The sequence below is a fragment of the Rhinolophus sinicus genome, chromosome 1, assembly GCF_057876585.1.
Source record: "Rhinolophus sinicus isolate RSI-liver-muscle chromosome 1, RSI-T2T, whole genome shotgun sequence".
NCBI classification, from domain to species: Eukaryota; Metazoa; Chordata; class Mammalia; order Chiroptera; family Rhinolophidae; genus Rhinolophus; species Rhinolophus sinicus.
The window spans coordinates 110,244,621-111,199,862 of NC_142501.1; the positions used below are offsets into that span (position 1 = coordinate 110,244,621).

Genomic DNA, 955,242 nt, shown 5'->3' on the forward strand with positions numbered 1-955,242 from the left:
TCTGTTTTGTTTGTACACTCATTTTGTCCTCTAGATTCCACATATAAGCAAAGTCACATCGTATCTGTCTTTCTCTGTCTTGACACTTCACTCAGCACAACATCCTCCAAGTCTATTCATGCTACCTCAGATGACAAGAACCCATTGTCTTCCATGCCCAAGCAATATTCCATTGTATATATGTATCACCTCCTCTTTATCCATTCATCCATCAATGGACATCCAGGCTGCCTCAATATCTTGGCCATTGTAAATAATGTTGCAATGAACATATGGTTGCACAAGTCCCCTCAAAGTAGCATTTTGGGTTTCTTTAGATAAATACCCAGAAGTGGGATAACTGGGTCCTTCTTTGTCTCTTGTTATAGCTTTGTTATAAAGTCTATTTTGTCTGGTATAAGTACTGCTACCCCAGCTTTTTTTTTTTTCATTTCTGTTTTCATGAAATAATTTTTGCCATTCCTTTACTTTCCATTTGTGTGTGTCTTTCAATCTAAATGAGTCTCTCATAGGCAGCATACATAAGGGCCTTGTTTTCCTATCTATTCAGCCTTCCTATGTCTTTTAATTGGAGCATTTAATTGATTTACACTGTAAGTCATTGCTGATAGATATGTAGCTATTGCCATTTTATTATTCATAATTTTGATCTCCCCCCCCCCCATCTTAAATAAGTCCCTCTAACATTTATTACTGTTTTGGTGGTGATTAACTCCTTTAGCATTTTTTTCAGCTTGGGAGCTCTTTATCTGTCCTTCAATTTTAAATGATAGCTTTGCTGGATAAAGTACCCTTGGTTGTAAAAGGGTACTTGGTTGATAAATTGTCCTTTCTTTTTATCACATTTAATATTTTGTGCCAATCCCTCTGGCCTGCAAAGTTTCTGTTGAGAAATCAACTGACAATCTTATGGGGTCTCCTTTATAAGTTACTAGTTGCCTTTCTCTAGCTGCTTTTAGGATTCTCTGACTTTAACCTTTGACATTTTAATTATAATGTATCTTGGTGTGGGCCTGTTTGGGTTCATCTTGTCTGGGACTCTCTGCACTTTCTGGACTTGTATGTCTATTTCCTTGGCCAGGTTAGGAAAGTTTTCAGTTATTATTTCTTCAAATAGGTTCTCAATGCCTGCTTTCTCTCTCCTCCTTCTGGTATCCCTATGATGCGAATGTTGTTATATTTGTTGTTGTCCCAGAGGTCTCTTAAACTATCCTCATTTATTTGGATTATTTTTACTTTTTATTGTTCTGATTGAATGTTTTTTGCTACCTTGTCCTTCAAATCACAGATCGATCTTTGCTTTATCTAGTCTGCTGGTGATTCGTTCTAGTGTAGTCTTCATTTCAGTTATTATATTCTTCACTTCTGACTGTTTTTTTATGGTTTCTATGTTTTTGTTTTTAATGCTTGCTGTTTCTCTGTTGAAGTTCTCACTAAATTCTTTGAGCATCCACATAACTATTGTTTTGATCTCTGTCTCTAGTAGGTTGCTTGCCTATCTTTCCTTAAGTTTTTTTTCTGGAGTTTTCTCCTGTTCTTTCATTTGGGACATATTTCTTTGTTTCCTCATTTTGGCTGCCTCTCTGTGTTTGTTTCTATGTATTAGGTAGATTTGCTATATCTTCCAGTCTTGGCTAGGTTGACTTATGTAGTAGGTGCCTTGTGGGGCCCTGGCACATTCTCCCTGGCCACCTGCTCCAGGTGCTCCAGGAGTGTCCCTTGTGTGGATTGTGTGTGCCCTGCAGTTATAGTAGAGTCTTGATTGCTACGGGTCCGTCATTGGGTGGATTGGCCCTCAGGCTGATTGGGCGTGGGGTTTGACCACATCCACATCTTACAGGCTGCTGTGTGGGGAGCTTACCCCATTAAGTGTGATTCACCCCAGTGGGCTCCGGTGCCTGTTGAGACCACCCTTTGTTTGTGCCACTTGTGAGGCTAATTGGGCAGTGCTCTGCTATGGTCTGAAGCCTGCCTCCTAGTAGGTTGGTTCTGGGGTCTCTTGGGTGTGTGTGGGGGATTTGGTGCAGGCCCAGCTCAACCACTGCCTGTGACCTGCTGGGGAATAACTGGTAGGATCTGCAAAGCAGTCTGCAGGTGTTCTTTGCCTGTGCTGAACTTAGAGGTACATGGGAGAGGCCACACTGTGAACTGAGGACGGCTGCCACCAGTACAGGGCCTGTGATAGCCTCACAGAAAGCCAGGACACTTGGGGTCTGTTGCCACTGCCAGGTTCCTTAAGGTTCAGACTCTGATAATGCCTCATGTGGTATGGAAGTGGGGTAATGCAAGCTCCCAGGGAGTCATTATAATGGGAAGAGCTGTGGTTACCAGGTTAATGTAGATTCTGGTTTGGTGCCAGTGCTGAGCATACAGCAACTCAGCAAAAGTCTCAGAGCACACAAAGATCAGTCCCCAACTACCTGAGGCCCACGTACTCTGGCAGATTTTTTAAAGAAAGAGTGCAATGTGGGCAGGGCTGGCTGCTTGCTGAGAAAGTGCCTCTGGTATTGGGAAGGTGGGGGTTGGGGCAGGGACACAGTAGAGTCAGCAGGGTGGAGTGAATGGAGCTCATCAGGCCAATCAGATTCAGATTTGGCCATGTGGGCCCAGGCTCAACACAGCAAAGGTGGCATCCACCTGCAGGGTACACAGGAAGACCCCACACAGGGAAAATTGCAACTGTTCTCCAGCCTTGCCCCAAAACCACATACCTCCATCTGTCCCCCGTATGCCTCCGGTGCTCCCTGAGTCATTGGTCCTCCACCAGAGGCCAGGGTGAGTGCCTGTGATCAACTGAGTCTGTGCGTGGGCCCCTTAAGAAGGCATGTGAGTTTCCCATAGCCTTCTGTCCCACCCAGATGGTCCAAATCCCTAATATTTTTCAAAGCCAGATGTTGTGGGGGCTCCTCTTCCTGACACCAATACTCTGGGCTTGGCAGCCTGGGGCTAGGCTTTCTCACTCCTTCAGGGGGAACCTCCAAGGCTGAGCTGTCCCTCCCAATTCTCAACCACCACACGGAGGTTTGGGACCTGTTCCACGTCTCCACCCCTCCTACCAGTCTTCACGTGTCATCTTTATGTCCTTAGTTATAAAACTTCTGTTTTTACTTCTGGCCTGACTTCAGATGGTTCTCCAGGTTGGTTGTTCTATAATTTAGTTGTAATTTTAATTCATGGAAGGAAGTAGGCACGGTGTTTATCTTCTCTGCCATCTTGGATCTCTGCTCTTTTACTTCTGTATTTAACATAATTTATTCAATTATCTTTATGCAATTTAGTTTTTAATAATGGCTATATTTTGCAAGTATCTCCAAAAATTCCTGAAAATTTAACAATTGAGTCCCGTTGGCCAATACAAGCTGGCTCTAGCACCCTTGGGAATAGGTTATGTGTTCCTAATCATCTGTCTCTGAGCTCTTATTTCTCCTCATTAGTTCACCATCGCATGACTGCTGTCATCCCTTTGTAACCTCACTCAAAGTCCATTCTGAACACTACTTCAATTCTTTATTCTCTAAAATATGATTCATATAATTCTACATGAGTAATAGAGGGTTACAAATATTTGGGGATGATTGGGATTTTTATATTAGAATGTCTTATACAACTAAAAAATTAATGTTTGACTGTCTTTATTTGTGATAGTTTTGTGCCCACCCTGAGCCATGGAATTTCTCTCTGACCACCTATCTCTACAGACTTCTACTTTCTTCACCTTGAACCATAGACCACTTCCCTCTTTTTTTCTCTTGTTTATCACTAACTAAAAATTTATATTAATTTATTGTACAAGGTATATTTGTTAGCACTCTTCTCCGGTCACCTTCCAAGAAATGGCCCACAAGCCTCAAAATTTTACATCTGAAGAAGTTTATCAAAGTTGTTTCATTTTGTTTTGTTTCACATAAATGATTTTCTGTACGAGGGATCCCGGTGCTATTTGATAAATTAGTATTGCTGATCCTTGCCACGTCAACAAGCAAGGGTAAGGACCACTTCATTATCAGAAGCCATGACAGTGTGGTTCGTTAGAGACCTTAGTGGACACAACAGCAGGTAAGATATTCAGAATTAACAGGTGCCAGGGAAGATCAGCAGAAGGAAGGCAGAGCAGAAGGCAGTTGAGTTCACATAAGCCTGAGCATCCGTAAGTTCATTTCCTCAAAATGGAGACAAGATTCTCACTCAGGAAAACACTTCTAATATGCTTCCTGTCCCATCACAAAGTAAGGGCAACCCAGCCTACAACGAAGCAAAAATAAGAGACTAGAAAAATGTGTAGTCTTTGAAAAGAGAAAATAGTCATCTTCCCCTACATGTTCATTACATGATTCTAGATGCCAAACAATTCATTCTCTTCATGGCACCCATACTACTCAGTGCAGATTATTTAATAACTCTGGACCTTCGTTTGAGGATAAAGTAGTGAAATCAAACATTCAGAACTGCTGTGGAAACCACAGAGGTGCTGTGTTGCCCAATTTCAGCCGCTGCCATTCATAGAGTCGGTAATATGAATGGCAACTTTAGGCATGCTGCCATTTGTCATATTAAAGTTATAAAGCCCCAAATAAATAGCACACATAACTTCTGTTGCCTTAACTATAATATACAACTAAGTCGCTGTGACATAAATAATAATATTTCTGATGTCAGAGTATAAGAAACCTAGAGTAATCCTATACTACATTAAAGTAGCTCATCACTTATAATTTAACCCAAATTCTTGTTTTCCATATTATAATTTTAACCATGCTTATCTTATGTCATTGAGATAGTACCAATTTTTGTATAAAAATAAATCAGTAGCCCTTAAGACATGTGTGTACGTTTCTGTAATCATGGAGTATTGCAGAATATAAGCACATTACCAGACTTCTGTGAAAATAATCCTCTCTTCCTGCATTTCATGTAAGAGAGGATCACACTATATTGGACAGGGCATGATAGGCATATTAGTTTGAAATCCATTCCAGGTAAAATTTCTGTTTTACTAAGCTTGGTTAAATATCAAAATTGCTACAGTGTAGTCAAACATTATCAAAATAAAAGTGGATTTCTAAGACACACTCAGGGGAGACTCTATTGTTTATTGGGTCTTATTTATTTACATAAAGCAGATGTTTACTGCACATTCCTTTTATAAACAATAACACCTCTCTACCTCTCTTTGGTTCTTATGCCAAAGGACCATATTGTGGATTTATAAACTATATTTCCTAAGAGTAAAAATACATTTGTACCTATATGGATCTAATTTTCCTCTACTTGTATTTGAATGCAGTATGAAAGATTCTAATGAAATTTAATGGTATCTAAAATGCACTCTTGGTGCTAAGTGTTATTTTTAAATGTGCCCATTATTTAAACTTGTGCCTATAAAGCACGCTTTCCATATTTGGCTCTAGATTGTGAGCTTTTCAGGGTAGGAATACATCCTATTGATCTTTGTATATAAGCAGATCTAGACATTTAACAGCTGTTCATAAATATCTGTTGAATGAACAGGATTGCAATAAGTCTGAACAGGATCCCAAATGCCAGAGCTATTTAGAAGAAAACTGAAAAATCTGGTAGGGCTACGAGGTCAAAATCAACACTGGCATGTGAGAGCGTTGGTAGAAGGGCAAAGAATAAGAGAATGTAGACGGGGGCTTTTGGGAGAAAACCTTGAAGCTGAAGGGTTGCCAAGGGGAGCAATATTAAAAGATACAACTCTCAGTTTTAGGGAATTGTCCTGTAGACCAGGCAGAAACCACAGGAGGCTGCACGACTTCTCCCCCAGGCTGGCCCATCCATGATTTCATTTCTTTTCACACCTGCCAGTAACATTATTATGTGCCCTGAAAATTTGGCCTCAAATCCTGTGGATACTTGCATCTCAGTCTCCCTTATTTATTCCCTCATACTCACATTTTTATGTTCTGTGTCCCCCTATCACGCCACAACTCTCACACGAATCATTAGTCAAGTGAAAATGAAAATATCAATGCAGTCACCAGCCTGTGAAACAACAGATTCTCTTCCCACAGGTAGTACTTTTAGTAAAAAAAAAAAAAAAAAAAAAAAAAAAAAAAAAAGGAAGGGAGGGAGGAATGAAGAGATGGGGGGAGGAAGGAAGGAAGAGTGGGGAGAGAGGGAGAAAGGAAAAGAAAATAAATGTGTTTATTTTCTGTCTGTTTAAAGACAGAGTTTGGGGAAAAATCTAAATGTAAATAATTTTTTACATCTTATCATGAGAACACATGTTAATATAAGTTTATACATAGACGTAATGTAAGAAAAGAGAATCTTACATTTGTTTTCTGCTTAATGACCAGAGATTTGTGAACACATTAAGAAATAGAACTTTTATTGCATCTTACAGCGTATTCCTGTAAGATCTCTTTAGAAATTGGATGCTGTTGATTTTCTTCTCAGACATCATGCCCACAGTTTAGGTCACTAAAAAAAAATTGAATAGCACTGATGGAATCAAGTCTAACTGAATTATCATGCACTGTTAAAAACAGATATAATCATAGAATTTTAAAATTCCTAAACATATTTCCCATCTTAAATGTAAGCAAATATGTTTTACATCTTTAATTATAGAGTGCTGATTTTTTTAATTGACATTGTTATTGATTATGGGGTAGATTTAGTAATTTTTAATTTTTAACTATGAAACTAAAGTTATAGAGTATTGATTCTCTTGAGACTTCATCTTCAATTAAATATCACTTTCATCCATATTATTTAATTCATTCAGTAAACATATATTGAAGTTTAACTCAGCATGAGAGTTATAGAGGTAAACAATATGGTTCCTGACTTGGATGAACCTACAGTCTAATGAGGAAAACAAAAGAACAGAAGACAAAGAGTACAGTCCGGAGAAGTCAGGGAACATGTCTTGGGAAGATATCATGTGGGAATGACCTCTTGTGTGTGTGTGTTGGGTGTCAGGGGTAGCAGTAGTGGTTAAAGCCAAGTGAGTACTCATGAAGGACCTTGCATGTTATGTTGTAAAGTCGCAATCATTTGACATGGTTTAAGAAGGGATTACGTTTTTGTATACTTGTATGCTCCATAGAAAGATGGCTGTGGTACCTTGTGGAGTATGAATTTGAGGTGAGCAAGAACAGTCAAGAGGACCAGTTAGGGTACCATTGAAATCTGAGTCAAATCAGTAACATCAGGAAAGAAAGAAGAGAGGGTATGTGGCAGCCATCAAGTTGCGATTGGGGTTAGTCTTCAAGAAACAACTTGATATTCAGCTGTAAGAAGTACAGCTGGCCAACTGGAATGTCTTTGAAATCTGCTACAGTGTTTGAATGGAGCTCACACTCATCCTGAGTAGCCCCAGGCAGTGGTCAGCATGACTACAGCCCTGGGCTTTGGCCATTTCTGCCCAACATGGGACTCTTCTAATGGTCCGTCCCTAGTCTCAGTTCCCTACTGGGTTGACTTAGAATTTATAAGATCTACCTAGTTGTCTGAAACTCCCTGCCCAATCCTGTTTCCTCCTCCCCTTCCTTTCACGGGAGTCAGATCTGCAACACAGTCCAGTGGCTCTTCTTGTACAATTCTGCTTCATTCCCTCTTTATCTTTCACAAGTGATATACCTGAATGTGCTGCTTGCACTCATGTCTCCAGCTCAGCACTTACTTCCAGAAAAAATGAAAATAGCCACAAGGTATTTGAGAAATAATTAGAAGGTAGAATTGACAGGAGCTTTTCTTATGGCGGAGTAGTATTCCATTGTATATATATACCACTTCTTCTTTATCCATTCATATCTATCGAAGGACACTTTGGTTGTTTCCATGTCTTACCCACCATAAATAAAGCTGCAATGAACATCGAAGCACATATATCTTTATGGATAATTGTTTTCAGATTTTTTGGGTAGATACCCAGGAGAGGGATTTCTGGGTCATATGGTAACTGTATTCTTAATTTTTCGAGGAACCGCCACACTGCCTTCCATAGCGGTTGCACCAGTCTGCATTCCTACCAATAAGAAAAGATGAAATAGTGCTATTTATGGCAACATGGATGGATCTTGAAATTATTAAGCTAAGAGAAGTAAGACAGAAAAAGTCGAGAACCATATGATTTCACTGATATGTGGTATATAAAACTGAAAACAACAAAGGAACAAACAAATGAAGAAACAAAAACTCATAGACACAGACAATAGTTTGGTGGTTACCAGAGGGTATGAGGGAGGGAGTGGTAGATGAGGGGGTCAAATACGTGGTGATGGAAGAACTCACTCTGGGTGGTGAACACACAATGTGATATATAGATGATGTATTACAGAATTGTACACTTGAAACCTATGTAACTTTACTGACAGTTGTCACCCCAATAAACTTTAATTTAAAAAAAAATTGACAGGAACTTTATGTGCTGCACATAAAATAAGTCATAAGGATGATGCAAAGACAACTCAGGATCTTTACTTGGATGGTACTTCAGTTCACTGAAATATGTTTATAGGAACAAGAGCAGGTCTGGATATGGTGGGTTTTAGAGATGGTGAAATTGAGATTCCTGTGGGACATGCAATATTTTGGCCCAATAAGTAATTGTATCCATAGGTTTAGAGCTCAGCAAACACTTTCAAGTCTGTCTGTATGCAATAAGGAGGCATGTCTTTTGCTCTGCAACCCTGATTGATTAATGAAGGTACAACTCTGGAATGCAGTAGTTGTACAATCCTATCATTAATTGGAGTAGTTGTGATGAATATATGTGATTATATTGTGACACACGCACATGTATTGTACAACAGAGACAGAATCCCGTAGTGCTTAGCACACAGCCTTTTCTACTCATTGTATACAAACTGGAGTAAACATTTTTGTGCCTCCATTTTGTTCTGTTTTCAATTGTAAAATGTGATCAAAATAATACTAACCTCATAGGGTTCCTATGAGAATTGAATGAGAAAACAGATGATAAGCCGTTGGAGTAGTGCCTGACATAAAGCTATTTTTCTACAAGCTATTACATGACTTTGTATCTCTTATAGTGCCTAGCAGAGTTATTTTTATATAGTCCACATGTAATACATACTTGTCAAGACAATTAATGGGATATAAGTGAAAAGAAAATAAGAATTTTGGAATTCCATGGATGAGATACCCTATGTAACAATAATTGACTTGTAAACATCAAAGTTTAATTCTAAGCCACTCTCTGCCATATCCTTTTCTGATTTCCTAGAATTCATAGCGAGAAAGAAGGTACGATGCTAAATCCTCCTTACCTCTGCATAAGAATAATGCTATTTTCAGAATCAATGTGCTCCCTCCCAAACCCCTTAGAAATTTTTGTCACACACTTCAGCCCCTCCATCAGAAATCTTAGGCTTCAAAGGAAGTAAGAAGTTGTACTTTTTTTAGTAGATTAGTAGGTGACATTCTTATAGAAATAATGAGTGAGTCCCTCACTATCAGCTCAACTAAACACCATTGTACCTGTAAGTTTTCATTTCTGTCACAATTTATTAACTTTATCTGAGTATGTTTGCAATTCAGCACCAACTATAAGGGCTTGATTTTCATTCTAGGTCCTATATTAGGGATCCTAACTTGAATGTCAAGAAGGTTTACACATTTGACTTTGTCCCACTCTTGAAAATCCAATCACCAATTATATCAAAATCATTTTTTAATTTATATATAATTGACATACAACATTATATTAGATTCAGGTGTACAACATAATGATTTGACATATGTATATACTGTTAATCACCACAAGTAGTTATATATTTTTTCCTTGTTATGATAACTTTTAAGACCTATTCTCTTAGCAACTTCCACATATACAATACAGTATTATTACCTATAGTCACCACGTTGTACCTTACATCCCTAGGACTTATGTATCATATAACTGGTACGTTTTAAACATCTTTACCCATTTTTTCCCCACCAACTGTAGTAACTGGCAATCTTTTCTTATCTATGAATTTGGTTTCGTTTTGTCTGTTTTTTGTTTATTTGTTTTTGTTTTTAGATTTAAAATATAAGTGAGTTCACACAGTATCTATCTTTCTCTGTCTGACTTATTTCACTTAACATGATTCCTGCAAAGTTTATACATGTTGTTGCAAATGTCAGGATTTCCTTCTATTTTGTAGCTGAATAATATTTCATTATTCATTCATCCATCCATGGACACTTAGATTGCTTCCATGTCTTGACTATTGTAAATAATGCTATCATGAACGTGGGGGTGCAGATATTTTGGGGGTTAGTGTTTTTCTTTCCTTTGGATAAATACCCAGAAGTGGAATTAGTGGATTGTATGGTAGTTCTATTTTTACTTTTTTGAGGAACCCTTATACTGTTTTCTATAGTTACTGTACCAATTTGCATCCCTACCAACATTAAACAACTGTATCTTTTTCTCCTAATACTTGACAACACTTGTTATTTTGTCACAGTAAGCTGGTATCTCACTGTGGCTTTGATTGCCATATCCCTGAAGATTAGTGATGTCGAGCACCTTTTCACGTACCATGAGCCATCTGTATGTCTTCTTTGGGAAAATGTCTATTTAGATTGTCTACCCATATTTTTAATTGGATTTTTTTTCTTTTTTTTGCTATTGAGTTGTATGAGTGCTCAAATATATCTTGGACATGAGCTCCAAATCAAAAGAGATACAATTTGTCTTTTGTCCTATTCAGTAGGTTGTCTTTTCATTTTGTTGATGGTTTCCTTTGCTTGGCAGAAGCTTTTTAGTTTGATGTAGTCCATTTGTTTATTTTTGCTTTTGTTGCCTTTGCTTTTGGTGTCAAATTAAAAAAGATCACTGAGACCAATGTCAAGGATTTTGCTGCAAAGATTTTCTACTAGGAGTTTTCTGGTTTTTGGTCTTTCATTCCACTCTTTAATTTATTTTGAGTTAAATTTTGTGTATGGTAGAAGATAGTAGTCCCATTTCAGTATTTTGCATGAGACTGTCCAGTTTTTCTGACCATCATTGAAGAAACTATCCTTTCCCCATTGTATATTTTTGCTAGTTTGTCATAAATTAATTGACCATGTATGTTTGGGCTTATTTCTGGTCTCTCTTCCTGTTCCATTGATCTCTGTCTGTTTTTATATTAATACCATACCGTTTTAATTACTGTGGCTTTGTAATATAGTTTTAAATCAAGGGACATGATGACTCCAGTTCTGTTATTCCTCAAGATCACTTTGGCTATTTAGGGTCTTTTCTGGTTCCATAATATTTTTAGAATTATTTGTTCGATTTCTAGAAAATACCATTGGAATTTTGTTAGGGGTTGCATTGAATCTGTACATCACTTTGGGTAATACTACATTTTAACAATATTAATTCTTCCAACCTATGAGCACAACATATATTTCTATTTCCATCTTTCTCAATACCTTTCATCAATGTCTTACAGTTTCAGTACACAGGCGTTCACTTCTTGATTAAATTTATACCTAGATATTTATTCTTTTGATGCAATTGTAAGAGGGATTACTTTGTTAATTTCACTTTCTAATAATTCACTATTAGTGTATAGAAATGCAACTAACTTTTGTATATGGATTTTTTATCCTACAGCTTTACTGAATTTGTTTATTAGGTCTAATAGTTTTTGGTATGTCTTTAGAATTTTCTATATGTAATATCATATCATCTGCCAACAGAGACAATTTTAATTCTTCCTTTCCAATTTGGATGCATTTTATTTCTTTTTCTTTCCTATGTGCGCTGGATAGGGCTTCCAATACTATGTTGAATAAAAGTGGCAAGAATGGGCATCCTTGACTTGTAATTGATCTGAAAGGAAAAGCTTTCAGGTTTCACCATTGAGTATAAAGTTAGTTAGCTGTGGGCTTGTCATATATGGTCTTTATTATGTTGAGGTACATTCCCTCTATACCCTCCATACCCTCTTTGTTGAATGTTTTTATCATAAAATGGAAGCTGTAAGATCATAATTTCTAAGTTGTCTAAACACATGATCTGACAATGATATTTTATTCCATTTAATGGTGCCTTTAAATGGTCTAAAAAAAAAGCAGTGAGGATCAAAATGGTGGCGTAAGGTGAGCCTCTATAAATCTCCCCTGGAATTTACAACTAATCGAACAACTATAACTCCACAAAGGACTCCCTGCACAGCAGACAGGCAAGACGAAGAGGCCCAATACTGAATTCACCTAAAGGTGGGCAAATCACGTGAGCGGGGGAGGAGGGAAGGGAGAAGTGCGGAGACGGAGCCGCACAGGCGCAGGACACAGACCTAGCTCAGTGCTCCGAGCTCGCTACTTCCCAGAACTACCGCAGCTGCGGGAGAGGGAAGCACTCGGACTGCTAGGGCTCCACTTATGGCCTACAGGGCTGAGGGGGCAGCATATAACACGGCTGAACCCAACGCTCACGGCAGAGACCTCGGAGAAAAGACTGAGGGAAGAAGGCTGAAAACAGCGGTTTAAGCCCTCACTGCCAAGCAGAGAACCGAAGCCTTAGGCACTGAGACTAGACGCCCCCTCCCCACCCTCCCAGAGCTCGCCGCGCCCCCACCTGCCCGGTGCTAGAAGAGGAACAGTAGCAGTGTCAGATCAAAAGAACAGAATATTTGCTGTTCTGAGAACTGTGGACCACAGACACAGATTGGCAGCCCAACTAGTTCCGGCAAAGGGTAGGGAGCTGTGGAAGCAGGACCAGCTGTGGTGGTGGTCGCCACCATTGCTCTGGGCCACCTCTCACAATTCACCCAGCCCCTGACACCAGCTATCTGGGCGGATTCCTGCAGGAGTAAATAGAACTGTTGAAACATACAGACTCTGAATCTGGTGCAGGAAGAGCTTTAGAACTTCAAAAGCTCTCCGCATACCCACACGGACACTGCACCCTGTGACCCAGGAGAACTATTAACAGAGGAGAAGCCCATCTCCCAGGGAATCCCCCCATTGTGTGAGAATCTGGAATAGTACAGAAAAAACATAGCACTACCATGTGAGAGAGAAAAAAAGGCTGCAGTCGGAGAGAAAATAAAACATTCTACCAACAAGTACTGGAAAACAAAAGAAAGATCTCTTCCTATCAACCTGTTGCAGAAGCCACTCCTGTAGCTGTCTAGGAAGAGAAATAAGAAATCAGTAACTGCCATGAATAACCAAGGCAACAAGACAGCTCAGAAAGAAAGTGAAAAGTCTCCAGAAAAGGAACTTCAGGATATGGAAATATGTGACTAAAATGACAGAGAATTCAAGATTGCAGTTCTGAAAAAACTCAACGAGATGCAAGAAAACACAGAAAGGCAGTTTAATGAATTCAGAAACACAATCAAAGAACAACATGAGCATTTTATGAAAGAGATTGAAATTTTTAAAAAGAGCCAAATAGAATTTCTGGAGATTAAGAACTCAATAGAGGAAATTAAGAATGAAATAGCCAGCTTAGGTAGTAGAGTTGACCAGATGGAGGAAAGAATCAGTGACATCGAAGATAGAAACCTGGAAATGACACAGATGGAAGAAGAAAGAGACTTGAGACTTAAAAGAAATGAAAGAACTCTACAAGAACTTTTTCACTCCATCAGAAAGACCAATATAAGAATAATGGGCATACCAGAAGGAGAAGAAAGAGAGAAGGGAACAGAGAATATATTCAAACAAATTGTCGATGAGAACTTCCCAAACTTGTGGACAGAACTGGATCCTTGAATCCAAGAAGCAAATAGAACACTTAATTACCTCAATCCCAACAGGCCTTCTCCAAGGCACATTGTATTGAAGCTGTCTAAAATCAACAACAAATAAAGAATCCTTAAGGCAGCCAGGGAAAAGAAGATGGTAACCTACAAAGGAAAGCCCATTAGATTATCATCAGATTTTTCAGCAGAAACTACAAGTCAGGAGGGAGTGGAGACAAATATTCAAACCACTGAAAGAGAGAAATTATGAGCCAAGTATAATATATCCAGCAAAAAATATCCTTTAGATATGAAGGAGGAATAAAGACCTTTCCAGACATACAGAAACTGAGGGAATTTTCTAATACATGACCTGCACTACAAGAAATACTAAAGGAGGCTATTTGACCGCCATCAACAGAGACAATTTGTGGCAACCAAAACATAAAAAGGGGGAGAGTAAAGGCCTGAACCGAAACATGGGAATGGAGAAAGTAAGCGTGCTGAAGAAAATGGAATACTCTAAATATCAAACTTTCTTTTACATAAACTTCAGGGTAACCACTAAAAAAAAAAATCCAGAACTGAAATATATACTGTAATAAAAGAAGAAACAGAGGGAAACATCATAGAATACCACCACACAGAAATAACAGACAACAACAAAAAGGCAAAGAAACAATAGAAACACAGCCTTACCAGAAAATTAAAGATGGAATGACAGGAAATCCTCACATATCAATAATCACCCTAAATGTAAATGGACTGAACTCACCAATAAAAAGGCACAGAGTAGCAGATTGGATCAAAAAACTAAACCCAACCATATGCTGTCTCCAAGAGATGCATCTCAGCTACAAAGCCAAGACTCAAAGTGAAAAGGTGGAAATTGACACTCCAAGCAAATGGTACCCAGAGAAAATCAGGTGTAGCCATAATGATATCAGATGAAACAGACTTCAGGGTGAGAAATGTAACAAGAGACAAAGATGGACATTTCATAATGGTAAAGGGGACTATACAACAAGAAGACATAACAGTCATCAATATTTATGCCCCCAATCAGGGAGCATCGAAATATACCAAGCAACTACTAACAGAACTAAAGGGAGAAATTGACCAAAACACAACTATACTAGGGGACTTAAATACATCATTGACAGCTATGGATAGATCATCCAAACAGAAAATAAATAATGAAATAGCAGCCCTAAATGACACATTAGATGAAATGGACATAATTGACATATATAGAGCACTCCAGTCTAAAACATCAGACTATACAGTTTTTTCTAGTGTACATGGAACATTCTCAATGACAGACCATATATTGGGATATAAATTCAGCCTCAACAAATTTAAGAATATTGAAATCATATCAAGCATATTCTCTGATCACAAGGCTTTGAAATTGGATATCAACTGTAAAAAGAAAGCAGGAGAAAACACAAATATATGAAGATTAAACAACATACTTTTAAAGAACAACCAGGTCAAAGAAGAAATTAGAGGAGAGATCAAAAGATACATAGAAACAAATGACAATGAAAATACATCTAACCAAAATTTTGGGGATGCAGCGAAAGCAGTTTTAAGAGGGAAATTTATATCATTACAGGCCTATCTCAAGAAACAACAAAAATCCCAAATAAATAACCTCGTGTTACACCTTAAAGAACTAGAAAAAGAAGAACAAATGAAACCCAAGGTCAGCAGAAGAAAGGAAATAACAAAAATCAGAGCAGAACTAAATGAAATAGAGAACAAAAAGACAATAGAAAAAATTAAAGTAACAAAGAGCTGGTTCTTTGAAAAGATGAATAAAATTGACAAACCCTTGGCTAGATTCACTAAGATAAAAAGAGAGAAGACACTGATTAACAGAATCAGAAATGAAAAAGGGGAAGTTATCACGGACACCACAGAAATACAAAGGATCATCCAAAAATACTATGAAGGACTATATGCCACCAAATTCAATAACCTAGAAGAAATGGACAAGTTCTTAGAAACATATAGCCTTCCTAGGCCGAACCATGAAGAACTGGAAAATCTAAACAGACTGATCACCAGTAACGAAATTGAATCAGTCATCCAAAACCTTCCCAAAAGCAAAAGTCCGGGACCAGATGGCTCCACTAGTGAATTCTACCAGACCTTCAAAGAGGATCTAATACCAATCCTGCTCAAACTCTTCCAAAAAATTGAAGAAGAGATAGTACTCCCTAACTCATTTCATGAGGCCAACATTACCCTGATACCAAAACCTGGTAAGGACAACACAAAAAAAGAAAACTACAGACCAATATCTCTGATGAATACGGACGCAAAAATCCTAAACAAAATTCTAGCAAATCAAATACAACAATGCATTAAAAAGATTATTCATCACGACCAAGTGGGGTTCATCCCTGGGGCACAAGGATGGTTCAACATCCGCAAATCCATCAATGTGATACATCACATAAACAAAATAAAGGACAAAAATCATATGATTATATCAATTGATGCAGAAAAAGCATTTGACAAGATACAACATCCATTTAGATTAAAACACTTAATAAAATAGGTATAGAAGGAAAATACCTTAACATAATAAAGGTCATATATGACAAACCCTCAGCTAGTCTCATAATTAATGGTGCAAAATTGAAGCCCTTTGCTCTACGTTCAGGAACATGACAGGGCTGTCCCCTATCACCTTTGCTTTTTAACATAGTGTTGGCAGTCCTTGCTAGAGCAATTAGGCAAAAGAAAGAAATAAAAGGTATCCAAATTGACAATGAAGAAGTTAAACTGTCACTCTTTGCAGATGACATGATGCTATATATAGAAAACCCTAAAGACTCCACCAAAAAGCTAGTAGAAACAATCAACAAATACAGTAAAGTTGCCAGCTACAAAATCAACATACAAAAGTCCATTGCATTCCTGTATACTAATAATGAAATCTCAGAAAAAGAAATAGAAAAAACAATTTCTTTTGCAATTGCAGCAAAAATAATAAAATACCCAGGAATAAACTTAAACAAGGATGTGAAAGAACTATGTGCTGAAAACTATAAGACATTTTTAAAAGACATTGAAAAAGACACAAAGAAATGGAAAGACATTCCATGCTCATGGATTGGAAGAATCAACATACTTAAAATGGCCTTATTACCCAAAGCAATACACAGATTTAATGCAATCCCCTTCAAAATCCCAATGGCATTTTTTTAAAGAATGGAACAAAAAATCATCAGATTTGTTTGGAACCACAAAAGACCCCGAATAGCCAAAGCAATTTTAAGAAAAAAGAACAATAATGGAGGTTTCACACTCCCTGACTTTAGCTTGTACTACAGGGCTACAATAATCAAAACAGCATGGTATTGGCAGAAAAACAGACACATAGACCAATGGAATAGAACCGAGAACCCAGAAATAAAACCACATAAATATGGACAGATAATTTTTGACAAAGAAGCAAAAAACATACAATGGAGAAAAGACAGCCTCTTCAATAAATGGTGCCGGGAGAATTGGATAGCCACATGCAAAAGAATGAAACTGGACTGCTATCTGTCACCATGTACCAAAATTAATTCAAAATGGATCAAAGACTTGAGCATAAGACCTGACACAATAAACTGCATAGAAGAAAACATAGGTACTAAATTTATGGACCTTGGGTTCAAAGAGCATTTTATGAATTTGACTCCAAAGGCAAGGGAAGTAAAAGCTAAAATAAATGAATGGGACTATATGAAACTTAAAAGCTTCTGCACAGCAAAACAAACCATCGACAAAATAAAGAGACAACCAACTGAATGGGAGAAGTTTTTTGCAAACAGAGCCTCCAATAAGGGGCTAATATCCAAAATATACAAGAACTCATGCAATTCAACTACAAAAAAACAAACAACCCAATTGAAAAAGGGGCAGACAACCTGAAGAGACATTTCTCCAGAGGACACACAAATGGCAAATAGACATATGAAAAAATGCTCAACATCACTAATCATCAGAGAAATGCAAATCAAAACCACAATGAGATATCACCTCACCCCAGTCAAAATGGCTATCATCAACAAGACAAATAGTAACAAGTGTTGGAGAGGCTGTGGAGAAAAAGGAACCCTCCTACACTGTTGGTTAGAATGCAGACTGGTGCAGCCATTATGGAAGGCAGTGTGGAGCCTCCTGAAAAAATTACAAATATAATTACCACATGACCCAGCAATCCCTCTCCTGGGTATCTACCCCAAAAATCTGAAAACATTTATACATAAAGAGACATGTGTGCTCCAATGTTCATTGCAGCTTTGTTTACGGTGGCCAAGACATGGAAACAACCAAAATGTCCTTCAATAGTTGAATGGATAAAGTTGTGGAATATATACACAGTGGAATACTATTCGGCGGTAAGAAAAGATGATATAGGAACATTTGTGACAACATGGATGGATCTTGAGAGCATAATGCTAAGCGAAATAAGTCAGACAGAAAAAGCAGAGAACCATATGGTTTCACTGATATGTGGTATGTAAACCGAAAACAACAAAAGGACAAGACAAACAAATGAGAAGCAAAACCCATAGACACAGACAATGGTTTAGTGGTTACCAGAGGGTAAGGGGGGTGGGCGGTGGGAGATGAGGGTAAAGGGGATCAAATATATGGTGATGGAAGGAGAACTGACTCTGGGTGGTGAACACACAATGGGATTAATAGACGTTGTAATAAACAATTGTACACCTGAAATCTATGTAATTTTACTAACAATTGTCACCCCAATAAATTTTTTAAAAAGCAGTGAGTATGCCAACATGTTGGAGTTTTGTGATATTTCAATTTTTAATAGAATAATCAAATAGGATATTAGAGTTGAAGCCTATTCTAGAAATTCTAAAGTAAGTGGTTGTCCTAAGTATGGGATCTATTCACTAACAATTATCCTACAGTATTAAATCATTTTATGTGAATAAACTTAGAGCCTAAGTAAACACTTAGAGGTAAAATCTCACATTAGAACCCAGTGAATAATAATAGAAACAATAGTAGCAGAAAATAAAGGCTTTAATGTTGTTCATATAGCATATTCCCTTCAAGTAGCCCCACATTCATTCACATACCAACGTTTTGCTGATTTTCTTTTAGTGGAGATATAATTTAAACTACAGCTTCTGCATTGCTTTATTTCAGACAACAGGAACATTACAAGTTCAAATACAAAATGATTATATATTCTGAATGAAATATTGAGTCTGTTTAAAAATTCAATTTACACGATACTAACTGTAGCTATATTCTGTATTAGAGATTGTTTCCCTCTGGCATCCAGAAGCATCAAGTTCATTCTTATATGCTATTTCAGGTCAATAGAGGCTACTTAATTAGCAACTAGTTGAACTAGTAGCATTGCAAAGCAATTCTACTCTGATAGTTTTAACAACTATGATAATATCTCATACACAGTTGCTTCATAGAAATAACTAATAGTATCTGGCTCAACTTTCCACCCAGTGCTAAAATTCATTGGCAGTGGCCATGAGGCTTCCACTTAACCTCAGTGACCGGGCCCTAACTACCTGATGAGGTTCTACAGTTTATGGTTTGACAGCTTCAGATTTTAGACAGCCCTTCAGCATTTATAGATTCACACAGTTCAGCATATCTCTTGGCAATTAACCTATGACAGAAATGAAATAATTCATAACATTAAAATGACAAGCTTTAAGTTAATCATATTAACTTAATTCCCTTTACATGTAGTATGAATTTTGTGAGAACATAAGCCTTCTCTCCCCTACTTCAAGGGTCTACGCTTACTTCTCAAAATTTTCAACAGTCAGCCCCCTGTGTTCTTGCCCCTAAACACTCAATTGCTGTTTGCCACTATTATACATAATAACCAAATTGCCTCACTCCAAATCCTTGTCCCTAGTTTGGTGGCAACAAAAGTGAAGGGTAAATTAGCTGATCAGCCACCCACATGAGCCATGGCCAAAGATGAGTGATGCTAGGGAGACCAATCTCACCCTTCATTTAAACTTGCCACTTTTCTCCTTATGCGAGCCAATTTTGGATGGGAATTATGTAAAGGAAAAAAGTGGTATATATGGAAGATGATGTGTGCTTCATGCCAATTAGTCACCCTTAATATTTCTTAGCTGGGACTTAAGTCTCAGAAATGAAGATCAAGCACACAGCGTATTCCAACAAGTCCCACTGAGGCATGGGTGGCCCTGGAGCAGGTGGGTGTCTCAGGAGATCATTATCTGGCTGGAAGTACTTTAAGAAGAATGTCTATGGCAGAGATCTGAGGAGTTCACAAAATTCAAAGCAAAGTGTTTGGATCTCTATTCGAAAATGTTTGACACATGCTTCAAGGTGCAGAGGCAAGAATTACAAAGGTCCCATTTCTCAGCTTCCCCGCTTCCCTGTGGAGCTTCCACGTTGATTTCAAAGCCTTGCGAGGCTCGCATCAGCTCTGTGTGGCATGGACCCCGGCGAGAAGTGGACCAAAGCCAGGAGGAAAGAAAGGCTGAGCAGGAGAAAAGGAAAGTTCTGTGGATACATTTTAGAACAAAATAGTGATCCTTTTCTCTGACCCACATGAGTGCCAATGCAACAGATATAAGCATCCATCATATATTTATAAAACATGTTTATAATAGAAATTATATCATATGTATCATGTAGATATACCTGACTATGTACAGAATGAATACAATACACATACTCTTTTTTTTCTCAAAATTTAATCTGAGGGAATTTTGGATAAGAGCAGTAAGGATATTAGAGTGCCACCGTAAATACTAGTGTTTTGGTTTTGTTTTTCTTAACAGTTAACCATTGATTACAATTTTTCATCAGCAAGACCACAGTGAAAGATACCATGTTATTCAAATTGATTTAGAACCTGAGTAATGGAAGCTCGGAGAGTGAGAGATTTGCTGGGGGGAAGAATATATTCATATGCAGACTGGAGAATAGGTATATCTCTATTTCTTCTGTAAACCTTACATTTTAATTTTTACATCAGGTCTTTAATCCATGTGGCATTTATTCTTGTGTGTGCTGTGGAATGGGAATCTATTTTTCAATTTTATTTTATTTAGGTAATGATGTATCTCAAATAATTTATTAAATGACTTTCTTTACCCAGTAACGCAGAAGAGTACCTCTCATTTTAAGTTCCCATATATGCTTGGGTCCGTTTCTGGGCTCTTTACCGAGTGACATCTACTGTCTACTCCTATGTTACTACCAAACTATCTTAATTGCTAGAATTTAAAAACAATTGTTGATATATGGTTGTAACCCACACCCAAGCACCTTTCTCTTCTTCAAAGTTGGCTGGTATTTGTTTTGTCAGGGAAATTTAGGATCAGAGGGTCAAATTCCACAAAAATTCTTTGGGGATTTTACCTTAAATTACATTTAAATTATAGAATAATTTGGAGTGAGTTTACATCTATATACTAGCTCGTTTTTATATCTATTAATATATAATCAGACGAGAATTTCCATGGATTCTAACCAGTACATCTACTGGACCACTGATGTCTGCATCACTACATTCTCTCTGTTGCAGCAGCTGAACTATCCTCGTTCCTATCTGAAGTCAGTCCTGGCCATTCCACACTCTTTTGCCTCATCAAGCACATATTTCCACCAATCCTGTCCTTTTCTCTTACATCTCTACCAGATTAATTTCCATCAGTGTACAAAGATGATGCTATTTCTGCCATCTTCAGAAAACTGCCTTCTCTTGACCTCATTTCTCCCTCCAGCTATCAGTCCAGTTCCCTATTTTCCTACGCCACAAAATTATTCAAAAGCATTGTTTCAACTTCAGTTCCTCCTCTAATCTTCCTTAAACTCCATTGAATAGGGATTTCTCATCACTCCATTAATATCACTCTTGTCAATATGACCAATGGCTGCCACACTGCTACATCCAGGTGAAGTTCTATTTTTCTAGAAAATGGTGCAATTTACCAAATTACAAATGTGGGGGGTAAAAAAATTCATACTTTGCCTCCCACCTTCTAAGTTCTTCTAGTTAGGCTAATAATCAAATTAACAGAGATCAACAGGAGAGAATCAAATTTTAATATATGTGTACGGGGAATTCATATAACCATGAAAAATTCCAAAGACACAGAGGCAAAATTGGGTATGTATGACATTTTGGACAAAGGAGGGGAGGGGCAGGCTATTAGACTTCAGAATTGAGAATTGGTGATTTACGGGTAGTTGAGGAAGAGCTGAATATGGCAGTAAAAGTATCACCAGCCAACTCAGAAACAGTGGGACACTCGGTATCCAGCTCACAGGCCTGGAGTCTTCCTGACTAATGCCAGGGTGAAGATGCTGAAGGTGATTAAGCCAAGGCTCCTTAAAGAAGCAGGTTCCTCTGTCTGAATCTCTTGGGTAGGAAAGGGCAGAAGCCCAAAGGTCCTTTCTGAGTCTTAGTTTTTAATAAACAGCTTAAAATCAATATCCCAAAAAGCAGTTTCAGGGTGGCAAAATTTTGGTTCCCTTCACAAATGTACTAGCATATCATTATTTAGTGTGTAAACTCCTCAATGTTTCCAACATCTGTAGAGAGTGATTTTGCCTTAATTTCTACCTTGTTCTGTGTGTGTGTGTGTGTGTGTGTGTGTGTGTGTGTGTGTGTGTGGTTTTTTTTCTTTCCTATCAGAGAATATTTTTTGTTGTTGATCTTCTTTTATCAGCTTCTACTCTTGCCTTCATTTTTTTTAGTTATACTTTCTTTGTACTCATTTTGTTATTCTTTTTCTATCTTCTCGAGATTGAGATGGAGATCCATCATTTTTCATCTTTCTTTTTTATAATGAAAATATTTGTTTCTAAAAGTTTTATATGTGGCATTTTATTACTATTATTTTCAAAATACTTTTCTAATTTTCAGTATAATTTTTTTCTATGACTCATGAGTTACTCAGACATGTACAAGGTCTGACAATTACATTTGCTAACTTGCCACCATGCGTTTATATTAGCAGCACTGTACAAACAGATCAATAAGGTTTCATAACCTTGGTATATCAGTGTCTCACAGCTGTGTCCCTGTCGATGTGTGGCTGTGTCTTGCTGAGTGGCGCTCATTATTGTTGTGTGTTTTTGTGTGCTGTCATGAGAATGTCTGAGCTTGAATTAGAGCAACGAACAAACATTAAATTTCTTGTTAAACTTGGCAAGAGTGGAATGAAATCAGGGACATGTTAGTCCAAGTTTATGTGGATAATACCATGAAGAAAATTGCAGGGTACAAATGGATTAAATGTTTTTTTTCTGAGGGGAGAGAATGCGTCACTGATGAAGAGAGGTCAGAGTGGCCAGTAACGAGCAGAGCAGAACTGACCAGAACATTGCAAAAATTCATCAAATTGTGTGTCAAAATCATCTGCTGACTGTGAGAAGCATAGAAGACCAAGTAAACATCGATAGAGAAACAGTTAGGAAAATCTGAACTGAAAATCTTGGCATGAGAAAGGTGTGTGCAAAAATGGTCCTGAAAGAGCTCTTGCATCACGACAATGCACCAGCTCACACGGCACTGTCTGTGAGGGAGTTTTTAGCCAGTAAACAAATAACTGTATTGGAACACCCCCCTATTCACCTGATCTGGCCCCCAATGACTTGTTTCTTTACCTGAAGATAAAGGAAATATTGGGAGGAAAACATTTTGATGACATTCAGGACATCAAGAGTAATATGATGCCATCTCTGATGGCCATTCCAGAAAAAGAGTTCCAAAATTGTTTTGAAGGGTCTCCTAGGCACTGGTGTTGGTGCATAGCTTCCCAAGGGGAGTACTTTGAAGGTGACCATAGTGATATTCAGCAATGAGGCATGTAGCACTTTTTCTAGGATGGTTTCGCTAATTTAATGGTCAGACCTTCGTATCTCTCACTTTCCAAATGTAAGGTTTCTCTGTTATCCTTTAAATCTTTATTTTATTGACTGGAGGTCAGAGAATATGCTCTATCTTACATAATTTCTTTGAAATTTGTTAAGACTTGCTTTATAACCTACCATATTATCAAATCCCATACAACTTTTATGTGAATTTGAATATATATTTTGAAGTATTGGGGTGCAGGAGTCTATATAAGTCACTAAAGTTTCATAATTATGACGTTCAAATTTTCTGCATTCTTATTTATTTGCTGTCTGCTTGTTCTGTCAATTACTATGAGAGTTGTATTAAAATCTCCAATTGTGAATGTGAACTTATCTTTAACCTCGTAGTTCTAGTTTTGTTTCATATTTTAGAGTCCATACCTACAAATATAGTTATAGTTTTCTGGTAAATTGGACTTTTTTTCACTACGAACTAATCCTTTTATGCCTAATAATACATTTGCTTAAAAGTTTCTTTTGGAAAGAATCTGGTACGTCTTTCTTCATCCTTTTGATTCAACCTTTCTGTATATTCTAGATATGTCTCTGCTAAGAAACTTGTCATCAGATTTTATTCATTATTGTTTTGTTTTCCAGCCTGAAGAATCTTTGGTTTTCTTTAGAGTATTCAGTCTATTTGCATTTAATATAATTAATAGTATATTTGGGTTTGTGCTTTGTTTTTTCCTCCACATGTTCAATATTTCCTTTATGCCTCTTTTTCTTTTTAATCTCTTGAGTATTTCTCTTTCTTTTTCTCTGTCTTTAGCATCATTAGATTGGAATTTTACACTTTCTTATTAAAGAACCAATTTTTTTCAGTTTATTTAATGTTGTAAGCAGAGTTCTAAGATGACCCCAATGACTCATGCGTTTGTAAGAACCCCCACATATACACTTGAATGTGGACAGGATTTGTGAATATGATGAGATGTCACTCCCTTGATTTTGTTACCTCATATGGTAAAAGGGATCTTTCAGGTGTAATGAAGGTCCAGAATTGTTTGACTTCCAGTTGCTCAAAAGGGAGATTACACTGGAGGGGAGAAAAGAGGTGCTGACATAATGAGGTAAGCCCTCAAAAGGAAAAAGTAACAACAAAGAAAAAAAAACACGCATTAATAGGAAAAGGATTTAAAAGGCAGATAACTAGCTGACTTTCCAGCAACAACAATGAAAATCAGGAGTTATTGGATCCATATCTTCAATGTGCTGAAAAAAATCCAACTAGAATTCTATACGAGACAAAGACAGCTTTCAAAAATGAGAGAACAATAAAGAAACGAGATTTTTTTTAAGGGAACAAAAAGTGAGTTTTTCACTAGAAAGTCACTTAAAGAAAATTCTGAAGTATGTGTACAAGTCAGAAGCGACCCATTCCAGGGGAATAGTATGAGATGTAAGAAAGAATAAAGAGTGAATAAAATGTAAGTGTGCTAGCAAATCTATGCATAAATGAGCTTTGACGGTATAAACCATGAAAACCACAATGTATCGTGACAGTAAAAATACAACAAAATAGACTTAAACTTTGTTAAAAGTTTACATTATATAAAAGTTTCATTATCTGGACATTCATTTTAAAATATGAGAAAATGAATATGCATTAAACTTTCTAATGCAATCACTAAATGTATTGGTTTTCTATCCCTGCATAATCAATGAGCACAAACATAGACGCTTGAAACAACACAAATTATTTCACAGTTTCCATGGGTCAGGAGTCCTGCAGGTGCTAACTCAATCCTCTGCTTAGGCTGAAATCAGGTTTGGCCAGGGCTGCAAGATCTGAAGCTCAGGGTCCGCTTTCAAACCCACTGTTTCTGGAAGAATTTAGTTCCTTGTTTTTGTAGGACTGAGGGCTTAGCTTCTGGAGGCCACCTGCCATTCCCTGACACATGGCCCTCTCTACAGAATGACAGCCAGGCAGTACTATTCCACTGCTACTTACCTACTAAAATAATTGTAAAATAATGTACAATGAACAAACAAATAGCAGGGAAAGTAAAATGAAGTTTAAAGTATTTTATTAACCCCAATAAATAGAAAAGTACAATTAAATGTTCCAATTTCTAGAAAAAGCAGCTCACAAAATTAGCAGAAAATCTGGGTAGATGTGTATATGTATTAAACATTATTAAATCTATAATTTAAATCCTTCCCAAGTTCAGATATATTCATCAATAAATTATTTCAAACACCGAAGGGAGAAATAACACCACAGTTTTCCAGAGACAATAAAAAGAGGTAACGTCTCCATTTCGTCTTGTGAGGCTAACAGAACTGTAGTGGTTGCTGTGTCACATTGATTTTTTGACTGAGTCACTGATTTTCTCCTTGATTTGAGTGTTGGCAGTTAATAGCTCTCTTGAGTCACCCTAGAGGAATTTCTAGTGGCCAAAGAGACTACATTCTCTAAGGTCACATCACTCGAGACAACCTCATCAGAAGACTGGACTATTAAATGGTATAAAAGCTAAGCTCCCCATCCCCCCTTAGAAAATAATAATGCTGAAGGGTCATCCTGGCTCTCAACTCCTCTGGATTGCCTGGGGCCACTGTTGTGACTGTATCACAGTAAAACTTTTCCTTTCCCCACCCCCCTTACTTCCTTCAGTCCCATACAGGAGACTTTCATCTTCATGCAAATCTGTCTCAATCTTTTTCCAGGGGAATCCCATTTAAAACAATAATGTTGAAATTAAAATTTGAAAAGGACATTATAAAAAAAGACTATCACAAGCCATTACCTCTCTGTGAGTATAGACGCAAAAATCCTAAATAAAATATTAGAAGATAGATTTCAGCAGTATACAATGGGAATACCACCTCTTGACCAAGTTGAGTCCATTTCAGGAATTCACAGTTAGTTGTTTAACATTTGAAAACAATTGATATAATTCATCAAATTGACAGGAAGAAAAAGAAAAGTCATGATCATTTCAACAGATGAAGTAAAAGCCTTTGATAAAATTCAACATTCATTTAGGCCAAAAACCTCTTAACCAACCACTAACAGAAGCAGAGTTTCTTAATCTGATGGAGAGAATCTAGAAAAATCCTATAGCAAACACATATGAGGTGTAATAAAACAATATGGTGAATGTTTAAATTAAAAAAAAAAAACACACACACTACAGTGAAAGACACATTACCATTAACCCCCCCTCAAAATAAACCCCCTCACTTCGAGCACACTTATCCCATCATTCTTGCCACTTTCTGAAGCAGTTCTGGAAGTCCTCTTTTGTGAGTGTCTTTAGTTGTGCTGTTGTGGCTGCCTCATGTGCTGAATCCATTAAAAACGTTTTCCTTTCATGGTCATTTTGACTTTGGGGAACAGCCAGAGCTGCATAGGTCCACATCCAGTGAATAAGGTGGATGAGGACACACTGTAATGTTTTTATTGGATAGAAGTTGCTGTGTATGTGGTATGACAATTTGTGTCATATAAAAACATTACAGTGTGTCCTCATCTACCTTATTCACTGGATCTGGCACCGTGCGACTTCCGGCTCTTCCCCAAAGTCAAAATGATTCAGGATATCAAGGCAACCACAGCAGCGCAACTAAAGACACTTATGACAGAGGACTTCCAGAACTGCTTCAGAAAGTGGCAAGAATGATGGGGTAAGTGTGTTTGAAGTGAGGGGGAGTATTTTGAGGAGGATTAATGGCAATGTGTCTTTTACTGTAATATATATATATATATTTAATTTAAACATTCACCATATATTTTGATCACACCTTGTAATTAATAGTGAAATATTGTAGAGATTTTCCTGTGGTTGGGAATGAGACAAAGAGACAAAGATAGCCTTTATTATTAGTTTTATTTAGCATTATATTCTAGGTCTTAGCAAGTACTCTATGGCAAGAAATAAAAACAAAAATGTAAGGTAGGGGACAAAAAGGGAATATAATATTTTTGCACAGTACAAAATTGTATTTGTAAAAACAAAATATATACAAATGAAATGTTAGGATTAATAAGTGAAATCAGCAAGGTCATTGGATACAAGGCTTATATACAAGCAAAACAAAAAAATAAATTTTTAGAGTTTCAACTTATAATATCTCTAAAAAACATCAAATAAACTCAAAACATGTACAAGAATTATCCACTAAAATTTCAAAATGTTACTGAATGCGATTAAAGAAAATCTAAATAAGTACCACTAGTATGATATTTATGGATTGGCAGACTCAATATTTCAAATTCTTCCCAAATTAATCTATAGATTCAATGTACTCCCAATCAGTCCCACAAAATTTTTCATATATCTTTTTTCTTCCTTTTTTTTTTTTGTTACGTGGAAATCGATAAGCATATTCTAAAACGTATGTAGAAGTGCAGAGAACCAAGCATTGCTAAGAAAATCTTAAAGAAGAAAGACAAACAGGAAAGTTTTATACTAACAGCTGTCAATACTTACTCTTAAATACTGTAATTAAAATAAAGCGTACCACTGGGGCAAGAACAGATACCTAGACAAATGGAACAGACCAGAGAATTCACAAGCAGATGCACATATATAGACCATTGATTTATGGCAAAGTTGACAGCTCAGTGTGGTGGGGAAAGAATAATCTCACAATAAGTGTATGGGCCAATTGGATATCTGTATGGGAAAAATGTTATGAGCCCTAACTCCTACCACATACAAAAAAATCAGTTCCAGATGGATTGTGCATGTAAATGAGAGGTAAAATATTAAAATTCTAGAAGAAAACATGGGAGAATCTCTTCATGATCTTGAGCTAAGCTACGATTTCATAAACATGATACATTAAACATTAATCATGAAAGAAAGAAAATTTTGATAAATTGGACTATATTAAAATTAAGAGCTTCTGTTCGAAAGACAACAGTAAGAGACAGTAACAGTAAATAGCAAACTATAGAGTGAGTAGTCAATCCTCATTATTCATGGATTTCACATTTGAGAATTTGCTTAATGAGAAAATTTATTTGTAACCCCAAATCAATACTCCCAGTGCTTTCGTGGTCATTCATAGACATGTGCAGAATGGCAAAAAGCTTGAGTCATGCAATGTACATATTCCCAACTGAGGTCAAACAAAGTGACACTTTACCTTCTTATACCTTGTTTCCCTGAAAATAAAACTTAGCCAGACAGTCATCTCTAATGCATCTTCTGGAGAAAAACTTAATGTAAGACCCAGTCTTATTTTAATGTAATATAATATAATACCCAGTCTTATTTTACTATAAGTAAAATAAGACTGGGTATTATATTATATTACATTATTTTATATTATATTATATTATATTATATTATATTATATTATATTATATTATATTATATTATATTATATTATATTTATTATGTTATACCCGGTCTTATATTAATTTTTGTTCCAAAAGTCGCATTAGAGCTGATGGTCCAGCTAGGTCTTATTTTCGGGGAAACAGGGTAGCATCTATCCTAAGGTAAACAAGTGTGTGTTGTTTTTTTTCCAGTATATTTGTACCACTTTTTTTTTTTTGCATTTTTCAGTGTTTTTGTTGTTGTTGTTGTTGTTATTTTATTCTGTCACATTTCCCCGAAACATAGTGCTGAAGTGCTGTTTGGTGTTCCTATGCACAAGAAGGCTGTTCCATGTCTCCCATAGAAATTACATGTGTTAGAGAACTTCATAGGCATGGGTTATAGTGCTGTTGGCCATGAATTTAATGTCAAGGAATAGAATATATATATATACACACACACACACACACACATGTATGTATGTATATGTATATATATAATATATATGTATATAATGTATGTTTATATATATAATATACATCAAATGAAGTGTCTTTAAACAGAAAACACATAAAATAAGGTGATACATTGATCAGTTGACAAAATGTTGTGACCAGAGGTTTACAGGAATCTAACCCTGTATTTCCCAGAATAGTCCATTATTCACTAATTCGGTGTTCACAGTGACTTTAGAAACATAATTATTGCAAATAACAATAATTGACTATACTTGTAATGCATAGGCTATATATAAGCAGTCATGTACAGACTACACAAAGAAGTCTTGTGAAACAATAAGAAAATAACAGGCAACCCAGTATAAACGTAGGCAAAAAACTGGACAGGTACTTCATGAAAAGGAATATCCAAATGGTGAATATACTTACAGAATGGTAGACTCGGATGTATATGCCTTATCTCTGCTCTGTCCCTCAGTTTCACTCATAAAAATGATAACCTACAATTTTGATAATATGAAGTTATTTTTAAATAGTGATTTTTAACTTGGTGGGCTCCTAATGCAAAGACATTGTGCTGTCTTTAGAGTAGTTTCGTCTACAAACAATGGAGGAACCATGCTTAATAAAGTCTCAACGGATACGACGAAAGACTAAGCATATGACTATAATTATCCAGAGTCAATTAAATACCACTTGAGGCTATATTTTATTTATGGAGCTTAAAAAATGTTTGAAGAAATGTTTGCTGGGATTTGTATAATAACTAAATGTGTAGGGTTTTAATTGAGGGTCTTAGTATTTTCTGAGAAAATAATGGGAATGATAAAATTAAATTCTTGTGCAAAAACATAAACAAACAAACAAACAAACTGAAAGATTTTAGGATTATCAAATTCTACCCTGACAGTTTTGCCAAGATCTCTGTGAATCTGCTGTGTGCTTTGCCACTGCTGGCTCTTTTCTCATGTGTTTCCCTGTATACCTCTGCCTCCTGCAAATTAACCCAAATCTGCTGCCCAGCTAAAAATGTCACCACTCCTTGAATTCTTTTGTGGTTTCTCCTCTAGGAGTAATTCCTTCAACTTTCGAGCTTCCATTGAATTTTTCAGACATTTAACCCTTTCCGTTCAGCTTGGCAATGTAGTTATTTACGTATTTATTCTATCCTCCACACTAGATTACAAGTCCCATCCAAGGTAGAGACAATGTGTAGTACCTACATGAATCCCCAAAGTACTGATCCCACACACTGACTTAAAACTTGAGAAGCATTCAATAAATATGTAACAACTTAAAGAAAATTTACATACTCTAAAATAAGTTTTAATCATTTTCTAGGGAATGAAAAATAACCAAAGGAATGTACGGAATATGTAGGACAAAAACAAACAAAAATCCCAACATAAAAAAAGAAAATAAATACAGCAAAGTTGACCACAGCAGTTAAAGACAATGTGTGATCAGGTGAAAGAAGTTCCTATTCATTGCACCTTTCCTTCTGTATCCAGCTCTTCCTAGCTCTCCTATGCTTCTGGTTTTCCTTGTTTGACATTCACCTTTCACTCTGTCTTGGGCCACTGAGTCCAGCTTTCCCTCCCCTCACAGCCAACCGGGTTTAGGTTAAAGCCAGTTAGAGCTAAGCTTGGTTGTGGCCATGGCTGGTCCTTCAGATATGTATGCTTTCATCGTTTCCCTCACCCCCACCCCTCACCCTCACCCCCAGCCATACATTTAGTGCTACATTGGCTTCGTGAGTACCCACCCAGTGTACCATAAGACAAAATGCATTTCCTGTTTTCCTGGCTACCTTCAATGAAGCACTCTTTTTTGTTTTTGTTTTTTAATTTGGATAGGTGATTGACTGAAAAACAAGTCTAGATACCACCCACCACCTGACGAAACTATCTACTTTGAGGAAGTCAGTTGATTATTTTAAGCCTTTAGCGCAGTTGGAATCCATTTCCTCATATTTATCCCAATGGATTAACACTTTTATTTTCTGCACACAAAAATAGACATATTATTGGAAGTTTTAAGTTTTGACCTGAATGGGTCACTGGTCCGCTGGAATAGAGATAAATAACACAGCACCTGGTAGAGTGCCCGAGGCAAAGGATGATTAATGTTAGTGGGTGATGATGTTTTAAGCAATATTTTCTTTCTCCTCACTTTTGAAAGAATACACCACCTTCATGCTCTGGAGACAGCTGTTTTCCTCATGGCAACAGCTGGAGCAATGGTACCCTGTGAGCAGCCTCAGATCACTTCGTGGACCATATGTTTCCCAGGAGAAACCAGTTAGAGTCCCACTGCAAACAAAGGACACATCAAAGGAAACGACACAACAGAAAGGGCAGATAATTTAATGGAACCATCCCAATTGTTTTAAACCCAACCTCTGAAGACAATCAGCTTTCCCTAAACTCTGTCATATGCTGATAAAGTACACATCTGATTACAGATTCATTATCGTTAGCACCGTAATTACTGAAACCATCAAAGACCTGGAAGGAATGGCTGCAGCGTCAGGGCCAGCTGGTCGGTAGGCTCAGGGGACACGCAGAGGGTAAGACACACACACACCCTGCTTCCCGGATCACCAGATCTGGACTCTGATGGCTGACTAGGCAGTTGTCTCAGATGTGCCCATTAGTAGAAATGAGGAACCATTTAACTTAAAATGTTCAGAACAAACTTCTTATTTTCCTTTCCTCCTGTTTCCTTCCTTCTTTCTCTTATTGGTGGCACCAGCATTCACCAAGGTACATTCTGGGACATATTTAGATGCCTCCCCAACACCACCCCTCTCATTCACCGAGTTATTGAGGTTGCATCACCTAAATAGTTCTTCTTTATTCCCAGTTGCTGCCTCCTGAGTCATTGCTTATTGAATTTGCTGCAAATATACACTGTCTTAACTCACTCAGGCTGCTATAACACAAATACCACAGTCTGAGTGGCTTACATAACAAACATTTATTTTTCACAGTTCTGGAGACTGGCCAGTCCAACATCAATATGGGGCAGAGTCTGCATCTGATGAGGACCCACTTCCTGGTTCATTGATATCTCGCTGTGTTCTCACATGGCAGAAAGGGTGAGAGAGCTCTCTGGGGCCTCTTATAAAGTCATTAATTCCACTCATGAGGACTCCACCCTCATGATCTAACCACCTCCTAAGGGCCCACCTCCTAAAACCACAGCATTGGGGGTTAGGACTCCAACGTATAAATTTGGGGGGACACAGACATTCATTCCAGAACACGCACGTTCATCCTCTACTTTCTTCAGTCCATTCTCCACACTTTGCCAAAAACTACTAATAATAATTCCTTTTGCTACCCTGTACAAACCATTGCACAACTTCTTTTGGCCTTAGGATAAAATCCAAGCTCTTAAGCATAATATCCAAACCCTTAATCATCTGAGTCCAACTGTCTTCCCCTGCTGAGTTCCACGATTTTAAATATTAGGCACTGCTGGCGCTAAACTACTCTCATTTCTCCAAATGGGAGACATTCCATGTTCCATACTTTTGCACATGTTTCCCTTCTGCCTGAAATACAATTTCCCTTCCCCCACCCTTGCCTAAGGAACCTCAATTTATCTCTGAGCTTATCACAGATGTCACATCTCTCAGGACCATTTCCTCATACCTCTGCCTTTACCTCTGTACATTCCTGCCCTGCTACCTGTTAACTGTGACCTGACTTTAGTGGTTGCTCTTATCCCACTATACTGGATCATGTGCCAGCCTCCTTATCTATATAGTAAACTGCTTACTAGGAGCCAGAGACCATGTCTTGGATATTTATCACCAGCACCTCACACAGTCCATGACACATGATAGGTACAGATTAAATAGTTTGAGTGGGACTGAACTAAGCTGAATTGCAATCTGTTTGCTGAGGAAGTGCATGCAAATAAAAAGATCCAAATGCCAAGTGCAGATGAGTGTTTGCTCAAGAGAGAGCCATTGTTCTAGGCTAGGGAGAGTTGGAGGAGGCAGAACATTTGATAGCGTCAGTGTTGTATTTCATGGGCTCTTGCTTTCATTCATTCCAGTCTCCACAGAGATACAGTAAATATGGAAGTGGCTGATTCACAAATACAGAGATGGTTTCAGCAGATTCCTCTTCTGGTGTATAACATGCTCCGTAAAGTACTTGGAAAGTCACCCAATAGAGGTGTGTGTGCATGCTTCTGGGGGTGGAAGGAGGGGTCGTTTTATTCCCACAGCGGAGAAAACTACAAATTCTTCTCACATCAGTTTTTCTTCTGTTGTGATAACCACTGTTCCATCCCCACTGTGGAACATATGTTTGCATGAATGAACAAAATAATTACTATCCTGGCCTAGTACTTTCCTTTAGGTTACTTGGCCAATACCCAAAGTTAATCTAAGGAAAATACGTTGGTCCTTGTCTTGCATTGTCTGACCATGGAGGTGTACCAGAGTAACTTCTGTCAGATCCAAGGGTCAGCTTGGAAAACGGGTGGCCACTTCTGTCCCTAAAGCATAAAGACACACCTTTATGGCAGTTTGGGAAAAAACATTTTATCCCTTTTACCAGCCTTCGAGTTTTCGATGATGCTGAGTTCCAATTTCAGAGAATCGTGTTGCAAAATGAGGAATTGTAACTGGCAAAAGAAAGAAAAGAATATTTACATTTCTGAATTATTTATTTTTAACCAAAGAGCTGAATACTGGTTGGCCTTATGCAAATGTTGACGCCCGTCAACCTATAATGATGGTTCATTCAGGCACTCTCTGGTACAAAGACCTTCAGCAGAGTGAAAATGTCACAGATGTCAGCCAGGCCAGAAGGCTGCTCCCAGCTATCCCAGAAAACTGGGGGAGCTGAACACCTTGTCCAGCTCCGTTGCCCTTCCTGCCCCTGGTAGCTTCTGATTTTATACATGTCCCACGGGAGCTCAGCAGTTCCCGGAACATGAGGCGAGGCGGGGAACAGGTCTGTTTTTCTTAGTCACAATGATTCAGTAGTTGATTGGGTCCGTAATGTCCAACCCCCTCCATCCTCTGGAATAAAGAAATGTGTGGCTGCCTGAGTGAAGGTCCCCAGCTGGTTTCTGCCCCCATGGCAAGGCTGTGCTCCACTGTGGTCTGAAGAGGAGGTGGGAGGATTTGAACATTTTCAGAGGAGAGGAAGTTGCTTCTGACCAGAAGCAAACACCACAGCACACAACTTGTGATTAACTAAGCTCCAGGCCCTCGTCCTTATGGGTTTGGGTTAGGGGCCCTCACCTTTTAGGAGAGGAGAACACAGACTTAACCTCTCATTTGTTCCCCTGCACCCCACAAGGCCAAGACCCAGCCTGAAAAGAAAAAACAAAAAATAACAAAATCATTGCCATCTTCACTGGAGCTCAGACTTTCCTCCCAGAAAGAAAGTCTCATACAGAGCTCTGCTAGAAAGCCTAAAATGTCCATTCTTTCATGAGCCCTCATGACTAAATTCTGCAGAAGAAAGGTGGCATAAGAGTGCCTGTACTGTTGTATGAAGTGGGGAGTTGTATGAAAGTTGAATGTGTAATAGTTGCAGGCCCTGTGCAGACAGTTTTGAGAAGAGAATTTCATCCAATCTGAAAAATTATGTTGTATCATCCCCAAAAAGCTACCAGGCATGGGAAGCCCTTTCCTTTTCTTCTCTGGAATTTGGTCTTACAGTCCTGCCCTTGGAGGCAAGGTCCTCTCTTTACTGCAGGTAGAACCTGCTTAGTAATTACTTATTCACTAGGAGGGGAGGCTGTGGATTTTCATGTCTGTCAAGGCTGTGCAAGACGGTAGAGACAGGACAGAGTCACCATCCTATCCCCAAATATGTCCTGCTGTTCTGGTCTTGCTCAGACTACACACAAGACGTACTCAATGGAAGGACAGTTTTCTAGTCAATGGTCAAGTAGATCTCTAAAGATAATACAGGGTGAGGCACATGTAATTTCCATGATATTAACACATATATGTATTATTTTATATACTTGTATAGTCATCTTCATTCTGGCTGCTGTCACAAAGCGGCTTATACAAAACAGATAGAGGTTTCTCACAGTTCTAGAGGCTGGAAGTCAGATGATGGTGCCAGCATGGTCCAGTCTGCTGAGGACCTTCTCCTGGGTTGCAGATAGTTGTCTTCTCATTGTGTGCTCACACAGTAGAAAGGGTAAAGGAGCCCTCTGGGGTCTCTTCTATCAGGGCTCTAATCCTATGCATGAGGGACCCACCCGCAGGACCTCATCAACCTCCCAAAGGCCCCACCTCCTAAATTTGTCACCTTGGGGACTAGGGTTTCAACATATGAATTGGGGGTGACACAATCAATCCTTAACAATAGTTATTCACATTTTTTTTCAGCTAAATAAGTTGTATTTTGCTTATTTAGTCCCTTGCATCAAGCATCGGAAGGGGGTCATACAGAGTTAGGCTTTCCAAGAAAGGTGTTCCTTTCTTATATCCAAAGGAGGGTGTTCACCAATGACCCTCCTCTCCACCAAGACCCTTCCTCCCACCACCCCTGAGACGTCTGTTTTATAAATCGCAGAGTCCTCCTTGTGCTTTCCAAAGCCTGCTCAGTTGTCCTTGCAGCAGGCGGGTGCCAATTATCTTACTTGATGACGGAGCTAGTGTACCTCAGTGCAGCCAGCAATGGATTTCCCCCACGGACACAGGCTGCTCTCATTTGACACTGGTCAGTTCCTCCTGTTAGCATCACTCGAGCTTCTGCAAATCAGAACCCACAACACTGTTGTCCTAAGGGTTGATTCTTCCCTGGGCCTGTCTTAATGTTGAAAGGACCACCACAGAGCTGCCAATGGCTCTTTCCTTCATATCCGGATTGGAAGTATGAGCTCTGATTAGATTATTTGTACTCCAAATATGACTCACATCCCCACCACATTCCCAATGAAAGGAGGATGTCTAGATTATTCTACCACATTAATTTAATACAAAAATAGATTTTTAAAAATCTGTTAGTATGTTTAAAGAATATATGCAGGGAGTGAATATATTTGAGTTTGTATACATGAGTCATATAATGAATACCATTTTTATCTTGTTAAAAGCCATGTAGGCTTGGGGATTTTAGCTAAGAACTCCTACTTTGTGGAATGCTGGATTGATATATCAAGGACATATGGACAAGCTAATTTAGAAGACAGGAATAGAGAGTCTCTGTAAGGTGGGGGATATCTAGTTCCGAAATGGAGTGGGGGTGATTAGAAAACCAGGGACATTATTGCCATTTAGTCAGAACTTAACTCTGAGGTGACTAGAGTGGGAATAGAAGTATAATCTAATGGGAGGGAATGTGTTAGCACTATTTCCCTTGGAAGAATAAATGCATAGTCAGCAAGATTTTCTCCAAGTTTAAAAAGAAATGGGCCCTTCAAGGTTGAACATTTTTAATTGCAAATATAACACCAAACTCATGGTTGTGAAAGGTGACCTTAGCAAAACAGGGACTAATGTTATTCTATCACTGAATCTGGACAAAATCTTGCCTCTCTCAGAAATATCCCATGAAATTCTATAGCTGTTCTAATGCCAGATGGTCCAACTTCACCTTTTATTTCCCATTATTTATCGTTATGACATTTTTCAAGTCACTTTCATTAAAGCACAAATAAATACAAAAGTAATTGAAAACTTGGATTAGGGCTTTTTAAACTGCTGCCCTAACTCTTCATTTATTCATTGATTTACATTATGTTCAATGAATATCTTTAGTGTTCAACGTCTATATTAGGGCTATGGGAATGGGGTGAAGGGTGCAGGAGGAAGCAAAAGGGGGTAGATACTAGACCTGCTTGTAAGGTCCTTGCAACATACTGGAGGGAATTAGAGTAGAATACCAGGAATTACAATATGAGGCAGAATATCGTATGTACTACGAGAAATGCATGCAAAATACTATGGGGGTTTAGAGGATGGGTCAGTCAAGTCCAATAGTTAAAGAAGACAATACAGGATGTCTTATTTGAATTAGATCTCAAAAAGGTACCTGTTAAAAAATGCAGATCGTAGAATGGTGTGAAATAAAGCTATTAAAGCAGGAAGTGCAGGGTTATTCTATAGACCGTCATGAAGTCTACATACCCAACATAGGGAATTCTGTGTGTGATTTCTCTGTGGGGACAATCCCCAACTTTCATCAGAATCCCATACAGGGTTTATAATACATGTTTGGTTTTATGTGAATATGAAGATTATTTAATATCATCAAAATAAAATTCATGTTTTGTTCTTTGGTGAAAGAACAGCAACAACAAATCACATAAGCAGTCCATGCTTAGGAACCCCTTGTGTAGCTAATGCTGTGAGGGTAGCGAGACATTGGAGTTGTTTAATATGCAGTACACGTGTTACACTATGAACAATCAAGGCATAAAATCAACGGATAGTAGGCCAAAATGGAAACAGTTTCAACTGTTCATTTTTAAATTGAGGGGCTGGGACTCTGAGAGGTGATGGGTCTTATCATAATCACAAGGCTTGTTACTGGAGATAAGGCTAATTTTCAGAAAACCTTTCTTAAAAATATGTGGAGAATGAGCTTTATTTACTCAACAATAGGGAATCATTAAACAGTCTTTGGACAAGGAGCATATATAGAAGCTGTGTCTGGCAGAACTGCTGGTTGTATTGGAGTGGGCAGTATCTAGACTCAAGAATGCCAAGGAAAAATGTATTGCAATCGCTCAAATCCGAACTAAAGATGGTCTGAATCAGAGTGGGGGCCAAGGAAATAAAAAGGAGGTAATAGATCCAATAAACTTAATGAAGGTGAAATTCGTATTATTCATAATAGAATAGATATAAGTGGCAAGGGAGAGGTACACTCCAAGATGACTCATAGATTTCACTTTTGTAAATGGGAGATACTCCCGAAATGTGTAACTCCTGAAATATGGAGTTTCAGGAGGAAGGTGATACTCTGTTTTGGATATGATTGGTTCAATTAAAAAATTAATTATGCCAACTTCCTAACACAATTTATGGCTCTACAGTTAGTTTTCAAGAGAGATCTGACATTAGCCCAATGACAATTTTGTGGTCAGAGCTGACATCCATTTATTGGTCTGGTAACTTCCTATTGGGGTAACTACATCATGTGAAATAGCAAAAATAGAGTTAACTGGGTCTGTCTTGTGGCTATCATATAGAATAGTAGATACAGGAAAAGTCAGGATAAATAATCTTTTTATATTGCTCATAGGTTTATGAATATTTATTATAAGTATATAATAATAAATACTTAGAAATATATAAGTATTTATTATTATAAGTATAAGTAATATTTATTATTATAAGTATTATTATAAGTTTTAGACAAAGGTTCCAGCCTTTGTCTGAAACCCTAGAGCTCTGGACCAGCAGCTGGCCTGTGTCACAATTACTTTAGAGTTGCACTATTCTGAGAGCATCGAGAAATAATGAGATTTGCCTGAAAAATTATTATTATAAGTATTATAAGTACATTAATCCATATAGCTTATAAAAATCATGCTACCTATTCATTAAGTATTTAATGAGCTTCAATTATATACTAGTGACTGTAATAAGTATTTTTTAAGGGAGGGTGCAAAAAAATAGACATAGTCCCAAACCTTAAGTGACTGGTAGTTTAGTTAAGGTTGTCAGAAATAAATGCAATCGCTTCTTTCCCATTGTTACCATATTTAAACCTAAAACGTTAGACACCTTGTAAAATATCCATTTCTCTTTATTATTCCCTTTTAAATCATTTGTTAGAATTTGAAGGCTGGTAAGGATCAGCTGAAAAGCCAAAACCAAATGTTGTCACTCCGGAATACAAAGACACATGCAATCTTGCTCCTTCAGCTTTGCAGTTGCTCTCCATGAAGTTGATGGTAGCCATTGGCCGCCAGAGTTAAAAATCCAGTTTCAGCCTATAAGTGTGTGTTCTGAACCCAACCACAATGCAACATGAATTCTCCTAGCATCTGATTCTTCTCAAGTTTATGTCTGGGCAAACACATAAGGTTTGACAAGTTCACTCCACCTTAAGCTCTCTAATTTCTGTTCTCTATAAAAGGTATGTTTCTTCATTATTCCTGAATTTCTACTTTAGGTCTCTCTTTCTCTGTTCACTCAGACTTTTTCACCTTCCTATCCTGTTGGCTATAAAAGTTTTACTTTTCTTTCAGTTAGATTTTTTTTTTTTTTTTTAGGTCAGAGTGAAACTCAATGATTCGAAGTGAAACGATAAAAGCAGGATGAGTGCCAGTTACCGAGCACTCTCCTCCCACCACGCCTTTTGTCCTTCAAACTGCTGCTTTCTCTGAAGAGGTTCCAGCCTTTGTCTGAAACCCTAGAGCTCTGGACCAGCAGCTGGCATGTGTCACAATTACTTTACAGTTGCCCTATTCTGAGAGCATGGAGAAATAATGAGCTTTGCCTGAGAAATTATTATTAGCACATCTTAAAGACTTAGAGCAAGGTTTGCCTATTCTTATGCTCAAGTGTTAAATATGTTAATGGCATGGCCTGCAATGAGAATACTCTTCCTGGAAGTGTGAATGGCACAGGAATAGATGGCTGGAAGTAAGAACATCTGAGCTGTGAATATATGAGGGGCCATTGTTAGAGTTGGTTGGGGAGCGGGAATGACCACTCCTTGATGGTAGGACTGAGAATAGAGGGGCATGCCTCAGGGGATGACATAAGCTTCAGAAGTAAATCATACCTGAAACTCTGTGGAACAACCCCATTATTTCAACACCCCATCTTACTGAGTTTTTCCAGCAGAGCTCCAGATGGTTAAGGCTTTCCTTCATAGGAGCAGAATGGCCTAGTGGGAAGCAGCTTTGCGAGTCTGAAACAGTGGGATATAATTACTAAAAAGTTAGTCATCTGGAGTGAGATGGCTTTAAGTTGAATCAAACTTCATTTGCTGTCACTTACTTGTTGTGTCACCTTAAGCATTACTTAACCTCTTTAAGCCAAGTTGCCCTCATCTGAGAAATGAGGGTAATAATCAGCTTTGCTTTATAAGGTTTTTGACAATTAAATGAGATAATACATTTTTAATTGCTTAGCAGAGTGCCTGGCTCTTAGCGAGTACTCAGTAATATTGTTGTTGCTATTATTATTACACATCCTGCATTTCTTATAGGATGTTCAGCTATCTCTTCATGAAACATCTCCCCTAGTGATTCAGCTCAATACACCCAACACATTGATGAATCTTTCTTCTCTGAGAATCTGCTTCTGTGTGTCATTAACACAGTGCTTTGGCACTCCAGCCATACCAACCTAAATCCTGCTGCCATGACTGTAGCATGTAACGTGATTAACTGATTGGCTCACCTGCTTTTTCTATTTCTTAGATTTGGTTATGTCTATCTCAGAGCTATATCTTCTCCAACATCACCTTCTCAAAAAGAATCAATATGTATACATTCTCCTGCCCACAGAAATCATCCTATTCTATGTCACCTTCCTCCTTTATTAATTTGACACTAACGAAGGAAAAGCAATTAGACTTTAGGAAGTATAATTAGAAAAGCAAAGCTTCTGCAAAGTCAGTATATTAGAACATATTTAATATTTTAAATTTAAGAGCATAATTTACTATTTAGACTTATAGGAGAAAAAAAATCCCATTTTAATGATTCCTACTTTTAAAAAAAAGGGGGGGGGAGTGTTTGTTCAAATCAATATCTAAGTCACTAATGATGGATCACGATCCAGAAAGTTGGATCATGAAAATAGCTGTTTGTTAATTCATTTGCAAACATGGATTCCACCCTAAGAGGTGTATAGAGTCTAGAAAGAGAAATCATGAGTATGTAAGTATGATATAAGATAGAAAATCAATTTTAGAAGATGTTTAGATAGAGTGCTGTGGGACCTCTGAGGAGAAAAAAATACACGCCCACTATAGAATTTGAGTCAGCTTCTTAGAAAGAGGATGAGTGGAGTCTTAAAGAATTGTGTTATGTGATTGAGGCTTGAATACTTGTTGAATATATTGCAGAGTGTAATATACACACTCAGGGAGTTTATCTATAGTTAACTGTTAAGCTCCCTTTCATTCTGGCATGCAGTATCTATTTTATTTTCATCTCTCTACCCCAAATATTCCAAAATCAACCAATGATGACCTGAGTTTTGGTTGCCTTCTTTGGTCCCTAACAAAGTCAGCAAGTTTTTTCGGTAAAAAACCAGATAGTAAATACTTTATTCTTTGTAGTCCATACGGCTGCCACGACTCAACTCTGCTGTTGTAGCATGAAAGTAGCTACAGAAAACATTTAAGTGATCTGCATGGCTTTGTTCAAATAAAACTAAGTTTTCAAGCCATATTTGGCCTACTGGGTGAGCAAGTTTGCCAATCTCTGGTCTACAGCATAGGCTGACTGATGGATCCATCCAAAGAAAATATTTCTCTTATCTAATATTCATAGAAATGGTACTATGACAAGTAGGAATCAGCATTCCTGCTAGGCCAAATACCCAGCTGTCGAGAGCAGGAAAGGGCCTGGGATTTTACTCTACTTGCAAGGGAACTAGTTCACCTAACAGTTTCAAGGATGTTGGCATAAGACACAAGATCCCTGGGTCAGAGACAAAGGAACATTTATTATTCACAGTAATAGCAGTCAGAGTATCAGCATTTCTCGTGCCAGTTCCCCAAGCCTGAATTCCCACAGGACAACACAAAAAGATTGAGGTAATAACTGTGCACACAGTGCATTGCATTATAGGGGGAAAAAAACTGAGTCTAGAAAACACGAATCTTTTATAATAGGCAATAAACCTGCCTGACATTTGCCCCAGTGAGAGACATAAACTTTATTATACTAGACAGTAAGTATGCCAGCCCTTCGCTCTGGAGAGAGATACCATTCCTGTTTTCCAAGGCTGTTCACCATACAAATATACTTGAATAGATAATACAGGACAAAAGCAGAGAGAGCCTCTGTAAGACATGCAGAAAAGCCAGAGACTCACAGAGAATTATCTACAAAGCCCAGACTCCCAAACTATACCCATGTTTTTGCAGGTCTTGAATGCTTTGACAGAAATGCAGGGTTAAACCAAACACACTTAAATGTCCACGGAATTTATCAAAACAAGTATGAAAAACAAATCTAGAAAATGCATGGAAGCACTCTGTACCTTTTTAATTTAAGGTTCCTGCTAATCAACAACAATGATGGACATTAGCTTTCTTTCAATTCTATCTCTGGATCCATATTTCTTTAAACAGGATTACATTAAAATTAAACTATTTCAATGTCACTTATTCATACCATGACTTTTTAAAGCTTTATGCATGTGCATACAGGTTTGTATATGTGTGCACATGCATGGAAAAGTGTCCTGTGTGTAGTTAAGAGGTTACAGGAGAAAAAAGGGAAATGATATTAAACTAAAAATAAATTTTAAATAAACTGACTGGAATTTCAGACTTTTAAAATGAGAATCACCCTTTCAGAATTTTTTTATTTATTTTATTTTATTAAATTTATTGGGGTGACAATTGTTAGTAAGATTACATAGATTTCAGGTGTACAATTCTGTATTACATCATCTATAAATCCCATTGTGTGTTCATCACCCAGAGTCAGTTCTCCTTCCATCACCATATATTCGATCTCCCTTACCCTCATCTCCCACCCCCCACCCCCCTTACCCTCTGGCAGTGTCCAAGAATAAAGTAATCTATACCGTGTTTCCCCAAAAATAAGACCTAGCTGGACAATCAGCTCTAATGTGTCTTTTGGAGCAAAAATTAATGTATTTTTTTTATTTTACTATAAGACTTATTTTACTATAAGACCAGGTCTTATAATACAATACAATACAATACAATACAATACAATACAATACAATACAATACAATACAATACAATACAATACAATACAATACAATACAAGACTGGGTCTTATATTAATGTTTGCTCCAAAAGATGCGTTAGAGCTGATTGTCCGGCTAGGTCTTATTTTTGGGGAAACAGGGTAATCACATTTACTTGGTTAAGAGATGACCAATGTTATTCCCAAGCTGCAGTGCTGGAAACTAGAGATAGATGCATGTAAAACTAGTTGACCAAGGGCCATAGGCAGAATTGGAACAAAGTCCTAATTTTAAATATTTGTCTGTTTGTTTGTTTTTAAACAAAAGATTTTATATATTTATCACTAAACAAAGACACATAAAAACAAATAAAACAGCCATCATTTTCCCCATAAAACATGCCCAACAATTCAGATAGTGCTGGCTGTTTCCGTTTGATATGTTAAAATGGTAATGAACTTAATACAGCATAAATACATGAGCCATTCCTTATTGTCCCACTGTGGTTCTTCTCTGATGTCTCCTTTGGAGCTGTACTTGATCATACAGTTTTCATACAAATCCATGGGGAAATGGGACAATTCTGCTTTTCTTTCATAGCCAGGAATTGCTTGATCCTGAAAGTCTTGTGAAAACACATGGCAAGAGAGGAGGCCAACCGCACACATGCCATGATGGCAGAGAAAGGGAGCGACGTCCAATCATTTTCTGACAGGTGACTATAAATTTGGAAACACAATGTCCAGGATATTTGATTGAAATGAAACATGGATGAATTTTGGTCTCATAGTGACTTTTTAGGCCTTTGTATATTGCTCTGACAGTATATTAGGTTCTGTGAAGGAAACAGGATGTGGGGTTATAGTCAGTCCTTGCCAAGAAGCTGTGTAACATCAGGACCCATGCACCATACACACGTATAAGCACAATACATAAACATGTGTTGGTCCACAGCAGCGTGGTCCACGACAAGCAGAATGCTAATGGCCGAGAGCTGAGAGGAAGGTGCCCTGTGCTACTCGGCTCCCTTCCAAAAACACATCTGTGCCTACTTAGAGAAATTCACTGAACACGAGGAGAAATGTGTGTGTGGGCAAAGGGCAGGCGGATGTAGGTGTGTGTATATTGTTGCTTGTAAAGACCTTTTCCTCCCTTTTTCCCCCATTCACCCTTTGGGAATCATATCCCTATAACGGTGTGACTTCAGTCATTTTTAACTTGGACATTTGGAACTGAAGACGACTGATTCATTTGACAGACACTGAATTATATCCTTTCCTGTGTGTAGGCATTTTTCAAGTGTGTCCCTGTTTATAGGTGTGGACATTAAGATTCCTGGAAAATGGTGCTGATGTGTCACTGTCACACATCATGAAAGTGCTAGAGATGATTTGGCAGTGTGAAAAGAAAATGGTGACAGGCACCAGGTTTTAAGTTTTATTTTCACCCTGCTTGTACTTTGTTCCGCTTTTAGTAGCAGCATGGTGTCAGTCACATTTAAATCAGATGAAAACCTGAGTTTTTCATATTAATTAAAGTTCAATGAATTCTTTATAAAGAATACATGAAAAGATCAGCAGTGATGGGGGTGGGGGGAAGTCACATGGGGTGGATTTTCTGCAGATTAACTGTGGCTGAGTTTAATTTCCTCCTGGGTTTTTTGGACTCATTCCAAATTTAGAAAGAGATTGACAAACAGTGTTACTTTACCCTGCATGATTTTTTATTCCTCTTGTGAAAATGAGCATAAACAAAGAGGAAGAAGAAATGCTTTCAATGAGTCATGTGGACAAATGTGTGTGTGTGTGTGTGTGTGTGTGTGTGTGTGTACTGCACAAATTTGTGCAAAAAAAAATCACTGCTCCGTAGGCATGTAACTCTAGCAGCACAAAACGAGCTATATTAAGGTCTGTGCCCCAAATCTCCCTATTTCAGTTATAACAGGTGCCCACGACTGTAGCCTAAAGATTCAATTAAATCAGTATCTGCCCAAATTACTGTAACATCACCATGTAACCAGTTAAACCCATCTGAGTTTAATTGTTTATACTCTAACTCATAAATGGAGATTTTTAAAAACTATTACATAGTAAAGACATAGATAAGAAAAATAAACACTACAGAGGTGTGTATAGTCATATTAAAAAACTAACTTTGAACTCAAAAGAAATCCATTGCTATGACTCTGAAGGAACTGCCTGTTGCACACTCTGAAGGTTCATATGTCACCCTGATTGGGAGAGAGAGTCTTTGTTCTTGTTCTGATCTCCTTAGTTTCCACCTGTCCCCTTCCTTTTATCTGTCTTCTTCCCATTGGGTTTCCAGAAAAATCCTGACTACAGAGTATGCTGAGAGTCTCTGTGCCTTATAAGCATCAGATTCCTAATGCCTAGGACTTCCCACTTCAACAGTTACTGCTGTTCCAGTTGTTACCGTAGGCAGGAAGAATAGCGCTGGGACAGAGTGGGGAGAAAAGGAAAGAGGAGGAAAAGGTCAGCAGTTAAGGGCAAAAGCCCACTACAGTCTGTCCAGAACTGGATTTTGGCAGCCAAGAGGGTATCCAGGATGCCATCTTGCCACTTTAGGAGAACTTTAGCTGATTATAATACATTATAATGCTATTAGCATGGAAGCCAGGAAAATCTCCACCCCCTGTGTTGCCATGATAGTTCCAAGAGACCCATAAAAAGGACAAAAAATGCCCCCTCTCGAGGAGAAGGAGTGGTCAGCAAGGACCCCCTAGGAATATCTTCAACACCATTAAATCCTGAATATTCCACCCTTTCATTTTTAGTGTAATAAATTCCCGAACCCCACTTCTCTTCCGGGCAGCAGCTCTTCTCCAGGTCTGCCCACTCTCACTATCTTGACAATGGCCTAACCTTTTCTAATAAATCCACTACTTGCTTGGCTTATGTGGTTCATCCTTGAATTCTTTCCTGCGGCAAACACCAAGGACCTGTTTTTCAACAATATAGTCAGTGCTGTGTTATTACTATTAGTAGGCCTACTTTATCTATCTGTCTAGTTATATTTGGACTGCTGATTAGAAGACATTTGTTTCTACTTAGGAAAACCTAAATTATGCTTTTAATACTTTATACTTTGCTTTTGGTACACTGTATCAATCTGTGATGGCCCTATTTTCCTACATTGAATTAATTCTTCTTGTGCTCTCATTTCAATCTTTCTCAAGGCTTTGCTTTGTGTTTGATCAGTGGGACTAATCAAAGTGGAGTTTAAGATATTCGGTCCTTAAGACCCAGTATATCTCTTGACAGTGGTTCTCCAATTATGGTGCAGGAACTGGTAATAGCACATAAAAGTAAACTAGTTATGACAGAACTTGCAAAGTCATTATTGAGGCATTACCAAAAAAATCACAGAAATATGCAATTATATTAATCTTAAAAAAAAGAAAAACAAAAACAGGTTTCTATCAAGGTGAGATTGAAAGTCTTTGATATAGTGATTGGTTGATATAAGACCTGTAAAAATTAAGAATTATAGCTCTGGTCACTGAGCACAATGTTTTCACTAGACCCACCTGCCTTCCTTACATGACCATCACATTGTCATGTTTTATTTGTACGTCTATTGCTATGTACCAGGAGGAACAATTTACCCTGTCCTTGTGCTTTTGATAAAACTGAATAACTTCCAAGGACAGTGCCTCTGTGAAGTGCCTCTCCACTAGAAACCACATCAATTTATCTCTGCTGCTTTTTGCTTTTTTTTTAATGTCCCAGACCTCCAAACAGCAGAGCAAAGGGTAAAATGCCATGTGAATATGCGTTTGAAGAGCTCTCCTAATAACAAAAAATTGTCTTCTAAATATTTTACTTTTTGATGCCTCTGCATTATTATAATAACACACCATTGAATTACCAGTGACAAATAAGTCAACTATTGGTAAGATTTAATGGAGCATGTTGATATCCACAAGATCTTTAAATTGTTGGAAGAGAGAGGGGCTTTTTAAAAACTGAATTAAATATGGTCTAATAAGTTATTTAAAAGAAAAGAAGAAGAAAAAAGAAACAAAGACAGGAAAGAGCAATAAAGTAGGAAAGGACCTTGGTAGAGCAAATGAGGAAGAAATGAGTGGTTTCTGTATCCTACAATTGTGCAACTTCTTGAAATTATTTCTTTTAAAGTCCAGTAAATAATTCATGTGATATAAAATTTGAAACATTAAATGATTAGACAAAATGAAGTTTTATGGTGTTTATCACTGGTGTATATTACTTGAGCTATACTATGCAAACCTGTTCATGCTCTCCTTCTCTTGGTTGCATCTACCTTCTGTACATCGCCATCTTGGTTAGCACTTAGTGAAACCAACAAGTAAATAATCATAACTGAATCAATTGATAAATTCTGTAGAAATAAGATGTTGTTTTTTTTCAAATATCGAGGGTCAAAATATACATTTCTAGTATAAAAATAAATTGAACTCAAGAAACAATTTTGCATGCTTACTATGTGCCTGTCACTGTTCTAGACTGGCATACCCAAAGTCAGCAAAATAAGGGTTAATCTCCAAGGAATTGTAAAATTAAAATATGTGCAGAATGGATATTTATAGTGAAAGGTTGAGCCTTTAAAAATTATGATGGTTTGTACTGATTTATATAATAAGAAATAGAATATTTCTTTTCAAAATTGTTTTTGAATGCTCAATGATAAATTTGAATAAAGCCAGCCATCATGAATGTGCTAAACTCACAATGAATCATAGCAAACAGGACACTGATGCCTTCCTTGACTTTAATAGTGAAAGACATGACTCAAATGTTTTATTTGATAATAATTGAAAACCTTGGTATTGAGCAAATTTATTTTCTGCCATGAGATATTTTTATGGAACAAATGCAATACATTTTCTGATTCATCATTCAAAGGCTATTTTCATTAATCAATTGGGAATGTACTTTTCTTTTTAACATCGCTTTGTTTTGTAAGAAAAAGGACAGAATAGAAAAATCTTCTTTATAATTGCATACGCATTTTTCTGTCTAATTGTTTGACCAAAATGGAAGTATGTTTTTATATCCTTCATGCTTTTGGTGGAGTGGAAAGCTAACTACTTCTATCTAATTTCCATCTTACTATAGACTGAATGTGTCCTCTCAAAATTTCTATATTGCAATCCTAACCCCTAAGGTGATGGTATTAGAAGGTGGGGTCTTTGGGAGGCCATTAAGCCATGAGGGCAAAGCCCTCCTAAATGGGATTAGTGCCTTTATATAAGACACCCCAGAGAGCTTCCCTGGCCCCTTCAACCATGTAAGGGCACAGTGAAAAGGTTCTGTGAATCAGGACGCAGGCTCTCATCAGTCACAGAATCTACCAGAGAGTTGATCTCGAACTTCCAGCTTCTAGAAATTTGAGAAATAAATTTCTGTTGCTTGTAAGCCACCCAGTCTATGGTATTCTGTTATAGCAGTCCAAATGAACTACCATGTTTCCCTTAAAATAAGACCTAGCCAGACAATCAGCTCTAATGCATCTTTTGGAGCAAAACTTTATACAAGACCCAGTCTTACTTTACTATAAGACCATGTCTATTATGTTATATTATATTATATTATATTATATTATATTATATTATATTATATTATATTATATTCCCAGTCTTATAGTAAAATAAGTAATAGAAAGTCAAAATAGATAATAATTTAAGAATCCATCCCTCCTGACAGAATACTTTATTAAAAGAAAACCAAGTATTGGGGTGACTTTCAGCTAATCTCTATAGGGGACCAGTATGTGGGTTAAGTATTTGAGAAAGGTGTATGCAAAAATGGTCCCACAGGAGCTCACCGATGTACAAAAGTAAAGGAGAGTCAAAGTTTGCCAAGAGCTTTTGGAGAGGCAAGATGATGTTTTGGGCCGTGTTTTCACTGGTGATGAAACATTAGTGTACCAATAAGACCTGGAAACAAAGCGTCAAAGTACACAATATAAGTCAGCCAATTCTCCATGACCAAAAAATTTCCATCAGTCCAAATCAAGAGTCAAAACGATGTTGCTAACCTTTTTTTATAAGAGAGGGATTATTCATTATGAATTTGTACCAACTGGACAGAGTTAACCAAGTTTACTATTTGGAAGTGCTGAAAAGGCTGCATGAAAAAGTTAGAGGAAAATGACCTGAACTTTTCACCAACAATTCATGGCTCTTGCATCACGACAATGCACCAGCTCACTCGGCACTGTCTGTAAGGGAGTTTTTAGCCAGTAAACAAATAATTGTAGTGGAACACCCTCCCTACTCACCTGATCTGGCCCCCAATGATTTCTTTCTTTACCTGAAGATAAAGGAAATATTGAAGACATTTTGATGACATTCAGGACATCAAAAGTAATAGGACGACAGCTCTGATGGCCATTCCAGAAAGAGTTCCAAAGTTGCTTTGAAGAGTGGACTAGGCACTGGTGTCGGTTCATAGCTTCCCAGGGGGAGTACTTCGAAGGTGACCATAGTGATATTCAGCAATGAGGTAGGTAGCACTTTTTCTAGGATGACTTCACAAACATAATTGTCAGAGCTCATAAGACTTGTAAAATTCCTTTAAGAATGTTTAATATTAAAACAAAAAAAATCTCAATCTTTTATTCAATGAAATGTTGAAAGTCCTGTGTAGAGATGTAAATATTTTGTATTGAGAATATCCACCAACATCTAGATATATGGAAAATACGTGCTGTTTAGAAAACAGGTAAACTATGAAAACTGCCATGATTTAAAAGATCCTAAATAAAGAGCAAGCTTCCAGATGATTCAAATTTTATTTTTTAATTGGTACTTTTTTTGGCAATAATCAATATATGTCAAGCTTTGCATTGACTGGAAAGATACTTTTTTCCATATGTATTATATGGAATGTCATATATATGTAGTTTGCAAGTGACATGATTTGCTTATTTGAAAAGGGGAATATGGGAGTTTATTTTTTAAATAGTCTGGTATCTTGTAGAATTTAAGAAGAGAGATATGGTCGGGCTCATGAAAAATCAGAAGCACAATTGATATCAGAACTCTGCCTTCATCTCAACTTTTTTGCTCCTAATTTTCCTTCTCTCCCTCCCCTCTCCTCTTTCTTTGAAGACATACTACCATTTTTTTTTTTTTTTTTGGTTCATATGACAAGATTCATGATGACCTATAACACCCAAGCTGTTTTTCTTATAGACACCAACCATCTGGATTCTAAATTTATTTGCCTCCTGGAAGGGCTAAGCTTGAGCTAGCAGGAGTCAGACACTCTCTTTTGAACCAATCAGCTGCATCTTGGTATACTCAGGGTTATGTGTACAAAGGGATTACACCAGTACTTACGTGGATAGAGGTTGTAAATCCCCAAATTGAGGCGTAGACCTCTAGGAATAAAGCCTCGTAGATGTCACTATTCTATAAATTTAAATTACTTCTACATTGCCAATCAGGGACAGTTAACTTATCCGTCTGCTCTTCCAGACCTTAAGACGTATAGGCCAATCCTACTTAACTCACCACAAATCAACAATCAGTTTAAGATGTTTTCATAGTTTGGACTTATGAAGCATTCCAACTGTACTTGGCACAAATTACTGAGTACACTTAAGGGAGCTGCCAAAATGTGCAGAGTGTCTTTGGCAGAAGAAGAAAACAGATGGTCCCATCAAATGGATCACATTCATGGGCATTAAGTTAGATTCGAAGAGAAAAGAGTGATCTCTACCTGGGGAATATACTTTAAAGGACTGAGTAGCTAAGTTATCATAAGTTTGGACATGAAGCTTCAAGAAACTGATTATGAATTTGGGCATATAGGCCAGATTCCAGATATTGACATAGTGGCACGCAGGTGTTTTGTGGTCAGAAATGCTACAGCAGAGCTTCTGAGGACTTTGGAGTGGTTGGCAGGTCACACTGACAATGAGTGAGACAAACAGAGCCAATGGGAATAAAAACCATCAATGAGAATGACCACAAGACAAGGGAGCAGAACTTCTAAGCTCTAAGGTATGCAAGCAATATTACAGGTTTTGTCTCAAACACTAGAGAGATTTTAGAGCCTAAAGAGGACTTGGAGATCATTCTGTCTGAGCTCTGCATTTTGCAGTGAGGAAACTGAGCTCAAGCATCCAATGTCAGGTATCTAATGACAAGGATTGTGTTCTTCTTTCCATTATTAAAGACCAATTTGGGAGCTAATAATCAAAAAAGGGAAATCATCTGCTTGGAAAGACTCTTCACATGGATCCACCCAGTAATGAATGTAATGAGAGAGTCACTTGATTCATCAATGGAGGGTACTGTTGACAATCTTGGGACAGGTCTGAGCCCAATATTCCATTGATGGTTTAATGTAGTTGGTAACAATGCATGTGTGGGTACTCAGTAAAGAAGCACAGCGGCCGGAACATTAAAGGACAGACCTAACACAAGCCTCCCACTACACACTGATATGTCGTATGGAGCAGAAATGGCTGTCGACATCCATGCTTCTCTGCCATGATAGAGTCACTCTGGAAAGGAACTGCCCAGCCGGGGCCTGCATTTCCCAACTGCTTTTGCGTTATGACCGGAGTGAGAACAGAAGTGGTGTGCATCATGCTGCCTCCAGCCCAAGGGGCTAAGAAACTGCACTTCCTCCATACTCTTCCCCCGGCGTATTGGCTGGAAGTACAGAACTCTAGGAACCTGAAGGATGATGGAGCTACAAATTGGAAGGAGCATCGGTACCTACATCACAGCAGGGAGAACTCTTTTCCATAATCCAGGAACGTCCACATTCCTCTGTTACTTGAGTAAGAAATAAACCTCGGCAGGGTTGCACTGCTGAAATACAAGGATTATTTGTAAAAACAGCTAAAATTACCCCAATTAATACAATAGATTGTTTCCCTACATGGATGCCACGTGGGCTAGATCTGAAAAATGCATGATAATAGGCCATGTTCCTAAAGGGACGTATTTGAATGAAGTAGGGTCATGAGAAGTGCGTGACGTCCAGGATTACAGGCCGGAGCATCTTCTTAATTCCACAGAGTTTCTTTAGAGCTTCAGAGATGACCCGTCTTTTTGTAAAACAGAAGATAAAGTTTTATATTAAAATAACGACTTATAATTTGAATCATGTCTTAATTCAAAGAATATTATTCTAATGAGATTTCCAATGAACTATTGGGAATTACATAGTTTTAGAAATTTCTAACTTCTCCAAATCATCTCTTTTAGGATCAAAACAGCCTGATTTGTTTGTGCCAACAACAAACATATATATATATATATATATATATATATATATATATATATATATATATATATACACACACACATATATATGTATATATATACATATATATACGTATCTATATACATATATTATGACACTTAAGTATCCCAACAAGTGGAGCACAGTCTCAGGTGGTATGAATACAGTACAAGACACATAGGATATCATCTTAGGACAGTATCCTAACAATCATCTTGCTCAATTCCTTTATTTTATCGAGGAGAAAACTGGCTTTATTTTGTAATGTCAAAGAGCTAACAAATGATTTAAAAATTCTGAAACCTCTGACTTTTACTAGAAAACTAGAGAGTTTCCCACTGAGAAACACTATATCAAATTTGAATTTAGTCTCAAATCCATATTTTCTTTCAGTTATCTCTTCTCTCCTTTGTATCTCAAACTGGTTTCTTTTAGTTCCTTCTAGTGCATTCTTCATTTCAGTTATTGTGTTCTTCCCTTCTGATGGTTCCTTTTTATAGTTTCTATATTTTTGCTTTTTTGTTTGTTTGTTTTTATGCTTACTATCTCTCTGTTGACATTCTCACTAAATTCCTTGAACATCCTTATAATAATTGTGTTGAACTTTGTCTCTGGTAGGTTGCTTGCCTCCAGTTTGGTTAGTTCTTTTTCTGGAGCTTTCTCCTGTTCTTTCATTTGGGATATATTTATTTCCTCATTTTGGCTGCCTCTCTGTGTTTGTTTCTATGTATCAGGTAGATTTTCTATGTCCTCCAGTCTTGGCTGAGTGGCCGTATGTGATAGATGCCCTGTGGAGTTCTGGCACATTCTCCCTGGTCACCTGCTCTGGGTGCTCCAGGAGTTTCCCTTGTGTGGCTTTTGTGTGTCATCCTGTTATAGTAGAGCCTTTATTTCTGTTGGCATGTCAGTGGGTGGATTGGCCCTTAGGCTGACTGGCTGTGGGTTTTGGCCATGTCCACAGCTTACAGGCTGCTGTGTGCTTACCCCCACTGATGGGATTTGTCCCAGCAGACTCTGGTGCCTGTTGAGACCTCCCTTGGTGTGTGCCACTTATGGGGCTAATTGTGCAGTGCTCTGCTGTGGTCTGAAGCCCACCTCCAAGTTTGTTGGTCTGGTGACTCTTGGGAGGGGCTCTGGTGCAGGCCCAGGTCACCCACTGCCTATGACTGGCCGGGGACTACCTGGGAAGAGCTACAAATTGATCCATGTTGTTTGCTGCCTGTGCTAAACTTGAAGGAACATGAGAGAGGCCACACTGCACAGTGAAGACAGCTGCTACCAGTAAGGGACCTGAGGTAGCTCTGCAAAAAGCCAGGACACCCTGAGGCCTGCTGCCACCTGCTGGCTTCCTTCAGGTTCAGCTGCTGATAATGCCTCATGAGTACAGGAGTTGGGTGAGGCAGGATCTCACGGAGTCCCTAGAGTAGGAAGAGTTGTATTCACCAGGTTAATGTAGGTTCTGATTTGGTGCCAGTGCTGAGCCTGGAGCTACTCAGTGAAAGTCTCAGAACTCACTGAGGCCAGTGCTGCTCACCTGGGCCCACAGACTTTGATAGTTGTTCAAGAAAGAGTGTGGTGTGGGAAGGGCTGGCTGCTTGTGGAGATAGTGCCTCTGGCATTGGGGGAGTTTGGTGGAGCAGGGTCCCAGTGGAGTCAGCAGGGTAGAGAAAGCAGAGCTCACCAGACCAAACAGGTTCAGATTTGGCCATGCGTTGGAAGGCTCAACACAGGAATAATGGCACCGGCCTGTTGGCTGCATAGCAATAGGATCACACAACAGGGAAAACAGCAACTGTCCTCCATCCCTCACAGAAAAGCCACACACCTCAGTCTGACCCTGTATATCTTTGACACCCCCAGAGTCACTGGTCCTCCACTGGAGCACAGGATGAGTGCCTGGGAGTGACAGAGTTTGTATGCAGGACATTTATGAGGACATCTGGGTCTCCACAGGCTTTTGTCCCACCAGGATATTTGGAGTCCCCACTGTTTTTCACAAGCAGATGTTGTGGGGGCTCCTCTTCCCAGCACCAGTACTCCAGGCTGGGAAGCCTGGGGTGGGGCTGGTGTCCCTCGCTCTGCTGGGGGGAAACTCCAGGGCCGAGATATCCCTCATGATTCTCAACCACCACACAGAGGTTTGAGGCCAGCCTGCCTCATATGTCTGTGCCTCCTACCTCTCAACATTGGCTTTTTTATATCCTTAGTAATAAAACTTGTTGAGCCAGACTTCAGATTGTTCTCCAGGTTGATTGTTCTATAACTTAGTTTTAATTTTAATGTGTTCATAGAAGGAAGTACACACTGTGTTTATCTACTCCACCATCTTGGATCTCTAGGATTCTTGATTTTATGTCTTGTACTTAGTTTCTTAAGTTAAGAAGAATGCTAGCTACTTGTGTTCTAACCATGTCATTCAGAAAGGTATTTTTAGTGTTAAAAGAGCATGTTTGAGAATTGATAATATCACCTTCTGCATTGACAGCTCATAATTAGTTGTAGGGGAAAGAAATACTTAGTTTTCTTTTGCTTCTGAAGTGAAAGATACCATGTTAACAACATGATCCCAAGGGGAATTAAGGGAAGTAAGAGTTGTGCTTAATTCATCCTGATTATATTTTCAATCATTTTTTTTTTAAAAAGATGACCACAGAGTTAATGCAGTAAAATCTGAAGAATTTTTATTTTTCAAGGAAAAAATTCTACAGTGAATTTTATGCCAGATGCTCATATTTGATTGTATAGACATTGCATAGTACCCCTTAAGGCGTGACCACATGCATGGCAGAAATAAATCACTCTGTTGACAAAATACTGGAAAAGAATTAAGATTTATAATCTCAATTATTGATCACTAAAATGACAGGAATATCATTCTCTGCCAAGAAAAATTGTGAAAAGAGGAGAGAAGCTGACAGAAGAGAAAAGAAACCATTAGAAAGGGAATTACAAAAGATACTATCAGGTCTTCTTTTTTCCTCTATATGTATAAAGAAGTGAAGATCATTTTTAGGCAAAAGAAGTAATTAATTTGCAATATCTGCTGTGGAAGCCAAATTACCCTAGAGTAAAATAAGCACCTTAGATGTGTAGTTCAGGATATATAAAACTACATTACACCAAAAATTTGCACAGTCCTTTGTGTACATGACTATATGTAGTGATTCTTAAACAGAGTAAAAACTGGATATATAATAACCGCTCATGCTGCCATCATAAAAATCGCTCTTGAGGCTTACACATACTGAATTAATGCTCTCAGCTTTAAATAGCAAGATGAGAGACCAATGAAAAAGAATTTTAAAACATTAAATAATGATACAAATCAAAATGGTTACAAATCACCCAAAGGACTCTGATTATTTTATAAACAATGGTCCTAAAACTTTCTAAATTTTTATTCAAAGTTTAAAAGTTTATTTAAAATACTAAGTATTATTTTTACCTCTATAATGACACAAAGACATAGTAAGATAAATCTGCCAGCACCAGTAATTAAGTCATTCAGTCTTCATGGGTATCTATCTGTCATTCATTGCTGTACACAGCCATATTCTTTTTAGAAATGTATGTTAAATAGACCTGTATGTTCAAGAATCCCCCAAAGATTTACAAACAAGGATGTTAATCACATTGTTATTTAAGTAATAATAAAAATTGGAAACTACTAAACATAAAATACAAAGGAATAGATAATAGCATAACATACTCATATATACATTATAATTCTAGTGTTGACATTTTTTAACTTTTGAAAAAGTTACATACACATGGTAAAAATATTAAAACACTAAAAGAAATGGGGGAATGTTCCACAGTGAAGTTAGTTTTATTTTCACTCTCACCTCCTAATTATTGTCTCTAGAGGCAACTGCTTTTATCATTCCCGAGATATTGTATATATATACCAGAATATATGTATACATATCCAACTTTTGATTTTTAAACAAATGATGGCAAACCATTCATATTGACTATTCTACAGATCGTTTTGTTTTCTTAACAATGTATCCTGAAAATCATTCAATGTAAACTCATGTAAACGTTACTCCATTCCTCATTTTAACTTTTTAAAAGTATAACATGCATAAGGAAAACTTAAAAACTCATAAGGAAACAATGTGAACTTTCAAAAAATGAACACCCCTTGGAACTCCCATGTAAGTCAAGGACCAGAAAACAACATGAATCAAAACAGCTTCTTGGACTTCCGGAAAAATGGCAGACTGAGGTGAGCCTCTGTAAAGCTCCCCTGGAATTTACAAAGAATCGAACAACAAAAACTCCACAAAGGACTCCCTGCACAGCAGACAGGCAAGACGAAGAGGCCCACTACCGACTGAAATCACCTACAGGTGGGAGATTCGCGCAAATGGAGGAAGGAGGAGAGGGAGAAGTGCGCGGAGACGGAGCCGCGGGGGCGCAGGACGCAGACCTAGCTCAGTGCGCCGAGCTCGCTGCTTCCCGGAACTACCACAGCTACGGGAGAGGGAAGAACTCGGACTGCTAGGTCCCTGTTTATGGCCCACAGGGCTGAGGGGGCAAAATATAACACGGCTGAACCCAACGCTCACGGCAGAGACCTCGGAGAAAAGACTGAGGGAAGAAGGCTGAAAACGGCGGTTTAAGCCCGCACTGCCGAGTAGAGAACGGAGCCTTAGGCACTGAGACTAGCCGCCCCCTCCCTCCCCTCCCAGAGCTCGCCCCGCCCCCACCTGCCCGGTGCTAGAAGCGAAACAGTAGCAGTGTCAGATCAAAACAACAGAAAATTTGCTGTTTTGAGAACTGTGGACCGCAAACACAAATTCACAGCCCAACTAGTTCCAGCAAAGGGGAGAGAGCTGTGGAAGCAGGACCGGCTGTGGTGGTGGTCACCGCCATTGCTCTGGGCCACCTCTAACAACTCACCCCGCCCCTGACCCCACCTATCTGGGCGGATCCCTGCAGGAGTAAACAGAACTGCTGAAACATACGGGCTCTGAATCAGGAGCTGGAAGAGCTTTGGAACATCAAAAGCTCTCCGCATACCCACTGGGACACTGCGCCCTGTGACCTAGACGAACTATTAACAGAGGAGAAGCCCGTCTCCCAGGGAATCCCCCCATTGTGTGAGAAGTTGGAATAGTGCAGAGAAAACATAGCACTACCGTGTGGGAGAAGAAGAATAAGTTGCAGTTGGAGAAATAATAAAACATTCTACCAACAAGTACTGGCAAACAAAAGAAAGACCGCTTTCTATCAACCTGTTGCAGAAGTCACTCCTGTAGATGTCTAGGAAGAGAAATAGTAAACCAGTAATCGCCATGAATAACCAAGGCAACAAGATAGCTCAGAAAGAAAGTGAAAAATCTCCAGAGAAGGCACTTAAAGATACAGAAATATGTGACTTAAATGACAGAGAATTCAAGATCGCAGTTCTGAAAAAACTCAACGAAATACAAGAAAACACAGATAGGCAGTTAAATGAACTCAGAAACTCAATCAAAGAACAGCATGAGCATTTTACAAAAGAGATTGAAATCTTAAAAAAGAACCAAATAGAATTTCTGGAGATTAAGAACTCAATAGAAGAAATTAAGAATGAAATAACCAGCTTAGGTAGTAGAGTTGACCAGATGGAGGAAAGAATCAGTGACATCGAAGATAGAAACCTGGAAATGACACAAATAGAAGAAGAAAGAGACTTGAGACTTAAAAGAAATGAAAGAACTCTACAAGAACTTTCTGACTCCATCAGAAAGAGCAATATAAGAATAATGGGCATACCAGAAGGAGAAGAAAGAGAGAAGGGAACAGAGAATATATTCAAACAAATTGTCAATGAGAACTTCCCAAATTTGTGGATAGAACTGGACCCTCGAATCCAAGAAGCAAATAGAACACCTAGTTACCTCAATCCCAACAGGCCTTCTCCAAGGAACATTGTATTGAAGCTGTCTAAAATCAACGACAAAGAAAGAATCCTCAAGGCAGCCAGGGAAAAGAAGACAGTAACCTACAAGGGAAAGCCCATTAGATTATCATCAGATTTTTCAGCAGAAACTCTACAAGCCAGGAGGGAGTGGAACCAAATATTCAAACTATTGAAAGAGAGAAATCATGAGCCAAGAATAATATATCCAGCAAAGATATCCTTTAGATATGAAGGAGGAATAAAGACCTTTCCAGACATACAGAAGCTGAGGGAATTTTCTAATACACGACCTGCACTACAAGAAATACTAAAGAAGGCTATTCGACCACCATCAACAGGGACAATTTGTGGCAACCAAAACTCAAAAAGGGGGAGAGTAAAGGCCTGAACCGGAATATGGGAATGGAGAAAGTAAGCGTGTTGAAGAAAATGGAATACTCTAATTATCAAACTTTCTTTTACATAAACTTAAGGGTAACCACTCAAAAAAAATCCAGAACTGAAATATATACTGAAATAAAAGAAGAAACAGAGGTAAACATCATAGAATACCACCACACAGAAATAATAGACAACAACAAAAAGGCAAAGAAACAATGGAAACACAGCCTTACCAGAAAACTAAAGATAGAATGACAGGAAATCCTCACATATCAATAATCTCCCTAAATGTAAATGGACTGAACTCACCAATAAAAAGGCACAGAGTAGCAGATTGGATCAAAAAACTAAACCCAACCATATGCTGTCTCCAAGAGACACATCTCAGCTACAAGGACAAGCATAGACTCAAAGTGAAAGGGTGGAAATTGACACTCCAAGCAAATGGTACCGAGAGAAAATCAGGTGTAGCCATAATGATATCAGATGAAACAGACTTCAAGGTGAAAAAGATAACAAGAGACAAAGATGGACATTTCATAATGGTGAAGGGGACTATACAACAAGAAGACATAACAGTCATCAATATTTATGCCCCCAATCAGGGAGCACCGAAATACACCAAGCAACTATTAACAAAACTAAAGGGAGAAATTCACCAAAACACAATTATACTAGGGGACTTAAATACATCATTGACAGCTATGGACAGATCATCCAAACAGAAAATAAATAACGAAATAGTAGCCCTAAATGACACATTAGACGAAATGGACATAATTGACATTTAGAGAGCACTTCATCCTAAAACATCAGACTACACATTCTTTTCTAGTGTACATGGAACATTCTCAAGGATAGACCATATATTGGGACATAAAATCAGTCTCAACAAATTTAAGAAGATTGAAATCATACCATGCATATTCTCTGATCACAAGGCTTTGAAATTGGATATCAACTATAAAAAGAAAGCGGGAAAAAACTCAAATACATGGAGATTAAACAACATACTTTTAAAGAAGGACTGGGTCAAAGAAGAAGTTAGAGGAAAGATCAAAAGATACATAGAAACAAATGACAATGAAAATACATCCTACCAAAATTTTTGGGATACAGCGAAAGCAGTTTTAAGAGGGAAATTTATCTCATTACAGGCCTATCTCAAGAAACAAGAAAACTCCCAAATAAATAACCTCATGTTACACCTTAAAGAACTGGAAAAAGAAGAACGAGTAAAACCCAAGGTCAGCAGAAGAAAGGAAATAACAAAAATAAGAGCAGAACTAAATGAAATAGAGAACAAAAGGACAATAGAAAAAATTAATGTGACAAAGAGCTGGTTCTTTGAAAAGATTAACAAAATTGACAAACCCTTGGCTAGACTTACTAAGATAAAAAGAGAGAAGACACTGATTAACAAAATCAGAAACGTAAAAGGGGAAGTTATCACAGACACCACAGAAATACAAAGGATCATCCAAGAATACTATGAAGGACTATATGCCACCAAATTCAACAACCTAGAAGAAATGGACAAGTTCTTAGAAACATATAGCCTTCCTAGGCTGAACCATGAAGAACTGGAAAATCTAAACAGACCGATCACCAGTAACGAAATTGAATCAGTCATCCAAAACCTTCCCAAAAGCAAAAGTCCGGGACCAGATGGCTTCACTAGTGAATTCTACCAAACCTTCAAAGACGATCTAATACCAATCTTGCACAAACTCTTCCAAAAAATTGAAGAAGAGACAGTACTCCCTAATTCATTTTATGAGGCCAACATTACCCTGATACCAAAACCTGGTAAGGACAGCACAAAAAAAGAAAACTACAGACCAATATCTCTGATGAATACCGATGCAAAAATCCTAAATAAAATTCTAGCAAATCGAATACAACAATGCATTAAAAAGATTATTCATCACGACCAAGTGGGATTCATCCCCAGGGCACAAGGATGGTTCAACATCCGCAAATCCATCAATGTGATACATCACATAAACAAAATACAGGACAAAAATCATATGATTATATCAATTGATGCAGAAAAAGCATTTGACAAGATACAACATCCATTTATGATTAAAACACTTAATAAAATGGGTATAGAAGGAAAATACCTTAACATAATAAAGGCCATATATGACAAGCCCTTGGCTAATCTCATAATTAATGGAGAAAAACTGAAACCCTTTGCTCTACGTTCAGGAACACGACAGGGATGTCCCCTATCACCTCTGCTTTTCAATATAGTGTTGGAAGTCCTTGCCAGAGCAATCAGGCAAGAGAAAGAAATAAAAGGCATCCAAATTGGGAATGAAGAAGTTAAATTATCACTCTTTGCAGATGACATGATGCTATATATATAGAAAACCCTAAAGACTCCACCAAAAAGCTATTAGAAACAATCAACGAATACAGTAAAGTTGCCGGCTACAAAATCAACGCACAAAAGTCCATTGCCTTCCTATATACTAACAATGAAATCTCAGAAAAAGAAATACAAAAAAAAATTCCTTTTGCAATTGCAGCAAAAAGAATAAAATACCTAGGAATAAACTTAACCAAGGATGTGAAAGACCTATATGCTGAAAACTACAAGACATTTTTGAAAGAAATTGAAGAAGACACAAAGAAATGGAAAGACATTCCGTGCTCATGGATTGGAAGAATCAACATAGTTAAAATGGCCATATTACCCAAAGCAATATACAGATTCAATGCAATCCTCATCAAAATCCCAATGGCATATTTTAAAGAAATAGAACAAAAAATCATCAGATTTGTTTGGAACCACAAAAGACCCCGAATAGCCAAAGCAATCTTAAGGAAAAAGAACAATAATGGAGGTATCACACTTCCTGACTTTGGCTTGTACTACAGGGCTACAATAATCAAAACAGCATGGTATTGGCAGAAAAACAGACACATAGACCAATGGAATAGAACCGAGAACCCAGAAATAAAACCACATAAATATGGACAGATAATTTTTGACAAAGAAGCTAAAAACACACAATGGAGCAAAGACAGCCTCTTCAATAAATGGTGCTGGGAGAATTGGATAGCCACGTGCAAAAGAATGAAACTGGACTGCTATTTGTCACCATGTACCAAAGTTAATTCAAAATGGATCAAAGACTTAAGCATAAGACCTGACACAATAAACTGCATAGAAGAAAACATTGGTACTAAACTTATGGACCTTGGGTTCAAAGAGCATTTTATGAACTTGACTCCAAAGGCAATGGAAGTAAAAGCTAAAATAAACGAATGGGACTATATGAAACTTAAAAGCTTCTGCACAGCAAAAGAAACCATTGACAAAATAAAGAGGCCACCAACTGAATGGGAGAAGATTTTTGCAAACAGTGCCTCCGATAAGGGGCTAGTATCCAGAATATACAAGGAACTCATGCAACTCAACAACAAAAAAACAAACAACCCAATTGAAAAATGGGCAGAGGACTTGAAGAGACATTTCTCCAAAGAGGACATACAAATGGCAAATAGACATATGAAAAAATGCTCAACATCACTAATCATCAGAGAAATGCAAATCAAAACCACGATGAGATATCACCTCACCCCAGTCAGAATGGCTATCATCAACAAGACAAATAGTAACAAATGTTGGAGAGGCTGTGGAGAAAAAGGAACCCTCCTACACTGTTGGTGGGAATGCAGACTGGTGCAGCCGTTATGGAAGGCAGTGTGGAGGTTCCTCAAAAAATTACGAATAGAATTGCCATATGACCCAGCAATCCCTCTCCTGGGTATCTACCCAAAAAATCTGAAAACATTTATACATAAAGACACGTGTGCTCCAATGTTCATTGCAGCTTTGTTTACGGTGGCCAAGACATGGAAACAACCAAAATGTCCTTTGATAGATGAATGGATGAAGAAGTTGTGGTATATATACACAATGGAATATTATTCGGCAGTAAGAAAAGATGATATAGGTACATTTGTGACAACATGGATGGATCTTGAGAGAGTAATGCTCAGCGAAACAAGTCAGACAGAAAAAGCAGAGAACCATGTGATTTCACTGATATGTGGTATATAAAACTGAAAACAACAAAAGAACAAGACAAACAAATGAGAAACAGAAACTCATAGACACAGACAATAGTTTAGTGGTTGCCAGAGGGTAAGGGGGGTGTGGGGTGGGGGGGTGGGAGATGAGGGTAAGGGGGATCGAATATATGGTGATGGAAGGAGAATTGACTCTGGGTGATGAACACACAATAGGATTTATAGATGATGTAATACAGAATTGTATACCTGAAATCTATGTAATTTTACTAACAATTGTCACCCCAATAAACTTAACTTAAAAAAAAATATTTAAGGGATCTCAGCAATGACAGAAAAAAAAAAAAAAAAAGAACCATGAGGGAAATAAAACAACAACAAACACTTGTAGAGTTACAAGCAGAAGACTTGGCCATCATTTTGGTGTGGAGAGAGAGGAACATGAAGCGAGAAGATGCATGAATTCCTGAGCTATTGCAATAACTTGGCTGTCGGTAAGGGCCTGGAAGCAACCAAACTGAAACACTGGGAAAAAAAGAAGAGGAAAATAAACATGTGATAGATCCATGAGTGTGGGAATGATCTAAACGTACCAAAAAGAGAGACACTCAACAATTAGATAGGTTGAGTCTGGGGATAAATATAAGGCAGGCCCTAGCCTGGACCATCTTCTAGCCTTGCATAATTGGCCCAGAAATGGAGAAGTTATGGCCGAGGTGGAGACTATGCATGCATGAGCCCAGTGACTCTTTTTCACCAAAGCTCTTTCTCACTAAGGCTCAACTATCTTTTGCTTTTCCTGAATATCCAACTCGGTCAGCAGCAGAGACCAAACCTGAGCTCTCAATATGGTACCATCATGCAAGGAGGAGGTCAGCCAGCCCCTTGGGATAAAATCTATTACATCAGGCTCCTCCTATCCCAGAACTGACTCTTAATCAGGATATGGATTTTCCAATACTCTGTACTTTCGCAAGCACCACCCTCAGAGGGTTTATAGAATGCTCGGTTACTGACATACAATCCCACAGAACGAAAACTTGAAGTAAATGACCTATTTTACTGCAAAGTTGGTGTGAAAATGGACACCGATTTCCATGGATAGATAAACCTATTCCTAAGCTCTCTGTGTCGTTCCATTGGTCAATTTCTCTATCCCTCGGCCAATACCACAGTGTCTTCTGCTTTATAAAACGTTTTGATACCTTGTAAAGTAACCCTACACACATATACACATCTTATTCTTCATTAGAATTTTTTGGCAGATTTTGGCCTTTGAGTGTTCTAAATAAATTTGAGAATCAAATTATAAAGTTCCACATAATGTTATTTTAGAATCTGGATCAACTATAATTGAATCTATAAATCAATTTGAGCAAAAATTAAATATAATATTGAGCCTTCCAATTCACAAACGTATATTCATTTATTTAGAATTTTTTAGCAGCTCTCAATAAAATTCTCATATTTCTTCATTCTAGTTTTGCACAAAATTTGTTTAACTTATTTCTTTTGCCAGCTTCATTTCCCAACAGCTTTATTGTTGATAATAATTGATAAATAGATTAATTTTCATTTTCCTTATAGACAATCTTATGTAAAAGAATTTATTTATTTCTTGTTCTTATACCTCTGCATCTATTTGATTTTCAACTTTGAAGGTCTAGGGCATCCAATACAAAGCTGGAAAGATATAGTGATATTAGAATATTCCTTAAGGATTTTTTTTAAAGTTTTCACCATTAAGAATTATATTTAGTAGGCTATCTTTTATTAGATAGAAGTGCCATAGTTTTTCCTAAGAATTTTAAACATGAACCAGTGTTCAAATTATTTTTACATTTATTAAGATGATCATATAGATGTCTTTTTAAGTCTATTAATATGATGATTACTATATATACATTATGTGTGTATGTGTTGTGTATATATATGTATATATAGTGTATGTGTGAGTGTGTATATATATATATATATATATATATATATATATATATATATATGTATATATAAGCTTAGTTAAAACTTAGTTTTATACAATATGGGATTAGGCTCTTTTACGGACTTTTAGATATATGATTACAATTGAGATTGATTTCAAGATGGTGGTGGTCTCATGGAATGGATTGGAGAGTGTTTTTACTTTTTACCTTTTTCTGGAAGAGATACAATGAAAGCAGAATGATCTTTTTTTTTTTTTCTTCTTCAAAATTTATAGAATTCATGGGCAAAATCATTGGAGCTGGGTGATGTTTTTTGAGATTAAATTTAATACTAAATTTTTCTGTGATTATAAGACTATGCTTGGTATTTCTTCTTGAGCATTCTGCAATAATTTATATTTTTCTAAGAACTTATTTGGCCCAAGTTTTCTAATTTAATGAATCAGTTTGTCCATGGTTTTCTCTATATTTTAAATCTTTCTTCTATCTCTAATTATGTCCCCTTTTGTTACCAATATTGTTCATTTACAAGTGATTTGTTGGTTTCATTATTCTTTTGAAGAAACAACTATTGAGTTTTTGAACATCTGTGGTATCTTTATGTTTTATTCTATTGGTTTATAATATTTGGTTTATTTATTGCCCTTTTTATACTTTCTTTTGGTTTATTTATCTCCTAATATAAACATTCATGACTCTCAACTTCTCTCAATTTACTATTATCACTGCATTCAGCATGTTTTGATTTATGATTTCATTTTATACCAGTATACTTTCATTTTACTCAATTCTAATTATTTATAATTTTATTGTGATTTTTTTGCTGAAGTATGAGTTAGTGAGATGTGTATTTAATTTGCCAGCATAGAAATATAACAAAATCATTACATAACCTTACAATGGTAAAAGATTTTTTCAAGATGACTAAGAAAAAACATAAAGGAAAGAAACTGATAGATTTGAGTACATCCAACTTGTAAATTTCTTAATAATAAAGAGAAACTTATTTATAAGAACATTTAAGTTATTTGACAACTTGATATACTATTTACAAAATATGAGTTTCAATATCTTTAATATGTGAAAACTCTCACAAGTCAAACAGAACATAAACACCCTAAAGAAAGTGGGCAAACCACAAAAACAAATTCCCAATGAGGTAGATAGATAAATAGATAGAGCACTAATATGAAAGAAAAAGTGTTTTTTTAAATAATCTACAAATCAAATTAAAATTAGAATAATATGCAATCATTATAATTTATCAAATTAATAAACCCTTCTAAAAGTTAAAGTATCTAAAGAATTCTCATACATCAATATTTGAATGTACATTAGTTTAATTGTCCTGGAAGTAAATTTAGTAATACATGTAATATATGTCAAAATCTTGAGAATTATGTACAACTTCTAAATCAGTAATCCCTCCTTATAAATCTAACTTAAGACAAAAATAGTAATAAGGAAAATCTTATTGGCAAGCACTTCCATTATGGTATTAAAAAAACAATATGATAATTTATACATACAATTAATATTAAGACATGTTATAATATTGGACATCATATAGTCTCCCAAGCGAGGGCTCAAGTTCCTGTCTAAATGACCTCATCAATCTTGATTTTGGTTTCAGTTTATGTAGCTTTTTCCATCTTTTTACTTTCAGCTTTTTCGTTTTGTGCATATACCACTCATAATGGGGTAGAGCTGTAACTTTTGAGATACCATTCAAAATTTACCTTTTTTACGTGTAGCTTTAGTTCTTTCACACTTAGTATAATTATCATTATTTTGGAATTCCTTCCATTGCATCTCTTTTTAATTTATCTTTACTCCACTTTTGGGGGAAGAATAAGATATTGGTTCCAATAATAGATTTTGTCACCAAACTGCCTCATCCTGCATCTGCCACTTGAAATTATGTGTCACATAATAAGGGGTAGTGATAAAGCCATACTGTTGTGGTGAGGATTCAGTTAGCTAATATGTGTGAAGTGATTAAACTGTGCCTGGATTGTAGGAAGCACTATATGAATATTAGTTACAATTGTAATTCTCTTTTTGTTAAAACCTTTTCATTTTGCTTGTTTGCCTGTTTGATTTTTCATATTTTCCCTCTATTGATTTGAAATTTAAGCTCCCTGTTTCCTTTTTCTAATGACTACTGTTAAAGTTATCCATGAATATTTAACTTCATAACGGTAAAACCCCAATAAAGCCTTTCTGGAAAACAAGTTTCTATTAAGACTTTAATCACCTTTCTCCTGACATACCTACTACTTTTGTCTAACATTTAAATATTCACTTTTGATGAAAATCTTAGTAATTGGGCATTAATAATATTTTATACATACAGAATTTAATTTTATATATTTAGAATATTCTTGAATAAATAGGCTGCAGATTTCCTATTTCTTCAGTGTCAGGTAAAAGGAATTTTTCAAGAAATTAATGTTTTTATCTGATTTGTTACTGACATTGAGTTTTAGGCAGTATTCCCTTATTCTTACAAGGTCCAAAGAATAGATAGTGATACCTCCTCTTTTGTTCCTGACGTTGGTAATTTTTTATCTATTTTTCTCATCTTTTGAAATATATTAACCCATGTTTTATGGCCCAGGATATGGTATATCTGTGACTGTTCAATGTGCATTTGGAAAAAAAGTGATTCTTCAGTTACTGGGTGTAATATTCTGAGGTCAGATCTTCTGTATCCGTATTGATTTCTTGTCTACTTGTTCACCCCATTTCTGAGAGAAGAGTCAAAATCCCTGACTCTAACTTTGAATTTGTCTATTTCTTTCTGTAGTTCTGTCAGTTTTGCTTCATATTTTTTGACATTCTATTATTAGGTACATAGACATATAGGATTATATGTTTTCCTGTTGAGTTGACTTTTTTTTTCAGTATAAAATTTCCCCCTTTTATATCCCCTAATACTTCTTATCTGGAAATCTACTTAGTTTAATAGAAATTTAGCCTTTTATATGCTTTCCTATGTTTCATGATTTTCATATGCTTGATCTTTACATGGTATACCTTTGCCATCTTTTACTTTAAACCTAGTTCTGTCTTCTTTTAAAGTATATCTCATAGATTGCATTTTGTCGGTTCTTACTTTTTTATGCAGTCTCATAATCTCTACTTTTTAATCAGAGTATTTGATTCCTTTACATTTAATATAGCTATTGATATATCTGGGGTTAATTCCACCATATTTCTACTTGTTCACTATCTATCCCATCAGTTGTTGTCCTGTTGTTTCTCTTTTAATGCCTTCTTTTGGGAGACACACACACACACACACACACACATATATGTATATGTGTGTATATATATATATATATATATATATATATATATATATATATACATATATATACAGAGAGAGAGAAGTATACACATTTAAGAAAGGAAATAACTGTATTAAAATTGTAATATATGCTAATACCAAAGATGAATACAAGTCATGTATTTTTTTGGCACCCTGGTATTTTCTTGCCTATTATAATGTCTAGAGAATATGCAAGAATGCTGGTTAGTGTGGAAGATCAGTTGTTAAAAGTCTGGATTATGTCTTTTTTAAAGAATGTTGAGTTTTGTTACAACAGGAAATTAATTTAATGGCATCTTTACTTGATTTTGTAGCAGCTTACTTTTTGGTTTCGTTAAGGAATGTTATAGTAACTTTGGGGGTTGGTCACCTATAAGGTATACCCAGGCTGGTGTCTCAGCTGAATGTCCTCCCATCATGACTGGGTCAGAACACCAGCATTTCCTAGATCTGTGTAGTCTTGGATCCACTCTCAGCCATGCAGCAGCCACTCTTTCTGCTAGGCAGTGCAGAATTTCACCCGCACCTTAATCAAGGAACTCATGAGTGTCTCTCCCCATTGCCTTCTCCTTTCTGGAAACCTGTCCTGCAAACTTCAGCTGCTTCAGTAGCCTTGAACTGTGTTGTCAGCCTCCTCATGTCAGTGTGACCATAATGCTCTGTTTTAACTTTACGTTTCTCTGCTGCATTTGGGAGACTCTCCCCAGGTGGAGAGCTGGAGTGAATGCAGTGCTCGCCTCATGCGTTTCCCTTTTCTCAGGGATGACAATGCTGAGCTGTCAATGGGTTAATATCTGTACACAGCTGTTTGATGCATTTTACCCAGTTTTATCATTGTTCATGGCAGCAAGGCATGTCCAACAGTTAGTTCTTACATCATGGCTGGAAGATGAAGCCTCCTTTAACAATGTTTTTTCTTTTTGTCTTCATTTTGTATAATTATAGGTTTCCTTTTATTCCTTTTCTTCTTCCTGAAGCTGTGGTTTCATATTTTTCAACATAAAATAGCTGAGGAATTTTCATAGAGTAGCCCTCCAAATATTGCCCCTCATTTATCCTGTCTATTGTTACCTGCTGGGATTCTTATGATATAGATGGTAAAATCCCCTGTCCTCACCCACTATTTCAGCTGATCTAGGGAACTTGTTAGGTGGGCAATACTTTCATCCCTGAGGGATCTGGGATTTGGTTGCTTTGCCTTTGTCTTGCTGTGGATTCTGCAAGTGTCTGTTTACTCTATTGTGGACATGGAAGTAGATACTTATAAGACTTTATTCTGTAAACCAACAATACAATTATTGGTATGTACTGTGTAAAAGCTAAAAGAAATATGTAACAGAGTGTGTGTACTTAATATAACAGCAAAATAACTAGAAATGTGCAAAGATGATATGTGATAGATGTACTTTTTATAATAACCAAAAACAAACAAGAATCTGGAAACAACCTAAATATCCACAGAAGTGTAGAAAAATAATGTTATATGAACAATAAAATATTCTACATGAGTGACTATTCATTATCTACAACTGTAACATCTACATGCTATTAAAATCTAATACTAAGTGAAACAACATATTTTAGAAGACCAAATACAGCATGATACCATTTAAATAAAACTCAAAAATAAGCAGAAATAACATATTTGGGGAAGGATAGGGTGGAGGTATTCACAGCATGCCAACCCTCCTATTGAGAAGAATGTGAAAAGCCAGACACATTGTAAAAATAAAATATTTACACACACCATAGAACTGTAGAAGCAATAGGACTAAAAGGAGTCAAATTCTCAAAGGAGACAAACTTTCAGGAATGGAATGAGGGCTTGGAATAGCCACAGAGGCAGTTTGCATCAGTCTTGAGCATACAATAAAGACTAAGATCTGGCCATGACCCAGACGGAACACTGCTCCTGGGACAGGGCAATATGCAGAGATTTTGGTTATTGTCAGAGATGTCCTCATGTTCTATGATACTACCCTACAGCATCAAATATATTTATTTAAATGTTTACTGTATTTCTTACAGTACTCTGTTTTAAATAAGTTTTCACAGTTTTTTAACTGTCATTCTTGATAATTTTACTTCATCTATTGACATGCTCATTTTATTTTCCCCTTAATTCATTTAAATGTGATACAATTATTTAAATATTCCAAAGTTAAAACCTCTATTTTAGTGTACAGTTTAAGCAATGGATTGGGGATTTTTCCTGGGATCTAACATATCAGCTTTTGATTGAAATTGTTTTGCATTTATAGATTAATTTGAGGGAAATTGTCTCTCCATAACATTGTATAACTTAGATATTCATATGCCATTTTACATATTTCAATAATATTTTATAATTTAGTCCAAGAAGAGATTGTACATGTTTTGTTAAATCTATTTTTCAAGACCTCACAGTTTTGACCCAGGTAGATAAAGGGTTGTGCTTTCCACTGTTTATTGCTGTAGTATGGGAATATTCTTAATTTCTGTATATTTATTTTTGTATGAGTAACCTTGATAATATACTCTTAGTTATAACCATTTGTATGTATACTCTCTTGAGTTTCTATGTAGATAAGTATAGCATCTGAAAAAAAGAAAAAACACATTATTGAGTTTGTGTCTTCCTTCTCAAAATATTCATTGCTTATTTTTCCTCTTGTGTTAATTGTATTATCTAGAATCTCCAAGAAAATGTTGAATAACAAGTATAGTAGAAGACACTCTTGTCTTGTTTCTGACTCTAATAGGAATTCTTCCGAATAGCAATATTAAATACAATGCTCATTTAGTGATTATCAGAGGGTAAGGGGGGAGGGGGTGGTAGATGAGGGTAAAGGGGATCAAATATATGGTGATGGAAGAAGAACTGACTCTGGGTAGTGAACACACAGTGGAATTTATAGAAGATGTAATGCAGAATTGTATACCTGAAATGTATGTAACTTTACTAACAATTGTCACCCCAATAAACTTAAATTAAAAAATTTAAGACCAAAAAAAATACAATGCTCGTCATAAATTTTAGGTAAATGACATTGGCTGTACTAAGCAAGTATTATTTATTCAAAATTTGTTAGGAGATTATTTTTACTTATGAATTGGTTTAGAATTTGTTTAGATTGTTCTATTATAGGCACTAAAGATACAGCTACTAACTAATTTGAGGAAAGTTGTCCACTTCTTTGTTCCCTTTGAGTGTGATAATTTTATCCCATTCCCCTAGTCCCTTCTTCATGTGGTCAGTTTTGTCTTTCTCTTCAGGATGCTACATAGACATCTTTCTTCTTGGAAGCCATCTCATTTCTCAAATCTGAGTTAAAATTATTCTTTCTTTGTCTTCCCATGTCATGCTATGCTTTCCCCATTCTTACACTCATCACTCACTATTGAAGTTGTCCGGTAACTTGTCTTCACCACCCCTAGTCTCTGAGCAAATGTTGAGTCTTGTTCCCAGTTGTATTTCTAGTGACTAAGACAGTGCCTCGCATAAATTAGGTGCTTCATGTATGTATAATTGATTAGTTAATTTCTTACTATGTTTCCTATATTTGTTTTAGGGCTATGATGGAGCATTTGATTATTTATCTTTCAGCCTACAATTCCAATCGATTTGTGCTTTAATAAAGATGTTTGCCCCATTTATAACCAAAATCAGGGCCATTGTATATAAAATAAAAATGTTTGTGTTGAGAAAGTTGTATAATACACCATTCTGGGACCTCTCTGTGAGAACCTATGAGAGAACTGCCCCTCTAACTTCTCATGTCAAAGATCTGTGTTTCTCCTAAATAACCAGTTTGTTTTTTATCTTTCAGACAGTATGACACCTGAAGCTGATTGTGTTTTCTATTTCACATTATTTGGAAAGCTTAGAACCAAATTGTAGCCTAATTTCACCAAGGCTATACAACATTACAGTATCATTTTGTTCATTAATTTAATTCTTGATTTCCTTGTGTATCTGTACCCTTTTTTGCCCCTCTCCTTGATATCATTAGATTGTATTTTATGAAATTATATGTTTCCCTATAAACTACCTTAAGTCCTTTTTCAACCAATCATACTAAAATATTATCAATATGTTTATTATTGTAGGAATTCTCACCACTTCAACTTATTTAAATGCTGCTAGCAGATTTGTCTTCCAGTAACACACATATAATCATGCCTTGACCCTGCTTAAAATACTTTAGTGACTTTCCATTGCTTGTAAGATGAGATACAAACTTCTTAGAAAGTTGCACGTGGATCTTCATTGCACCTTTTCTCAGAACAAGGTTGATATATGATAATTTAAGCACATTATGTCCGCATTTGAATGAACCATTTGGAAAATAAAATTTACAAATAAGTTTCTATGACAATATGCTGGCTTACCTTCCCATCAAACTACAAAGTAAAGCATTTTCACAATAGTGTGATTGGGGGTAGACAATTCTACTTTTGTTTGTTTATTTTATTTATTCTTTGTTTTTTTTTCCACAATGATATATGTTGGACTGTATTTGGCATGATACATATTGGACTGTATTTGGCAAGGATTGGAAATTCTAGAAAGCTTGTGTCATGGTGCAGAATACGGAGAGGGAGCAAGAGAGAGCATGAAGGTATACCCATCGATTGTTCAAATGTTGTCTAAATAAATAAATAATAAAATCTTAACATGCTATGTATGCCCTATGTAGCAAAGTGTTATATATGTGGGTAAGTTAATTCAGAGTCCCGGAAAACTTTACCTGCAACCCCCAAGTTTGATTTGAAGTGGCTTTAAATTAAGTGAAAGTGATAAATTATTTCAGAAAAAGAAACAAGCAAAACTAAAGAATATCTTCAGGATTCAAATCTAATCTTCCTCATTATATATCCCCTTTGTTTTTCTTCCTACAATAAAACAGAGGAAACAAGGACTTTCTCACCTGTGGTTTAAGAAGAAATTAAGAGCTTTGTAATGAAATGCTGCATTCCTTTGCTAAAATGAGAAAGTCTTTTAAATCTACCTTACTAATAGTATCAGGAAAGATAATTATGTCAAAGAGTATAATCCCAGTTCAGACCAGTATGAAAATTACATAGTGCACTGTTAGAAGCGACATTATACATTTATAAGTGTGTGATTTCTGGAATGTTTATTTAAATACAAGGTGCATTATAGTGCACTTTGTGTTTATATACTTAGTTATCCAATGAACATTTTCTTAGACTATTAGGTGTGCCATAAATCCATCTCCTTTAAAATAAGTTATGTACTTCCCCAAAAATAAGACCTAGCCAGACCATCAGCTCTAATGCATCCTTTGGAGCAAAAATTACTATAAGACCCTGTATTATATTATATTATATTATATTATATTATATTATATTATATTATATTACATTACATTATATTATATTTTATTATGAGACCTGGTCTTGTATTAAAATAATTAATATAAGACCCGGGCCTTATATTAATTTTTGCTCCAAAAGACGCATTAGAGCTGATGGTCTGACTAGTTCTTATTTAAGAGGAAACATAGTACTTATACAGTCCCTGTCAGATTGAACACCATATATCAGTAAGAGATAGTTATAGCATATATTATATGCATTTACATTTGCTGTCTTCTCCATCATATCACAGTTTTCTCTACACAAGATGGAAAGATTTCTAACATAAAGCTTAAAATGCAATTGCATATATTCCAAATAGATTGAAAGTAGGAATCTTGAAGTCTAGTTTTTGTTGTTGTTTTGTTTTTTTAATATCTTTCATTAGTTACCTAACACCTAAACTCAAATACATTTCCAATAGGACAGCAGCAAGCCGGTTAAAGAGTTCTTATTCAATATAATTGTGTGCGGTTAACTCCATGAAATGCTGCCTCGAGCAATTCTCTTTTATCACCAATGCTATCTGGCAGCTGACCCCACCACTACAATGAAATCACTTTGCCAATAGCCTTCAACTGCTGTATCTTATTAATATTTTCTGGTGTAACCCAGTCCAGATTATAAATATTTGAAATCTTTGCAGAATTGGGCACCCTGGAGTAGTCCAAATCATCTCTCTTGTTATCCCATCTTGTTCCACATTCCTTCTCACCTCTCATGCTACTTCTCAGTCTGTCACTTGAGCTCCTCCTCCTTTGCCACCCCAGGAAATTTTCTCATTTTTCATGGCATTCTCTTGAAGAGCTTATCATTATGTGGTTTCTATTATGGGCTCATAACTTATTATTATCATCTCTCCACTGATCACTCTCCTGAGACCTAGACCCAGATACTGTACTAGCCATCTCCTCTGCTTTCTCTAACTGGATTCTCAGATGAACGTATTCCAAACTGTCCTCACCATCACTCACAACGCAAAACTTGACCTCCGCAAGATGAATTGTGCTACTGTCCAACTTGTTATCCAAGCGAGAAGTCACCCTCCTTTCAACACTGAGTGGTTCTACTGATCCTATTCTCTAAGCTCTGTCATCTGTTGTCTCTTTGTCAGTAGAGGGGCTGCGATTTCCTTGGCCTTTCATCTTCACCTAAACTTTCTCAACACTGTATTTTATCAACTGATTTGCAAGGAAGTTTTGCTTCTTTCCAATATGCTCTGCAAAATTCTAGTAGCCAGTTTAGCCAGGTAATGTGCATTTTTGTGAAACGCTCTAGTTCTTTCTGCATGTCTGTACATTGGGTGTTGTCTGTTTCTGTTCCCGGTGGCTTATAGTGTTTCCTATTTATATCTCATATGTCACTATACCTATTAGAGGAGAAATGTATACTTTTGGTTTAGAAATAGGAATGGATATTTTGCCCATTATAAAATGCCATGAGATTTTGTGTATCACATGTTCCCGGCACCCCAGTAAAGGGACGTGTTGTTTAGCCATTTGAGCCTGTCACCTATGGGCTACCTTACACTTCAGAACTCTGAAAGCATAGTTCATTGCATTCAGTCACATTGACAACGATGAAAATATTCTTTCTTCTTCATTTCAACAGAGATGTTCAGAATATAAACCAACATGTGCTGCTCTGTGCATTTTTGTATATTATCTAACGTGCTCAAAGTGTGTTATATTATTCACAATGATATTGAAGTGTTTAATATTGGCATATTAGTCATAAAAATTTGTAACTGTAAAGTCAGATACCAATTTGAAAAGTCATTGCCATGTTTTTCAGCTCTACATACTTTTTCCTTCTACATATTTTTTCTTCTACGTATTTTTTCTTTTATGTATTTTCAGCTCTACCTATCTTTCTAGAAGTCTTCTTTAAAAGGAAATAATTGAGGAAAAGCCATATGAAATTACAGAACTCTTCAGGGAAATAAAATCTCTCTTCAATTAAATTGTTTGAAAAATCTATGCATAACACTTTCCAAGCTAAGGCATGGGTTGGTTTTATTGCATTTTATGCTGTGACAAAGTACCATAATTAGCACATTGGTGTAATTTACCACTGTTTCATTAAAGCTGATTGCCTAACTACCTGGGAAGTTAACATGGCTTCTTGGGTACTTGACCTGCCTTGTTTTTCAACACTACAGCTGTTTGTCAGAGTAGAGCAAAAGCATTTGCTGCCAACAGAAAAATAATCCTCATAAAATTTATAATATAAGGAAAATATGTCATTTTGCTCTTTGGCCCCTTGGCCCTTTCCATTTTTTTTTCTTTTTTATTTAAAGTTTATGGAAAGAGAACTGACTCTGGGCCCTTTCCATTTTTAATTGGTTTGGTTTTATGATGAGATCTCAAATGATAGCATGGCATTCCACTAATTATTTACCAATTTAGAAAGCTTAATTATGTTTATTTAATTTATATTGTGAATTATTTCTCTTTTGAAAATCTGACTTTAAAGAGTAAAGTCAATTAAAGTCCACTAGGTCAAGTCCATTCCTGGCTTTCAGGATTCTACAAGTTATGCAGAAATAATGAAATTTATTTAAATGGCTTGAGGTAGGGATAAGGGAAAAAATGTTTTTAAAAATACAAAAACTAAGAAGCAAAGGTAGATTTATTGCTGTCATGTCAATAGGAGTAGTTTTCAGCCACTGGCAAAGAACCATGTATATTTTATCCTGCCTTCCTTAACCAACCCACCCCCAACGACGTGACAGGACCCATCCATCAGCATGGTACTCTTATGTTAGAACAGTACGGTGAGCTAAGAAAAATTCCTTTTTTAATAGGAGAACCGATGCTATATACCATTCTAGAAGCAATGCTTCAGATCAAGAGGGAAACCTGTAGATATTGTGTACTATCTGCAGCCTTGGAGCGGCTTCAATACCAATAGCAGTCTACAGCAGCCTCCTCTGAAACATAGCATTTAGAAAACAACAATAAGGTGGTCAGCTGGCTCAGTTGGTTAGAGTGCAGTGCTCACAACACCCAGGTTGCTGGTTCGATTCCCACTTGGGCCAGTGAGCTGCGCCCTCCACTACTAGATTGAAAACAGCGACTTGATTTGGAGCTGATGGGTCCTGGAAAAACACACTGTTCCCCAATATTCCCCAATAAAAATTAAAAAAAAAAAAAGAAAAAGAAAAACAACAGCAATGTGTATTGTAAATTCTGGGTAAGCTATTCACATTCCGACAGAAGAAGGAGGGGCTTTATTATCTTTTGTAATTCCACTGCTACCAACTGACAGTATGCCGCCCATTAAGTAACCGTTTTATTTTTGTTGCTAAAATCAAAGTGGTTTTCTATAGGAGACACCTTAGGTGACATTTCAATGTAGACGGAATTTACCTCTATGATTTTTTTCAGCTATTTGCCCAATTCATAAATATGAAAATAAACATTTTGTATTTGGTTGTGAAGTCTTTTTGCATTAATGTTTCATCCTTTTTAGAAGTTTCTAGTGTTATGGAGCCTTTTTCCTAGGCCTTCTGTCCTTTGAATAATTCTCAATACTATATGCTTAAAACAAAACAAACGAACAAAAAAGGTATCAAAGGAGAAATGGAAACCTTGCTAATCTTGATAGTTCTATCATTCCTGGAAATTTCAATGTTTATGAGTTAAAGCATAAGATGGGAAAGAATGTGTCTCAGAGAAGAGGAATGCAAAAGATGGCACCAAACAGATAATAATAGTAAAAACACAAAGAGTAACAATACCTATTATTGTTATACATCTTTAGCAAAAGAAAAGAGAAAAAAAAACTCAAAGCGTAATCAAACGCCATCATTGTAAACTATGGTGAATCAATTAAAATGGAAGGGAATCACAGGCAAATGCTTCCAGTAGAAAATGTAGAATACCTTTCCACTGATGATTTTTAGTTGTCAGGACAAGTGAGACCCAAACAGCAGACAGAATGGTCCCAGCATGCTTGTTGCCTTTTTTTGTTTGCACAGTAGCTGTCAATTCCAGGCTTGCAGGTAGTGGAACCCAGCGGGAAGAAGGGGCGGGACCCGACAAGGCAGCCTGAACTGAGAGCAAATTTAAATTACTGAGCCTTTTTTCCCCTTTTTTATTTTTCTACTCTGCGACAAACTGAAGATTCCAGCACGCTAATTTAACCACCCTGCTTTTTCTTCTTTGCTTTTTTTTCCCCCTGCTTCCAGGATAATTAAAAGAGAAACCTGTAAAGGCAGCATTCCTGTGAGCGAGTTGGTGCTGCAACGTGCTGGTAAGAAAACGAATTTAATTTTTTTAGATCTTTTCTTTTTTTGCTTTTCCTTTTTTAAAAGAGCTGAAGGCTTTGTCTGTCTAATGCAGTCATAAGCGTGGCTTCCCTGCCGTGAGGGGTTAGCATGTAATGAAAAGGTGTAATTGCCTGATATATGACCTCCGCGTCATACTTAGAATGGGTAATAGCAGCATTCCTGGGTACCCTGATGATGCTTCTCTCTGCGAATTGACTAGTCACCCAGTTGCAACAGGGCTAAGATTGTCGCACTACGGCAATGAGTTGTTCGTTTCAGGTTGGTGTTTCAGTGTCCTGTCAGGGAGAATTCTTAAGTTGTCCAAGTTACTCGTTTGCACGGGTGTTATAGGCTTTAATAGGTTCATGACAGACCATAACTGCTCTGTTGTTTACTCACCAAACAGGAAACACAATGATGAAACTTTTTTTTTTAAAGTAACACTGTAATTATCATAGACTTCCTGAGTCCATATAATGAAACGGACTAAAGTGAGGGCTGAGTAAAGTTATTTTAATCCCTTTCATCTGAAACCAGTCAGGAGTTCATTAGACAGTTGTGGAAAGCCAAGATCATTCCGGGACCTTGAACTTGAGATGCTAACTTTATTCTTTAAAGGGACAAATTTTAATTCAACAAGTTACTTCTGTATCGCTGCCCGGGACTTGTGCTAACGATGTTCTTGCCCAGTATTCTGTTATGGAGACAAACTGAAGCTAGGTGGTGTACATTTTCAGCAACCACCTATTCTCGCTGCCATTAGAACTGATCAGCTCATTTAAGACACATTTCAAAATGCATGACTGTTGACAATGACATAAAGTTCTCCAGATTAAATCTATAATCAATGTACTTCTATTCCTTCTGTGCATGTGAATTTTGTTGATGTCAATTTGCAACTAGGGTCGGTACATTTTAGACTGCATTTTGATATTATAAAGGGAAGAAAACATAGAAATTATGTCCTTCTTGCAAACCAAATGTGACATTTGAGACTATATCTGTGTGGCAAACTTTTTTTGAGCTTACCCAGATCCTAGCCTCTGAAGCTAGAAACATGGAAAGGCTTATTATGCTTGTCAATGAGTCTGCTTAGATTTGGGTCAACAACCTTAGGAACAAAAATTTTCTCTTTTTTTCTTTTTTTTTTTTATTCTTTGACCTGAAAAACACATATTAAATATCAAGGGATATTTTCTGCTGTTCTTCACTGTTATTTATAAACTGTGGTAGTTTTTGTTTTTGTTTGTTCTGGGGTTTTATTGGATAAGTAAAAATGTAATGGGAGACAGTCAAAAAGAGAAGGTCCAGTTGTCCATTAGGACCTTTTTCTAAAGAAAAACTCTCCTACGAAAGTTTGTATTGGATGCCATTTGCATCTGATAGAGAAGGTGGCATTTCATACACTGGGAACATTTGGTTTCTAGTCTCTGTAGCTATTCTTTCTAATTGTGTCATTTTCACATTTAACAGCTCTGAACTGTGACCCCACCCCCTTGGGTCCTCACCGATGCCCCCCAGATCACTTGAAATGTCTAAAAGGACCTTGGAGCATTAGAAAATGTCAATTGTTAGAATAATTTCTACCTCATACAACAAGAGATAATACTATGGATTTAATGGTTCATTTTTTTTAAACCTGTTTTTATCTACCAGTAACTGTCTATTAGGGACATTTCAGTTATAATTGGAATAAATTGTTGCCCAGTAACAAGCAAGTAACTCTGAAGCTACTTTCCATCGAATCAGTGACTAGAAATAGCTACAAAGAGCTAAATGCAAGTCAAACCGCAGCACTTGCTTTTATTTTTCTAAAGATTCATTTCTTTATAATTTTACCGTTGTACTTAAATTCTTAAAAGTTTTACTCCAGGTGCCTCTTCTGAGACTTTCTAATTGACCAGAATCCCATTTGTGAAGAATAAAAACCGAAAGACCTTTAAAAAAAAACACAAAAAACTCTTTCTGATTCAAAATAAGAATGAGAGGATAAGCAGAACCTCTCAGACTAGGAGTGTTAACAAGAGTCTGGGCTAGCAATACCATTATGTGTGAAGAACTGCTATCATCTCTTGCAGAATGTAATGTGAAATTATGGGTTTCACTATAGGACTCTGTCATTTGAACTAGTAATCAGTTCATAATTCTATAGATTGCTGCAGTTAAAATGATGCTCGCCCCCATTAATAAAATACTGAATAACACTGAAATTACTTTGGTGAGATTTTACCCTATTTTTTTTTCAATACAAAAAGAACCAGGAATAACCCCAAATTCTGATATCTAAGCATGAAGAATACCAGAATGTCTTTTCTTCCACCTCACTGAAGTGCTATGACATTACAATTTCAAAAGCAAAATTCTTTCACAATAGTTCTGCATATGCCATTTAGCTCTTACGACGTTTGGGATTAGTTTTCACCTTGTAATTGTACAAGTGTTGAAATAGAAAATACCTTATGGAGAGAGTAAACACTGTCATTTTACACACAGACATACAAACAGACAAAATAATATATCAGACAGTAATGCTTTCTGATAATATAACATTGGACATTTGTTGAACTCATTATAAATGTCTACTGGGTATCAATCATGTTAGGATCTATGGGAAACTGAAAAATGAAAAAGTCATATATTGGTCATCAGGGGAATTACCAAGTAGTAGAAGTTCAACTAGTAAACTAGAAAGTGTAATTTGATTAATTAGCCGATGATGAACTTAGCATTGTGTTAGGCTCTCGGGATCAAGAAAAATTATAACATATTGTTTCTGACCTCTTGGAACCGGCGTATTCTTTATTATATTAATATTTTCCACATTTGCTTCAGTTCCTTTTCTGTAGTCATGTATGTGTTTTCTCTTTCTTGCATTTTTTCAAAAATTATTATTATCGATACAAATAGTCTTAATATCTGTGTTTTTATTCATTGTGAAAGAAAAGAAAAGAAGCAAGAAGCACTTATTTCAATATCAGGAAATATCAATGCTAATCTGTAAATACCCACTGACTTTGTTCCTCAATCTTAGGCCTCTGTCTCCCCATCTTTACAAAAAGGAAATGGCTGCATCCAATAGTAGAATTTTTGGATTCCTCCTAGTTGACGATGGGTAACTTTCAAGGAAGAGAGGAAGGAATGTTACTTATGGCAGGTGTGGTCTAGTGGTTTAAACAAAATACAAGAGAATTATCCATGAAGAAAGTACAAGTTCTAGCCTCTGGAATTGTGCTGAGTTGGTCTGTTGTTATACAAATACCTTGATTTCATATACTCTTCTCTCTTTGTTGCCATGGTAGTGCTTACAAGACTAGAGAGAAACTGCAACAGAACAGTAAGTGTATATGTATAAAGAATGCTGTTCTGACATCTATTGAGATGCTTCCACATGTGACCCAAGAAAAAAAAGGGAGTGTCTCTCTCCTTAAAACTAAAATGTATAGCAGTGCTTTTCTTTTCTTTAATTGATGTAACGTTGGTTAATAACATTATATATTATAAATTTCAGTTATGCAAAATTATAATTTGATATCTGTATACTCTATTTTGTTCCAACACCAAAAGTCTAGTTCCCATCCATTACTATATATTTGACCCCCTTTACCCATTTCAACCTCTCCTCACCTCCCTTCCCCTCTGGTAACCACCATTCTGTTGTATCTGAATTTGTTTTTGTTTTGCTTGTTTATTTCTTTCCTTTTATGTTTGTTTGTTTTATATCCCACATATGAGTGAAATCCTATTGTTTTTTGTCTTTTTCTGCCTGACTTATTTCACTCCACATAATTCCCTCAAGATCCTTCCATGTTGTTGAAAATGGCAATATTTTATCTTTTTGATGGCAGAGTAGTATTCTAAGCAATGCTTTTCTTAAACACATAAAAACATTTTTATGTGTATGTATGTTAGTATCTACCCCTGACACATTAGAGTAATGAAATATTTTTTAAAAAGTCACAGTTTACAACCTATACATTAATAATATAAATTATATTATAAATGTAAATTTAGAATGTTTCTAATACCTAGTTCTAAAATTTTCTAATGTATCCATCTCTATTACCTGAGTGCATATATAAATACTTAGTTTTACTAAATCTCAGAATCCTTTTGTTTTCTTCCTGCCTCCCTGATTTCCTATTGTTTTTATAAAAAAGAAGATGGAGAGATACATGGGATACATATACATGAGAAACTACATTTTTTTCTTTATTCCCATCAAAATATTAATTAATTGTTTAGAAACCCTTGTTGGTGGGAGGAGGCAGAGAGATTTGCTGTTCCTAGGTTACTTCTGTTGGAAGAGGAGCAAGACGGAAGGACCTGTGATTTCTTCATTCATTCATTTATTCATTCAAAATTTCTTCTTATATGTCAGTTCTATAAAAGGCATTGATAGACACTAATTAAAGAAACATATATGGTTCTGTCCTGAAGAACCTTAAACTGTAAGACATTTTTAAACAAATGGTCACAAAATAAATAGTTACAAGTGGTGTTAAGTACTATAAAGGAAAAAGTCAAGTGTGGGATAGAAACTGGAGAGGAGACTAGTTAAAGTTGGTGGGCTCAGGGAAAGCTGTTTTAACCCAAAGACATAGCTGTTAATTCTTTCTAAAATTAGAAAAATATGTATACATATTTCTATTTTCTCATGTTTTTGGGTAGTGCAGTTAAGGAAGTTCTTTACTTACCTGGATTATTATAATAACTTCCTAACTGGCCCCATGCTTCCACGACAGTCTCTTCTTAATACAGCAGCCTGAATGATCCATTAGAAAGAGAAATCAGATTATGTCACTCTTCTAGTCAAACCACTGAAAAAAAGATGCCTTAGCAACTAGTAACAATGGTTGCCTCCAGAAAAGGAAACAGGATTCCTGGGACGCAGGGGTGAGAGAAAGGCTTGCATTTACTCCATACCCTTTTGCACCTTTGAAATTTGAAAATATTTCTGTATTACCAAATGATTAAATAAATGATTTTAAATTAATTGACATTTATAAAATCTCTTCAATGCTTTTTATTTCATTCAGAGAAAAAGTCAACTTCTTATAAGGGCATTCAATGGCTATACAAGTGTGAGTATGTAATTTTTCAGTTAAACCTGGATACTTTTGAGAGTGCAGGGCGATAATAATTATGATGAGACAGACAATATAAAATAAGGTAGTCCATGGCCAACAAGAATATACCTAACCCTGTACATCTCCCTGACCCCCTTACCGTACTCCTAATAACACCTGTATTCCAGCCACGCTCGTGGACTTATGCACAGAGCACACTAGGTATGCGCTCACCTCAGAACCTTTGCACTTACTCTCCTCTAGACCTGGATCATTCTTCTCGATAGCCATATGAATTCCTTGCTTACTTCTTTCATGCTTTGCACAAATATCACGGTCTCTGCCCACCCTATTTATAAGTACAATTCGCCCTAACCTTCCCTGGTTTATTTATCCCCATAGAACACATCACCTTCTAATATAGTATGTCATTCACTTTGTAATTTGTTCATTATTGGACTCTCTCAATTAAAATAGATGTTTTATGAAGGCAGACAGTTTGTTCTGTTTACTGATGAATTCCTAGCATGTAGGTAGACCCATCACATAACAGGTACTCAGTAAATATTTGTTTAATGAATGTTGGATGCTATCAAAAATGTTGATATCATCCTAATCAATAGACTTAGGGGTATGTTCCATGCTGGATTCCGGAAGCTGGGTCTGAGTGCAGAAGTGCAAGAAATTGTCCCAGAGTTGTGGGGAATGTCAGAAACAGAAAAGGCCTAAAACAAATAGAAGACCCCAATAAGTATCAATTCTAATGATACAGATGAAGATACAGAGATACAGAGGCATAAGACATAATCCGAGGTGATAAAATGCAATGATGGGTTTCTGGCAAATGAGGACAGTAATGGAGAGACTTCTGATGTTCTATCTCTGTACGGAATATATTGGAATGTGGGCTCTATCATCTGGAATAAGTTAGATCTTTCTTACACTTAACTGTGGCTTCGCTCAGATCTCTGGAAGACTTTCTTAAGGAACTGTAGTTGACTTGAATAGTCATGAGCTGATCTAATAAGTGATGGCCATCTAAAACAAAGTGATGTTCTAAGAAATTGGGAAGCATTTTACTGAAGATACTTTTAAAACCACATTGTACAGTATGACATTTTCTGTGTACTTTTTAAAGTAGCATTTGATTACCTATTTGTACTTTCTAATCCCTTCACCTTCTCCCCTATCCTCAAGCCCCCGTCCCGTCTAGCAACCATCAGTTTTAAATCTGTATCTCTGAGACTATTGCTGTTTTGCTTGCTCATTTATTCTGCTCTTTAGAGTCCACATATAAGTGAGATCATATGGTTCTCGTCTTTCTCAGTCTGATTTATTTCACTTAGTATAATATTCTGTAGGTCCATCCATGTTGTTGCAAATGGTAAGATTTCGTTCTTTTTTATAGCGCAGTAATACTCCATTGTATAAATGTACCACCATTTCTTTATTCAGTCATCTATTGATGAGCATTTCTGTTGTTTCCACATCTTGGCTATTGTGCATAGTGCTGCAATAAACATAGGGGTGCTAGATGGGCACTGGGCTTATCAGGGGGATCACTTTATAGATTGTGTAGATGCCTGACCACTGCGCTGTACAGCTGAAGCTGAAGAGTAGAATAATATTGAATGTCACCTATAATTAAATATATACGTATATATTCAATATATAAATATTTATATTTATATGCTGATATATGGTCATGGGATATAAAGTACAGCATAGGGAATACAGTCAATGGTACTGTAACAGCTATGTACGGTGTGGGGTGGGTAGTAGACTTGGGGGGTTATCACTTTGTGAGGGGGGTAAATGTCTAATCATTATGTTGTTCTGTACACCTGAAACTAATATAATAAAAACAGAGAAAAAAACTCACAGAACTGTATATTTAAGATGAATTTTACTATATGTACATTAAACCTCAATAAGATCTAACTAAAAAGAAAAACAAATATATAAATCAACAAACAGCAAAAACAATAATAAAAATAAAGTAACACTTGAGCGGTACGTTCAGCATTCCTGAGGATCTACTTCATGGGATGATGTAAACCGGCCATGGAGAAATGGACAAAACAAGTTCTTTTTTCATCTTTGATTCTACTGTATTTGTATATTAAAACACCCCTTTGTTTTGCAGATGATATTAAAGGGAGGTAATGCTCTCTGAATATTCATCTCTTTAAAAGGTGATTATGAGAAAACAAAGGTGATGGCTTGCTTTTACTGGCCAGGAGATACTTTGCAGAGGTACAATTTTCTAACTATTTTTATTACGCTAGGCCTATTATCTATCTAACCCATTTAATTGAGGGTTGGAGATGAATCCCAAAAAATCTTTTTGAAAGGTATTTGGTAAGGATTTTAATCAACTAAATTGATTTGTAATTTGCATACAACACACTACACCCATGGTAGGTGCACAATTTGATGAGTTTTCACCAGTGTGTACACCTGTAAAACCACCACAGCAACCAAGATACATTTCCACCCATACAAAAGTTTCCTTCTGTCACTTTGTGTCAGCCCTATCCTCCACACCTAGCCTTTAGGCAAACACCAATTTGTTTTTTGTCACAATAGATTAATTTACATTTCATAAACTTCTGTGTAAATGGAGTCATACCTACATTTACTCTTTTGTGTCCGACTTCTTTCACTCAGCGTAATGCTTTGAAATTCGTGCATTTAGTACATCAGAAGACTTTTTATTGCTGAGTGGCATTCTATTGCATGAATATGCCACTACTTGTTTATCCATTCACCTGTCGATGGACCTTTGAGTGCTTTTTTTAATTAGGGAGCTGTTATGAGCAAAGCTGTTGGAACATTCATATTCAAGGCTGTATGTGGACATAGGTGGTGTTTTCTCTCAGGTAAATACCTAGAAGTGAAAATGCTGGCTCTTATATGATAGATGTATGTTTAATTTCATAAGGAAAAATCAAGCAGTTTTCCAAAATGTGAAATTTTGTGCTTCCACAGGAATATAAGATAGTTCCAGTTGTTGAACATCTTCACCAGTTGTTGGTATTGCCAATCTTTTCCATTTTAATCATCCTGATGGGTATGTGGTGATAGTTCACTGTGGTTTTAATCACTGTTCCCCTGAGAAGTAATGATGTTGAAAAACTGTTCATGTATTTATTGCCTTATCATGAAGTATCTGTTCAAATTTTTAGTCCATTTTTTATTGTGCTATGTGTTCTCTTAATATTAAGTTGTAGGAGTTATTTTCATACGTTTTTCTTTTATGGTTCATAAATTTTACTTTCTCTGTAATAAAACTTTGCCTATCTGAAATTTTTTCACCTATGTTTTCCCTTATAAGTTTTATCATTTTAGTTTTCATTTTAATTTCTATGTTTGGTACAAGGTAAAAAAATAAGATTCCTTTTCTTTTAATATATGATTATCCATTACTGAAAAACTTACTCTTTCTCCTTTTAATTACATTGGACTATTTGCCAAAAAACAATTGACCATAGATGTGTCTATTGTTTTCTGGAATCTCTATTCTGTACCATTTAGTTGTATATCTATGCTTTACCTAATTCCACAGTGTGTTGACTACCCTAGCTAATAAGTCTTGAAAACAGACAGTGTAAGTTCTCCAACTTTGCTTTTCTTTTTCAAAAAAGTTTGGCTAATCTAAGTTGTTCTCATTTCCATACACATTTTAGAACTGGCTTGTAAACATTTTCTCCAAATAAAAGGCTGCTGAAATTTTTATTAGAGTCTCATTGAATATACAATTCCATTTGTAGAAGAACTGGCATTTTAACTACATTGAGTCTTCCATCCATAAACATTTATTTAGTTGCTCTCCATTAATTTCTTTATTCCTTAGTTTCAGCGACGGATTGTAGTTTTGAATATTCAAGTATTTCACCATTTTTGTTAACTTTGTCCCTAAATATATAATGTATTTGGATGTTATTGAAGTGGAATTGTATTTTTTATTTCATTTTCAGACTTTTGTCACTGTTATATATAAATACTATTGGTTTATGTACACTGACCTCCTACACTGCTATCTTGACAAATTCCTTTATTCATTGTAGTGGGTATTTTTTACATATATGTTTCTTAGGATTTTAAAATACACTATCAACTTTGATCAAAATACTTCATCCTTTCCAATCTGTATTTTTTTTTTTTTACCCCTTTTCTTAACTGATTGAATTAGCTAGGATTTTCAATAAAATGTTGAATAGAAGTAGTAAGCATAAATATCCTTGATTGGTTCCCAATCTTGGGGGAGAACATTCAGTCTTTCACCCCAGAGTATGATTTTAATTGTAGGTTTTTCATGCATACCCTTAAACTAGGACAAGAAAGCTCCTTTCTAGTCCTAGTTTGCTGAGAGTTTTTTACAATAAAAGGGTTTTGTCCTTTTATATACTGAGGATTTATTTGCTCATATCTTACCTAAGGATTTTTGTGTCTCTGTTTCTGAGAGATACTGATTGGCACCTTTCATTTCTTGTAAGAACTTTGTCTAGTGTGCTCTCAGTGTAATACTGATCTCATAAAACTGATTAGGAAGTATTCCTTACTGTTTTACTTTCTGACAGATTTTGTGTAGGATTAATTTTGGGTTTTTTGTTTTGTCTTTCCTTCCTTAAATGTTTGATAGAATATTATCAGTAAGTTTTCTTGGCCTGGAGTTGTCTTTATGGGAAGACTGTTAGTTAATAAATTCAATTTCATTCATAGATACAGTTATTTAAATTTTCTGTTTCCTCTTACATTAGCTTTGGTCATTTGTGTTATTCAAGGGATTTGTATATTTCATCTGAGTCATCACAATCATTGCATTAAATGTACATCATATTCCCTTATCCTCTCAACATTATAGGGTCTTAGTAGTATCTCCTCTTTCTTTCTTAATATTAGTATTTTGTGTTTTCATCTCTTTTATAAAAAAAAATCAATGTATTAGTTTTCTACTTCTGCTACAGCAAATTGCTACAAATTCAGTGGCTTAAACAATACAAGTTTATCACTTTGTAATTCTGTACGTCATATATCTGACCCCACTCTCACAAAGCTAAAGTCAGAGTGTTAGCAGAGTCACGTTTACTTCAGGAGGCTCTGGAGGAGGCTCCATTTCTTCACTCATTTGGATCGTTGGCAACATTCAATTCCTTGTGGTTGTAGGACTGAGATTCCTATTTCTTTTCTGGTTATTTTGGACAGTAATTCCCACCTTCTAAAAGTGACTCACATTCCTTGGCTTTTGGACATTTTCCACAATCTTCAAGCCAGAAATCGTGGGTCAAGTCACTCTTACACTTAAAATCCCCTTCCTTCTTCTTCCATCTCATCTTTTTAACCCAACTGCCAAAGGTTCTCCACTTTTAGGTCCCCATGTGATAAAACTGGGCCCACCTACATATTCTAGAATAATTTCTTCATGTCAAGGTCCATACCATGAATCCATTCATCACATGTGCAAAGTTTATCTTGCCATCTAATGTCACATTTTTATAGGCTCCAGGGATTAAAGATAGAATCTTTGGGGGGGTCCATTTTTCTGCCTTCTGTTCAAGAGGCTTACATAATTGATTTGAGCCTTTTCCTCTTTTCCTAATATATACCTCTAAAACAATAAATGTGGTGGTTTCCCCCTAACCACCACATTAGCTGTATCCAAAAATTTTTAATTAATTTTATTTTTCTTATTACTTCGTTGAAAATAATTTTAACTTCTTTGTGTGTGACTGCTTCTTTTTCCCCTTTTCTTTTTTTAATTTTGAAAAGTGTGTTATTTAATTTCCAGATACTTGGAACTTTTTTATATGTATTGTTGTTGCTGATATCTAATTTAATTTCATTCTGGTCAGAGAATTAATTCAATAATATAATTTTTAAGTTTATGTCCAAACATATAGCTTTCCTTGGTGAAAATTCCATATATTCATAAAAAGAATGTGTGTTCTGCAGTTACTGGGTGCAGTGTTCTCTAATTGTCATTTGGGTTAGTAGTATTGTTCTCTTCTTGTATTTTCTTACTAATTGTTTATTTATTTGTTTTACCAGTTACTGAGGGTAGGGTAAATCTCCATCCATGATTGTAGATTTATCTATTTCTCCCCATTAGAGTCTCTTAGATTTTTGATCCATATATTTTAAATTTTTATTAGGTGTATATACACATATAATTGTTATATATTACTGTTGTGTTGACATTTTTCATCACGAAGCATCCCTCTTTTCTCACGTATTCTCTTTTGATTATTTTTTTCTTTCTTCCTTTCTTTTGTTTTAATCAGCTGTTTTTTCATTTTTATTTACTGGCTTTCTAGTTATATATCTCTGAATTATTACCCCATGGCAGCTTAGTAATTACAATATGCCTTTGAAATGTAATATTGTTAATATTGCAACATTACATTTCTATTCACCTTGTAAGCCATTATTGTCATATATATTACACTTGGATACATTATAAACTGATCAGTAAGTTGTATTTTATTTTGCTTTAAACAATCATTTTTCTTTTATAGAAATTAAGAGAAGGAAATATACTTATATAACTTGAATGCTTTTCTTTACATTATTTGTAATATTATATAATTCTGCTGGTATTTTCTCACTTTCTATTTATCTGAATGTTTTAATTTTATCTTTATTTTTTAAGTATACCTTCACAAAACATAGAATTTATTATTGACAGTGTCATTTCTCTTTCAGTACTTTTATTTTGTCATTCCAATATTACCTGGTCTCCATAATTTCTTAGAAAAAGCCATTAAATGATGGCATTTTTCACCTGTTATTCATGTGCATCTTTTCTCTGGCTGAGTTCAAAATTTTGTTATTTTTGGGTTTCAGCAATTTAACTACAATGTGTTTAGGAATGCTTTACTTTGTTTTAATCCTGTTTGAAGTTTATTAAGTTTCTTGTATCTGAATTAAATGTTTTCCACCAAATTTGGGGAAGATTCCATAGATATGTATAATGAATTTCTGCTCATTTCTCTCCCTCTCTTTTCTTGTTGGAAACTCCAATTACATGTATGATAGCCTGATTGATATTCTCCCACAGGTCTCTCAAGCTCTGTTCATCTTCCTTCAATCTTTTTTCTCTCTAACCTTCAACTTGGATAATTTGTGTTAATTCATCTTGAACATTACTGATACTTTATTCTGCTGTCACCGATCTGCTGTTGAGCCCATCTAATTAATTTTCAAAGTTTATTGAATTTTCAGTTGTCAAATTTCTATTTTTTTTCCTGTAAATGTCTTTCTCTTTTGAGATTGTCTTATCTTTTTACTCATTGACTTCATACTTTCTTTAATTCTTTGAACATTTTTATAATCACTGCTTTAAAGTTTTTATCTGCTAAATACAACACTGGACCACTGAGAGTGACTTTCTATTGACTATCTTTGTTATTGTTTATGATGGGTTGCACCTTCCTATGTCTGTGTATCTGATGATTTTTGGTTGTAAACTGGACATTAAAGATAATACATTGTTGTGACAGTATGTTCTGTTGTGTTCTGAGAATTGTGCTGTTTTATTGCAATATTCAATTAATCTGCCCAGACATGGACTGCAATATGTGTGTTCTCTGTAGTAGGCAGCTATGGATTTCTGGTATGTTCTTACGGCTTCCAAATGCTAGTTTTGTTAGTCTGACCCCTTAAAAGTTTCCCCTGTGCCTGTGTAATTTGGCAACTAGGGATCTGAACAAAGATTTTACGTATATTTCAGGGCTCGCTCTTCCTATGCTTTCTTTACTTCCAGGAATTTCTTCTAAATATAATTCTATGTCACATCCTTAGGATCTCACTTCTGACACTTCAAATCCCTGAGGATTCAGCTTTTTGCTGCTATGTTTTATGTATCTGGACAATGTACTAAGCTTAAAAAAGCAGCAATACTATATATCTTCACCCATGCATCTTTTATCTTTCGAAAGTTGATTCCTCCCTGGCCTCTTTCTGCTTCATTACCAGGCCTTATAGAATTTCCCCCCACCATGCATAGTTTATTTGTCAGCCAGTCACTGGGTTTTTGGTTTCATTCCTTCACAATTATCTTGTTCTCAAGACTTCTTTTTTTACATTCCCTGGTGCTTTGCCAGCCCTGAACTCTGATTTCTGTAAATGTTTATTGACAGCGCTGTGTTTTTCCACCACCGTTTTCCTCTGCCATAGCCATGGGGATTGGGAAATAAACTATTCTTACCCTTTATAATTATTTTTCCCCAAGAATAAGTGTCCCCCAGCCTTCATCTGTTTTTTGGATACATCCCAATGTCTCTAGAACTATAAGAGTCTTTTGAATGTTTTATCCATTTCTTATCATTGTTACCTGTAGGAGGGTTTGCACAACTGCTTAACTCCACTAACTTGACTGTAAGTTCCTTTTGTTGGTGAATGGATGTAGTTTCTCTTTCTGATATGTCACAGGGACTCTTTAAAAAGAAGGAAACAAACTATCCAGGGAGGTAGGACATTCTTTGACTTCTTCATGTATGTAAATTATAAACCTGCCCTTTGGTCATTACAGTCTCTTATAAAATGTTTACTATATTCACACATCACTCATTTGAAGAATTGGAAGCATTGAATTTTATGAAACAGTCTGTTAATGAAGAGTATTTTGTGAGATCATTGCCGTTGCACTTTTGGGTACTGTTGTGGTTTGTACTTTGTCCCCTGTGACGGGCCAGCCGCCACGAGTCGATCAGTACCTGAATGGGGGAGTGGGAATGAAATAAAAGACACACACAAATGCTAATGCGGCCGGTCTTCAGTCATGCTGAAGCCCTGAGTTTATTATCTCTAACCAATATATACAGTTTGAGTACGTGCAGTTAAACGAAGAAGATATGCATTATCTCAGCGAAAGTAAATCTTTCCAGCCTCAACTTTACTTTGACATAGAAGATACAAGGTCACTGAAACTCACAAAAGTAAATATCTCAAGGAGACAGAACCTACCAATTGTCCAGAAAGCCCTTAGTCTTCTGTGTCCGGGAACTGGCCATTTCCACCACATTCCTCAGCAGACGTTAGGCGCCTCTCAGATAAGGCAGAGGCAATGTTATGGGGGCAGAAACCGAGCCAGTCTGCAAGGTTCAGGGTTGCAAGAAACCATGGCTCCCCACAGTCCCCCCCACCCCACCCCACCCCAAAAATATATTGAGGTCTTAATCCCATTACCTTACTATATGACCTTATTGGAAACAGTCATTGCAGATGGAATTGGTAAAGTTAAAATGAGACCATCTTAGTTAAGGTAGGTCCCTTATTAAGTATGACCGGTATCCTTAAGAAGATAGTGATGTGAAGACAGAGACACACAGGGAGAACATCTTGTGACGATAAAGGCAGAGATTAGAGTTATGCAGCTGCAAGCCAACGAACATCAAAGATTATTGGCAAACCACCACAAGCTAGAAGGAGGCAAGAAAGGATTTCCTTACAGGTTACAGAAGGAACATAGCCCTGCTGACACCATGAGTTTGAACTTCTAGCCTCCAGAACTGTGAGAATAAATTACTGTTATTTTCAGCCACCCAGTTTGTTTTACTTTTTTTATAACAGACCTAGGAAACTAGTAAAAGTGTCATTGCTAGATATGCACTTTGCAGGTTTTAGTAAAGATACTCATTTAGTAAAGGTAGGCACTCTTCTAGGGAAAAGTCTTAATCATGAAATCTTGTTGAAGATTGTATATGCCACAATATGTTACAGAAATGTTTGGTTGTTCTTGCTGTTCATGAGACTTCTTTTTTAATGTAATTGTTATATAAGCCTATGTTTATCGATCATATTTATTATGCATCTCAAGGGGAATAATCATTCAGTCATTGAAGGGAAAACTGAGGCTCTTTATGGTAAATTATCTGTCCAGAGTTACGTACTAAGCTCTTGGAAGAACTGAAAAAAAAAGAGAGAGAGAGAGAAGCATGCCATTTTTCACTTGCAGTGTGTCCTCTAAAATACATGAGCCATTGAACATTAAATATGTGATATTTAATACTGATTAACAATTTTAAAATTCAACATATAAAAGGGAAAGAGTTTGAACTTAGGCTGAGGATTTTATCTTAAGAACAAATTTCTTTTGTATTATTTTAAATTTTGTAACAATGCTATGTTCTACAAGATTATCAAGGAAGAGCTCTCTGGGAAAGGTAACAGATTCTAGCATGATGGAAAGAGAAGTCATAGGATATTCTGGAAAATAGTATCCAATGGCCAAAGGCATATAAAATATAAAATAGCACTATGGAAAGAACAAGTGGAAAAGAGTGAGCTATCAGCATGACTGGAGCAGAATAGCAAGGAGAAGAATGGTAGAAAAGGAGAGAGGTCATGCCCCGTGAAAAGAAGTTGACAAACCTTTTCTGTAAATAACTGGGTAGTAAACATCTTAGGTTTTATTGGCGATAATATCTATGTAGCAACAACCCAGTTCTGCACTGTAGATGAATGAAGGCAGCCGTCGACAGTATGTAAATGAATAAACATGGCTGTGTTCCAGTAAAAGTTTATGGACACTGAAATTTGAATGATGTATAATGTTCAAGTGACAACCATTTTGAAATGTAAAACCATCCTAAGCCCACGGGCTGTAGAAAAACAGTATTTGCCACCCCTGCTGTGGGACATTGCAGGACATGTTGAAGATAGGCTAAAATTCTTTGCATGAGAGCAAGTCATCAGGAGGGTTTTGACCTGAGGCGTACAAAGATCCAATTTTTATTTTAAAAGATCATAGTGGCTGCTCTGTAGAGAATAACCTATTGGGGGAACACACATGGCAGCAAGGAGAATAGTTAGATTAGTCCTATAAGAGATGATGAGACAGGACAAGGATGTCAGTTCTGGATGTCTAACAGGGCACCCTGAGGACATAATTCAAAAGCAGATCTGAAAGTTTTCATCTGGGAATTGGGAATGGTGTCGCCATGGTAGAGGCCAAGAGGAGAGATGAAGAAGAAGAGGACTAAGATTTAAGGGCTGGAATGTCCAAAGGAATATTCCAGAAAAACAGTTCAGGAGGTTTCGTATTGGAAAGGACACTTATGAGCTATATTTTTTAACTCCTCCTTACAGTTACATTTCCAGAGCACTTTTCTATGAACACACAGTAATGACCACCTGATTTTGGTCGGGCACTTACTGCTATGCCCACTCTCAAAAGGAAGCAGCTGTACGTAAAAGATTTACAGAGCATGCTCAGAAGCATGCAGTGGGGCCTGTAGTCCTGTGCTCCCATGTTCTCTGAGACCTTGGGGACCATTTCTACCACACCTGTCTGTCTCTGCCTCACTCACATGTAGACATGTGACAAAGGCAACAGTATTGAGTTATCAATGTCACAAGTCAATTATTGGCAGAATTAAGCAAGCTCTTGTGTTTGGCCATTCAGAGAAAAAAACAACAGGAAAGTAATTTTCTCTTTTTGCTTCCAGATCACCTTTCAGGGTGGCATCATTATCTGAGAAGAAACAAAAATGAAGTTATATAATTTGAGGGTGTCTTTCTGGGAACAAGTGTAATTCAATCCATATCTGTGGGAAAAGGACAGAGAACCCATTGTTCTATAATATAATTAAAATATTCTTCCCCTACCTCAGAAGCTCGATATATGCTGTTCTTATAGATCATTTAAGGCCAGCTAAAAATGCTTCTGGTTACTTGTTAACACTTTGTTCAGGCCCTGTCGGTATTTTTTAATGCATAAGAGGCTTACCTTTTAAATAATGAATGCTTGCACTCCCAATTTTGTGCGGTTAAGATAAAGGATTGCATTTTTCTTTGAGTGGACATCGTCTTCCTTTTCTTCTTTTGTATGGTATTCCACTTTTAAGCTGTTTATCTTCTTCTTTTGTAGGGGTTTTGATAATTCTCTTTTATTTGTATACTGTTGCTTCTGAGTTACTTTGGCACCTGGTTCTACTACAGTTTGCTGCTTTCCAAACCAAGGCCTGCTGGGTTTTTGTGCTCTCTTGGATACCTGTTCTGAGGAAGAGAGTTGGTTAGCAAAGATCAGTAAGAAGCAATTGAAAAATACCTTAAGAAATTTCCTCAAACTCAAGAATGTCCTTGGCAAAATCCCATGATTTCAACTTGTTTCAATGCCAAACCATTCATGTTTATAAAGGAACATATTTTTTTTTTTTTTTTTTAACCCTACAGCTCTACTTTCTGATCTAAGTTTAATGCAACCCTGGTGCTCCTGATTATTTACCCAAAAGAGTTGAAAATGTATGTCTACACAAGAACCTGCACACAGATGTTACAGCATCTTTGTTCATAATTGTCAAATCTTTGAAGCAACCAAGATGCCCCTCAGGAAGTGAATGGATAAATAATACACTGTGGCCCATCCAAACAATGGAATACTATTCAGCTCTAAAAATATATGAGCTATCAAGCCATGAAAAGACATGGAGGGACTTTAAATGCAAATTACTAAGTGAAAGAAGCCGATCTGAAAATGCTACTCAGTGAGTGAGTCCAACTATATGACATTCCAGAAAAGGCAAAACTAGAGAGATAGTAAAAATATCAGTTGCTGCCAGAGGTGGGAGAGGAAGGGATGGGTAGGCAGAGCACAGAAGATTTCTAGAACAGTGAAACTACTCCCTAGGATGCTATAAATGGCTGTAGTGGTAGATACATGTCATATGAATTTAACCAAACCCATAGAATACACAGCACCAAGAGTAACCCCTAATGTAAACTGTGGACTCTAGGTGATGATTTTGTGTCAATGTAGGTTCACTGATTGTAACAAACGTACCACTCTGGTGGAGGATGATGACAGTGGGAGAAGGAGGCTGTGGGTGTGGGGAGGACAGGGGCTGTGTGGAAAATCAACATTCCTTCCTCTTACTTTTGCTGTGAACCTAAAACTGCTCTAAACAATTCAATCTTTAAAAATATAAAATTGTTAGAGGTAATGGATAACTAAAATTACAACTCTGCCCTGACTAAGTTAGTGCTTCCTCTGATTTACAGGGCTTTTGTGTGACTGCTAAAATATAATGGGTGAGTCCAGAAATATCTCATTTTTGTGGTTGCCCAAGTCATATTCACAGCTAAGTAGGTAGAGAAAATGGAAATACGTGGTGGGCATTCAGACATCCAAAATTTTGGAGGTAATCCTTTCTTAATTAAACCTCTCATCAATCACATTTGCATCCCCACCATATCATATTTTCTTGACTCAACAATTTTCTAGGGAGATGATTATCCTTACGTAATATCTCTCAGAAGTAAATATGATTAACGACCCGTATCTTGTTCTGGTGTGGGCCTTGAGCTAAAAGCGTTTTTACGTTTTTAAGGGTTGTAATTATATATATATGAATGATATGCAAGATGGAAGAAGAGAAGAAAGGAAGGCAGTGAGAAAGGAAGGAGGGAGGAAGGTAGAGGAAGTAGGAGGACAGGGAAGAGGAGAGAGAAATATGAGACAGAAACTGGATGTCCCACCACTTCTCGTTATTATCTGGCTCTTGATAAAACGTCTGCCAACCCCTGAACCATATGAGTTAAACTATTTTAGACACTATAGTATAGAATCTTTCCATGCCTCATATTATTTTAGTAAGAATATTAATAAATGTTCCCCAAGAAAAATAGATTCTGCATATAATGTGGCGGGTTATTTATGTCCTGAGAGTATCTGTAACATAACTTAATACCATGGACATAAGATTCTTTCAGAAGTTGTTTTGACTCACTGTTCTTATGGTTGAGTCATTCCCAAATATCAGGTAGAAATACAGTGGTACCTCGGTTTTTTAATGTAATCCACGAGCTCTGAAACATTTGAAAACAGCCGACAGCTGGGCCTCAGGATCTTGCACTCAGCAGAAACTGTGTGATATGTTGGACTTCTGAGTCATGTTCGAAAGCGAAGCATTTACTTCCGGGTTTACAGTGTTCATGAACCAAAATGTTCGTCAACGGAGACGTTCGAAAACCGAGGTACCCAGGTACCAGTTTTCACCCTTCAAGGAGAAAGATGGCCATCGGGTTTTCTATCCTTTGTCTGATCAATAGAAGAGTATGTTCCGCGGCATGTAAATTGCTTTTGTCAGCAAGTAAGCCAAGACTTGGATGGAAAAACTGTAGACACCAATGCTATTTAGTTCTCAATTACATTATGGGTTTCTATCCACCAAAATGTGGAATGTGGCTAATGGTAGGCTGTGTTTATTTATTAAAGCTTACAATTGCAGTTACACGTTGTCAGTATAAAATAGTATATTACCCATTTTGTACCTTTGATTTGCATCTACTGAGATTCAAATGTTTACCGAAAGATTCACTGAGGAGGAAGGACCTAATATATGCATTTCTCTTTATAGCATCTAATGCAGTTGGGGCATCGTTACTATATCTATTTTTAGATGGAAAAAAAATCACTTATAGAAGATAAAGCCCTCTCTAAATTTGGCAAATCTAAAAATAGAGTTGTATAGTGATTAGAGGAAAATAATTTTTCAGTTTTATTTGGACTCACCATGAATGTAGTGCATGAGAGAGAATTCTAAATAAATTATTAAATCAGAATGACAGAAGTGACTGCCATGCAGGGACAGTGGTTATAAGAAGTCAGCAGCTCATGAACACAAGTGACCATGCTTTGCTTCAGTCTCGGATTTTGATGGAAACAGACCTCTATCATTTATGACTGGGACAGTTTCAGCTTTAAAAACATTCACAATGAAGTGTTAATTACTGGCAGCAGCTGAATATTTTATCTAGTTTGGGAGCAATAAGAGGGTAGGAGCACAGGAATAGGTTATAGTAATTAGTTCTGTTTGGTATGGTTTGGCAAAACTGGAAGGATTTCTTAAACCGTTTATACCCTGCTCCTTGCCCAAGACCCCTGCCCCTTCAGCATCTCATTGGCAAGCCACTGGGGCAGCAGCAATTTTTTACATAGTTTCCGTTCTCTTCCAACAAGGACTGCCTCTCACATTCTGAAATGGATGTAGAAGTCAAGAGGTGTCCTCTTTCTACACTTCCCTCAGTCTCTATTAGAGACGATTCACCCAGATTGATTCATAAACCGCATGAAAGTGCAGGCAGGAATGACATTAGAATCGCAGTTACTTCATCAATGTGTCTGTAATTCTCACCACTAAGAACGTGCAGAGCCCTACATGTTCTAACGTGGGATCTGGATGGAAGCTGGGATTAAGAACATGATATGCAACCAAACAGATCTAGGTTTAGGTTCTAGTCCTACCAGTGGAACTTGGACAAGTTATTCAATGTCTCCAAGTTTCAGTTCATTCACTTGGCAAATAGGAATATTAATACCTCCCTCAATAGTTCATTGTGTTAAATAAATGGCAGAAAGTGTTCAATCCGGTAACTTATTGGTTCCTTAATAAATGAAATACTAAATGGAAATGATAATAATAATTATTATTGATTATTATTATTTACAATTTAACCCTGTTCACCTTTTTCTGTGCAAAGAAAGCCTAGCTGTGCATTAAATATATTAACCAAGCATTATAAGTTTCACCTATAGATCTGTTCTGGTTCCCAGGATCTCCCTTATAATTTTTGATGCCTAAAATCTTATCTGGTCCATGGAAATATAGTTCCCAGCCTTTTCTCCACTACATAATTCAATTGTGTTTAATCTTTTTAGAAAACCTTTTCCCAAGTAAAATCATATATGTATCCCCAATATATAAAATAGTCAAAAGAAGAATTACTCTAGCTTACACAGAAGTGGAGCCCAAAGCTTCACCCTACAGGCCTCTGACTAATGTTCAAAGGGCCCAGACTTCCTTCAGTCCCTTTAGAAACCCCCTGATCTAGTGGGTCCCCCTGACCTTAGCTCGTATCCTGGTTCACTGGAGAACCAGCTCTCCCATTGTCTAACTCAACTTCTTTCCTGATGCCTACAGCCCAGGCTCTGCTGCCCAGCCTTTTGTCCCTTCAGTTTGAGGGTAGGTCAGGGCAACACTGGGATACAGCCCTTATTATAGAATCCCTGAGGGTACAGATGAGGTATTTGTATTTTAACAAGCTTCCAAGTGAGTGAGATGCTACCGCATTTGAGAATCACTGCTATAAATGATTAAGAAGGTCACAGATTTCCTAACTCCTTTATAGAAGGGAACAAAGTCACTAGGAGCTTAAGCATTTGAAGATGATTGTTTAACAAATGCTTTTGAAAATGAGAATTAGAATAACTAAAATCCATATATTTTAAAGCAAACTCAAAGTGGAAAAAGAGTCATCTACATTCCAATATATCTTTCTTTTGAGAACCATTTTCTAAACATTCTGTTAGCTTATTTTTCATCCCCAAATTACATTAATCATGTTTTATTGTTTACACATCAATATTATTCAGATAATGAGGAATCTTGCCCAGTGCATTCTGAAAGGAGAAATATTTGATTGGAGTGCTTTATCCGGACCCCTTTTTGTCATTCAGTTTAAATTATCGTCTCCTTAGTGTACTTCTTGACCACTGAATCCACTGTAGCCAAAAAGTTATTTACCTTCACATCAAAATGTTAACTTTCTCTATATCACATTTTGCTCTATATGTTTATTTGTGAGATGAATTGTTTCTGTGCTTATCGGTTGTTCCCACTTCTCGAATCTGTTTCCATGAGCACAGGGACATTGTCTCATCAAGTGCCTGGCCATTTGGGCTCGTAGTAAGTATTTACTGAATGAAGAATAAATGAATAAGCTAGTTAAGAGAGCCCTGGCTTTTAACTACCATAAAGAGAATTCTTTGGGTGAGAAAAGCACAACAAAGGAAAAATTGTCTCCAAAGCTGTGGTAATCGACTTTCCTACTCTGTTTCCCCTTTTTGAGTTGAGTCATTTTAGACTCAGAGATATCCTTGTCACAGATATTCAGGAAGGACTAAAAGTTTTGCCAGTCCTTTTGCTATTTGTGTTACATATGATACTATTGGAAAATGTATAATTGGGTCACCAAGACTTGGGAAGATGAGGAAGAAGAAAAACAATGTTTTCAGAGCTCAAGATTTTGTGTGATGATTTTTTTCCCTTTTAATTGTGAATTGTCGACTCAGTTCCATAGTATGGGGGCAATCATGCAAACGTTATGCTTCATTTTCCTTCTAATAACTCAAAATAATTATTCACTGGCAGAAACACAAGCTTAGCGGCACGTGAAATAATACAGCATCAGGTCTTGTTGCATATGTAGAAGGCCCAATTTGGGCAAAAGTTATTTCTAGCAATGCATGATCCTGAATCCTCAATGCCATGTTTTGGATCTTCTTAAACTTATTAATGTGAAGAATCATTTTCCTATCTTTTTAAACAGATATAGGAGTTAGCCTCACAGGGATTGTTATCAATGGGGGAACAGTATTGATTTGCACATATACTCTGAAAAAGAATGGTGAATGGTTTGTACAGCAGACGGATATCTTTGAGGAGATGATTCCATTTTGGACATTTTCAGTCGTCTTCATACCTTTTGTTGAATGGAAGAAAATTCTGTTTGGAAGGATCATTGTTCCAGAATATCCAGATGCGTATGTTTAATTTTTGAAACATTATGTCATCATCATCACAAAGTGTGTGAAATGTGTGTTATGATTAATGTTCAGTAACAGATTTATGAAAACCACTGAATTAAAAATATGAAAAAAAAGTTTGTTAAAAACTATGGTTTTGTAACATTGATGTTCTTCTAAATGTTAATACATGTAGTCTGCAAAGGTCAAATCAATTTAAGGAACTCTGGGTTAAACAGTGTTAAAATGGTTACTTTACTGTAGGACTTCATGAAAACTTAACTATACTAATAGGCATAGCAAATGTTCAAGCCAAGTATAAAGTTTGCCTGGTTTACCAAGTCATACCAAAGACATTTTTTTTTTCAAATAACAGCGCTTTTTAAAATTTCTGTATTTTGTGACCTTTGACATCTTGGAGGTCCTTACTAATTCTTGACAGACTGCCCCTCCCAGGGCTAGCTATTAGGTTGGTGCAAAAGTAACCATGTTTTAAAAGGGTAAAAATAATTGCGAAAAACGCAATTACTTTTGCACCAACCTAATCATTTCTAAAGACAGTAAACTTTCTAGCCGTCTTTGCCCATTTGGGCTGTTATAACAAAACACCACAGACCATTTGACTTATACTCAACAGAAATGTATTGCTCACTTTTAGTTTTAGAGGCTAGAAGTCACAGACCAGGGAGCCATGGTGAGGACCTTCTTCCTGGGTCACAGCTAGTGATGTCTCCTCTGTGTCTCCTGTGTGGAAAGGGCTGAGGATCTCTCTGGGGTCTCTTTTCTAAGAACATGAACCCATTAATGAGCCTTCCAGTCTCATAACGTAAGAAGCCCCCAAAGACCTCGCCTCTTAATAACATCACTGTGTAGGTTAGGATTTCAATTAATGGTCAGGGTGACACTGATATTCAGACCATAACAGCTGCAAACATGCCTTTCATATGCAATAAGTCAGGTCTTCCTAACATCAGTTTCGATTTTTTATACATTCTACCACTAGCCCAGACCCTAGACTTGTGTTTTTCTGATGAGAGAATGAAAGGAGGACTCCAGAAAGCCTCAAATGAAATAATTCAAAATATTATATAAAAAGAATATTTCCTCCTTAATTCTACAAGTTATAAAAGTTTAGTTCTCTCAAAATAGCTTTCAGCTAACATAATTGTGACCTTTTGGTAGGTTAGGAATACAAGCCATTTTGCTATCTATATGCAACTAGCCATGTTTGCACATTTTAATGATCAAAAAGTAACTTGACTTCTAACATGTGAAGACTCTAAAAATTAAACATACCAAATAAAACACCAATGCAAATCATATGATGTCAGGAGTATAATGTCATTCTTAGTTAGTATGCCTAATTGTTAGACAGGCAGTATAGCTGCTTTTCTGAATATGGGTTTTATTTTAAAATTCTGCATTCCAAATTAATCATGAGAAAGAGGGTGTGTTCCAATGGAGACATGATCCCTTTGGTTAAATTTTTCTTTTTAGATAGCCTCTTGATGATGCTTTGTGGTAAGCCTGTACTTTATATCCCTTTATGTACTGTTTCTGATGCTACCAGGTGTTGCCCTCTGGGGACACCATGACATTTCACTGGAGCATTTGATAATAATTTTTATGTGGTCTGTTAAGGGGATTGGCCTCATATAAGAGTCAATTCTTTAAGTCCTTATTCAGTCATTGACAATAGATTTAATTATATCAACTGCCATTTCTGAGCTTTATTGCTAAGCTGAAATTCATGTTGTTACAGCGTAATCATTATGAAAATGTTAAAAGCAATGATGAGTGATGCCGAGATGCCAAGGGCCTGCATTTATAAGGTGTGGAGATCCAGAGGTTACATGTATTCATTTCCTTGTTCTACATGTGTTCTTCTCTAAAACAGTTCTACACATTCTGATGTCAGCATACCATGTTAATCTCTTCCAATCAGGTATGCAGTGGGGAGTTACCTGTGTTTGTAGAAACTTTGAAACTTGGGCTATTGCTTTTCTTTTGAACAAGTTGTTAGGTCACACTTGTGAGGGATCTGACAAATACACATAGGCTGGCATGCACATAGCAATCCTTTGGATAATTCCCCTTAAGAACTGTGAGGGAAAGGTTGTTGTTCCTCACACAGGGCGAGAACGTCATCTGTGTTCTATTTGTGGCGCCGCAGCTTTGTGTTCACAATGTTCACAGCACACCCACCTCATGAGCTGTGATGAGGACAGATCCGGCCATCTTTGCAGACTGCTTTGAGTTTACATAGCACCTCTTCCCAGAATACTCCCTGGGGTGGTGCAGCAATTGTCGCTGAAATTAACTGGATCTGTCCTGTCCACCTCCGGGAGAGGCATGAAAGTGCAAAGCCAGAAACACAGTATAATCAAGATGAAGAGAAAGCCTATCTGTGTAAAAATAAAACAAATTCTGAAGATTTCAATGTAGAGAAATACAGGAAAGCAAGTGAAAACACCCACATAATCATCAGTGTTTATGATCAGAAACTTCTAGATTCTATACTTGGCAGCCGTGTGAAGAAAGATACCATTTTAAAATGAATTAAATGCATCTAGTAGAGCATGGATGAGAATCATGGAAATGTAAAATAACAACATCTGGAAATTGAACAAACATTATAGCTTCTGCAGGCTTATTCTCTTTACTCTCCTGGAAAGGTTAGACTCCAAGGGTGTGGATAAGAGCTGGTAGTGAGGAATTGAGGGCCTAATCCTCTGTTGCTAACTTTGGACTAGATGAAGCAATAAGGAAAACAATAAGCAGATACTATGAACCCAGAAGCAAAGAACCCAGGTTTTTTCCTTTTCTGACTAATTAAGCATACATGGACATACATGTATTCACGCATACACACGCACACACATGCGTGCATGCACGCGCACACACACACACACACACGCACAAGCACAAACTTAGAAACTGGCCTGTATGATGACCTTTTAATACCACAATTTAGTTATTTGTGATGTAGAAATAGCAACTGGCAAACATCAGAGTTCAAATGAGTCTTTCATAATAAATTGTAATTTTGTCTTGTGTACAAAAGTAATGTATGCATTTCACACCACTGAATACTATTTTTATTTAATGTTTACTATCTTTATACTAGTGTTCTAAAAAAATTAAAGTAAATGCCCGCCTGAGTTAGCTGTCCCAGGGTTTGTACATGAATTTGGAAAGCTGTTGCCAGGAGGTTAAAAGCAAAAGGATCCAACAGTGATAAGGAAGAATTAGCTAGCTGAAGGTGAGTAAATGGAAAAAGGGAGCAGAGAGGACTTACAAAGAATTCAAAGCAACAAATTGATAAACAGATCAACTATGTTTTCCGCCTCTTCCTCTCCTCATGCTCTCCAATTTGAAATGAAAGTTCCCTCTCCATAGCATGTATCTGGGGATGGTTTTCATTTTGACTAGAGAATGTATAAGCATTTTCCAGTTAGAGTCGTCAGGGTGAGACTGTTTCAGGAGTGGAAAGGATTTCTCCTGTGATTTCTGGACTAGCTCTCAGCAACATGTGGGTGCTGCCCTGTCTTATTTTATCCTTTCCAGACACCCCTTCTTGGCCTACATTTTCAATTTCTATTATTATTATTATTATTATTATTATTATTATTATTATTATTATTGTTCATGAGTTGCCAGTGTCTCACTCACAACACAGATATAAAGTGTCAAGTGACCATGTGAGAAATCACAGTCACATAAAGGCTGGGTGGTTATTTATTGTCAGAAGCGTCCCTCTCAAAAGTCTCAGCTATTTAAAAAGCCAAACTCTTTTATTTATTTCTTTTTTTTTTTCTGATTGGTTTGCCTCTCATGGATTGGAGTGTTTCTGACGATTTGTACATTAAACCTGCAGAAATTTCAATACAAACACCACAGTACATTTGTGTTATTAACTGTGGGTAGTTTTCAACTGGCTTTTTCATTATTTCTATAACCCCACCCTTCTAGTGGATATTATGCTACTATATCTACTCTCTGAAGAAAGGAAAATGCTTTAGTTCTTTCCTTAGCTTTGGCTGTTTCATAAAGAAACAAAACATTATACTTTGATGCATATTTGAGAAGGCATTGAAATAACAATAGACTATTTAACTGATAAATTATAATGGAATCATTTAGAAATTATACATTATACCCACTTTTTTATCAAATTAATACATCATGATTAAAGGTCATCTAGTGAATACCAAATGAATTAGTAATGATGTTCTTTATGCATAACACTTTAAATTATACAAAAATATATTTGCAGCAAATAGCTCCACATAAGAATGAGAAATTGAAGTTAAGTGAGTTGCATTTGTATTACAGCAATTGCAGACTTTTATTTATGATCTTTTTAGGGCTCTATTTTCCTTTAACAATTTTTCATCGCATGGTTTCTTTCGTATAACAATGAAAACCAGTGTATTATTTATTACATAAGCAAATTTCAATAAATAGTTTGAGGGGAGAAAAATATCCCCAAAACAGTTATATTCTACTGTTTTTGAAACATTCATTTTGGTAAGTCAACTTGATGTAGCATTTATTTTTAAAAGCATTTGATGGACGTATTTTGTTATCATATTGCCTATAATACAATAAAGTGGATTTGGTAACCCTACTCCTCATTCTGAAGGAATCATATAGCCACCAAAACAAAGGACTAAACTAGTTAAATAGTTGAAAAACATGGGCCTACAGTTCGACAAACCATGCTTCGGATTTTAGGAGAGTCATTTATTCCATGTGTGACCTGGTCAGATTATCTAACGTCCTGGTGCCTCAGTTTCCACATCTGTAAGAAAGGAGCTAAACATACTTGCTTCATAGACCTGTGTTCAGCACAAATGAGATGCGGAGAATATTTATCCTTGTATCTAGATTTATTGAACACTTATTGGGTACATGGCCATATGTCATATACTACATATGCATTTTACATGTATTTTCTCATTTAATAATTGCATAATTACTAATATACCCATTTAATATATAAGAAACTGAAGAGATTAATTGTGCAATAAATGGCAGTTATTATTATTATTATTGTCTTTCTACATTGTTATTATTTTATCCATTGTCTCTCAACATAGAGATTTATTTCTATGGGAATACCATATAAAGAAACTGATCACAAAACCAAGAGGCTCTAATAGAAGAGCCCCAAATATAGGTCCAATTTCATGTGTGGGAAATTAATTAGAGTGAGGTTTCTTGTTTGCTATACCTTTTAAAAAGCAATTCCAAACACTGAGGTCTAAAAAGTTCATTATTTCAAAGATCTTCAATAAATAAATAAATAACATAACATAGACTCTGGGTGGTGAACACACAATGGGATTTATAGATGATGTAATACAGAATTGTACACCTGAAATCTATGTAATTTTACTAACAATTGTCACCCCAATAAATTTAAAAAATAAATTTAAAAAAAAGCAACTGAACAGATATATTCTTAGAAATAAGTAGTACTAACTTGAACTGGCAAATTCATGTAGATAATTAAAGTAGAATTATGTTTAATGCCAAATCTTTCAATTCTTCTTCTTTGACGCTTGGAAAAACCCACATAGTAGAGAGAATAGAGGCTTGGGGTCAAAATCCCCAACGAAGACACAGAAATGATACATCTGAACACCCTCCCTTACCAAAAGTGGCAAAATTGAGAGTAGGGAATGGTGATCATAACTAAATCAACTTCCAAGGAAAGCTGTGGGGAAGTCTTCTGTCAAATCTTCATTCAGTTATCGATAAACACAGTTCTGTATGCACCCCAAACAGCCAGCCCTGTAAAACATAACATTTCATTGATGAGTTATTTTCAAACTAACTTATTCACCAAAAATCTCCTTTATGTAACCCACACTCGGCAGAACGTGACTGTTGAAGGATAATAATTCAACCTAATAAGAATGACACCTCAACTCTGAAAAGCACCTTTCTTACAAAGAATCCAGACATGGAAGTCCTGTCATATTCTTTATCCAGAGTGACAACCAGCTCTAGGATTTCAGAATTTTAATTAGTAAAGTCTTTATATACTTATAGTGTACTGAGAAAACTTACCACTAATCATTTAAAAACTCGACACATTTTCAATGTCGGCTCACTCTAGCATTTATTGACAGTGTCCAATCACATTGTATTTTTCATGTTTCTTCACTCATTTGTTAATTCACATCATTTAATCATTTCAGATAGGGCTTCCCAAATCATGACATAATTTAATGAGGATACAGCATGTGTTAGAAATTCCCTGAATTTCATGTAAACCGGTGAAGTAAAACTAACAACTGTAGTTAAAGATTATCACCTAGACATAAGAGACCATAACTTTCTAATTTGGGGGCCATGCTTGGGATAGTCAATATTCTGAAGAAATTCTATCCTAAAGTAGACCATGAATTATTTGAGAGTCATTTGTACTAATATGTTTTCCATGGCTTGTCCTTAAAAATAGAATATGGGAAAAGTCAACAAATGGCAAGATTTCAAGAGCAAAGTTGACAAGTTCAATTCAGTAACCTCACAGAGTCTATAATTTCAGCAATGTGACTCTTTACTCCATTTATTTTCTTTAATTTTGTTTTTAATCTATATGACTATGTCCTAGATTTGGGGGGAAGGTGGGGTAGGTGTGTGTGTGTGTGTGTGTGTGTGTGTATGTGTGTTACAGTTGTCATCATTTAGAAGGAACACCCATTTTTGTAACTATTGGTACAGAGGCTCAGATGCTGGGGAGGCATACAGAGTATCTTATCACAGGATGCACGTCTTATACACCTTTGTTAATTATCTGAAAAATCACATTTGATGATTCTCCCAATAAAATGCTCTGGCATGTCATGGGGGAAAATCACTCCTGCCATATTATCAGAAAACAGAAACCATTAAAACACTTGAATATAAATCAATCGTTTATCATTTTGGGGGCTGGTATCCATTTGATATTAAGACATGGGTAACAAGAGCCTTTGCCTAATTACCAGTTAGTAGAGTGGGTCAATTTTTCCTGAATTGAACATAAGCCTATCATTAAAAGATATGGGGGAGAAAAAACACGTTAGTTAGAAATTTTGGTTTTAAGACACAGAATTGCCATGAGCAGAAATCATTTTTGTCCTTTATCACATGAAATCTGCCAGTTTCTCTAATAGGACTATTCTTCAGAAAATGTTCTTGTCTGCACCAGAAAGTTGTATTACTGTTACTTTTTTTGGACTCCATTCAGACAGACATACTAATCAGTATTCACCATGAAGTCAAGCCCGTCTTGGATGCTTTTGGAGAAGAAAAAGTGTCTTTAGAGAAATGAAAGTCCTTTCTTGTCATCCCCGAAATTATAATCCATAATCCATCTATCCAGGGAGAGATCACATATACCATAACCTGGGAATTATTCACACACACACAGGAGCACACAACTGTACATACACGTTACTGTAAAATATGCATATTATGTGGAATAAGGAGGAGGCAAAAGGGAAGGACGCAGAAACGTGTGTGTGTAGGGGGTGGCGGGGGTTACAGATCATTGCAAGGATCTGGGCTGAGACGGTGCACGTCCTCCCCGTGTCTGATCCTGTCACTGGGCTTGTCCTCATGCAGACACCAAGCAGCTGAAATTGACATGACTCGCCGAAGGGAATTTGTAAGGAAAGGCTACTTGGGAGTGAAAATAAACTTTGACTCAGATGGAAGCGTCTTAGAACTCGAGATATTTCACCTCCAAAAGATGACCTTCCAAACTGGAAATGAGAAGGCCACAAAAAAGTGCAGCATTATTACGGCAGATGGTATGAAGTTTTCATAAAATTAGTCATTATCTGCTCCCTGGTGACTATTGTAAAAAAAAAAAAAAAGAAAGAAAGAAAAAAATCAATGCTGTTTAAATGTCTGTAGGGGACAAGCTAAAGAAAACTTAAATCTGATCACAGCTGTACAACTACTTGATTCCTCCTGCTCTGAGGCAGTTTATCTTTCAAGGTTAAGGTTAGAGGAACTTGCTTGGCCAGAAGCTTCCCCAGCAGAGTAAACAAATGAGTCTAGGTCTCAATCCAGCCCCTTTCACTAACATTAGCATCTAGGCAATGTATTTTATTCAGTGAGATCCAAAAACTCCATCCAGACACATTCAATAAAGGCAGAATTGTCTTGCACAGAAATTATACTTGTTTGCACTGCTTATCCATTCTAAAATATGAGTAAATGAGGTTTCCAACCGAGTCTGTACTAGAAATGGTTTTGATTCGCTTGGTACTTTTCTGCTCTTTCTCCTTAGTATCCTTTGGAAGATAATCTTCATTGTAATCACTCTTCAAAAAATAAGTGCTGAAGGCCCTGTGTTTCCCTGAATGTGGATAACAACTGGACTATGTATCTACTCTTAGGATCTTCTCAGCTGAACTGCAAGAAGCCCGTTGCCCCAGATGTTTAGGGTGATTTTCTTGCCTTCATGATGGAGTATTTGTGAATCCTTTTGGAATGTAAATTCCTATCTCTAATCTCTGAAACAAAAGTGTGTTTTGCATTCACACACACACAAAAACCAGTGTGCTCTTTTTGCTCAGTTAAATAGGCAAGTCAGTAAAGCCACATGCTAAAAGTGATTGAGCTACCTGGGCCTTCCTAGAACTATCTCATTGTCGTTTGAGAAACATTTATGTCTCCCTTGTCTCTTGCTTCATCTACCACTTCTCAAATACATCTTAATAAATTTCTAAAAAAAAAATTGTGGTGCGTATAAGCGCATATGATCATCTTTTCATAAACATATACATAGGATCCATTTCTTCAGGTCTTCTGGTTTTTTTCCCCATTTTTTCTTAGCTTGCCCTGTCCCACTCTCTCCTCCTTTTCTTATCCCCTTGTCTCTCCTGTCCTGTCACTTCTTGTGCTACTGCATTCTCCACCCCTTCCAACGTAACTCTTGTCATAACTGAGGATTTATTCTTTCCTTAATTTTTCCCATGGCAAGGACTCATTATGGGTGATACCATTCCTTCGTGAAGCACTTCTCAAAGCCGCTCTGCAACTCATCATCTGTCCTTATCCACAGAGGACCAGCGTTAGTTCACATCTTCCTCATCTCCAAGCTGGTTACATGACACCCTAACTCCAGCCTTGCTATCTCTCATCCGTTCTCCACACAGCGGCAAGACAGTGAGCTCTCTAAACCACACGGATCTGCCTCTCACCAGCTTAAAATCCTATAAATATCGAACCTCATTTGGGCATGTAAAATTGTGCAGCTGCTGTGGAAAACATTATGGCAGTGCCTCAAAAAATTAAACATAGAATTACCGTATCATCCAGCAATTCCACTTCTAAGTACATATCCAAAGGAAACACAATCACTATCTTAAAGAAACGTCTGCTCCCATGTTCCTTGTAGCATTATTCACAGTGGCCAAAAGGTGGAAATAACCCAAGTCCATCAACCAATGAATGGATACAAGTAAACAAAATATGGTCTATACATACAATGAAAATTAGTCACTCTTAAAAAGAATTCTGACACAGGCTACAACATGGATGAATCTTGAAGACATTGTACTAAGTGAAATAAGACAGTTACAAAAGGAAAAATATTGTATTATTCCATTTATATGAGGAACCTAGAGTAGTCAAATTCATAGAGAAAAGAAAGTAGAATGTTGGTTGCCAGCGGCTGGGGTAAAGGAGAAATGGAGAGTTATTTAATATGTACAGAGTTTCACTTTTGCAAGATGAAAATAGTTCTGGAGATGGATGGTGGTGATAGTTTTACAACAATGTGAATATACTTAATGCACCAAATGTACACTTAAAAATGATTAAAACAGTAAATTGTGTTATGTATATTTTACCATGATAAATTCCATCTCATGGCCTTTAGCATAAAGGCCACATTTCTTAATAAGCCATTGGCTACTCTGTGCCCCCATCCCTCCAAACCCGGCTGATGATTTTGCTTCTGCCTGGAAAGTGCCACTGTGTCAACCTACTCTGACGGGCTCCTGACAACCCAAAGCAGAATCTATTGCTGTCTCCCTGGGGACCCAATGGCTCCCTGTTCTCAGGGGCCCTACAGCTTTACTACAGTAAAATCTCTGAGAGGTGTATGCTTGCATCTTCCACAAAAGAGAGTGAATTCCTGAAAACAGAGCAGTCTCTTGCCCAGCACAGAGCCATTGCTTCATAAACATTGAATCAGTGAATGAATTTTAATCTCATACTGTGTAGACCATTTAATAGGTAGATGCCACAAAATTAATGGCAGAGGATTATGAACTATTGGAATTAAGAATGTTTTCCTTTGAAGGTGAATTGGGTTGGAGTGAGCACTTCCATTCCTAACAACGTATGGACATTTTCTTTTGGTTGATTCCGTTACTGATTCTTTAAATATGAAGAGTGATTCTACGTCTGCGGCCATTCCCAGTCAAAGAAATGACATTGAGATCCCACAGTACCTTCCCACTTCTCTTAATCCTGGAGCCATTCACTTTCCAGTAGCTCATCCTATAAATCAGAAGATCGATACATAGAAAATCTGATAGATTTGTTTAGTTAATGTAAAAAGAAAGCAATATGTATGTGATTGGAGAATTTGACATTTTTTTCTTCAGCTCACCTTGATATACATACGTCAAACTTCCTCACCATTGTATCCTATAGGAAAGTTGTTATCATAAACTCTAAGCCAATCAACGAGGGTTTGTTTGGCACCTGTTATGTGTTCAGCCCTGCACTGGATATTGGGGAGAGGAGGAAGACGATGTAAAAGGCATAGTCCACGTTCCCAAAGAGTTTATCATCAAAATGTCACAATCACATGATTCAACTCTGGGCTTCTGGTATCCCAGACAAACATTCATATGAATTTATACATGCACTAAAATATATAAATTGCTGAATAACAATAGAGAAAAATCACACTAGGATGTATTAGGATACCATCTGCTTGAATTATTTTAAGTTAATACTGGTCTACAAGCAATCAAGGATCCAAAGCCTGCCTAGCCCCATTAAAAGAATTATCCCTTTGTAAATTAAAAGAAAAGAAAAAGTTCACATTATGTGTGGAACATTAGATAGCTATGGACCATGTTAGTAAACAGCTATGTGGCCCTAATATGTTGTATATTGAAAGGAAAATTACCCTTTCCACTCGAAAGAGTGGAAATATCTCGAAAGAGTCCCTTAACTAAGAACTAGCACAGAACTTAAGGTTACAAAAGCAATATCATCTTTTGAGGACCTCAAAGGTGTCCTGAAAATCACCTGTATTTTATTGCATGTTCCCTGTGCTTGAGTAGGCAGACTGGTCCACAACCAGAATTCCAGAATTGTTCCACTGAGCACCTCCTGATTTCTCTCCTTGTTAGGTGTGTGTGTGTGTGTGTGTGTGTGTGTGTGTGTGTGTGTGTGTGTGTGTATCAGAGGATATAGTTATCTGCTGCTGTCTGACAGTACTACAATTAAAATGACTCTAAGTGACTTTTTGGTTCAATACTTAAAGCAACATGGACTGGATCGAGAGAGAGAGAGAGAGAGAGAGAAAGAGAGAGAGAGAGAGAGAGAGAGAGAGAGAGAGAGAGAGAGAGAATCAGACAACAGACAGAAAGATAGACACACATGGGGACTTCTGTTTGCTGTATTCTGCAATGACTCCTTCTGTCCCAGCAAAGCAAACTCACTAATTATACATAATCCACTTTCCAAAGACTGTAGGCATTTTCCTTGTATCCACATATACCAGAAAATAGTGAATATAATCTAACTGAAATAAATTTTTTTGTTTATTTCTATTTGGTAGAGTGATATTTCAATCTGTTGGAAGTATCAACTTGTCACTCTTTAAATACTTACATTTAACATTATTATAGTAAATAGTAGTAATATATTAATCACTTAGTAACGATAACAGTGGTTAGTAACAATAATAATATATCGATCACTTTGTGTCAGACCTTGTGCTAATTATTTTACATGTGTTGCCTCATTTAATCCTTAAAAGAAAAAAAAGGCATGAGGTGGGCTTTGCCCATATCTCCATTTTACAGCTAAGGAAACTGAGGCTTGGAGAGGTTAAGTATTTTGCCCAAAGCCATACAGCTATTAAACAGAAGAATTTAGAGGGCTTCAAACTCAGATCTGTATAACTCCAAATCCTGAATTTTTTTTATAAGCCACTCCTTTCTTCTACGGTAAAACAGGTTGCTTCATTCATTCAGTAAATCCTGTTGAAAGACAATTCTATGTAAGCCTTTTATTGGCTATCTCTCACATCTGTCTACTTATTTCCATCGATACCACCCCTCTTTCAGAAGCGACCTTAATTTCTTGCCTGAACTGCAATAGTGGTCTCCTGATCAGTCTCTTCTTAGCTGTGTCTCTGATCTTCATAACTTGAAACCTTCAAGGTCTTTTGGTTGTTCTTACTGCCATCTCTGTTTCTATGTACTCTTCAGGTCCCCAGAGCCCTAGCACAGGACCTGACACATAATGGTTAGTCACTGAATATCTATTGGTGAATATGTGAATGGATGGATGGATGGATGGATGGATGGATGGATGGATGGATGGATGCACGAATGGATGGATGGATGGGTACAAATAGGAACAGTGTATGATTCTGCCCCTAAACAAGTTACCACACAAAAGGAAAGAGAACACATGTACTTGTTCCTATACCACAAGATAGAAACTAAAAGTCTTTATTATAAACAGTACTGAAACCATCTCTCTGTGAATGCCACCTTCTTCTTTGCTCTTCTTCTCCTGCAGGATCTGGAGTGTGTATCACCCCTAATTATTGTCAGAGGCCTAGACTTTGTACCTCTGTGTAAGAGGGACGGAGGGATGACCGTGCATTGAAGGCAGGGGTCAATGGTGATGGGGGGTGAGATGGTAGGAGAAAGGAACCGGGAAAAGGAATGTCATAAAAGTTGAGAACACCACGGAGAAACTCTTGGGACATGCCTCCATTTATGAAACAAAGGGAAGGGAGCGGGGGGCAAGAGCGGAGAGGACGCAACAAAGGGACAGAGACAGAAATGGAGAGACAGTGACAGAATATAATCATTTATTCTGTTCTTACAAAAAAACTACCACAAGTCTACTATGTGCCAGGCACTAGTTAGGTGCTAAAAACACAATGAAAAACAGACAAAAATACCTGCTCGTTGACCTCAGAGCCTAATAGAAGAAAAGGACACTAAATAAGAATAAGGCAAATATACAATACGTGAAATAGTGAAAAGGGCAGCAAGGTGAAATAAATAAAGCAGGTCTGGGAGAGATGAAGTGTCCAGGATGAGGGTTTTTCAACTTCTACATAGGTCAGGGAAGACCTGGGATTACCGCTGAGTTCAAGCCTGGCAGAATAAGGAAGTCCGCCGACGCATGCCCTGTGCAGGGGCATTTCAGCCAGCAGGATGCCAGGGCATGCACGAGGTCCTGAAGGGGGGTCTGCTTGGTAAGAACTGGAAAAGTGGGGGGGTCATGTGTGGGGATGAGAGTGGAGAGTGATGGAAGACAGATGGGAGGAGCCAGCGGTGGAAGCCACCCTACAGACTGTGACTCTGGGTGAGGCCGGAAGCCCTTGGAGGGTTCTGAGCAGAGACTTGACCTGCCTTAAAGTGTAACAGAATCACTCTGGCTTTTCTGTTGAGAATAAATAGATGAGGGGCAATGGCAGAATCAAAGAGACCAAAGAGGAGACTATTACAGTAATCCAGGCAGGAGGGGAGGTGGCCCTCATGGGGATGGTGATGATGGAGGTGTAAGAAGTGCTAACATTCTAGATACATTTTGAGGAAAAGGAAACAAGGTTTGTTTATGGACTGGATGTAAGGAGAGGGAGGAAGAGGAATCAAGGATTACACCCAAGTGGCCCGAGCAAGTGGAAGATGAGAGCCGCCATTAACTGAAATGGGGAGGGCTGCAGAAGGAGCGGGTGTGTGGTCGTGTCAGCGGCTCAGGTATGGACGCGTTATGTTTGAAATGTCAATGACCTATCCAAAGGCTGACTGGGACTAGACAGTTTGCAGCCTCTTGTTAAAGAGAGCCAGGGAGAGCAGCATCCATGAGGAGGCAGAGAGAGAGTCTCAAAAGTAAGGAACTGTGGAATGGCTAACTGGTGAAATCAGGCCAAGTCTCTTGGGTTAGATTAAGGGAGAACACTCTGAGCTCAATTACTAGAGGCAGAATTCTGACTGCCAGTGGTTGAGAAAAGAGTAAGAGGCGAGAAAGAAAGCGTAGCATAAGAAGAATGCAGTTAGATGAAAGGGACTCAATAAATGCAGTGCATGATGGCTTCTAAGTTCACGAGACAATGCTTTCTTGGCAAGTGTTACTTTGCAGAGGGCAGTCAGGCTTTACTTTCCTCTTCTCTTTTTCCCATCACGGAGCTAATAGCTAATACAGAGGTACACTGTTGGAAAACACCACGTAACACAAGCCATGCAAGTGAGAGCAGTAACTCTGTAAAAAATTAGGAGGTAAGGACTTGCAGCTAAAATTTGAGTAATTCATTAAAAAGGACATTTACACATAAAATGGTGTAACACAATTAATCATCTCCTTAAAATATTTATTCACAAGATAGAGAAGATCCACAGGGAGGCGGACAAGGGTTGGAGGCAGAAGAAAGAGCTGGACAAGCATTTACTTTGACATTTTTCTAGCCCTGCCTCATTCTCCTCCACTCAAATCCAGGTGGGAAAAGTCAAACAGAGACTGCATTTTCCCTTCCCTAGCCCTTTACCACCACTGGACACCTATCAACAACTGGATCTTCCCCAGGCATTCTACCAATAAGAGAGTATTTTAAATTATTTTGGCATCTTTTAAAATAAAGATGTTCAGAAGGAAGGTTAAACTTACTGGTAATTCTCACGGGTTTATATTCTGCTCTGATAAGCTCAGGTAGTACCTAGGACAGGCAGGTCAGGTTGGAGCAATAGTGGGAAAGGAAGGAAAGAATGGTAATGTGTGTGAGTGTGAAAGGGAAACAGGATGAGATGACACTGTGAGGAAATGGAGATCCCTGCACCATTTATGGTCATATCAGGCACCAGAAGCCATGAGTAGGGCAGGAGGGAGAATGTATGGAAGTACGGCAAAATGAGTTTTCTTTTCACTTTTGCTAAGTGTAGTTTCCATGAAACATGAGGGTAAAATACAGCCTCACCATGTAAGCAAAAACAGGGGACAGCATTTCAGTAATATTATGTGAGTCATGGGAACCAAAGACTGTACATTGAAGCTTGTGACTATCTCAAGTCTCATTTGGGTATTACATAGTAGCATTTTGGGATGCTACTGTATTCACTTAGTTTCTGTTATTGCATGGCTTAGTTTCTATTACTGTACTCACTTAGTTTCTTTAATCGTTTAATTGAGCTTGTAATCGAGATTGTTGTAGATTGGCATACAGTTGTAAGAAATATTATAATACAAAGAGATCCCATGCATCCTTTACTCAGTTTTCCCCAAGAGTAACATTTTGTGAAACTGTAGTACAGCGTCACAAACAGGATACTGACATTTCCATCACCCCCAGATGGCTCATGGTGCCCTTTTAAATCCACACCCCCTTCCCTGTGTCTCCTCCTAAACCCCAGACAACCATTAATGTGTTCTCTATTCCTATAAGTTTGTCATTTCAAGTAATCTTACATAAACAGAATGATAGCGTATATAACCTTTTGGGATTGGATTTTGTCACTAGCATGATTCTCTGAAGATTCTTCCAGGTTTTGGCATATAGTAATAGTTCATCCCTTTTTATTGCTGAGTAGTATTCCTTGCTCTGTGCCAAACTGTACCACAGATTCTTTAAACATTCACTCCTGAAGAACATGAGTTGTTTCCAGTTTGGGGCTATTATTAAACTTGCTATAAACATTTTTTGTGTGTGACCTTAGTCTTCACTTCTCTGTGATAAATGTACAGGAGTGCAATTGCAAGGTTGTATGATATTTATGCGTATGTACATATATTTTTAAAGAAACAGGTTAATTTTTCCAGATTGGCTGTACCATTTTACATTTCCACTAGCAATGTGTGAGTGATCCAGTTTCTTTTCATCTTTGCCAGCATTTGATTTTCTGTCTTCCTTCCTTCCTTCCTTCCTTCCTTCCTTCCTTCCTTCCTTCCTTCCTTCCTTCCTTCCTTTCTTTCGTTTGAATCATTCTGATAGGTATGTAGTGATACCCTTTGTAGTTTTAATTTGCATTTTCCTACTGGCTAATGATGTTGAACGTCTTTTCACATGCTTATTTTCACCTCCATGAAATGTCTTTTCATGGTATTTTTTGCCCACCTTAAAATTTTTTGAATTTGGGGTTGCTCTTTTTCTACTGTTGAGTTTTGAGCTTTCTTTGTATATTCTGGATAACAGTCCTTGCTCAGATATGTGCTTTGCAAAGATTTTCTCCCACTCCATAGCTTGTCTTTTCATCCTCTTAACAAGGTCTTTTACAAAACAAACGTCATTAATTTTGATAAAGTCCAGTGTGTCAGTTTTTCCTTTTATGGATCATGATTTTGGTGCTAAGTGTTAAGAATTGTTTGCCTAGCCATAGAAAATGTTCTTCTATGTTTTTCTTTAGAAGTTATATAGTTTTATGTATTACATTTAAGCTTGTGATCTATTTTGAGTCAATTTTTGTACAAGGTATGAAGCATAGGCTCAGTTTTTTGCCCATGGATGTCCAATGGTTCTAACACAATTTGTTGAAAAAATGTTTTTCCTCGATTGAATGCTGTGTCTATGTCAAAAACTGATTGGGCATATTTGTGGGGGTCTACTTCTGGATTCCCTACTATTTTGTTTCATGGATCTATGTATTGTCCATTTCTCCACCAGTATCATATAGTCTTGAATATCATAGCTATGTTATAAATCTTGTACTCAGTTAGACTTTACCTTTACACACAAAGTTTGGAATAATATTGTCTATATATAACAAAAAAACAAACAAAAAAACAACCCCTGTGGTATTGATAGGAATTGCATTTAACCTATATATCAACTTGGGGAGAATTGACATCTCTACTATGTGGAGTCATCAATCATTGATGATAGTATGTTTCTCCTTTTATTTAGATTTTTTTTAATTCTTTCATCGGCGTTGTAGTTTTTAGCATCTTAGGTCTATACATGTTTTGTTAAATCTTTCTGTAAGTATTTGAAGTTTGTTTGTTTGTTATCAATTGCAAATGGTATTGTAATTCTAATTTTGGCACCATGTTTCATTGTTCGTATTTATAAACACAAATGATTTTTAAATTTTTATCTTATATCCTATAACTTTGCTGAACTTACTAGTTCTAGGAGTTTTTTGTAGGTCCGTTTGGGTTTTCTATGTAGACCATCATGTCATTCGAAAATAGGACACTTTGTGTGTTCCATTCTGATCTGGATGTCTTTTATTTCCTCTTCTTGACTTAATGCACTGGCTACAGTTCCCGGCACTGCACAGAATAAGAATGGAGAACAGACATCTTTGCCTTGCTACTTTTCCAGGGTGGGGTGGGTGCTAAGCATTCAGTCTTTAATGATTTAGTATAAAGTTGGCTGTAGGTTGTTTGTACTGTTCTTTATGAAGTCAGGAAGTTTCCCTGTACTACTGTTTCCCAAGAATTTTATCATAAACAACTAACAAATGCCTTTCCTGCATCAGTTTGTACCATCATTTGTTTGCCTGCTAATATGGTGGATTACGTTAAGTGTTTTTCAGATAGTCAACCAGGTTTGCGTCCCTGGAATTAACTCCACTTGGTCTTGGCATAGATTTCTGTTTTACATTTTGCTGAATTTTGATTCTTGTCTGATTTCATTGTGATTGGAGAACACACTCTACATAAGTTCCCCCCACACACACACACACAGGATATGGACTATCTTGACATATGTTCCATGGGCACTTGAAAAGAATTTGTACCCTGCTTTTAATGACCAGAATATTCTATAAATGTCATTAGATCCCATTGATTGGTGATGTGGTTGAAGTCTTCTGTATCTTTGCTGATTTTTCTATCTAGTTGTCCTATCAGAGTCTTTTTTATATTTGTTTTATATATAATATCCAAAGAGTCCAGCAGAAGGAATAAGGAAAATTACATCTGCTCCAGCTATCCAAAAGCAGAAGTCCATATTCACTTATTTTTAAAAAATATTTTACTTATGAATCAATTGTTATACCTCTTGCTACGGTAAAATCAAGAAGAAAGACTTCCTCAGGGTGTCCATTTCAGCAGGAAATCATCAGTTCTTTGCCCCTGAATCTTGTGCTTTTCTGCTTTTTACCCAGTTCTCATCAAATCTTCAGGATGCTCATGTTGGGTGAGTGTGTGTGTGTGTGTGTGTGTGTGTGTGTTGTGGTGTGTGTCTGATGATAAATAATTCTGAATTTCTTCTACCAACTGATTTTGCTATGTATGAGGGTCCTCAAAAGCTTCTTCAAATAATACCAAACGTTCTTCAAATATTTATTGCTCTACAAGTAATACCAAAGTGGCATACCAGAAATCACTTGGTGGAGCTTGAATTCCAGAGACAGTCATCATACTGACTCACCCATTCCCTACCCTGCCCTAGTTTCCATTAAACAAGAGGGAAACTCTACAAGTTGGCACAGTTTAACCTTGGGAAGCATGGGTTGTAATCCTGGGCTCTGGAAGAATGCGTGGGCAGCACATCTGTCCTTCACCATACCACTCCATGTCCTATGCAGATTAAAACCATCTTCCATAATGGAGATCCAGACAAGGGATGTGCTTTGTAGACCAGACGATGGAGATTTGGGGGATGTTTGGTTTTCAGTTTATAGGATTGGCCAGAAGCAATTCACTTCTCACTTCAACTGCTTCTGCCTCAAGTTTCAAGGACTTCAACGTTATGTTATAATGAGCCCTTTTCTTTTCTTTCTTCTTTTTTCAATAGCCTGGCTGTAGTTATTTCCTGATTCTGTAGCACTCTAAGTCAAAAACATGAAAGGGAGCCTCTAAGCCTATCTCTACTAACATCTAGACATACTTCAGGGAAATCATAATTTTGAAAAGCAAAATATCCACTATGTTCTCACTGTTCCTACCACCAATTCCAAGCTGCACTGTGTTAAGTAAAGGAGTCACTTTCCCTGACCCCCTACTCACAGCCTCCCCTGTTGGGAGGGAGAGCATGCAAACCATTTGGCAAAATGCACAGGTCACACCTATATATTGTAGGACCCAGTTAACAGTCACCAATATACAAGTGAATAAGCAGCCACTTCATCTCCTAAATCAATCCCTGTCATTGCGAGGATGCTATTTTCATATGTGTTACAGTGTTTTCCTGAAAATAAGACCTAGCCAGACCGTCAGCTCTAATGTGTCTTTTGGAGCAAAAATTAATGTAAGACCCGGTCTTACATTATATAAGACCCGGTCTTATAGTAAAATAAGACCGGGTCTTATATTAATTTTTGCTTCAAAAGATGTATTTGAGCTGATGGTCTGGCTAGGTACTATTTTCAGGGAAACATGGTATAAGAAACACAGAGCATTCCTGGTTATTGTCGTTTGCCAAAATTTAAACTCTAAGTATAAATCAGATAACATAAAACAATTCTGGCCCAGGCCCCCTCTATCCCTAATTGGAAAAGATTGTTCTCAAAGTCTCAGGAGGTTTTTGCAAATGCAAAAACAAGTACATAAAAAATTAGGATTTAGGCCTGGGAGTTGGACGTTCTCGTAACTGCATAATCCAGAAGATACAGTATGCTTTAGCAAAATCCCATGTAATTACCTAGTGGGTAGGGTGGAGGAGGAGATACAAAATCTTCAAATAAGTGCATCCCCAAAACTGTGTTGAAAATGTGTGGCAAACTAAGGGACTAGGGTGGGAAACAGAGGGATTGTGGGAAGAGAAGGATGTGTAATATCAATGTGGAATTCATTTGAATGTCTTTGAATTCAATTGTCCTCCATCCAAGTGAAGGCTGACAATATAAAATAACATTTGGGGAGAAAGGTAGAAGGAAGAATAGTGCTAAAAATTAGAGCTTAGATAATATTGAGAGCCCTCACATTTAGCAGAAGTTTGAAGGAGTCAAGCCTTGTTCCTGGGGTACCATTTAATTTAGGCTATAGCGTTCTGAAGCAATACCAGATAGGTGATGTGATAAAATGGAAATAACTAGCTTTCCATAGCATTTACCATTGGTTCTATGCATTACATAAGGCATCAGGGGAAAGAACACTTGCAAAAAATAATTAAAAATTAAAATTAAAAAGAACAACTGGGGAATACTGCGTAAGTCTTGAACTAGTCCAAACTGGAACTCCAAGGAGTTGTCTGTGCTGTCTCTCACAGAGAAATCAAAAATTCATGTGTTTTGCAATTGGCAGCCAAATTGTGCATCCTGCCTCCAGCAGATAAGCCTTGACGGCTTTGCTATGCTGTCTAGCAGGTAAAAGGAAAACCACTGACCCCACTGAGCACCTCGCAATACTACTCGAACCTGAAAATACCAGATGGATTGAAAGTGACAGACCTAATAAGCAACTTCCCAAATCTGCATGAACCTAATTGCAGAAAATCCTTAGTGCAGCTGCTTCTATTTGCTTTCTCAAATCCTTAAGCCAAACAACCTAGATCAGAGAGCCTCAGCAGGCTCGAGAACTGCCCAAGCCATCTTTAATGTACTGTCGGATTTCTCTGAACCATGGCTCCAATTAGGAATTATTCAGGGAGATTTTCCAATATCCCACAGGGAGGAATGTCAGTTAGGGATATTGGTTGTGTCTAGGTCTAATTGCTTATAGTTTCAATATTTTCTTCACCTGAATTTCTTAAAAGGAAGAGAAGCATACTTTCAATTGGTGAAATAATGATCAAATGTCTTGAATCCTAAGGTAGCGATATGGTTGGGTAAGCTGAGAATATTGTTTCACTGAGAAACATGTGGTTTGTTTTGCGCTTTTTTGTTTGTTTTTGTGTGTGTGTGTGTTGTTTTTGTTTGCTGTTGTGTTTTGTTTTGTTTTTGTTTTTTCAGAATTAGACACACTCAAGGATTAGAAGCTCTGTTGATCTCCTACTGTTTTACTTGCATGTTTAATTCCCCTTTTCTAAATAACTTCAGGTACTGGAAGAATAAGGACGTGGTTGCCATGAGATGGGAAAGAATGGATTCATTCACTCAATCTTCTTTGAGTAAACTGTCCTACTTCCATCATGTCTGCTTGTGACATTCTACTATAGAAAAATGCCCAGCCTGTCCCAGGAGAAAAGCCTTCATTCTTGAGGCAATGTCTGAGACTCCCCTGCCATTCTTTGGCAGAGTTTCTTTGACATTAACTACACATCCTGCCAAGCCACTCTTTTAGCTTCGGTGCAATCTTGGAAACGTGGGACAGTACCCGCTGCAGTCCCACTGCAGAAAATCTCTATGATATCTTAAGAACACGTTCCTAGAGCATTCAAGGAATTAGGTGTTGTTTTCAGTTTCCCTATAAACTAAAAATGTATACATGTTTAAGAAAGGAAAAAGCTGTATTAAAATTATACTGATGGTAACCACTTTGAGCGCCACTTGTAACTGCAGAAGTCAAATGTGGCTTGTATTCATCGTTTGTTATCAGTATATATTGAATATTACAATTTCAATACAGTTTTCTTCCTTTCTTTAAAATATGTATACATTTTTTTGGCACCCTCTGTAGTGACTTAGAAGGTGGAAGGGACACACCAGCGACCCTGCAGTCAACTTGCCAATGAACTTGATTTGGGCTATTTCTACATCAAACTTGCCAGCGAACTTGATTTGTGCTATTTCGAGCATCTGCATAGGCATTTCTACATGACCAAGGGTGAGTCTGGCTTCTGAACCTATCTGTCCTCACCCAGGCATTACACTACTAGGTGGCTTTCCCCTTTTTCTGGAAAAGAAATTATGCTTATCTGAGCCATTATTGCCTTTAATGCTAATTTATTAGATCTTTCTCGGTTGAGGCTTCATTTTAGTAACAATCCTTCTGGATGCACATTTCATCATAGTATTCGCTTCCTATTCACAAACCTTGGAGAGCTATTATCCTGAGTGAAAATTAGACATTTCCACTGATTAAAAGTCATCCTTTAATACTTGATTCAGAAGGCAATGGATTCTAGCCCCTTCTGCGACTATCTATCTAGAAAAAGTAATTCTTAGCAGAGCTTCTTTTAGGTTGTGCTGTTTGGAGATTGGTACAGAAAATATGAGACTGAGGAGAGATGTGTGTAAAATATCAAAATCTTTTAAAACTTATTTTCACCTTGACAAAAAGTTTATCTTCCCTGGGGTGATATTTTATCAATTTGTTCAGTCATTCACCAAATACTTTTCGGTACTGATAACGTGTAGGGCTGTCTTCTTGTCACTGAGTTTGAGGAGCAGTGAACGAAATAGATGTAATTCCACTCTTCTAGATGCTCATATTCTAATAGCAATGACAGAAAATAAACAGATACCTAAATAATAAATTGTCAGAGGGTGATAAGTGTCCTAAAGAAAATACAACCATAAGAGAACATGGAGGGCCAGGCGACGGAAGGAGCATTGCAGATTGTGTGCGAGGAGGTGATTTCTGAGCAGAGATCTGAATAAAGGCGTGAGCCATGCAGAGATGGGGCACAAGCCTTCTGGATGAAGGGCATAGCTAATGCAGAAGGCTTGGAGAGAGAACGAGCATGGGCATTCCCGAGCAGGAAGGCCAGCAGCACGAAGCTGCCTTGGCTAAGGGAGAGGAGTGCAGAGGAAGGGGCAGCAGCACAACGCGAAGGCCCCACAGGTCTGCGAAGGAGCGTGAGGTAGGTTCTGCAACACAAGGGTTTTCAGCCAGCGTGCCATATGATCTGTTTATAAAAGCATATTACTCTGCTGTTTGGAGAACAGTCTGCTAAGGGAAAAAGTAGAAATAAGAATAGACCCAGATAATAAGTAATAAAACTCAGAGCTTTTGGTCTGGGGGCAGTGTGTGTGTGTAGTAATCAATACAGACCTGGAACTGCTCTCCGGAGCTGGGAGACTGGTTCTCCTATGAGACCTTGGATAACGTGCCTCAGTTTCCTCGTCTATAAAACATGAATAATAATATCATCTACTTCAAGCTTTGTTGTAAGAATCAAATGAGTAAATATAAACTACTTAAACACTCTGCAGCCCACAATAAGAATCATATGAAGGCTTACTATTATTATTTTCTTTATTGAGGTCAATGCTTTGCACTTATAGTTTCTCTTTTCAAACTGATTAAAAAATTTTACAGTGCAAGAATTATGTCATTTTCTCCTGACTAGTTTTTACGGGGCCAATAAGCGATTGCAATTGTTAGGCTTTCAATGGATAGGTATTTACTAAATTGAATTATTATAACCCCAAAACACATGGCTATTCAGACAAGTATATTCTTAAAGGACCATGAGAATCTGGCAGTTACACTCAATTTTCTGTTTGGTTATTCAACTTTTTATAAACTAACGAGCTCCTTGTTTTAGGGAATAAATAAAAGAAGCACTTTAAGAAGTTTTGGTGACCAAGCAGCATGGCTCCTCTTCAGTCTCTATTCCTGTAGTAGGAACTCAGTAAATATCTCTATTTCTGATGGCCGCAACTATAGTGACAGGCTTTGGAATGCATGATACCAAATGTCAATTGTCCGTGTGGTAACATCAGGAGAAAAATGGTTTCTTTACTACCAGTGCACATTTAACACAAGACCTTCCTTCTTCTGAAAGGTCCAATGTAGATAGTGCTGGCAACTCTTAACAGGATCATTTAAAGACATTTTTGTTTCTGCTGCTTGGAAATCCCTACCCCCCTGTTCACCCACAATCATCTCTTTAGCTCCTCTTTGGAATTTTCTTTGTCATCAGAAGATGGAAAGAGCAGCTATTAGCCTTAATGAGTGGTCAAATCAGCACTCTGGCCTCCGTCTCAGTCTTAAAAGAAAACTCTTCTGATGATTTTAGCCTATTGCTTTATGAGAAGCTGCCTGTTGCTTAAAGGTGAGGTCCAACAGCTCAGTGATTCAGCTGACACAGTGGGTGTGAAAGTGGTTGTTTTCTGGAGATACTTAAGGTCACCCGGGACACCCACTCTTGCATTTATTGAGTATGGCACAGTGATAATAATCGGTGTCCATTGAAAAATTCAAGGTGAGCCTGAATAATGGACCAAATGGTGTGTGCTTTCACACCTTGACTGCCCAGGGGGCATGGGAGATTTTTGTCCCTTTATTTTTTTCTCATGGATTTGCTGTGACATATTTAAGAAATGATGTCACTCCATCAACTGTAGCAATCAGAGGGTGATGATGTCACAACCAGATCATCTTCACAGCTAGTCCTTATCATCCTGATTTGTTGAAGGAGCAGCATTTCCTTTATCCTCATATGATCAACTTCTTAAGGTCAGAAGAGTTCCCTCTTCTTTTTATTTCAAAGCTTCTTTAGTAGGAAGATGAAGTCTTCCAAACCCATAAGAGCAAATGCTTTTGTCTAATTACATGAAATCCTCCTTCTTCATTCAGGATAAAGTGGGAGAGAAAAAAACAAACAAACAAATAAAACCAAAAAAAAAAAAAAAAAAAAGATAGAAACAAAAACAAAACAAAAAACATGGAATGCCGAAAATCAGGGTAATACAGAAATCTCAGTCTATCCTATAATTGCAAGATTGTTTGAGCAGAGCTACCCACACATAACAGAAAGTTCAAATTACAGTAAAATAGCCGAGATGATAAAGTCATTTCATCTAGAGCATGTATTATAAACCCAAATCATAAAGCATGTACTTTCTTTAAAGACTTTTAATTTTTAAAAATACAGAATTCAGATTCCACTTTGCTACAGACCGTTCCACCTTCTAACTGAGTTCCAGAGAAAGGGCAAAACTGAGGTATGTAAGCAAAGCCTCAGTTCCCTCTCTAAACAAAAACCTAGATTCTTTCTCTTGCCAGCAGACCTCCCACCTTCCATCACCTACTCAAACACCCTAAAGCCACCCACTGCCGACATTGCCTTCCTGACAGGCCCATTCACATTCTTTGCTACGGGCACAGAACCCTGAGGGCTTAAGAAGACGTTACCCCCAGGTCCTCAGGGGATATTCACAAACATGAAGTTCTCAATCCCACATACTGTGGAATGCGAGCTGGTAAAACTCAGTTTGAAATAGTGGGAAGGGAGAGATTGACAGAGCTAAATGGCCCTACTCTTGCTGTAGACTGATCCATTCATGAACGTGATTTTCCCGATTGGTCAAGTACATAAATGACCTACAGATGAGTGACAATCTAGTGGATCAAATATCGCTTTTGTTATGAATTAATAGTTATTGAGGAGCATCTTCGTGTTCAGCAAACTCTAGGTGAGGGGTGAGGTAAAGGATAAAGGAAATCACAAGACATCGTTCCTGCTCCTCAGGAACCCACTTCAAGAACATGAGCACATGAAACGACGAGCATAAGGCAGAGGAGACGATCTATGCTGGAAACTTCGTGGTCCAGAAAGCTTCCCAAGGGCCGTGCCTTGAGTCCCGGCTGAGAGCAGAAGCCTAAGATGAGCCCCGGGAGAGAGTGGGATAAGCCTGTGGATTCACCACATGGTGAGGAGAGCAGCGGGGATGGTTGGAAATAGTTGGGGACCTGGGATAATCACATTGGCCAGAGAAATGACTTTGGGAACCTGTTCCAAAGAAAACAAGTAGCCAGAGATCGTTTGATCCACGGCTTAAACATAGAACTAACATAGAATCAAGAATGTGAGTGCTAATTCCTGACACTGCCAGTGTGTCACTATTTGGGGTCCTTCAAATTATTGCTCCCAGACAAATCTTACCCTCCATTTCATCAGCAAAATTGAGATGACCTCTGGATGCCTTGCAAAGCACAGCTAATTATCATTTATGACAAACAAGGAGTTACAGAAGAGATTAGGTACATATGTAATAGTGGCAAAGACCAAAATGTTTTGCCTGTGGCATTTTGACTTGAAAGGAGATCCAAAAATACAAAACAGTAAAACCCAAAACCCACCAACTATGTAGCATATTTAGTGGGCAGCACTTTTCTTGCTTAGTGTTGAATGAATTAAAGGTGCATCTTAAAATCCATGCATCTTAGATTTGATAAGAGACAGCTCTGGTGAGAATATATGAGAAGGCTACAAACACAGTGAGTCTGAGCCTGAGGATTATTAGACTGGGGAAGTCAGGCCAACCAAGGAAATGAACTCAGAGTACCAAACACATGAAACACCCTCTGAGCTATCTGTAGGGACATTGAAATCTACAACAGTAACTGATCACATTTTTTTTAGACATCATGACATGTTCTCATAATCGATTCCATATATGTAACAAAACACATACACAAGCTATGTGAACTCATGAAATCACACCGTTATGACACGTACTAAACCCAGCCATACTCATACAATGAGATCATCCCAAATCCTCAATCGGAGTCCTATCATGTGTTATCTTAATTGCTTTGACCAAAAGTCATGCCTTTGAGCTGAAATTTCTCCTACTACCACACAATTTTCAAACCTTTATAGTAGTTGAACATTTATGTTTAATAATTAGGAAAAATGAACATCATTCAATCTGGTAAAAGAAAAATCAAGTGACCTTGAAAGGAGCAAACAGGATCATTTGACTGCAAAAAATCCTTTTTAGCCCAGTATCCCACTGTGCTTCACTAAGTACTCTACTATTATCGCTGTTAACTTCACTTCAAACAGTGTAGGAAAAAAATGCAGCACAGAGAAAATTCGTGACTATTCAAGGTCACAAAGCTAGACAAGCCAAGTTGGAAAGGTCTCTGGCGTCAGAATCAGGAGACTCTGGTCTCCTGTTTTGGCCACTCAGTAGCTATGTGAGCTTTGATCAGTCACACACTGGTATTCTCCTCTGGAAAGTGGCGATGCCATATTTCATGGATTCTAAGATTTCTTTTCTTTTTTCTCATTGAACATCTCTGAAATGGGGAAACATTTTAACAAGCATTGGTGTAGCATTCTTAGTGGGCAGTACTTTTCTTCCTTAGTGTTAAATGAAATAAAGGTGCGTCTTAAAATCCATGCGTCTTAGATTTGACAAGAGACAGCTCTGGTGAGCATATATGAGAAGGCTACAAACACAGTGAGTCTGAGCAGGAGGATTATTAGACTAGGAAGTCAGGCCAACCAAGGAAATGAACTCAGTGACTGGAATTTGCTTGGTGGATGAAGTTAACGTCTAAAAACTCCTCAAATCTTGGTCTAGCACTGACTTTTAGAATGCATGACTATAAACTCTGTCACCTTCAAAATAGCTGGCCATGGGTAAGAAATTGTCATCGTTCAGTCAATGCAAGCAAAGCCATTCAGAAATTTTATGTAATATATCTGAAAAGTCTATTATTAAAATCTGAATTCCATATTGTCTTCTCATTCTGATATTTTTGACAAGTGCACGTGAGGATTTTGACACTAAGGAAGTTTCTATATACTTTTACTATATATATATATCACACACACACACACACACACACACACACAGAGGGTGCCAAAAAATGTATACACATTTTATGAAAGAAAAAACTGTATTAAAATTATAATAATATATACCAATAACAAAAGATGAATACAAGTCACATTTGACTTCTGCAATTACAAGAGGTGCTCAAAGTGGTTATCATCAGCGTAATTTTAATACAGTTTTTTCTTTTCTTAAAATATGTATACATTTTTTGACACCCTGTGTGTGTGCGTGTATGTGTGTGTGTGAGTGTGTATATATATATATATATATATATATATATATATATATATATATATATAAATGTGTTTCTAAATTGCTACTGTTTATTTTAAGAAATAAAACATTCATCATCTTAAAATTCTGTACTTCTGTACACTGATTGCTATGTGGTAAGGGTGAGGGTGGCAGCAAATTATAGTCAATCCGGCAGCCCAGATAAACTGCAGCTGTTTTCAGTTCTGTTTCTGCGACATCCATAGTGGAATTCAAAATTTACTGAGAGCTGGCTTTTCTCATTTTTCTGGCAAAGGAATTGCTGGCTTAATTACCCTCGGGGGTCCTGTGTAAATTATGTACATAGATGTGGAAAGAGAAGATGGCAGAAAATAAATATTCAGCAGCACACAAAAAAAAAAAAAGGAAAGGAAAATTCACCTGTGCTGAGTTTGCATTTTTTTTCCCTTGACTCCTCTGAAGCTGGGAATGGGACAAGCTCCCTCCGGTCCTGGATAAATCATTAGTTCTACTACACGCCCCTCATCTCAGAAGCATCTCTCTCAGCCTAGTGCCTTCATTCGCTATGATCAAACAAGCCTGGCCTCGCTCGGATGGCTGCATTTTACTCCATTCTGCTAACCCAGTGCTGACATCCCCACCCTTTGACAGAGACCCCCATGACCTTGTACATGACCTCATTCATTGTCTAAAGCTAAAATTACTGGAGTGGTGCATGGAAACATTCGCGACTTAATTAAGGTTTAAAATAATTGATTCTTTCCCATGAAACAAGGACCAGTGACATAACAATATCTAACATTTATTGAAAGTTTGCTCTCTGCCATTTATCTCATCCAAGACTCACAGTCACTGTGGTCGTCGGCAGGCATTACTGGGCGTTTTCTTATTTGGTGACTGTATTTTGGTTCAGTTTGGATACGGGCATCCCAGGCTGAGTGTAACTGGCCTGAGGAGAAGAGGTGGAGCCAGTTTCCATCCAAACCCAGGCTGTCTGAATCTTGAGCCCACACTTTTAGCCAATTTCTGCATTTTTGCCTTCCTTTATGAAAATTCTGGGCATGAAGAAGGAATGGAGAGCATTGTAAGAAAAATGGGAAAGCTGTCAACCTTTCACAATCCTGATCTTGGTCAGCTCAGCTCGCATAATAAAAAATATAATGTTTTGACATGTGACTCTCTCCTGGCGCTCAGGCTGACACTCAGAGCCCATATTTTACACTTGAAGGCCGGATCCCATAGTCAAATTCATTGAAGACATTGGCAAGGGCTAATGACAGACTGCCTCATGAAATGAGCCCAATTTTAGGACGTGATTTTGATTGGCAGCATTAAAAGGATAGGTGAAGGGTGTAGGATGAGGGCGTAGTCTCATTCTGTGCTGAAATGCTGCCATAACTCTCAACAAGAGCTTTGAAGCTCTTCCAAAAGCAATCCCACTCTGGCAATTATGTGGGAGAGGTCTGCACTTTGCACAGAGCTCGCAATCCTGCTGAGGAGTTATGCAGTTAATGTGCTTGAAAATCCTTTATAAAATGGCATTTCCTTTACTGGCTCTCCAGGCACCCACACCTGTGGTGTGCCAGTTTCTTGTACAAATACAATGGCCTCACCGGCACTATTGTATTTCATTTCCATTGAAAAGGTGACAAGCTGTGTCATAACCACCCACTATCTCCTTGAAACCCACCCAGCTATCCAGACACCCCAGGCACAGTTAGCAGCACCTGTATGTCATTCACAGAGCAGGGTGGCTTCTCAGCAACAGCACCCAGCCCATCTTCTACCATCAGCCCAGAATGATGTTTCCCCTTGTTATAGCTTCTTCGTCTTTCTCTCTGATCTAATCCAAACTGTTGTTAGTGGTTGTGAGAAAATTATTCTTTCCGGGCTAACGGTATACCTAGAAATGGCCCTCAGACAAACATTGGGCTTTCTCCAGCCCAGACTTCACATCGACATGTGTAAATTAATTGTGACTGACGGGAACAACTGTGATAAAGGAAAAATACAATAGAAAGCAGGGGAATCTATCCACTTTTTGGTCTGCCACTGTGACCTCAGAGAAGTTACTTAGCCTCTCTGAGCTCTAGTCTCCTCATGGTTACTGGGAGAGGGTTGTACTGGAGAATGTTTATGTACTCTTTTAGTGTAATGATCCTATAATTCCAAACACTACAAGAGTAGGGGTTCTCTCTTATCATCTTGAGTTGCAAAGTATTAACCAAACCTCAGTGAAATTCTTCATTAAATACTAAACACATGCATAGACTCTGAAAGAAGCTAAATGTTTGAACCCAGTGTTGGCCCATATTTCTATCTGGTGGATGTCCCAGTAGATACAGGACATCACCAAATTGTAAAGGACAAACTGCACCGTACTCAAATGGGAAGAAGCCTTGTTTAGGGACCATCCAACTGGTGACCCAGGCCCCAAAGGTGCAGAAGAGGACAGGTTGGCTGAGAGGCTATGATCAAAGAAGTTCCATTGCTCCAGGTGGATAAGGAAGCACCTCGCCGGGAGCCCAGACACCTAAGGTGAGACAAAGGGAGCTCTTCAAGTGGACAAAAATTTGTTAGGAGTTCAATCCCAAAGGAGTTAGGAAGGGGATGAATGAGAGCCATCTTTTAGGGAAAATAAGCAGAGTTCCAGGAAGTCAATCAAACAAATAAAATAGCAAAGTAGGGTACTCTGAGGCTCTACGTGAATACCAATCTGAGGGCAGCCTGGCATGGCTATTTGAGGACATAGGCCAAGTAGTCAACTAGAAACAGAATTTAGCAAAACAGAATTTACTGCAGTGTCAGGACAGGAGTTGGCTATGTTGTTGGATTGTTTGGGGGCACGTTCTGTGTGTTCATGAAGCAGAGCCTCCGGTGATCTTGGGGACAATTGTCGTTTAAACGGACAGGCACAGGAAGTCCTATTAAAATAGGGATTTGTGAATACCCTGGATGAATCTCCTAAGCAAATCAATACAGCCTGATGCTAGGTAAATCAGAGAAATAATTCAGACCATCAGTGAATGAGTTGGAATTTTAATAAATGACATGACCCACAACATTACTTTTGACAGCTTTTGTTATAGTGTGTAAGATGTGTCTGCATTATTACCGTTTAGGATAACCTTATAGAAGCTTTGAAACTTCACAAGTCAACAGCTAATTTGACTTCCTAGTGGGAGAAAAAGAAAAGAGAAATAATCCTGACAGATGTATCCCATGAAAGCAAAGTGCTGAAAATTAACGAATGCCTGCGATGTACCTGTCAGGTCCCATTCTCCTCAAGAAAGCCTCTGGTAGGCGAACAATTTCAGGTGGCTCCATTTGTAAAACCTACCTCCCAGGCACTGAGCGGGGCCAGACTCCAAGGCCAGTGCTGGCCTCAAAGACGAGTGAGAACGCTGAGTAGGACCTGGTTAGATTGCTTTCACTGTGTTGACTATTAAACCAGCTCAAACTCCGTTCTAGAGATACTCATGCGACATGATGGGTGAGGATGTCTGCTACCCTGGTTACTCCAGAGTGCCAGAATGGGTCTTTGTAGCCTGAAGGCAGTAAGGAGGCTTCAGTCTAGAGGAGCCCAGAACCTCTGGCTGGTTACTGCACAGAGCAGGTTAAGCAGGACAGCGGCCATGGCCCCCCCTTATTACCAGCTGAGGACATCTGCACCAGTTCCTGACTTCATTGTTCTATTATTCACTTCATGATTGGGTCTCCTAAATCTTTCAGTGCACCAGGCCAGGCAATGGACAAAATACGTGAGCCCACTTCACATTTTAAAAACAAAATGACACTATTACACGGTCCCCAGATAACTTTATAAGCATTTATGGAAAGACCTATGGAGAAACCCAAAGTTTCCACCAATTTTGGTGGCAGTAAGAAAGGGCCAAAAGAGCTGGTAGGAAAGCCCTTTCATACCTGATGCCATGTCCACCTTTCGCTGAAGTCGACAAAGGCCTGAGAAATCCCAGACCATGACCAAACACCATGGCAAGCTGTCCAGCCTGCTGGGTCAGGGTAGGCCGACTTTCCAGAACATGGTGGAATCTTTTAGATTTTGTGCTAAGCACTAGGTACCGTAAGAGCCAAATGTTCCCATTCTCCAGCGCTTGAGAGATTGTCCTCAAGCTTTCACCGGGCTAGTGATTCTGTGGAAAGCAAAATCCATGCTGAGTTTTAAGCTGCCGAGAGAAATGGACGTGCAAAGGGGAAATGAGGCCACAGTGCCGAAGGCAAGGCTAAGAGAATAGGGTGGGTGTGATATGGGGACCGCAGCCGGAAAGCCAGAGCATGATATGAGATGCAACCAGCAAAAGAAACAAAGGGCAGCCAGACAATATTTCACAAATACATTAGGAACAAGACAAAGGAGAATGCAGACCCGCTAATTAGGAGGGAGGGCAAAACAAATAGCAGATGCATCAGAAGGCTTGAGCTTTTAATACCTCTTGTGCTCTAGGCTTCACAAAAACGGTTAGCTATCATCAGAAGCTGAATATAAACCACAGTAATGAGCACATGCGGTGGGGGGGAGGGAAGTTTAAATGGAAACCAAACAGATTAGTAACTACTTAGTCAAGCTCGATGGTTTCACATCGGCCCTGACAAGCGCCACAGTGCTATGGGAATGAAACCGGCTTCTGAAATGCAAGTTCCTGTTAAAAATTCTGTTGAAGGAGTGGGAAGATTTCCGATGGCTGAGTCAGAGGCAAGCGTAGGGTCGGCACTGAGCAAGAGGAAATGAGAAGGAGCTGGAGACAAAAGCGTTGACTCCCTGAGTGACACTCAAAATGAGTGAAAGAGACAGAGTCCTCCGCCCCAAAGGAAGCATAGAAGTGAGGGAAACTCAACCGGCCAGGTGCCACTGGAGACAAGAGCTTGGGGTGAGGTCCTGGAAGTTCCACCTTCCGAAAGAGAATCGCCATTTCTTCATGAGCATGTCAGGCAATTGACCAAAGAAGGCAACAGTGGGAGCCTAGGACAGGCCTGGGAAGCCTCAGGTTGGGACTGCCATTGGGGAGGAAAGGCCCGGGAGGCTGGGTTAAGGTTCTGTGCCTTTTGGTCTCGGATTAATAATAGCTAAAAGAGTTTGCGTTCCAACTCTGTGCCATGCACTGTGCTCAGTACTTCATATACATTTTTGATTCAATATTCTCAATAACCGGACAAGATAGGTACTATTTTGGTCTGTATATTATAAATGCTAAATGTCCCTGGGCCTCACGACCTTCATGTAAATGATCTAAAGAGGTAGGGCTAGAATGGAGTGAGAAAGGCGAGTGGCTGCTCTTACCTGCTTATTTGCTCACCCGAAGATGCATTATCTACACTACCTCTTTGGTTCATTAGCTAAAGTGAAGTATGCAAAGTTAATTTGTTATATGATTTGGTCATCTACATACAACTCCCAGAGTCCTACCATGTTTCCCCAAAAATAAGACCAGGTCTTATGTTAATTTTTGCTCCAAAAGACACATTAGGGCTTATGTTCAGGGGATGTCATCCTGAAAAATCATGCTAGGGCTTCTTTTCCAGTTAGGTCTTATTTTAGGGGCAACACGATACCAAGGTCTCCACTCCGTTTTAAAGCCATAAGCAGATGTGTTACTTTAACAAATAAAAAATACAAGGCTCTGGGTCGGGGGTGGGGGGTGGGAGATGAGGGTAAGGGGGATCAAATATATGGTGATGGAAGGAGAACTGACTCTGGGTGATGAACACACAATGGGATTTATAGATGATGTAATACAGAATTGTACACCTGAAATCTATGTAATTTTACTAACAATTGTCACCCCAATAAATTTAATAAAATTAAAAAAAAATACAAGGCTCTGCAGACATATCCTTTTCTAACTACCAGATAACAAAGAAGAAATGAACAGGGCTAACTGGGGCACTGATGGTGTACACTTGGCTACAGTTAGTGAAATAAAATGGCCACAGTCCAGCCAGGGTCTCCCAAGAGGCAGCATCTTGGTGAGGTCACTTTTATATGGGGCTAAGGATGACAAAACAACTGTGCAAGTCCCTTGCCAAATAGTGCGAAATACTCCCAGCAATCTTTCTGTGGGGGCCCATGCTCCACACATAGTATCAGAGTCTTGGCCGACATACTTAAAAGTACTCTAATCAAGTCTTCCTGGTATCACATTGTCCATGGGCGTCAAATGAACTGTCAGTAGGATCCTTGATGAACATGGACCCAGGAAGTAGAATTCCTGGCTTGTTTTGTTTTGTTTTGTTTTTAATTTATTCATTGAACAAACATTGGGAAATGCTGGGCTCAAACAAGCAAAATAGATTTCTTTACTATATCACTTCTCAATCATTGACATGCTAATTTGAATGGTAAGTCTATAAAAAAAAAAAAATTAAAATTGGATATAGCATACAGCATTTCCCAAACTCAGGGACCATTGGAATCATGTTCCCACAGAGCCTGTAACATCCTAGAGGGCACTCCACAGTCCATATTTTTGAAAAGTCAATAGCATATTCATATTGGGGAACCAAAGGTCATTAACTATACCAGTGTGTTTCTTCCTCGCATGACCTTAGCACAATGGTCAGACCTGGATTAAGGTTAGGATAGAACCGGGCAAACAGAAAAGATGCTCAATGTAAGGTCTAGACTAGAGGGCTGGAACTCTTTCAGTCTCCCCCGATGAGAATGAGGGTGGATTCTGGGGTCTCCTGCAGAACACTGTCTCCTCATGGAAGGTCAAAGAGTCCTCGTCTGGGAGATGAGCCAGGGAGGAGATAACAGCCAACAGTGACCTGACAGATAAACCCTGACAGAGTCCTACTGTCCGATTTCCATTTTTGCCTGCACCGTGCAGTTACTTCAGATCATTGAGTTGTAACGCAATTTATTGCATTACAGCATTCTTTAGCAACACTCCAGGCTTGACTGTACATATATCTTTCAGTGGATATCTGGAAACATTTTAGATACTTAACTACATGGATTTAAACCATTTCTAATGGTGGATTAATCTGCAGATAGCCCCTTACATCCATTGTACTCCAACTTCTGTTGATTAACAGTCAGAAGTTGACTTGTCCCCAGAATTTTGAGGCATCTTACTGGAGTGCTATATACATTTAACTATAAGTTGCTGGGAAGCCAGTGAAAACTTGTTAACTTAGTATAAAACCAGCATAGGAGACCCCCTCATCCTCTGCCACCAAAGCTTCCATTTCCAGTGTCAAAATAAGAAGTTGGTCCTTGAAGTTGGGTCAGGGGCATCATGGAGTTATCTGACCTCCATTCAGTATTCATCAACTCAACAAATATTTATGGAACACAATTCTTCATTAGTACTAGGAATGCAACATGCAAAACAGACATAGTCTCTGCTCTCACACAGCTGATGGTCCAGGTACAAGCCCTGTAGTGGAGCTGTGCAGGCGTGAGGTCGGAGCCTCCCATGCTATAGCCGGGGAGTTACCCAGTTTCCATCCATTACGCGAATGATTTCGTACTTCAATCTGGTTGCTCACACCAAACAATGAGAGCATCATAGACCTATGAGTGGCACCGTCCACCTTGCAATGCAAGTCCTGCAGCCAGCAAAGTTGCTACAACCCTGCATTTCTATAGGTAAACTGTAAGTGTTAACGATGCAGACAGATTTAGATTCAATTTTGCACAAACAGAAGTAATTTCAGTTTACCTGTCTATTAGCAGGAAAGCTTTCAGTGCATGAAGTCTTCTATAGACAGTTGGTAGTTAAAATGATAAGAAATATGGAGAGATCAAAATAAAATAAAATGGGAGGAGTAAGAAAGAACTAGAGTGGCAAAGTATATGGGGACCCGCAAGAGACATTTTCTCTTGAGCTAAATGCGTTTCTCAGCGGGCAAAGCCATTGAGAAGTTTGAAAGACTATGTTTCTCTCTCTCTCTCTCTCTCTCTCTCTCTCTCTCTCTCTCTCTCTCTCTCTCTCTCTCTGTCTCTCTGTCTCTCTCTCTCTCTCTCTCTCTCTCTCTCTCTCTCTCCCTCTCCCTCACTTCCTCCCTATCTCCCTCCATTCCTCCCTCCCTCCCTCCTTCCCTCCCTGTATGTGTTTGTGTGTTGTGTGTGTCTATATGTGTATACGTAAATCTAAAGGAAAAATAATCTTCTAGGGGATTCAGAGAGCTTGAGGCTGCCGTCAGTCACCGCTTAGTGTGAACACAAGACAGACACACTGGAACAGGTGCTCAATCGTTATTAACACAGTCACAGACTTGGTGACTGTGGCCATTTGTATACACATGAAACTGCCAAGTGCATTGAAGGCAATTCACGACCTTAATTTTAAGTTGCATCAAAGGAGAATTTGCTTTCAGAAATACCCATTTAGGAGACAGTCTTGAGGAGTGATAGAATTCTCTCACTGATACCTTCCAGAATGGGTAAATGGCTTTTTTAGGAGATTGCAAACACTGTCTTGTATTTTCTATCATATCACAACAGTATTTAGATAATGCTTCATACTCTGTTTGAGGATGTGAGTATATACGTTCCAGCCAATAAATTACCAAGGTTGTCTTAAAACTTTGGATGAAACGTAAGAGTTTTTGTTTAGAAATATAGGCTGTATATTTTTGGAGAAGTGGGGCAATATCTAGCACTTATTTAGATAAGTGCCCAGAGACCTAGAAAAATTTCATATACATAGTAAAGGTAAGTCCTTGTGTGTGTGAATATGTCTATATCCTTGATAGCATTGTCCTAGCCCTAACAAGTTTCTGAAAGGGTACTGTATTTCTAAGTTGCTCAGCTCTTTTTTAATAAAAATCTTTTAAAGATTTGCTTAATGGGTATGTTAGGTTTTTAATCTGGTTATTAACCAAGTATATACCTCTTTCTTTTCCAACTATCACCACAAAGATACTGTAGAATAAAAAATAATAGACTGTCACATGCAAAACAATATTCTAATTTTTAAAAAAAATCACTGTGATGAACTACATGAAATTCCCCCCTGAAGATCTCTTTTCTGGATTAAAACTTCAGATAAAGTTCTTAGAGAAACATCACAAGTTATGTTACGACAGAGCAAATGGAACTGGTCTTCGTACCTTTCCGATGACTTCTTGGTCAGCTCCTTCTGTACACTCAATTCAATTGTTACTGTCTGAATGGCTGTCGCCCCTCTGTCACCATTATTTGCCACCCCCCATAATCTCTCAGGGAGACTTCATACACTGATGGCTGCTAACCCACCGTTAGATCAGACGTGTATGTCCAGCTGCCTGCTGGGCGTCTCCATTGGATGACCAGCTGACATCTCCAACTCCACCTGTCCATTTTGAACGCATCTCCCTCCACTTCTTGTTCTTCGTTTACTGTATAAATGTTTGTTGAATAGATGAATGCATGATTTTCAATAGTTGCGAAATGAATGTCATATAGAAGACAAGTACTTACTTCTATGTATGATGACACTTAAGTCCGATGAATTCTTTCTAAATAGAGTTGATTCTTCTATAATTTTTGGAAATCACAGGGTAGACAAACACTCGGGAACTGGACTTCTGGTATCTGAGCAAAGAAGCAAATCCCAGTCTAGGACCAAAGGAGGCTATATGAAACTCATGGCCCAGTTTTTAGATCACTGGTCTTTTGAACCATCCAAGTAGAATATTATGGTTTCATTACAAGCAGAAAGAGATACGTTTCTTTGCACACACAGTGATATAAAAGGAAAGCAAGTCAGTTCCTACCCTGTTTCCCTGAAAATAAAACGTAGCCGGACCATCAGCTCTAATGCATCTTTTGGAGCAAAAATTAATAGAATACAAGACCGGGTCTTATATTAATTTTTACTCCAAAAGACGCATTAGAGCTGATGGTTCGGCTAGGTCTTATTTTCGGGGAAACAGGATATTTGGCTGACCATTTTCCATCGCTGCTATACTCAGTGGTTACACTGCAGTGATGTCTGAAACTGTGAACCGGACTCCTCTGAATTAAGCTGCAAGAAAGAGTAATGTGTCAATGCTTGATGCTCCCTGTAAGATAATGTACACTGTAGAGGATGTGGAATTTCACTCTTCCAGGCAACTCCAGTACTTGAGTTCTTCTAAAAGATCTCCTTATTTCTTTTATGAGTCTTTAACTTCTTAGATGGCGGGAACCCCAGAGGGCATTCTGGCTAACATCTGAGGCATCTCAAACAGTGACTGGGGAACCAATCATTGCTTCCAATGCATGGCAATGGTTCTTTACAGGAAGGAAAGTACTGTTGCTCACATAGCTGTTCTCTGGGGTTTTACACCCTCGTGAGTAAATGCATGGAAAGGGCCAAGCTATCAAGAAGTCACCACGGAGAGTCCTAAGTGGTTGACATGTCTTTGACTGGTCTCTTGAATGAACCTCATTCAAGAAAAGCTTTTATTTTAGGGAAGGCAGCAAATTGACTCTGAGACATGCATCTAGAGCTTTTTCATTTAGTTTTGTTAAGAGTTTTTCATACATAATCTCTTTCTGTCCCCAGAAAACTAAAACGACTTACCCAAGGTCACCCAGTTAGTGGATGCTCTGAAATTAGAACCCAGGCCTTCCTATGTCTTGCTCATTGTGCAACATCTCTAGACAAACCACCCACTGGATTTAACTTTAATTCACAGATGCTTGTGTTTTCACAGTTTGCGGTCTACCTCTTTTCTTTATTGTCACAAAGCAAATGTACCAGGGAGGGGTAAGTGAATTCACCAAACTCTCTGGGAGCAGATGATGATAAAATGGAAGACAGAGAATAAAAGGCACAGATTGCCGAAGGACAAAAGGAAAGCAGGTGTGAAGGCTTAGAAATGTGATCCTAGGACTACAGACACCTGTGGCCTTCCTCACTGTCATGCTCATAGCTAGTTGGCATTGACATTGATTATTGTAGAAGGTTTCCTGTGAAACAAACAATATCTGCATAACATAAGGCAGGGGTGTCCAAACTGCGGCCTGCGAGCCAATTGCAGCCTGCAATCCATTTTCAATTGGGCCACAGCAAATTCCAAAAATATATTTAGTTTACTTAAATGAACCAGGTGAGGCAATGCGTACTTCACCTCGAGTGAGTGGCCCGGCTGTTTGTGTATTTTACTGCATATGGCCCTTGGTAAAAAACGTTGAAAAAAGTTTGGACACCCCTGACATAAGGAGAGAAGCGTCAAGCTTAGAGAACTGACTCTTGAACCTAAGACGTGAACACACTAAACTGCCTTCCTAAATTAGCAGGGGACGCTGGGGGTGAGGGATCCTCTAGCACAGACCCCACTCAGGAGTCTGTCTGCAGTGCAGGCCGGTGTCAGTGCTGAATTGATGTTCAGCCCACCTTCGCTGTGATCTATGTCACTTTACTTACTGAGTGATGGTAGTTAACATGATGCTCACACTCCTAAAAAGACTTGTGCTGTTGCATGTGGCATGTGTGTAAGATCTTTTATCACCAAACAAGTGAAACAAGAATGCAAACAGTTCTCCCCTGATTCATTGGTATGGGAGGGACTTCAAGGAGTATATTTTGATCTTAAAAGGATTTTGTCCTCAAAAACTTTATCATTATTATTACTAGTTTTATTTTGACGCTAGTATTTACCCAAGAGTAGCTATCATAGCACAGCCAAGAATGGTAATTGAATGAGGAATTGATTTTTCTTTCATCTAATAAAAAGCAACTCTCTATTATTATTACAAATTGCCCATAATTATAATTGTCTGGAGACTGTCTTATCATCCTGAGTGGGATAGAAATAGCTTATGTACAATAGCACGTCCTTGTCTATGAGTTAAATGTGTATGCTCATTAATGGCAATGTAAATTAGCATTATAGCAAATTTTGTCCATTTTACTCTCCTGGACAGAATCTAATACTGATGAAAAATGATATTTAGTAGACATGTCATTTAGTCCTGTTCTGTAACATTCAGAGGTGCAAAAGGTGAGCCTGGTGTGTTCATTCTAGTGAGCCGAGATTCTGTCACTCTTCCCCATCAGGGCTTGATTCATAAAAGATTAATTAAGCAGCTGTCATGCTCTTTGTGTACGTCAGTCTTAAAGGTTAGTAAACTATTCACTAGCTATATTTTGGAGACCACTTATTTTATGAATGTGTCATCCAGTCGCCTTCACATCTGGTTCCTTGGTGGACATTTATTTTAAATGAGAGCTACCCCGTCTCTGTCAGAGCACTAAAGGACCCCAAGTGAAAGAAAGTGCAACAAACGTGCTCTGTCTCAGAGGCTCCATCATCATCCCTGAACCTGACTCTGAGGCAGTGCCAACATCTCTAAGCTGTGGTTCAGAGAGTGTCTAAGGCCTATTCTCTGTCCTCAAGATAATGTCCAAGACTTGTAGAAGCTGAACAATGTCTAGAGCTGTCCTGCTGCCTCCATGGGAGATGGGATGGATGTTTCCTTTCCCTACTCACCTCAGTCTCTCTCTCTCTCTCTCTCTCTCTCTCTCTCTCTCTCTCTCTCTCTCCCTCCCTCCACCCCACCAAGGGAACTCTCTGCAGGCTGAGGATGCAGGGAGGGTCAGGGCAGGTGGGGAGGGGACCATCCTTAGTTGCTATACAACTATCTCCTATTAATATCTGGTTATTTATAAAGTTGTTTGACAACAGTAAATGCTGAGATGTGCTGGGTGTATGGAATGAGGAATCGTTTCTGGCAGTGAATACAGCATGCTATTAACTAATTCTTATGAAAAACTCTTCTCAGTGTGGAATCTGTACTGTTCTTTTATCCCAGATGCAGAATAGAATGGTCTCTTTAATGTCTGTCTTCAAATTACATAGGAGTGAACCAGAGGGTGGACCTACACCTGCAGGTGGTGATTGTGCGGAGTATTTATAATGCAAAATAGCTAATTAAGATGATGGTCAAGTAGTAGTTTTCTGCTGATATTAGCACAGAATATCATGGTTGTGTCTCTATTTGCTTTTATTCTGTACAGTATCAGCAAGCTAAAAACTAATGGTCAATTTCAACACCAGAAATTTCCAAAAGGAGCTAGCCACATCTTTTAAAGAAATACATTTGAATTAACATTCACCTATAATTATATATCCTCTCAATCTAAACTTGTATTTGCTCAAAGTAGGACGTGATGACCAAATATAATATAATCCACTGGTGACATATTTTAACACAGAGATTCCTTGACCTCACTCTGGACCTACTGGATTAGGTTCCTGGAATCTGCATGTCACCAAGTGTTTCTGATGGACACCACCTTTAAGAATCACTCTCCAAAACAAAATGGAATAATTGACCAAAGTCTTGTAGTAGCTTCATGATGATAAAATAACCAGCACAAACAGTCCTACGAAGGGAGAATGCTGTTGACCAGGCGCTGACACCTGACCACATGTTCCAGATCCTGAGCTCAGATTCTACCCTTAGTCACTCTTTCTGGCATCTCTCTGGGCATCTCTGGACTCTGACATCAGTCACTCCTGAACCTCTCACACTGACCTAGCTCTGCCCAGTCCATGGGGCACTAGGCAAGGCACGCTCTTCGCATAGGTTTGAGACATCCTTATCCATGAATTGTGCAGTAAGAGGCTGGTGTTTAACTTTCCTATGTCCAGTTTTTCTTCTTACTCCTTTTTAAATAAATTTTGAATCAGCAGTAATCACCTGTACTGAAATATTTTTTGACATTGTTTATTTGGAACTTCATCACATTTGGAAAGAATATAATGTGCCAATCATGATGGTAGTCACCACCCTTCAGTCCTGTGGAGGCCCCCAGCATGTCACAGCACTCCAACCCCTCCCATGACATTGCAGTTGTATTAATGGCTACATCTACCCTACCTGATGGGGAAAGCAGGCGAGCCGACAGTTGACTGTTTAGAGATCCCTAGATGAATATGGCTAAGAGACAGGAAAGTACACAATATTTCAAGTCTTACATTCTGAACTTGCCTAATAACAAATGCAGTAAAATGTCCTCAAAAGACAGGCAACGTCTTTTCAACCCTCATTGTCACCACTGTGGTTGAGAAGTACAAGAGTGGACAGGTCTTCTTGATAAAGTCCAGTTGATGCTACTGTAAAACTACTTAGCCACACATTTGGAACGTCTTTAGTAATCATTTGTTCCAATCATTTAATTAAAATTTAAGCCACACATCTGTATGAAAATATATCGGCAGAGGTAGAGGGGCTTGAGATGGTGATTGACAGGGAGAAACAGATTGACTTGGCGTATATGTAGAATTCATTAATCTTCTTCAAGTACATTCCGGGGAAACATGGAGTTCTCACAACAAGCTGTTACCAAAACAGCACTTTTGTTTGCACAGTTGGAATTTTAACAGTTTAAATGGAAGTCACAAGTTAAGGGAGAGAGGCGTACTCTCCTGTGATCAAGTTTTCCATGATTATACAACCTAATATTGTAAGCAGCACAAAACAAGTTAAAAAATATCACAGCATTATTCCAGTTGCTGCAGTTTTAAAATCTAAATAGGATACAGCCAACATTAAGGTCAGTCTTGGATATAACTTGTTAAATGTTGATCCTTGCCTGTTAGTGCATTTTATAAATCCTTAAGGCATCACATATTTGTATTTCAAAAAAAAAATCATTTACTCACTAGAGATCTGGGAGCTTTCTGAGCTATCTTGGTATATCATTGGGAGATTAGGTGCTATAATGATACAAGAGGGAAAAATTAAAACGGAGCTATCATTTTCTTGAAGAAAGAAATCAGTCAAACTGAAACATACATGTAGACCAGCCCCCCTCAAATAGACACCCTACAAATATTGGCGGGAGATTTGGGTAGATGGAATTTTTATGAACTTAGCTTTCTGGCTTTCTCTGAATGCTGCCTCTGCAGATTTAAATCCATCTTATTTCAGAATGCTGGGTTTGTAACTGAGAAGAAATAGTGCAGATGGCTAAATTACCCTGACTTGTTCGAAACCATGACAACTTACCATAATATAGCTTTAAACACCTGAAATTAATTAGAGTATATTTGAATGTGGAGAATACGATTTACAGTCTGGGCTTTAATACAGAGATGTGTTTTGATCTCAGGTTGTCATCTATTACTTTAGTTATAAATGTTGATCAAACAGATTTTGTTTTGTCTTTTAATGAAGACTATTTTAAAGGGCAGTGGGAAGGGGGTATACTGTACAATATTTAGAGCATGTAAAATTTTTGAAGATCCAGAACAAAGTTTTTTTGGGGTTTTTGTTGTTGTTGTTTTTTTTTTATAATCATGACACAAACCTTTACTGATCATTATGGGGAGGTAAGAAGGTATACTCACAATTTTTAGGTACATATTAAGGGTCATTAAATTTTTACAATAGTACTCTCTGAACTTTATTACAGGTCCTTCAAGAGCTGAAACTAGGTCTTATTAACCTCTTCACCTCAGAGTAATTTATAAAGGAAAAAGCACAGTGTGGTGGAGTCAGACCAACTTTGGTTTGAATCTTGACTCCACAGCTGACTAGTTGTGTGACCTTAGGCAAATTGCTTAACCATTCTCACAAAGACTATAATGAGATAAAGAGACAACGGGACAAAGAGATCTACAGGGAGATCTCTTTGAGGAAATAATTGGATAGTGTCTATGTGTGTTGAATCTAAGATGCTAATGCGCCACCCAGGAAAAGATATATGACAGGTAGTGAGGACATGGCGGTCCAGAAGAGAGCTGGAGTATACATGTGTCTACTTGGAAGTCACTGACAGCTAATAGATTTTGTGAACGTGAATGAGATCACCAACGGAAAAAATAGAAAGAAAAAAAAATATAAGGATAGCCTCGTACAATTGAAAGATCGCTGGCAATGAAAGAAACCAAGGAAGGACAATCTGAAAGTAGGAAGAAAATCCAGATGCTGCTTACCATTTCACAGGGTGTTTGAGAGAAAGTAGACCACAGCGTCAAATGCTTTCAAGTGGTCACAAAAGATCAGGACTGGGAAAAGAAAAGGCAAGAGGTTAGCAGTATAGTAAGAAATAGCCGGCACCAAGTATAGACACACTTTTAAGAAGTTTAGGGTAAAAGGAGAGGTGGAAAACAGCACAATGATTTGACGCAATCCAGAAAACTGCTTTAAACTTTGGAGACTAAACTATGTTTGTTGATGGGGCAAAGAGCTCAGAGAGAAAGAGAAATGGATCGAGAGTTTCTAATGAACCAAGGAGGAAATAAGGTGAGGGACTGAGAGTTAGGGTGACCTTGGAAAAGAGAGGATGTTCCTTTGAGCCAGAGGGAGAAAGGATGAAAGGAGATATAGGGAGATGCTATGATGGTTCGCTAAACTGAAATTCTCTTTCCTCACTTCTCTGTTGTTCTGTGCCTGTCTCTCCCCCAACCCCTGCTCCCTGCCCCACCCCCCCAACACACACACACACACACACACACACACACACACACACACACATACACACACACACACTAACCAGATAGCAAGTAAAATCTGATGTTTGAGAAGAACAGAATGTGTTCAGTTGTAAGAAATGGTTAACTTCAGGCCACTGAGGCATTTCTAAAAAAGAATCCACACATCAGCCTGATACATCATTGCGGCCTCAAAGAGCTGATGCACTTTGAAAGGGGCAACTTAATTCTCCGCCCAGTAGTTTTAGCCCTGGCTGTTTTCTACAGGGCTGGCCAGTACAGAAGGTGGGCCCTCTGCTTGACTAACTAGAGGGAATTCTCTGGCTTTCAAAGAGCCGAGACCCTTTCCTGTGCTCCTTTAGGAATTCACTCACCCGTTAAAATTTCACTCATCACAATTGCAGCAAAACAAGTCGGGACAGGTATCTCACTTCCCCTATCCAGATGGAAAAGCAAGACATAGAAGGGAGTGTTCCCTGAACCGGGGCCACATGGAGCTTAGCTGCTGGAGCTGAACAGAAAATGCTGGAACTCCAACCCTTATGGGATTATTTTTATTTCTACACTGTGCCACTGCTTTTACTCAGCTCACACTGAGAACGCCTCCCAGTTAGAAATTGTACCAGCGGGCATTGGAACTATGTGCGAAGTCCATCTGTGAAAAAGGCTGAAGCATAATAGAACACATTTGAAATAGCTCAGCAAATACTCATGTTCAGTTACAGAACCTTTCAAAGTAAATGACTTGGCTACTTGAAGCAGAAAGTAAGAAAATAAGCCGGGCTAAATAAAGGAATCTTTTCTAGATTTTTATTTCTTTCCCCTCCAGTACTCAGGGAAGACTGCCAGGTGTAGTTCTAGCTAATTTCAGGAAACAGATTATTGCAAAAGAGGTAAAGGGAGAACTGAACTTTTCTGGCTCCCTTGTTTGTTTTTTGTTTTTTTGTTTTTAAATGTATATACTCCAACTCTTTCCAAAAAAAAAAAAATTGACGGAGCCATAATTCCTTTTCCTCCAGTGTCTCAATTTTGAACAGCAGAGTTGCTATTAAGAGCTCTGTAACGTCTCAGTTTCTCTTTGCTGGAGGCAACAGCCCTCCTCACTTAGGTAAAGAAAGACTTCAAGGTGACGTGTTAATTCTGTGTCACAGTCCAGGGTGTTTCATTGCATAGTCTGGATGTATGCATGTGAGCACACACAGCATAATACATCTAGCACCCAACCCGTAACCCAGGGGCCAGGTGCAGTTTAATGTGACACAAAGGACTGACCGCAGGCCCCTGGCTTTGAACACCCACTTCCTCCTTATCTCCTGCACACAGTTCTGGGCTCAAGGCTCTGACGCTGAGATGCTCTCGGGAACTTTTTGCTTTGGGGGATGTTCACAATAGCCATCAAGAGAACTCTCACGGCTTGCCTATTTTCTAGCTAAACATCTAAGTGGGCTTTGCCTTGAGACAGAGCAAAGGGTCTTTTCTATATTCCTAAACTCTAGATGACCTACCCAGCCCCACAGCAATTCATGACAGAACAGTAGGGGAAGGGAGGTTGGTCTCGTGTGTCCAAACCGGCGAATGTTACAAACAGTTGGTTCTTCACATAACTTTCTGATGAACAGAAATAAAAAAATCTGCAGAGGGAGGACTGGATTCCTTCCAGGGAAGGGGTCCGTCTACTTCCACCAATAAGGAAAACATGAGGCGACCAGGACTGCATTCATGTGAAAATCCTGGCCTCATTAAGTGGATAGGTTTCTTGGTGTTGGTATCCACAGTCACACATCCTCTCCAATGACCCCGTACACATCCCAAATAATCCAGTGTCCTCTTACTGTTCTGCCCCTTTGCTGTTCATCCACCAACGTTCCCTGTTGCCGACCGGAGTTCCTACCCGCCTCACAACCCGAAAGACCCACACAGGTAAAGCCTTCTTAAGTCTTGCTAATATCAAAGTTCAGGATTCTTCCTAGGTTAATACATGTTACATACTAATTCAGGTAAATTTGTGAATCAAAGTCAGCAGTTTCAAGTGCCACCTCTCCCAGATAGTACTTACATCTTATTAGATTTGTATCTGATAACTCAGGTCAAAGGAAGGGGTGAGAGGACAACGGACTTCATTGTAACAGGGCTGATAAAAATAGCTACCACCGCGCTTAGAATAGACAGTGTCCTAGGTGTTTCAGTGGGTATCATGTCATCTAACAAGCATCTACCTTATGAGGCAAATCTAGTTATCATCTTCATTTTACAGATGAGGGAACTGACACAGAGAGGGTTAAGTAACCATCAAAGGCCACACAGCTAACAAGTGTAGATACCTGTGTATAAACACAGGTAAGTGTGGTCCTAGAGCCCCACACTTAACTACTATACAACACAATGGGAAAAGACACTTTGGGGAATATAGAAAATCAAGCCAACGAGAACAGACAAAGGCTGTTTATTGAGAATTTACTATAGCAAATGAGTCAGTCACCACCTCTTGTGTCTTGGCGGAGACTCAAAGGCTGGGAGAGGAGTAGGAAAGCTTTGTAGGGGGAAAAAGTGTGTGTGTGTGGTGGGGGGATGAGGGGGGGCAGCTTCAGGAATGCCCTGACTAGAGGCTATTGGCATGGGAAGCTGTTGGTGGGCTGACTACAAGTGGGACATTCTGAGTGATTTGGTTTTCTCTGGTTGGTCCTACAAGGTGTGACAATTAAGTTTGCAAACTTGTTGCAAGGATGTTGCTAACCTTTATTGATATCAGAGGGATTATTCATTATGAATTTGTACTGACTGGACAAACAGTTAACCAACTTTACTATTTGGAAGTGCTGAAAAGGCTGAGTGAAAAAGTTAGATGACCTGAACTTTTCGCCAACAATTCATGGCTCTTGCATCACGACAATGCACCAGCTCACACGGCACTGTCTGTGAGGGAGTTTTTAGTCAGTAAACAAATAACTGTACTGGAACACCCTCCCTACTCACCTGATCTGGCCCCCAATGACTTCTTTCTTTACCTGACGATAAAGTAAATATTGAAAGGAAGACATTTTGATGACATTCAGGACATCAAGGGTAATACAACAGCAGCTCTGATGGCCATTCCAGAAAAGAGTTCCAAAATTGCTTTGAAGGGTGGGACTAGGTGCTGGCATCGGTGCATAGCTTCCCAAAGGGAGTACTTCGAAGGTGACCGTAGTGATATTCAGCTATGAAGTATGGAGCACTTTTTCTAGGATGAGTTTGTGAACTTAATTGTCCTACCTCGTAAGTTGGAAATGGAGACAAAAATTAGGAAAGCTGTCACTTACTGATCATGTCCTGGTCATTACATGTCAATTACTACAAGGGTTATGTTTGACTTCCCAGACTGTGTTCTACAAATAGTAGTTTGACTTCCTACAAGTATAACTCATGGAAGCTAGCTTCTTGAACTGGTTACTGAGGATAATGGGTTGGTTTTCTGGACTGGTTGCTGCAGATAGTGAGTCAGAGTTCTATTTTTATATATAGTCTGGTCCTGTTGGTTTGTATATTCAGTCTGTCAGGCAGAAGAACCTTCTGGGATCATTCATTTGCCTCCAGCATAGAAGGAGGCCTCCTTCTGGAAAGGAGTCTTCCAGCTAACAACAGATTCTTTCACTGAAACGGGTTTGTGAATTATGTTAAACTCTTGATTTCTGGCAAGCAGATGACTGTTTGTTCCCTGGCACTGATCTCTCCTACACTACTTAATTATTTGCCGGGTGGTGAGGAGCCAAGGGGCAAACACACTGTTAGTCTTATCCCTAATCATCCCCCACAGTAAACATCAAAGGTTGGTAAAGAGGGAGGGTAGAATGTTCTCTTCCCATTTCTTCTAAGTTAAAATGCAGATCTCAAAATTACTGCATAAGAGAACTGGAGGTGAACCAACCTGGTCAAGCTGCTTGCTCCCAGAGACTGTGGCCCTTTTCGGCAGCTGGTCACCTGCATAGCAGCCTATGACCTTTCATTATGTGAGCAGATGGTTCTGTTTGCAAGAGGACCAGGCATACCCCAGAGAAACTCAAACATAAACAACACAGGTGGGCAGTACATGTTTCCTGAGCCCTCACTGTGTGTTCATTGTGGTAGAGGAAGTAGAATGTACGGCTCTTGCCTTTATAGATTCTACAGCATTGATGTGGATACCATTTTTCATCAACTAGTGCAAATGATAAACAAATTCAACACTAAGCATCCAGTGAGTTTTGCCTTGAGAAATACATGAGCCCCTAATGAGATATGGCTCTAGCTGTGATTTTATTGCCTCTTTCTAACACGAAGTTAATATGACAGTGTTTGCATTTGGGGACCTGAATCAATTACATACCCACAACAACTATAGATGTATGTTCTAAGGACTAAAGGGATGCCAGCATGCTGTCTATAATGAACGTTCTGATATAACAAACACCAGTGACCAGTTTTAAAAATGGAATCTAATACAGAATACAACAATGTCTCCTTCCAGCCCTTAGGTGAGCACAAACCCAGAAGCTCATTCCCCTCTAGCAATGTAGATGAAATGCTGATGAAGGCAGAGCATTTGGCCAAGGCCATGATCTTACTCCTCTGGGCAGGGAGTAATTTGGGACCAGAGAAAGGGTCACGTGAGAGAGGATATGAAGACTGCATTGTTATGTAATATGCAGTTTGGTGAACCTGGGTTTTAACCTGACTCAGTTACTACTTAGAGGAGTGACTTTGGGCAAACTGCTTCCTTTTTGGGTCATCAGTGGACATTATACCTGACAGAGTTACATCGGTAAGATATGTGTGATATTTTTGTATAGATCTGTGCATAGACATATAAAGTGTTTTAAAATAAAATAAAAATATTGCCTATAGAAAACTACTAGTATTATATAATGTTGTTAGTATTATGCACTAAAATGATGGCTGCAGAGAAAAAAGGAGTGGACGATTAAAAGAAGAAAAGAACAAGAACAAGCCTAGAATTTTTTTTTTTTAATTGGGAAATATTGGGGAACAGTGTGTTTTTCCAGGTCCCATCAGTTCCAAGTCAAGTCATTGTTTTCAATCTAGTTGTGGAGGCCGCAGCTCACTGGCCCATGTGGGAATCGAACTGGTGACCGTGGTGTTATGAGCACTGCGCTCTAACCAGCTGAGCCAAACGGCCGCCCCAAGCCTACAATTTTTTTAAACCATCTCACCATTAACTATGGAGACAGAGATAAAAAGGAAGAACATTTTCCTTTAGGAAGCCACAGATGTCATAAAAAAAGGAAGTGTAAGGGATTGCTCACATGCCAGCATTGAAACCAATCTGGTCATCCCTCCCAATGGCATATGTAAAATAATTCTCTAATTTGACATACTGTTGACAAAAAGTGGCAGAATAAACTCAGTGGTCTTTCTGGAACCTTTGAATGAATGTCTGGGTTTCTACATCTAAAAGAAAATATTTTTGTCCAAAGTCATCTTTAAGATTCTTAAGCCTGAAGTGCCTGAATACCAAATTACTGTAATGCACACATCTCAGTGGGTCTTCTGTTTCTCTTTGATGCACACATTGAGCTAAGCAATCTGCCCACACAACTCCTTGGCCCTTCTTGAACACTTGATGAATAAAGTAAGAGACCGCAATAAAACCTGTAAGATTATGCTTTCTATTTTTAACATAAGGATCCCCATTTCTACCTTAGAGTAGTCTTCCGTGATTTATTTTGAAAGCCAGACATGGTCTATGGAGATGCATGTAAGCAGTTTGTATGAGTGAGTGAGTGAGTGAGTGAGAGGGAGAGGGAGAGCGAAAGTTATAAAGAAATGCAATTACACATCCCCACGCAGGTTACAGCAGTTATTTTTACATATAAACATTCCACTTAAGCTAGTATGGCTAGTAATCTTATAACTGGTTAACTAAATTTCTGCATACAATCAAAAGAAACCCAAACAAGGCCCACTTCCAAAGAAATGGCACCAAGTATATTTCTCTAAGAAAAAGGATGTTTTAAGTAAATGAAATAAATATCATTTGATCACCCACTGCATTATTCTCAACAATGAGCCTAAACAAAATAAATAAATGAAACACAAGCCACAAATAAAGTTATGCTTTCATTACATTTCTTGACTTGTAATCATAATTTCTTATTGAGTTGATATTATCCTCAAAATGAAAAAAAAAAATGTATAAAAATATATGGTATGTATGCATATACACATATGTGTGTGCGTAGTTTTTCATGTTAAGAACGAGTAAATCTTCAAATAAAGACAATGTTTAAAAAAGAGAGAAGTTCAATACTTTTAGGATGAGCGAGTTAGCAAAGCCCCTCGAGGAGGCGTTTGGCAGCACACTGGGAAATAATAGCATCAGATGCATGAGTTCTGCCAGAAGCAGCCTTTAAATGAAGAGCGTATCAAAATAAGGCCATGTCTGTGGTTAAAAGCATCAAGACAAGTGGTAATATGCCTGCGGAGGAGGTGTGTAATTTGGACTATGTTCCTGGAGAAAGGTACCAATCCAGTGAGATGTTCAGAGAACAGGCCCTGCGCTGAGGACCCTCGGGATACAGGACGACACTGAGAACAATCAGGGAGAGGAATTTGATAAGCACTTTTAAAAAATTATTCATATCTAAGGTTACCTGGTACCAATAATCCACTTGAAATAGCTTGACAAGTACTGGGGCTATATATCCGATGACAGTGATCTGCAAGCTTGCCACTCAGCACTGACACTATTCTTACAGATTGTCCTGCAGTGAGTGTTACGCAAATTCACACGGTGCAGGTAACACAGTACTCATCACCGAGTAATCTCTGTATTACTAATTATACCCCCCCCCCAGAATTTTGATGAAGACTCTGTAAATGGCATAACATGCTTTTGTTTGCAGAGTTCAGGTAGATATCCTTCTCAAGAGTTCATTTTGATTTTGGTGAGTTTGGATGGGTGGACGCAGGCTGTGTGTGAGGAGAAAGTTTTCACGGTCAATGGTGAATTTAAGTCTAGGACACTGAGGTAGATGAACCCTGTATTTTTAATGGTAAACTGAGCACATTATAAATAACCTGGTTACAAGTGTTTGATTGAGTCAAAGCGTGTCCCACTTGTACTGTGTGTGGCCATGTGTGTGGGGTAATGAGCCAGCTCATCCAGACAATCACGTGCCGAAATCACTTTCTGGCCAAGAACACAATACATTAAAATGGATTTATATGCTGTGGGTAAATCACTTTCCTGACTTTGGTTACGAAAAAGCACTTGACACAATCCTCTCCCACAAAAAAAAAAAAAAAAAAAAAAAAATTGGAGAAAGGAAGGCAAGTACCTAATAGACTTTCTTTTTTTCCATAATGATTCCTAGAAACTTGATGTTCAAGGAAGCATCTATGAATGAAAATAATGTGTGTATGTTGGGAAGTGGGGATCATAGAGAGACAATTATTTTGAGTCCTGACCTTACCCAAATATTTGCCTATCAAGAAATTACCATCTTGTCATTGTTTTACCAATGCAGCAACCCACCTGAGGCTCTCTGACCAGCCAAGCTGTATACTGGGTGTGCACCTTAACTGGTTCTGCAACTGTCAGAAATAAGTTTTGCATAGAGGGGATTTTATTTCCACTGACTTTTCTAGCAAAAGAGTTAACATGCAAATGTTGGCTTGCCTCACCAATGGATACCACATGACATACAAGAGCAAAGCCCAGAAACAGAGGTCTTGTGTCTTATAGCTCAGTGTCTTTTCAATATACCATTTTTCTTTAAGTGTACAGAGTAGTTCTCTCTTTTTTCACAGAAAGTCACTTACCCAGTTGAGAACCACGTGACCCCTTCTCCCAGGAAACATCACTGTCTTTGTTCTTAGGACACCAAAAAGTGCAAGTAGCCTATTTATAGTGTGATGATTTTTTTTCACCTCAGTGGTAAGTTCTTTTAATGTCCATTTTTGTGAACAGCTAAAAGTATCAAACAGGTGAAATTACCGGGTCTGTTTTCCTTTAAACTTTACTGTGCAGCAGGTTTTCCTCTGTTCTGAATAAAATACCTATCGTTTCCACCGTCGAACAGCTTATATTATATTACGAGACATAGAATGCAAGCATATGCATAGATGAATCCCATTTGCAACATGCAGAGGTGAATAGCATTCATAAAAATTGTGGCTCTATCTTATAGCTTATTTTAGGAGTGTAACTTCTATAGAAAGAAAAGGCAGCACGTTGTCTGTGCTATTGCTCAGAGGATTTTTTTAATTATAAATAAACTTTGCATGGCAAAATAAATAAAAGAAAAGAAGAAGAAGAGGAGGAGGAGGAGGAGGAGGAGGAGGGAGGGAGGGAGGGAGGGAGGGAGGGAGGGAGGGAGGGAGGGAGGGAGGGAGGGAGGGAGGAAAGGAAAGGCAGCAAGCTATCAGGAGAGAACCCCGGATGATCAACCTGGGACTGGGGACTATTGGTTCCAGTCCTGGCTCCAGCACTAATGAGCTTACAACTGTGACACATCATTTAATCTTTTGGGCCCTAGTTCCCTCATCTATTAAATGGACTAGAGAGTCTCCGAGGTCCCTCCCAGCCTAACATGCAATCCGAAATCATTCATTGTCACCCTCCCTATTTATAATTACTCCTGCAAGCACGCATTTGCTGGTCCTCGTTGTCTCTTCCTGAAGGGGATTTGTCATAGCCTCGGCTTCAGATTTCAACCTCCCGCTCCCTAAGCACCAAGAGAACCATTCAGCCTTTCCAAGCACAGAGAGTAATGAGAGTTGGAGAGGCGAACGCTTAAGCCATTCTAATAAGGTTTTATTTTTAATTATGTACATCCTAATAAATATCCTGAGAGTAGAAATAATTTGGTATGTTTGACATATTTGAACTTCGAGGACTTGAAGTGAAGTCATTATTATCTTATAGTTAGGGGAGTCACAGTATTTTGCAAAATTAAATATAAATAGTTTTTATCTTCCAGGGTAGATCAATAATATTCCCTGGGCTAAGATTAGGTCATGATTTCCCATTTCTTAGAAAATTCATCAAGGTTTTTGCCTAGTCTCTTTTTTGAGATTGGTTTTAAGTTACTGTAGTTTTCATAAGCAAATGTGTGGTGTATACCTTGTAATTCTTTTTCACTGCCATATATTGCCTTGAATTGTATAGGTATACTTGGCATGGAGAAACATGCTATTTTTAATGAGTAGTAAAGTCAATAAACAGCAATTTGGGCTTGCTTCTCTTGCTCAAACCAAATTAGAAGTAGCCTTCTTTCTGGACAGGGGTTAAACAAGATTGAGTGTGAACTCATGTCTTAGGACCTGTCCTGAGGTTAACAGTTGCTACAAAGGGGTCAGCATGTGGCAGCAGGAAGTTTAGATTTCATCTCCTGTAGCAGAAATACATGGACTTTGGATCAGGACTTTTTCTGCTTTCTTGCTCTGTCACCTTAGGCCAACTATTTAACCTGTTAACCCTCAGGTTCTCATTTGTAAAATGGAGCGATAAAGACAGAGAAGATGTATTGGCTGGTGTATTAGTTTGCTAGGACTGCCATGACAAAATTTTATTTTCTCATGGTTCTGGAGGCTGGAAGTCCAAGATCAAGGTGTGGGCCAGGTTGGTTCCTTCTGAGGCGTCTCTCCTTGGCTTGCAGAGATGGCCGTCTTCCCTGTGTGTCATCATGGTCATTGCGCTGTGTACACATATGAAGATTGAGAAGTAAGTTTGCGAACTCATCCTAGAAAAAGTGCTCCATACCTCACTGCTGAATATCACTACGGTCACCTCTGAAGTACCCCCCTTGGGAAGCTATGCACCGACACCAGTGCCCAGTCCACCCATCAAAGCAGTTTTGGAACTCTTTTTCTGGAATGGCCAACAGAGCTGTCATCGTATTATCCTTGATGTCCTGAATGTTATCAAAATGTCTTCCTTTCAATATTTTCTTTATCTTTGGGTAAAGAAGGAAGTCATTGGGGGCCAGATCAGGTGAGTAGGGAGGGTGTTCCAATACAGTTATTTGTTTACGGGCTCAAAACTCCCTCACAGACAGTGCCGTGTGAGCTGGTGCGTTGTCATGATGCAAGAGCCATGAATTGTTGGCAAAACATTCAGGTTATCTGACTTTTCCATGCAGCCTTTTCAGCACTTCCAAATAGTAAACTTGGTTAACTGTTTGTCCAGTTAGTACAAATTCATAATGAGTAATCCCTCTGAAATAAAAAAAGGTTAGCAACATCCTTGCAACAAGTTCAGACCTCATATGTCTACTATCTCTCTCTGATTCCAGTTTTCCCCTTCTTATAAGGACACCAGTCCTGTTGGATTAGGGCCCACCTTAACGACTTCACTTTAACTTAATTACCTCTTTAAAGACCTTTTCTCCAAATACAGTTGCATTCGAGGGGGAGGGAAAGGAATAAGGACTTCAACATATGAATTTTGTGGGAACACTGTTCATAAAATGTGGGTTCCTTGGGTAACAGATTCTGAGATGCAGTCTGCATGCAGCAGATTTACTTGGGTAAGGAACGGTTTCAGGAACAAAACCCCTAAAGAAGGGAGGAAAGCAGAAGTGGGCAGTGGGAGAATTGGAAACAATAGAGTCGTAACGAAGGCCTCTGATCCCACGGAGAGCTCTGGAGCTAGGATGGCCCTTTGGAATTGCTCCAAACGGAGGCAAGGGGGCTGGGTCTTTGTATCCCAGTATTGACGAGATGCCCCCAGGAAAGGACCTCCCCCACCAAGCAAGGGAGGAGGAGTATCCTCGGGCCAGGAAGTCCCTGCAGTTGAAGGTCATTTATGTGAGACTCCATTTGGCAGGTGGGGGTGCTTGGTCCTGAAAGCGGAAGGCTGGCGGGTCCCCCAGCTTCCGCTGAAGAGATAAATGTGATTTCACCATGTGTAGGATTTTGATGAGGGCTGACTGAGACAAGCAAATGCGCTAATATTTAGTCCCTGGTCTGTAGTAGGAGCTCTACTGATTTCATCCCCTCCCGTGGCCCCATCTGCGCATGTCCACAGGCTCTTCCTTAACAGCTCGATCCTCAAGCCATGGGAGAGCCCGGCATCCCACACACCTGTACTGAATGTTTTTCCTGCTCAAGAGAAACAGGGTCTGAGAAAGCTGGCTTGCAGGTACTTTCCAGTGTTGATATTTAACTTCCCTCTGACCTTCCTTCTCTCATTCAGGTAGCAGGAATCAACAATGTACAAACCATCTGAACTCTGGATAAATGGAGCTCTTTAGGGAGCCTCATGCCCTCACTGTACAAAGCTTGATAATTTTCTAGGTTTTTTTTTAATATATATGTATTTAACAATACCCTGCATTTAAAGTTTCCCATCTGCAGAGCCACGGAGAAGCGCGTGTGGAACATAATGCTTAGTGAACACAGTGGGGAAACAAAAGAGGAGTGGGTGGTTTCAGACAAAGAGGTTGCCTTGTATCTCTGACCCGACACTTCTGTGGTGGTTGTTGAGCAGTGCAAATGAAAGTCCATTTGGGAGAGCCACGTGCCTCTCCAAACTGTAAAATAATACTTCATGGTGGTGTGTCCTTGGGAGCCGTTAGGCTTAGAGACAGAAGCTGAACGGCAGCCCATTGTTACAGAAAATGTAACCTAGCCATGAATGGATGGGGAGAAATAAAGAATTTTAAGCAAAGAAAAGCAATGTGCAGAAATGAAAGAAATATGCAGCATCCCTTTTGTCTGCAGACCTCCCTAATGGAGACTAGCAGAAAATAAATGGGGATTTGCCCAGTGTATTTGTTCTCCCAAGGCCAAGACCTCATGCAGCCTTTTCTTCCACACCACGTGGGCATGGACCCTATTTGCAGGTGTAAACTCACACCCACGTAAGGAAGGATAAGGAAGCCAAATGTTTCGGGCCATTGAAAGGAAACTGTTCTGTCCTCACATGAGCCTTCTGAGTGTTTGGTAGGGTGGCATAAAACCGTCACGCCCTGCATAATGGACAGAGGGTAGAAAAGGCATTAAGTGAATCAGGGATCAGAGACAGATCCCAAGGGAGCATTCGGCTTATCAGACTGCCATTTCCCTTCTGACATTGCTCATTAATTCTTCATTTAATTAGTCAGCTCAGGCTGCCATAACAAAATCCCACAGACTGGGGTCTTAAAAATCAGACATTTATTTTCTCCCAGTTACAAAGGCTGGGATGGGAATACAAGATAAAGGTGCCAGCAGATTCGAGTCCCCATTGAGGGCCCTCTTCTCAGCTTTCACATGGCTTCTTTCTCACTGTGTACTTACAAAAGTTAGAGGAGGGAGAGAGGCAGTAAGCTCTCTGGTGCCTTTTCTTATAAGGGCACTAATTCCATCATGAAGGTCCCACGTCATGACCTCATCTAACCTTAATTGTCTCCAGAAGGTCCTACCTCCTAATATCATCACGTGGGTGGGGGCGTGTAGGGCGTCAACATGTGACTATGGTGAGGGGCATGATTCATTGTGAAGAGCAGACTGAAAAGTGGCCTGAATCAGAATGGATGCTGGGAGATAGTTGGAAGTAATTGCAGTAGTCCAGCAGGAGACGGAAATGGCTTGGAATTGAGTGGTAACCGTCGGAAAGATGTGTGAACTGCTTCACGAGTTATTGAAAAGGTAAAGGCAACAGGATTTGACAATGGACTTGGTACTGAGGGCAGAGGAGAGGGAATTAGTGGATCTCGTTATCCTTGACACCTGATAGAGGAGTCTAGCCCAGAGGTGTGTGCTCAGCACATTTCAGACATCATACCCCTTAGAGCTCCAGGGTATGCCTCCCATAATTAGATGGCACATATTTTCCATGGTCTTGACTGCCTCCTTATCGTTCTCTGGTTCTGCTCTAGATACAGAGGTTGGCCTTGCAGTCTTTCTTTTCCAGACTCACTTCTGGCTGCGTTTGGCCATTGGGAGGCACTGTAGAGTAGAAGAAGAGACAAGCCTAGGTGTCTCTGTGTCTCAGGCAGTATCCTCTGGGGTTCCAGCTCTGCAGAACAAGTCTGCCTTGTTTCCAGCTGCCCTCTGATGGCACGGCCCTCTGCCTCAAGGACTCTGCTTTTCCTTATTGTGCCCTAAAAGTTGTGGCAGTTTACTACAGTTAACCAATCTCTGGGTGATCTCTCTATCTCTTATTTGGCTTCTCAGCCCTCCTGTTGTCTGTATAACTACTTCCCTCGGTTTGCTTGGTTTGACCTTGTTTCACGCAGTTCTCAAAATCAGTAAGCCCAAAAATGCGTCCCTTTCACCCACTTGCCAATGCCTGAAACTCATTTGTTTCCTTCCACTATCAAATAGAAGGCTTAAGAGGCAAATAATCCTACGAGACTTTACAAATTGAATTATACACAGCACACGGTTTTTGCTTCGTTTTTCCCAGAGATCAGTATGTATTTGGTATAAGAAAACAACAGGATGCAGTGGGTGGGGTAGAGGAAAGCTAACAAGAATCACAGAGAGAAGGTTAAGGAATGAAGAGATTAGAGGGGAAAAGAAAAAGTGAAATGCTGAAGATTGACTTGCTTAAAAATTTGCCACAGGGTGACACTATTGCTGGACATATAGAGGAAAGAATGCCACCCAAAGGTTAGGTGAGTAATAGCAAAGGGTCGTTAACAGACAAGTGAAAATAGGATCTCAAGAGGAATAATTATAAATCTCCATCAGCAAAGAGAAGAATGTGAGACCAAAAGTCTATTCTGGTTTTTACTTTATCTATGGTAAAGTTAAAATAATTTCAGCCTAAAGTCTATGCCAAGCTATGGTATAGTTTTTCAGTCTCCATTCTATATTGAATGCTATTGCACACACAAAAAAAAAAATTTAAAAAAAAAAATGGCTGTGTAGTCTACATATAGTTGGTAAAATGCATGCCTAATGAACTGGGGCAGGAAGCAAAAGCGTGAATTGAAGGTACGTTTGTTCAGAGCTGGGACCTTTTTATACTCATGAAGATGATTCTAGTGTAATACAAAATTGGATTTGCTCAGTTGCAAATATAACCTATGTATTAGCAATTTATGCTGTGAATGACCCAGATTGTGGCTTTTATAAATAGCTCTCATTGTTTGGTATGTAGTGTACCCTGCACCATTTAGTACATCAAACAAGTCAAATTCTGCAACCTTTCCACCTCCCTTGTGAGTACACACACACACACACACACACACACACACACACACATACACATCTTACATCCATCTTGTACACACTTCATGTAAGATTTTAGAGTTACGTTCACTACAACAACAAATATTCTGTACACAAGAATGAAAGTCTTACCTGACTCTCTACATTTTCCCAGACCCTAGCTCTTCTATTTCCAGACTTTCCAGGATTTGTGTGATTGTATACAATCTTTTCCCTCTTGATGGAGCAGTGTGAGAGAGAGAGAAGATAGGTAGATATAGAAAATATATTATGTATATATGTATTTTATTATGTGTAGTAGTTTACTGAACTCTAATGGTAGTCTGTATTTAAATGTACCAAATAAAAAACTTTGATAAATAATTTCCAAACCATACATTTATTTCATGAACTACGTCATTTATCAATGTGTTTTCATATCTTTATGTCTATGTGAGATTTTATTTTCATTTACTGATTCACTTATTCGCTCATAAAGTATGCATCTGCCAAGTACGGATTGGGAACCAACTGTGTCACGTGCTGGTCCTCACCATTGTGGCACCTCCAGCCTGGATCTGCTCTGTCACAGACGGCAGTCACTGGCCGGCTGCATGTGGCCACTGAGCCCTTGAAATGTGGCTCGTCTGAATTCAAATGTGCTATAGTGTAAAATGCACACTCTATCTCTCCGAGACGTACACCAAAATAATATCAACTATCTCATGAAAACTTTTGTGTTTATTACATATTGAAGTAATAATAATTTTGAGGTATTAAATTAAATGCTTGAAGCATACTTCAAAATTTATTTTAACTGTTTCTTTTTACTTTTTAAAAATGGGGCTACTAGAAAATTTAAAAATGCTATGTTGCTGAGGCCAGTTTAAATAAATAATCACCCACCAAACAACAAATTGTAATAAGTACCACAAAATTCAAATCTCTTTCTACTACTCCCTTTAAGCATGTCTGACCGGACCGCATCATTGGTGATTTGGGGAATGCAGTGTTTCCTCTGGGAGATACGAGGTGTAGAGAAATAAAATGAGATTGGTATGCAGAGCAATGTGGCTTTGAATCCAGTACTCACTAGCTGTATAGCCCTAGACAAGTCATTTAACCATCTGAGTCTTAATTTCCTCATCAGTTAAACACAATGCTGGATGGTAGAAACATTAAGGATAATGAATGTAAAATACCTCGCCCAGGGTTTGACCTATGCTAGCTGCTCGAAAATAATACTAATTATTTTGTTTGTTTTTCTTTAATCAAGTATGCATGGGGACAGGTGGGGAACACACACTGTTTTGCATTAGTGTCACCATGTCAACTCATACAGCGTCAGTGGTCATAATACACAGCGGAAATACACTGACGTAGATAAAAGGAAGAGCCACATAGCAAGGCATTATTCGGTAAGGGCTCTCTTAACCCTTTGTTGATTACAAACCATATACATCTCCAACCCATTTAAATGTCCTACCTGGGAATTGCAGCGTAGCAGTTACGTCAGTGGCATAAGAGGCATGAGCAACACATGAGTTCCTCTGCTCAGATGTGGACTGCTCTCTACTTACTACCTGCCAGGTTCTCCCCACATGACTAAGATCTCCCCACTTTAGCCATGATCTTTGGTGAGCAACTCTAAACTCTAGGAGGATAAAAATGTGCACTGAAATCATTATTGAATGCAAAATACCATTTGATAAAACTTCAGAAGTCTCTGTTTTCTGTACTTCTAAAAAATATACTACAAAGCCAACCGCACACTGCTGTAGGTTGGCTTACCAACCAATTAACTAAGTAAAAGAGAAAATTTTGAATGCAGCTCAATGTCATAAAATCCTCAATCTGATTTATGTCTATTATGACTTGGGGCAGGATTCCCAAAACCCAGGTCAACTTTCCAAGAATAGCTGTCACTGAATAGTAATCTGCAGCCTATAGAAAAGGAAATTGATTCTGAATCCATTCTTTCTAAGGTGTGTAGCTCTCCTCTTCCTTTTTCTTTCCCCAGAAGAACAATAGATATGTATAAATAAAATATAACGCATTCTAAAACCGACAGGCACATTGTTGTTTGAAATGTAGAATTTATGTTTCCACGTTGCTACAATACTTTGTATGCTTCTGGAACACACTGAGTATTACTAACAGAGAGTCTAACCACCTAGTATTTCCATGAGAAAATGAATCTAGAACCTAACTTAAGTCCAGCATATACTCCTTTGTGTACTGATGAGATTGGGGATAATGTTCTCTCACCCATCACACCCTTCTTTGAGGCTATCTCTTGTTTCCTCCACTTGTAAAGAAATTTTCAGCCTCTTCTTTCTCCAACACACCAAGATCTAATTGCTCTCTATCCTTCCCAGATACACTACCACCCGATTCCTGTAGAAGACTTGCTGATATTTTCAGTTAGCATTCAAGACTTTTGTCAGGCTGGGGTTTATCAGTTGCATGGCTACTATGCATTGAGAGGTACACGGACCTGCTCCATATTCTTTGTTTCCCTTCATTCACTCAACAAATATGTGTTGCGTGCCTTCTCTATCCCAGGCACTGTTTTAGTGGCTGAGATAATAAAGCAATGAACAAAACAGACCAAAGTCCCTTTCTTCATGGAATTTACATTTTAATCCTGAGAATGATGCTCAGTCAACAAGATGAATAATTTAAAAATTGAATATCTCAGATGGCGATAAGTGCTGAGGAGAAAAATAAAACAGAAATGGGAGAGTTGTAGGAGCAGCATTTTAAGTCAAGACAGACGAGGACAATATCACTGAGAGGTGTCATGTGACCTAGGATCTCACTATAGATGCACCCATCTTGCTCCCACCTTCTTTTTGATTTCATTCTTTCATTCAACTGGCTGGAGAGTGGTGCTATCTCAAGATTAAATTCTGTGGAGAAAATCTAGACTGTGTGCTCCAATTCCAGCATTTTACCAGAGGACATCAAATCTACCATCATGACCAATCAACCTGCTGTTCATTGCCTAGAATGCACTTTGGAATTTCCCCCAATGTAGAGGTTATTAGCAGGGCAGGATTTTAAAATTGCTAGAGTTCCTTCTGTAATAGCTCTAAAATAGCACTAAAACAATACTCTCTCACTCTGACACCATTCTTCTCTCCATCCCCCACCCCAAGCCTCTTTTGGGGTAGGGGAGCAGAACCCCAGTGTACAACTGAGTCCCATGCAGCTGAGCCTCAGTTTCTAGTTCAGAGAAGAATAAAAAGGGAGATGAAGAATCACTTAATTTTATCATTTAATCCCTTAACTGACATTTTATTGAAAGTCCTAAATTTCAGCACTTTTCTAAAAATTTACATGTATCATTTTATTTAATCTTCATACTAATTCTGTTGTGTGTGTATGTAATTATCCACCTCTCACATTTGAGGGAGCTGAAGCATAAAGAAGTTACATAACTTGCTGCTAGTAATGGCAGATCTAAGACCCCACCTGGGCCATCGGGCTCCAGAACATTCCTTTAGAGGCCATGCAGTATTTTCTCTGGAATACCAGAATATGGTGACTTGAAAGGAAAGGTTGTCATTGATGAATTTCTCATTGTTCCTTTCCCTCCTTTCTCTTCTCTTCCCTTTCCTTCCCTTCCCATTTATTTTATTTCCTTTAATTTCTGGCCAGACATTGGCTTCATATCTTGGCCCTCCACTGCCATAATGTTCCTTCCAGACTCTCCTTCTCAGACTCTCCATAGGCCAATAGCTACTTTTCTTGGCAGCATAGAACCTTTGGGAAGTCTTTCTAATGCTTTTTCTAAACGCTGGTAACAAAGACAAACAGAAAGAAATGTAGAGATTTCTTTCTAGAACCCTTGCTCCTCACCATCTTCTCTATTCTCTCTTAAATCCTGTTGAGAATGATGAAGTCACTATTGTAGGGGAGGAAAGAATATTTATTTTTCCTTCCTAGGTTCTCTGGCCAGTCCCTGTAAAGTGGACTGACAAAGCACAGATGAAAAGAGAAAAACAAACAAGTTTATTAGCATGTCCTTGGTGCATTCACATGGGAGGACCCAGTGATGAGTAACTCAAAGGGAGGGCAGAGGGGTGTTTAGATACTTAACTTAGTGGAGAATGAAGGGGAAGAAAGGCCCTCATGGAAAAGCAAATGGCTTTTTGGAAAGATATGTGGCCCCTTAGGAGAGTAGGAGGGAGACCTGATAGTTTGTGCCAATGTCTGGATGTGATGCCAGAAGAGATTAGAGTTGCCCAAAGGGGATTTATGACAGTTGAGTTCTTTCAGGGAGCCTCTGCTTTTATGCCAGTAAAGGATTTCAGGAACTCAAATGCCTTCAGCTCAAAATTGTTCTTATGCCAAAGTGGCATAAACTTTGGGGTGCCGTGCCCCAATCCCTTTCACTAGGTACATAAATGTTAAGGAAGTCCGTAGCTTCTATCCAGAAACCTGGGTCTGTGTGCCAGAGTCTCTGGATGAGCGGGAGAGCTGGAGAGGGAGTTTCTTGGCTGTTGGGAGAGAGAAAGGCTTAGCCTTCTGGTTTTTGATCCCTAGTTCTTTGTCTCTTCCAAGGCTGTTATCACCAGTCCTACCTAGAGGGCACCCAATCTGAAAAGGTCTTGGGTGAAAGATAAGGTGCCAAGATCACAGACTGCATAAAAAACGAAAGGAAGAAGAGAGATCCTAAGAAATTGCTGATGGCTGGGTGGGATCCTGCAGGGCTTAGACCACCATTCAAATGTAAGACCCATGCTGAGACTGTATATTCTATGAAGGCACATACTATAGAATGTGTATTCTGTCAGCTTGGGGTCATACAAAGGTGACAGAGCTCACCTCTCCCCTTCAAGGATCTCACAATCCAGATAAACCTAATAATTGCCTTAAAATATTTAACATTCTCACTTGTTGAGGTTTGCAAGAGGTGAATGGAAAGTGTTGATTTCAGTAGAAATGTATCAAAATTACACTCTGACCAACAGACAAGTGTGTTGTTCAAGGCTAGGGGCTTGGTGCTAGGCGTCTTTGGTGTTTTTTCATTAAACAGTACAAGTAGAAGTGTAACAAGATATTAGGCTAGTTTATTTGCATTTTAAAAAATCTTTCTCTCTCTCTCATCCTTCCCCCACCCCCACCTTTTGCCTCCAATATCTCTGTGAATATGAACCACTTCCAAGCAAGTTAAACTTGAAGACCTACTTAGTTTCTCAGGCTCATTACCAAGGATTTAAAACCTCTCTATTCATTCAACAACAATGGTTTCCATGGCAATTACTGCAACACATGACATCCCCTGCAGCTCTGCTTAAAAAACGCACCAGCAGAAATGGCTACACATCAACATATTCACCGGGAAAAGCTGGGATAGACTGGTCTTCTCACTGGCACTGGACATAGAAATTATTTTTTTATAAAAACACTAATCAATCATCTTGATTTTTGTGTGCAATATTGATTTTCTCCCCTTTTTATTTCAACCTATCACACCCTGTGAAGATATCATTCATTGTAGCAAATCATTTGAATTACGGTTATGTGAAAATGGCCCAGGGTAAAGACCAGTGCTTGCCGTCATGTCCGTCACCCTTTACCCCTTTCATCTGGTTCTGACTCTCGTCCTTACTCCTTGCTCTTTCCCCTTCCAAGAGAGACATAGATTCTGAGAGAATAAGTCCAGTCCCAAAGCACAAACACAAAGGGGATCACACTCTACCCAATCTGTCTGCCCTTCCTACGTCCACCAACACAAACAGAAGGTGCACTTAAAGTATATCCACAAGAAATAACTAGTCAAATGAATACACAAATCAGGAGCATCCCTTTGACTGAGTCCCTGCGATGGGCAGGTACCAGGTCGATGGCTGTATGCATCATTCCATCCTGAACCTGTGAGGCCTGTGTTTTCACCATCATACAAACTAAGAAATGCATGCTCAGAGACATAAAGAAATTTGTTCAAGATCAGGCAGACAAATGAGTCAGAATTGTGTTTTTTTTGTTTACTTCGTTTTTTTTTTAAACACAATTGGACTGACTCCAGAGCCCATGCTCTTGAAATAATTGATAAAGAGACTTATTTTCTCACTCAGGTTTGAGAGAAGATAGAGTGAGGAGATAAGTGCAGTCAAGAGGTCCAGGCTATTAGCTGAGCTCTCAGAGTCCCCAGACACTGGCTGGGGCGTTCTAAACAAGTCTCTGCCTGCTTCTTCCTTCATTTTTTCCAGGAAATGTTAAAAACAATGTTAACCTGCTTCCCTGGGTTATGTAACAAGAGACTGTGAAATAAACAATAGGTGAAAGTTTTGAAACGCTAAGCACTAAGGCCGGTGATCATAAACCTACAGGGACAGACATATGCAAAGGGAAGACATAGAGGAACCTACATAACAAGAATGCTTGAAAATGAATAGGGAGAGGGGCTTGCCCAAAGAGAATGCATGGTGTAATCCAATTACCCTCATTCTGTCAAGCCATAAGCAGACATATTGGAGAGAAAGGCAGCTCCTGATTCTAACTTCTGCAAGACCTGGCTCTAGAGGTGTAAATGGCCCCCATGAGAAGACTATCTGGGTCATTCCTGCTGTTTCTGGTCCAAGAATATATAAGACCCTGGAAGACTTTATGCATGTGCATTAATTTCTCCACAAGGAAGAATTTTGGACACCAAGGTTTCCTTTTAACAAGTATGGTAGTGTTACAAATATCATGTATCTTCAGCTTGGGAGCCAGGGTGTGTGATCATTAAATAAGGAGCCATATTAGCCTCATATTAGGTAATAGCTATGCTTATCTAATTTTGCATTTACTTTACTTAGGCTCAGTCCTTAATGATGCATGATACCTTTAATTAAGGGTTAGCAATTAATAAGGCAGTGAAGGTTACCATACTTGACTTTATGTTTATTTAGCAGAAAATAAACACGGTGCACCTTTGCATCATTTTCTCCTTTTCCTGCACTTTAGAAGCTATCTAAAAGACAGCTTTTGAAACGGCACAGAACTGTGTCCTGACACACAGTCACCCATATATTTATGTAACTATTTATTCAGTACCTGAAGATACAAAACAGAGCCCAGCATGGTCCCCACCCTCAAGGAACTCAGAGTCTAGGTATAACCACATAAGACATCATTTAAAAAGTAGGCCCCAGGGAAAATATGAACTATAATCTGTATAGATGTGATCAAGCCGGAGCCCAAGGACCTGAGGGTTTTGCAGGGTTTCCCATGCACTTATACAGAAAAAAATGTAGGAAAAATGTGTCTCTACTGCCCACGATTGTGCCTCTATTGCGCATGATTGTGCCAAGCCCTTCTAAGGAACTTCCATGACAGTGTAAATTAACTTTCAGAAAAAGAAGATTAAGCAATACCATTTTGCAAACTTTCAGGTTGGTCATTTTTGCCCATCATTTTTCATAAATAGATTATAGCTGAATTCTATGTTGAGTTCAAAAGGCTTTAGATATCCCAAGGCTATTATTTTGGGATGTTTTAAAAAACATTCCAGGAAATTGATTTAGCTTGGAAATAACTCTTTTAGATTGCGTCTCTTCTACATATGTTTCCTTAAATTTTTAGGTTTCTTCAAATTATACAAGCTATAGTCAAAGACCATGAATGGCATTTTGGCTTTCAGAGACATGCAGATTTAAATATACATATGCACAAATATGTATATTTAAATATCGGCCACATCTGCTACGAACAGCGAGGACATTCTCACAAAGAGGAGAGTGGTCATTTAAGAAAGATTATCTTGATAATAGATGAAAGAGTAAAATTTCTAGATATGTTTATTCTAAACTAAATAATAGATGCAAATAGATTTGATGAGTAAAATAAACATTTCCTTTATCTCTCAAGCCAGTTCTAATGTTAAAAAGAGCTGAAGAAAGAAAATAAGGGAAAGTTTATTTTATAACTAAAGAATTATGTAAAACTTCCAACAAGCAGACACAGGGAAGGGCATTGACTTTATAATTCAGTAGAAATTGAGTTGAATCCCAAGTTGCCATTTATAGTTGTCCCCTCTTATTCTCAGGGATATATTCCAAGACCCCCGTGGGTGCCTAAAACTGTTGTTAATATCAAAGCCTGTAGATAGTATGCTTTTCTTATGCATGCATACCAATGATAAAGCTTAATTTATAAATTAGGCACAGTAAGAGATTAACAACAATAATTAATAATTAAATAGAACAGTTTTAGGAATAAAATTAGGGTGATTTAGATGCGATCACCACGCTACCCCAATATCCACTTGATAACGCAGACAGCTACTGAGTGACAAATGGGCGGGAGTGTCCATAGTGTGGAGACGCTGGACAAACAGGTGGCCCACGCCCGGGCCAAATGGAGCGGGATGCCACGGGATTTCATCACACTACTCAGATCAGTACACAATTTAAAATCTAAGAATTGTTTATTTCTGGAATTTTCCATTTAATATTTCCAGACTGTGGTGGAGCATGGGTAGTTGAAACCATGGAAAGCGACATCGAAGATAATGGGGGGACTACTGTATAGATCAGTGAAACTTTGGCAAGTGTCACCCATTGAGCTCCCTGAAGAAGCTAATTCTAAAACAGAGATTAGCCTATAGGAGATTTATCTGGTCTGTACGTGGGATAGATACCCCGGGAAAGGAAGGGCAGAAAAGAGATAGAAGCAAGATTGGGCAGAGAGAGAAGTGGAGCTTTTCGGCAATTTCACCAGAGACTTCTGCTGGCTCTACAGGGAGCTCTGGCTGGGATGACCGTTCAGAATGGTCCTGAGTTCAGGTGACTAACATCCACATTGATTATTCATTGGATGCAGCCTCCCCCAGAAGGGCCATGGCGTTGAGCAGCATGGCTCCCTTCAGGAAAGGCACCAGCGAAGGTATCCATGCTGGCAGCACACTCAGCATCTGGGGAAATCACTTCTAGAAAAGAGGATATGAGCAGCACATTGCAGTGTCTGAAACCACACACCGTATCCTTTCATGCATTTATGCAACAGGTATTTATGGAACCCCTACTATCTGCAATTAGGGTAACCAGTGATCACGTGATAAACAAAGCAGACCAGGTTCTAGCTCTCGTGGAACTTTCACTTCGTGGAATGAGGAAAGGGTATACAAAAAGAAAACATACAAATGAAGCATTTACCGCGTGTTAGTATTATAAAGAAAATAGAGTGATAAGGTAGAGTAATAAAAGGAAAGGTCACTATAAGTAGAGCCCTTTCACATAGAATGGATTGATGAATGAATAGAAGATGAGACAGTGGAGAGAATGAGAGCAAACAATTCATCTGAAAACATTGACTGTGAGGTAAAGGAGAGAAATGAGACCACAGATGCAGGAAGACAAGGTGTTAAAAAAAAAAGTCTAATATTTTCTTACATGTGCTTGCAAGGCAATGGGTCCAGAGGAAGGGAGGGATAAGTCGGGACGGAAAGGATAACTGAAGAAGCAAGTTCCCGGATCAGGGATCAGCAAACTAGGGCCCACAGTTCAACCCAACATCTGTTTTTGTAAATAAAGTTTTACTCAGCCACACCGATGTGGTTACTTGCTGTGTATGGCTGCTTTCGTGCTGCGACAAGCCTTGAGTGGTTGTGATAGGGAACGTATGGTCCACACAGCCTGAAATGTTTACTCTCTGGGCCCTAACAATGAAAGTTTGCTGACCCCTGGTTTAGAGGAAGCCAGATGGAGTGGGATCCAGTGCAGATCTGACGAGGTGCTGTTTGGGGGCTTTACTAAGAAAAAAGGGAAAAAAGATTCACATACAGGCAGGTAAGTTTGTGGATTTGGTAATGGGGAACAGAAAGCAATTTCGTTTCAATGGCTTTTAGTTTCTCACTGACAAAGAAGAGTGTGAAAGAAGGAGTTGGGAATACTTGAAAAGAGAAGAGAGGTTTTAAAGTTCTCTGTTTGGAGACTATTTACCACGGAAGTGCCATAGAATCAAAAGAGGCAGTGGTGAGTGCCCATTGGAGTCTGTGGCCATACATTTAAATCAAACTCAATTTAAAGAAGGGATTACTAATAAAGACGTTGTGCTTTGAGCATTGTTCCTTCTCTTCTGACCTATACAAGTGAGAAATAAAATATAAAAAGAATAAAGGTACAGACTTCCAGTTATGAAATAAATAAGTCCTGGAGATGGAATGTACAGCACGGTGACTATAGTCAATAGTACTCTTTTGTATATTTGAGATTGTTAAAAGAGTAGATCTTAAAAGTTCTCATCACGAGAAAAAAAGTTTTGCCAATATGTATGGTGATGGTTTAGAAAAAAAGGAATAAAGAAAAAAACACACACTTGGCTGAGCTGAGAAAGAGGAGAAGGCAATAAATGCAGTTGAAACAATAGTGCTGCTGGCAATCGGTCTAGAATCAGGCATTGATGGTGGGGAATTTGGGTTCGTTGGGGTAAGGTATAAAATATGTTTCATTAGAGACTCACTTTTCAAGCCGGGGTTTGGGTTGCATGTATCAGCCAGGTTCAGCAGAAGAAACAAAAAGCACTCTCTACACTTGAAGCATAGAGGAATTTAATGCAGATAATCAGGCATTTACAAAGCATGGGGAGGTTGAAGAAGCCAGTTCTAGGCTGGGTGGCTGTCTTGGAATGACTTCCAGAACACGATGGGATCAGCACTGCAATCTCAGAGGCTTCAGGAGCTATCCTAAGCCAGCAGGACACCCTGGACACCAAAAGAATGTTCACCAGAAAGTGTTTCAGGAAAGCAGCGCCCTGCTACCCAGCAGAGACAGACAGGGGTCAGGAAGATCACCTCTACCTCACTTGCACTTTCCAGATCTAACATGGATGTACTTTAGTTGGCAGAATCTAAATCATGTCTAAGCTATAAAGCATTTCATAGCTTTACAACCTCTCCAGACAAAAGGGAAAAAAGAACTGAGAAACCAATCTGGTATCCACCATAATGAGTTATCATAACACGAAAGGGCTCTTGATCCCAGGTTTGGGGTCTTGCATGATATAGAGCAGTGGGTCTGTGGGGGTGGTCAGGGGGAAGAGAAAGTGCGAGGGCCAGAAGCTGAGTCAGATAACCTCCTGGATCAGCGATGGTTTGGTGAGCACTGAAACACCATCATAAGACTTGGTTCTAAATTTTGCTTCCAAGAAGCAGGGTGGAGCCAACTGCTAAGTTGGAACTAGTGAAGAGAAAGTGAGACACAGAGAAAACAGAAAACTTTAACTAAAAATGAATCTAACAACCTAAATTTAATCTAAGAAAGTTAGCAACAAAATCAGCAATTAGAACACAAATTCACTCCTTGTGAAATTAATTTTATGCAAGTGTTTAGGGTGTTCAAAGAGATAAAGGAAAGACTATCAATTTAAAAAATGTAATAATGTGTAAAAGAAAAATGACTAAAAAATGGTAGATGTGAAAGAGATCCACTTAAAAATCCGTGAATTAAAAATATGATTGCTAGCATTAAAAACAAAAGATGCCTTAAGTACAAAATTATCACCGTTATGGAGAGAATTAGTAAAGTGGAAGGGAGTAGTGAGCATTCACTCAAAACATTGATAAAAATTTTAAAAACATGAACAAGAAGTTAGGAGACATGGAAGATAGCTCGAGAGGCTTTGACATACATCTAAAGGGAGTTTCAGAAGAAGAAGAGACTGCAGGATGTGATGGAAAAACATTTAGACACTTCTGAGCTTTTGCAAAAAGAAAAAAGATAAGTAGTTTTTCACAAGTTGAAAATAAACTGAATACTAACTAGCTCAAATAAAAATAAACCCACATCAAAATGAGTTGTAATTAAATGAAAGTACATCTAAGGACAATGTTAAAATCTTCAGAGCTTCTAGATAGAAACGAAAGATGACTTAAAAGAGACAGACAGGTACACTGCCATCAGAATCCTCATCAGCAGAATTATGTTTTCAGAAGTAAATGTCATGCTAGTTTCAGAAGACTGGAAAAACATAAATGGCAATAAGAATTCTGTGCCTAGATTGACTAGAATTTTTTATTATTATTATTATTATTATTATTATTATTATTATTATTTTTAGTGACAGCAAAAGAAAATGTTCAAATTCTCAAAGACAGAGTATTTACCACCGACAGACCTTTACTGAATCTATTATTAAAGAATACACTATAGCAAGAATAAAAAGTAAACATATTCAGTTGGCATGGGATAAAAGAAAAAGCTGCATGTAAGACATTGATGAAAATGTTGGTAAATATTATTCACTGTTAACAGTAAAAATAAATAATAATAATAATGTAAATCCAATTATCCAAATAATGCATTTTTCCTCCAAAATCTAGGCATTCTAAACAGCTCAAGTATTGGCATAAAGCATGTAAATAGTTTGGCTTTTACCACATGGAATCAAGAGCAAGGCAAAGAGGTAAAGTTAGTATGTACCAGGGAGTGAAAATAATGGTGGACCACAGGTTATAAATGGAGTTATGAAGAAAGTGAAGGCATTTGAGCAATGACAAACAGTGCAGAAGTGGTGGGATCTTTAGTTCTCAGTGAGGTCAAGGTTATGTTGCAGTCAGGATGCAGGTAGGAGGGAATGAGATGGGATGGGACAGGACGGGACGGGATGGGACGGGACGGGACGGGACGGGACGGGATGGGATGGGATGGGATGGGATGGGATGGGATAGGAAAGGATAAGGCTGGATCAGAGAGCAGATCCTTGCGAGGAAGTTCAGTATTGTTCTGCTGGGGTGACCATGGGTATGAGTCAAGAGGTGAGGCAGAGAGAAAAAAAATTAGAAATGAGATCCAGAAAATGACAGAATTCTATCATTCCTCAGAAGGAAATGGGAGTGGGAATGGAGGAGAAGGCAGAGGGTCAGGTCTTCAGTGAGTGAAGAGAGTGACAATGAGACCTGTAAATGACAGCAGTCAGGAGGAGAAGGATGTGGGGAGCATGATGGAGTGGGATGTTGGAAGATCTTGGGTGTGGCTGCCATAAGGAGCAACTCTTGAAAGGGAGATGTTTCCAATTTCTCTGTAGAATGGATCTTTTAAGAATTCCTATTTGCAAGGCTTAAATTAGATAAAAAGGGAATCTGGAAATTCATTTTTTGTCATTAAGGGCAGTTTAATGTCTATTGAGGTCCCTTGTTCTTTCTGGATGTCACTAGATTAAGTGTTATGACTTAATTTTAAGGTTCTTGGCAGTGATCTTATGCCTTGTTTGCATTACCTTATAATTCCATGAGTGATCAGGGGTTGTATAGACTTACATATTCTTTTTGGGGAAATAATCTGTACCAAAGAGATTCAGAATTCTCTTTATCAAAGAATCGAAAGTCCAATGAAATAAGAGCAGAAAATAGATCATGATACACACACTTGCATTTTTTATTGATTTTATTGATTATATATTGATTGTAAATAAAATATACAAGTATCCTATGGTATGTAGATAACATCTATAATATAAATTTAAATCTGTAAATAAAGCTCAGATTAAACAAGGTATAGAATATTCTCATTAACCAAGTATTTTAGATTTCACATGATTAAAAATAGTCAAGCAAAGTATTTATTGGGCTCTTTGCATAGTTAGGGTGATGTTTTTAATGTCACAGGTGATACAAAGAAATATAAGACAATGTCCCTGCTTCCCAGAATTTTAGTTTATATATTTTTAAAACATATGTAATATTTTATAAAAGCCAATACATATTATATGCCCAATAGAAGTATTACTCAGATTATTTGAAAAATTGCTCTGCATGTTCAGAATAGAAAACATTCAATATGGTCAAAGAGAACCTCAGAGAGAGTTTGTATTTAAAAGAGAAATTGCAAGGTTAAAAAAATAGGTTGAGTACAAATTTGGAAACAGATATTCAGAAGACATAATTTATAGAACCAACTTTCTCAAACGGTGTTTGTACAGAAATAATGGGAAAGAAAGATTACACGGTGAAGGGCTTTGAATTCCCAGGACATACTTATAATCCACAGACATTAGGCGCCTCTGGAAGGCACTGGGACAGATAACGCTGTGGAGTCGGCAGTGTAGGACTGACTGACGACAAGGTACAAGAAGGGGTGTGTGAGACAGACATGAAGCCCTGTTAGTGGTGTGGTCAGGGCTAGGCAGGACGAGACACAGGCCTGCTCCAGACGTAAGGAGAGAAGTGGAGAATAAATAGTTGAACAAAGACGCTGTGATCAACCAACAGACTTTGTTACTGATTATTAGCAGTGAGGTGACAACAAAGACTAAATCAGGGACTCAAAAGTATCCACCAAGAGTTCAGTTTCATCAGGAAAATTATGACATCTCTCATGAAAATCGTGGGAAATAGGAAAGAAAGCTGTTTTAGCTCAAACAAGTTTTCTTGTGTGTGTGAAGAATAACATCTACACACAACCTAAAAATGAGGAGCTGGCAGTGTGCATGTTCATGCTTTATCTGAAGTGAATAGCTTTTGATTTTGTTGTTCTTATTAGAAATGCTAAGTGCATTTAATAACTTAAAAAAAATTGCTTTAACAGTGGAAGAATAAGTAGACGCACAATTGATCGCCATGCCAGGCAGAGTGTTTCACTGAGCCAGTTGCTCCCAATGATGACAACAAAAACATGAATAAATAAACACAAGATACACATAACACATTAAGTGATTCTTGATGGACACTAGACACTAAGTAAACAAGAATATATAAAAAGCCTGGTGTATTATAGAAAAGTCCAAATCATGGAAGAAATCCTAACAAATCTATGCTATATATTTAGATTATACTTTTCTTCGTGTGTTGCTTTATTAATAAAAGTTGTTGGTCCTGGTTAATTGGTGTTTCATATAGATTAAAGTACTGACAAAATTCTCTTTATGTTGGAAATTCATCCTTGTGGGAATGTAAAGAAATTTTCATTCACAAAACATCTGGTCCAGACAGGTTTTTCTTTTGTTAAATGTGTTTTATACACCATGTCGGGATTTTTTTCCCCCAATGCAGGATCCATTCTACCACCATGCAGAAGGAATGCTCTCTCACTCTATGATATCTGTGTCTGACCAAACATCAAATAGCTACAGTCTCTTCCAAGAATTGAAAGCCTACTTTTCCTCTGGCTACTAAGGTCATGTGGTTAATTTTTTAGACAACGCATCCAATTAAAACAGGTTTAGTACAGAATAGACTATAAAAGGTGGAAACCTTTCAAAGGAGAAGACATTCATTTTTTTTCAGTTATATAAATAAGGGGGGGAAATGAAAATGGATGAATGGATTGTGGTGGGAGTGCTGAGCACTCTACGTCAAAATTAGTGACTCAGAAAACATTTTTCAAGATAGCATCAAACAAGTGCTGTGGCCCCTGGCGAGGTCAAGAGTCATGAACAGCCATTATCTCCAGATCTGGAGGAGTAAATCATATCAAAGTGATTTTAAATCAAATCAAAGTGGACATTTTATCAGTCTCATGGACTCGTAGAAAAGGTTCTGCATTTTGAATCCTTTACAAAAATGCAAAGTACAGAATTTACAGGCATCCGGCATTCAACTGCCTCTTTATCTGGCTGGGCCTTTACCTCAGAGTTTTCCTGTTTCTCACATGCCCAGAACTCCAAGAGTTTTGTGTCATCCCTACAGAGGGACAGAGACCAATTCAGGGGCTGCATGCTCTGAGAGAAGTTAAAGGGCATGGAAGGACCGGATAACTGGGGGTGGCTAACTGAAAGTTTCCTACCCACTGCCCTTCTCTGGAGTTTGTAGTTAACAGGGCACAAGCCACTGACCAGATTATTATTTTTTTTAAGTTTAGTTTCCTTTTAGGTTCTTTTCTCTAGCAAGAAGCATGATTGAGCACGAGGATTTGCTTTTCCAGGCCCATGTTTTGATATTTTATATACTCACGAAAGAAAAACTCAACGTCCCGGTCCTCTGAACTGGCCAGTCAGTGTACTATTGGCTATGACTTCCACTGTGGCTAGGTACAGGAGAAGATGTGTCTTTAAAACAAGCATGTGGTCTCACTTGAGTCAAAGTACCTGGGGCTGTGTCTTGTGTCTGCTATTTATAAATGCGTGACCTCAAGAACAAAATGTTGAAACACCGTGGACCTTGGTTCCTCATCGGTATGGTGTAAATAAAAATAGTGTCTGCCAAAGAGTTGTGAAAGTTAAATGAACTCATACATATAACACATTTAGCCCAGTGGTTTTTCTCCCAGGAAGTGCTTGCTAAATGCCAGCAGTCATTATGTGGTTATGCTATGGGCTGACATTAACTCACAAGGAAAACTTGATAGTGCCACAGTAGTACTCTACTTGTGTGCAATTGTCTTAATTTTCCTGGGTTCACTTGCATATTCCCATCATTGTGCCTTTGCACATGCTAGTTCCCTTATCTGGAGCATCCACTGACCACCTCTCCACCAAACTATCAAACTTGCCATAAAATTCATCTCCTTCAGGATGCTTTCTCTGTCTCACCCAATTCTATCCACTCTGATTCTTTCTCTCCTTCCCCATCCACTTAACAGTTATTTATGCAATGGATGCTTCATTACCCCACATAACCTACATAAAACAAACTCACACTGGAGTTCCTCTTGCCATGGGGATGCTTAATTGTGTTGTACAGGAAATATAGTGTTGCATATGTGAGTAAGAGATCCATTTTCATTTTAGAAACCAAAAAGGAAAAAGCTATTCTCTCCCCAAGGAGGTTTACAAATCCATTCCCATTACCACAGCAAGAAGGAATCACACAAGGACAAAGCAGCCATCAAAGGAGAGGTCTGAGATCACAGAGAAACTCAGGCAGAATAGTGGACTTTGAGCAAATGAATAAACGAAAGCTAAAATAGGGGCCTGGAGCAAGAAGCAAACCACCTTCGGCCGTAAGTGAATGATGGGACTGTCACAGGACACACAGAAGACTATCTAGACTGGGCTAGATCTAGTCGCCGACCTCCACATCGTGTGTGATTCTTTCCTTAGTGGAGAACAGCTGGAGGTATTGTCAGTGGGAGTAAACCTCTGTGTTGTTCTTGCTGTGAAATTTGCCTTCAATTATTATCAACAAATCAATTTATCATTTTTCTTGAGATCTTCAATTTTCATACATAAGAGAAATAATCTAATATAAAGAAATATCTAGGGTTTGCCCTGCAAAACTATTTCAAGTGGATTATTGATTTACATCGTAGGCAAGACACCATATGCACACACTCAAACCACAAAATAGAATTGTCTTAACCAGATATGATTCTCTGGATATTCTTTCATTGCAATTGCACTTTTCACTAGGTGGTTTTAAATTGCTCCTGTTTCATATATTTATTTGGTCCTCCTATGGGTCCAGATCCTCTTTAGGCATTCAAATCTTTATATTAATTCTTCCCATAAAAGCTAAAACTAATTTTTTTTACATTGATCACTCTAATACTCGGGATTTTTATATATTGTTAAAGGTTAATAACTTTTACAACCATTAGCTATTTATCTTATATGTGTCTTGGCTTGTCAATGACATTGTAATCTCCATGTCTAGGACATAGGAAGTCTATTTTCTACTTCTCTATTTTCTACTTTTGAAAACTTCAAAATGCCTGGGGTTCTCTACACATAGTAGAACATACGTTTTTGTTTAATAAATGATCGAAGAAACAAATGTGTGAAAGAAAAGATAAGTGCCGTAATAGGGTAACACAGTTCTTCTAAGTACTGATATCTTGGAATTTCAAACTGGATATCTGTCCCATCAAAATGCTTCAGGGAGTGTTATGGACATGGGATCTGGGGTTCAAGAAGACTGAAAATGTGTGATGTAAACTTATGAAGAAACATATATGTAAGAGCTGTTTTACTCATGTTCTTTGTATCATTCTCCATGGGATGGAGGCTCTAAGGTAAAGAGGAAATGGAAGGCACACTGTGGCTTAGTCTGAGTAGATCCTCAAGGCTCAGTATAGGTTGTCAGGTGGTTACCTAGGATGGGTTTTTCATTGTGTTGCATTTGTTATTGGCCTTAGGACCTCTGTTCTTAAATTTGGACCTTAAACTTAGACTATTGCATAGCTTTGGGATTAGAACAAAAAGAAAACATATAATCTAGAATAAACTCTTCACCCCCACCTTGCAAAGGTGACATCTTTAAGAGAGGGTAAACATAGGCAGGCTCTAAATGAGGCCATACTGCCCCAGAATAACAGTGTTCATCTTTTGGTGCCATGTTGTTCCCTTCAGAATACACTGAGGATTTTTTAATCGCTTCTGGGAAACATTAACTTCTGCTACTGCAGAATACATAAAGGTTCCAAATATCTGAAAAATTAAAATTGTTTTTGAGTGGGAGCTGCAGAGTAAAAAAAAAAAAGATTATGTGCAAAACACATTGAGGTGTTGATGGAATAGCTTATAAGTAGAATACAGACGGGGAGAAAAGAGATTTGAATTACGGAAACATACGATGTCAGGCAATTAAGTTCTAGAACTTGTTGCTGTGATGTTGCTAAACTTTTCTGATATCAGAGGGATTATTCATTATGAATTTGTACCAACTGTATAAACAGTTAACCAACTTTACTATGTGGAAGTGCTGAAAGGGCTGCATGAACAAGTTAGATGGCCTGAACTTTTTGACAACAATTCATGGCTCTTGGATCATGACAATGCACCAGCTCACACACACTGTCTGTGAGGGAGTTTTTAGCCAGTAGACAAATAACTATTGGAACACCTTCCCTACTCATCTGATCTGGCCCCCAATGGTGTCTTTCTTCACCCAAAGATAAAGGAAACATTGAAAAGAAGACATTTTGATGACATTCAGGACATCAAGGGTAATATGACGACAGCTCTGATGGCCATTCCAGAAAAAGAGTTCCAAAATTGCTTTGAAGGGTGGACTAGGTGCTGGCAACAGTGCATAGCTTCCCAAGGGGAGTACTTTGAAGGTGACTATAGTGATATTCAGCAGTGAGGTATGTAGCACTTTTTCTAGGATGAGTTCGCAAACTTAATTGTCTGACCTTGTAGGACAAAAATGTGAGATATGGATTGACAGCTCGGAATTTAAGAACACATCAAACAGGACTTCCAAACTTTATGTTCTGCTACACAGTGATAATAGGTGCCACACAAGGAGAATATACTTAAATATTTTCCTTTAAAATACTGCATCACAAAATGTATTTTCATATAAACTTTAAAATGAGAGTAAGAGTTGACAAAGTCAAGCCATTTGAGAAGCTTACAATCACTCTTGGATCCATCAATATGGGGACCACTTTATACAGAGGAAAGGAGAGAGGGAGAAGTAGTCTCTTCATCTTCCAGATTTATTTGTGCACTTTGCAAGGATTAGTTTATTTAATGTCTTTGTTAATCTCAACCATGCTGGTTCTAGAACTCTGATTTTAATGAATTAATATATGACACAGATCATAGCACCTGCAAGAAAATAGAATCTAGATTATTGTATTTCCCAGTTACAAGCTTTTTCCTCTTAGCAATTCTGTCTCCTGAGAGTCAGAGACAAGGCAATGGGAATGGCTTAACAAAGGGCATTCCAGCAGATTGGTAAATATTTACTGTATGATTGAATCAATGGTGAATTGATCTCATTGTGACTGCATGAACCCTATCGAAGACAATAGAACTCTGAAAATATAGCACGAGTGGTAGGGACTAATTTCCATTTATAAATTTCTCTTTCTTGTTCTAATGTCCACGGGAAGGTTCTAATTTCAGAGAAATGGATTTTTCGGGTCACCATTGCACTGCCACAGTGACAGATCTGTGTTGGTCCTCACAGCTTAGTGTGGTCATTACTGCCTATATGTCAGAGATAATGTGATTTTAGTTTTTAAATGTTGGTGAATTGCACATATTTTAAATTTCCTGACTAGGATAAAATGTCAGTCCGTGCACATAACGATTGTTACGTGGTATTCACAGGCTAACACATGGGTCGCGTGCACACACTGAACAAAGGCTGTGGCTCTATTCATTCAATTTGCTAGTAGTTGCTCCCCAGACATCAGTTTAGGTATAATCTTTAATTGTAATTTGTGTATTTAAAACATTTCTAGAAGTAGCCAATCATCTGAGTAAAGGAGCAATCTTTGAAAGCTAAGTTGGAAATAATGCCAATTTTGATTCATTTCCTGTCAAGAAGTTACCTTGATGGAGAAGCCCGGAGTGCTGGAATTTGGATTGACCATTGCAAATAGGAGATGACAGTCAAGATGAGAGATGATGAGAAGACTTTGGCAGGGGTGGAAATTGTGTCAATAGTACTCAGAAAAGCTGACACAATAACACAAGTCACAGAAAAAGACCACTCTGTCTCCCCCCGCATTCAGGCAAATGGATATTTTAGTCACATGAGGCTTCCTTCAACAAGAAAGATTGAGATGGAGACAGAATGTTGGCAACACCTGCCATGAGCATTTCAGAGACTAATTCTCTAAAACCATCTTCAAGTCCTTTTGAAAATCAAGAAAATATCTTGTCTAAGATTTGATAATTATTAAGATGCCCTCCCATATTTCTGTTAAGGATAAAGGAGCCACAGTTTCTAACCAGCAAGAGCAAGATGAACTCATTTTTTGTGAACATTTCCCTGATTCTCTCTGTAACCCCATGAATCAAACCCCTTTCCAATCAAATTTTATTTCTACTTGACCCAATTTCTTGCATGCTACCCTGTGCTTGTGAATCCCATTTTGGGAGGTAAAGATAGTTTAACTAGCTGATGTAACTGTTTCTGCAGCAAATCTCCTACGAGACTTTAAAGGTTGCATCAAAATTTAAATATATTGATGAAACTGGTTGTTAGATACCTTGTGGTTATGTGTCTTTGATGATGCTTTTAATCATTTCTAGGTAATCAGGATATTAGAAAGGCTGGTGGCATTTTTGCTAATGTCTGGCATAGCTTCTTGGGAGTCAATTTTTTTTTCACAGAAATATGTAAATTGAAAATAGAAAGGAAACTTCATGATTATGGAGTCTTGGCTACTTACTTTATAGACCAATAAACTCTTCATTACCTAGAATTTTTAAAAATTTTATTTATTTATTTTTATTTTATTATTATTTTTATTTATTTTTTACTTTTTTACAGCCAGCCCTCCTAATCCTTTCCAATTCCAGTGACCAACGACATCATTATATTTATTTTGTAGTTTCCTCAGTCGCATGCCTTCTCTCTTAGACTTTTAAACAATCAATAAGCATTTTGTTGAGTACTCATCATATTCCCTGAGCTGTGCTAGCTGTTCCAAGGGATGCAGTAGAACTATTTATATCATGGAATTTTTCCTAAAATCATTAGAATCTGAGAAAACAAGGTAGAACCACTGGGCCACAAGCTTCTCCTGTATTCGGCCCATCTCTCTGCCTTCAACAGAAAGTGGTGGTGACATCTCAGATTTGTGTTAACAGAAATATAGGATTAAGAAAGAAAGAAGTGACTGTTTCATTCTATTCAAGGGTGATCAAACCACACCAGGACTGGACCCTTCAATTTAAGAGTTAGACAAGCCAGGATGTGTTCAGAGGATAATGAGAAATTCCAAGACCATGTAGTATAAAGAAAGACTGAGGAACAATATAGATTTTAACCAAAAGAAGAAAGGCTATAGGAGATAATGAAAACTGTCTTCAAATACTTGGAGGTTTTGCAGTGCAATAGTGTGAGAGGATTATGCTCCTATAGGTAGTGTAAACTGTGTCTCTAAAAGCACCAACCCAAGGGTATAAATAAGGTCCCATCAACACCTGGCTTGTATTTATCTGCCCCACCCTACTTGTACAACTGCAAGGTTTTACCCACCCTTCAGATTTGTCCCTGTTTATGTCTCTGTGCCCTGAGGGCATTTTTAAGTACTCACCATTTGTCTCCTCGTGTTTTATTTTCCCGCTCTCCCTTCTACTGCCCATGAACCCCGTGATGGAAGTACTTCACATCTACCATTGCTGTTGGTGGAAACACTTTATCTGCCAAGGATGTGGTCTCTTGGTGCCCCAAAACTTCAAAAACGTTCAAATGCAAAAAATGTCTGAGTAACCAAGATTGATACTGTGTTGCTCTAAATGAGGAAATAATCTTCTCTCCCAATAAAGCTCGAGACCTCGTAGCTGGGGCAAAACTGGACCAGATTCTCTCCCATCACACCCAAGGCTGCTCACCAAAAATACCTCTTTCCCAAAAGCCTTCCATAAAATATATTCATAGATCATGACACCTAGATAAGAGGCACTGGGGCCAGCATCAACTTCACATACCCAAAGTCAGCACTGAACTCTGACCAGAGAAAGCTAGGACTGATGAGAGGAAGCTACTGAGAGATGCTTCAATATTAGGGAAGACTGGTCAATAATCAGGGCTTTGATCAGATCAAATGTGCTACCTTGAAAGTATTTTCCCATCATCGCCCACTCCATGAGCACTGTTGGAAAGTTGTCTACAGAGGATTCAAGCAGCAAGTGAGTGTTTGAACTAGATAAACTTGAAGATTCCTTCCATCTCCAAAATGGCAGGAATCTAAAGCTTTCTACACACTTTGGATAATGAGTTAGGATGTTGGTGACAGAGACTGGTCAGTGGGGCGGTAATAACACAGCCATCACCACAGACCTAAAAACAAGTAGAATACGAGGGGTCAAGATGTCTTTTATGCCATTTTCTAAGCACTAACCTTAGTGTTTTTTCTCCAAGTGTGATGTGTAGACACTGCCTCAGAATCACCTGGGGAGCTTATTAAAATTTGAGATTCTTGGGATGAAAGCTTAGAAACCACTGTCTTAAAAGCAGCACTACCCAATAGAACTTGAATCCAGTAACCATAAGCCATGTGAGCCTGTTGAGCATTTCAGATGTGGCTGGTGTGACTAAGGAATTGAATTTTTGAGTGTAATTTTTTTTAATTGGGGAATATTGGGGAACAGTGTGTTTCTCCAGGTCCATCAGCGCCAGGTCAAGTTGTTGTCCTTCAATCTAGTTGTGGAGGGCACAGCTCAGCTCCAAGTCCAGTCACCATTTTCAATTTTTAGTTGCAGGGGTGCACAGCCCACCATCCCATGCGGGAATTGAACTGGCAACCTTGTTGTTGAGAGCTCACACTCTAACCAACTGAGCCATCCTGCCACCCCAAGCATAGTTAATTTTAATCAATTTAAATAGTTACATGTAGCTGGAGGCTGCCATGTTGAACAGGGCAGTTCTAAAGTCTTAAAAGAAGGAAGCTTAGAGAGAAGTAAGTTTGTGATGTACAGAAATAAGGGTGGGCAGTTGAAACAAAATCATGACATTGGATCAAAATGCAGCAGAAATTAAACAAATAACAGGAAGGGACCTTAGAGATCACCTCATAACCTTTCTGGAACCCTTTGAGAATTATTAAAAGCAATGGATAATCACAGTCAGTAATGTGCTTGGACTAATATGATAAATTTATATGAGATTTGGGGGACAGGAGAGTTAGACAATCCCTAAAGCTCATCCATCATCTGCTTTCCAAACCACAAATCTCTGCTTGGGAATTCCTGACATAATAAAACACCCCTACATCCATAGACAAGAAAACTAAAACACAGAGTTTCAGGATTGACCCAAAGTCGTCCATTTATCATCAAACTTGGCTTCGATTTTCTCCCCGTCCTGTCCTCTGTGCATCTTTCTTTACCTTCGGTCATGTAAACTTCATGTTTTACATGGAGTGTAGAACTAGCTAAGATTTATATGCAAAAAGTTGGGAGTTCAGCTGGCTGTGTTGGAATGATCACCCTTGGATTTATTTGGATGAGCAGTGTTTTTTGCAACACTTAACCTTGCTCACCTGTTTTTGGAAATGAAGTTGCCATGAACTCAATATTCCAAATGCAGGAAGAGCAACGTAGTGCTTTTGATTATCTTTCCTTTCTCTTATAAGAATGAAATGTGGTTAAAATGAAGAGAAGTCTTGCTCCTTGGTGTTTGATTAGGGGAGCCTTTATGCAATTGATTTTCCAAGCTCTTAGTGATATTGCAGAGGTCCCCATACATTTCAGGAGTATTAACTGTTAAAAATTGTTTTCAGTTGCTGGGCAAATACCAATTTGCAGCAATGGGGAAGAAAAATTTAGCATGACTGTTTACATATATTGTAGAGGGAATCTTAACAGCACTTTGAGCTATCTGTTGTTTGCTTGCGTATATGAAGAGACCAAAACCAATGCTTAATACAACACGTGGAACACACATTTGCCATTGTATGTTCATAAATATTAATCTAGAGAGATAATTAGCTCTATAAATTTTGCAATTAGCCTTTCTGAAAAGAAGTGGATGCTAATAAACGTAAGACATGCTTTTAAGCTTCTCCACTGCAAATGTTTTCACTCTAGCAACTTAGAGGCAGGGACTGTCTTTGTTTAATTTTTTTCCTGAAATAGGCAAGCTTTACACTTATTTCATCTCTCCCTTGAGACCATAACCTTGCAACAGGGAAAATAGGTTTTCTATTCTTAAAATCTAGTTACCATCTATTTTTAAAATCTTTTTTTTTTCTCTGAAATACCCTGGGATAACAAAAAGGCCATGGTTCACCCCATAGGAGATTGCTCTGATTCAGGCCGTTTGAAGTATACAAAAGTGTGCTGCCCAGGTGAAAACAATCTGTTTGTGTCTGTGTGCTCTTCTGTATGCAGCGATTTAAAGTAATACTCTAGACCTGAAATCTGAGTGTTAAGTCTTACAATTTAATGTCAGTCACAAACTAGGAAGAGGTTGGTCTCAAAGATTCTGTCAGCACCCCGTTTTACAAACTAAGCAGTGTAGTGGGAAAACTATTCAACTGGAAGTCAGCAGTGATGAATTCTAGTCTAATTGATATTAGCTAGCTTTGTAAACTTGGACAAATTATATGTATTTTTTTTCTTTGAAATTAAGAGTATCACTTGATCAGTGGATTCCTAATCTGCCTATACATTTGAATGTACTAAAATACAGATTCCTGGGCCCCTCTCCAGCACTTCTGAGTCAGAATCTCCAAGGAATAGGGCCTGTAAATCATTATAGTTTTTTTGTTGGTGGTTTTTTTTAACAAGTCCCCCGAATTGTTCTCAGACACCAAAAGGAACCAAATGGCAGCTAGTGAACTCAATGGTCTTCACGGTTCCTTCCTGTTGTAAACGCCTGTGATTGAACTGTGCCCGTGGCTTGATGCAGGGGACAGGACTCTGGAAGAAAAGCGTTGCTAGTCTGGATCATGCAAATCAAATACAAAATGTGAGCAGAACCAGAGGTGGGCCTTTCCTGTGCACTCAAGGGTATTTCTTAACTATACAATGAAAATGGTCGTAAGACTGCTCAAGCTTTTCCTTTTAGGCAACCTAGAACATTCCCAGGTTGAGGAATAGTTTCCCTCTCTCATGTCAACCTTAACCAGTCGGTGGTGAGGCCTGGAACCCCTTTTAAGAAAAACAGCAGAGCAAAGTCTAGGGCCTGCTGGGAAAGAGCCGCAGGCTGCAAGGTTAATGCAGCAGTGGTCACATGGTGTCATCTGCACTCCTTTTACACCTGGAAGAGGCTCAAACCTGAGCCCTACGATTCACGGCCATGTCACCTGTGGACGTCCGCTCCCTTGTCTCCACATTCATTACAAAGTAAGGATAATAAAATCTGTAAAATAGTTTGAAGACTTCACCAATAATGTTTGTAAAGCTCATAACATACCTAGCACTTAAAAGGTGAAAAATAATCGTGCTTCATTCCCCACTTCCCTCAAGCAAAGGATTCATATCTGACCCATTAACATAGCTCCCAATTAAGCCAGTACAATAACCGGAACATGAGAGGTGTGTAAATAATGCAAACAGGTAGTGAATGGGTAGTACAAGAAAACACATATATAATGCTTTCTGCGTACCTGACACTAGTCTAAGCACTTGACAGACTCATTTATCTTTGACATCTGCCCTTTTACAGGTGAATAAAACTGAGGCACAGAGAGGTGAATTAACTAGCCCAGAGTTACCCAGTTAATAATTGGTGTTCTACCGTCCGTGCTCTTACTCACTTGTCATGCCGCTGTTTAGAGGAAGGGAAGGCAAAGGGGGAAAAGGGATTTCACGTCACTGAGTAGAACGAGAAGGCAGAAGGCCCCACTTGACAAAAAGCACATTTTGTGTGGCCTGGATGGGATTTATTAAAAATTCAATGCGACATCTGTAGGTAGGACGTGCATATGCCAATTGCTGTCGTCTCACTACTCTATTGTCTTATAGTCCAACTGCTTCACTGATTTCACTTATATATGTCCTTCCTGGGCCCAGAAGCATTTAAGTTTGCGATCATTCTTAGTGCAACTCTGTAGAGGCCCATGGAACCCTTGCCAAATAAGTAAGTGCCAGTGGACGGTAGAGTCCTTGTTACTCAACTAAAGGTTTTGAAAACCTCCCAAACATTTCAATTCATGTGATATATATATATATATATATATATATATATATATATATATATTATGTGTGTGTGTGTATATATACACACACACACACACACATAATATATATGCATATAATATGTATATATATATACATGTATATAACGTATTATATATGTAACATATATATAATTTTAAAATAAAATAAAAAGAAACAAAGTAATTAATTCCAGGGGTTTATTTCCTTGTCTCTTTTCAAATTAAGTTCCTAGGGACTTGAAATAGCACAGCTCTCTAGTCCCAGTGTTACAATCTGAGATTTCCAGCTCAACTCTTTCCTTGTTCTTTTGCTGTTGGCGGTGTTTTTTCCCCTGGTTTTCCTACCGAAAAGTCTGACTTAGGGAGATTCAAGAGGAGAAATAAGGGCTTGGCTGATAGGTCATGTTCGCTTATGGCTTTTAGGGCTTCCTGGGGATGTTCCTAGGCCGTGTCATGAATAGTTATCTGCAGTGCTGACAAAGGTTACGAGAAGTCCCAGCCTCAGCACATGTTAAGTGGACCCCACTTATCCAGAGGAGGAAGAGCCAGGAGGAAAAACAGATTCGATTATTTGTTTTTACCTAATATAAAAATGTAACTGTGGAAGACAAAGATGTAAACCCTTCTAACACATGACATGTTACAGACGCATTAAAATGTTTCCAGCAACTGAGCCAGTAGGCCTGAAATGTGCATGTTTTGCAAGCGGCAGTCTCTTCATGGGCCGGTGGTCCCTAGACCCATTCATCGCTCCCAATCCTGGAAGCTTGAGGCCCCCTGGGATCTATCGATGACTGCTGTTGGAACACCGAACCACAGGAGGGAAATTGCTTTTACTTTGAAAGCTTTTAAGTGAAAGGAAAGGGAATATCAGAAGGACAAATGAGCCTGGCTCCAACCTTGTCCCTTGCTGAGCTGGCAGGCATGGTGACCCTCCACCTGTCATGTACTTCTTCAAACCTCAGATGAACCTCGCAGCTCTGGGATTTTATGACTGCGAGGTGGGTCCAGACATACCATTGCACTGTCCTGGGCTACCTGGAAGCACCAGGGAAACTGGCTGTCACCTTAGGATTTACCCCAGAGCGGCAGCACTCGATGCCGTGGTGGGGTGGGCGGGACTAGCAAGGGACAGCTCTTTGGGGGTGGTAGATGATGTAAGTTTGGTCTCGATAAATAATGTTGACATTTCAAACAGCATTAAAGAAGTACATGAGACATATTTTTATCAAAAGTGGTCATGAGTGAAAAAGGCAGAGCACTGTTACCTCAAAGTCGTTAAGGGATCCATGAATCCTTTGGCGGTTCTCAGGGTATTCCAGGCTTTGGTCACCTGATTCTGTAACAGACCCCTCCATCCAATATTAGCAGAGCACCACCCTTTACGTTGAAATGCCAATTTAAACTCTCTCGGGTGCTTTCACATTTATTAACTCACACTGCCCCTCGTGCTTCCGTGCACGTTTACTTCCTGGGTCCCTCCATCTCTCAGTCCTTAGTGCTAGGTGACTGCGCCTGATGCTGTAAACCCCCATTTGATAGGATATGGAACCGAGGCTGGTGGATGCTCAGTGGGCCCCACAGGACCTGAGCTAGCGCCGGGCCCCGCTGGCGATGAGAACGTGTCGTTCCCACCACACTGGAGTCACTGTCTCCATTGTTCACAGGAAAAACCAAAAAACCCAGAGAAATCAGCCAACTTCTCAAATGCCTTTAAGCCTGGTGGTGGCAGAAAGTAGGACTATACCCCAGGTTTCCCACTCTTTTCTCTACATCATGCTGCTTCTAAAACACTGGCTAAGATCCTAGACCTCCCCCAGACTCTAGGAGATATGTCCTTAAACCCTAAAAATAATAGGCTTGAATTGCCTTACCTCTGGCCAGGAAGTTTTCCCATCGTGGCAGGAAGTCAGAGGCACTTGGTTGCAAGTTTATTCGTGGATAGCCTGGAACCTGTCCACACCTCCATAGAGGAGAATGAGTGTGAGGCCGCTGGACTGGATGTATGTTCACCTCCAGGGTTAAAAAACACTCTTTGACCCGAAGCGTGATACATCAGGGACACACACACACACACACACACATACACACACACACACCCCCTTCTATAGCCTCTCTCTACTAGGGGTGGAGGAATGTGAAGGAAAAGCTTCCCCAATTGGAGAGTAAATTATATAATAAAAGGCAGAATTATCAGCCCCAGATCAAGAATAAGCAGCATAATGGAAGGCAGACTTGTACTGGGCTGATTTCATCTCTCCTTCTCTTTTGGTAACTTTCTTGCACTGTTATTACCACTCACTCTGAAGGAGCCTGGACCTTCCTGTGCCATATTCATCCTCTCTTGACATCCCACCGTGTCTGCCAAACAGGCCTGCTCTTCCCAGCCAAGTTCTGCCCCGCCCCTGGCTCCACATTATATCTACGTACAAAATTTTAAAAATACCAAAACCTGCCCCCTCCAAAAATCAGTTAAGTCAAAATCTTCATAAATTCCTCAATTGATACTTTTGTGTAGCTGTATTTACGCTCTGGACATTTCTTTTTTTTCTTACCTTTTTTCATCAGAACGTATTTCTCTGTGTCTCTATTCCATTCTAGGGCAAAATGCATAATGAAGGGCTGTGGGAGCCAGCCATAAGTTAAACTGCTGTGTTAGACAAATAAAATTGTTTATTCCTACTAAGAGCAAAAGAAATGCAAATGGTGAGATAGACCTTTTCACATATCACATTGACAATTTCTTGTAATATTTCATTCCTAGTGTGTACAAGAATATGGTAAAGCATTCATTTCCATATACCTTTAAGTGAGTATAAACTGATACAATGTTTCTAAAATATCAATGTCAGCATCTGTACTGAGACCTAAAGGAGCACAAATCCCCTGGCCCATAAAACATATTTCTTTGAACTTATCCAAAGGAAATTGTGAAAGCTATTCAGATTAATTATGGGCATGTTCAATATGGTGTTATTTATAATACCAGAAATGATAAAGCAATGAAACGAGGCACTGATAATAACAGCACAGTTAGAGATAACACAGTCCACCCACACTATAGAATGATATCAAATCATTCAAAGGTACATTTAGAAAGGTAGCTAAGGACACTTTGGTTGTTCCCATATCTTGGCCACCGTACATAAAGCTGCAATGAACATTGGAGCACATATATCTTTACGGATAAATTTTTTCCGTAAAAATTTACGGAGAATTTTTGGATAGATACCCAGGAGAGGAATTGCTAGGTCATATGGTAATTCCATTATTAATTTTGTGAGGAACCTCCACTCTGCCTTCCATAGTGGCTGCACCAGTCTGCATCCCCACCAACAATGTATGAGGGTTCCTTTTTCTCCACAGCCTCTCCAACACTTGTTAGTATTTGTCTTGTTGGTGATAGCCATTCTGACTGGGGTGAGGTGATATCTCATTGTGGTTTTTGTTTGCATTTCTCTGATGATTAGTGATGTTGAGCATTTTTTCATATGTCTATTGGCCATTTGTATGTCCTCTTTGGAGAAATGTCTATTCAGGGACTCTGCCCATTTTTTAATTGGATTGTTTGCTTTTTGTTGTTGAGTTCCATGAGTTCCTTATATATTTTGGATATTAGCCCCTTATTGGAGGCGTTGTTTGCAAAAATCTTCTCCCATTCAGTTGGTTGCCTCTTTATTTTGTTGATGGTTTCTTTTTCTGTGCAGAAGCTTTTAAGTTTCATATAGTCCCATTCATTTATTTTAGCTTTCACCTCCCTTGCCTTTGGAATCAAGTTCATAAAATGTTCTTTGAGCCCAAGGTCCATAAGTTTAGTACCTATGCTTTCTTCTATGCAGAAGAAAACTTCCCGTCTTATGTTTATTGCTTCCCGTCTTATGTTTAAGTCTTTGATGCATTTTGAGTTAATTTTGGTACACGGTGACAGATAGCAGTCTAGTTTCATTCTTTTGCACATGGCTATCCAATTCTCCCAGCACCATTTATTGAAGAGGCTGTCTTTTCTCCATTTTATGTTTTTGGCTTCTTTGTCAAAAATTATCTGTCCATATTTATGTGGTTTTATTTCTGTGCTCCCAATTCTATTCCATTGGTCTGTGTGTCTGTTTTTCTGCCAATACCATGCTGTTTTGATAGTGTTGTCCTGTAGTACAAGCTAAAGACAGGGAGTGTGATACCTCCATTATTGTTCTTTTTTCTTAAGATTGCTTTGGCTATTCGGGGTCTTTTGTGGTTCCATACAAATCTGCTGATTTTTTTGTTGTTGTTCTATTTCTTTAAGAAATGGCATAGATACAGACAATAGTTTAGTGGTTACCAGAGGGTAAGGGGGGTGGGGGTGGGAGATGAGGGTAAGGGGGATCAAATATATGGTGATGGAAGGAGAACTGACTCTGGGTGGTGAACACACAATGGGATTTATAGATGATGTAATACAGAATTGTACACCTGAAATCTATGTAGCTTTACTAACAATTGTCACCCCAATAAATTTAAAAAAGAAATAAAAAAAAAAGAAATGGTATTACGATTTTGATTGGGATTGAATTAAATCTATATATTGTTTGGGGTAATATGGCCTTTTCAACTATGTTGATTCTTCCAATGCATGAACACAGAATGTCTTTCCTTCGATAGATGATTAGATAAAGAAGATGTGGTATATATACACAATGAAATACTATTCTGGCATAAAAAAGAGGAAATAGTGCCATTTGTAACAACATAGGTAGATCTTGAGATTACTATGCTAAGCGAAATAAGTCAGACAGAAAATGTCGAGAGCCATATGATTTCACTGATATGTGGTATATAAAACTGAAAACAACAAAAGAACAAGACAAAAAATGAAGAAACAAAAACTCATGGACACAGACAATAGTTAGTGGTTACCAGAGGGTAAGGGGGGAAGGGGATGGTAGATGAGGGTAAAGGGGATCAAATATATGGTGATGGAATGAGAACTGACTCTGGGTGGTGAACACACAATGTGATATATAGATGATGTATTACAGAATTGTACACCTGAAATCTATGTAGCTTTACTAATAATTGTCACCCCAATAAATTTTAATTAAAAAGAAAAGGTAGTTAACATAGGGATATACTTTCAATATATTAATATCAATGGGGGAAAAAAACAAGAGACAAAGTTGTGCATATAAGCATATGTATTTATATATAAATACATGTATATATAAATTTAAAGAAGATATATGAATTTTTAGTAGTTATTTCCAGGTAGTGGGATTGTAGATAATTTAATGATTTTTCTCCCTTGAACTTTTTCATTTTCTAAATGTTCTAACAAAAGAAAGCATTACTATTATAATCAGAAACACATAAAAAATGCATTTTTATTAAAATTGCTGTACAATTGGCAGTTTGATCTGGTCGTCTTCCCAGATGACATATTTGCACTTTTTCAGGAACCTGACTTTCATTAGGACAAAGGGTTTCCATGAGTAGAAATATAGATAGAGCAGATAAGTTCAGATAGAGCAGATAAGTCTGTAGGGGCTTTTCCCACCTCTCCACCCCCACTTTCAGGAGCAGCTTTCTTTGCCAGCCTTTCAGATACACAGCCTCTCTTGCACTCAATATAAGACCCAGGATTCCGGCTTCATGTGCTTTGCTACTGTTTTTCCCCAAAAATAAGGCCTAGCCAGACAATCAGCTCTAATGCATCTTTTGGAGCAAATTTTATAGACCCGGTCTTATATTAATTTTTGCTCCAAAAAACGCATTAGAGCTGATTGTCCAGCTAGGTCTTATTTTCGGGGAAACACGGTACTTGTCGGACTATGTGTGCTCTCACACACACCCACTTGTAATTGGACATGTATTTGTTTCAGTAAATTCACTCAGTCAGCAATTTCTGCTCTAAACAGTCCCTGCGGCCTAAAGGGAAGAAAAAAAAAATCGGTAATCAACATACTACTTTCAAGTACAGAGTACCAACCTATTTATAAAAGGAAATTAAGTAAAACCGGTAATTTTAACTAGCGGACAACCTTTCAACATAGTCAATGAGAAATTCAATTTGCTTATAATAATGAGATGCTCTGGCAGAAACACTGTGTTCGTGTACTGTTCCCAAGAGCCTCAGGATGCAAACGAAGCCCTGCCTGACATTTGATTCTGTCAGTTTATCAGCTCTGTCTCCCGGTGAGTTTTGCCAAGGTGCTGGGAGTTTGGGGACGAAGAGAGGAAAGGAAAAAAAAAATCTATTTTTTCTTTTCTAGCCAGTTACAGGAAACCTGTGAGAAAATGGATTCAGATTTCTATTTCGAACACTTGAACAAGTTAAATGATCTCCCTCTGACCTATTTTGGGTGGCTTTAATTTAACTACCACTCTTCTGCAAACCATCCAAACCAAAGGGTTGAATTTTCTGAGATATGTGCTCTGCCGGCTTCTCTCAACGCTCTTTGCCTCCAGTTCATCTGGGTTTTTCTTGCTGAGTTCATATCTTACTGAGTAAGACAAAGATATACGGAAGTTGAATTGAAGAGTGTCAACACCAACCGATATGTACTGATTTGAGGGCCTCCCCCTAGCTAACGACCGAGTACCTCCTGATTTCCATCATTCCTTCCTTCATTCAGTCACTCAACAAGTTTTATTGGCTACTGCTAAGTATCAGCCACCCTGCTAGATGTTGGCAGAAAAAAAAAAAGAGTGAACAAAGCATAGACTGTGTCTTCCAAATCCCATTTGTCTAGCAGGGGAGTAAACCAATAAACGGACCATTATAAAACTATTTGGAAGCGTGACCGGAGCTATGTTAAGGAGAGGTACCTACCTAGCCCAGCCCCACAGGGAAGGGTTAGGAGAGAAGTGTCAAAGAAGGGATAAAAAGATGAAATCTAAGCTACAGGTGTACAACATAATGATTTGATATCTGTATATTATTGCAAAACAATCACCACAATAAGTCTAGTTAACACCTCTCACCATACAGAGTTAGAAAATGTTTTTCTGGTGATGAGAAATTTGTTTCGACTCTCTCAGAAACTTTCAAATATACAACACATTATTATTAACTATAGTGCCCATGCTATAAATTCTAGTCCCAAGAATTATTTATTTTCTAACTGGAAGATTATGCTTTTTGACCCCCTCCACCCATTTTGCCTCCCTCCAATCCCCACCTCTGGTAACCACCAGTGTGTTCTCTGATGTATGAGCTTGGTTTATTATTTATTTTTATTTCTTAGACTCCCCGTATAAATGAGATCATACGGTATTTATCTTTCTCTGTCAGATTTATTTCACTTAGCAAAATGTCCTCAGGGTCCATCCATGTTGGCAAAATGTCCTTCTTTTATATATAGCATGTTTCCTTTATGTATTCATCTATCGATGGACACTTAGGGTGTTTCCCTATCTTGGCTACTGTAAATAATGCTGCAGTGAGCATGGGTGTGCAGATACCTTTTCAAGTTAGTGTTTTCAACTTCACTGAATAAAAACACAGAAGTGAAAATGCTTGATCATATGGTAGTTCTAGTTTTAATTTTTTGAAGAACCTCCATACTGGCTACACTAATTTGTATTCCCACCAACTACGCACAAGGGTTTGGTTCCCTTTTCTCTACATCTTTAGCAATAGTTGTTACTTCTTGTCTTTTTGATAATAGCCATTCTTACAGGTGTGAGGTTATTGATATCTCACTGTGGTTTTGTTTTGCATTTCCTTGATTATTAGTGATGTTGAGCATCTTTCCATGTACCTGTTGACTATTTGTATGTCTTCTTTGGAAAAATGTTTATTTAGGTCCTCTGCCCATTTTTTAATTGAATTGTTTGTTTTTCTGCTATTGAATTGAATGAATTCTTTATATATTTTGGGGTATTAATCTCTTATCAGACATATAATTTGCAAATATTTTCTCTTATTCAGTAAGTTGCCTTTTTATTTTGTTGATGGTTTCCTTTACTGTGAAGAAGCATTTTAGTTTGATGTAGTCCACTTGTGTGTTTTTGCCTTTGTTGCTTTGCTTCTGGTGTCAAACCTGAAAATCATCACCACAACTAATGTCAGGGAGCTTATTGCCTATGTTTTCTTCTAGGAGATTTATGTCTTATTTTCAAGTCTCTAATTCATTTTGACTTGATCTTTGAGTATGGTGCAATATAGTGCTCCAGTTTCATTCTTTTGCATGTTACTGTCTAGTTTTTCCAGCACCATTTATTGAAGAGACTGTTCTTACCCCATCATATGTTCTTGGCTCCTTTGTCATAATTAAATTGGTCATATAAGTGTGTGCTTATTTCTGGGCTCTCATTCTGTTCCATTTATCTATGTACCTGTTTTTATGTCAACACCATACTTTTTTGATTACTAATTACTTTGTAATACAGTTTGAAATCATCAAGTGTGATGCCTCCAACTCTGTTCTTAATCAAGATTGCTTTGGCTATTTGGGGTTTTGTGACTTCATACAAATTTTAGGATTATTTTTTCTATATCAGTGAAAAAATACCACTGGGATTTTGATAGAGATCATATTGAATCTGTAGATTGCTTTGGATGGTATAGACATATTAACACCACTGATTCTTCCTGTCAATGAGCATGAAATATCTTTCTATTTATTTGTGTCTTCTTCAGTTTCTTCAATCAATATGCAGGTCTTTCACCTCCTTGGTTAAATTTTTTCTAGGTATTCTATTCTTTTTGATGCAATTATAAATGGGGTTGTTTTCTTAAATTCTCTTTCTGATAGTTCATTATTAGTGTGTAGAAATGCAACACTTTTTTGCATCTTGATTTTGTATCCTGAAGTTTTAGTGAATTTGTTTATTAGTTCTAACAGTATTTTAGTGGGGTCTTTATAATTTTCTACCTATAATATTATGCCATCTACAAATAGTGAGAGCTTTACTTCTTCCTTTCTAATTCGGATGACTTTTATTTCATTTTCTTGCCTAATTGTGCTGGCCAGGACTTCCAATACTATGTTGATTAAAAGTGGAGAGAGTGGAGAGGCATCCTTGTCTTGTTTCTGATCTTAGAAGAAAAGCTTATAGCTTTTCACCACTGAGTATGATGCTACCTGTGAGCTTATCATATTTACATTTTATATTTTATTTATATTTTAAATGGATCAACCAGGAATTATAATTTCAGAGAAATCATAAACTCTCTGATAGAAGCTCATTCTCTGAAGACATACAGACCTGAATTTGCATTTGTCTCCACCACATTCTAAATATGTGACTTTGAGCAAGTTCCTTGACCTCTGCAAGTCTCAGTTTTCCCATATGTCAAATGGAGGTAATAACAACAAATGCCTGCCCAACATGGTTACGGTGATAACTACATGAGATAAAGCATGTAAAGCACTCCAGCATTGTCTACCGGATTTCAGTGTCACCTGTCAGCACCCATTAAACATTAGCCATTAGTACTTCATTATTATCATTATTACGGATTTGAAGGGGCAGTTAGGACTCAGATACAGAAGTTCAGGTAAGAGATGATAAAAGCCTGAAATTGGTATAGTTGTTGAGGCAGAGAAGAGAGGATTGGTTTGAAAAACATTGGGGGTTAATAGCGGAATAAAAAGGAAATTGATTGTATGTGGAGCTCTAAGGAGAAAGAAGACTCGAGAAATCTCCAGATTTTCTAGTTTATGTTACTGAGTAGACTGTTTTTTAACTAATATAGGAGGAAATGCTTATTTTGAAGGAAAAATGATGAGCATATGTGAGGTGAGTTTGAGACACCTATGGGAGTCTAGGCTAATGGGCACTCATTGGACAGACACTGTGAGTTCAAGTGTACCTATGTCCCACCATGAGATTACGTAATGTGGGGGGGTAAAAGAACTTTACCTTTAAACTCTAATTGTGCTTGCAGACAAAGGTTCATCTTTTTAGGGGTGAACTGAGCCTTAGTCCTCCATAAAATCCAAACCCTAACAAGCACATGTAGGTGGCTGGAATTCCTTGTTTTGTTCAGTACTATTTAATTGACTGCAGCTTCCCTAAAAGGCAAGACAGTGCTTACCTTGTCATCCCAGCAGAAGTCTCCATTGGAAGGGGCTTAGGTAGGGGAAATGCTCAGAAGCAGGGAAGTCCAAAACAAGGAAAATGGAGCAGGAACCTGGGGAAAGAGGGAGAAGATTTTGCCTCTTCTGGGAGGGAACAGCAATAATGACTGATCCAAACAAGGGCACTGTACATTCCCAATCAAATGATGAGAATCAAGTGTCACTAGGCAGGAAGAAAAAAAGAGCTACAGCTTTGCTTAAGAACCTTGGAACTTTTACTAGAAGTGTATTGAGTACCCTGTCAGTTCTCTAAGGAAACTTCTCAACCCTTAATTCTCAGAACTCTGGGACAACTAGAAGAAATCCATCTCTTTATCTCTTTCTCCAGAAGAAGTCACAAAGTCTTCTAGGCAGAAGAGATTTCAGAGGGTGGGCTGGTTGTCCTCCTTTGATATCTGGAGGATTGTCCTCTGACACCATAATGGAAGTGGTTGGTCCCTCTATCCTTGGGCTAGTGTACAGGGCAAAAGATCTGTAAGTACTGACACATTAAGTCATTAGTTCTTAAACTGATGAAAACCATGGACTATCGGGGCCGGCCCGGTGGCTCAGGCGGTTAGAGCTCCATGCTCCTAACTCCGAAGGCTGCCGGCTCTCAACCACAAGGTTGCCAGTTCAATTCCTTGAGTCCCACAAGGGATGGTGGGCTCCGACCCCTGCAACTAAGATTGAACACAGCACCTTGAGCTGAGCTGCCGCTGAGCTGCCGCTGAGCTGCCGCTGAGCTTCCGGATGGCTCAGTTGGTTGGAGTGCATCCTCTCAACCACAAGGTTGCCGGTTTGACTCCCACAAGGGATGGTGGGCAGCACCCCCTGCAACTAACATTGAACGTAGCACCTTGAGCTGAGCTGCCGCTGAGCTCCCAGATGGCTCAGTTGGTTGGAATGCATCCTCTCAACCACAAGGCTGCCGGTTTGACTCCGCAAGGGATGGTGGGCTGTGCCCCCTGCAACTAGAAAACGGCAACTGGACTTGGAGCTGAGCTGTGCCCTCCACAACTAAGACTGAAAGAACAACAACTTGAAGCTGAACGGCACCCTCCACAACTAAGATTGAAAGGACAACAACTTGACTTGGAAAAAAAAAAAAAAGGCCTGGAAGTACACACTGTTCCCCAATAAAGGCCTGTTCCCCTTCCCCAATAAAATCTTTAAAAAAACAAACAAACAAACGAACAAAAACCATGGACTATCTTGCAATGAAAAATTTACATTCACACACAATTACCCATATAACTTCAGACTTGCATAAGCCTCTTAAAGGAATCCATGGAAAATTGGAAGATCTGAGGACTGAAAGCTAATAACCTGACATAGAAAGGGGGTGGTAGGAGTACAGGGGTGCTCATTCAAAAAGTTGTGCAGGGACCAAGTCAGGGCAAGGATATGAAAGAAATGCACAATTTCACCATGATGTTAGCTGGAATGACTGAGAGATTTGATAATGACCTGCCGGAAGTTATTCATAGAACCATCATTACTACTCAATTTTGGTATCATAGGTACTGAAGCTAATAGGATTAAGCTGGGTGAAAAAGCTAGGAATTTTGGAGTTTGAGAAAGGATTACAACTGCTACTGGGAAAAAAAAACAAACTAGTAATACCAAATTTAAGTCTTCATTGTAATGTTTGATTGAGAGAGACATTTAAGAAACTTAATTTTCACATTTTGGGGACACTCAGATTATCGTTCCAGGGCAGTCCACCCACTCTTTGCATTTGTCTCCGATTTGCACACGTGGCTCGGTGTCCTTCCAGGGAACATTGTGTGAGTGAGGCTTGGGTCTGCTGTGTTGTGGTGGGTGGGCAGCAATCTGTGCAGGCAGAAACCCAGTTGCTACTGCAAAGAGCGTAGGTGTCCCAATAGCAGCTGACAGTTCTGTGTTACAAAGCAAATAGGAACATAGAGGATGGAGCTTAAGCCCTCTTGGGCCACTTCACAACTTCCTGTTTTAAAGAGTTTGAAGTTCTCTGGTGTGGGCTCCTGCTCAGCACCTCTGTGTGTGGGCACTTTTTGACTTACTCTTTACCCAGTTCTCAGAGGGGAGAGAAGCCAGGGTCTCAGTTGTCCTTTCTCCTCCTCTTGAGAACTTCCCATCTTCTCCTCTCTTCATGAAGCATAGTATTGAAAGGTGTAGAGGTGGCATGGGATTTGGGGATGAGGGTTTCAGCCTCATGGGAGTGTAGCTGTCCTCTTCCTGTGCTACCTAACTTCCAGTTCTCCCACTGGTCCCTCTTCCTCCTCAGCCCACTGAAATGCAGTGGTTCCTCGAAGTTCATGCAAGAGACCAACTCCTCTCAAACATCCACTACTACCAACACACCAAAGCTGCGACCAGAGCCTACCCATGTCGCAGACACCTGTTTGGTTGCCCAAGAACGTCCTCTATTCAGATGAGAAGAATGTAAAATTTGATCCCCTCCAGTCCTCAAACCAAATCAAAGTGTTTTAAGTGTGTTAGTCAAGGATAGAACGAGACATGCCTCCAGTAAGTTAAATCTTGGAAGAAGATGGATGATTTAATCTGAGAGAATGAGGGACCCAACTTGTGGTTGTCCACACTGAACTGTCAATTATAGTACATTTGGAAATACCTTTCTGAACAAGAAGAATATTTTAATATAAGTCTTGAGGGTATAAATATTGTTTGCTTTACACCCAAATCTCCCAGAAAGTAAATGCAGGCAGCACACTTGAGCCTGCTGTGGAAAGAGTGCTCAGAGCTTTGGGCTTATTGAGTAATGATGACAGACCATGCTTCCAAAGCCTTCCCAGGCAGGCACAAATGTGATATGGACAACTCAACTCTAATGAACAAGAGAACACTTTGTATAATAACATTTTGATACTACATGGTAATTATAATTAACTTTAAAGGACTAGGGTGTGAGACACACTCCTCTCAACAATCCTTGTAGTTCATTCCAAGTTAATGGTAAGATTCAGCAAATGAATGCAATGAAGTGGAGCAATATTAACAGAAATCACATTTCAAGTGTCCTGATCCCTAGGCCTCTTCTACCAAGTGCTCCATGTTTTCTAGTCTTTCTCAAGTGCTTGTGCTAATGTCCCTCACAGTTGACTACAGAAAAAGCCACGCATTTGTCCAGTTAAATATTTTCTCTTAAACATTCCCCAGTGCATTCAAAAAGAAAATGGTGTCCAGGATTAACATATACATACTGCTTCTTCATGAATCCTTTATTTTAATGACTCACATCTAAGGAGACTACCTTTCTGTGCAAAGGGGGTATTGTTTATCAGCACAGTGCTTTCCAGTTAAAAGGAACCCCTCAGTGCCTAGACTAGAAAGCATTTCAAATAAAACTTTCTCTTAAACGGATAGAGATGTTGTGTCCCAAGAGAATAGGAGTGCTAATGAGTGGAACACTTCTACAGCATTATTTCAAATCTATATTCCACCTAACTATTTAGTGTGAGATACTGCTATGGCCAAAGATGGTGTTCTGGAACCTCAGATAGGCATGAATTACATATGAACGTATTTATTACTTGTGGTCTCAGTCCCTCCTTAGGGAAGACCCTTTATAGATTTATGTCACTCATCGTCCTTTCGGGAGAGCTTTTTGAACTTTTACCAGTTCTTCAGGGACCTGGCAATGGGTTGTATGCAATGGCTGTGACTCATGTTGGACAGCTGTAATAATCAATATGGAAACATGAAACAGAGACTCTGCAGCGAACGCCTCGCCTCATGAAGTTGGGACATGGGGAAGCAGCCAGGGTCTCTGACCTGACAGCACGTTGGTCAGAGGCCATCTGCTTCCAGTTACAGGGTCGTAACACATACACATATGGTGGGAGGGTGTTCACATCTGTGTAAGTTGTTGCGAATGTAGATGGGTATTCAGAGCACACTATTTACATTAAGTCAACTGAAACTAAAGAACTTAGGCACGCTGAACAATCTGTGGGATTTGTCAACTTTTGAAAATCAAGGGCTGATTTTCTAAATTGTCCATAAGCCAACATTTTGCTTGTCTTCCTTCCCTGCGTGCACTTTTGGGACTGACTTTTAAGCTGGGTGGTGTATTGATGAAAATCATTAATTAATATAAATTGGGTGAACAGTTGCTATGGTCTCAATACCTGTGTTCTCCCAAAATTCATATGTTGAAATTTTAACCCCCAGTGTAATGGTATTAGAAGGTGAGGCCTCTGGGGCAAGGGGGTGTAGGAATTAGGTCATGAGGTGGAGCCTCAGGGTGGGATCAGTGCCCTTATAAAAGGAACCCCAGAGAGCCCCCTCACCCCTTCCACCATGTGAGGCTAGAGCGAGAAGTTGGCAGTCTCCAGTCTGGAAGAGGGGTCTTACCTGAAGTCAACCAAGCTGGTCCCCTAATTTTAGACTTCCAACCTCCAGGGCTGTGAGCAATAAATCTCTTCCATTTATAAGATACCCAGTCAGTCGTATTTTGTCACAGCAGTCCCAATGGACGAAGACAACAGCATAGAGAAGAAGTCATTAAGAACAATGGCTTTGGATGAGATCCAAATTGAAATGTTGGCTCCACCCCTTTGTAAAGTATGACCTGAGCCTGTCATAGCCTCTTAACTTCTCTGCGATTCAAGTTCCTTTCCTGTAAAATGCAGGTAAAAGTACCATATCCCTCTAGGGTTACTGAGAAGATTTAATGAGATGATGCATTGAAAGCACTTAGCACAATGCCTGGCTCAGAATATGTACTCAATACACATTAGCAGGCATGACGTGTACTAGCAGTAGACGAAGTTGCATTATACAGGATTTATTCTGTTTCTGAATTCCAGTTGACATCAGTAAGTGTGCCCATCAAGACTGTAAAACTAGGGAAGTTGACAGTAGGAGAAACAGTAGCTTTGAAGCCGGTCGGCATGCAAAGGAGAAAATAGAAAACATGCCTTAAAAGGGTGAAAAGATTATCACTATGCTCGTTGCTGCTCAGCCACCTGTGACATGTTTGTATTTTTCCTGTTGTCTCTATAGTTTAGTCTCTGCCCCTTTCCCTTGTCTGGCCTCCTGCACAAATGCACTATTAAAGTAACAGTTCTCAGCGGCTGATGTGGTGGGACTTAATGAACACTGGCAACTGCGTCATCAGGAAAATGCAGAGTAATTCACTCATGCACGCCAGGATGGAGACGCGAGGAAACAGGACGCTGGTTCATGATTTGAAGATATAGGATTCTGCGTAGTAAACTTTCATTTAAATGTTATTTTCTCCATTGGCATTCATAGGGGGCCAGTTACCAAAACCTGTTTTTAAAACTTCTTTATAGGAACCTGGCCTGTCTCTGAGGTCGTTCTGAAGACCATGGCACTGTCTGTAACAAGTCGAGTGGCCATTCTCCTTAGTATTTCTTTTAATTGAAAGGATAAAAAAGGATTTTGGCTTATCGTATTTTAAAAAGAAATATTTGGATAAAAACAGAGACATGGAAGTTGCCTGCGTGGTGATGATATTTGTAGCCATGGAAACAAATAAAATTCCAAAGTAGATAAGGAAGCATGAAATCTGGGTGCAGACCTTTGGGAAAAGGCTTTGTTTAGATGATGGATAGAGGAAGAGGAGACAAACCTAATACTCTGAGAGGGAGAAGAACCAGTATATTTACTTGACACATAAAGCAGGGGAGGGGCAAAACTTGAGCAGAGATTTCTAAACGTTTTTTCAACACAGATTCTTCTCAAAGGATTTTCCATGGAGTTCCATACATAAGCTAACAAGAGCAAAATGGTAGGACTTACTATGTGGCTGTCTGAAGTCCTCTGTATGAAGTCACTTATTTAATTTTTGTGCATACCTATAAAATAGGTCCTGTTATTACTTCCATACATTTACCTATTTTACAGATAAGCAAATTGCAGCACAGAGAGGTGAAGTAACCTGCCCAAAGTCACACAGCCTGTAAGGGGTATATCCAGCATCTAGATCTAGAAAGACTGACGCCAGGATGAGAAAGGTCTGGGAAGATATCATGGTGGAGTAGGAATGGACCTTAAAGGGGCCAGAGCAGCAACCAGACTAGGAGAAATGGGCATCAATAGAGAACAGTAATCTCTAAGCTCCAGAAAGTTTGGCCAATATCCCATCCTATTTGGCCAATAGCTATTAGAACTCCCTTTCCTCTTCATTGTTCACAACCAAATAGGGTCTTCATTTCCCTGCTGAAACCTGTGAAAGCTAGCCCCAGCCTCTCCATAGTACTTCAACCCAAATCTCAAAAAAATGTCCCAAGGGGGAACAGAAGGAAATGGAGAGAATGTCACTAAAAAACATTGCTGCATTGGGCAGAGAGAGTAGGGATGGGGAGAAGCAGCAAAGCAGATGAGAGGAAGATTTTAACTATGCTGTAAAATTGTAGCGCATCTCCAGTCAGGGTGATAGGATTTACTCGGAAAGCATAAGGACTTTTTGATAGCCCAAACCTGCACTGCACAGAGAGAGATGATGATGATAGATAGATAGATAGATAGATAGATAGATAGATAGATAGATAGATAGATATAGATACAGATACAGATACAGATACAGATACAGATATAGATATATAGATATTTAAGTGGAAAACAGGCCACTCTCCTTAAACTTTGAGCCAAGAAAGCCCATAATAAATGAGGCACATTTAAACCGCAGTTGGTTTCTCTTCAAAGCATTCTGTCTCTAACCTTTTAAATGTCTAATTTACTGCATTGTAAATCTAAGGAATGGCCCATCTGTGCTCTCTTCCCTCTTACAAACAGGAAAGAAGTGTTGCTCCTATATTTGCGTTCTTAATAGTAGTTTGGCTTAAGCCTTGGGTTTTGTAATTCTGGGGAGTGGTGGCTGCACCCACTGTGATGGGCTGTGTACATGAGATGTCTCAGGATTTCTCAAAGCTTCGTTGACCTTGTACAGTGTTCCAGAGTCACTGAACCCTGGGTCCATGTCTGGTCTCCTTAAATACAGGCACTCACTCTTACTCATGTCTACGCACCGCCTCCCCCCCAAAAAAGATGCCATCACAGGTTTATGCCCAAAGTTGACACTTAAAAAATAGAATAAAACTGAATTGCTTGGAATAGTAATTTTTTGACCTGGACAAACCAAAAGCAATAGATACTGTGACTTGAAAAATCCTTCATATTTAGGTAAATTCATTTCCATTTCACAAATACATATTGACTATCTACTCTGTACCAAATTTTAGATTTGGTGATGAGATTTCAAAATTCAATAAAAATATTATAACTCAGATAATGATTTTTCTCCCCCCACCCCCTCCGCACACAAAGCTAGAGGGAGATAAGTAAATTTTATTCCCTAATATGATTTGCAGCTATTTTTTACTGATTGACTTCTGATCAGCACACATCCATTCATAAAACATAGGCAGGCATCACAAAAGTATCCGTGATGGTAGCAGGGAGCGGGTGTTTTGTTTTCAACAACTTGTCACAAATGAGCCACAAAATGTATAAACCATAGGCAGATAATTTACAGATAATGTGTCCTGTCTTTTCCTAACTGATATTGTTTGGAGATTTAGAATTGTCTCTAAAATGTGAGACTGTGCATGTCAAATAGGTATACAAACAGGAAACACAATTTACATTTTAAAATATTTTGAATCTCAATTGTATCTTTGCCAAGTAGTCATAAAGCTGCTCTTACACCAGCATTTTCATCAAATCACACCATAACCATAAATCTTCGATTTCATTTTCTATTATTTCTAACTTAGAGTCAGATAAATGTGTGCATATTGAAACACCTAGTAGATCTCTAATAGTGTCCTGCTCTGTTGAATGGAGAATTGGAAATTCAGTCTTGTAGGGAGACTTAAATCTATTTTAAAGCAATGTTAAGTGTACTGGGAAGGCCCAAAATAGCTCCATGTAGCTTCAAAATGAGAAAAATAGCCAAGAGGACAGTGAACTGAAGGTAGAATTATTTTCCATATATTTTGCAAATATAGGCAATGCATTCTCCATTCAAGCCCCAAAATGAGTGAACAGCTAAAGGGAGCAAGCCAGAGATGAAACCTCAAATTGCTTTTACCTTGGAGCTACTGCCTTCTGCTTCTTGGGATGCGTTTCAATCTGAACTCTTTTATTTTTTATCTTTTTTATTTTTCATTTTGGTAGAGTGAGGAGGAAAGGGAGCTAATTGTCACAAAAATGGATTCCATCGCTAATCTTATCACCAGAACTGAACCACGAGCTTAACCGAAAACTTGGAATGTTTCACTGTAAAATAAATCCCTTTTCAAAGTACAATAAGGATAAATGTCTTTTCTCAAGTAGTCTGGTAATAAACTTGGAAGTCCTTAGTGTTACTACAGGAAGTGGTCAGATCTCTTACTGCCTAATAAGGCAAAATAGGGAAGCAATGTCTGGAATATTTTCACCAAAAATAAAAAATTCCTTACAGAGAAAACCTTTAACTTCTAAAATTAATGTTTCGTGATATAAATTGTAAAGGGTGAAATGCTTCAGAGTGGGATAAAATGAAAACTTTGTTTAGAAGATTTACAAATAATAGCTAACTCTCACAAGGTAAAACAAATTAGCTTAAGGCGCTATATAGTTAGTATTTTTGCTATGATTCACTAGGAATTGATGAATCCAGTGTCGTGGTCAAAAAAAAGTTTGATGGCTACAAAGCCTTGACCAAAAGGATCAAAAATGTTGAAATTATTAGACTCCATGAGTTTACCTCCTACAGACAAAGTAAAATGACCTCTAAGATTTTTCATACTAACAGTAATAATAATAGTAATAATTTACTGAATCATTATGTAAGTGATGGTGAGTAAGCCGAGGAACAAATGTAAGTGCTTAGGAAAGGAAGATGTATTGAATTTACTCAGTTGTTGTTTCAGTGAAGAGCTATTCCGATAAAATGACCTACCTGCTGTAGCCAGCATCCAGACAGTGAGTAGCACAGAAGTTTTGAGCAGATAATGGAAAAATAGTCAAATAAGCACATCCAACTTCTTTATTGTTAATACATATGTTTTGTTCAAATTAATAATTACTAATGAGACCTTTCCCTTGTATAAAAAAATGGAAATATTTTTTATGTTTATCCTTTGATTATGTATATTTTATATCACTATTTCATTACTATCTTTCTAAGAGTATTGTGACAAGTAAAAATACAGAATTCTAATGATATACTGAAGTTTTGGATTTTCCATATGCTCAAGAAGGCCTCTGCCTTTACAGCTGAATCACCCCTAATAGGATTACTCTTTCGGCTGGCTTACTGGTCAAATCAGAGGGCATGGTTGGTTCTGTGGTTTACCTCAGAATCAAACATGGAATCCACTCAGAGCACTGCCTGGACCACACCCTGGCCAAAGTGAGCACATTGTATAGGCATCTTACTCTGAGAAGAGTGCAGGAAATAGAGACCGTGTGGGTTTGCACAAATGTTCTGTAAAACTCTGTGCGAGAACATAGGGTCACATCAGCCATGTGAGTAATAGCAAAGTCATATAACAAGCAGAAGGCTCGCTTTTGGAAGGTTTTCTTTCATCAGTCCAAGGGGCTTAGCACAGAAAGAGAATACAATGAATTATTTGGAACGGTACTAGAGCCTCGGAAATTACTGGCCTGTAAACGTGAGCCAAAAGGCATTTGCATCATGTGCCTGAAATGCATGATCTCTGCTGAGTGTTCTGCCAACATTTCCACGCTATAAGTCATTTTACAACCCTCCATGTGACTCAGACAGTTGGAAAGCGCTGGTGCTCTGTTGTGCCCAGAGCCTCTTCCTGTCCCCCTCTTTCTGTCCCAACCCTTCTCTCCCCTTTAATCTAAGTAGACGTGGCCTTGTTTTTCAGAGGTTGACAAAGGGCTAATAGGATTCACTGGATGTGGTGTGTTCTGCAACATAAGACACGTTCAATGGAATACCTGCTACACTGAAATATCTGTGTTTCAGTCAAAAAAAAATTTTTTTTTTTTTGACTGAGGAGACTTGGCCAATTTCAGTCGTCCAGGAGTGCTCCAGACTGTGATGGAAAATCCACTGGACATAGAATAAAAGACCTGAAATGTAGTCCCAGTCCTGAAACTAAAGGCAATTACATAATTTTTTGAGCACGATGTCCTTTGAAAATCCACATAGCGCTATTGACTCATGGTTAGTGGAGAATGAGCTTTAAATTGCATTTGCTTTACTAATGATAAATTGAGTGGAAGCAGGCACCATGGCCACCCTTTGGCTGATGGCACATATTCTTACAAGTTACAGGTGTCTGTTATGGTCATGAAACATAAAATTAGCATTGTATGAAGTTCAAATCAACAAACTGGGTTCCTTGTAACATGTTCTAACCAACTTATTTTGTGAAATAAGTTCTATTGGTCACTTTTTGAGTTGTACCTTAAATTCCTCTGGAGTCGGGTAAGGGGGATCAAATATATGGTGATGGAAGGAGAACTGACTCTGAGTGGCGAACACACAATGGGATTTATAGATGATGTGATACAGAATTGTACACCTGAAATCTATATAATGTTACTAACAATTATCACCCCAATAAATTAAAAAAAAAATTTCTCTGGAGTCACTAGAATAAAATTAGATACTGATATAATAATGTATTTGATAAAATCGGGATAGGCTAACTGCTAGAGACTGGAAAAGTCTGATTCCTCATTTATCTAGAGCTGCATGGCTTTGTGGAAGTATATCAAAACTGAAAGATAACACGTGAGGGTTTTAGACGGAGTCTGTTAAGAATCAACTGTGTAAACTGGGGAAAGATTATCCCCCACCTTCCTAGACCTTCCTAGGAAGTTCTTCCTAGACCTGAAATTCCATGAACATTTTAATCAAAGGAGACATCGGGAAAAATATTACTGAGATGGTCTTTAAACACCACTGTGGGATTACATGCTCCCCATGGATATTCAAAAGCTATCTAATGCTGGAAGATAACCCTTGACCTAGAGCAATTTTATTTCCTTACTCAGTTTATAACCTTAGTAATACTCCTAACACTGAAAAATGCAGTGAAGATCTCACGTCAACCAACTGCTTGAAATGAATAATGTAACTGCTCTTTGGTGCACCTCATCATTTGTTTTTGTTCAGGTGTTTCATTTTTCACAGTGTTACATTTTATTTATGTAAAGAGAATGTTAAAAATAGGAAACGGCAGCGAAATGAGCTACCTGACAGCCTAACAAAATGCCTGCCACAGGAATTGTGACTTCCATTTGTAACTTGTGGGCTTAAAATACAAGTATTGAAATTACAGGTTTATTCTTTGATAGATCTCAAAGCCAACCGTGGGTAGAATCAGGTTCTGAAAAACAGCAGGTGTTCACCCCTCATCCAAATCGGGAGCCCCCAAAACACAAAGGTATCAAAAGAAAAGCATTGTAAAGAAAGGCAGGGGGAAGCCTTAATACTGTTTCTCTTTTCATTTTAAAACAAGACTGTGAGGTATATTTTCTTCCTCAGATGCAAGACATCAGGGGAGAAGTAAAACTTTAAAATGAGTAAGTGACTCGGTTTTAATTAGGTTCAACTCCCTCCCCAAGATCACAGAAAATCAGAGTCCAGTTATTTTAAAGTGACACAAAACTCTGTTATTCTTGGATAACAACAAAGGAAAGGTCTAAATAGCAGTTGAATAAGAAAAAGCGTTTCTTAGAACCTTGGTTACATCCTGGAAATCCATGGAATTACACAAAGACATTTGGTTTGGGGATTTCCAGCTTAAAGTAGCTATTTGATTTAGATGAGAGAGAGAATTTTTGAACACCAGATGTGTTTGCTTTCTGACAACCGACTAATACTGGCCTGGGGACCCCAAATCATTCCTCCTCAGTGAGTGTCCATTACTTTAGGCAAAATAACATCCCGGACTTAGTGCCTCCCACAGGAGAAGTAATTAGTTCCAAAGACAAAATTAGACCCTGACGATGCCTCTGTTATTTCATCTTAGAGCTGGAGGGGTTGGATGGATCTGGGAGCCAAACTATTTCATCATCTTTAATGGGTGTTCTTTAAGAAAAGATTAAACTCTATCCAGGTTGAATTGGAGGCAAGGGAAAAAGATCTGGATGAAATAAGAGCAAATGAGGCTTGACCTCATAGACAGCATTCAACTTGTGTCCTACAAGCACCACTTGCCCCACTCTTCAACTGTCCCCAGCCCAACCACTTGCCTAATGGTACGTCTAGACTCAAAATGAGACCCAATAGATGGTATGAGTGAAGGGGTCTCAGGAAAGCTTTGACTCTCTGACAAATACTTTCCCCTGTTTTCTGGAATTTGTCAGAATTCCAGAATAATAATTCTGAACTAGTACTACCTATTTGGAAGTAGCTATCAGAAACACTTCAGGACCTTTTAAAGTACAAGTAAGACAATTAAGTTAGTGAACTCATCCTAGAAAAAGTGCTACAGGCCTCACTGCTGAATATCACTACCGTCACTTTCGAAGTGCTTCCCTTGGAAAGCTATGCACCGATACCAGCACCTAGTATTTTGGAACTCTTTTCTGGAATAGCCATCAGAGCTGTCGTCATATTACCCATAGTGGCCTGAATGTCATCAAAATATCTTCCTTTCAATAGAAAGAAGTCATTGGGGGCCAGATCAGGTGAGTAGGGAGTGTGTTCCAATATAGTTATTTGTTTACTGGCTAAAAACCCTCACAGACTGTGCCCAGTGAACTGTTGCATTGTCGTGATGCAAGAGTCATGAATTACTGGCGAAAAATTCAGGTCATTTTCATGCAACTTTTTCATGCAGCTTTTTCAGCACTTCTAAATAGTAAACTCAGTTGACTGTTTGTCCAGTTGGTACAAATTCATAATGAATAATCCCTCTGATATCAACAAAAGGTTAGCAACATCATTACAACAAGTTTGTGAACTTAATTGTCTGACCTCGTATACACGTGTAGTCACTGAATACCTTGAGTTAGCAGGTTTGCATTAGAAATTTCAGATGCTCTGGGGATGAGTGCATCTATGATGTGTGGCCAGAGTTGAGAACACTATCCTAAATGGACCAGAACTGAAAAGCAGCCTTCTTACAAATGCGATCTCCACTGAGAGAGCCATTGATCTTTCCCATCTTAATTGAACTTTGAATCATGTTCTCCTAAAATTTTAGAGTCAGCACAGTCTGAGTGTTTATCTAGTCTAGTGTGTCCTGCCTTTATTCCAGGTGAGAATTGATTCCAGAGAAAGAGGGGGGGAAAAAAAAGAAAGAAAAAAAAAAAAATATATATATATATGTATATGTATGTATTAACTAAGGTCACACAAGTTTAGTGTCAATAAATAGCCAAAGCCAGAACCCCGTTATTTTATTTCTAATTCAGTAAAAATTCTACTTTGTCACCACCAGCACCACCATCATTAATTTGTTCATGCAGCATCTATCATGTATATTATAAAATATGGTCCCACTCCAATTAGTTGAGGTGAAGCTGGAATGACAAAGAGGTGTGACATACCCAGAGCTGCATTTAGAAGAGAGGAAGTGGTTACTAAGCATTTCCTTTATCAAGGCTCTCCTTTTACCAGCCGACTATGTGGATCCCTCTCTCAGAGCATCACAGGACAGGGCTTTGAATAGCTGATAGGAATATTGTGGTTGGGAGTGAAGGAGAAGAAAAAGAGGGGTGGGTGCATGGAAGGATAAGAAGTGGGGAAGTCAAGGCAAACTTTGCTGGAGCCAACTCTATCCTTACTAATAGAATCAACAGATTCTTCTGACAAAAGAACAGATACTTGGCTCTCAGAGTCTTTAAAGAACAGATGGGAGGTAGGAGTTGAGAACTCTATTCTGGGATTGCTGTAATCACTATAGATGCTATGGTTTTTGCCAAATCACCCAACTGGCTTCTGACTCAGTTCTCTCCATCTGCTAATGTGCTAAAATAATGGGCTGCCCCATCTTCTGCACCTACTTGCCTCACAGATATGCTTTGAGGAACAACATTTAAAAGCCTCTCAGGAACTTTGGATTAATTTAAAACTACTCAAGGTATAAGGAACCCAACTATTGTGAATGGGAAATTAGTTTTAACCTTTGGAATCAATGAGTTTCTGAGGTCTTTTCTAAATGTAAATATTATCTTCAAAAAGACAATTGATCTGGGACCTATTCATGTGGATCAATATATTTTGCTGTGCATCATATCAATTAAAATAACTAGTTCAGGCTGAAATACCCATTGATATTTTTATGAAAACTAAAAGCAACATAGCAACAATATGAGCCTCGCTTGTTTTCAGTTAAATAAGATCTATCAAAACAAGTATGCTACGAGCTTGACTGAACGTGCCATAAAACCCAGCATTACCAATTAGAGCTGCGTCTTTAAGATATCCATGGTTTAAAAAAATGAAAATATTCTTCCTAGCTTTACATTTCCTCTCTCTCAATGCTTCCTTAAAATGGTGCCAAAAATTTTTTGCATACTAAATTTTACAACATGTGTGAATGTGATTTTATTCTGTGAGTCGCTGAAAATATACTTTTTAGAGTTGATATTATTTGACAGTTCATTTAAAATGATTACTGCTCCAAGTTGTTTTTGTTAATGTAAGGTAACTTTAAAATCCTGCATTTCTCTTTAGGCAGACTTACATATGTTTTGAGATGAAATTACATGTTTCAAGAAAAAAAAATTACTTCTTTGATTGAACTCCGCTTAATTTAAAGGAAACTGTTCCTTTGTGCTAGTAAAGGTTCATGTCTGTATGATGCTTTAAAAAAGTGCAGAGTGGATTCAGAAAGGTCAATAAGTAGTTAAACTTGTACTGTGTTTGGTATAAAGAAAACCCGCTAACTGGTCAGTGTCTCACTTTTAGACCAGTTACAGTGGTTGAGGGGAGAAAGTGGTGGGATTCTGGGTTACAAAAAGAAAGAGATGAAGTTGATGACAGAGCCAATAGGCATTTTTGCAAGTCAATATTGGTCCAGATTACTAAAGCTGGAAGCAGCACGACCACACGGGCCTCAGGACTGCATTACTTTCTGTGTCTCAGGAGTGGGAGAGTGGAGGTAAAGGTGATGAGTTTGGAGGAGGGATTTCCGAATGCTCCACTGTGTTCTACCATGATCCAGCTATAATGTGTGTTGGAAAGGAGAGCATGGAAGTGCCCTGTCGGAGGCCAAGTCAGGTGCATTACTCGGTTCTGTGGATTACTGTGTGCAGGAAAAGGGCACTGCTACTAGCCTCCTAGGGACAGGCCAAAGCCAAGAAGACAGCTGGAGACCTGTGTACTCCGCTTTGCTGCCTGGACTTCCTACAGTAGGAAATCTCTGCAGTCACTGAGTCCTTCTAGAGGCTGAGTATATAGTCAAACTAGAGACCCACTGAGAGACAGCACACTGAGCACATTTATGTGTCCTGACTTCCTTTACTGCATTACTTTAAGGAAACTTTGCATGTGTCTGCGTCATCTCATTTGACTTTCCCTCTTCAAGCTGCAAGAATGCCAGCCATCTCCAGAAAATTGACCAGGGAAAAATACTTATATTTTAGAAGTGGCACCATAATTACATTAGCAATGCCTTCTAGAACCCAAAAGTCACAAATACTTGAAATGAAGACAGAGTTGTAATAAGCCTATCTGTAACAACCTGTAACTCTGATCACTGCCAATTACTGCCCCTAAAAACCTAGTGTGATTGTCGAGCTCTTTCCCTGAAAGAATCCTGAGAATCAGTGTCATCTCTGTCCATGCCTAACGTGATTTCCTGGTTTGGTTAGAGATTAATGACAATGAGACCAGAGACATAAGAGGCCCTTTAATTATATACAAGCACTCAAGTGCTCATGCGCGGGCACACACACGTGTGCACACATACCTATGTATGCATATATGCATGTGTACTATTATGTACCCATATGTAATCTCTTTTTATGTTTCTATCTTATTACCTCACAACTATCTTGTAAAGGCAACTTATTTGTCAGAAGGCAAACTAGACATGGATTTCGTGCAGCCCATTCTAACTGGGGGGAGGGAGGAAACAGGGATTCTGTATTCATCTACAGCATTAGCTAAACATTAAACATGACGTGAAGGAGAACTGTTATTTAAGTCTAATGTGTAGATAATTTGAGCAAAAACGATGCACCCTCTCTACTTGTTGTGGTGTTGTGTAGCATAAACAATCAGTGGGAGAAATGAAAATTTTCCCTCCACGTGGAGTTACTGCAATATGAAGCAGACCCACCCATAAAATGTGGCAGTGCTTCTACCAAAGCACGGTCAATGGTGTTTCCATAACAGAAATAACTTTTTAAAGGTCCCATTCTACATACTGTATGATTCTAACTCTGTGTTCATTCCGGAAAAGGCAAAACTATGGAGACAGTAAAAAAATAATAGTGATTGACAGGGTATAGAGGGGTGGGAGGGATGAGCAGCTGGAGCACAGAGGATTTTTAGGGCAGTGAAACTACTATGTGTGCTACTGTCAGGGTGAAAATATGTCATTATACATTTGTTAAAACCTACAGAATGTACAGCACCAAGGGTGACCCCTAATGTCAACTGTGGCCTCTGGGTGATGATGACAGGTCACTGTAGGTCCATCAGTTGTAACCCATGCACCACTCTGGTGAGAACGTTGATAGCAGAGGAGGCTGTGTGTGGCGTAGGGGTGGGGGGTGGGGGCAGTATGGGAAAACTCTGTACCTTCCTTCTGCTCAATTTCACTGTGACCCTAAAAGTGCGCTGAAAAATAAAGCCTACCAAAAAAAAAAGTCCCATTGGACAAAAAAGAAAGTCAATTTGTTTTATGATAAATCAGATCCAGTTATACATTACATTGTTCACTTCTTCATTACTTCCCCAGGAAATGATAAAATAGTAAATGGTAAGTTTTTATATAGATTGTGTGAAGAAGACGAAGCACAAAGTATTAGGCGAAAGACACACACACATAAATAAAGATGAGGTCCAATCTCAGATCTGTTGCTAATTGGCTATGTGACCTTGAGCATCCTATCACCAAACAATTACTAAGAATTCTATGTGCCAAGAACTCTGCTAGATGCAGGGACATACAAGCCAGAGAGAGAAAAGGGCAAATAAATCATTCTGATTAACAGACAAATCTCTGATGGAAGCAAGTAACTTAATTTTCCTGGATAGAGGGAACGAACACCTTGTGCAAAGATATAAACGTTCTGCAATGGAAAATTTTAAGGACATGACAGAAGGAGGGTGAGCCATACCGAGCAGGACTCTCCATTCCTCCAGACCTCAGTCACAATACTTTTAAAGTAACTGATTTGTATTGGACCCCCTTCTTTCTGCTAACCCTGTGATACCCTTTCTTACTCCCAACTGGGGGCACTAGATCTGACCAATTTACATATGCTTTCAGAGCCAGATTTTTGTCTTGGGTCCCCTGGAGTTAATGAAGGTGACTGAGCACTTTATCCTGATAAAAAGCTTAGTTTTCTACAAATAGGAAGGTCTTGTTGATGTTTGAGTTGCAAGGACAGTCCTAGCTGGACACTTCAATCGACAGTCAGATGAGTGCTATTGTTTTAATTATCAGATTGACATGAAATGACAGATTTATGGAAAAACACAATTAACATGAGAAGTAAAGCAGTGTAAGGAAGCTTAGATCAGTGTCGAAAATCAAACTTACTTAGCTATAAACAAACTCTGAGCTCAGTAACTTTTAAAAGCAGATTTATTATTTTTTTTGATATTTTCTTTTCCACAAATCATGAAACAAATGTCAAGTGGAATTATAAAGGGTGTTTTCTCTCTAGGAAAGGGAAGCAAGGGTGGGCAATGTGGGGGAAAGGAATATTACTGTTGCTTGACAACATTATGCTCGGAAAATATCAGAAAGCAAAGAGAGTTTAAAATGGGTATTTACATATAATATCCATGCATATTTACATTTAATATCATATTGGATTTAATTTTATTACTTTCTGGAAGGCAATTGGGAGCAAAATAAACACAGTGGAATGTTATCTCATTGGCATGCAGAATCAATATGACAATCACATGGCTGATATAAACTCATAAGAAAACGCTTCTGACATTTCATCGGAGCTTCTTAATTTAGTATTTACATTGTATGTGTGAAATGCTGTAGTAGTTTTATTGTTTAATTATGGAGATGGCATAATGTAGCAGATTCCTGACTTTTCCCCTTTACTATTAGCCTGCTCTCAAACCATTGAATGCTAAAGGATATAAGTTGGTCTCCTATTAGGGTTGCTATTGCTTGGCATTGAAATAATTTGTAATTCGCCTTGAAAATGCTCTTTAAAAAAACAGTTCTCCTCTCCAGTATGTGGACTTTTATTACGAGCAATAATGTAACACAGGGGCATGATTATGGTGAGATAATCACAGTGCAAACTAAAAACGATGCTTTGGAGTACCATAACCTGCCCGAAATGATTCTTCATCTGACTGATGTCCCTTAGATTTATTGACCCTTCCTGTTAGGTGATCAGATCATTTTGGAAACGGGCTGAATTTTTTTTTTTTTTATTCTCCGTGTGTATAATTTTTAAATGCCATTATTTGCACCAGCAAATATATAATAGAGGGTAAGTTAAATGAGGAGTAAAACAAATGCCTTGGTTCTCTCACCAACTAATATAGAATTCATGAGCCTGGGCTATAACCCAGAGTAATATCTGTGGAAAGGAGACTGAGCTTGGTTTCTAGAGTAATTTGGATTTGACGAACTGGGTTAACTGATCTCTAGGGTTGATTAGGTTGACCAGATGTCTCCTTTCTCCTCCATTGCTTTTTTGGTAATTTTAATAATTTTTATTATGCCCTTGGATTTAGCACCAGTTAGACATCTGTTAGCATTTCTACTCTACTAGAGTAGTAGAAATATGACTGTCCCTGCCCTCCCTATCAACACACTTCCCTCCAAATAAAGGATTTCTCCCCATCCCTGGGAAACAGGGTCTCACTCTGAAGCCAATGTGAAATATAACTTCCATAAAGCAATCTCCACAGAAGTTGTGTTTTGTTTTGGTTTTGTTTGTTTGTTTGTTTGTTTGTTTGTTTTTAAAGGCAGACTTATGGCAAATGACTCCATTTAAACAGACCAAAACCAAAGTTATAAAATTCCACTGTCTCCAGAACTGCTTGTGAGTGACTAACATTCCCCACAACTTCACCGAGGCTGCCACAAGGAACTCAGCAAGGGAGAATTGATTGAGTCACTTATTCAAGAATAAAAATGAACAGGGTGCCAGGCCTATTGACAGGGAGAGATATGAGTCCAGCCTTATCTTCATGTTATTACCCTTGCCAGTTGCTATCGCACTATTAAGATAAAGCAGGTTACCTGGGTTTATAAGCCACTGATTGGAAGTTGGATAGTGAATTCAGGATTTTCTTTTTCTCTGTAATTATTGGCCAGAGCCCAGACAAAGGTGAGTTGGTACATGAAAAATCCACTCTCTGAGAAACAGACATAAGGAGCAAACCAAAGCACTTATATAGCCAGATAGAGCTTTCACCATGAAATGGTGGGTAGTGATCAAGTGATGGGAACTGATGGAGAGGGAGCTCTGAAGAGTTTGACGGTATCTATAGGTTCAATTAAATAAGGGTTCAGTTTAGTCAGCCTGGCTTCCATCACCCAGCTGCTAGGAGCCATCTCCCCATCAATAAATGAGGTCTACTAAGTTCCTGTTATATGGCTGTGTGGACTATTCTCTGTTGCAATTTATGAAACCATGAAGTAGAGATAAAAAAAAAATACTCAGTGCAAGCATTGCGGCGATAAATTATGCATCAAAGTATAATATAGTCGATATTCATTCTGTTGATTCCATATTGTCAGTTGGCCTACTCGCTAAAATTTATTGGTAACCTCCGAAATCAATACTCGCAGCGCCTTCGCAGTCATTCATTGACATGTGTAGAGAAGGAAAACTCGAGTTCCCAGGTGTGCGTGTTCCCAGCTGAAGTGGACCAAGGCAGCACTGTACCTTCCTGTCTTTGCTCCCATACTGTGAGCAGGGCACGCCTCCCAGTCTGCCGTGGGCCGCGTTTTCTGCGTGTTTGCGCTTTCCGCTGCTGATTTTGCTGTTTCAAAGGGCCCCGCAAGCATCGTGGAAGTGCTGTCTCAGGTTCGTATGTGCAAAAGGCTGTGATGGGCCTTACAGAGAAGACGTGTGTTACAGTAGATCAGCTTCATTCAGGTATGCGTTGCAGTGCTGTTGGCCGTGAGTTCAATGTTAACGAATCAACACTATATAATACGTGAACTGTCTTTAAACAGAAACTCGGGTTTCTTTAAATGTCAAACACATAAAACAAGGTTGCGCATTGGTTGGTTAATGAAAATGCGATCAGTCTTGTAGGAACTCTGACCAGCTTGACTCTGCGCAGGTCTCTCAGGCCTTCATTTAGCCCCCACTATCTCATGCTTAAACCAGTGCCACAGCCTACTCTGGCTCCTAGACTTGCATCTTTCCAACCCATTATCTAAAATCTAGCTTGAAGGATCTTTTCAGAGTATACATTTGATACTTAAACTATTCAATGGCGCCCTAATGTTCCTAGGAATAAACCCACTTCAAAATGCATGATGAGCTGGACCTTTCTCCCTAGTCTCTTCCCCTGCAGCTCTCCCACTTTGGCTCAGGGTTCTGCTTTTCCTTCAAAGGGGGCATGCTCCTTTTGACCTCAGGGACTTTGCACTCGCGGGATCCTGGGCCTTCTGGCTTAAGATAAAACTTACCTCATGAAATCCCACCTGTCTTTTGCATATCAGGTGAGCTATCACATCATCCAGGAAGCTTCCCCCACATTTGATTGGGTTCAATGCTTCTATCATGCGAGTGCAAAGCACCCCAAACAACCCCTATTGCAGTGCGTCTTCACCCCCCACATTATACTGCAAGTTTCCTGAGGACAGGACCTCCCCCTTGCCTGCCACAGTACCCCCAAGGCTGTCTACAGGGCTTGGCATGTAGTAGGCAGGATGACAGTAAGTATTTGTTAAAGTGCTCTGCCACTTACGACCTATGAAAAAAGAGAAAGCACTTGGACTTTGAGTATCACTTTCAAGTGTGTAGAATTCATACCCACAGATCTTATACAACATCTTGCACACTGGTAGTCACTGGTCTCGTGTTAGTCCACAGGTTTGTTCTGTCCGTGCACACAGCAGTGTTTCTAAAGTGAACTCCCCAGGCATAGTATGGCTCTCCAGATAACCTCTAGTTTCTCTCCTCCCTGTATGCTCACCTGCCTGCTCTTCAAGGCATTAGAGTTTTTGACCACTGATTTATAGGGTTGTTGTGAGTTGATAGGAAGTTAATGAGGCAGAGAACATTCTATTATCTGAACAGTGCCAGAATCCCTTTTGCTTGGAAAAACATTTTCATAAGACTTTGGAGTAGAAGTTGAGACCCCAGAGATTTAGATATCATCTGATGCCAACGCACTGGAGAAAAAGACAGATTGCTCTATACAGGAAGAGAAGGGAACTTAGGGTTGTTGGTGGTAACTGGGGTGGGGGCTAGGATGACAAACAGACAAACAGAGAGGGAGAAAGAACCCAGGAAATATCAGAGAGAATAGCTAGTACAAGGTTGGCAATGTTTACCCACAGGCCAAAGCCGTTTTTGTTTTTGTAAATAAAGTACTGAATGCAGCCACACTCTGTTTACACATCATCTGCGGCTGCTTTCTCACTGTAAGGGCAGAGTTGAGTAGTTGTGACAGAGACCATATGCCCACAAAGTCTAAAATAGTTACTCCCTGGCCCTGCATGGAAGTTTGCTGAGCCCTGATCTAGAGAAAGAGCCAATGGGCGAACCCTTCACCTACTCAGGTGGCTAAACAGAACTTTTCCAACCAAAAAAGTCCTAATGTGCTGTTGAATATGCAGTGTAAACATCCTCGGCCTCCTTAATTCTTTGGGAAGAGCTACTTTGTTCATGAAGCTTTTATTGAGAGGACTTTGTGTGGCAAATTGGAGGAAAAGTTGAGGTTCACATCCAGGACAAAGCAGCATATTCTTATAATTTGAAATAGTTTATGTGGTTGTGAGAGCTACAATTCCTTTTCAAGATGCACAGAGATCCCTAAGAGGGACTTCCTGGTCAGGAATTGAGTAAGCTATAGGGGAAGGGGTGAGAAATCCAAATTTACACCCTTCCTGAGGGAGGAAAGGACGATTGACATGAGTTACATAAATAAATCCCCAGCACTGTACCTGGAGCATAGGGCATTCAAGAAAAGGCAGGAATTATTATTATTATCATTATTATTGTTATTATAATTATTATCGTTGTTGTTATTTAGCCCTTTGTCTCCTTTCATTTTATAGCTAAGGAAATGGAAGGGGAGAGAAAAAAAAACAGCAATTCCCCCAAGAATCTGAAGAAACTCACAATGAAATATACAGTGTGCCCTTGAACAATGCCGGGGTTCGGAGTGCCACCCCCCCCCCACAGTCAAAAACCCACATATAAATTTTGACTCCCCCAAAACTTAACTGCTAATATCCTACTGTTGATCAGAAACATAAGCAGTCAATCAACATATTTTGTTTGTTATATGTATTATATACTGCACCCCTAAAATAAAGTAAGCTACCGAAAAGAAAACATTATTGAGAAAATCATATGAGGAAATACATTTACAGTGTTTATTGAAAAAAAATCCATGTATAAGTGGACCCGGGCAGTTCACCCGTGTTGCTCAAGGGTCAACTATGTGACAAAAATATTTTTGAGCGACATTAAAGTTAAATCCAAAATGAAGGAAACGAATATACCTGCCATAAAGCGATTGATCCTTAAATTTAGTGTAAGTTTCCTTACACCAGGTATAATGAGAAATACGTTATGTGAGTCTCTCTATTTAGCAGAAGAAATAAAGCTGAGTCATCATTAGAAAAAAAGTTTCCTCAGCCCTAAATTCTAAAAGGAGAGTCCCATATTGGACTTCAGAGTATTTGGAGTGCAAAGTGGGAAGCAGAGTGGTTCCCAGGTGGACCACACACTGCCAACCCTGTGGAAGTTTCCGGAAGTGCCCATCCCTAGGCCTTGCGCCCACCTATTGACCATCTCTAGTGCTGAGGCCCAGGAGTCCAGTAAAATCACCAGGGGTGATTCTCAGGTGCAGCCCGGATCACAAGGAAAGTGCATTCACTGATTTAGAAAATCATAGAAGCAGATTTCAAGTGAATATATTTTTGGTTTTGAGACTTATCAGTATGAAACATCTTTTTACATTTTTTATTTCTTTTTTCAAGTTTAAGTTTCAATTACAGTTGACATACAATATTATATTGGTTTCAGGTGTACAGCATAGTATTTAGACATTTACATAACTTATGAAGTGATCACCCCAATAAGTCTAGTACCCATCTGTCACCATATATAGTTATTACAATATCATTGACTATATTCCCTAGGCTATACTTTACATCCCCATAACTGTTTTGGTAACTGACATTTTGTATTTCTTAATCCCTTTCACCCTTTTCACCCAGCCCCACTTCCAACTGGTGAGTATTAATTTGTTCTCTGTATCTATGAGTTTGTTTATTTTGTTTTTTTAGATGCCATATATAAGTGAAATCATATGGTATTTGTCTTCTCTGTCTGACTTATTGCACTTAGTATAATACCAGTATCCTCTAGGTCTATCCATGTTGTTGCAAAGATTTCATTCTTTCTATGGTCAAGTAATATTCCATTGTATGTGTGTACCACCTCTTCTTTATCCAGTCATCTATTAATGGGCACTTAGGTTGCTTTCATATTGTAAATAATGCTTCAGTGAACATAAGGATGCATGTATTTTTTTGAATTAGTGTTTTGGATTTCTTTAGAAAAATACCTAGAAGTGGAGCTGCTGGATCATATGGCAGCTCTGTGTTTAATTTTTTGAGGAAACTCCATAGTGTTTTCCATAGTGACGGCACCAGTTTACAATCCCACCAGCAACGTACGAGGGTTCCCTTTTCTCCACATCCTCACCAACACTTGTTTGTTGATTTCTTGATGATGGCAATTCTGACAGGAGTGAGATGGTATCTCAGTATGGTTTTTATTTGCATTTCCCTAAAGATCAGTGATGTTGAGCATCTTTTCATATGTCTATTGGCCATCTGCATGTCCTCTTTGGAGAAATGTCTATTCAGGTCCTCTGTCCATTTTTTAATAAGAATGTTTGGTTTTTTAGTGTTAATTTATATGAGTTCCTTATGTATTTTGGATATCAACTCCTTATTGGATATATTATTGGTAAATATGGTGAATGGGAATTCAGTATGTTGTCTTTTTGTTTTGTTACTGATTTCCTTCACTGTGCAAAAACTTTTTAGTTTGAAGTAGTCCCATTTGTTTATTTTTTTCTTTTGTTTCCCTTGCCCTGAAGAGATATATAAAAAAAAAAAAAAAAAAAAAAAAAATTGCTGAGAGCAGTGTCAAAGAGTTTACTGTCTACATTTTCTTCTAGGAGTTTTATGGTTTCAGATTAAGCATCTGAAAGGTGGAATTATTCTTTTTTAAAAATGCCGAGGTTCTTGCCATGTATTGGGAAAAGAATTGAGTGTTTCAAAGTTGAGATAAAGATTAGTAATGGGGCTAAGGAGCAGACTTGAGGCAGGATGTGTGTTTGTGTACCTGGTTTCAAATTAGTGGTTGGCGCTCTCTCTGCGGCCATAAGCAACCTTACTTTAAACAATTTGATGAAATGCTTTCACCCACATGGGAGATGCAGCCTATGGAATCCGCTCCTATAAATAATAGCATGGCTGTTTCTTTTTCACCAGAATTTGAAACTTGTCTGCACAGAGGATCTAGAGCAGGCTCTTCTTATCTCCATAGGGCTGCAAATGTGGGTAATCTGTGTCATAAACACGTCAGAAAAGAGCTCCATATTTTACTAAATGTAAAGGGGCAGTTTGCAAGTTGATTGTACAGTAATCATTTAATTTCCTCTGACTTATCTCTACTGATATTGTATTCTGATCCGCAAAGATGCTAATCTTAGCAGTGGGAAATTATATCATGCTGGCAGTATTTTAATGGCATCAAGCCTCTTTCCCTTGGGCAGAGTTGGCCATCACTCCGTTTCCCTGGCCAGAATGTAACCCAAAGCCACTGCAACAGGAAGCTGCCTGGAAACAACATGCCAGCCCCAATAGCTTCTCCATCTCGGAGAAAGTATACCTAAGCCTAAGTATTAAGGAGCAGGAGGCGCCAAGACAAACCAGAGACGATGACAGGGGAAGACATACTAAAATAATGAGGATGATGAGGATAAAAGAAAGCTTATATGTACTGAGGATTTATAATATGCTGTAATAGTTATATAATTATATGACATTTATATAATACTGTACTAAGTGCTCTACATAATTTTATTTCACTGAATGCTTAACACAACTCTGTGAGCTACGGTCTAGTGTAACCAAATTAGTGACCAGGAAGGTGAGATGCAGAGAGGTTCCGTGAACTGCCCAGTGTGGGCCCGTGAGTGAAATTGACCAGCTTGGCCCAGAACCGGCCTTGGGCTGCTGAGTGTTGTGTCCACACCCAAGAAGGTGGAGTGGCCATCTGATGAGGCTGATAAACTTGGACGCAGCACGTCTTTCTGGATTGTGCTCTTGTCTCTGCATCTCCACTCACTGTTTATCCAGTGCTTTTTCTTTACTTATCTCTGTGACTTGGAAGGAAAAAGAACAGATGTACTAGGCAGCACCAGCATTTTGCACTGGTGTCCCCCGTGTTCATCCTGGGCAGCAAACAGATCCCTTTCTCCATGGCCTTTGCTTCATTTACCATCTCCTCTATTTTAGCGATTGTTGATATGGCTCATGGCTGAGCTTGTGTACAGATTTCTATAATCCATACCAGAAATCTCCGTATCAATTTCTAGACCATAAAGTCCTTTTAGCACCTTTAACCTTTCACCTTCATTCCAGTACAGGTTTGCTGCCCTGGAACAAAATCACTGCACAGACCTAGTATCTCCATAGTGCCTTGTGTTATTCTAGTCACTTAAAAAGACTTGGTCTGCATTTACACAATCAAAACGAATGTTGTTTCAGTACAATCAATTAGTACATCTAGCTACCTTAATCAATTCACATCACATTCAGCTAATGTGGTCAGTCGATGCATAACGGTTTGTAAAAATCACCCAGATTAATGCTGTACCATGTTTTCAGCATATAAACCTAGTCCTGATACAATTATATATGTTGATTTCAGAAAACCCTGGAGGATAGTCTCAAATCCCAATAGATCTAGAAATCTGTGAGTAATATTCTATGTTCAGATGTTGTCTTAGAATTTAACAAAGTAAGACAATCATCATGGCATGTAGATTTTTGAGAAAAACTACACTACTGAAAAAACTAGTGGATAGGCATCTGCCTCCAGGAACTGAGGGGAGAAACAGCAAATTCAGGAACCTGAAGGGACAGATGGCAGAAGGAAAGGTCCTGGTTCTGCCACTTTTGTTGTTGATAACAAAATAAGATGTCACAGAGACACATATCCACTGTGTTAATACACTTTGCCAGTAGTAGTACCATTGGCTATTCTAAGTGGGTGAGAATATTTCTTCACATTTACCCCCCCAAAAAAATATACAATAAAATAAAGTAACTGAAAAGTCAGTCTTTGGATTGCTTTTTTGTGACTTCTTTTCCCTTAAAGTTTTCAATGATTCATTTTCAGTTGAATTTGATAGCAAATGATAGGGGAGATTTTCCCTAATCCTATGAGTATAACATTAATAGAAGAGACACATTAAAAATTCCACCCATTTGGCCTTTAATCTACATGCTGTGTTATCATTTGCCGGCCTTCTAAGTGTCATGATTGAGGGCAAATCTTGCTATGGAAATATGGCCCTAATAACCAGAAGAACATCAGCTAAAGCGCATTGGCCTTGTCATATGGGAGGCCGCCATTATGCATTAATTCATTTGTGTTCGTGGCAAGCTTTTATAAGGTGCTTTGGTGGATACTAATATCAATCCCATTTTACAAATGCGCCAATGTCACGTAAGTTAAAAATGATATTAATGTCTTATATTTTCGTAGAACAAAGAGCATCATGCTTTGCTGGCTCAGCTGGAAATGGAATAAAGTTTCAAAACTTCAAATCATGAAGCTCTGAACAGCAGTTTCCCCATAGTGAAATAACCTCAGGGCCAAAGTGAAAACCCCCGACTTGATCATTTATAACTCAGGCTGGGTTTAGGAAGCGTCCTTGTAGGACCAGCAGCCTTGAGCTGCCTTTCTTCACTGCAGCCTTCCCTTCAGTCCTTAACCTGAGCTCACTCCATTGGGGTTTTTTATCCATTCTCTACTGAAAAAGTGCAAAAGTACAAGGCACAGTGGCAGCACGCTGAGCTCTGAAGGGGCCAGGTGCAGCCACGGGTCCGGGTGTCTCTGAGCCGGCGCCATTCTCTTCCTTCTCTTCAGTTCATTTGTTTTTGAAAGCTCTAGCCACTGCATCTATTTCATGTGTTTTTTCTTTCTTTCTGGAAAAATACCAAGTTGTCCACTAACCAGAGTCAAGCCCAGGATAGTGGAGTTACATCCAGTTTCACCTGCCACTTAGTTCCTGCTTTCACCTAGAAAAAGAAGAACATTTTGATATTTGCTCTCAACTTGAACCAAAATAAAAAGTTGATGTGGACTTTTTCTCACCTTGAATTTACTTTCATGGTATTCTTGTGTGTCCATACCCAATTGTGAAGCATGTTGGTTGCTTTATTGATTTGCAGTTATATATTCCTGGTTTGGAGCTTCACACCTTCTTCAAACACCTCAAGAATTACATCAGGGTTGTCATTCATCTGAAAGGAACGGGTTTTTGTCAAGTCAAGACTCACGTATTCACGTTAGAATGAATTTGTATTAGTAATGGGTATGAAATAAAAATGACAGATCTAGGGTAGTAAATAGGCCTGACTTAAGTTAGTTTCATATGCAGTTAACAGCATGTAGATTTCCTAAATGTGATTAACAGCTTCATGCATGTGAGACTTGTCAGCTACTGGCAGAGCTTTCATAAGGGAATGAAGAAGAAAAAGAAAATAATCACAAACAAACAGGTTTTGTTGAATTCTCCCTCTACGGTGGTGTCTTTTTGCTACAAATTTTTATTCTACTTTTTTTTTTTTTTTTTTTTTAGAACTTAATCTTTAATGCTTTTAAGGGTTCCTATACTATGGAGTAGAGGCAGAATAATTTTTCAGCTGGCTAGCACACAGCAGGCAGCAGTATATTTTCTATTTGGGGTACTTCATTGACACCTTATTAAAATGTGCTGTCTCGTGTATATTAATTTCAGAGTCCCCCAATCCTGAAAAATCAATTCTTAATCTGTTTACACCAGAATTTTAAGTTCTAAGTATTTTTGTCTGCCATCACCACTGGTGTGCTGATGTCATACCAAGTGTTATAGGGCTCAGGGCTTTTTGGTTTTTTGATGTTTGTTTGATTTTTTTTGTGTGTGTGTGGGGGGTTCTTTTAACATTCCTTAAACCCTAGCATGGAAGTCTGTGACATTAGCACATGTTCTTGGAAAGTCCCTTTAATTCCAAACTCTAAGTCTCTGGCCTTTGAAAAGCTACTGCTAAGTGACTCTTGTAATTTGGCAGAAGAATTCTAGCCCCAGGGTCACCCGATGAAAATTTAAGTGGGACTTTCACAGCCCCAAAGAAAAGCCTCATTTTTGAGGCAAACAAACTTGTTTTCATAGCAAGAATTGCTAGAGTTAAAACTTCACATGTCAGGACCTCACACTTCCCAATAAAACCTCTGAATAAATGCATCTTCCTTCAGAGGGAAGGGGTAGGGTGCAGTTTTGGGGTTGTTTGTTTGTTTGTTTGTTTGTTTTTGAAGGGGGATGCTCTTTAGGGACAATTAGAATTAAGGTTAGTTATGTTTCAATGTCACTGCTTGTCGGCTAATATTAAATTGGTGAGTGGTCGCAGGACTAGCTCCAGGGGTCCTCACTATGTCCAGGGGCTTGCATCTGAGACCACAGAAGGGAAAGTTACTGCAGAAAGTCAGAGTGCCCTAGGGTGTGGGAATGCAGAGAGCTGAGGCGGAGGCCTTAAGTCACTTAAGTGCCCTGTTTCTGTCTAGCACCTAATCTATTCCAAAACTCTTTCACATATGTTTTCTCATTTGTGCTTCACCACCTGCCCCCAGGCAATCGATGATCTCAGTGGACGTGACACTGGAGTAGCAGGCTCCAGGGAGCTGTGCGGGATGAGGGAGGGAGGAACGTGTGTGATGCCATTCAAATGCCACCCTGAACCCAACAGACCCAGCAAGCTCCCTGGCCTCCTTGGTCTTTGAAAGTCTCAAAACACTGTAGCTTCTTCCCTTTGAAGGAAACTTCCTACAAAGGAACCTCTTAAAAATGGGATTCTTTTCCCCTTTCTATTTAACTATAAGCTCCAGAACAGTAGAACCATGTGTATATAATTTATTCATCTCTATATTCCCAGCGTTTAACATACACGGGATGTTGTAGGTGCCCAGTTCTTACCTAGCCCTCTTCAAAACAGTAATGCCAACGTGGCACAGTCAAAAACTTGTATCAGGATCCTGTGTCTGTAGAACCAAATATGTTATTATCATGTAGACTAAGCTGTTCCCATTCCAGAAAAGGAAACGGAGGCAGGGAGGGAAAGAATCTCATTTGTGGAGCACCTACCATATGCCAGCCACTCTGCGAGGTCCTTTCTGTATGTGTGTTTCAGCAATCCTTCCCAAAAATGTATGACGTGAAAAGCATAATCTCCATTTTGGAGATGAGTAAATCAAGTCTCAGAAACATTTAGTAGTTTACCCAAGTCACTGGGCTAAAAACAGAAGGCACCCATCCTTTCAAGTGTGACCTTGAAACTTTCCTCTTTACCCGGTGGCCTTCCCATAAATTTGTGTCTGTAGAGATGGGGATCCCTAGAAAAGGATCATGACTACAATTGACAGAATTGCCTTCTAATTTCAAGACCCCACGGCTTCTAAAGAGTAGAGAGAACCCACATTTTTAATCCAATAATGCCAATAAACTGTGATGTGAAGACAGCGTATTCCATTCTTCCCAGAGAGTCGGTTAGTGCCAAACCTCCTAGTTCCTGGACACTGGTGGGAAATTGCCCCAAAGTTCTCAGCACCCAGCCCCCAGCATTCCTTGGTGCTGATCATCCTTCTCCTCTTACCCTGGTTCATTCTCCCCTCCTCGGAAAGGAGCCTCAAGTCTATCGTTTCCTCCCTATTGTTTTAGAACACAAATGTGCTCACAAAAGGCATTCCTGTTCCTGGAATCTAACTTAGTTTATTGAACTAAGTGGGGCATTTTCTGTTTAATGTTAGGGTCCTTTTATTCCCCAAAAAACCTGAAAACTAGTTTAACCTCCTTTTTTAAAATTTGAATTCCTTAAGTTTAATTAAGGCTCTCTCTACATCATGTTAGGTGAATGTCTGACTATCATGCTTTCTGCAACATACATCTCAAAATCATTATTCCTTGAGCTACATTCTTTCTGGATTACACGAACCAGGATACTTTGGGAATAGCAAACTCTCCAACAAAAGAACCAGTGTGCTTAAAGATAGCAGAACTCTTCCAGTGAGATGTTTTCTAACGAGAACATTGGAGTGCCCAGTGTGCTCTATTTCAAAATACTAATTGGAGGCATTTGTTTTAAGAATCTGGACACATTGCACATGATGTCATGTTATGGCTCTTTGCATAACTGAACCATTACAAAGCACAAATGAAGACAAAAAAAGCTATTAAACAATAGCCTATTAGTTGTCTTGGCCCTGAAGGACTTTACCTGATGTTTTATTACTGACAAATCTGTGTCTACTATTATTCTACATTCTCCCATTTCAGAAGTTAGATAATAAAGGAATAATGGAATAATATCTTGCCAAACAAGACACTCCATCTGCTTTTGTTTGTTATTTTTTCCCAACCCATCGCCTACTTTCCCCAAATGCTTCCTCTAATGCAGTAATTTTCCTTTAACACAGACCTATGATTTTAATCAGCCCATCTGTGTGGCTTCGTCTGGGAGAAGGGATTGAGGAATTAACATTCGTTCATTTCACATTTTGAATGTAAGGGCACTCAGAAGCATGCACTGGCCTTCTAAAACTCAGAGTTAGCAATTGTAAAGACCATCCCACAGTCCACAGGTCTTATCTACCTTTTCTTTTGCTCAGTGAGAGTTGTGCTAAATAGTAAGCAAGGAATTGTGTATCATCTGGGAAGAAAGATAATTTCTACACCCTCTGTCTGGGTCAGAGACCCCTCAGATCTCAATTAAAGAGACTGGTTCCCAAGCTGTGGAAAGACAGAAGCCAAAAACATGAGTAAATGTGACAGGACTCTAGTGACTAGTTGAAACCAGATCCACTCAGTAGAGATTGTCACTAGATGCTATAAAACATTGTGTAGCCATTAAACCAACAGCTCATAAAATGAGTGAGATTTGAACAAGTGTAAACATAGAACCTGTTAATAGCTCCAGAAGATCTTATAGATTGGAAGAGAAATTAATGAGAGTGGGGAAAATGGAACAGGAAAAGGTATTGATTGATATCTCTATAGCACTTAAAGCATATGCAATATGTTAGAATTACTGAATTGTAAGAACTGCGGAAAATATAGCTGCAAATAAAAAAACTGCATGGATTAAAACATTATAGCTAAGATTTCAAAGAGATGGCTCCCACTCTCCCCTTAAGTCTTATTCCCCCTACACATGCATTTGCTGTGGAGTGCCCGAAGTGCATGTTTCATGCCTCATTAGATAAAATGTGATGTCACAGAGTGACAGTTGCCAAGGGAGCTCTAATTTGGAACTGCGGATGTTATTACACCTTAAGATTCTTCACTATAGCACAGCATTAAAACTCTTCTCACTGAATTTCTTTAATAAAAAACACAGCTGTGAGCTTTCATTCAAATATGTACTTACCGTGTTTTATTCCTATGAGTAATTGCTTCCAGATTCAGCCTGACATTTGGAACTTTGTTTTTAAATGGAAGATTTTAGAATTAACAAAGGCACCTTCCCTCATTAGAAACAAAGCCAAACTCATAGTGAGTTTGAACAAACTACACAAGAACTAACAAAAAAGCTAATTCAAAGGCATGTACATGTATCTGGAAATTGTAATTTGGACCTGATACTCTTCTGTGTGTGCATGGAAGTGACCTGAAGGGCTCAGGACTAACCTACCATCTCCAACCCAGAAATATACTTCATATCTATCTCTAGAGGTCATGGCAATCTGAAGAATGTTAGCTTTAGAAAATTCTATAAGCTCTCAAAAAGCAAGAATAAAGCACAGTCATCCCATCATCAACCGTTCTGTTGTGAAATGATTTAAAATGTGAAAATAAAATTACCTCATGTGCTTAAAAATAACGAATCTACCTTTATTTGAGAAAAAGATGAGGGAAGCTATAAATTCCTGGGATGTGAATGAGTTGAGATTTGAGTGCACCACCACACTTTTTCTTTTTTTGTAAGAACATCCACATTCAACTCTCAGCTCCTTTTCTGAGTTCTTAGCATCATAATTGTCCTGAGTATAGGTGAAATTCTACTCATGAAGGAGGAATTAAGTTCTACAAAATGTGAGGTAAGAAAATGGGAAAGTATTGAATAAAAATATCAAATAATGGTCAAAGTGCTTGTGCATTGAAAATTGCAGGAAATGGGTTGGGAATTTGCTTTGCCTCTTACGTGATGCAAGGCTGCACTTCATATATAAAATGGTATTAATGATCCATCCCCCTTAGTGTTCTTGTGAGGAATAATTGAAATATCTATGTAAAATACTCAGCACAGTGCCCACCACACAGCAGGTATTCCTAACTCTTAGTTCTTTTTTCTCCCACATTCAACCCATTCTCATTCGAGCTCTCCCCTTCTGCTGTATTTTCAAATGCCAAAATGGTTTAGGCTATGATCTCACATCTAAAAACAAAGTGGAGAAGTTATTATTTCGGAATTGATTTCAAGACATAAATCTGCTCCATACCGTCCACCTACTACAGTAAGGCAGATGGTGCATTCTTCTTTCTTAGCAATAGAGACACAAAGGGTGGGGGTGCAATGAGGGATGAAATGGGTTTTATATTCAGTGTTTTACCTTGTAAGTAATCACCTGGCTCATCCAGTGATTTCTTTGATGTTCACAACTAATTCTCAAAGCCTTGTATTGCATATTCTACAAGCACAATTTTATTTCCAATTTTCCCCTAAAAATAACAAATGGATAGGTATCATGAAAATATTGCATCTGTACCTCACTGCTTACACAAATAGATATAATAGAGGAGTCCAAAAAAAGTATCAGATTCTACTACATGAAAGAGTAGATCATTTAGACCTACTAGGAAAGGTGAGAGTAAAGTGGAGGTAGTCGGTCATCTGGCAATTAGATCACTGTAATAAAGCTTTAAGTGCAATGTATTTTTTACGGTTCTATTAGAATTGCTAAAAGTTAATGACACTGCCATCTACAAAATCTTTAAACCTCCTTTTTGTTTATTTGTTTGTTAATCTTTCCTTGAAACAGTATTTAAATTATTTTAGTAGATGATAGAAACATGGAGAATGAAATTCACAAGGTAGAAAGGGTGTCTTCTTGTTACCTCTGAACCTAGTATTCCATTCCTGTCACCCAGCCAACCATATTGCCAATGTCTACAATATTTTTCCAGAATACTACTATGCACACACAAAAGTACAAACATATACCCCAATATCAGCATAAGATACACACTGTCCTTCACCTGATCCTTGCATTTCTCACTTAACCATCTAACTTTAGCTTACTCCAAATAAGTCATATAGAGATGCTTTGTTCTTTATCAAGGCTGCATAGTATTCCATTGTATGGACATACCATCCTTTTCTTTAAACTAGTTCTCTCTTTATGAGCTTTGAAGTCATTCTTCAATCTTTATGATTATTATTCTTATTGTTATTGTTCATTAATACAGAAATGATTTGAGGGGCTATATTTGGGCCTAACTAATCTCACACTTCTGTGAGTATATTTGTAAAAGAGATTTATAGAAGTTGAACTAATGGTTCAAAGACAATGGGAATTTTTTTTTTTTTTGAAAAGTAGATACTTGCCAAATTACTCCCGTAGAGGTTTTGCCAGTGAGTTCCTATTTCCCCGTATTCTCATTGACACTTTTTGTAGGCTGTTTTGATTGTTGCTAATCTGAGAAAATAATCACTCAGTGTAGTTTTTGCTTGAATTTCTCTGGCTTGGTATCTTTTTGTATGTTTTTACCCCTTTGTATGTGCTTTACTTTATATCCATTGCCGGTGTTTCTATTGGGCTGTTGGTGTTTATATTGATTTACATCTTTTTATATTAAGAATAATAACTTTGTCATATGAGTTGCAATATTTTTTGTAGTTTGTGATTTACTTTTTACACTTGATATTTTTGGTCACATAGAATCTGTTTTTATTTGTATGTAGCTAAGTTTTCCATTTTCATCTTTTGTATCTTCTAGGCTGTGTGTCACATTAGAAAGACCTTTCCTACTCTGAGATTATTGTTTTTTCTGGTATTTTAATGATTTCAGTTTTTTTATCTTCAAAAATTTGATTCTTCTACTATGTATATTTGTGTAAGAAATGAGTTAGAGATGTAATATTTTCATGGTACCTATCTATTTGTTATTCAATGAATATTATATCTTTTATCACTGATTTAACATAGCATTTTTTATCATATATTAAATTCTTCTATGTATTCGGCTTATTTCTAAATTTCTACTCTGTTCCAATTATCTATCTGCCTATTCAACTACCAGAATCACCAGTTTTTAATTATTTTAGCTTTATAATACATTTTAGTAAGTACTAAGGGTAGATTATTCCCCATTTCTCTGAAGAATTTTCCTGAAATTTTTGCCTTTTTTTAAACCATATGTACTCTGGAATAAGTTTATCTTGAAATTTTAATTAGGTCACATGAAATGTACAAATTGACGTAAGAAAATTCTTAAATCTTTATAATGCCATGTCTTTGTATACAAGAACATGATATACTTGTATATTCATTCAAGTTTTCTTTTCAGATCTTTAGTAATGTTTTAAAATTGTCTTTATGTATATTATATACATAGCTCATTAATTTTATTCCCAAGTATGTTCTCATTTTGATAGTGTGACTATAAATAAAGATTTTTTTTCTACCATACTTTTATATTCAGTGTTGGTTGCATATATAAAGGCTATTAATTTTGTATATTAATTTTTCACCACTTTACTGAATTGTCATGCCGTTTATAGTAGTTTGTCAGCTGATTCCCTGTAGTAAGTAAATAACATACCAGCTGCAAACATTTCTTCTTAATTTGGTTATTAGCTTCTATTAATCAGGATATGCTAGGTTATGATACAATACAAAACATCCCCAAATCCTTAGAGGTTCAACACAACAAAAGTCTTCTTCTTGCCCAACCAAAGTCTGCTGTGGGTCCGTGATGCTCCAGGACAGCAATCCTGCATGCGTTGCCTCAGCACTCCATGTGGCATGACCCTTAGAGCACCTTCATATTAGCACACGCTTCCATGGAGGCCATGCAGCAGAAGAGATGGACAAAGAGCAGGGTATCAGCATCACTTCTGCTTGCATTTCATTGCTCAAAGCAAGTGACAGGGCTCCACTCAAATGCAAGGAGTAGAAAAGGATAATCCTACTGCATCCCTGGAAGTGGAGACAATTAGGATACGATGCAACATGCTGTCATGCAGGGAGGCCTGCGGGGTCTCTGCTCCCGCTCCCCACACAAGAACGCAGGATATGGTGAGGCCAAAAAGGAACACCCACGGAGCCATAGGTAGGGGAGTCATACCACTATATTCTCTCTGGCGGCACTATACTCTCACTGGAGGCTGGATTCACACTGTCCGCAAACCGCCATCCACACTTGCCAGCCCAGCCGCCATCTTCTTGCTAGCCCCCATTCTTTCTCTTCTCTCCCTCTCTTTGCATAGCCACAGCAGTTATATTAGTGGCCAATGGCTCACTGGTTACAGCTGACGGCCAACTAGCCACAGCTGATGGCCATGCAATCACAGTTGGCCATTTACTACCTGAGCCAGCACCTGTCTATGTGAGGCCAAGAGCCTGGAAACTGCTTTCTGAGGCTCTGCCCCCACACATGCCTTCTCCCTTAACTTCGTTGACCCGGTTTACGAATCGTCCACTTGTCCCCAGCAGAATTAGGTTCTTAATTTATTTGTCATCCTGCAAGTAAAAAAATTTACATGTGAATGTTTTAAAAATTCACTTCAAATCTTGCTAAAAGGAATTCTTATTAAAGTCTAAACGTATTGGAGGAATAATCCCAAACCCATTTCCCTTTCTCTGTAGAAGGTCCCAGGTACAAGTTCATCCATGTTTTTATCCAGGAGGCCACTGTGCATTCTAATCTAATTCCGCTGTAGGGTTTATCTCCTTGATTTTTTCTTCCATATTTATCCCTTTAATTCTAAATTAATTCTCTACCTTGGGGGTGGGGCGGGGCGGGAGGGAGAAGGACTTTCTTTCTGGAAGCGCCGTGTGTTATATAAAATCTTTGTGTTTAGAAGATACGTGTGGAAGGGGAATGAATGTACGTGTATGTGTACACATACACAGCCTTCCCCTTTTCCATCTACTCTCCTCAAAAGCCACAACATCAAAAATAAACATCCTCAAGTTGTCTTTAAATAATTAGCAAAATAAACAATGTTGGCATAGGAGAGGAATGATATCACATGCCTATGAAAATATTTTTAAGCATAATGTTTTTCAAATTCTAGCTAAAAACAAGGCATTCCCTTGATTGGTAAACAGGTACTATCAGTATGACCTTCAGGTCCTTTCTTCTCAGTGGTTGGCGTGGTGACTTTGATAATATAATTTCTGACAACTCGTGCTATTTTAAAAAATGTCTATTATCTATTTAGGAAAATCTCTCCTTTTTTCCCTAGACCCATTTAGTCCTATCTAAACAGAAGTGTATGTGACAAATACCCTGAGGAAAAGATTATTGGAAAGAAGTCTTTTCACATAAGAAATATATCAAAGAACCTAAAGGAATGCATTTTTAATACTTCCAGAATACCATCTTAATGACCAATTAGTCAAAGTTTCTATTTGAATTATTCCCTTCTGATCTATAATATACGCACAAGAAAATATCTATTTTAAAGAATTTCCTGCATGATCAAAACAGTGTATAATTGCTGCTTCACTTGACTTTCTTTGGAACAGAGTTAATATTTGTCTTTTCAACCTGTAATAAATACCTTTCGCTCTATTGTCTTCTGATTGTGCCATAATTAACACCAGGGAAGGACGAGTTTAACTATATATGACAGATATTTATTTAAAATACCTTCTGCTGCATATATTAACATTTTTCTTTCTAGTTTTTAAAGTAGCCTTGAGTTCAGCAATAAAATAAGATTCACATTTCTGTTATGTTAATAACACCATGCTAGGGCAGAATATATCATTTCAGAGGAAGTCAGTGCGTTGCATCCCAATAATTGTGTGTTTACTGCATTAGGCAATTTAAGTGGAAAAGATGCTATGGAAATATGGAATCTTCAGTTTTCTCTGCCATTGCCAAATACAAATGTAGAAGTCATATCCAAGCTGACTAACAATAATCCATTGGATGGGTGTCCAACATTCAGTTTCTTTCTAATTTCTGAGAAAATGGAAATGCCCATGGCTTCAGAGTCTTTACCCTAACATTCTGGGCGTCAATAATTTAAGGCTGTTGTCAAAAAGACCTCCCTTGTGAGGATAACCTATTAACAGAGGTTATGAAGGGGAGTGGCTCACAAATTCTGAAAACCTAAACTTATGAGATATTTGCATGTGTGGCAATGAAATTATTAGGATAAATTGAAACAAGTGCTATTCCTGTATTAGGATATAAATTTTAAAATGTATCTCTAAGGAAAATAGATAGGTGGAACATATCAAGAAATATACCAGTCAAAAGATGTTCAAGGTAGTATGATAATTGCATAAATGAGGGACCAGATTAAGAGAACTCTGATCATCACACACAGCTTGTAGGCACTTGCACGGTCCTGGCCCATCTAAATCCACTACCGCAGGAGTGATCCGCCTCTGGTCAATTATGAAGAGAAAACAATATATGTTGGAGTCAAACCTGCACCCTGTAGGGATTTAGATTTACTGTGTCCCCTCAAAACATACTATAGTGTCCCAGAATCCTAGGCACAGAGACATGAAGATAAAGTATTTATCCAGCAGTAGGATTGGGAGTAGAAACCCAGACTTCCCAGATCCCAGGCCAATACAGTTTCCACCACAGAGGGAATACAACCGTTAGCCATCACGCCTGAGCTTAATGGCTTTCTCAGAGCAGGGGAAACCTTCCAGAGCAGCACTGGCTCTGGGAACAGGCGGTCGGAAAAGAACCTGGTAGCCATCACACAAAATTAGAGAACACAGTGCTTTCATAAGTCTGACACATCAGCACTTCAATACTTCAAAGTGGGAAATGTCCAGTGAATAGAACTGTGGGACAACTGTGCTTTCCCTCCGGGGCATGTGATCACAATGGTTTTCTGAAACTATCGGATTTCGCCTCTCAATTTAGCACTGAAACTCGTGACTCGAACTTGTCCTGGGGTCTCTTCTCTGCTCAGATTAATCAGAATAGAGCATCATTGGCCCATTTCTGTCCTTTGCATCAAAAGTGTCCTTGTTGCAGCTACACTAAACTCCACATCCTGAATAGGGGTTAAGTAGATTTTCTGAGGTCCTGAAAATAAGCACCGTATTTACAAGGTTCAATAATAATTAAACAGTGTACTTATTTAAAGGAAGGAAGGAAGGAAGGAAGGAAGGAAGGAAGGAAGGAAGGAAGGAAGGAAGGAAGGAAGGAAAGAAAGAAAGAAAGAAAGAAAGAAAGAAAGAAAGAAAGAAAGAAAGAAAGAAAGAAAGAAAGAAAGAAAGAAAGAAAGAAAGAGAGAAAGAGAGAAAAAAAGAAAGGAAAAGACAAATCATGTTATTATGTATGGTATCCCCTTTAGCTCAGTTGATAGATACTTCATCAAAAGCAAATCTTGAGAAATATTCCATTTAAATTAAGGACACCTGCACAGATAGAATGGAGTATCTTTAAGTATTGTAAGCAATGTTGCCAGCGTCTTCCTGGCACACAGAATATAACAACACCCAACAGCCATGTTGTTTCCTTTAGTTTATAGAAGCTAATGCAACTCCATGAATATTGTTGATACTCTTGATTGCTGAAGGGCCTAGGCTTATAGAAATCTCTGATCCTCTTGGCTTCCATATCTGAAGTTCTGCTTTAAATAGCCTCTGCTCCAAGCCTATAGTTAATTTTACCATCAAAAGCTTCATTCATTCACAGATTCCTACATACCCCATTCATTCACCTACCCATCCATCCATCTGGTTACAAATGAGGGGAAATGGTCATATTGTGATGTACGAAGAGCTTAGAACTGTGAAATTAATCTATATAGTCTCGACTGGAAGATCATGAATATCATAAATAAGATTAGTTGCAGATTCTGCATGAGACATTAATGGAAAATAAACATGTTTGAGAAACAGCTATCTGGAGACTAATCATCATTGCAATTTCATCTAAGGAGTTTTGGAGCACATCCACTGCTGTTATGACACATATTGTTCTGGAAGTAGGTGTTCATAAGGAAGGTGATATTAAAAGTGTGTGAGGAAGAGCACAGGTGCCTACATTATAGCATCTGCTTCAGAGTGGCGACCAAATCCTCTCCTCTTTCAGGACCAAATGAACTCTCCAAATGCAGAACTCTCTTCAAGACCATGCATAGTTGGTTCGCATGTGGATTGAAGCTAAATGTCACTTAACTGTCAGATTTTTCAACCTCACCCTGACTAACAAAGTAGAAATGCCACTAGGAAAGTCACCAAAAACAGAGGTTCAGTGGACCCACTGTCAGAGGCCCTGCCCTCTCCAGAGTTTCTATTTCCTCACTTCCGAAGTTTGGATTGTCACATACTTTTAATTAACACTTCTTCCTCTAAGATTTCATTTTGTTCTTGGTTTGCTAAAATCCAAAGGAGAGCTTTGAATATCAGACTCTGGCTACCACTTCATGCCCATAAGAAAATAAATTAAGATATAGCCTAGAAAAATACGCAGTTGTTCAAGATTGTGTGATTAACAGACACTGTGAAATTCTTCCCAAGTAATTGAATACCCTGAGTATTTTGAGTATTTTTTTAAATTTTATTTTATTAAATTTATTGGGGTGACAATTGTTAGTAAAATTACATAGATTTCAGGTGTACAATTCTGTATTACATCATCTATAAATCCCATTGTGTGTTCACCACCCAGAGTTAGTTCTCCTTCCATCACCATATATTCGATCCCCCTTACCCTCATCTCCCACCCCCACTCCCCACCCCCCTTACCCTCTGGCAACCACCAAACCATTGTCTGTGTCTATGAGTTTCTGTTTCTCATTTGTTTGTCTTGTCTTTTGTTGCTTTTGGTTTATATACCACATATCAGTGAAATCACATGGTTCTCTGCTTTTTCTGTCTGACTTATTTCGCTCAGCATTACACTCTCAAGATCCATCCATGTTGTCACAAAGCTAATATATTATTGTCAGCTTGTGGCATATGGTGCTCTTAATTATGACAAAAGAAATAGTTTCCAACTTGGACTGTATCACAAACAGCACTATATCTTAATATTTCCTTCATTGGATCCTGAAAGAATTATTGCACTGTACAAGACTTGTACCTTTTTGAAAATATCCCTGTCTTTTAAAACATCAAATATAAAATGACAAACATGTAAGAGGGTTTATAAATGTTGGCAGAAATACCTATTTTCACAAATTATCGATGCAAATAAGTTCACTCTTATTTTTACTACTTCCACTTAGACTATATTTTACAAAAGAACAAATGGATTTTAATTGTCCTGACATATATCTTTAAAATTCTTCAAAAGCATTATTGAAATAATGAAAGTACTCCAGGCAGTCCCCAGTCGACATTTGGTAACAATTTTTGTTTAGTATAGTTTCTTATTGGGGCAGATACTTACCAAATTTTGAAATAAATCTATTTTATTTTGGCAACGAATTTTCCAGGAGTTAACTTCCAAAGGTAAAGACTTTCCTGTTGTTTATACCAAGCAAACAAGATTCACTAGGGGCACTCAATGAAAGTAAGACTGTATTGCATTACATACAGTAATACGGATGATATCAACACGCCAGACTCGTTTCTTATTATGACTCCAGTGTATGTCATGCTCCAACCCACAGGAATGGCTTCTATTCCTGGAATAGGTCACACCTTCCTGTCTTGGTGCAAGCTCTGCTTTCTACCTGAAACACCATCTTCCAATACTTTCTATTGACAAAAGCTTGCTCATCATGTAAATCCTATTTCAAATGCCTTCTCCTCCAAAAGTCCTTCCTGATCCCTTAATTAATTATCCCTTCTTCTGGAAGCTCAGCATGCTATTTTCACCCTGATTTAACACCATTTTCATTACATCTTTATTTATTTTATTTATGCCATTATTTATATATGTCTCTCCAATGAAATTTTAAATATGCTAAGAATGAAAACTTTACCATATATTTATATCTTTGTGCACCTAACAATGTTTTGACCATATTTGGTGTTCAGTGAATGCTTGGCTTCAATGATTTCTGCAATTATGTGGAGGTATCATTCTCTTTCTCACTTCTGTGCCTTTGTCCATGCTGTTTTTCCCTCTGCCGGGCATACTGTCTCCCAAGCCCTACTTCCTTTTTACCCAAATCTCTTATTCATGCATCAGGACCTACCCAATCGCCATGCCCTTGTAGTAAGGCTTTTCAGATGATCACCTTCCCCTGAACCAACAACAGGAAAGTTCTCTCCTCTGCATTTCCATAAAAATCTCCTTCTTCCTCAATCATGGAAGAGATTGCATGATTCTATAAGGGCTTGTTTACACTGCGGTCTTACTCAGTAATTTTGTGAGTTCCTTGAGAACGGGGATCCTTTCTAGTATGTCTGAATTTCTGAGACCACCATAGTAGGCACTCAATAAAGATTTTCAAGATGGATGGATGGATGGATGGATGGATGGATGGATGGATGGATGTTAAAGTAAAATTGGGTAGAGAAATCAAAGCAACTTGCTATCATTCTTATATTATTTTCTAAAAAAGAAAGAAAGAAAAGAAGGTATTTAACTGACTTAGCATATTACAAAACCCTTAACTTCATGTTCCTTCTACTTCTGCTACTCATTATGTAACTATATGATGCAGTTACAGCAGTGGGTGGCCCACCTATCAGAAATCTTCGTTTTCCTCCGTACTTTGCCTGCCATCCAATCCAGTCTACTTGGCTTTGAGGAGCGAAGAGATCCTCACTGGTTAGAAGTCAATTATATGAGTGTGATATACCTTCTTTAAGGAAAAAGAAAAGTATAAAAATCTCTGAATAGAATATAAACTATGCTATTGAGAACTTATGGTGCATCAATCTTAATCATACCTTACCAGATATTCCAGATAAATGCAAAATTTTACCAACTTCCCATAGTCTCATCTCATCAACAACAATAATAATACTTTTATTTCAAACGCAGCATGTATTTATACAAAAACTGACAGAATTTGTATACAAGCCGACTACGTTTTAAATTATATAACTCCACTTCTGGCAGGACCTTAGGCAAATTACTTAACCTCAGTTTCTTCACCTGTAAAATGAATGTAGAACTTTCTCATGTTGTTCTTCAGAACTAAACATATGTGTCTATGCTTGGCTCAATGTCTAGAACATACTAAATATTATTTTCCTTCTCATTACTGGTATAATTAAAGAGTTTTTGAAACAGATTGCTCATTATTTCCCTCTCACTTCCGTCACCCCAACCCCCTATTATCATTTTTAGATAAAAGTGGGTTGAAATAAGTATCAAGATTCAATTCAGTAACCCTCAGGCTGTATGCGGCCTCCCTCCTTGTTCTTCGAAGGCGTCCTGTGTTTTCTGCTGTCATATCATTTTTCTAGCTGTTTATTTTAATAAGCTTTCAAACTAGATCGTAAACCCCTTGAGAGGAAGGACACTACTTTTATTTCTGATTCTGAATGTCCAGTAAAGACCTGACAGTAGGTGGTCAGGAAATGATTGATTCACTCATTTATTTATTCAATAGCCAGTCAAGAAAAAACTGAAATACAAGAAAGAAAACAGGAAGCCTACTACATATAGAAGGCAGAACAGCAATGGGGGATTCCCTTGGCCTTGGTCCTGATTTTTATGAGAGTCGCAGGATTGCTGGATTTCCTGTTTATTATCTGAGGCAAGTTTTCCTGCCTCTCATTAATGCCCCATATCTTGTCACTATAATAGTGGAGCGAAAGGAACTTCGGACAGGTCACACCAACCGTCCTGCTCTGAATCACTTCTCCAGCAAGGTCCCAAAGTCAAATTCAGATTGCTTTCAAATCTGCATTACTCCACAGACCATTAAATAATGATGTCACAATCAGACCGAAATGCCATTCCAGGGAGGAGCAATGGGCAAAAGGAAACAACTAGGGAGAGAAAGTGCGCATTGGAATGCAAATGAAGTCTTTGTGCGTGTGCTTCAGCTCTTCTGAAAACACAAAATCAGTGAGAAGATAGCAGCATTTGTGTTGTCCTCCCTTCCTTGCTTATCTCTACAATGTTACAGGGCCCTCATAATGAGAATACGTAAGAATTTTAGAGAGGAAATCATTATTTTAAAAATGCATACTTCCTCTGAAGATAGCAAAATAAAGTGTAAAAGTTCCCAGAAGAGTAAATTAATGTTGGTTCAAAAATGATTATTTTTTCCAATGGGTCCGTGGGTAGTGGGGTGCAGGCATAGCCCTGCCCCCTCCTTGGTTAGACGGGAAGCTGGTGGCAGGAGTGCGGGCCTGGTGGACCATCTGACCTTGGTGTTATCACTGCACATATCTCAGCCAGCCTGGTGGCTGCTCCCCCTTCTCAAAAAGCAAGGACATAGCTCATCTGCAACCTGGTAAACAGCAGTTGTGAGAATAGGAGCTGGGACAGCCCTTTGAGTTCGGCTGAAAAGAAAGATCTCTTGAAATGTAAAATATTTATAAGAGTTTTAGCCATTACAAGGCAACGTTCACTGTAACCCTGAATAGGGCTAGTAGAGAAGATGTATGTTTCAACGTGTCACTTGAGTGACACCTTTGCCGGGTCAGGTTTCTGACAATGATATAATTATTGTAAATGTAAATTTGGAAAAAGTTGGGGCACAAAGTTTTAAATATTTTCTTGGTTTCTACCTGACACTGTTTTCGAATGCTCTCTTATTCATCATGGATCCTCTGAAACAACATGTAAATATTGGTCCCTATGGAGTTTCTTCTAGAGAAGAGAACTGCAGGGCTTTTCTATAAACCCACCCAACCTTCTAGATCTGAAATTGAGTATCAGTCTTTTACTTCCTGCCTTTATGTAGCGTCTGACAATTCTCAATTGTGTCAGTCTTAGGTGGTAATTTTTTGGTCTCCATTTGCATTTTGAACATCTGACACAGTTACGATTTAATGGGTTATGATTAACAGTAAACTCACACAGTCTCTAGTCAGAAACAAGCTCCTTCTCCCCTGTCTTCTGAAAGAGCATTTCTTGGATATTGTCTTAGCCCTGAGGTAAAAATGTGAGATTATGGACACCCTTCCCTCCCTGCACCCAAACCCAAACTTTGCTTTGTTTTCAACCGGGTGATGAAAGAGGTTTACAAACTTATGAGTGGAAATCCGAGGCTGCCACTTGTGTTTCCTTCACAAAATCGGGTCTCTTCTCTACTACCCCATGATAAATAGGATCTGTACTGCCTGCCACTGGTGAACAATGGGTGAAATGGATATTAGAAAAATCTCATTTATCTTCTGCTTTCTTTCTTGATAGGGGTCCTTGTCACTGGGGCTATTGTGTGACCAGCTCCGGAAAGGGCAACTCATTAGTTTTTCTTATCAAGATAGCAAGGTCCTTTTAAACAGCAAACCACTTAGTTTTAGATTCAATTAGGAAACTCTGCTGTGTGTATGTGTGCGTGTGTGTGTACTTCAGAGATTCTGCTTTGAGACAGACTAGTGTCAGCTTTGTTCTTACGGATTTAGCGTTACCACGGTTGAAGTCAGTGGTCTGTCACAGTGAGCCACATACTGGCAACTCAGCATCCATCCCCCACGAAGGAGGGCTGCTCAGCTAACCTTCACGGGGTCCCCTGGTTTTGTAAGAGGCAGAGTCAATCTGAGTCAGGTAGGAGAAGCAGGAATCCATCTGCATATTGAGGGATGTTTGTAGCTTTCTTTTCTGAGGTGGTTTGTTTCAAAAATCACACAAAAGCCCTTTTCCCAAAGGTTACCCTTGGTTTGCTCGCGCCCCCTCCCCCCTCGCAGTGGGGTCTTTTGACAAGTGCACTTTGGAACATCTCACAGTTGCCACCCAGACAACTGGGAGAATGTCAACAAATCAGCAGTGATTCTGAGTATGTCAGATGGAATTCAGCTTTTCCACATCATTTCGAAAATCCTAATGACAGGCAGATGAAGTGGGACAACTGTACATCAGGGCACTGTGTAGTGAAGGTAGCGACACACTAAGAGACAGCTCCTCTCACAAGCAGCTGTGAGAACAAACTGAAAATGGAAATACCCTGCCAGGGTTGCGAACAATCTCCTGCGGATATTGGCCCCTTGGAAGCACAGTGATTTCTTTCAGGACAATAGGATGTCATGTGGCTCACTTGTTGAGTGGACACCGGATGTAATTGGCTTGTAAGATAGATTCCCCCCTTGTTGAATCCCCTCTTGTTAAATGGATGTTTCCGGAAGAAGGTCCATTCTTGGAATAGAGAGTCACCACTCATGACTCACACTCACCATAATTGTGATGAAGAAATGGTGTGCTTGATAGTGGAGAAGCTTCCAGAGTGCTGGATGAGTGTCTTGTTCATCGTCTCTCTCCCATGGCTAGCAGATGCCTGATGGAGAGCAGGCACTCAGGACATTGCTTTGTAAATGGATGACTGGCTGAATGCAAAAATGTTTCTGTCTAAACTTCCTTCCCCTCATTGAAGCAACTCCAGTCCCTTATTCCGAGAGCATGCCATCCAGGGTGACTGAGTCCTGGTTCTGGTTTGGGGCAACCTGGCTGGGACTGACGTCCGGACTCTAGCTTATGGGGCCTCAGTTTGCTCTCATATGATGAGGGGAATGAACTCAGACCTTTCCAGATGTTCTAGACCCTTGGATTTAGATCCTGGGAAGTTTGGCCTCTGACTCCCCTTCGAATGTGCAATTTCTCAAATAAAAGCTAATGCATGAGGCAATTTATTAGGTTATGTTGACCCTGTTTTTCCTTATCAGACAGGGCATCTGAGGCCATCTAAGTGTTCTGAGCATCTACAGAGAAAAGACCACTAAGAGAAGGGCTCTTGAGTGAAAACAGAGGGAAGCAGAAAAACCACCAAAACAAAAATTCACCTACTTCACAAGTTTCCCAATGGTCAGTTAACACCCGTGAATAAGGGCAGCGTGTGTTCCTGAGAGCAATGAAAATCAACAAACCTATGCAAATGAAAACCACATCTAATTGATGCTGATTCCACAGTTTTCCCCTAAAACATGTGGCTGTCATTTGTCACCTCCATAAAGAGTGCTTCGTTTCCTGCACATTGTCACTCGGCCCCTTACCTTGCTCCCACACTATTTAACCAGGTCTCTTCCATCGCTACAATACTTGACGGTGTTAAATATTGTAGCAGTCACATCCATCTTCATGCATAATTAAGAAGTGGATTAGATGCTTTGAAAATGAAAATCACTTCTACGATTTCCAAGGCTAGAAAACTTATCCAAATCCACTATTGCGTCCTGAGTTTTGTTTCATGGAATATTTATGACAAGCTGTGATAAAATATTGAACCAGGATGTTCTGACTCAAAACAGGTGCCATTGAGGTGCCACATTATTATGTGGAACTTGGACGACTCTTGTTTGCAAGAGCCCCTCTCTGATACGTCAGCTTGGCTTTGCACTAGCTTTGTCAGCTCTGCTTTTTCAGTGCTAAGACTGAAGAAATGGTGCCCAGAAAGGTGAATGTTTTGCCCCATGTTAATGATTTCTCCCTGCCCTTCAATGAGTTATACATGCTCTGCCCATTCAATTTCCTTTCAAGTCACGTCATTGGTGTGAGCGATGATGAACTGAAGAGTACATCACGTTCCCTGCCATCTGATAGCTCCAAGACCTTATAAATGGGGTCATAGAAATGAAACTGACTCTCCCCTCCATCTTGATTTCTGAGTTTTATGAACTGGCCCCTTCTTCCATATCTCACAGCCTGGCCCCTTGTTCCCCTCCCTTCATGCCCAACCCCTCTTACCCCATTTCGCCTTCAAGCTAAACCCTAAGCCTCCAGGGCTTGTCTGAAGTGTCCCCTACTGTAAGATTTTCTTGCTAACCCTGGTCCCTGAGGTTTCCTGTTCTTTGCACCCCTTTCTCACCCCACCCCATGTGTGGGTATGCACACTATCACTGCCTGTACCTACACTGCTTTTTAATTTGCTCTTAACTCTTCTGTGTTTTTGTTTGTTTGTTTGTTTGTTTGTCTGTTTGTTTTAAAGAGGGCACAGCTCACAGTGGCCCATACAAGCAAGGATCAAACCGGCAACCCTGGTGTTAGTAGCAGCACGCTCTAACCAACTGAGATAACCGGCCCTCTTCTGTGTGTTTTAACCAATTAAGAACAATTTCTAAATGTGGGTGGGATTTAGCCATCAAATTCCAAAGCCATGTTTCTATAGCTGAAGTGAGATTGCTTGGTGAGGTTTTGAAGACCTATCAGTAAATGATGATCACAAGTCAGGACTCCCATTCAGACAGCGCCCTACATTTTACCTAGTGCCTCAGTGCGCTGAACGTCTCAAACTTCCCTTCCCTGACACAGTGGGAGGAATGTACAGCCCGAGGGTCTGGGATTCAGCCCCCAAAAAGGCAGACAAGCATAAAATGTTTTACTCTCTTGCTTTACTTTAAAACTTCATGTGAACTTTTTATCTTCCATGATCAACCTTCTCTTTTCCGATTTTACAAAGTTTTCAATGAGTCACCATTAAGTAATAATGTTAGTCCAAAAAGATCGCATGGGTCTACAGTGCCAATTAGAATATCATTGAACTTGATTTTTTATACTGCTCTATGACACAGGTGAGACAGTTGTTATGAATTCTTTGTTACAGGAGAGAAAATCAATCCTCAGTTTGATTCACTTCCCTGGGTCACAGATTAGTGACAGGCCAGGATTCAAACCCAAATGTGTTAACTCCAAACTTCCTGCAAAAAGGTCTTTGGCCTTCAAGAAGCTTCCAGTGTTACTGGCATAATCACATATGAAAGTGTGTCTTTAATATAATATAATATAATATAATATAATATAATATAATATCTGTGTGTCATATATATTATTTATTATAGGCTATATATTATGTATAATATTATATATATAATAACATATATATATATATATATATACAAATATTTTACTAGACTGTAAAGTCCTCAGACATAGAGATCATCTCTTCTGCACCTTATTGTTCTCCCTCGCTCAGCTCTGTGTCTGGCCTTTCTTAAGTACTCTTCTATACATGTTTATCAAATACATGAACTAGCTTCCTAGTTTGCTGACATTGGACAGAAAGGGTTAGGGTGGTTAAAAAAGAAAAAAGAAAAAGAAAATGTATCATTTCCCCAAAAGCCAAAGCTAAGGAATAACTGCAACAATGCGTACAGAACACTACTTTGCACCATGCCGGGTCACAGTTTTTCCTCTGTCCTATATGTCATGATACATCGTGTTCTGGAAGTTATGGTCTGCAGCTTAAAGGGGTCAGGTGTGTACTGTTCTGATTCCTTCTTACTGCCCGTTGAAAAATGTTTTACGGTTTTGTAATTTTGTTTCTTAATATCCAAGATGATTGACCATACTACCCAGCAGCCGGAAGGAAGACATCCTCAAACGTCATAATTGTATAGCCCCAAAATATCAGAACACTCGTATTTGAAATGTGAGCTTCTCAGAAATATTACTCTAACTGCATTCCATTTGATTCACTGGCTGAAGGAGGAAGGCGGGACAGGCTGCATCCAGGCAGTGCTCTTTGCTATTACTACACTTCCCTCCCCTGAGAGCCATGGAATTGAAGTGCTACATGTTCCTCATCTTTTCTTATGATATATTATAACTTCTCAAGGCTTGAGATTTCAATCCTGGATTTTCAGGCAATAGGCGAAAAACTAATTTCCCATCTATTCCTCTTTGAAAGAGGCGCTATGTCTACAGAAACCATTATCCTCTGATATTTTCACCATGGATCCTCATAGATAATCCTACACACACTTACACCCTCTTCATAGCCAAGAATGGTGAGGCTTCCATTTTTCTAAATGACCTAATAAATCAAAGGTTACTACGTTTTCTCAATATACTCGCCTTCACAATTTTAGAATAAAAATCAGGTCCATTTTTCTATGGAGAAGGTTGGAAATTTTTATAAGTAGATGGTGGATGCATCTTTTATATTTATTCAGGTCAATATTACCAGCAATTTTTTTCTGAAAAGAAAATAAGCTGGACCATCCCCAAGACTGTTTCCATATGCTTCACATTCTATAGGATGTAAACACATCCTATAGAGAGGCACGAAACACCAGAAGCCACACAGCTTGTCTTATTACTCACACATTACCTCTGTGGAATAACAGATTTGCAGAAAAGACTCTAAATCAGACGAGGAGGTGTAAGGATTCACAATTCTAGAAGAAGCAAGCAGATTCCCAGAACCCCCTATATCTCCAGAGTTCCCAAACTCTGGGTCCTGACTGTACACTTGCCAGTAAGTGAAAGACTCAGCATGCAGTGTAGACAAACCAGAAATCTCTGATTGTGCCCACAGGCTTTGGGGGAAACGCTGATGCCTGAGAGTCTGCATTCAGAATCCCACTGATTGTGGCAGTCCTTCTCACTTCACCACCTCCACGTTGACCTCTGTGGGGGATGATTTAAGTGGCCATTTAGAACCACCCCTGAGACAGCCCAACAGAAATCCCCACCCTGCCATAATCTGCTCATTGCTCTATGGAGAGATGTGGGCTTAGCTCCAAGAACTCCATTGCACTGCAAGCTGCTGAAATCTTTAAGAATGTTTAATTCTCTGCAAATGCTGTTGCCCAATCCAAGGAATAATAAAGAACAAGGTAAAGTACAGCCTTGTCCCTTAGTACTATTTTATTAAAGCCTCAATTTCAGGCACTAAAAGGAAATTGAAAACAAAAATCAATCAAACAAACAAAGCAAAGGAAAAAGCAAAGGAAAAAGGCCCTGTGGAAAGCATGGGCTTTCAGTCAGAGCCTTCACTTGTGTAGAAAGAGTGTGCAAAGAGCAAGCCACCTCAGTAAAGGAATCAAAATGACTTGCATTGAGCACATTCAAGCTTCAGCTATCCATCTTTATTCCAGAGCATTAAATATACTCATTTCACTCAAAGTCTTAGTTAAAAAATAATTACCATAATATTTTATAAAGTTAAAGATATGCATATCGTAAATATATTATTCCTAAGGGTGCACAAAGAGGTCCATGTAAACATACAACATTATTTTAAGGGCAAAAGAAGGAATAACATAAGGCTCTATGAATAGAAGAATGGATTTTTTTTTTTAACAAATTGGAATACTATACAGCATTTGAAAATGCAATAGCACAAGATACTGCTTCACATTCTCTAGGATGGCTACAATCAAAGAGACAGAAAATAATAAGTGTTGGCAAGGATGTGGAGAAATTGGAAACCTCATACATTGTTGATAGGAACAGAAGATGGTGCAGCCAGTGTGGAAAACAGTTTGGGAGTTCCTCAAAATGTTTAACATTCGACCTAGTGATTCCACTCCTAGGTCGGAGGTGTGATCAAAACATAGTGAATGTTTAAATTAAAAAAAAAAAAAAATGTTATTATGGTAAAAGACACGTTGCCATTTATCCCCCTCAAAATACTCCACCTCACTTTGAATACACTTTTTCCATTGTTCTTGCCACTTTCTGAAGCAGTTCTGGACGTCCTCTTTTGTGAGTGTCTTTAGTTACACTGTCATGGCTGCCTCGATGTCCTGAATTGATTCAAAATGTTTACCTTTCATGATCATTTTGACTTTGGGGAAGAGCCAGAGGTCACACGATGCCAGATCCGGTGAATAAGTGGAGGAGGACATACCGTAACGTTTTTATTTGACAGAAATTGCTGTACCAGAAGCGATGTGTGACACAGAGCGTTGTCATTATAGTGGATGAAACCCTCCATTTACCCATTGGCCCATTTCTCAGGCCATTTTCTACGCACATCATTTCTTAAAAGCTTATAAATACACTCACGAAAGAGGACTTCCAGAACTGCTTCAGAAAGTGGCAAAAATGATGGAGTAAGTATGTTCTAAGTGAGGGGGGGGTGTTTTGAGGGGGATTAATGGCAATGTGTCTTTTACTGTAATAAAATTTTTATTTAAACATTCACCATATGTTTTTATCATACTTTGTATGTACCCAAGAGAAATGAAAATGTAGGTCCACACAAAGACTTACACATGAATGTTCATAGCAGCATTATTCACAATAGCCAAAAAAGTAGAAATAATCCCAGTTTCCATCAACTGATGAATTGATACATAAAATGTGGTCTATCCATACAATGGAATATTATTCAGACATAAAAAGGATTAAAGTACTGATACATGCTACAAGATGGGTGAAACTTGAAAACATTATGTTAAGTGAAAAAAGCTATATACAAAAGGCCAAATAAGGTATAAGTCCATTTATTTGAAATTTCCAGAATAGGCAAATCTATAGACAAAAAGGAAGTTAGTTGTTTCGTGTAACTTTGTGGAGAGGAAGAATGATTACTAATGGGTACAGAATTTATTTGTGGAGGGATGAAAATGTTCTAAAATTAGATTATGGTGATGGTTGCACATCTCTGTGAATATACGTAAAAAAAATACTGAATTGTGTAATTTAAATGGGAGAGTTATATGAGCTATTTTTTTTAGTTACAAAGGAAAACATGAAGTAGAAGCAAAGTTATTAACATTATTGATTCCTACAACATTGAGTAAGAAAAACAAAAGGATGCATGTAACACAGTTCTGACATAAAATATAAATATATACCAAGCAATACACTTATGTTAAGTATATAAGCACATCATTAATAAAGGAGGGGCAAGAAGAGGGAAAGGAGAGGCTGCTCTGGGAGAGTTACTCAAGATTTTCAATTCCATTTATAATATCTTATTTCTTAAGTTTGGTTGAGGATACAAGATATTCATTATAATATCCCTTATGCCATTTTAATTTTTGAGCAATTTTATAACAAAAATAATAATTACCAATAAGCACATTCATCCAGGAGGGGCAGCTGAATTTTATAAGGACCCACTTTGCCATCTTATTAACTTTCTGCTCCCATTAGGTTTACATTGAGTTGTAAAATCAAAGAAAAGTTAAATCTCCTATGATTTTTGGTTGCAACTTTAATATCCCACTATAAAACTTGGAGGAAATTAGCAAACACATCCCCACACTTGCCTCATAAAATGTCAGAATTTTAAGTTATCATCACTATTTCTCTGTTGAGAATCGTTACTGAAGAGTTTCTATCTAATGATCTGTTCTAAAATCCAAACCTTGAGTCTTTAAGAAAACCGTTATAATACACGGTTAGGTTGTGGACCACTAAGTCATTGTGGCCTCTTTTTGCTCATTTCCTCATCCCAGTCTTCTGCTGTTTGGCCTTAAGAGTGGTCAAATATATGATTGATCATAGATTGTCAAACAGTTGCTTAATCATTTTTCTTTAGATCAAATCTCCACTCTTTGAGACAGTCTTACATTTCAAGTCTGGATACAAAATAATATTGATATTTTTTATAGATATTATCATCCATTATGCTGTTTCATACATATCTTTTACTTTTATTAGGAAAATCAATGTAAGACGACATATGCTGGTTCTAAGGCCAGATCTCCCATAGATTATCTAAGGAACTTTGTGCATCCATCTAATAGGAAAGCCAGATCTTAACCTGTTTTCCAATGTCTATAAATGCATTTATCATCAAAGTATTTAAAGCCTATTTTTATGCCTTTTTTTTTCAAATTTTCTGCAGTAGAGAAAGACATTCAGAAAGTTAAACACAAAATGTATTAATTATTGTTACAGTTTCTGAATATATGCTGTATATTGGTACTCTTGTGTTGGTACTCTTGATGTTATCCCAGAGGTGCCTTATACATCTTCATTTAAAAAAAAAATTATTATATATTTTGGCTGTTCTGATTGGGTGATTTCTACTACCTTATCTTCCATTCTTCTGTATAATGTAATCTGCTATCGGTTCCCTCTAGTGTATTTTAGTTTGTTATTGTATTTTTATATAGATTCTATATAGATTCGATTCTATATTCTATATAGATTCGTTTTGTTTCTTTTCCAAGTCAAGTAGTTAATATTTTAAACAGCCTGATAGAATCTGGTCTTCACAGAACCTGGATTGTTATTATCCAAAACATGCCATTATGTCCTAGGACTTGGTGTATTTTGCCTGGATAATACAGAGAAAATGTCAGGGTCTTTTGGAGAGTTGTAGTCATCAAGACAGATGAGGGAGCATTTTCTGTGGTTGAGGAGCATCTGTAACATCTTATCTAGAGGTGATCTTGAACTCATAAATTAATCTGCATAACTGAGGTTCTTAAAGCAACGAATGTTCACCAGAAGAATGCTTAAAAATTATGCTTGACTTCTGATTACCAGAAAGAGCAAGCATGAGGTACCTAGTCTCTTGTTGTAAAAATGCTGTTCGAATTATTTTATTGAATATAAAATGACCTCAAGGGCTTGATAATAAGGGGTTTTGTTCTTTAAGATCTTCTTGACCTATCTAATCCCTCAATTCGTAAAGAAAACAGGAGTACATTAAAGAGATCATGCCCTGTATACAAATAATTTGTCATTCTTTTTATAATGAGGAAATCTTCTTTTGATCAGGTTAGTCAGTGAATTGTTTGTTCTTTAATAAAATATTTATGTTTCAAGTCTAAAATGCCCTCAGTTTTGCAATATTTAAAAGAAGTTCAAAGCATGTACAGTCAGACTCCCCATAATGATGTTTCCGTCGATGACAGACCACATTTACAATGGTGATTCCATAACGTTAAAATGGAGCTGAAAAATTCCTGTCGTAGCACAACACATTCCTCCTGTGTTCGTGGTGATGCTGGTGGAAGTATATCTACTGCGCTACCCATTATATAAAATATAGCACAGGCAATTATGTATAGTACTTAATATTTGATAATGATAATAAACTTCTATGGTACTGGTTTATGTATTTACTATACTACTCGTATACTTTTTAATCATTATTTTAGAGTGTACTCTTTCTACTTAGTAAAAAAAGTGTTTGCTGTGAAGCACTGTGCTGTATTATGCAGGCAGCATAAGCAGGACAGTTCAATGCCAGGCTTCAAGGCTTTTAGGGACAGGATAAGTCTTTCTTGAGGGTGATGTTGCAGGTTACACGTGGAAACCCTCTGTGCTCTGGCTCCTGAGAGCTCAGGGCCTTCACGCATGTCAGTGAGCACACACTGCCAGGGCACAATGGGAGCAGAAGTAATGGATGGCCCAGCTCCTCTCCCAAGATGCCCTCCTGAATTGCTATGCCAGCCAGGAGAAATGTTGTTTGGAGAATAACATAACTTTCAAGATTTTGCTTATTGTTGTGAATGCCTCTGACATCCTCCTTTTATTGGTGATTTTTCTGCCAATGTATCAGTACTGTTTCTCCCTCCAAACACTACCTCTTGGATCCATTGAGGTATAGCAGCCTTTAAAGCCTGCTCCCTAGGGGGACGTTTGCCAAGGCTATGTCTGCAACTGAGGAGACACTGATGCCATTCTGGAAGGATGACATCATCCATGACTGAATCAGTAGTCTGGCTTGGGCTTGGGGTGATGTCACCAAGGAGTGTATGAACGGCATCTTGAGTAAGAGGTTCACCCATGACTTCAAAGGATTTGCCAAAATGAGGAGGCTGCAGTTGAGATGGCAAACCACTGTGACCTGGGTGAGGATGAGGGGGACACTGGGGAAATGACTGGTGAGGACTTGTAGCAACTGGACAGGAATGCATAGCTGATGCGCCTCCAAGAAAATTCACAGTGAAGGGTTGAGCAGAAGCTTTTGCACAACTCAAAACCATCTAAGAAGTTTAAAAACATGGACCCCCAACATTGAAAGGTTTTCATCAATAAAGAGGAATGTTCGTCGTACATTATCTACTTATAAGCTAACCTATGATGACAGAAAAGAAACCAAGCAATAACTATACACATATTTCTGAAAAGAGTGACACCTCCTCAAGAGGAGCCTCAGGTCCTTCAGGACATACCAGAAAGCGCCATTGTTGTCATAGGACGCCATGCATGTCATTCACTTGGAGACCTTCCAGTGGGACAAGGTGTGGACGTGGAAGCCAGTGATATTGGTGATGCTGACTCGGCAGGCCAAGGCTAATGTGTGTGTTTGTGTCGTAGTTTTTAACAACAACAACAACAACAAAAACCCAAAATTAAAAGCAGAAAGTAAATATAATTTTTAAATAGAAAAAACGCTTATAGAATAATTGTATAGAGAAAGGAAATATTTTTGTACAACTGTGCAATGTGTTTGTGTTTCAAGCTAAAGTTTATTATGAAAGAGTCAAAAAGTTAAAATATATATAGTAAAAAAAAGATTTATAAAGTAAAAAAAAAATGCAGTAAGCTAAGGTTAGTTTATCATTGAGGAAAGAAAAAAATTTTTTATAAATTTAGTGTAGCCTGAGTGTACAGTATCTGTAATGTCTCCAGCAGTGTACAGTCATGTCCTAGGCCTTCACTCGCTCACCCACCCACTCACTCACTCACCCAGAGCAACATCCAGTCCACAAGCTCCATCCATGGTAAGTGCCCTATGAGGGACCATTTTTTATCTTTTAAACCGTATTTTTACTGTACCTTTGCTATGTTTAGATACATAAATACTTACCATTGTGTTACAGTTACTGACAGCATTCAGTACAGTGGCATTCTGTACAGGTTTGCAGTGTAGGAGCAGTAGGCTGTATCTGTGGGTGTGTGAGGGTGCTCTATGCTGTCCCACGACAAGTCGCTTATGAATGCATTTCTCCGGACGCATCCTGTCCCTCAGTGGCTCATGACTAATTACAAATAAATTGTAATAATTACAAATAATTACAAAAAATTACATAATTACTACCCTGTTTCCCTGAAAATAAGACCTAGCCTGACAATCAGCTCTAATGCGTCTTTTGGAGCAAAAATAATAAGACCTGGTATTATATATTACATTATATTATATTATATTATATTATATTATATTATATTATATTATATTATACTATATTATATTATATATTATTATATTATACCTGGTGTTATAGTGAAATAAGACCGGGTCTTATTAATTTTTGCTCCAAAAGACGCATTATAGCTAATTGTCCGGCTAGGTCTTATTTTTGGGGAAACACTGTAATAAATCGCATGAAAGTTATTTTCCTTTAGCGATTACCTATTCTGTCAAAACTGCAAATAAGAAACCCATGCTGTTCCCTCCCCTTCTCCTTTCCTCCTCCATCTTCTTTTGTGAAATCTTCTCCCTTGTTATGGTGATCAAGGATAGAATCCCCCTTGGGCAAGATTAAGAAAGTGGTGAACCTAATTCATACCTCACCTGGCCCATTGCAATGACTTCCAGGTTCCAGCCTCACCTCCAGTTCCCAGAATCTTCCTAGTCACACTCCACCCTGACCAGAACCAGCTCCCTAAATCACAGATCTCAGCTTGTCCTTGTGAGGCTTCTTTTCTACCTTCAGCTCCAGCTCCCTCTCAGGGGATGCAAGATTTTTCCTGCCCCAACCATCCTTTTGTCCACTCAGTCCCAAACAGCTTGCCTTTCTACTGCTCAGATTCTGCAAAGTGGCCTCACTATAACTCACGTATATTCCATGGAAGGCTGAATAATCCGCCCCCCAAAGGTATTCACATCCAATCCCAAGATCCCAGAATATGTTACTTAACATGTTAACGGGAACTTTGCAAAGGTGATTAAGTTAAGGATCTTGAGATGGCGAGATTTTCCTGCATTATCTGAGTGTCCTCAAGGGTCCTATCACGAGGGTCCTTACAAGAGGGAGGCAGAAGGGTCAGAGGGAGAGTAGGCACCCCCTTACCCCAAGGTAAACCTAAAGTACCTTGAACCCAAATGGAGCATTCAGACTCTATAGAATGAATGTATAGGGAAGCTAAAATATTGCTACTAATCACTCGGTGTGTCTCTGAGCTAACTTTGTCATTGTCCCTGTTCAACAGAACTTCATGATCAAAATAAGATTCAGAAAAAGAAGTTTCTCACATCAGCTTTTTCAAACAATTGAAGTATAATTCATATATAGTGAAATACTCAGCTCTGCATTGTGTTCTTCCATCAGTTGTGATGAATGCAAAGGAAAGCAGAATATTTCTATCGCCCCAGAAATTCCTTCCTGCTCCCTTTCAGTCACTTTCATGTCCTCCTCCAAAGAAATCACTGCTCTCATTTCTATCACTCTGGATTCGTTTTGTCTACTGTGGACTTTCATTTAAGTGGAATCATATAGGGTGTACTTTCTTGTGTCTGGCTTCTTCCACTCAGCATAGTAGTTTTGAGATTCACCAACGTTGTTGCATGTATCAGTAGTTCATTCTCTTTATTGCTGAGTTTAATTCCACTTTAGGAACACACCACAGTTTATGTTTCCATTCTCCACTTTATGGACATCTGGGTTGTTTCTAGGTTTTGGCTTGTACGAATACGCGTAAATCTGCCATGAATGTTCTTGTGCCAGGCTTTTTGTGGACACGTGTTTTCATTTCTCTTGGATAAATACCTAGCAATGGAATCACCGGTTCCAGTTGTAAACATATATTTGCATTTTACCAGATGGATAATATACATCTAAATTTTAGAATATGCAAGGAACATACAAATGATCATAATCGTCCCATGAATGTTAGTGCTTTGCAATTGTAGACTTGGTTACCATATCCTGGTTCACCCTCCCTTGCGGTAGAGGCCGAGAGGGATTCCTATGAAGGTAATGTACTAACAGTGTGCTGTAGAGGAAATTGTGAGGGACTGAGGGAAACAGGGTAGGACAGGGAAGAAGCTAAGCAATGAGGTGGTCTTAGCTGAAGCCCAGCTTCATCCTTATCCCACAGAAAGCTCTGGAGCACCTCATCTTAAGGTAGAAGAGCTGGGCATTTGTACCCACACTTCAGCCTGTCGTTTGGTGAACACTGCACCCTTCCGGGGTGGTGGAGCTTGCATGTAAGAAGTAACATCCCACGCATCTCTTGGAGGCAGTGACTTCTATAGGGGCCAAGGGAAATTCAGCAAAGAAGAGAGCAGCTGTGAGCCCTAACAGCCAACACTCACAACAACTGGGTGAGGGGAACACTGGCCAGGTAAACAGGATCTGGGCAGGGCATCCATAGCTCCGTTCTACCAGGTCAGTCACTAGAATATGTAACTTCTCTCCATCTCTCTAGCCCTCGCCATTCATCATCTGCTCTGCCCAGTACAGTAGTTACTTCTACCACAGTCCAACCAGTATTCTAGCTCCATATTAGTTCCCCTCAATTCTTTCAACACATTCTTTGAGGCTGAGAAATTGTCTTTATGTTTCTTGGCATCTAATTCAGTACTTGCAATGCCGTTAAGTAAACTACAAATGTTTGATAGAAGAAAATTAATGAATGATGAAACATTTTATATATATTTATATAAATTGTGGAATTTACCTGCACTTGTTCAGAATAGAACCATCATACAAACAAATTCACTCAGGCATTACACTGAGGCTCCCCTCCATGGCCCAGATCAGATAACTCTAGATGACAGGTATCTGCCTAGGCTTACTATACACCTGAAAACTTGCACTATTTCTCAAGGAGTAAAATACCAACAGTGGCTGCCGCCCTTTGAACTTCTGCCTGGTGACCTTACACTTCAGGATGGTGTGATTGTTCTCAGGTCTTTCAGTGCTGATCCATCTCCCAGTGGAAAATGCTCACCCCTCTATCCTACTGCTTCACTGAATATCTAGATTTGTAGCCTAGCAGGCTTGGCAGGAGTATGAGGAAGGGTACGACATGGTCTGAGGGAAATGTGTGTGCCTAAAAAGTGTCATTTTGTACTAAACACTGACCCCTCCTCCATAGACCTGTCTTTGGAGCAAGTGTTATCTTTCTCTGAGGGCTGTTTGAATCCTAAATTGACAGAAATAGATATAAAAGTAAAAAAGAAAAGGCCACAAAATGGCCAAAACTTAATTTATCTCCTTTGCAGCCAAACAAGGAATGGTGGAATGATTGATGGGCAAAGTGGACTGAGGAGCCATTAGATAATCTTTGACATAGTAGCTTTGCTGTCTGATGTGTTAATTGGAGTGCACGTCAACCACACACCCAAAGAGAGGAACCACGTAATGCATCCATGGCAACTCAATGTCAAGATGTCTTTCCATGACCCTTGTGGCACTTTGCATGAAGAAAGCCTCATTCCAGCTTCTCCATCTCACGGCTGTTCTGGAGGGTCTTATTCTCAGCAATATAAGGAGCTATTGTTCCACTTCTTAGAAATGAGATGGCGGTGGGAACAAGAGCTGTTATTGCAAACTCATCATAGTTTATTGTTTCCATCAAAGACAGGATAAAGTCCTCAGGCAGGCTTAGCTGAAATCGTACAGCGGCTAAAGGTGAACTTGAAAAATCTTTCGTTTTTAAGCTTCCCGCTGCTGTGTACCCTCAAAGTACAGTGAAGAAGAACTTGCCCAAGAACAGCAACTGTGAAACTGAGCGATGTTTATTAATTTCTGGTTATGTCTGCGTGGTTGTTCAAAAGCAAGCAATCACGAGTTAATATTTAGGGCCCAAAGAGAGGGACTATTCAAATAGAATAGTCTCATAAGTTGCAACGCCTCTCCAGTTTCCCAAAAAGAATAAAAGCACAAGAAAAATCTAGGCACACACTGATTAAGAGGAAGTGATTTTCAGGGACCCACTCATACTCTTTAAATTTTGGTCATTCTCAAAGTACTATGGTGTTGATTTTTTTTGGCTACTAAAGCTGTCCAACAACTGTGGCCCAAAGAACGTCTAAGTGAGCAGCTGAGCCAAGGGGAAAACAGGAAGGAAGGCATGCCCAAAGTTCATTATTTCTCACCTAATACCTCATTGGCAGAAAAGAGAGTAAGACAGTCTGTGGCTACAGGAAATCACATGGTAAGATGATAAGAAAAGCCTCAGATGGCGAGCCCATGGAAAAGTTTCCTAAGGCTGACTTAAAGTTTGAAATGACTGCTTCCTAATATCAGAGACTCCTGTCCCTGGCCCTGCATATCCATCCTTTCCCTGAGAGGTGAATCACGTCATGTAGCAGAAATATTATGATGTGTCTCACTCAACAGTAGTGACATGTTGTAGACTTAGAGCACAGATGGATTCCTCAGTGTGTGATCTTCAGCTTACTACCAGTAGTTAACCTACTGCAACAAAAGAAGTCCATTTTGTTGTAAATGACATTTTGAAAGAGATATTGACTTTGAAACCGTATGTTTATTTAGCCTTCCGGAGCTTATCTCAAATAACTTTGAACTCTCAAAACAAATTAGTTTAAGGATAAAAACCATTGAAGATATGTGCATATTAAAACATCCTTGGAGTTGAAAAGACTTATGAATCCATTCAAAATCTGGGTAAAAGATAGGTAGGCAAAAGCACAAAAATACAATTTTAGTGAACCTAGCAGATCACAAGCTGAAGATAAATTTTCAGCAACTAAAAATAGTCAACATGTTGATATAATGATGGTAACAGCAATAGTTGTCTTCAGAATGCGATGAGGCAAGACCTGAAACCAGGACTCAATTTCAATGTTCATTGTAATGCTCTTATTGCAACCAGCTTGGGACGTGAGTTTTAAAAAATAGATATAGAAATATAAACAAAGTGCTATAACACAAGCTCTGTGATGAAAGATTAATGCTAATGGGGGTGTTTAACTTTGCAAAGTGAAGCTGAAAAACTACCCTCAGAGCAACCCTTGGGTAGTTGAAGCCATAGTACAACAGGATACAAAGTGGATGTTCTCTATTTTTGCAAAAGAACAAGCATACGAAACAGTGCTGAAGTACAGTTTGGCTGGAAATCGCTGCACATACTTTTTTAACACTGGGATGGGCTATCAAGGGAAAATCTGGGATCCTAGAGATCTTTAAAAATAGCTAGGTGGAAAACAAACGGAGATAGAAAAACATCTGAACCATTTGCCTTTGGTTCTGCAAAATATACAGTCAGCTGAAGAGAATTTTTGTGTTCGCCTTCACAGTAGGAGCCCAGGTGTGTGGTTTAGGTGAATCTATCTTCATATACATATCTTGCACTTGCATTCTTTTCCTCACAAAGTTGGATGGGAGTCGCGTAAAAAAATTATTGAAGTGGTTAAGGCAGTTTTTGCAACTGCAGGGAGAGATTCACATTAACTGCACAAACGAAAATCATCATCATTCCAACAAATCAAATATACCCGAGGAAAATAACAATACCAACAAATGAAGTCAGTGTGAAGCCAGTCGGCACTGTAGTACTGGATTAATCACGTTGCTCTTTGAGAATTTAAAGCTTTTAATCATGCAGTGCCGCAATCTTTGGTTGAAATTCATGGGCACTTCATGGGTTTATTTTGGCCCCCAGGGCCCCTGTATTGTTCGCTAAGTACAGTGAAAACCTGTTAAGAATAAAGAATAAAAATTAATGTCAAACTGCTGAAAGGAGCTGAAAAGGTCAAACCTTGTTCCTAAGGCCAAGGAATATGCCTGCCCATGGCAAAGACTTTGGTAATCAAAATTACATAGAGAGCTTATGCCCATCAATTTGTGGAAATAGCAAAATTATCTACAGATCGGCTTTCCAATGGCTCAGCATTACATACACCATACATAGTACGCATAGAATATGTCATGGATATATGTCAACATATGTAGAAACAAGAAAGAAATGTCATTTTTTTTTTTTTTTTTTTTTTGGAATCCAAATGCCTTGAAATATCTCTTTAATTATCTGTCCTCAGGAAGATGGAGAGAAGACCCCCTTGGAAGACCCATGTCTTTCCAAATGGATAAACCTACCAACAGGCATTAAAAATTTGGTTCCTAATGATCATTAGAGCTAATAATCTAATCGATACCAATTTTGTAGTTGAAAATACATAATGCTGATATAAGAAAGAAATTGCAATTCTATTTATTTAACCCTAGTGTCAATCCATCAGGAATTAGTTTTAATAGAAGGGAGGTACTATAATTTCACAAGTCATTTATTAATAAATGCTAGGATTTGGGATTGCTTAGAGAGGTGGGGTTGGATACATCAACATTTTGCAAATTGTTCGTAAATTTTAAGATCCACAAATAGCTCATTTGGTAAAAAAAAATTCTAAGGAAAAAGAAAAAACAAAATGTTCTGCAAAAACTATTTGTGCAAGTTTATCCCACACAATCACCAGCAATTAAAGATCCACCAATGAAGCCAAGTCCATGAAACCTGTGCTAGGGTTTTGTCCTGTGCCAGGCCCAGGTGATTCTAATGGTTGGGGACTTTCTCAGCAGACTTCCTCCTTCTCCCTGCTTGAAAAGTGATCTTTCCACTGTTTCTGTCACCACCCTACATAGGCTTTCAGGCATCTTAGATTTCCTTTCTTCCATAGTCATTTCTGGGTGCCCAAATCTACTCTTCAACCTGACAGTGCAAATCCATTCTTTCCATTCCCTCAGAGCTTTGACCTTCCTCTATCCCCGGTGAAAAGGCCCAGCCAAGCACCATGGACTAAGTGTGTGCCATGTGTTGTTTCCACTTGTCAAATGAGTTCCAGGTGGAAGAGTGTCCACTGACAGTGTGCCTCCCCAGGGTAGATGAGTCTGGGGAGGGCAGTTCACTAATCAGTGCTCAGCTCAGCCCCAGGGAACTGAACGCGGGTGGCAGCTCCACCTGCAACCTGTACGTGGCTTCCAGCAGTCTGTACCCTGTCTGCTCCTGGCACGTAGTAGGAGAAACCAATATGGGTCTCACGTGGCAATGGGAGTAGCAGATGAGGAGAAAGGAAAGCCAAGAAAAGACTTGTCTCTGAAACAGCCAAGATTCCCATCTGAGGAGGAAGGCTGTGTGTCAGCGAGAGAGAAGCTGGTTTACCTTGTAGCCTATCTTCAATTCGTTTGTTTGTTTAACACACACACACACACACACACACACACACACACACACACACCACAGCATACATTTATAAGCCAGGGACTCTCAAAAATAAATCAGACAGGAACATGATGAAGAGGTGAATAACAGAAGGGAAAATGGATATGCTTTATGGGCAGTCCAAATGAATCCCTGTTTTATTTGGAGATGTTTTAAGATGTCAGGTTGAAAGGTGCCCTGCTATTTGAATAAATGAATTATTGATCCACTGGCATTATGGCTATGGCAGTTATGGTAACTATTAGTCAAACACTGACTTTTTAAAAAGTATGCAATAGAATCTGGAAAAATGTCTGGGGTCAGCTTCCTATTTTAGTGACTGCCTATCTCAATGGATGTTGTGAAAATCAACCAAGCATTTGTTTTGAGAAAAGTAATATATTCAAAGTGCATTCCTGCATCTAGCTCCTTCCAAGTGAAAGAAAGAAGAGGGTCAGTGACTGTGGGCTAATGTTCTCAGGTGTCCACATATTGAAATGGAGGTGTTTTGAAACCCAAAAGGCCACAGGAATAGTTGCCAATCTAGACACAACTATAAATTGGAGTTGAAGTGTTTCCCATAACTTAAAGAGCATGTAAGCTGGATTTATTGACTATGTTCCCCAGATTTCAAGGAGACTTTTTATTTTTATCTGCAGCAGTAACATCACGCTTACTGACGGATCTTTTAAGCACTCTGCAATGCGTGGGCTTATGCAAATTCGATTTTTCCAAGGCGCCTCTGTGAATGCACCTGCATTAGCCCCCAATCTGCTGGAACACCTGAGATAAGTGCACAGGTGGAATCAGATGAAGGTCAGATTGAAAGAAAATTGAGCCTTTCCACTCGATTGGGGCATAGCTTATACCATTTTCCAGTCAGGAGTGTTCTGGGCATCTGAGAATGGCAGTTCATTTTAGTTTTTTACCCTTAAAACTAGCCCTGTGATTTTCTGGATACCCCGGCTGCTAGCACAGCCCTTTGACTGCACTGACTGCTCAACTTGTGTGCCCCAAAGAGGCCCAGATTTACAAAAGCAGCCATACCCCTCCTCCAGTTGCCTCTACTATCCGAAAGGGTGAAATAGATCATTCAGGCAAAACACCAGCTTCGAGGGAAAGACTGAGCTACCCAGAGATTTAGAATGAGCACTTCTGTAGCTTTACGAATCACTTTCACCATTCACATTTTTAACAGCTTTATTGCAGTATAGTTATTATTCAATGAACGGTACATATTGAAAATGTACAGTTTGGTAAGTTTCATCAATGATCCATGAGGTCATTACCACAAGAAGACAGCACCCTACATTCTCCTCGGGCTCCTTTTCAATCCTTCCCTCCCACCATTCCCTGCACTAGCCAACCCTACTCTACAATTTCTCACCTTGACCTGCTCAGGAGGCTAAGCCAGCTGTCCTGCCAGAACGCCCCACCTTCTGGATTGGACGGGTTGCTTCTTCCTGGTGCCATTTAGGGTATCCCTCTATCTGTCGCATTTCCTGTGAAATGGAAGGTGTATTTCAAGGCCTGAATGGCATCATGTTAAACATTTTTGGCTAAAAGGAATGTATGTATTTCATGGGGCGTCACATCAAAAACACTTACTATCTGGTTGACCCAACTATTTCTGTTTCACTTTATCTGATGGCAGCTTTTATTTGTTGTTGTATTGTTATTCTTTGCTTTGCTGTTATTAATTTATTTTTTTCTTAAAAGTTGCATGTAAAAAACTCTAGCCACTTGAACATGAATATTATTGGGTTGTAGTTAAGGGAGTTTTGACTTTGCCTCTATCACAAAAGATATTTATATCCACTCTTATTTACTCCTTACTATGAAAAGAGACAACTTACTAGGGGTTTGGTGGCAGGAGACATGGATGTGACTCCTGGTTCTCTCATTGAAAGCACGTTGGCCTTGGACAATTTACTTTTTCTCTGGGCTACAGTTTCCTCACCTGCAGAACAGAGATTAAAATGTCAGCCCCAAACACCGGAAAAGTTGTTTATATGAACCAAGAGCAATAATATATGGGTTGATGATTTGTGAAGAGTAAAGTCTTAATCAAATAACAGTTTTTATGATGCTGATATTCCTTTGAGATAAGGAGGAATACAACGTATTATGCGCACGGGTGGAGCAATTGAAACAGAGAGCAACTGACTTTCCCTAGCTAGGGAACAGAACGCCATCTTCTTGGCTCCCACTATAATGGAGCCTTGATTTGAAATTAGCAAAGCCTCACTAGGAGCCAGCACCCAAATTCATGGATGGATAACAGCCCACAGCTCTGCCATCTGCTCTCACTCCAAAGTGCAATCTACAGACCACCCAAACTGGATTCCGTATTTTCTCAACACGCCCCCTGCTTAACTGCCATTGCTAGCGCCACCTCTTCCATAATGTCTTCATTTATCCTCACAAGATGTAATTTCCTTTCCCTCTGAACCCTACACACTTTAACCTGAAACCCTTTGAGAGATTTTGTATGTTTTTGATAGTATCATTGCTACTTACTTAAGATGGCATGCCTGTTTCAGATAAGGACTGAGTATTACGAGTATACACGCTTTAAACATAGCATATACTCAACATATATTTGTTGAATTAATCTGACTTTCACACCCGGACTGAGTTTCCAGTGAGAGTACTAATATTCTTACTGATTGGCAATCCTGGCTGTGACCATTAGACAAAGCAGATCAGTTCTCAAACAACAAAATTGTGACGAAACATTGATAAAAAATAAAAATAGATTGTTTATAGTTTAGCTCTTAATAACTATGAATGAATGCCAAATTTAAATTGGGGGAAATTAAATTGTAGCTGTGTTTATAATTAGTCATTATTCTAAGGGCCAGATGAACTAAATACTTAACCTTCAATTGCCTCCATTTATTAACAATATAAAGTCTTTTAATATAGTTACAAAAAAAAAAACAAACCCCGGACCAGCTTGGCCCAGCTGCTTGCGGTTTTATTTGATAGCTGCTGTAAGGTGATGACTGTAGCTATGTATGGTCTGGGGAAGGATGGGCCATGATTGCTCCCTGGGGACATTAGAGTATCCATTTACATGATGTTACCAAAGTACTTTGGGGGGCGGGGTCACATCCTTTACATCCTCAAAATTACATGGAAACTAAGTACATTTATACAATGGCCAAGTGAGTGTTGCAGCGTGGATACGACCACTGGGTGCAACTTTCCTACTGGGTGATAGAATGTGTGGCTGCTAATAGCTCCTGGCGTTAAGCACGCGGATTACACGGTGACAGTGACACCAGCTGCCCTCTTCGGAAGCCTAGGAGCAGTTCTAACTGTTTGGGCTACAGGACAAAGAGAAACTTCGTGTTTCTCGAAGGTTCTCCAAGACCATCAGTGTCAGAATGACTTAGGCACTTACTGAAAGTACATATCCCTGGGGCGCCGATACAGAAGACCAAGCTGGTCTCTCTGGAGTGGGAGCTAAGAATTCGTTTCCACACAAGTTCCATGAAGTGACTGGTAACGCACAATAGCATGTGAGAACTGCCATTTGCGTGTCCCAGCCCTGCCTGTGACAACCTGTGGTGGTGCCACCCGTGGTGTGTTCTTTACAACCATATTGTTTGCTTAGAAGCAGCCTGGTGTTTGTGCTTTAAATGCCCCAAATGTGGCGGACTCAGGCTTCAGGGGTCCTAACTGCTGTCTGCTAAACAATGAAACAAGCTGCCACAGGGTCAATTTGATTGAGTTGTTCAGTTGGCCAGAACAAGCCAGAGATCAATAATTATTTAGGGCCATATGACAATGGAATCAGGTGAAACCAGGTAATGCAATTACCAGGAATTGACTTGTGACAGCTGATCTGGGTGACTTTAAAAAGGCAGTCACTTTATAAGATGACCCAGTGACTTTCTGTCTGCAGTGTATATGTATCTGTCTGTCTGAGCAGGCCGCTGACGGAGGGAGGGCTGTAGCAAAATTCTGTTTCCTTGCCATAATTTGACTATTTTACTCAGTTAGTTACCAGCCATCTTTATTATCTTTTTTTCCCCTTTGTGACCTATACTTACTTATATTATTGTATAGGAGATACCCATGCTCCTAACATCTAGCAAAAAAATATTTCCAAAATGTGTTGACTTTGAATTATTATTAAAGGTCAATAAATTATATCAAATACCTTAAGAAGTTAAATGAATACTTAAAATGATCTCACCTTACTGTGAGCATATTACAGCATCACTATTTTGGGGCTCTAATCACCTTTGTGAGTCACTAAGCATTGGCGGTTTCAGAAGTTCAATGATCTGGCTATAAAGAATCATGAGCTGTTTTTGAGCTGCTCTTCCTGCATGGAGGATGACGGTGGTTTTTCCACATGGCAGCATTGTATGTACTGTGTAGACATACAATGACTGAAAAAAGGCCAGGAACTGGGCCTGAGTGGATCTCTGGGAGTACAGGGACTGACTGTTGATCGGTTCAAATCCTCCTTGTGGTCAGTCAATTTAAAATTGTATACATCAGCATACAGTGGTCCCAGAACTCAGAGAGGTGCTGAAAAGGGGAGAGAAATCCCAGTACCCATTGTGGAAGAAGTGACAGTCACCGTTCTGATCATATGTGACTCTAATGGGTAGTGGAAATTTTAAAGTCACTCGATCTAACCTATACAGATGGTGTTCATTCTGCTGCAACTAAGTCTAAACAAGAGACATCACAAACTCGGACCCACGGTACACAGATAAGCAGTGGGACAGAATTTCCAAGACTCCAGAAAATAACAAATGAAACAAATTAAAACCAATATTTTATCACATGACCTTGATTATAATGTTTGAACAACCAAGTGATTTATTCCTTCCTGAAAAATAGGCTATAGTTCTTGAGCAATAAGACTAATGACAAAATAGCAATCTTTTGTGAAGCTGAATACTTCGCTACACTGGACTGCGTGTGTGTGTGGGGGGGTGCACAGGTGTTTATTTAAATTAATATATTCTATGGAGAATTTTTTTCTCTTGTTTTAATATGGACCCATTTATAAATACAAGAGTACATAAATGTGTATGTACACCTTTACAATAATTATATGTTACTATCTAACCACCATCAGATCAAGAAATATACTATTGCTACCATCCTAGAAACCAAATTTTATGTACACCACCTGACCTGGTAACCACTTGCATAATTTTTGTGATATATATACAAATAAAAATTGTATACATATTGCAATTTTCAGGGTTCCCATGACCACCCTCACTTCTGATGCCAGTTGCAAGTTAGGGGTTCCCTAAAACCAACCTCAGGTTCTATAATTTGCTGGAAGGACTCAGAACTTATCCGAGCTATTGTGCTCATAGGTATAGTTTATTACAGTGAAAAGACAGATGTTAAAATCAGCCAAGGGACGAGACCTATGGGGGAGGGTTCCAAGTATTAGTTTTTGGTGGTCTCTCCCAGTGGAGTTGTATGGACAGTGCCTACCTCTCTCAGAAATGATGTGTGACAGTTTGTACACAGTACTGCCAACCATAGAAACCCACCCAAGCCTTGGTGTCCAGGCTTTTTCTTGGGGCTCAATCAACGTAAATGTGGTTGGTCATCTGCAGGGCTGACTTTGTTTCCAGCCCTTTCAGAAGTCAAGTTGATAGGGGCCACAAATCACATTGGTGGAATAGATTATCTGGTACGGCCCGAGGTCCCCAGGTAAACAATGACATTCTTTTTTTTTTTTTTTTAAGACTTTATTGGGTTAGGGGAACAGGACTTTATTGGGGAACAGTGTGTACTTCCAGGACTTTTTATTCCAAGTCAAGTTGTTGTCTTTTCAATCTTAGTTGTGGAGGGCGCATCTCAGCTCCAGGTCCAGTTGCCGTTTTCTAGTTGCAGGGGGCACAGCCCACCATCCCTTGCAGGACTCAAGGAGTTGAACCGGCAACCTTGTGGTTGAGAGCCAACTGGGCCATGTGGGAATCGAACTGGCAGCCTTCGGAGTTAGGAGCATGGAGCTCTAACTACCTGAGCCACTGGGCCAGCCCAACAATGGCATTCTAATCAGGCAGAATATTCCAAGGTTTAAAATCAGCTTCCAAGAGCCAAGGACGAAGGCTAGACCTCTCTTTGGGCAATGTTAATTCTTTACTGCACATATATGAATATATCTTTTCACTAAAAATATAGTTTGATCATGTCTGTTTTATCTTCATATAAATGCTTAAGTATTACATACATTATATGCATACTTCATATAAATATGTAAAACTTTTGGACTTCATATAAATCATTTTATGTGTACTTTTATATTGTGTTTTGCTTCTTTCAAGAGTTGTTTCTTATCTATTCCATATTGAATGAATGTTCTAGATGTTCCCATCAAATATTAAAGAGAGTCTTGATCTTATTATAAGATGAAAAGGGAATTTGATAAATAACTAGAGTAATTATATTATAGCAGTGAAGCCAGCCTAGAACTTCCTGCACAAACAGCCCACTACCCCATTTGTCCATGAGTGTTCCCCTGAGTCTGCAGTGAGCAGCCTAAATGATTCCAGAATGAAATACAGCCGTTTTTACTATAATGGTCTGAAAAGCTATCACTTGCCTATCTACATTGACCAGCTTCCGTTATTAGGATCTCATCACATCACCCTGCAATATCCCCAATGAAGATGAAATCAACCACAGCCTAAACCAGGGGTCAATGCATTTTTCGGTGAAGGACCAGAGAGTAAATACTTTAAGACTCTCGGACAATGTTCTCTGTGTTCCTACTACTCACCTCAGCTGTTGTGGAATGAAAACAGTCACAGACAGCATATAAGCAAATGTGTGTGGCTGTGTTCCAATAAAACTTCATGGACACCAAAATTTGAATTTTGTATGATTTTCACAATTAATATGAATAATGTGAAATATTATTCTTCTTTCAATATTTTTCAACCACTTAATAAGGTAAAAACCATTACTTAGCTCACGAGTCATATAAAAACAGGTAGCAGGCCAGATTTGGTTCTGGGCTATAGTTTGCCAATTCCTGTCGAGGCCAGTACATTTGGGGGTTCTACAAATTGGGCTTAGATTTTCCATTTATGAATGTAGCAGAATATTCCTCACTACTCCTAATTCATCAATCTTATACCAATGGCAACCACAAAAATGAGTTGTAACTCATCTGTAACATGTTAGAACTCAGTTTGTATTGCTTGGCCAAAAAATTTTACAATAAACAATTTTACAATAAAGCATTGGACCAGAAAACAACTAGCTAATGTTCTAGATTTTACCACCTAAACCAAGCATATTCCCATAATAATCCTCTTCCATCAAATTCCTAGATAGAAGGACATTCATTTTCATTCTCACCCTCAATTCAATTGATGTGGATAAAATAAAAGATAGACATAGGGTACCAAAATCCGCAAGGTAATACAGACAGACCCTAGTAAAAATCTTATTGGCACAAAGTTGGCAGAAATCAATTAATGCAGCACTATCATTTTATTCTGATGAGGACTGAACAGTTCCCCACTACTAAATTTCACTCCTGCCTTCACTTTAGGTCAGTGAGCACAATGAGCAATTTGCAAGAGCAATATTCATCTCACTTGCTTAACTGTTATATATTGCTTTCATTCGCACTTTTTCTTTAATAAAAAAATGAGCAATTTTTAAAAATTATATGTTAGCATAGACTCTCTCAAATTAAAGAACTGAACTTAATTGCTTTTATGTTTTTCTTCTTTAGGTCTACAGAGCTAGAGAAGGAGGAATCCAGACAAGCAGGTAAGAGCTTGCTTCTTTTGCAGACCTAATGTGGATTGCTTAACGGTACCTGCTAGAAGGTGGTGATGGTGGTTTACTCATGTGGATTACACTTTCTGTTTTTTCTATTTTCTGGTATATAAACATTTCTGATGTTTCTCTTTGGATTTTTCTCCTCTGGATTTTGTTTACTGTTGAGTCTGATTCGTTGTCTCTTTGGATCACGTTTACATCAAAGCTCTACCTACTGTTGGATACTGGCATTTCTGTATGACAACTTGATTTCACATTCCTATACTACTACAGCTTTTGTTTTATTTACTAGTTTATCCAACACGCTGGCTTCTTTTAAAAAATAAATTTTGAATAAGGTTGTTGGAAGAACGTTCAGAAAATTAAGCCTGTGGGTATAATTTTGAGGTTGGAAGCAGTAGACTATATGCCAGCTTCGTCAGTCCTGAATTGACAAAATGGACCCCCGTGTCCAGTGACTCTGTCACTTCTGCCTATTCATACTACTTAGCAAAACTGTGGAAAGAGGTCATATTTATTTTTTTCTTTTCTGTGATTTTGAATATCAAAATAGCGATATTCAAATTAAAAGAATAATTAATTCTCCTTAAATAATTCTTTTTTTGTTTGTTTGTTTGTTTTTGTTTGTTTTTTTATTAAATTTATTGGGGTGACAATTGTTAGTAAAATTACATAGATTTCAGGTGTACAGCTCTGTATTTTAATACAGGGGCACTTTCCCTAATGTAGCATTTCTATATCCAGATTGAGTGAAGATATATGCAGTGCCCAATTTTCAAGACAGCCCGGAACATACGCAGAAACTAATCAGCCATTTTCCAGTCACCATCACAGATAGGCTATTCAGAATCCTTTTCCTTCTTCTCTTAGGTTTCTAAACATCCTTGCAATTGAATATTGAGGGCCACAAACTCTGGAACATTGTTGCTGATAAATGATTCCTATTAATAGCAAATTCATTCATTAGAGCTTTTTCATTTGTTTTGGTTTTGTTGATTTTCATGCTTGTGTTTTTCTTTTTTGTCAATGCATTCCATTTTTCTGTTTCTTTTCAATGTTTTAATCCAATTACCAGCCCCGTAAACAAGCATTTGCCACATCTACAGTAGGTGCACTGAACTGTGAGGAGAAGTGATTTCTGATCACAGACAGGCTAATTTTCAAGGGACAAGAGGAACAAAATGCAGTGAACTGCATAAAAGAATAATGGTAAATACCTTGTTAGGTGACATATGGCACAGATTTAGAGCACAGATGGGAAAGGAAAAAGTTACTTAATCCTAAAATACATATGCATTGCATGGATAGAAGTTGCTATCTGGCTCTTTTATGATCTGCTTGGTTATGAGAGGGAAAAGATTTTATACATTTTATTGCTCAGGAGAATTCATTCATATGAGGTTTAGCTTCTCTAATTGAGAGGTTCACAAAAAAACAATTTAGATCATTTAAAACCCTAGACTTTTGTCGGCCAGACCAATGGCAAAGGCAGTTAGCCAAGTGTGTCATCAGGATCTCCGCATTTTCAATTTCTTATCCTTGTCCCTTTTTCTTGGTCCCCTTGCTTCACCCCTTTTTAGAATTTCAACCTTCATGGCCTCCTATCCCCACCACAACCACCACACACACAAGTCCCGCGTACTCCCGGCACCTTGGTGTATGATTACTAACATCTTAGGGAGTTATCCACATTACAACTGTCACGTATGACCTGGCACCCATGCCTTGGGATAAAGGGAGGAAGTACTGACAATGGAGGATTTTGATTGCTTCAATACAAGCCAACAGATGGGCAAATATACTAGGATGTAATAGGACCTTCACAGATCCCCTAAAATCATGGGGATCACACTGCAGAGTGGGTTGCTCCTTCATCAGTGTGAAGGCTGACCAAGAATATCTACTAGAGGCAGAGTCAAAACAAAGTGAGTTTGGAAATGAGACGCCACTCTTTTATGGCCCCATTCTCACCTGCCATTATGAGTGACGGGTATGGGGGAGGGGATGGACAGCCCTTTCCACTAGGAGAGGGTTCAGTTATATAAAAATCACAAATAACAAGAGCTTTGTCAAATTAGGCCACCTTCCATCACAAGAACAGAATATCCTGTTTTGAAGCTTCTAAGTCAGAAAAACAAGGGTCATAGGCTACAGAGCATTCAAGAAAACCAGCAGGTGCATAATAGTCACAGACTAGAAACTACTTCACTGAGCCTTTCACTATAGTGAGTTAAGATTCCTACATAATGATGACTTCTCCTTGGTCATAGCAAAGATAACAAAGACAGGAGATTTAAATGTGCAAATGACCACCAGAGACCAAAATATTAGTTTCTTAGGGGAAAAGAAGAGCTTGAAAGTGTTGTCAGAACAAGTGACGTGCAGTAACAAAAGCAGGTAAACACTTACCTGGCTCTGTGCATATTGTGGGTTCCATGACCCTCTGGGGATAGGTAGTCTAGAGGCAGACAGACCAGCTCTAACTTTGGCCCTGCCCTCCTCTCCTCAGAGGCCAAAGGAAACGGATCAAACATCTGCCTTCGGATGGTTTCATGCAGCATAGTCTGACTGTACTTAGTAAATGCAGCTTGAAACGTTTTTTTAGTTCTTTAGTTGAACATTAAATCATAAAACTTCGCACAGTATTTAAGAGACATTTAGCTGCCAAATGATGAATAAAATGGGTGATTTAGACACTGAAATCCAAAGCTTGCTGTCACTTTTAGCATCACATTTCATTATATACTGTAATATTCAGAGCAATAACTTATAATGACAATGGCCGTCACACACAATATATTCTGTAGATCCACTTCTGATACTAGCAAAATGTGTTTTATATAGACTATTGTCCATATGCTACCAATCCACAGAGTTCTGACTTTGGTTTCAAAGGTTTTATATGATATCTCAGGGGCCTAGACCTAAAGAAAAAAAAGAAAAAAAAAGAAAAAAAAAACAGGAAATGTTCATTTGAATCCCGTCCTAATTTGAGGCTGACTTCTTGGCCCAGGACCCCTACTGATAAAGAAGACTGTTGCGGATATGGGTGTGAAACAGTCTGTTTCCTAAGAGACCAAAGGCACTTGCAGGAGCTAGGTAAAGAGACCAAACACAAGGAAGGCTTCAATAAATAGAAACTGACATTTAGAAGAGGAATAATCTACTTTGGTTTTCTACATTGATCAAATTCACTGATTAATTGCTTCGCTGTCCTCTTCCTATACTTGAGGGGTCAGAGGAAAGAGGCCAGTTCGGAATGGTAATGGTGGGGCGAGGGGTGGACTGCCGTCTGGGGCCATCCTCACCCACAGCTGTTACAGCAGTCTCTGCAAAGCCCGGCTCTGTGTCCAGGCCCCTGCTGCATGACATAGGAGGGAGTGTTATTGACAGTTCCTCTGTCAGCACGGTGACGATCTTATAAGAAGTTGGACTTCATTGTCAGCAGGTAATATTAGATTCTTTCCCTATGTTGAGAAGATAGGGAGTGTTTCACTTTGCATGTCCCTATGCTATTTGCAGATTAGCTGGAAAGGAGTTTGACATTATCACCATGGAAGTCTGAATCAGGTAGCTTTAACAGGAAACTTAATTACTGAAAAATAACAGAGAGAGAGAGAGAGAGAGAGAGAGAGAGAGAGAGAGAGAGAGAGAGAGAGATAGTGTGTGTGTGTGTGTGTGTGTGTGTGTGTGTGTGTGTGTGTGTTTCCCAACCTCTGTTCACTCATCCCTTCTTCTGTCGAGCAGGGCAAACTCCCCATCATATCATCAGGGTTGGTCTACCCTCCCATGACCCAGTCCTGTAATCCAGCTTTCTCACCTTCCTGTATTTGGGACACGAAGTCTGCCTTGATTTCACATTCTTGATTAAAGCTTAACTAATAGTTCTCCTACCTAAATTCCTGACCTCTGGTATTTATATACTCCTTAACCCTCATTTTAGGAACCTGCAGCTCTCACCTCTCATCTATTTTGGTTCTGTTTTCCTAGTCCTAATGTATCCTCAGGCTCATGAAAACACCCTAGGGGCCCCTTTCCATTTCATTTCACAGAGGAATCTCTTATACAATCATTGCACAGATGGGCATAGTTACAAAGCACCGATGCTGTGGATCTGAGCTGCTTTTTAATGGATGCCCGCAGTCTATGCCCAAAAGGACTGCCATGGAAATACTAAAGGTTAACATTCCTCCACCTCAGATTTGCTACTGAAATTAGCAGAGCTCATTTGAGAGATAAATTTCCTCTTTAAAAATTTATTTCCTCTGCATTCATTTTCTCGTTCTATAAATGGGAACATGGGCTCTCATAAAACTGAATTAAAATTATCAAATACTATTGAACCAACCTAATGAAAATTTTAACCAAAAGTCATTGTAAATTAGGTATGTGCTATACTGAGAACACAAGCCTTTGTAAAGTAGATATTGTTCTTACATAAACTTGTGAATGAGGACTTTCTTGAATAAATTACCGCTTAATAACATCAGAGAGTCATTGGCTGGGTAAATATCTCCCTGGAGTATTCACTGAGATTCTTGAATTTAAATATTCAATAGAATTTCATATTTGTCACCTTTACTAATGAGTTTTTCTTTATAAAATCATTATTAGCATGAAAAAGTTAAATTTTGTGTCTAATTTTTTGAATTAATGCTGTTTAAAAGACCTCAAGGGGTTGAAATTTGTCCTCCTGGAATGCAACATTTACATAATTTCTATTGCCCCACCATTTATTCTCCCCAATCCACTGTCAATTTACTACCTTAAGCAGGAAGGAAAAACATTATCAGCACAGCCAGATGTCTGGGAATTTCTGCTAAAGAGGAGCCATGGACCTTCTCAAAGGACCAGATAACAAAATCATGTCTTCCATTCTAATATGTGATTTGAGCATCTAAAACTTTTACAGTGGTTCTTTCTAAACCACATGTTCTCAGCAGGGGTTATAGCGGCTACTACATATATAACTCATGAACACGTTTCTCAAAACTGTTAAGTGATTCCCTGAGATGTACGAATCTGCTTGATATTTGTTACTCTGGAGTTTGGGGGTTTTGTTTTGTTTTTGGATTTGGGAATTTACCTGCATTGCTTTCATTTCAACATGGCAGCAGATACACTAAGTGTTCTCTTATCAAAACAAGAAGTGCAGGTCTGTAATTTCAGCTGGGACTTATGTAGATGGCCCATTCTGCAGAACCCTGGGAGGTTGAAGATGAAATGCTTGCTTATAAACAGACCTGAATTGCTTCTTCCACATAGGGAGTAGCAAGGCAATGCCATGAGATTTCACAGACGGAACCACACTCAGAAAGAAAGACATAGGCGCACTATAATCTCTGTTCTGTGCTGCTCAGATCCTGCCCAGGCTCCTCTTGTTTGCAGCTAACTATATTCCCAAATTCACAGGAGACATCAGACCCCAGTGGACTAAGCCAATAGGATATTTGATGCACGTCTACTACAGAGAAAATCCTGGGCACAACATTGGGACTTCAATGCACTCCTCCCTGAGCACTAGGTAGTCATGCCGTCTTTACAAGATTGATAGCATTTAGTTTCTCTAAAAACTGAATCAACACCTGAAGTCTAATCCACGATGATTTAATCGATTATAAGAAAACAAATGGTACCCTTTCTGAGTGCCCAATTTTTTAATCACCTTTGCAATATGTCAGGTCTAAAAAAAGGAAATTCAACATCATAACATGAATAATTAAAACTAGTATTTGAATATACTTCATAATACTGTGAAATTCTTAACACATGGGCTAAGTATATTAACAGAAAGTACTCAAGGATGGTTTTATGCCAATGAATTTGCTTCTAAGCCAACACCCAAGAAGGCCTGCAAATCACATGGTACAGGATATATTTGCAAAAAACCCAGATTAGCAAACAACAAAGTGTGCACCCCAACCTATGCAAAGATTTTAAGCAGAAGTGAAAGTTGTTTCCACCTTATGCTACAGATTCATTGAAATACATATATTCTAACAAAATTATATATATATATGTATATCATATTTTTTACTGAATTTTAAATCAAATCAAATCAAATATGACTAAAATCAAATAGGAACTCCCACAGAAAATATTTCCCAGATTGAATCATTCAACAAGTATAGGCTGAGAAGAATCTAAGTACGAGTCAGATTTTATTGGCAGGAGTCAGAGCAGACAAGTTTGAGGATGAACTTTAACCCGGAACCAGCTTGGTGGAGCAGGACGTGTTAGTTGCTAGGTGCTGCTGTCTCTGGCCAATACTAAGGTTTCTCTTTTTACCCTTTCTCCATCTTCTGAACTCTCTCCACTTCTTCATTACCCTCTATGACTGTAGGGATTTCCTCCATACCAGAAGATTCCCTGACCTCAAATTTGAAATTTCCAGGACTTTGCAATGTCCCGTCTTTTGACTGGTTTATTACAATGTCTGAGATGCAGGTATTACCTTTGAGGGTAGGATGTACTGTAGTCTGAAATTCCCTTATGTTTGAGGTTTCAGTTATATAAAAGAGTTGTTTCCTGTGTATCATTTTTGTATAATTAAAATTATGTGCATATTTAATGAGCTATCCATGTTTATCTGGAAGCAATATCCTACATATGATATGCTGATTTGCCCAAATAAAAGTAGAAAATTAAGTTAAGGATGTCCACTGCCCCCATCAGGTCTCCCATTATATATGCCCCTATACTGGTTGGCAATAGTGCAGGCCTTAAAGATAGAACACCTGGATTCCAAAGCCCATATCAACCTTCTTGAAGCTGTGTGTCCTTGGGGACATCTTCTTTTGTTGCTGTGGTTTCCTTTAAAGGAAAAAAAAAATGGAGAATCGCAGTATTTCCTATCTCACAGTGTGGTTTTATGGATTAGATAAAATATGTTCAAGATGTCTGGTATCATGACTGGGACATGTTGTCATGATGACATCTACCTTCAAACGTGCCTGGGACATGTTGTTATTGTGATATGTGCCTTAAAACAAGGCAAAGGAAGTAGTGAGCCACTTGGAACAAGCATCCAGTTGAGTTCTGAGGCTGAGTTGACTCTAACACCTGATTGTAGAGCGTCATAAATGATGAGACAGGAACACTAACACCGAGGCCTGGGGATCGCCGACATGGTACTCATTTTTTGCAGGATGTTTCCAATGGGACAGAGCTGTGGAGAATTGGTGATAAATTACCAAAACAGCTCTTGGATCACAGCTGTCCATTTCAAATAAGGAGGACCACAGAAACCCCATCTCATTAAGAGTGCTCCCAGCACTGCTTCAGGCAAGGTGTAAGAACAGGGCATAGTGTAGACCAGCTCTCTAGGCATCAGGGAGGGTTGATGTGGCAACCTCAAGCCCCGGCATGGTACTACTGTTTCATTTTGTAGATCCTAGAAACTTGTCAAATGGGACCGTAAATCTATGGCGGAATATTCACTTTGTCTGGAAAATGGCTCCAGGAGACAATCTTGAGCCAATTGAATTATTCGTGGAGTCCAGAGTGGTAGAACAGAACAATTTTAATAGCAGGCTATGCCTGTTACGTTATACAAGTTAACTGACTTCCCCCCACTATAACACATCAGTATAACAATACCTACATCTCTAAGGATATGGGAAGGGTTAAATCACAAATATAAAACAAGTGAAAGTGCTGAGCGAAGTCTTTGATGCAAAATAAATGATACATATTATGGAATGGTCCTTCCTTTGCTTTTTCTTGAAAGAGGAGAAACCCTACATTTTTGCAGAATCACATACCCATCAGTTCTCAGGATAACCCATCCAAGCCTTGGCGCAGCCTTCTCAGTAAACAGCAGGTCTGGGGCTCCAATAACGTGCTTGTGCAACAAACACATTTGAAGCTCAACTGCCCAAGTGACGTCTTTTTTATTCTATCTCACTTTACAGAAAAGTCAGCAATGAAAGACTTCTCATAGCTTCCATCTATTTATTATCAAAACAAACAGCAAAAGACTGCAAAATTTAAAGAGCTATTTTCACACACGCCAACACATAAGGAAGGGCTGTCTGGGGTCAGTCTTTTCAATAACACCTACATAGAGTTTTCACTGTCCTAACCATCACTCTTAATTCTAAAACTCAGTAATGAATATATAATCTATAATGTATATATAATATATAATTATATAATATACTGGTAAATTAATATATATGCAGTATACATACCTATTATATAGTGTATTATATACTACATACACTATTTACTAGTATATATCTACTATATTTACCATACATCATAGAAGATACCCACTATTACAAACTAAAGTAAGATATATAGAGAGATATATAGATAGATAGATATATATCTCTCTATATATCTTACTTTCTTCACAATATGTTTTATATTTCTCACAGATATTTTTTAATGAGCAAATTTGATAGAACATGCGAAAGGTCCTTTGAAAAATTAAATATTATCCCAATTATGCTGCACGTTTTGTTATGTGTAAGTATGCACATATGCATACCAAGCTTACCAAGGAAAATCATGTTCTGAAGACAACTATTGTATTTAAGTTACTTTCTTCCTCATCATTAAATTAATTATCATGATAATAATTATCCAATCAGGATAGGAGAAAATTTCTACAAAACTTCTCAGGATTTGAGAATAACTAGTCAGTCCTACAGATGAACTTGATGATATAATAAGTGCTTCTTATGGCAGCCCCTGGGCCAGGCATTATGCTGGAGAAGAGGACGTCAGTGGTGATTCATACACAGTCCTCGTTCCATAGGAATGGGTCCTTAGACAGTCAGTAAACATTCCTGGAGGAAGTGCTCCACTCTCTGAAGGGTGATTGCAGTGATCTAGACAGGCAGTTGGGGTGAGGGGTGGAAAGGAAGTGAGACAAGGATGCCCTTCCAGGCAGAGGTAGCTCAGACGTTCTTCTTTGGAAGAGGTGGATGCCTGAGGCAGAATGGTCAGAAGGTTGTGAACTGCAGTAAGGCTGCTTTGGGGGAGCTCCCAAAGCAAGAGGAAGGCAGGGTGCCAGAGAAGGCTAGACTCTCCTGGCGCATTACTGACCTGACTATTTTAAGATTGGGATTTTATTTTAAGAGCCAAACTAAACTGCTTCTGGCTTTCAACTGGAGTGAAGAGATTTGTGTTTTCTGAATGGCAACTCAGGCGATTGATTGTGAAGACTAGAATGGTATCTTCAAACTATTTTCCAGATTTTACACCTTTACCTTCATCTTAGGGGAGACTCGTCTTAAATAGATAGAAATAGCATCTAAATACTTAAATGTTGACATTTCAATATTTCCAGAAAAAAAGTCCAACCTTCACCATAAATTGAAAATATGGCTCCACTAGATGTCTGAAATTCCCAGACAAAAGGCTTACTCCTTTGGCTGAAAGCCTTTTGTCCCTATTAAAATGATTTTTAAGGACACTAAGATGTAGCACATAACCCCATCTGTCCATTATGCTTCAGTATAGATCAATCATTGAATCCTTTCATGGACAAGTTTTGTTTAGGAAGAGACAAAATAAAAAACCAAATATAGGCAAATGGATAGGGCAGAATTAGTAACACCACGGAGACAAAGCGAAGGCCCAAAAACCAAATTCATGGACTTTACAATTTATTCTGATCACCACCTTGTGTGAGGAACGTTTGCAAGAAGCCCCCGAATACCAACCGCTGGCATCGTTATTCTTTACATTGCACCTGATGCAAAGATCCAATCTGCACACCTCCCTTTTTCCTACTGTAGCAAATAATAACAATGAGACCTAAGCTCAGATGTATCAGTGGCTCTTCTGTATAGCGACTCATGAAAGCTCCAAGGAGTCTTTGCGTTTTTCCTGGAGTAGAAAAGGGAGGAGGGCAACTGCAAGCTTTCTGCCTATGCACAGACTAGGGCTGCCTCCCAACCAGCTCAGGAGGATTAGACAGACAAAACCCAAACACAGAAAAAGATGCAAATATCCCCAGGAAGTGGGACAAGTATGAGCCTCGGCTCCAAATGTCAATTACTGGAAGTCTCCAGAGCCTGGTTAAAAATAGATATGCAGGTTTCTTTGTTCACATGTCAGAGAGGGGCATCCCATCAAATCAGATTCCCATCACCCTCTTTTCACCCAATAGCTGAGTTGTCAACTATTTGCAACTGTGAATCTTGGTTACAGGGCTGTCACAGGGTCCAAATTAGCATGTGCCCTTTCAATTATATCCAAATACCAGTGTCTCCAGCTTTTCATAGGATGTGCCTGATATGGGGACACACAGAGACATAATATGTGTAAACATTGCAGTAACCAGGCTCCCCCCACCATGCCAACCCAAATTGCCTCTGTGTGTTTGTGTGAGGACAGGGAATAGGGGCGGACAGCAGTGGCGGATTGCTGGGGGGCAAATTAGGCAAAGCAGGAGGCAGGACCGCGTGGAGATGAGCGCCCACATCCTGTCTTCCATTTCTGCTGCCACCTCACCTAGGGGCCTTAGGAAATCCCTCATACTGCAATTTTCCTCTTCTCCATACTTAGGTGAATCCCTAGCTACCCACCCTTGCCCAAAAAATACTGTACAAATGAATTAGACTTAGACTGAATGACTCACGAACTTCTCCTGCAAAAGTGCTTAACTTTTCAGTCCACTCCGAATTAGACTTGGTAATTGAAGGAGCCGCAGTGCAGATATTCCCAAATAACAGACAATCTAAAAGTCATTTTGATTTGTTTCTGGTAGGTAATGTTTGATTTTTGAGGGGACCAGCGGATTCACTTCCCTAATTAGTTTTCACTTAAGCCAGCACTAAACTCATAGGTATTCTGCTCCGTGAGCCCTGCCTGGTTTGAAACAAAAGGACATGGAATAGGAAGAAGATGCCCAAAATGTAATTTTGCTACTAACAGGGGAACTATCTACCAAATGAACAATTTACAAATTCTCCGTAAATCTAAGTTTAACTTTAGCAAAAAGAATGGTGGTGGTATGCTTAACTTGTTATTTTTGCCAAAAGTTTCCTTTATACTTGACAGAGCCCTTTATGTGTCTCTCACCTCTAAGTCTTTGAAATTTAACCTTGCTGAGGAGTCCCCAGTCCTCCCCCACCAGCCCAAATGAATCACTCTAGTTGTGTCAACGTTTGGGACATCTTAACCAAGCTGATGACATCTCCGCAATAGTTCCTTCCACAGATAAGCAAGCATGTCTGAGAACTACTTGTCCCTGTATAAATCATTCCAGATCTATTTTTGGTGATGAACAAAATTTATTAGAGCTCGGATATACTGCTCTTTAAATATAAGCAATTGTATTTCCCTGACCATTTTCTAACATGTGTTTTCTTGCCCCAAATAGGTACACAATAAAATATTCTATAAAACTGACTGTTTCAAACCTTTATGGCGTCTACTCAGAAGGGCCATCCTGGTCTTCCTGACAGCTCTCAGCAGTCCGGCTGTCTCCTGTGGGCCTAGTTATCTCTTCTCAGAACCTACAGCCATTCCAGAGCAGCGGTGCCTTTTGCTTCCTCTGTCCTGCCCTCCAGATCCCTTCAAATCACAACCACCGTGTTCCCCCGAAAATAAGACCTAGCCGGACAATCAGTTCTAATGCATCTTTTGGAGCAAAAATTAGTATAAGACCTGTTCTTATTTTACTATAATATAAGACCAGGTATGATATGATATGATGTGATGTGATGTGATATGATATGATATGATATGATATGATATGATATGATATGATATGATGTGATATGATACTGGGTCTTATATTAATTTTTGCTCCAAAAGATGCATTAGAGCTGATTGTCTGGCTAGGTCTTATTTTCGGGGAAACATGGTAACAAGTTTACAGTTCTTGCCAGGAGCTGAGAACTATTCTGGACCCTTCAAGTAGATTAACTCAGTTAATCACAACTCTATAGGTAAGATACTTCTATTATGCAAATTTTACAGATGAAAAAAACTGAGTGGTGAGACATTAAGTAAATTTTAATACAGAGCAGTAAGTGATAGTAAGCAGTAAAATGACAGCTCAAACCCAGCCCACTGCTTCCAAAGCTCATGCTTCTACCTGCACCTACCAGTGAGACTGCCCCCTACCCTGCCTGGCATCTATACTTACCCTCACGGCTGTGGCTCTACTAAGGACCCATACTCCAGTCCTGAAGATTCAGCCCCAAGCACAGTTTCATGTGGGTCCTTTCAACTATCAGTAGTCTCGCAATGGCTCTCAATCATCAGTTATGACAGTCTGCAGATGGGAAATGGTGTGTTTAAGTAACTGCCCAGGTGATTCAGTGTACAGCCAGAGTTGGGAACCATTCATCAAGATTAATAGAAGGAAGAGACAATAGAAAGTGATGGGCAATACATGACTAGATGCTCTAGATTCTGAATCCCTCCTCTACCTCTGGGCCTGGGTCCCTTTCCACACATAAAAATGTGTAGCCCTTTCTCAGATAAGGGACAATGGCATGTAATTAAGTTGGACCTCCTTCTTTCTTGAAGGAAGAAATCATGAAATCCTAATCAACACAGCAGCGTAATAGCCTAGGAGTTTGGGTAAGAGAACACATGTGAGAGCTCCTCTGCCTTGAAATATTTGTGATTGCAGAGAGAAAAATACACACATACACACACACACACACACACACACACACACACACACACACACACACCAGGGGTGCCAAAAAAATGTATACGCATTTTAAGAGATTGTTAACGTTGCTCAAGCAGTACTTCACCATAATCAGAATGTCTGGACCTCTTGTAATTGCAGAAGTCGAACATGACTTGTATTCATCTTCTATTATCAGTATATATTGAGTATTACAATTTTAGTTTTTTCTTTCCTTAAAATGTGTATACGTTTTTGTTTTGTTTTTGTTTTTGTTTTGTTTTGTTTGGCACCCTCTATATATAGTGCTAACTCTAAATGGCAACCAGAAGATGGATTAAAATATCTTTCCACCTTGGTTCCTCACTTTGCATTTACAGTAGAACTTCCATCATTCTCACTTCAGTACTCTGTAAGCCAGATAATTATTTGAAACCCCCTGCAGTCCCAAAGCTATCTCTGTGCAAAGATTTAATGTCTGTCTGAGTTGTACAGTGAGATTTCTGATTACTGAGACTTCATTATCTTTATGAAACAAGAGACAATCCATTTACTGACATACAGAAAACTTTTATCATAGACTGTTAAGTCTGAACTACCATTGTCAAAACAAATAGATAAAGCATACGAGTATTGTGTGATTTAATTTCCTTGATTTTTTTCTGTCTGTTTGCCTACCCACTCATCTACAAAATTTGGTAATTCACAATGGGGCTATTGTCATTAGTCTGAATTAGTCAGGTTCTCCTGTATTTTAGAAATGAAGTCCTCAGGAGCTTGAAATTCTTGAAATTATCTAAGCGATTTTCATTATTGGAACTTAGATTTTTACTAAACAGAAATAATGAACAATAATATAATAATTAATAATCAAACATCAAGGGGTACTTTATTTCAAGCTGCACAATTAAAAAGCTGGTGACCAGCAACGTGGCAGTGGAGTGGAGTCTCTGGTTTCTAGAGTCTGCAGTTGCTGGAAAATTTGGGCTGAGTTGACTCCCAGGCAGGCAGATTGCTTTTTCCTTCATCCTGCCGTCTGTCCACACTGATGTCCTGGCATTTGTGTCTTTTGGGTCTCAGCACAGGCTCTTAACCATGAAGCAGAAGGTTTAACGATGATCATAGTATTTAATAGTAAGAGAATCCCAACATTCCCATCACAATGCCCCCAGACCATCCCAGAAGACGTGAAGGAGCTTATATAAGAATTCATTCATCTTCTCTCTCCCCTAGTATCTGTCTAACCCACTCCCCTTCCAGACTCTTCCATGAGTGAACATAAAGATACAGAATCAATTTGTGAAGCTCTCAAACTGTGTGAGATGCATTTTCTTCTCGTTTCTCCTCCTGCTCAGCATCCAAGAACTCACTAGAGTATAGACATCTCCCTCCTTCTCTGTAGGAACTGGAAAAACTCAGGATAAGACTTTTCCATAGCACTGGAGTAACTCTGAAACATTTGCATTTCATTTCTGCTATGGATCGAAAGGCTATTTTGAACTTCAAGTTGGGGGCAGGGGGAGTAATGGCAGGGCAGAGTAAAGAAACATACACAAAAATCTAAAGAGGAGCCTCAGAACTTCTCGCTTATTCACTTAGCACTTAGGAGGTCAGAAAAGAGTATGAGTTCAGACTCATATCCTCCCCCAAAAGCTTGGATTTCCTGTTACTCCCCTGCTAAAATTGGGATGAAGTGCTTTTAACTGTTTTAAATGTCCTTAATTTGCCAATTATTCAAGGTATTGGCTCAGTCCGGGGCAGTCTCCTCACCTCCATGTCCCCTCCTCCCTGGCTTTTTCAGCCTCATCTCCCAGGTTATTTACTTTCACTCTTATTCCAGGAAGCCACATCTAGGCTTTCTGGAGCAAGAGTGAGAGTGCCCATTTCCAGTGGTACTTGATGAATCGTGCTGGTATCCTCCATGTAAACCATACATGAAGAGGGCAAGAGCCATGGTTACTTGTTCATTTTTATCCCTAGTACCTAGCACAGTACTTGGCACAAAGTAGACACTCACTAAATTCTTGTTTAATGAGAGTGAGTGAATGAATGAGTAGATGGATGACCGTGATACCTGACTCCCTCTCCCTGTTCCTACCAGTACCCCTGGTCCAGATAGCCCTCCAGCCCTTCTCATTCTCCTGGAGCCCTCCATCATCATCCTCCACTTACAGTATTTTAACTCAGAGTGCGTTCCATATGAAGGGAGACCTCCAGCCTTCAGCATACTGAGAGGTGGGAAGGAAAAGCATATGCAGAAATAGAAAGGTTCTGCCAAACAGGAAACTAGGGTTGAATTTATGGGCCCCTCTGTAAAAATGGAAAGCAAGACCTCAGGTTTTCCAAAAGCCAGATGTATCAAAAGCTAATAATGATATTGGTGGAGGGGAGGGGAAAAAGAAAAGAAGGGGAACTAATTCATGGAATTAGGGAATCAAGAGAAATCAGTGACATTGGCACTGATGATAGGTTTAAGAAAACTGACCAAATGAGAAGCTATATATTTAAAACGTGGATTGGCTATGTGGTTGCAACACAAATTGCATTCATTTGCATAAATTGCTTATAAATGTTGCCTAAATGTGATGTAATAAAGGAACAATTTTATTTATCATAATATACAAGTCAATGTTTATCCTTGTGGTCAGTCTTTACTAGGATGGCAAACCCAACACATACATTATTTTTCTTCTTCAATTATCTGTGTATTTAGCTTGGTCTACTCTTACAACTTCAGAAAGCTAGGAAGAACTCTGTGACTATGCATGTGTTGAATTTTGCAAGTCATTAAATGTTTTAAATAATTGGAATTGGCTTTATCAAAATGGCTTATTGAAATTGGCTTTACCAAAAATATAGGTAAAATCTCGGAGCTTTATTCCACTTAGGAATAAAGTAGGAACAAATGAAAAAATTTTTCTGTCAGGACCTACCTTTAATTCAACTGAAATCAACAAAAATTAAATGAGTACTTTCCATGTAACTGATTGTAAAAATAGCAGATACAGAAATTTTCTCAAGTCTCCTACCCCAGCTAGATCTTTTAGGAAAAGCAAGCCCAAAAGTAGCTAGGGCTAATCACAAGACCAGATAAATTGTCAATCCATTATCAACCTCAACCCATCCACCTCATTAGACTCACAGCATTTGTAGCACCAGTCCCATCCTCAGCTTCTACTTTCACAGTAATCAAAGTCATGGGCCTCAATCTGCTATGGAAAGAAGGTTCCTAAGTCATAAGTAATACTTAGCCAGTTCTCAACCAAATGCAACCAAACCTTTAGTTATTCCTGATAATGGGAAGCAAGAGGACACATGTATTAAAATTTTCAAGTAGTACAAAATCCTTCCTTAACCATATTACTGTTGAGCATGAATGTATCTTAAAGGTACCCAACTAGAGCCTTTCAGATTTCATATTAGGAAACAAAGGTCCACAGAACTCAAATGACTTCTCAAAGGTCAGAGAAGCAGTTAGTAGTAGCTGTTAAGAACAATACCCAAGTTCCCAGATACAAGGTGTGATTAAAAAGCATGGTGAATGTTTAAATTAATAATAAAAAATTATTACAGTAAAAGACACATTGCTATTAATCCCCCTGAAAATACACTCCTTGCTTGGAAAACACTTATCCCATAGTTTCTGCCACTTTCTGAAGCAGTTCTGAAAGTCCTCTTTTGTGAATGTCTTTAGTTGTGCTGTTGTGGCTGCCTCATGTCCTGAATCATTTTGACTTGGGGGAAGAGCCAGAAGTTGCACGGTGCCAGATCCAGTGAATAAGGTGGATGAGGATACACTGCAATGTTTTTATTTGACAGAAATTGCCTTATACCAGAAGCGATGTGTGACACGGAGCTTTGTCATGATGGAGCATGATTTATGACATACTTTAAAACACACCTTCTCTCAACCATAGCTCACACCTGACTGACTTCCCTGAATAAGTTGAAACTTGTCACACACTGTTAGTAAGGTTTGACAGCCGCTTCCAGTATTGAAGATCCCTGCCTTTCCATTGGATGGCACTCGGCAGCAGCATTCACCGTAGTTTTTTTTATCATACCTCATATATAGTCCAGTGACCTTTCTCTACCTAGATTTTACAACTTTAAACTTTATAGTTGCACCAGAACTTTAGACAGAGAGATTTGCGAGCCACATAAAGATTCCCTCCCTCTATGTCATCTACTGATTTGAAGGAGAGAAGATAAAGCAGATGAAAATATCAAAGCTCAGAAAGCCTTTAATTTTACAAGTAAGAAAGCAACCATTCCACCAAGACTCTTGCTCCAACTTTAATCTTCCAAAAACAGGCCAGTTTTTCAATAAAACCTCTATTCTTGGGGTCAATACTAAAATCGTGAGCTCTGACTTTGGGGGAATTGCCTCTCCTCCAATTTATCAGTTAGAGTTAAATATTCAAATTCATTTGAAATGCTGGCTCTCTAAGTACGATCCGGCAGTGGAAATATAAATAATAATTCAATTTTAGGGTGCTAACTACAGAAGCCAGACTCTATAATTCGTGCACAATTTGATTTGGTAATTTTCCAATGGAGTGTGTACCCTCAATCTCCAGACATTTTATTAAATGTCAGCAAAAGCTTAGCCATCTGATACTAGTAGGGGCTTTTGATTATGTCAGGCAGGGTAAAAACAGACTTCTTTCCTCTATTTAAGGTAGGAAAAATTGGTCAACCGAATGAAGTGAATGTGAAGCAATGCTGAAATGATAGTTGTCATTAAATACTTGAATGATGAGAATGTGAGATGAATTCCTTGTTAATATAGAAACAAAATTTTAAAAATGGCTGAAATACAATGAGACCGATTTTTGGTTCACGTGGAGAACACAATCCCTCCCCATCAGAGCTGGTCAATAATATAAATGAGCCACCTCAAGAATCTGTGAGCAACTGGTCACTGCTGAAGCAGAAGCATACTGGGTGACCCTGTGTCAAGGGCGGTGTAGATCGGCTTTCCTCATTGGGCGCTGGGGTTGAACAAGATGGCCTCCTTTTTAATAATTTCCCTCTCATACCAGGCATAGTGCAGTTCAGATGCTATAAATTGATTTTAGTAAGGTTTGAATTCTTAGTTTAAATCAACTATTAATAAGTATCTAAATTTGTTCTTTTCTAAACCCTGTACAGAAAGAAGTTCAGGGACACAGACCTAGCCCTTACACACTTAAATACCTGCACACAAACAAGGGGATAGGTATGATTTCACATTTTGTGCTTCTGGAGATCATCTGAGGGAGAGAAATCATGAAAATACTGAGTATTTGAGGCAGGGAGCAAAAATTGAAGGGCATAAAAGAGGAAACATCAATGCATTGTTAAATAAATCTTTCCTGTTGAACAATATTTCATAGTACTGGTTTGGTCCACAAGCCAAGATACACAGGACTATGTTTAGACACTATACTGAACATATGTTTTAATTAAAAACATAGGTAAAATCTCAGCTAGAACACAGTCTAAAATCCCATCATTTTGCTTTACAGATGAGGAACCTGAGACTCAAGAAGGTGAATGACTCCCCTATAGCTCACAGGATTATCATGGTGCTGGGGGATTGGGCACTGTTTCTAGCCAAGCTAATTACTTTATGTAAGGGCTGGTGTCTTGGGACAAAAGACAATGACATTAAATGGCTCCAAAGAAGGAAAAGCAGGCAAATGACTTGGCACGTATAAAACACCTCCAAATTCAAACAACAGAAGTTGCGTCAGTGCACAAAACTCAAGGCAAGAAGAAAACATTACAGAGCTTCATGATAAGAAAAGTCACTGACTCAAGAAAGAAGAGGAAATAATAGGGAAAGGGTTATGGATTATTTCATTTCAGAACTATTTCTCTTGTTTTCCTCTCTGTATTAACTATATCTCATTGTGAGATCTTTCTTTGGAGTCTGATACAAATGGTATTATTGAGCCAAGAATGAAGTCTAACATACATGAGTGAAATAATGTACTGTGAGTGGTTGAAAATGTTATTTAAGAAATAATAATCCTGGTAGCATATTGGTATTCACCTTGAACTTCACACACACACACACACACACACACACACACACACACACACGCTAAATTTTTATCTAAAACAATGAAATCATCTTTGCATAAACTCTATAAAGGCAAAGGCTATTTCTGGCCTGTGGTCTTTTAACTGCCTGCCCTGCAAGGTATTATATATGCAATATATGCTTAATAAATACTCACATATGAAAAGGATGATGATGATAACAACCTTTGCCAAATGCCAATTATAGGACAATCCAGTCAAAGCTTCATGGGTCAATACATCAGCAGAAAGGAAGCAGCAAATGGAATTAAAATAATGTATCTGTTTGTTCATTGTTAATGGCTGCTATGAATTTGAATTAGGCCTGTAATTGCTTCCCTGATATGAGAGCAAAATGCCAAGGTAAAGACTGTAATTAACATTCAGAAGGAAATGTAGGCCCAGAGTATGGGGATGACTTTGAAAAGAAATCTCCAGTTTCCTCTGTCCCCCTTCCAAATCCTTCCTAATTTCTTAGCATTCTTGGCTCTCAAAATTCTCTGTTTGTTATTTTTGATCTCTCCCCACCCTTCTCTTTCAACTATTGTCCCTGGTTTTGAAGCCAGCAAAATGCCTGTCTTTAAAGAATGCTATTTCTTTTCTGAGAAAAGTTAGGGAATAGGAAGTGTTTCAAAAACAAAATTCAACTAAGTAAATTTGAAGATCTAATTGGCTTTATTTAATGATTCATGAATCAGGCAGCATCCCATCTAGCAAACAGAAAGGAGCTCCCAAGAGCTGTAGAAAGGGAAAGGCTTTTAAACGCAGAAAAGGGGTGAAACAAGGAAGTTTTCCAGCAAAGAGTGCAAAAAGTGAATTGTTGTTGCAGGCTTAGGTCACCTCCCTGAAGGGGTCCGTAGGGGGACTTGCTCACTATTGTTGACCAGGTAATTCCAGATTGACTGGTTAAACATTACATTATTGGGAGATGCTGAAACTGCAATTAGGTTAGGTATTAAGTGTTGGTTTGCTGATGTGGGGCTTAGCAACAGTGACTCCATTTTTGGGTCTGCTGTTTCTCTTTTAAGTGCAGTAACTTCCCTACCAGCAATAATGGGAGTCCCGATGAGGACAGCATGGGAAGGCCTCAACACTTAGAATAAGACTTACTGTCCAAGCTCCTCCGTATCCAAGGGGGGAGGTGAGCTGTTTGTTTTCTTCTGTTACATGTCATCATTGCTTAACAGAAAAAGGGCAAGAATGTGACTGACCATCTTATGTCCAAAGGAAACCAATCGACACAGTTACATTTTTCAAGAAATACATAATAGCAATTACAATACAATTTTTAAATCAAGCACTTGGGTTTTTCTGATTCCCATCAGTTGGGATATATCTGTGATCTCTTACTCCTTTCACTGGTTTGAAATGTTCTTGCTTGATACATAGAACATCCTCAATTTCTCCTCCAAATCACGAGATTCTAGAAAGAAGATCAGTCTCCCCAAGGGAAACTGATGGTTTTGTGCTTGAGTGAATAACAAAGCTAAGAGTATTTGCTTTGTCCATTCCTTCCCTCGTGCTCCCTTGCTCTGTGCAGGATTCTTCCTCCAGCTCATAATGATGTTTTGACTGAGGATTTCACAATCCAGTCCTGAAAACTCACAGAACCCCACCTGCCACTTTTCAAGGACTCAAACTCCCAGAGCACTAAAAGAATGCTTTAAATAGCAAATGCAAAACAGTTTTCTTCTCTAGGGTATGGGGCGCAGGAACAGTACATTTGAAACAATAGTGGGAGGGAAAATGCATTTCTCCAAGTAAAATCTTCAGGTATGTTGAAGTTCTCGCAGTCGTAAAGTGGGGTAGAGAAATGGATTTGCTATAAAAGACTTCATTGTCTGGGAATAATTAGTGTTCCAGGCAAAAAATTTCCTACGATGACGATTTCATATCTAAGTAGAAATAATTACAGGGAGACAGGAAGCACAGTTTAATCAGTGGGCGTCACTTATTTAAGAAGCATGTACTAAGCATAGGCTGTATGTGTAGCTCTGTCTTATGAGCATAACTGAACCCAGCAGAAGTATGTTTTTGATCGGATAATATGATTAAGGAAAGAATTGTTTGGTTGAAAAATCAATTGCACTGGATACCCATTCCCCAGTGAGCTTAAAATCTGAATTTTGGTTTTTCTGTTCCTTTCTTGGGATGACTTTAGAGTGTCAAATTTTGTCTCAGGAGCAGTAGGGGTTTTATTTGCAACACAAAAACTTCACAAGAAATTCTAAAATGTAGTAATGGAATCAGTAGAAAGCGAGGGGAATTTCTGTGTACCTCTAATGGAATACCTTTCTCATTTGTTTTCCAAAAGTGAAACCAATGGCATAAATCTGAGATATCGATATTGTTATATAAGGGTATAACAGTCAGGAAAATGAACTAACAGGACTGTACTCTCAATCCATTTTAAAATTCAGACTACTGCTGAGAATTGGGTATTTTTAGAGTTTCTTTATGTCAAAGATTTTCACCCACGACATTATTGACATTGTGAGTCAGAACTCATTGTTGCGCGGGGCTGTCCTGCGGCGTGTGAGATGCGTAGCCCTGGCCTCCACCCTTCAGATACTGCAACAGCCCCTCCTGTGTGACAACCAAACCTGCCTCTGTCTCCAGACATGGCCAAATATCGCCCCTCCCACGCCCAACGTTGAGAACATCTGCTTTACATTGATGCCTAAGAAGACAGCAAACTGTGCGAGTGGCTATTGACCATAAGAGAAAATGTTGAATTCAATGCATTATGGTTGCTGTAAGTTTAACCAAGAAGTCACATAGGCCAGGAAGTATGATGTTATGGAATTGATATTGTTGTTGTGCGACTCACGGGCTTCTTTTCTTCAGAAAACGATGAAAGGCATTGCATGTATGGGTCCCAGGGATGCCTTTCTGGTCACATTGAAGCATCTGCTGCCAGGGTCCCCAGCCCACTCTTGAACTTCACTGAGCAAGGACAACCTGGAATACTGACTCCCGTGTGCACACCTGGGGGTTACTTATAAGGACTCACCACGTGCACCATGAGAACAGAGGGGAATAGGTACATCTTTATTCTACTACAGGTTTCCCTCGTGGGAAGATGCCAAACTCATTCCCTCTGGATTTGCAAGGAAGAAAACACGATAGGAGTACTGAGCTTAAGCAATCTTTAATTTTTCAAGGCCTTCATTTTCCTATTTATAAAACAGGTTGGGGTCCTTGATTCTCTAGTTTTTCCCATCTCAAAAGAGTTTAGCCTGTCTCTGTAGTTTTATGGAGTCCCTGGGAGGTTGGTAAGATATAACTACAAAGGACTGGAATCTACCATAACAGGGGAAGTGCTTTTCTTTTAGGTGGCAGGTCTGCTCGGGCTTATGTTATTGATTACCCTCCCCCTACTTAATCCATAGATAAGATTTGCATCCTCACAAGATACAGGAAGTTTCCGAGTGGACAGTTCTTACTTAATGTTTCAGTAGCACTTGTCATGATTGAGTTCACGTTTCTTCTCTAATCACGTTATCTGTTGACTTCCATGATCTATCTACATTTACCTCGTTTTCCTACTACATCACAGGCCATTGTTTTCCTAAGCTCCTTGACTGGCTCCTTCTTTCTATAAACCCTATAAATATTTCAGTGTTTACAGGACTCTGCCCTCAGCCCTCCTCTCCTTATACCCACTCCTCCTGGGTGGTCTCATCCAGTGCCATGGTTTCAAATGCAATCCATGTGTCAGTGATGTATTTCCCAGCCTACACCACTCACTGAAGTCTGTCTTCTTTCATCCAATTCCTATGTGGCATCTTTATCACGATACCTAGTGGGATCTCCAACTTAACAGGGCCAAGGCGCAACTGAATTTTTCATATTCACATCTATCTTTTCGTCCACTCACACCCCCGTCCTCTCCCAAATCTAATCATCATTTCTTTGCTTCACACTCACATCCAGCTCTCCAAACTATGTTCCAAATCTCACTGCTGCTGGCCTCCACTCTCACACACGAGTGCAAAGCGCTGGCACCTCTCCCAGGATCAAGGCCATAGTCTTCGAACTGTTGCTCTGTCAATGAAGTATTTCTAAACCTTTAAATCCTCTGTTTCCCATAATACTCGGTGTGAAATCCAACCCTTACTAAAATCTGCAAGGCCTTCAAAACCTGGCCCTCACCTCCCTCACACGACCTTCCTCCCGGCACACGTCGCATCAAGTTTCAATCGCAATGCCTTTTTCCCTGCTGCTTGTGATACTCATACCCCAGATCCTTGTACGATGTCCTCTTCTCATCATTAAGGTCCCAACTCCAGCGGTCCTTCTCCAAAAGGCCTCTGTCACCTGTCAAAGCAGCTCCCATCCTGCCATCCAAGTGGAACATTCACCGTCTTTATCTTATTCATAGCGTATGTTCCTGAAATCATCTCATTTACTTGTTACATGTTTGTTGTCCACTCTCCTGGGTAGAATGCATGCCCCTTGCTGGTAGTGACTATTTTATTCATTGCTGTAATCTAGGGGCCTAGAATAGTGCCTGGCACATAAAAAAAAAAAAAAAAAATGCTAAATAAACACTTTTTGGCTGACTACCTAGATGCAAGCCAAACAGCAGGAAAAACTCAAGAAAAGTCTGTGCCTGCCTACCTACCACCAGATGCATTTATCCATCTTGAGATCTGTAGATCATCCTGAATTGCCCTTCAGTCATTGTAAGGCCCACCTGTGAACGATGAACTGTTTTCAGATAGCTGCTTCAAATGCTGGGATAGCATGCAATTCTGCTTTTAGAATTTTGGTTACCTCTAAGACCCAGTGATGCCAACACTCTTGCAATTTAATCCAGGACAGGATGACTCATTGTGAATGAATCAAAATAGTACCGAAAGAAAATATTAGTATAGATGAGAGCAAAGAAATCAATAAGACTCTACTTTCAAGCAATATTTAGATAGTGATTAAAAACATAAATCCCCCCAAATATCAAACATCTTTTGGCCACTAGAAAATATGAAATTTCCTTCAAGAGCAACCTTTAAATCGAGGCAATTTTCTGAAGCTCTTTGTGCATTTATATACAAGGCCTGACAATTAAGTTCGCAACCTTGTTGCAACGATGTTGCTAACCTTTTTGATATCAGAGGAATTATTCATTATGAATTTGTACTGACTGGACAAACAGTTAACCAAATTTACCATTTGAAAGTGCTGAAAAAGCTGTGTGAAAAAGTTAGACGACCTGAACTTTTCGCCAGCAATTCATGGCTCTTGCATCACAACAATGCACCAGCTCACACAGCACTGTCTGGGAGGGAGTTTTCAGCCAGTAAACAAATAACCCTCCCTGCTCTGGTCCCCAGTGACTTCTTTCTTTACCCAAAGATAAAGGAAATATTGAAAGAAAGACATTTCGATGACATTCAGGACATCAAGGTAATATGATGACAGCTCTGATGGTCATTCCAGAAAAAGAGTTCCAACATTGCTTGGAAGGGTGGACTAGCCACTGGCATCAGTGCATAGCTTCTCAAGAGGAGTACTTTGAAGGTGACCATAGTGATATTCAGCAATGAGGTATGAGTTCTAGGATGAGTTCGCAAACTTGATTGTCAGACCTACCTATATCACTATTTTTATTTGTTGTTACCAACATCATCAGCATTATTATAGGTAAAAGAAAGTTGTATCTGGAAAAACAAAGTAAGCATGCAGTACAGTTACCAATATTGACCTGAAATATAAAACAGGATAGTAGCTGAATTATAACTAGTTAAAGCCTAGCCATCAGAATTAGGTTAGACATGTTCAGCTTCAAGAGGACGGGAGAGTGTGAACTAGAGGGGAAAAAAAATCACAGAATCTACCTTGCATCCTTCCACAGTATGGCAATTAAATGAAATTCACACCAATTGAGATCAAGGATGCCTGTAGGCTGACACAATAAAAGAAGGTTATATATGCCCCTACGACATGTTGACAGAATTACAATCATTTCGGTGCTAGAAGTACAGGGAATTTTTGATGATTTCCTTACAAGGGATATCTTTTAATCATAGGAAAAATAACTTCTCCAAAATATAAAAGTGAGCATGTTGAAACGCTCTTTTTTATCTAATGCTTATATTTTAATTGGCAAATAATTATATGGGCTTACATTTACAGTGTGTTCTTCTTATCCTTACACCATAGAAACATAAACATTTAAAAAGCCATATATTCAGAAAACATTGAACTTATTGGAAATAGTTTATATTGCAAAGGGGTTTTATTTCCACCATGCAAAAGATTAATCACTGGATGACTTTATAAAGAGCTCTCCTGTCTTTTTAAGTGTGTGGTTGGAGATTATGATTGAACCTAGATGACAGAAAGAAGGAAATTTAAAGTTCACATTCTACAAGCCATAACCAATTGGAGAGCTATCAGAAATAAAAATAAAGCATCTCTGAAATCATTAAATGTGTCAATAGGAAAGTAACTCAACATTTTAAGAACATCATGGGTCATTTTAAAGAACAAAACCATGATATAAAACAGGACATTGGTAGTTAATCAAAAGCTAGAAAGGAGAGAAAACACACACTTTGCTTTCTCAGTAACTGGAAAAAAGCTATCTTATTGCACACTAGCTCCATAGAATTTTCAGTGCTTCAGCCTCCAACACATAAGTCAAGCACTCAAATTGCATATGTGAAATAAGTTTTCATATAGAACACTCTTGCTCAGTGTTCCATCGCCTCCGTTTACTTTCAACGGGTTAAATGTTCTTCTTGGCCAAAAACTATTTTTCATTCTTTTGTGAAACCATCTTTTTAAATATTGACTGCTACTACTTTTCTAATGCGAAGAAAAGTCTTAAATCATAGTTCTCTTTATTAATTTACGTTGCATAACACTATGGGTTCAGAAAGTGGGTATAAATCATCAGAGCATTGTTCTATAAGACCAAACACACCTGACACATTAGCTAAAAACTCTGGTAGGAGGGTTGGTGAGCTGGGATTGAGTTTTGGCCCCATTCTACAGCCATCATTTTATTTAGCAGTAAAATAACTCATCTATCAGCTTGACTTGTAGGGTTGCTTTAAAATTAAGATGGGCTGAGGTATCTGAAAACTCTCTCAGAAGCATCAGTGGTTGTGCACAAAGCTAGTAGAGACCATGATGTTTAACATGGGCAGGTCATCAAGTTTATAAGCGACAGATGATTAGAAAGTTTGTCCATGCTGTCCACGAAAGATGGAAACTACCCGCATGTCCTCATTTGTGGTGCAGGCTCACTGCCTCTGCCATGTGACCTATTCTTTGGAAATCAGCTACAGTTGATATAGTCCAGATATGGTTTGCTCTGTATTTTAAAAACAAACCTCATTCCCCACTACTTAGAAAAATCCTATTTAAATATCAACAGAAGCCATGTGGAAGGAAATAAGAATATGTATTCAGCTGATTTTCCTAGCTGGCCCGTGAATATGATCATGGATAGAAATTCCTTCACAATTGGCAATTTTATTCAAGTCATAGTTCATGAAAGTTTTATATTATACACACTTACTATTTGTAAAAATTATTGATACTGATCACTTAAAAACCAATTCCATAGGGTTTCTTCTTTTTCTCTTTTTCTATAAAAATTGAGTCAGTTAGTACTACTTTCAGCTTGTCATGCTGTCATCCCTGTTTTCATGTTAAACCGAGGCAATCACCATATCTGCATATCACACACCAAAGTGGTTAGCCCCAACCAAAGCACTGGCAACCATGATGTGTTGTTGGAACTCTCTTATTTCCTGCAGCATTTTTGGCTTTTTCTGGCTTTTATTGCTATGCCCAAAGTTTCTACCTAAATTTCATGACCCACATGCTTTAATTATCCCTAACACACTAATCAATACCAGAGAAATGGTCCCATAATTTAATAAAGCAGTTAAAGCCTGGATGTCTAAGGAAAAATCAGGGAACGTGTAAATCACAGTTTTTATCAGAGACTCAGTGGGATCATAATGCATTTTTTTCAATCTGTACCAAAGGCAGTAGCAGGAAGCTATTTTATAGATTTCTTGGTAATCTGAGCTGATGTTATACCTGTTACAGGACTTTTCCAATAAAATAGAAACACAGCAGGATAAAAAAGATACAAATGGTGATTTTATAACAGTCAATGAAAGCATGACTCTATAGTAATGGAAAATTTGTTCATGAATTGGGAAGTATCAGTGGCTCAGTTGGTGCGGTAATAAAATAATTTGTGTCCCGCCATTGGAATTTTTTTTTAATGTGCTAGCATGTACCTTTAATTTACTGTTTTTTCCTTCCCTTTGAGAGAACAGTCGCTAAAGGCAATGAAACTTATTAAGAAAATAATGTATCTTAGTTAAATACAGACACCTAATCAAAACAGCCTCTAGAATGGCTTTTTAAACTACTTTATAGGCCATTACTTTTATTCACAAAAGAAAATTTCAGTCCATTATGTGAAAAATAAATTTATATTTAGTTCTCTCTTTCATGTAAGTGGGAATAAACCATTTCATGTATAAAATAGTTAACCTCATGCCTCCCAAATTAAGAGCTTTCATTACCTTTTAAGTCACATGTTGACTTATAGGAATTAAAATGTAGAAAGAATGAATCGCCATTTTATGTGATGATTTAGATGAAAACAAGGAAATGCACAGAAAAAGGAATCAGGGACATTTGAGGGGAAAAGACAGAAATTATATGATAGTCTACTTGATATATCAAAGAATGTTCGATCCAAAAGATTTATCTCCAATCCTCTCCAAAGGGAGCACTATCATATAGTTTTCCATTAGGGTCTTTGTGGTTATTAATTTGCTATGAAAATTTCTTAACCTTCACCTTATTCCAGGGTTTCTAAATTATTATAAGTAATTAAAATAATGGAAGAATCCTGTCTATACTGTCAAATTTATGAACTATGATTATTCTTCTTCAGTGACCAGATGCATTCATTTAAGTTATGAGGTATAATCAAACAATACAGTGAGTGTTTAAATTTTTTTAAAAATTATTACAGTAAAAGACACATTGCCATTAATCCCCCTGAAAATACTCCCCCTTGCTTTGAACACACTTATCCCATCGTTCTTGCCACATTCTGAAGCAGTTCTGGAAGTCCTCTTTTGTGAGTGTCTTTAGTTGTGCTATCATGGTTGCCTCAATGTCCTGAGTCATTTTGACTTTGGAGAAAAGCCAGAGGTCGCATGGTGCCAGATCCAGTGAATAAGGTGGATGAGGACACACCATAATGTTTTTGACAGAAATTGCTGTACCAGCAGCGATGGGTGACAAGGAATGTTGCCATGATGGAGGATGATTTACAGCACACTTTAAAACACACCTCTCAACTGTAGCTCACACTTGACTGACTGCACCGAAAAAGCTGAAACTTGTCACACACTGTTACTAAGGTTTGACACGCCGCTTCCTGTGTTGAAGATCTTGCCTTTCCCTTGGATGGCACTCGGTAGCAGCATTCACTGTATTGTTTGATCATACCTCGTATACGACTTTATATTGGGTATTAAAGACAGGGAGAGGAGATAATTATTATCTCTAGAATATGGGAAATGAAATCTGGAAGAGAAAAGAAGCACCCTTAGAAATGCTTTCTTGTCTAACAAGCCAACCGAATTTTCTTTAAATTTCTAAGGTTTTAAATATATACAGCTGAGAGCCATATTTGAAAAAGTGGGTGCTATCTTGTTCTTAACAGAAAGCAAAAGAACACTTATAAATCTGAACCAAAGACACATCTATTCTGTCAACTCTTTTGCCCTTTTGGTGACTTTTTTACCCATGAATCTAGAACTTCTTACCAGTCATTTTTATGTGATGGAAAAGTTTTAAGTGCCCAGCAGGAGAGATCATGAAGAGCCCAGTAAAATTACACAGCACTGTGTGATACTGGTCATTCTCACCATCCTGGTCGGTTGTTCTGCTTAGCTTGTCTTCCCTCCTGTCAGCACCTCTCTCTTTCTCCGGGCTGATTGCAGAATGAGGCTCACCCCTCAGACCCACCATGCCAAGGGGACAGGAGCAACATCAAGAGACCCGCACTCCAGCTGGTAGTGTTTGCAGAGCCCTCAGAGGTGGAGTAGGGGCATGCAGCTCTGCCTGACTGTGTTTGCAAAATTAACAGAGTTAAATGTGCAAACAGCAGTAGAGTGCAGACAGCATGTCTCTGCAATCATCGACGTACAAGAGCCCCTGGTGCCTTGCTCAGAGGAAACCGTTGGGTGTTTGCCTGCCCTAGATTCATTTCATGAAAAAAATAGCTGTAGGAGAGACTTGCTGTTCTCCTGCTGAAGAGTTTGGCTGAAACCTAGGTGTCACTATGAAGTCTCCTCCAGGAGGCCGACCAAAGTTACACCACCAAACACCACACCCTGTGCAGTTATTATCTCCATCTCACACATAGGGAAAGAGCCACATCAGTCTGTTCCCGTAAATGGCAGTGAACCTGTCACCCTGGGAAAGTGAACCTGATTGCCCTCTGCCACCAGCTCCCCAGACATCTCTAACCTGAACATTTTAAGAATTTTTAAACTTAAATTTTTTAATTATTTAAATTTAAGAAATTATTTCAGTATTCCCATTGATTCAAAGGAACACTGACTAGCTTTTTTTTTTTTGTAGAATAACCGATTGTTACAATCTTTGTATTGCTTTTGTATGTTGTATGACAGTGGCCCAGTGTGCCCTTCAAGTCTGTGAACTGAGTCATGGCACTAGAGCCAAATTATCTTGGCTCCTTTTCTGACGTGACCACTTATTGTCTAGCTATCTGACCTTAACTTCTCTGTACTTCATCTGGTCTGTAGAACCCCTACCCCACAGGGTCATTAAAAGGTGAAGTAGTATTGCATGTAGCACACAGTAAGCACTCAATAAATGTTAGCTATTAATTCTGATTTTGGTGCTGGGGATTATAGCAATCCATAACCTAATTTGAAAAGCATGAAAGCAGTTGTTGGTAGTCCAATGACAGCCATCCAGTTAGTCACAGTTGCAGACTTGTTATTAGCCCCTTCCTCTGCTGGATTTCATCATTTCTTAGTATCTTGTTCAATCTTAATAGGATACGATTTAGCTCAATCAAGGGGATCCAGTCAGGCTTCTTCTTATTAAGGGAGATAGGAGAATGTGATGGTGAGTACTAGTCCCGTGTAATCAGAGACCCTGGGATTCCAGCTTTGATGTAACCACTGGGTAGGATATATGGCAAGTAACTCATTTATGAACAGGGATGGTAATAATCCTACTTATCTCATAGGTTTACTATAGTAAACAAATCTTTAAACCATGATTTTATTAACAATAGAATACTAGAGGAAGATAAAGGACTGTCACCATCTTTAATAGCATCTTCCCTGCCAACTGTTAATCTGCCTGCTTCCTCCCTGCCTTTGAAGCTGCTGTCAAAACCCACTCCCATGAGGTAGTCCTCATTGGAAACCCAACTAAAAGATAGTACAAATGATGATATGAGACCACTTATGTAAAGCAGCTGGCAGACAATAGGACAGCTTCTTCAAGTGCCAGGTCCCTTCCCTGATTCATTTGTCCACCTACACCAGTTCCCCTGTGTTGGGCTAACCAGTGGTACAGAGGATCTGGGCACACAGATTTGAGAAGACGGGCAATGGCAAGGATTAGATCATCATAGCATGTAGGAAGTGCTGACTGGATGTTCTTGGTTAAAAAACAGTGGAGCAGTTCAGAGATAAGATGAGAAGCTAAAGAGTACCATTGAGGTCTGCCTAGCTAAACTGGGTTCCTGGACCCCATTCTAAGGTTTTTGGGGGGTGGCTTCCCTACACATCCATCAACAAACAATTCTCACACCAGCAGGGTGCCCAAGAAGTCCACTCAGTTCTGACACTATCTGCCTGGAGATAGACTCATTCCGCAGGTTAGGGGTTCCATCCTAAGAGTGTACCTCCTCACCAACACACACCCACATATGCACAGAGTTCAGACTCCGACTGTAGCCCAGGCTCTTACCTATGCTGCTGGATCAACTGGCTGTCGATTGGAGGTTTTGCCACAGAACTCAGGAAAACCCATTTACTACTCACTAGATTACCATTTATTAGAAAGGGTATTAAAGGATACAAATCAACAGCCAGATGAAGAGATACATAAAGCAAAATCCCAAAGAAAGGTGCTTGAGTTCTCATGGAGCTTAGGGCCCAGTACAGTGGCTCATGGTAGTGTTCTGGTTCCCCAACATGGAAACTCCCCAAGCCCCCTTCTTTTGGGTTTTTATGGAACTTCATTCCATAGGCATGATTGATTAATTCATTGGCTATCAGTGATGGAGTCAACCTCTAGCCCTTTTCCCCTCCCTGGAGGTAGGGCTGAGGGGATGGGACTGAAAGTTCCAGTTCTCTAATTATGCGGTTAGGTCTCCTGGCAGCCAACCCCCAGTCCTTAGGTCCAAAAGTCATTCATTAACATAACAAAAGACCTTGATCATTTTGGATACTTAAGAAATTCCAAGCTGTGAGCCAGGAATTGTGGACAAACACCAAATATATATGAGAAACATATTTTGGTCATCTGAATGAATTAATCAGAATTTTACACTATCTAAACCTTCGTATTCAAAGTAACCTTTGTTAATCATGAGTGCAGTCATTTGATCTGGACTCAAGTAATCTTTGTTTTTCACTATTCACAATTTGTTGAGGGCCTACCACGAGCCAGGCGCCATCCAAGGCTGTTTGCATGCAACATTTCTCATCCTCACAACTGCATTTGTGGTGACATATTGCACCTGGCCGACAGATGAGGACACCAGCCTGCCCAAACTCACACAGGGGGTGAGTGGCAGAGCCTGGATTAAAACCTTGGGCACAGAAACCCAAGCTCTTCCCCTATGCCACAGATCCCCGTGTGGGACAGCCAGCTGGCATTGGATCCAAGTCATCCTGATGAGCAACTGTTGCCAGAGCACAATAAAGCAAACGGCACTAAAATCTTAGGAAAGCCAGCTAGGGGAAAAATGAATGCAAAGTCGGAAACTATCATTTAAAACCTCACTGGATATAAAATAATGCTCTCCCTGGTAATACAGATGAATAAAATAATTAAGCCGTGTTTGACAGGTAATGCTTTCGTCATGTAGTGTGGGTCAACCACTCTAGCACAGATTGTAAGTCCTGCCCAGAGACTATAAACATTTGCAATGTATGTGTTTTCAAAAGCATATCTTATTTTAAATTCAAAACTTTAATGTCACATACAACTGCATTTGATGAAAAGTTATTCCTGTGCTATTTGGAAAGAGACACTGAATACTGGGTTTGGGCAGAGGTTTTGAAGTAGAGTGAAGTCAGTCTGTTAAAGTAGCTGAGTACATCTAGCCTGAAATACCAATTATTTGTTTATCTCTACTGAACGCATTTTTACCCCTGATAAACTACACCGAATCTCACTTGGAATTTAACAGCCAACTAGACCCAACCATCAAATATTTTTAGTGCCCGTTTACGAAATGTAATCGATAGAACTCAAAGCTACTATTTGTTCTGTTTGATTAGTATTTTCCAAGTATTAAGTTGGTGCAAAAGTAATTGTGGTTTAAAAAGTTAAAAATCATTGCAAAAACCGCAATTACTTTTGCACCAACCTAATAGAAGTTTGGGAACAAAATAATCCATCAGTGTTCCGCACTCGTTGATTCTCCCTTTGCTTATCAATACCTTATCGCCTTCTGTTCCTTCATCTTTTGAAAATGGAGCCCAATGAATAGTTTCTTGAATGAAATTTTAATTGCTATGAAGAATTTGCATTTCCCCTGGATGACAGATGCATCATCTTTTCAAAATTCACTCTAGGTAAAGTAATAGTACATCCACGTCTCCCTACTTGTTTGCCTTCTCAGAATAACTACAGTCAGTTATAGCCAAGAGCAGCATTCCTCTCTTCCTGGTTCCTTTCTCACTGCATTATTTCAGGCAAATGCTGTAACCTCTGGGACAGCACAGTGCCTACCCCCTGCTGTAAATTCAGGGTTTGATGAGTGAATTAATGAGCGTCCTCATATGTATATCAAGGATAATGGAGTCCATCTCGCCAGCTGAACAGACTATTTCAATGATTAAACAAGGAATAGTCTAGGCAAACATTTTTAAAATAGTAAAATGATATATAAACACACAATCTCATTAAAATTGCAGGCCTTTGAATAGCGCCTGGTTAAGAAATATCTGAAAGCAGTAGAGGGGTAGAAAATACCTGTAGGCTCATAAAAATTTGCATAGCTTAAATAACCTTGTTACCTAAAATAAATTTAATAAGTTAGCACAGTGTCCTTAAAGCCTGAATTGAAAAATTGAATACAAAGCAATGCCTTTTTCTTTTCTCCTCTCAACTCTGACTCAGAGAAAAGCTCTCATAACAAAATTCGTTTTGTAATTAAAAATTTTTTTTTTTCAAGAGTAGAATTTTGTAGCTTAATTCTTAAAAGTTACCAGTGTAAGAGTTTCAACAGGAAAAAATTCTGCTGTGTATGAATCATAAATGATACCTGATCTGCTAGGACCAGCCATCTAATGATGACCAGAAAAATTAAAATAACTGGTATGAGTGAATGGAAAGTGCTCACTGTATTTCCAGAAGCAGGTTTTAACATTTCCCTTCATAAAAATCATCTTGACTTGGTAAGGTGACAGCAGTAGTGAGATTTAGGGACTGGACAAACTAAGAGATAATGAAGCAAGGCCCTTCCTATTCTTACAAGGAAATGATATTTCTCTTCCTCAATTTAGGAAGCCGATATTAATCTTATTTCGATTCTTCTAAAAGGAAATGCTAGTCTTAACTGTAAAATTGATTTTTTCTTCATAAATCTTTATGTACTATGATATTCATGTTTTGTCTTTTCTCTGAATTTTAATTCAATGGTATTTATGAGGAATAGGGCTTTTGACCCAAGTGTAGTCAATTGGAAATACTAAACATCTGTAAATTCATCTTTTTTTTTTTTTTTTAATGTGCCTATGTCTGTGTGGGCCTCAGGACAGCTGCTCTTTTTGTTTTAAAGGGAAGTGTTGCATGAGGAATATGTAGAAGTGAGTGTAGCTCTCTCAAAAAAAGGTCAAATATTTCTTGACTTGTAGTAAGCTGAAACAAGAGAGATTTGGTCTTAAAGATGTTTTAAGAAATGTCCCCATCATCCAAGAAAGGAAATTCTCCATGGCTACTCAGACAGATTCAATAAAAGAGAGCTCCATATCAGAGACTGGAAGACTCCTAAAAGTTTTGGAAATATGTTTTCAGTTCCTAGTTAATTATCATTTAATTTTGAGTTGCTGGAAATTGTTCCAGAAATTCCAAAACAACGCACCAATTAGCATTTGCCTTGAAATGTGAGCCATTTTTTTTAAATACATGTTTAAGCCAGCTAAAGTGTCCTACATCTTACATAGTCCCGTGTTTTTTAAAGCACAAAACCACAACTATTCGTCTGGAAAAGAGAATTGATCATGGTAGGGAGGATACGGGAACAAAGCGTAGAAAACTCGTGCAAGCGCCTGTGTACCATCCTGGGAGAAAGGGAATTCTAGAGGAGGTGAAAATTAAATGCAGTAGTATATACTTTAAGAAAAGCCAAAGCATTTGCAAATGACTTATTACATGTATTTAACACATCTCATCGGCAGTATTCTTCACATCTCGGTCAGCTGGTTGCTCTAAATATCATTGTAAGGGTAGTAAGAAAACTAGGGTTTGTTGTGGGTTGTTTGTTTTTTGTTTTTTTAAAGCAAACATGATACTTGATCTTTGTAGGGCCAGTAACATTACATACAGACCTGTTCAATCAAAGCAATCTGGAAAATTTGAGTTCCTCTCAGTTGTGTCCCAAGCCCAGTCCTATGATGACTGACAGAGCTGCAGAGAAACCGAGGCCTCACCCTTAAACTTCACAGCCATGATAAATCACTTCACCTCTGTGTATTTTCCATAGAAGTTCTATTTCTGTTATTTTGAGTGAAAACAAATCAAAAGGAAAGATAAAAATGTCTGGCTAGTAATCATGACACGTTTTTAGCCCAGGGTCATTTCTCGTAAGAGGTATAAATTTAAGGGAGTCATTTCACCTCTCTTGGCCTCAGTTTCCTCAACTAAAGATTGAGTTGATAGTTTAATCATGGATTATTTGACCCCTTTGTGCTTTAAAAGTGCAAGGTTACACTGCAACCTAATTATGCGATTTTTGTCAGTTATACTCTTCAGCAAGGCATTCATACTGGAAGGTACCAATTGTTCATATCTTTCTCTCAAGTTCTAGTCTCCTGTAAATGTTTTTAGCCCCTGAGTTTCTATAAATGCTCAAAATGGCCCTGTGGAATTGACTTAGTAATTGTGTCTGTTGGGATATTTATAAGTGACAGTGATTTTGATATAAATTTAGAAAGCTCTGAAGGGTGTGTGATTTTTAGTTTAATCCCATAATGTACGAGATGGCAGTTCTACTTAAAACATTTCATTCTAATTAGAACCACTTTACAACCCATGTTTTATGCTGCTTTAAAAACATGTTCAATCTCAGCTCTAACTTTTGTGAGTTATTCTTGGGTTTACTTTTGCTTTTACCAGAAGTCCAATTCTTAGCTCAATTATCAACTGTAATTTCCCTAAGGGTGGCTTTCTTTCTGTATTACTGAAAAATCAATTTCTTGTTTCTGGATATGAATGGAAAAGTGACTCTAATTAGCTGCTGCTAACAGGAATAATGATAATAACTACATCGGTAAGTGTTTACATTTATATAGGATATTCTTTCTATGAAAGGAGAATAGAGTACTTCTCTTGTTTGACAGAGTGATAAACAAACTTAATCGAAGTGATGGATTCAATCTCCTGGGGTGAAATGTAGTAGCTATAAATAGTCCACAGTAGTGCAGGATTGAAGGGTGAAGAACAAAATGATTTACTCATTGCCTTATGGAATGTATATATACTGCTGGTGGTCCTCCTTAGACTGCCAGAGAAAATCCCAACTTGGTTATAACAAAGTTCACCTCTACTAACTTGTGTTTCCACCTTGGATGCAGTTTTAAGACAGTGTGTTGAAATGGGACAAGCATGGGCTTAGAGCCAGATGGACCCGTTCTCTAGCTCCATTTTTCCACTTACGAGGTTGCCAACCGGGGCCAAAACCACAACCTCTGTGAGCAGCCTTGTCCCTGAGCGGTAAATGCAGGATGTGATGATGACTCTCTTGGCGGGATGTTATAACTATTAAGTGACGTACAATACTCGGGTCGCCTGGTGTATACTTTGGTACTTCACATGCGATAATTCCTCAGGGAGGAAAGTATAGAGTTGGCACCCAGCGCTGAGAGTGGGACTCTGGGTCTTTTCCATGGTGTTTGGCTGGTTATTGTCTACCAGTTTTCTGCCTCGCTTGTTTGCCCCTTTCCTGGTTTTTTGGCTAGAGAACAGACTTTTCTTCTGATTTTTTTTTTTTTTTTTTGGGGGGTCTACTCCCATTGAATTGTTTGAGTTATCACCTTCTACTGTCTCCAGTTGGGGATATTTGAGACCCAAAGAAAACCCAAGGGACTCACCACCTTATTGTTAATCGGGTCCTAAGGGACCAAGCTGTGTGGCCTCTGTCTCTCCACCTTTCAGAATCGTCTTATGTCTGTTTCATATACTTAATGTCCTGAGTGGTTAGCTTTACTTCGCAGGAGAAATGGAGAGAAATGTGTTTACTCCATCTTGGTCATGAACTTGGAACACAGATTTTCTGTTTTCGTGTTTCCTTTTGGAAAAAAGGGGAAAAAAAAACAAACACTTCTGAAGTATTTGCCTAGTTTCCTGTCTTTATAAGCATCGTATGCAAAGTTAATCTTTTCATAATTAAGAATAGTGCTATGTTGATTATTATAGCTGCGTGGTATAGTAGATATAGGTGCTGTAGGGGATTAGCCCCTATTGTAAATTAAATCCTACAAATTACTTTCAGGCGAAAACAAGGTCCTTGTAATAGTTAAAAATCTTTTCGCTTCCATTTTTCTATGCCACTTCTCTTTTTTTATGCAGCCACTTATCCTAATATTATTAGAGGTTTTTGTCTCTCCTTCCCGATATTTCCCACATCATTTCTAAACCACCCCACTTCTATTCATTTTGAACTGAACTCCTAGCTGGCTTTATAAATCCTCATCAGCAACAACACAGCACACACCTGCCCTTGATCGCTTTCTAAAGAAAAACAGGGTGCCATCTTAAAGATTCCTTTATGGTATAAAATAGCTTTGTCAAATAGGAAATATTTTCCATTTAATCCGATTCATTTTTTGTTGAGCATTACAATAAGCCAGGCATTAAGCTGGTAGGGACACGGACATGAATAAGATCTCCCCTAAGTTGCTTGCAGGAGAGGGAGGAGGAAGTCACACATATCAAGGACAAGGAGAGATGGCATGACTAATGCTGACCTGGGTGGGGAGAGCCTCTGAGGAGAAGTGACCTTTGAGCTGGATCTTGAAATATGGGAAGGACTGTTTTCCTTTCAGATAAGTAAAGGGCTAGAGAAAACGATACGAGCACGAGGACATGGGCATGAACGTGCCCAGGGAAGCCCAGGGCTTGGCACAGTGCCCGCTGCTCTGGAGGTTTCAGCAGATATTTGCAGAGCTGTTACGGTCCCATGGTGAATAGGAGAGGGGAGGAGAATGGTTTAAAGGGCTTTCGTGAAACCTTTCTTCTATGTCATTTTCCATTTTATTAATTAAGCACCTTTACCGCTTTCTTTCTTTGCACCTGCCTCTGGTATATAGTGATAATATACGCACATTGCAAACTGCACAAAGTGAGAAGTTACTCTTTTAGGAAAGCACATCATAAATAGGTTTCTTTATCTATATTTTTTTAAGCCATAAGAACATGAACTGGTTAAATTATTTTGCTGCCTCTAAATGTGGAATATAGTTGAGTTCTGGAGGGGAAAAGAATTGATTGCCATAACAAGGTCTACTGCTAAACTGAACATATGTTGCTCATAATGTCACTTTCTAAATCAATGAAATTATCATTATAGAACATGTCGACAAATTAGACATGTAAAGTGCCGGCTGTATGTGGGAGAGATGTAATTTGGCTCCATAAAAAGAAAATTAAACAATAAAATATCAATGACAGATGTAGTTAGCTAAAGGTTTTGAGGTTTAAATACCAATTTGTGGGGAAAAAATTATGCAGACAAACTGAGGATTCTGGATAAAAATACCAGTCTTCACAAGAGAGGAAAATTTGGTCTTTTGACCAGATGTTCTAAGACCTCAGTGGCGCCCTTTATTTAACAGATGAGTATACTGACAGTTCCTAACTTTCTCAAATCCAAATAAAGTAGCCTAGTTTAGTGATGATAATAGAAATAAAGCCAATCAAATATATCATGTGTGTCTCTGTTTTGAAAGCGTGTAGTAAATTAGATGAAATTAGTAAAGCCATGTTCTTCCCCACCAGGCTTTTTGAAATGGAATTTGTCTTGTGTTTCTCTCCTTAGAAAACAACATGCCAAAATGCCACAGGTTCCAACATTTTTCTACCTGTGGTTACTTATACCTAACAATAATAGCATTGTGGAATTATATAAGAGTCTTAAAGATAAGTATGAAAACAATCAACACAATTATTGATGATAAACTTACTGTTATGCAGTACTACAAAAATTATGTATTACTACTTGGACAGTAAAATAAGTGAAAATTAATCTTCTTTCATACTCCCACTACAATGGTTATTCCTCGAGGGTCACAGATTTATAGTGTCCATAGCTGGAAAAGTAGATAGACCTAAACTTTTCGCAACACTGAGGATATAAGCAGTAGAAAACACTCAACGATGGCCTTTATAACGCCTTCAGAATCAACTACAGATAAAATAGGAAAAGTGACATATACCAAGAATATAGAAATACTGCAACATGTCAACATCAGTAAGATTTACTAAGGGACTTCTCCAGTCTCTGGTAAGCCCTCTGCTTTCCTTCTCCAGTATGCCCACTAATCTTGGCAACCCAGAGTGGCCTCATCATTCTAGCCCCTAGCACTTAGCATGGTAACTTGCACAGACTAGTAACTAAATAAAAACATGTTGAAGTAATTTACAGATGGCTAGATGCAGAGATGAAAAAAGGAAGCTTAAAATCTTTCCCAAGTGAGAACCATTCATCCTGTTCATAAAATAACTCTGCCTCTGCATGTTCCAGGCACTTGGGCGGGTTGTAAGCCTGGCCCCGCATAGCTGAGTGCAGCCACCTGAGTCATACTTCTACCAATGAGTTGCAAGGGATCGTGACCTAGGTCATTTCCAAGCTGGGCTTTCTAGTTGCTAGTGTGAGACCCAGCAGAGGGTTCTTTCCCTTTCTCAATGCTCATGCCAGTTGCTCTGTCAACCTGACTCCCAGGTTAATTATAATAAGCAGAGTCCCAATCTAACCTGTGAACATAATCCAAGAGCAAGAAATAGCCATTTGTCCCTGAGATTATCCTGGATGGTACAATAGGCAAAGATAGAATAGCTATTAATATTTCCTAAAAAACATTGCTTCTTCTGTCTTTCCACACAGTGTGTATCTTTCCAAATATCCTACCCTTGCTCCCATTCTCCATCCCATTCCCAAAGGGGAAGGTTTGACTGAATATTAAATATTGCTGTAGTCCACACCTGAAGATTTTCCTCCAGTGGAAAAACTATTTCCAAAGTAGGCAGACTATGTGCTAAGGAGACAAGGATAATTCTGCAGCAGACCACACACACACACACACACACACACACACACACACACACACACCCCTAAGTAACTCCGTTCACTGTCTTCTTAGCCAAAATAGAAAAATATGACTTGATATAAATAACAGGAATATCATGGTCATTCAGGTAGATATTATTTTCTTGAATCTCCATGTGTACTGTTATAAATTTGATGGTTTCATTATATTCTACACAACACAATTAATAGAAAAGAAAGACAGATATATAAAGTGGGAAGAAATGAGGATCTAACATAAATGACATTCCCATCTGAAAGTTGTGGATAGGAAACTTCTCTAGCATCTGTTATGGAAATATGGAAACTGGTATTTTAAACTGCAGTGTGAAATGTAAAATAAGAGATAAAATGTGGTTCGTCCATATTGGAGGATCCTTGCTTGTCAAAATAACACTTCCATTTAAAGAAAAGAAAACCATTTAAAAAGGTTATCCCTCAGAATACTGCCACCAACAGTGCTACTTTCAATAAATAGTGTGTTTAGTATATTCATGCAGCATTCAGCACTGCAAACCTATCACCCCAAGACAACCCAAGAGGAACAGAAGAAGGAATGTACCCATACAAATAGGTAACCACCAGACAATGTGAAAGGAGCCATATTTCAGCAGGTCAGTTGACACTGGGGAAGCCACTCCCAAACTCCCCAAGAAATGAAAGAAGTTATGATGGGGGTCATTTCACAGCAACAGTAATTAAGAAGGAAACATCAAGCAATAAGGAATGTGATGTAGCTCAGTATATAGTTGACCCTTGAACAACACAGTGGTAGGGCACCAATCCCTCAGTCAAAAATCTGTGTATACTTTTTGACTCTCCAAAAGCTTAACCAGTAATAGCCTACTGTGGACTGGAAGCCTTGCCAATAGCATAAACAGTTGCTTAACATGTTTTATGTTATAGATACTATATACTGTATTCTTACAATGAAATAAGCTTTTCTTAAAAGAAAATGTTATTAAGAAAATCATAAGAGAAAATACATTTATAGTACTGTTCATATTTATTGACAAAAAGTCCACATAAAAATGGACCCACACACTTCAAGCCTATGTTTGCATCAACTGTAATTATCTCCTGGAAGTTATAAGACCATTTTTTTTTAATTTCAAAAATAGCATCAGAGTGCAACTTAATAACATTTTATCAAGTGATGGAGACCACACTGCTCAGGGAGAAAAAGAGTGCGTGAAGCATATTCAGTACCTGTGTCTACTTGCCCACAGGTAGAATGCAGCCTGGGCCTATTCTGCCTGTCAGTTTCTCTGAGATTTGCTATTCTTGTTTGCATGTAATAGATCCATAATCACATCCATAATTTATATTTTTTCTTCAGAATTCCACTCCTTCTATCTGCCAGTAGAGACAAATGTTCCAACTGCAGTTTAATCAGAGAAACAAACTTGGAGCATGTAAAAAAATGGCAAGTGTGCCCAGGGGATGTGGCAGGTAGACGATAGCCTGTGGAACTCATCTCACCTGGGACCTTAGGTCCATCCAGGATGGTTCTAGGATTTTGGGGATCTAAAACTTAAAGGTGGTAGACCCCCTTTAAGAATAATACAAAATTACCAAAACAAAATAGCTTAAAACTAAATATCTATAAAAAGAGAAATCACAGGAAATTATAAATTTTGTAAAACATTACAAATCCAGAAAAATAATATGCATATATTAATAACTGTTTAACTTATCTCAAAAATGCCCTTTCTCCTGTATGATTTTTTGATCACCTTTTGAGATCACAACAATCCTATGTTCTTTTTTTATGAAGAAAATGGAAAGGTACCTGGTCTTTCAAAATGACAGATCAGAAACTGGCAGTGATTATTATTATTACTGTGAGTTCTTCTAACTTCACCACTTGTCATTGGTAAGCATTACATATTTAGGATTGTTGTTAAATTTGGGTCACCTCTTCAGGTTTCTTTGTTAATGAGCTGTGACATTAGCAAGAATTTTCCACAGCACAACTTCTTGATCTGTCCATTTTACATCCCGTTTGTCCTCTACCTCCACATACTTCCGGTGCAGGGTGCTGTTACGACACACGTGTGTCACGACAGACTTCTCTCTGTCCCTGCATCACCATGTCACAGGGCGAGGTGGGCATCGATCAGGGCAGCCATTCCTAATCCGGAATTGCTGGCAAACTAACTGTCCCCAGAAGCAGTTGCCGACCACATAAATCTATCCACTCATTGCAGCTCTACCTCCCCTTTGCGAAAACCCACACCTGTGGGGGGCTATTCCAGTAACAGGAGGGGAGATAAGGCAAAAGAGAAGAAAGTATGAGTGGGGAAAGGTGGCTATCTTAGCCTGTTTTGATCATAATATCTTACTTTTTAAATATTTTACAAACATACGGCCATTTATAATGGGGTAACCAACCATCCCAGTTTGCCAGAACAGTCCCAGGTTTAGCACTGAAAGTGCTGCATCTCAATAATCACTTTAGTCCCAGGTAAACCAGGACAGTTGGTCACCTGATCCTGTAAACACATTTCCGGGATACTTCCCAGGGCCTTGGAGGGGCCTGTGTGAGTGAGGGGTCCCAGAGCTCAGACCTCACTAGCCTCATGGTCAATCTAACTCTGATTCCAAATCTTGCCCTGCCTGTTACTAGGGTGCGACATTGGGCAATATATTCCAATTTCTGAATTTCCTTCTTTTAACAAGTATAAAATAGAGTTGCTTGAAAGGATTACATGAATTTATAAGTATAAAGTATCTTGCACAAGTGGGAATCCAATTATTATTGAATTATTGGCAATTATTATTAAAGACTATTATTAACATCAGGACCGATATGACTTCCATGGGTATATGGCTTCAATATTTTAATGTGAACTCAGTGATAAAAAAAAATTAAGAAGTTAAATTCTGAATTTAACTTTACAGTCAACTTTCAGAACCCCATCCATGTCATATTTCATGAATTATTTCTACGTAGCAGTATGTGGTGGGGAAAAAAATGTCAGTATAAACACAGAAGCACAACACGTAATTATTTTTGTGAATTATAGCATCTCAGAGAGAGCAACAATGATTCACTTTATACCAAAACATAATTTTGTATTAAAACCTTTGCAATTAGTAGTTTGAAAGGGGGCCTCATGAGAAACAAATTGAAAAATTTGCAAGAAAACTAAAGTTGAAAGCTGACAAATATCTATTTTATTTGATGCTATCTACAAATCTCCTTGATAATTTTAATGCTTATTCACCAGGGCATCCAAAAAATTGTTTCTTATTTTTCACTGAACTCCATTCTGCTGTAACATGAACCCATTTTTCCTGTTTGCATCCCGATGGTGGTAATAAATGGTCAACATCTTCCTCAGAATATTTCATATCCTTGTGGACAATTATTGTCCTTTAGCCTTTTCCAGTCTAACAATATTGTGTCTTTTCATCATTTATGAGAGAAGCAGTGTGACAGCCTGAATATAAACTACATGACAGCTTGCTTGCCACTATCTTTTCTGTGCCTAAAAATTCAAAAATACTCAGTACATACTCAGTATATAGCCAATAGTCACCTGCTAAAAGAATAAACCAACCAGCACCTCAATATATGAATTTAGATAAGTCACCAAACCCAATATGGATGTAATCATTCTCATCTTTAAAATAAGGAGATTGAGCACCCTGTCTAGTCCTAAAATTCTGCCATCTTAGAATCTGTTTCTTCATTCTTTCTCCTGGATTATTTCAGGGCAGCCAAAACAAGATGCAAAACCCTAAAACGGGGGTCCAGTCCAATATACCAGCAGGGCTTTATGCTTGCCCCTTCTGCTATTTTTCTATAAATGCTCATTAAAGCCGGCCTGCTTTTGAAAGAAAGGTGCTGAGAATATAAACCATTCTCTACCTCGGCATGTCTTGCTGCCAAGATCATTTCTGTTCATTTCTTGCCCATCTCCTGTTTTGCACACCTGGTTACAGAGATGTATCAAGCATGTAAAATTGGCAAAATTTGAATATCTGTAGATCAACATCTGATAAAATATGCACACTCCATAGTGACAAATAATAACAAATTAAGAGAAATATGTTGGAGTTTTTGTCTGTTTTCTTGCTTGCTTGTTTTGGCTCACAAGGTCATATCTACATGGTGAGATCATTGAAATATGGAGGGGGAAAAAAAAACTTGAAGCCCAGCTTTTTAAGCCCTTTTAGTGGCCAAAATATGCTGACCATCAATTTTGTAGGATTTGGTTAATAACAAGATTTAATCATTTAAGGAAAAGGAGACCACCCAGAGCAATCTGTTCAGTAGTTTCATATGAGTGTTGACTAATAATTTTGATCATGATGATGTGGTGTCTGACATTCAAGTTTCTAATATTCTAGGGGTTGAAAGAGTCATTGTGGAGGGAACTGGAGGCAAGCTGAACTGCCACTTGATGGGTGAGACACAAGGCTCCCTGTGCTGGGCTGGAGGTCAAGGATGCTTTCCAAGGAAGTTCTAAAAACATATTACCAGCCCCAACCATAGTTGACCTAGCAAGGGAAAACCTCACTGGATCCTCACTAGATCAGACCACATCTGTCACTCTTAAAAACTCTTCCCATCAAAAAGTATCAGGAGGGTGGCCAGTTAGCTCAATACTCATAACACCAGGGTTGCCAGTTTGATCCCCACATGGGCCAGTGTGAGCTGCGCCCTCCGCAACTAGATTGAAACAACTACTTGACTTGGAGCTAATGGGTCCTGGAAAAACACACTTACAAACAAATAAAAGTTTTAAAAAATTTTATTAAAAAAAAAAGTATCAGGAGTGAAAATCTAAGATACATACCTAATACCTACCACTTCAAGAGAGTTCCTGTACACTCAACAGTTTAGCAGATCAGCTCGTTTCCTTGATCATCAGGCAGATGTACTCAAACTACCAACACAACTGAGGAAAATGTCTCCATATCGATGTTTTTCACATTATGTGTCATGAAATCAATTCTGTGTGTCACATGGACATTTTTTTAAGACAAAATAAAGTATCAAAAAAATAAAGTCAATGAGCCTTCCAAACGGTACAACTTAATCCCAGAGAAAATGACTCAAGTGGGATGAGCTTCCCCTCTATGTAATTATAAATTATAAATAAGTAATTAAAGATTAATTCCAAATCTCAGTAGGCCCTATGACAGATGGGCCATCTGGTTGTTCCTGCGATGTTTAAAGAACCTTGGTACTTATATGTCCCAATCAATGTCAAGACCTTTTGCAAAGGAAAAAGTGCAAGAAGTTTTAGCATTTTGTTCTTCAATGTATTTTTTAGTCCCATCTAACTGTTCCGTAAATGCTCAAAGTTTTCTGATGAGTCTGTTTAATGGCTGGCATACTGCTCCTATAATTCTCTTTAATCCTCATTTTTGAAAAGCTATGAAGATTTAGGAGAGTCTAGTACTTTTTTATATGGGCCCTTTGTCATCCCAAGTGTGATAAACATTTTTGTATGAAGAATTACTAAGTCACACACCAAAAGATAGATCTAGTATCTCAACAGAGTTATCTCCAAATAGCTCTTTCTGATGCTTCCTTATGTGCTCCTTATCCTGGGTGATGTATTTGCTGCCAAGGATTCAAAACTAGCAGAAAACTGTCAGCTGTCTGGATGTTGTTCCTTTTATCTCCTCATTGCTCTGTGTACAGCAGGCAGGGTTGACTTCATTAGCCAAGTCATCCAGACAGCCTTCAGCGATGCAGGAGAGTCTTTCCATTCTTTGCCCCACCCCAGCCCCTGCCGCCCAGCCCCCTACCTCTGAATAAATCATCATGGCAACTCCCTCTTCTCTTTCCAGCCCTACACTTTGTGCTTCTCCACTGGTGGCAAGTTGATTGGCATAAGAAAGAACGGCAGATCATCTGCTCATAGCCTTTTTATTCTGACCACCTTGAGCCAAAGCTGAAAGAGAAACACCCAGCCATAATCTAATGGACCATCTTACGAAACAAAGACATGGCACTCTTCACATTAAGCAGATGGGATCTCTCCCCTGCTGGCAAGTTTCCAGTGGCCTCCCATTACACTGAGAATAAGAGTCAAACTCTTGGCACACCAGGTACAATGGGGCCACTGCCCACCCATCTCTCCAACATCATCTTAAATCACGCTGGCTCACTTCAGCTGCACACAAGCAGTACAGAGAAATAGCATGCTGAACAATGCATGCTTCCTGGTGGGACGGTGAGTTGCCACAGATATTCTGGAGATCCATTTTGTACTACGTTTCAAATGCCTTGCTCTACATACACTTGGACCCAGCAATTTCACTTGCTGTTTATCCTAAGGAAATGATCCGTGATACATGAAGAGATAAATGTTTTAGGTTAGGATGCATTGCAAGGTTCTTTGTTGTCATTAAAAGTGGGAAACCCTCTATATCTCTACCAAAAATGAAATTGGTTAAATACAGTGTGACACATTCATATTTCTGAAGCCATTAAAATTAACCATATCCTTAAATGTGGCACGTGCATAATGACTTCCGTACAAAGAATACTCTATGGGACAGTGAGGACGAGCTTACCTGTTACAGTGAGGAAGGCTGATGAACAATACCTCAGCCAGGCGATCAGTGTCAATATCAATGTGTTGATATGAATCATGTGTACACTTGATGTGACGTTACGACAATGGCACTTTACCTCTATGGACTTTCTCCTAAAACTCCATCACTTCAATCTTACCTTGAGAAAAACATCAAATTCCAGTAGAGGAACATATTCCAAAATACCTGACTAGTACTTCTCAAAACTGTCAAAAAATAAGCAAATCTGAAAAACTGTCACAAGTCTACAGAAGCCTAAGGACACATGACAAGTAAATGGAATGTGGTATTCTGTATGGGATCTTGGCACAGAAAAATTAGGTAAAAACTAAAACATATATAAATAAGGTATAGATTTTAGTTAATAGTAATGTATCAATATTGGTTCATTAATTGTGACAAATCTACCACCCTAATGTAAGATGCTATATAATAATAGAAGAAACTGAGTGTGGAGTATATATGAGAGTTCCTTTTTTATATTCTCAATTGTTCTGTAAATCTAAAACCCTTCTAGAAATTAAGGTCCACTTTTAAAATTTATTTCTCGATTACAGTTAACATACAATATTACAGTATTAGTTGCCAGCGTACAACATAGTGCTGAGACATTTATAAACCACACGAAGTCATCACCAATAAGTCTAGTACACATCTGACACCAGACATGGTTATTACAATATCACTGACTGTACTCCCTATGCTGTACTTTACATCCTGTGACTGTGTTATAACTGGCAATTTGTACTTCTTAAGGAAAAGGTATTGCTTCTTCTTTTATATATTTACATGAATATGAAGTTGTGCCATCCTATGGGTTATTATCCAATACCATTGCTCACATCGTTCTCTGCCATTAGCAACTGCTTTTGGTTGCTGCCCTTGTCCTTTTGACATGCCCCATCTGTTCTGTAGCAGTTGCTTACCTAGGGCACCATGAGATGTTCCAGGCTTCTCTTGTGTTGCTCCGTCCTAACCCTGAAATCAACCATCTCTCCAAGGAACTCTGGTTTCTTTTGTTGGAAAACAGTGTTTAGAAACCAAAATCTAAACCTGAGATATACTATTAATATTGGAAAGTCATTGCTTCTATGATGTCTGAGCAGAGATAAGAAATATATGCATATATACCAACCCACATATACAAACAAACATCTGTACTTCTATATCCATCTAGTTGGAGAGAGAGAGAGAAAGAGAGAGAGAGAGAGATTGATTCTAATCCAACACCACAGGTTCATTTTCAGCTTCCTTCATTAATAACTTCTTTCTCCCAACAGTGAAAACCCCAGTCATCATTATCTACAGTTTATTCACTTATTTATTCAACCCTAATATACACATAAAGTAGTTTCAGAATTGCTTATCCGTATCCTTATACCAAATTTAATAACTAAATTTGTATGCAGTTGTGTGTTTTGTTTGGTTCTGTCTTTATATTTACACTGTACAATCAAAATGTTGCTTCCCAAAATTACTTTGGTTAGTTCTTTTCTTCCCTACCCTGTTCAGTATGTTTCTATCATGAATTTATAATAAATACATTTGTGGGTTCCTTTGTTATGATTAATATTTCCCTTGGGTTTTGCACACATCCTGGCTTAATTTTTTTCCCTGTTTTCTTTGTATGTGAAACAACACTGTGGTCCTAACAGTCAGAGCTATACAAAAGGTACACTCAGAAAGCATCAATCCCTCCTAGTCAAGCACCGCATTCCCACTCTTCCTCTCTCTTTCCCACCTGACCCTGTTGGGAAATCAATCTCTTTAGTTCCTGGTGTCTCTCTCCTGTACTTCTTCTGCACAAATGAGCAGACACTCATGTATTTTCTTCTATTTCCTCTTTCTTACATGAAGGTAGCATATGAGGTCTGACAATTAAGTTCACAAACTTTGTTGCACTGATGTTGCTAACCTCTTTTTTGTACCAGAGGGATTATTCATTATGAATTTGTACCAACTGGACAAACAGTTAACCAAGCTTACTATTTGGAAGTGCTAAAAATGCTGCATGAAAAAGTTACAAGACCTGAACTTTTCTCCAACAGTTCATGGTTCTTGCATCACGACAATGCACCAGCTCACACAGCACTGTCTGTGAGGGAGTTTTTAGCCAGTAAACAAATAACTGTATTGGAACACCCTCTCTACTCACCTGTCCTGGCCCCCAAAGACTTTTTTCTTTACCTGAAGAGAAAGGAAATATTGAAAGGAAGACATTTTAATGACATTCAGCACAGCAAGGGTAATACGACAACAGCTCTGATGGCCATTCCAGAAAAAGAGTTCCAGAATTGCTTTGAAGGGTGGACTAGGCGCTGGCGTCAGTGCATAGCTTCCCAAGGGGAGTGCTTTGAAGGTGACTATAGTGATATTCAGCAATGAGGTATGTAGCACTTTTTCTAGGATGAGTTCATGAACTTAATTGTCAGACCATTCATGATCACATGAAAACAACTTATATTCAAGCTTCTTATTTTAATTCTGTTAAAAATGTTGTGGTCTCTGTAAGGGAAGCAATGTTTTTCAGAAAACATTCCAAAGAATTTTTTTACTGCGAAGTGAAGTTGTTAAAAGTTGCAGAGTGCTAAGCTGTTGACAGACTTACTGTTAAATTATTGTAATAAAAATTGTTCAGATAAGCCCTGAGTCAGGAAACTACTGAGAGAAGGATTATTTCACTCTTCCGATTGGTGAAAACATGAACAGGAAGGGAAAATATGTATATTCTCCACAAAGGGCTGACTAATATAGTCTCGTTTTCTTAATGCGAGTAGAAAGGGAGAGTGAAAAAAACAAAAGACAACAAAATCTATGTGGAATCATAAGCACTTCAGTAGTGGGTCATAAATGAGGAAACTCTAAGCCTAATTCAAACTAGAAATGTCCATCACCTACAAATTTCAAGAAACTGTAGGTGCTACAGATTCTCTTCTGCATTTTGCTCTTTAACTTAACAGTATATTCCAGAAATTTCCTCATATCAGTTCACAGAAATGTGAACCTCAGTCTTTTTTCACAGCCAGTACAATATAATACTCCTTGTGTAGCCATGCACTACTTTATCCAATTAGTCTCTTATATGGGTATTTAGGTTGTTTCCAATATTTTGCAATGACAAAACATTCTACAAGGAATAATCATATGCTATATATTTCCATATTGTTGTAAGTGTATCTCCAGAGAAAATTCCTAGAAAGTGGGTCTGCTGGGTCAAAAGATAAGTGCATGTGTAGCTTTGACAGTTATTGCAAATACCCCTCAATCATTTGTGTATCAGTATATATTCCTTACCAGTAATTTATGAAAACAGAATGTGTTATTATTACACTTTTTAATCTTTGCTAATCTGAAACATGAAAAATATCTCAGGCTATTTTAAAATAAGAATTTCATTTAAAATTTAAGATTAAACTCTACACATATTAATGTTTTTTTCACATGTTTAAAAGCCTTTCTATATAGTTATCATGAATTTTTGGTTTGAGTCTTTCCCCTTTCTCCATTGGGGTTTCGATCCTTTGTCTGAAAATTTTTAAGAGTTCTTTACATATAAAGGATATTGCCCTTTGTCCATGATATGTTACAAATTTTGTTTCCCAGTTCATCAGTTGTCTTATATCACTTATTGGAAGTTTTTGCCATGCAAAATATTTTAATTGTTATGTAGTCAAATGTACCTATTTTTTATTACATCTAGATTTTAAGACATTAAAAAGCCTGTCCCTACCCCAAGGTTAAAGAACAATCCACCCGTATTTTCTTCCAGTGATTCTGTGCTTTGATTCTTACAATTAGAGCCATAACCAAGTTAAAGTGTGTGGCACACCCCCCTTCTCCACCATCTCCTTGTAAGAACACTTTCACTCAGGTAAAATCCATTTGGAATAAGTTAGGTTGGAGGAAAGGTGTAGCATTAGATTAACTGTGGAGAAAGAGGAGAACTTGAACTTGAAATCATTAAAGGCGAAGGCCATGCTCACCATCATGGCCCATCTGACTGGGTCTGCACCTGCCTCTCTAGCCTCTTTTCTCCGCAACGAAGGCCATGTGTCTTCTCTAGCCAGGGTCTTGTACCTCACAGCAACGTACAGCATGGCACGATTTATGATCTCTGTTAGCCAAAAAGGAGAGTGGCAGCTTCCTGCAAAGGAGAGATTCAAGTTTATGTTCTTGGACCTGAGGCTGAAGTCTTAACTTTGTAGTGAACCATTCGAAAATTACCTAGTAGGCATTTCTGTCTTTGCCCTCGTGGTGTCTACTGCTACGCTCATAAATATTCATTGACTTAAATATTTTTTGAGCGACTATGACATACCCAAGATTGTTTCAATGTCTGGGTTAACGGTGAAACAAATGGTCTTGGCTCCCATGGAGTTTACCTTCTAGTTTAGAAGATATTTCCACAGTTCCGAGACGACTCTGATTTCACAGTAGTTTTAATCTTTACCCAAAAAAAATCCCTCCAAACTTGGAAAGATCCCAAGCAGTCCCACTGGGATTAATGTGTGAACGTAGCTGATAGCCTCCATTAGAATGTGAGGCAAAGCAAGCTTATTTGAACTGGAAGAAATTGGAGTATTTTTGATGAAAAGCAAAAACGACAAGTTACAGGTACATACAATAATACAGTTTTTCTGCAAAGTGTTTTGTGTTATGCAGTCAGATAAAGTACTGCCCTTTGAGAAACTGAGAAGAGCTCTAATCTCTAGATGGCTACATATAGCTGGGCCATTATCACATACCCTGATGAGAAGACACCATCTGCCCAAACTCACATTTGAGAATTCCCTCACTGACAGGCAACTTACAAGTGCAATGATTTTTTTAATTGGAAAATACTGCTGTTCCATTTTGTCTATTTCCCACTTGTTTATTTAATGCATAAGTAACATCTTTGTCTTCGTGCTATTTCACTCCTGTTGTTTATTCCACACCTGAAGTCATAATCCTCTTTGTGACATTTTAACCCGTAAGTGGTTGCTATGGAAATGATTAGAATGTCACACACAAAGGATTATTACCTTTGGTTGGGAACTATCCAGACTACATAAGTTCTGAAAGACGCTATTTAAGGCAAATGTTCCAAAGAGAAATTAGGAAGAAAATAGATTTCTGGAAGCATAAATGTGTTAATATAAGTAAAATGCTCCGGTCCAGCATCATTGGTCACCTCTGATAATTCTAGGATGTGAAATATAAAGGTGACATTTTTCTTAGTAACTCCATTTCCCTCTTCACATTATATTCTACCCAGAGTTTGGGTTTTTTGTTTTGGTTTGGTTTGTGTGTTTTTTTAATGTTTGTAAGTGAAATTTTTCTCCAAATAATTTAGATAAAATAGTTTTACAAATACTGAAACAGGGAAAATGAACCAAAGCTGCTCAGAGATACTCTAAAATCTCAAGCCCATATGAATACGTACAAATATCATCAGCTCACCCCACCACCTACATATTGAGAATAGCATGAGAAGCCACACTCTCTTCTAGATGCATATTTTTCCTCTCTTTGAGTTTAAAAAAGATCAGTGTGAGTTTACATCCTAAATCATTCAAATGCATATAATTTCGGGGCCTGGAAATGTTAGGTGCAATTATTCACATTTGCAAGAAATCTTTTGGTCATAATTGTGCATGCAACTTAGTACTTACTTATATCAGTGCATTTCCAAAGTATTTAAAGAGTACTTTCAAAGCAATTCCCTATGATAGCTACTTGTTCCCATTAAGGACAAGTGGGCACAGTGATTCTGTTGGTCCTATGCCATACCAACCATCTCTAGCCATTGAACACCACTGTGAGTGGCACTCATACCTCACACCACCTGTCCAAGCATGCCCCACCTTCCATGTCAATTCCCAAAATCCTATTTAATGAGAAGACATCGCCTTTCTTTTTACTACAAAATATGCATTTATGTTTGTGCGTATGTAAAAATGCTAGTAAAAATGATTCCATTATTTTTTTCAGCATGCATTTATTGAGTACCTGCTTTGAGTTGGGCGATTTCTAGTCTGATACTTAATTGGCCAAGATAACCATTAATTTTATTTTTCCCTCCTGCTCAGACTATACAATAAAGACTTGTAAGTCAGAGAGGCTCTCTGTGAAGAGGAGGGATCTTTTCCTACCTAAATCCACTCTCTATCTAATTGGTAGCCAATTAGCAAACTTTCTTGTGTCCAGTTTCCCAAATTTTCCTGATATATGGGGTTCATATATAGATCTTAAAACTCTCCACTCATAGCCAGACTTCTAATATGTACCCAGAGCATCAAGGCTCAGGAAAGCCGACTCAGAGACATGAATATTAGTTTATTCCTGTGGGAGAAGCTTCTTCCACAGAAGATGCGTGGAATGTGCTTTCTGTCAAATCCATCAAAACTATGTCATGTACATCTACAGGGGGAAAAAAACTGATAAAAACTGAAGAGACATTTGCAAAGAGGCCTGTTTTATGGACAGGGCCTACTTGTGATCCCCCCCCCCACACACACACACACACACACACACACTCAGCAAGCGAGCAGAAAAGTTACAGGCTCATGTGCAAAATAACACTCTGTTGGTCAAAGCTACTGCTTCATGCATTACCTTGATTTTTTGCTGATTTTCCTTTCTTTACTCATATCTCTTTTTATAGTTTTCAAAGCAGTTTTCTAGCCCATGCAAATTTGTTCAATCTCTTCTCCTAGATCCATGTAAACATTTTCACATGTTCATCCGAATTGTTCTGTTGGTCAGCACCCCGACTGAGCGCTCTTTCAAGTGGAGAACTTGGCAGAGTCTTCTCAGCAAAGCAGCATGCTTCCTCCTGGGGGACTGAGTTGTGTGTGTGTGTGTGTGTGTGTGTGTGTGTGTGTGTGTGTGTGTGTGTTTAACCTCCTCTTATCTGGCCTGCTTGCCAATACTTAGTATGATTTTAAACCAGTTCCATTTCCCTTCAGTGGGTATATCTATCCCCCACAAAGACCACCTGTCTTGGCTCTGCTTCACCACTGATGGATTTTTCTCTTCTGGCCTCTGTCTAATGGAGGAAGACCCCTATAAAAGGACCATGGAGCTCCCTGATCATCAGCACTCCTTATCTTTGACCTTGAGGTAGCTCTCTTTGGGTACATCACATAACCCTGGGCAACTTCCTAATACTTCTGTACTTGAACAGCAATGATAAGCTGTTCTTCCCATCGATTTTGTGCTAAAGGCATTTTTTAATATTGCCTGCATCGTGTTGACATTATTTCCTGGCTGTCACTTGGATTGGATGACATAGAGATGGTAATGAGCATTCTCAAAGATAGTGTCCTTATTTTGCATTTTTGCCTGATTTTTAATTCCCCAAACTTCTGAGCTTCTGCCTTGTGCCATTTCTCATTTTAATTAGTTAGCCAGTCCGGGGCATGAATCGTGTGTCACCTAAATCTTAACCATCCATCCAGGGCAAATCAGCTGCCTTGCCTTGTGCTGCTTTCTTACACTCTGTTACTTTTCAATCTTGCAGCAGAATTGGTTCTCATGAAAACCGAGTATCTGTGTTCTTGGAAAGTGACAAGGAAATCTGCCGAGAACTGGGATAACAGAGAATATGGCCAATATTGACACAGACTTTAAAAATCAGATATTTAATATTCAATTATGCATTTATGTGGCAAAATGTGCTATAATCATTCTGTTTGCATATGAATATAAGAATTTGAATAGTGCTGGCAGCCTCTTGGAAAGATGCTGTGTCAAAATGCTCAGCCAAAAAACAGACCTAGATTTGGGATTGATTAACCATCTGATAAAGATTTCTAATTCAAAAAATTTAGAAGTCTAAGCAAATTGTTTTAACTTTAACTTTTGAATAAGGCCAAACCCGACAAATAAGTTCCAATGTATGTTGTAAAAGAAATTGCATTCTCTTCCTGATATCTCTCTGCTTGAAACCAAACAGAAAGCAACAATCACTGTGAAACGTTTTTTGATTTTGTTACTAAATTTCTTAGACCTCAAAATTGGAGATTTACATGGCATTGGTTTGAGAGCTTCTCTTCTTAATAGGGAAAAAATAATAAAATAAAATAATTATGTTTTTCAAGTATTACAATCAAATTTAAATATCTCACACACACCCAAAATTGGTAACTGTCATACCAAGACTGAATCATGTTTCTTAACAGTTTTATAAGCATAGCCTTTGCGGTGTGGTATCGCCTTGTGTGAAATGGACAAATATGAGAGAAGTAAAGGATTATGTGAATTTCTAAGCAAGAGCTGCAGGGCGTCAGAGAGCAGCACCTTCATATGCCACGGTTCCCTTGAAGTAAGTGCTCAGAAACTATTTGAATTGTTAAACAGTAATCAAGCTCTTTTCAGGGATAGAATTCTTTCAGGGAGCTTTGAAGAAAGTACTGAAATGGTTCCTAATGCTGCCAAACTGGGAAAAGATGCATCCTTTGGGTGCCTGTCAGCTGGTGGACCTGCACATGGGCTGTTCTAAGTTATTCCTGCAGCACCCTGGGGGCTGGAACCTCAAGTCAGGTCTGTGTCGACACATACTCCTAAAGGGTCTCCTATGTCCCACGCACTGTGCTAGGCATTGAGTAAAACACTATACATAAACTAGATGGTGTGGCCCTTGCAGTTTTCAGTCAAATGAGGGAGATAAAGAATAAACAAGTAAGCCAATAAATGTATTGAGAAATCATGGTAAGTGCAGTGAAGGAAATGAAAACGGCACATTGACAGGGTCACAGGTGTTGTAGAAGGTGGTGTGGCGTGAGCTCAGATGTGAAGTGTGAGAAGCATCCGGCTTTGCCGAGGGCAGCAGTGAAGGCGATACAGAGCAGGAAAGGACAGCCTAGGTGGGTGCTCTGAGACGAAAACCTGGGATCATGACAGAACTTACTAAAGGGCCTGGGTGCAAATCAGGTAGTGCCTGTCAGCCGTGCTACAGAGTCTGAATTTGTATTTCACTAAAAGCACAGTGCAAAGGTCAATCTTCAGAAGAGGAGGAGCACGATCCCTGGCTGTGGGAAAAAAAGTCTCTCTGGAAGAGGTCAGCATTGGAGATGGAAAGGCGGGAAGGAAGGACTCACCCAGAAACTGATGATGGGGTGGGAGGGGGGGGTCGGGGGGGGGTCGGGGGGTGGGGGGAGCGTGTGCTGCAGTGACCTGAGAGAAGTGAATGGATTGGAAGTGGTTTCATAAAGGAAGAGGCAGCCTCGTGGTGTGAGGTGAGGGAGATAAGAGTGTCTGGGATGATTCTCAGCTCTCTGGTTTGACAAAATGAGTGAACTGTGGCCCTGTTTGCCGAGATAGGGAGGAAGGAGAAGGAATGTTGAACTGTGTTTGTTTTATGGGAGATTCATGGTAGTTTTCAGCATATGAAGTTTCAAATGTCTGTAAGACTAGTAACATGTCAAACAGACACATGGATATTCGGTTTACAAATAGTTATTTAATGCCTACTATGTGTCATACACTGTTCTATTATGATAGAAGATACGTGATTCTGGATCTAAGAGAAGTCTGGGTTTGGTAAAAAAATCAACTTGGAGTTGCTCTGAGAGCTGGCTGCATTACAGAAAGTACACTGCCTTCTGGGCCCCTCTGATAGGCCATGACATGGGAGACATGGGACGTGTCAGGATGGGCTGGGATGTACTAAGGACTACTCAAAAAAGCACAGAATTACAGCTTTTCATACTGTCCATCAAATTGTGGATTAAATATCACCTGAATGACAGAAATCTGTCAACAATGTTTACTAATACTTAGTGTGCCAAGAATATTATCATTTATTTATAATAACAAAATATGGATACAGTTTAAATGTGTAACAGAAGGAAAGGTTAAATAGGATATATTCATAAAAAGGAATATTCAGTGTCCATTGTAAATAATAGTTTTGGAAACTATTTAATGACACGAGCTGAAATATTTAATGGCATGAGATAATGTTTTAAATGTACATGTGAAAAGTAGGCAAATAAGACATGTTTATAACATGATCTCAGTTTTCTTTCAAGACTAAAAGTAATATACGCATAGAAAAAATATGAAGGAAATGAGTAAAAATGTCAATTATAGTTATCAATAGGTGGTAAGATGTAAAATGATTTCCATATTTATTCCATGATTTTAAGTATTTTCAAAATGTTTTATAATGACCCTTCTCTACAGTTCTAAATTGAAGGTGGTGGTGATTATTTGCGAGAAAAGAGGACCATGATAGAAACTTTGGGGAAATAGGAGCAACAAATAAATATGACCCCTACCTTAAATTAAATGTATAGAATCAATATATGAAAAATAGGCCTATTACTGCCTCTTAAGTCATTGAAAGGACCAATACTTCTATTGTTTATAGCCATCCTAGCATATGGAGAGGACTCATAGGAAACATGCAAAAGTCTAGAGAGATATCCTCCATAAGGGAGGGAAAATAAGGTAACACGTGAAATTCTCATTGTTAACTAATATTTATTATGCACTTACTATGAGTCAAGCACTCTTTTACGTGTTTTACATTTAAGAAAGATAATTGGAGAATGTTAAATATACACTGGATTAATTTGGGTTAAACACCATCCCTTTCCCTTTAAATGCTCTGGTATAAATCAAGAAATTGGAGAAGTTTAATTACTAAATAAGCAAATACATACATGCAAATGTATGTGTGTATGTGTGTTCCATCTACATATGAAGTTAGATAAAGTTAAAATTTAATTAAAACTTTTGTCACTAATTCTAGCCCCCATGATAAGTAAGGTGGAAGAATGTAATGGTTGTCACCTCTGAGTCTGTTGATTTATCATTAATTATAGCTTAGCTGGTAAGGGTGTCTGAAGTGGTGAGACATGGTTCCAGTATAGTTGCATGGGTGCAGATAGTGAGGTCCCTACAATCACTAAATCCATTCCATTCTTATGCCAATTTAGATACTAGCTAGCATCTATAAAATCCAAATCCCTTTGTTAAAGTACATATGAAGACCTACAAAAATGGCAAATATTATTTCTCCAAATAATTGTTTCAGGACTTCAAAGACATATCAGCAATGCCTAGACATCCCTGAACATTCCCTGGGCCCTTTGTAGAATCCAGCAGGCTATGATTCCATCGTGCTAACAATATCTCCCTCTCTAAGAAATACTGGAGTGTTGAACTTGTGGGAAATTTTTCTGTAATCATGTGATCTCCATTTGGGTGTCCATTTATAAATCAGATTTTCTGATAGTGTCTGCCCCTGTCCTTTTGTTTAAAAATAAGTATCACTGCTTTACAAACAATGGCACCAAATGGAGAAACTGTCCACTGTGTTCTATGAGGACACTTGCTATAAAGCAAGGTCACCTGACTGTAGTCTCAAGGTAGAGGAGTGAATGGCCTGGAAAGTAAAAGAACATAATTCCAATTCCAATATAAATCATGTCTGAGACAGAATCAAGTTTGTACCTGAGAGAAACAGAGTAATAATATAACTCCTTAAGGGGAAAAAGAGAGCAGCATAGACAGAGCCGTTATGTGTGTCACCCATTTTGTAATTCCGTCCTGATGGTGCCTTTTGCCGTTTTCTTCCATAGCTCCTTTGAATAGAGCTTCGTGCTGATGAGGCAAAGCATTGCATTCAGTCTTAGTATTGATCAAATTACCTCCCTTTTAGGGCTGTGATTTTCATAACTAAGCTTTATTGTTATCCCCTGCTCACAGAGGAACGAGGTGAAAATCGAGATAAGTCAGTACCGATTTTGCATTGATTTTGGAAAAAGAAGCTTGACATTATACTTAGTTTAAAGTAGGTGTGTTAGTCAAATATATGATGTTTCCAACTTGTGAGAGGAAATTTTAAGAAGTTGAGTGAGAAATTACTCATGGTTTCCAGTGCTGATGTATTCTTGTGTTGCCACGCTCTCCTGACTTCATTTCCTTTGATTAAAGTTTGAAATACATTCCCAAATGAAGTAGACCAGTATCATTGCTAAGAAGAGCTATGCTAGTCACAACAAATGATGACCTGTTTAGATCATAGAATTGACGAAGGTGAGGTCTCACCTAATCCACTGGTGCTCTAACGGAAAAGACTCGGTGGATGCAGAGACGTATTGCTTTCTAGCATTTACAACAACGGGGGGGTACCGAATTCAAATCCTGGTTCCATTTGACTTATGCTCTTCCTGGGATAGACTCCAGCCTGTCATCCAGCCCATGGATACTTGTGTATGTTATATGTCACAGTCAACCATCGCTAACGTACACACCACATTGTTAGAATACTCCTTCTGCTCTAAGATGCCATTAGGAGCACATGGACAGCTGGGACTTGTAAATAAAGTTGGCTCTAGAAATAGGACATGGCAGGAGTGAGCTGCTTCAATGTTTCCTTGATTTTCAAGATATTTCTGGAGATCTAAAAGAATTCAGGCTAAATAATTTAGTAATATGACCCAGGAGGGAAAGGTGCTGGTAGGAAAAGTATTTCTATGGTGATATACATTAAAAATAAAATACTGAGTCTCAGAATTATTCTATTGGTAATTCCTGGTTCAGAAGAATCTCAGTTCACAAATCAGTGTTGCATGTTTACATATGTTACAATTGTCCACAAACGTAACACAATGTACCTAAAGACAGTGTTTTTCAACTGATGTATCCATTAAGTGAATTTTGAAACATTGAGTTACAGCTTTTTTTTTCTATTTTTGAATGAAAGATATTATAAAATTAAAAATTATCAGAGTGCATCTCATATTTTAAAAAGTAAGTATAACTTAGTGAAATGTGTGCATTTGAAAAGTGTGCAGTTTGTGCACATTTGATGGGTCTGTATATTTTATTATAATGTGAAATAAAATTTAAAGGCAATGACATAGCAAGTTTATGCCCCTTTGACAATAAAGAGTCACACTTTTTAAATTTCTCTTTAAAAATGAATGTTAATTTCCAGAGCTCTGTGTGTGTGCACACATGCTCAAAGAACAAGAGTGTGTGGGGGCTTTTACTTATCCATTTGTGTGTGTGTGTGTGTGCGTGTGTGTGTGTGCGCGTGTGTGTGTGTGATATTCTGTAACAGAATGAGTTACTCCCCCCAAAAATAAGTGAATATTTTACCACAGAGTCCCAGGACTCTCCACCATCACTTGCAGTCCTACCCACTGAGTAGTAACAAAATGTCCTTTCTTGCTCACTGGTAACTCTGTGGAAATTTGCTAACTAATAGCACTTTCTGAAAAGTGAACCCACTCCCAAAAATAAAATGTCGTCAAGGGTTGGGAAACAGAACACTGTGTTGATTGATTATAGCTTTTTATTCCTGGGCAACTAAACAAGAGTAGTATTTCTGACTTATATAAAGAAATTCAGAAGTTTTTTAAAAGAATTCCTAGGATGAGCAGTTGACTTTAGAAACTAAAATTTTTTTGTGAGGTTCCTACCTTGGGGATGCAGTCAGATGCCCCTGACTTCCCAAATAAAACTGAAGTTATACAACAGAATATGCAGAGAACATAGGGCCCCCCTAAGGCCATACACATCATTCCAGAGCAAAATTGCTCTGGCCATTCCAGGCCACATTGCTTAACGTGGATGCTTAATTTCTATCTTCAATATATACTTACAACTAAGGGTTTACTATGAATAGGATGTTCATCAGCTCAAATGCATGGGTGTAATTATATTGCTGCTGGTTGAGACATGTTTTATTCCACTTATTAAAAGTAAATATAAGTAGGGGCGGCCGGATGGCTCAATTGGTTAAGGCGTGAGCTCTGAACAACGGGGTTGCCAGTTCAATTCCCACATGGGCCAGTGAGCCGCGCCCTCCACAACTAGATTGAAGACAACGAGCTGCCACTGAGCTGCCGGAGGGGCAGCTGGATGGCTCAGTTGGTTAGAGCGCGAGCTTTCATTCAACAAGGGCGACGGGACTTGGAGCTGATGGGCCCTGGAGAAACACACTGTTCCCCCATACTCCCCAATACAATTTTAAAAAATAAATAGATAAGTATTGTTTGGAGAATTGGGCTTTTTTAACATTTGACTTAAATATCATTTTAAGTTAACCATTTAAATGATAAAGCAAAAGCACTCTTATTCATGTTCTTTAACATAGTAGGGGAGAAATGAAGACACTGAGCCAGCTTTAGGTGATGCATGTGAGTGAGCAGAATCATAAAAAAAGAAAAAAATGGCCTTGGAGTGAACACTGCTGTTTTAGGATTTGATGATATAAGGGTGCTTAGTCACAGGGCTATTTTTGTTGTTCACAAGGTTAAATCCAGATTCTTTAGATCTTTTTTTCTAGGCTTCAGCCATTTGGGCCAAACTTAGTCTCCTGCGACACTATAGCCCGAGCCCTCTAAAGATCTGAACTCTCTTTGTTCCTTCAACCCCCAAGTCTCTGGGCCACTCCCAAGCCTCTCCTGGTTTTACCAAAGCCTTGAATCGTAACGCCCTCCTCTATCCCTGAGCTTCAATCCATAATAAGAATATACTTTGTGTATTGTGCTAGCTATTACTGCTTTTTAAAATTTAGATCCTTTGTTTCCCTAAGTAGAGTAATTGCTTTTTCTGAGCAATAACTATCTTCACTGGATTCAAAGATGATACTAATCAGTAAGGTTAAATTTATTCCAAGGTCATGTCTGCAAAAGACCAATACTGAAATGAAAACTTAAAAGAGAAATGAAGAAAAAAAAATTAGTGACAAAATGCAGGCTTATAATCTCAAAATGTCATACAAATCTTCATATTAAGATACATAAAGAATTAATGGGTAATTAGCAGATAATTAATACAACCTTTTCCAATTTTTATACCACTTAGTTGGAGTTAGTGTGAGATCATGTGTTTCTTGGACTTAGAGTGAGATGTGTTTCTTCCATCTCATTTTTATCTTCTATTGCCTTTTCTTCATAGTATAGTAATATTCCTATCATTTAGGATGACCCTGGTTATAAGTAGCAGAAAACCCAGCTGCAATTGGTGCCAACAATAAGAATATGTATTGGCCTAAAACTCTGGAAATCCAGAGATAAGACAGGTTTCACTTTGCCTTAATCTACTGGCTCTGCTCTGTTTTCCTGCAATTCATTTGACTGTGCCCTCCCGTGTCCCGGGCTTCCTCTTGGGATTGGTGCTGAGATGGCGGCAAACACGGCCAATGTTTGCACAAGACAAACTGTTCAAAGGGAAAATAGAAAAGCACGTTTTTTGTAACCTTTCCCAGAACAGCAGGGAAGAACTTTCCTAAGATGATCCTGCATGGAATGTTCATGTGCCCTGGTGCCAAGTTACATCACGTGACACCTCTGACAAACATAACTAGACCAGTCATGCCCACTCTTGGAGCTGTAGGTGGGCTCAGATTTACCTGGGACTCCTGAACTGAAAGGAAAATAACATACTTTAACAAAACCGAGGTTCTCTTGGGAAGAAGAAATGAAAGAAAAGATGACAGGCAACCAACAATGAACCCTCTCCAACTTGCCCAAGTAGAACCAAAGCATACCATCGAGTGACCGTTGCTCTCTATGGTTCAGTATGAATATGCATTGGCTTTGTTAAATATTAATGCTCCCTGGGCAAAGACTCTATGTTTCCCACAACAATTTCATAGATATAGTATTAGGGGAAACTAATTAATAACTATTTAATTATTTTGGAGGCATCTATCCCATGTAACATCAAGAATAATTTTCCCTCTGTCTTATCTGAAATAGTACCAGGAACATGGTGATTCATCAAAAATACTGATGGTGTTTCTTTCCATTTCTATGTATTTTCTTTTGGAAAAAGTCTACATTTTACAGATCATTTAATATTTTGATGTAGTAGACCTTTAAAAGGTGCTCAGTCTGTATTTAAAAGTATTTAAGAAAATTTAGTTCACTGGTTACTAATGATGAAAGTTATCTCTCACTATTGCCATGATTGTTTTTGATAGTAAAGAAATTTCATTTTCATATTTTCACTTACCATATTTTACCATGTATAATACACTCCCATCTACAATGTGCACTATGTTTTTAGCCCAAACATTCAGGGGGAAAAACTCTTTCATTTTAATTTTTTAATTCAAATTTGTATTTGTTTACATTTAGGTACTTGTATTTTGTATCATAAAGCAATTTTAGCATTTATTTTTTTAACATATTATGGTACAAGAAATTTTATGTAATAAATAATTACAAAACACAAGAACAGATACAAGGTACAAGAAATTTTATGTACCGGTAACAAAATTACGATATTTCTCATCATAGAAGGTCAAGAACTCTTCATGCAAGTTCATCATAAGTTCAACAAAACCAATTATCATATTCCGGGATGTTATTTTGCATATGGATATCGTTATTGATTTCTAGAGTTACACTTTTAACTCATAAGCATAAATAAAAGGATCAAAAACATTTATATAGATACAGAATTAATACTACCCATGTATAATGTGCATCCTTATTTTTCCCTCACAAATTTGAGCAAAAAAGTGCAAATTATACATGGCAACATACAGTATAAGGGATACAATAAGAAAATAACTGCTTCTAAGCATTAGCCCACAATATCTAACAGTCATATTATAAGATTTTTGAGGTAGAGTCATTATGCTTGGAGAAGAGGTTTCTTTTTTTTTTTTTTTTTTTTCCCATCCTGAAAATAAAAGCTCTCTCACAGTTTTCAACTAGAGGTTTTATTTTCAGTTCTCCTAAAGTAATTTTATATTACATCTTGATTTATTAAATCTATACTATATCACATAGGTTTGTTTTATATTTGTTTAGTAATTTTTCACTGAACATCAGAGGTACCCTAAAGGAAGTAAATTCCTATTGAATATGTGTCTCTGATATGTTGATTTTTTTAAATAAATTTTATTAGGTAATATTGGGGAACAGTGTGTTTTTCCAGGGCCCATCAGCTCCAAGTCATTGTCCTTCAATCTAGTTGTGGAGGGCACAGCTCAACTCCAAGTCCAGTTGGCAAAGCCCACTATCCCATGCAGGAATTGAACTGGCAACATTGTTGAGAGTTCACGCTCTAAGCATCTGAGCCATCTGGCCACCCCTTCAGCAGCTCAGTGGCAGCTCGCTGTCTTCAGTCTAGTTGTGGAGGGTGCAGCTCACTGGCCCATGTGGGAATTGAACCAGCAACCCTGTTGTTCAGAGCTCTCGCTCTAACCAACTGAGCCATGCGACCTCCCTATTATGTTTACTTTTAATGGCTCAGTTATATTGATTCAATTACATTAACATGATATGTTTATTGATTCTTTCATTTTTATTTTCTTGAATTCCCACTTTATTAAAATTGTAATTAGTAATTTTCTAGGAATCATTGTCCTACAACAATGTGAATATCGAGACCCTATAAATCAGAATAACTTTAAAAAATCATTTTTGTTAATCACTAGACAAAGGCCAATATCCATAACTTAAAAACTGCTATGAATTCACTGAATACAGCAATGACAACAACAAACACACATACATACATGCTTATATGCGTGCGTGTAGGTATGAGGTATGATCAAACAATATAATGAATGTTTAAATTAAAAAATTTATTACAGTAAAAGACACATTGCCATGTGTCTACCCATGTATTTACCCTTAAAATATTCCCCTTCACTTTGAACATTCTCTTTTTTTTTTTTTTTTAATTTATTGGGGTAACATTTGTTAGTAAAATTACATAGATTTCAGGTGTACAATTCTGTATTACATCATCTATAAATCCCATTGTGTGTTCACCACCCAGAGTCAGTTCTCCTTCCATCACCATATATTTGATCCCCCTTACCCTCATCTCCCACCCCCCACCCCCCTTACCCTCTGGTAACCACTAACTATTGTCTGTGTCTATGAGTTTTGTTTCTCATTTGTTTCTCTTGTTCTTTTGTTGTTTTTGGTTTATATACCACATATCAGTGAAATCACATGGTTCTCTGCTTTTTCTGTCTGACTTATTTCGCTTAGCATTATACTCTTAAGATCCATCCATGTTGTCACAAATGTTCCTATATCATCTTTTCCTACCGCCGAATAGTAGTCCATTGTGTATATATACCACAACTTCTTTATCCATTCATCTATCAAAGGACATTTTGGTTGTTTCCATGTCTTGGCCACCGTAAACAAAGCTGCAATGAACATTGGAGCACACGTGTCTTTATCTCTAAATGTTTTCAGATTTTTTGGATAGATACCCAGGAGAGGGATTGCTGGGTCATATGGCAATTCTATTCGTAATTTTTTGAAGAACCTCCACACTGCCTTCCATAACGGCTGCACCAGTCTGCATTCCCACCAACAGTGTATGAGGGTTCCTTTTTCTCCACAGCCTCTCCAACATTTGTTACTATTTGTCTTGTTGATGATAGCCATTCTGACTGGGGTGAGGTGATAGCTCATTGTGGTTTTTATTTGCATTTCTCTGATGATTAGTGATGTTGAGCATTTTTTCATATGTCTATTTGCCATTTGCATGTCCTCTTTGGAGAAATGTCTCTTCAGGTCCTCTGCCCATTTTTTAATTGGGTTGTTTGGTTTTTTGTTGTTGAGTTGCATGAGTTCCTTGTATATTTTGGATACTAGCCCCTTATCGGAGGCACTGTTTGCAAAAATCTTCTCCCATTCAGTTGGTTGCCTCTTTATTTTGTTGATGGTTTCTTTTGCTGTGCAGAAGATTTTAAGTTTCATATAGTCCCATTCATTTATTTTAGCTTTTACTTCCATAGCCTTTGGAGTCAAATTCATAAAATGCTCTTTGAACCCAAGGTCCATAAGTTTAGTATCTATGTTTTCTTCTATGCAGTTTATTGTGTCAGGTCTTATGCTTAAGTCTTTGATCCATTTTGAATTAATTTTGGTACATGGTGACAAATAGCAGTCCAGAAAACTACAGACCAATATCTCTGATGAATACAGATGCAAAAATCCTAAATAAAATTCTAGCAAATCGAATACAACAATGCATTAAAAAGATTATTCATCACGACCAAGTGGGGTTCATCCCCGGGGCACAAGGATGGTTCAACATCCGCAAATCCATCAATGTGATACATCACATAAACAAAATAAAAGACAAAAATCATATGATTATATCAATTAATGCAGAAAAAGCATTTAACAAGATACAACATCCATTTATGATTAAAACACTTAATAAAATAGGTATAGAAGGAAAATATCTTAACATAGTAAAGGCCATCTATGACAAGCCCTCAGCTAATCTCATAATTAATGGTGAAAAACTGAAGCCCTTTGCTCTACACTCAGGAACATGACAGGGCTCTCCCCTATCACCTCTGCTTTTCAACGTTGTGTTGGAAGTCCTTGCCAGAGCAATCAGGCAAGAGAAAGGAATAAAAGGCATACAAATTGGGAATGAAGAAGTTAAATTATCACTCTTTGCAGATGACATGATGCTATATATAGAAAACCCTAAAGACTACACCAAAAAAGCTATTAGAAACAATCAACGAATACAGTAAAGTTGCCAGCTACAAAATCAACGTACAAAAGTCCATTGCATTCCTATATACTAACAATGAAATCTCAGAAAAAGAAATACAAAAAACAATTCCTTTTGCAATTGCAGCAAAAAGAATAAAACACCTAGGAATAAACTTAACCAAGGATGTGAAGGACCTATATGCTGAAAACTATAAGACATTTTTGAAAGAAATTGAAGAAGACACAAAGAAATGGAAAGACATTCCGTGCTCATGGATTGGAAGAATCAACATAGTTAAAATGGCCATATTACCCAAAGCAATGTACAGATTTAATGCAATCCCCATCAAAATCCCAACGGCATATTTTAAAGAAATAGAACAAAAAAATCATCAAATTTGTTTGGAACCACAAAAGACCCCATATAGCCAAAGCAATCTTAAGAAAAAAGAACAATAATGGAGGTATCACACTTCCTGACTTTAGCTTGTACTACAGGGCTACAATAATCAAAACAGCATGGTATTGGCAGAAAAACAGACACATAGACCAATGGACTAGAATTGAGAATCCAGAAATAAAACCACATAAATATGGACAGATAATTTTTGACAAAGACGCTAAAAACATACAATGGAGGAAAGACAGCCTCTTCAATAAATGGTGCTAGGAGATATGGATAGCCACGTGCAAAAGAATGAAACTGGACCGCTTTGAACATTCTTATCCCATCGTTCTTGCCATTTTCTGAAGCAGTTCTGGAAGTCCTCTTTCATGAGTGTCTTTAGTTGTGCTGTTGTGGCTGCCTCGATGTCCTGAATTGATTCAAAACGTTTATCTTTCATGGTGATTTTTACTTTGGGGAAGAGCCAGAAGTCGCACAGTGCCAGATCCAGTGAATAAGGTAGATGAGGACACACCATAATGTTTTTATTTGACAGAAATTGCTGTACCGTAAGTGATGTGTGACATGGAGTGTTATCATGATGGAGGATGATTTACCACACACTCTAAAATACACCGTCTCTCAACTATAGCTCACACCCAACTGAGTGCACAAAACAAGTTGAAACTTGTCACACACTGTTACTAATGTTCGACACAGGCCACTTCCAGTATTGAAGATCCCTACCTTTCTGTTGGATGGCACTCAGTCACAGTATTCACCATATTTTGTGATCGCAACAGAAAGGCTCCATGTCACACATCACTTCTGGTGTACGGCAATTTCTGTCAAATGAAAACATTACAGTGTATCTTCTTCCACCTTATTCACCGGATCTGGCACCGTGCGACTTCTGGCTCTTCCCCAAAGTCAAAATGACCATGAAAGGTAAACATTTTGAACTGATTCAGGACATCGAGGCAGCCACGACAGCACAACTAAAGACACTCAAGAAAGAGGACTTCCAGAACTGCTTCAGAAAAAGTGGCAAGAATGATGGGATAAGTGTGTTTGAAGTGAGAGGGAGTATTTTGAGGGGAATTTTACTGTAATAAAATTGTTTTCCATTTACACATTCACCATATTTTTTAAGCACACCTTGTATGTATACGAAAGGCCATAAAAACAAATAGTCGAAGGACTGGAAAAGAAAAAGGAGTGATTGAGAAATATGTGAAAAGATATTTAACAGCCTAACAATAAAAACAAATACCAATAAAATCAACCATGAATTGTTTTCTAAAAATACAAGAATAAGCTACTTGTCTTTATATAGAAAGTTTGAAGAGATTGAATATGCGCCTATGAAATAAAACCATAATACATTATGGCAAATCAAATACTCTTTGTTTTTAGCATTAAATAAAAGCAATGTAGACAAAAATAGAAGGTACAGTTCTTGTCCTTGTTATACTGCCACTGAATCTGTAACAAGATGGTTTCATTCTATATAGTTTAAAACGTTTAAAGAATTATTCGGTAATGAGGAGGCACAGTTTGTAAGCCAGGCCCCTGGTAGACCTGAATTGTTTGAGCCCCAGGACTTTCTCTACGTTTATTGATGGGTTCAGATACCTACACTCTGCCTAAAGGTACCACAAATAAAGTGTTGTTCACAGTTGAATGATATTGACAGAGCTATCAGCGATCTGCAGATTTTCATTTTGAACTGTGGTATCCTGATATAAGGTGAAGCAGGAATAACATCTGCGTTGAAAAATTTCAAATTCTTTTTATGATAGCTGAAGTACAGGACTAGATATGAGTGACTGAAGAATGTGTTGGGAGGGCAGAATAGCAAATGGGCAGCTGACTACAATTGTGGAAAGGAAAAACAAGAGGAAGGGAAAAGAAAACAGCTGTGTATTGGTATGTTAAGCTTCAATTCCCCTTAGTAAGGCTCCTGATCTGCCTTCCACCACATTTGCCTCTCTGCTTTATGCTCTTCAGAGCCCTAAAAAGAATGATCATCACCTCAACCCTTTGGCAACACTTACTGAGAAACCCTGGGAGGTCAGCAATGTGATCCAGTGTGATGACATCTTTCTACCTGGGACAATGACAGCATGTATCATTGTTTAAGTAGACATATGATGCTGTTAGACAGAAACTCAGCCGTGGATGACATCAGTGTCCCATATGGAGCTAGCCCTTGTCCCAATGTCCATATGGAGTGGGAATCTCAAAGCTGGATAGTGATACCCTTGCTAGAACTTCAAGAAAAAACCAATGCTCTAAATCAGTTGGTTAATTATCTGTGTCATTGACCTTGGTGCCTTAATGGGAAAAGATAGTTCAAACATTGCATGGCTGTAAAGAAGGAATTATAATTGGCATCCATTGCATAATTGACAAACTTGAGTGTGTTTAAATAATGCAGAATGAAATAAGCCACCCACTCCAAAATAAGCGTCTCTCCGTTTTCTTTCTTTATTTCATACACTTCTTGTTCTCCTGACATATGCCTCACTCAGTTTCCCTAAGATCAATACAACGTGTCTTCTAACTTCATTTGTCTTTTGATTGATACTGCCTTTGTTGAACAAAGCTACTCAGATAGTTTTCTCTATCTTCTAAGTGTCAGACAGTCCTCTGAATGTTTATGACCTTGACAAAAGCTGGAGTTCCCCTCAGTTGGCACAGATCTCTGCTTCACAGTGATATGAGACAACCAATTGTTGATTGCTTCATAACACAGTCTTGCCATCCATTCTTGGAGCCGGAGAATACATGCAAATTCATCACTGAAGACAAATCCCAATGGCATAATTCCCTATAAAACCAAGATGAAACAAGAACACATAGAGTAAAAGATGCTAAGCCTAACACATCCACCCCACAGTAAAGCAGGTATCAGAGAGTATTAGCTGAACTCAGGGTCCTCACTGAGCTGACAACCGTGGTTCACACTGGGCCTCACCTCTCCACTGGAGCCACATGGCTTTAGCAACACTTAGAATTGTCGTTGTCATTGAAGGTTCTTCCAGTGGTTTTATAAGTCTAAATATTTGTCATCCCTTCCTCACAAAAAAGTAAGAGTATCAATGTCAGATGCCATGTTTTTACTAGATATATATGCCTATTGGAAAACCATGCAGAACAGAAAAATTAGATTCTTAAAAACAAGACTTATTCTAATAGAAACAGTAGATAAAATGCCTGGGTGTTTTTTGTTGTTGTTGTTTTTTCTTTTATCATCTTTATCGTTGTTCTCCTGACTCTTTCTGCGCTGGCACGTCCAGGTCTTTGCCCTGCCTCAGAACTCCTCTTTATCCCTGCGAACCTGGTACTCTAGGTGCCATCTGCTCTTGCCCTTTGATTCTCCACATAATTCAGGCTGACAGTGGGATGGAGAAGAGAAGCTGCTACAGTGACCTGGTTTAGTATCTGATTGTGGAGGAAGAGCCAGCGATTTCTTTGGTTCACTCATAGCATTCATTCATTTGTTGACTATGGTTTATTTATGCACTAAACGGCATGTTCTTTGCATGAGCCCTGCTTAGCTCACACAATGCACATACTTTAGACGGATAAAACTTACAGTCTGGTATGGGAGATGTCCGTTAAATATAATTACATAGGCAGTGAATTAATGATGCCTGTGATTAGAGCCGCAGTGGAGAAGCTTGGGGTGCTGTGAGTACACGTTCGCCATCACAGCACGCAGGAAGATTTCCCGAGAGAAGTGACATATAAGCTGAGTCCCGAAGGCTGTACAGAGCTTGTCCAGGCAAAGGCAGTGAAAGGCCAAGGGTGTTGCTAGCAGAAAGAACAGTGTCTGTGATAGAGTTTAGGAGGGAAAGAGTCCTGTGTGGGGGAGGAACTGAGAAAAACTCCCAGCGGGGCCTAGGGAATGAGAAAGATCGACACGACAAGGCTGATGGTGTTGGCAGAGGTCACCTCACGCAAGGCTTCGCAAGGGTTGTTAAGGAGTCTGGATTTATCTTAAGAGCAATGGGAAGCCAGAGAAGACTTTTAAGCTGAGTGGTAACATGATATAATGAGCATTTTAAAAGATTACTCAGTGCTTTATGGAGTATGGTGGGAATTAGAAGCCGGTGGATCGGTTCCGTCAAGAGTCTTAATATTATGATGACATGAGTTAAGTAACACTAGAAATGGAAAGAAACAGACAGCTGCAATAAATACCTACGAAGTGAAGTTGGCTGAAATGGATGATTTGGGAATGTGGGGAAAGGGAGGATAAAAGTGGGCTCCCAGGTCCTAACATGAGCAGCTGAATGGATGGTGGTGTCATTTTACAGTTTTCAGGAATATGTGAGGAGGAATACATTTGAAGAAAAAGATTATACTTGGATTCTTTGACGGTTATATTTGAGGGATTTATGTAAAATAAAAGTACACATGGCAAATAGTTTCTGAAAACTATTTTAAGTTTCTGAAAAGCTGTGATGGTTGATTTTGTGTGTCAACTTGCCTGGGCCATAGAGTGCCCAGATATTTGGTCAAACATTATTCTAAATGCATCTGTGAGAATGTTTTTGGATGAGATTAACATTTGAATTGGGGAACCTAATAAAGCAGATTGCCCTTCCAAATATGAATGGGCTTCATCCAATCAGTGGAAACTCAGAATAGAACAAAAAGGCTCACTTTCCACCCCCTTACCCACCCCCGCCACACACACACACACACACACACACACACACACACACACACACACTCTCCATGAGAAAGAGGGAGCTCCTCCTGTCTGAATGCTTGAGCTACAATGTCAGTCTTTTCCTGCCTTTGGACTTAAGCTGAAACATCAGATCTTCTTGGGTCTCTAGAACTCACACCATTAGCTCTTCTGGTTTTCAGGCCTTTAGACTTGGACTAGAACTACACCATTGGCTTTCCTGGGTCTTCAGCTTACCAATTGCAGATGGTGGAACTTGTCAGACTTCCATAGTGGCATAAGCAATTCCTTATAATGAATCTCTTCCTATGTGTGTGTGCGCGCGAGTGTGTGTGTGTGTGTGTGTGTGTGTGTGTGTGTGTGTGGTCTAACAATGAAGTTTGTGAACCCATCCTAGAAAAAGTGCTACATACCTCATTGCTGAATATCACTACAGTCACCTTCAAAGCACTCCCCTTGGGAAGCTATGCACCGATGCCAATTTCTAGTCCACCCTCCAAAGCAATTCTGGAACTCTTTTTCTGGAATGGCCATCAGAGCTGTCGCCGTATTACCCTTCATGTGCTGAATGTTATCAAAATGTCTTCCTTTCAATATTTCATTTATCTTTGGGTAAAGAAAAAGTCATTGGGGGCCAGATCAGGTGAGTAGGGAGGGTGTTCCAATACAGTTATTTGTTTACTGGCTAAAAACTCCCTCACAGACAGTGCTGTGGGAGCTGGTGCATTGACGTGCTGCAAGAGCCATGACTTGTTGGCAAAAAGTTCAAGTCTTGTAACTTTTTCACGCAGCCTTTTCAACACTTCCAAATAGTAAACTTGGTTAACTGTTTGTCCTGTTGGTACAAATTCATAATGAGTAATCTCTCTAATATCAAAAAAGGTTGGCAACGTCATTGCAACAATTTCATGAACTTAATTGTCAGAACTTGTGTGTGTGTGTGTGTGTATGAATTTGAACTGGGGAATTCTGAGAACATAGATGGTAAATGGAGCCACTGGAACTGATGAGATAGCGTAAAATTGGGATATAGGGAAGAGATCCTAAAACTGAGCTTGGAGGCATTTCAACATTAGAGTTGGGGTAGAGAAGGATGATTCAACAAAGGAGCTGAGAAGAAATGACCAGAGAGGTAGGAGACTAAGTGGGAGACTAAGCCATCAAGAAACAGATGAAGAATGCTGCAAGAAGGGGACAAATGGGTGTACACTATGGTGAATTTAAGGAGGTGACCGGGCACTGTTCATTGAATTGAGTAATACAAAAGTTAGTGCTTGTAACAGTATCTAATTATGAATTGTTCTACCAGATGTCACATGGAAGTAATTTGAGGAATGACTTGGAAATGAGGAAATAGAGATATTGACTAGGAAATGTATCTGAGAATTTGATGTAAAAGAAGAAAGGGAGACTACATTATAGCTACAGAGACACTTGGAGACCTGAAAGAGGAGTTACCTGTGATACAGTTTGACTTGTCAATAGAGTTCAAACTAGTACTCAGGAACTGAGTCAACATTCCAGAATGTTCTAGCTTTTGGAGGAAGTTCTCAGGTCTCAGGAATACTGGAATCATATGCAATATCTCTGCCAGGGGGCTTTTATATAAGTACAAACATTTACTTTCTCAAACAAACAATTCCAGAAGAATAAAGCAAAGAAATATTTGAAAAAACAACCACGGTTTTAAAGCTATAGTTTCTAGTTAGTCCTAGAACTTCATGTTAGAAATTATGTTAGAAGTTCTAGATCTTAATCCAAGATTTTTTATCTACAATCTCTTAGCCATTCTGAGTTTCAGTTTGCCCATTAGAAAAATACACTTGATGATACGTGCCCGGTGGTTCTGGGAATCTATTGGAATAGTGTATGGAAAGGTGTATTGCTACGTCGAAGATGCTGACCACATTTATGTTTATGGAGCAACTGTTTTCCTCCTGCGCACACCAAGTCATTAGAGTAGTCCTGTAACAGTTTGCAAAAGCTTTGTAACCCCTTGTTTACTCTACACAGAAGCAACCATGTCCCTTGAAGTGAGCCTCGTGAAGTTGAGAGATATTTATTTGATAATGGACCTGGAAATTGAGGTCCCAAGGAGTCCACGAGCCTGTAATTATGAGATGGAGGCCCTCCAGCTCACACAACCTGGGAAGGCTTCCTAGGTCAGGAAAATCCTCTCCAAACAGTCTTAGGACTGAATAGCCCTTTTGTAAGGAATCTCGTGCTCTCTGTAGAATTACGCTGAATATGAAAAACAGGAAGAGGAGGCAGAAAGGTAGTTAATGGCAGATGAAACTGAAATATATAAAGATTTCCCTCTTGCGGGTAGTTTTTGCAATTGGGTGGTTATCAAACTGTGGAGCTATTTTAACTAGAATGAGGCCTGAGCATAGGAACAGAGGGCAATATATTGTCACTAGACAAAGTGTAAAATCCAGCTGTAAAGAGACTGTTGGAACATGGAGAAGAAGGGTGATTAAAAATGCCAAACAGAAGGAGACTGTCTCCTCTAATATTTATTTGTGACAGGTAGGTAAGTCAGTCCATCATATCACCTGAACCATGGAGAATTGTGCTATTGTATTAATTACTCTCTTTAGCGACTCTCTGAGCTTTGGACTATTTCAGTCCCGGGATGAGAAAGCACTAATGGATATAGCATTGTAGATGTAATGAGTTAGTATTTCACGCTGTGCTGCCGTCTGAAAGAGTTTTAAATGGTAACCCACAGACTAGCAGCGCCCCATGCTTTTAGTGTTCATTCAGCCATCCGTTCCTATTAGTAACAGCAACTCTGGGGTCATGTAAAAATCCAAAAAGGAAGAAAAGGAAAGTAGGTGTCAGTGGGACACTTTGGGAAGATTAACATGTTTTGCTGTGAGGCTGTTTATGATACACCGTATTGTGTACATTGACAATACAACCCCAATAGTCACTGTTTGAAAGGGAAATCATGTGTCCTATGAAAATCCCAAATCCAAGCTGCTTTGAATGAGTTTTTTGGAAAGGCATACTTTCCGCAAAACTTCCATGTGGCAAATTGGCATGGATCGCATTCTGTGCCATCACAGTTAGCCATTTCTACCCGCCTAACCTTCGTTCCCACATACATCAGAAATATAAATAAATGTGCTTCTAGCAGAACACTTCAGAGCTCCAACACACTTGCTCATGAAAACCTAATCCAACAGTAGAGGGACACTGTACACAAGGTGACTTCTGGGTAGTGGCAAGGCCAAGTTCTCCAAGGACAGGAAGGAGCCTGGAGATCAGTGTATGGAGGGAAAGGCACCAGGCTTACGTGTGAATGTCACCAAAAGCACATAAAATGTCCCCCTTCTTCAGTCTCATAATCTGACATTTCCACCCTTTCTGGTGTCTTTTTAATAATGTTATAAATAATCATGCCAATACTTCAAAATTTTTTGAATTCGAAAACACAATCAAGAAGAAAAAGGCATCCCCCACATTCCAGTCACATCTGTCCCACCCCCACTGCCTGCTAAATTCTGCTTCTAGGTCTTCAGTATGAACTAAATCCCCCTGCTTCAAATCTCTGAGTCCTTAATTCAGTTCTAACTTGGCCAGGCTCCCCACAAAGCAAAGCCTGAGTCAAAAGCTTCTGTGTTTTCTTAGGGAGTGCAATCCCAGGAAAGAAAGGTCGAGGGAGAAGAGGAGGGACGAGGGAATGGATGAGACTCAGTACCAGGGCCAGTGATCATTACCTGGCTGGCCTCCTTCTGGGAGCGAGTGTCCCTGGTTGCTTGATCTTACAAGGCTGTGTCCGAGGAGCCATATGAATAACTGGAATTTGAGACCCTGGGTCTGGGGAAGGAGGAGGAAGAATGTATCTGCCAGCTCCCACTTCCCATCAGTCAAAGTTCATTTTGTGGGATAACTGCCCCACACTTTTGAGTCGCACAAGTGTAGAACTGAGCAGGTCTCAAGGCCTCTCTTGCTTCAGTTCTTACAAAAATCCAAGTCTCAGGGCAGGAGGCCAGGGTGCTTAGTGCAATGAAAAAAGGTGTGATTGTGCCCACGTGAAATTGGCCAGAGTGCAAGCAGGGCTGGCTAGACAGTGGTGGGTAAGCCGGAGCCAGCGGCCTGGGCCCTGGAGGTAGTGAGTCTGTCAGCCTCATCCATGACCTTGCATTGTATCAACTCCCCCTTTACGATTTTGGCTTCATTGCTGTAAGAACAAGATGCCCTAAGAGCAGGTAGAAAACCAGTCAGTCTCAGTGAGGTAGCAGCCAGCCTCAAGTTAAAAGGTGGGTAAAACACACTAGGATCCTTACTCCTGCACTTAGTCTGGAAGCCGTGACTTAACCCCGCCCCCCCCCCCACCACCCTTTCCAGATTCCTTGACTGCTCATCCAGCACTGCAGCGTGTCTGGGTTGCCCTGGAGAACTGACCTACGCTGGTTGTCTTTTCTGCATCAGGCTCTGGTTGCTGCAGTTGCCCGTTTCTCATCAACATCACTCAGCATCAAAGCACCAAGAGACACTCCAGTGGGTCTTGGATTCCAGACATACTCCCCCTGCCTCACTGGGCAGCAGCCCTCGTAGCTCCTCATTATAGGACTGAGCTACAGATTTACAATAACTGCTTTTTGGCCTCTGGCACATTGACCTGAAAAAGCAAGTGCCCCTGTAGAGGTGTACCAACTACCAACCCTGGGAACCAGAACTTCCCACCTGGTAGAAACTGAGATCATAGGGACAGGAAACATAAATCCCGTTATTTGGTCATTGAAGTGATGACCAGATGGGCCAATCCTATTTCTGTCCCTGTGGTCCCCAGGCTCATATACTCTGACTGCTGGGACCACAATATATATGACACTATGTAATATGACCCACGTGTGTATTGATGTATGTAGGGTCAGACATTGACCTGCAGGGTGCTGTTCCTAAGCTGGTGCTTTAGCTGATTTTTTAGCAGGCCAGTCCATTGCTCCATAAGGCCAGCTCTTCTGAGTGATGACTCATAGAGAGTGACGAGAGGATTCTCTTGTTCTGTGCCCATTGTTATACTCCATCTGTTATAAAATGTATCTGAGGCAACCTTGGGTGGGATAGGTCAGTAGGTTGGGGCCTTTACCAGAGGGAAGGAGAACCACATATGGAGAATATATGGGTTTTGAGAAGGATAAACGGCCGCCTCCATCAGGATGGAAGGACCTCGTCTAAGTGACCTATACAAGTGTCCGGCTGGACTCCCTAAGGATGGTGCATGTGAGGGCGTAGCATCAATGTCTGCTGCTAGGAGGCTGGGTATTCAACAGCAGCAATAGCTACATCAGTCTTGGTGAGAGGGATCCCATGCCGTCAGACTCATGTTTAATCTCCATCTGTCCCACCATTGCCGTTCTATCCATGGGCCCATTACACCTGCCCTGGGGTTGCCAAAGGTGCGGAGGCTGTGTGACATCAGAGAAGGAGTCATCCTGTCCCTTGGTTTTTGAGAGCCTCCAATTCACTGGATGTTCTCCTGGGCATGACCACGAGACACAAAGATCTGCATGCTTTTTACCCATTCACATCTGCCCATCCACATATATCTTTTTCAGACCTCCATGTCCCTGATCCTCCAATTTTTTTCCTTCTAAGCCCCTAACCAACCAATTTACTTGCCTTTCCCAAGGATCCATGTATATCCATATCTCAACCCACTTCTCCGTTAATACAACAGGAACAACTAAGCTTAGTGCCAGAAGTTCTGTACAGTGAGGGTATCTCCTTTCATCACTCTCTTTTGGGGTTATGCTTGATTGGGGCTGAAATATAGCACTAGTCTAGTTTGGGCTTGCACCAATATATCATGCTGACCTATCAGTGAACTATAAACCAGCCTCAACACATTCAGCTGAGCATAAGCACCACCACCACCACCACCATCATGATGCCTGACGTTGAAGAACAGATATCAGAACTTCGGAAGTAGATGACAAAGTGGACTGGGCCACCTCTTCATGTAATGTATTCATGTCTTCTGGGTCTGCTTAGGCCTGAGTCCAAATCGAGCATTTCCCAAATCTATCCTGAGAGTGTGTTTTCAAGTGTCATTCACATTTCATCATAGGTCCCTCCAGAGAGTGGAGCCTAGGATTAAAGCAGTAATAATAAAATAAACAAATACTTAGATGTGACTACTTTATTGGGAAATATAATGCAAGGGAAACAGGATGAGGGAACAAGGGAATGAGGCAGAGAAAAAGAGAGTATATTCATAGTGTTTTAGTCAGCATACCACTGCTTGGTATTCAGCATGCTTGATTACTCGGTCTCGTATCTTCCAAGGGGTTGTATGAATAGTTTCATCTTCACACAATCCATCTGTGGGTCATAGGGGGTAAGAATTGATCTGCCAGCTCCCATATCCAATTGGTAAAAGATTTGCCCCAGGAAGCAGTTGCTCCCAATTTTCTGGGGTTGCATACGCATGGGTTCTTGACCCATGGGGGGAATCATAGGTCTTGATGCACGGGAGCATCTCACTCCCCCCCGCCTAGGGTGGGGGATAAGAGGTAAAGTGGAAGGGACATGAGGCAAAGTGCTGGCCAGTTGAAGCTCTATGTATTTGGCTGGCACTCAGAAAGAGTTTGCTGAAGCAACTACTAGGCAGAAACAAGTGGCCGAAGGCCCTAGAAACCAGTAAGGTCAAGAGGATATGAAGAAGGTCAGATACAAGCTCTTTCTGCCTCTGTCATTTCCCTTCTCCAGATCCTGCTTCTCTTTCCTGATTTCTCTTTTCTACTAGAGTCTGTATCTCTGCAAATAGCTGTCACCTACAGTGATAGTAATGTATTCTGCCATCCATTCTACCATCTACCCTCCAAATATATGCTCTACTATAGACAAAATTATGAAATCAGCAAAGAAGGGCATTTTCTCCTTCTCAGTGTTGAGTTTTTCTTTATTCTCTTCATCTATCTGGCATTGCCTCACCAAGATATCTTCAGCTTAGTACCACAAATATCTGTTACAAGCTTAGTACGAGCTTGGCGTTGGTGCTATGGAATAAAAACATAGACATTAAAGATAGGGACCTCACCCTGATAAGTTTACAATCTATCAGGAGACATACCACAAAAGTAAATCACTTCTTCTAACCTGGAGGACTAACCAAGTTTGCCTGGAAAAGATGACTCCTGAGCCGAGTCTTAAAGGATGAGTAGGAATTGGTCCAGCTAAGAACAATGGAAATGCATTTTGAGGAGAAAGAATCAGCTGACCAAGGCACAGAGGCCAGCACAGGGCCAGAGAGAACTGCAGTCAGTTCTATGTTACTTGTACACGGATCCTGATGCAGAGACTGGGTAGTGTCCCCTACTGATAGTAGGTAAAAATGACCTTTCATATCATAATAAGGAACCAGGTGTTTATTCAATAAGTGAGGTCAATCCACCGTAACAATCAGAATTACTTCTTCGATACGTTACTCTGGCTGAAGGATTGAAGGTTAGAGGATCCATTTATAGCAGCAGGGAGACTAACTGTAGTATCACTGCATACTGCAGTTGCCCAAGCAAAGGATGATGGTCTGAACCAGGAATGTGGTTACAACGTATCAGAGAGAAAGAATTAAGTAGAGATATATTTAAGTGATAACATCAGCAAAATTTCATAATCAATTAAATACAGAGATTGAGATGAACAGAGGTATGTTGGGAACAGAGGTATATTTCTGACTTGGCTTCCTAAAAGGATACAGTTAGCTGGGATTGAGAATATAAGAAGAGACAAATGTTTGGCAGAAAAGCTGATGCAATCAGTTCTGGGTATGTTAAGATCAACGTGTTCATGGAACATCCAAGTGAGTGTCTAGAAGGAAGCCAGGCTGGAACTACTTAGGAACCATCGGTATGAACTTGGTGGTTAAAAATGTAAGAATGTATGAGATGACCCAAAATAATTATCAAAAGTGAGAAGATGAATTGATCATAAATATATCTTTAACTAGGTCCACTGTGTAAGCTGTGGGCAGGCAAAAAGTAACCCACCAAGAGAAAGAGTAGGAATGTGGAGAGAGATCAAACAGGACACAAGGAAGAGTGTTAAAGATCAGAAGAGCATAGCGATGCCAGCCATGAACAAGAGGAATGCTTCACTCTCTGAGAATAAAGAGAAAGAGATAAGTAGGTGTTCAAGTCTAGATGCAGATAAATTTAATCTTGGAGCTGGCCTGGATGACCCCAGTTTTTTCCGTAAAGTAAGGACTGAGGGGTATGATGGACGTGACATTCGTGTGGGTGGCTTTATGAGAACAAGGCAAGTATGGCTTAGTCTCTGACGGTAACAGGAGAAAGTGATAGCGTGATTAATCAAAGGTTGATGGACAGCCTTGAGGTCAAGCTGATGTCATACACCGTAATTTGGAGTGCCTTTGCACAATTTCCTCAACAGTGTATAGCAGCTGACAAGCCGGAGGCAATAAAGCAAAATGGGGACTGATAGAGGGCTGATGTCTGGGGGGCTGGGGCACTAGTAGAATGATGTTACAAAGTAGTTCAAGCAACTGTATGCTCTAGGCTAGTGGGAAAACAGATCTAGGCCAGTATGAATTTAGAAAACAAATAAGAAATCACAAACTACTAGGTTGGTGCAAAAGTAATTGTGGTTTAAAAGGTTAAAAATAAATGCAAAAACCAGTTACTTTTGCACCAACCTAATAGAAGTAGGAGAGTGAAGAGAAGTTATGATAAGAATGAGGATGTGGGAGAGCTGGAATGGTCAGAAAATGGAATCCGAGTTTAAGATCAGTGGACAGAGCCCAGTGGACAGGGCCCCACTGTAATGCCACATCCACTTCTCTACCCCCCACCCAGGTCCCATCAGTGCCAGCACCAATTCCTCTTTTCTTCTGCATCAAATTGTATTCATCCTGTATCCCTTGCTTTTGAAATCCAGCTAAAAATAATTAGGCTAAAATGTTGAACTAATTCATGATAAGATAGTGATGGCTGATGAATGTTTGATACGTTATCCATCCCAGAAAATAGACTCCGGATGATAATGACTTAAAACAGCGTTTTTAGCTAGGGATGCAGCAGAGAGTCCCCATGGTGCTGTTTCAATAATATTCCACCACCACCACCACCACCACCCTCCCCCGTAGGTTCCATCCTAAGAAATTCTGATTCAGTTGCTTTAGGATGGGAATGGGACATACGAATTTTCACAAGCACCACCATTAAAGAGATAGGTCAATGGAGAAGTGACTGGGGAGTAGATGAGCCTTCTTCCAGCTCCTCAAAACAATAACTTATTTTGTAAGTAATTGACTTTGGTAGTTACTGTTCTTGTCTCTCCATAAAGCTTTTCTATGCCCCATCTTCCAGTTTTGTATCCTCCCCTGGGCCAACTTGCAGTAACCTAGGTAGCATTGGTGTCCTTTTGTTCTGGACACAATGAGACATGTGACCTAAGCAGAGTCAGAGATTTTCTTTATTCGCGTTTTTTGTTTTGTTTTGTTTTGTTTTTTAAATCCAGAAATAGATTTGGAGGCCATTATTTACCACGGGGTTGCTAATCTGGTGTAAATCTCAGGCCATTGATGGCCATCTTCCCAGTTGTAGGAGTCTGTCTACAGAATGAAGCCAAGCAGAGGTAAGCAAAAAATGACATTTGAGTCCCCCCGCCCCCCCACTCCTGGCCTTGATTCTGGTTCCTAAAGTTCTTTCTTTAATCCTGGGTGTTGTTGCAGTATCTTTCCCAGTTATGGGAGCCAAATCTATCGATTTTAGTCACCTGCAACTGAAAAAGCCCTGATTCATACATATATGTAAAGCAAATCCTTCCTAAGTACATCAACCTGTCAGTCATTTCTCCAGGCTCATTTAGCTGCATGGAGATGAAAGCCTTTTACAATTACTAGAGCAGAGAGTGGACCCTCAATAATGCGACTGAACAGCAGAAAGGGAAATTAGGAAAAAGGTCCAGATTGTAGAACGTATTTCATGAGCAGTATTATTACGTTCAAGACCAAAACCAGCTGGAACTAGCATGAGAGTTTCCTGAGGACCTGTATTTGATGAGTAAATAAGAAGGTAGCGTGGCATAACAGTGAGTCTGGAAATTGGCCTTCTAAGCATTTTTTGCTACAATCCAGCTACATGATCTTGGGTAAATCTTTTGAGCTAAGTCCAGTTTCAACTATAAAATGTAAATTACGTGATTCTAGATTTTGTTTTAAATCAGCTTTCAATTACTAAGTATAAATTATATAAATGTAAACTTTAAATTATTTTTAAGTGTTTAAAGTTGCATAAAATGAGTTTGGTCGCAATTCCAATGCTATCTCTTTTATCTCATATTTCATTAAGTTGCTAAGCAAACCTTTGTGATACTCATGCCATGTATGGCAGCCTAGTCCCAATCTGAATGTTCACAAATCAGGGTCTAAATCAATGAGCTTGGGATGTACCCAAGTATGCAGGTGGGATTAGTGCTATTACAAAAGGAACTGTAAGAGATCTCTACCAATGGCCAAGAGCTATAAACTCACCTCTTCTTCTTATTCTGCCTTCAGGCAGAGCTATAGAGGAGACACTCTGGGTTTCCCTTTCAATTGTCCCCATTGAAATAATTAAACACAGATTCTTTATTTCCTAGGAAGTCTCCCATATGGGTAAAAGATGTGAAAGATCAAGGCAACATATGTGGAAATGTGTCAAGTAAAAAGAAAACTCACTTATTTGAACATCCTAAAAAAATCAAGATAAAAAAGACAGTACCCAGGGAGTCATGAAAAGTTAGCTCTAGGCCAGAGAAGTGTTGCTTTTAATTTCTATACAGTAGAAGAAATTTAACACGTGAATATCATTTCATGAACAGCTCTACCATGAAAGATTTATATCATCACGTTGGAATGGGGGAGACAGCATTAGGTAGTTCAAACTGACACATGCTGATTTAGCATTTATTCAGTAAACAAGATACCTCTTGCTATAAAAATATATAGAACATCTTTTTAAACACAAAATATGGTGTAGATTTCAAAGGCATATGAAACAAAGGAGGGAAAATTAACCCCTCCCACACACCTTTTATTTTTGCCCACCATTTAAGACTGTTCTCGAACAAATGGCTCACTGGCCCACATAACTATGTAAGTCTCTCTAATAAGCCCATCATTGCAAGGGTTAATACATACATAAATAAAGGTATACAAATTGAAAGAGAGAAATGCTACAACTTTTCAATCCGAAATATGTCAACTGAAAGCCTTTTGCTTCATTTTGTAGTTCAGGCCCCAGTATTATTTTTGCTGTATGGCTTAATGATGACATTGAGAATTCCTACAGGTATTTATATGTATATGGCCTTATTCGTTTGCTGTAAAGTTTAGCATGTCACATCAGTAAAAATAAGCCATTGGAACAGCTGAAGCCTCACTATTCACATAGCATGCTGGGTTTTAACTTAGTCGGTCTGATACATTTGTTCTCTGACTTCAGCGGTTTTTCACCCCTGGCTGTATATTAGAACTGAGTGGGGCACAGACATCAGTGTTTTTTTAACCCAGCCCTCATCCTCCCATTCTGATTCTTCATCCTTGACTTTGACCTTTCCCCTATCAATGAGTGTTCTGCTCTCTTCACATCCCTTCTCACATGGCCCAGACCCCACTGCCCATCTTTTCCATCATTTTCCTCCCAAGATTTACAACAAAACTACACCTCCAGTTCAGCTCCACATTCACCATTTTCTACTCTCATGGAAAGACTTAGCTGAGGTTGGTTCACAGTCCGAAATCCAAAGCAGGCCTTCAGTACTGACTGCTAACATCATTCAAGAGTTTTCTTTAAGTATTGCTTCCACTTTTCAATCAACCAAGAAATATTCATTGAACATATACTCAACATTGTTTTAGGTGCTGGAAATATAATTTCAAACACGATAGAGGAGCTTACATTTCATGGAGGGAAACGTAATACCTATAGAGAAATGAACTGCTGACATGAAGAGCCAACACACACTGTGAAGAAGCTCGAACAGGGTCATGTGGTAAGAGGGTGACATTGAATTGGGTCGTGGTGGTGTGTTCTGCACATTGCTCAGGGAAGGACTCTTGGGTGAGGTGACTTTTGAGTTGAGACCTGAAATATGAGGAGATAGGCCTAAAAATATCTGGAGGAAAGTGTTCCGGGCCAAGGGACAGCAAATACAAAGTTCCTGGAATAGGAATGACCCTGGTATGTTTGAAGGACAGAAAAGAGGCCCTGTGTCTACAAGGTGGTAAGGGGAGAAAGTAGGGAAAATGGCATCACAGAGATAGACAAGGGACAGAGCATGGGGCCCTTTTAGGTCATGAAGAGGATTCTTGATTTTGTTCCAAGTGTGATGGGAGACCCACGAGGGCTTCTAAACAGGGTTCCATGTGATCTGATGATGGCTTCTTTATGTCCTGTTGGCTCCTTGGCGTCTGGCTCGGGTTCCATCGTTCTTCTGACAATGATCTGGCGAAGTCACCGCGTCCTCCTTGAGGCTAAATCCACCACATTCTCTGCACTCCTACTCTATGGCATTTGCCCCAGTCACCCAATCCCTTCTTCCAGGACTCTTTTCGTTCCTTGAGTTCCATGACACCACTCTCTCCAGGGGTTAATTTGTCCACTTTATCCACTGCCCAACTTCTCAGTCTCTTTCGTGGAATTCTGTTTTCTAGTCACCCTTAATGGTTAGTATTCCTCAGTATTGTGTTCTGGGCTCCAATTTCTCCTTACGTTTAAAATCTAGTCCATAGTCTTTAACTACATCTCTGCACTAACGATATCAAGTGATCTTCATCCCAGATCTCTTTCCCAAGTTCCAGGCCTGTGTGTACAATTGGCCCCTCTGTATCCTCACATGGGTGTCCACCGGACTACAAATTCTCCATGTCCCAAGCTAAATTCATAAGCATCTCTCCAAATGATGGATATAGAAGCATCCTTTTACACTTCTTGTCGAACAAGGAGCTCAAGTTAGATAGAACTGGAGATGAAGTACCTGACTCCTGTCTCTCCCTCACCCCAACATCCAATGACTCACTCAGTTCAGTCTGATTCTACCTTCATAGCACCTTTGTATTCAACCTCCTCCCCTCTCCCCTCCCACTGCAACTGCCACGATTCTGATCCTCTCTCATGTCTTACCAGTGTCAACACCGCACTCCCTAATTGGTCTCCCTGCCTCAGGTCTTACTTCCTTCCAGTCCATTTCTGAACTACAGTCAGGGTGATGTTTGTAAAGTGCAAATCAATCATGCACTCCCCTGTCTAAAGTCAGTAAGTAGTCCCCTACCTTAGAACCTTTGTCTTGAGGATGAATCAAAATGCTAAAACATAACCTCATAGCCCTCCGTGATCTGGCCCCTGCCTACCCCCTCTCCAAATTGATTTCTTATCACTCCTGCCTTGAACTCCACACCGCAGCCATAATTAACCCTTGGCAGTCCCTTCACTATCTCCACCCCACCCCACGCCCCCTTCCCTCAGAGCTCTTCTCTCTGCCTGCGCAGCAGTCTTTGGGTCACACCTCTTTTCTCTTTGGCAGCCTTTGGTCTCAGCCTAGAGTTACCTCCTTCAAGAATTCTCCAAACTCATCCCCTACCTCCAACATTAGTTTCTCATATATTCTTATCCTAGTACCACAGACCAAGTTTTTGAGTGAAATAAAAATTTCACTGTCATCCTCCAAAATCCAGCCTCCTGATGCGAGTAGATGTTGGCACTGCTAGATTTGCAGATTTTGGTCGAGGAGAAACCTTGCATTCCACTTATTGGAAAGAGCCCAGCACAATAGCTACAAAACTGTGACTGAGTTTTTTAGAGGAAGCAAGAGGTTTCGGGGCATGGAGGATGAATCCTACTTTCTTGGACATAGTGGGAGTTGGGGTCCATTTCCCGGGGAAAATTCAACAGGAATCTTCAACAAATACAGTGACCTGAGAAAGGGCACTAACCAACCTGGAGGGACTAGGTAGGTAAGAATGTGAGCTCAAGCATCAGGGGCCCCTCTCTCCTTCCAAACCCTAAGTTCCAAGACTAACCCTAGGAGAAGGGTAAGGAATTATGAATTAACTGAGATTCAAATGGGGGTTAACTGAGCTGCTCTAGTGAAATGCGATCTCAAAAAAAATACAAAGAAAAAACCAGTAAGTTAAAGAAAAATAAAGACATATTTCCTGTACACCTGAGTTACATTGTCCCACTCATCATGCTGAATAGCAATCATCTATTTATTGGTTTGTCTCTCTGACTAGACCGTAAGTGCTTTATAATATTATATGCTCTGCTTTGCCCAAAGCATGGAATCTGGCTAATAATGGGTGATGAATATATCTATGTGAAAAGAATAAACAAATGAATACATGTTTTAGAATTAAAAAATGAATTATAATTAAGAACTCTGAGAATCTCAGTCAGTTGGAAAGAGAGACAAGGCCACGGGTAATGCTACAGCAGTGGGTTCTAAGTGGAGATGCATAAATGGGACAATGGGAATGTTGGAGGGAACAACTGAAATTCTCGCTGGCAGTCCGCGAAGGCTTCATGGAAGAGATGATATGTGCGCTTAGATGTGAAGGTAGATAACAGGTCTTGATAACCGATTGGATCCCACATCAGGCCTACTATTGAAATTGCCCCATCATAATTTGAATACACACCATCTCCACTGAGGGTCAGTGTAAAAAAACAAACAAAACAAAGACAGAGCTTGGAAGGCACAAAGCACAGACCCCTGGAAGAGGCTTTTGGAGAGAACCTAACTGGATAGTGTGCATTTGACTGAGTGTGAGTTGCTCTTTCTTTGTTCACCTTTTTTTTTTTTAACCTACCTCCACTGTGTCATCTCTCCATAACTTATGTTTGTATCATAGGCTACAGTTCAAAAAATGTGTTCCTTTTATCTTCCCATGTCACAGAATATCCCTAAGTTTTAAGGAATAGTTTCAACAGGCAAGAGCCAGAAATTGTTAGGCTAGTTTTATCCTATTTTCTCTGCCATAACATTTCCATAATATTAGTGTGAGTGCAAAATAAAAACGGGAGCCAAGTCCTTTGCAAATATAAAATCCTTACTCAAATCAGGGCCTGACTTGAGGAGCACCAGGCTTCTTTATTCTTTGGCCCTTTCCATTCCACCATTGCAAACCACGCCCTCTCCCCTTCCTTCCTTCTTTCTCTCCTTCCTTCCTTCCTTCCTTCCCCTTTTGTTTTGCCCTCTTCTTCTTTCTCTTCCCGGTGTCCTCTCTCCAGTCCCCCCCCCCCCACACTTCTTGTTAGCCGTCAATGTTCCCAGCTCTGCAGGTCACAAATCGAATGATTGTCATCATCTCGCCCAGGGATCCATGCTTAATCTTCATCAGATTCATCTGAGGAGATTTTTTTGAGCTGACGCTCATCTCCTCAAGAGCTTTAAATTCAAATATCATAGGGTGACGTCAGGCATGGGTATTTTAAAATGCTTCACCAAGAGATTATAAAGAGCAGTCAGGGTTGAGAAGCATTGATCTGAACTCTCCCTCCATACCTTAATTTCCTTTTCGGTAAAACGGAATCATTGGCCTGGGTGATATTTAAGAAATCTGTTAACTTTCTGGTGTACAGTGACCCTCCCGATGTCCCATAGTGGTGGGTGCCCGGGGGCTCTGTCGGGATAGGAATTTACAGAGGACAAGCAGGGGAAGTTGGTTTCAGGTGAGATGGGAAGGGAAGAAGACCTGGGTGGATTCTGACTTTTCTGTCCATCTTTTGTGCTGATATTTCTGATAGAGAGGATTTTGTGGTTTTGTTTTTCTTTGTTTTGTTTTTCTCAAGAGAAAAAACCCACATTTTCTTTGAGGAAAGTGCCTTTTAAGTCGTATATTTGGACATCTGATATGATTTAAATACTTTGGCCCTTTTGTTTATTGTTTGTTTTGTTTTAATAGAGTCTAAAGCCAAATAGCTATTTTGTGGAGCTTCCTAATCCTGCCCATGTTTTGTGCATGTGACTATCTGGTAAGAATCAAGGATTCTTGGAGGCACTTAGGCATTTCTAATAAGAGGGTAGACACCCAATGCTTCTCAGTGTTGCCAGGTCAGCAATCCAGTTCAGTTACTCTAAAGCTCTCTTCCCTTCCTGACCTAAGAAAGTGGTGTGATAATGGAAGGAAACACTTGGAAAGCCAAGGAGCTCAAACATCTGTGGCCTCTAGTATTTGCAAGAGTTGCTATGCGTGATACTATTATCTAGAATCCTACAAGTCAACACAACTCTAATTAGTTTAACTCGTCAATAGGTGTTAAGGTGGGGTTATTATAGACTCTGAATAACTGTTTCACTTGGGGGCTTAATAGGTTTTAGGAAGCAAAATGCCTTGTTGATGAAACATTCTACTCTTCTTGAGTCATAACAGAAACAGTAAGAAATCAAGTAATTCCATCAACTAAAGCATTTTGTGAAAACGAACACTTTTACCAAAAAAGCTGGCCTCAGGGTCCTTCTCTCCCAATAAACAGTACTTATGGGAAGCCCATAAAATGGTAGCATTCTGTTTTCCTTTCTCCTCGGTGTCTCATCTTGAATGTTCCACTTTCTGAGGGAGAATATATTCACATTCCTTTGCCTTCTTGCAGCCAGACAATTCAAGTTCTTTGTGACGTCAGCTCATTAAATCTGGGGTTTCACAGCCATGGGTCCTTATGGTCTGTGATGAGTCAGGCTGGACCCCTAATTTATTTGGGGAGAAAACTAGGTATGGCTGGAGTTGGACGACTGAACTTCAACCAGTGACACCCCCCACCTTTATTAGTTGTGTGGCCCCAGGTGTTAATGAAACACTCTGGTTTTAAATTTATTTAGTAAATCTAAAGGGCCACTGTGAATATCATGAGGGTGTCTATGAATCTTTTATAAGATTTAAAATCCTATACACATTTACGATATGGTTCTTGTCTTTTTTCAGAAAAAACATTTTCCTCTCATTAGGGATATTCACGATTTCTGGTTAGTGATAACTTCTTTTAGTTGGCAGAAAGTATTTGTTATGGGTTGAATTGTGTCATCCTAAAACATATTGAAGTCCTAACCTCCAGTACCTGTGGAATAGGGTCTTTGTAGGGGATCCAGTTAATATGGTCATTAGGGTGGGCCCTGATCCAATATGCCTGTGTCCTTACAAAAGGGGAATTTTAAACACACACACAGAGAGGCATAAAGAGAGAAGGCCATTTACAAGCTAAGAAATGCCTGAGGCTACCAGCAGTTTGGAGAGAGGCCTGGAACAGACACCCCACACACACACAGTCCTCAGAAGGAAGCAACCCTGTAGATACCTGGATCTGACTAGCAGCCTCCAGAACCGAGAGAGTAAATCTGCGTGTTTAAGCTCCTCAGTTTGTGGTACTTTGTTATGGTCTCCCAGGAAGCAATACATGATTATTTCCTGAAGACCGAAAGGCCCTGCAGCTGAAGTTCTAGGTGACAATGCCAGGCTTCAGCAGAGCTGTCCTAAACCCAAGTAAGAACTGGAGGTCATGATCTCAAGCAGGCTGCCTTGGGGTTCACGGTTCCCAGCGTTTAGATGGCTTCAGAAATTTATCTAAATACACTTGGACCCATTTCACCTGTAGGTGTGAATACCTGCCCTCTGCGTACCCTCATCTCTACTGGCAGATTCCATGTTTGCAGGCCAGGATCTGTGAATACTCACAACTGAAACTGAAAATGCTTAATTACAAAATTTGAAGTTTTCAAATAGAATGCCACTACATGTGCATGCTGAAACCATGAAGAAGGATTGCTGTCAAACATAAACTTTATATTCATAAAACTTCCTTGTGTGTTGGACTCGAGTTTGAATCATACCCTGTCCTCATCTTGACTTCTCACAGTCCACGTGACACAGTGCTGTCAACCCACCCTGCATGTTAGCGTCACCTGGAAGTTTCTCCAAGTATGGATGTCTGGATGGTGCCATCTCAGAGATGCCATTTTAGTTGCATCTGGATGGTGTCCTAGACGTTGAGATTTTAAAGCTCCTGAGAACTAGTGGTAAAGCATGGGTCCCAGGTTTAGCCACAGGGGAGCATGACCACTGTTCCACCATTTAATGCTGCTGGTTTGGGCTTGCCTCCATTTCCTCACTTGTGAACCAAGGGCAAAAATAATATAATATGCACCGCCTAGTGCTTATGTGAGCACTAAAAGAGATAATGTGTGCAAAATGCTTGGCCCATCTGAAGTGTTATCAGAAGTCAAAATGTACTTTGAACTGTCTATGTATTGATTTCTGGTCAAGTTGAGTGTTCAGAGAGGCAATAAAAATGACCCTAAGCTACCACAAAGGCACACAGCAGGCCAATCATAAAACTTAGGTCAGGTGGATAAATCTTCAGTCATACCTTGTGATTCATCTGGAAAAAAAAAAATCCCTACAAGGAGTTAATTCTTTTAAAAGGAAGTCATAGAGCAGAAACCCTTGAACTATTGCTATAGTTCTCAATCTGCTCTGACAAGTTTTCTATACTCTGTGGTTCAACTCAAAGAATGGAAATCAAGTTAACAGAAAATAAATGGACTAACCTTATTTTCAGAAGGTCATAGGAAAGGAAGGGGACGATTGAGGTAATACATTTCCATACTGATCAGATGGTCTGTCATCTCATTGGAAAACTGCTATGGGAGTAAGAAGCATTCTGTAATTAAACAAAGGGAAAATCATAACCATAGTGAATTTAACCTGTCTTCATCCTTTTCCCCTTCAGGAAATATTTACGTCCTACTCATTTCAATCATTATTTGCCTATAAGGATTATGTTAGCAAAACATATACACGTATCTACATTAAAGGAAAGGCTATAGAGTAATCTACCCACATTTTCATAGCAAACTCATCATCTCAGAAAACTATTTTCAAGTTTTAAAGTGAGTGATTTCACGTATCTACTTTGTAGAGAGAAAACATAGACAAAATGGGGCAAGAATTACATTATATGGTTTGTGTTATAACTTTAATACATACTATATTTCTATCATAAAAAAGTTCCTCCATGCATTGGTAATTAGAAACTGACATACTCATTTAAACATTGTCAACAAGAAATCAGAATTCTCACTTTTTAATGCTTCAGTGGGAAGAAAGCCCTCAAGGTTTGATATCACACATTAAAAAAAATTCTCATTTAAAAAGTTATATCAAGCCTTTCTTTGAAAATGAATCACACACTGTCCTGCCCAATAACGTCAACCTACCAGCCAGGACACACTTGTTTTGATGCTGAAATAATTTGAACAATATTTATTTTCACTTTTTATTTAATATTTTTAAAAACACAATGTGCTTCCAGTATAATAGGGGAATTAGAAAAAAACAATGGCTGGTTAAAAATGAGAGCCAAAGTTTTCTCTGTTTTCCCAATTTTCATAAAATACAAGTTTCCTAAACAAGAGAAATGCTCAAAGGAGCTTGTTTCCAAGAAGCCTCGCTCCTTAAACATAAGACACATGGAGGGGGAGGTGTATAAAGATGACTGTATGTGTACAGCAGTGATTCTGTAATTAATTTGTTGTGAGCTTTGTGGAAAGCATTCTTTGTCCCTACATAGAGAGGGCTTTGTAGTTTTCGCCAGTTATTTTATCATAACCCTCAATCAGCTGAGCCTGTTACATTCTTTTTTTTTCTAGATTGAGTACTGTGCTTGTTGGTTACATTCCTTTATTCTTTTCTTAATCCCCTTTTGCAAGGTGACTATCCAGAGAAGCCTGTGTGGGAGAGATGGTATGGCAGTGCTAATTAAACCTTAAAGTTTTCTTTTCTGTTTCAAAAGCCATGCCCGTCCAGACAGTTATGGGATGTCCTAATATTTTAGATAACAAAAGACATTTTAGCCAGAGAACTGCCCAAACTGCACCATCAATGGACTCTACCACTAGATAGGAAAATTGCTGAACATTATTTAGCTATCATTGAGAAGGCTGGATGGGATGTATGGAGAGAAGAAAAATGCCGTGAAATTAGTTTAAAAATGATTGGGTAATCCACAAGGGAATGAAAAATGAGACAAATTTTTAGACTCCTCTTTTTCAAAGAAGATTCCAACCGCTTAGAAATCATAATTTCATAAATAATAACATGACCTATAACCAGGTAGATTTGGGGACATATTTAGAAATATAAGCTCAAAGACAAACTTCAAAATAGGACCCTTCATTTTTTTTAAAAAATACTACTTCGTATCTCTTAAAAGGATTAGTAAATAGATAATATTAGAAGTCATTACTTTTCTGATTATAACAGAAAATACAAGGAGAGAACTTAGAAAAGGTGTAAAGAAAATAAAATTAAAATGATTGAAATTATGCTAATAATTGTATCATTTTTGTATTTTTTTTCCGTTCATTTTTGCACAGTAAGTGTGACTGTTGGACGTCACAAACTTGAAGCCCATCGATGTATTTTGTTTGATCCTCACAGTGTGTGTTTGTGTGTGTGTGTGTTTCTATCATGTATATACAGAGGGTGCCAAAAAAATGTATACACATTTTAAGAAAGGAAAATCTGTATTAAAATTGTAATACAACAAATAACACTAGCATTCATTTGATTAACGCCATCTTGGTTTTTTTGTGGTTTTTTATTTTTTGTTTTTCAATTGGGGACTATTGGAGAACAGTGTGTTTCTCCAGGGCCCATCAGCTCCAAGTCATTGTCCTTCAATCTAGTTGTGGAGGGCGCAGCTCAGCTCCAAGTCCAGTTGCCATTTTCAATCTTAGTTGCAGGGGGTGCAGCCCACCATCCCATGCGGGAATTGAACCAGCAACTTTGTTAGGAGCTCGTAGTCTAACCAACTGAACCATCCGGCCGCCCCCTGATTAACACCATTTTTGAGCAAACATCATACTACACATTGCTATGGTAATTCAATGCAACTTCAAAAAGTAATACATAGATAACATCTCTTAAAATGTATATATATATATATATATATATATATATATATATATATATATATATATATGTATATGTGTGTGTGTGTGTGTGTGTATAATAGATAAATAGATAGAGATCATAGATTTAAAATGTTGGGTTTAATTATTGCATCAACAATTAAAATCAGAATTCACTTTAGAAAAAATTAGATTTCCGTCATCCCTGAATAAAGTGAAGGATTTGGTAACATTTCGGCTCCGCTCTGCCATGGCAAGAATAGATTGCAGCTGGGTATACACCTGTCCTCAGAGGGTTCCTCTCTCCAGGTAGCTCCACTCCCACCTTTGCATGTTGTTCCTTAATAGGATGGTGCATTTCCTTGCCAATAATTATACTTTCTTATAGTACAAATAAAAGGTGGGCAGTGAGCAGAAAAAAGATAATTGAAAAAAAGAAAGCTAGACCAAGAAGGCTGAATATTTCTTAAAAACTGCAGAAAGGAAAATGATTGAATTTTAATAAGTATCTTGCCTGCTGGCTTTACTCACTCTGATACTTCTGTGGACAGTTGGCAATTGAGTTTACAATCCCTGGTAGCAATACAAAATATTGGTAATACACCACATAGAACGTGTTATGCCCTGCTTTTTTCACTTATTTTATTTTGAAAATCTTTCAGATTGATTCCACCAAAACATGGTTTTAAGGGCTTCATAATATCCCCTTTTGTAGTTATCACATTGTATGCATATGTATTCTTAATGCACCTTTAATTGTTGGATATTTAGGTTGCCTCTAATAATTCATTAATATAATTAGTACTGTGATGAATATCCTTCCACATAAATCGTAAAAACAAAAATTTTTAGAGGTGAAATTTCAGGGTCAAATAGTAGGAATATTTAAAGTTTTGATACATATTGTCAAATTGTTTTCTGGACAACAATTAAACATTCACCAGTCATACATGAGTGACCACACTTAATTGTGACTCATTCTGCCTTTATATATAATCATTTAGAGGTGTTTATGAATTCGATGGGTAAAATACTATATCTCATTTTATTTTAACTTATATATATATTTTTGATTCTTAGAGATTTTACATGCTTGTTTTCACTTGAATTCCTTCTTCTGCACATTTTCTGTTGTTGGCATTTGCCCCCATTTTTCTAATGTTGTATCCATAAGGTTTTTCTCCATTATAGATGCATATGTTTTTTAATTTGTTGTTCGTATTTTAATGTCATGTATGATGTTTTTCATAAATGGATTTTTATACTCAAACATATGAAACTTTTCTTCATGTTTTAATAATTGCTCTTATTTTAAATTTTTCCTTAATAATTGCTTTTACATAAAAGCAGAGAAATTTGTCAAGACAAAGTTTTGCCTCCGCTATAGTATCCTTTAATTTTCTGTAGTGTCACCGTTCACATTTAATTCTTCAACTTATCTGCTATTTATTTTGGTTTCTAATATGAATTGAGGGCCTAATATTTTTACCTCGGTAGAATACCTACAATTTTTCAAATGACAATAGTTGAGTCACTATTCCAGTTCTCTGTTTTCTTTCATCTATTATTTTTCTATTCCAGGAATAGTATGAATACTATGAGGGCCCTATTCTCTTCCAGTGACGTATTTATTTAATTTTGTGCCAAAAGAATCCTACAATAATTATTGTCTAGATATGTCATCTTTCCTTCTTTTTTTTTTCCCCTTGAGAATATCTCCTTCATAATTGTACCTACATGCATGTAGACTTTGATTTCTATATGGCAAATAATAATTCCCCTCTGGGCGCCTGAAGTGATGTGTATCTTTGTTGCCAACACAAAGTCTTTGATGCTTTGTAAGCTCTAGCAGAGTATGTCTAAAGGATACACGCATGAGGGTTAGAGCAGGCATTGTTTTCTCCTTTAAACAACCAATCAGGGATGGATGTTTACAAAGAAAAGTATGAAGACAAGTGAGTGGTCATCATATTACTATAGCTATCTTACTCAGAAAGAACACAGAGAGAAGGGGTTTGTAAAGAGAGGTGAAATCTTCAATGATCAGTGAATCTTCAATGATCTAAAAAGAATAAACCTGTCGTATTTCTGCCTTCTGCCTTGATCTATGAATTGAATGTATTCATAGGAAAGTGTTATTGAAATCACAGTGCTCATTGATTTAATCGTCCAGTGGAACTGAATTTAGGATTTCAGGAATGCTTTACCCTTCTTTCTGATGTCAGTGAGATCATGCCCCTCGCGTGCGCACGAGAGTATGACTCCAAAGCCGGACTTGGTGTCACATCTTGCCTCTGCCAACCTGCTCACTTCAAAAGTCATTTATCATTTTTGTGGTTTAGTTTCCTCACCTGTAAATTGAAGATAAAACTCATAGATTGTTATGAGGATTCAGTGTGTTAATTTTTGTTTACAAAAAGGGTTTAGCCTTTAGAGAGGTGCCTGGTACATCAATAAAATTGTCCTCTATTTTCACTTCTAGTCTTTTCTGCTTAACAACTGTGTCTCAATTGTTTAGTGATTAAAACACACACACACACACACACACACAGAGAAAGAAAGAGAAAAACGCTTAAGTACATTAGTAGAAATTAAATATATTAGGGATCCTGCAAAATATTTTGTAATCTGAATGACCTTTGAGGGAATGCATTTGGATTTTTAGGGACTGAGATATCGTAAATTGTGGCAAACTGCAGTTTTGCTTCCTTCCCTCTAATTTAGAATAGGAATAAATAAATAAAATAGAAATTAGGGGAACCAGCTAGAGCTTTGTCATAGCTACTGATTTCCAACCTTATCAGTTAACAAAGTATTTTCAATGAACCCATGTCCCAATTTTTAAAGCATTGATTTAATTATAAATAATTTTTAAGTTTCTCATTAAATAGTGACTTTAAGAATGTTGGGCATCAGGTGGCTATTAAATTCATTGGTTTTAATTTACCATTTTTACTGGAATAATTGAGTGTAATTTTCTTTTTTATCAACGTATAAATGGAGGTAGTTTCTCTTCACCATAGCTCATAGAGGGTTTCATTCAATACAGATCCTAGAACTATTCTTTAAAAGTCTCAGTAAATTGTTTTCTTATTGCTGTTGGACACTTTTCATCAGTACTCCTCAGAGTATGGAAAGCAGACCAATGTAGGTCTGTGGATTGTTTGTTCATAACAAATCATATCCAAATGTGTAATAATTAGGAATAAGAGTTTAGACATACACAACAATTTTACAGAGTGATTTTATGTCTGTTAATCCAATAATTTAAAAAATCGGGGGTTACACATGAATTGGCTTTGGTTTTTTTTCTAGTAATTCAATTTTATTGTATTTTATAAAAGTACTGGTGAACACGTATTGGAAATTAAAAAATGAAAAGAAAAAAGAAACACGGTCCTTTACCGTGGTTAAGAAGCACTGCCTTCCTATTAGACAAATAGGAAAATGCTCTGGCACACAAATGAAGTGTTTCTTTGATTACCCAAAGAAACACTTTATACAATCCTTCAATAATCAATATTTCTGTTTGGGGGTTACAACTTTAAATTAAATTAACAAGTCATTAAGTGTTTAAATCTGTGTCCTCAAGTGAATTTGTTGCACACTTTAATCCCACTTAAATCAGCTGTTTTTTTCTTCTTGGGGGTAATAATGGAGGCCTATCCCTTTGTCTTGGTGATCAAGGGCGGTATTTATGGGTGATTCTGCAGTCCTCCGCCAGGAGCAGGTGTTGTTGACATTGTTTCATTGACTGGAAACTGGCAATATTGTTTGACTTTGCTCTAAAACTCCGATTTCCCTCTTAAAACCCTGTGAGGAGTCCTGTCTTTGGGCACACAAACACCCGAGTAATCCGAAACTGCCATTTAAAGAAAAACAAAACAAAGAAAGATTATAAGATCAATGTCGCAGGTTTTATTCCCTGGCCTGGGATACGGGAACTGTCTGAACAATAGGTCTTCCTCTGGGTACTCCTTTGTCCCTCTTGTTGTAAACTGCGAGTGCTCACAAAAGCAGACTGGACATTAAAAGAAGGACATTGCACCACTTTAAAAAATCTGATTTTCCTCGGCAGTACAGGAGTTAAAGCTCTATTTTTTTTTTTTTTTTTTTCACTGTTTGTACCAAATTTGGCCTGTGATTCCTTTGAATGGCATGAAAAGCAGCCGGCTGGGTGTGAGTCTCCTCCCTTCTCTTCCTTTCTCACTTTTAAAATATGCCTGGCAAAGCCCCAACACTCCCCCTCCCCCAGCCTCAATCCGTTTTGCCCTCCTGTTCAGCTGAGTAAGACTCCAAATGAAAGCAGCATTCCCTCCCAATTGTACATTCTTCACCTCGTAGAGAGTGCTCTGTACTTACGTAGGCTCTGAATAACACATTTGGTTTTTCCCTTAACTTAGCAGGTTTTGTAGCATTCTCTTTAGAGACCCTTTAGAATTTTTTTTTTTTATTTCCATAATAGCAATTTTTCAGTGTCCCATACTAGCAATTCTCAAGTCACTGACAAAGCACCAAAACACAGATCTTTGTTCATAGGGTTTTCATTGTATCAGGTGTTGTGAGCCAAACATGAAAGCACTTGAAATGCCATTAAAGTTATAAATGAATGCATTTATTTTAAAAAGGAAAAGAAAAAATCCCCACCGTTTCTGGAAGTTTGTCTCTATAGACCTTGTTAAAGAGAATATGTACAATACACATTTTATGTAACTGAAGATGCAGATTTAACTATTCAGGTGCAGATTTCTTACAGTGGGAACTGATCCATGCTGCAAAAACAAGAAAACACAGCAGCTGAATTAACTGCCAAGTCACTCTGCATAAAATAAAATAATATAGAGATGCTCCAAAGTTTTACAAACCATCAGCCTCAGGGCTTCCAAGTATATCAGTGTTATCAACACTGAAAAATGCATTCAACTAGCCAGTCTAAAGACACGTCATTTACATAAAGGCCACACTTCATTTCCTAATTTCCAACATTGGAAGACATAGGCAGACTTTAATCATATCACTGCTTTGTTGTATAAGCAACCTCACATGGGCCTTTTTATGTTTGGCTTATAACCGCTAATACAATAAAAAAGCTTTAAGAACCTTTAAATAAATATATTGTGATGCCTCGTCAATGACATCAGGATGCCTTTACAGAATTCCATAAATGAAAAATAAGAATCACAGTGAGGTTGCTATTTTTATTTAAACGTCAATGTAGCACAGGGTTGCCAGATTTAACAAAAACATAGGACGCAGAGTTAAAGTCAGATTAATAAGCAAATAATTTTCTTTTTTAGTATAAAAGTATGTCCCAGGCAATATCTGGGGGCAGACTTATAGTAAAAATGTACTCCTTGTTTCTCTGAAATCCCACTGTAACAGAGTGTGCTGTATTTTATCTGGCCACCCTTGTCTATCATTGTTGCCACATTGTGGTTTGCTATGAAAAGCATGCAAAACTGGATCCTCTTTCCAGGGTCAAGAACAAGTGCTGGAGTTTCTGAGCCTCACTCCATCTGCCAACTTTAAAACTCTGGCACATCCACAAGGTCAGGAACGCTTCTTTAACAGAGGTAGATTGCATTTCCAATTAGTCATTTCCGTTTCTTAAAGCGAGAGACCTTGCCCACTTGAAAAGGTAAGAGGTGGCAAATGAGAAAAAGAAAAATCTGGGATAAGCAGAAGGGGAAAGAATCTTTATCAGGAAGTAACATAACTGGGCACAAATAAGTTTGAGGCAAGACTTTCTAAAAGAAAACAAAATATTTCGGATGATCAGATTCCTAGGAATCAGAAATTGGAGACAGGATGAAAAAAGGAAAAAAAGTTTTGTATTTTTTTTCCCTAGGAAGACTGTTTTATTTATTTATTTATTTTTTTAATTCCTGACCATCAGGAAGTTAGCCATTTTGCGGGAGAGAAATTTCCTGAGACATCGTACCTGTCTTTCTGAAGCTCTGTTTCACAGTTGGTCCAACTCCCAGCTGGTGAGAAGGAACGCTTGTTTTCCTTCTTTCTTTGGCTAATTCACACCTCCAAGTGCTTCTCGCTGCTCTATAATATACAAGATGAGCTTCCACAAATCCGTACCTCGGGCTCCAGTGACATGACCCACAACCACATGAAAACCCACCTGGAGTATCACATGATCAGTGTACATTTTCTGCTTCCTGACTCTACCTTAGCATTCCCCAGGGTGTTCTGTGAGCACCTAGGTCTTCTATGAAGTGCACGCGCCTTGGCTCCTGCTGGTGTCTCTGCACTGAGATTCTGCATTTCAAGTTGCTTCCTAGGTGGCTCTAATCCCAATACACATGGAAGCCTCAGGTTTACAGGGCTAGGAGCTGAAGGCTGGGGGCTTTGTTTGTTTGGATGAAAGAGATACACACAGTGGGGTCACTTTCGGTTTGGATTTGGATTTTGCTTTTGGTTTCTGTACCTGGAAAGAGGGAGGAATATCACCAGACATCTTATTTATATGAAAAGGAGAATTCTGAGTCTTGTTTCTGGTAATAAAGGGACGATCATGGATGTTGCTTTTTGTGGATGGGTTCTTTTGTAACACACAAGAGCTACTCAGATGAGCCAACTATTGAAGAGGCGTTATAAGCAACAACAAAATAATTTGATTTCTTAAAGGGGTAAATTTATCAAAATATGAGAAAAAGAAGACAGATAAAATAGTGTCATTCATACTGCAACATAAAATTATATATTTTTGCCTAGGCTAAACTCAACCTTTGTCAAGGCTAACCTTAACCTTTGAATTTTATATATAGGAAGTTTATTATTGCTTTTCCTGAGTTACAGATGAATAGTTAACCCAGTTTTAAAGAGGGCAGTATTTTTGTTGGTTGGTTGGTTGGCTGGCTTAGTGGGCACCCTCATAGTTGAAGGGTGCCATCATTCAACTGGGAATGGATCCATTTTCTTTTTCTTAGTAGGAATGGATCCATTTGATGAGAAGCTGTTCAGACTCAGGGAATGCTTAGGAGGACAGGGGAAAGGAAATCTGCAATCTATAAAGCATGGAATGAATCTACACTGTATTAAGACAACACTTGATCCCCAAAATTAAGAAAGAGAAGAGCAAAATATTCCATTTGTTTTGGACTTGGTACAACCTTTAAAAGATCATTTAACTCCCCCATCACCAAATACTTTCAGGTGTCCTCCTGAAGGTTAGGGTGTCTCTAGGGCGCCTTGAAATGAAACCAGGAGACACATGCAAAGGAGTGCCCTGCAGTGGTTGCTCTAGTGGGTCCCTTAGGGTCGCCTTCTAGGTCTCACCCCTCCCCTGTGGATGGCTAGCCTGTGAGCGCAGGCCAGTTGCTTCCTTTTGCATGCCCAAATTCCTCATGTGCATTAACAAAACGGGGGTGCTCCTGGTCACTCACCTCACTGACAAGTGAGTTACGAGGGCTGAATGAGTTAACACACCTAAAGAAATTAGGACAGTTCCTATTACCTGGCGATAAACTTTCACTTTTACCTGTTTCTGTACGTGGACATGGTACAAGATTGTACTCAAGGGAAAGTTTCCACTGCCTTTAAAAAGTTTTGGGAAAGACAACTGCTTTAAAGCAGTATTTCCGTAACTTATGAGCATGCTTTTGTCCTTTTGTCTTTTGGCTGAAAGCTAAGTCCCTCCCCCTTTTACCTATTAACCCTGAACTCCAAGAGTTAAAGACTCATTCCCCTTCCTTCCCCAGATCTGAATTCAGGGGTGTGGTGGATTAATGATATAAGGATGATGTCACTATAGTCACAGAAACTATTTCATATAAACTTGGTTTTTCTCTTGCTAACCTTCTAAAGGGAGAAACGCTTTATTATGTAGGCATTCAGGTCCCTTTGGAGGTACTCTACACAAATGCTGTCATTATCACCCATTTGTTGAAGTACCTGGGGATTAGAGGTGTTATGTAAATGTTTACACACTGCTACAGTGTGGCCCCAGATCCTTAGTGGGACAGCAAGACTGCCTGGGAAGAAGTATGAAGCCCCAGAGAGGCCATGGTGTTTGTAAAAAGTCTGAAATTCTCTTTAATTTTAGCTTAAAGATAGTTGCATTTCTGAAGAGAGTCATTTACAGCCATTAAGGAAAGTATATATGACGGTAAAAGAGAAAACACATCTACACTGAGTGTTTGCTGCATATTTTAAGGAAGGGGTCCTGAGAGAAAAGGGTAATGGGGAACAGATTGAAAATGCTGTGTGGGGCATTTGGAATGAACTCGAAGAACTCCTGACAGTAAAAGCAGCGTGCTTTCCAAAGCTGTCACCACACCTTTCTCTATGGATGAACAGATTCTCCTTCTCCTGAGTTTCTGCCTAAAGGCAAAAACTTGGAAGCTTTCCTCCTGGCTGAAGACTTTAGATACTAAGGTCATTACAAAACATTGAATTGCACTATATTTTCTAAATATTTGCTTTTTCTTGTGGGGAAAGTCTCTGGTTGGTGCAAGAGTGTCCTTACCACCCCCCAACACTCGCTAAACTCCTTTTAACCAAGAGAAAAAAGACCAGTATCAGTGCCTTTAGCCAGTCTGAGTGTCTAGGTACAATAAAAATTGTTTTGTTAAACCTGGGAAGATGATTTTCTATTCATGGTAAGGATCTTAAAAAGTGCTTTAAAAATAAGTGTAAGAAAAAGAGGAATTTGATTTAAAGGGAAATACCGTTACGGGAAGTTCCTGTGGCATGTAATGAAAATCTGGATGACCTGAAAGGCCATGTTCTAGAGGTCCCTGTTCTAGATGATTCTAAGGTCTTCTAATTCTAGGACCCTGTGAGGACAGGAGGAAGAGCTTCAGCTGTAGAGTCTTAAGTAGGACCTGGGAAAGCAGAAAACCATGCTAAAGAGACAGTGCTTATGAAAAGAAGAAATTGGTACTCAACAAAGAACCACATCAGGACAAGTCAAAAGAAAACTATAGACACTAGAGGAAGATAACCCTGTTGTTGATATTTTTTAAAAAATATCCTCTATTCATGGTTTCAGATGATTATCGAACCGATGTTTGGTTGTAAATAAAGGACAAAAGATATATACATTGAGGGAGAAAAGCCCACTCCCTTTTCTCTTAATGTTTAGAGAGATTCTACAGCTCCCCTTCATGCTATTATTTAAAAACACAAGAAAGAAAGGAGAAAAAAAAAAAGAACAGTGTAGCAAAATCTCTGCCAGAAAACACACTGTAAATTCTAGCTTGTTAGCAGCCGGGTTCCAAATTATTTTTAAAAAATAAATCCTAACAGTGATGTAGTTACAGCCTCGGAGGAAAGCTCTAACTAAGCCCAAGGCTGGCGTCCCAGACAGAACCCAAACCACAAAAACAGGGAAGAAAGAAGCCTAACCAGTCTTCTGACAGGAATATGAAAGCAGAATGGGAGCGGCGGCAGGAATGCCCCCAAGGAGGAGAGGGCTGCAGCTTGCAGCAATCTGTAAATGATTGCTGGTAAAGTCTGGAGGCTTCAGGCTTGATCTGTGTTTGCTCCAAAAGGAAGCCAAGGAGGACGGTGTTAATAAAGAGAGATTTAACGGACAGCTGTGCTTGGAATAAAGTGGGCTACAAAAAGGTCAAATTTGATCAGTTGGAGCAGATTACAAGGGCTGTCAAAGGTGGTGTGGAGAAATGAGCTGGGGCTGGGAAGTAATAATAGCGCAAGATTGATTTGGGGGGTGGAGAAAAGCCAGGACAACTGCTTATCAATCCTAGAAGTAGGAAGAGCTGTGCTGGGCGCCCAGTCGTGCTGGCCTGAGCCGAGAAGGCGGCCGGCGGGTTCCTTCCCCTGCACCCACCCCTCTGCCCCCTCCTCTCGGACTGGATTCGCCTTCAGCCGCTTCTTAGACAATGGTTTCCTTAATCTCTGACTTGGATCCACTTAAAGACTGGAAAGTTTTAAGGTAGGCCTGCGTTTCTTTCTCTCCCATCGCTGTTTCAGTTTATGGCCAAGTTCCTCCCCTCCCCCACCCCAGTTAAGGAGCGCGGGATGCGAAGTGAAATGCCTGTGGTGGGTTTCAGTGACGGCAGAGCTGCGTGTAGGAGGCACACTGCTTTGCGATAGGGACACCGCTTGCAGCAGATGGGCAAAGCCAGGCGTGAGAAGCCCTGCTTCACTCCGACAGGGGAGGACGGGTGCGTTTTAATGAGTGTGTGCACAGCCTGACTGAAGTGGTTCCTGACAGCAGCTCACTCTCAGGTACCCGCTCTGGTCGTATTTAGTGCTGCGTTTCATGCCCCCCCCCCCCCCCCAAGAGATGACAGGCGCCGCATGAAACTTTCTGGGAATGCCTATTAAAAAACAAACAAACGAACTTTTTCCAGAAAACATTATTCCTGCTCCTCTTGTAAACAGTGTCTGGAAACGTGTGTTCTTTCTTTTACCTCTTCTTTTCCCTGGGTCAGTTTTGGAAAAGCTAGAGATGCTCAGCTGACCTTAACACGGACTGAGTAGAATTTATGAAATAAGGTCTTTCTCTGAATACACCTAAAAAGGTGAACTATGACCTTTGCATCTCTAGGTGGCCCACGATAATCCCAGCCACGGAGCTCAGAGTGGCAAAGGTCCCTCCACCCGAGTCTCAGCTGATACCTTTGCTAGAGCTCACGATGAATTTGTGGCCTTAATGTCACACCAAGTGATATTCCCCAACAAAAAGCACTTGAGGCAGTTTTTTAAATACAAAAATGTGTAATTGAGGGATTTTTATTAAAAGTGGGTTCTATGTTTTCCCAAATACCTAGCCCAAAATATAGTCCCATTGGCCTTAAACCAAGACCCAAATAAGGAATAAAAGTAGAAGAGTGTGGGTTACTGCGACCTCTTTCCTGACATACATCTTGTATTAATTAGCTATTATTTCCCTCTCATGAGTTCTGCGTTTGTGTTTGTCTACATTTCTTGTTTTTAAAAGCAGCAACATTATAGAAAAGAGCAAATAGAAGAAAAATGGCCACTATCCCTCTTATTATTTTTTTTTTACAAATTCTTGCATCTGGTTTTCTAGAACTTCACGTGTATACATGCTGTACAGTATATACAGAGGGTGTCAAAAATGTATACACATTTTAAGAAAAGAAAAAGCTATTCAAATTGTAATACAATGAATGAGGCTGGCATTCATTTGATTAACACCATCATTTGAGCGAATATCATACTACACATTGCTACTGAATTCAATTCAACTTTGAAAAGTAATTCATAGATAACATCTCTTAAAATGTGTATACATTTTTTGGCATCCCTGGTAGTATGTGCCATTTTATAATCTGCTCTTTTTCCAGTGAAATATCAAACATATTTTCATGTTTCTGCCTACTTCAGAGCCATGATTGTAATGGCTAAAATAAAGCGCCATAACATTGGTGTACATTGTTTACTAAATTACCATTTGTTGGAAATTTAGATTGTTTCCAGTCCTTGATTTGTATTAACAACGCAATGAACATCTTTGTGCATGTGGCTTTTTGCTTTTGTTCAATAATTCCAAGGATTTCTAGATGAAGCAGCATGAACAGTTTTATGGGTCTATCAGTGATGTTTCTCCTGTTTGTAGGTTTAAGTTTTATTTGTAATTGAGAGATGGTGAAGTAGTTCTGTAAATGTTTTTATGATGACACTATTAGAATGAATTTCATTTTTAGTTTAACTGGATTAGTAACCCATTTATAAAATTGAAATAGTTAAGAGTGCTTTTAAAAATTGTTTTGGGTGATTAACTTATTAATATGATTGCACAGGTGGAAGGGTGGGCCCTAAATTCCAGGAATGTGTGATGACGATTATAAATTTTGAAAATGAAGCCCTCCAAAGGCCTTTTTTGATAATGATCTCATGTCTTAACCCATTTAAAATTCAGGGATAATGTTGCCTTTCCCCCAAACGTGTCCCTAACACAAGTGAAGTTTGCTTTATGGCTGGAGTACGCAAAGCTTCCCAAACTTGGACTGCAAAGCCCTGCCAAAGACAAGCATTTTGACATCGAGTACTTTGGGTACATCAAGTTCATTCTGTCCACACCTCTTCTTGGCAAACATTATTCCATCAGCTTTTTAACTGTGTAATCCTTTCCCGAGAAGTTACAAAGGGGGTAGTGTTTATGAATTGCATTTTAAATCCTTTAGTTGTTTACAATGAGGCATCCTTTTGGCTAGTGCTGATTCGTTGAACCATGGAGTCTCTAATAATAAGTCTCTGCCTATCATATGTGGGAGAAGCAAAGATACAGCGTGACCTTGTAAATGGGATAATCTAGCAGATCAGTGAAGATGTGTGTGCTGATGCCATGCAGGGTCGTACGCGATAGGAGTCACAGCAGTAGAATGCTTTAGAAATCCAGCGGTGAGAGACCCCGTTCCAGCAAGGAGACTGTCCCTGCCCTTGTCTGATGAACAAATGGGCAGAATACTTGGTTTATCATGGTCGAAAGGCTATCAAACCCGCATAGACGGTTTTCAGATGTTTGCTGCAGGTATACAGCCTGGAGTTTCGCCAAACCTGTTGCTCATAAAAAGTGATCGCAAGGAATAATTTTTAAATCTGCTGACACCATAATTTAGTGTTTTCAGACATGATCTGCTGATGGGAAACAAGTTCAGGTCATAAACCTTTCTCAAGAATGATGTATTGGACAACATCCTTGGTCTATTTTGTCAAACGGAAAAGTCGAGGCTGGGAACGGAGTTGTTGGCTGTTTTTAGTTTAATGTCTACCTTAGGGGCATACAAGAAACCTTACTTCCACCAAAAGACCCGGCCGCAATTTTCAGCACTCCCCCCTTGATCACTGGGGAAGTGCAAACGCGAAAGCTGCATTCAAAGACAAAAATCAAAATTAGCTCAATCCAGAAAAAATATTCTCAGTGCACAGAAGAAAAAGGAAATGGCAATGTAGTCAACCTATGATAAAAAGAATAAAAGACAAATCTGGCATTATGAGTAACACAAGATTTAATGTTCATGGATAGTACTTGAGGGGGAAAAATCTGACAGTGAGAGCCCACAGGGAAGGAACTCTGAATACCTAGCATTGCTATACCCTACCCCAGCCCCTGCATCACCTCTGTGGAAGAGTCTGGAAACCTCACATCTAGTTTAACTCTCCCGTTTAGAGATGAGGGAATGGAGCACAGAAGATGAAGTGACAGATGAGGTCCCAGCACTCATTAACAGAACCAGTTGTCTCCACACCCCTTCTCTTTAACCATCTTGTCTGCTGAGGGGTTGTACTGGCCTTCACTTCTCTTCCCATCTCTCCTCCCACGATTTAAGACAGCTCAGCCCAGACCTTTCCTCAGAGCTCGCACAGTTCTCAGCATAGCTAATGGGATGTCTTAAAGATGACTCAACCGCAACAGGTTGCAAACTATATCTATAGTCTCCCCCAAGACATGGTGCTTTTCTGGCGCTCGCAAGTCTTATGAGTCACACAGCTATCCAGCCAGGTATTCAAATTGGAAAGCTAGGCATCCTCCCTAATCCCTCATTTTAACTTCTTAATTACATCCACACTATTAACAGCTCCTGTTGATTTCAACTCCTAAACGTCTATGGACTCTCCACTTTTCTCCACCTTTCCTTGCTATCGTCTTGTTTTGCTCAGATCTCTGTACAACCTCCCAGCACATTTCCCTGCTTCATTTCTTGCTCTCACAGTCTATTTTCCACACAAGAGGAATGAAAACACTTCAGAAGCCGTAAATCAGATCATGTGACTTTTCTATTTAAAAGCCTCCCCTTTACTGTTGAAATAAAAGTCAGTATCCTTATCCTAACCTACAAGACCCCATCTGACCTGGCCCTGACTACCTTGTCAGCCACACTCTGTCTCTGTCCCCACAGCCCACGTTGCTCCAGCCACTTGGGTCTTCTGTCTCTCCCTCAAACAAGCCGAACTTATTTTGGCCTCAGGACATTTGCACAAGCGACTCCTCTCCCTGCCTGGAAATTGCTGGTATTTGCAGGGCAGGATTATGCTTGTCATTCAGATCTTAGCTCAGATGTCACCTCAGTGAAGCTGTCCCAGACCCCTTGCCCCAATTTAAAGTCATCTCTCTATCACATCTCTTGATAGATTGACCCATGTAAAATTGTCAGTGTTAAATCATTTTTGGCCTATCAAAACATCAATTTCATATGGTTTAATATTCTTATCATAGCACTTACCAATACCTGCTATTTTTATATGTACTTATTTATTATGTCTCTCCTCCATCAGAATGCATGGTTTGTGTGGTTAACTGGTATATACCAGGACCTGAAATAATTCCTGGCACATAATAGGTAGTGAATGAATGAGTGAATGAACTGGTCACTGTCTCCCTCATTGACTTTACACGCCCACAGGCTTTACCTATTTTGTTCACACTCTAACCCTGGTATTTATTATAGTGGTGGTGGTGTATTATGTGGAATGAATGAATGAATGAATGAATGATTCATTCACTCCTAATTCCCAGTTTAGTAAACCTATCTCCAGTTCCTCATTTCTATTCCAATCAACGAAGTATCTGGATTCGATATCATGGAAAAATGTTCAGTTCTCTGAGAATCTGATAGACATTATTCAAGCAGAATTCATTCCTTCTACACAAGAGAATGATCTAGGTTGCGGGGTCGGCGGGGGTGGTGTGTGTGTGTGTGAGAGAAATTTATTCTACAAAGGGCCAGATAGTAAATACTTTTAAGTTTTGCTGGCCACACAGTTTTCTGTTGAACAACTCAACTCTGCCATTTAAAGTGAAAGCAGCCACAATATGTAAATGACTAAGCTTAGGTGCAATCCAATACAACTTTATTTATAAAAAGGGCAGAGGTCTGGGTTTGGCTCTTGGTCCATTGTCTACCTCTCATCTATTATCTAAGCTAATGATTTGACCAACAAGAAAATAGAAGTGTTTGCAGCAGATAGTTGGAGAGATGTTTTCAAATCTCATATGACAAAGTATATATCAGAAAGTTGCCTCATTATTGGGAAAAACAAAAATTAAAGACGTCGGTGATATTTCAAAGGTCAGACATGTTTGGGGTCATGAGTACTTTATCTCACAACGATGATTACAATCTGGAGGAAATTTATGGCTTACCACATCCCTTAAATGTTTGGATGAGCCCTAATGCTATATCATAAAACACACTTTGGCCTATTCCCTTGCTGAGTGTGTGAGAAACTCCCACTAATGAGAACAGCACATGTTGATGGAAAAAATAGACCAGACTCTGACATGTTTTAAGTCACTGCTTGGCCTCGTTTCTTTCTTTTTCATTGCTTTCTCTAGCTCATTTAGGAGACATTTCCCTTTCACATGCCTGATAAATCTCCCAAGATGAATTCCAAATTCATGGAGGAAAGCTCACCGTGTAGCTTTGAATGAATGCCATGTGTAGATACTCTTCGGCTCACGTTACATGACATCTTGGAGATGTTTGGAGTAGGGGGAGGTTATGTGGAAGCTCTGTTGGTGTCCATTGAGGGTAGGCTGGCCATGTGAAGTTCCGGTATTAGTTTTCTTAAAGGATGATATAAGAATCATTAATGCTTTCTATGTGCCAGGCATTATGCTAAGTGCTTTATACTATTTAACATCTCATTTAATTTTCGCAACAACCCTATGGAGTCATGCTCCCATTGCCACACTGTGGACTTGGTTTTTACTGACTGAGCCAGAGCTCTTAAAAACGATGCCGTAGCCTGTTCTCACATAGCACCTTTCTTCGGTACATCGGTGACTTCACGAAGCATGTTGCCTTAACTCTGCCTCAGATGGGAGACGTTTGCACCACATTATTCTTCCTTTTCCCACAGGAAAGTTTGAAGAATCGTGACCTACTTACTACGGGGTATTTTTAAAAAAACCTTGCAGAGCAGGGGGAAGTAGACCATGAGAATATAGAGAAGATCCCATAATAATTCTCTAGGTAGAATGAATTGCTGATATGTTTATGAAAGTGAATGTAAGATGTGGGCCTTTAAAACATTTATGATATTGGAGAAAAATCTGTTTTTCACAAAGCATGACTGATGTAGCCCATGATATCACTAATAATGACAAAGGTTATTATAAGATCACAGAAAAATGCCACTGCATTTCCATCTCATTCCAGCATTCAAAAAACAAAGTACCCTCCTGAGTTGTTTCCACTTCATTGACACAAATAATCAGTAGGAAAATATTCACTTGACAATTATGTTTTCCCTTCCTGAATGGGTCCGTTTCCCGAGTGGGCTGAACCAGCAAGTATCAAGGACAAACCAACATATCCAGATAATTGGAAACCTCTGTTAAGAGAAACACAAGAAGAAATTTCTCATGCAATCAGATAAATGTCTCTGGAAGGTCAGAGGCCACCATGAAGCTATTTTCCCAAAATAGAGGAGAACCACCTGCAACATTTATTCCGCTATTTGGGAAGAGAAAGCAGAATGCACCACTTATCTCGCAATGCTCCGCAACCATAAGTTCAGGCTCAAAGTCCCAGAATACTGGAATCACATGCTACAGAGAGGACTCGGTGTACAGATTTCCCATCTGTCCTCATGCAGATCCTCTGTGTGGCTCTCCTCTCTGCATTTTAATGCAGCTCCAGAAGGTACCTCAAGGGATCAACAAAACACTTTCCTTCAATTTATGTTTAAAAAAAATTTCTGCTCCCCAAATCGCATATTTTTCATGAGGGCATGGACTGTCTGTCTTGTTTACCACTATGTCTCCAGGAGTGTCTCGTCCTGACCCAGGTTTGCCACTCCCTCATTTCAGCTGAGAACTTCTCACTAAACTTCCCGCCCTGCCACCCCACCCCACTCCGCCCCCCAAAGGAAGGAAGACGTTCTTCCCCTGCGTGCTCATAGCACTGAATCTAAACCTAAGATTCTCAAATGCAAGTGCCTATTTTGTCCTTGGTAATATTTAAGTTTATCTTCATTCCATTAGTAAGCTCTAAACTCGCTGAAGATAGATAAGGTCCATGTCCCATTCAGCCTTGTGTGTATTTGCATCCTTCATGTCACCAGACACTGCATTTTATCCAGCCAGTATTTGAATGGACATCGACATGCTCCTCATTTGTAAGAGAGAGATTGAACCAGATTATATCTAAGGATCCCCAGTCACAGAATGACACGATCAACGTGAGGTAGCACCCTCCCATAGGATCCCGGGCCCCACCTCTGAGCCGTACCACCATCCTTTGACCACACTCTGTTGAGATTTTCTCGAAGCAAGCCATTATATGATCATCACCTTCTTTCAAAGGTCTTTTATTCCCAACCTTTCTGTACAGTTGATGGACTGAACGCCGAACTTGTTTTCAGATGTTCTGTCTCTGAACGAGGGCTGTAACATAAATCAGATGTCGCAGAAATGAGCTCTGCTGACACATAATGACATGAGCAATCATGTGACTAGTCCTGCTGGGCTGACTATTGCAATCTATCCAGGTTGCAGGTGTTACCCTTAACCATGGCTTTGGAACTCCACTTGGTTTTTCATTGCACTAGTTTTTCATTCTTATAGAGACACAAATGCCTAAGCTAGAAAGAATTGTCAGGGGCCCATAGAAATGGCAGTTTTATATGTTTTATCATGTTTCCTGGTAGATAAGTGAAAGATTTTGTAAACTGGAAAAATGTTGTCTTCATTTCAGTTTGGCATTTAGAAATGGAACATACCGCTTCTTCTGAGCCTTGGCACATGACATTCCTTTCCCACCATCATTATCTTTATTATTAACTGTAACAATCATTACTGAGTGTGCTTCTCCATGAAAACATGTAAATTGAAAAGGTTTGTTCTAATCCGAGCTCCTCAGTGTAACTTTGCCTGGCAAACCTATTCAAATCAGCCACTTGCCTCATTGGAACTTCCTCAGCATTTAGTTTTCACTCTACAGAGATGTAGTTTAAATAACTATTTGGAATATGGTACTTTTGTTTTTCTATTTTTGTTTTTCTCCCCAGATATAATTGACATATAACATCTTAGTTTCAGGTATACAACATAATGATTCGGTATATATTGAGAAATGATCGCCACAATAGTCCAGTAATATCCATTACCGTGTTTCCCCAAAAATAAGACCTAGCTGGACCATCAGCGCTAATGCATCTTTTGGAGCAAAAATTAATATAAGACCCAGTCTTATTTTAATATAAGACCCGGTCTTATTTTAATGTAAGACCGCATCTTATATTAATTTTTGCTCCAAAAGATGCATTAGTGCTGATGGTCCAGCTAGGTCTTATTTTTGGGGAAACATGGTGTGGGGACAGAGCCAGGAGTGCAGTTTCCAGGCTCTTGGCCTCACGTGGAAAGGTGCTGGCTCAGGTAGTAAATAGCCATCAGCTGTGATTGGATGGCCATCAGCTGTGGCTAGTTGGCCGTCAGCTGTAACCAGTGAGCCATTGGCCACTAATCTAACTGCTGTGGCTACGCTAACAGAAAATGGGGGTTAGCAAGAAGATGGTGGTTGAGCCTGCAAGCGGTGCAGTGAGGGTTGCGAACAGTGTGGCTCCTGCTTCCTGTGTCTCCAACCCAGTCGCCAGCGAGAATATAGTGGTATGACTCCCCTACCTATGGCTCCGTGGGTGTTCCTTTTTGGCCTCACCATGTCCTGCATTCTCTTATGGGGAGCAGGAGCAGAGACCCCGCTGGACACCCCGCATGACACATGGTACCATACATAGTTACAAATTTGTTTTTCTTGGGATGAGAACTTTTAAGATGTACTCTCTTAGCAACTTTCAAATATACAGTACAGTATCTTTAACTATAGTCACCATGTTGTACATTACATCCCCAGGATGTATTTCATAACTGGAAGTTTGTACCTTTTGACCCCTTGTTCCCATTTTTCCCACCCTTCCGAGCCCCCTCCCCCTCTGGCAACCACCAATCCATTCTCTCTATCCCTCAGCCCATAAGCTTGGTTTATTTGTTGTTGTTTTGTTTATTTTAGATTGCACATATAAATAAGATCATATAGTATTTGTCTTTTTCTGTTTGATTTATTTCACTTAGCATAATGCCCTCAGGACCCAGCCATGTTGTTGCAAATGGTAAGATTTCATTGTTTTTTTATTGCTGAATAGTATTTCACTGTGTATTTATACCACATTTTCTTTATTCATCTGTCAATGGACACAGGTTATTTTCATATCTTGACTATTATAAATAATGCTGCAGTGAACATGGGGGTTCAGATATCGTTTTGAATTAATGTTGTTTTCTTCAGATAAATACCCAGAGTGGAATTGCTGGGTTGTATGTATGGTAGTCCTATTTTTAATGAGCATCCATGCTGTTTTGCATAATGACTGCAGCAATTTACATTTCCACCAACAGTGCACAAGTGTTCCGTTTTCTCCACATCCTCACCAACACTTGTCATTTCTCATCTTTCTGATAATAGTCATTCTAACAGGTATGAGGTGATACCTCATTGTGGTTTCAATTTGCATTTCCCTGATGATTAGTGATGTTGAGCACCTTTTTATATACGTATAGGCCATGTGTATGTCTTTTTTGGAGAAATGTCTATTCAGATCTTTTGCCCATTTTTAAATTTGGTTTTATTTGTTATGTTTTGCTATTGAGTCATATGAGTTCTTTATATATTTTGGATATTATCCCCTTATCAGATATATAATTTGCAAATACTTTATCCCATTCGGTATGTTGGCTTTTGATCTTGTTGGTGGTTTCCTTTGTTGTGCAGAATGGAATGTGTTTTTATTTACTTATCTATTTATTTGAGTTATAGAGTAACTTCCATAAAAGCAAAAACCACATCCCCATTAGAAGGTCCACTATGATAGGGTATTTATGAAATGTGCACATTTGAATGACATAAAAAATGTAATTCTTTTACACGTAAATGGAAAGTAAGATTGGGTGCTATTAGAGCATTATGCTCAGGGAACCCAAGAATATTTGGGTTCTGCTATAGACTCCTCAGGTACAAGTTTCCAGAGGGACTGAGGATGAAAGGACTAAGATAGGGCCCATTGCTGTCTCATTGGTTTGGGGATCCGTGGAGGGGCTGGACAGTCCATGGTACTTAGCCAGGCTTCTCTACTGCCAGTTCTGCCAAACCCAGACCCTCATGGCCTGAGAGTAACAGTGACAAAATGAGGTAGAGTAATAGTTTATAACCAAATGTGCATTGGTTCAAAATCCCAATATATATAAATCTGATAAATTGGTCTGGACTATTTATGACACCCATTTTTCCCCCTAACTTAATCTAGATTGTCCCAAATAACTTTTGCTCTGTTTCACATTAAAACTTTAGTCTGCTAGGTAGGAATGTTTCAGCTGCAGGTAACCAAATATTGAATATTTTGACTCCATTTTACAATGGTCTAAACCAAGGCTTGGCAATTTTTTTGTGTAAAGGGACAGTTAATAAATAGTTTTGGCTTTGCTGAAAAGCCATACGGTCTCTGTTACAACTACTCAACTCTGTCATTGTAGCACAAAAGCAGCCAGACACAATATGTAAACAAATTGGCATGGTGGGATTCCAATAAAACTCCATTTACAAAAGTAGGCAAGGGGCTGGATTTGGCCTATGGGCCATAATTTGCTGACTCCTAGGTTAGCCAAAGGACCTTATATGCATCACTGAATTTCAGACGTTTGTGTGCCAAGAAAGCTGGTCAGCAATAGGGAAACTGAACCAGAGAAAGAAAGCAACAAGAGAGATTGTTCCCCCAGATACTATGGGCTGAGCTGGCCTAAGCTGCAGTGGGTTTTAGCCCCTGGGAGGAAGAGAGTGTTCAAGGAGTGTGAGAGGGATCGTTAGACTTTCTCTGACCCAGGATCACCTTTCATTCTGGCTATATTGAGGCAAGAAGCGAGCACACTACCTTCGAAGGATGACCCAATACTTCTACCTACCTGTCCTTGACAATGACTGGGTATCTCATCAAACCATAGCAGGAACTCATCCTACTTGGGAAGGGGGTCAGATCGTGAAATGAGACCATGGGAGGAAAGAATACAGGACCCTGAAAAACCTGCCCTGCAAGGGCGGATTACAGAAATTGTGGAAAAGAAGGCAGCTGGGATAATTGATTGCCCGATGCCCAAGAGAGCCAGAAAATAACTTCTGAGGAAATAAAACTTGACTCTCAGTGCCTTTGGTCTGCATCCACAATTGCTGCCTTCATTACCACAAAATCAACCTCCTCTTTAGGATGTGGTCACACATTTTATTATCAAACAAAAATAAAGGTCATTCCTGGATTGAATCCTAGACTGAAAACATGCGTGTTCATAGCAAGCAGTGAGATTTAGCATCTCAGAGTAGCCCCCATTTCCTACTTATAACAGGTCCCTCTCAGTCCCCACCGTGTCGGGACATTCATCACAGTCACTACAAAAAGAAGAAAAGGAGATATATATAGTAATTTTGAAGAGATTGAAGATTCAGAACTGGCCCTGGGCCAAATGAAGTAAAACGGCTTTCCCAGCTTCCTCGTGCGTTGCAAAGCTCTTCAGAGAGGTCAGTGGGTTATAACTTCCTATGAATTTAAACTAATATAAAATGACATCAGGGAATTTACATGTTAAGACTTACTTCCAGCTATGCAGCATGGAAATAGGGACAGGAGGGGGTGGCGGAAGGGAAGAAGTCAGGAATTAGAAGTTTGGTGAGGCTTCCTGTGTCACTGAAATCAAGCCCGTAAGTTCTGCCCAGAAGGCCTGAGTCAGGAACACTCGAGTCTGAGCTGAGTTCTTCCCTGGTTAAAGAGCTCTCCACTCTTGAATCTTAATAAATTACCACTTCACAATAAATTGCCCTTAAATTACTACATCGAAAGAGTCAATCTCCTTTGTCAAAGAACTAGAATTATACAAGAATAGGGCTTCAAAAAGATCACTGGAGAGGAAAGTAGTTTGAGGCAGAATTTCCTACTTAAAGACTTTAATGCCATTATAACATCTTCCCAAAGGACAGAAGAACTCTCTTGAGCCCCTGCCCTGGACCAAATTCCAATCAGGTCCCTTCCTGGCTGCTGCCTTTGTCATCCTCCTTCCCTGCTGTCCCCTGCTGGAGCAGGAGGCAGATTGCACCTCTGGGCACCTGGCATTGGTGCCCGGGGACAGGAAGTGGCAGGAAGGAATTGTGCTGCCTAAGGCATCGTTTGTTCAGTTAATATTCCTGTAGAAAAGGAAGGAAAGGATCCTTAATTTCATCTTTGAAAGAGGGGTGAGTGCATGTGGGGAAAACTGCTCCTGAGAACATGGATTTTGTTTCATTAAAAACCAGTAACTGAGTTGGACTGCAAAAACCTGTGTCCCTAGTTCCTGGACTAGTGTTTGTGTCACTGTCTTGTCTCATTACCAAAGGCAAGCAGCAAAGGTGGTTTCCCATTTAGCGAACGTAACCTGGGCAGAGCTCTTATAACGGAAGGAGTGTGTTATGCTTTTGAAAACTGGTTTTAGGCTCTGTCTGCAATCAAGCAGAGCTCTCTAGAGGAGAAAGCTATATTAAGCTTTAATTCTCTACTTAAGTTTTTGTTGGTTTGTTTTCTTCTATAAAATTGGTTCCCTTGTCTTTTGCTTGTCTGGGGCAGCCATATCACCGCACTCTCAACCAGCCCATTAGTTGGACGGGGATCAGAAAGAAATAGTCTGCATGTACACGTCCAACAACGTAAAGTACTAGAAAAAGAGAGAGTAAGAAGATTTGGAGTCCTGGACTGTATTTCATAGCTTGGGTTTTTCACCCTGGTAATTGGCTTGTATCCCTTTTGATCATCATTTCTAATTTTTCTGGCAGACACTGTTGTTTTGCTTTGTTTTTTCTTTATAAAAACAGTGAATGTTTTTTCACTTGCTGTAACAGCATTCTCCCACATAGATCTTTTACTTTCATTGACCCTGTAACTATATTTGCTCAGAACTTTAATCTCCAAACTGTAAAATAAAAGTTTCAACCACATCTTGAGGCAATAACTTTCTGTCCTTGCCATTGGTGGGCTCAGAGTTTTTTGTTTATGAAAGTTCAGATGAGGGAAAAAATAAACCTGTTCCTAGAAGGTCACGAAAGATGCCCTAACATTTCATAAATCCATTGATTTACATTCTGACTTCTCTTTTTATGTGATTTTAAAAAATCAGAGGCAAATTTAGTTAATTTTGTTTTATAAGGTGATTCTAAGAGCTGCCTCTCTGCTTCTGACTTTAGAGAAACCTCTGTTTAAAAAAATATTTGCTGAAAACCTAATCTACCTGATTATAGCAATCAAGATGTTTCGGATATATTGAGTGTATTTTGCAAATGCATGGTTTAATTATGATATTCTCTGTGTCCCCTCTCCTATAATTATTTTCCTCTGTGTTATGCACATACTCAATAGCCAGAGAGCTGTCTGTAAGGGCGAAAAATGAATAACTAGAAAATTAAATGTCCACTGAAGTAGCAACAAGTCTCTGTACAGATATGGAAAACAAGTCATATCTTAAAAATACAGCCCATTCCTCTGTGGGGCCTTGGATAAACAAACTTAGTGTTACTCAATCTAATCATATGGTACTAATTTGCTGCCTTGCTTTTCCATTAAACTCTCCCCAGGTGACTCCATATAATAATTGGGTTTAGTATATTCCAGATTCAAGTAATGGATTAAAGTTAAGCAGAGATTCTTTTAAAAAAGACAGCATGTAACCAGAGGCTGTACTAGAGTTTTCAACATGAAAACCTCTAGTATGGGAAAGATAAAATATGTTAATATGCCCAACTCTGACCCTTCGTTAAGAAAGAAAATTGGGAGTTTGAAACAGAAACTGGAAGTCTGTAGGTCAGAGTTATGTGGTGTCAGCAAGTCAGACAGGTGACTTGGAAATGGGTTCCGCAAGTTTCCAGATGGTACACAGTAAACATGGCAGGATGTGGAGGGAGAGATTGTTTGATGCTTCACATGCATCAGAGACAAGAAAGAGTGTACATGTCTGTCTACATTAGGCTTTTTTGTCTTGACTTTGGGACATTAACACTATTATGTAGTAAAATAATAAGATTAGTGAACCTGCTGCCTTCCTCAGCTTTTCTTGTTCTAATTTGTTCCTGAGGCTTAATGTGTGGTGGGAGAGTGGGCTTCAGAGCAAGATAGACCCGAGTTCGGATCCAACCTGCCACTTGATGGCTATGTGACCGCAGGCAAGTATTGACTCTGACGTAGCCTAGCTTGAAGGTTTGCTGTTAAGCTTACATGCAATCTTTATAAAACCGCTGGTACATAGTCCTCACTCAATAAACAAGCTACTGGTGCTGTTAATATCACTAACATGTAAAACCAAACACCTCTGACCTTTCTGGGATTTACTTTGGGGTAAATAAAATTGTGTAAGCAGCATCTATACAGAAACTATCGTATTTTGCCGTGTATAATGAACATATTTTTGCCCAAATTTGTGAGGGAGACATAAGGATGCCCATTATACATGAGTAGTACTAATTCTGTATCTATATAAATGTTTTTAATTTACTTATGCTTATGAGTTAAAAGTGTAACTCTAGGAATCAATAACGATATTTGTATGCAAAATAATACCCTGGAATATGATCATCTTTTTTGTTGAACTTAATATCAAACTTGCAACGATGAGAGTTCTTGGCCTTCTATGATGTATAAATATCATCAATTTGTTACCGGTACGTAAAATTTTTTGTATCTGGTATCTGTCCTTGTGTTTTGTGATTACCTGTCACATAAAATTTCTTGTACCATCATATGTTAAAAAATAAATGCTAAAATTCCTTTATAATACAAAAACCAAGTACCTAAATATAAACAAAAATTTGAATTAAAAAGTTAAAACGAAAGATTTTTTTCTTTTCCTGAAAGTTTGGGCCAAAAATGTGGGTGTGTATAATACGCGGAATCACATTACACACGGCAAAATGTGGTATATTTTGAGGTTATCAAGCAAAATTTTAGGAGATGATAGTATGCCATTATTTTTATGTTAATAAGCATTCCTGAGACCTGAAGGGGCATTTCAGTGACCTCACATCTGCTCTGCCAGACGAACATCACCATGTCACTGGTTTGGGCACATTGATTGTCTGTATGAGGGGCCAAGAGCAGAGAACTCAAGCACGTCCAGCTTCCCAACCGCTCAAATCCTACGTCCAGAAAGAAGGGTTTTCACTAGAGATAAGGTTCAGCTTCCATTAAAGATGTGATCATAGAAACTACTTATTTACAGGGGCAGATAAGGAAAAAGCAGGTGGTCTTTTTCCTGGGGTCTGAAGAAGGTCTCAGCCTTCATAGCTCCACCAAGCAGCATGACGTTTTCCATGTGGAAAGTTGAACTTCTGAACCATGGCTTGGTGTGTGTGTGTGTGTGTGTGTGTGTGTGTGTGTGTGTGTGTGTGTGTTTCCTTTGGGAGAACTGTGCTTGCTTGATTCAGTTAATAGCATATCACCAAGTAGACTAATCAGAACAGCACTGTGGGAGGAGCCCAGATTCTAGCTAATTCTGATTTGCGGCATTTAACTGGTTGTATCATCCCTGATAAGTCCCTGACCTTCCTGAGCTTATAGTCTTACCTATAGAAATGGGGATAATACCTATCTTGTATACCTCTCCAGGTTGTTGGGTAGTCAAATTATGATAATATGAAGCATGTTCAAAATTACTCTTGTTTTGATTTAGTTTTAGTTATATTTTAAATTTTATGTTGATTTAAAATTTTTATTTTTATTTTTAAAATAACATTAAGAGAGAATGTGAAATACTTACATTTAACAAAAGGAGATCTGAGTAAACTAAGGTCAGAAACGGTGCTGCGTGGCACCCTATTTGTGGAAAATGTGCCGAAATCAACCTGACTCGAAGGCTGGGAACAGTGGGCTTCAGCATGAGTTTAGCATGCTGAACTAACTGATGCTGAATTCTGATGGCCAAATCCAATGGCCTAATTTTAATCCCTATTGTACTTGAACTGTCAGAAACATTAACACTGTTGATTCAGCCTTTTCTCCTAAAGAAGTTTTCTCTCTTGGCTTCCAAGAGCGTCATGCTCCACAGGCCTCTCTTCCATGATCCTTATTTCTTCCTCTCCTTTGCTGGCTTCTCCTCTGCATACCTGTGGCTTTATCTTTGACCTTCTTTACCTTCATTCATCATGATGTCATCAAGAGGGCAGAATGGAATTTGCAGAAGTGTTCTGTTTTGCTGTTAGGATGTTTTGTTTTAATCTGATTTTGCATGCCTTCTAGCAGAGCACACATTCTCCAGTTCACACCCACCACCTTGTGTTTCCTACTTCACCATTTCACACTTACCTTTTCTGGGTGGTCCCTGGAGGCATTGGAGCTTGCAGTTCTTCTCGGTACCTGCCCCCTTAGCACTGCCCAGTTTCAAGTACATATGCAGAATGACTTCCAGTTTCAATTTCTCTCTGGAAAGTATTTTGCATATATTCCACTACCTACCTGGTATCCTATGGAGATCTAAAAATCTAAACTGGTGTCCCAAATTGAATTCATCTGTCACCTCTCCATTGTCTAACTCTCTTTTCAACTTTGATCAGTGACTTCATCCATCTCCCTGTTCTTCCTTATTAGAAACCATGGACTTCTTCATTTAGTCTGTTTTTATTCAAATATTTATTGAGCACCTAATATGTACCAGACTGTGTGCTTGACAATTCAGGGCTGAGCATAAACAGGCCTGGCCCCTACATCATGGCTTTTACCCTCTAGTCAGGGAGAAAAACGTTGACGAGGTTAACACAAAAATAAATGCAAAGTGCCCCTGTGCTAAGGGGTAAATGCTGTAAGAATTATATATGGGATGTCAGGGAAGTGTCCTGTGGAAAGCTGAGCTCAGAACACAATATAGGACTTTAGCAGAGGGCAGGAAACAACATTAAGACAAATTCTAGGCCACATTAAAGATTTTGTTCTTTTGTCCTGAGAGCAATGAAAGCCACTCACATTTTTATTTTTTGTTCTTTCTTTCTCTCTCTCTCTCTCTCTCTCTCTCTCTCTCTCTCTCTCTCTCTCTCAATTAAAGTTTATTGGCTGACAATTGTTAGTAAAGTAACATAGGTTTCAGGTGTACAATTCTGTATTACATCATCTATAAATCCCATTGTGTGCTCACCACCCAGAGTCAGTTCTCCTTCTATCACCATATATTTGACCCCGTTGTGAGTGTCATGAAGAGAGTTACCTTTCTGGAAGTTCATTCCCATGGTGGTAGGGAGAGTGAGTACGGATGTGGGAGAGGCACTTTGGAGGCTATTGCAGATATCCAGGCTAGAGATGACAGCAGTTTGGCAGGGGACAATAATAGCAGAGGGAACTGGAGATAGATGGGTAGATTCAAATGATATTTAGGAAGTTAAATCTAATGATTTGGAGTGATATTGGGTATGGAGGTGAGGAAAAAGGAAGTATCAAGGATGACACATGGGTTTCTGCATAATATAGATGCCATTTGCTGAGACTGAATCCTGCAAGAAAACCGAATTTGGGGTTGATTTGGGATAGCTTGAGTCTGAGGTGTGTCTAATATACTTTAGAAGACATCTCAAGCTGTGGGTTGAATGGATGGATCTGGAATTCTAAGGAGATGGCTGGAGAAATCTATGTATAATTCATTTGTGTAGAGAAGGTAATTGAATGCTTAGGTGGCATTGGCATGGAAAGAGAAGAGGACCTAAGACTGGAGCTTGAAAAATGTCCATCACCAGTGGCTGAGCGCGTATATTTAATTGCCATTAGTTCATTTTCTTTTTGGAAGCACCTCCTGGGTCAAGGCCTTTCTCACCTTCCCTACTCCTCCTGCCATAGTTGAGGTCTTTATTGTTTCTTTCAAATACTGTTAGATTATAACAGGGCTTATTGCCACTTTCCTTCCAGACTCGAGAGCCTCCCACGCTGTTGTGCAGTTATCTTCTTAAAAGACTAGTGTGATCTTGTTTCTCCCCTACTCAAAGCTTCTGGGGCTTCCTGTTTTTTCAAAACACACTGTTTATATGACTGCCTAGCAAGAGGCACATTGTACTGTGGCTGCTTATTCAGTGCCTTTGTTTCCTCTCCAGATGGAAAGCAACAAGCTCTCTGATAGAGCGGGAACTTCACCCACCTTTGGGTCTGCAAAGCCTTAAAAGGCATTTTGCATCTAGGAGGTGTGCAGGGATGTGAACTCTGCTGCCCTATGACCTTGACCAAATCGAATCCTCTTATCTGCTTCTGCCTTCGTTTTCCTCTGTACAAATGTAGATGCAGCTATAGGCCTCTTACCTCTCTCAGAGGCACATTTTGCTGCAAGCTCCAGACATCTCCCGGCCTAAACGAGAGAAGTTACAGAAAAAATACCTAAAAGAAATAACAGTAATATATATGCAGTCATGCATTTTTTTTAAGTCAATAGTTAAAACTGCTTTTAATGGGTTAGGCATGACATTACTTCAAAATAAAATGCCCTCAAAACCCCATTGGATTAAATTCCATAGATTAATTGTATGTATTCAGTGAGAAAAAGTTCAAAGTTCAATTTGAAGAATCCCAGGGGAAAATAGGTCTTCCCTTAAGCAATTAAGTGTCTGTAGTTGTGCATAGACTCGGTTTACTATTTTACTGTTTTTTCCCCAGTTTAAGTACTTTGCTTATTTTCATATGCAAGAGACAGATATAGAGATAGAGACAGACGAGTAGTTAGAGAACAAAGTTTTGAAGAACTTTTGAAACCTAGTCATTTGAAGAAAATTAGATTTTGTACTTACTACAGATTTTTATTTTTCATCTTGTTTGGGAAACAGCTGGCTGGCCCTAGTAGCTTCCCTAGGATTGATGCATTGGAAAGAATCTACTTATAAAGAAAATTTCTGTACATTTTTAGGATCTTCACTTGTGAGGCAATGATGGATGCAGATAAATTCAAAATAGAATTTTTTAGAAATCATTAATATATTTGATAAGAGCCTAGATGTATGTGGGTTCTTGAAAATAAGATATTTTCTTGAGTTGGAGCAAAAAGACCCTTAAAAATTATATATGTAATTCTAATCTGTTGTTTTGTTGGGAAAAATCACCATCAGAAAGCAGTTTTTAAAGCTTTTTTTTTTGTACATAGAAACAGAGAGAGAAATTTTATATATATATATATATATATATATATATATATAATTTTATATATATATATAATTTTATATATATATATAATTTTATATATATATAATTTTATATATAAAACAGAGAGAGAAATTATGTACATATAATTATGTATATATATATAATTATATAATGCATTATATATATACTGCCTGTACCCTCTAGAGTTCTGGTTAAAAATAAATGAATAATTAGCCTATAGTTGAAATTACATATGATTAAGTCAAAATTCAATATGTGAGCACTGTCTCAAAGCATTGTAGCTGCATGAATTCCACATGTACAAACCTTCCCAGCAGAGTCTTACGGGATGAGAGGGAAAGAATAAGGGTCAGAACTTTCAGGGATGGAAACAGTTACAGGACTGGAACCCCATGTGGGTTATAGAAACAGGGAGTCATGATTCATCTCATGCTATAACCTTTCACCTTTAAGATTTCCCTCTTCCTCTGCACGTAATGCTTTTTAAACTATAGGCGAGAGTAAGTAAGGGCCTTTGTTAACTGAGCTGTATGTATGTGTATGTGTGTATAGATAGTTTCTCGGTTTGAAAAAACCAAACGTGTGTGTGTGCATTTTCCTACAAACAAAAAAGTGGAGTGGCTGAGTTGTGTTACATGTGTGTAAAAACCATCAAAGCAACTTTATGCACTTAAAAATACTAAGCTAAATGTATTAGGTTTAATAGTATTAATAGTCATCAATACTATTAATAATCCTTTATAAGTCTAGTATTACCTGCCATCTAAATAATAATCTTATGCCAAACCCTTTACTAAACATTTTACACCTTTTATCTTATTTCATTCTTTCAACAACCCTATGAAGCAGGTACCAGTATGATCCCATTTTATAAATGAGAGAAACAAGGCACAGCATTTGTCTAAACTCATATGATTAGTGTGCATGCTTTTTTCAGATGTTTTGACAAGTAAATAACTTCATTAAGTAAAATATATATAATGTATATGTGTCGCATCCAGCACAACACAGACTGTGGGGAGGCGAGAAGAGGAGGCTTTGGGTTAAGCTTTAAGAAAGAAGCAGAGACTCCATGTGGTTAAATCTCAGAGGGTCAAGAGTCTTGCAGCCTCAAAAGACTGGAGCCCCGAATCGAGCCGACTGACAGTATTTATTGATTACACATAAGGAAGTTACATTGTTTTACACACAGTCTATGAAACTCATCCACTATGTCAGAAAATTACCTCAAACCGAAATTATTTGTCCCAAAACAGACGAAGCATATAGTCCCATGATGACTAAGGTACGATATGCACCTCCCTGGGGGGCTAAGTCTCTCGTGGTGAAACAATTCCATGAGCTGAGCAGAAAGAGCCTGATCTTATCGCTCTAAAGACCTCTCTCACAATTAGGTGAGAGGGAGCAGCCAGAGGCAGCAGCAGCTTTTCTCAAGCCTGGGGAAAGGGGAGGCAAGGCCCCTTCCCAGATCTCATAAGGCAGCTCATCGGGGGTCTCCGTGGGGTTCCGCCTGGCTTGAGTTGTTCCTCCCGTGGGGAATCTTACTCGTCATTGACTGCAAACCCTTCTTTTGGAGACCAAACAGAGAGACACAAGGTGTAACAAGCTCAGTCCCAGAGAAGCACAGTCCCACAGACTCTTCTTTCCTTAAGGAAAGTTGCGGGGGGACGAACGGCTAGGCTGTTATATGACTACATATATGTATGTAAAATATATATGTATAAACATATTATATATATACACACACACACTGTTTTAGATATATTTATATATTATTACACACACACACACACACACACACGGTTTTTTATGGCTGGTAGAATTGAAGCTCACTACCGTTTAGAGATTAAAGTTCATTTTCCTTTAAAGTACCATTTAGAATTTGTTCCTATTACACAAATAATCTTAGTCATTAAAGTTTAAAAGTAGAAAGTCTGGCGTATTAAAATCTATGTAAGAACTTTATGAAAACCCTTTGTTTTATCGCCTATATAATGAGCTGTGTTAAATGGGTCAACTGCAGTGAGGAATGCTATTAATAGTGTGTGGTTATTTATTTCCTTATTTATTTATTTATTTATTTATTTATTTATTTATTTATTTATTTATTTTATTTATTTATTTGGCCAACCAAGACAGAGTTTCTCAGAATTTTCCATTTGTCTCATCTCACAGTATTTCTCACCTCTCAATGTTATCAACAGAACCCCCAAAGTTCAAACACATATCTGGGACCTGAGATATTCTGCCAAAACTCTGACAAGAAAAGAATGAAAGTAAACTAAACTCGAGGTTATTTGGAATTCTTGTCAAACCAGCCTTCACATCTCAGGTAGCCCTACTTCCTGAGCCCCATGTGACGTTGGGGTCATAACGATACACAGTCGCTAACTGGAGCACTAACACTATTCATACTTTTAGTAAGAATACAAAGTGTAAGCCCATTTAAAATGACCACTTTCTTAAGCAATGTCAGAAATATTTAGTCTCTGTCGCTGAGCAGACTGTGAGCCAACCTCATCCAAAGGAGGTCAGCCCAGATATGTGCCTGCACATTCAAGCTGCCAAGAAGTATAAGAAAATGTTTAGAACAATGAGTTGTAAGTTGAAGGTTTCAGCTCTCATGGAAAGTTAACTCTCCAGCACTTACGTGTAACCTCTTTTCGCCTCCGATTAAGAGGGAAACTCAGAGAAAGAGCATGGAACAGGCCACCTAATGGAAATATTTCATCAGACGGTGGCCTCCCTCTCTATCATTGTTTATACTCCCTGCTTTCTTGGGCATACTGTTTTAATAAGCGTTTGTAATTTTAATCTGCACAAACATTTTAATAGTTTCCAAAGAGACTCAGATACTCATTTGAGCTGTTTTGCAGTTGGAAATTGGCGTTTATTTGGAGATGGCTCTAGTACCATAGGATCATTAGCTTCAACCCCCCTGGTGTTCACTGTCTGATTTCAGTGGGTCTTTTTTGGGAAAGATGCCAATTTTTTATGTTTTCAACGGTGATGGAAAGATTTCTGTGTTCCTATAAACTTTAATAATGGTGCAGTTAATATTTGCACACATGTTTATGCCCAATATTTCTGCATTGTAGGGGTAAATCCTTCATGAATTATGTCAACCTGAGTAGCTATCTAGAGCGTCAGTGTACCTCTCCACAAGGTTACGTGACATAGCAGCAAAAAGCACTGAGGACACCAGGCTGTGAATCTACATGGCTAGGAAACTTCCCGTAAATCACTTCATCAATTAGACCTCAATTTTCTTATTTGTAAAATGATACACTTAGACCAAATCACCTCTCAGATTTGGAGTTCTGATGACATGATGATATGATGCTTGTTAATCCATCTCCAGAGAATATCTTCAGGTTATAGGGTAGATTACTCATACAGAGATATTTTAAGAATTATTATTTCCCTTTAATGAGCACATACTCTGTGCCAGGAGCCATACTCAGAACTTGAAGAACAGTCTCTATCATGAATCCTTAGAGATTCAGATTAGAGGGCTTAATTAAACAAATGCTAGAGTGATAAAATCATAAGAGGTTTGGTTTCTGATAAATTAATACCTCTCATTTGAACATTAATTTATTATTAAAATTAAACAGCTTACTCCTACTTTCACGGAATAAATTTCAGGCAAATGTTTAACAAATATTAATCAGATGGGGAAAAAGTCATTAGTCTTTCCAGGGCCCCCATTTATCTTGAGCTGGCCATCCTGTGAGGAAGATCGCCATTATTCACATTGGACAGGTGAGGAAACCCAAGAGCATGGAGGCTGTGTAAACTGCTCAGTTATTCATCCACGTGTGGCCGAGATAGACTTCATACCCACAGGACCTACCTCTCAGTAGTAGGAGATTGAACAAAGAAAAATACAGGACATCCAGTTAAATATGCAGTGCGTAATTTTTATCATGTCTCAAGCATTGCAGGAGACATGCTTATGCTAAAAATTAGTTGTCGTTCATCAGAAATTCAAATGGAAATGGGCATTCTGTATCTTTATCGAGCAACCCCATCTATGTTAGAAGTCTGTGATACAATCTGGATCTCTGGCTTCGGTAGATGCCTCAGGGTTGACAGGAGGAGGCCTTACTTTCTGAGAAGTTTGAAATCCAGATGATGAAACTGAAACAGTAAATAGAGCGAAAGTGGAAGTATGTACAAGAACACCCCAGTAGCCTTAGAAAGTAAAGAACACTTGTTTTGCTTTAGGGGCCCAGTTTTGCATTTTTGCCTTTGGGGTCTAGGCACCAAGGCAGTTTGTGCAAAGTAATCACGCGGAAGCAGATTTATAGAATTTCAGAGTTGAGAAGTAGATGGCCTCAAGAATCCACAGATTCAGATCCCTTACTTTAGAGGAAAGGACACAAGCAAGTTGGGATGAACACACAGTGACCTGACTCCCCAAGGACCTTTCAGGGAATGGCAAGTGAAAGAACATTCCAGGTGGCACAGGACCAATCAGATAAGACTAAATAATCATGCAGCCTCCTGGAAACTGTACAGTGATCCCACTGTTTTTGTAGATAGTGACGTAGAGAATTCTGCTCTCCTCACCCTGATCCCCAGGCCACGAAGGGGCACATTCTCCTCCAGTTTGCAAATACTTTTATATTCTATATATAAATATTACATTATATTCTATATGTTTATACTAGATGTTACTGTCTGCCTACTAGTGCTCAGGAGCTAAATACCTAGGTAGTAGGTTCCCCAAGGATGTTTGCCCTTCTTCCCTCATTTTACTAACTTGCTAAGAATTATTTCATGACTAACTCTCTAACCTCTCAGTAATGGCACCTTCTGAAGCTAGGGGGGGAAATGTAAATCGCTTATCTATGCAACCTGAGAACAGGTCACGATGGGAAAGCATCAGTAAGAACAAGTATTTAAAGAAATAGCTAAGCAGGGTTTATCCATAGATTTTACTAACTTATCATGTTCTTGACCCTAGCTACCAAAGATGTGTAGACTAGACTATGGATATATCCACCTTTCTTCTGTGTATGGACGTCATTCCTGTCCCCCTAGGGTAAGCCAGTGGAACTGGATTATGCTTGGGAATCAGAGTTACTCCTTAAAACACTTCTAAAAAGTACTCATGTGTCACACCTAGCACTGACTTCATTTTCCTGTATGCAGAGAATGTTATACAAAAATGTGTGTGTGTGTGTGTGTGTGTGTGTGTGTGTGTGTGTGTGTTTATTACAAAGAAGAAACAATGAAAGCAAAGGGTGCAAATCATGAGTGGAGACGTGTGAGTCACTAGTCACTCATTTTTCACTAGTGTAAATGTCTCTCCAGAGTAGCATACGATATCTTTGAAAATAAAACCAATTTGCATTAGGGGCATGCAAAACAAAACCACACGATACTACCTCACACCTATTAGGATGGCATTATCAGAAGAGCAGAGCAAGTGTGGGCGAGGATGTGGAAAAATTGGAACCCTCGTGCACTGTTGGTGGGAATGTAAAGTGGCACAGCTGCCATGGAAAACAGTGTGGCAGTTCATCAAAAAATTAAAAATACAATTACCATGTGACCCAGTATTTCCACTTCTGGTTATGTGTCCAAAAGACTTGAAGGCAGGGTCTGAAAGAGCTATTTCTATACCCATGTTCACAGTGGCATTACTCACAAGAGCCAAAAGTTGGAAGCAACCCAAGTGTCCATTGGCAGATGAATGGACAAACAAAATGTGTATATACACACAATAGAATATTATTCAACCTTAAAAAGAAAGGAAATTCTGACACATGCTACCCATGGGTGAACCCTGAAGGCATTATGCTGAGTGAAATAAGTCAATCACAAAAAAGACAAACACTGTATAATTCCACTTATGTGAGGTACTCACAGTAGTCAAATCCATACAGACAGGACATAGAATGGTGGTTTCCAGGGGCTTCAGGAAGAGGAGACGGGGAAGTTGTTATTTAATAGGTATAGAGTTTGTGTTGAGAGATGAAAAGAGTTCTGGAGATTGGTGGCACAACAATGTGAATATACTTAATGCTGCTGAACTGTACACTTACAAGTAGTTAAGATGGTAAATTTTATGTTACGTATCTTTTATTATAATTAAAAATAAATGAGTAAATAAAATTAATTTGGTCATTTGCTCATATATTAAACCAATATTTATTGAACTTCTATTATGTGCCAAACAATATGCTAGACCAAGAATGTCCAGTGCTAAGACTGATACTCTGAGATACTATGGTGGACATTCAGTAAGGAATTGTGGAATGAAATGACTGAATTAAATAATAGGAAAATGGATAGACTCACTGGGAATGACCCTGTGCGTGCTTAGTAAGGTTTATCATGGGCGTGAGGACAAAGAGAAGTTGAGGAATTAGCTGCAGTTATTATGCCTATGCCTTCCATCACTGTCTACTGAGTCAAAAAATGAAAGGTAGCACATGCCTCCAAGAAACTCAGTTTAGAAGAGGAGGTAAAAATGGAAATAAAAAGTTGTGATGTGAATTTACAAGTTCTAATAGTCAAAATTAACTCATAATACTATCTCCTGTGTTGAAGGATGGTTAATTATTATCAATCTCATCTTCTTACGTTTGTTATCTTATAGGTGTATATGGGAAAGATGCATCTTGAATATTGGCTTTCCAACCTGCCCATGCTGTTCCTATTTTTATTCATTTTTGATGAAAGCTAAAACAAGCAACCAAAAAACAATATGATACACAAAAAGGGTCTTTGGTATTTGCTTATTAACAACAGAATTTTAAAGTACTAAATTTAAAGTTTAAAAGTACTTTTCATTGGAAATAAATCCCTAGTCCAGGAGTCAGGAAACCTGTGTCTTTGTTCCCACCTAATCATTAACAAATTCTAGATTTTAACTGGACATATCACATTCTCTGAGACTCATTTTAAGATCTACCATATCTTTCCATAGAGTCATGGAAAATGTTCTTTATATATATATATATATATATATATATATATATATATATATATATATAAAATCATATATATATAAATAAATATATGATATATACATACATATAATTTTTAACCCTTAATCATTTTGTGGCATTTGGATTTAAATATCTTCATTTCTTAGCAGAAGTTAATCCAAGGAATTGTTCTGTCAGATTTGTAGGTACAGGAGGCTTGGGGTAAAAGGTACAGGGTTTCTTCCGGCTACCATTTTATCAAAAGCTTTTAAATTGTATTTTTGCCTCTAAGCCTTGGGGCAGCCAATATTGCCAGCGATAAGAAGCAAGAGAGAGAGACTGAGGTGACTGGAACACAGCCGCAATGCGCACGGGGGGCCTGGCAGGGCTGCAGTGGTTGACTGCTTGGTGGTGAGGAGGTCGACTTCTGCGGAAATCATGGCTGTGTTCAACATTCCAAGTGGTTGCTTAATCTTTGGAACCGATGCAGTATCATTTTTAACATACAACTGCGTTTTCTAAAATCCAAAAGGAGCAACCTGTATGTAACCCACCGACCAAGTTCTATTTGTTTCTGCCATCGTCATTTTTGGTCCTCTATCGTATTTACTTCTCCGCCTGTCTGGCATCAGTATAGAAAGGTTATTGAACCGTAGCCAGTCGAGGATCAAGATATAGCAATTTCTGTTGAGAAGTTTTATAAGGCACCTTTCTTAAAAATGCATGGGTGATGTACAGTGATGGAAGTCTGCCCACTTGTATACATAAAAGCAATTGTTTAGCCTAAGCTGTGAAAAGATGTCCAAAGGGCAATACAAATTGTAGGCTATTCAATGTCATGGATTTAAAAAAAGATCAACAGAAAGGTGTTGTAGAATTACAATAATAATACAAACAGTATTTATAGCAGATTGCTGGAGTCTGAGTTACAATGTAATCATAGCTATTTTGTAGCAGTGATCTTTACTGCAATGCCAGTTTCTTTCCTGAAAGCTTTTTTTTTTTTTTTAAATTGTAACATAGTTCATATAATGTGTCACTCAATAATGAAGCCAAGATTGACTCCTCGTTTTATTTTATTCTTCCTTGGGTCCTTGTAGGATGTTTTTCTTTCTGTTTTTTTGGTTTCTTTCTAAATTAATAGCTTACAATCAATCCACTCCCTTCTTTTCTTTTTACAGAACTTGCCACACTGATACCCTGTGGCAAAGACTAACTAAAGGAACAAAGTAAAGGGGCTGGGGGAGAGAAGGCCGTCAAAACCAAGCCCTCCAAACTCAAGGGGCTTTATGTCTTTTATTTTTTTCTTTTACATAGAGAATATTCACATAAAGAAAGCAAGAGATTTATGATTCCCATAATTTGGCTAGAAGAAGCACACAAGTACATACTTCCTGTGTGTTAGTCATTTTTGGTTGCCTAGCTGCAAAACACAAATATATTGCAAAACTGGTTTTTTTTCAACGCAATTGTACCCATCTGTCAATGAATCTACTCCCTTAACTTGTTTTTTAATGTGTTAAAAACAATAGATGTCACCATATCAAATTCTAAGTTTCTGATTGTTCCAACCTTGCTTAACTCTACGTTTGATCTCTGATCTAGCTTAAGTGTTGGGCTTGTCTGAGGCTGTTTGAGAGAGAATTGCCTAAAATAAACCCAAAGTGCTGGAAATGGGCAGTGATGATATCCTAGAAGAACTTTTTTTTTTCTCAAGTCAATAGAACAAAGAAAGAAATGTTCTTATATGCTGAGATAAATTAAATTCCCAATTGCAAATTTCAAGTATGTTAGCATTATTCTAGAACAAATTGCTCCAGTGTTGATTTCTGATGGTGTCATGCGTATTGTGAGATACTTGAGTACGATCCCAGATTCCTCAGTGTTTACCTCCTCTGGGTTGGCTGAAGGTCATGGCTGACACAAAGGGTAGCAAAGGCACTTCTGGAACAGGGTTCACAGAGCCAGTCTGTCTTCCCTGTGCCACATGGTTGGCACAGGCTGATGTGTGCCAGCTTCCTATCAAACCCCACAGCCTAAAGAGATGATTCAGTAAATCCTAAAGTAAGGTGCTGGAAGACGAATGAGAATGTGATAACAAGCGCGGTCTTCTTGGGCCTCCTGTCCACGGGGTAGGGTGAGGAGACAACTCTTCATCCTACCATGTACAAGGGGACCCGACTCACGAAGGTAACGTAGGGACCTGGGACGCTGCATTCGAAACTTGGCCTCTACCTTAGGCCACCTGTCCCGCATTGTTATCTCCCAAAGAAAATGAGCACAGTGTCTGGCACATGGTAGGCGTTGTGTAGATATTTGCTGAATATACAACTCTTTGGGGAATTTTGTAGAAATGGGTTCAACACAGGAATACTACAGCTACTCACAGGTAGATTTGAATGTTCTGGGGCCTTTTGTAAGATACCAGGCATGAAGACAAATGAGATGACCTACAGCACAAGAATCATTTTCAAAAGGAAGAGAATCATCCGGGTCTTCTTTTGCAATGTTGCATTAGACTCATCTTCTTGACAAATGTCATTCCGACAGTAGAGCAAAGGAGAGAGTGACCCTTTCTAGGAGTGATTAGAGCTTTGTGATGGGCATGTGGGTGGCTGTCAGTCAGTTGATTACGCGGTCCACGATTCAGAGTGGAGGACCCACCTTAAGTTCAGGGTCTTCTCCCTAGAGTCCTTGCTAATAGTCTCAAAGTTACTTCTTCCTTCTGCACTGCCTTGTTTTTTAAAGTGGGTATTGTTAAAAACAAAAACCAAAAAACAACAATTTAAAAAACCACCTCTGAAAACATGCATTCATTGCACTAGAATTGGAGGGGAAAGAAGATAAAATGCAAATTTAGTCTATTAGTAAAAACAGCAAAGAATGAGTTGCCTTGATTATCAAAACTCGCTATATCCACTATCTAGGAATTGCCCTAGGACAGAATATGCGAGTTCTCCGTGGCAGGTGTAACAACTGTATATCACTTTTTGAAGTTTTTGAACTGGATATACACACAGCAGGGTTTAATGCATATAATTTTTTTTTTTATGTGAGTTCTGCACAGCGAAAATTTTAACAAAGAGAAAGGGTGAAATGAGTTCTTCCCCTTCATAGTTTAGCGGATCCATTCTCATGCATAAAACTTTCATGATAATGCCTTATGTTTATGGTTTGTCTTCTCTCCAAAAAGCCTTGTGCCTTTTCAGAATTATAGCATGTAGCCCATTATAATCAACCCGGTTAATGTAAATGAAGAAATGGCACGCACGATTCAAAACCACAGATAATTTTAAAAGGCATCTATGCTTGATTCTGGAATGCACATGGTATTTTCCCTTCCCAATTGTGTTTATTAGACTGGTGTTCAGTTTGGACTCCTTTTCCATAGCACACAGCAACCAACTGTAAAGGAGCTGCCAAGATATCTCCTAGGGCCAGGATAAGGCCAAACCAAGAGTAAGAACTTGTTGTAAATAAGCTGCAAAGTGGGTAATTAGGAGCAGACAGCATTATCTCATTTATTCTCACACTGTCCCTTGAAACTAATCTAAGTGAGGAATTTGAATCATAAGGATCAAGGAAAGTCTGGAAACAAACCTGAGTTAGAAGGGATGAGGGTGGGTTGGAATGTAAATACCACACACAAGGCTATGCCCTGCCCAGGCCGTGTCCAGTGACCTGATTTTAATTCTCACAGCAGCATGGAGTTGTTAACCCCTTTCTTACAGGAGATTCCAAGAATCAGAGAAGTTCATTAACATGCCAAGGACACACACCTAGGAAGCAGAGACCTGGGAATCACCCCCAATTTCTTACTTGACCCAAAACCTTTCCTCTTTTTATAAGAACTAGGAAGCTTGCCAGACATCTTAACTATCACACTTAGGACAGAAATTTGGTTTTCTGTGATGTAGAATAAAATCATAGGCTTCATTAGCAGCCCCAAAAGAACCTTGCTATGTTTGTGATAGATTCCTAGTCACTCCTCTCAGATTCCTCCGAAGCAGGCAGTTCAGAGCACTCGTCCTGCTTCCTCTCCGGACGCCTTCAGCAATCAGTGAGCACGTCTGCCCAGCAGCTCCCCACCTTGGGGTCATCTTTGTTCCTTTCCTTCTCTTTTCTCCAACCTTATCAAACTAGTAAGAAAATACTGTCTCTTTGACCTTGTTAATGTCTTTCACGCTAGTGCCCCAACCCCCGCACTTCTTCCCTTATGTAGGAGGCCAGAGTATAAGTCAGAGATATGGTGCCTGAAATACTGCAGTAGCCTCCTAATGGCTTTGCATGTTGCAACTACCTGTGCTTTCTGGCCAGATTAATGTTTAAGTGAGTCCTTCCCATGCAGCAACCCCTAAACTCGTGTGCCGTGGCTGGCAAACGCAGGTAGCCCTATCAGTTTGCAGCTTGTGATCTAGTGGGGGAGAGACAGAGACATGCCAGCAGATTCATAAGCATGAGACCACAGAGCTCTAAAGGACAGCAATAGGGTGCTGGGATGGAGATCGGTGAGGAACCTACGTAACTAGGCAGCCAGGGAAGGCCTCTCTGAAGAGGTGACTTAAGCAGAGATGGAGCTGATCTCAGGAAAAGTCAAGGGGCAGCCTGCCAGGTAATGCCAACCATGTGTGAAAAACCCCAGGGCAGACATTAGCTGGTCTGGCTGCATAATGATGACCCAGGGGCACTGTATCCTGACGTGAGACAGAACGTGAACATGGATCCGGTCACACAGGCCCTTGTAGTTTATGTCAGAGTTTTGTGTTTTGTTCCATGTGAGATGGAAGCCATCGACAGAGAGGGTTTCTGTATGTTGAGACTTATATTTTAGGTTCTCACAGAAAGCTGGTGTGGTTGAAGTGTAAAGAGCAAGGGGGAAATGTGAAGCAAAGTGAGGCCAGAGGGGGTGATGAGGCAAGGCTAGGTGGGGTGCGTGAAATATTTTGACTTTCACCCTTGGTGCCACAGGAAGCCACAGAAGTATTTTAAATAGGGGATGACTTAGCCAGCTTTGTCATGGCAGAGAAAAGGGACAGAGGTACACAAGAGAGGAAGTAGACGAGTTGGGAGGCTGTTTCAGGGGTTCATGCAAGAAATAACAACGGCTTGGACTCAGGCAGTGGAAAAGAGAGGACCAATTTAAGGTCATTTTATTCTTAATATTTTTTCTTTTGTAGTGAGCACTTAAGATAATGTCTACTCTCTTAGCAACTTTTAAAGTATTCAGTAAAATGTTGTTAACTCTATATCCTGTGTTATACTTAATATATCTCTAGAATTTGTTCATCCTGTGTGACTGAAACTCTGTACCTGCTGACAGACACCTCCCCAATCCTCCCACCCTCGGCCCCTGGGAACTACCATTCTGCTCTCTGGTCCTATGACTGGTTATTTCAGATCCCTCATGTAAGTGGGATCAAACATTGTTTGTCCTTCTGTGTCTGGCTGATTTCACTTACCATAATGTCCTCCAGGTCCATCTGTGTTGTTGTAAATGGCGGGATTTCCTTCTTTTTTAAGGCTGAGTATTTTTCCATTGTATGTCCACATTTTCTTTAAGGTAACTTTTAAAAGTAAAACTGACAGACTGGCTAATGGATCGGATGGGTGGGAGTGGTGAGGCAAAGGGCAGAATCGAGAATGACCCCCAGGTTTCTGTATGGAACTAGAAGGAGGGTAATGCCATATATGAAAATGGGGGAAGATTGGAGGACAATTTGAGGAGGAGGAAGGGAGATAAAGAGTACAATTTTGGACATGTTAAATTTGAGATGGCTCTTACATAACTCTTAGGCCTCCACACATAGGTGTCACGTAGGCATGTGTATCTGCAAGAAAGGAACTCAGAGAAGAATTCTGGGCTAGAGATATAAATGGTGGAATAAAAATCAAACAGATAAACATGAACCATGTCATGGGAATGAATGAGGTCAACTAGGGAGAGGGAACAGAGAGAAGAATAGCGAAAGTGGGGACAAGAAGAGCCCCCTCACTTAGAGGTTAGATGTAGAAAGAATATCCAGCAAAGAAGAATAGCTGGAGAGATGAAGAGAACAATCAAGAAAGGGTGGTGTTACAGAACCTAGTAAACAACATTATTTCAAGGGGGAGTGATCAGTAGCGAAGTTAAATGCTGCTGGGAAACTAGAACTAAAACTAGCCCACACTCAAGAAGTAATGTGTTATATTCCACCTACTTGAGGGCAGAATATCTACAGAGATTATTAATTCTTCTGTATGAGGGATTTGTCTCTTGTTCTCCATTTATTTATATCAGGATGGATTGAAGGGTAATTATACTTTGGATGATAATCCATTGCTACTTTATTGTGTCCTTTTGACATACACCCCTCCTTGTGGGTTTTGTTTTGTTTTATTTTGTTTTGTTTTGGTGCATTTCAAGTATTTCCTTACCCAAAAACAAGATCTTCCATGTGCATCGTGTATATGTCCTGCCCCAGTCTTAGAATCAGCCATTTCTCTATGGAGCCCTGGTTCCTTTTATAGGAGAATGGAAACCAAGATCAGAGCAGTAGGTACGCTCACTGCTACCGGGTTGTCATTGCATCTAGGCCCTCTCAGCTGACAACAAGGAAATATGTATGTGTGTATTAACCATGCATATACGCATATCTCTAAATATTTCTATATATAACTATTCATATCAATATTAAGCTAAACGTAAGTTCATACTGATGTCCCCAGCTCTTATCCATTACCTTCTCCCCTGATTTATCTACAAACTCCCAGTCTAGCAGTGAGACACCTGGCTCTCACCTTCTGCCTTCCATTTACTTAACTGTTCAGTTGCACATATTTAGTGCTTTCAGAGTGTTAGCCCATACTTGTACTCCATTGAGAAACAACTGTATCAACTAGAGTACAGTGTTTATGCATATATCATTTTGCCTTCAGTCTTATAGAATGCACCTATTTCCAGAGTTCCCCTGAACTCCTGAATGATTTTTTTTGAAATTTGCATGAATTAAGGTTCACTCTTTTTTTTTTTTTTTAAGGTTCACTCTTTATGCTGTGAAGTTCTAAAGGTTTTGACCAATGTAGCTGCATGCATCCACCATTACAGTATCATACAGAATAGTTTCACCACCCTAAAACTTTCCCTGCGCTTCACTTAGTCAACCTTCCCATTCCAACCCCATGGGCAACTACCTACCTATACGTTTCCTATCTCTATAATTTTGGCTTTTCCAGAACATCATATACAGAGAACCATACAGTATGTAGCCTCTTCAGACTAGATTCCTTCAATTCACAACATGCATTTAAGATTCATTCATGTATTTGCATGGGAACTTGATAGACCATTCCTTTGTATTACTGTATAGTATTCTAGGATATAGATGGACCACAGTTTATTAAATCACCTGTTGAAGGACAGCTTGTCCCGTCCAGTTTGGGTCAATTATGAATACAGCTGCTGTAAACATTCAGGTGCATATATTTATGGATGCTTTTGGATCAGTTGTGTAAATACCTAGGAGCGTGACTGGTGGATCATAAGCTAAGACTGTTAAGTTTTGTAAGAGACTATCCAGTTATCTTCCAAAGTGGCTGTACCAGTTTGCATTACCCACAGGAATGAAGGAGAGTTTCTGTTGCTTCACACCCTCGCCAGCAATGGGAAATGTCAGTTCTTTGGATTTTAGTCATTCTAAACACATGCAGTGGTATCTCATGTTGCTTTAATTGGCATTTCCCAAATGACAAATGATATTGGGTATGTTTTTATATATTATACTTATTTGTCGTGTGTATATATTCTTTGATGAGGTGTCTGTTTGTATCTTTTGCCTGTTTTTAAATTAGGTTGCTCATTTTATTTTTTAATTCTAAGAGTTCTTGGGTATTTTGGATACAAGTCCTTTATACAATATGTTTTTCAAATATTTTTCCCCATTTTGTAACTTGTCTTTTCATTCTCTTAACAGTATCTTTTTCAAACTAGAAGTTTTTAACTCTATAATAAAGTCTGAATTGTCAATTTTTTTCTTTCACATATTGTGATTTTCATGTTATATCAAAATAAAACTTCTCATTCCAAACACAGTCATATAGATTTCTGTCCACTGTTTTCTTCTAAGAGTTTCATAGTTTTGTATTTGAGTTAATTTTTATGGAAGGTATAGGCCAATGTCTAGTACCTTCATGTTTGTGTATATGAATATCCAATTGTTTCAGTACTATTTGTTGAAAACACTATTCCTTCTGCATTGAATTGCCTTTGCACATTAAAATATTTTTGTTTAACTATATTTCTGTCTATGTCCGGGCTTTCTGTTCAGTTCATTGATTATATACCCTTTCACCAATACCATGCTATCTTGATTATTGTGGCTTAATTATGAGTCCTGAAATTGGGTAGTATGAATCCTCCAACTTCGTTTTTTCTTCTTCAGTATTGTTTTGGCTATTCTAGGTCTTTTGCCTTTCTATATAAATTTTAGAATCAGTTTGTTGATATCCACAAAATAGCTTGCTGGAATTCTGATTGAGATTGTATTAAATCTGTATCTCAAGTTGGGAAAATGTGACATCTTAACATTATTGAATTTTTCAAACCATGAACACAGGCTGTCTCTTCATTTATTTAAACTGATTTCTTTCATCAGTGTTTTATAATTTTTCTGTATACAGGTCCTATATATGTTTTGTTAGATTTATACTAAGGTATTTCATCTAGTTTGGTGCTATTATAATTTTAAAATTTTTATTTCAAATTTTAATTGTTTATTGCTGGTATATAGGAAAAAATTGACTTTTGTATATTGACCTTGTATCTTGCAATCCTGCTATACTTGCTCATTAGCTCTAGGAGATTTTTGCATATTCTTTGTGATTTTCTACATAGACAATCATGACATCTGTGAATAAAGACAGTTGTATTTCTTCCCTTCTGATCTGTATAACTTTTATTTCTTTTTATTGTCTTTTTTCATTAGCTAGTACTTCCAGTAGGACGTTGAATTGGAATGGTGAGAGAGGTCATCCTTGCCTCATTCCTGATCTCAGAGGAAAGTGTGCACTATTTTACTATGAAAGATGTTGTGAACTGTAGGGTTTTTTGTAGATGTTCTTTATCAAGTTGGGAAGGGAAAGTTTCCCAGTATTCCTTTTTTTAAAAAAAAAAACCCATAATGGGTGTTAGAATTTTGAAATGCTTTTTCTGCATCAATTGCTATGATTTTTCTGCTTTAGCCTGTTAATATGGTAGACTACCTTGGTTGATTTTTTTAAATGTTGAACCAGACTTGCATAACTGGAATAAATCCACTTGGTCATGGTATATCATTTTTTAACTACATCATTGAATTTGATTTGCTAATATTTTGTAGAGAATTTGGCATTTATACTCATGAGAGATATTGATCTGCAGTCTTCCTTTCTTATAATGTGTTTATCTGACTTTGATATTAGACTAATTATGTCCTTCTAGAATGACATAAGAAGTGTTCCCTCTGTTTCTATTTTGTGGAAGATAATGTAGAGAATTGGTATTATTTCTTTCATAAATCCTTCATAAAATTCACCTATGGGGCCTCCTAGACCGGATTTATTTGAAGATTATTAATTATTGATTAAATTTTAATAGATATAGGGCTATTTAGATTGTCTGTTTCTCATGTGAGTTATAGTAATTTGTATCTTGCAAGGAATTGGTCCATTTCATCTAAGTAATCTGATTTGTAGCCATAGAATTGTTTTCATTTTTTTAACTTTCTTTTTTTTTTAATTTAATTTAAGTTTATTGGGGTGACAAGTGTTAGCAAACTTTCAGGTGCACAACTCTGCAGTACATTATCTATACATCACATTGTGTGTTCACCACCCAGAGTCAAATATACAGTGATGGAGGGAGAACTGACTCTGGGTAGAATTGTTTTTAATAGTCCTTTGTTATCCTTTAGGAATATTAAATACTGCCCATGGGATCAGTAATGATGACCCATTTTCATTTCTGATACTGGCAATTTGTGTCCTCTCTCTTTATTCTTACCTGGATAGAGGTTTATCAATTTTATTGATCTTTCCAGAAAAAAACAGCTTTTGATTTCATTGATTTTCTTTATTGTTTTCTTATTTTCAGTCATTGACTTCTGGCTTATTATTATTATTATTATTTCCTTTCTTCTCCTTGCTTTCAGCTTAAATTGTTTTTTCTTCACTTTAGTTCATAAGATGGAAACTAGTTATTGACTTCAGATCTTTCTTCTTTTCTAATATACGCACTTAGTGCTATAAATTTCTAAGCACTGGTTTCGCTGCATACCACAAATTGTCTTAAGTTGTATTTTTATTTTTATTTTTATTTAGGTCAAATTATTTTAAAGTACTCTTGAACTTCTTATTCAATCCTTGTTTTATTTAGAAGTTTGTTGTTTAATTTCCAAATATTTGGGGATTTTATGGCTATCTTTTTCTTGTTGATTTAGTTTAATTGCATTGTAATCTTAGAACATACTTTGTATGACTTCTATTCATCTAAATGTGTTAAGGTGTGTTTTATGGCTCAGAATGTGGTGTGTCTTGGTAAATGTTCCCTGCAATCTTGGGAAGAAAGTGTATTCTGCTGTTGCTGGATGAAGTATTCTGTAAATGTCAATTAGATCAAGCTGATTGATAGTGCTGTTCCAATCATCTATAGCCTTTCTGATTTTCTGATGCCTGATCTATCAATTACTGACAGAGGGATATGAAGTAGTGACTATGTTTTGAACTTTGTAACAAAGTCACCATCCAGCACCGTAGATACAGCTTCTCTTTGGATCCACTCCGGTGTCTTTCCATGAGCTATGAAAATGAGCATCCTTGAAAAGTGATGATAGTAAGTCCTTGGCATTAGATGTATGAAAAAAATAGTCTGAACAACCACTTGTGGAGGATATTGTGGAAGGGAACCACGAATCAGGACAAAATTGAATTAGATGATTTCTAAGATACCTCCAACTCTGGAATTCTGGATTCTCTTAGTGATATTTTTCATTTGACATTTCTAATTCTTTCCTCTTATTGTTGTTCCTGCCTCACCATCCTGCTATTGGCCTCAGTAATAGAAGTTATGTGTTAAATACAAGCTAATCTGTGACCTCTGAGCAATATACAAGAGTTTATTTTTTAGGAGACCTAGTGGGTCAAATATCTTTCTAGTTTTCCCTTAGATCATCCTTTAATATGAAGTGTCTGTCTGAAAACATTCAAACCAAAGGGAAAGGAATCTATACAGCCCCCACCCTATGAGCCATACTAAGTGGTGAGTATGTAAAAGTTGGAGAAAAATAAGGAATATTTATTAATACTCTGGCCAAAACTGCTGCCTTCTCCTGAAATAAAATTGTTGTTAAAGAAGAAGAAAAAGAAAAAAGACAGGGAGGGAGGGAGGAAGGAAGGGGCGAAGGAGAAAAAGAAACAAGAAACCTGAACTTTTTCTGTAGAAGATTCTGCTAAGTGGGGAGAAATAGTCCAGGAAAGACTTACTCTACTACTGTTTACACTTTTATCCCCAGAAATATGAAGAAACTGGGGAAATGTTGACACATGACTCTTTTAGAATGTCTGTGAATCAGTCATGCCAATTAGCATATGTCTTATGCCTAAAAGTAAATAAATTTCCTAATTTTCTCTGTAGGTACAGGGCCTCTGTAGGTATTCTTCAATGAGTTTTCTTGAGATTCTCTGACTTTAGGAAAATTGAAGTATGTTTTAAGTCCAGGAGGAAGGGGAGTTTGATTAGGGTTAACAGAAAACTCTGGCATAAGTCTGACATATGACCTCACAAAGGGACAGAAAATTTGCAATCATTATTGCCTTAGAAACTCAGGGAAGTACAGGTGCTATTTATTGCTAGCTCTCTCTGCTTCCAAGGACTTCCTTTTGAGAAAGAGCCTTGCAGCTATTCATTAGTTCTCAGAGCTGCATGCTAGATGGATGAATGACCAGAATTTTCCTTCCATTTTTGTAAACAAGAATGAGAAACAGTTAAGTTTTTAATTATTGGCTCAAGGATAGGACTGGTCTTCTAATTCCAGTTCCTGTTCACTGCCTAAGCAATCTCATAGCCTGTAATATTTAAATTACTGTCTAAGTGTTTTATTTAATGATGAGTGGCTTTTGCCATCATAGATGGGAAATAACTGTGTCCATTTTCTAGCTTGAATAACGGGAGTCTCTGAGAGGATAGGCTTATTCTTCCAGCGCCTCAAATGAGAATTGTGTTTTAAGCATGTGCCTTAAGTGCAGATTAGCTTTCTTAAAGGGAGAAAGAAGGAAAACACAGGGCTAGTTTTCTGTCCATTAGCCTTCAGCACATTGCTCCAAAGAAAATGGGAGTTGTTTTTGCAAATAACACTATGTTATTATGATGATATCTGTGGAAACTCCCTAAAACTTTGAAACAAAATAAAATAATAACACACACAGAGACAGAGACAGAGACAGAGACAGAGACAGAGACAGAGAGAGAGAGAGAGAGAGAGAGAGAGAGAGAGAGAGAGAGAGAGAGAGAGAGAGTTGTGGCTAAAAGCCTACCACACATTTCTGAACTATTTCTTCCAAGAGAAAAACTGCCTTGGGAAGAGGTGTCAAAGGTAGATTCTGAAATCAAAGGATAAAATTGGATATTATCTAACCATTTGGTTCAGTGATAAGCAAATTATTATTAATAATTCAATAGAGTAAGTCAAGATGGAAGTGCATCTATGGGCCTCAGTTTCCACATGGGTAAAGTTGTTCACTATGATTGCAACAGATCCTTCCACGCTCCCCAAGCTCAAATAGGAGTAGACATTTCCTTTGACACTTTGGGACTACATATCACAGTGAGGAAGCTGCTCTCACTTCCCCTTCTGCTAAGACCAGACATTTTCATGATTAATTCTGTATAGTACGGCCTTCTCGTATGCTGCGCTTTCAGTATTGTCCCCGGCTTCTTCCTGCTTTCCGGGACCTGGCTGTTCCTAGAGCGTTTTTTGCTGACAAGGGAATCTTTCCACTCGCTGTCCAGAATCTCTCACAGATGTTCCCTGTATCAACAGAGCAGCAGCTGGTGCCTGGTCAGTGAGAGTCTAAAGACTCTGCTGGTGTCCTTTCATCTTGGCGAATATCGTTCAGATAAGCAAATAACTTTCCAAAACTCCCAGAAGACTCTGTTTGTGATAGCTTCCCTGTCACTTCCTGTTCAGGAACTTGTCTTCATTTTGATGTTTTCATCACCTGGGATGAATATTTACAAGGGAACCGTACACTGCAAGAGAAAACAGTAATTGCCTTTGGAGTTGAGTGGAACATGCAAAGCCAGTGTGAAACCCTGAATGGTCCAGATCTGTAATGGATGCTTTATACCTTGAGTTCATGTTTCACACAAAGCAGAAAGACACCGTCATAGGTGTGCCTGCAAGCAGAATGCAGTATATAGGAAGCTTAAGAGCAAGCTCTATTTTGCTGAAATGAGGTTAGGAAACAGTCTAAAGAAAAGTTGTGTTTTCCTAAAATAAAAATTGAGTTTGGGCACCAAACTATGGTACATGCTGTTTAAATAAGGTTTGAGCACTTTCAAGTGATTGCAAGTTTTGGCTTTCTGTTTGTAATTCCCTCTTGCAATTTCCCCATATGTTCTCGCCTAAGGTTAAGAAAGATACATCTGATGTGATTTCTTTTATTGCCCATATATTTGATGTACAATTTTGATAGCTAAGACCATTATTAACATTAAAGATGGTGATCTAAAAAAACTAAGCAGAACCTTAATAGAGAAAAATGAAAACAATGTATACACATTTTAAGAAAGGGGAAAACTGTATTAAAATTGTAATACTCAATATATACCAATAACAAAAGATGAATACAAGTCATGTGTATACATTTTTTTTGGCACCCCTGGTATTTCTCTCTCTCTCTCTCTCTCTCCATATATATATATATATATATATATATATATATATATATATATATATATATATATATGGGGAGAGAAAGGAAGAAAAGCACTGCATTAGGTGCAAAGGAAACTATGCTACTCCTGTCACAAAGATATTTCTAAAATGTCATTTCAATTCTCCATGATTCCTCATCAGTCTGTGAAAAAATGATACCATCTGACCTACTTATTTCATAGGCTCAAATGAGAAGATGTTCCAGGGAAAAAATATACATGTGAAGTTTAGGTGGTACTCCTGCGATGCACATGTGTGAAGAAATGCTCATTCATTCTACTACAGGCACCTCTCTCTCTGTAAACATCCACATGATTTAAAGCAAATACAATGTAAAAAAAGAATATAGATTCACATTTCTAAACAGGATCTGTATAGAATGACTTTCAGTATCAACTTCTAGTTTAAGGGTTTCCATTTCCAGGAGCATGTCTGTGGTAGAAAGCAGGGTGTGTCTTTTAAAGCCATGGGTCTTGTCCTTTGTTACTCAACACACTCACCTGGGCCCCACCCCAGAGACTGTCATCCATTGGGTCTCAGCTGAGACTCATGTGTGGTGCAGTTTTAAGCTCCTTGGGGGTTCTAATGGGCAGCCAGATTTTATAGCGTTATCTCTGAATGTGAAGCATCAGTATTTAACACACATCCAGGAAAAAGTGACTACATTAAAATGACTACATTCAAGACAATATCATAACCAGTGAATTTTAACCAGTAGGAGACTATCACAGCACATATATGGAATGATCTCTCTCTCTCTCTCTCTCTCTCTCTCTCTCTCTCTCTCTCTCTCTCTCTCTCCCTCCCTCCCTCCCTCCCCCTCCCTCCCTCCCCTCCTCCCCTCTCCCTCTCCCCCTCCCCCTCCCCCTCCCCTTCTCCCTCTCCCTCCCTCCTGCTCTTTTTTCTTACCCTCCAGTTATGTAATTCCATCAGGTAACTGGAGATTACAATTTCCTCCTATATTGTGCGTATCAGCTCAGACTAAAATGTCCTTTAGAGGAAATTTTATTTCCTGTGCCTATGTGAAGTTGCCCCTTTAAAACAAGTGCATTTTAGGTAAAAGCTTTTCTTTGTCATCTGTTCAGTCTGTCTTTATTGCAATAGAAAGTGTGTGGTCCTGACTAAGTCTGAGTGTTCTTGAGTGAAGGAGTGAAACAATTTTGTCTATCTAGTGTGCATGCTGGCACCTTTTCCCCTTTGTGAATTGCAAGCTTTACAATTAGCAACAGTGCCTCGAATATTGCGGTGGAATTATTCTTTTATGTATCACACTTTTTAAAAGGATGACATGTGAAACTTAAAAACTGCTAAGATTAGGAATGTTGCTTTTCACAGAAGACGCTTCATGTGAAATTAAAGTTTGGCTTAAGTTTATGAATGGGATTAAGACAGAAGTCTTTAATTAAAGCATTTCAGAGACACTCATAACAGAAGGCTAGCCTTGGCAAGAGTTCTGTTTTCTCTTGCTTTCTGGAAGGCGCCCAAGGTGGTGTGGGATTTTGCTGGTTTCTCTCCTTCAGAGTAGGAGGGGAAGTGTATGTTTTGGCCTTCCTGTAGCTTGGGTCATCCTCTGTGGTCAGTGGTGGAGACGGAAAAGAGACATCAAAAGATCAGGTTCCGGGGTGGCCAGTTGGCTCCAGTGGTTAGAGTGCAGTGCTCATAACACCAACATCACCGGTTCGATTCCCACATGGACCAGTGAGCTGTGCCCTCCACAACTAGATTGAAAACAATGACTTGACTTAGAGCTGATGGGTCCTGGAAAAACATACTGTTCCCCAACTGTTCCCCAGCATTCCCCAATAAAAAATTAGAAAAAAAAAAAAAAAAAAGAAAGATCAGGTTCCTATTCCTGCCTCTACAAATCAAGTAAATTGAAAAAGTCTTTTCACTTGCTTCTATCAAGTTTCTTCAGTCAAATAGAAAATGGTCATTATAGCACAAAGGACTGTTGACCACCCTCACGTGGTCTTGGGAGAGATTGTCCAGGTATGAGAGAGAAGGGGGTGAAAATGCTCACAGCAGCCTCCTTCTCTGCTATACACTGTTTGTGTCCCTCCTCCCCCAGTTTATGTGTTGAAATCTAATCTCTGCTGTGATGATGTTTGAGGTGGGGCCTTGGGAGGTGATTAGGGTTAAAGGAGCTCATGAGGGTAGAGCTTCCATGATGGGATTAGTACCTTTTAAGAAGAGAAAGAGGCCAGAGCTCATTCTCTCTCTCCACTTTGGGAGGACACAGCAGGAAGGGAGCCTTGGAAGGAAAAGGGCCCTCACCAAACACTGAATCTGCCAACACTTTGATCCTGGACTTCCAACCCCCAGAGCTAAATTTGCTAGAAGTAAATTTCTGGTGTTTGTAAGCCACCCCATCTGTTCCCAGCAGCCCGGGCTGATTTACTCTCTAGTTTTGACTCCTCATTATTCTTCTACATTAGTAAAGTTCTTAATTTCAAAACACAAAATCCACTTTGTCTAATTATTTTTACCACTTATTTTTTATTTTTGTAATAACTTCAAACTTGCAGGAAAATTGCAGAATAATACAATGATACCATATACCAGTCTCCCAGATTTCCTATTTCTTAACATTTGCTTTACTATTCTTTCCATACATACGTTTTTCTAAATCACTTGAGAATTACAGACCGCATGCCCTTTATTCCTTAGTTGTTCAGTGTTTATTTTCTAAAAATAAGAATATTCTGTTCTGTAACCATAATACAATTATCAATATGAGGCAATGAATATGAAACAGTACTATGATACAATCCACCTCCTTCAGAATTTTCCAGTTGTCCCAATAGTATCCTTTATATGTAAAAATATTTTATTGATATATGGTTAAAATATTTTCTGTATGTGTGTGTATATATGTACATGTCCAAAATAATTGATCAATTTAAGCCATATATATGTGTACCTCCCCCAACCCCCCCCGCCACACACACACAGCTTTTTTCAAATTGGCTAATGTAGGTGGCAAGGGAAATTATTAAATAATAGTAGGTAGTGTGATAATCTCCAAAAAGGCCAGACAGCTGTATTCTGAAGCTATACAACTAGAAAAAGAAGCCAAAACAAAAGACAGGGCTCTCTCCAGGAAAAACAAAACCAGTGCTTCAGTGCTCAGAACCGAGGTCCTTGGAACTGAATTCTAGAACACGGCTAAGGCTGCCCCTAGCAGTTCTTCAGAAGACTGCATTGCTGCTCTCTGATCATTTGCTTTAGCTGCTCACTTCTGAAACCCAAGGCCTTCGTGGTTATGCCTGATTGGTAGAACCTAAGGATGCAGGGCACTACCCCAGCTTAAGGAGAGAGAGGGATGCAAGTGTTCTAGCTTCTTCCTGAGAGCTCCTAAAGTAGGACATTATCAGAATGTAGGAAGAGTGTTCACAGATCTGGACGGCGACAAAAGATACTGGTAGCATCACCCATTGCAAACAGTAAGAGCTAACCATGCTGACCCTGCCTTACATGCTAGGCATTCTTTTAAATACTTGGCGTTTCATTGCATTGAATCTTCACAGCAACCCAGTGAGGTGGGCAATATTATTGTCCCTACTTTATCAATGAGAAAACTGAGGCACAGAGATATTTAGTAAGTTAAGACTACAACAAAGAAGAAGCAGAAGCCAGATTCATGCAAGTTCTTAACCCTTAGGTGTTCCTTTTTCAAACACATACTGGAAAATAGCTTGGCACTTTTTAATAAAATTCAGCAATTGCATTCTTGGGCCTCTATCCCAGAGAAATGAAATTTAAGTTCACACAACAAATGTTTATTGCAGATTTTTGGTACCAGACTTGCTCTCCCACCATAAACAACAAATAATGATGGAACAATTAGATAGCCATATTAAAAAAAAAAAGAACTTTGAACCTCATGCCAAATTTTAAAAACAACTCAAAATGATCACAGACCTAAGTATAGAACTCAAAACTATCAAACTTCTAGAGCAGGCATCAGAGAAAATCTTCATGGCTTTGGGTAGGCAAAGATTTCTTAGATATGACTTTAAAACCATGATCCAAAAGTTGATAAATTGGACTTCAATAAAACAAAACATAAAACAAAAAAAAGTCTTATCTTTGAAAGTTATCACTAAGACAAGCCACAGAATGGGAGGAAATATTTACAAATCATATCTTTGATAAATGAATTATGTCCAGAATATATTAAAAGCTCTGAAAACTCAACAATAAGAAAACAACCCAGTTTTTAAAAACAGGCAAAAGATTTGAATAGGCACATACCCAAGGAAGATATGTGGGTTACCAATAAGCACAGACAAGATTTCCAACATCATTAGTGATTAGAGAATGCAAATTAAAACTAGACTGAACTGCCCCTGCACACCTATTACCCTATTTTCCCGAAAATAAGACCTAGCCAGACCATCAGCTCTAATGTGTCTTTTGGAGTAAAAATTAATATAAGACCCCATATTATAGTGTAGTATAGTATATAAGACATGGCCTTATATTATATTCAAATAAGACAGGGTCTTATATTATTTTTGCTCCAAAAAACCCATTAGAGCTGACGGTCCAGCTAGGTCTTATTTTCGGGAAAACACGGTAGAATGGTTACAATTGAACAACAGACTATATCAAGTGTTGGTAAGGATGTGAAGGAACTGGAATGCTCATGCCCCACTGGTGGAAAAACAAAACCAGTGCTTCACTGCAAAATGATGGGAATGCAAAGTGATACAGTCAATTTAGAAAACAGTCTTGTGGTTTCTTAAGTTAAATATACAGCTACCATCTCATGCAACCATTCTACTCCTAGATGTTAACTCAAGAGAAAGCAATTCATGTTTTCATATAAAAATGTGTACATGAATGCTTATAGCAACATTGTCTGTAAAAGCCCAAACTGGAAACAACCTAGGTGTCCTTCAGCGGGTCAGTGTTTAAACCAGCTATGGTATTGCATCCATACCATGGAATGCGACTCAGCAACAACAACAACAACAAATGAATCATTGATTTGCACAACAACTTGGATGGGATCGCAAGGGAATTAGGTTGAGTGAACAAAGCCAAAGCTAAAGGTTACGTGCTACATGATTCTATTAATTCTTCAGATGATAAAATTATAGAAGTGGGGAACAGATTAGTGGTTGCCAGTTAGGGATGGGAAGGGGTCACAAGAGAGATGTGTGATTATAAAATGACAACATGATAAATCCTCGTGGTGATGGAACTGTTCTGTATCTTGACTGTGGTGATTGTGGCTACACAACCCTACATATGTGTTAAAATTTCATAAACTAAGCATACACACATAAATGAGTACATAAAAACTAGGGGAATGTGAAGAAGGCCCATGGATTATATGAGTGTCAGTATCGTGGTTGTGAAATCATACTCTGAGTTTTGCATGTTACCATTAGGGGGGAAATGGTTAAAGGGTAAACAGTCTCTGTATTAGTTTCTATAACTGGATATGAATCTGCAATTATTTCAAAATGAAAAGTTTGATTTAAAAAACTATATGCACATATATATCAAGACAACAGCTTAAGATAAAATACTCTTATTCAGGACTTCAGTTTCCAAAGACTGACATTGGAAACAGGACTAGAGACATCATAATTTATTTTCATGTACCCTTTTTTAGAACACAGGATTAACATTTCAATTTTACTTGAGCACAGGATGGTCTATGCATATATGATGCAAATATCAATCATTATTTTAACTTTATCTTTTCCAACTTTATCAGTGTTGGATTCTTGGTTGCAGTCATAATAACAGGTGTTAATTATCAGGCAAAAAAAGGGTATTTAGTGACAGGATCTGCGGAGCTCAGAGAATCTGCTGAAAGGCTACAGAGTTTTGGAAATGAGCAGAAACAAAAGCAGCTCTGGAAGTCTAGGAAACAGAACTACATAAATAGAGTGGTCTCACAGTGGAAACAGGTGGCTGGGGAGGCATGGTGGCTGATAAGAATGCACCTAAGCATTTTTCAGTCCTAGTATCATGGGCCAAAGTCTGACAACAATAATAGCAACAACAAGAGAATGCCTCTCATTGCAAGATTTACATCATGTGCCTTCCTCCTGGCCATGTAGAGACAATGAGACCAAGGAGCTGGCCATCTTGGTCTTCTCAGTGAGGAGCAGGCACCAGAATTTAACATTGCACGAAATTTCCCACATCATAGAAGGGGTGAGTTCCCTAGAAACAAATCAGGAAGTGATTAGAAAAGAGAAATGGAATTTCTTAGAAAGGCTGACCAGATGAGGATAAATGTCTGCTCAACAAGCATGTTAAAGGGGAGAGCAAGACTTCCACATACATAAAAGTCAAGTAGTGTGGTTTTTAAGGAGTGCTGGGAAGGCAACTTTTCTGCACCCCCCCAAAAAAAAATTCCTTCTTTGTGGAGTTTCTAAAATTCCATCCTTTGGGAATATTTTCCTGCTAAGCATTAACCCTCATTTGATAGTTCATTTAAAAATATACATCCTCCTGGTAGAGGCCAAATGCCAAGCCACAAATACCTAAATATTAATATCAGATTTGTCTGGGGAACATTTAGGATTTGTCTGTGTCAACATGGGATTTGTCTTTATCAACATGAGAACAGAACCTGGAACGTGGAAGTTAAAAAAGAGAGTGTGCCTACTCTGGTTTTGTCGAGAGCTGGCCCAGCCTAGGGACTGAGTTAGGGGCACTGGACCTGTTTTAGGCTTCGTCAGCTCCAGGCTAGGAAAAGCTGCAGAACAAGGCAGAATTAGGAGTCCCGTTGTATCCAGGATCTGACTACTAACAAGATGTCACGGCAGACCAGCAAAGAGCTCCTTCTGAATGGCCATTCACTCTAGAAATCAGTGTGTAGGTACCTGTCAGGAGCTAAGAGGCCACAGGTAAGAAACTTATTCTATTCAAACATAACCCAAAGAAACCCCAGGGTCCACATGGCCTGATCTCGGTGCAATAACTCATTCAAAGGAACACAGTCCAGGAAACCAAAATCATTCCTGACAAAAAATGATTCCAGTTTTATTTACATTTCCCCCCAAATAGATGAAAGGAAATGTGTTCAATTTATAACCGACATTTCCCCAAACCCATTTCTTTTGCATTTCTCTCTACTTTTCCCCTACACAGCAAACCTGGGGACTGTCTTTCTCCAACTTTCAACTTTGAATCCAAAACTCATTTTCATCTCTCATATTTCTGTCAACTGATTTCCCCCTTTCACATATAAATATGAAAACATCTAAATGCAAAGGAGGTATCACCGCTCCTCAGCTCACCCCACCTGAGTCTCCTAGCTGATTGTCTTGATGTGCTAAGGGTGAAGCGCACTTAGGAAAAACAAAGCACGTTTTTCATTCATAATAATGGTTGGCCCTGACACACAAGGATGTAGTCACACGTGACTGGGCAGCAAGTGAATTCCAGGTGCGGAAAAGTAGGGACAGCGGCCCCCTGTCAAGCACGCATGTGTAAGTTCACATCACCAACACGACGCGGGGCTCACTGCTGAGGAGACGGCAGTCTGCTAGCCCACCTTTCCTGCTAGGACTTTATCTTTGGGTCATAACTGCCTCTCTCTGGTTCCTGGATTATTACCACTTTGTGCAACTACAGGCCAGTCCCAGTGAGAAACTGTGAGTGATGCACGAGCTGCGTGTATTTCCGCAGCGCTCACATCAAGGGTCTTCAGTCCCCCTCTGCACACCAACATGTCCATTTGGCATCTATTCTCCCAGTCGCTTCCTCCAGCCATGTAACTCAGAGGTCCTTTTGGCCTTCCCATCTGCAAGTGTGATTGGGTGTAAAAGAGGATGGGACACCAAAGTGACACTGCTGTCACCTAGGATGGACTTCCTGCAGCTGACACGTGGACACACAACAGCAATGCACAGCCTGCTCATCTAAATCCATTGGCCCTGAGGTGGTTGTCAAGGATAGGGGCTCTGATAACAGGAAATATATTGCTATGTCACCAAAGACTAGCAGAGCATACAAAGATTTAATCCTTTCAATGTCCCTGGCACATAAATCCTACACAGATTGTGACTTTCAAAGGATTAGCAACCAGACTTGGATACAGCTTGTTTCTGACATGTACAGAGAAAGAGCTTCTCATTCACTGTGCTACAAGAGAAAGCCTCAACAGAGAGGAAAAGCATCAGGGTGGTTAACTTTAAGTCAATTATTCTCCATGACAGCCATTCCCAAAATGTGTTCTATGAAATACTAGGAAGCTTGGAGGTATTAACAGACATTAATGTTCAGCCTTGATTCCAACTTAATATTTACTGAGTTTCTACTGTGTGCTAGGCATGATTTTAGGCTCAGGAGATCCATCAATGAACAAATGATTCAAAATCGAGAAAGGTGGTAAGGAGATCTCAATTTGGGGAAACTGAATCTAATAATAATTCTAGTAAGGGTGTTTGGGTGAAAAAAGAACTAAATTCATTAGAATTCTTTGGTGGATGGTATCTAATATTGTCTTCCTAGTTAGTTAATCTTTCTAGAGAAATTAAAATTTCTAAATGCAAGACAGAGCTGTATGACCCAGGACTTCCACTACCTAGAGAACAGAAAAGAAGGAAGTTGGTCTTTTGGTAAGAACTATGGTTGGCAAACTAATCATATTTTCTGTGATTCCTAACATTAACCCTATTATATAGGTATTAATCCCATTTTATATACAAAATTATGTTGTTTTCCTAACTGGAAAACAAGAGAATATTAATATATTTTGTTTTTAATTTTATTTTATTAAATTTATTGGGGTGACAATTGTTAGTAAAATTACATAGATTTCAGGTGTACATTCTGTATTACATCATCTATAAATCCCATTGTGTGTTCATCACCCAGAGTCAGTTCTCCTTCCATCACCATATATTTGATCCCCCTTACCCTCATCTCCCATCCCCCACCCCCCTTACCCTCTGGTAACCACTAAACTATTGTCTGTGTCTATGAGTTTCTGTTTCTCATTTATTTGTCTTGTTCTTTTGTTGTTTTTGGTTTATATACCACATATCAGTGAAATCACATGGTTCTCTGCTTTTTCTGTCTGACTTATTTCGCTCAGCATTACACTCTCAAGATCCATCCATGTTGTCACAAATGGTCCTATATCATCTTTTCTTGCCGCCAAATAGTATTCCATTGTGTATATATACCACAACTTCTTTATCCATTCATCTATCGAAGGACATTTTGGTTGTTTCTATGTCTTGGCCACTGTAAACAAAGCTTAATGTATTTTTAAAAGCAACCAGTGGACCAACATCAAAATCCAGAATTCATCCACCAGTCATACACACATAGTATTTTTTAAAAATATTTTATTTGATCCCTCTGGATAAAGAGATCCTCAAAAGAAAGTTTCTGCATAATGGAACAGAGGTTAAATACTTAAAGGCTTGTAATTGGGGAAGAAAAATGACTCCATTTTGACCAAAGATAAAAAACAAATGCTTTATCATACTTGCTCTTCTGCTCACCCAAGTCATGTGATCAAATAATAAAATGCAAATAGTCTTTCCATTACATACTAATTTTTACTTTATTAGTCTGAATTTATTAACATCTTACTTTAATTCTGAGTAAATAAATAAAAATTCCCATTCTCTTTATGAAACCCTACTTCTCCACTCATGTACTTGTTTACAATCATTCTCACTTTCTCAAAGGATTTGCTTCTGAAATATCATTTCTCTCAAGCATCATCAGAATTTCTTTCTTAATTGGATTATTCTTATTGGCATATAACATTGCTATAATATCTTCCATCTTCAAATAAATAAAGAAATAACAATCTTCTGTATTTTCACTTCCATACTTGTAGAAATTTGGTTTGGACTTGGTCTTCCACCAAAAGAACTAGAAAATAGGACAAAATATATAAGTCAAATTTGTTGGGATATTGGACAAGAGGCAAAGCAGAATTCTAATCCCTTAGAGAAGGGAAGCAAGTAAGATAAGCCCCAGGATCACCTCAGATTTTTGCCTGGGGGCCCTTTGTGGACCGCAGTCCAGGAAGTGGGAACCCAAGCAGAGCACAGGAGCCTCAATGAATTGAGAAGACCAAGATTTGAGTTTGCAGAGGCTTAGGTATGTGGAATTATCGGGGAAGAGAGCCAGAAGAGAAGGAGCTTTACAGAGAAAGAGCTCCAGAAATTTATGAAATCACCTTGACTCTTTGGCTGAATTCTAAGCTTCTCATGCATTGACTGAATCTTCAGAAGACTGGGAATAGAACAAGCAGTGATCTATAAGCTAAAAATGTTACAGAGCTATCAGAAGGAGAGATAATTGAATTCCAAACAGATAGAGTAGAGACCTTGTTGAACACCCAAACAATTCAAAAGATACCCCCAAAGGGTTATTTCTTAATAGTAGACCTAAACTAGCTCTGGAGTAAAAGTTACTGTAGACTCATTCTAATAAAGCTGAACAACAAATCTCAAAGGGTCAAGATACCCGAGAGGTAACTGTCCACCAAAACACACTTTAAAGGAAGACAACACTGTAACATTAAAAATGCCCAATATCCCATTAAAAATTAGTAGATGTACCAACAGGCAGGAAAATGCAATCCAAAAGAAAAATAAGTCAATAGAAATAGACTTAGAAATGACAATGATGTGAAATTAGCAGGAAAGGACTTTAAAACAGCTATTACAAATATGCTCAAAAATTTGAAAACGTGAATGTAATGAGTAGAGAAATGGAATACAGAAAACACAACCAAAGGGACTTTCTACATTTGAGAAATACACTTTCTAATTTTTTTTAACTTTTATTTATTTTAAGTGTGTTTTCTCAGGACCCATTAACTCCAAGTCAAGCGGTTGTCCCAATCTAGGTGTGGAGGGCACAGCTCACACTGGTCCCTGTGGGGATCGAACTGGCAACCCTGGTGCTACAAGCATCACACTCCAACAAACTGAGTTAACTGGCCACCCATAATTTTTTTATTTTTATTTTAATTACTTAATTTCTAACAGCAGGTTAGAAACTATAGAAGAAAAGATCAATGAAGTTAAAGACAAAGCAATAGAAATTATCCAAAGTCAGGTAGAAATTCAGAGAGAATAAATGCTGGGGAAAAAAATGAACAGAGCCCCACTGAACCATGGACCAATTTTAAGTGGGTTAAAATGTAATTTGGAATCCCAGAAGGAAGTGAGGGTAAAATAAATAATTGGTGAAATAATGACTGATATTTTTCAAAACGTGATGAAAACAAACCCACAGATCCAAGAATTTCACAAACACCAAGCAGAGACTGGAAGGATGCCGAGGCCTCTCTCCACCCAGTCTCTCATCATCCAATACACTAGTCCTGGCTTGCTTAAAGGGTAGAAGGAGTAACAAGAGAGGGGAGAACCCAATATACAACTACTTTTCAGGACTCTGATTATGCCCATTTCCTGATGTCCCATTGGCACAGCAAACCACATAACCTGAGCCATATTCAAAGGCTAGAAAAATATAGTCTATCTTTTGATGAGAAAAACAGCAGTCACATTTCAAAGAGACAGGCGTAATGAGGTAGAAAGAATATGTGGCCATTTGCAATCTACCCAGTCACTCCATCAGAGAACCCTTCCTGACCAGCCTATATGTTCCCTTCCACATCCCATCACACTCTATGTTCTTGTTTTATTTTTCTGTCTTGCATTTACAAGGAATCAAAATTATATTAAATATTAATTTATCTGCTTAATTATAATATAAACTCCATGACATTCTATGTTTTCCAGTGCATTATTTTTAGTGCAGGCATATAATACTTCGTCAATAAATAGTTGCTGAATGAAAGAATGTGGGAATAAATGTGTGTTTTTTAAGTACATAGGATGTACTGTTTCTATGTTTCAGTAGGACATTTAAATAACATTATCCTTTTAATTCATTTAAAAGATTTAGAAAGCCAGAAGAGTTGAGAAACCCAAACTTAGGTTAGGACATTGTGGTCCCTTTGTCTTTTGTACAATTTTTGTGTGCCCACAAAGATGCTTAATAACTGACAGTTAATAACTAAATGTTTTTCTTTGAAGCACTGACTGTCAGAGAGCAAATTCAAAATCACGAGCAGGCGGTATAATAACTGGACTTTTTAAAGGAATCTTGTGGCTATTATGTGGGGATTTTTCTTTCTTTTATTTATTTTTTTGCCACACTTATTCACTTGGTTTTGAATATAAATGTGATTTTAAAGACCTGAAAGCAAGTCATTAAACAATAAAAAACAAATTGTGTATTCCCTTAAAACTTGATAGTCAGAACTAGTCTTGATTGAAGGCTCAGGTTGGTCAGGGTGGTTAATTTTTATTACCCTAGTTACAGACTAATTTCAGGATTTCTTAAAAGTAATTCAGCATTCTTATTTTATTGGTTAAGAGGCAGAGGGCTAAATGGAGTGAGTGTTAACAATCCTTTGGAACAAAAGGATCTGACCACTTTTCATATTACCTACTTTGCTAATCAAACACAGAAATAATGAATAGCCTCCATAGTATGACTCTCTTATTCTCGTCTGAAAAGAGAAGTGGAAAGAAATTTAGAGAGAAGACAACCTAATTCTTCAGTTGATACTATTTCATTCAGAACATTGTTTCTTGTTAATCTGCCATCCTATCGCATAATCACACACACACACACACACACACACACACACACAGATACACCCTTTTTTACACTAGCTAGAATCCTTGATTGTAAGACTTCAAAGAACTTTGGCCTACCTCAGTTTATCAGTTAGGCCATATGTTACACAGTGATGTTTCTGACTCTTACTAGAATTTTTGAGATTTGCAGCATAACACAGATTTAGAAATTTAAGGTTTTGAGTTCCCTAGAAGTATAGATGTTACTAGTTATTGTCAGTGAAATAAGGTTTATTTCCTAAGATAAGTTCCTAACCTAGCAGTTCTTACACATTTTGATCAGTCCATTTTTGCATTTTAAAAACATTTTGATGGGAGGAGAGGGGTAATCACTGTGTGAGGGATATAAATGATAAATGTCTAGCTATTACATTATTTTGTACACCTGGACCTAATAAAATAAAATAAATAAATATAAAAACATTTTGAGGATCCCAAAGATTATTTGTTTTATATGTGCTTTGTCCATCAATTTTCACCTTAGAAATTAAAACTGAGAACAATTTTAAATATTTATTCATTGAATATAATAATTCATTACATGCTAACATTTTTAAGAAAATGTATTTCTTACTTCTTAATTGTATAAAATAATTATATTTTATGAAAAATGAGTGATAAAAGCAGCATTATTTTACATTTTTACAAACCTTTTTGATATCTTACATAATAATTCTGCATTCCATCTGTTGGATTATCACACACCATGCGGCCTCTAGAAAACACCACAGTGCACTCATGAGAGAATGAGGTGAGAAACAATGAAGGAAAACTTCACATTATTAAGAAAATAGTTTGACTTCACAGCCATCCTGAAAGGATCTGTGGGACCCACAGTTGTCGTCAGGCCACACTTTCAGAAGGTCTGTCCAAAGCAGTTCAAAGGCCTTCTCTCTGATGGTAGTCTCCTGATGGTAATTGTAGATTCATAAAAAAGCAATGAAAAGTTATCAAAGGTAGAAGAGAGAAAAGTAAATTTTATTTTTTTGCCTTCTATCACAAATGTTGATTTTAACTCAGTTGATAAATTTTATATGATGTGTCTTGGTACATTTTTATAAAAGAAAAATACAATTGCATGGTCTTGTAAAAGTTAATGATCCTAGAATGTTTCTCAGCTTTGAAAGGTATTATAGGTAAGTCCATCAGAAGAGCTAGCCTCCAGCCACTGCAACCACCGAAGAATGCCTCTGTGCTTTCCCAATACCCCTCCTTACTGTAAATTCTTAATATCTTCAAGAATTGGAACTTCCTACTTTGGAAATTATAAAAAATGTTTTAAAATGAAAAGTGTTCAAAGTTTCTCTCTTAACAGTTCCAATTCCCCTAGAAGACATGAGCAAGGCAGATAAAAATTATATCCTTAAGTTTGTGAAACTAAGATGGAAGTGAATTAATGTGCTCAAAGGTAGACAAAAGCCTTTGACTCTCTACATTATGTAATTAGAAATAATCTTTAAAACACAATGGGTCTAATAAAACGGATTAACAGAGTAAACCTATTTTCCTTTTTATTCTCATTTTGTCTAGCTCTCCAAAATGCTTACTGTCAAGGTTCTTGGGGCATTTTAATGAAATAAAGCTAGTTCTTCATATTAATATATGACTTCTATCCATGAAAGGATACATCTTTGGAAATTTAATATATTAAATATATTTCAAGGCTGTAATTTAAACCAGATGGCAGTGAATAGAGGACATTTAAGAATGTAGTGGCCTGTAATATCCATGTGTTCTGATTACCAGCTATGAACAAATTATCACCAATCTGAGCAGCTTAAAACCATCATTTTGCTCACAGTTTTGTAGGTCAGGAATTCAAGAAAAACTTGACTATACAGTTCTCACTTATAGTCTCTCATGTTGGCTGGGCTGCAACATGATCTGAAGGCTCAACCGGGGTAAAATCCAGTTTGACTCTCTCCTCCGTTGGTGCTGGTGAACTGGAACTCAACTAGCCTGTCAATCAGAATGCCTGTGTGTGCACTTGTTAGTGTGCCGGTTTTGGACTTCTTATGTGGTACCTGGTTGTTTTACCCCAGAATAAGCTTCTTAAGAGAAATAGGCAGACGCTTCTCAGCCTTTTTATAACCCAACCTAAGAAGTCACTCAGCATCACTTCCATTGTATTCTGTTGGTTACAAGAAAGTTAGGGTCATTCCAGGTTCAAAAGGAGGGTACACGGACCCTGCCTTTCAATGAGAGCAATGTACAGTAGTTTGCAGGCATGCTTTAAAATCAACATGCCATGTAAGGTTGAAAGTACCCACTTTAATGTCCTCAGATGAAGAGAACTATTTCCCATGAAGACTATGTACTATCAGTGAAATTCATTGCATCTTTATTGTAATTAAAACCATTCATGATCACATGAAAACAATTTATATTCAAGTTTCTTATTTTAATTCTGTTAAAAATGTTGTGGTCTCTGTAAGGGAAGCAACCCTTTTCAGAAAACATTCTAAAGAATTTTTTTACTGCAAAGTGAAGTTGTTAAAAGTCACAGAGTGCTGAGCTGTTGACAAAGTATTATATTAAAAATTATTCAGATAAGTCCTGAGTCAGGAAACTACTGAGAGAAGGATTATTTCACTCTTCTGATTGGTGAAAACATGAACTCAAAGGGAAAATTTGTATATTCTCAACAAAGGGCTGACTAATATAGCCTCATTTTTTGTGTGGAGGTAGAAAGGGAGAGTGAAGAAAATGAAACGAAAGAAAATCTATGTGGAATTGTAAGCACTTCAGTAGTGGGCAATAAGTGAGGAAACTCTAAGCCTAGTTCAAACTAGAAATGTCCACGTGGGGACAGAGCCAGGAGTGCAGTGTCCAGGCTCTTGGCCTCACGTGGAAAGGTGCTGGCTCAGGTAGTAAATGGCCATCATCTGTGATTGGATGGCCATCAGCTGTCGCTAGTTGGCCGTCAGCTGTACCCAGTGAGCCATTGGCCACAATATAACTGCTGTGGCTACGCTAGCAGAAAATGGGGGCTAGCAAGAAGATGGTGGCTGAGCTAGTAAGTGGTGGAGTTAGGGTTGCAGATCGTGTGGCTCCTGTTTCCTGTGTCTCCAACCCAGCTGCCAGCGAGAATATAGTGGTATGACTCCCCCTTCTATGGCTCCGTGGTGTTCCTTTGTGGCCTCACCATATCCTGCGTTCTTATGTGGGGAGCGGGACCAGAGACCCTACATGCCATATCGCATGACAGTCCATCACCCACAAATCACAAGAAACTATAAGTGCTTTGGACACTGGGTTGTCTGGAAGCCCGAGAACTGAACTAGATCCAGGACATATCGCCTGCTGAGACAGAATTTAGAGTGAGTTGAAATGAAATATTCTAATTTAGGACTGAGAATTAGAACACAGTTAAATTAAGTTGAAATTCTTAGTAATTTAGGGACAATATGATACTTTCGTTTTAGATGCAGAAATTTTCTAAGTCATAAGAAAAAGCCTGGGAATAAAACCCCATGTGAGTATTGGATAAAAAGTCCCCCTTTACCCATTGCCTGGATTCTTGCTGTCACCTCCTGACTACACTCCATGCTTTTACACTTGGCAGCAAAATTACTCTTTTGAAACCTAAGCCTGTCTCAAATTTTTCCAGGTAAATAGCCGAGGCTTTACAATGACCTGTGATGCTCTCCGTGATCCACACCAGTTTGTGTAGAACCACATACTGAAACCGCCCAGGTGGGACAGTGTTTATACATATTATAATGCAAACAATGTGTGAGTTAGTGTAACTTTTCTTCAGCATTTTTCATCTGTTCAGATCAACCCAAAGCAGGAGGGAGACTAAACTCATATAGAGTTGGGTTTTTCCATTGTCAAGAAACAAAACAAATAACACCAGGGTTTTAAAAAGATGCAAAACCAATTGTATGACCCTACCAGGCAAGAAAGCACACACCACTGAAAAGTACTCTAAGTAGTTGTTAGTTGGAAGAAAATGTCAAAGGTCCTCAAGCATTGAGAAGAGAGAATTCATAGTGATTATGTTAATTAAGGACAAAAATCTAGCATTCTAGATAGACTAGAATGAGTCCATAGGTCTGTACAGGGTTAATTTTAGAAGTTTCATAGCTTACTAGGCAGGGAAGAGCTTTCAAGTAGGTCCAGTAAAGTCTGGTGTTCTAGGTCACTCAGAGTTCGTTATCAGCTCCAGCTGTTAGAACCAATTGTGATAAAACACATTGCATTTTGACACTTCCCAGGCAAGGGCTTCTGTGATGAAATTTTCCCTTCTCCCATGTAGATGAGAAGGAACAAGGGACAAAGAGAATGACACTGGTGGGGGACCATGGAATGTAAGTTGGGTAAACAGGAAAGTGACAAAAAAAAGCTGAGAGAGAATTCCTCCTGTTTGGGGCAGTGGTTCTCCATTCACTTGAAGGGCAATGCCAGTGGAGCTCTTTATCCAGCAAGCTGGAAGGAGAAGAGGTTGTGATTAGAGAGTAAGGTGCGTGACCTTGGGATTGCAGACATGATGGCAAAGTCCCAGGTGTGATGGCAGGGTTCAGGTAGGACAGCAAAGGAGGTGATCAGACAAGATCTGAGCGCCAGAGTGTTGGATGTGTCATCTGCATAGACTTTAGAGTTCCTTAAAATGATGGCCACAGCTGAGGAAGGATAGCCCAGTTGTGATGTGTCCGGTGTAGCCAGATGCTATGAGATGCAAAGCAGTAGGGCTTTTGCAGTGATCTCGAGAGAGTTTGGATGAGCTCAAAAGACTCTCCTCCTTCCTCCCAGTGAGGCCACAAGGGGTGAGAGAGAGAAATGTTTTCATTAGAGTCACATTAGTCTCACATTTACCCTCTATTAGCCGTTTTACTGATTAGAAGATTACACAATTTATGTATTGTCGTTTCTGTTAATAGTATGTGAGGAGGTGCTAGGGATCTCCTAACCAGGATTTGTGTGTGATTTAATTTCTTCAAAGTTGTTTTACATTTCTTACCTCCCCAAAAACATTAATGTTTTAACTATCTGGGTTCAAAGCCCAGCTCTGATTTTTTTAGCTATGTGATCTTGGGCAAGTTAGCAAATCTCTCTAAATCTGAGTTTTCTCATCTCTCAAATGGGGCAGGGTGGTTATGAGGGTAAAACAGATGTTCATGTAACCATTTATTGTAGTAGTTAGCACATAGTAAGAGCTCAATGGAAATTCACTGAGGGATTGGGTAAAAAATGTATTTATTCATATAAGTACACACAGAACCCACACATACACATAATCTTGGTTAGTATTCTGGCTCTGCCACCAACCATTTTATGACCCTGGGCAAATCACTTTAACATCTGGGCAGTTTCTTCACCTAGTCACCTATTAGATCTCAGAGAACTAGTTCCTTTCTCAGTGCATTGCATTAGCACCTCATGCATACTTCTGGCATTTATTGAAATCATGTGTGTACTACTTTTCCCACCTAGACTGAGCTCTTTGAGGACAGAAACTAGGGATTAATTAGCTCAGTCTACTATAACAAAATACTATAGACCAGGTGGCTTACACAACAGACATTTATTTCTCACAATTCTGGAAGCTGGGAAGTCCAAGAGCACAGTACAATCCAATTTGTTTTTTGGTGAGAGCTTTCTCCATGGCTTGCAGACAGCTGCCTTCTCACTGTGTCCTTACAAGGAGGAAAGAGACTGAGCAATCTCTCTGCTGTCGTTTTTAATAAGGGCACTCATCCCATCCTGAGGGCCTCACCCTCATGACCTCCTCTAACCTTAATCATCTCCCAAAGGCCCCATATCAAAATACCATCACATTGGGGGTTAGAATTTCAACATTTCTTCCATAACAGACTAGCTTTAATTTCCATGCCCACCGGACTTCACATGTCATTTTTCCCTCAGGAGAAGTTTGTTGAAATTTTAAAGCTGCTCTTGACCCTAAATTCTATCATCCAGAAGTAATGAAAAAAATATATATCCGCAATATGGTATTTTCCCCTTATATAAAATAAAAGAAAGAACCTTGGGTGTTTTCAAAATCTCAGAGTGTGGTACTGTTTTGATATAGCAAGCTTAATTTGCTGTATCATTGCATATTCATTTAAAAATTCCATTTTAATAAGTGCCCTTGGAAGGAAAAATGAGGAAAATTATTTTTCTGTTAGATAATTTTCATTCACTAAACAGAGTAACCATTAAACAGAATTCACCATGTGCCTCACTTTCATCTGTTCTCAGTAGGAAATGTGGTCTGTTTCCTACTGTATTCAAAAGAAAATATGGAAGGAAGGCTTCTGGTGACTAACACAACACCTGCAAATGTCTATCTAATGGGATTATCATGGAAGCCACCTGGATAAAGAATGTCACAAAGCAGTTCAAGTGGCATGGAGGTTTTCTTAGTGCGTTTGTTCTCTCTCCAAAATATCACCCTGAATTCCAACATCAGTTATTACATATTCAGCTCTTCTAATTCTCCCCAAAATGAAACACATTAATGTGCTCCCATTTAATAGAAACAGAGCGAGTTAAAATGCTTCTAATTTTAATGAAACCTTTCAAGTCTATATGGCAATTCTGAGATGAGTCACAAAGACCATTATTATTCATTATATTCACATGTAAGTCATTCTCAGTAAGTTTTCATTGCATGAATGGGAAAAATATTAATGTACTTTAGTATACTAAGTAACAGTTCAAAATCCCCAGGTTTGCTTGGCCTAGCAGATAAAAATGTTTGTATCTCACTTCAAACTTACCAGGTGGAAATCCTCTGATGAGTGTTTTCATTCATATTCCCAGTGACCTTTTCTTTCTATTGTGATAATTCATTAATTTTTGTTACTATCCTAATGCAAAATGAGAGGGAAAGTATAATGCAGATAGTATTTGAAAACCAAACTGAAAGATTAATTGGGAGGATAGGCCTGTTTTGGCCCTAGATTATATGTGCTACACTATTGGGTAAATTGGGGAGGTTAATAATTTTTACGAGCAATTGATTTGTTCAGCATTTTTTTTCTGTGCCAATATGATAGTGTTTGCAAACTAAAGGCAGAAGGAACGTGGACATTTGGGGGGTGGATTTCAGGGCCTGTGATTTTCAAAGAGCATGGGTGGGCTTGGGAAATGTGTACCCTAATTTCAGTTCCTCTTCACCACAAGCTTGCCGAGAAGAGAGGCCAAAGAATGCTAGTTTCCTCCTCTTAAAATAGTCTTTTCACAGTTAATCTTTTTCTCAATTCCATCATTATTACAGGACCTCCATCTTCACATGGCTGAACTTTGCTTACTTCAGCTTGTTTTGTTGCCTTGTTCCTTCAGTCTTGGAATGTTCTGGCATAGGAAAGAGGGAGAAGTCTGTCTTCACATGTAATAAATCACTTATCTTGAATCCAACAGTTATGCTACATGCAGCTAATAAAAGTAGGGTAAAATAATCTTCCACTCATGCTTTTTGCAGAAGAAGCCATAAGTTAATAGATGTACATTTATAAGAAATGTAACAAAATTAAATTCTCTTTTCTGTGGTAAACTGAGTATAGGGAGGGACTAGGTAGTGAGTGGTATGCTGGTAAATGTTTAACAACCCACTCTCGGGGCAAGAAAAGCCCTGATTTTTGGTGTCTACAAATTTCTGTGGTGTAAATATACCACCATGGTCAGTTTCAAGCTACCGACATGATGTCACTGACCACAGATCTAGAAAGAGAGGGTCACAGCTAGCTCTCACAAGTGGACATGAGCCAGCCCCAGCACACCACTGCATGTGGGCAAATAAAACCTCAGTCTGACCCTCAATTGTGAGTCATCCTCCCTTCCAGGGGTGTTTACAAATTACTGACAAGTAGATATAGTAGCTGGTTTGGATTTTTCAATTTATTAGTCTTTAACTATTTTATAGGTAAAACTCTTAATAACTAGTAAGGTTGCAGAAAAACACAAACATATGAAAGAATTCAATACTATTCTATTTCGGGATCTTTCCAACTTTCTCAGTCCCTTCTCTCACATAGCTCATCTTTTCTACCTAAAATTTCTGCACTTTTTTTTTCTTTCACTTCCTTTATCAGGTCTCTCCCAGTTTCATTTCCTTTCCCTATGCAGGCTAAAATTCATGATCCATTGCTTCAACTAATACCTACCAGAACCCACCGCTATCTCACTCTCTCTTCGCTCCTCACCTGCTCTTTAAAATTGCAATCCAAGATCAATCCAGTCAAACGCTTTCTCTTCTCTTAACCTGGACAGCTGAGCACAGATTAAGAAAATCTCAGCCTTGGACAGATGGCATTCTTCAAATTTACAGCTTACAACATCAACATGGCCTTCAAATATATCAGTGAACTCTTGCTGGGTTCTGTCTCCAGTTGTGTATATCAGATATTTTAGCTGTCTATCACCTTTTAAGCCCACTGTCCCATCTTTTTCTCTTTCTTACCAAATGATATTGCTTCCAAATCCTCACCTCTCATTTCTCACCCATTCAATATGTAACGGTGTCTATAATCTCGCTTGCTCTTGTCTCTTTCCTGCCTTCCTCCTGTCAAAGCCAAATCCGTATATCTGTGTTTTGATGCTTATTTCAGTCACCTGTTCCTGGTTAACGTACCACCCCCAAAATTAGTGGCTTTCCAACTGTTTATTGTTATCTCTTGTGGGTCTGTGTGTTGACTGGTTTCAGCTGGGCATTTCTCACTGGGCTCTCTGCTGCAATTGAAGTCAGATGTTGGCTGGAGCTACAGTCATCGGAGGTCTTGACTGAGCAAGATTTCCAAGATGGCACCCATGGTGGCTGGCAGTCAGATGGAGCTCAGCTGGGTGTGACTAAAGCACCGCCTGGTGGCCCGTCCATATGGCTTGGGCTTCTGTCGCCCAACCCTGGATTCTGAAAGAAAGCATACCAAGAGAAAATATTCCAAGAGGCAGGAAGTTGAAGCTACCAAATCAGTTAAAGGCTGTGCCCAGGAATGACAGTGTCCTGTCTACTGTATTTTACCAGTTAGAGCAGTTACAGGGCCCACCAGATGCAGTGAGTAGAAAAATAAATTCTACCTCTTGATGGAGGAATAGCAAGGTCACATTGCAGGAGAGCATATGGGATGGGAGCTATTTTGCTATTGCAGCCGTGTTTTGGACCTGCAATCTGCCATAGTACCAGAACTCTCCTAGTTTTTATCTGCTTCTTTCCTGCTGGCTCCTCTCCTGCCTTAACCTATAAGCAAGCTCTTATCTCTGTGTTGTTAAAGAATTAAGTATAGATCAATGAATTCATCATTTATGATATGTATACTTTTCTCTGCATGTATTATACTTCAGTAAAAAGTTCATAGTAAAAAAAGGGGAAGAATTTGTGGCTCACTGTGAGCAAATCTGTTGGTCTTCATAATATGCATTTTTGCTAGGAGTGTCCCAAACTTAGCACTTTTCTTTTAGACTGGGGAACTAATTAATATTTACCACACATATGAAATTCAATGTTATAGTCAGACATACTAATATCATGGTAAATAAAACTACTACATGAATCTCTGTATCTATCACCAATCTATCAATACAGCTATTTATCTATCTGTCTATCTAGGAGAGCAAACATTTTCAATTTTTTCATGCTTCACTTTCTTTAATAGTACTATTAGGTGATAAACTAGCCTCTCAACTTAGATCAGGAGGGACTAGGTAAACTATAGAAAAAATGTTGAGGTCTAGGAAGAGAGAATGTCCGTGCAGATGTGAGCTACTTGATTTCTATTACAATTCCAATGAAATTAGGTAAAATAATATCCCTAAAAAAAAGTTTAAAGAAAATTAGTCCTGCATATACATTTTAGGACAGAATTTCTCTCTGTCCCGGAAAGTAGGACAAAATAATTTCTAATCTCTGGTTTTAGGAGAAGTTACAAACTAATCAGTCTTTGGCATCTTCCATCTTTCCTTCTGGCTTGTTCACTCCTCCCCCATATTGTATCCTTTCACCATGCTTTTTCATAATGGATCTCTTAAAAAATCACCTGTTAGTGATTTTATTTCACCCTGACATTAGCTATCACAGATTATGTACATTTAAATCTTCTCTTTGACTATACAGTATTTGGGATTTTTTTGTTTGTTTTGTTTTCCCCACATTAAAGTAGTCTGAGCATCAGGGCACAAAGGATGTGTCCACAGGCCAGGCTCACCCTACTGAAATGCCACCGAGGTTCTTCTCCATGTGACTCTGTATCAGTGATTTCCAAAATACCAGTAAATCACTGAGCAGCTTTAAGGAATTCATACTTGAACCAGCCCTACGTGAACCAGTCCATTCTTCTGCTTCTCAATATAAAGCTATTTCCACACTGAATATAAATATATCCTAAGACCAAAGCTCAGAAGCAGAAGTTTCCAAATTAGCAAAATCCCTCTATAGATCCTTGAGTTTCTTCTTATTTCCATTTTTACGACTTCACCCTTAAATCCATGTTGTCCTTAGGCCATCACCTGCCCAGCCTTCCCCAACCAGGCATCAGCATACATGGGCTGTATATCCCAGGCAGAACCAGAGCAAAGTGGAAGCCATGCCAGCCTGAAAAGTCTCCAAAATAGAGGAAGGTGATATACTGCCTCTTTTCTGTTAATATATCTTGGTTGCCTCCAGCCGTGTTATTTTTCTCTAGACATTACTGGACTTAGGAATGCAGTGGCCTGGGGTAGACAAGAGACAGAATATACGCCACCCCACCCCCAGCTTGCAGAGAAGAGCAACTCCCTGCTATTGCCCCATAAATAATTTAAAAATCTCTTCCAGGCAACACAGTGAAGATGCAGATTTAATTTATTCCCTGAGAGGACTAAAGGTGGCTATAAAAGACCCAGTTCACAGTCAAGCTCAGTTGGGGACACTAGTTTCTTTCAAAATGTGTCAAACTTACAAAGCACATGCCCTGGGGTCTAGACCGTGCTTCACTGGGAGGGATGGTTGGGTTTTTGGTTTTTTGGTTTTGTTTCTTTTTTTTTTTTTGCTTTGTTTGGTTTTTTCCTGAGTACTCACCATTAGGGAAAGAAACTTTCTTCCACAACTGAAAGCTAAATAACACTGATGAAACTGCGTGGCATTTTGCATATCTGTAACTTCACAGAAGAATGTATGCACAAATTCTAATATTGACTGATTAAGACGGGGGACAGGTACTCTGGAGTGGGGGATCAAGAATAACACATACACAGATAAACATATTTGGGTCACTAGTAACTACAAAAGTGAATAAATTGATTTCTACAAATTGCCCTTCCGTGGATGTTTCATAAAAACATTATGCATTTCAAAGAAGCGTATATTTTAAAGGTCTTCTGGTCCACCTTTTAATTCCTCATTTTAGAAAATGCTGAATGGTTTTCATGCGAAGTATTTCCTTTTGGAAAGCATTCCTTTTACTCCTTCTCTGTATGAGGGCATTTGCAAACTATGTAGAGTATGACTGGAACCTTTTTGACAAGTACTTAATAATACTCGTTTGTTTTAAAATCTGAGTTGCTATGATTGTATTCCTAAGGAAGTTTGCTAAGTTTTGGAAAGACAATATAACTCAGAGGCCTGACCTCTGAGATGACTTGAAGAAGTGACTTCAACAAATTAACTTTTCAATTGTTTCTAAAGGACTTTGAGATACAGAGCTAAGAAAGTCACTGGTCACTACAGAAGTTCAAAGTAGTAATGTTCTGCTGAATGCTTTATAAAATTCTACGTAAAATTTTCCAAATAATGGAAAAGCATTCCAAATAACATGTCATCTGATTTACTTCACACAGCTGTCAGCTAACTGTAAACATTTATGGTTCCCATTAAGAGATTAGAGGTGTAAGATAAGGGTTACTTCTGGTCCATCCAGGCTGATGAAAGTCCAAAACTGTGCTGACTCTACTATAAACATGTAAAATAAATCCATAGAAAAAACAACAACAACAACAACAAAATTCTACCAAAATTTTATAGGCTCTCCTGTAGGATGGTGGACTTTTTGGCTTTCTGGGCACATGGGGTGAGGTAAGAGGAGAATTTTGTCCCTTTTGTAAAAGCTCTTTCCATAGAGGACTTGTAACATGAACAAATATGTTATTTCTGGAGCGATGTCTTGTGCTTCATATTACACGTGCAGAATTTGGTGGGAGAATGCACTTGGTGAAGAGTTCTGAGGTCCCACCTCACAGGGTACTTTTCCAAGAGATTCTGAGTGACCCTTTTTGCTAGTTAAACTAAAACACAAGCCATTTAGGTTTCTCTCTCACTTGCGTTGAGTCAGCTCTCCTAACTCAGTGCATATTTGTGTAAATGTGCACACAGCCAGATATTGGCTTATGGACACACATATATCGTACCAAGCTGGCCAATGCAATATTTATGTTTGTACTTTGAGCTGCCTAAGATTTTGTCATAAAAATCTAAGGCTGCTGTAGGGGAGAGAGCACATAAAACTTTCATGACTAGTATAAAAAATACAAAATGTTATCATTAATATTTAATAAAATTTGCAGCAGTCAATAAGCAAAATCAATGTTTTTTAATTAAGTTATTCATTTGTAATGCGAGCTGTACCTTGTTGTGTGTTAGCGTGGAATTTAGTAGGTTGAACTTAAAATAAATAAATAAACCTAATTTTATAGCCCGTAGGATGATGGTATTAGTAATAAAACTATTAATTGGTTGCCTTTTCCTTGATAAGCAAACAGGGGTTTTTCAGTGACAACATCTTGTATTCCAAGGTGTTATGCCTCTCAAGCTGGATGCTGTTCAAGGTATTTAGTAAGATGAATTGCAGTTCAGACTGTTTATAACAGGTACCTCCATGCTCATAGCATATTGTCTATTCTCACCAGGTCTCTTTTATTAGGAATTAAGAAAGCCAAGGGTCAGAAGTTTATACAACATGAATGGGGTTTTAACCAAGGTTTGAGAGTCATCATACATTAAAGATATTAGCAATAAACCAAAGGTGTGTTAATCTCTCCACCTCTACCTTACTCTGGCATTCGTTTTTCCAACCTATAGTCTCTGTCCAGTTATCTTTTCCTCACTGTTAATTTTCAAACCCTTACTCCTTTGGCCAGCCTTCTTTCTGAGGCTTTGGAGGAAACAGTGTGCTCAAAGCAAAGGTGACCCGTGCAAGTGGTACACTACTTTTCCTTATTGCCATTTAAAATGAACATTTGATTGGCATTATGTGAACCCAGCTTCCGTACATTTCTTAAACGAAGGTGATATAAATAACATGTTGAAATTACATATTAAAAATCATGCTGCTATATTTACAATACACTTTACCCAGGTTGCGGAGAAAAGAAAATACCTCACCCAAATTATACAATGGTGTCTTTACTAGTTGTGAACCATGAGTTGAAAACAGGCTAAAGACTTCTGGCACAAGCTTTTCAAGGTTTATAGAGGAAATGGGCATTTTTTCCCTCATCAACCATAAATTTTAAAGAAATACAAATTTTTACAAAAAGTTTTGACACATTTATTATATATTACTGTTGGTGAAATATACCCAGTGGGGGGCATTATGAAATCCCTAAAGGCTCAACTTGAACAAAATAATTTAAAATGAATTAAAAAATAATATATGTTGGATAGATATGGTGTGTAGAATTGGGATTAACTTCATAACTTCTAAGGAATAAGCAAAACAAGACAGGCATCTAAATAAATGTTCCAGATTCGTTAATAATATGAAATTGAAGGTGTGAGGGACACAGTAGATTTCTATGGAGGCCACGCAAAAAAAGATTTAATTTTGATTTGTTTTAAGAATCTCAAGAAATAAATATCAGATGTAAACTTGATTTAATTAGAATAGAGCAAAGATGATTTCCTTATAATTGTCAAGAATAGTTAATATACCCCCTTTGGGGGTTGGGGGAGTGTGGGAAAAAAGTGTGCTAGCTTACCTTATGCTCAGCTTTTTTAGTTGTTTATTGAAATGTGTCAACTTTATTGCTGATATTTTACTGATGGTTCGTTCTTTATTTCTTCAATATAGAATTCAATTTAAAATAAAACTTGATATTCCATCTGAAAATTTCAATTCCCACCAGAAGTATAATTCAATTAAGTTCCAAATATTTCTTTTAAAAACACAAAATAAAATCATTCTTTCTACATATGCTATTTCTGCTCAACTCCAAAAGGATAAGAAACTGCATTTGTTCAGTTTTGGTTCATCTATCACTTTGTACATTTTTATGGATTTTTATGTGTAATCACATTTTCAGAGGGGATTTTTATATAGTCTGCTCCATTTCTGCAGAGTTATTATCTTTCAACCTTAAAATTATAAAAATTGATACACAATCTTTGGTTTCTCTCTCCTTGGCAATGTGATAGGTAGCCATTCATCATTCACTGTGACAGGCTCAACTTGCTTTGTTTACTGTAGTGAAAGATGACTTTTACTCTTCTCTTCTTTCCCCTTCTTACTAACAGTGGTGGTGGTGACATAGTGGTTTTGATGTGTGTGTTGGAGTGGGAGGTCGGGAATAGCACCTTATTTCTAAGCCTCAGAAAGAATCTGCATCTCTCTTCTAAAAGCTAGATAAAATATGTTATTTAAAAGGAATTTATGAAAGAATTCAGACTTCCATCTGCCTATCCTGTGGAGGCCACTCTCCATACATGTCTTCCCCCTGCCTCTCTCTACCAATTTGTTCTTTACAAGATGATGGCTCTATCACACATAAAATGCTGCCTTTTTCACTTAACTATGCAACAGCCTCTCTCTGTACTTCTAGGGCAGATTTAATGGAGCATTTATATTCCTTTCAAAACTTGAACACAGCAAGAGAAAACCTACCCACAGGGATCATAAGTACTGGTGGCATTTGTGGGGATCTGAAAGCTTTGCAGATGGCATTATATTTACCCGAGCCATTTCAGAGTCTTATCATTAATACACAATTGTGCTTTCCAGGTGTCAGCTGGGCATAGAACAGGTTTAGCATTGTTTTTATGCCTCTTCCCTATGGTTTGTGTAGAGGCTTATTTTAATCTCTGCGTTGGAGCACAGGGCCCTATAAAAAAAGCCTCATGTGCATCCATCTCTTAGAAGGGAACCAAATGTCAGTTTTCATTTGAATTGCAACTGGAAACATGCTTATCTAACAATATGGTAGAACAAATGCCAAGTGGTAAGAAGCAGGGTGACACTTTGGAGGAAAGCTCTCACAGTGTGCCATTCTGGTGTATTCCATTCAACCCTCACAGTTACCGCTCAGAGACAAAATCCCCAGCTTACCCAGGGAGCCCAGCCACTGATTAGAACAGAATGCATCACAGGTGCCCTCTCTCACTCGTTCCTCTCACATCGCTGAGACTCTTCACACATGAACAAGCGTCACCCACAGATGAGATGTGGCAAAAATGCTGCATTTTATGAGACTGATCAGTTTTAATGCAGTTTGACCACTCAGATATTCCGATAGCTGCAAGAGAAACTTGAGAAACATTACAATGTCTCTTTACTGACCACTGCCCGCCCCCCCCCCCCATATATGTTAGGTTGCCCACTCTGTGGAATGCTCCTCCACTTAAAGGCTTAATTCTTTTATATTCGCCTCTGCTTCCTTCCTCCCACCAAAATTTTGTGCTAGGAAAAAATTGTCATCATGCATTCCTTGGTATGAAGGTGAAATTTCAGGTACAGATTAAGAGGTGCTTTTTAAAGCATATCACTGTTTGGTTTGCATATGTATGTCTGCATGTGCACGTGTGTTTACAAGTGTGTAGCTAGACACTGAGGCGCTTACCTGAAATTCTTGAATCACATTTCCTCAGCTGAATGGCACCTGGAAAGTTTATTTACATTACTCATCTATTAGTGGCATTACGCTCCTTTTAGAAAAGTCCTAATCCGTGTATATCTTAAAAGTCTCAGATTTGGCTCCATAAAGATGAGCAACTAGTGTAGTTTATCAACAGATAAAATAGAGGCCACTTCCACCACGTAGGCAAGCAATAATGCAGCCTTCGTTCGTCTTCACCTTTAAGGGAGTATAACCGAAAATGTTTTGAATAGATGGATGAATCTCTCAGCTGCCTGGAATTTGGGGAAAGAGAGTTGGTAAGCCGGGAGATAATGAGTGAAATGGAAGGGTTGGGTAGGAAGAGCCAGTTTACCTCCATCTATCGTGGCGGTTTGATAGATTCGTCATTCATTCACTCATTCATTCATTTCTTCATTCACCAGTTCTATTCATGCCTATTGTGTTCCACAGGCCTGGCACAGCCTCTGGCCTCCCGTAGTTGAGCATTCAACTAGAAAGGACCTCATTCTCTTGCAGCCTGAACCAGAGCATGCCAGTGAAGATGCACTCGTCCGAGACAGAACATTCATGGGTGGGTGGGGGCTGGTATGGACAAAACCAGCAATGGGTCGCTGGCCTCCCTGCCTTCACAGGAAGCTGAGGCAATCCAAAAGCTTGAGATTGCTGGCATGCGAGCAGGAGTCACCCCACTGTGCACACAAATGACTACCACCCTCTGCACTTCCAATGTAACAAGCCCAGAAGCCACCCCCTGCCCACAGTGTGACTCTATGAGGATCCTTTATCACTCAACTAGAAAGAAGAGTATTAACGCCAATGTTAAAGTCAGTCATCCTGGACCCAAGAGCTGCTGTCTCCTCTGCTACATTGAGAGTTCATTCTCCTGCGCTAATCTGGTAGCCAGTCACAGATGGGGTATAAACCACAGAGACTCCATGAGTGTCTGAGCACGGAGTTCCCGTCCTGAAGGGAAAGAAAGACACTGAGCAAAGCCTTCCTGTGTGTGAGAACCGGTTCCCTTTAATGAAACCTCGAGTCCTGCCCTTCTGTGCTATACCTCAGTCTGCTCTCCTTCCTAAGCCTGTGATCAGGGCTTCTGTCCCCAATTTGAGGAGATGGCACGTAAAGATCTTGCATACCGATGTCCCAGTGGGCCGGCTAGTCCAGCGGCTCTGTCCTTGTAAGCACCGTCCGCAGTTGTACAAATGCCCTCAACTTCAGCCCGAGTTCTCTCGATGGTGTCGTGTGCTGAACAGACGCTCCTTGTCTTGGGTGAGAGGAGGGTTTTCTGAGCAACAGTACATAGCTGCTGTGGAGGAGAGAGTGTTTGTTTCCAATTAGAATGAGATCACAATTGTTTATGACAGAAAACATGATTTTTTTTTTCCCCTACAAATACACAGTTGAAAGCAGCTTTGTCCCAGCATCTCCTTTTTTCTGCCATTCTCTGGAAGAAGATCAGGGTCAGGGGAAATGCAAAGCTATGACTGGTTTGTCATGGAATCCCTCAAATGCATTGTCTAGAAAAACAGATGATGATTTTATCCTTTCCTTTACTCGTGCCTCACTCTCAGGGCTAATCCCACATCCTTTGCTGTTTTCGCAAAGATACATGAGGGACCATCCATTACTTGCCTCTCTATATTCAGTGGAATAGCAGGGGAGATTGTACCCTCAGGTAGATATTCTTTAGGTAATCAAATGAAAACAGTGACACACTTGCTCATAATGGAAGGTAAATAAACACTGTCGCTTTATAGCACAGCTGAACATTTGAAAAAAGGCCTGGCGAATCCCACTCCATGCAAGGACAGAGAAAGGAAGCTGGCCGCCTCATTTCTCCCCACCTGCCTGCCCCTCAACACTTCTCAAATCTGTAGAAGAAGCGTAGCCACATGCTGGCTGATATTTTTAAATGCAACCTGGTTAAATTCAAACTAGAAACTGGGTTGAGAACTTCACTTTGGTCTATCCATTAAAAGAGAAATTTAAATTGGTTGGAGCAGAGTTGTTGCACAGCTCATTCTTGACATTCCTCATATCATAGATTCTCTGAACTATAAATAAAATATGGTGTTGAATTTACCAATAGCCTCTTAGGAAGCCTGGCATTTAAACCATGCTGAATGGATAGATGGCAGTTCTGTTTTAAAAGCTCTCTAGGAAAAGAGTCTACAGGACGTCTGTCTAAATCCTTTGATACAGAATTCAGGCATCTCTCCTCCTGCCTCACCTGAATTCTGCCCAATGGAACAGAATCCTATTGTCTCCTGGCCATTCTGCCATCCACATGGAAAGCAGCGCTACCTGTCTCCAGTTTTCCTTTGTAACCTGTAGTCCTGTCCCTAAGCCTTCTCTTCCACAGGTAAAATATTTCCAGGGTTTTTAAGCTATTTTGTCCCCCTCCAACCTGCCACCTATGCATTTTGTGGACTCCCTTATCTAGCCCAGCAGTAATGGCACCACAGAGATGGCCGTCCTCCTAATTAGAAAACCTGACATCCGACCTCCTGAAATATCTGACACAAGGTGAACTTAAGCAGTTCCATTTTCATTTTTAAATGCATTTGGCAAGTGTTTATTCAGCCTGCTAAGTAGAAAACTGTGCTCAATCTAACAGTAGTCAGGAGGGGTCAGGAAAGGTTGCTATCTTCAAGGACCAGAAATCTTAAGTCTGTGAGTAGCCAAATCGAAGTACATGGCCATGAGTCTGTGGGGAGCACAGAGAAGGCAGGTCTATATTCACTGATGAAGGATGGGTTTCTTAGTGGTTCCATGGACACTGTCAGGAGCTGGGCCTCCCAGGGAGGATAAATATGGGGTGTGGGTTTGCAAATAGTTCGATTTTATTCCATGCTGCGGGCATTGGGGCATACATTGTGGTTTGTCCTGTCTTTAACTTACACCTGGCTGGAAAGATGGGCTCACTTACATTTGAGGTCTGAATACTCAGAGCGCAGAGACAGTAGGGCTGATAAATGTATTCTAGAAATTCCCTAATCTCATTTCTGAAGATGGTCAAATAATGAAGGATTTAAAGGAGCACATGTCCCTGTCCACATCCTTTTAGGACCTGGCTCTAACCTGAACCTGTCCAGGAGGGCTCAGTTTCTAAAGCATGAAGTGCAGACTGGGGGAAATGTAAAGGAAGCCCTGTAATATTCCACACGTCCGTCATTACCACTCTTCAGAGGACGCAACCAGGCCAAAGCCAACAGACATAGAAACGGGTCCCTCTGTTCTGCGAGGGCAGTGAGGGAACAAATGTCATGTAGGAGGAGGAGGAAGAGATGACATTTGCTCCGGACCCCAGAAATACAGATCTAAATAACACCTCCTGTCCCAAAAAAGGGTGACTGCCAGGGAAGAAACATAGGCAAAGCAGCATGGCTTTGGGGCCTGAGAGGGTCCTGTGGCTGTTGAGGACTGACAGACAATTCTCGCACAATACTGATTTTAAAGCACAGCACTTCTGATGTTTTTACCTAACCTGGGTGATGATTGTTGGTTTAAGATCTATAGATAGGTTTTTTTTCACGTTAAGGAAGACTACTTTTGATTCCATTTTACCTAAGGCTTTTGTTTTACACCTGTTTGTGGAATCAATGAATTAATAGGTTGCCAAATATAAACATCCTTACCTGTTGGTGGCAAATCTTATGAATTCTTGACTTAAGATTCTTTTAACATATGAGTATATTAAACGTGATTTCCTATGATTTTACTTAAAATAGCTTCCATCGATCCTCTTAAGGGAAATGTCTATTTTATTTCTATTTTAGATTTTGATAGTAGAGTATGCTACTTTCATAAAATATACTGGTTATATTTTTCATTTTTTTTTTTTGTATTCTGGGACAAATAGTACAGAAGGGACTGATTGGTTCCTCAAAATTTGGTTTTGTTAAAATGTGGAGTGTTTAAGCAAAAAAGACAAACCTCACCAGTACAACTGATATGAGAGCATAATCAAGTCATTTTTTTCTTACTTCTTTTTGGTTTCATTTTCCTTTTTGTTTTTCAGCTTTATTGAGTTATAATTAGCAAATAAAAGTGTAAGATATTTAAAGTGTACAGTGTGATGATTTGAAATCCATGTACATCATGGAAAGATTCGCACAGCAAGTTAATACAGCCGTCACTTCTCATATTTACTTTTTTTATTTTGATAAGAAAATTTAAGTTCCACTCTCTTAGCAAATTTGAATTATACAGCACTGTATTATAAGTGTAGTCACCATGTTTTACATCAGTTCCTCAGACATTATTCATTTTATAGCTGAAAGTCTCTGCCCTTTTATTAGTTTCTCCCTGTATCCCCCAAGCCTCCTACCCCTGGCAACCACTTTTCTGTTTCTGTGAGTTTGACTTCTTCTTCTATGCACTATTTGTCTTTCTCTGTCTGGCTTATTTCATTTAGCAAAATCCCCTCCTGGTTCATTCATGTTGCACAAATGACAGGACCTCCTTTTTTAAGGCCAAATAATATTGCTTTGTGATTATTTATTACATCTTTATTCTTCCATCCATCAGCGGACACAGTTTATTTCCATATCTTGACTGTTATGAATAATGCTACTATAAACATGACAGTATTAATACCTTTTTGAGAGAATGATTTTGTTTCCTTTGGATAAATACCCAGAAGAGTGATTGATGGGTCATAAGGTAATTCTATTTTTAATGTTTTAAGGAACCTCCATACTGTTTTCCGTACTGGCTACACCAATCTGCAATCCCACCAGCTGTGCATGAGGGTTCGCCTCTCTCCACATCCTCACCAGCATTTTTTATGTCTTGTCTTTGATAATCAACAGGCTAACAGGTGTGAGGTGATACCTCACTGTGACTTTGCTTTGCATTTCCCTGATGATTAGTGATGTTGACCCCCTTTTACATACCCTTATATACCTTTTGGCCATTTGTGTGTCTTCTTTGGAAAAACGTCTGTTCAGGTCCTCTGCCAATTTTTTATTTTTATTATTATTTTTTGCTATTGAATGTTGTGTGTCCCTTGTATATTTTGGATATCAGCCCCATATGGAATATGTGGAATTTGTGAATATTTTCTCCCATTCAGCAAGTTGCCTTTTCATTGTGTTGAAGGTTTCCTTTGCTGTGCAGAAGCTTTTAAATTTGATGTAGTCCCACTTGTTTATTTTTTGCTTTTGTTGCCTTTGCTCTTGGTGTCAATTCTAAAAAAATGATTGCCAATGCCAATGTCAAGGAGCTTACGCCTATGTTCTCTTCGGGGAGTTGTACAATTTGAGGTCTTAAATTTAAGTCTTCATCCATTCTGAGTTGATTTTTTTGTGTATGGTGTATGATTGGGGTCTAGTTTCATTCTTTTGCATGTGGTTATTGATGGTTTCTTTTGCTGTGCAGAAGCTTTTTAGTTCAATGCAGTCTCATTTGTTTATTTTTGATTTTTTCCCCTTTGTGGTTTTTATTTTCTTAATTTATTTTTCTGCCCTAAATAATCAGTTCATTAATTGATTTCTGAATTTATTTTTGTTTTCTCTTTCTATAATTATTTCGGCCATTATTTTTTATATCTTTCTCCTGTTTTCTCATCTTTTTCTCACATAGGTATAAGGTTTAATTTATTTTCATTTTCTTTTCCTTTTTTTTTTTTTTTTTTTTTTTATGGAGGGTGCTGCTCGCACTGGCCCATGCGGGGATCGAACCGGCAATCTTGATGTTATCAGCACCATGCTCTAACCAACTGAGATAACCGGCCACCCCCCCATTCATTGTTTAATAAATCTACCCCATTTACAAATTTTTATATGTTATATTTCAATAATTTTATTCTTTAGTAATTGATAAAGCTTTAAATTTTTTTCTCTGTAATCTAAGAGTTATTTAGTAGAGACTTATTTTGTTTTGCTTTGTTTTATTTTCTTTTAATTTTCCAAGTAATTTGGTTTATTTGCTTAAATTTTCATTATTAATTTCTGGTTTTATTGCATTATTTTCCAAACATATGGCATTTATAATTCCTTTTTTTAAAAGGAATTTAACATTTGTGGTAGCCTATTATTGGATCAAGGTTTTTGCAACAATTGCATAATGCTGATTTTTACAATGTAAAGTTGGATAGGTATATACTTATTTAATTCTATCTATTTTGTGATATTCAAATCTTATATCCTCTTGCTTTTTTTTTCTTCATCTGTCAAAAACTGAGAGACATGTAATTCTCACAGAATTTTGTTTTTGTCCACTTCTCTGGTTTCTAAGTTTCTGATTAACTGAAATGCTACTTGAATTGTCACCTACATGTTTGATAATTTATTTAAGGATTTTAACTTTAAATAATGAAAATGATGCTTTTTCTCATTTAGTGATTTTTGTCGTTAGTTCAAATTTACCTTAAATTATTATTTCCGCCTCTGCTTTCTTTTTATTTGTGGTTGCCTAGCACATATTAGCTCACCTTTTTTTGTCTTTTTTATATTTATCTGTCCTTTTGTTTCCCTTAAAAACTACTAATTGTGGGATCTTGTTTTTAACGAATTCTTAGAGTTTCCATTTTTAAAGGGGATTTTAAACTTTGTTCAAGCATTGATTCTCTCTTATCCAAAATGTTTGGACAAACTTCTGTCGTGCTAGTTTATACATTCCATGTTTACATGCCTCTTTTCATAATTTTCTGTCTTTTTTGCTTTTGTTTTCTCCAGTGATTAGGAAGGTACATTTCCGTAAGGTAGAAAAGCTTTATTTACTTTAATGACCTGATTCAAGAACCATTATTTTAATTCCTCCTGATATATGATGAGAAATTTATAATGATTTTACTGCTTCCTACCCACCTTCTGGCTAATCTTTGATACAGAATTCTAGAAGCCAATTATTACTACTTTATAATTTTTGTTAATAACTTATTAATTGTTGCAGTAAATAGATTTTCTTTAAAATTATTTTTAGTGTTCATATTTGATTTTGCAACTTTTTTTGTAACTGTTATTTGAATGTAATTCTGTGAGTTTAACTTGTTTAATTGCTCACCACAGTCTCTTCACACCTTGACTTTCCCAAGCTGAATTTCTTGCCTTTGATTCATCTCACTTATAACTAGAATAGATTTGCATAAATTTCTAGAATTGATACATGGATGCTGTATTTCCAGAGACCTTGCATATCAAAGCAAGAGTTACTATTGCTTTAAAATCTGACAGCCATCTGACTGTGTACAGAATTCATGCGTAACCATTTATTTCCTTCAGAAAAAAAGTTCGACTTCATTTTTTTCTGGAATTGCAGTTAAGAAAGAGGCATCTGAGCAAGAGAGGCCTTCTTTTATTAAAGTAGCAAATATTTCAAACCTCTGTCCAAAGATTAGTAAAATTAGACAAAGATAAACCCACCACTCAGACTTAATACAATGAAATATTTTTTCATATATACTTTAGATCTATTTCCTTTTTCAAAGCAATAAGATGTTAAGAGTTAGCTAAATTCCCAGTCTGATTTTTGATTGGGATATTTTGCTTTAGTCTTGATCTTTTTAAAATCTTGATATGTGTATAGGTCTCTTTACATTTGATATTCTTTTTTGGAGCACAAATAAATCTTTTCCTGTTGACTCATTTTCCTGAATTCCAAAAAAGTGTTTACTGAATGTTTTGTCCATTTTAAGATGCCACTAATTGTAATATACATCACTGATTTAATTATATATATATATATATATATATATATATATATATATATATATATATATATATATATATATATATATATATATCTCCAGTTGTTGGGTATGCCATGCATCATTTCTGCTGCCTAACAGCCATTTATCCAGGATTCTACTTCATTGAGTTTCAGAAGTCTAGGCATGACTGGGTATTATTCTTTCTTCAATAAGACCCACCTATTTTGTAGTTGGGGCAATTTCTCCCACAGATTAGTGATGTTTTCAATTGACAGCTTTCTTTGCAAGGGCTACTGCACTTTTCCATCTTTTAATGTGTTTGGAAGGACATTACAGAAGAAACAGGCAGAAAGTGAACCTGGCACTGCTAGCTGGTAACCATCATAATTATGAAGAATATAGTTATTGTTACCAAATAGGTTGGATTTCTTATTTCCTCCAGAATGATTATCAACATAGTTTAGATTGCTCTTAGCTTCCATCTTATTACTCACACTTTCAGTCTTGCCTCATGAAAAGAAGCCATTAGCAAGAGAAGGGAAGAAAATTAAGTAAGGGAAGGAAGAGAAGCTAGAAAGCACAGAATCTGTGGTGTGACCCTAGTGTTGCTTAAATTCCCATAGAATAGCAAAGTTGAAACATGGTTTCCCTCATAGTTTGTTTCCTTAAATTTGTCCCCACTTTCATTACTTGACCACAAAGGAAAAGTGTTCTGTTGTCAACACATTACTTGCCTAAACAGGAGAGGACGTTTATATTGGTTTAATCCTCTTTCAGAGCTATGAAAATGTGCCCTCTCTTTCTCATGAAAGTCAATTCATTATTGCAAAATCCCACTGCTAACATGAACAAATTGAATTATTCCATTGGGTTTTATTGCTCTAAAGAAGCAATTCCTTCACTGATGAGAGAGAGTATAATAGACCAAAAGAGAAAATGTATAATACTTAATGACAAGAATGCCCCACGTGCATTTTCTTTACAAAGGCTTTCTTGTGATTTGGGCCCTTGATAAATAAATAAAATGCATTTTATTATTCTACTTTGATTATTTTATTCTATTATTCCCAATTTTAAAACGTTGAATTATAACTGTCATGTTCTGCATACTAGTCTTTGGACCATTCATATGCCCCTCAATGCAACATGAGGCTAAGTAGCTTTGATATATGAACTTGTCATGATTATACAGTAACGCTCCAATACCCCCTGGTTATAAACTCTGGGTATTGGAGGATGGCAGAAGTTCTTATTATCACTTTCCCTGTCTCTTGAAATACTAGTTCCATACTTTTTAATTAAAATAAGATAGCACAGGGAATAAATAACAGTTTACTTTCATTTTTATTTTTGAAATTTTATTTTTAATTTTTAAACAGGCCATCATAGGATACCCACCAACAATACACTGTTATTTTGCTCACCTAGTAACAGACACTTTCACCCTTTCATGGGTAGCATATCTATGTCACTTTTCAAGAGGAATGCCTTCGGAAAGCTTCGCAAACTTACATACTGACTAGAGGATCGAATGTATATTTTTAAAAAGACATACTGCCAAATGGGAAGCGAGACTGGATGTTCATGGAGTTTTATTGCATCTATTTCTAGCTTTAAAATTCCTCATAGAAATTAGGCTTTGAAGAAATAAAATGTGAGAAATACAGCATTTCTCCTGTTCCCAAATTTCATTCCCTGCATTATAAGGACAATAAAATATTTTATTCAAGTGATAATGTGGAGAGTCCAGTATCCCTAAATGCGTGTCCTGTTTCTGAGCTGCCCCCTTTGTGTTTGCCTGTATGTTACCATCAGGCATCTGCCGAGAAGAACATTTTCAGATGCTACTGGAGTGACCTGTGTGCCTTGCATGTTGGGTCATTCCCAAGAGTCTCTGGTAAGCTGGTGTGACCCTGTGATGGGACAGCTGGTTGGGGCTGTCACTGTCCCCATCACTGTGGTTGAGATGACACTGAGCCTGGAGGTGTCTAAGAGAGACTCACCTGGGGGAGAAGGGTAGGTGAAAGCATATCAACTTGCTGATTTTGGACATTTTTACCTGCAAAAAAATGACTATTTCATATAATTTAACCTGATACATTCCCCTTCTGCTGCCAGTGTGAAAGAGCTGCCACAGGCTAGGCCCTCTCATTAGGATTTTCCTCGTCGTTCTCCTCCTCGCCTTCCTCCTTTTCCACTTCGCTTCCTCCCTTCTCCCCTCCTCTTCTTGTCAGGAGCTGTCTGGGAAGATGATGTAGGAAGTAGCAAGGAACCCCACAGTCTTTCTCTCCTTTCTTTCTTTTTCTTTTCATTTTGAAAGCAAATGAAGTCTGATAATTCAACCAAGGCTGAATAAATAATCATCTTAAGGGTCTTTTACCATTTTCACAACTCTCAACAGTGACTCCATGAAAAATAACTGTAACTAAATGGGATTTTACTGGGAGCTGGAGCTGTGTATTCCCAGTGCCTGGCTTTGGGACGGTAGGACGTGTGTGTGCCTGCCGCTGGCAGTGATTTGAAGATCCAGAGCTTGACAAGTGGTGTTTCTCACCCCAATCCCTAACTTAACCACTGTCCATTGCTAACACTGCAGTGCTTTTAAGTGTCAAAGGTCAAGGTCTGAGTTCACATGAGTCTGAATGACAGTGTGCTCAGAATTCTCTGATTTTTAATTTTATTATATACACAGTGAAATCCACCTTCTTTAGTATGACTTTTAAGACAATGAACAGAACATATCCTACCCTTATCCTACACTCTTAACACACACACGGTGCTTTCATCATTTCTTGACTGCCACTTCTAGAACATACCTTGTACTTAAATAACCACAACTCCTTAGTCATAATGTTTTCCTGAACTTGAGAAAATCTAAATAAATGAGGGTCCAGATAAAGTTCTGTCTTCTTTGTGAAGACTTTCACGATAAAAACCAGCCCTCCAGGCCTTTTCATTTATACACGATGCCAGTGCTTAGTACTTTGGGTCCCTGGGACATTTTTGTGTCAAATGATGATGTATGTGCACGTGCCTGTAGTTTATTCATCGTATTCTCTGCTCATAGGACAGTATCTGGCACATGGCAAATGCTAAGTAAGAGATTTTTAACATTAAATAGTAGGTCTTTACAGATGATATGTGGGTATCTACTTCACACGTATATATTAAAGGAAAAAGGTTTTCTAAGAGTGATAAAAAATGAAGCAAAAACAAAGGTATCAGTGGTTGTTCTTTAAAACTATATGAGAAATGTCAGTAGAACATTTCCAGTGTAAATCTTGAATCTAGGCTTTGGATTGGCAGGAAACAAGCAGAAGACAGGAATTTCACTGTGTTAAGGAATTTATTTTACTAAGAATGAGTTTCCTTGTCCTTTCCAGCTTCTAGAGGTGCCCTGCATTCCTGGGCCCATGGCCCCTTCCTCCATCTGCAAAACCCGCAGTGTAGCATCTTCAAATCCCTCTTTCTGTCCAACCTCTGCTTCTGTCATCACAGCTCCTCTGACTGAACCTCCTGCCTCCTTCTTTCCCTGGTTAGGACCCTCATGATAATGTTGGTCCCACCCGGATAATCCAGGAGAATCTCCCACTTCCAGATCCTTACCTTAATCACGTCTGCAGAATCCCCTTGGTCATGGAAAGTCACATATTCACAGGTTCCAAGGATTGGGACCTGGATATTTCTGGAAGGCCATTATCCTGCCTACCACATCTCATGATCCCAGAAGAAATTCAGTCTTCCCAGGTATTTTAATGAGCTGAACAGGTGATCTTTTATATTTATAAATCAGTGTTCTTTCTGTCCAAGTTCACTTTCCTCCCTCCCTCCTTTCTTCCCTCTCCGCCTCCCACCTTCCCTTTTTGCTTCCTCCCTTTCTCCCTTCCTTCCTTCTTTCTCTTTCTATAGGTATTTATTGAGTCCTACTGAGTGTCAGGGTCTGTTCTTAGCCCAGGTTAGTGGTACCCACAGAAGTCACTTGACCGTCCATCTCCCCTTTGACTGTCCCTTTAAGACAAAGTTATTGAGCTTCAGCTGTCACTAACTTGGTATTCCTTGCAGGAGCCTTCCAAAAACACGTTTCAGCATCATTACATTAGAGCGCGCAGACATTTCAAAAACCCAGAATGCTGGCACAGTGCTGACGGAAAGGCTGCCCTCCTGATACTTACACTTCGTGGCAGATAAGACTGGTGCAAAGAGATAATAATCAAGGAAGAGTCTGACAACCAAACAATCACCAAACATGCTGTGCATTAAAAAAGTAAATGAGTACCACGTTGACATTATTTATAAGCTGTTTATGGCATGCCAAGCAAGAAGCTATTGCAGGAACTGCATTTCTAGACAGGGTGGGATTTGGGAGAAAGGGTAGGACCAGATTTTTGTCTGGATGTCACAGCTTCCTGAATTTGCAGTTGACAACGGATGCCTCTGCAGCCTCTCTTAAGCCTTAAATTCTTTGTCGCCAGGTCTAAAATAACTGGGAACTGGCAGAAGCCGAGAGCAATTCCTTCCCAGATTTGTAGCTTTGGTATTTTTTTCTAACCTTCACTTGTGGAATGTTGAATGCCAACCCAGCTGGCAAAGGCATCTGATAAGAGCACATCATCCCATAAGCATTTCTGACAGTCAGTGTTACTATGCATCTTTTTTATCACCCTCCTTTTTACAAGGCATCACAAATAGCAGACAAAGTTCAACTGTGATTAATAGGTCCTCTCACCATTGGCTTCACTGGGCTCCAGTCTACACAGAGAAATGTGGCTGCTCATAAATGTCATGTGATAAGAGCTGTGTTCTGTGCGCAGTTTGGGCAGGCGTTTCAGTGCACACTATGGCGCGATGGTGGTTGCAACGTTCAGTTGAATCGACAAGGCCTCTTGTTCCATTGATTGTGCTAGGCGTCAGGAGCGCGAGAGTAAGACACACTTCTAGTATGAAACCTCTGTGCACGTGATAGAGATTAGACTCTTTGGCAGCTCGTACATTTTTGGGAACCACTTCCAGAGTATCATACACACGCTGAAAATGTTTTTCTAGATGTCCTTTTCTTTTTTCTTTTTTTCTTAGAAATTAATACATCAAAGCTTCTGGGGGAACATGAAGTTGAAAAATTAAAAATTGTCTGGGAAAGTCCTGGGAGCAAAGACAGAGTCAGTTGTTCTGTTTCAACTTGTGATGCCCCAGCTGTGTATGGGGCGGGGGGGGGGGGCGGGGGGGTTGCTGTTTAGCATGTCGAGTTATATATGGGCATAAGATTTATAGATGACATGGAAAATTATTTGGGTTACTAAATTTCTGAATGACAAGAGATTGAAGTGGTGGAAATAACACCTCTGTTTTATGGGAGCATAAAGAACATTTCTTCAAGGCATGACTTGCTTACTGGAAACATTCCAAAAGAAATTTAATTGTCCACACAGGGTATTAAGGGGCACAGAGAAGGCTTTTCTGTGAATTGAAGTCTGTTGGGAGAAATGTTGGGACAGCAGTTTCATCTCAAAGCATAATGTTAAGCATGGCTAAAAACCATCATTTGGTTCTAGAACAGCATGCTATTAGAAGGACCAGTTAGATTTTTTAAATTCTGATGTTTCCGAACATACCAAGTGGAGAGCAGAGCCTTTTATTGGAAAGGCCTCCTCCAGCAGCTCTCATCTGTGTTCCATTAGCTCATAACTGAAGCCACACTGGAAAGTGTGTATCCCCTCTACTTGAACTTTTTCATGTCTCCGTGCCTTTGTTTGAGCTGGTCCCACTGCCTGAAACCTTTTTTTTTCTTTTCTCCTGGTGTCCTCCTACTTAAATTTTAAGACCAGAACAAATTTCATAGCCACCTCTCATCAAAACTAGTGAGTCTCTTTTTTCTGAAACCCATTAGCACATGGCACATATTTCTTTTGTAACCAATGCATCATTTACCTACAACATGGTCTGTTTATTCCCCGCCCCTCATAGATTGTGAGCTTCTTAGGGCTTTGACCCCCAGTGACTTTCACCAATGTATTCCTGCCCTGCCCAAGCAAATCATAGACTCGCTGTGAGAGTTTATTCAATGAGGGAATCAATGTGTGTCCAGAGAGGAGACACCAAACCATCGAAGGGACAGCCTATCACCCTCCTTATATTTTTTATCTACTTGAAGAATGTCAAATTCTTAATGTAAAATCTTCTCTGATGAAGAAAGCAGAAAAAAGGTTGCAGTACTTAAAATTTTCTAATATAAAATGCTCATGTGGGCAGACCCAACAGAGAAAAAACTAAGCCTAGGGGATTTTCACTCAAATCCATGGATTTGCTTTCTTGTTGTTTTCACCTCTTCCCAGTAATTCCATGTGATGGAGGCATTTTGCTGGGGTTAATCTACACGTAATGAAGTTTCAAAGAAATCTTATACTGTACTCGCTTCACAGGGCCCTGGGGTTTTCTTTCCTAGGCAGCATGGTACGAAACAGTGATAAATAAGCTGATGCTTATCACGTTAGGTAATACTTTCCTTTCCCCCCCACCCTGCTGTCCCCAAAGCAAGTATGTATTATTGGGAGTAGTTTCTTTATTAAAGTCAGAGGTTTTGCTCATGCTCTGGCAGAACTGGAGAATGTCTGATAACCAGAACCATGCAAGACCTGGGTGGCAAGTTTTATTTCAAAAGATGTCCAGTGGTCTCTGGCCCATGTCAGTCTGACCTTTGTTTTCTAATAACAGTAATGGGCACACGTCCAGGTCTAGCCTGCACTTGAGCTCTGGGATCAAGAACTCCATTCTGCCACCTCCCACCACGTACAAGCTCTCCAAGAAAGCATAGGGCACCCTCCCCTCTAGACTTGGAGCAGAACAGTATAACATGGAGAGTCCCCCAGTGTAACACGATGTCAACCCTGGTTCTGATTCTGAGACAAGTAAATAGCCTATCTGGAATCCTCACTGGATGCTTGGGGAGTGTAGAATCTCTCCTGTACATGGTAAATTTGGGGAATTCACAGATAGGAGAGTCCTATGCAAATGCCGATCAACTTTGAACTTCATCCTCCAGCCTAAAATCAGAAGTGCACAGATTCCTGAGATGTAAAGAGTGGCCTCAAAGTGATGTGAAGGAAGTTTTTTGGTTTTTGGTGTTTTTTTTTTTCCCAAATCCCAACTGATAGAATTTTAGTGACATATGGATATGGTTAATTTTAATGATTTTTTTTTTTCTCTTTGGTTTCAAAGTGAAAGTAAAATTAATATCCAAAAAAAATGAGAATAATTACCTACTGAGATTGGAGAGCATTCAATCCACTATTGTCCAGATTTCTGGAAATCAGTGGTATTTCCATATAGCTTTATATCTAGGTCTGGAGTGCCTAAGGGTGAAGTGTCCACACCACAGGAAGTGAGGTGTGGAGGAGGGACCACGAAGTCAGGGTTTGAGGATGTAGAACTACATGTCCCCTCTGCCATTCACCAGTTGCATTACAGTAGACCAACTTATGACATGGCTGAGCTACATGGGATATCTTGGAAAAAGTGCTGTATAAACTAAGAAGCATAATGTAGAAAGCATTCAGTTGTTCGTTATTAGTACAACTGAATGTTATAATCCTTGAAAATATTGCTTTATAATTTTACTGACTTTTCCACCCATCTAAGTAGCATGAATGCCATTTTGTTTACTGTTTGTCCATTTGTTGAAAGAAAATGTCCTTTGAAGCACTAAGTACCTAGCTGCCTTGGAAAGTAGGATATTTACTGATACAGGTGAGCTCTGCATGTCAATGTGCAAGGTGATACCTTCCATTTCCACAGCAGAAGAGACAGAGGAAAGCGATGAAAGAAAAGAGCATAGTGGGGAAGCTCAAGGTTCAATGAATTTCTCTTTTGTTTAAAAATATTTCCAGAAGATTAGACATACATCCTTTAAGTCAGAACAAATGTAAATAATTTCTATATTATCTGTTTAGGACTATTCGTACTGCTTTTCCCGTATGTTAGTGAGAACAGCTGGGCCTTGACTGTGCTGTGAACCCTCTCTGACAGAAATCCTGAGCCCAAGCGGGTCGTCTGCATGGGGAGGAAGCAGGACTTCCTGACCCTGATCATCCAACTCCATGGAAGAATCACTACTCCTTCCTCTAAAGGAGGTTTGAGAGTGGCTGTGAGTGTTGGAAATTGAAAACTAGAAATGACAAAATCCAAAAGCTTTACCTTTCATCATCTATAACAATAACAGGCAACTTTTACTGAATTTCTTCAGTGCGGGTACTTACCTACATTTGCTCATGTAATTTCATCCTGGCAACAACACTGAGACATGTGTATCATTCTACTTCCCATTTTTCAAATGAAGCAACTGTAGCTCATGCTGTTGGCATGACTTGGACAGCCTTTAAGAGGCAGAGCTGGGACTTCAACCCCGATCCAACTTCAAGCCTCACTTCATTCCACTCCCCTTTGCTGCTGCTCCCATGCTCCTTAGCTGGATGGGCTGGGTGCATGGATTCACACAGCTACAGCTTTAGGGTGAAATAACCTCTGGCTTCTCATCTCAGTTCTGTCACTTCTTACCTCTGTGGTCTTGGAAGAGTCTGTTAGTCATACTAAGCCTGTTGTTCCATTTGTGAAGTGTTGTTATTATGGGGCCTTCGATCCTCATTGGCTCGTTGAGAGAACCAAATGATGTAATGCATACTGAGTGCGAGACAGATGTAAGGTCTCCTGATGACTTTTACCTCTTGAGTGAGATCGTTGGCGAGGCTTATTCTTAAAAATACATTTGTCTTAAAGGTTTTGTATTATTTTAAGGGCGTGGATATTTACCAAGTAGTACAGGCAATGATAGGCAATAAAACCTCGAATTAGACCCCACATACACAGAAACTCTTAACTATATCATTTTTTGTTGTTTACTTGAACTCCACTTTTGAGAGCAAGACACAATTGCTAAGAAAATAAGTGAACAGCATGGGTTTGCTGAAAACCTAAACACCTTCCAAGGTATTTCTAGGGTCACAATTGGAAACTTTTAGAGCCGAAAGTTTCCCTTGAGACCAAAGACATAAAGTCACCTGTCGAAAATCACTTCCCCAGCTAGAAGCCTGGAACCCAGGTTCCCGTACTCTTTCCATCGCAGCCCATGTTTCTATCATATGTCCTTGGCCTGCTGTTAAGTGCGCACGGATGTTCAGTGGCAGCTCTTCAGCTTCTTTCCGTCCATGCTTTGCTCTTCTGTGGACTGTGCTCGCTCACGATGGCTCCGTTCGGTGTTAAAGGACTTCCGACCACGAAGGCTAGAAATGGAAATTCCAAATTATCAAAATGTTCCATTCCCCAAACAGTATCATTAATGTTTTGTTTTCATTGTTGTCATTTGCCTTGCATAGTAATGGCAAAACAAGTTCACATGGTAATTGGAACTGTCTGGGACACAGAGTGAACTTGAACTAGTCACTCCCATGAACCACTTTCAGGCTCTGCTTACTGCCCCAATTCGCCAGAAAACTGCCAATCTCACTGCTAAGTTTTGTGGAGCCATCATGGAGAGAGGCACTGAACTGCAATATAAAAGCACTTTGGGCTGATTTTTATGGTTATTGTATAAGGCAAGCATAGGAGAATGTTGTGCTTGTAGAGGGGGGGTTAGGTCTGGTCATTCCATACTGTCAGGTGGAGGAAATGGTACTTGAAAGAATAGAGGCAGTACCACGAAGTAAAATGTGGGTGTCATTTTTTGTGGTCCTTCTTTTCTTGTGATTGTTTCCTCTTGATTATTTCTTATGATGGCTCCTTTGGGGCATCCTGGATGGCAGAAGAACAGAACATTCTAATGTTTTGTTTTGACATGAGGATTAGAACTAACTGTCCTTTAAGTAATCCAGCCCAAGTCTTAACAAGAGAGGTCAAATTCTTATTTCGCAGATGTAAGCATTTCACACAGAGACAAAAGAGAGGGTAAATTACTTGCTCAAGGCCACACAGCAAGTTCCTGCGTGGCTTAGAAGCAATTACACATATAGAAAGATCTTAATTATTTGAGCCCTGAGATGATAGAAGTGCCATGATATCTGAGGCATCCAGGAGTTTTCTGCATTCCCAGTGGTTGTCATGTCAACTGCCATGAGGTCAGCAGCCCCCAGCTTAAACCCAGGAGTCAGACAGGAGCAGAATGTAAGATTTATAAAAGTACAGAACTGCCATTACATTCTTGTCCCTAGCTATAGGACCTAAAACCGTGGCCAGGGTCCATTGGGCAGGGTTCCCAGAGCAAACTGAGTCAAGGAAGGTAAGCACCGAGTGCGCGTCATGTTTGTAGAATCCGAGCTCTTGGACCAGAATGACAGTATTAACTGTTCCTGTAATGAATGTGAGTCAGAACCTTAAAGATACTTGTTAAGAAAATATGTTTCTAACCTGATTCTCATAGGGCAAAGGAAGTCCAAGTGATAGATTTTTCATCTGGGACCAAAAAAAAATTGGAGGTAATCTCGGAAGTTTACCTCTTTGGGCCAGAGGCCAAAACTTGCAGCTCAAAGAAGAGTATAATGTGAGCTTTAAAATGGATTATAAAGAGCCAAATAGAATAAAATTGGGGTCTGAGTATGAGTCGGTATCATGTTACTGGGTTTCCTGAGATGAATTGTCTGACCAGTTCAATAACGCTAACATGATGGTTTCAGTGTAATACCTAAAATTGCTAAGCTTTGATATTGTAAGTAGCCTGACCCATAGTGAGATTCTAAGAGTAACTTGATTTTGCTGGTATTGTTCTAAAGTGTATTCCCTTTATCAAGGCACAGCTACGTGGAGCAGTTTAAAAGGTAATGTGAAAATTCCCCTAGCATACACACTTCACAGTCACTGGTTTATATCATCAACTTTCAACCATACCAGTAGGTCTGGTTGATAGGCAGTTGGTTATAAAAGCATGTCTGAACTGAGGAAAAGGATGATTAACTAGAAAGAGTAATGTGTGGTCAACTATAAAGTGAGCCACCTGAACAAAAATCTGTATTAAAAACGGGCAGCCTGTCAGGCACAGGGTTTTGAAATGGTGCTAAGTCGCTCCCCAGATGTATTCTGCATGCTGCCTCGTACTGACTCCCCTCTGATGACGGACCCCTGGAAATCTAACACGATTTCATAGTCTCTCTTTATAAGCTGGAAAATGGCTGTCCATTGAGAAACCCAAAGGTGTATTTTTAAAGAATTTCTCCTGCATTTCTCACACCTGCAGTCTCCAGGCAATGCCGGAGAAGTAATAATAATAGTTAACACTTACTGAGGATTGGATGCTGGCTGTTCCGTGTCTGGCACTGTGCTGAGTATACTGACATCTGATATCACGTTAGTTCCTCACAACAGTCTAGACGTGTCTACATTCTATAGATGAGGTCACTGAGGTGCAAAGGTGAGGTACCTTGCCCGAGGTTATACAGCTGGTAGGAGACAGAACCAAGATTTGAACCCAGCTCTTCAGACTCTGAACCAAAATTATTATACTGCCTCCTACCATCCTTCATGACCTTGCCCTGTAAAGCTCTTTTCCTAAGAAAGAGACATTCGTCATTTTGATGTGATTTTGACAGTGTTACCCACTCTGCACATCTTAATTTTAACTATAATGATGAAATTGAAAGCTAATTTTCCAATTAAAGATAAGTCAGCTAGGGGATTTGTGCTTCTGACCAAGATGAAGTAAGAGGGACTGGATTTAGTTTACTGTCTGATGAAACAATTTTAAGAAATACAAATATATTTTATAAGTATAGTAAAAAATTAGATTACATTTTTGAAAAAGAAAAACAGTTTGCAAGGCACTGGACACCAGACAAAGAAAGATAGTGGTCTGTAAGAAATGGGAAACTAAAAAGGTGACAGGATGAAACAAAGGAAGACTGTCAGACTTGTGGGATTCTAAGCAGGAAACAGGCTGATGGAGCTATTCAACTACAAACATGCTCTGCTCTTCAAGGAAATGGAAGGGTGACTCTGAGGCTGCTGCAGACCCAGCGGAGGGGCCAGTGCTGCCTCCATGGGCTCAGAGGCAGCATCACGGAATCTCCACCAGCCCAGAGGCAGGAGCTGGCTCAGCCGTCATGGGCCCAGAAAGTGGATCAAGCCTCAGAGAATTATTCTTAAGCCCTGACACCTAATGGAACTTGTCCTAACAGGCTTCAGACTTAGTTAGACCAGTGACCCCCTTTATTCCTCCAATTTTCTCTCTTTTCTTTTTGGAATGGGAATGACTATCTTATGCCTGACTCACCATTATACTTTGGAAGAGGATAACTTATTTCTTATCAGGTCCACACATGGACAGGTAATGATATTTAGATGAGATTTAAGATTTAAAGTTAGTGCTGGAATGGGTTCAGACTTTTGGGGGTGTTGAGATGAATACACTTTGCAAGTGATATAGATGTGCATTTTGGAGGTCCAGAAGGCAGACTGTACTGGGTTGAATTGTATCCCCCTAAAATCGTGTCCACCCCAAACCACAGAATGTTACCTTAATTGGAAATAGGGCTTTTACAGATGTAACTAATTAAGATGACGGCACACTGGGTATGATCCCTAAATCCAATATGACTTGTGTCCTTATAAAAAGAAGAGAGGAGATACAGTGACATAGACACACAAAGGGAAGATGGACACGTGACAATAAAGGCATAGACTGGAGTGATGCAGCCGCAAGCCAAGGTACACCAAGGATTGCTGGCAACTCCTAGAAGCCGGGAAGAAGAAAGGAAAGGTTCTCTCCTAGCATCTTCAGAGAGAGCATGGCCCTGCTGACATCTTGATTTAGGACTGCTAGCCTCCAGAATTGTGACAGAATACCTGTCTGTTGTTTTAAGTCACTCATATTCTGGTATTTTGTAACAGCACTCTTAAACTAATACACTATGGTAACACTAATCAAAAGAAAGTTGGAGTGGCTGTATGTTTAGTAAGAATACAAGCAGAGTTAAAGTGAGGTTTTGGTTATGATAAATGGGTCAATTTATCAGTTGATCAAGAGGACACAGAAATCCTAAACTTTTATGTATCTAATAAGAGAGGTTCAAAGTACATGAAGTAAAAACTGACAGGAGAAGTAGACAAATCCACCATAGTTAGAGATTCCAACATCCCTCTCAAAAATTTATAGAACAAGTAGACAGGAAATCAGTAAGAGTATAAGAGATGTGAACAACACCTAAACCAACTTGATCTAATTGACATGTGTAGAACATTACATCCAACAACAGAATTCATAGTCTCTTCAAGTGCATCTAGAACATTTAACAAAACAGACGTTCTCTGAGCCATAAAACAAGTCTTGATGAGTTTAAAGGTATTCAAGTGATACAAAGTACACACTTTGACAAAATAGAATTGAATTAGAAATAATAACAAAAAAATCTCCAAATATTTGAAACTACAATAATATGTTTACAATAGTCTATGTGTTAAATAAATCAAATGGAAAATTAGAAAGTTTTAAACTTAATAAAAATGGAAACATAGCATACCAAAATCTGTGGGATGTCACTAAAACAGTTATTTTGGGGGACTCTTTAGCACTAAACCCCTTTATTAGAAACAAATCTCCAATCAATCACTACAATTTCCACACTAAGAAACTACAAAGAGAAATGCTAATTGAGCACAAAATAAGAAGAAAGGAAACAATAAGGATGAGAGTGGAATAGAAAACAGACAACAGAGAAAATCATTGTGACCAAATGTTGGTTCATTGAGAAGATCAATAAAAATGCTCAACCTCTAGGTAGACCTATTAAGAAAAAAAAGAAAATATAATTTACTAATAATTAAAATGCAAAACATGACATCATTAGGGTTTCTACAGATACCTAAAGGGATAATAAGGGACATTATTAACAACTTTAGGCCAATATATTTGACCACATAGATAAGATGTCAACAAATGTTTTCTGTAAAGATACAGACAGTAAAAATTTTAGGCTTTGAGGATCATATATAGTATATGTGGCCCTCACACTTTTATTCAATTTTTATTGAAAAAAATATTTAGTTTTCTATCTTTAAAAAGGTAAAAACACATACTAAGCCTGAAGGCTATAGACCAACTGTTAACTTAGATGAAATAGACAAATTCCTTGAAAGATTAATTATTCAAGCTTACTCAAGAAGAAATAAATGACCTGAATAGCCCTACATCTAATAAGAAATTGAATTTGTAGTTAAAAACGTTCTCACAAAGTAAACTCCAGACCCAGAGAGCTTTACTGATAAATTCTACCAAATATTAAAGGAAGAAATAATACAATTCTACACAAGCTCTTCCAGAAAATTAAAAAGGAGGGAATACTTCCCAACTTATTCTATCAAACCAGCATCACCCTCTTACCGAAACTAAACAGACACTACAAGAAAACTACAGATTAATATCCATGTAAACATAGATGCAAAAATTCTAAACAAAATTTTAGCATATTGAATCCAACAATATATAAAAAGGAAAATTCATGACGACCGTACAGGTTTTATGCCAGGAGTGCAAACTTGTTGCAACATTTAAAAATTAATTAATGTAATTCATTATATTAACAAACTGAAGAGAAAACCATATGATCATATAATAGATGCAGAAAGTGATCTATTTAATTTAACAGATCCATTTAAAAACAACAACAACAAAACCTCTCACCAAACTAGGAATAAAGAGGAACTTCCTCAATTATATGAAAAGTCCACTGTTACTATCATACTTAGTAGTGAAAGACTGAATGATTTTCCTCTAAGATCAGGATTGAAACAGTGATGTCTGCCTTTCCACTTCTAGTCAACATTATACTGGAGATTCTAGCCAGTGCAATCAGGAAAACTGCAATATAAAAGGGCAATATAAATGAATACCTATATGGAAAAGGAAGAAGTGAAACTATCTTTTCAAAAGCAACATGGTTATCTAATTTAGAAAATTCTATAGAATCTGTGAAGAAGCCACTAGAACTAATAAATAAGCTTAGCAATTTGGCAGGATGTAAGATCTATATGTGAAAGTAAATTTTATTTCTATGAACTATATAACATTTATGATACCACCAAAGAAAATGAAACATTTGGGAATAAATCAGACAAGATAGGTGAAAATCTATACACTGAAAACCACAAAACAGTGCACAGAGAAATTGGAAAAGACCTAAATAAATGGAGAGAACACTCATTCATGGCTCAGAAGACTCAACATTGTTATGGTGTCACTTCTCTCTGAATGGATCTATAGATTTAATTCAAAACCAGTCAAAATCCCAGCAGGATTTTTTGGTAGAAATTGGCTGAAATTCATGTGGAAATATGAAGGGCCTAAAATAACCAAAATAACTTCAAAAAAAGAATGAAGTCAAAAGGCTAACACCACATGATTTCAAGACTTATTGTCATGCTGCAGTAATCAAAACAGTATGAGATTGACACAAAGATAGACAAATAGATGAAGGGAGCAGAACAGAGAGCCCAGAAAGAGACCTGTACATATATGGACAGCAGGTGCAAAGGCAATTCAGTGAGAAAATGGTAAGTTTTTCAACACATGGTGCTGGACCAATTAGTCATCCACATGCAAAAAAATAAATCCTTCAATCCTTACACTGTGTAAAAATAAGTAAAACTATGACAGGACTAAATATAAACCTTAAAACTATAAAACTTCTAGAAGGAAGTATTGGAGAAAATCTTTGTGACTTTGGGTAGGCAAAGATTTATTTCTTAGCTACAACTCTAAAAAGAATGAGCCAAAAGCTGGTAAATTTGGACTTCATAAAAAAATTCTTCTCTTTGAGAGAAATCATTAACCAAATGAAAAGACAAGTCCCAGACTAGGAAAGACCTTTGTAAATTATATATTTGATAAAGAACCCTGAAAACTCAACAATAAGAAAATAAACAACCCAAGTTTAAAAAAAAAAATGGGCAAAAGAGTTGAATGGGTACCTCTCCAAAGCATACAGGCAGATGCCAAATAAGCATATGAAAAGATGTCAATATTGTTAGTTGTTAGAGAAATCCAGATTAAATCTAAAATGAGCTACCACTACTATAACCTATTAGCATGGCTAAAATTTAAAGACTGGTCATACCAAATTAGGTGAAAAGGGAAGTACTGGAACTACCATATATCTCATGCTCTGATGGTGAAATGTAAAGTATTACAGTCACTCTAGAAAACAGTTTGGCAGTTTCTTAAGTGAAATATACACCTACCACATGATGTGGCCATTCTACTCCTGGATGTTTACCCAAAAGAAAGGAAATCATGCAATGTCCATGCAAAGGTGTGTACATGAATATCTGTAGCAGCTTTATTTGTAATAGTCAAAAGACAGAAACAACCCACATGTCCATCAAGATGAGAATGGATAAACAAACTGGCATATTCATACATATTCCTACTATTACTGATATAGGCTACAACATGTATGAATCTCAAAATGATTATGCTGAGTAAAAAAAAGCCAGACCAGGGAAAGTAATAGTGTATGATTCTATTTATATAAAATTCTAGGAAATGCAAACTAGTGTAGAGTGACAGAAAGCAGATCAGTGATTACTTGGGGATAGGGGAGATGAGAGAAAGGGATTACAATAGGGCAGGAGGAAACTTTTGGGTTCATGGGTACATTCATTAATTGATTGTGGCAATCTCAGATAGTTTCATGGATGTATACAGATGTTGAATCTTACCAAATCTTGCACTTTACATCTATGCAGGAGCTCGTGTATCAATTACATCTTAGCAACGCGGAGAGGGACTCTTCCTAAAGGAAGAGGAGTAGGGGGAGAGAGGGAAGGGAAGGAGGGAAATTTCAGGGCTCAGAGAAGCAGTCTGGGATGTTAGGTTAGTAAGAGGAACATGAGAACGTCCTTGAAGTTCCCCAATATCATTTTCTAATCTGAGTAAGACTGGCCCTAACACATATAGGCTAAGTGGCATGTTCCATTGGAATGTTTGATCAAATGGTTCCATTCGCATTTACTTTTTACAACTTTTCTCTGATATTTGTGGATCATCAGGGTTCGACCAGCCCACCACCTCAGAAAGAGCTAAGCTTTCCACTCTATGATGTTAGATGAAAAAGTGGAAGACAACACATAGAACCCAGGACTCAGTGGTCATCTAAGATTTCTTTTATTTTTATTACTAGAACAGCCTTATTTTCTACTTAACCCTTACTGCAGAGAATTTCCAATAAGCAAATCTGACTTATGAAAATACAAATGTGTAAAACAAGTGAGAGATCACATTCCTTACTAAAACGATCCCCAAAGGGCTCCTTTAAGTGGGAAAGCTTCTTGAGGGCACCTAAAATTGATTCAACACATAAAAAATTGACTTTGTACACATCTCAGGAGCCTATCTGCATACTCTTAAACCAGCCTTACCAAGCAAAATGAGTTTTTAAGTAAGATGCATTTTCTGTGAATGAGCCTCTCTGGTCATAGGTCTCCACCCTACGTGCCCCCAAACTCCCACTGGCAGCCCTTGGTGAAGGCCCACCAGTAAAGCTGTACCCAATGTGCTGCTGAGCAATCTGCAGAAGGGCCTCCTCACGGATGTCAATAGCGCCCCTAGTGGACGGGAGGCTCGCTGAGCAGCTTTTGGGAAGGCGACCTGGACACCCTGTGGTCTTGCAGGAGGTGCTGATTCCTAGGCCCGTGTATACCCCAACACCATAAGCGACCCACTGGCAGTGTGGCTGGACCTGGCTCGGGCTCGATAAGGGTCCCCTCCACAGCTCCATAGGCGGGTATAGCAAGTGGCAGGCAGGTCTCGCACAGAGCACGATTCTTGTCTCATACTGGGCAGAGGATCTGTGCCCAGCTCCTGCTGCCCTTCAGGAAATGCCACAGTCAGCTCGTGCACCTCAGAGAGCCCTGGCACTTCTCTCTCCTGAGAGCTGGAGGCCCTGCTCTCCTCTAGGCCGTCAGGTTGGCTGGAAGGCCCTTTAACAAAACGAGTTGTGTGTAAGACTGACATTTTCTATGGCCCCCACCCTCTACCCCATTTCCACAGAGGCATCACTTACCAGCCTACTGAGTTTCCTTCCAGGCCTGTTTCTATGCATTTCGTACTCAGATGTACCTATGGAGCATCTTGTTCTATGTTTGTTTATAACATCAACAGAGTAAAACCCAACATATTATTCTGCAGCTTATTCTTTTTATCATTCAGCATGCCTTGGAATTCTCTCCATTTTAGAACACAGGTGGCTATCTCATGCTTTCTAACCTTCCCACAACTATTCCATGGTGTGCCTGTAGCCAGGTTTATTTAGCCATTACCTTATTCGTGGGCATTTAGATTGCTCAGTTACACTCGGCGTTGTGATTAATGGCCATGTCACTGCTGTCTTGTGCATGTAGGTGAGAGTGTCTACCCAGAAGTAGTCTAAACTAACCCTTGACCCTAGGCCTGATTCTGAGAAATGCCCTTTCGTACACATATTTACTCTCAATACCTCTAATATATACAGACCTTTTCCATAGACAGTATCCATGTTGGAGAACCAGGAAGAGAAAAGCTTACAGATGTATAAGTGAAGTTGGGGAGGGATATTTTTTCTTAGATCCTGTTTCTCTCATTTTGGCTATTAGATTTCTATACCAATCCACCAAGATTATCATCCTATTTTTAGTGACTTTGGACCATGATTAGCCACATGTTTTGTTTTCTTGTTTTAACCATTTATATTAGAGTTAGACAAGCCTGGGTTCAAATTTACGTGACTTCTCTGAGCCCTCAGTCTCTTTATCTTAAAAATGGGTGTCATGATAACCATCTAACAGTTGTAAAGAATAAAAGAGAATTTATGTAAAGTGCAAAGCAAAGCAATGGAAGAATGGTAAGTAGGTAGTAATTGATGGGTGTTATGGGATAAATGATAAATTTTTATAATATAAATCTCATCCGAGTCTATTTCAGTGTTTTGAATATTGAGGGTATTTTTAACAAGAGCAATTCCTCAGTGTATCAGTATCTTTGATACTAACGGTTAGTTCTGTGGATGGAAATGTATTTATCCATCCCACACACAATAACACATGCCCTTTTAGATTTATGCTAATTGCGTTTAAGATTTGGTCTAAGTTTGTTAAACTATTAGATAATCTCAAGGTTGTAAAGGACCTTAAAAGATGATCTGTTGCAATCCCCACCCCCTTTCCAGGTGCACAGCCTTTGTATAACAATTTATTTCCCAAGACAGCTAATTCAACCAGATAAGTGGTGAAAATAGCCTTAATTTCCAGAGTCGTATTACCTAATTTTCTTCCATCTTCAAAGTCATTCAGGTGATTAATTTTCAATTATTCCCAACATAAATGGGAAAGACCTGAAAAGAGCCCTCTTCATTGATTCAACATATTCAATTTATTGAGCACTTTATGACAGCCACTGTCTATTCTGGATGCTGGTGATGGGGATGGACATGAAAGAGCATCCCTGTCCTCATGGGCCTCACAGTCTAGCAGGGGAGACAGTGATACAGTGGCCTTGACTCAGAGTCTAGATTTATGAGATGGTAGGACTTCACTGATCCTAATTAGACACTGATCCTGTTAGGCTGATGTTGACCATGCACTCTGTGAGTTACTAAATGAGAGGCAGATTTGTCACAGTCCAGGGACTTCTTAGTTTGGGCACTGCATAAATATGCAGCAAATAAACAAAGAAACGGTGTTCTGTAATACAGAGCTGGAGGAGACACCTTTCTAACACAAGCAATTTTTTTCCCCAAAATTCTTGAGCAAGAAAACATACTCTACAAATATAGCATTTCCTTTTATATTAAAAGACACCACACACACACACACACACACACGCACGTGCACGCATGTATGCCTACATGCATATATTCACACATACATACAAAACTAAAAGAGAACATTTTTTTTTATAGCTTGCAGCAGGCCCTAGAGCTTTAAGTACTGAAACCTTCAATTTGTACCAATAATTCATATACAGCTATATGGGGTGAAAAAGGTTAATGATGGAATTTTTTTTTAAATACGTTCCATTGACTATAAATGGCAGATCTGACAGTTAAAATGAAAATTGTTCCAGAAGAAACTTTAGTCAAACTAATTATTTGAGACATTATAAGGATATATAATTATATTCTTCACCTTTAAAAAAAAGTTTTATTACAAATGTGCTTTTAAAGAACAAGTAGAGAAGTAAAAGCTGTAATTGTTCTTAATTATAGCTAACCGTAATTGCACTCAATTGCAATATGCTGAATATCACCAATGGCTAACGAAATTCTGGCATACAGACAGTGCACCCACATTCATGGGATGAGACATAGTTTTATGAATATTATGTTATCTATAATTTAGCTCTGTTGGTTCCATTACTGTTGGTTTTATTGTATTTATTTCTCTTAGTTATTGTAGAGATATAATTGTCATCTATGGTATAAATTTGTGGAAGGTTGGAGATTTCATCTGGGGTTGCTTCAAACTTCCCATTGCCACAAAAAAAGAAAAACAACCATATTGGCGATTGTTAAATGAGAGCCTTGGATGTGTCCCTCCACGGTTGAATACACAGATTTGAATTTGCAGAGGTAGTGATGAATACCACATTTAATTTACCCAGCAGGGTCCAAGAAGTGACCTGGAAAGTGTGAATCATCTAAAGTAGCATTAACTGCCCCTCTGCTGATAGCTCTCAGAGTCCTATTATTTCAAGTGGGTAAATTTATGAAGGGTGATCATGTTCCACGAATGGGAGAATCTTCGTCTCGCTCTCCTCTGTGCTCAGAACTCAGATTTAGGTCTATATTCCTGCCTACATCTCTGATGTCACTGCCCACCTTTATAGTCCCTCGAAAATTCTCAAACCTCTTCGCACCCCAGTTTATTCAATAGTGCTATCCTATTCCACACCCAGGACTGCATAAGGGTAGTTTTTTTTTTTGTTTGTTTGTTTGTTTGTTTGTTTGTTTTTAATGAATATGCTATTGGAGAAATGTGGATTCTATAACTTTTGGAGAAAGGGGCTTTTTGTTATGTGTTTATAGCCACTGTTCTGAAAAGTTAAATACACAAACAAACAAACCAAGATTCTCTGAAACCACATCAGAACAGCCTTTATTACTTTTCAATTTTCATGGGTGGCTGCTATGATCTTTCAACCCTATGGCCTTGACACAATTTCTAGTGTATTTTTTAATTGAAAAAAGAGGAGGCTGACCCCTTGGCCTGAGCCCCATTCCAACTGCAGGTGGAGGCTGGGTGCAGCTGGAGGAAAGTCCTCTGAAGGGCTAGCCTTTTGGCAGAGGTCACAGCTACACGACTGTCCAAACAGAAGCACATGTGTTCCTTACTTTGGATCATCAGGTGGAAGCAAGGCCAAGAGTCCAAAGTTCCAACCTGTGTTGCTCTAGCCTACAGCACCCAGTGCCTGCAGGGCCACCAGGTAGCGTCTGTGAAAGGGGAGGAAGTAATCGCTCTCTTAGCTAAGCTCCGACAGACCAGGGGTCCAGGCATTGGTGTGACACATCTGCATTTTCTTCAAGTCACTTTATCCCATATGGATTTTGAGGGTGGTTGTCAGAAGCCACCTTCCTGTCCCTCAGTCCTCCCAGTATCTGGCTTTCTGCCACCCTCCCCCAGGCTGTGCTCCATCCTGGAAAAGTGCAGGAACGTCCTGCAACTTCTCACATCTACTTCAAACTGGACAGTGGCTTTTGTATTTCAGATTCTTGGGAAGGGCAGCATCTGTAAGACAAAATATCCTTCCTCTCACTATCGGCAGCAGCATCAGTCATGACCTTGGCCTTATTATACTAATGCAATCTCTGGATTGGTTTCACTAAAAGCCTCCCCTGAAGGGAGTCCATCCTGGGGTGGGGGGATAAAACCTCATCCTGCTACCTCCAGTTAGGCACTCACGTATATAAGCCTTTGCTGCCAAGGCTTCCCCACTGGATGGTCAGCCTTGTGAGGGAGGGGCTCGTGTTCATTTATTTCCTGCTCAATCCCCCGCACGGGGAACCTGACACATAGTGGGAGCTGTAGAAATTTTTGTTGGGCAAATTAATAAATAAATGCTGATGAACTCAATACCAATAGTTATTGGTTCATGGATTAGGCCATTAGTCAAATATTACACTGCAGGCTGGTATTTGCAAATCCTTCTTTGATCTAGAAATTATCAGGCGTGGGGATGATTTTCTCTCATTAAAAGGACTGATTGGTGATATTATGTGGCTGGGAGCTAATAGAGAAAAAATAGGCTTTATTGAAAAATGGGGGGGTTGGTAGATGAGGGTAAAGGGGATCAAACATGTGGTGATAGGAGGAGAACTGACTCTGGGTGGTGAACACACATGTGATATATAGATGATGTAAAACAGAATTGTACACCTGAAATCTATGTAACTTTACTAACAATTGTCACCCCAATAAACTTTTAAAAAAAATGGAAAGAAAAATGGGCATTCTTTTAGACTGATTTATCCAAGAAAAAATTTTGCTTCAATCAATAACTTTTTGGTATATTTTTCCTTAAGCCCACTTATGAATTACAAGACACCTTCTAGCACAATAATGAAGAAATATTAAATGCAGAGGTCTTTTTGTAACCTGATTACCCCCACACACACACAGTAGCATAGTATTTGAAGAAAATACACCTTTTTTATTTTTGTTTTTTGGAGAGATGTTGTTTTGTTAACAAAGCTTTGCAATCACACACACAGCCTTACATGTGTATTGTCTGGTTTTCGTTTGTTTTTGCCTTTGCTTTTCCATCTCTGAGAGTACAAGTTGGTAAATGAAATGTAATGTGCCATTTCTAGGGTCTGGTCACATTTGCCACTGCGAAAGTCTACATCAGTGAGTTATAATGAGCAAGAATGGTTTGTAATGGCCAATTCAGGTCCTCCCTGGATCACATCATTTAACTGTGGTGGCTTCACAGAGTGTAAGGAGTGTGAAGATTAGTAGGTAAACTCAAATGTGTATGGGGACATACTCCTCCTTGCTTCCTAATGCCACCAGCAGTCTCCTCCTAACGTGCATTCCTGAGCTAAGTGTCAAGATGACATTTTTGAAGGAAAACAAAAGCTCTTAACACCACCTGGAAATGTTGGAAGGGACAGCAGTGCTATTTGAGCAGTGGCCCCCCTCCCAGATGACAGTCTGGACCAGATGGATGGTTTTGCAGAGTTGATTAAGAGAATTTTGACAATTTTATTTTCAAGGCACTTGAGCACAAGAATACAGACAAAGGCACAAGTTTGGGCTGTTTTATATATAGAATACTAAAAGAATCTGAAGAGATCTCGAGGCAAATAAAATCTTAGCAAGGACTCTGAAGACTCTCCTATTCAGGAGGCTGGATAGATCAGTGGTCAGGTTAAATTAATCTTAATGCAGCAAGTCTCCTGACACCCCAAGTTGCCAGCAGGCCTGTTGCCAGATGTGAGTCACTGGTCACTGGTTCTAAAGACCCCCCAGTAGATCCCTGTTTCCTGAGGGATCTGGTGGATGGAAGTCCCATCTCCACAGGATGGCAACCCTCAGCCTGAGGTAAATACCAAAAGTGGTTTAAAGAGAAACTCCGCCTTGTAGACTTAACTTTTTTAAACGAGGTGTGGAAGGGTTAATCCCTGTGAACACAGTCCAGGCAGCAGAACCCTGGCGTCCTACCTCTTGGGAAATTGGTCAGCAGGTGGGACTGACCAGGTCTGTGAATGTTGCTGGCTGGCAGTCCATGCACGCCCACACAGGCGTGGATTTGAGAGGCCAGCCGGCCTCTAGTCACGTGAAGTATCTCTTGTTGAAACTTACAGTTCTCTAAGTGACTGGTAAGTTTATCTGAGGGTCTTCTCTCCCTTTTTAGTTTGTCAGCTTTTTGAGTTTATAGATTCAGACCGCCTATCATTTTTTTAAGAAACTACATCAACAGAGCTAGTCCTGTGTGCTCTCTGCAGTGGGTACTAAGTACGTGGTAAAGAGAAGAGTGAAATCCAGGAGTGCAAAGAAAAGAAACAGGCATGAGAACTTGGGATGGGGGTAGAAGTGGTCGTTTCATGCATTCACATACTCACCCAGTTTCCTTATTAGCCCTTCCTGAGCACCCTATAGGGAATAATAGCCCCCTATGACCCCCACTGTATTTATACACTAAGTAGCAGTATAACGTAATGATCAAAAGCCAGGACTCTGAGGCCAGAATACCTGAGTTCAAATCCTGCCTCCGTCTGTCATTAGCTATGTGGCCTTGGGAAGCAATGGAATATTTTTGTGTCGTGTTTTTCTCATCTCTATTATGATTTAATCATAGTGACAACTTTATGAGGCTTTTATAAGGATTAAGTGAGTGAACACATGGAAATGGCCTAGAAAAGTAGCTGGTGTTAAATAAGTACCCAGTAAGTATGTGTGTGTCTGTGTGTAAGTACTCATATAGATTTCACCATGTGGGAATAATTGCTTGTGTACGCTCGCACGTGCCCACACGCGCGCGCACACACACACACACACTATTTTAGTCATGTGAATGAGAATTGAGGAAGGTTAAAAGTGGGAGAGCCAAAATAAAGAGAACATAAAGACAGATCACTGATTGGAGAGAAAGTGGGAGCCAGAGGGAGGAGCGGTGTCCTGAGGCTTCCTTTATCAGAGAAGAAATTTTAATCTCTGAGGTGTTTTGGATTTCCCAGAGCTAACTTCACCACATAAGAAAAGTTAAGTGTCCTAAATTAATGTACGGATTAGTAATGATGCCTTTAAGCTAATCTTCTTGTCTGCGTATTATTTGGAAATAGATCCAACTTTAAAGCCCCCAAGCTGGGACAAAAAAAGAAAAGAAATCTACTTGATTGTAATACTCTCACCCTTAATTAAGATAAAGGAAATCTCAGCCCTTCTACAACCAGAATATTAAATCATTTGCAGGACAGGCAATAAAAATAGGTATCTGAACATTTTTAAAAAGTCTTTTTACTTTTGGAAAAATCGAAGGTACCACTGGAGAGCAACATTCAGGTCTTAAAAATATTTATCAGGCTGACACACAATTAACATGGGTGCTCGTTTCCTCTGTTTTATAGTTGTCAGCTAAGTTTGGCAACTGGTGATCTGCACAGAAATAGATGGTGTGCCCTTGCTTCCACACTTCCTAAAAAAAGAACCGTTTGCACAGTTCAGGAATGGGAAGGAAGAGGAGCTGAGGAGGATGGACACAGTTTCAGACAGCTGATCACTGTGTGCTGGCAAACGGTCTGCACGTTTAAAATTAAAGTGTTTTGTCTTATAAGGAATGCTAAATCTACAAAAACTGTAATACATATGGGACACTTGTCTGCTTTTTGAAAAGTACTTGTTTCTTCCGTTTTTTAATTTTGAGAAAATTGAATTTATAGCACAACTTCAAGTTTGCAGAGAGCTTTCTCCTGTTTGTTCCTATCGATGGTTGCCCCAACCACTCTGATCAGAGGGCAGCATTATTATCACATTCTGGGACTTAGTGAGCCCTATGAGGCAGAAGGAATTGCCCAGGGATACACCACCTCTCAGAAGCGCAGGTCTCCATCGTTTCAATCTGCTTCTTAACCCCTAGGGCACCTCTGTTTCTTGGAATGTATAATTTCACTTTGTCATTTTCTTCATCATTGTTTTCTTTCAATTTTAGCATTCCATTCTCTTCATGAAATCAGATTATCTTGGTAATGATAACTAGGAAAGGAGATTAGTGCAATTAAATTCCGAATCATGCTACAACAGGCATTTTTAAAAAATGAATTTAAGGATTCAAATGACTGAAAGTAGAAAATGTGTCATGTTTCTATTGCACTCACATTTATTGGGTGTCTGGTGTGTGCCAGGCACTGAGTATTTAAAATTTTGAATACGATGTGGTCTTTGACTTAGAGAAGCTTTCAGTAGTGGGAACATACAAAGTATCCACCACTCCGTACCTGTTATAATACCCTCTCCTGGAGAGAAAATACTTGGAAAAGGTCTGGATCTAATTCGTCCTGGTGCCTTTCAAAGTACCAAGCATGGTTTGAGATAAACATATTCTGAGGGCTCAGTGATTGTGTTGGATGAATAAAAATTAGTGATGAAGGCATCCAAATTGGGAATGAAGAAGTTAAATTATCACTCTTTGCAGATGACATGATGCTATATATAGAAAACCCTAAAGACTCCACCAAAAAGCTATTAGAAACAATCAACGAATACAGTAAAGTTGCCAGCTACAAAATCAACGCACAAAAGTCCATTGCATTCCTATATACTAACAATGAAATCTCAGAAAAAGAAATACAAAAAACAATTCCTTTTGCAATTGCAGCAAAAAGAATAAAATACCTAGGAATAAACTTAACCAAGGATGTGAAAGACCTATATGCTGAAAACTATAAGACATTTTTGAAAGAAATTGAAGAAGACACAAAGAAATGGAAAGACATTCCGTGCTCATGGATTGGAAGAATCAACATAGTTAAAATGGCCATATTACCCAAAGCAATATACAGATTCAATGCAATCCCCATCAAAATCCCAATGGCATATTTTAAAGAAATAGAACAAAAAATCATCAGATTTGTTTGGAACCACAAAAGACCCCGAATAGCCAAAGCAATCTTAAGGAAAAAGAACAATAATGGAGGTATCACACTTCCTGACTTTGGCTTGTACTACAGGGCTACAATAATCAAAACAGCATGGTATTGGCAGAAAAACAGACACATAGACCAATGGAATAGAATTGAGAACCCAGAAATAAAACCACATAAATATGGACAGATAATTTTTGACAAAGAAGCTAAAAACATACAATGGAGCAAAGACAGCCTCTTCAATAAATGGTGCTGGGAGAATTGGATAGCCACGTGCAAAAGAATGAAACTGGACTGCTATTTGTCACCATGTACCAAAGTTAATTCAAAATGGATCAAAGACCTAAGCATAAGACCTGACACAATAAACTGCATAGAAGAAAACATAGGTACTAAACTTATGGACCTTGGGTTCAAAGAGCATTTTATGAACTTGACTCCAAAGGCAATGGAAGTAAAAGCTAAAATAAATGAATGGGACTATATGAAACTTAAAAGCTTCTGCACAGCAAAAGAAACCATTGACAAAATAAAGAGGCCACCAACTGAATGGGAGAAGATTTTTGCAAACAGTGCCTCCGATAAGGGGCTAGTATCCAGAATATACAAGGAACTCATGCAACTCAACAACAAAAAAACAAACAACCCAATTGAAAAATGGGCAGAGGACTTGAAGAGACATTTCTCCAAAGAGGACATACAAATGGCAAATAGACATATGAAAAAATGCTCAACATCACTAATCATCAGAGAAATGCAAATAAAAACCACAATGAGATATCACCTCACCCCAGTCAGAATGGCTATCATCAACAAGACAAATAGTAACAAGTGTTGGAGAGGCTGTGGAGAAAAAGGAACCCTCATACACTGTTGGTGGGAATGCAGACTGGTGCAGCCGTTATGGAAGGCAGTGTGGAGTTTCCTCAAAGAATTACGAATAGAATTGCCATATGACCCAGCAATCCCTCTCCTGGGTATCTACCCAAAAAATCTGAAAACATTTAGAGATAAAGACATGTGTGCTCCAATGTTCATTGCAGCTTTGTTTACGGTGGCCAAGACATGGAAACAACCAAAATGTCCTTCGATAGATGAATGGATAAAGAAGTTGTGGTATATATACACAATGGAATACTATTCGGCAGTAAGAAAAGATGATATAGGAACATTTGTGACAACATGGATGGATCTTGAGAGAGTAATGCTGAGCGAAACAAGTCAGATAGAAAAAGCAGAGAACCATGTGATTTCACTGATATGTGGTATATAAACCAAAAACAACAAAAGAACAAGACAAACAAATGAGAAACAGAAACTCATAGACACAGACAATAGTTTAGTGGTTGCCAGAGGGTAAGGGGGGCGGGGGGTGGGGGGTGGGAGATGAGGGTAAGGGGGATCGAATATATGGTGATGGAAGGAGAACTGACTCAGGGTGATGAACACACAATGGGATTTATAGATGATGTAATACAGAATTGTGCACCTGAAGTCTATGTAATTTTACTAACAATTGTCACCCCAATAAATTTAATAAAATAAAATTTAAAAAAAAAATTAGTGATGAAGACCATTTATGCTTAGAAAACAATATTAATAATGGACATTGTAGGGCAGCTGGTTAGCTCAGTTGGTTAGAGCGTGATGCTCGTACCACCCAGGTTGCCAGTTCGATCCCTACATGGGCCACTGTGAGCTGCGCCCTAGATTGAAACAACTGCTTGACTTGGAGCTGATGGGTGGGTCCTGGAAAAACACACTTAAAATAAACAAAAAGTAAAAAAATAATAATAGTGGACATTGTAACCATAAAGATTCATTGAGAAGAGTATGCTCTTTATGGTGCCTTCTTTCTTAATAGACTTTGTTTTTTAGAGCAGTTTTAGCTTCACAGAAAAATTGAGGGGAAGATACAGAGAGTTCCCATGTCCCCCCATCCCAACACATGCAGCCTCTCACACTGTCAGCAGCTGCACCAGAGCTGAACCTTTGTGAGAATTGATGAACCTACATTGACACATCACCACCACCCAAAGTCCATAGTTTAATCATAGTGACAACTTTATGAGGCTTTTATAAGGATTAAGTGAGTGAACACAAGGAAATGGCCTAGAAAATACAACTCTCTCTTCCTCACACCAGATTCTGAGGACTCATTCTTGTGTTGCACGTTCTCTGTGTTTGGACAAACATATAATAACATGCATCCACCATTATAGTATCATGCAGAGTAGTTTCACTGCCCTAAAATATTTCCATATGTCACCTTTTGTAAATTCTCTCAGTTGCGTTATGAAGGAGCGTTATCCAGGTGAAACATCGCATATCTGCTAAATTTATTTTCCTCAAGGTTTTTTTTCTGTTTTTTTTTTTTTTTACAAAAGATACAATTTCATGAAAACATGAATGATGCAGATTGTTAGCAATAGTAAACAGTTAAAAATAAACAAGTCATCATCATAAAAGCTCTAGTGTTTTTGCAGATCTCAAAAATGGCGATTGATTGGTGAGTCTTGGCTACTCTGGTGTAATCGGGCACAGTTGTTTTTTCTTTGTATTTTTTTTAATCATGTGGCTACATGCTCCAATGAAATCATCAGGTTTTTAGGTGACATCTTTTCACTTAACCCATGTTCATATTCATTCATATTCACCAAAAATTATTTTTCCTGTGAAATAGTGTTTATAATTCTAATGTAAATTTTTGAGTACGTGGTTATACAAAACATAAGTTTCCCCTGGTATTGTAGTACGTACTTTGTTGGGAACATAAGTTTTTTTCCCAACATTTGTTGGGAAAAAGTTAAGGCCAACACATTTTTGCTGTAAAGTTAAGGCCAACACATTTTCTTTGCGTGTGTGGATCTACTGAATGGAGTTGGGCATTGTCTTCCCTGTATAAATCACACCCAGAATACACCAACTAGGAATTTCTAATTTATTTGTTAAGAAGAACAAAAATTGTAAAACACTTGTGAAAATATTGTCTTTCTTCCCCTGGTATTTATAGTTGTCCCTCCATCTAATTTGACATCAGCTTTTGTTAAGCTACCTATTATTTTTAATCTTTCCAAAGAATCCAACTTAGTTTTCAAAGAAACAAGAATTTTTTCATACTCATAGTTCATTGGTTTTGTATCATGTTGAATTAGATTTAAAAATTAGAATGAGTACCACTAACTTAAGTGGGTTGGGGAACAAACACACAGACTCTCAGTAACTATGCAAACAGGTGGCAGGAGCCAAAGTGAACCAAGCATTCTTGAGAGGGCTTGGTCACTATGTTTTTCCATGGGAATGGAGAATGTTGGTTAACACAATCAGACTTTGAAACAAAAGTCAATTATGGACCCTTTAATTTTATTGCTCTATTGCAGTGGTTCTCCATTGAGAGCAGTTTTGTCCCTAGGAGACATTTTGATTGTCACAAATGAAAAGGGGGTGGAGGTGGGTACTACAGGCATTGTGGGTAGAGGTCAAGGATGCTGCCAGATACCCTACAATGAACTGAACAGCCCCTCACAACAAAGGAACACCTGGCCCAAAATATCAGTATGGTGCGAGGTTGAGAACTGCTGCTCTCCTGTGATTTAAGTGGATTTATTACAACGTATGTCCCACATAGTTTAAAAAGATACCGGGGGGACTCATAATATTAAAATACAGATAATCTGGAAAATAAAAGTAAAGAGTTGAAAGATTAGAAAGAAGGAGAGGTAATTGTACCTCAACCCTGGGTTGCTGCTGTTACTATAAACAAGTTCTAAACATTGATCTGACCCCCAAGGGCAACAGAAGCTCAGAAAAGTTCATTAATTCATTCCTTCCAAATTGAACAAATATTTATTGAGTATTCACCTATGTTGGTCTTAAGTGACAAAATGAGAAATAATAAAATAAAGTTTAACAAGATATTTCTGTTGTGATGAATGTCATAAAGGGAGACTAGAGGGGGCTACTTCTTAGCTGGGGTACCCACAATTCCAAGTTCTGTTTAGAAAGAGAAATTTCTTCTGCAGGCACTGAATTCTCAGAAGAGATGAATACATGTAAAGCATTCAACAGCGCAGTGGACAGAGCTTTCAAATGTGGTTTTTGTTGAAGGAATGGAAACTTTCTCTCAAAATCCAGTTTCTATAGCAATGAAAGCTGAAGGTTTAATATTGTATGGTTATTTAGGGAAGAGCGTTTCTGGAGGAGCTGGTTTTAGAATAACGCATGTGTTTAAGGCAGTATGGATGGCTCCATGGGAACCAGCACATCGCTACAGTGCCCAGGTACTGTCACAGACAATAGGTACGAGAAAGTTCTAGAAGCCAGGAGGGCCAGAGACAGTTCATGGAGGAGGAAGTCCTTTGTTTGGATGGACAAGATGAGTAAAGACAAAGCTGATTTAAAGCTGAGATTCCTAACCCAGCATTGATGTATTAGCTTTAGGAGGTCCATAAACCATCTACAAATGTACTCCACATTTTGTGTGTATATGTATGGGTATATTATTTTTTTCTACATAAGGTGTTCATATCTTTAATGAGAGTCTTTAAAGGATCACATGACCCAAAGAAATGTCTGCACTACTATTCCTAAGAATTACACCTTTAAGCCTCAGTTTAAAGTTGAGCCCACCTCCACTTTTAAAATATTTCAACATCGGGGTGGTCGATTAGCTCAGTTGGTTAGAGTGCGGTGCTCTGAACAACAGGGTTGCTGGTTCGATCCCCACATGGGCCAGTGTGAGCTGCGCCCTCCACAACTAGATCAAAACAACTATGTGACTTGGAGCTGATGGGTCCTGGAAAAACACACTTAAATAAATAAAAGTTTAAAATAAAATAAAATATCTCAACATCAAGCCTCCATCACTTCCTCCTCCTCCTAGCTCCCTATAACCTCCAAGAACACATCTTGGATTGAAGGATAAGATATTGCAATTAGGAAAAAAGTTAGTTTTAAAATTTGTGTCTGGCAGCTCTTAATAGTATGCCATAGAGCTTTCAGTCAGTGACTTGTCTTTCGTGCCATTTGAATTATCATAGCATCTGCCTTCAACAGTTCCAACTGGCAGGACACTACAACAAAGAAATAGAAAACCATAATTTGCTACTAAAAGAATTGCATTTTGTGCTGTTCATGCTCCTTCATAAACCTCAGGTGACAGAGATCATCCACACAAAGACCCATCAAAGGAATTTGTTCCTAAATGGTTCTTAGAAAGAGAAGACAGGTTCTTTGTTTAACTGGAAAATATCTAAAAAGGTAGTTTGAGAGTTTGTTTGTTTTATCCCCCCTGCTATTTTCCTTCTGTATGTTGTACATTTCTAAATTTTAATGTTTTAAATTCGGTTAAGTTCTACCTCCAGGAAGCAGAGGCAGATACTTTGCACATGTATAAAATTTCCTTTGAAAGTAACCATTGACATGTCCATGGGAATTAATCAGAAATGTGATTAGAGTCCATTTTAAATTTCCAAACAGCTACGTTTACAGTATCTTCTGCGCACATGGGGTAGCATTACGCCTTGGCACATTATATTACGGTTTTATTAAACACAATTTTAGAATTTAACAAAATAAGCTCCTCACACTTATCTTCTTTTTCCCCTCCAGAGAGACGACTACAGAGTTAGCGGGAAGCCTACCAAGGTGAGTACGCGCTCTGCTTATTCTGTGCATGATTTCTCATGGACCCAAACGAAGTGCTGTATCCTCTTGGAGAGGCCTTCTTCACTCTCTCTTCCTCACATCAGATTCTCAGACCTCGTATTTCACTATATAAATACAGAATGCTGTGTAGGAGTCACATAGAAGTGATACAACCGAGAAGTAATGAGGGTGACATCCGTATATGACAGAGGAATCATTCTCATTCCTTTGAAGTTCTCCCATATATCTGGAGATGTATAAACGAGCTGTATTTTTCACAGAAATCATCAGCACGCTGCCTCTTTTATTATATTTATGGGAAATGGCAATCTAGAAACACATTGAATTTTGTTTTTCTTCAGTGTATCCATTATTATTACTGTGTTCAAGGATTTACAGATTTATGAAAGAATCCTGAGCTTCCCCTGAAGAACTTGCATCATAGTTTTGATGATAATCTCGATTTGTATTTCTTATCATCATGAAAATACCTACTTAGTAATAGTATCTCACCAAGAAAAGAAATCAATATATAAATTGATCAATGTATTTTATATATTTTTGATATTTTGTCACTATATGAAATAAGATATGATTAACAGGATGCAAATTATAGACAACTAGCCATCACAAATGATTACCACTATTTATTAGTAGAAAAAGAAAGGAAAGAAAGGAAGTGGCAATACTTTGAGATTTTACTGGGCGTGTATGCAGCACTGGGCATGTATTGTGCCTCAGTCTTTGAAGGTGCTCAGTAGCCGTTTGTGAACAAATGAATAGGGCATAGGGTATCAGGAACTGTTGGAAATAGAAATCAAGAGAATCTCAGGAACGAAAAAGAAGAGCGAGCAGAATATGATGAACAGCGCTAGGGAACAGGAACAGCACGTATCGTCACCATCTGTCACAGGAGATAAGCATATTTGGTTGCTTTTTTTATGTCAAGAAAATCTTTGCTTATAGGATCGTGATTAATATTGCCCAAAAACTGTTTACTGTGATCCAAATATTTAAATTACTCCATGTCTTAATTCTTTGGGTGACGTCCTGAAGAAACGTTTCAACTGTGTGCCGGTGTACAGGGTTAAAAGTGGACGTGCGTTCTGGTGTTTGTAGCCCCACTGTTTGTTTGTCATTGTGCTTTCACTCTGGAGAAAGTGCACTGTGAATATGTAAGCATCCAGTCCTTTTCGGGGAGAAAGAGAGTCTTGTATCTGCCCGTGTTTGTGGTGAAGAAGTTAATTCTCCAATATTGGAATCAAGAATGACTTTCAAACTTTTCTAGAATGGCTGAGGAGCAAATCACCCTCATAATGTCCGATGAGACCCACACAGAGCTCTAATCATGGAGAGAAAAATTACTCAGATGCCTGAGAAATCTGGTGCGCACCCTGAATTCTATTAAGTTGTGTTACTACCTAGCGGCCCTCCCTGCATTCACTGCTAATGATGTCCTCTTGTAGCGGGTTTATTACCCAAGGGAGCGTTCGCTCTCTTCTTGAGTTTGGTGGGAGATATTTTAATAATGAGCCTACTTATTATCTTTTCATGAATTGTTGTTATTCTAATGTTGTAACATGTTTAAAATACACATGACAACAGTTCTATTCTAACTGCAATTCTTAGTGGTTATAATGCCATGGCAATAAGGGCGTGAGAAATAATATGTCAGTTGTTTCTCAATTATGTTTCTAAAGAAGCCTCGGCTATTCTTTTAACTTCCTCCATGGGCAGTTCAGGACATATTCATTGACCATCATGTCCCTTCCTCACATTAACATGAAACGATATATTTATTTGATGGTGGATACTTCTCGTGGCATTCAGAGTATTTCTTTTGCTAGCATCGGTGTTTTTGTGCAGTCTTGTGGAATTCAATCAGTTATTCAGCTTTCAGCCTTTTTTCAAATTTCCTCAGCCTGTCACTGGGAAAGTTCAGATGAGCCCTGAAAAACCTTCATACTATTGAGAACAAGGCACCTGTAGTTACATTGTTTGTTTGTCGGCTAATGATTAGTGGAACATGACACTTTGGGGTTTTTTTATCCTTTTCATCATAAAAGCGTGCTTATGCGCTGACATCTAGGAAAAACAGAAAATTGCAATTCACGCATCTGCTAACTAGTGATATGTGCCTAGGAAGGAAGATGATGGCATTTTATAGCAGCTTAGTGGTTTGGTTTTCATTGGCTTTGACTGTCTTGAAATTTTCCGAAAGGCCATTTACAAAGATGGCACAAGGGTAGAGTATTTCAACTTTAATTGCCTAACGTGGCATTAATGTAAAGTTGCTGGCCTCGAGTTGATACTATTCTGTGAAACTGTACAAACCATGTAGCAGTGGATTGTGTCTTGGAAGTTCAAAGTGCTTGAAAGTTGAAATGAGATATGTGCGCACGGTGTGTGAACAGGCAGCAGGTTTGGTTCTCATTGCTGATGATAACCTAAGTGGGTCCCTGAATTCTTGCCACTGCTGAAATTAAAGCCTCCTAATAATATGTCACCAGGAAAAAATTAGATTATATGAGCAACATGCACTAAGCGTTGTAATTCTATTATAAATATCCAAACCGATGATCTTGTTGGGATTAAAACAAATATTTAAATGGGCTACACGCCACTACTCGCGCTGTCCTGTTTATCTTGAAGTGTGGTGGAAATGAGACGTATGGCTCCACTTCTTGAACAGTAAAAATGATTGTTTCCAGTCTTACATGTGACTCTTCACTTTTATTTTGCTGCAGCAAAGACCAGTTTAGCGATCTGAATAATTTTATTTTTTTCTATTACAAGTATGTGTTTCCAGATATTTTTTAATGACAAAGAGTGTTTAGGTAGATGTGTTTGAATGAAATCATGGTAAAACCCCAATTGTTCAACAGAGGCACTCAATTAGTTATGATAAACTGAGGTTTTAATATAAATGCCTATACAAAGATGCAACTTTATTTGGATAGCAGCGCAAAGGTATAAACAAAGTTTATATTAACTGAGATTTTAATGTAATCATGCAGTATTAGTGGCTGTTCTTGAAAAAGCGAGCATTTTAATTCCTTGCTAACATAGTCTACTGTTTCTCAACATAAACTAAACAGTATGGAAAATAAAGCGACTTAATAAACCTTAATAGACGTCTCTTAAGTTCTACAGCAGAGATTCACAAGCTGGTTCTTAAAATGCACCACCCAGAAACCAAGATGCTCTTCAAGGAATGTGAAGTCTCAGTAAATGAAGCGTCACATAATTAAGTATATAAATCAGATGCCATCTTTTACTAGATTTTGCATAAACCCGGGGAGGCAGGGGCAAACGTGATGGAAGTTATGGAAGAAAAAGTGAAAGACTTAAAAACAACACAACTTTTGTTCTTATATTGTAATCTAATAACTTGATGTTTTTTTCTATGCCTTCTTTGAGGGGAATAGGGAACTCAAGTATTCAACATAAACAACGGAAGCCCCAATTCCTAGGGTACCACTGCACACCAGAGAAATCCTATTTGTGACCCTCTGCTAAGCTGATAGAACTGCTTGGTTTGTGTGACTATGAGAGACAGAAGTCATTAATTGCATTGCAGTTTCACGTATGGAATCCTTGTTTAAAAGATTGATCTTTGTGACCTGAAATTTGAGCTGAACAGATTCCATGTAGTGAGACTGAACTTTCTGATTGACCACATTCTCAGTCATAGGTATGACTGGTCAGGTGACAGCAAGGGGAAAAAGTGGAAGCAAAGAGAACCGAAGCAGCTCTGCCAGCTCAAGTCCCCACTTGTGTTTCTAGAAGGGTTTTAAGTTAGCTGTTCAGTGTCGTGTGGAGGGCTGTGGTAGGTAACAGACTCTCATATTTCTCATTGTCCTAAATACAAAATGCTATCTTCTGAAAGACCTTTAGAAATTAGAAAATAAAAATGTTAGTGACACCGAAACCAAAAGGAACAAAAGCAAAAATAAACAAGTGGGACTGCATCACACTGAAAAATTTCTGCACAGCAAAAGAAACCATCAACAACATGAAAAGGCAACCTACTGAATGGGAAAAAATATTTGCAAATCTTATATCTAATAAAAGCTCAATATCCAAAATATGTAAAGAACTCACACAACTCAATAGCAAAAGAGCAATCTGATTTAAAAATGGGCAGCAGACCTGAATGGATATTTTTCCAAATAAGACAACCAGATGGCCAACAGTTACATTAAAGGGTGCTCAACTTCACTAGCTATTAGGGAAATTCACAATGAGATATCACCTCACACCTGTCAGAATGGCCATCATTAAAGACAAGAGATAACAAATCTTGGCCAGGAAGTGGAGAAAAGGGAACCCTTGTGCACTGCTGGTGGGAATGTAAAGTGGTGTGGCCATTATGGAAAGCAGTATGGAGGTCTCTCAAAAAATTTAAAAAAGAACTACTATATGATCCAGCATTAAAAGTTCTGGGTACATGGGGCCGGCCCGGTGGCTCAGGCGGTTAGAGCTCCGTGCTCCTAACTCCGAAGGCTGCCGGTTCGATTCCCACATGGGCCAGTGGGCTCTCAACCACAAGGTTGCCAGTTCAATTCCTCGACTCCCGCAAGGGATGGTGGGCAGCGCCCCCTGCAACTAAGATTGAACAGGGCACCTTGAGCTGAGCTGCCTCCCGGATGGCTCAGTTGTTGGTTGGAGCGCGGGCTCTCAACAACAAGGTTACCAGTTCAATTCCTCGACTCCCGCAAGGGATGGTGGGCAGCGCCCCCTGCTACTAAAATTGAACACGGCACCTTGAGCTGAGCTGCCGCTGAGCTCCCGGATGGCTCAGTTGGTTGGAGCCTGTCCTCTCAACCACAAGGTTGCCGGTTCGACTCCCGCAAGGGATGGTGGGCTGTGCCCCCTGCAACTAGCAACGGCAACTGGACCTGGAGCTGAGCTGCGCCCTCCACAACTAAGACTGAAAGGACAACTTGAAGCTGAACAGAACCCTCCACAACTAAGATTGAAAGGACAACAATTTGACCATTGTTCCCCAATAAAGTCCTGTTCCCCTTCCCCAATTAAAAAAATCTTTAAAAAAAAAAAAAAAAAAGTTCTGGGTACATATCCAAAGGAAATGAAAACAGATCTCAAAACAGATATCTGTACTTTCATATTCATTGCAGCATTATTCACAACAGCCAAGATATGGAAACTACTTAAGTGTCTGTCAATGGAGGAATGCATAAAGAATGGGCTAGATACACAGTGGAATATTATTTGGACATGAGAAAGAATGAATCCTGCCATTGTAACAACATGGGTGGACTTTGAGGGCATTATGCTAAGTGAGATAAGCCAGACAAAGAAAGACAAATACCTTATGGCATCGCTCGAGTATGGAATCTTTAAAAAAATAAAAAATAAAAAACAATGAAACTCATAGAAACATAGTAGAAAAGTTGCTCCCAGAGCCTCGGGAGTGGAGGAAGTAAGAAAAACAAAATCTTAGTAGTTCCAGGCCAAACTCTTAGTAAGTAATCTATAACTGATGAACATTTCTTGTCTCCTTTATAATTCCCTAAGAAATTCCTTCAACTTACCTGGGACCCACGACTGGTTTAGTTCAGTATTTACAAAACCCATCATTTATTCATTAATTCAACAACGGTGCATGGAGCACTAGCTGTGTGCCAAAGGCAGTTGCAGGTATGGTGGTAGAAAAGAAAGAGAACACATCACCTCCCCTAAGTAGTCTGATCCCGTGTACAGGTACAGCTAACCATAGCACTAGTAAAGTATTTAATGCCAGAAGAGAGGTAGACACAAGGAACTAAGGGATTTCAGCAACGAGATAGGCCACTTCTGATGAGTGGAAGTAAGGACAGCATCATGAGTCAACCATCTGAGCAGGACTTGAACAGATGGGTCAGATTTAAGCAGGTGGCAGTGGAGGGGGCTGTGCAATCCACACAGAGGGACCCTCGTCTTGCAGACCAGGGGAGGTGTGCAGGGACAGGAAGTGGTGACATCTTGTTGGCTGGAGTGCAGAGGTGGGAAGAGGAGCTTGGGGAATGTGCTAAGCTGTTCTTTAAGAAGAGTAATCTAGGCAAATCAATAGAATGGATTTGGGGAAAGAAAAGAAGAGTTAAAATTCTCCCCCATAGAAACCCATGGTACCCCCAAACCTTGCAATCCGCTCTCTCAGACTCACTACTTGGGTAGCAATTAAAAATCAGTCCCTCTTGTGATTGGTGATTGGTTTCCAAACCTTACACTGCCTAATTTCCAGTTTCCAGCACCCAGCCATCACACTGCATATTGACTCTGAGGCCACAGTAGTGAGTAAGATGTATCTTACTCCCTGCCCCACCTCCTAACCTTTTACAATGCACCCCCCACTTGTAATCTGTGGCTGAATTATTTCCGGCATGAAACTTTCTCTTAAAATATTCCTCTTTATTATATTTCTCAGGTTGAATCCATTTAAAAGGAACTGGAGCTATATCAGGATGGAAAATGGAGATTGTGTTTGTAGCTATCGTTCAAGAGGTTGGAGAAGGCCCAAGGTTAATTCAGCACCCTGGTACCTTCCCTTTTTCTCCTCTTCCATCCTTGATGTTGAGTATGGTATGTTTCATGCTTACAATGTTGCTCCAGCAGCTCTAGTCATCACATGGGTATCTGACCACATCCAATTTCTCCTTTATTTTTTCCTGACTGCTGGCCTTTCTTCCCTCTTACTTCCTCAGAGACCTGCCTATTCTATGTAGTCCCCTCCACAACACAGTTACTCACTGTCACATAACCATATGGTATTGTCCACAGAGCACTTGTCATTATCTGTTCATTTATTTGTCCATTTATTTATTATCTCATCCCCAGAACAATGTCTTTCCTCCCCAGAACAATGTCTCCTTTGCCTTGTTTATTTCTCTACTCACAGGACTCAGAACAGAGCTGGCAGTCAGTAGATATTTGTTGAATGACTATGTGAGCTCCTATTTTAGAGATAAGAAAACTGAGGTCTGGTTTCCAGTTCTTTGCACTTCTTTCTCCTTCTACTTGAAAATCCCATCATTTCTCTATTCTTTTTCTTCCCTCTTAAACTATCTCCCACTCATTCTTCTAGACCAGGGTCGGCACATTCTATCCTGCAGACCAAACCCAGCCTGCAGCCTGTTCATATAAATAGATTTTATTGGAAAAAAGCCATACCCATAGATCTGTTTACATGTGAATCTATGCCACAGAAACTGTATGGTTCAGCAAGTTGAAAATATTTACTATTTGCCTTTACAGAAAAGTTATTCCACCACTATTCTAGTTACATCTTACATGCCATCTCTCCTACAAAGCTGTATCTGCCCTGAAGGGTTTTATGTTCCTTCTGTCAGTTTTCAAAGCCCTTGGTGCTAGCACCTATCCTGGCATTTAAAGTCACCTGATAATGTAACTTAAGAGTACTTTTATCCCTCTCCAAAATAGGGTACACATTGAGATCCCATTATTATTTGTTATGTATCCTCACTGCCTAGGAATGCCTGGAACACAGTAGGCCCTAAATAAATATTTGTGTAAGTTGGTCTATCTGAGTGAATAGATGTTTAAATGAATTCATGAAAGTTTGAATTGGGAAGTATCTTAGCTTGGGCTGCTATGACAAAAGACCAGAGACCGGGTGGCTTAAATAACAAAGATGTGTTTCTCATAGGACTGGAAGCTGGGAAGTCTAAGATCAAAGTGCCGGCAGACTCAGTGTCTAGGTGAGGACCCACTCCCTGGTTTGCAGACTGCCCCCTTCTCCCTGTGTCCTCACATGGCAGGGAGAGTGCGAGCAAGCCTTCTGTTTTCTTCTTGTACGGGCTCAAATCCCATCATGAGGACCCTACCCTTAGAACCTCATCTAAACCTCATTACCCCCAAAGGGGGTGATTCTCTCATATGGGGGTTAAGAGTTCAATATATGAGTTTGGACAGGGGGACACAAACATTCAGTCCATAATAGGAAAGGAGGGAGGGAGCTTTGAAAAAATCTTCTCCACCCAGAGTCAGTTCTCCTTTCATCACCATATATTTGATCCCCCTTACCCTCATCTCCCACAATTGTCACCCCAATAAATTTTTGAAAAAAGAAAAAACCTTCTCCCAAAGAACCAGTGTTAGACCAGATAGATGATTTCTGCCTTCTGTCATCCTTCCCACTCTGCTCAGTGTTTTATAATCTTGGCACCCAGAAAGATTCATCTTATTGGCTGGAAAGTTATTAATCTAAATTTAACTGTTACCAAACTGTTCAGAGCCTTTGTTGTTGGGTGTACGTTAGTATAGAGGTTAAGAGATTGGGCTTTGGGCTCAGACACACTTGAATCTTGTATCTGCCATTTCTTAGTCATGTGACCTTGAGCAAGGTAGTTAATACCTCTGCCTCCATGTTTTATTTGTAAATTTGGAAAAAAGTGTGATATCCATCTTATGGTTTGGTGGTTGCCAGAGGGTAAGGGGGGTGGGGGGTGGGGGGTGGGAGATGAGGGTAAGGGGGATGGAATATATGGTGATGGAAGGAGAACTGACTCTGGGTGATGAACACACAATGGGATTTATAGATGATGTAATACAGAATTGTACACCTGAAATCTATGTAATTTTACTAACAATTGTCACCCCAATAAATTTAGTAAAAAAAAAAAAAAAAAAACATCAGTGAGACTTCAAAAAAAAAAAAGATAATCTTTATAACATATTTAGCTCATAGTCTGGCACACAGCACGCAATCATTACATGGCAGCTATTATAGTGGATTATTCAAAGATAGCATTATGCTAATTTTTTTTTTTACCAACACCTGGATGGTGTCCATATCCAAAATAGAACCCTTATGGCATTATAAGAAGCAGCCTGGTGAAGTGGTTCCGCACATATGCCCTCGAGCCAAACTCCAGCATGTGTTCACATCCCAGTTTGGCCACTTACTGGCTCTGTGACCTTGGATAAGTCTCTTAACCTCTCTGTGCCTCCTGGTCTTCATCTGTGAAGTGGGGGTAATGATACTGTTCTGAGAATGAAATTGTTCTGAGAATGAAATGACATGTAAAGTGCTCAAAATTGTGTTTACCTTGTTATTTTACTATAAGGCAATTCGAGTTGTGTGCTGGTTGAAATTTAAGGTGGGGAATGAAGGAGGATCAAGCCATAGGCCAAGTGAGCCTCTGATTCAGATATTAATTATTCAGTGGCTAGATTTTTGCCTTGCTATGAAATATTATTGATTTAAAACAAAATACCCAAACCTTAAATATAAAATTCCCTTGACCTTGCTATAATACATGAAAATAACAATTACCCAAAAGAATATTATGCAAATACTCCCCATTTATCATGGCCAGCTCTATCAGGAACATGGTTTTCATTAATTCTCTAAATTACCTAAATCAAAACATTTCATTCTTTGTAGATGTATATAAGAGTCCGTACTGATTGAATTAAATTACACTTGTTTTATAATATAGTGTTCTGATGTGTAACTGACTATCAAAGAAACAATCTTTACAAGGAAAACTTTAGAATATTGTTAAGTTACTCACTGCATGACCTATTTAAACTGCTCAAATTCTTCTTGCTGTAGACTACATAATTAAATTTTAAATGGAACATGATAAAGAAATTATACTGGTGGTCTCCAGAGATTCTGATACCCGGTTTGGCTCTTTATAAGAGTATAGCAAAGGCTTACTTTAAAATTTAATAAAGGCCTGCCCTCATTTTTTTTTTTCTTTTAGATTTTCCTTATCTGCTCAGTAATCCAACGCTATGCTATATTATCCACAAGTGTTACCTGAAATAAATGATCAAAATAAAAATCTTAAAAGCACATTTATCCCAATTTGAGAATTTTATTATTTGCACATGAGAGCGTTTGTGTAGCCGTTGAACTGCTTTAAGATAAAACCTGCTGTTTCCTGAATGTGTCACCATAGAGAATCGGGGCTTTATTCATTCTGTTTGTGGAAGCATTCATGTCTCCAGAGCTTCTAGAGCAAGGGGGTAGAAAGTGGTTACCATGGAAGATAAAATTTTGCAATTAGAATTCCTTATTTGCTATGTAAAAGTTGCACCTCTTGAGAGGATTGAAGGGAAACACACACACATGCACACACACACATGCACACACGTGCCTGCATACACATGTATACGCACACACGTGCACACACACATGCAGCCCACAGAAAGCAGAACCAGTGCAGAATAAAGGAGAATTCCCGACTTGAGCTTCCTAAGAGCCATTACAGTCTCTTGAGTAAATAGTTTTGTGTCATTATCTTCCATCGATCATTTTCTTTTGTATTTAAAGGGACACTGCCAAGATAAAATTCTGTGTTAGATGTAGCTTTGTCGTATTTACTTAATACTGCGTGGGTGTAGGAGGCATCTGCGATCAGGGTGCTCTGGCTTCCTTGAAGGCTCTCCGATGTTGCTGTCCACTGAGCTTTGACAAAATGCCAGGTGAGAGAGCTTCCCTTACTATTCAGGGCTGGTTCAGTTTCTATACCTTCTTAAACATTTGCCTCCATTGATGTTTGGAGTTGTCAAGCTACGAACATATAAATTAATAAAATTCACTCTCATTTTTAGACACATAATTTTAAACCTTGTAAACATTTTTTTGTAGATTAGGTTATGTAAATGTTTCTGTTAGGTATTTCCCTTTTCCTTCTTCTGGCAAATATACAGATTTCCTTTTGGGCCCAGACCACTCAAGCATCGTAAGCTGTTTTCATTTTTCAAATAAGCAACATTAAACTCACATAACACTATATAAAACCAAACTGAGGCAGTGACACAAGCCAACAGAGAAAATAAATTCACCATTTAGCCTGACTGTTCATCCTTAACCCTCTACTTGTAGGAGTTCATCCTTATTCAGCCTTAACCCCCCCCCCCCCCCCATAGGATGTAACTTGAAGGAGTAACGCTGAGCTACATAAAGGATTCTAAAGAGAAATCCAGACTGGGAGCGTGATTATCCAGTGAATGAGTGGAAATCCTGTTTTAACACCACAGTGCAGCGTTTGAGACCCTCCCTCACCATGCAGACCTGTGGATCTCAGGCAAGCATCTGCAAGAGTGACACCTGGTGGCTCACAAGTCATTAGAGTGTACCAAGTTCTTCCAAAGTAAAGGGAAATCACCCCCACATTAGGCTTTCACATTAGTTTTCTGTGGATAGTTCATGATTTAAATATTTACTGAATAATGAAGATGCTTAGGGAAATAATAAATAATAAACCTTTAAAATGAATCTGTGGGCAGTAACAATATCATTATTACTAGTTGCATCATGGAGCCCCCATATGGACAGGAAACATATGAGGTCCTGTGGAGGATACAAGGTACGGTAATCCCTGCCTGTAAGAACCAAATGATTCTCAAAGTGGAAATCTGATTTATAGTAAGAAAAAGTATATTCGTCCTTAGATCCCAGTGTCTGTCATGTGATAAGGTGAAAAGATTTTTATTGCATACATTAAGTACCGTATAAATTGACTAAGTTCACAAGAGACAGATAATTTTTTTTTTTTTTTTTTGTATGGCGATTAGAAAAATATCACAATGGAGGATGTAGATCTTCTGGGAAAAGAAATAGCAGTAAGATCAAAGAGCAAGGGATGTGGAGTGTCCTTAAACGGAGATTCAGCCAGCTGGTTTCAACCAGATGGTTTGTTGAGACAATAATGAAATATGAGATTAGAGAAGCTGGTAGAAGCCAGCCTGCAAGCTTTAAAAATGACAGATGAGATTTGCTTTGGGTTTGCGTTGTTTTCTTTTCAGGAGGCCATTGGAGGCATTGGAACAGGATGGGTATATGATTCAGAGTGTGTTGGCAAGGCTAATCAGATGGTATCCAATGAGAAGAGCTCCACCAGCCCATCAAGTCCCGGGGGAGTAGGACCAAATCCATTTAGCTCACCTTTTTATCCTCAAAACTTAGCACAGGGCCTACATTACATAGTAGGGGTTCAAATAGCCGCCAGATGGCTTAGTGGGTAACTAGGAGATAAGGATTTTTGTAAATAGTCCAAGTGAGAGTGATAAATGCATGAGCAAGAATTGTCATTGCAGAAAGGAAAAGGCACTGGTTGGTTATAGAAAATGGTGGGGAAAACACATCACTAAAACGTAGGTGATGAAGGAGAGAGCAGCCCAAATGATCAAGTTTCCAGTGTGGGGTGTCGTAGTAACACCACCAATAATCAGGGTGGTCTGGATGAATTGCTTTGGGGAAACATGGGCCTACAAAGAGGGCTGTTTTGTAATGAGTGAGAGACAGAGGCTTGATGTTTTGCGGTGGGGGTGAGGGCGCTTCCTAACACGGAACTGGAGGGTCTGGGAATAAAGCATCTTGGAAGTTGTCCATGGGAGTTTCGTCGAAGTCACTTTGTCCACAAAAATAGGTTTTGCAGTTGTCTTTCCTGGGGGCACCCATTGTCAACTTAGGCAAGATGCAAACTGGGGAGTCCTTGAGGACAAATGTTGAAGCAGAAATAAATGTAATGTTCCAATGGCTTCTAGGTCATTCTAGCAATTTCTCAGGAGAATAAACAGGAGTTCTCTGGGGGTAACTTAGATAGAGACTGCTCTTCCCTTTTAAGTGTGCATGGACCTTAATTGCTATCTCATTCCTGACTTTCACAATAAAACTTGGGTAGGTGACACCGTTAGAGGAGTCGTGCTGGGAGCAGAATAGTGCTCGCTGCCTGCTCGCATTTGGCCTTTCTCAGCTTGGCCTGGTACTTCTTGGCTAATTCCATCGTGTCTGGAGTTTCATCTTTTCTGGGTTCTTGCCGAAGCTCTGGCAGTTGACACTGTTCAGTGAGGCAGTCCTGTCCAAGTTCAGCTTGCATGATGCAAGAGTTCCCTTGAATGCCAGGGTGAATTGAAACCCAAGTTGAATGTGACATTTTAGCTCTTCATTTTGTAAGCCAGTTCCACTATTGCCTAAATTCTCTAAATCCAAATTTCCTATAGAAGGGCAGAGATGAGTTTGAGGATGCTTTGGAACAACCTTATGTGTAACAGTTAAGGGGAAAACCTTATGGATAATACTATAAAGTGGCTACCTGGTCACTTGTACAGCACAGAAGCCCAGGGGTTCTTGAGCCATGCAGATTTTAAATTGTGTTTGTTGGTGTGTGTGGATATTCACTCATCACACAGGGATGCTGATGAGGGTGACAAAGTTATCCTCCTGTTCCTAGCTACAGTAAGAGACCATAGGACTTTAGAGTTGGAAAATGAGACCCTGTGAAAAGGACTAGGCCTGGAATACAAAATGAATCAGTGGTTTTCAGGAATTTTCATAACCCAGTGACTGCAAAGATTTCTCATATGCTTCACCCTTCTCTCTTCCTCTTCTACTCCCTTTGGATCCTCCCCCTTCTCTGATATACAAGTGCATTATAGTTGATTTTTGTAAAGTGGAAAGAAGCAATAAAAGACCTTTAGAAGGAACAAAGGTAAAGAAATGGTTACTCTCACTCCATAAAAATAATAGATTAAATTTCTTTCAATAAATAAGCACTTTTCCTTAAAAAAAAGATAAGAAATAGTCACTGTCAGTGGAATAATGATCACATTTTAACATAAAAATTGTCCAAGATCACAAAGTAAGCTCCATGGGAAATGCGTCAGTTTTCTTATGCTGTGGGAATGTTTTCCCTTCAGTACACACCCAGCCTGTTATATTTTGAATGTTGAATGGTAGACAGAGCTGACTGGAAGTTACTTTATGTCATCCCCTTGTTTTACAGACAAACAGACTGAACATCAGAGTCAAAAGCAAGTCCTTACAACCACACTGTGTGGGCTTGGTGGACAAGCCAATATTTGCTTGGTGGAGGGGGAGTCCCGTTATTATTTCAGGGCCTGTGGGGAGAGCCATAACTGCTCTCTGGTTGTCTGCACCTCCCCACCTCCTTTGGTAACTGTCCCCCTCCCACACCTGCCCCCTGGGAACAAAAACTTCATTTCCAGTATGTCCACCATAGCCTTGTTCTCACTAAGTGAAAACCAAGTGCCCAAGCAAGCGTTGTGTGCCACAGTGCTTCACACGTCTCAGTGTGCATGTAGGTGGCCAGAGGCTTTTATTGAAATGCACATTCTGATATACGTGGGCTGCGGTGCGACCCAGAACTCTGCATTTCTAACAGCTGCCGTAGGAGTTCTGAGGATTCTGGTCTTCACACCACCCTATGGGCAGCAAGGGACTACAGAACCACCAGTCACCTCTGTCTGAAAGAAGTAACAGTCCCTTTCCAAGTTCAACATCCATATCTTCAGGAATGTGGTGCTTTTGTTTATATCATTCTAGCTTATCTCAGGTTGGCTTGTTACAATTTACTTTTTGAGAAGATGCTACGAAGCGTTTTGGAAACTGACACGGCAGGAGTAATTTCTCTTCAAACTCTGAGTTACCATAAAACTGTTGTAGAGTCTATGGATTGAAAACTATATAAAGGCAATGCTGTTGTTGAGTTCATACAAGTTTAGAATACAGTGCCAATCAAGATTTGACTTTCAGTTCTGAGTTTCTGGTGAGTAGCTATCATTGAATCAGAGACAGAGTTTGGCTATTAGAAACTTTTATTTTACATTTACGAAATCTTATTTATGCCAAGTAATTGAGTCCCCAGATAATCTCATTCTGTATCCATGACTGTAGACAATCTAAGTCTAGGTGGTATGACAGTATGAATATATACGTGTGTGTGTGTGTGTGTGTGTGTGTGTGTGTGTGTGTATTCATATTCAGGAATCTGTTTCAAAACTATAGTCAATTCACAGGCTATATAGCAAATTCATGGAAACTGACATTTATTGACAGCATGGATGTTAAAATTGTCTTTGTTTTATTTATTTTATATGAAACTGAAAAGTATTACAGAAGCAATATTACTTCTCTCCTTTTTCCTCTATGCCCATTCATCCTGTCCCCTCTACTAAAGTAAACTGGGCTGTCTTGAATATAGCAATCTAATTTGGAATGACTCAAGAGAGACAGAGAGAGACAGGTAACATTGAATATTCAGAATTCAGTAATGAAAAATAATCACTTTAGTGAAAAGCCAGCTGTTCTTTGTTTTCTAATAGGCATGTGATGTTGATGAAAAATAGCATCAAGTAAAGTGTACCAAGTAGAGTTTGGCTGATTCAGGGTATTATTCTGTTTTGCAGAATAGGAAATGTTATTTAGGTTTAACAAAAAGCTGAACAGTACAGCCAGTTCAAAGACCCAAATACCAAAGGATTATCTTTAAATTTGGAGAATGAAAAATGCTAGTGCATTGTATTTAAGGCATTGCATGGTAATTCTTTCAGAGGATATGCCTGTTTTCCACATTTTTTTCAAATGTCATTTGAGTAAATGCTTTATGGATTTTTGTGACTCTCATGGATATGTTAAAATGCCATTGCAAACGTACCAGGAAACTTAGGTTTAGAAGATTCTCGGTTAGTATAATCGCACTCTGCTGTTTTCCTTCTTGGGGAAAAAAAAAAAAAAATAGGAGTTTTGTGACAATTCAGAGCTACTTTTCCCCATTGAATTTGTAAGTTCAGTGAGTTTCCCCCAAAGCAGAACCTAAGACAAGGATTGAAATCCAAGAGCGTGAGGGAGTAGGGAAGTGAGGCATGGAGGGAGGACAGCCAGTAAAAAATATGTTCATGAGTGGGTTACTGCCTGGGCAACAGGGACTCAAGACCACAGGGACCCTGTGGAACGCTCTTACAGTATTTCCTATAATGCCTTGCCCTTCAGTGGTTAACATCGCTCCAGGGGCATTTGTTCTTGGGTACCCAGTCTTCCCCAAGCTCAGATCAGGCCCTCTTAGGGCTGGAGAAAGCCCTCTCTGAAGGCAGAAAGAGGCAGGAATCCATGGGTTTCCAGGGAAGGATCTGTGGGTAACCTTCAGGGCAAACTCTGGGCATAAAAGCAGGGCACTGGCAGTATCTATATTATCAGTGTGGTCACATTGTATTCCCAGCACCTCTTATGGTGACTGGTACCTACCAGATGCTTAATAAGTATTCATTGAAGGGAGGGAGGGAGGGGAAAAGGGATGGAGGGCAGCAAATGCATGATTCAAATAGAAGTGGAAAAGCCAGCACTGGCTACGTGTCAGCCAACAACATAGATAGATCAAAGATTAGCAATAGTTTTTGAAAATTGGTATTTCACTCTTGACTTAGGTCCCCAAGCTAATATCTAAATTTTATGCCATCCAGATTTATTATGCATGAGGATATGAGAAAAGAAAAGAAAAGGTAAGCATGCGAGAGCACACAGCTCTGTGTAGCAGCTACCTCAGCACTAAAGGCTGGCACAAGGAAACTTCGATCTTTGGACGTCAATAGTTCTATTATATCCAATTAGCTTTTTAAAAGATTAACAGTGTGTTGATCTTTGGTTATTCGATATATATGAGTCCCCAATGTTCCAGTTGGTTCCCAGTTATCAACGAATCATTCAGAGCGGTGTGGATTGTCTGGGACTATCTATATCCTAGACTGGAAAACAGGGGAAATGACTGGCTTCTTGGTGGTGGGGGAAGAGGTGTGGGGTGAACAGTTTGAGGTAAGGACAGCAGATGTCCACGATCCAGACAAAAATGGAAAAATTACTTCTGGTTATTTACAGATAGCAAGGAGTTTAGTGTAACCAAAGTGGCTTTCTGTGCATCCCACTAACGTATTTGAATGAAGAACACAACATTCAGTAAATCATACAGATGTTTCAAATGCATGAACCGAAACAGAGGAATATATAGAAATAGCATGTGGTTACTTTCATTCATTATTCTGATACATCTCATGATGTAGGTAGTTATCACCTGAGAGCATGTCAGCGTGGATCTGAAGGTGTTTATATGTCTGTGGATGTGGGGAGGAAGTGTGAAGGGAGGGACTCTTCACAAAAATAGATGCTGTGGGATTTTTGTTTCCTTTTCTGTTTATTTTCTTTTTCTTTTCTTTTTTTCTTTCTTTTGGCTTATTTGCTGGATTTGATCATGTAACTTTTGTAGCACTCATGATTGTTTCTTGATTCAGTGAATGTGAAAACCTCAAAAGCCCATTTCTCTATCGAACAGCCTTCTCTAACTCCAACAACTGGCTGTTAACTTCGTAACTTACAGTCTGGGTGGCCTTGTGTTCTTTTTTCTGGGGCCTGGGTAATGTTCTGGAGGAGGAAGGGGTGCCTGGCAAAGCAGCATCGAGGGTGCGGAGTTTGACAGTATCAGCAAAGCGTTGATAAGTTAGAAAGACTTATTCCTTGCCAGAAACGCAAGCAGAAGGAGCTTGTCCTTGATTACTTCCCTTTTTCCTGGAGGAGTGGAGAGATGTGATACAGAGACTCGGGGCCAAGGTGGATGCGGAGCTCTGAAGTGTTTTCATGCCCCGGGAGCCTGCAACCGTCTCTCTGTCTCCAGGCCTCCGTGGCCCCGGCACTGGGTGGCCGGCCAGTCACAGAGTGGAGTGGGAATTCATCCATACACACTTGCTTTCATTAGAAGGACTCTTAGCTCAGCTCCTCTTCACAATTTCTTCATCCTGATTTATTGATTTAATTTTTCGTGGGCGATGGTGGTAGTTATAAAGTAAATTTACCCCAGAAAAAAAGGATATTTGGGGAATTCATTAATGCTACCACTGCACTTGGATGCTAGGCTCACTTTCCATTTGCCCAAAACAGCTACTTAAAAGAAGTAAGCAACAACCAAGCAAGCGACAACTAATTATCTCTTCCCTTTATTCTGTTGGGGTGGTGATAAGTGTTATTTTCCTCTTAATGGTCAACCTTAGAAATCAAAAATCAAATGACCCTTACAAACACCACATTTGTCATCCTGTTTGAATTTCAGCCATTTATCTTTCTTCATTTTGATTTAGGATTCAGAAAAAAAAATTTGTCTTGGATATGTCCTTCCCTACTCTTGAAGCTGTTTTTGTATAACACATTACCCCAAAACTTAGAGGCTTAAAGCAACAAACATAGTTTATCTCAACTTCTCTGGTTCAGGAACCTGGGCATGGCTTGGCTGAGGGCTTGTGCTTCCAAGTCTCTCACAGAGCTGCAACCAAGGTTTAGGCTGGGGCTGCGATCTCATATGAAAACTCCACCGTGGAAGGATCCACTTTAAAACTCATTCACATGACTGTTGGAAGGATTCTGTTTCTGTGGGCTATTGGATTAAGGGCTTCATTTCCTGGTTTTCTGTGGACTCTGGCCTCCCCTACTTCCTTGCCATGTGGGCCTCTCCATAGGGAAACTGGCTTTCATTGTAGCAAACAAAAATAAGAATAAGATAGGGCCAGCAAGATGGCAGTCACAGTCTCTTTATAACCTAATATTGTAAGTGACATCCTATCACTGTTACCGTGCTCTCTTTGTTATAAATGGCTCAGTCCACACTCAGAGGAAGGATGACACAACGACACGAGTAGGTGAGGATTATCAGACGCCATTATAAAGGCTGCTCATACAGGTATGACTCCAAATTGCAATCTGATGGGGAGTTATTTTTGCTGCAGGTAAATGCTGTGTTCTAAGACAAACTCTTAGTTATTTGTGGTGATGTGGATTAATACCATGAGGATGAAGAAGAAAGAAATTACAGGGCCAAGAAAAATGTGGTAATTAATTTTTTTTCTTTGTAATTGAAAAGTATGCCATTGTGGCTAAGAGGAACCAGAGTTCAAGCCCAGGGAAGGCTCCCGGCAGGCCCCATATGTCTGCTCTAGTGAGTGAGGACACAGCTATCACTATCAAATGACTCCGTGAGGGGCAAAAGTCCCACACTGGGCTGAAAGAAGAGTTGGTTGAGCTTCAAAAGGAGAAGGGTGTGTAAATCTGGGACCTAGATAAGACAGCAGGAGCAGAAACTGAAGTGTGTACTTCTTACTAGAATGAGTAGGTTACAATAGGGAACAAAAGGGTGACTGACCTGGGACTGGATTTAGAAAGAGTAGGGTCTTCTGGAAGGACTCCACAGCCCTGGGCAAATCACTGTTCTCACAGAACTAGTTCTGTCACCTACCCAAGTTGGCTCCTGAATGGATTGACTCTGTAACTGGCCGTGCCTTAAAGGGAAGTAATCTGTACACAAAGGAGGAAAGCTCAGTCTATACTGACTATGAAATAACATCATCAGCGTGTCTTGGGCACATATTAAATGGGTAGTTAAGGGTCCCTATTCTGGCACTGGTGTGTGACTGAGCCTCTTCAGTCACTTTGCCTCACTGGGTTTAGGTAGCAAATCCGCATGAGACCTATGGCCCTAATCGCCACCAATAAAACCTTACAGAGGTTGCCAGTGACCCATGTATATAGCTAAATCCATTCACATACACGGACACATCAGTACATATATTGCTTGGTCTCTTGGCAGCATTTGGTACTGTTGACCACTTCCGTGGAGCTATAATTTTGGAAGTCATTAACAAACAGATTTTCTTTGAAGCGTGATGGCATTTTTGACCGGGGAAGGGATTTTGCATGTGAAGAGCAAAGGGCCTGGACTGGCAGCTCAGTAATTATATGCACGGAGGAGCAGTGAAGAGGTGTGTCCAGCAGAAGTACTGACCTGAGAGGTAAGGAGATAGCCAGATTGGAGTAGATTTAGATGTGAGTTGGAAGTGAGCAAGTTTAGAGGATTCATTTAATAAAGTCAGCTTCAAAGGGGACACGAGAGAGACAGGGGTGGCTGGTAAGAAATAACGGACTTTGAGGTGGGATGTTTCTTAAAGACAGGGGAGACTTACACATGCTTAAATGCATAAAGGGAATCAGTAGGAAGGGCAGGAAAAGAGGAACAGTCCCCAAGTAGGTAAGGAGGCATGGGATGTAAAGCACAGTTGGAGAATGAGCCGACGAGAGGAGAGTGAATGCTTTTGTTTAAACAGGATAGAAGAAGGGAAGAGTGTGTGTGGATTCAGATCAATCCGTGGGACTGGTGGCATCGATCAGTCACCTGGATGTTCAACCCATGAGTAGACTGGAGCAGTAGGGAGATGGACCAGGAGCAGGGGATGCTGCTAATAATGAGCCTGACACTTGGGCAGGAGGGCCAGGATTGGAGGGTGGCGGATGGGGACAGCTGAGCTGACTGCCTTCCCCCTGCCTCCTGCCTGGCCACCTGCACCTCTGCAGTGTCATGAGGTGTTGTATGTGTGCAACAGCATAGATAAGAAACGAAGACGAGGAAGAAGAAGAAGAAGAAGAAGAGGGGGACTCCTTCCTAGTGTGGCCAGGAAGAGAGCAGTGAGAGCTAGCAAGTCAGGGAAGACCTCATGGGGGAGGTGGGAGTCGGCCTGGGCCTTGCAGGATGCTCAGGACTTCGGTGCTCCTGGGAGGGGACGGAGGGGAGTAGGTAACATGTACTGCGAACCTGCTGTCTGCCAGACCCTGGCATATGTCACCTGTCCTCACCACAGCCTTTTGTCAGAGAAGGACGAGACTTGCCTGTGGTCTTTAGGCTGGAAAGAGGACGAGCCAGCCCCTACCTGAGGCCTGTGTAGTCTTGAGGGCTGTGGGCAAGTTGAGAGCCACGTGGGCTGGACATAGCCGGGCTCCCCAGGACAGCTTCGACAGTGGTGCGGTCTGAGCCTCACTGACGCAACAGTGGCAGTGAGCCTGGGAATGTCACTCGGGCTAATTGGAGGTGGCGAGAGCTCTGTGCAGCCCTGTGTGTATCTGAGTGGCAAATGGCGTTCATGGCAGTCACTGGCATTAGACACCATGGAGCTGTGGATATCGCATACCTGATGTCCAGGAGTTGGTGACATCAGGGGACTGTCTACAGCACCAGCAGCTGTTCCAGGATGGAAGCCCAGAAAGGTGGCAGTTAAGTATGTTGACAAATTTCTAACTGGGCTATTACAGTATGTTAATGTGCATTCTTGAACAATATGTTTCCATCTTCCATTTTTTCCCCCTGCTGGTTTGATTGAGAAAACCATAGCGACAAAAGTGCAAGATTTATACAGATGGCATAGCAGGGGATTGGGGTCTGAGTGGGGGGGACCCCTTTGGGAGGAATTTACCTTTTAAAACTAGAGGGGGAACAGGTGCTCTGGAAATGGCTCATAACTGCACGAGGGTGGGGATGGCATTCCTGGAGGGAAAGGTTACTTAGATTAACAACACTCGGCTGAAAATGATGACATCCTGGCTCTGTCATTAAAACAGGTGGCTGTCATTATGGCTGCTCGCTCGTAATGGGAAGATAATACAGGCAGAGAGAGATTTATATAGGCCCCAGAAAGATGAAATTGCACATAAAGGAGGAAACAAGGCATAAAGAGGGCCAACTGGGGGGCTGTCTCTCCCCTCAGGACTGCACGTGACCCTCGTTAATGGTGTCGCATATGTGTCACTCTATCCAGAGGGCTACATTACCTACAGAGCTTTCATTTGTTTAGGTTTATTCAAGTATCATTTGGGAAAGATTTTTTTTCTTTCCTATTTGGATGTTTTTCTTCCATTTAAGAGAGTAGTAAGTATAAAAATTGATTGTATACCACAAAACTTACCCCTTTTCTTTTCCTCTGAATTATGTTGGCTGCTCATTAGACTGTTGGAAATTCGGAGTTGGCTCCAAATTATGACGAGGTCAGAAAGGGTTCCCATGCTGTGTGAGGTCACTCACAGGCCTACGTACCCTATTTTTCTTTTCAGAAGGTGAAGTTTAAAAAAAGATGAAATCTAAAAAAAAAAAAGTTTTAGTCTAATAAACACTTACATGGTACTAATTATTACCAGGCGCTGTTCTAAGCATCCTATAAATATTAACTCATTTAACACTCACAATCACACTTTTAAGGTAAGTATTGTGATTATCTCCATTTAAAGTGACTTGTCTAAGATCACACAACTAGTAAGTTGTGGAGTTGGGGTTCCAGCCCAAGTGGACTTACTCCAGAGGCTGTGCTCCTGACCACTACAATACATTGCCTACACTGTGCCCATTTTGTTCATTTTCAGTTTTAAGGTCATTTAAACAACTCATCTGTCCCCTCTTGGAGTCTCTCTTCCGGTGAGAACACATTTTAAAATCTCAGCATGTTAGTCGTCATCGTATTAAAGGTCAGTAAGAGACCAGGATTGCACTGGAGCTTGAGCAGATAGTGCTGCTTTCCATTTCACGGGGCATCTTCCACATGTGCAGCACATGTCACCGTCAGACCTTCTGAGCCCTGCTCTGGTTGCTGTGTGTACAGCCAGCCACGCTGAGGTAAATCCATTAGAAGTAACTATGCTCTCTTTCAAACGCAAAGGATTAACCCAAAGTTTCAGACACACCCGCACACTTACTGCAGCCAGCCCCTTCCCTGCATGCACCATTGAGAGGACCCTCCTTTGGCGGCCCTCAGCACATTTTTCCTGGAGATTTAGACCTGAGTGGGCACAGATGGAGGCAGGGTAATTTACCCTTTTCCTTCCCCTCCCTGTTCACCATTTGACACAAGACATGAACAGCTCTTTCGCCTTACAAGGCCTAGCCAGATTGCCAAGTAATTACCTTGATTTATGAGGGTGGGAGTAGAAGTTAGCACAAAACATAATTGTGAACTGAGGACAGTCGGATTATCTCTCCCGTAATTTGTAAATCATTTCATGTTGTGTTGAATACCTGACAAGTATATGGAAAAGGGAATGGTAGCTCATTACCTTTGTGGCCTTGGTGCCTAAGACAATGTCTGGCTTTCAATGTTTGTGAAAAAGAAATTAGTGAATAAATGAGCACCTAGGTACCTAGCACCCAGAGTACTACCTACTAGACTTGAAGAGATTTCGAATTCCTTCAAAGTTCTGCTTTCAGGGTCATAAGTAGGATAAAAATACACACCTGTATTACAAATGCATAAGAGAAATATGGCACTTTAGAAGAGAGAGAAAATGCTGCTAGTGTGGGGGACTAAGAAAGCCTTCTTGAAGAGGGTTTCGGAGACAGCTGGAAGAGGACAGGTGGGACTCTAAGGGCATGAGGCAGGAATGTGCAGGATGTGGTAGAAAGTTCACAAGTCATCTGTCTGGAATGTTCAATATGTACAGGTTTTACAAGGGAATAATGAAACGGGGCCAGATTTTGACATATTGTGGACCATCGTGACTGCCAAGCTGGGGCACTTGTGTCTGGTACGCCAGGCAATGAGGGATGGTTGAAGATTACGAAGCTGAGATCTCAGCTTGCCTAGAGTCTGCAGTGCAGTGAGGGGCAAATCTGGAAGCAGGGTGACCAGTTAAAGGGCCATTGGAGTTGTCCAGAGGAAGGGAAACTAGAAACAAGATGGTGGCTGTGGGAACAGAAAGAAAAGATGTCTCAGAGGCATAATTTATGGGAATCAGAATTTCCTGGATGACAGCAAAAACCAAAGGAAGATTGAGTTACAATTAAAAGTCTGAACCAGGATAACTGGTGGTCAAGAAATAGGGTGGCCGAGAGGAAAAGTGGTGTGGGAGGGGGAGCCCCAGAGGTGAGTGTGATGCGATGGGAAATAGGAAATCTTAAATTGCACTCTTGGAAATTAGAGAAATAGATACAGGCCCCAGTTATGGAGCTCAAAGTCATCTCCATGGAAGTAACAGGTGAAGAGAGAATGAATCAGAACCTTGGGGAAAAACAAGTGAGATGAGGTATGTGACAATGGCTTGTACACAAGTCAATAAGAATAGCAGTCGTTAGTATTTCATGAGCACTAGGTGGCCAAGAACAGAAACTCGTATTTCCTCAGTGGTGACCAGAACTACCCCCGTCCTCCCCAGCGAGTCCTCAGGGTTGTGTGAATAGTGAAGCCAACTGGGCCTGCTCAGCCCAGTGGCCACGTTCACAGACTTCAGAATGGCTGGTGACAGTTGTTGGAAGTCTCCAATCCCCTCACTAGTTTCCTGCTTCAACCTTGAGCTCCTTAGTCTATTCCTAAGATAGCAATAAGAGCAATGATGTTAATATGAAAATCAGACCAAGCCACTCCTCCCTTTAGACTCGCCAAACCAAAAGCCACAGCTTATCTAAGCATTTCAGAACCCTCTGCGGTCTGGCCAGGAAGCTCTGCCCCTCTCCTGAAGCCCCTGCATTTTCTGGAACAACCTATCTGGAACAAGCCCACACCTTCACGGGCTTGTGTCATGTTGACTGTGTGGCTTCCGGAATGGGCAGTGACTCTAAGGGGTCCCTCCCAAACCTCGTCTGACCACTGTGGACGAGAGAAAGGACACTGCGTGTAAAGTGAAGGACAGGCAGGACGGCATGGACAGGGGATGGCAGGCGGGGTTGTCACCCAGGAGTGCACACAGTTGTTTTTTTAAAATTCCACCAAGAAAGTCAGATTCAGTTCACACCACAAGGATTAGCTTCTGGCTAAAAATCCTTATCTTGTCTGCGTAAGAGATTCACATTCTTCAGGTTGACAGACCTTTGACTCTTTTTGTGCTAAAAGAACATGTGTCCCCTTTTTGACCCTGGGTTACCTGAGGGGTTTCTCTGGTGACTTTGACCATGCAGGGGGCCATTCCTCATCATCCCTGAGTTTATCACGCTCTACAGGAGGAAGTTTGGGGGAGGGCTGTGAGTGGGTGTCAGGCCACACTTAATTGATTTACAGGCTCTGAGTGCCTCTGCCCTCATTTTGTGCGCTTGAACAGAGTGGAAGCTTGAGCTGGGGACAGTCCATGATCTGAATGGTGATTCGAGTGTGTTCTGTGTCTGTGAATGGCTAGAGCCCTAGAGAACATTGCTCTGAAGGGACACAGAGGAAAGGTGTCGCAGGTGAGAACGGGTGACTCCCAGCCATTTAGGGCCTATGCTTCTGTCTGTGGTCCCAGCAAACACTGGATCTGAGCGACTGGGACAAGAGGCTTAAACCTGTCGAGATTTCTGATGGGAGCCTGAACAAACAGCAATGAAACTATGGAACTACTATACATAATAGCAACCACAGGGTGAGATAGGTATGGGCTGTAATATTCTGCTCATTTTGTTTGGGGGCTGGGGGCATATGTGATTTCTTTAATGCCAGAAGGCTACCCAGGGACAGCCCTTTTCAGGGAATTACAGAAGAATTGTAAGGATTTCACAAGGGAGATATGAAGAGTGACGATTGTTATGCTTTCCCCCTGCTGCACCCTCTTTTGGAAATTATTTACCGTTTACTAATTTATCATTTTTGCTTGTAAGAATTGCAACTTTTGTGATTAACTTGCCTCAGGGCAGACGTACAAAACATAAAAGTTCAGTTAAAGTACATAAGACAGAACAGCAGCAGCTATCAGTACATATTAAAATATCTACGGTTAAAAATGCCTGTTAAGGGGTGGCTGGTTAGCTCAGTTGGTTAGAGCGTGGTGCTAATAACACCAAGGTTGCCAGTTCGATCCCCACGTGGGCCACTGTGAGCTGCGCCCTTCTTAAAAAATAAATAAATAAATAATAAAAATAAAATGCATAATAAAAAAAAATGCCTGTTAAGAAGGTAGGTCACGCTTGGCGTCCTACCATATAGGCAACAAAAGAATTTCCACGAAAACTCTTTGTAAGTCAGGTTTGAGAAAATTTAGATTTTAGCTTTGTGGTATGAGTACATAGCAGCAGTTATTCTCTCGCAATAGTATTATGGTAATTCATGAAAAATAGCTCCTGTCTCATTGGTAGCCTTCGCTGTCCCATGATCTGCTCGTTAGCTAGACGCTGGGTGTCTCTAAAAGCCAGTTACCAGAGCCATGAGAACGAATTCTTCAAGCCTACTGGGAGCTCACCTTCAGTACCATCATCATTCCTTATAATTCCAAGTACTCAAGCCCTAATAAGTTTCTGTTCCGTGAACAGCCACCAGCTAAGGAGAAGGGTCACTGGGTGGGTGATCATGGCTTCATGCTGTTTTACTCCTCCGAGGACACGAGCTGTGGAGGCTGAAAACCACAGCCCTCCCTAGTCCCATGCCTTCTGTTCAGTCTTTCCATTTCAGCTGGAAAGCTCGCCCTTTCACCCTTGGGCAAAGAGGAAAGAAGACAGCTCATGCTTTTCCACTGAAATTGTGCTCTAGTGGCCTATAGAGAGGGGAGAAAAACAATAAAGGGATTGTCTTCTGTTCTGTCCCCCTCAACCCCCACATCTGTCCCCTTTTGGCCCTGTAGCCCAGATGTCATGAAGCCATGGCCAGCAAACAGAGCAACAGAGAGGAAAAGGCACTCTGCATGGAGAGGTGTCTAGGGCCAACCTCTAAATGACAGAGTCCCCCTTTGTCCTCTGCACTTTGAGCTTCTGGGTTGTCCCATTGGCCACAGGGCACCAGGCTCCACCCTCTGAGGAGAGGAAGGAGAGTGGAGGGCTAATGGGGTCAGGATGGCACCTAGCCAGAGCAGTTTTCTGGGTCGTGCCAGGTATGTGGCTGCCCGCAAGCATGGGAGAGAAGGCCTCAGAGCTGCTCCGCAGGCATTCTCCAATGTCTGTGGACACTTTCACACGTCAGGAAGTAGCACCAGGGAATAACTGTGTCCCAATTACTCTCTGGGTTGTATGTTCTGAGGGAAGAGCCATATCATAACAAACTCTGCATCCTTACCTATCAGAGTTTTGCACCTATTACTACTTTTAGCCTCACAGCTGTGCAATCCAGACCAACTCGGAAAAGAGCCAAACTCCCATCCCTTTGAAAAGTGGAGTATTGGACCAAACCCCAAAGAAAGGAGCTACAGTTGCAACATGGCTTCAAATTTGGATTCACTTGAGGTGGAAAAGGAAAATGTTAACGGAGGAGGAAGACAATGAGTGAAGAAGCAAAACAGGAATTGGACTCAGGGAGAAAGGTGGCAGGGCATGTTTCCCGAGGAGTGACCTTTCCTGGGGAGTCCCAGAGTCTATGTTTATTGTTCCTTTCTCTACATAAATATTTTAACATTTATCTCTTTCTTGCTACATCTATTTATTTATAAAGAATTAATGAGTATGAAAGGGTCCAGAAAAAAGGATTACAATTATTTAAGTGGCTACTTTGAAGTTATTTTTATCAGTCATTTTTATAACATAATTATGGCCTATGGCTTTGTGGGAGAAAACTATAGTTTTAAAAGTTAAGTAAAGACAGAGGAGTGATGCCCTGATTGTTGTTCACCATTTGGTCCATGTGTAGTTAATTTTCCTTATTTTCCTATAATCAGGCATCCAGAATAATCTACTTTTTTCAAGGGCCCAGGTTTGGTGATCGTAAAAGATGATGGTAGAGGAAAACAGATTGGTGAGTTGGTTCTGATGTCTACATAATAGAAAAACAGTAATAAAAATGCCATCACCTACATATTGTGGGAAGATAGAATGCAGTGCTCATCACGGATGAATGCTTTGTCTCATTCTGTCCTCGAGCCATAATCAATTGTACATCATTAACAAGACACAAAATCTTTACTAATTAGCTTTTATGATTATATTGTTATTGCACTGAGGCGTTTAAAGCACTGGAGATAAAGGGGATAGAATGCCCACACACACAAAAAAAGAAAAGGAATTCTTTGAAAAAGGGGGAAATCATGCCATTTCAGAAATTTTCACTCACTACTACCATCTGTAATTTTTAATTCAAGTCACGGTGAAGACTAATATTTTTCATAAATGAGTGACAACTGTTGAAAAGCGGGAGAAGAATATTGAGTATGCTTTCACACCAGGAAATGGAAAGAAATTCATCTGTTGAAGTTATCTAACAAGAATAATTGTTAATTTTCTCTTTGCTTAAAATCTTCAAGGCTATTTCAGTCCTACCCTACGTATAACTTCTTATAAATTGTTCTTCTTATAAATATACGAAATAGACTTCAGCCAATTAAAAGAGAGTTTGATCCTTACCTTCCACCTAGATCCATTTCCGATGGAGCAAATATTTTAAACATAAAGTATACAACAAGAAACTTATCAGGAGAAGCCATGGGAAAATTCTTGGGTAACGTGAGAGTGGGGAAGCCTTTTTAAAACCATTGCACAAAACCCAAAAGCCATAAAAGAAATATTAGAACGATTCAACTCCAAAAAAAGAAAATTCTGCGTAGCACACTAACAAATACAGACAAAACAGCAATAAGCAAAGTCAAAAAATAAATGACAAGCTAGAAAAAAACATTTGCAATTCATATCACAGACCAAGGCCTTCCTCAAATATGTAAAGAGCTGCTATAAATCAAAATGACAAAGCCCAACAAACCAGTAGAGAAATGGGAGGCAAAAGATATGAATAATCATTTCCCAGGAAAGGGTAGCAAATTGTTTTAAAACCTAAGATAGGAGAATATATGCAACTGTTCGCATAATAAGATAAATGCAAATGAAGCTACAAGGAGACACCACTTTTTGATTATCAGATTGGCAAAGATCAGAAAGTTTGACAAGAGATTGTGCTAATGAGGGTGTGAGAAACAAGCTTCCTCTCACTGCTGATCTGAAGATAAACTCGTACAAAATCTACAGAGGGCAATTTGGCAATTTTTAACAAAATAACAAATGTACAAACCTTCTGATCCAGCAATTCCACCTCTAGGAATTTATCCTACGGATACATTTGTGTGAAAAGATTTATTTAAAAGTTATCCATTCCTGCATTGTTTGCAAAAGAAAATGCTAGAGAACAACCTAAATGCCCCTCAATGGAGGACTGGTTAAATCATAAGACATCAATTCAGTGGAATAGTATGTTTCTGTAGAATAAAAATGAGGATCTTCTTTTTGTACAGATTTGGAAAAATCCCCAAGATATATTGTTAAGTGAAAGTAAGCAACATGTACTGAAGAGTACATAAATATGTTTTGTTCAAAAGGGGGAGGGAAATGGCATACAGATGTATTCGTTGTTTTAAAAAGATAAATCATAATTCATAGTTCTGAGAAAATCAACTCCCTGTTCCAAAGGCTCCAGATAGCAGCATTTCTCCCATTTCTATTATGTTTCCTTCTGGTTTGAGCAATTTATATAAAGATTAGTGTACATTTTTTGAAGCATCATTTATTGATTGACTGCTAGAGCTTGCATAGATCTCCCTTCAAACCGCACAACACTTTCAGAAAGATTGTATGATCTCCATTTTACAGATAAGAACACTGAAACTCAGTCAAGATAAGTAACTTGCTCAGGGCCAGGTGGCCAGGACATTGCAAAGCCAGTGTGTGAATCCACATCTGCTCACTCAGCCGAGCTGAGTAGGATGTCTTGCCTGGCTCTAGGGGCCCATGTGAACGAATGCAGTGGAGTTTTCACCTCTAGCTGTGTCACTGGGTCCCTCAAGGGCTTTGCGGTCTCCTAGACCCCAGCCCAAAACTATCGATCCGACCTTCCAGAATAGAGCCTTTACATGTGGGCTTTTGAAAGCTTCTTGGATGAGCTTGATACACAGAGGTTCAGAACCACTGCCACTCACAAATAGTAATACTAGCACACACTCACATTCATTCATTTACTTGTCAGACAACCATGTGAAGTAGCTACTGTCACAGATTCGGAAGCTCGGGCTGAGAGAGAGAGAGGCTAAATACTTTGCCCAGGTCACACAGCTAGTAATGGGGTGCGGGCTGAGATTTAAGGCCAAGTTGTCTGGTTCCCAGGCAGTTTTCTATTATGCTATATTCTTAGCCACATAGCGCTCATATACAGTCATTTCAATCATAAGACATGACTTTGGGGTATTGTTGTGGGGCTTGCTCGTGTTCACGGAGGCTCAGGTGAAACGGACCAGAGGGGTTCCTTCCTATCCCTCATAAGGAAACCAAGCTCAGAGAGGCAAAGGGTGACAGTAATTGAGACGCTTAACAAAACTCCCTGCTTCTTTCCAGGTCCATCACTGCAAATCAAGTCATCACGTGGAATTGTTCAGACCTACGTTAGGAAAGATTACACTTGTTAGAAAGAAATGGGGAAGAAAGGGCAACCGAGAACCATTGCCCTGCATTTTAAAGTTGTCTTCTGTGGATGGATCAGTTTACAGACATTTTTATAGTGACATCTTTCTTCCCTTTTTCCTCTGTGTTTGATGGGGAGCTTACCGAACATCGATGCAGAGTTGTTTTACTTTATGGCTGCCACAAAACTGTCCTTAATAAGATGTGAAAGAAAGAAGAATGAAAGCTTATGGTCCCTCCACTCTATTTCTTCAAGAGAGGCTCATACTCAAAGTTGTAGGGTTTTAAGATTCTTTTTAGAGAGAATGCTTTCCTGTCACGAATGGAGAAGGTTCCAAGTGCCATATTTACTTGCATATTTCTCTCCCTTTTTAGCAGTTATTTCTCCCTGGGTGGCTGCTGTTAAATGGGCACAATCCTGGGAGTAGCCCACACTTGTATCGAATCCTATTTCTGCCTCTGACAAGCAGTGTGACCTGAAGCAAGAGTCTTAACTTCTCTGAACCCCAATTGTTCAACTCCTCTGCCACAGTGTGACATACTGGACAGGCTTGTGAGACAGGCAGTTCAGGAAACAGCCATTTATCAAAGCACCTACCAAAGTGACTTGTGCATGGTAGATGCCCCTTCAATCTTCGATCCTCTTACAGTGAGACAAACTCAGTGACCAGACTTAGCTCCACTCTCTGAGCACTCAGGACCAAGTCTAGAGTCTCCCACAGGGCAGCTCTCAAAGTTTTTAAAAGCAGCCCTCTTCTCCCTTGAATCCTCTCTTTGCTTCAACACTCTGGAGTTCTTGACTTTTCCACGTATGCTCTTTCTTAGTCACTTTATCATTTAACCAGTTTTCTCATTAAGTCACTCAAACTGGTTTGTTTATGTTTTTAGCTGTAACCTAAGGCACTGGTTAATTCATTGAAAGAAGTACATTACTAGTAATGGTACATTAGGGCTGTGATAGAATTAGCATTCTTTTTGTGTGTATGTGTCCTTCGGGAGCCATTCAATCTCTGAAGAATGATCCCAGAATGCTTTTTTTTTTTTTTAATCGGGGAATATTGGGGAACAGTGTGTTTCTCCAGGGCCCATCAGCTCCAAGTAGTTGTCCTTCAATCTAGTTGGGAATTGAACTGGCAACCTTGTTGAGAGCTCATGTTCTTACCAACTGAGCCATCCGGCCACCCCCCAGAATGCCTTTTGTTTGAAGGTAAAAGGATAAATTGATTCACCTGTGAAGCAATGTGAACTGAGGCCATAAGAAACCCAGTTTGTGCTTTAAGCAACCATTCAGGCCTAGTGGATTGATGAATAAGTCTCTCTCTCTCTCTCTCTTTCACCCTCCCTCCCCCCATTTCTCCTTCTTTCCCTCTCTCCCTCTCTCCCTCTCTTCCTACCTCCTTAGAAAGAAGCCGGACAATTCCCAGGTCAGGATCAATGAGTGACCTTTGTGAGGGAGAAAAAATAATTTTCTTTCTACCCTTCTAATTCTACTGGTTAGACTAATAATCAAATCGACATGTGACAGATTAACAGCAGAAAATAACCAAATTTATTACATATGTACATAAATCAGGTAGTTGCAGCTTATATGCCACCTTGAACTAAGAAGAAAGGGGAGTAGTCATTTGGACTTCAAAGGGAAGGTAGCCAGTTAACAGGTAGGTGCAAAGGAGCAAATATTTGGTGACCCAGAAACAATGGGACACAGAGGGGACTCTACCAAACAGACTGCGGATTCCTCCCTGTCTGCCACACTTCCTTGTATCATGCTAAGGTGATCTCCCTTCCTTAGGCAGGTTTTTCTTTCCTAATTCTTTCAGGCCAGTGAAGGGGAGGGTCTTTCTGAGTCTTTGGTTTCTTAAAAATAATGAGCTTAAAATAATCAATATCCCAAAAACATTTGGGAGTGGAAAACTCTGTTGCCCATCACCTTATCTGGAGAAACCTTTAAAGGATGAGTTCTGCTCTCACTGCCTCATAGTAAAATGACTGACAATTGACTGAGTTGGCCAGCTTTTCACTGCACTCAATATTATGACTCCTCGAAAGGGTTGGTAGCTGGTGGGCAGAAACTAGCTAGGAGGTAAGAACAGACAGAAGCCCTGTACTCACAAACTAAGTTTTCCTTTAGTTGTCCCCATCTTCCTGCCAGGGATCATATTTTCTACTGCAATTTCTTCACACCATGCCATGCTGCTCTAATATGAGACTAAACACTAGAATCATTTCAGATGGTTCATTTTGTGAAGTATTGTTAGTGTTGCCATTTTTGTTAGCTGTTTCAGAGGAATGTCAGTACTTCTGGGACGTTATATGAAGTGTTCAGCAGGCTGGGATGAAGTCGACAGATTAAATGTGAATGATTCTTTAGGAGTAAGTCATGGAGCCTGGCTGAAAGCTGTACATAGTCAGAGACATGTTTACGCCAAAACAGCCTGTATCTGTCTCTTTGTCCATCCATCTTTCTAGAGAGTAGAGTGTTTAGAGGGAATTGAACAAGTTTCTACGAGAAGGAAAAACTTGCTGAAGCATGAGGGAGATGTTTCACAGAAATCTGCGCTTCGCTCCTTCCCAGAGTTGGTGTTTTTCCCGGGCTTTGCTGCTGCATTCTCCGGGACCTATCCACATGAGTCTTCTTTGTACCAACTCATCTGCTTCTAGAAGGAACCACATTATAAAAGGGGAAAATCAAATGAAGAGTGGAGCCAGGGAGATGAAGGGGAGAAACCGAGCCATCTGCCCAAGATATTTCATCCTCCAAAGTGAGGGTCTCCAGAAGCACACAGACCATGGAGCATCCTGGTGGACCTGTGACCTAGGGCCCTGATTCAGAAAGGCACTACCTCCCACTTTGAAGTGCCATCCCATTGCTCTGTCTTTTCGAATAGGTTAGAGGACCAAGACTGGGGATACAACATTCCCACCCTGAGTATGGACCCTGCTTGCTTGGCATCTCAAAACGAAGGACAATACACTTTTCTAGTTCAAGAAGTCCCTGTTCCAGTTTAATATGCCATGGACTGAAGGTTTGTGTCTGCCCAAAATTCATATGTTGAAGCCTTAATCCCCAATGTGATGGTATTTGGAGGTAGGGCCTTCGGGAAGTGCTTAGGTCATGAGAATCAAGCCCTCCTGGATGGGATTAGTGCCCTTATAAAAGAGACAAGAGAGAGACGATCTGTCTGCCATGTGAGGACACGTCTGCAAACCAGGAAGAGTCCCCTCACTGAGCCCCCAGACCTGCTGGCACCCTGATCTCTGCCTTCCAGCCTCTGGAACTGTGAGAAATAAGTGTGTTTTGTTTAAACCACCCTATCTATGGTATTTTAGCTGTAGCAGCCCGAACGGACTGAGACAAATACCTTTCGTGCCACTTCACAGCCCTGAGCTTCTGTAAGTCAGTCATCAGACTCATCTGTTTTCTTGTGGCCCCCTAGTTTCCACATGGCCTTTTCCTTTTAACGGGAGATGGGAGATTGTGATCGTCTTTCATAAGTAATTACAAAGTGTTTAAAATACTTGGAGTTCTGCTCAGAAGAAAACCAATTAAAAAAAAAAAAATGTTACATGTGTTTCGCAAGGGAGACTGATAAGACTCTAACTGGGTGATTTGTCCAACATGGAAAACCTAGCTGGGATTCCAGGAATGTTCTTGAATGTCCAGCCCGTGTTATTTAGTGCAGTCTTACTGTCTTCCTGCAATTGAATATTACAGTTTTCCTCTTTGGATATTTCTGGTCTATCTGCAGAAGGTGCTGTCATCACACAGTTATTGTCTGGCCTTTTCAGAGACAGAGAATGACCCCAGACCCCAGAGAGAGTTACTTTAAATTATTTTCCTTTGTAAAAAAATGTTTTTTTTGTCTTCTGGATGAAAAAGCGTGAGGTGGGCGCAAACCGTTATAGCATTGAATTATCGTTTTCCTTTTCAATTAGCACTGGTAGCTGTCACCTTGTGTGACCCACACTGCAAACATTATCATCAGCATGCTTTTATGCCAACACAGTGGTTACCTACCTACGCATGAAGCTGTCAGGATTCCCGCTGCCAGCTCCACACCTCTTCAACCACTCCAGATGGCTTTAAACCAATGTTGTAGCTGGATAATAAACTTCCTCGCCAACCTTTCGGCCTGTAGCATACTCCTCCGAGGGGATACTGGAGCTCTAGAAGCATGAGATGGTTCCAACTGGAAAAGTCTCTGTTAAGTGTGCTACAGGAACAGTGGTGGAAGAATTGAAGCAACTGTACTTCTCTCTTCTTTCCTACCCAACTTTAGTGGCAGAGAGTCTTCTTTCGGCAAATCTTTGTATCATTCTGACCACTGGAAGCTAGTACTCTTTGAGGCACTGAACCAATAGACTGCCATTCTATGCAAAACAACCATTTGGTATTCCGATTTTCTATTCTGTTGAGTACCTACCTACTCAGTGGAAGCCATATACTGTTAAAGTTAGTTGTTCAAGCGTTCTGTCAAATGGAAACCTTTGTTAATTGATACAACCATACTTCACTAGACATTATGAAAACTGAAGATACTATTGGTGACCTGGAAGCAAGGACATTTCTTGAATCATCAGTGAAATATTAAAAGATGGTTAGTGTTGTCTTAGTGTTAAGTGTATTTTCTTGGATTCCGTATCTTGCAAGTTGGTAATGCATACCTAGGATTTCTGATAATACTTTGTTAAACAGAGTACTTGATTTGACACAACATCCCGTTGCCCGATAGAGCCGAGTGGCAGAGACTTCTTGTTAAATCTGGCTGGTCGTTTGGCTGAAGGCAGAGTTGGGTCATTCTGATGTTTTAGAAGGAACCTAATAGCTGTGAGTTAGTATCTGCCTCCTTTTTCTTCTTAATTAGGCACTGGCTTTATAGATTTGAATATGCTAGACATATTTTAGACCAAGGTATTGTAAGTAGGTGTGCCCCCAGTCAGATGACTCCCAGCTCCTAAATTTCTCTAAGTATAGCATTCTCTTTGGCTAAGCAAGCGAAGAGACCAAAACAAGGATGGGTGTCTGTTTCATGGCTCTAATAGCTCTGCTTATTTAGCACAGCCCCCAGCTGCTCGATGGACTTTGAATTCCAATTGTGATCTTGTTATTTTAGGCCTGAGGAAGGCCAATGATTTAATTTGGAATTTAAAGGTTTCGTGGCTTTTTCTCCCTAAAAAAAAGAGTTCTTTAAGTAACTGAGGGGATTTGGAGTAGGGAGATAATGATCTCAAGTTTTGAAGGAGACCCAAAGGAAACCCAAAGGAAAACTGACCTCATTTTATTGACAGAAGACTACGCTGTGTATTTATAGTTTGTGATATTGACTTCTTGACGACAAAAAACAAAAAATATATTTCCAAATGTTACCATATTAAAGAAGGAATACTTGACATTCCCATCCAGGTAAATTTCTTCATTTGACTAATTAAACAGTGGTACCAGTAACACCAAAGATTTAGTTTAGTTTGTTTTTTTTTGTTTTTTCTTTTTTGTTATTTAAAAAAACATATTTGAAATTTTTTCCACATCATTTAATTTGGGCTTTTTAAGTTCATCTTTCATTGTCTTCCTGGACATACTTTTCCCTCATTTTGCCCCTCAAATCTTTTTTTCCAGTTCAAGTAAGGATGAAACACAAAAATCTAACCTGAAATTAGAAAAGGCTCTTTCTTCTCTCCCATTTTTAGACCATATGCCCCATGGTACCGCATGATGGAGTTTTCAGAAGAAGCAAAATACATCCCAGCTCTGTCCCCTCTTCCTTCCTATGGTCACGCACAGGCTTTGAAGACCTCTCTGAACCACTACATGTTATAGGATAAGACCACAATTCTGCCATAAGAGGCTTTTGTGCTTGAAGTAACAGAAAATATGCGGTAACAAAAAAACTCTCTTTTTCAACAACTGGAGTGAGAAAATGGAAGAAAGAGGGGAGATGATAGGGGAAAAGTAAGAGACAGAATGTAATATTTCTTTCAAGCCTTCCAAAAGTCATCCAAACCTTTGGCCAGTGCTGAAATGGGTTCTGCTTTGTTGCATGGCCATCTGAAACTGTGTTCCACGTGTCATGTCTTCATCAAATGTGAAATACCATCTTGGAAAGTCAAGCAAATTAACCTTCTCTATAAGTAAATTCTGCTTTAGTCTACATGAAAAAAGCACTTCCTTCTATCCCACACTTAAGGTTGTCATCTTTAACCTTGTCTGCATAATGGGGTCTTTAACGTTTCTCACTGTTGAGGGTTGGAGCTTTCCTTTGAAATTTGTCAGAAGTGTATGTACACGCAATCCAGAAAGCCGAAAACTGGAGAAACGTATATGAAGAATTGGAGGGCAGCACATGACGGCTGGCTTTTGCCTGACACCGTGAAACCTCCACATGGTCCCTCTATGCGTGGACCTCTATTTATAGGTTCATTATAACCTATATGTATTTTTAATGATGAATTATTACTCTTGGGAAAGCTTTTAGTCACTGGTTTATAGGAAAATGATAAGGTAGCTTTTGAACCAGACGTAATTTATGACTTTGAGGTAAGAGTGCTGAATTGAAGTGAGATTTAATATCACATGAATTGTTAAGGTGCCCATCTAAGGTGAAGAAAAGGGTTTAGCCTTCTGAAGCTGTCACCCTGACCATGTTGATCCAAATATAAATGCAGCAAGGAATTCTCAGCCATTTCCATTCTAGGACACACACCTACGCCCTAGATTCTCCTCAGGAGCAAGGTTATTGAGTCCCTACCATATTCACAGTGGTCTACAAAAATTCAGAAAGTGTCTCTCCTACACCAAAATCTAAATTCTAATACCATACACTCTCACTTGGCCTAAAAGCATAAATTAGAATCAAGGAGATATTAGACTAGATGCCTTCATTAGCATCATAAAACATGGCTAATGAAAAAGAAATAGCAACATTTGTATGATATTATTTCATAATTAGTGGACAAATTTATAAATAAAATCTTCTTTGAAAGCCAGGGTATTTCTTTAGCTCACTAGGGAAATTCTAAAAACTTTTCTTCAGGCTCTCCTCCCCCATCCTAACAACAGTGGTAAGGGTGAATTTGATAATGTCAATAAAAGTGCTTTATGTTTATCAGAATCTAGTGCTAAAGAAATTGAAGCTATTTGGACTGATGTTATCAGTGATTAAGAGGTAAACAGACCACTTTTTGAAGGTGATTTAACACTTTCAGAGCTTTAAGATGTCATTTAGTGCCTTGGAAGAGGTAATTTACTAAGTGGTACTTTTGTAACTTAAAAGAATTAACAACCACCAAAAGTGAGCAAATTATTGCTTTTTGAGTTTTAGGATCAAGTCTATAGAATTATATGAGGCAATCCACTTTTCAAAGGGGTTTGATTTTATGTCGTTTCAGCAACTTAAAAAAAAAAATGTCACCTTGATAGCAAAAGAAAGCCTAGGGTTTTTTATTTGTCTGTTGTGCATTTTCAGACACATCTGCAAAAGGGATAAGAAAATAAACTTTTTAAATTTTTAAACTGAATGTGAACCTTCCCTTCTATTGTCTTTTTAGAATAAACAAAATTCATTAAAACCTCTCCTTCAGAAGCAATGCCACTCTTTAAATCAAACAATAATAATAGCACTAATAACAGATATCTTTCTTTCATACCCGTTTTAAACTTTACAAAATGCTTTCACATCCCATTATCTCGCAGTGTCAATTATAAATTAGGTATGAAGAGCTTTTTTCTGGTCGGACAGAAAAGATTTTAGCTGGACATGAAAAAACTCTTAGCTCTCACAATGGCAAAATACTGGCGTGGTTTCCTGAGAAAGGCTGTGGAATCATTGTCTTCAATGAGAAAAACAAAGCACATGTAGAGGCACAGTTAAATTTACCCCAAACCAATTGTTGGGGTCCAGGAAAAATGGCTTTAGCCTCTTGTTTCTCATTTACTAGAATAACATCATGCCTTTCCATCAATATTAATCATATATTTGTAAGGCAAATGTTGAATCATATCCAAATCAATATAGTCCAACAAGTACGGTCCTCTCCCTTGAATGCCCTTTGGTACTGTTTGATTTGCACAAATTTCATTATTTATTGTCTATCCATTTCCCGTTAATTTCATGTGCATGAGTTCCTCCAACTTGCTCGTAAAAGACAACACTCATTCTTGGAGCTATTTTTGCACTATCCACAGGGATTATAACAAATAGGACACTGAAAAGGGCTTTAATTGACCCATGATTGATATAATCTCTGGCCTAAAGACAGTAGAAGCATGAGATCAGTGGTTTCCAAATTTGAGCATGGATCAGATTCACCTGGAGGGCCTGTTAAAGCAATATTCTGGGCCTCCCCCCAGAGATTCTGATGCAGGAAGGATGGAGTGGGGCTGAGAACCCACATACTCTGTTTCCCCGAAAATAAGACCTATCCAGACAATCAGCTCTAATACACCTTTTTGAGCAAAAATTAATGTAAGACCTGGTATTATATTATATTATACCCGGTTTTATATTATATAAGACCCAGTCTTATATTATAGTAAAGTAAGATGGGCCTTATATTAATTTTTGCTCCAGAAGATGCATTAGAGCAGATTGTCTGGCCAGGTCTTATTTTCGGGGAAACACGGTACCTAGTGATTCTGTCTGGTGCTCACGCCACTGCTGCTGAGACCACACTGTGTGACCCATTGCACTAGACTCATGTCTAAAGTGTCCTCCAAATTTTATTTGATGATATTTAAGATCTTTATCAATTTTGAATTGGGATTCAAGAGCACAAAGCAACATTATTCATAGAAACAAATGCAGCCAAGGAACTTACTGCTAAACCCACAAGTTAAAAGACCTAAAAGAAATCAAGCTGGGTTTCAAATAGATCCGCTCTGAATGATTAACTCTAACTGATTAATGATCATTTGCTAAATGAGGATGTATCCCACATCATTAGCACAGCTATTACCTAACTTATGAATGGATCATGTTCCACAGTTTATTTGGCGTCCGCTGTTTGGAACTCCAAATGTGTTTTGCCGCAGAAGAATTGGGGTAAGCAGTTGTAACTGATGTCTCTCTACCTCATAATCCCCCCAAAGATAGTTCTAATGGTGCCCTGGGTCCTAATCCTGGGTTTCTAAGGGGAAGTCTTTAGGATTTACAGGTTTGCATCCCCACCACCTGAATAGGGTATCTGGGTAGGTGAGCAGGGAACAAGGGGATGCAAGTTCCATTCTGGACACAGGAAGTCTGAGTTTTCTTTGGCATGTGCAGGCGACAGGCACTATTGTGGAGCTAACCCCCCACACTGCAGCCGACTCACAGACCCCATTTGCCTATCTCCTTCTGTCACCCACACAGTGATGGGGAGACTGAGGGTACCTTTCCTCCATGGCTGGGTCAGTGAGCGTAGCACAGACAGGCTGAACAGTTCAGGGAGAGCTGCATGCTATGTGGTATAAACCACTGAGGATACTTCCATTTTTCCTTTTCACAGTCTCTATTTTTGCTTCTGAAGGTCCAGCAATGAACAGGTATATCAGCACCATCAACTAGACCTTTGCTTCCTCTCACACCTTCTCCTATAGGTTTCCTACTGGATCCCAAGCCCTTTCCTTTTCTTGTTCTTATTCAGATTTACAAAGGACTTAGAACTGAAAAAGATATTTGAGGATACCCATTCACCTCCATTTCAGGGGAAAACTGTGGAGCTGAGCAGGTGTTCTCTGTGTCTAGGATTAGGAAATTGAGGAAATGGGCAGAGGACAGGACCAGGTGACCAGAGATAGGACAAGGAGAGCAGCTGTGCACCATGGAGTCAGCAGAAGTCCTGTATGCCCATATCACTGCACGAACTGCCCAAGAACTTGCACTAGATCTCAGCGAACAGCGGGTTCTCTGTCATTTCCAGGTAAGGGAAAGGAGCAGAAGAAAGCAACCACTGCTGGCAAATCAGAAAGAAAAACTAATTCCTGTAGCCATCTGATTCGTATTGTTTAGGGTGAACCAAACAGCTATTCCAAGTTGGCCGTTGGTGAACCAAGGAATTCCTGAGTGCACACACGCACACAGTGTAATGCCTGAATGGATTTCCCTGATTACCGAGTCATACTTTCCCACACCTGATTTCCCATAGAATTATAGACTGTGTGAGTCTGGGTACTTTGAAATGTATGCACCAAGAGGGAAATAACATGCAAGGATTTTATTAGGGGAAATGCCAGTGAGAGAAAATGGGGAAGGAGCCAGAAAAGGCTGAGAGAGTGGCCAGACTGCTATGCATGCCAGACCCTGAGGGAAGGAAAAGTTGAATGGAAGCTTCCCAAACCTCACAGTACAGCCTGAGGAAGATTCCTCAAAGGCTCTGGGGAGTCCTTGTTCAAACTTGACTTCCAGAGCCATCCTGTGTCCCCCAAGGCTGGGTGGCCCTGCCTTAACATCCCTTCCTTGCAGCCCATGGGAAGCGTGACTAGAAGCAAACATGCTGATGGATTGCAGAGCACAGCAGCCAGCCCTGTGCTCATGGCACCTCCTGTGGTTGGAGTTCAGTGAGATGTGTGTCCTCCACGTAGACCAACAGCCAGAGTGTCCCACTGTGCTCTGCAGTGGGAATGGTGCGATATTGGTTATTAAAGCCAAAAAAAAAACAAAAAAAGAGAAAAGACAAATGCTTCATTATCTTTAGTACTTAGAAAGTAGAGAGCGTAGGCCACTAAAATCTCCCATGATCTGAAAATTTTACTTTAAACCTGCCGTTTCAGCCTATCTATCCCTCTGGACTGGTATTAAGAGCTGGTAAGAAGTTCAAAATGAACTTCCTTGGCCTCACTTTTCTCTCAGTGCTTAATGAAAGGGCAACAAAATGCCACAGAGCTGGCAGTCAGGGGGAGGGGGAGAAGATGGGGAGGGGAAGCCTGGAAAAAGCACCAACTTATTAATTGCTGCTTAATAATCAAGAATCGGCAGTGCATCTTTTTTTTGATTGTTAAAATTTTTACTCTTTTGACCTAGAAAAAAATCTTGGCCTTTAAATGTGGAGCACCTAACTTTTCATTTTATAAATAATCTGTGTTCTGTTCCACTGGGTGGAATGCATAATGATGTTTAGAATACCAGCTGCTACCTAGTGAAGTTCCCAAAGTGAAATATACATATATCATGCTGGATTTTAAATTATGTAAATAATTTGCTTTCTGTCTCTTCTGATGTTGAAATGGAGAAATGAGGAGTTATGATTTCCAAACCCAACGCGCATTGTATATTTTATGCTGTTTATAAGAGGTGGGGATGCATGGGGAGCAGGATTTCTTTGAGGTAATTTTTGAAATGCTTAACTAATGCAAAGGTTCCCATGACGATCCGTGTGCATTGTATTTTAATTGCATCTCACTTCTCTCTGCGTTCTTTTAGGCTTAAAATAATGTGTAACAAAAATGATAACATATAGATGGATTTTGCTGAAAAAGAGATAAAAGACATTCAGCCATCAGAGAGAAACAGTCGCCTAATGTTTAGTGTTCCTTTCCTTGGTAAAGAATATATAATATAATACATACACTGCTAATGACTGGAGTTACAATTCGTAATAAGATAATGACTCCAAGAATAAAAGACTTTTTTTTCCCTTGTTCAGAATGAAAATACATTAAGCAGCCCTACAAACACAAATGAGATGTATAACGACCTTGGTTTTTCTGAGAGAACAGCTACGCGAATGATTATGGTTATAACGAAAGTATCCAGACAGTTTCAAAGTGTGGGAGTTGGGCAAACCCCAGAAGGCATGGAGTGAATTCCAGTAAGTCACAGACAGGCTACAGGTGGACACAAGCGGTGAGGTGTCTCTAGGAACTGTGACTAGTAGGAGCTCCCAGTATTTCCCGAAGGTGAATTTTCTTATGTGAAATGGAGATTTAGCCATTAAGTAAGGCAATTAATTGCCTGTAGATGAACCAGGCTATCCTCTTAGTTTACATAACAATAGTGAACAAACTACAAAGGTTCCTATTTTGCTATGCAAACAATATTGCCTCTCTCTCTCTCTCTCTCTCTCTCTCTCTCTCTCTGTTTCTTGCTCTTGCTCTCTCTCTCTAGCACACACACACACACACACACACACACACACACACTCATACTCCTAGGCACATTCATTCATTCACCCACCCACTACACAAAAAGGAAGGAATGGTCTCTTCTTTGCCTCAGAATATGAAATACAGATGAGTTCCCTCAGTTATACATCTGAAATAATGTGTAGTTACTTGAGGTCTATTTATAGAAGCTTTTCCCGCATAAATGAAGATACTTATCCTTAGATAAGCTTAATTGTCTGTGGCAATTAAAGATATGTACATTTAATTGTCCTGTTTTCAATGGGATGTTCGCTGATGCTGGTTTATAGGTTACCAATTTGCCACCTAATAATTGTTGTTTAAATACTTGTTTCAGAAGGGGACCAACCTTCCCCAGCTGTTAGCGGAGACTAACAAGGAGGTATCATGAAGCTACTGAGCGGGGCAGCCTGATTAAAACAACACCTTTAGTACAGAATCATTTCCACTTCTGTCATTATTTTTTAATATAACTTTAGCTAAAGCATTGAAATGCAGTGTTATAGAGGAAAACAACTGAGAAGCTTTTGTTTATGCAGTTCGCCAAGAACAAAACCGTTTTGTGGAAACGTCTTCTGAATATGTCCAAACCGCAGTATTCATGCTTCCTCCTAAAAACAGCAGACAGGCAGGGACTTCTTGCTTTGAATTGCACAGGCAAGAAAACCTCTTCAAATAATTGTTTTTAAGTCTATTACCAAAAACACTGATGATTTCATACCTTTAAGTGGTAAACAGTAATCACCAAGAACAACTCCCGTTTTTCTTGTCTAGAAAAGGATGTGACTCCAACAAGGTGGAAAATATAATCTTGTTCAGTGATATTACAAACTTCTTGTTCCAGATTCTGGTCTTGCATAAGTCACTTGACTCAACTCTTAGTTCCACATTAGCAAAATAAACAACATATAATTTCTTAGCTCATAAGATTTTGGTTGGTTTTGGCTTGGCTTGTCCACTTAATTCTTCAATTCACCAAAAATAAACTGTGTGTTTCTTGACTCTCTTTTTTCTTTTTAATAGAAAAATTGGGTTGTGTAACTTTAGACACTGGGAATCAAGGAATAAAATAGGGCCCCCAATTACAAATGACAGGATGGATGAAGCACGTCAGTGTTAAGGATCCTGTAGTCAGTTGACATCCTGTTCCATGGCACCGATGACATGTACCGAGAACTAGCTCAAACTGAAAAGTGCTAGGACGCCAGTCCCAAATGTCCTTTGTTGGGCACACTCTGTTCTTTAGCTCTCCCGCACCTTTTCTTCTGGCTCCTGCCCCTTTGCAGTGGCTTTCATTTTCTAAATGCCTGTCTCCTCTGCTTCCCTCCTGCTCCTTTGCTCCTTCCAGGACCAAGTCAAAGCCGACCTCTTATGAGGAGGCTGGCCCCGTCGTCCTAATCTGTACTGCGCTCCCCCTCTGTATGCTCATAGAGGAGCACTTTACGTGCACACTCCCTGTATTCCAACGTACGTCTGCTTCCTTTCCATATGCTCATTACCTTGCTCCAGCACTTATCCCTTCACCCCTGTCTCTCATTCACATATTCGTGGCTTTTTTCTCTCTGGTTTTTTCCTTTCGGCTTATAAATTTGCACAAAGCTCTCTCATCCTGAAATATCCCGCTGATGCTACATCCTTTCTAGTTCCTGTCCTCTGTGTCTTGTCTTTCAAACTTGAGTGTCTCGGAAGAGTAATCAACATGCACCGTTTTCACATCCTCACTTCTTATATATTGGTCAGTCCCTTGCCACCTTGCCTCTGTCCTCACTGTTCCTCCATACTGCTCTGATACAGGCAATCCAGGACTCGCTAATTGTCCAGATGCAGCCCTTATGGAGCCCTCATACGTCATATCTCTTCGTGATACAGATGTTGCAGATAGTTTCTTGTTTGAGGAAACTCACTCTAGGTTTCCCCAAAGTATGCCCCAAGGACCATCAGTTTTGAGAGGTAGGCATAGGTTTTTATGTAAAATGAAGACTTCTGTGGTCAAATAATTTTAGAAAGCTCTACATACTATAATCACCTTTAACGATTTACGATACAAATTAGCAAGCCAGTTTTACTTTAATCTGTAAAACTCAGCTTATGATAAAACTAGGAATACCCTTTGGGAAACGCTGCTCTTTAAACCTGATTCCTTCATTTCTGTCCCCACCCCACCCCCATCCCCATGGTTGTCTCATCTCTATAGTTGTCTTCCTGAGCTCAGTTCATTCTCTGTATGGTATTAATTTCATCTCGTAAATACTGATGATTCTCAGACTAGGTCTCTGGTATTGAACTTCCCATGTACTTCAGACTCACATATCCAGTTTTCTAACCATACATCTCCCCCTGGATACTCCTAGATAATCTCTTTACTTGCATGAGATTCAATTCAAACTCAACATGTCTCAAATTGACATGGTGATTTCCACTCCTACCCCTCATTTTTGGCCTGTTTCTGTTCCTGAATAGATGGTGTCAGTTAGTGGCAGCCACAGAGTCACCCTCATCAGAAAAGGTGGGGGCACAATCAGTTTTGTGTGGCTTCATTCTCAGCTCAGTCAGCACTGCAAGATTGTCACAACAGGATGATCACGTGATCAGTGGAAAGCTGTGAATAGAGGACAGAGTGTTTCTTTAATGGCAAAGAATACAGAAACTTAAGGCAATGGTTAGACAAAGCAGAAGAAACATATTCCCAGATGGGATTATTTTGGGAGCCCAGCTCCCCAGGGCATGCCCTCTCAGGAGAGTGGGCATTCCACTGAGTGTAAGAATTTTGCCCGTGATGTTGTTAATTTTGCCCCCATCGGGCTCTTCTGGAGACCATGCCCATAATCCTGCCTCCTCACCCTGTGGGTGAGGCACCAAGATGGGGAAGGTCAGCCACCAGCTCTTTAGAGACAGTCTTGATATAAAATTATGACAGTTTGACCCAGGTTTTCTTCTTGAGTCTCTGGGTCCCACTGCCTTCCTGCTTTGGGCTTTCACTTCACAACTCCGTGTTTTGGTGCCTTCCCCACACTTCATTTTTATTTTCTGATTAGACATACAGTGATTGCAGAGCAGTGTAGGCAAAGGGAACCTCATGGGTCGGCCAGATGGCTCAGTTGGTTAGAGCACGAGCTCTCAACAACAGGGTTGCCCATTCAATTCCTGCATGGGATGGTGGGCTATGCCCCCTGCAACTAAAGATTAAAAATGGCAACTGGACATGGAGCTGAGCTGCGCCCTCCACAACTAGATTGAAGGACAACGACTTGGAGCTGATGGGCCCTGGAGAAATACACTGTTCCCCAATATTCCCCAATTAAAAAAAGGGGGGGACCCTCATGAACTTGGGTTCAGACATAGCTATGTGTATATCCCTGTTCTCTCACTTCAGATCATGTGACTTTGGACAGCACATTTAGCATGCTCTGTAAACCGAGTATGGAAAATATCTACCTTCCAGGGCAGCCGTGACGATTGAATGAGATAGTGCGCGTTAAGTGCCAAGCACATGATGGTCGTTCAGAAAATGGTGGTTACTGTCATTTACTATGTTGGATTCATCTTTGCTTCGTGGACTGGATCTCTTCTACACCCCTTCCTTCACCAGTACTGGCAGGTCACATATTTTAATAATATGCTCATGATTCCACCAAAATACTCTCATCTTAATTAAGAGTTTTCACATAATTTTTTCTCTTAAGTGCTGGGAAGATGTCAGAGACTATATGCCTGGAATTCAATAGTTACATAAATTAAAAAAATACATGGTAATTTAGAGTCTCCATAAGATAAACCGGATTTGGGTTATAAAGCCTCGAGGCTCTCCCATAATAAAAATCTATGAAATGTAATTGATTAAACTCAAGATGATGAAGAGTCATACAGACTCTGCTGGGATTTGAACTTGAGGTTTTAAACAGCCTCAGCATAGCAAACTTGAAGCTCAGTGCACTAAGCTATGCCTCTGGCTATGTGATTATAGAGAGCAATTTACTGTTTGTGAAAAGAGGAGAAATGCTTGCTGTGTTGCTATTTTCCCTAGTCCCACCTCTCAACTGTGGTAACTAAACAGAAGATAACGTCTTAAAGAAATATTGGGTCCTGCCTAGGCAAATTCTCATGAACCAAGACTGAAGTTAATTTTCAGATCACGATAGAGAGTCAAGCTTCTCTTTTTACCATAAAGTATATAGTAGTTTTACATTGTTCTGACTCAAAAATGTATCTTCCCACATTGGCAGAACACTATTTAGGTATTTATCTGAAAATGAGTAAGAGCCACTTGTTGTAATCAACAGCAGATTGAGGGTGACAAAGAAAGCCAGCAAGTTTTAGTTTTCACCAATGGTAAAATGTATAGACAATGTTGTCTCTCATCTGTTTTCTAGCTGTGTGACTTGGGACACATTACTTAAATGACTTATTCTCCAATAAAAAGATCCAGGGATCAGAAGTTCAGAGACCTGACCACTCAGTTTCAATTTTTCCTTACTTGTAGAATAGGAACAACATCTAACTCATGGAGCTCTTAGACTTGAATTGGTTATACTGGAAAGCATTGGTAGGTGATTGGCTACGAGGAATCTGATTATCATTTTCAGCTGACATTTTTGCATGCCTCCGAAATGCCAAGCAATTCCACAGATGCATTTGCGAATATAGATCCTGTTACTCCTGCTTTGCAGATAAGGACACGTGGGCTTGGGTGTGGTACGTGACACGCCCAGCGCTCCACAGTTGGTCACTTATTAAGCCAAGTTTAGAATGTGGGTCTCTCACTGCAATCTAAGGCTTCTTCTGAGCATTGCAAGGCTGTGCTGCAGACAGAGTTTGTGTCTGTCTCAATCTTCATGAAATGAACATGTCTCCTCTCCTGTCAGGCTTGGTGATTCTTTCTACGTTAAGCTATTTTACCCTTTCCCTTTCACATGTCTGTAGTTTCAGGGAGGGAAATTGAAACCACCTTTAATTTTGTTCTTCTTCTCTTTTCTTCCCTCTTTTGGTTCCACGTTGCAGTCCCCCGTCCCTAACCAGCCCAGTGACACACTGCAGCTAGTGAGGCTTTGGAACTGGCACAGTGCTTATAGACCTAAGGTACTGATCATCCGTGCTGTGGCTGACCTGGCATTATGGGATGCTGTTTTCCCTTGCCTTCCAGACTCTAGCTTCTAGAAATTTCCCCTCTCTTCTCTTGAGGGAATTCAAAATGCTGCTCATTGGCCACCCTGGTTCTCTCTCTGGGCCCCCGGTGTGTATGTCACTTCTCATCACTTACTGTGCATTTTCCAGTGTTCTGCCTGCACTGCTCAGCCTTAGTTTTTCTGCTGTTCCCACCACTGAGTTATTTCTGAGTACACATTCCACCTACAGATCTGGAAAGACATTCTGTCACCTAAAAGTTCCCTCCGGTTAATTTCCTTGTGTCAGGAGCATTGCCCTGATTCGGACCAACTCTTGACAGCTTTCCACAGGGAAACACCTGCAGAAACCTGTCCGGAGCCACAGGTGGATTCCAGGACCTGCACTGTGTCTAAGGCTCCTTTGGGAAGTTTCAGTGAGGATGAAAACTGAAACTGTCCTGGAAAGGTGAGGGGAACCTCAACTCCCTCCAAGTCATTTTGTTATTCAAAGGGAGCAACAAACAGCAAGAGCCCCGAACATCTGTTGTGTCAGACGCGTTTACACAGACACTTAGGGATGTGGCAGGTCCAATGGTGTTTGCGTGGTGTTTCTAAAGACTGTATCAGCAAGGAGTGTTTTCAGTCTCGGGTGAATATTGTACACAGTACACTCATCGTCGACATCTGCCTGGTTCATGTGCAACCACTGAGATCTTCCAAAACAAGGCTGTTGCAAAGGGTATTTAAACTCAGAATGTCACTTGGGAATGAAATGTTCCCTTCTCCGACTGTCTTTCCTGGTGTGAGATGTACAAATTTTAAAGATTAGGAGTGAGTCAATTTAGATATTCCAAAGCACAGAAATAGAAAGAAAGCATTTTTCTGAATGTCATCTCTTTTTCTGAAATTATAGGGGAAAACTGCAATTTTCTTAAAGGAAGATAGAAGGATTTTGTGCACTGTCTTCACTGGGCTTACTCAGGTACATTATTGCGTGATTGGTAGTTCAATGTTGTGTGCCCTGGAGTTGGGTCAGGATCAAATTCTGCCTCCAGTGCTTCATGGGTAAATGGCCTTGAACATGATGTGAAACTCCTCGGGGCTCAGATTCTTCTTCTGTAAAACAGGGAGATCTATAATCCCAATCTCCTAGGATTGTTGTGAGGAGTAAATGTCTTACCTACAAAGAGTTAAAACCAGTGTCTGGTGCAGGAAGTAAATGCTCAATAAATTTTAGCTGCTGTTTTCCTATTATGCGGAAGTGAATGCACTAACGAAGGTATAAGTGTTTCTTTTTTTTCTTTTCAGAGACAGGTGGTTAACATTAGATGATTCTTTTTTGAATTTGTTAATAGATTTACAAAAATGTTTCTATGAAATCACCATTGAAATTATACAATTCAAAAATCAAAATAGAATAACTGTTCTCAGAACATTTCCATACTTCCCAAGACACTGGTTTTATACCATTGTTCATTTATTCAGAAAACGAAAATCCAATGTTAGCCTCATGTTTTGCAAAATCCATCTCTCTTTGTTTAACCATTTCACTGCCTTCCTGTATCTCGATAATGAAAGTCTTGGGGGAAAGCAATCAAATGTTAATCAGATAGGATTTGCTTCTTCTTAGAAAGCTGTGTGAGAGAGTAGTCTAGCTCAAGATTTTTTGTTTATGCTTAAGTTTTTATTGATGACCTCAATGAATAGCATTCGCTATAGCACTTAGGTCTCTGAGGTGCTTTTGTATTTTCAAGACACAAAGATGACAGGAGACTGGCAACTAAAGGGAAGCAGTGTCCGGAGTCATCGACTGAATTAGAACTCAGAAGTCGTACTATACATGCCAAGAATGCAATAAAACAATTTGGAATATTATAGTAGCTTATGAATGGAATACCAGAACCATATCTAGCAATTGCCCAGGAAGAAGGGGGCAGGAAAAATTGGCAAGACTCAACAGCTACCGATTACGTTGGAGGCTATTACCCTAAGCCTGAAAACTGGCTATGAAAAGAGGAGAAAAAGAGTTACAAAAATAGAAAGGGACACTTTTAAAAGCCACTGTTCAAATAATATCAGTATTACTGATGCATAAGAGGAAAACTAACAAAAATATTCATGAACAAGGAGAGCCTTATGTAAGTGGATTTCATGCCTTTTGAGAAGTCAGTAACTGGGCAGTTTTGGCTCCTTGGTAGGCCTGACTTTGTGGTTACCTCAGAGCCCGTTTCCAAGATTCCAGGCTTCTTATTTCTAAAACTCTGGAAACTACTCCAGCTTTCAAGTTCTAGTCTCTTCTTTGCCCTCGAAGTTCCTCTGTTCACTTTCTGGCCCCTGGTTTGGCCACTATTTTCCAGGAGAAAAGGTGATTGAAACAGGGCAGCCTGAGAGCAAGGAAAGACCAAGACAGAGTGTGTTTGGGGTCCTTCCTGCACCTCTGCATTTTGCAACAGAGTGAGTGGTATCATTTCTGTTCTCTTGGCTCCAGGCATGTACCTTCTAACTGTCCAGAGAAGAGGAGGCCCAGACAGTCACTGAGCAGCAGCAAACGTTAGGTTGTAAATCCAAGAAGCCATGATAGCGGAGAGCTGTGGGAATTGCTTAAATCATCGTTAATGATAATAACAATTGCAATAAAAATCACATTGAATTATAACTTTATAATTTGCAAAGTGCCTCAGCTAAAGAGCAAATCAAACTTTATGATGCCTGTAAAAGAACTACATCAGAACATACGTATTTCGTAAAACTTCTGAAATGGAGGGAAGTGGAGTATTGCTGATAATAAATCTAAAGGAAAACTCTAATTGCAAAGATTTTAGTAACTATGTCTCAGGTCCTTTTTGTTACCATGGTTGTTTTTTGTTAGCATGATTGCTTTAAGAAAGTAAAGGGCATTTTCAAGAGACTGTTGACAGCACTTGTGGAGGCAAACCAAAGGGGACAAATAAGGCTGTGTTAAGTAAGCAGTTGGCAAGCAGGACGCTGGGCCTCATAATTCAACTAAAAGACATCTGACTTTTTCTTTTTCCTAATAACTTGCTAAAAACAGGAAGGAGAGATGAATACAAGGAAAGAGAAATTGCGGTAGCTTCACACGTCAAAGAACAGTAACCACGGAGGAGCAATCAGAGGTTCCACCTAATAGATTTTTAAGTGTGCAGCCCAGTCCTGTGACTGTCGGCGGGCGGTGTACGGCAGACCTCCAGGTCACTCATCCTGCATGACTGACACTTTATGCCCATTGATTAGTAACTCGCCATCCCCTCCTCCTCCAGAACCTGGCGACCACATTCTACAATCTCCTTCTGTGAATTTAACTATTTTAGATTCCGCATATAAGTGGAATCACACGGTATTTGTCTTCCTGTGACTGGCTTATCTCAGCATAATGTCCTCAAAGTTGATTCATGTTGTCACATATTGCAGAATTCTTTTTTTAAGGCTGAATGATATTCCTGTGTGAGTGTGTGTGTGGGTGTGTATGTGTGTGCGCGCGCGCACATTTTCTTTATCCATTCAACCATCAGTGGACATTTAGGTTGTTTCCACATCTTAGCTATTGTGAATAATGCTAAAATGGACATGGGAGTGCTAATATCTCTTTGAGATCCCGATTTCAATTCTTTTAGGTAAATACCCTGAAGTGGGATTGCTGGATCACGTGGTAGTTCTAGTTTTAATTTTTTGAGGACTCTCCATACTGGTTTTCACAGCAGCTATGCCTTTTTGGGTTCCAGTTTATCTCCACATCTTTTCCATAGCTTGTTGTCTTTTGTTTTTTTTGGTTCTTTTGTTTTGTTTTGTTTTTTATAATTACTATCCTAAAAGGTGTGAAGTGATGTCTCAGTATGGTTTTCATTTGCATTTCCCTGATGATCAGTGATGTTGAGCATCTTTTCGTGTACCGCTTGGCCATCTGCAGGTCCTCTTTGGAGAAATGTCTGTCCACGTCTTTCGCCTATTTTTTAAATCCAGTTGTTAGTTTTTTGCTTGTTTATTAGTTTTGCTATTGAAATATAGGAGTTCCTTACATATTTTGGAAATTAACTCCTTGTCAAACACATGGTTTGCAGACGTTTTTCTCCTGTTCCATAGGTCAGTTTTTCATTCTGTTGGTTGTTTCCTTGACTGTGCAGAAGTGTTGGGACCTTTAGCTTGCAGCACACCCACAAGTCAACGCAAGGGGATTAAAGACTTAAACATAGGACCTGAAATGGTAAAACTCCTAGAAGAAAGATGGGGTAGAGCTTCATGACATTGGTCTTGGCAATGATTTCATGGATGTGACCCTGAAAGCACAGGCAGCAAAAGCAAAAGATGACATGCAGGACTCATCCAGCCTTGGTGTGACTTTTATTCCTACTGTCCCAGGGTCTTTTACTGCTGCTCTCTCTTGCTGCACATTAGTTTCTCTTCCCAAATTACACAGTTTTATCTTTACAGATGTAACAGTTTATTTAAAAGAAGCTGTATCTTTTTTTCTTTTTCTTCCCAAGAGGGTATTCGTCTTATTTGACAAGGGGTAGTATGTTCAGAGGTCTTCAGTATCTTAGACTCTGATCTATCTCCATTTTCACTGTGTCCTACGAAGTCTCCGCTTCCCACTGCCAGGCTTTTTCTTACCACACTCTGCTTAGCTCCCTCTGCTCAGCTGCGCTGGTCACCTTCAGGGCTCTCAAAAGCCAACTCGGTCCTGCCTCAGGAGCCTGTACTTGCCTTTCCCCAAACTGGAATGCTTTTCCTGTGGCTCATGTGCTCTCTGTCTCTCTCTCTGTCTCTCTCTCTGTCTCTCTCTCTGTCTCTCTCTGTCTCTCTCTGTCTCTCTCTCTCTCTCTCTCTCTCTCTCTCTCTCTCTCACACACACACACACACACAAACACACACACATACCCACACACACTTGTTAGTCAAGTATCTGCTCTAACGTCCCTCCTTCTGAAAGGCCTTCCTTTATCAGCACATATAAAATATCCTTTAACCCACCCCCACCCTCTCTCATCATTTGCCCTCCTTTTCTCTTTTTCTTTTAATTCCACTACTCATTACATGTCATGAGATCACATGTTAATTTGTCTGTATTTACACATAGGTTTTTACGACAAAGATTGTCACAAAATCCTGAACTACTAGCTCATGGGGATTATAGGTGAATGGCACATCCGGCACTCATGCGCTTGTGACATGTCAACCTAATTCCCAGAGCTGGTATACATTAGGTGCCTAATAAATATTGTTGAAAGAATGAATGTTTCCTACTTATTCCATTCCTTTCTTCCACTGTATTATGTAGACTTCTATAAAATACCTGTAAACAAAGGTCTTGGCCCTTTAGGCAGAGTGGATGTCAGGACAATGTGATTTGTTCAAACACTACACATGGGGAATGAGCTCACTAGACTGTACCCACTGCCAAAAACGTTTATTGGCCTTTGCCACGTACTTAGCAATACCCAACTGATGCTGCATTTTGCGAGCACTAAAAAGTAATAGCTGGAAGAAGTACACTGCATATAGTCTAATACATTCAAGGTTGGGGAATCTGTATCTACAGGAATAAGTCCTTCACACATTGGCATCCATATTTTTAAAATACTGGGTTTGTATACCTGTTTTATAAATAACAAAACTATATGCACAGTTGTCTATTGTTCACGTGTTATTTTCACCATGACTCTTAGAAATGGCAGGTATTTTTAACAGGGCTGGCCATCGCTACTCTCCTTTCTAGGATTTTGCTAATTTTATTACATTTTGCACTAACCCTTTCTTAGCGAGATATTATAGAAATAATAAGAATTGCTAATGTTTTGGGGCACTTTCTATGTGCCAGGCATTGTCCAAGCTCTTTTCATGCATTTCCTCGTTTAATCCTCTCTACTCTATTAGAAAGGTAAAATTGTATTATTCACATCTTAGAAATGAGAAAACAGACTTAAAGAGACCACACAGTTACTCGGGGTTTAAACCTTCGTCTGCCACTTTTCTAATCCTCTGCTCCAATAGGTTTGTAGGCCACCTCCTCTATTTCCTGGCCACCTGGCAATCAAAACTCCTGGTACCTGGTGTCACATAGAAATCATGAGTAGAGATGTAGCAGGTCTTCTGATGACCCAGAACCCCGCAGATACACACCCCTCATGTTATATTTCTAAACTGACAAAAGAACACCAGCTTCCAAACTAACTTGGAAAATGAATCATTAGCTGCTACAGAAATTTCTGAAACTGGCTGTCTTGGGACACAGGTGAGGTTAATCATTCAGCTTCTGGGTCCCTTGGAGAAAAGATGGGAGACCAGAACGCGGCTCCCCAGACTAGAGGCCCAGGAGGAAGGCCAGGCCAAAGCAAATAGGGATTTAGTCCAGGGAAGAGCTCCTCCTCAAATGAGGATGTTAACACCTTCTTATTACCCTGTGCTTTCAGCTTTGATCTGGAGGGAAGAAGTTGGTTCCATATCCAGACTAGATGCATTTTATGACCTGAGGTATATTCATTCAGGCAACTTGAGTGTTAACATTTTCCCACAGCGATTTTAAAGCTAATTAATGTATCAAGCACTTGCCAGTTTTCCCATTCTTGTTTATAACTACCTCAACTCTTCAGTTTCTAAAATGATTTTGGTTTTGAAGTTACTTTCATTTCTTATGGTCTATTAGAGCTTTCCTCAATTTTTTTCGTGTTTGAAATTGTACAGGAATACGCTGCTTCTAGATTTAGTCATTTAAATTGTCAAAAAGTATGTTGCCAGGATTATATGCTGAAGAAGTAACCCCAACAGTTTTGCTGTATTAATGGGGTTATTAACCCTTTCCTGACTTCAAAAATGCATCTTAACCCATCAGGTTAGCTGAGGTACTAATTTTTTAAAGTGATTTAAGCCCTTTTTCAAGCTATTTTTTCCCAGTTTTTCAGAAGATGAATTCAGACACATGGGCTTGTACAAGGTGAAAATATTAAATAAAATGAATGATACATTCGAACAATGTTCTTTAGATGTTTTTCCTTAAGAAGTATGCATTCCCACGTAGTATTACATGCACACATCACAGTAAAATAAACAGGGTGTTTGGCAGATGGTATTCAGTATGTTACCTGTGCCTAAGTTGACACATCCTCCCTAACCTAAAGAACCAAAGAGCAAACACATATATAGTATAGTTCTTCTAGTGGACCCAACAGTTCAAGCTACAATGTTTGATTGCCTATTTAAGGTACATATTTTCTAATGTAGATTTTTATTCTTATCCTCAAGGACTTAGGAACCAGCATTTCAATTTGCATGTATTTGTATGTTCAATTACTGAACTATTAAGTAACAATGGAAAACTCAGCTACATGAGTTTGCAGATTTTTTAAGGACTCAGGTCAAAAAAACAGCTGATAAGGAACAGTAACCCTTATGAAGTATCTGTTATGTGAAGGTTCTTGACATCTGTTCCATTATTTTATCTTGGTAACATTTTTATGTAAGGTATGCATGATCCACAGTTTAGAGATGCGGAAATATGTGCAGATAAGAAACTTGCTCAAGGAAACACAGATGGTCATTGAGTCAGAATTTGACTCTGTGCTTTAACTTCCTCTAAAATCATCTTTCTGTTACACTTCATATTCAATCATCAAATAGAAAATTAAATAAAGATTTGATAGCTATTTAATATGATCAATGCAAGCAGCCAAATAAAATAATTAAGAATCTAAAGTAGCTATTTGGCTTTGACTGTTTGGCTTATTTGACTGTCTTACAGCTACAAGTTAAACAGATAATTGTAAAGTCGCTAAATTACTTTGGGTTATGTGGACATAAGCCCGATGCTGTTTTATTCTGATTCTAATTATAGTTAATTTTATATTCATTATAGTTCCTTGTCTAATTGGAGTCCTAGAGGATAGGGAACGATCCATTTTGTGGATGCCGCTGTGTATGTTCAGTAATCCTTAGAGCAGGACGAGTGTGTCTCCCTTTAAACATACTCTGTCCAGAAACGTCAGGCTTACAAAGAGCTATACTAGGAAATACAATTTGCTTATAAAATGACTGTTCTCTCTTAAAGGGATTCACCACATAATTTGTTTAATTAGTAAAATCTTCTAGCATATTAAAACATTATTTTAATATACGCATATTAATTACACTTCTTTTGTGGAAATATATATGTTATTTCAAATCTTCTGAAACTTTGGGAGGAAATGTAATGCTATGTTGCCTCCATTCCTTTTCTAACTTCTGAAGAAGTATTTTGACTGGGAATTCGATAAAATTTATTCTATATGTATTATACATGTAGATGTTTAAAATGTAATTGTGTGCAGTTTGGAGGAAATGTTCTTTCAGTGGAATGAAGATTGACCTACTCAAGAATATTAAAATGTACAGGGGTTCACACTTTTGTGATAACATTTTATCATTTTGAAAACTAACTCTTAATAAACCCCCACATTACATTTCAGTAAAGTGGTTTCATTTTCTTTAACAACCATTAATAGCTATTAGAGGTAAAAAAAAAAAAAATATGTAAGGCTTTTTATAGATCATTAAAGTACACTTAAGTAATTTAAAATTGACAATTAAATCAGCATGGCAATGCATTATCATAAGTTTGATAGATCTGCCTTTATGTAAAGTACTGAGAAGAAAGGGCTCCTTTGTAAGACGCCCCACTACAGACTATTCTTGCGTTTTAATTGACCACAAAGAGCGCATTGTCTCCATATATGCAGTTGGTAATCATCTTTTACAAGCTTCCTTTTGTAAGGATTTCGATGCTGTGCGTTGGAGTTTGGTTCATGGTAGAAACAGGGTCCTTGGTGACATTTGGAATGACCAGCAACCACTTTTAAACCTTTCTCCTAGCCATTGTCATAATATATCAAAGAAAGAGTTAGAGCTTTCTACTTTGAAAGCCGATTCCTCACTTTCTCTTTTCCTCTCCTTTTCCTCCATCTTTCTAAAGATGATGAATGTGTACTAAGGAGGCTGCATCTCAATGTTGTCATGACGATGACCACACTGATTGGGGGTGGGGGTCCATTCCTGGGCAACCAATGGGCATTGACCTTATCCTGTCAGCCTTGTAAGGAGTATGCAGGCTGTGTTTGTTGTCAAGTTTGGACTCTTTCCCCAACCCCTAGGAAATTTGTGGACTTACCATCTAGAAATTCTAGTTAAAATAGTTTCTCTGTTGAGATCAAACTACAGAAACATAACTCCATTTGAGAGAGAATGCTAATCATTCATATAGTTTTGTGTGTTTTTTTTCCCTTTCTGGTGGAACTTTTAAAAACTTCATAGATAATTAATTTTCACTTTTCTTCATTTCCTTACACCATACACTAACAATGGAACTATCCATTTAGTGTAAACCTTAAAAAAAAAAACATAGAGTATGTTCTATGTATATTTCAAATTATGAAAACAAAGAATTAAAAATATTAATTCCCATATAATTTGCTGCACTCTAGGATAGGCAAAAGTAGCTTTTCTCCCTCTAATATCTGATATCTAATATCTAAGGAAGATATTTTATAATATGGACATAGTTAAGTTTTACGTGAGTCTGATTACTTTTGTAAAGATTTATCTACTTTATTACATCTTCCTGCTACTATTTAGTTCATAGGTTTTTATGGATTTTCATGTGAGCTAAATGCATCACATTAAAGGTGAAAGGAGGATGGGTGGTTTTTAAGTAGTTTTTAAAATATTAAAATTAGTTAGATATTGATACCCAGTTAATAGAAATTAAAATTTTAATTTAATCAGGAAGGAGAAAGGAGTTGCGCATAATCAGACTGAGTATCTTTATACTGTAATATAGTTCCATGAACACAACAGCTACTCAGTGACTAAAAAAATAATAATAATAAATTGAATTAATGAATTTAAGGGTTCAAAGCACACTTGCAACTTAATGGGTAATTCAACAGATCTTCCCATGCCTATATCACAGCAGCATGGTTAGACTTTCTGGGAGGAATGTATGAAATGAATGCTAGCAGTCACATCACATGGCCATGTATTCCTATTGCTACGTATAATGGGTAATATGAGTACATAAGGGGGGGGGCACTGCACTCAGCGAAGGCCCCCTGCCCTGAGGACTTTCAGTGGTAGTAGGAAGGCATAAATCCAAAGAGTAACTGATGAAAACATTAACAGAACACTGTAGAAGTGTATAAATTGTTTATTTTATGTGAAGAAGCTAAAAGTCACTGAGAGATTTTCTGAAGGTCAGCCATGGAGAGACTTCTTGGCAGAGGGGATCTTTAATTTTCAAATTCTGCCATCTCAATTTGATCCTACTACTTGAAACATGTTTCAAGGTACTAATGAAAGAAATTAAGATTGGCAAGGCTGTAGAGACTCTTGACGGCAAAAATCAGACAGCAAAATGCCTGATAGCTTCAAAATATCTGCTCAGTCATTAGTGAAAATGTTATAAACGATCTTCAGAGATATTTTTTTTTCCTGCATTTCTGGTAAAGTACTAAAACCTCACTAATTCAAAACAGTCTTTACTCAAATTGGAGATTTCCCAAATGTAAACTATTTTTGTAAATATTATAGTAAACTAAGGCAAACATATACTACTTAGTTGAATGAAGTACATTAAATGAAAACAAATATGTCAGAACAGGGCTCTATCAAATGTGTTCCCTAAACTTTAAAAATCAAGTTACATCATTTACTTTTTAACATTTTACTCAAAAAGAATTACATATTCTTTGGGATTTCGAGTTAAGATGGTGTTTTAACTTGTGGCCTTTCACATTATTCAGAGATAGAGTACATGAAAAGAATCATTCTCCATAACAATTTACAGTTTGTGCCAAGAATAAAAAGATGTTTTTGTTGAGGAAAATATGTTAATATAATACAGCACCTCAGGAGGCCTATAAGAAAAAAAATGATGTCAAAAGATACTCAATAATAAGCCCTTATATTCCTAGGAGAAGGTAAAAAAGACTCTTAGACAACCAGCGATACAAAGGAACTTTTAACACTTAATAAAAGGCAGCTATCTTAAACCAACCTTTGGATGACAGATGAGCAAAGGTACAAGTTATCATTCATTAAATTATGTTGTGGAAGCTCTGATCATAGCAATAAGACATGAATTGAAATAACAGACATGCTAGTTAGAAACAAAGATAAAAAATTTTATCATTTACACATGATATGATATAAAGAAGGAAAAAACCAAGATAATTAACTAAAAATCTCTAAGGATTTAAGGAGAGTGTAATAAAAAATGTTTCATATCAATAAGTTTACTTTAAATCAGTAGTAACAGATGTGGAAACCATTTGAAGAAAACATTAAGTCCTCCCAGAGAGAGGAAGAAATTAAGATTTTAGTAAACTTAGAGTTAGGCTGGGTTTCCAGATGGAAAGAGCGAGTACTATAACGATGTTAAACTTTCCCAAATAAATTTAAGGATTCAATTCAAATACCCATCAAAATCTCAGTAGACATTTTTTTTTTTTTTAATGGACAAGGTTATTCTAAACTTCCACTTGAATTACCCTTTGCAAAGAGAAAGTAATAATAATTAGGGTAACTTGCCATACTGGATGCTACCAAATTTTCCTACTTAAACAATGAGACACCAATATAAGAAATGACAGAGAAATTCAGCAGCTCAGAATCTGATATACCAACACACACAACACTCCCCCCAAACCACAGGGAAGAATGGATCATGTAATAAACGGATACTGGTAAAACTGCCTATTTGTGAAAGAGGGGCATCTCAGATTGGAGTTGCCTCTCCAAAATAATCCTAAATGAACCAAATAGTAAAAATAAAAACCAACCAAATACAAAAGTAAAGATTAATCTAGTTTCTGGGTAGGCAAGACCCTTCATGTAAAAAGTAAAATGATAAGGGAAAGAATAGAAATAATTATATAAAATTTTTCAAATTCAGTACCAGAAATATTTGTAAAAATTATAAGTAAATGATGATCTTGGGAAAATTTATAAATTTATAAATCTTGGTGTGTTTTTTGTCAAAGAATTAAACTACAGAAGTATATATAGAATGGCTACAACTCAGTTCAAAAATCTTCAGAGTATGGCTAAGGCATGTAATCTGACCAGTCATAAAAGAAGATAAATGACAGTAAACATTGGGGGAAAATATTCCTCTTCATTAGGAAGAAATGCAAATAAAACAGTGAGGTTACATGTTTCACTCCTCACATTTGAACATTTAAAATTAAGGAGGAGTCAGTGTGTTTGTGAGAATGGCAGCCATGCACTCTTGTCCTGTGGATGAGTATCAGCCATTGCCAGTGCAATAAATCTTAACAATATTTAAGATTTAACATCATTCTCTTCTCAGCAGAAAATCAGAAATGCCCACAACATTCATATTTAAGAGTTTTCATCTCAACGTTCCATATAAAAGTAAAAATCTAGAAATACTGCTAATATCTCATCTTAGGGAAGTGATTAAATAAATTATAGGACCAGTAAATCAGTAAAATGAAATAACGTAATCCTTGGAAAACGTTTTTTCAAATATCATTACTTATGGGAGAAAAATGGCTCATGTTTTAAAAGAAGGACTAAAAACTAGATGATCAGTACAACCCAATTTTATATAAAAAGGTGAAGTATCTGCATTGAAAATGATTAAAAGGAAATGTACCAAAAGTTAAACAATGTTTTTTTCTAGTCAGATTTAGGTGGTGATCATTTTTCTTTATACTTATCTATATTTCCAAGCAATATTGTGAACATGAATAGCTTTCATAATCATTAAAGACAACAAATGTTATTTTTAAAGGAATCACAATCTATGTCCAAATTATCACTAAATCTAAGTTAATGGTATCTAAATTAGGAACATTTTAATTTTAATAGTAAAGCTTTAATAGTATAATACACACTTAGTGGAAATTCAGTATAGTATTATATTGGTAAATTTTATTTGTAGCATGATGCTAAATAATGGCTAAAATAAACAATTATTTTCAAGAGGTATTTGGATACAAAATTGTTATAAAACACGTTTCACCCAAAGCAGCCTGGAAGTAGGATTCAGTAAATTGCTCACAAACATCCCAATTGACAAATGTTTCTCCATATGTCAACATGGGTTGGGTATCATTTGGGGCAGTTTGTGTTTCCAGTGGCTTTTACAACCCTGATGGCTTTGCAGATGTTCTGCCACCGAGCCTTCATTTAAACATTCCTGGGAAATGCTTTTTTCAACTATAGAAATAGAAATGAACAGGTGTTTACAGCATCATCTTGAGCTGTGTGTGTGTGTGTGGGTGGGTGGGTGGGTGGGTATGGGTGTGTGTGTGGTTTGTTCAATGTAAGAAAAATATTTGAGAAGTTCACCTGCAGACACTAATGAATTTGGCATCCTTCAAGCTGTGTCTCGTAAGGAGCAATTCTAGTGACAAGCCCATGACACAAGCTCTAAAGGAATGTGACAACTGTCTCACTGGGAGGACTACTGCTGTGGAGACCTGCTTTCATCTTCCAAGTGTGTTTGCCCAGGCTGCACAGACCTTCGGTGACCAGGCTGGGAGCTTCAGATATGCTGTCACACCAGCCTTTCAACAACAACAAAAACCAAAAACCAATCAATGGGTCAGAGCTACCATAAACTGACCACACCAGATTAGATGATTACACAAAGCCAAGGTCACCTGAGGGAAGAGGAGGAAAGTTTTACTTCCCGGAAATTTTGTTTTCTTGTTGTTTTTCTACTGGAGGAGGTTTAGGCTGCTCATCTTTTGTCAGTTTCCATAATGTTGCCCGTAGCCACAGACAGACACTACAGCTGTCATTGCCAGCTGCCCCCAAAGACTCATGAGAGTTTAGAGTACAAAAAGATGCCCTTCGAATATTACTGGAGTCACAAGGAACCTCCATGGCCTTTTGACCATCTGATCATCTGAGAATAAAAGGCAGTAAGTAACTTTTTATCGCGTGACTGTGCATGGATCACATTCTGGTTACACTCGCTTCCAGATTCGCTTCCTTCATTTCCATTTAATGTACCTCTGTCAGTTTTTTCTTCCAAACACCCCTTGTGCGCTCTCCCTGTGTAGTTCTTTGATCAACGGATCATTTGTTTATTCTAGAATGCAGCAAACATTTATTGAGCACCTGCTATGTACCAGGCCTCTTAGCAGGCACTGGAGAAATGGAAATTGTCATCATGGTCCCTAGTCTCAAGGAGCCAGCCCTCTAATTGGAGCACAGAAAGGGAAGGTAATTTAGTCCGTTGCTGCAATAAGCCTGCATGTGAATGATTCCACAGTACAGAGGCTTGTAACAATGCACACTTATTCTTACACTCGTGAGTCTGCAGGTCAACTGTAATTTGGCGGGTCTAGGTTGGGAGGCTGTCTTTCAGGCTGTTAGTCAGCTGTGCTTGCCTCCAGACTGTGGATTGGGCTCAGATCTACTCCATGTGTATTTGTTCTGAGGCCCAGGTGGAAGGGGCAGAAGATTCTCTGGGGCATTCTTTTCTCATGCCAGGTAGGGCACAGAGCGTGAAAACCCAAATTAAATCCACACAAGCACATTTAATATAATGCCGGCAACTTTTTAACATCTGAAGCAAGGCACATAGTCAAACACAATGTCAGTGAAGTGGGGAAATATATTCCACCCACTACAAGGTCACATGATAGAGGGAGGGCGTGAAGAACTGGCAAGATAATCTAATCTACCACACAAATTGTGACAATGAAGTATGATAAATGGAATAAAAGAAGTATATTTAAGGTTTTGAGAAAGTACAGAGACATATCTCAGAGGAGGGATATATCGGTCAGGGTTTAATCAGAGAAGCAGAGCCGGTAGGATAGATAGATGGATGCTAGATGGATGGATAGATAGATAGAAAATAGATGATAGATAGATGATAGAAAGAAGGTAGATGATAGAAGACAGATGATAACTAATGGATAGAAAACTGATAGATAGATAGATAGATAGATAGATAGATAGATAGATAGATAGATAGATAGATAGACAGACAGATGATATATGACAGATAGACAGTTGTTACAGGAATCTGACTTTGCACAGCTGTGGCAATATGTTAGGATGTCTCTGTAAAGGTTTCCTTCTCTGCATCCAATGCTGGAAGTGGACATCTGCCAGCCAAATAATCAAGCAAAGAAGATAGATGTAAAGTGAGGGAGATCGAGGGCAGACTAGAACCCAAAAACACAAATTGGAACCCCTCAAGGATGAACTGAAACACATTTTGTTGCCTCTACCTTGGGGACCTTGGTGACAGAGGTAAATATGCACACATAGCCCAGAAATCAGAGACGGTCAGGGAGGATGAGCGGTAGGCAGAGCAGCTGCAGGCCCAGGGCAATAGCAACAATGAGTGAGAGCTACAAAATGGCAGTTGTTCCCCTTCTGTCCTTCACCTCTGCCAGGACTCTCCCTTGTGGCTTACCTTCACCAGAAACATGAAAGGGAGGGAGGGAGAAACCAGAAATTAATGGAAGAGAATTCTGGGAAATGTAGGTCAGCCCAGCCAAATTGACACATTACAGAGCTCTCACAAGGGAAATCCGATTCTACTACTGAAAAGAATAAATCAGGAAGTTTTCAGGGAAGGTGATATTTGAACTGAATCTTTAAGGATGAACAGAAGTAACCAAGAAGGAGGAATATCAATTTAGGCAGGCACAAGTCATGGGAAAGGTAAGGCTCATGAATATGGAAGCTCCTGGAGTGGAACCCCAACAACCAAAGCTACCAGGAACACACCCCAAGTCAAAGTTGGGTTTATTTAACTTGCTGCAGCAAAGTAGCATGCACACCAGGGGTATGATGGGGTGCCTTAGAACAAGGAAGTGGGGAAGGGTGTGATATAGAAATATAGGGCTTGTGAGCATGCTAGGAAGTTTTTACGGAAGCAGACATCAGTTCTCGATTGGGTGTTTTTAGGTAGCATTGTATTGTTATGGACTGAATTGAGCTTCCCCCACCAGAAATTCATATTCTGAAGTCCTGACCCCCAGTATCTCACAATGTGACTGTATTTGAAGATAGGGACTTTAAGGAGGTAATTAAGGTCAGTAAGGCCCTAAGGGTTGGATCCAGTAGGACTGGTGACCTTAGAAGAAGAGGAAGAGATACCAGGGTGATAAGTGCACAGAGGAAATTCCATGTGGGGACACAGAGAGAAGGCAGCCATCTGCAAGCCAAGGACAGAGGCCTCAGGAAAAACCACACCCACCTGATGACATCTTGATCTTGGACTTCTAGTTTCTAGAACTGTGAGAAAACAGATTTCTATTGTTTAAGCCCCCCAATTTGCAGTAATTTTGTTAGAGCAGCCAGAGCATCTTGGGAGTTTTTATCTAGAGATTAGGAAGATTAAAGCAGAGCTAGAGTCGTCATTGGGAAATCAGCAGTTGGAAGTAGGGGATATTTCATTATTTTTGCAGTTGCAATGTCTTTGTCTTTCTCTTGTTCTCCCACGATGTCAAAGTCTGAATATTTTTTATATTCTGTAGTTGTTTATGTTTGGTTGGAAATGTCATGGCCTACCTATCAGCTACTAGCTATGTTTCTCACTTTCTCATTGGCGTACTTGGAGAGGATTCTCATTTACTGATGCAGAAATTGCACTGAATCCCAATCGCTTATTATGTTGAATCCAGATTCCTTTGCTCAGCTTACAAGATTCACAGTCTGGCCTCACTCTTCCTAGTTTTGTTTATTTTCCCATATTTGTCAATACTTGTGCTATTCTATTCAGACTTCCCTTTCACTGTCTCCCACGTAAATTATCCTCAGGCTGGTCTCCCTTGCTTGGAGTGTCCTCATATTTTCCCTCCATGGCCTCTCCAAATGCCAGCATACTCCCAGATTCCATCAAGTTTTATTCCTCCGTGAAAGACTCTTAGATTACTTCAGCCAACTCTTATCATCTCTCCTTCCTTGGAACTCCTATGGCTCATAAAATATCCAGCAGTAGACACTGTATTATTATCCTTTGCTTCGTATGGGTAAGTCCTGTATTTCTAATAGGATCAGAGGAAGTGTGATCAACAAATACAGTGAATGTTTAAATTAAAAAATTATTACAGTAAAAGACACATTGCCATTATTCCTCCTCAAAATACTCCCCCTCACTTCGAACACACTCATCCCATCATTCTTGCCACTTTCTGAAGCAGTTCTGGAAGTCCTCTTTCATGAGTGTCTTTAGTTGTGCTGTCGTGGCTGCCTCGATATCCTGAATCATTTTGACTTTGGGGAAGAGCCAGAAGTCACATGGTGCCAGATCCAGTGAATAAGGTGGATGAGGACACACCGTAATGTTTGTATGTGACAGAAATTGCCATATACCAGAAGCGATGTGTGACACAGAACATTGTCATGATGGAGGATGATTTATGGCACACTTTAAAACACACCTTCTCTCAACCATAGCTCATACCCAACTGACTGCACCAAACAAGTTGAAATTTGCCACACATTAAGTTTGACATGCCGCTTCCTGTATTGAAGATCGCTGCCTTTTCATTGGATGGCACTCAGCAGGAGCATTCACTTGTTTTGTGATCACAATGGAAAGGCTCCATTCTGTCAATTAAAAACATCACAGTGTGTCCTCATCCACCTTCTTCACCAGATCTGGCATCGTGCAACTTCTGGCTCTTCCCCAAAGTCAAAATGACCATGAAAGGAAAATTTTTTGAATCAATTCAGGACATGGAGGCAGCCACAACAGTGGAACTAAAGACACTCATGAAACAGGACTCACAGAACTGCTTCAGAAAGTGACAAGAACAATGGGATAAAGTGTGTTTGAAGCGAGGCAGAGTATTTTGAGGGAGATTAATGGCATTGTGTCTTTAGCTGTATTTTTTTTTTAATTTAAGCATTCACTTAAATTAAATGTACGCGAAATGTATGACGTATGATATGTTTTGATCATACATCATACATTTCGTGAGGGCAGGGTCCATGACCAGTACCTATTTTGAATTCAATGTTAGATAAGTAATATTGTAGTCCCTCCAAAAAGAAAGAAAGAAAAAGGTGTGGTTGATATGTTTAATCACTTTTTTTTTTTAACTGACATCTTTGTATCTCCTTTGCTACTGATGGCTTCTACTTATTCATGTATTCAGCCAGCCATCCAGAAAGTAGTTTCAAGCACCATTTTAGTCCTCAGCACTTGTTGTTTAAACCTAGTCCTGCAGAATATACAGAAATAAATCTGACGTGGCGGGGGGCGGATCACCAGGAGAGCTATCCAGGAGTAGGAAACAGCATGAACAAAAGTGCAGAGGCAGGAGAAATCAGGTATGTGAGGACATGAAGAAGGTTCACAGAGCAAAGTGAGTAGTGTGCCAGGTGAGAAAACCCATGAAAAGAGAATGGCGATGTCAGTAGGTCTTAGAAACCATTCCATGTGGTTTGGACTTCGTCTTCAGGGCGGGGGAAAGCTCTGATGGGTTCTGAGCAGGAGACAGCTATGACCGCATTTCGGTGTCAGGGATGTAACTCTGTGGAAATGTGTAGCATGGGTCAGAGCCAACGAAACTGGAGATAGAGAGACTCCTAGGAACCATGAGAGTCTGAATCAGGATAGTGTAGGTGGCGAAAAGTAGGTGGGTTCTAGGGAAAGTATTGTTCAACTGACTCTCATTATCTCCCAAGAAATTTTTACTCACAAGCATTCTAGTTCCTATATATTTATGTTCATCAAATCACACTTTGGTTATGGAATTACAAACAGACAGAGGTTTTGATGATTTAGGTACTGATTGCACAGGTATGTTCCCACTGTGAACATACTTATGGGTACTTCTGTCTAAGCATATAATTTCTCTAAAGAGTATAAAACAGTTGACCCAGGAAGTGTTGTCAAAGTCTGCGTTTATAGTTCCTGATAACTTCTGGAATCCTTATCAGGTAAAATCCACAGATGCCTTTAAAATTGACTTCTGCTGTTGCCCTGTTGAACTGTTGGATACAACCAGCCTATTGGAAGCATAAGAGCTATAAGCTCGGTGCAAGGATGGAGGCCTGCGTCCTCTTCAAACTAAGCTGCCCTCTAGTTCCAGTTCCCAACTGATTCCTGGAACTTTCTGAACCCTCCTGCCTTTTATTTGTACTGCCCTACTTCTTCATTTAGCATCTAAACAAATAATTCATGAGATCATACATAGCAAGGTAGCTCGGAATTTGATGTGCGTGTTTTCTCTCTCCAGCTAAGTTGAAGCCCTTTAGTGATGTGTTTGGTCTCTTTTCACTAGAGCATCTTTCTTTGCCTTTTCAATTTTTGATTTGCCCTGGGGTTCTGGTCTTGGTTTATTTCTCATTTTGTGCTATCAGTACTCTTCTGGCTGGTCTCATCCATGCCATAGTTCTAGCTGCCACCTCTACTCAGAAGACCTGCCTGTGGCATGTCAACCTCAGTGTATCCCCTGTGGAATCAGTTATCTCCCCATCTACCCTATTTTGCCCCTCCCTTCTTTTTTTTTTTTTATTCTTTTGGGGGCGTTTCCATCTCAGTTAGCAGTGTCATCATTTTTCAAACTATCCATGTTAAAAATATAAGAATTATTTTTAACTCTTCTGTTTTATCCATCTGCCTATTCAGTTGTTTATATAATGATTCTACCATTAAAATAACTTTTTTTACCCACTTGCCTCTCTCCAGAATTTAATGCCTAGACAATATGGAATAATGAAGAGGGTTAAGCCCGACTCTCATCCCTGCCACTTACTGAATTGTCAGTTTGGGACTTTCTTCATTGCCCAGGCCCCCGACGTCCTCACTTGTACAATGAGGGCAATAATATAGATTGGCTGGATTGCTCTGATAATGGAGTGATTTAATCTTATATGAAGTGTCTCGAACAAGGCTAACAAGTGGGCTTCGAATAGAGGTGATCTCGCAGGCCGCATAGTCTGTGACCTGTACCGTAACCTCCCCACTGCCTCCCTGACTCCACACTTTTCCTTATTCTAAGTTCATGCTCTATACTGACACCAAAGTTACCTTTCTCAAACTGCTTTAGAATCTCTCATGGCTCAGTGTGTTCACTGTGGAATGCCATGTCCTTCCTCCCATGGCTGCACGCTACTTCGTGCCTCATCTCCATCACCCCTGTGGCCTCTAGGAACTTTCCTTTGAAGATCATGATTTAGTCATGTTCTTAGAACATTTTCTATCTACACCATAACAATATGTATGTACACACAGACAGACAGACAGACACACACACACACACACACACACACACACACATACACACATACAAGGTTCTGACAATTAACTTTGTGAAGTCATCCTAGAAAAAGTGCTACACACCTCATTGCTGAATATCACTATGGTCACCTTCGAGGTACCCCCCTTGGGAAGCTATGCACTGATGCCAGGGCCTAGTCCACCCTTCAAAGCAATTTTGGAACTCTTTCTGGAATGGCCATCAGAGCTGTCATCATATTACCCTTAAGGTCCTGAATGTCATCAAAATGTCTTCTTTTCAATATTTTCTTTGTTTGTGGGTAAAGAAAGAAGCCATTGGGGGCCAGATCAGGTGAGTAGGGAGAGTGTTCCAATACAGTTATTTGTTTACTGGCTAAAAACTCCCTCACAGACAATGCCGTGTAAGCTGGTGCATTGTCGTGATGTAAGAGCCATAAGTTGTTGGGAAAAAATTCAGGTCATCTAACTTTTTCACGCAGCCTTTTCAGCACTTCCAAATAATAAACTTGGTTAACTGTTTGTCCAGTTAGTACAAATTCATAATGGATAATCCCTCTGATATCAAAAAAAGGTTACATTGTTGTAACAAGTTTGCAAACTTAATTGTCAGACCTTGCGCACGTATGTATACACAGACACACATATACATATATACACATATATACATATATACATATAGGAATAGAGAAGTCAAAGTGATGTTTAATGTCTATCCCTGCAATGTAAAACAGAATCAAATTAATGGACTTTTACAGGTGAGGATACATCTCATTAGGAACTGACTTAAGGGAATGAGTGTGGCGTTTAATAATGTTTACTGTTTTGCTTTGTGGTTTTTTTGGGTTTTTTTGGTTTTTTTTGTTTGTTTGTTTTAATTTACTGGGATGACAATTGTTAGTGAAATTACATAGATTTCAGATGTACAATTCTGTATTACATCATCTATAAATCCCATTGTGTGTTCACCACCCAGAGTCAGTTCTCCTTCCATCACCATATATTTGATCCTCCTTACCCTCATCTCCCACCCCTCAACCCCCTTACCCTCTGGTAACCACTAAACTATTGTCTGTGTCTATGAGTTTTTGTTTCTCATTTATTTCTCTTGTTCTTTTGCTGTTTTTGGTTTATATACCACATATCAATGAAATCATATGGTTCTCTGCTTTTTCTGTCTGACTTATTTCGCTTAGCATCATACTCTCAAGATCCATCCATGTTGTCACAAATGTTCCTATATCCTCTTTTCTTACCACCGAATAGTATTCCATTGTGTATATATACCAAAACTTCTTTATCCATTCATCTATTGAAGGACATTTTGGTTGTTTCCATGTCTTGGCCACCATAAACAAAGCTGCAATGAACATTGGAGCACACGTGTCTTTATGTATAAATGTTTTCAGATTTTTCGAGTAGATACCCAGGAGAGGGGTTGCTGGGTCATATGGTAATTCTACTCGTAATTTTTTGAGGAACCTCCACACTGCCTTCCATAATGGCTGTACCAGTCTGCAACCCACCAACAATGTATGAGGGTTCCTTTTTCTCCACAGCCTCTCCAACACTAGTTACTATTTGTCTTGTTGGTGATAGCCATTCTGACTGGGGTGAGGTGATAACTCATTGTGGTTTTCATTTGCATTTCTCTGATGATTAGTGATGTTGAGCATTTTTTCATATGTCTATTTGCCATTTGTATGTCCTCTTTGGAGAAATGTTTCTGCAGGTCGTCTGTCCATTTTTCAATTGGGTTGTTTGTTTTTTTGTTGTTGAGTTGCATGAGTTCCTTGTATATTTTTAATATTAGCCCCTTATCGGAGGCACTATCGGAGGCACTAATCGGAGGCAAAAATCATCTCCCATTCAGTTGGTTGCCTCTTTATTTTGTTGATGGTTTCTTTTGCTGTGCAGAAGCTTTTAAGTTTCATATAGTCCCATTTGTTTATTTTAGCTTTTACTTCCATTGCCTTTGGAGTCAAGTTCATAAAATGCTCTTTAAACCCAAGGTCCATAAGTTTGGTACCTATGTTTTCTTCTATACAGTTTATTGTGTCAGGTATTATGCTTAAGTTTTTGATCCATTTTGAAGTAATTTTGGTACATGGTGACAGATAGCAGTCCAGTTTCATTTTTTAGCACGTGGCTATCCAATTCTCCCTGCACCATATATTGAAGAGGCTGTCTTTCCTCCATTGTATGTTTTTAGCTTCTTTGTCAAAAATTTTCTGTCCATATTTATGTGGTTTTATTTCTGGGTTCTCAATTCTATTCCATTGGTCTATGTGTCTGTTTTTCTGCCAATACCATGCTGTTTTGATTATTGTAGCCCTGTAGTACAAGCTAAAGTCAGGGAGTGTGAAAACTCCATTATGGTTCTTTTTTCTTATGATTGCTTTGGCTATTCGGGGTCTATTGTGGTTCCAAACAAATCTGATGATTTTTTGTTCTATTTCTTTAAAAAATGCCATTGAGATTTTGATGGGGATTGCATTAAATCTGTATATTGTTTTGGGTAATATGGCCATTTTAACTATGTTGATTCTTCCAATCCATGAGCACGGAATGTCTTTCCATTTCTTTGTGTCTTCTTCAATTTCTTTCAAAAATGTCTTATAGTTTTCAGCATATAGGTCCTTCACATCCTTGGTTAAGTTTATTCCTAGGTATTTTATTCTTTTTGCTGCAATTGCAAAAGGAATTGTTTTTTGTATTTCTTTTTCTGAGATTTCATTGTTAGTGTATAGGAATGCAATGGACTTTTGTACGTTGATTTTGTAGCTGGCAAATTTACTGTATTCGTTGATTGTTTCTAATAGCTTTTTGGTGGAGTCTTTAGGGTTTTCTATATATAGCATCATGTCATCTGCAAAGAGTGATAATTTAACTTCTTCATTCTGAATTTGGATGCCTTTTATTTATTTCTCTTGCCTGATTGCTCTGGCAAGGACTTCCAACACTATGTTGAAAAGCAGAGGTGATAGGGGACAGTGCTGTCGTGTTCCTGAACATAGAGCAAAGGGCTTCAGTTTTTCACCATTAATTATGAGATTAGCTGAGGCCTTGTCATATATGGCCTTTATTATGTTAAGGTGCTTTCCTTTTACACCTATTTTATTAAGTGTTTTAACCATAAATGGATGTTGAATCTTGTCAAATGCCTTTTCTGCATCAATTGATATAATCATATGATTTTTGTCCTTTATTTTGTTTATGTGATGTATCACGTTGATGGATTTGCGGATGTTGAACCATTCTTGTGCCCCTGGGATGAACCCCACTTGGTCGTGATGAATAATCTTTTCAACGCATTGTTGTATTCAATTTGCTAGAATTTTGTTTAGGATTTTTGTATCTGTATTCATCAGAGATATTGGTCTGTAGTTTTCTTTTTTTGTGTTGTCCTTACCAGGTTTTGGTATCAGGGTAATGTTGGCCTCATAAAATGAGTTAGGGAGTACTGTCTCTTCTTCAATTTTTTGGAAGAGTTTGAGCAGGATTGGTATTAGATCCTCTTTGAAGGTTTGGTAGAATTCACTAGTGAAGCCATCTGGTCCCGGACATTTGATTTGGGGAAGGTTTTGGATGACTGATTCAATTTCGTTACTGGTGATCGGTCTGTTTAGATTTTCCAGTTCTTCATGGTTCAGCCTTGGCAGGCTATATGTTTCTAAGAACTTGTCCATTTCTTCTAGGTTATTGAATTTGGTGGCATATAGTCCTTCATAGTATTCTTGGATGATCCTTTGTATTTCTGTGGTGTCCGTGATAACTTCCCCTTTTTCGTTTCTGATTTTGTTAATTAGTGTCTTCTCTCTTTTTTCTTAGTGAGTCTAGCCAAGGGTTTGTCAATTTTGTTAATCTTTTCAAAGAACCAGCTCTTTGTCACATTAATTTTTTTCTATTGTCTTTTTGTTCTCTATTTCATTTAGTTCTGCTCTGATTTTTGTTATTTCCTTTCTTCTGCTGACCTTGGGTTTCACTTGTTCTTCTTTTTCTAGTTCTTTAAGGTGTAACATGAGGTTATTTATTTGGGAGTTTTCTTGTTTCTTGAGATAGGCCTGTAATGATATAAATTTCCCTCTTAAAACTGCTTTCGCTGCATCCCAAAAAATTTGGTAGGATGTATTTTCATTGTCATTTGTTTCTATGTATCTTTTGATCTCTCCTCTAATTTCTTCTTTGACCCAGTCATTCTTTAAAAGTATGTTGTTTAATCTCCATGTATTTGTGTTTTTTCCTGCTTTATTTTTGCAGTTGATGTCCAGTTTCAAAGCCTTGTGATCAGAGAATATTCTTGGTATGATTTCGATCTTCTTAATTTGCTGAGGCTGATTTTATGTCCCAATATATGGTCTATCCTTGAGAATGTTCCATGTACACTAGAAAAGAATGTATAGTCTGATGTTTTAGGATGAAGTGCTCTATAAATGTCAATTATGTCCATTTCATCTAATGTGTCCTTTAGGGCTGCTATTTCATTATTTATTTTCTGTTTGGATGACCGCTCCATAGCTGTCAATGATGTATTTAAGTCCCCTAGTATAATTGTGTTTTGGTCAATTTCTCCCTTTAGTTCTGTTAGTAGTTGCTTGGTATATTTTGGTGCTCCCTGATTGGGGGCATAAATATTGATGACTGTTATGTCTTCTTGTTGTATAGTCCCCTTCACCATTATGAAATGTCCATCTTTGTCTCTTGTTATCTTTTTACCCTGAAGTCTGATTCATCTGATATCATTATGGCTACACCTGATTTTCTCTTGGTACCATTTGCTTGGAGTGTCAATTTCCAAACTTTCATTTTGAGTCTATGCTTGTCCTTGTAAATGACATGTGTCTCTTGGAGACAGCATATGGTTGGGTTTAGTTTTTTGATCCAATCTGCTACTCTGTGCCTTTTTATTGGTGAGTTCAGTCCATTTACCTTTAGGGTGATTATTGATATGTGAAGATTTCCTGTCATTCTATCTTTAGTTTTCTGGTAAGGCTGTGTCTCCATTGTTTCTTTGCCTTTTTGTTGTTGTCTATTATTTTTGTGTGGTGGTAGTCTATGATGTTTCCCTCTGTTTCTTCTTTTATTACAGTATATATTTCAGTTCTGGATTTTTTTTGAGTGGTTACCCTTAAGTTTATGTAAAAGAAAGTTTGATATTTAGAGTATTCCATTTTCTTCAGCACGCTTACTTTCTCCATTCCCATATTTCGGTTCAGGCCTTCACTCTCCCCCTTTTTATGTTTTGGTTGCCACAAATTGTCCCTGTTGATGGTGGTCAAATAGCCTCCTTTAGTATTTCTTGTAGTGCAGGTCATGTATTAGAAAATTCCCTCAGCTTCTGTATGTCTGGAAAGGTCTTTATTCCTCCTTGATAGCTAAAGGATATCTTTGCTGGGTATATTATTCTTGGCTCATAATTTCTCTTTTTCAATAGTTTGAATATTTGTTTCCACTCCCTCCTGGCTTTTAGAATTTCTGCTGAAAAATCTGATGATAATCTAATGGGCTTTCCTTTGTAGGTTACCGTCTTCTTTTCCCTGGTTGCCTAGAGGATTCTTTGTCATTGATTTTAGACAGCTTCAGTACAATGTGCCTTGGAGAAGGCCTGTTGGGATTGAGGTAATTACATGTTCTATTTGCTTCTTGGATTCGAGGATCCAGTTCTGTCCACAAGTTTGGGAAGTTCTCATCAACAATTTGTTTGAATATATTCTCTGTTCCCTTCTCTCTTTCTTCTCCTTCTGGTATGCCCATTATTCTTATATTGCTCTTTCTGATGGAGTCAGAAAGTTCTTGTAGAGTTCTTTCATTTCTTTTAAGCCTCAAGTCTCTTTCTTCTTCCATCTGTGTAATTTCCAGGTTTCTATCTTCAATGTCATTGATTCTTTCTTCCATTTGGTCAACTCTACTACCTAAGCTGGCTATTTCATTCTTTATTTCTTCTATTGAGTTCTTAATCTCCAGAAATTCTATTTGGTTCTTTTTTAAAATTTCAGTGTCTTTCATAAAATGCTCATGTTGTTCTTTGATTGTGTTTCTGAATTCATTAAACTGCCTTTCTGTGTTTTCTTGCATCTAGTTGAGTTTTTTCAGAACTGCAACCTTGAATTCTCTGTCATTTTAGTCACATATTTCCATATCTTGAAGTTCCTTTTCTGGAGACTTTTCACTGTCTTTCTGAGCTGTCTTGTTGCCTTGGTTATTCATGGCGGTTACTGGTTTACTATTTCTCTTCCTAGATATCTACAGGAGTGGCTTCTGGAACAGGTTGATAGGAAGAGGTCTTTGTTTTGTTTTCCAGTACTTGTTGGTAGAATGTTTTATTTTTTCTCCAACTGCAGCTTATTTTTCTTCTCCCACATGGTAGTGCTATGTTTTCTCTGCACTATTCCAGCTTCTCACACAATGGGGGGATTCCCTGGGAGATGGGCTTCTCCTCTGTTAATAGTTCGTCTAGGTCACAGGGTGCAGTGTCCCAGTGGGTATGCGGAAAGCTTTTGATGTTCCAAAGCTCGTCCAGCTCCAGATTCAGAGTCCGTATGTTTCAGCAATTCTTTTTACTCCTGCAGGGATCCGCCCAGATAGGTGGTGCCAGGGGCGGGGTGAGTTGTGAGAGGTGGCCCAGAGCAATGGCGGCGACCACCACCACAGTCGGTCCTGCTTCCACAGCTCCCTCCCCTTTGCCGGAACTAGTTGGGCTGTGAATTTGTGTCTGCGGTCCACTGTTCTCAGAACTGCAAATATTCTGTTCTTTTGATCTGACACTGCTACTGTTCCGCTTCTAGCACCGGGCAAGTGGGGGCGGGGCGAGCTCTGGGAGGGTAGAGAGGGGGCAGCTATCTCAGTGCCTAAGGCTTCTGTTCTATGCTCGGCAGTGAGGGCTTAAACCACCGTTTTGAGCCTTCTTCCCTCAGTCTTTTCTCCGAGGTCTCTGCTGTGAGCTATTGGTTCAGCCGTGTTATATGCTGCCCCCTCAGCCCTGTGGGTCATAAGCAGAGCCCTACAGTCTGAGTTCTTCCCTCTCCTGCAGCCGCGGTAGTTCCGGGAAGCAGCGAGCTCGGAGCACTGAGCTAGGTCTGTGTCCTGCGCCCGCGGGGCTCCGTCTCCACACTTCTCCCTTTCCTCCTCCTCCCCTGCTTGCGCGATTCTCCCACCTGTAGGTGATTTTGGTAGTGGGCCTCTTCGTCTTGCCTGTCTGCTGTGCAGGGAGTCCTTTGTGGAGTTTCTGTTGTTCGATTCGTTGTAAATTCCAGGGGAGCTTTAAAGACGGCTCGCCTCATACCTCCATGTTGATCCGGATCCTTGCTTTGTTTTTAATAGCAGGCAGGGGATGGAACTAGTAAGAGGATAACTTGCTGTAGACCTCTAGGGACCCCAGTGAGGTGAGAGGGGAGTAAGCAGCACTTCCTTGGGAGAAAGGAACGATCTAACTAAGTTTTGGAGCTATGGCACCGTAAACTGAAAAGGTCAGCACATAGGAGAGATCTGTTCCTGAAAATGAATGAAGCAAAAATTAGACTGACTTCTCATTCTTGTTCCTTGCTCATAAGGACACTGGCATTTTCCAAGAGATCACGAAAATCTCCCTCCGACTTGTATTGCCCCTAATTCTAAAAGTTTTGTCTATTCATTTCATTTTCAATGCCCAGTCCTACCTGCCTGCCCTTTATCAACTCCAAACTTTGGCACTATGGAAAGTAATGAGGAAACTGTACGCACTTATCACTTTATTTTCTATGCACCCATATGGGTGCCTTAAAGTTCAAAAAACATTAAAACAACAAACATATCATTCCTCCTCAACAAATCTGTAAAGTCCTCAAAGACAAAACCTTTCTAATCTCTCTGTCCCTTAGCCATCCTAGACTCATGACTGCTCACAGTTGAGCATGACAAGTTTTTCGTAAATTGTGTTATATAGCTGTAAGCCACTGAGATTGGGTCACTTAACAAGAAGAATGCTTCACGGAGAAACCCAGCAACTGAACAAATGTTTATTAAGTGTCTACCATATGCCACACATTGTTCTAAAGTGGTGATAAAATGGAGTAAGTCCCTGCTTTTATGCAACTTAGGTTCAGAGACAGGAAAGAGATAATAAACAAGTAAGTAAGTAAACAATTTCAGAGAATGATATACACAGAAATTTAACATTTAAAGCACCTGCATATTCTCTAAGGGCCGTGAACGTGTTGTAGCTGTTTTGAAGGCATCTTTCCCAGACCATCTGGATTTCTCTTGCATCTCTGTCACATAATCATGTCAACCCCCATCTTGGTCTCACCGTCATGTAAGGAAGACTTGTCTACTCCACCCATGGTCTTCACTATACTTGTGCTCTTGACCTCTTAGGATTGCCTAGGATCAAAACCAGTAAGAAAGAGGGATCTACAAGTGCACCAAACTCTACATGTCCATGGAGGAATCATGGATAATAGTCAAGTTATGGAACCTTTCCCACATGCCAGTTTGCGCAGGCAGAGAGGCAGCTGTGTCATGTGCATGAGTCTGTCTTAAAAATAGCAGTAATAAACTTGGCCCATCTTCCATGCAAATGTTCATGCCTAACTTATATATAGTCACCTGTGGCCTTTTCAAGATTTCCCATCTGCCCAAGGGTGACTTTTGGCAAAACATTAGGCCAAAAATAACCTCTCAATTGTGAACATGTTATTTGCTAAGTTGGAAGAGTTCACAGACCAAGTTAGTTATTTTATCAACTATGGTTCTATTTTTGTGGGAAATCCTTTACTTTCTTCACTGTGTCTTTAACGGACCTTTTCCTACCTACACAGAAAGAGTTCTCCAAACCCACTGCATGGTATCTGTTTTCATAACTCCTTTCCTTTATAACAAGCAGTCATTATTGCTCTTTATAATCATACCCATTAAATTCATGTAGTGCCTATTTTCAAGTAGCTTCTTTGAGCTCTAAGTACTTTATGGTTTCTTATTTACACCTTCTTATGGATAAAGATGACACTTCATAATTTTAAGGGTCTTTACAATTATTCTTGCCAATTACTATCCCCATGCCCCCTCATCCTAGTAAACATCTCCATTTTGAAAGTGAGTGAGTAGTCCCACAGCTTGTGGAAGGAATGTCTGTCTGGAAGTTAGGACCCATGGACTCGTTACTGGGATAGCGGCCTCCTGGTTCTAAAGTGTGACTTGGAGGTGATTTTTGAGTGCTCAAGTGAGAGGAACTCATGTTACGGAGGTCCTCAAATTACCATCAAACTCTTTCTTTACTAACGCTGCTGAGGTTTTACTTTAAGCCAACTGTCAGTTTTATGTTTCGGGTTGTGATTTGTGATACCTGTGTCCTTTTGGCTTTGAAGGGGCTTCCCCTCCGGGCAAGCGGGGAGCACTGCAGTCTGGAGAACAGGATTGTCCCTTATTCCATTTATTCCAGCTCCTGTCACGTATTGTGCAGACGTCACTGTCATGCCTCGTTTACCCATAGAAACTCTTCCTCTGAGGCTGACAAAGCTGGTCAGAAGAATTTTGATACCTGCTCTGGGTGAGAATTCATCCACTCACACACAGACTTATCAACTTTACAGAGCACCTACTATGTGTCACTCTCTGAGCGTGCTAGAAATCCATTTCTTATAGACCTTGGCATTGCTTCATATTTACTTCATGAATTCTTTCCTTTCAAATCTTTCATAATGATATGGTATGTTTCTTAATTAAACCTGGCAATTCTTGGTGTCTGCTATGGTCTGAATGTTGGTGCCCCCCTGCTCCCCTAAATTCATATGTTGAAATCCTAATGCCTGATGCAATGGAATTACAATGTAGGGCTTTGGGGGAGATAATTAGGTCAAGAGGGCAGAGTTCTCATGAGTGGGATTAGTGCTGTTATAGTAAAAGAGAGCCCATGGAGTTCCCTTGCCGCTTCCACCATGTGAAGACACAGCAAGAAGGTGGCAGCTATGAACCAGGAAGAGGGCTCTCATTAGAACATGACCAAGCTGGCACCTTGATTTTAGACTTCTCAGTCTCCAGAACTGTGAGAAATAAATGCTTGTTGTTTACAAGCCACCCAGTCTATGGTGATTTGTTGCAGCAGCCCAAAGAGATGAAGATAGTATCTGAAACTAACAAGTAAATGTATTTAATGTCCTTGGTACGTCTAGATTTCAGAATTGTTCTTTTAGAGTGAGAGGCAGGCTAGATATTTGTCGTATCCTATCCTTCATCAAAGAAGGAATCAATCTGTACTTCCCGACCTTACATATCTAGCATACTTCATATTACACACTTCCATAGAAATGGCGCTTTCTATTACCTTGGCTACGTACATGTCAAAATGTGAAGACAGGACAGGCATTGGAAGCAGAAAAAAGTTAGAGTCATTACTGTTGCATTTAGAAATTTAGCTTTATGTAGGAATTATCTACAATATATAAACGCACATATAATTTACCTTTAAAATGTTTTTAGAACAAGAAATTTAGTTGATTCTCATCTCATCCTCATAGCCTCACCTTGCAGTACTTTTCCAGTTTTTCTCTCACTAAGTTTGCTTTACTAGCTAAACATTTAATTTATGTTGTTAAAAACATATTTTTGGATATAGAGAGCTTTGAGATAAACAGGTTTTTTTCTTCTTTGCCAATTAGCACTAGAATCCTTTTGAAAAATGTTCCCTACAAACCAAGGTTAGTAATAATCAGGATTGTTAAAAATTAACTGCTATTGCAGATAACCCCTCAAAATAATAATAAAGTTCTCCCCCAAAGTGCTTAGTTTGTCTAGTTTCAACTTTCTTCACAACATTTTTACGTCTAGCTTCCTTTATTGTAAGAATACAGTATATAATATGAGTTAATCGACTGTTTATTTCATTTGAAATAAAGTTTAGATAGATAATGAAAAATACTACTAGCCAAAACATAACCCTTACATAAATTTTGCATTGACTTACTATCTGTCCTCTAAGCTTATTACTTCCACATTAGAGAATGTGAGGTTCTCATTACACTGAACACTTAATAGCCATGCCTTGCCTGGGGTGACTGTAAACCCCTGGTAAGGTGGGAGTGTGGATCGCACTGCAGTGCAGGTGAAAGGACGCAGTCCAGGGGTGTAGGCTGAGCCCCCACTCTTGGTCAGTATTGTACCAACAGTGGGCAAGTCACTCCATCTTTCTGCACTTGAACTTTTTCAGCCCAGAAGATAACAGTACCCACACTGCACACCCCACGTGTTGTTATGGGGATTAAATGAGCCGCTAAATGTGAAAAGGTCTTGAAATTTAAAACACAATGACATGTAAGGAATTCTACGTGTTATGTGCTGTGCCAACTGAATGCCTGGATTAGAAGAAAAGGTGTCTTTTTTCCCCATGTATTTGTTAAGGAAACTACATAAAGTAATTTTGAAAATAAAATACAGTTGATCCTTGAACAATGTGGTGAGTGGGAGAGGCAGGTGGACGGGGGCATGTTAGAGGCACAGTCAAAAATCCACATATAACTTTTGATGCCCCAAAAACTTAACTAGTAATAGCCTACTGTTGACCAAAAGACTTATTGATAACATAAATAGTCGATTAACACATATCTTGTATGTTACATGCATTATATGCGGTATTCTTACAATAAAGTAAGCCAGAGGAAAAAAAATGTTATTAAGAAAATTATAATGAAGAGAAAATGCATTTATAATACTGTGTGTATTTATTGAAAAAAAAAAATCCACATATAAGTGGACCCACACCCTTCAAACTTTTGTTGTGCAAGGGTCAACTATAGTCCTCTTGCCCAAGTTCCAATATGTTCTATGGATGGATTAAGAAGTACAAAGATGAATCCAGTGTGAATTTGGAATGAAAAACCTTCAATACAGTATGTAAATGTTGGAAATAACATACTTCTTTCTATCCACTCATTTTATAACCACTAGTTTAGCACGTACAACTAGTGGATGTAAAACCCTCAATCTGTCATCACAGTGGAGTTTGGACAAGTACTAAACTCTTAGCTCTATAACTTTCTCATTGGTTAGGTCCCTAGACTAAAAAGGAAGTAGAGAGAAAATAAAATATTTAATGGTTTGATTCCATTTCACTCCTTACTTCTGTGCACCCGTAATTCATTTCATAATAGGAATAGCCCCATACACTGGAGCACTGTCTTCCTATGCCAAGAATCTATTTATGAATAAGCAAACATGTTATTGTTATATGTTAGTGCTTGCCTGGTAGTTCAGGCCCAATAGAAATTGGATGGAAGTATTAAGAAAAGGAATTTCTGTCTGAGCAGCATATTTTTACCTTTCTTTAACAGACCAAACCATGGCCGATAGCAGTCTACTCATTCCACTTTTTATTAATATTGCGACTGACGGAACACACCCAAGTTTCATTACAGACTGTTTAGGTACTTGCAAACATATTAGCATTTGTCACCCCTATTTAACTTCTGGGGCAAAGAGAGCTATAGAGAGGTGAAGTGACTGCTGCGCCAACCACAAGTCCCCAGGGGACTGGCTCAAACCCTTTATCTCCACTGTCTCTCTGGTTCTAAGCTCTTTCACGTGATGCTTCTCTCCATCAACAGCATCTTAGATTGCATGCACTGTCTTTGCCTGGCAAGGTCATTCATTTTCATATATTCACTCTGTAATTTTCATATTCGATAATGAAGGGAGGAAATGGAAACATATGGCTGCTTTAGCAACAGCACTCTGATTTCATGATTTGACCTTTGTCAAGTTATCCATCATGTTTTCTTATTGCCATCCAGAAATAGCTATGGTGACTGCTATCAGTCTGCTATCAGTCACCATGGCTTACTGTCCTCAGTCCAAGTGATAATCTAAGCAAGGTGACTGTGCCATAGAGATTAAAGCACCTTCATCACCCTCCAGCATGTCTCCATTTCCCTAGCTGTGGGTCAAGACTAAGTTCAGAGGTCAGAGATGTAGCAAGATATCACGGTGTATTCCCCATCTTCAAATAGGAAAGAAACAGAGCACACCATCATTTTCCCCATCACACTACGATTCCCACAAATGCTTTAACTCCAGTTATTAGTACTCAGGGGCCTGGTTGAGTTAAATAGGTGCGTGGTTTTTAGACTGGGAGGGCGGAAATCAGTACTCAGTGGTCCGGGCCTGTTTCAGGCTGTGTTCTGTGTTGTCCATCCAGCATGAGAGCATTTTGGGCTTCCTGTAAGCACACACCTCCTGGAATGGTGCCTTTTGGATGCTTGACTATGTTGTCTGTAGCATCTTGTCTTTTCTGTGTGTGTTTGACTAGCTGTTTTACTTGGCTGATCTGCACGGAATTCTTCTAATTCCAATAAACAGAAGTACAGTGTGTATTTTCCTGGCTAACTATATGCTAAGCCTGGTGAGTATAATGAAGACAGGAAGCAGGGTTTTCTTATTTTGGAGAAGAGCACCTAATTGGTCTTTTGAGGTAGATGCTGCACTGTCAGAATTTCAAGGTGACCAAACAACCTTTCCCTCGCCTACCTCCTTAGGTGCCCTGCTTCAGGTGCATGATGGCTGCGACCTGAAATAGTTTAACTCTGTGGGCAGGACGTCTGGTGCCCACAGAGTTAAACTATTTCCAGGTTCCCCAATCTCTGTCCTCTGATTCCATGATGGGGGTGGGGAGTGGGGGTGGCTAAAGGTCTTGACCTTGTCACTCTTCCTCAGGACAAGAGGAGAGGAATTGATGAATCCAGCTGTGAATTCAGTGTCCCAGAAAAGAGAAGCCAAAATGCTTTCTAGTACTCCGACCTTTCCACATCTTCTCTTAGTCATCTGTGATGTTTGCTGACAGTTGATAGCAAAAAGCAAGTGTGAAACTGGATTTGCTATTAAACGTATAAGAGAAAGGTAAATGAGTTCCTTATTTTTCTTTGATAATTAGGGGCACTAACACCAGGCTTGAGTGAATGCAGACAAGACCCCTATAGGCAGCATAATGTATTAATGTAAAAATATGCCTAGACAACATAACTTGTCAGAGAGGATTATTTCTACCTAGTGAATCTGCGGGAGCCCCTTGGCTCCACCATTCAGAATTTGATGAGAGAAGAGAGTGGGGAGAGAGAGAGAGAGAGAGAGAGAGAGAGAGAGAGAGAGAGAGAGAGAGAAAGAGAGAGAGAGCGCGCGTGCATTAGTGAACAGCTACTGTGGCATTGATGTTTGAGCGCACTTCTGAACTGGCTTTGTTGAGACTATCACTGTTATCAGTGTAGAAAGCATGCGCTGTCCCAAATCCGCTGTTACTATGAGAAATGAGGAGCTGCTTTTAAGGTATGTTGTGGTGTCCTTTGTTTTAACGTATGCTTTTCTCGTTTCCATAGCTGGCTGAGACAATAATCATGGTCTAAAGCAAGTGGGTTCCTTATCTTAGAAGGGGAAAAAAAGGGAATCTAGAGAGAGGGGGAAAGGAAATCAAGACTAAGAGATTGGAAGAAAGAGAGCAAATGAGGGAAAGGAAGAGAACTGCTGTGTGCGAGTTCGATTTGCACGAGTTGCCTTTTGAAAGCATGTCATGTTTTTGCTCGCTGTGATTTGCGAGTGGCCAGTGGCTCATTTTAAAGCTTCTGACTCTGGCTCTCGGTTTGTCTTTTCCTTTGCAATGTCTAAGCCTCTTTCATTATTATGCACTCTGCATGGAATAATCACCGAAAAAGGAGCTAAGGAGACCCCATATTAGACTTGCGTTCCAAATACCGCTCTAATCTGGACTTAGCCTACCTAGATAGTCCTTCTGTGTTACCAGGTTTGGATCACTTTATCCTGTGTGCCAAAATGTGTACCTGTTTAAGGACCTCTGTTCATGCATGGCGTCCCGGGTCCCTGTGTATCGAAAGCAAATATTTGTTTCCTGCATCTGTGTTAGGTTTCTTTCGCGTACCAGGAATAAGCCAACACTGACCTTTCGGAAAGCAGAGAAAGAATTATGAGAGAATTGGCATCCTGCTTTGAAAAATGTAGTCTTTTGTTTATTTGGTAGCAGACATTGTAGCACTGAATACATCTTTGGGTCTGACAATGGGACCGGTTGAACAATGGAGCTGTCAAACTAGCTTAATGCATGTGTGCTTTTTTTTCCTTGCTTTTTTTTTTCTTTCTCAACACCCTTTTTTATCTGCTATAATCTTGTTTGTATAGACTATACAGAATGAAGAGCTTTTAGAACTGCTTGTTTGTGGTTTTGTGCATTTAAAATTTTACTATCTGCTGTTCGTAGAGCTTTTTGCATTTTGTAGCTATGTTGGTTGGATTGAGTTAGAGATTTATTGCTCACCTCTCCGTTAACTACAGAAAGAAATGTATTGATTGAGACTGCTTGTAATACCATTATCATTCTGACAAATACCTTATGATCAGACATGCCTCTACAGTATTTATGCTTGGGGATTTTAAATTTGCCTAGTTGGTGGACTTACGGAATACAGCATGAGAGAGAAGTTACGGGGAACGTTTCTGGGTTTAAGTAAATTATAATGTCTAGTCTTTATCTCCCCTTTTGGCATCCAGGTAGACAAACAGTTTAGAAATTCAAGGACACATGAGAACTTTTGCCCTTCTAATTTTGGTCTGAAACTATAACTATATGTAGCCTTTAAGTTCTTAAGTTAAAGGGCTCTATGGAATGCATTAATTTTTGATATATGGTTATGTGCTCATAAATGCATTTCTATGCAAGGCAAACATTCCTCATGTCTTCAAAAATTTTTCTTTTTATAAAATAAGCATTGGTTTCTAAGGTGAAACAGTGAGACTTCAAAAAGAGAAAATGGAAAAATTCCTTTCGAAGTTCTCAAATATTGAAACCATTTTTGTTCTCACACTAGATATAAAAGGACTGGTCCTAAAATGTTAACTGGTAATTGATTTACATGAAAATCATCTCATTGAGGTTGGTTTCCATAAAGAATATATTTTAGCTAACATTTTAGTGTTTTGCTTTAATTAGATGCCTGTGCCAGCTATTGAAAAATGTTAGTAAATTTATGGAGAAAGATTAAGGACCTAATTTTTAAAAATAGGAAGGGAATCATTTTAAAGGGCAAAATTTTAAATAAGGTTTAGTTACAAATACTTCCTTTTGGATTATATCGTGGTTCAAATTAGTGATGTTACCAATAAATAAGGAAGAAAATGTATTCCTTATGAAAACACAGTTATGAAACAACTATTTTTTAGAGTTTGGACACACATTTCATTTTTTTAAACTTAAGTTGAAATATTATGAAATACTTAATTCAGAATAATTAAAATTAATGTTACAGGCTAAATAAATTGCCTTCTCAAGTACCGATTTTTCTATGGACAATATATTCAGAGCCTGAGTGGACCCAAAACGTATCTGTGGTAAAATGATATTTTAACAGTTATCCATTGTGAATAGAATGGATTTTAAATGCAGACTTATTATATTCTCTTACTTCCGATGGGATCTGAATTGCTCACTGCATCGGGTATGCCAATAATTGCTTTTAGGAGGAGCTCATAAAAGGTAATTGGTGAAGCTTTATAACTGAAGCTAGCCCACTGCTACCAGCACACCTGGATTCTGCTTTCATGTGGAATTTTTATTCCAAAATAAGGGTTGCAAAGCAATTTTTTGTGGTTTGGAAGAAAAGTAGTCTCCTATGCTCCCTAGATAGCTGTCAGTATCATGCTCGAATGAAGATATAACTTGGGAACCTCCATGCTGTATTTTTGACTAAATTATAATTATTTACCTATGAGCTATTCCCTTGGATTTCTAGGTGGTCTTAGGTCCAAGAACAAGGGAAATCCCTTCTCACTTTGTTTGCTTCGCCTGTGGTTTGATGCACTACCAGCTAAAATTCAGAGAGCCCCTGCCTCCCCATTCCAGTATCCCACATACGGATTATCTTTTCCTTTAGCCTGATGGGGCAGGTAGAGATTGCTTGAAGTCAGCAAACTTGTCTACATCTATTTCCACGACAGTAACAAGATATGTAATCTCTGACCTGCCATCAGCCTCTATGTGCGGTGATCCCCTCAATAGTGACCTAAACAAATACCAAAGTAAATTTTAATTCTGAGTCCAGGCTTGCAGAAAAGGAATAGCAAAAGATTCAAACTGGGAAAATGGCTTCTTTCAATAGAGTAATGATGGCACCCCAAGTCCCTTCACGCACGAGCCCCCGGGGTACCCACATAGATGAGTTCAGCAGACCACAGGCTGGGCTCCGGGACCTCAGTGCTTTAGTAATCCTTTTTCTGTTAAAATGAAACCTTACCAGTTTTCATTTTTTAAAATATGAGTGTACACATTGCAAAATATCCTTTTGGGGCTGAAAAGCAAAGAAGAGCATTTGATTAATATTCATATCTGGAACTTTGTAGCAAGTACAGACTGTGCTTGAACGCCTAGGAAGTCATTCCAAGAGTGAATCAATACTAATTATTGTAATCAGGGGGTTAATTAGGTGAAAGTGTGGCTGATGGAAAGTTCATTCCTCACAGCCCTGGAAACACCTAGGTTGATGAAAAGAAAGATAAAATGCAAAATGAAGAGTGTTGTGTGGGAATGATTGCTCTCCACTCAAGGGGTCAGGATTTGTACATGAAAAACATACCTTGATTTGGTGGCATCATGGTAGTGAGGAAATTAGAAATACCCAACTTAGGTTCTTCTGTAGAGATTTCTGTAAAAGTTATTGGCAGAATGTAGTTGGTTAGTGGCATCTTGTGCCTCTCCAGAACATTTTTCTGCACCTTTTTGAACAGTAACAAGTACAGTCCATTCAGTTGCAGTCATGCCTTCAACCATCCTTATTAGTCTTCATGAATTTCTTTCCACTTTTTGGTAATTCCTGGGGGAATCTCCTTTTTTATAAAACTATTGATTGCCTCTCTAATGTTTATTGGCTTTGGGAGTTTTGCTGAACTCACAGTGACTTTTATTCTGTAGGTTTGGAGAGAATTAACGTTTGTGGCATTTCACTTAACTGACATTGGAAGAGGGTGTCCAAGGAAGGAAAGCATATGTGAGGTTTTAATGTTGTAGGCCATTAAGGCTCAAAATGAAGTGTCCTAGAGCTGTAGCACCTTTCCCATCACGTGGTACCAGTCTACAGAGATCAGACGGTGATGGAAGCCAGATATGCATGTGTGGGGTGTGTGTGTGTTTGGATCTCCACTCAACTCAGAAATGTGCTAGTTAAGCCTGATTTGGGATGAAGTACACTTTGTTCCCAAACGCTGTCTTCTGCTTCCTATGATGTTGTTAGAGATTATTGGATATAGCTATGTTTGTCTTCTCCATGGTGTTCTTCTCACTGTGTGTCTGATCCCAAGCACATTTTCTTGTAGTCCAGAACATCAGGGTTGACAGGAAATGGCACCTGTGGGGAGAGGGTGACACCAGCCCATGGTGACATGTATCACAGGACAGCTCGGGCTGCCACCTCCGCCCATTCCGAGCTGACCCTCCCCTTACTGGCTGCTTGCATTCTGATCAATCACTGGCATTTGTGCAGCCCGACTAGCCAGCATGCCCTCAGGGAAAAAGAATCAGAATTTTCCTGTAAAATCATTTGGTTCCACCAACTTTGTTGGGATAGTTGAGAAGAGCTTGAGGTTTGAGGTTATGAGGCTGATACACCTATAATATCCGGGGTTTTTAAAAATCCCTATCTTGAGAAAGATGGCAGCTGCAGTCAGTAAAAACTCTTTGCCGAAACCTACGGATGGCATTGCTGGTTTCCAGCTGGTGTGTGACCGACCAGAAGGGGCACAGTGTGCCTGAGGCAGACATGGAATCACATGCCTCCCCCCACCCCCCACCACCCCGAAGCCATCTATCTCAGTAACACAAGGGCTGTGGGCCCCGCAGTGGCTTAGTCTGTGTCCCATTATGCTTTTTGAATACCTTGGTCTGGGGCCCCAGCTCTCTTGTGGGTTCTGTGAAATGGCTTACTGTTTATTCAGAGATGATTTAGGGAGCTCCTCTGTAAGTGAAAACACATAGACTTGGGGGTGGGTAGTATGAGTTCCTGGTGGCAGAACTTAGGACTCATTTTGATCTTGTCTTTGGAAACGGACTTAATAAAAGGGAATGGTGCCCTCATTCCAGGCTCTGGTGCTCAATGCCTGCTGTCCATAAACCAGAACCTTCTTGTTGCCCGTGGTGTAGGCTGCTGGCCTTAGATGTAGATGTGCCAGTGGAAACCTTAATGCTACAGGACAATATGATTAGGACTGGCTTTCTCTTTTCCTCCCCACCTGCCAGTTCCAGGATTAAACAAAGATGGGGGTGGTGGGGAGTGTTAAGATTGGAGGTAAGGACTAAGACCAAAATGTATTAACTACTTTCTCTATGCCCAGCATGACATTAGGTGGTTTCTTTTATCTAATTTAATACTCACAGATATCCAAGAGTTAGTAGCAGTTCAGTTATTTCCATTTTAAAGATAAACCGAGACTGAGAGAGGTGATGTGGTGGTTCGATAGACACACAGCTCATACTGGGAGTGGTTCTAACTCCAGACTCAGCCAAACTCCTTCCCTGGCTAACTTGAAAAGTATAACGATTGAACATTTGACACTTTAAAGTCAGACCTTCCTCTGGGGCTATGTTTCCACTGCGGACATTGATTTCTACGCACCTCCTAGTTTTGCCATTCAGTACGCTGTACAAGAAAGGAAAAACAAGGAATAAGAAAGGAAAAATCTCAGCAGTTTTCTGCTTCTGAGTTCTCACCACAACTCTCTTCTATATCCCCACTTATTCATGAGGTCTTTGAGTTAAAGCATCCTATGCCTCACTTTTTTGAGGCTTTCATCTGTATAATGGGAACAGATGTTGGGAGGAACAATAGAGAGTTTTAAAGATTGATGAACTTGAAGTGTGACTTTTTATCTGTGTTAGGGGCCAGAATAGGTCATACTGCGATCATAACCAATCAAGCAGCAAAGATATTTTGTGCTCAATACAGAACATAGTCTCAGCCATCAAGAAGCTCACAACAGTCATGAAACAGAACAGTAGGTAAGAAAATATCAAGTGGAGGGGCACTTGAACTGGGTGGAGGAGCAGGGGAAGGTGTCCTTAGGACACTCTGGATTTATCTTTGCTGTTAAAAGAAAACAAAATCCTCAGCCTGATCACCTTTCTTCCTCAGATACCCAAGGTCATTCACATCTCCTCCTCTCTAAGCTTGCCTTATTCCTATGAACTAGGGCAAATGTAGCCATTCGCCTCCAGAGAGTATTGAGAAAGTAAGCTGTTGGGTAACACAAAAGTTTATTCTCCACAGTAGGGATACGACAAGATAGAACACATTCCGCTTAGCTTCGGTAGATAGCTACACCCCCTTTCCATGAACATTTTGGGTAGGTTTTGTTTTTGTTTTTGTTTGTTTAAGAGAAAGAAAAAAACATTTTTTTTTCCTAATGGACTTAATGGGAATTAGCATCAAAAGTAAATTTAAATACAAAGTCATTTGGGATTTTCAAAAACCTCTATCATAAGCTCAAAATGGCTAGAGAGTTGAACCATATTATAGGGAAAAAATAAATTTCCTGTGCTCAAAACCTTAATGTATTTTCAACCTCTATGTCACTTTAATAGCTTGGTTACATAATTGCTGTAGGAATAATTAGGTTAAAACATTGTACTTCTTATGTGATGCTCATGGTCGGCTTTGACTTTTCAGCCATTCATCCCTATGAGGGAATGAAGGCCATGCATATGACAAATGTCTAGCTGATGAATCAGAAAATTATATCACATGTTCCCTCCATCAACTCTTTGGCAGAAACAAATGCAGAATTCAACAGGTGTGGTTCTTAAATCTTATAATCATTTCCACTCTGAATGCAAGTACCATTTGCTTTAAAAAGTCTGGTCTGCTTGCACCATCTCGAATGACTTCTGATCCTCGTAACCAAAAGCTCTTTGATAGGGCTTGGTCATTGTTGTGGCTAAAGTGGATTTATGTACTTTGTTTTACTCTCTTAATCCTCACTCTAATTCATTTGTTCAGGAAAAGGAAAGACATTCAGGCAAGTGGGGCTGTCATGCCTCCAGAAATTTCCTCTTAGGTCAAGATTTTGATTCTTGCCTAGGTCTGTCTCAAACAACCCTATCCTAAGGCTAAAATTTCCCTTTCTTTTTCTTTCACCCCCACCTGTTGCTGCTTTCTCTGTGGACCTAGTGTTATGCCTACTTACAATATCCACCCAGCTGTTGCTGTTCAGCTGTTGCCGTTTGTCAAGCAATCATTTCTCCTTTTTAAATTTAACAACACGTGACAGTAAGATGAGAACTTTTGGCCAATTGGGGAAAACATTTTGTGGGGTGGGGGTGCTGAAGGGCAGACTGCCAGGGAACTAAAAACCTCATTCTGATGGGTATAAATTTTGCTCCTGCCGCCAGGCTGGCACCAGATAAGGGTACCTGGTATAGTTTGACAAATCTCGGCATCTTCAAGAGGCCACTGGAACATTCCTTCAGAGGTTTTTTCCTGAATGCCTTTGTGTGCAAATCCACCATGATGGACAGACAAGCCTTTTTCATCTCCCCATCCTTTCTCCATTCTTTTCCTTCCCAATTTTCACATCCAATTTACTCACTTGGTGGGACACAGTCTTATATCCTCCCCCTCCCGCCCCCTGGTAATGTCTGGAAGGAAGCCCAATTCCAGAGACAGCTGTGCCTAGGTCAGAAATCAGCTTCGGTCAAGGCAAAGCAAACTTGATTTCTCTCGCAGATAAGCAACCCACAACAACTCACTTCACTTTTGTAGTCACCCAGCTCTTCAGGCACACAGCTGCAGAGGGAAAGCTTCTGGCATAATCTGGCTTCCATTGGAGAGAGAAAAGGGGAACACGGAGAAAGAAAGAAAAGGCTGAAAGGTAGGGGGAGGGGGGAACAAAGAAGGCAGCAGCAGTGTAATGGAGAAAGGAGAGAAAGGGAAGGGCGAGTTAGAGAGGGGAACGATGGGCCGGCTGGGCTGTGGGTCTGCCGGTTCCACAGCGCTAGCGTTCCACCCCCTCGGAATGGAGGCTTCTGAAAACTCTAGAGGAGCACCTCACTTCCGAGCACGAAGGTATGTATGCAAAGACCATGTTCAGTCGGAGGGCCTCTTCAGGAGGGAGATAAGTTCATGCTTATGTATTTTTGCTCTATTAAAAACAGATTCAGAAAAACACAAGATTGCCAAAAGCCAGTAGCAGCTGTTCTCAAGGGAGAGTGACTACTTAAAATTCCCATAAAAATGTAAAAATATGAGTTTAATAATGATTTCATCTTTATTGGCATTTAATTTCACTTAAGTTGTTTTAAGAAGGTGATAAAAATCACCATTCCAGAAGCTTTCCAAAGTGTGTGTGTATGGGCGGGGGGGGCAGGGGGAATAATAGGGTTATCATTTTAAACTTATGATTGGTGATCTAAGTATTTATTTCTTAAGTGACACTTTTATGGAGCTAAGAAAAGATGTATTTACAATGTATCACTTGAGGATCTATTTCAGGTTTCTAATTTTATTATTATTATTGCAAGTTGCTAATGAAACTGGGTAAGCCAAGAACAAACACATGGCCACAAAGTCAGATACTCTCTTAGGTACTTAAAATTCATGTGGGTTTCAAAATTATTGGCTGGAAATGATGGGAAATCCCCTTATAGGGCCTGCATTTCTTGCTCCAAATGGCTCTGAGCACAGTGGGCTTTTTTTTTAACCAAAACAGCTATGTTAATAAAATTTGAATTTGAAAATGTGATTGGGGAGAGATATTTTGGATTGTAGTTTGTAAGGATGAGCCAGAAGTGACAGGGGAAAAAATCCTTTTGTGAAGGTGGCTTTTTGAGTGGACAGAACAGCGTTGGTGCGTGTATAGTTGTTGCGTAGCTGACAGTCTGCTTTTAAAGAGATTGCAATGCGTGAAGTTATATATATGAATGTTTTTTAAAATGGAAATTTGTCATAAAATATACAGGGTTGTCTGCAGGAGAAAAAAATTAATTGTTTGGTTATAAACATCAATCAGTCTATGTCAGGTACCAGTGTCTCAGTTATAATATACACTTTGAGCAACAATGTTGAAAGGTCAAGGGACTATATTCTGGTTCATTGATTTAGTGGGGTGACAGGAATAGGATTCTTTGAATTCAAGCAGTGCGTACTCTATGTATAAATGCATTTATTAGTGCTCTGTTTCTATTGAGAGTGTTATGTTTTTGTTTTGTTTTTAAATGTCAGTGATAATTCAGTGCTCTAACAATGACCATTGGACAAAATTCAGTTTGAGATGAGGCGTGAGAGGGAAAGGGGTTTTGCTGAAATAGCATAGTGCAATGGATTGCCTTGGAAGGCCTCATCTAAAATGAGGTCATTCAGAAACTTTCCCTTGAAGTGCTTCCAATTTTGAATTGCCTTTTGTTTGGGAAATGAATAGCAAGTTGATTAAAAAAAGAGAGAGAGAGACAATTAGGGAAGGTAGGGGGATGGGCGTAGGGAAGCGCTTACGGTTTTTCTACAATGAAGCTAAAACTATGAGGAAACTTCATGGTTCCCAATAGCCCCGTCCGCGGTGATGTCAGCACACGGTGGTGTCACCAACCAGGTCATGTCCAGTAGAGGAGCCTGCCATTGGCTCCAGCCTCTTTCATTGCTGATAAGATCCTTGCCTCCAGAACAGCTTCACCGAACCGGGGTGTTCAACGGTGGCCCAGTGGAGCTGTCTGCCAAGTAACTGCAACTGCCAAAACATGACACCTGATGGCTCATTACTGCATGGAAATTAAAAAAGGGACCCCATCGAGTTGTTTTCAGTTTGTTTGTTTTTTTTGGTGGCGGTGGTTGTTTTTTTTTCATTCTGCCAAAGCAGTGAAATGAGAAATTTAAGCTTTTCATCAGGTGGTATTTGGTGGGGTGTTTTGTTTTCATTTTCAAGCTCAAGAACTTTTGAAATTTGTATTTTTGAAAACAGCTATTGTACCTGTACTGTGATCATGGAAACAAAACCCTACGGTGTGTATGCATGTGTGTGTGTGTGTTTTGTTTCTGGCGCCTGCATCAAATGCCTATGCAATTGCTATGTTACTTATGTATTTGGCAGCCAAACTATTTAAACTCAGCCATCCCCTAGAAGCTTTCCCTGGTTCACGTTGTCACTGTGTCCCACGGAAGAATGATTTTTATATTTGACCCTGGTTTTGCTTCTAACTTTCAATGGCAAAGCAAATGTGCTTTGAAAACTCTGGTACACTCTAGTTGTTAAATAAGGCAATAACCTATGCACTCGTAATTCTTTCTCTATGACCTACTTACACACTACTTCACCCTCCTTATAGTGTGATTAAAAGCTGCTTTGAATCCGCGATCGCCTCCAGGGACTGGAGGCAAGAATTTAACAAACTGCTGAGAAGGCTTAAGTCAGTAAGAGGGCTTCCAGACAGCTTCTCCCAACGAATTCACATGCAATTAAAGGGAAAATAAATATTTCAGAAGTGTGCTTGTTAATGAAGCTTTTTCTACCTTATGGAATGTAGACATTAGATGGAGCTTTATTCCATAGGTGATTTGAAAAACAATTTTTTTTTTCTTTTTGATTAATGCTGTTAATCTGCTTCTGTTGTGGGGACTGGTTCTGATTGTTCGTTCTTTAAATAAATGTGATACAGTCAGCTCATTCTATACACTTGGGATTGATGTAAATAATGTATGGAAAAGCAAGAACTGTCAAGGTTTGTCTAATTTACCCAGCTAATTACTTTATTCAAATTATTGAAAGACCAACAAAATTCTTACAATTGCAAATGTAGCCTGCCGTAGTTGGGGTAGGGAATAGTGTAACAGTATTATGTATTAGGAAAAGTTTGGGCATTTTGGATATCAGAATTAATTTTATTGCATCTGTTTTTCAATTCCTTATAAACCTAGACCTGGTTCCTCAGAAAGGCAATGTGTTCCAGCCCTACATCTCACTGTCTTGGAATTAAAACTATCTCGGTCGAAAGCCAGACATATTGTTCAGCAGAAGAAGGAAATCAAGTAAATTGTGTATTCATGGTCTTAATTGAATTCTCAGGCTTATTACTCCATATTGCTCAATGCATCAAGCCTGGATTTAAAATTGATATGTGGGTTTTAAATTGGTGTATAAATATCCATTTTCCTTCATAACCGCTAAAGATGGTCAGTTCTCATTATCACATAAGAAATTGGTGAGAAAAAAAATGATATTTTTCTTCATATCTGGTGTGTGACAGATTTAACTGCACGTGACACATTTAACTACACGTGACTTCGTGGTTTAACCCCCTGACTACCATGATGATTACCAAAACAGGCAAACTGTTAATGTCTGCCATTTATGATGTTGTTTTAGGATGTGAAACAGGCCATGAAGAAGTTTTACATACTTGCCACATTGTGAAAAGTTTGGTTTCGTCCAAATAAACAAACAATACAGTAATGAGAATGCTAAATTAGAATGCCACCGCATAATCTACTTATCTTTCAAGAATTTGAGCACATTAAACTCACCTGCTTTCATTCCTTTGTGCTAGTTTTGTCCTTTTTCTCAATTCCTAATGACTCACGAATCTTAAATGGGCTTTTATAGACCTAACAATCTTTCATAAAGTCACTGTTGTTATTTTTTTAAAGATTTTATTGGGGAATATTGGGGAACAATGTGTTTCTCCAGGGCCCATCAGCTCCAAGTCTTGTCCTTTAGTCTAGTTGTGGAGGGCGCAGCTCAGCTCCAAGTCAGTTGCCATTTTCAATCTTTGGTTGCAGGGGGCACAGCCCACCATCCCATTTGGGAATTGAACCGGCAACCTTGTTGATGAGAACTCATGCTCTAACCAACTGAGCCATCCAGCGGCCCTCACTGTTGGTTTTAATCATAGTATTAAATACTAGGAAATGACAAATTCATGATTTATCTTCTTAAAAGAAAATGTAATTTATTGCTGTTTCTTATTTCCAGTCTCTTATACTTCTGTTTTCAAGATGATCCAAAAGGAAACATAGCTGTGCAGAGATTGATTTATCTTCCTCCTTAAAGCACTGAGATAAGTCCTTGAATGTCACTTGGGGCATTTATGAGATATTTACTTTGGCTAAACAACGAATGCTACTTCAGTGATTACTGTTAGTTCATACACCGGCAAGCATATCACACCGAGAGCACTGAACAAACACTCGGGATGAGTCCGTGCCTCGTGGCTTTGGGAGTTTGGTTTTGACCGGGAAGTGCCCTAGGCTTTGGCCATGCAGTGGCACGAAACCTCCTACCCGCGGTTCTTCGTCCTCGTGCCGGGCCCGTGGAAACGGGGCACTGAGCGGAACAGGGCAGAGTCGGCGCGGTGAGCGTTTCTGGATGCTCGGGGACCCTAGGCAAGCGGGGCTATTTTTGAAGCCGGTGAGCTCCGCGGCCCCGGCCGCCTGCCTGGGGCCGGTCCCTCCCCCGGGCGGGCCCGCGGGGGTTAAGCGGCGGCGCGCGGGCGCCGAGCTCCGCCCCCACTCGCCGCACCTGGCGCTCCGCAGACCGTGGCCGCGGCGCTGGATGCTGAGGGGATTGGCGGAGCGCGGGAGGGGAGAGAATGTGACAAGTGCCGGCTCGGGCGGCCGCCGCGGGGAGGCCACGCGCACCTGTCCCTGTCCGTCTCGCCGCCCGCGGCCGCTCGGACGCGCGCACCGCCGCCCCCCGCCCGCCCGCCCTCCGAGCGCCGCGTGCGCCGCGAACATGACTTCTGCCTTCAAGCTGGATTTCCTCCCGGACATGATGGTTGAGGGCCGCCTGCTAGTTCCCGACCGAATGTGAGTGGGGCCCCGGGGGAACGTGGGGCCGCGAGGGCGCTCTCCCCGCGCCCCCGGCCGGGCGGCCGCCTCCGAGTCGCCTTCCCGGAGCCCCGAGAAGGGCGAGGCGCGCGCGGCGGCTCCTCCGCCCGGGGCTCCGCGGGTGGCGGCTGCGGATCAGCCGCCTCCCGTGGGCTTCCGAGCCGGCGCTGGACCTGGGGAGGAGGGAGAGTGTCCTGACGTGTGGAGCGGCGCGGGGACAGGGATCGGGGCCAGCGGTACGCGAGCGGGGACCGGTGACCAGCGAGCGGGAACCGGGCGAGGAGCGGCCAGCGGGGCGCGGCGGCCCGGGGTGGGGTGGGGTGCGCGCGTGCACGCTGCTGTCATTGGAAATGCCGGGCTGATGGAGCTGTCTTGGCCCATTTAACAACCCGGTGTTACCAAATGAAGCCGCTCATCTGACTTTCCATTTGCAAAGATTCCTTTCCTACGGTTCGGAGAGTGGAAGGAGAGAAGAGGAAGAAGAAGAAAAGGGAGGGGGGATACAAAGCATTAAAATAGCCAGGTGTGCTCTACTGCAGAAATGAATGGTGATTTTTACGTAATCGTGGTGGTTCTGTCTGATATGCAGCCGATAATTTAATAATTGATGTGCTTCTGGATGTTTTACATGTCGTCAAACTAGGGTGAGAGTTTATTGGGAGTAGAGAGCTGGGATTCCTGAGGAAAGGGAAGTATGCCTCATTTTTATCTGGCTCGTTAGTGTTGATAGGAAAGTTTCTCTTACCAACTCAGGCATTTTCACCTCGGTAGGATCTGCTTGTTTGTCAGACGTGTTGTGAAAAGAAAACCCGAAGAGAGAAAAGGGATTGCCAGAAGTGGGTCTGAAAGGTCTGTGTCCATTTTAGACATGGTAGATGTGAAACTCTCAATTACCAGGCAAGAAATCTGGTAGTGAATTGAGGCTACAATTAATCTGGTGAAAAGCACTGCTGTCCTTGGTAAGAGTCCACATAAAATGTTTCCTGTTCTGCGCATTGTAAGACTTAACATCCGTATTCTTTCTGGCCCGTTACTGTACTTTGCAATTTTCATGCCATTCTGAGCTTTATGATCCATTTACCTGGCAACTAACTTTCCCCTACGGTGCTAGATTCCTTTTTTCCTGTGTTAAATGTTACGAGTTTGTGATTCTTGAGAAATTCCGCAGTGGCCAATTATTTGGGCCCCTAGGATTTTTTTTTTTAATTGGGGAGGATAGAATCTGTTAAATTCGAATTGTCCTTTCAGTGGGTATTAAGAATATTAACTTGTTTTACACGCAATAAGGTTCATTGTCTCAACTAAGATGATCAGATAACATCAATTTAAAATATTAGGTTTCCTTTGGGCAGCTTTCTCGGAGAAATTAATGTTGGTTAGTAGCACTCCCATGGTATTTGTTTAAAAGATCTCTGTCCTGCCCCCCGTAAAAGATATATCTGTAAAGATATATAATACATGTTTGCACATTAGCTATTGAAAGTTTGGTGTGTTTCCTTGTCTCTAGAGGAGTGTGGGGCTGAACTGAAGGATTGGCTTGGTCGTGGTTTTCAGTTTATGGTCACCTGCTATATAAGTGGCCATAATATATCTAGCTAATGAATGCTCTGTGGATTTAAAGTGTTAGCGACCTCTGAGAGATGCTGCCTCTTGTCCGTTAAATTATGATTTATGAAAGTTTAGTTTGTCCTTTTCATTAGGTGGATGAATGTGACTTGTTCCAACTATTTGCTCTGAATAGAGCCTTTGTATTTTAGCCACGGACTATCATAAAAATCCTAATATAATTTCTACCCCCACTTCTCCTCTGGATGTTAGTTTTTTCCAAATGATCTCCTTTGAAATCAAACTCAAATTGTTTTCACTGTCAACTATTGCTTAATTGAACTTTTTTTAAAGAGAAGATAAATAGAGGATTTGTAAATGATATTTTTATTCTTTGTTCCCAAGATAACTATTCTGTGTCTCCTTATCCCAGAGAATACTGTAGCATGTTTTCCAAAAAGAGTTTGTAATTAACTCACATTGGAGATGATCTTTGGGGAATAGAGAGGGATGTGGGAGGGCAAACGGAAAGGTTGAAAATGCTTGAAACCCACCTAGCAGTGTTTCGGATCGCCTCGTGCATACAGTTGAGAAGATAGCTGTGCAGATTTATTGTTTCCCGGACTGGTTGTTGTGTACGGTATATTGCCATTTGCATTAAATTGCAGTCGGCTAGATATTGGCCTATTCTTAAAAGGAACTCACAGCATAGGGACTTTTCTGGTGTTGACTTTTTAAATCAATAGAGCATATTTTCAATGGCCTTTTCCCACAAGAATATATTAGATAAGTTTGAAAGATGTAGTAATATGTTTGAGTCCTCAAGGCAGATGAACCAATAGCTTTGGAGATGAGTTATTACGCTTACTGGCCCCACAAACCATCCAGGGTAAAAAGCCCAGGTCATTCAGGGCTCTGGGGAGGTGTGGAATTGTTAGGACACATGCTTCAGTCTTGGGGTTTTAAATATTTACTATCAAAACTAAGTGGAAACGCACCTTTTAAATCATCTTAACTATTAAAGTTTTGTTCTCTTTGTGTTACTATAGAATATCATTTTGTAATGAAGTATGATGAAAAGAAAATAGGAATTTTATGTTAAAAATTTTATTAACATTAAAAAAATCTGTTTTAAACTGGGGCAGCTGGTTTTGGATTGGGGTTGGGGGTGAGGTGTTCCTTCCTTTGGTTTACCTTTTCAGTCATATATATGCATTTAGGGTTTTTTTTGTCTTTTTAAACAAAAAAGTCCAAACAAAGTTATCTGGAAATGAGGAAGTACAGGTGGAAAAAATATCTGTAAATGCATCTGCAAAAGTATTAGTTCAGATTTGTAGTGTTAGAATAAGATACTGAGAAGAAGCTACCAGTAAATTAAAATGAAATCTTGTTTTTTTCACGTTCGGCAAATAACCTTATTGAAAACAAGAAAAGTCATCCTGAGTATAAATTCAACTTCGTGAATTCCCCTCTTTGTGTTCATGAAGTCCTCCCAAGTTAACTAGAAAAATGTCTATCAATGTCTAATTGGATTGAAAGGTGATTCTAGGGACATCATTTATAAAGGTGAAAGGAGCTTTAGAGACCATCTCATCAGACCTTGTTTTATAGATTAAGAAACTATGCAAGGGGCAATGTGATCAGTCTAAGAAGGCAACAGAATTATTGCTTTCTCCCTCCCACCCCCCAGTATGGCAAAAGTGTGAGTCATTAATTGTCTGCTATGTGCCAAGACACTTTAGTTACACTCTCTCTAACCTTCACAATAGATCTGCAGGGTGGTTATTATACCCATTTTAGAGGTGATGCTTAAAGAGGTTGCGTACTTGCCAGGAAGTCAGGAAATGGCAAAGCTGTGGTAGGCTTGTGTGTTATAGAAACACATGTTCCCATGTTAATGGGAAGGAAGAGAGAGCCGTGAACTGAGCATGACCTAGGTTTTTGTCAAAAAACCAAAGTGGTGCCACATGAGAATGATTGAGCACTATAGGAAATACATACATATCACCTTTTAAGATTTGACTCTGATTTGACGCAAATTTACACTGTTTTTCCTTATGTCAGTTAACTAAAGAGAATATATTTTATTTAAAACTATGTCGATCAAATATATGGTGATGGAAGGAGAACTGACTCTGGGTGGTGAACACACAATGGGATTTATAGATGATGTAATACAGAATTATACACCTGAAATCTGTGTAACTTTACTAACAATTGTCACCCCAATAAACCTTAATTTAAAAAAATGAATAAAATAAAAATATTTCGGGGTTTACAAAGTACCAGAAAGATACTCAAAAGCAGTGGGTCTCTTTTTTTTTTTTTTAAGATGGCATTTATATTGTTTTTGGAAAATGCCATTACACTTAATAAAATACAGTGATAACAGATTTATCACCTGACTCCATGACGGTCATGAGAGGAAATTAAAATGAAGAGACACTAAAAGAAAGGGCTGTGCATATTGTTCTTTAAGGAAATTTAAAATATATATTTTCAGGTGGGATTTCTCAGTTAATACTGCATATTTTAGTATCAGCTGCTTCCTGAGACCCAAAACTCATCCCTTGTTGGCATTTTAGAACACTAATGTTATCTTTGATCTGGGTTAGAGGTATTATTTTAATTGGTAAGTCTTGCTATTTAATTGTAATTTTCTAGATTGAAATTACTTTGGCATCTGTTGATGAGACGCAATGAACTGGGGGGAACAAGAACCTTGCAGAACAAGATAAAAAGGAGATAGGATTTTCAGATATGAACCTAGTAATTAAGATTTCATGGGATCGTTTCGAATGTTTTCCACCTCAGTGTTTTTCCCTCCAACTGTTATAATGACAGTATATTTGGCCTCTGATAAAAGACTGCAATCTCCCCCCACACACACACTTTTAACACAAATCCCCAAACTTTAATTTCTCTTTATCCCTTCCTTGTGGTTTTGTTTCTTACAAGGTAACACTCATTTACTTCTCATAAAAAGACAGGTAATGTTTTGGCATGCAAAGTAATCTGATCAATTGTCAGACAACCTGCACACGATATGATCTGGCTACTGTGCCAGAATTCGGGTTGTGTTCCTACTGCAGACTCCGGACACCAACTATCAATGGGGGTCTGATGACGCTGTAGTGAATTAAAAACAAACCTCACAACTGTGAAACAACACTGTAAACATCCCTTCTCTTATTTGCATTTCAATGAAAACTTAATATTTTCAGTGCGTTGCAAGGAGCTGAATAAATAAGTCCTTGATGTGTGGCACTTCCTCTGCTGAACTTCACCCAGTCTTAAAGTGTTTTTTCCAGTTTAGAGTGTTCATGTCAAAGGGTTTTGTTTTTCCGGGGGAGGGTCCCATGTTGCTTTTTGTTTGCCCATTAGGACACCACAAAGGAGTTAGCGAGCTCTCGGTGTAATATGTGTTCTAGAAAACTGCAGAGGGGAGCGTGGGAATGTTCACATGGTTTCCAGTTCAGCACCTACACGTGCCCATGTCTTCCTGTCTGTCTCCACTGTCAGGGAGGGACTGGTAATGTCACAAAGCCAGCATCCGCGGTGTGCTACTTGTGTAGCAGTGCAGAAAATGTATTTTTATTTTTTCCTCAAGAAAAAGCTCGTGCTAAATCTAAGCGAAATGGAGCCGTGCACTCCTGGAAAAACCTTTGTGGGAAACAAACTAATAGCGCAGTAAATGTGATGTTCTCAGGTAGTTGTCAAATAATGATTCCCCTTCAGCGTCATCGCTGTTTAATTGTGCCATCCAATATCCTCCTGCCCCGAATGTGGATGTGAACGGATGGGAACCTGGGTCTCCTCCTGGGAATCCCTTTTTCATTTGCTGAGAGCTTTCGATTCCTAGCGGACTTTGAAAGGAAAGGGGGGAACATTGAGGGAGATTTTGGGACGCCTCTCCCTTCCCATTTGTTCTAAATAACAACAGAAAGTGACTCCTCCCACTAGTTTTATCGAAATGCAATTCCAGTTCCACTGTTGAAATGCCCTGTGAGCATGTTTGAGATTTCCACTTTCACTCTGACACCCAGAGCTTTCCAAACGGTCTGTTTTATGAACTGCAGGTTGTGTATTATGTTCAGATACTGAGACTGATGCTTTCAGATCAGCTGATAATTTCAAATAGAACGCTAATAAATATGTAATCATGTGGCTCTCAAAATGACAGATGAGTACAAATTCGGTTTTTGGTTAAATTTTAATTACTCCTTTGAATGAATGCCTCAGAGCTAAGTTGCCAGCACATTATTAGATCCATTTTTTTTTTCCTCCCGAAGGTTTATGTAAATTAAGTTTAGGCTGCATTTAGACTAAAATACCATTTCGGTTTATTATTCTGGACTTTTCTACCAGACTCATATGGCCTTTTACTTAAGGTCAGATTATAAATAAAGAAATCTATTCTGAAGAGATCTCAGTTCAATGATTTGTGCTTTCCTTCTGTAAGAATCGTACAGAAAGACGACCGATTCATGGGAGCCCTTGATAGGAATAGCACTTTTAAAATGGGTCACGTGGAACGTTTTGATTTTAAACATTAATAATGAAAGAAGTCAACGAGGTTTTTATCTTCATTGGAACTGTTTGTGGCTATCTCTGTCATAACCATGGAATTCAAGTTCCCACAACCCACCAGCTGCTTTGTCTGACATTTATAGGCTCAAATAGGACTGAAGATTTTTCTACTTTCACGGTGGATGGCGGTGACTCACTCCTCAGAGAGAATGCAGTTAATTTCAGCTGATGGATTTGACATTTTGACATAATTTTTGGACAGCTTGAAACAAATGGTGTTTGAGTACCATAGGAGTGAATAGTTCTTCCGCTTCCGTAGTGGGGTCAGAATTCTGTAATGTGCTGAAAGGCTCACTCTCCATGCTTTTTCTTAGAGAAAGTTCATAGCTTGGTTTAGGCTCATTAAATTTTAAGGAATTCTATATTCTTTTCCATGAATTATGTCTTTGTTACTCCTACTCTCCCCCTGTAGCAGGAAAGTTGTACTACATTCATCTGATGCCAATAAAAGCACTTGGTCCTTTAGGCCAAAAGAGCCAAATATTTTGTTATTCACTTGGCTGGGGTCAAAAGGCATAAAATGTGTGTGTGTGTGTGTGTGTGTGTGTGTGTGTGTGTGTGTACACATGTATACATACATACGTATATATGTGAAAAAATATATGAAAAACTACCTTATTGGACATAATTCTTAAAATATCTTCCATTTAATAGTCTTTGGCTAATTAAAGTTATGAAAATTATTGCACAATGCAACGTGTTTATAAATAGATTATTACCTTCATAAACTGAAAAAATTAAAAATTCAGAAAGCTTTAACATGTTAACCAAAGATGTACCTCAGAGTAGTGACACTGCTACTGTGTTTCCCTGAAAATAAGACCTAGCCAGATCATCAGCGTCTTTTGGAGCAAAAATTAATATAAGACCCTGTCTTATTTTACTATAAGACTGGGTATAATATAATATAATACTGGGTCTTATATTAATTTTTGTTCCAAAAGACGCATTAGAACTGATTCCGACTAGGTCTTATTTTCGGGGGGTCATGGTAGCTGTAGGTCACAGGACTATGTTTGGACGCTTTGGCCCAGAAAACCAGAGTATCTTCCAATAAAGGTGATGAAAGAATTTCGCTCTGATGATGCTTCATAACTTACTAGATGAGAAGCTGAGACCCTTCCCCGTTTAGCAGCCCTTTCTATCCTAGCGACCCAGGGGCCCCTTCCTTTTCACAGTTGCAATTGAGATATTGCTACTATCAAGATCTTTTAGGTTTAGAGTAGGAAGAAAGAAAGGCTCCTCACAGAAACATCTGGACAGTAGACTCTAAATCAATATTTTCTTGGGGAGACCCAGCTGGTCCTGGTCAGACCAAATTCCTGGCTGCTGCCACGTGGTATGTGACCCATGTATTACTCCATAGCTTCCGGTCACTGTTGAAAGAAGCCCTTACGATTGTGATTCTGCCTAATGGGCATCCAGCACATAAGCTGAACGCTTAGAAAGGCTCAAGTTACAGGAGACTGATAGACCTACAAGGGGTTAACTGGGGTAAACCAACTCACACACGCATACACTCTCACACCCACTTGTCACACAGGTGAACAAATGCAGGTTGAACTTGGACGCATCACGTTCTCCTTGAAAACTCTTAGAGGAATAATAAAGGGAAAGGTGCTATGTAAAAGCGTAAGGAAGGGCAGCTTCAGGTAGAGGACGCACGTCTCTCTAGTGAAGCTGCTGTGTTTTCTTCTTCCCGCCTGATTCTTTGCAGCCCATCCTAGGTTCCTTCAGCTCATGGACACTACAGCTATTTCTGAGGTTTTCTTTCTGCTTTTCTTGTGTTTTCCTCATTTGTATCTTCTCAGTTCTTTGTCTCTTCTCCAAGCAGAAATGGGCTTCTCTAAGCTCATTTTATCCCTTTTCCGAGCGGTTTCCTAAATTTCAAGAGAAGGGGCCACATGTGTCCACGAGCCAGGTCTGAGAATTGGAGCCTGGAGTGGAGAGCGGGTCAGCACTGCTCGGTCATCCCGGGTAGTGATTCCACTGGAGCAGCTGCGTGTTTCTGTGCACAAAACTGTATTTTGATTTCCTACATGATGGAAGGGGTGTGGCGTTTTCTGGTGGAGCATCAGGGTAGCACATTTCAGAGTGATTAGCTCCATGGATGTCGTCGTCGTGGCCAGCTATATTTGGCGCTGCTGCAGCTGTGTTTGCTTGCACGAAATTGTCACCAGGAGGCCTCCAACTGCAATTATTCCCCTCCGTCCATGCTGGTGACATCTTTCCTCGTGACTCCCATTGTCCACCCAGCCATCTTTCCCGGGGGTCAGGATTGAAAGGCCACACACGAGTCCTTTGAAAAGCCTGAGCGCTGCTGGTTGACACTCTGGCAGCTGTATCGCAAAGTGATTTCTTAATGTGAAGTCATCTTTATTTTACATCATAATGCTCCCTGTCAGGATTCTTCTTTCTTTTCCCCAAAAAGCCCAGATTTTCCTGGGTCTTTTTTTCCCTCCTCTTCGCTTACTCTTAGATGTCAAAAAGGCACCTCCAACATCTCCTATAGGCAGTATTGCTTCCTTTTCTCTAGGACTAGAACACTCGGAGCACATTACTTCTGGTTCTTAGAGGTATCTTGCAGCACCCTGCGCTGGAGAGGAGAGCGAGGCAGAGTACTTCCTCTTAATTGAGCACTCGCCACAGAATTTACTTTCCTCTCAGGAAGAATTTCGGAAACATTTTTTCTTCGTACAGCAACCATTTTAAGTCCATTGGCTGTTGGGTACGTTTTAATTTGGGGTTAGAAATAAGGTCCTCTTGCATTGTTTCTGCTTGTCAGGGACCCTCACCTGCCTCGGGGTCTGCTTGTCTGTAGTAGCAGGATGGAACCCCTGGGAATTTAGCTCTAGGGTCTCTCCAGCAATGGCTTGGAAGGTGGTTCTTCACGGCTAAGCATCCTTCGCTCAGCAGCCTCCTCGTGTATTCTCTTGGCTTGTCTTCTGTGCCCCTTCAAGGCTCAGGTGACTTGTCAAGATACCTCATTGAGAAAATAAGGATAATAAGATACGCTTCTTACCTGTCCCACAGTGATATTGTGAAGCTAATGCCGGGAAAGGAATGACAACCTAAATATTTTATACTTTCACGGTACTTCAAACTGACCACAAGTTCACCTGCATTTCCTGGGAGAATCAAATACAGTGGAACTTCATTACAACTGGCCAGCTAATGTTTCCTCCCTCAGAACATTGATGCTTTATAAAACCTCAGCCGCGGACCCATAAAGCAGTATTGCTCCCATATAAACTTTCAGAAAATGCTCCGTCCCCAGGACAACATTAAGAAGATGGATTTTTTTTTCTCTCTCCTCTTTCTGCACAATGATTGAGAAAGACAGTGCAGTTGGTAGTCCAACCGTGAACTTGTGGTCAGACCTTCCATTGTGGAATGGGGTGAAGCAGAAACCATTATCTCCATCCAGTATGCCCAGATGCGTGTTCTGAAAAAGTCCATCTCTAACCAGCTGAAATGGATTTTGATTTTCTTGTGGGGTGAGCGTGAGCCGCACAGTGTGAAGGCTGGCTCTCGCGTGATGGGACCGCGAACCCTGCAGAAAGGCAGCCATTAAGAAAACAATTTTGATGACATGAATATGGTGGGGGGTAGTGTAGGTCCCACAGCCTGGTGGCCTCCTCAGGTGCGCAGGCCACCAACTGCCTGGAGAACAAAGGAGGAGGACAGCGTCTGCAGGAGGAAATGGTTTGGGAAAGGAACCTGTGACTGTTGCCCGAAGAGGTGGCACAGTGGGTTGAAGGTGTGTATCCAGGCAGTGCCCAGCTGTGGATGCATCCTAGTTATTCTGGTCGCGTGCTTTCCTAAGCAGGCACTTGTTTCTGCTGACATGGCTGACAGGGTCCTTGAAACCTCCGAGACTAGAGCCACCACAGCTAGTGTGAATATTGGCTCCTCACCTTCTAAGTCACTTGGTTCGTTAAGATTAGGCACGATCAGATTCAGCTGGGAAGCTTAAAGCCTGGGCTGAGGCACTTCCTCCGTGGCGGGCCAGGAAAACACTCAGCACCCACGTGTCGTCTCCGAGAAACTCTCCAGGCCTTGTATGTGACCTCCAAACCCACCTCCCATAACACACCGCTTTGCACTAGGGAGAGCCAGGGACGTCCCCAAAGGCAGTGGGAACTTGGGGCGTGGCTGAGATGACTGCCGTTTCTGCGAAATCGAGCACTTAGCAGGACCTTGAGAGGAGGCTTGTCACACAGAGGCTACAGATGTTTCCGGACAAATTAATTGGTGCTTTCTAATCAGCACTTTGTATCTTCTCAGTTGAAGAAGTCTAACGTTACAGGCAGACTTTCGGTTGGGCCAAGATTTTGTGTGCAGTTATTATACAAAAGTGACTAAAACAGGGCTGTTGTCAGCCTCAGAAGCTACACGATGGCCTTTATCTTGCCTCTATGTCTTGTTTTTCAGGTCTTTTCAGAACGTGATACTTTTGATTCAGATTGATTTCTAGTTGTATGTTCAATAAAGTGATGTATGCCCAGAAGCCCCAAAAAAAGGTTTCTAGCATCAACAAAACTGTAATTCATTGACAACCAAATACTTTGTTGCATGTGTGTTTCTCCTGCTTCTGATAACTAACATTTTAAAGGATGCTGCTTTCCTGTAGGTACATTTCCTGAAAACTTTTATAATATTAGCTATTCTTCCTTTATGACATACTGTGGGACAGCTGTTAGGCTAAGGGATTTATATCAATTACAGTAATTTTCAGAAACATTTTGCAACATAAATTGCATTCCTATTTTGCAAGTGGGGAAACTGAGGTTCTGGAAGGCGGAAGGTAGCACAGGATGCTGGAACCTGTACCTGTCTCTGTTCCTTTGCAAAGCCTGAGGTCTTTCTGTTGTGCCACCTCGCAGGTTGGCCCCGGAGGTTGCTTGTGAGTCTTTTGAGGGATTCTAAGAGCCTTCTAAGGCCACCAACAGGTTGGAATTGTAGGTATGTTGGGGAATTGGCAGCTGAATATGTGGATTTCAGTGTGAAATATAGTTTCTTAGGTCGGACCTAATCATCTGCTTTTTATGTTCTCTTTCACATAAATTGCTTTTTCATGATTTTATTTCATAACCAGACCAATCTGGGAATAGAAGGCAAAGGTGTTATAAAGATGTCCGTAGAACGGGGTGCCATAGCGATGTGATATCAGGGTCCCCTAATGCCTGACGCAGATCCTCACTCACTGAGGAGGTAAGGAAGCAATCAGTATTGAATGTGAAGATGAATCCCTAGTCTTCATTTAAGATAACTGTATATTTTGTGAAGAGGTTTCTTCTGAGGATTTCATTAGAAACCTGGCATTCCCTCCACTTACTTCCAAGATCTTGGCTTTTGCAGCTGACGTAGGTGACCACTTGGCCTTTCTCGGGGACCCATCTATCCATAGCCTTTGTGTGAATTAGCAAAAGGCTTTCAGATGACATGGAGTCCCCACTGTCCCCCTCAGTTGGTGACTATGCAGTGTCCTTTCTAGAGTCACATGCAGATTTACCTCCTTTTTCATAAGTGAGCAGATAAGTAGGCAATAGAATAAGTGCGTCTCTGAGCAAGATGATACATGGATTTAACGTGATCGACAGTTGTGACCAACTCAGGGACAGTACCTGGTCCATTTCAAGTGTCAGCACACTTTTGAGCTCTCCATAGCTTTTCGCTCCAGTGCATAATGGATTTTCAGCAAGTCACAGATATTTACTTCATGTGTAGATGCCCAATGGAAAGGAAGAGATACTGGAAAGTTAGAGTAGAATTCATGCATGGGCTGGGTTCACCCACAAAGCATTTCGACCAAATATTAACTTGTCGAAATGCCTTTACTCTTGGCAGGAGACAAGCGTTGTAACCTAAGAGGATGTGATTTGAGTGGAGTTTTCATGCCCTGTGTGCTTATTGTATTCTTGCTACTGATGCAAACATTATCTATAATTACATTTTCAAGTGACTGAAAATTGCAGGCTTTGTTGAACAAAAATACAGCCAAAGAATGGAATGTATATCCACTCCACCCTCATTATAAGGCTTTCAGAAATCAGACTATAAGGCCCAATACCACGGCTCTCAACTACGCAATAGCAACTCCATTCTCTGATGTTTGAACACTTTGTCGAAATGCTGGCTTCTCAATGATGATCATGTAATTGGAGGAAGATGCTGTTATTCTTTCAGCACTTTGTTCGCTCCATTGTCAACTCAGTCACAGTGGCACCTCCTCCCACAAATCCTCTTCTTTCCAGGATGTAAGACAAGAAACCACAATTTGATTTAGATCCAAGCATGATGGACCCTGTTGAGAGAGTTGGTTGAGATACAGACACTGTTGCCTTTTGGGGGCAGATATGATTATGTCCTTATGACAGTGTGTTGTCTTGATAATGCCTTGCCTCCCACCTAGGGTACAATTAAAAACTTATATACTTGTGTGTGTGTGTGTGTGTGTGTGTGTGTGTGTGTGTATAGTTCCTGTAGGGACCTACTACAAGACGGGCTTTTCCCTTGGTCTTAGAGCCTGGCTGTGGGACAAGGAAAACATCATTCTGGCCAATTTTGCTCTTCTAGACACAAGATCCTATTTCTAATTCCAGCAAGAGCTTAAACCACTTGGAATTTTAAAAAGGGAATCTGTCATGTTATACCTTAGTATTTTGCTCATCGCTGATTAGCATCTTAAAATCCGGGGAACCCATGAAATAGAATACGCTCCTTGGTTTTGGATGGAAAGCAAATGGGGGAGAGAAGTGATAATGATATTGTTATTCTGTTTCTAATGTATTAAAATGGTCATAGGTGAAGGTTCACAATGTTACAACTCACTCTCCAGGCCGTAGTAGAGGTTAACTCCCTGAAAAACTAAAGCAAGATCATTGTGATGCTTTAATCCAAAGCAGAAGCAGAACCTTATTGACTAAGGTGACTCAGAAAACCCACAAATCCCAGATTCAACAGAGTCCTGCCTGCCCTGACAGGTAGGACAACATGTCAGCAGACAAAGAAGTGTTGATTGGGTCATAATTAAATTGTGAACAGTCAAAATCTATTTAGGTGTATAGGTATCTAGTGAATTGGATGTGTGTGTGTGTGTGTGTGTGTGTGTGTAGTGTTACCTTTTCTAACATAAATTCTAAACTCAAATGTACGTTGGGTTTGGAGCAGACCACTTTATACTGCAATGTGAAAGTTAACAACTCTTCAGCATTTGTAACATTCATAGAGCTGAAAGTAGATACCTTTGGCGTCCCAAGTAAAACGGGTTCTATGTAGTATAACACATCAACAAGGTTGTGGGTTGTATTTGTTTTGTGTTGGTTTTTTTTTTTTTTTTTTCCATGTTTTAAATGTAAATGGATGATTGCAGCTCATGAAGCAAGGTCTCTGTAGTGAAAATTCTGAGACATAGCCAGTCTCCATAATGTAATTGCCCAATTGTGAGGTATAAATAAATGAGGGCAACTTAATTTGTGTGTTTCATAAATTCCCTCTGTGAATTACAAATACTCTCTCTTCTGTTCAGAGAACTTTTATGACAGGTTATATGTTTATGTCTCTAAGTGCCTGAGCTTTTGATAGCTTGGATTCTTAACCAATCAGCAATTCACTTTAAGAAATGTAATTAGCCGAGAAACAAAGTAAATTAGCGTTTAAAGTTATCTAATTCTTGGTGTTTCTTGTTTGCGTCTGCAATAACAATGGATTCCACCGTGGTAAAGTAAATGCAGCTCAAGTCCGAAAGCACATGGCAGTCGTACTACAGATTCAGTAGTTAAAAGTAAGTGGAACCGCGGAGGAGTTTAGGATTTACGAGTCACAACTGAACTGTTATTTGGCTGAATCGATCCATTCTTTTGTTGTCATGTGGAAATCACCTCAACATTTGTTCCTTTTTTTGTTTTTTCACTCTACAATGCCTGCCAGTGAACAAGGGTTGCAGCTTACGTTGAGCATCTTTCGCAATGCGAATATTTAAAGTATCATGGTCGTTGCCTGTTCCAGGTGTTACAAAATGGTATAAAGTGCTACCAATACTCCCTAAGTTAAACATTCGTCACTCTGAGTTTTAGTCTGTCACTGTTGACTGTCTCCTTCTTTGGGGAAACACAGGTTACAATGAAGGATCTGCATTGTTGTGTCATTTTGGGCTAATAAAGGATTTTCTTGTTTAAACAAGAATGTAATTGTTCCATCTTTCTAAATACCTTCATTCTTTATCCTGTACTGTACATTGGATGAAGTGTATATTACAATATTGCCTCATCCCTTTTTTTTTTTTTTTTTTTTTTTTTTTAGCTATATCGTGGTCCTTGCTAGTTCCTTTAAAATAGCATTCCGTGTGTTCTTTTTTATGAGAACACAGTGGAGGAAACATAATTTCTGAGTAGAAAGGTGCGTATTCATTAACAGTTTTATGATGTTGGCCCTTTGGATTGTAGAATCCAGGTAGCTTGAGAGATGGGAGGAAATCAACATTGATTGAAACAAGTAATAATGCAGTTCTTTTCCATCTAAAACTACAAGAGGAGCAATGCCCTAATCCAGTAGGTCAGATTGGATCTGGTGTGATCCACAGAATTGATTGGGCAAGCAAAGAAATCTAGATTTTTATCTAGTCTACCCCTTTGCTCCCTGGACTTTTAGATGAGTTTGTTCGTTTATACGCGATCTAGAATCTTGAGGACAAATAGGCACAGAGGGTGAAAAAAAGATGATGGGATAGCAGCCACTTGATTAGCATCGCAGATATGACCCCAGGCTCCTTTTCTTGGTATTCAAGATACCGTATGTATGTGTCCTGGTTTGCTGGGAGACTCCCCATTCATACCTATCATCCTGGCATCCTCATTAATAGTGTCTCCCTTTTACTCTAAAAAGTGTCCCAGTTTGGATGTTAAATTCTGTGGTCCCCCTTCGGGTGTCTGATCCTGTATCACTGCCTTTCTTAAATATAAATGTGTTAGCCAATTTATAAAAGTCTATGCGTAGGACTAACCCACACCTTTCCACAAACATGGTTACCCATTCTTTTAAACATTCAGGAAAAGCAATTTCTAGCCTCTTTCTCTGAGCCATCCCCTTACCTAAGCCTCATAAATAGAAAAGTTACTCAAAATTTAACGGAAGTTTATTTGGTGCTTCTAATGTGTTAGCACCCCCCTGGGCACTCTGGGATGTGCTGTCTCATTAACTTACGTTTCTTTCTGATCTAAATGTCTTGTGCTACAAATCCCTATCCACAGCTTCGTATGAGCACCCTTCCCCCAGCACGTGGTTTCAGTGATGGACCCTGAGATGAGACCTTCAGGTCAACCTTTCTGTTCAGTTCCATTACATTCTGACGTAACTTTTCCCCATTCTGGAACGCTCACACAGGAAGTTCCGTTACTTGCATTAACCTTCACCTGGAGCATGACTAGAGCCAGAAAATGATCTGGCGATACAGCCTTTGTTCTCACACTGCCCTTTGTGAAACAGTCACCAAAGAGCCCAGCTAAGGTAGAAGCACCAGGGTGCCCAGATCGATTTTTGAATTTTAATCTCTGGGCTACTTTGGCACTCCTCCGTCATCATTGCTCTTTCTCATCCAGTGCTGGAGTTTCAGAGGATTGGTAAAATATGTCTCTAAACCCAATTTGCTGATTTTTACATTTATACCCAGCTGTTTGTTATTTTAGTGCAGCCATCAGCATCTGAGACTCAGCGGACCATGTAATACTCAGCTGTAACCAGATGTAACGCTTCTGCTCCCTAAATGTTTCCATTAGAAGCTTAAACAGGCAGGCTATAGGCTGCTGATACCCACACTGCCCCCATTAATTTACCCTCTGGAGCTACACACATTCTGCTTGGCAATTGTATCTCCTGACAAACAAGCCCAGCAATGTTTGCAATCTCCATCCCTGGTAGTAATAGTGATGCTGTATGTATCAAGTGTGTCTGCACTGATAGGTGCAGCTAATTCAGACCGTGGGCAGCTGTCTGATCTACATGCGTAAAGCAAGTTGGTACTTGAGGAACATCAGCCAGGATTCACACCACACTTTGGCTTAGATTAAAATACATCCATAAACTAGTCTCTTGAACAGAGCACTTCTTAGGAAAAGTAACTTTAGAATCATTTCAGTCGACAGTCAAACCTTGTTTCTAATTTGCATGTATTATTCAAATCTGCGTTTCCTTTTGTATTGGTGTGATGTATCTTTGTTTAGAGGCTACAGCTTCAACTAAATTTAATTACTTCCCTTCAAGGCTTTAAATTGAGGGCAGTGTCTATTAATTGCTAATTACTTTCCCCTGCCATTTACACAGCAAAGGTACAGTTACTAATTGAAGGTCTCTTCTGTACAATGACAAGAGGCTTCTTCAGTCTCAATATTTACCTTTCTTTGGGGACTGATTTTTATTTCTCTAATCTTACCTTTATTAAACATAAAAGTAGACATTCCAATGATATGTTGGCCATTCCTGTGATCCAACATTGTTATAGAGCTGGAGAAAATAAATGGAAATCATATTTGGCTCTGTATCGCCATCTGGTGGTGTCCTAAGACCAATTTCTAATGGGAAAATGGCAGCCCTGGGTCTATTTCTGTGCTAGTTTTACCCCACAGCCTCTCTGGGAATTTAAAGTCAGCTTCGATCCTTACTGGTGGCTGATAGAAGCATCAGTATGGCCGGTGCTTTTAATGTCATTGAGTATCCAAGGCATGTCTTCTAGATGTTTGATCATTTTGACTGTCTCCTTGAAATTCCTCCCTTGGCTTCTGTGTCGTGTGAGTCTTTTTGCTTTTCTCTTTCTTCTTGTCTCTCACCCTCCATCTCTGAACACCCAGTTCTTCCTGCCTCCTGACTGGGGGCATCTTGCATTAGTCATTCTTTGGCTCTCAGCTTGTTCCTCTCAACCTTCCCTTTCTAGCAAGCTTACATCCTCAAGCACCCTCTCTAGTCTGATGTGGTGGGGTTGGGGGGAGGGAGGGAAGCTATGTCTCACATTTGAGCTGTTATTTCTGTCTGAATGTGTTTCTGCCTCAGTAGCGTGGGCTCAGAACCAATCATGGAAGATGGTGGGTGGCGCCTGTCCACTCAGCGATGGCTACTTCCCAAGTGCTCTTGGTTTGCCCACAGTCCCATTTCAACAAGTTATTAAGAGCATTAGGCATCCCATGAAGGGTTCTGTAATTTCCAGAGAGAACAGTAAGAGTTGTTTCTGCATTTACTTATTAGACTCAGTTTTTCACAAGATGAAGTTACTCCCCAGCCCAGCTTGGGCTATTTCATTTCTTCCTGCCAGTTCAGTCTCCACTTGGAAATAGGTTTGCTGGTAAATACTTGGCCTTTGTGTTGTGATGTACTTCTGTTCCACAGTGCTAAAACTTTTAATTTTAAAGCATCTTAAAGGTGTAAAGAGCAAGAAAGAACCAGGACACAGGTTGAATGAATGAACAGTGGCAAAGTGAAAAGCTTTAGATCCTTCGTTACTGGGAAGCTTGGGTTTTATAGCAAAACCAAAGTCATTTGTGTCTGTGGTTTGTATTGGGTTTTACCTACAGTGCCTAGAACTTCAGATAGGTGGCCATGTTAAATTACAAATCTACCATCTCCGATAGTAATAATGGGCCGAGCAGCCAAAGTCTGTATGGGCAATGCTGTGTGACCCTCTGTCCTTGGAGGTGGCCGCCTCTGGGAGGACCAAGCCACATCAGCAAGGGTGGGCACAAGACGGGGTCCTGGGGGGACGTTTCAGTCTCATTTGAGAAATGACTCCCCTCTTCCCCACCTGTATCCCGGCTTCTCCTTATGGAGACCTCTTGCATAGTCTCTGGCCTATCTTGGTAAGAGAAAAATGCTTCTTTTCTTAGAAAGACCCTACCTAAGGTGGCTTGCGTTGTTATGACATTGCCAAACTGCTGTGCTCATTAAGTGATTGATACAGGACAGTTGTTGATTTAGGCAAGGTGTGAAAATAATCCTATTATAAAGTGACCACTATTCTACCAAAATGCATTACAAGAGTAGTAGTTATTGAGCTGGGACAGTAGGAATTCGGTCAGGACTTCTGTGATCAGTCAAATATGATGCAGTACACAGCTCTACGAATGAATTCTGGAGTGAAACAAGGAATATCCACTGCAGCACAATTTTGTACATATTACACATATACATTTACATGTCATACGTAAATTACAAATGGAAGTGGGATAAAACACTCTTTCTCAAGGATTGTGATTTTAAGATGTGCTGTAACCTTTGTATAAATACCCCACATAAAACTATTTTAATATTTGGAACCCCATATATGGGTTTGAGATCATGCTAATTATTTTAAATTATACTGGTTGGGTTCATTTTTATTAAAACGTTTCTGGCAGCAGTAAAACTTACTTATTAAACATGATTTTGAAATTAAAAATGGAAACCTTTACAAAGTCTTTGAAAGGAAGGCGGGAGAGGACCTTCGTAGGAGGCCAAGTGCCTCATCTCCTCATTCAGTCCCCACCCCTACCCTAAGCCGGGTGCCCCTGAGCCCTCACGGAATCCTGTCCACACACCGTGTCCCCCCCCCCCCATGACGTTACCGTGTGATGGCAGCATCCTGAGTGCGTTCAGTCTCTCCTGGTAGACTGACTGCAGAACCCCGAGAGCAGAGACCTTCAAACCGCAGCACCTAGTATCCCCCATGGCACAGAGCAGGTGCAGGCACGTTAACCCGAATGAAAGAAGAGGAACCGTTGAGAACTAACGTTGCTATTAATAGTATTGAAATGAACTGAGCAGATTCTCCCAGAGCCCCTGCCATGCCCAGGACACAGCACCTGAGCCCCAGGGGCATGAGGCTGCCATCGGGGCTTCCCGAAGTCCTCGGGTTCAGACCCGGGGGCAGGGAGCGCTAGCCACCGACCTCCGTGCTCCAGCAATGGCCTTAATTACTGACCTCAAGGGACAGTACTGTGTTGTGCCTTCTTTGTCTGTGCACGTGCTTTCTTCCTCGCATAAACTTTATAAGCTTCAAAATGGGCACTGCTGAAGAAACAATTTCGAGTCACAGGCTTTTTTTTAAAGCTTTATTTAAAGCCGCTCCATGGAAGAGAAATGTTACGTGCTTCATAACTTTGGTCATTGAGGTAGGAACTTACAGATCAGTTTGGGGGCCTAGTTTCGTTATAAAATAAGGGATAATTATATAGTTATTACATTTTACACTTTTATGCCTGTGCACCTGGAGGAGACCATCTGTCCAAACCATTCAGGTATGCAGATGAATATATATATATATATATTTTAATTCCTGCTGACTTTGGAATGTAGGACGTGTGGGGTGGGGGCTGGGGCAGAGAGGACAGTAGTATCATCTCCGTTACATTTCATCAAGCTCATATTATGTCACCTCTAAGAAAGGATTTCAGAAACATCCTAGGGACTGAGAAGAACAAAATGTGTCGACAGGCTGTATTCAAACTATTACAAATTGATTTTTAATTGAAGACTTCTCATTTTTAGGGAGTTCAGTGTCTCTCACGAAAATGGTAAATTTTTTAAAAAAGTATAATTTTCATGTCTTTGACAATGGGACCACATGATTCTAAGGGAAACTGAGACAGGAGAAAGTGAAAGGATTGCCATGCCACTGCGAGGCAGAAGGAAAGGGCAGCTTTCATGCATATGACCGCGTGGTCACCACGTTCTCCATGTGGAGTTCCTCCAATAATACGGAGAGTGCAAAAGAAGCATTAACAAGACTAGACACGGTGGTGGAGGAGAAACAAAATAGGTTCTCTGTTATGTAAACACCGACTTCTGTTTAGTGCTTGATAAGATCTAGTCCGCTGTAATAGATTTTCACATCTGATAAAGTGCATCATATAATAAAAGTAACAATAGTTTACTGAAACTTTGAAGATATAGTTTGTGTGGAACTTTAATTACGGAGCAATAAAACTCTGAGCTACCAAGCTAAACCCAATTTATGCTATATTTCCTGTGTAGTAACGTATTTTGTTGGAGGTTTTTGTCATTCTGGTCTGGTTGGTCCATCCCTTTTCCCAGTATAATAACTAAATAATCTTTAGTTATTTCTTGGTTCAGCAAATATTTATTAAATACCTGCCTGTGTGTCAGTTAACCAGTCTTGCTGCTGGGAAAATCCTGCATCTCTTTCACATAAAAGATAAATTTTCACTTCCCTCCTATCTTGTGAGTTTTCCTCTTCCAAACATTTCACCTTGTGCCTTTCAGGGTTTTCCATGACCCAGCTGTATCATGGCTGTTGTTTAGCTCCATGTCTGTGATAGGTTGTTATGTTCTTCTGACTTCCTGTCACTAACCGTCTTAATCCATTCAGGCTGCTATAACGAAATCCCCCGACTGGGCAGCTTATATAACAGACATTTATTTCACACGGTTCTGGAGGCTGCGGTGTCCAAGGTCAAGGTGCCTGCAGATTTGGTCCTTGGTCAGGGACCAAGGACCCTTCCTGGCTTGCACACAACTGCCTTTTGACTGTGCCGTCACATGGCACAGAGAAGACACTCTGGTCACTCTGCCTCTTCTTCTAAGGGTGCTAATCCCATCATTGGGGCCCTCCCCACATGACCTCATCTCACCCTAATCCCCTCCCAAAGGCCCCACCTCCCAAATACCATCACTTTGGGGGTTAGGGTTTCAACATATGAATTGGGGTGGGGGTGAGGGGGACACAAACATTCCATCCATAACAAGTAATGAGAGATACTCCCAAGACATGGAAACAGACCCCTTGGGAGAGTTGGAGGAGCCGCAGTCCATACTCTGAAGTGGGATGGAGTTGGGAAGGTGGCCGTGGAGCATCAGGCCCCAGGAGCTGTAAACACTGGTTACGGTCAACACGCATTCGTTGGGGTTTCCCTTTCAGACCGGAGCAGGGGCGTCCGAAAGCCACGCCAGAGCAGGCCCCGCGCCTCTTGTTTCAGGAGGCTGAGAAAATAACATGAAAATTGCAGATATAGATGGCCTCGCAATCGTAAGACTACATATTAGAAATGGGACTTGTATTTCTTAGTTTTCTTGACACATTTTTAATTTCTGCTCAATCAAGTTTCACAAACTTTTCTCATCTGGTTTTTTGGACCATTTTCTTGAGAAGAGTACCTTATGTAAAGTGATTTCTCTGGGCTTTTTCCATGTTTACCCCGTGGGATCTCTGTAACCCTTCCATCAGAACATAGCAGTAATCCCTTTGGAATGGAATGCATCCTGGAGAGTTTACAGTATGTAAGCTGATATATTTGTTCACAGTTCTGTTACTATATATATAAAAAGAATTCTGTCAGGATTATTTGGATTTTCATATATTTGGCCCAGACCAGGCTCTAGCTTTCTGTGATTAGTCCCATTATCCTGTATCTGGAATTTACTAAAATTAATTATATTATGATGGACTCACTGGGGACACAGTTACTGGTACACAGTTAGCAATGGGTAGAGTCAGGATAAACTAGAATGTTTGTGATGAACTATTTTTGCATCATCAGAATTTCATTAAATGAAATGAAAAGGAAAGCTGGGGGCTTAGTACTATGCTGATCCATCCGGAAATTACCAGGAGGTTGGTTTTCTGTTGGAAAAAAAGAAATTTTATATTTATGCCCTTTTCTTTCATATTTCTGTTTTTATTCCATAGTAGACTATATTTAATCCAGAGCTTTTTAAAGCCTGTAAGCATTGATGTAAGTTGAACGACATTAAACTGGGCACTCAAAGGTTCAAGTTCTTTGCAAGCAAGGGTCATAGTCAAGGTGGAAATGAGAACACGACTGGCAGGCACCATGGCCGTCCCAGCACACAGATGGTTTTATAGTCCCTCTTGCCTCAGAAGAGGCACATTGAGGTTTCTCCTAACAACACATTTCCACCTGGCGTTCTTTTCTTTTTATCGTAGTAGCTATGACTGGCTCTCTCTCCCCCCCCCATATTTTATGTGACAAAGATATAATTCATGTACCATCGTAGTCGCCCCTATGAAGTATGCAGTTCAGTGGATTTTAGTTATTCACAATTGTGCAGCCATCATCACTATTTTCAGAACACTTTCATCACCCCCAAAAGAAAGTCCATACACCCCAGCTTAGTTGTCACCTCCCAGTACCCCCTCCCAGTCTGCTGTCCCCTGGGCAACCACTCCTCTATCTTCTGTGTCTAGGATTTGCCTATTCCATATAGTTCACGTAAATGCAGTCGTACAATATGTAGACCTTGGTGACTGGCTTCTCTCGTGTGGCATGTTTTCAAGGTCCATCATGTTACAGCATGTCTCTGTATTTCATTCCGTATATGGCTGAATATTATTCCATTGTATATCTGTACCCCAATTTGTTTATTTGTTCCTCAGTTGACGGCCATTTGGGTTGTTTGGGCTGTTATGAATAATGCTACTATGAACATTTATGTACAAGTGTTTGTGTGCACATATGTTTTTAGTCCTCTTGAGTATATACTTGGGAGTGGAATTGCTGGGTCGTGCGATAATTCTGTGTTTAACTTTTGGACGGATTGCCAAAGCATTTTCCAAAGTGACCGCACCGTTTGACCTTGCTACCACTTCTATGGTTAGGGTTCTGGTTTCTCCACAGCCTGTGGACACTTACGATGGTCTGTTGCAGTATCATTGTTAGATATGTTTATTTTGGAGATGAAAAGGGTAGGATATCAAAGCTGCACCCAGAGTGTCACAGGAAGGGTGTCTCCTGATCATACCCACCATTCTTTCCGCCACATTGTTTCAAGGAAAACTGGGTGAGAAAATTGTGACAAAATAATTGTTCTGGAACTACCTATTTTTCTTTCCCCATCATAAGAATAAAGCCTGTTTTGTGTCTCTAATCTCAAACTTTCTTTCTCAACACCAAGCTTAATCGCCAGCCGCTTGCTCCTGTCTTCACTTGGGTGATTATGAGGCATCTCAGAGTTGACTGTCCTAAACCAAACTCTTGGTCTCCTCTTGTCCCCATCTCACTAGATGGTACCCAGCCGCTCTGGCCAAAAAAACAAGCTGATTTTTATTTCTCTTCCTCTCCTCCTCCACCTGCAGCCCATCAGAAACTCCTGCTGTTCTGTGCATCCCGCAGTCTCTCCTCTTCAGGCCACCTCTTTCTCACCACCCCGACCCAGCCACAGCCACCTTGCTGGGCATCGTCCCCCTGGCCTTCAGACCATGCCAGTCCCCTGCTCACACACCCCTTCCCCCCAGTGGCTTTCTTTCACACCTAGAAAGAAATCCCAGGTGCTTGCACTGTCCTGAGCCCTGGCTGCCCTACTGCGCTCATCCCCATCCCCCGCCATTTTCTGCTGACTCCGCTCTCAGCGCCGTGGCTCCTTTGCTCTCTGAAGACGCCAGAGTCTTGTCCGTCAGGCACTTTGCACCGTTGTCCCCTCCCTCCTGACCCCTCTCCCCCCAGACGCCCTCCCTTCCTGGAAGTGTCTACTTGGAATGTCACCTTATCAGAAGACTGCCCTTGACCCCCATTATAAAAAGGCAGCCCGTTCTTTTCTAGCGTCTCCCCCTACATGACATTTCTCAACATTTGACAGCGCAAGCAGTATGTTTATTTGCTTATTTGTGTATTTTCCTTCTCATCTCCTGGGACGGGACGCAGGCGCTGAGACGCAGGGGTGCTGAGGATTAGGGTTAGGTCCCCAGAGCCTGGAATGATACTTAGCGCATGTGGGGCTTCGGTGAATTACTGTCCAATGAGCAGGTTGTCTCACTCTTCCGGCATCACTCACAGTCTGCTTGCTGTCAGCCTAGATTGGGTGAGCTTTTAATCTTTCCTACATTTTGCAGAAGACATCCACATATTTAGGTGCATACTTGTGTAAGCCTTTCTGTAGCACACTTTCTTCATTTATGAATTTGCCGTAATGCTAGGCAGGTGCTTTGAAGCCTCATCTGAAAAATGTTTTCCCCCCAAGTACCAAAGATTATGATTAGATTATTGTCATTTTTATGACTCAGTCTGGGTTTACTACATTATAACAGTATGGACACTATTAGACAAGTACGTGGTAATAGCTTCGTATTGTAATACCCTAGGATATAATATTGTAATGTAATAATGTCTTATGACTGTGGTTCTACTAATAAGGATCTCACTTATATACACACAGAGCTCTGGTAGTTTTATAATATCCAGGGGTAAGACTCTGCTGTTGAGAATCTTATATAAAACATAAGACTCCAGAAGGGATATCAACAAAATACGTCCATGTAGTTAAGTTGTACCTTCGGCGTTGGATCCACTCGTCTTGCTGTGTTGCACATTGCTACCGAAAACCCCGGAGAGTTCAGTGTCTTCCAGCCTTCCTCTTGTCTGTTGATTCCATTTCATGAAATTGCCAAAAATAGGTGAGGCTAATATTAACTTGGTGAAGACAACGTTCCAGTGCCTCCCAGTGCACTAAATAATTCAAGAGAAGCTGGTGCCGTGGGTGGCACTCGCTGTCTGCACTCAGCTTGACCTCAGCTTGCATCTCACCTTCAGTGAGCGCTGTGTATTGGCAAGGCTCTACCTTTCTGTCTTGCGTCTTCAGTTCCCTCACCTGTAAAAAGGGATGAGCAACAGTAGCTACCTCGCAGGGCTGCATGAGAGTTAGATGAGATGTTTCCTGTCAAGTACCTGGCAGTAAATAAATTGCTCCCTAAGTGTTACCCTAATTATTATTACTAGTCGTGCCGTAAAACATCGGTGCAATACGTGTGAAGAAATACTGTTGTGCAAAGTGAAGCTGGAATGACTCTCAGGCAGAGAGTAGCAAAAGGTGGTCGCTTATGAGGGGTGTAAATGTCTAATCCACTATGTTGTTTTTTACACCTGAAAGTAATAACAAAAAGTAAAAAAAGAGCAGTAAAAGGGCTTTAAATAGGGCAATAAAATGCAAATGTATTCCCTTTGCCTTCTCTCCCCAGAATTGTATCTCCTTCTGCTGGTTGAAAATAACAAATATTACACAGATAGAGACCCCCTTAAGGTACCATATATGTTTATAGCCTATTTAAAGAACAAAAATGGATCATTCTGTAGCACTGAATCTTGGCTGAGACACTCAGAATACCCTTTAGCTTCTGTGCTCATTTAGTTGTTATAATGGGAGTTCACATTCTTTCCTCCTCTCATCTAAGCCTCTAGGGGTGGAGGTGAGAGGAAGAGACGAGAGATGCCCTGGGTTTGTTTTGAAAGGCCAGCACTGATCAGAAAGAGAGTGGCCGGTCAATGAGACTGACAGCGCTCGAAACTTTTCAGCTGCTGTCTGATGATCTCCTGCCTCCTTGACGGATGCTGCTGGTTCTCAGACACAAACACCACCCATCGGTCACTGCAGGGTTTGTAAACCCCGCATAAGGCTAGTCCCCAGACCTGCTGATTCCAGGGTCCCAGCTGGGACGGAGAATTTGCATTTCTAACCAGTTCCCAGGAGATTCTGCTGCTGCTGGTCAGGAAATCAGATGTTGCAAACCTCTGCTGCTTGCCACTTGAGATGCCCCCAGAGTGCTGGGCCCAGAGCTGGGCACCGAGTATGCACTCGATAAATACGTGTTGGTTCGCTCTCTGCGTCTAATGACACCGAAATGAAATATAAAGGGAAGATAAAGTATATTAAGGTTCTCATTAGGCACTCTGCCTGATTCTCATTAAGACTGTCCTGATTTCTTTTATGTCCTGGGCATATGGGCTCGGTGCTAATTTTCATGGCTTCTCCGTCCCTGATGTACTATCATTTTCATCTGCTCCACGGTTCTCCTCATTGACCCCTTCCTTTCTTGACTCATTTTAGGCTGAGCAGAACCCCCAGGACTAACGCGTGAATGAGAATCCTTCTACTTCCCCGAGAGTTTGTCTAAGTCCCTCATCGTTAATCTCATTTCACTCTGTCTCTCCACCCTGCTAGCATCAAGCTGGAACTCTGGGCTTGTAATGCTTCCTTTTCTAAAATTTTAAACGTGATCTAAATTGCCTCCACGAAGCCAACATTTGATTGAGTCACTGGGGAGGAGGAAAAGATTTCTAGAGAAGCGATATAAAACAAATTGGACTTGTGAGGAATGGTAGTTTGGGATTATTATATTGCCAGATTCATCGTTTATTTCACTGACATGTTTCTAAGTGTGAGTACTTGGCTATTTCTTCACCAGAAAAGAATTTGGCAGGGGTGGGGGGTTAAGGGGGGTGTTCGCACATGCTTTACACTCTTCCTATTTGAGCATCAACACATTTTAGAGAAAAGTGATGTTTTCCTTTGCTAAAATAGAAAAAAATGTATCTAAGTTTCAGTTTTTACTGATCCATCAGTACTTACAAGGGGACCTTTTATGCAAAGTTATGAAAGACCTGTAAATATCTTTTCCACTAAGTGTCTGAGTATAATTTTCACTCTTTGCTCTCAGCCAAGACGAGTTCAGTTTTTAAATTAGTGTTTTCTAAGGAAGGTTCCACAGGACACCAGGAGGATGTGAAATGGATGGAAGGGATTCTGTGGCAAAAATGCAGGAAGCTTACAAACACAGGTTTAGACGAAATTAAACAGGTGTCTTTAATTCTTTAATTCTGGACTGTCAGAATCTCTACTATGACTTTGAGGCATTGTGGATGGAGGAGAGGGATATTTCTCCCTCTCTGTGGCCCTGGAAGCTTTGGCAGAGCCTGTGTGTGAGTGCAGAACCGATTTGGGGAGTACTGTGTGAAAATGCTTGTGATGGCGTCCTACCGTCGTCATCGTTGATTCCTAAAGAAGCCTCAGAGGCATAGAAAGCTGCCGTTCTGTGCAGTCAGATATGGTGGCACCATTGTGGTTGCTTTTCGAAGCAGAACAATAAGTAATTCTTTTTAGAAAATTTAAAGCACTAAAGAGATCCTTTTTGCTAGTAATTCTGTCACTCCTTAAGACCTCCATGCCCCTACTGAATGGTGATTTCTGGTTAAACTTTCCGGGAAAACAGACCTTTGCATTCTATATTGATTATATTTAGACAAAATCTCACTGCCCAATTCACCCAGCATTCTATTGCCAAATGTACTTGGAGGGTGAAGGATTGAAAAAAGGTCATGGGCTTGTTTGTTTGTTTGCTTTTTCTCCCAGATGTCAGCTTTCAGAATTATGGAAAATTCAACATCATGTTAATTTGAAACTGAGTCGTTCATAATTTAAACAAGCCCGTGAAGCCATGCATCTAAATGTAAGAATAGCTGCTCGTGTGATTGCACTTTTTCACATTCACTGTTTTTCCCATACCCTTTCCTCCGAGCCCACTTCCAGCCCCCCACCACCACCCCCAGGGCTGTATTCCAGTTAGCAGTTCTCTGTGTGTCACATCACTCTTCTCAGTCCCCAGAAAACATCATGGAAGTCGAGTTTGAGCAGTGGAGGCTATTACTCTCTAGACACTGTCAAAGCAAAGAGTGGACTTTCATAGCTGTAGGGTATTAACACTACGGACAATAAAATAGTCAACTTTTTTTTTTCCCCTTGCACTTGGGCTGTTGCTTTTTTTAAATTGACAATGAACAGAATATGCATTCGTAGGGTTTCAATAGTGTATATGGGTGTGGTGAGAGGTGAAGCCAAATCTGCACTTTGTGGAGATTGTGGACTTTCTAAACACAGCGTTCTCAGCAACGCTGTGCAGTCTAACTTTGCATTTTAAAGGGGTGATTTGTGACAGTGAGTGTTTCAGCGCCACCAGGCCTTGTTTTCTGTGGTACCCCCCCTCCACGCCCACGTGAGGAATATTGACATCTGGGAAGAGTTACATCACCCCCTTTCGACAGCCGTGTTATACTTGTTAAGATCCAGCTGTGGAAACAGCCATAAAACATCAAAGGTGGCACTTAAGGACACGGTCTTCCTCTCTCTCCTCGAGGGGCCTTCCAAACTTTTCTAAGGTGATGTATCACAGAGCCCTGCCATCGTCTGTTTCAGCCAGTGTGGTTCTTATTCACTGACTGTAATTACACGTGTAGGTGTACAAATTAGTTGGTTAGAACCTCCAAAACGCACACACAACATAAATGTGTTGCGTGTGACAGTTCTGAGTACAGAATAGCTAATTTCAGTGAGTGACAGAGAGCATAACACCATTGAAATGGTCAGGAAAACAGAAATGAGGTGTTTTACAGCCCTTTCTTTGTCTCTCTGTGCTGCTGTCATGTATTAGAAGCCAGAGGGACTGCAAAATGTGTACAGAATTGAGTAAGATCTTGGGTGTAACCTATTACCCTGAAAAATTGGCAAGAAGGAATCATTTCTTGTTTTCTGCGTATTCTTATGTAACCATGAACACACTGTTCTGTTAAAAAAAGGAAAAAGAAAAAAGGTCTTTTCCCTTGCTGGAAAAGAAAAAAAATCTAACTTCAGCCTTATTTGTGATAACTGCCCTAGTTGTTTGCCTTCATGTTTTTGAACTGCATCTCTCCGTGAGCTTCCCTGCCTCCCCCCGTCCCCCCCCCCCACACACACACACACAACTTCCCAAGTGTCCGATTGCAGATATGAGAGCCTGGACCAAGAGTCCCAGCAACTTGACTTTTAGTGATATTTTAATTATTGGAAAGATTACAGCGTGTTCAGGTGAGCTGGACTCCATCATCTCTCACTGCTGCCTTCTGGTGTCAAGAGGATTGTGCTGGTCCCAATGCCCTGCTTGTACCTCATCATTTTATGGCAAAAATAGAGGAGGAGAGGTTAAGGCCAGTCTGTGGAAACGCAGCGAGCCTGGACCTCTGCTTTCACCGAGCCTGAAGTACTCGGCCAACTGCCTTTATTTGGTGCATTCCATTCCCTTTCCATTTTTTCTTCCAACTTGACATTTTCTGCTCTCTCCTCTCTTTGGCTTCAGTTCTGATCTCTTCGTTCTTTTTCCTTTCCCAAGTGATAAAGCTTCATCATTCTGTTTCTGCATCTCTCCTTTTCCGCACCATCCCGTGCTCCTAGTACAGGCCCAGGCTCCACGAGTTCAGACTAGAAAGGTTCATAGAGAAACTGTTCATTACAATGTTTGGCCTGCCTCCTTCCGGGGGTTGAGTTTCTTGGTTTTTCTTTGCCTGGGTTGTGTGTGCACTCCGGGAATTAAGGGGTGGAAAATGCTGTGACAACCTTCACAGACTATCTCTTCACATTGGGGGGGAATAGAATGTCCTAAGGGGAACCTCGGGAGAATGAGACCAAGCCAGTGGACAGGTGATGTCCTCGGGGAGCTCTGTGGCCATGGGTTCCCTCCCAGGTGTAATAAACATTGCTGGTCCCTCCCACACGCCACCTGTGGGTCAGGCACTGTTGCAGCGGCCTCACGAGGCTCTGCGGCTCAGCCGGCTGCCACAGCTCTCTCCCTCCCTGGCTCCCTTGGCGTTTCCTGACAAACTGGCGACCTGCTAAGGGCAGGGGGCCTCCTGGCAAGGGGAGGAAATGTGGGTCTCTGACAACAGAATGTTGCCTTGTGTCCCAAACTCTTTGTCCCTGCAGTTTGTAGGGACAAATCCAGTGTAAGGAGCTTAAAAGCGTCCTGCTTGTGTGGCTTGTGTGGATTCTTTGGAATGGTAAAAGAAAACGCCACCTTTAAAACTCATCACAGCCCATTGTTTGGGCATCCTGTTGGTCTTGGGTTTCAGATGCTTTTGGGACATGTGTGAGATTCTTGACACTCCAGAGAGGCAGAAACGGGCATGTAGGAGACAGTTGTCTTCTGGGCACTTGGCCTGGCTTGAGCTGGGGTGTTGGGTCTAATTTGCTTCTTCTGAACTGGATCGGCTCCTGGGGGCGGGGTCTCACTGACTGACAGCTGTGTGCGGACACGTCTTAGACCTTATTCCAGCCTTTGTGTTTTCTTTCACATTGGGTTGTGCACTTGGTTCCATAGGCCTGTGTCCCATCATTCCTCTCCTCCTTGTTCCAACATGGCCACTCTGTGCCCTGGACTGTCGTGCCGTCCTCCAGGCCCTTCCCCCAGCATGGCCAGATCCGTCGTCTGCAGGCCACCCGGTGGGGCCATGCTCCTTGTCAGAACGCAGACGGTTGCCTTGACCTCCAGCGCTGAGAGCTCCCTGCAAACCGCTGTCTCTCACCCAGGCACCAGCCCAGTGAGCACGCCCCTCACTTGCCTGCCTCCCGGCCCAGGGCCTGACTCCCTCTCAGTAAAGCGCCAGCCTGTGAGGAAGGGGAGTTGAACAAAACCCTATACCACAACAGAACCTCATCTGTTCCCCACAGCGATGTCCTCTCTCAGCAGCCAGATCTCCACCCATGAAAGCTGACTGAGAATGCAATGTGCTCGGTGGTGTCTTCTGTAAAGCACCGGACAGTTCCTAAATGTGGGAGGTGAAGGGGCTGGGAGACGTGAGGCTTCCACGCTAAATCTCTGTGATCTTTGGCGTCTCGTTTTTCTTAAAAAGATAACTTGTCTCGAAAAGATCAGCCTTTTAGATCCTTTGTAAAAGAAAACTTGCATTGGGTGGAATAGGGGCCATACAATGATGTGAATGGTCACTGGAAAACATCCTCGACTGCATTTCCTGTGAAATGCTGACTTACATTTGGAATATTGAAAACAACTGAAACACATACAGTTCTGTTTGATTATCCATTTATTTATGGAAAATATTTAAACCTGACAGAGTCCTAGCCTGCGTTCTTTTGCGTTTGCTTCTCCAACTCAGCTGGCTTCGATGAAACATAATAATAATCTAACAAAGCTGTGCTGGTTTGTGATACTCAACCCGATGCCTCCCCAATCAGATCTTGCATTTGATTTATTCCTTCATTGTATATTGAACACCTACTAAGTGACAGGCACCACACAGTGTGCTAGGGTTTCAGGACAGGTATGGCGACAGCTTTTATGTGGAGTTTACAGTTGAAAGGGAGACAGATACTAAATAATCACACAAGTAAATAATTACAAACTACTTTAAGATGTATAAACAAGGGATTTGATTTGATTGGGAGTGGAGCTTGTCAAGGGGATGAAATGTTTAAGCTTCATATAAAAGAGCTTCATGTTGCCTACGATACGTAGGACTGCCATACAATTTAATAACTAACTGCTTCCTAGACTTGCAAGATTTCTGATCTCATATGTGTTGCGTGTGTGTATTTGTTGTTGTTGTTGTTAATACTTTCTGCATTGCTAAATTGGGTCTGTAGCCCCATTTAGGGTGAAAGCCTAATGAATTTGGGGGAAGTCTGAGAAGACTTGACCAGTAGAGACCATTACCTCTTTCCAAGGACATTGTAATATGTAGCTCAGATAATCTAGTTTTTAGTTACTATGATCCAGCCTTCCTTAATCCAGACAGCTAAGATAGATGTTTCTTTATACTGTAACCAATTCTAGATTGTTGGGTCCTAGGAACCACCAGTCTGGAAAGTGCTGAAGCATGTCCACGTTTCCTCAGGAGACGGGCATTGTTGCAATGGCCTTGGGAGCTGTCCTGTGGGTTTATCAGATGGAACCGGTACCCTCTTAAGAACCAAGCAGTGCCATCTGTAAAAATGAAAAACTAACTGCAGATAAGTAAAATGTAATGCACTTGACATAGCTTAGTGGTCTTGTTAGTTGGCACTTCTCTAGATCCTTATAAGTTTCTGACAATTACAGTAGAGGACGTTGTCCTTTACAAAGAGATATCCTTTATAAAGGAAGCTCTTTCACAACCATCATCCTGTTTGATCCAAGCAACAACTTGTGAATTAGACAGTCGTGTTATTATAGTGGGATTTACAGGATGAAACTGGAGCCCCGGAAGATTGAGTAAGTGGATTTAGGTGCTACAGCTAGTCAGTCATGTGGCAGAGGTCTTCTCATTTCAGAATCTAGTATTTTCTCACAGTATCACACAGTCGTTCTACACTAACTCTTCAGAGCTTGTTACTGTCCTCTGGGTGAAATTCCATGTTGTCTGATTTAACGTTTCTCCTGATTGGAACCTGAGTTGTTGTTTAAAAATATTTTCTTCTTCAATATAATCTTGTGGCATTGAGATCATTACTTCAAAGATTTTTTTTCTTTTATGGAAAACCAAGGTCGTAATAGAGTAAGTTGTATTCTCACAGGTTGGAGGAAACCTTCAGAAGAATCTAGTTCATCTATGCCTTTAAATTTATCCATAAACACTGTGATTATGTGACACATTCTCTGGACGTTAAGTATTATCACAGTCACTTTCCACCAAAAAATACCACACAAGACCATTCTTTTGTTTCTTGGATCAACTGTTAAATTCTTCAATAGACCATCTCCTCTGTTAAGTAGATAGGTGCTCTGGTCTCGTTCAGAATTTTCTAGTGCATAGATTCTTTCCTTAAAATTACCGTTCGTTCGTTCTTTCACCTGAGCAACATCTGAGGAAATTGCATTCCAACACATTCAAAATCAATTTCAACTATGTCTTGTAGCTGGATTAGGAGGCAATGTCTCATGTTGTTATCTTTTTCTTTTTTCTCTCCTTTCTGTAGGCTAAAAGATTTTTTTCTTTTGCATCAACACATTTCTGTCATTTTTTTTTGTTCCAAGAAACACATGTTTAAAAAAGACTAAACCAATTTATTAGAGCATTCGTAGACATACTCTGATTTCTGTCTATATTAGCTCATCTTGAATATACTTTGGCAGTTTATATTTTTTGTTAATGGTATTATCATAAATAATGGAACTACACTTGGATAATTGGGGAAAAAAATAAATATTCCATTTTGAGACTGCTCAAACATAGCCACAGTCTTAATTTTGATGTATAATGGCTAATGTCTTTAGAAAGCAACAAATTCTTCAACTCAGCTCCTCAAGTTGTGAGGATTAATGAGACACTGTCCATAAACAATGCATGAAGAGCCTGACACATGGGCAGCAGACAGGAAATGCTCCCTCTAGTGATTCCCACAAAGCTGGTGCATATTTACATAGCAGTGGCCATGGGACACACAGCCACCATGCCTTTCTCTCCATGATGTCTTTCATGCCCCAATGTTCTCATCTTTCATCTTTTCTTCTTTGGCTATCCCATAGTTTCCGCGGTGTCATTAGGAAGACGTCGTTGATATTTAGGGCCATGGTTCGTAGATTAGGAGGGACATGCATTGGTGCTAAGATTATGTTTTGATGAGGAAGGACATTAAAAAAAAAAAAAAAACCTGTCATGAGTTTTCATCATAACTTTTAAAAGAAGGAGACAATCTCAGTGTGTATTAATAGGATGGCCTTTTAACTTAAATAATTTCAATTTTTGAAAAATCTGCATTATCCTTATTGATCTCATTTCACAATGGACTAAGAAAACTGGATTGGTATTGCATAGGTGAACTGTGAAAGTCAAATGAAGGTCAGGACAAAAGAATTAAGATACTGTTAAGGAAGACTATAAACTCCCCTTTCTAGAAATTTGTTCATAGATGTATTCTATGAGAGATACAGCCATGAGCTGTAGAGATAGTACAAATTGAATTGTGGATATTACCATAATGGTCATAATCTATAGTCCATGTGTTTATATAGTACTTATACAAATTTCCAGTTGCCCTGAATAACTGAAAAAACTATTAATGGAATAGGTGTTAACTCACATTTCATCTGTCCTTTTCTCCCTGTGTACTTTACTAGTGCAGAATGAATATAGGTGAAAGATAGATACACACACATTCGCACAGAGCAAATAGACTCTATATTTGTGGAGTGTCTTTAAAAGTCCAAATGGATACCCATTCTTATTCTATACTTACTGTGTTTCCCTGAAAATAAGACCTAGCCAATCAGCTCTAATGCGTCTTTTGAAGCAAAAAATTAATATAAGACCCAGTTTTATTTTACTATAATATAAGACCGGGTCTCATATCATATCATATCATATCATATCATATCATACATCATATCAATTTTTGCTCCAAAAAGACACATTAGAGCTGATTGTCCGGCTAGGTCGTATTTTCAGGGAAACAGGGTAGTACTACAATGTCATCATAATCAGAGCACTTTATAGCTAGGACTGATTCCTGATTCTACTGAGTTTCTAAATTGAAATAACTGAAAGAAAGAACAATGAAGGGAATTATTTGGCTGACAAATCTGATCATTTTATATGGAATAGTTTTAATAGGGATACAGATAATGCAAGCTCACATAAGTGCACTTTCTCCTTTCAAAATGTTCTTTGTCATCCAGGTGCCCTCATTTTTCACACTCCTGAGTGGATAAGTGGGATACATGTGCTAGTCTTACATGGTTTTTAAGATCTATTCTTACACAGATATTCTGTGCAATGGGTTCTGAGGAGGAAAAACATTTTTGCTAAACATGACCTAGTTTAGATCCCAGTTGCTCACTCAAACTCTTGATAGTATTCAGAAAGCATGGCTGATTCCGTAAGCAAACCCAGACGCCATCTTGAAAGCTCTTGCATGTGAATTTTTGCTTCCTTTCCCTGCTTCCATACGGTGTAGCCCCTATCTGGTCATTTCTAAAGGTTCCTTTTCAGTCCCAACTGCTGTATTATTTAAATCCATCTACAGCACTCACTACAAGTAATGCTCAAATCTGCTTTTGTGTTTGAAAACAAAGCTTTAAAAGCAGCCAGGGGAGCCACACAGAAGAGTAGTGATTTTGTGACAGTGGCTTAAATCCAAGAAGTGCATTTAGAGAGAGTTTTTGTTTGTTTTAAGCAGAATTGGTTTCAGCATGTTTGTCCATTGAAAATGGAGACTACTGAGCTCCTATACAGATTGAAAAATCTGAGGGAAATGAGATTTTTGTTACAGGTAGAAGTGTATGTGCCTCATGGTACCTTTTATTCCACAACCCTATAAAACTATTAAAATGCATTTTATAATCATGCAAATAATTCATTCTGCATATAGGATTGCCCTTTCGCACTCCATGTTATTTTTCAGGTTATTCTGTACATGGGTCTTTGTTGTTCCTACAGGATATAAATGGTTAAACTGTCTGCCTTTTCTAAAATGCACAGCTCTGAATAGGTGGCTGATAGCATGCTCTGTAGTTTGTAATCAATCAGGTAATAATGGTTTATTACACGTGTACAAGCTTCTCAATACTGTGACAGTCTCTGTAGAAGATAAAGAGAAGTGTAAGGTGCCATTATAAACATAAATTATAAAATGCACTCGATGCAAATTGAGAGAGAGGAGGGGAGAGCAGGAAGGAGAAAGGGAGAGGGAGGGGGAGCGAGACACACAGCGGGAAAGGAGACGCAGTTGGATCTTTGAGGAACTCTTATGCAGCAAGGGAAAGTATTTGAATTGTATGGGAAAGGAGTCAAGGGTTATACATTTTACGAATAAGAATGAAATGTTTACCGAGAGTGCCAATTTATTCCTCCATAGAAGCATCACAAAATGTCTAAGAGGAATGAGGGTTGGAGGATTCATAGACCGCTACCTCAGAAGAGGTGGAGGACACTAGAGCCAGTGTGAGAAGTCAGTCATTTTGATCTATCAGGCATTCTAATCAAATAAAAAAGTTAGAAGCCAGAAGAGCACAGGCATGACGCTATAGTCTTAGAAATGACCCTGTAACTTACAGTAAAAGACACAGAAGTTACAAGACTGGGGCAATTTTATATACAGTGAAGGGTGAGGCCTGGAGGAGGAAAACCAGGTCCCACGTCCAGGTTCTTAAGCACACACTGTAGAGGGGACCCTCCATCCCCAACCCCACCCCACTCCTCCACAGAAGAGGAGAGGGTTCTAAACCAGCCCAGTGAGGTATCCAGTCACCTGCTCTCAGCTGAGTCCGGAAAGTGGGTGGGGGGAGGGGGCTGCACTAGGAAGATGAGCCAGCAGCCTGCCAGTAGGCTCTGCAACCATCTGTAGAACAGGGAAGCAGGCTGCCCTGATGAAAACTCGATCCCAAGAGGCAGCATATCCAGCCCTACAAGAAAAGAGGTCCCAGACCTGCCTTGTCTTGAGATGCAGCTGAAGCTAATGAACCCGGATGGAGTACCCTTGGGCCCTGAGCGGGTGGGGACAGGTGTCCCCCAGGAAGGGCAGCAGGGGGCGCTCCCAAACCCACTGCCCTAGTTCTAGTGCTTTGTGGGCAGAATCCCTCGTCAGAGGAAACAGGAATTTTTATGAAGACCTGGAAACACAGCCAGGTAATTACCTAGAGGAAATTTTCATTTTGCTAAATGTTAATCTCTAGAGAGAACAAGAGAAAAGAGTAAAACAAGTTCATGGCCTGATAAACTCCTACTCTCCATGGAGCTCTTATAAAGAAGCCCCAGACAGGGCCTTATGGGGGAGGAGTTCATTTGAATAAGTGTTAATCCAAGAATGCTTGGCCTTTATGATACAAACACTAATTTGTATCATGGTTAGAGCATTGACACATGATTCCTTTTCTTCTGATGAAGTCCTTGAAGCTGGCTTGTAAGTGTGAGGACCTAACTAACAGACGCATTGGAAGCTATTGCAGCAAACGCGATTATGACATTTGTTAGCAGTCCCCCACCAAGAACAATTATATTTAGCAAGACTAATTCTGCTTTTTACTGTTATGTTAGTAAAACATGTTAAATAGAATTTTTCTTTTCTTCTTGTGGTCTTAGATTGCCTGGAGAGAAAAAAGAGACTACACGAAATGAAAATACTTTATTCCCAACCAAGTGGGAATATATTATCTGAAGGAATTATCGGAAGGAAAAAAATCAAAATACAGTGTTAAAACTCCCTCTCTTGGAACCTCAGAGAATTCAGCCTCCTTGGGCTAGGTTTTAATATTTAAATGCAATTCTTTATGTCCCACATAGGAGTGAAATCATACAGTTCTTGTCCTTTTCCGCCTGACTGATTTCTCTTGGCAAGATACTCAAGATCCATCCATGTTGTCGCAAATGGCAGTATTTCATCTTTTCTTACGGCAGAGTAATATTCCGTTGTATGTGTGTACCACATCTTTATCCAGTCATCCACCCAAGGGCACTTAGGTGGTTTCCATGTCTTGGATACCGTGAATAATGCTACAGGGTGCATATATCTTTATGGGAAATATTTTTTACATTTCTTGGGTAGAAATCCAGGAGAGGGATTGTTGGGTTGTATGGTAAATCTATTCTTAATTTTTTGAGGAACCTCCATACTGTTTTCCAGAGTCACTGTACCAATTTACGTTCCCACCAACAGTGTATAAAGGTTCCTTTTTCTCCACAGTCTCTCCAATACTTACTACAATGTTTCCCTGAAAATAAGACCTAGCTGGACCATCAGCTCTAATGTGTCTTTTGGAGCAAAAATTAATATAAGACCCGGTCTTATATTACATTATGGTATTATATTATACCTGGTATTATATGTTGTATTATATTATATTGTATTTTATATTGTATTGTATTATATTGTATTATATTATACCCGGTCTTATTTTAGTAATCTTATATTAAAATAAGACTGGGTATTATATTAATTTTTGCTCCAAAAGACACATTAGAGCTGATGGTCTGGCTAGGTCTTATTTTCGGGGAAACATGGTATTACTTGTCTTCTTGATGATAGCCTTTCTAACTGGTATAAGGTAGTATCTCATTGTGGTTTTGATTTGCATTTCCCTGATAGCTAATGAAGTTGAGCATCTTTTCAAATATCTGTTGGCTGTTTGTATATCTTCTTGGGAGAAGTGTCTGCTCAGATCCTCTGCCCAGTTTTTAATTGGATTGTTTGTTTTGTTGTTCAGTTGTATGTGTTCTTTACTATATTTTGGATATCAGAGGTATTATCGGAGGTCTTGTTTGCAGATATCTTCTCCCATTTGGTTCGTTGTCTTTTTGTTTGGCTGATGATTTCTTTTGCCATGCAGAAAGCAGCAAACAAAACAAACTCATAGACACAGATAATAGTATGGCGGTTACGGGGTGGGAGAGGGTCGGGGGATGGGTAGAAGAGGGAAAGGGGGGTCAAAAAGGTGATGGAAGGAAACTAGACTTTGGGTGGTGAACACACAGTGCAGTTTACAAATGTATTATACAATTGTACACTTGAAACTTACATAATCTTATTAACAGATGTCAACCCAATAACAATTTAAAAAATGAAAATAAAAATAGATACAATGCAGAAGAGGATCAATAAAACAGGAGACCAGGTTAGCTTGAACTCAGCCGTGTAATTACATTTTAAGTACTTTCTGTAAATTGTCCTATAGGCGGAATGTATTCAGCTGCAGCTGCGCTCATGTGTTTTTTGATAAAAACTTTTGAAGGACTCATTGCACTACAGTTCCTTCCCACTTCACTTCTGCTGGCTTGGAGAGCACTGTCTTGATGTTTTACATTAAAGGATAAAGCATTATTTTTCAACCATCCATGTGAACCAGTTATGTGAGGCACTGCTTACTTGATTTTGTATGTGAGAAAATGAAGCTCCACGTGGGTGAAGACTCAGGCTCTACAGCAGTGACGGGACAGGTGTGTGAGCCTCAGTCACCGCTTTTTCCGTTCGCCTCACCTCACCTCACGGTGTCGCTGTTTTAAGGAGGCAGCTGAGGTAGTGCGCATCCTGACCCTTAACCCCTGACCTTTTGACTTGATGTGAATCTCATGTGTGTTTTAAGAATGGAGAGCCTGTGCTTGAGTTTGCCTTAGCAGTGGGCTCAGTCATTTTGGCCTGCTTCACAGGAACCTGGGGAAGTTTGAGCCATTCATGAAAGTGGAAGAAAGCAAATAATTAAGAGCCCTTTCTAAACAGGCGCTCCGTTAAGTGGATGTTTTCCACACAGTGAAGGGAAGGGTTTTGCTTGTATAGCAAGTCCTTCTCAAGGTCAAACCTGTGTGAAGGAGAACTCGGGTGAAATGGTGAAAACATCCCATGCCACCGCCTTCCTTTCTCTTACATCAAGGATTTTAAACCTTGAGAGGCAGTCACCAAGTCCAACCACGATACACACGAAGCCGCACACTCCGAGGTAACAACTGTCAGGGCAGAGGAGGGAAGATGCAAGATTCCTCTCAGCCAGAGGGGGGTTGGTTGGCTTTGGCACTGTGAGAGTATGAAAGTGGTGCTTTCACTTAAGGAAACTTAAGTCCTTAGGCCTCCCAAACCCATTTCATTGAATATCCAAAGTTTCTCAAACATGCCATGCTTTTATCTTCTGACAACGTGCCTAGGACAGTGCGAGGCCTTAGCATTGACACTGTGCCATTTACCTGACTAAGTAGTGGTGTCAGCCTCCAGGTGCGGACGCTGGGCGCAGAGCACATACTCAAAAGGAGTTCACTTGGCCGTAGTGCTTTCTCTTTTAGTCTCTTCCTTTAAAATTTTATCTGGGGGGCAGGCGGTTAGCTCAGTTGGTTAGAGGACGGTGCTCTTAACAACAAGGTTGCCGCTTCGATCCCCACATGGGCCACTGTGAGCTGAGCCCGTCACAACTAGACTGAAACAACTACTGACTTGGAGCTGATGGGTCCTGGAAAAATGCACTTAAAATAAATAAAAGTTTAAAACAAACAAACAAAAAAAAGATGTTGCTAAACTTAAAAACACACACACACACACACACACACACACACACTCTTATCTGGAACGCCCATCTTTGCAATTAGAGGCTTGTAGCTCAGAATGGAAGAGGAAAAAGCGATCTAGTGACGTCTGGGAGCCGAGGCTGTCGGCTGCCTGTGCACCAGCGAGCGAGCACAGGATTTTAAGACTCCCACTTCCGCTTTGGCCCCAGTCACCGCACAGCCCTGCGGCGTCAGTGGTGCCTGCGGTGGTTGTGCTTTCTTCTAATGCCCCCGAGAACACAGAGCACATCTTATAATTGAACTCTGTCCACGCTTCCAGAATTGGGCAGCCCAGAAAGCCACTGTCCCTTCGCAGTACCTCCATGATCCAAAAGGCATTTTGTACTTCCTGAGGCCAGATTCGGTCATTAGAATCCAATGGTATAGGAAAAGTTTAATTCGAAGCTTTTTATGTGGTGGCGTTTCTTAATGTTCTAATGTCCTCTGCATTTCACAGCCCCACACCTGCTGCCTTTGGCTTTCTCCTTTGCCACACAGACTATGAGTGTGTTCCTTCTTTGTACCTTGAGATAGAGTATTTAGAACATGCTGCATATAAAAGGGAGGTTGTCTTTTCCGTGTTTGCTCCCCGTTTGATACCTATGAAGTGATTTGAAATCATTAAGTGAGAAATGCTGATTTGAGATGGGCAAGCAACCGTCACAACACTTGTGATTTATCTACAAAATCTAGGTACAGAAACATGGAAATGGCAACATGTAAACTGTAGGGTTTTATTTATCACTTTTTATTTGACAGCGCCACTGTGTGTCAGGCAGTATGCATAGCACTTTTATTTCAAAGTACTTGGGGATGATATTGTAAGTTCAAAGATCATCCATGTAAGGTTTATTTCTTGACTTGATAAGAAATAAAATGTTCTTAGAACCTACTTCTGGATTTTTAAATTTGAATATTCAGATTATTTTGAAGTGTTACACGAGTGTGGCAGGTGTCTTAAATAAAAAAAGAATGTTGCTTTCTTTTTTTGCTTGTCAATATGGACAAAACATTATTATATAAAAATGTTTAGATTTATGAACTCAGTGTTACATAGATCAGTGGTCTTCATTTTTGGCTACAAATTAGAATCACCTGGGTAATTCTTTAAAAACACTGATGCTTGGGTCCTGCTCTGAGCAGTTAAGTCAGACTATCTGAAAGGTGGAGCCTGAACACCTTTGGGATTTTTGTTTGTTTGTTTGGGGGAAGTGATTTGTGCTTTTGCATTCTATGTAGATATCGCTCCTGAAGAACAGTCTCATCCAGTGGCGTTGTATTCACTCAGTTGAACTACAGGAAACTCTTTATTCATGAGTCTGTTCAACAAATATTTTAAGGGTCAGCTGTGTATCAGACACTATTCTAGCACCTGCTGGGTAAAGCCTTGATCCCTTCCCCCTGGAGTTTATATATTTTTTTTGTTTGATTTTTTGGCAAAAAGTATTTATTGAGTCTTCTCAAAGACTGAATGGACCACTAACAGGATCAGCTCGCTCCATTGGTAGATTTAACCTCATTCTCAGGTCTGGGCTAGGTTGTCAGAATCACTTCACAGTGCTTGACCCTTTTTCTGGCTTTTGGATTTTGTTTCTCCTCAACCGTATTCAGTATTTGGATGAATTCACTATTTCCAGCAGGTCGCCCTGTACTACGCGCCCCTCAGAGTGTTGTGTGGTCATTTAACCAAGGAATCATTTTTGTTTGCCTGTTATAAATAAACAAATAACACATCGCTTTTATTTTTCTAGAACCCTAAGATTCAAGGTTAAAATCAAACTATATATCTTGGTTTTGAAAAAAATATTTAACACTGTGGAAGAAGTAGTAGATAAGCCAGTAATACGAATTAATGGTATAAGTAATTCAGTTTCTAAGTAAACGCATCATTCAAGAATAAGAGACTTTAAATTATTCCAGTATTTTGAATTGTTCTGCTTCAAACAGAGTATGATTATCCGAGTTCCTTCTGCATCCTGATAGCAATATTTTATCCCTTCCCATGCCCCAATAACTATCTAAAATCTTGATATATAGAGCATGAACGCCAGAGATAAAATGCACATTCAATTAGGCAGAGACTCTCAGCTGACCTAAATAGCAGTTCATTCATGAGATAATGTGACCTGCAGTCACAGAGATGAAAATCTGTTGCTTGAGCTTGGGGTAAACCTGGCATAGTGTAAACTGCCCAGTGCTCAGAGAACTATCTAAAATTAGACCAGGCAGAAAAACACTGCAAAAGCTTTGCCGGCCTGGTCTCAATTCCGGGAATATTTCTTTCTCAAGATGTGTGTGTAATGTGTTACCTGGACTATCCCTGGTAATCCTTTAAAGCTCATCCTTTGGAGTATGAAGTGCCTTGGTATCGACGAATTGAACAATTAAGCAATTAATGCATTTTAAGGTTGGTCTTCTGTTCATAATTCAGGTCCCGCACCTTCTGTTGAAGTTGGTTTCCTCTTTGGAGCTGGTGGATGTATGTTGGGATTTGGGGTACACAGAAGTTTGACAACCATTGCCATTACCAGAGCATTTATACCTGTCCTAGAAACGAATGCTCTGCATTGTGTATGCAAGTGTGTAGTTCTTAATCAGGATAGTTCGTGTTACAAAACTGTGAGGTTATCTCTTTGTTCCTTCAGGTTTCTCCCAGTAGATCTGACAGTAAATGTCCTATGCTGCTGAAGAGACATTCCGCACCCCTCAAACTATCTCAGAATCTTTTTGGAAAGAGATGGGTAGAAATAAATTCAATGCACAAGTTAGTTTACTACCTACGGAACAATCTAATGTAGTGGTTACAGGATTCCAGGATCATTTGAATCATGAGACATACTAGCATTAGTAGTTTTTTTTTTTATGTATCAATGTCAAAATGGAAAAAGGGCAGCAATAAGGTTTTTCTCTTTGAACCGGTATGGAGAAACTTAAAGGAAATCTAAAAGAATAAGCTCAGGCCTTTATTTGATCAAAGGTATTTATGGAGCATCAGTGAACAAGACAGACAAATCCCCCAGCACTTTTGGAGCATACAGTCCAGTGAGGGAAATAGAAAATAAACACTAAATAAAGTGAATGATCTGTGTTAGAAGGTGATGAGCTCCACGGGGGTGGGAGTGGTAGCAGAACGGGGAAATTGGGAGTGCCAGGCCAGGTAGGAGAAGGGCAGTGTTTTAAGTAAAGCTGTCAGAACGGCCTTCATGAAGAAGCTACTGGGACAAAAATAAGTAGATGAGGGATTGAGCCAGGTGATCATGTGGGGTAAACAATCCAGGCAGAAGGCACATCCAGTGGAAATGCTCAGAGCGTGTCTGGCAGGTCTGAATAGACCTGTGGGGCTAGATTCGAGGGAGTGGGGAGGAACTGGGCGATCAGGTCACAGAGGGCTGACTGACCTGGCTTCCCTGTGTGTCATAGCACCCAGCGGACGTTTCGCAGTTACTTTTTATTCTTAAATTTCATATCTCTTCTGGAACCACATGCCCCGTCCTTCGTTTTTGTCTCTCCAGAAGTTGCCCATGGCTAAGATTTGCTGCGTTGGGAAAGCTGCCAATCACTGTATGCAGATTGCACCCCTGTGACCCTTACAACAGGTTTAAGCAGTAGACGTTATTATCATCTCCACTTTGTAGGTAAGGAAACGGAGACTCAGCACACAGGACTTACCCCACGACCTTGGGCCGCGTAAGTGGACAGTCAATATTCCAGCCCAGGCCATTTTCTCCAGACTCTGGCACTTCAGCACAGTGGTAAAATGCGCATGCCCTCCCCACCCTAGGGCACCCCAGACTTCCGGTTGAGCAGCTCACTGGTCCCCCGGCCCTTCCACTCCCAGACCTGGTCGGCGGGGGGACCATCTGAAGCCACCTGGGCATTGCAGCGTATGGATCTCTCTAAGTGTCTGCTGTTGATTGTGTCAGAGTCATCTGGGGGATTTTCTCCAATTATAATCTCCCAGTTATAACAGTTTCCTGTGTGTCAGATAGTGGGGGGAAACAACACCTGTGTGTGGATAGTACACGAAGAACCCCAGTAATGCTGGGTCCCTCTTCATTGAGAACACTGGTGTAAACGTTGCTGGGTTGTAAACAGAACACTCGGGGTGACACCCCTCTTGGGTCTGCAGGCTCTGTCATGTAACCTGATCGATACTCTTACCTACAGGTAGAATTTATAATGAGAGAGTTGAATTTGCAACTTCCACTTCCCTCTCCGTTGCCTCCTACATCCAATGATTAGTTGCGCAATGTCACTCTACCCTTTTTATGGCTGTTGACGATGGCGTCTCATGAATTTGGTTTTACGCTTGGAAAGGAGGAACCTCAGCATCTAATAGAAATGCATGAAGTGAAATACGTTGTAAGGAGGGAGCCATTATAACCTCTTACAAGAGTACATAAATGTATACGTCTTTGACGGATTTAAAAACACTGGGCTTACTTTACGTCATTATAGTTTATGGAAACAAGCATTATGATAGCCAGTGGAAATATATTTTTGAGGTGCTGGTGAAAGGCAAATCCCTCACTGGGGAACTTTCTTTCTGAATTTGCTCAGGAACACTTCCTTGCAGATGTGTGGCATCTGTAGCACACTGCTGTTCCCAATATGTTGGTGCTGACCTCCTGCTTTCCAAGGAAAATGAAAACGTCGCTCAGTGCCTGTGTGGCATGCATTTCACTTTTAAATAAGATTCCACACACAAGGCAAGAAGGGTACAAGATTTGCAGAAGCATTGAAAACAAAAAAAACCTGTGCAGATAACTCAAATCTAAACATTGATTTAAGTTGGATCATAACTCTAGACAACCACACCTGGTGCCCATTGCTTCCCCAGCAAGAAGCTCAGTGTTCTGGATGCTTGTACAAGAAACAGAGCATGCTCTCTGGGTCCTTCAGTGACGGGGTGGACAGATCACAGAATGCAGTCAGGTCAGGCATGGATTTGAATCTCTCTTTTCCTGTTTATTGATTCTGTGCCCTTGGGAAAGTTATTTAACCTTCCAGTTATTCAATCTAGTTTCCCAGCTGTACAGTGAAAATAATGATATTCAGTTTGCAAGATTTTGAGAATTTTAAAACAACAAAAATAAATGTAAATCACCTGACCCCGTAGGTATTTAGTAAATATTTCCTTCACTGTTGTCAGGGATCATGTTGTGGGGTCAGGTGGAGGGAAGGGAGAGGATGAAAACGTATAATCTGGAAGAAAAAGCGATGAAGCAATAATGGACAATTAGGGATATTTCACATAGTGTGGAGATAAAAACAGAACTGAGTTTGGGTCCATTTCCCTGAGCTCCCCATGGAGAACCCACTGTGCGCCACGCTTAATGCCGGGTGCTTAAAATACACTGGAAGTGACACCCAGATACGGTCCTGCCCCTGTACTGGGCAGCTCTGTGCATAAGCAGGCATTGATTGCATCCCCATGCTAATGGGACCAGTACATGGCAAATTGGAACTGTGCCGAGTGCCAGGAAAGAGGGCAATGGTGGTATAAAAAAGTAGAATAGGGAAGTTGGACATAGTTGGGGAGACCCAGAAAACCTTTCCTGAAAAAAATAGCAACAGTACTGATAACTTAAATGTGAGTGGGTGCCTTCAACCCTATCAGGGTCCATTGGACCCCATTTTGGTTTTGGAATTTCCTTTTTGAACAGTCTCAACTTTTTTTATAGATTGCTATTTCATATAAATTATCTTTCTAAGAGGTCTTCCAAGGTACAAAGATAAAATTTACTTTTTGCTTTTAAAGCAGAACACTCATTCTATTTTACATTACCACATAGTTCCACTGGGCTCTTGTCAACCTAAGATAGGTTGTGGGATCATAGAGATCTTTTGTATAGCTGGAAGCATTGTGCTGTTAGGTTGGTGCAAAAGTAATTGCGGTTTAAAAGGTTAAAAATAATTGCAAGGGGCCGGCCCGGTGGCTCAGGCGGTTAGAGCTCCATGCTTCTAACTCCGAAGGCTGCCGGTTCGATTCCCACATGGGCCAGTGGGCTCTCAACCACAAGGTTGCCGGTTCAACTCCTCGAGTCCTGCAAGGGATGGTGGGCTCCGCCCCCTGCAACTAAGATTGAACATGGCACCTTGAGCTGAGCTGCCACTGAGCTCCCAGATGGCTCAGTTGGTTGGAGCGTGTCCTCTCAACCACAAGGTTGCCGGTTCGACTCCCGCAAGGGATGGTGGGCTGCGCCCCCTGCAACTAACAACGACAACTGGACCTGGAGCTGAGCTGCACCCTCCACAACTAAGACTGAAAGGACAACAACTTGACTTGGAAAAAAAAAAGTCCTGGAAGTACACACTGTTCCCCAATAAAGTCCTATTCTCCTCCCCAATAAAATCTTAAAAAAAAAATTGTAAAAGCCACAATTATTTTTGCACCAACCTAATATTTCATCATCTGAAATTACTCATTCCCAACCATGATGAAAAAAAGGACTAAAATAGTAAGAAAAGCAAAGAATGATGGAATTATCTATAAAGATGATGCAATAGTGAAATAAATGTTCACTATCCTTGAGTTTTCTTGCTGTATTACCAGTTTTGCATCATCTTTCAAGAAATTATAAAAGAAGTCTAGAGACACCATCTGTGTAAAATCTTTAGTTGAGTAGTTGAGCAAAATTTAAGAGAAGGAAATTGACGGAGGAAGACTTGTCACGATTATTACATATTTTTAAAATAAATGCAAAAAGACATATAGAAGCACTCTAGACTAATGATGATGGTGAGATTGACTGTGTAAGTGACATCTCACACTGATTCTTCAGATAAACATATCCTAGATGAATTTTCACCAACTCTGGAATCAGTGAGTCAACAATTTGAAAGGAAATACCACATTCTTACCCAGTTAGTCATTCAATGGGAGGTATTGCGTCATACATTGTGCATCAAAAATCTGGATCATCCTATTTTGCAGAAAGTACATGTGGCAATATTCTTTCATCTTTTAAGATGTTTATGCACCAAAAATTTACTTCTTACTGTTTAAGTGGACACATGGAGGTGTTTACACAGGGGTAGTTGAAAGAAACAGATGATCCAAAAATGAAAATAAAAATCATTGGATTGACTTCTCGTTGGTGTTACTAAACCTAAAAATAAAAGTGTTGTGCAGTTATTAAGCCAAGGAGATGACTGCCCTCTCGTCAGCAAGCTTGCAAGCCGTCAAAATGTCAAGGGTACTGTTTTGATGATGCAGCTGCAAGAAGAAGACTCAGAAGCAGTGATCAGCTAGTACTAACTAGAGATGTATTGGAAACCTGGAATTAGCATTTGGAGACGGGTATGTTCCAGGTTCACTCAAGCTATTTGATGAGCTGTCAGTTGTACTGGAAGGGTGTTGCCCTTCGAAGCCAGGAAAATATGGAATATAAATTTGGATTTGCTGTTTAAGTTCTAATGAACATTTCTAGTAAAGTTTCCACTCTCTCTTTATTCTTCTATAGATTGTTCATTAAATTCATTCAAAAATGTTTTAAAAATTTAAAGGGCCCATTGGACACAGATGGTAAATGGTGATGGTTATTTCTCTTGGAATACGTAGGGTTCAGCAGTCAAAATGTGAGGGAAGAGAATTTCAGGCAGAAGGAATAGCACCTGCCGAAACTCTGAGGTAGGAGAGAGAATGATTTATTTCAGGAACTGAACAAATGCTCATGTGGCTGAAATACAAGGAGGGCAGGAGAGCAGAATGAGGCTGGAAAAGGGAGTGAGGGTGCATGTGAATGCTTTGTAGGCCTGGTGAGGATTTTGTCTTCATCCTAAGAGTAAGGAAGCCAAACAAGGGCGTTCAACAGATCATCAGCCTTATCATATCACACTTGCATTTCAAAAAACGAAGCTGCATTTGAGGTAATTTTTGAAGTATCTAAGTTGATATATCAAGTAGGCAGTTGTGTGTGTGGGACTGGACCTCAAGAGATTTCTGGGCTGGAAATTTTCAGCTGTGCTTCATCTACATTTAGCCTGATTGAAAATCTTCAGTTATTAAAATCTTGACAAGTGGGACATCAGCCAGGAGACAATGAAGTGAGAGAAGATCTAGGACGCAGTCTTGGTTCCAGCCAATTATGTTGGGCCCTGAAGAGGAAGATGAGCTTGTGGAGGAGACAGAGGAAGGAGAACCGGTGACAGGAAAGAAAACCTGAAGGAAGACAGAGGAGGTCAGTGTTGCATCAGCGCGGGGACCACAGCATTGATTACTGCTGGGGCAGGGGGCGTAAAATAGGAGTGAACTTAAAGAGCTATTTTTGAATTTAGCGATGTGGAGATTTGGGGTAACCTTAGGGAGAGATATTTCAGTACAGCAAACAGGCCAGATAGAACCAGCTGCGGAAAAATAGGTAGTGAGGAAACAGAGATAGCAGAGATAACTGTTTGGAGAAATTTGGCTGTTTGAAGGGAGTAGAGAGAACAGACAGTAATAGCAAATGGCCAGATGACAAATATGACAGTGTACTTATTTATTTTAATCTTGGTTACCTTCTTATTTATCAAGGCTAATTTTGCTTTAATCTTAATTGAAGCACCTTGAAATAGAAATGTTGAGTTTATGTTGACAGCCACGGGTTTAGAGACGGCTTTGCACGTTATAATGTTATGATTTCACAGCAGGGTCAAGCTGACAAGAGCGTGTGTAGTTGGATTACACATTTCCAAGTAAAACAGAAGAACGAGTTGGCAGAGATGAGGTACAGCAATTCTGTTCTTCAGTTCTCTTGGTTTTTCTTCAGGCTCAAAGTCCCTGTTAATACCCATTTTCAGCCTATAGGAGGCCCTATTTTGAATGATTTGTGCCTATTTCTTTCAGAGAGTTTTGTTCCTCTTACATTTCTCTCACGGTAACTGACAGAACTTCTTTTAAGTGCGTGTGACAAGGTATTTCCTTGCCTGAAGGGGACTATTTTGGTGTCGCAATCATAGTAAATAGTGTTAGGACTTAGGCATTTGTTTTCTGCTCGTTGCCCAGACCACGATCACAGTGTAAACTTCTGATGTCTGCCCTCCCTTTGTGAGGCTGGATGGTGACTGCTGGCCCAGCTGGGCTACAGCAGCCTTGCCCTCTGTTCTTTTGCAGCCAGCCACCCCCGCCTTCTGAGGCATTTCAGACTCGGGCCTAGGGACAAAATGATGTTGTTATTTTTTGAGTCTGATCTTCCCTTTGTCTGAATTTTCAAACAAAGATTTGTAAAGAGGCAGCCCCTGCCATAGATACACAAAAGTACAGAGGACTGCCCTTACCCATGGGGGATATGGTCCAAGACCCCCAGTGGATGCCTGAAACCATCAGTAGTACCAAACCCAACATATACTGTGTTTTTCCCTCTACATACACACCTATGATAAAGTTGATGTCCAAAATATATAAAGAACTCATACAACTTCACCACACACACAAAAAAATCCAATTAAAAAATGGACAGAGAACCTGAATAGACATTTCTCCCAAGAGGACATATAGATATCCAAGACATATGAAAAGATGCTCAACATCAGTAATCACCAGAGAAATGCAAATCAAAACCAAGAGACGCTGTCATACACACACACACACACACACACACACACACACACCATGGACTATTATTCAGCAATAAAAAAGAATGAAATCTTGCCATTTGTAACAACATGGATAGACCTAGAGGGTATTATGCTAAGTGAAATAAGTCAGAAAGACAAATACCATATGATCTCACTTATATGTGGAATCAATAAATCAATCAATTAACCAATGCATACATAAATAACAAAACAGAAACAGACCCATAGATAAGAGGACAAGCTGATGGTTGCCAAAGGAGGGGGATGGGAGAATAGGCATAACAAACTCTTAGCTCAATATTTTCGTTGTCTTCATGGCTCATACAGTTTCAAGTAATACAAGGAAACCCCATAGCTCTTCGTGCACACAAAAAGAGCAAACACATCCATCAAAGACCTAAAGAACAAAAAGGTTTTATCAGGATTGCATCTTTGTTACTGGGCGAGGCCCTAAAGGAAGAGGCCAGTTGTTCCCGTTGTAATGGCGCCCAACGACCGTCTCCTGAACGTACCGTGGGTTCATGGCAAGCTCGGGGCTGGCCATGCCACTGAAGTCGGCTAAGGCCTATCATTCAGGGATTCCTAAGAGGAAGAAATATAAATAGATTAAATAAATAATAAATAAACTTTTAAAAATGTATACATCAGGCCCAGTAAAAGAGTAACAATAAAATTATTAACACGTGTAACAAAAGTTGTGTGGATATGGCCTTTCTCTCACAGTACCTTACATTTTGTACCTTACATGTTGGGCCTGCTCTCTTGCTTTAAACAGGATCCAAGTTTAACGAATGCCTGTGTGATGAGGTGGACTGAGGTAGATGACGTTCGCGTGGTGACGTAGCATGAGGCTACTGCTGACCTCCTGACGCTAGGTAGCAAGCGCTTCACAGCCTCTCTGTGGCACCCGTATTGCCCGCATCGCTGCTCTTGCACTTTGCGGCCACTGTTAAGTAAAATCAGGGTGACTCGAACACAGGCACTGTGACACCGCAGCAGGCGTCAGTGGCTCTGATCACCAGGATCACTACTAAGTGACTGATGGGCAAGTGAGATGACGCGAGATTTCATCCCGCTCCTCAGAACAATGTGCGGTTTAGACCTTATGAATTGTTTATTTCTGCAATTTTCCATGTACTATTTTCCAACCATGTTGGACCACCAGTAACTGAAACTGTGGAAAGCGAAACCATGGATAAAGAGGGACTACTATAGTTTTCTACCCCCATGGAGTTCACAAATGGTAGCTGTTAAGTTTAAAAGACACCTTGAATTAGCAGTGTCCGTTTAGGTGCTATTCATTAAGGTGAATTCTGTTTTCCCATTATAAATCAGAAGTACATTAATGGGGTGGAATGCCTCTGAAATACAATAAAATTAATTTTAAAATGTAGGAAGAGAACATATTTAAAATAAGTATTATTTTAAATACTAAAATATTTTATTTGAATATTTAAATATTAAAATATTTTATTGGAATATTTAATCATTAAAATATTTTTTGTAATCGGTATATTATAATTATATTACATTGTATTATACAAATTATAATACCCTTATAATACATATATTATATAATGCTAATACGAGTTATAAATTATGTATCATACAAATTATATAAATTATATTCATGATTACACATTCTACAATAAATATGATTATTAGTGTAATTATACTAAAATATCAATACACCAAATCATATAACCATGATACTTTTAATTGTAAAACATTTAAAAATCTCAAACATTAGAATATAGTATGATGCTTACTGGCAGTACGATTCATGGTGCTTCACAGATTATTCTCACCGTGGGTGGAACTGTTCCTTACACTGTGACCAAGTGTCCATTTGGTCTCCAATTACTATAACCTGTTCCCCTATGAAGGCTTTCTCTTCGGTGGGGAGGAGGGCAAGGTGGGTCTTCCCTTCCCCCATTCTCATGATTTTGTCTTTTCAGGTAACTTTTTCTAGGAGTAATGATAAATTTATGTTTAATGGAGGGATGGAAATAGCAGCAAGGAATTAAATGTTTCAGTGAACTTTTAGGAATCTCTGCAACACATATCAGCATGGGAGGTTTTCTAGCAATTAGTATGTATTGTTAGAAAACGAAATGCACCTGAGTAAATTTGAAAGCTCTTGTTGGCTTTGTTCAGTGATTCATGAAGCAGGCAGAGTCCCACCTTGCAGATAGGAAGGAGCTCACAGGAGCTGTACCACATGGAAGGCTTTTAGGCAGAAGGGAGCAGGTAAGACAAGGGAGCTAAACTAGGTGAAAAAGCGGGTTGGTTACTGCAAAGTCACTTTCTTTTAGGGGCTGGCAGGGCTCTGTCTGGCGGATGACCTTAGGGGCAGGGCTCTGTCTGGCGGATGACCTTAGGGGCAGGGCTCTGTCTGGCGGATGACCTTAGGGGCAGGGCTCTGTCCGGCAGGTGACCTCACTAGTGCTGATCAGCTGATGCCTGATTGACAGGTTTAAGATTCCATTTCTGGGAGAGCTGAAACTATAATTAAGTCTCAGTTTGGTGATGTGGGGCTGAGCATAAGCAACTCCATTTTGGGCCTGTTGTCTTGCTTTGAACAGTATCCAAGTTTCATGAATGACTAGCTGGTGACCATTGTAAGAATAGCCAAGTGTGCTAACACATGTATCAGTCACTGTGCCTAAACGTTATACGTGGACTATTTGGTTTCAAGTGGAATGGCTTTTATATTAGACTCTACTGTGGTTTTCTAGTTAGAGATTGTCATGGCATTAAATTGGCCTTGAACTTCTCAGCCTGCTGATCTTAATAACACCCATCTTGCTGAAGGGGCGGCTCTCCCAGGGGTGCAGGTGAGAGAAGGTGGCAGACAGAGTGGTGGCATGGGACCCACAAGTGTTCTTTGTGTGGTGCATAGTTTTGTGAAACAAAGTTATGTTCTAAAGCAGAATTTCTTTACGGTCATTATTTTGGCAATTTAAAAATAATTAAGAAAATACTTTTACAATGTAACCAAGTATAAAAGTAGTAAGAGAACATAATTTTTATAAGAGTCATAGAACTTGGAAGCTTGTGATTTGAAAGACTATTTCAGAGCAATATTTCCGGCCTCTGTGCCCCAGGCCCCAGAGGGGCCTGCACAGTTATCACCAGGAGTTCTAAAAATCCTTGAACACAGCAGGCATTTTCTGTAGACGGAAGGATATGTGAGTATATGGGTGTTATAACATTCTAGTCCATTTGGTTAGAATCTATCATTTTGAAATGTATCACTAAATTCAAAGTAGCTTTATATCTTTTTGTATTTTCTCAGTCACCTGATACCACAAGTTCTACTATTATCACATAAGAGGACTAAAGTTGTTTTAAAATATATATATTCAAAAAGAGTGGGAATTGCCGTTCAAGGGAGTTTTTAAAAAAATAGCCAAAGATTGGGAATTACCTTTGGCTTCTAGCCTAGTTCTACATTCTTGGAAAGTATGTCAGCTTTTTCTGAACTAAAATTTCATCATTGAAATGAATACCTCAATTCTCACAGTATCTTAGCACTGCCTTAGAAGCAGTTGGAAGATTTCCAGCCCATGTCTAGTTGCTGTTCTTTGGTTTTCCTAATTAATATTCAGTGTGAAATAAATTACCTGCTTTCTTTGCAGCATGCGGCTAGCTCCCTCATTCCCTGCGGTCACTCTGTGAACCGATGTCATTGGCAGCACCTGTGTATGCAGAGAAAAAGCATGTGGTACAAAAATATATCTGATGCAGTGGCGGTTCTGAGTGCTACGAAAGGCATAAATCATGCATGACAGCTCTGCCTGATCAAATGGGGGTGGTAGCTCAGGTGGATCCTCTGCCTAGGAGAGCATCCATTGCTTTGGTAAAGACCCCTGGTCACCTTGCCTAGCTCTAGGAACTGTGAGGCATTCTTATGGTCAGATATCTAAAACAAAACCATTTGGTCTCAAAGTGGCATATTAGCCAAAAGGTCATTTCAAGTCACATATTTGAATTTTGAAACTTATTTTCCATAGAAATGGTTTGCGTGCAAGTTCCCAATTGGACTATTAAAAAAACAAAAAGAAAAAAACCCTTTTTTGACTTAGAAGGGAATGGAAGACTTAGAAGAGAATGGAAAGATGTTTTTGATAACATTCTACTTTGCTACTGTCACTGTGGGAAGAGGTTCCTCAGTTCTAATTTCTTGGCCTAAAAGTGAATGATGTTTTCCCCTCGCCAAGCGTGACATGACTTGTCCCCTTCCTTTGCGACCACCTCTGAGTGGCAGAGGCTCAGAGGAGCCCCCCTGCGTGGCTCTCCTTTTGAAAGGGAGATTCATAAATCATGGGAAGCCTTGTTTATATTTCTTTTACAAAATAGTGCAAGAAAGCATAATGCCCACTCCACCTGTATCTTTCATATTCCCCAGCTTGTCTCACACACACACACACACTTTTTAAACACGCAATAAATGAAGGTTAGTGTGAGAACTGCCCAATACAAAGATTACATTCCACTGTAGAACACCTTATTAAAGTTTAAAGGTACAGTGAGAGTGTGGAGTCTCAGTGTGGAAATCTATGAAAGGCGTGATCAGGAAAGTTTTTCGGAGATGGTAACTTTGCCCTGAAGACCACTCTGTCGGAGGTGTTTGGGTCTGTTTATAGTAGGACCTATAAGAAGCTCAAAAGAAAGCTGCTGTGTAAATTGGATTAATCCTATGAACACAAGTATTGACTCAGTTGTCCAGGGTCTAAAAAGTAAATATACATTCTCTCTCCTTCATGGCCATTTAGTTTAGTGTTTACTAGAAACCTGTCTTTTGGGGGATGAAATATTTGCAGCAAAGCTGGCAACATCTGTCAGCAGTGATGAGGTGGGGAGTGAGCAGCAGTCAGAATCCTTAGGAATGAAGAGTGACGTTCATAAAGAACCCAGGCAAGAAGATACTCGGAAATTATCATTGGAAGCATCCTAGGCAAGAAAAACTTACTAGTGTTGGAGCAAAATCTCCACTGAAGTCTTCAATTTACTGCTAACATCAACATCTCAGAATAAGCAAAACAAAAACAACTTCTTTTTCTTCCTGTTTTTATTCAAACCATTTTAAAAATGATGCACCTGTATACTTTTCTGTGTGTGAGAAAACACTGATTATTTCAGATGAAAATTTTTTGTGTAAAATTTTTCTTCAGAATTATTCAGAAAGAAAAGTCATGAATCTCTTATTTAAAAAAGAAAATCCAGTTAGATTGTGATTGACATAAAAAAGTATTTTTAAAAAAGTAGATGGAATATTTATTGCCTTAGATGGAGAGAACTTGGCCCAGTGGACAGATGCCACGCTTAACTGAAGCAAACTTGACTCCTGCTTGAGGAAGAATATTGGAGGATAAAGATAACACTATACGGAGCCTGTATCTTACAATCTTAAGTGATAGAGTCTAGATTTAGCCACAAGCAAAAAGGGACAGCATTTTTCCCTTGGACCGTGAAAAGAAGGGGCATTGCAAGTATACACAGGAGCTGGGTATTGTGGCCTGAGGGCTGTAAATGTCTGGTGCCTTTTCTAATATCTGTGAACAGACCTAAGATCTAGACCCACAGCTACTTTTCAGTGCACGCATGTGTTCTTAGAGGAGCCTATAAAAATGTTTTACAACCCAGAATTAAGTTAAGCAGGGATTGATTCCAAGGAGAGTTTGAGTTGGCGCTGTAACATACAGCACCTAGCATTCTTTGGGAAGAACGCTGGCTCTAGGTGAAGTGGTGTATTGAGCCTCTCCCTTGGTGTGTGCTAAAATGATGTGGATCATTAAATAGAATTTAGGGGACAAGAAGCAGTGCTTGGATGGTGGGCATGATCTGTTTTCAGCTTCCTAAACCTGAGGAAAATTTCAATTACCTGGTTTGAGTTCCACAAATCAAGGCATTGGTAGTCAATAGTAGAATTTCAGGCTTACAAGCGATTGACCGGAGGACAGCTTGCCTTGCAAATCTGACTTGGTTATTGATAGCATGTCATTTTACAGAAGGAAAGGTTATGGTAACAAGAGAGACTGGGAAAGAAATATTGGACTTGTAGCTATGATCTGGCTCTGAATTCTTGCTGTCATTTCATGCTCAGTAACCTTAGGCAAGTGACTGTATTTTTCTGGGCCTCGATTGCCTCACCTATAAAATGGTAATTTCCCAAGTCCTTTGCAGTTTTAAAAACCATTAACTCTGAGATAAGTTGATGTCTCCTCGGTGATTGTAGTTCACAGATGCCTAGGGTTATCATTATAAATATCAGATTTTCAATGTACAGAGCGGTCGTGGGAAACGTGGGGAAGAAGGGACAGTATGTGCCGGCACGACAACATACCCACAGCAGAAGGCTTCTGTTTTGCTGGTTTTGTTTTGACTAAACTTTTATAATGATGATGATTGCTAGTATTTTCCTCTTTCTTCTTAAAGCTACGTTCAGATGACGTAAGGAAATACTACACTATAAAAAGAAATCCTACATAACCCCAAGTGGGTCAGTTCTGATCGGTCCAGTTCTTAAGGTGTTTGGATAACTAGAGACTTGACACCGTAAAGGTGAGCAAAACACCAAAAGTAATTAGGTCAGCTTGTCGGCATTAGAAACTTCTATCTTCTGAATACGCCGTTGTGAATATGTATTCTTCGGCCTTCTGGAAAATAGTTCACATCCTCTGAGCCACATAAAAATATGTATTATTAGTTGTATTAGTAAAATTTAAAGTTGAAACCAGAAAGTCATTAGTTTCGAAGTTATTTATTGCTGAGTGTGTTAAACAGTCTCGTGCCCTCTGAGATTTATTGAAATACAGGGTAAGCCTCATGACAGATGAGTTATGAACAGTTTGTGCATAGTCTTAAGCATACAGTGCACATCAAAATACAGTTAATTTTAGTTTTACGGGCTCTAGTCCCATAGCTCTAGAAATTGTGTGAGTGGAAGGAAAATATAGAGGGGTCTGATTTTCAAACTGTTACATCAGGACTCAGATATAAATAATACTTAGGAAAGCATATGAGGAGTTTTGCAATTAAAGCCCAAATAATCCTTGAGGAAAGCATACCAAAGGGAATGAAAAATACAAATTAGTGGTTGGGAAATAACCTGCTTAGGTAGACTGGAGCCGACCATTTTCTGCTAGTTCAAGGTCATTCCCTCTTACAGTACTTTATGTTTCATCCCCTTTGTTTCATTCCCTTGGAGGACAATTTCACAGTCTAATAGATAGAGGTATTTGGGAGTTTCTTTAAGACATTCAGCCTAAATTTTCTTTTAATTTCCTCTTCCAGTTTCTACATAATTGCTCTTCCTGGTATTATCCTATAAGGAGTTTGTGGGGAATCAGAGTTCAACAACATATCTCTCTTGGGTGCTACAAATTTCACCTTTCATAAACGTATGCTTTGCTCAGAGAAAATGATTACACAAGGAATCAATTCACTGCTTTTCCAGAGTTGAACAAGTTTCAAATAGAAGACAGAAATTCCTTAAATGTATTTTTCGCTGGCCTTACTTTAGTGCTGGACCAATTTTCTGGTCACCAATTTCATTTATTTTGAACCTTCTTTCTCTCCCAGTCCTCCGTCTTCCAAGATCTAGCCAATACTCGCTACAAACTTACTACTCAGAAATGTAACACTGCAGTGGTATACACCCATGAAACGCTTGGTGAGGGAATAATCCTTTCGGATTCCCCAAATCTGGGTGGTTCTGTGTCTTCATGCACTGCCTACAGAAAATAGAAGAATCATCCAAGGGAGCAGTTCTCAGTTCCCCACTTCTGAGGTATCCTTGACCTAGACAGGAAAGACTGTAAACCTTAGGATGCCCAGGAGATAAGATCTGAGAGTGAGAATGCTTTGGGCGCGTCCATTTTTTTCCGTAAATCTTACAACTCCCATTTTCAGTATAAATGTGATATGATAAAAGAATTAGGTAAGCAAACACTTTTGGACCAAAAGAGATTTGTTTAACAATTGATTAATTCACTGGAGCAGACGCCTTCGCCTTTCAACTGTCATTTGTATTCCGTGTGTACAGTGGAGGTGTGACGGCGCTGTGTGTCCATTGTATACTGAATGTATAAAACCACCGTTCCTCCTCTGCCTTCCCTCCCTGCCCTCGCTGCGGTTTTAAGGATACTCTTTGCATTTATTGGCCTTGAAGTAAAAATGGAAACAAACTTGTTCAGAGGGACAGGGCAGGGAAGAGCATCAGAAAAACACATACATTTCATAAGCTTTTAGAATCTACTGGAAATAAAGTCCCATCCCCTAAGTGACCTCTTATTCCATAACTTCTTATTCCATCTGCAGACTTTGGTGTTAGCATACACCCTGCTTTTTTGGGTTGATGTATAGCTGTCACCTCAACAAAAATATGGAGGAAATGCTGATACATGAATTTAGCCATTCAAAATAGAAAGAGAAGTTGTCAGTCAGCCCTCTCTTGGGTCAGCTTCTGCTGTCACCCAGTTGTATCATTGTGTGTACAACCATCGTGTGTGTGTGTGAAAAGAATCACCACAATACAGTACAAAGAGCAATCGCATTTAGTAATTTAAAAAAAATAGACAACTTTTGGATCTGTTAGTTGCTAACCATTTGTACCAGTCCTAACATGAGGAAAAAAAGAATCTGGCTGAATAATGAAGATTATAAAGCAGCATCAGTTGCTCCCGGTAAACGTTTTCGCCATATTTATGAGAGCTAGGAAGGTGGAATGGAAAGAGTTTTGCCCTTGGCAGATTCTAGTTCAAATGCTGGCTTTGCTGCTAAATGTCACCTTAAGCAAGTCACTTAACCTTTTACAGCCTTAATTTCGTCATCTGAAAAAATGGAAATAATACAGGCTCATTATGAAAATTAAAGTGGGGTAATCTATGAAAGGTCCAAGTAGGTTACATCAATGTTCCCTTTGCTTTTTCTGTCTGCGTTTAAGTAAATCTGTCTATTTGCAAGTCTTTTGCCATCCTTGACGGCTTATTCCTTAGTAAGTGTCTGCTTTCTGGTTCATCCTGACTGCTGAATAAATGTCCACGGATTGAGTGAGTGGACGACGGCATATGTTTAGTGGGATGTGGCTGTTATTACTTCCTCTGTTAGCCAAGAAACACAGAGTTTGCAGTTTACTCAAGTTTACCCAGAAAATGGATGCACTGCCTATATAGGCATCTAGAAATGTATAGACTCAGTAAATTTCAGGCCAAGCCAGTATTAGACTTGAAAGTTTCTGTATGCATTCGCCTTCACCTTCCTCTCACACTCATTTTGTGATAAAATGATGTGGGTATGGTGCTGAGTCAGATACGAAGGGCCTTTTTATTGTGTATTGTGCACAGAAATTCCTGTATGTGCTTAATTTAAAACTTGTGGAATAAGGAAGAGAAGGTCTAGAAGTGGAAGAGAATGGTGGACGGCCTTGGCTGGAACAGTGTTTGATTTGAATCAAAGTCCTAACATGCACTTAATAAAAACGAAAGTGTATGAACTGTGATTTGATCCATGTCTGTTGTCATTAGAATTAAGTCTGGCTGCTGCCCGTTTCTGGAGGCAGACAAGCTACAGTTAATCTGTTGCAGCATCCTTCCGTTTTCAGTTTTGAAATTGGCTTTGTTAGGTGAGTTGTTTTGGTAGTTGAAAGAAATAGGTGTCTGTTGAATTTCTAAAATGTTGCATGAGTGTCCATTTGATAGAAATCAGACTTTCAAATTGCTCTTTAAATGAAAAGGTGCTTATTTGGGAGGAAAGGGCAACTTCAACCTTGTAATAAATTATTTAGTAAAGAATTATTTATTTACTTTTTTAACAGATAAGATTTTTCATACAACAGGGCATGGTCTCATGTTAATAGCATCAGCTAGAAGGTAAGATGCTTTGAAGAAGCTAACTTACTGAGTGATTTCCCGTTGACTAGTTTGGCAAAAAGACCATCGGGGGAAAGGAAGAAGAAATCTTGAGGGTAGGTGTCTCAATCTCAGTATAGTAATTGAAAGTGTACCTTTAAAAATTCAAGTTTAACTAGCATGCAAGTTCATATTTTCACATTTCCCATCAATTTAAGTCACACCTGGGATAGTTCAAGTTTTAAAAAACTGGCTAAAGGGTGTTAGGACAAGAGCATTTACGTGCCTGATAGAATTTGTTCCCAGGAAAAATGGAAATTCTCCTGGAGGACTCTGCTTCACTATGTTAGCACTGCGGGCTCAAATACCAGCCAGAACCTGGGAGGGTTGGGTTGGAAAAAAATAAGAGAATTTATTAAACTGACATGTTGGAACCTCTAAAAAGGTTCTCATGGGGGATTCATTTAGAAAAAGATGAAAATTTGGACAAGGGTATTTGGGTTGATTTGTTTTATTTTTCTCTGAAGTACTGACAATTCTCTTGCCCACTCTGGTAAATAAGTATTGCTAAAGGGTTTCCAGTGTGGATCAGCTGGGCATCCTTGTTATTCTTTTTCTTAGGAAAGAAAGGCTTTCAGGGCACATTGGGCATTTACTGATGCATTTCCCTGGATTCTAATTTCCCGTTATCCTGGTGCTTTCTTTCATACATTTTTAACTCACAGAGAAAAACAAACAAACAGCAACCTTTATTCTGGGGCCAATAGCGTACCACCCTGACCTACTTTGCTTTCCCTGGAGGGACTTTTGAATTTGCCTGTAACTTGGGCCAGTTTATCACAGACCGGTCAGGATTCCGGTGGGCTATGGGCTCTGGCTTCCGGTCGGAGTCAGGGTTCTGTGCAAGAGAGGAATAAGGACGAGATCACACTTTTTGGATTCCAGTCCTATCTGCCTCATTACCCTTCCCGCCCCTCCCCTTCCCAACCCTCTGAGAGTTCAAAATCAATCATTCCCCCCAAAAAACTAATATCCAGCCCTTAGCTCCTTCCAACAGACGATCCTAAAAAAATCTGCCTAGTTGCGGCCAACGGGTGAACCCCTATCTTTCGCTGAAGTCATGGGAGAGATGAATCCCCTGCCCTGGCCCAGGTCTCTCTCCACACTCTATTCCCTCCGTGTTTTCTTGATTTCCAGATCACACAGCTATTTATTCAACAACAAAGTATTGGCAACTGATGTGGGCAAGTCAGTGTGCTCGGTTTCTCTGCAGAGTGGAAAACATGGCAGCCTGAGAGTCAGACAGCTGGGGTTCTAGATGTCACTTTGCTGAGCCGCTCTGTGTAAATCTCTCCTCCCTTGCTCTTTCTTCTCTCATCTGTGAAATAAAGGGATTACTTCCATGAGCTCCAGGATCCCTCCTGAGTCAAAAGGGGCTGAGATTTTCTGATGACCAATCTCTAGAGCCAGTCTTTCACATTTCCAAATTTAAGCTGAAAACAATTCTTTCCACCCTGGCATGAAGCACATGGCGGTCTATGAATAATAGTTTTATGGTTTGTGACTTGGTTGTTTCAATTGTGGAAGATGGTGATGGGAGGCAAACCTCCATGCAAATACATGATAGTTTTGCCGTGCCTCGGTACGTGGCCAACAGCCCCTTTGCGTTCATCTAATAACTAGCCGTTATGAAGTCACTAGTGTCTGAATATTACTTAGAACGGGACTTCATTCTGTACTAATATCTCCAAATAGATGCCAGATAAAGTAATCCATTTATATAAGAAAAAATATTCTATTCTCCCTTCCCAGAAGAATCACCTGTGAGGATGGATCCTAACGCCAGGTCCCATTCCAATATGTATTATTTCCTTTTTCTGTGATTTTTATTCTATCCTGACTGGCAGTGAGGTCTGAGGTCATAATGACCCTTCTGTTCATCTCACAGTATCTGCTAACAGCTGACACCTCTGTTGGGAAAAATAAAAACTAGCTGGTGAAAGGACTGTTACCATTTACATAGATGCCCATTTTGAGGGGCTATGCCAACTGGCAAATTCCTAATAATAGGAAACAAATGTGTATTTCAGCTTCTTGACTCACTTCATGAATGGCTTATAGGAACCCTTGAACTAAAATGTAATTGAATTTAAAGAACTGAGAGGTGGAGAAGCCAGTGGAGGCTGGTGCTAAGGGTAGCTTGGTGATTGTCATGTGTATTTCTTCCTGTCATCGACATGAGTGAAGAAGTGCCAAATGGCTAGCCATGAATGATGGAAAATAACTCGAGTTTTACGTGAAAGCTTTTACTAAGGTGGTGCCATGTGCCCTCTCTCTAAACCTTCAGTTCAACCCTCTGCTTTTTCCATCTTCTCCTTTCCCTTTGCCCCATCCTCCTTTTCCTGCGGTGGCTGAGAAATGCATTTATGAGCCCCGTCAGCCAAGTTTAGTGGTTCAGGGCTCTGGAGTCCACTTACCTTGGACTCTTGCTTCCCTAACTTACTTTAGCAATCCACTTCTCTGTACCTCAGTTTCCTCGTCTTTAAAAGGGGGGTAAATAATGCTTTTCTCATTTAGTGATAGGGAGGATTAAACCGGAGAGTGGATGGGAAGGGCTTTGAAACAGACCCTGTGACGTAGTCCCTACAAGTTCACTGCACACTTCCCATCGCCGGTCTCCGCAAGCACAAAGCTGGAGACTTTATTTACCATTTTCAGTCAGGTGAGCTGAACCCCAGGGGTTTCAGAGCACTGACCAGCCCACCAGGAAGATCCCGTCTGTGCTGGTTGTCAGTGATCTGAGCAAACAATTTTTTGGCAAAGAAAAGTGTTCTACACAGATGGAACCATCCACTTTCTTGTTCTCTAGTTGGCTATAACCCCAATAAGAGAAATTGTGTAATTCTACAATTTATTTTGAGCAGCAGCTTTGCGGATGGAATGCCCCAGCACTGTGGGGGAAACACACATTAATTAAACATAGCCCGTGTCTTTTTGGATCCTACTGGACAGATAGAGGAATACGCATTTACTGTATCTTTGAGTAAATGGGTTAAAGGTGGTCCCTACGCTTAGAGTCTTTTTGGCTGAATTGAGGATTATACCAGCACACAGTTAAGGTTTTGGGGTGCTGAGAAGGGAGAAATGAATGTCCCCTGGAAAGGCTAAAAATAAAAGCTTGGAACTTGACTTGGGCCTAAAAAAGACATAGTCTGTTAACATACGGAATCAAGAGTAGGGTTGGGAGACAGAAATGAAGAAATCACACTCTTGAATTCTCAAGTGGTGTAATTTACAGCAGTGATGTCTGCTTTTAAATGGAAGATATATTGCTGAAAAAACTAGCCAGTTTGCTGGGGTACATTAGTAATCTCAGACTGTACCTGGTAATTAAGTAACAAGTCTCTGGGAAAAGGAAAAAAAAAAAAACACTATTATTTTCGAAGTTCTGCCAAGAGAATATGAAAATTATGGTCTAGAGAGTATAAACTCCTTCACCAAAAAGTGCTTTATTATCTAACTGCTAGGGTCATCAGCATATATGCTTTTAAATAAACCCAGTGATCCTCTTAATGCCATTATGGAAATGCAGGCTCTCGCACATTAAAAGTATCCTGTTGGGACATTTTCCTATTCCTGTATTTTACAAAGTGTGTTTTTCAGAGGCTTTGACTTTTTCAATTTCTGCAAGCAAACACCCTGGGTCTTTATCAGTTGGTAGCATAGGGATCTTCTAAGGATCCAAATCCACCTTTGTTAGGGTTTTCTTCCATTCATATAAAATTTCCAGCGTGTTGCATTGATTTTGCATTCACGCCTGCTGTTGTTCCTCCCCCTAAATTAACAGAAAGACAAGTAGAACTTACACGGTTACGTGACACTGTTGCTGATTCGAGCTCATTTTCCAATCCTGTATTTTATGGGCAGAAAACTACACCCAGAAGTATAAAGTGCCTTGACTAACATCATACCTAGTTGGTTCGTGACTGACCTAGGTCTAGAAGCCAGACCTTTTAACTCCTAATTTGGGATTCATCCACTACACCCTCATTCTTTCCATTGAAAAAAACGAGAACTCACAGATTTGAACAAGCGTATTAGAATACCCTGGATCAAAAGTCCTGGAGATTTCAAGTACATTTCCACTGTCACGTGGTTATTTAAAAATAACAACAATAGGTAACATTCATAAAGTTTTCCTAAGCACATCACATGTGTTCGTTCATTTAATCCGTCACAAGGACCTTGTGGCATGGGGACTGTTATTTTCCACATTTTACAGGTGGACCATTAAGGTGCAGAAGGTTTACCTGGCGGGAGGCAGCCTGGCTCATGGTCTTTGCCCTTCCCCAGCACTTTATTCTGCTTCCCCAAAGTGGGATCTGGTCATCGGGGGCTTTTTGTCCACACCTCCCATCTGCCCTGTGTCAGAAGCAGTCTTCGTAATTTCATGTTAACTACAGTCGTAACAGTACAGAGGCCATTCTACTGAAGTTTCCTTTGCATCCGGGATCACAGTTCTGCTTCCAGAGATGCCTAGCGCACAGCATGGTCCTGAATCCAGGCAGGCGTTCAGAACAAAGGTCTGTCTGTACGTGGTAGTGCTTCTGCCATACGTAGCACCCCTGGAGCCGCGGAGCAGTCCCACAGAGGAGAAAGCCCCTCCTGGGATCAACAAGTGACGGACACCTTTGACAACTGAAGCACTAGCAGTCATATTTTTCTCCATCAAGGCTAAATCTGGACTTTGGGACAGGATTCTTAACCACATAATAATCATTCTTAACCATTGTTATTTGTTTCTGCGCTTTGGGTCATGGAGGGTGTAAGCTAAACACTCCCTACCTGGGTCTAAAGCAGAATGGGGACTAGACTCCAGCATCATTATATAAAATAATATCACTGAGGGGTGGGACTGAGCAATCTAAAATATTTGATAACATTGAAAGAGCTTTTTTCCTCTTCCACAATTAATCCATGTCTCCATTTGCATTTGTTAAAAAAAAAAAAAAAAAAAAAAAAAAAAAAAAAAAAAAAAAAACCCCTGACAGCACCAACAACACAAGGAGAGAAATGCACAGCCTGAGCAATAAATCTCCCCAGGCATTCAGCAAGTGCCACAGGGCTCATTAATCTTGATTATTTCCCGTAATAGATAACTTCACAAATCAGCTATTATTCCTAATCACGCACATAAAGATAACGGACGGATAATAGCTTCCTGCATGAGGAGACCAAAATAAAATTTCAGTTAAAAATATATTTCTGCAAATTCCAGGGAAAGGTGGTTTCTGCCTTCTTAAAGGGGCAGGAGGAGAAACGGGGAGCAACCACCCAAATTAATCCTCGTGAATTGGGTTTTTAAAAAGAATTAGGTGTGTTGGATTTCCTCGGAGACGCTGGCAGGCTTGTGTGTCACCGTATCAGCGTGAGATGAGTTTGAGAGACTTTGGGTGACAGGAGACAACAGCATAGTGCAGTTCTGGTCTCTCCGTGGAGTCTAAGGAGAATACCCGAGAACAAAGGGACGTCAGGGCCATGTTGTATCAATAAACTTGGCATTTGGATTTCAGAAGTTTTGCTGAGTTTGGTGAATCCATTCATCTTCACGGGGCAGGCGGATTACCATAGCAGAGCTCCTCAGATACCAGCCACCGAACAAAATGAACAACAATAAAAGGGTTTATAGGCCGTGAGAGATGTGTTTCCTACCTATTTGGATACTAGATGGAGGATTGCATGTTTTTTGAACAGGTGACACCAGATTATGTTAAACCTAAAAGCTCCCAGCCCTTTGGCAAGGGGCAAACACACGCATGGAATTGAGTGCTGGAGATAGTGCTAAACTAACTAAAGTTGCCTAGGTGAAGGAAATTAGCAACCACCTTCCCCTCCTAACTTGTGGCTTTCTGGAGACATCGCGATCGAGGAGGGAAAGGCTTTCTCGGACAACAGTAAGCTGCCCTGCCATCACTTTATTATCAAATGCCCGTGCATTGCAGCAGGGCCTGGAATGAGATGGACCACGTGTATGATGGGATTTGACTCCACATTAGTCAGGAATAATTGACTTATCACAACACATACCCACAGAAACAGGGTCTCGTAACGTCCGTGCTTGTAAACCATCTAACTGCATTACCAGATAGCGCTAGCAGAAGTCTGTTCTTCCCGGACCTCTGCTCCAGGCACCTGCAGTTACCATTTCACTCCAAACTGCTCTTTTCACCTCAGGTGAAGTACTTCTGTTTTCTCAGACCTTCCAAAGGGGGAAGTAGAAGTGGGCATTCCCATGGCCTTGTACATTATTTCGTACATTAAATGTTCAGGCAGAAGACTTTCCATAGCAGAGGATAAAAACGTTTTCCGGCCAATGACGTCAGTGAAAAACTGTCCCCTTTATACGGGCACAGCAGCGTATTACGTGATGGGGAGAGAGAGATGTTGGAGACATGATCTGTGCTCGTAATGAATGTGGCAGTCCAGCAGAGGAGCCGAGACTGAAACCCCAGGTCCATGCAGAGCAAAGGTGGGGTGGGCCTGAACGGAGGTACTCAGTGCTGAGGACAGTCCAGTGAGGCCGAGCTGTGCGCTGAAGGAGGCGCCGACTTACACCCCTGGCTCCAAGGCAGAGCACTGGAGGCAGAGCCGTGGAAGGATGCTGCACGTCTCTGCAGAAGACTAGCGGCTCTAGTTGGGTTGGAATGGGTGGTGTAAAAATGAGAAGGCAGAGAGTGTGAATTTGGGCCAAGTTATGGCGGATGTTGCTCCATAGATTCCCAAAAAATAGATTTCCAATGAAATCTATTAAAGGGTTTGTAGCAGGGGAGTGACATGGTTAGACCTGTGATTTTATAAGATGAATTCAGCAACTTGCAGAATGGATTAGAGGAGGGACAGCATAGAAACACAGCCAGTGTGTGTATTTCTGCTCACCTGACTCAGAAAATGATTACCTGCCTCAACTGTATAAGTGGGTAGACAGCACGTGCCTGGGGCAGCGGGGGAGACAGGTGGAGTTGGTGGCTTTGTTGGGTGTAGTGGTTTCCTGTCGTTGCGTAACAAATCATCCCAAACTTCATGGCAGAGAGCAACCACCACATGTGACGGAGTCTGTGGGTCCGGAATTTGGACAGAGTACAGTGATGAGGGCTTGTCTCTCCACCATGAGGTCTAGGGCTGCGGCCGGAAAGATTGAAATGACTGGCGGCAGCTCCAGGCTGAGGACCAGAATCGCCTGGAGGCTTCTTCATTCACGTGCCTGTGTCAGAGATAAATGATGCCAGTTAAAGAGGGCAGGACAGATTGGAATCAATAATACACTATTGCAATAGGAAGAGTCCAGTGTGAACTGAACTCAAGTTCACTTTGTACAGAGGTGATTGGGTAGTTTAAAGAGCGAAAAGGGATCCGGCACGGGTCAGGGGGGCTCACAGAGTCAGGGAGGTAGGAAATTACAAAAAACAGGAAGGGGGGTTTGGGCCAAATGAAACCCATGTGGATTGTTAACTGAAGCTTGTGGAAGTTAGACTCCTACCCCCGCCCCCCCACGACCTATGGAGACAGAGACCATAGGTGTTGGCTGGAACAAAAAGTTTTTTGGCAGCTGTGAGCTTTCCCAGGCAGAGCCATCCTAGGGATGGAGCTGTTAGAAACTCTGTTAGTGTTTGTTCAAGTGTTTATAGGCCAAGGCAAGGCCTAGTGGAGAAAGGGCTTCCAGGAGCCTGGCTCGAGTTTGCTCCAGGAGAGATTTTACCACCTGACACTTGGTATGGGATTCCTTAAAGGCCGGGCTCCGCTCGACCTGGTGAATGAAGCACATGCCAGGCCTCTCCGTGTGGCGTGGCCGCTGGGCTTCCAGACAGAGCTTCTGCAGAGGGAGTCTTCCGGTGGGACCGGGTAGAGCTGACGTGTTCTCGAACACAGCCTCCAAAGGCACACAGTGCCCCTTCTGCCACCTTCTGCTGTTACAAGAGAGTCACTAGAGTCCGTCCAGATTCAAGGGAAAGAACTGGAGTCCCACTCGAAGGGGGGCTGGCAAGCTCCCAGTGCGGAGGCTCATACAGGACAGGGGTGACGATTGCAGCCTCCTTGGGAAAACACAGTCTCCGCGGGAGAGGCTGGCAGTTGACAGCAGCAGAGATGACTAGCTCGCTTTTGCTCTGGCTGGGTGTGCGATGCCCGGAGGACTGGGGAGGTGAGAAGAGCACAGTAATTGAAAAGAGAGGAATTGTGCTCCAGTCTAGAGGTAGTGAAGAATTTCCAGGAAGAGTGTGGGCTGAGAAGAAGGTCAAGGATAAACAGCTCCTTCAGGCAGCCCTACATCAAGGGCAAGATGAGGAGCCCAGGAAAGGGCAGTAGACTCAGGAGGATACATTCCAGGACGCCAAGTGGAGGAAGAGATAAAAAGCAGTGGTAACATGTGAGCTTGAAAAATCAGGCAAAAGCCTACGGAGCAAGGAGACAGTGAAAAGGTAGGAGCCTGTGGGGAGTTGCGACTGTAAATAGAGACTTAGCAAGTGAAAGAGGAGATTTTTATATATATGTACATTTAAAAGAACAAATAGCCATTTCTTTCCACATCGAGACAACTATTTTTCATGATCTTTGGAGAAGATCTCCCAATTTCTCTCTTCAAATTTCTCGTCTACCTCCCAATTAAAACAAAAATTTTTGTTTTTTCTAGTAATTTCATAGTTTAACAAGAAATGTTTACAGGTTATAATACTCAGACATTTTAACGGAGTCCCCTGCGAGCACACAGGTGACTTTGTAATTTAGAAATGTAGGTAACTGACCCTAGGACAGCTGCCCGCCTGCACGGCCAAATTCAGGGGTGGTCATTTTAACAAGCTGCTGTGGAGTCAGGGCACTTGAGGGCATGAAGGGAAATCATTTGTCTCTCAGGAGATGGTGGGTAAGGCGGCTGTACCAATTCTTCAGCAGTGAAGAGTTTTGTGAGAAACATGGCCTCCTATATGGAAGTGAATCAACCTCTTCGCGCCTTGGCAGAATACTGACCCACCTGCCCTGGATTTGAAAGAAATACGGCCATGCACACGTGAGACAGCCCCTCTGAGAAAATCTGTGTCCCCTGCCATTTCTTTTAATGCCTTTTCCAGGTTGGTTCTAAGGAGCTAAACTATGCTTGTGAGGAAATATTAAAATGCAGGTTTCTGTAGTCAAATGAGCATGTCCTCTGCTGACTGGGGAACAGTAGGAGGGAATGTAAATCAAAGATGGTGGAAACCCCCCACCTGGCTGCCTAGTCATTTCTGAACTCATTTTGTAAAATTGAACCTGTAGAAATATTTAACCCATAGAAAAATAGAAAAAAGTAAGCAATAATGTCCTCTGAAGTGACTGAAAGTCAGCTTCCCACTGTCGAAAATGTAACGCTCAATCAAATATAGAATGTACACGTCCCAAAGATTTATTTAATTTATCACCGGGGAAACCTTGTAAGATAATAACACAGGTTTAAGGAACTGAATATTTATAGGCATTTAGAAAAGAATATGAGAATAAAATTTCTTGATTATCTATAAAACAGATTAATGTCTAGAGAGTGATGAAACCATAACCTTTCGGCCACTCTTTTCAACTGGACATAAATGTGTAAGCTGTCCTACATCTTCTACTCAAATACGAAATAGCAAAATCAGACACAGGTACATTCTAGAGAATTAAATAATCTTTGGACTGGCCTGTTAAACAGTGTCCCACTATGACGATGTAGGGACATGCCATCGTACCCCCCACCTGTCTAATTTTAAGTTTTAGGTCATTTTTCCTACCACCACATAGTGTTCAATTCCCCCCCACCCCCCACTGTTTGAACAGTTTTAAGAAATTTAATGCAACTCTCAGTTTCCTTCATTAGAAAGGTAACCCTAACAGAGCTAGGCTCTTACAAGAGGGTCTTGTAGATGCTTCATCTTTCTTTTGTACCCTAATTCAGGCCGAGGCATCTGGACATGATAACTGAATATTCACCCCATGGCTGAGTGAATATCCATGGTACCCACATACCTTATTTTGCAGTGTCTCTGAATTGGCAACCTCACTTTCCTTTGCACTTCTTGGTAAAGGGGAGATGCCTGCCATGGCATTTGGAGGCTGCCTGGTGCAACCCACCCCTTCCAGTGTGGTGACAGGAGGCTTGCTTCTTGACTGGCATCAGTCGTAATTTCCTATTCTGTCATGGAATTAGCATGCAGACTGACGCCCTCGCTTGTCATGGTCTCCTCTGGCTTTTGTTGTTTCTGTGGGGCTGTTGACTTTCTTGACAGAAGAAGGAGTTAATGCTGCCGTCAATCATTCTGTGGGACCCTTGGCCTGTTCCCTCTTCAGAGAGTGCTTATCCTATGGGAACAGTTTGGTGTTTGGGAATTAGTTAACCTGCAGATCCCAACCGACCATGCCCAGGATTGGAGCTTAGTCCTGCAAGTCCTGACAGGTAACGTTGTTTTCCCTCCAGGTGTCTCTGTCCTCACAAAGGGTACTCTCAAATTCAAACTCGTATCTAGTTGAACTCTGTCAATATTTAAAGTAAATGTACACCATACAAACTAGGAATGTGGCAGAGGGGGGAGGAGGAAAAAGGGTATGAGACATACAACAAAAATCAAGCCAACTGCCATAATGCGTATCTCAACTTTTTAATGTTAAGGAATCTCAACCTTGATGTCACCAAATTGGGCATCGCAGCAAAGCTGTTCCAAAGCGTCAAGCAAACTTAGACAAACCTGATATTAATAGTAATCCATAGGACTCACAGATGGCCAACAGACATATGAAAAGATGTTCAACATCACTAATCATCAGAGAAATGCAGATAAAACCACAATGAGATATCACCTCACCCCAGTCAGAATGGCTATCATCGACAAGACAAGTAGTAACAAGTGTTGGAGAGGCTGTGGAGAAAAAGGACCCCTCATACACTGTTGGTGGGATTGCAGACTGGTGCAGCCGCTATGGAAGGCAGTGTGGAGGTTCCTCAAAAAATTATGAATAGAATTACCATGTGACCCAGCAATCCCTCTCCTGGGAATATACCCAAAAAACCTGAAAACATTTATCTGTAAAGATACATATGCTCCGATGTTCATTGAAGCTTTATTTACAGGGGCCAAGACATGGAAACAACCAAAGTGTCCTTTGATAGATGAATGGATAAAGAAGTTGTGGTATATATACACAATGGAATACTATTCGGCGGTAATAAAAGATGATATAGGAATATTTGTGACAACATGGATGGATCTTGAGATTATTATGCTAAGCGAAATAAGTCAGACAGAAAAAGTCGAGAACCATATGATTTCACTGATATGTAGGATGTAAAACAGAAAGCAACAAAGGAGCAAGACAAACAGAAACTCATAGACACAGAGGGGAAGAGGGAAGGGGAATCCCAAAGGGGAGATGGTAGAAGAGGGTGAAGGGGGTCAAACATATGGTGATAGAAGGAGAACTGACTCTGGGTGGTGAACACACAATGTGATATACAGATGATGTAATACAGAATAGTACACCTGAAACCTATGTAACTTTACTAACCATTGTCACCCCAATAAACTTTTTTAAAAAATAGTAATCCACGTATATAAAACAATTGAACAATTTTGAATTCACCAGGGACCAACTTTTCACCAAGGCCCTTTTTTCCACCTAAATCAGCCAGTCCGTTCTGTGACTGGGGACCGTACTGTCACCGTGAGCACTGACGACTTGATATCTGTTTTCCAGGTAGAACCCCAGGATGGCTAATTAATAAGGTCAACCTTTGATATAATTATGATGGCCTCAGCCTGTCTCTCTAACCACTCAGGCAAAATTAACTCTTCTGAGCTGGAGTCAGTATTTTCCATCATTGTCATGGGCAATTAGTAGCCACTTACAATGGGTTCCAGTTCATTTCTGCTAATGGTATTAGGAAGAGATCCTATCGACCACATGACAATCCACGTGAGTTCTCAGAGACTGGACACCTAAATGGGAGACTGGAAGCCATTCCGCTTCGCAGGCCAGTTTGGAGCACTGCGTTTCATGGATTCCAGTGCTTTATTTGCACTTGTGTTTATGAAAACATGTCTTGATGGCAAATTAACGTGCTGGAGACATAACTGCCTGACTGGCTTGCACTGAGAGCAGTGACTTTACCCTAAGTACATAACAGTGACAAGAATGGCGTGTTATTTTAAAAACCTGAGAATCTGGGTTATTTTTCTAAAATGCCATCATTTGTAAGAGTGGCTTTGGAAGAAAAGTGTGTGAGAATCAGCCTTTATCCAGATTCTAGCTACTAAGCTGTACAGTCCATTTATGGGCAAAGAGTTGCATTGTTGTTTTTTTAAATCACCTTATCTGTCTCTTCCTCATTCTTATTGTAATGAACTTGGGAATGTTTACTGGATCAGGTGACTTGAAATGGTTGAATGTTTTCCAACCTTCTAGTACGGAAGTGGGTGACAGTAAAGCTTCCATAGCAACCAGCCTTTTCCTGAAAACATTTTCTCTGCAAAGGGAAACAAGCAAAAGGAAAGCAAGAGCCATGTCTCTATGTTAAATACATTTGCTGATTTATTCTTAAAGGTGAAAAAGGGAGCCTTTCAAGCACTGTGGGAAAGGACCGCCTGCCATGTGTCCATGCCAAGTGTGTCTGTCATTTGGTTGTGGAATCTTCCCGAGGAAGAATATGTCCCTGGCAGATAAACCTTCAGCATCAGATAAACATACGTGAAACTTCTTGGTATAAGCTCCTAGAGTAGGGGACATTGGCAAGAATTCTAGTTCAAAACCTTGAAAGATGCACAGCACTTGTTTTAATCGAATATCATTTTGTACGTTAATTAATATGTCCGTTCTAATTTCCTGAAATGGCAAATAATGATGTGTGAAAACAGTATAATTACATTTTGATATTTTGGGTAGAGTAATAACGGGATTCGATGTGCTTTTGATCAGGAAAGTTATTTATTATTCTTTTCAATCTTGCATCCTTTTGAATTGTATTTATGTTCATTTTCTGTTTTTGATTGTGCACCGAGATCAACACAGGCCGCGTCATATTGCCCAGTGACACTGTGAGGACATTGGCAAGGTGGAGTTTTTTCCCAGTCTTGTTAGCAAAATACTTGGAGATTTCTACTGTAAGGTATACTCACAGGTATACTCACACACGCAGGCTTATTAGCCAGAGTTTGTGACTTAATTAAAATGAGAATCTTTGGCTTTGTGTGGACGTAGCCAGCTGTCTGGCTGTCTGCTGCATGATTCCAGAATCTGTCACTTGGATTGAAATCTCCGAGCACCGTCACAGAGTTGCCTGTGTTTCAGCCCTCCTGTGTTCCAGTTGATACTCTCAGTTTGCTTGTGGTGGTTTTTACCTGCAACCAGGCGACAGCCCAGGGACATTTTAATCTGTGACCCTCAGAGGGTCAGGGCAGCTGAGGTTTACCAGAGTGATGTAAATCTCTCTGTCTTTTGCTCACATTTTAATGGTGACAAAGAATTGTCATTTGGAAATAGCCTCTCAGCTTGGAAAAAGGCCTTCTTGCCTTTCAAAGGGAAAGAGGTGGTTGGTTGGTGGAATTTTTGTTTGGAGACCAGAAAAGAGTGACAGAGGCAGACGTACAACACTCCCCAATAGGAGAAGCAAGCTTCAGCATTTATCATCATGACAGGAGACTCTCTGAAATGAAATTCTTACAAAATAGGAGACCAGCACTTAGAATCAGGAAGCAAGTGATGGAACCACTGTGAAAATCCAGGGCGAAAAAGTGTGTGTTTGTTTTAGCTGACTTTTTGAGGAAAACTGTTTTTAAATTTTAAAAAACAAAACAAAACCATTTCCTTGTATTCACAATGTATTTAACCATTTTGCCCTCTTCACCCTTTCTTGTCATGAACGTGTGTTTGTACATGTACGTCACATCGTTAGATATTAATAGCCCATTTCAGCTCCTCAGTCTTCGTACTGACAATCAGATCTGATTCTGCAAAGACAAATAAGGAACCTCATTGGCCTGCATTTGTTCGAGAGGCATCGTGTCCCAAATGCAGAGGACATGCGTTTACTTCTAGCTGCAAACAACTAAGGCTTAAGTTTAGCAAGTCATCTATTAGGGCAGCTCTCATGAGGAGTGTTGTGTTATGAATGGATTGTGCGATCAGAATAGCCATTGTGTCGCCTCTCCCCCACTAATGACTTCTCTCTTTGTCTTACCTCTAGTTTGTGTCCCTTAAGCACAAGAGAGGGAATCTGGTTGGTTGCCTCCTCCTCACAAATCCTCCGACTTAATAGCAACTGTAATGTTGACTTAAGCTCATTTCTGTTCAAGAAAAACTGCGTTGCCGAGGAAAAGATGCTCACTAATCGCTACATCTAATTACCAAGAAGAGTAAATCACTAAAAACACATTAGATATCTTAAATAAAATGGAAAATAAAAGCAGTTAACAATCAAAGAGGCGAAATGCTGCCTTCTCCCAAGTCTGTTTCATTTGCTAATTAAGGCAGCCTGGGTTTGGATGGCTGGCCAGACTGGGGGTGGCAAAGCTTTTCCCCAGGGAACCCCTTTTAGAAGTATTAGTCCAAAATGATAACCAGAAAAACAACCCACCCACCCCAAATAACCACCATAGATCCTAGCAATTCTAAGTATCTTTTATAAATTAGAAAGCCTCCGCAATCCTTTCTGTTGGGCTGTGTGGATCTGCCCTCAGATTCTTTTCCTTTTCAGCCCAGAATGATGGAGGTGACTTTCACTGTAGCCCTAATTTAATAAACTGGAAACTAATGAGAATTTTATACTTGGCCTTAATCTGAAGAGGTCTGTAATAAGCTTATTACTAAACTAAGCAAATCTTCCTGCTCCTTCTTGCATTTTCCTTTCTGTCTGTGTCTCTCTGTCTCTCTGTCTCTCTGTCTCTCTGTCTCTCTGTCTCTCTCTCTCTCTCTCTCTCTCTCTCTCTCTCTCTCTCTCTCTCTCTTTCTTTTTTGGTACTAGCTCCTGTGTCTTCAAATGCATGTCAGTCTTCTGATGTTACAGCCAACAATGAAATGAAGGTTTTAATCAGCAGTTCGGTGTGGTCTGAGGAACACTGTTCCTCACAAAATTCTCCTGACCATGGTTTAACTTGGCCACTTTCCTACTTTTTCTATCTAGTGCACCTTCGTGATTTATAATATTTCCTGTAAGTATCCCAATGAAAATCGGGATTACCATTCCATTCATTTCCATGATATGCCTGTGGATATCATAATAAAAATCAAGAGAACATAGAAAACTATTTCATTGAACCTGTAATATAAACAGTTTGTCTTTAAAAGTGTTAATACATCTTCCTTTTACTGGATATCCATAAAGGAGTGCCATTTGCTTTTTAAGGGTTTTGTCCATTCTTGATGAATATAAAGAAAGAAAGGTCAGAATGCTTTAAAGTAAATTTCTGAGTTGGAGGGCATAGGAAAAGAGAGGTGGATGGGAGATGGTCTGGGAAAATTTAAATACTCAATAAACTGACCTGCTTGGTTCCATTTCCTTTACTTGGAAACTGTTGACCCCAACTGTTAGAAGGTACCACTCTACCCTGAACTCCAGGACCAGGAGATTCGAAGGAGACAGTTCTGATTCAGTAGTGAGGTCTCCTATCGTCTCTCCCGTCTGTCTGTCTGTCTGTCTGTCTGTCTGTCTGTCTGTCTGTCTGTCTTGGACCTCATGCCTCAATTCTGAAATCTGAGTCTTTGCCCTTGTTCTTTGTGACCAGGTACCTACACGTTCCGTGCAGCATAGTTGGTTCTTCCATTCCTGCTTTTAGAATCCAGCTGGGTACCTACATTTCTCTGGGGTTTTCTAATACTATGCTCAGCCCGCTAGGGGCATGTCCAAGCAGTGGATCTCTTTCTCTCTCTCTCTTACCAACTGATAAACTGTACCCCAATGACCACCCATCATCGCGGGCCTTCCCGCATTGGCCGTAGGTTGGTCTCTGCTCCGGGCTGTGGCTGTGTGTGGTGTAACCCAGCCTGCCACCAAACCTGTGAAATCCTTAGTAACACAGTAAGCCACACAAAGCTGGGTGTTGCCCATCATTCATTAAAAGTCTGACAAGCAGTGAGCGCTCACCAGAGGCAACAAGGCCTGGTCCATGAGCCACGTGTCCCCAAGTGCTAGCCAGAACAGCAGATTCAAAGGAAGTCAGAGAGATAGTGAAGGTTTCAAGTTTGTCTTTTGGAAGGGTGGCGCGTGTTTTATGTGCCTATATGTTGGATTGATGGACCACGTGGGCCTAGGATAAGGAGGCTGGCTAGTAGAAGGTCCCTTACTGTGGACAGAGACAGGCCCTCAGGAGCCAGCACCTTTCCTTTCTGTGAAGGGTCGGGACCCAGTGTGCTCTTGGCTCTGCTTCAGCCCGGAGTGGAGATGGGTCCACACGCCCCTCTGTCACAAGCCAGCCCATCTTTCAAGACCTACGCAGTATGCCAGTCAGTTAGAACTATTTGAAAAACCAAGGGATATGTGAAATGTGACTTTATGAGGAAATAAATGTACTCTCAGAATACCCTCACCTTTTTTAATAGCAGTATGTTGCATGGGCTGTTCTGCTCTTCAGTAAAAATGATTAATAGCCCCCATCCATCACATTGTACACTGTGGTACATCTGAGTAGCAGAGAGCTTATAAAATATACTTGGCAATAAGTCACAAAAACATTCGTATTTTTAATAACATTTTTGAAGGAGAAAAATCTGTTTTCAAATAAATTCTGGCATGGCTTCCCTCCAGATTTTATTTCTTATTTAAAATTATCTTGGGGGCGATTTTTTTCCCCCTGTTCATTGGTTTTGTACTGGTTTCTGCCTCAGACAAATACATTTCAGAGCCGATTAAAAAGAGGACAAGGGAATGGACAGAGAATTCCAGGTTTCCTTCTATTTCTGCTTTTGGCAGTGATGGAATTAACACCAGTGCAATCACCTGAGGTTTCCTGAAATTTTGTAGTCACTGTTACTGAGGATCAGATAAAATTATTCCTGGACACCTCCCTACATTATTGCCCTATGTAATTTAGCTTTTCTTTGTGGAATATTTTATTTCTAGTCACCATTGTGTAAATTACAGTCCCTTTTATAAAGTGGTAGAATGCTACCATTTTTGGTGGTAGGATTCTGAATTTCTTATATTTGCATAGTTATTCCCATCATTGGAAACTTCCGGTTCCTACTATTTAAAAACATAAGTTATATTTGCAATGTATAATCGCACTGGGCCAACAAGTTGGTGCTGTGCAGTGTCAGCTATGGAGGGTGATACTAATTGTAGAAACTCTTTCCCCGTTTCCATTTCTAAGATGTCAACACATTATTATTCATAAGTGACATGGGGCTGCTTTTGTGCAGGGCCAGATTTGCATTCCTAATAAATATATGTGGCTGATACTGTCTAGGAAGTGGAAAATGAGCTTTTAGAAGTCTGCGAAATTCGTTCTTCTATCTGAAAGAAAAGGTGACACTTAACCCCATTTTTCATTAAACATTAAGTCTGTGAATATGATAATATGTGTGTTACTGCCCAGAAAGTGGTCCCACAGCATTTTATAATCTGAGACATTTTTAAAGCAAGGAAAACGATGCTAGCACACAGATAAACATTGAAACCCTTTGAACAGGTAGCTTGAGGGAGCCAGGAAAAGCTAACTCTCCTGTGTTGATTGTAATGGGAGGTCTCACATACCAGCTGTCGGGTTTTCTTCTCATACTTCTGGGAAATGGACGGTTTCATTCAATGAAACAAATTCCACAGTAAAATGCAAACGGCAAAATGGCGGGAAATTTGGGCAAAGAGAAAGAAGGCAGTTACTCCACTAAATATTGTACCTTTGGTGCTGTCTGGTTAGATTTTGAGACTCGATGGGTGTTTCTAAAATATTTTGTTTCTGAATCCTGCATTTCTTTTAATTGGACATTTGAGAGCTATTTAGAAGGTAAAATCAATAGGGCATTGTGATGGATTATATACGGAGGATGACAGAGGGAGACATAAGTGATGGCTGCAGGGTGTCTTGTGTCCTCAGATGAATGATTGTGGTAGTCAAATAGAGGGCGAGTGACTGCGCGGGAACCAGGTTTGGAGGAAAGTGATCAGGAGTGTTCGATTCCAGAAATGTGCAGCGAGTTGCAGTACTGTGAGACATCCCAGTAGAGATGTCAAATGGGGAATGGGATTTACAAATCTGGACGACACAGGAAAGGCCTGAGTAAAGATACACATTGGTACCATGTGCATAGGAATAATTTCAGTCATGAGTGTGAATGAGATCGCTAACCGACTCATTAGCTGGTAAGAGGAAGAGGAGCCTGCACAGGAGGTGGACGAACAGCCCAGGAAGTGGGGACCGTTCCAGGACAGGTATGTCACAGAACCCACGACAGGAGAGTATTCCAAGGCCGGAAGAGTTGACAACCTACACAAGAAAACATGTGGCTTTCTGTATTAACTCAGATGCTGTTAGGTGTTGGTAACATGATAATGTAAACCTCTTTGTAGAAAGTCAGCTATGCCTTCTAAACAGCCAGGATTCACCCTTTCTGGCTGGCGGACTGGTATGTTTTTACCACTACGACACAACAGAAAAACTTCTAACCTCTCTATACCAAGCATCATTTCTCCCTCGCCTGGAATCATTTTGCTTTAATATCACCCAGTGGGAAATATATCTAGTTTATTGCACCATTCTTTCTATCTTATATGGCACCATAATGATCTTCCCTTTTGTTGGCGATTTGGATAATGACAGGAAAGTGTCATTCTTGCCTAGGTATCCTGGTTCAAAGCAGTTTCCTGGGAGAAAGCATCAAAGTCCCATAATAAAGTTTGAGTCCAAATTTAATAAATGTATTTTTGTAAGTGTTTTGTCTTCTGTTTAGAAGCACTGGGACCCTAACTGGACTAATTCCAATGGCAGAACTCGTGGTGGAAGTGCTATGGTTGAATCCAGCAAGAACGTCCTCTCTCAATTTTACTTACCCCACTGAAGTTTCAAAGTTTGACAATCACACTTAGACTGTAGTCCAGTGAATCCATTGCATAAGCAAAAATAAATTCATAAAAATAGTAATTGTTGTTTACTTAAGATTTTCAGTCCGTGACAAAAACAGCCCATTGATAGATTGCAAAGTATTTTCTCCAATATGCCAGTTTTCAAAGCATCGATTGAAAGAAAAAGGCATTATTCTTTTCTGGTGTATGAGGTAAGAAAAAAATGTAAATATCTAAGCAGTTCTCAGTTCATGGAATCACTTTACTTTCCCCATATATAAACAGTTTCTGCAGTAGCTGAAGATAGGACAAATGCATATGCTATTGATTCTGTTGGTGAGTTAAACTTTGTGTTACTCCCTCAGTCTTGCTTATTATACTAAAGAGTCTTCAGATTTTAAAAACAGGACTTCTCTTCTGGCATCAGATGCAGAGGGTTGCTTGGAACTTCTTTGGGGATCTGTGCTGTTTGTCCCTGGAACTCGGAACCCCATTAAGCCCCCCGTCCCATGTTCAGCCACCCTTGTGGCTTTAGACGTCATCTGTACTGCAGTGACTTCCAAATATTTATCTCAAGCCACACTTTTTTCTTGAAGTTTAGTAATTTTCGATTGGAAGTCTCTACCTCTGTGTCCTCCAGGCAGCCAAATCTCATGTAAAATGGAACTTGTAAACTTGTAACCTCCCGCCCTTAATTTGTTTCTCCAGAGAAGTCTTACAAAAATCACCCAGGAATGCATCAGAATCTTTTCTCTTCCGCATGACCCACAACTCATGAGACCCTCGGCCCCACCCATTTTTCTTCCTAAAGGCATTTTAAAAACTCAGTCCCCTTCTCTTCATTATGCGTGGACAGCCCATCTCCCCTTGTCCATCCCTCCCTGCCTTTACACGGAAGTCACCGATGTTTCTAAAACGCAGGTCCCATCATCCCACTTCTATTTGAAATTCTCCGGGGCCCCGTTGGCCTGCTTGATGAAGTTTCAGCTTCTTAGCATGTCCTAAGTTCACCTCCTAGTAAGGCTCCAACCTCGCGGTTAGCACCTTGTATGCACTCTTCACCCAGCTCTGTAAAACCATCTAACAGTGTTTGAAGAAGTCTGGGCCTTGTCACAGCCGACTCCATGCCACACTTCCATCTTGGAGCTTCTGCTTATTCAAGATGCAACTCAGATGTAATATTTCCCCGATGGCTTCCTGTCCATTTGGAGCTCCACTTTCCCTTTTATCTCTTTTCAGGCTATTATATAAGCATGTATTGAGTACATTTTTTTGTACATTTGAATTAACATTTCACAAGAGGTCATATAGCCTGGTATTTTTAAAAAAGAGTAGGATTTTTAATCAGATAAACCTGACTTTGAAACCTGATTTCGCCATGAACTATGAAACTCAAGTTACTTGACCTCTCTGACCTTCATTTACTAATCTGTAAAATGGGTCTCATAGTAGTAGCTCTCTCAAAGGGTCATCAAAGTTGCCTGAGATAAGCTGCATAAAGCACTTGGCACATTAATAAAATTCCACACTGTACCTAGTATGTATTTATTTGTGGTGGTGGTGGTGATATGTGTCCTCTAGATTGTGGGTTCCCATAACTGGTCTTGGGAGAAGCCCAATAAATATTCAACGAATAGATAACAAGTGGTTGAATTCACATATGAATGTAGTTTGGTACTCCCAAAACTTAAGAACTATTCTGAGACATGATATTGTTATTGGGATCCAAAGGCTAAAATTATTGAGTATCTTAAAATTTGGATGAGCGAAATGTATTAACTCCTAAATTTATTGTCTCCTGAAATGTAAGAACTTTATGGTCGCTCCATCTGTTTTCATTCAGCAAAATCTGAAAACTATTTAGACCAAGAAATGTGGACTGACCTCACCCTTTGGCTCTTAGCATTTGATGTCCGGCACTAATCTTATTCTTACTGATGTTGACCACTATTCGTATCCTTTCGTGATTCACATGCCATAAAATATTGAGACATAGGAAATACCCTTGAACTAAGGAAACAATCCACTAAGTGCACCAAGAAAAAACATCATTAAAAACCAGTGACAGTTCATTTTCTAATAATGCTTTTCAGAGTTGATAAGGACAAGAGTCTTTTGAGAAAACAATGGAATGCTCAGAGCCTTAGCGTTAGTGTGTGTAGTTTGTGTGATTCCGTGACACCATCAGGCACAGGTGACTTGGTGAAGAATGTAGAATGTGAGACCCTGGAGCTGACAGCCAATTACAGTTGTGTAATCACCTTGTCTGAAGATCTATATTCAAAGAAGGAAACCCCTGGTTCAACTGAGATGGAGTTGAGCCAAGCATCTTATTTCCAACCCTGTGATTTTATGATTAGCCAAATTAAAACAGTGATCCAGATACCTAACCCGTTGGGTTATGTGATGGGATATAAAACTTTAAGTCCAGACCAATCAAGACATCTCCTGGTTTCCACTGGGTGGAACATGGACGTCATCCTTTAGACAGTCTCAGCAGTGGTTATGGCAGAATCTGCAGTCAGACTCACTGGGTTTGAACCTGGCCTTGCAGCTTCCTAGTTGTGACCTTGAAATAATTCGCCTCTTGAGGCTCTCACGTCCCTCGTCGGTAAAATGGAATGATGAGGTACTTTTATGAAATAAGTGTAGTGGAGGTTAAGTGAGATGATGTGTTTGTAAAACTGCAATAGTTCCTGGCACAGAGTCAGAAGTGTGAGCTGAGACTGCTGTTACTTTTCAGGATGAGTCAGCCATGACTTCATTTACCTCCAGAGCACCTCTGACCCCTGAATATCTCTTTAGCCCCTGCCCTTTTTGACATCCAGTTGTGTTTTTCAATTACCCACAAAAGATCAACACTCTTGTTTCCTTGGGGGCTCTGCATCCTCTGCCGAATTCATTTTCTCTTTCCCCCGCCCAATTGCGATGTTCTCTTCTTCCATGTTCCTCTACTTGGTTGTCACTCTCCTGCTGTTGCTGCACTTGCACACTGGCCGCCTTGTGGTTCTTCAGACACCCAAAGTCCACCTCTGCCCCAGGGCCATTGCACACGCTCACCCCTCGCCCTGCGCTGCTCGCCGCAGATACCACGTAGCTTCCAGCCTCGCTCACTTGGTTTAGATTCCTACCCCGGTGTTAGGTCTCTCTTGGCTCCTCTGTACATTATACCCCAGTCACACTCTACCTCCTACCCATTCCAAGGTTCCTTCAGAGCCCGTACTATTGCCTGAGTATAGTATGTTGTTTACCTACAGATTCTTTTTAATGGGAGAAACTCAAAACAAAGCATATACCAGTAGCACCTCGCCTGTTTTGGTAGACGGGGGTTACTGGGTATCCGGACTTTATATTTGAAAGAATTGATGTAAGGTCCTTGTCAATTCCGTCTGTGTACCTTAACAGATATGCCCTGATCATTTTAAGAAGGCCCTAGCCACTTTAAAGAGAGACTTTAAAGCACAAAAGGACATTTAAACTCAGAACTTGATCGTCTTGGCACTTTTAATATTAAGCATAGAGCGTGAGCGGTCCTTTCCTTTCTGTAAACTGTGGAATGGGGACCAGGACCCCGCATCCTCAGCGCATTTGAAGCAGGTGTTTTAAGCAAGGACGAGAGAGTTAATGTAAATCAAAGAATGAGTACTGTGTGGAGCAGACAATCATTGCCTGTGTTTTTGTCATCTTGACAAAAGGAGATAACACGTGAGCAGGGAACCAGGCAATGGTTAGAGTTACAGGTATATTTACTGTGAAGGGGGTGCTGCCCTGGGATCATGGCTACCCAGCAAGCAGGAGTCTTCTTACGTCAGGCTGACTCGCCACCCCCTTTTATAAAGGTTGTTAGGAGCCTCACCTGCGTGAATCCCTTCCTAACCGAAGGACCCACTACCCTCCTTTCTTTGCCCCATTTCCTCCGCTGGTTCTGGTGCATTCCACAGGGAGCAGAGCCCTTCCACAAGTCCCACCTGAATGGAGCTCATGCTTGTTTTCAGCTGACACCTCCATTGCTCTCTTTAGTGGCCTGCGTGCACAGTGACCAGGGCCCTCTGGCTCATGTGGCCTCACACACTGTCCCGCCCGGCAGTGAGTGACTAGCAGCAGTAGCGGCGTCACCAGCTCCCACGTCTAGAAAGGCCTGGCAGGCAGTACAAGCTGGGAGCAGAGAGGACCGGACCTGTGGCAAACCCGGCAGCCTGCCTGCTGTGGGAAGGCGGCCGCAGCGGTCCCGGCAGGGCTGACCGGTGGGCCTGCGGGCCCAGGGGCTTCCGTTTTCCGTGAGAACTGGGAATCTAGCCTTAATGTGAAACCTACATATTGGCAGCTGATTCGGGAACGCGATCTACGTTAGACTGGACCCACGGCCCACCAGTTGTGACTTCTGCTCTTGAAAACAGACTTTTCACTTTATCCAGGGTCACCATCAGATAAGGAAAGTTGGGTTGGGCTAAGCAAATGTATATAGGTGTGTGCATATACATAGTGTATATAATGTAGTGTACACACAGAAGTGTGTGTGCATGTATGTATGTGTGTGCACACACTTCTGAGCTCCCAGGAGTCTTCTCGCACCCACCCACCGCAGCCACCTTCCCTTTTCACGTGCAGTCCTGTAGAGTGGGGGCTTCAGGCAGCTGTCTTGTCAGACTGTAGGAATCGCATCATGTCCATAGTAGAGTTGGTTTTAGTTTGAATCTACACCGACTACAATCTAGAGTATCTGGTAAATACTTATCGGTTGAATGCCATGCTGTATTTTCACCAGACATGTACTTCCGGAAGTGAAGATATCTCACTTCTCTCGTGTATCCTCTCTTAATGTCTTTTAGCCCAGTGCTTTGGCCTCTTCGCCCTTCATCCTGCCCCATGCCAGTGTTCAAAAGCAGCATGCAACACCACCCTCCAGCCGGTTCCCTTCCTTGCCTCCCCCTCCCCCCTGGGGACAGAGGTGGTTCATAGTCATTCTTTTCTCTTCATATCACGTCACCATCATCAGGCCATGCAAGGAACCTCTCGTCTCATTCTGTTTCCCCTCGCAGCCCCCATCTCCATTCCCATTCCCTTCAAAGGTCAGCACTGCGGTGCATTTAATGGTGTGCCGATGTATATATGTCCTTGAAAAATACACGTTTGCATGGATGGATTTTATAATAGACATAAAAGGTATTCTAGAATCGGGTTCTTTTTTTCAGCCAGTCTTGCTCTTAGAGCTGCTTGCATTGCTGGCTGTGCGTCTGATTCCTTCCTCCCGGCCGCTGCACGGCACCCCAGCAGACACATGCTCCACACTTTGTTCATCCATTCCCCTAGTGACAGCCACTCGCAGCGGCCTCCAATCCCGGTGTTGGCTGGTGCTGGGTGGGGTGCACCCCACATCCTCTCCAGGCTTTGCAGGCCGCTTTCTGGGATGTATGCTTGGGTGTGGGGCCTGAGCACCCTTAATTTCACCGAGTGCAGACGATTGCTCTTCAGAGTGGCAGACCCAGTTCATCCCCCCAACAGCTGGCAATGAGCCTGGCTGGGTCCCCACATCTCCGCACCACTGTTTGGTTTTCCAGCTTTAATCCCATAGCCGTATCATTGTCATTTAAATGTGCATTTCTCTGATTACTAGTGAGATTGAGCTTCTCTCTATGCACCTCTTAGCTACTTAAATTTGTCCCTTTCTGAATCGCCTGTTCGTACTTTATGCACGTTTTTCTACCGGGTTTCTTATCTTTCTTTTTGTCGCTCTCTTGTACAGACTGGATGTGAACCCTTTGTTCACATTCAGAGGTGGCAAATATCGTCTCTCAATTTTGTCTGTGGTATTTTTTTTGTTGTAGGCAGATCCATCAATGTATTCTTTTATGACTTAAAAAAAAAATCATGTTTAAGGAATTTTTCCCTATCCCAAGCTATCAAGAAGATTTTCCAATAGCTATTCCTGTTAGCTTCAAGGTGGCACTTCGTAGCTAGACCTTCACAGCGTGGGAAAGGGAGATTTGGGGGGATTTGTTGTTCTGGTGGTGAGTACTGATCCCGCATTTTGTCTCTACCGTCAGCTTGGTTTTTACACTACCGTCCCCTAAATGGCCTGTCCGTTTCCCACTAATCGGTGTCACACGTACATGGATCTATTTTAGGACCCTGACTCCCTTTCCAGAACAGCAAACGGACATGGGCAGGTTATGAGAACCCCTAGGATCTAAGGCACCTCAGAAATGTACTCTGGGAGTTTTCTGTCTAGAATTTTAAAACCTAAGGGCCTTCAAGTGGAATCTGCTTTGTCCTGTCATTTTTCCATGAAATGTCTGAAGTTTCGATCAGAGAGCTCAGAGTCACCTGCTGGTGACAGATGCAGACGCTTCTCTTGCACAGCCCCAGGTCTGTGGAGTTACCCCAGGCTGCCTCCGTGTTCTCCAGCACAAAGCAGGGTGTTTGCAGCCTCCCTTTCTGCTCCTGCGTGTCATAGTTTTGTGAGTTCCTAATGACTTTGTTGAGTGACCTTGTTTAGTGACCAACATTTTTGATTGATATTTAGGGTGGTTTTCCTTAACCACAGGGTGCAGATGTCTTGTGTTTTCCTTTCCTTTCCTTCTTCCCCCCCCCCCCCCCACCTCCTTTTGTAGCAAATTTATTAGTGCCAGTCTAGGAGGCAGGTGGGAAGTCAAGGCCAACTGGAGAGCAAAGATGGCAGGAATGGCCTCTTGGTGCTTTGTATTTTAATATAGGTCTCAGAAAAATTAATCTCAATGTTATTCTTTCCTAGATGCATTGTCTTTAGATGAATTACAAGAGTATGTTTCTCTGTGTGAATGTATCTCTGTCTCTCTCTCTCTCTGTTTCTCTGTCTCTCTCTCTGTCATCAAATGAAACTAAAAAAACGTGTTACAAAACAGAAAGAATTTGAAGAAGCCATTCACGCCTTCCTTGCACTTTCCCTCATCTTCTACCTAAGCCTGGACAGACCCTGCCTAGGCAGCTGCACTATTGCTCAGCTTGTTCTCACCACTGCTTGGATAATAAGTATGTTAATTCATGAAATAGAAACAGGAATTTTAACCGGAGGAAACCTCCCGAGGCAGAGAAATCAGAGATGAGAGGGAAGAGGGAAGCTTGCTGACTGTTGTGTGCTGTGTGGTGGGGGAGGAAGGCAGGAAGGCAGCCGTGTGACCCAAGGTCCTTGGATTCTCAGAAGTGCACCAACAAAGGGCCACTTCTTCTGGGATAGCAGACCCCAATGTGCGAAAGGGGGAGTCTCATCTAGTCGTTTCCACCCATGTCTCAGATCCGCAGGCCTGGCCGTCACCACCTCCTCGTGTAACTAATGCCTGACATCCCCCCACACACACACACTAGGCCCAAAGCCCTTGAGAATGCATCACAGCCATGCTAGTTTGACTGTACCCCTATTTTCAAAACTGCATAACTACAGGGACGTGTGGCAAGGCGGGTTAAGAGAGGGGCTGGCAGACTGGAAGATAATCAGCTCAGCCTCTCCCCACGCTGCGAATATTTGTTTAGGATGTGCTTTTCTGTTCTGTTGTCTGCCTCTGAAATGGGAGCTGTCATTTGGGAGTGAATTGAAATCCTTTGATGAAATAATGATATGTAGCGTTTCTTAATGGAATTATTTGTTTGTTGTTGTTTTTTTTCTTTTTTACTCAGGGGCTCCAAAATCTTCTGGGCCTCCTAATATTAATCTTCATCTTTCTGCTGGGCGTTTTGTTTATTTTTTTCAATTTCCACGTTAAGGATGGGCAAAATGACCAAACAAAACTATTGACCAACTGACCCCTCCTCCAGGTGGGTCATCTAGTGATACTTAAAAAGGAAGTAGCCATAGAGAGTGGATGTCACAGTTTGAGGCTTTTGTTTATGACAGACATTTGTCAGTGTAGTTAAGACAGATTCATCAGCCTCGTTTCTCTTTGGTCCACCGTCAATGAAATCTGCCTCATAAACTAGGAAATTTCTTTTTCTCAGCAAAGCCTAACAGAGTGATACAGGAAAGCTATTTTCAATTATAAAGAGGATTTATTTTGCTCTTTCTTTAAATGGGAAACTGTTCCTGGCTTATGGACGGAGGAGGATTCTAAATGCTTGTCTGTCTGATGTGAAAGCATTCTCCCTTTCACTAAGCAACTTGCCCTTATGTCATAGAGGTTACAGATGAAAAATGATTGAAATCGTATGAATGAATCTTCCTGTGCTGTGTCTGTAGTACAAGCAAAATGCCCCAAGTTTGTGGTGGACACATTGAAACTCAGATTGTTTCCACAAGCAATTTGAGAACAAATCAATAGCTCAGACAGTAATGCATTTTAGCGAGAGACTGCTCATATAAAGCAGCAGAAGTAGCAACGTAAGACTTCGATTGACTTGTAATATTCAGATATTTAGGGTAGGAGAGACCTGCTCTCTGACAAGAAAAGTCATTGCAACCTGTGTGATAGGCCTGGTTTTTGTAACGCAAACACGTTACCCCAGAGTAACTTATAAGTCTACTTAGCTGTTTATTTCTTGCTTCCACTTTTGGCTTTCACAGGGACCTCTTCCATATTTGCCCCTTTAAATACATGTGGAATCCGAAAGCAGAATTTTAGAAATGTCCTGTGTCGGTGCAGATTCTGAGCTGGCACTCTTCTGCATGTGGCTTTTTTAAGGGACACTGATGTCTTTTCAAGAAAATCTTCCCTTGTGGGCTCTTTCGTATCATTCTTCATCTCCTCTATGGGGATATAGTATGCTTTTCAGTTTCTCTAAGACGTATCCCAGGAAGTGGAAAGCATCAGCAAGAAGTGATTTAACTGGGGATGCATCCAAAATTCAACATTATAGGTTATTTGATAAGAAAAAAGCATCTAAAACTATTATAGGAGTTGAGGAGAGAGAGGCCAAATTGATCCTCTCAGTGAAGGGTATATAAACATATATACATAATACACATACATATGTGCGTGTCCCTAACTTCAATACACACACGCACACACACACACACACACGCTTACATTAGAGGGACTAGAGCTATTGATTGATCAATTGGTTCGTCAGTTTTCCAACTGGTAATGAAAGTGAAGGATTCAAAATAGGCTGTGTTTTTGGCTTTTTGGTTCGTTTCTGTATTTATCACTAGCACAGGAGGAAATGCGTGTGGTGGACAGCCAGAGAGATGCCATTATGGACTTAAAGAGAAGGGGTTCAAGTGGCGATAAACTGGGGACAACAGTATTTGTTTGGGGAAAGCAACAGTAATAATGCATTTGAATGTAGGCATCTGTGAGGCAGGCGAAGTTTGGGCCGCAAAAATGGTTTATAGACAGAGATGGCACGTGTAAATGAAATTATGATGAAAGATAGTTTTGAAACTGAGTCAAAATGAGCGACAGCATTCCATTGCCACATACATAGCCCATGTCTGAAGCCTGTGCCCGGACTTAAAAAAAGATTTTATTGCCTTACGATCAGTATTTGGAAAGCCAGTGAACAAGGAAATGCAGTGTTCAATTGCTCAGTAAATCAGTATCTTCTTATTTTCAAATATAGATGGTTTTAACTTGCATTCTGTCCATGGTGATTCTTGTCAAGGTAATATGAGCACTTTATGTTTCTTGGGAAATGCATCTGGAAGGAAAAAATCACTGTTCTGTTTCACTCACTGTTAAAATGGCCTTTTTAGGTATTTCAGATTCACTGAGAATCACATCGTCAGCGTCATCATTACTATTAATATAATTATCATCACCACTAGATGGTGCATGGGGAATTGGGGCACAGGATATTACAGTATTCATTCTCCTGTATGCTATCACTAATTGGCTGTTACGGGAATATAGAAATGTATCAGAGGGTGAAGGAAAGGGGATGATAACATTCGATGGACTTTGCTCATTAATTAAAATTATGCTGCAGCTGCAGATGTGGAGATTGGCATGGCAGGAGAGGTGGTCTTCCATATTTGTTCCTGTAGATATACATGGAATACTCAAGTAGGTACATGATGTCTCCTTGTTACAAATGCCCTCCATTGGAAGCAAGTATTTCTTACATCAGAACTGGAAAGGGCATCTGCTTTGCTGGTGGAGCTGGGTCCGTATTAATCACAACAGTTGGTCTTGACCTGGGTCGCCAAGAGGCCCCCACATGCAGAGTTGACTGAGTCAGGGTCCTGGTTGTGCCCTCCATGCAGCTGGCCCAGGAACATAAGAAACGAAGTCAGGGTTCTGGATTTCACAGGTGTCATTTTCCGGTACCATCACTTCTGTTCGCTTCTTTTTTCTAGTGCCTTTGATAGACTTGAGGGAGTCTGCTGTCAGACATGTGCTCGCTTCTGGCTTCTGGTATAACGTCTTGTGTCTCGTGTTTTCTAGACTAAAAATATAAGTAGAAGGAATTATAGATGGTTCAGTTAAGGTAGTCATTGGGCAAAACGATACAGGAGAATGAATAATGATGAAAAAAACCTTTAAAAATGTCTTGAACACAAAAAATGATAATTTCTTTATAGTTACAAGCATAATCGGTCAATAGTATTTATATAAAATGCTGAGATAAAACAGATGTGAAGGGGTGTTAATGAGAAAAACTGATGGTCTCAGTAAATGGATGGTGTGTTGAAGACAACTGGACAGTTTTAGATGTTATACCAAACCTTTTGATTACGCCAAATTTCAATAAGTCACAAGGCACTTCGTGGCTATTTAAAACTACCTAACACTCTTAGCCATAGCCTGAGTCATAAATCAAAAGAGGACTTCAAGTTAAGACACATGGATGGAATTTCAATGCAAACACCGACCTTTGTGTGCGATTGAGTGAGTAGATGAAGGTGGTGGGTTCTGAAAAGAAAAGATTCTTATTAAGTGATTGGCTAGTTGTAATGGGCTGACAAAAGCCCTTTAATTCTTTAGACTTGAGACATTTTATATGTATCTTAAAGACTCAGACCTCACAAAAATATGTATATTCTGGAAAGATCATTACCTTATCTGAACACCCACAGCAGAATCTGTAATAATCGTAATAAAGCAAATAATGTTAAGCTTTGATTAGGTAAAATATACAACCAACACGTCAAAGTTATGTTTTTATCTTAAGATCATCGTCAGTTCAGTGGGCAGCTGACTTTCTGTATGCGTTTCTGTGCACGTTGTGTCACAACTGGGTTCCCAATAGGAAGCATATAGCTCCTGGCACACAGTAGGGACTTCATACACAGTTTTGAGTGATTGAATTCAAATGACACAGCCAGAGAACACAGGTGGCCGTACGTAAACGTGTGCAGATGGACTTGTTGCAAATTGTCCAGTATGCAGATGAGCCACGTGAGAACCTAGAGGTGAGGGAGCGCGGGCACGGAGAGGTGTGTACACACAAATTAAAGTTGGTTTCCAGCTTTACTTTGATTGGTAGCATCAATTGAAATGGGGTCACGAGCCACATACTAACGGATTTTTAATGGCTGAAGAGGACGTCCGTCTCACTCAGCTTTTCACATCCAGCCCAGCAGCTACAGCAAACCTGTTACCACAGGCGTTTAACCGATTTTTGTTGGGTGGTTGGAAAAAGGGAAAGGAGGAATGTGTTGGGTCGGTAAGAATCCTCGCCCTTTCTTGTATGGACAAGAAAGGGCTTGCTTGTAGTAGGAGGGAGTCGAACGTGTGAGTCCGAGAGACCCATTACCCATATCTGCTGAAGGGCTGTCAGATGTGAAGTAAATTTAGAGACCTACTTGTCCCTTTAGCTATTCATCACTGCGGATTGGCTTCGGTGGCAGGCAGCCGTATTTTTGAGAAGCGCATGATATGGAATTTCTTCATGTGCAGAACATTAGCTGATCCCATTACTCAAAGCTTCTCAAAAAGTCATAGCTGACACTTGACTGAGCTGCAGAGAAAAAAACAATAGCGCTAAGAAACAAAACACTGTAATGTGCGATGAAAATCAGGTAGATTCAAGTTCCTCATCACCAGGGTTCATCCAGTTTGGAGCTGCTGGTTATCAGCGGCATTACAAATCTAGTTTTAATAGCAACTGATTTTGTGTATGTCTCTTCATCCTATCACAGAGTGAAAAATAGGTTGATTTTTTTGTATCTTGTACCACCCTCCTTGGAAATATATCTGACATTTATGCTTTGACAATCGGAATGTGAAGCCAAAGCACAAAGGAACTTTTTCCCTACAGCAGTCAGCACGGTGCTAGTATTTCCTGGTCTCCAAGAGAAAAAAGCAGGAAAACAGCAAATAATTATTTTAATGGCCACTGTCCTGTGGGACGGTGCTAAATTAGTAATATTGAAGATAAAATCCTTTCAGTTTGGTTCTATAAATTCATACATTTGAATTGCTTCTCTGCAGGAACTCTAGATCACAGAAATTTACAGACCAACTTTCAGAAGAGCAAAAGACCAAGCCATGTGCGATTTTAACGGGCAATAAATGGCTGCTTCTTACCAAAAGTAAATCCTTTTCGGCACTCTAGTCTCTGACTTTGTTTTTGAGACCTTATGATTTTTAAGATGCGGAGATCTCGCTGATGAGTCTGTTAGGTTCGTTCAATGAGAGGTCGCTGTTTATTCACACACGTGCTATTTATATAAGGCCTCCAAAGCTGGGGGACTAACCAAAACCTGACACTCAGGGCTGCACGTCACAAGCCACAGTGCACTGGTACTGCGAGTGGGAGTGGGCGACCGCGTTGGCTGAGACTTGCTTTGTTTGATCAACCCATGTAATTACATGGTGAAATAGTAGTTTTCCAAGCTGTGGAGAGGGGAGAGAGACCTTAGTAAGTCTGGGAAATAGGTTCAATGGGCAGTTGTACTTGCTTTGCTAGTCGTGTGGTAAAGAAAAGCATCGTGATTAGTCAAAAGGAACTTTTAGCAACGTATCAGGGAGGTGATGCTATTAAAAACGCATCAGTAAGTTGTTCATGCCAGTTGGAGAGCACTCCACGTCATAACAGAATAACTCATTCATTCATCCAACCAATGCGTATACAGCGGTTATTACATGGCAGATGTTATTCTAAATGCTTTACAAATGTTAACTCATTTAGTCACATGAGGTAGGTTGTGTTATTACCCTCATTTTAAAGACAAGAAAACTCAGGCACAGAGAGTTAAGAAGCTTGCCCAGGATCACACAGCTAGTACTGGCAGAATTTGAATTTGAGTCTGGGAGTTCTGGCTCAAGACTATTCTGAAACCACTACACTCTGCTTCCATCAAGTAATACAAGGCATGGTTTGTAAATCACACCGGCAGCCAGTGACAGAGAGTATAGCATGGGTCTCTATTCACATCTTTTATTAAGACCATCAAGAGATTTTGTTGAATGCCAAGTATGCTGGTTTAGAAGACCTGTCTTTGAGTTCTGTGTGGCTTTGGAAGAGTCACCTTTCTGAGTCGCTTTCATTGCCAAATGGGTATAATGATATAAATCCTATTGATGTCACAAACGGAAAATATTCTGTAAAACGCAGGGCACTGTAGATATAGGTTAAGCATCAGTCGGAAAGACCCGTGCTTTTCCAGTGCTGACAGTGTCCCAAGGGGCCTCTGTCCTCCTGCGCATCCAGCTTTCCTGTCCTTGCAAGTGCTCAGGAGGCCACCTCTATACCTGGGTCTAACATGAGGTCACGCTGGACATGATAAACATTCAGGATAAAAACAAAGACCATGGCTATGACAGTATCAAGAAATAACCACGATCCCCATTCACATTAAAATGGAGAATGGAGTCTCCATTCTAGGTGATAAATAATGCGTTTGCTCAGATATTTTTAAAATGCATGACTCTCCAGAGAGGGTACCTTTGAGTGGCTCTGCTCCTGCCCCTGAGTGAAGTGATACTGAACTTGAGCTGCATCAGGCTTAGGGTGAATAGTGTTCATCGTAGCTTCTGGTTGTGATCTTGTAAGCGCTAACTCATGCATGCACAACGTGATGGCCGTGGCGTGCCTCACAGCCTTGCTCTGTGCGATCCTTTTATACATTTTTTATAAGGCAGAATGGATTCAAAGCATTCTGCCTCAAAAGGCATTCTGCTCTGATGGTTGTGTGTAAGTGTTTACTCTCTGCTTCTTTGTTTTTTAAAAACAAAAGGGTAATCAGAAGCATTTAATTGTCTTAGATGCTCTACAAATAGTAATTAAAAGCTGGTTTTTTTTCAGTTTTGCAGCAGTATAAGCATGTCTGTGAATTAAATAAGGCCCCGTATCAAGCCTGATTTGCACAGCAAAGGTAATATACTTTGGTAGTGCCAAACGGAGGGCTCCTTGCCCAGCTGCATGATAAGTAAATGTGCTTGTTCTTCATCTCTGTCCTCAGTAGTCCCACGCCAAGGTGCAGTGTACTGTTTTCAGGATGTCACCACCTCTTGATTCTTGTTTTCAGTGTGAACAGCATGCTCAAAAACCATATTCGTATCTTCCATTCCCAAAGCTTTGAGTAACAATACTCAAGGATATGTTACTTCCGTTAAAAGATTAGTATCTTCAGTGAGGAGTTCATAATGTTCCCATTTTATAGAGAGAAAAACTGAGGCTCTGCAGCCTCAGATTTTTGCATGCGGTTATAGGTAGTTACCTGAAAAGCTGAAGTTATTAACTTTTGGGTTCTTGGCCTTCAAATCCTCCCTACCCCGAATTCAACAGCCTCTCATTTGGATGTCCAAGGGAAATGTTAAACCAGACAGATGCCTTAGCTTCCCCTGTTCAAGGCTGAGAAAATCAAAAGCCTGCTGTGTTATTTTACAGCTCAGGAGTCACTTCTCTTGTCCTTGAATCATCTGAGCAGGAGACAAGGAGGTCAGCAAACCCCGATTCTATTTTGGTCCTGACCACTGACAGTTGCTTGACCTTTCACAAGCCACTTAACTCCTCTGTCACTCTCTGTGAAATGAGGATGGAGGAGCCCTGGGCCTGACTGTCCCAGAGGGTGACTTCATAAGGAAGGTGAGTGGAGATGCTCAGGCAGTGGGCTGCCGAAGGCATTTTCCTGAGCCACCATCCGGTTGGCCAGGTACAGACGAGGCAGAAACTAGACAGAGACTAGTAGGTTTCCAGTAAGAAGGGGCACCAGAAAGGCAGTACAACTGAGTCACCTTCTGTCCCCGTATGTTAATGAAAGTGTGATGGTCCACAGGTGTTATTTAATTTTTTTTCCCTGAAACTTAGATATCTTAAGTAAACGTGAACAGATGCATTTGGGAGAGTTCAATACAATAGAGAAATAAATTGAATTCAGGGGACATGCTTCCTAAAACTCAGATTTTCCTCTTCAAACATCCACCTTTCTTGAGGAACAGTGGTTGTCAACCACCTACCTCTGAGCAAGGAGGACATTTCCTGGGCTTCAGGGTAGCAAACATAATTTCTTGTGAAAGCATGTGACGAGCACTCTCTTCATGGACTCTTTCATAGCATTATTTTTTTTTAATTTTAAGAGAAAATTTTTATTATAACACCAATGAAATTTATGGTTACCTCTAACATAGTCTAATCATTAACTTATTCTATCAATTTCAGGAGAAATGTCTTGTTCATACATGTCACGTCTGTACCATAAATCTTTAGTTTCTTTTTATTGGCAAAATTCATTTTAATATTTTAAATCTTTTATAAATCATAGTTTAGAATTCAAAGCCCCATAAAGACATGGACAAGGGCTACAAATAGCCTTTTCACAGAAGAAAAAGTGCAAATTGCTAATATGCACATGCAAATACCTCCAGCCTCACTCTGTAATGATCAAAAGGCCGGGACATTCTGATGGTCAAGAGGATAGGTGTAGCTGGGTTCCAGTCCTCACTGCACTGCTCCTGTGGCTGGTGGATTGTTTGTTATTTTTTGTACAGTGTGATGAAATTTGTTAATTGTATACAATCTTGTGACACCACCACAGTCCATTTCATTCTTTTTTTTTATGCTTCAGTTTCCCAGCAGTTAATTTTCCTGACACATGCAGAATTTGGATGGAGGCAGGTACAGTGCTAATCCTACAGGTGAATGGAGAGGCTCATTCAAGTCAGCAAATATTCTTGGAGCATCTGTTGTGTGTCAGGCACCTTTGCCAGGTGCAGGGGAAACAGTCTTCAAGGAGTTTCTGTACCAGGAAGTGTAGGCAGTTGCAGTTGGAAAGTGTACACATGTAGTTATTCATTTGCACCCCGAGGAGGAAGAGGAAACCTGCTTGTTAGTGCCAGGGAGCAGATGTTCCCGGGATAGGTGACGTAGCAGGCTGCGAAACTGTCCACATCCCCAGGACTCCCCCCTCAAGAAGAAAAACCGCTGGGCTTTGCTCTGGGTTCATGTTCTAACAGGATTTCAGGTCTGTTATTTTCATTAATGTGGAATGAGAGGATATTTACCAAGAGAAAGTTAGACTTCAAGCTTGCTTCACATTTAAAGACATGCTAACCCCCACCATCTTTGAAATCAGAATTCATCTCTGAAGCTGAAATATCAAGCATCTCCAAAGATCTGTGTCCAAGGACCAGCTTCCACTCTGGGACGATGCTGGCTCATCAGAAATCCGGAGGCCAATGGGACAGCTCCATTCGGCCCTGAGATTCCGAGGCGCGTGTTCTTTCTCCTTTCCTGCATCTGGGCCTCTTGATTGATCCTCCCGCCCACGCCCCCTTCTCCAGCCCTGCAGCCCCGCCATCTGCCATCCTCTCAGGTGGTGCGGGCCCTTGATTTCCTGGCTTATTATCTAGAAAAGGAAGAGGCCATAGCGGGCCCTGCAGTAGCACTGGAGAGAGCGTTGAGCCTCTTACTCACACTTCATTGCGGTCCTCTCTGAAGCCTGCAGGCCTTGAAGTGCCAAACGACTGCAGGTGTGGTGCAAACAGTGTGCAGGTTGGCTAACCCGTGCCTCTCAGAGCCACAGCTTTTAAGGGTGCCCACCTGCACATGTGCCGGGAGCTTGCAGGTAGACGTGCAGCCGGTGACGGAGCTCAGTGACAACGGTTTCTATGACTGAGACCCAAGGTGCCTTCCTGTCACGTACAGAAATCACCAACGTGGACCCCGACCTGGCTTGAGAAGTTGACGCAGTTAGACTTTCCAACTACATACTATTTTGCAAATTCAGAAATAATAAAAGTCCCACCCATCTCCAGGCATGGAAAACCAGTTTCTCCCTAGATAGGTCCAATTACATGGTTGGTATAAAATTTTAAGACCTTAGTGTTTCCCAGGGCTGGCCACTCTCTGTGAGCCTGTGAATAGATAGCACCCAAAAGATATCTGAGTATTCATAGGTCTGGATATTTGCCTGAAGGAAATTAGGCAAATTCTTCCAGTGCCAAACCAGTAAGCAGCGTTTTCTCTTTCGCAGTGAGCATCCTTATCTTCTTCTTCTCTGCTGTCTCTTTCTCCTTTTCCTCTTCCTTCTTCTCTTCCTTCCTTAACACATATTTGAGGCCCTGCTGAGCGCCAGACTCCATGCTATGCTGGCATACAACAATCAACAAACGCCAAGCTGCTTCCCGCGCTCATGGAGCTTGTGGTCAAATAGAGGAGGCAGACATCAGCCTAATCATCACAAAAATAAGTATACGTTACAAACTCCTGCCGTGTTTCCCTGGAAATAAGACCGGGTCTTATATTAATTATTGCTCCAAAAGACGCATTAGGGCTTATGTTCAGGGGATGTCCCCCTGAAAAATCATGCTAGGGCTTATTTTCCGGTTAGGTCTTATTTTCTGGAAAACACGGTATTAGCGCAATAGAGAAAATATGCTCATGGTGAGAGGTTAGGGTCTGTCCTTGTTGTCACTTGGGGAAAAATGGTTTTGCTGTGTGTCTGTTTCTGAATGAAGGGGGCCCCCACAGGGCTTTAGTGCAGGCACTGTCTTTTGGGAGGTCTTATTCTGAGAATGCAGCGCCTACCATGCTAAGAGAAATGCTCTGATGACAGGGGAGAGGAAAGATTTTTATGTCTCTCATGGAAATCATTATGCATTTTACTGCAGAGTTGACTCTTCAAGGAAGACCTCATGCAGACAGATGAGGGGGTGCTGGTTATTTCATCCATATTTGCCAGATAACTAATAGCCTAGAATGATGGCAGAATGTGTGGTCATTTTTAAGACCTGGTGCACTTACAATCCAGGTGAGACATTCTAGGTGGTTCGGGCATCTCTGGGAACTGCCTTTGGTTTTTGTCCTGTCTTTTAGGAAGCCACTGAATGGAACATTCATTTTTGAAATGCATAGCACTGCTGAGCATTTGGAGCAGTGTTTTCTGAAAATGGATCTCTGTAGTAGCTCTTGGCCGTATCCATGGGTTCTTTCTGAATGTGACATCCTGTCATCCTCAGTGCTCTGCCTTGCTTTGCAGCCCTTCTCACACATCTATTTTCTTTCTTTCCTTTTTTTTTTTTTTTTTTTTTTTGCAATAACGATGGCAACCATTAGAATAATATAAACCACTTACTAATCAGTTTAGTAACCAAGGACATCTGCTTTACACAATATGGAGCCAAATTAAGAAGGCTTTTATGATGTTCAGAAATTGCCTCTTAGACAAAGTCAAAAAAACCTAATGGTAAAATCAATTGAGTCTTTGTGCCAATTTCCAACCAGCTGTACCCTCCAAACACTGATTGCAGAAAGCCACTGATTTGTGGTCATTCAAATTCTTCAGAAAGTCATCCCTTCATAGGTAGTGCTCCAAAACTTTCCTGACTTGATAATTTATAGGTGGGAGTGGCGCCCCCTTTTTCCTTCCTCTTGGATTTACTCCTCTAAAACTAGGAGGAATGGGCCTCTTAAAAACAAGCAATCAAGGAAAAAAGTGGTCTGGTGCAGATCTGTCACAATACTTGATTTATGCATATCAAGTATTGGTGATGGCCAAGCTCAATGGCCAATAAAATGTAATTTTTGTCCTCAGGAAACTTATTATCTTGGACACCAATATTGGTAGTTGTTTTAAAGTCTGAAATTGCTGGCAAGAAGTAACTAAATAACTGGTCTATGGGACCTGGAAGCAGGGCTCCTGCTCCGTGTAAGCTGGGGATTGGAGGAGTAGGGACAGCATCCGTCCTGTGACCTAGCAGGACACTTGCAATATCTGGGGCCAAAATTTACACTTGGAATACCAGTGTCCCTAAGTGGCTGACAAAAGGGAGAAAAACAAGGGCAGGTCAATGTGAGCTCTGCTGTTTCCCATTCCTTCCCAGTCCCTCAGCCTCCAGGTGCAGGCCTGTGGGGTAAAAAGTCAGAGATGGGAAAGGAGGCGGTATCTTCCACAATCGGGAAGGGTCTTCGGCTCTAAAGTGTCCTTGTCTATAAGGACATTCTGCAAGGCCACCTTCAGATACATGCAATGGGCAGTTTCTAAGTACCCCTCCCCACACACACATACACACACACACACACACACACACACACACACACACACACACGGTTTCCGGTGGGGCTTCGTGAACCATGCTTTCTATCTTCTGGCATTGTTGGATTAGCCCTTTATGGTTTTTGTTCTGGCATTGTTCCTTTCCTCTCATTATCCACTATAAAATCGATCCTGTGTCAGAAGCGAAAACGGAGTTAAAAGTAGTAGGTCCCAAGAATACTCAGCTGTGACTCTAAAAGCATACCAGTAGTGTTTGGGGAGCCCAGTTCGGGGACAGGGTTTTGATAGGTGCCAAAGACAAGATTTGGTGACAACACTCTGTAAATATTGGTAAGAGCTCTGGTGCTGAAAACTGTAATGGGCTGATTCCTTAATAGTGAGGGAGGGACGCCTGGTCTCCAGGGAGGAGATCCTGCTACTCCTGTCATGCAGGACAGTGGCCTGCCCGCTCCAGCCATGAGGACAGGGGCAGCTCACAGCCTGGGATGCTTCTGACAAAGCTAAAAGGCGTGGAAGCAATTAGAAAGCTGGTATGTACAGAAACATGAAAACATGTGTCTTCTCTCGCCGCCCCTTCTCTCCCCTCCTCTCCCCTCTCTGGCCCCATCTCTCCTCTCCCTGCATGCTGAGAGGCTTGAGCTTTATGTGTGTGTTGCTACCTACACACACGTCATGTCATCGTGCTTGTCATTTTAGGTGACTTTTCCTGTGAAAAGAGATTGTTTCCAACTGTTTTTGTGCCTGTTTGAGGAAAGGATCATATCACTTAGCTTCTTTATTCCTAATAAAGATGGAAATGAGTTGAGGTAAAGGTTGCTCAGTTGAAATTAAATTGCAATACAAATATGCATGTAATTCACTTCTGTTTTTCATATCTTAAAGCAGAAACTGATTCAGCATTTTAAAATGCAACATTCAATGACAGTGTTTAACATCCTCCAAAATTTAGTAATTATTTATGTCAGGCAAATAGGAAATTAAAGAATGTATTATTATTCATTCATTTATTCAACACATGTGTTCTGATGCCCGCGACGTTTCAGGCACTGTAATGCGTTCTGTGTCTACACTGACTCATGTGACATTCTTGGTCCCTCCTCTCGTGGAGCTTACAGTCTGTCATCGTATATGACATTTCAAAAGATGTTCAACAGATTCAAAATCCCTTTGATATGTTTTCATAAATTCCTCTAATAACTACTTTCTGTAGCTTATGGACAATATAGTAATTCATTCCAATTCACATATATGCTCGTTTTAAAGAAAAACCCGAGGTGGTTTCTTGTCGACCAGGATGGAGGAGGAAAACACCTACCGAAATTCTCTTTCTTGCCACACAAGAAGGTCACTCGTGGGCATAAGGCACATGACACGACATTGTTTTATAAGTCCCTTCCATCTCAATGACTTCCTTTCTAATGCAGCCACTTAGCTGGACCATTAAGGATGATGGTTGCACATTCAACAGGCTCTCTCTTGAAATTGACCTGATCAGTGGTGGAAATGGCCAAGCACATCCAGAAACGGAGTGTGAGGGCCCCTGGGCTCCAGCCGAGGGTGCAGCATTAAACAGCAGGTGGCCAGTAAACCACACTCCTGAACTGTCACACACTCGGGATTGAGAGTGGGAAAGAATCATCATTTCTCTTGTTGGCTATAAAATTGACTTGCTTGGGCATAAATCGAAACTTTGTGAGCCAGGAATTGGGATTATTCCATGACCTTTGTTATTTATAGTGTGGCCACAGGGCAACAAGACCCTGAGTATGATACATTGATAAAGAGAGGCCAGTGTAGGATGGGTAATTTGTGAAAAATGAGAGTTTCACTAAACAACAAAATGGCTCAGAAAAGATAACTCACCCTTCACAATTAAATTCTGAAAACACTCTTCCTGTGAAGGATTGAGTTCCTCCATTCACTCTCCTTTGTAATAAACCGATGATCTGTTATCTAATAACGTGCCCTCTTCATTTTAAGTTACTCTAAAATGGCACAGTGGTCCACAGCTGATGCTATTAAAATAGTGATGGTGACATTTTTGTCATGCTGCCTGTCACCTCTCAGTTTCGCTACCCACCTTCTTACTTTGTCACTACAGCCTTAAATCCCGGCTGTCCCCATTAAAAAGTGTCTACTTGTCTCCCAAAACTCATTTATGCTGTTTGTTTTTGATGCCTTCCTTGGCAACTTAATTTATATGTCTGCAATTTTTCAGTAATGCTCTGCGCTTACTCTAATTTCCTGTTTTTAATACCACAGCCTTTGGGTTTGTGTGGCTTCTACCAGTGTAAATCATTCATATCATTCCTCCATCAACACCTGCGTATAATTTTCAGTATATTCCCTCACACTTTCTTTCCATCACTCAGAGTAAGATCTTTCTGTCCATTTGACGGAAAATATTAAATCCTATGATTCTGGTGGCTTCAGTCACTTTTACCCTCTTTGATTAACCAAAATGTACTGTCTAAAAAGTAATGACCACGGAGGGGCAATTCATTGATGACGACCAGTGACTTAGAAGAGAGTAATGCCTGTACCTAAGTTTCCAATTCTCCATTCTATATTTATTTCCATTAGCTTTCACGGATTTTTCTGTAATAACCAAGGAATCCCGAATCCTCACAGAACTGCGTGTCAACCCCTGTTAAGCACTTGCTTTTTCTCTCTCCCATGACTACTCTTACGTTTTAAGATGTCAGCAGTGGACCAGTGGACTTACAATAACGATACAGCCCTTGCAGACTGGATTATATTAAGCAAACTTGGAGTAATAGAGGAGTTTGACATATCCCCCCAAACTTCCAAGATAGCATTATACATACAAGTACATCTGCTTTACACAGTATGGAGCCAAATTAAGGAGGCTTTTATGATGTTCAGAGATTGCCTCTTAGACAAAGTCAAAAAAACCTAGTGGTATATGTGTATATGTTTTTGTAGGTATATCAGAATACAGGAATTATGTCTTCAACTATTTTCTGAATAAAACATTGAAACATTGGTAATGTGTGTAAAAAATTGCATTTCCCTTGATTAACTCTGGTTGCAACTCATTAATATCCACAGAGCTGTTTCTAAAGCAATGATGTTGAGACACAAATTGTAAGGTATTAGTGAGAAGATAGAAGAAAACAGTCATATCTGTGCACATAGAGTGAGTCTTTGAGGTTTGGCCTATTTCATGATGTACATGTTTTCAGTGATCAGTATTCTATATTTGCTATGGCCTTGTAATCTGAATGTTTGCCTTCACAGTTTATTACATACCCCGGGGAACATTCTCGCTCTTCAGTCATCTGCGCTCAATCATACTTTCAACCATTCATTCAACAAACACTTTATGCCAGCGTGTTTCTGCTTAAAGTTTTCCTGATCCTAAACCATTAGGGGTACAAAAATGTCTCATTAGATCACTGAGGAGGTAGGAACCATTTCCAGCATATGTATTAAGTGTTTAAGATTGTCCCCTATTCCCTCTTCAATCAACACAGTAAAGTTTTGTTTTCTTACTCTGATGCCCCAAAGCCCTTCATTCTTCTAAGGCATTTATCATTCTGTTTTAAAAGTACTGATATCTGAAATGTATACAGAGGGTGCCAAAAAAAAAAGTATGTACATTTTAAGAAAGGAAAACTGTATTAAAATTGCAATACTCAATATATACTGATAACAATAGATGAATACAAGTCACGTTTGACTTCTGCAATTACCAGAGGTGCTCAAAGTGGTTACCATCAGCGTCCAGACACTTCTGATGACGGCAAATGTCTGCTTGAATAACGTTGACCAAAGTGTCCACTTGTGTACATTTTTTGGCACCCCTGTTATATGTGCATGTGTGTGTTTATATGAACACATATGTGTATGTATCTATTTATATGTGATACATGTTTATATCAATGGCCCTGAGTTCTGAAGTGTAAATGCTTTTCATATTTCTAACCAGATTACACATTTTTGAGAATACAATCTATTTGATTTGTTTTAATTCCCCACAGCACCACTAGCATAACCTTTTACATCCCTATATGTATATTTGTACATGTGTATGTACTTGTATATGTTTATTTGTATTTGTAAATGCTAAACCAGCAACTGTACTGAAACCCTGTCCGTTATTCATCCACTAATGTCAGTTCTTTCTTTTTCTGTTCTCCCTGTTCTCCAATAATTTGTATGTAACCAGATGTTGATAAAGGTGAGCCATTTAATGTTGGAAATACAAGAAACCCCTAAAACTTCATTTTAGTGCATCTGCTTGCTAACAGAGATACTCATTGAACATCTGACATGAACTCAGATATTGTTGTTACATGTCAGTTGTGGTTTTTAACCAAAAAATTAACGTGAAATAAGTTAACATAACTTGCATCAAATTGCAGTTCCACTGAAAGCAGTTCACAATAAAACAGCTTGAAAGTTTGAATACTTGACTTCTTCAAAACCTTGGCAGGACAGCGATTGAGTAATTGAGTTGGAGATAATGTTGACACATGCCTCAGCAGCCTGTTGACAAGAGGACACTTTCAGAGACCACAGTGCCCCTTGAAGTGTGCCCTAAAGGAAGCCACCTCTCACATGTTTGGTTTCGTGGAGGATACACTGTACCCAGAAGCACGAGAGCCCCTGGGCCTCATGATGGACCTTGTACACTTGGTCACAACAGAAGAAGTGCCATGACATTTGTTCAGGCCTTCTGCCCAGTTTCAAGCTCTGAGATTCATCATCTCAGCTGAGAAAAGGTTTCAGTTAGCAGCTAGGGCTTATCGTGCCCTTAGGAAGCCCGTTCTGAAAGCTGACTTTGACCCCCGTCTTCATAACCGGTTCACAAAATTCCAAGATGGAAGGAACCACCACCAATTCCGTTTTTGCTATGGGTTTGCCATTCGTTTGCCATTCTTCAGGCTCAGGCCTCCTCCCCAGCACCCCCTGTGTCCTGTTTAATGCATGCATGAAGTAGGATGCGATGTTCTCAGCGGTGTTGGGGGGGCAGCCATAGGCTGCTGCGGGAATGACAGACAAGCACAAAGTGTCACACGTAGGCTATACTTGGCAGCTCTTGCAGCTCAGAGGTAACTTGGCCTTGGGGTTTCCTCAGGAAAAGAGGATTCCGTGCTGAAAGAGCGATCACTGAGGGTGGGGCCAGGAACCTAGTTTTGCGGCTGCTTGGACGTACAAGCCAGCACTCTGAAATTATAAAGCGTAATAAAACAATTGGCTGTCTGCTAACTGGTAAATAAAACTCAGAGCAGATTTTGAGGACTGTTTGGGTAGATGTTGAATTTTAAGTCTTGCATTCATGGATAAAACTAAAAAAGAGTGGAAGACTTGTGATTATTCAAACATTTTTTATGGAACGCACAGTTTATATGCAAATGTGTACCCGGTTTAGTTTTCCTTTGGTTATGCTGTTGTTCTATCCAGGTCTCTTACTTTCTCCTTCTTGCCTTGTTTTCAAGAATTTCACTGCCAATTAAACAGGCCCACGGTTGTGTAGTCAAGAATACGGAAGAAACAGAAAAGATCATCCATGTTACTTCTTGCAGGTTTATCTCTTCTTCAAGATCTAATACTTAAAGTGAGCTTCTGGGCAGGTTTTAATTATTGTTGTATTTCCCCAGTTGTGCCAGTTCTTGCAAGCAGACCATGCTTTTAGGAGGGCACAAGCCTTTTGCAGAAGAGAGTAGAATACCAAGGGAAGGAAATGCAGACATACGTTGGTCAGAGTGAAGCTGAACCAGCTCAAGAGCACGGCAGAGGAATGTAAATAAACCACATTCACCATTCAGCGCATGTGGGCAGTAGAGGTAGCGTCTTAGAAACCCACATGATCCTGAATAGTCAAGGGACTGTGTGTTAAACAGTGACAAGGCCCAATGAAATTGTCTTTGTGTTCTAAATTTTCAATTGCAGAAAGTTACAGCTCATTCAAGATCTAATATCCATAATGCGATCTGACAGCAGAAAAATCACTCCACCAGCAAAAGACTTAAATGAAAAGCAGTGCTAAATGCCTGCCTAAGAGAAGAAGTGACACGGTGTCATCTAATCACATGTCCAAAGGGTGTCATAGAGCACAGAAGAACAGGGCCACCAAGGGGACCCATCGGACAATGTTAATGATGGATCGAAGATATGGTCATTTATGTGCAGGGAAATTTGCTTTGTTTCGGCTGCAGTAGAGTTTTCTCAGCCTCCCAACAGAACAGATAAGGACTCTGAATAACCTCAGAGGTGAGACTGGTGGTGTCTGTCATAAAAGAGATGGCAGAAATGTTGGGCCAAATGTAAGTGATGAAAATGCCATTAGAGAGTGCTGTTCTGTTCCAATGTATATTGCTGTTTAGGATCTGAAAGAAGACAGCCCGGCTACGTGTGTGCTCTACTTGAGAATTCCAGCGAGCTTTCCATCACTAGTAGGAAAGTAGGGAATGTAAAAGTCTAGGAAAGAAGGCAAACACCCCTCATTTCTCCTAAAGAAATCCTTGAGTGCACGAGGAACTGTTAGGAAGAGAAGGGCCAGGTCAAAGAACGGGTTTTGGGAGCCTGCGATGGGTGATGTCAGGAACCTAGATTTCTTACCTTAGATAAGAATTCTCTAAGCAATTTGAATCTAGAAAGCGAGAGCCAGGAAGTGCACCTCATTCAAATATTGATCCTCCATTCAAATGTTGTCCTCTCTCTCCATTGAAATATTGATTCTTTGATCCAATAGCTTCTGCTTTGGGACCAAGAAGATCAATAAACGTACAAGGTTCTTCACGTCTCATAATGTAGAGGGCTCTGCAGTGATCCCACAGTTAATGGTGACAGCGACACTGGTAATTGTGAAAGGGAAATCTTGTACGTGTGTGTAAAAGTTCTGGAATGTGTTATTACTATCTGAACAAAAGGGCTAACAGCTTCTTCCTTAAAAACAAGGGAAGTAGTGTATAGTAGGCTACTCTGAAACACATTTATGTCACTTTGTTTGTTCCTCACTATGATCCAGTGAGGATCCTTAACCCGCTTTGTAGAGGAAATCTGAATCTCAAAAGGGCCCAGAAGTTTCTGTGCTGAAGACTGTTCCTCACTTGTCACACCTGTCACTTTGGCCTGACTTCCTGGTCTTTATTGTCTCTTATCCTTGGAGGTCCAGTAAAAGACACAGCTTTCTCTTAGAAGAGGAGTAATTCCTTAAGGGTAAACCTGCAAAGGACTTTGAAATCTTTGAAGAATGCTCCATCCCCAATCATCAAGGTTAAGCAGAGGCTGGAAAACCCAATACTTGCACAAATTCTGTTGTAGTTACACAGTTGCCTTTCCTCTGTACAAATAGGTTCTCTGTGTGGTTTGTTTGTTTTTTTTCATTTGGTTTTAGGGATTTTTTTTTTTTTTTGGTTAGAATTGTATGTTATCAGACATTTTCTGCAGAGCGTGGGCTCACTGGCATAGTGATACTTGCATATGTTGGACAAAGGAAACACTACAGTCTTTTCAAGAGATGAATGCAGCTGTCCTCTCCTCTCTCCTGCCTGAATGAAGGGTACATTGCAGTGAAGCCCGATGAAAAGGTGCTCCACTCCAGGAGAACTTTGGCCTCTCCCATTTTCCTGTGAGTCTAAAGTTACAGTTCCAAGGGCTGTGTTCGATCCCACGGTTCTACTGATTCATAGTGAAAAGGTGTGGTGGGTTTGCTGCCGGGCTCTCTGACAGCACCGGTGATGGCTGAGCAGATAGTTCAGTGTCGCCTCAGAAGGGCGGCATTTGAGAGGGCCACAAGGAAGGCTTTAAGTGGAACTGGCTCTTACCTGAGCCAAAGCCTGATGGGGCATCACAGGCTCCCTGGCACCGTGAGCTTTTCCTTTCAGCAACCCGCGTTTGTGGAGTTACCCCTGGATGAGCTAGTCCTCCGCGCTCAGTGTGATCGCGAAGGCAGGGACCCAGTGCTTCTACTTTACCGTCGTCCTGGTCCCTCGAAGAGGGTGCCTGCTCAGTGCTGAATGAACACTTGTTTCTAGATTTTAGTGCTTCTGCTGGCAGTGAGACGTGAAAAGGAGGGCGGGAGGAGGGGATAGGGAAAACTTGGGTGACATGCCTTCCACACAGACGCCACCCTCACAGAGTCCTACAGGTTGGAGGAGGTTGCTTGAGTCTGTAATTTGAGTGGAAACACTTTTAAATAACTGAGATAGCTCTGGCTAGCGGCTTGAGAGGATGTCACCCAATCACAATCATATCAGTGATGCTGGAAATCTGAGGTTCTCCTTGATCCCCAAATGCCCATTTCTGTAGCTGCACAGAATTCCTGAAGGTTAAACGTTTATATTGACTGATGCTTTGAGAGGTGTGTAACACCAAGAGGAAGACTGGAATTTCTAGTCCTGACTCCCATGTACTTTTTCCTCCCAAGAAGTCGCCTCCACCCAAACAGTTCTGGTATAATTTATTGTGACATTATTTTGTGCCCTCTCTCAACTTAAAATACTGCCTGATTTTTCTCCCACAGTGCCACAGATGTCTCAGTAATTGTTTAAAAATAAATTACATGCATCTTCTACCGGAGCCCTCACTTTTTTAGCCTCGTCTTCCTTCCCTGACACGTCTCTAGTTTTGAACATGCCATGAAATAGCAGAGGTCAGCAGCCTGGACCAAGTGCATGGCTTATACATTGTTTCTTTTGGCGGGTCAAAAAAAAAAATTGAATTCTCATCTATTAAAAATGTGTTTCTCTGACCTGTCTCCACTATCGTTCACAACTTAGCAAACAGATTTTCTCAAAATGAAAATTTTATCAGTGCCCATGAAATATGCTGTAAGAAAGACCCTGGCCTAAGAAATAGTCTACATATCCACAGTCGTGTTTCCCTCCTCCTCAAGAGATAATAAAATTTGAGGTTATAGGGGCAACAGGTGCTCTCAGATGCAACTTTTCGCGTGCGTTTCCCCGTTATAAAAGTCATTATCACTGCTCCCTGAATTTTCGTGGAATAGCTTGGGCTGCCCTGACCCAACACCCCCAGCATTATCCTGGCAGCGCAGGGGCAGGGTTGGTGCTCTTCGAACGATGGCCAGATGTCTGAGGACCAGCGTCACGGCACAGCAGGGAGGTTCCAGGTCCTCTGCCTGGACCTACAGACTCAGACTTGGCTAGTGGAGTCTGGGATTGTGCACTTCTGCCAAGCTCCCAGGTGAAGCATGACCCTTTGAGGACAGTGACAGCCACGCAGCAAGTATGAGGTAGGACAATTAAATTCACAAACTCATCCTAGAAAAAGTGCTACATGCCTCTTTGCTGAATATCATTACGGTCACCTTTGAGGTACTCCCCTTGGGAAGCTATGCACCGAGGCCAGCACCTAGTCCACCCTTCAAAGCCATTTTGGAATTCCTTTCTGGAATGGCCATCAGAGCTGTCGTCGTATTACCCTTGATGTCTTGAATGTCATCAAAACGTCTCCCTTCAATATTTCCTTTATCTTTGGGTAAAGAAAGAAGTCACTGGAGGCCAGATCAGGTGAGTAGGGAGGGTGATCCAATACAGTTATTTGTTTACTGGCTAAAAACTCCCTCACAGACAGTGCTGTGTGAGCGGGTGCATTGTCGTGATGCAAGAGCCATGAATTGCTGGCGAAATGGTCAGGTCGTCTAACTTTTTCACGGAGCCTGTTCAGCACTTCCAAATAGTAAACTTGGTTAACTGTTTGTCCCGTTGGTACAGATTCATAAAGAATAATCCCTTTGATATCAGAAAAGTTTAGCAACATCATTGCAACAAGTTCGCAAACTTAATTGGCAGACCCTGTCTGTATGATGGACTCTAAAGGCCTGGGAAGACCTGGGAAAAGGACGCCCAAAACCAGATGTGGAGCCTGAATGTGCTGCTTTACACCTGGTTAGAAATGTGACTCAGCCTTGAGTGCTGAGGTTCTCTGAACTGACATTTCCAGTCAATCAGCCAATTAACATATTTATTCAGTTCCTAGGAAAAAAGGCACTGGACTGAGCATTTGAGATAATAGAGGCTATAATGTGGTGCCTGGGCTCCAAAGGTATTATAGTCTGGGTGGGAAAACAGCATATGAAAGTTAAATAATACCGTGTTTCCCCAAAAATAAGAGCTAGCCGACAACCAGCTCTAATGCATCTTTTGGAGCAAAAATTAATATAAGACCCGGTCTTAATATAATATAATATAGTATAATTTAATATACCGGGTCTTATATTATTTTTTGCTCCAAAAGACGCGTTAGAGCTAATGGTCCGGCTAGGTCTTATTTGCGGGGAAACACGGTAGTAGCGGAGCCAGATAATTCAGTAAGACAATGCGGAGAAACCACATCTAATGCACGATTGATTGCTAAGTGAGTGGTGCTAACAATAACTCTGTGTGTCTTGTGCATTCGTCTCCTTCCATCGGAGTTTTTACCCACCTTGAGGCCATCCTACTTCTAGTATTAAAAAATATTTTTAATGTATAATATTAAATATCACTCTTAAAATATTCCATATTGTGTTAGAGAATATTGGGAATTTTTGAAACAGAGGTCACCTCTGCTCCACATAGCATGTCATTCTGCTGACTTAACGTTATCCAACTCTAGAGAAAAGGTTAATTACCTAATTGTGTAGAGATATACTCAGATAAAATAGGCATTTCCTTCTCAAAATGCTGTCTAGTTTGAATATGTGTGCATACATACTATAGACATGCCAAAATGTACACATTTTAAGAAATGTTATCTGCTTTTTTAAGTTGAATTACGGTGGCAATGTGTTGTATGACATTCACTCAAAAGATGGCGTTAATCAAATGAATGCTAGCATCATGCATTGTATTATAATTTTAATACAGTTTTTTTCCTTTCTTAAAATGTGTGTACATTTTTTTTGGCATTCTCTTTATATACACATACAACATATGTGTATGAGTGTGTATGTATGTTCCTATATAGGGTGCAAAAAAAATGTATACACGTCTTAAGACAGGAAAACTTTATTAAAATTGTAATAATATATACCAGTAGTAAAAGATGAACACAAGTCACGTGTGACTTCTGCAATTACAAGAGGTGCTCAAAGTGGTTCCCATCAGCATCAAGACACATCTGATTACGGCAAACTACTGCTTGAGCAACATTGACCAAAGTGTCCACTTGTATACATTTTTTGGCACCCTCAGTATATCCACACACTCGAAAAATCTAAGGAGAAACAAGAAATGCTTGGAAAATATAATGTGGTTCCAGAATACAACTCAAAGTTATGATATAAGAACTTTTTTTTACTATTTGAGATACTAGAGATTGCTACAGGTTGGCTTTGCGGAGGAAGCTGGAGTGTCCTCTCCTGGGAATTTTAAAGAAATGAATGGAGTGAATTAGAAATGTTCTGTCACCCTCTGCGGTAGGTCTCCTGGGGATGCCTTCTGGGGCATAAATGCTTTGAGTTTAAGGCATATTCCTTGAGTTGGGTGCTTGTACATCCCAGAGGGCAGAGGACACATCAGGATGGTGGTGTATCCGGGTTTTGGTGTTCGAGTCACACACGTCTGTGCTTATGTCAGGCGCTCTCACTGTGTGGTCAGGGCACTTCGTTCTTAGACTCAATTTTCCAATCTATTAAATGGCCTGAATAATAATCCTTACCTAATAGGGATACAGAAAATATTACTGAAGTTAATAAATGTTAAGCAGTTACCCCAAGAGCCTGGCATAAAATAAGCTCCCAATAAATGTGAGCTCTGATTATTATCTTTATTTGTAGTTAGTTAGAGAACCCACTGTGTCTTTCCTTATGTGCCTGTCCCTGAAAAATAAGACCAATTGGGTCCTTCAAAATTACTTACTGGCCTTTTTCAACAAATGATCCTGCATGTATTTCAGCAAGTGGGAAAACATGTTTTTATAAATAGAATGGTCTATAATCTTTCTGCTATCCAGAATCTTGTAATCGTGGAGACAAGCTTCACGTGTGTGTTCCTGTCATCTACACCAAGGGAGGGTATGAGTTTACAAATGCATAATTTAGTAACTCATAGTGCGTATACCAAGCAGTATATGCTCAATTTAGGACAGTGAAAATCATTGGAACACAATTAACACAGTGTGAAGCTTTACTAAAGCAGAATCTGACAGTTCCCATAAAACAGGCCTGGAAATATTGACAGTAATGATGATGGAATTTTCACTTCCCAGCAGCTGTTGTTTCTTGGAGCTGCTTGCATGTTCAATATTAGAACATTTCTAAAATATAAACTGAGACGCAAAATGGAATGACCTTGGTCCTGAGACTAAAAGGCGTAAGGCCCCAGTGGGGACCTCTCCATGCTGTGTGACGTTTCCTAGGTGTTCCGCCTGTGACTCTTAACTATCCAGGCCCAACTTTCTGAGCAGCCAGTGCTGTTAAAAGCCACACAACTCTTACATGTTTGTCCTACTAGCTCAGACAATTAAGTTCACGAACTCATCCTAGAAAAAATGCTGCATACCTCATTGCTGAATATCACTATGGTCACCTTCGAAGTACTCCCCTTGGGAAGCTATGTACTGATGCCAGCACCTAGTCCATCCTTCAAAGCAATTTTGGAACTCTTTTTCTGGAATGGCCATCAGAGCTGTCATCGTATTATCCTTGATGTCCTGAATGTCATCAAAATGTCTTCCTTTCAATATTTCCTTTATCTTGGGTAAAGAAAGCAGTCATTGGGGGCCAGATCAGGTGAGTAGGGAGGGTGTTCCAATACAGTTATTTGTTTATTGGCTGAAAACTCCCTCACAGACAGTGCCGTGTGAGCTGGTGCATTGTCGTGATGCAAGAGCCATGAATTGTTGGCGAAAAGTTCAGGTCATTTTCGTCTAACTTTTTCATGCAGCCTTTTCAGCACTTCCAAATAGTAACTTGGTTAACCGTCCAGTTGGTACAAATTCATAATGAATAATCCCTCTGATGTTAAAAAAGGTTAGCAACATCCTTGCAACAAAGTCGCAAACATAATTGTCAAACCGCATTTATCTTTCTGTAGAGACTTGACTCGCTCTGCAGACACGTGTTCCGAGAGCACAGAATGAGCAAGACTAGGCTGGGGGCCATGGCGGTCACCAAACCCAACCTTGCCTTCAAAGAATTTATGATCTAACAGAAAAGATTAGCCTGAATACATGCTTCCAAATTTCTATTTTAGAAAAGATTTGGTGAGTGTCATGAACTGCCTTTGTTTGATGTATATCAAACCTTGTTTTCTTTTAGGAAGTCAGGATACGAAAATGAATGGCATGTGTTCAATAGAAGACAGTCTCTTGAGTGTGCTAAATAGAGCCGTTCTCCCTCCTAAACAATTTATAATGATTTAAGATGGAACTTTGGGTGCTGTGATTGAAAAAAGCCAGAAATTATCAAGTCTAAGAAAGTTAGTGCTTGTCATTTAACTTGAGCCTGGAACGTATTGAAGGTATTAAATGCAATGGTATGTGACTGAACTGATGGGAGTTAATATGTAATTACTGTATTTTACAGAATGGTTACAGTGATTATATTCTATTTATTCTGTTTTCTTTTGGAAATACAGTGTAATGTAATTATAATTAATAACTCTAAAGACAGGCTCAATTACTTAAGTCATGAAAATGAATTACCATCAGCACATTGAGAATTTTTCAACCACCCTGTATAGAAAGCATCTATAGAAATAATAATGTTTCTGAGAATGTTACTTGTGAAGAAACTGAAATGAATAAATGCTGATTTTATGCTGAAATCAGAAGAGTTTTAAGCAATAAAAAAAAATTGCCAGAATTTTGTAGCTTGCTTTTATCCTTAAATCCTTTTACGTATTTTATGAAACTTTAGTTGTAACTTTACATTTTTAAATTATAAAAATTACATTTCGATAAACCTTATCTTTTCAAAATATAGTTTAAAGTTGTTTAAAAAGAATGAGAAAGGAAATCCTGTTAAAATTCAGGATTATTTTTGAACCATTGATCTATGTTTTGAGGAATAATTTTAAATATCTAAAAAACTTATATTAATATTAATGGCATTATGTGCTAAAAGAGGCCATATTCGTGTTTCCTTATAAATATTCAGTTAACTTTTGGGATGAAACTTTCATGCAGCTTATGTGATTTTTATGTAAAAGTGAAACCTACAGGGAAGGCGTTACGATCACGCAAGTTTGTGAATTATTTCAGTGCCATTAATATATACCTTTTCTCCATGGTTCTGGTGGCTCCTTATGGCACCATGACCATCAGAGATCTAAGAGGAGTCCTCTTGAGTCTCCCAGGTTGTAAAACCTATCAAATCTCTACCTTGTTGCTCTTCTCTCTCCCGCCACCCCCACCCCATATCCTGTTCCTTGCCTTAGCTTGTCAATTGTAGTTTTACAAATATTATGCCTACTCTTTCTTTTTAATTAAAGTTTATTGGGGTGACAATTGTTAGTAAAGTTACATAGGTTTCATGTGTACAATTCTGTCATCCATCATCTGTGTATTACACTGTGTGTTCACCACCCAGAGTCAGTTCTCCTTTCATCACCACATATTTGATCCCCTTTACCCTCATCTCCCATCCCCCTGCTCCCTTACCCCTACTAAACTATTTCACTGATATGTGGGATATAAAACTGAAAGCAACAAAGGAACAAGACAAACAAATAAAAAACCAAAAACTCATAGACACAGACTGTTCTTCATCCCCCATTCCTTTCCTAGCACCCCAAATTAGACCTCCTCATTCAATTATGTCTTAGTCAACAAAGCCCACCCCAAGTCATATATTCCAGTCACTCAATAAAGCCTTCCCTCTGCCCCTTTCAGTAGGTCGCTTCTCTTTATCCCCACTGTTACCGCTCTAGACTGAGTCACCTTCAGTTTTTCATCTGCATTATTTCCTAGGAGGTTAAAGGTAGAGACCGTTTCTTGGGATTTCACTTAAAGTAAAAGTGAAAATGAACATTTCCACTTTATATGGGATGGTGAATGCAACATATTTTGGGAAAACGTCCTGACTGCTTAAATCAATTAATGAAAATTACTGAACAGGAACTGAATTTGCCTTAAAAGAAACCACTTCTGTAGGTTTTGACTCTTCCCCAGGTACAGGTACCCAGCAGGACTAGAGTTATACTTTAGACTTCATCTTTTGGTGGGTGGCCCATTTCAGCGGTCGCATATGAGTTTCTGTGAAATACGGTGGGTGTAGAACAGTCTTCCATTCTGCCCCATCTACCTTTTAGCCTCAGGAAGCTCTCTTTTTTCAGTGGTTTCATTCGCTTTGACAAAACTCATTTCATTTTGTGAGAATATATTTCTAATTGTGAAAAACATATTTGGGTACGTTGAAAAAAAAAATCTGTGAAACACTGAGTTCTTTTTGCAACATTCTGGGACCAGCAGGATTGGAGCAGCGACTTTGAGGGGTAGAGCAGCAGAAGTGAGGCTAAGGAATTAGCCACAGCCAGTTCCTAAAAAGCCTTGATCATTCAGAAAAGCTTGAAGATTATCTAAAGGAGCTTTAAAAGATTTTTAAGGAGCCTGAGCAACAGAGGCAGATTTACATTCTTGAAAGATTCCTTGAGGGCCTAGTGGAAAATGAATCAGTGTGAAGTAGACCAGACAACCCCTGCATGCAGGGGAATACAAAAGCAACAAGCCCTGGTTCCTGAGGCCCTTTTGCTGTTGACTTTGAAGTGCAAAATAATGAATCATTGCGTATTTATTTACTTCCCGATGCTGCTTGATACATGAACTTGAAAATCCAAGGAAGCACTGAACCCGGTTCCTGCCCTCAAGACATTCGGAGTCTAGTTGGGAAGAAAGACAAAAACACAATGTATGGTATATAGTCTTTTAGTAGTTTGCACAGTACTTTCACATATAGTATCTCCTTTGATCCTTAAAACTGTGCTATGTCACATTACTGCAGTGGACATTTTATTAATAAAAGATTGTCGTGCAGATCTGTCCACATTCTGTGGCCAGCTTGTAAGTAATGGAGCGGCAACTTCCGCCTTGGTCTTTGGATTCCTAGGCAGGAGGGAGGTCTTGCCACTGGGCCACACTGTCTCACTGGTTAAATAATAACAGTAATTAGGTAACTATAAGATGTAAATATATGAGATGACATAAAATGTGATTATTCATCAGATGGCTTATAAAGATAAGAACTGTGTGGTGAGTTGGGAAAAGAATCAATCACTCTGTATCTTGAATGGTAATTTGCTTCTTGATGGGGTAGGAAGCTAATTCTAGGGAGCAAAAGTGGGTGACGAAATGTGCAGAGGCAGACAGCAGGAGGGAGATGCTTGTGCCCAAGGGCTCTTGTAAGGGAAATAAGGAAAGCACTGACTGGTTGGAACCAATGGCAAAGCCCTTGAATGTCAATGTTAAACATGAGAGAGTGGTGACTGCAGGGCCTTAGAAGTATGTCATTAGGAAAAAGCACTCAGCGATGGTGCATGGAATGAATGGGCAAGTGAGATGTGCGGTCAGGTCAGTTGCGAAGAGATTACAATAAAGCCCAGGTGGGCCCCACTTCTTCCTCCCCTCCTGTTCTCCTGTGTAGCCCTCTACCTGTCACTTTTCTTTCCCAGGTCCCTTCGGTAGGTGAGATCATCAAGCTAGTTCCCCTCAGCCCACCAATCCCTAAGGGTCTTCTTGCTGTCACTTTTCTAGGATCCTGCTGACCAGTTCAGTGAGATATTTTGCTGATCTTTAATAATCGTGATTCTGGGACACTGACAATCTTTCAAGCCTTGAAATGCTGGTGACTTGCTGAAAAGATATGTTCACTTCTCTACTAATCCCCATGGCAGTGGAAGATTTCAGTGCTTGTTTTCCCTGTCATATTACGTTCGTTCTGCCCTGGCTTACTGACCCCCTTGCCAGGGACTTCTTGCCATGAGTCTTCCCACCTCCGTCAGCATTTAGGAGATTTATGTTGTGAATGATTTTTTTCACCCAAGATGGGTTAGTGGGGAGTGTTCTAATATGCATGTCATTTTTTTTTTTCTCTTCTTCCCTTATTTCTAACGCCTTGCTTGCCTCATAGGTTACTTTAGTCCCCACAGTTTAACATGCCCTGCAATATTTTATGCTGGTTAGTCTCCATTTCAAAATCCCTACCAAAGGCCCTCATCTTAGTCTAGGCCTTGCATTTACCTTTAATGCTCTAGCAAACATCTCTTTACATTAGGAAGTCTTTAGCTGTCTCTTTGAGATTTACTATCGTTTTATTAAAATCTGTTTTTTTTCAAAAAATTTTTTTTTCAGAGTAGTAAAATGTCTACCTTATTCCTCAAAAAAGGGAAAGTTTTGAATAAACTGTGTAGACTTGCAGGAGACAGCTCTTTAAATAATATACTTGCAGCCCTGCCATATATCAGTGACGTCACTCTGTGACCTGAGAGGGTCACTTGCAGCATTTTCACAGTTAGTGTGTGGCCACGTGTTACATTTTCTGTGAGTTCTCAGGTTTCCTCTCGAGGCCTCTGGGTGGAGTGTGTAATATGGACATTCCCCTGGAAATGCCCCATTTCATACTGTTGGATACAGCTTCGCCGTAATTGCCTCTGAAAGACACTCGCAGCTCAAGGTTTGCAACTCAGTATCTCACTCATTTATGGCAAGGGCAGAAAAGCAGCAGGCTTGCCAGTAAGAAAAGATGAAGACGAAGATGAAGGAGAAGAAGAGAGAAAACTCGGTCCTTCGTGCTCATCACGATTGGCACAGTTGGGCAATTAGGCAAAATATCCTAGTCATAGTTGGGCACTGCATTAATAGAGTTAGCCATGGGATGTCATCTGCTCACGACAGAACACAGTGCTACGTGCACACTTGTTCGTATTTGGCCCCACAAGATGAGCGGTGTGTACTTCCCAATTAGTTAGGCTTCTACCAATGCCTTCATGGGCTCGATGTTGAGAAAGCAGGTCACAGATGTTAAACAAAGGAAAGAAATTTCAGGAGCAAACTTACAGAAACATTGACTTGTATTGGTGGCGGTTTTTTGTTGTTGTTTGGTTTTGTTTTTTTAAGAGCCTTCTCTGCCCTCCCCCACAGTAAAGCCCCCACAGGGATGTGCCGCCTGGGGGCCAGGCAGTTGAAAATACACTGCACACTAAGCCTCTCTTGTTTATTTGTGTGTTGAAGGCAAGGCAGCTTAATAGAATTTGAATATGACTAAATCCAGCCACTTAGCGTAACTGTCTGTATCCCTATAATGCAATAGCCGAAGGTAATGTGCTTGTTAGGCACTTTCCTTTATGATCTCAGCAAGTCCCACATTCTGGGAGCAAATGTTGTATTTACCATAATCCACGAAAGGAAAAAGCCGGGGCTAAAAATACAAAACAGAACAAATGTAAAACATTGCTGCCGCTCCGGTCCTGTAATTGGTCTGTAAATGAGTCTCGGGCATCTGTGTGGCAGAGATACTTTTATGTACCATTGAAAGAGCTGGCTGCGCGTCAGATAGGTTTTTAGGGGCATCAGGATCCATAAGCGGCTCTGAAATGCGTTTTGTGCTGACCAAGCACATGGTAGCGGGCTGTGTGTAGGACTCCCACATTTGCAAACACGTTGCCCGGTGAGTGATTACATTTAATATGAGAATCAGGTAAAATTGTTTGCACAGAACCAATTGGTGGGGTGGAGATATTGAAGCGTAGAATTGCTCTGGGAAATCTATATTCTCCAGTCAGCTACTGAAGAAGGGTGGGGATGCTGAGGCAGGAAAGACAGAGAGGAAGTGAGCGGTGGGTAGATGCATGCTGACTACAGAGAGGATGGTAAGCAGGGAACTCCCTTCAACCACAGAAAAACCAAGTAGGGTTTAGAAAATCCATCCAGGCCTCTACAGTATAGAAAAAGTTGCTTAATTTATTTTTCTTCCTTTAGCATCATAATTAATACTACTTAAGCTTTATTTAGCCTTCTGGGTGCTTTGGGATCACGTCAGGCCATGTGGCTTCTGTTTAAAATCAGGCTCTTATACACTACTGCTTCCCTTGTATGAGAAACAGTTATATTCCTTACTCATTTATGCTTTTTTTTCTGTTTTCAGTTACTAAAATCAGAGAACACTGTATGCATACCTGTACTCTTTCCAAGCACTGTTAGCCATTTGAAATAGCATATTTAATCCTCACAATAGTGCATAGGTAGGTCTCATTGAGTTCATTTTCTATCTGAAGAAACTTGCCCAGGATTACGTAGCAAGAAAGCTACAGAGCGAGCTGGAATTTGGACTTGAGTCTGGCTAGCATCAAACCGTACCTCTTTTCCATTCATTACACTGCCTAGAAATATTTTGTGATGTTTTATAGGCATTTAGTAAATGTTGAATGAATGGATGAATGAATGATTCGAATAATGGTCCTTTATTAGTAGTATTTTAGATGCATTCGTCTGAAGTTTTCCAGAAGGACTCAAAGTGTAATTGATCAAGCTTCTTACCAAGGTATCTTTTTTAACATAAGGAATATGCCTGCCTCGCTACACATATTGTAAAAAAAAGAAAAAAACATATATAAAATAATGACTTAAGTATGTTTCGAGTCTGAACAAACTTTTAATTTGAATTTTTATTTTTTCCAGCTTTATTGATATAGAACATTGTGTACTTTTAAGGTGTACATTGTAATGATTTGAATAATAAAACTTTCATAATCAAAAAGGAAGGAGACATTTTTGTTATAGTCTAAACAAGAAACTGTGTTTGTTATTATTTGTTATTGTCCCTTGTGTGGCCTGTGTATGTACCATTCATCCTTAGCTGGCTGAAGGAAATTAAGTACAAAGTGGATTGGAGAAGAATATGGTTGGATCACTAAACCACATTCCATCATTCCCTGATGGCCACGTGCTCATGTGTTCGATCTGTGAGCTGTTGCTGTTCACATTCCTCAAGAATGGAATCTTTCCTATAATCTAAGAGGCCTTTTCAGGATACTTTCCTTCTGAAGCCCGAGGCACCTTGACTTTCTCTGTCATTAGACAGCTCATCTTCCACTTACAACCCACAGCTACATCTCTGAGTGTGTTTATCTACATAGGGTTATCTTCTGATATCTCTCAGGTGAGAAAATAAGGCAGTTTAGCAGTCATCCCCAGGCCAAGGCGTGTGAAGACAGAACTAGATCAGAATGGATGTGTTCATTTTAAAAGAAAAGGAGGGAGCCAAAGTGGTAAATGTATTCTCCAAATTGGTATTCACATTGAATGGTGCCTTAATAAAAGTGATTCGAAGTTATTAGAATTTTAGATCAGCACCTGAACTAAAAGACAGGTTACTATATCCTATTTATTTATCTGATCTCTCTCTCCAGGCTGGCAGGAGTGTCACTGACAGAAAACTGGTGGCTGGCCACATCAAAAAGGTCACATTTTAGTCAGTGTCTGAACATTTATAGAACTCTTCATTTTAAGATTGTTAGCTTCAGAGGTAGCAGTAATTAAAAACCAATGTGACTTCTCTCCTTTTTTGTTTCTTTTAATATGATGAGCCCCAAGAGCTTCTGTAGTCATTAAAAACTAAAATGCTTGTGCAGAGCTTGTCCCCATAAGCCTTTTTGAACGTGGCCCCCCTGCATACAAACCAGGATCTCATTGTTAAGTAGGGTAAGCCTGTTAAAGCGATTGAGCTCAGTGTTTCATCATCACGTGGCAATAGCTGGGAGGCAAGTGGATTTCTCTTGCACAGAGTGTAGACTCTAAGTTACAAAAACATATATACTCACTGTTTGCGAATTTTGTGAGCAGGACATTGCTGATCTCTATTGCATAGAGTAGAGATTTCAAACGACTAAGTCACTTGCAAATTCATTTCTATGAGTGCCTGACCACAAGTGTGTGAAACTGCCCAGCAGAGCTGCGCCTGTGCTTCACATGTGCTGGAATGTCCTTCCTCCCAGGAGGGGCAGTGATCACGGTGGCAGCAGAGGGGTCCTCTCTCCTGAGCCACACATGCAAATGACGACTGACTTGCCAGTGTCAGACATATATGTTAGGTTAAAATAAATTCTACATTAAAGGAAGACACGCTTAGCACCATCGGAGCTGCCAACAAGAACACATTCTGGTTTATCTGAATAAGTGAAGCGGCAGTGAAAGTGGAAATTGTACCACCAGGAATATTATAAAAATTATTTCTAATAAGGAAGGGGCGTCTATGCTTTTCCTAACTGTGTTCCTTACAATCCTTTCTATTAAAATTCAATCAAGTAAAAGGTATTCCAACCATTCTAAAATTGATCATTTTAGCAACAAAGAAGCTCCCACGTGCTGTGCATCATTCCGATTTTGTCAGAGGTGGTGCCTGGGCTCATTTGGACGGTAGAGGACGGGTGGAACTGCTTTTGCTGACTCGTTAGACCAGGCAAAGTGTAAATATTAGCTGTGAATTTCGACCCACAGGTTTTTTTCTCCTGTCTTTAATCAGCAGAAATATAGGACTGTGAATAATTGAAGCTGAGACTCACTCATCCAGCGCTAGAGACATATATGAATTTTAATAAAATTCAAGGACAGTTGATACTTTGGGCGGCTGGCAAAGTGATACACTTTTTATATCTTGGGTCAAAATAACATTGTGTCCTTTCTGATTCTTGAGATGCTTGGCTTCCTAAAATGACCATCTTTATTTAGATTAAGGACCCATTTAGAGTGGTTTTAATAATGTATGGTTTCATACCTAAGTGGTTCCATAATTTATTTCACCATTATTCTCTGTCACGGTTTTGAATGTTATTGTTAACTAAGGAGAAGAGAGAGAGAGAGAGAGTCCAGCCAGTCAAGCTGGTTGCTTTTGTTTTTATCAATTGTTGTCTTAAAAACAAACCAAAGAACAGCCCTAATTGCCTGTCAATAACATCGAGTTAGTGAATTAAAAATTTCCCCAGTAAATCTCATCATTCCAGGTTCACAGGTGAACTGCCTCTGAGCTGGAACCAATTCATCATGAGTAAGCCATTTACCAGAGGAACTTTCTACTGATTTACGCCCAATCCCTCCACCCACACCTAAATTGTTAACATGCATGTTAAAAAGATCCCCTGCCTTCACCCGCTGATGCAATTTGATTTTCCCACACAGCTGAACCCAGAGGTCTTTAGGTTTTATGTCATCTAGGTGCAAATTCTAGAAGAACAAACCCTTTCTATAAATACGAGTGCACGTGAATATAAACTCTCCGTGGCCAAAGGAGGTGGAATTTCTGGAAGCAGCATCTGAAATTGTGGGGACAGAGCCCCAGAAAGCAGTTTCCAGGCTCTCGGCCTCACGTAGAAAGGTGCTGGCTCAGGTAGTAAATGGACATCAACTGTGATTGCATGGCCATCAGCTGTAATCAGTGAGCCATTGGCAACTAATATAACTGCTGTGGCTACGCTAGCAGAAAAAAATGGGGACTAGCAAGAAGATGGTGGCTGAGCTAGCAAGACCAGATTACAGAGAGGCGGATGCTGCCAGTGAGAATATAGTGATATGACTCCCCTACTTATGGCTCCATGGGTGTTCCTTTTTGGCCTCACTATATCCTGTGTTCTTATGTGGGGAGCGGGACCAGAGACCCTGCAGGACGCCCTGCATGACACATGGCGCAGCGAGCAGGGTCCCCAGCACTACAGAAATAAACACCAAGGCTTTGCACTTTCTGAGTATGGCCTCAGGACATAGCTGGCATTCCTGTTATTTCTAGATCTTTCTGTGCTCCGCGCTGCACTCGTGGCCCCTGTGTGCTGAGGTGGATGGCTGCCAAGCTGTCCGTAGAGATCAGGATGCTTTGGGTTGCTAATGAAAGCTCTGCGTGGAAGCCTCCGAAACAAGGCAATCTCAAGGCCTGTGTGCAGTCGTAGGTCCTCAGCTGGGCGGTTAGCTCATCGTCTTGGATTCTCCCTGATTCGAGTGTACTCTGTCCTCAAGGTGTTCACTCACTGGGGTATTCTCCAGACAGCTGATCTCCACAAACCCGAATGCCTTTCTGCCGTTAAATGTGTTCATGATACTGTGGACACAGAAAACCTCCCACAGTTATGTTTCCCCGGGGAAATGTGGTTTCCAAAATGGATACCATATGAGCTGGGTGGGGAATTGCAGTCATTTTCACAGTGATTTGGGGTGTTGTTTTTAATATTTCTGTATCTTCCTGTCCTCGATGAGCTTTTGGGTTTCAGTATCAGTAGTGTTCTGTTTCATTGTTGTTTTCCATAACAGGAGACATAAGTCTTCCCAAGTCGTTTGCTTTCCCTCCATCAGTCTTGTAGAAAAAGCAAGCAAACACATCGGGATTTTCACAGCAAACGTGGAGCTGAAGGCAAGATCCTAGGTACCGCACTTTGTGTGGTTGTAATCTTTGTTTTGGCGTAATGACTAACTTTGTGACACCATGTCCAAGGTAGTAAGTGCGTCTGTTTTTACCTAAACACGCACCCTTGTTACCCCCTCTTAGAGCAACTTACTGTTCTAGTCCATGTGGTTCTGGAGAAGCCTCTTTCATCGTAGTGCTGTCATGTCTCCATGGACGTGAGACTCCCTCTTCAGTTTGATTTGATCGCCCTTATAACTTTGTCTATAAAAACAAAGATACAGAATTCAATCTAAAAGATGCTTCAGCACCTTGCAGAAGAGAGGGTGTTGGTGTGATCACGGTGGGCACTTTTAGTGCCCCCTTCCCCAACAGCAAAGCCACACCGCCTCCATGTAGTCACGCCTCTCAACATCACGCATCAAGAAGAAAACAAAAAACCCAGGTGGCAATTACTTGCTTTCGGCTTTCACTGTTGAGTTCAGCATTGAAGCTGTGCCACACGTACGTGATAATCTGCTGTTTATTTCCCACATGTATAACCTCCTTCTCTTCAAGGAGTCCATTTAGCAAATACTGTCGATTCCGGAAACTTATGGTTGTAATTTTGGTTGCCCCAGTTTAGAGCTGCCACTTTAAAAGGGAAGAACTGTCGTAATATGCTGTGTGTTGTTGTTATTAAAGGTAACTAATTATTTGAATAATTTTAAAATACCATCAATAAGAATTCCCGGTGACTTTTCAGTTCTATATTTGACTCCCCAACACCTTTCAAAGGAGATCTGAAAGCGAGAAAAGTTTTCACAGGAACAAAAGTAAGTGAGGACTAATCAAAAGAACGTTCCTAAAAGATGAGGATATTTAACTGATTAGACAAAGGTGTGCTGTTTATATGACCGCAGATGGTTACTCCCCCAGTTTTTAGTAACATAGTGTTCAACCTTGATTTACAACTGAAAAGTTTTCAACCTGGGATCCCATAGTCCAGGTTGAATTATTAAATTTAAACCTCATGACTTTTCCTGTGTAGTCCCTGGGTCCCACTTAGGCCCTATTGAAGAATCGTATTGCTAGTGCCTTGGGTTTTGTGTGTTTCTGAATTTTTTCCCTTCCGTAGCTTTTCCATGGCTGGGGTAACAAGCAGTGAGACCAACGAGCATGAGAGTCCATGATATTTTAGGCTGTTGTTGTCGTTGTTGTTGATAGTTTTTAGTTTGTTTTCTATTGTTTTATTTTGCCTTGAGGTAAGGATATATTAATTTCTTTCATTTGAGTGAGGAGGATAGGATTTTACACTCCAGAGTCTTCGCTCCGCTTTCCCACTCCTGTAGACGTACCGTACTGTATGCATGGAGACACTGTGTGTGGCCATGAGCCATGGTGTAGAACCCCCGCCGCTGGAGAACCAGCATGGCCAGAGGGCAACCACAAGATCTTTGTGCCCTGTGAGCTAAGCCTTAAATGAAAAGGAGGCCTGCAGCTGTTTCTTCTAACCAAACCCTAGCTTGAATCCTTGGGTCTTTACACCCTCGTGCTTAATTCAGCAAGGGAGGAAAGAAAGCCTCTTAGGAAAAGTAGTGTAACCTTTCTCCAAACTGAGCATCTGGCTGAAGCCATTCGTTCCCCGCCCTCCACCCCCACCTCCCAGATCTCAGCCTGCCATGTTAGAGCTGGCAGTGATGGGAGAGGCACGGGCCCTCAGGGTGGGAGACAGCCTTAGTACATCCCACACCAGCCATGTGCAGTTACGAGGGAGCATTCCAAAGAGAAAAAGAAACACTTTGTGGGGAAATCAGAACTTGCGTTAGCTTCTTCAAAAACTGCACTGGAAGTGACCCCACTTGACCCCACTGATTTTCCTCCTGAAGAGTGGCGTGGGGGAAAGGAGTCGAGCGTGGGAACAAGTGTGCTATGGACTGAATGTCCGTGTCCCCCCCCCCCCAAATTTTGCATGTTGGAACCTAACTCCCACAGTGATACTATTAATTGGGAGGTGATGAGGCCATGAAGGTAGAACCCCCATAATGGGATTAGCGTCCTTAGAAAAGAGGCCCCAGAGAGCGCCCTCCCCCCTTCCTCCATTGAGGACACAGTGAGAAGATGGCTGTTTATGAGCCAGGAAGTGGGCTCTCACCAGACACCCAGTCTGCTGGTGCCTTGATCTTGTACTTCCTGCTTCTAGAACTGTGAGAAATAAATGTTTGCTGTTTATAAGCCACCCAGCCTATGGTATTTTTGTTATAGCAATCTAAAGAGAAGGTAGGTAGAGGAGCCAGCTGTTCCGAATGCAGACCTCTGGCAAAAAGAGCTGCCTCACCCCAGGAAAACCTAGTCATGTAGTCACTTCAAAATGGACCAGACTTTGGAACAAAAAGAACATTGTGATACCTTGTTCGTGACCTTGGCTGTTCGGTTGGAGAAGCTACTAAACAATGAGAAATGTAAGGGCAGTGACAATGTCTTACCTGACTCTCAATAAACAGTTTAATAAATGAAGGCAAAATATGGTGGAATGAAGGAAATAATAATGGGCACTATGGCAAGGTCAAAGCGTGTTAACTATGAGGGAGTAAGTCATCTTTTCTAGATAAAGGAAAACGTATTTTTCCTTCACTTTCTTTTTCTAGAATCTTACCTTGAACTGTACTAGAGTTCACATTTCCACAGTCTCAACCTATGTATTCAGAATGCATCAAACTTACATAAAAATCCATAGATGTCAATTTGTTTGACCTGACAGGCATTTCCTGATAAAATTTTAATGGCACATATTTGGCTGGAGACTAGTCAAGGGTGGTTCAGGATTCTGAATTCTGGATTCTGGCAATGGAATTATGGTTGCAGCATCATGGAGTGAAAGCAGGAAGAGGTGGCTTGTGTCAATCCAGTTACCATGAGGTTTGTTGTAGCATTAAGGTCTCGGAAGCGTACAGTCTGCCATGGTCAGACTTAATGAGTTGAGCTCCTAGCTTCCAGAAACAAAAGAGATTACCTTAACCACGTTATAAGAAAAAAATTCTGTCTATTACTGGGTGAAGTAAGGCATTTCTGGATGTCAGCTAAAGCATCATTGACAGCCATGACTGGTGCCTAATTTTCCCAAGAAACCAGTGATTACTTTTATTTTCCTTGTACAGGTTGACCCACCAAATTTAAGCCACTCTGGAGGGGTCTCCCCTCTCTCTTAAATATAGATAGATAGATATTTAATTTTTAATATTCTCTTCCAGGTTTTTTGACAGGTTACACATATGTTAATAGAAATAAGCTTATTATTTGAAGCACAGAGCTCCTTGTCACCGAAGCTTCATTAACACCGTTATCACTGCCTGACATTTATCTTATAATTTTCTGGAGCTGACTGTTGTGTCTCCATGGAAACCCAAATTGCAATTGAAACAAGTACGATAATAAAGGCATCCACTGAGATTGACAGCATGCAAAGCCTGGTTACATTTGTTTATAGTTCCTTCAGTAGCTACAGCGAGAGATAGAGAATATGCACTTTGGGTATTTAGAATTAACTCTCGTGTCACACGTGGGACCTGACACCGCGTCTATGGCAAGTTTACCGTAGCATCATTGGTTCTCATGTTCGTAATTAGGTCTCTCGTTTTTACTGGAATCGTCTCAAGGCATTATGAATATTGGATGTAAAATTAACCGTGATTCTATTTGGATGCAAAAGAAAATTCTTCCTGGGTGATTTGGGCACTGTGAACGGTTGGTCAGGCCTTAAACCACCAGTTGGTGATGCCTGATGGATTTCTTTCTGGGCATGGGGGGTAACCACACACTTGTGCTAGTTTCCCCCTTGATATACAGGAACCTGTGCTCGCCTAAGTTCATGACTTCACATCAATTTGGTTGGAGCTTCAAAGCGAGGAGTCATGAAACTGGAGTGGGTCCAGAGTGAATTAATCTGAAATTAATTTGATTCAGAAAGACTCCATCTGGCTATGTTTGGGAAAGGCAGTTAGACAGATATATAAACAAATCTGTATTCATTGTGCCAGATGTAGTGTCAAAAAATGAAGAAATGGCTTTAAAAAAATCAGCTATGGGGAATTTTGATGTAATGATATTCAGTCTCTTAGAATAACAGCCATTATAATTTAGCACATAATCCTATTTTTATTCTTATTTGTTTAGGGGCTTAGAGCTGATGGGGCATCTTTTTAAGAAATAAGCAAATTAAATGTCAGAGCCTATTTTAATTGATGATTTAAGATGTTAAATGAAATTTATGACACGCTGATAAAGAGAGAGAGGGCCTATAGATTTTCGAATCAAAATGTGGTGTTTGGTATTGATTTCATCTTAAGATGTGATTTAGGGATTTAAAAACTAGCAAAGTAGAATGTCATTTGGACTTTGCCTCTTGATGTGTGTTTCTGTAGCATGACAAACTGGTATGCTTGTATCGTAGGGGACCAAACACAATGACCTGACATACATAGAATTCTGGGAGTCTTTGAGTAAAATATACAAACTTGGCAGTCTTCTTTTCCGTCACTTTTGCAAATTTCTTTAAGCAGCCTACCAGAGAGGTACATGTTTTGCCTTGCTATCTAGGAATTTAGTGCAATCACTGTAGAACATCTCATTGCCTTTTCTTATGGCAGGGCAGAAAGATTCTAGAAAATTCATAATTAGCCCCCCTGAATTGTATCACAGTCATCTAATATGGACCTTTCATTTCTAATTTTTAAACCTCCAATATCATCTTTTATAATGCCTTAAAGAGAAAGAATTCAATTTACTTCTTAATCAGTGAACAAGCATAATTTACTTGACAAAAGCAAGCTCCCAAAAGGGAACAACTCATTTTTCCCTAGGTCCCCACCTACCTCCCTCCCTTCTCCCAGCCAAACAACAGCAAGTACAATAATAACAGGAGGTAAAATAAAAAAATTAAAAAATAGAGAAGAATGCTTAGCAAAAATTAACCCCTGAAAAGCTGAAGAGTCTTGGCCAAATTGGTTGCTACATGTAATGACAACAAATTAGATGTTACACAAATCTTGAATTTTGATGCTCACGGGAGTGTTCAAATGCATGAGAAAGTAAAATCTAAAATACCTGGAATCCCTGGGGACCGAGTCAGGCTATTGAGCTGAGTTTGCAGTAGAGATGAAAGCTTATCCTTTAAGGCACCCATTCTCTTTATTGTCTATTTTGAAGGAATTCTACCTAATGATAAATTACATATTTCTTTGCCTCCTTAAACAGAATATATTGAGCACAATGTGACTTTTTGATGAGACAAGATTTTCGTTATACAAATTAATTACTCTGCTGTGCTGCTGTCCTTGGGAATCTCTGGAGAGTATCAGTGGGCCCAGCTATGAGTGGGCTTTCCACTGCTGGGCCATTCAGAGTCTCATGTCTGTGGGCTGTCACTCCACGGGCCACCTATTGCAAACCATCCCATTTGCCACTTCTAATCTGTATTCTAATCTGTATGTCTGAAATGCAGATGATGAAAACTGAAAAACCAACATAAAAATCAGAAATCTTTGAGGAACAGATTGAGACCCTCCCCAAAGGGTTTAAAGAGTATAAAATCAGGGCAGGAACTTTGTGACACACATTTTGACTGCTCTGAGGTCCTTTATTTCTCAACTCTGTTGGCTGGCATTTCACAAACATAGGAGTTTGAAGGCATTATCAGAAAAAATGAAACACATCTGAACCTACTAAAGTAGGTTAGCCTACAGAATCACGTATCATTCTTCACAAATGGATTTTGTTTTCTGACCTTAACTACAGTCATTTATATGATGTAATTAGTTCCTATACACTGTCAACTTTTGATTTTCCAGATCCGTGGGAGGAAGCAGAGGTGTTACTAATCTCCCACGCATTTGTGTCTGCTGGCCACATCCCTGCTTAGGCTGGCATTCCGTTTAAGTTGTGTTCCTTGATTGCACGCCATCTATGACTGAGGAAAGTTGGCCAAAAGCAGGTTGAGGAAAGACCAGCCTGAAATTAAATTCTGCCATTGATAAATGATAAAATGAATAATGAATGGACAGATAATCAATATTTAACGGAAGGGGAGATAGAGTTCTGAATGCCAGGCAAGCAAAAAGGTCAGTGAAGTCTTTGTATGTTAGTTCAAAGTAGGAGAGAGCTCACTCAACGGTTTTGCAATGGTGTTATCAGCATAGCCAGAATAAGGGCAGTGGCTGTGCCGGGGCAAGTGGACCCAGTGGGCAGTTAGTTAAACATAGGTGTGACTCAGTAACTCATTGGTTAAATGGTATATTGACCCTCAGATTCAATAGAACAGTACTCACTGGGATAATGTGGGTCTTTATAATAGTGGTGATGAATTGCATAATGTGTGGTCTAATTTTTACAATTTTTAAGACTTCTCTTAGAATTAAATCTGTTCATTCAGAAAATATGTTGAGAATATACTGAGACTTGAGTTCGAAGCATCACCCTCGCCTTCCAAATGAAGTCTTCTCCAAACACCTTATTTAGAATTGCAGGCCTGCACCCAACACTCCCTATCTTTCTTCCCCACTTTATTTTTCTTTATTGAAATGATCTCTTTCTAATCTCAGATTTATTAGGTTGGTGAAAAAGTAATTGCGGTTTTTGCAAATTTTTTTTAACCTTTTAAACCGCAATTACTTTTGCACCAACCTAATACTTCTTTTGCTCATTCTGTGTCCCCCTCTAGAATATAAGCTCCACAAAGGCAGTTTTACCTTATTTTATTCATTGCTGTGTAATGCCTGTACTATGGGGTCATTTCATAAATACGTGTTGAATCAATGATGAAGCCATTCCTATCGTCAGGAATTCTACAGTCTCACCATAGGTACCTGATTCGGAGCACAGTTAAGTATTTTCCCTGTAGGTTCAGTGGTCAGATAAGGAGAGAGGTCCTGGCTAGCGTGTTCTGTGGGAGACATTGTTCCTCTTCTCAGGCTTGGGGCAGATGGGACAGTTTGAGCCAGTAAGAAAAACAGGGAAGTTGAATATGAAACTGAACTGATTATTTTTAGATGTGCTGAGTTTAAGGGGGGGCTGGAGCCTTCTGTCAGCTGGAGAAGGTCAGATTGGAGGGTTGCATGGACAAGCCCAGAGAAGTGATTTTTCACACCAGTGGTAGTGAGTGACAGGAGCGCTGGCCGGCAGGTCCCCTCCAGAGGAACGAGTCCCGAGGGAAGCACACAGATGGACAGGCCTCCTGGGTGGCGGTAGGCTCCCAGCTTATGGCAGTGGGAGCTGGGTGGGGGACCGGGCTGTGGCCCCCAGGGCAGGGCCAGCAGTGCACGTGAGGCCGTCCGCCATGGCTCTGTGTGGGCGCTCTCCAGTGTCGCTCAGGTCCCCTGTGTCACATGTGTGCTCTGTGCAACAAGGGAGGCGCCTGCGTTCTCTCAAGTCTCTGTACCTTGTCACAGCCTTCTGTCAGTTGTTTTTTTTCAATCTCTTGCCAACGCAGGGAAACTATGTAGTTTATCATCATCTGCCTGTGATTCTTTTCAGATTCCATTTAAAATATTGACCACAGGGATGCAGTGTGGTTTAGAACGCGGAATGCCAGCCCCGTGGCCACATTACTCACGTTTTGCTGGCTGACCGCAGGCCCTGTGTATTGCTCATGTCCTGGGCCTTCTCGCTTTGGAGTTTGCTTTTCTGTTGCACCTATACCTGTCTCTTCTCTTGGCTGTGGGTGGCTTCAGGACATAAACTGAATATTTTTCAGCTCTCTCTCCTTCAAACCTAGCACTGTGACTGACAGAAAGCGAGTCTTCGATTCCTGTGTAATATGAATTTAAGAAAAGGACTACCTGTGAGAATAAATCTTAGTTGGTTTTAAAATCCACTTTCACCACCAGTATTTCTTCAGTGAGTGGAGGGTGCTGTGAACCCCTCCGTACTGCTTCCTCTCCCATAAATAAGTCCTGGCACACTCTTCAGCCAGTGCTGAAAGCAGGAGCCATGTGCTTGGAGAAGCACCGTTGCTAAAGCCCAGGAACAGGGTCCCAGGCACCTCATCCGTGGCATTTGCCGCTCTCAGTGTGCATCCCTCATTTTCATCCTTTGCTGCTAGAACAGGAATACGGGAGACATTTTTGCCGAAAATCAATGTTCCGTTTGGGAAGTTTGGACTAGTATTGAGGTTTTCCCCACAATTGTCTTCATTTCATAATGATTTACATTTCAGTTAATTGATTGGGCCAAACCGGTGTCTTCTCCATCATCTGGAGGGCCATTTACAAGTACTGGCCCAAGGAAACAGAGGACTTCTGCAGCATATAGCTGTGGGCACTTAAAAGGGGTGTCCACCCAGAGCCAGGTCACCCCCTCCCTGCCCTCTGTTTCCCATCAGTAAAGTGGGGGCAGTAATCCTGTCCTGGGCCATGGAGGGAGGGTTAATTAATGCAAGCTCCTGCAGCACTTTAAAAATGTGAAACCCTATAGAAATCATCTGTGTATTATTTCCTTGTTGCCATTTCTAAAAGTTCATCTAAGAAACCTCTCCCTGTGCGAATGCCTTCTGCTCTGCTTTGAAGTCCACTGAACTATTTCTGATAAATCATGGAAGGAAATGCGTCCCCCAGACAGGGCTACCCAGGGGCCATGCCTCACTGCCTTCCCAGCGAGGCTGCTTGTGTGTTCAGTCTGCAGCTACCTCCTGGGTGCCTCCAAATTTACTTCTTTGTGGGGGTTTTCCAGCTTTCTGCTTTTTACTAGTAGTCAAGTTGAGATAAGGTAATAAGGTTTCCCTTTTCCTTGGTGAGTCTAAGGCCCGTGTTCTGCAGCCTTTCCTGCAAGAAGAGTTTCCAAGTCAGGGTTACAATTCACCCTGAGAAACAAATGCACGGCGGTCCCAACTCAACGATGGTTCAACTTGGAATTTTGTGATTTTATGATGCTGCGAAAGCGATAACGCATAGTCGATTATGTGAGATATCCAACACTTTATTATAAAATTGGTTTTGGGGAGGATGATTTTTGCCCACTGGAAGCTAATGTAAGTGTTCTGAGCATGTTTAAGGTAGGCTTGGCTGAGCTATGATGTTCGGTAGGTTAGGTGTATTAAATGCGTTTTCAACTTACGGTATTGTCAACTTATGATGAGTTGATGAGGACATAATCCCATTGTGAGGTGAGGAGCATCTGTATAGCTTTTAGACCTCCAACCAAATACAAGTTAACATTAGCTCCATCAATCCACCAGAATGCCCCTCACAAATGTGTTCTTTCCTAGTCATCTATGCATGTAATTGATGTCCTGTATATTATTAATAAAATTTTTTCCAACTTTCAGCAAAGCATAATAAACATATTACATGTAAGGAGTAGGAAACCTTTTCTTCAGAGAAGCACAAACTAATTTATTTACAATTTGAGCATTTGAAGAAAGCCTTTGCCTTCTGCAGCTACTTAGGATAGCATTTGATACACAGTTAATCCTGTGTGAGTTCACCAGCCAGTTACTGATGTCTCACCCCCAAGACATGGGACCTCATTCTATGTTGGTGTGGCCACGGCTCACAAAGCTTTGGCTACACTTAATAAACAGTAACAATACCTCCCAGGTAAATACAGGTACACCATTGGTTTGATTCTCTTACTGGTGAGAAAACATGTCCGGAGAGTTTTGTGATGTTTACCAAAATCATTTGGCACCCAGGACCCTGCTACAGTCACCATGTAGCTGTCAGTCCAGGGGCAAAGGTGTTGTGTGAAAGGCAGTCACAGAAGGTGAATGCTCGCTTCATGGTGACCGGAAGTGGTGCCTTTTCAACGGGGATGCAATTCCTGGAGCATGAGGTTGGATGACAACTGATTCCTTTTCCCGAATCGAGAGGCTGTGGTGCATGTAGAGTAGACAGTGGTGGCCCCTGACCAGGGCCTCGTCCAGGCGCCTGCTGTGTTCCCCGTAGTGCGCTGTGGGAAAGAGCTGCCACTGTACCCCAGCTGCCACACTGCCAGGCAGCTGAGGAGAGAATCCCATTCTTAAACAATAAGCAACAACAACATGGACAACGTAGAAGACGGTTCACAGTACTGGATCCCGTGCCCATCCTGTTGGCCGCCAAAATGCACCAGGCCCGTCGCCAGGTTCTTTCTGCTTTTCCCTCATTCAGCTCAGTCTTGGACAATTTCCTGTGATCACCAAACAAAGCCTGTTTCTTCGTGTGCTGTTGTTATTTAAGTACAGCAATATTTTTTAAAAAAACAATTCCCGGGCCCTTTGAAAGAGTGGCCTGTCAGCTGACTAAAATGATGGGACTGCAGTTGCGATATTAGAAAGAGTTAGTACAAATTGAGAGAGATGGTTCTCTGGCAGTAACCCCAAGCCACCAGCCACTCAGCAGCTGCATCTGAGCCTGCAGGCCTCTCTCCACAGTGTAGGTGACACCTTGTCAGTTCCCTGGCCCATGCCTTGGTCACCTGAGAGCCCTGGGGACTAAATTAGACACAGACAGGGAATCACCCCAAGGTTTCAGGCAGCTGGTCATATTATCTAAATTATCTTTTCCATACATCATCATCAGGGTCCAAACCATAATCGTAAAATTATAGAAATTAAGAACCAGATGGAAACGATTTTTCTCTTTATTTTACAAGTGAGGAAACTGAGATACAGAGGGGTTGTGTGGTTTGCCTGGGGTCCCACAGTTGACTTAGTGCTGAGCCAGACAGGAGCCCAGGCCTGCTGGGCCATGTCCCACTGACCTGCTGTCACGAGCCTCAGGCCTCCAGGTCGTTTTCCTGATCCCTCATTCCTGTTTTCTCAAAACAACCTCCTAGTGGAAGAATGTTTTGGTGAATCTCAACTCTAGTTTTGTTTTGGTTTTTTTCCTAATTAGTTTTTTTTTTAAAAGGTATATTTGCCTTTAGAGCTACTGAAATTCAAAATAACTAAAGTTAAATAAAATTAGAATTTTGGTTTCTCATTTGGACTAGCCACATTTCAAGTTTTCAGTAGCCACACAGAAGTCATGGCTACCATATTGGATTGTGCAGATTCTGGAACATTCCCATCATTGCACAGAGTTGCACAGAGCTGGACAGCCCTGACACAGGGCCACGGAACAAAAAAAAGTAAGACAGATAAGATGTTTGGGAATAATAAGATTATTGATAACTACCAGGGAGATTAGCTATCTTAACACAAATTTTTTCCCAAGGCAAGGCATCTTTGTGTGTTAGTTTTAGGTTGGTATATCTTCTGAAGGTGACATTTTCTGTCCTTTTTTTTTTTTTTTTTCAGTATTAATATAATTATAGTCACTTGGCATTTCTCATACCCATTTTACCAGTTTGTTATTCTTTTATGTAAATAAAGGAGATACAATGCCATCCAAGGAACAAAAGAAAGAATAAAAATATCAATTCTTTTGTATCCATTCTCCAAAAGAAAACCTGCAATTAATTCACTGGGCCTTATAAAAGCTTGTTGTCCTGGAATTAATAACGATAATAATAATAGTGCATTTAACTCAATGATTATAATTTAAATATTTTACTGCTTAGAAGAACCTGTGACTGTTTTGCATATCTTCTGTTGATCTATTTCTCTTTACTTGAAAATAGAGTAGGGAAGTAGGTCAGTGGCTGTGCTGAAAGCAAAATGTAAGCGCTCTCATTTTTTTCCCCAAACATCATTATATTTTCGTCTTGGCTCTGAGACTGATACCACCAGTGCCCGCTGGCTTAGTGCTCTCTAACTTGCGATCTGGTTTCCTATGGCATCTGTTTGGGAGGAGCCTTGTGGTGGGCTCCTTGCCAAGAGCAGAAGTAGATTTGGCACTCAAGATCTTGCTGTAGTTTGTAGGAGAGGTGCTCACAGAGATGTATGTGCTTGTGTGGGGGGCCTGCAAGTGGCCACTGAGTCAGGAAGCATCACCCTAGAGAAACCCAGTTTATAGAATATTAAGCAACAACAGCGGGCCTTCGCGTCTTAATGTGTCCAGATTCTGCAGGCACCTCTTCTTAGGGGTGTGACTTTACCTCCTTGACGCTCAATTGCTTCATTTCCAAAATGGGGATGGGGATAATGATTTCACCTTTTGGAACTGTTATGATATTGTATATCAAGCACCTGGCAGAATTATCTGGAAAAGAGTAGGCCCTCAATAAATATTATTTGAATTGGAATCTAATCCCTGCACTGTACAGCTGAGAATGGCTGGGGAGTACAGAGAAGTGAGCTAGTCTAATTTTCTAAGCCTGAGATCAGATTCTGGTAAATAGACAATCTTACTCAGGATCTTGCTGAGACTTGGGGTATCTGTTCCCATGATTACTCCTCTGTGAAGAGTACATTGTCTCTCTGTGACCTCTGGCAAGTACCCCCACAGGTTTAACTACAGGACACACAATTTCTGTCTTCCTTAGAAGTATCAGCACTGACAGCCCCGTGAGGACAAAAAAAGTCAGTAAGTCTCCACTAGAAATGAGCCTCAGCCAGGAGGAAAGTTGGGAGTCTGAAGGAGGGGGAGCTCTTGGGCATTAGAACGAAGTTAACAAGGATCCACGGTGGGATAGAGCCACCTGCCCTGCACAGAAGCTTTCGGGAAGATGCACTGTCCTCGCTGCTGATTTGCATAATTAGACACTGTTGGATTTCCTTAAGGAAAGGATCGTCATGCCCTTGGCATTTGATGTAAATCTTTGGGACAGTTTGAAAAATGGCAGGTACACAGGCAAGATTTTAGGTGTGGATGAGAGACACTCATTGATGTGACCCTGTGGAAACAGAGAAAGGGAATCTGTGGAGATGGAGCCATCTATGGTTTTTCCCCAAAAATAAGACCTAGCCGGACAATCAGCTCTAACGCATGTTTTGGAGCAAAAATTAATATGACCCGTTATTATATTATATTATACCCAGTCTTATAGTAAAATAAAACTGGATCTTATATTAATTTTTGCTCCAAAAGATGCGTTAGAGCTGATTGTCTGGCTAGGTCTTATTTTTGGGGAAACATGGTATGTGATTATGGAGAAAATGTGGACTATGAAGTACTCCTAATGGAATCTTAAGGTCAGCATTTTGCCCTCTCCTTCCTGCAGATAGAGGACAGGTGTGTGTGTTTCTTGCAGTGCTGCCTTTTATTTGGCAGTGGGATTCCAGGGACTCAGCAGGTCTTGCTCTTGGACTTGTCTTCTCATAGATTTGCCACGAGCTGTTCACTCTCAGCCCAAGGCAGACCTAATGCAGTATTTGGCCACCTGATGGATTAGAAATATTTTGTGCTTTGCAGCCCATTGGGCCTAGGTTTGAATTCTACTTCTATAATTTATAAGCTGGTAATTACAGGAAAGGAACTTATTTCTTAGATGTTTGCATCTGCAAAATAATACTTTCTCATAAGGTTGTTAGAAGGATTAGAAGTAATGTATTTAAAGCACCTGGAGCAGTATCTGGCCAATAAGTGCTCATTAAAAGATACATATTATTATTGTTATTACTTAGGATAATACTTGTGTTTGAGTCTGTACTACGGTGTTTCCCTGAAAATAAGACCGGGTCTTATATTAATTTTTGTTCCAAAAGACATATTAGGGTTTATGTTCAGGGGATGTCATCCTGAAAAATCATGCTAGGGCTTATTTTCCGGTTAGGTCTTATTTTGGGGAAAACACAGTATGAGAAAATTTCTATTGAAAAGTAGACTTGTGATGGTCACTTATTTCAAGTGCATCACAAGTGCAAAGAGATTAAAAAATAGAAATAGCTAACACGTGTTAGACACTTACTCTGGACTCATGTCCTGAATACTAAGCAAATAACTCTGTGAGATGGAGTCCGCTGTCCCCATTTTACAGATGAACAGCCTGAGGCCCAGAGTGGCAGAGTTAAGAAGTGGTGGTGCCAGGATTCGGAGCCTGTGCCCTGAGCCCTGGCATCCTACTGCCTCAGGATGATAAGAGGTCTCTAGACATCTCTGAAGGATGGCTGATGGGAGAAGGATTATAAATATGCACTCATCAACACAATACTAAAGGTATAAGATGTAAGCCCTCTTCTCAGTTTCCCCTCTTTTATGTACCTCAGTGAGTGTGTATTTTTGAGAAAGTAAAAATGGCCCCTCATTTGGAGATATATTAAGGAATGCTTGTTCTAGAATTCTAAGTTTAGATATTAGGACTGATATACTCTCACCTAGTTCTTCCGTTGTAGAAACTGCTCTGTACAGACAAGGTGCAACAGCCCCATTTTTTGAATTTCCGTTCTCTGTTAGCTGAGACCTGTGGTAATGCCTTCCTCTTTTTCATTCTAGCTGATTGTCAACAGCAGTAACCACAAGTCCTTCCTGCCCCAGAAATAAGTCTTGCCACACTCTCAGCTCTCAAAGAGCTGTGAACACTGTATTCTGTTCTGTGTGGGGCTCTGTTAACCCACCACACCAAAGTCAGCTCCACATGGTCAGAGTGTTTACTGAATTCTCAAAAGGTGATTTGAGAAGAAACACAGGGGGCGTAAGGGCAAGGAGAACATGACCTAATATAAACGAGCCTGACATTACACCTAAATTGTTGAAAGATTTTGGGCTTAATATTTTATTTAGCAGAACATTTTTTATAACAATAAGGTTGATTAGAGAAAGCTCCCAAAGTGCTTCAAGATCGACAGTCTGATCGTTTATCTCAAGGAAAAAAATATAAAGTGGTAAAATAGGGGGATAAGAAGTAGAAATTGAAGTCAGGACCTAGTGAAGAGTATGTGCCATCATTTTCTTCTGGATTAAATCGAATTCAGGATTTCTCTTCTCTGTAAGTTGTTTGTTTGTTTGTTGCCACAAATGGCTTTTTATTCAAGGACTGGGACTAGCCTAGATCTACAGCAGATTTAAGGTGTATTGGTGTTTTTTGTTTGTTTGTTTGTTTGTTTGTTTGTTTTAACCAAATAAGAACCCTGCTTAAGGTCTTTGAATACCTTCTTATCATTACCCCAGAGCTACAGTGAAATGACACCTGCCACTTACAATGAAGTTTTAATTTATATGGGCCCTTTTTGACATTTCTGCCTCCTGGGCAGAAGGACACTCATGGATGTGGCTCTGAAGATACTCTGTGTGCTGGTGTTCGCTTGTTTTATTTTCGCAGGCTGGAAAGCTAAACCAAGAGCACAGCACTGCAAATGAATGCTGCTCAGAGCATTCAGCCCTGTCACCTGACAGAGTGGGTGGGTTTAGGGTGCACTCAGAGTGGGGTGACATGAAGAGAGTATGTGGTTTTGTTCTGTTGTTTACTGAATCTCTAATGGGGGGATCCACGTTAAAATGGTGACACTTTCATCATCATATTACATGATTATGACTAGAATTGCAGGCTCTAAACAAGCATTTTCTCTTCCAAATGGGGGCTTTGGAAATCTTAAGGAAGACTGATATGTAAAGGCTTATGTTCTTGCTCTTTGTACCAACCCCAAATATTTACTGAAGCTAAGAGAAGAAGAGGCAGACTTTCCTTTTTTCTCTCCCAAACGTGTGATTGTTTAGAACTCAAGTGCAACATCTGGAAGTCAGACATACAGAGAGCAATTTATGGAGTGTGAAAGATTTGAAATATTCAGTGTCCTTTAGCGGGAACTCAACTTTCTGGGGCTGCATTTTTTTTTTCCCCCAGCACAAAGCAGGCAATTCTGAGATTGCCTTTGCCTCTCTGAATTAAACCCTTTGTGCCGGGATCCCATAAACAATGTGCTTTTTAAACGGGAGCCCCCTCTCCGCCCCAGCCCTTTTCTCCGGTGTAGGCAGCCAATCGGCTGCACCCAGCTGCATTGCTGGAGCGCTCTCCATTCTGAGCAGCAACAACGCACTAATTTGATGCACACATGGATGCCTCGCGCACTCTGCAGATTCATCATCAGCATCTTGCATTAGTCATCTGACGGGCTGCCAAGTGTTTCATTTTCTTTTCATGTGACTTTATTATTACCACCTCTCTCCTCTCTTCCAAAAATCTCCAAAAGGGGAGGGGAAGGGGGGAAAATCCATCAGCAATCCAGCCCTGCCTTTCTTTCCACACGAGAGCCAGTGTGAGGCTGATAAGGCTGCGGATGCATTGATGGCAGCCTTGCAGAACGAGACCTGCACTTAACTTGCAGCTGCCTCCCAAGCCGGGTTTCAAGATGTCCACGCCCCGGGTGACAGCCGGCGGGGCGCTGCCCTGCGCTCAGGCGGTGCTGAACAGCAGCAGTCTGCAGTGAGAGCTTGCCGCTGCCGCCGAGGAGCAACCTAATGGTGCCTGTGCTTTGTTTTAGTTCATCAAATTTCTAAGACTCATTAGGCACTTTGCCCCGCGCTCCTCTTCCTCCTCCTTCCGCCTCCCCGCCCCCACCACCCCCCTATTTTTTTCTTCCTGTCCCTCACCGTGCAGCCCTAACTCTGGCTCCCGGTTCCCTTTTTGACAGTAACGGCACAGCCAACAAGATGAACGGCGCTTTGGATCACTCAGACCAACCAGACCCAGATGCCATTAAGATGTTTGTCGGGCAGATCCCCCGGTCCTGGTCGGAAAAGGAGCTGAAAGAACTTTTTGAGCCTTACGGAGCCGTCTACCAGATCAACGTCCTCCGGGACCGGAGTCAGAACCCTCCCCAGAGTAAAGGTACAGACAGTGGGGGTGCACGGTTTGGGGTGCCTCGGGGTTGTGGGCCTCCCTGGGCGTCGCGGGAGGGAGAGCTGCAAGGGGGAGCCATCCGCTGCCCCTGTACCCCGCGGCCAACCGGCTCCTCCCCGTGCCCCCGCCCGCCTCCAGGGCAGGTGGACCGAGCTGGCCTGGGAGGCAGGGAAGGAGGAGCGGAGGGAGGGGGCGCGGCCGCTCCTCTGTCCAGGCGCGTGATTGCTCTCCTGAGGTCACTTTCTAGGCAGTCCAGGCTCTTCTCTGGCAGAGTGGCTGCCTCTCTAAGGAACTGTATTTCTCAGCCTTGCATTTCAGGAGCTAACTCTTTCTGCCTATACCTTCCTATTATTGCTCATGTAATTACAATCGCATCCCACTTTTCCGTAGCCTGTGGGAATTCTGAAATGCCTTTATAAACAGTTAGTGTGCTACCACTGGTGTGAGGAATAAAGGGTACACTTTTAGGAGGGATATCAATTCTTGAGGTCTAGATGGGGATCATTAGGTGAAGTGTGCCTTTGGGGCGGGAAGTAACACCCTAGCGGCCTGAAATTGTTAGCACACCTTCAAAATGCTTGCGGTTTACGCCCTTACCAGTGGTAAGATTCACGTGTACAATCTGGTGGTTTTTAGTGCCTCCATTTTAAGATAAGGGTGATGTTGGCTGGGGGTACAGTAATTAAAATAGAAGCCAGAAACCTCTTCCACATTAAAGCTTCTGTGTATTAGAGTCATCCTTTGTATGCTCTGTGGAGACTGAATTTAAAATATTTTCTCTGCTGCTGCCACTTAGTCTCTGTTGATATTTTACCCTTGCTGTAGTAATTTTGTTCTTTCTCTGTTCTTGATCTCTTGGTCTTTCTACAGAAGGCTCCTCTGTCTTTCTGTGGGTCTCACAGTTTCTTTTTCTCTGTACCTTCATATGTCTGTCCAGCCTGTTATTTTATTGCTAGGTAGCCTCTCATAAGAGCTTACACAAGCTCATTGTTTGGCTTGTACATACACTTTAGTTGGGCACGTGAACATGAGCACCCACTTTTCTCTGAGCCTCTTCCGTACTGTCAAGGTGAAGGGATAGGACTAAGTAATCATTAAAACGCTGACGTTCTGTGACTCTGGGAAATGGACCATCTCTTGTTCCCTATAGTTGTTGAGGTCCGATAGGACTTTTTGGAACCTTTTAGGGAATTTAAAAGCTTAATACTTATTTTATAAAGTATTTTTAAAGCCTAATATTTATTTTATACCTTCAGATTGTGTTCATAAAACTCTCATTTTCTATCTCAAAACATGTAACACCGAGAGTGTTTTCAAAAAACATGTATAAAATTTTCTCACCACAAACTTAATTGTCCCATAACTTGAGAAATAGAAAATTAGATACCTAAAATAGAAGGATTAAAAAATCACACAGTGGGGCACTGTTCAGAACCTTCATTGGTCATGTTCCTAAACTGTTTACTGACGTGTTTCCCAAATTGAAAAGACTAGAACTTGTTTTTTAATACTTAGCTTCTGAGGAAAGACAGTATGATGCACTGGACTGGACTTAGCAAGTAAGGGTGCTCCCACCATGTGGCATATCACCCACAGCAAACTAGGCCGAGGCAGTAAACTAATGCTTCAGAGAAGTAACCGCTGTTCATTCTTGACTAGGATAATGTGCCTACAAATTTCATTTCATTCAGCGTTTTTCAAAATGACCTCTGATAAAATGATCAGAGCACATTTATTGTTATGATGCCCAGTTTACTTGCATTTTATCTTTGGATTACACGTGTCTAACTTTACCCAAAAAGATCATTCTCTCAGGCAAGTGAATACTGCTGCATGGCCTATTCTTCTAGTAGTTTCTGTCTTTTCCCCAGTGTTCCTCTGAGCAATCTCTTTGTCAGGCTATATTTGGGACGATACATTTTGTAAACTTCATTCACAGGGTCTTATAACTAACTTCATTAAAATAGTTTGCATAAGCCCAGAGTCTTAGAGGGGAAGGGAGGCCTGATGAGGGAACTTACTTTTTTGAGCCCTTGCTGTGTACCAAGTCCTATGTTAGGAGTTTTACATATGTTATCTCGTTTAGTTCTTACTGAAATCCTGAAAGCAGGTGGTATTAGTCACAGATGAGGCTCAGGAAAAGTTAACAAATGTAGCCCAGGTTACCCAGATAGTAAGAGTCAGAGTAGAAATTTGAGCACAGTCTATCTGTCTTCATGCGCTACACCATCTTGCCTCCCCGTGAGATGAGGCCACAAACCAGCCTTGTTCTGCTCCATTTCAGGGTTGGGTCAGTAGGCCTTGTCCTTTTCCTAAGTGTTTCCCAGGTGAAAGGAAGGAATTTTGCCCTTTAAAAGCAGGGTTGATTCTGTTTCTGTCTTTGTGTTTAGTTTTTGTACTCATGGGTTTATATTGTACATCACTCCAACTCATGGTGTCATGGGATAGAAATTATAGATGAAATCATTCAAATCTTACCTTTGGAAATATAGGTCAATCCTTGTTACTGCGAAGTCCAGGTCTCACACCAAGTATTGCTTGAAGTACGTGGGCTGTCAGCCAAAGCTTGAAAGGGTTTTTGTTATACAGACATCTCTGTCTTAATGGTATGTGTCGTGATGGGATTTGAGCTGTATAATGATATTCCTCTCAGAGGATTATAGCCTTTAGCTTCTTACGTATAGAGAGCATCAACCACCACTTTTCTTTATACTGATGCCTCTGTGTGCCATACATCATTTGCCTGTTCACTTGTAAAAATAGGTCCTCATGTTTACATTGGTCCTGACTGCGCCAGCAGAGTACAATTACCGTGTTTTCCCTGGAGTGATGTCAGGGCCTCAGAAATTTGAATTTTGGAGGTGCTCTCTAAACATAGTTTAAACAATCTAAGAAAGGCTTTTGGAATGGCCTTGATTCATTGCCTTACTGACGTCAGTGGTTCCAAAGAAAGAGACTAGGTCAAGGTATTACCTCATCCAGGTGAATCAGATGTTCTGCTTAGTCTTGAGGTATGAACACTTCATTCCATTTTTGAAATCATCCTTTAAGGGTTAGAGCCTAAGCTATATGTTTCTTCATTCTATGAATGTATGTTGACCCAGCAGGTTCAACAATGCCGGGGAACCTGGTTAAGTCAACTATCCCACCTCCTAAGACTTATGGAGAGAATGTTTTATTCCATGGCTATTGGCAACCCTATGGATGAAGATAACTACCAAATAGTAGTTAAGGGCATGGCTTTTGAAGTCAGACAACCCTAAATTCAATTTCTGTCTCTACCACTCCTGGGTCTTACCCTTGGGCACATAATTTAATCACATCTGAAAGTGGAGACAGCCCTCATAGTTTGCTGAAATGAAGTTATATGCTTTGCATAGAGCTGGAATATGGTAGGAGCTTATGGGGGTGATGGTTATTATTACAATTATTATCATCACTGTCCCTAAGAACTTGAAATCTAATAGGGATAATGAGACCAGTATACAGGTAACTAAAACTTAAAAGAACATGAGATGAGAATAAGAAAGAGAGGAGCATATTTGACCTCTGGAAATTCAGGGGAGAAATGGATAACTTGCACCTAGCAAAACAGGAAAAGATGGCCTCTTTACCAAGTGTTGAAAAAAAAAAAAAAAAAGATTTCAATAAGTAAAGACAATGTTGAAAATTACAAGTGGAGGGACTGGCCTGATTCAGGTATGGAGGTGAGAAAATGCAGGGTGGCCTTTGGGAACTATGAGTTCTCCCAGATTCAGAGGAAGCGTGAAATACATTAAATGAAATGGAAGAGGGGAAGGTGATGATGTGTAGAAATACAGGCTCCATCCATTTCTTAGAGGGCCTTAATTTTCAGGCTGAAATATTAGGATTTTATTTGGTAGACAACTGAGGGTCTCTGAAGGGTATTTTAGCTAAGAAGGAACAGAGAAGAGACTGGGAGACTGGTGCTCTATGCTTCTAAAGTACATGGGGCCTAAACAGGGACGCTGTTTGTCATGGCAATTGAGTGACACAGACAGACATGACAGTGGTGGAAGGAAGGAGACTAGATAACTAAATTGGGGCAGTGATGACATGGAGGTTTGGGCATGACTGGGAGAAATGGGAAAGCGGTCCATGATGGTGGGAACGGGGAAGAAGAGGAATATTCAGTTCATTTTGGATCGTGTTGAGTCTGAGGTGCCACACAAGAGTCAAGAAGGACGGGGGCCAAGAAAAGCCATCGGACTTGGTGTTTGGAAGGACTGAGAGCGTTTCAGAAGAACGATGGGTGTTGGGATTGGTAGAGGATTGTGAGGTTTCCCTGCAGGGCTGAGACTAGAAACTACCCTTTTTTGTAGCCTGGTCATGGAAGAAAGGGCGCTTAGATGTAGCTTGTTTTTAAAACAAATGATGAGAAGGTAGAGCAAAAGATGATAGTGAAAGTGTAAGGACGGTAAGAATCAGGGTCCTTGAAGGGCCTGGAGGAGTGGCTGAAGAGCACATGGGAAAGGCCAGGAAGATCCTGTGTTTGAGACAGAGCCGTTAGGAAGAAGTAACAGCAGAGCAAATTTCAGTCTAATGGGGGGAAATCGACACTCAGTACAGATGCCCTGGGTCTTTTCAGTAGGTAGTAAGTATGTTTCTGAGACGGTCAGGTGGAATTGAAGACTTAGGAAGGGAAAGGGTGTAAAATGACAGCTCTGGAGAATCTGGTTGGGGAAGGAACAGCAGCATTCTTGAAGAATGAGATTGGCCCAGTTACACTTAGATTGTGTGGATTTAGGGCCCTGATGGTTTGGTTCTGTGGCTGCCCATCAGGAGCTGAGCAGACAAACGGAATCGTAAGGAACCTAGAGTTGTCGATGACCGAGACAGATGTGGTAGAAAGTCAGGGAGGGTACTGTGTGCACTAGAATGTTCTCTGAGGTCATAGGTAGGGAAGCTGGTAAAGGCAAAAAGTAGCTCCTGGTCTACAGAAGAAGGAAGGCTGGAGGGGTGGGACATGTGAATGAAGGGCCGTGGAGGAGGTGGCAGATACGGAGACGGTTCAGCAAGACCAAGCTCGGAACCTCCACATGACCAGTAAATCCTGTGCCTCGGATCATGGCTCTTCTTGATATTTTAGTTTTCATCAAATTTATAAGCTAGGATCATAGCCCCCTGAAAAACCTTACTCTAATGAATGCTAGTTACATTTTCCTAAGCTCAGCCACTTAGGCATTGTTAATCTGACTTCACAGGAAGAAACACTGAGGAGCCTAAGTGATTAGAATAAAATCATTTGACATTTCAGATTGGATGGTGAAACAGACTCTCGGTTCTAACCTATTGCCTCGGTGATCCCATTTTACCCTCTGTCTTTGGCGACTTCTCAGCCAGAGAACTGAAAAAGGGGAAGTGGCTTATGTCGACTCTCACTGTGCCACAGGCTTGAAGAACAAAACTTCCTTTTTTCTCGAAATGTGCTCAGAGGTCATGGCGTAACTGCGGTGCAGCTGCAGCCCTCCCAGTGCTTCGAGCCCGGATTTTCTGGGTGGAACAAAGGTTAAATTCAAGGCTCCTCTGGGAAGGGTTATTAACTTTAAATTTCAAAAGAGCAGCTTTTTTTGGTGGTTCTGATGCTGTTACCATTTCGTATTCTTGTTGGTCAGGCTGCAGTTCGGGGGACACTGGGGACGGGCCTGGGTAATCTGATCCTCATCCCCACCTCCAACTGAGTTTAGACTATGACAGAATATGAGTCGCTTCTTTCCATCTTCAACCCTTTACTTCAGTCTTCAAGAATTCATTAATAAAATCTCAGTTTGTCCTCATCTCTTCCCAGTTCAGGACAATGGAAAAGTTTCTGGAGCATGAGATGAGATGAGATGGCTGGGAAGGAAAAGGCGAGGCAAAGCGGAGAAGGATGAAAGCCACAGAGCCTGTGAGTTTTACTCATTTCAGAGTCTGGCAGGAGGACGGCCCTGAATCCAGAAGATTCTTCTGTGCTATGGTAGAGTGAGAGTAGGCCCTGGAGAGTTAGGAGACTTAAAAATTTATTACAAGCTAGTTGAGAAAACGCACCACCATTTTTTATCCTTACAATAACTGTAATACCTACCTCAGAGTTTTACATATGCAATGAGAGAACAAACCTGAATGCTGCTGGCCTAAAGAGAGTTGATAATCTTATAAACTTTATTCTTCCTTAAAATGTGAAAGATTTATAAAGGAAACCGCCTACCTGTTTATTAATGGAATTGTATCAGAGGAGTGGGGTGGGAGCAGAGCGGTTCATTTTCATGTTTTATGCCTTTCCTTTCCTCCAAAAGAAAAAAAAAAAAAACTCTTGTCAGAAACTTCCCTTAAGTAATAGAAATGGTGTTGGAACCAGCTTTTTTTAAGCAATGTCATCTCGAAATTAGTAATTGAGAAAGAATTCAAAATGTAGGAAGATGGGCCAATTTTACATTTTAAAGCATGCAAGAAGGGGATAGTATTTCTCCCTAAATTTCTCAAAATTAGGGTTGCTACCCTAGATTTTCTGGGACAGCCCCAGTTTTGATAGAGCTGCCTCAGTGGCCTACAGGAAGGATGCTTTCACTCTGAATTAATTTTACATGAACAGAAACCACTGTATAACTTATTGTGACATCCGTTCTTCATCGGCTGACTGAGGTCCTACCGCATGAACATAAAATGCAGTTTTTGTACTGCTGCAGGCAGGGTCCCTTATCACATCCTAGGGAGAGATGGAGTCATTCATTATACCATATGGTTATATTAAAAGATTTAACAACTCATTTTTTTTTTCAAAATGGAGATTCTAATTATTTTGACTTGCACAGGCTGCACCTATTGAACTGATTGAGATAAATGACAGAAATGTTAAATAACCCTCTTTTAAATTATGGTGAGAAAGGATCTCTTTAAACACCCCATACCCTGGTGCTGACAGACTGGACTCTGCCTTTCTAGAACAGAGCAGAATTTCTGTTGCTTTTATCAAAGGGCGGCTTCGACCCTGGCAGATAGTGTCTCTCCTGGGCACATTTTGCTTCTTACATCTCTGGAGAGAAAGAGAGGAAGCAAGAGAAGGAGGGAGATACAGAGGACACACCGAGAGAGCCAAAATCAGAGAAGAAAAGAAATTATGTAAGGCTGCTTCTAACCATTTTGTTTTCTTCTCTGTCTGGGGGATATCAGCTGGTCCCCAGTCATCTCGTCCCCGGTGGATTTTCTAGAATTAAAGAAGCAAAAAATGAAGAAAACAGGCTCTGGATGAAAAGAGGACAGACTTCTTGGTAGAAATTTGACATGGAAAGTAAACCCAGGGCTTCATGGCTTGATGTCTGCTGCGTTTCCTCCAACGCATATTACAGGTTGACTGAAAAAGCTGAGTGTAGGTGATCGCACAAAGTGCATTTCCCATTGGTGCATTTATAGTATGCCTGCCTACAGGTCTTAGTCACCTTTTTATTATTTGCATCCAATGAGATTGCTTCCCATTGGAGATGCTCCACCATCAGCTACACCACGGCACCACTCTGGGTCATTATGAAAGCAGTGTTTAGAAATGAGAAGTCCAGTTTTCAAGCCAGAAAGGGAAGCGTTAGTGGGTAATGCTGTTGGTTACTCTGAAACACGCAGGTATCACCTGGGAATCAGCTTAGCGTGACCTACTCTCCTTTACCCACTTCTACTCCAGGGGCCCCGGATAATCAGGCAATCAAGTTGCAAGGTTTACTTTCTCCCTTCTTCAAACTTTGCCTCTAATTGCAATTTAAAATGAACCATAGCTAAGTTACATTTTAGAAGTGTTCAGAATGTTAGCATTAAAATATAAATGAAACCATTACATACCTTTTGAAGTTTATTATCTGTAATAATTTCAACTATAGTAAAATGTACTATACTGGTAGTACAGTTGGCACCATTTTTCTTATCTTATATTTGTGTGTGGATTCTTAGGCACTGAATTTTCGTGCTTGGACATATGGTCCCAGATGCTAACAAGATTTAGCCTTCAGGTCTCAGGTTCTTTGTTCCTTGTCCAAATTTCACAGGTCTTCAGACCATCCATTCTCATGCTTTGTTTTCTAATATTGGCTAGCCCAAACCTCTTACAAGAACAACTCTCCTTCCAGTCAGACATATGTGTGTCACGATGTACTGCCATGAATAAAAGCAGAATAATAGTTATGATCTTCACAACCATTGGAAGCTAAAAATGGATGAAAAGAGAATTGGCCAAATGGAATAAATAGAAACTAAGCTGAAATAATATGATTTAGCAACCAATTGATATAGGTTTACATGCTCTGGTGGCAGAAATGATGGATGATAGTACATTGGCTTTCAGGACAATTGGTCAAGAGAATTAAAGATGTTCTGACCCACACTGTGAAATTCAGTGGAAAGTCAGACATTAGGCATCTCAGTGATACATTAGGTGTCACACTAAAGAAATTTGCAGTGAACTAGACCAATTACATATATTAAAGAATCAGGTTCTTCAAATGTCTGAGGATATTTTCCAGTCTGCTGAGGTGAGCGCTTGTGATGGAGAAAGGAACATAAAAAAAAGGCATGTGTGAAACAATAGATGTGATACTCTTGGATTTTACAAGGCCTCTTTTTTTGCTGAGTCATGTAAACAGACATGTAGGTAGCAGGGAAAAAAAGCAGGTCTTGCTATAAATGGAAAAGGGAGCTGAAACGGGGGCAGGTTATAATGGTAAAAATGAATGGGTCCAGGAGAATGGGGATGGCAATTGAAACACCGCAGGAACTGGTATGAGGATCAGTATGTTTTCACTCTCTATGTAAATGATCAAGAAAGGTGTCCCTAATCCAGGATGCATGTTCTGGCATTAATTCAAATCGGAGAGCCCAAATTGGAGAAATACACTCCAGACAGTGATCCGTTGGAAAAATGAAGGACTGTAACTTCTCTATTTCCATTAGAGAATCATAAATTGGAATTCGAGAAATGAATTAAAAGATCGAAAGAGAATAGCCACTCCTCAAACTCTTTAAATGACCCAGAGTCTGATCATTGTAAACTATTCTGAGTATATGAGGCCTTTGTACGCATACGGCAAGTTCACAGCCTAACCTGCATGGGAGTCAAGACCACTCTCTTCGGAGTCGCCTTCAGTGTTTATATGTCTTGCCAGCCAAGTCCATGAAATGCTGCTGCTTTTGTTGCCTTCTTTTTAGTTTAAGGTGGGGGGAAAATGCTTCCCAAACTCCTATGTGTAGCTGAGTGGAAACTGCATCCTAGACACGTAGAAAGGCATCATAATAGTGAGGGTAAGGTGCATAAGATACAAGAGCCTCTGTCAAGTTAATGGTCACACGGCCCCCAAATGGTAAATATCACAAATAAAGACACCAGACACCAAGTATTTTGGAGCAGGTCATTTGTCACTTGTCACAAAGTGCTTTTCACTCCTATGTAGGCCACTGTGCCCGATATTAGGAAACATTATTGAAGAAAGTTCAAGGAGATGGAAGCATTCTGAGGGAGAGCAGCGTGAATCTCAGAGGTCCAGGAAGGTGAGCCCAGATGGAAAGGTCTGGGAGGTTAACTTAAAAGGCCTGCAAGCACTGAGTCACAAGAATGAAAAGGGGGAAAGGCTGTAGCAAAACATAAAAAGAGGGATTGTGCTGTCAAAAAAAGTGTTAGAAGAGAATATGATTGAAGTTTTGAAGATGGTGAAGTACAGAGTGAGGCTACATATAGGTGAGCTCTTTCAATTAATGCCAAGCCCCAGGATTCTGCTGCTTGTACTTCAACTGTTGGAAAGGCGGGCAAAGTATAGAGTTAGAGCTAAACTTTTACACAGAGCAGGTGGTGAACTTAGGGGACATGACGGAAGTTATGGAGATGGGGGCAGCTGACTTACTATCCCCTGGGAGTGGACCTCTGGCCGGCACCAAGGGGCTTCATGACTAGCCCTTTTGTGGCAGGGATTTGGAGCCCAGGGTCGCCTTGAAAGCCCTGGGTCCCATGTAATGTTGAATTTAACATAGAGCAGTAAAGAGGAAAAATGTGAGCCAGAAAGCTAACAGAGTGTTTACCAAAGTCCGAGCCATTTGGCAATAAATATTTATTGACGCCTACTGTGTGCAAGACATTGTACTTCATGCTGAGAATAGAAAGATGGACATGACATGTTCTTTGCCCCAAAAGGAGAGAAAGAATTTTATGGCATGTAAGACAGGAATGCAGTAAAACGTAGACCCAACTTTGGGTTAGTGGTGTCCATTTTGTACGTGTGTGTGTGTGTGTTTGTGTTCTCTTTTGAAAAATATACTCTACACTCAAGAGGCCCCGTGCCAGACTTTTTTTCTTTCCGCAACATGCCCCATGTATCCTCTTTCCCCTTTCTCTTCATTTTCAGTTTTCCTCCTCTTCCCTGTAGGGAGTTTAGGACAAGCAGAGGCTCCAGTTCACTAAATGAAGCTTTCTGAGGGTTCTCCATCACATCTAAGGATATACAGTTTGTAGTGCTCCTGCTAGCTTCACTGAGACGTGGGAAATGCATCCGGTGCCCGTCACTACCCTCTTCCTGTGTAACAGTGTTTGGTGCCGGATCCTAAAGGAGAAAGTCTGGCCCCCACCTGATGGAGGTACATACAGGTAACACTAAAGAGTGACTATTAGCGTTAACCCTCATGGGAGAGATGCATGTACATGTGTGTACATGTATATAACAGACACACGTATGTTTTAAACTTTGTGGTAACCCAGGGTTAATTTCTTTGAATACCATTTCTTCAAATGGATGTACAATTGCCCACATGACAGACTTCTGAGGAATAAATTGTTTATAGATTATCAGATGTAAATTGCCTCAGGCAGTGCGGGGGGTACGGTGGGAACTGAATAAAGGATAGTAAGTCACATATAGTAGATATAGTAGAAGAAGACAAAGATGAAAATTAGCCACGGCAGTAATGGTACCTTGATGTTGCAGACTATGTGTATTAGGAAGAGTTATTTTTAAATTTTTGTGCGTGGAAATCTTCTAATGCTTCTTTCTCAATTAGTTTGCTAGAAAATACTATCTGAGTAAATCGTATACAACTTACGAGTAAATCGGCATTTTCCGGGGAAAGAGAAAGACGTGGTAGAATGAGGCAGGGGAATGGGCAGTCAATAAAAAACAGTGATGTCCACGGGAAGAGTGTCAGAGCTGGCAAAAGTTTTACAGGTATGTAAAACTCAGAATCAGAGACTCTGGAGGGCCTCCTAGAGATTCCAAACCTCAGGAATTACTCAGGATTCCAGATACTAGTATCCCCGGCCCTGACGACAACAGACTCTTTCAGAATAAGTGTGCATCTGATTGTCTGTGTTTGTCCCAAATTCTCATGGACATTCTTTAATAGCTGTCAGCCTCATGTCATATTTCCCAGCACATTGGCCTGCGTCTAATATTGTACTAGACTTCCTGTTTGGGTTTTTCAGGTGTGCTTTGGTTTTGTCTTTGGCACACAGACCTTTCTGTACAAGTTGTTCAAAGTTGACACTGTTGACAAGTTGACTAAACTACCATCAACAAGTGGTTACTTTTGAGTTATTGTTTTTCACCTTTATCGCAGTTCCTTCATTCTGCTTTACACAGCCTCTCATCACAAGCTGTACTGAGCTTTGAAGATGATTGACTGGTGTTTGAGCAGCATCGTGTACACAGATGGTGTACACAGCATTGTGTGACCATGAAGAGAGTGAAGTTTACTCACTTTCATGGCAGGAATCTCTGGGCGTCCTGAACTAACCGTCCTCACGGAGTCATCTCCACATGGAGGCTAGTTGCTAACCCGCCCCTACACCCTACCCAGACTCACCGCCAGTACAGAAGCCTGTCCAGGGTAGCTCATTTTAGACACAGTAGCATTAAGATAATCATTAAAAGAGTCACAAATTTGAAAAGGAAATGAGTGCATTAACATCAGCTTTTGTGCACATTAACATCCCTCTCTCCCTAAAATATATTATGCGCGTATTACTAAGGCGTCCCTTAAACATGGGACTTACATTCTATTTAGTAAAGAAATATTATAATAATTGATGCCAACTCTGAATTGGTTTTCTTAACATATTTTGTGGTTAATGGAACCTCATAAGGAAGTGGAGTTCTTATATGTCACTTTCCACGTTGCTTAAAGATTCTCCAAGTCAGGTTGTTGGTGTTTAGTTGGGTGTTTGTTTATGTGTGTGTGTGTGTGAATTTTATAAAAAGAATGTTAGTTTATTAAAGAGGATGTGAACCAAAATATTTTAGTGAATTAAGAAAAATCAGTGAAAAGGCATTGCTTAGTTTATATACTCCACTGCTATGCAGTGGACATGCCTTGCCTTCGAATTCCCATTAAGGAGGGAGGAAACAGACCCACTTAGTTTCACTGTCCAGTTTGAATCACATGCCTCAATGGCATAACAGCAAACAGTGCGTCCGTTGTTTTGATCCTCCGTAGGGTGCTCATGAGTTGTCCAGGTACATAAGACATTTTGTAGTAAAGGACCATTGTTGTTGCCCCTTCTCTTTCGGATTCAACAAAAGCTTCTTCATTTGGGGTTAGAATGCTTATTAGCCCAAAAAAGGTTAAAGGGGACCTCTTTCTCTGCCTTCCATGCTCCAAGTGCTGTCCCCAATACTGTAATGGAAGCTGATGAGAGAGGATGGCAGTTGCCACCTCCATCAGTCCCTGAGTGAAATCAGTCTGTCCTGGTGATGGTTTGAAGACAACGCTTATGGCTCACTGAGCCGAAACCTAGTGTGGGAAACATGGCTTCGCGGTAAGATAAACGAGACAACCTCTGAGAGTGCTTTGAGGCGTTTTGTCAGGGGTTAGATGGCTCAATAAAAACAGAGTTTTCCTCTGAGAGTTGCTGCCACACTGTGTGCCCTCCTCCTTCAGGCTGGCCGCGGCTCCACTGAGCAGGCACGCTGCTTGGGCACAAGGCAGTGCCCTTCCCACACCCAGTCCGGTCTCCTCTTGGCCAGGCAGGCTGCTGAGTGCGGTGCTCTCTTTGTGAAGTGGACATCTGTCTAATGGGACCTGGACTGTGACCACCAGTTCGTTTTACACAGGCCACCATACAGCTGCCAGGTGGTGATGGGTCTGAGCTACTTTGCAAGTCCAATACGGCCTGTTCCATTCTAGTGGTGGGAAACCATGCGTGCCTCCACCCAGCCCATGTCCCTGCAAAGGCAGTGCTTCCAAGAGCCAAGGTTTCATTCTGATCTCATCGAAGGAAGGAAAAGACTTAAGCAAAGGTAATGAATAAATTAAAGGCACATTTTTTCAGTCGGGTCTTTTGGGTTTTCCTTCCTCTGTACCTAATTGCTCTCTAATCTGTACTTAGGAGCGCAGTGTTTAAGTGGGACGTGCCAGGCTCTTACGCCACAGATTAAATTCCAAGGCAAATGAAATTGTGACAGTTTAAGAGGCGACAGGAAGAGCCTGCGTCAAATGGCAGAGTTTGATTGTTGAACGTCGACTAATCAGTAGTTGGAGGGCCTGCCGCATGTGTTCAGGATGCCAGGCCGAGTGCCCAGAAGATAAGAGTGGGGTCGCCTCTCTGTGGCTTTCTCCTTCTCTGCATTCGCTGACGAGCTGCATGAGGCTGTGTAAAACTATTGGTTGGATCACCCTAGCAACACAAAACGCTGTGTTGACACATATTCCATCACACGTTTGCAATGAAAACGCTGTATTTTTAGAACACTTCAAAGTGAGGAAACCGTTAAGCCATATCGCATCCTCCCTGGCCCTCTGGCCACTTCCCCCTCCCCCCAGGAACGTCACCCCCATTTTATAGAACAGGAACCCAAGATAAAGATTAACTGATATTTTGAGCAAGGCTGATAATGCCAGGGAATATTGCTGATCTAGCCTTAAAATCTAGCACATCCTTCGAAGTCGTTTTTATAATGCTTCTACTTCTTTTACCTACGCCATGTGGGTTCCATATGACCTTAAGTATAAGCCTAAATATTGCATATGGAGTTCAAAAGACAGCTTCGTCTCCCATGGACTCTCCTGGCATTCATTCAAATAAAAATAGGCACAAAATATTGGACTTTAAAAATCAAAGCACACTTTGAAACTCTTTTAGAATGTATCACACTTATTTTCATAAGGGCCTTTCATGTGAGTTGCTTAGATCGCTTATTAGGTAACTGTCTTCTGTATGTCTGAAATGCCTGTACCTAGCTCAGTGCCTGGCACAGAACAGACATTCAAACTTCACCGCAGACTGAATAAATGAAGTAACTACTGCTTACCCATTTTCAGTGACTGCTGAAAAGCAGAGAGAGGCCTTCATTCATTTTTAGGATGTTTTTTGAGACCCTTACTTACATGCTAGGCAATGCGCAGTGTCCTGGGGCTACAAAGACAAAAGTTGTGACCTGTGTCCTCAGGGCACTCAGTTTATTGGGAGTGGGCTAGGGTGCCCGAGGGCTGTGTGTGTGTGTGTGTGTGTGTGTGTGTGTGTGTGTGTGTGTGTTGGGGAGAGAGTCTATAATAGTCTTCCTTTTTCCCCTGAAAGCTCTCTGACCCAATAAAGGTTAAGAACAACAGCAACGTACATGTAGGGGAAGGGACATCTGAGTTGTTCAACTTGTATAGCATCCTACGAGGTACATTAAGTCCTCACTTAACGCCATCCATAGATTCTGCAACTTTAAGCAAAACAACGTGTAATGAAACCAGTTTCCCCATAGGCTAATTGATGCACAGAATAGTGAGGTTCCTAGGGGAGCTCATCAACATTATAAAGAGACGACGTTGAACAGATACCATTATTCCAGAACCTGCTGTACATGCCAAAAATCAAGCCTTCAACGAGGAAAGCTTATTAGGTGTTGGGAAAGGCTGTAGCTGCTCTTAGTCTCAGCACTGTTCCAAAACAAAAAATATTTCACTCTGTCCCCCCACCCCTAAGTCAGCTCTGTCAGCACCCCCAAATATCTGGGGCTGAGGTGTTTCTTATGTGAGGTTCTCTGTTTGTTAGCCTGTGTATGGCTTTCAGGAATTTGGGGACAGAAGGGAAAAATAAAGTCGATCAAAGAAGTAAAAGCATTTTGTAAATTGTAAAACTCCATGCAAATGTGGGATGTGATGTTCAGGTGTGTGCTTTTCCTGGTTTCGGTTAACCTCCATGCTGAGCTTCTGTTTACCCTTTAGCTACGCCACCAAGCACCACCATCCAGGCACGCCCTGACCAAAATGGCCGGTGGTGGAACCAAAAGGCAGTGTGCTGCAGTGCTTAGCGACAGGCCTTGGAGGCAAATTGGCTACGTTCTGACTCGCCTCTCCCACCTACTTTCTTTGTGTTACCTGATACCTCCGTGCTCAGTTTCCTCATCGGCAAAATGAATAGGGTTGTCATACAGGCTGACTGAGGTCATTTATGCAGGCACACAGTGGGCTGTTGTTTTTCCCAGTCTACTCTCAATGAGAAAACTGAAGGACAGAGAGTTTTGGGGAGCCGTTACAGTCTAACATGGACTCCCAGCAACACCTCTGCATACAGCCTGCATTCCTAATAAATTGGCCTTTCAGTGAAAGCAGGATCAATTCTCAGAAGTATTGACAACAACAACAATAACAGCTCATATTTATACGGGATACTTGCTGCGTGCCAGGTTCTATATTAAGAGCTGAATATACAGTATCTTATTATAGCACATATTCTCACAACAGTCCTGCAACGCAAATACTATTTAGTGCACTCATTTTATAGCAAAGAAAACTGAAGCATCTTTGCTCCTGACCATGATATTGTCCTGCCTCTGGGGATCCCGCAGCACTCTGGGTGTGTCTCTATTCTTGGGATCTGTGATTATTATACAGAAATTGTCTGTTTCACTTCAAAATCCATGCTCCTTTGGGGTATGTGTTGCCTGTGACATCTCTGCCTGCCTGTCGCTGTGCACAGAGTGTGGTGACCTACAGGTGCTTAATGATGTTTGTTGAACGGTATTGAATGATGTCCGGAATGCTCCTTGGGTTTCGGCTCCTGTGCCTTGAGTCCTGTCCGTTCCCTCTTCTTAGAGGTAGTATTTCTGCTTCTTCCCAATTCTGATTGTTTATGTCCTGGCATTTCAAAATCAAGTGCAAATGCCATTTCATCCATAAAGGCCCCCTCTGAGACACCCCATCAAAGAGTAGTGTCCACTCCACCGAAATTCCCATGGCCCTGTGCGACTCTCACCATGCAGACTGCTTTCTGTGTCGTGTTGCAGTTGGGTATGGACTGGTCTTGAACTTCAAGTTTCTTGCAGTCGGGGGCTATTTTAGTCGGTATACTTTATATAATAGAACCTTGCAGAAATTAATGCAGTGCCTTCAAACTGTAACAAACATTAGTTGAGTGAGAGAATGCAGAATATTCAAGGGAAAGGGATGTATGTTTTTCCCCACCAACGTATTCTACCTTTTTTTTTTTCTTAGTTTTGTTTTCATGGCACGTTGAAAGAGAGTGCCCCATTGCACTCCTGGTTTAGAATCAGCTGCTGGGCACTCTATGGAGCATGAAAAAATATTGTTTGAACTGAAGCAACGGAAGTAAGAGAATCATTTTAGGGTGTCACTGTAGTGTGAAAAGTTTGACATTTGAAATAAAATAAAGAAGGAGAAAAACAGTCCCCCTGTAGTTGGAGCCCTCTCCACAGCACACTCACCTGAAACCCCGCCAGACTTTCAGGTGTTCCCTGTGACTCTGGGGGGAGGAAGCACGCTGCCCTGGCCGCCCTGGCAGGAGCCATGCAGCGGGGCGGGGGCGGCAAACAGAGCAATGACTGCAGAGGTCTTAGCGTGGCTCCTTGCTTGCAGCCTGTGGCGCACGTTACCTTTTCCCTTCGAGCTCTCATCCATCACTTTATTTGCGTAGTGCCAACATACACAACCTTTTTGTGAGGCTGTGAAAGCTCCACTGAACTGAGTGCAATTCTGGAACTCGGTGAGATGAGGACCCGATAGACTTCACCGCTTGTGATACTAGAAATTCCCTGAAGGTCACGCGTAGGTGAATGGAACTCTTCCAGACTTGGATTTTCTCCCTTCAGGGATTCAGATGATAACACAGAGGAAAATGGATCCACCTGAGGGGAACGCGGGAGGAAGTGGAAAGTGTGGAGATTCCAAAGGCTGTGTGTCTTGCCTCTGGTTTCTAGTCCCAAGTTTTCAACTGCCCCTTGGAATGAGGAGTTCTGCCAGCATCCAGCACATACAAAACTTGAGCTTAACCTCTTCTTCCTTTGGTTGACCCTATTGCCATTAATGGTGCCACCCTCTTTCCTGTCAGCCGGTCTCCAAATCTACCTTTCCTTGCCTTCACATCCAAATCTTGTGACTTGGGAGTCTTATATTCTTACAGCCATACCATTTGTACCACTTCCTTAGGATATTGCAAGTAGCCTTTCAAATGGTCTTTTCTTTTTAACAGCTTTATTTGAGGCATAATTAATATATAATAAACTTCACATAGTAAAATTGTAAAATTTGGTCAGTTTTCACATATGTCTATACCTCTGAAACCCTCACCACAATCAAAATATCAACATATCTATCACCCCTAAAAGCTTCCTCATTTTCCTTTGAAATCTCCCCACTACTAACTTGCTTTCTGTCACTGTAACTTTCTGTTTCCTAGAATTTTATATAATTACAGTCATACAGTATGTGCCTTCTTCTTCTTCTCCTTTTTTTTTTTTTTTTTTTTTTTGGTTTGGCTTCTTTCACTCAGCATAACTATTTCCAGGTTTAATATGAATAGTTCATTTATGTTGGTAATTTTCATCTCTGAGTAGCACTCCATTGAATGGATATAGTGCAGTTTATCAGTTCTCCTGTTCATAATCGTTTGCGTGCTTTCCAGTTTTTGACTATTAAAAAGTAACGCTGCTATGAACATTCACGTACAAGTATTTATATGCATTTGTTTCTCTTAGCTAAACATTTCGGGTGGAGTGGATGGATCATGTGGTAGGTGTATGTTTAACTTTTTAAGAAACTGCCAAACTTTTCTAAAGTGACGGTACCATTTTGTATTCCCACCAGCAGTGCAGGAGTTTCAGTTCCTTCACTTCTTACCAACACTTGCTATAATCAGTATTTCTCATTATGACCATTCTAATAGGTGTATAGTGGCGTATGTCACTGTGGTTTTAATTTTCATATGACTGAAGATGCTAAGTATCTTTTCATATGCTTATTTGATACCCGTATATCCTCTTTGGTGAAGTCTTGTTCAAACTTCTGCCGAATTTTTAGCTGGGTGGTTGCCTTATTGTTGAGTTTTGAGAATTCTCAATATACTGTATATTCAAGTCCTTTATCAGATACGTATTTGCTGTCAGTCTGTCCTGTCTTTTCATTCTCTTAACAGTGTCTGATAAAAAGCAGAAATTTTTAATTTTGATTGTCTTTGGTTTTGTATCAAAGAAAACCTACCACAGTCACACGAAAAAGACAGTTTCACTTCCTTTCTAATTAGGTTGTTTTTCTTGCTTGATTGCACTGTCTAAACCCTCCAGGACAGAGCTGAATACAAGTGGTGAGAGAGGACATCATCGTGATCTAGATCTTACAAGAAAATCATTCTGTCTTTTACTATTAAGTATGATGTAAGCTGTGAGTTTTTCACAGATGCCCTTAATCAAGTTGAGGACATTTTCTTTGTATTCCTACTTTGCTGAGAGTTATTATCAGGAATGGATGTTGGGTTTTGTCAGATGCTTTTCCTGCATTATATACTTTTCTTGTTTACTTTGTACATGTGGTGACTCACATTGATTTTCAGTGTTGAAGCAGCTTTGCATTGCTAGGAAATAAACCTCACTTTATTGTGATGTATGATCCTTATGTTACCGGACTCTCTTTGCTTAAATTGTATGCAGAATTTTTGTATCTGTGTTCAGGAGGAGTATGATTATGTAGTTTTCTTCTAATTTCTTTGGCTGATTTTACTTGAATGTAATCCTGGCCTTATGAGTGATTTGCAAAGTATTCATCCTCTTCAATGTCCTGGAAAAGTTTGTATTAAGTTGTATTATTATCTCCTTACATGTTTGGTAAGAGTTCATCACATAAGTCATCTGGGGCCCAAGTTTTCTTTGTGAGAAGATTTTTAAGCACAAATTCAATTTCTTTAGTACATACAGACCTAAATTACTAAATGTATGTACATATGTACCTATACATACCTATAGGTCTATTCAGGTTATATATTTCTTCTTGAGTTTCTCTCCTTTAGAGAATATGTTGTCAAATTTATTGACATAAAGCTGTATATAATATTCTTATTTAATCTCTTTAATATCTGTAGAATATGTAATGATGCCATCTCTCTCATTCCTGATAGTGGTAATGTGTGCTTTCTCTCTTTTCCTTATCTGGCTAGAAGTGTCTCAATTTTATTTGCTCAAAAAAAACTAGCGTTTGGTTTTATTGTTTTTTTTATGGGTTTTGTTTTTTTCTATTGATTTCTACTTTGATTTTTATTCTTTTCTTTTGCTTACTTTGGGTTCAGTTTGCTCTCATTTTTCTAGTTTTTAAGATGCAAGCTGAGGTCATTGATTTGCAATCTTTTTTCTTTTCTAATGAGCTCATTTAATGGTATACACTTCCCCCTAAATACTGCTTTACCTACATCCCACAAATTTTGATAATGTTGTGGTTTTATATTCATATTCATTTATTTTCATTTCATTCAGTTTGAAATACGTTCTAACTTCTCTTTTGATTCCTCCATTGACCCAAGGTTGATCAAAGTGTGTCTACTTTCTAAATAGCTGAGGATTCTTCAGAGATTGTTTTATTATTGATTTCTAATTTAATTTCATTATGGTCAGGGAATATAGCATACCTTGAATGTACTTGAAGACTTTTGAATTTATTGAGAATTGTTTGAATTCGGCCTATCTTGATAAATGTTTTGTGTACATGTGAAAAGAATATATCTTGCTTTTCTTGAACTAAGTGTTGTGCAAATGTCAATTTGGTTGCTAGTGTTGTGCAAATAAATCTTCTCTATCCTTACTAATCACTTAGTCCAAGAAAAGCAAGATATATTCTATATACTCGTTCTATCAATCGTTGAAAAAGGATATTGAAATATCCAAATATTATTGTGAATTTTTCTGTTTATCCTTGCAGTTCTATTAGTTTTTGCTTTCTGTATTTTCAAGTTCTGTTACTCTGTATATGTAAATGTTTAGAATTTTTATGTCCTCTTGATGAATTGATCCCTTTATTATTTTGAAATGATCTTCATTATTTCTGGTATTACTCTTTGCTTTGAAATATACTTTGGTATTAATATAGGCACTGAAGGTTTTTGTTTCCTTTTAAGTAGTTTTACACTAGTATATCTTTTTCCATTATTTTCTTTTTAACCTAATTGTATCTTCATATTTAAAATGCATTTCTTGTAGATAGCAAACAATTGGGTCTTCTTTTTAAATCACTGTAACAAGTTCTACCTTTTAATTAAAGTATTTACATAATTAACATTTAATGTGATTGTTGATAAAGTTGAGTGTAGGTCTGTCATTTCACTATTTGCTTTTTATTTCTCTTTTATGTTCTCTTTTTCTGTTTCCTCTTCAGATTTTTTAATTTTATTTTATCTCCTTTACTAGCTTATTAGCTATAAAATTCTTTGTATTTTTTATGTAGGGATTGCCTTTGGATATAGTATTTATCTTTAACTTACTGCAGTTTACTTTCAAATGATAGTACACAGCTTCACATATAGTTTTAGAATCTTACAGTAGTGAGCTTTGATTTTTTTCCCTACCAGACTTTATGCTATTATTGTCATATATTTTACTTTTACGTATATTATAAACCCCACAATACATAGTACAATTTTTGTTTAGGTGGTCAAATTTATTTTAAAGAGATTTAAATAATAAGAAAAATACCTTACATATTGACCCATGTAATTACTATTTCTGGTGTAGACCATTCCTCTGTGTAGACCCCTAATTCCTTCTGGTATCATTTTCTTTCTGATGAAGAACATTGACACTGCTTATAGAGTAGGTCATCTATTCGTCAATTTTCTCACCTTTTATATGTCTAAAAACATTTATCTCGCCTTTGTTTTTGAAATATATTTTCACTGGGTATAGAATTTTAGGTTGACAGGGTTTTTTTCTTTCCACATTTTATTTATATTTGCTTTTTATTTTTTCCAGTTCTATTGTGATTTAATTGACTGTAACATCATATTAATTTTATGTATACAACATGATGATTTGATATATGTATATGCTATGAAATGATTGCCACAATAATGGATGTTTAGTTAACATCCATCATCTCACACAGTTAAAATTTTTTTCTTCTGATGAGAACTTGTAAGATTTACTGTCTTATCAACTTTCAAATATATGTTACAGTATTGTTAACTATAGTCATTACATTACATCTCCAGGCCATACATTACATCCCCAGAATTTCTTTATCTTACAACTGAAAGTTTGTACCGGTCACCACCCATTTCACCCTCCCCCCAACTTTTGGCAACTGCCAATCTGTTCTTTGTATCTATGAGTTTGTTTCATTCAGTATTTTAAGGATGCACTGCCTTCTCACTTTTTCTTGTTCCTACTAAGAAATTTGATGTCATTCTTTACCTTTGTTTCTCCATATGAAGCGTTTTTCCTCAGGCTGCTTTTAAGATTTTATCTTTATCGCTGGGGTTGAGCAGTTTGATTATAAAGTGTCTTGACTTAGTTTTCTTCGTTATTTCTGGATCTTAGGCTTTGTAGAGCTTCTTGACCTGTGAATTTATCGTCTTCATCAAAACTGGAAATTGTTCAGCCCTTACTTTGTTCAGATATTTTTTTCTGTCCCCTTTCTCCTCTCCTTTAGAGACCCCAATTGCTGACATGCTTGGCCACTTGAAGTTGTCCTGTGGCTCAGTAATGCACTTTGCTGCTGCTGCTGCTGCTGCTGCTTTTCAAATTTTTGCTTCTCTGTGTTTCATTGTGAATGCAGTTCACTAACCTTTTCTTCTGCAATGTTTAATCAGCCACTAATCTCATCCATACTTTTTTTTTATTGTATACGTAGTGTTTAATCTCTAGAAGTCAATTTTGGGTCTTTCTTTATATCTTCAAAGTCTCTACAGGGCCTTTTGGAACATAGCAGATACAGGGATAATAACTATTTCAGTGTCTTTGTCTGCAAATTTTAACATCTGTCTTAGTTCTGAGTTGATTTCAATTCATTGATTTTTCTCACTGTGGACCATGTTTTCCTATTTCTTTGCATGCCTAGAAATCTTTGATTACCAAGATACCAGACATTATGAATTTCGTATTGTTAGGTGCTGGATATTTTTGTATTCTTAATAAAATTTTTTGAGATTTCTTCTGCAGTACAGGTAAGATACTTGCAAACAATTTGATCCTCATGAGTCTTGCTTTTTTGATGTAGTAGGCAGGTCTGGAACATTATTTCCAACCTCTAAGATAAGACTTTCCATGTTCTCCACTGAATTTGCCGTGCATTATAAATTTCTCTAGTCTGGATTATGGGAACAGCACTATTCTTAGCCTTTAGTCCCTTTGTATGGTCCTCACCCCACCCCCACCCCAACCCCCCATCCTTGGTAATTTCCTTACTGACATGTATTGATCAGTACTCTACTGAGTAGTCCCTAGGGACACTGTTTAGATCTCTAGGGTTCTCTCTCTGTGTAGCTCTCTCCTCTCCAGTAGTCTTTCCTATAAATTTGGTCTTACCTCCCCAGACTCTCAGCTCCAAATCCTCAACTCAAGGTGTCTACCAGCCTCCACCTGGCTTTCCCCTCCCTGTGCTGTGGTCTGAAAACTCTTTAGGGCAGTCAGCTGTTTTCAGGCTGGAAGGTTATCCATCTAGACCAGAAGCAGAGGTCTACTTTTCTGGATTATATTTATCTCTGATTCTTTTCTCACAATGCCTTCCTGTTTATCTCAAGAGTCATAGTACTGATTCTGGTACATGAACATTTAGTGGCACCATTTGCCTAGTACATAAAGCCCAGATTGGGTGACTATGTTTTACAGATCTTCCACAGACCTTTGTTTTTCGTTTTTTGTTTTTTTCTAATTCTATTAATAATCTCCATTTCCACAGATCTAAGCTAGAATTCCTGTACTCCATCTCTTTCTCTCAACAGCCTGCCTTTCTTTAGAACCTACCATTTCCTACAAAGTTATATCAAATCTCCCAAACTCCTATAAAGACTTCTGTGTGCCTCTTTAATTCAACCTATCACCTTCAACCATGTATTAACTTATTTATGCACGTCCTGCTCTTTTAACTATCACTCCTTTGAGGACAGAATGTGTGTCTCATTCAGATGCTCTTAGAAACATACACTATGTACATATTAAAGCAATCCAGACATGTCCATTCAAAACATATTTATTTGGGAATCAACATTGAGTAGGTATTAATGAAATTCTAGCCTAATAACAAAGAATATCGTAGGTTAAAAGTGATGGGAGATTCAGTTGCCTACTCCTAGCTTAGCTGATATAGCTTCTCTTTCTTCTTTGTGTCTCAGTTTGCAAACGAGAATTGGTGTTGTATTTTGAAAGAATGATTCTAAAGCCAAGGATTTTTATATGGCTGTCTTGGTATTCCTACATCCCAGTACTATACCTGGCTCAAGAAGTAGCTTTTTAATCACAGCGGTAACTCCCAATAGGAGGGCCTCTCAAAAGAATTATTCTTTAAAGTAAAAATAATTTCACAAAGTAGCCTGGACGATGGATGTGGTACAGAGAGCTTTTGTCTTCCAGAATCTGTCTGCAATACTGAAAGCATTCAAAGAAGGAGAAAGTACAAAACTACCCTCTGACTCCATGGGTTTTCTGTCTCTTTTTAAAAATCCATTGAAATGATTCTACTTATGTGAGGTGCCTGGAGTATTCAGATTCTGTGACAGAATGTAGAGTGGTGGTTGCCGGGACCTGGGGGAAGGGTGGAGTGGGGAGTTGCTGTTTAATGGCTGCAGAGTTCCAGCTGGGGAAGATGAAAAGAGTTTTGTGGATGGATGGTGGTGATGGTTGCTCAAAAATGTGAAGGAATTTACTGCCACTGAACCATACACTTAAAAATGTTTACAATGGTAAAGATGATAGATAGATAGATGATAGATAGATAGATGATAGATAGATAGATAGATAGATAGATAGATAGATAGATAGATAGATAGATGACATATTACCACAATAATAAAAAATGTCCTCGTCATGTTTATGGGAAGGTTCTAGGTAAACCTGTGTTCAAACTCCAGCTCCCAACACTTACTAGCTGAATGAGGTTGGGTAAGCTCCGTATCCCCTCTGAATCTGTTTTCTCATCTATAAATGGGGCCTGATGTATTTAGGAGTTCCTGGCCTAGTACCCGATACCTGGTGGGCACTCAGACATTCATCTTGTTCTGTCCTCTGCAGCTTTAGAGTGGACTTCTTGTTACTTTGAAAATCTGGTGTGGGCTTGCAGAGTGAAGAGGGAAAGATTGGTGGCCTGGGAAGAGCAGCATTACGTTTAGCACAACCTGTCTTCATGTTTCTAAGAGGCTGAACCGCCCCCCAAGAACCCTGACAGTGTAGGCTTAGGAGGTGTCCCCTGGCAGGGAGACTCAGAAGGTGTGCCAGCCCCTGGTGTCGCTGTGGGACAGAGACCTCTGGACTAGTACTCACCATGAGACCAGCTGTCAACCTGGTGGTCTCAGGAAAGTGACTCATCAGGGGGCAAAAACTGGGGACATGCCTCAAAATCTGAAGTCACTGGCTGGAGGAAATGAGAGCTTGGGGTAACCCTCTGCCTGTTCTGGCATTTCATTTCATTGTGGATGCCCCAGGATATATGCCTCCAAGCATCCTCATTTTCAAAGCTTAGATTTTTTCCAAATCATCAGACTTGACTGCCTTTGTAAATAAAAAATAGTTAACGTTTGTTTCATTAGTGTTTAGATTTCTGAGCAAAGTGATCATCCAAAGTCTGAATATAGCGAAGTAGGTCTCACGTGAAAGGGAAGGGGAGCGGTGTGCACCAGTTCCACGTCTCCGGTTTACGCTGCCCTCCCTACCCTCATGTGATTCGCCGTCCTTTGTTGCTTTGACTTCTTCAATCTCGACAACCCAGGCACCTTTCCGGGGAAGGTATGGAGGCAGTGTCAGTTGGTGGCTTACTGCTGTTTGCCCAGAAGAGCCAGTTAGTAATGAGGGATTGTCATCTGCTCGTGCCTGGCCTCACGTGCCTCCGTGTAAGCGCATCCGTCAGTGTTAAGGAGCCAGCTGTCCCTCGTGTGTAGCGGTGCCGGCCCTCAGGCTGGGATCTTGTCATAGTCATATACAGTAAACGGGTGCTAGAGTCTGGCCGTGGATCCATGGGGCTCTTCCAACCCAGTCCCCAGATGCCCAGCTCCAGGAACTGAGGAAACACGGCCACCTGAATTAGGAGCCCCTGTGTCCCAGCAAGGTTGCAGGTGAGAAGAAATGATGCGGTTAGTTGACAGTTCCAGCCATGCTGCCCCCCTTATTCTAGTAGCATTACAGGGCACAGATGGCTTTGAATCCCAGGAAGCCATTTCTCACATGCTGGGTAGGCTTGAGGCAGAATGTGCCCCACGGTCTTGCTGGCCTGGCCACCAGGCCACTGAGCGTTGGAGAGGAGACTGTGTCAGCCATAATACCGCCAGACTAGATTGCTGGAGAACTGGGACTCCGTGACGTCAGCCATTCTGCTCCTTACACCGCCCATCACAGCTGCCCCTGTGACAGTCTGTCACAGCAGTCACAAGTGAGCCCTGGTTTGGGAAAGGCGTCAGGGACGCAGAGCTGACCAGACTTAGAATTCATCTCCTCTGTGACCTGGACTAAGTTGCCTACCCTCTCTGAGCCCTTTCCACAAGGTCGATATGATATTCAAATGAGACACAGTGGTTTGCAGCACTGTCTGTACCTTAGCATCACCTGGTGAAACTGAAAACCAAAATACCAGGACCCGGACTCCATCCTCAGGAATTCTTTTTTTTAATTTAATTTTATTTATTGGGGAGACATTGGTTAATGAAGCTAGATAGTGCACAATTCTCTAAGACATCATCTGTCTGAATGAATGCCCAGGTAGCATCCAGAGACGTACTATGTAATGGCTGGGTGATTCAGATGTGCAGCCAGAGGTCAGAAGGATCAAGATGGACAAGGCAAGAATCCTGAGAAAGCATGAGGCACTAAATAAACTCAGTTTGTGTTGCTGTCTTTATAACACTTGTTTGGGCGATGTCGAAGAGTTTGAACCCTACTCCTGTAAAGATACTGTAATCATTCATGACCTTGTTTGTTTGTTTGTTTGTTTGTTTAACGTTGCTTCCAATCCCACCCCAGGTCATTTTTAGTGAGAGTTAGGCCACTTCCCTGCACACAACACGCCCCAAATCATCACCCCCAACCTGGGTATGACTTTTCCGTGGAATTCCATAATAGCCTTTCCTTGGGAGAAGGTGGTTTTGTTCTGGACTGTGGGGAGCCAGGCTGGCCTCTCAGGTGTTGACTTCAGGAGGTAACTGTTGCTTTCTGGTTGGGAACCCCTTGGGCTCCTACAGAGAGCCAGGTGCCCATGTAAGGGGGTGGGAGGGTAAGAATGGTTTTGATGGAGAAGGTAAATTTCCATCTCAAAAATCATACAACTAGGGGTCTGAAGGAGATCACAGGTTTATGTGAATGTGAAGAGAACAACTCAAAAGTTTCACAGTGACAAGATAAGCGCAGCAGCTATATGTAAATGAGTGAAGAAGAAAATTTCACCACAAACTGCTTTAACTAAAGAAGGTTTTCTACAATGGGTATAATTGAATGAGCGTTAGGTCTTTGTTCCTGCTGTCATCCAGCGGGTTCACTCTGGGGTCAGTCCACCCTTCAGCAGAGCCCTCCTGTTTGTTCCACAGAGAACTGGGCTGGAATATGGATCCAGCCTGACCGACGGTGGATTTGTAGCAGAAGAGAGAACACCTGCTGAGGGTCCGATACAGTTTTTGCTGCAAGAAAAAATAGTTCAGGTTACTGGCAAGCATGTGCTCGTTTAAGGCACTGTTCGATTCTATGTGTGTTTGTATTACTTTGGTAATGGAATAGCTTTTCTTTTCCAAGAAATGCTAAAGTACACGTGTTTATATGGCGCTTCCATTTACAGATTTATCAAGTATTAATTCCCAGCATAATCCTGGGAAGGAGACTGAGGAGACTTCCTCAACTTATAGATGGGAAAACTGAGATTTACAGTTTAAACAAGAGTCACCTAGCCAGGAGTTTAGCCATTTGGAGAGCACACTCATGATCTTAAGACCATCATTTCGGTGTTTTTTCTGTTTTATGGTTTTTCACCTTTTTCTTTTACTTTGAGCTTTAAAAACTACCGATTACATTGTTTTTATTTTGAAATGGGAAGATTGGTCTTTGCACAGTAACCCAGATATGTCTACACCTTTGCATGAGTCCAGCCCTTTAGAATCATTAAGTCCTTTTTCTGCAAAGAGTACGCTGCAACATCCAAGGTCCAAATATTGACCACAAAAGTACAGGACACTGCCTGGATCCTTGAAATAAACGCTTCCTAACTTCCCTTTACTATTATTATCAAAGATCAATTACATGTTAACATATGCTTTTTTACTAGGAATATAATGTTAAATTTTAATAGAGTCAGATAGCATTTTCTGAATCTGGAAGAAAGAGACATTGGTTGCAAACACCCGTAGGTATTACTTTCCATGGAGAAGTTCAATTCAGTTTGTATTGCCTGTCTGTTTCACAGAAATCGAGAAACCATCATATTTTATAGTGCTGTATGGGTTACAAAAATACCGATGGCTCTTTGATAGACAAGCCAGAATCTCAGGAAAGAATGGAGGTGAGCTTTGATCTCCATGGCCTCTGCTCCGAATTACCATTTTCATCAGTCCACTTTTAGGCATCCTGTGGCACTAGTCCCATCTCCGGATAACGCGGACAATAATGACTTTCCCTTGCGTGGTTCAGGAGTTTTGGAAGTGCCCTTTTGGAAGCTGTAGAAATCTATGATATTTATTGTCCATGTTCCACTAAGAACTTAAAATCATCTGCTGTCACCTCTAGGTGTGATAATATTTCTCATTCTGTTACAACAGAGTAATGTCTCACTTGGTACGTTTACTCTCCTTTTTCTAGAATATTCCCAAAGTGCTTTCTGAGAGTGTAAACTGCTATTTGTCTCATTTTTCTGCACCAGAGAGAGCAGAAGTGCACCAGGCACCCAGGGGAGATTTAGTGTGCAGTAAGTAGGTGGTCCTGTAGAGCAGGGAGGAAAATTAGGCATTCCCTGGCTTTTCTACACAGAGACACCAGGTCCTGAGAGCCATGCTTACCTGCCATTTCTTTTCATTCCTCACTCTTCCCTAATCATCAGACGTGGTTCCACACCTGCCACATCCATCCAGGCCAGCAGCCACGTGTGTGTAAAGCAGTGTCACCAAAAGAAAAGTGGGCTGGAGATCAGTTGTGTTTAAACCTTTGGCTGGCATCTGTTTAGAATTAGGACAAAAATTAATTCACCGTTACCTGGGTAGTCTGTTGGCGGGCCTGGGTACCACAACTCTACATCTGGAACAGAGGGGAATAAAGGAGTCCCGGTCACGAGGACCAGAGTTGGAAATCTGGTAATATTTTATATGAGCTGGCACTGGTATGCTGTCTATCCTTTATCTTCCGACTCCTGGTTTTACATGGCCTCCCACTTGAGGCCGAGAACATTACAGCTGTGCCAAAGAGTGGGTGGGAAAAGATCCTTATTATTAGCCTATGTTGAAAACATATCGTTTTTTTTTAATGTCTTCATTCACAGATGCAGTGACACAAGATACTAATGCCTTTTCTTAAACATGGCAGAACTGAGTTTTCATTTAAACTTCCTCTGTCCATCTTGTGGGGAAAAAATTAGCCTCTTGAAAATGACTTTGTCTTTTACATTTTCATTTAATAGTTGGAGTTTATAATCCGGCTATTTTTATTGGTTAGTAGTTGTATTATCATATAAATCATGAATATGTAATTTAGAGTCATTTAGATCAAACATCCCACAGTAAGCCTGTGAAACACGTAAGTATTGTCAGCCTCTTTTAGAAAAAAAAACAAAAAAAAACGGATACTAATTTTCCGAAAGATGCTCAGCTTCTTCTACAGCTGATCCAGGTTTATAAACTAGAGTTCTGATACCGTGTTTGATAATAACTTCCATCTGTATGGACTCCATCTATTTACGGAGCATTTTTGCATCATCCTGTCATTTATTCCCCATGATGACTCAGGGTAGGCAGGGTGGGCTAAGCATCTTGCTTTTATACTGAATAGGATCTGTAGTTGAAGGTCAGTGACTTGTCCCAGTGAGGAAACTTGAGACTAAAGCCACCCTCGCAGACTCAAGCCATTGCTCTTTGTTACACCAGGCAGCCTGTTTCATCCAGGTCCTTCCATTATGAGGACGCTGGACACCTCTTCCTCTCTCCATTCGCGTATGTAAAAAGGCCTTGTGGCTTTGGTAGCGTCCAATTTCATCTCAAGTTTCAGTTCCCATAAAATAAACAGATACTAAGGTCACAAATGGTCTGTTATCAGATGTCACAGGGGAAAAAGAAAACCACAGTCATTTTCTGTACTCTCCAGAATACAGTCGAGGGTCCAGGTTGCCTGATACCTCCAAGGAGAGCAGCAGCAGTTGTTCACCCACTGTCTCTCCATGGGCCCCTCTTCTGGGAAACACTGCACAGTAGACATAACAGACTGGCCTGGGACCGCCCTGCTCAAGACACTGATAGAAGCTCACGTCTGTTTGACTTGCATGGTCGGAGGCAGAGACGCGGAAGCAACTCTGAAATCTTCATTCCCAAATGGGTATCTGATATTTAGGTGCTTGTACACAAACTCTGTTGCAATTTCCACATGCTTAGTTCATCGGTACATGTTTACTGCTGATTTTGATTCATGTCTTCCTGAGGAATCGTCTGTATCTTTTTTGATGCTGACAGTTTTATTAAGGATAGTTCTTTATGTTTTGGTGTTGTTACTCTTTTAAAAATGTATAGTTGTGGCAGCTTCAAGGCAGTTTCAAAGTACTTTTTTTTTAAATATGAAAGTTGGATTAAAACGTACAGTAATTGTCACCTGGTGACCAGACCTCATATAACTATGTCAACATTTGCCAGTGATTTATTACTTTAAATTGGAATCAGCTGATATTTGGTTTCACAGTTTTTAACTCTGCAGGGTTAATCTGGAACCTGCTGGTACACATGAAATAGTTGTTTTATCTGCTGTTCTAAGACTGATGAAATGTTTAAAAGATGGCTGTGTAATCAGTCAGTTATCTCTTAGTGTTACAGCTTATTCTGTGCGGCAGTGTGCAATCTCAGAAATAATTATTCTGCTGTAGTTAAAACATGGGCGCTGAATGCAGCAACTGATAAAGGCTGCATTCGGCCAGTCCTTTCCCGAATTGGGTAGTTCTCCAGTATTTTATCTTCTTAGAGGAAAAATACAGGTTGTGATGGTCAGACCTCCTAGGAGCCTGAAAGCTTAGGGCAAGGCCTGGGAGACAGAACACTTAATCCACTGTCAGTGTCTTTTTCTACCTTTGATCTTTTGTTTTTATATAAACTTGATTAGACTAGACTTTCATTCACTCATCTAGACATGGGTAGGCCCCTTGGAAATAAGGATGCTTGTGCTTAGTTTTCTTATGTTCTGAAAGCAATCAAAAGATATCTAAGGTTATGTGAATTTTTAAAAAAAAAGATTCTAGACCTGTACCCACTTTTTAACATTCTTCTTTCATAGCCAGCTATTGAAGAGACCTGAAAGGAAGAGGTCATTTGGTTTGCTCGAGACCTCGCATTTTCTACAAAGCTCATCTGAAGGAAAAGCATCATAGACTTTTTTTTCATAAACTGTGTCATCTCTAGAGATAATTATTCTTATTTACAAAGATGTCAGCAGTAGTCCATAGACGACTTACTGATGTTTCAAGGAAGACCCAAGACTCAGAATAAAATCTTTTAGATAAAAGTCTGCTGATTAGATCATACTGCCTTTGAACTGGAAGGAGAGTATGAGCTTTACAGTTCATAGGGGGAAAAATACAGTGCATTGTATAATATTATAGAGCTATTCTCAGCTTGGGGACCAAGAGCAGTTTACCTGTCAGGTAACCAAGGATTCCTCACGAGCAGGGCCTTGGAGAGCTGGGAGTAGTATGAGTTACAATTGTATGATTTCCATATAGGTGACAGATTATCAGGGACAAAACGAGAGTTTTATTAGAACCCAAGTATATTATATCTCTGTCACACCATCTTTAATTGGAGACTAGTGAGAAGTCACTTGATTAAGAAAACAATACAAGATGCTTTTCTTTGTTTCTGTGATGTTTTCTTTTTTTTCATTTCTTTTTTTGGGGGGCGGGGAACAGGACTTTATTGGGGAACAGTGTGTACTTCCAGGACTTTTTCCAAGTCAAATTGTTGTCCTTTCAATCTTAGTTGTGGAGGGCGCAGCTCAGCTCCAGGTCCAGTTGTCATTGCTAGTTGCAGAGACGCAGCCCACCATCCCTTGTAGGAGTCAAACCAGCAACCTTGTGGTTGAGAGCCTGCACTCCAACCAACTGAGCCATGTGGCATTGGCCCATGTAGGAATTGAACCGGCATCCTTCGGTATTAAGAGCACAGAGCTCCAACCGCCTGAGCCACCGGGCCAGCCCCTGTGATGTTTTCTTATTCTCCCTGATTCAATTACTAGTCATCCCTTTGGCACTTCTTCTTTCCCTCTTGAATATATATAGCAAATTACTTACAAACAGACTTGTATCCCTCTAGCCAAACTCTTCCTCTGTCATTACATGAGCTGACTTGCTACTACTACCCGACGAGATGTGTCAGAAGTAGATTGTCAAGCTCGCCAGCAGGCCCATATATTTCCACACTGTCTAGAGTCTGGGGCCCTGAAAGGGGGATTGATGGGTGTTGGCCCCCCTTTCTGAGTGTACCTTTTCTTGAAAAATATATTTAATTACATGGAGTCCACTTCTAGTCACAGTTAAGAGCAGGCCCTCCGGACTCTACTCGGCATGTCTGTTATGAGGAAATAGCCATCAATATTTTAAAAGCTGCTGACAGGCAAGAAGTTAGCCTTGATGGCTAGAAATTTAGAATTTTTTTTTTTAACTCTCTCTAAAATCTCTTCATTGCTTCTCTAAAGCAGTACTGAGGGAAGGCTTAACATAGATAGAGCAAGGGATGTGATGAAGAGTAATGAGATAAAACCAATCAGAGTCTTCAGGCTTCCGATAACCTAGATGTGTCCTGATTGTATGGCCTGAATTTCTTACCTGGGAGCTTTCCAGAGCAGCCAGCACCCAGCAATGCCCCAGCATCAATGTCACAAAACTGGGTCGTGGGAAGTGTGCTCCAGAGAGTATATTTTAGGGCAAATCTCCTAGGGACATTCTGGATTTCTAGCTGTGATCGAACAGAATGAATGATGTTCAAATTCACCCATACTTTCCAGATATCACCTCAGAGGTCTGCTGAGGTGCTTGGCGAGTATATTCACTCTTTGTTGCTGCTAGAGAAGTTTTGCAAATAGTTGCTAGGCTATATGATTTCCGCTCTGCCTACAAACTGTTCAGGGGTCATGTTTATGTATAGGTCGGTCGGTCTCTGTCTCTGTCTCTGTCTCTCTCTCTCTCTCTCTCTCATGCAACCTCACCCTTACCTCCATTCCAAAATTAGTTTTTCTTTGTTCCTATATCACAATGCTAAAAGACTAAAAGCATCTTCCTAGAGCAAAGTTACTTAGTATTTTGTACACTTGTTCAGAGTCACATGAAATCCCAACTGGGGGCGGGGGGGCAAAAAAAGAGGTGAGTTTATTAACTTTTCAAAATACCTGTGCCCTGTGTTTCCATAGCATCTACCTGAACCGCTCATATACTCTGTTACATTTGGGCATGTGCTTATTTCCATGAATCCTTTGAAGAGATTCAAAACAGTCGCAGAGCTACCTAGGTACGAAAAGGACTTGAAGATATTAGTTGCTAGCTTATTACCCCAGGAAAATGGTACAAGGCACTGCCTCTTTGCTTTGTCACGATGGTCCAGACCCCGTGAGACTCCCCAGGTCAGACTTTCGCACCATCTGCACAGACTCAGTTGAGAATAACTGGTTAGAGAAGCAGGAGAGGAAGGGAGTGGGGCATGAAACTGAACTACTGGATCTATGCTTTGAAAAGTGCTAACAAACAGAAGCGAGGAAAGATTGTAAAAGAAGACAAAAAATACCTTCTATGTGTACTTGTGGACTGCATCTCACCGTACAAGCAAATAAAATTAGGAATCAGTGATCAGCATGGACTGAAATGTTAGACAGGCCATCAAGCATTACATCCTCCTCTAAGACTAGTCAATTTTACTAAGTGGTTTATTCAAAAAGAGGACATTCTTACCAAGAAACTGTCAAATACAGGTTTAAATGCATCACTCATTTTACCTGATGTCTCTATGGACATCCACCAACTTCTAGTTTTCTGAAACCAAATTCTAAAACATGTTCATTTCAGTTCTGCTCGTGTGTTTATAATACAGCCACTTCCGGGTGAGGGGTGCTCAGGGTGAGGGGCAGAGAGACGCGCTGCTGCTCACATGTGCTAGTGGTGTGAGGCGTAGCACTGACACGCTCAGAGTCGTCACTCTTTTAATTATGTTTTTGTAATTTTGTTTTTCTTTCTTTTTTACCACGTGGCATTGTAGTAATCAGGGTACACTAAGCTGCTGTAACAAATAGACCCAAAAATGTATTCAGGCTTAAAACCCAGTAGAAGTTTCTTTCTTGTTCATGTCAGTAATCCTTTCTGGGTATCCTGGTTGGTGGGCAGCTTTCCTCTGCCTGATGTCACAGAGACCACACCTCCCTGTGGCTCTACGTTCTTGTGCTGTTCCCCAGTCTTCCTAGAGGAGAATCATGGGGGACACCAATCTACAGATTACGAGGCCTTTCCCCTTGAAAATCCACATCTTAGGTCTGGGTTGGTTCCAAGAATCTACATTTTTACAGACACTCCAGGTGACTGTCTTCAGGAAAGTCTGAGAAACACTGTGTAAGACGTAATTAGATTGTGGAGAGAGATTTTGGACATTTGTTGCCATGTTAGGCTGAGAACGCCTGTGTTGGAAGAAATGGTGGGCAGACAAGAGGGATGAAACCTAACTCCTGGCACCTTGTTTAACTATCTTTAGTCTTAGAATTTGGCTACTGGCATCGTTATATAGACAGGATTATACTGTGATTCTACTATGTGACACTGATACATCTGTTCAAACCTGAATTTGTCTTTGAATTAGCTGATTGCTTCATTCAGTTGACCAAGTTTACCAGTCATCTTGACATACAGTTGTTTTATGGTTCATATCAGATACTTGGGATATATCACCTTATGACAGCTCTTTAATACGGAGGTCAGTGTGTAAGACTGACTAGTCATGAAATCTTGGGAGTTCTTGGCCCCTCCTCCCATAATGTTGAAACCTTTAGAAGCTTACCAACATGGAAATTAGCAGCATAACTACATTGGATGAATAGTCGTTGAATTATTTATCAGTGACCTCTGTCCAAAACTGAAGGATGGAAAGCTGCTCCACCCAGTCTTTTGAACGTGCCAGAAGAGTGACATGAGATGTGTGGAATTTGTTTCCTGTGCTCCTCACAGCATATTCGAGTCCTAGACTTAAACTTTCTCTGCGCTACCCAACAGGCATGAAGACTGCGTCCCTTTCCACAAACTGGAATGTGCTCAGCGAATTCAAACCAAGTTTAATATTAGCCTTAGATAGTTATATTCAGGAAGGTAATTCTTCCTCTTAAAAAAGTATTCCAGGACATACTTGAAAAAATATTAGGAATATCTACTATTTAGGATTGCCTGAGCTATTGATTTTTTTGTGACAGAATAAAACTGAGAACCATGAGGACTTTAATGGTGGGAGAATATCTATTTTGACTACAGAGAAATATTATTATCGTTCTTTATCGGCACAATTAGGAAGCAATAGAGTACAGCAGAGACTTTGCTGTGTAAATGATCTTTGTTGCCTCAAGCCTCTTAGCTCATTGAGAAGTGTTTTTCCTTCCACCCCCATTGTAATAATTGTGTGTGTGTGTGTGTGTGTTTGAAATCCACACAGACCGTACCTCTTGAGTCCAAAAGGGCTAAAGACTTGGAAATCCATCTTCATCCAGTCATCGGAGGATGGAATGGGAGCCTGCGGGATATTTCTTTCCTATTTTTTCTAAAGGTTTAACAGAAGAATGAGTGTCGTTGACAATGATTGAGAAAAATGAAAGTTTTGAGATCAAACACTGCTTCCGTGTACTCGCAGTGTGGGGAAGGCTGATAGATGGCGGCGGCGTCTTAGAGCGAAACCAAATAGCTGCTAATCAGTGTGTGGCGTGTAGAGTTTTCTGTAATCTTGAAATCAAGGAAATATTTCATTTTACCTCTGAGGTTTTCTAGGGAGAGAGTCCGTGGCAAAGGAGATCAATCTTCTCTCCACCTGCTGGAGAATGGGCAGTTAGCTCTGCAGCTAAATTTTAAGCACGTCAAGTGCAAGGACCATGTATAATATTTTTCTTGTATCCATAATCGGTTATACTTATTTGATTTTCTGAGAAATGGAAAGCCATGCTCAGCATATATCCGGGTTGAGACTTAGAACAGGGAAACAGCATGGCGGTCTCTGGCACGCAGCCCACCTAACTGGACCCGGGCCCAGGCTTTGTCAGGATCCAGCCTCTTTGTCCATATACCAAACACCTCTCCCTGCCTCAGTTTCTTTTACTGCAGACAGGGACTTAAAAGAGAGAGTTGCTAAGGTCCCTTTATGCTCTTCAGTCCAGCATGTCTAGTTGATCTCAGTCAAATCAGGACCAACCCTTGTTAAAATTATGATAGGAGTGAAGTTTCTTTCCCCCGCTCCCTCCATTTTTCCTTTTTTTTTTCCTTTCTCATGAGACTACCTTATGCCTCAGGGCCTACGCCCTCACTGTATAACGTCTTACCAAAGTCTGTCATCAGAGATATATTGATACCATAGTGTAAATCACTGGAAAATATAGATCGGAGTGTTGTTTTCTGAGGAATTTTTATTTTAATATAAATTGGAGCTTCCAGGTCAAAGGATGATGCTCAAAGAAGAAGAGGAAGGACTGGGATAGAGAATGAGGGAGAAGGGTCTGTGTAAGTCTGCCTGCGACAGCCCTGTTTTAATCTGTTGTCCCAGAATCATTAATATTTACCCCCTTTCCCCTTCCAAAGCGTCCCCACTTGGATGGTGACTTATTTGATCACCTTAGATACAGAGGAAGCTTCCATGGTGCCCCTATAATTATATCATACATAGAAGGAAGAAAAGAAGCCACACTTTACTTAGTGTTTTCTGCATGCCAGGTTCTGAGCTTGGCGCTGTGCATACGTTATGTTACTAAATGGATTAAACAAAATCTATCTCACCTAACCATCAAAGCACACCTCTCTTAGGCTAGAAAGTGGTCAATTATAGCAGAGTCATTTCTTGGAAAATGGACTGAAGAGTATCACATGGGCTGTTTTGACCACGAGCCGCCCAGATGTGGAAGGCTCATAGAACATGAAGTGTAAACCAGATGCTCTGGGGCGAGCAGATGGGGAAATGCCCTTCAGACAGTCAATCAATACGTATTTACAAAACATCTACATGCCTAGCAGCGTGCCATGCCTTGTGGAAGGGCCATACCTTGAGGATATGGCCCCCCTACCCTCAAGGAGCTTCGATGGTCCGAGGTAGCTGATAATAAAGCAATAACTGAACTGTGCTGAGACAGCAATTATCAGGCAGTCAGGTTTTTCCCGTCTTATCATTATGTGATGGTAGCTGCTGGGAACGCCTTTTCAGGGGTGCCTGTGTATACCTGGGGGGCACATACCCCAGTTCTCCTGCCCCTTTCCTCTCCTGATCCTAGACATTTAGAGTGCTGCCTCTTCAGGCAAAGCCCAGTGCCACTGCTTTTTCTCCCCCTTTCCTGTTGCGGAAATAAAGGGCGGTAACAAACCTGTGGTTAAACTCCTTTTATAGTAATGAGGCCTGGGTGTGCTCATTAGACAGCAACAGGTTTTATTTCAAATAACAGACTGTTTTAGGGAAGTTTTGCCACTTGGGGGAGTACCATCAAGTGTACAGTTGGGGAAATTTTTGTTGTGCCCCGAACGGGGAAGTCATCACAAGTATTCCATTAAAATTGATGGACTGTTTAGAGGCCATATAAATGGATGTGCAGAGTACTCGAAGGTCATGCAAATGGGTGAACTTGGCTAGTTTGGAGTAATTACTTCAGAAAGCAAGACAACAAAATCAATTCCAAACCCTATTAAAGGGTGTGTGGTCATCATTTACAAAAGAGTCTCACTCCGTCTGCCTTCCACCCGGAGGCCGGGGAGGGGTAGAGGGGCAGCGTGACAGTGTGGCAGGGGGTTGACGCTGCCTTTGGGTACCCTGGTTTCGTTTGTTGTAACATTGGGGTAACGCCTCCTGTCCCCCTCCCCCCTCCTAAGGGAACTTGCATAGGGTCTGCCTGGCTTGGGGCTTTAAGGAGGAATAAATTTAACGTGGACAAAAATCTCTAACATTTATCAAGCACTTTGATAGATATGCCAGCAGCTGTGTCATACATTTTCATAACTTGTTTAATATAATAGCCCTATGATATAGCTGCTGTTATCAACCCCATTGTATGAGTAAGGAAACAGAGGCTTGAAGAGGCTAAGAAATGTGTCAAATACCCCATCTGTCTGAGATGCTGATAAGAGATGACTGCTCATTGGAAATTTTATGAATGAAGCAAGACAGACATATCCAGCGTGACTTTGAAAACTGCCATAGTCGCTGCCATGAGAACTCTGGGACCTCTTATTACTGGAACATCGTCTTATATTTGGCTGCAAAAGTGCTTTTCTTACATGAGTTCCACTGCTCCAGACAATTTGTAAAGATCTCTCCCTCCCTGATCCACATACACATGAAAAATGACTTTGTTGTTATGGGAGGGAATGAGGCAGTTAGAGTGGCCATAATATCAACTCTCCACGGTCACGTGCCACAGGAAACAGCCTACGGTCAGTGCAGATTTTCACTTCAGCCAACATACAGTTTCTGTCGCCAAACGGTTTTCCTCTCTGTTTCACTTTGGTTGTAAAGACCAGAGGCAGGAAGTAGAGAGGAGTCCTCACTCAAATTCTGGAAAAAAAAGAATACCTCGGTCCTACTTTAGATTCAAACGCCACTTGAAAGTCCAGCCCCACCTAGAACAGGCCCATAACAAGTTAGAATGCCAGTGGGGCCACTGACAGCTGCCGAAGGACAGAGCTGAGCTGCGTTTTACCCAAGCAAACAACAGGGGTCTGTACTCCTGGTCTCCACGAGTACAAGTTGCCGCACATGGAAGCAGGACGATGAAGTTGAGACTTAACAGACTGGTCTGGGAAGCATCTAACAGCCCGTGTGCTGAATTGCGAATCATAGGAAAAGAGATAGGATTTTAACCTACTCTCATTGCTACTGTCTCCTAATTATAGTGCCATCCTATCCTCAAGAGCATTCATACTATGAAATAACTTGATATTAGAAACTTCCTTTTAATGAGGTCCCTCCGTACTTAAGAAACAAAATCCTTTTTAATTGGATTCGAGGCAGAACTCCCTGCTACCACAGTTAGCCGTGGGCTGCCTTCCTTAAGCTATGTGAAGGGGTCCTGGTGAGTTCAGCCCGGTCAAGCCATGCGCCCTTGGAGAAGAAGCAGTCACTGCCGTCCCCCTTGGTACTGTCTCTGCCTCGTCACCAAGATGCCTGGGAGACCGACCGGCCAGTCACACCAACTTTAGGGAAACTGCCCAATATGGCCTTGTCAAGTTCAACCTAAACTTATGCTTTTCTTACCTTTAGAGGAAAAGTGTGGTCCTCCTTCATACTCTATAATTAGTATTTTAAAAATAAAAATGTAATAACTCCACAGTTTGATTATTACCTTGTTTTCCAAAGGTCAAGCGACCTTTCCTGTAACAAACGAGACTGCTTGCTTCCTTCATCCTGTCCCCCACGGCTCCTTGACAAATAGCGCATCATCCATAAACCCACCTTCCAATGCTTAGAGCAGAGTGAGAAACTCAAGAAATGGCTGAATGCATTGAGTATCCTATAGGGAAAAGGGTGACGTTAAAATTCTTCACATACTTGGGCGGCCGGTTCTGCTCAGTGGTTGGAGCACAGGGCTCATAACACCAAGGTCACCGGTTCGATTGGACATTTGAAATGGTTTAATGTACTGGCTTATTTCAGAGGCCCAGGGAAAGGGGGAAAGCAGATCCCAGCCATTTGGCTCTTGATTCCTTTTCTAGCTGTGTTCTGCTTCCGTTGGGGTTTATATAATCATGGGTGAGGAAGTGTTGCAGTGTGCACATCCCTCCTCAGTTGCTTTCCCAAAAGGCTTGAAAATGCAGCAGATTTAATCTAGGTCAAAAAAGAGAAAGAAACTCAATTTTCCTGGCAGAAGATTGAGAGAGCGTGCCTGTCTTCCCAGAGCCATGGGACCATCAGGAGATGCTTCCTCCAAGAGAAGTGCCCAGGGCAGTAGGAGGCTGGCAGTCGCCTAGATCTTGTGGCCGCTTCACAGAACATGGTCACAGCATGTCCGGTATGGAGTCTGAGGAAAGGGGGTGGGGTTGCAGGGAGCCGGTGATGTCTGCGTCCTCTCCCTGATTGACAGGTAGGCTCAGATTTGCTGTGTAGATTCAGGGTTCTGGGAGGAACAGAGAGGATCTGGCCCCAGGCTGCCAGAAGTAGGAAGTACAGGTCATGCTTTGTCAGTGAAATTCCCAGGGGGATTCCCTTGGGTGTGCACTTGGTAGTCTAAACGGTGACAGCCACATAATTCAAGCCCCGAAAGCAGAATGGCAGCCTTGTTCCTCTGGTTCCTAGGTAGTGGCCAGATGGCAATCCTTTTTACATCAGGGTGCCAATTATATCACACTATAAAACTAAGCTAATTGGATACAGTTTCATTAAAAGTTGATTTCTACAGGATGTGGCATTTGTGCTGGGTAGTCGTTACGCTAGCTATGGAAGACCCACTTTTAGATAGAGAAAAAGGTTTGTCTTAGGAAACTGTTAGAAGTTGAAAACCAGAGAGGGTTAGGTTATAAAAGGACCTTTTTGGTGATGTGGAAGGTTGAAGGAGCTTTGGGGATCCTTCACAGTAAGGCAGAAACCATCTGGGGTGGTTCGTGTGATAGGCACTGACTTTGCAGGGTGCTGTCTACCACCATTATTAGGACGGCCTTGCCTTTCCTGTTAGTTACTCGTTAAGCTAGTAGAATTAGTTAATTGTAAAACTCAGTGATTCCACAGAAGGGGCCTAGAAGCCAAGAGAAAGAAGCACCATGTTAACACCCTCTTAATTTCCTTTTTCTTGGTTTTGAGTTTAAGGCAAAAAAAGGTTGGGGGAGGGGGCTTGCGAAACAGAACTCTGTCATCTTCTTGCAAGTTCCCCCCAGAGCCTTTTTTTTTTTTTTGCTTTGATTGCTGCTTTCTTCTCTCCTTTCCTTCATTATCTCTCAGTGCATATCGTTGCTCCACCTTGGTGCACTATCCAAAAAGAGAGCAGCCCCCATAAGGGTTGCCAGGATACATAACGGTGTGTAGCAGCGCGGGGGCTGGACTTTAAATGTCGCTGTGAAGTCAGTAGCATTGCTTGTGAGGTCCCATCTTCTACTCCTCTGAGGCAAGCCATATTTTGAGGACAACGTGAAAGAAGTAAACACCTAGGACCGTGGAGGCCACGAGTTAATAACAGTGCATTTGAAATGATCTGTAATTGGCAGCACCAGGGCTTCATGGTGGGAGGGCACTGGGCCGAGGAAAGGGGTACATATACCCGTGTTTCTCCAGGGCACTAGTTCTCCTCCTAAAGTATCTGTGTACTTTCAAAGAATGGCATTTTGTCATTGTCTTTTTTTGTCAAGACACTGAGGGTCACCTTCCAGACCAGTGGAAAACTACTTCTTTTTTTAAAGTCAGTGCTAGGTTTTCTTTAAACATAGAATTCAGGGGATTTTTGATGGGGTTCTTGAACCTTTAACTGCTTTGGAGAAACTGAAAGTCAAGGGTCTTAGCAGGCGTGTGGTCAATGATTGGTAGTTGAAACCTCATTGCGTGCAAGATTCGCTTGAGCACAAAATGCACCGCTGAGATCAAGCACCTTTGAACTCTGAGGGAAGTATGAAATTCTATATATAGTGGAGAAGGTTGAGGGAGAAAATAGACTACAAGGGGAATCAAGGATGTGAGTATGTCCTCTTTAGACTTCAACTGGCCTGTGTGCTCCTGACTTGACAGGAAGCCAAGATCCCCGTTGCAATGCAACTTGTGTAATGCAGGCCCATGCTCAGCCTGCAAATGTGCGCTCAGAAGAGAGCTTCATTCACAGAAAGAGAGGAACCAAAGCGGGTTCACTAATTCAGCCTTCCTGGGCCTGCTTCCCTTCCTTGATCTGCCGGCCCCTTAGAATTCCAAGGCAGCCGTTAAAGGTATTTTCAGTTCACAACATGATCACTTCCTTGATGTCCTGAATTCAAATATAACTTGAATTGAATTTGTCTGCCAGGACTGCTACTTTGTTTTGAAAAGAAAGAAATAAGTACAGAGTGCAACTGTCCCATGGTCATTCTGTGGCTGTTTTCAAGTGTTTGTTTGCTTAGATTTAGAAAGGAACATAGATTTCTTATGTGGAAGACATTGAATGGCCTTTAAAGACATGGACAATCCCTTCTCCGTACCCTGTGGACAGAGTTCGTTGGGAGACAGGTGTCCACAGTACGATAAACTGCAGACCTAAAATACATTGTATTTTACCAGCTTAGCCAGAGTTGGGGGAAATCATTTTTTTCTCCTTCTTTCCTCCATCCTCAAGTTGCACAGTTACTTGTTTGTATTTCAGAAAAAAGTTCCATTATTTTTCACGGGAACCTATTACTAAAGAGTGGCACCAGAAAAATAACTAGCAGTTAGAACGTTCTAAAAAGGCCCTTTCTCCCATATGAGAGTAGCTTTCACAGGAGAATTTATGCTCCGCCCAGGCTGGTGGCTCCAAGAGAGTCATCAGGAATGTGTCACTAGGCCAGCCACACAAGGGGCTGGCTTCCTGTGCCCTTGAGTGTAAATTGTTGGCCTGTGATCTGAAATGTCTACACTATAGCTGACGGGTGACTATTTCAATAATTGAAAACCATTCAAGTCACTGACCTGCCGTCTTTCTACCTGGATTCTTTCAAACAAACACACAGATATTAATACAAACTGCCTTCTTGTCTATATTTTAGAGTCAAGGGTTTGAACACAGTGCCTTTTTAAAATGGTGTCTCCAGAGCCTCAAACCTTAGCTCCCTTCCTCCCTAATTTGGTAAGGTGTGGACGCCTGGGAAGGGGTCTCTTTAATGAGTACGGTGTCAGTTTTCTTCGGGGCAGAGTTAATTTTAAAATCTGATCTCTGGTGACATTCTCTAGGGCTGTGTCTCTACTCCCCCCACACCGACAGATGAACACAAATTGCTGTTTGACTCAAGACAAGCCATGATGTAAACTGGTTATCTCTGTATACGCAGTGCATTTTTAAATTCTGCGAGTATTATCACCAACAGTTTCCAAGCAAAGATTTTCAAGAGAAACAGCTGTGGTTTGAAAAGATTTGTGATAATCCAGATGGTTTCATTGAGGATAAATCTACTTGATCATTTAAAATTAAAGTCTTTCAGTACAGAAGAGTATCTTCTGTATGATTTTAAATACACTACGTGTGTGTGTGTGTGTGTGTGTGTGTGTGTGTGTGTGTGTGTGTGTAGATACCATTGGCCTATCTTGTTTGGGGCTTTATCTTTGGAAACAGCAAAAACCTTATAACAGTGTCTGAAATTATTCAGCCATTAAGCCAGCAAAATACCTGAGGGAACCCTTTGTGAAGCAGAAACTATTTGTGAAGAGATACAGTCAGGCGCCAGCTACCCTATCTGGAGTACGTAGCACTTAGCCTCTCTGGGAATTGCCACTCTCAACTTCTGATACAAGATGGTCTAATCATATTGCACAATTATAATACTGATTACACATCGCTTTACAAGCTAAACATATAACTAGATTGCTAAACTTGCCAACTTCTGGGAATCTGGGTGATGAAAGGCTTCCAGTCCCCCTAATGTGGCTCTGAGGAGCCAGGAGGGTGGCACACGGGACACTGGAACCAGGTTACTCTTCTGGACCCCTCCTGCCCTCGCTGCCCAGCTCCCCTTGCTAGCTGGCCACCCAGGCAGACTCACTAGAGGCCTCGCACCATCAGCCTTTACAGACGACGCGGTGCACCCAGGACATTTCTCTCCTGGGCCTTCTCCACCATCAGATTTCATCTGTCTTACGCTGGCTCCTTGGGGGCTCTGCTACTTGTCAAGCAGCAAAACGAATCCATGGGCAGGTGGTAATGGCCGGTGTGCTTTAACGTGTTACCCGTAAGGTATATATACAGAGCTCATTAGCATCTCTTGGTCATGAAGAGTGGCCGTGCGAGGCTCTGTGTAGGCCTGAGGCTGTGGTATTTGGTTCTGGAAACACCTCTCGGGTTTTGCCACGGAACCTGTTTCACCTGTGAACTTGCAAAGTCCTGCTGAGGAGCAGAGGGCCAGGACTGATAAATGGACACGTGCAAGATGAATTTTTTTATTTTTTATTTTTGCTCCAAAATCCAAAGCTCTTACTGATACAATTCACTGTATCAATGAACCTGTTGAAAAACATGAGGCCATCAAGTAGCCTGGGTGTGGAATGTCATGTTCATCTTTCCTACACTGGCTGCTGCCACGGGCAGAAACTCCTGAACGCGTGGATGAAGGTGGCAGAGCTGGGAAGTGCAAGCGCTTATTAGCATCCAACGAGCAAAGCAGAAGAATGTGAAGCAACAAAAATTAGCAGCATTCAGCAGAAATAGGAGGGTTGAGGTCCATCCAACTGTGTTAGCCTCTGCCGACTGCCCAGCGTCCCCTGGCAGATCATTTCTCACACTGGACAGGGAGGAGCACCTTCTCCGCACTACATGGGTGGCAGGAAAAGGCGGCTTCTGGGAATGACCCTGGCATCCCTGAAGCCGGAGGGGTTGTCCCCTCCAGGCCGTGTTGTGACCTCTGACCACCAGAGAGCACCTGCGGCTCTGGTACGTGTCCCACCACTCACCTTCCCATGGTGTTGGAAACAGAACCTGCTAAAGGAGGGAAGTCGGTCCCCAGAATCAGGTTGCCGAGCCATCTGCTGTTGCAGCTGACCTCAAAATGCATCCAGTAAATTTCAGACCTGAGCTACAGCTGGTGTGGGGAAAGCTCAGAGACAGGTGGTTCCCCTAACAGCTGCACATGCTGTTAGGGGCGGCAAGAAAGAGAATTCCATGCTTGTTGAACCTCGGTGGGTCTTCTGGGGTCTCTGGCAGCCCCCTGACCTTTTGCCATGATAATCACCATATCAGGGCAAATCATAGTTCTCCCTTCCTTTGTTGAAATAATCTCTGCGGGTCAAGGAATCTAAGATTTTTAAGTGAGCATATCAAGTGATAATGGATAAAAAAAGAAGACTGTGATTGTTAGCTGGGAGAGTACTCACAGAAACAAGAGTCTTTCAAACACATTCTCATTCTGGAAGTGTACAGACGAAACTCCCAGTGGGGGGGAAACACAAATTGCTGCATTTAAGGTGACTATTTAAATTCATAATTCTGTATTCATCCTGCAAATTTTAAGATAACTTAATCAAACACTGTTTTCATTAAGTGAATTGTATGCATGCTAAATGAAGTGCAAGACATTTTTAGCCCAAGAAAGGTAAAGAATAATTTTGACTTTTGACTTTAAAAATTTGTTCTGAATGAAACATTTTGGCTCCGTAGCCACGTAGCTCGTGGGGGAGGATTTGAGGCAGAATTGCTTTCCATTCACTGATTTAGAAGTGATGAAACGAAAGTAACTAAGGTACAGAGGAAGTAAGGTATTTTCCCGAGTCACTCAGGATCCAAATGTATGAAACCAAAAGGGAGAATCTTGGGGTGATTCCCAATCATATCCTTCCCCAGAACCCCCACATTTCTGCAAGTTGTTCATTGAATGAGGGTGCCCAGCTGAGGCTACAAGTATAGCCAGAAATTCACCCTGGGCTCTGCTCGCTAAGTCATGGGCCGAGGCAAGAGGTGGTTTGCACCTGGAGATGGGACATCTTTCTCAAAGGTGCGAGGTTTGCTTGCCAAGCCCAGCATCTATGGAAATGAGCTGTTGGGTTGGGGGTCCATGGACTGTGATGGAAGCATGTCACCAAGGTTATGCAGGACATTCTCCTGTGTGTTACAACTAAATCTAGAGCTGATCTTGATGTCACCTTAAAAGACTGTTGTTTAAATGGGCATAGAGTAAGAGTTAAGAGCTGTGCATAGTTCGGAGAGGATTGGTAGTGAGCCATGCACAATTTCACCGTATCAGTTGCACAGGCAGAGTGGACCCTGGATGAAACTGAAAAGAGTGTGGGATTTGGGGTATCTTCCCATCTGCCCTTCTGTGCATTAGACTCCTCTCTTCATTCCTTTCATCTCTTCACCCCCACCCCACTCTGCTCAGACATTAGCTTCAAACTTGGCCATTTAAACACACACACACACACATACATACATATATATACACACACAACCTTATGTTACTAAGAACGTTGTTCAAGAGGAAAGCACTTTAGCCAAATTTATACTAAGATGTAAATAGCTAGGAACAATAAAGTGTAACAAACCCCAAGGGTGCCATTTTAATACTTAAATAGGAAATGAACTGCACTTCCCCAGTGGGTTTCAGGCAGTGGGAAATGGTGTGGATTTTGTTTGGGTGTTTACGCCAGGGGAGGCTTCTTTGTTCCTGAGTCCACTGCATATTGGTCAGAGCTCTTCAGGTTGGCCCGACATACAAGATTCCCTCAGTTTGCATCATCTTGGTTCCTTGCTGCTTTGATCTTATCGCTGTGTTTGCTTACCCATTCCCAGTGCCCTTGGCGTTCCCCTGCTCTTTAGGCCAATCTAAGGACTTCATTCTTAGCTCTGAGTATGGCCAGACTGACATTTGTTTTCTATCTTCTTTAATTGCCTTTTTCCAGGCAAGCAAACTGCCTTATAACTTTTTACTCTACCCCTAAATCTTATTTTTTTTAAGCATCACAGCCCCCAAAATCCATCTGCTTCAAAGTATCAGATTCTACCTCTTTTTTGAAGCTATGATTATTAGGTTGAAGTTCAGAGGTTCCCCCATTGCTTCTTTATCTGGGAGCTAACCCTGTGAGCCCAGGAGAGGGAATGGAGAACTTGCTACTGTGTTTCCCCAAAAATAAGACCTAGCCGACCATCAGCTCTAATATGTCTTTGGGAGCAAAAATTAATCCAAGACCCGATCTTATTTTACTATAAGACTCGGTCTTATATTAATTTTTGCTCCAAAAGACGCTAGTATTAGAGCTGATGGTCTGGCTAGGTCTTATTTTTGGGGAAACACAGTAAGAGTCTAATAGTGAGAAGCTTTTAGAAGGCAAATGTATCTTTTTCTGCTTTTCTTTCTATTAGCATAGTTGTTATTTTTTCATCTTTGTAGAGTGATTGCTGTAGGTTACTGGAAGCTGGGACTTGACTTTCCTGTTTTAAGCTCTTCCTTGTTCTGAAGCAATGCCTATCGCTTTTCCTGGGCTTACGTTATGCCGGTGAAGCTAACATCACTTGCTTATTTCATCAGTTCAGTAAAAAAAACCTACCATCGGGTAGCATGGCTCAGTGAACTCTGGAGAAAGGAGTCCACATAGCTGAAGCGAAAAGCTCAGATAAAAATGGTCTGTCCATCTGTGATCCTATAAGGGAACTTCGTAATTTTGCATGTCCTCCATCATGCCAATAGTACATGTTAAGGGCTTCTGACCCTTGGGTGCATGGAGCTTTCTGAATGCCAGGAAGCTATGATCGTACTCTACTTTGTCCAAAAGGTCAACGTTTTGCATATTTAATCTCAGTAGATGCCAACGAAATCACATATATGACGTTTCCCAATTTCTTTGCAAATGAGGATGAAGCATCTTCAATGCATTTAGAAATGCTATATGAATGGCACTCCACTTGATTTTCCCCTACTCCTTTAAATGAGCTTTTGTTTAGAAAAATCGGAACCCAAGCTTGTCATTCTAAAGATGGCCTATGGCGTCAACGCTCCACTTTCCAAGTGTGCCTTCTCTTTTATTTTCTCTTGATCTTATTGACATCATTTCCCTAAATAGAACCAGTGTTGATGCCTGCGTGTTGGGTGTTTCTCGCCTGCTCCTTGCTGTCCTTGGTGGAGAGCACCCCTCAGAGCTGCCCCATCGCTCTGGCGCCCTGCATTTGGATCCTGTAGTAGAGGCGGGTAAAGCGTGTACAGTCTGGATGAGTACGTCTCGCAGCCCGGTTCACCGGGGACAGACAGCCGGGCTCTGAGGCAGCATCTTTTTTCTTTACATTTCTAAAGTTTGTGCCCTCCCCCCTTTTTCAAGCCTGGTTGTGCTAAGAAACTATGCTAATTAGCAGATTGTTAACCGATATCTTTATCTGGTTTAACCAGATATGTTAACCGGTATCTTTAGCTACAGAATGAAGAAGGGGTTAGCCATGCTTCAGAATGCAGAAGGAAGGGTCCAGGGTTTCCACACCATTTTCTTTGGTGGAGGGAGCTGGTTGGGAAAAAGGTAAATGCTGGCCTCTCCTGGGGGGACATTCAGCCTAGACTCCCACCGGCTCCTCGAAATAAGGAGTCAGGAGGTTGCCAGTCACTGTCCTACAGCCACCAAATACATGGGACAGAGTGCTCACACATCTGTTTGGGCATGTGCCCACCTGTATTGTAACCGAATTGCAAACTGGTTAAAATAGAGTCTTTCATTCTGGCCAACAAATATTGAGTATCTCATGTACGGAATTTGCCTCGTGTGCTGTGATGGAGATAAAAAAGAATAGAGTATTATCCCTGCTTTTAAGAAGCTTATAATCCAGTTGTCTAAGCCATTGAGTTTAGAAAGTGTTTTAAAAGTGTGATGTTCTAGAGATATCCTGTAAGGAAATTATACTTAATGTAAGTTTCTGCTATTGTTGTTGTGATGAAACACGTTTCTTTCTGCGGTTGCGACACCACAAGTCCCATTAACAACTCACCCACCACCTCCCACCCTCATTTCTGAAGAGCTGTATTCCATATAGTTGGTGCACAGAGCTATGAATTGATCGCCAATGTGGGGAAAGCTAATAAATATGATTTAGGATGAAAGGCACTGTGTAAATGCTTCAGATGTTGTTATTACTGTTCTCATGCACTTTATTATTTTTAAATTGTGCATCCTTTTAAGTAGATTATTTGTTCACCACAGTCTCCATTATATCTAAGCAAAGCATTCACAGAAATTTCTAAAACCTTTTCATTTCTCTCTGTAGGTTGTTGTTTCGTAACATTTTATACAAGAAAAGCTGCACTTGAGGCCCAGAATGCACTGCACAATATTAAAACTTTACCTGGGGTGAGTCGGTTTACTTTTGTACCAAAATCACTTTATTGCTTGAAAATGGTCCTTTCAACTGAAGGTTCTAGTAATGGGCTCTTAGTGCCAAAAATGACTTTGGTCTTTTGAGGAGTGTGGGCTGACCCCTGTTCCCTTGCAGCAGCCAGACCAGCTGGCTGGCCCATAAGGAAGCACTGGCATTACCACTGACAGAAAGAGCTCTCAAATAGTATGTCCCCTGGTTAGAAAATCAGAGTGACCCCACTGGGTCACAGCGGCTGCCAAACAGTATTGGGTGGGCTAAGATTTTAAAAGGGAGAAAAAAAAACCCAACACATACAAGAGAAGCAAATGGAAAAGGAAAAGCTTTTACTCACCAGGAGCCCCTTTTCAAATTTAGTCTTTAGATTTTCTTTTGAAAGGGCAAAGTGTACCCTGTACAACCATCATATTAAACCTCCTAATGGCTTCTAAACAGTCAATGGTGGTTAACAAAGTCAGTGTTTTAATGTCCTGTTGGTGGCTTCGTGTTGAAAGAGAACAGAGAATACAAAGCTTACCCTTTTTTTCCATTTTCTTCCCAGTAATATTTGACGATGAGTGCAATTCACTAGAAATGAACTGATGTTGTATGAATACATGAATACATGATTTCTGGGGCTTTGTGGCAGTTTTATATATTATATAGTGCATACCAGTATAAATTCCCCTCTGCCATTTGGATATTTTCCCCATTGGCCCGAAAATCAGTGATGAGGTCATTGAATATCATGATGGTATACGTTGGTTATATGAAGAACGTGTGGTAAGCAGTGCAAAGATAATAATTTTATTGAAACCTAGTTTGACAAGAACAGAAGAAAGATAACATCATGTCTCTAATGTTTTCAGGGTCTAAGTCTTACTTTGTGTCATTTAGCTGTCCCTGCAGACATACACACACACATATGCACACACAGTAATGGGCTCTTAGTGCCAAAAACGACTTTGGTCTTTTGAGAACTGTGGGCTGACCCCTGTTCCCTTGCAGCAGCCAGACCAGCTGGCCGGCCCATAAGGAAGCACTGGCATTACCACTGACAGAAAGATCTGTTACCCCCAGAAAAGAAAGCCATGGTTTAACTCACCTTAGATCCATTAAAAATTTTATAATATTTGTAGTGGCAGATACTCCACAGAAGGCTTTCAAACCATTAGCTTCTTAATCACCCACAAGTAATAAACTGTGAGCCTTGGTCTGAATCACACTGCTTTGGCTCCCCCTCTTCATGGCAGCCAATCAAAGAGAAGAAGGCTCAAGAAAGCAGGCATTTGGTAAGAACTTTCCCTCCTGGTTTAATCTCACTGCTTCTCCCTGAAACCTCTAAGGTGGTTTTTAGTAAGGCATCTTTTAATAGGTCTAAGTGTGTTTTGCTCAGTGACAAAAAAAAGAAAGGTATCTGAGCTTCATTTTCTACATAAATGGGATTTTTCCGGTGTAAATTTGAGATTGTAGCATTAGGTCACATTATCGAAAGAAACAACCAAGGCAAATATTTACTAACTCAGCCAGTGCCAGAAAAAAATAATTTTTATTTCCCAGGCTCCTCCTCAAACCCAAATACCACTTTGTATTCCTTCTCTTAAAAATGAAATACTTTGCAGAAATTAGCACACAGAATTCCTTTTGTGTTTAAAAGAACACTTGAGATGATGAATTGCCATTTAGCATTTACAGTATATTGATGCCAAACCACGTCTCATGTTAAATTAGCACAAAGCTTGGTTAATTTGAATTCGTCCCCTCCAGTGGCACAGCCCCCAACATGCCATCTTCATATGTGAAGCTGCTTTCAAAAAACCCAGAGTTAATATGAATGAGCCATGTTGAAAAACATACAAGTGACTATTGAATGTGCTTCTATTTGGGACTTCTCACTCTGATCCTTTTCTTAGCAAACAAACAGCATCTACTGTATTTAAAAAGAAAAACAAAATGTTGCATATGTCTCTCCCTTCTCCTTAAAAACTCTGCATGCAAAACAGCTAGGAAGACCCATTAGTAAAGACAGTGATCCTGGGGTTGGAAAAGATGGTTGGTGGATTGTTTTTGGGTTTCCTTTTTGTCCAGTTCAATTTCATATACCCAATTACTTGAGGTGGGTCAAATGAAAATTTTGAAAAGTCAGGTCGAATTCATAGGCTCACGGTCTTCCCAGCATGCACACTGCTGCCACTCTCGCCATTTCCAATTAGGTAAATGGGAACAGAGTTCCACATCTTGCATTTGTGTTTAGCTTTATCTGATAAACATCACCCTTCACAGCTACAGGGAAAACATAAAAGTGATTTCCTTTCAGCTGTGAGCTTTGGGTGGACAGGAAGAAACGGGACCAGACATAAAAGATTAATGCATATTCTTGGGGAAAAAATAATACAGGGTGCCTTGCTGTTTGATTACAAGCCTTGGAATTAGTCAACATTTCCATAATTCTAAACCAATATACACCTGTTTTCCCACTGTGATGTGAAGGCACAACTTAATTTAACAGAAACCCTGCTGTGCTCAATCTCTCATTAAATACCAAGTGAGTTCGGTAATTTAAAGTTGTACCACTACTATTTTAACTGGTTGCCTTCATATTATGAAATTAATAAGAAATTAATGATGCACTTTGCCATATCTTTCTGGATAAAAATAAAAGAGCTAAAGAAAAATGTATCACCAACTGACACTTTAAAGCTTTTCTGCTTGTAATCATTTTCCTGCGGATAAAATCCATTAAAAAGGCACTTGCTGCCTTTTTTTCTAAAGTGTCCAAAATATTCAATTTAAAATGAGATCAAAGAGTGCTGGGTGTTTGCGATTCTTTGATTTGGTTTTGTTTTGTTTTCTGTTTTCTTTTGTAGTTGGTATTTTGTATCCTATGGAACTTTCATCATGCAAACAAACTTGGTTGTTTAGGGACCATCTTTCTTTCGTTCTTGAGAGAAACAAAGAACTTGGTTAATATGGGAGAGGAGAAAGAAGCCAATGGGACTATCTATCATGCAGTTGACTGCGTCTGCTCTCATGTTTTTATGTGACAGCACCCTCCCTCTTGTGTTGTGTGTGGATTATAGAGACCCCTTACCTGGAAGGTGCGGGGCCTGCGGTGAAGTCTCAGGGCCACACTCAACAGTGCAAAGTCCGTAAAGGGCCCATTTCCCAAGCCCCCTGTGGGGACAGAGCCCCAGAAAGTAGTTTACAGGCTCTCGGCCTCATGTGGAGGAGTGCTGGCTCGGGTAGTAGATGGCCATCAACTGTGATTGCATGGCCATCAGCTGTGGCTAGTTGGCCGTCAGCTGTAACCAGTGAGCCATTGGCCACAATATAACTGCTGTGGCTACACTAGGAGGAAAGAGAGGAAGAATGGGGGCTAGCAAGAAGATGGCGGCTGGGCTGGCAAGTGTGGATGGCGGTTTGCGGATAGTGCTGCCAGAGAGAATATAGTGGTATGACTCCCCTACTTATGGCTCCGTGGGTGTTCCTTTTTGGCCTCACCATATCCTGCGTTCTTATGTGGGGAGTGGGAGCAGAGACCCTGCAGGCCGCCCTGCACGATAAATGGCGCAGCGAGCAGGGTCTCCCGCATGACACCCCCACTGACCATGTGATGGAGGAGGACATTGGGTCTTACATGCTCAGAAATGCCCAGCATGAATCCTTGAAATAGAATATTAGAAATAATGAGAGCAAATTCGGCAGCTCCGCCCAAAGACCGAGGAATGGGATTCTGGGGATCATTTCCCTGGTTTGACCTTGTTCTCTTTTGGAAATGGTGGCTTGACACGTGAGCAATAGATCAAATCTTAGGTATCGTGTCTTGTTGATGACTGACATTTTATTAGATTAACAAGTACTGTGTACTGGCACTAAGCTATTACACACACACACACACGCACACGCACACACACTTGCCCTTGAAATCCCTGGTGAGTCCCCCAGCATAGCCTGAAGAGCACACTGTGACTGTCTGCACAGGCTACTTGATGAGCCATTGGGTTTGGTGCAAAATCGTTAGACTGACTCTTTCCACAGCTGAGCCATAGTGTTCTTGGACAAATTATTTTTGCCTCTGCTTTGAGGATACAGAAAACCCGGCTTGGGGGAAGCTTCCTTTGTGTAGAGCTTCAGGTAGGCAGAACCTCACTGGTAGAATTATTCAATAGAAATGTCATTATCTGCCGTTGTTTTCCCCAGAGAAAAATCCTTGGAAAGGCAACTTGCAAGATTCATTTTGTTTTCACTGACCTAATTTAGCTTAATTAAAAAATAAAATGAAGACCTTAATTGAGGCACAGAACAACTACCACGATCTTTTCAATAATCAGATGTCAGGGCCAAATATCCCAGTGCCAGTGACAGCACTGCGCCTTGTGTCATTCATTTTTCAAGGTCTTCACACATAGTGTCTCCAGCAATAAGGCGTTTTGATTGAAAACCTACAGCAGTATCATTAGAGCATTCACTGTATAAATTAATTTAATTAAGGATGTAATAACAGAGGAATACAGTTTTGAGAAAGCTCTTAAATTTTAACAGCAAGGACGAATCGGCGGGATCTGAATGTCTTGTAAAATATTAATTGCAAATATCTTCCAGACATTTCCTCTGAATACGCCTCACTCCATTCCTTTTTAGAATCGCTACCAGTTTTATTAAATGCAGTTTATATTAAGGAGTTACTACTCTACAAGAACATTCGTTTTGAGCACTCCATTTTGGCAGTGGCATACTGAAAGGTATTTTATAATAACACATGCAGTGTGCGCAGGGACATTTGAAATATAATTGTGTAGATTTGAGATATAAAAACAAATGAGCCTGATCCAGGAGGAAGAGGCTGTAAATAAAATGGCCTCTTGGGACAGGTTTGCTCACCCACAGGAAGTGAGTGAACCCTTCCTGGCTTGCCCTGGAAGAGATCATTTACCTCCGTGGGTAGGCCCTTCCCTCCCAAGCGGCCTTTAACTCAACTCTCCATAGAATTGTCCCCCACTGCCCTTTAATAGTGGAATGCTAGGGTTTTAGTATTCTTTCAGAACTGGGCTTTCACTGGGACCAAATTCAATTTGTCCATTATAATGCATTTTGAGGTAGCCATTTGCTTTGAACCACCTCTTCTAATCACTACTATGTATTTAACACCTTGTTCTCAGAGTCATAATAGTTATTTTATCATCATCATCATCATCATCATTATTCCTGTCAAAAGCTCTAAAAGCCCATGTCATCATATCATGGAAATTTTTCCCCAAACCACCCTATTTCAATCAAAGCCTAACTAGGTCAAACTACAGAAAGTGTTTTCACAGATGCTTTTGATTTAAAATTATTATTTAAAAAAAAAAAAAAAAACAGCCAAAACATTTGTACAAAGAGGTTTGAATCCTTAGAATTATGTACCATTTAGAACATTCATATACATTCAATATGAACAAATATTTATCGTATTTTTATTGTTTGCCAGGCATTGTTCTAGGTACTAGGGGAATAAATAGCATCCTTGCTATTTATAACTGAATCAGCAAAAAGCAAAGCCAGTCACCATGTCTGTACACAGTTAATGTTTCATAATTAGTTCCGGGATATTTAATGCCAGGATGGGTTAGTTTTATAAAATATTTCCAGAAGAGTCAAATTTTATTCCAAAAATGATATTTCTACCCACAGGTATTCCAAATGCTCCAAAACAAAAGGTGAACGTGGATTTGTTGTTATATGTGTACATGATATAATTCGTTTCATTAACTCGGATCTATGTGTGTATGTATATTTCTGTATACCTACAGATAGATTAACATTCACACATCCCCATGTAGATACCAGTTCAGCCAAATAAATACTGGAACATACGCCTTAAAATCCATTTTCTCTTTGGCCTGCCAACATACTCTTAGTTACTATGGAGCCATCTTTCATTTTGACTGTTGTCTTCATGAACTGCCTCAATGCCTTAGTGTAGCGCTTTGTCTGTCTGTCTGTTTCTGCTTTGAGTCAGGTCGTGGCATAGGATTCTTGAGAACTACCATTTAATAATGATAATGCTGCCTTCCATCTTCGTAACCGAAGAGTAGGCTGAATAAGATAATGTACGACCAGGTAAAGCTTTGAGTCCCTGAAGAAAGGATGCTTAAAAAGCCTTGTTGCCATAGGTGTGAATGCTCCTTGGGTGGCAACCCAGCATATAAATAAATGTGTTTGCTGTGGAACGTATCACTCAGGACCTCCGTGAGGTGTATGTCCTCCAAATGTACATCTGCAGAATTTAGCCTGTGCTGAAATGTTTGACCTCTAGGACTGCCCCAAAGCAGCTATTCCTGTTACCTGTGTTGTTTTAACATAACATCAAGTCCCAGGGAACTTGCAGCTAAACAAAAAGTAAGGCCTTTCTTTTAAGAGGACTTTAAAGGACTGTGATGGAAAGTGCCACGGTGTGTCTCTGAAGGCGCTCCTCTGAGGGGTGCTGAAGCCAAGGCCAGGAGTGTGAAGGAGAAGGGTTCGAGGTGGAGAACCAGCCCCAAATGGGACTCAACCAGATGGCAGGATTGCTGGCCAGCTCATCACATTAGACCTAAGAGAGAAGGTTGGAGGGTGGAAGGAACCCGGGGCCCAGTGGTTCCCACTCTGCAGGCCCAGGCCCCAGAGATCTGGGAAAGTGTATTTTGATACTTCATAAAAAGCCATTGGATATTGTCTTTTTCACCCACCATAAAGTTATACATGGCCCTCGAATAGAGGGCTTTTATGCTTCAGGCTGACAGTCAGTCAGTTCAATAACTTTGATTGGCAGTTACTTATGTGTGTCTCTGCTTAACTAAGTGAAAAACGAGTTGCTTCTAAAAATATGGCCTACTCAATGCAAAGAAGTCTGTAGGAGAAAATTAATGAGAGGGGTCCTTGATGGTGAAAAGTCGCGAATGCCAGAGCCAAACAGCCCAGCCAGCAGGGGGTTAAAACAGGGAGCAGCCACACCACTTTCTAGTAACAGAACTCAGGAGAGAGCCCACCATTTTGTTTTGCAAACAGCATAATCTAAGCTACATACCTAATTGGTAGGACTGTTGGGAGGGTTTATGAGAGCATGTGTGCAAATGAGGTGCCTGGCTGGATGTGCCAAATGGCCCTTTGTCATTGTTTGAGGAATACTCGTATCTCATTGTTATGTGAGGGCATAGTACAGTGTGGCACAGTGGCAAAATGAAGTAACAGTTAGATTTCAAAGACAATCATCCCTTCATGATATCTCAAGTTTAAATTGGAAATATTAAGTTAACTTGCATAGAACTCCATTTCCAAGAGGTTGATAAGATTTCTAAAGACGATTGTGGAAGGGAAAAAAAATGCTGTGAATTTAATAAAGGTCAATATGGTACTGCAGAGGAAGGAGTTACGGCAGTCAAATGAACGGGGGAAGAGTTTGAAATCAAGCTGGAACTTTGTCCACATTCTGTCTTTAGAGTATGCGGTCTCCATGAGAATTCATCACCTGAAAATATTACTCTTGTACTGGTCAGAGCTTGAATCTTTCACGTGTGGGCTGGGCACAGTCCTGGAGACTATGTCCAGTTGAAGTGGTCTGGCCAGCTCAGAGCCTTAGGCTCTAGGCCACAGAAAAGCACAGCAGGTCCTCAAATAACGTCGTTTTGTTCTAGCAGGGATGAGATGCTGTAGGAACATAACTCTTATTTATATCAATTAGCCTATGGTAAAATTGGTTTCATTATGTGTTTCGCTTGAAGGCATAGAACCTATTAACGACATTACGTGAAGACTTACTGTATATCACATGGGTAGGTGCAGAGAGAGCCCTCCCAGGAGCCCCTAGGTTCTTCCCCACCCACCAAGAACTAGCGAGCGGCTGAGCTAAAATTAGGGAGGCCAGGATCAGAGGGCGTCTAGAACCACAGCACTGGGCCCCATCCGGACTGGTTGAGTGCAAGGGAAGCATACCGACCACTAGGAGGGAGGGCAGCAGGGAAAGCATTGTCATGTATCCTTCGCTTGTGTTAGCCATCAACTGTCATCATACACAGGTGCTCAGAAAGTCCCATTAGTATTATGACATAAGCTATTAACGTTGTTTTGATAATAAAGCCATATTTCAGAGCCATATCATTATTGTTCTCACTACCCACACGTCACCAACATGAACAAATAAACAGCACCTGTGGGAGAGTGCAGAAAGGGGCACTGTGACAAATGTTCTCTTGTACTCTATCTTGTTTCTCGCTGTCATTACTTCCATCAGTACTCAAAGAACATATTTGTGTTGTCATTCCCTCCTCTACCAGTACTTAAAAATACATGAAAGTCTATCCTTTCTTCATCTGCAAAAAGAAGTGATGGACTAAGTGATTCTTAGAGTACCTTCCAATATTACAAAACTGTTTTTTACCTCCCATGCATTACCTATAGGAATGTCCTATTTAAAAAGTCTATCTCCATAGGTTAGTAGATGGGTGAGTAGATACATGGATGGATGGATATGGATAGATGGACAGACGGACGGACAGGTAGGTAGGTAGGTAGGTAGGTAGGTAGGTAGGTAGGTAGGTAGATAGATATGTGGATGGATGGATGTGGATGGATGTGGATGGATGGACGGATGGACGGATGGATGGACATACAGATGGTCAGGTAGGTAGGTAGATAGGTGAGTGTGTGGATGGATGGATGGACGGACAGATAGATAGGTAGATAGAGAGGTAGGTGGGTAGATGGTTGGGAGGGTGGGAGGATGGACGAATGGACAGATGGACGGACAGTTAGATTTGCATGATTTTACTCATACTTGCTTCAGGTATCGGTTAGTCATTTTACAGTACTTCGTATATGGGACCCTTGCAGGTTTGCCTACCCACTTTGAGATTTTCTGGGCATCTACTTCCCTCTCCTCTCTGGTTTAGGACTGACAGGGAGCTTATCATGAGTAGTATTCCCACCAGGGCACAGACAAAGGAAAGGGAAAGTGATGAGCTCTAACAAGTCAGCCTAATTTCTTGCTTACAGCCTTGATTTGACAACTAAGAGTGTTAAACCTAATGAGGCTTCAGGATTATTGGTAGTTTTCTTTTAGCTGTTTGGTGCTTGTCCCCAGTTCCCATGGATAAGTGAGTCACCTGTGTTTGTAGGCAGCTTTATGGTGCTGTTTATTTGTTATCCCTTCTAAAAATATTTCAGGTGATGTATTGATAGCATTCCCCTTGTTATACTGAGGACACCAAGGTGCCGGAAGATTAAATTAACTTCTCTGACCTCCCCTGGCAAAGCAGTGACAGAACTAGAATTAGAAGTCACAGTTGCTAACACTCCCCAGTAGCTTGGGCTCCTGCCGGTGGATTTCGCCATGACGTTCACCACATCTCAGTGAGTGGGGAGCGTGACTCAGGAGGTCAACATGGCACAATAAAAATCACTACAAAAGGGACTATTGATTGATTGCTCACCCATCAGGCACCACATGCAGTCTCCGAGACTGTATTTGAATTGTCACAACTCTACAACACATGTGCCATAAAACCCCATTTACTGAGGAAAAAGCAGAAACTCGAAAGGAGTGACCTGTCCAGGGTTACACAGCTGGCAACTGTGAGTTGATAGCTAGTCGGAGTCAAACCAGTGTCTCTGCCTTGGACACCTAGGGACTGTCCACTCTGCTCTTCACAGGGTGGAGGCTGGCAGGTCCCAGGTCCTGCCAGCCCCCCGTCTCAGGGGCCTTCCAGGAAATGTGTCCCTGTGGTACTTGCATTGCTTCACTGATAAACATGGTCAGAATGGCCACGTTTGCTCCCTTTGACGCTGTCCTTAAATAAATCCAAATTGTCAGCTCATCCACTATAAGCTGCCGTGTCGCACAGTGAGCTCACCGAGGGGCAGAGCCCAGGCCTGGTGCTTTGCTAAGTAGGCTGGAGGTCAGCCTCCCCCACCTGACGCCACCTGAGCACAGACACTGTGGCACACAGCTTTGCACGAGATGTGAAACCATGCTTTCCTGCACAGGCCGAGGTCACTGGAAAGTGTGTGGGTGAGGCGGGGTGTTGGATACGAGGTGACCGACACAAGCTCTCTAAGAGGGAGGTCCAGATCAAAGGGCATCCTTACTAGAAGGAGACCTTTTTGCCAAAACGATTATAAATGCAGCACCTTTCTTCAGCGGAGTGTAGCTTTAGCAACATCATCTCATTAACATTCATGTTAGGAGGTGCTTTTCTTTATCTGCATTCGTAGGCTTGCGGTCCCAGTCCCCAACCTGCATTCTGATGCCCTAGCTCCATCCAGCTGGCCTCTGCCTGCCCCATCTCTCGTCCATGGGGAGGGCAGACAGGGTCGGGCTCATCTCCCCATCTCGGAAGATGAAGCATAAACCCTATGACTTGCCACCTGAAGCACGAAACAGCAGGACCTCAAGCCAGCTGTGGCCATAGACATAAGTATGGGGGAAACCAGCAGTTCTGCCCACTCTCCATACCACACCCTGCTGCCCTGAGGAGACTTGGGGCCTCAGAGAACAACTGGGCTGAGCCCCTCATTTCACTGATGAGGAAACTAAGGTCTAGCCAGTGAAGTCTGCGTGGCCATCCAAGAGTCTGAATCCTCTGCTTCTGAAAATCAGAGACCAGACTCTCCACCATAAACACAGGCACAAAGAAATCTGCAGCAAACACCACAGGCAGGATTGTAAACAGTCCCCTCAGAATGGCAAAGTCAAGGGCAAGGAGACTGGATCAGTGGGGTCCAGGTTACTCAGGAGTTCTGTCACTCAGTGTCCCCATCCAGCCATCTGCTCTGCTCTCCTCTTTCATTGGGAGGCAAGTTAGGATCAAAGGCCAAAGTATTGCCTAAGCTATCAGGGCAAGTGATGTGGTTAATTCCATCTGGTCATCACTGTGTGATTTCTGTGTTGATGTGAATGTCGCTAAATGGATGTGTCGTGGAGGCTTAGACTTACGTCACCTCTGCCACCATCTTGGTCACGGGAGCAGGAGCAAAGATGCTGTGGGACTCTGGCTCATGGGGTCAGACCAGGACTTCTGTGATCTCTAGGCCGCCACTTGCTACATTATGTCCTGCATCAGGGTCAGGAAGGACCGAGTACGAGGGAAGAATTGGTTCCCCGAAAACATACTTCCACGCCTGGAAAGGTGAACTGAGTGCTGGCAGCTCAGTAGAGTACATTGCAGTGGTAAAACTCAGTGCCTATTGTACATGACCACATATATACTGTGTTAGAGTTTCTTCAGAAGAGCACATACTTAAACACATACCAGGAAACTGTGCCAGATGGTCTGTCTTAAGTGGTACGTGGGGTCCAGTGTACAGTAGATGAATCGTTAACAAGTCACAGGGATTAGGAGATAGAGAATTAATTACTGTCATTGCATGTATTTTAAATGCTGGATATGAAGTCAGAAGAGTAGTTATAGAGCTCCAGGATGTGTATGTTTCTAGCACATTTTGGTTCCCAAAATGTTTTATCTACGTGACAGATAATTTTCAATGGCTTTCAGAATTTAGACCATTTTAATTAATAACAATAAGTGCTAATTAATAAAGAGAATAGTAGAAGTGAACATTTATTGAGTGCTCCTGTGTCTTGGGCACTGTGCCCAGAGTTTTATATACACCTGACCTCGTGTGAAGAATAACATACTAAGAAAATAACAAAAGAATAAGTAATAATTTGTCTTCCCACTCTGGTTGCCTTTCAACTAGAATTCTGTTGTTCCACCCCCAAGAGAGTTAAAGTAGTATCAGAGCAAGTTTCTCTAGCTCTGACGGCTAATAATTGGCCTGCTCCAACTAGGTACAAGTATAATGCAAAAGACTACTGTCCGCCAACTCCAGCTTACTTTACCCTGTCATCCTAATCCATTGCTAATATCTGATGTATGATTTACTAATATTTATAAGCTATCATTTCAACAGGAAGATAGCTTATATCTATAGCCTAGATTTTGTTGAGTTCTGTCTTACATTCCTTCTGCAACTTATGGAGGCCTCAGCTATAATCACAACTCTTAAAAAAAACTCACAAGCACCATTGAGTCATTTATTGGAGAATCAAACGCTAAGTTACCTGAATCACTCCTGAGTCCAAGTTGCCCAGATGTAAAGCCCCTGGAGCTCACTAACAAAAATGAAACATCAGTAAAGAGAATAAAAGTAAGGCTGCAAGCCAAGGCGATCCTGGGGCAAATTTCAGTAGGTTCTAGTTTATTTGAATGTTGTTCTGTGGGTCAGAGGAGAAAGAGAGGGCATGTGGAGGAAAACAGACCAGATCTCACCATAGGTCATGGACTGCAGAAGCCGAAAGTATTTTTAGAAACAGTACAGTCCAACCCAGCACTTTGTAGATGAGGAAACTGACACCCATAAAAAGGTCACACAGCCACTTCATAGTGGAGGTAGGATAACAACGCATGTCTCCTAACTCTGAGCCTGTTGCTCTTTGGGGCAAATGATGCCCCCACAATTTCTCTACAAAATTATGCCACACACATCATTTTAAAAAATCAGAGATTCAGAGCACAAATCACCACCAGTCTGCCCATGGCATTCTACCCTGCGATGTGAGGGCCATTGAACAAGGTCATTTCTTGTAGTCATTCTCTGAGAAAGACCCAGAGAGACAATAGCAATATTCCCATCCATTTACCTAACATGAAATGTGAACTAGATAAATTAGCAAAGCATAGGGAAAGAAAAAGGAGAGTAGTCTTAATATTTAAGTCCATTTGCATCTACAACTAGGGCAGTGATCCACAACTCTGCACAGTAAGCTCACTGGGGAGCTTCTGAAACTACGTATGCCCAGGCAACACCTCAAGCAAATGAAATAAGCGTCTCTCAGGGTGGGAGCCTGGCATCAGTACTTTTAAGCTTCCCTACGTGATTGCAGTGCTCAGGCAAGTTTGAGAAGCACTCTGGGAGAGTGAGTCTTCATCAACCCCCAGGTTCCCTTTTTCCTTCTCCCTCTGTTCAGGTGGCTGCATGGTAGGACTCTTACCTGCTGATTTTCTGCCCACATGCACTGCGTAGCCTCAAAGTGTGGTCCGTGGCCCGTAGCCTTGGCATCATCGGGACGTGTTAGAAATGCTGACTCCCGGTCCCCGCCCCAGAGCTGCAGTGAACCTGGACCCCTGGGCGATGTGTGTGCACAGTAGAGTTTGAGAAGCATTGTTCTGTAGGAAGAGACCTCGCCAGGCTGGGATCTGGGAGTCTGTCACAGTTCACTTTAAGACAGTATAGAATATATGTGCATACATACCTCTAGCAACCATCAAATTGATATGTGCTCTCACCTGAATGCTCAGAGGGTCGAGCTCCACCTTGCTTGGTTGCCTTGTAGACAGACGAAAGGTGTGCTGGCATGGCCTGACCATCTGGGACAGGTAACTAAGGAGGTAAAGAGGTAAATGGGCAGGTGAGGCGGTCTTGTTTGCCTGCATATTTGTGTGGGCAAGTGTCGTTTTTCCATCCCATCTCAACACTCATAAGATCCGATGGAAAATCTCGCAGGAATGAGACTTACGTAGAATTAATGCATCCCAGTCTGTAAGAGGATGAACGGAGTTGGTGCTATTTTAAGCCCAGTTTTTTTTCCTGGGCAGAATAAGCTCATTCTAAAGCAAAAGGAGCAATTTTCTGTCACAAAGAGTTAATCTGTAATACTCAGCAGCCTGGTCCCACCTTGCAGAAACCATAGCTGTGTAGAGTCCCTGCTGTTTCATCATTTGTGGACGTGAAATTCCTTCCCAGGAAAGCAAAACACTTATTATCCCGTTTCTCTTGATATCCACAGCTTGACAGATTTTTGCTGACAAAGAAAATTTAACTACCACACAAATGTGAGGGCAGAATAGCCTATCTCCTAATAAGGGATGCTTGATGCACGTATTTTTCTGCAATTCGGGAGGCTTAAAAGGAATGTCATCTGCCCCAAATAGTGAGATTTTCCCCCTTGAGCAGACTCCTGTTTTCTGTCCATACTTGAGGATCTGGAGATATTTTTCCCATTTTGGGTTATTCCTAATCACTTAAAGTACAACAGACGTCCTGGAGAGCAGTCTATTAGCACAGAGTCATTTATTGCCACAGAAAACTAAAACTTCCCATGGCCAGCATTTGCCGAAGTCTCAGCTCTGCTTGTCAGACCAGCATCAATGCACGAACTGCAGCTCATTGACCAAATAAGAAGCAGACAGTAAATAGATGAGCTGGACGGAAGAGGGAGGGAAGTGGGCAGGACACGAGATAGTGTGCCCAGAGAAAGAACAATTCAGTGTAATACCTGCTGGCGGGTGTCAGACCCGAATAGGAATGGCAACCCACACAGAGTCTATCGAATGGAAGAGACAAGCTACCAGCTTTCATGGAACTTATACAAATATGTATCTTGTGTTTATTTTGCTTATCATGCATACGGACTAAGCCTTGAAAATCCTGTCAGCTGAGTTTGTATACAGTCGATACCTTTATGCTCACGTTCCTCTACCCATTTTTATATTCCAGTATCTGATTAGAGCTGAATTAATAGATTTGGGGTTAAAAAGTAGCCTCTGCCTCTTAATTATGCATTTCTGGAGATTCATAAATTTTCTTTTCTCATCACTGTTGATTGTGCCTCTGACTCACAGGAGTCGAGTCCGCTCGCCCTTGGTTGCGGAGAGAGTTAGAAGGCAGTAACTCCGGGGCAGCAGGGGCCACTGGTCAGTCGGCACATGAGCTCGTTAGTGAAAATAAGCTCTAGACTCTCAACCCCATTGACTCACCATGAAATCTCCCTATTGCTTGGAAAGGATGGGAAATAGCCACACTAAGGATATTTCCGTCTCTGTGGCACTCTTTGGTCACACCTTCTGGGAGGTGCCTTGATGACATTAGCTAAGTAGAAATATGCCTGATTTTAAGGACACACCTATGTTATATTTCCATGTAACTTGCTTCACAGGTGCTGACCTCTCACATTCATGGGTAGAAAAAGGAAAATGCAAGCAAGCTTAGCATACAAGTCAGGGATCTCAAAGTCAACTGTGCCAAGTGTCCAGTTTTCAAAATAGCATCCCAAAGTGTCGAATGAACCGTGACCTTCAGTCTCTGACAGTATTTGAATGGATATGTGTATAGTTCAGATTCTTTGGGTGTGTTCATAGGCCTATTATCCTGATTTCTCCTCTAAACGTGATGCGTTCTTCAAGTTCATGGTAAGGCAGACTTTAAATATTTCCGGGGGTAACTTTCAAAAGCTTTACTGGGAAAGAGAAAATTTAATTTGGACTGTGACAAAATTCTAAGGAATGGAAGAATAAATACACCAGCTGGTTAGGCCCAATATTGATTTACGAAAGGAAAGGCGGGATATGGCCTAAAGTTTGGAACATTGAAGAAGGTGGATCAGAACAGAGCTGAGTGTAAAGAGACTGCTTAAAGACATCTCAAGCTATGTGCTTTCCCAGGGCCTTCGTTACACAATGAAGAGAAATTATTAGCAACATAGTTTCTCCCAGTAAAAAGGAATTTGTTGTTTTTTGTAACGATTGCCAGCAAAGAACTATGGCTTACATGCTGGTGTACCCCAGGGTTCTGTGTTCACCCCTTTCTTCTCATGCCATATGATTTCCTTGGGTGTCCGTTATTCGTTTTCATGATTTCTACTACCTTCTGTAGGCAACTGGCTCCCCAGTCTTGATCTGAAATCAGACTTTCCTCAATATCCAATATCTGTTATTGGAAAGTTCCATCTAGCTAGTCCACAGGAAATTCCAGTATTCAAGTCATCTTCCCGTCACCAACCAGGCCCTTTGGTGTATTACCAGTCTGAGGGGATGGATGGTCCCACCAAGCTGAAATCATCCTCGACTTTTCCTATACCTCCCCTTTCTACTGCCTGTTTCTGATGAGTGAGGAATCCCTGCACTCTACCTTAGTAGCATTCTAGAATTCTGTATTCTTGATCAGTTGGGACTTATCAGTTGTCATCAAAGCTAACAAAGGCACAGAAGGGATATGGGGACTTTTAAAGTTAGCCCAATAACAACTGCACTCAGTAGTCCTCCAAATGCTTTTCTTGAATGGAAGGTGGCATTACAGTCAGGACTGGAAGTGACACATCACCCCTGGCACACTAAGGGCTTCTTGTGTTTTGTCTTATTGCAGAAAAAAAAAAAAAAAAGGATGCATCTTCCGAGTCTTAAGGGTGGGATCTGAGCTCTATACTATGTCCCTTCCTTTTTCTCCAACTTCTATGACACTTGTTCCCACGCTGTATTCCAGCCATGGGACACTACGTGGCTGCTGTTGCATACTTCCAGGAAGGTAGCATTGCATATGCCTTCATTGTAATCCGCTGTAGCATGTGCTGAAATCCATCCTGTCCCCTGCGGTATTTTATTCCCCCAGTTATTTACATCTCACCCTCTCCCATATTAATCTCCACATTCCTTGAGGAGAGGGAACATTCTGAGAGCCCAGCATGTTCATCCCACAGGTGCCGCTCCACAAATGTCTGTTGAATAAATGAACTCTCAAGGGTAGCTTTTATTCATAGACACTCAATGTAAAAATACCTCGAGTTCTTTACAAACCAGTGGGGCAGAAGTGGGAGTTGGGAGGGTGGGCTCAACACTTTCATTCCCCATCACAATCCATTTGGTCAGGTAGACTCCCACTTGACAAACTAGAAGCACAAGGTCAGACACAAACCTGAATGGCCACGGGCATTTTTTACTCTAATTGTAATCCTTAAATTAATTAAGAAAATAGGAGCTTACAATCATACAGAACTTCACAGTTTACTGTGTACTTTCACATATATTGTCTGATTCAGTCCTCCACAGCCATGCAAAAAGATCATTTTCCAATATGATCCTGAAATGATATGAAGTTATGAGGCTTAACAAGATCAAGTGGCTTGACTGTAGGTACTTGGAGTTGGCAGAGCCAAGATTCAAACCCATACCTTATGATTCTACATGTGATGGTCTCTCCATTAGAAAACAAACGTAAAGCAGCTAAGTTTCCTGAGGCCTCATTGCGTGCTACGTGCCCATCAGATTTGCCGTGGCAGACCAGTCTGTCCAGAAACAGTTCTTACTTTGTGGCTTTAGTATAAAATTTCTCCCATCTTCTTGTCCCTCGCATCCCCTTTGCAAGTTTACCTTTGCCCTTTGAACTTTGGTTCCATGCCCTATATTCAAAGGCGTAAGCCTTTAATTTGATCTCTAAAAGACTGAGCTTCAGGATAAGGGTATTTTTAGAACAATTGAACCGTCATAATTTCCCGAAGCTCTGCCAACAATCATTTCCAAAGTTGGTAAACGATCTCGCACATTAGAGGAGAAGGTGGAAATCAAAATGAGACAGTGAAATTAAACTCAGACTCATAAAGAATTAGTAGCACTGGAGGAGAGATCTTCATTTGGCAAAATATCAACCAAAGTTTAGTGCTACTGCAGAAGATGAGATGAATAAATAGAGCTGCTAAAAACAATATCAGATGTCTTGCTCAGATGTTTAATGGATTCGCATTTTAAACATGGATAATATGAAATCGCCCTTAAGGCATTTTTTTCAAGCTTGCCATCTATTTTTAGTAGGGAATTTTGTGTGTGTGTTTTTAGCCAGCCTCATTTGTTCTAAAGAGAGAGAAAGATACTTAATCATTTTTGCTTAAATATGATTAAGAAAAGAATATTGCACTAGTTATCTACTTTCATTCACTTAGTACAAATCCCATGGAGGTCGTTAAATAAATAAATGGGGAAGACTGCTGAGTGAGGTGTGGTATTTATTTGTCTGTTGTAAATGAAGTTGTCATCCTAAGCCAATCAAATCATGCATTTTTTATGAGAGGTTGCAACTCGCAGAGACATGGAAATGTTAGACACTAATTAATAAACGTGGCTGGCAAAGCAACTCAACTCAGGACTCAGCAACTAAGCTGTGGAAGGATCATTAGAATACGAAATTCAGGGGCGCTTCTCTTGATTTGGTGAAATGCCTTACATCCTGTCAGAAGGTTCAAGATAAAATACAATTGGCTTAAGTTTTCCAAGTTAGTGTTGAATGAGAGATTTTAAAGATTTGCTGGTTAGAGGGGTAGTCTTGTGATGGCTTTAGTTTGCCTTAAAGTTGAAAGGAAAGTAGAGATTACTGGATAAAGCATCCCTAATCTTAACAGAGCATTGAAATTGCTAAGAGTGGGTGAAGAGTGTCTAGTGTTGTACACAAAATAACTGTCAGTTCCACGGCCGGCTTAGAGGGGGTATTTTAAGTTATCAAGTTAATGTTTAATTTAACTTGTACAACTTTTAAATATTGCACATGAATTACTGGAAAGCTCTCCAAACTTTACAAAGGAGATAACCTACATTTTTGGGATGTTTTATGAGTCATGTGAAAAAAAGATAATGCAGTTTCATTGCTATGTGAGATATGAGGTTGCACCATGTGAAATTGTCACTGTTCAACCACTTTTAATCTACAAATATGGCAATTTCACATTATCCACCCTAATAGCATGACATGGCAATGTTTCTGAGGAACAAATACACAGCGGTTATATTGGCAACGGCAGTAGTGTCTGTGCATGAAGAGGGTCGTTGTGCCGTTCTGTGGATGAGCATATGGCAGAAGTTCCAGTCAAAGGGAGTTGTCCAGTTTGACTAAAATGAAGAGAAATGTAGGGCAATCATGAAAAATAAGCCTGAAAAGGTAATTTGGGGTCAAAGCATGGGATTCCTTGAAAGATAGGCCAAGGCACTAGAATTTAATTTGGCAGGTAATTGAAAGTTTTTGAGCAGGGGAGAGAAATTATTAGACCTGCGTGTTAGACAGATTAAAAACAACAGTGATGTCTAAGATGGTTTGGGGGGCAAGGACCGGCAGTGGTGAGGAGGCCACTGCAGGAATCTGAGCAGGAATGAAGATCAAGGAAGGTAGCAGCAGTAGAAATAGAAAGGCACATAGAAGAAAAAGAAATTTAAGGGAGATAGGTCTAAACTGAGAATTCCAAGAGGAAGAAAAGTAAGCAGATTTAGGGCAAAGCCGGTGTTACGGGAGAGGTCTGGGAAAGGAGACTCTTCCCATCCTGGAAATGACGTCCCTCAGCAGTAATCTCAGTCCAGCACCGCACGTTTCCAGTGAGTGACTGAAACGTAAGTGCAGTCAGGGCAGGTTTAACTATCCAAGGCTATTTTCTGTGGGGAGGAGGCAGGGGTGCGGCTGAGGGAGTCTGAGTAAAAGAACTCTGGGAAGCAGTACCAGGGATTGTCAGTAACCGAGTCAAGCCCTGGGGAAAAGGCAGAGAGAACCAGGGGAGGAGATAAACTCCCAGTTTGGCTAAGACTCTGAACTGGGTACTCAGGGAGTAGACAGGCCCTGTGGCCCCGGGCGGCAGGGCCAGTTAAACAAAAGGGGCATCACCACACAGTGAAGGTTAACAAGAGAGGTGCAGTGACATCCACTCACCAGCATGCAGGGCTTGATGCATCCCAGTTCACGGGCATTGAGAACTGGGTAACGGTGAATGATCTGAAAGCAGCTGGTGCTGGGAAAGGAGCCACCAGGAGCCTGGCAGGCTGGGTTCTCATTTATTCCAAGGCTATGTAAGAACCGAGCCCAATGGTGGTCATTCCGGGCAGAGACCAATGTCAGAAGGACAATTTATATTTAAAACAGACTCGTTTGTCTTAAAAGATGAGATCATACTAAGTTTGTGGCCTGTAGAATCATAGTATTGGGAATGTAAATGAACTTCCAGGTCCTTAAACCACTCCCTAATGGTCAGGGCAGGCATTATTACTATTTCAGTGTCATTCCGCATGGATCAGTGAGGCAGCGTGTCTAATTTAGCATCTGGGTAACGTCTGGAAGAATGACTCTTGGAACATCCATCGTTGATTTTGGAAGACAGTTCCACAATCAAAAAGAAATCACAGTTAGAAAGTATATCTGTATATTTCCCACTTAGTGATAAGGGCCAAATGATTACCTTTCTCTTAATTTTGGCTCCTTAATCAGCAGTGATTATGATATTCCAGCTGTCGCACACGATCGCCGTGTGGTCTTCTGCTGTCATAGTATTGCCACAGCAGCACAATAATCCTGCACACCTTCTCTAACATTGAGTCCTTCTATTTATTTCCATGTCCAAAATTGTTTTATACCCTCCAGTTTTTTGTCATTAAAACGTACACATCTAAACAGAGGATTTTAGACAAACCTAGGTACAATCTTTTAGTTGTAACTACTTTTGCTTTGCTTTTCACCGGATTTATTTGGAAGCTCAACTGACTGGATGTATTATTTATTCTATCCCAAAGATTCAGTGACAGAGAGGGAAGAACTAAAATGTTATCAAAAAAACTGCTTTCTGCTCACAATAATATTGCTAAACACGGTAGCTGCTACTGAAATAGCAGCTAGTTAGGTACCAAATCCGACTCGAGGGTTAAAAAGTATCATAGACTTACCTCTCTGAGTAATATATTTTAATAGTCCCAAGAAAAATTAAACTAAGAAAGGATTAACATTCTTCGTGAATAACAGTACTTCTGAAAGCATTATGTTCGTACTTCGTTATAACAATTATTTTTCATTCACGTTCCATGCCTTCTAGGTTGAGCCTATTCATTTTTCTTCTCATTTTGAGAATAAATGAAGCAAAATGGAAGCCTGTGTTATTATTTAGTGTGAAAACACAGAACCTAATCATAGCTAATGAGTGTAATAAATGTCAGGCTGTATCTACCCCTCTTATTTGTATGTGTTTTACATACAGAAGGTAACACAGGCTGAGTAATGAGGACGCCAAGTTACAGATGGGGTTATGGAATGTTCTTTGACAGCTGATTAGAATAATCTGTCAGAAATGATGACTTAATCACCATAATAGGCTCCAAATTCCCTCATAGATTCCCACCCACCCAGAGTAATCTAATTTTCCAGCAATATTTTATTTTATTTATTTTTTGCCAGGACTAAATGGTTTCACTGCTTGTATTTCCCCCTCTGGTATACCCCATGATTGTAACAGAAATGTGAATGGGTAGTGTCATTCCAGCTAAGAAAAATTCTGCCTTGAAGCCAGATAAGCCAAAAGCAGATAATATAATTGGGGTTCTAGAGGGTTTTCTTCAGCACTGGATTATTAGTATATATGAGTACGAAAAAAGCTGGGAATAGAGAAACATTAGCTGTTTACTTCTCAGATGACCAAGAAAGGCCATTCTTTCCTGTATGTTCTATTAGCTTTTGAATGGGACCTTTTCCTTTGTCCCTCAGGGAAACTCTGATGTTATGTAAAATAATACTGACAATGATCATTTTTTTGACCCCTATTACACAGGCCGTGCTTTAAGTTCCTCCCATGTGTCAAGCACTGTGAGGAAGCAACATTCATTTCCACTGTGGTTTTTGCCCCAGGTTGCTATTTGCAACAAGGAAAGATAACATATGCTCCTTTGTTGTCATTCACGCTCAAATCCCCCTTTTCGGTCACTTTTATAAAATTGTATGTCAGCATATATTGGTTGAAAGCTTTTTATGCACCTGCCATGTTAACGCATGCAAATGAGCAGTTAACAGCACCATGACCCAAAACAGACGGATCCCATACAGCCAGCTTCCACCAGTGAACTTCAGAGAACAATGAGGCACTCTCAGCTTCCTCCGGAACTTCCAAAGCAGTATTCACATACACAAGCTTTGTACAATCCAGTCGCTTAACATAAAACCAAAATGCCGGAGCCTCCTGGTGTAAGTACTGGCTTAGCCAACAATGAGTGGTCCACGCTGATGAATTCCCTGGATTCCAGTGTGCTTGTTGCACTATCAGCTTGTGAAGAAACCACAAAATGTCGAATCTATTCATGTCAGCGATTCAAAACTGTTATTTTCCTCTCACATAATGATTGATAGCTGATCTTGCTAACCACCGATCTGCTTCTCATCAACGTGGGCATAAAATGTTTTGGAGAGCTTGGGCTCTCCCTCCCTCCCTCGTCCTCAGCTCCTCACACGTACCCATCTCAGGGTTGCTGTGAGAATCAAATTAGTTAACACACCTAAGGAGCCTACAACAATGTTTGGCACAGGAAAATTGAGAGTGAAAGGAAGATTTACCTCAGTTTTCACAAAAATTGCCTAAATTCTCCACTTGCTAGGTATAGTTATGCGCTCCAAATCTGGCTTTGTCCCCATGATAAAAGCCAGCTTTGATTGATCAAACACATTTTTTTTGTTGTCTGTATTCTTGCAGAGGTGTCATTCTACTCAAGATGTCTTAGCAAGTTTACCATCTTGCTACCATTAAAAAAATCAGAGAAATTCAAAAGTTCTTATTCAACACTTATAAGTCAATATCACGAACGCTGCTTTTGTTTCATCCCAGTCTTTCTTCGGGAGAGTAATATAACAGTGACTGAAATGGCACCATTACCTTCCTAGAGATACAGAAGCCTATAAAGTTTTGGGGGCTCCTTTCAATAATAGAATATCCCTTCACAATACATACACGCAGTCATTTGGGGGATGACGTGCCTCCAGTTCGTGGCAATTCTTACGAAACTTACCATTTATAAAACTTTTTTGAGAACAATTCAGAAAGTACAGGAGCTTTGGGTAGTTCATAGTCTACAACAAGATACAGAGGATTCTGCATGAGTCATATTTGTGTTGTGGAGTGAAAGAAAAATTCCAGTTCGTCTTTATGGCTGGAGTCAACTTTCTCATTTAGCGCGTACCTCTTTTGTGAAATTCACCTCGTCCCCTTCCGTCTTTTTCTCCCTTTAAATTTTTTATGGGCAGTTAGCTTATAATATGTGCCATCACGGCTGCTCTCTCAAGGGGTCAGGATAGGTCTAATAATCAGATGCATAACAGTGACTCTGTGAAGCCCATTTCAGGTTAAAAAATGGCATGTTTTATTGAATCTCGTGTTAAAGGTGGTTAACTCATCAATTGGTGATATCTGGGGTTAAACAAGTTTTAACATGAGCTCTCCTATGTGTGAGAAACCTGCCCTGTCACCTTCCTCTCAACCCATTTCCTTCCTCCAGACTTGGCCTGTGTTAACATTGGCTGTTTAAACTCAGAATCTCCCCCTTACTCATCACCAGACTGAGGGAGAGAGGTTTGGAGCAGTCACTCTGGACTTTGTATATAATGGAAACTCTAGAGAGTGCAAATGCTGGTGCTCTGCAGCCCAGCCTCAGCTCTGTCACTGTGACATGATGGGACTCGTAATGTAGGTAGTGACAGCTGTTGCCAGGGTTATGTACAGCTCCCTATACGTGAAGTCACCCCCACAGACTTCGGGTAATGGCTTTGCTGTGCGGATATATCCGCATTTTCATTTTCATGAGCCACAGCTGGGCTCTTGGCTGCGAATCAAAGGTCAACACATTGAGGGGTGAGAAGCGTCAGGTCCTATCTGAGATCTGCCATTCTGAAGGCCAGGGGTTGGAAACCCCAGTTCTGGGGCCTTCTGTGTATGTGGGGGGAGAAGAGGAGGGAGCGCCAAATGACACTCATTATGAGGCAGGATAAAGGGTGAGGCTTTGCCCTGGAAGGCTGGCATGCTCTAACACTAACAGCTCCTCGCCAGAGTGGAAGCTTGGCATGGCAGCTGTGCCTGCAGCAGATGGGAGCAGCCTGCATCGTGTCATCGAGGCCCTGCTTGGCTTTGGCATAGAAGGGGTGGCAAGATACGCTCCTTATCCTCAAGAAGCTCCAGCTCACTGAAAGCCTAGTCAGACAGGCAAAGCAGTGGCCCCTCGGTGAGCTGCAGTACCAGCCCTCTCCTCTGAGAGGCTCCACCTTGCTGTGCGTGGGTCGCCGTACTTAATACACAGATGCAAGCCAAGTCAAATGAGAGGTTTCTGAAGACCACGCTTGGCTCCATTCCCCTCCCACCCAGGAGGGAAGGAGCTCTTAAAATTTCCCTTTTCATTAGACTCCATTGGTTTTTAAAGAAACAGGACTAAATAGAGACCAAGACATTAACCAGTACCTTACTGTGTAACTTGAGCAATAAAATGAAAAGGAAATTCACGTGCACTCAAAGAAATCTTCAAGGGAATGGATTTAGAAGGCTTTCTCATAGAAATGTAAACATGAGGAAATACGTTAAGTCAAATTTGCTGCTATGAATCAGGATCTATTTCCAAAACAATTGATCTTGGGTTCTCCCTGAGACAAGCTTCTGCCAAAGCCCTCCTGTTGTCTCAGTGTGCTCCAAGGACACAAGATTTTTTCAGGCACAGTCAACCCAGTATGGCTATGGAGACGCAGCGTCAATTTAATTCATGCACGTCTCTTAGACTTCTTTGCAAAAATTCTTCAAGTTCAGGTGCTCATTTGCCATAGAGAGAAGGAGGAGAGAGCCCCCGTTGGAACTAGCCTCAACCCTGACTCTGAGATTCCCTTACAACCAGTGGCACGTTGGGAGATTGGAGGAGTGACTGCTCAACACTCCGGTCTGCTGCTGTCTGCTGGGAACTCCAAGTGCAAAACACAGCACGGAGCTCCAACGTCCGGCTCCATCCAGCTCTGGCAGCAGACACCTCCAACGTCCCAAGCCACTACAGCAGCAGTGTCAGCAAGCAGCCATTCCGACACCATGGGTTTCATCCTTAGTTGTTGAGGAATGTGGGGAGGGTGGGACCATGGGCTGCCAATACTGGTTCCTAGGGCAGTTTTCATTCAGGGTTAGGCCGCTTGCATTGTTGTCTCCGAACTTGAAATTCTCCGTTCCATGAATATATCCCCCACTCTTAGTCATGTTGTGCTTCGGGTGTTTTGTATTTGGCGAATGACCTTTAGCAACTTCTAATGCTTCCTCTATTGGTTGGAATGTAGTATCATCACTGTTTAGTACCAACATGACCTATTTTCTCTTACTCTGTGCCTTTCAATGTGCTCTCCCTTCCCTGAAATGTCCTTCACTCATAGCCCGATTAGCATTAAGAGACTTTCAAGATTGAACTCAAATGTTACTTCACTGAGACACCTTCTCCAGCTTGCCCTCCCTTGGTCTCGGTTGGGCATGTCTCCCAGGGGTTCCTGTGCTGTAGGTCTTAGCCCAGCACACAGCATCACCTGGTGGGAAGTGGCTGGCAGAGCTCAACCACTGCATTCAAGCTCCATCAGGATGAGAGCTCTTCCATCCGTGTATTCCCAGCAGCTAACAGAGTGTCTGGTAAAAGCAGAAATAAGGGAATGAGTGACTAATCCTACCATCACACTGGGTCAAGTCTTTGAGACCGTTTCCTGTTGTAAGGAAAGAATCCCTTTATTCTAAGTGGGAACTGGAATAGAATGTCTGTTCCTTCCCTACTCCACTCAGCAAACCTTCCAGCAGTCTTTGGAGTCATGAGATTCCCAGGAACTAAAACAATGTTATGAGAATGTCTCCAAACCATTTTTTGTCCTCCTTGACATTTACATCCTGTATCTGATCAGAAATTTGTAACTCAAATGAACTGTTCATGATAATGAGCCATTCTTAACGCAGTACTGATTGGACACCTCTCTCCAAGAAGGTCACGTTGCTTTACATACGTTAGCTAAATTGTCTCAGTGCAAACCTAGAGCAGGGTGACCACCCATTCGGAATCCACCAGGGTCTGACAATCAAGATCTCTGCGAAGTTGACTTTCAGTCCTCCTGGGTCCAGGAAAGACCAAAACAAAGGTCAGGTCTTCGGTAGCTGCTTTATTACAGTCATGTGTCGTTTAGCAATGGGGATACATTTTGAGAAATGCATCGCTAGGTGATTTCATCATTGTGTAATATCATAGCGTGCACGTACACAAATCTAGTTGGTACAGCCTACTACACACGTAGGCTCTATGGCACAGCCTATTGCTTCTAGGCTACAAGTCTAAGGTTACATGTGCAGCACGTTACCTTAGAAAACAACGCGAAATTCAATCAAGCACAAGAGAAAAGGATGCAATCAAAAGATGTATTAAACACAAGATGTATGAGGCTGCTGCCAGCGTAACGTGGCACACTGTTTGACGGCAAAGTTTATTATAAGTAAAAAGCATATACTCTAAAATAATGATAAAAAGTATAGTATAGTAAGTACATAAACCAGCATCATAGTCATTTATTATCGTTATCAAGTAGTAGGTACTGTACATAATTGAATGTGCTACACTTTTATACGACTGACAGGTTTATTTACACCAGCATCACCACAAACACATAAGTGATGTGTTACACTAAGGTGTTACCATGGCTACAAGGTCATTAGGCAATAAGAATTATTCGGCTCCGTTCTAATCCCACGGGACCACCTTTGTATATGCAGTGCATTGTTGACCAAAACATCATTACATAGCATGTGGCTGTACTCCCACATCGCGTTCCTGAGCCTTCTGGATAGTCCTAGGATTCTCTCAGGAGCTGCAAGAAAACCAAGAGTCGAGTCTTAGTGTAATGCTGGTTATCCAGCTGTGGACAGAGTGTTTGGGGAATTGAGAGGAGGGAAGAGTGCTTTCACTATGGAAATCCTGCAGGCGTCTTCAAACGAGTGTCTGGCATCCACATTTCTCTATCATGGGCTCAGGCGTCACGTCCCACGTTGGGCATTTGGTGGACAAGCAGTGTGACTGGAAAATCAGCACCGGATAAGCATAGGGAGCTTAGATTTCTGATCCCAGCTCTGTCATTAACTAGCTGTGTGTCCTGAGTGGAGTCACTTAGTCCCTGAAGACCTATCAATTGAGAGCATTGGACTAAATGATTGCCAGGGCCCTTAACAGCTTTAGACTAGACTGATTCTGTCCCTACAGAGTTACAGCTCCCAGATTTCCTCCTCCAGACCTCCATGCACTTCACAGATTGATCTGAATGCTCGTAGCCATCTGTCTGAGGTTGGTCACCATTTTTCTGCTTTATATATGTGCATGTGAGCCACCATGATGGGTCGTCAGCTCCCTGAGGGCCAGAGTCCTAGTCACTTCATTTTTGTGTCCCATACATAATGTAGGTACACTTATCTCCTCTGTCCTATACCTTTAACCTGTGAATCTTATCTGAGTCTTTTCAGCACATTAAACTGTACAAGTGTTTGCTACCTGGAAAGGAAAGACTCCACCCCATCCTCCGTCAAGCTCCCTGTATCGGCCCCCTTTGTAACTACTCTTCTTGAAATAGTAGTTTGCATTTATCTTATCCGCTGTTACCTTCCCTGTTACTCCCCCGATCCCTGCAAGCCAGCTTTCTGGGCCCCACCACTCCACAAAAATTGCTTTTGATTAATTCCCTAAAGAATCTTTCATTGCCAAGTCCCAAAGGACTCTTGGGCATTTTCATCGTAGCGTCTAGCGGCACTTGCTCTGACCACCACCTTGTCCCTGAAACTCTCCCCTCGTGGCTGCTGTGGGACCAGTGGTTCCTGCTCCTCTGACTGCCCTTTGCTCTGTCCCTCTCGGCCTCCATGGTTCTGTCCCTGACTCGTGGCTTTCTCCACTTTGCAGTCCCTCTGTGGACAGTTTCATCCATGCCTGTGGCCCCCACTGCCACCTCCCCAAGTGATCACGACAGCTTGGGACACACAGTCACAGCTTCTTTCTAATCCAGTCACATCAGATGTGGGCTGTTCAAACCTGTCCACATCAGTCACCCCAAAACGACTTTCTCATTTTTTCTGTTCAGGCAATGATCCACGTTATTGCCTGGGGTTCTCGCTCCCCCTCCTCCCCACAACTAGCCAGTTGCCTCTGAGGTTTAGACTTTCACATGGATGTTTGCAGTAGCCTTTTCGTTGTTCTCCCAGTCTCCTGTGTTTCTCTTCTATAATCCATCCTCCGCTGTAGCCAAAAAGGGCTTTTCTAGAATTCAAATTTGATCTCGTTGCCTTGGCTACTTAATTCCTCTATGCCTAACCATGGACTTTTAGACAAAATTTCCGTGTCTTAGTTCACAAGATCCCCTAAGACCTGCATGCCTACTACCTTGCAGCCCCTTCTGCGCCCCTCGCCACATATATTTTGGCGACTTGCTATGAGAAGCTGTGTTCTCTCACCACTGTGTCTTTACATGGGATGTTCCATTGGTTTCAAATGCCATTTCCCCCTTCTCTGCTGGCAAGGCCAGCTTGGCCTGTAGGACAGAACCAGATGCCAGCTTTGCTGAAAAGCCTTGTCTCGCCTCGTGAGGCAGAATACAGTGTGGGCTCCCACTGCACACCACCTCATTCTTCTGTAGACCACAGCACCTACCATTTGCTGGGGGTAGTGGTGTTTACATGTCAGTGTCCCCCCCACACTGTCAGGGTCTGAACTTGGCCTTCGTTCCCCACTTCTCAGCCGAGTCGGGGACACAGGTACCTCACACACACACAGTTGCTGAACAAGTGGATAAAGGCAGACTGCAAGGACAGCTAACTGAAAGACTCAGTCCAACTTCCCCCAACCTTTCTTTTGTTTTTGGTCAGTCTTTCTATTACCTGTAAGAGGCCACATTCCTTAGCCCAAATCAGGAGTTCCCACAGTTGACTTTTGCCTGCTTTTTAGGTGTCTATTCCAGTCATTTTGGAAAAGTCTGGTCTGCTTACTGACCCCTAAACATTCCATTCTCATGCTAGACTCTCTTCTACAAATGGAACAGATTAATGAATGGAGTGAGAATACAAGTAGACCCTGCATCTCAGGGCCTGTGTTCTATGCAGAAGAGCATCTTGCCTGGTAGAATAAACAAAGCAGCTCTGAATTATTTAGCCTCTCCTCCCCTGACAGTGCTGCCTCTTTTCTCTTCCTCTTGTGTTTTGAAGACCCTGGCAGGCGTTAGCTGCACATGGTCCTGACTGCCTGATAATAATTTCCCATCATTTAAGTGCCAGAGCCAAGTACCATTCCCCTTTCATTTAAATTAGATAAAACCCAGAGCTGTGGCTTACAAGTGATGGAAGTCCACTGGGGAAATTAAAGGTTCAGAGAGAATGGGACCCATTATAATAAAAGCATTTGCACAGCCAGTGATTCTGTCTACCCTGTAGCTCTGATGTTCCTTGGGGTAGGATGAAATATGAAGCAAGAGGGCCTTTGGAAGTAGTTTGAGGAATTTATTTTAATTGGAAATGGTGGCAGCATTCTGCGCAGGAGTAAACTGTGCAAACCGTGCACAGTGGTGTGAATGGCATTGAGTAAAGGGCCGGAGAGGCGCAGCTCAGCCGTGACTCGGGATCTGGGCCACACTTTGTGTCAGGTTCTTTCTACTCCTACGTGTGCACTGAATGCACGGAATCGGAAGGCCTGTGCCTGCCTCCCGCTCCCTTTCCCCCACCTTCCCTCCCTCCCTCTCTTTCCCCCTCCCTCCCTCCCTCCCTTTTTCTCTCTTTCTCCCTCCCTCCCTCCTTCCCTCCTTCCTTCCTTCCTCCCATTCTTTCAGTGGCTCTGCATTCCTATCCCATACTTTGTGTTTAATAAAAGTTATATGATGGCCCCTGATTCATTCAACTACTAGACCTTCAAATCACTCACAACACCGAGACCTAAGAAAACCTATGCAGCAGGCAGAAGGGCCAGGAGCAAAACAAAGACCGTCTGCATTCAAATTTCTAGTAACACGAAGTAACCGTAGTTCATTTTATCCTGCGCATCCTATGCCCTGTTAATTAAGTGCTTTACATACATTTTCTCCTTTAGTTCCCACAGCCCCACTGTACAGGTCTTCTCTCCATTTGGCAGACGAGAAAACTGAAGCTCGGAGAAGTTAAGACACTTGTCCAAGTGAATGGCAGCACCAGATTTACCTCTGAGGCACAGGCAGAAACCGTATTGAGTGACAGAACCAGGTTTCAAACTCAAGTCTGACTGCAGAGCCCAAGCTTTAAAAGACTGTCCCAGTGCCCCATGAAGCAAACGGGTTCTTTCTGTTCCTAAACATAAAGCACAGGGTGCACTTTAATGTGCTTGCTTTTACCTGGGAGAGGTCTTGTTATGTATGCATCCTGTTAACAATGTCAGTGGTCAAGTTTAATAGTGTGGGATTGCTGAGACTGTTTATACAGTTGTTCAATCTGCCTTTACTTTCTCACTTTTGTATTTTTAGATGCATCATCCCATTCAGATGAAACCTGCAGATAGTGAAAAGTCAAACGGTAGGTGGTGACCGACTGTCTCATTTAATGTCTGTTTCTTTAAGTTGAGAAGTCAGCTGGGGGAGGGAGACGCCAGCCCCAGTGGCTTTTTCTCTCAGAAAGACAGAGGGAACTGCTGCAGGAAACGTGCACTGTGGTTGGCACGTCTGGAGAAAAGTGAGCTTCACTTTCCTGCCTCATTTATGTCTGGTGTAAAGGTCTGTGAAGTCGTTCCCAGAAATGGTTTTCCGTGTCCCTCGGTTGGGACCTTGCTCTGTGTGGTGACGCAGTGGCCTTTGGCTCTTGTTTATTTGCTCCCATAGGGTAACACTGGCCTCTGACGGGGATGAATGACCTTACGCTGCACAGGGGAAGCGGGGAAAGCGTCTCCCGCTAAGAGCTGGCCTATCTGTCTCCTCCTTTCCGTTTGCTCCGCTTTGGCTCGGAGGCTGCCTTACTGCGCTCTCCTCTAAATTGTACCAACGCATTTGCATCCAAATTCATTCAGAATTCAGTCTGCTGATGACATAAACACACACTCAGTGCAAAAATCTGCTTTTGATGAGGTCCGTGAAATAACTGAGATTTGGCGCTCCAACACACCAGAGGGTTGATAGCCACATTTCTCTCTGTTAAGCTGTTGCTTCCATTTATACCCACCTTCTGTCCCTGTTTTGTCCTTTGAATTTACTGAAATGGATGTTAAAGGATTCGTCTGCCTTCTTGTACCTCAGAGCTTACCGTCCCACCAGACTGACATAATCAGCTGCTTTCCTTCCACGGGCAGTTCTGCACCTCATTAATTAGTAATCAGGCAGAAGCCATGCACTCCGAGATCTGCATATCGGTGCATGTAAATGATGAGTGGGCTCTCAGTCTTTCCACAAGGTATTGTTTGCTAATTGTAGTGCAGCTTGCTTTCTGGCTGCTTCGCAGACTAGGAAGGTTTGAAGAAAATCCCATGTGGCATCGTGGGCTGCTGGCACCTGATTTGTGTGTCGGGGTGTAGACTGCCGTGCTTTGGCCCCCATCTTCTCATCAGCCACACACTTTTCTGAGAGTTCATTCCCTGTTTCCGCCACGGCTTTATCACAGACATGGCATTTAGTGTCGGAGGGTCTAAAATCTGCCACTGCTTTGTTGGGGGACCTGGGTCAAATCACTTCATTCCTTTACTCGACAGTTACTCCGTCAGTACTTACTGTGTGCCAGGCATGTTGCTAGCTAGCTGGGGCTGTAGAAATGAATTTTTTTTAAAAAAAAGACTGCAAAGACACTGCCCTGACCTCATGGAACTTGCATTCAGTCTACTGATCTAATAGGGTCTACTGGTCATTTAAGGACTGAACTTTTAATGTCCTCATTAATAAAACAATAACGGTAACTGCCTCACATCGGTTGCCTTTTTTTTTTAAGAGTCCTACGAGATGTTTGTAACAGAGCTTTGTAAATGATAGAAGACGTCTATGCAGTGTTGATTATTGGTACCATCCAGATTTTTCCCTGGCCTTACAAGGTGCTGCCCTGAGCACGTCCACCCAGGCCGAGGCTGTACACCCACGCCAACTCCTAGAACCCTCTTGCTCCAGAAGTTCACGGCTGCAGTCTGCTCTAGTCCTCATAGGAGAGCGGAATTTTGTATTCGTGGCATGAATTGTGTCACTGGAGGTCATCTTGGAGCTTCTGGCCACCACGGGACGCCCCCTGCCCTTTGACTCCATAATTCTCTAAACTGTGTCAGGGCAGGGGCCACAGAGTGAAAGTCTGTGGAAAAGAATTTGGTCTTATTTCTGAACCTTAGGTCATAGTGACAAAGATGTGACGAACTAGACAACTGAGTTGGCAATGTTGGACCTGAAATACCCAAAGAGCTGAACCATGAAGGGATTTCTTCTTTTGCATTTTCTACTTGCATTTCATGAATCCTAGCTTAGAGAACCCCTTCCATAGGACAGCTGCTGGCAGCTATCACAAATGGTCCGTTGCCCTGGCTGTCCTGTGTCAACTCCAGACACTGAGGGTACGTTTGCATTGGGTCTAGAACCACAGCAACAGAATAAACCTACTGTCAGCACACCCGGTTGTGCATGACACCGAAAGCCAAACAGGACCGAGTACTGGTTTACTAAGAGGAGAGACTACCTAAAAATGCCATTTTTCAGGGAGCAATGCGGGGTACATGTTAAAAACTATTTTGAAGAGACTGGACTTGCCCCTGACCCTGCACTTGCTAGCTGCGTCCTTCATCACATTCCATAGCCTGACCCAGCCTCCTTGTCCGAAAGCCGCTTTCAAAGTGTGCTTCTCAATGGAGGCTCCAGTGGGACCGCATCGTGCGTAGACATGAGCAAGGTTCAAGGTTCTCCTCGGACCTGATGGAGGAATCAGGAGAAATGTATAATTTTTGAAAGCAAGTGATAAAAGCTGCAAGCCTTTTCTGATTTCACATGGCAGTTTTGACAGGTAAGCATAGTTTCCAAAGCTCCAAGAGCACAAAGATTTCTTTGGCTCAGATGCTCGAAATAGCTCCTGTGGTTGTGAAAGAAGAATAACGAGCCCTAATTGCACTTTTATTGAGTTTGCTGACATTTATGGATAGCACAAAGGGCTCATCACAGTGAGACAGTTACTGCCTTCATTATCACCATGTTCCGATATCTAAAACTTTGTATTTGCTGAGCAAGAAAGGGCTGCTCGTCACAGATTAATTAGTGATGGACACATGAATTCCAGACACACAATCACTCTTTTCAGCCTTTGTCGATCTAGAGATCCTAACGAAGGGAACCTCTGTGGTGAGCTCAGCAATGTTGGATCTGCCCTCTGCGTCCGCTTTGCACTGAGCGGGGCTTCCGAAATCTCCCTGGCTTCCTCTAGCCTGCCCTTTGCGTTGGCTCTGATTTAAGCTGCAGCCTCTAGCACATTTATACAAACCCACTCGTGTTATTCCTGCCTTCATGCTTCTACTGTGCCAGGTGTCCCCAAAAAGAATGTTTTTTAAGCCCACTGCATTAGCAATAAAATGCTGAGGCCTTTAAGAAGAACACTGAATCAATACCCAGATTTCAACAGAATCCAACTTTTTTGTTATTCTTCAGTTGCACACAGCTGAATGTTGGTGCGGGAAGGGCACTGGAGGAGGTATGGATTTCAGTACACACAAGTGCAAACCTCGTTACTCTCGTTAATTCTCCGTATCATTGAAGGGCCTGTTTTCCCTCTTTTAACCCATCACCGCTATGCAGAAAAAGGAACCAGCTGTGCAAGACTGAGAATTAAATGCGGTTGCTGGACCTGCAGTTTGTCTAGCCCTGAGTGGTAAGACAAGCAGTGAGGTTGCCTTTGGCTCTGAGCATGGGGGTTCAGTGACTGTGGTCAGTTCACTTAGGCCATGCTTCTTGTTGAGAGGATTGCTTTGGACTCTGTACACAGAGCATAAATCCACCCTATTTTAACCTTCCAACCTCACAACTTGCCTGAGATCCTTGAAACCTCTAGTCCAGAAATGCCGTCCATGCCCCATCTCTTTTCTCAAGGCCTCCGAAACCCCCAGTGCCCACGTGTCAAGTTCAGAGCTTGTGGGCGTCAAGATAACTAAATATTTTGGGGAAGGGAGAAGGCCTGCAAGGCTGCAGTACACACAGGAATCACAGCCATCCAGTCACGTTCTGATTTACTGGAAGACGAAGAAATAATTTTAAAATTCAAAGTGGAGAGACTAGCTTATTTGAAGGCACTAATTAAATGCCATATGTTAGCACTAACACATTGAAAACCTGTTAATTAATTCAGGCCACCCCAAACCCAGGTGTGACTTTGACGGATGTATACCAGGGTGTTAGTACAGGCTTACAATTAGGGAATGTTTAAAAAACAAAGTTTCTATTCCCCGAACTTAAAAAAGTCCCTGCTTCTAACATTAACCTTTTCTTATTTGAGCCACGGAAGGAGATCTTGAAATGGCCCCTCGTCCGGAGAGCCTTCCAGATCTCTTGTTATCTGTGATAGTAACCCCACCTGTATAGTACATTATAAAATACTTAGAAAAGCATTTGCCCTCATTTATTCATTGGTTATCCTAGAGGAAAATAGACTTTTCCCCACGAGGGCAGGGACCTTATCTTTTCAGTCTTTTTAAATTTCCCCTAAAGCATTTAGCATAATACTATGAACATGGTAGATTTATTTAAGCAATCAGCATCATTGTGGATTAAAAAAATAAGTGAGATACTTATTGCCCGTGAATACTTAGGAAAAACCCACCAAGACATTCATCAAACATTGATGAAAAAGTTAAGTGGATTCAAGACAATTATAGTTATTTGAAATATTGACAAAGCTGTTTAGGGGTCCTTCGCATGGGATTCCCAGGAAGAAATTGTTGAATACATTTTCACTGGAAAAGAAAAGCTGGATATGTGTGGTTGTCAGAGAGAGAAAAGCTGGATATGTGTGGTTGTCCACATTTTGCCATTAAAGCCAACATGGCCCAGCTGTCAAAACCACAGAGCACCCTTGACGAGCAAAAGATTGCCTACAGCCAGCCTCCTTTACGCGTGCACACACACACACACACACACACACACAGGAAATTAGCATTTGGAATAGTATATGGATGGTCTAGGTTCCATTTTTTTCTTAGCTAATACGTGTTATTGAAAAAAGTTAGAGTTACTGTCTGTCCCCCTGCCTGTCTGAGTTTACCCTTCATGATGACGAAGAAGCCAGTGTGTCCTAAATGGTTTCCATTTTCTTAAGATTCATCTTAGTAAGGAAACCATTTTCCAGCTTACTGAAGAGCTACGTGTTTTGTTCAGTGTCGTACCCCTCTAACGCTCAAAACCTACAAATTGTTTTAGCTAAATACCGTAGTTATAGGTTTACCAGTGAAACCAAGGACCGACTGGGAGTGTATCATGTTCTTTTGTCTCAAAGAACCAAAATCACATTCTTTAGGATCAGATGAAATAGAATCGGAATTTATTTCTACTCTCGTAAAGATATCAGCCATAGCTTCCTCAGGTGGGAGCCCCAGGAAGGAGGAAGGTGGGAACTGCAACTGGAAGTCATTCCCGCCCTGCTGCCCACAGCAGTCAGTGCCACCCCTGTCCCCTTCTGGTTCTAGAGAATGCTGCATCCTCTCACATGTGAGGGGGTCTGGCGTCATCCGTCCTGCCACCACAAACACCCATCAGAAAGGAAGCTCCTTTACCAGGGTACCTCATGTTTCCAGTACTTAAAACATCATTGTGCTAACACTGCCCTTGACTTCCTGTGCTTTCCCTAGCTCCCAGGAGATGGTCAGTGGCAGTCACTTACTCTGCAGGGAGAAAAAGGAACCTACATTTAAAATTTTTTATCTACATACAGGAAAACAGGTCCTCAGTGGCCTTCCTCCAGAAATCAGCCAGTGACCCCCCCCTCCAGAAATCAGCCAGTGACCCCCCTCCAGAAATCAGGCAGTGACCCCCCCTCCAGAAATCAGCCAGTGACCCCTCCCTCTCCAAGAATCAGCCAGTGACCCCTCCCTCTCCAAGAATCAGCCAATGACACCCCCCTCCAGGAATCGGGCAGTGACCCCCCTCCGGGAATCGGCCAGTACCTCCCCTCCGGGAATCAGGCAGTGACCCCCCCCCCCCACTCCAGGAATCGGCCAGTGACCCCCATGGCCCATGTCTACTTGATGAATCTCAACACGAGCAGAGGCCCTGGACCGTCTGTCACCTTCCTGATACCTTGAGCCCCTCTCTACAGATGAAGCAAAAAATGGTGTCTGTTGTCAGGCTGCTGCCCTCCATCTGCCCCAAACATGGTCCTTACTTTTTGCTGACTCTGCACCTTGCCCACTTAGTACACGTCCCACCTCCCGCTACCAGTCTATCCAGCCCTGCCCGAGCTCCTTAAGGGCCAGCGTAACTGTCACGTCTTCCAGCAAGCCTCTCTCAAAGTCTGTGAAGCACAGTTTATCATTGTCAAGTACTGTGGAGTTGTGGTTTCAAGCTGTACTCCTTGGAGCCCTGGAGTTTCTCTGCATTATCTTCAGAGCGGCCATAAGTATGGAGAGAGACTGGTGGGAGGGTTTCTGGGCGCCAGCACCCCCCAACCCCCAAGTACTCAGTCAATCCCAGCATGTGACTGGGCCACCTTCTCTCCAGCATTTAAGAAAGAGAGAAAGGAAAGAGAAAAAGGGAAAAACTAGAGTCTGATCCTTCATTTAATGGACGACATTTGCTGGAGCTAGGACCTAAGTCTCTTAGTCCCAGCATGGCTCTCCCTTTAAGCATCATCTGCCTTCTCTGGGCTTGCAGGAAACACAGTAGTGGGAAAGCACCCTGGGCTGGCAGTAGGTCAGGGTCCAGGTGAGGCCACCTATGTGTTGAAGACCCCAGGCAGGTCCCTCCCCCCTGCCAGGCCTCGCGGTCCCTTTTAGAGTTAGGCCAAACGTCTCAAGTTCCTTACTTCAGTCTGGGGCTCCGTGACGAGGAGCACTTAGCTGTCTCACTCAGGCCCCTCAGAACTACACTGTCCAATATAGCAGGAGCATGTGGCTGTTTACATTTAAATTAGTGAACATTAAATTACATTAGAAATTCAGTCTCAGTCACAGTAGCCACTTTGCAAGTGCTCAGGAGCCACGCATGGCTTCAGCTACTGCAGTGAACGTCTCTAGAACGGTCCCCTTCCTGCCACATTCTGCTGGAGAGCGCCTCACGGGAGCAAACGCCCTGTCCCCTTCCTGTTGCATCACTGTGAGGTCTTCACAAATGGGTCTTCTGTCCCAGCTCCCAGAGGGCGGAGGCCATGCGACAAGTCTAGAATGCATTCTTGTGGGGTAAACGAAAATGAGATGCTGTCCAGGAAAAGAATAAGAAAAACAGAAATAAAAGCCAATTAAATAGCAATGACAAGATTATAATGCAGATTTTTTAAAAAAGGTCTCTACATGGCGATGGATGACATAGTCCTTCCCATAAGCCAGGATGGTCTAAGGAGCTGGGGCAGCCGGCTGTCTTTCTTTTTAATTCAAAGAAATGGATTGAAATGAAACATGTGCAACAAGCAAGACTTCTCCCTGAGAGATTCTGTGACAGTCTCTTGCTCTCTCTAAAAAAAATAAAATAAAATAAAAAGAGACTGCCAACACTGTCCTGAACTCTGCTGTAATTACGCCTGTAACGCTAAATGTAGGCCAGCCGTCCTGAGCACAGCTTGCAGATTTTGAGGAAAGTCTCCCAGGTCATCTGAGTAAACCTTCCCTTCCCTCGACTTCCATCAGATTCCAAGCTTAGAATTTGTACATTGTTGTTCCGACACCCAAAATGCATTTCTGTTCATCCAGAGTCCTGCCTCTGAGTGGGTAGAAGAGAATGGTTCCCTCCGTCTTCTTTCCTTGGTACGCATTTCACCCCCAGCACCAGGCCGTCCTGACATGATTCTCAAGAGCCACAGCCCATGCTCTTCACTAGGATCTCCTTCCTCCTTCGTTGGAACATGCAGAGCACATGTGCTGCCCCAGTTAGGGCTGCACAGCCCAAGCCAAGGACCAAAGGTCATGTACTGGCTTTGCAGAGGAATGGCGGTCTCTCCCCTATGCTAGTCTGGATCCCTGGGGACAAAGCTATTTGAAATCGGGGGGGAGAAGGATGTTTTCTTCCATCCAATGCTTTGTTGTAAGTTTTATTTCCTGTTCTACTACATCTGCTCTTGTTGTTTTTCCTCTCCTGACCTTTTTCTTTCCCTGTCACTCAAGTTAAAAGAACATCTACACACACACACAAAAAAAAAAAAAAAAAAAAAAAGAAAGAAAATCCGTGTCCAAAAATACCTCCATGGAATGGTAGTGTTTAGCAATTACACGGAACTTGAACGATCTAGTGCACACATTAGGGTCAGTTTCCAAAGGGGGGAAGGTCCACATGGTGTTTTGTGTCCCTATGAAGACCTTTCATGAGTAAGAGCAAGCTCACAGAAGATGCCATGTTCAAGCAGGACCAGGTGGGGGGAGCAGAGGTGAGGTGGCGTGTGTGGGGGCAGCTGGCAATCTTAAGAGTCAGCCTTGGGACCCGGGCACAGTCTCACCCGGTTTGATGTGGTCTTGAAGCATTGATTTCAAGGAAAAAGATGACAATGGCCTTTCTTCATGCATTATTTTTATCTCCTAGCTGTGGAAGACAGAAAATTGTTCATAGGAATGGTTTCGAAGAAATGTAATGAGAATGATATCAGGGTGATGTTTTCTCCATTTGGCCAGATAGAAGAGTGCCGGATTCTCCGGGGACCCGATGGGCTGAGTCGAGGTGAGTGCGCTGTGGCCCAGGTCTCTCTCCTGAAGTGCTGATTGGAGGTCTGTCACAGTCAAGGTAGCTGTAGGCGCCGCATGCACAAGAGGTTACCCTGTAATACATCCCAGGTGATAGAGTTATCCAGCCTGAACTTTTCACCAGAGCTGAAGTGATCACCTTTTATTTCTCAAGTCGGGAAGGTCTTGGTGCCAACATATTAGCTCAGGTTATCACTGCCAGGCGGGAAGCCAGCTGGCTGCCCTGTTACACATCCCTTTTCAGCCTCAAATTGAAGTAGATATTGGGGGCGGGGGAGAGAAATGTGGAGGAGGAGAGAGAATATTTGTTGTTTTCATCTTAGTTTCTGGCCATGCCTAAGAGAAATGTGAAGGGTATGGGCCTCTTGACAGGGATGCAAACCGAGAAAAAAGGTCCATGTTCCCACGCAGGGCAGGGCAGATACGGACTCAGAGTAACCGGGCCCATCTTGGGGTATCAGGCTTTTATTTCCAAGTGGAAAAGTCCTGAGTGCAGGGAGTCTGTTTAGTGACAAATAAATGACTTTCACCCAGAATAAGGTTATAGGCTCCTCTTTGTCACCGTGATAGAAGCAGAGGCGGTGGCTCCAAGCATGGATGAAAACCAGCAGCTGTACAAAGTAGCTGGCAGTAACTCTTCTCTCCCCATGTTTGCCATCTCCCTTAGCAATGCCACACACCCCCTTCCTTAAACCACTCGTAGGCAGTCACGGACTGTGAACACCATCTGACTGCAGTTTCCCCATCAGTCCAGGGAGGCCCAATGGGAAGCAAGTATGTAAAACATCGTTTTCAGTTCTTCTAAGAAATCCATATGTTGGCAACACGAAGAGGATTTCATTCTACTAATGTAGTTATCGGTGCGAATTCCATGGGGCTAATTAGAAATGTCTTTTCATTCGCAGCGTCTGGTTCTGGGACAGAACTGGCATCCCAAACCAAGTGTGGAAAGAAGAGGCAGGGCCTTACATATCAAGGCACTAATTTTCACCCGTCTCCCTAGTCTTACATAAAGTCAGCACACGTGAGAAAGAACACTTGTTCTTTTGACTTTTAGACAGAACGCTTCACGATGTCAGCTGCTAGAGTTGCAGGCCCAGAGAACAAAAGTGTTCCACCCACATCCACCTCCCGCTCCCCAAACGGAGGAGTCTAGAGGAAAGCTAGAAGGAGGTGGAACGCACAGTTCCAAGCTTGTGATCCCTGTGTTGTCTTCTGAAGGTGGTTAAAAAAGTAGAAAAACGGGGAGGAGGCTGGAGAGCAGAGTGTATGCATCCTCTGACAGTCTGAACCCCTTGTTACGAAACCCTTGCTAAAAAGATGGGGTTCTCTAAAAGCTGACTAGGATACAACATTGAGGGGGATCCCTACACAGCAGACCCAGTGCCCCAGGCTCATCGGTGGCCTGCCCCCTGTGCCATCACTGGTGTCACCCCAGGCTGTCCATCGTGCTGGGGACCTGCCCAACCGCAGCCCCTGTCCAGCCTCACTCACCAGCAGGATGCTAGGCTTCCGTCCTGGGCCCTCTGTGCCATCCCAGCAGATGCATGCCATGTGGTCATACCTTTGGTTCTGCTGCTGTTATGATAGACATGTGCCCATGGAGGCAGGCAAACCAGGAGAGAGAACACGGGGCTGGGGGGAGGCAAGGGGGCTAAACGAAGACTAAAATATGCAGGAAATACACAATAATATTTTTGCAATCCCTTTTCTGCTGCCAACTTTGTAATTAGAACCACCGGTCTCTCTTTTTGTTATTCTCAGTTACTCTTCTGTGTTACCATTGCATTTTTTTCAGTCGCCAAGGCATATGGCAAGAACAGAAAAGCAGGCTCCTGAATTGCATGTGACATTCATAGCGGCTTGGAGGTCAGTGACCTCAAGGTCCCATCCCAGAATTTCTCCTGACATGAAATGCAACCATAATCCGCTCATCTTCCTACCTGTCTACCTCAGTTTCCCCATTTGTTAATGCAGCAGTCATCTGACCTGCATTTGTCATAGGGCCTCCTTAGTCAGAGACATGGAAGGTTTTTCTCTACAAGCATACCATCCGTGTGACTTAGTAGAGAGACCTTGACCATGAGTTAGGAAGACCTGGCTTCTGTCGTCCTCCTCCTGGGATGGGCCAATTCATGCAGCAACCCTCCCTTTCATCTGTCCTGTGGGCATAGTAATGAATGGCATTGGTGCCCACAGCGACTAGAGCTCCTTGAGCACACATGAGTTATTTCTGCAGATAAGATTTTTTAAAGCAGCCCAAACTTTCCTAGGAAGGAGCAGGACACAGGACTTGACAGGGGACTCTGGCCAATTTGGCCATTTGGTTGATTAGCCAGTGCTAGACACAGAAGCAGCGTGTTTCTGAAACACGTTATGGAAAACCCTCATCAATATTTTATGGAATGAAGACTCAATGGAAAGAGTAGAATCTTCCTCCTGCCCATTTTTGTTTTTTATTTTTAATGGAAAAGTAATTTCTGGTGAACTGATGAGAATTCCCTATGGCACAAAAGAAAATAGTCATCTATAACCATTTGTTCTGAAATATAAAGACAGACAGTGGTAGACTTTTCAATTAGCAGGACCCGGGGCTCCTGGGTACAGAGGACCGCTCCTGAATCAGTGTATTTGTTAAAAGAACAATTCTCTTGCATGCTACTATTTTGCTTTCATTAAAGAATTGCAGTTTCCAATCAAATATTAATAAGTGTCGCTCATTAGTGGCACTGCAGATAAAGGGCGCTCAGCACTTCTGGTCTCAGTGCCTATTGCTGGCTCAGCTGGTTCAAACATAAATAGCTAAAAATTAAGTGAAATGAAAGCTTGGCTGCTCTGAAAAGTACCTTCTAATACTAAGTGAGGGTATAAACTAGTCAATCAAAAAGTTTTTAAATCAAACCATTTGGTTATGATGAGGGAGCAGTGTCATTGAGTGGTTCACTTTTTTTTCTTTGCTTTTCCCAGTTCAGCCACAAGAATGGTGATGACAAAGGGAGCAGTGAGTGTCGAATGTAATTTCTTCTGTGACACGTCACTGGTTTAGATGCCCCCCGATAGGCAGTAAGCTGCGATTTCTCCAGGTTGTTGACTCAGTTCCCCCCACAGAACCAGGCTCATGGCTGCCAGGGCCTGCACCTTTGCACCTGTCAGGCCCGGCTGTACTCTCAGTTAGAATCACTGTCTATTACTAAAAAAAAAAAAAAAAAAAAAAAAAATTAGGGTTTACCAATTGGTGAGGAAGCCTATATTTCCAAGTCCCACTGTTACTCACTGGCACACAGGTCTATGCCAAGTTCCAGGACTGACCCCCCCACACACACACAAACCCAGGAAATTGTCACAACAACACAGATGGCACCTAGCTCCTGCCAAGCACATTAAAGCCACTCAGCCAACAGCAGGACTTTGCCTCACGGCACACAGTATGCCCACATCCGTACATACATTTTCCCCTTTGAAGGCAGTAACCCATTCTGCCCTCTTTTCTAATTTGGAAAACCTGGTGTGACATGCTTTCAAGCACCTTCATGAGACTCAGCTCCTTCTGCAATGGCAGATCCACCTCTTGGGCATGAGAAAACAAGCCGCACAGGGCAAGGAGCCCACACAGGGCAAGTCAACAGAGGTGTGTGCTCTCAGACTCAAAGCTTGAGGCTTCTGAGCCAGTGCATTCATGTGATAATGTCACCTTGGCATGTTACCTACAATGCACATGTTCTCATGTACCCATAAGCCCACAGTCTGAATGAACTTTTTGGGTACCATCTGCAGGGTTTTCTGCACCATGGCAACTCAATATCTATAACTCAAAGACAATGAAGGAATTTTTTCATTTTTCTGTCCCATAAAATGGATTCAAATCTTCACTGCCATGTAAGGTAACTTTCTGCTTGTTTAAGAATATTCCAGCTGTGTTTATGGTGTTCCAACATTCTCCTGCCAAAACCCTTGACAAATGAATTGGCAATATTTTCAGGGGTGTTGGCGAGCGCAGACTGGCCTCGTTTGTTTTTTGTTACATCTGATCAGAATGTTAGGATAGGACTTTTGACTCTTAAAACATGCACACAGAGAGGGACCCAGTGTTGATTGCGACATTTTATACTCACCCACGTAGTACCGAAGCATTAGATATGTAGAAACTTCTGTCAGACGCACCCTGGATTAACTGCATCTTGTCGTCTTGGTCCCAACACAGTCGTCCCGTCTCATCTCAGGGATGAGATTTTGCTAACTGTTAAGCCCTAGTCAGCACTTAACCTCTGGAGCTATAAATGAATGATCTCTCCACGCCAGTTTTAAATAAACAGACCCATCATTGGCGCTGGTGTGTTAGAGTGTGACTTTTTTTTTTTTTTGCTCCAATATGATACTGATAGCATATGTTTAATAACCCCTGCCACTGCTAAAAAGATGCAGTGAGGAAATTTGTCTGCATTGCGATCTTTTTTCAGCTGCATGGAATCTATAAATGAGTTTTCTCTAGGTTGAAATCTCCTCCTTGCTGCACAAGTTATTTTAAATCATGCTTCCTTCAGTGGAAATACATCAAGCTGCTGTACCTCTTTCAAAGAAGTAGCAGAAAAGTAAGAGGCCCAGTGCTTTTAAAAGTGCCTGTGTTTTTTATGTGTGTGTGCAGAGAAAGAATTCATCTAGTTCCCTAAAAATTCTCTTGCAGCCAAGAGAAAAGGTACAACACCTGAGTTAAGATATCCTTTCAATTGAAATGACAAGTGTAATAGATGGGTTCCAAAAGCTTCTCTGTGACAGGGCTGCAGCTCTCCTTAGATCCTGTCTGTAGGAGGAAATTACTTTGTGAAACCTTTCCCCAGTCAATCATTTATCTGTTTTAGCAGCAAGAAGGCAACCTAAGAAGAATTCAACTCCTTTTCATTTCTATTAGCAATCTCTGACATTCTGAAAGTGGAGACAATAAATAATTGCAAGGTAAATGACAGGTTAGCCACATTTACAGATGGAAGTGGTTTTTTTTCTTTTCCTTTTTTGTTTTTTTTTTTTGTTTTTTGTTTTTTTTTTAGTATTATTATATATTTGGAGTTTTTAAGACAGTAATATACAGGCTATCTTACCTAACCCCTTACCTTATCCCCCCAAAAATGTAGCTTCGTTATTTTGGTACCTATATCTTTTCTCCCCAGTCTACTTTCTCTTGTATTTTGGTCAGTAGCCAGAGAACTAACTACTGAGACAGCATATCCATCAGTCTAGAAAATCTGAGGTGTGGACCGTACACGAGCAGAGCATTTTTCTGTCCAGACCAGGGTACCCCACTGTGCCCAGAAGCTCGTTCTTAGTAGGAGAAAGGGACACTTATGACCTAAGTTATTTCTGTCCAATGGAAAGGCTTCTTGTTGTCTTGTAGAAGGAGCTGGCAGCCAATCTCAGTGTAGGAGCTTGTTAGTAAAAAGCCCCAGATTTGGGGCCTAATCCTAAAGCCACCACAATGTTGTCAATGGTGTTGAAAAGAAAATTGAAATCTAGCCATAGGACTACCACTTTCTTCAGTTTTGGAGAAATTACAAAGGTTAACAAGCTACCAGTCCATGAAACATTTAGTTCTGAAGTTGCTTCACTTCACCCAGAGTAGCATAGAGAGTGAATTTTTTTAGCATACGCTCTCACTTATAAATGACAGTAATTTTCCCTCTTAAACAATTGAACACAGTTCAAGAACACAGTTCAGAACTTGACAGAGCCCCTAAGGAGACAACTTCTCTCTTACCGCACCACTGCCAATAGAATAAAAAGGTTAAGGAAGTCATCAGATGTGTCAGATCATTTTTTTGGATGGGATAAGGATCATATAATTAGAAGCATCATTCAGGCTTTAATTACAGGTTTCACAGATGAAAGGGCAATGGGTTGAGTTGATAGAGATATAATTTTATTGTTCTATTGCTAACACTTTTCTTTTGAGACCTGCTAATTACTATATCTCTCTCTCTAAGTTATTTACAAAAGTTCTGCTTGTTCCAAAATTGAGGTAAATGCATAAACTGTGCCTGATTGATTTTTGTTGACATTTTATATGTTTTTTATGCATTCTTAATCCCCATTTGGAAACTGTCAGTTTAGCACATCGTCCTGGATAATAAGAGCAAATGAGATGAATGAAACAATCTTCTTGACTGTTAAGAGCAGAGTTAGTCCAGGCTTTGCATGGTTTCAAATATATCTCCATTAGACTATTTGCTTTGGCCTTCATTGTAGTCTCAAGATACGAAATGAAACAAGAAAAATCTCTGAGTGTTATTTTTTCTGTTAATAACATCAGTGATAATGACAATGGTTTTGAAGAAAGACACTTTGAAACGGATGGTAAACTTGAGACTCTAGCATTCAAGAGCCGAGCATCAGTATGGAAGCCAGCAGAGGTGGTGTCATCTGTCTCACACTCTATTACACACATCATCTAGGTGCCTTAGAGAAGGTTGCCAAATTGCTTTTATTGATGACAAACGCTGCAGCCAGTATAGGCGCAGGCCGCATGTTTAAATACAAGCTTCACCAGCTGCTCTAGTGTCAGGGAACTATAGGAAACATCTCAGCATTCAGAACAAGCTATAATTCAGGCTTCAGAAGGCCAGCTTAACTGGGAGGGGAATGGGAGCGGAATCTCCCATGCACTGAGAGCTTTTGTGTGTTAAAAATTACAGCACAATGCAAAAAAAAAAAAAAATGCATTGACTTATTTTTATGACTGGATGTTGTTGTGCTTTGGGATTAATGGGCAGGCGTTGCCATTTGATAAAGGTGCTAATACAGTATTGACTTGATAATCTCACCAGGTACACATGCAGAGCCAAAGAAGGAAATACAGTGTTTGGCTCCCAAACTGGTTTACAGACACCAAACAGTCCTCTGGTTGTTTGGAGGCAGAACTTCTCTTTGGCTTCCTGGCTGCAGGGGCAAACGTCCCTCACTGTGGATGCCAGAATTCCACTTCCTTTGTGTTTACTCTGAGATGACAACAGGCTGCAGCCTCTCAGTGTTTAGATCTGCTTCATTTGGAAACCTTCTAAGTAGTAATAATAGTAATGTTTTGAGGAAATTGAGTGGAACACTAAATTATTCTCTGATACCTAAGTTCAAACTGTGCAAGGCTAAAGAAGCTGAAAATCAATGCACTATTAAAGTCATTAGAGATCATAAGTGAAATAAGTCTGCATTGCTTTAGCTAAGCTTTTAGTGTGCTGTGGTTTTATTATAAAATCAACCTGAATCGGCATTAATTTCACAGCCTTTTTCTCAAAGAAGCCCAAGGGTGCATGATGAATAAAATGTAAATTTCTAAAGGCAGTGTTTTTATTAGTGAAAAGGGCAGTGAGCCGTGTAGTTGGAGCAGCAACCTGCATGGTGACCAACGCTGCTGCCAGGAGCAGAAACGCACTATACATTCCAGTTATTTTGTAAAACGCATGAAAAAGAGCCAGGGGAAGTTTGATGGGTCTCACAGGAGACATTCAGAGAAATGTACATTGTCTGGAGAATGTTAGATGTTAGGTCAAATCTCTGATATGTATCAGAAAGTCATAACTTCCAAAAGTCATGAAGATGCTGTACAAATGAAAAAATCCAATGCACAGTTTAAAAATTTGCTTTATATACACTGTTGAATCTTCTCAGAGTAATAGAGCATTTGTTTTTGTTCGTAATTAATAAGCACTAGATAGAATATGCAACATTTGGTGCATTGGTTCGCACTTAAATGGCATCAATGTATATTTATCCATATATATTTTTAACCACCCAGCAGAGATTAGATATATTTATTTGCTGACATTTCAAGCTCTTGGCATTTATTTGCTCATTTGCCCTTGGTGTGAGGATTTTACTGTTTGCTACTTACACGTCGATGCTAAAATTTAAAATCCAAAGCCGTAATGTGTGGATGCCCCAAGTAAAGATGATGAACCACGCAGAACATGTAAAATAGCAACTTTTTATTTTAGAAAATGCAAACTAGATCTTGCTCATGCCAAACCCCATGGCTAAAACGAGTACCCAACTTCCTTCCCCTCGTCTCCATTTTAAAAAATAAACTAATCAATCAACAGATCTTTCTGCGTTGGTCAGATTAGCAAGTCAGCACTGTGTGTTAAAAAAAGCAAAATAAGATAAAACCAAAGAGAGAAGTTGTTTATTTTTATGTACTACTGAGAACAGTGTCGTCCTGTGGCAGTTCTCGTAGACCGTGTTGGTTTAACAAGCGTCCAACCCTTTTGTCTTGTTGTTTTTTGTCTTTCCTGCTCCCTGTCCCCTTGTTTCCCACAGGCTGTGCGTTTGTCACATTTTCTACAAGGGCAATGGCACAGAATGCAATCAAAGGCATGCATCAGTCTCAGACCATGGAGGTACTGTATCGTCTGCCCTTTCTTTGTTTTCTCTGTGCAAATGATGGGGAATGGTGACGCAGCTGTCTCCTGTGTGGATTGTTCACATGGCAATCACAGATTTAAACTTTCACCATCTCTCTTCCTTCATTCATAGTCATTCTCTCTCTCTCTCTCTCTCTCTCTCTCTCTCTCTTTCTCTCTCCTCTCTCTCTCTCTCTCCTCTCTCTCTCTCTCCCCTTCCCCCTTTCCCTGAACTTCTCCCCTAATGACTTGAAGTACATTTAGGAAAACCTTCCCCCCTAGTCTCCATTATTATTTTTTTTTTTTTTTTTTTTGAGCCTTTTGTTGCAGTGGCCCATGGCCCGCAATGTAAAGTCATGATGCAGTTTAAGCCAGCTTATCGTTCTGTATCTAGAGGATCGGATCACATCCGGGCCTCAGCCCAGGGTGGGCACGATGAGCCATGAACAGCCCCACCCCAAATCACACCTTGCCCTGTGCTAACTGACAGGATTGTTTTTTTGGTTTTGGTTTTGGTTTTTGGTTTTTAATGTGGGGTCAAGTTATCTTTAGTCAAACAGAATTCTGTTTTTGCATCAAGAATATTGGAGAAAGTTACTACTTCTCCCACTTCGTTTAACCGGTGACAATGTTCATGGATGACAGTCCCCTTAAAAAGTAGATTTGTCTCCTAACTAAAAAAATGACCAATTACCAAGAAATACAAAGGCTCAAATTTGGTCTCCTAATGAGAGAGTGGCTTTTGGGGACAACGAATATGCTGGCGTGGGTGTTCGCCCACCAATGCACACAGAGGACTCTTACTTTTGTCTGGGATTTGGGTCATGGCCTTGCAGAATTTTGCACAAAAGCATTCCAAGAGTGACATGCTGTTCCTTATTCTGTACTGTCTGATAGAACCATTTGGGAGTGCATGTGCTGCTGTATTACGTACACTGTATCTTTGTGTATGGATGATCTTTTCCACAGGTGGCCTTGTGGTGTTATCTGAAGTTATGTTTTTCATCCTTTGGGGGAAAAAATATATTTTCAATTTTATGTAATAATGCAACATTTTCTTTATCAATTGAGCTTCTTTTTTTGCCTCCATCTCTTGGGGGTTTTATTTTTTGTTTGTTTGTTTTTTGCAATGCTGCATCTCCCAAAGCATGCTGGGAGCTAAGTGCTCATTATGCGTCATGTTTTGTGGGCAAGTTTTTTACAGTGAGCTAAAAGGTGGGTGGGAAGGGGGGAAAGGAGTGTGCATGGCATTGTCATTAAGTGTTTATTGTACTTTTCCGAGTTTTGACATCAGCATTGCAAAGCCTATTGTCTTTTTCAAACTTCATTTTGACTTTGATATTTCTAACATATCTTATATAATCACTGTGTTTTCCTTTCAGTGCAATGCATTTTTAAGACACTCTCACCCCCCTACCTGAAGGCAAGCTCAGGTGAAAATCGGCCATGATAGGAGATAATTAGCAGGATTTGAAATATCTAGCAATCCAGTCTTACACAACATGCTGTGACACATGTGATACTTTTTGTCCCCCTTTCTCTAATCGTAGGCTGCTCCATTATTGTGGATCAGTCTGATTTCCAGCTTCATTTCAGTTTGGAGATTAAAATGAATGCTGTTAGGAAAAAGAAAGTCTTCACCTGTATTTATTACCTTCTATGTACGTGTTTCATTCTTATTTTTATTTCCTGTAATCTAGTGATTTGTACCTAAATTAGTCTCACCTTAGGTAATTATGTAGCCTAAGTTCTTTCAGCTCTGTCAAAAACATTGTCGCCCCAGTTCCTTTACTCAGAGTGGCCCAAGTAAAGCCACACAGAATGCTGACGTGGGGGTCTGGCTTCTCCTATGTTAACACAGACGGAGAGCTCAAGGACAGAAAGCAGAACTGGGTATGAACCCGACCCAAGGAAAAATAGGCTCTCTAAGTGAAAAGATTCTGCTACAAAGAATGGGGCATATTGAGTCTTAGGAATTCCTTCGTCCTTTGTTATTAATATCTCTATTATAAAAAATCATATTTGATGTACTTGTTTTAATATGGACATCCATGGTTAAGTAACAGGGCCCTCACACACTTAACTGTCTTGTTTAATTCAAATACTACTGGCATTTAAATGGAAAATTGTGCATTATGCAGTTACATTTCAGTTGTACAACTGATGCTTGTGTGTTTTTTTTTAATGAATTACATTATTTTCAGGACCCTGGCTCACATCTTTAACCAAGATGCATTGTCTAAGAGATTCGAATTCAAAAGGACATGAATGTTAAAGTTTAAAAGAACGCGTTCTTTAAAACAATTTTTTTTTAATATCGTACCTTCTGTTTTTCCACTGTCCTCCAATCTGTCCCTATCATGGTATCCCTTTCATGGTTTAAGCAAGATTTTTGTTCTTTTTTGGTTTTTTTAAACTATAATCATTGGCCTGATTTTCTGCTTTTATGTCATTTTTTTTGGTATTTAAGGAAGAAAGAAAAACAACAGTAAATGTACTGTTAGGAGGAGACACTATAGTTTGTTATGGAACAAATTTGATACAACAATAGCAGTCCTTTTCCATGCAAAACCCTTTCTCTGTATAATTTTCATCTTCAGAATATATTGCCCTCTTTAAAGTATGAAGTGCTGAAATATGGGGCAGATTTAAAAAATGAAGTGTAGATCTTTTTTAATGATGGAAATACTACTTTTATGCAATTTACTGACCTTTAACATTCTGTACTGTGACACTGGCTACCAGAGCTGAAGACCGATACCCTGGAAGTCCAACACTCAAACAGTCACCTCATTTTTCTCGCATTTTTTGTTTAATAGCAGACATGATAGCCTCACGTACTCGTAGTTACATCCTTAATAACTACCCAATGGTGATAAGAAAAAAAAAGAAATGCAAGTGTGTTTTCTAGGAGAAAGAAAAGTGACCCAAAGGGAAGAGAAAGGAAAAGCTCATTTAAATAGGAATATAAAATTTCTGAGAGGAATAAGGGAGGTCTATTATGCTGAGTTTCAGTAAAAGCTTTTTTTTTTTAATCACTTGGGTAGAATTACTTCTTTTTACCTCAGCAAATTTTAACAGCTTTAATTGTGATGAAACGTGTAAGCAAGCTATACTAAGAAGGAGAAAAGAGTGGGGAGGGAGGAGAAAATGTCTCTGCTGAGTATTTACCAAGTGCAAATGTTTAAAAGGTGCTTTCCAATGGAAGTCTTAGGCCCTTATTTTCCCTAATGATTTTATCTACATCAAACGTGAATTCGTCCTATCATATAACCCTTGGCCATGTTCTCTCACTACCCCTACTCCTTGCCTTTTAAAGGAAATGAAAACTGAAAGAAACTCCTAGAGCAGTGAGGAAAAGAAGCCAAGTACAGTCCTCTTGCCATTTAAGATTCATCTCCTTTGACTAATTAATTTTTTTTTTTTTTTTTTTGGTTTGCAGTAGCTCTGGGGACTGTGGAGAGTAGCGGTGATACAGAAGGAAGAGAGATCTTTCTGAAAACATGGGAACGATTACGTTGGGCAATGCCTATGTTCCCTGAGGATCTCCTTCCTTCATGCCCGTTTCTTTCTAAAACAAATCCGCTTCTCCCAGTTACAGTGCTGGATCAACGTGATCCCCACAGTTCCACAGTTCAAAAATGTGTAACCTAAACTTGAAAAGAGTAAAAACACAAAGAATGAGAGACATCCCATTGCAACTCTTCCCCCACCCCCTCAGCCCCGCCCCCACCCCCGCTCACATGTGGGAACAGGCAGACACACAAAACAGGTCTGTCTTTCAGACAAGCGAACCGGGAAGCTTAATTAAAGAACCTTGATAAGGTGTCTTGTCTCTGAGGAGTCCTGGGAAGGTTGAAGGAAGACACAAGAAGAAGGAAGGAGAGGCAGTTTAATAATCAGAGCAACAAAGTAAATGGCTTCACCGACCACCAGGTCCCCAAAGAAACCAATGACAGTATCTGGAATTTTCTGTTGATGGTGCTGTTCAGAGAAGAAGGACTATGAAACCATTTTAAAACCATTCCAGACTCTCCCATGTGCTCCAAGATAGTTCAGAGCACTAGGCCCCGTGCTGAGTCTCACGCGAGGATGCGACCAGGCTGTAACTCCTCCACTTTCCGCTGTGTCTGACCACAGGGCTGCTCTTCACCTATCGTGGTGAAGTTCGCTGACACTCAGAAGGACAAAGAGCAAAGGCGCCTCCAACAGCAGCTCGCGCAGCAGATGCAACAGCTCAACACTGCCACCTGGGGGAACCTGACGGGTCTGGGCGGACTCACCCCACAGTACCTGGCGGTAAGTGCAGGCGGCCCGGCGGTGCGTGGGCCCCAGGAGACTCTTACAAGCTATTTGTCCCCTAAGTACGCTACAGACTTCATTTGGGGGACATTTCGAATCCCAGGAAATTACTGAAATCAGCCTGATGCAGAATATTTTTCCAAGTTACATCCATTAGCATAAGCACGTGACTCATTGAATTCTTGCCTGATAGAGGCTAAGCAGAGTCCCACAAGGCTAAGCCCATGTTTCAGAGACGTCATAAAATCCTGCATTCGAAGGGGTGCAGCATGCTTCATAGATGGTTGTGTCAGGATGCCGAGGCAGCTGTGGTGGGAGAGCTCACTGCCTCGGAGGTCAGTCCATTCCACATCAGGACCTCAAATGAAATCCCCGTGGAACTCTGTTTCAGTGATCCTGGGTCTTCCCAGTGGAACTGTATCAACAAGATCATATATTTCTTACTTTACTATTTGACACCAAAAAATTAATCCTGTTTCAGGCCAAATAGACCCAATTTTTTCAACCATCCCTCCCATTTCATTGTTTCTGAACTCACTTTATTGGTTTCCCTTTGAGCCACCCATTTCACTCTGTCAATGTCTTTATTCAAATACAGTCACCAGCATTTAAGACAATTCCCCGAGTAAGACCCAAACAGCACAGACCCCTAGTGTGGATTCTCAAATCTTTTAATGTAGCTTCAGAGTGGCATTTGTAGTAACCATGTCCCATGCAAGATGGAAGGCAGCTAACAATTCTCTAAGTTTTTATTTATCTTTACATGAACTACTGCGAAATCCTGCCACTCTACCCCATTCTTCTGTTTTGGGTCCCAAATGCTGGACTCCGTGTTTATTAATATAACTTCATATTGTGAGATTGGTCTTTTACTCCAGCCTCTGTCTGTGTGTGTACATGCGTGCGTGCAGGTGTGTGTTTGTGTCCTGATGCTGTCGTTTCACCTTTAACCGTTCCTCTCAGGATTGTATCATCCACTAGCCTTACTTTATAGCAGAACACATACTGTTCTATAAAATAGTCCTCCAGTGGCCTTGACAGCTCAGACTCCCCTACTTGTACAAGTGAGAAAAAGGGAGACTCAAACAAGTTGCATCACATGACCCAAAGTCATGCTGCTGGTACTCAAATGGGGTTCACCCCTCTGTGTGTCCCTCCATGTTCTCAGAAGACAGACATGGCTCCTAGTCCACATTTTCCCCACCTCACCCCAGTGCCTTTTGGGGTCCAGCGTGTCATAGCCACTCAATACATGTTCAATTAACGAACGAGGAGCATTCATCTCCTGTCTTCACCTGAGCACTTACCGAAAGCCTTGACCAAGTTTGCTGTCATCTCGTCATTTCTCCATCTGATCCACGGAGACACCATCAGAGATATTGCCTGATGTCTTGCTGAAATCTCTATGTGCTCTGCCGTGTCTTCTTTGTCTATCAGTCTAGAAATTTTAGGAGAAAAATGAGTCTAAGTTAACAATATTTGTTTTCCACAAACTCGTGCTTTTCAGTTGTGCACAGACCATCTGTTTAATTGCATACATAAGAATTTTTATTAGAAATTGAAGTCAAGCTCACCTCTTCACATTGTCTAAGGATCCAGCTTCCCACCCCACCATTTTCAAAGACATGTGGCTGTCTACATGTCCCTGGTCTTCTGGCACATCTCCCATCCCCCCTTGGCTTACAGAAATCTCTAGTACATGTTTCTTTAGTCACATCTGCAAATGATTTCTGTACCCTGAAAGAGAATTCATCTCATCATTTATAAAACACGTTTCTATACGCTCTTACCTATGTGTTCTCATGAGCATTCATCCTTTCTTTGCCATGTTTGTTCTACTGCTTTCGAATGAAAGCCCATGTCTCTGAAAGGGCCCTTGGCTTTAACGCATTCCCCACCTCTGTGTGGAGGGGCTGACCCCTGCTCCCCACAGAACGGTGTTCAGTGGAAAGAACCCTCGGTAATAGTTTCATGACACTCCAGGTATGTCCATTTACCTCGATAGATTTTATTAATGCCTCAAAATGTCTTCAAAGCTGTTTTAATTTTGCTTAACTTTAATTTTTAAAAATATCTGATAGGAGGAGGGAATTAAGGGGTCGCAACCACAAGAGAATGGAAATATTAAGTAATCAAACCATCATAATAAGGGATTTCTATTCATCAAAATGTGTAATCCCTACCTTCTTCTTCCTCCTCTCTTCGTGTGTGTCTATGTGTGTGATTCAGAGGTAATCTGTTCCAACAAGTCAAGAGGGATGAGTGAACATTAGATACACTTTTCTGGTGACTGAATGTTAGTCCCCAGAATAGCATTGTCACTAAGTCTTTGGTTCAAACAGCCACTGATACCCTACTCCGCTTGGTGTTTCTAAGTCAACTGACAGATGCCCATGTCTAGGTCATATTCATCATGGAGTTTCCTTCCTGTAGAATTGACTTACCCCGAGGAGTGGCTGAGCTCTACAGTTGTTTCGCAGAGCTCCAAATAAATTCTGAAACCTGGTTTTTAAATAGTGAATGCATCTTATTCCCCCAAGGCACATAACAATTTATCAATAATAAATTTGGTGAGTCTATGCGTTGTGGTACCCATGTACGTTTGAGTAGAGGAGGTAACTATATGCTTGCTCCTATATACAAACTGTGTCTGTATTGATCTACCTTATCAGAAAGAGATCAATAAATCTAGTCAAACAATATAGCACCTCAGTGTTAACCTATAATTCAACTCAATTGGGCAAATAGAGGGGCATTTTAGGACAGTAGCCACATGCGTTTACCTTGTGGTACCCACTGATTCTATGCGAGGTGGGGGGATGTGTTTGGGAAAGCTCTAGGGAGAAATGCAGACACCTTTTCACAGATATGTTCATTTCTTTTTTAAAAGATGCTGACAAATAGCATGTTTCTCTCTGCCAGTGAAGATGGTCTTAAAGTGAGTGACCATTGTCTTGGTCATGTCGCCATGGCTTCACATGCGTTTATGTCTGACTTGTGATGATGTCTCTGTGGAGCCAAGAGCCACTGAGTGCATGTGCTTCTAATAAGAGGCTGGAGGAAACCGAGCTGTGAGGAATGTAGAAGAGACCAGAGATGGACCTTGATTGACAGAGCTGAGTTACAGTAACTACTAGATGACAGAGAGATAGCACTAGTCACCTATGTCGGTTTCAATAGATTTAACACCTGGTTGTTAAATAGAGTAAATTGGTTAATTGTTTTAAGGCAGCAGCGTTATTGAGTTTCCCCAGTGTCTGTGTTCTTAGTGGAGATTAGACATTACTATGGATTTGCAGCCCCAACTCTGGGAACCTTCAGGCCCTTAGGAGACAGCAGCAGCCAACTGTATCCACACAGAGGAAACCGGATGTGTCCCGGTTTCATCCGAAGTCCCTTTGCCCCCTCTCACACTTTCCCTTTCCTTTGCAGCTTCTGCAGCAGGCCACCTCCTCCAGCAACTTGGGTGCATTCAGTGGCATTCAGCAAATGGCTGGTGAGTCATGGACCCTGCCTTTCCTTGTGACCGGCTTCTGTCTGAACTGGGGGCGGGAAGGTGGGGAGGCAGGGGTCAGAGGGCAAAGAAAAGCCTCAGGGGAAAAGAACAAAGAGCAATTAGCAGTCCTACTCACTTTAGCTTCTACCTCTGGTATTTCTAACACTTATAACGTGATGGGGCTGAGAATCCCTGCATAGCACACTTTTTTTATTTTTTTATTTGTTTATTTATTTATTTTTACTTTAAAAACAAAATGGGATTGGGTACTGGGGAATTTCCAACAGGATTCCTATATCCAGAGCAGCCAAAATGATTAATAACCCTCTAAAATTTTAATAATAGGCAGTCAATAAAAATGTCCTGACCTCCATCATGAAAGCCAAGATTGCAGGCCTATCTTTGATACAGTTCTAGTCCCTTGATAACCAAAGACAATTAACAGGGTGCCTTTTTTAACTTGGTGCCCCAGTTGACAGAATTGGGCATCGGATGCTTTTGTGTGGAAGTGTCATCTTTGTTCTTCAGAAAATCAAAGTGTGGCTGGATTTGAAAGCCAGCTCATGAAGGGTTTCTTTTCCTAATGAGCTGTGTCAGTAGTAACTGAGGTGCAGTGATTAGTGAAAGGTCATTCGTACTGTGTCACCTTCCAGGCTGATACCCGAACTTTCCACGGGGCCAGGGGAGGCAGCCCGAGCAATAAATCAGAGCACAGGTGCCATTAACCTGCCAAGAGGAACAGTGAGGAAGCTCTTTCCTTATTGATTCCAGAGGGGTGGGGAGAGAGGGCAAAAAGAAGAACAGATTTTTGGCACATGAAAATCAGGCAGTTTGTTTTCATCAAGGGCACCGTGAGTCAATGAAATGAAACCTGAGTGTGCAGAAGAAAAACCAGATTTCTTTAGCTATCACTATGAAACCTCCTTTTTACCCTCTCCGGTTTTCCCCCCAAATACATATCCTTGGTTTTGGTTTTTGTTGTGGTTGTTGTTGTTGTTTCTCTTTGAATGCATCTGGAAAGACTTTCGATGAGCATACACAGGTTTCTCCTGATATGTGTTCTGTCACTGTCAGCCAAGTTCTCTGGCCTCGTGGGCTAATGCTGAGTTGTTGTCTAATGGGGCACACTGACCTACAGTAGAAATACTGCAGAATTATTCATTGGCTTTCAATCTCCTGGCACCACCAGCTTGTTCTGTTGCAATTATAGCTTTTGGATTATTAGAAAAACATATATATATTCAAATGATAAGCAGTTAAATCATTCATCTGTATCTTTACGAATACAGTTTGGGGAGCTGGCCTTGGAGCTCAGAATCACTTTGAATGGTGAATTTATTTTTAGTCCTATGAAGGGAATTGGAGTGACATAAGTAAAATATTCAGAAGTTTTCTATTTTTAAAAAAGAGAAAGACCTCCAGATTGCGAGCTCAAAAATAAATGCTAAGATTTGTCACCTTTTCAGCCAATGCAAGATTTGTTTTTCTTCTAATAGTATGGACCCACCCTGATCCAAAATGAGGGTCTTTGCTTCAAGGAAGCCTCAGGCTCTCCCACTCCCACAGTGGAATTATGCAGAGAAGGTCGCTGGGTCCTCAGGCCACTGCCAAGCGCGTGTCCTGGGTGGACAGAGTGCCCTGTCATTTTTCATGAGGTGTGTGCCTCTCTGCCTCCTCAGCCACAGGTCAGGATATTAGTGCTCACATGCTGTGTGTGCTCATTTCAAAACGGAGGCTACATGGGGAACACCTTAGAAGGTGCATCAAGCAGATGGCTGATGTAAAGGCATTCAGTAAATGCGCTGGGCTTTCCAAATTACCCCTTCCTTGAATCTTCAGCATATTAAATTCAGCACCTCAGGTCTGCACAGGCTGTGAAATCAAATGCTGAATGATCCCATGCATGTCTGCCAGTCACCTTGAACATGGAGAGTGTTAAGGAAATCAATGTCAAGGCTTTGCCTGCTGGGCGATTTTCCTGTAAAGGGCACCCTCCATTCAGATGCAGAATCAAGTCTCATCTGCCTCAGTGTTTGAAGCACCCTAGTGTGGGGTGTATTTTTTTTTTTTCAGTGATGCAGTTGAATGGCCTTCTGCTCTTTCATCTTCTCCCAAAAGTAGGGCTTATCTTTTGTCTTTGCCTGTCATCTCAGGAGTGTTCTATAGGGAACTGGTAATAGAGGCTACTTTCTAGAGGAAGCTTTCTCAACTCCCCAGATGTGGGAGCACTCCCCACCCCCGCCCTGCTCCCCTAAAGCCCCTCCCTGCCTCACCTTCCTCCCTTACCTTTCTGATACCACTGAGTCTCAGTGCTTCCGGCCGTGGCCCAGGCCAGTGAACCCAGCCCTCACGCCACTAAAGAGGTGCTCATGACTATGTTTGAGTGGACGAGTAATTAAATTTATAAACCAACAAACTCAAATTCATGTCTTGGATACGTTCCCAATGGCACTTAAGTTAAATGCCTGTGTTTTGGTTTTTTTAATTAAGAAATGTGGCGTTTGCCTCCTATTTAAGCCAAAAGGAAACATTATGTAAACTAAGGACAGTATGCTTGCAAATGTGCTGTCGAGGGTTTGGGACTCGAGAATTTTCACAGCATCACACATGCTAGAGCCCACGGTACATGACACATGCGGTAGAAGGGATTGGAGCAGCCCAGGGGTCCCTGATCCCAACCCCACTTGAGGTTAAAATGCCTTCGAGTGATTGACATAGCGCGAGGGGGCACCCACACAGTTCAAATGCCAGTTTTGTGTCTGCAGTGCCGTGTAATAAACACCACATGGAAATCCAAGGACTCCAGCTTGGAGCACCATCACCAAAGGAGTGAAATATCATTTCAGAAACCAATAATATTTTGTGTGAACAACTCTCAGAACATAATGGTCTGTCCTTCAGGGGACTGAGGTTTATCCACAGAGTCTGAAACATCTCATTTGAATGAGCCTTGCTGTTTGAGGAGAAAATAAAATAAATCCCACTCCCCCCTCCCCAGAAGAAAACAGAAAAAGAAATTTTAGATGATAAGCTACTAAGTAGTTGCATCAATAAAACTGAATGAGACGCCCACTACACTTTGTTTGGGGGAAAAAAAACTTACCATTTCCTTTCAAACTTAATTTTAAATGTGTTCCATGATTTTATAAAAGAGATGGAATTTAAAAGCAGAAAATAGATTGGGATCAAATCTTTATACGCTGAATGCTTTTATGTATACATTCTGTGCATCTTTGAAGTTGATTGATTTTTCCCTCTTAAAACTTCTAATAAAAACTTGTCCATTTTTCACTCAACCGTGGTATTTGTTACACAAGTTTCTGAAACCTCAGACACTTGAGTCTGAGTTTGGGCTCAGAATCTGGATTTTTCCTGAAGAGAAAGCAATTGGCAAAAATTTCTTGGTAGCAGCTATCATCCCAAAAAATCATCAAGTTAGAAAACAACAGTACTATTTTACAATTTTGACAGAGCTCCTTGAAATAATCATGCCTTTTATCCTCACAGTATGCCAAGGATGGAGCCACCACTTTGTTACAGCATCACAATTGAAAAAAAGAAAAAGCAAGTATAAAATAGTTAAATAAGTTATGTGAGACCGCAACACCAATGAGGAGCAACATACGGGCTAGGACACAGAATCCCCAAATATCACGACTTTATGACGTAGGGTCCATTAGCATCCCATTTTGCAGGTTGGGACAACTGAGGCTTAGAGAGGTTAATTAATGAACTTGCCCAAAGTCACTAAGCTAGTAACTGGCTGATTCAAATTTCACATCCATGTCAGCCTGATCCAATACCTGAGCTCTCTGTTGCCCCCCAGCTTATAAAACAGCGCTCAGTGTCCAGCAAATTCAGGTGTGTTTGCATATATCCAGGCTGCAGTGACTGGCCACAGTTTAGTTGGCCATAACCAGCAAGGCTGAGCTATAGAGAGAAGTAATGCAGCGAGAGCCCCAAATCCGCTCAGAACAAAACAATTCCGCGACAGTACCAGGAAAACTGCCTCCCTCTCATTCAGGACAACATTTCAAATGCGTTAAGAGTGGGTTGCTTTTCCCTAGGGTGAGAGATTGTTATTAGGAAATTATAGAGATTATGAAGCAGTGGCGGAAAAAGAGGAGAGTTCCACTTTGCTTCTGATACTCAGTACAGCTGGTAGTAAGTCCCTTTCAGAATGTCTGGTCTGCGTTGTAAAAGTAACAGTAAAATTGGAGAGTGCAAATATTTGCATCAAACCACAACATGGTAAGGCTTTCATCAATTTGAGATCCATTCCCAGAGAAAACTGTCTAAGGATATCTGTGACGAGTGGAGAGGAGGGGAGATGCTTACAACGACTGCATTGGAGGGCTGAGAGGCTTGCTTGGGAGTCTCTTCCTGGGTGTGAGGTGTGCCTCCTGGACCCACAGGATTTACGTTCTTCCCAAGGCCTGTCTCCTACCCTCGCACCACACACACTTCCTGCGAATGTGCTAATGGGCCTTATGAGAACTCCATAACCACCCATCTGTCACTCTCTAACAGACCTGATTGGCAAGCACTTGTAACAACTGACATCTGTTCTCACTTATTGATATGCAGATTTATGGTAATTGCTATGAACAATAAGACACAAAATTACCTAAGGTGAACATTAAATTAAATTTTCATGCCCTCTCCTTATAAATAATTTTTTTAAAATCTTAAGTTTCAAGTAGGCAGATAGCACATCTGTTTTCTGCATCATTTCTTCGTTTTGAGAAGGACCTTCTTTCCCCAAGTAATGAATGAGCTGTGGAATCCCTGTATTCTCAACTTTTTCTTCCTTTTTTTTTTTTTGGCCATCTTGATCTTGGCACACTGTTGGGTTTCATAAAACTTATTTAAATGTTTTGCACTTCTAGTCCCCTAGATTGTCACCCCTCGTTTGTGGGGTGCCCATCTGAGCAGAGTGCTTCCTGAGGTTCAAAGTGGTGGGTTTTTCCTCAGAAAAGAGCGGTTGCCTACCCAGAAGCAGCTTTCCCGTTGCCACCGCCCGCTGTCCGTCTGGTGCCCTTTCTGGATTATTGTGTGGGAGCAACTGGGAAGTAGAGCGTGGGCCTGGGCGGGCGGAGAGCCAGCTGAAACAGGAAGGAACAGGATGTGCTCACACACCCCCAAAAGAAAAAGGAAAACTGAAAGGAACCAGAAGTGGGAATTGGAAGTGAGCAGAAGCAGAAGCCCCCAGTGGAGACGGCCGCAGGGGGGCCCCAGTGCTGACCCTGCACAGTTAAAGCCAGGAGGAGCCTCCTTCCCACTGGGAGCAGGCTGTCTAAGCAGCCTGAGTCTGAGGAGAGGTCTGAGAGAAGCAGTCAGTGTGCCAGCAAAGTCTGGGGCAGCTGAGGGGCCGAGGAGGAAACCCTGAGCCAGTCCACACAGCGTTCCCAGCTGCTCCCTGATTCTGGGCCAATGAGTTTTCTGGAGATACTGTGGCCCCCACACCCCCCACCTCTATAGGAGCGGGTGGTACGTGGAATGTCCACAGCCGGGATGAGGGCTCCCTGGCACTGAGGACAGGAGTCCCCATGAATGCGTGCTGTTGGCAGGGTGCCTTCTGTTCCAGGCCCACCTCACAACTGAGAATCCCAGGCTCACACAGGGTGAGGCAGAGCCTGCACCGCAGCTCATGGGTCTGAGAAAATGCGGTCTGCACTCCACTTGACCAGCCATGCTACCTCCAGTAAATGGCACTTGTCACGTTGTCACCCGCATTCCAGGCCTAGGAACACAGGACAGGGTGAAGAGGAGAAGCTTCTGCACTGAGGAGAGCAGAAATGTGGGAGTCAGGGCTGGGAACGGGGCCCCCAACCCAGAATAGTTGGCCAGGAGGCTGTGCCTTCCCTCTCTGGTGTACTGAGCACTCCTATTGGGGAATGAGAGGGGGAGGGGGTGCCGGGAGAGCCTGCTGGGGTCACCTCCCAGGACCCTGGAAGAACCAAGGTAGGACAGGTGTGATCCCCGCTGGGAGGCCTCCGTCTCCATGAGCTCCCTATCAAACCAGAGGCCACTGAGAATGAGTTTCTGAGTCTGGACCTATTTCCAGAAACTGATGAAGTAGGATTACCCCACCAGCACCAAATCCCTGGCTTCTCCCTGCTCTGATTTACTGCGGCTTCCTCGGGGACAGGTGCTTAATCCTCAGTGCGTGCCCAGGGCCTGCCCCATCGTGGCCACTGGGTAACAGCTGGATGGATGGACGGACGCATGGACGGGCTGATGGATGGATAGGCAGGCACATACTCTGCTGGCTTCTCCGTCTAATTCTTCCCCTCTTCCTTTTCCCCCAAATTCCTCATGAGCTGGGGCTCGTGATGGCCTCTCCTTTCACCCATCATCTCTGCTTCCTGTGGCCCATGTTTTTCCTTTCCTTGCAGTATGATTGTTGAGCAGAGTGCCCCCTACCCCCACTGTGGAGCCCCAGCGCCAAAATCCCTCTGCCTGGGCTTTCTAGTGGAGGGAGGGAAAGGCTGGACAGGATGGCACTCTCGGGTGGTGAAGTGTGGGAAGGGGAAATGCAGACGAGACCCTGAGAGGGGCCCACAGGGTCTCGCCCAGGGTTTTTGAGTGGAGATGGCAGTGGGCTAGAGAACCTGAGTGGGGTCGGCTGGGCTCCGGGACCTGTAATGAGTGTCAGTGGCGAGATGAGGAAAGGACATGTTCTTATAAGTATTTGTAGAATGGATTAACAATTGCAGAAACAGTATTTGATATCTCATATATACAAAAAACTGACCAAAAATGGAGAAAATTAAAACCTTGGTTGGGTCTACTGTCAATACTCTTTATGGCAATTTATGAAAATCTCATATACTGCTTGTTACCCTGGTCACTCATCCATCAGTCACCTACTATATAGATAGCAGTGTGTGCGTACGTGTGTGTTAGCTGGACTTGATAATGAAGAAGATAACACCTTTGTTCTCAAGGAACTTCGTATCGAGTTCTGAGGGTAAGAAAGACACACCGATGGTGCCCAAGTGGGATTTGATGAACGAATGCCCCAGAGCTATAAACAGGGAGATGAGGAAGTTTGCAGACCATGTGCAGAATGCGAGCATTACTGTACACCTGTCAGCCTTCTGCGGTGGGCAGGGGGAGGTGTGGCTGAAGGTCTCCCCAGCCATGGGCTCCAAGGCCTCGGCTCAGACCTGAGCCCCGGACAAGCTCCTTCCAGCTCTGGAATGCTGCCGTGCAGGCACTGTGGCTCCTGCCTGGAACGGGTCTGAGGAGATATCCCGGACGAGGACCCTGTGACCTAGGCTTAGTCGTGGTTCTGGGTGTCATTAATCAGTGCCAGTTGTGCATTACGGGATGTACTTTGAGCGCTAACCCCTCCTCTTGTCTGCGCAGCCAGCTGTTGGTGATGTAGCCTGGTCATCTGGTTTACATCACTAAAACATGAGAGGGGACGTTATCACTGCAGGGCCCAGAGGGGACAGCACACGTTCCCCACTCCTGACAATATAACTCAGAGCCCGCCCTGGTCACACTCAAGTGCCAAATGCGCCCAGGAGTCGGCCCCTCCTGGCTGCAGGTGGGTCGGCCCTGAAGTCCAACGGCTCCTGTTACATACATGCACAGGCGCACACATGCACGCGTGCACACACACGCTCTGTTTGCTCAGAGAAGCCTGAGACGTGAGGCCAGTACTTTCCCAACTCCCGCACTCTCACAGGTACGACCCTGTGTAAAGAGCGTCACTCCCAGGTACCTGTGCTGCAGAAAGCAGGGTCCGAAGTCACAGGTGCCTCCAGGGCTTATGTCCTGCCTCTGAGAGTCCCCAGGAATGGAGGGAGCTTTGAAAAACAGGTGTTGAGCTTCCACCCTAAGCCAACAGGCCTGGACATCTCCTAGAAGCAGACTGAGTGTCATTTTGCGCAAAACGAGAACCCATTTGGCATCAAAGACATCGGGAACTCTTTTTGAGTAGACATGAGTCCTGATTGAGGGGCTCAGGTCGTGGGAGCGGGGTAAGTGAGCCGTCCTCAGGCTGAGGCAGCGCAACTGCAGCTTGGGCCTTTCACAGGTATGTTACTAGAACATTCTCTCTCTCTCCCCGTGGGTCTCTCCCCTCCACCCACGACCCAAAAAACACATAGGGAAGTTGTCATCTGGCCACTCTCTCCGAAGCAGATTAAATTTGCTAAATAACATTTATTAAGTTCCTGGATTTGAGACATGCGAACAAGGTAAAATTAAGTTGATTATTTAATTCCAGCATTTTTCTGTATAAAATTTCTCTGTATAAGGAGAGAACTGTTGTTTCCTGCCTCTCAAATGTACATTAGTGTGAAATGAATCCTGGAGACCCATCCTCGTGTTCTTGCAAAGTTTCATTTCTCTCTGCTATTTTTTCTCAATTGTCACTAGCCAGAGTCACTCTAGTTAAAAGTACTCCCTCCTTAAAATACAAATACCTTTAAAATGTACATATGAATATTTTACAAGTGAAAATATGAGCTCCTGCCATTGTTACTTATTCATTCTTTTAGTCCTCAAGTATGACTGGCTACACTTTAGAGTTCACATTTAAAGTGAGTCTGGAGAGAGGTGTTCAGTAACAACACAAGAGTGGTTGCTAACCTTTGTTGAGCGCTTCTGTTGTACCAGTGACTGTACTAAGTAATGTGCTTCATCACCTTATTTAATCTACACCACAACTCTTCGAGGTAAGATACAGTTAATATTACCACTCACTAAAGAAGAAGTGAAGCGGTCAAATCGTTTGCCCAGAGTCGCACAACTGGTAAAGTGGCAGAGCCAGGAAGCCCTAGCAGTTCAACCTCTGAGCAAGAAACTGTCATTCCCAGTAAACTACCATTTTTCACCAGTAAACTGTCATTTCCTCTCTGGTACCTTCTCTCTGTGCAGCTGCAGAGCTTGGAGACTGAGAGTTTGCCCTGAAGCCCTTCCTCGCTCTGCCCAAGCCCCAAGCTCCCCGTTTCATGACAGCTCCCCGGGGGAGGCCCTGCCAGGGCTGGTCTCCACACAGAGCAGTCTCCACCTAGCTTTTCTGGGGGTCTCTGCAATGCAGCTGCGTTAGGACAGGCAGCCCCACAATGAGGCGACTGCTGAGGAGAAGCTACAAGGCAGCTGGGCAGAGTACACCATCGTAGGGCCTACAGCCCTTGTCATCTGTCCTGTCTTGTTGGGAAACAGGCAAAGAGGCCGGTTGCTCAAGTACCTTCGTCTTCCCTCCACAGGCATGAATGCTTTACAGCTACAGAATCTGGCCACGCTGGCGGCGGCTGCAGCCGCGGCCCAGACCTCAGCCACCACCACCAATGCAAACCCTCTCTCCACCACGAGCAGCGCCCTGGGAGCCCTCACAAGCCCCGGTAAGAGGAGGGGGTAAGAGGAGGGGGAAGACGGGTGCACAGGTCGCACACAATGGGGGATGGTGGGAAGGCCAGGTTAGCCAGGCCGTGGAGCCCGGGAACTTCAGTGGTTTTTAAAGAACCAGTTTGAGTGTGTGTGTGTGTGTTTTATTTTCCAAGGATAAAATGAAAAAATGTTTTCTGTGAGAGAATCCACCTTGCTGGTGACTCTCACATGTTCATTTAGTTTCAAAACTGTGTTGTCCATTCCGTCCTTCCATCTTCACCGGTGTGAAGAGCCTTGCTCTCTTAATCATGCATTTTTTTCTCCTGCCCTTTTTTTTCCAAAGCAGTTTAAGAATTCTCTGTTAGATCTCAAAATTTCTGATCATTCCAGTATTATATTTCACACCAGCTCCATCCTTTGATTTTAAAATCCACAGTCTAGAGGGACCATCTTTGTTGTTTGTTTCTGGTCATGTTCTGGGCTATGTCATTTAAAGTCTTTTTCCTCAGAAATGTTGGTGCCTTATTCAAAAGCAGATGCCATTTTTCTTTCATACAAGCCAGACATAATGTGGTTGCTTGGATACCATCATTTGTTTGTTAAGAAATGTTTCGCTGGCTTCTCTTCCTCTCTGAATTTTTGAGACCTTGATAAATGATCTCACTTCGTCCTCTGGTGCATGGAGGGTTTGGCCTGGACAATCTCCAGACTCTCTCTAACTTTGAAAACGCCCATGACCCTCTATCGACTATGCCCCAAAGATTAGCTAAGTGTTGAGAAAACTTATGTAATAGTGTGGGGTTTTCTTTCAGAAAAATAGAAAATGAAAACTACAGCATTCCGTGGACCAGATTTGTTAAGGCTTTTGACATCAGGGGGCAATGAGTCCCTCTGGCAGGTTCAAAGGCAATAACAGCCCTTTGGTTTGTTTATAAAACACTGTGTATCTAATACATTTCCCTCTGAGCACAGTTTGGAGGGAGAAATCTTGGAGATATGTAGAAGAAGCTGGGGGATTTATCCTTGATGTGCTGTAATCTCATAGCAACAGCTCGTAGATGCTTTGACTTCATGCTCTAGAATGTCTTCATTACTCTACGTGGGCCTGATCTCATGCAACAAGCAGTATTCCCGAAATATCAACGTTGTCATTCTTTTCAACAAATTAAACGATAGGTCTAATGTTATATAATACATTTGTTATTTAAATAAATACTTCAGTGACTCTTTTTAAGAAAGAAATATTTTTGACATGATAAATTCCCCCTTATATGAATACTAGTGATTTTTCTTAAAAACAAATTTAAAAATGGACGTGTCTAATATATCTGTTTTATAAATAAGATTGAAAAGTATTTTCTCAAACAAGAATTTTTATCTGCCCTCTGAAGACCATGACATGATTACAGAGTATTATACACACATTTTATTGTCTTTAGTCAAAAGCTGATATTTTCAACTATATTTTGTTTGGACAGAAAACACTAAAAGTCATTCAAAATCTGAACACTTTTTATTTGTTTATATAAAAATGAAGGATTAGCTCTTTTTTTAAGAGAAAGCAATATTAACTTTATTTTGGCAAAAGTAAATATTTGTAATTTTTCCAACCTTGGCCTTTATCTTCTCTTTTATTGAAAATAACCAGCAGAAACTGACCAAATCATTGGTAACAAGATAGAAAAAAGAAGACTCTTTTTTATGTGAAGACTCTCTTCCTTATATGGCAAGGAGCCATCTAGCCCCCAGCCATAAAGAATTTAACTTAGTGTAGTTACATTAAAATCATTCTGCTGTTCCTTCCAACAGTTAGGTTGAAGGGTATGTGGCCTGTTGTTTGCTCGGGAGGCTTCATTTGACTTTACTAAAATGTGTTCTTCTGTTGTGTATTTGGGCTGGAATGCCTTGGTTTCAGTGAATCGGTTTTAATATCTGAACATTTCATTCTTCTTTCAAAGAAGACTTGTCTGTTTAAGGAGCCAAGTGCAAAAGCAGATGTGAGCTGATCAGCGTGACAAAGTGATTGACAGGTGATGCTTTTTAAGGGCTGGAATCGTGTTGGGTGCTGCCCAGGAGCTGCGGGCGCTGTGAGCAGAGGAGACATGCTCCCTGCTCTCAGGAGCTGCCTGGTCTATTTAGGGAACCTTGGAGCATGTGCTCTGTAGTGATGGACAAGAGCTGTAAAGAGAGACCAGGCCAGTAGGTGGAGAGGGTGACGGGGATTAAAGGAGGTTTTCCCTGTGAAAAGGTGACATCTGAGCAGAAACCTGAATAAAGGGAAGGAAGCCACGCAGATACGTAGGGCAGAGGATAAGCGAGTGTAAAGGCTGTGAGGCAGGTGGGAGCTTGGCAGACTGCACACTAGCAAGGAAGCCATTCTGCTGAGCATAGGGTGGAGTGAGGGATGAGGGGTGAGAGGTGAAAGGTGATGGGTGAGAGGTGAGAGATAAGAGGTGAAGGGTGAGGGTGAGAGGTGAAGGGTGAGGGGTGAGAGGTGAGGAGTGAGAGGTGAAGGGTGAAGTGTGGGGCACGAGAGGTGAAGGGTGAGAGGTGAGAGATGAGGAGTAAGAGGTGAGGGTGAGGCACGAGGGGTGAGAGGTGAAGTCCAAGTCCATGGACCCACATCCATTCCCTCCACTATGGTCAGGAACACAAATATGTCACAAGCTTCTTAAAATGCAGGGTACCCAGAGAGCCTAAGAAGATGGCAGAAATAGTCAGTGAACTTTAACCATATTTTCCGTTTTTTCCTGAGACCTTAATGAAAGAGGGCATGTATCCTAAGATGTATTTCCTTCCTTTCTGCTCTTGTTAGAACCCACCACTGGCAAGGTGTCCTTCCCTTTACTCTTAAGGTGCTTCTGCCCTTTCGTAAATTCTGCAAACTGAAGTAGCATTGAAAGTGAATTTTCTGTTCTCTGTTGAGGAATGCTTTGCATAATAGCTGAAAGTATTGCTTCAGAATCCTGAAGGATAGGTAGCAGCAGAAATGATTTAAATCTACATTTCAATTATTTTTCTTAAGTGTAACTAAAAAATCTAGCATTTAAGTGAAAGTAAATTATTTGTCTACTTTCCATCAGAGACTTTTTCAAAGTCACACAAAACGTGGTTAGTAGAATTCACAAGTCTCCACTTTATCAAAGCAATTTCCTATGAAATAAAAAGGGTTGGAAGCAGTTCCCAAGGCCAATACCATTACTTATTTTTTAAATAACAAAAACCTGGCTTACTATTGTTCCATTAACAAGTCCAGTCAAACTGTGAAATGCATCACTCCCGCACAGGCCTTGGTTTTACCATGTTTTTAAAGATGTCTCTTATGCTTCAGACAAATCTATCTCGAAAGGAAAGGGACAATTCAATCCCCCAAACTATTAATTCTTTTAATAATTGTAAATTTATCATTTCAATTTTGCATACCCAGGAACAGTCTCCCTACAGCATTATTATAAATGATATTAAACCGTCTATGCTTTAAAACATGAAAGATTAAGCTTTAATTTTTGTTAAAAAAAAAAATCCCCTTAGGCAATAAATAGGTTCCTTTGTCTCATGGCCTTGAAATAAAAATTAAAATGGTCTAAATTGCCCATGGTTACAATAAGTGTTTCATGCAATTATCAGATGGTAGTGAATAAAATTAGAAATTAAATCATGAAAGAATAAAAAACAGGTAAATGCATATTATGTCTTTTATAACTTTCTCCCGGGTCTTTTGAAGCCTAATTTAATTGTGTTTCTTGTCTTTTATTTCGATATGATAATTTTTCCTTTGTTTACTTCAATCTCCTATTAGGTAATTAATTCTTGGGTCATTTCTTCTTACCCAGTGTTGAACCTGTTTTGGGGGAATGTGTGTCTGTATTGGTATAAAGAGGCAAATTGTCTCTAAGGCGTGCAGCTAGGTCTTAAAGAAAGATAATAATATTTGTCTTCTACCCAGCTTGTTGATGGGTTGTTTAATTTTGAGAGCTTGGGAGAAAGCATTATTACCACATATGAACATTTCTTTGCATTTTCTGCCTAAAATGTAATATTGCGTTCATGTACCACATTATTCCACTGACCTTCTTCTATTTCCCTTTAAAAAAAAAAATGTCTTAAAATTCTCCAAATGCTCCCGTAAGTGCACGCAATCTCGTGCACACTTCTAGATAATAGGTCATTTCTTTCGATAGTGTAAGGCATTTTAAAATGCTAAGGAAGCATTTTTCCATCCCCACCATTGACTTTGCAAATAGTTTTTACTTTAAATTCTAGGCAATAGTTTTTCCCCATCTTCAAGGTGTTGCCTGCCTCCTTGAGAGCTGTGAGAGAGACAACAAAAACCCAAGGAAATGGTGCCTTCCTTGTGGACTGTTTAAGGTTCACAGACATTGGAGGCGTGTCGTGTGAGTCAGGCTTTTCCTGCGCCCCTCACATAAGGACCAGGGAGGGAGTGGTCACCTTCAGTGTCACACACGCGTGTCACCAGGGCAGTGGTGCAGAAAAGTAGCCGGTTGAATGGCTGGATGAGCAATGGGAAACAAGAAATCGACCCCACACCTTTCAGTGTTACGAGAGGCCTCCATCCCTGCCCCCCTTAACTTGTGTGTTACTCTGGAGCTCGCGTCATGAGAAGAGATGGGATTCATGTGCTGACGTCATCCACATTTTCAAGCCTTATGCTTTGTGCAGGACAAGGACATGCAAATGAGTTGGGCCCCCTCCAAGCCATCACACACAAGGGACAGTGAGATGGGGTGGAGTCTAATGGAGCCAGGAGGGAGGGACGACAGACAGAACAGGTGCTGGGAGAGGCCTCTCCCCGCAGCTACGTCAGTGATACCACAATGTGGAAGTCGAAAAGTACATGTCTTCCACAGACCTGTTCTTTCTCCTGTAAGTGTGTCGTCATCGTCACGTCACCTTTCCTCAGCCATGGGAGCAATCTTTACAGCCAGACTCGAGTTCAGTGGCACAGCTCATCGGTCGCCCCACGCACTCGGTTCTGTCTCTGAAACACCTCTATTCTCCTCCAGTTAACACTACCTGGGTGAGGCCCTTTTCTCACTCCCGCTGTACTGTTGGGATGGCCTCCTACTCCACTCCTGCCCTCCGTCCATTTTGCACACTGTTGGCAAAACAAAAGAGCTCTGTTCACACACTTTCCATGTGGTTCATCCCTGTGTGGATGGAGTAAACAAACTCCTGAGCATGGCATTTGGGGTGCTCCCTGCTCGTCCCCCATCCTGTCATGCCAGAACTGTCACTGCCCCAAGCAGCCCAGCTCCAGCCAAATCAGGTCACTCTCCAGCACCCGCCCATCCCCCAACCCAATGCGTAAAACACCTTCTCCCTTGTTTTCGCCTGTGAAGATCTTCTGTGTCACAAATTTATCACTTCGGAAGATTAATGTCTAGGTATAAAATCGGAGGTTTCAATGCACATTATAAAAAATACAGTTTATACTTCTGTCAGTTAAGCTGTAGTACAAGATGTTTTCGAGTAATTAATGAAAATTGTGTGTAGAATGCTAATACTTTTAAGAATCAATGTAAATGCCACCTCCACCATAAACCCTTTCAGTAAGAATCACTTCCGCAATCTATTTCTAACAAATACTTAACTTACTGTAAACCTGAGTCCCATGCAGACACCTGGGTAAGGAGCCATATTAGGAGCTCCCTGAGGGCAGAGCGGAGGGAAGGCTGACGTGTGGAGCAGGGGAGAGGGGTGCTCTGTAAGGGCCACCATCTGCCCTTCTGTTCTCCCAGTCATTCTTCATACTTCTACTACAACTCACACACTTGACATGTTTTCTTTGTGGGACAGTTGAGTACATGCCTTATCTCTCACCTTCTAGGTGGTAAGTCCTTTCAAAGTGGGAGCCGTTTACTTCCTTGTAATCCCACCTTGCATTTGGATCAATACCTTACACCCAGACACTCAAATGCTGTTTAATTCCATCGAGTAGCAAAGTGACAGTGTTCTAAAACAAATGTTTGGAAGCCATTTATTCAGTCTAGTCCGGTGCCTGTCTCTGAGAAGGACCCCAGTCCGTCATGGTGACATTAGACAGGGTCAACAGGTGGGTATCCTGATGACCCCCGACTTGCTTCTCTCGAGGAAGCTTACAGGTGGAGATTCAGGTCTGACAGGTTTCTGAAGAATGGATCAATACTAATTTACATTGGAACTGACTTACAGGGAGCCATTTTTTAATCCCAATAATTTTACTAAGATTGGCTTTCAAAATGTCCCGATGTCATGATATGGAATAAGGAAGAGTCTCATGTCGACTAAAGGCATTTTATTTTCAAAAGAGCCATCTACTCTTGTGTGGGCTTTTGAAATCTCATCCTGCAGAAGCTCTCCTTCCCCAAGTCCACCGTCCTGAGCTCGCCTACACTGGGGAGATAAAGCAGCACCCCATTTAACTTGTCAAGGGGTGTTTCTTGTGCTACACTTCAGCATTTTATTAATTCAGGGACAGTTCTCTTTACCACTCCCCGCCCCCCCATTTGTCTCCTTAGGCCCATCTTGTTTCATTGCTTATCAAGGACAAGAAGTAAATCTCAAAACAGTCAGTTTCCCCCTGCGTTAACTAGACATTTAAGTGTTTTAGTCAGGCAGTTACGTCAGTTATTAAAGTTAGCTATTTATGTATGAGGTCGAGTCAGTCAGATGGCCCTACACCCTTACTGTCCCAGAAGGACAACTGACATCCCAGTCTTTGCTCATTTCCTGCAAGTCTCAACATTTTGTGCTTTTTTTCTAGAAGGTTTCAATGTATAAACTTGTTCTTCACATTACGGGGCTCATTTGATTTTCCTCAGTGTTAATGGAGGTTGGACACTATATAGTGTTTAAAATGTCACTATAGTGACTATAATTTCCTGATATATTTTTCATTCATTCAACAAATATTTATTGAGCATCTGCTATGTCCTGGCCAGGGGCTATTCTAGACATTTGAAGCATATCACTGAATGGAGCTGACAAAAATTCCAACCGTGTGTAGTTTATATTCCAGCATTGGCTTTTTGAAAAACATTATTTTACTAAATTCCCACTATAGGAAAATGATTTGGTTAGTTTTTAAGCCTAAACCATAACTTCCAACACCGTTTTAAAAACCTTTTCATAACCAGTATTTTTGTATACCTTATGTTAAAATGTGAAGTACACCCCAGGCGGGGGGTGGGGAGGGAGCAGAGAAGAAAGGAACCTCCTTTCTCTACTTTTTTCCTCTTCTGTAAGCTGCACCATTTTTCTAAACATTTGATAGTAAAGAGCTCTGAGAATAGTCACCATTAAAGCAGATATGCTAAGTGACAAAACCAGGAAAAAGAGAAAAGTGTACTTGGCACGCTGCTCAATGGCTTTTCAACAGAAGCATTTCATGAAAACCAAATATTTCAAAAGTTCTTAGGCCTTTCAAACATTTTTAAAAAAAAAAAAAGATTGGCAGGGATCTGTCTTTCTAGTAAACAGTTCTTTATTTGTCATTGATCATTCTGCTTCTAGGGTTGTTGTTTTTTTTTCCAAAAAAAAAATGGAAATGCCTCCCACCCGGGAGCTTTGACAGCCCCCACATGTGCTGGGTGTTTCCATGAGGAATTCCCTTTAAATTTCACTTATCAAGAAAATGAGAAGTCTGTTGGTCCAAATGGAACCGCAGCTAATTCTGTGATTCATTCTGGGGTCTTGATCTGCCAGAGGGTCCCCAGCTCCTGCTGTCAGAACAACCGCAAGGTGGGTGGGCAGCCCCGGCAGTCATGACATGCCCTGACCTGGAGTTTCTTAAAAGTCCTGACCTAATTTAAAGCCCAATAAGGCCACCCCCACCCCCACCTCCCACTGAGGGGGACAGATATTTATGGCTGTCACTTGGTCACAGAGCCCGCACTCGGGATATGCATGCAGCTTCCACCTGTGCCAAGGGCTGTCCATTGTCACGTCAGTGGGCGGGCAGATCCCTGCCTGCCCTCCAAGGGCTGTCACTAACTCGGTGCTTTGTTCTTGCTTTGTTTTGGGTGCACTTTTCCATGTTTTCAGTAGAGTCTCCGTAGTGCTGAGTGAGGGGCTCATGGTAAACACTGCCCGGCCCCGACCCCTGCATCAAGCAGCCCGTCCACACCAGCTGCCCTCTTGCCGTGTGTTCTGTATAACACAACCATCCAGTTTTTTCCCCACTAAATTATGTTGCTGTCTCATCTAACCATTTATCAGGGCTACCACGGGTCCAAAGCATTATTTGTTCATTGCTTAAGTGCATTCTAGATGAGAAAAACAACAAAGCTTTATTCTAGTCACAACTCCCCAGAGGTTCATGATCTAAGGTCCATGTTTGAAGGTTGGAAAGCAACAAAATAGAAATGGTCCATTCATGTGTGGTTTAATCCCATCAATCACTATGGACTAGATGCAGTGGCCACATACAAAAAAGAAGCAAAATGCACCAACCTAGGCAACCTATTTGGAAAGTGGAAAGTCAGATAAGGTACAAGGTACCAGTGACAGGAGAGATTCTGTCTTCAGGAAATGGGGGACTTTTTCATAGAAGGGCTGACATTGGAACCCAAATTTTAAGACTAGGTAGGACTTTGAAAGGGAGAGATGAAAGGTACAGCAAATGTGTCAAACACGAGAAAATGCAGAAAAAGGATTTAGTTCGCAAATGGAAATTCATTTCATTTTTCACAAGCATCAGATGTGTGGGAAATAGCAAGCACGGAGGACGCTGAGCCACGGGCAGGAGCTGGGGCTCTCTCTTGCAGGCAGCTGAGGGCTATTTCAGGACTTGGAGCACAAGAGTGGCGGTGATGGGACTCGGGTACTGAATGGATGTGAGGAGAACCCGGGGAAGGGGTTGAAGAAGACGGGACTGTGTTTAGTTTAAGGGACCAGTGACAGTGTTTTCATCAGTAAGAGTGTAGAGTCAGAAGGAAATGTGCGTGCTGGAAGCTGATTTGATTTAGCACGTGTTGAGCTGGAGCACATGAAAACAGGCCCCTTGTTTAAATACATCTAACAGTTGGATATCTGACCCTCAAGCTCATCACAGGTTGGAGCTAAAATAGTGGATTGAGAATAAACTGCACAGGTGAGGCAGCCTGAGTTAGATTTGGGCACAGGTGAGATCCTTAGGCTGGACCCAGTCATCACACAGCCGAGGTGGGGGCTGGGTGTACAGCCTGACTGATGCCTGTATTTGTGGGACACACAGGAAGAACCACCGAGGTGGCGCAGTGTCACAGAAACCAAGCAAGTGAGCTTCTAGCAGGAAGGTGATAAAGGTGAGAGCAAAGTCATATCCCCTTATCCACAGTTTCCCTTCCATGGTTTCAGTTACCCACAGTCAGCCTTGGTCTGAAAATAGTAAATAGAAAATTTCAGAGCTAAAATTCACAAATTTAAATTGTGCACCGTTCTGAGTAGCGTGATGAAATCTCGCGTCATCCCACTCGGTCCGGCCTAAGATGTGAACCATCCGTTTGTCCAGCATCTGTCTCCACGCTGCACATGCTCCCTGCCTGTTAGTCACTTAGTAGCTGTCTTGGTCACCAGATTGACTCCCAGTATCCAGTGCCTGTGTTCGAATCACCCTTATTCCACTTAATAGTGGCCCCAAAGTGCAGGACAGTGAAGCTGGCGATTCAGATATGCCAAAGAGAAGCTGTAAAGTGCTTCCTTTAAGTGAAAAGGTTATATAGGAAAAACACTGTGTACATAGGGATCCTTCCATCCGTAGTTTCAGGCATCCCTGGGGGTCCTGGAACGTGTCCCCTGCAGATACAGAGGACCACTGTATTTGAATTTAGTACTTAGGTAGTCAGTTCATCCTTGAGTGGCCAGTTCACTGCAATGGTGGAATAAATACCACGGTTCTGTGGGCAATGAGAGAAAAGGGATGTGAGACTCGAGGCAAGAATTACATATTCATATATGGCATTTCCATGACATGTAGTGTTTCATAAAAGCAGCGGGTGAATAGGAGGAGAAAGGTGAAGATGAAGAAAACTTACACATATTTCTAAGGTAAAGAGAAGAAGCCAGAACAAAGGAGAAAAGGAAGAGGCCCACAAGTGGTGAAAATGGATGGACAAAGTCAGAAGGAGGTTGGAGGGACAGGATCAAACTGCTAGGAGCAGGGCCGTCCTCGCAACGATCCGGCTCGTGTGGGCTCCTGCGGTGGGAGGGGGCTCTGCCGGAGCCGGCCAGCTGCCCCAGCCTTGCCTTCCCGCTCTCCCACCATTAGGTGTACATATTAACATACGTGATGGGTCATAAACCGTAGTAAGTGCTGAGCAAGCCATGGTGTGGCCTGATAAGAGGGAACCCCTTGTGTCAGAGGCAGGAGCAGGTCAGAACTGACCAGGGTGGGAAGAATTTCAGACAGACAGCTGTTTACATCACATGCAAGTCAAGAATCTAAATATTCAGAAACAACCAAAAAAAGGTCAGACCCAGGGCAGAGGTTTGAAAAATCTTAACCTAAAGAATGTACCAGAGGAGTTACAGTTTTCTTTCTTTCTAGGGGATATGGACATCTTGACCTAAAACTGTGAAAGACTGAGATTTGGAGCAAGTCATTTAATCTGTATTTAGTTTTCTCCTTTGTAAAATGGAGTTGTTAGATTTTACTTTTCTTATTGAAATATTGAGTATTATTAATATGTATATATAATACATATTGTTGCCTTTTTTTAAAAAAAAAATATCATATGAGAAAGATTTCATTGTTTGATAGTGATACAAAATTCTGCTCTTCTGGACAACAGAAAACGAGGTTAAAACTGGAATGAAATCCAGTGATTTTTCTCTCTGAATCTGGCCTTTGGCAAACAAACATGCCCACCCTTCCTAACAGTGTTAGAATATAAATGCAGACAGTAGACCCTGTCCTTACGTCTTTCTCCTTGGGACACAGCGGAACAACAAGTTGGCTGTGAACTTCCCACAGTGGTGGGAAATTGGACTCGAGGTTACAGAACCAGCGCACCCTACTTACCAAAGACCCAATAGCACTACTAGATTCAATAGTAAGACACCCATGTCCAGCCAGGGTTTCCTCGCCGCTGTCACCACGTAGAGTTCAGTACGATTTCAGGCAGTGCCTGGGCTTGTGCTCAGAGGTCGGCCATTTGCGTGCTGACCTAGACCTCCTGTAGCGCACAGCTTTTCAAATCTAGAGCTCAGCAGGATGCTCTCCTGACCCTGGCCAACCTGACTGTTGTATTATCAGGAAGGCCTGTGTCCTAGAAATGAGTGTGTTGCCCATGTGGGCACATACCTCCCTTTCTAGGACACCCTATGACCAGGATTTGGACGGGTTCCCAGCAACATGCACTTGCTTTCCACAGACTCCGTTCCCCTCACTCTCTCCTGAGTCCAGAGCCTGATCAAATCATCAGACTTTACAGTTGTAAGGAATCTTCAGGATAATCTGTCCACATGCCCCCCTCATGGTCCAGGTAAGCTGTCAAGCAGGCCTACCACACCATGAAATACTCAACAGCAGGAACGCCCAGGAAACCGGATTATATTTCTGGATTTTTCCACTAATATGTTCTCACCCTCGTGAGGAAATCACTAACTTTCTTTTCTTCAATCTCTGTCTATGACCATCTATAAAAACAAACATCTGAGGTCAGCTAAGGGGAGGTATGTACTTTTATTGTGGTAAGTTACAAGCAAAATATCACTGGAAGAGAAAACTGGTCTGATTTTCCTTTGCTCCACTCTTGTTCAATCCATATATATTAATACCAAATTTATATAAGCTGACTTTTTTCAAACCTGTGGCCCAAATTACATCTTCATTCTCTTTAAGTGTCTGCCCTTGCTGGGACTGGGAAGGATACTAAAAACAAGGTAAAGGAAAGAGGCACCCAGGTTTATTGACAGCTAATCAAGTCGATTTCTGCCTTAGAAAATCAACTTGTGAGACCTCCAATAAGCATTTGGAAATGGGAAGTGAAGGAAACAGTGGGACTCCTTCAGACGTTCAGAGTACGATACTACCCACTTCCATTTCTGTAGCACTGTCTCATCTTCCAAAGTGTTTGTTATCAGGGAATCCTGCCTCAAAAGGGATTCAGAGTCCAAACAAGGAACTTCCTTCATCCAGGCCTTTACGCTCTGAGGTTTCCCCTCACCCGTCTTCTAGAGAACCAGCATGGCTTGTCTGGCCCAGTTTGGCAGGAGGCCACACTTTTGTGAGTTGGAGGTGGTGTGGAGAACAGACCCGATAACAGAAGTTTAGGGGGTAAAAGACAGTATGCCCATTACAGATTGTCAGGTAGCGAGGTCAGAACCCCGCAGAACTTTCCAACACCATTTTCTAACCCAAACAGTCTCCTCCTACCCTGACAGCCTTCCTCTTCGCACACACCCCCTTACCCTCCAAAAAAGAAATCTTTTAGGGAATAAATTCAAATGAGAGGTGTGGTTATTGTGGGAAAATTAGACCCCGTGGGAGAAGAGCCACTGTGTTTTGTTCACGTTCCAGGGTTGTGATTAGCTAATAACGATACAGCCTGTGTCGCTGCTGACTTGTCCCATCTCCTCAGCGGTCCCTTCACTGTCGGACTCCGCCATCCAGGCTCGTTTAAGGCAGAAGAGCAACCGCAGGCACCACCGAGCTTCCTCAAGTCTGTTTGGTCGAGGCAGGCAATTTTCTGTGCTTACGATGATTTTATTTCCTAAACCACAAAGCCACAATGCTCCCACCATCTAATTGTTCTGTGGAAAGTGTTTAATGAGTGCACCAAAGGCAGATTCTTGCTGTCTTCTGTTAATGTTGTTTCATTGCAGCTTTAAAAAACAACAACAACAAAAAAAACAATCTCTCGCTGTCCAGGAAAGTGGGAGGAGGAGTAATATGAGGAAATGAATGCGTTTGGTTCCTAGAAAGCACAGTCATTTCTGGGTTAGACTCAATGCTAGACAGGACCTGCAATAAAGGGCGAGGGGGAAAGAGCAGCATTCGTATGTGAAGAATGATTTAAGTGGAGAAGTGGTAAATGTGAGGTTGATAAGCCCCGAAGGGCCATTTTTCTGCTCTTCTTGTTGGATCCGAAATCTGCAAAAGGATGGAGAAATAGCCGGAGTCACCACAGCCAGCAGTCAGCTTTCCCCAAAGTGGAGGTCTTGGGCATCAGCCCCCCTTCTACAGAGAAGGAGGAAGGACCTGGCCTTTACTTTGCTGTCCCCAATTCCAGGTCCACTGAAACGGCAGATAAGGGTATCAAAGCTGGTCTTTGCACTTGGTCCTATGCGTGCGAATGGTTCCTCCTGCGTAAGTTATGTCAGCGGAGTGGGGGTGCCTCTGCTCCCGTCCTGGTGACATGGTAGCAGCTGACTATCAATTCTATTTTTAAAAATATCCACACTCTTTCTCTGGCACATAAGCAAACAGGAAGGGGTTCATGAGTCGTGACTCAGCCGCAGGCTCAGTCCTGTCGTTAGAGACCCCCCACCCGGCCCCAGGAGGGTATATATAGTCTGATGGGTCCAGCTCGCTCCGCCTGCAGGCTGGCCTGGTCCTAAGAGAAACTAGACATGCAGCCTCAGGGGCATTCTCATCTGCTCATTCACTCGGTGCCTACTATGTGCCAGTTACTCTAGGGAGTAAGACAGGCCAAACTCCTGCTATTCAGCAAGCTTGTCTCCAGTGAGGCTTTCTCATATCGAAGACACCGTCATAACTTACTACCCTCACGTAGTATTTTTTACCTCTGGTTTCCTGCCGCCCAGCATCCATTCCCCTTTCTTATCACAAACCAAACCTTATTTACCCCTAGAGCCTTCCGTCTTCTCATGCCACAAACTCAGTTTTCTACCCAGCCCAGATGGAATTTAATGGCACTGGGCTCGGAACCAGTAGTTCTCAAGCCTCAGTGAGACACAGACGCACCAAGAGGGCTTGTGAAACTCAGAATCCTGGGTTCCTCCAGAGATTTCAGGTCAGCGGGTCTGAGGTAACCTCCAGGCGAAAGTGATGCAAGAGGACCTAGACTCTTAACTTTCAAAAAGGGTCCTTTCTCCGTTAAATGCATGTATAGTTACCATGCCCCCAAGTGTGTTCCTTGCCTCCAGCAGAGAACGATTCTGACCCAGTGGCCACAGAGCATCTCAGCTCCCCTGGGCCATGGTCAGAGGGCTTCACACCACAAAAGTCTGGCCTTTCTCTCCAGGACCATTTTGTCCATGAGTCAGTCATTCAGGGTTTAAGTGGGGTATGCTCAGTGGGGCCGCTGCTGCATGCGTGTCTGGGAAAGGAGAAGGTAGGAGCTCCATGATGTCTTTAACTTGATCGGGCTTGTGTTTATGTAGATCTGCTTTGGTCTGCGGCCTCTAAACACACCTGGGGTTTTCCCATTGCTGTTATGGGAATGGACCCCTCACTGGAGTTCTGCCTTGAACCTATGCAATTCTGCCTTGTTGCCATCCTTGTTTTCCCTGCCAGAAGGATGCAGCCAGCATGCGTTTGGTACTCCTAGAAACAGGAGTTTTTCACACATTAGTCCATTGGACCTCCGAGGCCAAGCCCAGCCTCAGGGCCTTCGGGAACCCCGTGTGTGTGACCATCCAGAGGCCTTAGCTTTCATATTTCCACAAACAGGGAGAACGTGCCTCTGAGGCAGCTGGGCTCACCCTGGAAGACTTCTAATCCGTGGACAGTTCTCCCCTACGCGAGTCTGCCTCCTTACAGCCAACACCTTCTGGCTCTCATGTCGGCCTCTTGAGCTACAGAGAACATCTTTCTGATGTCAAGACCTGAGACTGTCTCTTCCCTTAGTCTTCTGCTCTCTAAGCCACATTGTACCTTTTTTATCAACTGTTTCTCTCTCACTCAACCTGACTTCCAGGCCTGGCCCCCCTCTTTTGGACTCCCAAAACTATACACACAGATTAGTGTCCTGATGACCAGACTTGTGATAAAGGCTGCAAAATCTGTCATCATCTGTGCACTTGCCTCGCTGAGGGGGGGAATGTTCAGTCTTCAAGTGTTTCAAAATGATGGGGGAAATTCCTGCTTTTGAGGACAGAATAACCAGATTCTCATCCTTCAGATAGAGACTCAGCAAATGTTTACTGCCCATCACTAGATGTCAGACACCAGTGCCTCATCATTTGATCACTGATTATCATGTCACTTCTCGGAGGTGAGTCATAGCGTTCCCTTTTGGCACATAAATACGACCTCCACTAAGTTAAGCCCGAGGTTTTACAGATGGAAGGGACAGAGCCAGAAAATTAAGGGGCCTCTGAGTAACTGCAGATTCATTGCTTCTGTAAGTAAGTCTCTCCAGTAGGCACTAGGTCGGTGCAAGATGCAAAACAGGAATTTAAGTTCAATGTCCGCGTGACGTGAAGTCTGTGGAGCCAGGCCGCTGGGTTAGATCCTGACTGACCGTCCGCACATCACCTCATAGGACAACTGTAAGTGATTAAATGAAGTCCTTAGAAGATGCCTGGCACAGGGGACGCGGCCAATAAATATAAGCTTGTCATCACTGTTAGCTTTGTTCCTGGCACAACTGAACTGGAGTCTATATTAGTTTTCTGTGCTGCTGTGACAAATTACCACAAACGTAGTAGCTTAAAACAATGCAAATGGATTACCTTACAGTTCTCTAGTCAGAAGCCCAACACACTCACTGGGCTAAGATCCAGGTGCCAGCAAGGCACATTCCTTTCTGGAAAGTCTAGGGGAGACTCTGTTTCCTTGCTTTTCCAGCTTCCAAAGGCCACTGGCTTTCCTTGACTCCTGGCCCTTCTTCCATCTTCATAACCAGCAATGTCTGGTCGAGTACTCCTCACACTGCCACCTCACTCGTTCTCTTTTCTATTCCCACTTCCACTTTTAAGGACCTTGTGATGACATGGGGCCCACCCAGATAATCCAGGATAATCTCCCCATCTCGGGGTCAGCCAAACAGCAACCTTAGATTCCTCTTGGTCGTGTTCCCTAGTTTCGTCACAAGTGCCAGGAATTAGGCCATAGGCGTCTTTAGGGAGAGGAACCATTACTCTGCCCCCCCACAGGGAACACAGGTAATTCTTACCTGCCTCTCCAGATATAGCTCTGGGGACCCAAAGAAGCTTAATCTACCTTCCCAGGAATGGAGAAGTTAGAACAGAAAAGGAACCGAGGACGGGGGCCTTATCAAACACCCACTGGTGTCTTGTGTGTGAGTTCAGTGGCCCCTGGCCACTGTGCATGTCCGGTCTCTCCAGTCAGAATGGTCACTTACCCTCCCATAAGGGAAGTCCAGGCTCGTGTGGGCTGGGAGGCTGGGTAGTGCAGTTTGTCCAGAGAGGGACTTTTTCCTGGGACATGGAGCTGAGCTCCTTTTCTCTGGGAAGCGGAGGAAAAGAATAACCATGGATCTCTGACACAAATAAACTTAGTAAATGAATGAAACTCTTTTTTTTTTAATTTAGGTAAGATTAGGCTTGCTTGTTATTTGGGTTGGTTTCAGAACATTTTCCAAATGGCCCTCTCCCACCACCGTTCTGCGTCTCCAAGGCGGACGCCGTGTGGCCGCCTCATCACGCGCTCGCCCGCACGGCTCGTGCTGCAGCCACACCCCAGGTGCCCAGGCAAGGCCCCCGGTACCTGCCTCCATATTTGTTGCACGGTTTCCTGGGATATGCCAACCGGAAATGGAAGAAGATGTGTGAGAGACTTAGTATTGTTTGTTACTGTTGATGGGGATTGAGGAAGAGAAAGAAATCCTTGGGCGTGTGGGTGAGGCCAACTCTCAGCTCTGTCTTATCAGGCACGTTATTCCAGGGGCTGCTGTAGCACTGTTTGCTTTCTCTCCTCCCTTCCCTTTCTCCCTTCCTTTTTCTCCCCCTCTCCCGCCTTTCTTTCCCCCTTGCATAGCAAGGGACCTGATGACCTAAGCCCTCTGTGACCTACAGTTTTGACCTGGACCAAGAAACTGTTCGAGATGTATTGTTCATCTAAGACACAGCACAGACCTGAGGAGAAAGGACATGGCCCCTAGACTGGGATAGGGGTTTGGAGACTACTCAGCCCCGTCTTTCCAACAATGAACAAACCTGGTCAAATGCGCAATGAAATTCTGTAACCAGGTGAAATTGGACACAGCCTCACCACCAGTGTCCCTTTACCCCCCGGCTCCCCTCACTGTCTTAACACCCCACGCCCCATCATACAGACACACACACATTTTTCTTCTTTAAAAAAAAAAAAGCACAGAACTATGTTGCCATGTGAGGTAATAAAAACATGGCTTCCATTTATTGCACGACCAATTTGCTGGTTACTCATCTGGTCCTAACATCTTCGGGCTGTTTATGAGCTTTGAACCAGTGGTAAAATAGGCATGAAACATGACGTATGACAAGTTACGTCTGCCATTCTCATGAGCAAGGTGCGACAGACTTAGCTTCCCCACCAGCTTTCCCGGTGGCTGTGTTGTACAACCTCTTTTTGCAAGGAGCAGCCTTCCACTCAAAGAGGCAATTATGAACCAACATTTATTTACCACCCTTCTCCTGAAATGTCCCCTTGGCATTCTGTAAACAGTTTAATTGAGAAAGCAAAGGATACAGTTCTCAGTGGAGACTGAAGGGACTGTTAGTTGGGCAGAATGCAATTACCCAAGGCAGGATCTTGCCAGTCTGCCAACACGGAAATAGGGAAATATGTGTGTGTTGGTGGCATTTAATTTGTCTCTGTCTGTTGTGTTTAGGGTCTCTTCCTCTGTTGTGCGTCTGTTGAATATTTAGTTTTGAAGTATTTGATGGAGGTTGGCTGTGTGACAAATTCAAGTTTTTCTTTTACTTTAAATAGACTATTTGCTAGCATTCAAAAGGTTCTTTAAGGCAGCTGGATGCCCAGTCGAGGTATCTTTTTCGACTTAGACTCAAAGTGGGGCAAATTTGCAGTGTCATCAAAGATAGGGCACACATGGCGTCGTCTCACTTTTCTTAGTCTCAAGCTTGAGTCCTCTCCTTCCTGTTCCTCACCCTCTGCCCCTCTGTCTGCTGGAACTGTCCAAGGACAGCATAATAAGGGTCAGAAAACCACGTTCAGTCCAGCTCACTATAGCTTGTCTCCCTGCGTTTTTAAGTAAATAGAAAACCAGAACCTAAGAAGACCTCTGATCTGCATGTTGTTTCTTTATTCTCAGTCACCAAATAGGCCCAGTGAGTTTCCCAGCTTCGTGCAGCTCTCCCTTGGCCCCCCACACCCAGGCTTCCTCTGGGCTCCCATGTCATGTGTGTCATAATGAGTGCTCTCTCCAGCTCACTGTTCACCGTCCCAGCTATAAAGTCTCCACATGAGCAGAGTAAGACTTTAGCCCACCTCTTCCTCAGACCCGCCTTACAGATCTGAAGGATGTGAAAAACCACCCATGAACCATGAGATCGGCCAGTTTCATTGTCATCCAGTTCCTTTTCCCTCTTGACACTGAGTGAAATGCTAGCTAGAAGCAGGTGACTGACGAGTCTCCTTCCTGCTACTTTGATTTCTCTGGGTGAGAGGGCCTGTGGCAGCCCCTCGGCCAGCACTTTTCACATGGCCTTTGTAGAAAGACAGCACCTGGGGGCCCCTCTAGGATTTCCTGTGAGGTAGGAGAGGGTCGTGAGCAGGTACAAGACCAGTGGGTGTGTGGTCCTCAATAACCGAATGAGTTTCGACGGAAAGTGGAGAAAATCATATCTAATTTTTTGTTGTTTTGTGAAATATGTCCTGTATAAGCTTATCTCCTCAGCTCAACCTGTACCCAGTAATTGATGATGGAAAAATCCCCAAATGATGCTGGATACTGTGCCAAGTTCATTACATGGCCTACCTTACATAATCCTCACAACAACCTTTTAAGTTATGTATTGTTTCCTCCTCACAACCTTTTAAGTTATGTTTGTTTGTTTTTTTCTCCTCACAAAAACCTTTTAAGTTGGGTATTTTTTTAAATGGTGGAACAGAAGCCTGGGGACACAGTTGGAGTCTAAAGCACTCTGTCTCAACAGCAGTCCCACTCTGCCTCCAGTTTTGTTTTCAGAAGTGGGTGGTGAAGTTATAACGTGTTATTTACTGAGAGCTATAGCCTCATGTTTAGTGCCTGTAGGGCCTGGCTCGGGCACTGTTTCCTGCCCTTCTCAGGGCTGCCCTTGCTGACCAACCTTCATGCTCCTCCTCCTGCCATCACAGATTAGATAGAGGGTGACCCACCCAAGGCTGGCACAAAGGATTGGAGAGTAATGAGGTCTGTGCTATGAATGAGGTCTGAAGATGTTAAGCTGCAGACACTAGGTAAGAAGGCCCTGGCAGGTGTTTTGTGCCTCGGCAATTGTAGTGAATCAGCATGATGGCAGGTCCATCGTAAGGCTTTCTAGAAATGTGGTGGTGTCCCTTCCTGACAGGCGACTTTCCCAGGTTATTGCCCTCAGTGCGTTGGCACCCGTAGCTCTCCCCCGTCGGTGTGAATGGCCACCGAGTCTGGGGGCCTTTCTAATAGTAACAGCAGCTCCTGCATGTTTCTCAGAGGAGTGCCAGGACATCCTGATCCAAGCACCCACTTCCTCCCCTCCACACCTCACCCCCGTTTGTTTCTCACTCATTTCCTGTGCTGTCTGGGGGATGTCTTTTAAAGAAACTGGAAAAAGAAAGGAGAGCAGGTAAATGTGAATAGTTTGTTTGTAATCCTCTTATTTACCGTTTCTGTTCCCTTCTCCTTCTGTGGTTACTACCTGGCGTAACCTCCTGGCTCCAGGACAGCACTGTCCCCCCACCTACCTTTGTGCTTTTATTATCAAATATATTACATTTCTATATATTACAGGCCCAACAATGAAATTATATACACATTATTTTAGGTAACTGATATTTAAATCAGTTAAAAGAAGGAAAAAAATGCAATTATACATATTTTACAATTACCTACAAAATTACCTTCAAATTTTGTTTTCGTTCATCTAGGAATGTCGTTACTTCTCCTTCGTTTTTAGAAAATACTTTTGCTGGAAATGAGTTTCTTAGTTCATAGATCTTTCTTTTCAGCACTTGGAATATGTCACTCCATTTTCTGGTCCACTGTGCTGAGAAGTCAGCTGTTAGTCTTACTGGGATCCCTTGTACATGAGTCATTTTTTGCTCTTGCTGATTTTAAGAATTTTCTTTTTATCTTTGGTTTTCGGTGTTTTTACTATCATGTGTCTGAGTATGGATCTCTTTTTGTTATGCTACTTGTGGTCTGTTGACTTTCTTGGGTGTATAAATTAACGTTTCTTATCAAATTTGGAGATTTTTTTTATCATTATTTCTTTGAATCTTTTTTCTGCTCTTTACTTTTGGTACTCCCATTACATATGTATGTTACTGTGCGTAGTGTGTTCCACATTTCTCTGGAGCTAAGTCTTCTGCCTGCTCAAATCTACTAATAAGCCCTACAGTGATTTTTTTTCATTTCTGTAATTTGCTTTTCAATTCCAGAATTTCCATTTTGTTCGTTTTTATGATTTCTATCTCTATTGATATTATCTGATGAAACACTGTCATCATACCTTAATTTAATTCTTTAGCAGGTTTTATTTTAGTTCTTTGAGCATATTTATAATAGCTGCTTTGATATCTTTGTCTGCTAAGTACAATATCTGGGCCCTCTCAAACACAGTCTCTGTTGCCTGTTTTCCTGTGCGTGGACCACACTTTCCTGTTCCTTTGCACATCTCATAATTTGTTTACAACCAGACATTTTAGGTATATCATATATCATAGTAATTATGGACACTGAGCCTCCTCCCCTCTAGACCCCTTAGCCCCAAACCCAGTGTCTTGCGGGAGACCCTGCTCGCTGCGCCATATGTCGTGCGGGGAGGCCTGCGGGGTCTCTGCTCCCGCTCCCCTCATAACGCAGGATATGGTGAGGCCAAGAAGGAACACCCATGGAGCCATAGGTAGGGGAGTCATACCACTATATTCTCTCTGGCGGCACTATACTCTCAATGGAGGCTGGATCCACACTGTCCGCAAACCGCCATCCACGCTTGCCAGCCCAGCCACAATCTTCTTGCTAGCCCCCATTCTTCTCTTTCTGCTAGCGTAGCCACAGCAGTTATATTAGTGGCCAATGGCTCACTGGGTACAGCTGACGGCCAACTAGCCACAGCTGATGGCCAGGCAATCACAGTTGATGGCCATTTACTACTTGAGCCAGCACCTGTCTATGTGAGGCCGAGAGCCTGGAAACTGCTTTCTGGGGCTCTGCCCCCACACCCAGCTTCTTCTTGTTTATTTGCTTAGTGACTTAGCTCGACTAGTTCAATAAAGTCTGTTCCCAGGCAGTATGCTTCTGCTGTCACTCCTTAGAGGGCACAACCTTGAGTTGTGAGTGACATTCTTATGTTTCCTTTTTTCAATGGCATAATTCTTCCAAATGGCTCTCTGCCTACCTCTCTGCCTGATCTCCCTGTTAAATTTCTGGTAGATCTGTTTCTATTGTAATCACATGTAGCTGTTAGCTTCCACTAATTTCTAGTTGCTTCACTTGTTGTTTTGGCCATGGGGCATAAAATTCCCCCACAGCCTGATTCAGTTAAAGTCAGGCCCCTTCACTAGGAAAGTCTTCAAGGCTATTCCTTGTGAAGCTTGCTCTGACTCCAAGAGGACTCTTCTTAGCTGTGTCTTTCTCTGCTTCTCTCTGGTAAACTCCTAGCTGGTCTACCATTTTTCTGTTCCGGAACTATAAGTCTCCTCTTAATTGCTCACCACCAAAATTTTTATTGTTTTCAGCAGCACCTTATGCTTTTATACCAATGTAAATTTGAAAATTTAAACATAAAATACACAAATTCCTAGAAAGCTATGACTTAATAAAAGAGATTTGTGGGGACAGAGCCCCAGAAAGAAGTTTCCAGGCTCTCGGCCTCACATAGACAGGTGCCTGGCTCAGGTAGTAAATGGCCATCAACTGTGATTGCATGGCCATCAGCTGTGGCTAGTTGGCCGTCAGCTGTAACCAGTGAGCCATTGGCCACTAATATAACTGCTGTGGCTACGCTAGCAGAGAGAGAGGAGAAGAATGGGGGCTAGCAAGAAGATGGCGGCTGGGCTGGCAAGTGCGGATGGTGGTTTGCGGACAGTGTGGATCCAGCCTCCAGTGAGAGTATAGTGCCGCCAGAGAGAATATAGTGGTATGACTCCCCTACCTATGGCTCCGTGGGTGTTCCTTTTTGGCCTCACCATATCCTGCGTTCTTGTATGGGGAGCGGGAGCAGAGACCCCGCAGGCCGCCCCGCACGACAAATGGCGCAGCGAGCAGGGTCTCCCGCATGACAAGATTGAAGAGGAAAAAGTTGAATAATCCTCTTTATTAGAGAAATAGAATCAATATTTTTAAATCGTGCCATAAAGAAATATCCAGCCCAGATCATTTTTACTGGCAAATTGTACCAAACATTTAAGTTACAAGTAATTTCAATCTTATACAATCTATTCCAGAAAATGGAAAAATAAGGACATTCTCCCAGTCATTTTAGGAGGTTAGCAAAAGCTTGGTGGCAAAACTAAGGACAGTATAAGAAGGAAAAATAAAGGCCTATCATACACAGATGAAAAAATACCATAAACGAGATACTATCACATAACAAATCCAAGGAATCATTGCTAATTTTGTTAGGTTTAATAATGGTTTGGAGTTTTAAAAGAAAATGTCCACAATTTTTAGAGCTTCATAATAAAGTATGTAGGAGTGAGATGGCATCATAAGGTCTGAAATTTGCTTTAAAATACGCTTAGAGAATGGGGGTGGGTTGGTTCTCAAATATTCTAGAATCTGGATATGTGTTTATGGGAGTTTGTTGTGTTATTGTCTTTGCTGTTGTGTAAATTTGAAAAGTTTCATGATACAAAAGGACTATAAACATTGCCTTGATTATATATAATTTTCTTTTACAAAAAGAAACAAAGTACACACACATTACAAGGCGTCAGAAGCTAATGTCATATATGGACAGAAATGTGACAGGGTGGGAAATTCAGTTTTAGACATTTGATCTGGCCTCATCCAAAAGGGATGCCAGGTGAGGTCCATTGTACGCAAGGCTGTGTGGTCTGGAGACAGAGCAGGGATGAGCTCCCGCTGCACAGCAACCTCCCAGGAGGATGGATGAGGTTCCTGTCCAGGCTACATGGAAGGGAAGTCCTCATACAGTGATTTCACAGCTAGAAATGAGCAAAGGTCTTCTTTTAGCTGTGGTTAGAGTTGAGTTTAGCCTTTATCTCCATCATTAGGATAAAGATGATGTGTGTGGAAAAAGTCAGCAGATTGTAAGTGTTGTGCGGGGTGTCAGGCGGGGTCTCTGCTCCCATTCCCTGCACAAGAACACAGGTGTCGTGCAGGGCGTCCTGCAGGGTCTCTGCTCCCGCTCCCCACATAAGGACGCAGGACATGGTGAGGCCAAAAAGGAACACCCATGGAGCCATAGGTAGGGGAGTCATACCACTATATTCTCGCTGGCAGCATCCTCCTCTCTGCAATCCGCTCTTGTTAGCTCAGCCACCATCTTCTTGCTAGCCCCCATTTTTCTGCTAGCGTAGCCACAGCAGTTATATTAGTGGCCAGTGGCTCACTGGTTACAGCTGACAGCCAACCAGCCACAGCTGATGGCCATGCAATCACAGTTGATGGCCATTTACTACCTGAGCCAGCACCTGTCTATGTGAGGCTGAGAGCCTGGACACTGCTTTCTGGGGCTCTGTCCCCACAGTAAGGCTCTACAAATGTAAAATACTTGAAATGTTATTTACAGAAGCTATTTTAAGTGTAAAAAGGAGAGAAGACAGCTGCTTTGGAAAACAGTTTCGTGTTTCTTCAAAATGTGAAAGATAAATTTATCACATGACCCAGCAAGCCCAGTCCTATGTGTATTCTCAAGAGAACTGAAAACATGTCCACACAAAAACTGGTCCACCATGTGCATAACATCATTATTCATAAAATGTTCCCAAAGGGGAAACAACCAAAATGTCCACGACTGATGAATATTTTTTAAAACAAAAAGGGAGAAAGCACTGACACAGGCTACAACAGGGATGAACTTTGAAAATATTTTTCAGAGTGAAAGAAGACAGTCAGTGAAGGTCCCATTGTGATTCCATTTTTGTGAAATGTCCATACTGGGCAAATCCAGAAACACAGAAAGCAGATAAGTGGTTGCCAGTGTCAAAGGATATGGGTTTCCTTGGCGGGTAATAAAAATGTTCTAAAATTAGATTTTAGTGCTGGTTGTACAACTCTGTGAATGTACTAAAAACCCCTGAGTTGTACACCTGAAGGGGGTATATTTTATGGTGTGTGAATTATATCCCAATAAAACTGTCATTTAAAAAGGGGGTGGAGGAGAACAGGGGAAGGAGAATTTGGCCCAAAATGATTTCATCTCATCATTCCACCCCTCTATTCCCACCCCCACCACCACCAGGGTCCTGAGGTCTTCTGTCCAACTCAGGATGATGTGTGCTTTGTTTTGTTTTGTTTTGTTTTGTTTTGTCTTCATTGAAAAAAATGCCACATCCAAAGCAGAACCAATAAGCCAAGAATTGCCATTTGACTCCCCCACCCCTTCGCTGGTTACCCTGGACGAGGCTGTCCTGAAGTGGTGCCACTGAGAGCTCAGCCCCCCAGCTGGATAGGCCTCCTCTTCTCAAGTTGCGCCTCCTAACCAGCAGTGAGCGCATTCACTGGTGATTTGTATTAATCACCAAGTCTAACTTCAAACTGCCACAAGTATAACCCCATAAGTCTTCACCACAAATACAAGCACAACTCCGGCGCCCTCTGCTGTGGTGAGACTGAGCGCTTCCCAGGCCAGCTGCCTTTTACTCATCTTGTGCTTTCTCTCCCATCCTCCTCTTGTTTTCCAGTGGCTGCGTCAACTCCCAACTCCACTGCTGGTGCAGCCATGAACTCTTTGACCTCTCTGGGGACTCTGCAAGGACTGGCAGGAGCCACTGTTGGACTGAACAATATTAATGCACTAGCAGGTACCATAAACAGTGAGTACTTGCTGCTCTGGTGGACAGCCTTCCCCCAAATTCTCCACAGGAAATGGTCAGCCGGAAGTGACCTAAAAGGGATCCGTAATGGGAGAACTAAACTTGGGATGGAGGAGCGCATGCTTTAATAGGCAGACGCTGTCTAGGTTCACTTTGTCTAAAAAAAAAAAAAAAAAAAAAAAAAACCCTCCCACCCCATTTTTTCTAATATGTGGTATGTGCAGCTCCATCCAGAGATTTCTGTGGTTGGCAGTTTTGCAGGTTTTGAGGGGTCCGGTTTGGTTTTGTATTTGTGCTGTCCTGAGACAATGTTAATAAGAGAAAACTTGACAGACAGGATATCAGGACGTCTGGGTCCGGCTCTGAACCTGCCAGCAGTTACCTGCAGAGTCTTAGGCAAATCACTCCCAGCTCTGAGTTGCAGAGGCCCATTTGAAAATTGGAAGTTCTGGATTCGATGGTCTTAAAACGTTCTTAAAAGTGCCCTGTAGCTCTAAACTGCAGTCATGACAGTGATTCATGTAGGGGGCGCAGTGAGGCCTTGGAAAGAAGGGAATTCAGCTGAGCAGAGAGGAGGTCTGGAGTCTTACTTCCCACCCATAGGCATGGGTCAGTCTAAGCAGTGCGGCCCCAAAGGGGCGTCGCATACAGAATTAACTTAGTTCTGAAACCTAGGGACTCACCGAAGGACTGTAGGTTCTATCCTACATCGCTTACCCACTTCTGGCACGTAGATCTCTGGGGAGAATTAGTATCCAGCCAGGAGACAAGTATACTGTAGGCTCATGCTTGGCAGTGGCTCCTGAGTGGGTGGGGGAAGGGAGGCGTGGGGGGGGCAGTCCTCAGCCCAGAGGGGCACCTTATTTGCCTTTCCCTCAGTTTGGTCCCCCTTGGATGCCTGAAAGTAGCCAAGCCCCACAGGTCCATGACAGCCTAAAGAGATTCTGATTTGGGGGTTCAACTACATACCATGCAGCCCAAGCAACCCAACACTGCCCATTTTAAGCATTAAAAAGGGACCTTGGCAAGCTGCCCTGTTTTAAGCCATGATTCAATAAGTGAACTGCTTTTAAAGGGTGATCAGGCAATACAATTTTCTTAAAAAGGCAAAAAACAAAAAAAAAATCCCAGTAATCCTATACTTTAAAAGCTTAAAAAGAATAGCTTGCAATTTATTTGGTAAAAAAGAACCTAGAACTCATCCAAATGAAGACTAACTTTTATAATCCTGATAAGAAAACAAATCTTATAGAGGTAGGAAATTTTCAGGTTTTATTAAATCCTTTTATTCAGATGTTCTGGAGAAAACAAATAAAAACTTAGACTAGTTTTACTTGAACAGAGGCCAAAAAAAAGGAAAGAAAAGAAAAACATGCTTCCTTCCAGCTATGAGGGCTCTTGATTAGCAAATAGTACATGAAGTGGTAACCCTAGGACAGCAGAATATTTTATTCCAGTAAAACTGCCTCCAGCTCCCCCTTCCCAGCAGCCCAGGAGCCTTCACTGCCGTGACCCGTTTCTGACCTTGTTCTGCAGACGCTCCAGCCCACTTGCCCTCCGTTGCAGGTGTGTGTGTTTGCACACAGCCCTTCATGCCGCTTCTCTTGCCCCAGGACCTAGTTCCCCTAAAACAAGGACTCTGATTTGATCGCCTGCCTGTCCTTGGTCTGCAAAGTACCAGGCCAGTGGGAGTGGCTGTCCTCCTCAGCACGCGCTCATGACTGCTGTGTGGTCTTGTCCTCTCGTCTGTGCATCCCGCTCTCGCCATCCTGTTCTGTTGTACTCTGCGGGGCTTTTCCATTGTTCTGAGGGGCTCAAGAGGGTTTTGGTTGAATGGCAGGAAAACCATGACTACTTCTTGTGTGGGGTCTGTGTTATACAAATTTTGCTTCTGGCAAGGACAACAGGCATACGTTGTTTGGTTTTTTAAATTCTTTGCCATTGGGTTAAGAGATGTATGTATGGTTCATGGGAAATTAAGCACATTTCCAGTGTCAAGTTACCCCTACCAACCAGAAAGTACAAGGAGGAACCTAGGGAATGTTTAACTAAACCAAAAAGTCATGCCCAAATACAAACCTGTTCTTTCTGATTTGGTGAATATTACTAGCGCAGGGTTATTGAACGATCCCAGCAATGGCTCGGAGCTAGTATTTACTTCTTGTCTCAAACACCAAGGAATAACCTTTTAATAGAGTGCCCTCTTTCAGACCATTCTCCCTCAACAGATGTGCTGCCACTTGCCCTACCAGCTAATTCTCAAAGCAGGCAGTCAAGAGACGCTGACCTGGACAGAGGCAGCTTCTGAAACAGTTGGCCTCAGCTTCCATCTCATTGCCGTTTCTTATCCCACTCCACCCAGAAACCATTACGAGCTTCCAGAAGAAGCGTTTTCTGATTTTTTTAATAGAGCCAACTCTTTTCCATGGACAAAGGAGCCAGGAAGAAAGTGGATAGATGGAATCTAATTTATTCCCGAAGTAGCTTAGTGTAAATTTTACCTTCTTCCCTGCCAGATGGCCCCTCACTGCCCCCCAAAATAAAGTTTTGGTTCGTAGACATGTAGCTATATTGAACTGAATTTAACCTTCTTTTTCTTCCTTTACACATTCATGAATGGAGGGGCTAAAAAAAAAATAAAATAAAAAAAAACAGGATCCTAAAGCTAAAAGCAGAAATGGGCCAGATGAGAAGGAGGTGGGTGATTCACTCTCAGAGCTTTGAGTCATGGATCATTTGAGGGTCCTCCAGGCGTGTTTTGCATATTATGTCTGTCTGAACTGAGATTAAGAAAATATTTTTTGCAGATATGTCACCGAGAGTCTGTATCTGATTTTGTGTTTAAATGTATTTTTCCTTGTTTAAATGGCACAATTCTTCCAAATGGCTTACCCATACAGTGCTTAAAATTATGATGGTCTGAGTATAACCAGCCACAAATGCCTGGTGAATAGTGCTTATGGAAATATTTCCTGTAAAGGAGAGAAAAGAGAAGATGCACTGGGCATATTATTGTGGTTTGTCACCCTTTATTTGCACTGTGAAATGACTGCTTTAATCTGCATTGTTGGACTCTATAAAGACACACGTAGTTGGATCGAAACATAAGCGCACACAACCTCACACTTGTGACCAGATGTCACAAGTACAAATGCCACTAATTGTACATATTCATATTCACCTACCCTGGTTCTAGACACTTGATACTTAAGTTCTCATTAGCAGCTTGCAGCTTAGAAGGATATACTTCATCTGCACAGGGCAACTTATCCCAGTGACTAGATGACAGAAGGGTGAGACTATATGAACACTTTCCTCGCTTCTGCTCTTTATTCCGTACGACGCCTGGCAGAGTGGCTTGCGCAGTGCTGTGGTTTGCTGACAGGGCTCTGCCTCCAGCTCCCCGCTGCAGTGCCCCCTTCACAGCGGCCACAGGTGTTCACGCTCTTGTACGTGGGTTGGTCCTTCTGTGTCATTGGCACAGATTTACTCAGGACTCTCATAGCTCCTCGGGTCTCCCTCAGTTGGAGAAAAATTAAGTTTAAAGCACTTAGTAGGAAAGATACACATTGGTAGACCATTTGCGAAGACCTTCCCTTGGCGAGGTTTGGCACACCTGTCATTTGGTCCCAGCCCTCCTCATCCAAGTAGCTTTCAGGGGAACTAGATTAAATGTGACGAAATGATCAATCCATTTGGCCTTTTCAAAGAAAAGCCCTATTCTTTTAAGGGGAAACATTTTATTCAGCTTAACCTTCAAGCCCCTGTTTCTGTGGTCCAAAGTTTTTAGATGTAACCAGATACCACCAGCAATTGACAAGAGTTATCTTTTATATAATGATTATTTAATACAGAATAACGTTAGGTAATTCCCAGGAGTAACTCTCAGAGGTTGAAATCTTCCTTTGATGGTCCTTCAAATTCTGCCAGGTAACCAATGGCCTATTCTGCCGTGGCTGTTGGCAAACACACACACCAGAATTTCCAGGAGAGTTTTGATCTGATATATTCTCTTATAAATGCACTTGTACTTGGTAGGCTTTTCGTCCTTATTTTTTGTTCACAAGAGTGGTTAGACGGGGGAGGAGAGCCCTGGGCTCTTTGGCATCAGTGCCCCTTTCCTCAGTGCCTCCTCTGCCAGCCCCCTCCCCATCCCAGGCAGGTAAGGCCACCCGTGACCATCTCCCACACACGTGGACTCAGCGGAGCAGGCAGAACCTTCAGAAAGCAGGTTTGCCCTGAGGTGTAGGCCAAAGCCTCGCTAAGCCGTGTGGAATGTGGGCAGGAGTGAGGGTGTAGGACTATCACTGCTGGAGCTGTAAGCCACCCAGGACTAGTCCTGGAGCATCATCCAGTCTTTCAGGAACATGACGTTCACTCGTGTTTCATGAGAACAACACAACACATGGCAAAAAGGGGGAAAGAGAAGATAATTCACGTGACAAGGGAGTCGGGCACCAGTGGCTATGGCCGTGGCACAGTGACTGTGTGGCAGCCCTCGGCGAAGCCGGACCATGGAAGCTGCAAGCACAGGAAGGTAGCCCTGGCGTCTCACAGGCAGGGCCCCGAGCACACAGCGCAGGCCAGCGATGCTGTGCTGTCAGCCATCCCACTGATGGCAGGGAATTCGGACACCTTTGTAGTGGCGCTTCCGTGTCCGGCCCAGGTCTGTGAGGCCGCTGTGCCCACGTAGCTCTGCAGGCTGCCGTGCACACCTGGAGAGTGGCACGTCACTGCTCACTTTCCTCCTAGAATTTCTTCCCACGCAGGAACCATCTTTTCAGAGGGCTGAGCCACAACGTGACCCTAGCACCTATTAACAGCCTGACAAAAAAAAGCAACACTTGTCAACTGTGCCCCACTCTTCCTGAGTTATTTTACACCCTCCTCTCACCTCTCTCAGAAAAGACACACTGGTGTTTCTTTGCACTCATACAAGTACTGGGAGGTGAGGATGAAATGAGACCGAGAGGAAAAGAGCAGTTGCTCCCCATCTCCTCAGTAGCCGTAACAATAACGGGTGGGGGGAAGAGTCAGACAGGTAAATGGGATTGGTTGGCGTCTGAAGGATCGTTTAATTAGGACAAGCTATGTCTAAGCTCCCCACAGCACTTATTTGCATAACAGAAAACAGTTACGAAGTGAGAGGGGAGAGACTCCTTCCTGATACACTTAGAGCAGAGCCAGCAGAACCCCTGCTGGCCAGCACCTCCATCTGTGGGGTACCACTACCCAGGACCCAGCTCTGTCTCCTCGAGCCCCCCAGGAAGGCCGCCAGGCCTGCGGCACTGGGAGACCCGTCTCCTGGGGCATGACGGTCTGACTCCGAGCTTGTGTGGAGTCCTTTCAATGCAAGAGCCGAAGTCGTCCAGATGCCAGAGGCACATCTTTCCTGAGGACAGCCAGGAGAAACGGCAGTGGGGTGTGGAGGTGACTCTGGCACAGGACCCCTCCCTCCAGGGACTTTGGGCCTCCTTACCTTAGTTGTCTGTTCTCACTGCACTTCCTGCCCCTCGTTCCCCGTCAGTCATCTTGGCTATGGCACCAGCCCTGATCAATAACCCTAATCCCCTCAAAATTTTCATTAGTGTTTTCAGTTAAGTTCTCCCCAGAAACAGATCTTTTTTAGAAACACGTTTTAATCATAGACGGAACCAAAGGCAATTATGATGTCACCTCTTCCATTTCCTGAGTTCCTATGGAAGTTAACACTCTATAAAGCCTTGCTTGTTTTGACTCAGGACTCAGGGAAAATATGACACACTCAGCAACCATAATAGAGCCAAAAAGCAGCCAGGATACAAGGAAAAAAAGCAAAAAAGTGTGCTGGCCAGCATCCACTTCACATGCGTGAAGAGCAAAGATCCAGCTTGCAGCCCCAGGTGTCACTTCAGGTGACTGAAAGGCATGACACGGAGCTCCGCCACTGGCGGAAGCCCGTTACATGGGCACTGATTTGCAGTCGTGTGCCTGCCTGCCTGCCTGTCTGTCTGTCTAGCCCAGCATACTGCATAAGCGACTTCAGTTCTCTGCAGCTGAGGGAAGGGTCCAGGCTTTTCCCTGTGCCTTAAATTTTCAGCAGCGAGGCTGTTCCTGAGCTTCTGTCCTGAGAACGTTCGTCCGCTCAGGAAAGCCCGTTAGTGGAACTGCCCATCCACTGGGTTATGGAGAACAGAGCTGGTCTTCTCTGCCATTTCCCCATCAGACAGCTGACAGGAGAAAAGCTGTATTTTATCCTTCCCTCCTGAACCCCTCGAGCCATCCCTTGACTCCTCAGAATGCCCAGTAAATGGATTTGAGTGCACGGCTGTTCCCGGCCTCATCTCGTCATGTGCCCACCTGCTTCCAAGCTCTAAGAAGCAGGAGGGTTTGTCTCCAAAGCACCACAGTACTTGCCAGTAGCACCTGCATGGGAGGGGGTTGAGCTGTGTGAGTGCAGCGTGTGGGTGACGTCTGACCGCCGGTGGGGAGCAGGGGGCCGGCGCTGGGGACGTGGGGGTGCTGCTGCTGTCGTCTGTGCCGTTGCCATTACCGTGGCTGAGTCACAGTTTCATTTTTCCTCCATGTCGGCTTTGTTGGCGCTGGCTGCATGCACTTGCTGTGTTGTACTGTGTCAGATGACTCTCTAACTTCCTTTGGAAAGCACTAATGAAAAGTGCTGTTTCTCTTCTCTATTGTTGGGTTTTTTGTAAAGTTGCTCAAATGCTCTCAGGTATGGCGGCTCTGAATGGAGGACTTGGCGCCACGGGCTTGACGAATGGCACGGCAGGCACCATGGACGCCCTCAGCCAGGCCTACTCAGGGATCCAGCAGTACGCGGCGGCCGCACTGCCCACGCTGTACAGCCAGAGCCTGCTGCAGCAGCAGAGCGCCGCGGGCAGCCAGAAGGAAGGTACGTGCCACCTCGGCCCGGGCGCGGCCTGGCCGCCGGCGGGCAACGCGCGCCCTGACTGCACGTTTGCAAAGAAACTGCACCGAGCCAGGATCACAGAGGCAGCAACTGTATTATTTCTGCTACCCGACAGGTTTTATGAAACCTGACAAGCCTAAACCATTTGTTTAGTCTTCTTTCCAGTTCAGACTTATATTTCTTTCATCTTTTAATTTTTCACCTACCTCTTAAGAGGGAATTCTCACCCACTGTGTGTTTATATGCAATTACTTAGTAGTTGCTGCCGTCAAAAAATTGCCAGGAACCCGTCCCACGTCAGCATTGCCTCCCCTCACTCCTAAACTCATCAGGGGGTCGACCCAGTCCTCTGTCCTCTGGGCTGACGCTCTCTCTGCAGGCCCCAGGCCTCTCAGAGCCCACACAGCTGAGGCTATAGCTGGCCTCTTACCGTGTTTCCCCAAAAATAAGACCTAACCGGGAAAGAAGCCCTAGCATGATTTTTCAGGATGACATCCCTGAACGTAAGCCCTAATGACTCTTTTGGAGCAAAAATTAATATGAGATCCGGTCTTATTTTAGGGGAAACACGGTAGTAGGTGATGCTTTCCACGTTAATGATAAAATCCACCATGAGGATTGACTTGGTCTTTAATTGGGGGTCTTCTGGGGAAGGAAATAAGAGATTGATCGCCTTGCTTCTCTGCCAATAAAGCAAAAGAAACGTCAGCAAGTTAATGCTACGAATAAATTAAAGCTAATTATAAAAGAGTTAATAAGCTATCCAAGTAGGAAGAGCTTGTCTTTTTCTTCCCGTTGGTTTCTTCTTCCTTAACTGAAGTTGCTTTGAAGCGAAATCTGCAACGTGGTATTATTCTCTGACTTGTTTAGAATCTGGGCAAAGCAGTTAGAACAGGAGGTACTGCCTGAGAAGTTTTAAATTTCTTTCCCTTCCGCTTTTCCCTCATCCCTAGTTCCAAACTGGTTTTTCCTGAACATTGTGACCTTAAACATGGTATTCTATAAAGAAATAGTTTTCCTTTGTGAAGTTGTGGATTTTAAAGGGGACACAGCTTTAAAGATACTCACATGTAACAAACGTTTTTCCTGTTTATAAGTAACAACATTAAAAATGAAAGATATGTGACAATCTAAGTTATTTTTCAGTATTTCAACTTTCTCTTTACTCTTGTTCATGACTGATTTTTTTTCTCTTGGTTATGGTAGATCTTGTAACACAGGCACAATTGTCCGGACAACTGTGTTTCCCCAGGCGTGTGGAGATGCTGTCATAAATACACCACTTCCCAAAGAAAAGCCTGTTTTGGGGTCCCTTTGTCGGGTGTCTGACTACCATGGTGACAAATTAGGGCTGTAGGATGGTCTCGTAAGATATTAAAATCCTCAGAAGAGACCCTAAAAGCCAGCTCCCTTGTATGTGCTTTAGAAAATCTTGGTCATCTCTCCATTACCCACCAGTGCTTTACAGCAAACTGCAGAGCCTGTGTCGCTGAGAAAACATCACCGTGACTCAAAATTCAGTGATTTAAGGATAAAGTCTGGGCCCTGAAACAACATTTATCTCAGTTCCTTCACCCCAGCCCACTGCCATAAAGTTAGTCCATGCCTTGAGTTTCTGGAATGGCCTGAGCAGTAATTAACCCTCGGGTATTCACGAGAAATAGTTTGAAATGATGGCTGCCAGCTCCGGATTGTATCTATTTAGGTCTGCAGGCTACCAGTAGCATGCTGTAGGGGTTTTGATTTGTTGTGGTGTTTTTTTGGTTCAGTTATTTTCAGTCATTTCTCACCTTCTCATATCTCTCTTCTGATCATGTTCTTCTCACCCAGTTAACATGAGCTCAAGAAATTTAAACCACCTTAACGTTAGTTTAACTAAACATAATGTAAAAGGCAAGTTACACTGGGAAAGAAGGAACATCCCATAATGAATCTAAAGAGATTTCTAGATCTATTTTCTACCACATAGTTCTGTCCTTTAGTCAAGACAATTGAAAGTCAACTTGATCTGCTTGGTCAGGTACCCTGGTTTATGTTTTCCCACAAGAACACAAGCCAGTCTGGCAGCTGGTTTGAATACATTCCCCAGCTAAATCTTCTGAAGCGTTATGGCTTCTCTATAGATCCAAATCCAGGAAAGCTGACCACCTTTGCTGCCATTCCTAAGTATCCTCTGACCTCTTTTACACCTTCCGTCTTCCCACATCTGCAGGAGGCAAGTCACGCACACAAGCGGGTAGAGACCTGGGCACCAGCAAGAAGCTGGTGGGCACTGGCGTCTGATACAAACGCCCCCAGTGCTTTCTGCTACATCACATGCCCTGTGAGAAACACAAAATAGGAACAGCAGCTGCCAGCCAGCTGCATGCAGCCAGCAACATAACACAGAGAACTCTAACAAGTTAAAATAACATGTACTGGGAGAAATGGGAGGAATGTGTGATTTGTCAGCCGGTTTTTACTACAGGGAGAGTTGAGGCGAGGTGGAACCCTCAAAACAATTTGTTTTTGTTTATTCACCCTTGACCCCGATGGCAGCAGCTGCCTTCATCGCATATAAGAGAGGTGCTCCCTGTCAAGTCTGTGTCTCATTTTAGTGTTAACAGTGTTAGCGGTTTGGAAAATCAAACCCTTTCTTGGTGATAGGAAAAATGGGGGTTCAACAGTAGGACCTGGTGACATTTTTCCTGGCAAAATGATGACTAAGAGGACAAAGCCTCCTTGGGTTTCCCTGTCTTCATGTCGTCTAGGACGCCTGTCGCCAGGGGTACGTTCAGAATGTACAGCCATCTAGAGCCTGCGGTCAGCTGTCATAGTGCCTCAAAATGGCACTTTCTCCCAGGCTGCAGGAGGTGAGATGACCTCACACTTCACACTGGGTCCCATTCATCCTCATTTATGTATTTGGCTCTTTTCCTTGGAAGGGATATTCAATCGGGGCAGTACCACACTTGCCCAGCATCCACATTGCAAAGGGTGAGTGTGCCATAGTACGCTCAGAACACCCATTTCCAGTGCTAGGATTTTGTGGCTATTCACATCTAGTTTTCACTTTTTCAGAGTGTTGTTTTGTTTTGTTTTTCAAATAAAACCAGGAGACATTTGGGGACCAAAGCCTGCAATTGTGTCCCTTTAAATGCAGACTGCCTCCTTCCTTTGCACTGGAATGTGGATAAGTCCATGGGAATTATAAGCAATATAGAAAGTTGGAGAGGCCATGTTGACAAAGGAAGAAATGCTTGGTCTGTAGCTTCAGAAATCTGTCTCAAGTCTTCTTTGTGAAAAGTCCCATTCATTAGAACACTTAATTTTTTTTTTGTAGGAAGAAACTTGGTTTGACTTTTCTCTGAAAAATGTTTGTTCCTTTTATTTGTACACAGTTCTTTTTACCATACTTTTATTTTTCTTGGATGCAGACACAGGGATTCCCACCCACTCACTGACCCACCCACTGCAGCCTGTGCCCTGGGCCTTCCCCACGGGGCTGCCAGGTCCTGGCTCCTCTCCTGTTAAGGTTCCAGGACCCAGCTGCAGAGGTTACGTCCCCAGTTGTCCGAGCTCCAGGACACCTTGCCCAGAACACAGGACATCCTAAAGGCATCCTGCCCTGGGGCCTCCCCAGAACCATCTGGGAAAGGATGTGTCACCACCCCTAGCAGCCTCGGACCTGAACAGCTTGCTTGCCTGTTGTCTATTAGAACATGACTGCCTTCCATCAGGTCACTTGCGTTCTGTCCTTTCTCCTTTTTGCTTCTTTTAACCTTTGGGTAGTTTTTGTACCGGCGGCTAGAGAGGAGGGAGAAAGAGATGGAGAGGCACTTGAGAGAGCTTACTTTTCCAACCAGGCTAGTTAAGGTCTTCCTCACTCTGTCCTTGTTTCTTATATGTCTGGAAAGTGATGGGTAAGAGTGAATTGCCTGGCTTAGCCTGCTCTTTGACCAGCTGCTGCAGCTCATGAGTTCATTTTCAAGGCTAACCCCCAGTGGTGTAGTTGCTACCACAGTTGGGAAACACTAGCTACCTGTTTTTCCCTGCTTTGACTCATTGCCAGTCATTTCTAATAAACACGATTATTAGACTGTGTGTTAAGAGATTTGGCAAATCAAAACTGGATGGATAATTAGGTAAATGATTAAGAAACCCAAGCAGCATTACTGCTCTATCCATTATTCTAAATTGCTACACTTTGCTAGTGCACAGGACAGTATATACGTACTGCACCGCCACCCAGGCCAAACCCACAGCTGCACTGTCCTCCCCCACATGACCCCATCACTGCCACCTTCACCCCCACGGAGTGGAGACTGAAGACATGTGCGTGCATGCAGTAAGCACGTGACACACACATCAGTGCAAGGGAGCCATTTGTAACAAGTGCCTCATAGGAAACGATGGGAATTTAAAGGATGTTTGCTTTCCTGGAAGACACATAATCACTTGACATTGTATCTGTCTACTTTGTCCCCTTGTAGTGTGAGGGAAAGGCAGGGACATGGCCTCCCTGTTGTTACAGCATTCCTGAGAAGAGGCTGTGGGAACTCAGCAGCGAAGAATACCTTACTCTGATTTCTTTTTCCTCTTTAGGTCCAGAGGGTGCAAACCTCTTTATTTACCACCTTCCACAGGAGTTTGGAGACCAGGACATTCTGCAGATGTTCATGCCTTTTGGAAATGTTATCTCTGCTAAAGTCTTCATTGACAAACAGACCAATCTGAGCAAGTGCTTTGGTATGCAAAAGAAACAGCCAGCACGTTACAGCGCACCCCGAGTGCCGAGTCACGAGTCCCGAGTCACGGGCGGGAAGGTGTAATGGCAAATACTTTACAAGTCAGGAGAGGGACAGCCCTGTGTGGTGGTGGTTCCATAAGCAGACTGGGCAAAGTCGTTTCACGAAAACATGAGGAAGGGGATGTATGAGAAGGAAGGATCTGGGAAGTTAAAGCCAACGTTAGGTAACGTTCTGCACTGCACCACGGACGCGTCTCGCCGCGTGTATCCACTAGTGGCTCATTGTAGAGCAACAGCACTCAGTGTCTCTGAGCCTCATAGACTGAACCACAAACCACCCGAGGGGGAGAGTTTACGGGCGGTATGTAGTTGAGGCCGCGCCGGCCCAGAAAGGCGCTGCAGCCACTCTGCCACTAATCCCTCCCCGCGCCAGGGAGGCTGAGACTCCGCCCGCTGTGGGCGGGGCGGGGCGGGGCCTACGGCTCAGCCTCCTGATAGGCGGCTGCGCGTGCCTTCTGGGAGGGGTGTGGTCAGCTGCCCCCCACACTGCAGCTCCAAGGGCAGGCGCGCACACGGGTGGACGCGTCGCCTGGTCACATGAGGCGCTGGGTTCAGGAGCCAGGACCTGCCTGACTGGACGTAGCAGGTGTGCCGAGCACACTGGGGCGCCCCGCCCTCCGTGGCCCCCAAGGCCGTCCCTGCCCTTCGTAAGCAGCCGGACCCTGCCTCCGAGGTGGGCGCTTTGTGCCCGAGAGAGGAAGGCAAGCTCCCAGCACGCACTGCTGTATTACAGCAGGGGAAGGGCACTCATTACTTCCACTGCTTGTATTTTTCAAACCCTTTTAGTCCCCAGAGTAGTTTAGAGGCCAGAATGTTCAGAGTATATATAACTCACTTGACAAGTTCTGGCCCAGGTTGAGAAAGAACATTTGCTTGAGTCACTCCTCCAATTTACTAATTCACGTTGGTAAAAGGTACAAACAGTAGCATAAAACAAAATAGAGTAGATAAGGGCCAGAGAAAATACACATAGAACCGTGCGGTATGAAACACCAGAGGCAGGAGTGGTTCTCACCAGCCAAAAACGCAGTGTGTGGCTGAGGGTGATGGGCAACCAGAATGTTTTGGCTTCTAAAACTCCATTATCATGGCGTCTCTCTAACTTGTGAGCTACGGCCCAGGAAGGTCTGAAACTTCTGTGGTTGTGGAATTAGTACCCTTTAAGTCACTGTTTTTCCCGAGTGGAAAGGCTGTCAGCTTGAGCCCATTACACTGTTGCTGCTGCTGTAGCAAATGTGTCAGCCCTCTTGGAATGGTTCACAGAGCGAAATGGAAGTTGTTTTATGGGGTGGGGTGTGTTTCACTGAGCTTGCCCTTGGGAGCATCCCTGCACAAGTTTTGAGCCAGACTTTTATATTCCTCCTAGCCAATGCCCTGGGCTTATCTGGAGGTTGGAAAGGATTGAGCTTTGTAGTTTGCTTTTGAGAAAATATTTATTGCTTTGAAAAGAGCTCATATCAGCCCACAAGCTACTTAACCAGCGTGTTCATAATGCAAGCCTCAGCTGAGTACCCGCAGACACTTGTATTTGGCATAATGGACTGTGTTTTCAATTTTTACTAGAAGCCGTAGCATCCTATACCAAGGTTTCTCAGCGAGCCAGTATCATTTCTTGGGGTCCCAGGTTTGCTAGTCATAAGGTGGTACCCCATTCTTTCATTCTAACCTCTTGGCCCAGTTTCATTATCCATCTCGCCCTTGAGCCATTTCCATTCTTTAATCATCTTGCTACTTCTGGATAAAAACCCAGAGGGAAAGGAAACAGTCTGAGCAGTTATCTTGAACTCATGATCACATTTACTGGGAATTAGATTTTATAAAAATTGAAACCACCATTGGCAGTGCAGCTTGCCTGTGAGAAACTTCTCTGCTTTCTACCATATGCTCATGTTTGTCAGCTGAGAACTCTGCTCAAGGTACATTTATGTAGTGTTTTTCCTCCTCTAGTTGGTAAAGGAATTTTGTCTTTAACTTTAAACTATAATAGTAAGCAGATGGAGAAGCTTGGTATAGAACCTTCGGACCAGCTGATGTTCAGAACTGAAATTCAATCAGGGCAGTAGCTTCCTTTCACCACGGGAAGTAAGCAGGAGCTGTACAAGCTAACATGCTGGCATTGACTAAAGGACGCTTTGCAGGTCCTACCACCTCCTACCCCCTCCCACCCATCGTGTGAGAACAAACATGGTCAGAATTCTGTGCCTTGGTCTTTGCAGGGCCTCGTCAGGTTTTTTTCAAAAGCGTGCCCTCCCTGTCTTTTAGTGGTGAATGTCGGAACGGAAAGATACTGGGGAACTCTGCTAGGATGGTTAAGTCCTGAGCTGTTTGGACTGTTTATTCCCCGAAGCTCTTGGGGATACAGGGGAGCAATTTCCATTCTGTTGAATTCAGTGGAGCTCTGAGAATGGAAGTGAGATAAGGAAGAAGACTCAGCATTTCCCCTGGGTCCCTAGGTCCCTCTCAGTAATAACTCCAAAATGTTAAAAATCAAGTTTAGATATTCGAGAGTTAATTCACTAACCCCATCGCCTAGCCAGACAGGTGCAGGCTCTGAGAGCTGGATGGAGAGCTGGAATGAAGGGCGGTCGGGGTCTTGACAGCCCACCCTATCAGCCAGCCCTTCCTCTAATTATCCTGCCTTGTGAGCTCAACCGAGTTGAGTCTCGGGGAGCCCCTGCCACCCTGGAGTATAGGCACCACTGCTTAGATGAGCAGCAGTTACTCGTGGGCCTCAGGTTCTTGAAGAAAGATTTGAAGAAACCTTAAACACAAACAGACTTGACTAAAATCAGCAAGAGACTAAATTCATTCCGACAACAACGGAGTGTGAGATTTTAGCATTGTACACAGGGTCTTTGTTCACATCATCCAGTTACCCGTCCAGCTAGCTTTCCCGCTGCTGCTCAGTGGCCATCCCCAGTGTTGCCCTAACGCGTGCCCTGCTCATCCATGGGGCGGCACACGTTCCTCACCACTAGTTACACTGTCCAGCTCATCCACGGGGCCCTGCCCCCTACTCTCCTCTGCTGCCTCTCCAGCCTGACTCCAGCCTCCCTTCCCCTTGTGTTTTCCAGGTTTTGTTAGCTACGACAATCCAGTGTCTGCGCAAGCTGCTATCCAGGCTATGAATGGCTTTCAGATTGGCATGAAACGCTTGAAGGTCCAGCTGAAGCGCTCCAAAAACGACAGCAAACCTTACTGATCCTAACCCCAGAGGCTCCCGCTCTTATTTTAGCTTTCCTAGGGTAAGTCCCACGGGCCAGCCTGTCCGCAACAGGACAGGCAGAGGAGGACCACATTGCCAACTTTTACCACGAGAGACGGTTCTTTTTACAATAAGGCCTCCATCCCTTCCCTCCCCCACCCAGTTCGCCATATTTAAGACTCGGGCTACCTTGTTTCTAGCGAGTACACTCCTCCAGTGCCACTGTATTCTCCTTTGTTTTGCAATTCGAATCTCCTTTTACCTTTTTCTGTTTAGTTTTTGGTTTTTGCTTTAAAAAAAAAAAAAATACGTACACAAATAAATGCCATCTTGAGTATTTAAAAGGCAAACAAAGGCTAATGTGCACTTGTAACTCTGAGAGCTGGTGCCCTGCCTGGAGAACGCAGCCTCCCGTCCCAGCTCACCCATGGGCGGGCACCAGCTGTTCAGATGTCAGGCGGTGGCCTAGCAAGAGAGAAGCCAGGAGAAGCACTTAAAACAATCCACAACGTCTTTCCACTACATTTGGTTTGTTTTAATACGTAGGATTTTATTTTAGGGTTCAAAGAAACATGACATCCATTGGTCAGGTTATTACACTGGTTGTCTATTTTGTTATTGTTTTATTTTAGTTCTTAGAAAGGATTAATGTAAAAAAAAGATTTAGAGATCTGTTTCTTAAAGCTACAGGGTTTAAAAATAAAATAAAAAGGAATGAAAATACTTGATGTTTCTTGAAAGATAAATTTAATAATAAATAATACATAAATAATACATAAATAAAAAAAGAAAGCCACAGGCCTGTAAATTTTATTTGTAAAAAAAGCATTTCTATTTTTGTACAAAATTTTTACTGCCTCAGAAATAATGGAAGTTCTTTATTGCCTATTGTTAACTTATTGGGAACCTAAAGAGCAGTTCTCCGCACTAGCTAGATCCTTCTGAAGTAGTCTCTAGAGGAATCGTTCTAGGAATGGGCTTTTTGTCACCGTTGAACCCTAGGCCTAAAGTTCATGCTTTACCCTCTTGTCGTTTGTATCTGTCTGATTATTTTGTTGTAACTTCCATTACCTAGTTTACAGTTCAGTTGTCTGACTCTCCCCGTATGTTACATTCGTTGAAACTGGATCCTCTCCCCTGTCCCTTGCCAGCCCCTCACCCCAAAATACCCAGAATCCATCCTCTCTCCCTCTCCGGATGGATTCTTGGGGTTCCATCATGCTGTGGATAAAGATTGTAAGAAATGCAAATTATGTGGATGGCTCGTAGACTCCCTAATGACCTAAGATTTGCATTAGTTTTCCTCCTGCACCCTTAAGACTGATTTTGTTGCTGCTGCGTAGATTCTGTGTAACTTTTTACTCTCCCTTGTTTTCTCCCTAGACATCTTCATGCCCGTTAGTTCACCGTTTGCCTAGCATGTCCCTGTGGCGTCTCAAAAAAAGTTTCATCGTCCCGTCATTGTTTCTGATGTCTTTCTGACCTCACATCATATTTGGTTCTCCTACTGACCTTTGATCTAGTTTGACCTTTGAAATTTGCATGTGACCTCATCTAGCTATGAATTCTGGGAAGTCAATGTGAAAAACATTGCTGCATTCATGCAAGACTGAAATTTATTATTAGAAAAATTAATTATAGAAAAACAACCTGTGGCAAAAATGTTTCTTTCTTATTTCTTTTTTCTTTTCATAAAACAGACTTGAAAGTATTATACAGGGATTGGCATTCTTCCCGGTCACTGGTAACAATAGCAATATGTGTCCAGGGACACAGAATGTTGGTTTCTAACAGACTACTTCCAAAAACAGTTTGAGAAAAAAACTGTCTGATTTTAAGTCTCTAGAGGTCTGTAATAGTTTTTACATTTTTCAGGCAGTGTAAAGTTTTTTGATAAGGCCATTTTAGGTGGCTCACTTTCTCATTAAGATATATATATAGAACCACTTTTTGTAGGTTAGTATAAGAAAAATATTTACCCTGTTTTGGGGCAAATGCTACCTATTTGTGTCACCTTTTGCTGAACTGACTCACAGTTAGACAATCCATGGTTTAATGCACATGAAATTACCTATATTTTATACTGTTTCAATGTACAGGAGAAAGGTTACTGTAAACTGTGTTGCGTTGGTGCTTCTGTGAATTAAGTTGTGGTTTCATCATGAGTCTTATGGTCTTAATGTTCTTTGTTGATAAGACAAGTTTAGAATTGGTTTACTTAAAAAAAGAATTTCAAAAAAAAGTTGTTTGCTTAAAAAAAATTTCATGTGAGGGAAAAAAAAAAAAACCTATTCCAGAATAAGTTTTGTGTTGGCTTGTAAAGCATTGATGTCATTTTTTTTTTTTTTTATTGTGGACTATTTAGATGTGTTTGTGTTCAGCAAAATGTGATTTTTTTTTCTTTTAAAGAAAAAAGTGAAAATATATAGTGCCAAATTCCAAAGGTACTTCCTTCCTAGAGCTTCAGTGTGTTTCTTGTGAGAAGTAATTTGATAACATGGGTATTTTATTATGTGTTTTGTATAAATCCCTAATATTTAAAAAACAAAAAACAAAAAAAGAGGTTAAAAAGTTTGTTAACTTGCTATCCTGTGGTCTTGTTGCCTGAAATTGTTATCGTTTGTTATTTCTCTATGATGTTTTTTGTAAGACACTGTATAAGTGCCCATGTCTCACTTTTTTAACCACTCTGCACATCAACGCTGTGACGGCAACCTCACAATGTATTTTCTTCATAATACATGGAAACCTCTAAGGTGAGAAAGTTTTGAACTTTTAACCCTTTCTACCCAGAGCTATCGGGAATGTTGGTAATTTTTTATACTGTCATCATTTTGTTTGGGGGTACTTCTAATTTGGATTTCCTGCCCCACCCCCACCCACCCTGCTCCACCCCCACCCTCAGCATCTATCTTCTCTGAGTTGCTTTTTGTCTTTAGTACTTTACCCTTTGGTTGTGATCCAAAAGAAAAAACTCCACAAGGCAAATCTGAAGGGAAAAAAATACATACTTTTTCTTTTTTTTTTTTACTTTTGACTACTTCTGGTCATTTTCTAAAAAAGAATTCTTAATTTGCTGCAGGAATTCCTTCTGTTTTAATTAAGAACAGTTTATTGGCTAACTCTCTGAGGGGAATGGAAGGTAGATTTAGCACCTAAGTGAACCTGAAATTCTCTGTGCTTCTCAGACCAGGTTTAGTAGCCTGCTCCAGTTTAGAACAGTTTTATCTCCCTTCCAGTGAAATGACTGTGATGAAGTAGTCTTTTGAGGTATTTTTGCTTTTGTTTCTGAAATACTCCTAATTACTATTTCTAATCATCCATTGTGCTGGATTCTCTGACCCCGGTGGATACTTCTGAATAAGCAAGGTGTCTGGAGTTAGAAGCTGATAGTCCTTTCCCTTTTTATTTCTAATTCAATGCATGGACTGACCACATAAGTCAGTCAGTTCTTTGTCACAGTTACTGACCAAATACCTAGCACCAGTTCCTGCTGCCACTTTTTAATTAAAGTGCCATATTACTTTGACTTCATGTGAACAGATCTCTTGCTGTCTTGACAAATCCCAGTATCATCCCTACAGCCCCAGCACAAACTCCTGCCTTCCTGAAAGCAGGCCCTGGAAGCTTCTTTGTCACTAATGGAGTTCAGAAACTGCTGGCTGCCCTCCCTCCCTCCTTTGCCCACTCACCACCCTGCTGGGTTTAATGTGTGTGGATGTGATAGCCCTGGGATGGAAAGGACTAGCCTCTAATGATGCAAAAAAAAAAAAGTTTCCTTCTTATAGCACATGCACTTACAATGAAATGATTTGTATTATCCTCACACGTGTTTACTACTGCTGGGGCCTTCCTTCATCCTTCGAGGGCTATTTTGTACTTCCTGCAGCAGTCCGCTGAGAACCAGAAGTTACCCACGTCGTGCTCATACATATCCCACGGTGGTGTGCAGGCCGTGCGCAGGAACACGAGCGAACACACACCGCCGGAATGGCTCACACTGTCTCACTCTGAATATCTTCATTTACCAATTTCTACATAAATCTCAAAACACACTTTTTCCCCCATTTCTTCCCTCAAGCAAACTGCCCTCCTCTCCTCTCACCTACTTGCCTCGCCCCCAGAAAAGCTGAGTATGGGGGACCAGAGGCCCGGGGTGGCACTTTAAGTTGATTGGTTCTTAGTTTGCAGGCAACCAAGACACATTTAGGGGGAAAAGTCCTTTTTTTTTTTTTTCACGTCTCATTGTTAAGATAACCCTCCTCCGAGACAAGTTGTCCTTCTAGTCACTTTATCTTTTAATATCAAAAGGAAAAGCTGCAAGGGTGCAAAGGGCCTGTGCCAGAAGAAAAAACACACAGGGAAACTGCTTTTTTAAAAATCAAGTGTAGAAAATAGTCATTTTTAAACTAAATTAGAGAATTGTGATAAAAATGGCAGTCCTCAAGGCGTAACAAGTTCATCTTTCTTTCACCATAGGGGTTCTAGTTCTTTGGCTTGTGCTACTCTGGACTCATTTTACTGTTTCTGTTTTTATTATCTTAAGTGCTAATTAACAAGAAGAAATAAAATTTTAAAAAAACCTGTAGTTTCATTACCTTTTTGAATAATGTCATACAAAAAAATGTATTTGTTTTTTTGTGCTGTGAGAATTGTTGTTTGTAGATTAATAATATCATTTCGTTTAGAATTACAAAATAGTTTTTAAATATTGTCTGAGAAAAGCCAAAGTTAATGCAACCTAGTGGAAACTGTAAGACCATTTGAGTATTGTTTGTTTTATTGATGCATTTGGATTTTGTTGTTTGATGGAATTTGAGCCAAAAAAAAAAAAAAAATACACAGGCTTTCCTATTTCTACAACTGATTGTACTTATGCATTTTGTACCAGTGGAACTTTTTATACTGGAGATTAAAAAAAAATGGAAATTTTTGTGGCTTACTCTAGTGGGCCCCCTGACAATGACTGATTTCAAGTTTGATTTCTGATTGATAGAAAGAAAGTTGCTTTTCTTTTGAGAATTAAAAACTTTGGCTTGATTTCTTTTTTCCCTTTGCTTATATCTAGCATTAGAATTTTGTCTTAAAAAAATACAGCGGTAAGTTTCACTTTTTATTCTGTATCGTGCAGTTAGTTACACAATAAGGTAATTAGATTTAGAAGTACTCAGTCACTTTAAGTGGATAAATGTATTAGTTAAAACTTTAGGGGTTTGCTTTTTTGCTGTTTAGATCAAAGTTTTTTCTGATTCTTCTGTCCTCATTGTGAACATAACCGTGTAGTTGAAACAGTCAAACTTATTTTTGTAACGTATGTTATTGTGTGATGCAGTTTTTTGCTTCTGTCTCCAATATTAAACCATTTTCCTAATACTTGTTTCTCTCTCTGCGTGTTGTATTGTTGGTAGTCATTACATGTTGGTGATACATCTACACACCTCACTGTTTCACGTATCTGTTTTTTTCTATATGTTGTGTAAAAAGATACAGTCGATTCCACCTAAGTGAATATCTGATTTTGGGGAAGGGAAACTGCACACCAACCACTTCTGACTTATGTTCAATGGCCCGTTTTAAGCATGCTTCCAGCAATTCACCTAAATAACTGCCTACAGAGTTGGATTTGCCAAGACCTTCTATGGTCTTTTGACCACACTGGTAAATGTCTCTTCTATCCTCTTCTGAACCTCCACCCTCTCCTCCTCTCTCCCCTCTCCCTCTGTCACGGGTTGTACGCATTTCTTCACATTCATTTAAAACTGCTGCAGCTTTACTGCATAACCTTAAAAAACTTCAGAGAAGCAGCAGAACTCCTATCTACCCAGAAGTTCAAAGGCAGAACACTGCAGTCAAACTCTTCTTAGAAACTAATCACATTTTTAAAAGAGGTGCGCTGTCGAGGGCAGAAAAAACAAACTTACCTGGTCGATAGAAAATGTGAAAAGGGTTAAGTACGTGCTGCCATCAATCAAGAGAGATGTTTAGAAAAGTAATTTAAAGTATGTATTTTTAAGAGCTAATTGAATCCAGGAGCAACTTTAAATTATTAAAACTAATGGAAAAGAAAAGAAATAGTTCCAAGTGCTCAAATGGAAGCCCTACTCAGCCGGGTGGGATGGGAGAAGGTTAAGTTTCTCATGCTCCAGTCTTCATAATCCTTGGGGTCCATTTCCGAAGGAAAGCCAAGATGCCCTATGCATCCACACTCCTTCCTGAAGGAACGCATGTTTTTTAAAAAGCCTTGTCCCCTGCTATCACACCAACCCCGAATTATCAAAAAGAACTAAAGAAAAAACTACTCCTTAAATGCCCTCTAAAACTGAGGCCACTGGCCATCTTCCCACGTGTGCCCCTCTCACGCTCAGGAATCTGACTGCTCTCCAAGTGCTCTTAAAAGATTCCACTGATGTCTGCTCCCTATGTCTGCTCGCTCCCTCCAATTCTTCAGACGCACGAGCTCTGTCTGACTCAGGCCACCCAGCACTGGGCCGCTTTCCTCTGGCTGCCAATGAGACTTTCCCTGCAGGTGTCAGGCCCTCCACCCTCTGGTTGTAGTAGCCCCTGTGACCCCTAGATTGTCTAGTCGGCTCCATAACAGAGGGGCCTGGTACGGGGGGAGGGCAGGAGGCTCCCCCCATAGGCCGAACCTCAGTGAAGTGACCCCACCAGCTACACACCTGCACACATGGGAGCTGACTTCCTGCCAATACTTGTATCGTAAATATCACAGCCTCCACCAGTTTGCCTCTGAAAACCCACAGCTTACATTAGTGGGAAAAGATGGCTACGGGTGTGATTTTTCTTTCCTTTTTTTTTGGTGGGGGAGGTATGAGGGAGGGTAAAGAGGGTGAGCAATTCCAAGATGAAAGGGTATATTTTTAAAATATGTAAGTAATATAAGATATACATCTACATATCTCCATCATTTGGCACAAGGCAAAATACTCATGCTAAGTAAAAGAAGGGAAAGACAAAGCCAGTTTTTTTGGTTGTTCTGGAAAAACAACAAAAACAGTAATTCTCCAAAGAAGGGGACAGAAACTACTAGTTCCCGTAAGCACTGATGACTGTCCAGTTGGTCCCTGCTTGGGATCGTAGCTAGCACTCTATTCTGTAACACGCGCTACAGTGCTAGCAAGGCAGACGTGTCTGCCATGCGCAGACCACCCGGGGATGACAGCACCGCCGGCGTTTACCCTGCTGATGGAAGCCACATGTCTGCCTGGCCCGCGGCAGTTAGGCGCAGCCCATGGCCGGGACTCTTAGCTGGCAGGCTAGGAAATACAGTGAACGTAAGGTACTGTGAATCGTTCCTGATAAGTGAATAAAACATTGTGAGCAAACAATCAGCTTATTCACTTATCAGGAATCGACTGTTCTGCTAATTCGCTGTTTCTGTTTTCCATCTCTGTTGTAGTTCACTATTCTTGCTGTGTTCTGTTTTCTCCTCTCATGCTTGGGCAAAATCACTGGGAATATTATCTTCATGTGACCATGAACGTTTATATCGAGTGAAAATGATATCTTAACAAAATCTATGCACTTGCGATCAGGAACACAATACTGGATGTGTCTTATATATATTGAACTATATAGTACTCGATTTCTTAAATAAAGCTTAAGAAAGGACTCTTGCGTGTAATGTTAATGTGATTATTTTTCAAAGCAGTGTTTCTAGGGGGTATTTTTGTTCTTTTAAGTCTTGAGTGATACAGGATTATTTTTCATTAAAATTATATCATTGGCTTTATGACTTAATATTCAATAAATTGACTTTGGAAACAAAACTGAGTGGGGGGACGTTCTTCCGAGTGCCCCATAGCAGGAGACATCTGGAAAAGCTTTGCCTTCCTGGCGTGCCTGGCAAATCTCTGCCCAGTGGCTGTGGGTGGCAGAACGGCGCGACCCCCACACCGCCCAAAGCCCCCTGGAAAGCATCCAGAACATGCCTTAACCTAGAAAACCCAACTGCCTCTCTGAATGTGACCTCTTTAGGCTCAGAAGAGAGAAAAAGAAAGGCCTACCCGAGAATAACACTGGTTACATCAGTGCTTTTCCAAAATGATGTGACACTAAAACTATCCCCTGCTGGAGAGCAGTGGTGGTTCTGTGCAGACCTACAGGATGAGAGGAAGCAAGAGAAGGCATTTGATCATGCAGGATGAGAAGGGAAATTTCAAAGCAATGTGTGAGACACACATCCTAGAATGGTTGTGGAGCTTAAATGGGAAGCCTGCTGCGTGGCCCTTTGAAGGAATAGTTTTGACATTTTTCCTACAGGCCATAAGTCTGAACAAAATGGCATTTTCTGTTGGATTTCTTTTAGCTTTGGGGTGTTATGTTAGATTTACTTTTCTTGCTTAATGTTTGAGTCTAAGAAAAACTCCTAAACTTCTTGCAAAATGGCACAGGCCTCCATATCCTTTATAAAACAAGTCTTAGTCCTCCCTGATAGCGAGAGATAGAGCATCATTCATGAAAACCCACAGAAAAGCTTCCAGGCTCAGCTCCTCGCATCCCAAACCTCCTACTTACAAATCTGTCAACAAAAGCAAAAACTAGTGGAAGTGATGGATCAGAGAAAGCCCCAAGGGTAGCAAATCAAAGGGTCCAGATGCACTGCATTTGCTGGAGCCATGCAGTTTGGGGTTGGGAGAAGAGGTTTCGGGGGGACGTTTTTTTTAACAGTTTGAAAGCCGCTGGTCTCCATGCACTGGGCTCGAGTGCTGGAGTTGGCTGCACGCGGAGGTGCCCTCAGAGCACTTTTCACAGTCCTTCCTTGAGCAGCGGTCACATAGCTGGAAAGCATCCTCCGCTTTAAAGAGAACACACCCAAGGCAGTAAGGGTGGGAGAGCGCCGAGGCTCAGGGAACAAAGAATGAAAACCAACATGGTCCCCTCGCAGGCTGCAGTCCCCACCAGCCAAGCTGCGGGCTAGGAACCCCCCATTTCCCCCTCCCCACCCAGAGGGCCAGCAGGAGGGCCTGTCAGGCGAGAGCTCCTTTAGGGGAATGTTACATGTCTTGTAACCTTTCTGTGCTGAGACAAAAGCAGCCTGGCACCAACTTCTACCTGCCTACATCCAGAGGGTTGTTTTTTTTTTAAATAAAAAATAAATAATATAAGAATACATTAAATATATGTTAAATAGACAAATATAAAAGATATATTGTGTTCTGCAACAGGTCAATTATAGGTGAAGTCCCAAATAAGAATGTCCAGTTCTGAGACACTGGGTGACACTTCTGTCACAAAGCTGGAGTTGAAGCTACAGAAGGCACTCAGCATTCTGGGAGGAGCCACACTGCCTCAGCCTGGATGCCAGCTCTACCTCTGGTTACCTGGGTGAGCCCTCTGGGCTTTAATTTCCTCGCTGGCATGTTGTGTGGGGTGGTTACGAGGCGTAACTAAGCCCACACGTGCAGAACAGACCTGGGTCGTCCCACTGGAAGTACTCGCACAGGTCAGGGCTCGGGAGCAGTGGCAGCGCCGACACGGCCAGCTAAGCGCCCCGCTTCGGGCCGGTCTATTACATTCTCCTGCCAGGCACCCTCAGCCAGCCCCAGGGGGCCCCACAGCGCTCCTCCGTCCCTTGGACAACTACAGACAAGGTCCGACCAGAAACCACAGCTCCTCCAGCAGAGAGCTGCACTGGCACGTTCCAGAACAGGCTTTCCCCTCATGAGAAACTGTGCCCTGGAGACATGCGTCCCTTACAGGCCAGCACTCCTACACAACTAACTCACTCCATCCTCAGAAAGGGAACCTGAGTCCGCACTAATCCACCCCCGGTTCCTACCTATAAGCACCACACGTAGAAGTAGGTATCTCCCTCAAAGGAAAAGCACAGCTGTCCGCTGGGGTCCTGGGTGGGAACGACAGACCACCTGGACATCTGCCTGTAACAAGCCTGACTGAAGGGTCTAGGCCCTTCCACGGCAAGTCTGTGGTCTCAGAAGCCACCAGAATCGATACACCTCTGACCACCTCGGGAGAAGCAGTGGTCAGGACTCAGAAGTCTGGGTACAGCCAAGCGGCGAGCTCTCTAGACCACCTCCCCCATCTGCTCCCCACCCCCAATTTAATCGAAGGCATTCTGCTTGTTTTATTGATTGGTGGTCCATGTAGGATTTAGAAAAACAATTTTGCTACTAAAAGCACAAAGACGAAAGACCACTGCTTTAGAAGCGGGTCTCAGGAAGCTCAGCACAACCTAAGCGCGATGATAAATATTTAGTGTCCTCGGAGTCCGTCTTCTTCCTTCGTCCCTATCCCTTCTACATCCCCAGGGAGCTCTGTCTGCCACGCAGCATAACATTCACTGTTTATTGTGCACTGCTTACATGTTGCTTATAGCTGTCTCCCAGGCCAGACTGGGAGCTCTCTGACGGAAGTGACTTTGTTTCATTCATCACTGTACCCCCAGTGCCACACACTGCCCGCCACATAGCCAGTGTTCAAAAATGGTGGATGGGTAGGTGGATGGGTGGATGGGTGGATGAATACAGCGGGTAATCTTGCGGGGGCTCGAGAAAAGCATGCTTTAGGAAATGGACAACTCGGGAAACATTTCATTATGTTATGGGCTGACGATGGCAGAAATAGGAGGCACAAGTCTGGAGCCATCATGGGAGGCCTGGAGCACAGGTGGGCATGAGGAACACTCTCCTGCTCGGGAGCCCCAGAAATGCAGGTTTTGCCTGTTGGGGTCCGGAATGGAAGGACATTCCCGCCATTAAGGCGAGCTACTCTGGGTGTATGGTCATCTTTTTCAAGCTAGATTTTGCACCCTCTCAGGAACATTACAGCTAGGGACTGTCCTTAGATGGGTTTTTAACATCTAAGAGACCAGAAGAGCCACAGGACTGAGTACCAATCAATAGAAAACTATGAGTAGAGGCACCTGATTCTGAGGCATGCCCGAGAAGCAGGCCAGGTCCCTTGCACCTTCTCTCCCAGCTGCAGCTACTGCTCAACCCAAGTCAGTACGTGGAGCAGGATGGGGCCTGACCAGCCCACAGGCAGAAGAGCACAGCTCTGTCACTCACAGCCTTGCGAAGGCAAGAAGTCCAAGCTGCTGCTGGGATGTCATGTAGCTCCAAGAAATTTATGCGAATCCAAGTAACCTGTCCCAACTTGTCAACAGCTACCGTAGGGACAGGGCACAATCCACTCATCATTCATTTGTTCAGAAGACAGGTACCCCATGCAAGGCATGCTGGGAGCGAAAAGGGGAGTCACCCATGTCCCGCCTCCGGGAGCATGCCCTAATGGGCGGGTCTGCCGAGTAAGGGGAAACCCTTCAAACCAGCCAGAGTGGGTGGTCCACACAAAACCTTCTCTCCCGCATGAACACTGTATCACCACGGCGCCCACAGGGATTCTACACTGCAGAGCTGCAGCGAGGTGGCAGCTATCAGACTTTCTCGTCCTTGGCTGAGCTCAGCGCTCCTCAGAGCATCTCCCGGCTGAGCTCAAGGGTCTGTCTGGGGGGGAAGGAAACCCAATGGGTGATGAGGACAAAGGCGCTGCCCCCACAGTCCTCCCCACACGCAGAGCCCTCCCACGGGCAGGGCTGAGCAGAGGGCCCTCTGTACCCAAGAGCGGAGTCTCCCAGCTGGCCAAGCATGCGGCACGCTCTTACCCGTGCACAGGACGTGTTCGATCCACTCATTTCACCTCTTTACACACTAGGACCTGAACAAGTGGGGGCCTTGCCATCAGGGGGATGAGGCTGGGAGGCGACTGGAAAGCAGACACAGCCTGGGTGGGAAGGAGCTGGGGGCTAAAGCCTGACAGGACGCCCTCCAGCGTGACGGTGCAGTCACCGCCCACCTGCAGCTCCAGGGCCCCAAGCCCACAGCTTGCTCTCCACCCAGTTCCCACTCTGCCCTCCTTCCCATCCCACTGTGTGTCTTCTGCCATCTCGGTGCCCCATTCCATTTCTCCTGTGGGGCGGGACACGCCCCTATTCCTAGTATCAAGTTCAGCCCAGTCACAGCAAAATGCCAGTGACACCTGGCAGCTTTCCCTGGCATCCGGCCCTCGGCAAAGCAGGCTTCAGAGAACTTCACTGTACCTGCAATGAGAAGGTGAGAAAGGCAGTGCTCTCGGGGTGGCTAGAACAAACCAACAAAGAAATACTGGGGACTCTGTCATTAAAGAATGTGCTGAGAGTAACATCACCAAGGTCGTGACAAAGGTCATTCCCCACTTAGCTCCCCCTCACAAGAACAGGACAAGACACCACTGAGAGAGTCATAGAACAGGGGGTGAGGCTGAGGCACCCCTGTACCCCAGAGATCAAGACAGACCACCTGCAGAGGCGAGAGGCGCAGCTGCACACACACCACAGCGCCCCTCTGAGAGGTCTCCGAGCCTACAGCCCCTCAGCGAGAGAAGGGAGCCCACGGGTGACAACCAGCCCCGCCCAGCATTGTGGGTCACCCACGGGTGACAGCCAGCCCCGCCCAGCATTGTGGGTCACTGTGGGAGTCCCTACTCTGGTTTCGGCTCCCGGGGATCACAGGGGACCCTACGGGGCTCAGCCACTGGGAATCTGACTGCAACTTGCATTGTGGCAGCCAGTTCCCACCTGCAGTGCCAGGTAGCCGTCCAACCAGTGGCTTTGCTCATCTTCAGAAGCGGGTGGCGCAGTCTGCCCAGGACGCAGCAGGGGCAGCGCTACGTGGTTCAGGTCCTGGAATGCAGAGTGTTGCTGGCCCGGAGGCTAATCTGTTAGCGCCCAGGGAGCTGAGCCAGCCTCACCCACTGGGGACACAGCTCCCGGCCCCTCCGGACCAGAAAGCCTGTTTGGGAATATTTGGGAGTTGCCTCCAGGGGGCCCCCCAGCCCCTCCCAGGCAGGAGAGCTGAGTCATGGCCGCCCCTGCTATGGAGGGTAACCCAGGCCCCATCTGACAGGAAGAGCTGGCGAGAATACCTGGAAGCCGCTGCGGAACGCAGCCACACTTGAGCCGAGGCAGGGGCAGGGCTGACCGCCCCCAAAGTAAAGCCAGGGGCCCTGTTCGGCCAGGGAACCTGGGGCCCGGGGCGGCTTGCATCAAGACCACAGACACAGCCTTAGCGGCTTCAGAGCTGCTCCTCCGGGTGTGAAGGGAGATAACTCATAGCCTCACTTAGCGCTGGGCGCAGCCTCAGCCTGCCTGACCAGGAACCTAACCAGCGCACCCACAAGCTGCGAAGCCCACCCTACAGCCCTGCTCACCATGACTCTCACTGTCTGAAGAGCAAAACCAGTAGCCTCACCTGACCAGGATATTCAGACACTCATGCCCGCTTGGAATCCCCAAGCAGCAGAGAAGCAAATTCATAACCCCACCTGCTGCTGAGTATAGCAGCCAGTCCCAACCGTCTAGCAAGCCTGACAGAGACTCCGACAACCACGGAGCCCATCCTACAGCGTCACTGGGGCAGAGAAGCAAGCCAACAGTCCCACCCAGCTGTGCAGCTATTCTCAGCCAGCGGCACCCCTACCCCCACTCCTGACCTCAGAGTTCAACTGCCTCACCCAAAACCAGACCCTAACAGCAAGTCCTACCTGCCCAAGGACATTACCAGCAGACACGTACACAAACGGAAACTGAGCGAACTAGAGAAGAACTGTCTCTGCCGAAACAAACCTGCAAAATCAGAAACAGGAGACCACTTACTCAAACGTGCAGACACCGATGTAAAGAATCAAGGATCACAAAAAATGAAGTAGATGTGACACCACCAAAGGAAATTAATAAAGCTATAATAAGTGACCCTAAAGAAATAGAGATCTAAGGACCATCAGACAAAAAATTCAGAATAATCCTCTTAAAGTTTAGTAAACTACAAGGAAACAGAGACAACTAAATGAAATCAGGAAAACAATGCATGAACAAAACGAGAAGTTCAACAAAGAAATAGAAACCATTAAAAAAAAAAAAAAGGCAAAAATCCTAGAGCTGAAAAATACTGTAACTGAAGAATTCAAGAGAGAGCTTCAAATTCAGACTCAACCATGCAGAAGAAAGAATCAGCAACCTGGAAGATATGATATTTGAAATTATCCAGTCAGAGGAGGAAAAAATTTTTTTAAATAGAAAAAAAGAGTGAAGAAAGCCTATGGCACTTATGAGACACAATGAAAAGAAACACAGTTCACATTATGGAAATTCCAGAAGAAGAGAAAGGGTCAGAAATTATATGTAAAGCAACAATGGCTAAAACTTCTTCCCAAACCTGGGGAGAGAAATAGACATCCAGATCCAAGAGGCCCAAAGGACCTTAAATACAATGACTCCGAATAGGTTTACAGGAAACACATTATGAACAATTTGTCAAAAGTCAAAAACAAAGAAAGACATTTTAAAAGCAGCAAGAGAAAAGACAGAAGTTATATGCAAGGGAACCACCATTAGACTATTGGTAGATTTCTCAAAAGAAACTTTTCAGGCCAGAAGAAGACGATGTATTCAAAACAATGAAAGAGAAAACTGTCAGCCAAGATTACCATATCTAGCAAAGCTGTCCTTCAGGAATGAAGGAGAGATAAAGAATTTCTCAAACAAAAGCTGAGGGAATTCATTGCCTCTAGAGCTGCCTTACAACAAATGCTAAAGGCGGGTGCTTTGAGTGGAAATAAATGAATGCTAGTTAACATCATAAAAACAGAAGGTAGCATAAAACTCACTGGTAATGGTAAATACTTCGTCCAAGTTAGATTCTGTAATATGGTAATGGTGGTGCATAATTCACTTACAACACTAGAAGTTTAAAAACAAACATAGTAAAAATAACCATAACCACAACAATCTGCTTTTAGTTACATAATACGAAAAATATGTTAACTGTTAATATCAGTAAACTAAAACGTGAGGGAGAAGAGAAGTACAAGTATAAAGCATAAGAATTCCATTGAAGCTGCTATTAGTCTAAAATATGGTGTTCAAATTTTAAGATATTTTATGTAGGCCCTATGGTAACCACCAGGAGAAAACCTGTAGCAATTACACACACACACACACACACACACAAAAACCACACACACACGAGATAAAGAAGTCAAAACACACTGATATCACAAGATATCAAAACACAAAAAGACAGCAGGATAAGAAACAAGGAACGATGGATTTGTAAAATGAATAGAAAGCAATGAACAGAATGGCAATAGTAAGTCCTTAATCAACAATAATTACTTTATTGTTAGTAATATTAAGTGTAAATGGATTACATGCTCCAATCAAAAGACATAGAATGACTAGATTTAAAAAAAAAAAAAAAACAAGATGCAACCATCTGGTACAAGAGAATCATTTCAGCCTTAACGACAAACAGACTGAGAGTCAAGGGATAGAAAAAAATAATAATAATAAGGGGTACCTATACTTGTATCAGACAAAATAGACTTTAAACTAAAAATGGTAAAAAGAGACAAAGAAGGTAATTATATAATGATAAAGAGGCCAATACAGCAAGAAAATACAATTGCAAATATTTATGTGCCCAACATCAGAGCACCTAATTACATAAAGTAAAAAGAGCTACAAAAGAAATAAATAGAAATACAGTAACAGTTGAGAAATTTAATACCCACTCTCAGCAATGGATAGACCATACAGACATAGAAGCACTAAGGAAAGTGTATTTGAACACTATAGACCAGGTGAACCTAACAGACATACATACAGAGAGCATTCTATCCAACCTCACAATATACATTCTTCTCAAATGCAAATGGAACATTTTCTATGATTGACCATATGTTAGGCAACAAAACAAGTCTTAGCAAATTCAAGATGATCAAAATAATACCATGCATCTTCTCTGACCACTATGGCATGAAACTAGAAACCAGTAAGAGAAAACTGGAAAATTCATAAATACATGAAAATGAAACAACACTCTCCTGAACAACCAATGGATCAAAGAAGAAATTAAAGAGGTAATAAAAAAGTAATTTGAGACAAATGAAAATGAAAACACAACATAAAATTTAGGGGGATGTAGCAAAAACAGATATAAGAGAGAAATTCATAGTAATAAATGCCTACAGTAAGAAGCAAGAAAGACCCAAATAAACAGTTTACCTGCTTTAAGAAACTAGAAAAAGAAGAAATAACTGAGCCCAAAGTTAGCAGAAGGAAGGAAATAATAAAGATCAGAAGAGAAATAGATGAAATAGAGAACAGGAAAACAATAGAAAAGATTAACCAAACTAAGAGTCGGTTCGTGGAAAAGACAAAGTTGACAAGCCTTTAGCTAGACTAACCATGAAAAACAGGACCCAAATCAACAAAATTATAACTACCAAAAAAGACATTAAAACTGGTACTACAGAAATAACTATATACCAATTAACTGGGCAACCCAGAATAAGTGGAAAAAGCCTTAGAAACATGCAAACTCCTAAGATGGTATCAGGAATATGCCTGAATAGACCAATTACTAGTAAGGAGATTGAATCAGTAATCAAAAATCTCCAAACAAATAAAATCTCATGCCAAAGGTAAAAGACAAAGAGAGAATCTTAAAGGCAGCAAGAGAAAAGCAGTTAGTTACCTACAAAGGAGCCCCCATAAGACTGTCAGCTGATTTCTCAACAGAAACTTTACAAGCTAGAAAGGAGAGTCATGAAATATTGAAACTGATGAAAAGCAAGGACCCACAACTGAGATTACTCTACCCAGTAAGACTACCATTTAAAATCAAAGGGGAGAGAAAGCATTTCCTAGACAAGAAAAAGGTAAAGGAAGTTCATCACCACTAAACCACTATTACAATAAAGAAAAAGTTAAAGGGACTTCTTTAAGTAAAAAAGATCAAACATATGAATAAGAAAATATAGGAAAGAAAATTATCACTGACAAAGGCAAACACTTAATAAAAGCAGTGAATCACCAATGATTAAGCTACTACAAAGCTTAAAAGACAAAAGGAGGAAGGTCATCTGTAATTAGAACAATAAATTAAGGAATACACACACAAACACACACACACACACACAAAGTGAAAAATAATGACAAGAACATAAACAAGGATAGGGTGAGTAAAATCTTTAGTGATTTTAGAATGTGTTTGAACTTAAGCAACCAACAATCTAAAACAGACTCCTATAAACTATAAACAGAGCTTGGTATATATGAAGCACATGGTAACCACAAACCACAAACCTGTAAGAGATACACAAGAAAAAGGAATCCAAACATAATGCTACAGAAAGTCATCAACAGAAAACAGGAGAGCAAGAGAATAAGAAAGGAACAGAGAAAACAATAAAAATAATCAGAAAATAATTAATAAAATGGCAATTACTACATACCTGTCAATAATTACTTTAAATGTAAATGGACTACATATTCCTATTAAAAGAAACAGGGTAGCTGAATTGGATTTAAAAAAAAAAACCATATGTATGCTGCCTACAAGAGACCCACTTCGTATTGAAACACACACAGACTGAAAGTAAAGGAATAAAAAAGGTATTTCATGCAAATAAAAATGAAAAAAAAAATCTGGGTAGCAATATTTATATCAAACAAAACAAACTTTAAAACAAAGATTGTAACAAGACAGAGAAGGCCATTTCATAATGATAAATGGATCCACCCAACAAGCGGACATAACACTCTCATAAATATCCACACACCCAACATAGGAGCACCTAAGTATACAAAGCAAGTGTGATGTACATAAAGGAAGAGATCAACAGTAATACAGTCATAGTAGGGACCTTAACACCCCACTGACATCAACAGATACATCATCCACACAGAAAAACAAAAAGGAAACAGTGGCTTTAAATGACATACTAGATTAGATGGACTTAAATTTTAGGACATTTCATCCAAAAACAGCAATATATACATTCTTTCCAAGTGCACATGGAACATTTTCCAGGAGAGACCACGTTAGGCCACAAAACAAATCTTAATAAACTTAAGAAGACTGAAATCACGTCAAGTATCTTCCCCCTCACAATGATGTAAAACTAGGAATCCATTACAAGAAGAAAATTTAAAAACAAGCAAACATGTGGAGGCTAAATAACATGTTACTAAACAATGAATGGGTTAACAATGAGATCAAGAAGGAAAACAAAAGATATCTCGGCAAAAATGAAAATGAAAACACAACCACCCAAAATCTACGCACACACAGAAAGCAGTTCTAAGAGGGAACTTCATAGCAATACACGCCTACCTCAAAAAAACAAGAAAAATTTCAAATAAACAATATACACATATACCTAAAGGAACTAGAAAAGGAACTAAAAAGAGTACAAAGTGAGAAAAAAGGAAATAATAAAGAACAACAGAGCAGATATAAATAGTCTTTTACAAAAAAATAGAAAAGATAAATAAACCCAAGAGCTGGTTCTTTGAAAAGACAAACAAAATTGATAAACCTTTAGCCAGACTCATCAACAAAAAAAGAGGGCCCAAATAAATAAAATCAGAAATGAAAGAGGAGAAGTGACAACTGACAACGTAGAAACACAGAGGATAAGAAAATACTATGAACAACTATATGCCAACAAATTGGACAACCTGGAAAACATGGATAAATTCCTAGAAACATGCAATTTTCCAAGACTGAATCAAGAAGAAATAAAAAATAAAATTTGAAAAACCAGTAACTACAACAATATCCAATCAGTAATCAAAAAACTCCCAAAAAACAGATGTCCTGAACCAGATGGCTTCACAGGAAAATTTTACCAAACATTCAAAGAATTAACAGTATCCTTCTCAAACTATTCCAAAAAAAAATGAAAAGGAGGGAAGCTCATTTTAAGAGGACAGCATGCCTCAACATAATCAAGGCCATACATGACAAACCCACACCTAACATCATACTCAACAGTGAAAGCCTGAAAGCAATTTCTTTAGGATAGGAAATAAGACAAGGATGCCCACTTTCACCACTTTTATTCAGCACAGTACTGGAAGTCCTAGCCACAGCAATCAGACAAGAAAAATAAACAAATGGCATCAGAACTGGAAACGAAGAAGTAAAACTCTTATTTGAAAATTACGATACTACAGAGAAGCCTAAAGAATCTACCAAAACACTACTAGAACTAATAAATAAATTCAGTAAAGTAGCAGGATGCAAAATTAATATTCAGAAATAGGTTGCATTTTATACACCAAAAACAAACTATCATAAAGAGAAATTAAGAATCCCCTTCAAGTAAAGCACAGAGAGAACATGGTCAATAATGTAATGCCAGAGCATGGTGCCAGGTGGGTGCTGGACTGGTCAGGGGGATCATTTCTTAATGTTATAAATGTCTACCCACTGTGCTGTACATCTGAAGTTAATATAAAATAATATTGAATGTCAAAATAAATAAAGTGTAAAAATGCTGAGGAGAAGCAGAAGATAGAAAAGACTCTCAGGACTTAAAAATCTTACAGTATTCTCTCTGACGGCGTGTCCAGAAAAAATAAATTTATGTAAGACTGTTAAAATAATAAAATAATAAAAGGCAGTCAAAAATAATATGAAAGAAAATCATTCAGCCCAGTATGAGGAATAATATCACAATTAGAAATAGAATGGAGAAAACAAAGCCTCTTCAATAAATGGTGCTGGCAGAATTGAAAAGCCACATGCAAAAGAATGAAACTGGACTGCTATCTGTCACCATGTACCAAAATTAACTCAAAATGGATCAAAGACCTAACCATAGGACCTAAAACAATAAACTGCATAGAAGAAAACATAGGTACTAAACTTATAGACCTTGGGTTCAAAGAGGATTTTATGAATTTGACCTCAAAGTCAAGGGAAGTAAAAGCTAAAATAAATAAATGGGATTATATCAAACTAAAAAGTTCTGAACAGCAAAAGAAACCACTGACAAAATAAAGAGGCAACCAATTGAATGGGAGAAGTTATTTCCAAACAATGCCTCTCATAAGGGGCTAACATCCAGCATATATAAGGAACTCAAACAACCCAACAACAATAACAACAACAAAATCCAATTAAAAAATGAGCAGAGGACCTGAATAGACATTTCTCCAAAGAGGACATACAGATGGCTAATAGACATATGAAAAGATGCTCAACATCACTAATCATCAGAGAAATGCAAACAAAAATCACAATGAGGTATCACCTCACCCCAGTCAGAATGGCTATCATCAGTAAGACAAATAATACCAAGTGCTGGAGAGGCTGTGGAGAAAAAGGAACCCTCATACACTGTTGGTGGGAATGCAGACTGGTGCAGCCGCAATGGAAGGCAGTGTGGAGGTTCCTCAAAAAATTACGAATAGAATTACCATATGACCCAGCAATACCTCTCCTGGGTAGCTACCCAAAAAATCCTGAAACACGTATCCGTAAAGATATGTATGTGCTCCAATGTTCACTGCAGCTTTATTTACAGTGGCCAAGACATGGAAACAACCAAGGTGTCCTTCAATAGATGATTGGATAAAGAAGTTGTGGTATACATACACAATGGAATACTATTCTGCCATAAGAATAGATGAAATAGTACCATTTGCGACAACATGGACGGATCTTGAGATTATTACGCTAAGCAAAACAAGTCAAACAGAAAAAGTCGAGAACCATATGACTTCACTGATACGTGGGATATAAAACTGAAAGCAACAAAGGAACAAGACAAAGAAAGGAAGCAACAAAAACTCACAGACACAGACAAGTTTAGTGGTTACCAGGGAGTAAGGGGGGACAGGTGATAGAAGAGGGTAAACGGGATCAAATACATGGTGATGAAAGAACTGACTCTGGGTGGTAAACACACAATGTGATATATAGATGATGTATTACAGAATTGTACACTTGAAACCCATGCGCTTTTACTAACCATTGTCACATCAATAAATTTAATTTTTAAAATAACAGAATGGAGATCTATTTCTTAAATAATTAAACTAAATTTCCTGTAACAAAGAATTTTGTAATTTAAATGACTTTTAAGTAACTCAAATTCTCATTCTTAGTTCTCTGTAATCTACTTCTGCATTTAAGTGTAAATAATATGATGACTTTCATTAATTATAGCTGTCAATGTGTCTGCATTTTTGTTCACATCTTATACATGAATGTTAAAAAAGTGAACTATACTTTTACACAAATATGACAAACATGAAATATTTAAAAATACTTATAATTCTGAATGATGATACTACATTAAAATACTTTTAATACATACCAAAAAAATCCCATTTACAATTGCATCAAAAAGAGTAAAATACCTAGGTATAAATTTCACCAAGGAAGTAAAAGACCTGTAATCAGAAAACTGTAAAACACTGAAGGAAGAAACTGAAGAAGATACAAATAAATGGAAGCATATACCATACTCATGGATAATAAGAATTTACATTGTTAAAATGTGCACATTACCCAACGCTATCTATAGATTCAGTGCAATCCTTATCAAAACCAATGTCGTGTTTCACAGAACTGGAACAAATAATCCTAAAATCTATAAGGAACAACATAAGATCCCAAACAACCAAAGCAATCTTGAAAAAGAAGAAAGTTGAAGGTATCATGCTACCTGATACCAACTACACTACAAGGCCACAGTAATCAAAACAGCATGGCACTGGCATAAAAACAGACACATCATCAATGCAACAGAATAGGTAATGCAAAAATAAAACCACACCTATATGGTCAATTCATCTATGATAAATGAGACAAGACTATACAATGAGGTGAAGGCAGTCTTTTCAATGAATGGTGCTGAGAAAACTGGACAGACACATGCAAAAGAATGAAACTGGGTCACTTTCTTACACCACCTACAAGAATAAACTCAAAATGAATTAAAGACTAAAATGTAAGACCTGAAACCTTAAAACTCCTAGAAAAAAACATAAGCAGTAAACAATTTGACACCACTCTTAGCAATTATTTTTTTGGATGTGTCTCCTCGAGCAAGAAAACAAAAGAAAAAATAAACAAATGGGATTACATTAAACTAAAAAGGTTTTACACAGCAAAGGAGACCATCAACAAAATGAAAAGACAACCTACTGAATGGGAGAACATATTCACCAATGACACATCTCATAAGGGGTTAATATTCAACATATACAAGGAACTCATATAACAATTCCAAAAAACAATCCAATTAAAAATGGGCCAGAGGACCTGAATAGACATTTCTCCAAACAGGACATGCAGATGGCCAACAGACACACGAAATGATGCCCAACATCCCTAATCACCAGGGAAATGCAAATTAAAACCACGATGACATAGCACCTCACACCTGTCAGAACGTTTATCATCAATAAGTCAACAAACAGCAAGTGTTTGTTCCGAAGACCAGGAGAAAAGGGAACCCTCGTGCACTGTGGGTGGGATTGCAAATTGGTGCAGCCACTATGGAAAACAGTATGGAGGTTCCCCCAAAAATTAAAAATAGAACTACTTTAAGACCCAGCAATTCCACTTCTGGAAATATATCCAAAGAAAACAAAAACACTAACTCAAAAAGATATCTGCACTCCTATGTTGATAGTAGCATTATTTACAATAGCCAAGATATGGAAAGCAACCTAAGTGTCCACTGACAGATGAATGGATAAAGAAGTTGTGGTGTATATATGTAATGGAATATTATTTAGCCATAAAAAGTGAGGAAGTCCTACCATTTGTGACAACATAGATAGACTCTGAGGGTAGTATTATGATAAGTGAACTAAGTCAGACAGAGAAAGGCAAATACTGTATCATCTCACTTATATGTTGAATCCCCCCACCAAAAAAAGCCAAACAACAAACTCACAGGAAAAGAGATCAAATTTGCAGTTACTAGAGGGAGGGGGGAAGGTTTGGAAGAAGGTCATCAAAAGTTACAAACTTAGGGGGCCGGCCCGGTGGCTCAGGCGGTTAGAGCTCCATGCTACTAACTCCGAAGGCTGCCAGTTCAATTCCCACATGGGCCAGTGGGCTCTCAACCACAAGGTTGCCGGTTCAATTCCTCGACTCACTCAAGGGATGGTGGGCTCTGCCCCCTGCAACTAAGATTGAACACAGCACCTTGAGCTGAGCTGCCGTTGAGCTGCCGTTGAGCTGCTGTTGAGCTCCCAGATGGCTTAGTTGGTTGGAGCGCATCCTCTCAACCACAAGGTCGCCAGTTCGACTCCTGCAAGGGATGGTGGGCAGCGCCCCCTGCAACTAAGATTGAACACAGCACCTTGAGCTGAGCTGCCACTGAGCTCCCAGATGGCTCAGTTAGTTGGAGCGCGTCCTGTTAACCACAAGGTTGCTGGTTCAACTCCTGCAAGGGATGGTGGGCTGTGCCCCCTACAACTAGCAACGGCAACTGGACCTGGAGCTGAGCTGCGCCCTCCACAACTAAGACTAAAAGGACAACAATTTGATTTGGAAAAAAGGCCTGGAAGTATACACAATAAAGTCCTGTTCCCCTTCCCCAATAAAATCTTTAAATAAATAAAAAGAAAGAAAAGTTACAAACTTAGAGATAAGTAAGATTATGGATATATATTATAATAAGGCCTCACTTAACATCAATAGGTTCTGCAACTTTAAGTGAAACAACGTGTAATGAAACCAATTTTACTAAAGGCTAATTGATAGAAACAAGAGTTAAGTTCGTAGGGCATCTCATCAATGTAACAGAATGACCTGAACAGAAGTACATTATCCCAGGACCTGCTGTAATGTACATGACTATAGTCACCACTGCTATGGTATATGAGAAAATTGTTAAGAGAGTAAATCCTAAGAGTAATCATCACAAAAAAAATTTTTTTTTCCTTTTCATTGTGTCCATCTGAGATCATGGATGCTAACTAAACTTACTGCAATAATCATTTCACAACACATGGAAGTCAAACCATTATGCTGTGCACCTTAAATTGATACAGTGACGTATGTCAATGATATCTCAGTAAAATGGGCCGGGGGGAGAATGTGATAAATATGTAATACACACGTATATAATTACAACTGTCAACTTTAAAATCTGGATAATTTATTAACTTACAGTCTGGTATGAATTTGGAAATACTGATCCAAAGCAATGTTTTCCAAATTACATTTCACAGACATTAACCTGCAAGATAATCTACGGGGAAAAATAGGGTTTGGTAGCCAAGGTGTGAAAAATGCTGTTAACTATATTTCCTTTTGGAAATTCACAATGTAACATTAACATCTGACCCTGCAGTCAAGACCCACCTATTTAACTTTGTTTAACCCAGTTAAATAAGGCAAAGTTCTTGAAACTCTGTACCATATAATACCTATCAACCTAAGGGGAACACAGTGTGGGTAAGTGTGGCCTTTGGAACAATACCGCCTGCGTTCGAATCCTGGCTGGCTCTGCCATTCATTAGCTGTTACCTTCTTCATCAATAAAATAGATATGGTAATAATAACACTACCTGACTACGTGCGAGTGTTTCTAACAGTATCAATAACACTGTAAGCACTACGTAAGGGTTGATTAACATTCAGCAGAACTAGTGTTGTAAGACACACTTTGGACAATCCTGGTAGGGAATCTAAGCTCATTCCCACGGGCTCCTGACTCTCCATGAGACCATCATAGACTAGTTGGAGAGAGGGGTATATAATTATAACACAACATTGAAGTCCTGAGCAAGGATCAAGTAAAGACTCTGGAGCCCAGAAAAGGAAAGAAATAAAAATTCTAATGGTGAGGGAGATTTCAGGAAAGAATTCACAGCCAAACTGACAGAAATCCTAAAATGCAGGTAGAGTTTCACCAAGAAGAAGAGTGGAGAATGATTATCAGCAAAGCCCGGCCTGGGTGGGAAACAGGAAGCGGCCTGATCTGGCTAGAGTGCAGTGGAAGTTAGAAGTCGAGGGACGTGCTGGAAATGAGGTTGAATTAGATTGTTAAGAGTCTTGTACTTCAACTAAGGACCTTGGGATTTCTTCTACAGAACTAAGAAGCACGAACATTAGGATGAGAGAAGGATCAGAGGATCAGTGGCAAGTGAGTAGAAGAGAGAAAAACACTAGGCATAAGGATATTTCAACAGGCGTAAGGTAAGCAGAGAAGAACGGAGCAGTCCGATTAGAGAAGGGGAACACAGGTTTAAAGGCTTTTCACACAGAGTAAAATATCAAGTGTGACATTTAGAAAGAGTTCAGGCACGGCAAAAAAGAAAAGCACCATAATCAGGGGTAGGGAGTATGGGGTGAGAAGACCAAAGGTGGTAGCAAATATCCTTGAGATGGATCCAAGAGGAGCGGAAGCGTATCCTGGGAGGGGCTTGTGGGTCATTAAATGGGTGCATGTCAGGTTCAGATCTCTCCTGGTCTTGCTCTCAGGAGGCGGGGGTCAGAAACAGATGTGGGACGCACGAGAGTGGGGTAGTCCTTAGAGTTACTGGAATGACTGGGCTCACTCTACATGAGTGTCCAGAGGAGAGAAAAGAACCTGCACCGAGAACAATAAGATGCAGGTTGGGGTTGTATTTCTCCCCTCCCCAAAAGGTGGTCAGCTGGGCACTGTGGGAAAGCTGGGGGGCAACATCCTGAGGCTACATTCCATTCACCTTGCGCCCCTCCCCAAGTGTTGACAGAAGCTTGGGATTTCTACCAAGCAAATAGTTTTGGTCCCTACTCCCTTGCATGCTGGCCAGGAGTTTGCCAAGCTCCACACTTATCCATGAAACTGTTTGAAATGGCTACTTTACACAGGGAAATACTGACATAGCTAACTTTGTAGGTGTATCCGTTTCCAACATTTATTTTATCACCAGCTACTATGCTCAAAAAACCCTCACCCTGTCCCTGACACCCCCACCCCTGCGTCCTGTAACTCACCCCTCAGCTTTCCTCACTAGACAGGGATGAACTTCGGGATGAGTTCAAGTCCGCAATGGCTGACTTGCATGTTACTTGGCAGTAAAAACACTTCTTTTTATTTTTCTTTCTGCCATGCCTTTATCAAGACGGCTGCCTCAAAACCTCCACAATAAAATTCCCTACCTTGCGCTAGGATGCTATGCCCACCTGGATCAGCTGAAATCTCCAGGTAGAATTAGCTCATCTAATTGGCTGCCTTCCCTCTCCTGCAGCTGAAAACCTGCACCAAATACACATCAGTCATGTCCCTCCCTGTGTGAAGGCCCTGTTCCCTTCCTGCTGACTTCCCACTTTGAGGCTAATTGCCCCAGCCAAGAATAGACATCTGCTGCAGCGCGGTCCTCAAAGTCCACAGGGTCACAGTTTGGAGTTTTGCCTGCCAGCTCCCGGCACCCAGGCGTCTTCCGGCCAACTGCTGTAGACACATCACCCTGTGCCAGGAGGAGGGCCTAGCATTGTGCCACCTCGCTCCTCTTAGACTGCACCTGCCATCTGCTAGGATTCCCACAGCGGGGAAGGGCGCCCTGATCCAAACACTTCCTCCCTAACAAGCTCCACTTAGAAACTGAAGCCCTGCATTCCACAATTAGATAAAAGGCAAAAGGCAAGGATCCTGGGAGAAGTTAAACAACAAAGGTTCCGCCGGAAAGCCTGAATGGCCCTTCCTTTGTGAGGTGATTTTAACGGAACAGGATAAATGCCACAAAGAGCCCCAAAGGAGGAGAGCGGGTGATGGGTGGCGGGGGGACCTGCCCAAAGACAAATTGCTTCTGCCCAATAAAGCTGACCTGTGGCACCTTTGCGCACTACATTGGCTCTACAGACATGATCTCACTTAATCCTCAGAGTGACCCAAGGAAGGGGGCATTACTGCTTCCATTTTAGAGACAAGCAGACTGAGTTGCAACAGCTAGTATTCGGGAGCAACTGTGGCACGGCGTGGTTTCCCTGACCACTAGCACGGCGCACAGACGGTAAAAGCCTGGATGGGGGGCGTGGTTCATTGCCACTGCCCACTGGTGCGCCCAGGTGGCCACAGGAGCACCGTCCACCGTGCAGGGCGACCGAAAGAGCGCTGCGCCACATCCAGGGGCTGGGAGGACGCGCCCGCGCACGGCGCAGGGGAAGGGCAGCTGCTAATCCTGGCGGACGTCCCCGGACCCCGGCCTTGGTGGCGCGCGTGACCGCGTGGTTCTGGCCTCCTTACGCCCACACGGCGACGGATCTCAACTCCGACCAGGAGTTCAGGTTCTCGACAACCGTCGTTACTCTTCCCGCTCACAACCTCTCATCTGGCCTCTCCTGATCACCTGGAATCTCGTCAGTTTCAGGTTTTTGCAGGTAAGTACAGGTGTCAGGGTTTGTTTGTCCCGCTGGCCTCAAGCTAGACACGTGGGGCTCGGCTTACCCGGGGGTAGGCCAGGAGGAAGCTGGGCTCCAGGAGGAAGCTGGGCGCCAGGAGGAAGCTGGGCGCCAGGAGGAAGCTGGGCGCCAGGAGGAAGCTGGGCTCCAGGAGGAAGCTGGGCGCCAGGAGGAAGCTGGGCGCCAGGAGGAAGCTGGGCTCCAGGAGGAAGCTGGGCGCCAGGAGGAAGCTGGGCGCCAGGAGGAAGCTGGGCGCCAGGAGGAAGCTGGGCTCCAGGAGGAAGCTGGGCGCCAGGAGGAAGCTGGGCGCCAGGAGGAAGCTGGGCGCCAGGAGGAAGCTGGGCTCCAGGAGGAAGCTGGGCGCCAGGAGGAAGCTGGGCTCCAGGAGGAAGCTGGGCGCCAGGAGGAAGCTGGGCGCCAGGAGGAAGCTGGGCGCCAGGAGGAAGCTGGGCGCCAGGAGGAAGCTGGGCTCCAGGAGGAAGCTGGGCGCCAGGAGGAAGCTGGGCTCCAGGAGGAAGCTGGGCGCCAGGAGGAAGCTGGGCTCCAGGAGGAAGCTGGGCGCCAGGAGGAAGCTGGGCGCCAGGCGCACTTCCCGCTTCCACTATGCGGGTGCTGCTTCCTGCAGTCGGCCCTTGACCTCGCCCTTGACCCTTGACACCAGCTGAGGCAAAGTTGGTCCCTTTCCGGAAGGGCCACCCATAGAGATGAGGTGCACCTCCCTCCAGACTGGCTAACCCTTGAGGTCGCGAGGAACCCTGGGAAGCGGGGCATTCTGGGACAAGGGACGGGATGGGACAGTGGGCGGGGCCGCCACAGGCCACGCCTGCATCCCCTGTTCTCACCTTGGTTGCTCCTGGGTCTCCCAGAGTATTTAGCCAATCTGTTGCTATTGCTGTCGGTGGAACAAAGAGAGGCTTAGGAAACAGCTGCAGTCACCACTGTCTCTTTCTTCCCTGGCTCCAGCCCTCTGCCCCTTCCCTATGCCAGTCTTTTTTCTTCTCATGCAGAAAAATAAAACTCGTGGACATAAGAAACATCCAAACCTGTAAAGAATTTTAATGAGTTTATTTGAGTTAAACTGACAATTGCCAGGAAGCAAAACCTCAACAGATTAAGAAAATGCTCTGGAGAGTGGCAGTTTTGCAGCTCATTTTATACATTAGAATCAAAGGAGGAGCTATAAGGAGAGTTACATGAAATCCATTGGTGGTAGATGAAGGGGGCAGGAGAAAGCAAAGTGAGGAAATCTCTGGCATGGGATAAAAAGTAAGAGAGAGACACACACTTCTTTTACATTAGTAGGTACAGGATAGTTAATAAGTAACATTTACAGCACATAGAGATGGTGTGTGGGGAACAAGATAACAATGAGGGGCTCTGTGGTCTCCAGCGCTGGTGCAGTGGGCTGTGCCCTGAGGGGTCCGGAAAAAGGGATGACTCTGACATTCCAAGGGTATGTTATCTTAGATACAAAAAGACAATAGGCAGGTTCACTTAAGGTAAAGATTAACATTTGTCGAGGAAGCCACAGGCCCAGGATGTGACTTCCGGCCATGACCCCCTCTTAGTTAGGAGTTTTATGTTCAGACCATCCTATGTGTTTAATTTCAGTCTCTCAGTCTGTAGGGCCTGCTATGCTGGCTTCCCCTGAGCTTGTCAGCTTTAGTATGTGGCCCTTTTTCGTCTACAAACTGACTCAGCTAGAAGTCTTCCTAGCATTTCTATCCTATATTACACCACAGTGTTTAAACTTAAAAGCCAAGCATTTGTTACTTTTGTTCTTTGATTTCATTTTCCTTTGGGGTAGGCTTGCCAGAGAAAATACAAGATACCCAGTTATATCTGAATTTCAGATAAGTGACAAAAAAATGTTTAGTGTAAGCATGTCGCAAATATTGCATAAGATACTCTTATACTAAAAAAAATCTGTTGTTTATCTGATTCAAATTGAACTGGGCATCCTGTATATTTATTTGCTAAGTCTAACAACCTACTTTTGAAAAGCAGAGGCCTGTTTCCTGGTACCCTCAATCAGGGTAGTGCCGTGGAGTAAAAGGTGTGTGTGTCCCTGTGAGGTGGGAGATGATGTTACTATTTCACAATATTGTATTCCCACACAAATAAAAATGCACACATTTCATGAACATTTTTAAAGGAAGCATAATAGGGGTATGTTATCTGCAGAATCCATAGAGTTAGATACCACCAGGAATTTATTTGGGGGAAATGAAACTGTTATATGATGTAAGGTAAGAAGCATACATTTCTGCAAGTACAGTTCCTGCAATCTGATCTCTTATAACTGTGTTTCAGTCACTGACATTCAGACCGTGTAGACACAAGGGAATTCAACGAAATAAAATTCAGCAAAGCTCCGTAGGTCCCTTGTCACCCACATATACACTGATGCTTGTTTAAGCAAGCAGAATTGCGAAAGTGCTCTTTGCATGAACCTGGACACGTTACTTCACATCTCTACACCTCAGGAAAGGGCCTGGCATGAAAATAAATACACTCTAATATTAATCTGTATAGTCAGAATTGGTGACTGAATTGAAGTAATGGATGTAACAGTTTATAAGCAATTTCGATCCTATTGAGACAAAGGAATCCACTGTGGTTACTCACCCTTCTCAGAAATGTCTGAGTGAGAAAGAATGTGGCTAAGATGGAGCATTTCAAAAAGGTGATTCATAAAAGCAAAGTCAGTACTTGGGAATTAATGCACTTTGCATTGTGGTTGTTTTTTGCCCACCAAATCTCTAGGTCTAGAGGGGCTTCTGTCCTAGGATTTGGGATGGACATCTGAGGAGAAAAGAGGGGCTCTGCAGCAAGACATGGGAGACCCAAAAGATACGATGTGCTTTTCCCAAAGATAAACCCAGAGCCAGCCTTACCCAACTGTCTGAGACCTTTGTGCCACTCACATCCTTCACCCCACCCCTCCACCCACCTGATTAATATTCCTTCCATTCCACACTCCACCCTCGGGATCGAAGGTGCCATAGTCACAGGCAGCTGCCTCCTGTGTGATAATATTGTGACCGTTCACACACTAACCTGGACCTCCAAACCCCTGATTGTACTCTTTATCCTTTCTTTTTAAGTGTGTGTGTATGTGTGTGCGTGTGTGTCCATATGCAAGAATTTGAGAAAGAAAATAACTTTGACCTTGAGAGAAAGGTTGACTTTTCTTAGCACTGATGGTCTTTTTTTTTGCCTGCATAGTTGACCTCACCAGGGACCATCCTACGTTTGAGTCTGTTGTGACCAAAAACAGACTTGCACAAGAAAGGGCCTTCCTCCTGCCCTGGTCTTTAGACCTGCCTCAAGGTCCCCTGGATATTAAAGGACAATAGCTGGACATTCTTAAAATCTGTCATCACCTAGGGCCTCTGCAGCTCTTATCCTTTTGCATAGTCACTAGGTGAAGTTTCCCCAAGTTCCCACCTCCACCATGTTCTTCCCCAACGAAGAAGAAAATAAAAACAGATCATCTGGAGGCCTCTTCTAAGAAGGGTCACAAATATCCCTTTCATTCTATTGTCTCTGGAACCACAGACACTCTAAAATGGGCATAACTCACCAAGAGTTGTCCATTTTTAAACACATCTTCCCTCACTACCAGGAAGGAAACTATCTTTAGATCTCTCATAACAATGACCGGGATAATCAGTGAATGAAGTTCTTCGTGAGTTCCTCGAGTGTGCCCAGCATTATTCTCGGACTTATAGGCTGATAAATAGACGAGGAATAGCGCCTGCCTTTAAAGAGTTTACAACACCAGACAATCCCAAGCAGGCATCCACTTAGGTAAACTTATCTAGTTAGTGGGGGCCTGCCAACACACCAGACACACCATTTACACCACCCTGAGGCCCAGCAGATTATAGCTTATGATCATTGGGGCAGTAAGGACCTCAATCAAAGAATGGCCTCAGCTCTGAGAAGCTGAGTACTTACTTTGGGAATAAAGTAGAATGGAAGTAGATAGATCTTCCACTCCACATCCTCTAAGACAAAAATTCCTCTAATTCTTTCTTTGACCCCTCAGCTTCTCTTCATGTCTCCCAAAGGATACTGGGCCCCCTACTCAGGTTTAGAGGGAGGAATGGGGCAGAGAAAAGAAGAAAACTTTCTCCAGGGCCTGATTTGTTTCTAACCAACACTGTTGACTTTAAAGAGCTCCAAGGGTTGGGGCGTGAAGAGGAGGAATAAATGTAAGCAGTGAAGAGATCATAAAGCATCCGACCTAACCTCCCTCTTCCTTCCTGCTCAGAACTATCAGAAAAGTCAAGGTCAAAAAGCAAAACCAGGTTAGAATGATGAGCAGAAACACCACAAGGCAAAAAGCAATAGCGGTTAATTCTCCTTAAGCAAATGTTAAATACACTTATTATAGCAATACATAATAATGCAGGATGGAGTGTACATGGTGTAAACACCTTTAATACAATTCTAATTTTCTCTTTGCTTCAAGAGCCACAGATTGTTATGGCAACAAAACAGAAAAACAGATCACAGTATTAATTTGATATCTCGGCTTCATTTGTTCCACATTTGCAATACCACACATGCATAATAAACAACCCGGGCTGAGCCAAAGCAGAGAAAACATTAAAACCACAGAAGGGCACAATGGAGCACCGTCTCAGCCTTGAGTTTTGTTAAATAAAAAATAAATAATAATTTTCTACAAAGAATAACAGTTTGGTCGCCCACACAATTTGTTATGTGGTTGATAACACTAGTGAAACAGATAATTCCATTCTTGCCAGCCCGATGATACTGGCAGCACGGCATGTGCAGAAAGTTCTCCACCACAAGCTTTGAGCTGAGGAATCTTACCTCGCTGACTCTCAGTTCTCCACGTGCCTGGTCCCCTGTTGCACCACTCCCACCCCCTACCCAACAACTTTTTACTTTGCAACCAGATCACTCTTTTCAAAACAAAACTATGATTCTTTTAAGTGGAGAAAAAGGAACTGTCGTAAACTGCTGGTGGGAGAATAAAGTGGTAGAATTTTCCTTGGATAGAAACTTGGTGATTGTCTAGGAAAGTTGAATATTCCCATGACCTTTGACCCAGTAATTCCCTTCTTAAGTAAAGAATTTTTGAGTATAGATACTTTGGTCCAAGTCTCCAAGGACACATGTGCAAGACTGTTCATTCCAGTATTGTTTACAGCACAAAAAAATTTGGAACAATCTAAATGACCATCAACAAGTGATAGATGAATTATGGACATATAGTCATAAAATGGATTACTCTTCAGTTATTTAAAATAAATGAACTAGAACCACATCTTCAGCATATACAAATTTCAAACACATTGTTGAGAACAAAACCAAGCTGCAGTATGATACATACAGTGTGATACAATTTGCACAAAGTTTAAAACTTCATAAAAAGAAAAACAGTACCATATAATGTATATAGATCCACAAATACGTAGTACTATATAAAAACACACAGAAAAGAAAACTGGTAACAATGAGAGACGGTGTTAGTTTAGCTCTGACAGAGAGGCTTTCTGAGGACATAACACGTGACAGGAAAGGGCAGAATGCTGAGATGGCGGCGGGAGTACACAGTCCTGCACAGCCCAGAATCACATCCTATCTGTCACTGTGTGACCGCAGACAAGTCATATAACCTCTCTGTGCCTCAATTTCTTTATATATAAAATAACCACGTAACAGTCATTGCCACATAGGATCATGGTGAGAATTAAATACGTTGGCATGTATAGATTAGAACAATGCCTGGCACATAATAATGGATATATGAAAGTTTGCTATTATTTGTATTCCAGGTGGAGGAAACAGTAAACTCAAAGGCAGGGTAAGAGGGAGAAGGGATGGGCAGAAAAGACTTGCGAATTCACATACTAGCAAGAAACACATGTGACTGGAGCAAAGTGAGCCACGTAAGGAGAGTGGACAACAATTAAGGTGGGAAAGTCAGGCAGGAGTCAAACCCCAACAGGTCTTAGAGGTCATAGCAAGAAGCTTCGCTATCGTTCCATATGCTACTGGAGAGACGTGAGCCATGGGACAATGAGATCCAACCTGTATACTTGAAAGATGACTCTTACTCAGCCCTGAAAAAGAACAAGCTATTAATACAAACATTGGATGAGACTCCAGGGGATTACGCTGAGTGAAAAAAGCCAAACCCAAAAGGTCACATACAGCATGACTGCATGTACACAACACGGCTGAAATGACAAAATTACAGATAAGAACAGATTAGTGGTTGCCAGTGGTTTGGGAGGGGTGGGGGAGGGAGGGAGGTGGGTGTGCGTATGAAAGGGCAACACAGGAAGAGATATGAGTACACACATGTGCACAGAAGCCAAAAGGTGGAAGCAAACCGAGAGTGCACTGACAGATGAATGGATCAATAAAATGTGCTCTACACATACGATAGAATATTATTCAGCCTTGAAACAGAAGGAAACTCTGACATATGCTACCACATGGATGAACACTGAGTGAAATAAACCAGTCATAAAAGGACAAGTACTGTATGATCCACCTTATAGACGGCACCTAGAGCAGTCAAATTCATAGACACAAAGTAGCACGGTGGGTGCCAGGGGAGTGGGGAATGAGGAATTATTGTTTCATAGGTACTGAGTTTCAGTTTTGCAGGATGAAAAGAATTCTATGCATGGACGGTGGTGATGGCTGCACAATTACGCGAAGGTACTTAATGCCACTGAGCTGTGCACTTAAACATGGTGACAATGGTAGATTTTGTGGTGTGTGTATCTTACCACAATTTTTAAAATAGATAAGTGAAGCAGCACAGGGATCCTTGAGGAGCTCGGACTGTTCCCAGATTGAGTTTATCGATGTCAGTACTCTGGGTGTGACCTTGGACTACTATTTCGTAAGATGTTACAATTGGGGAAACTGGGTGAAGGGCGTACGGACATCTCGGTATTATTTCCTACAACTGTATGTGAGTCTGTAATTATCTCAAAGCAAACAGTATAATTTTGTTTTTTTAAATCACTCTGGCTGCTGGTGGAGTGCAGACTGGAAGAAGCAGTGTGGGGTCAGAGACCCCAGTTGGGAAGCTGTTGCAGTTATCCAGCTGAATGCACTTGGCCTGACCATCACAGGAGAGAAGTAGAGAGGAGGGTGGACACCCAAGTTCCAGAAAATAGGCTGCCAGGGCTGGAGGTGGTGAGGTCCTCAGGGAAAGAGAACGGAGTTGCACGTGATGCCGAAGTCTCTTACTAGGAGGACAGATGCCCAATGTAATCACAAAAGTACTGACATGTGGAAGAGAGAGGCAGAAGAGTCAGTGTCAAGAGAGGTGCCATGTGAGAAAAACTAAACCCGCCATGGCTGGCTCTGCAGATGGAGGGAGGCCATAGGCCCAGGAATGTGCCCAGCCTCTGGAAGCTGGGAAAGGCAAGGACCAGATTCTCTGCAGAGCCTTCACAAAGGAACACAAGCCGGACAACGCCCTTGTTTTACCCCAGTGAGCCCTGTTTTTGACTTTTGGCTCCAAAACAGGATAATAAGTTTATGTTGTTTAAGCCACTACATTGTAGTAATTTGCAGCAATACGTAGGAAATGAATCTTGTCCTTGGGTAATACGCGACCTGGCTTGAGAAGGACCTGGGGAAAGTCTCGGTCTAGTGGCCAATCCCTCAGTGAGGAAGGGAAGACCAGGGGGATGAGAAGGGAATTGAAGACAACACAGAAGTGTAACTGGATAACAAACCTGAGGCTGGCCTCATCCCCACCCCACGCACTATTCACAGAGACATGGAAAGTGCTAGAAACATCCCTGAAAGGAAAAAACAGCAACTGAACCACCAGAAATATTGGGCAAACTGCTCCTTTTACTGGCCTCACAGAACAAATTGCACCATCTATGGCCCACGATGTAGAGGCCTGAGGCCCTTTCTCTCCCCGGGCTGCCGGAGAAAAGCCTCATTCCGTTTGGGGGAAAGCAATCTGACGGCCCAGGAGTTCACTGAAAATGGAGTTTCCAGCTTTTTTTTTTTCATAACAAAATGGCATTTTGTCCTGCAGTGTATTTTAGCATTGAACATACTGGTGGGAATCAGTAAATCCAGCTGGTTGGATAGATCTAAATGTGTTTGCCTCCCTGTCTCTCCATTTCCCCCTTCACACCCTGTTTTATTGAGAAATAATTGACATATATCATTGTATAAGTTTAAGGTGTACAGCATGATGGTTTGATTTATATATATTGTGAAATGATTACTATAGGTTTAGTTAACATCCATCATCTCAGATACATAAAAGAAAAAGACAAAAAATAATGTGCTTGTGATGAGAACTCTTAGGATCTACTCTCTTAACAACTTTCCTGTGTATCGTATAACATTGTTAACGGCAGTCACCATTCATCCCTAGTACACATTTACCTTATAAACGGAAGTTCGTATTTTTTGACCACCTTCCTCCATTTTTCTGCAGGACCCACCATGGTTTTTATTCTATATATATGTCCAGATAGGACTTATAGGCAAAGAGTTGATGTCCAGGGAAGGGGAACAGAAGTGGGAAACCAACACTTAGAATATGGTAAAATCCACAAATGACAAAGCTTTGAAAATTCTGGGCTCTGTAGCTCAAAGTGGGTACACTCAAAACTGGGAGACCTGAGACTACAGTTTGGGTCAAAGAAGTTTGGGTCACATTTGTTTCCTCAAAATCTCCTAGGAAATAGCAGAGTTGTGGAGGGGGCCCTGGGCACGTGACCTTGCTCTGCCACAAATTTTCTGAGAGATGTTGAATAAATCACATAATTTCTCCACATCTCATTTTCTCACCTGTAAAAGGAAAAGACTGAATTAGACTTATAGTAAGAAATGACCAACTTAAGTGGCCAAATTTAGTGTGACCAACGAGGGCATACACCAAACAATACAAATTTAGATATTTATGCATTCGCTAATTCCTTTAGTCAACATTTCACTTGTGTATTTCAGTAACTCTTTGATACAGAGAAGATTTAAAGCTATTAGTAACATACAAAATAGAGTGATAAAACAAGAATTAGGCATGGCTGAGAAAGAAGAAACAAAGGCACAGGGAAACAGGAGTGGGAATAAAATGCCAACAAAAATGACACTAGAACACAAGTTAGGTTCAATGTGTTTGCCAAAAGCCAGCCAAAAATTGGGCTCTGAATTATCCAGAAGTCAATGGAAAAGGGAAAATTCGATCAAAAAATAACAGCAAACCAACCACTCAACAGAAAATAACTGGACACTATACAAAGAGAAGACAAGGAAATTCTCCAAAGGATCCTTGCAAGAGAACATTTAATGTAATGAACAATGTCCTCAAAAGCTTCCTTACAGGACCCACACAGAGTTCCTTGGGACGTATGACAGGCTGCTGGCATCACACCGGTATAAAACCCAGGACTCAGGAACCCAGTGCAATAGGCTTCGGGCGTGCAGCTCTCTAGGGCTCTGGCTAAATCCAAAGGATTGTTTCAGATTATCTAGATGTAGGGAGGACTACATATCTATCGTTCAGTGTCTCCACTAAATATTGTTTCCAACTAGCTTCAAGATATCAGATAAAGCCATTTCTGTCAGCTTTTTGTTTTAATTAAATTTACCGCAAATAGTGAAGGGAGAAAAAAAGCAGAAATACAGACTTCCTCTTCAATGAAACTTGGAACGGAACAAAATGAAGGCAAAAGGCAGATGGAAATGATCCAGTTGGGTGCAGGAAGGTCATACCTCGGAGCCTATGGTGGGAGGGGCGGGGGGAGGGGTTTCCGAGAAGAAGATTTACAGCAAAGCCCAGCAAAGCCCAGGCAGCCTTCGGAACTGGAGCCCAGGATACAGCACAAGGCAGGGAAATCGGAGAAGTGAAAGCAGGAAGATTTTTTGAAAGTCTGTAGAACTTAGACTCCCAGGCCCTAACTGCACCCATTCAAACAACTCCCCCCACTCCCAGGAATGCTAAGCCCTAGAACCAGCTCACAGTGGCCAGGCATTGTTGAGGGCGTTGGTGGGAGGGCCCGGGATGGACAGAGGGGAATTCAATGCAGGCTTGTCCACTGTCAGGGGAGACAATTAGCCCTCTGCTACTTCACATCCCAGCAAACAGTGTTACACTCCCAGACACAAGGATCCCTCTCTAGAGAAACCGAAACACCCCCTGAGATAAGAAAGACCCACAGATAATGACACATGGGGGTCCACCCATCAACCCTCCAGTTCAGCTCCCAATACAATGAGCCCTGCACTACATATTGGGCTGTGATCAATTTCTTACCCCTCACTCTGAAACAGGAATGGGATGTGGAGGGTCAACAGGCATTGGAGAGATACCTTCAGTGGGAAAAACATACCAAAACAAACATAAAAACAAAAGCCAGGTGAAATAGAAATTTCAAGGAATAAAATAAAACTTAGGGGGAAACTGCCTATAAATAATATTCTCATCTGGATAAGAAAAATCTGAACAGATGACAAAACAATGCAGTTATTAACTCCAGGAAAAACAAAAGTTGAACAAGAAATAAAATAGTGTCATAGTATATTACTTGACTTGGGCGTCAACAATATTCACAGAGTCACAATAGAAAATACAGAATAAGGATCTAATAAAAGATGTGATTTAACCATAGCGAGAGGATAGGAAAGGAGAAGATAGGTGTAAGAAGGTAAAAACCCTCATGTTCCATAAAACTGATAAATCACAATATAGAATTCTTACATTATGTAGGAATGTGGCCTTAAATACTGGAAGAACAATAAAGAGAATGAAAAGTATTCTTTGAGGAGGAGAATAGGGTAGAAGTAGGATTTTTAGCACCATTTAACTTGTTTGACTATGTGCATGCTATACTCAGATAAAGTAAAAATTAATTTTAGAGAAGTGCAAATCAAAACCGCAATGAGGTACCACTTCACATCTGTCAGAATGGCTATCACCCATAAATCAACAAACGACGAGTGTTGATGAGGCTGTGGAGAAAAGGGAACCCTTGTGCACTGCTGGTGGGAATGTAAATTGTGGCAGCCACTATGGAAAACAGTATGGAAGTTCCTCAAAAAATTAAAAATAGAACTGTCATGTGATCCAGCAGTTCCACTTCTGGGTACTTATCAAAGAAAACAAAAACACTAATTCTAAAACATATATGCACCCCTACATTCACTGTAGCATTATTCACCACAGCCAAGATATGGAAGCAACCTAAGTGTCCATCAATAGGTGACTGGATAAAGAAGAGGTGGTACATTTATACAATGGAATAATTACTCTGCCATAAAAAGAATGAAATCTTGCCACTTGCAACAACAACTGGATGGACCTAGAGGATATAATGCTAAGTAGAATAAGTCAGACAGAGAAAGACAAATACCATATGCTCTCACTTATATGTGGAATCTAAAGAACAAAATAAACAAACAAAGAAAACAGAAACAAACAGACTCATAGATACAGAGAACAAACTGATGGTTGCAGATGGGATGGGATTGGGGACCTGGGTGAAAAGGGTGAAGGGATTAAGAAGTACAAATTGGTAGCTACAAAACAGTCCTGGGGATGTAACAGTACAGCATAGGAAATACAGTCGTTAATATTGTAATAACTATGTATGGTGATAGGTGGGTACTAGACTTATCGAGGGGATCATTTCTTAAATTATTTAAATGTCTAACCACCATGCTGCACACCTGAAACTAATATAAAGTAATATTGAATGACCACTATAATCAATAAATAAATATTTGATTGATTGATTTAGAAATGTAATGTTTCAGCCACTCGCGAAATGTCTTAAAGGATGGTCAAGTCAGAGTTCCATTTTCTAGGATTCCCCCTTTGATGTACCCAGTGAAGCAGGAATCTTATGATAGCACCGTCAGCTGAGGTGGTGACCTAAGGATATAACTGTAGGTAGCACCAGACTGTAAGCTCCACGAAGGCAGCAATCACAAGTATGTCCACTTAGTACTGACCACCACACCTGCCACGCTACATAATAGCTAATGTTGTTATTCACATCTTACTACAAGCCAATCACCGATTCTAAGCATTTTACATGTGGTAAGCCATTTTATCCTGCCAACATCCCACAAAATAGGGATTACTGCTATTCCCCACCTAATAGATGAGACAACCAAAGGACAGAAAAGGCAAGGCATTGATCCAACACTGTCACCGAGCAAATGGTGAAGCCAGGATTGGGGTCCCTCTCAATGACTGTGTGCTCAATAAGTGTCTGTGGAAAGAAGACAGCCGAAAGCAGGAGGGAAGACAAATTAATAGGGAACAGAAAAAAAGGAAAGAAAGACCAGCTCTCCTTGGGAAATAATTTGGAATCTGAGATCACGCAGAAACTTCAAAATTCCACATCAGAGAGGAGGAATACAATAATTTTAGTCTGGAAAAGGCTGCAGGCACATCTACTCAAAAGATGCTTCCAGGCTGTCAAAATGAAGTGCCCGGAGGCTGGCCAGCTTTGGGCAATGCTGCTTCCTGGCATCCTCCCCAAAATTATCTCGCTACAAAGTAGAGCTATGGGGATGACAAAAGCAGCTCACTCCACAGGGAGGAGGCTGGTAGGACAGCTGAGAGTCTGTCCTCATGGGACTTTCTAGCTAGACTTGAAGACATCTGCATATGTAATCTGAGTCTTCCTTTTAGCCAAAGGAATCAACATACCAGTTATAACACAGGATTTCTCCATCCACCCCCCCTGCTACCCCAGGGCCTTAGCAATGCCAACCCCACCCCCCAACCCCTGAGGACGAGGACCGCTCACGTGTGCTCATGAGCGCTGGTCCTCCAGCCACCACAGACTGGCCTTTTTCCTCCTTTCCCGCTTCAGCTCCAGTTGCCACCAAAGGTTCCAATGTTTGTGCCAAGGTCACTGCTGCGGGCAAACTCCCATGTGTCACTCCACATGTGCTGGGAACCACGGGGCTTTAGCAGGTGATTCCCTCGCCTACTTCACCCATCTGTAGCCCCCAGGCCACCCAACAGTGAACCCACGTGGAACAGGTCACTTACCAGCCACCTTGTCTCCCAGCACCCTTCAGAGACGCGGAGAAATTGCTCCCCCACTTTCTACTTGCAGCCACCATTCCCCAGAATTGGGCACAAAGTCATGAGGATTTAATTGAAAATAGATCCCACCTGTCTCCGAGTGGCCCCACCCTGTCCTGAATCTAGCCTGGGGCCACGCCCCTTTCTTCTCTGGGGATATTTTTTCTCCTTAGTTTCTCGGCCAAATAGAACCCTGGGAATGAGTCTAAGGAGAGATGGGGAGGGGAGGGGAACTGTGAATAAAATCATACAGACTCTCCATTTGGGAAAAGACTTTACCCAGCTGAGTTGGCTGAGGATGCTTCAGGCAGCTGAACCTCAGAGTAGGATGGGATCCAGACAGCGGTGTTCCGGGCAGGGGTGTGACAGAGCACGTGATAGCCCAGTGTTCACAGGTGGGAAGCTGGGTGCATTGAGCCAGAGGGACGCGTAGGAAAGAATGAGACAGGGCTCCAGATCTGACACCTTGAATACCTTGAATACCAGGTCAAACAGCTTGAAGTTAAAAATGAAATCCAATTCCAGGAATCTCTCCTTCACACATCCTGGGACAGGTAAACTCTGCAGATAGCTCACATACCACTCCAACCACCTTCTTCCATGCCTTCCTACACAAGTGAGTCTAAAATAAATCCATCTCAGCCTCTTTTAAAATTCTCAAAAGCAGAAAGCCTCTGGCTTTTGCCCTTCGCCGTCATTCTCCTTCCCTCCTGGCCGAAATGCAGGAGCAGGCCCTGGAGCTGCAGCAGCCACCTTCCCACCAGGAAGATCAGGAGAGCTCAGGATGGCAAAGCAGGAAGACATAAGAGCATCCCTGAGCAGGCATGGACCGCCTACCTCCAGACTTCCTAGTCCATTTAAAAAAAGGAAGGAAGGAAGAATCTTGTTTAAGCCATTATCATCCAATTTGCCTGTATTTATATTTATACATTACTTGCAGGAAAATACATTCCCAGACACTGGAACATCATCTGTAATATCATAAAATGGGGACAATTGACATGGGAATGGTTACATAAATTATGAGCCATCCACACTATGGAATCCTATGTAGTAACGGTTAACAGAGATGATGTAAACACATGTATGTACAGGGATGTGGAAAGAGCTCTATGACACACTGTCAAGTAAAACAAACAAATCAACTGCACAAGATGTACTGTTGATACTTTTATGTGATTTTTAAAATTATGTGTGTATGTATATTTCTCTTTTTCTTTCCATCAATCCATCCATCCATCCCTCCCTCCATCCATCCATCCATCCCTCCCTCCATCCATCCATCCCTCCCTCCATCCATCCATCCATCCATCCATGCATCCATGCATCCAGCCATGCATCCAGCCATCTATCCATCCATCCATCCATCCATCCATCTATCCATCCATTCATCCGTCCCTCCCTCCCTCCCTCCTGCCCTCCCTCCCTCCCTCCATCCACCCATCCATCTATTCATCCATCTATTCATCCATCCATCCATCCATCCATCCATCCATCCATCCATCCATGAGTCAGGAGCATTCCTACTGCTTCTCCACAGCACCAAGAAGGGGCCTGGTGCTAGGGCATCGGCCTGTGGGTCCGCCAAACACCATTAGCAGGGTGAATGGATGTGACCTGTGAATTGCACAGCTGCTCAGAGGGATAATTGCTCTGTAATCTAAACCATAATGGGTGTGAGGGAGAGAGTTTTCACCAGTGGCTGCACTGCCTGTCTGAGGACATTCACAGATGCAATTCCCTGAGAACAGTGCGTGGCTGGGCATGTGGGGCCCCACGGTGGGAGAGCCGTACAGGGCCAGTCGAGAGCACTCACATAGAGGCATTCTGTCGAGTGGTGCCCGTTAGTAACAGTGCACATACGTGCATGAGAGGTGTGGGGCAGACAGTTTCATTTCAAAGATGGCACAGGGCCTGCAGGAGAAGCGCTCATACGCATCGGTCCCTTTCAGCAACTCAGAGGCACGGGCCAGCCTTTAGGTGACTGCCAGCCTGGCACCTCCTGGAGAAGGAGGGTGATCCCACCGTCCCACTGCGACTCCTGACTCTTAGCACCAGGTGCCACTTCCGTCCAAGACTCCAGCCCTTCCACACTTATTGGCCATCTACTGTGTACACAACCCCAAGCTGGGCACATGCAAGCTTGGTGCCTGTGCACGTGTGGTCAGGGGCTATGGTGGGGCTTCACTAGTGGGGCAGCTGCCGAGCATGGAAGCAACGGCCACACCACAAACACCGACTGAGAACCTGTGGACATGGAGAGCTGGCTCAGGAAGGCTTTGCAGAAGGCCGCACCAAGAGCTGTCCCTTGTCACCTTCAGGTCACTGCGGGGGGGGGGGGGGGGGGTTGTCACAGCTAGGACTGCATGTCCTCCCAGCTATTGCTAAGAATCGGTAACAAGACCAAGGTCTCCTTCTCCTCATGGCAGTCTTGGGGTTTCTGCAGAGGCTGAAGGGTCCATGGGAAGCACGTGATGGGGGAGACAGAAGGGCTGGGGGGGGGTGTTGAGGACACAGTGTGGGCACATTACACGGCCCTACTTCATGGTGGTCCCAGAGCACCCCAGGAAAACCACCCCCACCCGTTTCTGCTCCCCAGCTCTTATCACGTCTCCCTGACCCTCCTCACGCAGGCACCACCAGCTGGGCTCTCCTCTCCTTCTCCAGGAGGGTCGACTGCTACCGTTTGCTGAGGGCTTGGAGGATGAGCAGACAGAGGGGCGTACAGAGCCCCCCACCCCAACCCAGGCCACCTCTCCCGACTTGCAGCCCTGACATGCTGAACTCCTGCATCACTCTCATCCTCTGGCCCATCTGCCCCCTGCGTTCCCCGCCCACCCACCAAACTGGTGCTTTTCAAGGAATCAGCTTAAAAATGGGGGAAGAAACCCAAACCCCTCCAAGTAACAAAGAATCATATAATTACTTTGCAGCTACTTGACCTTGGTAATTTGGTGCTTGTGTTGCTATAATCACACATTACGGGGAGTTAGAGAGTCACAGTGCTTCTGTGGCCGACCAGTGACATCTGCAGTATTTTCAGCAGAGGAAACAGTTCTGAGGGCGCCTGGCTGATGGAACACGGCAGACCCCAGGCCTGGGGGCGGGAATGGAGGACATGAGTGCAGATGAGACTCCGGTTGGTATCGGCGGGAGGGACCAGGCCCACTGTGTGCTGTGCGGGAGGCCCCGTTTACCCAGGACACACAGGGGCTGAGTGTGGAACCTCGCCCCGCACACACACCACGCGGCAGCCCGGCCATGTGGACCCCTGTCCGAACCCACTCGTCTTCCTCTCCAGCGAGGACACGGCTGCTCAGTCCCACCCACAGTCCTGCTGCAGCCTCCCCGCCCCCGTGTCCGTCCCTTCGTTCTCCCCACAGCCCTCAGATGGTCTCTATAAAAACACAAACCTGACACTGTGACTTCCTGCCCACTGCTCACTGGTTTGCACTGCTTTCAGGAGAGAAAACAGAGCCCGGCCTGGACCCTCAGGGGACCTGGCTGCCCGCCGGGCTCCAGCCTCACCTCTCACCTTGCCCTCCTTCCCTGGGCTTCCCTAGAAACTAGGAAGCAGAAACGCCTGACTCCAGGGCCAGCCTCATGGTACGTTACTCCAAGCCCATTCTCCCACTCTCAGTGTTGGCTTTAATTCGGTTCAAGGGAAGGTCATATAGCGAATTCATTTGACACTGGAATGATACTAGATACTCAATAAATTATAAAAACATGGACATTTAGAGCTGGGTAGGAGCCTGGAGGTCAGGGCCTGCGGTGTCCAGCCACTGGGCATTAGACTCACCCCCAGGCTATGCAATGTGATGCCAGCCTCACGGGCCAAGGGAATGGGCCTGGGGCCAGTGGGCCTGGGCATGGAGAGACTCTAAAAGCTCCCGGTTTTATTAAGGAGGCATCCAACACTGGAGATCTTGGGGAACTCGCCTCTGTCAGCACAGGACTGCGCAGGGACCACAGGCAGGCCTCCCAGGACACTGATGTCCACTTTGTGCCCTGCGTCATCCTGAAGAGGCCACCAGGCACGGAGAAACAATCACCACAGGGCCTGGGAAAACTAAGGGTGTTTGGAGTTTTCCTCCAAAGAGCCTTCAAGTCCCCTTGGCCTCAGACAGTCTGTGGCGGGGGGGGGGGGGGGGGGGGGGGGGGGCGGGACAGACTGACATCATTGCCCCCTTTTACTGATGTGGAGAACTGAGGAGCCAAGCGTCTAAGGGGTAGGAGGCAGTGCAGCATAGTGGTTAAGACCCCCGACCATGGGCTCAGACGGCCCTGGTCTCAGCGCTGGCTCTGTACTCACCAGCTGTGTGACCTCTGTCAGACCATTGAACCTCTCTGAGCTTTGGGGTCCTCGTTTGATAGGTAGGGACTAGTAAGCGTGTTGCGAGCCTGACAGGGTCTGGCCCACGGTGAGCTCTACTCTGACACAGGGCTCCCCAGTCCCGTGGTCAGTTCCGGTGCTGCCAGGAGCAGGATCCGGATGACTTACGAAGAAGAAAGCTGAGACCCAGGGAAGTCGCGATTGGCCTAAGGTCACACAGCGAGCCAGCGACGGGTCTGGGACTGGAACACAGACCTGGCACCTCCTACTCGGCCTGCAGGCTTTCACAAACGCCCTGATCCTCTGACGTGCCCCTTGGAATGAGACTGGAAAGGCAGCTCTGTTAGAGCTCCTGTGGGGTGAGCCCATGAAAGGGCACAGGAACCACTAGCCCTGCAGCCTCACAAGACACTCAGCCCCTGGAAGAGAAGTAATTAAAGCCATGAATCCTGGGAGCAGTGGCTGCATCACCATTCACATGAGCTCGCCCCCCTCCAAGGTCTCTCCATGGGGCCACCGGCCACGGAAGAGCTGAGTTGCACACAAGCGCAAACTGCTTAGCTTTGGATTTACAGTAGGATCAGGGGCCATCCGTCACGTTTATGGGGTGACAACCACCTAGGAGCACAGAGCAGCCGTCTCAGCCACCGCGGGCGCCAGCGCAGCTGGGCCTTGGGACAGGCTGTGATGGGGCCGCCTCTGGAATCAGAAGAGAACAGGGCAGGGGCCATCTGGGGAAAGAGAGGGGAAAAAACCTCTCTCCCATTCCCCATGGGTGTCTCTGCCAATGAGATTTGTTCATGCTGAATTCATTTCCCCTTCCAGGAGACAGCAGAAAGAACTCAGAGGAACATTAATCAAGAAAGCTGCACTTAGGAGAATAACCACTATGCTCCCAGCACGGGAGAGAAATGAAGAGTCAAACGGTGGAGTGTGGCCCCTACCCATCCCCCCCCATGTGTGAAGTCCCTGCTCAGCCAGTAACTGGCTGTGTGACCTGGGGAACACCCCTTGCCCTCTCTGGACCTCACTACCTCCTTTACAGAATGACCATGTTAGACCAAGCTGTGAGCTTCCTGCTCTGAGGCCCGGCAGGAGGGCCAGGTGATCTAAAGTGAGGGAGCCATTGCCCAGCTGGGGCCTTCACTCCAGGCCCTGGGGGTGGGGGGAGGACAGGAACGTCATGTCCCACTGGTAACTGTGCCCTCAGAAACTGGGCTTGTTTGGGGTTGGAAGAGCACGAAGCCGGTGTGGGGAACGAAGGCTCCAGATCTCTGAGAGCAAAGGTGCCACGCAGCCTGAGTTACAGGACCACTGAAGCAGGAGACCTGGGCCGAAAGAGTCTGGGCTCAGTGCTTTCCAAAGGCAAGGGACGGGGCTGGGGGCATCCTGGAGCCCCTCCAATCAGCCCTATGTGTTCCCATTACATTTGAAAATTGGAGCCTACCTAAGGCTTATTCTTATTACTCAGTCTTTTTTAAAGACTTAAAGGCATGAAAAGCAAGGGAGAGAGGGAGAGAGAGAGAGACAGGGAGAGAGAGCAAAAATGTGCATCTGGCAGGAGGGAGCTTTGCTTCTAATAAGACGAGCCCAGAAATCACCCTTCAGAAACTGGCTCTTCAACCAGAAATGCCAACAACTGTTCAACCTTTCATGGAACCCTGCTGCCAGCCACCTCTGGAGCCCGAGCCCCCAGGAAGCAGGCAGGGGAAACCAAAGTACCCCAGCCATGCGATTGAAATGTCCACTGGGTGCCACCTCCGCCTGTTAATTACGGTGTAGAGACTGCCCCTCCCCCAGCCTTCCTAGCCCTCTGCTTCCGCAGCAGCCCCTCCTGCACTGCGTGGGAGTGTCTGTTCACCACCTCTGCTCTCCTGCCTCCAGCAGTGGCATCCGGATCTCGGTCCAGCTCCCAGTCTCGCTCCTCAGCTGGCTCCACTCCTGGCCGCATGGGGCAGAGGTTCAGCTTTGGAAGCGGTGGTGGCAGGTGGTGGCAGCTCCTAGAGCTGGGCCCCAAGCACAGTGGCTTCCTCTCCTGCTCAGCTGCGCTTGGGTGGTCTGAAAGTAGAAGGCAACCTGGGGTGGCCACCAAGGGAATCGTGACTGTGGGGACTCTGGGCCACCAGGCAACATCTGGTCTCGGCCCCACAAGGACAGGAGGGGAGCCATGGAAATGACGCTGCCCACCACGGATGACTGTGATACTGTTTGTAATAAATACATACTTGGTCTCCCAGTCCAGGCCACAGAGCTCCTAAAACCCTTGGAATTTCCTAAGTGATGAGAGTGATACAGGTGTCTTTGTTATGTTAATGAAGTGACTTTTGGAAAACACCTCGGTAAGTAACCCAAGGAAGGAGACTGGTTGCCAGGAGAACCAGCCTGTGACTAGATGGTTTGAACCTGCAGTCCTACCCCTCCCCTGGGAAGGGAAAGGGACTGGAGATTGAGGTCAATCCTCAGTGGCCAATGATTGAATCAATCGTGCCTGTGTAAGGAAGCCTGCACAGAACCCATAGGATGGGGTGTGGAGAGCTGCTGGGGTGGAGAACAAACACATGGAGAGTCGGGGAGAGTGCTGTACCTGGAGAGAAAACGGAAGCTCTGCGCCCTTCTCCATGCCGTGGCCTGTGCGTCTCTGGCTGTTCCTAAGGTATATATATATATCCTTTCATAGTAAAGCAGTAATTTAGTAAGTAAACTGTCTTCCTGAGTTCTGTGAGCTGCTCTAGCAAATAATTGAACCCGAGGAAAGAGTCATGGGAACCTCCCATCTATAGCCCGCTGATCAGAAGCATAGGTGACCACCTGGACTTTTGACTGACATCTGGTGTGTGTGTGTGTGTGTGTGCGTGTGTGTGTATGGGGGCAGTCCTGTAGGACTGAGCCCTTAACCTGTGGAATCTGATGCTGTCTTCAGGTAGATAGTGTCAGAATTAAGTTAATTGCTTGCTAATTTGGAAAAACACACACAACGGAATTGGCATCAGAATCATAGGAGGGAAGCAGGATTGTTTCACCTGGAGAAGAGAAAACAGGAGGGACAGACCTCGGCTTCTCATGAGAACTGTCGTTACCATAGAAGGGATCAAAATGACTGTGTATTGACCCTGAGAGGTAGAACCAGGATCTCTGGGTGGAAGCAACAGGAAGGCAGATTTCATTTCTGTAAAAAAGAGATGTGTTCAGCACAGGTGTGTGGGTTGCCTCTGGGGATGGCGTGTTCCCCATGAAGGTGTCAGAAGAGACCCGGCACCACTGATGAGGAGTCAGAAAGCCAGACTCGGCCTAATTTGAAATGTTTGGGTGCTGCCTGAGCCCCAGAAGTGTGCCTGTCTGAACAACTAATCCTAAAATGTACTTGGAACCACAAAAGATACCAAATAGCCAAAGAATCTTGAGAAAGAACAAAGTGGGAAGTATGCTCCCTCATATCAAACTATAGTACAAAGCTACAATACTCAAAACAGCACGGTACTGGCATAAACACAGACATATAGATCAGTGGAACAGAATAGAAAGCCTAGAAATATTTCCTCGCATGTATGGTCAATTAATCTATGACAAAGGAGGCAAGGATATACAATGGGGTAAAGACAGTCTCTTCAATAAAGGGTGTTGGCAAAACTGGATAGACACATGCAAAACAATGAAACTAGACCACTTTCTTACATCACATACAAAACTAATTCAAAATCAATTAAAGACTTAAATGTTAGACCTGAAACCATAAAACTCCTAGAAGAAAACATATGCAGTAAACTCTTTGACACCACTCTTGGCAATTACAGTGGTACCTCCATTTTCAAATGTAATCCATTCCAGAAGACCGGTCAAGTTCTGAAACGTTTGAAAACAGCCGACAGCTAGGCCTCAGGATCTTGCACTCAGTGGAAGCCAAGTGACATGTTCGACTTCCAAGGCGTGTTCAAAAACTGAAGCATTTACTTCTGATTTTATAGCGTTCATAAACCAAAATATTCGTCAACAGAGACGTTCGAAAACCGAGGTACTCCTGTATATTTTTATCTCCTCAGGCAAGAGAAACAAAGTAAAAAATGAATAAGTGGGAATACATCAAACTAAAAAGTTTTGCACAGCAAAGGAAACCATCAACAAAACGAAAAAACAACCTACTGAATGGGAGAAGATATATGCTAATGATACATCTGATAATGGGTTAACATACAAAATATATAAATAAATCATATAACTTAATACCAAAAAAAAACCCCACCAAATAATCTGATTGAAAAATGGGCAGAGGACCTGAAGAGACATTTCTCCAAACAGGACATGCAGATGGCAAACAGATGTATGAAAAGATGCACGATGTCACTAACCAGGGAAATGCAAATTAAAACCATTGCATTATTACTTACAATAGCCATGATATAGAGGCAACCTAGATGTCCGTCAATAGACAAATGGATAAAGAATGGAGTACTACTCAGCCAAATAAACAGAATGAAATCTTGCAATTTGCAACAACATGGGTGGACCTAGGAGGTATTATGCTAAGTGAAATATGTCAGACAATGAAAGACAAACACCATATGATCTCACTTATATTATACATGGAATCTTTAAAAAGCAAAATAAATCAATAAACAAAACAGACCCATAAATATACAGAGGGTACTAAAAATGCATACACATTTTAAGAAAGGAAAACTGTATTAAAATTGTAATAATATATACCGATAACAGAAGATAAATACAAGTCACGTTTGACTTCTGCAATTACAAGAGGTGCTCAAAGTGGTTACCATCAGTGTCCAGACCCTTCTGATTACAGTGAACTCCTGCTTGAGCAACACTGACCAAAGTGTCCACTTGTACATATTTTTGGCACCCCCAGTAGAGAACAAGCTGGTGGTTGCCAAAGGGGAGAGGGTAGGGGGATGGGAATAAATAAAAACCTGGTCTTATATAGAATAACATTCAAAACAACTCTTGCATTCTGAAAGTAATTCAGTTTTTAAATAAATAAATACGACATAAAAACAATAAAAATAAGAAGTGTACCCATCTGCAACATGGACGGGAGGGAAAGAGCAGTAGCTGGAGGGTCAGATGGGTAGTCCTGCTCCCAATTCTGCCACTAATTTGTTGACAATGGGCTTTTTGGCAAGTCACTTATCCTATCTGAGCCTCAGGCTTCTCATTTATAAAACAGCAGGTCTCAGAAACCACTACCTCTGAGTATTTCCAATCCAAATTGAGGCAGCGCTGGCCGGCCCCAACCCTCACCCCTCTCTTACAGCTGGAGAGGGGCTAGGCCTGAGGCCCTTCAAAACCAAACTAATGGAAGAAGACTTCGCAAGGTAACCAAAAGTCAGGAGGGGTGGGGGTGTATTGGAAGACTGTGGAAGACTTTTCGTGGCACAATAAGGTCAATGTTAAGCTAGCAGAGAGGCTCTGCGTCTCCGATGTGAAACTGAGGACGACTCAGGGCAGCAATCACCCCTTGCAATTTGAGATGTAGCTGATTGGTTTTAGGAACTTAACGTAAATAAAAGGAAAAGATGTCTGCACCTGGGAGCTGAAAGTCACCCCCGCCAGGCCTCCATTCCACCAACCACAGAATGGATGACTGGAGTGGCTCATGCTGTATCAAGAGGCGGTAAAAGCTCACAGACAGTGGAAGAAACTTGAAACTTCTCAATTCTGATGGAGGCTGGGGGTGGGGCGTGCAGAAGGAGGAAAAAGGGTTTGGGGGAAAGAGGAAGGAGTACAAGGGCAGAAAAACTGTGTGGAGAGGGAAGAAATAGCTAGTGAAGCAGAGAGGGTGCCACATGTGGAAAGGGGACATCCCGAAGGTCTGTGCCAGGGTAACACACTCCTGGATGACGCAAAGACACAAAGAGGCCAGACCACAACTGGGGGTGGATAGTAGCCATCTCTTACTCCCTCCACACAGCCTCTCTTCCATTCTTTCTTTACACCCCAGTTCTTGCTCCAGCCGGCATTCCAGACCAATGCTCGGCACAGAAAGCATTGTAAAAAGAATTCCCTAAATGCATCATGGACAGTGTGATGTTTCTGGGAGCCCAGAGGGAGGGAGTCTAATGAGTGTTAAATATGATGCAACATGTACAACCACTAATGAAAAATTCAATAATGAAAAAGAACTTTTTATTGATTATTTCTCTTAGGCAGAGAAATCGCTTTAAAATAAATATTTTGATAAGTCACTTACAGTGAGTAATGTAATGATCAGAGATGATTATAAAACTGCCTTTTATGGAAAATGGGTCTGGTTAATCCCATAATTCTGTTGCACTGTGGTCTGTACAGGGTGGGGGGCTTGAGCGAGTTGGGAGTAGAACCTGGGGCAAAGCTGATTTGCTCTGCTTGAAAGGAGAGGACCCAGGTCAGACACGGCCTGGGGATAGGGAGATAGGAAAATACTCCAAGAAAACATTCTAGAGAAGCAAAGCATCTAAAATGGAGCTTTCAGTAGTTAGCAGTGATGTAAACCCCTGTATCTGCCTCTCTCATGAGAGCTTCTGAAGATGCTACTCTGCTCACTCCTGCCATGATGTGACAGAGTTGTTTTTGAGTTCTGCTCCCAAGTTGGCCCAGGATAGAAAGAGAGGCCATTCCCACAAACGCTGGCCCAAGGACGAGGGACAGCCAACATCCGGCACCAGTTCACGGACCATGGAGTCACCCATGCTGGATGTGACCTGAAAACGTCCCTTGGGAGGAGACAGGGCTGGGGAGAGGCCGGGCGATGGATGTGAAGACGAGGGTGCACAGCGGTGTCCCTGGGGGGCAGCTGTAGAATCCAACAGCATGCTGACCCATCAGTTACCAACGCCACACCCGCTTGCGTCACTGTCTTCTCCATATGTGCCATCATCTTTGATTCTCACAAGTCAGCAGGCGAGCAGGGGGCAGGAGGAGAGCAGGAAACCAATGCGACAAAGACTCAAAGGAAGTTTTGTCGTGGACAAAAATAATGAATGACAGGCTTTCATACTGAGCACAGCTCTGGGAATCCAACTGTCTCCGCTGTATTTTAAGTGTACATTTATTAAAAAGAGAAAAAATAAACCAGATAAAAGGCGTTGAAATCCTCCCGGAAAGAAGACTGCCCCTGCTTGGACCCAGCTGTGACTCTGTCATCCTGTGACTCTCCGGAACTTGGGAGAGCTAGCCACAGAAATGGAAGGTTGCAATTAAAGTGAGTCGGGCTGATGCTACTGCTCAAATTAAACTCCTTAAAAAAGTGAGAAAACATTTGCAATAAAGAGAGACTAAACTCAGCATGCTTTAGTCGTTAACTATAGTACTTTTCTTCCAGGAGGATTAGCAAATCTGAAGGGCCCAGAAATTTTGATCAAGCAAAGTGTTTTAAAGGGTTTTATGTCCTCCCCCTTTCATTAAAATTGCACTACTGCGAATCTATTCTACACATAACATAGACGTACACACGCATGCTGTCGCTTCTGCCCAATGAGGACAATGGGAACCTCCACAGGAATTGATATCTGTCTGAGGATCTGGTGGGGAAAATCCACACATATAAAAATATAAATGAAAACGGTCTTGGATATAAATGTAAATGTATAAAAACAAGAGGTTTCTTGCCATTGCTCGGGTGGTGGTTTTGAACTTGGGAACACAAGAAAAGGACATTTGTTAGTTCAAAGAAGCAGATCTAGATTTGGAAACGTGACTCCTGGGAGGCCAGAGAGAAGAGCCTTGAGGCCCCGCTCCAAAGGCCTGGACCTGAGTGGCACTGAACCCCAACTGGACCCCTGAGAGGAAACCCAGGAGGGAGGGCTGCTGATCTGGAGCAGTCTGGAGCCTTCTGTCCTCAACACTCTCTGCCCTGTAGGCTCAACGAGTAGAAAGGAAGGGAAGGAAAACGAGAGAGGGGAGAGGCGAGGAAGAGAGAAGCAGGCAGGAGAGAAGAAGAAAGAGAGTTCGAGGGAGAGAAGGGAAAGTTTACAAGGTGCCTTTGGTCTCAAGTTAGAGAAACCAATTCCAGCAAGCTTAAGGGGAAAAGGGGGGTGGGTTATAAAGACAGCCAGGGTGATTCCTGGAAATGCACATAGGCAGGACTTGGGAACGTTCTGGAACAAAGACCTAGGAAATCTTCAAGGTAGAATGGTGGAACGAGAGAGGATGGGGAGTGGCGGGGGGGTGTTGTGGAAAACTTTCCTTAGCATAATACGGTCAGTGTTAAGCTAGGGGCAGGATGTTAGGCTGGGTTTATCTATCTGGAGGGCATCGGTGCCCTGGTGAGAGTCGTGCCAGGGAGTGGGGCCCTGACAGTCTTGGCACCTTGGGGCTGGGCGAGGGAGCAGAGGGAAGGGGGACGGGTCCCAAAGGAACTTTTTAAGGGGAGAAAGGTTTGAATGATGTGGGAACAGAGCCAGTAGAGAAGGAACATTGGATCCAGAGGAGGCAAGAGGGGACACTGGCCTTGGGAAAGAGAAGGGACAACTCTTTCATGTCAACACAAATGCAGCCAGAAAAGAACAGCCATCAGAGCCTATAATCAAAGCGATGGAATCAGGCAAAGTGGCAAGTGCCAAGAAAGCTTGCGGCAGAGAGATGTTTTATGTAGATCGTGAACGGAGCTTGAATGAATGAATCAATAAAAAAATGAACCGACGACTGAATACCCAACACGTTTGGCAGCAGACATATGGATCAGGCCTGCCATTTTTATACAAGATTTGTCCTCAGATGCCACCTGTGCCCCTTGGTCATTTGGAATCTAGACTAGCAGACAGGAACCAGCCCATCGCCACATGGAAGTAGACATTGAGCTGTCCACGGGCAAACCAAATTTTCTCCAGAACATTTTGAATGAACCATAAAACCTGGAGGAGTGTGATTTAAGCCCTTTAGCTGCACAGCACAGAGCAGGCAAGAACTGATGCCTGGGGCCTGGTTGTTTTAAGGGCCATTGACATGAGCAAAAACAAAAGGCCGTCCTTCCTCTGAGCAGGGTTCCTCCTCCTCCCTCCTCGCAGGCCCTCCCCACCACCACCTCAGGTACTGACTGCAAAGGACGCCCCCACTCTGTGGGCCCTGGGGTCCGGGATAAAGCCCGCTAGAACAACTGGGCCATTGAATTTCAAATTAAATCGCCCCCACAGGCCCTTCTTCTCCAGTTACTGGGCTCATTAGAGCTCAGATAATGGAACATGTCCTCCTGCTAATGGCCCATGAGCAGGCGAAGGAGAGAAACCTGCCCCTCTAGAGCTTCACTGAAGAGAGGAGGAGAGGGGAAGGTCACTGACTGGAGCCCCAAAGTTTTTAGTGCTTTGGAAGAACTTCCTCCTGACCAGGAGCGATCTGGAGCATGAAGAACGGATTTACCGAGATGAGCTGGTTAGAAACAGAACAGACATCATGTGCGCCCCCTAGTGACTGAGGTCCAGCGTTCTGGAATGGATCCTTTGATAAGGTTCCCGGCGGACTTCCCCGGCAGGCTGAGATCGCTGGGGCCAGAAGAGGCCGTCAGAAGCGGTGGGGGCGGCAGGCCAGGAAAAGTGAAGCCTGTGAGGAGCTGCCTGGTCTGTGTTGACTTCTCCCACATGAACTACAGGGTCTGAATAAGGACACCCTCTGCCCCCCGACCCCGGGGGACAGTGAAGAATATGACAGTGACAGGACAACTGGAAGAGGGAGGTTTCCTGAGATGCCCCTAATATTCAGCCTGGCCCCACACGTGTGCGGCGGCTGCAAAATGCAGCTCGTAGACATTCTGGTCTAAGAGCATTTTCTGGGCCCAGAACCTACCAGCAGCCACACCAGGGGCCATGAGAAAAAGCAGTGCCCTATTGCCCAGCTGCCTGACCCTGAGCCCTGGCTGCCTCCAGTCACACTTACTTACTTAGAAATCAGCCGACCTTTAGAAGTGACATCTACTAAAGCAGAGGAATTGGATCTGGGGGTCCCAGGCACAAGAAGGCAAAGAGCAGCGCTTAATTACACACGGACTGGACAGAGTTTCCTTCAAGGATAACAGCAGAATGTGCATCAGTACAAATGAGAGGCACAGGCAAGTGCCTTGCACACATAGGTGAACTATTTCTAACTGGTCCTGTTAAAATCATTCACTGAAGCGAATGGAAACAAAGATTCCTAGTTCTGGGCCCTTCCTAACCCACCAGGCTGGGGGGAGTCATTTTCCGCAGTTGAGTGACATCAGGAAAAGAGAAGGGCGCTCCCTAACCAAACTCCACTGACCAGTGCTTCCTGATGTCATTCTGAGGTGCAGGTGGCCTCTTTCGGGCCAGCTGAAGACCATGAGCAATGCAATGACCCCACTAAACCACCTCCCTCCCAACTCCCCATTCATCACAAAACCCACGAAGGGATTGCCCAGAACCCTGAAAGCCCGCTTTTGGAGAAAAGGGGAAGTGTGGGGTGTGGGGTCACCAGTGGGACATGCAAGTTTCACCATCAATGGCCTTGGCGAGCTCAGTGACATCACAAGATGTGGGGCCGGGAGAGAACCATCACCATGGCAACCAGAGGGAACACAACTAGGGCTCAGGAGTCCCCAGTGATCACCTACTGCGCTGCAGATGCGCTGAACACGGCCAAGCAGGGAAAAGGTGGGAAGGCGGAGGTGGTTACTGAGTGGGAGCTCAGCAAAGACCTTCCTCCTCCTGTTCCCTGGTCCCCACCACCCACTCTCACACTTGCTGTGTCCCATCTGTCCTAATTCCCCCACCCCCACCTCTCCTAAGGACCTATTGTGGCCCCATCACTCATCCTAAGGAAAGGTACTAATTAATAAATCAGGTTTAAGACAATATGAGACAGCGTTTGTTGAGCATCACTTTGTACAGGCATTTTGCTATCCCACACAGATCACTTCATTTCGGGCTCGAGAAAACCCCAAGGATTTGGGTACTGTGTTTATCCCCATTTTACAGATGAGGATGCTGAGGTTCAGAGAAGCTTGCCCAAGTTTATGGCTTTCACTCTTGCACTTTTTCTTCATTTCAACTCCCATGAGCACTTGAGAGCTAAATGGAGACACTTTGGACGAGAGCTATGCTTAACCCCAAGCCTTAATCACTAATGATGATTTTGCACAGGGCATCTACATAGAGACACGGTTTGAGAGAGAACCTTTCTGGACCCACTCAAATCACTCCACAGGTTATCACCTATCTCCCCCACTGCTAATCTGGAGGGATGGAAAGCGATTCCATACCTAATCTCTTGCTTCAGTCTTTGTCTCCTTTTCCACGTGTTCCTTTCCCAGGGTCCCTGCCTCAAGTCCCACAGCTGGCCTGCGTGAGGCCAGGATGGATCCCTGGTGGGCTGCTGCCCAGGCAGCCCCACCTCCCATCTGTCATTCTGTCCCTTCATAAATCACTCTGCCCTGAACTGAGCAGGACAAAGAGACAGGGAGGCCCCCAGTACCTCCTTGCCCCATCCCCCAAGGAGTCCTGGCCCCAGCAGTGGGGACAGGGCCCGGGGCTCCTGAAACCTCAGCAAGGCCTGGGGTTCTGCTCTGTCTCTGCCTTGTGAGACAGCTTCTGGGAGCTGCCGACATCCCTCTGAAGGCTGATTTGAAAAAGCCAATCTGATGACAACAGTATCCAGTTAAGGCTGCAGAGGGAGTTTGACTGGCAGAATGTAATTACGCAGCTTGGATTTGGTCCAAGACATGCTTCCAGGGAGGCCATAGGCCCTTGGAAGCAGTACAAGGCGGCTCCACCAGCAGCCCCGCTCCCTGAAATCTGAGCAGAGAGAACAGGAGGCAGCCCCTGCCAGCTGCTCATCACAAAAGGCACTCATCTCTGAACCCCCAGAGCAGAGTAGGGGCTCATGGGGTACCTGGATCCAGAGCATCACCTAGTGGGAAGGACCTCTGGGATCATTTTGGTCTCAGGCCCTCAATGCACTTGACTTTGAGAAAGGGATTCAGAGACAGCAGCTCATGGCCATGGGAACAGCGGAGGGTCTGGATTCTGGCTGACATTCCCCTGGCCGTGGTGGAGGCAACATCAGACCTGATGGAGGGCAACACTGCCCCTTCTTGTCCAGACCTCTGCCCTCTGCTTTCAGTTTGTGGTCAATCCCTGACTGTCCTCACCTGCCAGAAGAAGGAGGGGCCATCCGTTTATAACCAAGAGGCAGGCTTTGAACCCCTCCTTTGTGGGGAGCTCTGGGCTCCTGAGTGGACCTTGCCCCCAAGGGACACGTGGCAGTGGGGACAATGGACCGAACAGCACCTACGGAAATGCAGCTCACATTGTGATCCAGGCAAGAGATCTGAGTGAGGAGCCTGGGAAGCCCTGACAAGAGCACAACTGTTCTGCCCAGGGGAAGCCGGGAGGCTTCACGGAGGAGGTGACCTTGGAGCTGGGAAGACCAAGCAGACCATTAAGAAGACAGTTCCGCCAGCAGGGCTGGGGACAGCTCTCAGCTCCCACAAGGCAGAGGAGCTGGTCTGCAGTTAGGGCCTGGCTCTCCAGAGCAGGGGTCCTGCCAGGTCACATTCCGCCCACATGCTAATGGGGGGTCAAGGGTTTGTACTCAACCATGCCCCTCGTCTTCCCTCATGCCCTCATCCAGCTCTGATTTACTCATCTTTCCCTTCTGAAAATGCCCCATTCATGCACCGCTTTCCATCCTGCCTCCAACATCATCACCCCCCTTGAAGCACATTCGCAAACATATGCAAATGTAGAGGTGATCATTAAATGCATCTCTGTCACCTAAATTCTTCAAGTCAGTCTGGTTTCCTCCAGACCCCCTCCCGCTTCCCCAGCCTCCACACCAGACATCATATCATGTCATCTGTAAATATTTCAGAAGGTACCTCGAGATCAGCATTTTTCTTAACGCACATCCACACTACCACTACCATTCCTTTAAAAGTGTTATCAATTTCGAATATTATCAAATATCCAGTCGGTGATCCGCAGTCTAGATTTTGCAGAATGCATCCTTGAGATAACATTGAACATGCTCCCCGGCGCCTTGAATTTCCTGTCAATTAATATTTAGATCTAAACATTTCATTGGAATCAGTGTGATTCTTTTTGGCAAGAAACGAACAGCAAAGGTGGCAGAGTTCCTTCCATGGGAGGCACACAGTCTGGTGGGCTCTTTCTGGGACGTCAGTAGGCACAGAGGACCATTGCCAGATCCGTTCATCCCTGAGAGCGTGTCACATGCACGGTCCTGATTCCAGAACTCCTTCATTTATGAGCTAGAATGCTTCTAAAAGAGAAACTTGCTAGGGGAGAAGCAGAATGAATGCTTGATTCTTTCCCTTTTTATACCAGTTTCCCAAAGAACGAATTGCTTCCCTGACAGTCTCCAAAATCGACCAATGAGTGTTTTATTTTTTTTGCCTCGTTAAAAAGGCTTGCATTTCAACCTGTGTGATATATTTCCATCCATTGCCGTTCTTCCCTGACTGATGTTTGAATTGCCTTGTCTTTGGCTAGTAGGAGTGTCACTTTGACCCCTGTGTCCACGTTAATAGTTTCCTTGCTTTCTGGTGTGACGCACGTTCCAGGCTGACCTCGTACTGTCCTCTGTCTTGTTTAGTTCCATAGCAAGGGCCCGGACCCCATTCTCCAATTTGCCCGTGTCTTCACTGCAGCTAGATCCATCTTTCCTTATGTTAATTTTAGTTCTGTTTCTCTGAACAAACAGGAGCTTTGGAACTTGGGAGAAGTGAGTTTGAAAACTGGCCGCGTCAGTGCCAAGCTGTGCAAGCTGGCTGCTCACATCCTCTCTCTGGGCCTCAGCAGCTATTTGTAAAATAATAATAATATCCTACCTTACAAGATCATGGTAAAGATTAAATAAACGTAAAGTGTCTCCCTTAGAATCTGGAGTAAGTACATATTAATACATGTCAATATCCGTTCCTTTTCTTCTTGTTCTTTTCTAGAAACATCTGAGTACCCAAACTGCCAAGCCTCCTTTAGTCTGATCCACTTTATCCCCCCCTCAGTCTTGTTTCTAGGACTGTTTTCCCCATCCTCCTGCCAGTCTGGCCCCACCGGAACCACTGACTCCCTCACCAACCTTTACTTACACGGCCCCCTCACTTCCGTGACCTGTGTCCTCCTTATTCAAATCCTTCCTATGTGAAGACCCAGCTCAGATCCTTCTGTCCCCCAACCGCCCCTTCAGCCCTCAGTTTCTTCCCATCCCATGAAAGCCTGACAAGGCTTTCACAGAATCACATTTCTGGGGCTCTGTCCCCTCCTCAGACTTCAGCCAGGACGTGGGAGTGATGTAGGGAATTCTTTTCCTGAGTGAGTGCCAGGATCCTGTCTCGTGAAAACAAAGAATGAAAACACAGACCCAGGAGAGGCAAAGAGTTGTAACAGAGGATAGTTTATTAAAAACAAAGGGTCAGAGCTCCTGAATGGGGCGCCCCCTGACTGAGGCAAAAGCTCTTTTTATATCTTCCCTTGCCTGTTTGGGGAAGGGGATTGGCACCTTCTAATGGAATTCATCTATCAGGTCTGTTCTGTTTGCCCATTCTAAAGGGATTAGCAAAATTACGCACTCCTATCTATCAGATCTGCTCCATTTGTCCGGCCAAAAGGGATTTATGAGATAATTTATTAGCCTCAAGGCTCCGTTACATTTTTGTCCTGGAGTTTCAGGATATGCCTGCCTTTTGTTTATTCCACCAGGGACCCTCCTGTCTGCCTAACAACACGCTAACTATCCTGTCTCAGGAGAACACTGGACCTGATCTTTACAGAGACCCAGTGGGCCTCAGTTTTCTAAACCAGATGTGACTCCATCTGGAACATGAAAAAAAGCCCTAAATGACTAGGGAAAGCTTCCGTGTCCAGACTTGGTGGCTGGATCCGAAACCAAAGATGAACTTGGCACAGAACCTTTTTGTGGAAGAACCGTCCTATAGAGTGGTGATGAGTGAGGACACACGGGGATACTCAGCCTCCGCTCCTCAAGGCAGGACAACCCTGAGCGACTTGACAAACTGCTCCAAGGCACCACAAAATCCAGAGAGGCAACTGGAACACATGACGGCTCCGTGACCCTTCCCAGGCCCCCAGGGTCTGGCTGTGGATGGAGCCCACAGGCAGACCTCAGTCTCGCTGTGCAGAAGGAAGAGAGAAGCACTGCTAGGGGTGCGGGGGAAACGACAAACGGAGCCCAGGGCCGGTGGTCTTGGGTTTCAGAAAATAACCGGAGGGCTTTCTTGGGTCTTTGGGGTTTAAAAGAAATGCATGCTCCTTTCCTCAAAAGGCATCACCCAGATAAAAGAGCTTTAGCCAAAGCAAGGCTTCAAAGCTCAGTATAAAACAGTGATTCAAGCAATAAAACTGGGATTTCCCTGAAGGTCTGGAGGGACAGAGGGAGCCCCAGGATGAGGAGAGGGGCTGGGCAGCACCCCAAGAGGAAGACGGCCAGTGAGGAAATTACTGGAAGTACTGGCAGGGGCCCTTAGGACAGGGACCGTGACATCTGAAGTGGCCACCTGTCTGCTCTGCACTGAGTCCATATCTGCTGCCCTAAAGTGTCAGGAGGACGCCCCCAGCTGACGTGCTCCAGGGGATGGAGGAAGTGGGCAGAGCCCCAGCTGGTGACTCTGGCAGGGGCATCAGAAGAGCAGGCCGCAGGATGGCCATCACTGGAGCAGGGGTGAGAAAACCCCAGTGATTTGGGAGGACAGTGGCCCAAAGCATGCATGGGGATGGGGTGTTCTCTTTCTACAGCAGACTGTAGATGACCTCTCAGGTTGTTTCATGGGATATTAAAGAGTGCCACCCTCCCCCTAAATGGGTGGAGCACGTGGGGACACCATATGTGGCCCTGCTCTGAACTCAACCCACTTCCAGAGCTTTGGAAAGGGAGGAAGAGGTTCCCAGGGAGGGACGCAGCTGATTATCACTTGCCACCCGTGATAAATAACATTTAACAGCAGCGCACAAAGCTGCTGCATTCCAACAGCAGCAGCTTGAATGCCAGCCCCCTTCCTTCCCAGGCTTGTCACAGGAGCAGCATCTGGGAACTGGGAAAAGACCACTGCCCCAGTTGCTGGCGCCACCCCAGCCCTGCAGGCCATTGGTACCAGGGAGGCTTGCCCCAGGGGTGGGGCAGGGACAGCTTGCTGGAGACAAATACCTGTGCACAAGCCTTTAATGGAATCCTGTGATCTGCTCTCTATTTGTGACTTACAAATAGAATCTGCTTTTGTTCGTCTTTCTAGAGCAGGCCACGTGTACACGCTCTCCTCCCACGCCTGCCCCACACCCCGGCCACTTAAAAGAGGCAGGGTGCCCCTGGGCCAGGTCTCCTGGAGACTCTGACCTAAAAATTCTGAGAGATCCTCTCCCCCGCTGCCAGCCATGGGAATCAAAACTTAGAATGGCTGGCTTAGGGCACTCCCACTGGGGTGCCAAGAAACTCTTTATTGTCAGCTTTTTTACTGAAATTATTTTTATAGACCCTCTCTCCTTGCTCGGGAAGGCTGCACTTGTCCAAAGAAATGGCCCCCATGAAGTTTCACGCTGACTTCCACCCCAGAGATGGCTCACAGAATCCCAGGAAGGGCCACCGGCCACGTCCACCATCACCCAACCAGGACAGGCCACACCCAGTAGCGTGTACACACGCGGCAGACAAGAAGAATTCCGGGGCTGCTCCGGAGGGAGAGAGAAGCCTCAGGAGATGGTGAGTGGCCAGCTCAGCAGCAGGTGGTGCAGGTAGGGCAGCCCCAACTCGCTTCCAGGGCGAAGCCTGAGTGAGCGCCTCGCCGGCAAAACCCGCAGCTCCTGGACGTTTTCCCAAACGTCCACCTTACATTCTGCTTCAAACTGAATGAGGCCTGTAGCTCTTGTGGAGAGAGAGTCTTACAGACACAGGAGCCTGACTCTCCCAGCTCTGCCAAATGCCCTCAGTGGTGTTCTTAGGTGCTTTCTCCTCAACCTCATCTTCAGTTCTGATTGTTTTCAGCCTGATCTCTGCACATCTCTGAAGCTCTGCTAAGGGAATGAGCTCCGTGTAACTCCCCACCAGCATCCCCATCATAACGCGTTTTATTTTCCTTATAGCTGTTTAACCCTTTGAGTCCCTTCCCTCATTCATTCAGCATCAGGCACAGAAGGTTGCAGAGGGCAGGGCTGAAGGAGAGCTAGGGGGTTATGACATCAGTACACTGAGGGTTCACAAAATCAGCAAGCTCAAAGGGGACACAGTTTGCAGGGTCTGTCTGCCCCCAGGACCGGCCTTTGGGACCATAAGCAGGGGAGGAAATAGCACGCCGTGGGCCGGGACGCTGCACCCAGTAGCGTGTATACACGCGGCAGAAAAGAAGAACTTCAGGGCTGCTCCGGAGGGAGAGAGAAGCCTCAGGAGATCGTGAGTGGCCAGAAGGAGGCCCTGGGGTCCTCCTGTCTGTGGAAGCTCTGTGCCCACTGGGTTGGGCTTTTCTGTGCACACGGACCCTCAGATTCTGCTGGCCAAGGTGAGGATGTCCTCCTGGGGCCACCTCCTCTAAGCTCCAGCTTCTGGTTTCTTGGGGAGGGGGGTACACAGGAGAGAATGGGGATTCTGAGTCTGAAAGCAAGACGCCGGGGACAGGCCAGGGTGGGGAGACAGTCAGGGCCAGAGGGACAAGAAGACTCAGTTGAAGGCAAACCCACCTCTTTAGAAATTTAAGAAAGATCTTGGGAAGTCTGCAGAGGAAGCTCAGTTCATACCACCCCAGAAGTGGCAAGGGACCCCGGTGTGCGGTCTATGCTGGAGGAACCCAAATATTTCACCTGTCTGTGCTCAGAGCTACAATTAGGGGTGCTCTGGGCATTAGATCACCACCCTAAATTCCAAATTACATGTAATCTATTGGAATAGAAACATCCCCACTAGAACATGGATTCTTGAGAACAGGGACTTTGTCTCGCTCTCTCTTTTTTTCAATTGTGGTAAAATATGCATGAGCTAAAACGTGCCATCCTAGCCATTCTTACGTGTATGGTTCAGTGCATTCAGTGCACTCACACTATTGTGTGACCATCACCACCACCCAGCACAGGACTCTGTCATCTTTGCAAACTGAAACTCTGTGCCCATAAACACGAACCCCCCTTCCCCATCTCCCCCAAACCCCTGGCACCCACCCTTCTCCATTCTGTCTCTACGGACTTGACTTGGCCAGGGCTCTCTTATAAGTGAAGTCCTACAATAGTTGTCTTTTTGTGATGGCTTGTTTCACTCAGCATAATGCTCTCGGGGTTTATCTGTGTTGTGGTATGAGTCAGAATTTCATTTTCTATGACTGTATACTATTCCATTTTGTGTATAGACCACATTTTGTTTCTTTGAGGGACTTTTGTCTCTTGTACACTGCTGTCCTGCAGCACATAGAACCTTGCTGGCACACAGGAGCTGTTCAAATACGTGTTGAAAGAATGGTTTACATGAAACAATCCACCGAAAGCACTCCTTTGGGGCACTTTAGAAAGTAAGCTTTCTAAAATGATTAGCCACTGTAATCTGCCATCTTCATTCTAAATTCATCTGAATAAACAGTGCACACGAAAGAGAGCAGGTCTTAGCACGGCCAGGAAGTGGTTGCATTTCCTCCCTGCCAGGCCGTGAGCACACACAGCGAGAAGCAGCGGAGCCACAAGTTACAGTGAAAAGGTGCAGGTGCCTCCGACGTGGTTCCAACCGGAAGTTCTACCAGCTGCTGCCCGAGGAGGCACTTCCTGGAGCCAGTCTGCGCCCTTCCATCTCGGGGACCTCGTTCTAGAGGCGCACTGCGCGGGAGGCCCTGGTAGCTGCCCTTTGTCACCCCCATCCATCCCGGGCGCCCCCGCTTTCCTCGCAGATGAAGTCCCCGTCCTAGAAGGTGCAGTGCAGCGTGGGCCGTGCTGTCCACCCTACGAGCGACAGCCGAATGAAGTGGTGGGGGCATGAAACCACGGCCTCCTGTTCCCCGCGGGCAACACCTGCAGAAAACCGGGGTTTTGAATAGGCCATTTTTCACTCCAGGGAGAGAAGTCGTCTCCGCTTCCTCTTTGAACAAATTCCAGGAGATTCAGATTCTCTGTCCTAACGACGCGAGGCGGCAGCCCAGGGCCGTCTTTCTTGTCACGTTTTCATGGCGCAGACCCAGGTCCCCAGATGGCCTCTGCTCAACGCAGAGAGAAGCTGCAGGCTGGGGGAGCGGGGCGGGCACGGGAAAGAGGCCGCTATGTCGTTGCACAGAAAACTCCAGAACCTTTAACCCTCCGCTGGAACCTCGTGGCCCAGAGTGTGATGGGGGCCGTATGTCTTCTCGCGTCAGATTTACACAGCTCAGTGCCGCAGCCTTTTGACATAAAGTAATAACTGTCAGAGAGGGTCAGGGCTGCACCAGCTGAGAAAACAGCAGCGTGACCCCTGAAAGGCAGCGGGCCCTGCCGAATCAGGACACAGTCCATTAGTGGGTCGGAGGGCCTTCCCTGCTGACATGCCTCCGAGCTGCCTCATCAGGAAACCTGACGTGGGACACAGCCTCCGCGTGGTCACTTTAATGGGGGCGTGTGCCCGGCCCTCTGCAGAGGGGCGCTCGCTTGCAGATGGCTTTAAACGCCATCATAAAAACACAATAGCAGGCATTTCGCAGTTACTTTTCCCTTGATACAAAAGGAATAAATAACCATAGAAATTTTGGAGATTACAGAAAAGCACACAGATGGAATAAATCAACCATAATTTCACCCTTAAAAGATGAGATGAGAGCCATTGCCACTGTGGTGTAGAATTCTCCGATCTTTGTCGAAGTGTACACGTGTGTGATGTACAGATGTCTGTATATGCATATGTGTGTGCGGGTGTATGGACGTGCATGTATGTGTGTTCTGTGCATGCATGTAGGTGTGTGTGTGTATGTATATATGGTTGTATATTATGTGTGTACGTGTGTGACATACAGATGTCCGTATATGTATATGTTTATGTATATGCATGTGTATATGTATATGTATGGGTGAGTGTGTGTGTGCGCACATGTGCATATGTATGTATATGTGTGTGTATCCCACCTTATCCACGGGGGATACTTTCCAAGACCCCCAGTGGATGCCTGAAATCTTGGATGATACTGAGCCTTATATATACTATGTTTTTTCCTATACATGCACACCTATGATAAAGTATAATTTATAAATGAGGCACAGTAAGACATTAACAATAATAGCTAATAATAGAGCAATTATAACAATATACAGTAATAAAGTTATAATAAGATCTTTTTTCTCTCTCTCCAGTAAGTTGTGTATTTTTCAGTTCCAACCGATGCCTGAATCTGTGTCACCTTCCCTGACTTGCAGTAAATGGCTGGTGTCATTCATTTCAGGGGGTCCCTTGCTCATACGACCTCAGTGCTTTCTGGTGGCACACAATGACTGTAGTTCTACCAAAAATAATTCTAAAGTATTCACAACATTGATGCTTTTGGCTGTTCCTTGATATATTTAACAAGGAAGTTTGCAAGCAAAGATGGAGGGACACAGCTCTGCTAAAGGAAGGCCACTCTGCCTGTGGCCTGCAATCAAACTGGACTAAGTGATTGGAAAAGCCAGCTGCTCCTGCGCCCCAGCAGCTGCCAGCTCAGAGCCTTTCTTGGAGGCTGTCTGTGGAACCCTGCTTAGCCAGACAACAGCATCCACTCCGGAAGTAACAGCCAGAGTAAAGGTGTTGCTTCCTACTCCAACTTATTTCAGATGGCTTCAAGAAAGCCTCTATTATGAAGAAGAGGGGGTTGGCAGTGTAAATCATTTCAAAAAAGAAGACCTAAGGACAGGCTGAAGGACTGCATCCAAAAATGATTTTTGAGTAGACTTTTTGCCCATGGAATAAACCGGAAGCAAACAGACACACACACGTCTTGGGGTGGGGCGATTATACTATCGTTCATTCCCTAAAATCGCCCTCAGATGCCAGCCGGCAGCAGCAGCAGGAGTTGCTCAGTGTGGCCTCTGAGTCCCTTTGGCCCGATGTCAGCATCTGTGATATGCCCTTGCGCCCAGGTGTGACAAGACAGCCTGAGCTCTCCTTGACATAACCCCATCCCATACTTGGAGTCAGCCCTGGTTTCTCTTAGCGGGAAATGGTTTTAGATATTTAGATGCTCTGATTTGGCTTCCGGAGCTGGTCACTGCCTCTTGATTGGACAAAGTCATGAAACACTTCTCTTTTTGGAGATAAACTACATGGGCTCTTCTGACAACTTCCAATTCAAATTCAAAACGATGGGGTTTTCATTTAACTCATGAACGGCACATCTGCACGGCCTTCCTTCCGTCCTCGGCGACACCAGTGAAAGAAGTCATCGGCTTTATGCCACAATGTACACACAGTGGTTTCAGAATAAAGGTGCCTGATACTACCACAAACAATGCAATTAGTGAATCCAGTTTTTAAAAACGTTTTACAGTTGTTTTTGTCCTCAGAACACAGCCCAACTCAGGAGGCTGAGATAAATCACTGTGTTTTATAGTCACTTGAAATAGCTTCTCTCTGGGTAGTTGCTACCCGTTCAACACCCAGTTCTGTTCACTTGTTTCACTTTGCTTTCAACGTTAGGGACTATTCTTACATTTTAATCTTATTTCATAGTTATGTCAAATATTTATATGATTCCAAAGTCAAATATACAAAACAAGGTGAATTTAGTAGACTGCCCTTAACACGTGTGGGTCCTGGGACAAAGTTACAGAGGCCCACATGCCACATGTACACATGTTTTAAAGTTACAAATGGAGCCAACAAATTCTTAATTAGAGTATGTCCTAGCCTCCTCTTTTCAAATGTGGAGGCTGAGTTTCAATTTAGAATTCCTGGCTCCTTAGAGACCACACTGGACTATGATGGCATGAGGACTATGACGCCTCTTCCCGTTTCTCTTCCCGTTCCTCACTCCTTCCCACACCGCATGTGGCCTTGCACACACATATGTGAACATGCCAGGCCCTGGTCAGCCCTCAGGTCGAGGGGCGTGCACACCTGTGGTGCCGTCTGCCCTCAGCAGGAAGGCAGGGCTGGGGTCTGCCCAGGTCCTCCATACGGGCTTGGGAGTGTGGGGGTAGGAAATCCCACCGTCCTGTGATCTAGACAGGAGGGTACTATCTCCACTTCACTTGGCCCCATGTACTCCTCACCCAACAGGAAGGTTGCTGGCGGCAGGCCAGGGCAGAGGCCACTCTCATCCAGACCTGCCGCTGCCCTGACAGAAAACTCACCTTCACTCCCGTCCCCTACAGTGTTCGATGTATCATTCCATTTCACCAATATAAACAAGTTTTATGTATAAGTATATATATTTACACAGTCATTGACATGCAGACTTTCCACTCTGTGGCTGGGACTGGAGGGAGGGAACAGGAAGCATGTTATCACATAAGCAGCCTCCTGACAGCTGATAAGGTGTGGCCTGGAGCCAGCAGGCAGCAATGACCCCAACCAGCAGACAGGGGATACAGGGAAACTGCTTCCTGTCATTCTGAGGTGATTCTGTCGAAGGAAGCAGATATAGCTGAACTCACATTAACCAGCAGAAAATACAGTCTTCTTGATGCATCGAAATTGAGCAAATTGGAAATAAGGGAAGCAGATCCAGTTCAGGTTCCATCAACAACACCACCACCTTCAACTGAATTGCTGGTGGGGCCGACTTCTCTTTGCTTCACAAACATCTGAAGGGATTGTGTCTCTGGCCCTGCCAGAGAGAAGGAAGTAAGTAACCTCTCCCCAGAGCACTGTGCATGCTGAGGAAACCGAATTCATTCACCTACAGCCATTTACCAACTGCCATCTGCAGCCCCTCGGTGTTTCATGTTGTTCTGTGCCCATACGCCCCACTTGGGGAACTTGCTTTATCTTCCTCAGCTCCATTTTGCACCAGCTCTTATCTGAGATAAGAGTGGAGTTTCACGGCACTACAAATTGCCAGCTCTCCGCTGAAGCGCCCTTTCCTCAGCTGTCAGGGAGAGAGCCTTAAACGCCCTGCTGAATGATTAGGGGGGCACAAATCAAAGTCTAGTCAAGTTAGGAGGATGAAATCAGAAAAACAAAAATCGGAATCCCAGGCGCGAATCAGGTTATGTGTCTATCACTAAAAAAGAGCTGAATTTGTCAGGGATGCCCCTAGGGGATACAGTACTTCCCTCTGGACACTGCCATTCACATAGTAGCCACTAAGTGGCCTGTGGGGTTGGAGGGGAAGCACCTCCACCCACCCACCCCCACCCCCGTAAAGCTGAGAGAATTTGGAAAGTCTCTGAGCCAGTGAAGGGTTCTGGTTTTCAGTATAAATAAATAAACATATATATTATTTAAAACTTACCATAGGTTTTATTTATAAGAACAACGTAGAGTCCACTCACTAAAAACATCCACCTCTTATAAACCACCACCTAACTTTATCTTGGGTTGAAAATCTTTCTGAATTTCTTTAGAGTTAGAAATATCAGGAGCAACGTTCACTCCATCGTAGCCATATGGGAAAGAGGCCTCCCCAGGCCTCCCTAAGTAATAATGAGCAGAGCTTCACTGGAGGCTCTTGAAATCTCTTTCCTGAGAGAAAACCAATAGCTCCTCTGCAATGGGCTCTTATCCCCTAGCCTTTGTTTTCTTTCCATTTGTGTAACTAAAAAGAAAAAAAAATCTACACGGAAGCATGGCAGCCAGACCACCATACCCTCGTCATGACTGGCTACCCAATCAGGGATAAGGTTCCACTTGGTTACCGCGGGCAACCACCAATTGTCCCTCACTCTCTCAGGCCTTCTCACAAATACGCATGTCACTGGGATTGAGAAGATTTTCTTTGCTAAAGAAGGACTTCATACTTTCAACTTCATCCTGACACCTCAGATCAATCTGCTTTATTTCTTTTCCAAATACTCAAACATTTTGTTTGGACCAGCTGGTGAATATACAGGCTTCCATACGGGAAGATCAAACCACTGGGCTGCCCGGCGGACGTTGATATTTTCACTTGTAGAAACAACTTTGTCTACATGAGACAGCTGGTGAAAATATCCCACTTGCTCTAAAGATGGTGTCATAAACCAATTCCAGTCTATAATAGTCTGCATGGAAATGTGACCTCAAAACTGAGCTCAGACCAAGCCACCTGTTGGTTGCCTATGCGACATCCAATCTCCATTTCTTGCTCTTTATCTACAGTGGCCACATGTCCAGCACCAGATAATGAGTCCTAACAATCCTGTTTCTCGACTTCCCAACTCCTCCTGAGACTAGGGCTAGCCTGATGACCTACTTCTGGTCAAAGAGACCTAAATGAAAGTAGGCTGAGAACACTTCTGGGAAAATACGTACTTTTCCTATTAAAGGGACAGACATGGCTGATTCTATCCTTGCCTCACTTTTTTCTTCCTGGAACACAGACATGATGTCTGGGGCTATGGCGTCTATTTTGCAACCACAAGGCAAAGAAAGAGCTTGGGTAAGCATCACAGATTAGCGGAACCAGTGGCAGCAAATGCCTCCCTCTGAACACTGACAAAGCAAACCCATATGTCTTCAAGCCACTCAAGCTGGCTTTCTGTTACTTGAAGCTTAACTTAATTCTAAGCAAGATACACCATGCTTGGCTCACTTTCCATGAATTCTGCTGTATCTGAAGGCATCTAAAGCAGAAGGAGCAGAATTTCCTCCCACCTTCACTCTCCACCACTTACCCTTTGTGGAACAAACTCACAAAAACCCAAGCTGGGCAGATGAGATTGTGAGATTCTTCAAAACGGCCCAGGGATTTTTGTCATTGACAAGTTCAATGGGTGACATTGGACTTTAAGTCAAAGAAGATGTTAATTATAGGACCAGCCCATTCCAAGGACAGCATATCTACATCTTGGGTGGGAGCGAACCCCCAGGAGCCAGATCACAACCCCAACCAGTTACTGTCAGACGGAGACAGAACAGTCTGTCCAGCCACCCCTACTGCAGCCATGTGGCATTGCCATCATCAGCAGGTGCTCTGTATAAGTAGAATACGTTTGAATGGGGCCTGAGTGGATTATTTTGAACCAATTCACAATGTCACCTGGTCCCAGCAATTTATTCAGCACCAATTTCACAGCTTTAAGGGGGAAAAAAAGGGTGAAGAAAGGACCTGGAATTTATGTAGCATAATCCTATACATACAAGGTAAAGCAATTAAGTTTGCAAACTCATCCTAGAAAAAGTGCTACATACCTCGTTGGTGAATATCACTATGGTCACCTTCGAAGTACTCCCCTTGGGGAGCTATGCACTGATGCCAGAGCCTAGTCCACCCTTCAAAGCAATTTTGGAACTCTTTCTGGAATGGCCATCAGAGCTGTCGTCGTATTACCCTCGATGTCCTGAATGTCATCAAAATGTCTTCCTTTCAATATTTCCTTTATTTTCAGGTAAAGAAAGAAGTCATTGGGGGCCAGATCAGGTGAGTAGAGAGGGTGTTCCAATACAGTTATAGGTTTACTGGCTAAAAACTCCCTCGCAGACAGTGCTGTGTGAGCTGGTGCATTGTCATGATGCAAGAGCCATGAATTGTTGCTGAAAAGTTCAGGTCGTCTAACTTTTCCATGCAGCCTTTTCAGTACTTTCAAATAGTCACCTTGGTTACCTGTCTGTCCAGTTGGTACAAATTCATAATTAGTAATCCCGCTGATATCAAAAAAGTTAGCAGCATCGTCGCAACAAGTTCGCAAACTTACTTGTCAGACCTCGGATATTAGGGTTTCTGATGATAATAACCTCCAATGGGGCAGCCTGGCCTTATTATTAATCCCACTTAAGTGACTTTTTAAGCTGAGAGAATGGGTTTCTCTTGGCCAGGAAGGCGCCATTACCAGTCTGTGCTCTGGTGGCCCAGTGTCCTCAGTCGGACTCCCTTCTGCCACTGGAGCAGCGAGATGCTAGGGCACCGGCAGGGCCTGCTTTACTAGTGGAGGACTGCTGCTGTACATGCTTTGGCCTCTTTCCTCTTCCACACTGCCCAGTGGGCAAGCTGGGACAGGCCTCCAGGCAGGTTTTTCTCTCCTGCATGACACTTTGGGCACCCCAGCCACTTCCACTTCCTCTGGGTGACATGACAAGATCTGACATGTTGGGGTTGTGGGGTGATCTCTGAGCCGCTTCAGCAGGCAGAGGGCATGTTGGCACGGGCACCAGCGTTTGGGATCGGCGCTGCATGGATGGGCCCGCTGGACCCTGTGTTCTGACCTCTACTTGTCAGCGCAAGCGCAGAGGGTAACAGCAGAAAAGGGGATCCACTTCAGGGAGGTCAAACTGAGCTGGCAGGAACAACTTTTCTGGGGATAGCAGAGGTGCCTTGCAAAGACGTTTTCCATTCTGGAGGGTGGAGTACATGAGAAGAAGGTCACAAGAGACCCAACTCTAAGGAGCAGAGCTTTGCAGCTTTCCACGAGCTGTGGCCACGTCTCGCTTCTCCCTCTTACACAGAAGCAAGGAGTTTCCAGAGCAGGCAAGTTCCGTGTGTGGGACGTTGGCAATGTGGATTGTCTTTTGTTTCTTTTTTGTTTTAAAATTAAAACTAAAATGGAAGAGGGAACCAGGGGTCTGCGAGATGCTGCTGTACCAAAGTACCCAAAACGGGGGCTCAGAAATGTATTTTCTCACTGTTTTGGAGGCTGGAAGTCCGAGATCCAGGGTGGGTTTCTCCTGAGGTTGCTTTCCTTGGCTTGTAGACGGTCGCCTTCTCCCTGGGTCGTCACAGGGCCTTCCCTCTGTGTGTGTCCGGATCTTCTCTTCTCATAAAGACACCAGTCAGAGTGGATTAGGGCCCACCCTACTGACCTCATTTTAATTTCATCACCCCTTTAAAGACCCTACCTCCAAATACAGTCCCATTCTGAGGTCCTGGGGTTAGGGCTTCAACATATGAATTTTAGGGGCCACAATTCAGCCCACAACAGGATGCACGTGATTACCTAACCACCCCCCCCCCCCAGATAACCAGGTAACCCCGGATAATCTCTGTATTTTAAAGTCCAAATGACATCTGCAAAGTCTCGTTGGCCATGTCACATAAGGGAGCTACAGGTTCCAGGGATTAGGACACGGGCGTCTTTGGGGGCGACACCCCTCTGCCTTCCACATTATGCTAATCACTTTCCATACTTTGTCTCATCGGTATGTGAGCAGGTTATCCTATTATCCCAAATCCATAGCTGCAAACATAACTATTAACACATGAAGCAACTACGAACGACCCCAAGTGGCACAGTTGGTAAATGGTGGCGCTGTGGCTTGCCCACGGCCTGACTCCAGGGCTGCCCATTCTAACTGCCACCCCGTGAGGCCTTCAGCTCCGGACCCCAAGGCGACTGCCCCCCAGCACAGAAGCAGGATAAGTGCACGCGCTCCTCCTCGCTCACCCACCAGCGCTCCCCGTCTGTGTGGCTGGAGCCCCGCTCCTAAACACCGGGCTCCCTGTAGCCAGGCCAGGCCAGGCCAGGCGGTTCATGTCACCGTGAAGTTGAAGGAGGGAGCTCAGCTGAGTGATGGGCTGAAATGACACCAGAAGGGCTTTCTACCTCCGCGGCCACCTTGTCTGTGGGGGCCCCGTTCTGCGTCCACCTCCACTGGACAGGCAGGGTGACCAGTCTCCAGCCCCAGACATGAGGGCTCCTGGCTCAGAAGACCAGCAGAGAGACACATGCAATGCTGTCTCCATATCCCCCCCACACACTGTGGTCAAAATCGTCAGCTTACTCCAAACACCCCAATGTGCAAGAAGAGAGAAGTTGGCGGGGGCTGTAATTTTTTTGAGGGTTTAATTTCTTTAAAGGAGGAGGGTTAATTTTGGACTTTCATTTTTTTTTTTTTGCAATATATCAGTTAAGGTCCAGTCTAAAGAAACAGACTGCTGCGGTTATTTGAATTGGGAAATTTATGAAGAACTGTTAAATAAAACTATTAGAGGGGGTGAAAGACCACTGGCATGGGTGCAGTAGTGGCAGGTACAAAGGGCACGATTACGTCTTGGCTGAGAGAGCGCGGACTTAAGGGAGCAGGACTAGGCGGGGGCCACCACCTCGCCTACCCCCGCCCCAATGCTGCGATTCTGACCTCTTTAGGGACCCCGAAGTTGACGGGGAAACACTGACGGGAAGAAGCTTGCTGGAGGGGCAGCTGGCCTAGGCTCTGGCACTGAAGAACAATGGACGCAGGGCGGAACCCGGAAGGGAGGTGTCCTTCTGGCACTCGGCTTTGCGGGACCCTCTGGTGCCCTCTGTTGACGAAGCCTAACTGTCCTCCAGCCGGCAAAGGAGAAATGTTGACAGGGGCCAGCTCCAGCGTCACAGGCACAGCAGAGAAGGATGAGAGGTGACACATTAATAACTGAAACACGGGATTTCATCTGTTGGGACTTTAGTTTCCCTGGTGTAACACCCATGGGAGGGGCGCCTCCTGTTTTGGGCTTTGGATCTGGGCCATGCTATCAAACGGTCATGGGTCTCTCGGGGAAGCCTGGGTGTGGAGCTGGGAATGGGGACTTGACCTAAGGTAAAGTGGGTTCTCGGCTTCAGTCAGTGCCCCTTCTGACCTACTCTGGGGGGACAAGAGCTGAACTTTGCACTTCACTGTCCTGCATGGAGGCAGGGGAGGCAGAGTTGTCGCTCTCCACCTGCCTTCCAGGCAGGAATGGTTGCCTGGCCTCACGCAGCTCCCGACCGGGCTGCATGTGCTGCAGGCAGGCTCACGGTGCCTGAGGACACGCAGGTGTACTTCCCTTCAGTCTCTGGTGGGGCAGCGTCGACGGCTGAGCCCAGCTCCACGCTCTTTCTCTGCTTGGCCAAGATACCTGGCGGTGCTCTGCTTTGGTCTCCTGCATGAGGTACCAGGGTAGAGAGTGACGAAATCCTACATTGCCAGACTGTGGCTGCAGGAGAGAGAGGCCCCTGCAGAACCCAACCCAGCTCTGTGAGACAGGCCCGCTCGGAGCCACATGCATGTACCCAGCTTCCACTAAAGTGGCACCTGCTTCCCCCACGCCCTCCTGCTCCTTGTCACATAGCCCCCTTGAAAGTTGGCACCAGGACTGGGCCCAGACAGCACTGGGTGTCCTTGAGCTCCTTTCCCCAGTGACACTGACAACGGTCACCCTGATTCCTCGCCACGGCTGTTCAGGAGAACCTGCTGTCAACAGACCCAGTCTCGAGCCTAACAGTCCTTGGAGCGGCCAGGCTCCAGGGTGCTTGCAGTGTACTTGGGGCATGCATGCACTTGCATCCCAGTTCCATCACTGCCGCGGTAATTCTCAGAGGACCTTCTGACCATCTGGATTCATCATGATCAACTACACGAATTTAGCACACACCTGGCTCTGAATCTGGCACAGAGGATATCCTGTGAAAAGCAAAATGCACGCATGAATGAACACATATTGGGAGAGCTGGTGGCACTGGCAAGGCTGTGCCCAGGTTGTGTTAGCACTCTAAATAAAAGAGGAAACGCTAAGCCTCCATCCATCATCCGGTAGGAAGGCAAACCGATCATCTCTCCAAACAGCACTTCTCTTCAACAAACAGTGGCCATAAAAGCACAGGCTCCAAGACTTTAAAAGGCCATAAACCCTTTGGCAATGGCACAGGCTCTGAGAACACACACATGAATAAATAAAAACCCAAAGCTGCCCCTGAGACATAGCTGCAACTAGAAGGACATACATAAGCAGACTCTCAGAGGAAAGAAACACAGGCCACTCGCCTGACAGCATTTCACATGAGCCATGGGCAGTGGCCCACCTGGCACCCAGGTCCTTCCAAGTCCTGAGCCAGGTCAGTAGTTTCTGTCCAGCTAAACAGGGAGGACGCACTGCAATATAAAATCCGTGCCATTTGTTGATCAACCAAATAGGGACCTCGTTGAAGGACTCAGGACCACAGAAGCTCTGCTCTGAGAAGAGAGGGGTCATCCGCGTGGAGGGGTGCAGGCACATATCGCCCTGGGTTATCAAGTCCACGTTCAGACGCCAACATGCTTTGGGGCAAAGAGAACCACTGGTCTGGGCTCTGCATTCAGCGATGTGATGTATGTGGGAAGGCTTTCCATGTGGAAAGTCTGGCATAAAACGCTGCACTTCTCTCCATTGAGAGCTGGCTACAAAGACCCTGCAGCTTGCTCGTACCACGGTTTTGTCCTCATTTCAAAACATTCTTTCCCCTGCAGACCTCTGAGCGCGGACTATAAAGAATGGCAGTGAGGCCCTTGAATCAGACAGAATGAGTATGGCTCATTCCTCCTGCTGGGTTGCCAGGGGACACTCACATCCCAGCTGCATCCATGTAGCTCCATCCCCAGGACTGTGTGTCAAGGCTGGCAGCTCGGCTCAGCTTTGGGGGTAATTTGCAATAGAATTAGAGTTGAGGGTATTTCCTTTGGCGGGGCGGGGGTGGGGGGTGGGGGGGGAGTCTTTCTCTTTCTCATCTTCTTTTCATCTGCAAGCACATCTTTCCAAATCAAGTGCCCAAATACACATTTTATCAGGGCTGAAAAAATGTATACAAACCAGGACTCAGAAGAGGCTGGACAGATAGAGACTCCATGAAAGCCACTGGAAGGAGGCAGAGTGTGGCAAGTAGGAATGAGGCAGAATAAGAAATTAACCTATTAGATAGTCATTCTAGGTTCTCTGAGCACTGATTGTGTGCCGGTACCATGCTGGTCGATGGGACGTAAGCAATTCAGGGGCAGAGGAAAAAAAGTCTGAGAAGGTGGTTGTACCTTTGGAATTATGGGCTGTCATCCTAAGAGGGGCCTGTTTGAGGATAGGTGTATCCCTTCACCTTCTGGGTAAAGAAACTGATGCACAGATACAATAAATTAAACATAGCCTTTCCAAACATAATAATAACGTCTGTGACTGCTTCTGAACCATAGGACTATGGTGTCAGGGAACCTCCGATTTTATCTGGGTTCACGTTAGCCATGTGGACTCTCTGAGACCATTCAGGCTGCTGTAACAAAAACACCACAGGCAGGCAGCTTAAGCCCCACTCATTGCTCAGTTTGGAGGCCAGCACATTCTGTCTTCCAGCTCACAGCAGTGCCCTCACCTGGCGGAAGAGGCAAGGGAACGCTCTGGGGTCTTTTCCACAAGGGCACTAATCCCATCTCCGAAGGCTCCATCCCCACGACCCAATCACCTCCTGAAGGCCCCACCTCCAAAACCTCACACTGGGGATGAGAATTTCAATATATGAATTTTAGGGGGGGGGCACGAACACTCAATCCATAACATGGACCAAGCAAGAAATATGGCCTGTGGATCATCTGATGGTAGACAGGAGGGGGCTGCCACAGTTCTTTTGGGGGGAGGCACAGAAGTTCAAAGGTCCTGCAATATCTTTTTCTACATCAGCTAGTAGAGACAAGCTAGCTAATTTATTTTCCACATTCTTGAAAAAACTCCATTTTTCCCCCAAATAAAAATCTTCTTTCTTCCTTATGCCTAAATAAGGAAACTCACACTTTTGAACACCTTCAGTTTGCCCAGTACAGCACCAAATGCTTTATATTTGACCCTCACAACACTTCTATGAGGCTGGTATCCCATTTTGTGGATGAGGACATGGAGGCTCAGAGAGGTTAAATCACCTGCCAAAAGTCACACAGCTAGTCATGAGCTAGTCAACTTCAAAGCCGACATATGCCCCTTCCAATATTAGCAAAACTATCACAGCTTTACTTGCTGCACATGGGCAGGCTGTCATGTATCCTTGCACGTGGCAGGAGCAGACGGAGTAGATAACTAAACCCCACTCCACTGGCCCTTCTCTGGCAAGACTGCTCTCAGAGACAGGGCAGGGGAGCAAGTGCTGCTCCCTCCTGCCGACAGGTGGGGTGGGAAACTGTTTCCAGCAGGGGCCACGACAGGGCGGCACTAGCTCCCTCTGACTGCCATGCATGAAGAGAGCTCAGGCTGTGGGACGCCAAGGGGCCATGGCATGGAGGGGAGGGATGGCAGTCGCTGTATCTGGCTCCTTGACAATGCCTGGACTCACATTCCGATGGCTACAGAGATGGGACACCTGAGTTGATCCCTGTGCGTCTCTCCCAGGGTACATGTGGTCAACCCAATGAGCCTAATCGGTCACTAGTGTTGAGCTGGACTTCTCTGTCCTAAGCTCCTGCAGAGGACAGCAGTGTGCATTTATACCCCTCTAACAGAAATCCCCCCGGTGTTTCCACATAAAACCTGGGGATGTTACAGAGCAAACTGAGAGGAAGCCCTTCATTCATTCATCAAAGACTGAGGGGCCCCCTTAAACAACCTGCTGCTAACGTGGTAGAAGAGTCACGGACCTCCGAGAAAGACTTATTTTCAAATCTTGGCTCTGCCACAAGCTGTGTGAACTTGAGAGAATCACGTGGCCTTTCTGTGTTCTCATCAATAAGTCTACTTCATAAGGCTCTGAAGGAACGAAATGGAATGTCACCTAGAGTGACAGGTGGTGTGGCGTGTTCGATGATGCAAGTGACCCCGCCCTCCCACCGGACAGGGGTCACCCCCTTCCTCGTTAGCATGGACTTCCGGTGGCCTCAATTCTCAGCCAAAAGTTTAAGGGATGAGAGCTCTGCGTAAGACAAAAAGACTAAATGACATCTGAGTGAAAACTAATCAAATGTACTACCCCCTCCATAAAAAGAGAGAAACAGAAGATATAAAAAGAGGGTTGGAAGGGGAGGGGCATTTGCAGGGTGAGAGTGGGAGGGGTTTTCAGAGAAGGGACCCTTGTCTCTTGGTAGGGAAGTTCCCAGATAAGTTTGGGAAAGTTTCCTTGTGGCTTTGGAACCTGGTAGTGAGCAGAACCTGGAAGGACTTTGAGGAAAGTCTCAGTAAAAACTCGAAATGCCTTAAAAAACTGTTTGGTTTTTTTTGTTTTGTTTTGTTTTGTTTTTGTTTTCGTTTTGGGGTATCATTGATATATAATATTATGTTTCAAGTGTATGACACAATGATTTGATATTTGTATATATTGCAAAATGATCACCACAGTAAGTCTGGTTAAGATCCATCACCATACATAGATACAATTCTTTTTCTTATGATGAGAACTTTCAAGATTTACTCTCTTAGCAACTTTCAGATATGTAGTACAATACTGTTAACTGTTATTTATATCATAACTGGAAGTTTGTACTTTTTGACTTGTTTACAGACACATGATTGTCTTTGAGGAGGCCTCAGGAAAGGGCTTAAAGGAACAAGGACAGATTTTATTGTAAACTGTTATGTTAGCGGCAGAAACTTTACCAGCACTGTTGCCTGGAATCACATGGAAAGTAAAGAAGGTACCTTTATGCACAAAGCAATCTGGCTAAGGAGATGGCCCAAGCAGAGCACTGAAGGTGCCATCTGATTTCTTCTTGCTGCTTCTGGTAAAAGGTAAGATAAGGGAGCTAAGCTAAAGGAAAGACTGATAAACAAAAGGGAGACAGAACTTCCTGGTTTTGGAAATTCTTAATCTCTACAGATGACAAATGAGGGCTCTCGGGCAAAAACCAAGTACAGGGCACCATCGTGAAAACCTGGTCTAAAGGTGAATCCAAAGGTGTCAGTGTCTTAATCTGCATGGACTGCCCTAGGAAATAACAGATGCCACAAGCTGGGGGGCTTAAACAACCCTGTCTTCTGCAGGATTTATATTGAAGATATTTACAGGTGAGACTTTTTATCTAATGAAAGGAGCCCCAGTAAGATTCACAGGACACCCACAAAGTTTTTCAGAGAATTATACTGAAAGAAACATCACCAGCTTGGGCTGAAAGGGGCAGACAGCACAAACTGAAAAGATGCCTTTGGACCTTGAAACTTCTACAGGCAGGAAGCAGGCTGAGAAAACTATGTAAACACAGGAAAAGGGAGGATGGTTCAGAGGGTGGAAACAGAAGCCCATGGCGTGACCGAGAACCATGAAAAATTGTCCTGAAGAGCTGTCAGTTTGTACCCAACTGGATTCCAGAATTGCTATGAACCAGTGACTGCAATGCATCCCTAATTTCCATCCTCATTGAACAGAAGGGTCTCTAGCAATTATCTTGTGCTTGTCCTACCATTGTATGGTGTTGAGTGTCTTAGGGGGCCAGACGACTTGTCTCTCTCATGCACAAATTTCAGATAAAAAGAATAACTGGATTGGAGGACTCCAAGAACCACACCCAGGGAGGTTCACCAACACACGGACTGGTTAGGATAAGAAGATTCTGGGTGTCAAACTGATACTATATTGGGATGAGACTTTCGGGGGCCTTGGGAGAGGCTGAGCACATTCTGTGTAAGGGAAGGAAGGATGGAGGGAGGACTGTGGTAGCCAGCCTCCAAGATGGCCCCTAACAGTTTTCAGCTTCTGGTCTTCTCTCCCTGTGTCCACCCTTCCCACACTGCACAGGACTTACCCATGTAACCAACAGAATACTTCAGAACTGAAGCATGGCGTTTCTAAGGTTAGATATTGGGGCTTCCTCGGGGTCTGTCTTGGATCACTTGCTCTGGGAGAAGCCAGCTACCATGTCACGAGGACACCAAGTGGTCTATGGAGAGGCCCCTGTGTGAGGAATGGCGGCCTCCTGACAACAGTGAGCCCTCACTTGCCGTCCGTATCAGTGAGCCATCTTGGAGAAGAGACCCTCCCGGCCCCTTCAGGGGGCTGCACCCTGGCTGACATTTTCACTGCACCCTCATGAGAGACCCAAGCTAGATCATTTTAATACAATGCTCTTGAATTCTTGATCCACAGAAACTGTGTAAAATAAGAAACGTTTATTATTGGTTTAAGCCACTAAGTTTTCGGGTAATTTGTTACCCAATAATAGAGAATTATTACAAGATTGAACACATGCAAATATTTAATTCAATTCATTAATTAATAGTGGGAAAAGAAATATAGTTCCAAGAGCATTTGAGGAACTCGATAATTTAATAATGGATCGTAGAATGTGTCCCAAGTTGTATGAAATCAGGTTAGAAGAATAGGAAGTTGTCCAGACGGACCCGGAGGGTTCATGTGGGGTTCACTTTGAGCTTCCCCACCCCACAGCCATGAGGCTCCTTTGTCCCTCACTTTCCCCGTACCCAAAGCGAAGCTTACGCTACTTTGCCCCTTCCTAGGCTATGTCAAGCAGCTCAAACAACTGTGCTCAAGAATGTGGCTACTTGGGGGTAAAAGAGCCTATGCAGGAACAACTATCGTCACTTGTTACCAGCTCAGGCCCCCGGACACGTGAGAGCAAAGAGACGAAAGGGAGCCCAGCAGCACACAAGGGATCTCATCTGCTGTGAAAGCCTAGCTGGGGAACCCAGCCACACGCAACGTGCATGGTTTTCTATACATAAAGCTGATTATCTGCCATTACCTAGAAACAAAGAAAAATTACTTGTAATTATTCTAGACTGAAAAATAGCGACTTCTGAAAGTTTTTTGACTCCCCTCCTACAATGCCCATTAATGGATATAAAGAGGAAATAATACCGCGCTGATTTAGAGTAACGCAATAGATCAGGGCGTGAGTCACGTCTTAAGAGGAGGTGGGCGAGAAGGATCTACCTTTAAAGAACTCCAATTAAAGTAATTACCATGGTTACAAAAATTACTGTTTTTAAAAGACTGAAGTCCTCTATTGGAGAACACTTCAGAAAGCTGGGGGGAAAAACCCCACATGACCAGCGTGATTAGGAAGAACAAAAGCCAAGCATTGTTTAAAGTGAGCTGCTTAAATCCTCCCATGCCTCTGTGCCTTAGTGGGAAGTCACCACTCCTGAAAGCCTGTCAGACTTTCTTAGGTTTTCAAGGAGCTGTCAGCAGTATACCAAGGGTGGGTTGGGGACAGACACGTGAGTGGCGCTGCACGTGGCAGGCTGATGCTGTTGCCTCCTTTCTCCTTTTGAACTTCTCTGGGGACAAAGTGGCATGTTATGGCTCCTCGTTCTGGACCAAGGTGTGGAGGGGCCGCTGCGAAGCACTGGGGCCTGAAACCCTGCACCCAGACTAGAAAATTCCAGGTGCAGGAAGAAACAAAGCAGGCGGGGCTGGCCGGCCTGCAGGGGCGGGGGACGCGGGAAGGCGGGCAGGAGTGGGTCTGGGATAGCCTTTGTGCAATCTCTGCTCTGGTCCTGACGCTCTAGGAAGACCTGACGGGGGTTTGAGGTTGGGGGGAATGCTCACAAATTATGAGGGGAGGATCGTTCACAAAATTTTCAGTGTGCTGCAGATGGATTTTTTTTTTATTTGTAAAGTACTCTAAAAACTAATTATCAGGGACATGAAATTAATAAAACAAAGAAATACGAAATATAAACCCCATGACTTTGTTATTAGGCTCAACAGACAATAAAAATTACTCTGTCCAATTGCTGTGAAAGTTTCTAAAAGCTTGTCTCAGTGTCTGTGCTTACCTCGTTGCACACCACCAGTCCATGGACCGCTCTCAGAAGCTCTGGTCCAGGCCAGCGTATCCCAAAGTCATCACTGGAACACTAAGCCACCCAAGGTGATTGGGATAAAATGGTTCTGATGGTCAAATACAGTGTGAAAAATGCAACATACATATCCTTTTGGACGTTCACAACACATGGTGGCTTATCAAAGGATCTGAGAAATCCTGTGTTAAAAAAAAAAAAAGCAAAAAGTATTTTACTTGTATTGAACTCAGTTTTCCAAATTTATTTGCTCACTCTCTCTCCATTTTTATGTTATTTGTTTCCTTATTAATTTACTTTTGCATAACACCTGCAACCCTTGCCCTACCTCTCACCAACACACACTAAGAAATGCTTTCCTGGGTCTGGACCGCAGGACTTTGCCTGGCCGGCGAGAGGTTGGTCTGTAACGCTGGACCCCCCCACGTGGAAAATCTCCCAGGTCAGTGGTCTGTGGCTAGTTTGAGTTGACCCTGCGTTGGTGACGCTGGTCCCGTTCACAGACCTCGGCAAACGGTCCGAGGAGTAGCTTCCGGGGACGCTCAGGTGCCCCTTTCGTGTTTAGCTGCAGCAGGTGAGAATTCCAGCTGGCAGTACTACTGCACTTTGGCAATGGCCTCGCACGCTGGGACACGATGGCCGTTAGCAGAAGTCTGCACGTGGCATAGACTCAGTCAAGTGGAAGGAGGCTACAAGTTAGATACGGGGGAGCTCCAGCACACCAGCGACGCGACACCATTTATCCTTCCCTGGGCTCACTCGTGCTAGGCCCAGAATGCATTCTCCTAATTAGTTGGCACCAGGCAGACACCCCATGGAGCAATCTGTCCTTACAGGAGGCTTTCGAGTACTGCAAGGGAGTACATTTGAACCACTAAGCCTCCCAGCTCCCCTCTAAAAAAACAATTATCTGTTGTCCAATTTCTGCACAAGCAAACCCAAGCACCGTTCACACTGGGGTCGCTGAATGACGGGTCTGTGTACCAGGACTCCACTCACTGTTGGTCGTAACGGTGGTGGAGGCCCCGGGCTACTCCAGTCAGTCTAATGCTACTGTCTTTCAAAGTTTTAGAATTTTCTGCTGTTGTAACACAAGTCAAAGGCTCCCCAAAGGCTTTGCTGCTTCCTGTCTTCTACTCAATCTCCTTACTGTTTTCTGCTTTCCTAACACTATTTTGTATCCCCATGGGATGGCCACTTTACATTCTATTCTGATACACGCCATACAGAGCCACAGGGAAAATGTTTCCAGGTCTGGGGGTTTTCCTGGTGACCACATAGTATCTAGCCTCAGAAAATATAGCCACTTGTCTGCACAACACACCATCCCTCTACACGTCTGGCATGAATTGCCAGCCACTGCAGGCACCAAGAGACTTTCCACTGACACGGGGTCTATTTAGGAGGTCCCTAGACTGTGTCACGGGTTTCTGTTATCAAACATACCCGCAAGTTCTTGGATATGCCAGGAAAAGTGGAGTCTGATTCTCCTGCCCGTGAATAAGGGCCAGCTGTGGGCACTGATGCTGACAGACAGACTGCAGCAGAAGAGAGGGCTGCCTTTTCCCCCGAGGCGAGGTCAGAAGGGGGTGAAGCTTCCTCCTGGTGTCTAGCTCTCTGGGACTCCCAGCTTTGGAACCCCGAGCTGCCACAGAGGAAGTGTCGCTATCCTGAAGACATCATGCTGGCAAGACCATGGGTGGAGACCACATACAGAGAAATGCCCACGGGTGAGGGGCCCCAGCTTGGGAGGTGAGAGTGAGGGGCCCCAGCCCAGGTGCCAGACTTTGGCGTGAAGAAGCCCTGGACGTGTCCTCAGCTGACTGAAACATGATAAACAACCATGTTTTCAGCCACTAACTTGGACAGTTTGTTACCCAGCCGTAGGTGACTAATACACTTCTTCAATGGGCACAATTGGACCCTTTTTACGTCTCTTCTTCTCAGCACACACCATTGGCCTCTTTAAGACTCTCCCGGCAGGTATGGCTCACGTATCAAGGGACACCAAAGCACACCCAGTCTCAGACGGAGCCTTGAACCTGCCCCTCCCCACACACACACCTTGTTTCATGCTGCTCACCTCCTAGGTGCTGATTCCTGTTTTCTATTTTGGATGCTTCTAGTTAAGAATCCCGCTTGGTCACGACTTGCTCGCTGACCTTGGGCATTCCGTTCCTTTGGGTTACCGAGCACAGGTCTCCAGCACCAAGCATGGGCCTGGCAGATGTGTGCACCCATCCCTGGGCACAGCCTGAGAGCTTTCCGGGCGTCTCCCCCCAGGTGAGGAGCACCGCAGCGTCCAGGCCTGCGGCTGGCACCCACACGTGCTCATGCTCACTCCCTCCCTCACTCACGTGGTATGGAGCAGCGCAGGCTTCGGAGCAGAGCAACGCCGATGCCCTCTCACTGCGCTTACAGCAAGGAGAAAACACCGGTCTTCATTCCCAGTGTGATGAGGCAACACCAACCAAGACAACCGTGCAGGGGGACAGAGACACTAACAGGAAAGAGCTGTCTTCTTGTGAGGCTGTGAATGGGCACAACTACTAATTTTCTTCTCTCTCAAAGAGAGACAATAGTAGTGCTTTTGTAAGGATGAAATGGGGCAATATAGGTAAGACACTTCAGCCAGCGTGCGACACAGAGGAAGAGCTCAACAAATGCAGGCCATTCTCATTCTTATTACACATCATCTCGAGTTTAATAGGCCCCGTACTGGGCTCTTCACATTTCCTCTGCTCCACCCACAGCTTCCCCAGCCCAGTAGATGGCACGTTATTCTTCCAGTTATCCCCCCACAAAAGCCCAAAACTAAAGTGGTCCTGTCTTCTTTCCTTCTCTCACATTTCACATCCAACCCAATGGCAGAGATTTGCGGTTCTGTCTTTAAAATATTCAGAATGCTCCGCGTCTCACCCCTCACTGCCCTCGCCCTGTCGACTCTCACTGCCTCACTCTTCTGTCTGGGGCCACGCGCCCTCCACACCACCCCGCCCGGCTTTGCAACCAGCTGCCAGGAGAACTGTGTTTCCACAGAAGCCATACCAACATGGTGGTTTCTGATCACTCTCAGATTAAAGCCAAGTCCTAACGACCTCAGGCTCTAAGGATCTGGCCCCAAAGAGTAAGAGCAGGGTTAGAGGTCAAGACTTTCTGGGATGCTAGTTCTTAGGGAGGCCCTTTGGTGCCGGCAGTGGCAGGTTTCTGAGTTAATTTCCTACCAGCACTCCCTCACAGCGAGGTAAACGTGGGGGGGCACACATTTCCTGACTGTTAAAAAGCATGCTGAACTGGGGGGAATCGCAGGGCATGGGTTTTAGCCCAAGCTCTAGTACTGACCAGACCCATAAAGTCTACAACCTAAAGGAGCCCACACTGTAGCTGAGGAAGCTGCCACGAAACGAGTTACTCTGCACCTCCTCAGGAGGGTCACATCACAGATGCCTCCGCAGGCTCCTGGTGTGAGTAAGACAAGGAAGAGCCTTACCTATCGTTGGTGGGAAAACAGGAAAACGACTAAGGCATTTTGTGGTGACATCCATGCTTCATATACAATAGCTTCTTCCTTCTTGCTCTGTTGTTTTCATTCATTTATTCATTCAACAAGTGCTTACTGGACGTCTGCCTAGGTTACAAAGGTAAATGTGCAATGGGCCTTACCTTGAGGGCCTCTCATGTCCTGTCTGTCTTTGCCTCCATGTTTTCTTTCTCTCTGAGCTGTACACCTTATGTCACTCTCTGGGGTGACGCTCAGGGCTCTAAGGCAAGAAAGGTGGTTGGTTTCTGTGCCAAATGGTCAATACGAATGTTCTCTTTGGAAAAGTCCTAGCTCTCAAAAGGCCCAGCTGATATCTGCTGGCAGAGCCCCATGTTCTGCAACCCCATAACACATGACAAATGGGCTGGGCAACCTGTCTCAACGCGGACTTCAGGAAACACTTGAGGAGAAAGCAGGAGAGCAATGACGAAAGATTTCCTGGAAACAAATGTGTCAGGAGCTCTGGGTTCTGTAGGGAGGGGCTTGTCAGAGTTGGCATCTTCCACATGGCACCAGGCCCAGGCATAGCAGGTGGCATAGGCACAGCCTTAATTGATAGTTTAATTAAGGAATTAGATAGGTTATGACTTCCAACCTACAGCTTGGTTTAACTAAATTTTATGATCTTCCTTTCCCACAGAAACATACACATAGAAGCAAATGAGGAGTGGGTGTCATCCACCCACGAATTGTTGCTACAATGGTTTGGCCTACCAACATGCATGGAAGGAGGAAAAACGATGTGTTAAGGAGAAAATGTCCACAGGCACTTCCTCCACTTACTGGAAGCTGCTCCAGGACCATCCCCCACCCCACGCCCCCGACAAAGGCAATGGTTTACCCTTTTCCCACAAGAACTTCCCCTCTGGAGATGAGAAGCATCATCTCCAACATTCAGACTAGAGCCTTCAAAGGCTCTAGGCCTGTGAAATAAGTGAAGTCTGCAAAGACGGGGAGGAAGACATACAGTCACCTCGGTTATGTCCGCAAGCTGTACAGAGGCAAATCACTGTGCTTCCTGAGCCACACGGGGCAGCCGCCTCTGGCCCCAGACGCCCCCCCCCCCCCAAGTTCCTGACGCTCTTCAGGGAGGCCTGGCCTCCGTCCTTGCGGTGCCCAGTCCAATGGCGTCAGCATCACTCAGGAGCTTATCAGGACTAGAGACTCTCAGAACAAATCACAGACCTATGGAGCCAAGCCTGCATGTTAACAGGATCCCCAGGTGATTTCTATGAACACTCAAGTTTAACAATCAATGACCTGGAAAAATAGATAGTACAGTCCAACTTCCAATTAAAACAAACCCTTTCTAAAAAATTCTATGTAACTTGAGCCTGTAAGAAGAAGAGCAAGGTCTATGAAAATTCTAGGCCACTAGATAGGGACCCATAACTGAGATGTGACACCCTTATTTAAACATAAATGTGACGCTGGGGTTTGCGAGAAGCGATCCCAGGTGGTAAGAGTCTTAGGTACAGGAGGTGGAGAATAGACAGGGAGGGATGGGGGACACTAAAGCCAAGCCATGCTTTGTAGTTTGCCGCTAGCCTGGTGGGTGAAGTCCTTCATGGGCACCCTGCAGATGGGTCTCCCCACTGGGGGACGCTGTGGAGTCTGGAACATTGACCAAGCTACTGGAGCCTGTAAGCCACGCCGCTGAGGCCAGCTGTACCTGTTTGCCGATCTTATGCCAGCAAAGCCCCTTAGTTATTTTCATACAGACATCCAACTTTGCTACTCCCAAACCCACCACTGGCTCAGTTATTTCCAGTGAGGTCCTGTGGCCCCGGAAAGCAGGGACCGTGAACCCTGCTGCAAGGACATTCACAGCAGATGTGTTGGCCAGCCTTGAAAACCAGGCTGAGGGAGACACTGAAGGTTTTCAGCAGGGAAAGGATGTAACCCAAGCTGGGCTTTAAAGGTACGATTTGAGATCATACAGATGAGTAGAAAGTTATTACAGGAATCCAGGCAAGTGTGACTGAAGACTTCAACTAGGGTTTTGTGACTTTTTAATTGAGAGTGTAGTGAACAAATGTAACTTTATTCTGGACACTTATGGGGACACAGTAGACATTCAACAACACCAGGTTGAATGAATGAATGTATGAGTGACTCAGAGACATCGTTACGTAGACCAATCCACACCGTAACGCCGTAGGCTTAAATTTTGTTGAGCTCTTTTCACCCATATTAACTGGGCCAAAATACCATGTCTTGAATATTTGCACCTGGGGTCACTGTTTGGTTGCGTTTACGCACACAGGTCTTTATTCTTGTCTCTCATGCTCAGGCGTGGGCTGTCAGGTGACTGGATTCTGGATCAGGAGGTTGTCCCTGCTTCTCGCCAACACAGCTCATCGTAAAAGAACATCTGGTTTTCTTTGCATGGATCATAATTTCTTGTATCAGTTTCCATTAGGTGCTCCTTTCCTATACTGCACTCAGCTTATCTCACATGTAACTCATAGATCACAGTGGATTTTTAAAATACATTGTACAGATTCCTTCTTGGGACTCTGATTAAACTCACACACTCCATCTGTGTTACAAAAGCTGTTTCAAGCCTGGATTCCTTCTCTGAGGTTGCCATCAACCTATCCATAAATTAAGAGTTATGGTATATTTATTAGTTTCCAAGACTTCTAATAGTATATTGATTCTGGGCAGAAGCTTAGCATCTGGTTTGGCGAAAGAATTTAATTTTCTACAAACCACACAATCTAATTGTATCATCCGGTACTGAAACAAACATTTATTCAGTGGGCTTTAACGCTGATGTGTGCACCGGAGCTGAGCCATACAGAGTTTTCACCAGTCTGCAATGAGGTATTTACCAAAAAAATGGGGAAAAAGGTCAATATAGTGGGTTTTTAAAAAGGGTAACTCTATTCAATTTAAAAGCTGTCCATTTTTCTGAATGGATGCTCTTTCTTCTTTTTCATGTGTGTTACAGTAGTCTTTAAATTTTTTTCTTTTAATAAATGTATTTGACAAAATAAAATGGACAACTCTACGACAATGTGTCATATGTGGGACATTTCACTGATACCTGAAATCCAAAGGACTAGGCTATCCTGGACTAATAGAACCATTGGTGATTTTTAAAAGTTGGGGTGAGTCCCGATTTCAAATCTCCTCCACCCCTTTCTGGTATCAATAAACATGTGCCCCTCTTTCTCATCAGGGCCGGCCAGGGATGAAAAGATGGGCTTCCCAGACAGGCTTTAAAATAGAAGCCTTTGAGTCCAACATGGAGTTACTCAGCAGGAAGAGAGTAAGAGGCGTCTGACTCCCACCCCCACCCCGTATTTCCAGGTCTTCATATTTCTGAGATACCTGCCTTTCAAAAAAAAAAAAGTTATTGCCAACTTCCACTCACAAGGCATCACTGCCCTTCAGCTTCCACGGTAAGAATGAAACCGTGCCCTTTCACCCCAGGCCACACCAGCCTCAGGCAATCAGGGCATGGCTTCTGCTTAGTGTGTCCTGTGCCCACCTGCTGCCTTCAGGGCTGTCCCCAGGAACCTCTCGGATGTTCTTGCCTCTCCTTCCTACCTGGACTAGAACTGGAAGGAACCAGCAAGGCAGTTCAAGGACTGGGCACGGCACACTGAGTCTCTCTCCACTGGGGACCGGCATTTGCCAAGTCCCACGCAAAGCTGTCACGCTCATTCCTGGTTAAAGGCTAAACGGTGGCTCAGGTGGGGAGTGTACATTCTGCTTCCTCCCACCCCCCACCTGGGACGTGCTCCCCTACCCCGTTTAGGGGTCTTTGCTGCTCACTTCCCTAATTCTTACATCCCAGATGCCTGCCCATAGTTCTAACGCCTTCTTCCCTGTCTGCTCTAAAGGCTTCAAAGCCTTCGTGCAAATAGAACTTCCACGGCCTTGACAGTTCCTAAACCTATGGTTAGCAACTCCCATCCCCAACCCACCCATGATCTTCGAGGTCTCTGGGGCAAAGCCAGAAGCTGGAACGCCAACCACGGGCTGTGATTGATTACTGCTTGGTAGCTTTCTTCACGTAGCAATAAATCATGGGAATCTTCCATGCCCGAGACATACAAAGCTACCTATATATCGCTAAAGGGTGAACATTATTCTTTTATATGGTTAGAGCATAATTTAACCTATCCTCTACTGATGGACTTTCAGGTTATCTTTTCCCACGGATCTTTTCCCCCTTGTGTGTGTTCGCAGAAGCAGCACGCTGGAGCAAAGAACACAAGCCGTAAGCGCTGGCCCTGGGAAGGGGGTGCTTGGGGAACATTCTTCCTTCACTCACAGGGCAGGCACAGGCCTCCAGCCAACTGCCTCGCCAATCATTGTTTCAATTTCAATTTCTCTAATTAATGGGAATATAGGATATGTTTAATAGCTTTGTACTTCTTTATTTGTCCATTTTCTTTTAACATTCTTTGCCCATATTCCATTTAGGATACTTTATAAATCTAAATGGGGGAAAAAAAGGCTCTTTAAATATGAATATTCACCCTTTCCCTATGCAAACATTTGTATTCATCACTTAACATTTTTATAGAGCCTCTATGTTTCAGGCACTGTTATCTAAATTAAACTTCAGAACAAACTTGCAGGAAAGGCCTTATTTTTCCTATTTCATTCATGAGGTTGAGGTCCAGCAAGGTTAGTGGAAAAGTTTTTCAAGCCTCTGTTCCTTCCTTCCATTACACCATTCAAAAACCTCTAAATAAAAATCCCCTAATATGATTTTGGGGTGGTTTCCTGATTGTAACAGAAGGATGATATGGCAACTAAAAGAACAAAGAAATAGAGGTGGGGAGAGTGACATCTCCTTGCTTTCCCTGTGGTCAAAACACTTCACTTGTTAACAGAGGCAAGTCATGCATGGTTTCTCATCCAAGGTTTCAAACCCAAAGCTCTGATTTCTTGTAGTATATCCCTGTACAATTGCCTTCCATGGTTAGGTTCTAAGGGATCGATTCCAGAACCACGAAATGCTGGGCTGTGTAAGTACCTGACTTAAAAAGCACAAGCCCTAACCCCTGGACCCACCCTGGGAGATTCTGCCTTAGCTGGCCTGCGTGGGCCGGGGGCAGTATTTGGGCAGCTGCCTCCGTGACTCCTCAGCAGCCAGGGTCACGATCTGCTGCCTTGGGTCGGTCATCTCCACTACCTTCTCTGGCTCCGATGACCACACTTTATAGCTGAGGACAGAGAGGCACAGAAAGGGAATGGGACCTGCCAAGGTCACACAGCTGAGGAGTGGCAAACGCAGACCTCAGTGTGCGTTTGAGGGCCTCCAGTCCACTCTGCCAAACTGCCACTGTACAGGGCCGTGGCTCCTTCCTTTCCAAAGGTAACTCTGCTAATGGCGTTGTGCATGGGTACGGACATGGCTGGAGACTTAAAACTGTCTCCATGTTAGCAACTCGAGCTGTTTGCATCAATCTTTGTCCCTCTGCTTTCTTTGCTCCCAGGCGAGAGCTGACGCATCTCCCGTGGCCGTGAGCCGTTCTGCTTGTTATCGTGACTGCTTCCCCGACGCGTCCAATGCAAGTGCATCGTCTCAGGAGCACCATCGTGCGCGCCATTGTTCCAGGAGCTGAGCGCACAGGTTCTCCTCCCTGGTCCTGGCCACAGATGTGGGTCTTCACTTGTGCTGTGACCACATAATTAACGTCCGCCTTCTTCACAAGACTCTCCATTCCATGAGACCAGGGGCCGTCTGGTCTTAGCTACCACTGCTCTCCTAGCACTTGACACAGTACCTAGCACACAGCACACAAACAGGCCTCAGGTCGGGGCACCCTCTCCTTAGAGTTTGGGGCAGAACCCTTTACAAACTCCCCTCCTACCTCCAGAGTTTACAGGTCAGAAGACCGAGTCCCAGACACGCCCAGGGACCTGTCCAAAGTCACACCATGAATTTGTGGCAGTTTGTTAACTCATTCAAGACGGATTTAGCTTTTGGGGGAGGCATAGTTCACTGGTGATTCATACGTAGCTCACAGGGAAGTTAACCTCTCCATCCATCTTTTACACATATGCTACCTCTGAATCACACCTGTTAGTGTACTACACGTGACAGCAACATTTAAATAAGTGCTCTTCAAAGTCAATGATGTTCAGAGGCAGTCCCTAAGAGTTTTCTTGATGCAGCCTGCTTCGTATTCAGATTATGCTGATTTTCCTCCAAATTAAAGTGAAAAGTCTGAGTGACAGAAAGCTTAATAATTGGTGTTTTAATACGAATACATAAAGTAACAAACTGGAGTGAAACCAAGGGCTGACTTGTAGAAGGGCTTGAGAGTGTCTGAACGGTCAGAACTGATTTCTGATTCGCGTTATTTCTCCATCTCCCCCCCCCCCCCCCCCGTGTCCCTGCCTTTACCCCCTTTCCCTCCAGCTCCTAGTCGGTAACGGCCTGTCCCCACTCACGCACACCTCTGCAGAGAGCCTATCACCTCCCGCGGATGCCTGCGCCTACTACAATCTGATGTGGCTCTAGGAAAGGCAGCAAATGACAGCCAGGCTCCTAACTGTCACATCACACTGTCTTCAGTGCTGGTCACTGTACCCTTTCTGCTGCGTTTTACACTGCTGAGCGTTTCCTTCTCCTTGGCACTCCTCCAGCCCTGGCACCGTCTTCTCAGATCGCCCTCTGTGCCTCTCCTCTGACGCGTCACGTGTAACTCAAGGTCCGTGGCTCCTGGTCACTAGAACCAGCACTGTGGGGTCACGTGCGCACAGACCACCTTCCAACTCACTACTGCGTGATGACACTGCGCTGAACGCTTCATGCAAATGAACTCATTCATCCCCACAACTCCATGAAATAAATACTGCCGCCTTCCTTTTACAGATAAGGAAATGGATGAGAACGTACACTGCATGAGGCCTGGGCTTTTGTTGCTTCGTTACATCACCATTTCCCCAGGACCAGGACAGCGGCGGCCCATGGATGCAAGGTTCACACTGGCGTCAGTGCGACTCCAGAGATCAGTCTTCAGTCCCTGGGCACTCAATACTGAGGAGGCTGTCCCTGTGTGCTCCCTCCCTCTGGCACCTCTGACACATCAGCGACCCCCAGGCTCCCCATCCGTAGCTTGCTCAACTTCTCCCCGGGCAAGTGCTCTCTCACGGCTTTGCCTCCTATATGAGGGCAAGTCCCAAATCTCTTTGGAATTGCCAGCTGCCTATCAGCAACACCATCTGTCAATCCCCTATTCCTCAAATTCTACTTCTCAAACATGCCATTTTCTCACTAAACCTAAATCTGCTCCTTCTCCTGAGTTCTTTTTGTCAAATGGTGGCTCCACTATCCCCCCTACCACCCAACCTGGGAATTGTAAAAATCAACCTTGACCCTTCCTCGCCCCGCAACAAATGTTTAAGCACACAGGCTCCAAAGAAAACAATTCCATTCACAAGAGCAAGAAAAATAAAATACTTAGAAATAATTTTAACAAAAGAAGTGTAAGACATAGACCAAAACTACAAAACATTGTTGAGAGAGATTAAGGAAGATCAAAATAAATGGAGAGACATCCTATGCTTATGGATTGGAAGATTCAACATTAAGAGGGCAATTCTCCCAAATTGATCTATAGATTCAAAACAATACCTGCCAAAATCCCAGCAGGTTTTCTTCAGCAGAAACTGACAAGCTGACCCTAAAATGTACATAGAAATGCAAAGGCCCCAGCATAGCCGAAACAATTTGAAAACGAACGAAGTTGTAGAATGTGCACTTCCTGATTTCAAAACTTGAAAGAAACCTTTATATATATAGAATCAATTAATTTTGACAGAGGTCCCAAAGCAATTCAATTGGGAAAAGCATAGTCTTTTTAACACTTGGTGCTGAGACCACTGGATACATGTGGATACATGACGTTGGATTCTTACCTCACACCATATATAGAAATTAACTCAAAATGGCTTATAGACTGAAATGTAAGGGCTGAAATTATAAAACTTCTAGAATAAAACAGGAAAAAATCTTTTGTGACCTTAGGTTAGGTGGAGAGAATACGATACTAAAAGCATGATCCATAGAGAAAAAACTGATAAATTAGACTATATACGTACACATAGATAGCCCACATACACATAGAAAAATGGTCAACATCACTAGCTATTAGAGAAATGCAAATTAAAGCCACGAGATAATGTCTTCACACCAAAATAACAAAACAAAACAAAAACCAAAACAACAAGTTCTTTACGAGGATGTGGAGAAATCGGAACCCTCATACATTACTTGTGGGACTATAAAATGATGCAGACACTTTGGAAAACAATCTGGAAGTTTCTCAAAAAGTTAAATATAATAAACTTACCATTTAAGCCAGCAATAGCACTGCTAGATCTATAGCCATAGGAAATGAAAACATGTCCACACACAGACTTGTACACAAATGGTCATAGTAGCATGTGAAAACAATCCAAATGTCTATCGGCTGGTGAGCGAATAAACAAAATATGACGTAGCCACACAATGGAATACTATTCAGCAAAAAACAAAGCAATTACTGATACATATTACTGATACATGCTACATGGATGAACCTCAAAAACATTATGCTAAGTGTGAAAGTAAGATGCAAAACAAAACAAAACACATTTGGTCTGATTCCATTTTTATGAAATGTGAAAAAAAAAAAAAAAGGCAAATCAGAAAGATAGAAAGTGGATTAGTGGTGGCCTGAGACTGGTGGCAGGAATGCATACAGATTGCAAATGGGCACGAGATCTTTTTGAGGTGATGAAAATGGTTAAAACTGATTTTGTTGAAATGGTTGAACAACTCTGTAAAGCCACTGAAAAAATCAGTGAAGTGTCCACTTAAATGGCTGAATGTTATGGCAGTTAAATTACACCTCCTTTCAGATGTAGGAGTGGAAAAGCACTGGCTCCACGTTCCGGGACTGCTTGGCGTCAACTCCAGGCTCAATTACCTGCCACTGTGTCACCAAGTCATTCAGCGCATCTGTGCCTTGGCCTTCTGTTAACTGGGCATTCTGGTATGGACTTCATAGTTATTGGGAGAATTAAATGAGTGAATGTGGGTAAAATCCTTAAGCACAGTGCCAGACACGTAGTAAGCATTCAGTAACATTAGCTTTTCTTCTGATTATATTCAAACAATGACCAAGTCTTGCTCATTGTAGTTCTCAAGTTAATCACCTTTTCTTTGAAAACTCTTCCTGGCCATAAGCTCTGTATCACTTTTTAGACAGAACACTTGCCACAGTTTTCCTGACTTCCGCCAGTCTTGTTCCCTCACATCTAGCTTCCACAGCCTCTAGGGAATATGAATCTGGAGGCTAATATATTACTGTCTGGTCACTCACTTGACCAGTCAACAGAGGGTTGAATGACTTGGTGACACAGGTAATATAAACCTAACCATGGCAAAACCCACTCCAGGATCAAGTTCAACGGTCTATAAGACCCTCCAAGATCTGGGATCTCTGTGGAACCCCCCACTGCACCCACACACAGACATGCAGCTGCTCGTGCCACCCCTGTGGAGAAACGTCCCTCTCCCTCCCTTGTCTGTCTGTCCACGCTATGAACCCTCTGGGGATCAGCTGAGGCGACGCCCCCACTACCTTCCCCAGCCCCGAGGCGTGGCCTTCTGCATCTGTAATAATCACCCATGCCTGTCTCAGGCACTGGATGGAGACACGACTACAAAACATGTCTCCGACCTTGAAGCATGAGCCAGCACATCCCTAGGACTAGTCCACTGTAGGGGCTCAACAATATGTTGACTGGCCAAGTGAGTGACCAGACAGACTGAAGAATTTCCTCAGTTCCTCTCATAGGGAAAAGCACTTAGGCTATCAAACAGCATGGGCCTGTTTCTCAGCATGTCACTTGAGGAAAGTGACAGAGGTTGTCTAGGGAAATGGAAATCTTAACAAGGCTCTCGCTATTCTGTAGAACTATTCTAAGCAGTAATGAGACAGTGCAGGGTCATGCCAGCTTCTGTTTGAAGCCAGTTATACTTTCCACAGCCATCTGTAGTTCACCAAAATTTATAGATTGCTGGTAATGTTAATCTTTCCAGTCGAATTTTTCTTAACTTACCTGAAATCAGACTTTCTAAACTCTAAAATTGATCTGTGAAGAATTTTTGAAACAGCTCATAGTGGGGATATAAGACAATCAACTTCAGAGGGTTTTGTTTTTTTTAAAGCTTAATTGACAAAATGGGGGGCGGGGGGGAGAAATACAATTGCCTGATGTCTGGGTTCTCATTTAAGGCATCTTGGGTAAGAAACCAAGGAGAACATTTTCTAA

General features: G+C 41.0%; 1 protein-coding gene across 21 annotated transcripts; it reads left to right on the forward strand.

Moving 5' to 3' along the window:
- Positions 1-77,500: 77,500 nt before the first annotated feature.
- Positions 77,501-867,963, forward strand: CELF2 (CUGBP Elav-like family member 2). Of its 21 annotated transcripts, none has more exons than XM_019738197.3 (15): positions 77,501-77,669; positions 266,376-266,413; positions 476,183-476,218; positions 707,508-707,704; positions 756,373-756,455; positions 786,526-786,574; positions 794,716-794,850; positions 803,172-803,251; positions 807,395-807,553; positions 810,989-811,052; positions 820,280-820,414; positions 845,299-845,418; positions 852,125-852,322; positions 856,925-857,068; positions 860,204-867,963. In XM_019738197.3, the coding sequence occupies exons 4-15, from the start codon at positions 707,527-707,529 to the stop codon at positions 860,329-860,331; spliced, it is 1,473 nt and encodes a 490-aa protein (XP_019593756.1). In that variant the 5' UTR covers positions 77,501-77,669; positions 266,376-266,413; positions 476,183-476,218; positions 707,508-707,526; the 3' UTR covers positions 860,332-867,963. The 21 variants fall into 21 exon arrangements, with proteins under 21 accessions (XP_019593756.1, XP_019593760.1, XP_019593746.1 ...); XM_019738201.3 differs by having other exon boundaries at positions 77,504-77,669; positions 852,143-852,322; XM_019738190.3 differs by lacking the exons at positions 77,501-77,669; positions 266,376-266,413 and adding an exon at positions 367,297-367,811 and having other exon boundaries at positions 852,143-852,322; positions 860,204-860,374; positions 861,718-867,963.
- The last annotated feature ends 87,279 nt before the right edge of the window (positions 867,964-955,242 follow it).

Coding starts and splice junctions, on each gene's coding strand:
- CELF2 (XM_074324998.2), top strand. CDS start 570,068: ATGCTGAGGGGATTGGCGGAGCGCGGGAGGGGAGAGAATGTGACAAGT. Junction 756,456..786,525: donor ATATTAAAACTTTACCTGGG/GTGAGTCGGTTT, acceptor TTGTATTTTTAG/ATGCATCATCCCATTCAGAT. Junction 786,575..794,715: donor AGATAGTGAAAAGTCAAACG/GTAGGTGGTGAC, acceptor TTTATCTCCTAG/CTGTGGAAGACAGAAAATTG.